We start from the raw sequence: 975,175 nt of genomic DNA, 5'->3' as shown, positions 1-975,175 counted from the left end.
TTCCCCAACCAGGGATTGAACCTGCACCCCCTGCATTGGAAGCACGGAGTCTTAACCACTGGACGGCCAGGGAAGTCCCAGACTGGACACTGTTTTTGAAGAAACCAGCCATAAAAGACAATTTGCCTCTGGCTTAGAGACTAGGAAACTATTAATTTTTTTTGAGAGGTTGTGCAAAACTACTGTATTTACAAAAATGGCACAAAAGTGAATTCAACAGTTGATGCACATGCACACTTCATTCACATCTTCAACAACAAAAGGTATTCTGACACTATAAAACTAAATAGGAATACTAGCTTCAACAGCAGCTGTTAAGCATTAGAGTCACATAAGTTACACCAGAATGGGCAAATATTGCCCAAGTAAAATTCTATTGTTAAAGCTGAAACAGATTTAAGGCCATTCAAGTTCAAGCACAGGATACAAATCTTTTGAAGCCCCATCTATTTGTGTTTGAAATATGTGACCTTTCTTCTAACTTGTGGTCTTAAACTTCTGTTTTACAAAATCCAAAAGGAAAATACAGAAGAAATCAGTACAACAGAGGTTATGTTAAATAAGAGTAACATACAAAGCTATAACTAAGATGAATTAAAGAAAGCCAAAACATTAAAATTGTAAAACTTGCTTGTTACTTGTTGGAACCAGCCCTACACTAGGAGTTAGGTAATATATACAATTATTTTCAAGTAGATTACTTTATGTTGCTCTAACATGTTCTTTTTATCAGTGCACTGTTAAACTAATCAAAACTCTACACATGTATATTCCCTTACACACACACTACCACTACCTGCAAAGCCATAATTCTCAAATGGCTTAGTGAGTGAAAGGAAATAAAAAGCGGAGAAGTAACATATTAAGGAGAAATAATGGGAATTAGAAGATTCATGCAGTTCAGCTCTTTTCATTAGCCAGCCAGCTTGCTAGCAACAAGAGATGGTTTCCTTTGAGGAAGGTCCTGTGGAGTGGGAACGTGGTCACCAGTGACCTCTGTCTGATCCGGGCTGCAGTAGGAAGTTGCTTGTTCTTCATTTTTCCTTTGGCCATGTTGTAATCCCCAGAATCAAAATATTTTTGCCCTTTCTGCAGTCTTTCCTTAAAATACCTGAACCTCCAGGCTTTTGTCCCAGATGAGAGTATCTTGCTTTTAATTTTGCTTCTTCAGTTTTCTCTGCACTAGTCACTTTGTCTTCCATTTCCTTCTGCTCCTCCTCAGAGGCTGGAAGTCCTCAGGGACTTCCATGGACATACTGCTCCCTCTTACCCAGCTTCTCCCCCAAACTATTAATTTTTTAAGGAATAAAAACACTATTGTAGTTATAATGATCTTATTCTTGAGAGATACGTAAATATTTAGAAGTGAAAGGTTATGTCTCCAATTTGCTTTTACACAGCTTAGCCAAAAACCCTAACCATATATATATGCATATACATATGCATATTTTAAAAAATTCCATATACATCAATATACATAGCAGAATCTTAACATTTGTTGAATTGGGTATATAGTTTGTTCATTATACTATCCTTTCTACTTTTTGATATATTCGAAATGCTTCTTCATAGAAAATTGGGGAGGGGGAAGAAATACTGTACAGACTCTGGGCCTCTCCTCTGGCATCCAGGTCTTTTAAAGGACCCTAGATGACTGATATACCTTCAGGAATGAGAATCACTGATCCAGTGCCCACACTGAGCCTGAAACTGAGGTCTGAAGAGTTGAAATGACTTTCTAAGGGACAGAACAAAGACTAGAATTCACATTCCTTGGCTTCCGGTCCTGTGTTCCTTTCTTATAGATCCCCAAAAGGAATTTCCTAAATAAGAAACCTTACCTTCCTGAACACCTGAAGCTCTTGTTTGTCAGCAGCTGAACTGCACAAGGTAAGGAAGGGTTTGGGCACCTAGAGGGTGCTCAGTTGCTGGAATTAAGTTATGGGGGAAAAAAACCATTAGAGGTACTAAGGGCAAGGAGAGTCCTAATTTTAAAAATTGTGTTGTATTGGAGAGCTACATTTTGTCTTTTTTTTTTTTTTTTAAATTTTATTTATTTATTTATGGCTGTGTTGGGTCTTCGTTTCTGTGCGAGGGTTTTTTCCAGTTGCGGCAAGCAGGGGCCACTCTTCATCGCGGTGCGCGGGCGTCTCACTATCGTGGCCTCTCTTGTTGAGGAGCACAGGCTCCAGACGCGCAGGCTCAGTAGTTGTGGCTCACGGGCCTAGTTGCTCCGCGGCATGTGGGATCTTCCCAGACCAGGGCTCGAACCCGTGTCCCCTGCATTAGCAGGCAGATTCTCAACCACTGCGCCACCAGGGAAGCCCCCATTTTGTCTTTTTAATAATTGTATTACTTGCAGTGAGGATGATCCATGAGAATAAATCTTTCACATGTTTGTAAAATTTAATATATAGGTAAAATCACAGATTAGAAAAAATCCTAAAGTCCTGATTATTGGGAAATGAGGTTTCGGCTGAAGTACCTGGTGTTGAAGGAGCCCAGGTTCCTTGCAGAGAGGTGAAGATTGGAAGATGGTAAAGTGGTTAGGTCCCAATGTCTAGAGGGAAAGGCATGAGTCTTTGCAGTCAGACAAAATCTGGGTTCAAATTCTGACTCTGCCGTTTACTAGTTTTGTGACATTAAGCAAGTTATGTCAGCGCTCCCAATCTCAGCTATTCGGTCCCTATTGCCACGCAGGTGCTTAGATACAGCAGTTAACAAGATGCACAGGGCCCTGCCCTCCTAGAAATCCACCATATAATTAAGGAATAGGGATATTCAGGTGGAGTTCTCAATTCTGGAGGGACTGAGAGTAGATGTTAACTATGTGGAGATGGAGATGGGCCAGAGGAGGCAAAAGAAGGCAACAAATTTAAGGAAATAACGCGGGAGCCCGATAGCCTGAAGCGGCTGAGGAACATAGGGAGTTCCTGTGGCTTTAATGTAGGCGGCTGCGATTATTTATGAAACATGTATGGAAAGCACCTAACTCTGACCCAGAAGTAGGAGTCAGGGTCTGGGTCGCGAACCCCGAGCGATAACAAAGTCCCTCTCCAAAAGGGGAGGGGACTCCACACTCCAGCACCACAAAAGAGACACCTGGAGTGTAAAGAACACAGCTTAGAGGCGGGTTCAGCCCTGAGATTTACACAGGGGGCGTGGCTTCGGAGCACTCCCGGAATCCTCTTCCGGAACAGGCCTGTGCCCCGGAAGCAGTTATTCGTTGCGGGAATTCGGACCTGTTACGGAGGCTGCTGTCGACATGTTCCTGTCCGCGGTCACCTGTAAGTGGGGCTGGAGGCGGCGGCAGGGCCTGCAGCGGGGGCGGGAGGCCGTGACAGGCGGGCCCCGGGAAGTTGCGGGGTGGGGTGCGCGCGTAGGCCGGGAAGCTGCCGCTGCGACTTCCCAGGCCTTCAGGACTACAGCGCCCGGCATGCCCCGCGCCGCGCTCACGGCGGGGCTAGTGGGTCTCGGGGGTCTGGGGCGCTCGTTTTGGATCAGTTGCGGTTCGTTCGGACTGTAGAGTCAGCCCGGCAGGAGTGGGGCGCTTTCCCCCGGCCTCTGTAGCGGTGTGTCAGCAGAATCTCCGGACGTGCTAACTGGGGAAAACCTCTAGTTCAGTCGTTTAGAACTCTAAAAATGAGGAGCAGTGATTGACTCTAGGTCATACAGCTGGGCTGGGAAAGAAGCCCTCTGGCTCCCAAGACAGTGTTCTTCCATGCACCAGGCTGACTTCCCGGTTAGAGTTAGTTTCACTTCTCCACCTGATGTGATGTTTGTTGGAGTTTGCACAGGTTAACTTACCAAACAAGAGGCTTGTTCTAGTGCAAATGTTTGCACCTTAGAAGAGGAGCAAGTGGAGCAGATCTTAGTTTAGGAAGATTTAAAAGGTAACCAGTCCAACTGAAAAGAGACTGCATAGCATTACATCCAGAACTGTGGTGGTCTGATTGGATTTTTAAAAAGCTTCTATAAAATCCTAACGGGATCCCTAATAGCTAGGGAGTAGTTACTTGAGTGACAATTTATGGCCTACTTCATGATTTAAATAATTTTGATTATCCTGACATTATATGAGCTTTGCATAAGCAAGATAATAAATCGTTATTTTTCTTTTCTCTTTCCTCCCTACAAAAAAGTTGCCAAGACCAAGTCAAAGTAAGTAAAAGTTTTTCTCTTTTTAAACTTCACTTGTTTATGTTAGATTCAGTAGTCCCACTGCTGCCAATGAATCCTTATGTTAAATTAAGCATTTGGCTTCAATTTTCTAAAAGTTGATTTGAGGATTAGTTACTTGATGAATTATTTTGGCCCTATGAACTGTTTCAAAAAATATTTTCCCTCCTTCCCAACTGACCTACTTAAGTGAACATTCAAATAATTTACTAAAAGTTGCTCTTGCTGTCTTGTTCCTAAACAAATCATCAGGGTCCCCGTGCTCTCTTTGGACTACCACTGCAATTCTGTTTCCTCAAATTGAGGACCAAGGGAAGTTTGTCTGGAGCCCACTACAGGAATCTAGCAGAGCAAGCTGTGATTTGATTAATCGATAGAGCCTGTTTTATTGAGTTTTGTAATCCTTTGCCTTCATGGTATAAGCATTTCAAAAATAGCAAAGGCTAAAGATTCCATGCTGTACCAGAGAGACTATAAATACCAAACTGGTATTTCAAAATAAATTTTGTAGACAATAACCGAAGTAAGATTTTCTGCGTTAAAAATAGAAAAATTCTAAAGCAGCCTTTGTTTACAACCCAAGACACATCACAAATCCTTAAAACTAGGTTTTTTGGATTAAAATTAATGAAAAACATGTATGTTAGTGTTTTACCCTCAATATTTTTTATTGATTATTATAGCTTTTCCCACAATCCAGTTATTTATTTCCCACTTTCAGGTTCTGTAGGAATCTCCCATGCCTTCAGTTTCTTTAGAGATGCTCCCTGCCTGTCATGTTCTTTGAATCCTTGTGCCATTTGTCATATATGTCTTGCCTTACAGACCTTGTGTACACAACTCACCTTCCATACTATTACTGTTAGTACTTCAAGGTGCAGATGTGGACTTACAGGGCTTTGCATTTCCTATAGTGCTTTCCACAGAGTAAGCACTTAATAGATATTTGTTGAATCTTTTTGAATGAATGACTAATTATTGTCTATCTTAATCAACAGATATTATATCACTCTTAGTATGAGGCACTGTGCTGTACATTGAAAGGGATGCAAAGATGTGTAATATATCTTAGATATATTGTATATTTGAATGCTTCAAATTCTTTTTTGGAATTAGATGAGAAATCAAATAGCATGATCTACATAGGGAGATAAGACATGTGCAAGAGTAACAAATAGTATGAGGTATTAAAAGGTCCAGTGAGGCAAAATATGAACTTTAATGCTTTGGATGACTAGAACTTAAACAAAATATGAAGGGGAACAAGGTTTTGCACATTGTCAGTGTAAAAGTTCCAATACCTTTATTCTGTCCTTTCCTGATTTTACTCTTATTACTCATCCCTGGAAGATAGGGCTCTTCTGAGACAGCCATCTTCCTGACTGGCCAACTAGGGTTACCAGTACTTGCGTATTTTCCCCACTTCTGACTTATGCTCTTTCTAAAAGGTGGGTGTCTGAGTCTGTTCCCACAGTGTGGTTTGATTGTTCTTGTTGCTTTGGTCAGGTCATTACCAAGGCACCCTGTGTAATGGAACAAACCTTGGGAATCAGAACCTTTTAAGCTGTGATATATGGAAAAATAGGCTGTCTTAGAACTGAACTTCAGGCTTAAGTGATGTCTCACAAGTAATACTGCTGTATAGGGTTCTCAAAATGTGCCATCCCCCCATGACTGATTTTGTTCTGTTTCCTCAGCTTGTAACAACTTGCTTTTAAATCTTAGAACAATTCTGGTGAAAATGTTGAGCCAAGCTGGAACAGGTTTTTCCTTCAACACTAAGAGAAGCCGACTACGGGAGAAACTGACTCTCTTGCATTATGATCCAGTAGGTAAGATTCAGAGAAGTTACTCCATAATAAATTCAAATGCTTTCAAGGCCTGATGCCCTTTTCAGATTGATGCTGAACATCTTTGGCAGTTTTGTGGCCCCTTTGTCACTATAGCATTCATTCCAAGTACATATTGAAAGTTTACCGTGGTGCTAGTTAGTATCCCAGGTGCTGGGATATGCGAAGACACAAGATAGACTCAGTACCTGTGGTTTTGGCACTTACAGTCTGGTTTTGGAAGGGAGAGAAAGGAAAATTGACAAATTATGCTAAGTGCTATGAGAGAAACAAGCAGGATGCTGAGATACAGGATGAAGTTGGGGGGAGGTGGATCCTACCTTTATCCTTTAGATAGGATGGTTCAGGGAAAGTCTATCCATATCCAGTAGGAGATAGTTAACCAAAGATTTGAAGGTGAGAAAGCAGCCATGTAAATAGAATAGGGGATATTGTTCTGGAAACAGAGAAGAGTCTTGAAAAAGGGAGGGAATGTTCTGCTGGGGTCATCTGCCCAACAGTGGCAAGTAATTAGGTCCAGATTCGAGTTAAAGGAGTATGGTGTCTATATATTAGAGTAGGAGGGTAGGAAATTTCATTTGCTGTTTTGTACCATCTGCTAAAATGACATAGTAAGTGATAAATTTAAATGGCCTCAGTGGATAGAAACATTTGTCTGAAAAAGACAAATGTTCCCAAGTCCAGATAAAAAGGGTCAGCACCCTGATTACTGTTGGTGGTAGCCTATCCTGTTTTTGGATTTCATGAGCCAATTTATGCAAAATTAACTAGCAAACAAAACTGCAGGCCATTCATCTCATTTTTGTGCCTTTGCTTCTAAACAGCCCCTTTATAACTGCCTCTTAATAATGGCTGTGCCAGAGCTTCTGGGTTGGTAATCACGTGGGGATTCTGGGAGACTGGCATGCTCAGAGAGGGCACAGAAGCTTCACTCCCCTTCCCCGTACCTTGCCCTGTGCGTCACTTCCATCTGGCTGTTCCTGAGTTACTGTCTCCAGGCGGATAGTGTCAGAGTTGAGTTGAATTGTGAGACACCTGGTTGGTGATCAGAGTTGAAACTGGTGCTAGAATCTTATTTATCCAAATTAATCCATGATATAATGAAAGATAGGCACTTAATGTCATAATCAACTTTTTCTTTAACTAAGAACAAGACCTGCTAGACTCACTTGTGGCCAAGATGGAGCAATGGGACCGAATTTACTTTCCCACTTGAAACTCAACAACAACAAAAGGACAATATAGGCAACAAAAACAGTGATCCTTGAGAGAAAGGAAACAAACTAGTGCTTGTGAATAACCAGACCAAATGGAAAATTCTGTCTTCTTTGTTTACCTACACAAGTCTTCAGGTCTTCAGATATGTGAATGCATAGTAACATAAGCACCCATACTCTCCGGGCAATCTGAACCCCATGTTATAGGTTAGGAATCTGGTACCAAGGATCTTAATCAAGGACACACAGCTAAAATATGTGACAAAATACAAATTTGAACTCAGGACTGTCTGACTCCAAGCCTAGGCCCTGAATCACTACGTATGGACCTGTTATCGAGAGATTTCATAGGAGGCGAAAACTCACTTACTGGTGCATGAACTGTGGTTGGGCATTAATGCGAATCTGGCTGACAGCTACGTTACTAGCTGCTTTCAGAGTTTGTACGGAAGGTCTCACAACCACTGTTCATTATGCTGCATTCGTCAATGTCTAAGAAAAACAAAAATAATACCACCTTAAAAAAAAAATGAGGGCTGTACCAATGTAAGGAGGCATTTAAAAAAGGCTCTGAGAAGCCCAGTTGTCAGCCTAAAATTGGTATAAATTCCATTCTTTAACAGAAATAAAATTTCCTGCTGTTTTTTTGGTGTTAAGATTTCTGGTCATTCTTTATTATAATAAAAAGGGGATTCTAGGTTTGTACCTGATAATTAGGAGTCTGAATTTCAAGATGATATCTCATATGGTGGAAAAATTGTTAGAATGATAAGGTATATGTTTTAGTCTGCGTTGATAGAACAAAGTACCACAGACTGGGTGACTCATAAACAACAGATCTTTCTTTCTCAGAGTTCTGGGACCTGGGACGTCCGAGATCAACGTGCCAGTATGGTCGCTTTCTGGTGAGGGCCCTCTTCCTAGTTCATAGGAAGGGGTTCTTCTTGCTGTGTTCTCACGTGGTGGAGGGGCAGGCAAGCTCTGGAATCTCTTTTATAAGAGAATGAATCGCATTCATGAAGGCTCCACCCTCATGACCAAAGCACCTCCCCAAGGCCCTACCTCCTAATACCATCATCTTTGGAGGTTAGGATTTCGATGTAAATTTGGGGGAGCGCAGACATTCAGACCATAGCAATGTGATATTGGATTGGTGTGGTGGTTTTCTCCCTCTGATTTCTTTGTATCAGCTGGTGAAAACCCAAAGTGATGAACTTTACAAGAAAGTAGCTGTTTTTCTAGCATTTTAGCTCCTTCAGAGTTTTTCAGGAACTTGTACAACATTAATAAATGTTGATTGAATAACCTTCTCTGATATTTTAAGTGTGAAAATGTATTGGAATTTTCACTGTTAGTATGGAGGTGTTAGGAACTTATTATTTGTCAGACTGATTTTAAGTTTTGAGATTGGGAAAGGATACAACCATAAACAGTTCTGACTGTAAGTTGAAAGTGGAAGAAAAGATTCATATATTAATTTCAAACAGATGATTAGAGCTTTTCTGATAAGGAATGGTTGGAGCCATGACAGCACAACTTTGTCTCTTCTGAAGAAGAGAATGTTCTGGGATAGCAGAGCGATTGGCTTTCTGCCCACTTACTGAATGCCGTGGAGGCTTGTGTGATGTTTGCCTTGCGGCCTGCCCCATTGCCCAGGGTACCAAATAGCTTGGCAGTTCTCCCAGCATATTTTACTGCAGTGAATAAATGGTTAGTTTAAGGGTAATGTTTTGCTTGTCTGCTTTATGAAGGAAATCAGGCAAGGAAACATGGAAAAATTCCCAATTATTTGAGTACTTTATGGTATACTCTATGGCTAGAACCAGCCTAAGTCCTTTCAAACTCCTTTTCCTCATATAAAGCTAGATGCAAATTTCCAAGGAGGAAGGATTAAAGGCTGAGGCATAAGCTTATTAAACTTTGTTAAATATATGAAGGTTTATTATAAAGAAAATGAAAACTTGTCAGTTTTAATTCCTTGGATGACTAAACAAGACAATATAGACTTTAATTGAAGCAGAATAGATTTAAATTAGATGTAGGGAAAGAACTTGACAGATTCATTCTTCTGTGAATTAAGCAGCAAATATTTTGACAGAAAATTAATTTATGTTTATGATTGTGGATAGCAGTGTGTCATTTCAACTCATCTAACACATACTGAGGGTTTGCTGTCTGGCAACCTGTGAGGGAGATGGAGTTATCCCTCTCATAGGGAAGAAAGCTGAAGGAAAAGTATTTTGAGAAATTTACCCAAGGACTCACAGTAGATAAATGGTGGAGCCAAGGTTTGAACCCAGTCTTTTTGACTCCAGGCCCCATATTTTTTCTATTACATGGAGCCAAATTAGTCTGTTTTCTTTTCTTTTTTTTTAATCAGGACCTTCCCCTGCGGTCAACACTGTCATTCTTACCTCCTATCACGATTTCTCTACACTATATGCCCTTTCCTGTTTTAGCTCATCCAGATGCTGCTGCTGCTTTAGAGGCTAAACTTAACCCTCTCTGTGAGGCGTTTCCCTCACCATTCCAGTCCCCTTTGATCTTTAGGTTCCTGTGGGGCTTACTGGACATCCATATAGGCACCTCATGATATACTGGTATTAAAGCAGGGACTTCTACGCTTTCATAAATTCCACTTTGCCTAGCACAGTTCTGTGAACTTAAATATCTATTCTTTGAATTAAGGGAAGGAATGCAGCAAGTAAATCAAAATTTTTATGAATAAAGCCTTGCTTTACTAATATTCATCAGTTACTTCTGTTCAAGGTCATTTTAATAATCTCCTGCCTGGTTATCCATGAGACAAATTCTTTTTTTTAATCCATTTTTTAGTTCCATGTAGAAAAACATGGGGGAAATATTTCTTGCAATGAATAACATTGTCTGATGGGAAGCTGTTTGGGTTCTTTACTACTGTCTTACAGTGCTTTGTAGTCTTCCTTGGACTTTGAAGGAGCATCAGTCCTACTTATGTTTAATATTAGATGATTTGAAGTATATTAAAAATATCCCTATATACAAAGTAATAAAATATGTATTTTAAATTTATAGATAAAATTCTGTTGACTGGTTAATGGTTATTAATTTCAGCTGCCCATCAGAATCATCTGAGGGTTTTGAAAAAATACAGACTTCCAGTCCCCCTCTAGTTCTACAGAACCAGAATTAGGGTAGAGGTGGAGGTAAGAAGTAGGAGTGTATTTAAATAAGCTCTCTAGCTAATTCTTAATCATAGACAGTTTGGGAATCTCATATACAGGGTATCCATATTGATAAGGAAGAATAACAAAAAAACAAAGCTAAAATCTCTTTATGTGGTAGGGACAAGTGAGTTGCTGTTGTGTCTTAGTCTTTTGAGTTCCTGGATCTTCCTGGATGCACTGTTTTTGGTTTTTTGGTAAAGAAGAATTCAGGTGGTTTGTGTGTGTGTGTGTGTGTGTGTGAGAGAGAGAGAGAGAGAGAGAGAGAGAGAGAGAGAGAGAGAGAGAGAGAGAGAGAGAGAGAGAGGGAGGGAGGGAGGGAGAGATGTGTGATGTTAATGGAGTGCTATAATAGGGCGTTACAGGAACTATGAAAACCTTATTGCCTAGCATCTAGTCTCTAATCTTTCATCCAGGCAGTTAGCATTTTTGTTTTGGGTGTTTCAGAGAACTGTACTCTGTTATGATGTTTAAAATAATAATATTTGGGTTATGATGTTAAATCTATTACCAAACTTGAAAATTTATATTTGGGTATATGAAACCATTTCTGGAAAGTACAAGGTTTAATGTGTATTTACTCTTTCAGCCAGGCTTCCTTTTCTTCTGTGGTCTGCTCAGTTTTTACTGCTTTTTTTCTGGAGTCTAGCTCTTGCTTTACTTCCTACAAGAGTGGACATTAGCTGGGTGAAGACATTGTTTTTCATTTTTTTGCTTGTAATTTTCTTTTTTTAAATTTGATTATTTCACATTGGTTGAAATGTGACCTTGTGGGGTACCAAGGATGCCACTGATTGGCTGGTGCACCTTCCCTTGTTTTCCTTACCATTTTCTCCAGTCTTCTCTGATCTCTGGGATTGAGGAACTGAGTTAGCAAGTCAGCTCCATCCTCATGACAAAGGAAAGTAAAAGAAGAGAGGGCTCATGGTCTGATACGTATTTTTATTAAAAAATGGTGACGATACTTTTTAGTTTTCTGCTACAATCCTTTTTTCTCCTCCGACAGTGAAAAAAAAAGTCCTCTTTGTGGAACAGAAAAAAATACGCTCCCTCTAAACAATGGATTGAAAATGAATTTGATTTATAAATGAGAAGACTGAGGGCGGGATACTGATTCAGAAATTCTGCAGCGTGTAATGAAAGAAGAGGAAATGGCATGGAATCACTGCCTCCTGTGATTTGAAGGCCATTGTGAAGGAAAACAATGCAGTGAAAGAAAGTTCTTCATATTAGGACATACATCATTGCATCACATTTATTTATCTTTCTGGATATTTTTATAGCCCTTAATAAAAATATTAAAATAGCCTGTACTATTGTCTCTTAGTGGTGTTTTCCCCCACTATTTGAAATTTTAAAAACTACATTCCTAAAAAATAACCATTGTTTCATATAAGAAAAGAAAATTTTCCATAGTGAGATTTGTGCAGGAGTTTCCAGTCTGCTCTTTCTTGTACTTCACAGAAAAGGCAGTCACAGTCCAGAGTGATCTTGAAAGAACACCCGTGCAGTAGCAGAGATGGCAGCGGTGAGCAGGAATGGTAAGAAGGGAGCCAGCTGTAACACAGAAGAAACCAAGAGAACTGCTATTTTTGCTTTGTGCTTATATAATTAGAAAAATGCCATTGGTCCATATTCTGAAACTCATGTCTCCAAAGTAGTATCTAGGATTTTCTAGGACAGCTTTGGACTGCTTTAACTCCTAGATTTTTTTTTTTTTAAATAAGAGGCGGTATAGTGTATTTCCATAAAGCTAATGGCTAGGGCTTCTGAGGCAGTGGTACCACACAGCTAATCAGCTTGGAAATCCCTATCAGATAAGGACTCCTGCCCTACCCAGATCTGTACACTTTGCCACTCAAGCTATTGTTTACTACAGATTTTCAAAATTGCCCATTTTCTCCTTTACTTGTCAAATTTCTGGTTGAAGGTAAGCATCAGCTCACATTTTGAGCTCTGCTGGTACATATCCTACTGCATTTATAGGGGAGAAGGATAGAGTGTTCACCATGACCACAAGCATTAAGAAACCAATGTTGTTCCAAAATAACAGGTGTTCCTCCCTGTGGTCCAATCTGTCTCCTGAGGAAATGTGAGCGCAGCTCTCTGGAAATGAAATTAGACAGTTGTTGAATCTTAGAGGCTTGTGGCATTATAGTCAATCAGCTATTTTTCTGGCATCTTTTGTTAAAGCTCTAATTCAAAGCAATACTAGGTGAGATCTTGGCTGTTTTTAGATGGAAACTACATTGTGGTCTTGGGTTACAAGAAAAATCCTTCACCTGATCCTACCTAAGCCCAGTGTAAAGGGTCTGTGACATGCATGAATCACCTTTTTTTCAAAAAACTTAGAATCTGGCTTAGCAAATGCCTATTCAGCACATGGGCTGAAAGCAGCCCACAGGTGGTATTTACAATTAAAAAAAATCAGTTGCTGATACTTAAATGTTGAAAGATTTCAATAAACATCCAAACTTCTGGCTTCCCTTGCAAAACCAGAAGCTTTGACAACACTAAAGGCAAAGCTGATTGTCAGCCGCCCCTCTAAGGAACTGCTTGAGTGGCCCAATTCATATGCCTCCTTCCCTTATCTAACATTCTCTGCTCTGACTCTAGACACCGTTGTATGCAACCTCTGCTGTATGGTGTACATTATAGTATCATGATGTGTTGGCAGTAGAGTTTGCTGGTTCCTGAATAGTAGTATTGTTTGTACAAGTCTTCGTTGTGGAATCCTTAATTCTGTCTAGTTGACTTTTGCATGAAAAGCAAAGAAATCATTATAAAGAAATGAATGAAGGCTTGAGGATGACTTAGTAAATGAATATAGTATTTGCAAAGAAAGGAGAAGATGACATAGTAAGTTGCTAGTTAAGAGTGGCCATCCCCAAGTACACTTTATTTCCAGGTATATTTATTTTGGAGTTAATAGCAATCAAAACAGATCAAGGGGCAGGTCTTTTTTGTATGGATAAGATGACTGTGTTCCTATAGCCTGGACACTGACTGCTGCGATGAAATTGGATCTCTTGAGCATTTCTTCCAAGGACAGATGAGGGTAGTAAGCCAGGTAGAAGGCCAACGCTCCCACAAAACTGTCACCAGCGCCCTGTAATTAAAAGCACAGTTGTAGAGATAAACATGTAGCCATCTGTTGCCCAAACTGTATTTTCAAAATATTTAAGTACACTTTTTATTTTAAAATAGTTTTAGATGTACAGAAAAGGTACAAGGATAATAAGAGAACTTCCATATACCCCACATCTAGTTCTGTAAACATCTTACATTATTATGGTACATTTGTCACCACTAACGAAATAATAGCATTAGCGTATTAACTGAACTACATACTTTATTTGGATTTCACTAGTTTTGCTTAATGTGTTTTTTCTGTTCCAAGATCTCATCCAGGATACCTGGATTACATTTAGTTGTCATATCTCCTTCGACTGCTGTAGGCTGTGACAGTTTCTTAGACATTTTGTTCTTGATGACCTTGATAGTTTTGAGGACTGGTTGAGTATTTTGTAGAATGTACCTCAGTTGGGATTTGTCTGTTTTTCTCATGATTAAACTGTGTTTACGGTTTTGGGGAGGAAGACCACAAAGGTGAAGTGTCATTCTCATCATGTTGTATCAAGGGTACATACTGTCAACATGACTTATCACTGATGATGTTAATCTTGAGCACTTGGCTAAGGTCGTCTTTGCCAGGTTTCACCATTGTAAAGTTACTTTCTCTTTTTATACTTGCTCTTTGGAAGCAAATCACAGTATAGTCCACACTTGAGGGGTGGGGAGTTATGCTCTACCTCCCTGAGGGTGGAGTATCTCCATAAATTATTTGGAATTCTTCTCTATGGGAGATTTGTTTCTTCTCCCTCATTTATTTATTCAGCTGCTCATTTATATCAGTGTGAACTCAGGGATATTTATTTTATTCCTTAGGCTATAATCCAGCACTACATTATTTATTTTGTTGCTCAGATTGTTCCAGCTTTGGCAGTTGGGAGTTCTTTCAGTTGGTACTTGTGTCCCTTTGATATACTTCCATCATTTTATTTTTTGAGCACTTTCTTAGTTTCTGACATTATAAGATGCTCCAGGCTCATCTTGTATATTCTCTGCCCTAGCCCTAGAATTAGCTGTTTCTCCATTAAAAATTCATGCAGAACGTGGTGAGAGCCATTCAGATGTTATTTTCAAACTAAATGTAGGGTCATATAAGGCTTAGTTCCATTTCCTCTGAATCTCCAAAGGCCCAAGTTGGTGAAGGCCATATAGGGACCCATGGAAATAGAAAATACCAAAGAAAGTCTGCTGACCTCTGCCTTCAGGTGGGCAGTACCTGGTCATGTGTTCATCCAACAAATGTATTTAAAATAAATATGATGATACAATTTCACTTGAAATATCATTCTGGTATTTAACAGCTTTCAGGGTCATTTTCCAGTTTTTCCCAGTTTGTTGCTTCCTTAGTCCCAAGAGCTTTCATAACAAATATTGAGGCTATACCTTGGTATACACGATTGTTTCAGTTGCAGTTTAAGTATTTACTAAGCTGTGTGCCTAGCACAGTGATGGGTACTTGAAAAAGAATAAAATCAGTTGTGGATTAAATGCTAAATAGTGTGGCAGAGTTTATAAATACTGTTGAATTTTAAGGAAGGGTTGAAGAAAGCCTGCCTAAGGGGAATCCTTATGAAATGAGACAGATTTATAGAGAGAAGGAAGGCCTCAAAGAACAAAGATATAGGAGGAGGAAGGAACAGAGTGAGCTCATGAGACAGTGAATGGCTTTAAGGAGAATGACATTTCCCCTTGTTTACACAGATAAGCAGTCAATATTCAACTTGCCAAGGAGTCATAGTAACTCAGGTGTGAATTCAACACTTTCCTTCCTCCCATAAATGTTTTCTGAGTACCTAAAATATGTCAAGCCCTATGCTAGGTGCCTTGCAATTGTTTATTAAGTGTTTCCTGAGGGAAACAATGGAGAAAGAAAGAGACAGACAGACATGCCCTCCCTCAGTTCACAACACAGCAATGTGACAAGAGAAAGGTCTGAAACCAGAGAAATTATGAGCTGGGTGGAGGGTGTATTATGAAAACATGGAAAATACTACAGTATATGAAGAGTTATGGCAAACTCTAAGATTTCAAGTCTTGATTCCTCCTTACATCATACACAAAATTAAATTCCAGGTAGGTTAAAGGCTTGAATGTAAAAAATAAAACAGGGGGCTTCCCTGGTGGCGCAGTGGTTGAGAATCTGCCTGCCAATGCAGGGGACACGGGTTCGAGCCCTGGTCTGGGAAGATCCCACATGCCGCAGAGCAACTGGGCCCGTGAGCCACACCTACTGAGCCTGCGCGTCTGGAGCTTGTGCTCCGCAACAAGAGAGGCCGCGACAGTGAGAGGCCCGCGCACCGCGATGAAGAGTGGCCCCCACTTGCCGCAACTAGAGAAAGCCCTCGCACAGAAACGAAGACCCAACACAGCCAAAAAAAAAAAAAAACCAACAAAACAAAACAGTAACATAGTATGAAAATTTAGATGAATATTTGAATAATTGCAAGCAGGGAAACCACGAGCCAGTCGGTAAACCCAAAAGTCGTAATGAAAAAAAGATTAGATTTTAATTTAAAAAAATTTAAAAATATATGTCCAAAGACACTGTAAATAAAGCCAAATGGACTTCCCTGGTGGTCCAGTGGTTAAGAATCCGTGCTTCTGCTGCAGTGGGTGCGTGTACAAGCCCTGGTTGGGGAACCAATATCCCGCATGCCGTGCTGTGCGGCAAAAAAAAAAAAAAAAAAAAAAGATCCAAGTTAAAAAGCACAAATGTGGTGAAAATTGTTAATACATATGACGTATTCCTAGTACTCAAAGAACACCTTCAAATTGCTGGAAAAAAGACAAATGCAGGATAAAAATGGACAAAGGATATAGGTCTGCAATTTCAGAAAAGGAAATGTAAATGGCCAGTAAACAAACATGAAAAGATACTACGTTATCAGCTGTTAAGTAAAATGCAAATTAAAATAATATTTTTTACCCATCAGATTGATAAAATAGTAAGATTGATAGCAGGAGCAGCAAGATGAAGATGGAGAGGACAATGATACTCTCATATATTGTTGGTAGGAATGTGTAAGAGTAATAACAGTATTTGTTAAAAAATGTGTGTGTCCTTTGATTTAGCAGTCCTGCTTCTGGAAATCTACAGAAGTGAAAACTCCTATAATATTGGGATATGTGCTCAAAGATGCTTATTGCTGCATTGTTTCCAAAGGCAAAACACTGGAAATAATGTGATTTTTCTATCAAATAGGACAATGGATGAATAATCTCGTACATTTGTATTATGGAAAAATATGCAGCTATTAATACGAAAAGGTTAGCAATACATGCACACACCTGGAGAAATGTCCATTAGTTAAGCCAAAAAATATTTCAGCATCATGATGGATAGGAGGTTGCGGGGGTTGGGGGGGGAACGGAAGAGAGAGGAAAGAAAACACCTGTGTCTATGAGTATGTGTGTATTTTTTTTAAGAATACAGAGGAAAATGAAGAAGGATTTGTATCAAATTTTTTTTTTAATTAGTTTATTTGGCTGCATCGGGTCTTAGTTGCAGCACGCAGTCTCCTCGTTGCGGCGCGTGGGCTTCTCTCTAGTTGTGGTGTGTGGGTTTTCTCTTCTCTAGCTGTGGCGCACGGGCTCCAGGGCCCGTGGGCTCTGTAGTTGTGGTGCGTGGGTTCCAGAGCGCGTGGGCCCCGTAGTTTGCGGCACGCAGGCTCTCTCGTTGAGGCGCGCGAGCTCAGTAGTTGTGTCACGCGGGCTTAGTCGCCCCGCGGCATGTGTGATCTTAGTTCCCTGACCAGGGATCGAACCCGCGTCCCCTGCATTGTAAGGCGGATTCTTTACCACTGGACCACCAGGGAAGTCCCGAGAAGTTTTTAACAAAGGAAATTTTACTAAAGAAGTTAAAAAAAAAATCAGGATCGGTCACGGTGTGAATTTGCAAATGGGCCAATTTCAGCCTCTGAATGATTTCCCTCTTTTTCTTAGTTAAGTGGACATCTACTACAAGTCGGGGTGAACTGAACTGAGAGAACTCTTGCCTGCATTTGGAGATACCCCATCTCATTGAGGCAATTTCCTTTGCAACTAAGGATTAGGCAGTGACACCCTCCTGAAAGTCCAGGGGACTGGGAGGAACATTTTCTGGCTGTGACAGTGGTTGCAGAAAAACTGAATTCTGGGATGTTAGTGGCGGCGTTGTGATGGTGTCCAGTGCCCCATGTCAGTAACACAGCTGGTCGATTTGTTTTCAACCAAGAACCTTGATTGAGGCAATCCCGTGTATTAAACTCCTCTGAGAGGCCAGAAATCTTGTCTAGTTCTTTCCTATCTGATGACTCCCCAGAGTTATACAGTCCTTAAAAGTAGTATATGCTCAATTAATGACTGCTGATGGGCCAACTCTCAGCTGCCCCAGTCTCCCCCTTCTCACCGGAAGTGAGATGGTGGGGGTAGGGGTGGTGGTCCACATGCTTCTTCACAAAGAGGGCAGCAGTCTGGCCTCATTCCCCAAACACAAGGAAGTAGGGAGACTCCTGGGGCCATCAGCTCAAAGATGTGAAGGCCAGTGAATACTATTTTAAAAGTCACATTACATCCAACAGTGGAAAAGCTCTTTGAAATTTAAGAGTGAAAAGGTAGAAAAGTACTACTTAACTTTCACCAAAGAGTGTAAGGGAAAGAAAAGGAGTGATATATTCATTTGCACTTCTCTTAGGCATTTAGAACATTGTACTGATGATTGTGTGTACAGGCCTACAGTCTGGGACAACCTGAAAACTCTCTGAGGGCAGAGACCATATCTCTGTCCCCTGTGTCTCTTCCACTGCCTCACCCAGTGCTTTGAGTTGGCCTGACTCATGGTCCTAGTTCCATCGTGTTTTTCTCTTCCAGTGATCTCTTCCAAGGGGGCCAGATGTCCCTTTCTGAACTACATGTGACTTTCTTTTGTGTCAGTGAAAATGGAGGTTAGGTTGCCACAGCCCAGAGTTACTTGATAGTCTCATTGTTGAATCTATTTATACCACAGGGCTTTCAAGTGCCAATAAATTACTCGGCTGTTGATTCACATCTTCAGTATAACTATTTTTATACACTGGTTATAATTTTTTTTTAATGGAAAGTGCTTTAAAAGTAGAAGCTGTATTGTATCACTGTGATTTTCCTGTAAGTAAAGTACTTTCCAATCAATCATTCTTGGAATAATGGAATAGTTCTCATTGATACAACATGATGGCTTTAACCTTTTACTGAAAATTATTTTTGTGCCAAAAGGGGTGATGGCATAATTCATCTTTCTTCAATAAAAATACCCACGTGGCTACTATTCATTGCCTTCTCACAATAATTGCCTCTTAAGGAAGAGCCGCTCTTAGAGAATGGATGTAGCATTCTGAAATTCCTGCTCTCCTGAGGGCCTGCACACTCCTGGGTCCTGAGGGGTTCTGACCTGTGGGACCCGGGAGGCAGATGCAGGAACAGTGAAGTGGAAGGAGCAAAACACACCCTATGGAATACCTGAGCCCTCTGGTGGGGGCCTGGGGGAGGGCAAGGCACTCTGCAGGGCTGGTGGCGTAGGGATGACACTCAGCAGCAGCTGGTGAGAGGACCCCAAGGGGAGACTCTGAGAGGTGGGTGCTCCTAAGGACAGCACCTAGAGCTGGGGTGTGGGGTTGCGGGGAGGCAGTGTGGCCCTGGGGAGGCTGGCTGCTCATTTCCCTTCTCCTCCCTTTCAGACCATCCTCTCTGTGCAGCTGCCCGCACTCCCTGTTCCCTCCCGCTGCCCCTTGCCTGCCTGAGCCCTTGACCGTGACCCCGGTCTGCTCTCTCACTGAACTTAGCAGCTCACGTCCCAGTCTCTCAGGGGTCTGCTCTCTGACGACAGAGGGGAGCACAGTGATAAACCTCTTGGAGCTGGCAGGCAATGCCTGCAAATGGCTGCAGGTGCCACCGCAGCAGAGCATGCCTACATGCTGAGCCAAGTCCAGGTGGTCCGCAAGGGCTCTTCTATCTGAGGTTCTGCTCAGAGTCCTCCTCTCTGCTGGGCACTGTGCAGGTCATCGCCTTTGTTTCCTAAGAACCCTGTGGAGGTGGGCGTAGCTGGGGCTGCAGTGTCTGGTCATACAAGGTGGCTCTGCACGAGGGTGCCCCGGTGATGGGGTGACTGTGGGTCTGCAGGCCGTGCTCAGCTCCCCAAGCTGCGCCTATTCAGAGAGGCGCCTTCTAATTTGCACAATGTGCCATGGAGGCTGGCAGCAAGCCTGGGGGATCCTTACTTTGAAACTGAGGAAACTAGGATTTAAGGAGGTTAAGTAACTTGCCCAAGGTAAGAATAAAGGTGGTAAATGTCAGTCAAGATTGTACCAAGGACATCTGTGTGGAAATCTAGCAACAGAGCAGGTGGAGAAGCTATTTTGGGAGAGAGATTGGGCTTCTGGCTACTGCTCAATTTTTCCTATTTCCCCATGGGAGGGGCTTATGTTTTCTATAGCGATGAAGAATTACAGGGATGAGAGTGAAGACCGTGAATCTTTAATGATGTCCCTCTGTATGGGATCCCGTTTCCCACTGCGTGCTTGGGGCAGGAGCAGAGAAGAGAATGGGAACCAGAGTTGCCCTGGGCAGGTGTGGAGGAAGAGGGAAGGTACAAAGGGAGTAAAGATTTCAGGAAAGAATAACCAGATGGGGCTTCCCTGGTGGCGCAGTGGATAAGAATCCACCTGTCAATGCAGGGGACACGGGTTCGATCCCTGGTCCGGGTAGATCCCACATGCCGCCGAGCAACTAAGCCCGTGTGCCACAACTACTGAGCCTGCCCTCTAGAGCCCGCGAGCCACAACTACTGAGCCCGTGAGCCACAGCTACTGAGCCCACGTGCCACAACTACTGAGCCCCCATGCCTAGAGCCCGTGCACCGCAAAACGAAGAGCAGCCCCTGCTCACAGCAACTAGAGAAAGCCCGCGTGCAGCAAAGACCCAACACAGCCAAAAATAAAAAAAAAAAAAAATAAATTTATAAAAAAAAAGAATAACCAGATGAATAACTGGAGAGTCTAACCCGGGTAAAGAAGGAAGAGAGGTCAGGAGGGGGTCAACAGGCCAGAAGAAAAGGGAGGGAACTAAGGAAAGTGAGAACACAAGTGTAGGAGAAGAGGTGAGAGAGCTGGTTGTGGTCAGAGTGGGATGTGAGGTTTATTCCCACAGAACTGAAGCAGTGCCAGGTATTAACCATTTCCTGGGAGTCGTCATGGGAATGGGAGGCTGGAGTGGAGGTGAAGAGTCCCTGGAGGTGAGGGCATCTAGGAACTATGAGTCTTGGTGATGGTTCATCCTCATGGTACTGAAGTCGTCCTATGATGGTAGCACTGGGGGGGAGGTGTGGAGAGAGAAATGGTGATGTAGATGCCAGGCTTAGATAAACAGAGAATGACCAGGAAAGGAGGTTGAGCCTTTATAACTGAATTGTATGAGCCACGAAGATGCAGGAATCTCTTCAGGGGGGTAGAGGAGGGATGGCTGGAAGCTGCAAGAATGTGCTTTGGGATCGGAAGCTGCTTTCACCTATAAGGGCTGTGTGGGGAGGTAAGGATGTAAAAGAGCTTACTTATGAGGAACAGGACAACCATAAGGTTTAGAGGGGAGAGAAGCACAGAGCAGTAAGGCACCCTCCTGGGTCCCTGTGTCTCTCTGACCCTCCTTCTTTGTCTCTGCCATGGTCTCTCTTCCTTCTCCCCCACCATCCATATTGGTATTTCCTCAGGTTCTGTCCTTCACCCACTGCCCTTCTCATTTCCCCTAATTTCCTGGGTGTGTCAAATACTGTGCTGTTATGGTTTTGACTGCTATGAATATGAGGCGTCCTAAGTCATTATCTTTAGCCCACACTCTCCTCTGTCTTGGGATTCGTGTATCTTAACTACCTGTGAGTCAGCTCGACCAGCTGCAGGTCTCTTGCAGGCAGTTCTAACTCAACATACCCGAATCGAACTCATAACTCTGGCTGAACATGGGCCTCTTCTTATCTTTTCGGTTTGTGGCAACTCTACCCTGAAAATCTGGGGGGTCTTCTGGATAATCACCAGTTGCCAAATTTAAATTCTAAATATTTTGCTAATCTGTCCTCTCATTTCATCCCTACCCCATTGCCCTACTTCATGCTCACATCACCTCTAAAGGACCACGTTAACTTCCTAACTAGTCTCTCTGTCTCCAGTCTGGCCCCTTCCACTCCAACCTCCATACTGCTGTAAATCAGGCCACCTTACTTCCATGCCCAAAGCCCTTTGATCATTTCTCATCTTTCTTAGGATAACATTTTAGCTCCTTAGCGTGGCACATGAGGCGCTCCCGTCCACCTACCCAGTTTCATCTCTTACTTTTTCCTACTCACGCGTGTAACCACAGGTCTTCATTCATTGAGATATCTCCCCTTGAACTCATCCTTAGACTAACTCCTACTCCTCTCCTAAGACTCAACTCAGTTATTAACTTAGTCATCATATATTTGCTGACTGGCACCATATTCAAAGCACTGTGTTTTCCCTGATCCCACGAGTCTGGATTAGGTACCGTCCTAGATGCCCCTGCTCTCCTCTGTGATCTTCATCACGTCCACGCCCTCAGACTAGTGCAAGGCCAGGCTCGCCGCTGAAATACATGCTGACTGAATCAAGGACCATCAGGAGGCTGGGTGTTGAGTGATTAGGTGAGAAGCACACAGTGTCCCAAGAATGCCCTGTAGGAGGGATGATAATGAGACAGACTTGTGAAAGTCCTAGTTTGCCAAATTCCAGTTGATAGAAAAATGGGTGAATTGTAAGGCATGATGGGTATTAATTGTGGCTGGGGGAAAAAAAAAACAACAAATGCCATGTGGTGAAAATCCCCAAGGTAAGAACTTGTCAGGCGCCTACAACAGAAACCCAGATGATCTTGCAAGAACGATGTCATCATGAGGCTTCATTTGTTAGGAATCCGTACCCACGCTGGATGATTCATCACCCAAACTGCCAAGGGACCCTAACAGTTAAAGTCCTTGCATTCCTCCCTGATTTGTTAACACATTCCATCTGACAAGTAGATACCACTTTCCTTTCTTTTCAAAACCTCTCCCTACACAAAGCTGTTCAAAGCCTACACTGTGGACCTGAATTCCTCAGCCAGGCTCGTGGTTTTAGAGGCCAGGGAAAAGGCAAATGGGATGAAATATGACTAAATCCCAAGTCAATGTGCTATTTCTTCTTCATAAAAAAAGAATATTGCAAGGGGCTCAGGAAAGGGACAGGATCAGTGTAAACCCACCAGGCTCCCTGCTACCTTCCACCCCCGTGCAGGCAGGGCCGCTGAGGTGGCGCTGAGGTGGCTTTACCCTCAGGCTAACTTGGTGGCAATTTCTGCTTTGCTCCTGCTTCCAAGTTCTAAGAATGGGGCTTCTGCCTCTTTCCTGTTTGCAGGAGGTTGAGGCATGAACATCTGGTGGGGCCTGGGAGAGGAAAAGTCATTCTTTGTCCTTAAAGGGCTAATCATGGACGGGCAGGAGACATGGATATTGGGGAAGAAACACTGAGGGAACACACACCTGGAATTGAATCCCACCTTCTTCCCTTTTAACTGTGTCATCTTTTGAGAATGGTAAACTACAGTGAAGCCCCTCTGTACACAGCTGGGAAAATGTTTTTCTCAAGTGGGAACATGTTTTCTCCCCTGGGACAATGCAGTAAGTGGTGTGGAGTTAAACGGGCCTGACTTTAAGCCCTGATTTCACCACTTAGGCAAGTGACTCAGCCTCTTGTGTGACCTCTCTTGTGACTATTTATCTGTAATATGGGAACCTACCTCATAGGAGGTAAATACTGAATTGGATAATGTATGTGAAAAGGCCCAGCACAGTGCCTGGAGCAGAGCAGGTGTTCAACAAAGGTGGGGGAGACTCGATGGTACCATCTTAGAGGCCCCTTAACTTGCTAACTTTTTTGGAAAATAAAAGCCCATGATCTAAGTCAGAGGGTTCTAAGGAACAAAGAGGGTCATGATCCTGCGGATCCCAGGGCCAAGGGGTTTATGCTGTGCCTGGCTTCATGTTCCCAGCTCCAAGTAGAAGAGGGCATTAGGAATGCTCTCAGTCTGGAAAGGCAGAGGAGGTAAAAGCATGTCCTGTAGCTCTTAATTACAAGGAAGCCAGGTTTCAGAGAGTTCTAGCAGTGGCCATCTGTATGTGCTGGGGTCTCTGAAACCCATTTCACTGTGAGGGCAGGGGAGGTACTTTCTGAGAACTTCAAAGAGTTTGTGAGCAGGATATTAAAGAAATGTGAAGTGAAGAGTATAAAGGTCAGTGCAAGACTGGGGAACCTGATAAATCTCACGCTTTCATTTGGGTGAAGGAACAGAGGGAGAACAGTGAGTGAGGGTTTGGGGAGAGGCCTAGAGCTGGGAAGGGCTGCAGGACAGCATGGGAAGGAAGTGACCTGCTGGCGGGGAAAGCTATGCACCTCTACCTGTGCTGCTGCTTTGGTGGAGGACCCTGCTTTCTATCACAGTCAGCCAACCACTGGGCAGAGGGCTCCTGCCAGGGAGAGGAGGTGGTGGCAGAGCCCGGAGGATGGCAGGCAGGCTGAACAGATGGGGCGGGGACAAGGTGACTTGAGAGGACACTCCTCTAGCCATGCTGGAACCTGAAGTCAGGGCTTCTCACGGTTAGTGATGGGCATGGGCCACCCTCTCCACCTTCTCCGTGTGACTGACCTCACCACTCACTCCAAATGTGAGCAGACCCTTCATTCCATCCAGGGCATGCATTCTCGGGGGTGAAAATTCATTCTTGTGTGTGGGGGACGACCACAGTATGTAAACAGACAGATACACACACACACACACACACACACAGAGAGAGAGAGAGAGAGAATATGAATGAATATCTGTGGTATTAAAATTTCATGGAAGAAGAGGACAATTAGGAAAAAAATCTCTTAAAAGGCTCCTTGAGGTGGGTGAGTGGGTGGTGATAAATGAAAGAAAGGTGTTTGAGAAACACCAAAGTAGGGCCTCTTGCCGCAAAGAGCTGCCAGTGGCCCAGTCAGGGTCTCCCGGTGCATTAAGAAGCCCTAACCAGCAGCCTCCAAATTACAAGGCTCGCTAGGCAGGTGTTGGTAGCTCCCTGCTTTCTTTCCACTGAGCCAGAAATTCCTACATCTCCCAGCCAGTTCCCTTCCTGTTTACTTCAATCTACAGTCTCCATGGCCACCAGTGAGCCGTAGGCAAGCCCCAAGTCCTGGAGCCAGGACTTTAACCAGGAGATTAGAGCTAGCGTGGCCTGGCCTATCTTGCCGAGGCAGGAAAGGGCAAAGGTTCTCTCCTGGGCAGACAAAACTTAGTCCGTCTGCTAGACATACCATGAGATACAATGCTGCTTATACAAGAGCCCCATTTCACAGCTTGAATCTGAATATTTCTATCTTCTCTTATCAGCGCATATTCACATCATAAGGATGAGATCATATCCTTTCCAACTTCAACCTTCCAGCCTTCCCTAACCAGATCAGTTTAGGGCAACACGATGGACAGTGAGAATCCAGTTTTCTTATCATTATTGTGTAAGTGCTGCTGATTTTTATTCTAAATAAATCTGTAGGGAACATAGACTACTCATTATGTCATAAATGTCCATGACTTTGGCTTCAACTATTAGCCACCTTAATTTATTACATTTAAATTTCAATTATTTGGCTGAGATAGTCTGCTTTTAAAATACTCTGACTAAAAGAAAGCAAATATTTTCTGCCTTAATATATTTCAAATGATCACTATTTCATATCGATCCGAAACCACATGTAGCAAAGTTTTGATGTGATTTTTATTTGTCTTTTAAACAGGCATAATGTTTTCCTTGGCTCTACAATTTATTAGCAATTTGACTTTTTAAAAAAACAGCTTGATTGAGATATAATTCATATGCCAAATAATCCGCCCATTTAAAGTATACAGTTCAGTGTTCTTTAGTATATTCACAGGGTTGAGCAACCATCACCACAGTCTAATTTTAGGAAATTTCATCCCCCCTAAAAGAAACCTCGGACCCATTAACAGTTACTCCTCATTCCTCCCCACCCCCCCCAGGCCTAGGAACCACTAATCTACTTTCTGTCTCTACAGATTTGTTAAATAGGCACACATTTTGAGCAAAATAATTTCCTATTCTAATTCCATAATTAACCAACAGCTTATTTTCCCATAATTAACCAATAATTTAATCATAATTAACCAATTAGATTCTTATTGAGTCTCTTGATTTTAGCTGCCACTTTGTGTGAAAAGTGAAGTTGATGTTGGCCTAGTGGGAACTGTTTTCTGTGTTACTAAAACTGCATTCCCAATAAGCACTAAGGCAACAGATTTAGCTTCCTTCCTGCCCAGATATGTTCACTCAACAGTCTGTAAAGCTTTAAAGTTAAGTTACAAATGCACCAGGAGCTTGGTGTTTTAAGAATTCCTATGGTGAAGTTGTTAGTAAAGCCTAACCTCTGAGGGAAAATCCACCCACATTCTTCTCAAGCACAGACACATTAACTGGTCTGGCTTAAAATCTCAGTTTCTATAGATTTGGTTTGCTCGAGGGATTTTGTTTTTGGGCCTCTCTGCAATGACTAGTATATGGCAATGAACACTCGCTTCCTTGCTGAAGGTCATGACTCCCTTGCACAGGGCTGAAATGGGTGGTTTCACTACAGACCCTTTCACTGCTAGTGTGTGACAAGTTCTGGGCATGAGAGTACAGTGCCCACATACACAGTCCATACTTACTCACCATCACTAAGCTTTCTATAGAAAATAGCATGTCTGAAAATGAATACATCTTCCTAGCCCCTTGTAGCCACCAGTCAGGCAATGGTTTTCCTCTCTTAGCACCAAATAAATTGGTGGGCTGAAATGGCAGAATCTTAGACACATCCACCAAGGTGATGAAATCGGTCATTATATAGACAAAAAGGTGGATCTGGCCAAAGGAATGATAAATACAGGCCTTTCTCCAACTCTCTGCCCTGACATAATGCTCAGACTACCAGAATCCTGTCTGCAGAATGACACGACTTTCACTTTTCACTTTTTTTAGTACTTTCTGGTTTACAGAGCATATTTGTAGATGTGACTCACTTTGAATCTCATTACAATTCTGTGAGGTAGGTAAGGGTGGGTCTTTCATTTTCCAGATGAGAAACCAAGTGTAAGAACTTGCTCAAGGTCAAATGACTAGGTGGCAGAACCGGGATGTCTCAGGAAGGCCAGTCTCTCTTAAAGCAGTCCCCCGGAGAGGCCATACATGTACTACAACTTTGCTCAAAAACTTTTGGAAACTTGTTCTTTGGAATGCCTTAAAAATCAGTAGCACATCTTTGAATATCCTCAATGAAGGCAATATTTCATCTTCTAAGTCAGTGGTTCTCAAACTAGATTGTGCCTCAGAATTGCCTGGAGGGCTTGTTAAATGCACATTGCTGGGCTCCACCCCCAAAGTTTCTGATCCATTAAATCTGGGGTGGGGCCCAGGATTTGTGTTTCTAAAGAGTTCCCAGGTGATCTTGATGTTACTGGTCCCTGGCCACACTTTGAGAACCACTATCCTAAGAAATTTATTTCTGGAAAGAGTGAATCATTTAAAACCATCTAGTGATTAAGGTGGGGGGATCAAGCTAGGAAATTCCACCAGTGGCCAAAACAATGGGTAACTATCAAGAACAACACTGGCTCTGGGGGAAATCTGAATAAAGAGCTCCAAAAAGGTTCTCAATAATGGCAGTTGATCAGACTAATCCCTTTGGATGCGTGCTCAAGAATGCTTCTCCTGAGTGTTTAGGAACACCTTGTGCAGTCGTACATGTCTGAGATGTTCATTATCAACCTTTTGTTTTCCAGCTTTAGAAAAACAAAAGAAACCATGTAGGTGACATCCATATTACAGAGAAACAATATTAAGGAAGGATTAATAGCTATTTACAGCAGCTGAACTAGTCAGACTGGTAGAGTGGGGTCCTTTCTATGCTGCAAACGTGATGGGTGTGGAAGATGAGGGGAAAATTTTGACTCTTCCTACCCTGACTTTTCTGTTGAGATTAGAATGGAAAAAGTGAAGAGATCTAATTTTGGATGCCAAAGATAAACATGTAACATTTTATGGGGAAAAAAATTCTAGCAGAAAAGAAAAATGAACTACATTAGCTACTTAAGCTGGGAGTCAATCCTTCATGTCACAGTAGGGAAAAAAGAGGTGGAGAACTGCCTAAATATTGGTTCTAATTTTATTTTCAATTCTACATTACATTAAACTCTCCGTGTACTCCTTTAATTTACAGCAACTGCTGACACAAATTGGTGTGCCTTCTCTTCTTTGACATCAGTATTTCTCTTGAATTATGCATTTCCATCTGGAATGAGGTTTATGGGGCCAAAGCCTTCTTTCATTTAGATGGATGAAAACAGAGAGGGATCAATGGGGAGTCGAGTGCAAAGTCAAAGTAAGGTTAGGAGATATATGTTCAAGGCAGCATATTACTGCCCCAAAAGATTGTAAGGGGTATTAAAAAATGACTCTGGTCTTCCAATTTTCAACATATTGATTAAAATTCAACTACTAAAGAACAAGAAAAACTCTACCAACCTTCATCCCAGAACTGCTAGATTTTTTATTTATTGGTACCCTACTAGTATTTAATAACAATTTGCAAGAGTACAGTGATCATAATAACTGCATCACCTTGATTTGATCTAAAATTGAATCAAAGGCAAAAGAAGTTGCCAGCCTGATGCCACGTTTCACCTATCCCAGCCTCACCACCTGAACGTACATGGTTGAGGTGTTCTACCTCAGAGCTTAGCACCATGAACTGGTCTGGTTCCAGTATTGGTGACAAACTCCTGGTCTAAGTCAGCCAGTGGTCCATACTGACAGGTCATTTGCTGGCTCCATCTGGGGCCCAACTCAGCGTCTCAGAGTCCATTCTCAGCTTCTGGTTTTTGATGGGTTCTGGGTTGGCCAGTCACACCAGTATTGAAATGGACATTCTGATGAAGCTGTTTTGAGCTAGTTTTATCCTGTAAGCAATCCTCAGCTATTTCTGAAAACCCTCCATTTTTAATCTTTACCCATCACCCACTCCATCCCAAGAGTGGGAATTGGGAGTAAAGTGAAAGTCTTTGCTCTATACATTGCTTGATAGTTTAGAAAAGAGAATTTTATGTTTTAGTGATAATAATTTCATGTGAAAAATGTTCCTGAGTCAATATGGCCTCATGAAAGCAGCTCAATCATGTTCTCTGGCTGAAAACGGCTATGCCCAGTAGCTATGTCATGATGTCACTTCCTCTCCAGCAGAGCCCTAGTTTGACAGTGGCCGGCCAGCCTGAAGAACCTGTGAGGGTCTATTGTCAACCTGGGGTTCGGCCCTGCTCTAGCAACCTGGGAGTGGGTGGGCCAGGAGCCCAGGAGCCCAGCGGGCTGCCTCGGTGCCTCTTCAGGGGCAGGGCCGGCATGCGCACAGCAGGCTAGCCACACAGAATGGCCTGTGGAGACTTAAGACTGGTTAAAAACCCCATTCTGCCCAAAATGTCTGTGGTGTATTAATTTATTCTATAATTTAAAGAATTCCATTATTAATGAAAGAGAAGTAGAATCCTGAGTATGAGCTAAAACTGGAATAAAAAAGGCCCATTCTTCAGGCACTATTAATGGAAGCTTTGTATATAAATAACTTTATATATTGGTGAATAAATGGCACTTAAAACTAAAATGTCTGTTAGTGATTCACTGGGTTCTAAAGACTGCCCTTGCCTTCTGTGGTCAGCGATCTTTTTTCTTTGTGACTCCACTATTCTAGACAGAAAACAGTTAATCCAATATGATTTAGTATCTCACAAAAGATTCCACTAAAACATTTTCTGCCAAATGTTCATCTTCTAACAGCTGCTTTTTTATTTCAGTGAGAGGTACTTGAAATAAAATCATTGTTCTCTGTGAAAACTGCATGCTAAATAATACAGAGCTACCAGATTATTAAACAGCAAAGGCATCTGATAATATTAGCACCAACCACAGGTCCCACTTCTGCTGATGCACAACATTTTGAGTAATCAGTCATTGCACAATATTATATTTATATCCTTTTTTGCTTGAGCTGTTAGGCCACAAAATCAGCAGGCAGTTGCTGTTATAAAAGGGTTCTCTAGGTTATTTATAATGTTTCTGCTTCCTTACAGTTGCTGCTTCACTCTTGGGTCTTGGGCCAGGTCTACACTGTGAAGACGAAGGAAGGAACTGAGCAATTGTTCCGCTAATCTAACTGCTGAAAGCTGGTGGGGATGATTCACAGCACACTGTGTGTGCCTTGGCTGGAATACCTAGTATTTTTGTCTACACAACCCAAATTCATCACATATTGGCTGATTCGTCACTTCATCAGGGGGAGAGTGTGTAGTTTCGTGAAGGCTCTGTCTCTATCAGGAGTAAGCTAGTGTCTTGGGCACAGGTGGTAGGGCGAGATATCTGAACTAGCGCTATGTTTGGAAAGAGTTTCCTTCAAATGTTATTTACTTTACATGAAGGATAAGTTTCTGCTCCAGATGTTTCTCTGTTGCATAGATCAGTGCTTCCCTCAAATGGTGGCAGGCAGCCCGGCATGCCTAATAGAAGGGCACATAGAAATCATCAGGGTATTTCATTTCATTTTCCTTTTTGTAAATTACATGGGCATCTTCCTGTTCCACCTGCAGAGAATCACTGATGATGTGAACTGTTTCTAATGGGCGTAGGTCTTAGCGCTTAGGTGAGTCAGGGCTCCAAAAAATGCTGAAAACCATGGAGGCTGGTAGAATGAGCTATTTGTTTTGACTATGAAATAAGCATCTAACTTAGGCCCCCCCCCCAATTTTTTAAAAAAGGAAATGGACTACCATTATGTCCTCTGAATTCTTTTTTTTTTGGTGGGGGGTGGGGTGGGGTGTCTTCTGACTTCTTAAGAATTCTTAAAGCCACTTCTCCACATCCCTGTTGCCACGTTCCTAGTCGAGGCTGCTATGATCTCTCAGATCAATGTAACATTTTTTTTTTTAACATCTTTATTGGAGTATAATTGCTTTACAATGGTGTGTTAGTTTCTGCTGTATAATAAAGTGAATTAGCTCTATGTATACATATATCCCCATATCCCCTGCCTCTTACGTCTCCCTCCCACCCTCCCTATCCCACCCCTCTAGGTGATCACACAGCACCGAGCTGATCTCCCGTGCTGTGTGGCTGCTTCCCACTAGCTATCTGTTTCAATGTAACAGTCTCTGGATGGTTCTTCCTGCCTCCAGTATTATGATCTCCAATTTATTCTTCACACAGCAGCCATGTTAATCTTTTATAAAGTATAGATCTGATCCAATCTATCCCTTGCTTAACCTCTTATCAGTGGCTCCCCACTGCCCGCAGGAGAAAGTGCAAACTCCCAGGAGTGGCAAACGAAGCCCTTCACGACCCATCCCTGTTCCAGCTGTACCTCATCCTTTCCCACTCTTCCTGTACTCTACGCTCTTTCCAATCAGAACTGATTGAAAAGGCACAGACATGACCTGCTGTCTTGCCTCTGGGCCTTTTCATGAGCTCCTGCCTCTGCCTGGGTTACTCTTCACTAAGGTGAAGACAGCCCTCCGCTCATCTCCTTCCCTGGCCCTCGAAGCAGGTTCGCTGGGCGCCTCGGGCCAGGCGGACCCCTCAGCTGCACGCCCGCGGCACCTCGGGAGCCTCCCTATCACGGCACTTCTCATCCTGTGTGGGCTACACACCCTCCTAGACGGAAGCGCTGTGTGGCCAGGGTCTGTCTTATCACAGCAGCATGTCCCCCCCCCCCCCCCGACGCAGAAAATTCAGGTCAAGCGCGAGGAGATGAGTGCACAGTGGGGTGCTCCTCACCCCTTCTGCCTTCATTTTCCACAGGAGTCTTTTCCATTTCTTAAAGAACTGATTTCAGTTCTAGAGGGCACTTTTGCTTCATCAGCCCTGGAACTACGAGAATAAAGTGCCAGGCAGCCCCAGGATCCTGACTATGAAGAAACCCTATTTAGGATTCTCTCTCTAGTAGTTTTTTAAAAAAAATACATTTATGCATTTATTTATTTTTGGCTGCATTGGGCCTTCGTTGCAGTGCACAGGCTTCTCATTGTGGTGGCTTCTCTTGCTGCAGAGCACAGGCTCTTAGGTGCATGGGCGTCAGTAGTGGCGGCACGCGGGCTCAGTAGTTGCGGCTCATGGGCTTAGTTGCTCCACGGCATGTGGGATCTTCCCAGACCAGGGCTCGAACCCGTGTCCCCTGCACTGGCAGGCGGATTCTTAACCATTGCGCCACCAGGGAAGTCTCTCTAGTAATTTTAAAAGATGTAAGATATGGAAAACAGAAGGTCTAAGATATACCTTATAGGGGTTCCAGAAGGAGAGAATGGAGAAAATAGAGGAGAGGCAGTAATAAAAGAGAGAATGGTTGAGGATTTTTCAGAATTGATGAAAAACACAAATACTGAGATTCAAGAGGAACAAAGAGTCATGAGCACTAAAGATAAGAATAAATTCAGATCTGAATTCACTGCAGTAAAACTGCAGAATGGCAAAGATCAAGAGAAATTCTTACAAAATATTACTATTCTTCTGTCCAAATGTGTCTCTAATTAGATTCCCACGTGCTAAACCTAAAAGTTGAAGTCTCAGTAAAGAGGATTTTCCTAACTGGGAACAGGACAGTCACAGGGAAGTCATCTAGCAAATGTAACCATGATCGTTCTTTTCCCAATTTTTGTTTGTTTTGACCAAGGATGGAAAAGGATATAAAACTTCCTGTTTTTAGAGAATCTTTCAGGGAAGATGTAGTTCACCTAACTTCTGGCCCCAAATCACACAGCTTCCCGGGTGTCCCATCGTATGGCACGCGCCTGTCGATTTTAAAGGAATGGAAGGAGGAGGAGGAAAGTGGGAGTGACTAGTTAGCCCCTTCAACTCTGTCCCCCTGTAGTACATTTACTCACCCACACATGCACACACGAACACATGGCATTCATGCCACTCATAGATCATTCACATGGAGCACACGTTATCCACACTGAAAATACACAAAGTACACACACCACTAACCTGACGCACACATACTCATACTTTCACGCAAAAGGCAGGCAGACGTTCAGCAAGCTATGACCCACACAGCTGTTTTCTCACTTCCTTGTCCACCTCTATCAGCAGCAATGGGCACTGAGGGCAACGGGCAAGGCTCTAACTCACGGGGCTCTACACTTTGGCTCCAAACGTTTTTTCACCTCCATATAATTCTAGGCCTACCCAAGAATCATCTTCATGCAATGGAAACCACTTAGGAGACCTACAGTACAGTCCTGGCAGCTCTGCTCCTGAGGACACTATTGCAGCATCCTAGGAAGACGGGCAAGGAGTAGACTACCAGCTCACTGCCATGTCATCACACTGATGTCCAGGACACTGAAGGAGTGGGAAGAAGAGGAGCTTAGGCATAGGAAGCTCAGAACTCTTAACTGTAGATGGGTAAGCAATCTCCCACAACCTCATACCATCCCTTCTTACTGGGAGAGGGACTGTTTCCTGTCCCTTCAATTAGGTGCCTTCGAGGCCCACAGAACACTCTAAATCTAGATTTTGCTCTCCTGACTTTTGCTAAGGTTTTTTTTTTTTTTGGCTGCGTTGGGTCTTCGTTGCTGCGTGTGGGCTTCCTCTAGTTGCAGCAAGCGGGGGCTACTCTTCATTGCAGTGTGTGGGCTTCTCATTGCAGTGCCTTCTCTTGCCATGGAGCATGGGCTCTAGGCACGTGGGCTTCAGTAGTTGCACCATGCGGGCTCAGTAGTTGTGGCTCGTGGGCTCTAGAGCGCAGGCTCAGTAGTTGTGGCACACGGACTTAGCTGCTCCGTGGCAAGTGGGATCTTCCCGGACCAGGGCTCGAACCCGAGTCCCCTGCATTGGCAGGCGGACTCTTAACTACTGCGCCACCAGGGAAGTCCCTTGCTAAGGTTTTAACCGTTGTTTTTTCCTCTCCATCCTCCCTCCACCCCCATACCCCCCTTCTCCCCTACCATTGCTCTTCTTTTAGTCTCTGGCCATTATGAGTTCTGAAGCAGGGCCAGGTCCCCTTGGGAGCCCCTAATATGCCCGGCACTAGGCAGATGTACATGCAAGTCCAGTTCTGGCCATGGGACGGTACTTTAGGAAAATGGAAAAAAAACAGTCTTGTATCTGGCCCTGCTTCAGTTCCTCAAAGTGAAGATGACATTTCTGGTAAGCAGTTACAATTAGATTTTTAGAGCCCTGGGTTTTCAAATGATCACAAGCAGGATTAAGAAAGATAATTTAAAATGTTTAATTCTGCCTGATTAGCTGGTAATTGAGGTGATCTGCTGATGTGGAAGTAATGTAATAGAGTTAATATGCCCCCCGGCATGACAGATGTCTTGTGCCTTGTCGATCAGTCTCTTTAGCAATTACCTTGTCCTCTGTCCTTTTTTTTTCTTTTTTAATAGTCAGTGAACTTCTTTTTGTCATCTTCATCCTTTCTGGCAGCCAGAGTCAGCAGACTTTGCACAGACATCATGCCCATTTATTGGTATCATTCCTAAGTTTTAGATGGCTATTTCAGGGCTTCCCTGGTGGTGCAGTGGTTAAGAATCCGCCTGCCAATGCAGGGGACACGGGTTTGAGCCCTGGTCCGGGAAGATCCCACATGCCGCGGAGCAACTAAGCCTGTGCACCACAACTACTGAGGCTGCGCTCTAGAGCCCACGAGCCACAACTACTGAGCCCGTGTGCCACAACTACTGAAGCCTGTGCGCCTACAGCCCGTGCTCTGCAACAAGAGAAGCCACCGCAATGAGAAGCCCACGCACCGCAACAAAGAGTACCCCCGCTCGCCACAACTAGAGAAAGCCCGCGCGCAGCAACGAAGACCCAACGCAGCCAAAAAAAAGAAAAAAGTTGGCTATTTCAGAGCCTCATTTGGATATGGATTTTCTTTATTCTATGATGCCAATTTCAGAGATGTCATTTACCCTCTGTAACTTTTCTTTTTTTTTTTTCCTGGCCTGGCCTTTCTATGACTCCAGGGAAAACAATCCTAGGATATGTTTTAAAATGGCAAACTGGGTAAAAGTGCCTATGTGACCCTTTGTAATCCAAAACTTCCTTCCCCAATCCTGCTCTGTCCCTAGGCAGTCACTGGCTTGCTTCTGTTCATTATAGACAAATTTGTGTTTCCTAGACTTTTATATAAATGGAATCATGATACACGTACTCTTTATTGTCTGGCTCCTGCTCGGTGTAGTTATTTTGAATTCATCTATTTTATTGCTGTATAAATAGTTAATTCCTTTTTATTGTTGAGTAGTGTTCCATTGTATGGACATAGCACAATTGCTTTATCCAATCACTTGGATGGACATTTAGGTTATTTTTTGTTTTACAAATTAACTATTTGTAAATACTACAAATAAAGATACTATGAACAGCTGTTAAAAAAATGGGAAACTGGGTAATTATTTTGTTTGCAAATCATTAAAAAAGAGCATTTGTATCTGAGATTGATTGTTTCCCTTGGCACATTCAGCGTGGCACTGAAGGACTATAAGGAATCCTGTAGATCTTCTAGTGCCCTGAGAACACTGGAGCTCAGTGAGGCTAAGTGACTGTAACACACATACTAGTTATTTTCCCAGAAGGAACTGGAACTCTTTCGTTATTTCAGGAGGACCTGTTGTTATATGCAAAGCACTGTATTAAGCATTGGGGTTGCCCAAAAAGAACTCTCTGAGCTGGACCTTGAGGATGGGTAGGAGTTTGCTAGGCAGGGAAAGAGTAGTGTTTTTTCCTTCCTTAAACTGGAGGACTAGTTTGGGAAGATTAAAGAAGAAGAATTACATTTTCCTTAGCCTCTCTAGTTAGCGGTTCAGACCCTTACTTAAAGAAGTTTAATGAAAAGATATTTTGGTTACAGACTCTGGGAGTGGTGCGCCTGTCCTCCTTGATCATTCAAAGACAAGAATGAATGAAGTGATCTGTGCCTGAACCTTTGACATCTGGCCTGGCACCATCCTGCCACATTGCCAGCCATGCAGTCCTGCTCCTTGCCCTGTACAGGAAGATGCTGGAGTTGAATGGCAGTGGGACCTGGGTTTCTCTCCAGTAATGTACAGAGCCAAGGTCATACCCACCTTGTGTGATGGTGAGTAGTGCAAGCTCCTGGTACGTGCTACCTGGTATGCCACCGCCACCCCACCCCCCCCGCCCCGCAGATATCCAGGTAAAGTGAACATTTAGGCACACAGGGACCTACTAATGAGTGCTAAGATGTACTGAGTGCTTACATGAGCCAGGCACTGTTCTTAGACTACACATGAGTTATTGCATTTAAGTGAGGCTGCACTGTACTGCACAAAGCAAGAGTGGAAGTGTCTGAAAATCTAGAGAAATGGAGCAACTTACAGAAGCCTATAGCATGACAAGTGGCAAGGAGTCGGTGCTGGAATGCCAAATAGAAGAGATTGGATGCTAGGCAGACTGCCACCAAATCAAGAGGGTGTGGTAAGGAGGACATGGATGTCAGGGTCAGGCAGACAGGCAGACAGACCTAGAATCAATTCCTTGCTCTGCTGACTTACCAGCTGGATGACTCTGGGCAGGTTGTTTACCTTTGGGGGTATAACTTCCTCCTCTCTAAAGTGGGCATTAGCCTGTCTTGCAGGGTTGTTCTGAGCGTGTGAGAAAATGCATAAAGAGTCCAGCACAATGCCTGGCCTAGAGTAGTGCCCTGCTTTTCATTATTAGCCAAAGGATCCTTATGTCCCCAAGAATCTGTAAGAATCAAGGAATTTCAGAGGTTGAAGACGACTCAGAGATCACCCACTCCAGACACATCATGTTTGGATGCACAACCTGAGCCCCAAACATAATGAGTCATTTGCCCAAAACTGTCTGCTAGTTATTAGTTAAATCAGGATTAGAACCCAGGACATCATCTGCCCTTAGCCACCAGGACCGATGATTACAGTTGAACCATACGAAAAACTCTTGAGATATTTCACTAGAAAGGTGATTTAGGCTGATCCTGTTAGTTTGCCTCAGCTTATTTTCTCACAGAACAGCTGATTTTTCAGCATTCACTTTAGGTCACTTCTGAAGCATGCTGATTGGCTTTCTTGCATGTGTTAGTCTACTTGGGCCACCATAACAAAATACCACAGACTAGGTGGCTTAAACAACAGAAGTGTATTCCTCACAGTTCTGGAGGCTAGAAGTCCATGATCGAGGTGCTGGCAAGATAAGTTTCATTCTGAGGCCTCTTCTCCTGGCTTGCAGGAGGCCACCGCCTTGCTGTGTGCTCCCGTGAACTTTCTGAATGCACATACAGAGAGACTGAGCTCTCTGCTGTCTCTTCTTATAAGGACACTAATCCTATTGGGACCAGGGCTTCACCCTTATAACCTCATTTCATCTTAATTACCTCCTTATAGGTCCTATCTCCAAATACAGTAACTTTGGGGGTTAGGGCTTCAACATATAACTTTTAGGGGGAGCACAATTCAGTCCAAGGGCTTGTGTTACGTATGTTCCTCCATCCCTCATGAGCCCTTCCATTCAGGTCTGTTTCAAATCAGAGGTATATGAGCGACGAAGTACATGAACTATTAAGTACTTCAACATGAGGCATCTCCTATGGCCTGGCCCCTTTTATAGCTCCTCCAGGTCATTCATTAGCCAAAGACCAAGAAATGTGGCAAAGCCAAAGTCTAGATCATTCATTCTGTTATCAGTTGAGAGAATGAGGGTTGAAGAGTTAAACCGAGATATATAAACAGACTCATTCAGAAAGAAGACTTGAACATGAGTGAAGTTTCTCTGCAGATCTGCCGTGCATTTGAGTGATGAACAGAAACAGTGCAGCTTTGACATTTATTCTGATATTTCCAAAGGAAACTGTATAAAATAACATGTTTTTGAGGGAAATTTTTTCTTTAGAAAGATTAAGAAAAAAACTGTCAAAAGTGTGTAGTGAAATATCCAGATTTACAGAGGCTGAAGTGCTGTGGATCTGAAAGGCATGTGGATCTATTTCTTTGGCATCAGGACTCTATTCCATTCAGAGGTCATCCTAAGTCAAAGGGCTACTCAGCCTCCACATATAGAGATTTGGGAAAGCTTGAGAGGTTCTTTATGAGATCAAGGGTGAACAGTGGGTAATTCAGCTCCTTTGTGAAAATAATGCCCAGTTGCCCTTTGAGAAAGGATATCACCTATCTTACTTGCTAGATATGGCTCCCAATAGTTTTTTGCTGTGTCCCCAAATCATCTTTACTCCAAATTTCAAAGTAATACGTGAAAAATGCAAACAATTCAGAAGAATATGGAGCAGAACGTAGAGGTCCTCCTTTATAACACTTTCCTATTCCCCCATCCTGTTCCCCTTCCCATGAGTAATGGGAAAGTCTGGTGGTTTTGTTTGTTTGTTTTGGATTTTAAATTATACTTTTACTTACAGATAGCTAGAGTTATTTTATTTTATTTTATTTTATTTTTTTATTTTTTATTTTTCTAAAATATTTTATTTATTTATTTATTTATGGCTGTGTTGGGTCTTCGTTTCTGTACAAGGACTTTCTCTAGTTGTGGCAAGCGGGGGCCACTCTTCATCGCGGTGCGCAGGCCTCTCACTATCGTGGCCTCTCTTGTTGCGGAGCACAGGCTCCAGACGCGCAGGCTCAGCAATTGTGGCTCACGGGCCCAGTCGCTCCGCGGCACGTGGGATCCTCCCAGACAAGGGCCGGAACCCGTGTCCCCTGCATTGGCAGGCAGACTCTCAACCACTGCGCCACCAGGGAAGCCCTCTTTTATTTTTTTAGAGTTATTTTTAAATCAATGGCACCATACTATTATCATTTGACCTTCTCCTACTGATGATTATGTAGACCTGTCTAACCGATTTTTTGGTTATTACAAACAAAGCTGAAATAAACATTCTTGTACAAATATTGATATAGGTGAACACTTCTGTAGGACAGATTCTTAGAAAGAGATATACTGGGTCAAAGGGAAAACATATTTTAAAAATTGGTATTGTCAAATTGCCTTCCAAAAACATTCTATGAATTTATACTCCCACCAGAATTATATGAGAGCATGTGTTTTTCCAATTTATTTGGACTTTGACATTATCAATCTTTATTTTTTGTTGACCTGATGGGCAGTGAAGGCAATCTCACTGTTATTTTGATTTGCATATTCCTGATTTCTTGTAGGGTTGAACAGTGTCTCATTTCTTTATCTTTCGTATTTCTTCTTCAGTGACTTGCCTACTTACTTTATTCTAAAGAAATGTTTCATTTATTTTTGGGGATGTAGAGCCTTCCCATAATGACACATATTAATCCTCTGCTGTTGCAAATATTCAAGTTTGCTGTTAACAGATATTCAAAAGTACAGATATTCAAAATTATGCATAGAAAAATCTAGGCGGATTTACACTAAAATGTTAATAGTGGTTACATCTAAGTGATAGGATCGTGAATATCTGACTTTTTTATACCTTTCTGTGTTGTCTGCTCTTTTCTCCTCTTGAACACTAAGCATGTATTAATTTCATGAGTAGAAAGTAAAAAAAATAATAGAGTGATTGGTGGGGTAAAGGTGATGAAGGCTCTCAAAGCAATTCTAAAAGAGCATTTCCCAAGGTACTTTGAGTATTGGCAGTATCAATATATACTTAATTCTCCTAAGGTCAAAATTTGAAGGAAACAACAGTCACTTCTTGGATAATAAATTGATATGGAGATACAGTTAGTCTTATTATTTTATAGTTACCTCTTTAGCACCCAAGATTCTATCATTCTTTACCCACTGTATTTTATGGCCCAACCCTTTCTGAAGTATTGGCAATCAACAGTGAGGGGCACTCAAACATTTTGGCTATAACAGAAGCTTCTGGAGAGAAATGTGCAAAGTCTCTATTCAAGGACAAAATGGCTACTGAGCTACAAAGTCCCCTCAGCAACTCCACCGATTATTAACAAATGCAAGGAATGTACATGTTGATCAGAAAGAAGGAGGTGGGAGAAGGAAAGAATGGTTTGCTGGGGAACCACAGGTTAAGGAGCGTCGCAGAGACTACCACTGGCAGTGCCGTGGGAGACCTGGTGAGTACTCAGTCCTCTCAGCAAGACTGTGGCTCAGCAGGAGACAGTGTCTGACTTTGCCGGAGTTGAGAAACATCTCTTGAGAGCACCTAAATTCAATCGTTCTACTTACATCTGACAAAATTAGTTTGGCTTTCCAGTGGCCAGGCGGCTGGGGATGGGAATAGGGCGTAGGCTGGGGGGAAGGTCACACCAAGATGGAAATAATGGCCCTTCAGATGTTGGATTTTCAAAGACTGAACTGTCATTCTGGATGGTACCTCAGAAGTGGATTAATGGGAGCCTATGCTTGTGAGCAGCCTGGATGGCAGAAGGCCAGACCCCAGGATGGGGGGACACACCAAGGAGGAGTTACCTTGGAAAACTGTGGGTAATCCACCAGTCCCAGCAATCACCCCGCCCTCATGAGTGCTTCCACGCCAACGGTAACAGAAATGATCACACTTCCTACTGGTGCGGTCTCTAGTTTGGAGCTGCGTCTCCAGCCCCGAGTTGTCCCTTGGGGGCATCCATGCAGCTGGGCTGATGCTGCCTCATGCCTCACCAATAACCGTGAAGACTACAGGACTCAAATGCAATGGATAGAAAGAAAGAGGAATAAAAAATAGGGACGATGAGTCCCCCCTGCCCCTCGCCTTTGGTTACTCTCGCTTACTTACATATCCTGAATTATGATGATTTATTACAAAGTGAGTGATTCTTGAGAAGACAGATTTAGCTTAGGGGCTGAATTCTTGAAATTAAGAGTGTCAATGTAGATTTTAGGACTTAACCATTTACATGAGGAAATTTATAAATCGGGAATTTTACAGAGCTTATAGGCCAAGGATAATTAAGGTTACAATATATCACGCTATCACAGTAATCCTAAAGTGTCACCATGCTTATATGTGTGTAACTCTGACTATGGAGCGAATTATTCAGTGCAGTCATGGACACAAGAAGGCAAAGCCCCTGACCTTCAGGTTGGAAGGACTTGAGTGAGGACATGAGCGCCAGAGATGGGAAAAGAGACAAATCTGTCATGTCTTCCAAACTGAGCCGAGGACATCTGCAGCTACTGCCACCATCTCACTTTAGTACAAGGGGAAAAACAGATGTAAAAATAGAGGCGATACATCCAACTATTAACACTGAGGCAAAACTGGATATAGCAGTCTGCAGAGGCACAGCGTAGAACAGGCGATGGCTCCTGCTAGGGCAGGCTGTCTCCAGTGGACAACGTGCCAACTAACTAAAGAGGTTTCCGCCATCCATGCCAGTATGATTGGCAAATAAAAACTGGCTATATTTAGGTTGCACAGCAGGATTTTTTTGTTAAGGTGTAACATCATAAGGGATGAGGAGGAGGAGAAAAGCGAGAAGGTTACAAACTGCCTGAGAGCAAGTAATACCCTGACAGGAAAGTGAAGGAGCCCATTTATTCAGAAGAAAATGCCTCCCTGGGAGTTCCTCACCTCCCCAGGTGAATTAGCTCCTCTTTACCAGACTTATGAAGAAGCTGAACAGTTGTGTGCAGGACAGGCAAGAATTTTAATAATGAGTGCTGGATGAGAGGAGAAAGACAGCATGAAAAAGCTGAGGGAGACTCTACAGCCAGAAAATAACTACCCTTGTTTCCTGTGTCACCTTGGTTCCACTGGGGGGATGTTAAGCGTCCAGTCAGTAGATTCAGTACAGCAATTAAGTGGAAGATTCTTTATCGAAGGAGTATCCACTCATTAGTGAAGTGCTTTTTGTTGTTTTTGTTTGTCCTTTGTCTTCTCAATTGAGATATCATACACATGCCCTAAAATTCACCCTTAAAAAAGTGCACAATTCAGTGGTTCCGAGTATATCTACAAGGTTGTACAACCATCACCACTATCTAATTCTAGGACATTTTCATCACCCCAAAGAGGAACCCTGGGTACATTAGCAGTCACTCCTCATTCTACCCTCTCTCCAGCCTCTGCTGTCTGTCAATTTACTTTCTGTTTCAATAGATTTACCTACGCTGGATATTTCATATAAGTGGAAGCATACAATATGTGGCCTTTTATGTCCGACTTCTTTCACCTAGTATAATGTTTTGGATGTTCATCCATGCCGTATCATGTATCAGTATTCCTTTTTATGGCTGAATAATGTTCTATCATATGTATATACCACAATTTGTTTATCCATTTATCTGTTGATGAAAATTTGGTTTGTTTCCAATTTGGGGCTATTATGAATAATGCTGTGTGAACATTTCCGTATAAGGTTTTGTGTAACATATGTTTTTTTATTTCTCTTGGCTATATACCTGGAAGTAGAAGTGCTGAGTCTGTTGTAACTCTAAATTTAACTTTTTGAAGCACTTCCAGAGCATTTTCCGAAGTGGCTACACCATCTTACATTCCTATCAGCAGTGTTTGAGGGTTCTGATTTCTCCACATCCTAGTCAACAGTTGCTATTATCTGTTTTTGATTATAGCCATCCTAGTGGTGTGAAATGGTATCTCATTGTGTTTTGCCTTTAAAAAAAAAATCCAAGCCATCTGTATTCATAGTTTAAAAAGACAAAGCTGAAAGTGTAAATGCCCCATCCTTCTCCACTCCTATTTCTATGAGGCAAATACTTTAAATTCTTTTACTGGTTTCTTCTGATTTTATCTTCTATTTCTGGTAGTATGCTTATACTGTTGTCTTTTAAAAAAATCTGTTTTAGATATTATTTCTTGAATTCCAACAATGGAAAATGAGCATTTAATTCTCTTATCTTCCCCTATGTGTACACAAATACACACTCACTTTATCTTTCCATTTTCACAGTATGATTATAATCTCTCTTTTTGGTTAAATCAATAATTGGCACTTACATTGTTATGACTATGCATTCATAGCCATGTGGTGTACAAAATTTATATTTACTTAATCATACCTTTTCCCCTTAGACTCCAGATGACCTAGAGGAAAAAATTTGCTGTTTTTTTTTTTTTCATTTCCTCAGTTTTCTACATATTAATTACTACTTCATCCTCAAATTCTACAAGAGCTAAAAATCTTTGTGCATATTCAAACACACGGGATATCTGGATATTCCACTATTTCTTTCTTTTTCCTTTTTTCTTTTTTGTTTCTGGGAGACGTTCCTTCCAGAGCCCGCCATGCTCCTGCTCTAATCTGAACTGACTGGGCACGGGTTTCCTGCATAGCTATTGTCCTGGAACTTTCCTTCATCGTCACTGACTTCTCTCTTAAGTTGCATCACCTGTTTCCTGGATCTCATATCTTCCTGTCTTAGTTTTATCCCAGTTTACAATAGCATATCTTCCAGTAGCTTCTTTATTCCTCTCTTCCTCCATTACCATCTTGTTTTTTGTTAAATATTTTCTAGTGTACCATTTTAATCGTCTTGTTTCTTTTAGGTGTTTTTTTTTCCTTTTTTGGTTCTTTTCTTAGTGATTGCACTGGTGATTCCAATTAACACCTTAATCTAGTTTAGATTAATACTAACTTAATTTCAGTAGCATACAAAGTTGTTCATGGATGCTTTCATGCTACCACGGTAGAGCTGAGTAGCTGTAACAGAGCATGTATGCATATGGCCTGTAAAGCCTAAAACTTTACCATCTGGCCCTTTACAGAAAAAACCTGCTGACCCTGATCCAGCGTCCTGATCTTCCCGATCCCATTTTCTCTCTCCTGCCTCCAAGCATTAAGCAATCTGTTCTCGCTGAACTCTCACTGTGTTTCACCTTTCCTGAAACCTAGAAATTAACTGCAAGTGCTAAGAAACCAAATGAAAGAGCACAAAACTGTATCAACAAAGTGTGAAAACCTCCTTGGTGCACATCGCTGTACATAAGATGCTCAAAGTTATAATCCGTCATGATCTGTGAAATCCAGTCCTTCAACATGAAATTATTGAGGATTATTACTACTGATTCAAATTTGAACATTTCCAAGGCTAGTTTCTCCATCCTTTAATCCTCTGCCCAAGCAGTGCATTTCCACATGAGTGTTCTATGGTGGGCATGGGTGGTTTTACTCTGATCAGTATCTATTTCCCATCCTCTTATAAGAGCTCTTTGATTTTTATTTGACACTGGGGATGGGGACATGATGTGAGGCACAGTGTGAGTAGGGTGCTGCCAGGGACCACCACCTGGAGGGCACCTGTCTGAGCTCAAAGCCCACCAAAAGGCAAGCAGAGCTGACAGGGAGAGGGTGAGCAAGTGAGTCTTGATGACACGGTTTAGCTTCTGCATTCTGCTGTACCTTCGAACCTTCCACTTATGTGCACCAAATAAATCCCTTGTTCTGTGTAAGCCGTTTGAGTTGTGTTCCTGGTGCTTATGAGCAAAAGGAGTAGTGACTGACACAGACTTTGAAGGCAGAGGCTGAGCCACTTCTGGGCAGTCACAGAGGTCCAATAGCTTCATGAGGACCCTTTGTTTTATATTTAGCAAAAGAAGAACAAACTCTTCTGCTTTAGTTCAGGACCTGGAATAGTTTTAGTCTAATGCAGGATTGACTTCAGAACTAATAAGGAATCTCTCAAATTCAGGTTACTGTCCTTGACAAAACAGAAAAACTAATGGTTTCAGAAATAAGTAAATATGATGAGAATAACATCGCCAAGTATAGTTTATCAAATTCCTGATAAAGCACATTTTAAAAGGCAATCAGGGGCTTCCCTGGTGGTGCAGTGGTTAAGAATCTGCCTGCCAATGCAGGGAACACGGGTTAGAGCCCTGGGCCGGGAAGATCCCACATGCCATGGAGCAACTAAACCTGTGTGCCACAACTACTGAAGCCCATGCGCCTAGAGCCCGTGCTTCGCAACAAGAGAAGCCACCGCAGCAAGAAGCCCGCGCACTGCAGCGAAGAGTAGCCCCCGCTCACCTCAACTAGGGTAAGCCTGCATGCAGCAACGGAGACCCAACGCAGCCAAAATAAATAAGTAATTAAGTAACTTAAAAAAAAAAGACACACACACACACACACACACACACACACACACACAAAGGCAATCAGGATGTAATTTCATGTAATAGAAGCATTCCTTGCACTTATCTATTTCAATGCATATTCTTAACTAAAACTTCATCAGATGCCCTTAGGCTTCTTTTTTTGATAAATGACCCACATTTTAAAGTCTTTTCTAAACAAAGAAATAAACATATTTTATAAATAATAATATGTCAGTTTCTTATAGGTAAAAACCCTAAAATTTTTATTCTTCCGCAACTCTAATTTCTTGTTCTTGACGTTTACTTACTTTTCTAGTCTAGGCCATAAGCAAATAACTTTTATTTCCCCAGCTTTAGAGGAAGCCTGAGCCTTTTCCTAACTTGTTTCCTTTCCGTCGCTGCTCTGTAGCCGTGCCTTGTCCACTTAACCTGCTTGTCCTTAACACAGCACCTCACACAAGTGTCTCAGTTTTGAACCTCCAGCTCTGTTACTTCCTTGCATTAGGATCTAGAGCAAGTTTCTAAATCTGTAAAATGAGGATAATAATAGTACCTGCCTCATATGGTTGTTGTAAAGATTCAATGAGAGGTATGTGAAAGAGACACAGTAAGCACGTAGTAATGCTATTATTACTACAATATAATAACCAGTGGTCCTTGTGATTTCATTCCACACAAGAGGCTTGTAAAACCCGGCGATGTGTTTACTGTTTAAAATCTAGGCCCCATGAGGGCAGAGACTTTGTCTTGTTCATCACTATACATATGCACCTAATATATGACTGTCATATAATAGGTATTTAATAAATACTTATTTAATGAATGAATGAATGAATGAATGAATATAGGTAATATGGGTATAATTTTACTGATATTCCAATTTTATGGATGAGAAAACTGACTCAGAGAGGTTAAGTGACTTGTATAAAGTCCTACAGTGGGTTAGAAAAGGTTAAGATACAGTTCTCCTGCCTGATTGTCCTCTTCCCCCATATTACCTCTAAGGGCCTCTACCGCGTGATCCGAAAATTCAGGTGCAGTATCTTAGTTACTAAATGATGATTTTCAAGGGCCAAAAAGGATTCTGAAATTGAAAAACCTACTGTAGTATCCACAGCTTTGACATTCTCTGTGGGAATGTGCTTTGGGACAGGTTCTGTCTGTGACAGCATCACACATCCTTCAGCACCTAAGGTGATGATCACAACCCGGCAGCCCCTTTCCATGAGCACCAACGCAGCCTTCCCAGCATCTGAGGGGCTACCGACCTCAAGGCTGGTCAGAATCTCAGCCTGAAATACATATAAAAAGAAAAGAAACTGTGGTGAGAATAAGTAACTGGGTCTGCTTCTAGATTAGATCTGGTTTTCTAGGCGATGTCTCCCTTCTTTTTCATAACAACCAATGCAGTGGGGAACTTTGGTAGGTACTGACTCAGGAAAATAAATAAAATAAAACAATAACAACAATGACAACAAAAAAGCTATAAAAGACATTCTTGAGACAACTGGGGAAATTTGAATGTGGCCTGAATATCAGATGACAGTATAGAATTACTGGTAATTTTCCTAGGTGTGATAATGGTATTGTGGTTCCTCTTAGGAGATGCAAGCTGAAGTATTTAGGGGTGAGGGATCATGCCTGCAACTTTCAAATAATTCAACCAAAACAAAAATAAATACACGCAGGGGAGAGGGGAAGCCAGTGCAGCAAAATGTTAACAACTGTTTGGGTGGAGAGGATATGAGTATTCACTGTATTGCCCATTCAGCTTTTCCTTATTTGTGATGATTTTCATAATAAAGAGTTAGGAGGAACAAAGAGAGTTTTACAAAAGAAATAAGGGAAGTGGGGAGGGAGGAAAAGAAGAAAGGAAGGGGCCACTGCCAATGATTTTTGGTATAAATCATACCCATACATTTCACACCTAAATTCTTTCAGGCTTCTCTTGGGCCATAATGCCTTTTGCATATTACTAGTTTGCAGACCACTCATTTCTTTTGTTTGTTTTGCTCGAGTAAATGGAAGCAGAGTAGGAGAGGCTCTGATATACAGCAGAAAAAGCAACGTGCTGATGTTCAGAGACCTCCACTACTCACTAACTCTGGAAACTTCCCCAAGTCACATAAAGTCTGTAAAATGTAGGGCTTGGACAGGATCAGTAGTTTCCTCCAGAATATAAAAAATCCTCTGGATGAAGTAGGGGTGAGGAGCTGCAGCCCTGCTTCCTCATCCAGGGAACCTTTATGGTTCTGGGATTAGCAGCTGAAAATTCACTGGACTAGATGAATTATATGATACTTTTTGACTTAGAAAGTTTATAACCAAATTTTGTCTTTTCTCTATTACAGTTTAATCATATACTATCTCTTCCTAAGAATGGGTATATCCCTTCCTTTGCTTGCCCTGAATGTGCCCAGACTAACCCTTCTTGGTGCCTGTAAATCATCCCACAGTGTCTGCTCATTCTTGGTGTCAGTCTTCCCAGGAGCATGTGTTTCATTAACTTGACCATGTAGCCCCCAGCCCCCCCTTACCACCTTTTCCATAGACCCTTTCTTTCAGTGTGTGTGGGTTATACTGTGAGGCCACTTTCTTTTTTCTTTTTATAAGTTTTGCATTGATCTTCATTACTGGGATATTTGTGTTGAGTTGGATAGTTTATATTCAGAAATATCGATTCCTTGTGGTTTTTGAAAACGTTTTAAACAGCTGTTCTTTAACGAAAAATCTTGAACATGAAAAATAATGCACAAACACCCATGTACCTACCACCCACCTTTAATACATTTTACTTTATTAAATTTTACTTTATTTGCTTCCAATATTTTTCTTTAAAGAAGTTAAATATCTTCCAGATATATTATTTAGCATTGTGCTTTTCACCTTAACATTTTAAAATTTGTGTTGATATATGTAGCTTTCTAAAAAAAACTGCACTGTATTCCATACTGCAGATATATGCTACAGTTTGAACAAAATCTGTTCTCTTTTTCATGGACACTTTGGTTTTTCCCATTTTCCCCTTTTACAGGCATGTACTCCTTTTTCCTCTGGCTATTTAAAAATATTTTTATCTTTATTCAACCCCTTGATGTTATGCAGTTCCACTAAAATGTATGTTAGTAGAAAGTTATATTTATTTATCTTATGTGGTACTTCTAACATGCTTCTGATCTTTTGAGGGCTCATGCCTTTTCTCAGTTCTAGAAACACCTTGCAGTGTTTCCTCTAACATAGCTTCTCTTCAGTTCCCTCCATTCTCTTCTTCCTTCACTCCAATTTGACACATGTTGAAGCCTCTCAAGCTGCTAACTTCCTCTTTAACAGTTAAAACTATTTTTCTTTCCGTGCTATTTTCTAGGTGAATTGAGTTTTCTACCTCCAGGTGAAATGATGAAGATTCACTTTCAGTTCACAAATTCTTCATTCCAGTCTGATGTTTATCTTTCTAATGAGTGCTTTAAAATTTTTTCAATGACTGTTTTTCATTTTCAGGACTTCTAATTGGTTGGTTTTCATATTCACAGACTGTTTCTTTGATTCTGTTTCTCTTTCACAATTTCTTCTCCTTTTTTAAAGAATGAGAATCTTAATCATACTTATTTTAAAGTCTTTTTGCATTGTTTTATTATTTGCATTTCATCTTGGGCACATTTCTCTTCAGATTGTTGATTCTGCTGGATCTCTAGCATCCGTACATTTCTTCACCTGCAGGCTAACTCTGCTCGCAGTGAGTTGGAGAGTCTGCACATTTCACTCCCATCAGGTTTATCCCTGCCTTTCTAGTGGCTTTACAGCTGCAGCCACTAGGTCCCCAAGGGTCTCTAAACCACAGCCAGGTGTTAGGTCGGCAACAGAGAGTTCCTGTTCTGGGGGTATTGGCACTAACTGCCAATCCAGTCGCTAAGTCATCAGTTGGCTTGGTTTTCTTCCTGATCAGAGGCAGTCTCTCTGTCCTCCTGTCTCTGCAGGTTGGGAGCTTTCTATATGTTGTAGCCTCAAGCAGCAGGCATAGCAGCTTTCTCCACTCTTTTTCCTTAGCAGGGAAGCCTTAGCCCAGCACCTCTGGTTTCTAGCCTGGGCACTGCTCCAGTCTCCCATGAGTGGCACACTTTCAGTGCCCATTACCCATTGGAGGCAAACTTCCACACACCTATGCCAGCTTCTGGGACTGGAGTACAGCACACCCAAGGCTGAATCTCTGTGATTTTGTTCCATTTCTGATCTGTGGAGTTATTTATCTTGTTTTTGAGCTTGTGAGTATATTTTCATTGTCTCTTTTTGTATTTATATATCAATGGTTTGTGTGTGGCACAGAGGGAATATCTTAAAGCATGAATTTACACTGTTATCATGATTAGAAGTCATCTATGAGAATGTTAAGCTTTAAAAATTTTTCTTTTTTCTATTAAGTTTTTTAAATTAATTTTTATTGGAGTATAGTTGATTCACAATGCTGTGTCAGTTTCTGCTGTACAGCAAAGTGAATCAGCCACACATATACATATATACACTATTTTTAGATTCTATTCCCATATAGGTCATCACAGAGTATTGAATAGAGTTCCCTTTGAGATCAATTTCCTTAACGACCAGAGTTCATTCATTTATTCGTTCATTCAATAAGCATTTACTAGGTGCCAACTATGTGCCGAGTACAATATAACAGATGATAATTTCCAAAGATAACTATCAATATATATCACATCATACATGCTCTTTTCACACTGTGACAATGACAATCTTCTATTGAGAGGTGGGGTACCAGGGTGGACTTTCCTATGTCAATCAATAGAATGGGCCAGAAGAGATGCTGTGTGACTTCCAAAGCTAAGTCATAAAAGCCACCATGTCTTCTGCCAGGCTTTTGCGCTCTCTCTCCCTCACCCTTTCTCAGGAGACTGGATCTTGTTGGAACCCAGCTTCCATATTGTGAGGAAGCCCAGGCCACAAGGAGAAGCCATGTGTAAGTGTTCTGGCCAACGGCCGCATCAACTAGCAAGCAAGTGAGTGAAAGAAGGTTCAGATGATTCCAGTCTTTGAGTCTTCCAGCTGGGACCCCAGATATCGTAGAGGAGAAACAAGCCATGCTGTGTCCTGTCTCAATTCCTGATGCACAGAAACCATGACAGACAATAAATAATTCCTGTTGTTGTAAGCTACTAGATTTGGGGGTAATTTATTATGCAGCAATAGATAGCCATTGGGATACAATAGTGAATAAGAGATGTCTGTTCTCTCCCAGGAGAAGACAGAGGTATTGAACAAGCAGTCCGAGCTGTGATGAGTGTTTGAAGAATCATTAGAGATGCTCTGTAAGTATCTAGCAGGGAAATCTAAGCCAGTTTGGCAGTTGAGGGTAATCTAATTTCTTATTGTGAAATGGTCACTCTCTCCCACAATTCCTTTTTCCTAGCACAATGCCTGGCCATGGCGGTTGCTCAAAAATATTGCATAACCTATTGTGGCTTCTTAAAATTAGTTTCCTTGTTGCAGTCTTCTTTCTTATTTCCTTTATGTTCTGAGAGATGAAGTTAATAAAAAGGCAGGTCAGGAAATCCTAGAAACCTTCATTCAGCCTTTGCACCAAATGAAAAACTAATAGCTCGTTAATTATAAACTTTCTTTCTCTGTATGTTGCATTGTATAATATGTCTTGCCTCCCAATGTTGGAGGAGAGTGCTGGTCTAATACTGTTTGGCCTATAAGAGGGAAAATATTGAAATTTTCTTCCTAAAATGCTTTAGAATGGCACGATATGAATATATTGATGGAGATTTTATGCAGATATATACATTATGACCCTCAGGTGGACTGAGACGGTGCTCCCCTAGCGGAGTGGCCACCAGGGCTTCCCACGGCATCAATGGAGGACCTGTCTGTCCACCAGTGCAATCACAGGGTCTTCACAACAGAATGCAAATGCTCCAGGGTTGTACATTAGTTAGCATTGCTTGATAAAATATAGGACTCTCAGTTAAACTTGACTTTCAGATAAACAACAAGTAATTTTATGGTATGTTTAGTATATTATTCCTTATTTACCTGAAATTCAAGTTTAACTGGGCATCCTGTATTTTTGTTTGCTATCTCTGGCAACTCTAATACTAACAGTAATTAGTCCATAGACTATGGTGATTAAAAAAGAAAACAGAAACTAATAGTATGAGGGCAGGGTGGGGACTAAAATTAGCTGAGGTTTGATAAATGCCCAATTATGGGTATGACTAAGGGAATCCTTTTTCTTCTAGGACTCACTAGTTTCCTTTTCTCTACATCCCAGTCATTCAAAAAAATCTGTTTTCATTATGCCCAAGAATTCACATGCAATCAAGTTGATGAGGTAAGGCCTGATTCTTTGCTTTATCTACGTACATGAAAGTCTTTTGGTTTCTCAAGGAATGAGCAAAACCTTCCATCCTTACCTCACTTTCATTGCAGCAGAACACATCTGAGAGAGTGTAGAACTGGGGGTCTAGGTCAGCAATGGCGGGTGCTGGGTTGAACAGTGTTTTTACTACAAAGGAGTGAAAAAGGGGTTCAGTGGTTATCATTTTTAACATGGTGCATTTATGGACATTGAGTAAGGGAAGTCCCCAAGTACAACCATTTTCCCCATTGGATTAAAAATCAACTTAGTTACAGATGTAGAAAAGTCTGGAATCTCAATCTCCGTGATAGCCTAGTAGCAATTCCTTCTTATGTCCATGTGCCCTACTTTTTACTTTACAACATTTCAGCTTCAAGGGCAAGCATCAATATTTACAACTAAGGTGATTACAAAGTTATGGCAAAGGACAACAGAACATTAAACAACAAGAACAATTAAAATTAAAAATTTGAATGTTGTGGCATGAAAGGACACATATAAATGTGAACATGCAGTCTGGTGAACATTTTTGTGGGTTACTGTGAGTGCTTAGATGCAAGGCTAGTTCATAAATCCATTTTCCAGGAAAGTAAAAAAGAGATGATAGAAAGGAAACAATGAAGAGCTTAAAAATTTCCTGGTAAGAATGGTAAGTAGGAAGTTCATGTACATATCCACGTTTTGAACACCTATGTATGTCTTCCAAATATGTTGCACTTACTCATGCAAACATACACATTCACACAAAAGCTTACAGTCTTGGCTTCTGTGGGCAATCTGGGAATGTAAAGGAAAGGTTGATAAAGGAGGAGAAATTCAATCAGAGGCTAAGAGCTAGCTCAGACTACAAGAGGAGGATGGATGGGGACAGCAGAAAGAGGAAAAATGAGAATGTCATGGCCATCACAGTGTTAGAAGAAGTACTTTTTTCAGAGAAGGAAAGTGAACCTCAGAGAGATGAGGTCAGTCTAAGGTCCTAACACTGGGAGACGGTTAAGCTGGGTCCCTACCCAGGGTCCTCCAGCTTGAAGTCCAGGGTTTGGTTGTTTCTAAAGTGGCTGCCTCTCTAGGCCAGGACTCTCTGTCCACAGCAACACAAGCCCCCCATGCCAATTCACAAAATTTAAAAACAGCCTTTGTTCTGGAACTTTGTAAAAATTTTTTTTAAGTATTTAGAAATTATATTCATAGGAAGCTCTCCCTCTGTCAAAACACTTATCCACCAGAGTACCCAACTAGATTGGTTGGTCTTCTTTCTTCTACCCAGGTCCACTGACTTATGTGTGTTTAGTAACCTTAATTTACTATAGACTCATAGAGTAAAACTCTCTAGCTGCAGTCCCCAGAGACTCTTCTAGAACAGTGGTTCACAAACTTGGCTGCATATCCGCCTCATGAGGACAGCTTATTAAAATGCCTGACTTCTGGGCTCCACCTCAAACCCACTGAATCAGAATCTCTGGGGGTAAGGTCAGTGAATGTGCACATTGACAAATTCTCCACGTGGCTCTCCCATGGCTAGTTTGGCGCTGATGTGTTCCACGTTCCTAGGGAGATGTGTATCAGCACGTGGCTGGTGGAAGCTGTCCACCACTTCTGCCTGGGGAGGAGCTAATCTACTGCTGCACCTTCTTTGGTCTTACTTAACATTTTGGTTCGGTCAGTGGATCTTGTCCAGTGGTTTATAGGCTAACACTATTCCCATGTTTTCATTATTTTAGAATCTAGAATGTCCACCCACAGAAATTCTATGGTATATTTTTGGCTGCTCATATTTTTGCACAGGGTTATTGTGAGGCTTAAATTAGAAAACGGATGTAAGAGCCCTGTGTTAACTGTGAAGTGTTGTACAAAAGTAAAGGATTATTACTGTTATTATATTGTCCTTTACCCATAGCCCAACACCCCCGCCTGTCCACCCATCTCTTCTGCCTTCTGATGGAGTTTTTAGCCTGGCAACAATCTCTCTCATTGGTTTTCCCGCTTCTGCAAGGTCTCAGAGATGTCAATTATGCATAAAAACCATCATTGCCCAGCATTCTAACACACCCATTTACTTTTTAGGTTTTCAAAATAAATATGTTGTTCCCTATTTTCCTCAAGCATTAAATTGAAACACCATTGCTCACCTAATCTGATCCTCAAAGCTGCACTCAGCAGCTCTGAGCACAGGTTAGAGCAAGCTATCAGTATGCAACAATAGGGTAGAGCCATTCTTCTTATAAAAGTTCCATTTTATCCTAAAAGATCCTTGATCCAGCAATTCCTTTTCTAACCCTGTCCTACAGACATACACAGGCCTGCAAAGATGAGGTACAGTGACGTTCATTCAGCTCTGCTTGTAACAGAAAAAAACCAAAAGAAACCTAAGTATCTATCAGAGTGGATAAAAAATTATGACACATACACCCAATGGAATGCCCTGCTGCTGTTCAAAAGAATGAAGCAGATATCTGTTTTGTCACAGAAAGACTTCTATAATTTATTTATAAGTGAAAAAGGCAGTTTTATAACAAAGTCTATGGTAGGATCCCCCTCTTTTTTGAACAAAACAAATAAAACATAACTATATGTGTATTTACATTTATACACTTACATAGAAGAGAAAAAAGTCTGAGAGGTTACTCACTAAATTAATAAGTGATTAGTTACAAAAGGCTGAGAATAAATCTGACCACAGATTAACTGCTATACATCATGCAAAGACATAATTCTTAAAATATATATAATATTTCACATCAAAAAACGTGTACATGGGCTTCCCTGGTGGCACAGTGGTTAAGAATCTGCCTGCCAATGCAGGGGACATGGGTTTGAGCCCTGGTCCGGAAAGATCCCACAAGCCGCGGAGCAACTAAGCCCGTGTGCCACAACTACTGAAGCTCGCGTGCTTAGAGCCCGTGCTCTGCAACAAGAGAAGCCACTGCAATGAGAAGCTTGGAGTAGCCCCTGTTCGCCGCAACTAGAGAAAGCCGGAGTGCAGCAACAAAGACCCAACGCAGCCAAAAATTAATAAATAAATAAATTAATTAAAAAAAAAAAAGAATTGCTAGTGTATAGATACACAACAGATTAAAAAAAAGAAAAAATGAGTACACTGTGGGTGAAATGATGTAATGTCTGGGTTTTGCTTCAAAATAATCCAAGGTTGCAATGGGGGATGGGAGTAATAAGTTGGGGTATAGATGAAACAAGATTGGCCAAGTGTTGATAATTGTTGAAGCTAAATGAGAGTATATATGAGTTTACCATACTTGAAATTTTTCACAATAAAAACAATTTTTTAAAAAAAATTTATTTTATTTATTTATTTTTGGCTGCGCTGGGTCTTAGTCGCTGCATGTGGGCTTTCTCTAGTTGCGGTGAGCGGGGGCTACTCTCCGTTGCGGTGCACAGGCTTCTCATTGCAGTGGCTTCTCTTGTTGAGGAGCACGGGCTCTAGGTGCGCGGGCTTTAGTAGTTGTGGCACGCAGGCTCAGTAGTTGTGGCTCACTGGCTCTAGAGCGCAGGCTCAGTAGTTGTGGTGCATGGGCTTAGTTGCTCCATAGCATGTGGGATCTTCCTGGACCAGGGCTCGAACCCGTATCCCCTGCATTGGCAGGAGGATTCTTAATCACTGCACCACCAGGGAAGTCCCAAAAACAAATTTTAAAGAAACAATGACATTGAATTTTAAGCAACAATTGCTGGATTGAGAAATTCTACAATTTAATTTGACTGTAAATACTGTATAAAAATAATCAAATCTTATTTGCCTGTATCTTACCAAGGGAAAGCATTCTTACCAAAAAAAACTGGATACACAGGCTTAGAGTCTAATAACTAAATTTAGGGGAAAAGTGAAAATACCATAAAGAAAGGAGTCTCTTTGGCTCATGCTACCATAAATAAGCATGAATACTTTACCACGATGAAAAAAAAGTGAAGAATTAGCAGATTAGTTCATCAAATAAGAATGCAAATTTGTAATAGTCAAGATGAAAAAAAAACTGATGTCATCCTGGAACCATGCAAAACTAGAGAACACAGGATGCACCATGGAGTAACTTGGAGTTGCAGAGGTGACTGACAGCACCCAACAGTAATTATTATCCATTACAACGTATGACGGACTAAACTCCCAGTTGTCTTAACAGCATGTCAGTGGCTGGCGCAATAATGTCAGTGAGGAACTGGTGAGGCCCAGGGAGGCAGTTGTACAGGCGCAAAGACAGGAAAATGAGGTGGAAGCTCTTAATGATGTCACCATGCAGGGCAGGGGGCTGGACAGCTAAGAAGGCCCTAATAACGAGCTCAGAGAAACAGGGAGAAAATCACCCTAAGTAAAGAAACCATAGGAAGGTTGGGCTACCCAAAACACTGGCTTGGCAGTCTCCCACTCTAGAGGTTCTTCTCTGTGACTTGAGCAGCAAAAACACCCAAAGCTTGGGCTATGTGCTGGTCCATGTTATTGTGAAAGTCAAGGTGGCCAGCCAAGAAATTTTGTTTGCCAAATGGAAAAGGACTAAAGTGGCATTAAAAGATATTTTGTATCCTACCTAGAGTTTAATCTTGGCGATCTTACAATCTCAATTATTTATAATTGTTCCTGTAATGTCGCATTTGCTTTGAAATGGATATAAAGACCAGAACCAACAGGCATAATTTCATCACAAGCAGCTGTACCACCAGCTCTGCCGTGGGCCTAAGTCACACCACTGTGACCTAGAGAGGAGGGGGCTGTAGAGGGCTCCCAAGTCATTTTTGGTGTTGCAGGTGCTGTTTAAAACCAATGCTTTCATTTTGGTAAAGAGAGCGATTTCTGAGACAGTATATTCAAAGATGAAGCCGGGGGGTCTTTTTCCTCTGTATTTTAACAACTGATATATAATCCAGTTATACAATGTGTTTAATTCAAACGTCACTGCTTGTAAGTATACAGATAAGTATACAGATGAGGGAGCTGTGATAATAAACCCATAGATGATGATGATGACAACAAGGATTTTACCATCTTTCTTGTAGATGGAATAATGCTGACTAGCACATATGCAGCCTTGTGGGGTAATGGACAGGACACTCAGCACTCAACAGATCTTTACGCTCTGTGATCAGCCCATTCTCACACTGTGACACTGAAGAACTGTGAGAGCTCTCAGTCCAATTCCCTTGTTTCACAGAAGAAAATGAGGCTCAGTGCAAGGAACTGACTTACTTGCATGAGGTCCCCCATTTGGTAAGTGATTGATTCTGAATTGATTCTGAATTCAAAGCCATACTTCATGACTCCCAAACCAGTGCTCCTTTCATTGTACCACTCTTCTCTCAGGTGAGAATGTAGACACATTAAATTCAAACACACACACACACACACACACACACACACGCACACGCACACGCACACCACTCATAGTATAAAATCTGAGCTGTGTCTGACTGGTAACTACCGAATGGGGACCAGCTGAGTTCTAGACAGAGGCTCCTGTGTGCTGGGGCGCTTGCGTGTGTGTTTTATGAGGCAGATAGGGGACACATTGCTGAGAACACTCTAGGGTCTTGTCTCTGTGACTTGAGCAGTAATAACACTCAAAGCTTAGGCTACATGTTGGACATTGTTACAATTCATGGATTTCACTTTTCTAGAGATACTCTTCATAAAGGCTCAGTTCCTTGATATCAACGGGATGTGGCAGTTTCTTTATTTAAAGTGTGCTCTAGGACACAGAACTTGGGTCTTGGAGTGTGGAATCCTGGTTTCTACAGTGACCTTGGTTGAGCTAATTACTTAACCTCCCCGAGTCTGTCTTCTCCCCTTCAATCTGGGAGAATAATGCCTGCCATATTTTTGTCATAAGGTTTTTCTGAGGACCAAATATATATGAAAGTGCTTTATAAACTGTAAAGTACATATAAGTGCAGGAATTACTACTTCCAATATTACTATGTAAGAAAGATCATGCAGAATCGCTACTTAGGCACGCTGGCTCTCAGTAAAAATGTGAAGTAGGCTAGGTGATCTTTGGCTCTCCATCACCTACCCCCACCCATTCCTGATGCCCCAGATCCTCCAGCTCCTCAACGAGAAGAACCGCCTGGCAGGTGATGGAGGAGGCATTGCTGGACGCTCCCCCCCCGCAAATGACAGCCTGAGTCAGGCTGCCTGTCCATCCGGGAACTCTGGCCTCACCTGCGAGAGGTCAGCTCCTCACCTGTGGCTCCTGTACCTTTCTCTCCGCCACAAGCTGGGTAGGTAACAGGCCATTAGACTAGGACAGAGGGAGCAGTCATCTCCGAGAAGCAAGGGACAGTAGGAAAAAAAGAAGTTACATGAGAATATACTTTGACCTGTACAAGGAAAGACAGGAGCATGAATGAAGTGGCACGGTGTACTCACACCACCTGATTACGACGAGCGCAGTCAGTGCAGAGAATGCTCACCATAAGCCTTAGACTTTATCTGTGACACCCTGAGAAAATGTAACCAAATGGGTTTTGGCTTAAAATTCTTTCTGACAGCTTCGAGTCCATTAAAAATACATTAAATGTCAGTGAGAATTTGCCACAGCATGTTGTTTTGCCAAGAGGAAATTTGTTAAATCAGGACATACATTTTAAAATTCTCCACAAAATCATTTCAGTAACTTATTTTCCATTTATTGCTATGTAGAACACTATACACTTTGAGAGAATCACTTATATAAACACACAGATACATACACACACTTACTGTTCTTTTTCTTCTTCTTTTTTTTGGTTTTGTGTCTTGATGAGAAAGTTTTATCTGGAAAAGTCAATGTGGTTCTCTCCCTATTTTCTTCTTAGTATAATTCACAGAACTATGGCCACAATATCAAGGAGAAGCCACTGTCTTAGAGTGGCTACTTTTTATTTTGATTTTTTTGACCAAAGGGTGCTGAGATCAGGATATTATCCTAATTTTAGTTTAAAGAGAGAAGTGAAAGAGAAAAGAAAACTGGTGTTTACTGAGAAGTACTACACCATACTTGGCATCATAGTTTACTTCGTTCTTAGACCAATTCTGTAGGGGAGTATTTCTGTATGCATTTAACAGACAAGGCTCAGAAAACTCAGATAATTCTGCTAAGACCACAAAGCTAACAAGGAACAGAAATGGGATTCTAACTCAGAAGACGCTTTCCCCACTAGTCAGTGGTAAAAAAGAAGCAAACAGAAAGAAACTATCTGGAGTTTTAAAAAGTTGGTTATGTGCTGGGGTTGAGAGAAGGGGAGTGGGTGGGAGAACAGATGAATCAAGATTAGCCACGAGTCGATGACTGTTGAAGCTGGGTGATAGGTTTCCTTATACAATTCTGCCTGCTTTTGTGTGTTTGAAAATTTCCAAAGTCAAAGATCAAACAAAACAAAAAGAGTCGCTTAAAGGACACTGACAACATAGAAAATATTACATATAAATAATCTTTTGTTGTTTATAGAAAAGACAAAAAAGTTTTACAAAAAGGAGAAAGAACAAATCTTCAGTTCCTTGAGATGTTTATCCAAATGTATCTGGGCAGTGATTATACATGACCTGCAGCTTAACCTCTGGTTGTCAGAATGGAACTCATTCTACTACTTAGAGTGTATCTTGGACAATGGGCTGCTTCAAAGATTCTAGTTACTACTTGAATTATTTCTCCTAACTAGATTGGAGATTTGTATTTCAGAATATCAGAAATGCTACTCATGTTATTTTTTCACTATATTTAAGGTTTTCTAACATTATCAAGAACTACAGGAAGACAGTGAATCTCACAGATGGGAGAAAGAATATTTTACTGCAGAAAAAGTATGGCTTTGCTTAACTTGAAAGGTTAACTTTCACTGAGACAGTGATAAAAGCTTTTACAGAAAGAAGGACAAATGTGTAGAATTACCTCCACTGCTGTGGGCTATTCTCAGGGCTTCCAAAGAAGCTGCTGGAGTTACTTCTAGCTGGCAGATCATTACTTTGGCTCTGCTAATGGTACTGGCTGCTTCCCTCAGGTCTTCAGTATTCAAAAGTAAATTTGCTCCAGCCACTATAACGATGATATTCTGGCCTATAAAGAATTTTTACATGTTTATACTAAAAATCAAGCAAAACCAAGCAACGACATCCTGCAATGTTACAATTACCCTTAGAAAGTCATTATATATAAAATGTTGTATTAATTCTAGCATTTCTAAGCCATTCAGGTTAAATTTCGTATTCCTAATGGATCTTCCTTTACATCTCTGTAGGAATCACATTATTCTGATCATCTTGAGCAAAATCTAAAAAAAAAAGATTTCCCTTATCAATATTCTTATATATTTACAAAGAATATTAGCTGATGAATTATATATAACATACTTAAAAATTTTCTCCTATGGGAAATGGCTGGTACAATATATGTGGTAAAGATTCTGAATCCTAAATGACAGAGGTCATAATGATGAGTATAAACAGGAATCAGCTTGCTTAATGCTAAAAACTAATGCTCTTTAGCATGCAGTCAGTTCATGTGTGTACCCCAGGGTATTCAGAAAAGTGATTTTGTAAATCAAAACACATTTTATGATATCAAACATGAAAAACTATACGAGATAACTTAAGGTAGGGAGAGAGTGATATTTGGCCTATACTGTACTAGATCAAACAGAAGCAGGACTAAGGAATCTTGTATGCTTATCACTTGGACCCACTCTCTACAATCCCACGTAAGTGAGGGAGGAGTGGTGGTGCATTTTCTCTGTCAGGTGAACTCTCAGGAACTGTGCTGTCCAATACGGTGGTCATGAGCACAAGCCACATGTGGCGACCGAGCACTTGAAATGTGGCTTGTCTAGACTGCGATGTGCTTCAATCGTACAATACATAGCAGATTTCAAAGACTGAGTTGTAAGAAAAGAAGGTAAAATATCTCATTAATTTTATTTATTTATTTATTTAAATTTATTAATTAAGTTATTTTTGGTTGCATTGGGTCTTCGTTGCTGCACACGGGCTTTCTCTAGTTGTGGTGAGTGGGGGCTACTCTTTGTTGCGGTGCGTGGGCTTCTCATTGCAGTGGCTTCTCTTGCTGTGGAGCACGGGCTCTAGGCACGCGGGCTTCAGCAGTTGTGGTGCGCAGGCTTCAGTAGTTGTGTCTCGCAGGCTCTAGAGCGCAGGCTCAGTAGTTGTAGTGCACAGGCTTAGTTGCTCTGTGGCATGTGGGATCTTCCTGGACCGGGGCTCGAACCCGTGTCCCCTACATTGGTGGGCGGATTCTTAACCACTGCACCACCAGGGAAGTCCCTCATTAATTTTAAAGAACATTTTGATTTCATGTTGAAAGGACAATATTTCGGATATATTGAGTTAAGTGAATATATTAAGTGAATATATTAAGATTAATTTTACCAGTTCCTTTTTACTTTTTAAAATGTGGCTAATGGAAAATGTAAAATTATGGACATGGCTTGCATTATATTCTATAGGACAGCCTGACCTAGAGGGATGAGTTGCATCAGTCTTTTCTGTGCTCTAGGCTGCTTGTGCTGATCTTGTATAGACGTGACCTAAAATTACCTCTGACCGCAGAACACATGCTGGCCTATCATCTTACCACAGATGTGTTTGTTGGCCAAGGAGGACTTAATAAAGTGGGGATGGTTCAGCATAAACCCTATCTCAGTACTGGAAAAATTCAAAGTACCCGCACACTGAAAGACAGCATACCTCCTTGCCTTTCTCCTTCAGTGACCTCATTCTCTCTGCTACAGTCAACTGCTGCTCTGTGTTGCTGACTCCTGAATAGACATTTCTGGCCTGGCCTTGGCTGATGAGTGACAAAGCCCAAGATGAAAGCTGTCTGGTGGACACTGCCATATGGCTAGCTCATTCATGCCTCAAATTAAACTCGTCAAAACCGCTACTCATCCCTTCATTTAAAGATGCTGATTGTTGTCTCTCTGGGTATTTGTGTTAGCTCTTCTACTACAATCTATACTCCCGAGGGCATTACCATACACTATAAACCAGACAAAGTCTACCATAACAGGCACCCCATACACAATATTAAATATCTTTGCACGGAAAATGCAGCATTTTGTTACACAGATAAGGAAGAAACAGAACTCGATATCCCTAGAACACAAAAAAGTTAAAGTTTAAGACAGGGAATGAGCTGCTGTTAGCAGCAATAATTACTTAAATGTAGCTTAAAATAATGGACACAGATGGTTGTTAGAATGAAATCTTTTGTCTACTGTCTTTAAGTGGAATATATTTTTTGGGGGGGTTGTTATTGCAACTTTGAGATCACTAAAGTAGAACTAAAAATACCATAACTTCATGATAAATGATTTTGTGAAACTGCATTATAAATAAAAGACATATTGTGACAAATCCTAATTTAAAACAGTGCACTCTAACTTCTCACAAAGCAGTAGGTTCTTCTGTCCTAGGTGCTCCATGAAATGCTCAGTCCTTCTGAATGTTAATTCTGATTTAAAAAAATCTTATGTAGCTGTTTTTATACTTAAAATAGTTGGCAGCAATTATGAAAAGTTTACTTGAGGGTAAAGGGAAGTTACTGGGTTTTTCCCCCCCATAAATTTATTTATTTATTTATTTTTGGCTGTGTTGGGTCTTTGTTGCTGCGCGTGGGCTTTCTCTAGTTGTGGTGAGCGGGGGCTACTCTTCGTTGAGGTGCACGGGCTTCTCATTGTGGTGGCTTCTCTTGTTGCGGAGCACGGACTCTAGGCATGCGGGCTCAGTAGCTGTGGCATGTGGGCTCAGTAGTTGTGGTGCACGGGCTTAGTTGCTCCGCGGCATGTGGGATCTTCCTGGACCAGGGAATGAACCTGTGTCCCCTGCATTGGCAGGCGGATTCTTTTTTTTTTTTATATTTTATTTATTTATTTATTTATTTATGGCTGTGTTGGGTCTTCGTTTCTGTGCGAGGGCTTTCTCTAGTTGCGGTGAGCGGGGGCCACTCTTCATCGCGGTGCGCGGGCCTCTCACTATCGCGGCCTCTCTTGTTGCGGAGCACAAGCTCCAGACGCGCAGGCTCAGCAATTGTGGCTCATGGGCCTAGTCGCTCCGCGGCATGTGGGATCTTCCCAGACCAGGGCTCGAACCCGTGTCCCCTGCACTGGCAGGCAGATTCTCAACCACTGCGCCACCACGGAAGCCCGGCAGGCGGATTCTTAACCACTGCGCCACCAGGGAAGTCCTGGAAGTTACTGTTTTTAAAAGACAAATGTTTCAACTATTGCAAGGCCTTGTGACAGGCATAGCTGTATATATAGACTTTTGAGATTTGGTTGCTGTTTAAAGAGCAGACAAAATTGAACACTAACAATAAGTTAGAAGTAATTGGTTGCTGCCATTTGCTCAGTAAATATTCTATAAATATGATTCATCAACTTTCTTTTGCACCCATATATTTACATTTATTTACTTAGTGTAACTGAAATGACAGATGAATACTTAACTACTTTTAGAGAGAAATATCAGTTCTGGGTTCACATGAAGGGTAATGGGATGCTACAGAATATAAGTATAATTTTGAGGCAACTATACCACTTCATATGTATTGGATGGACAATTTTGTATTTGAATGATCAACTAGGGAAGTGTAAGTAAAGGGCAACATATATATTTAGATTGGAAAGACCACACATTAGAACTTGGAGTGGTGGTTATGGTAAGAGATCCATAGGAATAGGGTAAAAATTGATGCTTCTGCTCTAGTTCTGGAAATGATACTCCAATATGTGAAACACATACCTTCATTACTGACAATTATAGAAGCAGTTCCTGTTGCAGCATCTTTAGTCTGATATGTAAATTCTAAAAGAAAAAGGAAATCGCAGTCATGTATGTACAGCCTGGCAAGGATAATCTATTTTAACAATTTCAATGCACCACTAATCCTTGGAAAAACTTTTTAACCTTTAACCATCTGGAATGATAAAAAAGAAATAAGTAATTAGTGCTAATTTATACCCATCACCTATACAATGAGGAAAATACAAGTCTTCACACTTAGTTGCGCCTTTTTTCTACATTAGTGGCAACCCAGCAAACCACCCCCGCTTCCGATGCCTTCAGATTATTCACAGTTGTACACATATGCATTTTTCTAGACCACCATATTTCTTTTCTTCAGTGAAAGAAATGACAGACTTGAGATGAAAGACTAAAGGTCAAACTCATAAAATGAAATTGTTTCACTTTCTTCATTTTCATAAGCTTCGCATCTCATCAAGAACTATGGTCTGGCGTGTAAATGGAAATGTTGATCAGGCAGCCTTTGGCAGCAGCAAAGAGCCTTGAACTGGAGCCAAAGACCTGCACTCTAGTCCTGGCTCTGGCTCCAGCTAACTGTGTGCTCTTGGACAAACTCAGAACCAATCTGGCCTTCAGTTTTCTCTTTTGTGAAATGATGGTATCAGCATCAGTGGTTTCTAAGATCATTTCCAGCTATGACATTCAATGACTTTTCTTAAGATATCTTTTGTGAATGCAGCACCTGTTTTCTCTTGTCACCTACTTTTGAAACATTTCTATGAGATGAACGCTTGTAACCTCCTATCGTTTTATTCCTGTCTGGAGAAACGTACATGAAAGAATTAACCAAAGGATATTTAAGCAAGACTAGACAAAGTTGTGCATAAAAATTCTCTGGCCACCAGGGGAGGATCTAATAATTCTATTGTATTTTCAACTTGTAACCAGATTCCAGAAGAAAGTTATAAAAACTAACTTTAAGAAAGATGAAATTTTACCTGTAGAAATATCATTCTGTTTCAAGTTTTCTATATAATCATTGCCAAAGGAATCTTTGCCAACCTGTACCAAAGAAATGATGAACGTTAGATTTTTTACATTTAGTAAAATGCTACAAATGTAGTTTTTAGAATACTTAGCATTTTAAAAGGGCATATCTGCATGGTACTTTGTAAACATTAACTAATTAATCTTCTTAATGTAAGATGCTATACTTGATTTCAGCCCAAAGAATTGTTATATATTAATGTTCCATTCGTATCCTGCCTAAAACGTGAAACATTTAGCGACTGTCACAAGTTCTGCAGCTTCACTCTCATTTTGATCTTTTCATATGGAAATTGCCATTGAGACAGAGCTGTCCACCATCAACAACCCTCAATATTTATGAAGAATCTCAGCTGTTCATACTTCAGTATAAATGAAGGCATCTTTGTTACGACCTGCCTGGTGTTTTAGAATCTTCTTATCTTCTCCACTGACCCTGACATGGGGCAAACAGGAGGGAATTTAAAAAGTCCTAGCTAACTTGGGTAAGTTGGTGTAGTGGAATTCTGTTGTTTTGCATCCTAGCATCCATTCTGGTAATGATACTTCGATTTTTCCTTTGGACTCTTTCATTCACAGACAACATGATTAGGGTTGCACATTTTTTACAATCAATGAATCTATATTGACACATCATTATCACACAAACTCCATACTTACATCTGGGTCTACTCTGGGATTGTACATTCTTTGGGTTTTGACAAACGTATAGACATGTATCCACCATTATAGTCTCATACAGAATAGTTTCACTGCCCTAAAAATCCTCCGTGCTCTGCCTATTCATCCCTCCCTCCTCTTAGCCCCTGGAAACTACTGATCTTTCCACTGTCTCCATAGTTTTGTCTTTTCCAGAATGCCATACAATTGGAATCATACACCGTGTAGCCTTTTCAGAATGGTTTCTTTCACTTAGTAATATGCATCTAAGGTTCCTCCATGTCTTTTCGTGGCCTGATTACTCATTTCTTTTTAGTGCTGAATGATATTCCATGGCATGGATGTACCAGTTTATTTCCCCATTCACCCACTGAAGGACATCTTGGTTGCTTCCAAGTTTTGGCAATTGTGAATTAAGCTGCTATAAACATCCATGTGCAGGTTTTTGTGTGGATCTCCTCCTATTTTTACTTTTAACCAGCTTGTCACCATTTAAATATCAGGAGACTCCACAAAAACAAACACGTTTCTGGGAAGTCCTGAAAATTTAGAGGTCCTGGTAAACACCAGGCCTACATTCTTACAAGACAACAGAGCTGAACCTATCTCATTAGTGAGCACATGCTCTCTAGTTCACCATAGCCCCCACCTGGCCTACTGCAATGTATGTTACCTGTTTGGCCCCACAGGCTTTTAGGCTTGCCACACCTGAACTATACTTCTATTTTTCTGTCCTGCAGATGAGCACTTTGTCAGTGGATAACGTCTCTATCTAGGTCTCAGCACTCCTGGTATATTCTGCTCCTCTTTGGACATATCAACAGAAAGAAACCTAGAGGTTTACTTGATCAAGAACCTCAATGAGTGATGATAACATTTCCTGGTAAGCTTTTAGACTGTCTAGGTTAAGGGTCAAAAAATGTTTTCTGTCAAGGGCCAGATAGGTAGTAATGATTTAGACATTGCAGGCCAGATGGTCTCTCCTGCACCTATTCAGCTCTGCTATTGTAGTGTGAAAACAGCCAAAGACAATCTGTAAACAAATGGGTATGGCTGTGTTCCAATAAAACTTTACTTACAAAAGTACATGGTGACCAAGATTTGCCCCATGGGACATAGGTTGCTGACCTCTGATTTAAATGCCACCTCTGATGCCTTCTTCCTCAAGGAACACTTTTCCCTGTGCTCCTTTTCTGGTGGAAATGCTGATTAGGCAATAATCTCAAATAATATATAAGTTGTTATTAGCAGAATTTCTATCTCTACAATGAAGTACAGAGGGTTGCTGTGGGGAGAGCCCCTGGTAGAAGGAGGTCATCGACTAAAGGTTTCCTTTATAGAAGGCTGGCCATTTTCTACCAGGTAAGAGCCAAGGCATCCTGTTTCTTAGGTCAAAGACTCATACCAGAAAACAAAATCTTTGTTATCTCATCTTTTTAAAAAAAAAAATTATTTACATTATTTAACTCTCTCCCATGGGTAATCAAAAGTGTTGTATAGTTGGGAAAGTATCATTATAAGAATGCTGTAGGAATTAAGAAAGGCCATCCCTAGGCATGTGGAGCCTGATACAAATTAGAGCAAAGGAACTTCTCTACCCTTCCCTATCAGTTTTTTTTTAATTAATTAATTAATTTATTTTTTGGGTGTGTTGGGTCTTCGTTTCTGTGCAAGGGCTTTCTCCAGTTGTGGCGAGTGGGGGCCACTCTTCATCGCGGTGCGCGGGCCACTCACTGTCGCGGCCTCTCTTGCTGTGGAGCACAGACTCCAGACGCGCAGGCTCAGTAGCTGTGGCTCACGGGCCTAGCTGCTCCGCGGCATGTGGGATATTCCCAGACCAGGGCTCGAACCCGTGTCCCCTGCATTGGCAGGCAGATTCTCAACCACTGCGCCACCAGGGAAGCCCCCCTATCAGTTTTATACAGGCAAAATCTGTTTAAGGTGAATACCAAGGGCAGGCTTGATAAATGGTGCTGATATTACAAATATTAGAAAGTGCCAGGATTCGGAAGAATTGTTGGAGGGGAGGAAGAAACCAAAACATGGAGTTTTGCCCTCAAGAAACTGATAATACTGGAGGGAAAATAAGACATGGAGACACAACTATAACACCAGGTGGAATATCATGTGCATCAGAGGCCTAATTAGGAAGGGATTTCATGCTCAGGGTGTGAAAGCTTTTGCAGGCTTGCTGCAGCTGTATTTTAGAGGCTTCAGTAGCTGCCTGTCTTCTTTCTGCCCAGAGAATTACCTGATTGGCTACATCCCTCAGTGATTGTTATGGTTCCAGATTTATTCTAATAGTGATTTCCTGGCAAATCTGTTGGCTGGCCTTCTAAGTTCTACATGAGAAGTGGAATAAAATCCTTTGTTTTTGCCTTCTTTGGTGTTCTCTTGTCAAAAATAAATGGAAAAATAGCAACACTGTTGAGGATTAGAAGAAGTCGACTCTAGCTCCATTAACTTCACATGGAGGTTGTAGTGATACATTACAAAGTAAAAGTAGTGAAAAAAGCCTAAGAATAGGAAGACAATATTTTCATTTGTGTCATGGAAGTCAGAAGCCCCTTCACATTAGCTGTGTGATCTGGGGCAAGCCACTTTAACCATCTATAGGCTTCAGTTTCCTTATCTGGAGAGACCCAGCCAGTTTGCTGCGCGGGTAAAATAAAATAATACGCATGAAAGGACATTGAAAACTTTAAAGGATTAAGTAATATGACTTGGTGTCATCATCATCATCATCATCATGGCTGTACTCCTGCTACTATGGCTGCTTCTCTTGGGGTAGGGGCAGGGCTACTGCTGCTTGGAGTCAATCTTATAAACTACTTTCCTGCCCATCTAGTTCTTCCAGACGCTTCTAATTCTTCCTGTTGCCGCCTATCTTCAACAGAAAAGCAACTGATCATGGAAGCAAGCAGGTGGGTGCATTATTTTAAAAATGAGACTGTATTACTATTATTATTTTAATAAAAACATAACAGCTCCATTAATGGTTTGGTGTAAATAATGCTGTTTAATATAACCATGTATCTTGGGAATTCCCTGGTGGTACAGTGGTTAGGACTCCACGCTTTCACTGCCGAGGGTGTGGGTTTGATCCCTGGTTGGGGAACTAAGATCCCACAAGCTGCCTGGTGTGGCCAAAGAAAAAAAAAAAAAAAAAAAAATATATATATGCATACACACACATATATATGTATATATATATACATAACCATGTATCTTATTCCTTTCATAAGAACAATATAGCCAACTGGGAGCATATCTATGCCCAGGGTTACAATATTTATTGTATTGAAACGGGGACAAAAAGCAATGGAGATCTGAGTCCTATTTAAAAAGTCCTTTATGAAGTGAGAGAGTAGCACTGACATATATACACTACCAAAAGTAAAACAGATAGCTAGTGGGAAGCTGCTGCATAGCACAGCGAGATCAGCTTGATGTTCTGTGACCACCTAGCGGGGTGGGATAGGGAGGGTGGGGCTCCCTGTGATCCTCGGACTGTGGCCTTGGCCCGTGACTCAGTTGAGTGCTGACTACACAACTCTTAACTACCTGAAGGGTTTCATTACACGTGTCACTGTACGCATCTCGACGGATTCTTGCTTAATAGCCCTCATCACAATGTCCTGACAAATATTTCCCCTTAGCTCGGTATCAGATGTTGTGCCTGTGCCAGTGCTCCTCCATCAGAGCTCGAGTCTGAGCTTGTTGCAGGGCAGTAGTAAGTTAAGGTTGCTAAGAAAATTTTCTACCTGTTTTTCTTTTGCTCCATCTGTTCATTTTTATCTTGAGTAATTTCATGATTTTGGTTTTCTACTTGGAATTTGTTATCTTTAAGAAACCTGCTATAAGGCAGTTTGGCTAATTTGCTAAATAAAAATATACTTCATAATTGAATGAAATATTATGATTAATGGATAACAATAACTCTTATTATAAAAGATATTTTTCTTTTTAAGAAGTCTAAGAATACGATGCAATTTGTTTAAGCTTAAATAAATCCATGTCTAAAGATCTAAGCAAAGTAACCTTGTATAGGTTTTAGCTGAAGCCATGTTTCCATGTCCTTTCTGTACAGACACCCAGGCTAAATTCCACTGTGGGGCTAAACAACAGACGACTAAATCAGTCACAGTAGATATAAAGAACTTTCAAAATTGTACAGGTGCTCAAATAACCATCATACACAGACCAGAATAAAACAAATAGCACCTCTGTTTAATCAGCCTCCTTACTCGAACATTTCCCAAAATGCAAAATAGAAATATTTGAATTGTGAAACTGAACTTGGGAAATGAATCATGAAACCATAGGAGTGGATATGAGAGAAATAGAAGGCATGCGGGCTCAGTAGTTGTGGCTCGCGGGCTTTATGGTGTGTGGGCTCAGCAGTTGTGGTGCACGGGCTTTGTTGCTCTGTGGCATGTGGGATCTTCCCGGACCAGGGACGGAACCTGTGTCCCCTGCATTGGCAGGTGGATTCTTAACCACTGCACCACCAGGGAAGTCCCCCAGATTCCTTTCTGATCCAAGATACAGCATTAGAAGAAAATAGCTTAGAGATGAGTAAATCATCAGTTATTAGACCAAGTTTCCAAGAGCTGTGTTGCTGGAGTGAAACCTGCTAAAAACAGGATGATTTATGTTGTTGTTTAGAAGCTGGACCACAGAAACCCACTGGAGTAGGCTAATTCCCCTCACTTCTTACACTCCAGTTATAAACTCATTAAATTCAGGGAATGCAGCATTAAGTTATTTGAGGGCTGCTACTTCCCAGAGGATTCAGTGAGGTAGAAACGAATGTGAAGGACATGGAAGATTACTCTCTCCTATTTAAATCTTTAAAAACAACGAACCTGGGCTTCCCTGGTGGCGCAGTGGTTAAGGATCTGCCTGCCAATGCAGGGGATATGGGTTCGATTCCTAGTCTGGGAATATCCCACATGCCGTGGAGCAACTAAGCCCGTGCACCACAACTGCTGAGCCTGTGCTCTAGAGCCCGCGAGCCTAGAGCCTGTGCACTGCAACAAGTGAAGCCACCGCAATGAGAAGCCTGTGCACCGCAACGAAGAGTAGCCCCCGCTCGCTGCAACTAGAGAAAGCCTGCGTGCAGTGACGAAGACCCAATACAGCCAAAAATAAATAAAAATAAAAATAAATAAATTAAAAAAAACACGAACCTCTCAAAGACTCATACAGATACTTAAACATGCATGTACATGTACTTGTTTATAGCAGCACTGTTCACAACAGCCAAAAGGTGGGAACCGCCCATCAGCACATAAATGGATAAACAAATTGTGGTATATACAATGGAATATTATTCAGCCACAAAAGGAATAAAGTACTAATACATGCTATAAGGTAGATGAACCTTGAAAACATTATGCTAAGTGAAAGAAGCCAGACACAAAATGTCACATATCATTTAATTCCATTTATAGGAAATATCCAGAATAGATAAATCCATAGAGACAGAAGGCAGATTGGTGGTTGCCAGGGGCTGAGGGGAGGGGGGGAATGGGGATAAACTGCTTAATGGGCAAGGAGTTTTTACTTTGGAATGATGGAAATGTTCTGGAACTAGATAGAAATGGTGCTTGTACAACATTGTGAATGTACTAAATGCCACTGAATTGTTCACTTTAAAATAGTTTAAAAAAATGAGCTCATGTCTTAAACCGGGTTCTCGCCTCTAGAACCCTCTCCACCATACTTTACACTTACCTTGCACACCATAGATGTCTTTGCTCCAAGCCTAGCAGCTTGGACACACTGGTTGGCACCTTTCCCTCCAAAGCCAATAAAAAACTTATGACCATGGATGGTTTCACCAGTTTTTGGCAGACGAGAAGTAAGGCTATCATAATTTTAAAAGAGAAGGAGAAAAAAAAAAAAAGAAGCACATTGGTAACTGCAGTCAATTTAAGCTCTTCAGAAGACAGAGGGAAGTTTATCTGATGGAGCTCTAGTCTTAGCAGCCAGAACTGCAGGCAGAAGCAGGAAAGATTACCTTTTCCTTGAAGATAACATTCAGTAGTTTGCATCACTGTCAAGAATGCATCTGCTTGACAAAACTCTTCTCTCCCCCACTGCCCCACAGCCATACTGCTGTAGCTCTACTTCAGATGACAGCTCTTAAGAGTCAGGGTTGTTCACGGGTGCCTCTGTTTTCCATCTTGGGGAACTCTTGGAGGGAAGTAACTTCATATTCCCCCTTCCCAATGCCCAGCACAGAACTTTATTCACAGTGGGACTTAATAAATGGGACCAAGTTATTGTGCATTTCTGTACAGGTTTATCTGGTCATTTACAAGAAGCAGGAAGTGTGCCAGGATTCTGGTAGTCCTGTTCAGGACCTAAGGAGAAGAGGGAAGTTGCAATTCCGGGCACTAAAGAATCTTATTTGTTTCCTTCCGGGTGGGGTGGGAGTGGGGTATTTAGATGGCAGGATTAGGTTTCAGTCCTAGTCTCCTCCCCCTTCCCTATTAAGATGTTATTTAATCCCGAATTCTAAGTCACCTTGGGGATTCATTTTTTCCCTGGGTATCTCCCGTGTATACCTGAGGGATACATTAATAAATTTGTTTGTTTTTCTCTTATTCATCTGTTTTTCATTACAGGGGTCTCAGCCAAGAACTTAGAAAGGTAGAGGGAAGATTATTTTTCCACCCCTACATCTCTTTTATATATATATAAATAAAAGCATTCTAAAGATCTAAGTTTAGTTTAAAATTTTTACTATGGAAAATTCCAAACATATAAAACTAGAGGAAATGCTATATTGACTTCCCCTATCCCCATGTACCCATCACCCAGATTCAACTATTGTCAACTCATAGCCAATCCTGTTTCAGTCTATACCTTCACTGACTTCTCCAAATGCTAAGGATTTTTACTGACATTACTGTCTAATGAAGATAATATTAAACGAGGCAAAAAGCATCAAAGACTTGCTCCAGGATATGATTTTCATAACACTGAAGGTGGAAGATGCGAGGAAACAAAATCTTTGAAGAACAGATAACTTTAAATGGAAAAGGAGTTCTGGGTATAGGGGCAAGTGGAGAAGATTGGCTCAAGTGGCATGAGGACTGGTTGAATGGCCACAAAGAGGGCCAAGGGCCAGATGGAGCCAATGGAGAGATGGCAGGTGCTCCAAAGGTTAATTAGCTTTAGACAGGAAAGAAAGGCCAAGAGAGAAGTTCACAATAACTCAACTGAGAACCTACTCTGTTTTAGCAGATTAGAAATTTACATTCATTTCCCACCTAGGCTGTGATCTAACTGAAAACAGCTTGTCTGCAATGGAATGACATACGACTGATGCCAAAAACACATGATCATGTCAATAAAAACGAAGTTTGACCTATGAACCTCCTTTATGTATTTCTAAAAGTCTCAATAAATTGGGCCAAAACTACTCCATTCCCTAGCAGTGCCCTGTCAAATATGGTTATTTGAGATTCAAAAGAGACTCATCAATAATTTGAAAACATCCCACTCTACTCCGCCCCTTTTCAATTCTATTTTTATCTTGGATTCTAAATGCATTTATAGTACTGATGAAAAAAATATACATCTACAAGGTTCACTTCTGAAAAAGGTACTCAATCAAGAGAAAAATGGTTTTAATGTAATGTTATTATCCTGTCATTTAATTTAGCAATGACAAGTGATGATGAGATTTTGATTTGCATCAGAAATCTTAAACATTTTAGGATTCTGTTATGAACAGGCAATGATGAGTAATCTGTGTGATTGAGTAACTATATGAATTCTTGGCTTATTGATGCTGCTGCAAACAACATTCATAGCAACCTTAAAAAGAAAAAATATCCAATGTGGCTAAAAACAGGCCAAAATAATTAGTAAGACTGTCACTAAAGAAACTTATGACTTCCACTATATTTATACTTAGATCTGGGTCATAACTCACTGGTTTGAATTGAGTGTATTTTTTATTATCAACTGTGGGAAACCATGAAAAATATATCACCAGATTATTACCGGGATGTACGTGTATGTGGGGGAGGAGTGAAATCAGGGGTGCTGCGCGTATGTGTTTGATGTGGGAGCAGATGGCTGGGATTTAAACTCATTTCTAAACAACTTATATTAACACAAGCACTGTACTAATTTAGCCATCACTGAAATTCCTCACTCCTTGGAACGCTACTTTTTTCTTTTCCTTCTACATCTTCGTCCTATTCTTATTTCCTTCCTCCCTGAGTTGTCGCCTTGCCCTGCGTGAGGATAGGGACCAATGTCTGTACCATCTTATCCCCGTTTGCTGACTGAATGAACCTTTGTAAGAGTCTCCTGTTATCTCTGAAGGGCAGAAGAATATGCTACTCCAAAATATGACTGGAGAAGGACGTGCTACTGCAAAATATGCTGCTTTGGTATATTGTTTATCTTGACTGTAGGCATGTGAAAAACAGCAAATGCAGGGAGAGGCTTTCTCCGAACTCCCCTTATCTGCCTACGGACAGATCCTCCCAAAGGAACTCAACTGCCATAAATCCCCTTCCTGGGAGTTTCATCAACCAGAGAGGATTGACTCTTGTCACAGGAGAGACTAGAAGTCAATACCACGCCTAGACAGACATTGTCACAGACTGTTACAACTCCCATCTATTCTTCTAAGGGGCCATTCATCTGTCCTAAAAATCATTCACTCTCCCCTAAGAGACCTACCACTCCCCTCCCCCTTCCCTATTAAGATATTATTTAATCGCGAATTCTAAGTCACCTTGGGGATTCATTTTTACCCTGGGTATCTCCCGTGTATACCTGAGGGATACATTAATAAATTTGTTTGTTTTTCTCTTATTCATCTGTTTTTCATTACAGGGGTCTCAGCCAAGAACTTAGAAAGGTAGAGGGAAGATTATTTTTTCACCCCTACATCTCTTTTCCATGTCTGCCCTGTATGGTATCCGTTCTTTCCTCTGAATTGAAGATGTGGAGGTGTTGACGAATGAGGGAGAAGAGGCTGGGATGACTGTTCAATTGTCTGGCAATAAAAATTCCATGTTTTACAAGACCTTGCCCACTGCATTCCCAATACTGGCAGCATTCCTTTCTATAAGCAAGAACTGTAACTAGAACTCATACTATCATTCCTTCATTCACACATTAATTCAACAACCGTTAAATCAGTGTTTTCCAATGAACCTCCTAAGGGCAAAGTAAGCTTGCTGACAATGAGATAAAACCTAACCATGATGCTAATAACACATGAGTGAAAAAAACATGTCACAGAATAAGGAGATTAGTATGACCTGATTCATGTTTCTTAAAAGGAAAAAGATACATGTTCTCATATGATATGTAAATGCACAGGAAATGAAATGTTAATGACAGATACCCATGAGAAGGATGGGAGTGGGGGGCAAAAGTGCACGGAAGTACAGTTAAGTCCCCTACTTACGAACGAGTTCCGTTCCGAGAACGCATTCGTAAGTCCAATTTGTTCGTAAGTCCAACAAAGTTAGCTTAGGTACCCAACTAACACAATCGGCTATATAGTACTGTACTGTAATAATAGGTTTACAATACTTTTCATACAAATAATACATAAAAAACAAGCAAACACAAAAAATAAAACATTTTAATCTTACAGTACAGTACCTTGAAAAGTATGGTAGTACAGTACAACAGCTGGCATACAGGGGCTGGCACTGAGTGAACAGGCAAGAAAAGTTAACTGACTGGAGGAGGGAGAGGAGGTAGGAGATGGTAGGATCGTCAGCAATAGGAGACGGAGGGTAAGCTGCAATTTCACTCATGCCTGACGTTGATGGAACGCACGTTTGCATCTTGGAAAGTTCACAACTTGAAGGTTCGTATGTAGGGGACCTACTATATTCAACAAGAATATCTTTGTGTTTTATGGGAAGCCACTTGTGACTACTTCAGATTCATCTGGCCTCGCCGCATCTTTTTCTAGCCGCCAGTTGCCTCCGTCTGGCTTCTTGCAGGTGCAGCCTAACAGAGCCTTGCCCAGGGCCATCCTCTCCCCACTCCAGGATTTCTGTTTCTGTTCTGGGCCGTTCTGCAGGACAGAGCAACCTGTTAAACACATCAAGTATCTTGGTATAAGCTCTTCTGCTTCCCGGCTTCACTTTCCCTGGCCCTCACTCTTGCTCCCTGGATTACAGTCCAGCACAGAGGATGTGCACTCAAGCCTTTGTCTTATTGCCCTGCTTTCTGTTGAAAGATAGTTTATTGCTGATTATTTTTTTAAAAGTGAATGAATTAAACAGTGGAAAGTGAATTGGAGAGCAACTAGAACATGAGTTACAAACGGGCAGAAGCATTTCTGAATTATAGATCCTAATTTACTTTGAATTAGGCTTTTCTATCTTTTTTTCTTTATTAAAATCATGAAATTAAGGTCAGGTTGAGGAAAGGACCTGCACAAAGCACCATCCGCTGTATGAAAGCATCACCATAATTCTTCCCAATTCAAACATGAGCTCTTAGTAGGGTGTCAAAGACAGACCAATTAAGTGCTCAAAGGAAAAAAAAAAAAAAAAAGGGAAGCAGTACTGGTAGAAATATACTGTTGCTACCATTTAAAATTTTTAAATAGTGTAAATTTCTGAATGAAGGAGAAAACCAGTCATAAGAAATATATTTGAATTTAAAACAAATTCGTAACTTTAAAATGTCATGATATTTTATTTATTAAAAAATTTTTTTTTAAAAAATGTTATGATATTTTAAAGTTGGACAGAAGGAAGCACCGATAAATGTTCAGGTGGCCCCCCAGTCTTCTGGGCCATGAGAGGTCATGCAGTTAGAGTTTGGTTGTATGAGGAAGGAGGCCTGAGCCACTTACAGATTGCATTACCTTTGACAGCTTTTCCCTCTTTGAACCAGCTTCTTCTCTTGCAAAACAGGTTTAATAATACTTGTCAACTCCTTAAATGCCTGGGTTTTGTACTCTGAGTTATTTCACTGACAGGTGTTACCAGAACAACTTATCAATTGCTTTTAACTTCTTGACAATGATGTGCCTGTTACAGATTCTCAGAGATTATTCATATCAAAGGAAGGAATGACCTGGTGAAACAGGGCTAAGAAGCGTTTTGACCAAAGAGGTTACACTGAGACTGGCTCCAGCCAAAAGTCAAGGAATATGCTGCTTTTTGGCTTTCGAATTCCATCCTTTCTTCTTCTGGCTGTAAGCTTCTGACACTGTACACCCCTGTAACAGGGGATTGTACCATTAGTTATCACCCAGTTAACATTCATTATGCTCATTTATTATTCCTACTGCCTGTATTTTTCAACCATATCTATTCTTCCCAGCATTTGTGTATGTCACATTTACAAGCATGGGGTAATTCCCAAACCAAGCTAGTGATACCTATTTCTACCTCTGTGAAAAGAACTTAGCCTTGCAGCTAAAACTTCATTTTGTGGTGCCTAACCCTAAATTTGCATACATACACGTATGATTTATTTAAGGAAATGAAACATGAATTATGCTTTAGATGGTTCTTAACTGATTTTGATTTCTAACTTATATCTTTTCCTAGCTAACAAGCCTGTGGCTAAAAAGTCATTTTGTCTGAAGATGCAGCTACTCTTGAATTTATAGAATAGATAAACAATACTCTAGTCAGAAGTGGCCAGCCTTTCAGAGTGTCATATACTTGACCCTTATTTATTTAAATTTTGCTTATGTGTGAGAAAGCGTGCTAGGCATTGGGAGAGCCAGTAAAGCCAAGCATGTTATGGTCTTCTCCCACGTTATGGTCTTACATGGCTTTTCATTCACACCTCTGTTCAAATGTTACCTCCTTGGAGAGGCCTTCCCAGACCACCTTACAGGTGAGATACCCCCTTCCTAATTGAATTTTTGTAAAGTATTCATTCATTCATTCTGACAAATAACACTAGGTTTTTGGATCAGATCCAGCCTTTTAATTACTCTTAATTGTGTTAGTTCTCCATGTCCCAATCCCCTGTGGGGTGACATGATGAGAGAAACCTTTAAATCATGAATTTTGGGAGTTGATGTAGGACAGCTGACACAGCTGCTGTTCCTCCTCCCCTCTAGGGTGGGATGGGGCAGAGAGAGAGAGGGAGGGAGGGAGGGGGGAGAAGAATATGATCTACTGACTTTTGCTCTGTAATGTAAACAAATCCTCTTAGGGGAAAGGAGGGGGAGGTCTTTAGGTTTACAATCCCTAGAATGTAAATAAATGTATCCAAGGAAAAAGTCTCTAAATCTTTCCAGAGGTCTCTGACTTGTACAGTTTGTCTGCCGTTCAAACATTCTTTAATCCAAGTGCCAACAGTCTTTCTCAGAAAGTCATGATCATGCACAAACGTGGAAACATTCATGGAGCATCGCATCCCAACCATTTTCTTCATAGCAATATCATTGCCCAACGTTACAACACTCACTTATTTCTTTCCTATTGCCCTAGCTTCTTTTGGATTAATTGTATTCCATTTCTTCTTCACTACTGATGTGTTATTAACTCCACCTCTTTTTTTCTATTTTTTAAAAGCGATTGATCTAGGGTTAACAATAAGCACTTTAGTTTAGTTTATTTCCAAATATTACTAAACCACTTTACTTATAAATGTAATCTACTTTACGGTAGTATTCTCCCATTACCCCTTCTTAACCTTTGTGTTATTATTGGCATACATTTTACTTCTACATAATATAAACCGTACAACACTGTGTTATTATTTTTATTTAAATTGTCAATTGCCTTTTAAGGAAATTAAGAAATGAAGAAAAGAACGCTTTGCATTTATTCATAGATTTACCATTTCTGGGACTTTTCATGCCTTTGAGTGGATCTGAGTTTCCATCTAGTACTATTTTGGTTTCACCTAAAGAACTTCCTTCAATATTTATTGTAGTGCAAGTTTCTAGTTATAAATTCTCTTGGCTATTGTTTTCCTGTCTTTATTTCCCCATCATATTTGAAGGATATAGAATTTTATGTTGACAGTTTATTTTTCCAGTACTTTAAAGATTTCATTTTTTTCTGGCTTGCATTGTTTCTAATAAAAGTCTGCAGTCAATCTTTGTTCCCCTTATGTAATGTGTATTTTTCTCTGGTTGCTTTTAAGAGTCTCTGTTTATAATTGGTTTGCAGGAATTTGATTACAGTGTGCTTTGCTATGGTTTACATTATGTTTATCCTACTTGGGGTTCACTGAAATTCTTAGATCTATGTGTTTATATTTTTCATAACATTTGAAAAAAATTCAGCCATTGTTTCTTCAAATAGTTTTTGTGCCTCGCCCACTCTTTTTTTCTTCTTAGATTCCATTTACACAAGATAGACTGCTTGTCTCACATCACAGAGGCTCTGTGCATTTTGCTCAGTCATTTTTTCCCTCTACGCTTCAATTTAGATAATCTCTATTCACTGTCTTCAAGTACAGTGATCCTTTCTTCTCTAATGTCTACTCTGCTGATAAGCCCATCAAATGAATTTTTCATTTCAAATACTGCACCTTTCATTTCTTAAATCTCTATTTGGTTCTTGTATACGTCTTCCACTTTTCTCCTCATTATGTTCAAGTTCTTCTTTAAATCACTGAGCATATTTACAAGGGCTCTTCTAAAATCCCTTTCTGTGAATTCCATCATCCCTGTCATTTCTGTGTTGGTTTTGACTTTTTTTTTCTTGGTTATGGATAACATTTTCTTGATTCTTTGCATGTCTAATGACTTTTGATTGAATGCGGAACATTGCAAATGTTACATCGGGTGTCTTAATTCTATTGTATTTTTCCAAAGGGTTGAACTTTTTCAGGCAGTTAATTTGTGGATCTGTTTGATCCTTTGAGGAATGTTTTTGAGAGTTGTTACAGTGAGTTTAGAGTACCTTTACTTTAGGGCACGTTTATCCCTTCTAACTAAATTGTGATCCTTCTTGGATCTCCACTGAATGCTCCAGCGGTTCAACAATGTCTCTGGCTGGACAGAACTCAACACCTCCCATTCCTGTACAATTTCTGGGACATGTTCACCTTAGAGCTCTCCAGTAGTTGCCCAGCTTTGTGGAGTTTCTATATATATCCATTTAGCATTTAGCAACAGAGTCAAGGGGACTCCTTTGCAGATTTCTGGACTTTCCCCTGATTAGCTCCTTCTCTTCCAGTATATGTTCCCATAAATCCTAGCCACCGTAGTCTTCCTAAGTTATGAACTCAGTTTTCTCAACTCACTGATGCTGCCATGCTTCCCTTGAGTTCCTCCTCTCTGTGCGATGGTCAGTAATGTGCCTCCAGGACTTACCTTGTTTGTCTCCTTTCTCTTCTGGATAACACTCCTGTTGTCCAATATCAGAAACAGTTGCTTCATATGTTTTGGCCCATTTTCTAGTTGTTTATGGTGGGAAGGTAAGTCTTATACTAGTTATTCTAATATGGTCAGAAGTAAATATTTTTGAATGAATGTTCTACACTTTAAAAGACACTTAGGTGGGATGACAGAATCCCACATACATAATAAATCATACAAGGACTTCCTTGGTGGCACAGTGCTTAAGACTCCGTGCCCCCAATGTAGGGGGCCTGGGTTCTATCCCTGGTCAGGGAACTAGATCCCACATGCATGCTGTAACTAAGAGTTCACATACCACAACTAAGGAGCTGGTGAGCCGCAACTAAGGTGCCCACCTGCCGCAACTAAGGAGCCTGCCTGCTGCAACTAAGACCCAGCACAACCAAATAAATAAATAAATAAAAAGCAAAAAAGCATATGGCTCCACATTAAAAAAAAAAATCATACAATGAGGTGAGAGCATGGCAAAAGTGCTATGTATGACTGTAGCCCAAGTAGAATGGTTATTAAACAAATGTGGTCAGAATAACAGGGACAAAACAGGCTCACATCCTTCTTCAGTCTTCCAACATGGGATAGAGAGGACTGAGTACAGAAGGTACCAGAGGCATACAGGTCAAAGTATTAAAAATATATCTAAAAACTAAAACACCGTCTAATGTCAACTAATCTTTTTGAATAATTATATATATATATACCTCCTTACTCCCAGCTGAGAAAAGTCCTGTAGAAAGAATAAAAGCTTGGATAGGGAGGTGCTGAATGAGCTAATTTTGGAACTACAAGGTGCAAGAGGAGAGGGCAGGAGAAATACATACATGTATGTGTATGGGGGATTAGTGAGTGGGGATTGGACAACTATAGGATGGCATAAAGGTATGTGGGACAATCAGGATGCAGAAAAAAAGGAGCAGAAAGAATTGTTGAGACATTTATCAAAGTTCCTGATGAAAAATGTTTTAATTCATTGAAGAAGACAAGCAAAGTATGAGTGTTAAATAACTATAAACCAATATTTTATTTTCTATTTTGCCAATTAATTATAGTAAATTTTAAATTTCAAAATGACTCCTGTCACCACATTGTAATTATCTCTAGGCTAGTTCTTCCTGCCATCTGCTGGTGTAGGTAAAAGAAATATAAATGGAATTAATTTTATTGTAAGCAAAATATGATTAGAAGGCTAAATCAGCACACAAAAATAATGTATTCTGGAATCAGTTATTAAAAATGTTAATTTACCTACTATGTTTGGTTTTTAGTGCGCATGCTTCTTTCACATTCCCATCACCATGAATAATCAAGAACTGATTATATTGTATTTGGGCTTCACAATACATTTGTAAGATGGGTCAGGATAGGCATTATCATCATTTCTGTCTTAGGAAGGAAGTGAGAACTCAAAAAAGTAATGGCTTATCAAAATGTACACAGCTGTTAGGTAGATGAGCCTAAATCTTAATTCTGGATTTAGGATTCCACTGCCATGGTCCTTAAATCATTCTATGCTACTTACAATCAACTTTCTCTCAATTTTTTTAAATGAAAACTTTAAAAATCTACTCTCTTAGCAATATTGTATTATTAACTATAGTCACACTGTTGTACATTACATCCCTGTGACCTATTTATTTTATAACTGGGAGTTTGTTCCTTTTGAGCCCCTACCCATTTCACTCACCCCCACCTCTGGCAACCACCCATCTGTTCTTTGTATCTATGAGCTTAGTTTTTAAATTAAATATATATATTTTTAAGATCCCACACATAAGTGATCTCAAACGGTATTTTTCTGACTTACTCCACTTAGCATAATGCCCTCCAGGTCTATCTATATTGTTGCAAATTTTTCTTTTTTTCTTATGGCTGAATAATATCCCATTGTGTATATACATACACCACATTCTCTTTATCCATTCATGCATCAGTGGACGCTTAGATTGTTAGTTCTATTTTTAACTTTTTGAGGAACCTCCATTCTATTTTTCATAGTGGCTGTACCAATTTACATTCCCACCAACAGTACACAATAGTTCTCTTTTCTCCAACACTTATTTCTTGTCTTTTTGATAACAGCCACTCTAAACAGGTGTGAGATGATAATACATTGTGGTTTTGATTTGCATTTCCCTGATGATTAGTGATGTTGAGCATCTCTTCATGTACCTCTTGGGCATCTATATGTCTTCTTAGGAAAAATGTCTATTCAGAACGTCTGCCCATTTTTTAATTGGATATTTTTTTTGCTCTTGAGTTGCAGGAGTTCTTTATATATTTTAGATTTTTTTCTCAATTTTGACTATAATATTGGACATTCAGTAGATATAACAGAAATATTTGTTTAACATTATTTTTATGAGCATAAAAAATAGCAAATTCTGTATTGAAAAAGACTTATAGTTCATTGCATCTCTCTACTTCTTTTGATTGTGACACTAAGTGATGTTACAGGGGAGAGTGGTGGCCTCCACTACACTGTCATAATAGTTAAGTATTCATTCTTAAAATCTTATTTGTATTTCAGGAGGAATTAAGTTGATGGATCAAAGAAGACATAATAATGGTATTTAGAAAGTAATGAAAACTAAATTATAACAACAACAACAACAACAACAAAAAGTACAAGTATACCTCAGAGATATTGCTGGTTCAGTTCCAGACAAGCACAATAAAGCAAATATCGCAATAAAGTGAGTCAAATGAATTTTTTGGTTTCCCAGTGCATATAAGTTATGTTTATACTATACTGTAGTCTATGAATGTGCAATAATAGCATTACATCAAAAAAAACAATGTACCTACCTTATTTAAAAAATACTTTATTGCTAAAAAATGCTAACCATCATCTGAGCCTTCAGCAAGTCATAATCATTTAGCTGGTGGAGTGTCTTGTCTCGATGTTGACGGCTGCTGAGTGATCAGGGTGAGGTGTCTGTGGCAATTTCTTAAAATAGGACAGTGAAGTTTGCCACATCAATTGACTCTTCCTTTCATGAACGATTTCTCTATGTAGTGTGCGATGCTGTTTGATAGCATTTTACCCACAGCAGAACTTCTTTCAAAATTTGAGTCAATCCTTTCAAACCCTGCTGCTGCTTTATCAACTAAGTTTATGTAATGCTCTAAATCCTTTGTTATCATTTCAACAATCTTCACAGCATCTTCACCAGGAGTAGATTCCATCTCAAGAAACCACTTTCTTTGCTCATCCCTAAGAAGCAGCTCCTCATCTGTTCAAGTTTTGTCATGAGATTGCAGCACTTCAGTCACATCTTCAGGCTCCATTTCTAGCTCTCTTGCTATTTCTACCACATCTGCAGGTACTTCCTCCACCGAAGTCGTGAACCCCTCAGAGTCATCCATGACGGTTGGAATCAACTTCTTCCAAGCTCCTGTTAATGTTAATATTTTGACCTCTTCGCATGAATCACAAATGTTCTTAATAGCATCTAGAATGGTGAATCCTTTCCAGAAGGTTTTCAATTAACTCTGCCCAAATCCATCAGAGGAATCACTCTGTGGAACGTTTAGCCTTATGGAATGTACTTCTAAAATAATAAGATGTGAAAGTTGAAATTACTCCTTGATTCATGGGCCACAGAATGGATGTTGTGTTAGCAGGCATGTAAACAACATTAATCTCATTGTACATCTCCACTAGAGCTCTTGGGTGACCAGGTACATTGTCAATGAACAGTAATATTTTGAAAGGATTTTTTTTTTTTTTTCTGAGCAGTAGGTCTCAACGATGAGCTTAAAATATTCAGTAAACCATGTTGTAAACAGAAGTGCTGTCATCCAGGTTTTGTTGTTCCATTTACAGAGCACAGGCAGAACAGATTTAGCCTAATTCTTAAGGGCCCTAGGATTTTCAGAATGGTAAATGAGCACTGGCTTCAACTTTAAGTTGCCAGCTGCATTAGCCCCTAACAAGAGAGTCAGCCCGTCCTTTGAAGCTTTGAAGCCAGGCATTGACTTCTCCTCTCGAGCTATGCAAGTCCTAGATAGTATCTTCTAATATGAGGCTGTTTTGTCTGCATTTGATAACCTTTTGTTTAGTGGAGTCACCTTCATTGATGATTTTAGCTAGACCTTCTGGATAACTTGCTGCAGCTTCTACATAAGCACTTGCTGCTTCACCTTGCACTCTAATGTTATGGAGATGGCTTCTTTCCTTAAACCTCATGAACCAACCTCTGCTAGCTTCAAACATTCCTTCTGCAGCTTCCTCACCTCTCTCAGCCTTCACAGAATTGAAAAGAGTTAGGGCCTTGCTCTGGATTAGGCTTTGGTTTAAGGGAATATCGTAACTGGTTTGATCTTCCATCCAGACCACTGAAACTTTCTCCATATCAGCAATAAGACTGTTTTCTTTCTTACCATTCATATGTTCACTGGAGTGAACTTTTAATTTCCTTCAAGAACTTTTCCTTTGCATTCACAGCTTGGGTAATTGACGCAAGAGGACCAGCTTTCCACCTGTCTCTGCTTTCGACATGCCTTCCTCACTAAGCTTAATCATTTCTAGCTTTTGATTTAAACTGAGAGATGTGTGACTCTTTCATTCACTTGAACGCTTGGAGGCCACTGTAGGGTTATTAATTGGCCTAATATCAATATTGTTGTGTCTCAGGAAATAGGGAGGCCCGAGGAGAGGGAGAGAGAAGGGAGGAATGGACAGTCAGTGGAGCAATCAGAACACACAAAACATTAAGTTTGAAGTCTTATATGCGTGCCATTCATGGTGCCCCAAAACAATTACAATAGTAACATCAAAGATCACTGATCACAGATCACCATAACAAATACAATAATAATGAAAAAGTTTGAAATATTGCAAGAATTACCAAAATGTGACACAGAGACATGAAGTGAGCAAATGCTGTTGAAAAAATGGCGCCGATAGACTTTCTCAATGCAGGGTTGACACAAACCTTCCATTTGTGAAAAACTATCTGTGAAGCGCAATAAAGTGAGGTACACCTGTACCAAAGAACTGCTTATAATTTTTATCAAGACAGCCTAAAGGACTTGGGAGTTGAGTTTCTTTAAGATTTTTGGCAGAGTACAGTTGACTCTTGAACAACTGGCTTGAACTGTGTGTATAGCCAGATTTTTTTCACTAAATACATACTACAGTGCTACAAGACCCATGGTGGGTTGAATCCACAGATGTGGAACCGTGGATATGAAGGGCAACTGTAAAGTTCTTCGTGAATTTTTGACTGTGTGGGGGTTGGCACCCCCCAACCCCTGCGTTATTCAAGGGTCAACTATACTTGTTTGAAAACAGGTAACTGAAAATTTAGATTTGTTATTTCTCACTTGGAAATGAAGACTTCTAATTTAGAAAAAAAAAAATATTATTGCTACCACAGTCTATGGATTGTAACATTTTAAATCAGTGGTAAAAGTCCAGATGTAAAATATAATATGTAAAAGGCACTTAAAAACTGTTGCACAAGTTAGTTTCTGCAATATTATAGAAGAACTGCATTAGAAAACATTTTTGACCAAAGAGGAAAAGCCAGTATCTAATACGTGATATATCTGGGAAACAAACTAAGAACAAAACAAAACACCTCCAAACAAAATAACCCAAACTCCAAACAAAACCCCCAAGTTTCGTTTAGAAAACAAGTCGACCATATACATACAAAGATAATTTATATCTGCCTTGTGCAGATATACAAGAAATGCACCAAGTCAAGCTAGTATTATAAAAATTGTGAAGAAAGTAAAGAAAGATAGATGGAGATTATTTAAAATGTTCATATGAAAATTTTAAGACCACAATCAGTTGTCATAAGAACTTTACACAATTCCAAGAAATCTTCCTTTATGATTTTTGTTGTATGTTCCTTAAAGATCGTATAACAAAAGGGTAACGCATCACTATGTGGATACTACTAACAAGTGATTAAACTTATATCCAATGAGGCAAATTTTGACTTAGTATAGCTATGGAAGAAACATATTGGAATCATCTCAGACCCGTTTCGGGATACCCAGTCCACTGTCAGCACACGTTTACTGCGTTACTATATTCCAGGCTTTGTTTTGAGGTTCTGAGGACCTCCAGACCCTGTCCTCACTGAGCTTACAGTCAAGTGTTAACACTGTAAGCTCACTGTCAAAATGGAGGAAGATCCAGCCACTTAACTAGGAGATAACTATCCTGAGCAGAACTCACGTAATTCGAGAACTGATAGCCACTGGACAGTGTCACGTGAGACAATGTGTCAGGAGTTAACACGTTGTATTATCACAGCTGACAGACTGTATAACCAGGTATGGTGCCACTTACGAATTGATGTGCTCATCTGTGCCAAGGATGCCTTCCCAGGGTCAGGAATAACCCTATCCCCATTCTCTCAAAGAGTAATTTCTCCAAATTACTGCAGTATTTTGCCACATTCACACTACTTCATAGCTCCTGCTTTTACTGATAAATGCTTGTTCCCCACCCTGGTGGCACATTAAAATCTATGGGAGGAATTTATTCCAAAAAATATTGATGCCTGGGCCCTATCCCTGGAAGTCTGGTTTAATTGATTCTAATTGGCAGCCAGTGTTGAGACCTTTTTCTTTCTCATTTCCACAACATTTTGTGCTAGCTGGAGTCAATTTTATGGCTCCACTTTCATTTTTACACTATTAGTTCCTTTGCTGCAGAAAGAACTCTCTTTCATGCTAGAATCCTCACAGTTTTTTTTTCCCTCTGAACACTCTCATTTAAAATCTTAAGGGGTGGCCAACAGAAAAATGGACAAAGGACACATGCACGGGCAATTCTCAAAAGAAGAAATACAAACCAACAAACATCTGAGAAAAAACTCAATCTCACTAGTAGTAAAACAGGAGATAATATTTATCACCTTTCAAACCGGCAGTGTGTTGGTTAGTTTTCTAGGAAATAGGCGTTTCTCACATTGCTAGTGGGAGTGTAGTTTAGAACACTTTTTTATGAAGGCAAATTGGCAATATATTACAAAAATTTTAAAAAATGTTATTTCCCTTGATCTAGAAATTCTACCTCTATGAATTTCCCGAAGGAAAAAGACACAAGTCCAAAAGGTAAGTGTTCAAAGAAGTTCATCATAGCAAATGGAATCAACTTACAGGTATAAATTTAGGACACTGAATTACTTATCTCCAAGTAATACAGTGGTGACAGCAATGCTGGCTGTGGCTGAGTGTGGTGGTAGGGGAGGAGGTGTGAGGTTACTGAGCTCCTCTTCTGCACAGTCATCCCCCCGCCCCCAACAAACATATACCTAGAACACGTATGCATGCACATGGGGATGCATAATTGCATAAGAGGACATAAAAGGGGGATTGCTAGCAGGAGCCAAAAATAAGAGACAAAGCAAAAAAATCTCACACAATAAACTGGAATAGGAAAAGGAGGGTAAGATGAAGAGTAGGTAGTTTAAAAAGAAATGCAAGATAGGGAAAGGAAGAGTGGTACAACTGCTATGGAAAATAATATGGTGGTTCCTCAAAAAATTAGACAGAATTACCATATGATCCAGCAATTCCACTTCTGGGTATATATGCAAAAGAACTGAAAACAAGGACTTGAACAGATATTTGTACACCCATGTTTTATAGCAGTATTATTTACAATAGAGCAAAGGTGGAAGCAACCCAGTGTCCATCGATGGGTGAATGGATAAACAAAATGTGGTACCGACACACAGTGGAATGTTATTCAGCCTTAAAAAGGAAGGAAATTCTGACACATGCTACAACATAGATAAACCTTGAAGTATTATGCTAAGTGAAATAGGTCAGTCACAAAAGGACAAATACTGTATGATTCCACTTACATGAGGTAGCTAGAGAAGTCAAATTCATAGAGAAAAAGTAGAATGGTGGTTGCCAGGGGCAAGGGGGAGGGGGGACAGGGAGTTATTGTTTAAATGGGTACAGAGTTTCAGTTTGGGAAGATGAAAAATTTTAAATTATGGTCCTTTTGAGTTCACGGTTCTCAACCCTGATGCATATTAAATTTAGAAAGTGATCCAAAAAAACCCCAAAGGGGACTCTGTCCAGCTGGAAGAAACTGACCAGGTGGGGCGGGGGTCCCTATTTTTATTTTTTATTTATTTTTTAAAATTAATTTTTATTGGAGTATAGTTGCTTTACAATGTTGTGTTAGCTTCTACTGCACAGCAAAATGAATCAGCCATACATATACATATATCCTCTCCCTTTTGGATTTCCCTCCCATTTAGGACACCACAGTGCATTAAGTAGAGTTCCCTGCACTATACAGTATGTTCCCTGCACGTGGTCCCTACTTTTAAATGTTCCCTGCTGCAGCCCTTTCCCTTCTTGGCAAAGACAAGCTGTAGGCAAGAGGAGATAAAAGATTTTGATTTTTCTGTATCTTAAAAAAAAAAAAAAAGTTCTGTAAATGGATGGTGATGATGGTTGTATAATACAGATGGTTGTATAATACTTGATACCACTGAACTGTACACTAAAAAATGGTTAAAATAATAAAATTTATGTTTAGTGTATTTTACCGTAGTAAAAAATATGAAAAAAAACCCTCTAAAGGACAATATTAAGTCCTCTGATACAGATAACTACATAATTTGCTTTTTCTCCCCCCACGGAAAATGCTCCCTAGTAGCACTTTTGAATACCTTCTTGTCTCTTGCAAATATATGTCAAACTTCTGAAAGGCTACTCTAACCTTCACAACAATGTGTTAATATTTGAGAGTCAAGAGATACAATTTTAATCCTGGCTCCAACCTTAACGGTATTTGCTGGGGGAAAATCACTTAATTCTTCCCAGCCTTGTTTCCAATAATTAAAATGAACAGTGTGGAACACAAAAATGAACTCAAGGTTCTTTCCTACTCTAAAAGTCTCTAGTTTCACAGTATTTCTTTAAGTTCCCCAAACACACCTTTGCTACATTATAAATATCTTTGTTACATGGGTGGTGGAGTTTGTGTAGTTTCTGTTTTTAGGAGTACTGGTATACTTAATATCTTCTTAGTTTCATTATCTCCAATAAATAGTTGTGAATTTCCTGAGCTAAATTTGTCATTAATTTCTCCATTACAATTATAAAAGCAAATCAATATTTTTTCTTAAATCTCAAAACCAATTTTGGACTTTTCCTCCCAAGAGGGGATTTGACTGCCTTTTAATTATTTGATAATACATATTTTGATTTTTAAGGAATATAATCTTTTTCCCCTGCTAAAAAGCATGAAGCATAGAATTCTTTTGTTCCACAAAATGAGATTCTTTCCAAGAACTCCAGTTTCCAGGTCTTATCAATTTGGGAAAGCTAACTGTCAGTAACAGGGTTTGCTCACAAAGGACCAGAGAGCAGATGCTTGACTCATGCCCATTTTTCTTTTTTTTTTTTTAAATTTTTATTTATTTATTTATTTATGGCCGTGTTGGGTCTTCGTTTCTGTGCGGGGGCTTTCTCTAGTTGCGGCAAGTGGGGGCCACTCTTCATCACGGTGCGCGAGCCTCTCACTATCGCGGCCTCTCCTGTTGCGGAGCACAGGCTCCAGACGCGCAGGCTCAGTAATTGTGGCTCACGGGCCTAGTTGCTCCGTGGCATGTGGGATCTTCCCAGACCAGGTCTCGAACCCGTGTCCCCTGCATTGGCAGGCAGATTCTCAACCACTGCGCCACCAGGGAAGCCCATGCCCATTTTTCTTAACAGATGTTTTCAACTCATTTACTCCCTAAGTATTTCTTTAACCTTTAACCTCTTCTTTATCCCCATTACTACTCTCCTAGTTCAGGTCTTCATCAACTCTTGTGAAGACCATTGCTTTACCTTTCAAAATGGGTCTTTTGGTCTTCAAGGAGAATGTCTTTGATGCCTTCAAAACATTGCCTTCTTTTACATCTGCCTTGGGCACTGAGAGAGCTATGTGAAATACAAATCTGACCATGTCATTCCTATACTTTGAACACTTCACTGGCTCCCAGGGTCTACAAAATAAAGCCCAAGCACCTTAGCATGGCTGATGAGGTCTTTCATGGCCACCTTCCATCTGATGATTAGCGTGCAGTGTGCAGACCCAGGGGTTGCTGTCCCTGGCACACCCTGGCATACCCACATCCATGACTTCACTCCCCGTGTTCATCCCAACTGGCCAGAATGATTCCTCTTCTTCTTCTTCTTCTTTTTTTTTTTTTCCTGGATTAGCACCTGCTTATTTTTCAAGACTTGGCTCAGGAGGCATCTTATCCAGGAACTTTCCCCTGTTCTCCCACAGAACCTGCAGGTACTTAGCACACCATACTACAATGATCTATCTTTGTGTCTGCCTTCTTTGGACTATAAGTTCCTCAAGAGCAATGACCATGTTATACTAATTGCAGTATCCCTAGCACTTAGCACACTCTCAGTATTTCAGTATTACATACAAGTAATCAAAATACTGGAGCAACGTTCATCACAAAGCCCACTTCACCTTGCTCTCCCTAGAATGCAGACACTAGGGCACGAAGAGCTGGCCAAGTAATGGATTGCAAAAGGGACTGCTTAGTAATACCAAACAATAGGTGCTCTTTCTTTGTCATATGTAATTTACCTTTTAACATATATTTTCTTTGAAGGCACCAAAATTAGCAAATTTCCCATGAATGATTTCATTTGAATTTAGGGAATTCAGCTGACAGAAACATGTTTAATGAAACATTAATTTAAAGACTGATTGGTAACGGATAAGCAACTTTGAAGACCAATTTAAGGAGCAGAAAGAATAATGAAGGATGATATTATATTCCTCTACTATTGGGAATGCATGATACTTCCTGGACCAACATTCCTCTGGCTTTTACTTTCCTGAAAAAGTGACTGCCAAAGTGATTTTTCTGTTCTAAATTTGACAAGTCAAGAAGCTTCTGGTGGAAGGCAGGTTAGAGGGTACCGTAATATGTCAGACACATGTAACCTTTTCTAGGTACAGTATAAAATTTTGGCCTTTTTTTTTTTTTTAAAGTAATCTAGGTCCAACATTTCATCCACTTTGGATCGAAAATCTTCTAAATTCACTTATGCCACCTTCCAATTAAAATCTTTTGAGAATTAAGCAATCATCTCCTGACTTGCCAAGGATTAAATTTAGATGCTTGGTTGAACATGAGTCTTACCTCTCCAGCCATCACTTTTAATTGGAGCATGTAAAAGGATAACATAGGGTTTTAGTTGACATCATAGTCTATTGCCATGGAAATGTAAACATGGGTTTGTATTAAGCTTGTCTCAAAGCAAGTTTTAGGGGTACAGAGAGATGTGAGACAGGAGATAAATTATGTAAAATGGATCCTCTCAATGTTGGAGTGCCCTTGGAGCGCAGACCTCAGTGATCTCATCCTGTCTCATGGCTTTAAATACCATCTATACACTGATGACTCTCAAATTCATATCTCCAGCTAGATCTCTCCTCTGAACTCCAAACACATATATCTAACTGTCTTCTTGACCCCTTCAGCTGGATGTCTAACAGGCATCTCAAATCTCACACGTCCAGCCTGAGCTCCTGACACTGCCCTCTCCCTACGCAACTTGCTCTGTCACAATCTTCTACATCTCAGCACACATCAATTTCCCCTTCCACTTGCAGAGGGCATAGAACTTGGGGTAATCCTTGACCTATCTCGTACTCCTCAGCAAATCCTGTCAGCTCTACCCTCAAAATATAATCAGAAGATGCCCACTTCTCCCCACTTGCACTGTTTTCAAGCTACCATCATTTCTTGCCTGGATTATTGTAATTGACTCTGACCTGGTCTCCCTGTTTCTGCCCTTGCGGGTCATATTAGGTCACTTGTCTGCTCAAACCCTCCACTGGCCTTTCATTTCATCCAGGGTAGGATCCAATGTCCTTTAACCATCAACTGCCCTCCCCTCTCCCTTATTTTCGTCTTCAGCTACACTGGACTCCTTGTAGTTCACTGATAATAAGAGGTCTGCTCCTGCCTCAGGGCCTTTGCATATGCTCTTCTTCTGGTTCTCTGTATGGCTTGCTTCCTTTCTTCCTATAGGTCTTTATTCAAATCACCTTCTCAGTGAGGCTTTCTGTGGCCAATGATCTAAAATTACTACTTTCATCCCCCTTTCATGCTTTATTCTCCTCCTCAGCATTTATCTAACAGAGTATGTATTTTACTTATTTCTAACTGATACTGTCTGTCTCTTCCACTAGAATGTAAGCTCCATGAGGCAAGGATTTTTTGCTGTGTTTTTCATTGCTGTATCCTCTGCACCTTGGGAAGTCCAGAGGCACATGGTATAAAATCAATAAATATTTGCTGAATGAATAATTTTAAAAATGGGTGACACATGTCATAAGAAATAAAGATTAGTGAAAGCATGATTAACCAAGGTCTATGAGCCTAACGTCTAAAAAGTTTCATCTGTTGTTGGGTTCTCATGGGAATCTGTCTTTGCAGGAACTTTGACTTAATTTTCCACAAGAACAGACTTGATTTCTCTTATCTTTGCAATGTGGAACTTCAGAGATGATTGTTGAAGGAGGAAGAGAATAATGATAAATACAGGTGGGTATTAAATAATGTTCATTGTTTGTCATGTTGGGTGAGCTAATGATTTTTAAAAATTATTAGTACATAGAGCTTACTATTCATAGTGGACTGAAATTAGAAATGAAAAAAGTTGCTCATTGATTGAATTAGCAGTGCCTGGCACACAGTAATGTAATATATAAAGTGAGTTGGACTTGGATGCCATCCAAGAGGGCTTAGTTACTGAAGTAGTTTTATTTCTAAAGTGATTTTACAGTATAGGCATGGGTGTCCAGGCTGGTTATGGTTAAACTTAGATAGGAAGTAAGGAACAGTAATGACGATACTATCTTTAGACCTGAACATTATAAACCCTTAGTTGTTATTCCTTGCCAGCTTACAAAGTAAACACTTAATGAATGCACAGATTATAAGCCCTTAAATGAACTGTACATGAAAAGGGCAATAAATATGAGCCAGAGTTAGAGGTACAATGACATAATGGAAAGATAAAGGTTGAGAAACCTGGGTTCCCACTAACTGGCTGTATGATTTGGGGTGAGTCATTTACCCTCTCTTAATTACCTCATCTGTAAAATGTGGAGGATGGACTGATAGGCTTCAATGATTCTCCAAGCTCTAAGTATTATAAGATTTTTTGACTTTAATCACTGTGGTATGCAGAATTATGCCCCACCCCCAGACCAACCCTGCCTCAAAGATGTCCACATCCTAATCCCTGGAACTTGTGAATACATAATGTTACACGACAAGGGGGGAATAAAGGCTGCTAATAAGCTACCTTAAAATAACAAGATTATCCTGAATTATCCATTTGGGCCCAATGAAATCACAAGAGTTCTTAAAATGTAGAAGAGGGAGGCAGAAGAATGAGTGTCAGAGTGATGACATTGCTGGCTTTGAACATGGAGGAAGAGGCCATGAGCTAGAATGTGAGCAGCCTCTAGAAGCTAGAAAAGGCAAGAAAAAGATTTCCCTTAGAGCCTCCAGAAAGGAACGCAGTCCTACAACTTGATTTTAGCCCAGTGAGACTTGTGTCAGACTTCTGACTTGCAGAATTATAAGTATTAAATTTGTATTGTTTAAGCCATTAAGTTTGTGGTAATTTGTTACAGAAGCAATAGAAAAATAATACAATCATGATATGTATCATAACCAGTGAAGTTGGACCCAATTTTATCACAGAAGCAGGCTTTTAAATAAAAATCCTATACTCAGGTATTCTGTAAATATCTTCAGAGGCAGAAGTAATCAGAAAAGAAATCATGAAAAGTTTGTTAGTAAAGTCGTGGGAGAGAATCTATAGGGGAATAAAAAGTTTTAATAGTGACTCATGTGAAGAACAGAAACCTGGATATCTTACAAAGGAAAGAAAATGGCAAGAGAAGAGAAATTAGAAAGGTTATCCAGGGACTTCCCTGGTGGCGCAGTGGTTAAGAATCCGCCTGCCAATGCAGGGGACGTGGGTTTGAGCCCTGGTCCAGGAAGATCCCACATGCCACGGAGCAACTAAGCCCGTGAGCCACAACTACTGAGCCTGCGCTCTAGAGCCCGCGAGCCACAACTAATGAAGCCCACATGCCTAGAGCCCGTGCTCCACAACAAGAGAAGCCACTGCAATGAGAAGCCCGCGCACCGCTACAAAGAGTAGCCCCCGCTCACCGCAACTAGAGAAAGCTTGCACAGCAACAAAGACCCAATGCAGCCAAAAATAAATAAATAAAATAAATTTATTAAAAAAAAAAAAAGGAAAGGTTATCCACAATGTAAGAGTTTCTTCTCTGGACCTCACTTTACTCATCTATAAACTGAAGAGATTTAGAGATTATAAATAATCTCTAAATTCCTCTAGCTCTGAAATAAGCTTTTAAATCCTGACAGATGCTAACATGGGCATTTGAGACCCTGCCCTCCCCAAAGTTTGAAGAGTATTCATCTTAGAAAGTACTATAATTAGCGTTAATGTGTGATGGTCAAGCTTCACAGAAAGCTCTTAGTTTAACAGGAAGGTGGCTCTGAATTCTAACCCTGGCATTCTTATTCAGGGAGGGTGCATGGGAAAATTATTTAGCTTTCTTTCTCTTCTGTACTTCATGTATAGAATTATGGTAAAATTTTAGCTAGATGGATTTTCTAAGGAATGAATTATTTTAGATATCTGAAGGTTTATTCCTTTATGTAACTAAACTTTAAGTATATTTGATGGAACTATTTCTAAAATAAAACACGTGCCCCATTTGTATATAAAATTTAACGATTACCATATTCCCTTTTCTTGAAAAGAGTCATTGCTAGTAACATCAATTACTATAGTGAGCTGTCAGACGGTGATGCTCTAGACAGCAGTCAGCAAACTATGGCCTGCAGGCTGATTTTGTAAGGCATAGTTTTTACATTCTATACCTGTTAAAAAAAATAAAATAAAAAAGAATATGTGACCTAGACCAAATGTGGCCCAGAAAGCCTAAAATAATTACTATCTGGCCCTTTGCAGAAAGGTTTGCTGACTCTAGCTCTAGAGAAAGATGTGTAGGCCTCTTCACCAAATGTCCAGAACTAGATTGGACTTTATGTTCTGTCACTAAAGGAAGCACATCTATCTTGGCACAATGTAGCTCAAATATCTGTGGGGAAAAAAAGGCTCTTGGTGGGTTTTTTTTTTTTTTTTTTTTTTTGGCCACGCTGCACACCTGTGGGATCTTAGTTCCCTGATCAAGGACTGAATCTGGGCCCGCGTCAGTGGAAGCGCAGAGTCCTAAACACTGGACCGCCAGGGAATTCCCCGGGCTCTTGGCATTTAAAACTCTTTTGTTGCTTGTTGATACACTGTCCTCACTCAAGTTTTTGGTGATTACTATAACTGCCCCTTGCAGTCTCTCCCCCTTTCTAATCTCCACCTTTCTAATCTCGGTCTGGAAATGTGATAACCTAGTTTATAAACATTTTAAGCAATATAAGATTAAGTTGGTTATGTGAAGACCCTAAAACTATTTTCTAAGTAAAACACAGGTGGTTTAGTGCAGGGATTTGGTGACTTATTCTGATTGTCCCAAGGCCTTTTTATTTAATATTTCCAGGTTCTAGGCTATCCTTCGGAAAAGCAAGGTTGCAGGACAGATAAAGTCTTACTGTAGTATAATCATTTTTTATTTTTATAATATAAAAATAGTATTATATCTAAAATGCCACTCACCAAAAAATTAAACTGAAGCAACCTAAATGGTAGGATTTCTTGGGATATGTTTTTTTTTCTTTATAATAAACAAACATTGCTTTTATAATCAAAAAAGCCATTTTCATTTAAAAAAAAAGATAAATTGGGAAGATCTCTTCATCCAATCTCACTCTCAACTATTTTCATCTAGCATATTTTGTTTATTTGATCACTTTTTTAAAAAATGGTTGTAAATATTGTGTTTACGGGTTTTTATTTTGACTCACACTTGGTTTGCCATAGGTAATCTATGGTTACTCTAATACTGAAAAATAAGCGGTAAAGATGAAATGCGGGAAAGCCGACAATCAATACGGTGAAAGATGACCGCCTAAAATTTTGACCTCTGCTCCACTCATTTTATACACGTTCACACGAATAATACCCAATCTGGATAATATTATAGCTCAAAACACATTAGTTCATTTAGTCTTCAAAACAACGCTGTGAGGCGGGCACATTCTCGGGGGTAAAATGACGTGGCCAAAGTCACTCGGCTAGCCAGAGGACAGTTCAGCAGCCTGGTCAAGAAAACAGGAGCAGGTCTTTGGAGGCGCTGCTAGTTACACCAGAGCTTTCCCTACACCCCGGCCTTTATGTTCCCTCATCTGACAGTTACGTTTACAAACTCAAACCCTGCCTCTTCTACCCTATCAAGGCACGCTGCGGGCTGGGGAAACCTGGAGCTCACACCACAAGTCAACACTCTCCATCCCCAAAGCCCCAGTGCCAAGGCAGTGAAAAGAGAGAGCGCAGTCCGCCCTTCGCTCCAGCCGCAGACTCTGCGTGAGGGCCCCGGACTAACCTGACCAGGTCGGTCATGCAGGAGCCCACCACCACCACCAACGCCGCCGCCACCTTCTCCTGCCACTGCCTCCCGGGTTCCCCAGAGGCGGCCATTGCGCAAAGTCGGCGCTCTCCCACCTGGAGGTTGCCCTTTAACCTTTGCCCGACCCCGTAACCAGAGACTCCGCTTCCACGCTCCCTAACGACGCGGGCCTTCCGGACGCCCACGCGGGTCGCCCACCTGGATGCCCGAAATAACCCCGCCCACCTACTGCCCCCAGTTCTCCCAGGAATTGTCTCCCTGCACAGCCTCTCGTTACAGAGCCCTCCTAATCGTTCCACGCTCCGCGCAGCTCGCCGCGCACGAAGCAGGCGCGGAGGAAAGAACTTTCAGGCACTGCGGGGACGCCCTTCCGAGCGCCCGGCCTGGCGCGGCCGGGGACGCGCACGCCGCCCGGCTCCTGGGCCGCAGAGGGGGCGGGGCGGGGCAGGACGTCCGGGGACGCGCACGCATCTGGCCCGCGGTGCGCGCGCAGGTTGGTGCGTCGGTCGGGGGCGCGCTCGGGTAACCTGTACCCCCACGTAGTCGCCGGTTACCGATCGGACTAAGTTCCAGGTACCTGGACTGGGGCTGGTGCGGGGAGGTTGGATCCCGAGTCGCACAGGTGGCGCTGAGGACCGTGGTTTAAATATGCCCAGGGCTCGCCTTCTCTTCCTATAGAGAAGGCCCCTGTTCCAAAGATGCCCTGCTCATCCCCATCACGCTGGTCCCCTCAAGAACGAGCCCCCAAGGCCAGAGGCTGCTCTCTCCACACTTAGCCCGCCCCCTGGTCCCTGAATAAGCTCAGACTCCCTCCTTCCCGCCTGATGAGGGAATCATACAGTTTGGGGGAAGGAAGAGCGTCCCCTTTTAGCTGTCCCCTTTTAAAGCGGGGTGGTCATTCTTTGGGTTCGAGCCGACTTGTTTTTCTTGAATGTTGCCCCTTGGAGAAATTGCTTCCCCAGTGTAACTTCCCTCGTGCGCTGTATGACGTCGACGTGACACAGCAGGACGCCACCCCTTTCCGTTCCATGACGTAAGCTGGGCACATGTTTCCGTGTTTGTCATCCCATCTTAATTGCAAGAAACTAGGCGATGCTTTAGACGTCTTTGTATTCCCCAGACTACCCATCAAAGGACCTCATGTGACCCTATCTTGAGGCAGCAGACCCCTGTAAAAATTGTATTTCTGCACTTTCCTTCTGTATGTTATACGTCAAAATCAGGAAATAGAAAATGCACAACTAGCATTCAAGGGAGGCTGGCCACCGTAAAATTTTGACTATCTGGGATCTATTATTGTGCTTTGATGTGTAAAAGCTACTACTGGGGGGTGATCTCTCATCCGTGTCCCTGGCTCAAAAGCCAAAGAACCATCATTTTTGGCTGTTTGGTGACCTCTGATTTTGGAGTCAGGTTTTTTTTTTTTTCCTCTTCCTTAGAGAAGTCACAACAGCTACGGTTGAAACATTTTGATGCTGCATGAAATCTTGCACTGTCAAAAGATAGTATTATGGCTGTTCTGGAAACAAAGACAAATTCATTCCTTCAGGTGTCATTCTAAGGTCATGACAGTTGCTGAATTGGATGGGGTGTTGTCACCTGAAGTATAGTTTGGTTTCTGGAGAAGGTTTGTTCCCTTTAGCATTTGCCTAGTGAATCACTCCGGCCAGCTTCAGCAGTAGGCCAACAGTAGTCTAATTTGTTTCTAGTTGTCAAGCAACCATTAGTTTAAATTCATGACTTTTTGTTCATTTTACTAGATGTATGCGTTAAAAGAAACATAAATTCACTTTGATGCTTTTCTCTTTGGTGATTGAAGTTATGTTTATTTGAGAAGAAGATGAGTATAGTGGACTTTGAGAGAGATCTGAATTTGAATTCCGATCCTTCTGCTTGCTAGGTTTGTGACTTTGAACAAGTTACTTAGTCTTGCCGAGCGTTAGTTTTCTTATCTGTGAAATGGGAACGATAATACTAATCAGAGAACAAGGTAGTTATTGGGAAGTAAATAAAATTACAGATAGAGATGGATAATATAGTGCTTGATACTCAGTAGATTTTCAGAATGTGTTGGTTCTGTTTCCCTTTTTCATAGAAATGAGAGGTAAAATAATAATAGGTATTGTGGGGAAATACATGGAAGAATAATTTTGTAATGTAGGTAAGGTCCTTTTGCTTTTTCCAAGATGAGTATTTCTGTTTTGCATATGATCTAGATAAGCATCCTTTCAAGAACTGTGACATCAGTGGGTAGAAATAAAAGTGGAAATGTTGCAGAACAGGAAAAAAATAGACTTCAAAGTGATAATATGGTCTAGTATACTATTCAAAGACAAATTATAAAAGTTATCTATATCATCTGTGAAATGGGAATTCTAATATATGCCTTACCGTCCAGAGTTGTGAAGGTCCACTGCACTAATGTATATGGAAGCTCTTTATAAGTGATAAAGTGTTATGAAAATATACATGATTTTAATGACTGAATACAGTGCATTAGATGTTTATTCTTATTTTGTGATGAAATATTGGAATGGTGGAGGAAGATCATCTGTTAAGTGGTCGGAAGAGGAGGTCGTTTTATATTTGCAGAAAGGATGATTTGAGTACTAAAGTATAAAGCTTTTTCTGCTTCAGAGGTACTTCTGGGTGTCATCACTATGTAGGGTCACAGTGTTATTATTTTTTGAAAGATCACTGCCCTTTATTACTACTCTGAAGTGATTAAAACAGGTACTAGTTTTCAACGTTTAGCAGGGGGCTGTAAATCCTCATATGGCATTATATATGAAAACTAGAACGAGAACATCATTTACTTGTAATTGTAACTTGCAGGAAATTAATTTGCTTTTGATGTGGGATTACCCTTTCAGATCGAGGAAGAAAATGATCATTTAAATTGACTTACTCACCTCTGAAAGTGGAGGCTTTCATTTAGAAATCTATTAAGAGGAATTCAGGTACTCCCTCCTCCAGCCCCGTGGGTTTCCAAGTAATTTAGAGATGATTTATTGGTTTTACTTTTGTATTTTCAAGTCTAAGAACTTCTTAGTGCCTTAAAGTCAAAAACTTTTAGATCCATGTTAGTTTGTGTTGCTTAATATCTGGAGAGGTGTGTGCTTTCATGATTTAATTGTTAAGTAGATTTTTGCCACATCTCAGATATGCTATCTTCTACCAAATTTTTTGAGGGCATAATGTCTTCTCTTCATACCTAAATATTTCTCTAGCTTTTGTCTCCTTATTCACATAGTTATTAAAAGATGTTTATTGGGTGCTTAGTGTGTGCCAGGTACTTTTGTTAAACACTAGGGATTCGAGATAGTTCTGCAGGGGACTTCCCTAGTGGCGCAGTGGTTAAGTATCCTCCTGCCAATGCAGGGGACATGGGTTCAAGCCCTGGTCCAGGAAGATCCCACATGCTGCGGAGCAACTAAGCCCGTGTGCCACAACTACTGAGCTTGCACTCTAGAGCCCGTGCTCCGCAATAAATGAAGCCACTGCAAAGAGAATCCCACGCACCACAACAAAGGGTAGCCCCCTTTCGCCGCAACTAGAGAAAGCCCGTACACAGCAACCAAGACCCAACGCAGCCTAAATAAATAAATAAATAAATTTATTAAAAAAAAAAAGTTTTGCAGGGGAGAGATCACTAAGCAGGTAATTATAATACACTGTGGAGGGGAAGTAATTAAGAGAGGTATAGCAGAAGTAAATAATTTCTAGTAAGTACCAATTGCAAGTAGGATATGCTTCTTCTAGAATTTTACATAGTTTTATCAATCAAGTTCTTACTCTTTGTGGGGACACAGAGGGAGGGATTCCTAACCTAGTGGTGTGTGTGTTTTGTGTGATGCGGAAGAGGATTGTCAGTGAAGACTTCTTGAGGCTTCAACTAAAGTAGGACCTGCCAGTTGTAAGATAGAGTGGGACAGCTTTTAAGTACAATGAGGCAACGTAGAAATTGGCTTGGAAAGGGGGAGGAAATTGGATTTCAGGGGTTGCTGCTGCTCCTGAAAAGTCTGCGTCCTGAGTAGGTGAGCAGTAGGGAGGTGGATTCTTCCAGAGGGTCATTGGAAGAGGCTGCTCTAAGACAGGAAATGAGGTATCATGCAAGAGATACTTTTGTGTGCTGTGCTAGTTTCCAGGAAGCGTGTTATATCTCGTTCCTTTGGATATTCTGATCATCATTCTTTCCTTCTCCTTTCAGTGGTGATTTGCAAGTCAAGCTAAAATGTCTCCGGAAGTGGCCTTGAACCGAATTTCTCCAATGCTCTCCCCTTTCATATCTAGCGTGGTCCGCAATGGGAAAGTGGGACTGGATGCTACAAACTGTTTGAGGATAACTGACTTGAAATCAGGGTATGTACCAGAACCAATCCAAGCTTTACCTAATAGCAAACCTTTCTCACCAGGCTTGTAAAAATTGAACACCACAGAAATTCATCAAGTCATGACCTTATCACGTGTTGACTGGTTTTGTCCAGTTCTTGACATTTTATGTTTCAAGTTGTTTTAGCTGTGCTGTGGGCCATCGCTTTATGATCAGAATGTTCTTTTTTTTTTTTTTAAAGGCATATCTGTTTGTTAACAGTGTGCCGTGTGGTTTTTAGCAAGTGCGTTTTTCATCATTGACTTGTTTTCTTGCTGTGTCTTCTGCAATTCAGTATGCACTGTAAGAGTTGGGATTTGAGATTGCAAATCTGACATTATCTGATAGAGTCTCTCCTAATAGGAAAGTTATAATAGCCAAAAATGAGTCATTTTTCACAACTGAGTTGAAACAGTAATATCTCAGGCCAGAAATGTTGCATTAAAATCCCAACTTTTTCCAAGGGGGGAAAGCGGGGGGTAGGGAGTGGGATGGATTGGGAGATTGGGATAGACATATATATACTAATATGTATAAAATAGATAGCTACTAAGAACCTGCTGTATAGCATGGGGAACTCCACTTCTCTGTACAGTAGAAACTAACACAACATTGTAAAACAACTATACCCCAATTAAAAAAAAAGCAAACCCAACTTTTTATTTTGAAATACATTTACTTAAAGAAAAGTTACAAAAATGCTACAGAAAATTAGCGTCCTTACATGCTGATAATTACTCTGTAAGCCTTATTTGAATTTTGCCAGTTTTCCCATTAATGTCCTTCTTTGGTCCAGGATCCAATCCAGGATACAGATTGCATTTAGTTGTCATGTCTTCCTAGTCTTCCCAACCTGTGACAGTTCCTGTCTTTCTTTGTCTTTCATGATTTTTAAGCTTTTAAAGGTAGCACTGGTTAGGTACTTTGTAAAATGTTGCTCAGTACAGGTTTGTCTACTGTCTTCCCTTTATTAGAGTGAGAAACATTATTTTTCCACCCAAGAATACTGCAGAAGAGATGTTGTACCATTTTCAGTGCATCAAATCAGGGAGTACATGATGTTTATAAGTCTAGTTATTGGTATATTAACTTTGACCACTTGGTTAAGATTGTGTGTACCAGGTTTCTCTACTGTAAAGTTAACTGACTTTCCCTTTGTAATTTGTAAGTGTCTTGTGGAGTGACATTTTGAGACTGTGCAGATGTTCTGTTTCTCATCATACTTTTGTCCATTAATTTCAACATCCATTAATTGTTCTTGCCTGCAATAATTGTTACTGTGGTTCTTGTATAGGGGTGATTTTTAATGTCCCTATTCCTCCCACATTTAGTAATTTGAATTCTGTAAAGAAGCACTATTCCTTCCCACCCCCCCAATTATTTATTTATTCTGTTATTTATTTATGTCAGTATGAATTTTTAGGTATTTATTTTATTCTTTTGGTTATAATCCAAATACTATATTCATTTATTTTTTTCGCTCAATTGTTCTAGCCTTTGTCATTGAGAGCCCTGTCAAGTTGGCTTTTGAGCATATCCCCATCATTTTTTGAGCATTTTCTTACTAGAAACGTTACATTCTTGATTCTCTTTTAGCTTTTGTTTTTTAAGCTCTTTTGTTTTTGCCTTCTGCAAATCTTGCTATTTTCAGACTAAGCTGAAGACCTGGATATAAGGTAGTAAGTTAGAGAAGACTAGGTTAGTTGGACATTTTATTGGAATGGTAGGCTGCTTTTTAAAAGATCTGGTATTACCTTCAATTTAATTAATCAGCAGGCCTGGGGTTTCCTTTTGGGGTGATGAAAATGTTCTAAAATTAGTTAGTGGTGATGGTTACACAATTCTGTAAATATACCAAAAATGACAGATTTATGCACCTATAAGGGTGTATTTTATAGTTTGTGAATTATATCTCATTAAAGTTGTCATTAAAAAAACACATCTGTGTACCAGGGATGTTTGCTGGCTTGTATGGCTAGGACACGCAAAAAGGTCTTTTTTCTTTAGTTTGTCACAAACATTCTTTTCAGAGGTATTGAAGACATGAGAGGGGACTGATGGCCAGAGGACTGGGGACTGGTTTATGTAAGATGATGTAAACATATAAACCTGAACTTCCTACTCTTTTATTGGTATTCTGAGAGAACAGTTGGATTCATCAACATAAGGTCACTTTACTTCTTTTTTGTAGACTCCCTTTTTGGTGCTTCCCAAATCCTGAATGTTTAGTTGAGTGTTTAAATGCAAATAGTGGATCTGATGATCAATTTGAAATGAATCCACTAAACCTGGCTCTGTCTGGACTAGCTCTGTGAAAAATATTTGAAACAGTGTTTAATGACGTGTAGTATTTATGGAATTTACTTTCTTTGGATTTAAAAAAAGAATAAAAATACCTCTACCTACATTAACGAAGCTGTTACACATAAAATGATGTGAAAAGCCTTATTAATCTAGAGCATTATTGATGCCTTTTATGTAGTACTTGGCTGAAAGATTCATTAAAGTTCTTTCGAAGCTCATTAACAATTCTTTTCTCAATCCTTCCATCAACCAAAGTGTGAATTCCTCAAGTTTCTATAGCAAAACAATGGCAGAGTTAGAGAAGAGAATTTTTTTCTTTTGGTGTGTCACTTTTGGCATTTCCCTTTCTTTTAGATCAGCAGCACTCAGTTATGAGAATTGGGATTAACATTTGGAATTTCTATTAACTCAAATGGTGCATACCCTGTAGGACACAGTGTACACGGAAGGTATAAAATGAGACTGATTTTTAGAGGTCATAAGCACCAGTCTTGTTACTATATATAGCTACTTGCCCGTGAAGAGATGAGGTACCAGAGTATCTATATTCTAGGTCTGACTCACAGAAGGAATAGATAGGCAAGAATCTATGCAAAGTAAGTTTTGTTTTTTTTTTAATCGCAGTTCATCTTTATTTCTCTTACGGCAACTAAATCTTTCTACCTTATCTAAGATTATGTGTGTTTCTAAACTCCGTTGCTAGGCTGTCAGTATTAAGGCCAGGATTCTTGTTTAATTAATTAATTTTTTAATACTCTTTAAAAAAATTTTTTTTAATTTGTTTTTGGCTGCGTTGGGTCTTCATTGCTGCACGCGGGCTTTCTCTAGTTGTGGCGATGGGGGGCTACTCTTCATTGTGGTGCGTGGGCTTCTCTTTGTGGTGGCTTCTCTTGTTGTGGAGCACAGGCTCTAGGAGCGCGGGCTTCAGTAGCTGTGGCACGCAGGCTCAGTAGTTGTGGCTCCCGGGCTCTAGAGCACAGGCTCAGTAGTTGTGGTGCACGGGCTTAGTTGCTCCGCAGCATGTGGGATCTTCCCGGACCAGGGAGCGAACCTGTGTCCCCTGCATTGGCAGGCGGATTCTTAACTACTGCGCCACCAGGGAAGCCCTGCCCATCTTTTAAGTGGATTGTTTATATATATTTTTATTGATCTTAAAATATTATTTACGTATTTTGGATACTAATCTTTCGGCAGTTACATATATTACAAATATCTGCATTTAGTCTGTGGCTTATGTTCTTAATTTGGTGCTACTGATGTCCAGAAGTTTTAATTTAATGAAGTCAGATTCATCAATATTTTCCTTTTTAGATTTGTGCCCGTGTGTGTGTGTATTTGTAAGAGAGAGAAAGGGACCACTTCAGGAAATTCTGTCCTACACAAAAGTAATATATCTTTCTCTAAGAATTTTAAAGTTTTCCTTTTTTGGTCTTTAAATAGGAATTTATTTTTTCTGTAAAATATATTGTGAGATAGGAGTATAGTTTTTTCCCCTAATGGATAATTGGTTGTCCCAGCATCATTTATTGAAAAGGTCATCCTTTGCCTGTGGCTCTGCAATGCTACCTCTCTTATTAAGTCAAGTTTACATCACTCATGGATCTGTTTCTAGGCTTTCTGTCCTGATCAGTCAGCCCCCTTGTCCTGTGCCAGTTCCCACTGTATTAACCATTACAACTTTATAGTATGTCATGATAGCTGGTAGAAAAATTTCTCCTCATCCATCTTATTCTAATACTTAAAACTTGTCTTGCTTAACCATATATCCTAAATACTTTTTGTTAACCTCATTTATTTTATTATATATTTTTTTGGCCACGCCACGTGGCATGTGGGATCTTAGTAACCCGACCAGGGATTGAACCCTGGGCCATGGCAGTGAAAGTGCTGAGTCCTAACCACTGGACCCCCAGGGAAGTCTCAATAACTTCATTTAAATAGTTGCATACTGTTCTATTATGACGTACTGTAATTCATTGAACAAAACCCCCTCTTTTTAACTCATGGAGGAAAGGAAATGAAGGGAAACTGACCTGGTGAGGGGCTAGTTGAGAATTGATGGTTAGAAAAGCTCTCTATGAGGAAATGACATTTAAAGGTGAATCATGAAAGATGAGGATAATTCAGCAAAGAGCTGGGGAATTTGCTGTAAAAAGGGAATACCATGTTCAAAGGCAGGAGAAAGCTTCCCATGTTCAAGGATCTGCAAGGCCACTGTGGTTGGACTATAGGGAGGGAGTGTGAGAGGGAAATGAGATTCTAAAGATAAGTCAGGGGCCAGATTATACAGAGCCCGGTGGGCCATATTTGGGAACTTGGATTTTATTCTGGGTGGAATGAGAAGCTATTGAAGGATTTTAAGCAGAGTGACATGATCTTATTTATATTAAAAAAAAATCACTGGTTGTTATATGGAAAATGGCTTGTGCAGGATAAGGTAGACTAGTTAGCTGTCCATTACAATAGACCAGGTGAGAGATGGTGGAGTGTTGGAATATGGTGGCGGCAATGGAGATGGAAAGAAGTGAATGTATTTATAAGCTGTTTAGAAGGTAAAATGATGGGTTTGTTAAATTTGGGTTTTGAGAGAGAATCAAGAATGACTTCTTTGTTAGCTTGAGTGAGTGGGTAGGTAGATGGTCATGCCATCTGCTGACATGGGAAGGTGAGAAGATTGATGGAGGAGCTGCTCTAATCTGGATTGATTGTTGTCTAGGTCTGCCAGGCAGCTCTCATTGTATCACTGTATCATTCCCTTTGCCTCTTTCCTGTGTTGAATCTCATATCTTACTTTCTTGTTTTGCCCTCTAGCTTTGTTGGAGCACGTACTCCAATAGCATCCTAAGAAAAGGAGAAGAGGAGGTTCATTTTTGAGTTCCTGCAAGTCTGAAAATATCTTTATTCTACTTTAAACTTGGTTGATAATTTGGGCAGGTGCAAAAGTGTAGGTTGCACATCATCTTCCTTTTGAATTTTGGAGGCCTTGATCTGTAAGCTTGGGGACCCCCAACACATATTGTTGTTTTATGGATGCAGTATTTTCTTTTCTGTAGGATATTAATTGTAGTTTTTTTTTTTTTCAGTTGAGGTGTAGTTGACTAACTGTTTAAAAAATGTTTAAATATTTCTTCTATACCTTGCATTATCTCTGTTTTGCTCTCTGTCTTTCATGTTGGTGGCTTTCCTTAAACTGATGATTCTTGGCTGTCCATGTCTATTAAAGGCTGAGGTTCTAAAATGTGCATTTGAAGCTCTTTGAGCATAGGTGGGCTTGTCAACTACTGAGCCTCACTGCATTGTGATCAAGCAGTGTGGTGTTGTGATTTATATTTATCTCATATATATTTGGTCTTCAGCCACAGTTCTAGGCTCATAGCTTCCCAAACCCTTGAAATTTCCTGAATGACAAGAGCGGTGAAGTAGTATTTGGTCTCTTGTCCTCAGTTCCTGAAAATGCTTGAGGGAAGGTGACTTTTGGATCCCACCCAAGGGTGGGAGCTGGTTGCCAGGAGAACAAACCGTGTGCTTGGAGGGTTGGAACTTTCAGTCCCACCCCTTGACCTTTGGGGAGGGAAGAGGGGCTGGAGGTTGAATCAATCACTAATGGCCAATGATTTAATCAATCATGCCTATGTAATGCAGCTGCCATAAAAACCCAGAAGTTCTGGCTGTTGATTCGATCCTTTAATGTCCCTTTATAGTGAGTCAGTAATCTAGTGAGTAAATGGGTTTTTCCTGAGTTCTGTGAGCTTTCCTTGCAAATTAATAGAACCTGAGGAGGGGGTGGTGGGAACCTCTGATTTATAGCCAGTGGGTCCCTGGCATCTGAAGTGGAGGTGGTCTTATGGGACTGAGCCCTTTAACTGTGGAATCTGATTTTATCTCTGGATAGATAGTGTCAGAATTGAGTTGAATTGTCAGACACCAGTAGGGTGAGAATTGCTGTTGGTATGGGGAAGCCTCCACACATACATTGGAATTGGGTCCAGGAACTGTTTTTCAGGCAGTAAAAAACCTGGCCTTTTTATTAGGTGATTGTCAGTTTCATTATCTGGAGGTCTTTTCTCTGGGGCTATAAAAAGTTAAAGTGCCTCTATGGATGTATATATTCCTATGTGTCAGCAAAATTTCAGTTATTAGACCAAAGAGTATGTAAATTTTAAGGCTTTTGATGTATTTAATATATTGGTTTATTGTATTTATATGTAAGGATATGTAAATATACACATACTTGTTTTCAGAAATGTATTATCAATTTATACTCCCACTAGTAGTACATGAGGATGCTAGTTCCTCTAGTTTTGATAATATCAGTATTATAAATTTTGTAATATTACTTGCTAATTCAATAGATGGAAATGGTATTTGCTCTTTTATTTTGCTTCATTTATTGGCATGTGTTTGCATGTGTGTGTGTGTGTGTGTGTGTGTGTGTGTGTGAAAATTACTAATTCATGACATTTGTCCATTTTTTTGGTGGGGTATTTGTCTTTTTCTTATTGATTTGTAAACTTTTTATATATTATGAAGATTAACCTTTTGTCACAGGTATTACAGATGGTTTTTCCCGAAGTTTTCAGTGTCATTCAATTAAATTAATTTATTCAATATGCAGAATATCTTAAATAGCATTCATTTTTGAGGCAGTAGTAAATGTACAGCATACAAAAAAATAAAAGATAAAAAAAATAAAAGATACAAAAGGGTATTAAGCAGAAGATAAGTCTCCTTTCTATTCCTTTCCCCAAATTTTCTTCTCTGGAGGAAACTACTGCTTACCAGCTTCTTTTACTTCTTTTTAGAGGTGTTCTTTGTAGATGTAAGCCCTCTTTTTTTTTTTTTTATTTCTCTATAAGCAATAGCTGTGGTAAATTATTACAGTAATGGCTCCTGATAAAGCCTGCCTATCTTTATTTATCTCTTCTCCTTTGAATATGATTTTGTCCTTCCTTTCATCAGCAGGTAGAGTCTACTTCCTCACCCCTTGAATCTGGGCTGGCTTTGTGACTTGCTTTTACCAGTAGAGTGTGGTGAAAATGATGTTGTGTGGCTTCTTAGTCTAGGCCCTAAGAGGCCTTGTGTTCTGTTTTACTCTCGTGGAAGAGCCCCACCACCATGTTCAGGAGTCTCCTGGTCTAGTTTCCTTTAGAAAGAATGGCTCAGGTATCCCAGCTGTCCCAGCTGTGCTCAGCTCCACAGCCAACCCATCAGCTGAGTGCCGCTGAGTGGGTGAGCCAGAGAGAGACCAGCAGAACTGACTGGCCAACCCACAGATTGATGAGAAATAAAAATTGTTTTCTTAAGCCACTAAGTTTTGGGATGGCTTGTTATGTAGTAATAGATAACTGATATAGTAACATATTAAACATTCATATTAACTTGATATTTTGAAGATTATTTCATATTAGTACTTATAGAGCTGCTGCCTCCTTTTTAATCTCTGCATAATATTCCAGTGTATGAATGTACTATAATTTAATCAGTTATTATTGATAGTTGTTCAGTTTGTATCTATCTTTTGCTATAACATGGGGTTGTAAAGAATCTCCTTTTGTATTTATCTTTGATATGCCAAAACTTTTACTTTGTAAGTTGTCGTCAAATCTATTTCCTTCATGGATTTTTTTTAACATTTTGCACAATTAATGCCTTTTCTACTTTGAGACCACCTATATTTTCTTCTGTAATAGTTTCATTTTTATTGAAAAGTAGTCAATTAATCTGGAATTTATTTTGGTGTATAATACACTGTAGAAATGGGATTTTATTACTTTTCTAAATAATTATCTAGTTACTCCAGCACTGTTTATAAAATAAATCCTTTACTCAGTCACTATTTTGAAATGCCATCTTATATGCTAAATTCTTATATTTATTTCTGACCTTCTATTTCTTTTCAATGGTCTGTATTTGCCTTGTACAATTATATAGCTTTTCAATTATTATAGCTTTATAATATGTTCGAGTACTTGTGGTCTCACCTGCTGGGAGTTTGACATTGCATAAAACTTCTTTATTTATTTAGAGAGAATGGACATCTTTACAACAAGGGTCAGCAAACTTTCTGTAAAGGGTCAGAAGTAAATATTTTAGGTATTAAAATATTTACCATCTTACTGTTTGTGTTGCAGCTACTTAGCTGAGCCTTACTGTTTGTGTTGCAACTACTTAGCTTTGCCATTGTAGCACAAAATCTATGATGATACAAAAATGAATAAATGTGTTCTAATAAAATTTTATTTAAAAAAATAGGTAAGTGGCCCTTGGATCATAGTCTTACAATATTGAGTATTCCTGCTTTATAATATTGAGTATACATCTTTAGGAATATGGTCAATTTCTCTTATTCACATCCATTTTTGTGTATGTGAATAAAGATTTGTGTTTTCTTCCTGCACATTTACTGTTAACCTCCTAGGTGTTTATTCTTTGGCTGCTACCATATGGAATTCTTAGTGGTTTATTGGCATATATGAAAGCCATTATAGAATTTAAAGTAGAATCAGGAGACATATTGGAAAATTTAATATTTCAGTAATCTCTTATCAGAATACTTAAGAATACTTAAGAATTTGGAGAAAAGAAACATAGCCAGGACCAGAAGAGCTCAAGCAAGGCTGGAGAGAGGGGCTGGGTAGGCACAAGCCAGAAGTCAAGGTGGATGGGGCTGGAGCCCAGTGAGCCATCTTTAGAGGTGTTGGATCACAGCATGATATAATGGTGAGCATGTAGGTTTTTCAGCCAATGAGGTCTGAGTTTGAATCCTGATTTTACTGCTTAGTAGCTTATGACCTTTGGCAAGTTACATACCCTTTCTGTGCTTTCTCTTAAATGGGGATGATATTAATAATTATCTTATTAAGTAGTTATGGGGGTGAGAGGCCTTGCGGAGCCCGAAAGTGCTGCTGTGGCTTCCAGTGGGGTTGACATGAACACTGCCGGCTCGGCAAATGAAGCTCCTGAAATGCTGGACGACGTGGGATATTGGCTTCAGGGTGTCTACCACTTCGCCACTGATAGGAATGATTTCTGGAAGAACTTGATCCTCAGCTTGGGACTTTTCGCTGCGGGAGTTTGGCTGGCCAGGAATTTGAGTGACATTAAACTAATGGCCCCTCAGCCTGGAGTGTAGCCAAAAAGACACATAGAATCCCTGTGCTGTACTTGAACCTTCCAGAAACAGAGCCTCCAGTCTGTGACCATCATAAGACTTGCCCAGAGGGGCACCTTTCCTTCCCTGCCTGATTTCCTTTCTTCGCTGAGTCCACTCAGAACACCAATCACTGGTGAGCAGTCAGGCTTCAGCTATAGTGTTGTTTTCTGTTCTGTAAAGTTCTGTACATAGTTCCTAAGTTTTTGCAGGGGATGATCTTTGCTCTTGTCCTGAGGAATAACCTAATGGTATTTTAACAAATACTTGAAATAAAGACTGCACATAAAGGCAAAATAAAAAGTAGTTATGGAGATGAAATGAAATAACTTATATAAAGCACTTAGAATAGCTTGGTCATAGTGCTCAATAAATAGTAGCTACTATTATATTATTATTATAACATTATGTATAATGTATATATAATATATTTTCATAGTTTATATGTATATTATATATATTTATTATTTCACTGTATTATCGTTGTTAGTTGGTAGAATCACATTGGCATTCCAGAATCAGGGACTCTATAAAGAATGAGTGTCTATGCAAGCGATATAAAGGAGCTGTCTAATAGGACCCAGGCGAGCAGAGCAAGGTAAGAGCTCACACATGGGGGCTTCCCTGGTGGTGCGGTGGTTAAGAATCCTCCTGCCAATGCAGGGGACACAGGTTCGAGCCCTGGTCCGGAAGATCCCACATGCTGTCGAGCAACTAAGCCTGTGTGCCACAACTACTGAGCCTGCACTCTACAGCCCGCAAGCCACAACTACTGAGCCTGTGTGCCACAACTACTGAAGCCCGCGCACCTAGAGCCCGTGCTCCGCAATAAGAGAAGCCACTGCAATAAGAAGCCCGTGCACCGCAACGAAGAGTAGCCCCTGCTCGCCACAACTAGGGAAAGCCCTTGCAGTAACGAAGACCCAACGCAGCCAAAAAGAAATAAAATTAAATCTTAAAAAAAAAAAAAAAAAGGAGCTCACATATGTATTACAAAGGTCAGAAATCATAGAGCAGAAAAGGACAGGAGAGTCAGAGACTTTTGTTTCCAGGGTAACTTTCTATCCTGTTCATTGATTTTTGGAGATCTGTGGAGACAAGAAAAAGTTAATGTGGCTAACTTAGACCCTGCAGGTGGATATAATTTGGAATATTTGATTAGGTTGAAGAATGAATGAGCATGGAGATATCAACTTTTTTTGTTTTTTTCCAGCAGATAGAACCTAACAGTTTTCAACAGCTATTAGAGATTGAACATTGTTTGTCTTGGGCAGAGACATGCAGCAGTTCTTAGCAGAGGGTTGAAGAAGCCTGCCTGGCAAGGCCTGGTAAGATGGTGTGCAGGCTAGATTAGGGAGCCCTGTTGAAAGGTGGAGAGCTAGTGAGGGCAGTGGTGGGTGGGGTTGTGGATATTTTGTACTTAGGATTTTTTGGGAAAAGTCAGCATGGTGGTGTTGGCCTTGACTCAGTGAACCCTGCAGGCACTGGCCTTGGGAACTTCTGCTAGGATTCCACAGTGTTCACACAGAGTCTGGGGTGGTGAATGCTAGGATAAATCTGAGTCCGGAGTTTTAAATGTTTGTCAGTCTTGGGCTTTTCATGCCCTGCAGTGACTTAATTTCAGGGTGACTTCACTTGGTATGGAAGTTGGGGAAGGGGAAGAGGTGAAGGGAAGTAGCTAGTCTAACGTGTAAAGGAAAGGGGTATAAGATTAATTTAGTCTGTTCCTAGCTCTACTTTGCATTGTTAAAGAGAACAAAAAAAATCATTCCTACTGTTATCTTTTGTCCTCTCTATTCTGTGCAATTTTAAGGTAGTACTTATTGACTAGTTTTTGTTTAATTAGAATGACAAATCTGCAAAATTCTTTAAGATTAAAGCGGGGCTCTTTTATACATGTTGATAGGTACATAAATCTGTTTCAGGGCTCCAAATTAACTGTCCTGTGCCATCAGTCATATGTTAAAGGACTCCTTATGCGCATGTAACACAGCCCCCTTTTTAGCTTCCACATTGCTTGAATAATCTTGCTTTTTGGTGCCATGGTCTTGAGAAATAATTTCGTAATTTTCCTTTCCAGGGCCACATTTCCTGAGTCATTTGGTTATCTTTCTAATGGCATGTTATGAAAGCTGTTTTTCCCATTGACCTTGCTTTTCTTGACTTTTTGAAAAACGTACCCTTTTTGTTTTCTGAAAAGGTTTTTATCTCAGCCTTTGCTCTTGCCAACTTATTGATAAGAGATCTGGAATCAAGTGGAAGTTTTGGGAAACATCTTGATGTTCTACTGTTAAGTAGGTGTAATGCCCTCAGAACAATTGCTTTTTTCATCTATAGACTCCTAAGACTTTTCCAGTTAAAAAGCATTATTTAAAAATTTTTGTGGTTCGGTAAATTATTAACATGGAGTTTCAATATCGGGCTTAGCACATACTTTGTTTTTAATGTGGTAAAATATACGTAACACAAATTTACCATTTTCACCATTTTTAAGTGTACAGTTCATTGTCATTAAGTACATTCACGCGTTGTGCAGCCATCACCACCATCCGTCTCCAGAACATTTTTAATCTTGCAAAACTGAAACTCCTTGCACATTAAACAATAACTCCCCATTCCTCCCTTCCCTCAGCCCTTGGCAATCACCATTTTATTTTTTGTCTATGAATCTTACTACCTTAAGTACCTCGTATAAGTGGAATTATGCAGAATTTGTCTTTTTGTAACTGGCTTATTTCACTTAGCATAATATCTTCAAGTTTTATCCACGTTGTAGCATGTGTCAAAATTGTCTTCATTTTTAAGGCTGAATAATATTCCATTGCATGTATAGGCCACATTTTGTTAATCCATTCATCCACTGGTGGACACTTAGTTTGCTTCCACCTTTTGGCTATTGTGAGTAATGCTGCTATAAACACGGGTGTGCAAACATCCTTCTGAGTCCATTTTCAGTTCTTTTAGGAACATACTCAGAAGTGGAATTGCTGGATCATATGGTAATTTTATGTTTAAGTTTTTGAGATATCACCATACTGTTTTCCACAGTGGCTGCCCCATTTTACATTGCCACCAGCAATGCACAAGGGTTCTAGTTTTTCCATATCCTCACCAACACATGTTGGTTTTAATTTTTTTTAAAAATAATAGTCATCCTCATGAATATGAAGTGGTATCTCATTATGGTTTTGATTTGCATCTCCCTAAAGTTGTTGAGCATCTTTTCATGTGCTTATTGGTCATTTGTGTATCTTCTTTGGAGACATGTCTATTCAAGTCCTTTGCCTATTTAAATTTTTTTGTTGATGTTTTCTAGTTGTAGGAGTTCTTTATATATTCTGGATATCAAATTCCTTATCAGATATATGATTTGCGAATACCTTCTCCCATTCCATGGGTTGCCTTTTCACTCGGTTGACAGTATCCTTTGATGCACAGAGTTTTTACTTTTGATGAAACCTAGCTTATCTATTTTTTCTTTTGTTGCCTGTCCTTTTGGTGTCATGTCCAAGAAATTAGTGCTGAATCCAATGTCATAAAGCTTTCCTCCTTTGTTTTCTTCTAAGAGCTTTATCATTTTGGCTCTTATGGTTAGGTCTTTATCCATTTTTAGTTTTTAATTAAAAATTTTGGGGTATGGTGTAAGATAAGGGTTCAACTTCATTTTTTTTTGCACATGGATATCCAGTTTTCCCAACACTATTTGTTGAAAAGACAATCTTTTTGCCATTACTTAGTATTGTTGTTGAAAATCATTTGATCATATATGTGAGGGCTTATTTCTGGGCTCTCTATTCTATTCAGTTGGTCTATATGTCTGTCTTTATGCTAGTACCACACTCTTTTGAATACCATAGCTTTATATTAAGTTTTGAAGTTGGGAAGTGTGAGACCTCCAACTTTGTTCTTCTTTTTCAGGATTGTGTTGGATATTAGGGAATCCCTTGAGCTTTCATTTGAATTTTAGGATGGCTTTTTCTATTTCTGCAAAAAATGTCATTGAGCTTTTGATAGAGATTGCATTGACTCTGTAGATCGCTTTGGGTAATATCAACATTTCAACAGCCTTCAGTGAACACAGAATATCTTTCCATTTGTCTGTGCCTTCTTTAATCTCTTTCAGCAATGTTCTGTAGTTTGAGTGTCCAAGTCTTTTGCCTCCTCGGTTAAGTTTATTCCTAAGTATTTTATTCTTTTTGATTCTGTTGTAAATGGGATTGTTTTTGTAATTTCCTTTCCAAACTGTTTATTGTTAGTATATGGAACTGCCACTGAATTTTGTGTGTTAATTATGTATCCTGCAACTTTGGTGAATTTGTTTATTAGTTCTAACAGTTTTTTTTTGGTGGAATCTTTAGCGTTTTCTGCATGTAAGATCATGTCATCTGTAAACAGAGGTAGTTTTACTTCTTCTTTTTTGATATGGATGCCTTTTATATCTCTTTCTTGCCTAATTTCTCTTGTTAGGACTTCCACTACTATTTTGAATAGAAGTGGTGAAAGCAGGCATCCTTGTCTTATTCCTGACCTTACAGAAAAGGCTATCAGTCTTTCACCATTGTTTATTTATTTTTTCCTTCAATTTATGCTTTGATTCAAGCCTTTGGCTGAGAAGGCAAACTAAATTAAGTACTGTGAGGAAAGCTAAAACAGTGCTGAAATTGTGAACTTATTCTTGAACTGTATATTCTTATGAAAATAGCTTCTGTAAAGGAGGCTGCCCCAAGATTTAAGCCAGAATAAGTAGCAGGGAGAGCATCCTCATAGTCTTAGAAGCAGCTGAGGTTCTGAAAACTCACAGAGGCTTTTTTACCTTTTCAGTCTGTGCAAGCACATAGATTTACGTTCACACTGTATTTTTAGCCTTATAGTGTAAATGTATCTGAGTACATACTGCTCCGTGTAGGACTGAGGGAATGCAGTCAGAAAGAACAGAGGGAACCAACGTGTAGACACTTTGGGCTGCATACTAGTGGCTTTTAGTGGAATTCTGCCTATAAAATAATCACGATGATGGTAGCAGTAATAGTAGCTGCTACACCACATCGTGTCCTAGGCACATTAGCTACACTGCCTTCTGCAACATCACTGCACAAGGTGTAGGTGTTGGCATCCTCTTGTTACAAGGAAGGAAGCAGTCCTGAGAGGTCAAGGTGAGGGTCCCAAGCTGCTACATGGCAGAACCAGGATTTGATACTAAGTCTCTGACTGCTCAGTCCTTTTGCTTTCCCCTAATTTGTTGTCTTTGTTTGACTTTAGTTCTGATACCATATCGTAAGCTCCTTTAAGTATGGACCTTGATTCATTGTGGTACCAAGAAAGTGCTGGTCAGATAATAAATGAAGGTACTGCATATATGTTCTTTGGTTGGTTAATTTGATCTCTGAGAAGCTGGTATCACTTCTCTAGCCTGCCCCTCTCTTAGCTCCGTCTTTCTGTGCTTGCTTCTCTTTAAAGGCTGGAGAAGGCTGTGCTGAAATTGAGTCAGGCCTTTGTGTCATTAGCACCCCTCTAGAGGGAGTGGAGAGCTGTTTATCAATACACCTGCTTCTACCCAGAGTAGAAACCTCTTAATTGAGCATTAACGACCCCCAAAATATTATTCCTTGTTATTGTTACTGTATTAGTGTGTAGACCAGGCTGACGTTGGTTAACTCAAGCAACTCTATATTGAGCAGTAAGGACAATAATGTAGTAAGAGCTGTTATCATGAATAATGCTATCATTATGAGTGCTTTGAAAGATACTATCACATTTGATCCTTATAATAATCCCTTAAGGCAGATGAGGTAACTGAGACTCAAGTAAGTTAAGTGACTTGTTCAGGGTTGTCTAGCTAGACCATTCCATCAAAAGCAGGTCTCCCCTGTTTTTCTCCATTACGGGATCCAGCTTCTTGCCAATTTCAAGCATATATTGCCTCAAAGAAGGCAGGGGTCTCATCTGGCATCACAGCTGTGTCCTCAGTGCCTAGAGTAGGACACGGCACAGTAGAAGAACAATAAGTATAAAGCTGGGAATCTGAGAGTAGATTTCGTGGTTCTAAGTTCAGGGCTATATCGCAGTTGTCTCCTGGGGTGAAAAAGGTCATTACAGGGCATCACGGATCAAAGAAGTGGTTCGTTGTTGCTACTGCTCCCTTCCCCTGGACATTAAAGGTCTAAACTCATTGATTTTAAAAAACTTTTTTTGAAGTACAGAATACATTCAGAAAAGTACACCTAATCATATGTTATATAACTCGGTGAATTTTCACAAACTGAACACGTCTGTGTAATGAGCAGCCCACGAAACACGTTACCAGCTCCTCACACATCCTCCTGGTGCTCTTCCTCCCCCGTCACACGTGCAAGGATAACTACTGTCCTGCCTGCTGAAAGCATAGGTTAGTTTTGCCTTTTCTTTTTTTTTTTTAAATTTTTAAAATTAATTAATTATTATTATTATTTTTTTTTGGCTGTGTTGGGTCTTCGTTTCTGTGCGAGGGCTTTCTCTAGTTGTGGCAAGCGGGGGCCACTCTTCATCGTGGTGCGTGGGCCTCTCACTGTCGCGGCCTCTCTTGTTGCGGAGCACAGGCTCCAGACATGCAGGCTCAGTAGTTGTGGCTCACGGGCCCAGTTGTTCCGCGGCATGTGGGATCTTCACAGACCAGGGCTCGAACCTGTGTCCCCTGCATTGGCAGGCAGATTCTTAACCACTGCGCCACCAGGGAAGCCCAGTTTCGCCTTTTTAAAAAAAAAAAACTTAATGTAAGTAGAATTTATATTCCACAAAATGCCGTTTGGTGTCTGGTTTCTTTTGTTCAACATTATGTTTGTGAGATTTTATATTGTCGTGGATGTATTGATTCTCCTGCTTGAGTAAGGAGTATTCCATTATTTGAACATAGCAGTTTTATCTCTTCAGCTGTTGGAGGGCATTTGGGTAGCTCCTAGTTTTTGTCTTTTATGAATAGTGCTGATGTGAACATTCTAGTACATATCTTTTGGTGAATGTATATATACATGTTTGAATCCTTTGGATTTTAAATTAAGAACTATTCATTAAGTAAACATTTAAAAATTATTTCAGTTTCATATTGTATCTAAGTAAGGGAGAAGGTTATGGAGGGAAAAAAGAAGCGATGGAGGGAGGCAGAGGGACAATATGGGGAGATAAAATTGGGACAGGAAAAGATTGTAGAGAAGAAAGGGTGAAGAAAGCCAGAGGCAAGCATGCAGCCGTTGAGAGGGACTCCTCAGTAAAGTGAGCTACTGAAATGGAATCCTGTCCCAATCCTGAGTGTGGACTTAAAGATACCATTACTTCTTTTTTTTTTTTTTTTAATTAATTTATTTTTTTGGCTGTGTTGTGTCTTCGTTTCTGTGCTAGGGCTTTCTCTAGTTGCAGCAAGCGGGGGCCACTCTTCATCACGGTGTGCGGGCCTCTCACTATCGCGGCCTCTCTTGTTGCGGAGCACAGGCTCCAGACGCGCAGGCTCAGTAGCTGTGGCACATGGGCTTAGTTGCTCCATGGCATGTGGGATCTTCCCAGACCAGGGCTCGAACCCGTGTCCCCTGCATTGGCAGGCAGATTCTCAACCACTGCGCCACCAGGGAAGCCCAAGATATCATTACTTCCTGAAATGCACGTGTCTCTTTAGCCTCATCAGCTCCTCTCAGAGGCTCTTTGGCCTCCAGTCCAGCCACTGCCCTCCATCTGCAGTGTCAGCACCACCAGCTGTTGTCTGACTAGTCTCTTCACAAGTGTTCTAGCTCCTCTCTCATCTGTTTTCTACCTTGCAGCCGTTTATATTATTTTCAGGAAATCTAAAAAATGTAAGTTAAAAATCAAAAGTAGATCTTGTGATCATTCAGAGCTATTGAATGGCTTCCCTTTGCTCTTAGAATAAAACCTCCAAATGCTCAATGATTTGCCATATGATTGGGCACCTCTTCCCTGTTCAGCCTTATATTGTGTTGCTTTCCCCGTGGTTTACTTCCGTAAAGCTTCACTGACCTTCTCTTTGTTACCAGAAGGCCCCAAGCCCTTTTCCAGTGGGGGCTTTTGCTCACCTTCTTCCTTTTCCTGGATCATTCTTTCTCCTCCTGTTATGAATTGTTTGATTTCTACGATGCTTCAGATTTAGCTTGAATGTAAATTTTTCAGAGTTTCAGAGGGCTCTCCTAGCCCCCATCTAAATTAGATTTCCTGGTTGTGTTCTCCTGTAACATCTTATTTTTTTTTTAACTTTTTATTTTATATTGGATTATAGTTGATCAGCAATGTTGTATTAGTTTCAGGTGTACAGCAAAGTGATTCAGTGATACATATACATGTATCTATTCTTTTTCAAATTCTTTTCCCATTTAGGTTGCTCCTGTAACATCTTATTTTAGCACTTATGCCATTTGAAATTATATTCACAACTGATTATTTATTTAATGCTGTGTCTTATGCCAGACTTTTAGCTCCATGAAGGCAGGCACCATGCCTGTTTTGTTCAGGACCTTACACCCTGTATGTGGCACAAAGTAGGCACTTAGTAAATACTTGTTGAAACTCTAAGAAACTGTGCTGTGAGTGGAATGATCTCAGTGACCCACCACTGGGAAGTACTGTCTGTATTGCCAAAGTGCCACTAGAGGAGTGTTGATCAGGACTGAATGGCAAGTAAGTTAAGTGTCAGTCTACAGTATAACAGGTATTGTATGACTGTATCTGTGTACAGAAGTCTTCTATACATGTGTACATATGTATATCTAAACGTATGGAGGAAGGTTTGGAAGGATATTTAAAAACCTCAATTCAGTGGTTAACTTGGGAGAGGGAAGGAGTATGAGCCGTGAAGGGATACTTGGTACTTTGATTTCCATATTATTATAATTTTTTTTATAGTGAAAGGTTTTTGCTTGTGTGATTCATTTAAAAAAAGGTAGATCTGGCTTAAAAAACAGTTTCTGCTGTAGGAGCCCAGAGGGATGAGACAGCATCAGGGGAAATTTTTATTAGTATTAGGAGAAAACACAGACATTGGGATAGAAGGTAGAAGAAACGGACTTGAGGAAGAATGAAATTCAAAAGAGAGCATCTTTGTCACTTTGTGCTCTTCCCGGTGTAGGTTTATCATCAGGACTCTTTGTGTGAGTATATACTTTATATTGTCGGAATGACAGAACTTTCAATAGCATTCCTGGGAAAGAATATAAAATTTATTTTACTGTGAATTGGATATTGGATACTGACCATGGCCACCAGTGGATTCAGAGCTCTAAATAGACAATATCTATCTATCTGTCTCTCTCTCTCTCTATCTATCTATCTATCTTATCTATCTATCATCTTTTTACCATAAAGAAATGGACAATAAATGTATTTAGCATTTGTGAATAGTATAAAGCTCTTTTTTTCATTGGCTCTTTTTTGCCCTCAGTAAATCTGTGAGGAATGTTTTTATAATCATCCCTTTAAAATTTTTTTTAAAACATGTGAGGACATAAGTCTCAGAGAGATTAAGCAACTCATTCAGGGTTACTTAGCTGATAAGTGGTGGAGAACAGGACTGGATCCCAGGTCTTCTCTACCAGATATTATTTATTTATTTTTCAAGAAAGCATTGGCCAGAAAAAGATAGGAATCACTTATTAATATAGTATACTGTGAAACAGGTGTTTTGGCCATCTACCTTTGTGAAACATCTTTAGATATGGTAGTAAGAAAACCCATTTACTGGATGGATTTCAGAAATTTCTTAGGCAGTTGAGACTAAAACTTAAACATCAGGAAGAGGTCAGTATTAGAAGTCATTCAGAAAAAGTAGCTGTCTAAAATAACAATATTTTCTAGGCAATAAGTTACTACAAATGAGCTGGCTCTCAGTATTGTAGATAATTTGACAAGAGTTTGTAGATGTCTACAAATTAAAGACTAAACAATTTCATAGTTGGAACTGGGGCACAAGTTAAACACATGTAGTTAGTTTATTGTCTGTCACTGATGCATTCTTTGACCTAAATTCTCAGGCTCCTTCGTATTTTTTTTTGCTTTTTTCCATTATTCAAGTTATTGAACAGTTGGAAGCTTAAGTGATGTTGCAAATTTTAGCTAAAAGTATGTAATTATTGGCATTCTGGAATAATTTCTTATAGCACAGCCCTGTGTATTTATTTAATTTTTCCTAAGAGTAGTATTGATTATATTTTTGGATAATAAAAATGTCTTTAGGAGTTGTTTGTTATTGGCAGGTTTTTATAAATACACTAGTCTCCCTTTATCCATGGGAGATATGTTCCAAGAACCCCCAGCGATGCTTGAAACCACAGATAGTACTGAGCTCCATATATACTTATGATAAAGTTTAATTTATAAATTAGGCACAGTAAGAGAGTAACAGCAACAATAATAAAATAGAACAATTATAACAATATGCGGTAAAAAAGTTATGTGACTGTGGTCTCTCTTTCAAAATATCTTGTACTGTAAGCACCCTTTTTCTTCTTAAGATGATGGGAGATGATCAAATGCCTACATGATTGGATGAAGTGAGGTAAATGGTACAGGAATTGTGACTTAGTGTTAGGCTACTAATGACCTGACGGTTGGTCAGGAGGAGGATCATCTGCTTCAGGTGATCCTGGATCATTGAGCCCTGATGATGTCAGCAGTTGTATGTCAGAAACAGACTATGACATGGTTGGGGATTCCTGATGGGACAGCCCAAGATCTCAGAAAGGGCATGAAACTTAAAACTTATGAGCTGTTTATTTCTGGAGTTTCCCATGTAATATTTTCAGACTTTGACCGTTGGTAACTGAAATCTTGGAAAGGAAAACTGCATTTAAGGGGGGGACTACTATATATTTATTATATCCATCTTTGTACATATTTGTGTAAGAAATAAAAGAATGTGTAATCAGAAGGGATTCTGGGGACCAAATAGTTCAAATGGAGAATTGAGAGTCCAGGTAGATTGGCAGAATTGCAGAGATACCAGGTCTTTAATCATGAGTTCAGGACGCAGCAGGCCATTACTTTAGGTGTGGAGGCCTAGGATTTAGAACTGAGCTATACTATCTTTAGACTTTCTAAAAAATTATGACTTGCTGCCACAGGTTATGCCAGCAGTCATATTATAAGATTGGGTGACACTTCCAAACTGGATCATCAAATTAGTTAATATCTTCTTAAAAGGAATGAATCCAAGAACGTGTTGGAGCTACATCTGGATGCAAATGAAGTAGTGTTACAAATTCTGAGCAGTCAGATAGATAATCCAATGATAAATTTTAAGCAGTGAGCTATATTGATATTACTGTCAACTTAGCAGGGATATCAAAAGAACACTTGGCAAGGAGTAAATAGTGTTTGTTACTGTAGTGGGAAAACCAAAGGGAATAGAGAGATTGGGGGACATCAAAGTAAAGCAGTTTATCTTTATGGTCAAGGACCTTCAGCATTTAAAGGATATTTAGATAAATGTTTCTCAAACTGTCTTTGGTGAAGGACTAGAGTTTTAAAAAACTTCCAGTCTGTCACCAACTGATACTTTTCTAAAATATAATAAGAAAGAATTACTAGAAGAATGAAATATTTATATTAGATTCTTCTTTATATTAGATTCATCAAAATTAAAACTACTCTTATAAATTGCTCTAAAAGTTTCTAAATTCTTACTCTCAGTATCTGTGCTTGTCTCGTCATGGATTAGTAATAGTTTATAGTCTAGTACTGGTCCATGGGCCCCACTTTGAGTGTCACTATTCAGAGGATTTCTACATTCTGACAGTCCCGGAGTTGGCCTTTTTGAGAATTCTATCTGAGGGGTGAGACAGTGTAGTACATTAGTGATAAGTAATTCCTAGCTACACATTGGATAATCTGAGATACTGGTTTCTTTTTCTTTTGAAACAAATACAGTAGAACAAATATGGTAGAAGGTTATAAGAATGAAGACTTCTCTCAAAACTTTCAGTTAGTTGGTTCAGTAAAAACTCAGACAGAGCATCATTACTTTGTTTATGTATTCTACATATAGACCAAAGAAGCATGACTTTTGAGTAAGGAGAGAATGTTTACAGTATAGTCTTTTCTGGGGAAACCTTCTTCCTTTATTCCTGCGCATTCTAAAGATCAAACATTTTAGGACTTCCCTGGCGGCCCAGTGGTTAGGACTCTGTGCTTCCACTGCAGGGGGCACGGGTTTGAGCCCTGGTGGGGGAACTAAGATCCCGTATGCTGTGCGGCACGGCACCCCACCCCCACCAAAAAAAAAAAAAAAAGATCATTTTTTGCTGTTTGCTTGTTAAAGCTATATATGGATTTATATTTTCTAAGTTGATAAACATCTTAACACTATGCCAGTGACTTGGGTGGCATTTCAGTTTTCCTGTCGAAACTGATGATTTTTATTGACTGGGCTGGGCACATTAAGTCAATTTTTATTATATTGTTTTTTGTTAAAATGTTAACGTTTGCCATTTCAGGTTGTTTAATGTAGTTCATGGTAGAATTCATTTCTTTATAAAAACTTAATAAAGAACTGGTGTTGGCTTTTTAAGTCGTGTTATAGTATAATATTGTCTTAATCTAGTCTAGAGTTAACAGAATTTCAGGATCGGAAGGCATTAAACCCTAACAACCACCATGTGATATATTAGCCCCTTCTAATGCTTCCCTGCGCAGCGCCTGTCCAGGCTGTGCCTGCGTATCTCCAGTCACAGGGAAACTCCATGAGTCCCAAGGCCACTTATTGGGCAGCTGTGCTGTTAGAAAGTGCTTTTGTGTCACTTCTACATCTTGACACAGTATGGAACAATCAATCCTTGATGCGACAGCACTTCACATAAATGAAGATAGCTGTCATGTTTTGTATTTTTCTCTTCTGCAGGCTGACACATAGCCTTTGCTTATACCATGTGATTTGTGTCCTTTTACCATTCTTGTTGGCTTCTCTGAATGTGATCCAGTTAGTCTCTCTACTTCTCAAAGTGTAATACCTAGAGCTGAATGACGTGTTTGAGGGATGGTTTTAACCAGTGTGGAGTACAGTACTGTTATCTTCATTTTTCTGGAAGTTATATTCTCTGAGGTTGTATTGGACAGAGCTTTGTGTTGCAAACCATTGGCAGGTTGTAACCCATTGGTGTGTTATAAAATCATTTTAGTGGGTCTCGATCCACATTAAAAAAATATGAAATAGGATAGAATTGAATAAAAAATATCAGTGCATTTCATGTAGTAGAGCTAAGTATTACAGAAAAATGTTGTTTCAATTTGTATATATAGACACATAGACACTTGTGTATACACACGTACCCGTATATGTACATATATATTCAGCGCGTGTGTGTGTAGTGAGTGGTGGTATAAAGTGGTGATATATAAGTTTCTTACTGTGTATCAGAAAGGTGTGAAAGCCTCTGGTCTAGACTAGAGGCTTCCCCTGCTTGCTTTTCTCTGATGGCTCCTTCTGTTCTCTTCCGGCTCTGCCACCACTTAGATCCTCCAGCTGATATTCTTCTCTTTGTTCCCCTGTGGGTCCTGCTGTGCAACATGAGGGGCATCCTGAGCTCCATTAGATTTGACTTGGGACCTGGGAAAATCATTTTACTGCTCTGATTCAATCTCTGCACGATGGGACCCCCTCTGATAATTTTTGTCTGTGGAATAAAGAAGGCATAGTAATGAGTTGAGGGGGTCAATTGAAGATTTTTGTTTGTTTGTTTGCTTTAAATTCTGAAAATTATTACCCAAGCAAAATTAAGGCTTTAATGAATACAGAGTTTGAGATAGACTTTCCTTCTCCATATTTCTGGTTTTGCAGTTTGTGCTTTTGAATACTCCTAACAGTAATTACGTACTCTGTGCCAGGCCCTGTTCTAAGCACTTTATATGTATCAAGTCAGTGGATCCTCATAACAGCTCCATGGAGTGTGACTGTCATCCCCATTTTACAGATGAGGAAACCAAGGAAGAGACCGATTATTTAACCTGCACGAGGCTTTAAAATTTATAGTGTATAACAATTGTATCTCAAATGGCAATCTAAGGAAAAAATCCTCTAAAACCACCTGCACCTAAAATCCATGGATGGCACATTTGTCCCATTATCTTGTAGTTCCAGATATGCTCATATAGCAGATGCTAAGTTTTTTCATAATCACTTAAAGAGAAGAATTTGAGAATTTAAAAAACTTTTCTTTTATCTTTGGAAAGCACCTCTCACCAACAGGAAAGGGAATCCTTTAATGACACTTCAGAATCTATTAACTCTCCCTCTTCCCTCCACTCTCCCATTCTCTCTCCCCTTCTCCATTTTTACCTCCACCTTGTTGTCTGTTTCTGCTGCGGTTCACTCTTGTACTTTTTCTTGTTGTTTTTTCTTCTCTCTGTCCTCCCCTGTCCCCTACCAGTTTTCCATTTATTCTTTTCTGTACCCTGCCTTTGCACTGTTCATGTTCGCTCAAATTTATTTATTTATTTAAATTTTTATTTTATACTGGAGTATAGTTGATTAACAATGTTGTGTTAGTTTCAGTTGTACAGCAAAGTGATTCAGTTATACATATACATGTATGTATTCTTTTTCAAATTCTTTTCCCATTTGGGTTATTACAGAATATTGAGCAGAGTTCCCTGTGCTATACAATAGGTCCTTGTTGGTTATCTATTTTAAATATAGCAGTGTTCAAATTTATTTTTCATAAGAAGAAATATACTGAGCACCTAGTAAGTGTGAGGCACTGTGGAGATACAAACAAATAAAACGAATATCATGAAAATCAGTAAGAGGAAGGTCAAAGCTCTGCTAGTTCATTCCCTTGAGAACGTGAGTCACTGGAGCATGCCAAGATAAATACTCTCCAGTCCTTTCCTGTAAGGAGCAGGAATTGAGATTGGGATTTAGCATATAGGTTATAAATGGTATAAAATATAAAGCAGAGTTCAGAGAATAGGGAATATATCCATTTAGGTCATGTTTGGGGTCAAGGAATGAAAATGGTGGCCTAAAACTGTTATAGGAATATTTTTATTGAACAAATTAAGTGTTTGATATAAAAATTGCTTTTTCTAAAATTATGTTGTACATCAATTGTAAAAAACAGTATGTAAGGGCTTCCCTGGTGGTGCAGTGGTTGAGAGTCTGCCTGCTAATGCAGGGGACACGGGTTCGAGCCCTGGTCTGGGAAGATCCCACGTGCCGCGGAGCAACTGGGCCCGTGAGCCACAATTACTGAGCCTGCGCGTCCAGAGCCTGTGCTCCGCAATGGGAGAGGCCGCGATAGTGAGAGGCCCGCACACCGCGATGAAGAGTGGCCCCCGCTTGCCACAACTAGAAAAAGCCCTCGCACAGAAACGAAGACCCAACACAGCCATAAATAAATTAAAAAACAAACAAACAAACAAAAAACAGTATGTAAGTTGGCCTTGTCCCTGGGGATTTCTATAATATTTTTTAATGTAAGAATCACCAGCATTCCCACAGTTGGAATAGGAATCCGTCCAGGACATTTATGTAATTTGTTTCAACTTTGATATGACCTTGGAGTACACTTGTCCTCTCCGGCTCCACTTGCTCACCTGTACTATATATGCAGTAGTTTTCAGGTGCCTCCTGTGTGCCACCAGGTAGGCTGTTGAGCACTAAGGGATCCAAGGTTTAATGTACTCTAGTTTATTATAGAGCGTTTGTTTTAGCAGAGCATCTGTCTCCTTGGTTTTGCCCTATTTAAGGACACTTGCAGGTACTTAGTTTTCCTTCCTCTCTCTTGATCAGATCCAACTAATTCTTAGAGCCCGGGTTCCAGTAAACCTTCCTTGACTACCTGCTGAAAGTGGTTTCTCTGCTCTCTCAACTCCTATTGTGCTTATTTTCTTTCACCACTAATTTGGCAATTAATCATGTTAATTGCTTTGTGACTGGTATCTATTGTTGTCTTGAATTGTTATTTAAATTGTGCCTTGTTTGACTTTCACAGGTTTGATTTTTGTCTTCTGATTACAGTTCAAGGTTCTTGAGAATAGAGACTCCTTTCTGTAACTCTTATAGCAGTGATCTTTTTTGATTATGTACCTCAAATAATTTGATTATGAACCCCTAATACATGCATATTTATTTAATTATAAAACATACTTGTATATCATAAAACATATATGACATATATTGAAAAGAATGATACACACACTATTACTGTATATAAAGTAGATAATCAACAAGGACCTACTGTATAGCACAGGGAACTCTACTCAGTATTCTGTAATAACCCATATGGGAAAGAATCTGAAAAAAGATATATGTATATGTATAACTGCATCACTTTGCTGTACACCTGAAACTAGCACAACATTGTTAATCAACTATACTCCAATATAAAATAAAAATTTAAAAAATGATATAAAATGAAATAAGCATTACTGTAAACATAATTTACATAATTTTAATATGGTATTTTCACTTGTCATACCTGAAAAAGTAATCTTTTTAAACTCAGGGCACTTGAACAACTATGTGGGAACTGAGAGTGCCAGGGTCAGTCTGTATATTACGTATTGGTAAGGATTAATTTCTCTCTCTCTGCCTATATATATATATATATATATATATACACACATGTACATATACATATATATGCATATATATATATACACACATACATATACATATATATGCATACACACACACACACACACACACACACTCTTTTCCCCTAAGTTTTTCTTCCTGCATCCTAGTGGGTTGTCTTACATACTCACTTGAAGACAGACCATGGACCATTGACCTGTTAGGTGTAACACTTTAAATTTTATTTATTTATGCGAGGGCTTTCTCTAGTTGCGGCAAGCGGGGGCCACTCTTCATCGCGGTGCGCGGGCCTCTCACTATGGCAGCCTCTCTTGTTGCGGAGCACAGGCTCCAGAAGCGCACGCTCAGTAGTTGTGGCTCACAGGCCCAGTTGCTCCGCGGCATGTGGGATCTTCCCAGACCAGGGCTCGAACCCGTGTCCCCTGCATTGGCAGGCAGACTCTCAACCACTGCGCCACCAGGGAAGCCCGGTGTAACACTTTATATAGTCATCTTAGTAATGTTCAACAAATACTTATAAATTGATTTCAAGTAAAGAAATGTGTATCCCCCATCACAAATTTTTGGAAATGTTTCCATAAGAGTTAAGAAAAATTCAATTAAAGAAGAGATGAAGATCATGAAAACAGCTGTTTCAAAATTATTTAGTATTATGGGAAAGGAAAATGTGAACTTGCATAAGCACTTTTTCATAAGTTTATCGACCATTTGGATCCCTTTTTATGAAGTGCTCCTTTGGGTCTGCTAACTTAGTTATCTTTTTCTTTTTTTTTTTTTTTTTTTTTTTTGAACAGAATTTTAGTTACTTTAATTTTTATAGCTACTTTATTTATTTATTTATTTTGGCTGTGTTGGGTCTTCGGTTCGCGCGAGGGCTTTCTCCGGTTACGGCAAGTGGGGGCCACTCTTCATCGCGGTGCGGGGACCGCTCTTCATCGCGGTGCGCGGGCCTCTCACTATCGCGGCCCCTCCCGTTGCGGGGCACAGGCTCCAGACGCGCAGGCTCAGCAGTTGTGGCTCACGGGCCCAGCCGCTCCGCGGCATGTGGGATCCTCCCAGACCAGGGCTCGAACCCGTGTCCCCTGCATTAGCAGGTAGATTCTCAACCACTGCGCCACCAGGGAAGCCCCATCTTTTTCTTATTAACACTCCAGGAGTTCTTTATATGGTCTGGATATGAGCCTTTAATCAATTTTATAGGTTGCAGATATCATCTGTCACTCTGTGGCTTGTCTTTCACTCCCTTAATGGTGTTTTTTGATGAACAGGAGATCTAATAGTAAGGTGATCCTATTTACCCATCTTTTCCCTTATAGTTAGTGCTTTTGGGGAATTTTTGTTCACCCCAAGTTCTTGAAGATATTCTTACATTATCTCTCTCCATCCCAAGTTATCTTCTAAAAATATTTTTCTTCACTGTTTACATTCAGAGCTTCAATCCACTTAGACTTGATTTTTGTGGAATATTACAAGGATAGGGATCGGGTTTCATACTTTTCACTGTAAGTATACCCAGTTGACCCAGCACCATTTATCGAAAACAATTTCCTTTCCTTACTTCTGTGTAAAGATGCCTTTGTCATAAATCAAGTGTCCAGATATGTGAGGATCTTTCTCTGGACTCTCTATTCTGTTCCACTGTTCTATTTGTCTGTCTTTGTACCAATGTCATTATTTTAATGATTTATAGTAATTTTTGATATCCAACAGAGCAAGTTCTCCTACTGAGTTTTTTTCCTTACTGTGGTAAAATATAACACAAAATTTACTATTTTATCCATTTTTAAGTTTACAGTTCAGTGGCATTAAGTATATTCAGATTGTTGTGCCGTCATTATCACCATCCATCTCTAGAACTTTTTCATCTTGCAAAACTGAAACTCTGTACCCAATAAACACTATTTCTCCTTTCCCCTCAGCCCCTGGCAACCATCATTCTATTTTCTGTCTTTTTGAATTTGACTACTCTAGGTACCTCATATAAATGGAATCATACAGTATTTGTCCTTTGGTGACTGGCTTATTTCACTTAGTGTAATATCTTCAAGGTTTATCCATGTTGTAGCATATGTCAAAATTTCCTTCCTTTTTATTGATTGATTGATTTTGGCTGCATCAGGTCTTAGTTGTGGCACATGGGATCTTTCGTTGCAGTGGGCAGGCTCTTTGTTGTGGCGCACAGGCTTCTCTCTAGTTGTGGTGCTCAGGATTCAGAGTGTGTGGGCTCAGTAGTTGTGGCACGCAGACTCTCTAGTTGTGGCATGTGGGATCTTAGTTCCCTGACCAGGGTTCGAAACCCTCTGCATTGGAAGGCAGATTCTTAACCACTGGACCACCAGGGAAGTCCCCAAATTTCCTTTCTTTTTAAGGCTATTGAATAACATTCCATTATATGTATATACTACATTTTGTTTATCCATTCATCAGTCGGTGGATACTTGGGTTGCTTCCACCTTTTGGTTATTGTAAATAATTCTCTCAAGTTTTCTTCTTCAAGAGAATCTGGTCTATTCTTGGTTCTTAACATTCCATTTAGAATCTGCCTTTCAGGTTTCAGATCAACCTAAGGGGAACTATCATCTTTTCATTATGTTTCTCTTAATCTTAACACGATATCTATGTCCATTTTTGTTTATTTTCTTCTTAATAATAGCTTTCTAAATAGTGTTCTTGTGCATCTTTTGTGACATTTGTTTCTATGTATTTGATTGTTTGATGTTATTTTCGATGGCATCTTTCTAAAAGTTTTTATTTTTTAACTGATTGTTGATGGTATATAGATGTACATATACAGTATACAGTTGATTTTTGTTGTATGTTCTTTGTCTAGCAACTTTACTAAACTCACATATTATTTCCAATGATGCAGATGAATATTTTAAAAGCTTTCTACATGCAGTCATATTATCGGCAAATAAGTATAGTTTTATTTCTTCCTTTCCAATATTTATACCCTTATTTCCCCATGCTACATACTGTGTACTAGCCAGGACCTCCAGTACAATGTTAAGTAAAAGTAGTAAGAAAGGATATCCTTGTCTCATTCTCTATCTCAAAGGGAAAAATTTAACATTTTGTTACTAAGTATGATGTTGCTGTAGGTTTTTGGTAGATGGCCTTTATCATAGTAAGGAAGTTTCTTTTTTAAAAAAATTTATTTATTTTATTTATTTTTATTTTTGTCTGCATTGGGTCTTCATTGCTGCACGCGGGCTTTCTTTAGTTGCGGTGAGCAGGAGCTACTCTTCATTGCGGTGCGTGAGGGCTTCTCATTGCAGTGGCTTCTCTTGCTGCAGAGCATGGGCTCTAGGCACACGGGCTTCAGTAATTGTGGCACACAGGCTCAGTAGTTGTGGCTCTTAGGCTCTAGAGCGCAGGCTCAATAGTTGTGGCGCACGGGCTTAGTTGCTTGACAGCATGTGGGATCTTCCCGGACCAGGGCTCGAACCTGTGTTCCCTGCATTGGCAGGTGTATTCTTAACCACTGTGCCACCAGGGAAGCCCCAGAAGTTTCTTTTTTTGGTCCTTGTTTTCAAAGACTTTTAAAAATCATAAATGGATATTTAATTTTATCAAATACTTACCCTGCACTTATTGAGATAATCCTCTTAATTTTCTTTTTTATTCTGTTAGCAGAGTGAATTAAATGCACATATTAGAAAAGAAGAAAGGTTGGACAGTAATGAGCTAAGCATCTATCTCAGAAAGTTAAAGGATTCCCCCCCTCCTAGTTAACTGCTAAAAATAGTATTTGAGCCCATCATTCCTACTGAAATCATATTGCAATTTAAACCACATTTTTGCTATAAGAACACCTACTAAGATTTAAAAATACTCCCTACTCTAAAGTAGAGTTGAAATCTCTCATTTATAAATGGAGATATAGCATGGAAACTGAGAATAACAGTTGATGCCACATGAACTGGCAAACACATATTTTTGAATATTTTAATTTTATAATTTTTAAAACATTCTGGGCTGACTCACTTATTCTGGTAATGGCATTTTGGATTCCTATGCTAAGAATTAAATCTATCACTTTCTAGTAGGGCTCAGAAATAGATTTTAGGCTTTAGAGATGTAGAGGATGTATTTGGTATATCAGGAACATCATATGTCATCAAGTAGTTAGTTCCATTCTCCTGGATAATGATCTAAAATAGTGGTCCTCAACCTTTTTGGCACCAGGGACCAGTTTCATGGAAGACTGTTTTGCCATGGACTGGGTTGGGGGGTGGTTCAGGTGGTAATGCAAGCCATGGGGAGCGGCAAATAAAGCTTCTCTCGCTCACCCACTGCTCACCTCCTGCTGTGAGGCCCGGTTCCTAACAGGCTGCATACCGGTACTGTCTGCAGCCCGGGGGTTGGGGACCCCTGATCTAAAACATCTACTTCAGTGTGATTTTGCTGCCTCCTTTTACCAATTTTAATTCATGAGTCTTCTTGTAGAAAGGCCTAAGACTTGACCTAGTGGGTTTTGATACAGTCAACTTAGATGGACCATAATTCCCTTCCAAGACTGAGGGTGAAAGATTCTGTGAATCAGAGGTTCAGATGCCTTCACAGATAAAATGCCCATTTTATAGATTATTTAGATAGCTGTTAAGATATCCTACTTCCGTCTTCTAGCTTCTTTACTGCTGACTTTCAGTCTAGAAACCGTGATAATTTTGAAACTGATTTAGTCTGAGTGGAATTATTGATGTTAGATTTAGTTCAGAGAAAATAAATTAATTCTGTAAAATGGAAATGTGCTGAATATCAACTGACAATAATTCACTCTAATTTATAACTTAATAATTATTTAAAGTGCAGTTATTGGTCTTTGAGTCTGTTTTTTCTTTATACTCACCTGTTATTTTAGGTTGCCAAAGCTGAAGACTTCCTTCTTAGCTGCTGTTAAATATTGTTGGTTAAGCACAAACGTCATTATCAAGAAAACAGGAAGCTATGTAGGAGAACATGCCAAATGGTGAATTAATAGTCAGGGTAAAGGAAACTGACGTAGACACAGGGAAGGAACCCTAGACTCATCTACTTTGTTCTTTTCAGGTGGCTTGAAGAATAGAAATGGTTTGTCATTATTTTTTCCAGAAAGTATGTCAAATAATAGGTTTAGCATTAAACTAGAAAGCATATATTTTGCATTGTCTTAAAAATGCTGATGTCTTAAATGTTGTAGAATATCTTCATATAACTTTGTTAATCAAGATTAATTCTTGGCTGTCACTCAAATCATATAAAGTGTTGTGAAATTGCCTACCTTTTCCTCTTTAGAGTGAAACTCTACTAATTAGAGTTCGATCTCAGTAATTAGGAACAAGTAATAATTTAAAGAGGATTCAAATCCAAATTTATGTTTCACTATTTATTTAAAGAGTTTGCTGAATAAATCAAGAGTGTCAACATTGTAGCGCCTATTTAATCAAGTTATAAGGTTATAAGGGCCTTGTTCCCTCTTTTGCATTATTGATTCACCTGTATACAGTTCATATTACTGAGAAATCATTTTCTTTTCATTAAAGCACATGTGGTTGAACACTTTTTGGCAACTTATTGTCAGCTTTTACTTTCCATTATTATAAGTACTTAATAAAAACACATTTGTTGAAAAGAGTTATAATTCACATTTTTCAGTAAGTCTGATGGTTTCCCCTTTAATTATTGAGAGATGATTTAGTTTGGTGGTTAAGAAAATGGGCCCTGGAGCTAGACATCCTGGGCTTGGATCCCAGCTCTGTCACTTACTAGCAAGTTGCATGTCTTCTGTTTGCCTCAGTTTCCTCATCTGTAAAATGGAGATAATAATAGCATCTATTTCTGAAGGTTGCCGTGGGCTTAAATAGTTTAATCTAATTAAAGAACTTAGAACAGTGCTCGCCACATAGTAAATGCCCAACAAATGTTAGCTGTTGTTGTTATTATTATTTATTGTGAAAATAGAGTAATTTTAGGTAATGACTTTAAGTTTAAATTCTGAGTTGCATGTACAACTCTTCAAAGGGAGGACCTTCCACAAATAGTCACACTTTTAGCTTTCTCAGAGGTGAGGATGAGAGCGCCTTCCCAATTCCAGTTAAATCATCAGTTTTTGTCAGGAAAAGAGCACTAGACCGGGAATCAAGTCTTATGCAAACCTTTCATTCAGCAAACCTTTATCTCCATACATAGTCGGTGGAGTAGCCACGTTCTGGACACCAGTGCTGCTAGGCTTGGGCTTCCCTGGGGGCACAGTGGATAAGAATCTGCCTGCCAGTGCAGGGGACACAGGTTTGCTCCCTGGTCCGGGAAGATCCCACATGCCGCGGGGCAACTAAGCCCATGCACCACAACTACTCAGCCTGCGCTCTAGAGCCCGTGAGCCACAACTACTGAAGCCCGCGCGCCTGGCGCCTGTGCTCCGCAACAAGAGAAGCCACTGCAATGAGAAGCCCATGCACCACAATGAAGATTATTAGCCCCCGCTCGCCGCAGCTAGCGAAAGCCCACGCGCAGCAATGAAGACCCGATGCAGCCAAAAATAAATAAATAAAAATTAAAAAAAAAAATTAAAAAAAAAAGAAAAGATGCTTAGGCCCAGGAGACTAAGATGTGGCCAGAAGTGGAAGTGGTTTCTAATCTGTTGTCATCTGTAAAATGACAGTTTTTGAGTTTAGCTGATGATTACAGTCATACAGTAAAATTTCATCAGTGCTGGGTGCTCAGCACTGTGCTAGATGCTTTACTAAGACATTTTTAAAACTGTAAAGCAGTTCTTGGCACCAAGAATCTTAGATCTGGTAGGAAAAACAAACCAAAATTAGAAAATAGATCAATAATAATATTGAGAGTCATGATTAGATGTAAAATAAGAGATCATAGGAATGAGAGTATAAGAAGGTTATTATGCTTAGCATTTCAACGTGCCAATGGTTAGCTGCAATTTCTGTAATAAAGAACCAGAGTAAACTGCCTGATTTGTTGTTAACCTGAATCCCCACTTGAGAATTCCCACTTGCATAATCTTTTTAAAAGGGAACTCAACCCACTTTGTTCTCCCACATGTTAAACTTTAAAATATTGAGTCCCCAGTATATTGAGGTAATTAGAATTTAGTGAAAGATACATTTTTAGAGCATAGTTCACCCAAAAATCCTTTTTATGTTATAATGCCAAGATATGTGTTTTGTTCTTGTCACTGCTGTATTCCCAGCACCCAGCACACTGCCTGACCTATAGTAAGCACTCAAGAAGTATAGTTGAGAGGGAATTCCCTGGCGGTCTAGTGGTTAGGACTCCATGCTTTCACTGCTGATGGCGTGGGTTCAGTCCCTGGTCGGGGAACTAAGATCCCACAAGCCTCTGCATGGTGTGGCCAAAAAAAAAAAAAAAATTAAACAAACAAAAAAATATAGTTGAGAGACAAATTTGAAATTACATTTAAATTGTCAGTAATTTCTAAGTCATTTAAAAATTATTTTACTATTAAAAGATACTCAGTTTGGAATATTGGTTTTTTAAACCTTAGATCTAATTGTGTGTTAGGACAAGTTGCCATTATACAAATATAATTTTAATGAAGTTGGTAACTTTTTATTTACTAGCATTTTCATACTTGTGTAAGGAAATGCCTTTCTAGGAGAATGAACTTTCCCACTGTATTAGTTCTCTGTAACTGCATTTGACTGCAGCTTCATGGGAGGCCTTACACAGTTCTGGTGTAAGGGTTCCCAAACCCTGCCACATAAGAAACTGTGAGAGATAATAAATGTTTGAAATGTGACATTTTGTGATATCACAATATAAAGACTTTCATACACTTTACCTGAAGGCTCTTTATAGGTAGATCATCCTGCCTTCTTTCCTTTTGTAAAGGAGTGAAGCACTTTAGAAGAAAAAGATAAATCAAGCCATCATAGCCAAGTTTCCTGAGGCAAATATAAAAAGAATGTATTTAGCTTTAAAATATTTATATAATTATAGAATAGTTCATGTTCATTATTAATCAAAACAATGCAGAAAGGTAGTTGAAGAACATTCTAAAAATCACCCCAAATCCTGCTACATTTTGGTGACGGTCCTTTTGAAATCTGTTATGTACATAGACAGACACACACATTGATCTGTCTTTTCCGTACGTGGAGCCATACTATCCATATGTGGTTTTCAGTATTTTTTAACCCATGCCCTTTTTTGATTAACAGAAAAACACTCTTTGAGTGTGATTTGAAATTTTATGGTATATTAAATAACATGACCGAAACCAGTTTTATTTTATTTTTTTATGTTTTTTAATAAATTTGTTTATTTTATTTATTTATTTTTGACTGCATTGGGTCTTCGTTGCTGCTTGTGGGCTTTCTCTACTTGCGGTGAGCGGGGGTTACTCTTTGCTGTGGTGCACGGGCTTCTCATTGCGGTGGCTTCTCTTGTCGCGGAGCACGGGCTCTAGCCTCTCGGGCTTCAGTAGTTGTGGCACACGGGCTCAGTAGTTGTGGCTCGCGGGCTCTAGAGCACAGGCTCAGTAGTTGTGACGCATGGGCTTTGTTGCTCCGCGGCGTGTGGGATCTTCCCGGACCAGGGCTCGAACCCGTGTCTCCTACATTGGCAGGTGGATTCTTAGCCACTGTGCCACCAGGGAAATCCATCCAAAACCAGTTTTAGACAGAGGTAATTTAAAAAGGGGAAACATTTTAGTTTAATCTTAAAAGAACCTTTAGGTAACATGACATTGGTTTGTTTCCCATAAAACTATTTATCCTAGGTAATATGGAAGACAGAGCATAACAAGGTATTTTAAATAATTTTCTCAGTATTTAATTGGAGGAGAAACTGCCTACTTTTTAGGAGAGAGAGACCAGCTTAGCCTTTCTTGCCTCTGTTCCCTTGAACAGTTCAGTTCTTGGCCCCAAATTTGTGTATACCTCTCAGCAAAACAGAAGCCCTACAGTTCACTGGAGATTAGTGACATAACCTGTGTATACTCCTGTTTGAGGAGTATTACCCCTGCCACCATCCCCACTTCAAGTAAGTGATCTTTCCAACAACAGACAGGACTCTTCTAAGGTGAGTTTTTCTTCTATCTTTTCTTCTTTTTCGTGCTGTGTTAGTGGCCTGTATAGATTGGCTGGCCCACCCATGGATCTGCCTCTGTGTCCATGTGAGATTTGGCTGTCATCTCACACTTCCAGCTCTTAACTTGCCTTCTCCCTAAACGTGTGCTTCTCTGCTAGTTGCCCCTGTTGAATAAATCTTCTTGTCTCCCTTGCCACTGCTGTTTCCCTCATCCAAGTACCTAGCATCATTCTTGGCCTGAAATGGACTCGTTTCTGGTCTCCTTGTTTCCGTTTTGCCTCTTTACAGTTCCCTTTTCCATACAGTATACTGGGTAATCTTTTAAGAGCTTAGAATCAGATAATATTACTCTTCCTAAAACCTTCCTTTGTGCTTAGAGTAAAACCTGAATCAACTGCCACCACTTGCAAGGCTCTGCGTGGCCTGTCCCTTGCTTAATCTCTTGTCCTAATCTTTTGCTGTTTTCTTTCTCAGTCACTCTGCTCTAGCCGCATTGCCCAGACTTAGCAAGATTCCTTCCCCCAGAAATATCAGACTTGTTCCTGCCTTCACGTCTTTGCACCAGCTGTTTCCTCTGGCTGGAACGCTCTTCCCCAGAGCTTTGCATGGTTGGCCCCTTCGCGTTTTTCAGGTTTCAGATTTCGCCTCCTCCAGGGGTCTTCCCCAGTCTTCCAATGTAATGTGGCTCCTGTTTTATTGCAGCTCGCTGTTTTATTTTCTTCATCACATTTAGCAATCTTAAACCATCTTTGTGTGTTTGTCTCTTTTTTAATCATTTCTCCGTCCCTCGCTAGAATTTAATTATCGTGAGACTGTAGCTCTTGTCTGTCTTGTCCACCCTGTATTCCTAACACATAGAGCAATGTTCAATAAATCTTGTCTAAGTGAAAAGAATTAGTGAGTGAATCACGCAGGTGGAGGAATGTATTTTTTTACACCCTGAGGTGGCTGGAACCAGCCCTTCAAGTAGGAAGGGAGGAAGGTGAAGAGGCAGAGCACAAAAACACTTTCCTAGTCGTGGTTAAGGCATAAAGTGAATAATATAAAGTGTGGCCCCACCGTGAATGTAAGAATTTAGAAACTTAATTCACATTGAAGAATGATGAGTTATTCAAACAAACCAGAATCAGATTAATCCTGAGGATTTCCTGTACTATTAATAACTTCACTCATTAAGCGATGTAGGTAATTTGATGATCTTCAAGACCCCAAAAGACACTTGATTGAATATTTTAAAAAAAATCATTTAAAAACATTGCTGGTTGAATATAATATATGAGAAAAAATTCTTAGTGTTGCTTATAGGGTCATTTCTGTCCGTTTGTATTTTATAATGCGAAAATTTATGTGTTTTCCATAAGTGTTTTCAAAGAACTACTATGTTGTGGGCTAGGAAAGATTATACTATAAGAGAAATATTTTAGTACCTTTAAGAAAATGTGCCCTGAAGAATTTTTTATATTGAAAAGTAAAGGAGACTGTGTTCTTAAAACCTGTAAAAAATTGAAGTAGATTACTCTGCAATGACTAGTGCAATTTTGTTTAGTTTATAAACTAATATTTTTATTGGCCACTAAAGATAAAGAGGAATAATCAACCTAGTGATTTATGTTAAATACATTAAAGTTTCTGTCTGCTTCTTTTCTCTTTCACATTCAAATAGTTTTGGGGAAAAGTAATAGTTAATCTGAGATCTGAGTTAGTTTTTTTTCGAGCCAGCACTTCTCAAATTTAGTTTCAAATGACTGTTGCCCTTCAAAGTGGCCATCTCGGAAAGTTGTACATTTGTTCTAACAATGCTTCCATTCCTTAAACTACTTTTGTAGGTTCTTTTTCAGAAATGTCTCATAGGCGGTTTTGGAATTATGAATGAAAATTAGCCTTCTTTACAAATTAAAAACGTTGCTTTTTTTTTGACTACATGAAGACATACAACTTCCTTAACTGACTTCATATTAATATTTTATTAATTTATGAAGCCAACACTGCTGTTATGCAGTTGAAGTTATGACGCAGAAGATTATGAGAGATATCTTACAAAGTAAATCTCTGTAAAGAACAAAGAGTATTGTATAATTTTGTGCAGTAATAGATTAAAAAAAAAAACAAGCTGTTGAGACCTGGGTGACTAACTCACCCCCCTTTTAGATTTGCATTTTATCTGAAACTGAGTGCAGTGCATTGTGCGCTGCTACAGATGTAAGTTATGGGGTGCCAAATCTAGAGGAAGCGCCTTATTTTCGGGAAAAGAGAGAAAACCATCTGGTACCAGAAAAAGGCCAAAAGTGGGCTCTTTTTAGTACTAACTGAGTGAAAACTAAGAGTCTATATTTAAAATATGACCATAAAACTACTCTTCTTTTACAGTTCTTGGCATCAAAGACTACAGACCTGTTTTGGATCATATACCTGTTTTCAAAGTCGAGATACACTTCTTTGAGAGAAGTAGTTGAAGCAGTGTTGGTATTTATTGTTAGAAGGCATATAGGTTTTATTGTGGGATAAATGAATTATTTGTTTGAGTGCGAGTCTTGTGTCTTGGCCTCCATGACCATTAAGGGCTTTTATTTTGTTCTATAAGCCAGTGTTTTAATCGTTTGTCTTTAAGGATCACTTTTTATTAACTTATTAAATATTGTAAATATGCGGGGTTTTAAGAAACTCTTTTCTTCTCTTTCTTTTTTTTTAAAGCTGCACGTCATTGACTCCTGGACCCAACTGTGACCGATTTAAATTGCACATACCATATGCTGGAGAGACATTAAAATGTAAGTAAATGATGACTCTTTTACTGAAAAATGTAGATTACAGTGCTAGCTATTGGATTTTGTGCTTTAGTTTGTATTTCTGGCTTTTAGGTGTTATCTCCTAAGATACTGATCAGAAGGATTTACCACTTCTTGAAAATTTGTCTTTCAGTCCTAGTTCTAGTCAAAGTAAGGCATGCAGCTCAATATCAAAAAAACAAACAGCCCAGTCCAAAAATGGGCAGAAGACCTAAATAGACATTTCTCCAAAGAAGATACACAGATTGCCAACAAACCCATGAAAGAATGCTCAACATCTTTAATCATTAGAGAAATGCAAATCAAGACTACATTGAGATATCATCTCACACCGCTCAGAATGGCCATCATCAAAAAACCTAGAAACAATAAATGCTGGAGAGGGTGTGGAGAAAAGGGAACCCTCTTGCACTGGTGGTGGGAATGGAAATTGATACAGCCACTATGGAGAACAGTATGGAGGTTCCTTAAAAAACTAAAAATAGAACTACCATACGACCCAGCAATCCCACTACTGGGCATCTACCCTGAGAAAACCATAATTCAAAAAGAGTCATGTACCACAATGTTCATTGCAGCTCTATTTACAATAGCTAGGACATGGAAGCAACCTAAGTGTCCATCGACAGATGAATGGATAAAGAAGATGTGGCACATATATACAATGGAATATTACTCAGCCATAAAAAGAAATGAAATTGAGTTATTTGTAGTGAGGTGGATGGACCTAGAGTCTGTCCTACAGAGTGAAGTAAGTCAGAAAGAGAAAAACAAATACCGTATGCTAACACATATATATGGAATCTTAAAAAAAAAAAAATGGTCATGAAGAACCTAGGGGCCAGACGGGAATAAAGACGCAGACCTACTAGAGAATGGACTTGAGGATATGGGGAGGGGGAAGGGTAAGCTGGGACAAAGTGAGAGAGTGGCATGGACGTATATACACTACCAAACGTAAAATAGATAGCTAGTGGGAAGCAGCCACATAGCACAGGGAGATCAGCTCGGTGCTTTGTGACCACCTAGAGGGGTGGGATAGGGAGGACGGGAGGGAGGGAGACGCAAGAGGGAAGAGATATGGGGATATATGTATATGTATAGCTGATTTACTTTGTTATAAAGCAGAAACTAACACACCATTGTAAAGCAATTATACTCCAAAAAAGATGTTAACAAAAAAAAACAAAAACAAAAATAAAGTAAGGCAGTCGGCAGGGAGTAAGTTGTGGTCAAGTGGGCATGCACACGTTTTACCTTTTTTAGCAAAGGTCAGAAATACAAATGGCTACAAGGTCAGACTGGTAACATGAATGAGGGAAGCAGGCTAGGTGTGGCAAATTGGGGAACTCCTACCCAGTTTCGAGGGGTTGCCCTTACTGATTTATTGAGAAAAGGCAGAAATCTGAATTTTTATTTGAATTCTCAGTTTTAGATGTAGGCCACTTCTTCAAAATTACAATGTGGGCCAGCATTATGCAGGCCAAACCAATGTGTGTGTGGGCTGGCTTGAGCTCTTGGAGCACTGGTTTGTGACCTCGATGAATAGTATGCAAGACCTACTGTAGGATTTAGTCCACCATCTACAGCATCTGCCTAGGTTGCATCAGCCCTTCTCTGCCATAATTACCAGTACTGAAGCTCTAGCCTAGTGTGGAGATGATGATAGCTTTGGTTGGTTAGTATCAATAATCTCATCAGGAATTTTCTTTCTTGAAACTGTACTAGTGAATGGGGTATGAAAGTCTCTCAATTCTTATACAGAGGAATAAAGAGCAAAGATGTTGAAGGTGGGACAGATGGGTAAGCGGTGCCTTTCAGACCACTCTAGGCTAGGAAAGGCCACATCTTAGTATTCGTAGAATCACTTTATATTAATTTACCAAATGCAACGTGAACCAAAAAATTTGTGACATGCTGACTTGCTAACCTTTCATTGTTAGATCATTCTCTGGAAACCATTAAAATACAAAAGAATTTCACCTGTCTGAGGTAGTAGGGACAGACTAGGTTGCTACTTTTATTGGGGAAAAATATTATTGACTAAATTTGAAGAAAATGATCAAAGTAAATCATTCACATTTACTAAAAATGCAAATAATTCAAACATTTTTTAATACATGAAAACAGTAGTCCTCTGTTCCATTTCTCCCCAGCCCTAGTCCTGTTTCTCAAGGGAACCACTTAAAATATTTTAAAAAAATTGTTTCAGTGTTTAGTTCTCCTGGGGATGATCGCCCCATATCTAAGTAATATGCTTATGCCTCTGTTTCTTGGCTTATCAATTTTAGATATTACTATCTTTTGATTTCCTGCTCTGATGCATAAGGTATCAGGCTATTTTCACTGCACCCTTTATCTCTCTCTTCTCCTCTGTAGTGTAGTTATACCACCACTATCGGTGCCTGTGTTGGTTACCCTGTAGCTTCAAATTTTTTCTTTTCTTTTCTTTTAAAGGATCATTTAAAGCATTGTATTATATAGTTAAATGAACAGCTCCTAAAAGTTCTTAGTAAGTGCCTGGCACACAGTTATCACTGTTATTACTTAAGCAAAATCTCTGTGCAGTAATGATGACCGCTTAGTATGCTTTTATTTAGTTTCCCGTTAACCATAGACAGTGTCTTTTGGCTCCCCACTTTATAAGATGAAGATATTAGCCCCTGCCCTTCCTTCCATTCCTCTTCCTCACCTCCCAGCTTCTGTCTTCTGTTATTTTCCTTTTGCATTGTCAAGGGTGATAACTTACTGTCTGTTCTAAATCTACAGTTGCCATCTGTGCCTTGTCTACAAATTGCTTGAATGATTAACTCTGCAGGCCTGCTCCTGCAGTTATCACTATGGGATTTACCTTTATTATTCTCTTGGATTTGACCTTGTAGTGTAGAATCTGTGTATTGAAAATTCTGTGTTTTTAGAATTATGTCTTGGTAAACAGGTTACCTTGTTATTTTGCTGGACCACAGTCTCAAACAACTTGCTCAGATTCCACTCCTCCCTCTATCCTTCCACCTTTCCTGTAGCTCCTCTGATAATTTTTTATTAACACAGTCATAATTAGGTATCTTAATTTTTTTTTTTTAAATAAATTTATTTATTTATTTATCTTTGGCTGCATTGGGTCTTCATTGCTGTGCTCGAGCTTTCTCTAGTTGTGGCGAGCAGGGGCTACTCTTTGTTGTGATGCATGGGCTTCTCATTGCAGTGGCTTCTCTTGTTGCTGAGCACAGGCTCTGGGCACATGGGCTTCAGTAGTTGTGGCACACGGGCTCAGTAGTTATGGCTTGTGGGCTTTAGAGCGCAGGCTCAGTAGTTGTGGCACACGGGCTTAGTTGCTTTACGGCACGTGGGATCTTCCCAGACCAGGGCTCGAACCAGTGTCCCCTGCATTGGCAGGCGGATTCTTAACCACTGCGCCACCAGGGAAGCCCAGGTATCTTAATTTTTAAGAGCTCTAAGAGCTCTGTTCCTCTTTTGCAACATCTTGTTCTTATTTTATGAATATAGTATCTTAAAAGTTTTCGAAGGATATAGTTTTTTTTTTTTAGTTTTTTTTCTGTTTTCTGAATTATTTTGATTTTCCCCAGGGATTATATTTTTATCATCTTTTATTTTTTTACCTCTGCTATTCTATAGCCTTTCCTCAAATAAAAGATGGGTTTTGGTTGTCCATTTATATATAAAACATGATAAAACTCTGATTGGGACTTCGGTATTGGCAGGACTTAATTGAGTATGTGGGTTAATGGTGGGCAGGCTGTTAATATGAGCACCCCTATGTGTCATATTTGGAGTTCAGCTGTTCTGGCTCTCCCCCAAATAGTTTATTCTGTTTTTTAAGAAAGTCTTCTAAATTTTTTTCCTGGGGATACACATCTGGCCACCATGCCATTTTTGGGAGATGGGTATATATAGATTATTGCCTGTGGAGCTTTTAGTCAGTCTCTCTGTTCTTAGCCCCTAGTCTCATTCTTGCCTCTCCTTACACCGGATGACTACAAGTTTTTATGGCTTTACCAGGACAGATGGCTTCCTCCTCATCAGTAGCCTCTTCCTCTCATTATTGCAGCCAAAGCTTTCTCTGCCCTATCTCTTCAAGTACTACTCTTCCATCTGCATTCTGCCTTCTAGGAATTTGTGGAAATGTTGCTACTGTTTTCCCTTCCTCTTCACTCTCCTGTTGTTTTTGATTTTTATCTTTCTGTTCCTCCACTATCATTTAATGAGAGAGGGTGGGTCTTAGAAGAGAGAGGAAATAAATGTTTATGGTCAGTCCACAGTCTTGAGCCAGAAATAATGTGACTTCACAAAGTTCTTTCTAGCTGTATGAGTTTATGTTAGGAAGCATTTACTAGTATCCTGTATCCTCTCACTACTGTAAGCTTTTATAACTTTGGTGATTAGGGTATTTGGACTGGTATTTACCATATCTTGTAGTTATGTCCTATTAAGTTATTGCTTGATATCATCATTATATGCTAGAGACTTAATTTAGCCTGTAGAATGCTCTATAATAATTGAGTAATAAATGAACTTTATATACTGAGATTCTTGCACATTAAGGTGAGTCAGACTCCTAGCCTTAAGCAGCCCATAGCCAAATAAAAGGAAAAGACAATTGATTATGGAAACTGTATTTACAAAAGTTTATTGAATTGGAAAAATAAGAATGTGACATTCTGTTACTTGTATCAGTCTTTTGCCAACAGAAATTCAATCTTTAGAAGTTATTTATTGTACAAGGAATTTGTAATTGGAACATCGCTCTTAACAATTCAGAAAACAGGAAGGACATACAGTACTTTGCAGATTTGGAGTCTGTTTCTATTTTGTCTTTATATATTTTACTCTGCCTTCTCAAAGCAGATTAATGACAATATTATGTAACGAAATTTTATATTTTGAGATATTTTATATACTAGGAAACAGTTCTTCTATAAATTTTGCAGTTAATGATAGTAAGAATGAAAGACAAAGGAGAGGGCACATTTCTACTCATGAATTCACGAATTTATTCCTACAGAATTACCCACGTGTAAAATGAAATAATTGAAGTAAAAAAGACCAGAAGATTACAGTACATTAGGAATGACGTTATTGTCTCCTCAGCTCTTTTCAATGTGAAGAGAAAACTGTTGGGCATTGAAAGCGTTGCCAATTTGTGTAAGATTCTCATGGAAAATATCAAAGGATATCTGAATTAAAGAGAAGTCCTTCTAACAAACACAACATCGTAAAGCAAACATGCTCCAATAAAAATTAATAAAAAAAAAAAGTCCTTGAATTTCATGATTGTAGAAGAGACAACTGGTACTTACTTAAAGAGGACTGGAAAAGTGAATCTTCAGTGATCAAATTGATTTAAATAAAACAAATGTTAAGATCTAGGATGGTGCCATTAAAATGCGTGAAAATATGCCCATTACAGCAAAATTCACAGAGGAAGGTCAGCGAGATTCTTACAAATGCATGTTTGTAAAAATAGTCACGCGCTATAGCACTTAACTCTTGAAGAAATTATTGTTTGTGTTTTTTTGTGTCCTATTTAAATAGGGCGGGTGTGAAGCTGTTTTGCTCATATTTTATTTCTAACCTGTACATTATTGCCTGGTATTTAGAGGGGAACTTGTGTTTGTGGAATGAATGGACCATGTTCATTCTTTGGATATGATAATGAAGAGGTTTGATGAGGAAGTGACAGAACTCTGAAATATTCTCAATTTTACAAGTTTTTCGAGTAACACTATTATGTAACTATAAAGAGAGATAATTGAAATATTTTAAATTATATCAAGCAAATCTGTGGCCGAAATCAAATGGTTTCCTAACACTGGTTTCAAATTTGAAATTATCTTTTGTTTAAAATTTCTATTTTTCATACTAACAATTTATTTTAATCAGGGACTGTTTGGTTATAAGAAACCCATTGGAACAAGCATAAACTAAAGAGTTTGTTTGTTTGTCTTTATAAGGAATTAAGTGAACTCCATGGTGCCCAAGGGCAGGAAGTATAGCCAGGCCTCATAGGGAATGGAAGGGTGGCAGAGACAATAATAATAGCTGGTCAGCATCTGTGTTCTTGTACGTCTTTGTCTTTCTCCCGAAACATATTTTCCTGTCACCATATTCACTTTATTCTTTTTCCCCCAGATTTCTGTTTCTCCTCATGTAGAGCAGAAATGGCTTCCTGAGCCCCCTAGGACATGGTGACTAAGTTCAAGGCCACGAGAAGACAGTCTGTGGTCTTCGAGTGAGAGGGTCTGTTTGGCATCTTGGGCGGGGTGTCCCCTTGGGATCCAGTCATATAGCCAAGAGCTCTGGTTCATGTATTGTCATGGTTACTAGAGGCCAGTTTAACACAAAGTGAGCATGGGCTGGGCAGGTACCCAGAGAGGTATCTATTACACTGTTTCAGGAGTTTTTTCTAAAGAGATTCCAAGTGAAACTAGAGGCATTTTGCCTTTGTCTTTAGCAGTAGAAGCAGTGCCATTGTTTATCATCTGAGAGGAATGATGAATATTTCAGAGCCATTTGTGACAGAGTCAAGAAGTCATGCCAAAAAATTATCTCCAAAGGTTTTGAAGTTGAAAGACTTTCCCAGAGGAAAAGCCTTTTTTTCAGAGGAAAAAGTGAAAAAAAAAAAAAAAGATTATGATTTGAATGATATGTTATGTCTCTGTGTCTTCAGAGGAGCAGTATAAAATCGAAGCATTTCCAAGGCTTCGATACTGTGTCACTAAATTTAAATTTGTATTTTTTGGAGAACGATTACAACAAAAGGAAACCAATCTCAGAACTGCTATTTAAATGGAATGTATCATTTAATTAAACAGTGGTCAAATATACACAGAGATTTTTATAGACAAATTGTAAATAGTGTTCCAGAACTTCTGCTTTACTGAATCTTGAAATTCGACTTCATTTTTATCCTATCTCAAGTGGTTTGACTGCCCTGTGTGTGTGTGTGTGTGTGTGTGTGTGTGTGTGTGTGTGTGTGTGTGTGCGTGCACGTATGCATTGACACAGTGCTTCTTGCATCTCAGGTCTATTATATATTACTTTGTCTTAGCCAATCAGCATAGTAAACTCAGAATGCTCTTTTTTTCTGCTCTTTGTCCTTTAAAGACTTCACTTATGTAGCAGTGTGTAGAGACACTCAAGGGCTTTGCCTGATGGCTGTCAAACATAAACTGAATGCCAAACTGGTAGCACCAGAAGGTCCCAGTGGTGTTTTGGAGAAGTTTGTTGCATCAGCTGAAAGAGATATTAAGGTTCTGTTGATTTAATCTTATCTGTAAGAATTTTGCACTTTGCTTGGTTTGTTCTTATACCTTATATCCTGAACTTTGGTCAGTAGGTCCAAAGGTTGGCTGCTGTGGCTGTAGCTGTTGGCAGTCTTGTTGGGATGACAGTGTTATTTTATGAAAAATTTCTTGTATTGTTTAAAATAAATAATCTATTTGGAAAATGTTAACCGAGTAATCTTTCTGCTTTAACCTTTTCTCCCTTCCCTTCAGTATTTTAGCGACCGAATCCCACAGCCTAGCATTCGAGGCTGTCAGTCTGCCCTTCCAGCCTCTCCTTGGGCCCCCTCGGTGGAGCTCAGCTGACGACAGTCCAAGTCAAAAGCCTATATACATTGTACTGGTTGAAGTAGATTTTTTTTGATAGTAGCTTTTATTAAGATATATTTTACATACCATAAAATTCGGTCTTTTTAAAAAAAATTTATTTATTTATTGTTGGCTGCGTTGGGTCTTCGTTGCTGTGCGCAGGCTTTCTCTAGTTGCGGCGAGCGGGGGCTACTCTTCGTTGCGGTGCGCGGGCTTCTCATTGCGGTGGCTTCTCTTGTTGCGGAGCGCGGGCTCTAGGTGCGCGGGCTTCAGTAGTTGTGGCTCGCAGGCTCAGCAAAGTAGCTTCTATGTAAAGAAAACAACCTAGAAACCAATAATCACATTCAAAGTTACTATTAAACCAATAATCACATTCAAAGTTGCTATTAAACATCTGTGCATTTTGATTATTTACAAAATATAGATGATTACCTCATTAAAGGTTCTCTCTGATCTTGCATCAGCCTCATTGTAACTTCACAAGCTCTTCGAAAAAGACCTTCTGTTCCCATAGGACCCATTCCGTTAACCATATTATGAGTCAGGCGAAATGGAACAGTTTCTGGGACCTCAAAGTTTTCTCCCTTAAAACAATGAATTTCATTAAAAAGTAAAAATTTTGGAATTTTAAAATCTTTATGCAAAAAATTTAGAGCTTTTAGCAAAGAGCAAACATACCCTCAAAATATTTGTATTTGCAACTTACGTTAGAGGCCTACATCCTGAACGAGCCATATGACTCTACCTTTGCTTTTGAGGAACTGAAACACAACTCCTTGGATAAGATCTAGAGGATGGATGGATTCATCTTTCACTGAATTACTAAAGTGAATAGCATTATAGAGCAATATTTATGCATTCAATATTTAGCCTTATATTAACTGCCTTAATGTCCTTCTTCAATAGTATAAAGTAGAAACAAAAATACTCTCATAATTTTCTTCTTTTCTTTAAGACTTTCACTTTAAAACAGGAGGGGAAAAGAAATAGCCAAGCGTTAGATGCTCACAATCCCTGAAACAGGAAATGTAGCATGTAATATAATGAAGTCCAGTTCATTTATTTTCTGCCATTCTCTAACACCTGCCTTTCCTAGGGCTTTTCCATCCCTAAATTCCTCTCTTGTATGAATCCCCTGTACCAGTGGTTTATCTTTGATTTGTTTTCAGTTGGGTCTGTGAGTCACCTTTCTTGGTTTCCTGTGACAGCAGACGGCAACCCATAGAGAATGAGGGTGAAGGAGAAAGTGGGTTTAATTATTAGTCTGCCTTTCAGGATCATAACATTGGAAAATTGGAGGGGGGGCCTTAAGGAGAGTCCAACAACCTTATTTTATTCCCAGACCTCAGTCTGGACCTACAGAATCTGAATTTCCTGTGATGTTTCCTAGGTATCTGCATTAAAACAAAAAACAAAAAAAATTCTTAGGTGCTGCTGCCAGGTTTGGAAACAATCACATTAAACTACTCTGTCTCTCTAAAAAAAAAAAAGCCTATATACAAGTGATTTGCTTGTTGTACTTCTCAAATATCCTGCCTTTCTTCCTCTTTCTACTTTTGTTCACACTGTTTAGTCTTCAATAGGATGGACCAAGGCAATAGTAAAATGGCTGGACTGTTCTGTGACATATTTGGTTCTTCATTGGCACTTGCCAACCTGCTGCTCTGATGGCTGTGCTCTCTGTGAGGCTCCTTGGCTGGGACTCCAGGATCACCTGCAAGGAGAGGAGGATTGAACCAATTTTACTAGGACTTGTAACAGTTGCACTAAGTAAAAAGTTGGACACAGAAGTCCAGGGATTTAGTTTGGCATCATGCCAAGAGGCATTATAATTTTTCTTGGTAGTATATTTCATTTTACTTTATTTTTATCTTTTTAAAAGATTCATTTACTTAAAGATTATTATTATCTAGCGTTCAAGGTATTTTTAGAGGCTAATTAGGGAGGCAGGTCACCTTTGATTTAGTGAATGTTCTAAAAAATGCTCATTGAAAGTCAAGTAATAAGTGCTAATTTTGTGGATTAGAGATTAACTCTCCCTTAGATTTTGAGGATTCCTTTGTCTGGTATTTCAGAATGTTTCTTCTTGGAATTCATGGAATGTTGGAAGAATTTTTAATAATAGCAACTAACATTATTAAAAATTTGTAAAGTCAGAAGTCAGCTTAGTTATAGGCTAACTATATATCTATAAAATCTGGCTTTGATGCTGATTATAGTTTATTAAAAAATGACTGATAAAATTGCTAAGACTAACTTATTGAACATATATTTTATAGAGAGTTAGGCTTATTTATATACATCTTCTCATTTAATCACACAGTGACTTTGAGATAGAAATTTATATCCCACTTTTTTATATTAACGTTATGGAGGTATAATTTACATAAAATAAAATGTACCCATTTTAATGAACAATTCCATACATTTTGGCAGCTATAAATAGCTATTTAACTACACCACAGTCAAGACGTGGAACATTTTCATCCTCCAAAGATATAGAACATTTTCTTTCCTCCACAAGTCAGTTCCTTCCACCACCATCCCCCAACCCTTGATCCTTATCTTCTCTCTGAAATTATAAACGGTTTTGCCTGTTTTAGAATTTCATATAAATGGAATCATATACTATGTAGTTTTGGGTGTATGGCTTCTTTCATTCAGCTTAATGGTTTTTTTTTTTGTTTTTTTTAAATTTAATTTTATTTTTTTTCAGCTTAATGTTTTTGAGATTCATCTATACTATTCCTTATATCAATGCTTTGTTCCTTTTATTGCCAATAGTAGAACATTGTATGGATATACCACAGTTAAAAAAAAATTCATTCATCTGTTGAAGGGCATCTGAGTTATTTCCAGGTTTTGGCTTATATGAATAAAGCTGCTGTTAAATTTTTGTACATGTCTTTTTGTGGAGATATGTTCTCATTTTCTTGGGTAAATACCTAGCAGTGGTACTGCTGTGTTGTAAGCTAAGTGTATGTTAATCATTAAACTGTTTTCCAAAGTGGTTGTACTATTTTACATTCCTACTAGCAATTTACGAGCTCTCTAGTTATTCCATATTCTTACCAACATTTGATATTGTTGGTCTTTTAAATTATATTTATTCTAGTGGATGTGTAGTGGTATCTCATTGTAGTTTTGATTTGCATTCTCATGTGCTTATTGGCTATTCATATATCTTTTGTTAAGTGTTCAAATGTTTTGATTGGATTTTTTTTTGTTGAGTTGTAAGTGTTCTTTATATAGTCTGGAAAGAAGTTGTTTGTCTGTTTGTCAATATTTTCTCATACGTCTATGGCTTCTCTTTTCATTTTCTTAATGGTGTCTTTCCAAGAGCACAACTTTTTAACTTTGATGAAGTCAAATTTAACATTTTTTCTTTGTTGTTTATGCTTTTGGCTTCTTGTTTAAGAAATCTTTGCCTACCTGAAGGTCTTAAAGATTTTCTCCTAGAAATTTTATATTTTTTACCTTTAACATTTTGGTCTATGATCCAATTTGAGTTAACTTTGACCATATGCATGTTAATTAACCATTTAAGTGTGGGCCCATTTCTGGACTTTACATTGTATTCCACTGATATGTCTATCCTTATGTGAGTATAACTCTGCCTTGATTATTATAGCTTTGTAGTAAATCTTTAAGTCAGGTACTATAAGTCCTACTACTTCTACTATTTCTATGTCCATAGAAATTTTAGAATTAGCTTGTTAATGTCTGCAAAAATCCTGCTGAGATTGCATTGAATCTGGAGGTCAATTTGCGGATAATTAAGATCTTAATAACATCGAGTCTTCCAATGGATGAAAATGATAACCTCTCCATTTATTTAGGTCTTCTTTAATTTCTTTAAGTATTTTGTAGTTTTTAGTGAGCAGGTCTTGTACAAATTTTGTTAAATCTACCTCTGAATATTTCATATTTTTTGATGCTAATTTATAGTATATCTATTTTCAACTTTCTTTTTCTAACTCTTTGTTGCTAATATATTGAAAATATAATCCCCCCATATTTCTTTTTCTTGCCTTAGGCCACTGACTAGAGTCTCCTACATGTTGTTGGATTCAAGTGATGAGAGCAGGCATTCTTGCCTTGTCCAGATTTTAAGGGAAAATGTACAGTCTTTCACCATTAAGTATAATATTGGCTGTATATTTTTCACAGACACCCTTTATCAGTTTGAGGAAGTTCCCTTCTATTCCTAGTTAATTGAGAGTTTTTTGTTTTGTGTTAAAATCAGGAATGGATGTTGTATTTTGGCAAATACTTTCTTCATCTATTGAGATGATCATGTGGTTTTTAAAAAATTTTATTAGTATGGTGGATTGACTTTTGAATGTTCAACTTACCTTGCATTTCTGATGTAAACTTCAGTTGGTCATGATGTATTAGCCTTTTTATATGTTGTTGGATTCAATTTGCTAAATAAAATAGTTTAGAATTTTGCATTTATGTTCATGGATGATATTGGTTTGTAGTTTTCTTTTATGCTTGTTACTGGTTTTAGCATCATGGCAGAACTGACTTCAGAACAGAATGAATTGTGAAATGAGAACCATTTTCCTCAGTTTTGGGGAATAGTTTGTGAAGAATTCCCAAACTTATTATTATTATTATTATTTCTTCCTTAAATGTTTGGTGGAATTCTCCAGTGAAACCACTTTAAAGTACAGATTAAATTTCCTTAATAGATATAGAACTTAGGTCATCTACTTCTTCTCAAGTGTCAGTAGCTTGTATCTTTAAAGGGATTTGTCCATTTCATCCAAGTTGCTGAATTTATTGGCATAATGTTTTTCATAATGTTCTCTTGTTTTTTTTTTTAATATGTAAAATCTGTAATGTTGTCACATCTGTTCTTCCTGATATTGGTAATTTGTTTCTTCTTTTTTCTTTTTACCAGTCTGGCTAATTTTTTAATTTTATCTTTTCAAAGAACCATCTTTTGACTTTGTCCATCTTCTCTGTTGTATTTCTGTTTTCTATCTTATTGATTTCCATTCTGATCTTTGATATTTCTTTCTTCTCTTACTTTGGGTTTTCTTGTTCTTCTTTTTCTTTTTTTTTTTTTATTATTTTTTTAGAAATTCACGATCTTTTATTTATTTATTTATGACTGTGTTGAGTCTTCGTTTCTATGCGAGGGCTTTCTCTAGTTGCGGCAAGTGGGGACCACTCTTCATCGCGGTGCGCGGGCCTCTCACCATCGCAGCCTCTCTTGTTGCGGAGCACAGGCTCCAGACGCGCAGGCTCAGCAATTGTGGCTCACGGGCCCAGTTGCTCCGTGGCATGTGGGATCTTCCCAGACCAGGGCTCGAACCCGTGTCCCCTGCATTGGCAGGCAGATTCTCAACCACTGCGCCACCAGGGAAGCCCTTGTTCTTCTTTTTCTAGTTTATTAAGTGGAAGCTGAGGTCATTGATTTGAGATCTTTCTTTTATGATATTGGTGTTTAATGCTATAAATTCCTATCTAAGTACTGCTTTAGCTCTGTCCCTCAAATCTGGATATGTTATATTTTCATTTTAGTTCATCATATTTCTTATTTCCCTTTTGATTTCTTTTTTGACCCATGGGTTATTTAGAAACGTCATTTAGTTTCCAGAATTTTCTAGATTTTTCAGATATCTTTCTTTTAGTGATTTTGAATTTAGGTCCATTATGGTCAAAGAACATACTTTATATGATCTACATCTTTTAAAATTTACTGTGACTTGTTTTATGGGTTCTGGTATGGACTGTCTTAGTAAATGTATAGCATCTTGTGAGGGTACAAAGTTGGTGTCAGTACATGCCTACGTTTCTGTTAATTAACTTTGTATCTTAGGATGATTCCCTTTTTTTGCACGATTATGGTACTGGCAATAGTGACTTCATATCAGAAAAGAGGGACTAATAGTTTTTCAGAATAGGTAAAGCAGAGACTTCTGGTCTGACCTAAGAATTAAAGGTATTTCGGAAACCAGGTTCTTAATGGAAGTGTATGGAGGGCCCAGATGTGCTTCTGTTTCTTTTGAACTAGTCCTTTTTCTTTATTATTTTGGCCCTTAAGGGCATTGAGCTGCTCTCACCTCCAGGATATTTCAACAGAAGTTAGCATAAGACCTTTTGGGACATTTGATGGGCATTCCAGATGGCACAGGCACTCCAGATCACTTCTGGTTGCACGGCAGGCTTTATGTGGCATTTTCTGATTGCTGATCTCCATTGATTTTCACTGGATCATTAGTCTGCTTTAGGGGAAATAATTGAGATTGCATATTTCCATTCTCCCAAAGGATATGAACCATGTCTAAATTTCCTAGTATGTGGCATCATTCATATTAACTTGTATATGTTGATTCTTAATAAATCAATCTCTATATTTATTTGTGTGGCAGATATGGCTCTTCTGTTTCTATCAAAATAAAAAATGAGACTTCTATTTGATATAAGCAGCCTACCTCTTCATAGAACAGTTCTTTTAATACTTTTCCCAGGCTGCTGTCAAACCTCCAATTTATTGAAATCCTTCTTCACATTTCCAGAGTTAGGCGAGAGATCTTTTGATTCTTCTGCTGGTTCTATATCAGCGTATAAAAAACAAAACCAGCAGTGGCTTTACCCTTCCCATTTCCCTTTTGATGCCATTCACATTAATACCATTAGTAACAACCCCACCAAAAAACAAATCAATCAATAAATAAGATTCTTGTTTTTCTTCTGCCTTTGGCTACAGGGCTTGGTTGTAAAAGGAAGAGAACAAAGTGTTTTAGTAGGATCATGTCTTTAGTGGTGGGGAATTAGAGCCATTAAAAAAATAAGCAAGTTAAAAATTGTGGCCAAATAGGAAGGTGGATGCGAAGGGATTTAGGAACTTCCAGGGAGGTCTCTAGACTTCAGATGAAGTCCACATACATCTAACTTGTGGGGGAGGTGAAGGGACAAAGGAAGAGAGAGAGTTAACTTGAGGAGAAAGAGAAAGAAATTTTTTAAAAAGTTTTCATGCAGTCTGAATAAAATTTATATTTCCCCCCTCCTTGGGCCTTAGAAATTAGACTCTTTTCCTATTATTGTCGCTCTATATGGGAAACCCTGTTTGATCGTGGTGCTGTAAACCTAAATTGAAGTGGTTGCATTCAGCGTATAGAAAAGTTCCAACTCCATCTCTAGTTAGTTCTTCCTTTGTACTTATGCCTAAACCTCTCCATCTGGAGAAGTGCCAATTTGCCACTAAATTTAAATAAATAAGAACATTTCTCATCAATAGGGGTGGCAAATTTAGCCCCTCTTCAGAGCACTGAGCAATTTATGACCATATGTTAAATACCATAAAACAGCTTTAAAGACTTGGTCCCTGGCCATTGCCAGATTGCACTGTAGGAGTAGGCAGCACTGTGAGGGGCTGGGAATGTTTCCTCCGGCCCTTGGAGGCCTCAGTAGCTCCCTGATGTCACAGCCAAAGAGGCCTGTTTTCAAACATTCCCTTTATAAAGGTGAAATACTAAAAGATTCCATTTTGGCATTTGGGTGCAAAGAAGGCAAGGCTTCTTTTTGATTTTTAAGGGTCAAAATTAGTATGGAAAGTGTTGTGTGGGAGAATGAGTAACTTGGCAGCAGTGAGTCCAGAAGGCAGGTCTAGGAATAGGTAATAGATATCCTACTCATTCTTTTTCTTGGAGCATGAACTGGACTTTTATAAGGCATAAGCAAACCAAATGTCACATGTTTCTGAATCGTTTTCATTTTGCCAACTTTTATGGAATTAATATTAATGTTAAAAACAATTTTTAAAATTTTGTCCTATAGGGCTGCCAGTTCTAAGGATTTCTTTTCTTCCAGGAGGATGACTCATTATTTGGTGAACTCCAAATATTAGTTTTTCTTCTTACCATCATCACAGCCTGTGAATCATTTATGGCATTCAGTGGGCTTGTGGCTGAGAAAATGAAGGTGTGTGCCAGCAAACATGTGATTTTTGGTCACGTAAGTGCTGTAGGACCTTAGATGGACTTCTAACATGTGAGGAAACCACTGGTTCAGGCAGGGGGCAGTGTTATTAAATAGGAATAGGCACCAAGAAGCTTTGTACAAGATGTTTCTGACTATTCTCTCTGAAGGATAACTCTTCCTACAAAGGAAAATGATGAAATTTGGCTGTCAAAAGTCCAGGATTCCTAGCCTTCTTAAATGTGTAAGTGCCAGCCCGAGGGCTGATTTCCTGTCAGTTCCTGTGTGGTCTGCACTACATCCTTCTTGCAACAGATCAGTATTTTAGGTCATCTATCATAACTGCTATCCTGTAAATTCTTGGAAATTTGATCTCAGTTTGCAGAAGGCAGCTGGCATACTTCTCTAGGAAGTGCAGCTGGAGAGCTCCTGTCTCCCTCTTCCTCAGGCCAGGAAGTACCCTATTGTTATTCATCGTTGCTTTCTTCCTTTGAAAGAACAAAAATCTTCAAAACTTTGGCAACTTCTAGAAGTGCTGGGTAGCAGTTTGAAATTACCCTTTCCATTCTGTTGGTCTAGGGCAAAAACTTGAGTGATCTTAGACATCATTTGTAAATCTTGTCTGTTTTTTTCCTAACACATGTATATGCATTAGTGGAAGTTTTCCCCCCATTGCAAATGAGTCATGCTTAAGTCTTCAGAGTCATGTGGGGTACTTCATTTTATTTCGGGCTTTGATTTTCAAGGATATTCTAATGACTTAGGCCATGTTGTTGCCCAGTTATTTCTTCTCTGTGTGTCTTCCTGTTAACAGTGAGAATTTTCAGTTCCTGCTACCAGCATCCATTAAGACTGTTCACCTTGGATATGACTTCAGTATTTGCATTGGATTTTCACTCTTTGGAAAGCAGAGATAATTTAAAGCACATGTCTTCACTACTTAATGTGAAGATAAATGTCATCTTAGTTCTAATTTGTCATGCCACAGTGGGTGAACTATGTTGTGGGACTTAGAAAAGAGCAATTTTCTTACTTTCTTATGACTCGGAGGTCACATTCTGACAACTTGATTTTATTCATGTAGAATAGGAGTTACCTTTAGCCCGGTTCGTCTGAGAGAAGAACCTGTTTATAAAGAGAATACAGACCCATGCATGAGTTATTTTAAGTGGCATCCTTAACAGTCTGTCCTGGAACACATCATTTCTACTTCTGACTCTTCTTTTCATATTTATGAAAACCCCATCTTCTGTGAGGTTCAACATCATTAGCGTAGCTCTCTGTTTCTTTTGTGTTCTGGTTCTTAAGATGAGAGGAAAGGAAAGAGAAATTGTGCTGCTTTACAGAAAAAGTGAACTTTCTGAAGGTGGATTTTATGTCAGATTTATGGACATCAGGCAGTATCATCATAGAAACAGACTGAATCCTGATAATGCACTAAGGAGAGCATGAAGGAAGAAATTTGGATTCCAAGACATGGGAGAATTTGTTATCCAGATTATTTATATCCAGTCAAATCTGTGGTTCCTGAAATAACATATTGCTAAACTCTAGGGGCGGAATCCCTGGGATCTCTAAGGTCTATATGCCCCACATAGTAGCTGATCAGGAAATGCTTATTTATTAAATGAGTGAGACCAGAGCACTAAAAGATTTTATCTTATGTGGAAAGTCTCAGTTGGAAGGATACTAATTTTCAGTGGGACTTTCAGTGGGACAAGGGCGTATCTAAAGATTTGAGAAAGAGTATCATGGTTTTTGCACTGAAGACAGGGAAAGAGAGCTCTGAAAGTTTATATAAATCTACCAGGTTGATATGCATGTTTAGAAAGAACCAGGGAAAAGACTCACAAAAGTAGTTTTGCCAACACTTGGCTACAATAGGACTAAATGACTTTACTTTGTAAAGAACAACTCTTGATTGATGAATCTCTTATTTTAAAATGATGAGTATAATACATTGGGAAGAAAAGAGTAGGTTGAATTTATCCTGAGAGTAACAGCGCTTTTGATTCTGTCTTCAGGATGGGTCCAATAAGCAGATCATGAAATGATTAGTTAGACATGAAATACGTTGCTTGACAGTATGCCTAAAGACTGTCATGACTGAAGAATGAATGCTACCTCATGTTGAAATCAGACAATTTAGTCATCCTAATGTAGAGCAAATTGCAAAATGTTTTCTTCTCCAGTTAATTTTTTTTTATTGTTCTTATCTTCCTGTTTCTTCTTTTCTGTTTTTCTAAGTGTAATTTCATTACTCTTGGGTAAGACAAGTTCCAGGCAATCACCCTTAAATATCAGATTGTTTACTTGCTTTCTCAGGGTTGGCCATCTCCTATAGAAAGGAAAGAATTCACGAATCTCAGAGCACTTTCTCCCATCCACTCATCCAGTCATTGCTCAGCACCTCCTCAGTCCAAATTCTGAAGCCCAGTATTTGAGGGCCTCCATTGTTTGGCACTATCATAACCTTGCCAGCACTCTCTCTTCTCTTTACCCCCTTCTTTACTCAAAACCAGACAACTTGGACCATCTGTCTCTAGCCTTCATTTTCAACTCTATCTGCCCTCTCCCTTCTGAACATCTGGTTCTTCCCAGTGTAGTCTGCTCATCATCCCCTGGGCACGTAATTTGCTTTCTACCCCCCAACTTTTGCTAATTCTCTTACCCTTGCCTACAATTACCTTCTCAAATTTCTTTGTTTATCTAAGCCTACTATGGACAGGACTAAGAGTAGACATTTTAAGAGAGAATTGATTAGACTGAGCATGATTTTATTTTTTTAATTTTTAAATTTTTATTTATTTATTTATTTATGGCTGTGTTGGGTCTTCGTTTCTGTGTGAGGGCTCTCTCCAGTTGCGGCGAGCGGGGGCCACTCTTCATCACGGTGCGCGGGCCTCTCACTATCGTGGCCTCTCTTGTTGCGGAGCACAGGCTCCGGATGCGCACGCTCAGTAGTTGTGGCTCACGGGCCTAGTTGCTCCGCGGCATGTGGGGTCTTCCCAGACCTGGGCTCCAACCCGTGTCCCCTGCATTGGCAGGCAGATTCTCAACCACTGCGCCACCAAGGAAGCCCTGAGCATGATTTTAAACTGAAACAAAGTAGTGAAGTAGGAGACTGTGGCAGACTGTCCAAAGATGGTCACGACAGTATCTCCTGTCCTGCATGGTCTTCTGTACTGAGTGTGACCTTGCCATTCCTCCTTCAAGAGTTGGAGTATAATTTTCCTCCCCTTGAATCTGTGTGGGCTTGTGATTATTTTGACCAATAGAGTATGATGCAAGTAATGCTGCTTGACCTCTGAGGCTGGGTCATCAAAGGCAATTCAGTGTTTGTCTTATTAGCAGGAACACTTGGGTTTGGAGCTTTGAGCCACCGCATGAGAAGTCTGACTGTTTTGAGTTTGCTATGCTGTCAAGTAGCCAAGCCACATGAAGAGTTCACATGTAGGCACTGCAGTTGGCAGTTCTTGCCTTGGGGTTATCCCAGCCCAGGCACCAAACATGTGAGTGGAACCATATTGGACCCTTCAAACTAGTCTGTCCATCAGCTGAATTCCACTGAGTGATCTCAGGCAATGCTGTGAAGAGCAAAAGAATCAGCCACCTACATTCTACCCGGATTTCTAACCCACAGAGTCTGTGACCGTAATAAAATGGTTGTTATTTTAAGCCTCTGAGTTTTGGGGTAGTTTGTTCAGTAGCGTTAGTAATTAGAATACAGACCCTGAAGAATAGCTGTGGAACAAGAGCCTGTAGGAGGATGGCAGAGGTGGAATCAAGAGCAGAGACCAGAGGTTAAGTCTCTAGAGGATTAGGAAAGAAACGGGTAAATTTTGAGGAGGAAGGGTGGGGAATTCACACTGATGATCTATTATATTAATTATGTATGTGTATGTATATATATGTATATATATATATATTTGAATATATGTTATTTATTTTCATATTTGGATGAGGTTGGAGTTGAAGTCTCCTTCCAAGAGGTGGAAGGTCTGGAGAGGGCTTGGCTGCGTGGTGGAGAGTATTCAAGACAGTGCAGATAACTGACCATCAGGTCCTTGCCTTTGACAAATACTCTTGTGAGGAAAGAGAGTGGCTTGGTGTTTAGTCATTACGGTGTGCCTTCCTTGAGTGAGCTTTGTACGTAGTGTATACTGTCAGTGTGAAGTACTGGGAACCCTTGGAAGAAGTACATGGGACTCTCTCCAGAGGAGTGCCTTGGACCACCACGACTCTGTGTGAGTTCTGAACCTCGACATGGCTCTTCAGGATTTCGAATAACCCAGAGATGCCTGTGGTTTTGGGGAATGGAAGGGATCCTACCTTTGGAGTGGGGCATTGATTTTAAGTAGCAGCTTTCTTGAGAGAAGAGGGGAACAAATCTACAGTTTTAGTTATGGAGCTTCAGAGGGCTTTTGTCCACATTGAAGACTCGGCGCGTGTTGTGATTGAGTGGTGGAATTGCTTCTATAAAATAATTGTTTTCTGTAGCCATCCAGCAGTCTGGCCACCAGACACATGCAAGTCAATTTGTTTCTGTGAAGGATTATGAGCTCCATGTCTAAGTGTACTCTTAAGAGTCTGGGAATCCTGTAGTTTTAGATAGTTTTCCATTCAGTAAAATATTTAATTTGTTGAAATCTTTTAACTAATGTTGTAAGAAGAGAGATGCTGTAGCCTCATTGAAATCCTATTACTGGATAAAAGAGCGCTACTTTCATGACAGGGTAACCATGATGTATCAACCCTTTACTTCACGTATTGTGGTCAAGATAGAATTTGCCCCTGTGTTATAAGGAATTCTACTATATTTCACTTGGTCTCTGTTACATGCTTTTAGATTATACCATTTCTTAATTTTTTTTTTTCCCCACTCTGTTGGAATGACCTTGGCACTTCTGAGATGTTGTGACTTGTTTTGCTTATTTCTCCACCCTTTCCCTGAAAATTGTGATACATGTAGATAACTTGCTCTTACAGACCCTGCTTGATTTGTTTCTTTCTGACTTGCGTAATTTTCCTGGCTGGAGCTTGACCATCTCTGTCCTTTGTTATCATCAACTTAAATTATCAAACAGAAACACTGTCATCGTGATACCATTGCTTTTAAAAAACTGTTCATTTTATGTTGCTTTCTTTTTCTTTTTTCCTTTCTTTTTTTTTTGAATGTTGGCTAGAGCTTTAACTGTTTTTACTTTGGTAGTGGTTTTACTTTTTAAAATTTTATCATTCCTTGTTTCTGTAAAGCATTTTCTTTTATCTACTTTTGAAGAATTTTAATCTATTCATCCTTATTTTTCAGCATCCTAAATTTTCATTCATTTCAGTAGATTTCCCCCCACTTTAGCTTCTGTGGGTTACGGGACTTGCTTTTGTTCATTGTTAGACTTGTTTGACTCTGTCGTGTGTGAACTCAAAGGATCTTTCATACTATTTTTTTTTAATCTTTCTTGGTCCAGCTGCTGGGCATTTCAGAGTTATTTGACAGTAGGAAGTATTATTCAGTTTTGTTTTTTTTTTTCATGAATTCCACAGGCTAGTGCTTGGTTTTCACCAAGTTTCTGAAAGTTTATGAGTGGGCTTTTGCACAATCTTCCAAGCCTTGTTTTGTGGGAGCTGAAGTAAAAGGCCCAGGCTGAGATTGCTCCTTGTGTGCTCATTTGATTCTGCTGCTGGTGTTCTGGTTTGTGCCAGTGGATGCAGTCAGCAAAAGACACATTGCTAAACAATGAACTCAGAATTGAAAGAAAGATTGGTGTGGTTTTTTTTGTTGTTTTTTTACCCCATCTAGCATTCTGTGGTTATTTCTCCTGATTTTGTGGCCAGTGTTGCTCATCTGTGTCAAGCTGTGGGCACAGCAGCTTTAAATTTTTGCTTTGTATAATTCAGCTAGGAATTAGAAAGACGTATTAGCAATCATATAGCATTCCATATTTTCCAAAGTATTTTTACTTAAATGATCTCACTGTAATTGCCCAACAACTTTCAAGAGGGCCAGTTGCCCTGTTTTACATACAAGGGAGGACTCACAGAGTCCAAGTGACTAGGTCACATAACTGGGAAGTCAGGGAGCCAATTCCAAGACTTCTGAGTACAAGCCCGATGCTTTTCCCACTGTAACATGCTGGGAAAGAATTATTGTCTTTATTACCGTACACTCACAATTGGCTTCTTAGTAGAAGCAGATAAGAGCAAATCAACGTGGTGAGAAAGTGATGCAGGGAATAAGAACAAGCAGTGGCATTGCTGAATAGGAAGTAAATACAACATCAAATGTTAATGCTTCAGTCATACGTCAGCTGGGAAAGGTGGTGGTCAGTTTGACTAGTACCTGACTGGGAAACGAACTGACAAACTTCCACTTTTGTGTGGATCTCTCTTGGACACTTGAAGAGTAACAACTCATGGTTGGTTATTTTTGTTTTGTTTCTGAGGGCGAAAATCACAAGCAGAAGTTGCTGAAAATAGGATGAGAAGTTAATCAGGTTTATGAGAGATAAAGGCTTAGTTTCAACTCTGAGATGTAGAGAATAGTCTGAAATGCTGATTTTACTGTGTGTGTCTTTAAGCCTGTGATCTTCAGTTATCTTATAGACCCTAAGTTAGCAACATAGCTTTATGATTCAGATCTATTATTATCTGGCCGAATACATCTTTCATTGTCTTAATTATATCTTTGTGATATAGTAAAATCTGTTGTTTAATTTGCAATCAGATCACAAATTAGACAACAGTTTCGAGCAACTTTCTAAAATCACTTGGATGGTTTTGATTTAATGTGGGAAAGATGAGGGAAGAAAACTTAAAGGTCAAGATAACTTAAAGGTCAAGATAATAAGGTGGACCAGATATGTAGAGCTAAACTTTTTGGGCACTTTTGAGTTGAAAAAATTGGCTTTTCATTTAAAAATGTACTTAACATTTATTTTGAAATGAAATTATCAAAAGATTTTGACCTTAGCATAAGCTTTAAATATCAAATACTCAGTTTTATTTTATGAAACAAAAGGAATCTGAAAGAAATTAGACATGATCAAAAGCAAATTTAATTAAAATAGAATATTCTACCTTCAACCTATTAGTCTTGCTACAATTCCTCTTAAGAGACATGGATTTGTTAGAATTTATGTCATCCTAATAATTAACTGAAGTGAAAGAATTTTATTTTTAGAGCTACAGACTCTTTGATGTCATCTAATCCACTACTGATTGTAGCAATTTCTTTAGTAGTGTCCTTGGTAAGTGGACATATAGCTACTATCATTAATAGGAATCTTATTATTCATGAGACAGCATTGCAGTGCTCTTCAAAAAATATTTTTGTCCCAGAGACAAAACAGCTTTATTTTGTCATCTGCATGACAGTTTTATGGTACTGAAAGGAGCACTCAGTGGAATTCCTGTTTGAATTAATTAGCCAAGCCAATATTCCTTTTATAGTGGTGATCTTTTTGAAAAAATGGAATTACTGGAATTATTAGAACTACCAAGTAATTATCGGGGTTGAGAAATTGTGGATAATGGTAGCAGACTACAATGAAGAAAAAACATGGTCCTAATATTTAAAGAAAAGGAAGGAGAGATATATTCTTAAAGTGACAGTTTAATTTTTATATTGATGTTGGGTAAGCTTCAAGAGCTGGTTATTAAACAAGTGGTTTGAGAGCATTTAAAACATGTTATATCTTTAGTAGCCAACATAGGTTTACTTAGAAGCAAGTTATGCCAACCTAACCTTATTTCTTTTTTGATGGTAGATCAGCTGACATAGCAAATCATTTCAGCAGAAAGCTTTTTTTGTTGCTGTTTTTTAAAAAATATTTATTTATTTATTTGGTTGTGCTGGGTCTTTGTTGCGGCAGGTGGGCTCCCTAGTTGCAGCTCACGGGTTCCTTAGTTGCGGCACATGGGCTCCTTAGTTGTGGCATGAGAACTCTTAGTTGCAGCATGCAATGTGGGATCTAGTTCCCTGACCAGGGGTCAAACCCGGGTCCCCTGCACTGGGAGCGTGGAGTCTTAACCACTGCGCCGCCAGGGAAGACCCTCAGCAGAAAGTTTGACCACTTTCCTGTGATGTCTTTCTGGATATGTATGCTGTTAAATCAAAAAATGGTTAAGTAGATTCGCAGTAAATTGTACAATCATTGGAAAGTCTCTGAATGAAGTACTCTAGGGTTGTATTTTTGACTATGTTTTGTTCAAGATTTTTGTGAGTGATATGGACATATTTGCTCAACTTGTGGAGAACACAAGTTTAAAGAGACTGATACAATGATGCAAGACAGACAAATCCCAGTAGGCTGGTATGTTGGTTCAAAAACAACAGGATGAAATTTAACTGTGTAAAGTCCCTTATTTAGATTTCAGAAATTAGCTGTGTAGGTAGAGGAAGTCAGTTACATGAAAAACAATCTGGGATATATAGTATGAACCAATAACATGATGTGACTACTGAAAAAGCTAACTCAATCTTTTGCTGTATTAACAGAAACATTGGGTCCCCAGCTAGGAATGAGGTTCTTCTGCTGTGTCTGTGACATAGTGGACTATACATGAGTATGGTATTGACAGTTGGGCAGCACAGTGTAGGAGAAACATTATCAAACTAGTGTGTGTATGACAGAAATCACGACACATAGGCAATGCTTGAAGAAACCAGGAGTGCTAGTTTTTAAAGATAAAAAGGACTGGAAGTGGAGGCTGAGAGAGGTTAAGTAAATTGTCCAAGATGGTATCATTAGTTAATGGCAGATCCCATTCTCTACTCTTAGTTCAGCGTTCTTTCTACTCATCACAGTCTGTTCTCCCAGAAAGTATTAAAACCAATACTACCAGGGACAGGTTATTAGGAAGAGGATTTGGGCTCTGCACAAGAGCTTTTAGTGATTGGTGTTGTCCTCTAATGTACTGAGTTCTTTGTTACTGGAAGAATTAAAATCGATTCCATATAACTTGTTTATTAGAGACATTGTGTATTTTAAGGGATAATTGTAAGCTGTCAGAAACTGAGCTGGTTATCATATGTGGAGGGCGATCAACCATATTCCTTTTTACATCTCTTGTCCTGGTTAATTATTAATAACGCCCTCTTTCCCACTCTAGGGTGTCCCAGTTTGGATGATAAATTGTATGATTGCCTTCATTATAAGGTCCCTTCCAACTCTGTGTCTGCTGAATGAAGATTATTTCAACATAAATTACATTGTTTGTCATCAGAGATCAACTCTGGTGTCAATATGTGGAGGCTTTGAGAAAGTCCGTTAACTTTTTTTTTGGAAAATTTCAAATGCAAAAGTAGGGAGAGTGGTATAATGAATTCCTAGGTACCTATCACCTAGCTTCACAATTATCAGTTCATGGTCCATCATGTTTGATGAGTCCTCCGTCAACTTTTTCCCGGATTATTTTGAAGTAAATCCAGAGTGTCATATCACATCATCTATAAATATTTCAGTATGTATTGCTACGAGATAATGACTCTTTTTTAAAACATAACTTTACTATCATTGTAACACTTCAAAAAGTTGATACTAATTCTAAAATCTTTCATTACCAGGTAGTATTCAAATTTCCCTGAGTCAATGTATACAGACACACACGCACACACGTAAACAAAATGTGCATGTGTGTTACACACACACATATGTAAACAAAATGTGTGTGTGTGTTTTACAGTTTGTTTGGATACTGAGAGTGTATATATTGCAATAGACTGATGTATTATTTACAGTCATCTCATCCCTGGTCCCTCCTTCTTTCTCCTGTTTTTCCTTTTCCTCTTCATGGTGTTTTTCTTTCCTGTTCTCTTTCCTCCTCTTCCTCCTCCTTCAGTCTTTTTTCCCTCTTCTTCTTTTTTTTTTTTTTCACTTTCACTTTATTTGTGAAGAAACTGGGGCATTTGTCCTATAGAGTTTTCCCCCATCTGAATTTTGATGATTTCAGCCATGTCATTTGCTCCTGTGTTTCCTGTATGAATCAGTTTTCAAAATAATGAGTAGTTTCCTTCACATCTTCCAAAGATAACGTGATTTTTTTTTTTTAGTGTATCATGATTAACTCATGGTTAATTGGTTATTGATGTGTTTTAGCCCATTACACTTATTATTGTTGTTGACGCTTGAAGTGACCCATCTTTGGCCAGTGAGAGCCTCTTCGTGGTGTTTCTGAGTCTTGTCAATATGACCCCAAAAGCCTTTGATGGCTTTCTTGCTTTCTGGCATGACCAGATATTCCAGGCTCATATTGTACTTTTTTCATTCCAGGCCTCACGCCAGCATTTTCACTCTTCCTCTCCCTCCAGGGAACAACTGCGGGAAGCAATTTCTTGTAAGAAATTGTTGCACTTTGCAAAGTTGCATGTCTATCTCTAGTGAGTTGCTGAGCCAGATTCTCTCAGGTCTCAAGTTACCCCTTGGTTTGTTTAAGTTGGTAGATCAGGCAGCTTTAATAGTTTGAACCATTCTCCTCTCTTTGAAGTAACTTGGTTGGTTTGTTCAGTCTTTATTCCTTCCTTTGCCTTTTGAGTACAGGCATGCTGTGTTCCTTTTCTGCTTGTGAAATAGAAGTGGAAGGACCAAAGCCTTGTCTCATGATGCTGAACTTTAGTGGCTCAGACCAAGTGCTGAGCAAAACTGTCAGAGGTGTGATTTTGGAAACTCCCACCTAGTCATGGTTAGATATTAAACATTTCATTTCTCCAGGAGGAATGTACATTTCTTCTCTGAACAGCCAAATTTTCTGCCTTAAGTTTGGATACTTAGAACAGCAGAGCCTGAGACAAGGATTTGGGTACATATAGTTTATTTGGAAGGTGATCCCTGGAAACACAGTGAGGGAGTGGGGAAGAGAGACAAGGGAGGCGGAAAAGCCAGAAAAGGGTGCATAAATGAGTGGGTTATTGTTGTGGGTAGATGGGGTTAAAGCCTACTTCCAGCCTCCCAACCATGTAGAACGCCTCCATATTGTCCCAAGGAAGGGCAAAGAAGTTCTTTAGATATCCATTCTCATCCTTTGGTCTTAGTGTCATTCACTTTCAGGCACTGTAGCTTTTTGTCTGTTTGGTTTTTTTTTTTTTTTTTTTTTTTTTTTGCCAAGCTCTCTTTTAGGCCAGAGAATGTCCTTAGGCAGACAGGTGAAATTACTTGAGCTGGTTTATAGTGTATGTGGGGGGTAGCAGGATGAGGAGGGGAGTTAGGGAAATGGGGAGTGGGGTTTGGGGTGGGGAAGTTGTTTTGCTCCCCAGAGACCATTTGGCCATATCTGGAGATACTTTTGGTTGTCACAACTGAGGGAGGAGGAGAGTGTTACTGGCTGGCATCTAGTGGGTAGAGGCCCGGGATATTGCTAAACATCCTACTCATAGAGTGGCCCCCTACAACAAAGAATTATCCAGCCCCAAATGTCAGTGGGACTGAGGTTGAGAAGCTTCCGTGTACAGGAATCCAGAGCTGCAGTGAGTGCTGAGGTGGGTGGACCAGGTGGATATGGGTGGGGCAACGGCGGCATCTGCTACACTTCTCTAGATATGCTTTGGGTTTCCTACAACTCTGCTTTTGCTGACGATGTTCCCTTCCTAACTTCATTTCTAAATCCTTTTCATTCTTTAATTTTTTGGTATATGTTCTGTATTGTTTCACTTTTTATGAAAGAATATATTAATGTATTTTGTAATTTTTTTTCTTTTAGAGTTGTTTTTGTTATCTAACACCCAGCTCAAGTGCCACTTCTTTGATGAAGCCATCTCTTATATTCCTTACTAATACCTCCATTTTCAGAATTTCCATGGCATGTTATTTTGTCCATTTAATGTGACACTAATCAGTTTTAACCTTATACTGTTTTTTTCTTTCAAATTGTTATTTTTAAAAATAACATCTATCCTATAAAAATTTTGAAAGAATTGTACGATGAACATCTGTAAAATCTTTATCTTATTTGTCAGTTGTTAACATTTTACCATATTTATTTCTCTCTTTACTCACACACGTGTGCATACGTATGCAGATATAGATTATATTTATATCTATATATCTAAATCTTTTTGCAGAGCCATTTTAAAGTAAGTTGCAAACATTTTGATACTTCACCTCTAGTACTTCAGTATATATCTCTCATTTAAAAGGACATTTTTCTTCTATAGAATCTCAATGCCATTATCACGCTCAAGAAATTTAACATTGATACAATAGTATTATCTAATATGTGGCTCATATTTATATTTCCAGTTGTCCATTAATGTCCTTTTAGCTCTTTTCCCCTGATCTGTGGTCCAGGGAAGGATCATCACTGTATTTACTGCTCATACCTCTTTTATTTTCTTTAATCTAGAATAGTTCTCTTACCATTTTTTTTTTTCCTTCACTCATGATATCTATGGTTCTGAAGACTCCAGGCCTGTTGTTCTGTAGAATGTCCCACAGTTTGGTTTGTCTGATTATCTCTTCATGATTGCATTTAGCTTAAACATGTTTGCCAAGCTTTCTAAACAGGTGGTGTTATATCCTTCTCAGTGCAGTCATCATAAGGTCCATGATGCCCGTTTGTTCCATTGTTGGTGTTGCTAAGTTTGACCACGTGGTTAAATTAAGGTAGCATCTGCCAGATTTCTCCATTATAAAGATACTTTTTTTTATATTGTAATTTATTAGTTATCTGTGGGCTGATATTTGAGACTATCCTGTTCCCCAACAAGTTTTTGTCCAATGGTTTTAGTATCCATTGGTTGATGCTATTCTGAATCAATAATTTATTAGTGTTTATAGTTATTTTCATAAATGTCTTACCTCTAAGATCATACCTCCTAGATTGCAACCTTAATTGGAGTAGAATCTCTTAATTCTTATTCTGTTACTGACATGACGTAGAGTATTGTATATGCTCAATATTTTTTGAGGTATTGAGTGAATGAACAAGTAAAGATTATCTCTAAAAATGAGAAAAAAAGCCTTCTTTTATCCTGCCAGTTCAACCTAAATCTTTACAGTTACATACTCTTTTTTCTTAAGCTTCTTCAAGTATAGAATAATCAGTTACCTTTTTTTGTGTGTGTGTGTATTGCGTCACATACAATACTATGATTTTTTCCATGGTATCCTCCAAATGGCAATGTCTCTTCTCTGTAAATGCAAAGTTACTTACTCTGTATATTTAAATCAACTTTTTTATCCATCTCACTATGATATTTAGTTCACAGAAAATGAAATGTAAATACATAGTAATGTAGAGGCTATATACCTAAATTAATTAATTAACATCAGTTTCACTATGTCATGACAGTCATTATTACTGATTTGTTTAAAAATTATATTTGATACCTAACTACTTTCTAAAACTACAAAAAACAATCATAGAAAGGTTGAGAAAGCTTACTTTCTTTTTATGGTTTCAGATGCATTTTAGTCATTAAAAAAAGTTGGTAACAAATTGTATTAATGAAACATTTTGTGAATATGCATCAGAAAATTATTAAGATTAAAGTTGTCTACAATAGAATATTTATTACTCAATAAAGTAATGCTAATTCATAGCATTTGACTTAAGATATTGTTATTTTATGTGCTGAAATAAGGATACAAAATTTCAAGGTTAAAGGTTCATTTAAATCATAGCATCTGAAGATGGGACATTATACCCCTTTCCTAATTAGCCTAAGTTTCTAAGAATCAGCAACATAGCAAATTCCCTTTGACATACCTAAGAATTATGTAGCTTAATTTCCTGACAACTGTCTCTTTTTATAAACCACTGAAACAACTGACATGTTTTATCTGGAGAAAAGAAGAATAGAAGAAGTCATTTGCAGATGATTTAGGTACTGCCATGTAGGATAATGCTTAGGGTAGGACTTCCATGAATAGGTAAAAGTGATCTGTAGGCATATATATTTTTTCTGTACAAGATAGTACTTTATGCATCGACTAATGACTGCCCAGCAACAGAATCTGCTGCCTATGAAATAGTGAGCACATTTTACCTGGAAGTGGTCATGGAAGTTTGCGTGACCTTCTTACTTTCCCTTCATTCCCTTTGTTCTCGTCTTTCCTTTTATTTGTTCCTCTAGCTCTGTGCTGCCTAGCGTGGTCACTGCTAGCAACAAGTGGCAATGGAGTATTTAAAATATGGGTAATCTGAATTTGAGATGTGCTGTAAATGTGACACAACAGATTCTGAAATCTTAGTACTAAAAATAATGTAAAATATCTCATTAATTACCTTTATATTCATTGTGCATTGAAATAATACTGTTTTGTATCTATTGGCTAAATAAATAATTAAGATTAATTAATTTTAGTTAATTGTTTTGTTTATGATTATTTATTAAATATTTATTTATTAATTAATTATCAGTTCCAGATAAGAAGGAATATTCTCCACCCTATCTCTCTCAGTGGTTACAATTAAAAACCCTAGAATACCTAAAGAATATAAACAGCAACTACCTGAGGACTCAGAAAAATAAATAATAGCAGACATACTAAGAAGAGAGATCAAAGCTCAAAGAACGGCCCATATAGAGGTTAAAGGTTAGTTTCCTGTCGCCCCTCCCCCCCATTTTTCCTTTCCCATCTCCTGGTTTAGACCCTAGAGTACCCTGGATCCTGGAACTACGCAATGGACATGGACAGAAGAAGCTGCAAGGAAAACCCTTTCTCTCGGGTCAGAAGATCAAAAGGGTGGGGTGGGGGGGCTTTAGTATGGAGCTTTTTAAACTCTCCTGGCCTTAACTCAGGTAAACTCCAGTGGTGAAACTGGACTCCTGCAGCAGCCTCTCTAGCTCTTTTGCTGCTTCACCTTTAGGTGGACACAGTCATGGGAAGCACACGAGAACTTGGGAAGGCTAAAACTCCTGCTTTCTAGCCGGAACACCAGGAAAAGTCACCCCTGGGAGTCAGAGAGTATAGAGGGAAATCACGGAGAGCTGGAGAAAAAGCTGGAGAAAAAGTGAAACTGATGTTAATTAATTAATTTAGGTATATAGCTGGAGAAAAGCATCCTTTAATTTGTGTATGGAATCTCAGGCTTATTTTCGAACTACACATGTATGGAACTGGACAGAATCAATATAGCAAAGGCTTTGAGAATTAAACTGTGGTGTAGACTCTTGCCCAGGTCCCTGACTGGTCTCTGGGTAACATACACTTGGGGAAAACCAGGATAGCATTAAAAGGCTTTGAAAACTCTACTGCCATTTGAACCAAGTCCATAGAACATAGCTTAGCACTTTCAGTCTGAACCTAACTTTATATCAACTTATTTGACAGCTTAAATGAGCAAACTCCTTGAAAGACATAAATTATCAAAACTCACTGCAGAAGAAATAGATACTCTGAATAATATTATATCTGTTAAAACAATTGAATTCATAGCTTTAAAAAAGCAATCTTTCAAAAATAAAACTCCAGGTCCAGATCATCTCAGGCGAATTCTACTAAACATTTAAGGAAGAAATAGCACCAGTTCACCACAGTCTCTTCCAGAAATTGAAGTGGACACAAAATTTACCAACTCATTTTATAAGGCCACATTCTCCGGGTATAAAAACCAGTCAAAGAAGTACAAGAAAAATAAAGTTTAGACCAGTATCCATCATTTGAAGAGAAGCAACTCTTCAAAAAATATCAGCAGATTGAATCTAGCAGAACAAAAAAATGTATCATGACCAGGTGGGCTTTATCCTAAGAATAAATAACACGTTCAACATTTGAAAATCAATCATGTTATTCTCATTATTTACAGACTAGTATACAAGATAAACTGTATGATCATATCAATAGATGCAGAAAAAACATTGGACAAAATTCAAAATCTGTTCATAACAAATACTTTTAGCAGACTAGGAATAGAAAGGAATTTCCTCAACCTGAACCTGAAAAGACATCTACACAAAACCTACAACTAACATCATACATGGTAAAAAAAACTAATGCTTTCCTCCTAAGATTGAGAACAAGGTAAGGATGTTCACTTTCACCACTCCTGTATAACTTTATACTAGAAATTGTAGACAGAGTAGTAAGGCAAGAAAAAGAAATAAAAGGCATGCAGATTGGAAAGGAAGAGATAACACTGCCTCTGTTTGCCTCTGTTTGTGTTCTAGCGGGAAGTGACACAGGAAACTGTTACAGAGTAGAAGAATCTCAACCCTTTGATATGACATGATTGTTTATGTAGAAAATCCCAAGGAATTTCTAGAAAACTCCTAGAACTAATAAGTGAGTTTTCTGTGGTTGTAGGATACAAGGTCAACACAGGAAAATCAATCATATTTTTTTATGCTAGCAAGAACAGTTGGAAACAAATTTTAAAAACAGTGCCATTATAATAGCTACTCTCTCTCAAAATAAAGTACAATAAATAAAATGGAAAGAAAAAAGAAATAGTTATAAATTTAATAAGATATGTTCAGGATCTATATGCAGATGAAAGGAATCAAAGACCTTGGGACTTCCCTGCTGGTGCTGTGGCTAAGACTCCACGCTTCCACTGCAGGGGGCACAGATTCCATCCCTGGTTGGGGAACTAAGATCCTGCATGCCACATGGCATGGCCGAAAAAAAAAAAACAAAGGAATCAAAGACCTCAGTAAATGGAAAGACGTATCATATTGATGGATTGGAAGACTCAATATAGTTGTCATTTTCCCTAAATTAATCTATAGTTTTAGTGTAATTCCCATCAAAATCCCAGCAGGATTTTGTAGATATTGATAAGATGATTTTAAAATTTATTTGGAAAGGCAAAGGAATTAGAATAGCAAAATAATTTTGGAAAGAGGAACAAAGTTGGAGGAATCAGACTACTAAATTTTAAGACTTGTCATCAGGGTGGTACAGTATTGACAAAAGAATAGACATGAATCAATAAAATAAAATACAAAGTACAATAATGGAACCACATAAATATGGTCAGTTTATTTTTCACAATTATGAAAAAAACACTTCAATGGAAAAAAGGGATAGTCTTCTTAACAAATGGTGCTAGGGTGATTGGGCACCTCTATGCCAAGGGAAAAAAAATAACCTCCATCTATATCTTAAACCATGTACAAAAAATAATGAATCACATTCTGAAATGTAAAATTTCAAACTATAAAACTCTGAGAATAAAACGTAAGTAGGAAGTCTTTGTAACTTGAGTTAGGCAATGAATTCTTAGATACAGCATCAAAAACACAATCTGTAAAAGAAAAAAGTTGATGAATTGGATTTCACCAAAATTAAAACCTTTGTTCTGCTGAAGATGCTGTTAAGAGAGTGAAAAGATAAGACACAGTGGGAGAAAATATTTGTAAATCACATATCTAACAGAGGACAAATTTCAAGAACATATAAAGAGCTCTCAAAAGTCAATAATAAGAAAACAAACAACTGAATAATAAGCAATGAGCAATAGATTTGAACAGTGTACCAAAGAAGATATACAGATAGCAAATAAGCATGTAAAAAGATGCTCAACTTCCTTAGTCATTAGGTAAATGTAAATTAAAACCATAATGAGATGCCATGAGACACCTGTTGGAAGGACTAAAAACAACAAGGACTATGAGAACAACAAACTGACCACATCAGTTGGTGAGAATGTGTATCAGTTGGAACTCTCATGCATTGTTTCTGTGACTATTAAATGAAACAGCCATTCTGGAAAAGAGTTCGGCAATTTGTTTTAAGGTTAAAGATACACTTTTTCATATGATCTAGCAGTTCCACTCCTAAGTATTTACTAGAAATGATAATCATTTTTCTAGAGATGGAAATTTTGTATTCATACAAAAACCTGTACATGGATGTTTGTAGCTGCATTATAAGACTGGAGATAACCCAAGTGTCCTTCATTGGGTAAATGGATAAACAAACTGTGGTACATCCATACGATGAAACACTAGTCAGCCAAGGAAAGGAACAGACTATTCATACATGCATTTAAATGTATCAATACATTTGGCTGGATTTTAAATACCTTCCTATATGATTCTAAATATGACATTCTGGAAAATGTGAAACTGAAGGGACAGAGAACAGATCAGAGGTTGCCAAGGATGAGGGATGGTGGGAAAGTTCAACGACAAAGGCATAGCATGAAGAGATTTTGGAGGGTATCCTAATTTTGGTAGCATTTATACAAATCTATGCATGTGAATCTACACATATGATAAAACTCATTTAACTCTACACAAAAAAGGTACATTTTACTGTATATAAAATTTTTAAAAATAGTTAAAAATTTAATTTCATCCTTTTCTTTTTACTCTTTTCAAGTTGCTACTAATAATTTTTAAATTATGTATATGGCTTGTATTATATTTCTGTTGTGCAGCGCAGCTTAGATACTGGAAATGCAAATAAGGAGTACATGTGGTCTCAGTCTAGAGACAGGAATCTGATAGAAGGAAGTCTCATAAGGAAAGGAGGGAAATTTAAATGATCTCAGTTTAATCTACCCCCACTTTCATCCTTTCCTCTACAGATAATTTTTGAGGGCCTGTTTCATGCAAATTATAACAACTCTCAGATATAATTCTTTATAGTCTCTTTTTCTTAATATAGGAAAAGAAATTTTACCTCTTAAGACAAAAAAATGTGCTGTACAATGGAATCATTGGCAGTATCTCTGAATTTGTGGGGAAAACAGAGTGTATGTTTGATGCATTTGATAAGTTTCTTCATCATATCCTTGTGATGAATGTTCAGGTTTGTAGGTTTTTTTTTTGCAAAATTTTAAGATTTATTAATTATTGATGCTGTGTAACTGAGCATTTTAATTTTTATATTTTTCTGCATTTAAAATGTTTCTACATATTTGAAATACTTCATGTTTTAAAAAGATATCAATCAATTAAAAAAATAGTAGGCATATAGATGGTAGATAGACAAAAATGATAGATAAATGGATAGTGATATGGGCATAGACTAGATCCTAGTACTTCATTCAGCCTTTTACTAGTCCTAAGCATGAGGGACTCCTATAAACTTCAAATAAATAATCCACATGTGTACAAATGTTGTAAGTTACAAAGTGCTTTCGAACCTATTATTTCATTAGAACTAGACAGCATCCCATAAGGTATGAAGAACAATGATTTTCATGTCTTACATTTTTTTCAGATGAGGGAAATGAGGTTCAATGAGTTTCAATGATTTATAGAAGGTTACACAGATAATATACTGTGAAACTATTACTCAAATCTAACCTATTCCCTTGCCAATCTACCCTATAGGAAGGAGTATGAGGGGGTAGGGGAAGTCTTTACTACCCTGTCTTGCTGTCACCCAATGGATTGGGGAAGAAAGGGTAGAAGAGAACTGGGTACACACACTGAACCTCAGAGGTGGGGGTCTGCTTCGTGCATGGGATACACTCGTGGTCCTGCAGGCCTCCAGTACGTGTCTTTTGGTAGAACCTGGGCAGACAGTCCCCACAGACGGCATTAGAGGTAGCTGTACAGTTAGCCTTCTGGATACGATTGATGACAGCACAGGTGATGCAAGTCTGACATCTATGGTGGCCCCAGCTGCTTTTGTATCTGAGGGGAGGGCAGGCTGTGCAGTATGCATCTCTACCTTCTACGTAACCACAATCCTGCTAGTACTGGAGGGTCTCCTGCAGAGGTGGGGAGGCGGCTGTGGCTCACCGCGGGGACAAAGAAAATGGCAGCGGCAGTTCTGGGGAGGACTCATTGGCGTGAGCCCTCCCGGAGGCTGCTGTCAGTCCCACCCAACAGCCTGTTGGCTCCAATGCTGCAGGTTTGTAGTATTTGGGGGTAAATATTATTGTTTGAATGATTGCACCCAAGAGGTACTGATAATTGAACTGTGGCTGCCAGAGAGGGAGTTTCCCAGAAGCATGGTTAGCCAGTCTGTGTATAACTTGAAAGTGAGGGTGCCAGCCCTAAATTGGAATAGAACCTAAGAACATTCTGATGGGTTGTAAATAGAGAGGTGAATCTAACAAGACTGAAATGTAATAGAGATAAATTTAAACTCCTGAAATGGCTTCCGAAATTCAGGTATCCAAGTTAAGAATGAGGGATATATGGCTTAGCATTAGTGTATATGTAAAATTTGGGGGCTTTTAGTTGATAGGACGCGTAATATGAGTTAACATTGATATGGCTGCCAAAAAAGCTACTTCAATTTGCAGTGGTATTTATTAATAGAAGTTTAGTATCTAAAATGAAGGCATGGATTTTTTTTTTTTTTACTTGATTCTGTGTTCTTTAGAGCACACCTGGAATCTTGTGTATGGTTATGGGTATTACCCTCTAAGAGGACTGTTGACAAACTGGTACACATGCAGAGAAGAGAGAGGAGACAGTGATAAAGGAAATGGAGACCAAGTTATAAGAGGAATAGTGAAAGAAACTGGGATATTTAACCTGGTCAAGAGGTGACTCATGGTGGGGTTGAAAGAGAGGTCTCAAGAACTGCCTGCAAATAATTGAAGGGCTCTGATATTAAAGTGAAACTACACTTGTTCCATAAATACCTAAGAACCAGTAGATGAAATTTTCAGAGAAAGATAGGTTGCATTTCAGTGTAAGGAAACACTATCAAGAGTTAGAACTAACTTTCGGAAATAAGTTAACCTCTCCAAAATCTTTTGTAGAACTGTTGCTTAAACCTGCCTTTCTGTTGAAAATCTCCTTCAGCCTAGCATTTCCACAAGACTCTTGTCTGACCCTTACATCCCATAATTGGGAGTTTCAGTAAATAATCATTTTATGTAGCCACTGATAGGAATAATTCTTCCATCATTGGCAAAATACCACTTATTTACCATTTGAATTGCTTCTTTGAAACTGTGTTTTCCTGGCAGTTATTTAAGCTTAAGATAGACAAAATAGCACTATACTATAAGAATAAGGAAAGGAGCTTGTGGACAAGCTGTGTTCCTTCTGTAACCGGGGAGCAGGACATGTGGCCCACTCTGTGGATCTGGTGATTGGGCCTTCCTGAGATGGTGCTGATATGCTCTGAAGAGTGTCAGCTGCCAAGGCACAGCATGTAAATAAAAACTTTCTAGCACCGATTGTGATTTCTATGAAGAATTGTAGATGTGTATTTTCAAAGAGAAGTTTTCCTGCCCCATTGGTCCTACAGTGGTAGTCTGTCAATTTTCAGGGAATCATGAAAAATAAGACTTGAAACTGCCATTTTGTTGTTAGGTGTTTGTTATACTTCTAGCCATTCTAGGTGTTTTGTTTCTTTACTTTTTCTTTCTTTCTTTGTTTCTTTCTTAACCTCACCTTATATCACCTCTGATCCTACTTTTATTTCTTTGTTCTCTTGCCTGCTCTTCCTTTTTATGAAAAGTTGGAGTAAGCAGTATCCAAGTGATCTATACTCTGTGTTTGTATCATCTTCTCCAGGGTGAAATAAAGGAAATGCGATGTTATTGCTCTTCTCCATGATTTGTGTTGGTCTTTTTCCACCATCTCTGCCTTGAGGTCAGGGACTATGTTTTCTACTTCCTAGATAACTCCCCAGGTATCTAATATGTGCATCTGTGCATGGTGGGTTTTTAATAAATGTTCTCGTCTGATTTACTGACCATTCTCCCTAGCAAGGAAACATTGCTGCATTTTATTCCCAAGAGGCTACAGAGTATTAAGGTAGAGTGTTTTAGGAGTTCTTTGAGGTTGAAAGTAAGATTTTGAGAAATTCTGAAATGTAAGAGTGTGAAATTCTGAAAGATATTTATTTCTTTGTTTTGAAAATTACTTGTATAATATTTTTACTATGTGTAATATGGTAATCTCTATTTTCTTTCTCTCTAAAAGGATCCTTTCAGTTGAGGGTGTAATAATTGGTATTGTTTCCTTTAAAAAATTTATTGCATATTTAAATAATTTTGGCAGCTTTAAAAACTTTTTTCAAATCAATGAAAATTAAAAAAAAAATTAACACTCCCCAGTACTCTCTTTTAAAAGGACCCATTTGGGGAACTTCTTGAAAAATAAAGGTCTTTGTAAGTATTCATCTTATAAAAACATTCTTTGCTTTTAAAAAGGACTCATTGCAGAGTTTCTTTAAATGGAGAACTCTCCAATTGCATTTTCAAGATGATTTTATTTATAAAAAATAATTTACTCATAACCGTTGAGTAAACACTTTCTAATTTATTTGTGTTTAATAAGTTTGGATTAAAATGGGATGAATTTTTGCATCAGATTAAAGAAAACAATGGCTTTATTGAGATATAATTCACATACCATGCAATTCACTCTTCGAAATGTACAATTTAGTGGTTTTTAATACATTCACGAAGTTGTGCAACCATCAACACGAATTCCAGAACATTTTCATCTCCACAAAAAGAAACTTTGTGCTTGTTAGCAGTAACTCCCCACTCCCCCCTTTCCAGGCCCCTGGCAACCATCAATCTACTTTCTGTCGCTATGGATTTACATATTCTGGACATTTCATAGAAGTGGAATTACACAACAGTCATACAATATGTGGCCTTTTGTGTCCGGCTGTTTTCACTTAGCATAAAGTTTTCAAGGTTTATCCACATTGTAGCATATATCAATACTTCTTTTTTTTTTTTTAATAGTTGAATAATATTCTATTATATGTATATACCACATTTTATTTATCCATTTATCAGTTGATGAACACTGAGTTGTTTCTTTTTGGCTATTGTGAATAATGCTGCTACAAACATTCACGTGCAAGTCTTTGTGTGGACATACGTTTCCATTTTTCTTGGGTATATACCTAGGAATGGAATTGGTGGGTCCTGAAGTAACTCTATGTTTAGCATTCTGAGGATTGCCAAACTGTTTTCCAAAGTGATGGCACTGTTTTATATTCTCACCAGCACTGTATGAGGGTTCCAGTTTCTCCACAGCCTCACTAACACTTGTCATTATTCGTCTTTTTTTTTTTTTTTTTAATGAGGATCTTGAATCAGATGCGTATGTTTGATTGATTGATTGATTGATTGATTGATTGATTTTGGCTGTGTTGGGTCTTCGTTTCTGTGCGAGGGCTTTCTCCAGTTGTGGCAAGCGGGGGCCACTCTTCATCACGATGCGCGGGCCTCTCTCGTTGCGGAGCACAGGCTCCAGACGCGCAGGCTCAGCAATTGTGGCTCACGGGCCCAGCCGCTCTGCGGCATGTGGGATCTTCCCAGGCCAGGGCTCGAACCCGTGTCCCCTGCATTAGCAGGCAGATTCTCAACCACTGCGCCACCAGGGAAGCCCTATTCGTCTTTTTGATTGTAGCCATCATAGTGGGTCTGAAGTGGTATCTTATTGTGGTTTTGATTTTCATTTCCTTAATGACAAATGATGTTGAGCATCTTTTCATACGTTTATTGACCATTTTTGTATCTTCTTTGGAGAAATGTCTATTCAAATCCTTTGCTCATTTTTAATTGGGTTGTTTGCCTTTTACTGTTGAAGTAAAAGGGTTCTTTATATTCTGGGTATGAGTCCTTTATCAGATATGTGATTTGCCAAATCCTAAATCCAAATTTTTTCCTATTCTGTGGGTTGTCTTTTCACTTTCTAGGTATTGTTCTTTTTTTTTTTTTTTTTTATAATTCCTTTTATTTATTTATTTATTTATTTACTTTTGGCTGTGTTGGGTCTTCGGTTCGTGCGAGGGCTTTCTCCAGTTGCGGCAAGCGGGGGCCACTCTTCATCGCGGTGCGGAGACCGCTCTTCATCACGGTGCGCAGGCCTCTCACTATCGCGGCCTCTCCTGTTGCGGAGCACAGGCTCCAGACGCACAGGCTCAGTAGTTGTGGCTCACGGGCCCAGCCGCTCCGTGGCATGTGGGATCTTCCCAGACCAGGGCTCGAACCCGTGTCCCCTGCATTAGCAGGCAGACTCTCAACCACTGCGCCACCAGGGAAGCCCGGTATTGTTCTTTGAAGGACAAAAGTTTTAAATTTTTATGAAGTCCAGTTTACCTACTTTTGTTGCTTGTGCTTTTGATTTATCATCTAAGAAAACATTGCCTAGTTATGAAGATTTACTCGTCTGTTTTCTTTGAAGATTTTTATAGTTTTTGCTCATACACTTAGGTCTTAGATCCATTTTGAGTTAATTTTTGTATACGGTATGAGTTGGGACTCAAGTTCATTCTTTTGCATGTGGCTATCCAGTTCTCCCAGCACCATTTGTTGAAAAGACTCTGTCTTAGTCTGTTCAGGCTGCTATAACAGATTACCATACACTGGATGGCTTAAACAACAGATGTTTATTTCTCACTGAGGTTCTGGAGGCTGGGAAGTCTGAGATGAAGGTGCTGGCAGAGTCAGTGGTGAGGGTCTTCTTCCTGGTTCATAAACAGTCTGTCTTTTTGTTATAACCTCGCATGGCAGAAGCGGGAGGGGCCTTCTCTTGGTTCTCTTTTATAAGGGCACTAATCCCATTCATGAGGGCTCTGCCCTTATGACTTAATCACCCACAAAGGCCCACCTACAAGTACTGTCATACTGGGGATTAGGTTTCAACATATGAATTTTAAAGGGACACAAACATTCAGTCTATAGCAGACTCTTTTATTTAAAAATTTTTTAAAAATTGTGTAAAATATATATAACAAACATCTCAGTAGTGTTAAGTACATTCACATTGTTGTGCAATCTCCATAACTCTTTTCATCTTACAAAACTGAAACTCTGTACCCTTTAAAGAACAACTTCCCATTCTCCCCTTCTCCCAGCTCCTGCTAACCACCATTCTCCTTTCTGCCTCTATGAATCTGACTACTCTGGGTACCTCATATAAGTGAACTTGTACAGTATTTGTGTTTTTTATGACTGGCTCATTTCACTTTCCATAACGTCCTCAAGGTTCATCCATATTATACCATGTGTCAAAATGTATTTGTGTGTGTGTGTGTGTGTGTGTGTGTGTGTGTATGTGTGTGTGTGGACCATTTTTAAAGTCTTTATTGAATTTGTTACAATATTGCTTCTGTTTTATGTTTTGGTTTTTTGGCCACAAGGCATGTGGGATCTTAGCTCCCTGACCAGGAATTGAACCCGTACCCCCTTCATTGGAAGGCGAAGTCTTAACCACTGGTCTGCCAGGGAAGTCCCAGAATGTCCTTTTTTAAAGCTGATTAATATTCCGTTGTATTTGTATGCTGCATTTTGTTTATCCCTTCATCTGTCAATGGACACTTGTGTTGTTTTCATTAGTCTATCGTGAATAATGCTGCTGTGAACCTGAGTATGAAAATATTTGTTTGAGACACTAACACTGATTTTACTTCTTTTGAATATATACCCAGAGTAGAATTGCTGGATCATATGGTAATTGTATTTTTAAATGTTTGAGGTACTGCCATATTGTTTCCCATAGCAGCTGCATCATTTTACATTTCCACCAGTGGTGCACAGGGGTTCCAGTTTCTCCACAACCTCGCCAACACTTGTTATATTCTCTCTCTCTTTTTTCTTTAATAGTCATCCTTATGGGTGTCAAATGATGAAAAACTCTTTTTGCCCCACTGAATTGTCTTGGCGCCCTTGGCAGAAATCAATTGACTATAAATATGAAAGTTTATTTCCAGAGTCTGAATTCTGTTCCATTGATCTGTATGTCTGTCCTTATGTCGTTACCACACTGTCTTGATCACTGTGGCTTTGTAATAAATTTTGAAATTGGGAAGTGTGAGTCTTTCAGCTTTGCTCTTTTTCAGGATTACTTTTTGGCCATGGTGGATCCCTTGCATTTCCATATGACTTTTAGGATTGGTTTGTCAATTTCTGCAAAAAAAATAAGCCAGCAGGATTGCATGAAATCTGTAGATTAATTTAGATAGTATTGCCATCTTAACAATATTAAGTCTCCTGATCCATGAACATGAGTTGTTCATCTCCCATATACGTAGGCTTTCTTTAAAGTCTTTCAACAATGTTTTGTAGTTTTTAAAGTGCAAGTCTTAACACTTCTTTCGTTAAGTTTATTCCTAAGTATTTCATTCTTTTTGATGTTGTTGTAAATGGAATTATATTCTTAACTTTATGTTTGGATTGTTTGTTAGTAGTGTATAGAAAAGCAGTTGATTTTATACATCTATCTTGTATCTTGCAACCTTGTGAAACTTGTTTATTAGTTCTCATAGTTTTGTGTGTGTGTCTGTGTGTGTGTGTGTGTGTGAATTCTTTAGGGTTTTCTATATGCAGGATCATGTCATCTGTGGATAGAGATAAGTTTAGTTTTTCTTTCCAATCTAGATGCCATTCATTTCTTTTTCTTGCCTAATTGCCCTGGCTAGAACCTCCAGTACAGTGTTGAATAGAATTGGCAAGAGTAGATATCCTTGGATCAGATTTCTAATGTTTAGTGGTTTGGAAATATGTATTACTGACAGTGCTCCTTTGAGAACTTGAAAATCCAGCTTTGTGTCCTCCTGTAGTAACAAAAGTAATAAAATTTCTTCTGTTGGAATTTAGCATGCTATTTATTTTTTGAACATCAAGGCACAATAGATTCTAGCTTGGCTTTTTCCAAAACTTTAATGCCTCTATTCTATTAACTTATGGGTATAGTTGAGTAAGAATGAGTAATCAGTACATTTATATTGTCTTTGCCTCTTAGTCTTGGCTTGGGGTAATGCTTTATAGTTAGAACACTTGAAGGAGGTTTATAATTTGTAATAGATATAGTTAAAACCAGGGATAATGATTGTGGTAGGGTGAAGGAGAGGTAGTGATTTTACTACTTTTGATAACTTAATTCCACACCCAACTTCTGAAGAGTATATTTTCTTGTTTAGATTTATTCCCTACAGAAAGTGGTAGAAGTAACTCTTCCATACTTTATTCTTTTTTTTTTTAAATAAATTTATTTATTTATTTTTGGCTGCGTTGGGTGTTCGTTGCTGCGCGCGGGTTTTCTCTATTTGTGGTGAACAGGGGCTACTCTTCATTGCGGTGCGCAGGCTTCTCATTGCGGTGGCTTCTCTTGTTATGGAGCACGGGCTGTAGGCTCACGGGCTTCAGTAGTTGTGACACGCAGGCTCAGTAGTTGTGGCTCGCAGGCTCTAGAATGCAGGCTCAGTAGTTATGGTGCACAGGCTTAGTTGCTCTGCGGCATGTGGGATCTTCCTGGACCAGGGCTTGAACCTGTGTCCCCTGCATTGGCAGGCAGATTCTTAACCACTGCACCACCAGGGAAGCCCTATTCTGTACTGTAGATTTTGTCAGTACTTAGATACCCAATTCAGAGAACAGAATTTCTTTCATATATTGAGCATTTCTTGAATATATTCTGTATCTATTGTACTTTGCCCTGTCGGAGAAGACATGAAATAAGTATAAGAGCATATTTATTCTCTGAATGCTTACAAGAGATTTAGGAAGATCAAGTATATGTACTTACTTTGTACTGCTGTGTATTTGTGCTGCAGTGTATATGTTCTGTCCCCCTCACTAAATGTAAGCTCCTTGGGATAACCATCTTTGTATTGACATGGTATGTATCATAGTGCCTCACATGTACCATGTGTTTATTATGAATTTTTAAAATTAATGGAGCTACGAAACCAATATAAGACTACAGTTAAATACTCACTGAATGGCATAACCAATCAGTATTGTTGAATTTCAGAAGTAACAATGATCAGTGTGTACTGGATTTATTAGGGAAGGCTTCATGCAAGAGAAGGTAATTAAGAGGGCTCATACAGGATGAGTAAGAACTGAGCAAGGGGAAAGAGCATTTCAACTAGGTGTCATAGTTTGGAGGTCAGCGAGTGGATCATGTTGATTGGAATAGAAAATTGGTATCGGCTTGTAGATAGAGAGAAGGGTGGATAAATAAGGAACATTGTGTTTTGGAGGCCTTAAATGCCAGTTTGAAAAGTTTGCTCTTACTCCATTTGACATTAGAGAACCATTGAAATTTTTTGAGCTAGGATGTTTTGGGGCAAAGCAGTACTTTAAGATTTACTTTATGATAGTATGTATTATGGGCTGGACGTATTGGGAGACCATTTAAGAGGGTATGGTAGTAATTCTTCTAGTCTGTTGAGTCCTTAAAAACAGAGTTTTTTGTTTGATCTTTCATGCCCAGCATAGTGCCTAGAGGAGAGTTCAAATTTTTGTTCTTTGGATGCATAACTGTATGGACTAAGTCATCTGGGCCTGGGTTGAGCTGTTAGCAGTAGGAAATATGCATATGAGAAACATTTTGGGGAAAAAATTGAGATGACTTGTTTTCTAAGAGTATAAAGGGTGTGGGTCAGTTCAAAGATGACATTAAAGTTTCAGCATAGGTGACTAAGGAGTAGCAGTGCCATCCCTAGAAATGGGGAAGTCATTTAGGGGAAGAGAGGAGTGAGAAAAGGGATAGTCATGAGCATGTTTTTAGACTTGTTGAGTTTGAAGTTGAAATACATAGTACACAGGGTTAGAAAGGCTCAAATGAAAACTGAATTCTGAATGTTTGAATTTAGATGTCACTATGAAGATATTATTGTTTGAGCAGTAAAAATGACTGGACTGATACAACACTATGTGTGTGCATGGGTACAGAGGTTGTGGGCATGTATACAAGTATACACACTCTTGTACACTAGAACCCAGTATGTGTGTTAGATTGTGTATATACTAATCTGCTTGTTGGTGTTAGTGGAATGATGAGGACTGATTCTTGGGGTGAGCAGAGGGAAAAAAAAGGAAGCTAAAGAAGGAGAAAGGAGAGGAACAGAGAGGTAGAAGATCTTATAGTACAAATTTGCCAAGGAGCTTTTGTAATTTATCTTATGCTTCAATATAATACTTTCAATAGTAATAACACTGTTACTAACAATAGTAGTACTCCTGTATGACTTGTTGAGTGCTTACCATATGCCAGACACCTAGCTAGACATGCTATCTCTTTTTACCCTCACAACAAATCTGTGATGTCAGTACTATTATATCTTCTTTTTACTGATGAGGAAACTGAACTCTAAAGAAGTTAAAACTTGCCCAAATGACTTGAACTAATAAATAATTAGGAGATCCTGTGGTTTTAAATCTGACTTTTTGGACTCCAAGCCAAATGTTCTTTCCATTATACCAAAGGTTTGTGTGTTTAATTTCTTCAAGACAAGGACTTTATCTATAGAAAATCAGTCCTTGATAAAGGCTTATTAATTAGCAGGCAGTGATTGGACAGTAATGTTTCCTATTAACAAAATCTGCATGTACTTTGGATGTTATTGCTTCTACTTTTCTACATGGGTATTTATATTTATAGTGTATTAGGAGGTAACACTTTCTGATTGCATGCTGTGGATGTTAATTTAAAAGAAGATATCAGTTCTTTCGTTTCTGAAAGTGCTTTTCAGTATTTTTGTTAAACTAATATAAACTTCTTTTAGAAGTTTTTCTGATGCACTCCTCAGATCATTCATACATTTGCAAGGAAATAAGAAGGGCTGACATTTTCTTTTATTTCAGGGGATATCATTTTCAATGCCCAGTACCCAGAGCTGCCTCCCGACTTTATCTTTGGAGAAGATGCTGAGTTCCTGCCAGACCCCTCGGCTCTGCATGTGAGTACTGCAGGCCTGTTTGGATGATCTCTGTTTGCTGAAAGGAGAATAAAGTTAGCTTTTGATAATTCTTTAACAGATACATTTGCTGAACATATGGATTTTTTCCACCCCTTTTTTCTCTGTCCTATGAAATAAGTGTAACTCGTTATGTGCCAAAATAATAAGAGATTTTTTTTCATTGCAGTTTTACTTTCAGACTATTTTGAATTAATGAAAACCTCTAGCATATTGGTTAAAATATATTTACTTCAGCTGAAGGAGACATGTTGAAAACATTTTCTTTGTTTTAACTTAATATTTCATGCCTGCAATCAATTTTCTAATGTTTACTAACACTTCATCACGGGGCTTGTTAGGGGAGTGTTTCTTGGCTCTTCAGGAGGCCTTTTTTTGTATAGAAGTGAAAGTGGCAAATTTGGACTTACATCTGCGTTTTCTCAGTATTATTATCAGAAGGGTAAAGACCAGATTAAGTGTTCTTTATTAAGCAAGACCAAAAACTTTGTAGTTGAAATAAAATGTTTCTGGATTTAAAGCAGAGAAAAGGGTGGTAGTACTTGTCAGAGCACATGTGGTTTGTATAAAAAATGTTTTTTTCATGGCTAGTGGAGAAAAGCATGTGCCATTTTGTTTAAAAGGTCTGACCAGACAAAATGTCTCTCTCTTTCCCTTCTCAAGTTTGAATTTGCTATGATGCCTATACCATAAGAGGTTCTATTATTGTTCAAAAACTATGTTCTTAGTTTTGTTTTTTGGAAATTTTTTTTTGTCTCATTGAAGTTTTGTAATTAAAAGTTTGAGGACTTGCTTTGAAATCTTGTCCCCCCTCCCTTTTTTAAAAGGGAAGTATTAAACAGGAAGTACTAACCCACACCTAAAGAATTATCTTAAATTTTGGAACACAGCTGTAAAAATACAGTTGGCAAGAGTAGGATGGGTTTGTTGCAAAATTTCTAATAATTACACATAAACTGTTACTTTAGTTGATTTTTTTAAAAATTGTAGTTTAAGTATGGTCCCTTTAGATGCTTTGTGTTACAAATTCACCCCATATTGAAGCTGAAGGCCTTACCTGGAGAAGATAAGGCAGAAGTACCCCTACAGATCTGTCCTGTATTAAATACGCCCAGTGGAAGGTAGCATATGCTAAATGCCAAAGATATATTACAGGCTAAGAGCTCCAGAAGTTTAAAGAAGCTTGTCAGAAAAGGCTTTGTTGCGGAGGTGAAACTTATAATAATACTTGAAGAATGGAACAAAAGTGGGGAGTGTGGCACAGAGTATTTCAAGGAAGGGGAATGACATAAACAAATGATATGTATAATATATTGTAGAAGAAGGTACTTGACAGGTTTGCTGAAGAGTACGTTAATATAAGGAAGGGCTAGAAAAGGTTAGAAAGATAACTTGGGATAAGATTGTGGAATGCATTGAATGCTAGGTTAAGAGCCACTGAAGGAAATGATACTTGGAGAATTATCTAACAGCAGTGTGGTCTGTATAATGGATTAAGAGAGATGGAGGACTGTTGTAAAAATCTGTGGGGGGGGAGGGGCTTTGAGCTAGCATGATGCAAGAGGGAACACTATGATGGAAAGGATAAGAAATATATGTTTACAATTTCTCTTTTTGGAATTGCCCTTAAAATACAAGGCACATCTTCAATATTAGCAGGACTGTGGGTATAGACGTTATCTTCCTATCTATCTGTCTCTCTCTCTATTTATTTTGGTGAGAGTATAGACTTTAAAAGCTAGAAAGGACCTTAAGTTTTATCTTATTCCACTTTTCTGTTTTAATATTCAGGAAATCGACCTAGATTTATTTTATTTTATTTTTTTAACATCTTTATTGGAGTATAATTGCTTTACAATGGTGTGTTAGTTTCTGCTGTATGACAAAGTGAATCAGCTATATGTATACATATAACCCCATATCTCCTCCCTCTTGCGTCTCCCTCCCACCCTCCCTATCCCACCCCCTAGGTGGTCACAAAGCACAGAGCTGATCTCCCTGTGCTATGCGGCTGCTTCCCACTAGCTATCTATTTTACATTTGGTAGTGTATATATGTCCATGCCACCCTCTCACTTCATCCCAGCTTACCCTTCCCCCTCCCCGTGTCCTCAAGTCCATTCTCTACGTCTGTGTCTTTATTCCTGTCCTGCCCCTAGGTTCTTCAGAACCATTTTTTTTTTTTTTTAGATTCCATATATATGTGTGTTACCATACGGTATTTGTTTTTCTGTTTCTGACTTACTTCACTCTCTAGGTCCATCCACCTCACTACAAATAACTCAATTTCGTTTCTTTTTATGGCTGAGCAATATTCTATTGTATATATGTGCCACATCTTCTTTATCCATTCATCTGGGAAATCGACCATATTGTTGTGTTGGAGTTGATATTATAACTTCACTCTTCTGATGTTTAGCTTTTTTTTCTTTTTTTTATAAGTGTAAACTTCTTATTATTTATTTACTTATTTAATGGTGCATATTTTATTTTATTTTTATTTATTTATTTATTTGGTTGCACCGGGTCTTAGTTGTGGCAGGTGGGCTCCCCAGTTGCGGCTCGTGGGCTTCTTAGTTGTGGCTCACTGACCCCTTAGTTGCAGCACACAGGCTCCCTAGCTGTGGCATACGAACTCTTAGTTGTGGCATGCATGTGGGATCTAGTTCCCTGACCAGGGATGGAACCTGGGCCCCCTGGAGTCTTAACCACTGCGCCGCCAGGGAAGTCCCCTGATGTTTAGTTTTGAGTGAAGTTATCATAAATGTTTTTGAGACATTAGCTGAAAAAGAACAGCCAAAAAAATAAAGCACTATATCTAAAAGAAAGATTACAAATCTAGGGGAACACCTCTCTTTAGCTATAGTTTATCTAAGGCCTCAGGCAGGTTACCCAGTGCTTCTTTATGGACCAGTCAGCTGGACAAGCCTAGATAAGCAACCAGGATACACCCTGCACTAGCTGGGTGAGGTCTACACAGCTCTGGAGGGTGCCCTGTATCTTTGCAAAGAACGGTTTGAAGTAGCTTAAAGGATACACATAAGGTTAATAAAAATATATGAGGTGCTCTAATCCATCTGATGAAGCCACTTTTTTCTAAACTCAGACTCTTCATTCAGGAAGGTGAATTTCATTATGGACTTTGAGATTCTCAGCTGAATGGAAAGTACTAGATAGATACCAGATCTAGAGATAGGTATCTCATAGATATCAGGGAATCATAAAATTATTGTTAGGATCTTAATGGTACAGTTGGTCCCACTTCTGGTTTTACACTTGTTTTGTTTTACACTTGTTTTGCTAGAATAATTTAGGAAGCCTGTTAAAAATACAAATTTTTGAACCTCACTGGACATACTGAATTAGATAGATGCTTTAGGGAGCCGCAGAGTCATTAAGTTCCTTGGGTGATTTGTATGTGTCAGTCTGTGAACTGCTATTGGGAACCACTAACTGAATCCATCTCTTACAGTAATATCTCCAATAGAAGGCCATTTGCCTTTGCTTGACATTATTTCCAGTGAGGTATCATTTTCCATTTTAGGAATAGCTCTGATTTTTTAAAAATAACTTCTTCATTGAGACATAATTTATATGCCATACAATTCACCTATTTAAAGTGTATAATTCAGTGGGTTTTTTTTTAACATCTTTATTGGAGTATAATTGCTTTACAATGGTGTGTTAGTTTCTGCTTTATAACAAAGTGAATCAGCTAGACATATACATATATCCCCATATCTCCTCCCTCTTGTGTCTCCCTCCCACCCTCCCTATCCCACCCCTCTAGGTGGACACAAAGCACCGAGCTGATCTCCCTGTGCTATGCGCTGCTTCCCACTAGCTATCTGTTTTACATTTGGTAGTGTATATATGTCCATGCCACCCTCTCACTTCGTCCCAGCTTGCCCTTCCCCCTCCCTGTGTCCTCAAGTCCATTCTCTACGTCTGCGTCTTTATTCCTGTCCTGCCCCTAGGTTCTTCAGAACCTTTTTTTTTTCTTTAGATTGCATATATATTTGTTAGCATATGGTATTTGTTTTTCTCTTTCTGACTTACTTCACTCTGTATGACAGACTCTAGGTCCATCCACCTCACTACAAATAACTCAGTTTCGTTTCTTTTTATGGCTGAGTAATATTCCATTGTTTATATGTGCCACATCTTCTTTATCCATTCATCTGTGGATGGACACTTAGGTTGCTTCCACGTCCTGACTATTGTAAATAGAGCTGCAATGGACATTATGGTACATGACTCTTTTTGAATTATGGTTTTCTCAGGGTATATGCCCAGTAGTGGGATTGCTGGGTCATATGGTAGTTCTATTTTTAGTTTTTTAAGGGACCTCCATACTGTTCTCCATAGTGGCTGTATCAATTTCCATTCCCACCAACAGTGCAAGAGGGTTCCCATTTCTCCACACCCTCTCCAGCATTTATTGTGTGTAGATTTTTTGATGATGGCCATTCTGACTGGTATGAGGTGGTACCTCATTGTAGTTTTGATTTTCATTTCTCTAATGATTAGTGATGTTGAGCATCCTTTCATGTGTTTGTTGGTAATCTGTATATCTTTGGAGAAATGTCTATTCAGGTCTTCTCATTTTTGGATTGGGTTGTTTTTTTGATATTGAGCTGCATGAGCTGCTTGTATATTTTGGAGATTAATCCTTTGTCAGTTTCTTCATTTGCAAGTATTTTCTCCCATTCTGAGGGTTGTCTTTTTGTCTTGTTTATGGTCTCCTTTGCTGTGCAAAAGCTTTTAAGTTTCATTAGGTCCCATTTGTTTATTTTTGTTTTTATTTCCATTTCTGTAGAAGATAGGTCAAAAAGGATCTTGCTGTGATTTATGTCATAGAGTGTTCTGCCTATGTTTTCCTCTAAGAGTTTTATAGTGTCTGGCCTTACATTTCGGTCTTTAATCGATTTTGAGTTTATTTTTGTGTATGGTGTTAGGGAGTGTTCTAGTTTCATTCTTTTACATGTAGCTGTCCAGTTTTCCCAGCACCACTTGTTGAAGAGGCTGTCTTTTCTCCATTGTATATTCTTGCCTCCTTTATCAAAGATAAGGTGACCATATGTGTATGGGTTTATCTCTGGGCTTTCTATCCTGTTCCATTGATCTATATTTCTGTTTTTGTGCCAGTACCATACTGTCTTGATTAATTTCAGTGGTTTTTAGTTGTGCAACTATCACCACAGTCAAATTTAGAACATTGTCATCACCTCTAAAAGAAATTCCAGACCCATTAGCAGTCACTTCCGTATCCTCCCCACCCCCACCTGTGTTCACTCTCAGCAATAACTAATGTAGATTTCTCTCTGTGGATTTGCCTATTCTGGATATTTCATATAAATGGAATCATATAATATATGATCCTTTGTGACTGACTTCTTTCACTTAGCATACTGTTTTCAGTGTAACATGTATCACTTCATCATTTTTTGTTGCCAAGTAATATTCTATTGTATACATGTACCACATTTTATTTGTACTTTTGTCAGTTGATGAACATTTGGGTTGTTTCCACATTTTGGCTATTATAAATACTGCTGTTGTGTGGACATATTTTTAGTCCTTTTGGATATATAGGAGTGGAATTACAGGGTCAAATGGTAACACTATGTTTAACTTTTTGAGGAATTCCCTGACTGTTTTCCAAAGTGTCTGTACCATTTTACATCCCCATTAGTGGTGTATAAGTGTTCCAGTTTCTTCACATTCTCACTAACACTTATTGTTATCTATCTTTATGATTAGACTCATCCTAGTGGGTATGAAGTGGTTATCTCATTGTGGTTTTTGGTTTGCGTTTCCCTGATGGCTAATGATGTTTTGCATCTTTTTCTTTGTTAATTGGCCATTTATTTATCTTCTTTGTAGAAATGTCTATTCAAATCCTTTGCCCATTTTTAAATTGGGTTATTTGTCTTTTTATTGTTGAGGTGTAAGTGTTCTTTATATATTCTGGGTACAAGTTCTTTATCAAGATATATGACTTACAAAATTTTCTCCCATTCTGTGGATTTTTTCACTTTCTAGATAGTATTGTTTGAAGGGCAAAAATTTTTAATTTTTAGGAAGTCCAAGTTGTCTTTTTTCTTTTGTTGTTTGTGCTTCTGGTTTCATATCTAAGAAACCATTGCCTAGTCCAAGTTTAATAATTTTTGCTCTTACTGTGAGGTAGGGGCCTTGCTTTATTGTTTTACAAGTGGAGATACAGATGCCCCAAGCACAGTTTATTGGAAAGACTATCTTTTCCTTATTGAATTGTTTTGGCTTTCTTGGCATTCTGAAACTCAGTTGACTATAAATGTGTGGGTTTGTTTCTGAATTCTCAATATGTATACCCGTACCACACTGTCTTGCTTTCTGTGACTTTGTAATAAGTTTTGAAATTGGGCAGTATGAGTTTTTGAATTTTGTTCTTCTTTTCCAAGATTGCTTTGACTAGTGGGTTGCTCTCATTTCCATATTAATTTTAGGATCAGCTTGTCAATTTCTGCAAGGAATCCAGCTGGGATTTTGGAAGAGATTGCATTTAATCTGTATATCCAGCTAGAGATTATTTCCATTTTAACAACATTAAGTCTTCTAATCCAGGAACATGAAATGCCTTAACATTTTTAAGTCTTTCGTTAATATCTTTTAATTTTGTAATTTTCAGAGTACAGGTTTTACACTTGTTTTGTTAAATTTATTCCTAAGAACTTTATTGTTTTTGTAAATAAACTTGTTTTTAATTTCATTTTCAGTTTCACATTGATACTATACAGAAACAATTGATTTTTGTATATTGATCTTGTATCCAGCAACCTTACAGCTCTAACTTTTAACATAAAGTTTTTCTTTCTATTGAGCAGAAATCTCTTTACAGAATTATGTTCTTCATCTTTTTCTACTTTTTTGATGTAAATCAGTTTGTTGTGGAAGCTGGGTGATTACATATTTTGATATTGAGATCTGGTCATAAAATACTGATATTGCTTTTCCTTTGATCTCTTAAACTCAACTTAAAGTGTTTCATAAGATAGAAATGGAAGCAGCATTGCAATTAGCTTACAGTATGTCTGGGAGCTTCTTTTAAGATCAACATTCATAAATTGTAGTAAATTTCTTAAAAATTTGCCTCATTGCTCTACATTATATATGCTAATAATTTATTCACCAAACCATGTAAGGTAATATTAATTGAAAGTTATGACCTAAGGCCTAAGCAATGGAGATAAAGCCTGAACTCTACACCATATGAACCAGCAATCCCATTCCTGGGCATATATGCAGACAAAACTATAATTTGAAAAGATACGTGCACCCCTATGTTCATAGCAGCAGTATTTACAATAACCAAGACATGGAAACAACCTGAATATCAGTCAACAGATGAATGGGTAAAGAAGATGTGGAACATATATATAGGAATATTACCCAGGCATTAAAAAGAATGAAATAATGCCATTTGCAGCAACATGGATGGACCTAGAGATTATCATACTAAGTAAAGTAAGTCAGAAAGAGAAAGACAAATACCATATGATATCACTTATGTGTGGAATCTAAACTATGACACAAATGAACATATCTATGAAACAGAAACAGACCCATAGACATAGAGAACAGACTTGTGGTTGCCAAGGAGGGTATGGGGGGAAGGGAAGAATTAGGAGTTTGGGATTAGCAGATGCAAACTATTATATATAGGATGGAAAAACAGCAACATCCTGCTGTATAACACAAGGAACTGTACTCAATATCCTGTGATAAATCATAATGAAAAATAATATTGAAAAGAATATATATATGTATAACTGAGTCACTTCACTATACAGCAGAAATTAACACAACTTGTAAATCACTGTACTTCAATTAAAAAAAAAAAGCCTGAACTATACTCTAGATGTGTTCTCTGGTTAGCAGGGTTAGCACACTACTTTATTTAATAGACAATATGAGAAAATCATGTGAATACAACATAGTACATGGCAGAGGGAGCAGTTAATTTGGTTTGGGGCTGGTGGTGGAAAGTTTTTAATACAACAATAACATAATCATCCAGTTAATCTGTGCTTAGAAGTATTTTTCAGGGACACTTAAGAAGAGTTGATTCTTGGTTGGAGAGGTTGTTTGTAGAGCTTTTTGCTGTTTGCACTTTTGCTTTGAGCCTCAAGTCTGAAGCATATGCTGATTAAAGAGCTGTCCCTGCCCTATAAGTGAATTTGTCAGTGACTTTGCTTTCACTCTGTTCTGTCTTATGTGTTTGCCATACTGTTTCATCTGTCATATTGTAACTAAGAGGCTGACTTATTGATGCCCTCCTTTATTAATGAAAAAGCATAAAAATCAACAAAAGACAAATTGGGGAAAATCCTATCTGTGGGTATTTATTGATTACACACTGTGTGTCCAACACTGTGTTATATGGAATTTGACCTCAAGGAGGCTAAATTTTAGGGAGACATAGATACGTGAAAACAAATGGCCATAGGTGTATATACTTCAGTGCTGGAATACTTGATACCAAGAAGTGCTGTGGGATAATTACATAGTGTTTTCACATATATTATATAATATGAGAGGAGAGGGTGATCACTAAATTAAGACAGAGGCTCCATTAAAATGAAAAAGGGGGCTTCCCTGGTGGCGCAGTGGTTGAGAATCTGCCTGCCAATGCAGGGGACACGGGTTCGAGCCCTGGTCTGGGAAGATCCCACATGCCACGGAGCGGCTGGGCCCCATGAGCCACAATTACTGAGCTTGCGCGTCTGGAGCCTGTGCTCCACAACAAGAGAGGCCGCGATAGTGAGAGGCCTGCACACCGCGATGAAGAGTGGCCCCCACTTGCCACAACTAGAGAAGGCCCTCACACAGAAACGAAGACCCAACACAGCCATAAATAAATAAATAAAAATTAAAAAAAAAATGAAAAAGGGAAAATTATCATGGGTTGGAACTGCAGGATTAAAATCATCAGAAAGAAGTTGGAACTTGTGCTGAACTGTAAGTGATGGGTCTGCTCTAGCGGTTATAATTGCTTCTCCTTCCATTCTATTCTGTGCTCACTCTTTTCCTGCCACACAGGCCTCCTTGCTATTCCTCCAAAAGTCTGAGGACCTCCTTAGAAACTTTTTATTTGCTATTTACCAGTTTCATTCCCTTCTGCCTGGAACCTTCTTCTCCCAGTTATCTGAATGGCTTGTTCTCCTCCTATCTTCAAATGTCATTATATAAGAGAGGCCTGCCCTGACATCCCTATGCAAAATAGTAGTAACGCTCTCCCCATTACTTTCTCATCATTATCCTGCTTTATTTTCTTCACTGCACTTCATCACCATTTGATAAATTTGGGGCTGCTTATTTATTAGGGTATCTGTTTCTGCTAAGGTGACCAACTGCCCTGTTTGTCCCAGAGTGAGGGATTTTCTGGGATTTAGTATGTTCACTGCTAAGACGGGACAGTCCCAGGTAAACTGGGATACATGATCACCTTTGTTTATTCACTGGATTGGAAGCTTCTTGAGAGAATGGAATTTGTTTTCTTCACTGCTGTTTCCTAGTGTCTAGAAGGGTACCTGGTGCATAGAGGTGCGCAGTGTGTATCTGTTAGATGAACAGTTTGCCTTTAAGGTTCTGTATCCTTAAGGGACTTATTGGTTTCCAAGACTAGAAAATGTCTTAAATGAAAATTTCAAACGAGAAGAAAGAGATTCAATTTTTGAGAAATTTGTAGGATAAAAATCAGTTAACAGAAACTCTGAAGCTGTGATTTTTCAGCCTCGCTTTTGCAACACCGTGTGGTGTGTTCAGCTGCCTTAGAGGGTATTGTGAAATTCTTTCCCCCCAAAGTAATAGTGATAATTCACTTTAATTTAAAATAAAATTGCATAAAGGAGGAAGGGTGGATCATATATTTAAATGAGAAGAACATGTTGCAATTATAGCATGGTTAGAAACCACTGATATCTGACTTCCTAGTTTGAAGAAGATGACGACGATTTTGTGTTTGCGACAAGCATCTTCAGGGTAGGGGACCTAACGCTACTGCAGGTACTACCCACTGGTTGTGTAATTATTTCACTGACTCTGTTCTGCTTGTGGAATATAAGTGTAGAAAGAGTAGTGTGCTCACACCTTGTTACTTCTCCTTCCCTGCTCTTCTCTGTGCTACCTAAAGAAAGACATCTTTTGAATGTGTCCATGGAAAATAGTGTACGTATCCTGTGTACATAAAAGATATTTGAAATATATGTGAAGAAAGCACTAAGCTGAGATAGACTGCATGGCCCACTGTTCACAAATGCCATCCAGATGTGTGGTGCTGCTGTTCCTCGACACTTCCATTGCCACGGCCATTAACATATTATAAAATAGAACGCTCTGCATTTTTCAAATATCTGTTTAATGCCTCAATTGAGGCCTATAAAAGACTCATCCTTCACCCTCAAGCTGGACATAATGCTCAAGACAAATAAGTGAACAGAACCCCAGCCTCGGGAGATACGAGCAGGAAATAGAGGTATGTGCACACGGTGCTGGGGGGACATGTAGGAGGAGCAGTTTATCAGATCCATGGATAGTAAGTGTCAAGGACTTAGAAACATATTATTTGGTTGTTTATAAATAATACACATTTTATGTAACTTATTGAAGAATAACATGCCTACAGAAGAGTGTACAAATCGTAACTACCTAGCATGGCGAATTTCCAGAAAGTAAAGACATTATGTAATCGGCACCCAAATCAAGAAACAGAACATATCCAGCTTCCAGAAGCCCCACTCATGCCCTCTCCCATCACTGTGACCACCTTGCCCAAGAGTAAACACTGTGCTGACTTTCTCACCATTATTAATTTGCCTCTTTTTGATCTTTCTGCAAATGGAATCAAACAGCATGTACTTGTGTGCCTGACTTCTTTCATTCAACATTTATTTGGGAGCTTTACCCGTGTAGCTGTTGTTGTTGCCTGCTCGTTGCTCATAGTGTTTCACTGTGTGAGTGTACCACGGTTCATTTATCCATTCTAGTGTTGATCAACATTTGGATTATTTACATTTTTTTTTTGCTGTTGTGAATAGTGCTATTATGAATATTCTGCATGTCTCATTGGACATATGTGTGCATTTCTGATGGGCGTATACTGAAGGGCGGACTCACTGGCTCACGTTGTGTAGAGGATTAAGGAGAGGACTGTTAATATATACACATGTGCATATACACATAATTTTGATGGTATGTGTTATCAATAAGTCTTTAAAAATACAGTTGTAGAAAAACAGAACATCTTGAAAGTACAAACAGGGTACACTTAAAATGAAACTTGACCATTTTGTCAGTCAGCGTTCAGTCAGGAGACAGAAACCATGTCAGTAATTTGAGGAGGGCAGAGGAAGAATGCCCCAAAAGGAACAAACTGGGAAGACCCTTTTCTCATGGCTCCCTGCAACCCCCCAAGGCTGAGACTCTGACCTCCTTGTTGGAGAGGGTGTGGCTACAGCCCCCTGGATGATGGAGACCCTCACTTGGGGGTTCTGGTAGGCCAAGGCTGGCAAGTAGAAATGGGCTAGGTGCCAGTTAAACGGGCTGGAGGGTGAGCACTGCTGGGTCTCCTGTGTGCCTCTAGCAGCTGCACCATAGGTGCAGCTCTGAAAAGTGCACTAGAGCCAGGGTAAGAAGCTCCCTTTCTGTCACACCTTGCACCGTCCCTCCATCACTTTCTATTGACAAGCTAAACGTTGCACCAGCTGACAGAGGAAACATGTTTACAGGGCTCAGTTCCAGTTTCATAAGCAGGACAAAGAAGAGTAGATTTGGGAGATGAGAGGCAATAAGGGAATAACCAGCACAACTATGTAACACCAAACTTACCTTCCAGTTTATTTTTTCTGCTGTGTCTAATTTGCTGTTAAACCCATCTAAAGAGCTCTTAATTTTAGGTAATATATTCTTCAATTCTACAATTCCATTTGGTTCTTTTTATAAGTTCTTTAGTGAATTTAGCTTTTCATCTATAGTTTTCTCCATTTTCTTGTACATACTAATTGTATTTATTTTCAAGTCCTTATGAACCAATTCCAATATCTGAAATATTCTTGGGTCTATTTGTTTTGCCTGCTTTTTTTCTTTATCAGTGATATGATTCTGTATTTGGTGTTTCTAGTTGTTTTGAGTGGATGTCAGACATTCCAGTTCAAAAACAATAGAGGCTCCAGGTGATGTTCTTTTCTTCTAGAGAGAAAGTTCATTGTCCCCTCTCATAGGCAGATACACGTTGACCGATCACCTTAATCCAGACAGGGACTCTGCTGGGTTGAGGCTGGTTTATGGCTTTGGTAAGGGTACGTCTACCTCTGCTTTACTACTGTTCCTGAAGTAGAGCTCTTCAGGGTTTTTAACCAAGAGTCTGGAGTGGCCACTGTCCTTAGACCCTTTTAAGTGCTTTGGCCAATAAAATATTTTAAAATAGATACCATGTTATTTATCAAATTATTTGAACACCTGCACAGCATGGATCTTTGCCCTGAGAGATCTCATATTCTAAATTTTGTCTTGTTAAGCCTGCTGGTAACTCTGCTCTGCTTTTCAGAAGTGGTTCCTTAATTTTTAGCTTCTTGCCCTTGGGCTGCCCCAGAATTTATCAGATGTCTTGAGGGGAACTGGCTGCATGTTTGAGGTCTCTCAAGACTCTGTTTTGATGATTTTTCTGAGTCCAGCAGCAACTTTGTGCTGTGCAAAGCCTGGTTTCTCAGCCTCCTTCCTGTGCCCAGAATTTGCAAATGTCCCAGGGATACCTCTCCCTGATGCTCTCTCCTTTCTGAATTCTCAGCCCCTCCAGTTCTCGTTGCTTCAGCAGACGTCGAATACCTTCAACTATCTGGCTTTCTGGTTGTTCTTACTGAGACTGCTGGTTTATACAAAGCCACTCCATCTGATCTGGAAGCATAAGTCAGTTGTCCTACATATAGTTTTGCCCTTTACTGACTTATATACACTATTGATACTATGTATAAAATAGATAACTAATGAGAACCTACTGTACAGCACAGGGAACTCTACTCAATGCTCTGTGGTGACCTAAATGAGAAGGAAATCCAAAAAAGAGGGGATATATGTATACCTATAGCTGATTCACTTTGCTGTACAGTATAAACTAACACAATATTGTAAAGCAACTATACTCCAATTAAAAAACAAAACAAAACAAACAAAGCAAAAGTACAAAACCTTAGTGGACCATAAATACCACTTCCTATGTTGGCAAGAATACAGAATTAAGAAAAATCATTATTAATAATAAAAATACTTAATGTTAATAAAATTTCAATAACATTAATAAAAATTATTAAAATGCCAAAGAACAGTGTACTTCTTCCTTTCTTACGAAAACCTAGATTTTTAAAAAATTTATTTATTTATTTATTTATTTATTTATTTATGGCTGTGTTGGGTCTTTGTTTCTGTGCGAGGGCTTTCTCTAGTTGTGGCAAGCGGGGGCCACTCCTCATCGCGGTGTGCGGGCCTCTCACTATCGCGGCCTCTCTTGTTGCGGAGCACAGGCTCCAGACGTGCAGGCTCAGCAATTGTGGCTCACGGGCCCAGCTGCTCTGCGGCATGTGGGATCTTCCCAGACCAGGGCTCGAACCCGTGTCCCCTGCATTGGCAGGCAGATTCTCAACCACTGCACCACCAGGGAAGCCCAAAAACCTAGATTTTAAGTTCCAATAGATTTTCCTAAGGTGGAAAGAAATAAGGGTAAACATTATTTAGAGATGGCATCTCTGGTTCTCTTGATCTGAATGCAGCTTGGATTCAAAGGATGCATCAATGTATGATCCAAGTGAATATGAGAAAATTATGAGAAATTTCGATGCAAACTTGGTTTATGTGCTGATGAGTTAAAAACTCTGTATTTCCACCATTATCTATTTTTACTTACCAGCCATGGAAACATTTTATGAGGTAGGAAATATGCTGATATTGTTATTCTTTGTAAAATGTACCTCCTTAGGGGAGACAGTGGAAGGCCCCTGGTCTAGGAATGATGATTTATGAGTTCATCTATTTTTTCAAAGGTGTTGCTACCATAACCAACTGTGGAATAAGATGAGTATTAATTTATACACATATGCATACACACATATCATTTTGAAGGCATGTGTTACAAACAAGGCTTTTAAAAGCACAGTTGTAGAAAAACAACATCTTGTAAGTACAAACAAGGTACATTTAAAATGTTCACTCTTGAAGTAAGTCAGAAAGAGAAAAACAAATACCGTATGCTAACACATATATATGGAATATTAAAAAAAAATGGTTCTAAAGAACCTAGGGGCAGGACAGGAATAAAGATGCAGACGTAGAGAATGGACTTGAGGAGATGGGGAGGGGGAAGGGTAAGCTGGGACGAAGTGAGAGAGTGGCATGGACTTATGTATACTACCAAATGTAAAATAGATAGCTAGTGGGAAGCAACCCCATAGCACAGGGAGGTCAGCTCGGTGCTTTGTGACCACCTAGAGGGGTGGGATAGGGGGGATGGGAGGGAGACGCAAGAGGGAGGAGATATGGGGATATATGTATATGTATATGTATAGCTGATTCACTTCGTTATAAAGCAGAAACTAACATACCACTGTCAAGCAATTATACTCCAATAAAGATGTTAAACAAAAATAAATACCAAAAAAAAATGTTCACTCTTATAAGACAAATGAAAAAAAGGCAAACCAAGTTATTTTTTGAAATCTAATGGCAAATATAACATTTAGCATATATTGCCAGTTCTGATTTACTCAAGTGAATTTGTAAAAATGCTTTTGGGAAAATGAGGTACTGAACTGCGTGCGTGTGAAGCATTTCAGTTCAAAAACTGCTTATTCAGAGGAGTTACTTGATGATCAGTTTTGAAGATTATTCATTGTCTTTGGTTGGTCATCTCTGTCATCCTCTCTTTATCACCTTTTTTCCTCTCCAGCACTCTTCTCAGAGTTGGATTTTTAAATTATAACAGGGTATTTTTATTATTAACAACATATAAAATACAGATAAGTACCAATAAAAACAAATCCTTAACCCCACAGTTTAGAGATGAGTATTATTAACATTTTAGTGGATTTACTCTCAGTATTTTTCTATGTCTTTGTCACATGCATACATGTCCTTTACAGTTTTCAATATATATTCTTTTACCTTACATATTATTGTAAGCATTTTTCCTTTGACATGATGAATTCGTCTGAAGAATCTTTTAAAATTGGCTTCTGTTCTTTTGCCCTGTCCCTGATGGTTAGTGCATCCCCAGGAACATAAAAAGTGTATCTCAAACCAGTCCTTTTTCTTTACTTTCAAGTTTGTTTTTCATCGAAAACAATGAACTTCACTTAAGTGAAATGGGAATAATTTGTGAATTGTTAATACCTAATAGTTGGTGATTATAATATTACTTAATATTACAATAACTTGCTTAAAAAAGTATATTAATTCATCATTGTAAGTCTAATTTCTGTGAACAGTGATTCTACCCACACTTCTCTTAAGAAAATAGAGGTGAAATTAAGGTTTTAGTGAAATAACATCCAAGTTGTTTTTGGCTAACATGTATACAGCATTGAGTAGAGATAAAGAACTCTACCTTTCAAGAGGACTTTGATTTAATTGGAGAAACAGAACTTAAACATAAATAGAGAAATATTGTAGCATATTGTTACAATATTGTGTATTGTCATAACACATTATCTATACCTCTGTAGCACTACTATTTTGTCCAGTTGTTGTTTGTTTACATTTTTTGTCTCCTCTGCCATTCCGAGAGCACCTTGCAGGCAGAGACCATATATATATATATATATATATATATTTTTTTTTTCTTAACATCTTTATTGGAGTATAATTGCTTGACAATGGTATGTTAGTTTCTGCTTTATAACAAAGTGAATCAGTTAAACATGTACATATATCCCCATATCTCCTCCCTTTTGCGTCTCCCTCCCACCCTCCCTATCCCACCCCTCTAGGTGGACACAGAGCACTGAGCTGATCTCCCTGTGCTATGCAGCTGCTTCCCACTAGCTTTCTGTTTTACAGCTGGTAGTGTATATATGTCCATGCCACTCTCTCACTTTGTCCCAGCTTACCCTTCCCCCTCCCCGTGTCCTCAAGTCCATTCTCTACGTCTGCGTCTTTATTCCTGTCCTGCCCCTAGGTTCTTCAGAACCTTTTTTTTTTCTTTAGATTCCATATATATGTGTTAGCATATGGTATTTGTTTTTCTCTTTCTGACTTACTTCACTCTGTATGACAGACTCTAGGTCCATCCACCTCACTACAAATAACTCAATTTCGTTTCTTCTTATGGCTGAGTAATATTCCATTGTATATATGTGCCACATCTTCTTTATCCGTTCATCTGTCGATGGAGACTTAGGTTGCTTCCACGTCCTGGCTATTGTAAATAGAGCTGCAATGAACATTGTGGTACATGACTCTTTTTGAGTTATGGTTTTCTCAGGGTATACGCCCAGTAGTGGGATTGCTGGGTCATATGGTAGTTCTATTTTTAGTTTTTTAAGGGACCTCCATACCGTTCTCCATAGTGGCTGTATCAATTTCCATTCCCACCACCAGTGCAAGAGGGTTCCCTTTTCTCCACACCCTCTCCAGCATTTGTTATGTGTAGATTTTTTGATGATGGCCATTCTGACTGGTGTGAGGTGATAACTCATTGTAGTTTTGATTTGCATTTCTCTAATGATTAGTGATGTTGAGCATCTTTTCATGTGTTTGTTGGCAATCTGTATATCTTTTTTGGAGAAATGTCTATTTAGGTCTTCTGCCCATTTTGGATTGGGTTGTTTGTTGTTTTGATATTTAGCTGCATGAGCTGCTTGTATATTTTGGAGATTAATCCTTTGTCAGCTGCTTCATTTGCAAATATTTTCTCCCATTCTGAGGGGTGTCTTTTCGTCTTGGTTATGGTTTCCTTTGCTGTGCAAAAGCTTTGAAGTTTCATTAGGTCCCATTTGTTTATTTTTGTTTTTATTTCCATTTCTCTAGGAGATGGGTCAAAAATGATTTTGCTGTGATTTATGTCATAGAGTGTTCTGCCTATGTTTTCCTCTAAGAGTTTTATAGTGTCTGGCCTTACATTTCGGTCTTTAATCCATTTTGAGTTTATTTTTGTGTGTGGTGTTAGGGAATGTTCTAATTTCATCCTTTCACATGTAGCTGTCCAGTTTTCCCAGCACCACTTGTTGAAGAGGCTGTCTTTTCTCCATTGTATATTCTTGCCTCCTTTATCAAAGATAAGGTGACCATATGTGTATGGGTTTATCTCTGGGCTTTCTATCCTGTTCCATTGATCTATATTTCTGTTTCTGTGCCAGTACCATACTGTCTTGATTACTGTAGCTTTGTAGTATAGTCTGAAGTCTGGGAGCCTGATTCCTCCAGCTTCGTTTTTCTTTCTCAAGACTGCTTTGGCTCTTTGGGGTCTTTTGTGTTTCCATATAAATTGTAAAATTTTTTGTTGTAGTAATGTGAAAAATGCCATTGGTAGTTTGATAGGGATTGCATTGAATCTGTAGATTGCTTTGGGTAGTATAGTCATTTTCACAATGTTGATTCTTCCAATCCAAGAACATGGTATATATCTCCATCAGTTTGTATCACCTTTAATTTCTTTCATCAGTGTCTTATAGTTTTCTGCATACAGGCCTTTTGTCTCCTTGGTAGGTTTATTCCTAGATATTTTATTCTTTTTGTTGCAATGGTAAGTGGGAGTGTTTCCTTAATTTCTCTTTCAGATTTTTCATCATTAGTGTATAGGAATGCAAGAGATTTCTGTGCATTAATTTTGTATCCTGCTACTTTACCAAATTCATTGATTAGCTCTAGTAGTTTTCTGGTAGCATCTTTAAGATTCTCTATGTATAGTATCATGCCATCTGCAAACAGTGACAGCTTTACTTCTTCTTTTCCGATTTGGATTCCTTTTATTTCTGTTTCTTCTCTAATTGCTGTGGCTAAAACTTCCAAAACTATGTTGAATAATGGTGGTGAGAGTGGACAACCTTGTCTTGTTCCTGATCTTAGAGGAAATGGTTTCAGTTTTTCACCATTGAGAACGATGTTGGTTGTGGGTTTGTCATATATGACCTTTATTATGTTGCGGAAAGTTCCCTCTTTGACTACTTTCTGGAGGGTTTTTATCATAAATGGGTGTTGAATTTTGTCAAAAGCTCTTTCTGCATCTATTGAGATAATCATATGGTTTTTCTCCTTCAATTTGTTAATACGGTTTATGACATTGATTGATTTGCATATATTGAAGAATCCTTGCATTCCTGGGATAAACCCCACTTAATCGTGGTGTATGATCCTTTTAATGTGCTATTGGATTCTGTTTGCTTGTATTTGGTTGAGGATTTTTGCATCTGTGTTCATCAGTGATATTGGCCTGTAGTTTTCTTTCTTTGTGACATCTTTGTCTGGTTTTGGTATCAGGGTGATGGTGGCCAGAGACCATATCTTAACTCATCTTTAATTTCCCTAATACTTACTTGTGGTATAGGCATTTAGTAAGTACACACTACTAAGGTTTGTTTTGTTTTGTTTTTAAATGAATGAATATGCTAAGTACCACATTAATGGTACAGGAGTTCTGATGAAGTGTTGATTATTGTGCCTTTATGGTCATCTGAGGCTTTATGAGGGAAGAAGGGTTTTAGCTGGGTCTTTAAGCAGCGGTAGGATTTAGAAAATGAACATAGGTAATGACACTGTAGTCAGGAAGACAAAGCTACAGTGAAGTATCACAAACCAAGTATGGCATGTTGAGAGCATTGAGCAAACCAGTTTTCTTTTGTTTTTTTTTTAATTGAAGTACAATTAATTTACAATGTTGTGTTAGTTTCAGATGTACATCAAAATGATTCAGTTGTGTGTGTGTGTGTATATGATATTCAATATAGTTCCCTATGCTATACAGTAGGTCCTTGTCATTTATCTGCTTTATATATAGTAGTGTGTGTATGTTAATCCCTAACTCCTAATTTATCTCCCTCACAGCGCTGTCCTTTTTGGTTACCATAAGTTTGTTTTCTGTCTGTGAGTCTATTTGTGTTTTGTAAATAAGTTCATTTCTATCACTTTGTTAGCTTCCACATATAAGTGATATCATATATTTTCCTTCTCTGCCTGATTTACGTAGTATGATAATTTCTAGGCCCATCCATGTTGCTGCAAATGGCATTATTTTGTTCTTTTTTATAGCTGAGTAGTATTCCATTGTATGTATATACCACATCTTCTTTACCCATTTATCTGTTGATGGACTCTTAGGTTGCTTCCATGTCTTGGCTATTGTAAATAGTGCTGCAGTGAATATTGGGGTGCATGTATCTTTTCAAATTAGAGTTTTCACTGGTTATATGCTCAGGAGTGGGATTGCAGGATCATATGGTAACTCTATTTTTAGTTTTTTAAGAAACATCCATACTGTTCTCTACTGTGGCTGTACCAATTTACATTCCCACCAACAGTGTAGGAGGGTTCCTTTTTCTCCATACCCTCTCCAGCATTTATTATCTGTAGACTTTTTAAATGATGGCCATTCTGACTGGTGTGAGGTGATACCACATTGTAGTTTTGATTTACATTTCTCTAATAATTGGTGATATTGAGCATCTTTTCATGTTCCTGTTGGCCATCTGTTTGTCTTCTTTGGAGAAATGTCTATTTAGGTCTTCTACCCATTTTTTGATTGGGTTGTTGTTTTTTTTTGATATTAAGCTCTATGAGCTGTTTGTATATTTTGGAGATTAATACCTTGTCAGTCACATCGTTTGCAAATATTTTCTCCCAGTCTGTAGGTTGCCTTTTTGTTTTTTTTATGCAAACCAGTTTTCTTGGAGTAGAGTTTGCATAGGTAAAGAATAGAAAATATTGTTATAGAAGTAGATGGAAGCAACATTGTTAGGGGTTTAGGATAGAAACGATTATTCATTACAGATTTAGGCTGTGATTTTAAGAAACTGCTGCAGTCTTAGGTTTTGTTTTATTTTGTTTTCCTTTTTAAAAAAATATGGTTTACCAAGACATGCTTTTGTGAGATATTCATGATCTGAAGATATTTTTTCCCCTGTGCTATTAAGAATTCCAGAAATTTTTGATGCCTTTATTTTTTAGCCACCTGTTGGTGAGTACACTTCTGGAAATAGTTATGAGCTTCATATGTGTACATTAGTTTTTCAGAGGAGTCAAATTTTATTTTACATTTTTAAAGAAAAATGTGTACTTGATTGTTGATTATGTTCCCTCAGAATGTCTAAATTGATTATTTCCCATTCTCTACTTGTTTCAAAGGCTAGTCTTACAGCTAGCTTACTTTGTGTGCTGTTGGTATGCAGGGCCTTATGAGTGAAGGGCTATTTATTTTTTAATAAACTTGTAATTTTTAGAACTTTCAGTTTTAGAACTTTTAGCTTTAGATTTACAGAATAATTGCAAAGATAGTACAGAGAGTTCCTGTGTACCCCACATTATTTTGCCTATCACTAACGTCTTACATTACTATGATACATTTGTACAATTAATGAACCAATATTGATTCATCATTATTAACTAAAGTCCACACTTTATTCAGATTTCCTTTGTTTTCTCCTAATGTCCTTTTTCTGTCTAGGATCCCATCCAAGATACCACATTACATTTAGTTCTTTTGTCTGTTTAGGTTCCTGTAGTTGTGACAGTTTCTAAGACTTTCCTTGTTTATGATGACCTTGACAGTTTTGTGGAGTACTGGCAAGGTATTTTATAGAATGTCTCTCAACTGGGATTTGTCTGATATTTTTCTCATGGTTAGACTGCGGTTATGGGCTTTCGGTAGGAGGACCTCAGAGGTAATGTGCCATTTTCATCACATCATATCGAGGGTGCATACTATCAATATGACTTATCACTGTTGATATTATCCGTAATTACTTGGCTTGAGAGAGTGTTTGTCAGTTCTTTACTGTAAAGTTACTCTTTTCTCCTCCTTTCCATACTGTCCTCCCTAGAAGGGAGTAACTGTGTGCAGGCCACACTTAAGGATTGGGAGGTATGATATACCTCTTTAACGGCAGAATATCTACATAATTTATTTGGAATTCTTCTGCATGGGAGATTTGTGTGTTCTCCCACATCACTTATTTATATCAGTATGGACTTATTTATTTTGTACTTTGGGTTACAATCCAATACTGCATTATTTATTTTGCTGCTGAAATTGTTCCAGCTTTGGCCACTGGAAGCTATTCAGTTGGCTCTTGTATCCTTTTGACATGCCCCCATTATTATAGGTTTGTTTGTTGGATCACTTTCTTACTTTAGAGCATGACAAGATGCTGAGGCCCATCTTATCTCTTTCCTGCTCTTGTCTTAGAATCAGCCATTTCCCCAAGAAGCCCTAGTTCTTTTAATTTTATTGGAGAAAGGTATAAGAAACCAAGAACTGAGTGCTAAGTGTGCTTGTTGCTACTGGGGTGTCATTCCTTTTGGGTCCTCTGAGCTAACAGAGCAAGGAAACACACATATCTATAAATGTTTGTATATATTAACCATTTGTATCTATATTAAGTGAAACATGATTTTATACTGATTTCTCCAACTCTATTCCACAACCACGTGGATCATTCTAGTCTCTGGAAAGGGTTATTTTAAGATATCGTTTGTGTGTCCTGATCTCTGCTCTATTGTAATACTATTTCCAGCTGCTTATTTGTTAGTTAATTCCTTCTACAAGCATGTATTGAATCTGTACTATATTTAAGCCTTTGTACTAGGTGTTAGGAATACAAAGATGAGTGATTGATGTAGTTACGCTTTCTTCAGTACATGTTTATCAAATACCTCTGTGTCAGCCCCTGTGCTCCATGCTCATAGTTCAATAGTAGAGAAAATGTGGCTGCAGATAATTATGATATAAGGTAAAAAAGAAAGGTAATAACAAAATTCAGATGGAGAAGTGCTTCAAGAAGGGAAATCACACAATGAATTGTATCAATTAGAACCTGGTAGCATTCAAGTGCCAGAAAATGTCACCGAACTGGCTTAAGTAAAAAGAGGATTTATTGGTCCACATAACAGAAAAGACCAGGGATAAAGCTAGCTTGGGGCATGACTGGTTTTAGGATCAAACAGTGGCATCAGGGCTTTGCTCTGCCTCCTGCTTTGCTGACATTGTTCTCACACCCTTCATAGCATCTCCTAATACCTCTAGGTCAACATCACAATACCAGAAGAAGAGCAAATCTGACATCATGACCAAAAGTCTTAGAATTGAGACTTGTTAGTCTTTTTTGTTTGTTTGTTTTTGTTAGTCTTGATTAACCTCACTTGGGTCATCATATCCATGAACATTGTTGCCTGGGGGATAGAAGGTGATGGTCAGCCTAGCTTTGTACATGTGCTCCATTCCTTTCACAGGTGTTGGTTTTATGATTATTAATTGAGCTATACATTTTTGTTTTGTGATGTTGTCTAAATATTTGTTATATTTTACAATAAAACATTTAAAAAATAATTGAATACATTCAGCATTCAAAAATTAATGTAATTGCTCATATTCAGGAAGTCCAGTTAATCCTAAGAAGGTAGTATAAAGAAAAGCACTTCTAGATACATCATGGCAAAATTACAGAAAACCAGACAGTAAGAAAAATCTAAAAATAGCCAGAGAAAACAAAAGAGTAACTGTTAGACTGTTAGTTGACTTCTTATGGCAACATGGAAGATAGACGACAGTTTAATGATATCTTTAATGTGATGAAAGAAAAACACAACCATTTAAAATTTGTATCTAGCAAAAATATTCTTCAAGAATTTAAGTGAAATAATGACATTTTTAGGTAACAAAAGCAGAGTTCATCATCAACAGACCTTTACTAATTCTTCGGGGAGAAGAAAAGATTTCAGTTGGAAGATTAGAGATGCAGAAAGGAATGAAGAACAACAAAATCAGTGAAGGGAGATAGCAGTAAAGAGGGGATAAAATTATAAATCAGCCAGAAGGTATTTCAACTACACCTATCTTATACATTTTGGTGGATGTTAGCACTTACATTCCCAATAAAATTTATGTAGGCACATATTAAAATTAAGTGACTTTTTCTTGGCGTTTACTTGGGAGTGGGGATGTGGGTGTCTATAGGGTGAGGAAAAAAATAGCATTAAAGCTTGGCTTTACACAGGGTCAACTTAATATTGACCATGTCTGCCATCCGTCCTTCTACTCTTCTGTTCTTGTATTGCTTTGTGTAATACTGTGATTCTTTCGTGGGGACCACTGGAAATATACTGAGCCTTCTATCTCCTGAAGATTCTAATTTAGGTATTTAGTCTAGGTTAGAGCCTGGGCAGCAGTGGTTTTATTATTATTTTTAAAAATAAATTTATTTATTTATTTTTGGCTGTGTTGGGTCTTCGTTGCTGTGCACGGGCTTTCTCTAGTTGCAGCAAGTGGGGTCTACTCTTTGTTGTGGTGTCAGGCTTCTCATTGCAGTGGTTTCTCTTGTTGCAGAGCACGGGCTCTAGGCGCGCAGGCTTCAGTAGTTGTGGCTCGCAGGCTCAGTAGTTGTGGCGCATGGGCTTAGTTGCTCTCTTCGTTGCAGTGTGCAGGCTTCTCATCGTGGTGGCTTCTCACGTTGTGGAGCACGGGCTCTAGGTGCACAGGCTTCAGTAGTTGTGGCTCGCGGGCTCTCAAGCGCAGGCTCAGTAGTTGTGGCACACGGGTTTAGTTGCTTCGGGACATGTGGGATCTTCCTGGACCAGGGCTCGAACCTGTGTCCCCTGCAGTGGCAGGTGGATTCTTAACCACTATGCCACCAGGGAAGCCCCACCAGTGGTTTTAGAAAGCCAATTCTAGTGTACAACCAGGGCTGAGACCTAAGGGTACTGAAAACAAATATGGTTGAGATAGACCTGAATTCTAGTTTTAGCTCTGTTGATTACTGTGTGGTTTATGCTGGCCAAGGTACTTAGCATCTATACATTTATTTATTTATTAATAAAACTGCTAATATTAGTACCTCTATCTCACAAGGCTGTTGTGAAGAATAAAGAAAGTAACATTTGAATGGAAAAACGGAAATAAAACTAGAGGTGTAGAAGCCAAAATGACCAAGGGCAATGTATAATCTTAGCTATAGAAGGTTTAGCAGATGTTTGTATTTTCTGAGAAGTCCTCTGGTTTCCCTTTATAACTCAAAGCAATTTATTCTGATCTTTGAGTTTGCATTTCAACTCATATAGAAGTGAGGTTTTGTACTTATTGAAAGTCTTTAGGGTTGGGATTATTTTGCTATACTTGGATTATCTACGGGGATGGGAACATTAAAAAGGAAAAGAATATTATAAAATTTGAAACTGATTCTAATGTATGCTTTCTCCAACATTTTTAAAAAGCAAAAAAAAAAAAAAACAACAAACCCTTAGCCATTTAAAACAGTTTTTCAAATAAATTATCTGTATCCGGCTGAGAATTTTATGCCAAACTGCGGCCCCCACACAAGCTTTGGAGAGCCAAGATAGTTAAACCTGCAAAGTAAAGTGCCAGCTCAAACCTTACAATGGTCTGATGTAATCACTTAACCAGAGAATGGTTTGTAGCCTTGAATTGACAATGACTCAGTAGACCCTGTATACATTTTTTAAATGTTTTTAAGTTGTCGGGATTATGAAAATACCATAGAAGCACAGTATTATTATAAGCAAAACATTCAGCATATTTAATGCAGTTTCTTGAATATGTTTCAAGAACATTTGTGAAGAAGCCAGATTGAAAAGTAAGAAGTCTGGATTATTATAGATTTTTAAAAGAAGGACAGCTAATTACTTACAGTATCTAAAATATAGTGTACCAGAAATGATCAGTCACATTTTTAAATCAAAGGAGTCCTTTAGAAGATTTGAAAAAATTAATTGGTAAGAATAGTAATTAATATAACAATTGTAGATAATTTGTATGTTTAAAGGTACATTTTAAAAGGATTTATTTCTTTTATTACTTTGGAGATGTTTGCAAGGTTAACATGAACTTTTTAGCACAGTCAGCTTCTATGGGAATTATTTTAAAAATGTAAAATTTGTCTCAATGAAACTCGATTTAATTTAAAAATTAGGTTATTATATTAAAAGTGTAAGTTAACCATTTGTTTTACTTTCAACCCCTACCTAGGTAATACTACTAAACCCAAATTCACTAAATCCACCCACATTAAATTTAAAAGCATTTTAGGGTCAGGAAAAGATGAAATAACTGTTTCCAACATTTGAGTTTGTGTGTTTGTCTTGATATATGAATAGAACTGACTAGAAATAATTTTGGTATTAGTTATAGACTTATGTTATAAATGTATCTTTTGTAACTCATAGTGAATAAATCATAGGCACCCTTAATTATATTTTTACCAAATCAGAAAATCCGTATTAGTAATTATCAAACTTTTAAGACTAAAAATAAACAGCTGAAATACTCTCCATGAACCTAATGACTTCCACTTCCTGAAGAGAGCCTAGGAGCCATTTCTCAGTTTTTTTGTTAGTACTTTTTTATACCTTTTTATTTATAACTATTAAAATTGTGATCTAAATTTTTGTGCTATTCTGCAACATGCCCTGTGAGAATTTTTTTCCTAAGAAAATAATGCAGTGTAAGACGTTAATAACATTTAAGATAAAGGATAAATGGAGATTTTGAAAACTGAGAAACTCTTTTAGCTAGATTGAAAAATTACGATTAGTTTAATGATATAGCTTTTTTAACTTTTAGCATAAATTTAACTAGCGATTTTTAGAAATCAAAGCAAAATCTTAGATATAATTTTTAGAAATAAAAGCAAAACAAAATTCTTTGTAACTATAGAATTGCCTCATTTTAAAAAAACTTTGTATTATGGAAAATTTCAAACATATATAAAAGTAGGAAGTATTATATAGTGAATCCTCATGTGTCTGTCACCCATAATAATTGTCAGCTAATAATCAATCTTGTTTTATCTGTACCTTCATCCACTTACTCCCTAGCATACTATTATTTTTTTTAACATCTTTATTGGAGTATAATTGCTTTACAATGGTGTGTTAGTTTCTGCTGTATAACAAAGTGAATCAGCTATACAGATACATTTATCCCCATTTCTCCTCCCTCTTGCGTCTCCCTCCCACCCTCCCTATCCCACCCCTCTAGGTGGACAAATCCTGTACATTTTGTCATTTCATCTGTGAATATTTTGGTATGTTACTAAAAAAGATAAGGAATCTTTTAAAAAGCATAACCAAAATACCATTATCTTGTCTAAAAAAATTAACAGTAATTCTGTAGCATTGTGAAATAACCAGTGTTTAAATTTCAAATTGTCTGAATCAAAATCTATGCATTATGATTAATTTTTATGTCTTTTAAATATCTTTTAACTTGTAAGTTTTCTCTGTCTTTTTTCCCCCATTTGCAATTTATGATTGAAGAAGCAGAGATATTTGTCTTATAAAATTACCACAGACTAGATTCTGTTGATTGTATTCCCACGGCACAGTTGAACATGTTCCTCTGCATTTCCTATGAATTGGTAGGTGGAAATATGTCCCAGATTTTGTGCACCTTCAACCACCTGGTATGTAGTCACAAACCAAAAATAACCCCCACCCTCCCAAAAAAAGAGGTTCTGAATTTTGTTGTAGGGACTACATGCTGTAATGTATACATGAGCTATAGAGGCATCTTTAGTTTTTATTTAGATAATTGTAAATAATGCATGACTGAAGATTAAAATTTACAGTGACACTGGTTATAGCAAAATGAGGCAAATGTTTGTATAGTAGATAGAAAAGAACTATCAAAAGCAACAGAAGGATTATTAAGGTAAAGTATCCTGGCCTCATTCATTTTAAGGATAGCCTATTCACTTAAAAACCTCTAATGATCCACTGTATATATGTACCACATCTTCTTTATCCATTCCTCTGTTGATGGACATTTAGGTTGCTTCCATGTCCTGGCTATTGTAAATAGAGCTGCAGTGAACATTGGAGTGCATGTGTCTTTTTGAATTATGGTTTTCTCTGGGTATATGCCCAGTAGTGCGATTGCTAGGTCATATGGTAGTTCTGTTTTTAGTTTTTTAAGGAACCTCCATACTCAGCCATAAAAAGGAACAAAATTGGGTCATTTGTAGAGACGTGGATGGACCTAGACTGTCATACAGAGTGAAGTAAGTCAGAAAGAGAAAAACAAATATCATATATTAACGCATATATGTGGAATCTAGAAAAATGGTATAGATCTTATTTGCAAAGCAGAAATAGAGATACAGATGTAGAGAACAAATGTATACATAGCAAGGGGGAAGGCAGGGGTGGGAGGAATTGGGAGATTGGGATTGATACATGTACACTATTGATACTATGTATAAAATAGATAACTAATGAGAATATACTGTATACCACAGGGAAACTCTACTTGATGCACTGTGATGACCTAAATGGGAAGGAAATCCAAAAAAGAAGGGATATATGTATGTGTATAGCTGATTCATTTTGCTGTACAGTAGAAAATAACACAACATTGTAAAGCAACTATACTCCAATAAAAATTAATTAAAAATATTCATTTTTTCTCTAAAAAAAACACCTCTAATGATATCACTGTTTTTAAATACATACTGGCAGTGTAATATGCTCTCATAAAAATGACCTTGATTCATCGGGAAAGGTGAATTATATTTAATATGGCTTATTTTTAAAGAATAACAACAACTAGAGAGTCAGCAGTATGGCACTTAAAGGATTGAAGAATTATGTATCATAGCTGTAAAATATGGTGTTATGATTAATCTGCAATTCTTGTTAATACTATATGTAAATATGTACATTTTAAAGATAGGAGTCATATATAAAAATTACAGAAATTCTGCTTTATCAATAATAACTGGGAAATAAGGTATACTGGTTAATCAAATATTCAGACTCATAAAAATTTACTGTGGAAGTTATATATAGATCACCAATTCTTTTAAAATAATTGATTTTTGATAAAATACCCTTTACACTAAAACTAGAACATAATTTGATCTTTTTTTGATGATTCAGAAGCTTTTAAGGGGCTGTTTATAGCATCAGAATTATTATTAAGCTTGATTGTCATGATGTTGTAGCTGCGTAGTAGAGTTGATTAATACAGATTTCCAAAGTTATATTAACTCCCAGAGAATTATCACTGGATTAGGAAAGCCCAAATGGGCTTTGTGACTGTGGTGTTCATAGAGAGCCAAGCAAAGAGACTTATAGGAACCAGTATGCATGGATATATGTGAGTGGCTGCAGACATAGATATATATTTACATATGTGCACATGTGCACATATTACTGTTAAATTTATAATGAATATTGTTAAACACATAACACATATATACCGACTTGTGACATGTGCAGCCATTACCAGTACTGAGGAAATTGCAAATTGAAGGAATTTGATCAAAATTTACCAAGAGGAAATTGGCTCTGAAGCATAATGATTTTGGCTGGAGAAGATAGTGATCCTGGCACAGTACACTCTCTATTTCCTTGTGAGGGCTCCAAGATGACAAGAATTAGCTACATAGAGGCAGATGCTTGGTAGTTTTCTGGAAGCACAATTATAAGGTTTATGAAAAACAGGAAGATCAACAGCTCATGCAGGTTTTTTGAACGGGGAACTGATTTAATGTGCTATTTTGTACCCCTTGGACCTTGTCTGTTGAGCCATGATAATTTGATTTTGTTTTTAATAATTTTTTAATTCTTATTTTAAGTGTGCTAGCTTTTGGAAAGATATGATTTCTTAAAACGCTTTTAAGATAATATTTTTCAGACTGTTCAAACTTTTAATGATTGATGACTATAATTAGTCATATTGCAATATTGTATTTTCAGAATTGCTGTCCCGTTTTCTTTTGTCTACTTCTGCTCTTAACCGCGGATTAGCTTGGCTCCCAAAAGCCGGTGTCTTTATTTACCCTGGAAAATTTTCGGATCCTTTAATATATTTAACTTAGTTTATGATGAATTGAATAGTAGCGATCATTCATTTGACAAATAATTTGAGTGCCCACGTTGAATAGCCTATGATGTCTAGTACATCCCTTGTGCAAAGATCAATAAGATACTGTCCCTGTTCTCAGATAGTTTATAGTCTAATAGAGGGAAGATAATATGAAAGAACTGTATCACCCAGACAGTCATTCTTCATGAACATTAGTGGGTGCATTGAATAGGAGAATTTTCTTTTTATCTTTAATTTTCAATGCCTGAGGAACTTGAGCCATTCGTTTTGCATTTTGCTTATGTGACGCCAATAAACACCTTATGTATCTACCATAAGTGAAGGAAGCAAGGAAGGAACTAAAAAATATCTTGGTAAATTCCCTAAAGTCTTAATTCAGGTGTTGCAAACTCAGATGCCTAAAGGAGCCAGCAGGTAATACAAATGAGTGAAAAAGATCAGTGTATATAGCACAGTGTATAGCAGGTCACAATCACCACAATTGGTGGTGATTGTGACCTGCTGAAGTGTGTATGTTTTGTCTAAAGATTTTCAAAAAAAAATTTTGTGTGGGTCAGAGAAAGCATGTCTGCAGGCTGAGGCTGCCAGTTTGCAACCCCTCTGTAATTCCTTAATATAAATGGAACCATCATAAAAGCATTTGAGAGGAAAGATGTGATTTAAAATTGAACACAAATAAATACTCCCAATTTAAGAATGATGACACCATTTGGTAAGCTATTTGGTGTTTTTTTTCTGGGGCATAGATGACATTGGATTAGGAATGATGGGATCCCAGGAGGAGCTGCCTGGAAGATATAGATCTAGGCAGATGAGGGGATCAAGTTTAGTAGATTCTACTACTGTAGGAGAAATAGGAATTCACAAGAATGATCTTGGCTCTCCATTGTTGAAGATTTTTTTCTTTCAGGGTATGGATAGCCCTGGATTTCAGGTGTTAATTATTGTTAGAAGCAGGTCACAGGTCTGGAGACACGTTCTGTTACTTCCTGGGAAATATGCAGGGCAACTTGAATGGAAAGTTCTAGTGGATGGAGTCTTTAGCCATCATTTAAACAGTGGATCTTATGTGAAAGCCTAATGAGTTTATGTGAAATTATTTGGGTCTTTGATCACAATAAGAAAATTTGTCGGAAAGATGATCAAACTTCCTGGGTTTCTACCTTGCTATCAGAATGTCTGAACGTGACTCCAAAAATCACGAAACAGATTCTCTGGGGCCAAGGAGTGGGTATCACTCCAGGCTTACTGAATCAGTGTCTCAGAGTGTAAGATCTGAGAATCTGTCTTTTTGAAAGATACTTTTACAGTTATTCTGATGATAGGATGGGAACTACAGCTGTAGGTAGACAAGGTTTCATATACTTGCTGGAAGATGTCAGGTTTCTTTGGTCAATGAAGATTGCATATTGACAGTCCTCTATTGAAGAATTTTTTAAAAAGTGGTGTTTATTGATAGAAAGAACCCCATTCTGTTCGATAAAAGTGTGTTGATGGTAATAGATATTGGTGGCTTAGGATGTAAGGGCGTTGTTAAGGTTCTTGAGGCATTTCATTAGAGGGGTTTGTATCTGTGATTATTTACCCTAACTGAGATCCGGGGAAGATTGTTTGGGTGGTACAATTTGAAGTAGATGCTTTTGTTTAGTTGACTGTGAGGAGCACCACAGTTTTGAAACAACTGATGAGAGGAATGGCTTTGGGGGCTAGAGAGGGATGGTAAGTTTAAGGAAGTGACAATTCATGAAACCGAGTAGTCACTGTGTATTGCTAAGTTGACAAATGGTTTGAGGCTGTCACTGTGGCTGCTTTGTGGGGGCCTATTTTCACTCTCTCTGGAGAGAGAATTTGTGCAAAAGATATAAAGGTTTACTGGTCAAAGCTACACACTTCAAGCTTGGCATGGAGCCAGCATTGATAAGACACCATAGTACAGTTTGTCCATGCTGATTGTTTCACTCAAGTGGAGGAAAGGTAAAAATATCTCCTGTTTACAGGACCATGAAGCCAGTAAAGACCTCCTCTCTAAGCTCAGTGCTAATGAAGGGCTGGGCTGCGGCTTGTTGTATGCCTTCCCAAGACACGTGCCAGTAATCAAAGTGTCCTTATCTGGACTGGAACGGTTGTTCACTTTTCTCCTTCGTATCCTTCAACAGGACTATTGGCTTTTTCAGAAGTCTCGCTTTATTACCCACTGAATCAATTACCTTACTGGTGTTTGAAAAGCTCTGGGATGGGGAACATCTCAGATACCTATTTCAGATCCATTTTAACTAAAAGTGTATTGAATGAGTTGTAATATTAATATATAGGACTGGACTCTTCCTTCCTTCCTCCCTCCCTCCCTCCCTTCCTTCCTTTTAATTTACTTTTTCCTTAAGAGAGATGATTTTAATCATTGTTGGGTTAGTGGAAATAGCTTGATCCTCTGTGTAGATTTTCCTGCAGATAATGTAAGAAGCTGGCTAACTTTTTTCTCTAGCAGAAAACATAAGGACCCACATCAAATCTATACTTTAGATTAAAGGGCTTTTAAATAGTTATGAGTTTATGCATGTCTCCCTCTATTCTGTGTCTTAGAGGAGGTAAAATAGTGATATGGTGTATCAGTACACTTTTATTTCTTCTTTCTTTCTTCTCCTTCTCCTCCTTACTCTTCTTCTTCTGACAGAAAACCTGATTCAAACTGGCTTAAACAATAGAGGGAGTTCATTGGCTTACAGAACTTAAAAGACCAGAGGTGGGCTTCAGATAAGGCTTGGTCCAGTGGCTACAATCATGTCATTTAAGGACCTAGTTTCTATTTCTTTTCTTCTCTGCTCTACCTTCCACTGTGTTGACTTTATTCTCAGTCTCCATATCCACCCAGCGGCTCAAGTCTCTTCCTTTGTGAATATAAAATTGTTACTCCAATTCAGACTTTGTATTCTCCTATCATGGGAGGAAGGAACACTTTTATTTCTCAGATGTCTTTCGTTTTTCTCATTGGGTTTGATTGGATATGTGCACGTAGCTGAATTTCCTAGGTGCATAGGAAATGTTGATGGGATTAGGCAGTCAGGACCTGTGGAGCTTGAAGTGGAGGTTCTTACTCAAAACCCATGCCTGAGAATGGGGAGGGGTGGTTTCCCAAAGGACATTTGGGATTGTGTTACCAGAAGGGAAATGGGTGTTGGAAATCAAACAATAGATGTCTACAAATGTGGGTTTAGACCAAGGACATTATATGGACCTAGGGTGAGGTAGAGTTTTTAGGGGGAAGGATAAAGACATTGAAAGCTCTTACTACCTTGTGTATTGCATTTAACGGATGTCTTTTCCTTTAGTTCCCCTTTAGTTCCTTTAGTTTACATGGCTTTTCCTTCCTTGCTCTTATAGCTGCCTGTGGCTGGGGCAACAAGAAGAGCTTGAGGCAGCCTCCTTTTCAGTTGGAGTTTCCCCTGATCATTCACACACAGACTGTGTTACTAGGACACTGGTTGCTCTAAGCCCACTGGCCAGGAAGGCCCAGGACTGGGATTTTGGCTAAGAGGAAGAGGGTCTGGCAAATACTGCAGGCCTAGAATTAAGTCCAGGGAGCTCAGCTAAGGTGAGGAGAAGCAGTTGTACAGTGTAAATCATTGCAGCCCAGGGGCCAGGTCTAGCTAGGGAAATCATCTAGGGCAGGGGTCAGAAACCAGGGGTCAGAGCTTGCAGGTGTTTGGTTAAAAAATAACAACTTGGTTGAAGCTGTTTGTTCTCTGTCTTGTACCATACTGCTCATTCCTATAGGTCTTTTTGTGATTATCTCTGTGATTAGTTGGAAAGAAATGAGAATCTACCCTGAGGTCTGGTCCTGACTGAGGCAGAAAAAAAGTTGTCTTGATAGGGGAGAATGGATAGGACTCCTGTGATGTTGTGACTCACCTATGGCTATAATACACTCAATGCCAACAGAGGATCACTTCAGTCATCTTTAGCCATGATTTAAATAATTTGCTCCAAGCTTAAAATCTCTGTGCAGATGGGATTCTTAATCTTCTAAGTTTAAAAGACTCCTGAAGACATTTTGTAATGAAAAGTGAAACCCTAACAAAGTGTTTGCTTTAACTAAATGATTGCGGTTAATTTCTTGTAAAGAAACACAGAAGCACACTTTAACTTAAAATAAGCTCACACTGTTGTTTCTTGTAGTACAGCCAGGAAAACCAGTAACAAGCTGTTTCCTTCAAAATCACATCCCTGGATGATATTCGAGCAACCTGGACAATTTAAATGCATCCCCAGGAAAAACAATTTGAATTAAGTTGGAAATCATATTTGCTAATTTCCTTTCTGCCATTGCAATGTTGCCTTTTATTCTCAGAGTCTGAGTAGCCTTGATTGAGAAGGTGTGTGGCATCAGTGTCTCAGGTAAATAGTAACTTTCATTTCAGAGCCACAGCCAATCTTAGGTCACAGAAGGATTTTTTTGTTTGTTTGTTTGTAATTGTTGGGGTCTTAGTAAACTGGATGCATGCACAACTTAGAGGAATTTAAATTTCTTTAAAACACTTTGTTGGCCAGACAGAAGGATTTCTAATGTTTAGGGTTCATTAATCAAGTTTTAGTCTACACTGGCATTTTATCCAAAATTGAACTTAATAATATTATTTATTCGTACTTTTTTTTGAGAAACAGTAGGTGTAAAACTTGAGCATTTTGGCCCCAAATAAATTTGATTTTGTATTTGAAAGATAGCACCTTAAAGTTGTGTGGACAAAGACAACATCTTAGGGAAGAAATAGAGTGGATTTAGTTTTTATTAAATTCAGCACTCAGTGACTTTAGTGTTTCCAGTCTTAGTTCTTTTATATACATTTTGGAAAAGATACCATTCCTATTCTCTAATTGGTTGTACTGTTAAGAGAAGAAAGGCTAGTAAAGGCTCTGGGAAGGGTACTCTTTCTTTTCAAGAATGTTTCACTTGAGGAGGTGGGTTTCAAGATAGAAAATAATCTGCTCTTTACTCTCTTCCTCTTAATAAACAAGGAAGGCTGGATCAAGAGATGTGGTTTGAGATTCCTTTCTTCCTCTGCTCCCTCCCACCTCCCTCCTTGCTTCCATCTCTCCACCCCCAATTCCAAAGAAAGAAACAGAACTTAGAAAATGTGCTGGGTGATCCTAGAGACCTATTTGAAGTGGTAGTTCAGCATGTCATGAGGCTGCATGCTGGTCACTTTCTTTTTAGAGGAGCTGACAGGTAATCTGTAGAGCAACTTCTGATGGACAAGAAGGGATATTACAATTTTTTGAGTTTTTTAAATGGAGCCAAAGCTATAATTTTTAGATACTTTTGTACATTTTAGGTTAAAAGCATGGTTGACTGTGGAAGAAAGCAAACAAGTATGTCAGTTCCAATGAGTCTGTCACCCTAGCACAAAATTGGGATGGTAGAGAAATTCTGGTGTGATGCACCAGTAGGTCATCTCTTGGTAGATATTTGAAGATTCCCCAGAACTCCTCTGTTAATTGGAAGTTTCGCTTACCTAGCAACTGTCGGTGAGGCTGCCTACTGAATGGCATTTCAAAAAATTCAGATTTAGAATTCTTTATTTTGCTTTTTCTTCCTTATGAGCCTGTTGGTTCTATCATGAAATCATGTGGGAAAGTGATTTTTCATAAACTAAGCTATTTGTGTATTTTGATTGATTGTAAGCCAGGGAATGGACTGCTGTATTTTTTTTTTTTTCTGCAAGAAAATAAAAAAGACTTTTAAGAAAAGCCTAGATCACAAAAAGGTTTAAAAAAAAAGAAAAAAAAAAAAAATCCCGGGAAGTTGGTTGTTGATTGAGAGGGAGGTCAGAACCTTGGAGAGCGCTAGAGAAAGCAGGGGCAGAACCACAGCAAAAGCTGCCATGACTGGCCCCAAACAGACTAGATGTTTTTGAGAAGATGGCATTTCCACTTTGCTTATTGTCAAGGTATGTATGATTTAAGGAGATGAATCCCTTTTACTCCAATCATGAGCTGTATACATAGACTAATTTGGTGACTTGGGACTATAGTCTTAAAAACTAGAGAAAATGCTTTTCTTCAGCACATCTTGAAGGTCCTCCAGGCCATTTTATAATTCTGGATTCCTCCTAGGAGGGCCTCCGGGGTCAAGATGAAGATGGTCACAAATAGGAAGGGTAAAAGAAGCATAAGATTTCAGAGAAGTATTCACTACTTATTAGACTACCCCATTTTTTCCAAAAAATAAATTTTATTTTTCAAATGACATCTTAGGTAAAACTTCAACAAAACCCAAACCCAAACCCAAACAAACCAAACCAAACCAAACCAAAACCAAAAGCAGAATGGCAGAGGTGTCCTGGTTAAAACAGGTTAAGAGGTCGGAGTGCCTTCTACTCACATTACTTCAGTAGCAGGCACTGAACACAGGCTGCGAATTGCCACATTTTACCAGAATACATTCAGTTTACTGGTCAGACATAGTTCTTAAGTAAGTGTGAGAATTTAACTTAACTGTACTTTTAGGAATGCTTTTACTAGCCCGTATTAATCCCAGAAGTGGCCTTATATTGGTTGTCTTCTTAGCTATTCATTTGGATGTCACAGATTTGCATCTCTTTCTAATTAACTTCTGTGCTTCCAAGAAGCTACTGAGTTTTCAAGACTGTAATTAACAACAACTTCAAAGGACATGGCAACGTTCTCACATCTCAGACTCAGTCAGCTCTGCTTATAAGAATGAAGAGAATTATTAGAATATTTGAAAATGAAGCCACTGAGGATTATAAAACTACCCTAATTAAAATTTTGCCTTACCAATATTTATTTCTGTGAGTACTCTACAAATTTTATTAGAGCAGAATACAACTCTGATGTTCTTTCCCCTTCCACATGCGCCAGTTTGTTTTTAATAGTTGACTCTTCTCAAATATAAAATGCCAAAACATTAACTACAAGTTAATTATAACTATAAGGGATATGATTGGGAGTGCTGTGTTGTCTTTTTTGTTAGCTACATGACTATAAATACATGAAGGGAAGTTATATGGAAAAGGAAATAGACTTGCTCTGTAGAGTCCCAAAGTTAGTTTCTCTTAATCCAACTTTCCTCTCACCCACTCCCAAATTTATGTTATGTTAACTCTACTTTAAGAAGTTAAGAAGTTGGTATATTTTAAGAAAGTATGAAAAAAATGTTTAAAGTAATTTCACTTAAATTATTTCAGATGCTATATTAGAGGAGTTATAAATACTCAACCCTGTTCTAATGTATAGTGTAGACATTCATTTCTCATAATACTTGGTCCTCTTAAAAACAGATCAAATAGAAAATTTATTTTTGTTATCTTTTGTATTCTCCGGATGAAGTGACATCTTAAAAATTCATGCTGTTAAGTTACAGTTCTGTTAGAAATGTAAGATGTCAACTGGTCATTTCCTGAGACTTTCCACTTGAGGAGTGTACTACAAAAGAGTTTTGGTTGAGAGAAGAATACATTCCTACAACTGTGACTGTTACATTATAGCATATTGCATTAGCTTTCTGGAAATGTTCTGTGAGGCTTGGAACTTAGGAAACACCAGGTTCAAGGTTACTTGAAGCGTATTTATTTAGAAAGATTTATTCTCCAGAAGGCTGTGGAACTAACTTTTAGCTGATCAGAAGAGATGATTGAAGTCTCATAAAATATGTAGATGGCAAGTGGAATTTCTTAAACTTTGAGATTGAGAAGCAGGTTGAAGTGAAATGTCTGAAGTATGCTATTTTATTTAAAATTTATCTTTTTTCCATTATGGTATATGCATGTGTTTTGCATGTGCACATATACACATATACATACATATCTGTAGACACATACTCAGAAAATTTGGAAAATATAGAAAATTAGGAAGAAGGGAAAAGAAAAACTCTTCTAAACAGCTCCCAACTATAGACATCAGTTGTTAACATTTTTTATAGTAATTTTTCTGTGGATAGATGGTTTTTGCTGTGGAGGGTTGGAGGGGTAGGGGTAGTCAAAAGTTGTGATCATAATGTATATATAGTTTTATATCTGTCTTCATTTAATATTTTAATGAAAGTATTTCCTATGCTGTTACATAGTATTTGTGAACATATTGGCTGCATATTATTCCTTTGAATGACTATAACAGTTTTTCAACTGTTTCTTATTATCAGGCTTTTTAGGTTATTTGCAATTTGCAGTTTTATGATATTATAAATGACTCAAAGTATATTTTTTGTCTATGAAGATTCTTTCCCCCTTATTTTTGTTGTTTTCTTAGATAGATTCCCAGAAATAGGATTTCTAAGGGTATTGAGATTTTGAGAATGAACGTTTTTAAGACTCTTGATAAATAGGATTTCTAGGGGTAATTGAGGTTTTGAGAATGAACATATTTAAGATTCCTTTTTTTTTTTTTTAGTTGGAGTAAGTTGCTTTGCAATGTTATGTTAGTTTCTGCTGTACAATGAAGTGAATCAGCTATATGTATACACCTATCCCCTCCCTCTTGGGCCTCCCCTGACCCCATCCCACCCATTTAGTTCATCACAGAGCACTGAGCTGAGCTCTCTGTGCTATACAGCAGGTTCCCATTAGTTATCAATTTTACACATGGTAGTGTGTATATATATATATGGGAAAAAAAATCTTCCTAAAAAAATCATATATATAAAATGCTTGTACCGGTCTGTGCTCTCATGTGTAAAGTGTCTGTTAAACTACATCCTCACCAGCATTAGTTATTTGTTTATAGAGAGAACTTAGCTAATTTAAGATGTAAATTTTGTTTCTAATAATTATTGCTTGATTTTCTTCTCTTGTGGGGAATGCTGGGTGAGGGGCAGGCCAAATTAGTAAGTCCCAGGGGAACAAGAAACAACCTGTGGGACTGAGGCCCTGTCTTGGAGTAAAAGTCAGGCTAATGAGTTCAAACTAAGACCTGATCCAAGGGAGCCAGTTGAACCATGGGAAGCAGGTCATGGAGCTTCAAAGAGGAGAGGAGGAAGCTCCGAGTGAGCACAGCCAGAGGTCAGATGTAGGAACACCCAAGAAGGGCCAAACGTTGGTACTTTACGAGGTCCCAGTGTGGCTCCTTCTGGGGGATAAGAGTAGTCTTCTTGGAGAGTGGCGGGGGCGGGATCTGATAGTATAGGTTGGGAGGGAGACTTACCTTTATTCTTTACACTCTTTTATGCTATTGGAAAAACATGCTATTACTTTTACCATGTATATATTACTATTTCAATGAAATATTAGTTTATGAAAAAGAAGAAATCAGGAAAGTCACATTTCTTCGCTTATTAATAAGGTTACATACTTTTCATATATTGTTTTTTAACTTTTTATTGAGATGTAATTGACATATAATATTGTATTAGTTTTAGGTGTACAACATTTTGATTTGATACGTATATGAATAACGAAATGAGTACCACAATAGATTTAACTTTCATCACCACACATAGTTACAGATTTCTTTTTCTTGTGATGAGAACTTTTAAGATTTACTATCTTAGCAACTTTCAATTTTACATGGTAAATTAACTGACTGTAAAAAAAATGTTCTTTCTAAATCCTTCTGCTGTCTTAACTCTTGGAGTAGTATAGGTAGAAGGCCTACTTAGTGCTATATAGTACAGTATTGTATGTTGTATACAATGCTAGAGAGTTGTGTGAAATTTTATAGTAAGAAGTTTCAGACAATTTTAAAGAAGTATTTCTAATTTATGCCTGTACTTTATCCTTTTATTAATTGAAAATTTTTATTATAAGCTTTATTTTTTAAAAGAAAAATTTCTTCCCTTAGAAGATTTTGTTCCCCTTCATTATTAGGCAGTGATGGTCCCAGGGCTCATTTGCTAATTTGCTTATTTCCCTTCTTCATCTCCCCAGCGCTGTGAACCTAGTACATTGTTTCCCAGCTTTTTTCATATATTGGTGTCATTGTGAATGAATTTGCTTCAGTATGGCTGAGAAGCCTTGTTTTGAATAAGTGAGATGTGATTTGCGGGTGAAGTGAGTTAGGCGTCTGAAAAAGTTATCCTTCGCTATGTTTCTCACATAAGGAAGCTCACATAAGGAGCTGAGGATTGGTTGTGCCTTTTCAAGCCTGCGGGGCCATTGATCTGGGAGGATAATGTGCGTGGTGGAATGTATTGATGACAGAGATGTGGGAAGGTTGAGGGTCACATGAACAGGAACATCCCTCAAGTCAGGCAGCCTGGACAGGGAACCAAAGTGAGGAATCAAGAATTATTGCTAGGTGGGAGACAGGTTGTGACTACAAAGAGGTAGATGCCAATTCTTCGGTTAGAAACGGATATTTTAAGTGACCTGAATGGGGGAAGGTTGTCAGGTTTACATTCTACACTCTCAGTTCTACACTTGAGTATCCTCAGAGTTATTCAGCCTCTCTAGTTAACCAGGCTTGGAAAAAGCACTGCTGTGATACCTTCCCTGAACTGCTTCATAGGTGTCTGGTGAGAATGAATAAAGTTTCATAATAGCAGTTACTTCTTTTGCTTTTGTCTCTTTTATCGTATTATATCACTTTCTCCTAATGCATTTTCATTACTCTTTTCTATGTTAGTATATTATGTGTCCTATGCCTATTCTTCTTGACCATCCACATTTCAGATTTCCTCTTTCATGTATTACCAAAAATAAGCAGAATAAGAACTTTGTGCATAGAGAGAGAAACTTATTTTTCTTTTTTTCATAAAGAGGCCTCTTAATTTATGCTCTCTCACTCTTTCCTTGAGGAAGCTTTGGGTATTTTTCTCTATCCCCTACTCAAGAGAGTGGAAAACCCCAATGTCCTGCATTGTTAGACTTGTTTTTAAAATATGCTTTAGTCTTAGGAAGTGACCAAAAAAATCTTGTATATCTTCAGGGTTCTCGCCTTTGAGGCCAAGTAGTTCAAAGCACAAATTACTTAATATGTAAAAGTGGTCAAGTAGCAGGAGTAGAGGAATTTTTATCACTGTGAGCATGTTTCTGCTTCCCTTGATGGGAATGTTTTTCAGCTAAATCATTTCCCAGTGAAGTCTTCATTGAATGGCCAAAGAGGTCAAGTGCATTTCCATGTATTGGGAGGTTGTATTTAATGGAAAGGGACTGCTTGGCATGTCTTTACTATGCATTTAACAATTAGATTGAATCACTTGAAATGAATTCAAATTGGTAAGAGGTGTTTGCCAGCTTATATGCTTTCATAATTAAAAAAAAATTTGTGGATGTAAGCTTGTAACTTGCCAAATAGCTAAAGAGAAATGATAGAATTAAGAGTTTAAATTGAGGCAACTAAAGCTTTTTCTTTTTGTACTGGAACAAGGACTTGAAAGGAATACTTGACCAGGAAATGGAAGATTGTGTATTTTTCCCATTTATCAGTGTTTAATGATGATCTCTGAAGGAAATGCATAGCCAGCTATATAATGATCACTTTAAGTTCTATACTGTGTTGTTATATCCTTCTGCGGTCTTGAGTAGCCCCAAAGGACCTCAGGCTCTTGAGGTCCAGAGGTTTGCCTGTGAGGACTTTGTACTCTTTCTGTCAAATCGCTTCATAGCAAGGGCCCTCTGTCCTTCAGTGTAGCATGCTGAAGCTCTTACTTTTTCCTCTGTTCATCAAGTCTTCATTTGGATATCCCTTAAGACCTATCTTTCCTGTAAGTTTAGTGGTGTCTCCATTGTCATTTAGTCCCTAAATCAACCCACGCAGTGGAGCAAAATAATTACCATCCTTTTAAAGGATGCATTTCTTTACCTTTTGTTTGTTTCTTTTGATAGAAGACTTTTCTGGTGAGATTGGTCATGATATTAATGAATGTGGTTTTTAAAAATTATATACATGAAATATGTCAACATTTGGAAGATCTGTATAACTCAGTGAGTCAGTATTTTCTAAATGATCAATGCATGATACAAAGTCATACACGAGTAAAAGCTTCATTTAAAGTGTAGGATAGACAAATGGAATTTAGGGTAAGAGTATGAAGTGTTTATTAATATAGTTTTATCCTACTGTATAACACAGGGAACTATATTCAATATCCTGTAATAAACCATAATGGAAAAGAAAAAAAAGTAGTTTTAGATTCCACATTGCAACTAACCTTTAAGAAACTGCCACTTGTTGAGTTTTGGTGTAGTATCAAAGAAGAAGATCCAGAATTATTTGAAAAGGCTATTAAAATACTCCTCTTTTTTCAAAGTACATATTTGAATGAGGTTGGATTTTCTTCATACACTTCAGCCAAAACAACATATTGCAACACTGAATGTAAAAGCACATATGAGAATCCAGCTCTTTAATTAAACCAGACATTAAAGAGATTTGCAAGAATATGAAACAATGCCATGCGTCTCATGAGTTTTGGGGAAAATACAGTTTTTTCATTAAAAAATGTTTTTATGTTAACATGTAATAAGATTGTTATTTTAAAATGAATTAATAAATATTAAAAAAATTTCTCAGTTTTCATTTTTAATATAGTAAATTTAACCCATATAATTCATATATATAGAAGCTCCTTGGGGTCCTCAATACTTGTTAAGAGTGTAAAAGGTTCCTGAGACCAAAATGTGTAAGAACCTCTGCTGTGGTGCTTAAGCAGGGACTTGGAGTCAAATTGCTTAAGTTTGAAACCTAGTTTTATTGTTTAATAGCTCTGTGACCTTGGATGAGATACCAAACTACTTTTGGCCTCAGTTTCCTCACCTATAAAATGGTATAATATAACATAGGTTGTCATAAGGATTAACTTGAATATACGAAAAGTTCTTAGAACTTCTATAGTACTCAGCAAGCTATATAATTACTACCTGTTGAACATTTGTAATGTATTGCTGTTTTCCTTTATAGGTGCTAAATTTCTAGATTTCTAGAGATTGGGTGTTTTCGGGTATTGACCTGGTCTGTTATCAGTAAAGTCCCTGATATCCTTAACTTCTCTACCCCTTTTTCTTCTAAGTCAGTGGTTCTCAACTTTTGCTGCATGTTGAATCACCTGGGGAGCTTTAGAAAACAAACAAACAAACCTCATTACCCAAGACGTACTCCAGATTAACTCAGTTAAACCGGAGTCTGGAGGTGGGAGTAGGGCCCAAGCATTAGTATTTCTAGGTGATTCCAGTTTGAAGATTGATGACCACCACTCTTAAAGCCTGAGTATTCAGACCCTCTACCCTGAGATTCTGTCTTTCCCCGCATGTTCTCAAGCAAATTGTAGCTGATTTCTCTCTCACCTCTTGTATCACTGTACTTGGAGGGGAGGTAGGTGTTCCTGCTCCTCAGTGCTGCTGCCAAGGAAAGGTCATTCCCTTTCGGACCCCACCCCCAGCCTTGAAACTCAGGCCCTCAGGCAGTGGGACCCACCACCCCCTCCTTGTTGTTATCTAGAGGCATTCTTTGAAGATTTTAGCACATGGCTCACTGTTATTTTCCCAGCACTATTGCTCTTGCCGTGATTCCAGGTGACTTAATATTCATACAAATGCTCCTCCCAACATGCAGGCCTCTCAGTCCCTGACTTCCTTTCCTCTAGTGGTCTCGTCCTTCCTTCACGTCCTCAGCCAGGCACATGCTCAGCCAGGCCTCATCAGTACCGCTATAGATCACCTCCATCGTCTCAGTTGCAAACATCCCATTCTCTGACCATGCCTCGTGTCTTTCCGATTTCCTCTTTTTAGCATCTCAACTCCAACAATTCTTCCAGCTCACCAGGACCTTGGGTTCTACCACCTTTTCACTAACTCTCACTTCCCTTATGAACTTACTTTGCTTTTTCCTGGCTTAACGTCAGTGGTCCATAATTATGATCATTCTTTTGCAAACCCTCTAAGATCTCTTGCCCCTCTTTCTTTCTTTTGTACTTACCTGGCAAAATCCCAACCTTTGTTAAATCCAGATTCCTCCCACTCCACATTGCACCCAGGCAAGGGAATTTATGCTGTTGGTCTCACTTAAAAATCATACCTCAAGCTCAGTGGGGCTTTTGGTGCTAATTGGAACGCCTCCTCCATTTCCCCAGTCCGTTTATTCCTCCCCCATTATCCCAGTTCATTTATTTATTTTTTTTCTTTCCAGTTTTTTTTTTTTTCCACACACACACACTGTATTTTATTTTTACAAGAGATAAATAGACTGACACCAAGCATTGTACATGGATGACCACAACAAAAGCAACAATGATTGCAATTACCAAACATGAAACACACTCATACTATGTCATAATATTGACATTCAGTCCAGTAATCCTCCACTGTAACAGCTCTTTACTTTGCAGTGAAAATTGATTTGTATATTCTTTGCCTCTGAGTCCTTGTGGGATTTTTTTTTTTTAATTCAGACAGAAAGTCACAAAAATTATACTCATCCTCATCAGTTCACTCAGACCCATGTAATTAATTTTTTTTTTCATCTTGATCTTTTGTTAGCACTTTTATGAGTTCATCAGTTTTTCATTAGAGTTCTGAAAATGCTTATTCATTCAGTTCAGCAGTACAGTCAGTTACCAGAAACCTGTACTTGTCAGAGTCTTTTCCATGAATTTCTTGAAGATGAAACCCTTTTATAGGAACATATTTGCAAAATCATCAGAGTACACCCAGAACTGTCTGTAAATGACAGAAGACTTAAAAATGACCATGGTTAAAGATTTGATGAAAGTTCATAATAATGCAGTTGACAAGAAAATTAGTTATTTCTGAGATATACATTTTAAAGTAGTAACTAGGATTATTACTTATAACCTTATACCAGAACATATAAGATTTTTAGAAGTTTCCTGTAATGTCTGAAACATTTATATTAACATATTTCCATACATATTTCCATACAAATACAAATATAAGATTTTTAGAAATTTCATGTAATGTCTGAAACATTTATATTAACATATTTCCATACATATTTCCATACAAATACAAATATAAGATTTTTAGAAATTTCATGTAATGTCTGAAACATTTATATTAACATATTTCCATACAAATAACCTAATGAAAGTTTAGTATTAGTTGTTTTGTTTGTTTTTTTATACTGCAGGTTCTTATTAGGCATCAGTTTTATACACATCAGTGTATACATGTCAATCCCAATCACCCAATTCAGCACACCACCATCCCCACCTCACCGCAGTTTTCCCCCCTTGGTGTCCATATGTCCATTCTCTACATCTGTGTCTCAACTTCTGCCCTGCAAACTGGCTCATCTGTACCATTTTTTAGGTTCCACATACATGCATTAATATACGATATTTGTTTTTCTCTTTCTGACTTACTTCACTCTGTATGACAGTCTCTAGATCCATCCACGTCTCAACAAATGACTCAATTTCGTTCCTTTTTATGGCTGAGTAATATTCCATTGTATATATGTACCACAACTTCTTTATCCATTCGTCTGTTGATGGGCATTTAGGTTGCTTCCATGACCTGGCTATTGTAAATAGTGCTGCAATGAACATTCGGGTGCATGTGTCCTTTTGAATTACGGTTTTCTCTGGGTATATGCCCAGTAGTGGGATTGCTGGGTCATATGGTAATTCTATTTTTAGTTTTTTAAGGAACCTCCATATTGTTCTCCATAGTGGCTGTATCAATTTACATTCCCACCAACAGTGCAAGAGGGTTCCCTTTTCTCCACACCCTCTCCAGCATTTGTTGTTTGTAGATTTTCTGATGATGCCCATTCTAACAGGAGTGAGGTGATACCTCATTGTAGTTTTGATTTGCATTTCTCTAATAATTAGTGATGTTGAGCATCTTTTCATGTGCTTCGTGGCCGTCTGTATGTCTTCTTTGGAGAAATGTCTATTTAGGTCTTCTGCCCATTTTTGGATTGGGGTGTTTGTTTCTTTGATATTGAGCTGAATGAGCTGTTTATATATTTTGGAGATTAATCCTTTGTCAGTTGATTCATTTGCAAATATTTTCTCCCATTCTGAGGGTTGTCTTTTTGTCTTGTTTATGGTTTCCTTTGCTGTGCAAAAGCTTTGAAGTTTCATTAGGTCCCACTTGTTTATTTTTGTTTTTATTTCCATTACTCTAGGAGGTGGATCAAAAAAGATCTTGCTGTGATTTATGTCAAAGAGTGTTCTTCCTATGTTTTCCTCTAAGAGTTTTATAGTGTCCAGTCTTATATTTAGGTCTCTAATCCATTTTGAGTTTATTTTTGTGTATGGTGTTAGGGAGTATTCTAATTTCATTCTTTTACATGTAGCTGTCCAGTTTTCCCAGCACCACTTATTGAAGAGACTGTCTTTTCTCCATTGTATATCTTTGCCTCCTTTGTCATAGATTAGTTGACCATAGGTGCGTGGGTTAATCTCTGGGCTTTCTATCTTGTTCCATTGATCTATGTTTCTGTTTTTGTGCCAGTACCATATTGTCTTGATTACTGTAGCTTTGTAGTATAGTCTGAAGTCAGGAAGTCTGATTCCTCCAGCTCCATTTTTTTGCCTCAAGACTGCTTTGGCTATTCGGGGTCTTTTGTGTCTCCATACAAATTTTAAGATGACTTGTTCTAGCTCCGTAAAAAATGCCATTGGTAATTTGATAGGGATTGCATTGAATCTGTAGATTGCTTTGGGTAGTATACTCATTTTCACAATGTTGATTCTTCCAATCCAAGAACATGGTATATCTCTCCATCTATTTGTATCATCTTTAATTTCTTTCATCAGTGTCTTATAGTTTTCTGCATACAGGTCTTTTGTCTCCCTAGGTAGGTTTATTCCTAGGTATTTTATTCTTTTTGTTGCAATGGTAAATGGGAGTGTTTCCATAATTTCTCTTTCAGATTTTTCATCATTAGTGTATAGGAATGCAAGAGATTTCTGTGCATTAATTTTGTAACCTGCAACTTTACCATATTCATTAATTAGCTCTAGCAGTTTTCTGGTGGCAGTTTTAGGATTCTCTATGTATAGTATCATGTCATCCGCAAACAGTGACAGTTTTACTTCTTCTTTTCCAATTTGTATTCCTTTTATTTCTTTTTCTTCTCTGATTGCCGTGGCTAGGACTTCCAGAACTATGTTGAATAATAGTGGTGAGAGTGGACATCCTTGTCTCGTTCCTGATCTTAGAGGAAATGCTTTCAGTTTTTCACCATTGAGAATGATGTTTGCTGTGGGTTTGTCATATATGGCCTTTATTATGTTGAGGTAGGTTCCCTCTATGCCCACTTTCTGGAGAGTTTTTATCAGAAATGGGTGTTGAATTTTGTCAAAAGCTTTTTCTGCATCTATTGAGATGATCATATGGTTTTTATTCTTCAATTTGTTAATATGGTGTATCACATTGATTGATTTGCGTATATTGAAGAATCCTTGCATCCCTGGGATAAATCCCACTTGATCGTGGTGTATGATCCTTTTAATGTGTTGTTGGATTCTGTTTGCTAGTATTTTGTTGAGGATTTTTGCATCTATATTCATCAGTGATATTGGTCTGTAATTTTCTTTTTTTGTAGTGTCTTTGTCTGGTTTTGGTATCAGGGTGATGGTGGCCTCATAGAATGAGTTTGGGAGTGTTCCTTCTTCTGCAATTTTTTGGAAGAGTTTGAGAAGGATGGGTGTTAGCTCTTCTCTAAATGTTTGATAGAATTCACCTGTGAAGCCATCTGGTCCTGGACTTTTGTTTCTTGGAAGATTTTTTTTATTTATTTATTTATTTATTTTTGGCTGTGTTGGGTCTTCGGTTCGTGCGAGGGCTTTCTCCAGTTGCGGCAAGCGGGGGCCACTCTTCATCGCGGTGCGGGGACCGCTCTTCATCGCGGTGCGCGGGCCTTTCTCTATCGCGGCCCCTCCCGTCGCGGGGCACAGGCTCCAGACGTGCAGGCTCAGCAATTGTGGCTCACGGGCCCAGCTGCTCCGCGGCATGTGGGATCTTCCCAGACCAGGGCTCGAACCCGTGTCCCCTGCATCAGCAGGCAGATTCTCAACCACTGCGCCACCAGGGAAGCCCCGTTGGAAGATTTTTAATCACAGTTTCAATTTCATTACTTGTGATTGGTCTGTTCATATTTTCTGTTTCTTCCTGATTCAGTCTTGGAAGGTTATACCTTTCTAAGAATTTGTCCATTTCTTCCAGGTTGTCCATTTTATTGGCATAAAGTTGCTTGTAGTAGTCTCTTAGGATGTTTTGTATTTCTGCGGTGTCTGTTGTAACTTCTCCTTTTTCGTTTCTGATTTTATTGATTTGAGTCCTCTCCCTCTTTTTCTTGATGAGTCTGGCTAATGGCTTATCAATTTTGTTTATCTTCTCAAAGAACCAACTTTTAGTTTTATTGATCTTTGCTATTGTTTTCTTTGTTTCTATTTCATTTATTTCTGCTCTGATCTTTATGATTTCTTTCCTTCTGCTAACTTTGGGTTTTGTTTGTTCTTCTTTCTCTAGTTTCTTTAGGTGTAAGGTTAGATTGTTTACTTGAGATTTTTCTCGTTTCTTTAGGTAGGCTTGTATAGCTATAAACTTCCCTCTTAGAACCGCTTTTGCTGCATCCCATAGGTTTTGGGTCGTCGTGTTTTCATTGTCATTTGTCTCTAGGTATTTTTTGATTTCCTGTTTGATTTCTTCAGTGATCTCTTGGTTATTTAGTAACGTATTGTTTAGCCTCCATGTGTTTGTCTTTTTTACGTTTTTTTCCCTGTAATTCATTTCTAATCTCATAGCGTTGTGGTCAGAAAAGATGCTTGATATGATTTCAATTTTCTTAAATTTACTGAGGCTTGATTTGTGACCCAAGATGTGATCTATCCTGGAGAATGTTCCGTGCGCACTTGAGAAGAACGTGTAATCTGCCGTTTTTGGATGGAATGTCCTATATATATCAATTAAATCTATCTGGTCTATTGTGTCATTTAAAGCTTCTGTTTCCTTATTTATTTTCATTTTGGATGATCTGTCCATTGGTGTAAGTGAGGTGTTAAAGTCCCCCACTATTATTGTGTTACTGTTGATTTCCTCTTTTATAGCTGTTAGCAGTTGCCTTATGTATTGAGGTGCTCCTATGTTGGGTGCATATATATTTATAATTGTTATATCTTCTTCTTGGATTGATCCCTGGATCATTATGTAGTGTCCTTCCTTGTCTCTTGTAACATTCTTTATTTTAAAGTCTATTTTATCTGATATGAGTATAGCTACTCCAGCTTTCTTTTGATTTCCATTTGCATGGAATATCTTTTTCCATCCCCTCACTTTCAGTCTGTATGTGTCCCTAGGTCTGAAGTGGGTCTCTTGTAGACAGCATATATATGGGTCTTGTTTTTGTATCCATTCAGCCAGTCTATGTCTTTTGGTTGGGGCATTTAATCCATTCACATTTAAGGTAATTATCGATATGTATGTTCCTATGACCATTTTCTTAATTGTTTTGGGTTTGTTTTTGTAGGTCCTTTTCTTCTCTTGTGTTTCCCACTTAGAGAAGTTCCTTTAGCATTTGTTGTAGAGCTGGTTTGGTGGTGCTGAATTCTCTTAGCTTTTGCTTGTCTGTAAAGCTTTTGATTTCTCCATCGAATCTGAATGAGATCCTTGCCGGGTAGAGTAATCTTGGTTGTAGGTTCTTCCCTTTCATCACTTTAAGTATATCATGCCACTCCCTTCTGGCTTGCAGAGTTTCTGCTGAGAAATCAGCTGTTAACCTTATGGGAGTTCCCTTGTATGTTATTTGTCGTTTTTCCCTTGCTGCTTTCAGTAATTTTTCTTTGTCTTTAATTTTTGCCACTTTGATTACTATGTGTCTCGGCGTGTTTCTCCTTGGGTTTATTCTGTATGGGACTCTCTGCGCTTCCTGGACTTGGGTGGCTATTTCCTTTCCCATGTTAGGGAAGTTTTCGACTATAATCTCTTCAAATATTTTCTCTGGTCCTTTCTCTCTCTCTTCTCCTTCTGGGACCCCTATAATGCGAATGTTGTTGCGTTTAATGTTGTCCCAGAGGTCTCTTAGGCTGTCTTCATTTCTTTTCATTCTTTTTTCTTTAGTCTGTTCTGCAGCAGTGAATTCCACCATTCTGTCTTCCAGGTCACTTATCCGTTCTTCTGCCTCAGTTATTCTGCTATTGATTCCTTCTAGTGTAGTTTTCATTTCAGTTATTGTATTGGTCATCTCTGTTTGTTTGTTCTTTAATTCTTCTAGGTCTTTGTTAATCATTTCTTGCATCTTCTCAATCTTTGCCTCCATTCTTATTCCGAGGTCCTGGATCATCTTCACTATCATTATTCTGAATTCTTTTTCTGGAAGGTTGCCTATCTCCACTTCATTTAGTTGTTTTTCTGGGGTTTTTTCTTGTTCCTTCATCTGGTACATAGCCCTCTGCCTTTTCATCTTCTCTGTCTTTCTGTAACTGTGGTTTTTGGACCACAGGCTGCAGGATTGTAGTTTTTCTTGCTTCTGTTGTCTGCCCTCTGGTGGTTGAGGCTATCTAAGAGGCTTGATGGGAGGCTCTGGTGGTGGGTAGAGCTGACTGTTGCTGTGGCGGTCAGAGCTCAGTAAAACCTTAATCCACTTGACTGTTGATGGGTGGGGCCGGGTTCCCTCCCTGTTGCTGTGGCGGTCAGAGCTCAGTAAAACCTTAATCCACTTGACTGTTGATGGGTGGGGCTGGGTTCCCTCCCTGTTGGTTGTTTTGCCTGAGGCAACCCAACACTGGAGCCTACCTGTGCTCTTTGGTGGGGTTAATGGCAGACTCTGGGAGGGCTCACGCCAAGGAGAACTTCCCAGGACCTCTGCTGCCAGTGTCCTTATCCCCACGGTGAAACAGAGCCACCACTTGCCTCGGCAGGAGACCCCCCAACACCAGCAGGTACGTCTGGTTCAGTCTCCCCCAGGGTCACTGCTCCTTCCCCTGGGTCCCGATGCACACATTACTTTGTGTGTGCCCTCCAAGAGTGGGGTCTCTGTTTCCCCCAGTCCTGTCACAGTCCTGCAATCAATTCCCACTAGACTTCAAAGTCTGATTCTCTAGGAATTCCTCCTCCCGTTGCCGGACCCCCAGGTTGGGAAGCCTGACGTGGGGCTCAGAACCTTCACTCCAGTGGGTGGACTTCTGTGGTATAAGTGTTCGCCAGTCTGTGAGTCACCCACCCAGCAGTTATGGGATTTGATTTTACTCTGATTGCGCCCCTCCTACCGTCTCACTGTGGCTTCTCCTATGTCCTTGGACATGGGGTATCCTCCTTGGTGAAGTCCAGGGTCTTCCTGTCAATGATTGTCCAGCAGCCAGTTGTGATTCTGGATCTCTCGCAAGAGGGAGTGAGTGCACGTCCTTCTACTCCGCCATCCCCAGTTCATTTATTGTTTATTGTTCTAAATGACTATTTCACACCTTCTTCTCAAACTTCCCATATCCCCTCCTTCCTCACTCTCAGCTGATCACCTTATTTCAAGGAGAAAACGTAAGCTCCCAGTAGAGAACCGCCACAAGCTCTTATCAGCACTTAGGACAGCCTGCCTGCCTCTGTACTCCTAAGCTGGCCTCTTCTCCTGTGCCTACGGATGGACTCCCTGTGCTCATTGCTAGGGCAACCCTCTTGGAGATGCCATCCCTACCTCCCTAATCGTCATCTTCTCTGGTGGAATCTTGCCCCACCTCCCTTTACATCAGCACGTTCCCCCCTCTATGAGGATATTGCATCAAGCTGTAAAGATCTGAGCACAACTTTTTCTTGGGCCCGCTTCTGCCTCTGGTTACCAGTTTGAATTGTCTGTATTAGCTGTCTGCAGTTTCTTTCTACTCATCCTATCTTTAAACCTCCACAGTCAAGCTTCTATTTCACCAAAGTAGCACTTGCTGAGCACACTATTGACCTGTGTCAATAGACCCAGCAGTCAATTGCCAAGCCTCATGTTACTCTCAACACCATTTGACCCAGCTGATCACTTCTCTTTTGAAGCCCTTCCTTCATCACTTTTCAGGGATGCATGCTTTATTTTTCTCGGTAGCATTTATTACCATCTGATATTGTTTATTATTTATTTTGGCCCACAAGAATGTAAGCTCCTTTAGCAAGGACTTGGCTTGTTCCTGTCACTGCCTAGAACAGTGGCTGATACAGAATAGGTACTTGATAAGTATTTGTTGAATGAATGAGAGCTTAACAGCTACTATATACTTAATACATCTTTCCCAGCTCCTTTCCTGGTCATAAGCTATCAGAGACATTCCCTTCCTCTTTTTCTTTGAACTTTGCATTTCCTAATTGTATTTTCCCTCATCTCTACTCCATTCCTATCTTTTTCAGGCTGAACCACCACCATTGTGCTTATATTTCTGTGGGGTGCTAATGTTTACAGAGCATTTGTTTATGTATGGTATTACAGATGCAGATGGTCTGTGGATCTGAGTTGAATGACATTAGCTTTTAATGCTGAATTTAGGTGCAGAGGGAAAAAAATTAAAATTATGAAAGACTATGAAGCAAATTCAGTCTTCCAGGGCTACAATTATGGTCTTCTAGGATGTTTAGGTTTCTTGTTTTGTTACTACCCTACTTTACACTTTATATTTCTGCCTACCCACGGTGGAATTCTCCTTGATTTTCTGCAAGAATTTTTAGAAGGCAGGAAAAATCACCAAGCTCAAAAGACCCTTCTAACTTCAGCTCTGAGTTTATCATAAATTAAGAGTAGTCTGTTTCCCTGTTAGACTGTTGGTGGGAATGTAAATTGGTTCAGCCACTATGGAAAACAGTATGGAGGTTCCTTAAAAATACTAAAAATAGAGTTGCCATATGATTCAGCAATCCCACACCTGGGCATATATCCAGAGAAAACTCTAATTTGAAAAGATAAATGCACCCCAGTGTTCATAGCAGCACTATTTACAATAGCCAAGACATGGAAGCAACCTAAGTGTCCGTTGGCAGATGAATGGCTAAAGAAGATGTGGTACATGTATACAATGGAATACTACTCAGCCATAAAGAAGAATGAAATAATGCCATTTGCAGCTACATGGATGGACTTAGAGATTATCATACTAAGTGAAGTAAATCAGAAAGAGAAAGACAAATACCATGTGATATCACTTACATGTGGAATCTAAAATATGATACAAAGAAACTTGTTTACAAAACAGAAACAGACTCACAAACATAGAAAACAAACTTATGGTTAACAAAGGGAGAAGGAGGTGGGGGAGGGATAAATTAGAAGTTTGGGGTTAGCAGATATATTTTATATATATATATATTATATATATCTAAAATAGATAAACAACAATCCTACTGTATAGCACAGGGAACTATATTCAACATCCTGTAATAAACCATATGGAAAAGAATATGAAAAAGATTATATATACATATATGTTTAGCTGAATTAGTTTGCTGTACAGCAGAAACTAACACAACATTGTAAATCAACTATACTTCAATAAAAAAAGAGTAGTCTGTTTCTCTTAGATTTTCATTATTCTTTTTCTCTATATTGATGTGCTAATATGATACTGGATTTGTGTGAAAATGCATTTGTTACTGGTCTTTTATTTTTGGCTTCTGCAGAACCTTGCCTCCTGGAATCCATCAGATCCTGAATGTCTCTTACTTGTGGTGAAGGAACTTGTGCAACAATATCACCAATTTCAATGCAGCCGCCTCCGTGAGAGTTCCCGCCTCATGTTTGAATACCAGACGTTACTGGAAGAGCCGCAGTATGGAGAGAACATGGAAATTTATGCCGGGAAAAAAAACAACTGGGTAAGGTTTTTTGAGAATGGGAGAAAAAAGGTCACTTTATCTGCAATAGAATAAAATAATCAATTCAGACATGCATTTATAATAAATCCTGGCCATTTCCTTAGATAAACATGATTTAGGTTGCCCGTGTACTTTCTCAGTCTCACATCCGCAGCCCCTGACTTCTGAATATCTGCGGCTGCGGATGTGAGACTCCAAATTTTACAAACTTCCCAGGCGGTATCTTTGAGAAACCAGATAAACATTAATGTCTTTTCAAAACTCTGAATTATGAGAAAGTCTATAGTATCCCAGTCAGATGAGAGGGGTCAGTAACTCTGGAGGTAGCCAGCTTATATGGATCCTTTCATAATTTCTTTACATTGTATGATCCTTTAAAAATGCAAGGCAGAGTGTATCACTCCTTTGCCCAGCACTTTCATATCCCTCTCTTCTTCTTTCATAGTAAGAGCCGCAGTCTTTCCAGAGGTGTAAAAAAGCTGTACATGATTCCTGTCACCACCATCCTCCATCCATCATTCCTTCTCTCTCTTCGTCTCCCACTTTCCTGTCTAAAAATCATCAGCTCCAGCCTCTGTAGCACCCTTGCTGTGCTGCAGACACACAAGATATGCTCCTGCCCTAGGGTCTTTGCATAGCTTTCCCGTTGTCTGGCATATTTCCCCTGGATATTCGCAAGGCTAATATCCTTCCTCCTTAACGTTTTTACTCATGTGTTATGTTCTCAGCAATGCCTATATTAATACCCCCATTTTTTTTAAACAACTTTTTTTGGGTATAATTTTGATACCATAAATTCACCTGTTTTAAGTGTAAAGTTTAATGGTTTTTAATGAATTTGCCAAGTTGAGCAACCACCATCAATCCAGTTTTCGAGTGGTTCCATCACCCCAGGAATATCCCTCATGCCCATTTATAGTTAATCCTATTCCCACCCCCAGCCTCAGGCAACCACTAAACTCGTTTCTGTCTGTATAGATTTTCTTTTCTGAACATTCATGCACAGGCATACTTGGGAAGTATTGCGGGTTTGGTTCCAGACCACTGCAAATAAGCAAATATCACAATAAAGTCAGTTACACGAATTTTTTGGTTTCCTAATGCATATGAAAGTTATGTTTACACTACACTGTAGTCTATTAAGTGTGCAATAGCACTATGTCTATAAAAAACAATGTACATACCTTAATTAAAAAGTACTTTATTGCTAAAAAATGCCAACTATCGTCTAACAACACAGAAGGTTTACAAACCTCCAATTTATAAAAAATGCAATATCTGAGAAGGGCAGTAAAACGAAGCACAATAAAATGAGGTATACCTGTGGTGGAATCATACAACGTGTGGTCTTTTGTGACTGGATTCTTTTACCTTACGTGTTATGTGTGAGGTTCATCCATGTTGTAGCGTGTGTCAGTACTTCATTTCTTTTTGTGGCTAAGTAATAGTCCATTTGGTGGGCATACCACATATCCATTCACCAATTGATGGGCATTTGGGTTGTTTCTGCTTTTTGACTGTTATGAATAATGCTGTACAAACATTCACGTGCAGGTCTTTCCAACATCTCTTTTTAAAATTGTAACTTGTACACCCTCCCCCGACCCTGACCCTGCTCCACATTTTTTTTTTTGCATCTCTTTTTAACAAACTATATAATTAACATATTGTATTAGTTATATGTTGCCACATAAAATAATCATACCAGAATTTAGTGGCTTAAAGCAATAGCATTTATTATCATAATTTTTGTTTGCCAGGAATCTGTGTAGACCCTCTGTTTGAGGATCTCTCACAGGCTGCACTCAAGGTACTGGCCAGGGCTGTAGTCACTCAAGGCTCAACTGGAGAGAGATCCATTCTAAGTTCATTCATGTATTTCTTGGTACCATTCAATTCCCTATGGGCTGTTGACCTGAGGGTCTCAGTATAGTGCTGCCTGTTGGCTGGAGGCTGCCCTCAGTTCCTTGCCTCTTCTTAGGGCCTCTCCACAGGGCAGTTCATAAAATGGCAGCTGGCTTCACCAGAGCGAGTAGGCAGGAGTGAGTTTGTGAGCAAGACAGAAGTCACAGTCTTCATAACCTAATCTCAGAAGTGACATCTCATCAATTTTGATGTATTCTGCTTGTTAAGTCCAGTATACACGCAGGGGAGGCATTACATAAGAGTGTGAATACCAGAGATCACTGGGAGCCTACCACACTTACGTATTATGTTTATTGTTTGTTTGTCTCTCCCCAGCGGAATGTAAAATTCCACCAAGGCCAAGATCTTTGTTCCATTCACTGGAAATATAGTAAACACCTAGAACAGTGCCTGCCATATTGTTTACATTCTGTAAACATTTGTTGAATGAATTAATTAATAAACTCTAGTTTATTTAAGCACAGAATAAGTTTAGGTTCCCTTCTCTGTGTTAATTCTTTCAGATTTCACTTAGTCTTTCTTTTCTTAGGTTAAATATGCCTTTCCCCTTTTGTTCTTCAGCTCTTTCTCAAAGGACATGTTTTCCAAGGTTTTATACATGATTAATGTCTTTGAATCAGTAGGACTAAAATTCATCCTTGTTACAAATCATCTTGTGTTCAGTTCAAGGTTTTTTTGTTATTTTGTAAATTTATTTTGCTTATTTTACTGTGGTAAAAGACAAAATGAAATTTACTGTCAACCATTTGTAAGTATACAGTTTAGTAGTGTTAAGTATGTTCACATTGTTGTGCAATAGATCTCTAGAGCTTTTCCATTTTGTAAAACTGAAACTCTACCAATTTAAATACTAATTCCTCTTCCCTCCAGCCCTTGGCAACTACCTTTCTACTTCCTGTTTCTATGATTTTTGACTCCTTTAGAGACCTCATATAAGTGGAATCAAACAGCATTTGTCTTTTTGTGATTGGCTTATTTCGCTTAGCATAATGTCTTTGAGGTTCATCCATGTCGTAGCATGTGACAGGATTTCTGTCCTTTTTAAGACTGCCTGGCATTCCATTGCATGCATATGCCACATTTTGTTTATCCATTCATCCGTCAGTGGACATTTGCATTGCTTTCACCTCTTGGCTATTGTGAATAATGCTGACTACACATGGGTATGTACAAAGATCTTGCTTTGAATTCTTTTGAATATATCCCCCAAAGTAGGATTGCTGGATCATATTGCTAATTCTATTTTTAATTTCTTTTGTGGAATCTCTGTACTGTTTTCCATAATGGCTGCCCCATTTTACATTTCTACCAGTAGTGCAGAGTTCAAGGTTTTACACTATTGTTTTGAAACTTTAATCTGTTCGTATGGATAGTAAGGAAAACTTTATGAAACTTAGTGTATCCTCTAATCCCAACATTTTTCTTATTAAAAAATCAACTTAGTTGTCCTCTCAAAAGAGGTGTTCGGTTCACTTGACATGACTTCTTGGTGAACCTGTCTGTGTTGTCTTTAGCGCCGATAGGTTCCTTTAAAGACATGATTGGAATCACCGTCAAACTAACTGATCTTTAGTTTTTAGGATTTTCCTTCCCTCCTAATTCCCCCTTTTAATATTAAGGCTGAATTTAAGTATATACAGTTTTATGGTACTATTTCTTTTTTTTTTTTTTAATTTTATTTATTTATTTATTTATTGGCTGTGTTGGGTCTTCGTTTCTGTGCGTGGACTTTCTCTAGTTGCGGCAAGTGGGGGCCACTCTTCATCGCGGTGCGCGGGCCTCTCACTATCGTGGCCTCTCTTGTTGCGGAGCACAGGCTCCAGACGCGCAGCCTCAGTAATTGTGGCTCACGGGCCTAGTTGCTCCGCGGTATGTGGGATCTTCCCAGACCAGGGCTGGAACCCGTGTCCCCTGCATTAGCAGGCAGATTCTCAACCAGTGCGCCACCAGGGAAGCCCTATGGTACCATTTCTGATCTAAGGATTTTTAAAATTATGTTCATTGGCTCAGCTAATACTTGAGATATAGTTCTTCTGAGTGTAGAAGTTTAAATTCATTTAAAATAGCTAGGTAGTTTGAATTTATAGTATATTTAAAACTTCTCATTTAATGTTATTGATTCTCCATTCTTTAAACCTACTACTGCTACATTTGCCCCAGTTTATTTTGATATACTATTGAGTAATTTGTAAGCATTAGGGCAATGGTTATGGACTTAGGGGAAGTAAAGAAACTGAGAATCCTGTAAGAAGGCAAGGTGGACAATTAGAGGTTAAGCTTGCAGCTGACCAGCCCTAGGGAGGGCCCAGTAGAAGTAGGAGCCGAGACTCTAGAAGTAAAAATATAGGCATACGAGTTAGTTCCTGGTCTAGAAACAGGGCATAAAGGTGAGTCTTGCAGGATGAAACACATTTGAGCATGGCATGCTGGTTCAGGAATATGTTAAAGGACAGCTTGCTAATGGAATACAAATCCAGACCAAGAATTTGGGTGACAAACACAGGACCCTAGCAGAAAGAAAGCAGTTTGGTTTTGAGCCGAGATTTTTTGAATCAGGGACTGTAATAGTTTCCTGTTGCTGCTATAACAAATTGCCACAAACTCGGTAGCTTAAAACAACACAAATTTATTATCTTACAGTTCTGGTGGTCAGAAGTCCGAAATGGGTCTCCCTGGACGAAAATCAAATTGTCGGCAAGGCTGCGTTCCTTCTGGAGGCTCTAGGGGGGACTGTTTCAGGGCACTGAAGAAACTGGCTGATGTGCTTCAGAGATATTATCTTTGAGAAATTAGGGAGAAGCAGAAAGGTCCTAGGGATTGTAGAAAGCAAAAACATTCTGGAGATTTTTGAAAGAAATTACACTCAGGTCTTTAGGTGGATGATTCGCAGACACTTAAATAAGAATGCAATAGTCAATTGGAACAGCAGTTGGGTAACTAAGAAACAGTCATGGCAGACTTACTTTATCCTTTTAAGGAAGGTGAATATTATTGACTTAGATTATCTAATTTTCAGTAAAGCATTCAGTTGTTCTTCCTTAGTATTCTACTGACCATGGGCTCCTTTCTTAGTTGTCTGAATCTATGGAAGAGCTCCACATAAAAGATTGGATATACCTTTTGTCAGCCATCAGGTGTTTATGGAATGTCACAGAGCTTCTCCTTTGACCCTGTTTCATTGTTTTAGTAGGTTATTGAAAGGCATGCTTTTCAGTTTTTCTGATAACACAGAGCTTGAAAAGATAATTATTATGAAGAACTACAGAATCAATATTTAAAATTATTTTGATAGTTATGTGCACTGGAATGCTGCACCATACCTCTAAGATATAATTTAGTAGAGCTAAGCCGGTATAGGACTGATATGGAAAGCCTGCTATGCTAGTTTGAGTAAAAAAAAGCAGTCCTGGCTTTTGCTCTTGAAAGTGTTAGAATCCAGTTAAGTCTCAACACATATTTGTAAAAAATGAAATAGCAATGCTGAACAGATGATCTCAGATGGAATGGACAGCCTGTACATGAATTCAGAAAAAGAGCGAATCACTGAGAAATGGAGTGACTAAGGAAAGTCTTCACTGATGAACCAGAACTGACCTAGGTCCTAAAGGAAGGTGGACATAGACAGCACTATAGGAAGAGGAGGTCAGGGGGTTATATGGTTGCAGAACAACTTAGAGGCATAGCATACGTGGGGGACAAGAATTATAAGCATACATATGACTGTTTTACTGATTAGTAAATCATATCTATTATGTCTTTTTGGAATATTGAAGCAAGGGGACATTTTAATATGAAATAAATTGATATAGGAAATAAAATATGAAAATTAATATATTCCCTAAATAAAATTATTATAAGAGTCACTATGTTCTTCCTGGGCTAAATGTGAATCCATGTATTTTGGTTCTCCTGATTCTACTAGGCCATCTGATAAATATTTTCTGTAATGAATCCAAGACTGTGCATAAGTATTGAATACCTTTGGATTACAACATCCTGTATTCATTTGAGAGGATGGTGACTTTTTGTTTTCGCCTTTGCATCACGGAGTTTTTCTTTTTGGAACATGTGTTTACATTCTTAACCTTCCATTTCTGCTCTAAAAGTAAGAGGCTGTTAAAAACCTGAGATGCCTCTTCCATTTTACCATCAGCTGGCAAAAGGAAAAATTTAAAAACCATGTAGTAGAAAGAGGGAGAGGGCTCTGATCTCCTGTCAGCCTTCTGACAAGCATATTAATTTGAAATACAGTGCTCCCTCCACACCACTGCAGACACTCTTCTTTTTCCTCCTCAACTTCCAGTTAGAGGATTTCAGCAAGTGCACATTTGAAAGTAAACATTAAACAAACAAACAAAAAACCAACACAAACTCTTTATTAATTCTTTACCATGGTCTTTTTATGAAGTCATCTCTCTTATTGCTTTGTCCATCTCCTTTAATAAGTACAGTTTTGAAGATTGTATTCTTAGTCTATGCTGGTTTTATAATTTTTAGTAAACACCAGTATTTTTTTTAGTTGGGAGAAAACAGATGATACACTGGGATGCAAGCTTACCTGTTCACAATGAACAATTCTAATGTTCCTGCATGATCAGAATCATTTTTAAAAGGTATATTAAAATATTTAATTTTGAAAGATATATTAAATAGTTATAGATTCATAAGAAGTTGCAAAATAGTACAGAGAGGTCTTGTATACCCTCATCTGGTTTCCCCCAGTGGTTATGTTTTACATAACCAAGAGATTGACATTGGTACAATGTATGTGTATGCCATTTTATCACATGAGTAATTTCCTGTAACTACCACTGCAATCAAGATACAGATTACCACAAAGATCTTCCTCCTGCTACCTCTTTGAGCAGTTATTAAGATTAGAATTTTAATTTCAATGAATGTCACAATGTAAGCTATAGGTGTTAAAATTGTATATACTGTTTTGCTACAACATATCAAAATAAAGGTACATTATAAGTTTTCTCAGTGGGTAAAACCTAAGGTCTCACTTTATATTGTATCTGTCAACTGCCTTGTCAGCATTTCCTGCATGTGTCTGTTATAGCTAAAGAACCAGAGTCTGTTAATGGTAACAGAGCGCAGTAAGCAAATTTGTGAATTTTTCTTTGGCTTTTGTTTTAATTCCCAGAACTCAAAGTTATTTTATCATCCCTAATATTTTGATTAAAGGCATTTGTCTTTCCTGCCGTGAAACGAAGGTTTTGAGATGTTCTAAAACCACATATTTTCACATCTTTTACATATTAAAGATCACCAGTGGGTGATCTGTGAGATAAAACATTTTCTTAGCAACCGATTTTTTCCTTTTTGGGTATTTTCTTAATAATGATATATGTTGGAGAATGTGAAACAATTACTGTTTTTTGTTGTACCTGACCACAAATCCCAGTAAGATTTTTAAAATTTATGGCTTATAAATTAAACTCTGGCAACATTTAAAAATATGAAAGGAGCCATTTCATGATAGCTCCTCATTTGAGTTAATGACTTGATGCTTCTGTCACCCCATCTTGCTGTGATATTACATTTGAAGGGAAAGTATATGAGCACTGTTAAAAGATAAACTGAGACATATTAAAATTTTTAAGAGTTTATTTGAGCAAACACTGATGCAAGGTGGTTAGGAGTGTTCTACTGATAAGAGTTACGGGCAAGGTTTTTACAGAGAGGAGTTGGATGCAAAACAAGGAAACTGATTGGCTAGAGCCAACGTGGTTGCATTTTTTGGGAAAGACTAGTTGGCTGTTTGGGATTGGCTGTTCTTCTTAACCTGGAGGCATTTACAGGAATTGATTCTGGCTTAAGTTGGCTACCAAGGCATTAGACCCTCCTCATTCTTCTGGCCTCGTTGTTTGATTACTTTTAGAGCAGTGTGCTTAGAGTGTAAGCTCCTCTAGGGCAGAGGCCATCTAGAAATGTGTTGGAGAGAGAAGTGATCTGGGAGGTGGGAGCTTTGGATTCTAATTCTGTCGTTAGTTGTATTTTTAAAATATTTATTTATTTATTTTGGCTGTGCTGGGTCTTAGTTGCGGCATGCATGCGGGATCTAGTTCCCCAACCAGGGGTCGAACCTGGGCCCCTTGCATTGGGAGTGCGGAGTCTTACCCACTGGACCACCAGGGAAGCCCCTGTCATTAGTTTTTGTGTGTGTCTGACTAAAGCTTTTCCCTGTGTCACTTTGCTGGAGATAACTACTCTGTCACCCCAACCTTGACACAAAGATTAAATTAGATCCCCTGTGTGCGAAGCAAACAAAATTAAGCAAACGGTGGAGTTGTGTAATACAAAGTATTATTGTTATTATTATTAGCCTTCTTTTGTATATATTTGAAGTAACTTATTATAGTAGTTGCTCAGTAAATTGTAGTTCAGTGATTGTTCCTGTCTTATCTCTGAAAATGCTGTTAATCATAAAGTACCATGTGTGGATGAGTAGAAGCTGATATCACCAAGGTGTAGATTAAGTATGGAAAACAAGGGGAAGGGGAGAGTTACTTTTTAAGAAGGAGAGCGTTGCTTATCTTTCCAGGAGTAGTTTTGGTGGGGTTCTGAGGTTGGGGGAACAGATTTCAAGGTATCAGCAAGGGAAGTGGTGAAGACAAAGTAAAGGCAGTAAGTTCAGATTGTATTTGGAGGAAGAAGGAAAAAACATATTAGCTGCAAGAGGCATGGGTCCCATGTTCATTCCCACTAACCAGGTGACATTTACCAACCTTCCTGTTAGGAGTGTTCCAGGTTCATAGCATTTGGTAGCTCAGGTAGCTCTTCAGGTATTTGTGACAGGGAGTAACTAACTTAACATAGGAATTAACGTTAGTAGAAAAATATCTTGAACTGTGCTGTCCAATGGAAAAATATCTTGAACTGTGCTGTCCAAAACAGGAACCCCTGACTGTACATAAGTGACTGTTGAGCACTTGAAATGTGGCTGGTCTGAATTGAGATGTATGCAAGTGTGAAATACACAGCAGAGTTCAAAGAATTGGCACAAAAAATGATCTTGTTAATAATTTTTTAATGTTGATAACATGTGGAAATGATAATATTCTGGATATATTGGGACATATTATTAAAATTAATTTCGCCTGTTTTTCTTTATCTTTTTATTTTTTTTAAAAGATTTATTTATTGTTTATTTATTTAATTTTTACTTCTGGCTACATCGGGTCTTAGTTGTGGCACGCGGGATCTTCATTCAGGCGTGCGGGATCTTCGTGGCGCGCGGGTTTTCTCTCCTCTAGTTGTGGCGCGCAGGCTCCAGGGTACGTGGGCTCTGTAGTTTGCAGCACACAGGCTCTCTAGTTGTGGCACGTGAGCTCAGTAGTTGTGGCGTGCGGGCTTAGTTGGGATCTTATTTCCCCGACCAGGGATCGAGCCCGGGCCACTGCTGCATTGGAAGGCAGATCCTTTACCACTGGACCACCAGGGAAGTCCCTCTTTATCTTTTTACATGTGGCTGTTAGAAAATGTTAAATAATCTCCAATGGCATATGTATATATGGCTCACATTTGTGTATTGCATTCCTTCTCTCTATCTCTCTGTCTCTTGGGCAGCACTGGCCTAGAATGGTGGGAGAGGAGGGCGAGAGTGCTCAGAGAGAGATCAGAATAGCTGGAGGGTCTGGAAATGGACGGCCTTTTCACCGCTGGCCACGAGGATGGAGTAGGTGTTCAGTGACGCCAGTCAGCCACAGGGAGCAGGGGATACAGGGGGCTTCTCATCATCCCCCTTTAATTTATGCTACTTGGGAGTTATGCTCTGATGGCATTTGACCTGTGGCAGGGATAAACTGTGGCTCTCCTTTGGAAAGAGTGTAGCATGGTAGTCAAATCTATAATAGTCACTTCTTGAAACTGTCCAGATTTGTTTGTTTGTTTTTGTTTTTAACCACATGGAACTATTATGAGTTGAGCATTATTTAAAATAAATGATCCCAGGACAGAGGCTCTCACAATTTTATTGTTTGCATAATGGAATTTGTTATATTGGATTTTGACCTGTATGTCAGTAGGAGTACTTAGGATCTTGGTCACAGTAGTTTATACCTCAGTTTTTTAGTTTATTCACTAAAAGTAGTGTGTGTGTGTACCTAAATTGCTTTATGTCACCAGACATTTAAAGTAAACATGATAGCTTTTCCAATCTTACTGACTTTTTTTTTTTTTAATTAGCCTCCATTTTTTTAAAAAAATTTATTTATTTATTTATGGCTGTGTTGGGTCTTCGTTTCTGTACAAGGGCTTTCTCTAGTTGTGGCAAGTGGGGGCCACTCTTCATTGCGGTGCGCGGGCCTCTCACCATCGCGGCCTCTCTTGTTGTGGAGCACAGGCTCCAGACGCGCAGGCTTAGTAGTTGTGGCTCACGGGCCCAGTTGCTCCGCGGCATGTGGGATCTTCCCAGACCAGGGCTCGAACCCGTGTCCCCTGCATTAGCAGGCAGACTCCCAACCACTGCGCCACCAGGGAAGCCCCTTACTGACTTTTAAAAGGACCTTTATTACTGTTTTTTTTTTTTTAATACAAGCATCAGTAGAAAATTCAACTTTCCTTTAGCAGCAGGGCCAGTCAAGTGGAAAAGACCTGGTTTTACGGAAACATTATGAAACACAGAGGGAATCCTTTGCCTGCACCTCGCACAGCAGCGTGTGAGGGAGGGCTGGAATGGTGCCGCTTACTTGCATTTGTGAAGCCACTTGTTTGTTCTGAGTCTTGGGTGCCCCATTTTCGATGGTATTTAGATGTTGGGAGCACCCCTCAGCATGAGGAGAACCTACGAGTACCTCCAAAGGACCGGCTCAGTCTACTTTTTATAAATTTTTTTTTTTTTAAACTTAGGGTTTATTTATTTATTTATGGCTGTGTTGGGTCTTCGTTTCTGCGCAAGGGCTTTCTCTAGTTGCGGCAAGTGGGGGCCACTCTTTATCGCAGTGCGCGGGCCTCTCACAGTTGTGGCCTCTCGTTGAGGAGCACAGACTCCAGACGCACAGGCTCAGTAATTGTGGCTCACGGGCCTAGTTGCTCCGCGGCATGTGGGATCTTCCCAGACCAGGGCTCCAACCCGTGTCCCCTGCATTGGCAGGCAGATTCTCAACCACTGCACCACCAGGGAAGCCCTGAGTCTACTCCACGTAGTAAAAGGAAAAAGATGAAGAATCTTGTATTTGATGTGTTCTGTAAGAAAGCCCCTCATACTTTTTTAGGACTTTTGGGAAATGTACATATAACTCAACCCTGCCTCCCCCGAAGAGTTTCCTAGTTTTTCAGTTATTTTCAGTGAATTTATGGTAACATTAACTTTTTCACTGTAAAAACTGTGGAAAGAGTGTTGATTAGATCAGGAGGCACCTAAGCCAAACAGAGTTCTTGCTTGAGAGTTTGGAGTTAGTTCTGAGAGTGAGATTGGTCTTGTTATGGGTAGCTGGTCTGTAACATGTAACTCTAGGACCTTTTTTTCTCATATTATCTAGTCAAAAGAATCAGAAAGTGGTAAATAGAGAGAAAGTAAGACGAAGCACAGAGAGAGCAGAGATAAGAGACAGAGAGAAAATTCTGGGGGCATTAGAGTCCTTTGAACTGAGACTGGGCTGCTTTTTTTTTTTTAACATCTTTATTGGAGTATAATTGCTTTACACTGGTGTGTTAGTTTCTGCTGTATAACAAAGTGAATCAGCTATATGTATACATACATCCCCACATCTCCTCCCTCTTGCATATCCCTCCCACCCTCCCTATCCCACCCCTCTAGGTGTGGGCTGCTTTTTTAATCTTAGATTCCCTGAGATACCGCATATCTTTTAAATAAATTCTCTTTTATTTGCTCAAGTTAGTTTGAATTAGAATTCTGTCACCTGAAACTAAGAGTCTTAACTTAGTTACCGCCACATCCTGTAAATATCTCTCTCCAAGCATCACACTGTAATATTTTGTTTGTCTAGTCAAGATAAACAGACTGTATTTTGTTGGTCTTAAGATCTCCATTACCCAGCCTGGGACTTGGCGTGGTAGGTGCTCAATAAATGTTTGTTGAATAAATGAATGAGTGCATGAATTATGAGCATCTCATCATACACACTTTTAATTTTACTTTTCAAATCCCTTAAAATTTCTTTGAGTGGGTAATATGTTCATAGTGTTCAAAAATCAAAATGTATTAAAAGATATATAGTAAAAAGTCTCCCTCCCATCATTGTCTTGTGTCCACCCAAATCAAACCACCTTCCTTTGCTTCTCCCACCCCAAATAAGCACTGGTGTAGCTTTTACCTATTGTAGTTTTTCAGAGTTTCTTTATGCACACATAAGCAAATGGTAACATATAGTACATACTTTTTGTGCAAATGGTAACATATATACTCTGTTTTGCACCTTACTTTTGACTTAATATAGCTCAGAGATTTTTTTTCCATATAAGCGTTCCTTTAAAAAAATAATTGTATATTATTACACTGAATAATTGAACCATAATTTATTTAATCTGAATTCTATTGTTGGGCATTAAAGTTGTTTTGAATCTTTCGCTGTTACAAATAAGACTGGAATAAATAATCTTGTACATGTCACTTTGCATGTGTTCCAGTATGTCTGTAAGATAAATAACTAGAAGTGGAATTGCTGGATCAAAGATTATGTGTGTTTATAATTTTATCACCAGAATGCCCTCATAATGTTTATACCAATTTATTAACCCAGCAGCAATATATGAGAGTGGTTGTTTCTCCACAGCAGTGCCAATCATAAATCAAACTTATTTGCAGGTTTCTGTCAGGTTCCACTTTGCATAATGGCCGGGTAGCTCCTATTAGACTAACCCATCCTCAGATATAAAGCCATGTGCCTCAAGGCACTGGAGAGTGATCAAAAGCAGCAGATACTAGATGGGGGTTGATACTTAGAAGGGAAAGCAGAGCTTATGGGACAAAATCCAAATGTTTAATATGCGTGAAAGAAAGCAGGAAAATATTTGATTAAATAATGCCCAGATATTTCCAAATACGGTGGAAGACATACATTTACAGATTCAAGAATCTCAACAAACCCCAACCAAGACAAATGCAAGGAAAAAACAAGGCACATCATAGTCAAAATACTGAAAACCAAACATAAAGAGAAAATTTTAAGTGACCACAGAAAATAACACTTTATATGTAGGTGAAAATTATTTGTGTCACCACTAACTGTTCATCAAAAACAGTGGAGGTGAGAAGACAGTACAGTGATATCTTTAAAGTGCTGATAGATTTCTGCCAATTTGTTTGGTGGAAAATGATGTTCAATTTAGTTTTAATTTGTATATTTTTTGATATGAATGAGGTTTAGAATATTTTCATATGTTTAAGAGTCATTTGTATTTCTTTTCTGTTTATCCTTTCCTGTTATTCTCTTGGGTTTTAAATCTCTTTTTCATTAAGAGCATTAGCTCTTTGTGATGGAGTTGAAAATATACTTTCCTCAGTTTGCCAGTTGTCTTTTAACATTGCTGATGGTGTTTTTTTCCATCCAGAAAATTTTTATGTTCAGGTAGTCAAGTTTATCTATCTTTTCCTTTGTGGCTTCTGAATTAGAAAGTCATTCTCCGCTGCAAGATTTTATAAAGACATTCGTCAATGTTTGCTTCTTTACAGTTTCAGTTTTTACACTGAAATTCTTAATCCACTTGGACTTTTTCCTTATATATGATGTGAAATATGGATCTAAGTTTTATTTATTCCTTTATGGCTCCAGTTGTCCCACACTATCAATCACGCACTAAATCTTTTTGGGCTTATTTCTGGACTTACTTCCTGTTCCATTAGTCTGTCTGTTGATTTAACACCAGTACTATGCTGCTGTAATTACTGTGTGTTTATATGATGCTTTGTTATCTGGCATAACTAGCCTCCTCTCATGGCTGGTATTGATTGTTTATTTTTCCACATGGTCTTTTGACTCAGCTTTTTAAAGTTCCCTCAAGTAATGAGCCCCAAAGCCTGAACAGGCCAGGTCTTCCTGAAAATGCTCTCAGAGCACTCTGCCCTTTCATGGATAGTATTTTTCACAGGTTGTAATTTATAGGAGTATTATTTTGGATTAATGTCTGACTCACTCACTAGACCATAAGCTCCAGGAGGGCAGGGATCTTGTCTCTTTTACTTACTATATTTGCAGTGCCTCGTATAGGGCCTGGCAGATTTTAGGCTCTGTACAGTAATGAATGGATGAATAAATTTTAAGTCTTAAGGTTGAGTTCTGACTCGTTTATTACTCTCTCAATGACTGCAGGCAGGGTTCTTGACTAAGCCTCAGTTTTCTCATTTCTAAAATAGGTATAAATGAGTTATATCTGCTGAACAGGGTTTGAGAATAATTAAATGATATATCTTAGAAAATATTTTTGTGAAGTGTGAGATGTTCTAATCAGACTAACTTTGGCTTTCCTTCTCACATGTGGTAGATAATTATGCATTTAACAAGGAACAACCTCCAGATTTAGGCTATTGGTTGTCAGAGTCTATTTAAAGAATCATCCTTACCAGGCTGTCACCAGCTAAAGTTATAGGCACTGTTGAGTATTTCTTAGCTTTTAGCTACCTAAGCAGTAAGAGCAGTCAATTTCAGATGACAGCTTGTTTGTTGACAGCGAACAGTCTCTAAAAAAAGAAATAAAATTTCCCTTTGCAGAGCAACCTGGGTTTGGAATCCATTCTGCACAAGATGTCTACCTGTCACTTCTGAAAGGAAAAGAGAACTATGACACAGCTGCTATTACCAGAAGAAAAGCTTAGACTTAATAAATTGCCAAAACTCCATGTTGTTAGTTTAAGTTACTTGCCAAGGTACTATAACTTGAAAAAAGGAAGGTTGCACATATTTATTGCTAATGCTGGGGAAATTGCCATTAAGGCAGTTGGCAGAACAGCTGACATTTTAACAGTCATAGGTCAGATAATCTTCTACGTCTATCCAAGAGAAGATTTGACCAAGGATTGACAAAAAGAAAATCAAATGATTATGTTGACTTGGCTGCATCTAAATGTCTCATTTTCGGCTTACAGGAAAGATTGCTATGGAAGCAATCTTTGACGTTGCAACAGAGTGGCAGTAAATTGCTTGAATAACTGTTGGAACTTCAAATATAAAAACACAGGAAGAGTCACTGTCTGAGGTAGAACTCCAGGGGGATTTTTCACTTGTGTTTTGCTCCTCATATAATGTTTATGGCTCAAATTTTACATTAAGACATGTTTTAAATCACCACTTACTCAGTTTCACAAAAAAAGGTTAGCTTATAGGTCACAAGGAAAATCAGTGGCAGAACTGAAGACTGAATTCTAGAACGTTAGTCTCCAACATTTCCAACGCTGTTAGAAACAAGTACTAAGTTTTGTTTATTCTCTCAAAGGCAAAATAAAGAATGTATAGTAGGTTTGAAAGTTGGAGATCATAAAGCACTTTTTATGGTTTCCAGTAGACCAAATTCTTTTCACACTCTTAAGTTTCTTTTATTTTGAATTCAGTTGTGTAAATCAGCCCATTGCTGATAAACACAAATTAATATTAGTCCTGAGATCAGCATTTCTTTTATTATAAATTTAGCTGTATAAATCAGTCTTTTGCCAATAAACATAAATTTATATTAGTTCTAGGATCAACATTTTGAGAAGGGATAAAGTAGGGATCGTCTGAGCATTTTTAAAAGAATGTTGGTCTAAAATAGCCAGTAGAATAAAAATACATTGTACAAACTAAAATAGGGCAAAAGAGCTACAGTGCAGTACATGAACTAAAATAACTAGCAGTTCAAATGAGTCCAAGTGCTAAATATGTAATTATCTTTCCGATTACCTTATATGTACAAGAGTTGTTTTAATTTTTTAAGTCTCACATTTCACTCCTTTTGTTGTTGTTTTCAAAAAAACACATTTTTTGTGTATTTTTCACATCTTTGCTCAATTGTTACCTTGTCAGACTCCTCTGTGAAGGAGCTAAATCCCTACTGTTTGAGACTCTTGAACCAAGGAGGGACATAATCTGATGAGTGTGTTGAAAAGATCTCTCCGCCTGTGGTGATGGGAATCGACTGCGAGTGAGCGAGGGCAGAAGCAGTTAGGGGTAGTTGCAGTCATCCAGGCTGGAGATAATAATGGCTCAGATCAGGTGGTTGTGGAGGTGGTGAGAAGTGGCTGGACTGAGGATATAAATTGACAGTGGAGTCAGTAGGATTTGCTGCCATTTGGAATGTGGAAGCAAGAGAAAGATAGGAATCAAGGATGATGCTGAAGTTTTTGGCCTGAGAGACAGAAAGAATGAAATTGCCATTCACTGAAATGAGGAATAAATATCAAAGGAAAAGCACAAAATCAGGATTTTTTGTTTTCATCGTGGTAGTTGGATAATGAAACTCTAATTAGGAAAAGGTCTGGGATGGAGATAAAATAGTTGGGAATCATCAGCATATAAATGGTATTTAAAGTCAAGAGCCTGGATGAGCTCACCTGGGGGAGTGTAGATAAAGAAAAGAGGTCTTGGGGTTAAGCGTTGGTACACTTCAGTGTTTAGAGGTTGGGGAGACCAGAGGGAGGGCCAGTGGAGAAGCAGAGAAGAGCCAAGAGAGACTGGGGTCCTGGAAGTCAAGTAAAGAATGTTCCAGGAAAAAAGTGATCAGCTATGTTGGAATGCTGCTGATAGAACAGTAATAAGATGAGGACTGAGAAATGACCATTGGATTTGGCAATGGTGTGGTCATTGGTGACCTTGAGCTGTTTTTGTAGAGAGGTGTGGAGGAAAGGCTGACTGGGAGAGGGTTCTGGAGAGGATAATAAAAGAGGAAATGTAGACTTCGAATATAGACTAATTCTTTACAGGAGATTATTTTGTAAAGTAGAACAGAGAAATGAGATGGGACCTGAAGAGGGATATGAAGTCAAGAAAGACCTTTTTAAATGATGTTTGCATGCTGATGGGAGTGAGTGGGTAAACAGGAAAAAATAGAGAATATAGGAGAAAGAATGGGGACAATTGTTGGGAACATGTATTCTTTTGTGAGTGTTCCTCCCTCTATAGTACTGTATGCAGCACTAAAGGAAGACTTTTCTCTTCTTCTTCCCAAACTCCTACTGAGCTAGATGCTCCTCTTATAAGTTCCCATATAACTCTGTTGCTCCTATACTTAACCCTTTCAAAGTATGACTTCTTGTACTTAGGGCCAAAGAATCACACTTCACAGGATATGTTAGTCCTCTAGGAGCTTAACATTACACTAAAACCACATCTTTCTAGCAATTTTGGACTATAACAGAAGGTAAGAATTTTATTAGGATCTTTCACAAACCTTTTCCTCCCATCCACAATGACAAGCTCTTTATAGATCCTTAAGTAGCTCTTAACTATTCTCTCAAGTGTTGAGTTGCAAGTAGCCTGCACGATTGGGGTTCCATACTGTGTCAAGAATGATTCTGAGGTTTCTGGTCTGAGAGACTGAAAGAATGGAATTACCATTTACTGAAATGAGGAATAAGTATCAAAGGAAGAGCACAGCTGCTCAGCTCTAAGGAGTATCGCTGTTTCTCACCATTGGCATTCCTGGTGACACAGTGACTTCTGGGACCTCAGCTTTGATTCTGTCCATTTGGTTCTCTCTTTTCTGCCTTTTCTGTCATGGGGTTAGGCTTGTGGTGATGAAGAAGTGATCTGTCCTTAGCCAGAGGTTGATGTAAGTTAAAAGATGTTGTAAGCAGTAAAACAGCACACAACTATGCAGATTGTAGTTACCATTTTTATCTTTTGAGCTTAAGGTTTATATTTCTGTTTGCATTTTCAAGGTTTTAGGTCAGAGTTTTAAAATTAGGGCCAGGACCTTGAAGCCAGTTGCTTGGGTGTTTGTAGAAAGGAGTGGTGGCTCTTGTGGAATCTTCTGTAAGAGGTGTGCATGCCTCCTTATGTGCGTTCATCCACCCATCCATAAAAAATATTTGTAAATGCCTGCTATGTTTAAAGATGTGCTAGGGAGTTTAGGGCGCTCATTTTTTTAAGGGGGGGTAGACAGTGGAGATTCAGGGAGCTGTCTAGTGGTCATAATATGAAAAAGGTGGAGACCCACTCTTTAGAGTAGCTCTAGATCATCCCCAGAGTTCTTTATTCAAACAGAATTTCATAATGAAACCCAAGATGTCAAAATCCCAAGCTGCACTGCAGGCTTGCTGCCAGAGAGGCTGGAAGACCCAGGACCCCACCAGCTCAGCACCCCTCTTTGTTGCCTTTGCAGAGGTTTCTTAGAAGCCCTAGGTGTCTGCATAGCCCAGTTGGAAAAACCCCTCCTCTAGACTATGCCAGAGTTTTTTTTAAAAATGTGATTCCTTAGCCTTTCCCATCATAAAAAAGAAAAAATATTATTATGATTTCCCATCATCATAAATTGAGAGGGAAACTTTTTTCTTTTGCATGAGTTTTCTCTTTTAGAAAAAAATAGAAGCTATTATTTAAGCTTAGTTAATGTTTTAAATCACCAAACCTCTGCACATCTTTCCTATAGAGACTAGTTCATGGAAAGAATTACTGAAAAATTTTAGTTGATGATAATGATATTAACAGATTGTCAAGTGATTAGAGTCTTATTTGGGGTACCCACTGATGTACTGCTTTATATGCGTGGGTCGAAGTTTGACCTTTGTTTTTACTTCCAGACATACTATAAAGGATGGTGATTTATGTCATTAGCTTATGGGTTATAAATATTAGTGAAGTGGTCTGAATGCTTTAGTAAAGTCAGATGAATCGAATGGGCAGGTCTGTGCCTATTGTTTGGATTAAAAAAAATCACACATTCATGTATTCTTTTCATCCTTTTAAAAAACAAAAAGGTAAAACTACTGCATTATAATTCTATTGTACATTTAAAATGCAGATTTAAAAAATTCTAATTGTGCTTTTTAGTAACTAATAATTTAATAGTGCTTTTTGATCCTCCCCTACTTTTTCAACCTTCTTTTCTTGCTTGATGTTAGGAAACCCAAATTGAAGATACCTGCAGTTCAAACAGGTTGAACTTGTGGCCTTGGCTGTAATTGTCACTTCACAATCTATTTTTTATTTTAATCTTATTATTAAACCTTTTTGTTCCCTGCAGACTGGTGAATTTTCAGCTCGTTTCCTTTTGAAGTTGCCGGTGGATTTCAGCAATATTCCCACATACCTGCTCAAGGTAAAAGTATATGATTATCAGTATGAGAATGTAAATGAGCTTTTTAAGTCATTATTTAACTCTGAGTATTTGCATGGTTTGCCAGCATTTTGTTCAGATGATGAATTCTATTAAAAAATATATTACATGAAGATCCACGGAGTTACTGTTACCTAAAAGCTAAAATAGTGGCCCTAAAAATCATTTCAAAATGGATTTTCCTTATCAGACAAAATTAGTAAAAGCAAATTAAACATTGGAAAAAAAACTGCCTTTGGTTAATAATCTTTTGGGGATGAAAGGCTCTCTTAGAAATTATCTTAATATGCATTCTGTCTTTAAGTAGGATTGCATATTAACTATGCTGTGCTAAAGGATGTTTCATTTTCTTTATTTATGTCGCAGTTGATCCCGGGCACCTTGAAAGTTGGACTGTCCTGGAGAGACCTAGAATTGAGTTAGGCTGGTGTATATGGCATTCTTTAAAATATAATGCAGGCAACTTGTGGCTTGGGAGCAGCTACTTTGGGAAGGGGTCTGCAAAATGCTTTGTAGAGGAAATCCAGATCCACACTAGGCTGTGGTTAGTGTGAAAAAAAACTAAATGGACCAGGGAACCAGCAAGTTCTGAACAGGAAGCCTTAAGACAAAGGCCTAAGTTTATCATAGATGTAGATTTGGGTCGTAATTTAAGGTATCTCCTCAGCCATCTTCAGCCCATGGTGATATAGCTTTGCTCTAATGTAAGAAAAATTTCTGCCTTCCAAATTTGTTCAGAGGGTTAATGGTATTTATAACAGTGTAGCGAGAAGACAAAATCCTTGTGCAAGTGTTCCTGCATATTATAGTAGTCATAAATAACAGTAGATCTTTTTTTTTCACACACACACACACTGTATTTTATTTTTACAAGAGATAAATAGACTGACACCAAGCATTGTACATGGATGACCACAACAAAAGCAACAATGATTGCAATTACCAAACATGAAACACACTCATACTATGTCATAATATTGACATTCAGTCCAGTAATCCTCCACTGTAACAGCTCCTTTACTTTGCAGTGAAAATTGATTTGTATATTCTTTGCCTCTGAGTCCTTGTGGGATTTTTTTTTTAAAATTCAGACAGAAAGTCACAAAAATTATACTCATCCTCATCAGTTCACTCAGTCCCATGTAATTAATTTTTTTTTATCTTGATCTTTTGTTAGCACTTTTATGAGTTCATCAGTTTTTCATTAGAGATCTGAAAATGCTTATTCATTCAGTTCAGCAGTACAGTCAGTTACCAGAAACCTGTACTTGTCCGAGTCTTTTCCATGAATTTCTTGAAGATGAAAGCCTTTTATAGGAACATACTTGCAAAAGCATCAGAGTACACCCAGAACTGTCTGTAAATGACAGAAGACTTAAAAATGACCACTGTTAAAGATTTGATGAAAGTTCATAATAATGCAGTTGACAAGAAAATTAGTTATTTCTGAGATATACATTTTAAAGTAATAACTAGGATTATTACTTATAACATTATCCCAAAACATATAAGATTTTTAGAAATTTCATGTAATGTCTGAAACATTTATATTAACATATTTCCATACATATTTCCATACAAATACAAATATAAGATTTTTAGAAATTTCATATAATGTCTGAAACATTTATATTAACATATTTCCATACATATTTCCATACAAATACAAATATAAGATTTTTAGAAATAACATTAGATCTTAATCTTGATAATGACTGGAAATACAGTATAGTCTGGTATATAAACTATAGACCATAGGAAAGATTAGGGAACACTTTTTTTTTTTAAACATTCTACCCAAGGGACTTATTAGTTTCTTTTCCCCTAAGTAAAACATGGGATTTTTGTGCCTCATTAAACTTTAATTTTTAGTTTCTAGTTGACTGTTTTCCCACTGTGTATCCAAGAGTTGTGACCTGTGATTACCAAGCATAATTAATTTGGTTTTAGCAGTTACTTTGCTCTATTAGAATAGCAAGCAGTCTCTTTGGAAACTCTTAAATCACAGACTCATTGACCTCTATATGTCCAGTTAAAACTCTATTTCTGCTCATTTAAAACAAAATTCAGTAGTATATGAGAGTATATTATTCATATAATCACTTTAATCCATATACAGTTATAGTTCCTATGTTTTGATCTGTTGGGCCTTATCAGTTTGAATGGTTGTCCTGTTTGTTTGAACTTAGTGTTGTCTCTGCTCATGTTCTTGAAGGTCAGAGGAAAAAACATACTTCTTGGATCATAATCTATATATTTTTTCCTCTTCAAAACCAAATTTCCATGTTTTCTATTCTAAGACTTCTAACTTTATATTGTTTTGCCCTAACTTTCCTTGCCAGTCAGATAGGAAAAAGGTGGAACCTATCTGGCAGAATTGGGAACCTCTTTGGCAGAACTGGAAAGCATTTTTCCCTTCCCAAAGTACAATGAAGTGATTTTTCTACTATAGATTAAATGCCTACCTTGCAGCACTAATGTCTTTCTGGATCTTTAGTTCCTGCAGAGAGGAAAATAAACAACAAGGATAAAAAAAGAGAAACTCTTGTATAATACAAAACAAGGGCAAAAAAATACCTACCTGCATACCAAAAGTAATCCAGAATACCTGTTGAGGGTTTTAAGATCTAAATTCCTAAAGTTGTTGTATCATAATCTTGGGACATTTGGCTATATGCTTAAAACTAAGTTTGCATTAGGAACTGTTCTACATGTTATTTGCATTTGGATGCTCCTAATCTAATTACCTGCCTGGTGTCTGATAGTCTAAGTCCAAAAGTAAATTCCTCAAATTCCTCGGGTTAGGATACTCTTCACAGCATCAATGTAGTTTTGCCTCACCATCTCAAAGAAATTAAAGGTAAAGTATAACTTTTAAATATTGACATATCATGGAGTTTGACTACATATCCTACCAATTTGCTACAGTGAAATTTTATCACCCTATGATGAAGCCATCATTCACTCATAAGTTTATATTTCCAAGTGTACATGTTTTATCCACTAATGAAATTTTTTGATGTTAGAATGAAAAAGCCATTAAATATTCAGTGATATGATTTTGCCTTATACTATACTCCAAGCATATATGGTTCTTTTTTTTTTTTTGGCTGCGTTGGGTCTTCATTGCTGCGTGTGGGCTTTCTCTAGTTGTGGTGAGTGGGGACTGCTCTTCATTGTGGTGCATGGGCTTCTCGTTTCGGTGGCTTCTCTTGTTGCGGAGCACGGGCTCTAGATGCGCTGGCTTCAATAGTTGTGGCACGTGGGCTCACTAGTTGTGGCTCACGGGCTCTAGAGCGCAGGCTCAGTAGTTGTGGCACACGGGCTTAGTTGCTCCACGGCATGTGGGATCTTCCCGGACCAGGGCTCGAACCTGTGTCCCCTGCATTGGCGGGCAGATTCTTAACCACTGTGCCACCACGGAAGTCCACGTATATGGTTGTTACATGGGATAGAATGAATTTATTCTGAAAATGAGTCCTGACTTTAGTGTCTGAGTTTTATTCTTAGCTGTGGTAAGTCAAAGGGTTAGATAAATCATTTACATAAAAACTCAGTCAGTAAAAAAAAAAAATACTTCTGTATTAATTAGGATTCTTTATTTCTGGGTGATAGGACTCCAGCACAAACTAGTATAAATTAAATGGGAAATGTGGTACAAATCCTCTGCTTCCATAGTCCACGTAGCAGGAAATAAATTACAGGTAGGCATAGACTGACTTTCCCATGTCTGTCCTACTTGGGCGCAGGTGTGCACCCCTGAACTTCTCAACTGAAGAGAATACGCTCCATCCATGCTGTTGCAAATGGCAAAATTTCATTCTTTTTTATGACTGAGTAATATTCCATTGTATACAATATACATCTTATTTATCCATTCATCTGTTGATGGACATTTAGGTTGCTTCCATATCTTGGCTATTATAAACAGTGCTGCTATGAACATGGGGGTGCATGTATCTTTTTGAATTAGTGTTTTTGTTTTCTTTGGGTAAATACCCAGGAGTGGAATTGCTGGATCATGTGGTAGTTCTATTTTTAGTTTTTTGAGGCACCTCCATACTGTTTTCCACAGTGGCTGCACCAATTTACATTCCCACCAACAGGGTACCAGGGTTCCCTTTTCTCTGCAGCTTTGCCAACATTTGTTGTTTGTGACCTTTTTGATGATAGCCATTCTGACAGGTGTGAGGTGATATCTCATTGTGGTTTTGATTTGCATTTCTCTGATGATTATTGATGTTGAACATGTTTTCATGTGCCTGTTGGCCATAGGTATGTTTTGTTTTGTTTTGTTTTTTGGAAAATGTTTATTTCAGTTCTTCTGCCCATTTTTAAATCAGGTTGTTTATTTATTATTTTATTTTTTAAAAAAATTTTTCATTGATGTATAGTTGATTTACAATATTGTATGTACAGCAAAGTGATTCAGTTATACATACATATATTCTTTTTCAGATTCTTTTCCATTGTAGGTTATTACAAGATACTGAATATAGTTTCCTGTACTATACAGTAGGTCCTCATTGTTTATTTTATGTATAGTAGTGTGTATCTGTTAATCCCGAACTCCTAGTTTATTCCCGCCCCCCCCCCCCAATTCCCCTTTGGTAACCATAAGTTTGTTTTCTATGTCTGTGAGTCTGTATCTCTTTTGTAAATATGTTCATTTTTATCATTTTTTTTTTAGATTCCACATATAAGTGATATCATATGATATTTGTCTTTGTCTGACTTACTTCACTTAGTATGATAATCTCTAGGTCCATCCATGTTGCTGCAGATGGCATTATTTCCTTCCTTTTTATGGCTGAGTGATTTCGAATTAGAGTTTTCATCTTTTCCAGATATATGTCCAGCAGTGGGATTGCTGAATCATATGGTAACTCTACTTTTAATTTTTTAAGGAACCTCCATGATGTTCTCCATAGTGGCCGCACCAATTTACATTCCCACCAACAGTGTAGGCAGGTTCCTTTTTCTCCACACCCTCTCCAGCGTTTATTATTTGTAGACTTTTTGATGATGGCCATTCTGACTGGTGTGAGGTGATACCTCATTGCAGTTTTGATTTATTTCTCTAATAGTTAGCAATATTGAGCATCTTTCCATGTGCCTATTGGCCATCTGTATGTCTTCTTTGGAGAAATGTCTATTTAGGTCTTCTGCCCACTTTTTGATTGGGTTGTTTGTTTTTTTGATATTGAGCTGTATGAGCTGTTTGTATGGGTTGTTTATTTTTTTGATATTGAGTTGTATGAGCTGTTTATATATTTTGGATAGTAACCCCTTATTGGTCATATCATTTGCAAATATTTTCTCCCATTTGGTAGGTTGCCTTTTCATTTTGTCGATGACTTCCTTTGCTGTGCAAAAGCTTTTAAGTTTAATTAGGTCCTGTTTGTTTATTTTTCCTTTTGTTTTCTCTGCCTTAGGAGACAGATCCAAAAAATATTGCTGTGATTTATGTAAAAGAGTGTTCTGCCTATGTTTTCTTCTAGGAGTTTTATGGTTTCAGAACTTACATTCAGGTCTTTAATCCATTTTGAGCTTATTTTTGTATATGGTGTGAGAAAATGTTCATATTTCATTCTTTTACATGTAGCTGTCCAGTTTTCCCAGCACCGCTTATTGAAGAGATGGTCTTTTCTCCATTGTATATTCTTGCCTCCTTTGTCATAGATTATTTGACCATAGGTGTGTGGGTTTATTTCTGGACTCTCTATTCTGTTCCATTGATCTATGCATCTGTTTTTGTGCCAGTACCATACTGTTTTGATTACTGTAGCTTTGTGGCATAGTCTGAAGTCAGGGCATGTGATACCTTCAGCTTTGTTCTTCTTTCTCAAAATTCTTTTGGCTATTAGAGGTCTTTTGTGTTTCCATATGAATTTTAGAATTATTTGTTCTACTTCAGTGAAAAAATGCCATTGATATTTTGATAGGGGTTGTATTGAATCTGTAGCTTGCCTTGTGTTGTGTGCTCATTTTAACAATATTAATTCTTCCAATCTGTGAACACGTTATATCTTTCCATCTGTTGTGTCATCTTCAATTTCTTTCATCAGTGTCTTATAGTTTTCTGAATACAGGTCTTTTACTTCCTTAGGTAAGTTTATACCTAGCTATTTTTTTTTTTTTGGATGTGATTGTAAATGGGATTGTTTCCTTAATTTCTCTTTCTAATAGTTCTTTGTTAATGTATAGAGATGCAACAGATTTCTGTATATGAATTTTGTTTCCTGCAACTTTACTGAATTTATTGATGAGCTCTAGTAGTTTTTTGGTGGCATCTTTAGGATTTTCTATGTATAGTATCGTGTCATCTGCAAACAGTGACAGTTTTACTTCTTCCTTTCCAACTTGGATTCCTTTTATTTCTTTTTCTTGTCTGATTGCTATGGCTAGGACTTCCAATACTATGTTGAATAAAAGTGGTGAGAGTGGGGTGCTATCATTCTCTCATATAGTAGGGGAAAATAGGTAATAGCATGACTGTTTAAAAAGTGTGTGTATGACAGTCACAAAATGTGACTTGTCATCAAAGATTGAGTTTTAGTAAATTTTCCATTTTAAAATTCCTCACTCTCCTCACCTTTCCTTAGGAACAGGGAAGAATTTTGCATTCTGTGCAGCCGGAAGAAGAGAATTAGGCTAATTAATCTCCCTGGATTTTTTTTTTTTGATGAATTCTTGCATTGTCCTTTATTATTTGGAATTGTTTGAAAGTCCATTTATTTTTACATATTTGCTAGGAAGGAAACTGATAACTTCCCCCAAATATTCTCTTTTTTAAAATATAGCAAGCTTGTTAGAGTGATATGTATTGATTATAGTTGTTTCTCAGCAAGCATAAGGTAGCAAACATTAAAAAGCCCTCTGATCCTGATAACTGAATATAAATTCAAAGACTGTTCATTACAGAATTTTTTCTCTAAACCACACATTAAAAGATGCTTCAGAATGTGATACCTTTTAGAGGCAAGAATATACAATGGAGAAAAGACAGTCTCTTTAATAAGTGGTGCTGGAAAAACTGGACAGCTACATGTAAAAGAATGAAATTAGAACACTCCCTAACACCATACACAAAAATAAGCTCAAAATGGATTAAAGACCTAAATGTAAGGCCAGACACTATAAAATTCTTAGGGGAAAACATAGGCAACACTCTATGACATAAATCACAGCAAGAACCTTTTTGACCCACCTCCTAGAGTAAGGGAAATAAAAACAAAAATAAACAAATGGGACCTAATGAAACTTAAAAGCTTTTGCACAGCAAAGGAAACCATAAACAAGACGAAAAGACAACCCTCAGCATGGGAGAAAATATTTGCAAATGAAGCAACTGACAAAGGATTAATCTCCAAAATTTACAAGCAACTCATACAGCTCAATATCAAAAAAACAAACAACCCAATCCAAAAATGGGCAGAAGACCTAAATAGACATTTCTCCAAAGAAGATATACAGATTGCCAACAAACACATGAAAGGATGCTCAACATCACTAATCATTAGATAAATACAAATCAAAACTGCAATGAGGTATCACCTCACACCAGTCAGAATGGCCATCATACAAACACTAAATGCTGGAGAGGGTGTGGGGAAAAGGGAACCCTCTTGCCCTGTTGGTGGGAATGTAAATTGATACAGCCACTATAGAGAACAGTATGGAGATTTCCTTAAAAAACTAAAAATAGAACTACCATACGACCCAGCAATCCCACTACTGGACATATACCCTGAGAAAACCATAATTCAAAAAGAGTCATGTACCACAATGTTCACTGCAGCACTATTTACAATAGCCAGTACATGGAAGCAACCTAAGTGTCCATTGACAGATGAATGGATAAAGAAGATGTGGCACATATATGCAATGCAATATTACTCAGCCATAAAAAGAAGCAAAACTGAGTTATTTGTAGTGAGGTGGATGGACCTAGAGTCTGTCATACAGAGTGAATTAAGTCAGAAAGTGAAACAAATACCATATGCTAACACATATATATGGAATCTAAAAAAAATGGTTCTGAAGAACCTAAGGGCAGGACAGGAATAAAGACGCAGACGAAGAGAATGGACTTGAGGACACGGGGAGTGGGAAGGGCAAGCTGGGATGAAGTGAGAGAGTGGCGTGGACATATATACACTACCAAATGTAAAATAGATAGCTAGTGGGAAGCAGCCGCATAGCACAGGGAGATCAGCTCGGTGCTTTGTGACCACCTAGAAGGGTGGGATAGGGAGGGTTGGAGGGAGACGCAAGAGGGAGGAGCTATGGGGATATATGTATATGTATAGCTGATTCACTTTGTTATAAAGCAGAAACTAACACACCATTGTAAAGCAATTATACTCCAATAAAGATGTTAAAAAGAAAAAAAAAGAATTTGATACCTTTTAGTTTAGGGAATTTTTTGGATCCAATAAAGTCACACTTAATAAGCAGCTTTTAGAAATAAAGACTGCTTTAACTCACTCTTGTGAAATCTGGTTTTAAACAAAACAGTTGTCTGGTGCTTGAAAGACCATAAAGAATTCACAGGAAACCCTCATGTTATCTGAAAGGAAATAGTTTCTGTCTAATCAAATAGGGGTAGGCATACCTTTATAAAAGTAGGAATATGTACCTGGAAGAACGTGCCGTAAAAGTAGAGTGCTTTTTATTCCAGTAATAAGTCTGCTTTATCATTGCTAAAATTGAGCCAAAATCTGCATTTGAGGCTTAATCACAAGATAGTAAAATTTTAGGCTTGTAGGCCGTGTGGTCTCCATCACAACTACTTAACTTTGCTGTCACAGCATGAAAGCAGCTACGGACAATATCTAAATCAATGATTGTGTCTGAATCCCAGTAAAACTTTATTTAAAAAAATAGACATTGGACTGGCTTTGGACTGCAGGCAATTGTTTGCTGGTCCCTTTTCTAAATTATGGGATGGAGGGTGGGGGAAATTCTTCACAAAGGCACCTGGGTCATCATAGAAAGATGAGAAAAAGGATTTGGTTCAGTGAGTTTAAGTGGATTTTAATACCATGGTCTCTTTGTTTTTATTTTACTAGCACCTTCAGCTTGGTTGAAGTCTCCCTCCCTCTTTTCTTCCCTCCTCTTCCTTTCCTTCCTTGTTTTCTTCCTTCCTTTATTCCATCTTCTCTCTTATTTTTAAATAATCTGTTAGCAGCATACAATTTACTAAATTTTCTTCCAAGTCTTAGTTTCCCTAACTGTTAAACTGTGATTAGGCTATATAGCACAACACATTGGGTTGTTGGGAATATCAATGAGATGATGAATATGATGGTACTTAATACATTTCTGAGCTTGGAGTAAATGCAGAATAGAAATGGTTTTGATTTTATTTAGTCATTAATTTATATTTCAAAGTATTGAATTTATTGTGGTCTAGGAAGAAAGTAAGCATTTCATTGAAATTAAGATAGAGTTATGTTTACTACTTCTTTTTTCTTCTGTCCTGTTTTTCCCCCATCTAGAATTCAAAACCCAAATTTTCACTTGCCCCAAATTTTCGGATATAATTTATGGTAATTCTGACAGTAGTATTTTTCCCTACTGAAAATGAAGAATAGTCACAGGCAGCTTCTGTGAACTTCCTCCTTTCAGTTTTCTTTTATTGTTTTCTTTTGCTTTTATTTTTTTATGGTGTACTTGTGTTTTTATCTTCTAAATTATAATTTTAGAATGGAGCTGTGTCTCAAATCACTATCAGTTGACCTGTTTTGCTACCCTGTCCCCAGATATCTTGATAGATCTTCACGTACCGTGTATTCTGTTACATACAGTGCTTTAGTAACATGGATTAGTTCGCACATGATTGATAAATAGTGGAAGTATGTCAGTAGAAGTCAGAAGTTGCCATGGTTTAGTTAATAGTTTGACCACTGAATAACAGCAGCTGAATGAAAGTACGCTAATGCAGATGAGCTAACAGGCTGCGGAGGGTTTCTGTATGGCATGCAATGTCCATTCACTCCGTTCCTTTCACGTGGCTCAGTTTTGCTGTACGCTCTGTATTTAAGTATTGATCGCACGGTTTCTCCCCATCTTTGTGGAAAAGAAACACAGGACAATAAGCCAGAGCTTTCCCTCTCTGGCATCACTACGTTTTGTCCAAAACCTGCTTCTCCGCTGTAACTTCTAATGATGATGTCCCTCTACTCTTTCCCATAACTCAGCAGTTTCAACCTTTCCTTGTAGCCCCTTTCATTAAGTTATCTTCAGCTTTTTTAAAGTCCTATATTTAGTATAATAATTCTTTGTTTATTACGAATATAGCATGTCATTTTAAGTACATTAGAGTTTTATTGGATTTACTTTGGTTTTTGTTAATGCTATGGTTACAAAGTTGTACAAGCGACTAACTGAAAAGTAAGGTCTAGCCTTGCTATATTTTTCTCATAAGCCTCTTATTCTTAATGTGTAGTTTACTAAAATGCAATTTTTTAAAGGAATGCATTTTCACATTACAGCAAAAACAATTGTATTCAAACAACCAGAGATTCCGTTCTTTTATAGGCTAGGCAGCTTTAGTCCTTTATACTTACATGTCATACGATTTTAAAACCTTCTCTATCCTCATACTTCTCTTCAGGAGGTATTCCAGATTGCCAGCATCTCTCTTAAACTGTGGTGTCCAGAAATGAGCACAAAATTTCAGATAGGATTGATCAGGTCAGTGTTCATTAGAACTTTGAACTTCACCATTTACTGAGTATTTATTGAGTTTGTAAAAAAACCCCAAACTTCCTTATTTTTCTAATCCTGTTTTATGCAGTTGGTTTTTTAAGGCAAAGTATAGACGAATCCCTTCATACTGTCTTTTTGAATTTGCCCTTTTTGTTCAGCCTGTTTATGGGGAAGGTATTGCCACCTATAATTCAGAAAGGGAAGTATGGATTGGAACCAAGTAGCACAGTGAGGGTAACAGGAATTACGGGCTGTGATCATTACAGGTTTACCATTTTTTATTCGGAGCTGTTTTCTCAATGGTGACATTTCCTCTCCCCACATCATAAGGTTACCACCTGGCACATGACAGGGCTAGTGTCAGTTTATCAGTGTCATCTGTTACCATTAATCCATTTTCATCAATCAGCTGACCTACAATTCAAATAAAAGTAAAATCTGGTTTGGGGCATAAGATGATTGCATAGTCAATAGTAATGCAAGTCATAATAATTTCAGTACCGTAAGAGAAGTACAAAGTTCTTTAATGGGTTGGTGAGAGATTACATCTAGTTAGAAAAGACCTTTATAAAGGAGGTGACATTTGAAATGGGCCTGAAAGACTCGTATTGATAGAGAGAAGCTAGGGAAAATATGAGCGTGGTTTTAGGTGACAATGAAAGAACATTTGGAGAACAGCAGAAAAGTCTAGTTTGCCTAAGTCACAGAACATGTATACAGACTAGTGGGAGATGAGAAAAGAAAGGCATTTTAAAGATATAATGATATAGACAGAGCCTTAAATATTCAACTAGGGAGTTTAGTGATTGTTTTGAGTGATTGCTTTGAGTAGTACTATGATTGGGATTGTATTTAGGAAGAGAAGTCTGCCAGGAGACATATATAAAATGATTGGGGAGAAGGAAGAGGGAAATGAGGCTGATAGTCAGGGTTCAAGGGATGTAAAACTGAATATTAAGGGTCTAGGTGACCACGTTTCAGACTTGCTGAAGTTTTCATACCTGTTAGCTGACGTGCTTACTCACCTAACTCAATGATCAACCTGGGAAAATGAGGGAGAGGAAAGTGTGCAGTCAGAATGTTCTAGTCAGTGCTACCCAGAGTGTATGTTTTGGTTCATGATGAGATAAGTTCAGAATTGATAGTCTCTAGAAACATTTAAAGCAATTTGACAGAATAATCATGTCTGTTGACTGTAATGATAAAAATATTGGGTTTGCATTTTGATGTTTAAAATTTTTTTCTTTTTATAAGAACTCATTTCTAATGTGTTTTATGAAGCCGTCAATATGTGAAGGATTAGGAGAAACAAAACAAAATGAACAGTAACAGGTCCTTCATTGTAGATATTTTGAGGAGCCCTGTTCTAGCTCACACCTTGCGTTCTAGGGCCCCTGGCTGCCATTGCCTCTCTTATCCTGAGACACAGCAGTCTTTTTAAGTATCCGTGGGGGTTTTCAGTTTTGTTCTTTTTGCTTAGCTAGGTTTTGTATTCACGGTTACACAATGTTCCACTCTCCTTTTTTTCTTAATAAACGCACCGCCAGGATTTGGAGTAGGAGAAGGAAACTGCAGCCCTTGATTAGGATGGCATCTAATATAGAACTGGAAGAGAGGGATTTTTTTCTTTATAAAATATTTTAAAACAATTTTAACCAGCACACTTATATTTTGATCTAGTTTCATGACAAAATAATGTCACAGTGATACCTGCCCTCTTTCTAGCATTTTTCTGAAGATCCCTTTCCTTCCTTGAATTCATTTACTGCAGCTTTGTTTTTACATGATGACCATATTGTTGGAATGGGTGACACCCACAAACAGGGTTGGTGTCATTATTTGTTCCAAGGGTGCTTATGCAAAGCTTTGACTCTCTTGAAGCAGGATAGACAATGGTTTAGGTTTTTCAAGCTTTGTGCTAACTCTACAGCGTAGTCTATACACCCTGAATGTCCATTCAGTGTGTGGGTACTTCATGAAAATAGTCTTTTACATAAAATCCTGGAATATTGATGGTGATGGTATTCTTAGTTTCTATTCCATAGACCAGCACTTCACAAAGTGTGGTCCTGGGACTCCTGGTATCGCCAAAACCATTTCAGAGGGTCCATAAAGTAAAAACTGTGTTCAAAATAAAATTAAGAATTCATTTACCTCATGATTGAGTAGTGGAATTTCCCAGAGGCTACATGGTGTGTTAGTTAGTATGTAATCATCACTCTGATGGCTAGTGGTGTGTCTGCTCATGTTTTCTTGCATTTTAAAAATTTCTTAGTGTTTACCAAAACATATTCAAGAAGAAATAGATAACTTGAATAGTCTTATGTCTATCATAGTTAAATAGTTAAATACCTTCCCATAAAGGAAACTGCAGGCACAGATGACTTCACTGGTAAGGTTTATCAATCATTTAAGGAAAAATAATACACAAATTCTACACATTCGTTTGGAAAATTGGAAAGGAGGGAATACTTTCTGACTGATTCTATGAGGACAGCATTACCTGATAACAAAAACCAGACAAAGATATTACAAGAAAAGTAAACTACAAATGAATCTCTCTCATGAATATAGATGTAAAATTCAAAATGAAATTTTGTATTGTACTGAAATTCAGTACAATAATATATAAAAAAGATGATATATCATGACAAAATGGAGTTTGTCCCAGGGATGCAAGGTAGGCTGCATATTTAAAAAATCAACACTATGATTAACCATATTAACAAACTAAAAAGAAAGACTGTATGATCATCTTAATAGCCACAGAAAGAACATTTGACAGAACCAAACATCCATTCCTGATAAAAACTCTCAGCAAACTAGGATCAGAAAGGGACTTCCTCACCTGATAACTTGCATCTATGAAAAGTCTATAGCTAATATTATACTTAATGGTGAAAGACCACTGTTTTCTCCCTAAGGTTATTAGCAAGGCAAGGATGTTTACTTTCACCAATACTGTTCAATACTGGAGTTTCTAGCCAGTGCATTAAGGCAAGAAAAAGGAATAAAAGGCACTCAGAGTAGAAAGGAAGAAGCAACTGTCTTTATGCACAGATGCTAAGATTATTATGTAGAAGAACCTAAGGAATCTACAAAAAAATTTCTATAAATAATAAGTGAATTTTGTCATGTTGCAAGATACAGGATCAGTATATAAAAATCAATCATATTTCTATATACTAACCAGAAATAATCCAATATTAAATTTAAAAAATATAATTTATAATATAAAAATATGAAATATTTAGGGATAAATATAACAAAAGATATGAAATATCTGTATGTTAAAAAGTATAAAACACTGCTGAGCAAAACTAAAGAAGACCTAAGCTAAAATATATACCATGTTCGTATATTGGAAGACTCAATATTGTGAGATGTCAGTTTTTCCCAAGTGAATATATAGATCTGTCTCAATCCTATCAGGTCAAAACCCAGTGGCTTTTTTGTAGAGATCATCAATCTGATTCTAAAATTTATTTTGAAATACCAAAGGCCTAGAATAGCCAAAACAATATCCTGAAAAGAACAAAATTGGAAGACTTAGACTCCCTGATTTAAATACTTATTATAAAGCTACAGTAATTAAGAAAGTATGGTGACAATTTTAAAAAGGCAGATAGATCAATATAGATCAGTGGAACAGAAGAGTATCCAGATATAGACCCATACATACAGAGACAACTGATTTTTGACAAATGTGGAAAGACAATTCAGAAGAGAAAGTATGATCTTTTCTACAAATGTTGCTAGAACAACTGGATATCTGTACCCCCCCACAAAAAAAGAAAAAAGAAACGTTAATCCATACCTTTAAATCCATAATTTAACTCAAATGGATTATGAACTGGAAGTTTGTACCCCTTAATCTCCCTCACCTATTTCTTCACCCTCCTCCCCTTTGGCAACCACCAGTTGTTCTCTGTGAGTATGTTTCTGTTTTATGTTTGTTTATTTGTTTTGATTTTTAGATTCCAAATATAGGTGAAATTGTACAATATTTGTCTTTCTCTGACTTATTTCACTTAGCATAGTACTCTCTAGGTCCATCCATGTTGTCCCAAATGGCAAGATTTCATTCATTTTTTTGTATGGCTGTGTAATATTCCATTGTGTATATCACATCTTCTTTATCCATTCATCTATGGAAGGACATTAGGTTGCTTCCATATCCTAGCTATTGTAAATGATGCTGCACCAAACATAGGGGTGCATATATCTTTTCAAAGTAGTGTTTTTGTTTTCTTTGGAAAAATACCCAGAAGTGGAATTGCTGGATGGTATGATAGTTCTATTTTTAACTTTTTGTGGAACCTCCATACTGTTTTCCATAGTGGCGGCACCAATTTACATTCCCGCCAACAGTGCATGAGGGTTCCATTTTCTACACATCCTCACCAGCACTTGTTTTTTGTTGTGTTTGTGTTTTTGATTATAGCCATTCTGACAGATGTGAGGTGATATCTCACTGTAGTTTTGATTTGCATTTCTCTGATGATTAGTGATGTCAAACATCTTTCCATGTGTTTGTTAGACATCTGTCTGTCTTCTTTGGAAAAATGTCTGTTCAGATCTTCTGCCATTTCTTAATCAGGTTGTTTATTTTTTGATGTTAATGGTACAACTTCTTTGTATATTTTGGATATTAACCTCTTATCAAGTATATCATTTGCAAATATCGTCACCTATTCAATAGGCTGATTTTTGTTTTGTTGATATTTTGTTTTGCTGTGCAGAACCTTTTTATTTTTATTTAAAAATTTTTTTGCCCATGCCACGTGGCATGTGGGATCTTAGTACCCCGACCAGGGATCAAACCTGTGCCCCCTGCAGTGGAAGCGTGGAGTCTTAACCACTGGATTGCCAGGGAGGTCCCTACATTGATGTAATCTCATTCGTTTATTTTTGATTTTGTTTCCCTTGCCTGAGGAGATATATCCAAAAAATATTGCTAAGCCTAATGTCAAAGAACGTACTCCCTTTGTTTCTTCTAGGAGTTTTATAGTTTCAGGGTTTACATTTAAGTCTTCAGTTAATTTTGAGTTTATTTTTTGCATAGGATGTGAGCAAGTAATCTAGTTTAATTCTTTTGCCTATGGCTGTCCAGTTTTCACAAGACCATTTAGTGAACAGGCTGTCTTTTCCCCATTGTATGTTCTTGCCTCTTTTGTCATAGATTAATTGACCATACAAGTAAGCATGGGTTTATTTCTGAGCTCTCTGTTCTGTTCCATTGATCTATGTGTCTCTTTTTGTGCCAGTACCATACTGTTTTGATTACTGCAGCTTTGTAGTGTAGTTTGAAATCAGGGTATGTAATACCTCCAGGTTTGTTCCTCTTTCTCAGGGTTGTTTTGGCTATTCAAGGTCTTTTTTGTTTCCCTACAAATTTTAGAACTATTTTTTCTAGTTCTGTGAAAAACACCATTGGTATTTTGATAGGGATTGCATTGACTCTGTAGATTACCTTGGGTAGTATGGTCATTTTAACAATAATAATTCTTCCAATCCATGATTATGGTATATCTTTCCATTTGTTTCTTTTGTCTTTAATTTCTTTCATCAGTGTCTTATAGTTTTACAAATACAGATATTTTTCTTTAAACCTCCTTGGTTAGATTTATTCCTAGAAATTTTATTCTTTTTGATGCAATTGTAAAGGGGATTGTTTCATTAATTTCTCCTTCTGATAGTTCTTTGTTAGTGTATAGAAATGCAACAGAGTTCTGTATGTGAATTTTGTATCCTGCAACTTTACTGAATTCATTTATTAGTTCTAATAGGCTCTGGTGGCATCTTTAGGATTTTCTATGTATAGTATCATGTTATCTACAAACAGTGGTAGTTTAACTTCTTCCTTTCTAGTTAGGATTCTTTTTACTTCTTTTTGTTGTCTGATTGCTGTGGCTAGAATTTCCAGCACTATGTTGAATGAAAGTGGCAAGAGGGGCATCCTTGTCTTGTTCCTGCTCTTATAGGAAATGCTTTCAGTTTTTCACTGTTGAGTATAATTATGGCTCTAGGTTTGTTATATATGGTCTTTACTATGTTGAGGCATGCCCTATATACCCACTTTGTTGACAGTTTTTATCATAAATGGATGTTGACTTGTTTTTTCTTGTTTTGAATTTTTGAATTTTATTTAATTTATTTTTTTATATAGCAGGTTCTTACTAGTCATCAATTTTATACACATCAGTGTATACATGTCAATCCCGATTGGCCAATTCATCACACCACCACCCCCCCCCCCCAACCGCTTTCCCCCCTGGTGTCCATACGTTTGTTCTCTACATCTGTGTCTCAATTTCTGCCCTGCAAACCAGTTCATCTGTACCATTTTTCTAGGTTCCACGTATATGCGTTAATATACGATATTTGTTTTTCTCTTTTTGACTTACTTCACTCTGTATGACAGTCTCTAGATCCATCCACGTCTCAACAAATGACCCAATTTCGTTCCTTTTGATGGCTGAGTAATATTCCATTGTATATATGTACCACATCTTCTTTATCCATTTGTCTGTCGATGGGCATTTAGGTTGCTTCCATGACCTGGCTATTGTAAATAGTGCTGCAATGAACACTGGAGTGCATGGTTCTTTTTGAATTATGGTTTTCTCTGGGTATATGCCCAGTAGTGGGATTGCTGGGTCATATGGTAATTCTATTTTTAGTTTTTTAAGGAACCTCCATACTGTTCTCCATAGTGGCTGTACCAATTTACATTTCCACCAACAGTGCAAGAGGGTGCCCTTTTCTCCATACCCTCTCCAGCATTTGTTGTTTGTAGATTTTCTGATGATGCCCATTCTAACCGGTGTGAGGTGATACCTCATTGTAGTTTTGATTTGCATTTCTCTAATAATTAGTGTTGTTGAGCAGCTTTTCATTTGCTTCTTGGCCATCTGTGTGTCTTTGGAGAAATGTCTATTTAGGTCTTCTGCCCATTTTTGGATTGGGCTGTTTGTTTTTTTAATATTGAGCTGCATGAGCTGTTTATATATTTTGGAGACTTATCCTTTGTCCATTGATTCGTTTGCAACTATTTTCTCCTATTCTGAGGGTTGTCTTTTTGTCTTGTTTATGGTTTCCTTTGCTGTGCAAAAGCTTTGAAGTGTCATTAGGTCCCATTTGTTTATTTTTGTTTTTATTTCCATTTCTCTAGGAGGTGGGTCAAAAAGGATCTTGCTGTGATTGATGTCAAAGAGTGTTCTCCCTATGTTTTCCTCTAAGAGTTTTATGGTGTGTGTCCTGTCTTACATTTAGGTCTCTAATCCATTTTGAGTTTATTTTTGTGTATGGTGTTAGGGAGTGTTCTAATTTCATTCTTTTGCATCCTAAGATGCAAATTTCATTCTTTTACATGTAGCTGTCCAGTTTTCCCAGCACCACTTATTGAAGAGACTGTCTTTTCTTCATTTTATATCCTTGCCTCCTTTGTCATACATTAGCTGACCAAAGGTGCATGGGTTTATCTCTGGGCTTTCTATCCTGTTCCATTGATCTATATTTCTTTTTTTGTGCCAGTACCATATTGTCTTGATTACCGTAGCTTTGTAGTATAGTCTGAAGTCAGGGAGTCTGATACCTCCAGCTCCGCTTTTTTCTCTCAAGACTGCTTTGGCTATTCAGGGTCTTTTGTGTCTCCATACAAATTTTAAGATTTTTTGTTCTAGTTCTGCAAAAAATGCCATTGGTAATTTGATAGGGATTGCATTGAATCTGTAGATTGCTTTGGGTAGTATAGTCATTTTCACAATATTGATTCTTCCAATTCAAGAACATGGTATATCTCTCCATCTGTTGGTATCATCTTTAATTTCTTTCATCAGTGTCTTATAGTTTTCTGCATTCAGGTCTTTTGTCTCCTTGGTAGGTTTATTCCTAGGTATTTTATTGTTTTTGTTGCAGTGGTAAATGGGAGTGTTTCCTTAATTTCTCTTTCAGATTTTTCATCATTAGTATATAGGAATGCAAGAGATTTCTGTGCATTAATTTTGTATCCTGCAACTTTACCAAATTCATTGATTAGCTCTAGTAGTTTTCTGGTTGCATCTTTAGGATTCTGTATGTATAGTATCATGTCATCTGCAAACAGTGACAGTTTTACTTCTTCTTTTCCGATTTGTATTCCTTTTATTTCTTTTTCTTCTCTGATTGCCATGGCTAGGACTTCCAAAACTATGTTGAATGATAGTGGTGAGAGTGGACATCCTTGTCTTGTTCCTGATGTTAGAGGAAATGCTTTCAGGTTTTCACCACTGAGAATGATGTTTGCTGTGGGTTTGTCATATATGGCCTTTATCATGTTGAGGCAGGTTCCCTCTATGCCCACTTTCTGGAGAGTTTTTATCAGAAATGGGTGTTGAATTTTGTCAAAAGCTTTTTCTGCATCCATTGAGATGATCATATGGTTTTTCTCCTTCAATTTGTTAATATGGTGTGTCACATTGATTGATTTCCATATATTGAGGAATCCGTGAATGCCTGGGATAAGTCCCATTTGATCATGGTGTATGATCCTTTTAATGTGTTGTTGGATTCTGTTTGCTAGTATTTTGTTGAGGATTTTTGCATCTATATTCATCAGTGATATTGGTCTGTAATTTTCTTTTTTTGTAGCATCTTTGTCTGGTTTTGGTATCAGGGTGATGCTGGCCTCATAGAATGAGTTTGGGAGTGTTCCTTCCTCTGCAATTTTTTGGAGGAGTTTGAGAAGGATAGGTGTTAGCTCTTCTCTAAATGTTTGATAGAATTCACCTGTGAAGCCATCTGGTCCTGGACTTTTGTTTCTTGGAAGATTTTTAATCACAGTTTCAATTTCGTTACCTGTGATTGGTCTGTTCATATTTTCTGTTTCTTCCTGGTTCAGTCTTGGAAGATTATACCTTTCTAAGAATTTGTCCATTTTTTCAAGGTTGTCCATGTTATTGCCATAGAGTTGCTTGTAGTAGTCTCTTAGGATGCTTTCTATTTCTGCCGTGTCTGTTGTAACTTCTTTTTCATTTTTAATTTTATTGATTTGAGTCCTCTCCCTCTTTTTCTTGATGAGTCTGGCTAATGGTTTATCAATTTTGTTTATCTTGTCAAAGAACTAGCTTTTAGTTTTATTGATCTTTGCTATTGTTTTCTTTGTTTCTATTTCATTTATTTCTGCTCTGATCTTTATGATTTCTTTCCTTCTGTTAACTTTGGTTTTGTTTGTTATTTCTCTAATTCCTTTAGGTGTAAGGTTAGATTGTTTATTTGAGATTTTGCTTGTTTCTTGAGGTAGGCTTGTATAGCTATAAACTTCCCGCTTAGAACTGCTTTTGCTGCATCCCATAGGTTTCGGATCATCGTATTTTCATTGTCATTTTTCTCTAGGCATTTTTTGATTTCCTCTTTGATTTCTTCAGTGATCTCTTGGTTATTTAGTAACGTATTGTTTAGCCTCCAAGTGTTTGTGTTTTTTACGTTTTTTTCCCTGTAGGTCATTTCTAATCTCATAGCGTTGTGGTCAGAAAAGGTGCTTGATATGATTTCAATTTTCTTAAATTTACTGAGGCTTGATTTGTGACCCAAGATGTGATCTATCCTGGAGAATGTTCTGTGTACACTTGAGAAGAAAGTGTAATCTGCTGTTTTTGGATGGAATGTCCTATAAATATCAATTAAATCTATCTGGTCTATTGTGTCATTTAAAGCTTCTATTTCCTTATTTATTTTCATTTTGGATGATCTGTCCATTGGTGTAAGTGAGGTGTTAAAGTACCCCACTATTATTATGTTACTGTCAATTTCCTCTTTTATATCCGTTAGCAGTTGCCTTATGTATTGAGGTGCTCCTATGTTGGGTGCATATATTTTTTTTTAATTGTTATATCTTCTTCTTGGATTGATCCCTTTATCATTATGTAGTGTCCTTCCTTGTCTCTTGTAACATTCTTTATTTTAAAGTCTATTTTATCTGATATGAGTATAGCTACTCCAGCTTTCTTTTGATTTCATTTGCATGGAATATCTTTTTCCATCCCCTCACTTTTAGTCTGTATGTGTCCCTAGGTCTGAAGTGGGTATCTTGTAGGCAGCATATATATGGGTCTTGTTTTTGTATCCATTCAGCAAGCCTGTGTCTTTTGGTTGGATCATTTAATCCATTCATGTTTAAGGTAATTATCGATATGTATGTTCCTATGACCTTTTTCTTGATTGTGTTGGGTTTGTTTTTGTAGGTCCTTTTCTTCTCCTGTGTTTCCTACTTAGAGAAGTTCCTTTAGCATTTGTTGTAGAGCTGGTTTGGTGGTGCTGAATCCTCTTAGCTTTTGCCTGTCTGTAAAGCTTTTGATTTCTCCATCGAATCTGAATGAGATCCCTGCTGGGTAGAGTAATCTTTGTTGTAGGTTTTTCCTTTTCATCACTTTAAACATGTCCTGCCACTCCCTTCTGGCTTGCAGAGTTTCTGCTGAAAAATCAGCTGTTAACCTTACGGAGATTCCCTTGTATGTTGTTTTTTGCTTTTCTCTTACCGCTTTTAATATTTTTCTTTGTATTTAATTTTTGATAGCTTGATTAGTATGTGTCTCGGTGTGTTTCTCTTTGGTTTTATCCTGTATGGTACTCTCTGTGCTTCCTGGACTTGATTGACTATTTCCTTTCTCATGTTAGGGAAGTTTTAGAGTATAATCTCTTCAAGTATTTTCTCAGACCCTTTCTTTTTCTCTTCTTCTTCTCTGACCCCTCCAATTCAGATGTTGGTGTGTTTAATGTTGTCCCAGAGGTCTCTGAGACTGTCCTCAATTCTTTTCATTGTTTTTTCTTTATTCTGCTCCCTGGCAGTTAGTTCCACCATTTTATCTTTCAGCTCACTTATCCATTCTTCTGCCTCAGTTATTCTGCTATTGATTCCTTCTAGAGTATTTTTAATTTCAGTAATTGTGTTGTTCATCACTGTTTGCTCTTTAGTTCTTCTAGATCCTTGTTAAATGTTTCTTGTATTCTCTCCATTCTATTTCCGAGATTTTGGATCATCTTTACTATCATTACTCTGAATTGTTTTTCAGGTAGGTTGCCTATTTCATCTTCATTTATTTGGTGTTGTAGGATTTTACCTTGCTCCTTTGTCTGTAACATATTTTTTTTCATTTCTTTCTTTTTTTTTTTTTTTTTTGATGGGTGGTGCGCTATTCCTGTCTTTCTGGTTGTTTGGCTGAGACGTCCAGCACTGGAGTTTGCAGGCAGTTGGATAGATCTAGGTCTTGGTGCTGAGATGAGGACCTCCATGAGGCCTCACTCCAATTGATATTCCATGGCATCCGAGGTTCTCTATTAGTCCAGTGGTTTGGACTTGGAGCTCCCACCACAGGAGCTCAGGCCCCACCTCCAGCCTGGGAACCAAGATCCCACAAGGTTTGTGGCATGGTAAAAAAAAAAAAAAAATTAAAAGAAAGAAAGAAAAAAAGCAGTACAATATCAAAGAATAAAAAACAAAATAAAATTAGAAAGATAAAAGACTTATTAGGAAAGATAAAAATATAAAAGAATCAACAACAGTGAATCAAGAAGGTAAAACAGAACCCCGATCTAAAAAGAGGAAAAAATAAAAAATAAAAAAATAAAAAATAAATCCTTGGCTCTGGGGGTGGAGTTTAGGCAGGGGTGGAACCTAGGCAGGGGCAGGGTTCAGGGTGGGGCGGGACCTAGGCGGGTGTGGTGGGGTGACGTTTGAGCATGCGGCGGGGCCTAGGCGGGGCAACGGTTCAAGTGTGAGTGGGGCTTCTGCTTAGGACCCGAGCAGAAGGGGAGGTGCAGCACATTGAAAGGAGGGCCTCCGGAGTGTGGGGGTTCCGGCGTTTGGAGGTAGGGCCCTGAGTGAGGGTGTGTGGGTGGGGTTTAGGCCCAGTGCATTGGAGGGGTCTCAGAGTTTAGAGGTGGGGCTCTGGGTGGGGGTGTAGGGGTAGGCCTTGGGTTCTTCAGGGCAGGAGGGAGACTCGGAGGGCAGAGGATTAGACCCGGGAGCCCAATAGGCTCCCCAGTGCCTAAGTGGACTAGGAAAGCACTGGCTGCATTCCCTTCCATTCCTTCGCTCCCCTCCCCCACTGTCTCCCCCAGGGTCTCCTGTGTCACCACTGGACCCCTAACCTTGGGTGGGTCCCGCTAGGTGTTGGAATTCCTCCCCTCCCCCAGCCACCCCTCAGGGGTGCCAGTCCCGGAGGTCTGGCCTTTACTTTTGCTCCCCTTTCCCTCCCTCCCACTCCCTCAGGACCCACGCAACTGGAGGAGGCCTAGGTGGGCAGAGGATCAGGCCCAGGATCTCAGCAGGGTCCTGGTGGCCCAAGTGGGCAGGGGAAACCTGGCTATGCTCCCTATTGATTCTCTGCCCTCTCAGTGGTTCCCCAATCTCCCCCTTCAGGTGTGGGATCCCTTCCCCTCCCCCAGCCGCCCCTCTGGGGCGCCAGTCTCATCCTGCCTCCACTTCTTCTCCCCCTTCACTTCTCTCACACCCCATGTCCTACCCGGTCACTGGGGGTTCCTCCCATCCCCTTAGGTGTCCTTGGTCCCCCACCGGTGCCTGGTAGGTGCCCTAGTTGTGAGGAGATGAGAATCCCGCATCCTTCTAATACGCCATCTTTACTCCACCCTGTATTCCATAGATTTTGAATCATTGTGTTTCCATTTTCATTTGTCTGCAGATATATTTTTATTGACTCTTTGATTTCTTCAGTGACCCAGTGGTTCTGTAGCAGCATATTGTAAGCCTCCATGTGTTTGTGTTTTTTGCAGTTTTTTTTTCTTGTAATCGATTTCTAGTCTCATACTGTTATGATCAGAAAAGATGCTTGATTTGATTTCATTCTTTTCAAATTTATTAAGGTTTGTTTTGTGGTCTAGCATGTTATCTATTCTGGGGAATATTCCATATGCACTTGAAAAGAATGTGTATTCTGCTGCTTTTGGATGGAATGAATATACATATAAGTCCATTTGATCTAATGTGTCACTTAAAGCCTGTGTTTCCTTATTGATTTTCTGTCGGATGATCTGTCATTGATGTAAGTGGGATTTAAAGTCCCCTGCTATTACTGTGTTATTGTCAATTTCTCCCTTTATTTTTGTATTAACTTTTTGTATTTAAGTGCTTCTATGTTGAGTGCATTTAGATTTACAATTGTTATATCTTCTTGTTGGATTGCTCCCTTGAGTGTTATGTAATGTCCTTTGTCTCTTGTAACAGTCTTTATTTTAAAGTCTATTTTGATGAAAGTATTGGTACCCCAACTTTTTTGTTTGTTTGTTTCCATTTGCATGGAAGACCTTTTTCCACTCCCTCACTTTCAATGTGTGTGTGCCTTTAGATCTTAAGTGGGTCTATTACATGCAGCTTATATAGAGGTCTTATTTTTTTTTTTTTTAACAATTTAGCCGTTTGGTGCATTTAGTTTGTTAACACTTAATGTAATTATTGATAGATGTGTACTTACTGTCATTTTGTTAATTGTTTTCTGGTTGTTTTTGTAGTTTTTTGATAGCACTGCCCAGTAGAAATATAATGCAAGTCACATATATGAGCTATGTATGTAATTTCTAGTTGCCACATAAAGAACTAAAAAGAAACAGTTGGAAATAGTTTTAATAATATATTTTATTTAATCCATCATTATTCAAAATATTATTTCAATATATAATCAAAATGAAAATTATTAATGAGACATATTATATATATTTTTTGTACTCAGCCTTTTAAGCCTGGTGTGTATATTACTCTTTACCACCTCTTAGTTCAAACTAGTCATATTCCAAATGCTCAATAGTCACATTTGGTTAATGGCTACTATATTGGACAGTACACCTCTACACAGTGGGAATGAAGAACACCAGTATGGAAAAAGAAGTACAGAGGAGAGAGAGAGAAACAGTACTGTCAGTAGTGAGGTTTTTGGTTTCATTCCTTGAGGTTTGAGGACCTGTCTTGTCTCTAACTCCTATGACCAGCTGTTCTTTGGAGTTTTTGAGCCTTTCCAATAGTTTTCCAATAAATAATCTTTTTTGCTTAAGTGAGTATCACTTGGGTTTCTGTCCTTTATGATCAGAAAAATCTTGACTTGTACATGAAGACATTATTGTCTTCATTTTTTTTAGATGAGGAAACTAAAGCTGAGAGAAGTTAACTGGGTTACGTGGGTTACCTTATCTGTATGTGGCAGGGCACAGGGTTTCAGTTCAGGTTTGTCTCACTTGAAAGCCCAGGCTCCTTCCACCACAAGAAGTTGTCATGGAAGCTAGCAGTAGAGCAGACCTGTTTCTTCACATAAAGGGGTGGAACTTTATTCTTACATATTCAAAGGTCAACAAGTTCTTTCTAGCCTCTTATAGTGGAATTATGAAAATACTTCTTTTTTTGACAGGAACTTTTTGGTGGGAACATATTTTACCTCCACCCCTCTCTAAAAAGTTACTTCAGCAAGTCACTTGGCCGTGAATGGAACCTGCTTCAGTCCTCCATATCTTGTGGTCACATATGTGCTGCCTTGTATACTGGTGGAGTCATCCAACCTTGTTTCGTTTGAAATCTATTACAGCCTCTCCAGGCAGCTTTATTAGCACCTCTAAACAATTACATCATTAAAGAGCAAGACTTATGAGCCCTGTTAAGGCTGCGTAAGATCTGTTTTCCACCCTGAATATAGTTAAGCAAGATCTCACAATAATTCTAGAATGATTCAGTCTTTTCTCGGTGCCATAACTGATGTTGCAAAAAACTGGAAATCAACATGAGGCTATTCTTTTTTGTTTTTCAGTCCAATACTCTGCTGTTCAGTTGATAGTTGATCCATTTTAGGAAATTGTCATAATCCCATGTGTTGATAATTAACATGCACAGAGCTGGGGTTTTATGCTAGAACACTCAGGCAATCCATAAACTGAGTAAAAAAATTTATATTTGATGGCACAGAGCTAGAAATTCAACTTAATTTATTTACCTTGTTAGCACACTATCAGATGTTTCATTATTAGACAATAACATAACAGTTCAAGGCAGTTTAACTTTAGTGGATAATGTGACATAAAGCTCCCCAAAATTAAAATCTACAAAGCAAGAGTGCTGTCGTATTTACAAGTGTGACGTCTGAACCTGCTACCACCATCACATCCCTTATTCAGAAATTCCATCCATGCCTCTTTTATGCCATGTATTAAAATTTTAAGAGAAAAAGATAATACGTTCACATTAAGTGTCTTCCCATTCATGATCCTGTCATATAGCTCTTGCTGCACACCCACAGTTTCTACAGTTGGCAGCCAGTTCTTAGTGCTGTGGGAACTCTGCTTATGAGATCCTGGCCATGATGAGAGTCACCCCCTTGGATCTGGTTCTTCTTTAATCTCCTCTCTATTTTCTAAGCCTAAGTAGTCTGGTTCTTTCCTTTCTTAGGTGTAGGATGTAAGAAAGGAAACTACATCTGCACACACACTCAGTTTGGAGGGGCTCCTGGGGTAGCTGGCAAAGCTCTGTTTCTTGACCTGGTTGGTTCTTTCCAGGGTGTTTGCCTTTTAGTAATTCACTAAGCTATAGATACTTTTTTGTGTCAGTTTCAGTATTTGTAGTTGTATTTTTCAATAAGAAGGTAAAATAATAAAAATAAAAACAATGTATTGAATGTAGACAGTTTTTTTTTTCATTTACATATCCATGTTGTATTTTATTGCTTTGGCACAAAGACTATTGCAAAGTGCACAAGGAAAGATCAGCTATGATGTAATTTTCACTTAAAATGAGTTTCTGCTTATAACATAGACAATTTTCTGGAGGGCATTAAAAAACAATTATCTGAGTCATATAAGAACATTTGATTAAGTTTTAGATTAACCAACATTGCCTTTTAAATAGCTAGTGAGAAATAAGAATGATACAATTTACACATATGTCAATGTCTACCGTAAGTAAATTGTATTTTTCTAGACTTGATATTTAGAGAATAATAATACTAACATTAGTATTTAATTATTGGGTGCCTGCTATGCCTTGAACTGTTCCAGATGATTTAAATATTTCATTTAAATAACATATCAGGTCTATGTGCTAAGTAGTACTATTAATGTCAGAGTCAAATATTTTCAGGAAGATTAAATCAGTTTCTCAAGGTCTCTAAAATGGTAAGCCAAAGAGGAACACTTTGGTCAGAGGTGAATGTAGACAGTTTTAAGGAATTATATTTTATCTCCATTTATCCTGCCTAGTCTTATCTTTTGCTAAGAAACTCAGGGCTGTGAAATCTATTATATTGTAAGGAAATCCCCTTCAGAGCCATCCTTGGGAAGGGGTCCATCCATTCAACAAATATTATTGAATTGTTACTGTGTTAGGCACTGTACTTGATGCTGAGGATATACATGGTGGAAAACATGATATATGTGATCTGTGTCCTCACTGTGCTTTCTAATCATATGAGTGATACCACAGGTTAAAAGGCTATTTATTCTTTAGTATACTCTTTGGGAATATTGTCATAAAGACTTATATTTATATCTGAAGTCATTCTTCTTGGTAGACATTTATCCCATAGGTAGCACAGCAGTTATTTACTATTGCATAATAAATTATTCCAAAACTTAGTGCCTTGAACCAGTGAACATTCATTATGTCATAGCTTCTCTGGGTTAGGAATTTGGGAGTCACTTAGCTGTGAGTTTCCAGCTCAGAGTCTTTCATGTGGTTGCTGTCAGGATGTTGGCAATGATGTAGTCATCTGAAGGTTTATCTGGGCCTGGAGCATCCGCTTCCAGGATGGCTCGCTCTCAGGGCTGTTGGCGGGAGGGCTTGATTCCTTATCATTCCTTATGGGCCTCTCTATAGGCTGCTTGAGTGTCCTCACAACATGGCACCTGACTTTCTCCAGGGTAAGCAATCTGAGAGAGTAAGGAAGAAGCTTTGGACCTAGTGTCTGAAGTCACACAGTGTCACTTCCCTTCATTCACTTCTTTAGTAGTGGCTTAAGTCCAGCCCATACTTAAGAAAAAGAGAATTAAGCTCTAATTCTTTTTAAATTTTATTTATTTATTTATTTATTTTTGGCTATGTTGGGTCTTCATTTCTGTGTGAGGGCTTTCTCTAGTTGTGGCAAGTGGAGGCCACTCTTCATCGCGGTGCACGGGCCTCTCACTATCGCGGCCTCTCTTGTTGCAGAGCACAGGCTCCAGACGCGCAGGCTCAGTAGTTGTGGCTCACGGGCCTAGTTGCTCCGCGGCATGTGGGATCTTCCCAGACCAGGGCTCGAACCCATGTCCCCTGCATTGGCAGGCAGAATCTTAACCACTGCACCACCAGGGAAGCCCAAGGCTGTAATTCTTGAAGGCAGGAGTTTCAAGGAATTTGTGAACATATTTTAAAACCACCACAGGAAGTAAGTAGGTAAATTGGGAGATAGAAAGACAGGTAAATACTAGGACCTGAAAGCTTATGAGCATTATGTTACCCCTGTATCCCTCTACTTACTTACATCAATCTTACATTCCAACCATACCAAACAATTAGCTTGAATGTTTGTCACTCTTCCTTGGTTTTGTGTCTTCTTCAGTCTGGAATCCTCTGTGTTACAGTTTCTACCTGTTGAAATCTTACCCATCAGATGTGTGGCCTTATACCACTGTTACTTCTAGGAGGAGTGAAAGTTTGAGGAAAGGCCTAAAGGTAGACAAGTTTGAATTCTGTTCAAGGAAAAACAAGATTGTTGAGTGTGGAATGCCAGACTAAAGGGTTTGAACTTCATTTAGTACGTGCTCAAAAGTCAGTGGCAAGGTACAGTCAAAGTGGTGCCTTAAGATTTCACTGCAGATGGCACACGGAGGCAAGGAGCATAGGTTAGAGGAGACAGCAACAGTCTAGAAGGGAAGTGATACACTGGCAGTGGTACATAGGAAGGAAAGGATGATGTTTGTGAGTTTAAGCCCCTTATGGCAGACTTAGTCTAATTCACCTTTGTATTTCCCTGCATTCTGGTGTACCATCCTGAACACAGTATATACTCAGGAAGAATTTGCTTTTAAAGAAATAAACACATATGTGTAGGTATATAGTATCTGTAGAATGATTTCATGGCAATGTAGATGAATATTCACTTGTATATTATGTAAGTGAACTCTCCCTTTTCTACTGATTTTTTAAAAAAGAAACATTATGATCCACATTATAGCAATTAAAATCTTAAATCTAAAGAAAACATGAAAAAGGAAATATAATTCTAGAACTCATTCTATTTTTATTTGGTATATATAGTTTACTTGGTGTGATGAGACTAGCCTAATAAAGGATAGAAACAGACTTCTGATTATGTAATAGCCTGCAATTATTTTTATGACTATTGCATTCCAGTCTTCTTATGCAATATTTACAATGTACATGTGTGGCAAGGGCACAAAATACAAGTTCTAACAATCTTAACCGTAAATCAGAATCAAGTCATGCAATGTAACATTTGTGAACTTACTTGGCTGAGGCAGACAACCTTTGTTAAGAATGCATAAAAGTCTAAGTTTACAACTCTGTGGTAGATTTGAGGTTTTAAGTTCTAAAATTTAATTACCCTTCCCACCCTATAATTAATTCTGCCAAGACATTTTGATATTGGTTTAATTGTGAAGATGGGGGAAAACTTGTATATTACATTTTGGAAAAAAAATGAAATGTTTTAAATATTGTATGCATGTGATGAGAATTTCAGCAGATTATGGCTACAAAAGATTATGATTCAGCCTGAAAACATAACCTATGGAAAATCATCAACTGTACAGAATGAGCTCTTCCAGATGACAGATCTTACTAGGAAAACCTGCCAATAAAAGAGAGAATGCTAGAAGAAAAAGAATCCTGTTGACTTTCAACATATGGCCTCGACACTGACATTCTTATAGCTTTTAGTTTATAGCAACCCAAAATAACTGGGTCGATAAAAACCAAAAAAATGAATGCATGAAAAAAAAAAAACAAACTCTGCTCTGATTTTTTTTCTTTTATTTCAGAGGACTTTTTTTTAATCTTTTATTTTATATTGGAGTATAGTTGATTAACAATGTTGCAGTACTTTCAGGTATACAGCAGAGTGAGTCACTTATACATATACATGTATCTATTCTTTTTCAAATTCTTTTCCCATTTAGGTTATTAAAGAGTATTGAGCAGAGTTCCCTGTGCTATACAGTAGGTCCTTGTTGGTTATCTGTTTTAAATGTAGCAGTGTGGGGACTTCCCTGGTGGTCCAGTGGTTAAGAATCTGCCTTCCAATGCAGTGGATGTGGGTTCGATCCCTGGTTGGAGAACTAAGATCCCACATGCCGCGGGACAACTGAGCCTGCGTGCTGCAACTAAGACCCGACGCAGCCAAATAAATAAATAAATTAATTAATTAATTTAAAAAATCAATAGGCCTAATGCTTTAAATAAATAAATAAATAAATAAATAAATATAGCGATGTGTACGTGTCAATCCCAAACTCCCAATCTATCCCTTCCTCCACCCTTCCCCCCTGGTGACCATAAGTTTTTTCTCTAAGTCAGAGGATGTTTTTAATGGAGTAAGTATGAACGTGTCTGTGTATGACAGTGATGAAGGGGTACATCTTCATGATATTTTCACCTTTCAGGATAATAGAGACTCCTAGCAAACTGAAAATAAAGACAAATATCCGTATAAATTTATGCATTCGTGAGAAAACTTGAATCATTGCCTACTATCCTCTTTATTGGTTCTCTCAGCTACATGCTCCCTGCATTGGTCCTTTTCTTCCCCTGTCTTCTTTCCAGGGATCTCGCTTTTTATCCCTTTCTTTAGTTCAACCTTTCGACACTGCTTAAAAAGAAAGGGGCCACTTGAGATGATCGGTTTACTTCCTTGGTACTCTACAGATTATACAATATGTCTAAAAGTTCTGTGATTGTTAGCTCATGTATTCGTTTTCACTTTCATTCAATATTGAGTACCTACTGTGTGCCAACCACTGTAGCAGAGAAACCCATAGTTTATAGGATAAATCCTGTCTGATGTATTGATATTTCCAGGTATCTGTGGAATATAATGGATCAAAGAGTTAGTTACAGAAAGTTAAAAGTATAGGTCAAGTCTACCTCTAATATTTCCTTCCCTGAAATGGAACAAACTCAGATAGTCATTCCCTCTAGAGAGCTCTTAGTTTCTCCTAAGTTCCATTAAGGTTGCCCACCAGCATGGGGATTGTGGTGCTAGTTTAGAGCAGGATTGGCCCAACAAGAAGATTAACTGCCAAGTAACTGCAAAGCAGTGGATAAATGCAAACACACAAAAGTGTCAATGTTCCAGCTCTGCTGATTACTAATTGTTTGCCTTGGTACATCCACAGTTAAAACCTACTTCAGAGAGTGGCTCTGAAGATTAAATGAGTTGATACCTATAACTGGTTAGTTCAGGGACCACCACAGAGCACTCTAGGCATGTTACTTATTATCATTCCTATTACTATGATTGTTACAAAAAAGAATTCTTAAAATAACAGGACAAATATTTACTAACTACTATGATTTACAAACAAATCCAAGCCTAGATGTTACAATAAATAAACTCAAAAGAGTTAGACCTACTTTAAGGCACAGTTTCAAATAGCTTCATTAAACCTAACCGTAATCAAAGTACTTTTTCACTCTGTTTTCTCTAGGAAAGTCTCTCTTTAAGAAAATCTTTTAATCTTTTTTAATTCGCATGAAGCTTTCTCGTGTCTTTTTCTGCTTGCTCCGGGGTGCTATGAAAACTTACCCCTTTGTTAGCTAACCTGAAAGTTTGTATTTATGGTAGCTCCTATTCTGATGCCCCACTCATGTCTCTTTTTTCCTATGGAGAGAAAATACTTTGTTATCTCTTACTTCCAATGCCCACACCTTGGCTGTCTTCAAAAATCCCCAGGTAATTATTAATTTTGCCCAGTAAAAAAAGAAGACTAAAACATTAGATCACATAGGAAGCATCATCCTGTTTTATCCCCAGTTCCAGGAAAAACTCACTTACTACTGTAGTCTCTGAAGTACCTTCCTTATTAATCTTAAATTGTCGACAGCTTGGCTTTGCACTGGCAAAGATATTTGCTTAAAGAGATTATGCATTCCTCTATTTTTATGGATATTAAGAAGCAGGTAGTGTTTCAAATGTAAAGTTCATTGGACTTTACTCTCAAGTAAAAGTTACACTCAGTATGGGTGCACTTTAGTTTTTGTAAATTATACCTTTAAAATTAAAAAAAAGGTGCTAAATCCAGGTAGGCCCTAGGCAAGAGCTCAAGCTTGTAGTCAGACAGCCTGTGTCGGAACTACAGCTACACGCCCACCACTTACTGTGGAACCTTGGTGGATTACTCAGACCCATTAAGCTTCAGTTTTCTTAATTATAAAGTAGTAATATCTGTCCGAAATGTCACCTATTAAGAGCACTCTCCCGTGACTTCCTGTGCCCCATCCCAATCACACCTTCTTCCTCACTTCAAAAGTAAGCACTGCCCTGACTTTTTAGGAAGAAGCCCTTGAGATTCCTTATGGTTTCATCACCCAAGTGTGTATCCCTCAACTATATTTGTGTCTTACCTGTTGTTTTAAATTTGATGTGTCTTTTAAGTCTTTTTTTGTCTACAGGTTCCTTCTTTATTCTTTACTTTATTTGTTGTTGTTGTCAAGAACCCAGGTCACTTACTTGTAGAGTTTCCCACAGTCTAGATTTTGCTGATTGCAGACTCATTGTGCTGTGAAGCATGTTCCTATGTATTTCCTGCAAATCGGCAGCTGAATCGAAAGGCTTAATCAGATCTGGGTTTAATTCCTTTGGCAAGACTATAGGTGGTAGTGTGTTCTTTTATCAAGAGGCACGTAAATGTCTGGTTGTCACTCTTTTTGTGAAGGTAGCAGCCATTGGTGCTTAATGCTTAGATCCATTAATTCATTGGGGGTTGCAAATGGTGATGCTGTAATTTTATCATTCTATGTATTAGGTGGAATAATTGAATAAGGAAATGCTTTCTCTCATCTACTATTTGGTTATCCAGTGATACAGTTCATATGGGAAAGGCAGGTTCAAAATCACTGAATTCCAACCCCCCCCCCCAATTTTGTTTCTATAATGCAACTCTGTTCGTTTAAATTTAATTCTTAGTCTCTTCCTATCAATTTACATAATGATTAAATTCCTGAGAAGTAGTTAAGATTTTCTCATGTTATGTTACAGTGGTTTGAGGGGGAAAACAGCTTGGGTTTAGTTCCTTTGGTAAAACTATAGGTGTTCTTGCCTTATTCTTTGAACAGTAAAGAAAATTTGTGGGAAGCAGACTATGTTGAAAACTTGTTGATGCAACACAGTGATTTACAGTGTTCAGTTGTGCTCACTCTCAACCTGATGCGTCTGTAAACTGGGCGGTGCTCTCTGGCTGTGTTGCACCCACGCTCTCTCTGTGGAGCTGGCGGCAGCGCTGGTCACCCTCCCTTTGTCTTCAGTGCATCTGAGGACCCTCCCCCCCCCAGTTGTACTTAGTGGTGATGGCCCTTTGCTGCTTCCTATCTGGCCATGATTTCACTTAGGAGTTTAACACTCCCCCATCCACCAAACCACAAATGAATTCAAAGAGCGTAATCCTGGAATTTTATTTCAGCTAGACGGTTGCGTATGTGGTGTTTCCATTGGAGCTGAAGCTGGTGAAGCTGATAGAGACCAGACCTTGAATGTTGTAGAGAGCAGACTGCATTTCGTCAGTTTTACTTTTCAGAAATGTTTGAAGTGGTATGTAAAGAATTAAGAATTATCTGTTACCACAGCTTTACTCTTGTGACAAGAGCCATGACAACCAAGCCATGTCAGCCAGGAGTCCTTCTCTGACCCTGAACTCAGTTCCTACCTAAGATTCAGGATTGCAAAAGCATTATCTAACGAAGAGTCAGTTATATGCTTAGGGAGATGCTTGAAGTGGGTGCCACTTGACCTTCAGATTTCTTCATTGCACTCATTTAGGAAAAGTTGATAGTCTGCTGCGCTTTGAAGTCTCCCTTTGTCTCTATTTATTCATGTGTAAGCTCAAGTTTAGAACTTTTTTTGGTTGTTCAGATTAACATCTCTTAGGGCCATATGGAGTTCTCTCTAATCTCTAGTCAAATATCAGATGCCACTGGTACCATTTATATTTCTTTTTTTTTTTTTTTTTTTTTTTTAATTTATTTTTTTGGCCATGTTGGGTCTTGGTTTCTGTGCGAGGGCTTTCTCTAGTTGTGGCAAGCGGGGGCCACTCTTCATCGCGGTGCGCGGACCTCTCACTATGGCTGCCTCTCTTGTTGCGGAGCACAGGCTCCAGACGCGCAGGCTCAGTAGTTGTGGCTCACGGGCCTAGTTGCTCCGCGGCATGTGGGATCTTCCCAGACCAGGGCTCGAACCCGTGTCCCCTGCATTGGCAGGCAGACTCTCAACCACTGCGCCACCAGGGAAGCCCCATTTATATTTCTTTATTCAGCAGATGCAGAGTGCCTTATTTCTGAGAGAAGAGTCTATGACCAACACTTAACGGGACAAAATCCAAATTTAGCCCTTTGTAGATTTGTGTGTGTGTCTATAAATAAAACAGGATTTTTACTTCCCTAACCCTTCCTAAGTGTCATTATACTACTGGTAAATCTCCAGTAGACCCATTTCCCTTTCTGTGGACTTTCACATTCTCTCTTCTTTTCTGCCCTCCATGGCTTCAGCAGGGGTGAGGAAAGATGAAAAGTGTGGAGTATTTATTGGAGGGAATGGTCACCCAAGCAGACAAGGACCAGTGGATGGCACTTGTTTACCATCCATAGGAAGCCCATTGATTTGGATAAATTTGGATTTTCAAGCTCTTGTTTAAGATGTAAAATTTCCTTGAGAATAGTGAACTTTATACTTTTAGTGTACATTTAACTAAATAAGTATTTGAGATTATGCTTCTGCCAAAAATTTTTGGGGAAGGGAGGTTTGGTATAGACCAGGAAAAGGAGGGCAGTTTTTTAAGAAGTTCCTCTAGGGCATGCCTAAGATAGTCACAGATTTTCCCAGTTCATGGACCCTCGGGACCACATCTGTATCGAACCTTGAAGATTTTCCATACTACTTAGTTAAGAAGTCAGCTGTTGCCTTTGCCTGCTTCCAGTTTTAATACAAAGTACACCCAATACAGCTAATACAAGTTCTGACAAGCAAGCTTTTTTCTTGATCACAATGGAAACTATTTGGATCTAGCAGAATATGCTGGGACACACAATTGTCTGGATTGGACCACACCTCTGTTAAAAGCTGAGAGGGCTGCTTTAAAAAAAAATTTTTTTTTAATGCGGATTAACTTGGCCTTCAGGCTCCTAACAAGTTAGTGAGGGAGCTGTACAGCCGTGGGGCCCCACCTCTGCAGTGAACAGGGGCTTCCGAGTTCATATTGGCATTCCCTTCTAGGCAAGGAAAATTTGTCCTTATTTAAGAAAGGATGAAAGTGCAGTCATCCCTCAGAATCTGTGGGAAATTGGTTCCAGGACCCCTGAGGTGCTCATATCCCTTATATAAAATAGCATAGTATTTGCATATAACCTATGCACCTCCTCTAGTATACTTTAAATCATCTCTAGAGTACTTATAATACCTAATTCAATGTAAATGTTATGCAAATTGTTGTAAATACAATGTAAACACTATGAAATTAGTTGCTGATGCTCAGCAAATTCAAGTTTTGCTTTTTGGAACTTTCTGGAATTGTTTTTCCTCAAATATTTTTGATCCGTGGTTGGTTGAATCTGTAGATGCAGAACCCTTGGATACAAGGACCAACTGTAAGGTTAAGTTTGAAAAAGCATTACACCTTCCTATTACCATTTCAAATTAGGGTTACCATAAAAACAAAGTGTGTGTGTGTGTGTGTGTGTGTGTGTGTGTGTGTGTGTGTGTATGCACATACAAGCCCAGGGTATCTTTTTTCAGGGTCGCCACCTGCTTTTGTCTACCATATAAGTCTTTGTGTTCTGCAGTTTTTGACAGATATGGAAAGTCATTTTAACTAATTGTTCAAATGTAGTATACAGTATTTTCTATTGTATACTTCAGAAGTTACTGCAGTAGGCAGCTAACTCAAATTGAGTGTTCTTTGGCGTGTGATTACTATAACTATAATACAATCATTTTCACTTCATTTGAATAAGACTCTCTACTTCCTCATTGTCTCATGGACTTTTCCTCATTTATTGTATACATTTTATATTTTATATTGTATAAATTATATATTATAGATTTTTAGACTTAATTAAAATCTCGAGGTAGAAAATTTCATCCGTTTTTATAAAATTTTACATTTAAAACGTTTATGGAAGTAACTCCTGTTTTAGTAATTTAACATACAGTTTAACTGAGGTTGTTTAAATCCTAGATGACCACTTAACATTTTTAATAAAGAATCTTATCATTTCATTTTTTTTCATACTGTATTTCTGTATTTCTGTACCATGAGCTCTTAAAAGACAGACTCAGTGCCTTATTCATCGTGTATCATCATTACCTAATTTAGGTGATCAGCAGTGTTTTCCAGCTCAACATATTCTTTCATTAATTGTAAATTGGCAGGGGGAGTAAATGACTTGGAAAATATATAAGAATTCTCTCAAATACTATCGTCTTTCACTTTCAGAAGCTGAGCAAACCTTTTAGCCTTTAGGTTTTGGAGACAAACACTAACATTGCCCAAAGCTTTGTCTACTAACTGACAATAGAATTAAATATAATTAATGGGAGTGGAGAGACTGGTTAGTTATAAAAGTACATAAATGTTTGTAACAACAAAGCACAACTTTCTATATTTAAATATCTTCTTACAGCAGATATAAGTAAACTTTTTGCTCTTTAAGGACTAAAGTCTTAAGAGAAGACTGCAGCTCTTTGTTCCTATATGTTTTATGAATTTAAAATATTTTTATAGAGTGTATAAGATGCTATTAAAATTGTAGTAACTTTTGGCTTTTATGCTGTAGTGTAATTATCCTTGATTACAGACTTCAGAAGAGGTAGTATACGGAAGAGCTGTTCATCTCACAAAAAATTTCACATAAGATTCCAAAACTTACATTCTAAGAACAAAAGCTCTTCATTTTGAGGTACCTTAAACCCAAATAAATGTTATTTCAGAGAAAAATGAAGGTTTTTTTTTTTTTTTTAAAGACAACTGTCTTTGGTTTTGAAGAACAAATATTCTTTAGCATGGATTGTTGTGAACACCCAGCATGTTCCCAATACCGAGTTTGATCATATCACTTCAATTCTTTTCCTAACCTCCCTCCCCCTTTCTCAATCCCACCCTAAAGAAAATGGCACCAGATCATGTTATCAGACTTCCTTTCTTTAGTTCACTAGAGTTTCAGTGTCTTGGGAAGGTAGGACAGTGTTAAGTGTAGTTTTCATGAAATCCATTATGTCAAGACAATTAAGTACTAGCAGAGAGGAAGCAAAGATGACCACTAGGTTTCTGGCTTGGGTAACTGGGTAGATAGTGGCGCCATTTATCTAGATGGGGAGGATAGAGATAAGAGAGAGTACGAGTTTGGGGTGGGGTGCAGAGGTTGAAGCATTGACTAAGAATTCCAGTTTGACGTGTTAATTTGGAGTTGCCTAGTAGACGTCTAGGCGGAGATGTCCAGTAGATAGGATCTGTAAGTCTGGAGTTTGGAAGAGAGGTTGAGGTGGAGATACAAACTTGGAAGTATTTAGCATGGAGGCATTGCTTAGACGCATTGGAATGCCTCTGGTCACCTGAAGAGAAAGTGTAGAGACAGAAGAGCCCAAGCCCTGAGGATTATCTAGAGGTCTTGTAGAGGAGAAGCAGCCAATAAAGGAGACTGACAAGGGTGGTTACTGAAACGGTAGAAAAATGAGGAGAGAGTGGCATTGCAGAAGCCAAGAGAGGAGATGTTCCAGAAGAAAGCTTGGTCACCTGTGTCTAATGCTGCCGAGCACTGACTGAGAGGAAGACAGTGTTAAAATATGTTGGCTAGATTGTTTGTTCTTCATTTATTCATTCATTCATTTGTTCACTTGTTATTCATTAAAGAAGTGATTCTCAACTCAGATCTTAAAGTTATTCATATTTGCAACTTGAACCAGTTTTTCATCTCTTATTTTTGTGTTAATCGAACATACAAATTAACATATACTCTCAAATAAAAATTGGGGACTATTGATCTCAACTTCTCTAGCAAATTACTTCCTAAGTAAGGGAAATTTACAGAGGGAAAAATGACAATGAAAACCATTTCTCAAAAAGCCATCAGGTGTGCCAAAGTAGTCTCAAAAAATTTCAGGGTGGTGGATAATTGGGAAAGGTGATAGGGAAGGCTATGTAAAAAGGTAGGGAATACATAGGCACTTCTTTGGATTTCATGTGTTTCTTTACCTGCATGATGGGTAGATTGGCATTAATTGTATCTGTCTGGACTATTTCATTAAAGGAAAAAAAGCTCTTGCACATATATCTAGAGAAGGTCTTCAGAATTTGATGACTCCAGTGACAGTGTTTCTTCATTTTCTGTTTGTTGTCATACAAATAAAGTAGGAATTTGAAAAAAAGGTAAATAAAGGCTCTTTGCTTCCTTTATTAGGAAATATAGCTTACTAAAGAAAAGTTTTGTAATTAATTATTGAATTGCAGTATTATTTTTTTTATGTATTATAAGTGCATTATTTCACTGTTGATAAAGTAGGACCATTGTATTTGTTTGTTATTTTAACAGGATAAAATCACAAAAAATTCAATACGTGTACATGAGAGAGACCCAGGAAAACTGAGTAACTCCCATTGTATATGTTTTTAGACAAAATTTTGAGCTCTAGGCCCTTGGTCAGGTATCCTTCCTTCATAATTCTTTTCATAGGAAATTCAGAGTTTAATTACATTATTTGGATTTACAGTGCTTATTAAGGAATATGATCCTCTGTAAATAAATGCACCACCTTTAATTTGAAGTAAAGGGGGGCGGATTTCATTTTATTGATTGAAACAGTGTCAAAGGCATTAGAAGATTAACTTTTTTTGTTCTCAAATGGACCATTTTTGAAGAAGGCAGAATTATCCCAATGTTTTATTGATAGCAGCATAAACAGTGAAAGTTATTTTATACTATTTTACAAATATGTTACCCAAAAATCAGTCATGAATCTTGGCTCATAGTTAACTTTCTACTATAGATATATTTCTACAGATTTAGTGTACATTTATTTTGCATAGTGAATTCTTAAAAAGGAACTACAGGAGCTCATTGTTTAAGGAACCCTTCAGCCAATCCTTTTATAAAATGAATAACTTTTTGTAAGTTCAAATTTTTAGATTAGATTTTTCAAAGTAGTTAACACTGGGTACCCTTTATCTTATTTGTCCTTAATTAATGGTGTGACTCTGGGGAAGTTAAGAAACCTCTCTGAGTTTCAGCCTTCTTATCTCTAGTTCCAGAATTAGACTAGATAATCTCTGAGGTTCAGCCTTAAAATTCTGTGATGCTCATTTTAAAAACAACTGTACCATACAGCATTTAAAAAATTGTTAAGAACCTCTGTATTCTTAAATGAAAGCAGTATTAGAACATTGAAAAAAGAAAGTGAGTATGATCTCAGTAACGTAGATTTGTCTGTTGGGCAGACTACTTGGAAGAGGCAGAAGAAGCCGTAAACTACCTGCCTCATCTAAGAGGAAAAAAAATCTCCAGAAATAATGGAAGAGATGGTACTGCTTTAGATGAGCTATCTATCAGCTGATGGCTTTTTTTTTTTTTACTGCAGTAAAATATATGTAAAAAAATTTACCATCTTAATTATTTTAAGTAGTATACAGTTCAGTGGTTTAAATGCATTCATATTATTGTGCAACTATCACCACTATCCATCATCATAACTCTTTTCAAATTATAAAACTGAAACTGTATGTCCACTGAACAATAACTTCCCATTCTCCCCTCCCTTCGGCTCCTGGAAATCACGATCACACTTTCTGTCTGCATGATTTTGACTGCTCCAAGTACCTTGTATAAGTGGAATCATAATATTTGTCTTTTTGTAACTAGCTTATTTTACTTAGCATAATGTCCTTAAAGGTCATCTATGTTGTAGCATATTGCAGAATTTCCTTCCTTTTTAAGGCTGAATAATATTGCTATATATATATCTATATATCTATATATAATATAGATATATACATACCCACATTTTGCTTATCCATTCATTTTTCAGTGGACACGGGTTGCTTCCACGTTTTAGCTATTGTGAATATTAAAATAGGTGTACAGATATCTCTTCAAGACCCTGCTTTCAGTTCTTTTGGGTATATACCCAGAAGTGAAATTGCTGGATCATTTGGTATTTCTATGTTTAATTTTTTGAGGAACCATCATACTGCTTTCCACAGCAGCTTTACCATTTTACATTCCTACCAGTGGTGCACAGAGTTTCAATTTCTCCACATCCTTGCCAACACTTGCTGTTTTCTGTTTTTTTGAGACTAGCTGTCCTAATGAGTGTGAGGTGGTATCTCATTGGTTTGATTTACATTTCCATAATAATGAGTGATGTTGAGCATCTTTTCATGTGCTTATTGGTCATTCATATATCTTCTTTGGAGAAATGTCTGTTTAAGTCCTTTGCCCATTTTCGAATTGGGTTGTTTTTTGTTGTTGAGTTTTAGGCGTTCTCTATATATTCGAAACACTAATCCCTTATCAGATGTATGCTTTGTAAACATTTTCTCCCATTCTGTGGGTTGCGTTGTTATTCAGTTGATACTATCTTTTGATGCACAAAGTTTTAAAATTTTCATGAAGTCAAATTTATGTTATTTCTTTTGTTACTTGTGCCTTTGGTATCATATCCAAGAAATCATTGCCAAATCTAGTGTGAAGCTTTTGTCCTGTGTTTTCTTCTAAGAGTTTTATTATTTTAGTTCTTACATTTAGGTTAATTTTTCATTTTGAGTTAATTTTTGTATATGGTGTTAGGTAAGGGTTCAACTTCATTCTTTTTCATGTGGATATTGTTTTTCCAGCACCTTCTGCGGTGATGGTTGTTGAATAACAGTGAACAAAAACAAGCGATCCTGTTATCAGAGACCAATTGTGCCCTTGGTTTTCAGTGCCCTGTAGACCACACTGTTCAGAGCATGGTTCAAATAGAAGAAAATTGCTTTTAAAACCACGTGAAATTACCTTGGTATTCTCATTTTAGTAGCCCTCCACAAGCATATTAGTTTTATTATTTCATTGAACTCCCTGTTTGATTAACTGGTGACTTGATTTAGTAAACATTTGTAAGGGTATGTCTTCCCTGGAGATATATTAAGCTTGGAGTATGTAAGGCATCTTTTCCTCTTCAAACAGTGTTAAGTTAGGAAAGTATTGTGGTAATATTATGAGTACAATTGTCTAAGAACATTAAGAACCTTAGTCTGGATCTTTATAACCATAAAAGGCAATGTGTCATGCTTTCCTGTTTTGCATGGATGAGAAGGGAGTAAAAAACACCAGAAGAATTTTTATTGCATAGAAATATTTCCTTCCTAGCAAGCAGTGTGTGAAGCAATAATGAGCCTAAAAAACAATCTTATATAGTAGGGGTAGAGGAAGGCAGACAAACACAGTGCAGCCACACAGACTTGAGGGCTGGTCATGAAGCTGCTGATTCCAGCCAGAGTCCCTTCTCCCTTCCTGCACAGCTCTTTACTTTAACGTGGGTCTTCTCACAGCCCTCCAAGACAGGCTGGACATGTTGTAGCTTCCTCTCTCTAGAAGAGGAACTTGTCAAAGTCTGTGGTACAGATAATTGGTGAAGACAAGCTAGAACCACACTTCCCTAATTGCCAGTCTATGGCTAAGACCAGGGAAGTATCCTGGTGTTAAGTTGTTTTCCATGAGGCAAATTACTCAGTGCAGAAAATGTCACTTTTAGTGCATCCAGTGGCAGCCTAACCACTGTAGACCATCACCACTAAATACCACCAGTCCACCGGAACTGCAGGTTGGAGAGGAGCTTAAAGTAGTCATCACACTTCAACACATCTTAAGAGTGCACATTTTCCACCAGCCTGATTTACAGTGGGCCCCTCTCACATTTTTAAGCCATGCTGCTCTCAGTTCTTTTACTACCATTTCCTTCATTTCATCCCTAAAAGAATTTAGGTTGCTGAGCAGAAATGACAATCTCTTTTTACACCAAATTAGAAGAGACCCACGGTTTCCTTAGTTTGCTTCAGACCCATTGCCTTTCAGTAGACCAAACCTGCTTCTTTCTCTTGGTGTGGAAATGAGACAGCTACCGAAAAGGCACAGGAATAAGTTCTATCAGATGCTCTTCTAAAGCTGTGTTTACACGCAGTTTATTTTTTAAACAATTCTGTACTATATATAAGAAGTGAGGTAATAATACCTTAATATATATTCTTATAGATTATTATATAATAATAATATGTTCTGTAACTTTTTAGTAATGAGTTAATCGTAACAAAGTGAAGACAACCTAAAGTTGTTTATTTTCTTTGGAGGTGAGGAAATAAATCCTTAGACTAAACAAACAGAGAGCTGCCTAACATTTCTTTGGTGTGACTGTGATGTGATTGTGGGACATTGTCGTGGGGGAGAAAAAATAAAAAAACAAGCCATTCACTCTGATACCAGTAATTTGAAAGTGAAGAACAATTGTTCTTCAGCATAATGCATTTTTCTGTTTTAGGTTAGAAGTGTTGCATTCCCGGGAAGACACTACAATGCATTCTCAGTGCAGTGCAAATATGTGGTGTTAGTTCTCTGATGTGGTTGAGAATTGGTATTGCATAGCTTTAAAAGACATATTTTAAAGATGAAAGTATGAGGACCAGAAATATGGGACGAGGGAATACTTTATACCATCTGAATTCTGTTAGCGGTTAAAAACAGCAAAGGCTCAGTTACCCCTGGGTTCCAGTCCCAGCTTTATCACTGACTCTGACCATGGGCGAGTTATTTAGCTTATTTATGCCTTTGTATCCTCTTCACTAAGATGAGTGTAATACCTCATTGTAAGGATGAAAGTAAATAATGCATGTCCACTTCATATAGTCTCTTGCATATAAATCCTCCGAAAATGATAGTAGTTGAGGTAGTTGTTATTTTTGTGGTACTTTAGTTCAAAGGCTTTCAGAGTATATTACTAAGAGACTCTAAGCTTGATTAATCCAGTCAACATTACAGTGACTAGAAATGTTCTTTCACCTGGAGACATACCCCTTCATTCTTTAGTCATTTCTCCTCTCCTTTATGTACCTTCCCTCCTGCTCTAAGTGAAAATTGATTCTTCCCTCTTTTGTGGAGGCCTCATTTTTTCCCCACTTATCCTGATTTGTTGAGAAAGTATTAAAATGTAATCATTTGTCCACCTGTACCATTCACCTCAAGTAATCATGCTGACTTTGTCCATCTAGGACTCATTCCCACCTTTTTAGGCAACCTCAGTACCTGGGTCATGTCTCTTTTCCATCCTCTGCCATCCTCCTTACCAACTTTGGTATGTGAGATGGTGGTGCATTCATCATTCTTCAGCCTGCTAGACTCTTTTTTTTTTTTTTTTAATTGGTACTGTGGTTTGTTAAACTAGCCAAGGTTTTTTTTTTTTTTTTTTTTTTTTTGGCTGTGTTGGGTCTTTGTTTCTGTGCGAGGGCTTTCTCTAGTTGCGGCAAGCGGGGGCCACTCTTCATCGCAGTGCGCGGGCCTCTCACTATCGCGGCCTCTCTTGTTGCGGAGCACAGGCTCCAGACGCGCAGGCTCAGTAGTTGTGGCTCACGGGCCTAGTTGCTCCGCGGCATGTGGGATCTTCCCAGACCAGGGCTGGAACCCGTGTCCCCTGCATTAGCAGGCAGATTCTCAACCACTGCGCCGCCAGGGAAGCCCCTGCTACACTCTTTACGCCTCCATCTCTGCTCCCCACCTCCCCTTTCTGCTGTACCTTGTACTCCATCATCGCTGCTACACTTCTAAGATCTCAGTTCTCTCCTCTGTTTGCAGAGTCCTGAGCTGCTGCCTCTTCCATCCAGGTCTGTGGAGGTGTGTCCTTGCCTTGATCCATTCACTCCTAGACGCTGCTGATACCCTGCCCACCCATGTCCCAGAGACCTGCTGCTTCAGTGTCAACTCTGTGGCCCTCCTAGCCACGCGCTTAGTCCACTGCATTAGTCGCTGTGTGTGTTCCCCCTTTTTGCAATCTGATGGTAAAACATTATAGAAGAAATTCCCAGAACCATGCTGATTTGGTCCACTACAAATTTGTGATTCTAACTTCATTTTAGGCCCTTATTGTGGCTCGACAGTAATTTCTTATCAATTCTGTAGCACATTCTCTTCAATGACTAAAAATATATATTCCATTCTCCCTGTGCTTCCAGTTCTAAACTAGCCCACCCTTCCTCTTGGGAGGTGATCTTGCCTCTCACTTTACTGAGATTATTGATGTTTCTTGCTACTGTGCTTGTACGCTCATTGTCCCTGGGAGATTGATGACAAAATGTGACCTGGCAGCATTGTATCTCTGAGGTCTGATTGAGCCTTTAAGTAAGCAGGTATCTAACTCTCGCCTTTGTCCCAGCTTTAGAAAGTGGCCATCTTTGAAATAGATGATGTTTCTTTTATTTATTTATTTATTTAGGGCTGTGTTGGGTCTTCGTTGTTGCGCGCGGGCTTTCTCTAGTTGCAGCGGGCAGGGGCTACACTTTGTTGCGCGGCTTTTTTTTTTGGTGCGCGGGCTTCTCACTGCAGTGGCTTCTCTTTGTTGTGGATCACGGGCTCTAGCTTCCCAGACCAGGGATCGAACCCATGTCCCCTGCATTGGCAGGCGGATTCTCAACCACTGCGCCACCTGGGAAGCCCCCGATGATGTTTCTTTACTTGTATGTGTGTGTTCAGTTTATTCATTGATCTGTATTTATTGAGTATAGTGTCCTGTGTTAGGTAGGTAGTAAGGAAAATTAGAAAGAGAGTAAAACACATAGCCCACCCTCCGTTTCTCTGAATTGATAATGAGGGAGACATACCCACCTAATTTAAGTAAAACTTCATTGTTATGCACTTGGTTCTAACCATGAATTTGGTTACTTAAGAAGTGTCCTGCCCTTTCTTGTGGTGCAGGGTAGAGCAAGATGCCACTTGATGGGGAGCATGGCTGTCTTTTCCTTCCGACTCCAGGGCTGCGGCAGCTGTTATTGTGCACATGAGCGGTGGAGACAGCAGCAACCAGACAGAATTTTTACAGTTGCGCTAAACACTTGGAGAGGGTCTAAAGTAGTAGGAACTACCAAATTGATTAGAATAATGGGTCTGAAACGGCCTCTCTATAGGGTGTGTGTTGGCTTTTTAAAATTTTTATTTATTTAATTTTTATTGGAGTATAGTTGCTTTACAATGTTGTGTTAGTTTCTGCCGTACAGAAAAGTGAATCAGTTATACGTATACATATATCCACTCTTTTTAGATTTCCTTCCCATTTAGGTCACCACGGATCACTGAGTAGAGTTCCCTGTGCTATACAGTAGGTTCTCATTAGTTATCTATTTTATACATAGTAGTGTATATATGTCAATCCCAATCTCCCAATTTGTCCCATCTCCCCTTCCCCCCTTGGTAACCATAAGTTTGTTCTCTACATCTGTGACTCTGTTTCTGCTTTGCAAATAAATTCATCTGTACCATTTTTCTAGATTCCACATATAAGCAATATTATATGATATTTTTCTCTTTCTGACCTACTTCACTCTGTATGACAATCTCTAGGTCCATCCACGTCTTTGCAAATGGCACTATTTCATTCCTTTTTATGGCTGAGTAATATTCCATTGTATATATGTAGCACATCTTCTTTATCCATTCCTCTGTCTATGGACAGTTAGGTTGCTTCCATGTCCTGGCTATTGTAAATAGTGCTGCAATGAACATCGGGGTGCATGCATCCTTTCAAATTGTGGTTTTCTCCGGGTATATGCCTAAGAGTGGGATTGCTGGTTCATATGGTAGCTCTATTTTTAGTTTTTTAAGGAACCTCCATACTGTTCTCCATAGTGGCTGTACCAATTTACATTCCCACCAACAGTGTAGGAGGCTTCCCTTTTCTCCACACCTATAGGGTGTTTTAAGAGGGAAATTAGAGCTGGGCTTGGAAAGGAGATGTGTCGTTTGATGAGGTGGTGTGCAGAGGACATCTCAGGGATGTGAGTGGCAATCTTGGCTGGAACAGCCTGAGAGCAGGCCTCGACTCTGTTGAGAGATGTGCACAGATAGGGCATTTCTCTAGAGGACAATGTATACATAAACCATTGTAGAAACTTATACATGGAATCTGACCATCATTTTGTGTGTGTGTGTGTGTGTGTGTGTGTGTGTGTGTGTGTGTGTGTGTGTGTTGAATTATATTTGAAAGTAGAACTTGGGTGGGCTCTCTAACCCAGGCAGTTCCTTTTCTCCTTTCTAGAGTTATAGGTCTTGAGGGAGCCAAGGGGTATGTGGAAGGAAAGATGTTTATTTTGCAAGTACTCTTGGGTGTCTTCATTTTGGGTGGTTTCCTGAAGAGATAGTATTGATGCCTTTTCATGTGCTGTTGACATTTTAGTCTGTTGCTGGGGAGAGTAATCCTAGAGATTTGATCCATTGGAGGAATCCAAGGAGCCTAAGTTGTGGACTCTGACAGCTGGTCTAGGACAGTAGTTTAGGGGCTATGGTCTACGGTCCATGAAAACGAGTCCTGAGAAGCCCTTCTTTCTTCTCACAGTCTGTTAGGAAACCATGGTAAAGAAAGAAACCCAAGGTAACCTTAAGTGTCCCCATTTTTGACACTTTCCCAGTCCTGTGTAATTTATTTTAAACGATAGAATGTGTATTCAGGCTCTCTGAGTGTCATTTTACTTAGTGTAGTGTTAGAAGCAAACCAAACTAATATCTTTTTTATTTTTGTTTAAAAAAATAAAAAGAAGATTGCTCTTACAGAATGAAGAGTAATAACTAGTAAGGACTAATAAAAGGAAGGCATTACCAATCCATTTTTACAAGAAATAACACTTTCAACCTCTCTATTTTGTGCATTTCCTAAGTTGAATACTGCTCTTAAATGTCATTTATAATCAGATATAACATAGGGAATGTTTTAAATATCACAGTTCAGTGGGGGATGAATAGAACATTACTTGTATTGTGTTAACATACGTTGTTTTAAGGTGCATATTAAGCTTTATTGGGCAAAGAGATAAATATATTTTGTCTCTGTTAATGTTTAACTCAAGTAACAGTAAATCTCTTAAGTCTACCAAAACATGAAGCCATTGCACAATACATTGTACATTATAACTGTATTCTTCAGAAGTGATTTATGCACCTGACTTTTATGGCACTGAATTTCAAAACCTCATAAAGAAATCATTTTAGAGAAATGTCATGCTGACCTGTGTTGAGGGAGAGGTAAGATTTGCCTATGTGATCAACTTCATACCAACTTCATTTTCAGAATTACAGATGTAGTTGAAAAGCTGCATATTACAGATATTCAATAAATATTTGTTAAATGACTGCATTACTTGAGTTGTGTATTAATGATCCGTCTAAAATTGGAGATTTTTAGCCCCAATAACTGAAAGTTTATTTCTTGTGTATCATGTTATCATTCCTTCCTGTTGGGCAACCCGAAGAGAATCTTAGTGCTTCTGGGACGTTGCCTCAGGATCATCACAAACTACTTGTATGTACTTTAAAAATTCATATCATAGCATCTTTAATATATGGCAGTTTTAATATTTTGGCATCTCCTACACATTGACTTATCAGGGAAAATTATGTCTTTATTTTACTTTAAATGAAGTACTGTTTTCAGAGATGATTTCCTTAAATCCATCTGCACTGAAAAAATGTAATTAATCTGACATTTTGTAAAGGTTTCATTGAATTATATTCTTGTCTTATGCTGTACAAGGATAAGTAAGTATACATTTTCAGCTAAGATTGGCTTTAGGATGTGTTAAGGAAAAAAGATAACAGTACGTATTTTATGATCAATATATTTTAATTAGTCAATTTTCAGATGAGCTTGTCCATCTGTAAATTGTAGATAGGATATGCCCTAGTGCAGAAAAAGGTATGATTAGAGCTTAGACAAATAGAAGAAAGAATTTTCAATATATCTGTGTAAAGCTCATATCCAAGATAGTCTGGTTTGTATATGATCCGGTGTACTAACACATTGACACAGTCCCCAGTACAGGGAAAAACTTGACTTGGGCTTTAAAACACAAATACCCTTTGAGTTCATAAAACAGTTTTTTCTCTTTCTAACTAAATTAAGTTAATTTAATTACTTATTAACCACAGTGAGTTAATTTAGACCCCAAAGTAAACATGCCTCCATCTTGGAGAAGCTTACATTTTCACTTTACAGATGAACAGGTTTATCAGTGAATACTTGTTTAATGCATGTGGATACCTGTTTCAGGGTTAACATTTTTTTTTTTTTAAGTTTAGCATGGCATATAGTTCCTTTTGTGATTGATTGAGGTATTTTTTTGCCTCAGGAAGGAAGGAAGGCAAATGTTGAAATATGCTTTCAAGGGCCTTATCTATTTTTCTAGTCCTATGATTTTATAATTTAAATACTGTAAAACTTCACTTAGAAATAGCAATACAAGAACTTATTTAAGGTTTACTTTCCCCCTCTTCAGATTAATAATTTCAAAAAAGTTCTTATGGTAAGCACAAAAGTGCTCCTGTAACTCTCCAATAAATGTATCTTCCTTGATTCCAACATGGTTTCTTAAATTGTCTCTAATGGCTTCATATATTTCAAAATATCTACATAGTCAACCTACCTTCCAAACTGGGAGAAAACAAATGTTTACCTTGACTTGGTTTTCCTCTGCTGTGCCACTATACTTTAGCAGCCTCTTGATATATTTTTGTTTAAAGAATGCAAAATTAATTTTAAAATCAGTTTAAGCAAATATTAATTAGCAGAGAAGCAACCCTGCTGTTTAAACAAAACAAAAAAAAATCTACTCATGTAATTCGTTATAGTATATCTGCCTGTTCATTTTTTTCCTTCTTTAATGTAGATAAACAAAAGGTGACTGTGTAGGCAGTTTGGACCCTTTCAGTGTGGAGACTCTTATCTTTCAGTTCTAGGAAATTATCTTATGTTTTTCCTCTGAAAGTTTACTCCATTTCATTTTCTTTGTTCTCTTTCTCTCGAACTCCAGTTTGTTGGAAATTAGACTTCTGGATTAGATTTCTTTCCTTTTGTTTTATTATGCCTCCCCTGGTTCTCTTTGCTTTTTTCATTCTCCTTTCTGGGAGATTTTTTTGTCTTTATCTTCAGTTTTTCCACTGAATTTTAAATTTTGCTATCGTATTTTTAGGATATTAATTCTCTGGGGTTTTTTAATTTCACTTTTTCTCTGAATCCCTTCTTTTTTATGTTGGAAGCTTTCCTTGAAAGCCTGGTGGTTCTTTTATATTTAAGAATGAGATACTTAAATGGAATAAAGAGTACATATACTTGAAAAAAAAAAAGAATGAGATACTAAAAGTCTAAATAGAAGCTGTGTGTGTATGTGTGTGTATGTGAGAGAGACAGAGAGGAAGAAGAGAGATTGATTGTGTATTTGTGGGTGTGTAGGGAGTGCTTGTTGATTGAGGGCTCAGCTATGGAAAAGATTCAGGCAGTGAGCTATCTTTTTCATTGGGAGATCCTCAAATGCCAGTATCAGTAGGTACTTCTGGGGGAATTTTTAACTTCTCCAGAGAGTAAATTTTTTGTCTCTTGCCTGGAGATGGAGGAGAGGTGTGAGAACGTAGAGGCCTGGCTGCTGACATTCTAGGAGTGAATTTCCACTTTTAGCTCTGTGATGTAAAGAGCTAGAACAACCTAAGTCCCATCCTTACCACAAGAAGAAAAGCTGGACAGACAGATTTTCGTGAAACCATCACAGAACTAAGGTCACAGAACAAATGACCATCCCAAAACCTGGAAAGAGACTGGGGCCTTCAGTAGATGCAGGACATAAGCATTCCCTTATCTGAGGTAGAAGTCACTGGATGCTTGTAGGATGATGAAACTAGAAATTTTGATGAATTGCTGGAAGCCAAGGCTGTTGAGAACCTGAAGTTTCTGGGGCCCGCAGTCATAGAACGGGCTCTCTTCCTTTTTTGCAATCTTATACACACCTTGAATCAATACCGCTCTTTTCAGCCCTGCCTCTGACCTCAGCTCCCACAGAACCTAGTACCCCTGTCCTGCCCTTTGGGACTTTCTCAGTGTGAAGAAACAAATGGGAATTTACTTCTCATCACCATGGCCTTCTGCAATTTAATCTGTCATCTTAACTGGAAGTCTTCTTCACAATATATTGTTGACTGAAAATAGCCTGTTACAAAAAAAGAGTGTACAGTATAAACCTCTTTTGTGGGTGATATTTTTCTTCTATTTGTATTTTCTCTATAATGTTACAAATAAAAAATGTTTAACAGAATTTTCAGAAAGCAGAAATATACCTGTAATTATTCACTACTACTTAGAAGATTCTCTTTGTTTTTTTTTTTCAGCTTGTTCTCATCTAGATGTTTAGGATAATAAATGACTAGTATTCTACTGAAACTTGCCATTTGGGTGCTTAAGGTGGTGACTAGCATAGTTCTTTATAGCTGGACCCCAGTGATTGCCTTAAAGCTCACTGTTAGGATCCCCTCCCTGACCCGAGGGCTTTAAGTTGAACTGCTCTGGAGCTGCAGGCATGGAAGATGGCCCATGGACTTCTGCAATTATTCTCTTCTCCCAGGTGAGGAAACTTTTATAGGACAGGGTGGCTATTTAATTCCCAGGAAATTCTGAGCTGCTCGATGCCAGTGGTGCTCAACCTTGGCTATACCTGGAGAGCTTTCACAACTCCCAGTGCTTAGGTCTCATCCCAGACCAATTAAATCAGAATCTCTGGGGAGGGGACCCAGGCATCTGTAGTTTTTAAAACTCTCCAGATGATTTCAGAGTCACTGCTCTAAAGGACAAATTAAATGTTTTCATTTCTAAGTAGCCCTCTGGATCTTCAGGGACAATCTGGAAAAACAATCTCTGGACTCACTGTATCTCAATACGCACCTGGCAGGATTCTGTAGCCACTTCATACCCTTTGACTAACAGGCTGTGCTCATTGTGTGTGTGTGCGTGTGTGTATCTGCCTTGATGTGACAAATCTTTAGCAGTAAGAGGAGAGGCAGTCTCTTCTGTTTTTTATTGTATCCCGAGTGTCTAGAACAGTCCCTGTTCTAATAGGTTATCAAAGATATTTGCAAAATTAATGATTTCAGCTTTTTAAATTTTTATCTAAAAGGGGGCAAAGACTGTTTAAATGGTCAAAACATCATTACACATTCTTGATTTTCAAGGGCTCTACCAGCCCGGAGTGTGTGGGATTCAATGAGGAAAGACCTCCTTTTCCTATAATGTGTGTGTTGAAAACCCATGGTTTGCACAGGGCTTTGATGGCTATGATCAAACACACACCTCTGACACTGTGCCGAGGAAGAACTACAGCTCAGAGAGCCAAACCTTTGGAGAAATAACAAACATCTCAATACAAAAGTAAAAATCACTGTGAACCAGATTCATTTTTCCATTTAACAACTATGTCTTGGCCATCTCTATCTTCTAGTCATTGTTCTAAATGCAGGAGGCCCTGAGGTGAGTTTAACAAATTTCCTGATATTGGTAAGTAATTTTAAAATACACCTTTAAGGCCTGATTTTCATTCTTTTCACAGTCAGATTTTGGGCCAGAGCCCAAATGATAGATTTGTGGGTATTATAATAGATGATGAAATTCATAATTACATTTGAAACTTACAGTAAACAACCTGATGAGAAAATAATTAATAGTTATTTTTATTGTCCTTATTTTACAGAAGACGAAAGACTTTTCATGCACTTTGAGTAACTTGCCCAGGTTCATAACAAGTAGTAGCTCAGTTGGGACTTTAATATAGGTCCTCTATCTTCAAATCTTAAGAGTAAGAGGCTTAATATTCTACTTGTTACATTATGGCAGATTGGATTGACTTTGTACTTGGTGCAATGAAATTAAATACGGTTAAAAAATTTAGTCACCATAAATAAGTTTCAATGCCATTGATATTTGTTTTGAAATTACCTAGTAGCTATCACTGTTAAGCTCTGTGGTGGTGTTTTGGCTTGTGTGCGTGCATGCATGTTTGTACGTGTGTGTGTGTGTGTGTGTGCATGCGTGCATGCATGTGTTTAATGAGTTAGCATTATTTTACAGAAAGATGTGGGCATTTGAAGGTGCCCTCAGATGAGTTGGCAGAGCCACTCATTACACTTAGGCAGTCGCCAGTGTTCAGATAATCTTGGAATAATTTTTACCTGTCTTCGTTAACAGGGATTATATTTATAACTTCTTAACTCCTAATACATGAGTAAAAGGTAGTAATCAAGAGGTGGCCAAATGACAGAGAGCTTGTATCTGGCACAAAGAACTTAGGTCACTGAGAAAAGTAAAATACCTCTTGTAGTTTCTGTTCTAGCTGTTGTTTTCATGTCCTCATTGTCTTTCCTGGAGGTATCACCTATCAGTCCTATTTTGACTTGAAATAGATAGAAATGCTTCTAGCTCAGGGTCACTCCAAGGCGGTTATACTTATTTAAGATCTCTATTCTTTAAGATAGATTTATCTTCTGGTTTACCTCTGGAAGATATTCATGTGTAAATTATACATGTAGCCAAACAAAGGGCCCGTGGCCAAGTAGAGTGATTTTGCTTCTGGAATTAGAGGACAAGGGTTAAAGCCCAGAGTTGCCATTTGCTGTGAGTGTAGCCTTGAGCAAGTTGCTTAGCTCTCTGAACCTGTTTTCTCACCATGAAAATTAGGATAGTACTATTTAGGTTTCTATTTTCCTGGGTTTTGGAAGAATCAAATGAGACGTGTCAAACACATTCTTAACTACCAAGTGCTATGTAAATAATAGATATCATTTTAAAAAATCTACCGTGGTGATAATGTTATTTTCCTCACTCCTTAGCCTTAATAATATATTTTCCCCTTGTAATACTAGCCTTATAAATTTAATTTTTCAATTTCACATTTCATATAAAGGTAGGAAAGTAGTCAATTTGTTTTCACATTAGCTCTGATCTCCATCAGAACCTCTTGTTTTCCAGCCCTAAAACAATTAAAATGCATCCTAATGTCAATTAGGACCTTGTTTTGATTAAAAACGGTGTGACAGAAAAATACTAGCTCCTTTGAGAGTTTTTTAACCAAATGGATACATGATACTTGGGTTTATTTGCTCAGAGTTGCAGTGTCTTCTGTTGAACTTGCATAGGAAAGTAGGGGTGCCCTTCCTGGGGGGGGGGGTCAGGGTGGGGCCAGGGAGAGTAGAATGTGTATTTGGATGACTGTAGGAATGGGAAGGAGTAGTGTTCCATCTCTACCTATGGTGTGAATGGAGCAGTTTCCTTTCTCAGAGTCAGGGAAATAAGTATAAAGATATAAACAGTAAATAAATACAAATCTCTGATGTTTAACATCATCCAAAATAACCTCCTTGTCTCTGAAAGGTAAATTGTTAGAACCAGGGAATATGGAGTTAAAGGGAAATATGGCTTAGTTTTCTCCTTATGCTAACTTGGGGAAATAATTTTGTCAATAAATTGTGTATAGTATGCTTATATGATAATTTCTCTAATTGTCTTACACATAAAATTTAGCAACCATTCTCTGGGTTTGCCATTTTCAGTCTATGCATTGCTAAAATCAGCTGTAAATTTCAGCCCATCAGTGTAGTTCAGTAGAACTGGTTATTATGAGGTCAGAGTAACTCTAATACCTATCTAGGTTACTGCAAGAATAATAAATTACAAACCATTATCCTTCATGTGTGAACATAGATACAGAAAGCTTTAACAAAATATTAGCAAACAGAATTTAGTATCATATTTAAAATGGTAATAATACATCACAACCAAATGGAGTTCCCCCTGGAATACAAGGTTGGTTTAACTTTCAAAAATCAATGTAATTAACTGTATTAATAAAATAAAGAAGAAAAATCACATGATCACCTCAGTAGAAACTGGAAAAACATTTGACAAAATTCAATACCCATTCATAATGAAAGAAAAGAAAAACTCTCAGCAAACTATGAGTAGAAGGGAACGTCTTCAATCTGATTAAGGGCATCTGTAGTAAACCTGTAACTAACATCATACTTAATGATGAAATGTTGAATGTGTACTCCCTAAGATCAGGAAAAAGGCAAGGATGTCTGCTCTCACTACTTGTATTCAGCATTGTACTGGATGTGCTAATCTGTGCAATAAGGCAAGAAAAATAAATAAAAGACATAATGATGGGAAAGGAAGAAGCAAAACTGTCTTTGCAGACGTTACAATTGTGTGTGTAGAAAATCCAATAAAATCTACAAAAAGGGTGCTAGAACAAAGGATGAATTTAGCAAGAGCACAGGATACCAGGTTAATATTAGAAATAATTTATTATATATACTAAGAGAAAAACTAGAAAATGTAGTTACAAATAATAACGTTTAAAGTAGCATCAAAAACATAAAATACTTAGGAATAAATTTAATTAAAGATGTGGAAGATATCTACACTGAAATCTACAGAATATTACTGAGGTAAAATATAGACCTAAAACAATGGAAAGATAAACTGTGGGTGGAGCCCAGGAATCTTCAGAATACCCTGGGATGCCTGGAAACAGGGGCCTGGGTAAAGAATAGGTTAGAATGGGTTCGTAAATCTCCCATAGTACTTTGTACCTAACCAGCCAATCTTAATCATTATATCCAATTTCCCTTTCCCTCCCTCTCTCCTTCCTTTCTTCCCTTTCACACACACACACACCCATAGTACCCTGATCACTTGTACTTATTTCTGCCACTCTCAATGGACTGTGAGCCCTTATAGGTTCAGGATCATAGGATCATATCTTCTTTGTCTTCATATTCTCAACATCTGGCTTAGTCTCTCTCTGGCACACGTGCACTGAGTGAGCGGTGCAAAATGCCTTTTGCTGGTATTATCTTCAGGCCATTCTCTATGGTTTCCACTGAAGTATAAAATGGCAGCTTTTGAGGAACTTACAGTTTAGTTAAGATGCGATTTGTCACTATTATATTTAGTCTTATTGAGTTTTAGTCATTAACAAGTCTTTGAGTTATTTTGACCCAGAGTTGAAGAGTATTCATTCTGTCCTTTAAGTTTGTATACCACTTTACCATCACAAAACTCTCGTGAAGAGTGTTTTATGTGCTCATGCCAACAATTCCATGTGGTAGACAGGACAGATACTATTTTTTGCCATTCTCAGGGGAGGAAATTGAGTCAGAAAGGTTAAGCAACTTGCACAGGGTTTCCTAGCTGGTAAGTAGTAATGCTGGGGCCTGAACCCATGTCTTTTTATTTTCTTTACTGCACCACACCACTCACCACCATCTGGGCTGAGACATTTGCCTCTCTTTTGCAGAAGACAGCATGTCATCCGCATAGCGTCAGCACTCTGCTACCTTTATTCTCTGCGTACCCATACCTTGCCTTTGGGGCCTAGAGCCAGCTACTGTGTTTACTTGTAATGAGAATAAATATAGAACATTAATTTCCTTGTGGTTTTTTGGTTCCTTTTCAGTTTTTAACTTATCCTTAATTTAGTTTTGTTGTTATTTAACCATTCCTTTGTTTGTTTACTTGTTCATTCTTTTATCCATCCAGCAAATGTTTATTGACCATCTACTAGGTATTTCAGGCACTGAATAAGCCCAGAGCTGAGCCCTCAAAATGCTCACAGTTAGTGGGGGAGCAGATAAGAAATCAATTATTATAATAATTAAGAGAGAAGTACAGATTATCTTGTGAAATATTTGAACCCAATATGAGAATCAAACACTAACACTGTTGTGAGAGATTGGTGGCATGAATATATGGGAAACCAGGGATCTGGAGGGGGCTAATTTATGAGATGATAACCAAATTCTTATCTGTCCTGAGCCAGGTTGAGGAACACATTGAAATAGCCAGGAGTATTTTCTAGCCTGTTCAGGGCAGGGCCAGGTTAGATTATCAGAACAATGAGCTGGCCCCTCCTCAAATTTAATTTAAAAGTTTTAAATTAGATTTGAGAAAGTTTTCCATAAAAAGATTAAAAACAACACAAGTATCTATCTATATGTGGAGAAAGAGATGACAAAATTTTGTTTAAATTCAGTGTTAACATCTGTAATGAGGATGACTTATGGTCAGTATAATAAATGCTTTATTAATTCAGAGACCTTTTTAGTCTTGTTCATGGCTGTGCCTGGCCCAGGGTAGGTACTCAATAAGTCTTTATTAAATTTCAATAAATTTAGAGGCATTTAAAAAAATCTAAATATAGGTAGAAAGAGAAGATTGTGTTAGTCACAGAATACAGAGTTTGAAGATACTCCTCTTGGTCTGACCTAAGTATTCAATTTTTTAAAATTATAAACTTCAGCGTCCTTACTAATAATGAATCTGATGAATATTTGGCTACATTATTACAAGTTAAATGTAGGTTAAGTCATATAATTATAGAATGTTAAGAGTAGAAGAGCTTTAGAAATCATCTAGTTCAGTCTTAAAATTAATGTAAATAAGTAGGTTTTCAGTCATTTATATGGCTCAGAAATTGAAATATATAAACAGGTGTACATTGAAAAAACTCACTCCCGTCCCATTTCCATGTGCTCCATTCCGCTTCCAGTTCCCTATAGGTAATCACTTTTATTACTTATTCTTGTATATTCTTCCAGGATTTCTTTATGCAAGTACATGTGTGTATATATATTCTTATTTATCCTCCTCCTTATACAGAAGGTGGCATACTACATACACTACTCTGCATTTGGATTTTTTTACTTAACAAATGTATCTTGGCAATCTTTTCAAGCTGTATAGCTCTCTCTTTTGTTTCTATTTTTTTTTTTTTGTTTCTATTTTCTTCACAAATGCCTAGTAGTCTATTATGTGGACGTATCATGGCTTCTTTAATCATCCTCTACCGACGCCTGGGTTGTTTCCAAACTTTGTCTATTATAAATAAAGCTGCAGGTGAGTAACCTTGTATATGCATTATTTCCTGTGTTTGCTGGTATATTTGTAGGCCAAATTCCCAGAAGTAGGATTGCCAGGTCAGAGGGTAATGCATTTGTAATTTTGATGTGGATTGGCAAATTTCATCCATAGCAGTCCTCTCATTTTATAGGTGAGGAAACTGAGGCTTTGGGAGTTAAATCACCCATTAGGAGTGATGGAGAGAGGACATTTCTCCAGGAGGCCTTTCTAGACCAAATTTGGGTCAGGTGCATGTCCTCCCTGTTTCCATAATACCCTTTGCCTCCCCTAACAAAGCCTTTATCACATGTACTGTAATTGTTGATTTACTTTCCTGTCTTCCTGACTACATGCTCATCGCTATAGGTCTGATACCTAGCACAACACAGGGCCTGATGCAGAGTGGGTGCTCGATAAATATTTGTTGAACGGATGAATGGAAACAAGTTAAGTCTTCTCATTCATAGTCCAGAGACCATTCTATTCCATTTCTCACTCTAACACTCAACTTAAAAAACATGTTAGCTACACAGATAAATGCAAGATATAGGGAGATGTATTTAGAATTGTTCATGTGAGAAAGATTTAGGGTATTCAGGAGTCATATGAAAAGAACTGGGAATCAGCTGTTAAAATTCTCGTGTAATATAATGGAAGTGCCATTTCCAGAACAAAGGAGGTGATAGTTCCCAAAGCTGCCTCTGGGGTTTTAAGTAGTAGTATAATTCTGGGTGCTGCATCCTAAGAGGCGTGTAGGTGAAGAAGAGGACCAACGGTGGAAGGTGATTAGGAGAGTGAGGATCTGGATTTCTACCAAGGATGTTAAAAGAACTAGGGCTATTTGTGTAGGAGAAGAGACAATTTAAGGAAGATGTTCTGCTTTTAGATATTTTGAAGGGCTTTACAGAGAGTAGAAGATTTTTCTCTGTAGTTTCAGAGGGGCTAACTGGAACTCTTAAGTCAGATTTACAGATTTTAACTCAATGTAATTGAATCCAGAAGTGAATGCACGGCCTCGTGAAATGTCATAAATGGTTTGGCTTTTTGGGTTCTCTTCACGAGGAAAACAAAGCAAGTCAAGACTTGTGCAGAGTAGGAACTAGCCCACCTAACACAAGTACTCCCCCCCCTCAAGAGAGACCTCTTTTCCAGGGAGAGACCACTAGAGAAGTTGATTTCTGTGGAGTCCATTCCAAGGGGTTGCAATGTCAGGAAGGAGTATCTGAGGAAACGCGAGAGACGTTGGAAATAGGGTCAGGTCCTGAGAGTGAGGAATTCAGCCCCCTCGTCAAGTGACCTGAGGTTCAGAACTAAGTTTTAGTTTCAGTAGGTAACCAGCATGAGAACCACTCTTGCTCTTAGCCACATATGCTAAAGGCTCCATAGAGCGAGTGCGGTCTGACGCCCGTGTGGATAGTTCAAGGGCCACATCCATATTGCACACTGGCTTGAACCTAGTAGTAGTCCTTACAGCTGGGTGAGCAGGGTAAGTGGGGCCTAACAGGAAGGAATTCAGGCAAAACAAAGGTTGAATGGCTGATATCTGTCAGAAGTGTTGTTCTAAAAATTGAACTGTACGCGAGTTGTGCAAAGCTTGGAAACCTATTGACGTATGTTTAGACACTCATTTAGACAAAGAGAGTTTGCAACAATTTGGGAGCATTATTGATCTGAAAAAAAATCAAGCTATGGTGGAAAAAATAAAGGAAAACTTTTTTTTCCTCAATGGGGGTGGGGGGTGGGGGAAGGTACAGAAAGAATACTAGGTAGTCTAGGCTTTGGGGTGAGCACGAGGGGTCAGGCCAACAATTTCCCAGTCCTTTCATGTCCAGTGTCACTGAACCATGCCCCAGCTATTTCCATGTATATATGGTTTACATAGTTACCATTTTTCAGTAGTTATAGAATATTCCATTACGTTAATATTTCAGAGTATTATCAGCCATTCTCCTCATATCATTAGATATTTAAATTCTCTCTCCTTCCTCCCTCCTTCCCCTCCCTCCTCCCTCCCTCCCTCCCTCCCTTCCTTCCTTCCTTCCTTCCTTCCTTCCTCTCTCCTCTTATTTCTAATAACACTGCCATGAACATCTTGTACTAATTCCTGCTATTTACTTTTGGATTATTTCCTTGGAATAATTCCCCCAAATACAATTATTAGGTCAAAGGATAAGCACAGTTTATTACACATTTCCAGGTTGTGTTCAGGAAAGATTACACCAGTTTATTCCCAACAATGTGAAAATTATCTCCGTGATTAATTAAAGCTCTGTTTTCTGTGGGATGCATCAGACCCAGAACCTTGCCTTGGAAACTAAACCCATCCATTGGCGAGGATGGTCACTCTCGGAAGGTAACTAGATAAAGGCAAGGCATTCAAGCTGGCAGAAGGAGAGACCGGTTACAGTAATTGATATTTTATTTCAGTTTCTAAGAGCATGAACAGGAGCAAGGTGGGATATAGTTGTAGGAGATCTGTGATGCCTGGCAGCCAAGCACCTAGGAACAGGAAAATAAAACTCAGATTCTTTTATTGGAATGCATAGAAAGTAAGTTTTTGGCCATATGTAATCAGGCTAGACCCATAAAACATAACCAGAAAATCTGGGACTAGCTGGGGAGATGTCTGGGGAGGTGGGAACAGGAGGCAAAGCTTTGTGTACTCCATCCCTGGCCTAATTGGATTTTTGTCATTTTAATTTATTTTGCTAAGTTAATAGTTATAGTTATGATACCTTAAAATGGTCTTTCATTGCCTTATTAAGCTGTACATCTTTCCAGGGTTCATGTTTCTTGGACTGCTTTTTCAATTAAAGTCTGGTTATTGACTCTTTTTTTTTATGTGCTATGGATGGTAACCTTATATCACGTTTTTCACATTTCAGTATTCTGCTCTCTCTGTCGTTTAGCTATCTAATATTATATTATATTGGTATGTTTGACAGTTGATATATTTGGGGGAATAGAAATTTTTTTTATAATTGAAAATATCTTGTCTGTGATAATATTTTACTTTTGGGGAGCAGTTTTTTTTTTTTTTTTTTTTAAAGGATTTTCTTATTTATTTATTTATTTATTTATTTATTTATTTTTGGCTGTGTTGGGTCTTCGGTTCGTGCGAGGGCTTTCTCCAGTTGTGGCAAGCGGGGGCCACTCTTCATCGCGGTGCGGGGACCGCTCTTCATCGCGGTGCGCGGGCCTTTCACTATCGCGGCCCCTCCCGTCGCGGGGCACAGGCTCCAGACGCGCAGGCTCAGCAATTGTGGCTCACGGGCCCAGCTGCTCCGCGGCATGTGGGATCTTCCCAGACCAGGGCTCGAACCCGTGTCCCCTGCATTAGCAGGCAGATTCTCAACCACTGCGCCACCAGGGAAGCCCCTGGGGAGCAGTTTTAAAGTTCTGTCTCTTCCATAGTTGGAGTAAATAATGCTGTTCTGGTATCTTCTACATATAATTTCACTCTTTAGCCTGCATGTATGGTATGAGCTTAAGGCTCTAAGTTAGTTCTTTGCATTTCTGCTCACTTCTTAGTTGCTCACTAGCACCTTTTCCTCTAATAGGATTGCTTCTGGCTGATCATGTACTAACCCTTTATATTTGTTTATGAATACTATTTTGAGTTTTTTCTACTTCTACTAATACCCTATCTTTCTTAAAAAGATAATAGTTTTTCTTTTGTAACAGTTTAAAATTTGATAGTTTGAAACCACTATCATAACTTCAGTGTTTTTCCTTTGGTATTTTTCCTACTTTTCAAACACATGTGTTTTAGTACTAATATCAAGTTCTGTAAAATCAGTATTTTATTTAATCTACATAATAATTTAGGGAATGTTGTCATCTTTACTATATTTAATTTTCCCAGCACGGAGCAAATTATATTTCTCCATTTATCCATCTTTATTTCTGCCGTCAGACTTCATGTCATCTTTGATTAAGATGTCTCTAATTTTCTGATTTAAATTAATACACACTTATTGAATTTTTTGGTCAGCATTATAAATGGGGTCTCTTCCAGGGCATTTTCTAGCTGTGGCCCATGATACATAGGCCTGTAGTAGTTTCAAATGGCTTTTTATCCTGCAACTTTGCTGTTAAAGTCGTTATTTTAAATAATGACTTAGTTTTTTTAAATGACTGGTTATTTCAAATTGACTTTATTGAGTTATATAATCATATAACTTTATAACTTGATGATACTGAATTATGTCATATATAAAACGTATTTTTTCTTACCTTTCTGTGTTTATACTTTTAAATCCTTTTCTTCTCTAATACCTAATGGCCCATTCAGTGAAGTTAACTACCTTTTTGCTTCCCTAAGAACTAGGAAGTAGGGGAATCAAATTACCCCGTGAAAGTTGCAGCCAGCACATAAATGGATAAAGATATTAACATGTGATATTCTCTCTGGGAGATGAAATGGATCCCAGGTGAACAATATTAGACCTGTTTGAATGTGATCATGTATCTAGAGGAAGAATGTATCAAACAAAAACTAAGGAAAGAACAGGAAAAAAAGATTGTTATAGAGTCAGTTTGGCAGTAACTGCTCCAGTGTTTTCCACTATAAAGGATGGGTGAGTTTTGAATAATCTGAAAGTAGCATTGGATGCAGGAGGATGTAACTCACAGACTAAGCACTCCTAGTGTCCCATTGGCCCCACTGACAAGGTTATTCCTAAGGTGAGATTGATGTATCAGGCTTTATTAAAATGCAGTTCCTCTATCTCACCTGGCTCATCTAGCAACCCACATGGGTCTTCCTCATAGGAAGAGAATGCACTGATACAGGGGCTTGAAGTATTCCATTCCCTGTGACTGTGATTTATCATTACAAAGCAATGGACTGACATAATGGGGAAAGAACGCACTAACCATATGAACTTAGAATTATTTTAGTACCTAATTTCCCATGGTAAACTAACAAGTTAGCATTCTGGCTGTATGTCACCTACCCCTGAGCAATGGCTCTGCAGTTGGTGTGCAAACAGAATCGAGTTTCTGAGCCCAGAAGGCTCACTAAGAATATAAATTTGCTCCTGAGGCCTCTTGGAGAGAGCCCGACAACCTGGTTGTGGTGTTTGCATTGGCAAAAGGCTGAGAATGGGTATTTTAGTTTTCTACAGGCACTTACTGCAATGATGCTATGATTCTTACTACTTTCCTCTCTTCACGTGACAAATTACATTATTTTCCTTGTGTCCAGTCATGCAGTCCAAGTATAAACTTTGCTTGTTCGTAATGGAAAGTTATTTTAATGTGGTCTTGTATTTTACTTATTAAGATTTTTATTTAGTTATCAGAGCCATACTCATAAAAAACCATTGTGAATATCTTGTCTGTTTATGGAGAATAAAACTATTTTTGTCTTCATCTCCTAATGTATATAAATGTTGAATCACTATGTTGTGAAACTAATGTAATGTATGTCAGTTAAAAAAAACTATATTTGCCTTGTGAAGTAGATTGAAAAGCATAACATTCTTATCTATTTTTTGGAAAATTTAGAAACAGTCTTACAAACTCATTGGCCGTAGGCATTTTTAAAATGGTAATTTCTAATAACTTTTTTTTGTTGTAAATTGTCCGTTCCAGTTTGCTATTTCTGGATATCTCCTTTTTGTTTTCTTGTTATTTTGAATTTTTATCCATTCCCATTTAATTACTAAATTTATTACCAGGTAACTAAAATTTTATATTGCCCTAATTTTAATTTTTTATTTATTTATTTATTTTTTAAAAGTTTTTTTTTTTGGACATGGACCATTTCCAAAGTCTTCATTGAATTTGCTGCTACAACATTGCTTCTGTTCCATGCCTTGGTGTGTTTTTTTGTTTTTTTGTGTTTTTTTTGGCCACAAGGCATGTGGGATCCCAGCTCCCTGACTCCCCGACCAGGGATCGAACCTGCACCACCTACACTGGAAGACAAAGTCTCAACCACTGGACCGCCAGGGAAGTCCCATGCCCTAATTTTTAAAAAAAAAGTATTTTCTAACTAGTAATCTTGATTTGATAATATGAATTTTCCTCTGGATTAATGTTATGTTTTGTTATGTTTTTTCTGCTTTTGATATCACTTCTTTTCTCTTTTCCTAAATTCTTTTAGATAGATTCTTAATTGTTTTTATTTCTTTCCTTAGTAATCTAGACAGTTGGAAAATCTTTTGTTTAAGAGGTCTGATCTTCCTTAATATGGCTGCCTGACTTGTAAAAGTCCTATTAGTTGAAATACTCTCTTTATGGATATATGTGTATAGCCATGAGTAGCTCATTTGAGAACTGTCTTCTAATCTTCACACTCAAGTGATTTTATTACATTTTATTTCAATAGTGATAGGAAGCACAAAGAAGACGACACTGGAAAGGAGGCTCTGACTGAAAGAGAGAAGTTATTGGCTGTTGAGGGTTTTTTGGGGGGTCAACAGAGAGAAAACAGCCAGGAAGTGAGCTGCCAAATGAAAAGGCAGGTGAAAGCTGCTGGTCCATGAGGTGTAACCCTGAATTCAAAGTCAAGGGGCTGCCTGTAGGCCAAGCCAAGCAAGTGGCTTTAATATCATCAGTTGTGGTGCCACTCATTTATTATGGTCAGGAGGGACCAAACAAGAAACTGATTCTGCACAGACAGGCCAGGGTTTGCCAACAAAGAGTTTACACACACTGAAGGCAACCGACAGGTATCGTTTCCAGGGACATGGGCCAGGCTCAGTGTGCATGGATATAGCAAGGAACAGGTGGGTCAGGTATTCCAAGGTGATCTGGGGTAACAGTGACAATGATGGTGGCCATAGTGCTGGCTACCCTTTACAGATGTTGTTATTGATATAATAGTTTTATAACTCTTCCCATTTTACAGTTGAGGAAACAGAGGCTCGTCCAGGTTTTAAATAACTTATCCAGCCAAGTTGACATAGCAAGTAAGCTGTGGAGCCATGATTCTCACTAGCCTGTCTAATCCCGAAGCCTGTGCTCTTTCTACTGTATCACATGGCCTGGCATCTAGCATGCACAGAAGCATTCACACATGATTCAGACGGCTGACACAACAGGATTACAGCTGCTGAACCTAGGATGGAGGTTATATGTTTTTCAAGTCTGGCTTTTCCATACTTAGTTTATGTCAGCAAGAGCGGGCAGGTTATGTGTTGGCAGGTAGAGTGAAGCAAGGCCTCCTAAATTCCTGCCACTGAGATTATAATTCTAATGCTCCTCTGCCTACTTCTCTCACCTGTGCCAGAAGTGATATTTGTGTAAGTTTATGGAGCAGAGTGAGGGCTGAGGTAGAGTCTGTCTTCCCAGGCTGTGAATCAAAGGGCTTCACCTCTGGTTGCCCCGGTCCCCAGTCTGCGAGAGGAACCTGCAGGGCTCGTGGGGTGCCCCACCTTGTAAGCTAACGCCTGTGCAGGCAGCCACCCAGGTTGGGGGAAAATATTTGTTCATATTTATTTTTATCTCACCTTCCTAGAATTTCTACTGTTTGTGCATGTTTTATGATGTTCATAATGTATTGGCACAGTGGTTCATGTATATAGCTTACAAGTAAATACATATAAGACATATTGATGTGGAGCCCAAACATTTTTTACTGACAGCTTATGATTTTAAATGTTTGGAGGTCAGTACTCTAGGGCAATAGACCCCAAACCTGGATGTGCAATTCAGTCCCTTGGTAACTTGAAAAAAAAAAAGTCCAGATTTCCTTGGCCCAAACACACTTACTGAATCATATTCGCCAGGGGTAGGGTCCAGGAATGTGTTTTTAAACGAGGACCAGAATTGGAACCACTGCTCTAGGGTATGGTCCCTAAAAACAATCTTACTGCTTTCAGTTGCTGGAAAAAAATCTTAGTGCCATTGGTAACGAATAGACTATTGGAAACCTGTAGTGCTTTGAAGACTGTATGAATCGGCTTACTTGTTTATTATTTGTTAACCCCTGTTGAAAGGTAAGCTCCAAGAGGTGGGCCATTATCTAGCCTATTCCCCTCTTGTTCCTAGAATAGTGCCTGGCACATAGAAATGTTCAGTAAATATTCGTTGAATGAATGAATAAATAATGAAACCCTTTCCCCACTGCGTTTCGGTAATATGTGTCCCTTCTTTCTTCAGATACCGAAGAAAGAATTGGTTTCAGCTGGGCTGCCGTCAATTTGAATGATTTGGTAAAGTCCTTGGTTATTCCACTGAGCTGATTGCCATTTTTTAATGGTCAAAAATTATGTTAATTCTCATATTTTATTGTATTTTTAATGCCACCAAAGAAAATAGTGGAGGTTGGAAGGTGACGTAGAGGTCCGCTTTTATTTCATTTCTCATTTCAGATCCCTGTGTCTTTAAGGAAAGGGCTAAGCTACAGCTTGGTCATTCTCCAGATCCAAGAGGAAATGGATTGTAGCAGTTGTGCCTTTGTAGAGCAGATGTTTTGGTTGGAAAAGCTGTCAACCATCTGACTCATAATAAATCCTCAATTCCAGTAAATTCCCAGTTTTCAGTTACAGTAGGTAGGATGCAAGAAAACAATGTCTTCCACTTTGGGATCTTTGAACTTGTTTCACGTATTAGCACCGCTCCCTGTGCGTTACTGTGTGTGAAAGGACGAAATACTAGGGGAGGTTAGAGCAATTCCAGGAATAGACTCAGTCAGTTGGTGTTTGTAAGGGAGACCACCGGAGTTGAACCAAAGCCACTGACTTGCCTGACATAGTACTAATGACGAGAAGTGTAACAGCATTGAGTTTTCTTACATGTTCCCCTATTAAAATCATTTCTAAATTATGTTAATTTGAATAATCTATAAACAAGCTTATAGTTTTCTGTTTTATGGTTTCCTTCCTTTTTTCTCCATAAAACTTTGAAAGTAATTATATGGTTCCTTACATGATAGCTTGAATTTTAGAAAATTTGTTTTATGGGGAAATCTGCTCAATATATATAAGCTTCTCAAAATTCTACCAAGACCTATATCCAGTGTTCCATATGGATAAACCAGGATTAGATAAATAATATTAAACATATCAGATTTTGTATTATGAGCTCGGTGGAGGGAATTCATTATTGACGTAGTAACGTGCCATCTCATTGTCCTCCCTCTGCTTTTATCGAGCAGTCAGTTTCTTTTTAACCATCACTGAAGTGAGAAGAATACCGTAATCTTCACAGAGATAATTGAAGAATTCAAGGTCCCATTGCTTCTTCGTAGAGCGACAGTCCCATTGCTCTAGTCAGAGGCCTGGCTTTGACTTCTGAGAGCTTCTTAGGTGACCTCTTCTACCAAATGAAACATTAAAATTTGGGAGTAAGCAGTTCATTTGTCCAGAACTCCTGACATTTCCTGGGTTGGTCTTTGGCTTTCTTATCCAGCATCAAATTATTCAGAAGTAATACTATTTTCTTTACACTCCTTCTGTATCATTTTCTCCTTTCCAGTTTTAGCTGATAAGGGGTCATTATATACTCAGAAAAACTCAGTTAACACAGTACATTTAGAGAGCATTTTTTGGCCTTTATATTCTAAGGCACGTTTGTATATCTTCAGAATTGCTGTTGCATCTCTTCAGTGATGGAAAAGGTCGATAAAACTGTGTCCCTGCATTCACCCACTGATAAAAACTGGTATGTGGGTGAGTCATACCTGGCAAGAGGTAAGAGGCAGACAATTCCGACTACAGCATAAAGGGGAGAAAGCAGAAGTGGTCAGTTCCATGAGAACATGTCTTATTCATCTTGTCTCTCCCGTAGTGAATAGCATGTGATGCCTTGCACGTAACAAGCCTACTGGATTGTAGTGGGAAAAGCATGTGCTATGAGTTAGAGAAGACTGAATTTATTTCCTGATGCTCCACTTACTAGTAGATGATTTGGGATATTTTGCTTAATCTCTTTGAGAAATTTTTACATCTGCAAAATAGAGATGACTGTATCTATCTTACAGGGTTGTTGGTGATGTAAGTTTAGGTGTGATGTGTGGCACCCAGGCAGAAATCAGCCTTATTAAGTGATTTTCTATAAGAAGCACAGCTAACCCAGGTTTGACTACTTTAGACATCAAATCTTGACTCCAGGATCAGGTGGAGGTCAGCCATCCCACATAGATAGCTATAACCAAACCTGGCAAGGTTCCTTAATTTGGGGAAAATGGCAATATTTGGGGAGATTACTTAACTTGTGTTATGATTTGAGAACTATACATATTTTATTACACAATTAAGCATAAATATGTACCATAAAACTTTGAAGCATGTGTATGTAATGGGTTTCTGATTTAAGATTCCAACTTCTCTCTTCCTTTTTGTTTGTTTTGTTGTTGTTGTTGTTGTTATATGGCTCTTTCCACTTTCTCTTCCTTTTTGTTCCTAAGAGAACAGTGTCTTTGTATGTCCTGGTCTGGATTTTATCATCTTTTAATTCTTTTCTTTTTTTATATTTGGAAGAATCTCAAATTTATAATAGAAATGGAAGAACAGTACAGAGCATTTGTTTTTTTTTAACCATTTGAGAGTAAGTTGCTATGTGATGCCCTTTTTACTTTCATGTACTTTAGCCATTTCTTATAAATATGTACAGTCTCCTACACAATCACAGTATAATCATAAAAATCAGGAAATTAACACTGATGCAATACAACCATCCAAATCTAAGACGTCATTCAAATTTCACCAATTATCCCAATGATTTCCTAATAGCAGAAGAATTCCATTTAGAATCATAGATTATATTCAGTTGACAAGTCTCTTCAATCTGTAATAGTGCCTCAGTTTTTCCTTGACATTCACAACCTTTTTGAAGATTATAGACCAGTTTTTTAAAATGTCTCTCAATTCGGGTTGTCTGATGTTCCATTATGATTGGATGCTGTGTATGCGTCTGTGGCAGGAATATCACAGAAGTGATGCTGTGCTCTTCTCACTGCCCTCTCTCACGTGGCACACCCTGTCCGTTTGACTCATTACCAATGTTGTGTTCACCTTCATGACTTGTTTAAAGTGGTGTCTGTGAGGCTCTCCCCTGCAAAGTTACTTTTTTTCTTTTGTAATTGGTAAGTATTTTGTGGGGAGGGCCTTTGAAACCATACAAATGTCTCGTTTTTCATGAAACTTTATTTATAGCAGTATGGACTCATGATTTCCCATTTGATTTAATGGATTATAGTCAGTTACCATCATTGTTTATTTTTATTTTTATTTTTTTAACATCTTTATTGGAGTATAATTGCTTTACAATGGTGTGTTAGGTTCTGCTTTATAACAAAGTGAATCAGCTATACATATACATATATCCCCATATCTCCTCCCTCTTGCATCTCCCTCCCTCCCATCCTCCCTATCCCACCCCTGTAGGTGGTCACAAAGCACCGAGCTGATCTCCCTGTGCTATGCGGCTGCTTCCCACTAGCTATCTATTTTACGTTTGGTAGTGTATATATGTCCATGCCACTCTCTCACTTCGTCCCAGCTTACCCTTCCCCCTCCCCATATCCTCAAGTCCATTCTCTAGTAGGTCTGCATCTTTATTCCCGTCTTGCCCCTAGATTCTTCTGACCATTTTTTTTTCTTTCTTTTTTTCTTTTTTAGATTCCATATATATGTGTTAGCATACGGTATTTGTTTTTCTCTTTCTGACTTACATCATTGTTTATTTTGATGCTCAATATTATTTCTATATCTATCCGTGTATATTAAGCAACTATGTTCATACAGATACCTCCAATACCAATTTAATATGCTAGATTTGTTCTGTTTTCCTCTTTGTACGTATTTGTAACTTTCTTCTTTGAAAGTGATAAATCCAGTTCCCATTCTCCATAATATAATTTGGATATATTAGCCAGCGATAAATCCCATTACTGTTCTCCGTAATATATTATGGATATATTACCCAGCGATAAATCCCATTCCCGTTCTCCGTAATATATTGTGTATATATTACCCAGCGATAAATCCTGTTCCCGTTCTCCATAATATATTGTGGATATATTACCCAGCGATAAATCCCATTCCCGTTCTCCGTAATATACTGTGGATATATCACCCAGGGATAAATCCCGTTCCCATTCTCTATAATATATTACGGATATATTCCATTGGTTACACAGCCCCCACCCCCACCCCCCCATGTGACCAGTCTCCCATTGTTGCTGCTGTCTCTCCCTCGTGTGGGCACCCTCCGCACTCTGCTTGGGCTCCGACACCCTACACCAAGTTGCCTTTCTATGGGGACATCCTTCTCGCTCTGCTCTGGACCACTGTAGACCTCCCACCCCCACCCCACATTCAGCCTTGCTCTCCAGTCCATCTTTCCCAAGCTGTTAGAATATTCTTTCTAAAGCAATCTGATCATTTTATTACCTTGTTTGTAATCCCTTTTTGCGTTGCCCTTAAAAAAACAAACTCCTGGCTGAAATGCATCAAGGTTGTTTAGGGTTGGTCCCTTAAACTTGTCCAGCTTCATCTGTCACCCCTCCTTACTAGTGTCGTCTGTTTCAGCCTTCCTGAACATTGCTCTGAATGTGCCATGTACCTCTGTACCCCCGTGTCTTTCTATGCACTGTTCTCTCTTTGTTTCACTCCCTTATACTTTTTACTCCTTTAGAGCACTGGGATTCCTTCCAACTAAAAACGTTATCTCCTTGAAAAGCCGTATGTGGCAGCCAGTTTTGCCCTTTCTTTAACTCCTCTCCTTCTTCCTGCCATAGATTCACACCTCTCTTATAATACACCTTTATTCTAACAGTTTTAACCAGGTGGTCAGTTATTGTTTTTTTTTATTGTTTATTTAGTTTTCCTACTTGTCTGTAAAGGCTTTGAGGGCATGTGTCCCTAGCACCTTCTAGGTAGTGCCTAACACAGAATAGGGTATTAATACATGTTGGTAGAATGAATGAATGCATGAATCCTGAGGTCAGTCCCAAAGGTATACTCAGTATAGAAGGAGAATGGAAATAATTGAAGACAGAAGAAAATAAAAGAAATCTGCAATATATTTTGTCCAGGATGCATAGGCTTAAGTAGGTCCAGCCATGGTTTATCTGGGGGAAAAGCCCTATTTTGCTGAGGCATTGGGAAGGTTTTCTGCCCGTGTAGTTTTTTAAATGTGATTTGCTTGTTTGTTTTTTAACGTAGTTTGTGAAACCTGTTTTGGATTGTTGTGCAGATTTTCATGTACACTTACCAACATTTGATTCAGTAAGTAACAGACCCAAGAGCTAAAGGGTTCAACCTAGTCTGCTATCTTAATTGTATTCTTTCATGCTTATTTGATACAAACTTTTTTCAGTAAGTTGAATCCACATTCTAATGTGAACAAGAAATGTTAAGCTGTTAATAGCTTCCCTGGAGAATTGCAACTGGCTAGGATGCTTCAGTACTTTCATCATCATTTATGTATCGTGAAATGTCACAATTTCTGTTCATAAGCACAAAACTGCAAATGTACGTCAATTGGTCTATCTTAAACCTGTTATTAGCTTAGAAATTAAAAAAATATTCTTCACTAACCCAAGCCAAGGATAAGGTCTAACTCAATTTATAGTTCTTCTAAATCTGGTCATCAGCACCTCTATAATTAGTAAAGTTCTAAATAACAAAGCCACCTACTCAATAGTTATGTATGCTAAGTCCAACATTTAGAGTTTTCCATTTTGGGAACTTTTTAGTATAATATGTTCTTCATATGCAAATTTCTACTCTTAATAATTTCCTCCTGTTTGGGGGGAATCTTACATTTCCTTTTTGATTCACACAGACCTCATTTAGTAAGCGGCATAGAGTTTTCAAAGCAGGTTTGGATACAGTAGATTGACGTAGTGAAAAAAAGCATTGATGCAGGAGTCAGCAGTCATGGGTTTTGGTTTCAGCCCTGTGACTGATCAACTCTGCACATTAGACAAATCACTTCCCTTATCTCGGTTTCTCCATCTGTAAATCTATGAAGTGTGGGTATTGGAATCAATGACTACAAACTTTATTTTTAATATAATAGAAACCTTTTTACAAATGAAATCTTTCTCCCAGTGCCCGGTATACAAAATGCCCTGTATATGTCTTAAGACGTATACTTTAAGGTACACATGATCCCAAGTTTTCCCCAGAACACAGGGTAACAACCCCTGGCCCAGATCTCGAAGGGGTCTTTTTTATTTTTAACGTTCTCTGATTTTATTTACCCTTCGCGCATGTCATTTCACCTTTGGCACATTTCCAACATCATTGACCCGAAGGGGATAGTGTTCACAATGCCAGCTCTCTTGACCTGGCCCCTTTCTCTGGCTCCTCTATAGCTTATGGATGTGGCTGGTTAGAAGAATATTTGAAGAGTACCTTACTGTACTTTTCAGTTTCTACCATGATTCTTTCCTCCATTTAACTCTGAGGTTTTGGAATTTACCACAGATACTTATTTTTAAATCCTAAACTTTGTCTCAGATACCTTCCACACTCTTCCACAGCCCCGTTCAACATCACAGTTCATCTGTGTTCTCCTCTTGTTTAATCACAGGATGGATATCTCAGTCCATTGCTTTTCAGTTCTCTCTTTATTTTTGGACCTATTTTCTCTCCCTTAAGTGTCAGTTCTCTAAGCCGGTGCTTCTCAAACTTTAATGTTCTACAGATCATCTAGGCATTTGTTAAGCATCACCCAGGTGAAGCTGGTGCTGTTGGTCTGATTAGCAAGGCTCCATCCACACAGGCTTCATTCAGCTGCCGGCTGTTCGCAAATGTTATGCCACATCTGCATTTGGGGTCTGGTACTGGTCCCCTGTCTCTACACGTTTTGAACTAGATAGTCTGGAGTAAGGAAGTGGTAGGACTGTCTTCACTGAAAAACATCCAAAGCTTGCTATTTAATATCATGCATGCTGGGAAAGTCAGAGCTTCCTTTCGCTGCTTTCTACCACCTCTAGAAGTTTTGCTTTTTTCCTCTTAGGATGCCCATTGCTCTCCTGCTTTATCTCCTCTCTTATAAAAGTATAATGCCAGGAAAGAGTCTGATGAATTCACTCTCAATACATAGAAGAAACTGATGAGTTTTCAGCCTTACCTTTTAAGGATTAATCACGTCCTATCTTATCGGATCTCTTATTGAAGAAGAAAAAAAGAACATTTCTCATCTTGATGTGTTTACATCTGCCTCTTTGAGTTGGGAGATGGATTCTTGCAATTCTTTTTTTCCTTACTGTTTCCATCAAAATGTCTTGCCCATGGTAGGTAAATCATAAATGAGTATTGACTTAGTGATAGCACATGGTGTGTTGTTTGGAAGTTGATTAGAAATGGCAAAAAGATTGCTCTTGCCTTTTTGTCTTGTAGGGTTTGCTCTCTCAGTCAAGTGTTTGAACTTGAATTTTCCTCTTATTCTAGGGGATGACCTGAACCCAAGGGATAATGGCTCATTCTGCCCCAAATTACACCTACTGATTTATATTGGAAAGTCAAATTAATAAGGTACATAGACCTCTGCTGTTTCTGCTAGGGAAGTCTGCTTGTGGAACCCATTTTTGGATCAGCAGTTTACTGGCAAGCATATGTGATCATTCTTTCACACACATATGCATAAATTTGTTCATCAAATACTTATTGGGTGCCTATTTTTGTAGTAGGCACCATTCTAGGCAGTGGGAGCACGACAATGAATGAAACACTGCTCTTAAGGAACTCAACCAGATACATGATAAGAGCACATATCTAAGTAACTTTAAAATGCAGATGAAACAATGAAATGTTACCATATGAAGGGTGTAGCTACATACCTGTAGGATTTCAGAGGAGAAACCATTACATCAGAGGGCGGGATCAGGAAGTCTTGTGAGAGGACATGGCATCTGAGTGGCACTTTAAAGAACAGATAGAATTGGGAGATTTGGGGTTGTGGGAATGCAGGGCTGGAAGAAGGCATTTAGGATTGAGTGGCAGGATGGAGTTCGGGCAGCTGCTGCAGTTAGGGTGTGTCAGCGGCAGAGTGGGAAAATGAGGTTGGAAGGATACCTTGGAGGGGCTGGAATGCCAGGCCACTGTAGGGCCAGGGTGCACTTTTGAATCTGAGAGAAATGCAGTGTTTACTTCTCAGAGCTCATTTTCTGCTCTGGAATCATTCCTCCAGCCAGTTCCAGAGGGATATGGTTCTAAGCCTCTAGTTCTGTTCAGAGCTCCTATCTGCCCTTTAGGTTCTGCAGATAACATCAATATGCAAATCAAAAGATCTCTGATGACTTCAAGGAGAGAGTGTCTAGTAGGCTCCATTCTCTGTTTTAACACCTGTGGCTTGTGATTGTCGCCAGTTAATGAGGGTGCGGTACCAGGTGGCTGAAACAGCATGGAAGTAACCAGTTGCCTAGTTGCCATGGGCACCAGACTGTTTGCGCCAAATGATTCGCTGGGTGGGTGGGTGCAAAGGTGTTATGCACTTCTAGGGTGCCGTTCCCTTCTGTCCTCACACTCAGAACCACACAGGAAGAATCTCTAAACCCCATAACTCAAAGCTACCTAGCCTGGAAAGGATAGGGTGGAGCTTTAATAGTAGAAAGAATAGCATGGTAATGGAAATGATGTCAGACCAAGAGTCGGGGAGGAAGGAGTAAGAGAAATGAAACTTAACATTTACCAAGCACATTCTTCATGCCTGGTTCTGTGCTTGGCTACTTTCATATACATTTGCCGAAGCCTTGCAAACCTGTTGCTTTCCATAATGCCCACATTTAGCATGTCATATGGAAAAAATATAAAAACATGCAGACTCTTAGCAAAATTTTTTTATTTCTGTAGCTAAAAGATCACCATTTCTGTGCAGTTGTTAAGTTGTATGATGAACTTGCAAAACGTTGTATGCGTTCAAATGGCTTGCTGCTGCGGCTTGTCCGCCTTTAGCGTTGGCACCTCCGATACCTTTTCATTCACTGGGTGAGGTTTAGGGTGGCTATAGAGCGGGGAGTGCAGGCTGTTCCATCCAAGGCCCGGGATGGGTTGCTGTGCTGTTTCAGGTCCACCAGGATGAGAAGCAGTAAGTGCAGGAAAATAGCCGAGCTGCAGCCAGAGCCTGCCGCTGCGGCAGATTGCTCTAGCAAAGCTTTCTTCTGGCACGTGCGGAGGCGTGCCGCTCACCTTTGTTCTAAAAGCCCTTTCTAGGCTCTGATTAGGGCCTGGCACTCCGTAGCATGTAACAAGTATTCAAATAACTCAGGAACGAAAGTCTCTTCTTAGCACTTAGTTCTGTAAGTTTCAATTTGCCATGGTTATCATCTATATTAGTCAGTTTAATAATTTACAAGAGAAAATGCTGGTTATAAGTGAAGGAAAACCACTTCAAACCAGCAGAAAGCACGTAGGGCAATTTATTGGCTTTCCAAAGCTGGGAGAAGGTTGAAAAGCCAAACAACAGTAGGAGCAGGACACAGCTGGACCAAGCACCACGGGAACTCAGGGTGTGAGTGCTACCCAGGGCTCTCTTCTCTCTCAGCTCTGCTTCTCTAGGGTGCAGGCTTTATTCTCTCACCCTACAGCCTGGCCTCGTCCATGAGTGGGAAATATGGCTACGGACAGTTTCTTTCGCCTGTGCAAAAGGACTGGACTCTTCCGGGACCCATCAGCTGTTCTCAGGGGGTTGGAAGTGACATTTCTGCCGAGAGCTGTAAGGATCGGGGCTTACGGGTGGGGACTGGAAGAGAGAGGGGCTTCCCAGGAGAAGAGAAGGTGTCAGGCAGGTAACATCACAGATGTCCACTGTATCAGCTACCATTTCAAATCTGTCTTTTTCTATCCCTTCCAAAGAGCTGTATGAACTACTTACATAAAAGCTTTATCTACCTTTTCCTTCAGTTATGGAACCATACTGGGGATGTGGTAAATGGTGTTGTATTTGTTCCATGTGCACTTAAAGAAAACTCACTATTGTTTTAACTTGTTTTGTTGGGCTCCTGGATGACAGTCTGGCACAAGGTTTTTATCTGTAGATGTGCATAAAGTCACAACTCAGATGCCTGAGGATGTGGTTTAGTTTGATTTGTAAAACAGTTACAAAAACTGATGCTTATATAAATAAGCTTAGCTTCTTATCAGACTCATTAAGAACACATTGTTAGGGTAATAGGGGAAACCCCACACTCCAGATTCTTTCTCTAGAAACACTGGTGAGTAGAGAAGGTGGTGGAAGCCAGGAAACATCCTGTGCTTCCAATGAGGACCCTGGCTGTACTGCGGTTTCCCCCCGCCACCACCACCACCTCCAACCCTCTGGAGAGAAGGCTCCCTTTTACACACCTTGTAGTCACTGCTGTGATTATTCAAAGAAAGTTGGTGGTTCTCAAGGCCATGTCTGTTAGGTATAATAACCGTTGGGACAGGAGTTGACCAACAAAATCTTGATCATCATTATTTTAAAAGAGCCAGGAATTTTTTTCCCCAAAGTTGTTTGCACAGCATGTGTTTCAATTTAGTTTTATAAACAGAAGCTATAACCAACATATTAAGGTTAAGTACAGCTTCACAAGCAGATTCCTGCATAAATGAGAGCAGTGAAGTGGTTTTTGTTTATGAAACTAATAAGCAAGATATAAAAAAAACAAAACAAAACCCTAACCACATACTGTATGGTGACATCTCATAGGAATGAACTCAAGATGTCACTTTTAGAAAACATGGGTAGGTGACAGCAGCTCTCTCCTGGTATCCTGGACTCCCCTTCTAAGAGCTGGCTGTTTCAAGAACATTGTAGTTATCTTTTCCCGACCCGACAATCAGCTCTTCTTATTTCCACTGAGTACAGTTAGTTAATCGTAGAGTGTGCCTAACCGTACAGAATTGAAGGAAGATTGATGTTATGGCTTAGAACTCCACAGCCCTCATCAGTGTTCTTGGGGAAGACATCCTCTTTCCTTCACTGAGTCTGTGTGAAGATGTCAAACAAATACATTTTATTTGGCATGGTGACCTTTATAGCTTTTAGTCTTCATACTCTTAAAATTTAAAATTTCTTGCTCCACAGTTTCTAAAAGTAAACATTAAAACACATAAAGCATATACTCCTCAATTAGTTTTGAATACCCATTGGTGCAGGCAGGATAGTCTATTTGGGATAAAAAGGGCATAAGAAATGGCTCCGTAAGTTGCTTATGGTCGTTTGGAGGACACAGGATTTAGACACCAAATGGAGGACAAGTACCTGTATAGTAAACCTCTGCTATCTTTTCTGCATGTGGGTTTCCAAGTTGTTTATATCTTTCTTTGAGCACTGACACTGAGTCTTTTCTTTGTGCCCAACAACATGCCAGTGGGTATAGCATCATGGCTAAGAGTCCAGGTTCTGAGTCAACATACATGGGTTCAAAATTCATTTTCACCATTTAATCACTTTCAAGCCTCAGTTTCTTCATCTGCAAATGTACAATAATAGTACCTACCTTTTAAGGCTGTTATGGCAATTGTATGAGATAATGCACAGAAAGCACTAAGCAAAGTGACTATTGAATAAACACTGAATATATGTCAGCTGTTGTTATTAGACATAATAGGAAGTAGGAGATCTCTACCCTGCCCTCAAGAAATTCAGTCTGTTTGGAATTTAAAATATACACTGCTTAAACAGTATGGGGAATTCATGAGGCAACATGTACAAACTACCAAGGGTAGACATAGATCACACTGCAGCTGAAAGGAATCTTAATGGAGCAAGTGAATTTACAATCAGAGTTAAAGAAATTAAAGTCACTGGGACTTCCCTGGCGGCCCAGTGGTTAAGACGTCGCCTTCCAATGCAGGGGGTGCGGGTTCGATCCCTGGTTGGGGAGCTAAGATCCCACATGCCTCACGGCCAAAAAACCAAAACATAAAACAAAAGCAATATTGTAAGAAATTCAATAAAGCCTTTAAAAAATGGACCACATTAAAAAAAAAAATCTTTAAAAAGAAAAAAGAAATTAAAGTCACCACATTAAGTCACCACATAAAGTCATTAAGAAAAGGAGAGAAAGAACATTTTAAATTGTGCTTTATTTTTTAATTGAGATATAGTTGATGTACAATATTATATTACCTTCAAGTGTACTACATAGTGACTTGACATCTACATACATTATGAAATGATCACCACAATATTATTGACCATATTCCTTATTTTGTATATTATATCCCTGTGGCTTATTTATTTTTTAACTGGAGGTTTGTACCTCTTAATCCCCTTCACCTATTCTGCCCTTCCCAACCCCCTCAAGAGAAAGAGCTTTTTGATAAGGGAAATGGCAAGGGCAAAAGTGTTAGTCAAGATCTAGTAAAATATATGGGGAGTGGCCCAGTTTGTCTGGACCAAGCAGAGGGAATCTTTTTACTCCCATTTCTATTTGGAGAAACCAAATCAGACGTAACTCTCTTAAAGGCTACCTTCACAAGATATATCAATGTATCAAAGTAATTTTTAGGCAAGAACTCAGTATGTGGTGAGATAAGCAGTAACTAGGCCTTCAGAACCCCAACCCCAGTGCTGCAACCCCTGCTGCATGGAAAGGAGGGGCCCAGGGCCAGGAGCCGCACCAGCAGGCAGAAGGGCCCGACACGACACGACGCCCATTGATTCCTTACTCTTGTATCCATTTTGCTTTCCGACTACACTGCCTTTACTTGCACTTGTATATTTCCCAGCACTTTGATGAAGAGGAAATGACCTGATTTCAAAAAAAATGACTAGTGTCTTTATTGGACAGAGACCCCTTAGCAGTGAGACCAAGGTCTTCTGTTAGGTACATCGTTTTCCTTGTTCCTCCATATTTCTTTTGCTTAGATTTAATTCCATTCCCTAGCATGTTCATTGTCATATCTTAATGCTAGTAGAATACAAATTCAAATTTTGACTGGGACTGCTTATGCTGACATATAACACAGTGAGTCAAGAGGACTTTTTATCCTAAATCTCCTCTCTCAAGTAATGAGAGGCCACTGCCGAGTCTCCATAAGCTGTCTGTGACCACTCTCTTGAAACTTCCATTCCCTCCTCACTCCTTGCCCCCTTCCCCTGCTTGCATTATTCTCCATAATATTTGTAACATGTTATCTATTTTCCTTACTTTGTTAAATGTTTGTTAAATGAACGGTAGCATCATGAGAGTCTTATTCTCTTACTTGAAAGAACTTGACTTTGAAAAATCTAAATTTATGTAATTTGATGACGAATCTGTAATATCAAAATACTGGGCCTCTAAAGTACAAACCTCACTTAGTATATTTTAAAATAAGGTTCTGTGTTTGGAATTTTTAATTTGCTTACATCTTTTCAAAAGCTCATAGCTTTTGTATAATGAGGTGCTTACTCAGACCTAGTTTTTTCGCCCTAGGAATCATGATTAATCCTGGGTCTTGTTTAATATCATTTTAAATGTAACTCAAAATGGTTCTTACTCTATTTTTGACAGACAGTATAATAGCTTCCTTATAGTCTTTATGTCCACAAACTGGTTTTGCTAGTAATGGTTATAGCTTTGTTGTAAGCCTTTTTGAATTGAGAAATACAGTGGCTATGTGACATGTGGTTTGTAATATATATTGTCCAGCTCATGTCTATCAGCAATTAGTTAATTGATAGTTTGTTCCTGTATTGACACTCAACATATAGGGGCTTGTTTAATGGCTGCTTTCCTCACTTGGAAAATTAGCATATCAAAAAGGTACAGCATAATGATAAATTGTACTTGTGTTTGCTTTCATTTCCAAGGCTAATTGTTGTCTTTTCTACACCCTTTTGATATTTGCAATGAGCGGCGATTGAGAATAGGTGTATAGATAAACCATTATGACCTAAGCAGAATGTGAACTTTTATTAGTCGGTATACCCTTCGCTTACCTATGGTTCAGCTTTGAGTTTTCTTTGATAAAATCTTAAGTAGTCATAGATTTAAGGAACTAAAGAGATAAATATTGAGAATCTTTCTAGCAAAAAGCATTTTCTGTTTAACTCCATTATTTCCTCATTCTTACAGTCATTCCTGCATTAATTCAGTTTTTTTCAACCAATTTGCTATATATTTACTATGTTCCAGACACTGGGGATACAAAAATGAACAGGAAAAACTCCCAGCCTGCAAGGAACTCACCATCTAGTGACTATTCACTGCAAGCCGTAGGAACCCCTTTGTGCTACAGCCAAGTGCCGAGCCAAATCCATAGTTAGTTTTCAGCAAAATATCATGGCCATTATTGCCTCACCCTATGTATATCAGTGCCTGACATGCTTTTATAAAGGTAGGAGTCAGTATTTTTATTTTTTTTATTTTTATTTTTTAGCTTCAGCAGATTCGGCATCTTTCCCCCATTTTAGCTTGTTGCAGTTTCAAATGGTGCAGATAGAAAGCCCTGAAAATGTATACTTACACATTTTTAAATGTCCCCTACTACACTATAACCACCCCCTGTTTTCCAAATGCTGCCATTAATGGTTACAATAATCATCTGTAATGTTAGCTTCTAAGAGCCATGGTACAAGAGCTTCTTTTATAATTTCCCAGATGGAAAGGAACACATGTACAAGCCTGTTAGAGTTGCAGAAACTGGAAACAGCTCTGTGTGGATTTGTATTTTTGGAACTCTTTGGGCTTATTTAAGCTCTCAAAGTCAAACTTACGTATCCATTAGGAATCAAATACCAACTCAGGGGAAATCTCACGTGCCACACCAAGGGGAATAAATCATATTAAAGTAGTTCGTAAAAGGAACTCCTGGAAACAACTATTTTCATATTCAGGGTAATATTTCGTGTACTTTTTGCAGGATGCCAGATAATAAATGTTGATTATATAAACCAGGGTCATTCCGGTTGTTTGGAGGACTGTCTCTGAGCATTTCTGTTCTTTGCTTAAGTAGTAGTGAAATGAGAAGTTAAAAAGCAGGAAAGGGAAATAATTATAAATTATCCATAGGCATATGGAATGAAGCTGTTAATTAAAAGGGTTTTTACTGGCCCCAGGTTTTGCAGTGTTTTTTTGTTTTTACAGAGTTTTGTGACTTGAGGTCAGAGCCTTGACCTTTAACAAGGAAACTTAGTCATTGGGGAAAGGTATCTGAAAGTCAATTCAATGTTAGTTCTTTTTTATTGCCTCTCTTAAGATGACCAGCCTAACTCGAAAGGGTGACTACTGCTACACTTAGATTATAAAATGAATTTGTCCCGGGACTTCCCTGTTGGCACAGTGGTTAAGAATCCGCCTGCCAATGCAGGGGACACCAGTTCAAGCCCTGATCCGGGAAGATCCCACATGCCGTGGAGCAACTAACCCCGTGAGCCACAACTACTGAGCCTGCACTCTAGAGCCCACAAGCCACAACTACTGAGCCTGCGCACCACAACTACGGAAGCCTGCGTGCTCTAGGGCCTGTGTTCTACAACGAGAGAAGCCACCGCAGTGAGAAAGAAGCCCACGCACCGCAACGAAGAGTAGCCCCCTCTCGCTCTAGCTAGAGAAAGCCCACGCGCAGCAACAAAGACCCAACACAGACAAAAATAAATAAGTAAAGTAAATAAATAATAAAATAAAATGAATTTGTCCCTCTGAATGTGAATTTTTTCAAGCTCAGCTTCAACCTTATTTTAGATATTTTATGAGTTTTAGAGTCATATAATTACATAGTTTCTATTTGTTGAGACTATAAGTATTTTTAAAATTTTCCATCCTTACTTTGCAGAAAGGAATATTCAAGGTTGGATTCTTTATCATCTATAAAAGAGCAAAAAGTGATAGATAAACTCAGACTCCCAATCTTGGCTTTCCTTTTAAAACCACTAGTTCTAGGGACCTTGGTGTACCTGGCGGGGGGGTGGGGGTTGCGGGAGGAGGACAGGAGCAAAGAGCCAGTACTTAGTTTCCAGACATCACTGGTGACAACAAGTTTTGTAAAGCAGGTTGCTGAAAATCACTAGGTGTGGAGAAAAACTGTTAGGAATTAACATTAAATTGTTTATTGATTTATCCATTCAGCAAACATTGAGTGGTTTCTGTGTTCCAGGCACTGTACTAAGATCCTCCTTGTACATACTTTCCTGTGTCATACCACCTAAAAATATATTCCAGATATACATGTGTATTGCAAATCTACATGTAAAAATAAAATTGTAACAATGTTAGGTGAAAAACTAGGAAAATGATTAAACAACCCCTGAGTTATTAACCAGATTTAACTCTATAGAAATCTAAATTTTCTTCTGATCTCAGAAGAGCCCCTAGATAAAGTCAGAAGTCAAAAAGAGAAAATATTTATAATACACACGATAGACAAGGGTTAGTAAATCTAATAAACAACAATAACAAAAAAGTCTAAGAACCTTTAAGCAAAATGGGTAAAGGATTTGTTGGGAAAATTTACAGGAGAAACGTAAATGACCAGTAAACAAGTGAAAAAAATTGCCCAGCTTCATTCATTGAGTCTAAATTGAGATACCATTTTCCAGCTATCAGATTGCCAAGATTAAATTAAAGAATGACAACAGCCAGTGTTATCCAGTGACTCAGGATGAACGGAAAGAGGCTCTCTCTCATACTGATGCAAATTCATGGGTCCAAATTTGAACTGCTGCAAAATTTTTTGAAAAACATTCTATTAAACTCTATTAAAATGTAAAATATTTATAACCTTTGACCCAACAGCTGAGTTTTAGTTATCTCCTAAGAAATATGAATCCCACTAGTAAAGGGTATATATACAAGGATATTTATTGTAGCACTATCAAGTAGCTAAGAACTACAGACAACCTGAATGTCTGTTGCTAGGGGAATGGTTAAATAAAAAATAAATCCATGCCGTGGAATATTATGTGGCTATTTAGAAAGCAGTTGGTAGAGTCCTGTGTACAATATGACTCCATTAGGGAAAACAAGACACAGGGTTAAAGAGTTATTTATATGCAAGTGTGTGTGTGTTTTTATGATCATAGAAAAAGCTGTTTAAGGCCACATACACGGTTACTATTGATTACCTTGAAAAGTGAGGGTGGAAATGCTTTTTCTTTTAAAAACTTCTGTATCATTTGACTAGTTACAACAAGCCTAAATTTTGTAATGTAAAGCGAAAAGACAATTGAGAAGTTATAAAAGAGAGAATGAAAAGGGAAGGGTAAGTGGCCAAAGAGACAGAAGACCAGGAGAGTATAGTTTCTTAGAAGCAAGAAAGAATTTCCCGAGGAGAGAGATTTCCATGTTAAATACTGTTTAGAGATGAAGTAAGCTAAGGACCGAGAGGCATTTGCTGTGTTTAGTGGCTGCCTGTGGGAAGAAGTAGGGTCAGAAGGCTACTCTAGTGGGCTAAGGGGAGGCTAAGAGGAGGGGAGGGAGTGAGGCAGGGAGTGTGGACCACTCTTTCAGCAGTCTGTGCAGGGGAGGAGAGAGAGAACCCAGGGAACTAGGCAGAGACCAGCATGATTCTTTTCTTTCTTTTTAAAATTTTTATATTTTAAGATGGGAGAGACTTCCGGTCCTTGTCCCTATGTATACTTGCCACATTTGTGCATCCTATAGGCACAATAGAAGGCAGAGCAAGGACACTGAAGATGCTAGAGGTGAGCAGGTGAGCATGATGTCCAGCTTCCTAGGATGCAGGAGAAACAGGGCTGAGGTTAGTTTTAGATCAAAGGAAGGACTTCATTCATATCTGAGATTCTCACAGCTCACGGGCAGTGATTCTTAAAGTCTGGGTTGGGACCCTCCTAGGATGGCTGCTGAGCCCTCCTGGGGACCTGTGAACTGATTCAGAAATGTGGGTCAGTTCTTACTGGTCCTTTGGGGTGAAAGATGCACAGTGCTATTAAGTTTTTTTAAAAAACCTACATTTGACTTGGAGCCACTATCAACCAGAAATAAATTATTAAGGGTTATTAAAATTTGCTATTCACAAATTGAAATCAATATGCTACGAGAATTTATTCTAATTTGGTATTTTCTTCCGGCAGTCTGGCAAATACTCAGTGCTTGGCAGTAATCGTAAAGCACATGCACATAGTTGTAAATCCCACAATTTTAATTCAGGACAATTCAGTGTATCATCCGTGTTGGTTTGGGTTGGTTATGACATTCGATTGTTGCTATTCTTGCTTTTTAATTATAAATTACAGTAAGTTTAGCTTTATCATTATCAGTCTAGTTTATTGTGGGTTGTTTGGTTAACCTCTCAATGTTTCTTGATACATATTTGGATCAACAATGTTTTTGTCATAATGTTCTTATAACTAGCCTTTTAAGATACGTATGTCTTGTGGTTCACATATGAATCATCCATAATCATTTTGCTAAAGCAGATATGTACATAACACCCTGCCATTTGCATGTACAGTGGAATACTTCATAGTGATATGCTTCTTGGTAATGTTTGCCATTTAAATAACATATTATCAAGGTAGATATAATAAAATTACTGGGTATTTTAAGATTTTGTTGTTGTCTAGTGATATAAATCATGTTTATAATGCTTCTTCATCCTAGGAAAAGTAAATTTTAAGCCATTTGTATGTATTGTGTAAATTATAAGCCATTATATATCTTGCTAGCAACATGTTTACTGTAATTTGTTAACTATGTTTTTGTCTAATTCTTTGTTGTCACCAGATTCACTTTTCCCCTCTTGGAATGTGGGAACAAGTGAAATTGGTGGCAGTCTTTTTCTCACTGTGGTAGGCTTTGGTCAGAAAGTTTGAAAGCTATCACTCTAAAAGAGTGACTAGGTAGGTGGCAAAGGATGTGTGGCGTCTTGAATCCAGGTAACTCACACCTCTGGTCTCATTGCTAGTGGGCTGTAAGCTGGTCACCAGAAAGGTGTCATGAGAGAAGGAACTGATGGCATTGTGTTTTTCACTAACTGTTTAAGGATGTGAATGAAGACCCGGGAGAAGACGTGGCCCTCCTTTCTGTCAGTTTTGAGGACACTGAAGCCACTCAGGTGTATCCTAAGCTGTACTTGTCACCCCGAATTGAACAGTAAGTGTCCGTGTCATTTATGTTATGTAGCCTGATGCTTCGCCTTGGTAATCCAACATGCTTGCTGCCTCTTTTGCCACTCTTAAACTCTTAAAATGACTTCTCTTTATTGACTTTCGTTTTCTTAAAAATGAATTATATTCAGAGTTTAGACTTCAGAGTAAATGCAGTTAGTATTTGCCGCTGTGATCTTTGGATGAGACTTAGTTGTGCACTTTGTGATGTGAATACTGTGCCTGGTAGACTGGATTCACAATTGTGACTCCTTCCAAATGCCCCTGTGTATGTATGGTTACCCGAAAGAGGACTGCTGAACAACATCCTACGCAATTTCTTGTGTATTTGTAATGCTTCCAGTTGTTTGCAAAAAGGTAACCAGTATCCTGACAGTATTAACTTATTTAGATTAGTGAAGGGAATAGAAAAAGCAGATAGCTTAAAACGATGACATGTTCGAATTATTTTTCTGTGTTGAAATAGTTCTATATAACTTTACACAACATTCAGGCTACATGGTACAAGTAGTTTATTTTATTTATTTTTTTTAACATCTTTATTGGAGTATAATTGCTTTAGAATTATGTTGTGTTAGTTTCTGCTGTATAACAAAGTGAATCAGCTATATGTATACATATATCCCCATATCCCCTCCCTCTTGCGTCTCCTTCCCACACTCCTTATCCCACCCCTCTAGGTGGTCACAAAGCACCGAGCTGATCTTCTTGTGCTATGTGGCTGCTTCCCACTAGCTATCTATTTTACGTTTGATAGTGTATATATGTCCATGCCACTCTCTCACTTCGTCCCAGCTTACCCTTCCCCCTCCCCGTGTCCTCAAGTCCATTCTCTACGTCTGCATCTTTATTCCTGTCCTGCTCCTAGGTTCTTCAGAACCTTTTATTTTTTTCTTTTAGATTCCATATATATGTATTAGCATACGGTATTTGTTTTTCTCTTTCTGACTTACTTCAATCTGTAGGACAGACTCTAGGTCCATCCACCTCACTACAAATAACTCAATTTCATTTCTTTTTATGGCTGAGTAATATTGCATTGTATATATGTGCCACATCTTCTTTATCCATTCATTTGTCGATGGACACTTAGGTTGCTTCCATGTCCTGGCTATTGTAAATAGAGCTGCAATGAACATTGTGGTACATGACTGTTTTTGAATTATTGTTTTCTCAGGGTATATGCCCAGTAGTGGGATTGCTGGGTCATATGGTAGCTCTATTTTTAGTTTTTTAAGGAACCTCCGTACTGTTCTCTGTAGTGGCTGTACCAATTTACATTCCCACCACCAGTGCAAGAGGGTTCCCGCTTCTCCACACCCTCTCCAGCATTTATTGTTTGTCGATTTTTTGATGCTGGCCATTCTGACTGGTGTGAGGTGATACCTCATTGTAGTTTTGATTTTCATTTCTCTAATGATTAGTGATGTTGAGCATCCTTTCATGTGTTTGTTGGCAATCTGTATATCTTCCTTGGAGAAATGTCTATTTAGGTCTTCTGCCCATTTTTGGACTGGGTTGTTTGTTTTTTTGATATTGAGCTGCATGAGTGCTTGTATATTTTGGAGATTAATCCTTTGTCAGTTGCTTCGTGTGCAAATATTTTCTCCCATTCTGAGGGTTGTCTTTTCGTCTTGTTTATGGCTTCTTTTGCTGTGCAAAAGCTTTTAAGTTTCATTAGGTCCCATTTGTTTATTTTTGTTTTTATTTCCATTTCTCTAGGAGGTGGGTCAAAAAGGGTCTTGCTGTGATTTATGTCATAGAGCGTTCTGCCTATGTTTTCCTCTAAGAGTTTTATAGTGTCTGGCCTTACATTTCGGTCTTTAATGCATTTTGAGTTTATTTTTGTGTATGGTGTTACGGACTGTTCTAATTTCATTCTTTTACATGTAGCTGTCCAGTTTTCCCAGCACCACTTATTGAAGAGGCTGTCTTTTCTCCATTGTATATTCTTGCCTCCTTTATCAAAGATAAGGTGACCATAGGTGCATGGGTTTAACTCTGGGCTTTCTATCCTGTTCCATTGATCTGTGTTTCTGTTTTTGTGCCAGTACCATACGGTCTTGAGCACTGTAGCTTTGTAGTATAGTCTGAAGTCAGGGAGCCTGATTGCTCCAGCTCCGTTTTTCTTTCTCAAGATTGCTTTGGCTATTTGGGGTCTTTTAGGTTTCCATACAAATCGTGCAATTTTTTGTTCTGGTTCTGTGAAAAATGCCACTGGCAGTTTGATAGAGATTGCATTGAATCGGTAGATTGCTTTGGGTAGTGTAGGCATTTTCACAGTGTTGATTCCTCCAATCCAAGAACATGGTATATCTCTCCATCTGTTTGTATCATGTTTCATTTCCTTCATCAGTGTCTTATAGTTTTCTGCATACAGGTCTTTTGTCTCCTTAGGTAAGTTTATTCCTAGGTATTTTATTCTTTTTGTTGCAGTGGTAAATGGGAGTGTTTCCTTAATTTCTCTTTCAGATTTTTCATCATTAGTGTTTAGGAATGCAGGAGATTTCTGTGCATTAATTTTGTATCCTGCTACTTTACCAAAAGCATTGATTAGCTCTAGTAGTTTTCTGGTAGCATCTTTAGGATTCTGTATGTATAGTATCATGTCATCTGCAAACAGTGACAGTTTTACTTCTTCTTTTCCGATTTGGATTCCTTTTATTTCTTTTTCTTCTCTGATTGCTGTGGCTAAAACTTCCAAAACTATGTTGAATAATAGTAGTGAGAGTGGGCAACCTTGTCTTTTTCCTGATCTTAGTGGAAATGATTTCAGTTTTTCACCATTGAGAACGACGTTGGCTGTGGGTTTGTCATATATAGCCTTAATTATGTTGAGGTAAGTTCCCTGTATGCCTACTTTCAGGAGGGTTTTTATCATAAATGCGTGTTGAATTTTGTCAAAAGCTTTTTCTGCATCTATTGAGATTATCTTATGGTTTTTGTCCTTCAATTTGTTAATATGGTGTATCACATTGATTGATTTGCGTATATTGAAGAATCCTTGCATTCCTGGGATAAACCCCACTTGATCATGGTGTATGATCCTTTTAATGTGCTGTTGGATTCCATTTGCTAGTATATTGTTGATGATTTTTGCATCTATGTTCATCAGTGATATTGGCCTGTAGTTTTCTTTTTTTGTCACATTTTGTCTGGTTTTGATATCAGGGTGATGGTGGTCTTGTAGAATGAGTTTGAGAGTGTTCCTCCGTCTGCTATATTTTGGAAGAGTTTGAGAAGGATAGGTGTTAGTTCTTCTCTAAATGTTTGATAGAATTCGCCTGTGAAGCCATCCGGTCCTGGGCTTTTGTTGGTTGGAAGATTTTTAATCACAGTGTCAATTTCAGTACTTGTGATTGGTCAGTTCATATTTTCTGTTTCTTCCTGGTTCAGTCTTGGAAGGTTGTGCTTTTCTAAGAATTTGTCCATTTCTTCCAGGTTGTCCATTTTATTGGCGTATAGTTCCTTGTAGTAATCTCTCATGATCCTTTGTATTTCTGCAGTGTCAGTTGTTACTTCTCCTTTTTCACTTCTCATTCTGTTGATTTGAGTCTTCTCCCATTTTTTCTTGTTGAGTCTGGCTAATGTTTTATCAATTTTGTTTATCTTCTCAAAGAACCAGTGTTCAGTTTTACTGATCTTTGCTATCGTTTCCTTCATTTCTTTTTCATTTATTTCTGATATGTTCTTTATGATTTCTTTCCTTCTGCTAACTTTGGGGTGTTTTTGTTCTTCTTTCTCTAATTGCTTTAGGCGTAAACTTAGGATGTTTATTTGAGATGTTTGTTGTTTCTTGAGGTAGGATTCTATTGCTATTCACTTCCCTCTTAGAACTGCTTTTGCTGCATCCCATAGGTTTTGGGTCGTCGTGTTTTCACTGTCATTTGTTTCTTGGTATTTTTTGATTTCCTCTTTGATTTCTTCAGTGATCTCTTGGTTATTTAATAGTGTATTGTTTAGCCTCCATGTGTTTCTATTTTTTACAGTTTTTTTCCTATAATTGATATCTAGTCTCATAGCGTTTTGTTTGGAAAAGATACTTGATATGATTTCAATTTTCTTATATTTACCAAGTCTTGATTTGTGGCCCAAGATATGATCTATCCTGGCGAATGTTCCATGAGCCCTTGACAAGAAAGTGTTATCTGCCGTTTGTGGATGGAATGTTCCATAAATATCAATTAAGTCCATCTTGTTTAATGTGTCATTTAATGCTTGTGTTTCCTTATTTATTTTCATTTTGGATGATCTGCCCATTGGTGAAAGTAGTGTGTTAAAGTCCCCTACTATTATCGTGTTACTGTCGATTTCCCCTGTTATGGCTGTTAACATTTGCCTTATGTATTGAGGTGCCCCTATGTTGGGTGCATAAATATTTACAATTGTTATATCTTCTTCTTGGATTGATCCCTTGATCATTATGTAGTGTTCTTCTTTGTCTCTTGAAATAGTCTTTATTTTAAAGTCTATTTTGTCTAATATGAGAATTGCTACCCCAGCTTTCTTTTGATTTCCATTTGCATGGAATGTCTTTTTCCATCCCCTCACTTTCATTCTCTATGTGTCCTTAGGTCTGAAGTGGGTCTCTTGTAGACAGCATATGTACGGGTCTTGTTTTTGTATCCATTCAGCCAGTCTGTGTCTTTTGGTTGGAGCATTTAATCCATTTACATTTAAGGTAATTATCGATATGTATGTTCCTATTACCATTTTCTTAATTGTTTTGAGTTTGTTATTGTAAGTCTTTTCCTTCTATTGTGTTTCCTGCCTAGAGAAGTTCCTTTAGCATTTGTTGTACAGCTGGTCTGGTGGTGCTGAATTCTCTTCGCTTTTGCTTGTCTGTAAAGGTTTTAATTTCTCTGTCAGCTCTGGATGAGATCCTTGCTGGGTAGAGGCATCTTGGTTGTAAGTTTTTCCCTTTCCTCACTTTCAGTATGTCCTGCCACTCCCTTCTGGCCTGCAGAGTTCCTGCTGAAAGTCAGCTGTTAACCTTATGGGGATTCCCTTGTATGTTCATTGTTGCATTTCTGTTGCTGCTTTTAATATTTTTTCTTTGTATTTAATTTTTGATAGTTTGATTAATATGTATCTTGGCGTGTTTCTCCTTGGATTTATCCTGTATGGGACTCTCTGTGCTTCTGCACTTGATTGACTATTTCCTTTCCCATATTAGGGAAGTCTTCAACTATAATCTCTTCAAATATTTTCTCAGTCCCTCTCTTTTTCTCTTCTTCTTCTCGGACCCCTATAATTCGACTCTTGGTGCATTTAATGTTGTCCCAGAGGTCTCTGAGACTGTCCTCAATTCTTTTCATTCTGTTTTCTTTATTCTGCTATGTGGTAGTTATTTCCACTATTTCATCTTCCAGGTCACTTAAACGTTCTTTTCCTCAGTTATTCTGCTATTGATTCCTTCTAGAGAATTTTTAATTTCATTTATTGTGTTGTTCATCATTGTTTGTTTGCTCTTTAGTTCTTCTAGGTCCTTGTTAAACGTTTCTTGTAGTTTCTCCATTTTATTTTCAAGATTCTGGATCATCTTTACTATCATTACTCTGAATTTTTTTTCAGGTAGACTGCCTATTTCTTCTTCATTTGTTTGGTCTGGTGGGTGTTTACTTTGCTTCTTCATCTGCTGCATGTTTCTCTGTCTTCTCACTTTGCTTCACTTACTGTGTTTAGGGTCTTCTTTTTGCAGGTGCGGGTTCATAGTTCCCGTTGTTTTTGTGTCTGCCCCCAGTGGGTGAGGTTGGTTCAGTGGGTTGTGTAGGCTTCCTGGTGGAGGGGACTGGTGCCTGTGTTCTGGTGGATGAGGCTGGATCTTGTCTTTCTGGTGGGCAGAACTGCGTCTGGTAGTGTGTTTGGGGGTGTCTGTGAACGTATTATGATTTTAGGCAGTCTCTCTGCTAATGGGTGGGGTTGTATTCCTGTCTTGCTAGTTGTTTGGCATGGGGTGACCAGCACTGTAGCTTGCTGGTCGTTGAGTGGAGCTGGTTCTTAGTGTTGAGACGGAGATCTCTGAGAGAGTTCTCGGTGATTGATATTACATGGGGCCGGGAGGTCTCTGGTGGTCCAATATCCTGAACTCGGCTCTCCCACCTCAGAGTCTCAGGCCTGACACCCGACCGGAGTGCCAAGACCCTGTCAGCCACATGGCTGAGAAGAAAAGGGAGAAAAGAAAGAGAGAAAGAAAAATAAATAAAATAAAATAAAATAATTAAAACAAAAAATAAAGAAATATTATTACAAAATTTTTTTAATTAAAAATTTTTTTAAGTAATAAAAAAAAAAAGAAGAGAGCAACCAAACCAGTAAACAAATCCACCAATGATAACAAGTGCTAAGAACTATACTGAGATAAACATAAAAATCAGAAACTAGTCAGTTGCACACAGCAAACCCCAAGTCTACAGTTGCTCCCAAAGTCCACCGCCTCAATTTTAGGGTGATTTGTTGTCTATTCAGGTATTTTACAGTTGCAGGGTACGTCGAGCTGCTTGTGGAGATTTAATCCCCTGCTTCTGAGGCTGCTGGGAGAAATTTCCCTTTCTCTTCTTTGTTCACACAGCTCCTGGGGTTCAACCTTGGATATGACCCCGCCTCTGCATGTAGGTCACCCTGTGGCATCTGTTCTTCGCCCAGATAGGAGGGGGTTAAAGGGACGGCTGAATAGGGGGCTCTGGCTCACTGAGGCTGGGGGGAGGGAGGGGTACAGAAGGCGGGGCGAGCCTGTGGTGGCAGAGGCCAGTGTGATGTTGCATCAGCCTGATGCACGCTGTGCGTTCTCCCGGGGAGATTGTCCTTGGATCACGGGACCCCGACATTGGCAGGCTGCACAGGGTCCCAGGAGGGGAGGTGTGGGTAGTGACCCGTGCTTGCACACAGGATTCTTGGTGGCTGCAGCAGCAGCCTTAGCGTTTTATGCTCGTCTCTGGTGTCCACACTGGTAGTCACGGCTCACGCCCGTCGCTGGAGCTCACTTAGGCAGTGCTCTGAATCCCCTCTCCTCACGCACCCCGAAACAATGGTCTCTTGCCTCTTAGGCAGTTCCAAACTTTTTCCCAGACTCCCTCCCACTAGCTGTGGCGCACCAGCCCCCTTCAGGCTGTGTTCACGCAGCCAACCCCAGTCCTCTCCCTGGGATCCGACCTCTGAAGCCCGAGCCTCAGCTCCCAGCCCCCACCCGTCCCAGCGGGTGAGCAGACAAGCCTCTTGAGCTGATGAATGCTGGTCGGCACCAATCCTCTGTGTGGGAGCCTCTCCACTTTGTCCTCTGCACCCCTGTTGCTGTGCTCTCCTCTGTGACTCCAAAGCTTCCCCCTCATCCACCCCTTGTCTCCACCAGTGAAGGGCCTTCCTAGTGTGTGGAAACTTTTCCTCCTTCACACCTCCCTCCCAGAGGGGCAGGTCCCGTCCCTATGCTTTTGTCTCTGATTTTTCTGTTTTCTTTTGCCCTACCCAGGTACGTGGGGAGTTTCTTGCCTTTGGGGAAGTCTGAGGTCTTCTTCCAGCGTTCAGTAGGTGTTCTGTAGGAGCTGTTCCACATGTAGATGTATTTCTGATATATTTGTGGGGAGGAAGGTGATCTCCATGTCTTACTCCTCTGCCATCTTGAAGGCCCTGTGGTACAAGTAGTTTAATATCACGTTTGTGTTTTAACTCAATAACTTTATTCTGCAGTAATGAATCTTATAAGGACTAACCTTGCAACGTGCTTATTGTTGGCTAAAATTCTTTACTAGCTTATTCTACTTCAAAGGAAGTTGAGGTTCATCGAAAATGGATTGTAAGCAGATTTGGTTGGGAACTTCTGACAGGACAGATTTTTCATCAGCAGAGAGAGTTTTTACAGACCAATTGAAATGTATTATTAAAATTCTCTGTAAGTCATTTAGTCAGGGTTGGCTGATTTCTGTCTGAGATGTGGTCACCATCCACATTCATGTACTAAGCTGTTTTCACCCCCTCTGTCCTTAGTTGCTTTAATTTATGAATCACGGACATACCGTCTTACACACTGATAAAAGACATGGCTGTTTATCCTCAAATATGGAAGATTATGAGCATTAATAACCCACAGGCATTCTCTGCTCTATTTATATACATACATGACAGCACCTAGAACAGGATCTTTCAGTAACAGGCGCTCAATGACTGTTTTCATTTATAACTGAAAATACTGACCCATAGCAGTAAGAGGCCAAAGGGTGTTGAAGGCAGTACAGTGAAGTGGTAACAGGCAAGGGTTCCAGGGTTAAGCATATCTGGTTTAAACCTGGGTTCTGTCACTTAGCAGCTGGCAAAATAGGTAACATCTTTGAACTTGTTTCCTCATCCGTAAAATAGAGGTAATAATACCTATTTCATAGTGTTGTTTTGAGCATTCTATTAAATACTGTTCATAAAGCATTAAGTGCAGTGCCTGGCACTATAGCAAGTAGTAGCTATTAATGTTATTATCACTGATATAGTTTACAGGAGAAGAGTGAGTGACTGAGTGAGTGGGTTAGTGGTTAGTAGGACAAGTTGGGGCAGAAAAGGAGAGGATGAGTAAACAAGTGAGTGAATACTAGTTCTGGAGTAGCTACTTAGTACATACATAATGAGTGAAATTAAGAAGGTATTTTGGTGATGACAAAAAAGAGTTATCAGTAAAACATCACACGATGTGGGTAATAAGAATGTATCAGTTAAGCTGCAGCCAAGAATTTGCCAGCTCAGAAAAGCAATGTTGCCAGCATCCACATTAATTTTCTTTGAAGTGACTGCACCTACTTTGCAAGTAAACTTGCTAATAAAATATTTCTCACTCTAAAAGTCAAAGATAGGAGGGGAAAAATTATTGGTGAAGGGAATATTTTAAAAGTGATTTTCTATTTCTAAAATCTAACTTTCTACATTTACCCCCCTCTTTTTATGTTAAGAACTGGCCACAGCTTACTTTTCCAGATCAGTTTCCGGTCATTTCCCCTTCTGTAGCCTGTCCTTCACTTGAAGTTTTCTTAATTCACATGTACTCTCTTGCCTCCATGCCTTTGCTAAAGCTGTTACCTCCATGTAAAATGCCCTTCTCTAATGCCCTCTTTGCATTGAAATATTGTACATTTTCTAAGGCCTTAATCAAATGCCATCTACCACCCATTTTCCCTGAGCACAGTTAGTCTAGCCTTCCCCTGAGCTCTTATAACACTGAATTTATATCACTCTTATACTCTGCCCACCACAGATTTAGCTAGTGGTGTGCGGTTGTTTTTTTTTTTTTTTTTTCATCTTTTAACTATGAAGCAACTCAAGGGCAAGGAACACGTCTTTTCATTCCTTTAATGCTTTTACGAATGCAGTACACAGTAAATAATAGCAAATAATAGTAAATAATTGTCAGTGTTCTAGGTCAGTAAGTAATTCTCACAAGAAAATGTGAAGATGCTGCACTGAGAAGTTGTACAATTTTCCTGGTTGATACAAGTTCACTTAGTAGAACTGCATTTGTAATACCAAAGAAAAACGAACAAAAGTTCTTATGCCCTTCAGTAGAAGTTGTAAAAATAAGGTTTTAGAGAAAGGTTAAAATGGAAAGTGGCCAAATTGTGGTATGATCTTCTGAGGGCTTACATAGTTGCTAAAGTTATTAATATCTTTGGTTAACTCTTGCAGAGTTCAGAGCATAGAAAAGAAGTAATGTCATTTCATTAAGGCCAAGGTCATAGGATAGATTATAGGAACTGAGTGAAGAGAGGTTGGTACTATCTTTGATACTGTGTTAAGCTCTCATTTGTTTTCTGCGTTTCATGCTATCCTGTCAACTTTTAACTATCGAGGCATTGATTATAGAGTCAGACTTGGAGAGTTCTTTCAGGAGTCATGGGAAAAGCATCCCATGTGGGCCCGCCCGAAGCTGATGCCAGAAGCTTGCCCTAGCCGAGGCTTGTACTCTTTTTGGCTTCTGCTGTGGCTCTTTCTAGGAAGTTCCAAGCCCCATGCAGTGTATTTGACAGGCAGAGGCTCAGGAGACCAATAGCCTGATCCACATTAGGTAAAAATTGTCAAGAAAAGACTCTCCATGGGCATGGAAGGATATCTTGAGCTTGGGAGAGACCCCATTTTAGTCTGGCTGATAAATCTCTGCCCCAGCTTGTCTGTGCAGTAGGCAAGGGTACTGTGCTCACGTTAACTAGTCTCAGAAATAGGAGAAGGCTACTTTGGGGTCTTGTCATCACATGTAAGGAAAGGGATCATTTACTGTACCCTAAAGATTTCTAGGGACATGGATACCAACTGCCCCCAAATTAGAGACTACCACAAAAGGGAACATCTGTCAGAGACATTGGGTAGAAAGCTCCCAAGTGTATTATAATTTATGAAGCTCTGCAATGCAGTCTCACTTCAGAAGTCTGTCCTGGAATTGTTGTCTGGTGTTTCTGGCAGCACTGGAAAGCATGACTGACTGGTCGCCTTTATAGTGTTTAGATGCGTGTTGTTTCCTGGTCTCCCGCTGTGTGCGTATATGGCTTGCAAAGTAAACGCTTCTGAGAACTTTGTGTTCTTCTCCAACAAGGGACATTTATGAAACGCACATATTTCAGGGTCCATACATTTGTTTTCCAAGGAACCAAAACCAGTCAGTTGAATTAGACACAAAGGACTGTTCATTAAATAAAAAATAGTTAGTGGTAAAGTATGGAAAATAAGCTAGTGGTAAGTTATGCAAATTAAATTTTGGTTGAATAATAGGAGTGGGGGGGGGAACTAGATTCCAAACCAGTTGCCTTTTTTTCCTGGCATAAAAGCTGGAATCGTAGGATAACGTCATCAGAGCTGGCACTAAACCTGCTCTACCTTCCCCTCCTCCCCAGACTGTTGGCAGTTCTGGTGGTGACACCAGAGGTTAAATGGGCAGCAGAGGCTGCACAGTTCTCTTCCCCAAAAGGTGTGGGCCCTTTCCTTGGCTTGAGCTGGTTTGTGGGAGTAGTTTGAAGAAAACCAACTCGTCACTCCCTGTGCTGTTCCCACTCTGTGCATAAAAAGAGGACTTCAGCCCCTGAGGCGGACCAGGTGGCATCTTTCACAAGTACAGAATTTGTTTTTAGAACTTTGTGTTGTTGAGTTACAGCCCCGCCTTGGAAATAAATACTCAAAGCTTACCAGCCCACAAACACTCACCATTAGTGAGGCCTGTGCACCTGCAAATATCCATGCATTCATTCTTTCAGGCAAAAAAATGCAGTGAAAAGTGACCAAGTGTAAGGCCCTTTGCTAGATGCTTCAAAATGAGATATGGCTTATGCCCTTAGTTTGCTTATAATCAGTAAGGGAGATAAGAACAAATATGACACGTTCCAACTTGTATGTAGAAAAAGCACGATTAGATTTGGCATTAGAAGCCCTCTGTTCCTCCACTTGCGAGCTGGCAGTCTTGCTCAAGATACTTAACCTTTTTGAGCCTCATTTCATCTTCTGTAAAGGGGGATAAATCTTAGGCTTCAGTTTCATCCACTCCAAGGTGGGATATATATGAAAGTGCCTAGTGTAGTGTTTGACTCATGGTTGATGTTCAGTTAGTGCTTCTTGAGTTGTATAAACACCTAAGAAAAGACATTAACTACTGAAAGACTTCAAGGGAAGAGGAGGAGATCACATTTCCAGTCAATTTGTGAGGAGGGGACTTTGGGAAACTTTGGAAGTGTGGCACTTCCAATGCAGTGTGGCTTTTCTAGAGATTAAATATGTAATACTGTAACAATAAAAATGTGTTTGTTTTGTGCTTTGAAATGTTCAAATTGCTTTAAGATTTACCATCACATCTGATCTTCATGATAATATTCCTAGCATGAGTTTTTTTTTTAATTGAAGTATAGTTGATTTACAATGTTGTGTTAATTTCTGCTGTACAGAAAAGTGACTCAGTTATACATATATATACATTCTTTTTTTATATTATTTTCCATTATGGTTTATCATAAGATATTGAATATAGTTCCCTGTGCTATACAGTAGGTCCTTGTTGTTTATCCATTCTGTATATAAAAGCTCACATCTGCTAACCCCCAACCTCCCACTCCATCCCTCCCCCAACCCCCTCCCCCTTGGCAACCACAAGTCTGTTCTCTATGTCCGTGAGTCTGTTTCTGTTTTGTAGATAGGTTTATTTGTGTCATATTCTAGATTCCACATATAAGTGATATCATATGGTATTTGTCTTTCTCCTTCTGACTTACTTCACTTAGTAGGATAATCTCTAGGTCCATCCATGTTGCTGCAAATGGCCTTATTTCATTCCTTTTTATTGCTGAGTAGTATTCCATTGTATATATGTATGACAATTTCTTTATCCATTTATCTGTCGATGAACATTTAGGTTGTTTCCATGTCTTGGCTGTTGTGAATAGTCTAGCATGAGTTTTATAATACATCTTTTTCCCTCTAAAACCTAGAATTCTTAGACCCTTCCTAGCATCCTTCACTGCTTTTACTTCCTTTTCCAACCCATTAAATTATGCTAAATTATGTTTCCCGTGATTCCACCCCTAGGCCTCTTTCATGGCCTCACCTCTTTGTGGATGATCCTCAAATCCCTATTTCTAATCCCAGCTTTTCTCCCTGTTTGCAGATCTGCTTTTCTAGCCACTTGATAGATACATCCTTTTGTGTGTTCGGTTGACACCTCAAATTCAAAGTGTCTGAAACCAAACTCATCATTCCTCCAGTAGATGAGTGTTTTCTGCTTCATGGCCTTCTTTCTGTTCACAGTACTCTCATGGTCTTCCGTGCCCAGGTGCTGCATCTCAAGGGCAATAGCCAGCCCACTGTTTTATACTAGAAACCCTGTCTCCACAATATCTCTATTTTTGTCATTCCTCCTGTCATTTCACTTCAGTCCTTCAATTGCCATGTCTCCTGATGGCCTTGTAACTTCTCCTCCTATTTCAGTTCATTTTGCACAAAACTCTCACTATCTTCTTGAAGTAAGTTCCGGTCATGTAGTGTCCTTTCCTTGCTCCACACCATTAGTGCCTCCCTGTTACCAACTGAATTAAGCACAGCTCTCTCATCATCCAAAGTATTCTGTTTTAATCCCAGCTTGCCTTTCCACCCTGATCTGGCTTCTATATATTTCCTGTTGTTCAGCCAAACTGGTTTTTTGTGTGTGATTTCCTGTGAACACCCTTTGTACTTTTTTCATTGTTGTATCTTTGCTTGGACTGCTTCTTATACTAGAACATTGAATTTATTTTCCTCTCCTATAGGGTCTGTCCTCTTTATGCTTCTCCATCGCCACCTTCTCCGTGGAACTTTTCTGCCCACCACCACCTGCCTCTGCAGCATGACTGCACTCTCCCCTCCTGTGTTTGTGCCTCTACTATCATACTGTTTCCCTGGACTATAAACTCTATACGGGCTTCTTTTTCCAGCAGTTGAGGGTTGGTGAGCCACAGCCTACCTCCTGCCAAGCTGGCCCTGCCCTTGGGTCCCACGTGAGCTCAGCCGCAGTCGCCACCTATTGGACTCCCTGGTGGGGCAGAAAGCTTTGGACCTGTTGGATCCCTGTGCCTGCAAAGGCAAGTGGTTTCCATTGTCGTTTCTTGTTGCTGTGCTTTGTGGCTAGCCAGCAGACTTGTTTCCCTGTGAACCCTGGCCTTGTTTCTGAGAGGTGGAGATTTATTTTGTAGGAGTGGTTTATCAGCTGAATCCTGGAAGTGGTACATATGCTTCTGATCTCATGTGACCTGTCATCTTCTCCTACTGTGGCCTTTCCAGCCTCTCTTTCCCTGCCTTTACCCCCACAGTGTGCCTGGCCACAGACATGGTCACTTGGAACATTTGGATAGCTTGTAATCCACAAAGACTGGGATAAGTGGAAATTTGACTAAAGGGCCTAGAGAAACGGGGTGGGGAGAACTGAATATTAAAGTAATACTTAGAATTATGGGTGAGATTTCATGAGATTATGGATATTAAATTCAGATAAATCAGATAAAATAAGTTTTTTAAAAGCAATGAGCAAATTCAGTATTTTGTGATTTTATTTAAATTTGATACTGAATGCAACATCTTAACGGGATGGGGAATTTTCATTTTAGATGCTCAAAAGACTTTTTAGAATAACTAGAGAAATTGTGCAACTAAACACAGGTAGATTTAAAAGAAAAGTAAATCTTGCCTTTTATTTTTAAAGCTGTATCAACTCTCTCAGATCTCTTGGGATGATTTTGTGTCAGGATTTAAGTAATAGAACATCATAGTAAACATGGTTTAATTTAGCCTTACTTATGTTTGCTTGAGTCACTGAGATAATCCTATAATAAATATTGTGCTCCTGGAGTGTTTTTTTTTTTTTCTCTTTGATAAATATATAGTCCTGAGTATGCTAAGACAACCAGCTGTCAGGAGAGATGTGTATTTGGTTTTAGTGGAGTGAGCTATCTTAGTCTCTAGGGACTTGAGATGTTCATTTTACTAGTCCGGGAGCAGGGCCAGAAGGGTTCTTCGTGACTTAGAATGGAATTCTGAAGAGTAAGTTCAGCAAGTTTTCATTAGTGAGTTTGGCCTTTTGTCTTGCCTGTGCCTCCCAAAAGATCAAGAGCTCAGCCTGCACTTGGAAACATTACAAAAAAGACCGGAATGGAATTTAGTTCAGGGAAAAAAATCGATCAGTCCCCAAATACCATATTTTTGGAAGCATTTTGGTGCAGAACTCCTGTCCCCCCAGCCGCCTAAGATAGTGACAGATTAATGTTTTTATCTAGCTTTCTTTTTAGGCAGACAATAGACATTTAGAAAGAAGATGTATATAAGTCTGTGATACCTTAAATCTCACTGGTACATGTTTCTTAAACTTGTTGGACCCTTAAGCTCTGTCTTAGATTTATTTTGTGTCTTTGGGCAGTTCTGTGTCTTGTTTCTTTCAAATGCTGTTCTCTCTACAGCATAATGATTAGCTTAAAGCTGTAAGATATAATGTGTCCTCATTTAAAAGCTGAGGCCTAGCACCTTTCTACTAAACATCTCAAGGATTTTGTGCAGAGTTTTTTCTGTAATGAAGACGAGAACCTTATGATTTTCAATTTAACAGTATATCTCAACAGCGAAGCTCTGAGTATGGATCATTACGTACAGTCAGTGTTCATTTATATTTATTCACAAGTAGGAAAATATTCCTCAGTGAAAGGTCTGAGATAAAGAGTGGGTAGTTCATGAAAACATTTAAGCTGTGTTATAGGTGGGAACAGAGAAATAAGAAAGGGGAAGAGAAAATAGTCTAGAATGTTCCAGAACTGATGGAAGGCACCAAATAGAAGAAGTACAAGGAAACTCAAACAGGCTAAATAAAAAGAAATTGACACCTAGATACATCATCTGAACAGCAAAGAGGAAAAGTATCTGAAATTGACACATTGTGTATAAAGGAATAGCAGATTGACACCAACCTCGTTGACAATCTTGGAGAGTCATGGACTTTACCCCAGAAAAATGTACAGACACAGAAAATTCAAATAAAGTTCTGAAAGTAACACACCTGCCCCTGAAGCCAATTCATAAACTTCATTTAAGGATCCTTGTTCTAGATTTCATTTCTTCATTGTTAATTGCCTTCTGTACTATCTCATGCTGAAACAATTATGGAAGCTTCAAATTTAATATGTAAAGTGCAAATTATCATCTGACTTTGCCCATCTCCCCTTCCTCAAAATCTACTCTTCTCCTATGTTCTTATTTTCATTAATGACTTAACTGTCCTTCTACTGACCACAGCCATGAAACCTAGGCATCCTATTTTTGACCTTCCTCCCGCCATTGTTTCCTGTATCTAAACAACTGCCACTTGATGTTGCCTCGATGGTGTCTCTCACATTTATCTCCTCACCCTTCCCCCCAGCCCTATTTCAAGCCTCTATGTTCCTAACTCTTTGCAGATTAATCTTTCAAAAGCATAACTCCATCCATGTCACTGCCTTGCTTAAACACTCTTAGTGTCTCTTTAGTGAACAGGCGAGAAAACTGCCTGCTACATTGTCCTGTGTGAGGAGCTCAGTTCCCACCATACTCCCAGCCTCTGTGTACCACATATCCCAGACACGTGAACCACGGGCGATGCAACCAGGGACAGGTACTTCTGGGGATTCTCCTTAATTTTTTTTATAAGTGTAGCTGTATTTGTTTAAAACTTTTTATCCAACATTTTTAGGTGTGTTGTAGCAAGAGGACTCCTTAGGTTATCTAGGTGGCCATATTGCCAAGATGTTCTTCTGCCTTGTGTCTTGATTGTTCTAGTTTCCACAGGGTCGACTATGATTGTAGATGTGCTCTGAATGATATTCCGCTGATATTCTGCTGTGCAGCTGTTGAAACTCTTTCCTGTTTTTCTTTACTTCTTGTGTTTTTTAGTAAACCTCTATCCTTTCAGATAACTTAGCTGAGCCATTGTCATCTCTCCATCAGACTATTGAAATACTGTTCTAAGTGGTCCCCTGCACCCACTCCTTCCCCTTTTCCATCTAGTTGCCACTCCGCAGGCGGAGTGGACTTCCGAGAACAAATCTGCTCTCATCATTCTCTTGCTTAAAAGCCAAGTTCATGCCCTTTCCTCATAAATGATCACTCACCAGCTTTATCCAACTTGTTGCTTTTCCCCATATCTCCCAGGCATATTCCTTTTTTTTTTTTAACTACCTAATCTAGTATATCCTCAAGTTCTAGCATTTTTTTCTTCGTACTATCTTGAAGTCTGAACTCCTCCAAGTCTATTTCTTCCTATCTTGTTGTTTCAGTTAACTTCCTTTTTAATCCTTTTTGTCAATAACTGGGTGGAAGTAGAAACTAGTGTGTAAATGATGAAATTATGAAAAAGATGGTCATCAGTGCTATGAGGCACTTATCCCCATTCCTTCCAAGTATGAAGAACGATCTTTAATGTCGAAACCTTTTACATGAGGGTGGAAGGAAGGCTTGACTACAAGGAGTCAGCACAGGAGAATTTTTTAGGATGATGGAATTGTTCTGTATCATGATTGTGGTGGTGGATATACAACTCTATGCATTTGTCAAAACTCATAGAACTGTGCATCACAAAGACTGAACTTTACTGTGAGTAGAAAATAAACTAAAAAAACATTTCACAGACCTATGCAGATAGAAGTAATACTTTTAGCCTTTCATGTTAATAAGTGAATTAAATGCCTTTTAAATGAACTTATATTTTTTTAATCACAACAGGTTGTATATATATTTGAACAATGGATACATATATACACTTGTAAATGCTGTATATTTGTGGATATATATGTATATATATGCATGTAGGTGTGTGTATACATATATGTATATACACATACATATTTTTATGTATGTGATATCTCTCTCTCATACACACACACACACACATACACACACACACACACACACACACACACACACACAGCATTTATTTGGTCCTCAGATGCTTGGTGTCCAATAAATTAGTAAACCTGTAAGTCTAAGGCCCTATAGTGTCATGAAGCCAACAGATTGGGAACGTTCGCTATAAGGGGTATATAATGAATGATCATTTTTCTAAGAATTCTGTTGATTGATATTTGCTTCAGTAAGAGCACATTTTAACTGGTTTCTTGCTCTCAAAATAGCTAACATAATCACTATGTTAGGAAGTACCTTTTAACCTTATTATTTTGGCTCACAGTGGAATGACTGATTCATGAAGACCCTGCCACTTGCACTCCTCTCTGCCCAACACAAACACCTAGGTTTCTTAATTTAGCTCACGGTGGGGACAGAGGTACTCCAGGAGCAAGGATCCAGGGTACTGAGCCCTGACACTTGGGAGCTTTCCTCTTGTGTTTGGGCCTTGACCTCCAAGAAGCTCATGTGGTTCATAGCACTTCTGTCCCAGTGCTTCTAGCTCTCAGACGTTCCACTGGTTCTCATGTTTCTCAATATGTTTCTATCTCCATGATCTGTGAATTGGTCTATTACATTAATGTATCTTTTATTTAGTTTACAGAGCAGAGTATGGATGTCGATAGGGGGATAAGTCAGTTGGGTTTTAAAAATAAAGTCATTCTATCTCGTCTTCTCCCTGAAAATGGGTATGGTTTGTTACATCCACAACATGACTTCAAAGGGTCATTATTTAGTACCAAGAAGTAATGGCATGGTTCTTGATTACAAGTGTTTGGCGTGAGTAGGTAATGACTAAGGTTCTCAGTGTATAAAATTTATATATAAAGTGGAACCCCTTATACTATTCTTGGAAGAAAGGTCTAACACCAATGTTTCAGATTTTACTTTGTGACCTGTTATTAAAGAGCAGGTGATTTGATCCTGGCATGTCTGATTTTGAATCTCATAATACAGGGCTAATAATTTTATTGGATTTTTTCTGGACTTGTTAAATTTCAGACACGCTGTCTTTCACTAGCAGCGCTAATGACTTTAATGAATGGAGAAGCCTTTAGTTTTAAACAAAACAAATGATGAGTTAACATAATATCGTAAATAGGACCATAACAGGGAATGGACATTTTGTCTGTGAACATTATCTTTTATAGAGGGCTTCAACAAAATAGAGGTCATTCTTTTTTTTTTTTTTTAACATTTTTACTGGAGTATAATTGCTTTACAGTGGTGAGTTAGTTTCTGCTTTATAACAAAGTGAATCAGCTATACATATACATATATCCCCATATCTCCTCCCTCTTGCGTCTCCTTCCCATCCTCCCTATCCCACCCCTCTAGGTGGTCACAAAGCACCGAGCTGATCTCCCTGTGCTATGTGGCTGCTTCCCACTAGCTTTCTGTTTTACATTGGGTAGTGTATATGTGTCCATACCACTCTCTCACTTCATCCCAGCTTACCCTTCCTCCTCCCCGTGTCCTCAACTGCATTTGCTACTTCTGTGTTTTTATTCCTGTCCTGCCCCTACGTTCTTCAGAACAATTTTTTTTTTTTTAGATTCCATATATGTGTGTTAACGTACAGTATTTGTTCTTCTCTTTCTGACTTACTTCAATCTGTAAGATAGACTCTAGGTCCATCCACCTCACTACAAGTAACTCAATTTCGTTTCTTTTTATGGCTGAGTAATATTCCATTGTATATATGTGCCACATCTTCTTTATCCATTCATCTGTGGATGGACACTTAGATTGATTCCATGTCCTGGCTATTGTAAATAGTGCTGCAGTAAACATTGTGGTACATGACTCTTTTTGAATTATGGTTTTCTCAGGGTATATGCCCAGTAGTGGGATTGCTGGGTCGTATGGTAGCTCTATTTTTAATTTTTTAAGGAAACTCCATACTGTTCTCTGTAGTGGCTGTGTCAATTTACATTCCCACCACCAGTGCAAGAGGGTTCCCGCTTCTCCACACCCTCTCCAGCATTTATTGTTTGTCGATTTTTTGATGCTGGCCATTCTGACTGGTGTGAGGTGATACCTCATTGTAGTTTTGATTTTCATTTCTCTAATGATTAGTGATGTTGAGCATCCTTTCATGTGTTTGTTGGCAATCTGTATATCTTCTTTGGAGAAATGTCTATTTAGGTCTTCTGCCCATTTTTGGACTGGGTTGTTTGTTTTTTTGATATTGAGCTGCTTGAGCTACTTGTATATTTTGGAGATTAATCCTTTGTCAGTTGCTTCATTTGCAAATATTTTCTCCCATTCTGAGGGTTGTCTTTTTGTCTTGTTTATGGCTTCTTTTGCTGTGCAAAAGCTTCTAAGTTTCATTAGGTCCCATTTGTTTCTTTTTGTTTTTATTTCCATTTCTCTAGGAGGTGGGTCAAAAAGGATCTTGCTGTGATTTATGTCATGGAGTGTTCTGCCTATGTTTTCCTCTAAGAGTTTGATGGTGTCTGGACTTACATTTAGGTCTTTAATGCCTTTGAGTTTATTTTTGTGTATGGTGTTAGGGAGTGTTCTAATTTCATTCTTTTACATGTAGCTGTCCAGTTTTCCCAGCACCACTTATTGAAGAGGCTGTCTTTTCTCCATTGTATGTTCTTGCCTCCTTTATCAAATATAAGGTGACCATATGTGCGTGGGTTTATCTCTGGGCTTTCTATCTTGTTCCATTGATCTATATTTCCATTTTTGTGCCAGTACTATACTGTCTTGATTACTGTAGCTTTGTAGTACCGTCTGAAGTCAGGGAGCCTGATTCCTCCCACTCTATTTTTCTTTCTCAAGATTGCTTTGGCTTCAGGGTCTTTTGTGTTTCCATACAAATCGTGAAAGTTTTTGTTCTAGTTCTGTGAAAAATGCCATTGGTAGTTTGATAGGGTTGCATTGAATCTGTAGATTGCTTTGGGTAGTATAGTCATTTTCACAATGTTGATTCTTCCAATCCAAGAATGTGCTATATCTCTCCATCTGTTTGTATCATGTGTCATTTCTTTCATCAGTGTCTTATAGTTTTCTGCATACAGGTCTTTTGTCTCCTTAGGTAAGTTTATTCCTAGGTATTTTATTCTTTTTGTAGCAGTGGTAAATGGGAGTGTTTCCTTAATTTCTCTTTCAGATTTTTCATCATTAGTATATAGGAATGCCAGAGATTTCTGTGCATTAATTATGTATCCTGCTACTTTATCAAATGCATTGATTAGCTCTAGTAGTTTTCTGGTAGCATCTTTAGGATTCTGTATGTATAGTATCATGTCATCTGCAAACAGTGACAGTTTTACTTCTTCTTTTCCGATTTAGATTCCTTTTATTTCTTTTTCTTCTCTGATTGCTGTGGCTAAAACTTCCAAAACTATGTTGAATAATAGTGGTGAGAGTGGGCAGCCTTGTCTTGTTCCTGATCTTAGTGGAAATGGTTTCAGTTTTTCACCATTGAGAACGTTGGCTGTGGGTTTGTCATATATGGCCTTCATTATGTTGAGGTAAGTTCCCTGTATGCCTACTTTCAGGAGGGTTTTTATCATAACTGGGTGTTGAATTTTGTCAAAAGCATTTTTTGCATCATTGAGATGATCACATGGATTTTCTCCTTCAATTTGTTAATATGGTGTGTCACATTAATTGAGTTGCATATATTGAAGAATCCTTGCATTCCTGGGATAAATCCAACTTGATCATGGTGTATGATCCTTTTAATGTTCTGTTGGATTCTGTTTGCTAGTATATTGTTGAGGATTTTTGCATCTGTGTTCATCAGTGATATTGGCCTGTAGTTTTCTTTCTTTGTGACATCTTTGTCTGGTTTTGGTATCAGGGTGATGGTGGCCTTGTAGAAGGAGTTTGGGAGTGTTTCTCCCTCTGCTGTATTTTGGAAGAGTTTGAGAAGGATAGGTGTTACCTCTTCTCTAAATGTTTGATAAAATTCGCCTGTGAAGCCATCTGGTCCTGGGCTTTTGTTTGTTGGAATATTTTTAATCACAGTTTCAATTTCAGTGCTTTTGATTGGCCTGTTTATATTTCCTATTTCTTCCTGGTTCAGTCTTAGAAGATTGTGCTTTTCTAAGAATTTGTCCATTTCTTTCAGGTTGTCCATTTTATTGGCATAGAGTTGCTTGTAGTAATCTCTCATGATCCTTTGTATTTCTGCAGTGTCAGTTGTTACTTCTCCTTTTTCATTTCTAATTCTATTGATTTGAGTCTTCTCCCTTTTTTTCTTAATGAGTCTGGCTAATGGTTTATCAATTTTGTTTATCTTCTCAAAGAACCAGCGTTCAGTTTTACTGATCTTTGCTATCGTTTCCTTCATTTCTTTTTCATTTATTTCTGATCTGTTCTTTTTGATTTCTTTCCTTCTGCTAACTTTAGGGTGTTTTAGTTCTTCTTTCTCTAATTGCTTTAGGCGTAAACTTAGGATGTTTATTTGAGATGTTTGTTGTCTCTTGAGGTAGGATTGTATTGCTATTCACTTCCCTCTTAGAACTGCTTTTGCTGCATCCCATAGGTTTTGGGTTGTCGTGTTTTCATTGTCATTTGTTTCTAGGTATTTTTTGATTTCTTCAGTGATCTCTTGGTTATTTAATAGTGTATTGTTTAGCCTCCATGTGTTTGTATTTTTTACAGTTCTTTTCCTGTAATTGATATCTAGTCTCATAGCATTTTGTTTGGAAAAGATAGTTGATATGATTTCAATTTTCTTAAATTTACCAAGGCTTAATTTGTGGCCCAAGATATGATCTATCCTGGTGAATGTTCCTTGAGCCCTTGACAAGAAAGTGTTATCTGCCGTTTGTGGATGGAATGTCCCATAAATATCAGTTAAGTCCATTTTGTTTAATGTGTCATTTAAAGCTTGTGTTTCCTTATTTATTTTCGTTTTGGATGATCTGCCCATTGGTGAAAGTAGTGTTTTAAAGTCCCCTACTATTATCGTGTTACTCTCGATTTCCCCTTTTATGGCTGTTAGCATTTGCCTTATGTATTGAGGTGCCTGTATGTTGGGTGCATAAATATTTACAATTGTTATATCTTCTTCTTGGATTGATCCCTTGATCATTATGTAGTGTTCTTCTTTGTCTCTTGAAATAGTCTTTATTTTAAAGTCTATTTTGTCTAATATGAGAATTGCTACCCCAGCTTTCTTTTGATTTCCATTTGCATGGAATGTCTTTTTCCATCCCCTCACTTTCATTCTGTATGTGTCCCTAGGTCTGAAGTGGGTCTCTTGTAGACAGCATATGTACGGGTCTTGTTTTTGTATCCATTCAGCCAGTCTGTGTCTTTTGGTTGGAGCATTTAATCCATTTACATTTAAGGTAATTATCGATATGTATGTTCCTATTACCATTTTCTTAATTGTTTTGAGTTTGTTATTGTAAGTCTTTTCCTTCTCTTGTGTTTTCTGCCTAGAGAAGTTCCTTTAGCATTTGTTGTACAGCTGGTCTGGTGGTGCTGAATTCTCTTCGCTTTTGCTTGTCTGTAAAGGTTTTAATTTCTCTGTCAGCTCTGGATGAGATCCTTGCTGGGTAGAGGCATCTTGGTTGTAAGTTTTTCCCTTTCCTCACTTTCAGTATGTCCTGCCACTCCCTTCTGGCCTGCAGAGTTCCTGCTGAAAGTCAGCTGTTAACCTTATGGGGATTCCCTTGTGTGTTAATTGTTGCATTTCTGTTGCTGCTTTTAATATTTTTTCTTTGTATTTAATTTTTGATAGTTTGATTAATATGTGTCTTGGCGTGTTTCTCCTTGGGTTTATCCTGTATGGGACTATCTGCATTTCCATAGTTGATTGACTATTTCCTTTCCCATATTAGGGCAGTTTTCAACTATAATCTCTTCAAATATTTTCTCAGTTCCTTTTTTGTTCTCTTCTCCTAGGACCTCTATAATTCGGATGTTGGTGCATTTAATGTTGTCCCAGAGGTCTCTTAGATTGTCCTCAATTCTTTTCATTGTTTTTTCTTTATTCTGCTCTGTGGTAGTTATTTCCACTATTTTATCTTCCAGGTCACTTATCCGTTCTTCTGTCTCAGTTATCCTGCTATTGGTTCCTTCTAGAGAATTTTAATTTCATTTATTGTGTTGTTCATCATTGTTTGCTCTTTAGTTCTTCTTGGTCCTTGTTAAACGTTTCTTGTACTTTCTCCATTCTATTTCCAAGATTTTGGATCATCTTTTTTTTTTTTAAACATCTCTTTGGATTATAATTGCTTTACAATGGTGTGTTATTTTCTGCTTTATAACAAAGTGAATCAGTTATACATATACATATGTCCCCATATCTCTTCCCTCTTGCATCTGCCTCCCTCCCACCCTCCCTATCCCACCCCTCTCAGTGGTCACAAAGCACCGAGCTGATCTCCCTGTGCTATGCGGCTGCTTCCCACTAGCTATCTATTTTACATTTGGTAGTATATATAAGTCCATGCCACTCTCTCACTTTGTCCCAGCTTCCCCTTCCCCCTCCCCATATCCTCAAGTCCATTATCTAGTAGGTCTGCATCTTTAGTCCAGTCTTGCCCCTAGGTTCTTCTGACCATTTTTTTTTCTGTTTTTTTTTTTTTTTTTAGATTCTATATATATTTGTTAGCATACGGTATTTGTTTTTCTCTTTCTGACTTACTTTACTCTGTATGACAGTCTCTAGGTCCATCCACCTCACTACAAATAACTCAGTTTCATTCCTTTTTATGGCCGAGTAATATTCCATTGTATATATGTGCCACATCTTCTTTATCCATTCATCTGTGGATGGACACTTAGGTTGCTTCCATGTCCTGGCTATTGTAAATAGTGCTGCAATGAACATTGTGGTACATGACTGTTTTTGAATTATTGTTTTCTCAGGGTATATGCCCAGTAGTGGGATTGCTGGGTCGTATGGTAGCTCTATTTTTAGTTTTTTAAGGAACCTCCATACTGTTCTCTGTAGTGGCTGTGTCAATTTACATTCCCACCACCAGTGCAAGAGGGTTCCCGCTTCTCCACACCCTCTCCAGCATTTATTGTTTGTCGATTTTTTGATGCTGGCCATTCTGACTGGTGTGAGGTGATACCTCATTGTAGTTTTGATTTTCATTTCTCTAATGATTAGTGATGCTGAGCATCCTTTCATGTGTTTGTTGGCAATCTGTATATCTTCCTTGGAGAAATGTCTATTTATGTCTTCTGCCCATTTTTGGATTGGGTTGTTTGTTTTTTTAATATTGAGCTGCATGAGCTGCTTGTATGTTTTGGAGATTAATCCTTTGTCACTTGCTTCATTTGCAAATATTTTCTCCCATTCTGAGGGTTGTCTTTTTGTCTTGTTTATGGCTTCTTTTGCTGTGCAAAAGCTTTTAAGTTTCATTAGGTCCCATTTGTTTATTTTTGTTTTTATTTCCATTTCTCTAGAAGGTGGGTCAAAAAGGATCTTGCTGTGATTTATGTCATGGAGTGTTCTGCCTATGTTTTCCTCTAAGAGTTTGATGGTGTCTGGCCTTACATTTAGGTCTTTAATGCATTTTGAGTTTATTTTTGTGTATGGTGTTAGGGAGTGTTCTAATTTCATTCTTTTACATGTAGCTGTCCAGTTTTCCCAGCATCACTTACTGAAGAGGCTGTCTTTTCTCCACTGTATGGATCATCTTTACTATCATTACTCTGAATTCTTTTTCTGGTAGAATGCCTGTTTCCTCTTCCTTTTTTCGGTCTGGTGGGTTTTTACCTTGCTCCTTCATCTGCTGCGTATTTCTCTGTCTTCTCATTTTGCTTAAGTTACTGTGTTTGGGGTCTCCTTTTCACAGGCTGTAGGTTCATAGTTTCCGTTGTTTTTGGTGTCTGCTCCCAGTGGGTAAGGTTGGTTCAGTGGGTTGTGTAGGCTTCCTGGTGGAGGGGACTGGTGCCTGTGTTCTGGTTGAAGAAGCTGGATCTTGTCTTTCTGGTGGGCAGGAACACGTCCGATGGTATGTTTTGGGGTGTCTGTGACCTTATTATGATTTTAGGCAGACTCTCTGCTAATCGGTGGGATTGTGTTCCTGTCTTGCTAGTTGTTTGGCATAGGGGGTCCAGCACTGTAGCTTGCTGGTCGTTGAGTGGAGCTGGTTCTTAGCTTTGAGATTGAGATCTCTGGGAGAGGTTTCCTCATTTGATATTACTTGGGGGTGGGAGGTCTCTGGTGGACCAATATCCTGAACTCGGCTCTCCCACCTCAGAGGCTCAAGCCTGACACCTGGCCAGAGCACCGAGACCCTGTCAGCCACACAGCTTTTGGGAAGTCTGAGGTCTTCTGCCAGCATTCAGTAGGTGTTCTGTAGGAGTTGTTCCACATGTAGATGTAGTTTTGATGTATTTGTGGGGAGGAAGGTGATCTCCATGCCTTTTTCCTCTGCCATCTTGAAGGCGCCTCCCCATTCCTAAAAAAGACTAAAATCTGTTACCTTGCTAAATTTCAGCTAAACCAAACCATTCATTTAAAGAAGCTGTACATCAGTGGAAAGTTTATTTTACCAACAATCCTTTTTTTTCCTACATGCAAAGAGCTTTCCCCTCCCACTTTTTAATCCTTCCTTTCCCTACTCCACCCCAATCTTTAAAAAGGATGATGTAAGATTGGGTTGTTTTGTGCCAACTTTTCATCCTGGAACACATTTTTATAGCCGTGTTTCTCTGAGAAAAGTTTATGACAAAATGGTGATAACACTTCCACGTTTCCCTTTCCTCCTCTCACCTAGTGCTTTTTTCCTAACTTCGATTTTGTCAGAGTTTGACATGACCAATATAATATGTGTGCTAAAGCCAAAGAAAATTATTTTGAAAGCTTTTGAGGATTTATTAATTATACTATCATATAGGATTCCTTGGAAAAAAAAACAAATTATAGAGTATATTATTATTTTTTAATCTTAGATTTTTCTGTTCATACAATAAGGAAACCCTTCAAAATATTTGTTGGTAGGTATCATTTGTTATGGTGATTGGCTTTTGTTATTTCTAATCTGTTAGTGACTGTTCATTTGCTTTTTGCACAGTCTTTCTTAAGGGTGCAGATAAACTTGGCCCTGTTTGTTCTCGCTCGGTGGAGAATTTAACATTAAGGGTCCAAACGGTAGAAACAGCTGAAATGGTCAACAGTAGGGAAATAACTTAAAATACTTTGGCATAGAATGAAGCAGTAAAGAACTAGGTAGATTTCTATGTACTCACATGGAAAGTTTTCTGTGTTGAAAAAAAAGAGCAAATATCAGAAAGATGAGCAGAATCGTACATTTTTATGTTAATAAAAAGCTAAACATGAAAATCATAGTGTATGTTCTCTACAAGTGAGTGTGTGTGTATGTGGGTGTGTATGTGTGTCCTGGATACTAATGATAGCTGATGCTTAATGAGTACTTATGTCACAAGTTTTTAGTATGCTATACCCATTAACTCATTCGGTCCTTACAACATCCCTATAAAGTTGGCTACTACTGTTGTCCCCATCTTCTAGATGATGAAACTGGAATTCACAGAGGGTCAGAACCTTGCTGAGTCACCTGCCTAGCAAGTGGTGGGACTGTGGTTTGAGACTAGGCAGTTTGACTCTAACAGGACTAAGGGTACAGATCAAAGGGAACTTTAGACTGTTGGTAATGCTTTAGTTTTCTTCAGGGTGAATCTAAGCATTTCAATTATGAAATTAAAATTAATTTTTAAAAAAGTGGAAAAGAATCATATTAGAAGAAATCTACCATATATTGATGATTTATGTACTTTTTGGTGGAGCCTGTGTTCTGCATATAATAAATGCTATTTTTGCTGGGCTCTGAACATTTGGTAATTGCCTGAAGTACTTTGCTTAATCGCTCTCATCTTCTAGAGTTTCTCAACCTTAGCAATGTTGACATTTGGAGCTGGATAATTCTTTTCTGTGAGGGGCTTCCCTGTTCAATGAAAGATGTTTAGCAGCATCCCTGACCTCTACACAGTCGATGTCAGTAGCTCCCACCAATCCCCCAGTCATGACATCAATAATGTCTGTAGTGTCCCCTGGGTGAGGGACGGCAGGAGATGCAAAATCACTCCCAGTTGAGAACCACCAGTCTACTATTATCATCCTTCAGGAACCTTCAAGAGTCTATTTGTACCTGTGCTAAGCCTTAGAAATATCTTTCATTCACAGTATTGAACTCTTTTCCTTTATTATATATTGATATGAAGGTTGTGATGCCTAGGTCATGCACAGTGGTTAGAAACTGAAATACACTCTTGGACCCTATAGTACTCTCCAGTTATTACCGTTTTTATGTCTTATTCACAACCTCTAGTATTTACATGCCATGGGTGCTGTATAGCCAGCTTGCTTTTAGAGTCTCTCCAGTTCACTGTCTGTCTACTTCCTATCCTCCCGTACTCTCAGGAAGAAAGACCACGGTCTCTACTTGGTACCGTATTTAAATTGTGTTTCTCTATTTGAAGCTTTTATCTTTTTCCTACTTTCCATTCCACAGACACATATTTCCTAGTCAGTCTTCAGTCTCCTCACAGACTTTGTTGAGCAGAAAAGTTTTGCATGTTTACATTTCTGGGCTGATTTTTATAGCCTTTTTGGAAGGGTCCCCTAACAGTTTAGTTCCAAGGACTAACATAGCTCGAAGACCAACAGGGCCCAAGGTCTGATTCTGCCTTTTGCCCCATTTCTCAATTCTTGGGAGATAAATGTAGTTGAGTCAAAACAGAATCTTCCCCTCTGTTCTCCATAGCTACTTTACCTCTCTTCTGGCCCACCTACCTCTCCCATCGGGATTAAGTCTCTAGTGAAATATAAAGGCAGGCACTGGTTAAGAGCACCGCTTCACGATAAGACAGATTTGGGTTTGCTGCCTGACTGCAACTCTCTGGTTATGTGAACTAGTGTAAATTATTTCTCTGTAACTCGGTTTCTTCATCTATAATCCTCATAGAATTTTTGTCAGGATTGAATGAGAGAATGTATATAAAGGGTTTAGCATAGTGCACACTAGATACATAGCAAATTCCTGTTTTATTATTACTGTCATCCCGGTCAGCAGCATCATGTGCCTCCTCCTCTTGAAATGTTTGGACACCCCAGTTTTTGAAAATTCCACTCCAAATACTATCCACCAGGACCATAGGTAATACCAGTCTCCTGCATTCATTTAGGGTAAGCTAGTGGGGGAAATATAAGAATAGACATGAGAATGTCATGATAACTGTGACAGCCATTACCATCAGTGGACCACCTTAGACTCTTGACAGGCTAGAGCTATTGAGTGACTCTGGATGCTGCTCGGCCTCTGAGATCTTAAGGCTGAACTGGGCTTTTGATTGGAACTAGGCTGGGAAGTCTTCAGCCCTCTAGTGAATTCATTCTGATCCTAGCTTGGGTCTTAATCTTAAGAACTCTTATATGGATCAGATTCCCAGAACTTCTAGGAATTTTAAGAAAAGCCAATACGGGCTTTTCAGTTCAGTGCAGACTTAAAGGTGTCCAGGATTCCCAAAGGGAGTCCTGGAACTAAGGAAGTCTTCTGATTTCAGCAGATTGTCTTGGCCCTGAAATTGGACTAGTTGCAGAATGAAGTAGGATCTGGAGGATCTGCCCATCATTTGAAGCCTTTCTGGAGATCTGAAAGGAGGATTTTGCCCTTAATCACTGTTCTTCTACATAATCACTATTGCTTGCTTACCAGACAACTAGAGATTTTCAGTTAGTTGCAGAGTGAAGAGAGGGCCTATATAGACCCTGACCTTGGGCTGAAGGGTTCTGAACTCAAAGATCACAATCGGCCCCAGGGCAGCTTTACTCTACCAAGCCTGGCATGGAGCCTCTATTCCCACCAGCTTTTTGGAGCCCTGTCCTTTCTTTTTTTTTTTTTTTTTTAAACATCTTTATTGAAGTATAATTGCCTTACAATAGTGTGTTAGCTTCTGCTTTATAACAAAGTGAATCAGTTATACATATACAATATGTTCCCATTTCTCTTCCCTCTTGCATCTCCCTCCCTCCCACCCTCCCCATCCCACCCCTCTAGGTGGTCACAAAGCACCGAGCTGATCTCCCTGTGCTGTGCGGCTGCTTCCCACTAGCTATCTATTTTACATTTGGTAGTGTATATATGTCCATGACACTCTCTTACCCTGTCACATCTCACCCCACCCCCTCCCCATATCCTCAAGTCCATTCTCTAGTAGGTCTGTGTCTTTATTCCCGTCTTGCCACTAGGTTCTTCATGGCCTTTTTTTTTTTTTTTCCCTTAGATTCCGTATATATGTGTTAGCATACTGTATTTGTTTTTCTCTTTCTGACTTACTTCACTCTGTATGACAGACTCTAACTCCATCCACCTCATTACAAATACCTCCATTTCATTTCTTTTTATGGCTGAGTAATATTCCATTGTATATATGTGCCACATCTTCTTTATCCATTCATCTGTCGATGGACATTTAGGTTGCTTCCATGTCCTGGCTATTGTAAATAGAGCTGCAATGAACATTTTGGTACATGACTCTTTTTGACCTATGGTTTTCTCAGGGTATATGCCCAGTAGTGGGATTGCTGGGTCGTATGGTAGTTCTATTTGTAGTTTTTTAAGGAACCTCCATACTGTTCTCCATAGTGGCTGTATCAATTTACATTCCCACCAACAGTGCAAGAGTGTTCCCTTTCCTCCACACCCTCTCCAGCATTTATTGTTTCTAGATTTTTTGATGATGGCCATTCTGACCGGTGTGAGATGATATCTCATTGTAGTTTTGATTTGCATTTCTCTAATGATTAATGATGTTGAGCATTCTTTCATGTGTCTGTAGGCCATCTGTATATCTTCTTTGGAGAAATGTCTATTGAGATCTTCTGCCCATTTTTGGATTGGGTTGTTCGTTTTTTTGTTATTGAGCTGCATGAGCTGCTTGTAAATCTTGGAGATTAATCCTTTGTCAGTTGCTTCATTTGCAAATATTTTCTCCCATTCTGAGGGTTGTCTTTTGGTCTTGTTTATGGTTTCCTTTGCTGTGCAAAAGCTTTTAAGTTTCATTAGGTCCCATTTGTTTATTTGTGTTCTTATTTCCATTTCTCTGGGAGCTGGGTCAAAAAGAATCTTGCTGTGATGTATGTCATAGAGTGTTCTGCCTATGTTTTCCTCTAAGAGTTTGATAGTGTCTGCCCTTACACTTAGGTCTTTAATCCATTTTGAGTTTATTTTTGAGCATGGTGTCAGGGAGTGTTCTAATTTCATACTTTTACATGTTCCTGTCCAATTTTCCCAGCACCACTTATTGAAGAGGCTGTCTTTTCTCCACTGTATATGCTTGCCTCCTTTATCAAAGATAAGTTGACCATATGTGTGTGGGTTTATCTCTGGGCTTTCTATCCTGTTCCATTGATCTATATTTCTGTTTTTGTGCCAGTACCAAACTGTCTTGATTACTGAAGCTTTGTAATATAGTCTGAAGTCAGGGAGCCTGATTCCCCCAGCTCCATTTTTCGTTCTCAAGATGGCTTTGGCTATTCGGGGTCTTTTGTGTTTCCATACAAATTGTGAAATTTTTTGTTCTAGTTCTGTGAAAAATGCCAGTGGTAGTTTGATAGGGATTGCATTGAATCTGTAGATTGCTTTGGGAAGTAGAGTCATTTTCACAATGTTGATTCTTCCAATCCAGGAACATGGTATATCTCTCCATCTATTTGTATCATCTTTAATTTCTTTCATCAGTGTCTTATAGTTTTCTGCATACAGGTCTTTTGTCTCCTTAGGTAGGTTTATTCCTAGATATTTTATTCTTTTTGTTGCAATGGTAAATGGGAGTGTTTTCTTAATTTCACTTTCAGATTTTTCGTCATTAGTGTATAGAAATGCAAGAGATTTCTGTGCATTAATTTTGTATCCTGCTACTTTACCAAATTCATTGATTAGCTCTAGGAGTTTTCTGGTAGCATCTTTAGGATTCTCTATGTATAGTATCATGTCATCTGCAAATAGTGACAGCTTTACTTCTTCTTTTCCGATTTGGATTCCTTTTATTTCTTTGTCTTCTCTGATTGCTGTGGCTAGGACTTCCAGAACTATGTTGAATAATAGTGGTGAGAGTGGGCAACCTTGTCTTGTTCCTGATCTTAGTGGAAATGGTTTCAGTTTTTCACCATTGAGGACAATGTTGGCTGTGGGTTTGTCATATATGGCCTTTATTATGTTGAGGAAAGTTCCCTCTATGCCTACTTTCTGCAGGGCTTTTATCATAAATGGGTGTTGAATTTTGTCGAAAGCTTTCTCTGCATCTATTGAGATGATCATATGGTTTTTCTCCTTCAATTTGTTAATATGGTGTATCACATTGATTGATTTGCGTATATTGAAGAATCCTTGCATTCCTGGGATAAACCCCACTTGATCATGGTGTATGATCCTTTTAATGTGCTGTTGGATTCTGTTTGCTAGTATTTTGTTGAGGATTTTTGCATCTATGTTCATCAGTGATATTGGCCTGTAGTTTTCTTTCTTTGTGACATCTTTGTCTGGTTTTGGTATCAGGGTGATGGTGGCCTCGCTGTCCTTTCTTAGAAATTAAAGTTGCTTACTTCTTCATTTTAACGAGTCATTTTTACCTTTCTTTTACATCATTTGCTTAAGTTCACATCTCTGTGATATATAACACCCCCATCAAACAGATTAAGAACTTCAAAAATATTATTTAGATTTGCCCCCTCCCTTTTTATCTTTTGTTTTTAAAGAAGAAAAGACAAGTGGTAAGAAATTGATCATTTTTCCCATCAGGAAATTCTTTCGGTAACAGGACACATTTTCTAATGTGGATGTTATACTCGTTTTGTTTTATGGTCCCGTCCTGTGCAGGGCAAGACATTTAGCATCCTTAGCACTGCCTGCTGCATGAATAACCCCTCAGATATTGAGACCACTTAATATGTCCCCATATATTTCCATATGCCCCCTAAGGGGGTGCTATCATCCCAGTTGAGAAGGAAAGTAAGAACCTTTTTCCTTTGAGTTCCAGATTATAAAATGAACACTTTGTTAGATTGCTTATTTGAGACTCTTATTCCTGTTCTTAGCAGAGATTTCCAGGAGTCCCAGAAGTACTTTACTCTCATTCTGTGGTTGTCTAGCCTGTTACTTTCAGATCAGGATCTCATCTCTTGGGACGTAGCATCCACAGAGACAATGTCACATAGCTCAGGCTGGCACATTCGAGATTGGCTTTCCCCTTCCCTGATACGGTGCCCTTCGAATCGGGCTGCACAGAGACGTCTGCTTTGGTGTCACAGTAAGGTCATCATGACTGGTTTTTAAGCTTACTAATTTTTCAAGTGTGGGAAGCCCCCCAGTTATAAGTTACATTTCAAATTGTACGCATATGTTGGTTATTTGGACTCTGGGGCATGTTTTGCCATAGAAGCCATTCAGTACATAGTTAGGTTACCAAGGAAACTGGCTGTACTCAAGCCATAGTGCCTGCCATGTATAGTGCCACACTTTGAGGGGTGGAACCCAATCCTTTTTCTTTCTCTTCCGTGGCTGTCACCTGTACAGCTTGCCGTGCTGGGCCATGGCAGGGAGCCAGCAGTGATCCAGTCACAGCAGATCGTGCCGGCTCAGTTCAGCCGACAGAAGTCCATACACCAAGAGGCCTCCAAAGCTCAGGCATAGCTTCTCTCTACAAAGTATAAATGCAGGGCAAACAGCAGTTGAGCTGTCACTCCGTTCTGGATTGTTATCTGGAATAGTAATAAGCGACTCTCCTTTATTGCTTGTGAAACCCCTCCACATCCCAGAGCCAGGGCAACTAGAGCCAGAAAGAACGCAGAGCGGATGGAGTACTTTCTTTTCTTCCTTATGTTATCAAGTGTCCTTGCAATAAATGACTGTCTCTGTAAGTTGTCCATGTGGACCCTGTGTCACCCAGAGAAAGCCAACCAGCTCAAACCAGACAGGGGGGCCTGTCCACAAAAGCTTATTACCCCATAGTCTAGGTTCTTGAGTATGAATCACATTTCCCTGTCATTTGTCACTTATTACAGTAAAGATAGGAATTGAACAACCTCTAGACCCGTTGTACTGTTCTAAAGACAGGAATGGTAAGAATATTATTGTTGTCATGTTTTTATTGCCTTTTTTGAAATTAAGCTGAATTTGGGCTTAAATGTTTATAGTGCCTATTTGTCACCTGCCCTGTCCCCTGGCATGGTGGGTTACAGTCGACCTGCCAAGCGCTGGGCACATAGTTCTCAGCCCTTCCGTGTTAATTCCTTAGCATCTTCACTTGGTGTCCTCTAGTCAGGGCGATGGGTACCATCCTACTGTCTTGTCATCACCCTTTGGGGCTTCCTTATTTTAGTCTTTTATTTCCTATCTTTGTATGCTGGCTTAGTAACAATATTTTCACTTTACATGTATATTGCACTTCCGACTTTAGAAGTGTATTCTCCATTGTTATCTTTGCAGGCTAGATAGGATGGGTATGGCCATCTCCATTTTCCAAAGTGAAAATCAATACTCAGATACCTTAAAGGACTTGCCCAACTCTCACACCCTCTCCCGGCAGGTCTGGAGCCAGAGCTCAGGGCTTCTGGGGCCCAGGCTTCTCGTGCTCTTCCCACTACGACGCTGTATGCCTGTGCTGTTGCTGTTTCCTGTAGCACTGCTTATTCCTTGCTGTTTTCCTTCTTTGGATCTTTACTTTGGCACTAACCATTCCTACTAGAAAACTAAGCTTCCTTCTCTAGCTGCTCTAGTCAGTGTTCTTGGCACTTTGGCCCTGGCAGCCTCTTACTTCAGCAAATTGGCACCCTAGGACAAGCTCCTGCCATAGCATATTTATTAGTGAATTGGTACCTTTGTGCATTTTATAAAGTGAATTAATGCCTTCAGGTATTCACCTTGATGGTTAATAATCGTATTTTGTTTTATATAGTCTTTTCATCAGAAACATATGTTATCTTCCATTATGTAGGGGAGGTTAACTAGTTAAATTACTTGTCTAAAATCTTAATAATAAGAGCAGAAGAGGGGAGAAGGGAACTCATTTCTTTGAGGAGCTCATGTGAACCAGACACCTAACTAGGAGCTTCAAGTATGGGATCTCATTTCGTCCTTGCAAAAGCCCTATGATGTTTTATATCTTACAGGTGAGGAAACTGTAGGTCAGACAAGCTAAGTAACTTACACTGCAAGGAAAAAGTAGAGGGAATATTAAAACCTAGACTTCTCTGTTCTGAGGCTCATGTTCTGTCTACTCTCCCACGTACCTTCGTCTTGGGCAAAGGGCGCCGTTTGCAGGGCTTATAGTAACAAACAAAAGAATGCCCTGGACACAGGGTGACACAGCAGGGAAGGAGGGAAGCTGGAGGACAGCTGTTTCTTTTTCCTGACAACCCCCAGAAAGGAGCGAACACATTCCTTTCTCTTTCCTCTAAAGATCATAGATCTATTGACAAATGCTCCGATGTATGAGCTTGTTGCTTAGTTGAACTAAGGTAAACTAACCAAGAGCAATGTGTCAGTGTTTTAGTAGCTGTTCAAGGCGGGCCCAATCAAAGACGTCACCCATGCTGAGCAGTTAGAAAGCTGCTTGGGAAGAGCGCTGTTTCTATCTCAGAAAGGCAGGGAGACCTGGGGAAAGAGGACCAGCCCGGAAGGCAAGAGTACCGTGCTGTAGCCGTGTGACCCTAGGTTAGTAAGTCATCTCACCTGGCTGGGTTCCAGTTCCCTTACCTGTAAAACATGGGAACTGAACTGGACGGCCCTCCCAGCAACTGCAATTTTATTATCATAAAAATATCTTTATGGTATTGGTAGGAAAAGAATCTTTAGAAAACAAGACCGTGAGAATGATGAAAAACCTCTTGCTACTCAAGTCTTTGCCAATTACAGTTTTTTGTAGTGTTAATAGCTCCCAAGGGTCTGACTTTTCTAAAGAAAATAGGGGGCCACAGGAGGCAGTGCTCCTATCAAACTTGTGGGTAAGATAGTTATTGATTAGTGAATGACCGGGGAATAGTGTTTAGGGTCTTTAAAGATACCTGTGATTTGGGGTTTTGCTTTGTAGGTTTTAAAGAAAACATATCTGAGGTTTTAAAATTTCTCTTGGGCACTGTGTTTGCAGCTCTTCTCACTGACTCCAGATGACTTGTGATGCCTTGTTTATGCGTACATGCTCCAGGCAGATAGGCTGCTCTTGAGGTGTGGAATAACTAAGAAAGGAGGATAATGGCATACTTTTTCGCTGGACAGTCAGATTTTTCTACAATAATTCTTAAATAGTGAGCTAAAACTAATAGCTAATTACTAATACTTATATAATAAATATGAAGAAAACTATAATTTAGAGCAAGATAGTTAAAAATACTTTCGTACAATTTGGTCTCTTCCTTAATAAACTAAACATTTTAACATTTGCTGTTTAAACTACCTCTGGCTTTCCCTAAGTAGGAAATTCAGTTCAAATCCTTTCTTGGAGAGGACAATTTCCAGAGCTTTCTTGGGTCGTCAGACCCCTTTTGGTGTCAGTGGTCTTCCTCACTTCTCACAAGCATGAATACTCACCAGAGGGTGGGCGGGTTTGCACGGTAAGACAACCAGATTACTGACTGCCGCTGCACCGTGAGAGATAACCTAATCCTTCCAGGCGCTGTTTTTATTTTAAAGGAATGATTTTTAAAGGAGTAATCCAAATGAATATATCATGGAATATGTAAGAGAAAACTTACTGGGTAGTTATGTTTTCCTGAGGCGTTTTGGCTACAGTAAATGGCCCACAGCATCACTCTTCTGCATGCTCAAAAAGCCACGCTTATGTTTAGCAACACGTCTCTTTTTAAAGGTTTAAAACTCTTGCTTTAAAAAAATTTAGAATGAAGATCCACGGACCCCTAAGGGGTTGGACCTCAGCCCTCTGCCCTGGCATCCTAGAATTGCAACAGGGCTTTGGAGCTTTCTTGCCACGTTTCAAATGCTTTCCCAGGTCAGGCTTTCAGGACATTGGGCAGCTTCTCAGCTCTGGCCAATGGCCTCAATACAGCTTTGATTTCTCTCTAGGCCAACCCTTCCCCAGGGAAGGGGTGCTTCAACTTCAGGAGATCTTCGCCCTTCCCCAAGTCTAGTGTGGGCCTTTTTTTTTTTTTTTTTTTTTTTGGTTTTGGCGAGGAGAAGGGACCTTGCAGGAGCTGAGTGGTAAGGAGAAGCTGTGAGGCTTCCCTGCTTTACTGTGAAGGTGTCTGGGGTGAGTGGTTGGCCGGGAAGGACTGGGGATGGGAAGAATTGGAGAGAACCAGCAATTGGAAAGAGCCCAGGACAAACGAAGCTGCCTACCCGTAATGAATTCATGCTCTAACACCAACAGAAGTATCAGTATTTTGGTTTGTAAAAATAGTGTGATACCAGAATACCGAAAACCAGCATGGTAATCACTAGTAAATTTCTCTTGCTGGGGTAAGGAAGGGAAGGCTTCACAGAAGAGGTGTGATTTGAGCTGAGTCTTGAGGGACAGTCACCAGCTACTAGGCATTGAGCCCTAATTACAGATCAGTTGATTTGGCTGGTGACTATACCAAGAGTTTCATGTAAAGTTACACAATGCTGTTGCTTGCCAGTAGTTCAGTCTGCAATTTAGTTGGGGGGGGAGGGGGGGAGGGGGTGTGTAGACAGTTCTCCTGTTGTTCTTCAAAGCCATCGTCTGCTTCATTCAGCCGTGTCTCTTCTACCTCTTCTCGTCTTTGTAATAAAAGCTTCCAGTAATCACTTGAGCAGTTTTGTGTGTTATTCTTAGTGGGTAACACTTTGGTACATTAACACCTCATAACATTTCACATAGAGTTGTTTTTTTCTCCCCCATGACTTTAGCATTTAAGAATGTAAAGACACATTAGGGTTTTGGATCCTGTTTCTCGGAGGCTCCTCTTTTCAGAGGCTTATTCACAAATGGCTTGTTGTTTTTTTTTTTTTTGCTCATACTTTTTCTTTAATGGGCATTAAATTGGCCCATTGTTTGTCACACCTGTTCTCTGAGCTGCTAGTTGGTGTATTTGAAAATGCGAAGCATGTAACAATCACTTTTTCTATCTAAAAGGCTTTTCTTCTGCTTTATTCTGTTCGTATACATGTGGATTTCTTTTTTTTTTTTTATAAATTTATTTATTTATTTATTTATTTATTTTTGGCTGTGTTGGGTCTTAGTTTCTGTGCGAGGGCTTTCTCCAGTTGCGGCGAGCGGGGGCCTCTCTTCATCGCGGTGCGCGGGCCTCTCACTGTCGCGGCCTCTCTTGTTGCGGAGCACAGGCTCCAGACGCGCAGGCTCAGTAGTTGTGGCTCACGGGCTTAGTTGCTCCGCGGCATGTGGGATCTTCCCAGACCAGGGCTTGAACCCGTGTCCTCTGCATTGGCAGGCAGATTCTTAACCACTGCGCCACCAGGGAAGCCCCATGTGGATTTCTTGATACTGCATTTTTGGAATGGCTTTTCAGTTCAGCTTCTTTTGGTCAAGACTTTGGAAATACTAGTGCAAATCTTAGCCACTTAAGTTGCTGTCTGATTGAAACTATGTTAAAAAGTAATTAATTCATTTCACTTGGTTTTGCTGTCTTTGAGATCTCTATGTCTTTGCTGAACGTGTTGAATCAGGATTTTGGTGTTTTATTAGATGGCTTTCTGGAACCCCAAAGCAGTGCTTCTCAAAAGTGTGATCAGGAGACCACTTGTTTATAGTATAGATTACTTGAATCCATCCCAGACCTACCAAATCAGAATTTTGAGGGCTCAGAAATCTGGATTTTTAAAAGCTTCATAGGTGGTAGTGTGCACATAAAGTTTGGGAAGTTCTTCCTTGAGCATTTATTTATTGGGGATTTATTACCTAATTTACTCCAGGACATGCATGAGTGAGTTTTGGTCTTTCGTTCTGTGGACTCTCTTTGATTTGAATTATGTGAAGCATATTCCTCAGAAAGAGTAGGGTCATACTTTCCCTGGTATTCAGTAGTGTTACAGAGAAAATTAAGCTCCAACAGTATTATCTAAACCCAAGTCACTGGACCCTCTTGGGCCTCTTGTTTGTGTGGTGCTTTAGAAATATACAAGGGCAGCAGACCTACAGGTGATGCTTGGAAATCACCTTCCTGGGTCACAGAGGGCTACATAGTACATTAGACATCAGAATATAGCTAGTCTAAGCTCTGGAGCCTTATAATAATAGTAATTAACATAATGATACTTTGTATTTCTCAAGTGTCTTTAAGCCCAAGGCCTTCAAGTGCCACATTAAACATGGTATGCAACGCCCTGGCAAGAGAGGTCAGTGTTAAGTTTCTCAGTTTATAGATTTAGAACCTGAAGCTGAATAAGAAGGTTAAGCTTCAACACTTTTCTGGGATAAATGACACATTCAACTTGGAGAAACGGGATTATTTCAAAGGAAACGTTTGTGATTTGTGGGGAGTTGGGAGAGTGGTAGTGGTAGGGTATTTTGGAATTCCAGAGTATATCCTGAGTGAAAACACCATTTTTGGTTACTTTAATTAATGCCTTTAGTAACTAGAGGTGTTTACCTGGAAAACACCATCATTTTATTAAAATTTCTGTGCATTTTATAAATCTCATATTCCCTCAGGCTCCTTCATCTGCCTTTCCTTTACTGGGCCTTCTTTATTTTTCAATCATTTATAGAGTCAGAGAGTATTAAAAATAAAAATAAAACCTTAAAGATCATATCATCAGGCCCCTTTGTTTTACAGGACAAGATACTTGGGACTAGAAAGATTAAGTAAAAGACTCACCCAAAATGGCCCACAAAGTTTGGGTATGAGAGATATGAACGTTTAAATTGTACTGTCTTAGCAAATTTCAATTCTGCACTACAGTGTTACCAGCTGTAGTCACCATGTTTTACATTAGACCCTCAGACCTTATTCTGTTACAGCTGAAAGTTTGTATCCTTTTACCAGCCTCTCCCTAATCCCCCTACCTCCAGACCCTGGCAACCACTTTTCTGCTCTGTTTCCAGAGTTGTCTTTTTTGGTTTTTTTTTTTTGTTTAATAGATCTTTTTTGGAGTATAATTGCTTCGCAATGTTGTGTTAGTTTCTGTTGCACAGCAAAGCGAATCAGCCATATGCATACACATGTCCCCATATCCCCTCTCTCTTGAGCCTCCCTCCCACCCTCCCTATCCCACCCCTCTAGTGTTTTATTATATATCTTTTCTCAAATGAGCTAGAACATATATTAAATGAATACAGTTTAATGTTGAGAATCAGTTCAGGTCCTTCAGAGACCCTGTGTAGTTATCACCATATTTTCTTCCCTTTTTCTTTCTTTAATATTCTTTTTTTAACTTCAACTTTTGAGCCTACGGTATTTCCTTGCTATTACTACCTTTTAAATTTTCTCCCATTTGCTCTTCCTGTATTCTTCCTATCATCTCCCTTCTCTCTCTTCTCCTTTTTGAACTAATACTATTGCATTATAAGTAATTAAATATCCCAGAAAAATAAGATTGAGTAAGTTTTTTTAAATTCTGAAGATCTTTAGGGTTTAGAAAAAGCAGACTTAAAGAAAAAATAAAAAGTACTTGGAGACTTCTGGAATATTTGAGGTTTTTTTTTTTTTAAGCACTTCAACAGCTGTGGAAATAAATCATTCTTTATTATCTCAATCTTCAGCCTCCATTAGCTCAGCTGCAAGTGTATACACATCTAGCACTGATCTTACGGGTGATTTCTGGTGACTTTTGCCTTACAAATAAAATGAAGAACAGTTCCTAAGATAACAGATTAAGAATTTGAAGAGAAGAAGATAGGAAATTTATTCACTTATTCATCAAATGATTGATAAGGATCATCTCCTTATAGATTACATTGTATTTTAATGCAAGCCGATGAGAATCCTGGTGATTTATGCAACAGAGTTCTTCATCTTCATACCAAGATAACTGAGCTAAACGTACACAGTAAAAGTACTTGGGAAAAAATGGAAAGGGCCATACAAAAGCCTTGAATTATGGACTTCTTATTTGAAACAGTTCAGCTCTGTAAATATTTATTGGGAATCTAAAAAATAGATATTAGTGTACTAAAGGCCAGGTGCTGGAGATACTGAGCTATAGGGAGAAAAGTAGGAACAGTGAGGGAACATAGTGTTTATTCTTCCCTCTGGGGAAGAAAAAGAGGGACAGAAATACTAACCACATAGTTCCCCATCCTGACCACCAGATGGGGCTGTCAACCATAGGCAGCTCAGTTGCTGTTCCATCAGGCTTCCAAATGGATAGCAAGGAGGTGGAAGAAGTGTGGAACTAGTTGTGGTATATGTGGATAATTCATAACATGAGATACCTGTATGTTAGGCACAGTATTTACCTGAATTCTCTAGATCAGTTTACTGTTTTTACCTCCTCTCTCTAAGAAGAAAATTAGAGTAATCTGATGTGATTTGTTTATGAAATAATGCTAGTTATTATTAACTCTTCCTTTTCTGATGTTTACAAATCTATTTTGGGTGCAAGTACAGATAGCTTTTTCTAAGTATATGTACCCACACTTAAGAGACAACATGAGAAAACTTATTTCCTACTTTTTCTGCCTGTAATCTTGCTTTCCTAGTTAGTTTTTACTCTTCCTTCAAGATTCAGATCAAATGTCACCTCCTCGCCAGAACCTTTCTTGGCACTATTCTACCAGACAGAGTTAAGAGCGCTCTCTTTCATACTCCTACATGACTGTTTATGCTCTATAATAGTTTTTATCTCATTGAATTAAATTTTTTTCAATTTATCTATCTTTGTCACTAATTGGAAGATTCTAGAGACCATATAGTATTTATATTTCTATACCCACTGCTGAGTACAAAACCAAATACAAAACCTGGTGAGTATCCATCACAGAATAAGTAAGTTTTAAATATTTGTGACTTATAGTTCTTCATAGACTATTTAAAGAATATTATGTTATTAGTAGTTACGGAGTCTTTCCCAGGATTATAAATAAGCTATCAGGAGTCATCTTACAAAATAACTGATTTTAGAAGACTTTTAGAAAGAAGCATTTATCTTAAAAGGGGAAGGGTTATAGGATTAGTTCCAAGGACCATGCCATATATATGGCTTAACTTTTCTTACTATAGTTTGCTCCCATGCAGCCAACTTATGGAATTTTAAGACTTATTTGGAATTTTCATTTTGTGACTTATTTGGAATGTGTTTTTTATGACTTTGATTGAAGAGAAATAAATATTTTCTTTAGATGAGTTTAAGTAGTCTAGGGACATCTTTGAGTAGTAGGCCAAAATTGATTCAATATTATGAATTTTTAAGTGGAACTTAATAAGAAAATGTGATTCACTCCATTCAATTCAATTGATAGAAATCTTTTTCATAGCCAACTTTTCTTTAAAGTGAATTATGTGTTTCTGTTTAGAAAACAAACACATTTGTCTATAATTTTTAGACTTGTGTGAGGATGAAAATAGTAAGCTCTTTAACTTAAAGAAAATTGTAAGACATTTTTTTTCTTATAAAAATAACATCCCAGTTATTTCCCTGTGTATGGAAAATTTCTGTTTCTCTAATCTTGACTGGAAAAGTTTCTCTTGGGCAATTAGGACTCTAAAGAAAAGTATTTCATCATCTTCAATGAACATTTATCAGGTGATTGCTATGGGAAGGTCATATTACAGCCCCTTGGAAAAATCCCACTTATCCAAAGGTGAGACTCCTGACAACCCCCTGGAGAAGAGCCTTGATCCCTGGACTAAGAGAAGGGGAGTTTGAGTACTGAAGAGCCTATTTTAAAGACACACTCTGGGCTTCCCTGGTGGCGCAGTGGTTGAGAATCTGCCTGCTAATGCAGGGGACACGGGTTCGGGCCCTGGTCTGGGAAGATCCCACATGCCACGGAGCAGCTGGGCCCGTGAGCCACAATTGCTGAGCCTGCGCGTCTGGAGCCTGTGCCCCGCGACGGGAGGGGCCGCGATAGAGAAAGGCCCGCGCACCGCGATGAAGAGCGGTCCCCGCACCGCGATGAAGAGTGGCCCCCGCTTGCCGCAACTGGAGAAAGCCCTCGCACGAACCGAAGACCCAACACAACCAAAAAATAAATAAATAAATAAATAAATAAATAAAATAATAAGAAAAATCCTTAAAAAAAAAAAAAAAAAAAGACACACTCTGATTTTGTTTTATACTGACCTGGCAAACTTGCTTAGCCTATTTTTACACCCATAGCATATATGAAGCAACATATAAGAAGGTAGGTCGGCTGCTCTGAGTATACTTTTGGTAGCAGGAGAAAATACAGCTTTAAAAAGCAGCAAAAAAACCCACCTCAAATAACAGTATATTAACTGACATCTCCAGTGTTGGCTGCATATCATCGATAGAGTTTAATAGAGTAAAATTCATTAATTCTGTTCAGCAAATTATTTAAGGACATGAGCTGGGGGATCAGGTAGGCCTGGGTTCTAATCTCAGATACACTACCTACTAATGATAAAATCATGAGTGATTTACCCAACCATTCAAGCTGAACTTTTCTTCTATGTCAGGAATATGATGAAAACAATTTAAAAACAAACCAGAAAGTTATCTATCACAAATATAACAAAAGTTAACATGATTTCTGTATAAACTGGTCAGAACACTTAAGATCTCTTTGTAAAAGGATAATAATGTCCTTCAGTTTACAAAAGAATAAGACAACTAACAAATAGGGAACCATGTTCACTGGCATCTAATAATTCAAAATAAAAACAGCACAATACTTGCAGCAGGTCTAAGTCAGCAGGACAGTAAAACTATACAAATAAAGTCAAAATGAAGAAGCTAACATAGGGAGAAAAGATAGAGATCCAAAGGAAAAACAACAGTGTCTGCTTATATAACGTTCTTTGTAACAGGAAAGTTAAAAAATGCTGATATACATGCTGTTCTCTTAATAAGGTAGCTCCCACTTTATGCCTCACTATGTGGTCCTAAAACTATCAGTAGCAAAGGTAGTTTTGGTAAGGGACTCCCTGTCCCCACTCTGGATCTCTGTGCTATTACTGTTTGACCCCACTAAGAGGGTTCATCTCTTAGGACTGGCAATATTCACACTTACATTTGCATTTTCCATTCCTTAGACCTTCCTGCTCTGCCTCCTTCGTTATTTGGAAGCCAAATTCTTAACCTTTCAACAGTATAAAAAGGCAGTGTAACACAGCTTGAGACTTCTACCTTACTTCTTGATCCTACTTGCCTAATGCAGCTTTTTCCTGCATTATTTTTATTTGTTATTGCATGACTGACACTTTGACTTTTTAGATAGAGATTGTGGGAGGTTTTTTAAATAGAAAAGAAGTTAAAGTTGGCAGAGTAGGAAATTTTTGTTTATTCTCATTAAGGCCTTTGTCCTTTCTCAGTTTCAAGGTATCACCTGTGGTTTAAGCTATCTGGCAGCCTCAGTTCTGCTTTAGTTCATGCCTGGAAATTTTTACTGGTATGGAAAGCATATTTTGGAGCTTTAGTATCATCAACTAGTATCATCAACAAAATTCTCTTTTTCGTTTGAGTGGGTGAGGGAGAAAACATTTGATCTGAAATTCCTATGTTCTGAGTGAATTGATTTATGTCAAAGCATTTCAGGAGTTTGTTTGTTTGTAGAAATGAAAAGTATAGTCCTCTATTCATTCAACCAGTTTTTTGAAGTGCCTGTCACATGCCAGGCACTCTGCTAACGCTGTTTGGGTGGGGGTAGGGAGTTGTGGAATAGAGATGAAGATGTCACAGCCTCAAGAGTAACAGCCTACTGGTGGAGAGGAGCACGGCAGTAACCAGCTGGTACACTGTAGCAGTCCTGTGCTGGAGGTGGGCATGCAGAGCCACAGGAGCCAAGCCGAGAGAGCCATGAGCTTGGTCTGCTGGAGGCCCCAGGCCTGCAGAAGGGGTGACTCCTGCCTAGGACACTGGAGGAAGGATAACATCTTTCCAGGAGGGGAAGGAGAGGAAGAGCCCTCCACACAGAAGGGACTTGGGAACTAGGCCCAGAGGTGAGAGTGTGCCTGGCATTTTGGGGCACTGTGAGGGGGCCAGTACAAGTGTCTCATCATGTGTCATCCTAGCTGTAGCTCAATCATGTGCCAGAATTTAGTTAGCTAATGCAGGTACCTAACTAAAAGGTAATGATCCAGTAGGGTTCCACATCCTCGAAAAAAACCCCAAATTATTGTTGTTTAGAATGTTCTTTTCGGCTGGGCCCTATGCACATAGCTTACCGATGTGTTCAGGCTGGAGCCGATGTCCCTTCAGGTCCCTCAGCCACCTAGCCTGCTGGGTTAGTGTCTCTCTTCACACATAATGTTCACAGCATTTCCCTCATTCACTCGGCCACGGTGCTGGGCTGCAGAAGCAACAGTTTAAAGGAGGCCACACACGTGCCCTACGCATAAGCACCACCCACACAGCCACACAAATATGCTTTTTTGTATTCCCTCCCATTATTCCTAATAAAAAATTGAGTTAAAAAAAAAAAATTGAGTTCCCAGGAGGTGCTTTCTAAATATTTGGTGGCTTTTTTTTTTTTTTTTGGGGGGGTGGCACAAGCACTAGCATCTAGCACATGCAAATATCACATACAGATTTATCCGGAGAACTGAACTAAGTGAACTGGAAAGGGACACAATAAATTGTTTTTAAAAAAAAAAAAAACAGGGCTTCCCTGGTGGCGCAGTGGTTGAGAGTCTGCCTGCCAATGCAGGGGACACGGGTTCGAGCCCTGGTCTGGGAAGATCCCACATGCCGCGGAGCAGCTGGGCCCGTGAGCCACAACTACTGAGCCTGCGCGTCTGGAGCCTGTGCTCCGCAGCGGGAGAGGCCGCGACGGTGAGAGGCCCGCGCACCGCGATGAAGAGTGGCCCCCGCTTGCCGCAACTAGAGAAGGCCCTAGCGCAGAAACAAAGACCCAACACAGCCAAAAATAAAAAAAATAATAAATAAATAAATAAAAATTAAAATAAAAAAAAACAGTGGTAGGTGGGACTTTATAATGAATAGCGAGTGTGGGCAAATGAGCAAAGGATGTGATTTGGTGGGTATTAGTGACAGTAGTGAATAGGAGAGTTTGGAAAATACAGAAACTTGTGGTCCAAGCGTTGTCAGAATCTGGTACATGAAAGATTTCTACTACTCATGTTTTTCTTTTCTTTTAATTCAATGCTATTTAGTCAAATTTCTGGAGACTACTACAAGGTTAAAACTATTAGGTGTGGTTTTCTGTGAATTTATTAGTGGTGGTTTGTAATCGTGGTGATCCCATTTTTCAATTGTGAAGAGTCAGCTTTCCAACAGATTCCCATTAGAGGAAAGGCTCATAACTGAGGAATTATTTGAACCTGCCAGACATCTTCAGGGAATTATGGGTAAGCAGTTTTCTTTTCAAGTGGCTTATAAAGCATTTGAAAAATGGCATTGTGGGGCAAAGAGCACATGTCCAACCATTGCCCTTTTTGGGAGAGGAGCACTAGTTGGCACGTTCTCGTCTTGAGTTGCCTGAACCCCAGGGCTACTTTGTGACCCCTAGGGCTCTTGGGGTGGCTCCAGAGCTTGGGGTTGGCGCTGGAGGAAGCCGACGATCCACCCAGGGCTTGAGCAGGTCTCAGTAGTGCAAATGACCCCAGAGTTTGTCACGGGCATGGGGACAAGAGTTGGGCTCGGAGTAGGTGGAAAGGGGAAATTAGATATAGATTAGATGAGGATATGCCAATTTATTTTCCCCGTTTTCAAAGAGTGTCTGTTTTGGTCCAACCTCTTAATGTCTCAGAGCTAGCTCTTTCTTCCTTTTATTCTGGAAATACTCAGAACCCAAACTCTCCTTCCACTTTTCAAACAAGGGTCAGCCAGAGCTCTGCGGCAGACCTGTCCCGGATATTATCCTGAAACCCCTTGAGCAATGCTGAGCCCTGCATTCATAATGTAAAAGGAAACACAAGTGGGTGTGTCCTTTCTGGCACTTGTCCCCCTCCAGTCTGTTCTTTTGTGGTCAAAAAGTCTTGCACAGCAGTTACTCAATGCCAGGCTGGCACAGCTGCAGCTAATTTAACCACTCATCTGTTGAGTTAGGTGCTATTTCCATTTTGCAGTTGGGGTAAACTGAGGGATGAGACAGTTAATTGTTTAATTTAAAGCCGGAGATAGACTCTGGTGGATCTAGGACCAAACATTTGGACATCCTTTTGTTGCTTTCAATTTCAGACATAATTCACTAGATTATACTGCTTGCTATGCCTTAATTAGTGTAAGTTTAAAGTTTAACTATTGTAACCATCTCTTCACATCAAATACTCATTCGTAAAATGAATACCAGTGGTTTCAGATGAAGCCTTTTGAATTTATGCTCAGGTGGCTAGGGGTTGGCAGTTGTTTAGACAGAAAATTTAGAAATTTGAAATGTTGTACTTTTATCGTTTACATGCTGCTTCCAGTAGGTGTTTAGCGCAAGCTGAAGAAGGTACCATCTTTGAACTCTGAGTGCAGGGCTCACACCTGGGCAGTAAAGATAAAGGGCACTTGAAACGTATACCACTTTCTGCAGAAGGACACTGTGAGAAGCTAGAACTTGCATAATGGTTAAAGTACAGACTCCGGAGTCAGACCAGGGTTTGAATCCCACCTTCAGTACTTACTAGCTGGGTAATACTGGACTAGTTTCTTATGAGTCAGTTTTGTCGCCTGTGAACTGGGCATAAGGACAGTTGTGGGGATTGGGTAAAACCTGTAAAGCACTGAGAGTAGCGTCTGGCATACACAACCACACCCCGGAAGCACCGTGCAGGAGAGCTCTTACCGGCGCGGCCTCCTGTGCCAGGCTCCTTACTAAGTGCTGTTATGCTCACTAACCCATTTCATTGTCCACATCAGCCACCCAGGTAAGCCTCTTCCTTCCACAGCTAGAACAGTGCTAGTTGAACATTTGCATTTTGAAGCATCTTGACTGAATGTGACACTGCATTGGTGACATTTTGATAGTTGTCACTGCATGGTTTAGTTCCAACATCTTTCAGCACATTCAGAAGCATCAACCTTTACATGTTGGGGCGTCTCCAGCAGCAATTATAGCCACAAATGAAGAAAAGCTATACATGTTCCCATAAAATATCGAGATTTGTGTCACAGGCCTCTGGTGACAAAGACTTGTTGAACTGCTAGATGTCAGCTTTTTTTTTTCCCCTTCAGATAAAATTAAACTGTGGAGTAACCATCCAATCCATAAGAATAAATTGGTTTTTCAATCACCATTCTATGGAAAATCAAAACTCGTACCAAATATCTTTACGTATAAACATTTTTTATTGTATATGGACCGAGAGAGTGGGGTGCCCCAAAGAAAAGATGTTGGAATTGTGTTTGGGGGCTGGCTTCTGGCATTTCCCCCCCGTGAGATCCTTGCTCTTCCCACACGCCTTTCCAGCCTGCAGCTCCTCTGCTTTCTCCATGACCTTCTTCTGAATGTGAAGCTCTGAGTGCTGGTACTTGTTCCAGCCAACTCAGTAGGTGGACTCTGGTAAGTTTTATAATTAGTTTTCTTAACAGCCCAAACTGGCTACTTTCAAAGTATTTCTGTTAAATGTGGCCTCTTGTGTTATATGGGGGTAAGTCAGTAGCTGGCTCTACTGGGAGGCTTTAGAGATGTAGAGAGCTATATGCCTATGGGGAAAAAAACGTTTTTTTCTGGACTTGAGGCAGGTCACAGAAAATGGATATCTGAAAAAAAATCCCGTATGACTTAGATGATCAGGGCACCACGGTTATCACAACTTAAACTCCTTATGTAAATAACATAGAGCTAGGAACAAAGGTCTAGGAAAGAAGCATAAGGCAGTCACCACTGCCTGGTACTTAATAAAATGCCAGATTTAGACATGAATGCCATAATGTAAGAGAATCATGAAAAAACTGTGCTTACCAGGCCTTAGAAAGAGAAAAGGGAAGTAAATAGAAAGAGCAAGAGAAGTTTTGACTACAGCCAGAAACAAAGATGAAAGGTGAGGCAAAGCCTGTCCCCATCTTGACACTGTGTACTCCTAAGAGTGAAACTTGTGTAAGATGGGTTGGGCTGATGGCACTGGGTCAGAGGGCACAGAATTGGACCCACGTGGCCCAAGACTCTTAAGGTGAGGTCATCTAGCATCATGAGAATGGGAATTAAGGCCACCTACCCTTGGGGGGGTGTTTCCCTGAGGGCGCTGCCCACTGAAAACTGCTAGAGTGTTCCCGTCTGGGTTCACCTCTAGGCCCACAGCTACTCACCTCTACTCAGCTGGGGAGGCAGAAACTAACAGGTGATCCTGGAGACTGGAGAAGAATTTTTCTATGGACCTTTCTTCTTAACAGACACTCCCAGACTCAGTGACTGCTTGCAAGGGGCACAAGGAAACACTCTTTCAACTTACTGTACTTAATACCTTGATACCAGGGACCATAGGGATGGAAAACAAATGCTATCCCTCTAAATGTGACATGTCTTGTCACTTTAATGCAAGCAGTAAAAATATAGTATTGGTGGAAACCTGTACAAATAGAGCAAAGCAGTTCTGCACGTACATTCGATTGGTATTTGCTCTTCCCCTCTATGTGGTTTTTGTCGTGTCCGACACGACTGAGTGGGAGCTCCCCCCACCCCCCAGCCCTAGCTGGAGTTAGTGGAGTGTGTCCTGGCCTGGAACAGGCCTCTTGCTAGGCTGTCTGAGCGGAGGGAGCACGAATATAAACCTCGGGCACATAAGGACACACACAGGCCACAGAGCCTGTGAAGGGCTCTGTCATGTTCCCAATGGACAGATGTTTATCCCACAGCATTCTTCTTGGGGTTTGTCCAGTGCATTAAAACAACAACAACAACAAAAAGAAACTGTTTAATTATTCCCTTTTGCTGCCTTTGCTTGTTTTGTTTTGCTCTTTTCTTTTCCCATACATTAAGAACTATTCGTGTGAGGAAATTCTGCCCAGCTGCTTTCTGGAACAGACCCTTCCCATAGCTTAAACCAGGAACCCTTTGTTCTTGGATCAGAGTGGAGCTCAGATTGCCTTGTCACATGTATCTTGGCGCTTCTTTCCTGAAGTTTATAAGCTTTTAAAAATCCATTTCCTTTTTACCCCAAAGACGATCAGCTTTCATAACTTTTCTTAAAGTGAATTCATCCAGAGCCCTTCATTGTTGCAGGTTTTCTTGTATGGTTCAGTCAGTATTTTAGTCAGCAATCATATATTAAGCAGGTACTAAGTCTGGTGACTACCATACCACTATACTAGGTATCAATAGAGAAATTCAGCCCTTTTCTCAATCATTGGTTGTTCATATTTTCATTTACTTACTCATTTCCTTCATTCAAGAAATACTTTTTTAGCTTCTAGTGTCTACCAGGTCTGCACTGGGTGCAGAAGAATCAGTAATGAGCAAAACCAGACATGGTCCTTGCCTTCAAGGAATTCCCAGTATAGTGGTGGAAAAAGACATGGAAAGAATCAATTGCAGTTCAGGGTGATACATGCTATAGTAGCAGGGTGTTCAAGATTCTTTGAGGAGTGGGAAGAATGTAATGGGCTCTGCCTCAGGCATCAAGAATAACTTCACAGAGTACCTAACATGGGAGAGTATTCTAGACAGAGACAACAGTATATCCAGAGACAAGGAGGTATGAAAGAGTACATTTGGAAAATGATAATTGGTTCAGTGGGGTCAGTATCTAGGGTGCAAAACCAGGAGTTACAGGAGATGAAGCTGGAAAAGTAAGATAGGCAGCCAGGTTGGTAAGGTCATTTTACATGCCAAGTTTAAAAATCTAGGGTATGTTGTATAGAAAATGCGGTGGTGGGGTTGGGGTGCTGGCAGTAAAGGCTCTTAAGCAGAGAAAATACATACTCAGTGTTACGGGCTGAATTGTGTTCCCCCAAAATTCATATGTTGAAGCCCTAAACACCACCACCCAGTATGTCAGAATGTGACTATATTTGGAAATAGGGTTTTTAAAGAGGTAATTAAGTTAAAATGAGGTCATTAGTGTGGGCCCTAATCCATATGGCTGGTGTCTTTATAAAAAGAGGAAAGTAGGGCACAGACACATACAGAGGGAAGACCATGTGAAGACACAGGGAGAAGACCCTCTACAAGTCAAGGAAAGAAGCCTCAGTAAAAAAACCAACCCTGCCAACACCTTAATCTTGGACCTCTAGTCTCTAGAACTGTGAGAAAATAAAGTTCTGTCATTTAAGACAATGACTAGTGAAACACTTTCAAAGAGAATATTTAAGTAGCTGAACAAAGGAAAACATTTTTGAGAATCCTTAAGGATTTCAGAAATATATTTATTTGTTAAGTACAGTTGGCCCTCCATATCCATGGGTTCTGCATCTGTGGATTCAACCAACCAGGGATTGGAATATTCAGGGAAAAAATTCCAGAAAGTTCCAAAAACCAAAACTTGAATCTGCTGTGCTCAGGCAACTGTTTACATTGTATTTAAGCTATTTACATAGCATTTACATTATATTAGGTATTATGAGTAATCTAGAGATGATTTAAAGTATTGGGGAGGATGTGCGTAGGTTATATGCAAATACTACACCATTTTATATAAGGGACTTGAGCATCCATGGATTTGGGTATCTGCTGGGGTCCTGGAACCAATCTCTGACGATTGCTGAGGGACAACTATAATCCGTGTATTTAATGACAGGTCATTTTTATCTACTTGTTAAAGCAGTGTAAGTCCCTTTAGTAGACAACACTTTGTTGGCTGAGATTTAGTTACTCTATGTATTCCAAAGTAGTTAATCTATGGTACCTATAAAATCGAGAAGATAATAATGTTCAGATGCTAATTGTTTTTCCCATGCTGTCTTATTTAATCTGCATTTCTACCCCATGAGGTGGATACCATTAATATCTTTCTTATTACTGATGAGGAAACAAAGTCTTAGAGAGGTTAGTAATTTTCCCAAGACCACACCACTAGTAAATGTCAGAACCAAATTCTTCTATTTATCTGGCTAAATGAGGGTTTTCAGTAATACTTGGAAAAACTTTCTTGGACCCCGTCCAAGTGCTTTTTGTTACGGAAGAACTCAAGGAACCCAGTGTAACGCACTTTCACATAAAAGGTGTTCCTGTGGGCTAGACTTGGAAAATAGTAAATGTCAGAACCAAATTCTTCTATTTATCTGGCTAAATGAGGGTTTTCAGTAATACTTGGAAAGACTTTCTTGGACCCCATCCAAGTGCTTTCTGTTACAGAAGAACTCAAGGAACCCAGTGTAACGCACTTTCACATAAAAGGTGTTCCTGTGGGCTAGACTTGGAAAATACTTTTAAAGAAGGTCCAGCACAGAGGTGAACCATTTTATTATAAAGGGCCAGAATTTCCTGTGTTGGATGGATAAAAAAATACATCTTCTCTATCTTTGGCTATTATAAAAGTTTTATCCTTTATACCAAATTTTAAAATTTTGCCAGAATCTGATTTTCTCGGAAGGTCGTCACTCATAGCCTTGCATACTATAATCAGAGTATGTTTGTGACTTTTATAAGCCATGGCCTGCTACCTCTGGAAGTCTGCCTGTGGCCTGGTGTGGTATCATGGGGGTTCGCCTGTCTGCTTTGTATGGGCAATAATCACTCCTAGTGGCTATGAATTTTCTCCTTTCGTTTATTCCAAATTCTCCCCCCATTTTGAGGTTTTGGAAGGTGGGGGTGTGCAAAAAATGAAATGGGTTGGTTTTATGACCCAAGGTCCTTTGAACCTTTTCTGTCCAATGCATTGTTGAAAGTTATCAGTGTGTTTATAATTCTCGGAGGACAGGAAGATTAGTTCTGAGCAAGGTTCTAATCTCTGAAACTTGTCTCTTAAATGGATTTGAAGGACCTGCCTGAAAGTTGAATGGCTTCAAGTCAGACTTGAAATGCAGATAAGAAGATATTAGTGTCTTCACATTTTTTTCCTTTGTGTCCTATCTGGGCACAGATCTGGTAACTTCCCCTGTGGTGCAAGATAGTTTAGTCTCACTTCTCCCCAAGTCAGTTAATTCAACCAAACTTTCAGAAAGACAGAGACACTATAAGTAAGGGTTCTGTCTTATTACTCAGTCAATTATTGGTTTGACACTAATACCCCCTTTTTCTTCCTTATGGTGTGGTAGGGCTTCTGAGCAAACTGATGAAAGATGTAGCTTACCTCCAGTATGTGGGCTTCTGATTATCTTCCTGCTCACATTGAAGACCCGATAACTGAATTTTATTATGGGTTTATTTAGACCTTTACTTCTTTTGAAACCCCAGTAAAGGACTATGGGTCAGTTTTTAAGAGCCGTTTTGAGCCCTGTATTGGAATTTTATTTCAAGCTGTGGTAACAAAGCTTGAAACATATTACTTTAATTATTGTTGTAGGTGTCTTTGGTTAAGGGGGAAAAATCACTTATATTTTAAAAACATTTTTATTTTACTCTAAGTATGTCCAATATTGATGAAATGGTTGCTTATTACCCATTCTGGACGATAATTTGACAATATCTGTTAAAAACTTTTAAAAGGTTCATATCAATTTTTCCAGGATTTCAGTATGTTGATACAATTCTAACCTGGGTCTAACCTAACCTAACCTGAGGCCTTTTTAGCTGACATCTTTATGTTCTTTGTGACCTCTTCAAAGACACAATCTAAATATCCAGTAATAAGGGGTTAACTAAGTATATTGTGACATATCAGGATAACAGAATCCTGTCAGCCATTTCAAAAATAATTAATGGCATGAAAATATACTTATAATACAGGGCATTCCAAAAGCCTTAAGTGCAGTTTTAAGTTTTAGTAACTTCAGAAGTATAAAATGCTTCAAATTTTCAAAAAACATTCTTTGAAAGCTTAATTATTTAAATTTATTTTCCACTTATTTCACTTTGTGAATTTTGAGAATTTTGAGTCATTTAAAGTTTTTTGTTTCAGGTAACATTTGTCAGAGAGACTAAAACAAAAAATGAAAATCAAAAATTTATCTGTTTGAAATTTTACAAGTAATGCGTATTTTATCATCTTAAGCACTAAAACTATAAAACAAAAGATAAGTAGAGGTGATAATTTATTAAAGTAGACTTTTTAAACAATATGTGCAGCTTGATTCCAATTATGTAAAAAATATATTCTTGCATGCATTGGAAAGTAAAAAAGAAGGCTATTTCCCTGATACCCCAGAGGGTATTTTCCTCTGTGCTTTTCTCTATTTTTGAAGTTTTCTACAATGAACATGAACTACTTTTTTAATTCAGAAAAATGTTATTTAAATACTTTAAGGAATAGAACTAATATTTTGACTTCTCTGAAACCCAAAGATCACAAGTAGTGTGTGTAAAAAACTAGGAATATTAACTCCATCCACCAATTGCCATTAAAGTAATTAACTTAGCTATTAACTCTGAAAATAAAGAACAATTATAAAGTATAAGAAAGATTCCTCCCTAAAATAGCTAAAAGCTATGTTACATATCTTTATGTTTGATTGAAAGTATCACATTTTTAAAAGTTATTTTTAGATGTTTGTGAACTACAACGGAATCATACAACTGTAAGAGGGAGATTAGAGGGCGTTTTGGTTATTATTGTTTTGTATTTTATGGTTCTAAGAGATTATACAAAGATAAATGGGTAGAAGCTATAAAGGAAAAGAATTTAACTTTGCAAGAAATTAATTTCTGTCTCACATTTTGAAACATTTTTAAAAGAAAAATCAAACAGTATATCCATAAAAGGATATACAAATTTTAAAAAGTTTTAAGTGAAGAAACGATATAAAAGGATATACAATGCAAAGTACATTTCCTCCATTCCCAGACCCCCTAGACTTCCAGTTCCTCTCCCCCAGGATAGCCAGTTACAAGTCTGTGTGTTCTTCATGGGTATAAAAGTGTTTATGAATGTACCTTTTCTGTCACTTGTATGATATTGAACTATACAAAGTATGCTGCAGCCTTTTTTTTCTTTTTTTTTTAACTTCAAAGTATATCATGGAGATTGTTCCATATTAAGCCAGGTGGGTCCATTGGATGGTTATAACATTCATTTCATCAGATCCTCGTTGATGGGCATATGAGTTTTTGTTTTCATTTTTTAGTCTTTTGCTACTATCACTAACAATGAATATCTTTATATATACCCTGTGGAGTACTGTTAAAACAGTCACATCTGTCAAATGATGAGAGATGGTGGTGATATTCTCATATCCCTATAGCACTTGATAGTTTTGAAGGCTTTTCCCCTATATCTCCTTATTTGCCTCATTTGTTTGCCTTCTGAAATGGTTAGTTCTCCACTGCTGGAAGTGGGCTACCATCAGGTGCATTTCCAAGGTTGCTACGGAGAGAGGATCATTCATTTAATGGTTGGGGGTGCCCTCTGGTTAGGGAGTCAAGAAATGAGGCAATCCATTCTTGTTTTCCTGTCCAATAGGTCTTCCCAAAATAAAGGCTTTTTTTTTTTTTTTTTTTTTTTAGCAGTTGGTGTTTTCTTACTAATACCAGCTGAAGACAGGGGAAAGAAAGAGGGCGATCTCGTTGTGCTCTAATTGTTTTTCATGTTTAGTGCCCTGTGCTCATTTTTAATTGGACTGCTGTGGGTGAGAATTTCATTTACCCTTTGCTTGAGGTACCGCTTAATTCAGTATTACTTAATAAATTATGTCATTGATACCAGGGCCAGCTCTTCCCGGGTATGTGTAACACCTGGAATGTTTAGTGACTTGTAAGAGACGTGTCAAAGAAGTTATAGATTTGGACCTTATTTTCTTCAGATTTTAAAATTGATGTCATTTCCTTCTGTTCAGCTAACTTAGAAACAATGGCTACTTGATTTCTTTTTTTTTTTTTTTTTTAAAGCTTTTTTTTTTTTTTAATTTTTATTTATTTATATTTATTTTTGGCTGTGTTGGGTCTTCATTTCTGTGCGAGGGCTTTCTCCAGTTGCGGCAAGCGGGGGCCACCCTTCATCGCGGTGCGCGGGCCTCTCACTGTTGTGGCCTCTCGTTGCGGAGCACAAGCTCCAGACGCGCAGGCTCAGTAATTGTGGCTCACGGGCCTAGTTGCTCTGCGGCATGTGGGATCTTCCCAGACCAGGGCTCGAACCCGTGTTCCCTGCATTGGCAGGCAGATTCTCAACCGCAGCGCCACCAGGGAAGCCCTACTTGATTTCTTTGTGTGTACATTTTAGAACAGAGGACTTTCTTAGCAGGGTATATGTTCTTCAGAGTTTAGTTCAGGGATATGATTAAAAGGGACCAAAAAAGTCAGAGGAACTTGGGAAATGTAACCGTGCTGAAGATTACCTACCTCTGTTGTGTTTTGTTTTCTTCTGAGGGGTGCATGTGTGTGTTTACATTATTCAACATACCATCCTTAATAGAAATGACCGGTCCTTTTCTTCTGGCATCTGATAGCATGATCAGATGAGTGCATTTGTTCAGGGCTTTGAAGAACAACATCTACAATAATATGCATGGGTTTGTCTCCCTATTTCTAATTGTTGGACATTCATTGTGTTAATTTTTCCTATCAAAAAGGCAAGAACAGGTTCTTGTAAGCCTTTGGAGAATCTCCGCTGAATGGTTACAGAGCAGGGAAGATGCACCTGTGTTTCATGCCCCCCCACATTTAGCCCCAGTATACCTACCCTGCGTGCATTTGCTTCCCTGTTCTGCTTCTGGCTCCTTTGGACAAGAAGAGCACTGAAAGGGGAGGGGGCCAGAAGTCCAAGGCTGAGGGACTCTGCCTTGACATGTCTTTTTTTCCCCCGGACATTCTGGAAATGTTCTTTCTATCAGCTTATAGTTCCCTGCACAGAAGACTTGTCTCAGCAAGATGTGGCTGATCTCAGAGTAGTGTGTGTGTGAGATAAGTAAGGACCAAAGTATTCCTGTATTCTCTTGTTGAATAGAAAAAGAAATCAAATTCAGAGTATCATCAACAGAGCATTCCAAATATGCTTTCTGGGACTTGGCAATTTAAAGCAACTTTTAAAATCTAAAACCTCATGTATTAGTCAGCTCAGGCTACCATAACAAAACACCATAGACTGGGTGACTTAAACAACAGAATTTTATTTCTCACAGTTCTGGAGGCTGGGAAGTCCAAGTGCAAGGTGCCAGTATGGTCAGTTTCTGGTGAGGGCTCTATTCCTGGCTTGCAGAGAGCTGCCTTCTCACTGTCTTCCTCACATGGCAGAGAGAGCAAGCTCTCCAGGTCTCCTTTTATAAGGGCACTAATCCCATTGGACCAGGGCCTTACCCTCATGACTTCATCTCACCTAATTACCTCCCAAAAGCCCCAGCTCGAAATACCATCACATTGAGAGTTAGAGCTTCAATATATGAATTTGAGGAGGGCACAAACATTCAGTCCTTGCCTGAGTTAGTCTTGTGGGGGGTGCCCTGGTACAGGTTACCATCTACTTTTGACAAGACCCTAATTGAGCAAAAACTGACTAATGATATATAAATAAGTGACTCTGTTTACTTTTCCCCCCTTTAGTGTGTACAGTTCACAGTGTAGTCCAAGCCTCTAGGCCTCATAAGACTTCAGGCAAGGACCAGGTAGGCTGCCAGATCCCTCAGATCCACACAGGCCCAGGGAGGGGTGAGGAGGGTTTTCTTTTTTAATTAGCTATCTGGGATGTCCTAGGGTTCAGAGCACCAGGAGGGTGTACTTGAAGTCATTAAAAGCGGCTACAGTGACCCAAGCCAGCTCCAGTGATCTGGCTCCCGGGTTTCGGAGTGCAGCAAGGGCGAGACTTTGGATCACACTGAGTGTGGCTTTAGTGTGTGCAGACTGCCTTCATGCCAGGATCACAGTGTCCCTGATTTTTCCTTGCTGTTTTTAGATTTTTAACTCAGTCAAGTCCAGTTGTTGGATTAATGTGATGTTGTCATTTCTTTTTGATTTATCAGTGCATCGCTTAATGATGTACTGCCAAGAAATCAATGACAGCTCTGTATTGCCAATGAAAGTTTCTGGCAGCTGAAAGCATTCTGTGGTACAGGTTGATACCTGACCTTTGGGTTTGCAAGCCTTGGATATAATCCAGGAGAAAACGAAACTGAAGATGAGATTGAGAAATCGGATTTACAAAGTTTAAGAGAATTAGGAGGATGAAGAGAAAATAAAGATTAACCGAAAACTCCTTTAGTATACAGGTATTTGAGTAAAAAACAAATTATTAAGGGGCAGGATTCCTTGCTTTAGAGTAGAATGGTACTTTCCAGCCACTTTATCTGTGAAGCATATTTCACTAAGGAGTTTTAATTTTCCCATTAATCTTCGTAATAAAATCAGAAATGTAGTTTTCAGTACGACTGTGCTGTAAACCCTTGGGATGGCCTATTCGCCCATTCATTCACTCATTAAACCAATATTTATTGGGTACTTACTATGTACCCGGCAGTGTTCCAGGCACTTGGGGGTACAGCAGTGAGTGGAACGGACAAAAATTCCTGCCCTCGTGAAGATTACGCTGTAGCTGGTAGAGACAGACAATAAAATAAACAAGAAATATGCAGAAAAATAAAGCAGGGAAAAGGGGTAGGGTGTGTGGGTGGGGGTAGGGGTGAGAGATGAAGTCGGTCGGGGGAAAAGCCTCCCTGGGAAAGCGACATTCGAGCAGAAGGAAGTACAGGGGCGAGCCGTGCGTAGATCTGGGGGCAGGAGCACTGTGGAGAGGAGAATCGGCAAGCACAGAGGCCTGAGATGGGAGGTTACTGACAGTGATCAAGGATCAGCAAGGATCCCAGCGTGGCTGGAGCACAGCGTGGCAGTGGGGAAGATGAATGATGTGATCTGTCGTTTTATCAAGATCACTCTGACTGCTGTCATGTGAATGGATGAAAGGGACAAGGGTAGAAGTCAGGAGACCAACTAAGAGGCTTCTGCAAGAATCCAGGAGAGAGGAGACGGTAGCTTTGAGTAGAATGATAGCAGCAGAAGCAATGATGAGTGGCAGGTTTCTGAATATACTGAGACAGTTGAGGATTTGCTGATAGACCGGATGTGGAGTGAGAGTGGAATTAGGGGTAATTCCAGGGTTTTTGTTTGGTTGGTTAGTTTTTATTGGTTTAACTTGAAGAATTGAATTGCCCTTTACTGAAATCAGAAACACTGTGGGTAAAGCAGGTTTTCAGGAGAAGATCAGGAGTTAGGTTTTGGATGCATTAAGCTTGAGATGTCTGTTAGATCTCTAAGTGGATGCGTCAGTTAGACAGTTGGGTATGTGAATCTGGAGCTCAGGGGAGAAGTCTGGCCTGGAGATACGTATTGAGAGTTGTTGATAGATAGGTGGTATTTAAAGTCTTGAAACTGGATGAGCTCATGTAACAAGCAAGGGTAAGATGGAGGAGAGAAGACCGAATCTGAGCCCTGGAGCTCCAGCATGAGCCAGCCCAGGGCAAAGGTGAAAGTCTAAGTCCATGTCAGCAAACTTTTCCTGGAAAGGGCCATAGAGTGAAGAGTTTATGCTTTGTGGGCCAACAATTCAACTCTGCCAATGTATCACAAAAGCAACGATAGACAATATGTAAAGTAAGGAACAAGGCTGTGTTCAATAAAACTTTGCAAAAACAGGCAGCAGCCTGGATTTGGCCCATGGACCATAATTTGTACCATAATTTGTACATCCCCGCACTTGTCTCTATGCCAGGAGTTTCCCTTCTTCTTTCTTTCTTAGACTCTGGGACTTTCTTTTATTCCAAGAGTCCCTTTCGATTAGATAGCCATAGTGTGTAATAGAGCCAAGAGAAGTCCTAAATTCAAGATTTTACTTTAAGTTCTGTGCCTTATTATTTTTTAATTCACTTATATGAAGAGAATTACATAAAAATTACTGATGATGCGATGATGGATAATCAATAGGGGTCAGTTACAGAGAAGGAGGCAAATTTGCAGCAGGAAAGGTTTAGGCTGTATATAAGTGAAAACTTTTTGATAGTAAAAGTTGTTAAATATTTTACCCAATACAGTTTATGGGATAACTGTCTTAAAAGGTGTTAGTTTTCTTTTGATTTTGTTTTTTAATGTTACTTCTACAATTTGGAGTAATTTGTGTACATTTCATAGCCTGAGGACAAAGGTGTAAATGCATGGCATTGAGTTTTCTTTTTGACCATTGATAGTAATTATCTGTTCAGTTAGTGATGTGTGTTTAAGGTTCCTTCATGTCTTTTTATGGCATGATAGATCATTTCTTTTTAGTGCTGAATAATATTCCACTTCTGGATTTACCACAGTTTATTTATCCATTCATCTACTGAATGACATCTGGGTTGCTTCCAAGTTTTGGACATTATAAATAAAGCTACTATAAACATCCATGTGCAGGTTTTCGTGTAGACATAAGTTTTCAACTCTTTTGGGTAAATACTAAGGAGCACAATGGCTGAATTATATGGTAATAGTATGTTTAGTTTTGTAAGAAACTGCCAAACTCTCTCCCAAAGTGGCTGTACCATTTTACATTCCTACCAGCAATGAATGAGAGTCCCTGTTGCTCCACATTCCTCACCAGCATTTGATGTTGTCAGTGTTCTAGATTTGGGGCATTCTAATAGGTGTGTAGTGGCATCTCTTTCCCTGATGACATGTGATGTGGAACATCTTTTCATATGCTTATTTTCCATCTGCATATCTTCTTTGCTGTGGTATCTGTTAAGGTCTTTGGCCCATTTTTTATTTTAGTTGTTTGTGTAATTATCCGTTCATGGGTCTTGGTTGGTTGATTGGTTGGCTGGCTGGTTGAGGAGGTGGAATTAAAAGTGTACTTCCAAAGAACTGTCACTGATGTGTAAAAGATCCTTATAACCATCTAAAGAAACTAGAACTATGAAGAGTCAGCGTCAGAAAGGATTTGGAGTGTTTGTACTGTAGTTCAGGGTTCTCAGCCTTTAAACAGAAGACCGAGTTGGGGTGGGGGGAATCTGCTGTGGAATTATTGCAAAGACTGCAAATTCACATGTACACCAACTGTTGTTTGCAGACTAAATAAATAATGTCTAACATCTGTATACCATTCCTTTACAAATGAATACAGACTCTGCTGTGATTAATAACTTGGAATTTTATTTTCAACTGTCACTGCATTGAAAGTCTCTTTTTATCATTATTTATTTTCTAATTGCACAGATTCCTGAAGTATAACTGCTGCCATTCGATTAGTCCGAGAGGGGTTTTGATGTGTTAAAATGTCCCTCATGCTTGAAAAGTTTGGGAAACGCGTATCTAGTCCAACCTCCCAACTTACTTTACAGGCCGGGACACTGAAATCCAGAGGAGTTACCTGACAGCCTTGGGGTGGTGGAGACTATAAGTAATAAAGTAGGGACTAGATCCTAGTTCTTTTGGATCCAAAAGTGAGGTTTTTTTTTTTAAGTATGTCATTTATGGTTCCCATTAATCCACAGCATCCGTTTGAATCAGGAAAATTCGCAAAAATATACTTCTTCCCTCAACGTAAGTGAAGGTCATATAATAATAAGGCATGAAGTAAGCAAGCCATAGCAACACAATGTGACACATGATGGTACCTGGGTTCACCTGAGAAAAGACGGAACATTTCTCCAGCCCAGTAGCCACCTTACCGTGGAGCCAGTCACCAGCGCAGACAACATCTAGACAAGCCCGGCAGGTGTTCACTCCGTTACCATTCTTACGCACATTCTGCAGACACACTGTCAAACCAGCCACACAGCATTGCACTTTACTTTTGGATAGAAGATGCTACACAAAAATAAAGTGCATTGATCTGTTTGTGAGAGCTGAGGGCAGACACCAACATCTGGTAACCAAATGGCGGTGGTGTACGAAATGCATCTCCTGTTTATGTTTGTGTGTATTTTTCTTTTTTATAGTTTTTTTTTTAAAGAAAGGATTTATTTCTCATGGGAAATCTTCATATCAGAGAGCCACAAGGTAGTTATTTGCTCACAAAGATACATACATAACTCTTTCCTTTGGGCTCTTATTCACACAAAACTTAACTCCTAGTCTATTGAGCAATAAAGTTTGCATTTGGGCACAGGAGATAAGTGTACACTTGCTCAGTTGTGTCGGCAACTCCTTTACTATTGTTAGCTTTCTTTTGTAAGTGAAATAAATCTCAGGCTTTCTGTGAACCTTAACCAAAGATCCAGGGCTGTGACTTGAGAAGATTGTTTGCACTGTCTTCTAGTCAATTCTCTCTCTCTCTCTCTCCAAGTAGTTTTACAACTCATGAAACAGTTTCTGTATACTGCCTTACATATAGGAGATATTTCATATTAAATGCATCATTGGATGACATGAACACACTACTTTGTGAAGTGGCTTTAATTAAGTCACTTATTTTCTTAAGACTTTATCTTGATCATTTTCTCTCTTGGTTCATAATAAGATGGAAAAGAGTTCTGCCTCCACCATTCTGAGATTTTGTGCTCCTCTCTCATGTTTACTGAGGCTGAAAAGAATAAATAAGGCTATTTAAATCATGGGTGACTGTAACCCATTTATGTTGAGAAACTGGGTCTTTGAATAGGTTAAAAAGAACATAAAGGCAGGTGTAGAAGGTGCTCGTCAGCTGAAAAGACCTACCCAGTTTGGGGTAGTATTAATGTATCAAAACCTCATTTCTTATCAGAACCAATTATATTAGAACAAACTCCAGAGATAAATTCATCTGCCTGCAGACAGAGCCATACACCTGAACCCCTGGTGGGTGTTTGTGTTTGGGTGTGTTTCTAGGTAGAATGATCTCATGTTCTGCCCTTACCGCAGAATTGTGCAACACTGACACACACCTGTGTTTTGATCTTTAAAATCTGTCATGGTTACATATCAAGCAATTTTAAAAACCTTCATGGATGATCCGGAATGCACACCTGCCAGAAACATCACTGGGCACAGTTTTGGAACTGGCTTGGACTCCTGTAATGTTAAACTTCAGTTATATTGAAAATAAATTAGGTCTCAAGTTCCAGTCTTCAGCCTGAGACTCTTGTCTGAATACATATTGGTCCACAGGTGATCCCCAGGGCAGGGGTCAGTGCGTGAAAGCTTTCCAGTTTACTATTAAAGAAGAGTGGGGACAAACTACCTAGAAAGTAAAGCAGATTACCTCGATCACCACCTTTCTTTTATTTTCATTATTTATCTTAAATACTTAAGGTATTTTTTTGCCCTTTTAAATACATCTTTTTCATAAAAGTTATTATTTGTTTGTTTATTTATTTATTTATTTATTTATTTATGGCTGCGTTGGGTCTTCGTTGCTGCACGCAGGCTTTCTCTAGTTGCGGCGAGCAGGGCTCCTCTTCATTGTGGTGCGTGGGCTAAAAGTTAGTTTTAAATGTGACAAACCACTTCCTAAAAGAATTGGTCTTATGTGGAATATCACTGATTTCTTTCTCTAAAAGCTGGTGAATACCCAAAGGTAGGATTTAGTGTGGGACATGGTAAAGAAGAGTGAAAGAGAGAGAGCTGAAAACAGGGCTTCCTTATTTAAAAGAGAATGACTCATGAATGCAAATTAATGCATTTCTGTTATGTCTGCAAATCCATGGTTAAGTCCTACCTTAGCCTACCACCATATTTTCAGGGCAAAATGTTGATGCAGTAAGTTTTTTAAAAATTATTTAATTTTAACTTTTTATGGGCCATTTCAAAAATATACAAAAGTAGAATAGTATAATGAACCTCAGGTAGCCATCACCATCCTTTCTTTATCTGTGGTCAGTCTTGTACCCCACTCACTTCCCAGTCCCAGCTGCCCCTCCCCCCCCCCCCCACACACTGGATTGTTTTTGAAACAAATCCAAAAATGCGTGGCAAGAATTTTCACCCTTATGGGGAAATTTTAGAGGACATTACTGTCAAAAGGGAGGTGAGAAGTATGGTCTAAAGGAGAAAACAGAGGAGAAGAGAGGCAAGTCAAATTCGACAATACTGAGGAAGGGCTGTAGCCTAGCTCATTATTCTGTACTATTTATTGTAACACTGTGGATCATAAGGAATTCAACATTTTTAATAATGGAGAAATAGGTTTTGATTGTACCCGTTACTGGCTCTGTGGTATGTGAACCTTGGTTGCTGACTTTTTTCTGTCGCATGCAGTCACCTCTCTCTCCTGAGCACCTTTGTAACTCAGCCCGGGTCTTGCCTAGGAAAGTGACAGTAGCAAGATATTGAGCTCCTAGAGACCTGTAGAGAAAAGCCAGTAGACTGAGCATCTTGAGGGCAGGAGCCATGTCTGTTTTGTGTCTTTTTTGTTGTGGCTTCCACAGTGACTGGCAAATATTTGTTAAATAAGTGTATTCTTCCATCTCTAAAGCTCTCACTTGAGTAAGTGGAGGAGGAATTGCAGAGGCCTTTTTGCCTACAGTTCTGCTCTACAGTGCTTTAAAGACAAAGCAGAGTCATAGGAACAGTTCAGGGGATTCTTTGTACTTTGAGTCTTTTAATGTAAAATTTTATCTATTCTGTCAATTTATCTGTATTTGAAATCTAAAGAAAAATCTTGATAATCGCCTCTGACTTTTACTAACAGAATTGAAACAAACACACACACATATATACACATAATATTGTTATTACTGTTCTTCTATAAGAGGACCATTGGGATTACTTTTTAAAGATGCTTCTTTACTACTTTTGTAATTTACAAGAGCATGCTTCCCCTTATCCCACCCTGAGTCCAGGCAGTAGATATGAAGGAATTCTCTGGGATTGAACCTGAGAGTTGCTGGGCATCAGAAATACAACGCAAATCCACCATTGATTGTTAATGTCTTTGGGTCCATAAATATCAGCAAATTTTATATGAGGCATGGTGGATTTTGAACTAATGTTTCTTAATTAACTGTGCTATAATGACACTGTTTATTTTCCCCAAATACACCTGTCCCTTACAAATTATTCCTGTTTTTGTTTTTAAGGGAATACTGGGTGGGGTACCCTTAGCACTCTCTGTAGTGAGTTTGGGTTAAACAGCTACCTGTTAAATACAGCATTACATATGACTCTCACAGCCATTCGCTTACACAGTCTCTGTTATCTATAGCCTGCAATGTGGATGGAGATGGTTGACGTGGAGGAACTCAGAAAAGTTGAGACTTGCATAAGATGATAAATTGCAAACATAGGCTAGATCCTAAGTGTCTTATTTGCAAGTTTGATGTTTTAAGCTCTAGACTAGGTAAACCCTGAGACATTGCCGCCATATGATCCGCAACACAATGCCAGCCTCATATATTTGCTCCTGATGCCTCTCATGCTCTCCTTTCTGGGCATATATCACTTCCTTCATCCTACCTACACATTCACCTATGTGACAATGGCATAACATCCCAACCATCTAACTCGCTTGCCACTTAAAAAACTCTGTTGATGACTTCCTTAAACTTTGTGGTGAATAAGCTTGAAACTGATTTATTATGTGGGTCAGGGGGACCCTACAGTTCAAGGGCTTGAAAACAAGTTGGTTACAGTCTTGAACTATGCTGAGAAATAGTTAGGGCTAGAATCCAGAATCCAATAATGGGCCTGAAATCACTGAAAATAATTCTTGGATATCAAAGGGTAGAATTTGGCCTGTGTCTTATAAACAACTGCCTGTATCTTGTAAACAGACTCAATCAGATAGTAACAGGTATTTGTCAGAACTGCATATACCAGAGACTGAAATGGAAAAGTGGAAAGAAGCCATCATGAAACTAGGTTTCCCCCAACAACAGGCCTTGGGGCCCTTTTAGAACTGCCGTCTAGGTATGTAGTGGGATGGTCTCTGCCGTCTAGGTGTGCAGTGGGATGCTTTCCTTCCTTGTGAGCTCCCTAAGGACAGGAAGGCAAATTCACACTTACTTGAACCCCTTAGTCTCTAGGCTACAGTTGAATACAGCAAACACATATTTAATATTTGGTTTTTTACCTGCTTAATTGTAAGTTAGTACTGAATACAGATAGACTAGAGTTTTGGACAAGGTTTGCTGAATTTATGAGTCCCTTCATTAAAAAAAAGATTTATTTCCTGCTGCCTATCAATATTCCAAGCATTGTAGATTTATAATTAAGTATAAACTATAGTGTTACTCCCAAGGGGCTTGCAATTTAGTTGGGCAGAGAAGACATATACAAGAAACAATAAAGAACACAACAGTATACACCCACTGTAATGGCTAAAAATAAAAACAGCGACCAAACCAAGTGTTGGCAAGGATATAGAGAAACTGGAACTTTCATGGGAATATAAAATAGTCTACTACTTTGAAAAGCATCTACTTTGAAAAGCAGTTTGGCAGTTTCTTACAAAGTTAAACATACACCTGCCAAATGACCCACTCATTCTACCCCCAGGTATTTAGCGAAGAAATAAAAGCATTGTCCACACAAATATTTGCAGATGAATTTTCATAGCAGCTTTATTTATAATAGCTAAAAGGTGGAAACAGCTCAAATGTCCATCAACAGGTGATTGGATAAATACATTGTGGCATACCTATACAGTGGAATATTACTCAGCAGTAAAAATGAATATACTATCAAAACATCCAACAATGGATAAATCTCAAAATAATCATTCTGAGTGGGGAAAAAAAACTAGACAAAGAAGAGTACATACTGTATTATTCCATTTATATAAAATTCTAGAGAATGCAAACAAGTCTAGAATGACAGAAAGCTGATCAGCAGTTGCCTGGGGGTAGGAGTGATGTAGTTGCAGGAGGGAGAGATTACAAAGTGCAAGAAACTCTGAGGGATGATGAATCTGTTCATTATCTTGATAGTGATGATAGTTTCTCGGGTGTAGTGTATACATATGTCAAAAGTCACTAACATTGTATGCTTTGAAAATGTGCAGTTTATTTTATGTCAGTTTTTCCTCAAAACTGTAGGAAAAAAAAATATTGATTGCTTAATATGATCATTTTCATTTAACTGATGACATCAATCAAAGAGATGTTTCCGACTGGAGCTCAGTGTCCTACTGATGTTGGCAGGAGATTATACGTGAAGCCGGGTAGAAAAGCTAAAGCAATCACAATTTGTGGGTCTTTGTCAACTGGACTGGGTTTCTAGCACCTTTTCTTAGCTTGTCTTTGCATTTGTTTCAAAGAAACTGTTCTTGAGCAGTAGTTCTGTACCTATGAAGAATAAATCAGGCACATTATAAAATTACATTTTGGTTAGATTTTAATTTGTTCGAGTTAGAGGCTGATAATTCTGCACTCCTGAGCCCTTCCTCCTCAGGTATTAGGCAAGACGCTAGATTTATGCACTGCACTGAGTGAACCCAAGTCAACCCTCAGGGAGGAGTCTGAAGGCCTGGTCTCTGGCTGTGTCTGTGCCACTTAATAAACACTTGACATTGGCAAGTCATGTCACACAGTCCCAGTTTCCTCATGTGTAAAATGAGAGTAATAATAATACCCGTCCTGCCTGCCTCCCAGAATTGATATGAGAGTCATATGACCATTCTTTAAAAACTGTAGAATGGCATAAAAATGCAAGGGGTTATTGCCACTTCTGTTGTTATCTTGCCTGGGGTTTCATTGCCTGCTTGTTCGTTGCTCAAGAAAACCCAAGGTAGGTAATCTTCGCAGCTTACAAGAAGGAAAAGAAGGCTATGTCATGAAACTTCTATGTAGAGACAGATGATGTCACTAAAACTTATGACATTATTGCCATGGACACCCCACCCTGCTCCTTCAAAAGCAGTTCTCTCTTCCCTTTTTTCTCTTCCCTTCTCTGCTTCCTCATTTTGCTTCATTCACTTAGTCAGCAGATATTCCCTGAGCACCTGCCAGGTGTCAGGTCCTGTAGGCAATAGAAATAAAGCAAGGAAGAAAACAGATGAGTCACTGCCTTTGAGAAGCTGCCCTTAAAGTGGGGGGAGGGGGGCGGGGGTAAAGTGGGGTGTGGTACAGTTTGATAAGCGTTATGAGGGGGAAAGGAGGAGGTGCTCTGGAGCACTTGGACCCCCTAATCCAGATGTGGGGAGTCGGGGGAAGGAGACATTTGAACTGAGACCTGAGGATAAGGAAGGGTTAGCCACGCAAAGCATGGGAGCGAGCGTTCCACTCGAAAGAAACAGCCTATGCAGAGGCAGAGAGGAGAGCTTAGTGTGACCAGAGGTTACAATGGAAGGCAGGTGGGCGAGAGACAGATGACGATGTTTCCTGGGGACAGATCGTGTCGGGGCTCGTGGTAGGAGCAGGGGAGACCATGGGTCCGTTTGTCAGCTCCCTGTCTCTGCAGTAGGTTTTCTGCTCACAGCTCCCAAAGTTCCTTGTGAAGTCCTGTTGGTGGTCCTCAAGATTAAGAAGGTTGCTAGGCAAGATTTTCTTGGATGGAACTAAGCTTATGGTGACCAAACTGACTTTGTTTACATTGTTTTTCTGCCAAGAAAACAGAAACCTCTCCAAATAAACAGTGACTGTCACTGATGCTGGTTAGTAAAACTGTACTTTTCAGTGTTTCCCTCACAACTTGTTGTATAGTTGCAACATAGGCATTTTAAATGGGAATCCTATTACCAGAGAGAAAATTGTGCTCTAGCAGGGAAAACCAGAAAGATTTGAGTACAGGGGAAGCCCTCTGAGGTTAAATGCAATGAGTTTTTTTTTAATAGTAGGATAATTAATTTCTGTTTCCCCTTTTCCCAAATGTCACATTGGTGTTTTTAAACACCTTGGGGAAGGTATGCTAACTTTTGCAAGTTGCAAGAATGCTGTTAAGAACACATCTGCAGTTTTTGCTTATTTGTACTTGTGTTGGTGTTCCCTTTATCTTTCTATTTTATAGCTTTAGATTTGTTTGGACAGGGTTTCTTCTATACTTTTCAGATTTCTTAGTCTCTTATAGATAGTAATATGATATAACCTTTACAGAATTTTCCCCAGGTGTCAGGATAGTTCATTGTTTATTTGTTTTTATATCCAGATTTCTGTCTGGGAAAAAAAATTCCTATGACATGAGAATTCCAAAGGGCAGGGGGCATGGACCCCATGGAGCAAACTCCTGGATTCATACTTCAGCAACCGAGGGAAGACAGTTTCCTTCCTTTTAAGTGGGGGGTGTCTTAGAAGGCCAGAGTCTCTAGGTACACTAGTGAATCATTATTGAACAAAAAAAATGTGTTGTCTGTTCACATTACATATGTGTGTGTGAACAACCTGTGTGTGTAAAAAGTGGCTCTCATCGGACATAAGGTCTCAGTCAGTGTATTTGACACAGGCCATTAGTCAACTTACCAGCAGAAATGAGTGTGCCAGTTTGAACATAACACATTTTTCACACAAAATAGTTAAAAATTCAAGTCTGTCTAATACAGAAGTAGCTTTGGGCAAGTCTAACACACACATAAAGTATTAATTTGAGCAAGCAAAGACAGAATCCCATCCCAGAGGCACTGGGGCTGTGACTAGTGCCAACAAGTTAGAAGGTATTGCACTGTGAGCCGCCATACTTTAGAAGTAAGCACCAGCTTTCACCATGGTGAGCATCGTGCCTCTCACAATAGTGCATAGTTAATCCAAAGTTAAAGACTTTTTTCAGAATTTTTTTAAAAATTTTTTTAAAGCTAAGCTTGGTGTTTGGAAGCAGGGACTCAGCAGACAGTGTCCACTCTACCATTCACTTGGCCTGCGTCTGTGCGCTTGTCACAGATCTTTTTTTAACCTCAGTTTCTTCATCTCTGAAGTGACACACCAGTTTACCAATGAAAATGTCAGCTCCAGGAGGACATGAGCCTTTATATTCTACTGAGGAACAACATTATGGGTAGAGGAAAAATACGTTCTTTTGAGTCACACTGACTCTTGGCTCAAAGCTTCAGCGCATGTGTGTCCTTGACCAATTTACTTAGCCTCTCTGAGCTTACTCCTCTATCTGTAAAGAAGCAGCTCATAATACTTAACTTACTAGGCTGAAAGAAGAAGTAAAAAGAAATAGTGTATGTGAAATCACAAAACAGAGGACTTTTATGCTTTGTGAGTGCTCAGAATGTGCTTTTCTCCTGTTTACAAGTACCACAAATATTCGCTATGGAAAATGGGCATGGCATATTAGCTTAGAGCGTTTCCTCTTTACAGTTATCTACATGTCCTACCCTTAAACCTAGATGGAAGATGAAGATGGTAAAAGAGATTAGCTAGATAACAGCTATTTTTGTTCGAAGGAATCGGGAAATTATGTCTACTACAGCTATGCTTTAGAGCCCTAGTAATCACACCTGAATCATCGGCATCATCTGGGGAACTTTCTGACACAAAATATACGTCCCAGCTTCTGTTTCTCCCCCGTAAGTAAGATTAAGTACCTGAACAACTCTCTGACTAAAAGCTCTGGAAATGAAATAAAATAAAATAAAAACTGAAAGAAAGTAACATAACCTCAAAAGCCAGAAATAATGTTTAAGCAGGAATCCAGCAGAGTAGGTTAGCACTCAAGTCAGCTTTCACCCAGAGACATCTACCTAACCATGATGCCCTTGGACTTGGGTTCTGATAACTTGTTGGATGTAGGGGACAGGAGCCAAATCCAAGGTTTTGCCCAAGGTGAGGAGTCTAATAAGAGGGACCCATATAAAATTGGGGCCCCAAAGTGCAATACCCTCCATGTAAAGATAAATGAGAAAGGAATCTGTAATACAGAAGGGGACAGCAAGGAAACATGCCTGCCATGACCTTGGTATTAGATAGAAGGGAGCAAAAGCTCTTTCCTGGGGATTCACAACTACAGGCAGCCTTCAAGCAAGTTTGCAGCCTGCATTTATACTGTCAGAGGGTCTGAAAACCTTTAACCAAAGACTTTCCTTTAACATAGTTTTGGGTTGTTGGTACCCAAGCTGCCTTCCTGCTTTACATTCAAAGCACCTGCCCCCTCCTTACCTTCCTTGCCTTTAGCTCCAGTTACTAAATACCAGGAGACTGGGTCTTCTTCCAATCTTCAGATATTAGAGCTTTTAGTTGGCTGCAGTATTCTTTGTTAATATCAGTCTTACCTCAGGCCTTTAGGTAAGCAGAGACCCCCTGTGATATCCATAATCTTGGGTATTGACCTGCACGATGCGAGTGGGAGGGGGAAAAAAGAGAGAAAAGAAGAGAGCTTTTTAACTATGCCCTAACTATATTAAAAGTCAATTCTGATCTTAATAACCCTCCCCAAATAAACAACCCTAAAGCAGGCTCTTTGTGGGCTTTAGGGATGGAGGGCAGGGGGTGTGTGGATTAAGAGTGTGGTCATTTTGGCAGCAGGACAGAGAGGGGAGCATTCTGACCAGAGCAAGACCCCCTAGGGCAGCCAAAGAAGGAGAAAGTGGGTGACTGGGCCTCAGGGCCCCCAGGGCCGCTCCCACTAAGCAGCCTGGGAAGGCAGGATCAGGAGTGCCCACTGTTTAGGTGCGATTATTAAAAGCTAGAATTTGGGGTTTGCTGGCTCGAATTTGTGTACCTGTTCCCATGGTTCTGTCCCAGCATACCTTTTAGTGCCTTCCTTGTCTTTGCAGTTCTTGGACTCGTTTTTATAATGCAGTGCTAATCCCTTTGCTGGGTCAGCATTGAGGACAGACAATTGATTTTGGAAGCATCGTGCCAGTTGGTGTAATCCCAGAAGCAAGGTGGCATTTGTTACATTGCATGCTGAATTGACTTCTTGGCCGACTCACAGCCTCTGCTCTTTCATTACCTGCTTGTAGCAAGTTGCATGTTTTACGTGCATATTCTTGGCTAGGTTGGCACAGGTTAGTGCCACCCAGCTCTTCCTGTTCCTAGCCTGTATATGCTGCTCAGGCGGCTGTGGGTTTTTCTAGCAGATTACAGTCTTTGTTTCTCAATGTAAAATTTTCATAAAAGACTTTGTTCCCTACCATACACCCAACTCCTAGAATTGTGCTTGGCAAACAGTGAGTGCTCAATAAATTCTCTGAATGAATTCTTATTTTGTATAGACTGCAGTTAAAGTCCAGAGGATAAAACTTAGAGTAGGTATTAGCTAAGGAGATGAGGAACTAGTGTCCTAAGGCAAGACTGGAGAAGAGCTCAGGAGTTGTTTCTCCCTTAATTTGGCAGTAAAGCAGGTGAGGAGTAGAGAACCAGCTAGTGTGCTGGGTCAAGGTCGGCAGACTGGGTTCTAGGAAGGTAGCAGCATGCAGCAACTGAAGTTTCAAGAGCCTATAACCCTTGAGTTTCTGGCCAAAATTTGGGAACCACAGTCAGGTATAGAACGAAATACCCTGGACAGTAAGACAAAGTAAGTGCTCCGTAATTGACAGTAAAGCAGGGCATGGGTAGAGCTGGGCAGTCCCCAACACCCTGTTATTTTGTAAAGTAAATGTTAGGAAACCCTTCTTCATTCTCTACGTGTTAATAAGAATGAACTGCTAATCACAGTTAGCACTGCTGTCTTCTCCACTAAATGTATGAAATGTGCCTTTTAAGGAAATAACACATTTTACTCTTGCTTACCTTCTTCACGGTTGATTTAGAACCTACTTTCTGAACAACCTTCCTATCTATTAGGCTATTGACAGCGCACAACACTAAAAGGAGAAGGCAGGACGAAAGGTTGAGCCTTTTGCACTAAATTCCTTTCCCTCATCAGTCATTGTTGAGTCTTCTGTGTCCATTTTTCATGGATCATCATTCACCATTTGCCTCTCACTAGGTCCAAGTGTCTCTCTGCTGAATATTTTTGTACATTATTACCGTCTACTAATGGAAGGCTGCAAAGGCTAATCATTTGTTAGAGAAGTGAATGAAATATAATGTTATCTATAGATATTAACCCTCTTCTTCACTCCCTGTTAATAAAAGCAGTGTATCATTTCGGATGGAAAAAAGGACCACGAACTATCCATCTGTAACCATCCTGTGCACACACTCAATTAGCCACAGGGGTCAAGTGCATATTAGTAGGCAGCTGGGAGTTTGCCGAAGCAATTAATTGGCCTCCTCATCTAGAAATAATAGTTTAAGTAACTTCCTCCTCTTGCTTACTTGACTGAAACAGCCAATCAAATTCAAACAATAGGTAGCATCATTGACCTTTCCAAAAATAGACTAGAACTACAAGGTTTGGCTTTTGTAATGAAAAACTCTAGGCCATTTACAAGTTTACCAAGTTTTTTGTTTTTTGTTTTTTTATGGGGTGGGGGTCGGTAAATTTCACTAATAACCAAAGAGTTATATCCTGTGTAGAAAACAAACTTATGGTTACCAAAGGGGAAAGGGGGTGAGGGTGGAGGGGAGAGGGATAAATTAGGAGTATGGGATTAACAGAGACACACCACTGTATATAAAATAGACAAACAACAAGGACCTTCTGTATAGCACAGGGGACTATATTCAATATCCTATAATAAACCATAATGGAAAAGAATATGAAAAAGAATGTATATATGTAACTGAATCACTTTGCTGTACACCTGAAACTAACACAATATTGTAAATCAACTACAGTTCAGGGTTTTTTTTAAGTAGGGAAAAAAATGTAGAAAAAAAAAGTTATGTCCTGTGTTTCAGTAAAAAAAAAAACCAGTATGCTATTCTATATTAAAATGTCTTTTTTGTTGTTGTTTTTAAGGATTTAACTATAAGGAAAGAAGGAATCCTAGTATTATACAATGAGGATAGCAGAAATAAACAAGATGCCAGATTTTAGAGATGAATCTGAATTTCATATTCTTTGGTCCTAATATCACATAATGATTGTTTTTACCCAAAAATACCATATGGCTAATGTGGACCCTCAATCTCCTCAACATTTGTTTGCTGCTTTACGCACACATTTTCATTTATATTTATTTTTTATATACGGGGCTTCGAGTAGGATGCCAAGAGAGATGATATTTTTGAGGAAGCCAGTGCCCACTCAAAGAGGCTGTGATGTTGGCCGAGGTGCCACATGGCGCTCTAAATCTCCATGTGCATAAGGAGCACCCTTTAGCTTGTGGCTTTAGTTGACACCAAGAAACAGACTGTTGTTAATTTTGCTTAAAAGCTCTTCTGTTGTGTTTAGGTGGGTTTTTAATATGAAGGGAAGGAAAGAAAAAAATCAAGAACAAGCGTGGCCAAACTCTTAAGATTTGGCTGTATCAGGAGTTTCATCTCCATTTTGTAGCCTCATCTAATCCTCCACAGCTTCTTGCCAGGGATTTCTTAAGTCTTGAGACTTACAAAGATGCTGGCAAGAAACTGCAGTGCATCAGCAGGAACAGGTTGCAAAATGAAGACAAAGCCTCTGGCAAGACACAAGGACTGGTAGAGGCCTGGCCACAAAGCGGAGCTGAAGCTCCGGATGGTGAAGGATCACCGTGGTCACAGTACAGATGCAAAGACGGGATGTTCCTCCCTCAGGGGAGTCATGTGGGGTGAGCCACGGGGATGGTTGGCCAGGGGAGCAATTGGGAACAGCAGGCCAGGGGTATCCTTTACCAGAGGAAGTTAAAAGCTTTAGAACTGAGAGTGCTCCGAGGTCTCAGAACGATCCCTGGATGCAGTTCACTCCTCCACTCTGATAAGGAGTGTGCGACCAGCTGGAAAAGCACTGCTGGGTCAGAGAAGGAAAATAAACCCTGGGGAAGATACCAGAAAGATTTGGTTAAATACTGCTTAATGGAGGGCAACTCGTGACCGGGGTGCTTACTGTGTTCCCAGTATCGGATTACTTTAGCTTTGCTCTGTTAGTTGTCCTCAACTTTGACCTTCCTCTCCCCCTCCCTGGCTCCTCCCCCACCCCACCTGTCCCCTGCTTCCTGTTGCCCCCCCTCCCTCCTTCCTTCCCTTCTCCTTTGGTGCCCTTTCCCTCCCTTTCTTTCTCCGTCCTTATCCCCTTTCCCTTCTCCTCCTCAGATTTAAGAAGTGACTTTTCTCTCAATAGCTTTATCAAGGACTGCTTATATTCTTACCGTGTTAAGAAGCTCCTCAGGACTTCCCTGGTGGCACAGTGGTTGGGAATCCGCCTGCCAGTGCGGGGAACACGGGTTCAAGCCCTGGTCCGGGAAGATCCCACATACCGCAGAGCAACTAAGCCCATGCGCCACAACTACTGAGCCTGCCCGCCTAGAGCCCGTGCTCCGCAGCAAGAGAAGCCACCGCAGTGAGAAGCCCGCACACTGCAATGAAGAGTAGCCTCCGCTCACTGCAACTAGAGAAAGCCCGCGCGCAGCTGTGAAGACCCAACGCAGCCAATAAATAAATTAATTAATTAATTAAAAAAAAAAAAGGTTCCTCAAAGGATAGAAAATTCTACTTTAATTCCAGCATCTAGTTGTTTCTGAAGCAGTAGGGTGAATTGGACTTGACAAAGCTGGACTTAGTATTATTGCTCTAGTTTATGTGTTGGGAACATGTTAGCTGGGGCTTTTGTTAATTTGATACATGCAGCTGGGGGAAGAGTAGGTCATGGCATTATTTAACTTGCCCATAACATTATCTTTAAATATCCAAAAGAAAAAATTGAACCTATGAGTACAAATAATCAGAACTCTCATCTTTGCTTTAGATGTGCTGAAAAAGAGAGAAAATAAAAGCAAAAAGGAAAAGAGACTTAAATATAATAAAAATTTTCAACAGGTAGTACAAAATAAAGCCTGTAAAACACAATACAAATATGTGCCTTTAGTGCTTCAAAAATAGGAAATTCCTCCCATTTTTTACTGCCATTGATTATGGCAAAGTGTTGGCATGTATTTTGTACCTTAACCTCACCTGTGTTCTTACACCCCCTCAGAATGAATACATTCTTATTGATGAATCATTGTGGGAAACCTCCTGTATTACCCCTCATGTATAGGGTAATAATGTGCCAAAATTAACACATACCAGAACTAGGAAAGTCAAAATGAAGTGTCAGAGTGAGCTAAGGTGACAGGTTGTACTTTGACCTTGGTAATGAATTCACTTAGTTTACTTCTTTTATGTCTCTGTGAATATGTTGTCCTAGGGCTGCCTTATATTTTAGGATCTGGGTTTCTCATTTCAAAGCATTTATCAATTAATTCCATAAGAAAAAGGCTTACTTGTAAAGGCTGCTGTGAAACAATTTTGATCCACTGTAGCCGTTAAAAACAAGTAGCAACATCAATATTTTTCATTTGCTTTAAGTCTTTTATATTCAGATCGATCCTCATCACTCCATAGCCTATTTTATTTTATTTATCTGCATACCTCAGTCAGTAATTTTAGGGAGAACTTCATGGATAAGTATCAACTAATTCCTGCCCATGATTTTCTACTTTTTTTGTGTGGGTATGAGTATCTATGGAACCTCAGGGTGGAAAGTTGGATTTGTCCTGCTGGTTAGTTAATATAGCACAGTATCATGACCACCAGTCTGTTCAAGGGCTGTTTATTTTCTTTTATTACTCTTAACCCTCATCTCCATTCAATTCCCATTCCCATTAATAATGTTTTTGATATGCCCTTAACATAGGTATAGTGTAGTTCTGTGGACTTCACGTAAGTGATGCTTTTCATTTACATAGGTGATATACTAAAGTTCTTGTTCTGTTTCTTACATTCACTAGGCTTTACGCTTTTAAGATCTTTCCTTTTATATGTAGGCTGTTGAACCTGATTGCCACGTGGGGTTCCATACCAGGCATCCACCACATTTTGCTTTTCATCCCCGTAGTGACAAACAGCTAAGTTGTCTCAGCGTGCTGCAGTGAACATTCTTACAGCAGGGCCAGATCGCCCTTCCGGAAGGGCTGTGCCGATTTACAATCTCATCAGCAATCCTGGAGGATGCTCGTGCTCCCACATCCTCGCCAACACTTTGTATTCTATGAACTTATAATTTTTGCCAATCCTTATGGCATCTTGCTTTAATTTTTATTTCTCTGATTACTAGGAGACTGATCATCACTTTGCTTTTACCCATTTAAGTTTCCCCTTCTGTGAATTGCCTATTCATATTTTTTGCCCATTTTTACATTATTTCATGTTGATTCCCTGGAGTTCCTTGCATATTTTAGTTATTAATCCCTTGTTTCAGTCTTTGCCATTATCTTCTCCCTGTATGTTACCTATCTGTTCATTTTGTCTGTTAACGTCCATCTTTGAACAGATATCATTATTTATCCTATTTAAATTTTTGTAGCTTTCTGGGAAAAATATAATTTTTTAAATAAATTTATTTATTTTATTTATTTATTTTTGGCTGTGTTGGGTCTTCATTGCTCACGCGGGCTTTCTCTAGTTGCGGCGTGCGGGGACTACTCTTCGTTGCGGTGTGCGGGCTTCTCTTTGTGGTGGCTTCTCTTGTTGCGGGACATAGGCTCCAGGCACGTGGGCTTCAGTAGTTGTGGTGCGAGGACTTCAGTAGTTGTGGCACGCGGGCTCAGTAGTTGTGGCTCGCGGGCTCTAGAGCTCAGGCTCAGTAGTTGTGGCGCACGGGCTTAGTTGCTCCTCGGCATGTGGGATCTTCCTGGACCAGGGATCGAACCCGTGTCCCCTGCATTGGCAGGCGGATTCTTAACCGCTGCACCACCAGGGAAGTCCAGAAGTATAATTTTGTATTTGCATTGAACTAGAGATTGGCAGTAGATGGTATGAAAATTATGATTGTTATTAGGCCATGACCTTAGAGAATTTAAGAAGCAGCCTGGTCTCTGAGACAGAAGCAGCGTGCAGAATGTTACCTAGGAACTTTTAGGGACGCATAAGCACAGAGGCCCTACAGTTACCTGCAATATGAACCAGTGCTTGAGTCACCTGTGGGGCTTGTACTGGCTCTTTGGAATATCTTTTTTCAGTCTCTATAGGAATAGGGTCATCGCGACAGTGCCACTTCCACGCTGGGTTGGTAAAAAGCCTCTTTTACTAGATTCTCTAGTCACTGTCTTCTTCAGCCAACCTGGATCACTGAGCCATTGAACTGAGGACAGCTGCCCAGGACAGTCGCTCGTGCATGCAGCCGACTTTCCGTGAGCTTTTGCTGTGATAAGACACTGATGTGTGGGGAATTATTTGTTACTGCAGCATTGCCTAACCTATCCTAACTAATAAAGTAGGTACTGTTATCATCCCCCACTTTACAGATGAAGAAGGCACGGAGAGATTAACTTGCCCAGGTTTCTGACTTTCTGACTCCAGAGTCCACCATTTTATCTTCAATGCAGTTTTTCCTGTGAAATTAATGAGATCTAAAATTTCAGCTGGCTTAGGTCCCAGCCCTTTTGTAGAGTATGGATTGAAGCTAAGTAACTTACTTTGCTTGTTTTAATTAAATAGACATTACCAATCTATGGCATTTATATGTACCTGACTTATAGCTATAGTGGATGAATATAAATTTATTCCTCCCAAAGGTCACTAGAGTAGTTTGGCTACTTCTAGAGGAGTATATAATTTTACCAATACTTCAACTTTCAAAATTATAAAAATTACATTGCTGACTTTCTTTTCAAATTGGGCAGTTTTTTCTGATTATTCCATGCAAAATGTATTAGGACTCAGGGAAGCTTTCATGTAGAACAGAGATGGAAGGAAAGATAAAATTTTGAAGGCTGGAAGGGTTTCCAGGTGAAAGGGTCTGAAATGAGCAAATGTATTTATTTTCCAATATTTGTTGAACACCCACTCTTCTGGGTGCTACATATTTGAGCAATATAGGCAAAAATCTATGTCCTCATGGTGCTTATATTCTAGCAAAAGGTAGGAAAGAATAAGGCAGGTATTCACAAAGCTTCCAGGTTATAAAGCTCAGAGGTAGATAGGGAACCTTGAATGCCAGCCTTAGGAATGTGTATGTAATTCAGCCAGAAGGAGAGAGGGCCAAGAGTCTCCCATCAGGATGACCTGATCAGAGCTATAGACCAAGATTCCATTAGACAGGTGGAACTCAGGAATATTAGAAAGATCAGGAATGGAGAGTAACCAGAACTGTTGACATCTTTTCTGAGTCTTCATTTTTATTCTGGGCTCTTGATGATGATGATGATGATGATACTGATCCATGAGATGGTGATGGGGGCCTGAGATCCCACCTGTGTTCCACTTGCACAGCTGCTCTTGTTGCCAAGCCAGTGCCCTTTGGCATGTTCCTCAATCCAGAGGAAGGGGCATCTTTTTGTCATTTATCTTTGGGGGAGGGGTATATCATTTTATAAAGATTCCTTATATGCCTACAGCAGCCCTGATTAAGTGGCAGTGCTAGGATTCGACTGCAGCCCTACCTAACTACAAACTCTGTGTGATTTTGCCACTATTTACCACTATTATGACAACTACCCCTATTACTACTGCTACTACGACTACTACGATTACTACTACTACTACAAGAGGGAGGAGAGGGAGAGGATAGCATCTGATATTTCTTGAGTGCTTGCCCTACGCCAAGCACAGCATTCAGTGATGTACACGCATTATTTCATTTGATCTTCACAGTCTCCCTGTGAGGTGAGTACTGATACTAGCTGTCTAAGTGGCAGAATGGGGATTGAAGCCAATCTTTCTGACTCCGAATCTGAGGGCTTACCCACTATAGTAGTAGCTCCCCTGAATACTTAAGGATGAAGTATCTGAGAAAACAGAATTGCTGCACTATTAGAAATCAAATTAAAAACAATAACAAATTTTTAAAGCAACAAACTTGACCAGGGGATAGCATTAGTTCAGTATTCTGTCAATAAACGTTTCACATGATCTGTATACACAACCATCTTGAATGCTGGCACTTGAGGGGAAAAAAATAAGGTTAAATTAGAGGACACTGTAAAAATAGATAAAGATTGTTGTGAAAACAATGATGGCGATTTTGGGATATTTCAAAGAGAGTTTAAATTTGGTGGTATAGGCCGACTGTTAATCAGGTCTAATTTCATTTCCTTTTCCATAATATGAGTATATGTCTAGTTCACTGCTAAGTCCTGGTAGCTTCTCCTGTGTGATTTAGGTCCCTGGTTTCTGCTGTTATTGTTTTCATTTGTGTTTTGTTTCTTTGCTTCATAAATGGAACAGAGAGAGAGAATACATTTTTCCTGAGCAATTCATAAAGAATTGTGAGTGAGAGGGTGAGGTGTTAAAGTGTGTGTGTGTGTGTGTGTGTACACACCTGTGAGAATGGGATTGCCCACCTGCACCAGATTTCACTGAGCTGTGATAGAAGATTCTTGTGCAGGTAGTTAGCTCTGGGTACCGCTCTCCAGAGTTCATGCTGGTCCAGAACAGCCCGGCTGCGATCAGAACAGATTCAGGGTGGGACAGAGAGAGCCCAGCCCAAGATGTTGTGTCTGTAGCAGGCCATTCATGTTTATGGAACATTTCTTAACTGGATATTGCTATTAAAAAAAAAAAAAGCTGAATTGTTGAGTTTGGTTTATAAGTACTGTAGGACAATGGTTTTTGAGAACTTTAATAGTTTTTTTTAAGTTAGCAGAAATACCCCCTTTTCCAACCCCAATATTTACAACTTAGAATCAGGACCCACCCTCGTGGGACTCTGCTTACTCAGTCTTTCTGATGTCCAAAAGGGGCCCCTGAGGCACTGCCTTCTAGACAAATTTTTCTTTTATTGTACCTTTCCCACAATTTCGGTTTCCTTTTCTTTTTTTCTTGCATACCTGCTTGAGTGTTCACCCTCTTCTCCTATTCTTCAGACCTTCATGTAAGTTCCTTACATAAAGGAACTTATGTTCCTACTAACCATTTTCTCCTCTACCTGTTTAGATAGGATTTGACAAACCTACCAGGTGAGCAAGGGCTCTGGAGTTGACAAATGGGGTGATGGGGTAAGCAACCTCTAAGAGAGTGTCAGATAAACTGATTGATGATAGGTTTCACCCTCTTTCTTCTTTGATCCTTGGTCCCCTTTCTCCGCTGGGAGGCCAGAAGCGCGGGCAGGTGCTTCTAGTCACAACTCTGCCTCTACCGGCTCTGTGTTCTCAGGCAAGTCTTTTAACATGTCTGAGTCTCAGTTTCCTGAAATGTACAATGAGGCTAAATTAGGTCTGAGGGTCCCTCATAAGTTATTTGCAGTAATAAGTTTGGATATTCACGGACAGCTGAGTTGGTCATAGTTGCTGTCACACCCCATTCCCACAGCTCAGAGATCTTTTACTGGCTAAATGTGGGCCCCCGGGCTGTGTATGTCCATAGCAGGAAGTTAACAGCTCTCTCTCCTGATTCTTCCTCAGAGTGGAGGTGGAGTTCGGGTGATGATTACTTTGTTTATCTCTGAGGCAGTGTTTTCTGTCATGGCTGCATTGGGTGGAGAAGGTTCCGATTACCTATTCTCTATCTGTTAGGATTGGCATCTCACAAATTGGGGGTGGAGACTTGGCCAATAATAGAAACTTTGGACTTTAGCCTGATCTTCAGATTCCCTGTAGAAGGTGTGGCCTGGGGGAAAAGGGTTACCTTGATAAGGAACAGAAAAAATATTTTTAAGTTTCTAGACACTGACTTATAAGCATTGCCAACTGAGAGGAGGGAAGGCCTGCCAGGTTAGTAGAAGATGATGCATGTGCTGTAATCGTGTTGTTATTGTTGTCACATTACTCATTCATTCATTCAACATACATTCACTGAACAGCCATGTGTCAGATACTTGTCCAGCCACTGAGGGTTCTTTATTCCTCAGGGCCAGTACTGAGGACTGTTTTTACTTAGACATTTGGCCTGCAGTTAGGGTTTCCTGCCATTAGGAGGTAGTGATTTTTTTGATCATGCTGCAAATCCAATCCTAGGGATTGAGATATAGGCATGGTTTACTTGAGATAAAGATTCTTGTATGATTTTCCTTTTTAGAAACAAAATTATTCCATAACATAGGTAACCTTAAACTCTAAAGCTACATGTCTATAATTTAAAGTAATTGGTATAGAGAGAAAGCAGAAGTCTAGGTATAATTATGTACCTTGTTCACATACCTTTAACTGTTCTAATTGTTAACCCTGTGCTTCCATTTCCATAGTGTCTAAAAGAGGAACTTTCCATTCTTTTCTTACGCCTCCTTCCTTAAATGTAGAAATCCCTGGGCTCACTGGCTGCATGGCTTTGAGTAACGTTCGTTCCATCTCTTCAACACGTTAGCCTCTTGAAAAAGAAAAGCCTGCAGGGGGAGCAGGGGTAGGGGAGAGCCTTTCTTCTGTGGCTCTCCTCCCCTGCTTTCCTGCCTTGTATTAATTTATAAGATATTTGGTACCTCTCACGCATCTGGGATGGAGCCAGGTCCTATAGCTACAAAGATAAATAAGAAAGATGTGTTTCCACCCTTGAGCTGCTCACAGTCTACGAGGAAGAACAACATAGGAAATAGTAAATTATGCTACAACCTAGAAAGTACTGGGTTTTTAAAAATTTTTTTTAATTGTTTTTAAATTTAAAATTTTTTAAATTTTGTATTGTTAAAATTGTTCTTTTTTGCCGTCGTTTTTAAATTTTTATTGAAATATAGCTGATTTACAATGTTGTATTGGTTTCAGGTGCACAGCAAAGTGATTCAGTTATATACATATATGTATATATCTGTTCTTTTTTAGATTCTTTTCCATTATAGGTTATTGCAAGATACTGAGTATAGTTCCCTGTGCTATACGGTAGGTCCTTGTTGGTTATCTATTTTATATATAGTAGTGTATATATTTTAATGCCAAACTCCTAATTTTAGAGCACTTTTAATGCACGTACAGAATTACCGTAACACTTGGCACTATGGTGCTATTCGAAATATTTAACAATCAGTATAGCTCTGGCAGTGATCAGTCAGAATTTATGGAACTCCATCATCAGAATGGAGCCAGCTGGTGCTGTTGCTCTGGTGTGTACAGGCTGAGTATCTGTGATGCCTGGCACACGCAAACTATGATTGTGGTGCACTGACTGATCAAATCCAGTCTTTATCCCATTTCCCTAGTAGAAAGTGCTGTGTTTGCATTATGAATGACGTATACTAGAATAGGAGAGCGTGCTGGTAACTTCCTGGAAGACTAAAGAGTAAGCGTTTCACCAAGGTTTGATAATGGTTAGGCTGGATATTAAAGAAGGCCTTGGAATGTGCCCAGTGGCAAAGGTGGTAGCAGGAGATAGTATTTCACCTTCACGTCTCAAGAAAAGAGAAAGATGTCAAAAGCATGTGCTCCAGTGACTTTTTTTTTCCAATGAAAAAGGAATTATTTTCTGTTTTTCTCCTTGAGAGAGACTTATAAAATTCAAGAGAAAGAAAAGGCAAGGGCAATCAAGCCTTCCTCCTCCTAATAGTGCCAGTAGAAACTCCTGGATTAGGTGTTCCTTGAAAGTGAAGTACAGTAGTCATTAAAGCTTATTCATTAAATACTTTTGGCCAGTCCCTTAGAAATGAATCTCCAAAAAGGTAAAAAAAAAAGTAGTTCCTTAGAGAAGATTCCTTGAAATGATTATATTTCTTTTAAACAAAACACTTAAAACATTTAAGCAGAATACTTAACAGAGATTTTGGAACGGAGATACAAAGTGATTTCATATCAGGGTTAAATCTTAATTCCTTATGCAAATGAAGACAGAGGTAAAGACAATTCAAATATTTTAAATCTGGTTTCAGAATGAGATCTATATATGATTTGGTTCTCCAGGTTTATCATGATACTTTTCTTGGCTCAGTAATAAAGTGAGTTTGCATTCTCTGAGCATATAGTAGCCAAAACCTTCAGAGGGTACCACAGAATTTCATTCTAATGTTGTCTGAATTTCCTATTAGTCACCACGAAAGAGAATAGTCAGGTTGGTTTTGGAAACTGACTAACTGTTGTCTTTACGTTGAGTTAGGTTGGGACTTAAAAATATATATATATTTTTTTTTGGTAAGTGAGGTGAGAAGTAAAGTCCTTTTCTCTTTTTTTTTTTAACTTATTTATTTATTAATTTATTTATTTATGGCTGTGTTGGGTCTTCGTTTCTGTGCGAGGGCTTTCTCTAGTTGCAGCAAGCGGGGGCCACCCTTCATCGCGGTGCGCGGGCCTCTCACCATCGCGGCCTCTCTTGTTGCGGAGCACAGGCTCCAGATGCGCAAGCTCAGTAGTTGTGGCACACAGGCTTAGTTGCTCCGCGGCATGTGGGATTTTCCCGGACCAGGGCTCGAACCAGTGTCCCCTGCATTGGCAGGCAGATTCTCAACCACTGCGCCACCAGGGAAACCCTAAAAATATTTTTTTAAGAAAGTTTTCAAACATCCGCAAAACCAGAGAACGTAGTATAGTGGACTCCAGATAGTCATCCTCCATTTTTAACATTTTGTCATACTTCATCTATCCTCTCTTCATCACTTTTTAAACCTGCATTCGTGTGTATGTATGCACATGTGTGTGTAGCTCTGTGCAATTTTATCTGATGTATAGTTTCATGTAACCATCTCCACAATCATGATCTAGAACTGTTACATCACTACAGAAGAACTCCTTTGTGCTATTTTACATTTGCATTATACATAGAGATTTATTTATCTATCTATACTTAGAGATTTATTTATCTATCTATTTTTGGAGCACAATTATAAAAGGTACTATGCTTTTAATTTTGGTTTCCATATGTTCATTACTAGTATATATAGTAATATTAATTTTTATATGGTAATCTTATATTCTACAACCTTGCTGATTCTGTGTATTAGTTCTATGAGCTTTTAGTAGATTCCTTGGGATTTTCTACATAGGCAATCATGTCATCTGCAAATAAGGACAGCTTTATCTTTTCTTTCTGATCCATATGCCTTTTATTTTATTTTCTCACCTTATTGCACTGGCTAGGACCTCCAGTACTATTGAATCAGGGTGGTGAGAGCAGACATTCATGCCTTGTTCCTGAGCCTAGGTGGGGAAGCTTTCAGTCTTTTACTGTTAAGTATGATGTTTGCTGTAGGATTTTAATAGAGGTTCTTGATCAAAATGAGGACACTCTCCTTTATTCCTAATTTGCTGAGAGTTTTTGTCATGAATGGCTGTTGGATTTTATCATATTTTTTCTGCGTCTATTGATATGCTTATATGATTTGGCAAATGCCATCTATCCTGTAACTGCTGCCTTCCCCAAGTACTCATTGCAGGTCTCATATTGCCAGTGGTAAAATATGTTCATCTAAAGAAGAGGAAGATTCTAGAGAAAGCAGTTTGGCATATGAATTCATGTTACTGTTAATTCTACATCTATGAATGTTAAAAAGAATTGGTCAAATACTTGTTGAAGGTCTGACCTTTGAGGTTCGTTCCTTTCTTAGCATTGTTGTAATATTTACTGAGGCAGGTATAGAGCAGAGAAGTTAAGATAATGCACTTTGGAATCAGATTTTGTTCTAATGTGGCCTTCATCATTTACTAGCTTGTGTGACCTTAGGCAGACTACTTAACTTGTCTAAGCCTCAGTTTCCTCATCTGTAAATGGGGCTAATAACTATCTCATGTTGTTGTGAGGATTAAATGAGATTATATATATATATAATGCTTAACAGGTAATAGACATTTAATAAGTGCTCGCTGTTGTTGTTATTTTGTTGTTACAACAAAACACAATATATTTTTTGTATACAAAAAATATACAAGTGTTTGTATATTTAACAGTAATTTATTAAACTCTCTTTAATATGCAACAGAGTTATATTAAGTGCAAATTCAGTCTTAGAAGAATGTACCATTTAATTTTCAAATATCCCATATATTTGAATAAAAGAATGAAAACTTTCTTCTCTTCCATCCATCCAAGACCAGTCAGTGTTTGGTCCTTACCCTCCCACTCCTTCCCTTTGCACCTGTCCTCTTTTTCTTCCTTTCTCCTTCCTCTTCATTTCCCTGTTTTTTTGGTAACAATCAAGCTGTCCTAGGTGAGCCAATTTCTACCCCTCCACTCTTGCCTACTCTCATGGGAATTTCCTCTTTCCCTTTTTCCTTCATTTTACTTTTTCAGTTTCTCATAGTTCCCATAATTGTATTTTAGGCTATCTTTCTCTTTAATCTCTTCCATTTCCTTGGAGAACCTCAAGACGGCCCAGCAACCTCAGGACAGCCACTCCTCATGGTTTGCTCTTCTATTTCTGAGCCAAAAACGACCATGATCATGACTAAGCTATCTGAGAGACACCTGAATCCAAATTAATAATAATAAAAAATTAGTGACATTAATGTCTAAAAGCCTGATGGTGCCCAGAATTCCTTAATAGAATCTCTACTAAATTTTCTACTTCTCTCCTCATTTTCTTTTAATTAAAACTTCCTTTCCTCAAATGACAGTATGAAGAAAAATTAAAAGCTCCAACTTAATTTTTGGTTAATTGCTACATTTCAAAAGAATTCACTTCTATTATTTTCTCAATGCAAATTTACGGTATTTCTGCCACTTTATGAATTTTAAAAAGCTTTAGTGGATTGGCCCGAGTCTAACCTCCTTTATAACATTCTTTCTAAAGGGAAATGCATTCCCCAAACTCCTCACAAACAAGCCAACTTTAGGAACCCACTCTGTTGGTAAATTGGGCCCTCCCTGTACTAAATGTTCCAACTTGTAGAGGATTGCAATTCTTTCAGGTGTTTTAGAGAACCAAACCAGCCTGCAAGTGTAGTACTTGGTTCATCGTCCTTGGAAAGAAACCCATCTAATTAGAGTTGCCATGACAATTCTGTTTTCATGCAGTGTAACAGACTTATTGACCTGAAGTCAAGGTTGATGGAGCGCAGGTACAAGTTGGTGACAGAAACCATCATCCATGATCTTAGAGTATTGGCTCCATTTCCCTCCTAGATGCCTTTCTAATTTATGCCCCTAACAAGCATGTATTAAGCACCTATTGTGTGGAAAGCTTATATATGCCCATGAAATATCTACCGTAAGAAGAAAGAAACAATGTAAAACCCTCTCATGGGCATAGAATAAAATCCAAATACCTTACCATCACCTTCATAATCCAGCCCCTGCCAGCACATTTGACCTTCTCCCACCCTCCCCTGTGCCCTGCACTTTGGCCTCATTCGTTGACCTCTTTCTGTGCTTCTAGCACTCCAGGTTCTTTACCTACCATTTGAGCTTTTGCACTTGCTCTTCCCTCTGCCAGAAAGACTCTCTTCCCCCAGATGTTCACTTGCTTGGCTCCACTTTACCATTTGGGTGTCAGTTTAAATTTATTTCCTCAGAAAGGCTTTCTTTGATTGCACTGAAGTTGCCTCCCACATAAACAGTCATGCTCTTAAACATTATGATATTTTATTTCCTTCTTTGTGCTTTCTGTTCCTCTCAATTATTTTATTATCATTTATTATTATATTGCTTGTCCCTTAGTAGAATGTAAACTCTGTAAGAGAAAGAACAATTGTCCTGTTCCTTGCCATGTCTATAAATATTTGTTGAATGAATGCACTGAGTGAGTGAATGAAGAATTTCATGATGCTCAAGAAAGGCTCCGTGGATTGCTGCTTATTTATTTTGGAAAAGGTGATGGATATGATTGGACAGACATAATGGCCAGAAGGCATTTTATGTGTGAGGAATGATCTATACTAATAAGTGCTGTGTGGAGGTCAAAAATCATTTGTTCAGTAAGAGCATTTTTGAGTATCCAGATGAACTGCAGTGAAGGGACCACTTGGAAGGTGAACGTGAAGGAAGCTGGATCAATGGATTTCAGAATGTTAAGGAAGTAGTTCAGGTTTGACCTGAGAGATACAGGGACTCACTCCATATTCAAGAAAATAAACAGTGGGCCTACAGTAGAAAAAGCAGAAAGCCTAACATGCTTAAGCATTTCTCTATTTGAAGAAACATGTCTAAAGTTGTAGAGTCTCAGGGGAGAGGAGAGAAAGAGGGGCCAGTGAGACTAGTGACCTAGAAAGTTTAAAAAGAACCTTTAACTATGCTTTCCTCCAGGATAAGTTGGTTTTTGAAGTTCATTGAAAGTGTGATTTTTTTCAAACATTTGACAGTGGATACCCACTAAATGAATTTATTTTTTAGTTTGGTTTGAATGTTGATTCTCTTTCCTATGAAAGAAACAATCAAGTACAGAAGCATTAGAACTCATTAGATAATAATAATAAATAACATTTTAAACTATGTCTGAGGCACAGGATTCTTTAATTCACTTTTCACAGTAACCCTGTGAGCTTCATTATTATCTCCATTTTACAGATGAGCAAAACTGAGGCTTAGGGAAGTTTTAAACAACTTGCCCTAAGGTCAGTATACTAAGTGGATATTGGATTTCAAATCCTTGAGCCCATCAATTCCAGAGCAAGAGCTCTTAACCTCCGCATTTTTCTGGCTCATTCACACTTTAAGCTAATTTTTTAAAAGTTTTTATTTCATATCATGTATGTATCTCCATGCTTTTACTTGGGATGCTGACTTTCCTACTAAAAATAAATTACTTCTTTTTAGCCCACAGGTACATATTGCTTGCCTACTATATTCAAGGTATTAAATAGCATATTAACATTAATTGAAAAATCACCTAGCCACTTATATATTGTATTACACTACAGAAAATTAAGTTCATTGAACTCATATTTCCTTTCCCTAAAATTCTCTTTGTGTGTCATATAACAGTAGATCTAATATAAACATAAGAATTGAAAGCATAATTTATATGGTTTGGGAATAGGGTTTTTTATGTTGATATTTAAAAAGAGAAAAAAGTTACTAGAATGAGGAACTGCCTTATATCTTTTACCTAGTTTCACCAATCATTTATATTTTGCCCCATTTGCCTTAGTATTCTGTGTATCTGTATTTATATATTATGATTATTTTTAACTCAGCCATTTGAGTGTAAGTTGGGGACATGGACGTTACCCTAAATGCTTCAAATTGTATTTCCTAAGAACATGGGCCTTCTCTTACATAGCCACAGTGCAGTTATCAAGTCAGGAAATGTATCACCGACACAGCGCTATTATCTAATCCACAGTCCATATTCTAATTTTGTCAATTGTTCCCATAATATCCCTGTCAGCTATTTTTTACTCTGGCCCAGGATCCAGTCCAGAATCACATGTTGCCTTTAGTTGCCGTGTCTCTTTGTTTTTGTTTCGTCTGGAATGGTTTCTCAGTCTGTCTTTATCTTTCTTGACCTTGACAGTTTTGAAGAGTACAGGCCAGTTATTTTGTTCCTCAATTTGGGTTCATTTGGTACTTCCTCATGATTAGATTCAGATTATGAAATTTGGCAGCAGTGCTGCAGACATGGTGTGTGTCCTGAGTGCATCATACCGAGATGCACCTGAAGTCAGTTTGTCCCAGGATTGGTGATGTCAGCTTTGATCGCTTGGTTAAGGCGGTGTCCACAAGGTTTCTTCACTGTAATGTTACTAATTTTCTCTCTGTGATTAATAAGAAATTCATGGAGACAAGTGTTGAGACTATGTAAGTATCCTCATCAGACTTTAACCCACTAGTTTTAACATCCACTGATGATTTTCTAGCTTCATCTTTCCTTCTACATTTATTAGTTGGCTTTCTACTGTAAAAAAGAGCTTTCCTCATTTATTTATTTATCCATTCATCTGTCAGTAAAGGACTTAATGATTCTGTTTTATTCCATAGAATATACGCCACTACTGTCATTATTTATCTTGTTGCATAAAGAAAGATAAATTCATCTCATTGTATTTGCTTTAAAAAACAGTTGTATTTTGAGTGCTGTGTAGATTTCTACGGCTGCTGTAACAAATTGCCACAACTTTAGCAGCTTAAAACAACATAAATTTATTATCTTACAGTTCTATAGGTCACAAGTCCAGTGCAGTTCTCACTGGGCTAAAATCAAGGTGTTAGCAGGCTGTACTCCTTTTTGGAGGCTCTAGTGGAGAATCTGTTCCCTTGCTCACTTGGAATGTTGGAAGAATCCAGTGCCTTGCAGTCATAGAAGTGACATCCATGTCCTTGCTGGAGGTCAGCTGAGGGCCTTTCCTAGCTTTTAGGGGCTGCCTGCATTCATTGGCTCATGGCTCTCTTCCTCCATCTTCAGAAACAGCAGATCCAGTCCCTCTCACACTTCAAATCTTTTCTGTCTCTTCTTCTGTTGTCACATCTCTCTTACCTACTCTTCTGTTGCCTCTTCCACCTTTAAGGACTCTATGAACAGATTGGGCCCACTCAGATAATCCAGGATAATTGTGTCAAGGTCCTTAACCTTTATTGCATTGCAAGGTCTCTTTTGCCATGTAAGGTAACATGTCCACAGGTTCTGGCGATAGAGCTTGGACATCTTTGGGGAGCCATTATTCTGCCCACCACAAATGCTTATCCTTGTTCAAGGCTTGTGCTAGGAGCTTACTTCTATTTAATCAGACAAAACGTCAGGCAGAGGATTACAAGCAAAGAAACTGTTCAGTGAGAGATTATTTCATGTTTAGTTAAAAGGAATAGGCTTGTAGTCGCAAGTGGGAGCTGAGAAAAGTACGTAGTAGTAACAGGGCCTCAACAACTGTGCTTGAAAGTTTGGACAAACCATTGAGGAGTCAAGCGAGCATGTAGGGCTTCATGTCCAAGTGTCCCTGTTGCAAAATAAAACTGTGGTGCTACTGTCTGCAGGGACTTCCCTGGACCCAGGCTGGTGAGCAGAATCATGTTGGACAGTAATGGCTCAGTATTCCTGTTTCCTGGATTTAGTACCTGCCCTCTTTACAGCATCTAGACCTTCTGCTTCTGAATAATATGCTTTTATCAACTAGTCACTATTTCTTAATTTTGTGCCAGAGAAGTTTGTACATTAAGATTGGATCTTTCAGGTGTTATAGGATTTCTCGTAAAGCTTCTTTAATAAGAGATACTCCCAGCTTTCTGAATCCAAATAGCTACCTATCTGTCTACACCACTGCATTAGACCAGAGTGGAATGATGGAACTGAAAGACATCTGAGAGTTAGTTGGCCCCATCCTCATTGTGCATATAAGGAAACTGGACAACAGAAAAGCTAAGTGATTGCTAAGGCCCCACCGCCAGATGGTCTGTGGTGGGAGGCCGGGGGTTGGGTGGTGGTGAAATGTGTGGCTTTAGGAATTAAATGTCCTGGCTCGATCCAGTGTCCATGATTTACCAGATGAGTTAATTGAGTCAGTTACTTAACCTGCCAAGCCTTACTGTTTATCTGTGAAATATATCAACCTTACAGGGCTTTCGTAAGGATTAAATAAACATAATAAATGAGAGTTCTCAGTACAATGCCTGGCTCCCAGAAAGTGTTCAATATGTGTTAGCTGTTATGACTGTTCTTCCAAATAATGGTGGGAATCAGATCAATAATATGGAGTCCCCACGTCCTCGGGAATTTTAGGTTCCCAACCCCAGAAGCAAACTGTACTACCCTGCTCACCACTCAGGTGCTCCATTCATCGGGTCCTTGCCCTTCGCTTTCCACCCTCGCCTGCCAAGTTCAGGACCTTCTGTTCTTTACATTCACTTCTGTTTATACCCTGGTCCCCTTCACCCACACACAGGTAATAAATGGCAACTGTAACTTTCCAGTGGCACCAAAGAACAGAGTATACAGGGTAAAATGTCATAGTTGTGTCCGACTGTAGCTCCCCCTTAGTCTGAAGGTTACTCTGAAGCATGACCTCCTCAGCCCCAAGTGGAAAGTGGAGTAAAAACCCCTCTGCACTTGGATTTCCCTCAGGTGATCTAGAACTATTGTCCTCTCACCATCACTGCCCACCCCCCCATACACACACACACCTACTTCCTCTACTTATTTCTTTTACCCTGTCACTGTGTCTGTCTCTACACACACACACACACTGAGGCCCAAGGAAGGTCTCTAAGACACCCAGGCAGACCCTGTTTTCTCTGATTCTCTCCCTTTTCTGCCTCTGTTTCTTTCCATTCCCATCTGGGGGCTGCGCTATAGCTATCTTCTTCCCTATGCTCGGGGCTTCTCTGGCCTGGGTGGTACCACCCTCTTCCTTAGGACAATCAATGAGCCTCAAGTCTTCACCTCAGTGAAAAGAGGGGAAATATGATTTACTGGGAAATGCAAAGTAGGTAGATTTCGTGTTTTCACAATGTCGTTCCTGCTAGCTCTTTTTGGGTTTTTGTAGTTACTGTTGTTGCTTTAGTTTAGTCACAGAAATGGTATGATATGTTGCATACCAGTCTGCAACTTGCTTTTTTCTCCTTTAACAATACATCACGGCCAGTTTTCTAACTCAGGACCTGTAAGTCAGTGTCATTCTTTCTCGTGGCTGCATCAGAAGATTTTACTCTAATGGATTCAACTCTGCGATTGACAGATACTTCAGTTGTTTGAAATTTGTTGTTTACGTTTGTGATTTGGTCCTACCCATACGAACCTGTCATTTATTCTCTAGAACTGGCGTTCAGTCCTCACCCTACTGAGGAGGCTCCAGTCTCTCAGAATATGCCCGATAGCACATGCTGAGTCTGGAGGACAGTTGGTGTGTTTGCTGCTCAGGCAACGAGCATGGCTGCAGCTTTGTAGTTTGAGGATATGATGTGAGTGAGTGTGAGGGCTCCTCTGGCTCTGAAGAGACCCTGATCCCATGTTAGTGCCCAGTAAAGTAAGGAAGTACTCAGAAGAGACAGTTGTCCTGAGTTTGCCATCACCTGTATTGAGAAGCAGTCTTGGTCCGACTGGGAAAGAGAGGTGCTGATGTGAGCCCAGCCCCCTCCTGAGGGGCTGTAAGCTCTGAGTTGGACCACTGAGCCCTGCATACTTTGATGCTCAGAATTTGCCAGGTGGCCCCGAAATTGTGGATCCCTCCTCTGCCTTTCTCCTCGAAGATTATCCACATGGACTTCTATGGGATTGTTATTTTTGGAGAGTACTCAGGACTCCTGAGAGTTATAGAGTGTCTTAAACTGAACCCTTACATCAAGGGGTCCATTCAGCATGTTCTTTTGTGTGAATGGGTGAAATTGATGCCACTGATGCCATATTGACACACTCACTACTGCAGGGTCAGGATTCAATAGCTATGGTTCAGTCATACTTTTCATTTATTTATTTTTTAAATATTTATTTATTTATTTATTTGGCTGTGTCTGGTCTTCGTTGCAGCATGCAGGATCTTCGTTGCGGCGTGTGGGATCTTTCCTTGAGGCACGCAGGCTCTTTAGTTGCAGCACGCAGTCTTAGTTGCCCCACGGCATGTGGGATCTTAGTTCCCCGACCAGGGATCGAACCCGTGTCCCTTGCATTGGAAGGCGGATTCTTAACCACTGGACCACCAGGGAAGTCCCAGTCATACTTTTTAAATAAGTCATGTTGACAGCTCCCTCTGTGCTATTAGTATTGCTCTGTTAGTAAATTTTGAGTGTTTTGGTTTTAAAAGCTTAAGAAAATAATAGTAGTCAAAATTTTGAAGCAACCAAGAAAGTGAGTTGCAAAGAAGTTATTAGGCCAATTTCAATTATATCTGACCAATTAAATTGGCATCATCCTTGTCTACATTTACCAGAATTCGTTTCCTTCCTGACTCAAACTTTCTCCTTCTGTTGCATCTTGTGTCACTGGGTTAAAGAAAGAAAACACACCTGCCTTCTGGGGTTGTCACATTACCCACAAACCCAGATTTCCCTGAGCTGCCTGGACCAATGTGCTCTCCTGGGCCTCCTGCTGCTTCTCACCAGGCCTGCCCTGCAGTCTTTGTCTGGGAGTATGTAGACCTGTGTTTACTGTTGTGGCTGTTTAGAATCATCTATTTTAGAGAACTGGATAAAAATAGCATTTAAACCGATGGAGGTATTTTTAAAGTAAGAGATACAGGTAAATAAATTATGATATTCAGAAGCAGTCTCCAGTTTTGCACAGATGGGTGTTAACAGAACTGAACTCCTACTTCCTTCATTAGTAAGTAAACAATTTATTTAGTAAAACAAAATGTTTTTTAAATGACAGGAATCTACTCAATACATGTTGTTTTTGTTAAAATTCTGACTATGCTGATAGCCTCTTCAGTCCCTCACCTCTTCAGATTCCCAGATGTCCTTTTTCATCATCTTTTTCCTCAATTCCTTCTCCCCAGTGTCTCCAGAAAATGGGTCCTGCCGCTTTCCGGGTGGGTTTTGGAGCATGCGGTGTGGAGGACTGGGGGTTCTGCGGAGGGGAGCAGCGCCCCCATCCAGCATCCGTGTGGTGTTTTGGTAGAATGATAACTTCTGTACTCACATTTGTGGTCCTTTCCTGGGGCGGTAGCTGGGGCAGGGACCAGGCACCTCAGCTGCAGCAGCAGAATGTGGGGCGGAGGCGGGGCTTCTGCGCAGGCGCTAGCGCACAGTCCCTGCTTCCCTTCACTGCCTTGCCTTGGTCCTACTCTCTGTCCTGTTGGGCAGCGTGGGGCTGTGGTGGGGAGGAGGGGCAGGAAGACGGGCAGCTGGAATGACATGGGTGACTTGGCTTTTAAAGGTGGAGCTGGGGCCAGACTGAATGTTGCTAAAGTTGGCAGACCAGCAATCTTGCCTGTTAGCCGAGAAGGTCGTTAACGCCCAAGGATCAAACACTCCTCCTTCTGTATGTTTGACGTGGTAATTCTTCTGCTGGTGCCGGGGCAGTTGAAAACCTGTCCTATTAGTTCACATCAGAACCAGCTACAGGATTTTTTTTTTTTAATCACACATTTTTCCATCGTAAGATTCTAATATGTTACCCTAGAACAGGGATGGGAGGAGAGAGATTTCTTCTCCTCTCCCTTCTCCTCTCCCCAGGAGAATCCCTGGAGGCTATCACATCACTTGGGTGTTCTGGGACAGCTGAAGGTGGCCGGTCACTGCCTAGTGGCTTGTCTGTGGCCCGCTCAGGTCTGCTTGTTTCTGCTAGAGATGATGTTCAAGAGCAGACTGACTTCCCACATTAACCAGAATCGCATGTGACTACGCCGTGTGAACCAAACCAAAACAACAACAAAAGTACTTCCCTTCATGCCCTGAACAGTTGGGTTTACCAAGTTAGTCACAAAAGATAAAATCACTACATCAAAAGTGCTCAACCTCTAACTGGTGTTTTCATTTATGATGACTATTGGCCAGCTGTTGTTAAACATTAACAATAACACATGTATCCTGAGGACAGGGAATAGTGACTTCCCAACGTTTGGGGGTTGTGGCACCTTATCGTTGTCTCTGAATGGTTTGGATGTTGGGCACATGTTTTTAATTTAAAAAAAAAAAAAAAAACACTTTAACTTTACACAAACCCTTTTGTGATAAGTACAGACATCATCAGAGCCAGACCCGAGAGTTGCTGTCGCCTGTAAGCTGAATATGTCTTTTCAACGTCTGCACGCAAATTCAGTCTGAACTTTCTCTGGCTTGCTAAAATTTGGGGTGCTTCGTGCTCCAGTCAGTGGTACTTGGAGTGATTGCACCTCCCGACCGCAGAAGTACGCCTGAATAATGCTTTAGGCCTCTGCTGACAACCCCGAGCTCTCACAAAACTTTGAAGGTTTGGCCCACATTCCATCAAGAAGCCAACATCCCCATCCTAAGTACAGGCCTAGCTTAAGGTTAACAGTAAGACCAACATTTTATTGCTTCATTTTCCTATTAAGCTCTGGGTCGCTGATTGAAGCAGAATTCCAATGTATTGACACACCACCACATTGTTAACACGATAGGGAGGATTTGATTATGGGAGAACAAATCCAAAAACGGTAAATTGGCAAAAAAAAAAAAAAAAAAAAGAAGAATCTGGGGCCTTGCTTCCCAAGGCAGCTTTTGTGGTTGCATTCCTTTATGTGATGTGGTTCCCTCCTTCTCCTGTGCCAAACGGTGCAACGTGGGAAAAATGATGAAGTTGCAAAAAAGGGCGGGCGCGGGGTAGGGGCACAGGAGGAAATAGGGAGTGAACTGTTCAGTGACAGGAGAAAGAAGACAGAGCTTAGGGATCAAAGACAAAAATACCTGTCTCTGCAAGCAGGAAGCAGAAAGAAACACAGGAGTCCTTTCCCCGTGCCCGGGTAAAGACCGAGCCACTGTCAGCTGGCACCTTTCAGGCCAACCCGGCCGAGCGCAGTGGACAGAGCAGCCGAGAGCTGCCTGCAGGTGAAAAGAACAGCTTGAGAAGGTCAAGGCTGAGCGCTGTGCATTACTAAGAACAGCGGGGTTAGCCTAGGAGGGCCCGGGGGAAGAGGGCTGGGGAACAAAGGCCGCCTCCCATCAGCAGCTTATGGGAACCAACACGTTTTAACAGCAGCCAACCTTGGAGGCAAGTCCCAGGGCAGCATTGGAACCTAAGTGAGGAAAAAGGTTTCCATGCAGGAACAGGATTTTATTTATTTACAATTTTCAGGCTGGGCAGCTTTTCTACTGTGTGGTTTGTGACTACCCAAAGTGACATTTTCTGAATTTTAAAATTATCTCTTTTTGCACTGTGAAAAGAGCATATATGATTCATCTTAATATTTCTGAGGATCAGTCGCCAACGAACAGCTAGTGTTTCGGGTGGGAGGAAGGCTTTTGTAGGCAGCTTTTTCACCTAGCATAGAAGTAAAAGCACCAGAACATGCCTCAAACGTCATTTGAGATCATATAAATAGCTCTCTCTTGCACAGTTCTAATCCAGTATCATTATGAGAACTCCCACAGTCCACGAGTTGCCTAATGTTCACCTCACCCTTGCCTGGAAAAGGCTAATGCTTGTGGTTTACCTGCTGATCGAATACAGTTTCTAAGAGGTTTGACCCAAGGGCCCACTTTTCATTTTGGCTATGGCTAATCTAATCTAGGTCTTTTGGCCTATATTTCTTCCTGGATATTTTTCCTACCTTCAGCATCTGTAGAACTTTCAAGTGATCCTTTAATCCTAGATCAAGAGTCAGAAAACTACAGCCCGCTGGCTGGATCTGTCCTGCAGCCTGTTTTGTATGGCCTGCGAGCTCAGAATGATTTTTACATTTTTTAAATGGTTAGAAAAACATTTAAAGAATAATATTTTGTGACTTGTAAAAATCGTGTGAAATTCACATTTCAGCTTTCATACATAGAATTTTCTGGGAACACGGCTGTGCACACTCGTTTACATATTGTGTATGGCTGCCTTCCTGTTACAGCATCAGAGGTTAGTAGTTCCGACAGAAACCTTAGGGCTGCAAAGCCAATACTTACTGTCTGGCCCGTTACTGAAAAAGTTTGCCAACCCCTGTCCTAGACCCTTAAAACCTTCTTTTTCACAGTGACTGTTTCAGAAAAGATAATATACACTTACTGACTTCTAATGTCCATTTTGGAAATTTAACTCTCATATCTTTCCTTACTTATTCTTTCAACTTTAATACCACAAATATTTATTGAGTGCCTGCAGTGAACTTGGCCTTATTCTTATTTCTGGTGTTTTAGCAGTAAACAGAACAAAGATCCTCGTTCTGGAGGAGTTGACATTCTAGTGAAGGGTGATGGGGGGAGATAATAAACAAATACGATATGTAGAATGTTTTATGGAGATATACGCCATTTATACGCCATTAAAAAAAGTAAGACAAGGAAGAGAGGTTACTGGAAAAGGTGGGTTATTTTAAATAGGTTGTTGAGGAAGCCTTACTGAGAAGGTGGCATTTGAGTAAGACCTGAAGCAGGGGAGGAAGCCCAGTGGATGGCTGGGAAGAGAGCTGCAGGCAGAGGGAACAGCAGAAGAATTGAGCCAGTGCACTGAGATGGAGCGGCCCCAGCTTATCCTTGGAGGCCAGAATCCAGAGGAGAAGTTATGTTAGACTGGACTGGGCCTAAGGAACCAGTCGGTTGGAGCTGCCGTGGGCTGAAACGGGATGAGAGCAGGAGCAGTGGGTTTTGCAGGCAGAGTTTGCTGGTGAGCAGGTTAAGTCTGAGGTGCATTTTAGACATCCACGTGGAGGCGTTCAGTAGGCAGTTGGCCACATGAGTCCTGAGTTCAGGAAAGCTCTGAGCGGCAATATAAATTTAGAAGGTGTCGGTATAAAAGAGGTATGTTAAGCAAGGAAACTGGCTGAGATTCAGGCTCAAACCCCAGACCTTTCCTTCTCTCCAGGACATCTCTCACTCTATGACTAAACAGAACTTCTTTTTTAACCTTGAATTTTCTTTCCCGCCCACTTCACCATTGGCATGCATCAGGATGTACCATCATAGCTTCTTATTCCCTCTCCAGGCAGATGCCCTTTTACCAGTAGATATCCCAGGCAGCCCAAAGTATGAAATAGGCTTTTCTCATATTGGGGCAAAAAGCTGCTCACCGTGGTCCAGGACCCACGGTCTGCTGTCTGCAGAGTTCCTAGCCTATGATTATTTGCCTTGCCTTGTTGAGTAGTCTTTCTGTCCTCCTCCCTTCCAGCCCCAGTCTTGTTTTACTGCTCTTAGCCTTGCCTTCTGGTTACCTGCATGTGACTGGACTTCATTTTGCCCATGTACACACTTAGCAGCAATCACCTTTTTTCTAGTTGTTTCCATGAATGTCTCATCTCCCGTACTAGGCCTTGAGCTCCTTAAGAGCATATCTCTGCTTTCTTCATCTCCTGTTTTTGTCCACAGTGCCTTTCAAATAGTCAGTGACCTAATACCTCGGGGATAGGAGGCACATTTGCTTTTACCACACACCTTCCCGTCCTCAGTCCCTGTTGTGCATCCTCAGGGTGAGGTACAGAGCAGGGTGTGAGGACCACCTGCACCTGCATCCGCTAGGGAAGCAGGTCCCACCTCAGACCCGCTGAACTTAATCAATCAGCTTCTCTGGGGTGGGGCCTGGGTATCTGAGCTTTTAATAGGCTCCCTAGATCATTCTTACGGAATCATGAAAATAGCGCACAGGAAAGATTCCAATCCCACTTTGACTGTTGCCAGCCTTAAACCTTGGACAAGGCATCTATTTCAAGCCTCAGTCTTCTCATCTCTATAGTGAGTATATTAATACTTGTTACCTACTGTGTAAGGCTGTTGTAGCAATCCAAATGAGGAGAACTTTGGAAACAAATTGTAAAGCGCTGTGTACCAGTAGCCTGGCTAACCGCATCTGGTATCTTTTCATTTCTTTGTGTGTGCAAGCCAGGCTCCAGCTACCTATAGATTAGCTCTTTGAGCACAGAGACCAGTGATGTGTGTGTGAAGTTGCCTCATGCTGTTCATAGGCCTGAGCTTTTAGTAAATGGCAGCAAACAGGAATCAGGTGGGTACACTTCTCTAGCCAGTCAGGCAGAGGGAGTTTTTTCTCTGCATCTTCTTTTGACCGTCATTAAAACCTGTGTGCAATGAGGAGGAGGGAGTTATAAAAATGCTTGTGGGTTTAGTCTAGGGTAACTATTGTTGCATTGATTTTTTTCCCCCAGCTTTATTGAAGTATAATCGACAAATTAAAATGTAAGATATTTACAATGTACAATGTAATGGTTTGATATATGCATGTATTGGGTTTTTTTTCAGTAAGTATGTTTCAAAAGTAATTCATAGGAAAAATAACCTCTACCTGTGTAGTAGCAGAGCAGTAAAGCCATTCATTGGAGCCTCAAAGTTGTAACAAACTCAGAATAAATTCACTCATTCCTAAAGGCTAGTATTTGAAAATAGTTTCTCTTCTTAAAGAAATTGTGGTGGAATCGTACTGCAGGTAACACGCCAGGGATCAAGATACAACAAGAGGAAAAAAGCTTTTCTTTCCCTTTGCCTGTTCATGTCTTGCGTGGCTGGGCATCATTATAAGTAGTTCATACCAAATCCTTTTTTTTTTTTTTAACATCTTTATTGGAATGTAATAGCTTTACAGTATTGTGTTAGCTTCTGCTGTATAACAAAGTGAATCAGCTATATGCATACGTATATCTCCATATCCCCTCCCTCTTGCGTCTCCCTCCCACCCTCCTTATCCCACCCCTCTAGGTGGTCGCAAAGCACCGAGCTGATCTCCCTATGCCATGCAGCTGCTTCCCACTAGCTAGCTATTTTACATTTGGTAGTGTATATAAGTCCATGCCACTCTCTCACTTCGTCCCAGCTTACCCTTCCCCCTCCATGTGTCCTCAAGTACATTCTCTACATCTGTGTCTTTATTCCTGTCCAGCCCCTGGGTTCATCAGAACCATTTTTTTTTTTTTAGATTCCATATATATGTGTTAGTGTATGGTATTTGTTTTTCCTTTCTGACTTACTTCACTCTGTATGACAGACTCTAGGTCCATCCACCTCACTACAAATAACTCAATTTCGTTTCTTTTTGTGGCTGAGAAATATTCCATTGTATATATGTGCCGCATCTTCTTTATCCATTCATCTGTCGATGGACACTTAGGTTGCTTCCACGTCCTGGCTATTGTAAATAGAGCTGCAGTGAACATTGTGGTACATGACTCATTTTGAATTTTGGTTTTCTCAGGGTATATGCCCAGTAGTGGGATTGCTGGGTCATATGGTAGTTCTATTTTTAGTTTTTTAAGGAACCTCCATACTGTTCTCCATAGTGGCTGTGTCAATTTCCATTCCCACCACCAGTGCAAGAGGGTTCCCTTTTCTCCACACCCTCTCCAGCATTTATTGTTTGTAGATTTTTTGATGATGACCCTTCTGACTGGTGTGAGGTGATACCTCATTGTAGTTTTGATTTGCATTTCTCTAATGATTAGTGATGTTGAGCATCTTTTCATGTGTTTGTTGACAATCTGTATATCTTCCTTGGAGAAATGTCTATTTAGGTCTTCTGCTCATTTTTGGATTGGGTTGTTTGTTTTTTTTGATATTGAGCTGCATGAACTGCTTGTATATTTTGGAGATTAATCCTTTGTCAGTTGCTTCGTTTGCAAATATTTTCTCCCATTCTGAGGGTTGTCTTTTCGTCTTGTTTATGGTTTCCTTTGCTGTGCAAAAGCTTTTAAGTTTCATTAGGTCCCATTTGTTTATTTTTGTTTTTATTTCCATTTCTCTAGGAGGTGGGTCAAAAAGGGTCTTGGTGTGATTTATGTCATAGAGTGTTCTGCCTATGTTTTCCTCTAAGAGTTTGATAGTGTCTGGCCTTACATTTAGGTCTTTAATCCATTTTGAGTTTATTTTTGTGTATGGTGTTAGGGAGTGTTTTGATTTCATTCTTTTACATGTAGCTGTCCAGTTTTCCCAGCACCACTTATTGTAGAGGCTGTCTTTTCTCCATTGTGTACCCTTGCCTCCTTTATCAAAGATAAGGTGACCATATGTGCGTGGGTTTATCTCTGGGCTTTCTATCCTGTTCCACTGATCTATATTTCTGTTTTTGTGCCAGTACCATACTGTCTTGATTACTGTAGCTTTGTAGTATAGTCTGAAGTCCAGGAGCCTGATTCATACCAAATCCTAATAGAACATCTGCTAAGTTCATTTGTTGTTTTTCAGGGCTTTAAAAGCTTTAAATGCTTTTCCATATGCTAACAAAATCCTGATGGTAGTCATCTGTTAAGATTGTCCCTCAAAGGCTTTTCTGAGATGTTAACAAACTTACACACATTTCTGAACAAAAACTTCGTTAATGTTCATGTCATTGGACAGACTCTGTTTGCAATTACAATATTCTCATCTTTTGTATTTCTTTAAGTGTAAAGTTTCCTTGCTTGCATTTCACCTCCTGTCTCCTGGAAAGTGTCCATCAAGTCCTCTGGCCCTCAGAGTTTCCAGGGGTTCATTTGCCTAGAATGAAAACGTCCCTAACCATTTCAGTTCAGGTACCTAAATAAGTTTAATTAATATTCCTGGAAACAGCCTCACGGGCTCAGTCAGCCCAGGCATCTGCCTGAAACACCCAAACCAGGAGGAGCCTGATGGATCTGACACATGTGGAACCAGATGTCACAAAAGTGATCATTGAAGACCTGAGAGTGGGGTAGATTTAGGTCAGAGAGATCTGGATTGAGATGCCCTTCTGCCATTTTACCACCTATGTGACTTCAGAGATGGTTATGTAGCTTCTCTAAGCTCTAGCCTTCTCATCTGTACAATGGGATAGCACCTCTCTCAGAGATTGATGTGAAGAAGAGAGGATATCATATAGGAAAAGCACTTGGTATAGTGCCTAATACGTAGTACTTCACAAATGGAGCTATTATTCACTACTCCATTCTGTGGAGAATTCATTTTACCAACTAAATCCCTCATATTGCATTTTAAACTCTCTTTATTTATACTGTGACTAAGCAAAGAATACCTGATTCAAATTATCCATATAGTATGCCTTCACATTTTTTAATTACTCTATTTCACAATTCCATAGGCTTCTAAGTAACTTAACTTAGCAATTTCAACTTCTTTAGACTTTGCTCCAAATAGGAACGTTTTCTGTGTGTTTAATCATACTTATCATTGTCTCAGAACATTTCCATTTTTATATGTCCCTCTAAAAATGGGAAACAAGAAATGGAATATAGTGCTCTAAGAAGACCTGATTTTATGCTGTGAAGTATGTTTAGTGGAAATATTAGATCAGGTGCATAAATGTAATAGAGCCAGGCCCACACTGATGCTTCAGTGAACCTCTCATCCAGTGTGACTCCCCAAATTTTCTCCTACTTGTAAACTTAACTTGTCATTCTGATCTTTTATTTTCTTCTCCTGTTATATTCATTGAGGTTTTTTCCATTTTGAATTACACCCTGATTTTGTTTAACTGAGTGGTGGAGAGACTCTTAAGATGGCTCCAAGTTGAATCTATAAAATGAGACAAGAGCTAACAGCAGCTCTAGAAAATGCTTTACTAGGAAAAAGAAAATCCAGTTAGGAAAAAACAAAAACAAAAAACAGACTCTTTCCATGGTGTAGTGTTTATGTACTTTTGGGTTTTCAGAACCTACATATGATTTTTTTTTTATCCTACCCAGTTAACTTCTTGTGACAGATGATATCTTAAGAAAAAGTGAGATGACAAGGTGATGAATTTCATGGATGAAGGCTTTTTGAGGATAATTTCAGCCACTTATACTACTGTTTCAGTATGTAGGTAGGGATTAGTAGGGGTAAGAGTTTTAGAAATTCCACACCATCCTTCTTATGAAAGAATTTCTAAAGAAGAAGGACACAGGCTTTGGAACCAGAAAGACTGGGATTCAAACCTATCTCTGCAACTTACTTGCTGGGTAATCTTGGACCTGATACTTAGACTCTTAGAACCTCAGTTTCCTCATCTGTAACTTGGGCTAATTAGGTCTATCTGGCAGAGTTCTTGGGAGGTAGAGATAACGAAATGCCTATTAGAGTGCCTGGCAAAAGTGGATACTCAATAAATAGCAGTGACTTTTGTTTTATTGTAATGGCTTTCCTGGCAAGCCACCAGGAAACATACTCTGTCATTATAGAGTGCCCCAGATTCTTGAGGTCCCTGGCATTTCTCTACCTTGAAAGGAATTAACAGTGGTGCCCTAGTCACATATTCAGAATGGAAAACTCAAGTCCTTAAACAGATTTAGGCATACAGTTCGTGTTTGTTGGATTGAATTGAAGGCTCACCTTTCTTTAGATTTCTCTTAGCTTGGGGCCTAATGGCCGCTGGTGTCCATCTATCATCCTTGAAGTTCCCCATTTCCATGCTTCACCCTCCAACACTCCCCTGAATCATACTATGGAGGAGGCAACCAGGGCAACTTCCTCTCCCTCAGAACCGGGTTCAAAGGCAGAAGGGGACACTAAGGCCGATTCAAACATCTCTGACCTAACCCTGGACATAGAACACTCACACAAGAGGCATTCTTGAATAACGTCTCTCTTGGAGCGCATGGTGCTATTTTAATATTAGTGTAACTCTAATTGTTACTTTAACCCTTGAGAGAGATGGGTCCTTTTGAGAGTAGTGTTTTCCCCGCTGCACTCATGGGAAAGTTGAGTAAGACCAAAGAGAGCAAACTTGGCAGCAGCAGGAACTACAGTTGAAAATCATTGGCCCTTCTCCTTTTCTCCAGTGCCAAATCATGTTTTCTTCATTTTATTTGGCCAGTAAGGTAAAGCCCAACATGGGGAGAAGGGAGTTATTATTCCATAATGAGTTAAAACTCTATTGTCCCAAGTCAAGCTTGCAGACAGGCTGACTGCCTGCATTTTTCCATGTCAAAATGCTCAAAAATATTTCCTTTATGCTGTTGACTGTAGCCAATCCAAGTCTTCAATATTAGAGACGCTCTGAACATTTGCTGACAGAGCAAGGTCCACAAGGGCTCAGTTAGCTGTATTTGCATGGAAACAATAGTATTAGTACATAGACAGTTCTTATATTTTACTTTTAGAGCCAAGGAGACAGACCTGGAAATGTTTTTCTGGCTAACTTTTGGTCTGTTCAACTCCACTGTTGGAAAGGTTTCTCGAGCTCTGGCCTTGTCCTTCTAATTTCTATCCACAGATTCTGTTTCAGTTCTAAGAATTATCAGGCAGTTTCATGTTTCATTACAGTCCATAAAGAGGTAGACGGTGCTTTCTCATCAAAGCAGCCCTTTTCATCCGTTTCTTCTCCCAAGTTCAGCCTGAGACCCTGCCACACCAATTTTGGTTCCCCACATTTTAGCCCTGCTTTCTCCCTGCACCGCTCCAGAGATCAGAAGAGTCTACAGCCAGTGGTCCCTTTCATCTCCCCCTCACCCCTTCCCCAGCCCCAACTCAGCCACTTAGTGAGTTAGTGAGGCCCTGCTTCTCGCCAGCCAGCCCTGCGTTCCTGGGAATGGCTGAGTGAGGCCGGGCATCCCTGCACAGGGTGAGTTTTCTGTTGTACATGCTCAGCCCAATATTTTTTGATTCATGAATATTAAAGGATTCGAGATCACAAGGCCTTACCTCCTCCATCTTGCACACTTTGAAAACATAATAGCTCTTTTATTTCAAGGCACTTGACTTTGTTTATTCAGCGCGATCAGGGCAGCATTCAGGCTATAGCAAGCCTGTTAAATATTTACCAATGAGGCGGATATTTATACATGAATCAGCAGCACTTATCAGCGTGTGATGCTGGAAGTCAGGTTCAGAACCCTCACAGGCAGAGAAACTGCTGAGTTAAATAAAGTGTGTAGCGAGCGTCCTTTAAAAAATCAACTCTCATTTAAAACTATCCTTGCTGGTTTCTGAAGTGCTTCACACATTGAGGCTTCCCCTGCACAGCTAAGTCATTCACAATTGGACATGACAGAGTGGTCGGTCCTTCACATCCAAGAGGCAGTGAATCCGGTTGTTTGATGGTTGGGGTGGGAGAATACGGAGATGTGAACAAAATCGGGAGGAATACTTGTCCTGCTGCCTTGTGGAAAGTTGTAAGGGGAGATGGGCTGTACAGCACAGTGCCTGCTTCGGTGGTGGTCTGAGTGCTTCTAGAAGCCCTTTAGCCTCACTGGAATCCTGACCCTGCTCACTTACCAGCCATACCCACTGTGTCTTTCCATCCCTGTAGCCCTTTTTTTTTTTCCTAAGATTTAATTTTTTATTTATTTTTGGCTGCATTGGGTCTTCATTGCTGTGTACAGGCTTTCTCTAGTTGCGGCGAGCTGGGGCTACTCTTCGTTGCGGTGCGCGGGCTTCTCATTGCGGTGGCTTCTCTTGTTGCAGAGCATGGGCTCTAGGCACACGAGCTTCAGTAGTTGTGGCACGCAGCCTCAGTAGTTGTGGCTTGTGGGCTCTAGAGCACAGGCTCAGTAGTTGTGGCGCACGGGCTTAGTTGCTCTGTGGCATGTGGGATCTTCCCAGACCAGGGATCAAACCCATGTCCCCTGCATTGGCAGGTGGATTCTTATCCACTGCGCCACTAGGAAGTCCCCTTGTAGCCCTTTCAAGATTAAAATCCCCCCTGCTCTCAGGGAGGCACATAATTCAGCAGTAACAGCAGCCTGGACTCTGGCAACAGGCTTCCCTGAGTTCAGATCCTGGCTTTACCATTTCCTAGTTGTGTGAACCCAGGGAAATTTCTTCTGCTCTCTGAGCCTCAATTTCTTCACTTGTAAAATCACAGTGATAATTCCCACCTCGTTGAATTGTGGAGAGGATTAAATTAGATAATGAGAAGGCACCTAGCAACAAGGGTTAGTTCTTGATAATCACAGAAGCAGAGTGCAGAGAGATGGGCCTGGCAGCAGAGCAGCCGGTCTTTGGATTTCTCCATACCTCTGCTTCTTTCTATTATTATAGGTAATTTTTTGTTTAATGGCTGTATTTCAGAGGCAGAGAGAGAGTTTCAAGTTGAGAGGATTACCCGCACGCTGTTTTCACTCCTTGTATTCAATTTAGTGAATGATTAAGAACTTATCCTGTAATACTATTTACAGGTCAAAGGCCATTACTATCAATTCCAGAGAACTGTCTGAATTTTTTTTTTTTATTTTATTATGTTAAGGATTGTTCCTCTAAGCAACCTATGAGAAGCCTGGATCTTGGTATTCTCTGTTATGCAGATATTCCAAGAACCACAGGCTGTAAATACTGGATTTATTTTTCTTGTACTATAGAATTTTCTTCTTAATTCGTTTTCCATCCTAATGGAACCATTAGACGCTTCCAGTGAGATGTGTGCCCTCTGTGTACTTTTGCATGAAAAGAGGGGACAGAAAGCCTTCTTCTCAGTCACAGAAAGTCATAGGAATTTTCCTAGCCTTCTTCAGAGTTGAGGCTAAATCTCATCCAATGTCTACTCTGAGAGTAGCAAATGGAAATGATGTTCTTGCTGATTCTGTGCAGTTGCAGGGTGTACGTGATATAGTAATGTCATACTTAGTCAAACGCTGTCTCAGAATTTTCTCAGTTGTCAGAGTTATTGTGCTTTTTAATTACCATCTGAGTAGGATAAGTCAACAGCAAATACTTCCACTCCATATTGAGTTGCTCACACCACCTGGAATTTTATTTGTTTCTTGGGATTTCTCATTCCTGTAAATAAATAAACAAAATATTCATTTTTACCAGAAAAATTAATTTCAGAAATCTGTAGTCAGTAGGGAGACAGGCTGGATCTGGAGTCCTTTGATGGTTACATATATTGTTCCTTGTACCACAAACTCTAGACTGAGTCAATCTGCTCTACACTATTTGAGAATGATTTTCTAGACTGTTACTGTTATGAAATGTTTTGCTTCCATTTACAACCTCGTTACTATGGGGACTTGGATAATGAATAATCACAACATTAAGAGATTTTAGGGGTCTTTTTATATCCCGTTGTCTTACAGAGAGGCTTTAAGAGGCTTACAGAAATATATATGTTAAAATAAAATACAAATAAGAAAAACAAATTAGGACCAAAGGAAAGTGAGAGTAGGAAAGAAGATGAAATCAAGATTAAGGATGATATACAAGATGCATCCTATAAGGTTCTGAACAATTTTTTTTAATAATCTTACTCTGGTTAATTAAACTGAAAAGAGAATTTCCAGGAAAGTTCTGGAAAATGTTTCTGGATCAACAGTGTCTTAGTGTTTGGACTGATGATTTTTGACTGTACTTTCTTGTTTAGATGAATTGAATATCAGTGTTTACTGGGATTAGTTGCACACGTCCTACCCATATTGACCCACAGACACGGGACCCCAGTGTTTCAGAAAATGTTTAATTAATTGCCACCATTTTAAAATTGAGAGATTAAATCATCTGGATTTCTGGCTTCACTTGAAAAATTAGGATCTGGTAAGACCAGGCTTGTATTCCTACTTGTCAGAGATAGCAGGGGCTGATCAGTGAGAGCCCTTCCCACTGTGCACAAAATCCCCAGTTCCTTCGAGAGTCCCCACTTGGTTCTCTCCACTCATTTACAAAACCTGCCTGGGCTGGGTAGACCCCAGGCTTTTGCATCCCCTGCCCTAGACCACCTGCCTCACACTAAGAATGAGGAAACTAAAGCCCAAGGAGGCTGCCCAAGGCAACAAAGCCGGTGAGCTGCAGAACTAGTCCCTTTGGTACACTATTACACCGTTGTGTCAGTTCCGTTTTGTTCAGTTTAATGAATGACTTACCTTTGCTCAGCCCAATTATGAACTGGGCATAATCAAGAGTATAAAAGTCTGTGTTTCAGTAACAGGTACAATCTATTAATGTTGGTAAGACATTTACCCATGCCAATCAAAATTTGCTAATTTGTACTGTTGTGTGATAGGATCAGGAGTTGTCGTTAATCATTAGTTGTTAGTCATGTGTAACATGAACATGTTGTTTTAACAAAATGGATAAAATATATATGGAAATGTAGTCGTGAAGTGAAGCCCCTGTAACCCTCATCATTATTTCAGGCAGTTGGTGGGCAGAGCTGGACACGAGAAGCCAGGTCTGTTTGGGGTGTCACTTAAAACTGCCTGAGCCCTAAGAGAAGTGTCCACTGTACTCTTGTCCTTTCAGTGCGCTTGGCGGCTCCTCAGCTCTTCATATCCCAGCTTTTCCAGGAGGAGGATGTCTCATTGATTATGTTCCTCAAGTGTGCCACCTGCTCACCAACAAGGTAAAAGCAAGTCCCCTGCCTCCCCCACCTTGTGAGGCTCCTTCCTCCAGTGTCGTCTCCCCAGCATCCTGGTGCACACACCGTCCTCTCCACCCCATCCTCTTAGTTGCAGCCTCCGTCTGACATCGACCTTTCCTACTTTGAATTACATCTCATCAGTTTCTCTCCTGATTTCTTTGCCCTCCTTCCTTTTCTGAGGATTCTGACCTCCTGTTCCAGTCTTATCTTCATCTTTTAAATGTGTATCTCCTCTTTCTTAAATTTCCTTTATGCCCTAAGTTTTTGCTAGATCTTACACCTTCTTACAGTTTAAAATTTTGGAACTATTTCATTTCCCAATTATCTGCTGCATGCGTGTGTGTGTGTGTGTGTGTGTGTTTGCCACTAGTTAATATCACAGTAATTCTGTAGAGCTGCTTTTATCTCTTCCTGCTTTTCTGTACTGCACTTCTTAATAGTTGGTTCTTGATTCTCCCTGTCATGTCTAGGAGCAGTTTGCCAGAGTCCTGCTTCTAGGGGCAGGATTTCCAGGTCAGCTTGTCTTATAGTCAGGCACATCAGATTATCTAAAGCCGCCTCTTAGCTGTGTTAATGAGCCCTTACATTGGCAAGTAGCTGCGTTTCCACTAATGGTTGTTGTCAGCTATTTCTACAAAGTATAGAATATGCTTGTTAATATCCAGCCAGTGTATTTAGCTAAAAATCAGAGATATTAATCGGCAAGCAATACTGACTTTCTTTCTTCTGCCACATGGACTCAGTTTGCTTAATTCCCAAAATCCTATTTTCTTTGCTCCTGTTGACTTGTTCACAACGGCTTGGAAAATAAATCTTTTGTTTGTCTCTTTCATTCAAAAGATAGCTCATCTCTATATAGAGAATATTTTAGAAATATAATAATATTTCAAAGGCTTCAGTATTACTTTTTAAATGTCAGAGAAACTAAAACCTGGCAACTCCGCAGTCTGTGGGCTCAGCACAGATTCCAGGGTATTTAACTCTCACGGAGTGGCTGCTTCTCTTTGGACCAAATTCCCGTGGCCACTGCCCTCCTGCAAAACTGATCAGAGGACAGAGTTCTTATTTACACTGGGGGACTTTGCACTGCCTTCAAATCTGTATCCCAGTATTATAGAGAAAAATGCAAATTTGGTCTTTCAAAACCAAGAAGAAAAGCCTTTTTAAAGCTCTCCAATTGAGATTAATTTCTAGTCATACATTTTCCTCAAAAAATTATAATACCATTTTCCCAGAAATACAAGAATCAGTCAGTTTTTCTTATCTGGTTCCCTTTCATTAATTTTGCTTGTCTTTTAAAATTGATGTTCTTCTACTTGCCACAAACGAGGACAGTATGGGCTGCTTTTAGAAACAATCTCTTCAAATGAATTTCCATAATTACATTGGAATCTATCTTTATAGCCAGTTTTGTTGTGGGTTTCTGTTAGAATGGTTTTCTGTTTTTAAAATCAAGTATACAGAACTGTTTTCATCCCCTTTTTAAACAAAGCCACTTAAGCAAACTTATCATCTGTTTTTCTTTTCCCAAAATAACATTTCTGATCCTGCATTAAGCCTGCAAAGCAAGCACTGTTTTTATAAATTGACATAAAACCCCTTTTATATAAATAGAATTGTTTTACTTTTAAAGGGTACAAATGGCTATCAGTACCAATTGTGTCAAGGTTATTTCAAGCACTTTATCTCAAGCTTTTGTTATCCATGGAAACTCAGTGTGACTACAGCCAATATAAACAATTTGGGGGGTCTTTTTCTCCCACTGTTTCTTTCAGCCATTATGAAGACATTTCATAAGGAATGTATTTTTGTGTTAGATGCTGATGGGTAAATGACTAACTTTCAGATGCCTAGCTTAATGAGTTCACAAATTTTTTTTATAGAAACTGTCATTTGGTGATAACAAGGAAATATAAAAAGGCAAAATAAAATCTCCTGTTGTAACACTCCTTATTCTGAATGTTATGAGCTTAAAAAGAAAGAATTGAGCATTACTGTGCCTTTTCAATAGGCGTTGTAGTTCAAGATAACCAAATAGACCCATTTGATGAGAGGAAGCTCTTCTTTATAGAGAATTCCAGCTGATAAATGCAGATGGAATGAGAGAATACAAAAATCACCATTTTTTCAGGCCCTAGTGAAGTAATCGATTCAGACAAGGATCTCCAACAGATAGTAAAACCATTAAGTAAAAGGTTCATGGGAACTAGATCTTCCCATGCTTTGAGGGGTGTACCCCTGGATTACTCACTATGGCAGAGGGGAAACATCCCCTTACAGTAGAGTGGTCTGGATGGCATCACCTTAACCAATGATCAAACTCAGTATTACCTACGAAGTTTTCTTGCCCAAAATATTTAACCTGAATCTAGTCACACCTTTAGCTCTAACTTCCAATTTTAGGAAATACAGAAGGTAGAGAAAAAAGGAAGGAAACAATCAGAGAATCGAGAATACAGAATAAGACAACTAGCCCAATCTCTTTGGAAAGTCAATATTATATACACACATCCACACCCCAGGAGGTACTATTATTCTATAGTAAAAGACTTTCTAAATTAAATGCCTGATCCTTGTTTACACCCTGCTTTTTTCAAATATGTTTTGGGGACAATTGGGAAGTTTTGAAAATGGACAGCGTACTAAGTGAATTCAGAGAATGATTACTAAATTTGGTGTGACAACAGTATTGTGGTTATGCAGGAAAATGTCTTGTTTTTCAGAGATGCATGCTGAAGTGTTTAGGGGCAAACTGTCATGATGTCTCTAATTTCCTTTGAAACATTTCAGCAAGATTGATTGACAGGTTGATAGGTAGGTAGATGGCTGGATAAAGCAACTAGACAAAATATTCACAGTTGTTGAATAGAGGTGTGGGCATATGGGTGTTCAATTTGCTATTCTTTCTACTTCTCTGAATCTTTGAAATTTTACATAATAAAATGTTTAATGATTTCCTACCCCACTTCTCAGCTTTGGGTTCCTATTCCAGGTGCAGTATGTGATTCAAGGATATCACAAAAGAAGAGAGTATATTGCTGCTTTTCTCAGTCACTTTGGCACGTAAGTTCTTTGTTTAAACCACGAATCAATGACGCTCTCATGTCCTGAATACCCTAATACAAGGGCTTGATTAAGAAAACAGCAGTTCTTCCGTATGATGCCTCTGAATGCCATTTTGATTCTTCTTGGTGTGTTGCTTACACTGAAGCTCCCAGGAAGACTTTTTTCTTTAGCATTCTTTAGCAAACAGTAGAATCAAATGTCTTCCCGGAGCAGCAGCATGACTAGCCCCAAACACTGCAGTAACAGTGGGCGTAAGGCCTGCTTCTTCTCGGGCTCTTTAGAGTCTGCACAGCACTTTCACCTCCGTCATCACAGAGCAGCCATGAGGTGAAGCAGGCAGGCATGGCTGGCACATTCTACTGAAGAAAGCCCCGAAACCTTGGCCAGTTCAGGCACCCGGCGGAAGTCACACACCTCGGGGAGAGAAAGCCAGGCTGGGATCCTGTTCCCAGAGCTCAGGTCTCCTGATAGGAGGACCACCACGCCCCACAGGGCCACAGAGATTCGGGGAGGAAGTCTGGCATTAGACATCATCGCGATGACTCACACTTGGGATTAGGAGTTGGAAGAAGGCCCCACAAGGGAGAAGGGAAGTGTGTAGCTGCAGTTCCAGGGTGGGCGTCTCCTCCCGCCCTCCCTGTGCTCTGGCCCTTTCCTTCACCTTGCCTGTGGTGGGCTGCTCTGCAGCTGTTTCCTTATGATGGTAGATCCCTTATCAACCTTCCCCTCAGGGCTTAGTTGGGAGGCGGGGGTGGGGAATGGACTTTCCTTACAGTCTCTTTAAAAGGTGGATCCTCTACCTACCTGAGGGGACTAAGCCCTGAGGGTTTTAGTGGTCTAGTTATCTCCCACCTTATTCCAGAGAAGGGGTGTGTGTGTGTGTGTGTGTGTGTGTGTGTGTATTAAAATTTTAAATAAGTAAATGAAGAAATTAGGGCAAAAGGAATAAGAAAGAGAAGATGAGGTCAAGAATAAGGTTGGGGGAACTTCCCTGGCGGCCCAGTGGTTAGGACTTGGCTTTCCAGTGCGAGGGGTGCGGGTTCGATCCCTGGTCGGGGAGCTAAGATCCCACATGCCTCGAGGCCAAAAAAACCAAAACATAAAACAGAAACAATTTTAAGAAAGACTTTAAAAATGGTCCACATCAAAAAAATCTTAAAAAAAAAAAAAAAAGAATAAGGTTGGGATATAATTTTACAAATGTGGCATAATTATAAGCAAAATTTCCGACTCCTCAAAACAATTTCAAGAAATTTTCTCATTATCCACAGTGAAATTTGTCATATCCCCAAAATAGAAGTATCAATATCTAAACAGTATGACTGCCTCTCACGTGAGTCTCTAATACTTAAGATTTTTTTCAGCTTTATTTATGAGCATTTTGAGAAAGTGCTTATGATACAAACAGTGGTTAATAAATGACACCGTTTGTCTTCTCATTTTTGAGTAAGATTATCTTTCTTATATATAATCGAAAATGCAGACGTTAACACAATGACCTCCAAAGCAGGTTGCACATACCTCAGGGGTGTGTGCCCCACCTCGCTCCATTGGTATTCATGAAAAGGGTGAAAATTGAATTTACACTTGTTTTTAAATCTCATTCGGTTTATGTACATTTTTGTGTTTTTTTAGACATATAATATAGTAGTACTTGTATACAATTACGAAATCATATACAAGTACTACCATATACTGTACTATATGCGTAATGAAAAGGATTCTGTGCTTGTTTTTGCTTACGGGATGCAGGATCTAAAAAGTTTAGATATCAGTGTTATAATGTTGAGTAAATTACGTATCCTTAAAAGAAATACAAACTGGTGAACAGAGTTGTTGACTTAAGTCAGCAGATCTTAGTGATGTATCAACAGTCTTTGAGCAAATCACTAAGCCTTCAGTACCTTAGTTCCTTTACATTCCCAATGAGTTCAACTGTTCCTTCCTACTTAAACCTGGAGGCCATCAGTATTAATGGTCTGATTGGCCTGACTCAGCCAGGATGAAGGCATCTCTAAGGACAACAAAGGCCTCTTTGTGTGGACAAGAGAGAACATTATCCTTGTCCTCGCTGTGTGGTTAGTAGTGGCACATTATGGTAACACCCCCCAAGCACTTAGCTCTTGAGGGAAATGGGGGAGGTGAGCCTACCAGAATTCTCTCCAGGCCCTTCCATGCTCAGAGGCTGTTCTCCATTGACGCATGAGGTGTGCATCTCCCATCTGAACCCAGTGTCCACCCAGCTAACATTGCTACTTTGTCTTGAGCCTGGTGGGGAAGATAGGGGGACACAAGAGAAAGGATTCCAAATACTTCGGAAGAAAGTAGTATATAATCCTGTAGTTAGTAATATTGTCACTGCTTGTTACTGTTCAGTGCCTAAGTGAAAGTGAGACTTCACTATCACTGTACAGACATAGGGTCATTGTTGCCCTGATTTCTTCATTTGTCCTTTTGCTCATCACTAGTAACTAACATTTGCATAACATTTTATGGTTTACCTTACTTGTTTTTCACAACTCCATGATGAAGTTTACACATATGATTATATTTGTTTTACAGATGAGGAAACTGAGGCTCCAAAGGTTAAGTGATTTGCCCGAGGTTGTAACAGATAGTAAAATGGCAAAGCTGTAACTTAAACCTAGCTGCTTTCATTCCAAATCCCACATCCTTCCTGTGGTAACACTCACTTGTCTTATATGCATCTCGGATTCAATAACCGTGACTTTATGAATATATTCTTTACTTGTTTCCATCTCCTTTATACCTTGTTTTTATGAGGGTTTTTTGTTTGTGTGTATGTTTTTATTACTTAGGGGTGTCGTGGAATATGATGCAGAAGGCTTTACAAAACTCACTCTGTTGCTGATGTGGAAAGATTTTTGTTTTCTTGTACACAGTGAGTATACTTTTGCTATTAGCATGGCAGCCTACATTTAAAAATGTACTAAACCACATGTAATAATGAATATGACAAACTTTAGTGTCCTGACTTGGTTCCTTTTACTTTAGCATAAGTATATTTACTGCGTGGTCTTCAAGAGAAAATATCTCTAGATCAGTGGTTCTCAACCAGGTATCATTTGCTGCTCAGGGGACATTTGGTAATGTCTGGAAACATTTTTGTTTGTCACGACGGGTAGGGGACCAGGGCTGGCGGTTGTTACTGGCATTAGTGGGTAGAGGTCAGAGATGCAGCTAAACATCCTACAATGCATAGGACAGGTCCCTAAAACAAAAAGTTATTGAGTCCACAATGTCAGTAGTGCTGAATTTAAGAAACCCTACCCTAGAGAGATTTCTGTTTTCAAAGTATCTTTCCAGATTCAGGCCTCAAAACTTTCAAGATTACTCAAAACATATTGCTTTAATCATTTGGTTATCATTCTTATTAAGTGAAAAAAATCTGTAACTTTGGTAATATATAATATATATCTTAAAGGTGGGACTATGTTTTAATGAATTCCTGACATGACTTCTCAGTGTTTTCCACGCAGTAGGCATATTTAAATTCCTGTTGTATTATATTAATCAGTCAGTAAACATTGCTCCAGCTTTTCCTTAATGGATCATTTAGAGTCTCTTTTGTATATTTCTTTGTTATATAAGAACCAGCGACCCATCGTGCAGGGTTTAAGTTGCAAGTCAGCTACGAGCTTTATTCTTTAGTAATTTGATATGCAACATGCCCAGACTTCAAGCCAAAGGCACAGAAGTTTCAGCTCTCCCGAGTCCAGTTACAGAAAAGCAGTGGGTTTGGGTTGACTTCACTCAGTATATGGAACTACCCTAGACTTTAATAAACTATTTCAGGATGCACAGCTTTGGCCCTGTTTAGCCAAGCTGTCAGTGTAAAGATAATGACTTGGGGGCATTTTTCTTCCCCAGCAGTTTTACTTTCTTGGTTATGATTCACTTAGGCTAAAATAGTGCTTAATTTGTCTTACCTGACATCACATCAACAGATAGTAGGGGAAGAAACCCAAAAATGTCCACAGTAGTAGAGGGAAGAAAGCTCTAATGAAAACCTTACCACGGTATAATCTACATAGAGATAATTGAGAGTTGGCCATACGTACTCCTAAGAAGTTGGTTATCCCTATCGTTTAAGGTATTTCCCAGTGATAACCACCTTGTCATGCAGTGCTTCATATGGAGCTCCTACTCGATAACTAGTCTTACATTGGGACCATCTTTTCAAATGCATCTGAAAAATGCAAGCATGTTGCTCTATATTAATTATGCGTACAGATAAGCAGAGAGTTGGAGAGGTGAAGATTTTCATCTTGGGTGTGCCTCCAACTAATTATATGACCTTGTTCAAATCACTAGGACAAGCCTCCCTCTGTTTTAGTTCCCTCTTACGTCACTGGGGATTTGGTTGGTAAGTCCTGTGGAGACATCAGCAGATGGAGCTTAACCTACAATACAGGGCCAGGTGGAAGAGGAGGTCCCACAGTCAAGGCCTCCTGGCACTCTCCTCTTTGCTCACCATCTTCTGTGGCTCTACTGAGCTGAGCTGCGTACTGCTGCTTCCAGCTCTCACGTTTAATTCTGACCTTATCACGGCTTTGGTTTTCTGTTCTGAGTGTTAATCACTTTCTGAGATCTCACTTCCTATTTGCTCTGTCCACTTTGCCCCACCATCTTGATCCCAGTGATTCTGTTTCTAGCCTGGTAACCTGACCCCAGATCCTGACTGTATGCTTGGTTTGTGTCTCATGACCCTGGACAGCTGCCTGGGGGATTAGTCTGGTGTGTTTCCTCTAGCCCAGCTCAGCAGTAGGGACCTGTACCCTGCCATGAATGGTGGTGGCTATGGTCTGAGGCCTCCCAGAGTAGCTGTGAGAGAAGGACGCAGAAGGAAGGACACACAGAAGGACAGTTACAAACAGTAAATTAGATGACTGCTTCAACCAATTTCTTCATCCCAAAGTGGCATGAAATCTCAACAGTTTGTCCCGAAACTTACTTTGGTCTCCTAGCCATGATTCCATTTTCAAAAAAGATGATGTCAGATCATATCAGATATAAGGGAAAAAAAGATATCCTTGGCACTGATCTTTCTCACCTGTGTTTTCCACATGCAACTCAAGGATGCCGGTTCTGGCGGGGCCTGGCAGGAGAGCTGTTCAGGGATAGAAGCGCATCCGCCTCTCAGCTCCTGCCAGCTCTCCTCTCAGTGTGTCCAGTGTTATGGCAGTTTTTGTTCCTCTGGAAGGTCTGTTCCCCAAAGAATGTTTTCCTCACAGTACCGTGTATCCACTATTTCTTACAGCCCCTTCTCTACCTTCCTCTGTCACATGCAAAATTAAGTCCTAAAGTCGTATTTTCACTTAGTTTTGATTACCTTCTTCAGAAACATAGAACCCCCAGACACTCATGAGAACAGGTACAGGGACCTCGAGATTTGTTGAATTTACTTCTTCCGAAGTGTTTCCTTAGGCTCTTACTCCTTTCCTCCCCAGGCCGTTTGCTCCCCGCTCTTAGCGTCAGGGCCCACGTTCTCGGCTCTTTGGCAGATAAGACCTTGTCTGTGAATCAAGGGACTTTGATGCTGTTTCCCGCTCCATCATTAACTCACAGCCTGTCTTTAAATAAATTATTTCCATCCCTTTGCGTCTTTCTTGTATCTAAAATGTAGGACTTGTAACATCAGAGTGAAGCTTGGTTAGGTAATGCATTTTATTCAGTCATACAGTTAAGCATCTGAAACTTACCTTCTTTTGCAAGCATTTGCTTGCTTGGTTACAACCCCCATGGGACCACTTATTCCCTTTTTTCTTGTCATGAAGATGGGGGTTGAATATGGGGTGGCAGAGACTTAATGATAGAACGTTGCCTTGAATTATTCTGAGATCTCAAGAACAAGAAAAAGGAAGAAGGAGGCGCCTAGAGATGGAGCCAGTCTTCTGTGGCTGGTTCACCGTGCTGTGCAGATTGAAGACCTGGCAGGACACCCGATAACGTCTCTGCTCTCCCGCACCCTCTGTTCTGCCCAGGCCCGGGAAGAGGTTTGTCGAGAGGGCAGGTGCTGGCAATAATTCTGAGTATTCTGGATGCTAGAGGAAAGATGCACTCCTCTCTTGAGGCTGATGGCTGTGACCTCAGACCTTGCCAGAGTGTTCGGAAGTAAGAATGCCCTAGGGGAGAAAGAACATTGTACGTATTCTGGGATCTCTCAGGAGACCCTGCAACTTCCTGGCGTTCTGGCAGTTCCAGGAGTGGGAGCTGTGGCCGTGGAGAATTTTCATCCATTTCTTCCTTCTTTCTTTCCTTCATCCATATCAACATATCGCGAGATTTGGAACCGCAGCAGGATCAGGGACTTGCTTTCATTCAGAAACTGTTTTCAGAAAGGTTTCCTGGCCATCATCTAAGAATTCTCTGTAGTGGTTATGTAGGTAATTCTGTATTTGCCAAGCTGTATTTACCTCTGGAGGTAGATGCTATCTTTAAGGCAGCAGCTTTTCAGAATACTGGATGACAAGAGAACCAGATAGCAAGGCACAGTAACACAGAACAAAAGCAACCACTGGGGAAAATTGGCTGTTTTTCATGGGCCCCTGTCAGCTGCACTATGAGGAATGCAGCTGCCTAAGGTCACAGGGTTGCTGCTTGGAAGGAGAGGGTATTGAGATCTTTTCCACTTACCTGTAACTCCTTGGTAGATGACCCTCTGAGTCATCCAGCCTGGACCATAGGCCTTATCTCCCTGGCAAAATACATATTAGACCAAATCTGACCATTTTAGATGTTCCATTTCATTTCTTCTCTTCTCGACCCCTAACCCAATCAATTTAATCCAATTCACCTGAGTTCTGAGTTGATTGAGAACCTGCTGTGTGCTCAATATTGTGCTAGGTCCCAGGGGATATAAGTAAATAACTCAGGCTTGACCTTAAGACACCTAGAGTCTCCCGCAAGGGTTGGTTGGCCACAGCCTATGGGCCAAACTCCACCCTGAGTCTATTTTTATATGGCCCTTGAGCTAAGAATGGTTTTTATGTTTTTAAAGAGTTGTTAGGGGAAAGAAAAGAAGAATATGCAACAAAAATGGTGAAGCCTAAAATATTTCCTCTTTGACTCTTTACAAAAGAAGTTTGCCAACCCCTGATCTAGTTAATGAGAAAAGAGATCAGATAAAGGTGTGGTACACTGATACGCATTTTTAAAAACAAATATTCTCTAAGCTCGCTTACTGTATGCAAGGCACAAAGTGATGAGTGACACAGAGAAAACTTCATATGTTATATATATAAGAGAGAATTAGAAAGAGAGACACCATCCCTAATGGAGTCTAATGAGAGAGACAGACAATAAAGAAGTCAACTAACAAATATATGTTACAGATGGTGACAAATACCATAATGGAACAAAACAGAGGGCTTTGAAAGAGGCTAAGAGGGGAGCTGTTGTTAGGATGGTCAGCGAAGCCTTCTCATAGGCGTTGACATTTCAGCTGAGACCTTAATGAGCAGCCATTCAGATTCAGTGAAGAGATTTCAGGGGAAAAAAAGTCCTCTTGTGCAAAGAGCTACAAAAGGTAGCAAAGGGCTTTGCATGAGCCAGTGTGACTGGAGCACAGTGAGCAAAGAGAGTCACACAAGAGAGGTTAGAAAGAGAGTCAGGGCCAGATAAGATAGTGCCTCACAGGCCATGTGTATCAGGATGGAGTGGTAATAAACACTTGAAAAACAATGGTTTAAGCAAGATAGAAGTGTATTTCTTTCTTGTGTATAAGGAAGCAGCCCAGGGCTGGAATGACATATCCAAAGGTCACATGGGACCCAGATTCCTTCAGGCTTTATACTCCATCATCCCTTGGGTGTGACTTTCTTGCTTATAGGCCAAAAAAGCTGTTGGAGCTCCAGCTGTCACAATCCAAGTAAGAGAATAGAAAAAGGATGGAAGGAGGGTACAAACCTTCTTATTTACTGAGACTTTGAAGAAGTCTCATGCACCACTTCCAATTACAAGTCATCGTTCTAGAACTTAGTTCATAAGGCCTCAGCATGTGTGCTAGGGCAGACTGGGAAATGTAGTTCTTTTTCTGGGGCAGCAAATGCCCAACTAAAAATCAGAGTGCTTTTAACTTGAGTGAGAAAGAGAGAATGGCTATTTAGTAAGAAACTACTAGTCTCTCTCAAATCAAGGAGAGGAGTTTAGATACAGGTCAAGTTTCCATCAGAAAAGAGACGGCACATCACACAGGTAGCTAGGGAGAATTCAGTGGAAGGACTGTGTCCAAAGGCTAAAGAAAACCAAAAGGGATGGTTAGCAGCAGCAGCGAGTCTTTACCTTCCCTAGGACTGCATGGGCAAGAGGAGAGTGTGGTTACCAGAAGCTGGAAAGAGCTATAGCTGTAGCTGTAGGAAAGGGTTTCCTGTCAGGAACTGGGGAAAGCCTTTGGTTGAGGAAGGTAGCTACTACTAACAAATGAAGGAAGGATTATTTCTCCTTTCAGTTCTATCGGTTTTGTTCTTAGGTACATGTACGTTTATAATTGTTATATCTTCCAACGTATTGACCCTTTTATCGTTATGGAATGTTCCTTTTTGTCTCTAGATATTTCTTGTCTTAAAGTCTATTTCATCTGATATTAATAACCCATCCCAGCTCTATTTTGTTTATTGTTTGCTTGGTATACCTTTTCCAGCCCACTGCTTTCAGCCTTTTTTTTTAATGCCTTTAAATCTAAAGTGTGTCTCTTGTAGACAGCATATGGTTGGGTTTTGCTTTTGTATACATTTAAACAAACTCTGCTGTTTTATTAGAGAGTTTAATCCATTGACATTTAATGTAATTATTGGTATAGTTGGATTGGGGCCTGCCATTTTGATATTGTTTGCTGTTTGTCTCATTCCTCTTTTGTTTCTCTTTTACTGCCTCGTTTTGTGTCAGACATATGTTTTTAGTGTACCATCTTAATTTCTTTGTTGATATTTTAGCTACCTTTTTTTTTTTTAATTTTCTTAGTAGTTTGTTCTAGAGATTGCAGTATCCGTCTTTAAATTAACACAATCTACTTCAGTTTAATAGTGACTTAATTCTGGTAAAATATAACAACTTTGCTCCTCCTTATCCCCCTTGTTTGTGCTATTATTGTCATATATGTTATATCTATATATGTCATCATGTAAATACAACAATACAGCTTTTTCTGTTAGTTACAAACAATCTTATATTTTCAAAAGAAATTAAAAGAAGAAAATAATTTGCATTGTATTTTGCTCTGTCCATTATTTCAGGTAGGTCTTAGTAGGACTTTGAATGCTCTGTTACTCCATTTCACAGTTGTTATAGTAGAGGCAGAAGGAGGTGGCAGGGTTTATTTGTTCTAGCAGATGATGAGTTTCTTACTCTGATTTTTTTTCTTTATTTTCAATAATTAAAGTTCACACAGATTCCCTAATATACTTCTTTTGGTATTTGTCCTTATCTGTCTCTCTTTCCACTCATTTGGTCATTCATTAGTTTTAAGCTTACATTAGTCCAGAAAACAGTAATTTTGCTTTACAGAGAGCTCAGTTTCTGGTAAGACTTTTTTTTTCTTTTTTTTTTTTTGAAAGCTAGAGGAAATTGACAACTGCAGACTAATTCTGCTAGTCATTTAAATAATTCTTTCCTCATAGGCCTGTAATCAAGGCCAATAAGCTAGAAATCAGGACAGCTTTTGAAATTTTAAGTAAAAATCAGAGCCTTCTGTTTATTGTTGCAAATGCCCCTTCCAAGCTCTGATTGTGTCAGGCTGTGTGATTGCTAGTATAACCAAGGAAATTATTTGCATTGATGTGTCACTGTCGTTTCACCACTCAAAGCAAAGCTGCGAAATTGACAGCCACTCAGCTCCTGAGCAAAGTGGTGTGAACTCATCTCTTTGCCACAGAAACAATGTCTTGTAGAATATTTAGCAGCAACAAACAAGATGGCTACTAGATAATTCAGTAAAACCAAAACTGTGTGGTTTCCCAAACCTGCTTGCTTTTTGGATACAGATCTCATTTTTATATAAATAAATAGATTTGGAGAGTAAATCAGAATAAACAAAGTGATTAAAATTAGGAACCACAATGATATGCATTAGAATTCATTTCAAGCCAGATTTATAAAAAGTATGATATTATTTTAGAATTTATATATTTACCTCAGATCAGGAATATGTAAAGCTTTGTGGTTTAATTTTATCATTTTAGTAGTAATAATAACTATCAAAGCAACAGGAACTAAAATTGATTATGAACAAAAAGTGAAACCAATCAGTTCTCTGTACTGTTCAAAATGATTTAAAAATATAGAAAAAGATAAAAGAAAATCTACTTTCTAATGCAAAATGCCTTTTTGCTTTGCTTAAGAGAACTATGGGTATTTTAGATACTTTAAACATTTGGGTTAATTTTTATCCTGGACTTCCTTGAAAGTGGTTAGCTCTGCTGGGCAAAGTGGTTTTCGTCTTTTGATTACACACACAAACACACCCTCTTCAAGGTTTACAGCTCAAATAGCTCCAATCCTTTAGCAACCACTGTCACTATTTTGATTCAAATTGAAACTTCTGTTTCATGTTTAGAGTCTACTTCCAGAAAGTCTTTTTTTGTAATTTCTGACCCTGGTTTGAGAATTCATTTCATTAATTTTCATTGGGAATATTCTCTTCATTCTAATACCTTGTGAGACCTTTTCAGTGACCTTAAAGGACTTCTTGTAAGGAAAGAGGTTGTAAATCAGATACACAATACCAAATACCCTCTTATATATGTTATATTATTCTTTTCAACTGTAATTGTTGGATTAAAGTGATTGCTAAAGTGAGTTTATCTGATTAAAGAAAGGTCATGAATACTCAGTGATTTTGACTTAAAAATGTATGCAGCGGCTTTGAAATTAACAAATTGTAACCCAAGAAGGCACCTCACTCAGTGAAAGAAAGGAAGCTGTTTACAAAGAGTAACTTTTATAATATCAATCTCATTCAGTATAACCTTTTCTTAGAATTAATTTTAAAGTATTATTGAAACATGGGCATTATTTTGGTTGTAAAACTTTTGCTGTTGTTGAAAATAATAGTTATAGTAACAGGAGTTAACAGATATTAAGTGTATGCCATGCTCTAGAAACTGTTCTCAGTACCTTGCGTATATATATTGTTATTCTTCCTCACAACATCCTTCTGAGGATAATTACTAGTAGTGCCCCATTTTACAAATGACAAAATTGTGGCACAGAAAGGGTAAATGTATTCACTGTGACACAGTTAGGATTTAAATCCAGGAACTGATTCCAGAGCCTATGTGCTAATAAACAATATTACTATAATGCTTCAGGTCATTGCTTGGCAGTATCCCCACGTATGTGATGAATGTCGAAAGCCTTTGGAGTTTCACAGAGAACTGTAAGTCCCAGGAACAAACGTAGAGGGTCAGTGACCAGCCATGCACTGGGAGATATGCATATACTGTCTCATCTCCCAGGAATGTAAGTGGACATCTCACCAAAGACATTACTGATCTGAAGGCAGTGAGGCATGAAGCTAGTGTCACTCCTCAGTGATGGTGACAGTTTGTCTAGCTGTGATCCCCTGTCCAGTGGCACAAATATATTGGCTCCAGTAGGGTTCCACTCTGTGGCCATAGAAAGAGAAAAGTAAGTGGCTTAATTAAGGAATTATCAGCTCCTGCAGCCACTATAGAAAACAGTATGGAGGTTCCTTAAAAAACTAAAAATAGAGTTACCATATGATCCAGCAATCCCATTCCTGGGCATATATCCAGATAAGACGAAAACTATTATTTCCAAAAGATACATGCACCCCAATGTTCATAACAGTGCTATTTACAATAGCCAAGACAGGGAAGCAACCTAGGTGGCCATTAGCAGATTCATGGATAAAGAAGATATGGTATACATATACAATGTAATATTACTCAGCCATAAAAAAGAATGAAATATTGCCATTTGCAGCAACATGGATGGACCCAGAGATTATCATACTAAGTAAAGTAAGTCAGACAGAGAAAGACAAATATTATATGATATCACTTACATGTGGAATCTAAAAAATAATATAAATGAACTTATTTACAAACAGAAACAGACTCACAGACATAGAAAACAAACTTATGGTTACCAAAGGGGAAAGGGGGGGGGGAGGGAGAAATTAGGAGTATGGGATTAACAGATACACAGCATTATATATAAAATAGATGAACAAGGATTTTTACTGTATAGCACAGGGAACTATATTCAATATCTTGTAATAACCTATAATGGAAAAGAATGTAAAAAAGAATATATATATATATATATATATATCTGAATCACTTTGCTATAAACCTGAAACTAACACAGTATTGTAAATCAACTATAGTTCAATTTTTTCTAAATGAAGATTGGGGATAAAAACAAAAAACAATAACGAAACAAACAGAAAAGAATTACCAGTTCCTGATTATCAAAAACTAGATTTAACCTGTTTAGACATAGTAATGTGGTCAGTTATAATGGTTCATTATACAAAGTCCATGCAAACCTACAGCCAAAGAGGTTTGCATAGATGTGGGGTAGCCCAGGTTCTAAGACAAGTGGGAGTGGTAGGAACTGTGGCAAGCTGCATGCTCCTTTACATGATTTTGATTTTTTTTTTATACAGAGTACAGTCCAAGCATTTCTGTGGGCTGGATCTATCCTGATAGCATATGAATCTTTTTTTAAAAATACTTTTTATTATAAAAATTTCAAACAAACACAAAAGTAGAGAGAAAAATATAATGAACCCCCATGTACCCATCACCCATATTGTAGTTTTGTCTACCTTATTTCTTTTTTTTTTAATTTTCTGGAATATTTTGAAGCAAATGTGAAATATTATTTCACTTGTAAGTAATTCAACTTGCATCTCTAACAGATAAGAATTTTTTTAAAAAGTTGTATCCAAAATAACATTACTACATCTAATTCTTTAGTATTATCTAATACCCAGTCTATGTTCAAATTTCCCTGTTTGTCTCAAACATGTTTTTTTTACAGTTGGTTTGTTCAAAGCAGGATCCAAATAAGTCAAGACCCATAAATCTTGAAAATCTTTCTTTAGAAAAGAAATGTGGTTGCAAATAATGGATATCACCACCCATTTTCCTTCCCCATAATTTAGTTAAGAAAGTAAGGGGTGAAGTCGCTGAAAACATCACTTCACCCATGGGCCTATAGAAGACAACCTCTTACATTAGTATACCACCTTACAGTTTTAAAGTGCTTTTAATTATCTCATTTATAATATGAGCTATCTGTCTCTATGCCAGTTTTGAATAGAATTCTTAGCAGTTAATTGAATGGTTAGAGGTCATCTTGCCCAGGGGTTTTTAACATTTTCTTGTGCCAAAGACCCCTTTGGTGAACCCTATGGATCCTTTCTTCAGTGTTTTGAAATGCATAAAATAAATTATATAATACTACAAGGAAGCCAATTATATTAAAATACTATTATCAAATCTTTAAAAAGTAATAACAGAGATATAAGAGCTTCCTTGTAAATACCTTAAATAACAATATCCATGGCAAATCTAATAACCACTGCAATTTTGAAATAGTGATGAGCATAAAGAATATTTGAAGATATGAGCAACAATCACAATGTGATATAAAAATATCTGTGATTTCTCTTGATAACAAAGTCAAAGTACTGCTAACACTGCTACAGTTGGTTGCCTGCATTCATAATTAGAGGAAATGCTAAATTTCAGTTAAAAGTAGTGAATATAAAGACATACATTTTTCCCATGCAAGTTCCCAGATGCCCTGAATTTTATCCAAGGACCCTTGTGGAGGGGGAGGAGGTGAAGGGGGGTGCATGGACCTCAGATTACTGAAAACTCTCTGTATTACAGGGATAGGATGTGGCTGAATGCCTGGACCGAGGCCATGCATGATGTTAGGGGAAGAATAGGACTAGAAACCAGGTTTCTTAAATCCAGTTTTTTTTCCTATGTTTGAATGGCTCAGTTCTAAGATATTAAGACAGGTGAGTACTTTTACAACAGTATGTGTTCAGTATTGTGCTGCTGACATCTTAACACTAGCTTGAAGAACTGAGTAATGTTCAGCATAAGGAAAAAGCCAGAAAATAACGCTCAGATTTAAGGTTTAATGACTTTTCCATTTGCATATTGTATGCTTCCTAATTGTACAAATTCAACTTTCGTAAGTCCGCGAAGCGTATTTTTTTCCATCTTTTTTGAGGTATAATTTCCATATAGTAAAATTCACCCGTTTTAAGTGAACCCTTAAATGAATGTTGGCAACCATGTATGGTCATAGAACTAGCACCACAATCAAGACATGGAACATTTTCATCACCCTAAAAAGTTTCTCTTGTGGCTTTGCAGTTAATCACCTCCCTTGACCTCCAGCCCCAGGGAGCCACTGATCATATTTTCCATTACTATAGTTTATTCTGTTACAGAATTTCACAAAAATGGAATCATAAAGAGTATAGTCTTTTATATTTTCTTTCTTTCACAAGTCTTTGTGTGGACATATGTTTTTATTTCTCTTCGATAAAAACCTAAGAGTGGGGTTGCTGGATCATATAGTAAATATATGTTTAACTCAGTAGCATACTGCCATACTGTTTTCCAGAAGGCTGTAAGTTGTTACATTCTCACTAACAGTGTATGGGACTTCAGTTCATTCACATTCTCTCCAACACTCGCTATTATCAGTCCTTTTAATTTCAGTTGTTATAGGGTGTGTAGTAGTGTCTCATTGTGGTTTTAATTTACAATTCCCTAATGGCTAGTTGAGCATCCTTTCTTGTGCTTATTTGCCAAGTAAGTTATTTTGTGAAGTGTCTGTTCAAATCTTTTTTCTGTTTTTAATTGGATTGTTGTCTTATTTTTGAGTTATGAATTCTTTATATATTTTGGATACAAGCCCCTTTTCAGTTGTATCTTCTGCAGATCTTTTCTCCCAATCTGTGGCTTGCCTTTTCATTTTCTTAACTATGTCTTTCAAAGAGCAAAAAAATTAAATTTTGATTAAGTCCATTTTATTACTTTTTGATCTTAAGGGCCATGCTTTTTGTGTCCTGCTTAAGAAATTCTTGCCTAATCTAGTTTAGCAAGAATTTCTGCCTTATCTATTCTAAAAAGATTATAGTTTTAGCTCTTAAATGTAAGTCTGTGATCCATTTCAAGTTAACTTTTGTGTATAGTGTGAGGTAAGGGGCATGCTTCTTTTTTTTCTTTTTCTTTTTTGTAAACTAATAACCATGTGTTCCAGCACCATTTGTTGAAAAGACTGTGCATTCCTCATTGAATTACCTTGGCACTTTTGCCAAAAATCAATTGACCAAATAAGTGTATATCTATTTCTGTAATCTCTAGTCTGTTCCACTGATCTATGTATCTATACTTTCATTTTATAGTAAGCCTTGAAATCAGGTAGGATAAGTCTTTAACCTTGTGTTTCTTTTTTCAAATTGTTTAGGCTGTTTAGATCTTTTACCTTTTCCTATACATTTTAGAATTAGCTTGTCAGTTTCTTCACAAAAAGAATGATTGGGATTGCACTGAATATATAGCTCAATTCGGGGAGAATTGCCGTCTTAGAAATACTGAATCTTCTGATTCATGAACATGGTATATGTTTTCGTTTATTTACATCTTCTTTAATTTCCATTAGCAGTGTTTTATAGTTTTCAGTATACAGGTCTTGTACATCTTTTGTTAAATTAATTCCTAAGTCTGTTTTAAGCTAATGTGAATGGAGTATTTTTTTAATTTTCATAGTCTAATTGTTCATTGTTAATATATAGGGGTACAATTGACTTTTGTATGTTGACCTTTAGTAGATTTCTTAGAATATTATGTACACTCTATATGTCATCTTCAAATAAAGACAGTTTTACTTCTTCTTTTCCAATGTGTATTCCCTTCCTTGTTTCCTCCTTCCCTCCCTCCTTCCCTCCCTCCCTTCCTTCCTTCCTTCCTTCCTTCCTTCCTTCCTTCCTTCCTTCCAGTGGCATCCAGACCTGACCTATGCCATAGCTATTCTCATTTGTTTGTTGATTTAGTCCTTTTTTCACCACATATTGAACATCTGCTTTGGTTCAGGCACTTTCAAGACTCTAGGGATACCGGATGAATACTGCCTGTTCTGGAATGGCTCAGTCTAGTGAGGAAGATAAACATATAAAAACAACAGTGAAACATTTAAAGTGCAATGCTAGGCGTACACCAGATGTTTCAGGAATGCAGAGAAGGGGCACCCAACCCAGTAGGACAGGAGGGCTGTAAGAACATTTCAGACAGAGAGGCTAGCATAAACAAAAGCACTGTGGGAAAACACAGTATACGTGAGGAACTGTAAGTGGCTTAGAATTCTTCTAATGTATCAATATGATAGAGCCTGAAGAATGTCTGATTGAGCTAGCGAGTCTGTAAGAGCCCAGAACTCAGAGAGCATCGTATACCAGTCTGACGGATATGGACTTTATCCTGAGGATAGCAAGAAGTTACTGAAGAATGCTCAGTAGAGAAGGGGCATATATTTGCTTTTTATAAAAAGAGATTATTCTGATACTATGTAGAAGATGATTTGAAATGTGAACCTGGAAACCTAAAAAGACAATTTAGGCAAAAGATGATTAGACCTGAACTAGAACAGTCATGATAGAGATGAAGGGAAAGAAAATATTTCAAAAATGGAAGTAAAACTGGCAAAACTTAGTAGTTGATCCCAGTCAAGGACTAAGAAGAAGTAGGATGATTCCCAGGTTTCTTCCATAGGCATCTAGACAGCCGATGATGCCATCATTTGAAGCAAGGATTATGTTAGGAGGAGCAGATTTGGAAATGTTGAGCCCAGTTTGGGGTATGTTGAATTTTATGAGCCACTGGATATCCAGGTGAAGAGTCAACGAGTGAACATTTACATGAAACAAATGCATGGTGGAGGCTCTCACCAGCTTCACCTGGAATCTGTCCCAAGCTAGAAACCCCTGGTCATCCCCAGTTTGGATGATTCAGAACTATGTGGCCTGACTGAACCCTTAACAAAAGGATTCAGTCATACTTCACACTGAATGGGGTTCTGGTTTGGAACTTGAAACCTTGTTGGTAACTTTTCCTCCCATAGAAGTGGTCCAAATTCTTGACATGGCCTGGCCTAGAATGTACTGAAAGAGGCTTTGGGGAGTGACTTCTGGACTGAGAATGACCCTTGGCTAGATTTAAACCCTTGTATTCAAATAGGTGAGGGTGAAGGGAATGTCAAAACACAATTAAAAGGACAAATACTGTGTGATTGCACTTATATGAGGTACCTAGAGTAGTCAATTTCACAGAGATGGAAAGCAGAATAGAGGTTACAAGGGAATGGGAAGACAGGGAGTGGGGAGTTGTTGTTTCATAGGTAGAGTTTCAGTTTGGGAAGATGAGAAAAGCCCTGGAGATAGATGGTGGTGATGTTTGCCCAACAATGTGAGTATACTTAATGCTACTGTACACTTAAAAATGGCTAAAATGGTAAGTTTATGTTCTGTATGTTTTACCACAATTTTAAAAATGAACAAATACAAAATTCATTAGTGGGCAGGCATCTTATTCACATTTCATCAGTCTCAGTCAACCTGGTATTTTTTCTTTATCTAATTCATTCTCAATCAGAGGTTACTAAGATGATAAGAAGTGACCTCTAATGATAGGTGGTGTTGATGAAGATGATAATGCCATTGTTTTGTATAAATAGTGTCACTTATTACTGAATGCTTATTATGTGCAAAATACTGTACTAAGTACTTTACATTCCTAATTCCGTATAATTATCTCAACAGCCCGATAAGATAGCTACTTATCCCCATTCTACAGTAGAGGAAACTAAAGCACCTAGAAATGAAGTAACTTGCCAGAAGTCGCACAGCTAGTAGTAGAAGGGAACAGCATTTGAACTAAGACCTTTCCAGAACTCTTGTTCTCAACAGTTCACTAAAGCTTCCCAGCCCACGTGCTAGGACATACTGCTGGGTTGTGGACAGGCTACAGATAGGCTACTGATGGTTTCAGTCCTTGGAGAAGCTGGACCCTATGGTCAGTGACCTCTGCCAGCCTCGTAAATTTTTCCCATAGTGCCATAAAATCATAGCACTTTCTGAGTACATGCTATGATTTGAAAGAGGCTGGGGAGCACAGTACATATACTATATAACACTATATACGTAATATAGTGTATATGTATTGCCACTTCTATAACACTTAAAAGACTCTAGGTATGTATATCATCAGGAGAGTCCCTACCCCAGTGTACATGGTGGGTACAAATCCTAAGTCTTAGTTCTTTTCTGTAAATGAGTTACTTCTCCCAGTGCTGCTTCTGATACTCCCAACTATGAATCTGTCTCTTTGTACTGTGAGTCTTTTGAACTCTCCCAAGTGTTGAAAAGGTGGATTAAGGATTCCCTGTCTCCAGGGAAACCATAGTACCTGCCAGTGATCAGCAAACTTTGCATACAGGTGAGTCTAGTGAAGATAATTACAAAACGAATCTATCCATGAGGCGAGGGAATTAGCAAACTGCATTCACATTTTAAATGCCAGGCACCCAGCAATCTCTGACCTAAACCATTGTCACCCCTCAGTTTGTTTCCCAATAAAGATACAGATTTAGTTCTGTGCATTTTTCCAGTTAGTCTGTCAGGTTAGACATAGGGTCTCATTTAGCTTTATAGGTCCTAACATTTGTAGAAATGGGGTTTGTCTTTTTATGTCCTCCCAGGTGGCAGCTGCATTTAACTAACTCCGTGAATGTTTAAGCATATTCTTTGTGACAGGCACCATACTGAATACTAAAGATATAGGGCTGAATGGGACATGTTCATTTTCTAAAGGAACTCACAGTCTGCTGTACTCAGATTCCCTGAGGCTTCTCCCAATGAACAGTCTTCTTTTAAAACCTCTTTGGCTATGCTAATATTTCTTATTTTTTCATTTGGCTGTAGCGTGGAAACCTCATATGTTTTGTAAACTGTCTCCTGTGTCAGACAAATTAAAAGAATTTGCAAAGTTAATCCTTCAGCTCGTGTTTGGTTGAGACCTCAGAAATGAATTGTGGTCTCAGCAAAGCATCTCTCAGTGGCATAACCTTTGTTTTATGTTGGAAGAATGGAGTGGGCCAAACCTTCAGTTCAAATCATTCCACCACAGTCAGTCAATGAGGAGGTAGAACCCATTTCGATGGGACGGTGCTTGAACATTGTGTTTACAAGAAGATGAAAGCATGCGCAGTTGGCCTCCAACCAAGAGGACAGCATACTTCAAAAGACCCATTCTTCTGGGAGGTGAACAGCCCAAGATTGCAGGCTTAGTGGACTCTGCAGAGAGTAGACAAAAAGAGACTCTACCCTCAAAGGTTCAAAGACAGTTTACTCCAACATGGTTCATTGTTTCCATTATGGCCTAGATTGTGGAGGCTGCAGAAAACCAACACAATCAGAAAGAATTGCTTCTTGATTTCAGCTTTTCAAATTTAATTCTTGTAACAACTAGAATGTCCTTTGAAACAACCTGGGTTTAACTTCGTTACCCTGAGAGCATTTGCGTTTTAAGCTACGTAAGACCCAGGGAGTTACTGACTAGCGGTTATAGTGCAGAAGTGGGAGGAAAGGCCTCAGCTGCTATTTCTAATCTCATCTTGTCTGGTAAAGTGAGTTAGGTCAGCCTCAGTTTCCCCATGTAAAGTGATAATATCATTAAATCAATTGGTGTTCTTAAACATAGTAATAAGGTAAGGGGCAGAAAATTGAAAAGCAGGGGTTGCTGCTCCAGTGGTCCCCACTCCATGACTCCTGGGTATTTCCAATGTGGGGAGACATGAAGGGGGTAAGACCTTGTCCAAAATTCTCTGGCGTATGCAGACTTGTACTAACACACACACACACGGACACACACAAATACACACCCCAGTGATAACACTCAGCAAACTTCATCCTCCTGGAACTAAGTAAGGCCGTGAGAAAAACAGAAGTAACTGTCACACACACACACACACACACACACACACACACACACACAATATAGGAACCGTCCCTAAGAATATCCCTTAAATTTTGCATTTTATTGTTTGCATAAGCAATATATTCACCTAGTTAAAAAAAATGCACACTATGAAAAGTCTCACCCTCACCCCTGCTCAATCCACCCTGTTCCTCTTCTTGGCACTTTTATTAGTTTTTCAATTCCGGCTTACAGAGTTTCTTTATATGAATAAAATAAATATAAATATATATTCTTGATTCTTTTCTTTCTTACATTAGAAGTAGCATATTTCACACTCTGTCTGCACCTGGAACAAGTACTTTTATCTTGTTACCACGGATGTGCAATCCCTAACATCCCCTCAATCTTGGTTGCTGAGTTAACACAAAGACTCAGAGCCCGCAGCTTTCCAGCTCTTAAAAATTTAGGTGGGATTTGTATTATGCTTTGTCATTCCCAAGTTGTTACTAGAAATGTGTCTTCAACATCCTGTATAAAACTTTTCAATATTTCAAAGTACTTTCCTATTTATCATCTCATGTAATTTGTATCTCCCCAAGCCCCGTGAAGTTTTAGGGCAGGTATTGTCCTTGTTTTAAGGTGAAGAAACCAAGGGCAAAGTCATGTGCATTGGGCACACACCTGGGTCTCAGGGCCATCCTCTGTACCTAATGCCACTTTACTTTTCTGTTTTCCAAAAACAAGGGAGAAATTGCCTTCCTCCTTTTGTTAATACTTCTCCATATTTACCATACAGTCTTTCGTAGTTTTTAAAAAATTTTTCCTTTGAGATAATTGTACATTTACATGTGAGTGTAACAGATAACCCAGAGGAATCCTGTGTGCCCTTTACCCAGTTTCCTGCAGTGGCAGTAACATCTTGAACAACTGTGGTACATTATCAACAATGAGGATATTGACAGTGACACAACCAAGACGCACAACGTCTCCATCACCCCAAGGATCCCTGGTGCCATTTTATAGGCACACCTCCCTCCTTCTCTCCTCACCCCCAGCCCTGACCCCTTCTTACAGACCTGCCCACACTCTGATCGATTTTAATGGAGGTCGTAGTAGTCAGGAAAGCCTAACTAACATACAACAAGCAACCCCCATCTCTGTGGCTAACAGTAAAGGTTTATTTTTTTGTGCTATCACTTCACCAACGGTCATTAGGGAGTGGGGGAGGGCTCTGCTTCAAGCAGGCATCCTGGGACCTGGCTGCTTCAGTTCAGTGGCTGCACCATTCCCTGGGGCCTCGGCATCCTCCACTGCATCTTCTGCCTCAGACCAGCACGTCCAGGGTTGTAGGGGCCAGGTCTAGAAGTGGTATTTATCCCTCCCGTCCACAGTCCATGGGTCAGAATTCAGTCATGTGACTCTACCTCGCTGCAGGAAGGCTGAGAAATTTGTTTGACTTTGCCCGGGAGGAAAAGTGTTTGAGGAGCACGTGTACAAGAATAGTCATGGTGGCATTGTTAGTCGTGGTAAAAACTAATGGGGGAGTAGATAAATAAATAGTGTTAAACTCACCCCATGGAACATTACACCGTTGTGGAAATGACAAAACCATATCTGCACACAGTAAAGATGAAATCTTAAGAAACCCAATGTTGACTGAAAGAAGCAAGTCACAGGAGACATACTATGTGATAGAATTTGTATATGAAAAGCTCAAAAACAAGCAGAACCAGATAAAATATTATTTAGGGATACAGAAATAGGCATTAAAACCATGTTTTTAAAAAACAAAAGAATGGCAAACAGATACTTGAGGATAGTGGTTATCTCTGGGGAGAGAGGCAGGGGGATTGAGTGGAAGAGGGGAGCACACAAGGTGCTTCGACCTGTGGGTAGTGTCTTTGTTCAGAGAGGGAGTGTGTATTCATTCACGTTCTATTTTTTCACTATGTTAAATGTGCATTGCAAGTATTCTTTGACATGTATCAAACATTGCATAGTAATTTTTAAAAAGAACTGGAACACTATCATTAGTAGTAATACAAATAAATCTTTATTAGTTCTAAGAATGTGACAAGGAGCAGACCCACCACTTGAAAAGGTGACTATCAGTTGGTATTCCTCATGCTGTGAAAGTGACTCACTTTGGGGCTGGGTGCCCCTGAGATCACAAACGTTGTTGGCCGCCGTGGTTTTGATCAGCCCCAGTGCCCTGGTCAGAATCCTGTCTGGTTCTCCTGTATGGATCAGTCGTCTTCATACTCTCAGTGTGTAGTGTGACTTGTTGTGTGCCGAAGGGATTATTCCTTGCAGAGAAATCCTGCAAAGCTATATTGTGATCCTTCGCAGTGAAAGGCAAGCACTGTGTATCTAAATTTCCTAAAAACTGTCCCTTTAAAAGTATCTCCTACCTACGAAGATGCAACTAAATTCCACATTTCAGCAAACAAAAGCTGAGGCTTGTAACAAACAGGAGTCATGGCTAGACAGTTATCACCACAGGCACAGGTCCAACTTCCAGGGCAACCAAATGACTTAATAAACACATCACATCTTCTTTATCGCTAAGTGAAAGACCTAAAAGAAGCAGCATGGTAACAGTCACCAGCCAGGATCCATCCCTTATCTGGCTGCTGGCAAACTAGCTTGTAAATAATCAATCCAGCCCTCTGGGTTACTGTTCTCTCCATCCCACCCCCTTCCCCCTTCTCCTCCTCTGAAGTTTCAGCCTCTGCCATCTCCACCCTCTGTAGGGGATTCTGTGCTCTCTGCACCCAGAATGAGTCAGCATATGGATACATACCCACGTTTTCAGGGGAGTGGACTGAGGTTATCAGAAAACGCAATTCCTCTAACCATAGATAAAAATCAAGGCATTCACGGCAGCCTGGAGGGTTAGTTCAGCAGCCGCAGCCCGCCCTCTGGAACAGACAGTACAACTCCTTTGGGAAATACCTTGCTGGGGAGTGACTTTTGGTCTCTTGGGTAAAATGTTCACTTCTCAGACAGCAAACCCTTTGTAAAAGGGAAACAGACTCCGTCAAAACTGGGTGGCGACGAGATAAAGGCAGGCCACTCCTGTTTGAATGTTTGTCATATTGGTGGGGATTTTGTTTAACAAGGTGCCTACCTTATCTGTCTTCTTTAAGATTTATAGCTTCAGAGCCCATAAAAGGGAGGCTCCAGATATGAACATGGGCTGTAGAAAGAGTAAAAACAAACCCAGACTGTTCAATAAAAATAATCTGAAGATATTTTGGATTTTGTTCTTGTCGTTTTTTTTTACACTGAAGATCACATCAGAGGCTCTAACAGTACTTGACTAATAGTACTTAGCAGTACTTGGCTAACATACATATTATGAAAATGCTGGAAGGAATATTGCCTTGGCATTGTTTATAGTACATGTGCTATTTTTCTCTACTCTGGCCTGGAAAACAGGGTTAAGGCCACTACTTTAATTCAATTAAAAATTATTTTTTGAAGCCCCATCTTGAGCCAGGCAGTATATCAGGTACACAAATAAGGTATGGTCCTTCCCTCAAGGAACTTAAAATTAGAAAATCATCAGTATAGCCCACTGCTCCAGAAAATTATATTAAAATTGTCTCTTAAGAAAGGACCAGATCTAAGAACAAGCCCGTTTCGTGCTGATGTCTGGTACCTGTGTTGCCACTTCGTGGGCTTTATGCTTTGGAGAGGGTTTTGGCCACTGCTGCTATTGGTCATGGATTTGATTGAACCTAAACTGGAAACCACCTTCATCTTCTCACTCCTGAACCACAAGTCCTGTTCACCCCGATGGCAAGATTCTTCCTTCCGTCTGTTGATATCTTCTCCTATTTCTATGGAAGAGAAAGTATCTGGGCCCTCAATCCACATCACACTAATAGTTGTCGTTTGAAGACCACTCACTGTGAGACAATCACTGTGTTAGATACTTTATGTGCATTGTCTCATAATCCTTACAACAATCCTGCCAGATAAAAATCACAATTGCCATTCTCCAAATGGAAAGGTAGAAAGCAGAGAGGTTTAGTAACGTGCCTAAGATCCCACAGGTGGTAAATGCAGAATGATTAAATCAGGTCCCAGATGTTTAAATTCAAACGCTGAGTCCTTTCAGCTCTGCCTTGCCTCATCTTACTCACACAATGATGTAATGCTATTATTTCTTGATTCTTATAATGATATGATCTTGCCCTGTTTCCCTGGGATGCAGGCGTCAGTTATGCAGAGGGTACGTGAATGCCAAGTTGACATATACAGATTATGTGCCAGAGCCTTGGAGACAAAAAGGATGTAGAGCATCTTATTTGGTTTTCCCGATTTAGAAGATGATAGCTGTCCATGAACACACAGCTAAAGCTCTGTGGAATGCTTTACTTGTCTGGCAGTGTCGGAGATAAAGGGAGGCAGCTGCTTCACATGTATGGAATTCTTCAGAAGAACGCAGACCCAGAGTCTTAGAGTTTTCACCTCTCATTCAAATAGAAGAGGTTTTTGTAAATGCAAGGTGGTTGGGTGTGTTTGATTTGGTTGGGCCTCAAGCTGGACCAGAGCCACCACCTGCCACTAGGGCTACTTCCTGCTGCATCAGGGACATTGTTCCTTCAAGGTCTCGCCCGCCCAGGGAGTGAACCAACATAACCTCCTCTCCTCACAACACGGGCCCTCACGGGCACCACTGTGCCTCCAGCTGCAGGGACGTGACTCAGCCAGTCTTCAAATAGTTCCTGGTGTTCTTGTTCAAAGAAAGAAATTCTGAGAGATCAACCTGTCAACGTATTGCGAAGGAAAGAAGGCTCTTAAATATCCATGCCACTCTTTTTTTCAGCTTTTTTGAGGTATAATTGACAAATAAAAATGGTATATATTTAAGGTGTACAGCTAGATGTTATGATATATTATATACTGTGATAATGGTCAACACCATCAAGCAAATTCACATATGCATCACCCCACATAGTCACCTGGTTTTTTTCCTGTTCTTATTTTTGTATGTGGTGACAACATTTAAGATCTACTCTCTTAGCAGATTTCAAGTATACAATGCAGTGTTGTTAACTGCAGTCACCATGCTGTACATTAGATCTCCAGAACTTAGCCATCTGGCATAATTGAAACTTGGTACCCTTGGGCCAACATCCCCCCATTTCTTCCTCCCCCACAACTCTGGCAACCACCATCCTACTCTCTGTTTCCAGGAGTTTGACTATAAGATTCCACACAGAAGTGAGATCATGCAATGTTTGTCTTTCTGTGTCTGACTTATTTCACACAGCACAGTGCCCTCCAGGTTTATCCATTTTGTCACAAATGGTAAGATTTCCTTCTTTTTTAAGGCGGATTAATACTCCATTGTCTATGTAAACCACATTATCTTGATCCATTCATCCATCGATGGACATGTAGGTTGTTTTCGTATCTTGGCTCTTGTGAATAATGCTGCAGTGAATATGGGAATGCAGATATCTCTTCAAGATACTGATTTCGTTTCCTTGGATGTATACCCAGAAGTGAGATTGCTGGATTATATGGTAGTTCTATTTTTAATTTATTGAGGAATCTCTATACTATTTTTCATAATTAGTGAACCAATTTACATTCCTATCAGTAGTTCCCTTTTCTCCATATCATTGGTAGCATTTGTTATCTTTTGTCTTTCTGCTAAGAGCCATTCTAACAGTGTGAGGTGATATCTCAATGTGGTTCTGATGATTAGTGATGTTGAGCACCTGTTGGCCCTTTGTGTGTCTACTTTTGAAAAATGTCTATTCAGGTCCTTTGCCTGATTTTTAATTGGGTTATTTGGTTTTTTGCTATTGAGTATGAGTTTTGTAAATATTTTGGATGTTAACCCCTTATCGGATATATGGTTTACAAATATTTTCTTCCATCGCATAGGTTGTCTTTTCACTCTGTTGATTGTTTCCTTTGCTGTGCAGTAACTTTTTAGTTTGATACAATCCCATTTGTCAATTTTTGCTTTTGTTACCTGTGCTTTCGGTATTATATCCAAAAAATCTTTACCCAGACCAATGTCAAGAAGCTTTTTCTCTATGTTTTCCTCTAGTAGTTTTATAGTTTGGGGTCTTATGTTCAAGTCTTCAATCTATTTTGAGTTGATTTTTTATATGGTGTGAGATAAGTGTCCAGTTTCATTCCTCTGCATGTGGATATCCAGTTTTCTGAACACTATTTATTGATGAGACAATCCTTTCTCCATTGTGTGTTCTTGGTAATCTTGTCAAAGATCAGTTGACTGTGAATGTGTAGATTTGTTTCTGGGCTCTCTATTCTGCTCCATTGGTCTATGTGTCTGTTTTTATGCCAGTACCATACTGTTTTGATTACTGTAGCTGTGTGATATATTTTGTGATCAAGAAGTATGATGCCTCTAGGTCTGTTCTTCTGGCTCAAGATTGCTTTGGCTATTTGGGGTCTTTTATGGTGTCATATGAATTTTAGGATTTTTTAAAATTTCTGTAAAGAATGCCATTGGGATTTTGATAGGAATTGCATTGAATCCATACATTGCTTTTGGCAGTATGGTAAATGTCCATGCTCTTTACAGTAAGGGTTCCATTAACGTATAGAAACTGAAACAATACCATAATACTGGGAAAGATTTTAGATACATACAGAAATCAGGTATCACCCCCACATTCATCCTTTATAGAGCCATTAGTTAAAAGGGAAAGGGCCAACCAGGAAGGTTAACTGTACAATGTAACATTGGAAGACTCTGCCTATCAGTTTGAGATTGGCAAGTTTAAAATGGATTTTGAAGTTTCATAGATGTGTGCTTAAGCTTGGTAATTACCCTCAGCTTATGAAATTTATGCTAATTAGTAACATTTAATAATTTCAAATGATTACTCAGTTAATTCTAGGCACATGGTAGATTCTAGAGGTGGTTTCTACTGTTAAGGGCATTAACTTTTGGTTGGCATGTTTGTAGAAAGTACAGATACAGTGGGTACAAATACCTTTTGAGAGGAGAGGAGAAGGGAGAGTTAATATTAGCTGGTAGAGAATTGGGAGAATTCTTTTGGGAAAGCATCCAAAAGGTTTTAAGATTCTACTTTGAAGGTGGGGTATGATAAACAGGAGATAAGAGATTCTTTCTAGTATTTATTCCACTTTAACTATTCACAAAAGCAGCAATGGCGGTCCATGACCAAACTATGTTCAGAGCTGTAATTCAAAAAGCCTAATAGAAATCCAACACATATCCATGATAAAGTCGTGTCATGGATAAATGAAATACTAAATTTTTTGCTTTGGTTTGAAATTGTGTCAGTTTGGTTTAGTAATGTGGCTATTTCATGGGGAAATGATAGTTAAGGCAAAATCTCTTAAAACCTGTAGCGTCCGGGAGGGAAATGGAGTGGAGGATGAACCCCATTAATAAAAGGGGTAACCTATTGCTTGGACAAAGGCTCAAAATAAGGGGAAGGCCGACATGGCCCAACTCCGGGATTCCAACCTCAGTGTAAGTCAGAACAGTCTAGTGAACGTGTGCCTTCATAGAAGTTCATATTTGCCCCAAAGGGCGGTGGGGTGGAACAGAGAGCTGAGAACTGGACAGAAGTTTATTCAGTTTGTCTCAGATTCGGAGGCTACCACACAAGGCAAACCAATAGTCACTGAGCCTCTCCCGTGTCAGAAAAACAAGCTGGTGCCAGACGGTGTCGGCCAGCACGTCGCTCAGTGTCTAGCAGGGCAGGCTGGGAGACCAAGAACGCCCACAGCAGGCTAGGGATTTCCAGAGTTCTGTGGAACTGGAGAAGGTTCTGAGGAAGCGGGAGAAGGCTTCCCTAAGACCCCATGTGAACTGGGAGCTGACAGGGCTGAAGTAGCAGGTGGAGTGAAGAGCGATAGGAGATGGGGAGGCTGGGGCCCAGCAGCACCCGTGCTCACTCAGACCTGGGAGAGTGCGGAGCCCTCCAACACAGGAGGTGGTCTTCACAGCCACTGCTCTCCGCCAGTCTTCCGGAGTCCACAGAACTCTTTTCACTCTGGCTGGTGGAGATAAAAGATAAGAGCTAAGACAGACACGTGGAGCTGAAACAGCATCCCAGGCTGGGAGACGGTCTTTACCAGATTCCCTGGATTGAACAGCTTCTGTTCCACCCAGCATTTAATGGCAGGACCCGACTCCGTGAACTGAGGCTCCAAATCTTGGAATGGAGGGTGATTGCTCCTCTTCTTGTACCCCCTTTGTCCGCTTGGGTCCCACAAGGTTCCAGCCCCGATCCTACATCAGGACCCCTCAAAGCCTTGAAAAAGCCCGACACCTGGACACCTACCTCCCTGCCTCTCTCCTCTCCCCACCCCCCTCTATTACTGAATCAGAATCCAGAATGGGTGGGGCAGGGGGCGGGCATTGCTGAACTTGCATATTTTAAAAACAGCTTCCTAGGTAGGCCTGATGCATAGCTAGTCTTGAGAACTACGCACATAGTAGAAGGAACACTCACTCACAGTCAGAAAACCTGGGTTGAGTTTCCAGCCTCCCCATACACTGGCCCTGAGACTGTCTCCTCACCTGTAAAATGGTATTGTTGTTTATCCCACCGACTTCGCAGGGTTTTGTGAAGATTAAATCACATGAAAGCCAACTGGAAACCCTCACATGCTCTGGAAATGCAGGTGCTACTTATCCTTGTTTGCCACTCCCCTGCCTCCACCCCAGTTTAGAGCCAATCCCCTCCCTCCTGGATTGTTTCTTGGCAGCTGGTTGGTTTGTCGCTCCTGCGCCCTGCCACCAAGTTAACCGTCTTGAAACACCACTTCCATTGTGTTTCTCCCCTGCTCGGAAGCGCCCGCCGGCCTCTCTCAGGACACAGGCTCCCCTTGCCCACCGGGCTTTCTCTCTCACTCAACTTTGACCTCTTTGCTATCTCTCCTTGACCTCCATATATTTCTTGCACCATTTCTTAAAACCTATCTCCAGTTTTCTAACCTGATCACCTCCATCTCAATCTGAATAACGTCATTGTGAGACTTTAACGTGTATTATATTGAATGGTTCTTTCATTGTCATGCGTGTTTGCTTCATTATTCCCGTTAACTTGCTTGCCAAGGTCCAGGATTGCTAGGCCTAATTGATCTTTTAAATTATGTTATTCTTATGTGCCGTGCCCCCCACAGTGTTAGGCACTTGGCAGGAGCCCAGGGACCCCCGCACTGAGCTGGGAGGGTGCAGTGCTCAGAGCACACTTGCAGTCTATAAAGCACTTTCCTCTACAGGTGTCTTTTCGTCATCTCAACCCTGAGAGGTAGATAGTTATTCTCCCCATTTTGCAAGTGAGCAAAGAGGCTTGGGGAGGTTGAGTAACATCAAACTTGCGAGAATGACAGGGAGACAACGGGACACTGTGTCCTGAGGGAAACCAGAGCGCAGCGGAACCCACAGTGGGGTGTAGACGTGAGCGACAGCTCCTGCAGGCAGTCCTCAGGCCACGGCGGGTGCCCGGGGCTGAGGCTGAACTAGTGAGGTCCGAGCGGAAAGGACCAGACCCAACAGGCTGCAGTAGGTACCCCTTCAGGGGGCAGCTGGTCCCCAGGGTGAGGAGCAGAGGCCGGGTGACTCCAGCTGGCCTCCTCCTTGGGACAAGTCAAGTGAGCGGGAGATGGGAAGGATTTAATGTGACTCAGCCTCTGCCCAGGTCGAAACCATGCAGTGGGCTTTGTAGGCCATTTCCTGGGGAATTTTCAGATGGACCAGTGATTTCATCTTTCTATTCTAAAGCACCCCTGTGCCCTGGGGGAGGCTGATGATGTGGCCATCCGATTATGGCCAAGTGGTCTGATCTCTTAAAGGAGAAGCTGAAACAGCAGTGGAAACTTCCTAGGTTTAGAGGTATCAGTAATTCCATTCCTGACCAAACACTGATGAGAAAGAAACCCTTCCAGTCTTCTGGCTTCAGCCAGAGTGTAGATTAACAGTGCTTTGATATTTCAGTATTGCTACCTAATTTATGAAGGTATAAGCTCCTTGCAGGTAACCTGCTCCTGCCTCAGGTTGCATTCATTGTACTTATTGACTAACTGGAACAGGCCTGGGGTGGGGCTGCTGAGAGCTGGCAACGCCAGGCCCAGAAAAGACCAGCAGGCAGGCCTGAGGGTTGGACAGCTACCCAGCAAACGGGTGGAGTACCAAAGCTTAGTTGTGTGGCTAGAGAATCCAGGGCACGGTGAGGGAATCGGCTACTGGGACAATAAAGATTAATGTCGAATACATATGCATTTATTAGTGTGGTTGGGTCTTTTGTCAAAAATGTCATAAATTCACAGTTCAGGATGTTAGCGTAAGTAAGATTACTGATATTTCTCCTTCAACAGCCAATAAGCACCCCTTACTAAAAGTTCAGAGTCTTTGATTAATCTTCAACTTGAAATATTAAAATTCTGGTTTTCATAAGCTGTTAGAAGTAGCTTTCAGAGGATTTCTTCCCCCACCTCCACCCCAAAGCCCTGCCCATATCAAAGGTTAGGAGTAAACCGTATTTTCCTTAAAACATTTGATGAAACCCTCCTCCCTTCCCCAAGTCTACCAAATTTTGATCTTAAAAAAAAAGGGGGGGGGGGCTAATATGACAGTAAGATTTGTACCTTCACAAGTAAATATTACAGTTTAGCTGGGTAGCTTGTGGAAGCTTGTCAGGTCGCAGTGACTCACTTGCATAGATGAAGTTATTTTTAGAGATGTAATTTGTACTGTTTAGAAAAGAATAAAGAGATGGTAAAAGGCTAGATCGCTCATTATAGTTTACAGAGCTCATGAACCCAGCATCCATGCGAAAGATGACTAAGCAACGGGTCGGTTGGTACTTTCTCTCAGAATTTTACAGACATGAGTCACCCACTTGAGATTGCAGACACAGCACCGAGGTACCTGTGACTCAGCTCCCATTTAGGATGAGCACTAGAATTCAATTCTGATACACTTTTGTAGTTAAGGACTGAGGAAATTACATAGCAAAGCAAAATATGCCTTTCTGCCCCGAAGCCGTCAGATGTTTTTAGCAAGGATTGATTTATCTTCATCTCTGGCCTTTGAAAGACTCTGCTTGTGGTTCGTGCTGGCTGATATGACCGTTCGGTCTGCTGCTGTCCATGGCAGTGCCACCTGACCCTAGGGTACCGCTGTCCTCAGTGGAAATCTCAGCTGCACCCTTTCTGCACTAAGCTGCCCAGCATTCATTCAGGCCCACTTCCTTTAACCAAATGTGTGTGTGTGTGTGTGTGTGTGTGTGTGTGTGTGTGTGTGTGTGAAAGTCTTCAGCCTAACATTAAAATTCTAGTTTTCTTAAGCTGGGAGAAATAGCTTTCAAAGGCTTGCTCCCTCCACACTGTACCCAGGTCGGGGAGTAGAAGAAACAAAAGGATATTTTCTTAAAGTATTTTTGTATGTTTTTTTAAAAGCCATATACACAAACATACATACCCACGTGTGTGAACACACATTGGTAAGAATGATCTGTGTACATAAGCAGACTTGTCGAAGTAAATGCATTATTCTCTCTGCGGGGCTGCTGCTTTGTTCTCAGGCGCAGGGCTTTGCTGGCCAAGTGACCCCGGAGGTACAGCCTCCCGCTAGGATTGCTCCCTGGTCATCGGCACACGCTCATTATGCAGTCCCTTTGGAGTTAAGCCCTCAGAACTTGACCCGTCCTTTCAAACACACAGAAAATGGTCCTTTGCAGTTTGTAGACATATCGATAGATTATTCATAACCAACAAAGAATTTTTTTCTTTTCTTTTCTTTTTTTTAGCATTTGACTTCTTTCTTTCTTTGTTTCTTTTTATTTATTTATTTATTTTTTGGCTGCGTCGGGTCTTAATTGCAGCAGGCGGGATCTTCGTGAAGGCGCCCGGGCTCAGTAGTTGTGGCGCACGGGCTTAGTTGCCCCGTGGCATGTGGGATCTTAGTTCCCCAACCAGGGATCGAACCTGCATTCATTCCCTGAATTGGAAGTCAAATTCTTTACCACTGGACCACCAGGGAAGTACCCAAAGAATTTTATATTTTTTACTTTTATCAAAGAAACATGAACATGGTTACAAAAGCAAATACTCCACAAAGAAATTCAGTGAAAATCAGAAGTACTCTGCCCCACGCAGCTCACAGACAATCACTTCTAACCACTTCTGTCACCCGGCAGTTACCTGTGAAACCATTGCATTCCTCACCTGCTGTGCCTCTGTAGCACTATTACTAAGAACGTCAGGGCATGCAGAGGTTAAAAACTTGGTCCTGTTGTCAAAGAGAAAAGCCTTGTGTCCGTTCAACTCAGACATTTGCGGACCTCCTACAGACGCAGCCCTCTGTTGGGAGCGGTGGCCACAGAAATGGGGAGGTGCACTAGGAGTTTGCCTTCTGGTGCGGGAGGCGGATATGCAGATACAGTAATACAACCCTGTGCAGAGAGCCATAACACAGACGTAAAATACAGGTGTATAAAACCCCTTCTGTGGGGTTTTACAGAAACGCCCTAGAGCTGGGTCTTCAAGTGCTAACAGAACTATGCTGTGGAGATAACCAGGAGAGGATGTCCCAGAGAGACTAGAGTGCTCGTGGACTGATGAGGTGCATTCAGAAGATTGGGAATAATTCATAAAGTTGCATGTTTAGGGTATGTGAGTTAAGGGAGTAATGGGAGATGAGGCGGGAAAGAAATGTGCCTGAGGATGAAGAGCCTTGCATGTAAGGAGTTCAGAGTATGTCCTGTTACTCATGGAGAGTCTTGGAAGGATGCTAAACAGAGCTGTGACATTATCTCACTTATGCCATAGGTCTGATGGCAGAGTGGAGGATGAATTCAAGTGGGGAGAAGCTGGGGGAAGGAAAACCACTTGGGATAACTAGTCTGGGCAAGATAATATAAGGCACTGAAACAGTGGAACTAGGGAGGGGGAGGAAAGGACAGATTCTAGAACTACTTCAGACGCGGTGGAACTACTTCACCAGCAGGCCTTTGTGAACACTCAGATTTAGGAAGTAAGGGAGAGTTGCAGATTGCTGTGTAATTCATGGCTGGGACAGCTGAGTAGAGAGTGGAAACTTAAGAAGGGGCCCAGGGGGAAAAGCAGGGGGCAGGGGGGAATGAATTCGGGGATTGGGATTGACATACATACACTAATATGTATAAAATAGATAACTAATAAGAACCTGCTGAATAAAAAAAAATAAAATTAAAAAAAAAAAAGGGAACCAGAGTTGAGGGGAAAGACAATGAGTTTGAATATATTGAGTCTGAGGTGTTTAGGTGGTAAATAGGTGGAGACAGGCAATAAATAGCCAAAAATGTGAGGCTGAAGCTTAGGGAGAGCCATCCTAGTTGATGCAGATCTGCAGTCCACGTAGCATGGGACTGGGGGAACGGCCACAGGACGAGCCTGTAACATGAGAGGACTGAAAACAACTCTGGGGACGGCGGCAGCTGGTGGCAGTCAGGAGACAGATGGAGACGAAGAAGCAGCAGCGAGGAAAGATGAGAACCAGGAGAGAGGGACACCAGGAAGGCAGGAGTGGCAAGTGAGGTGAGAGTGAAAAGCATTTGCTTTGGTAGTTAACATGCGCCATGTTAGAGTGGGAAAAGCAGTGAAAGAAACATCCATGCATTAGAGTTGGGGGAAGCCAGGTGTGAGTGGGTTATGGAATTAATTGACAATGAAGAAGGTGAGCCAGACCTCTTTATGGGGTTTAGAGGATTAAAGGAAGAGCTAATGGGAAATAGCTAGTAGGGGTGGTGGTCAAGAGGGGTCCTTATGGGAAGAAGAGATTCTTCAGCAGGATGAGAAGGGAACCAGTGGAGGAGAAGTTACAATTTAGAGGGAAAAGAGAGAGAGAGATCATTGAAAGACAAAATCCTAGAAGTGGCTTAAGGGTATGGAACCTGGAACACGGGTCAGGGAAAGAGCTTTGGACAAGAAGGAACCCCACCTCCTCTGAGACAGAAGGAAAGGATGCATATATGAGAGGTGGGGAGGGAGGAAGTGCCAGGAAATGAAGATAATTCGCCCTCGAGTGTCCATTTTCTCTAAGAAGTTTGGAAACCGGATTATCTCCTGAGTGAAAATGTCAAGGATAGGATTCGGCTTTTTAAAGAGACAGAAAGTTCTGGCATAGGCATCAGAGCTGGCACAGCACACTAAGAGTAGTTTACTTCATTTCTATACTACCAGCACCTAACAGTGCCTGGAGTATAGCCAGCACTCAAAAATGTCTCTGAATCAATGAATTTTTAAATTGTGGTCACAGAGTAGTATTTTAGAAGTTATTATTTTGCAGCTGAGCATGAATAGATGATACGGTTGGGGATGTGGCCCTGAGGAATTGGGTGCTGGATAGGTTGCCGTTGTAGATGCTGAAGTTACCCTGGATGGTTACAGAAACCAGAGTGGAGAGGAGGACTTGAGGCCAGTGCAGACGTTATCAAGAAGTTAGTGTGTAACCAGGAGACTGAGTAGATAACAGCAAAGAGGATCAACACAAGTGATCTAGCCAAATGGTAGAAGCTTCGAATGGGGATGCTTTTCTTGGGGGCAAGGCTGAGTGTTTAGGTGAGTCTGGGAAAACAGGTGGCTTCTACTCAAGGGAGTGGCCAAGGGAGAAAGCCAGGTTTCACGTGAGACAAGGAAGTGGCAGGAACATTCTGAGAAGAAACGAGAAGGCGTCTCTCGGAGTAGGAGCAGAGGTAACCACAATGCGGTACAGACTGGGTGTTTATCCTGAGAGGATCCAGAGTGACAGAGGACATCAGGAAGAGACAGGAAGACGGATTTTCTTTTCCGTTTTTTTTTTTTTTTTTTTTTTTACAAAAGATGAGCCTCGGGCTTCCCTGGTGGCGCAGTGGTTAAGAATCCGCCTGCCAATGCAGGGGACACGGGTTCGAGCCCTGGTCCGGGAAGATCCCACATGCCGCGGAGCAACTAAGCCCGTGAGCCACAACTACTGAAGCCTGTGCACCTAGAGCCCATGCTCCGCAACAAGAGAGGCCACCGCAATGAGAAGCCTGTTCACTGCAACAAGAGTGGCCCCCACTCGCCGCAACTAGAGAAATCCCGCACGCAGCAACAAAGACCCAATGCAACCAAAAATAAATAAATAAAATAAATAAATTTTTTTTAAAAAGATGAGCCTCACTGAAAGTGAGAGACTAATTAGCTAGGGAGAAGGTGGCTGAGAAAAGAGCTATCTGGGGGTCTGCACAGGGACAGTGAGTAAGAAGGCAGCCCCAGCAGCAGAGAAAGCCATGGTGAGAACTTGACACTGTCTTCAATTCTGCAAACCCTCAGAGAGCCACAGTTAACTGGTGGTCGGATTGTCCAGGACGCCACCTCCACTAGCACATGTATTCCAGGAGAGCTACTCCGGAGGCCTGGACTGTCCCAGCTCCAAAACCCAATCAGGATAGATCATATCTTGGGTCACAAATCAAGCCTCGGTAAATTTAAGAAAATTGAAATTGTATCAAGTATCTTTTCCGACCACAACACTGTGAAACGAGATATCAATTACAGGAAAAAAATCTGTAAAAAATACAAACACATGGAAGCTAAACATACACTACTAAATAACCAAGAGATCACTGAAGAAATCAAAGAGGAAATCAAAAAATACCTAGAAACAAATGACAATGAAAACACAACTACCCAAAACCTATGGGATGCAGCAAAACCTTCCCTTCTAAGAGGGAAGTTTATAGCAATACAATCCTACCTCAAGAAACAAGAAGCACCTCAAATAAACAACCTAACCTTACACCTAAAGCAATTAGAGAAAGAAGAACAAAAAACCCCCTGAGTTAGCAAAAGGAAAGAAATCATAAAGATCAGATCAGAAATAAATGAAAAAGAAATGAAGGAAACGATGGCAAAGATCAATAAAACTAAAAGCTGGTTCTTTGAGAAGATAAACAAAATTGATAAACCATTAGCCAGACTCATCAAGAAAAAAAGGGAGAAGACTCAAATCAATAGAATTAGAAATGAAAAAGGAGAAGTAACAACTGACACTGCAGAAATACAAAGGATCATGAGAGATTACTACAAGCAACTATATGCCAATAAAATGGACAATCTGGAAGAAATGGACAACTTCTTAGAAAAGCACAATCTTCCAAGACTGAACCAAGAAGAAATAGAAAGTATAAACAGACCAATCACAAGCACTGAAATTGAAACTGTGATTAAAAATCTTCCAACAAGCAAAAGCCCAGGACCAGATGGCTTCACAGGTGAATTCTATCAAACATTTAGAGAAGAGCTAACACCCATCCTTCTCAAACTCTTCCAGAATACAGCAGAGGGAGGAACACTCCCAAACTCATTCTATGAGGCCACCCTGATACCAAAACCAGACAAAGATGTCACAAAAAAAGAGAAATACAGGCCAATATCACTGATAAACATAGATGCAAGAATCCTCAACAAAATACTAGCAAACAGAATCCAACAGCACATTAAAAGGATCATGCACCATGGTCAAGTGGGATTTATCCCAGGAATGCAAGGATTCTTCAGTATACACAAATCAATCAATGTGATAAACCACATTAACATATTGAAGGAGAAAAACCATATGATCATTTCAATAGATGCAGAAAAAGCTTTCCACAGAATTCAACACCCATTTATGATAAAAACCCTCCTGAAAGTAGGCATAGAGGGAACTTACCTCAACATAATAAAGGCCATATATGACAAACCCACAGCCAACATCATTCTCAATGGTGAAAAACTGAAACCATTTCCACTAAGATCAGGAACAAGACAAGGTTGCCCACTCTCACCACTATTATTCAACATAGTTTTGGAAGTTTTAGCCACAGCAATCAGAGAAGAAAAAGAAATAAAAGGAATCCAAATTGGAAAAGAAGAATTAAAGCTGTCACTGTTTGCAGATGACATGATACTCTACATAGAGAATCCTAAAGATGCTACCAGAAAACTCCTAGAGCTAATCAATGAATTTGGTAAAGTAGCAGGACACAAAATTAATGCACAGAAATCTCTTGCATTCCTATACACTAATGATGAAAAATCTGAAAGAGAAATTAAGGAAACACTCCCATTTACCACTGCAACAAAAAGAATAAAATACCTAGGAATAAACCTACCTAAGGAGACAAAAGACCTGTACGCAGAAAACTATAAGACACTGATGAAAGAAATTAAAGATGATACACACAGATGGAGAGATATAGCATGTTTTTGGGTTGGAAGAATCAGCATTGTGAAAATGACTATACTAGTCAAAGCAATCTACAGATTCAGTGCAATCCCTATCAAACTACCAGTGGCATTTTTCAGAGAACTAGAACAAAAAATTGCACGATCTGTATGGAAACACAAAAGACCCCGAATAGCCAAAGCAATCTTGAGAAAGAAAAAAAAAACGGAGCTGGAGGAGTCAGGCTTCCAGACTTCAGAGTGCACTACGAAGCTACAGTAATCAAGACAGTATGGTACTGGCATACAAACAGAAATATCGATCAATGGAACAGGATAGAAAGCCCAGAGATAAACCCACGCACATATGGTCACCTTATCTTTGATAAAGGAGGCAAGAGTATACAGTGGAGAAAAGACAACCTCTTCAATAAGTGGTGCTGGGAAAACTGGACAGCTACATGTAAAAGAATGAAATCAAAACACTCCCTAACACCATACACAAAAATAAACTCAAAATGGATTAAAGACCTAAATGTAAGGCCAGACACTATCAAACTCTTAGAGGAAAACATAGGCAGAACACTCTATGACATAAATCACAGCAAGATCCTTTTTGACCCACCTCCTAGAGAAATGGAAATAAAAACAAAAATAAACAAATGGGACCTAATGAAACTTAAAAGCTTTTGCATAGCAAAGGAAACCATAAACAAGATGAAGAGACACCCCTCAGAATGGTAGAAAATATTTGCAAACGAAGCAACTGACAAAGGATTAATCTCCAAAATATATAAGCAGCTCATGCAGCTCAATATCAGAAAAACAAATAACCCAATCCAAAAATGAGCAGAAGACCTATATAGACATTTCTCCAAGGAAGATATACGGATTGTCAACAAACACATGAATGGATGCTCAACATCATTAATCATTAGAGAAATGCAAATCAAAACTACAATGAAGTATCACCTCACACTGGTCAGAATGGCCATCATCAAAAAATCTACAAACAATAAATGCTGGAGAGGGTGTGGAGAAAAGGGAACCGTCTTGCACTGTTGGTGGGAATGGAAATTGATACAGCCACTACAGAGAACAGTATGGAGATTCCTTAAAAAACTAAAAATAGAACTACCATATGACCCAGCAATCCCACTACTGGGCATATACCCTGAGAAAACCATAATTCAAAAGGAGTCATGTACCACAATGTCCATTGTAGCTCTATTTACAGGAGCCAGGACATGGAAGCAACCTAAGTGTCCATCCACAGATGAATGGATAAAGAAGATGTGGCACATATATACAATGGAATATTAGCCTTAAAAAGAAACGAAATTGAGTTACTTGTAGTGAGGTGAATGGACCTAGAGAATGTCATACAGAGTGAAGTAAGTCAGAAAGAGAAAAACAAATACTGTATTCTAACATATATGTTTGGAATCTAAAAAAAAAAAAAGGTTCTGAAGAACCTAGGGGCAGGACAGGAATAAAGACACAGACGTAGAGAATGGACTTGAGGACACGGGGAGGGGGAAGGATAAGCTGGGACGAAGTGAGAGAGTGGCATGGACATATATACACTACCAAATGTAAAATAGATAGCTAGTGGGAAGCAGCCGCATAGCACAGGGAGATCAGCTCGGTGCTTTGTGACCACCTAGAGGGGTGGGATAGGGTGGACGGGAGGGAGGGAGATGCAAGAGGGAAGAGATATGGAGATATATGTATATGTATAGCTGATTCACTTTGTTATAAAGCAGAAACTAACACACCATTGTAAAGCAATTATACTCCAATGAAGATGTTAGAAAAGGGGGGGGAAAAAAATCTGCATCAGGCACGTCTCGCGGCTCCCCTGGCCAGAGGCTCAAAGTGCAGGCTGCAGCTGATTACCTGACCGTGAAGAGGCACGGAGACACTGAGAGTAAACAGTTAGAAACTTTTACAGCAATTTGACATTGCTCTGGCATCCGAGCATGATTGTTTTTCTGGTCACTCAGTTTTATTTTATCAGTGTGTGACAGATTGGAAGTTAAAGTAAAACACAACAGAAGTAGCCCTTCACCTCGGAGCATTTGCGATTCCGCTCTGCAGTATGTCCACTTCCGCCTGAGGCCTTGACACAGGAACCCCCGCTCCTCCGACGGCGCCCAGCGGCCTGTCACCCTGCTCTGGTCCTGCAGTCCCAGGGGCCATCACGGCCTGTCCAACCACAGTGTTTCTTGGCCGTAGAGCTCAGCCCCTCGTGAGCAGAACATGGAAGAGGGTGAAACATCAGCTGGTGCCACTAACTGGCCTGCCCGAGGGGCCCGTCGCAACCACGTGGGGTCTGCACGCTGCTTTCCCTGCCACACGCAGGGGAATGTGGCGGCAAAGTAGGTGTCCCTGGACGGGAGGGTTAGTCAGCCAGAAACCTCAGGACAGTTCAGCAGTGATGCACATCAGCAAAGCAAGGCCATTGATCTCACTATCTACTTTTTATCATCCAGAGAAAAATGGCATATTATGAAACACAGAGGAAGAAACTAAAGTCTGCCTAGTAGCTAGGCAGCCTCTCTTCCTCTGAACCCCAGTGCGTTTAATGCACCCTCCCACTTCAGGACTTCTCATTCTATAGTGTGATTATCTTGTTTACTGACTTTCCCCAGTGATGAGCTCTTTAGGGCAGAGTACATTTTTGCTTCATCTCGAAATCCCCTGCCCTTTGCACAGGGTTAGTGCAGGTAGGGCAGCTCGGAGCCTTTGTAACTAAGTGTACAAACTCACATACTCTTTTCTTATTTGACTTAGAATAATGCATGTGGTGCTACTCTCATACCAAATGATAACTGATTTTGAAATAGTTAAAAACCCCATAAGTCATTCTGTGCTGTGCTAAAAGATGCTCTAACTCTCACCGGTCAAGAGTCCCATGGTCGGGAATGCTCCTGGCCACCATCTTTGAGTTTCAGACAAGCAGCTCTCTCTTCCCGGTTGTACAAGTCTTAAAACTTCCCTGCACTTTAAACCAAATACATAAACATGTACGTACATCTATTTAGATGGAGGGGGGTGTGTGCACATATAAAAAATGGCACCTCGTGGTAAAGCATTCCTCTAGACCTGGGGATCCCACACCTTTCCTCTGGATCCATATCGGTGCCTACTCAGGGCACCCCTTTGCAGATTCTAGTTTAATTTTTCCATGAGCTAGGGATAAGTGATGACTTAGCAAGTTGAACATTTAAAGAATCAAACCTATTTCTCCATTCAACCAATTAATAATATACCTAAAGTGAACCCTTTGGCTTATAGAAACAAAGGTAATTCCATCATAGAGAGTATCGGTAAAGGGTCAAGAATAAGGTGGGGCGGGTGAGAATGGCCGTTTTACAGTAAGAGCCGCAGGCAGGCTGAATGAGAAGGGATTAGCTGTTGAGTCCACATCAGGCTCTGCTAAGGTGTGACCAGGTTTAAGGTACTTTGTGTTAAAGGCCTTTGGATCTTCCCTCTCTTTTTTATTCCTAATCTGATTCTTTTCATCTGTCCTTCAGTGCTCTGTGTATATGAACTTCAGCTTCTGTGTTCATAACCTTAGTCTTAACTGGAGCCTGATGGGCTGTACCACACACACCATCTTAAGAAGGAAAAGCTATGTGGGCCTTCCCTGAGCTGCCCACACCAGCATGCAAGAATTGTGTTTTTATCCAGGAGACCTTGGTTAGTCCCTATAGGCTAGAACAAGGGGTAGAATTAAGGTAATTAAGCTGGCGCCAATGTGTAGGACAGGTAGAGAAGCAATTCCTCGACGCTGAGAAAGCTTATTGAATTAGTTCAGGTGTGAATTGATTAGTATTTGGAGCTGACCTAAAAGGGTTGGCATGGGAGGCCTAATGCAGTTGTTCTTAGGTTTAACCAAAAGCATATTCAGCTGTGTAAAGCGGACTGATATTTTTAAAAATATACATTCCCGGGGCTTCCCTGGTGGCACAGTGGTTGAGAGTCTGCCTGCCAATGCAGGGGACACGGGTTCGAGCCCTGGTCTGGGAAGATCCCACATGCCGCGGAGCGACTAGGCCCGTGAGCCACAATTGCTGAGTCTGCGCGTCTGGAGCCTGTGCTCCGCAACAAGAGAGGCCGCCATAGTTAAGAGGCCCGCGCACTGCGATGAAGAGTGGCCCCCACTTGCCGCAACTGGAGAAAGCCCTCGCGCAGAAGCGAGGACCCAACACAGCCATAAAAAAAAAAAAAAAAAAAAAAAAATTCCCGCTTCTCTTTGTCCACGATGGAAGTAGATGTACCTCCAGCCCCACCCGTCCCCTCCCAGTGGGACAGCACCTTGTGGACAGTCCTCTCCAGGATGTGCTGCCAACAGTGAGCCTTTCCAGAAATGGAAACAGCAGGATGAAGAGTCAGAGTTGACTCAAAGGCCCTGAGCGTGGTCGAATATTAGATCCAGTCTGTGAGGGTGAGCGAGGAGCAAGCTTATGGCTTTTATTTCAGACATGTGGCCTGATTCTTCCCCTGTCGATAGCAGGACATCCTGATGATGTCAGAACCATGGGTTTAAAATCTGAAGAAAGACTTCAATTCAAGGTCCAGCTCTGTCACATAACTGTAATTCTAAATGAGCTTCTTTCTGTCCCTGAGTTTCAGTGTTCTTACCTGTGAATGGGGGTAATATACCCCCTTAAACATCACAGATGAGATGATATATATGAAAACATTTAAGCCAAAAAGCTTGTATTATGACATTCACCAGGCCTGTGGGATTATCAGACTGCAAAGGTGAGCAGTCAGAGAAGGATGTGGAGATTTTGAAGGCATCAGAGGGTATTGAGAGACTGGGCTTTCTGGAACTTGCTAAAGGAGGAAGGCTGAGGGCCAAGCCTCCAGGGTTAATAGTCCCTCACCTGAGCTTTGTGAGGGGCTGTTACTCGGATGGAGAAAAGAAGACGGTAAACATTTTAGAAGGAAGGGAAGTACAGATCAATACGGTGTCATGGAAATCACGGGAGAAGAACAGAAGTGAGCAACGGTGTCAAATGCCATTAAAACCCCATAGATATGACCATAAAATGTTTTCCCAATCAAAAGGAAGAAAACAAGGAAACCAAAACATCAAAAATAAAAATTCTTAAAAGTCTGAGCTCATTGTACCCAGGGGAATAACTCGTAAGGTCTGGACGAACAACACATCCTAGCCCTCCTCTTGGTCTATCACGGCTGTGCGGGTCAGTCTCAGACCTCTGTGCACTTTCTGATTCATGGCCAGAGAACGTTGCTTGCCGGTAGCAACCCCTGGCTGAGATGGCAGATGATCCAAAATGCCCCTGAGTAGAAACTCCTTCCAGAATGTCAGAAACAAGCAGTAAATCTAATTTGTAGCACTTGTGGTAGAAAGAACACGGGCTTCAGACCCAGACGGCCCAGGGCTAAGCCTGGTCCCGTCTCTTCTTCATGGCTGCCGGAAAGCGCTTGGCCTTGCCACACACATGGCCTTACTCCCTAGTAAAAAGGGGCAAGAGAGAACCATGTGGCAGGAAGCACCCAGCACATTGCAGTATTCAGTAAATGTTGATTTCCTTCCTTTTTCTTAGCATTTAAAAAAAAAGAAAGAAAGAAAGAAAAAAAACCAAGGAATGGAACACAAAAATAAAAACCACCATGCCTAATTTTTCTGTAGCAAGAGATTTTTCAGAGTTGGGTTAAGGGAGAACACAAAGTCATACTGTAAAAGCAGCTTTGGTAGCTGCGGTTACTTTCCTCCTGCAGGGAGATTTGCCAAGTCACAAGGGGCATCAGACAGTGAGGCTCGCTGGATGCGGGGTCAAGACCCGGGGTTCTCTGTCAGCTGCCTAAGCAGCTCACCACTCTGTACCACAGGGCTCGTCAGTTACCAGATGGACAGATGATTTCCAAGGCCCCTTGCTGAACTGTGATTTAACAAGTATGTCCTCTGTTGTGATAAGACATGGAGATTTTTAAGTATCTCACCTGCCTAGCTCAGCTCTGCCCTGAAATCATATCTGTCAAAAACACAGCCAAAAGGAAGGGAATAGACCAAAGAGGTGTCACTTAGTCCGTGTGTTTCACTCACAGGGACCTCAGGCCTGACTCTTACACCTGCTAATAAGTTTGGTGCACTAGTTCCCTAGTTCCTAGCAGCTTAACTGTCCAGAGAAGGTCTGTGGTATATACGTATAGCCTAACCTATAGCCTGAGCCGGGAGATGGGGGTGGAGGGAACCAAGAAACTATAGACAGCAGACGCTAGACACTTAGACACACTTGCCTCATTCAGCCTGATGTCATGGCTGTATGGCCCACTCTGAGAGCTAATATTCATAATTGCGACTTTGAGTCATTTAAAAGGGGATATGGGGCTTCCCCGGTGGCGCAGTGGTTTAGAATCCTCCTGCCGATGCAGGGGACACGGGTTCGAGCCCTGGTCCAGGAAGATCCCACATGCCGCGGAGCAACTAAGCCCGCGCCTAGAGCCCGCGCTCTGCAACAAGAGAAGCCACCGCGATGAGAAGCCCGCTCGCTGCAACTAGAGAAAGCCCGTGCGCAGCAACAAAGACCCAACTCAGCCATAAATAAATAAATAAATAAATTTATTTTTTAAAAATGAAGGGGGATATGGAAGAAGTAAATGTGAAGGCTGCTTTAGAAAGATTTCAATCAAAAACAGTAAAAAGGAAAAAAAAAGTTTTGGAGCTTCCAGTTGTTGAGTGCAAATATGCTTCTCTTAGGAGAACGGTGATCCAATACCTTTGCTTGAAAATGATCTTATTCCTTTACATTTGGATGTACAAGTCAAGCAACTCAAGTCAAGGGTTTGCCTCAACACGCTCACCTTGTGTTTCACAATGTATTCTCTTTAATTCAAGTTAGGAGAATATGACAGTTTAAAAACATCATTTTAGACAGCAATCATACTTTCCTCTGAAGTGAAATTTCTAAGCAGAGTTGCTGTCAAGGAAGAACATGAATTAATTTCCATTCTCCTACTGAATCCCCCACCCCTTCTCACAGAAGAAATAATGACTAAGGAGATGGCCAGAAAACAACTAAACAAAAACTTGGATAATTCACGAACCAAATAGGAATCTTGAAATATACAAAGATTGATTACATTTCTGGTCTTTTTTATCCAAGCACAAAGGAAAACTGACCAAGTTTTCATCAGGCTTCCCCTCTGTTCAAATGTTTTCTGGTCTCTGGTCAACTTTTGCTGCAAAACCCATTTGACCTTACATTCTCCAGAGCTATGATTTTTTTATTTTAATTTGAAGGAAGAAGATTATAGAATTAAAAATGAAGAGTTCCTAAAGACTCCTGAATTTGCCCCACATAAAATGATGGGCAGAACTAACTTGGAAGCTTAATTGAAAGAACCTGGCTACCTTTAATCTATGGGTTGTATTTTCTAAACTGGAAGTCAGGTTAGAAAAAGAAATTATATAGACTCAGGTTTGTTTGTTTTAATTGCTTCTAAGAGAAAAGTGACTAATAATAAGTATCATTTATGAATATCTTCTATGTGCCAAGTATTCTACATATATTCATTATGTCATGTAAACCACCCAACAATCTTGCAAGGTAGGTATTATCCCATTTTAGAGATGAGAAAACCTAGACTCAGAGAGTTTAATAAATTGCCTGAGGTCACCCAGGTCATAACCGATAGAGTAGGAATCAAGCCCAGATCTGTCAAATTCCAAAGATTGTATTCTTTCCACTGTACCATCCTGTTCTTACATTCCTTTAGGCTCCAACCTTTATTTATTGAGCACTTTCTATGTGCCAGATGTTGTACCACCTGCTTTACTTTCAACCTGGAGGTTGGAGTTTTTCCAGTTTTATGGATGAGGAAAGAAGCTCAGTTAATCTACCAACGTGATACAACCTCTAAGTGGAACCTAGGTTGCCACCTCCAGAGCACATGTTCTTCACGTGACAATTCAGCCTCACCGAGATAAGCTCTTTCCTGTCCATCTCACCAGATGGAACTGAACCTAAAGCAACCAAAGAATGGAATGGCTTATCTTTGAACGTTTCCATAGCCACCTAATCTAGCGGGTCAGACATTTTCCTGTAATTTTGATACCCCAGCACAGTATAAACCTGGAGTGGAGGATGTTTGGCATGTGTAATACACAAATAAAAAATAAGTTCATGCAGGTTTCTGCATAGGGGAATGACATGGTGACCAGGATTTTAACCCTGTCTTATGAGGAAACACAAAATCACTCTTGAGGGGCCTGGTTTCCAAGCACTGCCACGTATTTGACCTAAACTATGTCCCACCCCAATCTTACACCCAATCCCAAATCTCAGGCCCTACGGTAAGGATTGTCCGCCTAGGAAGGTAGAGTTGTTTGAGAGAAAACGGAAGACTCCTGTAAACTGGTTACAGGCCATGCTCAGGCTTGCCACGCAGGGCCTCCCTTTGACTGTAAGGGACACACTAGTAAGTCTTAGGGGATGTTTTGTAAGGAGGAATCAGTTCCCAAACTGAGATGTGAATGACTGCACTCCCCTAATAATAAATAATAACATTTTTGATTTATGTGTTATACCTTCCAAAACATTCTCCATTCTAGAAGATTTCTACCATGTTGGGGGTATTTAAATTGCAGGAAAATTTCTGACCCACCAGAGTGGGTGGTATGGGATATCTCCCCTAGAAATGTTCAAGGGTAACAGTGCCCATGGAAGAGAATCCACACTCCTTTGCTTTGTGCTCACGACTTTGCAGTTTGGCATCTTTATCCAGAGCCTCTCTGCACCGGCATCCTGTCCTCTGGGCCGGTATTCCCTCTACCCTGATCACCCGCATTCCCTCACTCTCCTCTGCTCTGACTCCTCGACACTGTTCCCTCTGCCTGGAATTCCCTCACCTTTCTCTCTCCCTTCCCCGTCATAAGCCTCCCACTGTAACTGCCTGTCGGAATCCTGGTCGTCTTTCAAGGCCCTGCTTATCTAACAAGCCTTCTAGAAGCCCTGAGATGGATTATCTTTCCACCCCACACCCCAGGCGGTTACTATCTCTATTATAACCCTCACCATCGCTTCCCTGCCTGAGAACAGTGACGGTCAAGTGCATGCTGGCGTTGTCCTGTCAGGGGGAGGACCGGGCTTTGGTCAGTTTGGCCTCCCTAGAGCCGGCTCATAGTAGATGCTCCGCGAATGCTCATCAAATTAGATACTTGTTGCTGTTTTCTCTAGGATATAAAGCTCGTAACCAGACCCTTTCAAAAATAAAAATAACTAGATTCGTTTCAAAATTTTTTTTCTTCATAAAGCCAAGTTAGTCGTCCTTCACTTTGGAGTAGTCTCAGTATTTGCAAATTTGTGCCTGGTAGGATATTCTAATTTTTAAAGACTGGAATTTAAACTGACCAGTGTCGGTCCTGCTACTTTGAAAAATTTTGTCCTTTCCTTCTAATCATTTGCATTTGGTACATCATCCATGAATTTTTGAAATTAAAAGCTTATGACTCTTTAAAGACCTTGCCCAGCTTTTAAATACCAAGGATTTTGCATTTGAATAGATTTTAATTTATTTAAGGATTATTTTAATCAAATTCTTCCTTAATTTAGCCAGATTTCTGTTTTAATCCTCCCAGGCCAGGACTTTATTTATTGTGACTACATTCTTTTAAAGATAGAAGTTTAAACAGTATTAAATGCTGTTTATGGTGTTCTCTCTTGCTAGATTTTTTTCTGCATCTCATAGAAACATGTTTCCTTTTTCACATGTCTAGTGCAGTCAACATCTCCTCACTTTTATGATCTCTGCCAGTCAGTCCCTAGATACATAGCAACTACTTGATTGTGTCTAGCCCAGTGTTCACATGTGGAGGATATAAAATAACAAGAACACTTCATTGTTAGCAGTTCAGCCGAGGCTGGATTATGGGGATGTGGAGGATGGAGAACTCAGTGAGTGACAGAGCAGGCAAGAGAGGTGTCCTGGAAGAAGGTCACAGAAGCAAGAGCAGGTTGAAGGGACTGAACAAGAAGCCGGGACTGAGGAAATACCAGGATCCACAGGATCCAAATGGGATGCAACCGCAGGGGACACAGAAACCAGGTGGCATTGCAGGAAGCACAATGTGTAGCCCACCATCCATTTCCAGGAAGCATGGGTCCTCAGGTGTAGCATGGGGCCTGCAACATGGGATGTGCTCACAAAACGTGTGATGGATGAGGAAATGGACGAACCAGGGAAAGCAGACAGAGAAGCGCTGGCATAGGGAAGGTTTCTCATGCTGGGGACCCCTCTGTCCTGGCCTCAGCCACTGGTTTTCTCCTTTTCTCCTGGTGAGGACAGCCCCGAGTGGGCCTTGTTCAGGAGTATGAGTTGGACGCATGCAGAGTTCTGGGACAGAGGCATTTCCTACAAGTTGAGTCTTGATGAGAGGAAACCCAGATAAACCCAGAAAAGGGTGGAGGGCCCTCCAGGAAGGGAGAGCAGCTTGGCCACGAGCTTCCAAGGCCAGCATCAGCTCCCTTCATCTTTGCATCACCCGTTGCTCTCCGCATGTACCAAGGTGAGGGCAGTGGTGGAATAGAAAGTGTGATTGATAAAATAGGGCAGGTTGTGGCTTTTCTAAATTGAATATATACAATACCAAAAGAGCCAAATAAAAAAGGAAAATTGTTATGTCTACACGGTATTGAAGCTTTATCGACTTCTTTCCTCTCTACGGAGTATCCCCCAGACTCCCATTCTGATTCAGCTTTTAACCTTCTAGAACCAACTCAAAGTCCATCTTGTCTGCAGAGCTTCCACCTCAAGCAGGGTCCCCCTTCCTCTGCATGGACACCATGTTCACGCCTCAGCCGTTGTCCGATGTGCTTCACTGTGGGAGCTTCTCCCCCTTTCTCAGGCCTCCTGTTCCCGCCCATGCTCAGAGCATGGACGCCTTCATTCTCCCTGGCACCCTACCTTCCACTCAGTAAATTTGGGGGAAAAGGAGGGACCCAGCTGACCATCTGATTTTGCCAACCTGACAGTGTTCTCATGAGAGAATGTACATCTTCTTAGTGCCTGTATAAGCTGTAGTCCAGTTTTTATGCACCATTTTCTACTATGCTTTTTATTTTTCTTTACAACTTTGGTGTTTTTTTTCACATGAAGACCATTCAGCTTTCCTGACCCTCTTAGTTTTATAAATGCTCTCATTTTTAAAAATAGTATTTGATTTGAATATATATAAGGATCATATAAAACATACCTACGTACTTTAGAGACTAATGAAACACCACCAGGACTTCCCCAGTGACACAGTGGTTAAGAAGCCTCCCGCCAATGCAGGGGACACAGGTTTGATGCCTGGTCTGGGAAGATCCCACATGCCACGGAGCTACTAAGCCCGTGTGCCACAACTACTGAGCCTGTGCTCTAGAGCCCGTGTGCCACAACTAGTGAGCCCGTGAGCCACAACTACTGAAGCCCGAGTGCCTAGAGCCCGTGCTCCACAACAAGAGAAACCACCGCAATGAGAAGCCTGCGCACCACAACGAAGAGTAGGCCCCGCTCACCGCAATTGGAGAAAGCCCGCGCACAGCAACGAAGACCCAATGCAGCCAAAAATAAATACAATTAAATCTTTAAAAAAAAAAACACCACCAACTTCAGAAATGGAACATAACGCCAGTATCCTAGAAGCCCTAAGCGTGTCCTTCTCAGAAGTAACCACTACCCTGAATTTTATGTCAACTGTGCTCTTGATTTTCTTAATAGTTCTATCACCTAACATATGTCCATAAACAATATATCATGAATTTTTCCTGTTTTTGAACTTTATATAAATGGAATCATGTTGACTGTTTTCTGCTGCTATGAATATGTGTCTTTGCTTTTTGAAAACCTTTTTAAAATTATAAATATTTAAAGCCTACTTAAGTATATAAAAAGTACAAAAACAAATACTATGTATCCACCTTAGCCAAATCTCAATATTTTGCTATAAGTGCTTCTGGTTTTGTTTTTGTTTTGTTTTGTTTTGTTTTTAAAGAAAGAGCATGTTATCAATTTGGTTGCAGCCCCCTGAGTACCCCTCCCTGATGCATTCCTGTCCCTCTCTCCTTCCCCATTACCCCCAGAGGGAACTACTATCCTTAATTTGATGTTTACCATTCCTGTGCACGTTTTTATGCTTTTTACTACATAGACATTCATAAACAGTGTGTAATAATGTATGCATGTTTTTGGACTTTGTAAGGTCATACTTAACAATGTTCATCTATAACTTGCTTTTCTCACTGAACATTATGTTCTTGAGATTTATCTATGTTCATACATGTAGCCCTAGCTCATGCGTTTAAACTGCTATAAGGTATTCCATCGAGGAATGTACCACAGTCTCCAGTTGATGGACATTTTAAGATGTTTCCAATTTTTGTTATCACAAACATTGCTACAGCAAACCTTCTCCTAACTACCTTCTTATGCACATGCGGCAGTATTTTAGGAGTGGGAATGCTGAGTTATGAAGTATGTACATCTTCGCTTTTACTATACAAGAGGTTATAGAAATTTACATTTGCATCATCAGTGATGAGAAATCCCAGTGTTCCACTTCCTTGACAACACTTGAGGATTGTCGGGTTTTAAAATTTTTGCCAGTCTAATGGGTATGAAGTGGAATCTCCTTGAGGTTTTAATTTTACATGTCCCTTAAATGCTCCTTTCCTTTAGTTCAACAAGCCTTTAGCAATGTGTCATGCTGTGTGCTAAGTGCTAATTCATGGCCCCGATCCTTAGGAGTGCTCAGTCTTTGCAGTGATTCCTACCTGGCGAGGCATATCAGAGTCACTTAAGGTGCATTTTCAGGAACCAGAGGTCTGAGGTGGGGCCCAGGCATCTGCAACGTTAATTCCAGGGTGATGCCAATGCTCACTTCCAGTTGAGAACCTCTGAGCTCGTGGCGGGAGAAGCTGAGCTAATTCAGCCTGGGTTCGTTTGTGTGGGCAGGTGGGAGAACCTGGCTCTTCCTGGGCCAATGCTAGAAAATCTTGAGATTCTTCTTACAGTTTTATTTGATTGGCTCACTGGGTGTGGGAATGATTAATTTGTATCTGTTGATAGAAAGTACCTCAAAAGCAAATGCTAAACACAATGTAAGCAGAGGCCAGATTTCCTATAAGTTCACCTATCTGGGGCAGCTGTAAACTCGGAAGGAAACAAACAACAGCAAGAGAAGGAGGAGGAGGAGACAGTCTCTGAACTCAGAACAGTGCCTGAGGAAAGCGACCCAGAGCTCACACAGCATCACTTCATATCGTGCAGCCCCTGATCCACGCCGGGTCCTGGTCCTAGGGATGGATAGTCGGCCACGCCTGACTCTTCAGAAGCTGAGATACATGCGGGATGAAGTAGACAAAAGGCAAAGAGAAGAGGCAAGAGAGAGAGACCATATTGAGACCGAGCTGGCCTTGGTGAGAAGTGGCAAAGGAAAAAGAGCTGGCTAGGAAAAGGCAACAGAAATAAATAGAGAAAGTTCGTGGTCGGGGGCAAACAGCATGCACGTCCCAGTAGCCCTGGGGACCTCGGTGCCCCACCAAGGGCACATCGACTCTTCAACAGAGGATGGTTTGGGGGGTCTGGTGGGAAGTGTTTGTGAAAGAGCAAGCGAAGTCTTCTTAACACTTGAGACTCTGGTGTATAATGGTCTTTCCATGTGTTCTCTGTCATCAAGAAAAGGCTAAATTATTTTCAGTATGTTATATTTACTGAGACGTGAAAGTCTGTACAAAGTTTAGAAAGATACCCATCAAAAGAGTTAAAATTAAACACTGAAAATTTATGCTGTAGTTAGAAATTTCACATATATGGAGGAGTGTATAAAGTCGGATTAAAAAAAAAATACAAACTAAGGAAAAGAACGAGTAGGGGGAGAGAAGGAATGTTTATTTAGTACCTGCTCTTTTTTTGTTCAGTTCTTTCAACAATGCTATAAGAATTATTATCCTCATTTTGCAGATGAGAAAATCAAGATTCAAAGAGATGAAATGTTTTGCCTATGGTCTCACCGCTAATAAATGAATGAGGCTAGGATTTGAACCCATTTTTATCTGACTCCAAAGGCTGTAGGTACCTTTTTCCATCATACCGTGCTGTCACCTCCCATATTAGGATTTTTAGCGTTTACAGCAAAATTCAAGAAACTCCAGGCTTTAGTTTGGTAATACTAGTAAAACCCCAAAGGTAATCTGTTTACATGATCAAATCACAAAAAGATAGTGAAAAATTGAAACCAGTTTAATAACATGTGGTTAATATTTAGTCTCCTTGGTCACTTAAGTGTAAAGCAGTGATAGTAAAAGGAGACACCATTTGATTTTTAATGCCTTGAGTAGGGACACTTCTGAATTGGAAAACTTGACTTTTATACTTCTTGTAGGCAATGTATGGTATTTAACTTTCTAGTGGTTAGAATCTGTGTGTCTCAGAGGTTTAGCGTGTGGTTAGTAAGATCAGGAGTGGTCAGTAAATAAATGGCAGCTTCCCTAATTGGTTGTGTGCCCACTGTGGGGGCAGCCTGGGAATGAGACGTGTACAAACTGCTTTTAGGAAGAATTGACCTCAGTGGGAATCATCTTTGGAAGGGAAGTTTACAGCCATTCAACGTGGGGTTAAAACTGTCTCCTAATGCAGCTTCGAGGAACCAGAGGGGCCTGAGAGGACTGGAAATGGGAATGGGACCGTCACCACCACAGAGTGACTCCATGAGCATCTTCCCTGCTAAGCCAGGAACACAAGAGTATAGAGTTTGGAAGGTTTGGAGAAATGAAATAATGGCTGACTTGTGAATAATGACGAAAATATTTGATGATGTGACTCCCAGGGAAGCAATTACGGTTAACCCCTCGTTTGTTTGGCATTTTCAAGGATTGAACCGTCCCACATAACTGAATTTTCCAGACAACTAAAACTTTCCTATTTATGTGCCTTGAATGTTTTTAACCATGCTTGGTGGAAATGTTTTTGAAATAGATTATACAATTATCCTGCCTCCTTGAACAGAAGCTGCAAGAAATAACATTTCCTTTCGTTGCCTTTGACTGCAGGTCTGAGAAGACCTGATTAGATAGGTTTAAATGGTTAGGGCTTGTAATCGTCTCACATAACAAGAAATCCAGAGCTGGGCAGTACCAGAGAATGATGAATTCTCAGCCCAGTGATGTCAGGCTGACTTTCCGCTCATGGTCACGAGATGGGTGCACAGGTCCAAGCCCCAAGATCTCACATGATAAGATCTAGGTGAGAATGAAATGGGGGCATCTCCGTACATGTGTCTTTAATTAGAGAGGAAAATATTTCTCAGAAGACCCCTGGCCAACTTCTCCTCAGGTCCCATTGGCAGGACTGAGTCACATTTCTATACCTTGGTTTTATGGGAAGTCTGAGGGAGTGAATACCCAGCACTCTCTGACTATGGGGTGGGAGGAGGGCTCTGCCCGTAAAAAAGAAGGATGGAGAATGGCTGTTGGGTAGGCAACCAAGACTGTTGGCCATATTACCAAGATTGGGAGTAAACGTCACTATGTACAGTTATAGCTTGAGGGATGGTCGAGCTTTTTGCTCCTACACTGAATCACCCCAGACTGGGCTGCTTTTTGATTTCCTAAGTCTGCTTTTATTTAGTAGTCTCTCTCCTTGCTTTATGCCAGACTGCTAATTATCACTACTTGCTGTTAATGTCCCTTGCCCTAATCTTGCCATAATTAGATTTTTTTTTTTTCTGGAAAAACCATATGATCAAACTTGTTAGAACCATGCCTGAAATGTTGAGTGAGTATCTGGCAGCTGTCCTGTGGATCGGATACATAGTGTGGCATTTCTTTTGGCTGTTCAGTGTCACTTTTCCATTGTTGAGGTTTTGGGGAAAGTGAGCAGTTTTTAGAGAGTCTTATGAACTTAGAGAAAACTAATGAAGTCTTCTTCTGGTGCAAGGATGAGCACATAGGGCCAGTTACGCTTATTTACTAGAGAAGGTAAAACTGTCGGAACTTCAGCATGGTTTAGAGAGAGGCAGCAAAGTTTATCAGTGCATTCAGCCCCCTCTCAAAGCTGCACGGAGGGTGGTTGCTTGGACAGCACCACCAGCTCTGGGACTATGGCCAGGGGAACCTGTTACTGCAGCCACTGTCCAGTATGAGGCAAGCTGGTGCAGAACTTAATTATTCCTGCCTTCTGCCAGGGTGTCAGAGCCCTGTGAGTGACTCCTGTGAAATGCCCAGCTTGAGCAGAATTAGCAGTGTTTGGATGTGACTTGTTTCAACAAGTTCTTGAAGAAAGTAATGCTTCGGAAATGGTTATTGAAATTATACTGAACAAGTGGGGACCATGCCTTCTGTGACTCGAGAGCTGACCAAAATTCAGTCTCTGTATACAGAAAGAAGGAAATAGGAAGCAGTTGTGAACATTAATACTGACAGTGAGTAACTGAACCAAATGGAATGATTCTACTCTGGGAATCAAACCCGAGCTAGTAGACAGGTTGGGTTCTAAGGAAGCAAATGTTAAAATGTTCAGATTTGACACGGCTGAGATGATGAGCCCAAACTGCTTAGAACCTTGGGAGTTCCATAAAGCAAGTTAGCTGTTTGAAGGCCCACCAGTCATTATTTTACTATGCATCAGAAAATCATGACTTTAGCCTATAGGCAAAATGTGAAGTGTCAGAAACATTTGGGGATAAGGAAAACAAGTTTTAGTTTTTTTTAAATTCTGACTAATTTGCACCATTCAAATCATTCTTCTAAGAAAAATGCAAAGTATTTCTCATAAATAGTTTATTTATTCACTCCTTCTTATGCATAGAACATTTTTAAAGAAGCCATCCTTTTAGTGACTGCTGACTGATCCAGGCAGGATACACCCTAGTTAAGCTGAGCAAGATATTTATATTTTTCTAATTTTCTTTTCTCATATGTGAATTAGTATGTGGATTACCGATTGTACCTTTGAAGGACTCTGACCAGTCCTGCCCCCTTAATAATGTAGCCACTGTGTTTGAGTTTTAATATTGGCTTCAAAAAAGCTTCCAGCAACTCATTTTCTAGAAAACAAAATAACAGGAACAAAAAATATAATGCATTTCAAAGCTCCAAAAAGCTGGTAGCTTGAGAATCATGAAGCCTATGGTATTATCTGTATTACTGGGATACTGAGTGGTGACTATACTTACTTTGAATTTGTAAATTATTGCCATTGAATTTTATTATTTGAAATTATTGCTGTTTTGAAGGGAAGCTTGCATGTTAAATACTTTTCACCAATGCTATTGCTATTGCTTTGGGGGTTAATCTGAATCTCATTTTAATGTGTGGAAACTTATATATACTATAAACATAGTTGAAATCAAAGGAAAGAATATGTGAATAGGCATTTTTCTAAAATTAATCAGAGGAAATGAAATGAGTAATCAGAAAAGAGATAAACAATTTTAGAAAACGATATTTATTCAAAGTGACTGAACACGGGACTTCCCTGGTGGTCCAGTGGCTAAGACTCCACGCTTCCAATCCAAGGGGTGTGGGTTCGATCCCTGGTCGGGGAACTAAGATCCCACATGCTGCATGGCGCGGCCAAGAAAATGTAAAAAAGAAAAGAAAAAACAAAAAAAAACCCAAAAAGACTGAAGACATTACAGATGAAGCTCTGTAAGATGAAGGGATTCCAAAGGGTTTTCTGAATCCAATTACTTACCATTTGAATTAGTCTGTTTTTCATGTTCTGTATTATTCCTATATGTTACCAAATCTTTGCTTTGGCACAAATAGACATGTATTGAAACTGCATTGAGGCACTTGGAAAATGTGATTAAAGAGTGGACATTCAAAATCTTGCCACTTTTCTTTGGTCGTGGTGTGATTCATTTGTCAGAAACCCCCTTCAGCACTGAGTCAGAGTCAGATATACTTAGACGTCTAAGAGGCCTTACCAACTGGACAGTTTTTTAAGTTTGCTGCAAGCCTAACTTCCCTCAAGAAATCATTTTGGGTACTTAGTGGGCCTAATCCAAGTCAAATGTCACCCTAACTGACATGGTGATACATGTATAACTATCTAGTATGTATTTTTCTGTCATGTATTTGCCTCGTGGAGCCGAAAAGTTGAACCCGATACATCCTTCACAGTGGAGACTTTAGCTTACTAAATTGTAATTTTGACGTAGTGAGTATGTTGTGAGGAGGTTATACCAGTAGACCCAAGAGCAGGTGGCAATGTGACCAGTAGAAGGAGCTTAGGATTTAAATCATAGGACTAGATTTGAGTCCTGTGTCTGCGTAGCTATGGCATGAGCAAGTTAATAAACCTCTCGGAGTCTGTTCATCTGTTGAATGCAGCTGGTAAAAATAATGTCTGCTTCAAGGAGTTGTAAGTATCGAATCAGATAAAGTATATAAAGGTACTCTGCAAAGCTATAAAAGTCTATACACATTTTTCTTATTATTTTTTGTAAATTAATGTGCCTGTTCTGTGTCCTTCAAGTAGATAACATTCACAGAAATGCACATTATATGCCTTGAGGAATGTGCCATTGAAACAGACTGCATTTTTTTTTTTTTTTTTTTTTTACAGACTGCATTTTTAATGATGGTTTGCCTCAACTGAAAGCAGGAAGTCATTTTTTTAAATTTATTTATTTATTTATTTGGCTGTGCCAGGTCTTAGTTGCACCACGCAGGATCTTCATTGCTACGTGTAGGATCTTTAGTTGCAGCATGCAGGATCCCTGGTGGTCCAGTGGTTAAGACTCCACGCTCCCAATGCAGGGCGCCCGGGTTCGATCCCTGGTCAGGGAACTAGATCCCGCATGCATGCCACAACTAAAGATCCCGCATGCCGCAACTGAAGGAAGTCATTTTATTTTTTAAAATTGAGTTAAGGGATCCCAAAATGAACAAATAAAGCACATAATACTTGTTAACAGCAAATATTAGAATCAGTCTATACTACAACAGTAGACATATGTAGTCCCTGTTGCATTCCATTAAAGAACTCCTACTGGTTTAGGAGATATATATGGTAACACATATGGAAAAATGTAAAACTGCTGAGTATCAAAATTCACTGCTTGATTGGAAGTAAGTGATAACTTTATTTTTTTTCTGGTGGCCCAGTTGCCATATCCTATAAAAAAGAAAGATTATCACTTGCCCTCTTGATCCCCTTTCCAAATCCATTCTTTAAAGATGGTCTCCATCCCACCTCCTCCATCAGATTCTAGATGAGGAAGACAGTGCCTAACCTTTGAGGAGTTTCTGGTATAATGGAGACTTAAAGCAGATGTACAGCTAACTCCTCTATGGAATAGTGGACAAGGTAAGCACCACAACAGGTCAGGTGGCTGGGGGCGCCCAGCTTCTGTAACCATTTCCTAGTATTCCTTCAGCACCTGCACATCAGGCCTCATATTGGTTGAATTTTTATTTATGGGTGATTTGCCTCTCTACCTAGATTGTAAACTCCGTGAAGACAGGGAAGGCACCTTGTATTTCTTGGTCCCTCTCTCCATACCTTTTACCTAAGCCTCAACGAGTATTTGTGGTTCAAATAGTCTTGTACCCAACATTCAGGTTTAGCCAAAAAAGTGTATTAAAAGGCATTTAAGCCCTAACTTTCTTTTCCTTTCTTCTGTCTTTGCAGTTGACCTGCCCCTCTTTTTTCCTCGAGACCAGCCGACTCTCACATTCCAGTCCGTCTATCACTTTACCAACAGTGGACAGCTTTATTCCCAGGCCCAGAAAAATTATCCATACAGCCCCAGATGGGATGGAAATGAAATGGCCAAAAGAGCAAAGTAAGTGAATCAATTGTTATTTCTTGCAAATAGAAACATTTTGTTTATCTAGTCCAGGAGTTGGGCAAGCTACTGCCTGCAGGCTAAATCCTGCCCTGTGCCTGTTTTTGTAAATAAAGTTTTATTGCAACAGCCACACCCATTTTTAAACTTATTTTCTATGGCTGCTTTCATGCAACTATAGCAGAATGAGTAGTAGAAACAGACCACATATGGCCTGGAAAGCAAAAAATACTTGTTATTTGGCCCTTTATAGAAAAAGTTAGCCAACTCCTCATCTAGCCTCATCAGGTAGATTGCCGTTTTTTCTTTTTAAATGGGTTATATGATTTTTCTGAAATCTACCTTTCTATTTATTTTATTTCTTTTTTAAGATTTATTTATTTTTGGCTGAGTTGGGTCTTAGTTGCGGCACACAGGCTCTTCGTTGCGGTGCGGGGGCTTCTCTAGAGTTGTGGCGCTAGGGTTTTCTCTTCTCTAGTTGTGGCATGCAGGCTCCAGGGCATGTGGCCTCTGTAGCTGTGGCAAGCAGGTTCCAGAGCGCTTGGGCTCTGTAGTTTGCGGCACGCAGGCTCTCTAGTTGAGAAGCACGAGTTCAGTAGTTGTGGCACACGAGTTTAGCTGCCCCGCGGCATGTGGGATCTTAGCTCCCTGACCAGGGATCCAACCCGCGTCCCCTGCATTGTAAGGCGGATTCTTTACCAATGGACCACCGGGGAAGTCCCTCTACCTTTCTATTTAGATTAGAGAATAAGTACTAGATAGAAATCGGAGTTAAGGAATAACTGGTGTCGATGAAGAAAATATTGGCATCTACTTTCATTTTTTTTTAATGGAAAACTTCAGCTGACAGTAAACAAATAGAATTTTTGCCTAGTAGTCAACACATGGATCCAGTACCTAGTTTTTCATATGGACCTATAATGTCTTTGAAGGAACAGAGTGAATTATATATCCCATTGCATCTCTGCAGCCATTACCCAAAGTAGGGCCTATGTCTTCTTTGATTGAATAAATGGCTACACAGATAGCTTAGGACTGTTAAAATCCTTATGGAAGTAAGTTGGGAATTTGATAAAGGTTGAAGTTAGCTGGAGCTTGGAATTTAGAGATACAACTATTGCACATGAATCTCTCTGTAGAAAGCTTTCACCAGTCATATGGAATACGTAAATGTAAATGCAGAGAGTTTTTTATAGGTAAGACTTTAGTATCTGGAACACCAGTCTTCATGAACCATGGCCTTCCTAGATTGAAGCAACAGTGGATCAACACCATAGTTTCCAAAAGTAAATCATAAGAGTGGCAGGTGGTTATTACTTTATCACTCCGTACAGCCATATGCTCACACCTGTGATCCCAGCTGAAGGATGCTCAGATCCAAAGAATCACAGAAATGAAGAATATCAATTCAGCATCCTCTTTATTGCTCATCCAGTATTTACTGAGCATCTACCATGATCCAGGCAATGTGCCCCTCGCTGGGGATACAATGATAAATAAATTAGAAATTGTCCATGTCTTCATGGAATTTATAGCCCAACAGGAGAGATCAAAGCCTTTGTCATATCAAACGTGTGACGGTTTTAAAGTACCTACTAGTAAACCTGGCCTTCCAGACCTAGAATGCTCCTTGATTGGTAAGACTTCTTGCTCTTTCCTTCCCCTCCCTGGGTCCTATTTCCATCCCCAGGTACCCACTGGCATCTATATGTTCTGTAGTACAAGACCTTCACTCATAGCAGGGTTGGGGCTCTTTTAAATAATGACAGGGTAACTTTCTCTAGAAATCCAGACCTCCCCAGATTCACATGTGGAATCCAGAGCTGTTGTTTACCTGAACCTTTAGTGTGCCCTTCCTCCCTGTATTCCTCTTTGTCTGTGATGCCCAAGTCTGAAATTCTATTTAAGGAAAAAAAACAAACATATGCAAATGTAACTAATAACAATGAGTAAGACTGACTTATCTTGAAATAAAGTTGAAAAGGGGGATTATGATGTAAGTTTTACATTTGAGGGATTGCAGTTGTTTAATTCTCCGGGCTTTCCCTGTGTATACATAGGATCTGCCCTTAGAAGATGGGCTGTTATTTGTGGTATGTGCTGTGGAGTCTGAACCAGATGTGTTTTTGTGGTTTCCATGGCAAAGCTATCTCGGTGTGTGTGTGTGTGTGTGTGTGTGTGTGTGTGTGTGTGTGTGTGTCCGTGTGTCCATATACGCACACGCGCGCTTCTTAAGTAGACATTTTAGAATGTATGAATTGAGTCTTTAAGGAGTTGCAGACCACAAGCCTATGATTTCAGTATAGGAATATCGTAAGTGAAGCCTGTTTATCTTAACAGATTGGTTCAAAGTTGCAAGAGACATTTGCTTTACTTTACCAGCCTAAAGAAAACATCCGAAGTAATGTTAAAAAAGTCTGCTTTCGGGGCTTCCCTGGTGGCGCAGTGGTTGAGAATCTGCCTGCCAGTGCAGGGGACACGGGTTCGAGCCCCGGTCTGGGAGGATCCCACATGCCGCGGAGCAACTGGGCCCGTGAGCCACAATTACTGAGCCTGCGCGTCTGGAGCCTGTGCTCCGCAACAAGAGAGGCCGCGACAGTGAGAGGCCCGTGCACCGCGATGAAGAGTGGTCCCCACTCGCCGCAACTGGAGAAAGCCCTCGCACAGAAACGAAGACCCAACACAGTCATAAATAAATAAATAAAAGAACGTGAATTTCAAAAAAAAAAAAAAAAAAAAAAGTCTGCTTTCTCCTGTAGTGAAGATGGATCCATTTTAAATGTAATAAAAGAGAAAGCCAGCAGCTCATGCTAGGAAGAAGAAATAGTTTAAAAGCTCCTTCTTAAATTGACCTGAGTAACTTCCCTGAGCTGTGTCAGAAGGCCAGGTAATGGATAAGCACAACCAGAGAACTGTCCTGCAGTACAGACCAGAGTTTGGTGGAGAAGGTGGAGAGACAGGACAGAAAGAGAGAAAGGTCAGCTGCAGCATTCCTTACACCCCCTGCTGAAAATATTGTATGTACACAGTGCGTAAAAGGCTATAATTCACTTGGAGAGCTCTGCCCAGGACATAAACACTCTCACGGTTTATGAACAGCGCTAGAGCCCTTTGAGTGGAGTCAGCTGTTTATTCCCTCCTGCAGAGCAAAATTCTAAGCATGTGAATTCAGAAAGGACACTTTCTGGCCAGGGCTCTTCCTGTGACATGTACTTCTTGCTCGTGGCTGTTCAGCAAATTCTGTCCTCACAAGTGAATTACCCTCTGCTGGGTGAGCACAGGCTTCAGGGTCATGTGTGCCCCAGTTCCTATCACAAGTTCTAATCTGTAAGCTCTGTGGCCTCGGGCAGGGCTATTAACCTTCCCGAACTTCATCATGTAAAACAAGACTGTACTCCTCCCTGCTGATGGGCTTGATATGAAGGGTCAGTCAGTGGGTGGACATGTGAAAGACCCTTGGGTTTAGCTTCTGCTTTGTCCCACGATGCCTGTGCCCACTGCTTTCCTCCTGCTGTCTTTCTGCTCCTGCAGGTCTACCCTTCCTTCCACATTCTTCCTTATGGTTTTCCCATCCATGCTAACTTGCAGGCAGCTCTTTCCCCTCTTTCCAGTGTTGGTTGACTGTTGGTCATATACTGCTTTGAAATCTCTTTTGTATTATTCTTTGATTTTTTTTCACATCTTTGTATATATCTCATTTCCTTAATCGACCTGTGAGTCCTTTGAAGGCAAGGGTTTTGCATATATCTTTTAAAGATATCTTTATCTTTTAAAGATATATTGTCGTGTAATTTACATACATTTATAATTTACATACAATGAAGTGGACAGATTTAAGTGTATCTTTTTTTTAAGAAAATATTTATTTATTTTTGGCTGCACTGGGTCTTAGTTGCAGCATGCAGGATCTTTGTTTTTTAGTTGCAGCAGGTGGGCTCACAGTTGCGGTATGCAGACTCTTAGTTGCAGCATGCATGTGGGATTTAGTTCCCCAACCAGGAATCGAACTCGGGCCCCTGCATTGGGAATGCAGACTCTTACCCACTGGACCATCAGAGAGGTCTCTAAGTGTATCTTTTGATGGAGTTTTGACAAAGTTACCTTCTACCCCTTTCCAATTAGTCTCCTCACCCCCAAGACAACGCTGTCTGATTTCTATCACCATGTCTTAGCTTTTCCTCTTCTAGATACTTCTTATAAATGGAATAATACAGATTGTACTCTTTTGTGTCTTTTGTATTCAACATAATTATTTTAGAGTTATCTGTTATGGCATTCCTTTTTTATTTATTTATTTATTTATTTATTTTTTTGGCTGTGTTGGGTCTTCGGTTCGTGCGAGGGCTTTCTCCAGTTGCGGCAAGCGGGGGCCACTCTTCATCGCGGTGCGCGGGCCTTTCTCTATCGCAGCCCCTCCCGTTGCAGGGCACAGGCTCCAGACGCGCAGGCTCAGCAATTGTGGCTCACGGGCCCAGCTGCTCCGTGGCATGTGGGATCTTCCCAGACCAGGGCTCGAACCCGTGTCCCCTGCATTAGCAGGCAGATTCTCAACCACTGCGCCACCAGGGAAGCCCGGCATTCCTTTTTTTACTGCTGAGCAATATTTCATTATATGAATATACTATAATGTACTAATCCATTCATCTGCATATTATATTTAGGTTGTTTCCAATTTGGGGATTTTTATGAATAGAGCTGGTATGAACTTTCTTATATAAGCTTTTTAATAGACATATGTTTTCAATTCCGTGGGTAGATACCTGGGAGTATGTGTATGATTAACTATATAAGAAACTGACAACCTTTTTCGAAGTCGTACCAGTTTATACTCCCACCGGCAATATGCTGGGTTCCAGTTGTTCCGTATCCTCTCCAACACTTGGTATTATCAGTCTTTTTAATTTTAGCTATTCTATAGGGGGTGAAGTGATATCACATTGTGTTTTTAATTTTGATTTCCTGATGAGTAATGATGAGCATATTTTCATGTGCTTATTGGTATGTCTTCTTTTGTGAAGGGTCTGTTCAAATTTTGCCTCTTTTTAATCAGGTTGTTGGTCTATTTATTATTGAGTTTTAAAAGTTCTTTATATATTTGTCAGAAATATGTATTAGAGATATTTTCTCCTAATCTATGGCTTGCCTTTTCATTTTCTTAACAGTATCTTTTGATGAGCAGAAATTTTTTATTTTTAATGAAATCTATTTTATCAGTGTTTTAGGTTTTTTTTAAAATTAATTTATTTTATTTATTTATTTTTGGCTGCATTGGGTCTTTGTTGCTGCGTGTGGGCTTTCTGTAGTTGTGGTGAGTGGGGGCTACTCTTCATTGCGGTGCGTGGGCTTCTCATTGCGGTGGCTTCTCTTGTTGCAGAGCACGGGCTCTAGGCGCCCAGGCTTCAGGAGTTGTGGCTCGCTGGCTCTGGAGAGCAGGCTCAGTAGTTGTGGTGCACGGGCTTAGTTGCTCCGCTGCATGTGGGATCTTCCCAGACCAGGGCTTGAACCCGTGTCCCCTGCATTGGCAGGCAGATTCTTAACCACTGCGCCACCAGGGAAGCCCTATCAGTGTTTTATTTTTATGTTAATATTTTTGTATCCTCATAATTATTTACCTTCCACAGGGTCATGAAGAGATTCTCCTATGTCTTTCTCTAGAAGCTTTGGTTTTGGTTTGACATTTAAGTCTATGATCCATCTCAAATTAATTTGGGGGTATGGTATGAGGTAGAGGCTAAAGTTAATTTTTTTGTTTATATATCTACAGGTATTTAAGCAACATTTGTTGAAAAAACCTTTCTTTCCCCATTGAATTACCTTCATGCCTTTGTCAAAATAAATAGACCATACATGAGTGGGTCTATTTCTAGATATTCTATTTCATCTATCTGTTTTTCTGTTTATATACCAATACCAATGTTTCTTAAAATCAGGAAATGTAAATTCTCCAACTTTATTCTTTTTTTTTTTTTTTTTTAAATGAATGCCATTTTGGACCGGGCGAGTTTTTTTTTTTTTTTTTTTTTAGAAATTCACGTTCTTTTATTTATTTATTTATTTATTTATGACTGTGTTGAGTCTTCGTTTCTGTGCGAGGGCTTTCTCTAGTTGCAGCAGGTGGGGACCACTCTTCATCACGGTGCGCGGGCCTCTCACCATCGCGGCCTCTCTTGTTGCGGAGCACAGGCTCCAGACGCGCAGGCTCAGTAATTGTGGCTCACGGGCCCAGTTGCTCCATGGCATGTGGGATCTTCCCAGACGAGGGCTCGAACCCGTGTCCCCTGCATTGGCAGGCAGATTCTCAACCACTGCGCCACCAGGGAAGCCCCAACTTTATTCTTTTTAAAGATTGTTTTGGCTGTCCTGGGTCCTTTTTTTTTCTGTATACGTTTTAGAATCAGTTTGCCACTTCCAACCCCAACCTGCAAAAGAAAAGCCTGCTGAGATTTTGATTGGGATGGCATTGAATCTGTAGGTCAACAAGGGAAGAATTGACATTTTAACAGTACCGAATTCTTCCTATCAGTAAACATGGTTTTATTTAGATCTTCTATAATTTACCTCAGAAATGTCTTAAGATTTCAGTGTAGAAGTCTTGGATGTTTTTTCATGTTTTTGCTTTTATTGTGAATGATAGCTTTTCAGATTTTATTTTCCAGTTGTTGCTAGTATATAGAAATAGAAATGATTTTTCTATATTGACCTTGTGTACTGTGACATTGCTGAATTTACAATCCTACTAAGTTCTAGTAGCTTTTTTGTAGATTTCTTAGAATTTTTTACATAAATAGTCATATCATCTGTTAACTGCTTTACTTCTTTCTAGTGTTTAAATCTTTACATTTTTTAGTTTCTTTCTTTTTTTTTTTTTTTTTAACCTACTTGCACTGACTGGGACCTCTAGTCCAGTGTTGTACACAAGTGATGTGAGCAGACATCTGGCCTTATATTTCCACATTAAAATTGATGTTAGCAGTAGGTTTTACATAGATGTCTTTAGCAGATTGAAGAAATTCCCTTATATTCCTACTTTGCTAAGAGTTTTTATCATGAGTGAGTGTTGAATTCTGTAGAATGCTTTTTCTGCCTCTATTGACATGATCCTGTGGCTTTTCTTTTTCTATTAAAGTGGTGAATTACATTAATTAGGTTTTGACTGTTAGACCAACCTTGCATTCCAGGGATAAATAAACCCTTCTGAGTCATGATATTTTATCCTTTTTTATATTATTATATTTGATTTGCTAAAATTATGTTAAGAGTTTTACATCTGTGTTCATGGATGATAGTAGTCTGAAATTTCCTTTCTTGTGTTGTCCTTGTTAGACTTTGATAATAGCACTACACTGGCTTCATAAAATGAATTGGCAAGTTTTCCTTCCTTATCTGTTTTCTGAAAGAGTTTATGTAGGTTTGGCATTATTTTTTTCTAAAAGTTTGGTAGAGTTTATTTGTGGGGAAAAAAATTCAATGTCTATACTAAATATAGGGATATTCAGATTTTTTAAATTTTTTCTTGTGTTAGTTGTAGCAAGTTGTGGGGTTTTTTTAAGAAATGTATCCATCATATTTAAGTTGTTGAATGGATTGGCATAGAATTGTTTATAGTATTGTCTTATTTTCCTTTTAATATCTATGGGGGCTATAGTGATATAACTTCTTTTATTCCTTACAGTGAAAATGTGTACCTTTTTCCTCTCCCTTTTGTTTTAAAACAGTCTACCTACGGGTTTATCAATTTTTCTAATCTTCTCAAAGAAACAAGCTTTTACTCTGTTGATTTTATCCATGGTTTGTTTTCCATTTTATTAATCTATGCTTTTATCTTTATTATTTCCTCAACTTATTTTCAGTTTAATTTCTTCTTCTTTTTCAATTTTTTCAAAATAGAAGCTTAGATCATTGATTTTAATCCTTTCTTCTTTTTTAATATAAGCCTTTAAAGGTATAAATTTCTCTCTGAAGTTTGCTTTAGTTGTATCCCGCAAAATTTGATATGTTGTTTTTTCTTTTTTGTTTTTATACAGCAGGTTCTTATTAGCCATCCATTTTATACACATCAGTATATACATGTCAATCCCAATCTCCCAATTCATCCCACCGCCACCACCACCACCCCCTGCCGCTTTCCCCCCTTGGTGTCCATACGTTTGTTCTCTACATCTGTGTCTCTATTTCTGCCCTGCAAACCAGTTCATCTGTACCATTTTTCTAGGTTCCACATATATGTGTTAATATACGATATTTGTTTTTCTCTTTCTGACTTACTTCACTCTGTACGACAGTCTCTAGATCCATCCACGTCTCAGCAAATGACCCAATTTCGTTCCTTTTTATGGCTGAGTAATATTCCATTGTATATATGTACCACACCTTCTTTATCTATTCGTCCGTCGATGGGCATTTAGGTTGCTTCCATGACCTGGCTATTGTAAATAGTGCTGCAGTGAACATTGGGGTGCATGTGTCTTTTTGAATTATGGTTTTCTCTGGGTATACACCCAGTAGTGGGATTGCTGGATCATATGGTAATTCTATTTTTAGATTTTTAAGGAACCTCCTTGCTGTTCTCCAGATTAGCTGTATTAATTTACATTCCCACCAACAGTGCAAGAGGGTTCCCTTTTCTCCACACCCTCTCCAGCATTTGTTGTTTGTAGATTTTCTGATGATGCCCATTCTAACTGGTGTGAGGTGATACCTCATTGTAGTTTTGATTTGCATTTCTCTAATAATTAGTGATGTTGAGCAGCTTTTCTTGTGCTTCTTGGCCATCTGTATGTCTTTTCCGTTATCATTTTGTTAGAAAAAATTTTTAATTTCCTTTGTGATTTCTTTTTGAACCATGAGTTATTTATAATCGTTCTGCTTGAATTTCAAGTGTTTGGGGATTTTTCTGGATGTTTTATTGTTACTGATGTTTAATTTCTGTTTTGGTCAGAGATTATAATCTGTATGATTTTAATCCTTTGAAATTTGTTGAGACTTGTTTTATGGCCCAACATGTAGTCTATCTTGATAAATAGTTCATGTGAACTTGAAAAGAATGTGTGTCCTGCAGTTCTGAGGTATAGTGTTCTATATACATATTAAGTCAAATTACTTGTTAGTGTTATTCAAATCTTCTATATCCTTACTATTATTTTTTGTGTTTATTATTATAACAGTTACTGAAAGGAGGTGGTAAAATTTCCACCTATGCCTTTGGATTTGTCTATTTCTCCTTTTAGTTCTGTCATTTTTTGCTTTTTGCATTTTGAAGTTTTGTTATTTAAGTACATACATATTTGGAATTGTTATGTCTTCTTGATAAATTGGCCATTCTATCATTATGAAATGATTCTTGCTATTTCTGATAATACTACTTCACTTGAATTCTGCTTTTTCTGATATTAATATAGTTACACCAGCTTTCTTTTTCTTTTTTAATTTTTAATTTTTATTTTTTAACATCTTTATTGGCGTATAATTGCTTTGCAATGGTGTGTTAGTTTCTGCTTTACAACAAAGTGAATCAGCTATACATATACATATACCCCATATCTCCTCCCTCTTGCGTCTCCCACCCACCCTCCCTACCCCACCCCTCTAGGTGGTCACAAAGCACCGATCTGATCTCCCTGTGCTATGCGGCTGCTTCCCACTAGCTATCTATTTTGGTAGTATATATAAGTCCATGTCACTCTGTCACTTTGTCCCAGCTTACCCTTCCCCCTCCCCGTGTCCTCAAGTCCATTCTCGACATCTGCGTCTTTATTCCTGCTTTCTTGTGCCTATTTTTTGCTTGGTATATCTTTTTTCATCCTTTTGCTTTCATCCTATGTGTGTCTTTATATGTCAAGGAAACCTTTTGTAACTTGGTTTTTTAAATCTAGTCTGATAGTCTCTGCCTTTTAATTGGAGTATTTCATTCATTTACATTTCATATAATTAATGAGCTGGTTGGGTATAAGTCTGTCTTCTTACTATTTGTTGTTTAATTTCCCCTGTTCTTTATCCCTTTGTTCTTCCCTTCCAAATCTTCCATTTGATTTATTTGAGTATTTTTTAGTATACCATTCTCTCTTCTATTGGTCTTTTAGTTATAGCTCTCTGTATCATATTTTAGTTATTAACACACTAAAATATATTCTTAATTTATCTCAGTCTACCATGAATTAATATTACAACAGTTCAAGTATAATGTAGAAACCTAAAACAATGTAATTCTCTTGTGCTATTATATTCAGATGTTTCACTTCTTCATATATTATGAATCCCACAATACATTGTTATTACTTTGGCTTTTAATAGTCAGTTGACTTCTAAAGAATTTTAGAAAAGAAAGAAAAATTATGCTCCATTTTATTCTGGCTTTCTGCACATCCACACCCAGGCAGATAGATAAAGTTTCCCATTCTCTTTACCACTTGTCTGAGCCTCCCTCCTCAGAGGCCTGGCATTTGAGTAACATAAATACAGAGAGGAAATGCATGTGGCAGTTAAGAGCACTGACCCTAAAGTCAAGAGAGAGTTGGGTTTAAACCTGTCTCTGCTATCACTAGCTGTGTGACTTTAGGCAAATTCATAGTCTGTCTCCTTATCTATAAAATAGTGAAGCTAGTTTAGAATATCAAATGGGGTGTGTGATTTTCTATTCTTGATTCCACAAATTTTATATCTTAAAACAGCACAAATTATTATCTCACACTCTCTGTGGATCCAACACAACTTTCCTGGCTTCTCTGTTTAGGGTCCCAAAAGACTAAAATCAAAGTGTTGGCTGGGGCCGTTACCACATCTGAGGCCCAGGGCCTCTTCCAAGCTCATTCAGGTTGTTGGCAGAGTTCAGATCCTTGTGGTTGTAAGACTGAGGTCCCTGCTTCCTTGCTGGCTGTCAGGTAGAGGCCATTCCCTGCCACATGGACCCCTCCATCATCAAGCTTGCAGTAGTACATCAAACACTCATGTTTCCAATTTCTGACCTCTGTGTCACTGACATCTAGTCTCTGGTTTAAAGGGTTCATTTGATTAGGTCAGGCCTACCAGTTAATCTCCCTTCCTTGGAGTCATCCATCGGTTCCATGTAACATAACCCACTTACAGGAATGAAATTCATCATTTTCACAGTCCTGGGGATTATACAGGGAGTGCACGCCAGGGGGTGAGGAATCTTAGGAGCTATCTTAGAATTCTGCCTACTACACAGGGTAATGTAGGTGAATTGTCCAGCATAGGATCTGGCATGTCATAAGCATTCAGTAAATGTTAGAATTCAGCATCATCATACCTGGAGGAAAAACAGAGATTTTTAATTAAAAGATAGTGGAGTCAGCATTGCTAGCTACACATGCAACTGAGTAAACAGTCCCTCAAACCTCAGTGACTTGGCCAGAGAGTCTTAAGTTCTAGGCTGCTCCATCCATGGCTGCTGTCCCCTATGGTTGTGTCTTCTTGGTGCCAGTACAGCCAGTTTGAAAAGTGGAAAAACTCCATGCTTCAATTGTATAATCTACATAAAACCAACTATCACTTAAAAAAAAACTGAACCCGCTGTTTACCTACCTTGGTACCTTATACACAGCTTTAGCTCTGTCTAAATAAATGAATCAGATAATTTTTTATAATCCTTTCTAGTTTGATAAATCTATGAATAGGTGGAGTGAGTTTTCCCTGAGTTTCATTGTATAAAGCATTAGGTTGATCCTAGAGGCCTGAGTACGTTCTCAGAACAGCATTGAACCCTAAAACTACCTACTGCAATGGCTTGTCACACATTAAATCCATTATATAAATGGAATATTTCAAAAAATAGCTTCTCGGTCAACACATGGGGGCAATTCATCATGAACCTTCTAAAACATTTTGTTGTTTCCCCTCTTGACTCCATGTCAGAAAGAGATGTAATTTTCTTATTTAGAAACTTATCTAGATACTCCCAAAGCAATCCCTAATTTCCCATATGTGGCTCTTCACCATGCATACTTCTATTATTTGTCATTCTGTTGTCTTTGCAGAATAACTTTCTCTTTCAATCATTTTTTAAAATTGTACATTCTGGGCTATTTCAATTATTTTTCATCGTTAATACCTTAGTATTCCCAAAGACACTGTTTCCTTCAAACTTCTCATTAGCTGCTAAATGCTTCAATCCAGTCTTAAGCATTAGCCCTCTAAGTAAAACAGATAAAAATAGATCTTCTCTCCTCAAGAGAAGGGGGTCACCTGATGTGCTCCTCATCCCTATCCCTTACTGTGGCCTCCGGGGCCCCTCTGGGAGGCCATGGAGCACAGCGTGGAAATCCCAGTCGTAAGAGGGCACTTCACAGTACGGTTGCAGGAGCCCTGAGGCCTGAGAATTCTTTAGAGACCAGGGTAGGGCTGGTGGGGGGAGGGGTGATCTTGAAGCATAAGTGGTTATAATGTGAGCCTACTCACATCTTCTGGTTAAGATTTAATTGTGGCATCAGGCCTCTCTCTGCAGTCCCTGTGCTTGGTAAGCTGGCCAGAGGGAACCCTGACTGAACCAGCTTTGGGGCCCAGGTATCCAGTCATCGCTCTGTGTTAGGGAAAACCCTGACGGGGACTTTGCAGCCCTCTCCCTCTCCCAGGACCACTAACCGCCCCCCCCCCCATCCCTCCCCTTTATATCTGTATTTTTGGAACTCCCATCTGGCCCCCCGGGGGTAGGGGTTGACCAGGAAGGTAAGACTTGTGGCCACTGTGACTGCTCACCCTCACAGCCTTTCTGCGAGGCGAGCAGCTGCAGAACTGAGCCATTCTGGGCAGGAAGCGTCCTGGGAATGGAAGGGGGAGCCCCGAGCTAGGCAGAGCGACCAGGCTGGGGCTCCCAGAAAGCTCGGCCACAGGGGGCGCATTGCGGCTCAGACCTCAGTGGCAGAGCCTGCAAGCCCAGCTGCTGCTATGATTCATGGGTTTTCTTTTTTTTTTTTTTTTGCCTTGAGTTTCCTAGGAATAGTTCCCTTTAAAAACTCCCAACCTCATCTCAGCTGAACTCCCCTCAAGAGAGAAGAGGGAATTTTCCAGGCCCAGGCCAGCCTCGCTTGGGGGATGAGAGCACCCGTAGAAGACAGGAGAGGAACCAGTGATGGTGCCTCCCGAGGAACTGGGGAAGGCTAAGGGCGCCAAACCTTCCTCTCCCCCACGCGCCCTGGGTTCCCGTGTTCACAAGCTGACCCATCCCTCCTAGGGTTTAGAGAGAGAGAAGTTGTGAGGAGAAAAATAAAGCAAATAAATACCATGAAATTCTTGGATCTTTGAACTCTCACAGAGAATCATTTTGAAAAGTATCTTCAAGGGATTTGGTTTGTTTTTTCTTTCAGAAGAGAGAGCAACAGAGACGGGGAGGAATCCAGATCTGCCTGGCATCCAGGCATCCTCTCCAAATTGCGTAGGTCAGAGAGAACATGTTATTTGTTAGAACCTGACATCTGTTGCTGTGAAATGATAAGCTCCATTAAAAAGCCCGGCCATCAATTACTGCTGATACAGCCCTCATCCTGGAGTGGGCCGCTCACCACACTTGCAGCCTGTGCAGACCAGGCTGTACCAGGCGCGGAGCGTTCGCAGCCCCACGCAGCCTCCCCGCTCCTTCCACAGGACCTCTCAGGCCATCTCTCCCAGGCCCTCCATCTGGGTTCCTGGCTTCCTTTGATTCCACTCTTTGGCCGCTCTGAGGGCTGTTTTCAGGACTGAACCCCCTGTCCGTGCTGCTTTCTCAGTGGGAAACAGGGTGAGGCTTTACTCTCTGGTCGCAGTCATGCAAGCTGGAAGGAGCTGCACACAGAAGAATAACTGGGAGATGAACGCATCTTAGTCGGGGGAATTCGCTTAGTTATGCTGTTGTGAGAGCTCCTGATCAGCTCAGGCTTGGGTTCTGATTATCCCTCCCAGGATGGGAAAACGTTCATGATAGCCAAGTACACCTACTTCCTTGTTTGTGAGTTACAACCCTACATTTTCTTGGAAAAATAGACAGATGTCCTATAAAGTCAGAAAGGAAGGAATAGGGGAGTTGGTTTTGGATTTTTATAGTATACCAAAGTAGAACCACACGCTTATTCAGGGAATCAGAGTCGCCTTTGAACGGTTGGAAGGAAAAACGTACAGTAAGTAAAGAAAATGCAAAGAATAACAGCCTGGGAGTTAGGAGACATGGGTCTCATTTGGACACCATTATTAATTTCCTGTGTGACCTTGGAAAAGACACTTCACCTTTCGGGGCCTCAGTACCCTCATCTGAAAGTACTGGGCTGGTAGCTGATGATCACAAAGCTCTAACATATTTCTGGGATTTTAAGTGAAAATTGTGTTTAAGGTAGTTTAGCATACTTTTTAATTCGTGTTGACAAAATTCCATCTCTGTTGCCAGAGGTCAGACACAAATTGAAAACATTGCTAAATGGAATTAAGTACACTCAGTACGTGATGCCTTTTTGTACAACCCGTATCTAATATTTATAGAACACTTCAGCTGTGGGACGTGCACCCATATGCCCTGAACACACACACCCAGTAAAATACTTCTAGATGTAATACTTTTTCAGATGTCAAGTTAAAACAGCTTCTCGGGAATTAGGCTTGACTGTTCAGATGTGCGTGTTGGTTTCTGACAGGTGCCGCCGGGGCTGCTCAGGGCTTATGATGTGGAGTCCAGCCAAGGCAGGAGGGCCAAGCCGCATGGTTCTATCATTTCTCATTAAGGCATGCATTCTAGAAATAGGGGAAGCATCAAAGAACGACCATCCAATCTGTGCACATCATTAGTGACAAGCAGAGGCCTTGCTTCTGCAGAAATGGGATTCTGTCTTGTCTGTGGTCAGATCCTTCAGCACAGGGGCCCCCTGTGAAAATGAACTAGAGTCATGACTTGTTAAACTCACAGCTTTATAGAGGTGAGCAAAAACAGGGAGCAGATATTAGGGTAGTAACCACTATGCCAGTGACCTCCAAAATCCACAGCCAATAGCAGAGCTAGGTTGGGTGACCAAGCAGGGATGCATTTAGAAAGGTAAGTGTGACAGTAGGGACCAGTCTCAGGACGTGGAACATGGAAGGAACCTTTGGCATCATCTAGTGCCACCAAAATTGAGTATGGTCAGCATTAACCATTGTGGTGGAAATTAAATGGAGTGATTGGTATATTTGAAACCCTCAGCACAGTGATTGGCATAGACTTGACATTCACTTCATCATTTTCATTTCCTGGAAGAACTTGTTCAAGGCCATGCAGTACAAAGATTAGAACCCTTTTACCCAATCTCTGGTCCAGGGCCGGCCCAAGCCGCCTCTGACCTCTCCCCTTTACTCTGCCTGTTTCCTGCTCCCTTGCTCACAGGAGAGCACAGTGGAGTCAAGGGCTGGAGGGCAGCAGGCCTGCATCCACGTACCCACCACCTTCCCTTGGGGCGGCCGGGCATCGAACCTTCTTCCTGGTGGCTCACCCAGCAGGCTGAGGGACACTGTGGCCACGGGGAAAGCCCAAGGTATTCTTGAGCAGAAATAGCTCTCCTAAGAATATGGAGACCTGACACTGAGTACCTTTAAGGGAAAGTGAACATTCCTGTGGCTGAACTTATTACTATAATCAATGGGCAAAAGAAGAAAAGGGGTATGATAATGGAGCAGGCCAAAGGAAAGACACTGCTTCACAGCTGCCTCCAAACCAGCCGGAAGGCTGCACATCAAGAAGAGGACAAAAAATTCCAGTGACTCCTATCTTCCCAGACAGAACTTCTGGCACTTAGTCATGCCTAATGGAAAATGGAAGCCAAGAAAGCAGAAGTGAGGCTGGAGTGATCTAGGGTAGTCCTTATCCAGAGTCAATTCTGAGGAGAAAAAGTGCCCTGGATGGTCAGGGCTGAGTTGCCAGGTAGAAGTGCCATGGCCATGGGGAGAACAGGCTTTAAAGCAGCCGTGATTATAAGAATCAAGTGTAACAATGGCTTCTGCAGTGAAGTTATTGCTAGTAATTCATTCAGCAAACATTTAAGAGCTATATACACTATAGTTGACCCTCAAACAATGCGAGGGTTAATCCACATATAACATACAGTCGACCCTCTGTATCCAGAGTTTCTCCACATCCGCGGATTCAACCAGTCATGGACTGTGTAGCACTGTAGTATTTACAATTGAAAAATATCCGTGGTTAAGTGGACCCGCGCAGTTCAAACCCATGTAGTTCAAGGGTCAACTGTATATACAGAGTATGTGCAAAGCACTGGGGACCACAACACACACACACACACACACACACACACACACACACACACACAGGGTTGCTGCCCTCCAGGTGCTAAAACTCATCCACCTGTTGTGAACAGTCCCAACTACAAAGCCCGCTGATTGATTTTTGGAACCGTCCATCACTGGTTAAGATTCTGTTCCAATGACAGGGCACCCATGGCATTAACTACTCAGTACACGGAGTACAAGTCAGAATTGCAAAGTGGGAAGCTCTGTAGCTCTTCTAAAAATCAAATTTAGAAGACCAAAATTTTCCATTATTGATCATTTTGGGGATCGGATAATCTTTAAACTGTCATTATTTCAGTCTCCCAAAAAAGTGAAATTTATGGGAACGTATATGTAAAGGCAAGACTATGTTGTTTCTTTCTGAGAATAAGTGATAATGGATCAACCAGTCTCTCCTGATCATCTTATAGACAATAATAATAATAAATATGCATTGAGGGCTTTCACTGCACCAGCACAGCTGTAAATGCTTTATATATTTTAATTCCTGTGATTCTTGTAACAACCCTATGAGACAGGTACTGCCGTTACACCTATTTTACAGATGATGAAGCTGAGGCCCCACAAAGTGAAGTGACTTGTCCAAGGTCACAGTGTAACTTAGTGTAGGAACTGAGGATATACCTTGGGTTTCCCAACTTTTAGACTGGCATTCTGCTCTTATAATGCCCTGCCACTCTTCCTCAGACTGATTGCCTGAGTTATCCCAAAATTGCCAGGCGACTGAGCTCAGCTGTCTGTCTGGAACTGCAGAGTCTCTGGGTGCTCTGCCTCGGTCGACGCTCAGGTTTGGCGAGCCCCAGTGTGGATTTGTAGTGGCAGTCATTTTGATTAGGTCCTGCCCAGATCACCAGCATTTTTCCCATTCTTTTATTCATTCATTCAGCAAATATTTATTGAATTCAAAGTAGGTATCAGGCACCATGTTAAGTGATGCGTGGGACACAGTCTGCCTTCACTGGACCAGAGGTGAGATGAAAATTCTACATAAATAACTCATCAGGCAGCAGCATGTGCAACATGCAAGTGAAATGCAGTTGGAGTCCCGAGGAGAGGCGATGATGTCTGTTTCCTGAGATTGAGGTGGCTGACGCTGGAGGGTGGGTAAGAACTGATGTGCAGAGATGGAGGGAGGACACTCCTGCCAGAGGGAACAGAGGCTCAGAGGCCGGGAAGCATGGGGTTCCAGGTAGGCCAGTCTCCTTTGAAGAGGGCAGCAGTAGATGAGGCAGGAGAGAAGGAAAGAAAAGAGGCAGGTAACAGAGTTCTGCACGGTAGAAGGAATGATGCTCTGGGATCAGACCAGCCAGGATTCAAATCCTGGTTCTACCACTTTCTGGCAGTATTTTGTTACCTCTGTGGATGTTGCTTTTCTCATCTGTCCATGAGGATAACAGTCCTCTCTCACAGTGGACTGTGAATGTTAAGTGGGAAAATGATGGTAAAATGTCTGGGTTATTGTTGGTGTTCAATTAATGGTAACTTGTTTTAACTGCTGTGCTAAGACACTTGATCTTCTTTTCTGTAAGCAATAAGGTTTTTCTTAAATTAGCAGATTACATATTGATACAGTGACCTGCCTTGGCATAGATATATAAAGCAGAATAGAGCCTTCTTGCCTTGGAAATATTAAGGAAGGCAGTAAAAACTGAGACCTGTGGTCACACTTGTGCACCACTATAAAGGAATGCTTGTCTTGGGCCCTTTCACCTTTTCTTTGCCACCTCAATGCCCAAGAGACCCACTCTTTATTCTCCAGAGTTAGGGTTTCCAGTTTTAGCAATTAAAAATACAAGTTGCCCCGTTAAATTTGAATTGCATATAAACAACAAATAATTTTAGTATAAGTATATCCCATGCAAAATTTAGGGCATACTTATACCGAAATGTTATTTGAAGTTTATTTGAAATTTAAATTGATATGGGCATCCTTTGTGGAGGGACAGCTCAGGAATCGGTCAGAACAATCTGTCTGCCTTCCTGGAGAGGGGGACCCACCCGTCCTCTAGTCTTGTCCCTCAGGTGATAAAGGCTCTGCTCAGCAGACTTTGGCAGTGCCTTTAAATCACTTCCTGGGTAGAGACAGTAAATGCTGATGGGTCCCGCTGTGTGTGTTTGGGGCGGGAGCAGAGGTCAAGTGGGGCAGGATGTCTTGTACCAGCCTTCACATCTCCCCAGGCTTCTTTCTTCAGAACATTCTCACAGACAATTGGCAGAATGAAGACAGCCTTTGTGGTCTGATAACTTGTCTCATGGAATAAGTGCAAGCCCTCTTTCACAGAGCTTCTTCCAGGAACATTGCTAAAAGTGGCGACTTTAGCTGTCCCTGTGGCGTGAGTGACTTGAGGCGGCCAGAGCAGGCATGATGGTAACTGACCACACGCTCCCTGCTCTGGGGAGTCTGGGGACCGCAGTACTGGAGCTGGGAGGACAGTCCAGCTGCCTCACGATGCAAGTGAAACAAAGAAGACCCAGAGAAGGGAAGTGCTTTGCCCAAGGTCACACAGCTATCCAGAATTTGAGTCTGAACTTCAGCCTGGGTCTACTACCTTGAGTTCTTCTGTAATAATTCAGGGCGTCTGAGAATTCCCAATACACTTGTTTGGTTGACTTGTGAACATTTTCTCGGGACTACTTGACAACTGTCATCTCCAGATCTCCACTCGGCTGCATGTCCTTCAGAGCTGCCACTCTCAGCTTCATGCTTGCCGCCCCTAAGAGCAAGATCACTACTGGTGCGGAGTTCATGGCACTTTCTAGACCAGCTTGATCTTAGCCGTCCTCCCCAGCAGTGCCTCCTTGCTGATCCCTTTGCCCCACCCTGACCAAGTGTTCCGCGGTTGAGATGGAAAAATCCATCTCAAAGTAGAGGGCTTTTAACCTCACTTTCGGAGGAATAATTTCACCTCCACGTAACAGGAGGTGAAAATTAAAACAAAGCAGGGTGTAAGTTGGAGCAGTATAGCACCCTTGGGTTTAACAGTGCCTTTGACCTATTCCCCTCAGACTAGAATGATTAATCTGGATGCCAGAGAGTTCTTAGAGGAGCCCTTTACTCAGTGGTGTCGCTGGCGAGGTGGCATTAGCCCTAAGACCAGCTTTATATGCGCACTCGGAAAGCAAACCTGGCCGTGTGGGCAGAGCCAGCCCACGTGGAAGCCCGGAGCGGCCATCAGGGGGTCTTCCACTCTTTTTTATTTGCTTGTTCTTGCCACAGGCTGTCATGAGACCAAGAAAACTTGTTTTGAAAATGCTTGACAGCTGAAACAACCTGTTCTCGGCTCTGGACAAGAGGGTCTGTCCTTTCTGACTATTTCTGTACTGTTTGATGTTTGACTAGCTGCTGACTGGAAAAAATGAAGTTGCTGTTTTCTTCTCATATTGTTCACAGGCAAGTGCCAGTGGCTTGCCAGGCCCTTGTTTCCTGTTTTTTCCAGCCCTTCACCAGAGACATTTTAAGACAGTGCCTGAGTTTAACTGATGAATGAACATTAGCAACATATACTTATGAGGATATAACAGATGGTTACATCTCTGCAAGCCGAGCTCTATATGTGGGTTGTCTTTCCCAATCCCATTAGATTTCAACCTGTGATTTTCCACTTGTAGTTTGGTCCTCTCTGGAGAAGTTGAATGTGTGAGTCAAAATCTCCAGTTATCCCAGTGGCTACTTTGGCCTTCTGCACTGGTGGCTCTGAGGCCTGCAGCAGCATCTCTGTTCCTCCCCGGGGTCTTGGTCTTAGATGGTCTCAGGTGGGTCCTGTGACGGGGAAGGAGCCACTTCACTTCTTTTCTGCAAATAGAGGGGTTCGACAGGTAAGGAATTGACAAACAATAGCCCCAGGGCAAGTTTAGCTACCTGCTTGTTTTTATAAATAAAGTTTTATTGGAACACAGCCCCACCCATTCATTTACATATCGCACATGGCTGCTATCACTCCAAGGGCAGAGTTGAATTGCAGAGACAGGGTATATGCCCTGCAAAGCTGAAAATACTTGCTGTCTGGCCCTTTACAGGAAAACATTGCCGATCCCTGGATTAGATGACCTTTAGGGTTTTCAAATCCAACTTTCTATGACTTTTGAACTCGTGCAGTTCTTTTACAGCACAAGCTCCTGAAGCACCTAATAAGGGGCTGACTAGAAGGGGGCCTCTCTCTTCCCTGCAGTAGTTACAATGCAAAGCACGCCTTGAGGTTGCTGAAATCTACACAGGGAGGGGGCTTATTCTGCTGTGTTTTTATAGTTTATTTTGCTGTATGTCTGTATTCGTTCATTGGTCTGAGGGCTCTGGCGTCCGTGGTGTCCACCAATTTTGGTAAAAAGACACCCCAGCTGTATAAGTCTGACTGAATTCAGTGGCATGGTTCAAGGTGGGACACCCGTCTGTACCCACGTGGAGGAGAACACTGATTCATCTGCTTGATAACTGTGGTAGGAAAGGGAGCCAAATGCTGCCTTGAGAACCTGTGTGGCTGCCTGGACCCACCCCACCCGCTGTTTGTGTTTGCCCGTCTCTGAGTCTGAGCAGTGAGATGGGGCAGGATAGCTCAAAGTGGCAAGGTAGGTTGGTGGCCATGGTGAGAAAAACAGGAAGAAGCCTTGAAAAATGCAGAGACTAGGGAAGAACTAATCTTTTTAATCTTCTTCCCCTGGTGCCAGTCCAAACAAGGTTCTAACATAAAATTTGCATCCCAGTGGCATGCATCCCATACCCACGTTCCCAGGGCATAATAGGGGATCCAAAGCACAGAACTGCATGGTCCCCCGGTCAAGGCCTCCCTGGCCTATAAAGAACTTTTGTGCAGACTAGAAAAAGGTGCCCCTTTGGGTTGGTGCAGACTTGGCTAATAGCTTTGGGTAAGAAAAACCTCCCCCTTTTCTCTAGGCATCTAGCCCTGGGCGAGCACACAGCTGAGTAAGTGGGCAGGGACTGGATTTCAGCCCCCACTTGCTCGTTTGGCCAGACTCCTTGGTGCAGAGCAGATGCTGCCCTCCCCAGGGGAGCAGCCACTCCTGCCACCTGGCATCTTGGAAGTCGGGGGGGACTCCTCTCACAGGGCCTTGCTGACCAACAACAGGTTAACTCTGCTTGGCCTTGGTTTTTGAGACCACAGCAGCCTGGGCTGGTCCCCCGCACGCCCAGTAATACCCATCCCCTCAGCAGTGCCACAGTGCAGGGTGGCTCAGAGCCCCGGGGCTGGGAGCACAAAGACGTGGTCCTCCCCCAGCTGCACCAAGGGCCCTGATCTCGTTGAGGTGCTTATTTTGGAGAGCCCACGTCCTGGCTCTTCTTTGCCAACTTCTGACCTAAAACTGGCTCCGCTTAAGGAATGCACATAATTTTCCACAGAGTTAGATCTCAGAGGTAATATGCTAGCAGCACAAAGAAATGTGCTAAGAGGGCCAGAACAGACGAGCTCACAACGGTAGGGACTGACCTCACTCCCCAGGCGCTGGGTTACGCGTCGCCCAGTGTGCGCGGTGACGACATTCTGCCAGGACACCCTCCTCTGCAGGGTGTGTTGTCGGCATGGTTTTGAGAAGGCTGTTATGAACTCTCCGTGGGTGAGACAGCTTTGTGGTCAGATCTGGTTTCCACCTCTCAGCTCACATTGGAAATTGTACTGGGGCCGGCCGGCCATGTGGGCAAATTTTGAAAGATTCCTAACCTACCCTTTTCATTCTGCATCTATCAGCGGTTCCCAGCAGTTCAGAGGCCAGAGGATTGGGAAGAAAAAGAGGCTGGGAGCCCGGAGTAGCCGAGGATTCAGTATCTACTTCCTGTTCCCTTACTTGGATCTTAAAAGGCTCCTGGGAATAAGAAGGAATGTAGTTTGTCACTGTTCTGAGCCCCTTAACCGTGCAGAGCGCTGTGCTAAGGAGCAGTTAGAGTCGTGTGGACGAGAGCACTTCTCTCTGTGCCCTAGCAAGATGCGATCGGGAGGAGAGTGGGTGGAGTGTGGGCGTCAGTGTGGCTGCACCCCGTAGGGAAGGGTGGTGGGAGCCCGTGAAGTGGACATTGGGGAATATCCCTGTCCGCTAGTTTCGGACCAGAGCCCCAGGGCCTAAGAGAAAGAAATCTCCCAGTTAGCAAATGTTCCCAATTTAAAAATTTTACTGTTCCAAGTCACCAGACGCATGATGATGCCCCACACCTTTAGCTGCAGAGGTTATGGCCAGATATGGGGTGGGGAGCAGCGCTCAGAGGGCCCTTCTAGTGGAATGTGGGTGCACCAGAGCCATGCCTTTCCTGCTCCAAGCCTGTGGCCACAGAAGGCCCTCCGGGGCTGGCAGTGTGCTGTCTCAGGGCACTGGCTCATATCTGAGCCCCACTCTGCCTTTACCACGCACCTGACCTTGGGTAGGTTACCTACCCTCTCCAAGCCTGTTTCTTCATGTGTACAGTGGAAGTAGAGTAATGCTATCTATTTCACACATGACTGTTGCTTGCATTAAAATGAAGTTGTGTTTTTTTTTTAACATCTTTATTGGAGTATAATTGCTTTACAATGGTGTGTTAGTTTCTGCTTTATAACAAAGTGAATCAGCTATACGTATACATATATCCCCATATCTCCTCCCTCTTGCGTCTCCCTCCCACCCTCCCTATCCCACCCCTCTAGGTGGTCACAGAGCACCGAATTCATCTCCCTGTGCTATGCGGCCGCTTCCCACTAACTACCTGTTTTACATTTGGTAGTGTATATATGTCCATGCTGCTCTCTCATTTCGTCCCAGGTTACCCTTCCCCCTCCCTGTGTCCTCAAGTCCGTTCTCTACGTCTGTGTCTTTATTCCTGTCCTGCCCCTAGGTTCTTCAGAACCTTTTTTTTTTTTTTTAGATTCCATATATATGTGTTAGCATACAGTATTTGTTTTTCTCTTTCTGACTTACTTCACTCTGTATGACAGACTCTAGGTCCATCCACCTCACTACAAATAACTCAATTTCGTTTCTTTTTATGGCTGAATAATATTCCATTGTATAAATGTGCCACATCTTCCTCATCCATTCATCTGTGGATGGACACTTAGGTTGCTTCCATGTCCTGGCTATTGTAAATAGAGCTGCAATGAACATTGGGGTGCATGTATCTTTTTGAATTATGGTTTTCTCAGGGTATATGCCCAGTATTGGGATTGCTGGGTTGTATGGTAGTTCTATTTTTAGTTTTTTAAGGAACCTCCAGACTGTTCTCCATAGTGGCTGTATCAATTTACATTCCCACCAACAGTGCAGGAGGGTTCCCTTTTCAAAATGAGGTTATTTTTAAAAGCATATTATAAACTGTAAAATACCAAGGATCAAGTTAGTTCATTTACTTATCCAACAACTATTAAATGCCTACTAGGTGCGGGTACTTTCAGGCAGTGTCCCCGGTACTCCAGGCTCTCCTGTAAACAGGAGCTATTCTATAAATGTGTGTTAAATTAAAGTGAAACAGGAGTTCCTCAGCTAGGCGATGGGAGAGGAGGGTGGGAGGAAAGGAAGCTGCTCTGGTTTGAGTTCCTACCGTGTGCCTGGCGCTGTTGCCTGACAACCACTGCATGGGTCCTTTGGGCCCATCAGAGAGAAATACATGGAGACTCGGGGAGGGTAAGTGTGACTTCCCCAAGACACACAGCCACCAACTGACAGACCCATGTTTGAGTTCAGTTCCCTCTGATTCCAGATGTTCCCTTGCCACAGAATGACACTAGCAGATTTCCTCTCTAGCCCACTTTTCTCCTCCCAAGCCTCCCCCAGGTCAATAAGCCAGGCCAAATCCAAGCCAGAGATGAACACCCCTGATTCTAGGCCGGTAAGTGGGAACCATGTGAAATCAGAGCAAAATGAGGCTCTATCACCACAAGTCAAACCTCATGTTCACAAGGGCGCAGGTTTTAGGAGAACAACGGCCTCCGATGCATGCTCGGAATTCCTTCCATGGCAAGCCACTGTGAGAAAGATCTCACCCAAACAATGTACTCTTGGCCGAGGGAGGGCGGGTGTCTTTTCAGGCATAAAGCTACCAGCAAGGACCCAGAAGTCACTCAAGGGAGTTGTTGGTTTCCCCAGAAGGTCTAGCTTTTTGAAATCAACTTAGCAAAGGATTCTATTCGCCCCTCCGCCCCCGCCCCCCTGCCCCCCAGTGCTGAGTCCTCCCTTGTCTCTAACCCCTGGGAGAGGAGGAGGGGCAGGGAGCTCCTGTCCTTGTGTGGGTTTCCAGCTCAGCAATCAATGAGTCCTTTTCTCAAGTGTAGCACCAAGTATTTATTCTGATAAAGGATTAAAAAAAATTTTTTTTAAGAAAAAAGAAGAACTAAAGAGGTTGTTGTCTGGCTTGGTCTCCAAAAACCAGTCCTTAAACAATTGACAGTTATTGCCTAGACTTAAGATGATCGATTTAGGAAAGAAGGATCTTCATTCATTGTCATTCAGCCATTCAACAGAAATTTAGGGTATTTCTGGGTCACTGAGGTGCAGCCCCCAGAAATGAACGCAGGAAGCCTCCCGTGTCTACACAGAGTAGGAAACATCTAAAGAGCTGCATTTAAAGATGGGCAGACCCACGGCTCCAGAGCCAGTAACACCTGGGGAACTCCTGCCCAGGAAGTCAGCCTGGCCCTGGAGCTCAGAGCACACGGTGGAGGCCTCAGCTGCTCCCACCATTCAGTTCACAAGGCCTCACTGAACCTCGGCGAGACAGCCACAAAGCTCCGCCCAAGGGTGACCACAGAGGTAGACAACGTGTATACAAGGGACACCAACCAGCAACCCCAGGCAGTTTAGGTAGGATTGTTTTGTTCCAGAAGGCAAAAGGAGGCCCCATGGGTAGGGGTTCCCAGGGGACAAATTCCAGTTCAGGAGAAGGAAAAACATTGTAACTCTTACAGGTGCTGCAGGCTCTGCGGAGGGCCTGAGGCTTATGCAAGGCCTTGAGTGTGAGTAGGTTTTGGGTAGATAGGGAGGCCCCCAAAATGTTGCATGGTTCAGGAAAGTACCCTTTACCTGCAAAGCAAAGGGACTCCTACATAGCTGGCTCCCAGAATTGCCAAGGAGAATTAATTATTGTTCGTAAAACACTCTAAGATTCCCCGATGAAAGACCTTGTATAAATGCAAATTATTATTATTGTCATTAAAAGTGCTAGACGTCTGGCCTGCTGGATAATGGCCTGGCAGAGCTCTGAGCAGAAACGAAAGCCAACTCCAGGCAGAAAGTTTGTTCTGGTTGTTCCAGAGCAATAGCAGGAAGAAGGAGCTGGCGGAGGAGGGCTTGGCCCCCGACTGTGAAGTGAAGCCATCCAACCCCCACCCAGAGTGAGCAGGCAGCAGTCTGTCTGGGAGTCCAGGGCCTGTGTGTCCCCTGAGGGCCAGGCCTTACTCAGATTCATCCCTTGCCCCCTGCAGAAACCAGCCCTTGTCTAGCTCAGGAGCTCAGCATGGATGAGTGAATGTCTGGTTGTCTGCTGGTCTGAAGGATGGATGCTGGCCTCCATTCTTGGGGTCCTAAGTCAGATCCGGAGACAAAAGGGAGATAGAAACCTCTTGCCATGCCTTTGATGGTACTTATTAAGGAGGGAACCCCTTTAGCAAAGCACAGGGAGAGGTCATTTATTAAATTACTGCTTCCACTAAAGAAACTGTCTCTGGCTAAAGTGGTTAAATTGATCCCAAAGCAATAATATTAATAATGGATAATGGTACAGTCGGCTCTCCATGTCTCGTGAGTTCCACATCCAGAAAATATTTTTAAAATATTCGAAGAAAAAAATATATATTCAAAAAAAAAATTCCAAAAAGTTCCAAAAAGCAAAGTTTGAATTTGCCAAACACAGCAGCTATGTACGGAGCATTTACATTGTATTTACAACTATTTACATAGTATTTACACTGTATTAGGTATTTAAGTAATCTAGAGATGATTTAAAGTATACGGGAAATGTGCATAGGTCATATGCAAGTACAGTCGGATCTCTGTATCTGCATGTTCCATATCCGTGGATTCAACCAACGGAGGATCAAAAACCAGAGTTGGTTGAATCCAAGGCTGCAGAATCCAAAGATATGGAGGGCCAACTACTATGCCATTTCTTTTTAATATGAATTTATTTATTTATTTTTGGCTGCGTTGTGTCTTCGTTGCCATGCACAGGCTTTCTCTAGTTGCGGCGAGAGGGGGCTACTCTTCATTGTGGTGCAGGGGCTTCTCATTGCGGTGGCTTCTCTTTGTTGTGGAGCATGGGCTCTAGGCGCACGGGCTTCAGTAGTTGTGGCACGTGGGCTCAGTAGTTGTGGCTTGCGGGCTGTAGAGCACAGGCTCAGTAGTTGTGGCTCGCAGGCTCTAGAGCACAGATTCAGCACAGGCTTAGTTGCCCCGCGGCATGTGGGATCTTCCTGGATCAGGGCTCGAACCCGTGTCCCCTGCATTGGCAGGCAGATTCTTAGCCACTGCGCCACCAGGGATACCCTACTATGCCATTTTATATAAGGGACTTGAGCATCTTTGAATTTTGGTATCCGCGAGGGTCCTTCCTGGAACCAGTCTCCTGTGAATACCAGGGGATGACTGTATGTTAGACCTGGAAGTAAGCTCAGAAGCCATCCCCTCACTTTACAGATGAGGCATTTGGGGTACAGAGAGGCGAAGTGGCTCATCCAAGGTCACATAGCAAGTGAGAAGCAGAGCCAGGATCACAACTCAAGCTTGATTATGTCAGGGTAATAATACTTCCCATTTTATAGTACTTTACAGACATGGTACTTCTCAACAACCCTGGCGAGTTTTAAGATGACAGATGACTTTACTGTTAAAGGAACCTTCCGGGTACCCTTTGCTCTTCTGGGGCTCGTTATTTAGAGAACATTTATGGTGCCTCCCATGTGCACTTGTGTGAATTGCACGTGCCCTTCTTTTCCTTCTCCCAGACATTCAGACTAGGCCTTGTTCTTCTGTAGGGTGCATTAATACTTCCAGGAACCAGGTGGACAAGTGAGAGGGAGGTCAAGTTCATCCCTTTCATCCCTTGTTATCACAGTCATAATTCTACTGAAAAGTCACCCAATGCAGGTCCCTAAATGAGAGCTAAAGATACCAGTCACCACCTCTGAACACACAAACCTACAAGAGGGAGAGCCATTTAGGGGGGTTTGTAAGAACAAACGTAGGTATAATGGGAGTTGGCAGTAAGGAGCCCTCAACATTCATTACTGGGCCACTGGCAATTCCAGTTTTATGGAGTTTTTTTGTTTTTGTTTTTGTTTTTTAAAAACATAAGCACCTTTTTAAAATTAATTAATTTATTTTTATTTTTGGCTGCGTTGGGTCTTCGTTGCTGTGCACTGGCTTTCTCTAGCTGTGGCGAGCAGGGGCTACTCTTCTTTGTGGTGCACAGGCTTCTCACTGCGGTGGCTTCTCTTGTTGCAGAGCATGGGCTCTAGGCGAGCGGGCTTCCGTAGTTGTGGTTCACAGGCTCTAGAGCGCAAGCTCCATAGTTGTGGCACACGGGCTTAGTTGCTCTGCAGCATATGGGATCTTCCAGGACCAGGGCTCGAACCCATGTCTCCTGCATTGGCGGGTGGATTCTTAACCACTGCACCACCAGGGAAGTCCAATTTTACAGAGTTTTAATGAAGCAGAATGAGATATACCTAAAATGATGTTTGGGAGGGGGAGGATCACCAAATCAAAGAAATTTAGAAATCACCTCTCCCATGCCTTCGTTGTGTGGATGAGGAAACAGAGGAGTGATTCAGTGTCACACAGCAGATCTCGAGGGGGAGGCCTAGTCTCTGCACTCAGCTGCCAGCGCCTTTTCCACTGGAAATCATGGCGTTGTGGAAAGAATGTGCTCTTTGGAGTCCAGCAGCTCTGGAATCATAAATAGCATTGCCACCTATTAGCTGTGTGATCTTAGAAAAGTTACTTTGCATCTCTGAATTGTAGATTTCTCATTGGCAAAAATAAAGATATAGGTGTCCCCCACTTTTTGAAAGTTCGCTTTATGCCACTTTGCTTTTACAAAAGACCTACGTTAGTACCTGTTTTCAGTAACTAAAAGACATCCAAAGAGGATTTTCACTTTTATCAAAAAAGGCAAAAAGCCAAAATAGCATTCAGCGTGTGTTTTGTGGCGAGCCCTTGCAGAGGCAGCGTGCGCCCCGAGCAGCCAGAGTGGCGCCGCCAAGCTCCTTCCCCGGGAACCACACTCGGCATCTCAGCATCAGGCCAGCAGAGCTTTGAACTGTGTCTGTGAGCATCTTGCTTTGTCTCATTTTATTTTTGCATCCGTTAGCAAGATGTGTCCCAGGGTAATTGCTTCTTCGCTTTATGCCATTTCGAAAGGTTTCATAGGAATGCTCTACTTTCAGATGGTGGGGGGAACCTGTACTAATACCTGCGTGGTAGTAGGCCCATTAGGAGGAGTAAACGTAAAATAGTATAGATGAAAACAAATAGCGTGAAGTCTAGCATGTAGTAGGCACCTCCCTTCCTTTATACTCCTGGCTTCCAGACTTTTTTTTAACCACAATCCACAGGAAGACATTTATTTTACATCCACAAAAGTTTCACACAAAAAAAATTCTACTTGCCACATGTGATGTACTCTGATTTTGATTTCATTTTATTTTAATGCTGGTCAGGACCCACTAGGTTGATTTCACAACCCACTAATGGATTACACCTATCGTTTGAACAAGCCTGTTTCATACCATGTGTGGATATCATTTATCCACATTGTATGTGTGTCCTTCCTTTCGTTCCAGGCCTTTCCCCCCTCCCTCCCTCTCTGTAACTGGCACACGGCCACACAGCTAGCTGTCGCCAGCACGTGCCGGGCCCTGTGCTCGTGCAGGGTGGAATGAGCCCTGCGGGCCTGCAGGGCAAGTGAGCTCTGCTTCTGCACCCCTCCCCATCTTTGCCATGAACCTCAGCATGGTTGAGAGGACCCGTAGGGCCCTCCACCTGCAGAAGTTCTGCCTCCTGCCAGCCTGCTGTGGAACTTGCCCACACTCCCAGCCCAGGAGCCCACCTGAAGTTCCCATTAAGGCCATTGCGCCCCAGCAGGGAGGGTAGGCCTCGGATGTCCTCTCCCATCCAGTAGTTTCTTCTTTTGGAATTGCTGCTTTTTCATCTGTAAGCCCAGAGAGCCAGGCGTCTGGGAATATCATTTCAGCTGCTGGGCAGGGGGATTAGACTGAAGAGGGACCATGGCCGTCCTTGCTGCCCCTCCCCCAGATCTTCAAGGGGTATCTGTGAGCACCCAGCTAGGAGGGCGAACACCCAGAGTGTGGGTGTGACCAGGGGGTGCACTCAGAAGGCAGCAGGCAGGGGCCCGAGCCGCGCTGGGAGACAGAGCTTCGGCCTCTAGATGCTGAGAGTCTGTTGGGAGAAACCCAGTTTACAACCAGGCAAGCAATACTTAAAAGCCCCAGAGAGACTCTCTGCGGGGAAGAAGATTGTTTCATGCTCCAAAGAGTTGATCTCCTAAGCGTTCTGTAAGCCCTTTGGGGGTCCGGCACCGTCCTGTGCGGGCCGATGCCTGGCGGTGCTGAGCGGAAGCCTGGAGGCACTGTCCCCGCTGGGGCGTGACCAGGCCCCGCACTCCTCACGGTCAGCTCGCCTGGGACCCCGAGCACTTCCCCTTTGAAGGCCATCCTTTGGTTTTTCCCCTGTTGCTGACTAATGGGGGGAGGGTAATCTGTGATTTTGCCGGTGACTCACCGCCATCAGACAGGCGGTGGCTTCTCCCCAGCAGTCCAGCGCAGGTGAGTTGCGTGAGTAGGAGATCCCAGCGCCCTCCACGGGCATCTGCATGGCCACCAGCAGAGCCAGGGCTGAGCTCCCGCCCGTGCGGCCCTGGGCAGAGCCAGCAGAGAACATGAGACGCCCGTTGCCAAGGCACCTGCCATCCGAGGCACACCAGGCAGGCGCAGATGGTGAGACAAGGTGGACAAGGGGTGGTGGCTCTGCTCTGGGGTCCCAGGCCTCAGGCAGCACCATATTCCTTAGCCCCACCTACCCACTCTCTGCCCTAGCCTTAGCCCAGGCAGGTGCACTGCGTCATCTCAGCTGACACACCCCACCCCGGGGGAGAGGGGGGCCGGCCTTTCTCAGTGGCCACGCTGCTGCCCCCTCCTCCCAGCTTCTCATCAAGCAGGTTCACGACGGAAAGAGCATCAGCCTGAGAGTAAGGAGATAGGGAGGATGGGCTCAGATTCTGCCTACTAGCTCTGGGGCCTTAGGGCAGCCCCCTGGGACAGCCATGCATTCATTCATTCATTCCTGCTGTCAGGCCCTAAGGAAGGTGAGCACCATGGGGCACTAAGGGTGAACCACCACCAGATTCTGCCCTCAAGGGGCTTCCAGAGAAGAGCTAGGCCATATGAGAGGGACCATCAACTTCTCCAGACCTTAGTTTTCCCTTCCCTGTAATGATCAGACTATGTGGCCGCTAAGGTTTCTTTCTGTTATAAAATTTTATAATTCTAAAGTACCTCTTTAAATAAGCCAAGCTTTCACAGTCGTTTGAGAAATGTTTGTTGAATTGCTGCGCATCGGGCTCTAGACTTGGAGGTGGGCTGCAGAGATGTCTGAATATGAGCAGCGGGGCTTGCCGTGAAGGAGCTTCTAGTGGGACGTGGGGGGATGGCTGAGCTGTGACGGACGCTTGCAGACAGAGCTGGGGGCCCAGGGCAGGAAGGCAGCCCTGCGGCTGGGGGAGCCCACGAGGACTACCCTGCCCCTCCTTCTCTGGCCAGTTGGCCCACGTGGCCTCCTCCCCTCAGACACTGCAGCAGGGGGCGCCCGGGGAGCAGAGGCGACTACAGCCCCCCACCCCGACTCCTGAGCGGGGCCTGGCCCTGCAGTTGCAGAAGCTGGCTGCACGCTGCTCAAGCCCCAGAGGAACTGGCCCAGCTCCAGGAGGCCTCCTCGGAGAGTCTCAGAAGGAGAAGGAACCACTAGGTAATTGTGATCGTTTCAGTACGCATTGACAAATACCCTATGATTTAGAAGGAGCCAGATTTCATCCCAATACTTTGATGTCTAGAAATGGATCCCAGTTGATTGTTTGTTGAAGTCCTCCTAAAACAGCATTTTATTTAATTCAACACACGCTGAGACTACGGTCTCAGCCTTCTCACGGGCGAGGAGCCCGAGCTGTATAAGACAGAGCCTAGACACCAGTCTGAACATCTCAAACTCAAGGCTGACCATGGCTGGGCCTGAGGTTGGAGGCCACTGTGCCATGGAACCCAGCAGAGGGGAGATTGATTCCAGCCGAGGGCGAGGACCTCTGCCCGAAGCTGTGAGCGTGTGATTCTGTGTTCTCGGTATGATATCAAGCCTTTGCACCTCAAGCGTGTTAGTTTCCTTGTTTTGTGATCTTGGACCCCCTAAAAATGAACCAGGCCTGCTCAAGGGTTGGCACATTTAGGGAGACTGTGTACATGAACCAGTTACAACCACTTGTTTGTTCCTAAAGCCCATACCAGCAGCCAGGCTGACATCGCTCAGGGCACAGCTACAAAATAAGCTCCCATCGTGCCGGGCACTTGCTTACCAAGGCGCCCAGAGTTGGATGGGCCGTCTTCACGGTGGCCTTTGGAGGGTTTGGGGTGACAGGCATTGAGGCAGAACCGGGTCTCTCTATAGAGATTCTGTTATAAGGATGACCCCTTTGCCACGGGGACAGCAACCCCAAATGAGTCAGTATTTACAGTGGCCGTTCGGGACAATGAGGACAAGGCAAGACCACAAGGATGATTAGCGGGACTTGTCTTACACTATTTACAGGACTGCTTTGATTTTCAGACCACAGTCGGCTTGCGTATGACTGATTAAAAACATGTGCCAGTTGAAGTCACAGCTGCAGAAGAAAACTGGAAAAAGAAAGGAGCCTTAGATGTTTGGGAACTTGCCTCTATTTGCAAAAATGAATTCTGACTTGATTTGTGTGTCCTTGGTTTCCTGACGAGGAGCTCCGTGTCCCCGAACCTCTCCTCCTACCCTGCCCGGTCCACCGCCACCCTGGCCTGGCTCAGCAAGCGTCATAGGGCTCCTCTTACGATTGCCCAGAGAAAAGCATGTGGGAATTCCAGAAAGAGACTACTGAGTCCAGTTTGGGAAAAGAGCAATTGTTTAGGCTCCTGCCAAATAAAAGGCCCCAAGTATATGAGGCTAAAGGCGGCAAGATCACAGGGTCTCCTCCTTGAAGTCGCGCTCCCGCAGCAAGACGAGCTCCAGTGGCACTGGGGTCAGGGTGTATCTTAACTAAACTCGCTCAGCGTCTGTTTTCTCACCTGCAAAATGGGACCTTGACTCCTGCCCCACGGGACAGTGTTGTGAGTGCCACCTGTGCGATGTTTAATCTGCTTTATGGGCTTCCTTCCTCTTTCCCCGGAGTCTCCAACCTCTTAGGGCTTTTTATTCTCTGTTTTTGTTTTCATTTTCTTAAAGCCGTACTGATTCAATTGTTCAGATGTTGATTGCATGGATTTTTGTTCTTTTGAAAAGGTACATTGAATAAATCAAGACCTATAATTCCAGCAGGGAAAATCCCTTTTGATGAGCCTTGTTGAAGAAAGTTTCCTAACTGCCTTCATCTCAAGGCCTCTGAGGATCTTCCTGACAGCTCCCTGTCACCACTCTCTTTAGTGCCGCCAGAGCCCCTTCCCCAGAACACATAGATGATTGGATTTTCCAGGCATTGTTTCCCCTGACAACTTAGTTTGAGCTCCCTGACTCTGGACCTCCTCTCAGTTGGAGGGCAGACATGGCCGAGAGGAACAGGCCTTCCTTCCCTCTCACCAACTGCCTGTAGTTCCCTGAACGTCGGATCGGAGCTCTGCCATGTTTGTGAAAAAGCATCCCAGATAAGGCGACCAGCATCTCCCCTCACCACCATCACCTACGGTGCGTCGGGGCCTGGGCTTGGCTGGTGCCTTCATTGAACAGGTGAAGAGGCAGGACACAAAGAGGTTAAGTGGCTTGCTCAAGGTCACGTGGGTGTCTCAGAACCATAACTGGGTGGCGCTTAGAGATTGCCAAGTATCCGTCTTCCTGTTAGAGGTGAGGAAACTGAGGCCCAGCTCCCGATGACCCGGCGAGCCAGGGCCTGGACTAGAGCCCGTGTCTTCTGCCTCATGGCTCAGTGCTCTTTCCACTTGCCCCACTGCCTCCCCTTTATAATACTTGTTGACCTGGACAGAAAAAGGTCTGCTTGAGGACTGGGCCCACTTCAGTACCCCCGTCTGGGGTAGCCAGAGCCACGTGATTCTTAAACGTCCATCTAGTCCACAGCTGCAACCTCCCCTCGACCAAGCTTTTGACCAGAGCCACACACGGGAGCGCACGCAGTGGCTCAAGCAGAAGCCGGCCGGGCGCAGGCGCCTCCCGCTGGTACCACGAGCACGCCTCCAGCAGCTCCGGGCTGCATTTCAAGAGGTACACGGTGTCCCAACCACTTTGGCTGGGTGTCCGATGCTGAGACTGACCACCTCTGTGCCTGCAGCTGCCAGCTCAATACGATACGTGAAAAATGATCCAAGAAGGCCCAGGGGAAAGGATAAACCGGGAGCAAGGACCATAGGACCTCTCCATCCACACAGGGGCTTTCTCTTCTGCAGCCACACATGCCCTGGCTGTCCGCCTCTCCCCGCAGACCCAGCTGGGTCCCCACGGTAACAGTTGACACCTATTGATCAACTGGTTTGCCAGGTACCAGGCCAAGTGCTTACACGGAGCATCTCATTTAATCCTCATGAGGATCATCCTTTAAGGTAGGCGTCATGGCTCACCTCTTAGAGTTGAAGAAATTAGAGCTAAACCGGTGAGTCACTTGCCCAGGTGGTACAGCCAGTAAGGAGCAGGGCCAGGCCTTGAGCCCACACTGCCTGTCCTTCACAGCCTCCAGCCTGCAGGGCCTTGGAGATCATCAGGCACAGCTCCCTGCCTTGAAGATGAGGGATCTGGTGCCCAGAGAAGGGAAGAGGCTTACTCCTGGACCCAAGGCCCAGAAAAGTAGACCTGCTGAGCAGCCCAGCACCCTGATTCCTGGCCTCAGGGGTCTGTCTACTCCGCCCCTGCTGTGCCTGTGAGCTGAGGCCAGGAGCCAGTCCTGCTTCCAATTCATGGAAAACCTACCTGGCCTCAGCCTGGGGTCAGTGCTTTAAGTTTTATTCTGCTAGCCTGAGACTCTGGGATCGGATGGAGTTGTGATCTTATAAAACCCAGAGTGAAGGGACTTCCCTGCCGGTCCAGTGGTTAAGACTCCGTGCTCCCAGAGCAGGGGGCACAGGTTCAATCCCTGGTTGGGGAACTAGGATCCTGCATGCCCCACAGCGCAGCCAAAAAAATAAATAAAACCCAGGGCAAAGGGACTGAGATCAGTGAAGAGGGTCAGAGCCTTATGTTGTCCGAAGGCATATTTAGCTCTAATTTGGTCTAAAAATAATTTCTCTTCCAGTGGGAGTAGAATGAGGAGCTTGGCTGCCTCAAGGCCTCTCTCCCTGAGGGCCCTTTTGGCCAGTTAAGGGGGACGTGAGAAGACCTTCCCCCCACCCCCCTGTAACACGCTTACACTTTTAAAGCTTACCATACACTTTGTCTTCGGGTGAAAGCGTTTTTTAAAAGGTGACAGACAACTAGTGCCATTGGCAAGCGGTATACTCTGGGCAGCTCTCCATTTTCTCTGATAAAAACTGAAATAAATGAAAACAGCACTTCAAAAGAAAACCTATCGATGGATGGGAGCCAGTTGTCATTTTCCCCTTCCTCCTCCCCTGCCTGAGCCAACTTGGTGAGGACCCGCGTTGAGAAGGACTCACTGACAACAGCTGGCAGCATCATGCCTTTCAATAGCCCTTCTCCGCACTGCTTCCCCTTGGCGTCACACCCTTTGCCCTGGCAGGGAAAGCCCAGGACACCACAGGAAACTTCAGAACTTTCTGAAGAAGGAAAAAGCTTGCTCCCTCTTGCCAAGACCTTTCGGTCTAAGGAGCTTGCACTGGTGTGGCCCCTTCCCCAGAAGTTTCCAAGGAAAAACTGAGCTGATGAGATTTGCCCAGTGTGAGGCCGGGCCTGAGGAGGGAGAGCGGGGGAGAGACGCCCCTGCCCCGGTGCCCAGGGCCCGTTCCAGCAGCGCCAGCACCACTCCCTCATCGGGCACCTATCTTGGAGCCAACAGCCTGTGCCCCTGGTGTCCTCCCCTCTGACTTGGGACAGGGACGCCACCCCGCCCAGTGGTGCTGGGGTACGTCACGCTCCACGGTGTCCGTCAGGCAGTAAAGCAGATGCAGCGGAGACGGGCAGCAGCCTGTCAATATCTGACCCTCTGAAGAAGGGTCACCAGGCTCCCCTCCAGCAAACACAGATATCGCTGGGGAGATAGCAGCAGGTGAAGCACAGGGAAGGAACGAACAGCCCTCACGTCCGAGGGGCGGCAGCCAGTTGGCAAGGTTCCTTCCCACACGTCTTGTGTGTGAGCATCACATCAGGGTGGGCTTGTTGCCCCTCCTCACTGTGGGGAAACAAGGCTCAGGGCTTCTCTCGCCCGGCCAGCCTCACCCTCGGTCAGGGGCTCCTTCTGCCTCATCACAGTGCCCCTTCCCATAAGGACGATCGTGGGCAAGGGATTTGCAGTCCTAAGCCTCAGAGAAGGTGGCGGCTTGGCTGGATCAGGATGCAGGTGGAGGAAGGTGTTTATCCTTCTCACTAACTGTCGGCATAGGTTGAAGTTTGAGAATGGACGACAGTTTTATAGTTTTCTTCCTCAGAACCTAAACGTTGCATTTGCCTGCTTTGTGGGGTTGCTCTCTCTCACTTTCCTCGACAGCGTGCAAGGGACGTGCTTGAACTGCTCTTGCAAACCTGGTGGCCATCGGTAGTTACCTTAATTACAGCCGTGAAGTCCACACTGGGCCCTGTGTATGGGCAGGCCTGTGGGGTCACTGAGAAGGGGACATGCCCCCTGCTTTCCAGGTCTGGCAGTGCAGCCCGGCCAGCAAGCCGTGTGCACACGTGACACGTGCCCCAGCAGAAGCACAGAGAGCGTCTGCAAGCAGGGAGAGAACCTTCTGGTGGCCAGGGAAGCCTTGATGGGGGCAAGGGCATTTGACCTGAGCGTGACTAAAGCCCCGAGGTGGAAATGGCACGTGTGAGGAAGAGCAGGTGGCCAGACTGCAGGGAGCGGGCGTGCGGGCTGGCGTCCTGGACGGTGCGTGGGCTTCGGGGGCTTAAAACGCCCCCCGACTGCACGTGACATCACAGTGAGGAGCCTTACCTGCAGTTTTTCTGGGAGAGGATCCTTAGCTTCCTCAGCTTCTCAGAGGTGAGGGGAGGCACGATCCCCAAAACGTAACCGAGGAAAAGTGCAAATAGTAAAAATCATGGCATGCCAGGCTGCGAGTTTGGGCAGATGAAGGGTCTTGGTTGGGGTGGTGGCAGAGACCCACATTCAAAGAGAATTGATTTAGTTGCAACAGAAAAGCGAAGTAAGCCTTTTGTCTCGGGGAGAAACAGCAGTTTTGTGAAAGGTAACAAGGCAGGGAGCCCAGGTGTTGGGACACTGGGGAGGAAGAGGAAGAAACTTCAGGATGAATTCATCACAGGGGTTTAGGGAGAAGTGGAAACTGAGGGTTCTGTTATAGAAGTACCAGGGGGCCGAAGCACTTTCAAATGCGTAATATTGATGAAAAAGTGCATTTGGAACACACTGGCTTGAGTTATAGAGAGATGTCCAGGTCACAATGTCCTGCAGGTGGTTGGAAATGTGGGCCTGGAAGTTTGGGAGAGAAATAAGGGCTGGAGACCCAGATTGGTTGGTGGGGGGGTGGGGGGGAGGTTCTCTGCTGAGGGTGTTTCGAGCCTGAGAGGAAGCGAGGGGAGTGGCGAGCAGGACGGGAAGAGGCCAAGGAGAGATTTCGTGTGGGAGTGGGGAAGGCGGGAAGGAGAGGAGGAGGGACGGAGGGGGTCTAGACGTGTAATGTCCCAGGGGAAAGAGAGCTCCCAGACACAGGCGCCCACGCGTGAATGCGGCAGAGAGGCTGCAGAGACTGGGACTGAAAAAATTCAGCAAAGCACGGAAATTTGAAAGAGGGTTTCCGGTGACTTGGCATTAGGGGAGGGGATCAGGCAGGTGTCATCAGTGACTGCTCTTAGCGGCGATTTAGCGGCGATCCCGGGGCTGCTGAGTTGTGTGGGGCTCTTCGCCCGATGCTGAGCCACCCATTTGACACTGAACCGCCGACACTGAACCACCCGTTTGAGTTTCATGACTGCTGAGCAGTTCTCTGCTCTCTTCTCACGGATGGGTTTCACCTTGTTGCCTCTCGCCGCTTCAGCAGGTCTGCCCTCTGCCTTTAAGTTAGCTCCCCGACTCCTAATGTGGGGCTTCTGACCTCCTGGAGCGCCCAGCTTATTAGAACCATATCCTAAATAACATAGACGTGGGTACGGTACTGAGGCCTTTGTGGTACTGATGGTGACAGGTGTCTTGGTGGCCCTTCCTAGCTCAAGTCACAGGTCCAGGTGAGCCACTTCTGGATAAGTCCGGTGTGACTGCTCTGATCTCACGGGCATCAGGGGTGCGGGAGGGAGGACTGGGAGACACACAGGGTGCCCACCGCAACCTCTGCGGCTTCCTCTCCCTCTGCTTTCTACCTCACCCTTTCTCTTCCGGAAGAGTGTTTAGTTCCCAGCTCCTGACCAGCCATCCCACGCCCCCAGGCCTCTGCTCCTGCTGTGTCTTTTGCCTCGAACACCTGTAAAATGGCTACTTCACCGCCTCCTTCACTGGTTGCCCGAGGCTGGTGCCTCATGGCATTGCCATAAATGCCCTCACCACGTATTTCTTACGTGTCTGCTCCTTCTCTAAACTGAGGTCACCTGCATGGCAGGTGCCACATCTGGGTCATCTCACAACCCTTGGCACCTCAGGCAGTGCCTGGCACAGTCAGCGTGGCACGTGCCCCTCTCCTGCTGTTGGACAGAGAGCCTGCTTCTCCAGATTCGAACCTGGTTGCCGGAAAAGCCAAACGGTCTGCCCCAGACCCTGTCACTAGTCTGTGGCTGACCAGGGAACGTTCTCCTGATAGCCAGCCTGGCTTTCTTTCCAGTAGATCAAACTACAAATATGTCTGCCAACAAATGGAGACCGTGGATCACTTAGAAATCCCTCTTATCAGACCCTCTCTGTCTATATGAAGTCAAAGATCCACTTGAGTAAAAGTGCAACCTTGTTGATATTTCAGATCACGAAAACGACGGTGGTTGGCTTGATCACTCTCTGGCTTGTAGCTTGGACCCTTGGCTTTGACCTGGGGAAGGGCAGACGGAACCCGAGTACTGATGTCTAATAGGAATTGGCAGCCAGGAAGGTCCGAGTACAGGCCCTTTAAATATCCATGAGAGATAGCATGGTAGTGAACTGTATGGACCTCCCTTGGAAAAATCCAGAGGGCTTTGCATCAGCAGGGAAGGGAATCCAATCCAAGATGCATGAACAATAAATAACAACTGTTCCGAGTTAGGTTGAAAGCTCTGAGTTGCACTTTTTTTTTTTTCAAGATGTTTGTGCTAACCACAATTTTTTTTCTCCCCCTTTCCCACCAGGGCTTATTTCAAAACCTTTGTCCCTCAGTTCCAGGAGGCAGCGTTTGCCAATGGAAAGCTCTAGGAAACACCAGTCTTGAGAGGTGGCCAGCCAGGCTGCTCTGTCCACATGCGTGTCAGCACATATGGCCGCTTCCTGGAAGCCATTGGAATGTCTTCACGGCAGCATTTCGCTCACACAGCAGCTTTGCGCCCCGACTGGAACCCAAACTTGAGCTGGCTGGCGGGAACCTGGGTCCCAGAGCCCCTCACCTCTGGTTGCTCCCTCTTTGTTTCCTTCAGTATACTTCTTAGTTGGAAGAAATAAAGTCACAAATCAGGATGCTGTTATTTTTCCAGGGAACGTTAAGACATCATAAATGCACACACCCTGATTCCAAAGCCTTTGTCTCTGAGACCTCTTTTAAGTTTTCAGATAAAACACCCATTTGCTTTTTTCTTTCCCCCTGAAGCCAGCGCCTTGTGCGTGTGTGTTTCACACCCAACCTTTCCCATTTGGACAGTCCCTCATTGGAAAGGTGCTGCCTGAATGAGTCTGACCAACTGGCAAGGTTTCAGCCACCTACCCAGCTGGGCCCTAGGCCAGCGCTGGGGAACAATTGGGTGCCAGCGTCAAACGCCGCTCCCCCATCCATCTCCAGACCCCCGTGTGTGTGCCGTGTACAAAGCCCATCCTGACCCAGGAGGCAGTCATTAAAGGTTGCTGAATGCATCAAGGAATCCATCCCTCCTCCCGAGGCTGGTGGGAGAGTTGTCTGGGCTGACGAAGCACTGTGCGAATTATACCTGAAAGACACAGGTTGGGTCCCGTGGGTGATCCCTGGGCTCAGGCCTGCCAGCTCCGCAGCCATCCGGGAACGGAGCGGGGGAAGGTACCCTGAGCAAGCTCCATCTTCCCTAAATTTATGGATTATCAGAGCCAGGCGGGGTTTCAGAAGTCATCTTGTTTCCACCCCCAAGCCCTCTCCCCTGCTACTCCCTTCAGTGTCAGAGGCGAGAACTAAGGCCCACGAGCTAAAGAAACTCTGCCAGCAAATTAGGGCAAACCTGGGAGTCGGGAGCCATCACACGACTTCCCTCAACTTACACCCAGGCTGGCCACAGCCAACTTGCCCGCTTGACAAGGTCTAGTTTAGTTTAGCGGCGTTCCACCCTGAGGGCTTTCGACACAGGGAAGTGGGACCTCGGCTCGGAGGCGAGAGAAACCAGCAGGCTGAGTGGCCTGTGCTCTTACTTCGGCGCACCTGCCTCTCTCCCGCTGTAGGGCCCGCACAGGTGGCACCCAGCCTCTCACTCTTCCCTCAGCTCCTCTTGTGGTTGGTGGAGCTCAGTTTCACCACGTCAGCCTGAAAGGGAGGCAGCTCGGGGCCCTTTTGGGGGCCAGTGAGGGTACCCCTCCATCCTGTATTCTCCAGCACCCAGGAATGTTCTCAGGAGGTGGGAGAACAGGTAGAACAGACCTCCCAGCTTGGCTTCCAGCCGAAGCGCTGCCCAACTCTGGGATCTTTCACCACTTGAGTACTTTGCCTTGAAACCTTGGGAATTCCCATGACAGAGAACAGTCCAGTGTCCTGCATCGGCGCCGTAGCATTGCCGTCAGCCGGCAGTGTGACCCTGAGTAAGTCACTTCTCTGTGTAGTCAGAACCACCCGGAGAGCTTTTTAAAGAGCTGCTGCTCAGGGCCCCGCTGCAGGCCCGCTGAATCATACCTCATTAGCTGGGGCTTGGGCGTCCGGATTTTGATAAAAGTCCCCAGGTGATCCTGTTGAGCACGTGGTCGCAGCCATGCTGGAGTCTCTTCTGACCCTGGCCAGCTGCCTACCTCCTCTGCCCCAGGGCAGCTGTGTGCCAGTTTCCACTCTCCTGCACCGTGACATGGTCACTCAGGATGGAGGGGCATGGATTGGGCTCACTGCCCACAGAGCCTAGAGTAGACAGACTCAGGGTTTGCTTCAGGCCCAGTAAGGGTTTCCAGCTTCAGTTCTAGCCGGGGGTGGTTGGCAGCTGTGGGGCGAGGTGAGGTCACGTGGCCTGGACCCCTGGCATTTCAAATCGCCAGTCCGCAGTGACAGCAGCCAGTATTGGGCAGTGTGACCTGGGAGTGGCCCTCCTGCCCCGCCAGTCTCTTGGAGTCCAGATGGCTCAGGCTGGCCAGATTGTCGACGGTAGCCCGCACGTCTGGGAAGCAGGCCCAATCCAACCAGAAGTGCTGTCCTGCACTTTATCTCAGCACATCTCTGCAGCAGACCTATGAAGTAAGCAAGTGAGGAGGGTCGCCCCTGTTCCACAGATGAGGAAGCAAGATCAGAGAGGTTAAGTGAGTTACCCATGATCACCAGCCAGTCGGTGCCAGAGTCAGGACTTAGCCCGGGCTCCCAGCTCCAGATCCAGTACCGCTTCTCGCGTTCGTCCATGACTCTAGTAAACAAACTGAGACTTCTTTCTTCCCCAACGAAGGATGATGTACTATGTGTAGGTTTGTGAGCATGGAGATTATATGATTTTTAAAAAGACTTTCAGCCCCCTTAGCACAGGGGGAAGATTTGGGCTCATTTTCTTATGCGGAACCAAAGAACAGAAGGTGACAATAGCCACTTCATATTTCAAATGCCAGGGACTCAGAACCAGTGTTTGTTTGTGAGATTTTTATCTCTACCCACAACAGCAACGGAAGCAAGCGGCACTTGTAAATGGGCGACAGTCGCCTGTGTATTTTTTAAACACTACTTGCTAGTGCGGCCCATCACTGAGCATTGTACCTGCGCACAGAGTGCAGCCCAGGACTAATTAGTAAATGGCTATAAAATGCTTTGAAGATCAAAAGTGCCATATACGACAGCACATTATTATTACCTTGTAAATCCTGTCTCCAGCTTACTCGGCCCTTGTAATTTCAGTTGAATCTTTAGCTCAGCACAGACAAGGAAAAGGACTCAGATGTTATGAGTGTTTACTACTAATGGCTGCATCAGAGCATCTCCTGGAGTGCCGGGGAGGAGGCACAAGAGACCGGGGCAGCCAGTGTTCAGCCTTCTCCCAGCCTCTTGGTTTCCTGAGGACCCACGACAATAGGGAGACGGTGCTTTGTTAGAGAGAGAGAGAGAGAGAGCTCGTTTTCTCCTGGGGATGAACTGGAAAGAGGGTGGGCTTGAGGAGGAGAGAAACTTGTATTTGAATCCTGGTTCTGCCCACTTAGTGGCTGGTAAATATTTAATGAGCAGTTCTTCAGCAGTTTAAAAAAGAAGAGAAATAAAAAGAGGGGGCTGGTTTGTATTGTTTGCCGATTTCCATGGTGTAAATGCTCTCACCATGACCGATTCCATGCTCCCAACATGAGGTCACTGGACGCAGGCTTGGAAAGAGCAGGGAGAGTTGAGTGGTGGGAGCCTCTGTTGGGGTGAGCGGTCTCCAGTGTGGATCTTTACTTAATGTCACTGAGTTTTGTTTTCCTCATCTGTAAAATGGGAATAAATACCATCTGCCTCCCAGGGTTGTGAGAATTAAATAAGAAAAGTATATAAAGCACAAAGCACAGAGCTTGGCGCATAGAAACGTTTGCTAAACAGTGGCTGTTATTATTGCAGACCAGAAAAAGGATTTTCTGATGTTGACTTTGGCCTTTTCCTAAAAAGTCAGAATGCCCCTGTTAAAAAGTCCTGCCAATGAATATGCCCCCTTTGGAAGAGTGACCCTGTCTGTGTGACTAGGAAGACAAAATGATGTCATCTTGATTTTAACGAATGAGGGGTTAGATGTATCCGTGAGAGTTCCCTCCACCTCTGCCCCACGCTCGTCTTGCTTGAACTCTCGGCAGGTCCTCAGCCTCTCACAGTGACCTGCTTCTTTGTTCGGCCTCCCGCCTCCGCATAGGCAGGAAAATCTAGAGCCGCACAAGCCACTTTTGCTTCTGACTCAGTTTCAGTTCCTGACAGCTACAGACCCTTGTTTTGGAGTCACAGCCTAGCCAGAGAAATGACCACATTCAGTTTGCCTCTTGCTTGGGCCTATAAATAGAACAAGCCCAGAACTTGCCCCAGTTCATGGGGACTGGCCTGTGCCACAGTTCTTAACATGAATGTTAAGAACAGCATCTAATGGTAACGTGACATCGAGTTCTGTTAATGGCAACATGATTAATTCATTGGTGCTTTTTAAAATGAAAACAAGAGAAGAAACATCACCTTTACGTGTATGCATCTTTGGTGCTCACGGCACTGCTAGGAGAGTAAAAGTCAGGAGAGTAGACCAGACATGTAATAGACGCAGGGTACTGAGCAGTGGTAACAGTGATCACTGCCCTTAGTGAGCTATGAATGACATTCCATACTAGCTACTTTTCTAATCCTCCTAACAACTAAGTGAGGTAGGTGTTATTATCCCCATCTTATAGATAAAGAAACTAAGCCTCAAAGAAGTTAAATAACTTACCCACGCCCAGGGAACGGGTATATTTCCTTATTCATCCATCGTATCTACTTTCCCTCCCTTCCCCTCTATCTCTCCCTTTCCATCCCCTTCCTTATTACACAAAGGAAGTGAACTCAGGGCTCTCTGTTTCTTTCTACTTCCTTTTCCCAGCTTCTCCAAATGAGATATTTATTGAGCATCTACTGTATACAGAGCCCTGTATGAGACATTCATATACTTGTTTTTGCTATTTTCCCCAGGAGGAGAGGGGCTTGGGGTGGTTGGGGCTGGCCAAGGTCAGATGCTGGTTCCAAGGCCAGGCTTCACACAGCAGTTCTGTGTGTCTGTGTCCCCAACTAAGATACTTTGAAGCAGTCTTTGTAGATGTGGATAGGTCTAGCTATGTGGCTGTCTAAATATACATAAATACCAGTTGATTTTCAGATGGTCGAGCCAGGGCCAGCCCACAGTTTTAAAAAAAATCTGACTTCAAAGCTTGTGCCATATTCTCAGGTTAAAGTCCAACACACACTTGGTTGAAATAATGGCCTGACATCTGGGAAAAACAAGACGAAAATAGTTGTTCTGATCATTAAGGAAAATTACCAAAGGAAGGTATTACCAAAGACAGCAGGATCCACGACTGACTCCAGGTTAAATATGCAGTAACGCCAAAGGTTATTTCCTAACGTAACTCATGTTTTCCTTCTCCAGGGTTCCCACGTTGGCGCCTTCATTCTCTGATCCCCTTCACAGAGCCACACTTTACAAGCCTGCAAGGTCATGCTTGGGGTCATGATAACTTCTGACTAATGATGGCAGTAAAAGTAGCCCCACAAGCAACCCAGGAATGACCAGCGTGGCCCTCCCTGCTCTGGGCCAGCTGCCTTGGTACCATCTTGGAATGAGCCAAATGGCGTGGGACAGACACTTGCTCCTCCAAAGCAGAGCCCGCCGTCCCCTTCTTTGAAGCCCCCAGAGAGCAGAGTCCCTCCGCAGAAGTCTCCTCATTCCAGGTTCTCTTTGGAATCTGCCCTTTGAGCTGGTTTAGGAGCCACTCATAAAAATTCATCCCTTTCGACTCCATGATCACATTTCTGCCGCAAAATGGGACTTCCAGCTCCCGGAGACCTGTGGCTGTTTGGGCAGGTGCCGAAAGAGTAGAAGATAGGAGGGTACCAGGCGCCTCTAGAAATAAGGTGGTGGGTGGGTGTTAATAGCGACGGCTGCCCTCTTGAGCACCGTGAGTGATATTCCAGGCGCTGTTCCGGGTCCTTGGCATCCATTCCCTTCTTGGTCCTCTGACCCTTCAGAGAACTAGGACAGGCCACCGCTGCAGAGAGAGAGCCAAAGGGAGGCCTCAGGGCTCTGATGGCAGTTCCTGAGACGTACAAAGTCATTTGAGGAAGGCAATGTCGTCCACCTCCCCAGGGGAAATTTTGAAGGGATTTCGAGTCATTCGGGTGCGTGAGTAGGTTCGTGGAGGGGGTTTTACCTTGGGTTCATTTTACAGCCCAGCTGAATGAAGGCTGGTGTCATGCCTGGGGACACGAGATCTGGGGCAGGGGTCACTGACACGGCCAGATTGCCCTGAGGGGAGACGCATTCCACCTCGAAGCACATGCGCACCCACACACGCACACAGGGCGGCTTTAGATGCCCTGATGCTGCTTAGCCCGCCTCGGTGCCCACTCCCGGGACTCAGCGCGGGCACAGATTGGGGGAGGACGCCTCACCGCAACTCCGCACCACAGCTCGCAGCCTGCACGGGCCGGCGGGTTGCCCAGTCCAGCCCTCTCCCAGCTTTCCACCCTCACTGAGACCCAGGCTGCCCTCTGGGGCACCCCCTTGCCTCGCCTGCTGTCCCCCCCAGCCTCCCAGGACTGGTGGCCCGCACCCTCGCCCACTCCAGCTGCTGGCCGATCGGCAGCCGGCAGCCACCGGGGAGCAACCCCTTCCAGAGCTCTCTCCAGGCTGGAGCCGCGCGTGGATGAAACCGAGCCCTGGGCTGATTGGCTTGTTGTCAGCAGTTGAGGCCCCGCGGGCTCTGGAGCCAGCTGGCCTGGGTCAAGTCCCGCCTCCACCACTTACTGGAGGCGTGAAGTTGAGCAAGCCGCTTGACCTCAGTTTCCTACCCTGCAAGCAAATGGGGCAACTACCTGCGTCCTGGGCCTGGCAGAGGACTCAGTGAATCCGGATGTGTGAGGTGCTTAGACCAGCGCTGGCAGAGTAAGTGCTCAGGCAAGGCTGTCTTTGATGCTAGTGCCTTTTAGGTCTGATGCAGGCTGCTCCTTGCCTTCTTTGTACTGCTTCCTTTCCTTTCCTATCCCTACCCTTAAGCTTCACCTGACGAAAAAAAAAAAAAGAACCCTTTTCTGCCCCTGACTTCCAGTCCCATAGACGCTACTCCCTCCTGGAGCACCTGCGACACCCCTGCTGCCAGCTCTCCCTCCCCCACCAGCCCCACCAGCCCCACCAGGCCCGCGGCCCCTCCCCCTCCCGGGGTCCTCAGTGAGCCTGTGCTGGGTGGGCAGCTTGACCTGAGGTCCCCAACTCGTCACTTCCATCAAGCTCCTAAGACCCCCTTGTTTCAAAATGTTTGCTTATTAAACTGCATTTCTTAAGTAATCATTTATTTCCCCTTTGAAACCAAGGGCTTACATACTTGCTTACATCCCGGTGAGCGCCGGAGACTGGAAGTTACCTCACTGAGTGGGCATGTTTCCAGTCAAAACTAGCACCCTTTACTAGCTGGGGTTCCTTCTTGCTGGTAAACATGCAATAAACATTAGCCTTCCTTAAAATCTTGACTGTCGATGACGAACCCCTTTCCTGCCTTTTGGAACCCCTGTTAGAAAGCCTGGTCTGCCTGGGCCAGGCCCACAGGCTAACTGGAGAAACAGGAGGAGCTCCCAGTGTAACCATCACAGCTCCCTCTCCAGCACCCCGTCCCCCACTCGTTCTCATGTGAGCCACCCTGGCCTCGACAGGGCACCCAGAGAGTGAGAAGCAGGTTTCCAGGTCTGGAGAGGGTAGCATCATCCAGAAACCTTGAGGAGAGTCCCACACCCAAGGAAGGGTGGGCAGGCCTGCAGAGGCTGTAGGAAGAGGTACCAGGGCCATCCTGGAGCCCAAAGATGGGCTGAGTTCAAGGAGGACACAGGGGAGCCCAGGCTGACAGGTTAGGATAAACAAATGTAAATTAGAACAGAAATCGGTGCCCAGCCAGGCAGCCCTCCATCTGCTCCACACTTGTTTACTGAGCACTTTCTATGTGCCCAGAGGCGGGAGTTGCTTCCAGGGCAGAAGTAAGAATTGAATCCCATTGATGCGTTAGACAGACATCTGTCAGCATCCCCACTGATCCTGGCACTGAGGCTGTACTGATGATAAGACCAGCCCTGCCCACAAAAAGCCAGGGAGATAAGGCAAGTACCCCCTCCCCTGCTGCTGATAAGCTATGGAGGCAGTGATAAGCTGTGTGGTTAGAGCAGCAGATTCACACTCCTTACGTCCAGGCCGTGCAAATCAGGGAGGGCTTCCTGGAAGAGGGGCCAGCTAAGCACGGACTCAGCCTCTTGGCCGCACCAATATTTTATCCCTTTACCTCACCATGATGTTTCAACTTCCTGGTGAGTTCCGCAACTGGTCTAAGGAGCACATGATGCCTAGTTCGGATGCATTCAATTATTTCTTGAGCATCTACTTGGTGCCCAGCACTGTTCTAGACACTGGAGATAACAGCAGTGAATAGAGCATAACAATCCTTGCCCTCGTGGAGTTTCCAGCCCCATCAGGGGTGAGGGAGCATGAACAAGATAAGTAGGAAATTGTGCACATGGTAGAAGATAAGAGAGGAGAAGAAAAATAAAGGAGGGACAGTGGGAGTGTGCTTTTAACCAGGGTGGTCAGGGAAGGCCTCACTGAGGAGGTGACATTTGAGCCAAGACCTAAAGTAGGAAAGTGGAAGGGGCAGGGCACTGCCCTCCGCCTTCCTCTCCTGGAACCTGCCCCATTCCCAGGCCCCACTATGGGCTTGCCTCAGGTCCCCAAGGAACCCACCCAGAAAGTCAGTCCTGGAACCCAGAACATCCAGAGGTGGCAGGCAAAGAGCAGCGAAGCAAGAAGCCTGGGCTGAGTCCTGGCTGGCTGCTCTCTGAGCCTCAGGTCCCTCATCTATAAAATAATGAGCCCTTTTCACAGGCTGATTATGAAAATAAGGCTGACCGGGCCTGGGGAACCTTTGGGAACCACGAGATGTAGCAGCTATGTAAGCAGTTTGCCTCTGCCACCACTTAAGATAGAGGCCCTCCTGCTGCCCAGCCGGGGCCTGGTAGAGGTGCCTGAGGACGCGGTGAAGGTACCACCAACTGCAGAGGACATGTGTGCTGATGCCCATCTCGCCTGCACTCCCCTGCTGGCCCAGCGGAGGGTGGAGGGGAGAATGGGGGGCAGGTGCGCCGGCAGCGGGCCGCCTTTCCCCCCACTCAGCTCTAGAGAACCCGATGTGGGTGAACAGGGTCCCCTGGGGTGCTGAGGAGGGACCACAAGGAGTCCTGCCTGAAAGCTCTGCTTGTTGGGTCCTGGATCAGCCCGAGGTGGGTGTGACCTGGAAGGTGGGCACCTGGGCAGGTGTCACAGCCAGCAACAAGCTCCCAGCCCTCCACGTCATTCCCATCAACACTGTCAGTATCCTAGTCTTTTTCTCAATATGAAAGGAGCAGAGGACAGAAGCCACTCGTGACCCATCCTCCTAACATGACCGTGTTTGGTGGGGGGGTGTTAGACAGTGTGCAGCAAGTTCTTTGTACCTATTCCACGGAGGGAAATGATAGCCCAGCTCTGGCCTGAGGAATAAAGGCATTTCCTTCCAGTCTTTCTTTCTATTCTTTTTTAACGTGTTTAAAAACAATACAAAACAATTTTGTATCCTGCTTTTCTTTCTACTTAACATGATTTCATAAGGGTTTGCCATCTTGCTACAGTCAGCACAACCATCTTTGAAAGATCTACCTCATATTTCTCCATAGTTCCTACACCACGTCCTTTACTTGGGGCCATTTAAATTATTGCTTGATTTTCTCTATTATAAATATATTCCATAAATAATTACTTAAATCTACTGTAGGAAAGGCACTAGGGCAACACTAATCTGGGGCGATTCAATTAGCAAGCAGTAGGGGAATGGGTGTGGTGGTGGACCAGCTCATGCCTCAGAGACTCCAGAGCAGGGGGGATGGGGGAAGGTGCTGGAATATTCTGGTAGGGTGGCGGAGGAAGCACTGAGGTGGGTGCCTTGGGTGAGACCCCGCGGAGGGGGTCTGAGCTGAGGGGGGCGGTGAGGAGAACGGAGGCAGTCAGCCACCGAAACGCTTGGCTTCTGAAGGCCTTCCCACGAAGGCTGAGGTGTCCAGCTGCTGCAGGTGGACACAGAGAGCCCTGAAGGCTTGTGAACAGGGGAGGGACAGAATCAAAGTGACACTTAAGGCAGGTCCATCCGTGTGGTGACTGGAAGTCAGCCAGCAAGGGGCAGAGGAGCCCAGGGACAGCAGCTGCTGAAGGAATCTCACCTCGAGGTGAGGCCGGGGCGGGGGGCCCTGGAGCAGGGGGGGTCCTGGGAAGGGGCGAACAAGAAGAGATGGGGATGAGATGCCATGCGGGGACAGCGCCTGGGCTTTGAGACCAGCGGGCACAGAGCGCGAGCAAGGCAACCTGCTGGTGGCCAGGCCGCACTGCTGCAGGACCCGGCAGGGGCAGCGGGAGGCTGAGTCCTCTGCCTTCAGGGCCTGGGCGTGGAAGCAGCCGGGGGGAGCCCACCCGGAGGGCAGGCCCAGGCGGAGGCCCCAGGGAGTCTCTGAAACCTGGCCTGTACAGACCTGTGGGCATCAATGCGGGAGGAGCTCTGAGACCAAAGGGAAGGCCTCGGAGCCTCAGAGAATAGTGGGAATGCCCTCCTCTGCCAGCCTCTTGCCAGCCAGGGCCTATGGGAGGCCCAGGGGCTTGACCTGAACACAGCCCAGAACCCCCAGGCTGGAGGGAAGGCAGCAAACAGTCTGGAACCAAAGAGACAAAAGTCCTCACTGAGCCACTCACTGGCCACATGACCTTCACGTCTCTGAACCTCGGCTTCTGTGTCGATCCAGTGGGATGATAATAGCACCTACCTAACGGGCTGGTTGTGCTGATTGGGCAAGATAATGGACGTAACACACCTGGGGTGTAACAAGCAGACAGTGGATGGGAGCTGCTGCTACCATTACTGTTATGAAGGCGCCCTCAGCCCACCCCCAGCTCTACCCCAGCCACACCTGGCCAGCCTGGGAGGCTTTGGGGGCAGCGGCTGCGGAGGGGACGGGCGGCCTAAGCCCTCAGCACCCGCCTGGCACCATTCACAGGCCAGCACATCGCAGAGGTTTCCCCGAGCTTCCCCTGTGAAGGCCCCGGCCGGCAGCCTCAGTGCTGGGGCACTGCACACACTCTCCTAGGACACCTACTGTGTGCCAGGCTCTGCTGGGCACTGAGAGATCAGCTCCAAGAGACATCAGATCTGGCCTGCCCCCAAGGCCTCCCACAGAGAAGCAACTACATTCCAAGGAGATCGGGAAGAGGAAGAGTATATGGTGGAGGCGAAAAAGGGCTCTTGAGATAGATTCCAGCTAGGGGATCATAAAATGTAACTTGGGAGAGGTGGCACTTGTCTGTCCCATGGGCTCTAATGGATGGGAGCTGGGAAAGAACATCCCAGAAGGAGGGAGCTGCAGGGGAGTCGGCTGGGCCAGAGGTGGGATGGATGACAATTCCCATCTGTCTGCCCCGCCAGCCCCGGGGTGAGACCCTTCGCCACATCATCTCTCACCCTCACGATGACCCTAAGAGGTAAAAGTTTTTATCCCCATTTTACAGACAAGCAAGTGGAGTCCCCATAGCGTGACCACACGGCTCATGATAGGCATCGCTAGGAGGAGAACGCAGGTCTCCGGGCTCCCTGTCCCAGGCTGCAGGCCGTGGGGTCTGAGTGGAGGCGGAGGGGAGCCGAGCAGGGAGGCACGGGACCACACCCACACGAGCCAGGGTGTCATCCACTCTAGGAAAAGCCACGGTGTCCCCCCCAGCACGAGCCCTCTTTGAGGCATCTCCCTGGGACACAGGAGACCCAGGCAGTGGGGAAAGACCCAGAATCCAGCCCTTCCCACGCTGCCCGCACTGTCAACCCCCATCTCTGCCTCTACTCCTGCTACTCTGTGGGAAAGGCGGGAGGCAGGGGGCCTTACCCAGGCAATGGGCGACCTTTACTCAGGCACTTATCAATGCATCACCAATGTCCAGGCTTCTGAAGACCATCAAGACCATCTGGGCCAACACTAACACAGATGGGCAAACTGAGGCCCAGAGAGGGGCAGGGACCCAGCATGAGGCTAAAACCCAATCTGACTCCCAGTTCAGTGCTTTTTCACCTGCCTCTCTGACTCAGCTGAGGCAGGCACCAAGCAGGCTGGTCCCCAGCATCACGGGGCCGGTGCAGGAATAAGGTGGGAAGGAAGACCTCAGAGGCCCTGTGGAAGGCAGGCGGGTCCTGATCTGCAGGGGGCCTTCCAGCTCAGGCCCACCTCGTACAGGGACGGGGGAGGAGGTGAAAGTGCAGCCCCCGCCTCCCAGCTACTCAGCAAACCCTGGAGCTGGGCCTGGGGCTGCAGCAGCCCAGAAGGGGCACCTTTTTCCAATTTGCCCTCAGGCCCTGTAGAGACCGCCCACAGCCCGGATTAGAGTCACCTGGCCCGTTCTGGAAAGGCTCCCTGGCCGGCCGAGGTGGTTGCTGCAGCTCGCTGTTGGAGAGCCCTTGGCTTGAGGGAGGGCAGGATGGGGCAGTGGCGCGTGGAGCGCGGGCCCGGCCCTGGGCTGGTTGCCTCTTTTCTCCTGCCCCGTCTGGGAGCCACAACTCTGCGTCTGTTTCCAGGTACTGTTTGCTCGCATTGTGCCCATTCCTGTCAGGGCCACAGGCGCCTGCTTTGGGCTCCTGCCTCTTCCCACCCCGGCCCCTGGCCTCAGCCCCTGGCCCCCCCCCCCAGAGCCCCACTGGAGCTGCCCTTACCCCGCGTGGGGGGCTGCCACCCCTGTCCAGCTGCAGTAGGCCAGCGCTCGGTTCTCAGGGCCCCTGGCCCGGCTTTGAGCCCCTAGGGGCCTGGCAGCCTCCCCACCTGTGCTGAACGTCAATCCTGTCCGGGGGCCCCGAGGCTCATGAGACCTCCCACACGTGGGCCAGAGCTGACCTCCCTCTGCCTTGTGGGCTGCGTGATCTCAGCAAGACTGTCCCCTTGAGTCCGGGTGTGGGTGTCTATCCCCCCTCCTCACAGGATGCCCTGAGCTGTGGACCCCTACCCCTCGCCCACGCCGTCCCTCTCCATCGTGAGGCTCAGAGCTGCCCGACAGTGACCCAAGGCTGGGGAAGGGAGCTTTGTGTTTGGTGTCTCCTTTCTTCCAGCGGCTCAAAGCACTTTTACAAGCATTAATCTCCTTTATCCACCCGGCTGTTGTTTTGTTTGCTCTTTGTATTTTATTGTTAGCTGAGGTTTTGCGTTTAACCCTTGGGCACCCAGCAAGGCGTAATTGCTCAAGCCCAAGGCAGAGCAGTCACTGGACACCTCCTGGCCAGCATGACTAGAACCCGGGGGCCAGGTCCCACCCGGCTGCTGCCCAGCTCCTTCTCCCGTACCTGCCTTTGATCGGGTATCTGTCCGCAGCATCCGCCCAGGCAGCAGGGAAGGTGTCCCTGTGAGGCCACTGCCGGACGAGCTGTGAGGTGGTGGCCCCAGAGGCCACGAGTTGTGGGAAAGAGAATGCTAGAAGGGGAGGCGGGAAGCCTAGGTTCCGCCAACCGCTGCTGTATGACCTTGGGCCAGTCACTTCGCCTCTGAACCTGGTTTTATTGAGATATACGACAGGGGTGATGAGACCCTTGTGGCTGTCAAATCGGAGTCTGTGACAGTGATCTGTAAATGCTTCAGCTCTGGGCAAACATCCAGGACAGAGCACTCCACCGTCGGGACAGACGTCAGTTGAGATGACCCCGTGGGGATGTCAGCCCTAGTTCCCACTTGGATTCTAAGATGAAAGGAGCTTGTTCCCTTCTCCCCACATAGCCCTCAGCCTGCGCTCCTGGGCCCAAGTGGCCAGAGCAGAGGGCAGGGGAGGGAGGTGGGTCAGAAATCAGCCTCAGGTGCCCCCAGATAGATGTCCTGACCTGAAGGGGCTCCTTCCACTGCTCTGCGCCATGGGAAGCTTCTGTAGTTCGTGACTCTCAGACAAAGGTGCGCCGTCACGCTGCGTCCACATGAGGCGAGGGTGATGCCAGCCCCTCCAGCGCCCGTCGGTACAGGGCCCGCCCTGTTGGTCTGTGTGGTTTGCTGCCGTGGTGCTGGCCTGCCCAGAGGGAGGGATGCGTTCTCTGCAGACAAGGTCGCTGTCTGCTGACTGAGTCTCACCCCCATGGGTGCTGAGCCTGCACGGAGGGGTGCTTTATTCTAATTCACACAAAGGTGCCCAGTTTCTGGTGGAGGCCCTGCATGACTGGGCCCAATCCAGGGCAGGCCACGGTGGGCAGGAGGGGGTGGCCCGCCACCCTGCTCGACAGTGGGCTCACCTTGCCCTCCCCGTCCGTGGCCCTGGAACCACCCCAGAGCAGTGGAAAGCATTTCAGCATTTCCTCCTAAACAGACCAGTATAATAACAGTACACCTTCCCCAAGCCCTTGTTTGAAATTCCAAACTCCCCAAAGCTCTGAAAACCCAAAGTTTTTTTCATAACCTATATGGCAGCAAAACCTGGCCTGATCAAACATGAGGCTACCTATAATTTTCCCACTTTGGGTGACTATTCATGGGTGTTAATGAGGAAATACTAATGTGTTTCATCACGGGGTACTGCCCAGACCTCACTGGATTATGTGAGGTGTTGGACTATGCATTATATTACCTTCCTAAAAATGCAAAAACATATGAACTCTGAAACACAAGTGACCAAAGGTTCCAGATGATAAGAAATTACAGATCTGTAATAAGCAGCACTTAGTGTGGGCCTTGCCGTATCCCAGACACTGTGCTGAGCACTTCTCTCATGTAATCCCAACAACTCAACTTATTTCCATTTTATGGATGAAGAAACTGAAGCCCAGGAGGTTCTGTAACTTTGCCATTCACACAGTTAACTAAGGGGGGGGGGGGTGCCAGGATTTGAACCCAGGCAGTCGGGCTACCTGCTATTAACCCTATGCTGTAAAGATGAGGAGACTGAGGTCCAGAAGGCAGAGGGACTTGCTTGAGGTCATCCAGGGAGTCCGGAGTGGAGCTGGGCCTCGGTCCTAGAGACCCCCAGCCACGCCTGCTCCTGCTGATGGGGGGCCAGCCGGCGGTGGCAAGTCCCCCAGCAGTTGCCCAAGGGCTCACAGCCTGCTTGGGCTGAGTTTGTCCAGCCCATCCGGGAGAGTTTAAAATAGAACATGTTCCCATGGAAAGTTTGAAGATTTCACTGGATTGAAACCAGATGACCCTGTGCAAACAGACCCCACCAGCAGGCGCAGGGTCTGGGTGTGCGCTGAGCCCCACGCCGGTTCCCGGACCGCCCCAGGGAGAGAAACTGCCTGGGGGCTTCCGAGAAGCCAGTGACACAGGACACCGGACAGGACGGCCAGGCCTTGGCTGACGGGTAGGAGCAGGAGACCCTCTTTCCAGCCGGCAGAGAAGCATCCCCACACTTTCACTGGCTCCATCTGTTTTCCAGTTTCTAAAGATGGACAGAGAATCTGGAAGAGCATTTCCCCATTGCCACATGCTTCCAGTCGTTTCTCTACTCCACTGACTTGTTCTCCTGCAAATTCACTCCTTTATTTGCACACCAACAGTCACGCAGCAAACTTACAGAGCATCCCTGGTGAGGAGGCCTGGCTGAGTGTGAAACACTCAGGACACGGTCCCGCCTTTCAGAAAGCCCCGGGCACGCTAAACCGTCATCACAACAGGGCCGGGGGTTTAGGCTGCGGGCACAGGAGCAACCCCAGGCTGGTCAGGGAGGGCTTCTCAGAGGAGATGCGAGCAGGAGCCTGGAGGCAGGGAGAAGGGGTGTTCTGGGCCAGGAGACAGGCCTGGCCACTCCAGCACAGGTGCATAGAGAGGACAAAGGGTGAGAAAGGGGCCGGAGGTAGGCGTAGGCCCCATTAAGGGGCTTCCCAACCCCATTGAGTTGATCCTGAGGACGCTGGGGAGGCAGGAGAGGATTCCACATCTTCCTGGATCCAGGCTGGTCTAGGAAGACTCGTCTCCTGGCAGTGGCCACGTGGAAGTGACCAGAGCAGTTTCCACATCAGTCTCCTTTGGGGCAGGGCCTGCCCCTGTCACCTCTGTAACCCAGCTCCTGACACAGTTCTTTAGGGAGAGAGTACTGAGCCGAGGTGACCCAAGGGCCATGATTTCTAGGTCATAGAAATTAGACCTAGAGATCATCACAGGAGGATGGCCTAGAGATTGTCATATAGCACACAGGTCACATCATGGCCCTTGGGTCACCTCAGCTCAGTGATCTCTCCCTAAAGAACCATGCCAGGAGCTGGGCTACAGAGGTGACAGGGGCAGACCCTGCCCCAAAGGAGACAGACGTGGAAACTGCTCAGGTCACTTCCACGTGGCCACTGCCAGGAGACGAGAAATATTTATGGGTAATAATATGATGTCTAGCGTAGAGAATGGACTTCAGGACACGGGGAGGGGGAAGGTTAAGCTGGGACGAAGTGAGAGAGTGGCATGGACATATATACACTACCAAATGTAAAATAGATGGCTAGTGGGAAGCAGCCACATAGCACAGGGAGATCAGCTCTGTGCTTTGTGTCCACCTAGAGGGGTGGGATAGGGAGGGTGGGAGGGAGGGAGACGCAAGAGGGAGGAGATATGGGGATATATGTATATGTATAGCTGATTCACTTTGTTATAAAGCAGAAACTAACACACCATTGTAAAGCAATTATACTCCCATAAAGATGTTAAAAAAAATAATATGTCTAGGATTCTTTTCAAACATTTTTTTAAAGTGGGGTGGGAAGTGAAAGAGATTAGAAAATGTTGATGTGTTGAAGCTGAGTGGTGGGCTCACGGGGGTGGGGGGGTGTCATGATACTCCCTTTTCCTTCTTCTGAGTGTATTTGGGTTATTTCATGATTTTTGTTACAAGTATAGAGAAGATTGTGTGAGTTTCCAGAACGCTGACTCCACAGGGCGACTGGAGCTGGGCAGACGTGACCTCAGTCATCCCTCGTTGGAAGTGGGTAGGATGGGGGATCCTCTGGATTTAGGAGGCCCAGAGGGGCCTCGGGCCTCTGGCTCAGATGACGGCACCCCAAGTTGCCCAAGAGACCACCCCCCACTCTCTCTAATCCCCTCATCCAGCCAGTCACTGGCCCTTCTTACTCTACCTCCAAAGTTGAAACAGAGAGCAGTGCCCAGGGATGGGGGTCCGCCCGGGCGGGCGTCGTGCTCTTTGAGAGCAGAGGTCTAGGCCGATGGCTGCCAGAGAGATCAAGGGGCTGGTCATTGATGGCTGACCCTCACCATCCTGGCCACCTGCAGAGGTCATTGGGCCACAGCCGCCACTGCACACAAGGTTGCCTGAGGGCCTGGGGTGGCCACATTTCTGCTCCCTGTTTCACCCAAGCTTGGCCTTTAAGTGGGCCTCACCAGGCCCACTGTGGGGATGGCAACTACATCCTGGGGACCTTGCTGCTCCCGGGTTCCAGAGCCAGAGGCCTCGGCTGGGCAGCTGGATGGCAGAGCAGTACGGAAAAATGCTGCTCACCTCTCAGAGAGGCCCCAGTTAATTACCATGGCAGGAAGGAGAGCGAGGAGCCTTCCAAGGCCCAAAAGAGGCAAACCTGCCTCCCCCGGGGGCCCGGCTGCCAGCCCAAGTCTGGATAATTTGAAAAGCCTTCCTGCTGATTCCTTCAATCTCCACCCAGATGCTTAATGAAGACAACGGTTTTTCCGTGCTTCTCGAGCCGCCGCACTCAGCCTGCGCCAGCCCCACGGGGCTGTGCGGGCCGACAACTTGACTTTCCCAGGCTCCTCCCACCCGGAGCAGGGCCCAGGAGGCAGCTTCTCAGTCACGAATCAGCCTGTGAGGCTGGCTCTGAGCCTGGGCCTCCTGCCAGGAGCGTGAGCCAGAGGGAGCTGGGCTCAGACGCTGTCCCAGGCCTTCGCTCGGGGCTTGCTGCCCTTGGCCCTGCCCCTTCCCCACCTCCAAGTCCACCTCCCCAGGGTCCTGCCGGCTCTGGGGCCCCAAAGAGTGACTCCTGTTGATGGGGGAGCAGAGGATGGGCTGACGAGAGAAGGGGTGGCCAAGGGCAGAGGGCAGAGAGGAGCTGCCAGGGCTCCGGCTGTGGAATGAACCCCCCGAGTGCAGGAAAGATCTCCCCACCCCCATCAGGGCCTGCAGGCAGAGTGGGCAGGCAGGCAGCTGTGGACACCTAGCAGTGACTCGTGATGACCAGCCATGATTTGGGGGATAGAATCCGAGGGGTCCGGAGGCCCTGCAGCCAGCCCAGCCTGCAGCATGGACACGCCTGTTCCAAATGAGCTCTGGGAGCCCAGGCCAAGAGGCGCCCTGCCTTCTTTCCTCCCAGGCTCTCCCGGAGACCACCCACGTGGGCTCTATCAGCTCGCATTATTGTCCAGACCTCCAGCTCAGCCCACAAACCCAGCAATCTCGGAGCTGCTCAGGCTTTCCTCTTGGGGACTGCTTAGTCCCAACAGCTGACCCGGGAAGGCATCTGGGCCACAGGGACTGAGGCAGGAGGTTGACACAGAGCAGAGGAGGGTGGCCCAGCCCTGGAGAAGCTCCCTCCTGGACCGGCCATTGACCCCAAGGACACAACCTCCTGAGAGGAGCCCAGGCTGCACCAGGGTGGAGGCTATCACCCAGCATCTGCTCTGCCCTGCGGATGTCCTTGATCTCTCTTCCCAAAGGCACCCCCCTTCCCAGGCCCGGGGCTCTGCCCTGATGAAACTCTTTGCTGCTCCCATGTGCACCATGAAACTTGATTCATGCTGGTCCCCTCTTGAGAGTGCCCTTTGCCTCCTCTGTTCCCTTCACGGGGCCCTGGCTCCCCTGCACACTCAGTATATCTTTCTGGAACATGGGTCCTGCCTCGGGTCAGAGTTATTGGAGCGTTGGGATCAGGACCACAGTCCTACGGTCTGACAGTCCCAAATTCAAATCCCAGCTCTGCCACTTCCTACCTGGGTGACCTTGGGTGAGAGACCGAGGCTCAGTTGCCTCATCTATAAAATGGGAATAATGGCCACTTCACAGGTTGCTTTTTAACAGGGATTCAATGAGACAAGTGTGTGACATGCTAAGTGTGGGGCGAGGCACATAGTAACGCGGTGACCATGAACACTGCGGCGGTGGTGCCGGCGCTTGTCCCTGTCACGGTCCCTGCCAAGAGTGTAGGTTCCCTGAGGACCGGAACCATGTCTTTTTGTTTCTGTATTCTCTCCCCTCCCTGCGTTCCCCGTCACACCCTGCGGACTGAGTGGGACTGGCACGGGGTGGAGACCCAGTAAGAATCTGGATCGAGTAGAAGGAGATGGGGCCCCACTGGGAAGACAGAAGGGCCATCGTGCTCCCCAGCAGTGGACAGGTCTGAAATGAGATGACTCTGGGTTGCTCTGGCCACCCCCAGCCCAGCCTGAGGTCCAAGCTCCTTCTGAGGAGGCCCCACTCAGCCAGGACCCCTCTGGCCGTGGGTACGAGTGCCCTCGGAAGGGAGATGGTCTTGTCCTGGAAGACCTCTGCTTCGCTGAGGGAAGGTAGCATCTGGGCTCCTTTCTATGCAGCAAACAGTCCTGAACACTGTGTGCCAGGCCCATTGCTAACTGGGGCCTTGGGCAAACCTCTCTGAGCTCTGGGTCTGTCATCTGTCACTGAGCACTCTATAAATTACCTACTTCAAAGGGCTGTTAGAACATTAAATGAGATAATAAAGCACAGAGCCTGGGATAAGGTGGGTATTCAACAGCCGTAAGCGGTCCCTTCCCCGTCCCCCCCCCGTCCCCCCGCCCCGGTAGACCCCACCCTTTGTGTGGTTGGCAGGGGGCAGGGAGGGGGGTTGTGCCCTGGTCTGAGGAAGGTGAGGGGTCCCCGGGCTCAGGCTGCTACTGTCTTCCTGCCTTCTGTGCATGGCGGCTCAGGGCCCGGTGCTCTGTCAGCTGGGGCCCAGGAGGTACCAGCCCTTCCTTTCCAGCCTCAGGGGCCCCAGCTCCTGCCCTGAGCCTGATTCCTACAGTTAGAGAGCCCTGTCCAAGCCAGTAGGAACCCAGGTTCTCGGTGCTAGAAAACCCCCTTCGGCCATCCCAGGTCAGCCTGACCCTGGGCCAGGCCTGGGGACTCCTTCCTCTGCCCTCTCTGAATCTTCAAAGGACGAGTCAGTGCAGGCCCCATTTTCCAGGAGCAGCCGAGACTTTGAGATGTTAAGTCTCTTCTGGTTTATCTGGAGGAAGGAAGATGACGTCATGAGGTAAACCGCACAGCCTGAAACCACGAGGCTGGGTGCCCCAATGATGTTTGCTTTTCAGCAAAAGTCACTCATGTGCACAGAGGGACAGAGAGCCTGGGCCATTCTGGTTAGAGGGGAGCTGGGAAAACAGAGGGAGATTTTCAAACATGGAACCGCAAGAAAGGAGAGGGCTCCCAGACAGGACAGACGTCAGAGGCCAGGCAGGGCGGCTTCCTGGGGCGCTGCGGGGAGGGGCCCCCTGGGCGGCGTGGCTCTTTGGCACCTGAGGCGCTGAGGATCGTGCTCACCGTGGTGGGCGTAATGAGTAACAATAATCATAGTAATGTTGGCAATAAATGTCACGTACGTGGGTCCATTACCCTGTTACCTCCTCAACAGCACCCCATGAGGTCGGCGCGATCCCCACGCAGAGATGAGGGGGAAGAGGCTGGTGGGCCTCTGTTCTGTGCTTTCAACCTTGAAACGACACCGAGGCCCGTGTGGAGGCTTCCCGGGTTCCAGCCCCGTAGTCCCCACCTACTTACTGAGTGACCCTCCGCGAGCCTCAGTTTCTTCATTTGTTCCACGTCCTGCCTCGTAAGCTAAGAGATTTCCTATAACTAAACCCTACTCTCCAGTCTCATTCCATTCCTTCCTCAATGCTTTGAGCAGGTTTCTCTGGAGAAACTGGCTCTGAAGAGCAGGCCCGGCACTGGTCCTGATGGACTGGCGAGTGGAGATGGAGGGCGTGACCTCTGTGTAGGGGGGACCAGTGGACAGCTCGCCTGAGGACAGAAAGCTGTACGGGGAGACCAGGCCTGCACGCCCCCTCTCCAGGGCTGCATGAGCTGGGGGTGGGCAGTGCCTAAGGGAGTTTTCTGTAGCTCTGGGTGGGTCTGGGCCGGAGTGTAAGGGTAGGTGTGATGCCCACAGGGGTGGGTGAGATCCCTAATTCTACGGCCAAGACTGTCCAAGTGCACTGACCTGCCCCAGGCCCCAGTCCCTCTGCTCCGGGGAGGGCCCCCCGTGCCCGCTTAGACCTGCTCTGAGGGCTGCAGGGGCCGCTGTGTCAGGCAGGGGACGGGAGGCTCAGTGTGGGGAGTTGGCCAACGTTTCTTCACTGGGATCGCAGCTATTTGGGCTGAAGCTCACCCTTTTCAGTTCTTTTCCTTATAATGCAGATACCCCGTGAGAGGGACAGCACCCCGTCATCCTCCAAGGTCAGCGTGCAGAACGATACACCGACACCCAGCACAAGCTCTCGTTTTATAGAGGAGAAAACTGAGACCAGAGAGGGGACAGGATTTGTCCACAAGCACGTGATCAGCTGTCAGCAGCGCGGGAGCCAGGACCCAGCTCTCTCTCTCCCTCTTTCCCTCTCTTTCTGTGGGGCTTTCCCTCCCTGTAGCTGTCGTCATCCTACTACGAATTACCCATCGTATTCTTTCCAAGGTACCCCCAGCTGCGAGCAGACAGCAAGCTTGGGGTTGAGGAGCCCTGGCATGTAGATGTGGAGCTGAGGGAGGGTCCCGGGGGTCCAGGGGCTAAGGGAGGCTGCCAGAAAGAGATATAGCCTCCCTTGCCACTTTCCCAGGGCCAACTCAGCACCTTAAGTGTGAGGGTTAGTCATAAGCAACTGCTTGACCTCAAAAGTCGTAGTTCACTGGGTTGGTGTCACAGTGGTGCTTCCCTGACTCATGGCCCGGGATGACACGAAGGCCAGAGGAACCGCCGGAGATCCCACTGGCCCAGCCACATGCTCTGGGGTCTCTCCTGCCGGCAGCCCTCTTGCCTGGTGACTGGAGCTTTAAGGAAAGAGAGCCGTGGGCAGTGGAAGGTGGGCGGAGAGACAGGCAGCTGGGGTCTAGCCCTGCATCTGCCGGGGCTTAGTGGTGGGGGCCCAGGGAGTTCCCTTCCCCAGGATCAGTTTCCTTGTCTGTAAAATGAAAGGTCAGATTAGATGGTCTCTGGGTTTCTTCCCAGCTCTGAGAACCCAGCAGTTTTCAGGGAGTTCAGGGTGGTTTGGGCTTGAGGACTGTGGCCCCCAAGAGCTGCCAGAGCTTGGAGCCCTCCCACCCTGCTCCCATGCCCTCCAGGTCCCACTGGGGCCAGGCGGCCTGACCCTCAGAGCTCACCCCGTGCCCTGGCTCCATCCATGGGAAGAGCCGTGGTGTGTCTTGGCTAAAAGGCCTCCCAGATCCCTGAATCCCACTGTCTCCCAGATGGGCAGAGTGAGGCCAAGAGAGGGTAAGGAACTTATCCAAGGCCACAAGCAAGCCAGGGACCAGCTTCCCACAGTGTCAGCTGCCTTGTGTTTGCACCTGAAGGAACCCTCTCGTGGGAGAGCTGGAAGCAGCCAGGTGAGAAGGATTCTTCAGCAGCCCCACCTCCATCGCTCCCACCACCAGCATTTCCAGCATCGGCTCTGACCCTCCAGCACCAGCACCATCACTTGCCCTCCCCCTGCCCCTTCCCCTTCCTTCACCAGTACTTATGGGCTCTTTTCACTCACTCATTCTCAGAGGCAGGATAGTGCCAGTAGGAAGCAGGATGCAGAGCCAGGCAGCCTTGACCTGGGGTAAGCTTTTATTCTCACTGTGCTTTAGTCCCTTGGCTGTGAAATGGGAATGCTAAAAATATCTTCTCAGAGGGTTGTTGGGAGACTTAAATAAGTCGATACCATAAAGTGCTTAGAACAGAGCCTGGCACATTTACTCAGTAAAGACTACCATTCATTCATTCATTCATGCATGCATGCATTCACTCATTCTGTCCTGACTGTTTCCAAATAGGTTAGAGATGACTCACAATGGAAAACACAGATATAAGAGGCCTTCAAAGTCAGGTTAAAAGAATACAAGGCTGGGGCAGAGGAGGAGAGAGTTGTCCGGGAACCGTGGGCTGAGCTGCTGTCGCATCTGAGCACAGCTTCCAGGCAGTCTCGTCCAAAAGCTAGTGCTGTTGGTGTCAAGCTCTCCTTTTCTGATAAAAAGAAGTGTACCAGCTTTTCAGGAGAATAGATTTTTCTGGTTCATCGTTATAAATGACAATGTATTGGGCAGAGCCTCCCCCTGGCCTCCCCCATCCCATCTTTTTGAATCCACCCTTGAGAAACTCCGGGCTCCTTTTCATGCCATTCCGCTCCCGGCCTCTAGAAGCTGGGGAACTGGGAGCCCAGGACCGCTGCCCTAAAGCGAAGGCCTCAACCGCCCCAGGACAAGGTGCTCGGGGAGCGGAGCTGGCAGCTTCTGATGCCAGGGGGAGCTCTGGGAAAAGCCAAGTCAGTGAGACATGAAGGGCCTTCCCTCTGATGCAGAGCGAGCCCCCTCCCGTGGGCTGCTTCCCAGCAGCCGGAGCAGCAAGTGCCCCCGGCAGGGGGACTGGGAACGGTGGCCGAGAAATCCCAGAGCTGCCCACACACTTCCCCTTCTCTCAAATGCCAGGAGGTGAGGGGAAGGTGAGCAAGGCGCTCCATACTGAGTCACTGGAAAGACTGGGGGACCCACTGGGGAAGGGTCTCATTCCATCTCCTCCAGGATCCCTGAGAGGAAGTGCAGTCATAGGTGTGGCCTGAGACCATCTCCGCAGACTTAGCACCAGGGAAGAATGCAGACTGCGAAGGTTCCCTCTCCCCTGCCACCCCCCACGCTATGCATGTTGTACGCGCGCACACACACACACACTTCACGAGAGGGCGCTGGGGACACTGGGAACCTCTCTCCCGTCCTGTGAGGCTCTGCCTCATTTGCGAAAGATTCACGGAACCCTCAGCTCTCGAGGAGTCCACCTGAGCGGCCCCCCAACTCCCCTTCCTAAGCCAGGCCCCGGGGCTGGCTTCCCAGCAGCCCATGGGCTTCCATCCTCAGCTGCGGGCCTCTGTGCAGCAGGAGAAATCCCCCTGCTCGCATCCCTCCCTGCAGAGAGCCCGCAGGGGAGCCCATTGCAAAGGGCACGGGCTCCTGGGGCCCCAGGGAGCAGCTGACCCCCATCCCCCATCCCTGTTGCCCTGAGTCAGCGGGAGGAAGCAGGGGAGCTGGCCCAGCAGCTGGCCTCGCTGCTCTCCCTCTTGGTTGGGGAAATGCCTTTGGTGCCAGAACATAACCATCCAGGGCGAAATGATTCGCCCACATCGAGGTCTGCACTAGCATGGTTTGTCCGGAGGGGTTTTTGAGGGCCGACACTAGACATGAGTGTGAGGGAAGTCCCAGCCGGTCCTTGGTCCTCTCCTATAATTTACAGCTGGTATCAAGAGGCAGAAAGTAACAGAGGCGGGTGGGGGGACTGGGCTGGGACAGGGTTGCATTTCGGCTTGGGGCCAGCGAGGTGGCTGCGGGTAGAGTTGCCTCGTCTCCAGCCCCACTTGGTGCTTATCGCCTCTTACCTGGACTGTGGCCATAGCCTCCTCGTGGTCCTGGCCCAAGCCTCGCCCCTCTAACTGATGTTCCGCTGAGACTGCGCCCTGTGCGCTGATCAAGGGCCTAGTCTGTTCCTGGTTCCGACACCTTCAGTGGCTCCCACTGCCCATGGGGAACAGAAGAGTGTCAGGGCCTCGCAGTGGGCCTCAGGCACACCTCCAGCCCCTCCCCACTGCTCTAAGAGAACTCTCTGCCCCAACCAAAGGCCTTGGGCTCTTCCGGCTCCAGGCCTCTGCTTCTCCTGGCTGCTCCTCCTCTCCCTCCCCTCACGGCACAGCCCAAGCTCCACCTCCTCCAAGAGGCTTTGCCTGACTGTCCCATCTGAGGGGGAACATCCTAGGAACTCTTGGCATTCACCTCTTGGGGAAAGAACCCAGTTTTGGAGCCAGATAGACCTGGGTTAGAGTCTTGGCTCAGTTCTAATCCCATTCACTCGTTGCAAGTCACTTGGCTTTTCCGAGCTTCCATCTCCCACTCGGTGAATTGGAATAAGTCCCACCCTGCAGGGTACTTGGGGGTACGGAGACTGAGAAGCATCTGTTATTTTGGCCTTTCCAGGGTCCATTCCTCTTTCTTTGGGTGATATCAGGGATTTGTACTTGGCTATGTGGTCCAGGTAGGGCTAATCTTACTTCCTGGTTCCAGTGTGAGCACATGATCCAGGCCCAGCCCATAAGAATATTCCTTTGCCCTGGCCACAGAGATAGGTTCCCAGGGATGGACATGTGACTCACACCAGGCCAGTGGGAATCATACTTGGGACTTTAGCTGGAGTTACTGAGACTTCATTTCCATTGAAGTTACTAGGCTTATAGAAGGAAAGCTGGAGCCTTTAGCCATTGTTAAGGGTTGAATGGTGTCTCCCAAAAAGATACGTTCAAGTCCTAACTGCCTCCGAAGGTGATCCTATTTGGACATAGGCTCTTTGCAGATGTAAGCAAGTTGAGATAAAGCCATTCTGGATGAGGGTGGACCCTAATCCAATGACCTGTATCTTTATAAGAAGAGGCAGATTTAGACACGGAGACACACAGGGAAAAGGCCACATGGCAACAGAGGCAGAGATGGGAGTGATGCAGCTACAAGCCAAGGAACACAAGGATTGCCAGTAACCACCAGCAGCTGGGAGAGAGGCCTGGGACAATTTTCCGCTCAGCACCTCCAGAAGGGACAGACCTCGCCAACACTGTGATTTCAGACTTCTGACCTCCACAACTGGAAGAGAGTAACTAGCTGTGTGTTAAGCCACCCGCGTTTGTGACAGCAGCCACAGGAAACTAATACAGCCACCAAATGAGAGGCTGTGCCTGAGACTGAAGCCAACCCTGGAAACAGGGCCTCGGACACACACTCTTGGCACCATGGCAACACTCGGATCCGACAGGAGCTGAATCAAGAGGTTTAGGGGACTTTTCAGTTGCATGAGCCAATGTATTCCCTATTTTACTTTTGCTTAAGTTGCTTCAGCTGAGTTTCTATCTCTTTCAACTGAGAGAGGCCTGGCTGATACACAGTGAATATAAAACGCACAGCACAGTGCCGGCCGATAGGAAGCGCTGTGTGGTTACTATTACCGCTGCTGTTGTTGGTGTTTCTATTCCCGACTGGACTGGGCGCTCTCCAGAGCAAGAGCCACATGTCTTGTCTGTGTTGCTGGCTGAGTTCCCTGGAAGCAGGCTCTCAGACAGCGTGCAGGATGTTTCTTAGGGAGTGGACTTGGGATCAACCCCTGGGGTCAAGGGGACAAGGAAGCAGGACTGGGCAGAGGGGAGCCGAGGAGAGATGCCCAGTGACAGCCTCAGCCAGCCCCATGGGAGTTCTGGAACTAGAGCTGCTCTCCAGAGTCATTCCAAATGGGCCCTTTATACCCTCAAATCCATCCGTCATCTATCTGTGCTGCCCTGGGAAAGGCGAGATCTTGGGAGAGGCAGCTCCCTATAGCTGAGGCCATGCCTCAAGGGGCAGATGACTGGCTGGCCCTCCCAGGCACTGGGGTAACAAGTCCTCACCAAAGGGGATTGGGTGGGCTGGGCCATCATGATGCCCAGCACACTCGGGGCATAACTCAGAGCCTGACATCCAGTAATTAGTCATTGTTGAAAACATTCCTTCATTCATCCAAGCTCAAGGTTGATGGGGCAAAATCAGGTGTCCTGGTGGTCTGAGACGGAGTCCTTCAGGAGAGGGACCCTGGTGGTGGTTGGACCTGAAGGAAACACCACGACGGGACTGGCGAGGATGTGGTCAGGGTGGATGTGACCAGGATTGGTGGTTCGGCCTTGCCTGGCACAAAGTAGGTCAAGGGAATGCTGAAGGATCAGGGCGCTGAGGCAACGTTTCAAGTACTTCTCTTTAGCATTTTAGGCTCCTGGGGCTATACAATCTCTCTTCCTTTCTTGCGTTGATTTCTGTGTGTTAGGATGGAGTCTGGAGGCTGGCTAATTCTTTAAAGTTTCCTTTCTTGTGTCTCTCTTGCCTCCACAGGCAGCTCTTCCTATAGCTGGGGTGTCCCCCAATCCCAGCCCCAAAGAGTGGCCTCCTGCACAAGCTCCACAGGCCCAGGGCCTAGTGATCTGTGCTGGCTGGGCCAGGCCCTCCTCATCAGATGAGAAACCAAGACTCAGAGAGAGGAAGCTCGCTGTTCAAAGTAACAGTCAGTGGTTGAGACAGGAAGCAGGACCCACTTCTCCCTGCTCAGCCTTCCTGGTGCGCAGCGCAAACCGCAGCTCAAGCCACAGTCCTCTGTCCACGGAGCGTCCAGCCCTCTGCCTGCAGCTGCTTCGTGCACAGGGCTGCCTCCTCGGCACAGTGTTTGGGGACAGGCGCTGCCAGGCTGCACGTGCCACAGGGGTTAGCCCGGTGCCTTGGCTGAGGGTCACGCGGGTGTCACGCCTCCCAAAGCTTCTCCAGGACGCGGGGAGCAGCCAGAAGGCCCTCCGGGGCCACCTTGTCCTGCCCTGTCCCCTTCCCCTGTCACAGGTGAATGGAAAGTCTGGAGGTGAGACCTTCCTGAGGCCACACAGTGAGTCGTCCTGTTTTCCCTACAGTTACTCCCTTCCCTGAGTTTACTTAGAACCCTTAACTCTGTCTTATTTCCAAATGGTCTTAACAGAGAACACAAGAATTGTTTTTTTACACCGACTAGACCATACACCTCTTAAGGGCGGGTTGCCAGCAGGGAAGGATGCTGGGGATGGGAAAGGCGAACCACTTCGCCTGTGTGCCCCTGCCCCGCTTAAGTAACCTAGTCTGCTGTCTAAGAAGGTGGCCCCGTTAGGTGCAGGTCATTTTGCTCTGTGAGCACCTGGCTGGCTTGGACGTGCAGAGAAGGGTCTAGAAGGAGTCAGGCAGGAGGGGATGGGTAAGCTGAGTGGACTGCCTGACAGAGGGAGAAAACTGGAGAGGGCACACAGGGAGGGGAGGGTGGGGGGAGAGAGCAGGGCAGGGCCGGAGCCCATGAAAAGCTGAGGCCTGGGACTTCGGGTCCCTGCAGGGATAGGGCAGATGGAAGTCTCGTGACTGAAGGGCATTTGGAGAACCCGAGGGCGCTGTGTTCATTCGGAAGCTCTTTGCTTCTCTGTCCTCCCCGTCCACTGGCCGGCGAAGACCTCTACCTCTGGGTGTGGGAGAGCTGGCTTTTGATGGAGAGAGAGGAAGGGACAGATAGCCTGGGCTTTCACAGGGTGGCATGGAGAGAGAAACGCAGAGGCGGGGCCCAGAGGCTAAGGGACCCTGAACCTAAGCCCCCCATCTCACCCCCACTCTGGGTGATCTGCAAAAATCCTGGGGAGGGCCCTGGGTTCCTCGGAGCCTGGTGTGGGGTTTCACACTGATCCTGTGAGACCCCAGCCGACTCGGTTACAACTACATTTTCTGATTTGCTCTTTCCCACATCTCTCTGTGGGAGCTATCGTTATGCCCATTTTCCACCAGAGGCACCTGGGACCCAGAGAGGTTAAGTAACTCACACCTGACCCCACTCCTGGCTGATTGCTGAGCTCCCCCTAGCTCTCTAAATACTCATGCGCTGCACATGGAGGGGACTGAAGCACAGGCCCTGGCGCTGCATAGATGTGGTTCGAATTCTGCCCTGACACTGACCAGCTCTGTTACTTTAGGTAAGTCAAACTCTCTTCTGAGTTTCAGTTTCCTCATCTGTAAAGTGCGGGTTCTGATTCAGGCACGTGTTACATGCTGAATGAGTATTAATATCATCATCATTATTACTCAGCAACCAGAGCCCCGAATGGAAGCCCTCCCCCGGGAGAGGCTCGTCCTGCTGAGGGAGTCCATCCTTCCTGCCCTCCTTCCCTCTCCCTCCCTGGCTCTGTGATAAGGTGCTTTTAGGACAAGGCTCCAAGTTCACCCAGGCTTTTCCAGCATGCCCTGTCCCTTGAGGAGCAAGGGTCCTACCCAGGAAAGAGGCAGCCCTAGCGGTGACCCTGGGAAGGGCCTGTGACCACACAGGCTCCAGGAGGGGACTTTGGGACCAGGAGCGTGGCCAGAAATGGGGGGGATGGAGGCGTGTGGTAGAGGCTGGTTGTTGCTTGGTTCCCAGCTTAAATGCGGAACTGCAGAGACTACCCACCGAACCACAGGCCAAGGACCGGCACCCTTCCCTGCCTTGCCATGCTCTCCTGCCGCAGAGTTCCCAGAGTTCCTGGATCCTGTTCCTGGATCTTAGGCTTGACAGATTAGTGCCTGTCTGGACCGGAAAACCTGTTCTCGACATTTCCCCCGCCCACAACGCCCGCCTTTCTCTCCTCAGTCTGAGCTGCAGGAATCCAGGCCCTGGCTGGGGCTCCCTCTCTCGTCCCCTTTCTACCCCGGCATCTGCTCAGCCTCTGAGCAGCCACCAAACCTGCAGCGCTAGGCAGTCCTGGGCTCAGGGTGCTGCAAGATTCAGTGGTCCCTGTGGCACCGGTGCCCTGTCTCAACTTCAGGAGGTGTCATTACCCATTTTCCAGATGAGGCCCGAGTTTCCTCAAGTCCCTGCAACTTGCCCTTGGGCCACTGGGATTTGAGTCAGGGGACTGGATGATGCCAAAGGCTGTCTGGAAATGAGAAAGGGAAAGGGAGGATGGGGCGGGGGTGTGGGGAAGATAACCAGTTCTGCCTGTAAATAGAACGTGTCAATCACATTTCTTGGGGAATGTCTGCAAATGCCTTTTAGCATCACTTAAAGACATTTAATTACTTAATACAAATAATAATAATGATAGTGACTCTGCTGGGCTTCCTTTGTGCCAGGCTCATCCATTAACTCATTCAATTGAATTGGTCCTCAAGTTGAGATTAGAAAAGCCGCCCCTCCCTCAACAGCAGTTCTGGCCAACCGAATTCTGCTTGCCCTGACGCCTGGCCTCCCAGGCTGTCAACTCCCTTCTCTCACCTCCTTACCTGAGCCCAGGAGAGGACAGGACAGCACTCCCCCAGCTCTGAACGGCTGGTCATGTGTCGAGCTATTTCACCCTTATTAAGAAGAAAAAGAAGTCACCTCCCCCTTGGGGTCTTCTCAGCCAGCCAGGCCACCTGCCCCTCCCCACTGTGGCAATCTCCATCAACCTCCAGGTCATGACCCCACTGGCCTTGTCACTGACTCTGCCAGCTCCTTGGCTTCCACTTGGGGAGATTTCAACAGTCAGGTGCGCAGTCCATTCAGATCCTTGCCTCACAGTTTCTTGACGTTTCCGAGCCCCATGACTTATAGCTTTTCTTCAGCAAGCTACCCCCTGGCCAAAATCTGAGACTTGACCTCACTGGAAAGGGCTCCATTCTTTCAAATTCCCATTCAGAATGCACTTCAACTTGCTGTGCATCTATGTCTCCTGTATGCCTTCCAGGGACCCCCTCTACCTTCTTTTCTCCCACTTGCCCGCCTTCCTTTCCTCCCTAACTCCAGGAGCCCTCATTTCTGTTGCACATTCACCTGCATCCTGTTTCCACCCCGCCAAGACTTCCAACCAAGACAAGAAAAAAAGGGAATGCCAGGCTCTTCTCACTTATGAATATTGATACATAATTCTGAAATAAAATATTAACACATTGAATTAAGCATTATATTCTAAAAAGTACATCCTGACCAAATAGACTTTATTCAGAGAAAGAGATGTGGTTTAATACTGCTAAATTTTATACAATGACTCATGTTAATATATCAAAAGAGGAAAAACAACTTGGCCATTTAGATGGATGCCAAAAAATATATTTTATAAAATTCAACATCCATACCTGCTTTAAAAAAATAAACTCCTAGTAAAATTGAAATAGAAGGATCCTTCTTTAATGTGGTTTTAAAATATCTATGTCAAACCAATAGACAGCGCCATGCGTGATGCTGAAACATCAGGGATATTGCTATGAAAGTCAGGCATAAGAAGAGGGTGCCAGGATTTGCCACTGTTCTTTAACATTATTCTGGAACAGGCAATCAATGCTATTGGTTAGAGGCAATTGCCTAGAGGCAATGATAACCCAGTAGCAATAAGCCATCAAGAGCCCACTTCTTAGTTTTAAAAAAATATCATTCTCCACTAAAAGGAACCAGAGCTGATAGCCGATCCCAGGGCTAGAACAGGAAAAATACAAGATGAGTTTAAAACATCTTTTTGTGCCAGAAACTAAGGAAACAGTCAAAGAATAATGAGGACATGTCAAAATGACACAGGAATCTGCCTGAAGGCTAAATCTGGGACAATTTGAGCATCAAAATAAATAGTGATGGTAACAGATTACAACCTTTGGATTAAAATAAGAATCCGTGAGTCTATACTGATATAAGGGAATAAATGAATAAATAATGGAGAATGGAAAACTCTTCCTTACAGTAGAATGCCAACTATATGTATAGAACGAGTGATGGAAATAGATATTCACCATTTGGCAACCTTCCTGGTTGTTGAATAAGGCTGGAGTCATCAAAGGGTGCTAAGGCTGGTGGGCGGAGATTTGACGAGGAACAGGATATTGGTGTAGTCTTGGAGTATCTCCCCACCGCATACTTATCAAAGACAAAGGAAAAGATGGTGAGTTGTTGATGGAGAGACCTGGCAGGCGCCAACCTGACCTGGTGATCAAGGTTAACATCACTGTTGGTGGAACAGGTCAGTAACACATGCCCAGATGTGATGTCCTGACATGAGCACAGCAGCATTTCTGTGGTATTCTTGCCAAGAGTGCACATCCTGAGAGTGAACACAAGGAAACGCTGGAAAGATCCACGTTGGGGGACAGCCTCAGACTGAATGGCCTGTACTCTTTAAGACTGTCAAGGTCGTGAAAGACAGGGAAGGATGGACCTGTTCCAGATTGAAGGAAACTAATGAGGCATGACAACTAAATGCCACTCAGAATCCTGACTTGGATCCTGGACCAGAAAGGCAAACGAGGCATTGTTGGGACAGTTGGAGAAACTTGAATGGGGTCCATGGATTAAAGGATGGCTTGAAACTAATTTTGATTTCCTAATTTGGAGGGTTGAATGATAGTAATGAGGAGAGGGCGTTGTTTGGGGGAAGTACAAACTGGAGTATTTTGGGGTCATGGGGCAACATGTCTACAAGTTCTTATCAAGTGGTTCAGGGGGAAAAAGGCAGATCTGTATATATTTATGAAGAGAGAGGGAGAGAGAGACAGGGGCACAAATAGAGAGAGAGAGAGCAGAAATGCGGTAAAATGTTTATCAGAGACTCTGGATGAAGGGGATATAGAAGTTCTTTGCATTGTTCTTGGAATGTTTCTGTAGGTTTGAAGTTTTTTCAAAATAAATGATCAGTGAATAAACCTCACACCCAGTCATGGTGCAGACAGCTCCCACACGGCTCTGCTGACAGGTGCAAATGTGTGGTACCCGATGCTCAGGAACACTTTTGCTCCTGGTCAGCTGCCCCCTTCATTCCTGACACAGAATCTCTAAACTTTCGCCATTGGCTCAGCCTCCCATCTGTCTCTCTCTCCCTCCCCTTTTGTCAGATGACCTAACTCCGGTTTTGCAGAGAAATTATAGGACATCATGAAGGGTCTCTCTTAATTCCTCTAACATCTTTTCATCCATCCTTAGCGTTTATTCTTAACACACTGCAATATGGTTCATCTAACCTTGAGACAGAGAGTAAAACCCCCCTCACTACAGTGCCGTGGGTAATAGGTCAGGTCTGTGATTTATCACCCACGGGACGGACACCCTCCTAGAGGCCTTAGGCTCTGGTCTGGATAGATTGTTCTCTACGACTGTGACACAGCTATCATCTGAGATGTCTCTTCACCACTCACCTGTTTCCATTCCTGGTTTCCTAGCTCTTCCCCTTTTCACCTTGTTTTGGGGGAAAGTACCTCAAATAACAGCTTCCAGTGAAAGGATTCATAGGAGGTGAACTTTTTTTGAGATTTTGCATGTCTGAAGATTTTGCATATCTAGTTATTGTATATATTTTTCTATCCTCACACTTAGTTTTTAGTTTAACCATGTATTGGTTAAAGATTGTTTTCCTTCATAATTTTAAAAACATAGCTCCCTTGTCGTTTTGCTTTCTTGAGAAGTCTGGGTTCATTTGAATTCCTGATCCTCTGCGTGTGACCTGCTTTTTTTTCCACCCTGGAAGTTTTTAGGTTCTTTTATTTCTCTCCATTCTGAAATTTGACAACGATGGTCCTTGGTGTAGGTCTTTTCTCGACTATCGTGTTAGGCATTTGGTAGGTCCTTTCATATTGGTCACCCATTTTATCAGTGCTGGGAAATTTTTTTGTATTGTTATTCCTTTGATTATTTCTCCCCTTAAATTTGTCCATTATCTTTTTCTGAGATTATTTACAAGCAAATGTTGGAACTCTTGGATCCACTCTCTAATTCTCTTTATCTTTTACTTTTCCTCTTTCCTAATTTTTTGCCTTTTTACTCAGTTTTCTGGGAAAGTTTCTCGACTTTATCTTCTGACTTTTCTGTTAGGATTTTTTTAAGGTTTTCTATCAGGTTACTTTCAAAGAGCTCTTTTATTTTCCAGTGTCACCTTTTGAAATATCATCTTGTTCTTATTTCATGGATGCAGTAGCTTCTCTCATTTCTTTGAATAGTATAGGTCATTTCAAAAGGCTTCTTGTGCCCCTTATTGGTTAGTTGGAGGCAGGGGAGTCTCAAAATTGCTGTGCTTCAGGTTCCCAGCCAGAGCCTCTATCCTGAGGCCTCTCACTTTGACAGTTACCTGTACCCCTTATAATTCCATCCCTTCACAAAACCTGCCCATCGTATGCCCATTTCCTTAGCAGCTTGCTGCCACTTCTCAAGAAAACACCCAGGGATCGAGCCCTACAAACACAATCCCCAGAGCAGGCACCTCAGTCCTCCTCCTCTCCATCTATGTCAGGGCTCTATTGGAACTGAAGGTTTCATAGGAATTTCTGGTGACAAAACAATCAATGAAGGAACTACTTTGGGTGAGAGGGACCTCCCAGTTCCCTCCCTATGGTACCAATTAGCTCCCTCTCTCCTTGGGGAAATGGTCTCAAGGGATGGCAGTGTGCAGGAGCTGGCGCGAACCAGCTTAAGAGAGCCGACTGTCAGAGTTTCGAGAACTGGGCGAGCTGGTTGATGTCACATCAGTAGCTTGAAGTCAGCCATAGTATTTATACCACTGAAATTGGCAAACACTACATGTCAAGTTTTTTGGTTTTGTTTTCTTTTCTGAGAGCTTGGTATTAAACATTTACAGCATGTCCCTGAATATCAGTGTCCCGCATTCGGCGCTCTGGTTCCTAGGGAGTGGGGCTGAGGGGCAGGACAAATGCCTGCAGTTGTGCAGTACGGCAGCCCTGATGGGGATGCACGCTCTGAGGCTGGGTTTGCTGTGGAACACCTCTGTAGCTTGCTACATTAAAGCACTGATTTTACTTTATGTACTTAAAATCATGGCTTATTCTGCAAACTAGTGCAACTTGCCTTCAAACTACCAGCTCTGGGACACCATATCCACATAGCAGGGCACTGGGGAGCCAGCCACAAGCACCGGGGGCTCCTGATTGTCTCCAGGAAACAAATGGGCCTCCCCCAGAAAAGGCAGGCGGGGGCTCTCTAGTCCAATGAGTCCTCAATGGACTGACAGCCCAGAAACACCCACCTCGTCAGTCTTAGAGCCTCATGCTTCTTCACCTTCTTGAATGCCCTTGGAGAGAGAGCTTGGAAGGCTGGACTGGCGTTGGTTCACCGGAACTTGATATGATCCCACCCTCAAGGCGACAAGAGGAGTTTGGGCAGCTAAGCGTGAAAGGGAGCATCTGTGCCCAGCACCCCAAAGCAGTGGGCTGCCCTGGGTCTCCACTCTCCCTGTCCTGTCGTGCCCTCTGCTTTCATATCCGGCTACGGCTTTTCTTCCAGGCCCCCCAGCGCCAGCTTCTGCCGCCCAGCCAGACTGGGGATGGGCTTCCCCGAGGGAAGAATCAGGGGAACAGGTGAGGAGGCACCTCACCAGCCCCTCGTGGACCCTGGCTGACTGGTCCTAAGGAAGATGCTCAAGTGTACCCTGGGGGCTGAGGATACAAGAGCCAGGGTGGCAATAGATTCTAGGAATGCTGGGCCAGCTCTTCCCTTTTCCATCCTGCTCTGACTTAACTTCTCTCTGTGCCTTGGTTTTCCCAAATGTGAAATGGGGCTAATCACCCTCAAAACACCCCTGCAAGGTACTAATTACCATCTGTAAGAGACTGTGAGATCTTTGGATGGAATATAACAGTACTAATAATGGATAATAACACTCTGCCCTTCTCCAGGGCCTTTCATCCATGGATCTCAAAGCCTCTTACAAACCTTAATTAATTCTCACTACACCCCAGTGCAGGAGGCTGATGGTCATTAGCCTGATTTTACTGATGGGGAAACAGAGAGAATCCAAGAGGTTGGCTTGAGGCCACACAGTAAGTCGGCAGCGCCATGAGGGCTAGAACTCACAGCCCCCGGCCCCTGGGAAAGGCTCAGAAAATGTGGGCTCCAGCCCAGCCCTGCAACGAGGCTGATGGGACAGCGGCAGAGCCTCCCACCTGCCAGGGCCCTGGAGTGGCTGCCAGGGGAGTCTGGACCACTGAGTTCTGGGGACACTTGGGAACATAGGAGGAGGTCCATAGGCATGGGTTTTGGTAGCTTGGTCCAGCGATTTGGGAAGAGAAGTAACATTGACAGGGCGCCTGGTGTGTGCCAAGGCCCTGTACAAGGCACTTGTGTTATCTGATCACACCCCACCCGTGAGGTAGGCATATTGCTCCCATTTCACAAGTGAGAAGACGGGCTTGTTGAAGAAGCCACCATTTATGCTCGCCTACCATAGACCAAGCAACATGCTGGTGCCTTCACTGTCAACAATATGGGCCACAAGCCATCTGGGGAGCATGAGATGGGGAAACTGAGGTACACAGAGGAAAAGTGACTCGCTCAGTGGTGTGACCTCGGACGAGTCATGTTCTTCGACAACCTCTCCCTTCCCCCACCACCCTCAAGTCCTCAGAGTCCCCCAGCCCTGACTGCCTCCCAGCCCCAGCGCTCAGGCGAGGCTGAATGAGACCACGGCGGGAAGGACTTTGAAGTGCTCCGAGGCAGCACCCAGGTCCTCCCAGGGGAAGATGAAAAGCCTCCTGTCCAGGGCTCTTTGTCATCCCACAGGGAAGCTCTCAGAAGATGGAAACAGCATGGTCACCTGGGCTGACCTGGGATCACCTGGGGACGGTGGCCCATGGGCTTCCCACCAGGCCTCTAGGGCGGCCTCCCATGTCCTGCCTTGGGGACCCTCTGGGGAGGACCGGGCTTCCTGGGACAGAGGGCTGAGGGTGTCCCTTCCCACCGGAACAGGCCAGAGAGAGTTTGAGGCCAGGGCGTGTGACTGGCCAGCTAGGGCCCCTCTCTGGGGCCCAGTTCTCCAAGGGGGTTGACCTAGGAGACCTCTGGGGTCCCTCCCAGCTCTGACAGTCCCCGAGACCCTGACTCAGAGCCACACTCCCCAGAATCTTGTCTGTTTTTAATGATTGCCTCACAGGAGCCCAAAGAGTTTGTTAGAAAGCAGATTCATCCCAGTGACAGCGGTGGGAGCTCTGGGCCCGAGCAGGGTGTCTGGAGACCAGGCTCCGACCCCTGGCCCCCACAAACAAGCTGTGTGGTCTGGACAAGGGCCTTCCTCCTCCTTGCCTCAGTTTCCCTGTTGGTAACGTCTGTGGGGAACGCCTGAGGGGGCTTTGAAGGCTGGAGGAAAGAAATGGAGGAGATGGGGGCAGGGGTGGGGGGCCGTGCAGGGGACACGGTGCTCACAGGGTAGAACGGGTCGGGGGCAGGGCGCGGGGTGGGGAGAGGACCGTGGAGTGCTATTCGGCAGGGCTGGGGGGTGGAGGCGGGAATGCAGCTCCAGCAGTGGTTTTGCTCACTGCCTGCTTAATGTTGATAGAAATACTACCTAATATTTGTACAGCCTTTTACCCAAGTTAACAAAATGCTTTCTCTCCTGTGTTGTCTCTTTCAATTCCCCTCCCCACCCGTGGGAGAGGTATATGAGCACTCCCAATCTACAGATGAGGAAACTGAGGCTCAGAAAGATGAAGTAATCTCAAGGACACCTAAGTAGTAAGGGGCAGACCCAGGCCTCTCCCTGAGACACACTTCTCTAGAAAGTTCCATACCACAGAGTCCCTCCTGGAACCAGTGTTGGGCAGGTCTGACCTGGGTTGAGGGCCTGGATCACAGAGCCCACTCGCTGGGCCCTTTTCCTCTTCCAGAGGCCCCTTGGATTGGGGGTGGGGCGTTGGCCCCGAGGGAGAAATCTCGGATGGTGAGTCCAGGGTGCGGCCAGCAGTGGGCGGGAGGCGCTGGAGGCTGCCGCTGGCTGGGCAGGGCAGGGCAGGGCGGGCACGGGAACAGTGTGACCTGGACAGCGTGACCTGCGATAACTGAGTGCTGCACGCAATGGCTGCTGCGGAGGCAGTGAGGTCCCCCCCGTGCCTGGGGGCGGCCTCACTGCCGAGGCTGGGGCCTCCCTGCCTCCCACCTCCTGCCCTGCTGGTTCCCCTTTGGCCACAGCTCCGCAGCTTCTAGGAGGCGATGTTCTTTCTCCCACCAGGCAGATCTTCACCTGAGAGCCTGCTCAGACCTGCCTTCCTCACAAAGCTCGGTAGCAACTCCCTGGGGCAGAAAATGTCTCTTCTGAAAGCAAGACAAGAGTTTAATTAAGCCCTAAACGCGCACAGTTGAGCCTGAAATTAGGGTGGTGACAGGAGGGGTAGAAGGCAATCGAGGACGGGGTGGGGGTGGGGTGGGGTGCTGAGGGGGATGGCTTCAGCCCATCCCTGGCCCAGCTGAGCAAAACAAGCCTGCAAGCAAACATTTACAGAGCCCGCGGGCGCAGTTACAAAAACATTTCTAACCTAGAGAGGGGAGAATGCCATGTTCCCTCTCGTGTTTGGGGTAAGTCTGTAGAGGATTTGGAAAGTGGAAAGAGGGAACCAGGAAGTAAAGCGAGGCCACCTCCAAGACCAGATCCCGGGTCCCTGGGTGTGTGGGGTGGGAGCTAGGGGGGAGCTGGGCGTCCTGTTGTGACTGCAGCTGGGCAAGGAGGAACCCTCCTCACCCCCAAGGCCAGCTGGGCTCTGTGTGAGCCAGGCCGCCACACGCACAGGTGTGCCAGGGTTGGGGCTCCTGCCCAGCACCCAGCCTGGCTCACCCAGGTGGGCAAAGCTCATCCTGCTCCCCAAGGAGGCAGGCAGCAGCCAGCCAGGAGGTGCCCGACGGGCTGGGCTCCCGGCTGTAGGGACAAAGCAGCCGACACTGGCTTTGCAGATGGCTGCGGGTCTTGGGGGCAGTCAGGTGCTTTGTTGGGGGCCACTGGCCTCAGTCCCCCTCTCTCCTGTCCCCTGGTCTCCCCAGATTGTTGCTGAGACAGTCAAACCACAGCCTCCTCCTTTACCTGGCAATTAATCCTGCTGTGCCCTGCAACTTGGGTTGGGTGTTAGTCTGCCAGGGACTGAAGCAAGAAGAGATGGGCCGGCAGGCGTGTTATCACTTGTCTCGGGAGCAGAGAGGCGGTTGCCACAGGGCCCCTGCGTGCGTGTAGACGTGCATGCGTGGAGCAGTGAGGGAACAGGCTGTCCTCGGAGTGCGTGCCTGGCCCTCCTTCCGTGTGTGTGTGTGTGTGTGTGTGTGTGTGTGTGTGTGTGTGTGTGTCGGGGGGAACTGATTTCTGTCACTGAGGCAGGGGACCCAAGGGCAGACCCTGTTTGGTTGACGCAGAAGCTCCCGTGGGCCCCCATCTGACAGGCCATCTGATCACTTAGTAGAGATGCTTGTAGGCTCTTTGAATTTAAGGGACACTCTGCTGAAGACACCAAAGTGGGGGTGTTTGCTGGGGCCCGTGAGGAGCACCAGCCAGGGTTCGGCCACTAAGCTGTCCCCACTGGCTTTTCCTAACTCAGGCCTTAGACCCTGATGGCTTCCCCTTCCCAGGACAGATGGGAAATCCTGGCACAGCTTTCCAGTCCCCGAATCACAGGTGTCCTGGAGGCATGATGACCGCTGGGCAGAGGGTCAGGAGAGGCCCGAGGGTCATTCAGGGAAGCCTCCCTCGCCCATCTGTGCTTATCTCCCCTTGCCAGCATCCCTAACCCTTATCCTGTGGCTACTGCAACAAATTACCACAAACTTGCTGGCCTAAAATGACAGAAATTTATTCTCTCACAGTTCTGGAGCCCTGAAGTCCAAAATCAAGGTGTGGGCAGGGCCTCTTCCAGGCCCTGGCAGCTGTGGTGTTCTGTAGCCTTAGCGCATCTGTCTCTGCCCTGTCTTCACATCGGCTTCTCCTCTGTGTGTGTGATCTCCCTCTGCCTCACTCTTATAAGGACACTTGTCACTGGATTTAGGGTCCATCCAGATAATCTAGGATGACCTCCTCGTGTTGAAATCCTTAATTTCATCACATCTGCAAAGACCCTTTTTCCAAATAAGACCACATTCCTAGGTTCCGGGGATGTGGACCTGGACATATCTTTTGGGAGCCATCTGTTACCCCACCCAGTGGTCAGTCAGCCATGGGTTGGACCCCTCCAGTGATGGGAAACTCGTTACCTCATGGGTTGGCTCAGTTCGCGTCCAGACAGGTCTAATTATTTTAAAGTTCTTAACTTGGGTGGAGTTGAAATTCCACTCAACAGGAACCTCTACCCACTGGCCCTAGTTCTGTCCTTCAGAGCACATAAAATACACCTAAATAAATAAACTCTATTCCCAATACCTCCTGCCCCCGATTACAATGCAAAAACAAAATCAGTAAAAGATGAGCCAGCTTAATCCTGGTGTCAGAGACAGTGCATAGACCCTGAGGTCAGGAGACCTTGACTCACTGGTGGCTCTGTCCCTAGAACCTTGTGCCTCGGTTTCCTCACCATGATGCCAAAGGGCTGGCTGAATCACTATTTCCAAGGGACGCTTTTGGAAAATGCATCCTGGATATTCATAATTTGCACTGGCCTACAAAAGCCTGTGAGAAGTCCTGAGTAGAGAAACCCACTGAAGTCAGTCTTTTCCAAACTTATTTGAAAATAGAGTCGTTTTATCGACTACCATTTTCTTTTATCACCCCGCAGAACTTCTGTGCTGCTTTGGAAGGAGGACTGATCTCTGTGATGCCTGGGCATCCTTTCCAGCTTTCACAGTCTGTTGAGGTCAAACCAAACAGCTGAGTTCGAGTCTTTGGTTCCCATCCCCAGAGTTGTTGCCAGGCGTTTTGCTGGAAGTAACAAATGATCCATTACAAGATGAGAGTCAAGAATCTGGAAAATGAGAAGCCCTTCCCCCAAGCCGCAGACAGCCTGGGCAAGGCTGCGGGTGAAGGCCTCCTCCCAAGGGCCCCGGGCCTGCTGGGGGCCTTTGGGAGGAAGCCACGGAGGAAAGAGCATTTCCGCTGCTCTGCCCCACAGGACCTGCTCACCACATCCCTCGGATCCAAACTTCACCTCCACCTCAGACTCCACCTGCCCGGCCCTCCCTCGTTAGATAAAGCTACCTTGGAACTTGCCTCTCCCAAAGCTTTCTGCTGAAGGTCCCAACGAAATCCCTCCTACCTTTGCTGGGGGGAAAAATATCCCAGAGAAGTTGGATCTTCTGAAATGGGAGCAAGAAGAAACCTGGACCTCCCAAGGGAACGACAGGGCTGGTGGGGGAAGAGAAGGGCCTGAAGGTGTGTCCCAAGGGGAGAGGAGAGAGAGAGCCTGAGGGCGGGATGGGTGGAGGTGCACGGCTCCAACTCTGGGCCCAAGAGAAAGATGGGAACATTGACACGAAAGCTAAATAAGGAGACTGGCATAGACTGAGAAGGCCACCAGGTTTATTTCCCTGGCGCCAAGCGAGATTACGGCCAGGCTACTGTCCTCCCCCAGAAGGGGCAACCCAGCTCAGATCCACCTTGTAATGTAAGGAGCCGCTGTGGCCTGACGGTTTCGTCTGCGGATACGGGTTCACCATGCTCTCAGACACAGATCCAGGACTATTTATTGAGCACCCATATATCAGGCACTATGCTAGCTGCTTTCACATGTATTCTGTTTAATCCTTTCAGCCCCTAATATTTTGCAGGTGAGCACACCAAGGTGGAGGTTTAGTATCTTGCCAAAAGTTGAGAGGCAAAGTGAGGAATAGAACAAGCTCTGGCTCCCAATCCCACCCCCCAGCTTTTGATGGTATTTAGTGATGCAGCCTCCGGGTCCTGATGGTGTGGGCAGTTCTCCCGTAGGTCGGTCCTGAGTCCCTCCTACCCTTGCCTGAATTGGATCGGATGGAAGGACCATGTAAGTAGGTTCGTTCTGCTCCCAACCCAGCCTCAAGGGACATCAGCCATCCTCTGGTACACAGAGTAGCCTTGCAGTTACTGGGGTGGGGAATGTTTGCCTTCTGTTGATGAAAAGAAATAGATGTGATAATAAATAAATGCCCAACCCAGTGCAGCAATCGATGTCCCTAACAATAAGGCTCTATGTTTGCTCTTGGCTGTGGGTTATATTCATTGGCTATAGTCACCGCTCAGGAGCCCCTGGGTGTGTCATCTGGGTGGGGCCCCAGGCACACTTACCAGGGGAAGGAGCAAACCTTCCTGCCTTAAGCTACCAGAATTCACCCCAGGAAGTGAGGCTCCTGCAGACCTGCTTCGGAGCGCCCCAGACCAGAGTGAGGAGAAACGTACCAGGTTCATGGGGCAGTGGAAATGGTGCTCTGCACTTCGCATCAGGAAATGAGTCTGGTCCCAGCTCTGCCTCTGCTGCCCTGGATGATCTGAGGCAAGCCCATTTCCCTCTCTGAGCCTCGGTTTCCGCATGTGTAAAATGGGGTAGGGAGGTGGGGTTGTACCCTATGATCGCTCATGTTCCTTCTGGCTCTGACATTACAGGACCCTGTAGCCACGGCTCCTCCTAGAGTTGCTTTATGTATTAAGCACATGGGCCCCTAGCTGGTGGGTGGGCCCCCTCAGTGCTCCAAGAACCCAAGCTCTTCCTCTGTGAGGCGGCTGGATGTCCATTCCTGCCTCAGCTTCCCCAAATCCTTCCTTTCTTTTCCACTTTCTCTAGCTGTCATGTGTATCGAATTCCCTAGTTTGCAAGACGTTTTCAGAAACATTATCCCACTGGAGCCTCAACCCAACCCTGTGAGATAGGCAGAGAAAGGGATGCAGTGCTCTCAGCCAACCATGTGTCAGGCCCTTCCTGTGTTGTTTCACTGAATCTTCCCCATAGCTACAGAAATCCTTTGGGGAATAAGCAGAGTATAAATAAATAGACAGTGGACGGCTATTTAGATGAATGCATACATGCATAATCCTCACCATGGCCCTGAGGTCTTGGTGTTATTATCGTCACCACATCACAAGGGAGGAAAGTGAGGCTTGGAGGGGTTCAGTAACTGCCCAAGGTCCCCTGGCTCTCAGGCAGCAGAGCCAGGATTGGAACCCAGGCCCCTCTCATCTAAGCCCATGGCCCTTTCTGAGCATTGAGCTGTGCACAAATCAGCACTCTCTGCCCCACTTTGCAGATGAGTGAACGAGGTGTATAGAGATGAAATGATTTTGTTAGGGGTTTGCAGCTCTGAGTAGCAGAGCCAGAACTCAAACCTTGTCTTTCGCCTACACACCTAGGGCTGTTGAAACATCTCAGTTGCCTCAAAAGAAAAACCAGTGGTGTCCCTTCTTCCCTGCCTCCTTCCTTTCTTCCTTCCTTCTTTCCTCCCTCTTTCCCTCCCTCTCTCTCTCCCTCCCATTCTTCTTTCCAGGAACATCCCCTACCTCTCAAGTGCTTCCTTGTCCGAGGCAGGCAATCGCATGATGTGCTCATTGTGCAGATAACAGGGCCACCGCTCCTTGGGCTCTGTGTGTCTTTAGGGGTGCGGGTCCCCGCAGCAGCCCATGCGCTCAGTGACCCACAGTAGCTGATCCACAGGGGCGCCGGGGTGGGGTGTGCTGACACCCAGGGGGTGATCAGTAGGGGTTCTGGCAGCGCCTGCCCCCTCTGTGAGTGTCGTACTTGGGGTGTCTGTGAGTCTGTGCACATCTGCCCTCTCCACATGAGCACGCCCCAGATGGCTGGTGTGCTGGGGACTGCCCAGTGGGGGCAGGGGTGGGAGCATTGAACGTGGACGCTGCCCTCCCAGGCCCTCGCCCACTGCGGTTCCCCCCACCTCTCTCCTCTCAGTCTCCACGCTGGGCTCTTCCCCCTCCCTTCCATCCTGTACCAGGGTGATCAGCTTAAAGCTAGATTTTTATTCTCTGGCTGTAGCCCATGATTTGTGTCTCTTGAGTAAGGCAAATACAAACAAAACAACTTCCCACTGAGGGTAGCATTCAAACTTGTTTGGAAAACTCAGGTTTGAGGCCGTAGCTCACATTGTGTCTTCTTCTAAGAAATTGTCGGTGGAGGATCATACGTGCTTCAGATCATTCTCCCTCTCACATATATATCACAATTCAGATCTCTCTCCCGCTCATGCACACGTGCGTGTGCGTGGGCACGTGTGTAGGGGTGGCATTTTAGGGTAAATTTATTGACGTATAAAACATACATCCAGTCAAGTATACAAATTTGTGTGCACAACTCACTGAGTTTTCACAGCGTGAACACACCTGTAAGCTTGACCCAGCCAAGAAACAGAACTCAGCCCTCATGCCCTCCACTCTGCCTGACCTGCAATGACTTCTAACATCATAGATTCGTTTTGCCTTTTAAAAATTATATAATGGAACAACACAATCAGTATCGCTTTGTGTCTGGCATCTTCTGTTCATTGTATTTGCTAACTTTGTATATGTGTCTAGTATATATAGACACACATATACATATATGTGTGTGAAAAAATACATATGCTTCCCCCCTTTTCTTGCTTAAATATTCTAAATCAAAATGCAAACGTTATGTCATTTAATCCCCATGTTTTTCAGTATGCATCTAAAAAATATGACTATTATCTTACGTGAGTGAATGCCAGTATCTTACCTAACCAAAAAAAAAAAAAAAATTTCCTGGGCATCACCTACAATCCCATCCATACTAAAATTTCCCAAATTGTGTGTTTATAAAGGAAATTCATAGATACAGGTGCAGCTCTGACCCCATCAATGCACCTGTATCCTTTTCTCACTCCTCAAATTGGTGTGTATTAGCGTTGCCTTTGGAATGAAATCCAAACCCCTCCAATGTTAGCCACAGATTTCCAAGTCTGGCTCAGCGCTCACAGAATGGTCAGTGTCAGCTGATTCAGACTCCCCTCTGGTTTCTGAATCCCCTTTATAACACCTACCAGGTTCTGGCCTCTTTTTGAACATTTTCCCCAAACTTCCCATGAAATTGACATGATATTGCCTTCCTTAGGCTGAGGTCAACTCTGCCTCCCCCCCGGTACCAGTATCCCCCCTTTAGCCCTAGCCTTGTCCTTTGGGGCCATACCAAGTAGGCTTAGCTCTTTTTCCACAGGGAATGCCTTCAGGTATTTGAAATAGCTCAGGACCGTTCTCTCCTCACCCCCACCCACCCAGACTATAAAATTTAGACCATCCCCCTGGACCTAGTCAACCCCATCACTTGATTCTTGCCCCTACATACGCCGACTTCCCTGAACCTGGACTCTTCCTAATGCTGTCTGCTCTGCAACCTCCCCTGCCTTCACGTGTCAGCATCTCATCAGACTCCTGAGGCCAATGTCGCTGCCACCACCTTCGTGAGGCCTTTTCTCAGGTGTTCCACCTGATATGTTCTCACCCTCCGCGTTAGCCAGAGAACCCTGGTGGCTGCCTTGTGGCGTTTAGGGGTGCCTTGTGCTCTGACTTGTTTTAAAGTTGTTTGAGAATCTTTCTCATCCCTCACCAGATTCCAAATTCTTTGAGGCCAGCCACTTTCTTACTTGGCATCGTTTATTTTTGAAATGTCTAGCAAACGGTAAGTGCTAACGGTAGGTGCTGTTTATGGGCTCACTGGTGGACTCTTTTATTTGCAATTGACAGATACCCAACTCAAATTGGCTCCAATAGAAAAGGGAATCTCTTGCCATAGGATGGGAAATCCAGGAACACAACCACTTTAGGCAAGCTGGGGTCCAGGAGACCCAACAAAGTCATCAGAAACCTGTTGTTCTCCGTCGCTTGGCCCTGCTGCCCTCTGGGTTGGCTTTATGCCTCACAGTCTCTCCCCTGTGAAGAGCATGGCCTCCCAGTTGGAAAGAGAGTATGTCTTTCCCAAGGGTTTCAGCCAAAGCCTCAGGTCTGACTCTCAAAGGCCAGTCTTGGGTCATCAGCACACCCTGAAACAGTCAGTAACTGTGGCCAGGGAAGTGGGTGTTTGGTTTGGCCAGGACTGGATCATGTATCCTGAGTCTATCCCTAGAGCTCAAAGGTTAGGATCAATGGGGAAGTGGAGGTTCCCCCAAAGGAAAATCAGGGTCCTCCTACCAGAACGGGGAGTGGGTGCTAGGCCTGCCAAACGACAGAGATTCAACAGTGCTGGAAGGAGCCCTGGATCAAGCAACAAGGCCTCCTGCTCTTGGTCATTCTCTGAGCTCCTCTTGTATCCGCTACAGACCCAGCATGTGAAGGAGAAAAGCAAAGGCCTGGCACATGGGAGTCTGAAGACTTGGGTACACCCTGCTCTGCATGCAAGGTGGGTGTGACCTTGAGCCCATGGCTTACCTTTCCTGAACCTCAGTTTCTTAATCTGGAAAATAGGGCCAATAATGTGGGTCCTGGCTACTGCATAGGCTGTTGAGAGGATCAGATGACACCCTGGTGGGTGGAGTGTCTAAGTGTGTAGAGATGGTTTGTCATGATTCCATGCAGAGCTAGTGGGAAGATTCATTAGTGCCTTCTATACCACGAGTCTGGTGCCTGAATGCACGTGTTCAAATTCCAACTCTGTTTCTCTTTTGCTCTGGAATCTTGGGTGAATTTACCTCTCTTGACTTCAGTCTTCCTCATCTGTTGAATGGGGATGATTGTAACTACCTCATAGAGTTGTTGTGAATATTAACTGAGTTAATATATACGACAATTAAAACACTGTCTGGTACAGGGGGAGCCCTATTAAAGGTTTTTATAGGTGTCACCATTGTTGTTGCTTCATGCCTCCACTATTGTGTGTGTTCTCTTTATTTTTCTCAGCTAGATTGTGAACTGCCTGAGGGCAGGGTCCATCCAGGCTTCAGGCTTCTCCTCCCCCTTCCTCTACATGCTGGGCAAATCCTGGGGCCAGGCTGATGGGTCCCACGCTCTGACCAGATTAGAAGTGGAGGAAGCCTTCCTAGAGCCTCTGGCCTGGGGTGGGGCAGGAGGGGGGAAGCTCATGCTGGGGTCTGAATAGCCCCCTGGGTTTCTGGGTCCTCAGGATAGGAGGGTGGGAGAGATGTGTTTTCATGTGGGACTTGAAGATGCCTGGCAGGAGACTCATGCCTGATAGAGGAGTGGTGGGGAAAGAGTTTCCCCCTTTAGGGCTTCTGTGCATCCCTTGCCCTATGACAGGGCCTATGTTCAGTCCAGCCTCTTGGTGGCAGATAAGAAAGCAGGGGCCTGGAGATATCAAGGGACTTGGCCCAGGTCACAGAGCCGGCCATAGCAGGGCCATCCTTGGACCTCTGTTTCTCAACACAAAGCCCAATCTGAGCTGCCTCTCCTCATGCAGATCTTAGACCCAGAAGAGGAAGCGAGCAAAGCTGTCCTGTTCCTCCTTTCCAGACCCAACTAACATTCCTACCAGAGGTAACTTCTGTTCTGACTCATAAAGATATTTCTGAATAATAGCACTGGTCAACTTATCTCTGGAATGTATCCGGCTTAAACACACACACACACACACACACACACACACACACACGCATACACACACGCGCACACATGCAACTGGGGAAGTACCGTCTTCCTGCCTGAGTCTTTCTAGGGCAGTCACTACTCAGAGTCTCCTAGGGGCCATAAGTGGGGACCAGAAAGGCCTCATTTGCATATGCTTTCTGAGAAGTCTTGCACGGACTTCAATATAACGCTAAATGTTGTCTAAGGCAATCAAAAGGGCTTGTTGTTGTTTGCTTGTATTCTTTAAATTGAAGGTAACATATAGTAAATAGATGCCCTAATCCGAGGGTAGAACTTGATGAGTTTTTCACATATGTACAGATGTAACCACCACCCAGATGCAGAACATTCAGTTTTAATATTATTATTAGGTTGGCCTCTAGAGCGATAGTTTCTGGACTTCCTTGCCTTCACATCTCCTCCTTGGTGTGAATCCCATACATGAAATGGGAATCATGGTGGGTGAGGGCCCATGTCATGTCTCAGAATACTGAAGCCGGTGGGCCCCTCTTGGAATGTAACGGAGGTTGTGTTAGGCCACAGGGAGGAGTCAACATTGCTTATTCATCCAGCTCTTTCCTCCAGATGCTGATCTCTTCTGATCCGTGGTTCCCAGCCTTTCTTTCTGCCCCCACACCTGAACGATACAACACATTCCCTCTGGATTAGTGGCTGAATGTATCAGTGACGTTTAAAGGGAGGGGAGGTGCAAGCTTGAAAAGCTGTGTGCGTTATTCTCATGTTTACCCCGACTCGGGGTGAGATGTGAGACTTACTGATTGACTGTATTTCCCCCATCCTGAAATGTCACCCATGAGAAGATACCTCTGGGTTTAATAGCATCCTTGCTGGTTATTCCTCATTTGCTGAGTGTGCCTTTCCCACCCCCACCAGATCCACTGCTCACCCTTCCTTGCCCTTCGCTGTGCCTGGGAGGCTGACAGGGGATGGGAGAGATGGTCTGGGATCCTTTCCTCCATCCTCTTCAGTGTCTTTCTGGCATGGGTTGCTTCTCTTTATCCTGCTGGATGGCCTTCCTCCGTGGTCCCAGTGTGCAATAGGTTCTAATAACACTATTTTCTTCCCTTTTGAACCCTGGGCATGGTCACAGTTTCCAGCTGTTACTGGGCCTTGGGCGCGGCAAGATCCCTTGTTGCTCTCTTAGCCCTGCTCACACTTCTCTGTGGAGATGCTCCATTTTTAAAGCCTCTTCCTTTGAACCATCCGGGCTGAGGTCTGTTTCCTGATGGACTCCTGAGTGATCCAGAGATCTTGGGACAAACAGAAACGCTTCCGGATTAAATAGTCACTGATGATAACATGTACCTGGCTTTCAGAAATGTTCAAACATCATCAACATGTATGGTTTACAATAGAGAAATGATGGCAGATTCGCTCAGGCATGGTGGATAAAGGACCATTTATTATTAAGCCATGGACTTTGCTTCTGACCTGTCAGGCCTGGGAGCATGGATAACAGGCAGAGCCCTGGGTGTAAAGTCAGGTGAGATGGGTTTGAGTTCAGGCTCTGGCAACCATGGGTTGGGAAATCTTGAGGAGGCTGCCTTGCCACTCTGCTCCTCGGCCTCCACTTTGGCGATCCAGAGGCACCCTGACTGTTGTTACATCTCTGGCACAGATGTTATGTGAGGGAAAACGAGGCCATGTATGTGAAAGGGCTTCATGAACTGTCCAGCACTCAGATGTGCAGGCAACCATTTCGGGGCCAAACACTGGACAGGAGGGACAGAGGAAGAAACACCTAACTTCAGTGCAGGGAGGTCCCAAGACCCAGAGAGGCAATGAGAAGGTGGCACAAGCTACCTTTTTCTCCCCATCCCAGCTTACCGCCTCCTCTTCCCTCACATGACATGACCTTTCCGTACCCTGAGTGATAGTGCTGGGCAGAGAATTAAGGAGAACCTCTAAGTGGAGGAAAAGTCATGCACCAGAGGAAGTCCATGCTTTCTGGAGACCAGTAAGAGAGAAACAAAGACATTCCAGTAGGAGGCAGGTCACACATGTCCCAGGTAAGAGGAAGAGCCTGGAGTCATAGAGGCCCAGCTGTACTTCCAACTGGGTCACTAACCCTCTAACTAATTCTCCTGGTCAAGTTACTTAATCTCCCTTTCTTGATCTGCAACCAGGGAAGAATACCCACCTCAAACGTTTGTTCGGAGGCTTGCATGAGACAATCCCCGTAAAGTATTCAGCCTGACTACTGGTAAGTGCTCAGTAAAGATTGGCCCCTATTCTTCTTAGTATCCTATTCCAGGGAGTCAGAGGATCCCTTCTAACTGGGTGATCCTGGAATGATTCCCCCCAGAGGGGGGCAATGAACTGGGCTTGGAAGCTAAATTCTCGGTTTGGCATTCACAGTTAGTCCGAGGCACCAGCTGCACCAGCCGGTCGGTGCCCACAGCACCAGGGCGCAGCTCTGTGTCTGGCGCTCCAGAACTGAGGGGCGAAGGCCGGCTGCAGAACGCAGGCCTCCCGGCGGGCAGAGGGAGCCAACGCAAGTTCTGGAGCCGGGAAAGGCCGGGATCAAAGCGCTCCGAGGCAGGCCGGGGCGCACCAAAGGGAGGCTAGCGACTTGCATCAGCACAGCTTCCGTGATGCTCTGCAGACGTCTCGGGGCTGCTGGGCTTTACGGGAACCCACAAGAAAGGAAAGGGCTGGGGAGCAGGCAGGGCGGGGGCGGGTGAGGGCGCGAGGGTGCGCTCGCCTGCCCGCGCGCTCCCGGCGGCGCCTGCCCGGGCCTGGACGCGCCCGGGACGGCGGAGGCCACCGAGGAAGATCCCGCTCCCTTTCCCCCTCCTTCTTTTCCCCCGAATTACTGGAAGTACTGTGTGGGAGAGACCCAGAAGCATCCGGATTTTCAAGCGCGGGGTGGGGGAGGCCCGGGCAGCCGCTGCTGCTCAAAGGAAAACTAAAAGTGCGTCTGTTCGCGCCGCTTCGACACGCGGCTGCTCCCGGGAGGGCCCTGGACGCCCAGACCGCGACTCCCTTTGTAGCCCCCTGAGAGCTCGCCAAGGCGGCCGGGGGCCGTGTGGCGCGGGAGGGGACGGAGAGGCGAGGAAGAAAGTGTCACGGTTTCTTCTCCTGCGCTCCCCCCCCCCTCACCGTCCCCACCCCCAGTTTTCTGGGTTTTGCCGCTGCCGCTGGGGAAAGGGCTGAACGGTTTTGCGTCAAAGGACTGCATTTACACAGTCCTGCTGAGAGAAGAGCGTAAACACACCCAGGCAGGCAGGACGCAGGATTTAAAAGACAAAAACATAAAACGCCAAGCCCCCGCGCTGGGTGCGCGCATCCGTCTGCCCGACACTTCTCGCCCTGACCGGGGGAGTTGGGGACTCTGCCAGGCAGGCGGCGGCGGAGGTGCGAGGAGCCCGGCCAGCCTCGCCTCTTCGCGCGCGTCCTTGGGGATGGAGCTCAGGACAGAATGTGTTTTATAGTTGTAAACAATGACCCCGAGTATTGTTTGGGATTACCGTATCTTGGGGCCATTGGGGCGGCCAGATGCCGCCAGCCGTCCCGGAAACGCCAGTGCTTTATATAGAGCCCCGGGAAAGCTTTGAGTTCCCGGCTCTATTTTTCTTTCCTAGCAACACCCCCACTTTACAGATAAGGAAACTGAGGACCGAAACCGTGATGTGTTAACAATGCATAATGCTTCACAGCCTTCACACATCTTCCCGTTGGGTCCTCACAAGGACCCTGTGGGGATACAGATGGTACACGTAAAAGTTGGGTAAACCGAGACTAAGGCAGAGCCTGGACCAGAACCCAGTTTCCTTGACTCCTAGTACAGTGCTCCTCCGGATCATCTCTGCAGAAGGACTGAAGTTCCAGAGCTGACAAGGGCCTTTGAAGGTCATGTCTCAACCCCTTCGTTTGATAGGAAGAAACTGAAGCCCAGAGAGGTTAAGGGACTCGCCCAAAGTCTCACAGCTCGTAAACAGCACAGCCTGGCGTTCATACTCCAGGGCCTGTGCTCTTTACCCCGCACCCCGCCCAGCGAGGAGGGAGAACCTAGGAATCCGCACTACCTACTGCCTGAACTTCGCTCCAAAACAGCTGAAGACAACGTTGGGGCACACCCTCTCCCGGGCCTCCCTCTTCCCTATTTTTTTTTTTTTCTTCCAAATTCGTAACAGTCAAGGTTGCTTATAATGCCCGATTACTCCTATTAGATGCGTCCCAATTGCCCAGCGTAGAAGGCGGCCGGAATGTCTTGACTGTTTAATTTCGTCTTCAAGGCTACTCCTAACAAATTAATTTCAGGGCCGAAAAAACGCGGCGGGTGGGGGGAAGGGGCGGGAAGCAGTGGGCAGCCAGCCACGGAGGGGAAACTAGGCAGGCCGGCCCCGCCCGGCGGCGCCGCGCCCCGCCAAGGCCCGGCCTCAGGGAGGTGCGGATACCCAGCGCGCCCAGGGCGCCCGCTGCTTCAGGCGGCGCCGCGGAGGACGCCGACGACCATGCGCGGCCGCGCCCTCCCTGTGAGCGGCTCAGCGCGCCCAGCTCCCAGCCTCGCGGTGGCGCCGCACTGAACCGCCCGTCTCGCTCTTCGGGACTGTGATTATTTTCTAAAACCCGGCGCCGAGGCCCCTGCGGCCGCTCTCGGGGGCCCCGCCCCGCGCCCCTTCCCAGGGTGGTGGAAGGCGGGGAGGCCGCGGCGTGCTGGGGAGCCGGCGAGGGAATCCCTCTCCCTCCACGTCACCCGAAAGCGAGGGAACCCACACTCGCGTCCTCTAACGCAAATGACCATCTTTGGCAACGTGCGCCAGCGGAGCAGACCAAGGGCGCGGGGCCGGGGGTGGGCGGGGGGGGGAAGGGCCAGGAGCCTCGGCTCCCTCAAACCGCGCCAGCGGTCCGCTCCCACACCCGCCACCCCCTTCCTTCCTCGCGCTGGGTGCGCGGCTGGCGTCAGCGCGGCCGGGAGCCGGGGCAGGGAGGGTAGCGCTGCGCCCGCCTCCTCCCGCGCCTCTTCCTCCTCCTCCTCCTCCTCCTCCTCGGCCTTCTCCCTCCGCCTCCCCGCGCGCTCCTCCCTGCAAGGTGGAGTCTGGGGTTGACGTGAGGTACAGGGGCTGGAGAATAAAGAGTGTGGAGTTGAACTCGTGCCATTGTAGTGACTCATCTCGGGCAGAGCGCTGGGGCTCCGAGCAAACCAGCGAGCAAGCGAACGGCGTTCGGCGGGGACAGAGAGAGGGAGTGAGAGAGGCGCGGACGGGCAACGCGGGCCCGTCCGGGAGCGGGCGCCGGGGAAGGGGTGCAGGTCCGGGCGCCGCAGCTGTGGCACGGGGAGCGGGGCCACGTCCCTCTCCGCGCCGGCTCAACTGGAACCCCACCGGCCGCGGGCCAGGCGCAGGCTGCCTTCTTCTAGTCAAGTGTCCGAACCGCTCGAAACTCCGGCGGCGAGTCGGCCACAGGAAGTTTATTCTCAGCTCCTTTTCTAAAAGGAGGAAATAGAAGTTTCTCCAAGCGGGCAGCCTTTCTTTTCGCCTTTTTTTGCCCTGTCTGAAATCGGGGGTCCCCAGACGTGGCAGGCTTGACTCGCCGGGCTCCTATTCTGTTTTACTTTCCAATTTTTGATTGAGCCGGCGGTCCGGCCTGAGCTCCGGTTGCGCGCGGGGGCGGGAGGGCGCGCGCAGGGGAGGGACCGAGGGACGCGCGGACTTTTTAGTGGGAGGGACCGGGTGGACAGCCGGACCCGCAGCGCTCATAGAGCAGGAAAGAAGTGCAGCGCTCGGCGCTCGGGGGTCACTGTTCCCGGGGTGTCGCCGCCGAGGGGGAGAAGCCCGGGAGCGAAGACTAGAGCCCGAGGCGCGGCCCGCAGGGAGCCAGCGCTCAGCAGCCGGTGCGCGGCCTCGGCGAGGGCGGGGGAAGAAAAACACCCTGTTTCCTCTCGGGCCCCCACCGCGGATCATGTACCAAGATTATCCCGGGAACTTTGATACCTCATCCCGGGGCAGCAGCGGCTCTCCTGCGCACGCCGAGTCCTACTCCAGTGGCGGCGGCGGCCAGCAGGTAGGTGCGGGGCCCGGGTGCACCTGGCGGCGCGGGCGGATCCCCGCCATCCTCTCGCCGCCACTGCCTCTCTTGCTTTCTTTTCCATTTCTTGGTTTGGCGAGAAAATTCCTACGGGCCACCGTTGTAAGTTCTGGATTTTCGTCTTGTTCTGCCCACACCTCCTTTCATCCCCTCTACCCGCCGCCAACACTTTTTTTTTTTTTTAAGTGGAGCGTTGAGCGGGCTGGAACAGCCAGCAAACCCTATCCTTCACACTACATCTTATCCAGACCAGCTCCTGGAATTGCAGGTCCCCTTCCCAGGAGCCTGTACCTCATCTCCCAGGAATCCACCTCCATTCTCCTCTCTTTCCGTGGTGGAAAAAAAAAAAAATTCTTTGCACCCACGGGCCCCTCCCTACATCTCGGGACCTTATTCTTAAGAAAAACCCTCTCCTTCTCTCCCCCGGCCCCCATCGGTCTTAATTTCTGGAAAATGTTGGGGACTCGGAAACATGGTTGGGTTCCTTCAAGTAATCCGGAGTGGGCGCGGGTTGTCGCTCTGGGAATCAGGTGCGAAGGTCAGGAAGGAGGAGGTCAGCCTTGATTGGCTCGGCTGCGCCTAGGTGCCCGGCGCCCATGCATCTCCTGTTACGGTCGGAGAAGGAGTCTGCACTGCCACCAGAAGGGGCGCCTTGTGGGTCTGGGAGTACCTTGGGGCAAGGACGCCTGCAGAGAGAAGGGGCAGGGGGGGGGGGGAGGGTGGAGAGAGCTCGTTTGGGCTCCTGAGTGGTTCTGGAAGCCGAAAAACAACTTGTTTCTAAAGCAGGCGGACTGGTTTGCACTGGAGGGATTGTGCGTGCGATCTGTCTATAAATACCAGAATAAATAAATACCAGAAGGGTGCTGCTGGGTTGGTGGTGCTGGTGGGGTGCCTGTCCTCGGCAGCAGCCACCCCCCCACCCCGAGGCTTGTGAGGGAGCTGGCTTAACAAACAAGGCCACTAGAACCTGAAACCCGCCTCAGTCAGGATCTGCAGTCTGTAGCCAAATTGGCTGCAGCAAGAGTTGCTCTGGTAAGGCGGTGGCCTTGGCCTCTATACGCCAGCCAACCAGAAGGGGCTGGGGTGGGCTTCCAGGGAGGAGGGACCCTGATGGAGAATAAAATGGAAACACGGTTCTCTCTGGTAACTAAAGAGGGGTATCTTATTCCAGACTGACTCCCCATACCTGGTGAGTCCTCAGAACGGCTTTTCTGTGTCTTCCCTCGACCTGCCCTGGTGTCCCCATAAGCACCACTGTAGAGAGCCTGGTCTGTGCATTGAGGGTGCAGTCAGTGCACACCTAATGACGAATACCAAGGTGAAGAGTTTCAAATCTTGTTCCAAAGTGTTTGATTTTGTTTGCTTTCCAGCCCCATTGGTGGTTTGTATTGAATCCAGCTATCGTTAGGCAATGGGTTAGAGTCATTTATAACCCATTCCCTCATTCTCCGATTCAACAGCCCCCAAAAAGTCCCTCTCTGCCTCTCTGAACCAGGAAGGGTTCTTTTGATTTCTCATCTGCTCCTTTGGCTGCCGTTTCAGTGGCACTCATCATTGAAATGTTACAACCTCGCCGCCTGGCTTTTCTCAGACCCTGGGGCCTGGATGGGAAGTCAGACCGGACATCAGTGCCCCAACTGAATAATCTGTGTCACTAGGGCTTTGAGCCCAGGATGTGAGCGGAGGCAATTCCCTGTTTTGGAAGAAAATCAGACAGGAAACCAGTGCTAGGCAGAAGGAAGAGAACTCAGTCCAGCAGAGTGTAATGGGGCCTCATTACCGAAGCAAAAAGCAGCTGTTGGCTAATTCCTAGCATGCTGTAACACATGAGGATTTTGCAATTAGTAATAACTGGTGCACAGGGTTCTTGCATATACGCCTGCCCATTCGGCCCAGCAGCTTGAGTGAGGCGCCTTTCAAACCAGAGGGATTGGCAAGGTAACGTAGCTTTGGACAAGTTTCTCAGCCTATCCACTCCTGAGGGAGGGGGTGGGGGGAGGGGGGGAGGGAGGCAGGGTTTTTTTCTATCATCTCTGTGGCTTTGAGCAGAGCTGTTCTGTGGTCCTAAGGACTGACGCGAGAAGCTTTTGTTACTTCACAAGTCTGTGACCCCACTCTGGCTCAAGGTAACTTTATTGCATACCAGATAAAACCTGTAATCACTTTATTTCTCTTAGCTTCCTTTATGGGGAGACTTTCCTGGCAGTTAGTGATGGGCCTTCTTCCTTTTGTGGCATCTCAGCGGACCAATCAGTGTAAGAGCATTCTCTGGTTTCACCCTGGGCAAGTGAATATTATTTTTTTCTGCTCTCTTTGTTTGTGGGGTCTGATATTCCTGAGAAGTTTATTGCTGTTTACTCAACCTAGAGCTTTCCTCTCCTCTCTCGCTTCACAAAGCTTGATCTTAACACATGGCCATGAGTTTCAGTGACTTGGGGAAGGTGGTGGGGGGCAGATAACTCTGTTGAAACCTCTGTTCTTGTATATGGCAGGAACTTGAAGCATGAAAAATATTTCCTGTTCCAGTTATAGTTTTAATCTCAGAGGTTGGTCATTGGTGATTTGATTTGTCTCTAATAGTTGCACACACCTCCCCCTCCTGGCTTTTTCTTTTTATTGTTGTTGTTGTTGTTTTCTCTCTCTCTCTCCTAACTTTCCTAGGAAAACACCTCCCAGATATATGCCCTGCCTGGCTGCGCGACTCTTAAACGGTTTCAGGCCCTGAGCATTACGCAATTCAGCCAGTTACACAAACATAGGTCATTTCATAACTTGTTTTCATCAGCTGGGCCCCCTTTTAATGAAAAACAAAACAAAAACAAGACCCAGAACTTTTCCAAGGCTGCCATTTGTCTGTTCCTCAGATAACTTGTGAAAATAAATCAAGGGGGACAGTTCAAGGAATACCAGACTAGCTCTCTTCTTTGGCAACCATCCTTTTCCAAGACACACACATACACACACACACACACACACACACACACACACACACAAAATTCCCCAGAGTGAACTTTTGCCAACTGTACCCAGGCTGGGACATTCCTCACATCAAAGAACTTTTACCAGAAATGACTGTGATTCCCAGGTCAGCCCCAATCATACCTCTCTAGTGCCCCCTACGGGACATTCTTAGAAGAACTATCTGGGGAATGTATTTTTCCAGCCCCAGAGAGTGTTAACTTGGTGAGTTTTCGGAATTCTTAGGATTTTTTTCTTTTTAATCCAGGTCAAATAAATGCCATATATTTAACAGTGGTTAAATAGGAGCTGCTTGACTTCGAGATGCAGTTTCTCTTCTGATTTTGTTTTTTTTCTGAATAAAACGTGGTTGAAAAAGGAGTGCTTTTTTTCTTTCCCTATTTTGATATCTGTCAGCACAATGTCTTCAAATTCCCAAGGCTTGTTTTCTTGATATTGTTTGTATTAGGGCATTGGGAATTTTATTTGGGGAGGTGGTCTTCAGAATTGGTGGGAAGGTGGGAGGTGTATATTAACGGTCTGGTGCCTTTTTTTAAAATTTTTGCCTTGATCTCACAGATGTTGTAGATTAGGATCAAACGAAATGTTATCCCAGGAATTTGTCTGTTCCGCTGATTCTTGATGGTGGAAGTCAGTGTCACTGTTTCATCAAAGTGAATGGGGTGAAACAGCAGTCATGTATTGTCTGAGTGGCAGTTGAATTTTCCTATCCAAACTCCTGAGTGCATTTCCATTACTTTATTTCTGCCTGCCTCATTATGCAAGGTGAGTGTAAAGTTAGGAGCCTCTGTTTTTTTCTTTTCTGTCTTATTACAAACACACCCGAACTTAGGCATCCAAATCACTGTTGTCCCCTTCATTATTGTTCCTTGAGAAGACTAAATACTTATTTGAATGCTGTGGCTATTAGTCAGATTCCGAAAGGTTTTACAGCATCCCTCTTTGGGATTGCCTTCAGCAAATTCTTTTGAAAACCCTCCCTCCTAACATATCTTTGTCTTTTGAGGGTGAATTTGATATTTGGAAGTTATCAAAAGATCTGACATATAAAGAACCAAGTGTGATGTATGAGGTCTGGGTGATCTGTCTGGGTCCAAAGCAGGGTGTGACCCCAAATTCTGTTGGTCTCCATCTCAGGAGTCTTCCTGGGACAGCAGTCACCAAGACAAGGCACACCAAAAGCAGGCGCCTTTGCCACCTCTACCTTAGATGTCCCCACTCTGTTATACAGGAATAAAGGTACTGATTTGGAGAATTCAGGAGGCTAACTTTCTGGTCTATGTGTTGAAAGAAAGAAAAAGAATTAGTGTTTTACGGCTGTGTCTCATCTGTGTTGTATGTGGTGTCTTTTGATGGCCACAGCATTTCAAAATGATGGCAGCTGCCCTGATTGAGGCAAATATATCTGTTCCAAACCCCATTCGGTAACTCTGTCCCTCTTGGACTCACTGGGCTGGAGAGGGAAGGTGTAAGACTCCTCTTGCCCACTGCTGTCTCGCACCCTGTCACGTGGCAGTGACTTGGCCATGCTCACCTGCTGTGGTTGTAGAGAAGATGAGACGGCATCCCCTTCCCGTGGAGTGCACAGCTGTCCCAGGATTGGTGGAGGTACAAAAGGGATCCACAGAATGGTGGAGAGAATCCTCTCATGCTTTGGAGTGGAATTTCTGTCCAGAAGGGCCCTGGGAGGAAGGACACTGGGGAACTTGGTGGAAACTCTGTGTTGGTCACCTTATTTTCCTTGCTTTTTTCTTTTCTTCTTTGCTGTTCTTCACTCTGGCAGTTAGGTGAAGAAAGATAGAATGATTCTTTCAAGTGAACCTGACAGGAGGCAGATCACCTGAGATAGTGTTTGTATACTTTAAAATTTGGGGAAATCATGAGTTATTAGGACCATTTCCATGGTGAACTAAGTGGCTTTACTCAGAGAGGAATGAAAGGTCAAAGGTCAAAGTGATGTCCACTGCAGAATCTGTGAAAATTGGTTGAATTCCATATAGAAGGCTTTGGAGAACACCCCACGTTTGGTAAAAATACAGAGCATTTGAGTCAAACTGGACCTCAACAGGGTTATTCTGGGGCATTTGAGGCAGCATTTGCCCTGCCCTCTCCTCTTCCCCAAGCCAGTCTCCTGGGATGTTGGAATTTTCCTTTTCCTGTGCTGGGAAACTAAAAAAAGGGGTTCTTAAGAGAAAGAATCCAGTCTCTTCCCAGATATGCATAATCATTTCTGCCTGCCGAGGCAGGTCACAGGTATTCATGGGGTTCATGGCTCGAGTGCTTTGTGGCCCAGTCAAGAATCAATCTGATGGAGAAATGCCTGGCTGAGGGGATGGACCCAAAACACCAACTCTGACTTCCATCTCAAATGCCATTTCTGCCCAGCTCAGGAGTTTCTGGGATAAGCCCTGCCCCATCCACGTCTGCAAGAAATAGGAACCCAAACCCTACTTCCTAGACCTTTCTGCAAAAGGCCGTGGTTGTGACCCTTATTTCTGAATCCAAGGCCCTGCAGAGTTCAGAAAGGTCATTTTCCCAAATTAGCAACTGCTGGGCTACAGGGACCTCTCTGACCTGATGAAGTTGGGTGGCCCTAGGGGCCCTGTGTTCTGAGCTGTCTTTCTCATAGGCAGTGGGAGGACACACGTACTTACTGAGCGGCCCCACAGCTCCCTTAAATTCAGGATGCTTCAGGATAAGGCGGTTCTGCTGCCCAAAGACCTGCAGCAAGGCTTGTAAGGCTTGAACTTTGGCTTCAGGTTCTGGAGATTCAAGCTGTCTAGTGAGAGTCCATCCCTTGACTCCCTGGGTTAGAAGAATAGTTGTGATTTTTTGCTTTCTCACTTCCTCTCTTTATTCTTTTTCCACCAACCTGAGCATGAGAGATGAGAATGATCCTCTAGGACAGGGCTTGCCAAACTATGGCCCAAGTATTTTTGTAAATAGGGCTTAAGAGAGCACAGGCACGCCTATTTGTTTACATCTTGTCTGTGGCTGCACTCACGCTACTATGGCCGAGTTGAGTAGTTGCACCAGAGACCTTATGGCCCTCAGAGTCTAAAATATTTACTATCTGGCCTTTTACAGCGAAAGTTTGCCAAACTGCTCTAGGAGGTCGGTGGGGGTGGGGGGCAGTTTGTCCTTTTATAGGCATTCTTGCCCACCCAGAAGTCAACAGGATGACACAGTGAAAGAAAGCATTTGGAGGCTCTGCCAGGCTGGAATACCACACAGCCATCCAGCATCTTCAATTCTGTCCCTAGAGGAGGAGCTTCCAGGGGGGCTGGAGAGCCCCAGGGGAGTCAAGTGAGGGTCCTGGGTTACCTCCTGTAGCCCCCCACTCGCAGCACACACCTGGTGCTGCAGCAGGGATCAAACCACCCTAATGCCCACAGCTGGGAAACCCCATCTTGGTTTGTGTTCAGTGTTAACCCGTTCGTAGAGAACCATGATTCCTCCCCAGGATGACATTTGACTGATTCTTGGGTCTGTTGTCAGAGAAGAACACCGGCTAACTTCTGGGATCACAGACTCCTAGGCCCACCTCTTCTCTCCGACCCCAGTGTCGCTTTCTGAAAAATACCTTTGGAGTTGAGACAAGACACATCTGCCAGATCTCACTTAAACTTGTGTGTGTGTCTCAGAGAGCCTCCTCCGGCAGACAAAAGCCTTCTTTATCGGAGCCCCAGTCCCCTCAGGGGCTAGGACGGGTTTTCCTTGCAGTTTAGAGCCAGTGTGTTATCCAGATGGCTTTACCTCCCTCTGAAGCAAGTTGTACATGCATTTAGAGGCAGTCATTACCTACTGCCTTTTTTTTTATTGCTGTCTTGTTTTGTCTAGACCAAGCCACTGCTGCAAGGAATCTGGCTGATGGCTGGGCACGGCCTTCTGTAGACCTGCCATCACAGAGTGAGTGGGCTGGAGGGCCCCGAGAGGGGCTGAGAGTCAGCACTTAGTCCTAAGGGATCTTAGTCGCTCAGCTTTGCTTCAGGTTTTTGGCTTCCCTCTCCCAGCCTGAAATGGGAGCTCTTTTGTTTGTTTTTTTGGAATGAGGAATGAATTTCTTGGGTGCTTTCCTGAAAGGAAAGCTGACAGTTACCCCACACAAGTGGAAGGTCACATTAAACCATCCTGCTGGATGCCTCGGGAGTCTTTCAAACCCAGAACCGGACTTGGGGAGAGAAACAATAAAAACGTTGGGTGCTTCCCAGGAATGAGAAGCTGGCAATTCTCCCTGGAGCCACCCCTTTTGCACTGTAAATGCACAGACACTTACAATGATGATGCATGATGATGATGGTGATGGTGGTGATGGTGGTCGTGATGATGACGATGCCACCTGCCACTTATTTGGAGCAGCATTTCTCAACCCTGGCTGCACATTAGAACCTCCTCAGGCATTTTTAAAAGACACCTTATCAGAACCCCACCCCAAAGCAATGATTTTAGAACTGTAATGGTGGGGCTGGCTCCGGCATTGGTGTTTTTAAAAAGCTCCTCAGAATATTCTAATGTGCAGCCAGGGTTGAGAGCCGCCGGTGTGCTTTTATAGCCTGTGACTACAAGTAGCTACTTATTTAATCCTCATGATAGTGCAGTGAGTTTGGTGTTACTACTCCCCTTCCCAGACGGGGAAACTGGGTCCTCAGTGATTCACCAAGGCCTCAAACCCAGGCCTCCTGACTCAGACTACTCCCCATTCTCCTTCCCAATCCAGCAGCCCAAGAGAAACATAGCTGCCTGGGCTTTAGTGCTTCTGCACACACTCAGCCGCTCACGTGTTCTCACTGCCCTGCCTCCTCACAGCCAGCCCTGGTTGTCTGTTTTTCCTCCTTGAAGATCATTTCCCACTTGTATCCTTCTGTGTTCACTGCACCCTGCCCTCCTTCACACACACATACCCAGATACACCTGTTACTTTTCAGTCAGCTCCGGCCAAAAAGTCCGGTTGTCTTTGCCTTGGGAGGTGACTCAGAATCCATTCATTGCACTGGGCATCTCTCCTCACGGACTCCCAGAATCCATTGCGCTGGTAACTTCACAGAATCCCAGAATCCACTGCACTGGGCAGCTCTCCTTACGGACTCCCAGAATCCACTGCACTGGGCAGCTCTCCTCATGGACTCCCAGAATCCATTGCGCTGGTAACTTCACAGAATCCCAGAATTCATTGCACTGGGTCACTCTCTTCGCGGAATGCCCCTGCCCTGGGGCCCCAGGGCAGTCTGGGAGGTGAGGCAGCCACATTCCACCACCCAGACTGGGGTCAGGCAGCTGGCAGGGGAGTGAGCAAGGAAGGGTCCACAGCTCCCTCAGCTGCAGTGAAGTACTCTAAGCTTCACCTTATTTACACAAAGGAACCCGGCTGTCGTCACCAGGGGCGAAGACCGTGGTGGTGGCAGCTGCCGTTGCTGCTGGCGCTTCTAATCCTGGTTGGTCTGATTGGGCCAATATAGGGGAGATGCTATAGCATCCATGCTAACGGCAGTGGGATTTCATCTGGGGTCAACCAGACCTGTGTGGCGTCCTGGGTGAGGGAAGATCTGTAGGGACCCTTGGTGGGGATGGCCCTGATGCTCTGCCCGAGGGCAGTGGGGATGGATACCAGCACTTGGGGCTGGATTTCGAGGCAGGAAGAAACAATCTACAGAAGCTTGTGTTGCACTGTATTTGAGAGACCTAACCTCTTTGTCAGGCTGAACTGGGTTTGAATCCTGACCCCACTGCTTATTAGAACGTGGCCTTGGATAAGTTACTTAATCTCTCTAAGCCTAAATTTCTGCCTCTAAAATGGAGATAATGGTAGTTCTTACCTCAGAGGGAAAATTAATGGGATAATCTAGGTTAAACACTACCATGGTGCCTGTCATTTAATAAGTGCTCAGTAAGTGTTAGTTATTATTGTTGTCATCATTTCATCCACCAAGTTAGGGAAGAAAGGATGTGCAGAACCTTTCTGTGGCAACAGGAATCATCCGAGGCTGAGGGTTTCAGGAGGGGAGCTCTCCCAAAAATCTGGAAGTAGGGGATCTTTCCCTTCTCCCCCCTTCTCGCTTTCTAGTAGCTGCCCTGAAGGAAGGTCAAACCCAGCTGCTGAGGAGCATGGCCCATTTTAGCTTTTGTACTCTGTCATCATCTTATATTTTAAATAGAATGCTTCCTGCAGCGTGTTCCACAGAGCTCTGCAACGTGGTCTGGGCATAAATTAAGTGACAGGGAGAAGACTCAGAGCTAGCAGCAAAGTTTCGCACAGACATGCCTGTGAGCACAGATAGATATGTAGATAGATAAAGAGAGACACAGTGTGTCTGCCCCAAGCAAGATGGGGGTGAAGGTCAAGGAGGACAAGGACAGCAAGGGGAAGTCTGGCGCAGACGCTACCACTTTCAGTCTCATGGGTCAGAGGACATCTTTTCATGGACCTGGTCTCACCCTGATGGGGTCACAATCCCATCATGAACCTGTTTGGAAAGTAACAAAAGCAGACATAATAACCTTCCTGGTGATCTTCGTTGCTGCAAAGCAGTTGGTCGGCAAATCTCCTCAAGGGATCCTAAGCTGGTACCTTGGGGAATAATGGCAAGTGACCCAGAAGCTCAGGAGGCCCAGATGGAAGACCTGCTCTCCTGCAGACGGGGGACTAGCTGGCCTGGAGGGCTTGAGAGAGGGCCTGCTGAGTGTGAGCTGCTAGGGACCACATCTATCCTAGAAACCATTGGGGATATGCCCACATCCTCGCTGAGCCAGTTGGGGATGGAGTTTCCAGGACCTCAGTCAGGGAGCAGATCTGACATGGGGGTCCCAGGAATAGTTAAGATCCCCTTGATTCTTGGATGTGTAGGAAGTCCACCCAGTGTCTTGACCTTGGCTTCCCAGGCTCTGACTCCACTTTCTGCCAGTTTTGGCCTCCTGGCTCTGCTTGTCCTGTTCTGCAGTATTTATTGGCTCAATCCTACTTTTCTCCTCATTTCAGAAATTCCGGGTAGATATGCCTGGCTCAGGCAGCGCCTTCATCCCCACCATCAACGCCATCACGACCAGCCAGGACCTGCAGTGGATGGTGCAGCCCACGGTGATCACCTCCATGTCCAACCCGTACCCCCGTTCGCACCCCTATAGCCCCCTGCCGGGCCTGGCCTCTGTTCCCGGGCACATGGCCCTCCCGAGACCCGGCGTGATCAAGACCATTGGCACCACCGTGGGCCGCAGGAGGAGAGATGAGCAGGTACAGTTCCGGTCAGGAGTGGCATCGGTGGCTTTCCAGGCCTTATAACACAGGGTTTTTCTGAAGACTGGCAGGGAGCAGGGTCGATGTTCTGGGAGCACTGGGGAGGTGAAGGAGCTCAGGACCCTCATCAGTGCAGGCAGAGCTAGAGACCTGAGAGTCAGGCACTTCGCCTGTGTCCCTTAGAATCTCTGAGTCTTAGTTTCCTCGGCTGCAAAATGGAGATAGGGTCTTGCTGGCCAGGACTTGCTGCCACCCGAATGAGATCATGGTGGGAAAGCGCATAGTGAGTGGTGAGGCGTCAGCACGTGGGCAGGACTTAGGCCCTGCCTACAGCAGTATCATTCTCTGATCCTTGGTACAGGGGCCACAGGACAAGCAGCCAGTGAACCCTGGCTGGGAGGTTTCTGGGGAGTCCTTAACTGTCTCCCAGTATCTGGTAGACACCCAGCAGTCCTAAAGCCTCCCCCCCTGCCCCTTCTAGACCAGTACTGCCCACACTACTTCCATTCTCCCTCCATGTTTCAGGCCTCCAACTCAAGGCAGGAGCCCGTTTCAGGTGCCTGGGATGCACATTCCGGAAGTGGAGGGACTCTGGGGTCTTTGGAGTCTGCTCCGCTGCTTGAGCTCCCAGGGCTGGGGGTGGAGGTGGTCAGATATCATCAGCCTTTTTTTTTCCTCAAGGGGCTCAGCTTTGAGCAGGAGTCAGCCTGGCTGAGAGAGACGCCAGAAAAGGGTGGGGCCTGTGCTCTCTACGTAGCATCTACCCAGCACTCAAAAGGCCCATTGTCTGTATTAACAGATTACCAGGGCAGCGATGGCCCCCTGCTTCCCAAAAGAGAAATCAGAGTCATGCATAATTCCAGAAAGGAGGGAATGAGCCTTCCAAGAGCCCCATCTGTCCCCCTTCACAGATGACACAGCCAAGGCCTGGACACAGCTACCTGGGGCTACTTGGCAAGTGAGTGGGCAAGCGTGGCCTAGAACCAGGCCCCTGGACCCCTGTGCGGTGCTCTTTCTACAACACCATGCCACCACCAGTCCAGGGAAGGGAGATACTTTGGCAGTAGAATCCCTTTTTCAAATGAAATGTTAGCTTGAAGAATTAGTTCAGTTACAGCTTTGGAACCCCTCCCCATTTCAACCACTGTCCGCCTCCACTCCTTGTTCCAATACAAGGACCTTTCAAACGTGGTGCCCAGTGGATGACTGCAGATCCAGTGCCACTAGTCCCCAGGACACTTAGAATCACAAGGGTCACTGCGCTGAGGAACCGGACGCTTTCACAGGAGCCCCGTTCCTCTGAGGACAAAGCTGGGCCTTGTATCCATTACATGTTGGTTTGTTCTATTAGTGGCAGGGCCCTGTGCAGGGGCAACATGGAGAGGTGAGTGTAATAGACAGTAACAGACACAGCTCCCGGGTGCTGTCGGGCTTCTGCTGCTGGGGCAAGTGGCCAGTATCCCCCCTCACTGCTGCTTTCCATACCTGTAGTTATAAATATTGCAGTAGCAGTGATCCTAAGGTCCTCTATAAATGTGCTTCCTTCAGGGAGCCCAGGGTGCTAAGCTTTATAGTCACTGATGATTTGGATTCTCCCTGTACGTAAGGGACCCCTGAGTGAGAGCCAGGCTTGTGAGGGACTCTTGGGTTAGCAGGACAACAAAGCAAGATGTGCTGAGTACTCTTCATCCTTTTCTGGACCTAGCTCACACCAAATTTAGAAGTTTATATCTGGAAGAGTCTTTGGAGACCAGCTTTTCTATAATTTTCAATAATTATAGAAAATTCAATAATTTTCCCTCTGCACCTATTTTACAGATGAGGAAACTGAGGCCCAGAAAGAAGGGCCTTGTCCAGGCTCACACAGTGAGTTAGTAGCAGAGCCAGGACTAGAATCCACCTCTTTTGACCTTCAGCCCTGTGGTTTTCCCGCCACACCACCTAGGCGTGCCTAAGACAGTTTGGAGAATTTCCTTCCTTTTTTGAGAGGGAAGGAGAGAGCCGGAAGTGTTTTGTCCCGTGTCAATTAGGAGTTCAGATAATCATCTGGCAGCTTGGAGGAAGCCTAGGTGGTAGCATCCTAGAACCTTGGCTCTTTGGGTTCCTAGCCCTAGGGTCTTTTCTCAGAGGCTCACTTCCGCCTTCCCAGCCTCCCCCAGGGGGAGGAACCTGTTACCAGGGGCTGGCCTGGTGCCTCACTGCCCTGCTCCGGAACCTGCCCCAGAGGCTCCCTCTGAGGCCAGCAGTGGCGGGGAGGGGCGGGTGTGTGTGGCTTGTGGATGGGTACGTGGTGGTGCTGACACACTCAAGTTGTAACCGTGTTGTCACCACCCCTGAACACTTCCTAAGCCAAGAGCTCCCACAAGTTGCCCCACACCTCACCAGACAGGGGCGAAACTTCTAGGGCAATTGGGAGGCCAAAATTTGTCCAGAGGCAGCCAAGGGGGAACGGAGGCCAAAGTGGACCAGGACCAGCTCTCCATCGTTTCTGCCCCTCATCAGTGAAGGAGGAGGGGGGCTAGCTGGGCCTCAAGGGGAACCCTGGTAGCCTTTCAGTGCTGAGCCCTGAACCCACGACTGCAGCAGGGTTACCCTCTTGGGCTCAGGTTGAGACAGGGTTAGGAGTAGCAAGTATTCAGGGCCTTGGCCAAGTGGCCTTGTGACCTCAGCCGATCCCCACAGAGAACAGGGTGCCTGAATCTGTGGACTCCGGGTCTCCAGTTGATTTGCTGCCCAGTGAGTGCAGAAAAGGCATCAGAGAGGAGACCTCTGAATTGCATCTTCTTCTTTCTAGCACTTTCTAGTTTAGAGAGGACTCTCACACTGCATCTCATCTAATCATCGCAGAAACTTTGTGGAAGGCAGGGCAGGTCCTATTAACCCCATTTTACAACTGGGGCTCTGAGGCTCAGAAGGGTCAATAATCCGTCCAAGTCCACCCAGAAGTGCCACATCTGTGCTTGGCTGCCAGCTGCCTGACACCTCTCAGAAGAGAGACTGTGGAGCCATTGGCTTTCCTGGGGAGGCGGAGGAGGGGGCTTAAGGAGGGACGTGGAGCCAGGACTCCAGTGTGGACTCCAAGACCGGGTCTCTGGAAGGGGCCTGAAGACTAACAGAGATGTTACCGCTGGATGGGCTCAGGTCAGTGCACACCACCTGGAGGCTGCTGCAGGGGGTGAGGGCCACAGTGATGCTGTGCCCTGTGCAGGACATCACAGCCACGCACCTTCAAGGCTGCAGGGAGCGTCCTGGGGACTCTGGCCTGGGCCCAGCCCGGGCAGCGGCTCCTTCCCTCACAGGATGGCTGGTGGTCCAGGCAGCATCCATCAGTGGGGCGGCTTCTCTCTTAGCCCCTCCAAAAGTGGCTTTGGCCCTTTCCCCATGTGTCCCTTGAGGGTAGGACTCACGTCTTATTCCCCCAGAATCTTCTAAGCCCCAAGTACTGTACTTGGCATCTTGTAGGTGTGCCGTCAGTCTGATGACTGAAGGGGTGGTCTGTCCTTTTGAACTGCTTTCTGCCTTGGCCCCCAGCCATCTCCTCACATCACCTCTGTGAGGGGCTGGTGGCCCTTCTCTGGAAGGGGGGCTCTATGTAAACAGAGTGTCAGCCCTGATGGGAGAGCAGAGTTCTTGCCCTCTGGCCTGAGCCACGGGCCCCTAACCAGCCTCACTGTGAGGAGCTGCAGGGGGATTTTTGTTCATTTGGTTCGTTGACAAATCTCTAACCCCCCAAACTGTGCCTGGCGTGTAGAAGGGCTCGTTGGTTGAATGAGTGGATGTGGTGGGCAGCAGGGTTTAACCTGCCTAAGGGCCCCTCCTCCTTTTGCTGGTCCTGTCCAGCCCGGCACTGTGCCAGGCACACTGGTGAGTCCTCGGGGTTGAACTGTGAGCGGCCAGCACTCAAGGGCTGACAGAGGGACTTGGGAGTGGGTGGCCCTCCCTCTGGCAACAGAACGTGCCCCCCTGGGTGGTTCTTACTCTGGGCCCAGCTCCTTAATCAAATGGAGATAATGAGGCTTGCAGAGCAGGCAGAGTGATGGGGAGGCGTAATTAGGCAGAGCGGAGGAAGCTGCTTAAGTGGGTGGGGCAGGCCTGGCACGAGGGGACTCTGGGGGAAGCAGTCCCAGCTCATTCTCTCGGGCCTTGGCACTGAATCGGGGCTGACCTGACACGTGCTGCCATCATGCTTGGGCTGGTGAGTCCCTGACCCATGGCTGCCCTGTTCTCCCTTCAAACACGTGACATCACCTTCCGGTGGGGTTCAGCTCTAAGTGCCCTCCCAGGCGTCCAGACAGCAGTGAGCCGCATGTTCTGGGCCTCTGAGCCGTGCTCCTCTTGCCTTCGGCCCTCCCCTCTCCAGTTCCAGAAGGGCTTCTTCCCCTACTTAAAATGCAGTTAAAAGCCAAAAAGATGGTGAGCCATTTATCCGATCCTAACCATGATCCTTGACCTTGGCCTCTAGCTGTCCCCTGAAGAGGAGGAGAAGCGTCGAATCCGGAGGGAGAGGAACAAGCTGGCCGCGGCCAAGTGCCGGAACCGCCGCCGGGAGCTGACAGAGAAGCTGCAGGCGGTGAGGAGCTCTGCGTCGGGTGGGTGCGCTTCTGGGTGGGCCAGAGCAGGGACCCCAGGGCTCCCGGCCCCCCCCCCTCCTCCTTGCCCCTAGTGGCTGACACGTGAGTCAGTGCAGACAGAGACATTCCTTCCTTTCAGCACATGGGTCAGCACTGCCCTGATTAAAGGAGAGGGCTGGGGAGAGGGAGCTGGCCTTTAGCACCAGCCTGGGCCCAGAGAGCACTGGACAGGCTTCGTGGGCCTGGCACCCTTTCTCATTCAGCACCTGAGCGATCCCTGCACTGAGACCTGCTGGGGCTCCTGGGTGAGGGATGGCAGAGGGTGTTGGCATTGCCGGGCCCGGGAGCCAAGGCAAGCCCAGACCTGCCTCCTCTGGGGCTCCTCTTCCCAGGGTGCCTGCCACCAGCAGCAGTGGCCCGGCCTAGCTTCAGCCATCTAGTCTGGGCGGGCGAGCATTGTGGGGAGCTGCTCTCTGGGCTCCTTCACCTCTGCAGGGGTCGTGACACTCTCTAGGTCTCCTGGAGATGGGTCACGTGCAGCTGAGTTGTGCTATCCTGGGGTTTTCTCATATCCGTCGTGGCTGGGAGGGTTCCCTGCCTCTGCCCTGAGCCTGAAGCTGTCACCTTGGTACCTCATTCTGCCCTTGTGAGTCATTCTCCCCTGCTGCCTGATTGCCCACACCTGGGGGCCCATGGCCCTACCCCTCCCTCTCAAAAGCTTGACCTGACCAACGTCACATGACTCCCTCCAGAGCCCCGCCCTCCAGGATGGGCCGTATGCCATGTGGAGGAAACCCAGAGCCAGGACTAACTCTCCTGGGTGGAATGTGTGCAAAGTGAGGAGGTGAGGGGGACTCTGTTGGCGGTCCTTGCAGTGAGCAGCCAGGATGGTGCTTTGGAAATCATTGCCTTGCACATCCTGTTACTTTAGTTAATCCTCCCAGTTACCATTCACCTGCTGCCGCTTCCCTTTGTCCATCCTGGAGCCCTCGCTCGTGGGTCTTGAATGTGCACTGCGTGAATTCCGTGATGCCTGTAGTAGTGCCCTGTGGAGGTGTTAGAGTCAGGGAGGAGGAGTGGGAGTGCTCCGATGTCACTTGAGGCGGATCCGTTAGTGATCAGCACTCCCCGGGGAGACTCCCCGAGCAGAGCCCTCCCTACCACTAAGCTTTCAAGGAGCCATGCCCCCTGGGTGTACCCCAGGTGCTTCTGCCACCAGCCCCAGAAGAGCCTGCCCCCTGAGGCCCCGCAGCTTGCCCCCCACCTCCCTAGAAGCCTCACACCCTACTCCCCCGCGCCTCCCCACCTACGGCCCAGCCACCCAGGCCCTGAGCCACATCCTCCACAGGAAGCCTCTCATAAGCTCATGACGTTCATCAGACCCTTGAGACAGATGGAAACTTTTTTTCACTTCGGAATGTGCTGTACTCTGCTTAGCGAAGCTCTGGCCCATGTCATCTCGTTCTCAAACAGGAATCTGTGTTCAGGAAAAGTGGGGAAGAGGCTGGTGACACATGCCTTTCCGTATTCCATAACGACCCCCTGCATGTGCATCTGTTGCTTCTCTGGCTTTGTGTAAAGGAAGGGCTGAGGTCCATGCCAGCCTCACATGCCCGCTCAGGCTGACAGGGGTCTCATCTGTTAAAGCACAGGGGCTGAACTGAATGTTCTCCCGGGGTTCTGTGAGTCCTGAAACATATGCTTTCTACTTAGAGCAAAAAAGGGAAGAGGGACGGTGAAGATCCAAATGGGATGGATTGAGCACTTCCTATAAGCCAGGCACTGTCCTAGGCTTGTGTGTGCAGACAGAAACCTCCACTGTCACGCAGCTTAGAATTTAGTGTCGATGTGTCCACAGCGAGCTGGATGGGGTTGAGGAGGCACGAGGAGAGAGGGGTGGAGCTTCATGCTGTGCTCCCTTCCCCCGCCGGATCTCACTATTATTCACCCCTCAGGGGTACCGGGGGGGCGGTCCTAGCACGAAGGCAGAAGAGCGTAGTAGCATATGGACTCTGGAGTCAGCTACATTGGGGTCAAATCTGGGCTACCCTACCTGCTTGCTCTGTGGCATTGGGCAAATGATTAAACCTCTTGGAAACTCAGTTTCATCTGCAAAATGGGTTGCTGATAGCTGCTTCAAAAAACTGCTAGGTTGAATGAGATAATGCCTGTGAAGTGCTTAACACAGTGCCTGGCACAAAGTGAGTGCTCGATCATGACAGCTACAATTGTTAATTCACCCTTCCTCCACGCTGACCTTCCTCTTCTCTCAGTCTGGAGCTTTGGGAACAAAAGGAAATCTTAAATGTGCAGGTGGCTCAGAAGCAGTGGGGTGTGAGCTTGCTGCCTTCAAGCTCTGTCCTCTGAGCACGTGGCTGGTTTTCCCTTTCTCACCCAGATTTGACAACCCCCCAGCGCACCCCCTGCTCTCCCTCACATACCCCTCTTCCCCTGCAGGAGACGGAGGAGCTGGAGGAGGAGAAGTCAGGCCTGCAGAAGGAGATCGCCGAGCTGCAGAAGGAGAAGGAGAAGCTGGAGTTCATGCTGGTGGCCCACGGGCCTGTGTGCAAGATCAGCCCCGAGGAGCGCCGGTCGCCCCCGGCCTCCGGGCTGCAGGCCCTGCGCAGTGGGGGCAGTGGAGGGGTAGGCGCCGTGGTGGTGAAGCAGGAGCCCCTGGAAGAGGACAGCCCCTCGTCCTCATCGGCGGGGCTGGACAAGGCGCAGCGCTCCGTGATCAAGCCCATCAGCATCGCTGGGGGCTTCTACGGGGAGGAGCCCCTGCACACCCCCATAGTGGTGACCTCCACTCCTGCCATCACTCCAGGCACCTCGAACCTCGTCTTCACCTACCCCAGCGTCCTGGAGCAGGAGTCTCCAGCGTCGCCCTCTGAGTCCTGCTCCAAGGCTCACCGCAGAAGCAGTAGCAGTGGGGACCAGTCATCAGACTCCTTGAACTCCCCGACTCTGCTGGCTCTGTAACCCAGCTCCCAGGGGGGTCCTCGTCACTGCCTCCTTCCCAGGGACCAGCACCTTTCAGCACTCCAGGGCCATGAGGGTAAGAAGGGGACCCTGCCAGAGAGCTTCCTGGTTCTGGGGAGACCCAGGTGGGATTTGGCGGTGAGGCGTTGGAGGACTTGGATGATCTCTTAGAAGTCACGGGACCTCCTCCCTTGTTCATCTTGCAAAGCAAATCCTGTTTCTTGAAAAACGTTGGAGAACTTGGTTTGGTGGACCCGGGCATCTCTCTGGCTTCTGAAGAGCCTGAAGCTGGTGTGGACCGTTCCCGTCCCTTTGTCACGATATGTCTCTGGAGTGATGGTGTCTTTCTCTGCCCCACCAAGCATGCTCAGTGCCTTTTGGTTTCACCTTCCCACTATTTGCCCCTTCCTTCCCCCAGTGTCAATTTCACTTCCTCTTGGTTTTTATCAAATTTGCCATGACATTTCATCTGGGTGGTCTGAATATTAAAGCTCTTCATTTCTGGAGATGGGGCAGCAGGTGACTCTTCTGCTGGGGCTGACTTGTCCAGAAGGGGACAGTCAATGTGCAATACAGAACCTTTCCTCCCCTGACACTCCCGGTCCACCACCATCTCCAGAACCACCAGCAGGGCTCCCTGAGCTCTCAAGGAGATGCCGCCATCGCTGGGAGACTTGGAGGACCCTTCCTCCCCATCCTCGGAGACGGCTTTTGGAGGAGCGGCTTGGCCAAAAGACAGGGTGTGAGTGAGACAGCCGGGGCACAGATTGGGTTTGCCAAATGCCTAATTACCGGGCCAGGAATAGTGCCAACAAGCCACATGGGTGTCTTGAGTAGGACGTCTCCTGTAATTACTGCCTCGCCGTTCTGCCCCGGACCCTTCTCTCCAGACCAGGGAGGCATCTCTCCCTAGGAGCCACAAATCACTCCAAGTCCCTGCCGGCTCTGCCCTCCCCCACCCTGTCTCTCAGGGTGATGCCACCCACAGAGGTTTAATGAGCGTGGGCCTGGCCCCTCCCCAAGCCTCAAAAGCGCCTCTGCTGTGGACAGAAATGCAGGGGGAGGAAGGAGGGAGGCAGGCAGAGTCGGGTTCACCTCGCAGCAGCCCCAGCACCTGCTTCTCACCTCTCACCCAGGTGCCTGTTCAACCCCTCGTGGTCACCTGCTACCTAATGGATCTAGCGCTTTTTCTTTTACACTCCCCTGCCCCCTCACCCCAGTGTGCTCCTCAGATCCATCAGCCAGTTGTGAACAGCTGGCCCAGAGCTGTCACTGTGGCTTGCAGCGTACATGCCATTCTTGGGGGCTGCTGAAATCAGAGATGAGATGTGTTGCTTCCCGCTGCAAGCTAGCTGCTCCCTTCCCATGGGGTGGGGCGCAGGGAAGGAGTCCTCCAGCCTCGCCAAGAGCACAACTCAGCAGAGCTCAGCGTGGTCCCCACCTCCCACCCCTCAAAGCCTTTTTCTCCCCAGGGCTGATCTTCCAGAATAAGCTTCTGCTGGGCTAGTGCTCTGAGGGAGACCCCGCTATTGTGATTCAGCTCTAGAGATCATTGTATGATAATTTAAAACTATATAGATATTATTTAAACCAACCCAGTGGGGGTTAGAACTCAAAGTTGGACTCCGGGGAGAGAGAGAGAAAGAGAGCAATGACATGGTTCCCTGTTCCCTATTCCCTTCACGTACCCAGGCCTGGCACGCCGGCCGGTATTTAATGTCCATTATCCACTTGCCATGCACTAGACACACAGAATGGAACAGCCGAATGCCTAAAATACACAGACCGCTACGACTGGGAGTGACGTGTGGAGAGATAGGGCATGAAGAGAGAGGAGATCAAAAGAAAAAGTATTTTGTCCCCAAATGCTTTAAAAATGTTATTTCCCACATTCCTTGGCTGTGACGCCGCCTTCCCAGTTCCCCAGAGGTTCTGGGAGCGGCGCTCCTAATAAGATTGGGCCACTGGGTTTCTCTGGCTTCAGATTAATCAAGGACGCAGAAGTCAGCAAGGAGTAGCAGGAGATGGGCAAAGAGAACTGGGGTGTGCTCAGCTCTGAAAGGCTTAATCATCTCAAGTGATATTTGTGGCCAATTGGGAGCTATTTGCTTCTTTTTGCATATATATATATATATATTTCTTAAATGAAGCTGCTTTCTGGTGTTTTATTTCTAAAAGTCCCTTTGTGCCCCACTTTGCACAGCCCTGATCCCAAGGCAGGTCCCGGTATGAGACTTGGAGCCGGGCTGTACATGCCTGAGACAGTGTCTGGCTTTCGTTCTGATTTCAAGCTGCGTTGGCTTTGGGACCAGCAGAAAGCAGAACCCTAGCCGCCCCTCAGGATCTTGAGGCCTCCGAGCTGTGTTTCTATTCAGGACCCTCTAGCTTTGTTCTGGGAGGTAGTCTGGCTTCCCCAAAGCCAGAGGTTATTCGGAGAAGGCTGAATATTCACACCTAACGCACTAGTGTATCCTCAGTCACTTCCTCCTGGCTGTTCCCCAAGTTCACACCAGACCCAGGCCTGCCTCCTCCTCCTCCTCTTCCTTCCTTCCTTCCTTCCCCCTCCTCCTCCTCAGGGAGCAGCCGCAGGGGGGAGGCCTTTGTGCTTGGGCAGGGAACCCTGTGCTCCCCTTGTGTCCCCAGCCGTGAGGCAGCTGGTGTGGACTCCAGTTGGGCTGCAGGCAGCTCTGGGATGGCATAGGGCAGGCACCCCTTGACAGGCTGGTGTGAAACACACCGTCCCCTTGGCCACCTGGCTGGCCTCTCTGGGAATAGTCCTCTTCCTGGCTGGGTGGATGGGGGCAGCTGCTGACACAGGAAAGAGAGGAGATCCCAGGTGAAGTTTAGGCAGTTGCCAGAGCCAACTCAAAGCAGGGAGTTCACTGAGGAAGTTTTCAGAAAGAAATCATTGTTCTGCCCGTGAGACAGGCCAGGTGTCTTCACTGCGCCCAATCACACAAGCATCTCAACGCCAAGAACCATCAGAGGCTACGGGTTCCCTTTCTCAGGCTTTGGGGAAAGGAGTCTCCTCTCTGCTCCCACATGGCTCCATTTTAAGGATGAGCTCAACTTATAGGCATTGGGACTTTTCTCCCACTTCCTTGATGGACCACCAGTGCTTCTCGCAGTCTCTTCTTGTAACTTTCAGGTTGATTTCCTCCTCTGATGAGACATCCACGTGGCCTCTTTAAGAAGGAAAAGAATAACACCTACTATGTGCCAGGCGCTGTGTTAGGCACTTTTATATATATATACCTTCTTTAGGATGAGACTGAGCGATGAGGACTTCCCTTATTAAAAGCCCACAAGTAATGAATAAACAAAAACACTTGAAGGTGAGAAGGTCTTTCTCCAAAGATCCAAGGCAAGATTGCCTTCAGTCCGAGGTTTGTTCTCAAAGACCCACCCCCTACAATATCCTTCCACCTCTAAACTTGTTTTCCCTGTGATGTGCTCCTTTGCACTTTTCAGATGGTTGACCTGAGTTTTATAGAGTTTGTGGACCAATAGGATACGTGGTGTGTGTAACTTTCTTTTAAAAACTTAAGTAAAGGGGTCTTGCTATTTTCTGCTTGTTGAGTCTTCTTGGCATTCATCTTAAAAGCCAGCATCTCACTATTTATTGACAGGTCGTGTGTGTGTGTGTGTGTGTGTGTGTGTGTGCGTGTGTGTGTGTGTTCGTGTGTACATTTCTAGGTGTGCCCATGTCCTCCTGCACCTTTTAAAAAAGGAAACCCAGTCACCCCACTACCTATTTGACATCTTTTTGTGCTTCTAGTATTTTGGTCATACATCAAAAAGGGTTTTAATTTTTTTTTTTTTTTTTTTTTTTTTTTGGGTTTTAATTTTTTAATGCTGACATGTTCAGGAGGAGCTGGGTCAAATTTTGAGCGGGGCATGGGAAGGGGAGGGGGAGAAGAAATTGACATTTATTTTATTATTTATTTTAAATGTTTACATCTTTGTGTTGTACCAAGCCTGAATAGAAACAGATAGCATTAAAATGCTCCGTTCCTCTCTCCCTCTCTTTCTTCTTTATAATTTTTCTAAAAATTTAGGCTAATGATACTTTTTTTGTTTCTAGAATGATTTGTGATTTGTGCTGTATAAACTGTATAAAAAAAGGTCTGTTTTTAAAGATGGACTGTCATTCCTCTAGGGACAGTGGTCACCAAGAAGTCTATGTTGTAAGAGAACACAAGGAAAGATCCTGCCCTGTTCCTCAAAAATTATTTTCTCTGTATGATTAAAAGTTTATTCCATTTATTTTAGTTTGTGGTTACTTGATATTGAGGAAGAAAATCTTCGCCTTTGTATAAAGAATAGGTATCAGGGTGTCTTTTCTGCAGTGAGAGATGTATATATAGTATTTTGGATATAGTGGACAATCATAAGCTTTGTGCATCTGTATTTGAGGTATGTCAATGATGTGGAGTAAAGACTGCTATAAGATCCTGGAGGCAAAAAAAAGTTGTACAAGATTCCTACAGCTTGATGGGGAATTTAATTATCTTTCTGAGCACCTTGTTTTTCTTTCTTTTTTTAAGTATTGGTGAAATGGTCCCATTGGAAAGGCTTCTAAATAGGCCTCTCCAGGCAGGGCTGTGAGCTCAAAAATCTTTGTATACTTTTGAAAATTGAGGAGTAGCTCTGCTCTAAGGCATCTCTGGTGGTGTTTTGTTGTTGTTGTTCTGTTTTGTTATTTTACTGTAATACAAGCCTACAGTATTTGCACTAAAGAAAGCTTGTTAGAAAAAGCTTGCTGCTATGGAAGAGAGAACATATTACAACTTTTTTTCCTTTTTTTTTTTTGGTTAGCTTCTCCACTTTCAATTGAGTAGCATTTTGTAGAATAAAATGAATTAAGATTGAAGAGCCTCTGATGGTTGGTTTATTCTGTGTTTTCTTCCCATCTCTCCTGTCACGTCTCCTTTTTTCTTCTAGACTTTTCTACCTTTGGCCCCGTGGGCAGAGCTGGTCTCTCTGGTGGGAGTGGGGAAGCAAGGAATGGCTCCCCGGGAACCTCTTTCTGCAAAACTGGGAGGTGAGCTGCTGGGAGGGGCTTAGACCTTCCCCACCTCCTTTCTCTTGCTTCTTTCTCTTCTTGACCCTCTCCAAACCCTCCCAGTCCTGTTTCCCACTTCTCAGGGCCTGATTCTCAGCTGGCTGCCAAGTGCAAGCTACTAATGGTTCACAGTGCTGTCCCTTCCTGGGGGTACTTTGGATTGTATTTCAACAAGGTTGACTCTGGAAACTCAAGAATCTTCAAAAAACCAATTTAAGGTATCGCTCAGATGGTCCAGGTGGTCACGTGAGGTCACGCGCAGGAAAGGCCTCTGGAAACAACCAAGGTGTGCAAATAAGTGGGATGATCACATCTCTGGACTTCCTTTTTGAATAGACCCAGTTTGTTGGGTGTGGAACACTGAGAAGTGTCAACCAGATCCCATTGCCCTGTAGACCAGGAAACCCCGGGGTAAATGGGGGAGCATCTGTCCTGGGTGCTCTTTCCCTGCAGTATAAACGGTAGGGAGACACACCTGTAATCAATTAGCGCTCGCGATGGTTGGCAGCTGCTGAGAGTCAGGCCCTGAGATGACACCACTTGCTCCTAATCTGCATAAGACGAGCCCAGGGTGTAGGCCTCGTTTCCTGGAGGACCCAAGAGCACTGGTCTGTGAGTCACAGGGGCCCTGAATCCTAGGCCTGCCCCCACTACCCGTAACCTCTCTGAGCCTTAGTTTCCTCTCTGTAGAGGGGGAGGGGAACAATAATACTATGAGAGCACCCGCATGGGAAGGATTCCCGTATCTCCTTTCCCTTCCGAGAGGGCCTGGAATATAAGGGAACGGGGCACTCAGAATTCTCAGCACCGGGCCTCCAAGCCACCTCTTCTGCCTGAGTAGACAACAAGGAAAGGGTCTGGGGTGTCTCAGGGGTACCTGTATTTTCCTGAGCAACTGATGCGTCTCTTTGTGAGTGTCAAGGAGGCAGGTGCTGGGAATTTTCATGTCGGCTTCTGTCGGCTTTCGGGATTATGCTGTCCTGAGAGAAGCAGGCGTCTCTGCTCGCCTCTCGTGGCTAGGCGCTTCTGTCACATTTTTCATCTTCCAGTAACACTTCGAAATCGACTTTGTTTGTTAAAATTCCCACCTCTTCACTCACATGGCAATTAGAGAGGTTGATGGTTGCCAGGCGCTTATTAGATGGAGTCATAAGCAGTCCTGTTTCTTTGGGTGGCTGTCAATGCCTTCAAAGCATGCAGACAGCTTTTTAGTCTTTTACTGAGAAAAACAATAAGGGGCCACCTCCACTGGGCTCTAACAGGGTCTGTTGGGGAATTTGCAATTCCTGCTGAGTCTAGGCTGTCTTGAACCAAACTGGTTCAGTGACCTGAGTTGATGGGAAACTCTATTGATTACATTTCCAACAAAGTTGGAGTTCTAAAGATTAAGCGGGGTTCTCTCCCTCGGGAAAGACGACTTGGTGAGCGACTCCTGGGACTATCCCCTTTTGCTGGATCTAGAGTTTCCCAAGTGAACACAACTTTGTCACTGGGCTTTCTTTGTTCACTGGACCGCCGCTGAATAAGGGAAAAGGAATTTCTCCTGGAGCTGCTATTTTCCAAGGCCGTCAGCAGTGTTTGTCTCTTGGGTTACTGAATGAGACACGTATGTGAAGGCATAGGAGAAGGTATGAAGTGCTGAAAAAAAAAGGAGGAGACTTGGTTATAAAGTTGACTGATGCAACTCGATTATAGCACGGCCACTGGGCTCTGGGTTCCCGGGCCATGTTTGAAATGAAAGGGTGTGATTTCCCTTTGGGTCCTGTGTCTTTAAAAGATGGACGGGTACTGGTATGTGGGCAGCCCAGCCCCCCCCCCCCCCCCCCCCCCCCGCCGCTGGTTCAGGGCTCTGCCAGACCTGCGCACAGCAGGCCCCAGAGAGGAGGGCTAACGGCCTCCCGTCCCCACCAGCCTGGCACTTGATCCAGGATGCTGCTTCAGCACCTGCCCTTGCTCTCTCTGACGGAGTCTGTTCCCCCCGTGACAAGACAACAAAAGGACGGTTTCCTGAGAAGCTGTGAGCTGTTAGGACAAGTCCACCCGCCATTCTTTACAACCAGCCTTCACCTTTGCCGGGACCTGCCTGGAGTGGGGAGAAACTGTAGCCTGTGACTCTGCTCTTTGGGGCAGGATCGCCCTCCTTCCTCCCCACTGGGCCCTGATGGACAGACGGCCCAGCAAAGCGTCTGGGGCGCCATCCACAGTCTGCGAGATGTTGTCTCTGGGAGGTTCCCCTGGTTTAAAGGAAAAACATAAAACCTGCTTCAGGCTCCACCTCTGGAACTAGAAACTCCTTAATCAAACGAAACACCTTAACAAGTCCTTGTTAAGGACTCAGCCAACGGAGCAACAAACCAAAATACACACATTCAACTGGTTTGTAACGGTGCTCAGCTGAATGTCTCTGAGGACACTTTGGAGGACCCTAGTCCTGATCCAAAGGTGAAACGCAGTTTTTTAAATTGAGGTGAAACTCACATCACGTAAAAGTAACCATGTTAAAGTGAACAATTCAGTGGCATTTGGTACCTTTACAATGTTGTGCAACTACCACTTCTATCTAGTTCCGAAACATTTTCATCACTCCTAAAGGAAACCCTGACCCATTACGCAGTCACTCCCCATGCCCCCTGCCTCCAGCCCCTGGCAACCACCAATCTGCTTTCTGTCTCTATGGATAAATTTAGGTAGTATTTTTGAGAATCCCAATGACTATTTTCTGAACTAAAAAACAATCATGAAACATTAGCATGGAAAATAATAGCTATGAATAATGATGTAGTTTCCTCCTTATTTTAGTGCTTTGTAGATTTCATATCCTTTACATTCGTGGTCTTGTTCAGAAGCCCAAGAGACAAATGTTGCTGAACATGTTGGAAATTATCAGCTCCAGGAGAAATTCCTTTTCCCTTAACGCAGTGGTGGATCTGGTACACTGGCAAAGACAGTCACCACCTTGATCTGCTACATAAGACATGCCTTGGTTTCTCAAGTAAAGACGGAATAAATCTGAAAAGACAGACTTTGTTCACGGATGAAAACAGGCACCTTTTCCGTGTTGTAAACATAGGAGAACCACATTTAAATTAATTTAAAAAAATTAATGTGCAGATGGAGACTGTCACCATCATAGTCTTGAAGGTATGAGGGAGAAAATATTCATTCAAAAATATTTTTGTGTCCCTACTAAGTGCATGACACTCTAAAGCCACCACTGGGGACACAGTTGTATAAGACTCTATTTACCCAAGTGTTATATGAGGTGTCTCTTTGCCTCACAGTCAAATTTTTCATTTGAAATAACAGTTAATTACGAACTAGAAGCTTCCCTCAAGGAGGTTACAATCTGATGGGAGTGAAGGGACAAGGAAAACAGACATTCACAGTGGAAGATGTTAAGTGGCTCGGCCTGTGGCAGGTGAGGGTTTCAGAGAAGATTCTGCAGTGGAAGAGGCCCTGGGCTGGGAGGAGAAGTGGAGTCTGTACAGGACAGAGTGGAGAGCAGGCATTCCTGGCACAGGGAACAGTCTGAGCAAAGACCCAGTGCGGGAGGAAAGCGTGGGACAGCTTTGGGGACTAGGAAGTAGTCCCCAACATCTGGAGCATGGGCAGGTTTAAGGGGATACTGGAAATTGAAGCTGAGATCTCGAGAGCCTCAATGACAGGCTTGAATCTTCTCATCAGTCATTCATTCAGCCCAATGTAGTGCCTATTTGTGCCAGGCCCTGTCCTCCGTGCTGGGGAGATAGAGGTGTTAAGGAAGCACACACATGCATGCACACACACACACACACATACACGCACACACCTGCCATCATCTAATGGGAGTACGATCAAGTAATTACAAGATCACTGGGCATCTCAAAGAAGACACATAAGCTGTCATGGGTGCAGTTATCACTGGCACTTCCCCTAATTTGTGAGGCTTCCCAGAACTAGTGGCATTTAAGCTGAGACCCCAAATGTAAGCAGAAATGAGAATTTTGTTTTGAGGTATTGGGAGCTGTAGGCAGGGGGCGGCAGGTATGGACATGGCTTCCGTCACACACTAGGAATATTGAGGCAGCAGATGTGCAGGATGGGGAGATGGGAGCGGGGAGCAGGGAGGCCAGGGGCTCTGCCCACAGCTCGGGAGAGAGAGAGCATGTCTCCTGCCTGCCCTCCTTTTCCTGCTTTAACAGAGAAGGGTCCCTCCTGCTCCCCAAGCCTCATTCCTCCCACCTTCTTCTCAGGGACCTTCATCAAGCAGCTTACACCTCTTCTTATTCCGTCGTTGACCTCTGCCTCTCTAAGGGCTCTTCCCATTAAATGAGGTCAAGTCTTGCCCATCTTAAAAATGATGAGAGCCCTCCCTTGACCCCATCCCTATTTCAGCCTCGGAGGAGTTATCTTTACTCGCTGGGCCCACTTCCTCACCTCCCACTCTTTCCTCAACCCACTCAAGTCTGCTTCCACCTCCACTGCCCTGAGACTACTTCCTTGTGACCAAATCCTACAGATATATCTCAGCCCGCATCTTCCTTGACCACAGCACAGCAGCTGGCTCTGCTCACCGCTCCTTCCTTGCAATGCCATTTTCTTTGCCTTCCCTCTTCCTGCCTTTGACTCTCATCTCTCCCTCACCACCACCAACTCCTGTCTCACTTCCTAAATATGCTTCAGATCTGAATGTGCTATCCAACCCTACCATCACCATCCTCATACAAACCCCTGTCATCCCTCACCTGGGATGTCACCTCCAATCCCCATTCTGCAGCCATAGCGCCAACATTTTGTGTGTTCACAGTCTGCAGGTTCTGGGACCCAACCACTAAATTGATTATGTAAGTCTCCCACTCAAAGCCTGTCATAGAGATATATCCATTAGTATTACATTCAGCTGCCGGTGACAGAAAACCCAAATAAACAGAACCTTGGACACACAGAGCTTTAGTCTCTCCTATAAAAGTCTGGAGCCAGAGCTTGAAGGCTGGTCTGGTGGTTTCATGAAGTTGTCAGGGGCCAAAATCCTCTAGCTTTTCTTTCCTGTCCATTCCCAAGTTACGGCCCTAATTTCCATGATCCATGTTCTACCAAACTCTAGCCATCATATTTGCTTTCCAAGAAGCAGTATGGTGGAATGGGAGAGAGGCTTCCCCTCCCCCTCTTTTATTTCAACTCCTTCCCTCTTACAGAGAGTTTCCTGAAAAACCTTATGACACTTCTATTTATATGTAATTAGCTAGAAGTTACACCCATGGTCAGAGCTAGCTGCAAGGGAGTCTGAGAAATGTAATCTTAAATACAGCCTTAGTGATTTACAGCCTTAGTCGTAAAACTGGGGGTTGTGTTATTGAGGAAGAAGGGAAGAATGGGTACTGGAGTAACCAACGGGCAGTTTCTGCCATAGTCTGCCCTTTGGCCACCCCAAAATTTATATGCCCCCCTCCTCTCATACACTGAATTATTTCCTTTCCTCCCCCAGGGAGACAACTCCAAAGCCTCAGGCAGATCAAGGGCCCAGATCATCAGGCGATGTGCAGCCCTCTCCATGGGCTTCAGATGAAGCTCTGTATGGTCTGAACACATCTAAGCAAAAACACTCCACCCCATACTTACTTGCCAGGTGGAACAGGAATAGGATGACTGCAGTGAAGACTCCCATTCAGAAAAGGGAATCAAGGGAACACATCCGACACTGGTTCATGGCAACTATTAGATACTGATAGACTGGAGGAGGGAACCCCACTCCCCGGCAGTGGAGCTTTGTCCACTGTCTGTGTCTCTGGGCTTCTCCTTCTGGGAGGCCCTTCTTGGTGCATTATCCGCCATGGCTATGCCTGAAACAGGCATTGGTGAGCAGGGCCCCTGGGAGCTTCAGAGTGTTCACCGTCTACTTCCTGCTACTGCAGGTTCTGGGGCCCAGGGATTGTATAAGGAAGTAACTATTAAATGACAGGCCATAGTCAATACTTTTTTGTTGTTGTTTTTTCAATGCATTAAAAAAAAAAAAAAGCTTAGCAGGATTTCAATCTATCTGCTTCTTGTCTATTTCTTATATAAAACCCGCAGCTACAGATCTAATGCAGCCATCATTTTTACACTGCATGGGAACCCAGGGTGGCTTGAGAAGGTTAAATTCAAACCTTCCCTGTGCCTAACCACCCTGCAATTTACTTTGATGTGAAGACCTCTAGAGAGATATTTAAGGAAATCTCCTCCCAGGCTCCCCTCCCTCCCTCATCTAACACACCTTTGCTACCTGGGACTTCAACTGGAGGATGGACCACTAGGGTGCACACCTGATTTCCTTCCACACTTGCTTCCTCTCTTACCTCCTCCCCAACATCCTCCAGACTAGAGATCGAGGCTCTCTCCTCTGTTCTCCTCTTCATTTTTTTCCTTTTTTTTAGCTTGCACACTTATTTATTTATTTATTTATTTGGCCACACCACGTGGCATGCGGGATCTTCATTCCCCGACCAGGGATCGAACCTGTGCCCCCTGCAGTGGAAGCGCGGAGTCCTAACCACCAGGCCGCCAGGGAAGTCCCTGTTCTCTTCTTTAGATAAAGCCCTAAGATCAGTTCTGTCAGGTTAGCTTCTTGAAATCTTAAAGAGAAAGTTAAAGACATCCAGAACATCCTTTTTCTTGATAGCGACTGTCTTTCAAGACTATTGCCTGGCTGAAAAATCTTATTTTCAATGTCAGAAGCTAAATACTACTTATCTCCTTCTCTGAATTTTTTTTCTTTGATAATTCTGACACCATTTTCAAGGCAAGCAGACGAATGCACTGGTCAGGAAGGAGGTCACATGCACAGAAATGCAAAAGAGAAATGCAAGTAATCCTATTTTGAAAACTAGGATCCTGCTTACATCATTAAAAACTTCCTGTTTTGCTGAGGGTAAGTCCAAAATGTGTAAGCAGGTTCTTTGGGGTTTGATTCCTGCTTCCTCCCCAGCCTCATCTGGTCAAACTCCCAGCCTCACATTTTCTCAACAACCGCACTGGACTTTTCTCAGTTCCTTCAACACATTTTGCTCAGGACCTTCATAACAGCTTTAGTGTAGCCTGGAAATCTCTTTGCCTCTCTCTGACCATCTCCTGTTCATTTCTCAGGTCTCAATTTAAAGGTCACTCAATTTAAAGGTCACTGAAATTTAAAGATTTCCCTGCCATGGCATCCCTCAGATCATCTTGCACCTTTGGGACTATTTAATTATTTTAAATGGCATATTAAGTATCTCTGTTCCCCACTGGAACATCAGCTGCATGAGGGCAAGAATGATCTCTCTTCTGTCCGCCTGACACAACCTTAGGTCATCATAATCTCTAACCTAGATTAGAATGATGAGTTACTAAAATGCAAATCTTCTTGAAGTCCTTCCTCTTTTCACTCAGGTTAAAGTCAGTCTCCTTTGTGCAGCTTCCAAGGCCTTGTGTGATCTGGCCCCATCTCTTCCCACTTGACTCCCCATCCCCTTCCATGTTGATCTAGATTGAAACGTCTTTCAGGGTATTATAGGGGCTAAACCTTTGCCTACAAGTCTTCAGGTAAGTTATGCCCAATTTATGGTATAAACAACTTCATCCTTCAGCTCTTAGCCAAGAGCTGCTTTGATTGATGGATGGACTTGTCATCCATCCTGTTCTAGGTGCCAGGAACTGTGCTAAGTGCTGAGGAAACAAACAGCAAGAACAAGACAGACAGGGCCCCCAGTCTCCATGTTGTCTTCCCTGACCACCCTCAGCCCGAGGCTGGGTTCCATGTCTCTCCTCTGGGCTCCCCTGACTCTCTGAAAACCCCCTAGCGGTGCCTCATCATACGGCTGCAATGATTGTTTACCTGTCTGTCTCCCCTGCCAGCCCAGAAGCTATTTGTTGACTGAATCTAGGAAGCATCAAGGTCCTCAGCTTGGGGGTAGTTACAAGAAACAGGAAATGGCACGGAACGGATGAGGTGGGCCACAGACGCTGTGGGCAGGGGGTGCAGGGCAATGTAGACCGGGGGCAGGGACGGAAGCAAAGGAAACAGCAGAGGCCCCTGCTTCTCCTCCTTCCTCAGGGAGTTACAGAAAGTGTGGTCCGAGAAACGTGTTTGGAGCCAGACACAAAAGGTCTGGCTGTATGACTCCGTTTATTCTGTTACCAGAATAGGTACACCCAAAGAGGTAGAATGTGGGTTGGTGGTTGCCAGGGGCTGGGGAGAGAGAGGATGGGGAGTGATAGATCAACGGGTACAGGGTTTTCTTTTGAGGTGATGAAAATGTTTTAGAAACAGGTAGAGGTGGTGGTTGCACAACATTGTGAAATGTAATAAAGGCCGCTGAATTGTACACTTTAAAAATGGTTAATTTTATTATGTGAATTTCACCTAAAGAAGGGAGGAAGGAAGGAAGGACTCAGAGCTGGAGTAAGGGGAGAGTGTAGGGACCATTTCTTCCCCTCTGCCAGTCCCTGATGAAGTCACAGTGACTCCTGGGACTCTGGGGCTGGCTGGGTCTGCTTTGACAGGAGAGTCTTCCAGGACATCTGGTTCTTCTCCAGGTACAGGTAAGCTTGGAACACCTGGACACTGGCCCCTATGCACCGGGGCATGGGGCAAGAGCATCACAGTCTTCTCAGATGCAATGACTGGACGGCAGGCTTTCCTGGATGGGGCAGAAGAGGCGTGCTCCACACACACCTGCACCGAGAATTGGGTCTCGAAAGCCATAGTGAATAAGTGTGAATGTTTGTCAGGGCATGAGATTGGCGTGTCTAGCTGAGGGGCAATGTGGTCAAAGGGAAACCACCCAAAGTGGTACTGTCCTCAGGTCCTTCTTCTGCCAACAAATGGCTGTATAATCTTAAGCTAGTCACTTCTTGTTTCTCAATAAAAGTAAAAGCTACAGCCATTGCTGGTGGGAAAGAGAAATGGTACAGCCACTCTGGAAGACAGTTTGGCAGTTTCTTACAAAACTAAATATACTCTTTTTTTAAAAAAATTTTGTTTTATTGAAGTATAGTTGATTTACAATGTTGTGTTAGTTTCTGGTATACAGCAAAGTGACTCAGTTATACATATATATAATAGTTTTTGGACTTCCCTGGTGGCGCAGAGGTTAAGAATCCACCTGCCAATGCAGGGGACATGGGTTCGAGCCCTGATCCAGGAAGATCCCATGTGCCACAGAGCAACTAAGCCCGTGCGCCACGACTACTGAGCCTGCGCTCTAGAGCCTGCGAGCCACAACTACTGAGCCTGCGTGCTGCAACTACTGAAGCCCGCACACCTAGAGCCCATGCTCCGCAACAAGAGAAGCCACTGCAATAAGCCCGCGCACCACAATGGAGAGTAGCCTCTGCTCGCTGTAACTACAGAAAACCTGTGTGCAGCAATGAAGACCCAATGCAGCCAAAAAAAATTTAAAAAAAAAAATAGCTTGCATTTGCTAATACCAAACTCACACTCCTTCCCTCTCCCCTCCCCTTTCCCCCTTGGCAACCACCAGTCTGTTCTCTATGTCTGTGAGTCTGTTTCTGTTTCGTAGATAAGTTCATTTGTGTCATATTTTAGATTCCACATGTTAAGTGATATCATATGGTTTTTGTCTTTTTCTGACTTACTTCACTTAGTATGATAATCTAGAGGTCCATCCATGTTCCTGCAAATGGCATTATTTCATTCTTTTTATGGCTGAGTTATATATATGTATATATATATATATACATATATATACACACACACACACACACACACACATACATACCATATCTTCTTTATCCATTCATATGTCAATGGACATTTAGGTTATTTCCAATACATACGTATCTACCAATAATTACCTTAAATGTTGATAGACTAAATACTCCCATCAAAAGACATAGAGTGGCAGACTGGATAAAAAAAACAAGAGCCTAGGCTTCCCTGGTGGCACAGTGGTTGAGAATCTGCCTGCCAATGCAGGGGACACGGGTTTGAGCCCTGGTCTGGGAAGATCCCACATGCCACGGAGAAACTAGGCCCCTGAGCCACAACTACTGAGCCTGTGCTCCGCAACAAGAGAGGCCGCGATAGTGAGAGGCCCGCGCACCGCGATGAAGAGTGGCCCCCGCTTGCCACAACTAGAGAAAGCCCTCGCACAGAAACGAAGACCCAACACAGCCAAAAATAAATAAATAAATTAATTAATTAATTTTTTAAAAAAGTAACAAATCTTCAAGTACAATTGGTGTCTTTAAAAAAAAAAAGAGCCTACATTAAACATACTCTTTATGAACCCACAATGGTGCTCCTAGGTATTTATCCAAGCAAGTTGAAAAGTTATGTCCACACAAAACCCTGTACATGGATGTTTACAGCAGCTTTATTTATAATTGCCAAAACTTGGAAGCAACCAAAATGTCCTTCAGTAGGTGGATGAAGAAAGAAACTGTGGCACATGCAGACAATGGAATATTCTTCAGCGATAAAAAGAAATGAGCGATCAAGCCACAAAAAGACATGGAGGAAACTTGAAAGCATATTGCTAAGTGAAAGAAGCCAGTCTAAAAAGGCTACATACTGTGCGATTCCAACTATATGACATTCTGGAAAAGGCAAAACTATGAAGATAGTAAAAAGATCAGTGGTTGCCGAGCGTTCAGGGGGAGGGAGGGAGGGATGAATAGGCAGAGCACGGAGGACTTCTAGGGCAGTGAAAGTACTCTGTATATTATAATGGTGGGTAAACGGCATTATACATTTGTCCATAGAGCGTACAACACCGAGAAAGAACCCTAACGTAAACTGGGGACTCTGTGTGGTCATGATGTGTCAGTGTGGGTTCAGGGACTGACTGTAACCACGCTGGTGGGGGATGTTCATGGTGGGAAGGCTGTGTGTGTGTGTTGGCGGGGGGCAGAGGGTATATGGGAACTCTCTGTACTTTCAGTTTTGCTGTGAACCTAAAACTGCTCTAAAAAATTAAGTCCATTTTTAAAAAGGGACCTAAAAAAATACAGGCTATCGCTGTTGAGTGCTTACTCTGCACCAGCAGAGTAGTGAGCACTGCACACCCACTCTGCCTTTAGTCCTCACAACCATCCCCAGGTTACAGATGGGGACGCTCAGGCTCTGAAGGATGGGTGACTCGTCCAAGGGCACCCAGCTGGTCATCGAAGAGCCCCAAGCGACTCTGTAGCACCTATCCTTGGCTACCTTTCTGCCTCAGTTGACTGTCCAAATGGTAATGAAGATGACAACATCCCCGCCTGGGAGGTTGTGAGCATTAAATGAGCCCTGGGTGAAAAGGTACTTTGTAGGGGTTTTCACAGAAGTTATTATTTGATTAAGTTGCTGTGTAAAGGGTATGCGTAATAAGCTCTTGGAAAGAAGAGTTCAGTTAAAAGCAAGGGTGTGGCCTTTCTCAGACCTGTGGGAACAGGAGGTATATAGGTTGTGGAGGTGCCAGGGCTCTCACCTCCTCTCCACGTGCTCGGGGGTCTTGGTGGCGGCCGGGGCCATCCCAACCCACTCCCTGCACATCAAGCCCAGGACCCAGCCCTCAAGCAGCAGTGAGGTAGAGCGCAAAGGAACTGGGGCGTCCCCTCCCTATTTTTCACGCTCAGGATGGAGCACAGAGCTGACTGACCCCGAGGGATCTAGCACGGGGCTAGCAACCATTTAAAGCCATTCAAGCCTTTAAATCCCTGTTGGGTCACTCATTAGCTGAGTGAACTTGGACGAGTTACTCAACCTCCCTAATGAACTTCCATTTTCTCATCTGCAAAATGAGGATAACTCCATAGGGTTATTGGAAGGATTATGTGAGATAATGTACTTAAGGTGACTCAAACCTAGTAAGCCCTGCATGATAATTATGTCATGGTTGTGCAGCCATCCTTCCTTATTACGACACGACTGAGGTGGAACCCAGAGAGTGCAAGCAGCTCGCTCCAGGCTACACAGCCGGTTTGCGGCAGGCCTGGGCTTCCTCTGCAATCATTTCCACCCCTGCCTTGGTCAGGCCTTTTCTGAGAATCCCTCACAGATCAAACATATCGATAGCCTGCATTTCACACCCCGGTCAGTAGCCCCCTGCCCCCATTTGGCAATGGAATTAGAAAACCACAGGCTGTTACTTTTTCCCGGCTATGCCACTAGTTTGCAAACTGGGATGATTTCCTTGAGTTCCTCAGAGCTGAGCTCCGCCCCCTTCATCTGAGATGGGCCTCCCTGTGGGCTCCAACAGATCAGCACACCTCTCCTTCTCCAAGAACAATATTAGCATTCCAGAGCCCCTGGCCTGCTCACCCTGCAGCCAGAATCAGTATCCAGACACCCACATCCCCAACTCTCCTGAGTGGACCCAGACTCATCAGTATTTCTCTGACTTGGTGACACCTTATCCCCTTCTCAAAAGTGCTGCCTGACCTACAGGTCTTTTATACAATTAAAGTGAATTAAAAGTATGTAATTCTGTTTGGAACATTTCGCAACAGCCCTGCAGATAATGACAGACACCTCCGCGTTGTGAAGCAGAGCCGGGAGCTCTGGCTCCCGTCAAAGCTGGCTCTGATACCCCAAAGCCAGGCATTCGGTGGCCAGCAGTCTCTGCCCCGGACAGATCTCCCCGAGGGAGTCTCTGCTACTCTGAAACCCCTGCTTCCTCCCGTCCCCACCTCCCACCATTTCAGAGCCCTCGCACCCCATAACCACTGCCTCATAAGCCATCACTCCTCCCCCTTCCCTGTGCCACAGGGCCTGCTGACGGGGCCACCCCATGGCCCCAAGGAGCAGGTGAGAGCGGGTGACTGGTTGAGGGTAGGGATATGGCGCTGTGGAGACCCTGAAGGGGTCCTCGCCTGCCAGGCCGAGCTGGGAGATCCATGGAGGGTCCCCAGGAATGACCATTAGCACTTAAGCTGGCCTCCAGCTGTTCCAAGCACTTACCAGACAGTTACCTATTAAGCAGATACTATTATTACCCCTACTTTAGAGATGGGTAAATTGAGGCCCAGAGAGGCTAAGTAACTTGTCCAATGCCACACAGCTTGAAACTGGCAGAGCAGAGATGTGGGCCCATCATTTGGGCCCGGGTGCCATTGGAACACGGGAACTGGCTACCCCCTAAGCTAATCCCACCCACGCGATCACCTCTCCCCTCTGCCACTGACAGGTGCCTTCTGTGTTATCTGCAGTTACATCTTCGAGACACGGCTGGGTTCTCTCTGCAAGTCAGGACAAGCACACAGGGTGGCTGGCCACAGGTTGAAGGCCCTCTGCCTGCTTTCCCCGCCCACAGACCCAGCCTCACCCCAGCCTGGGAACCCTTCGAGGGTGCTCTGATCTGAATGTTTGTGTCCCCCCCAAAATTCAAATGTTGAAGCCTAACCCCCAAGGTGATGGTATTAGGAAGTGGGAACTTTGGGAGGTGATTAGGTCATGAGTGGAATGAGCACCCTTGTAAAACCGGCCCCAGAGACACCCCTTGCTTCCTTTCACCAGGTGAAGACACAGCAAGAAGTCAGCTGCCTGAGGCCCTGGGAGGGCCCTCACCTGACCTTGCTGGCACCCTGATCTTGGACTTCCGGCCTGCAGAACGGTGAGAAATAATTCCTGATGTTTATTTATTTATTTATTTTTATAGATTTGTTTGTTTATTTATTTATTTTTTGGCTGCGTTCGATTTTCATTGCTGCGAGCGGGCTTTCTCTACTTGGAGCGAGCAGGGGCTACTCTTCGTTGAGGTGCGCGGGTTTCTCATTGCGGTGGCTTCTGTTGTTGCGGAGCACGGGCTCTAGGCGTGCAGGTTTCAGTAATTGCAGCACGTGGGCTCAGCAGTTGTGGCTCGCGGGCTCTAGAGCGCAGGCTCAGTAGTTGTGGTGCACGGGCTTAGTTGCTCCGCGGCATATGGGATCTTCCGGGACCAGGGCCCGAACCCGTGTCCCCTGCATTGGCAGACGGATTCTTAACCACTGCGCCACCAGGGAAGTCCATTCCTGATGTTTATAAGCCACCCAGTCGGTGGTATTTTGTTATAGCAGCCCCAGTGGACTAAGAGAAATGGTTTTGTGCAGGCACCTCGCTGCCAGGATGACCTGGCCGGGTCTGTGGCCAGCTGCCTTGCACACCCCATGCAGACCTGGCAGTCAGCCCCAAGGCAGCAGGTCCCAGGTCAGGCCTAGAAGCTCCTGCAACCCTAGGAAAGGCTGCCTGAGACCTTGTCCTGGGCCTGCTACTTGCCTTGGGGCTCAGCTTGCAGATGGGGCCGTGGGAGGTGGGTGGGGACTGAGGGAAGGCACTGCCTCTGGCTCCGCCCTACCTGCCCCATTCCCCAGCTCTCCCTGTCTGCACCAGCTGCCCCAAGCCCCTGCCGACTGCTCTCATGCCCTTTCTCATCCAGTCACACCTTCTCTCGTCTCATCAAGACACACAGCCTCAGTTCACGTACATCTAATGAGGAAAGGCCTGCACCACCGCTCAGCACAGGGCCTGCCCACAGCCAAGCAGTCCAGTCCTGCCTCTGGCCTCTGCTCCATGGCTCCTCCACCGCCCGGTAAGGGCGGCCCCTTTAGGCCCGCTGCCATTGGCAACACTCTCCTGCCTCCTCTCTATCTGGGAAACTTTCTTATCCTTCAGAACCCAGCAGAAGTGTCACCTCAGGTAGTGTCACCCAGGCAGGGGGGAGCCTCCACCCCAGCTGCTACTTCTCAGACCATGAACCGAGAGGTCTTGAGGCTGTTGATTTGTTTGATGTCCCTAGACTGAGCTCCCCAAGGATGGGTACTCATCTCTTCTTTTTTCCTTTGGATTACTTTAAAAAAATTCACATTACACAAGTAATCTGTGAATATGTGCATACTGTAAAAAAGTTAGAACAATACACAAAAAGCATAAGCCCCGACTCCCTTCCCATGGTTAATAGTTGTGTGAGTTTCGTTCTCTCTATATAAATTGATTTAGTATCTTTTTCCATAAATGAGATTAACCTATAGGTGTTGTTCTATGGCTCGCTTTTTTCACTTGATCATAGATTATGCGTGTGGTAGGCAGAATAATGGCCCTTCTCCCAAAGATGCACATGTCCTAATCCCCCAAATCTGTGAATATGTGACCTTCCATGGCAAAAGGGACTTTGCAGCTGTGATTAAGTTAAGGATCTTGAGATGAGAAGGTTATCCTGGGTCATCTGGGTGGTCCCCATGTAATCATAGGGTCTTTATAAGAGGGAGGCAGGAGGGTCAGAGAAAGATCGATTTGAACATCTTACACTGTTGGCTTTAAAGATGAAGGAAGGGGCCACAGCCAAGAAATGAGGTGGCCTTTAGAAACTGGAAAAGACAAGGAAATGGATTCTTCCCTGGAGCCTCCAGAAGGAATACAGCCATGCAGACATCTTGATTTTAGTCTGGTGGGATTTCTGACCTACAGAACTATAAGAAAATAAATACGTGTTATCTTAAGCCAGTTCGTTTGGGGGTAATTTTCTACAGCAGCAGTAGGAAACTAATATGGTGGGTATACAGCTGAGATAAACAATAATATTTATGGCAGTAATTAGTATTTATTGAGTATATACTATATGCCAGATGCTGTTCTAGTGCTTTGGGTGGTATATTAGTGTGCTAGGGCTGCCATAACAAAATACCGCAGACATTTATTTTCCCAGGGTTCTGGAGGCTAGACGGCCAAGATCAGGGTGCCCACAGGGTTCATTTCTCCTTCGGCCTCTTTCCTTGGCCACCCTTTTGCTACCTCTTCACATGGTCTTTTCTCTGTGTGCCCATTTCTTTTGTCTTTTCCTCTTCTTACAAGGACACCAGTCATATTGGATTAGGGCCAATGGCCTCATTTGAACATCATCACCCCTTATAGTCCCTGTCTCCAAATAATTTCTGAGGTACCGGGAGGTTAGGGCTTCAACATGTGAATTTGGTGGGGGACACAATTCTACTCATAACATGTGGATTATCTCATTCAATTTCCACAGTAACCCAGTGAATTAGAAGCATTATTATCACAATTTTACAGATAAGAAAACAGGCACAGAGTGGTTAAGTTACTTCCCCAAATTTACACAGCAAATAAGTAGCAAGGCCAGGTCTGGGAATCACCTGTTCATATCCTTTGCCCATTTTTCTATGAGGGAATTATCTGCTGTTTTAGGTTTGCAGGTGCACGGGTACTCAGGAAGCATTGATTAATGAATGAATGAGTGGGAGTAGCTCTCAGGACTCCTAGAAGAACATGGGCCAGGCTGGGCTGAGCCTGAAGGCTGCTCATGCCCACACCTCCCCAGGCTGGCAGGAAATGCCTCCAGGGGAAAACCAAAAACCAAGCAGGAGGTGGGTGGCCAGGAGGGCTGGTGGGGGAGGGATGCTGCCACCCTCTGTTCACCAACTGAGCACACTCCTGGGAGACTTTCTGGACGAGGGGGATGGTCTGGTTTCTCTTAACCCTCAAGGAACTGCAGCAGACAATTTTGTAGTTTGAGGTGTTCCGCGGACAGTGTTGGGATGCTACTGTCAAATCACTCCGCCTGTAGCTCCAGATTCCGGATTTCAGTTACTCAGATGTCCTCAGAGAACTCCTCTTCAATATGGACAATCCAGGCCAGCTGCAGAGGAGGGATGGCCAGTGGCTTGGCCAGCTGTCTCTTGGACACAGGTGGCTGACCAACACCCATGGCCGAGGCCGGGCTTGCCTTGACCTGGCCGAACAACTCATTCTGGTCACTGTGGCAAAGGAGACAGCTGCCCATGAGGCCCAGGCAGGTCTTTGGCTGGCCGCCCAAATCAATGGGAATGCCCCGGTTACCTCTTGGGGACAGCAGATAAAGATGGCCTCAGAGCACTCGGCCCTCAGAGCGTGGAGCTCCAGCAGACCCTTCCCACATCAGACTCTCAGCTGGCTGTGGTCCACGGGCCACCACACAGCCCACCATCGCTGCTTCTTGACCTCTTCTCTCCACTCCATCCCAGTCTGTAACAGCAGGAGGTAGAGACACTCAGCAACAACTTTATCTTGATCCAGTATGGTACTCATAGAGGGGAATTCGAAGGCCAAATAGAAGCTAAGAGAGTTGCCATTTCATCATAGGCTCTTGGTGTGAAAAAGCGTAAATATCACGTAGCCCCACTCTTCCCACTCAGCATTACAGGAGTTGAATTTCCTATGTAACATCCCCAGGGCAGAACGATTACCCAGCCTTTGCTTGAACGCCTCCAGTGATGGGGAGCTTACCTCTTTACAAAGCAGCTGGTAAGATCCCCAGGCAGGTCCCACAGCTGGAGAGTTCATCCTTACATTGGTCCCTCCTTACACTGTAACCCATCTGCTTGCTGCTTCTTCCACCCGTCATCCCCACAGAAGATGGCCATTCCCCGTTCCTCATGGCTCGTCAGAGATTTGAAGGCAGCAAATGGGTCTCTTCCTCTAAGAGAAAAGTTATGGGGTTTAGCAGGAGGAAAGAGATCCAGCCCTGTCAATCCTCAGGGAAGGTCTGCCCTGAGTTTCAGGCCCACTACAGAATGGCTTTGCTTTACCGACCTTCTCTATGAACCCGCATGTGGGCCCAGGGCAACAGTGTGGTGGGTCTCTAGGCCCTTTGGACTGCAGACACATAGCCTTGCTGGCTGGGAAGGCCTCAGCCCACTGTCTGAGTCCCGGTGGAGTGTTTCTGGGTCCCTAGGGCTTGGAGATAGGGACGCAACACCCCACAGAGAGCACTGACCTTGGAATTTGACCGCTCGGCTCCCTGTTCTGGTTTCACCACCTCTGAAGCTTCAGTTTCTGAGCTTTAGTTTCCTCCTCTGTAAAAGGGGGAAATATCGTGTTGTTGTGAGGATCAAATGACATCACATATGGGAAAAAGCTTTGTCGACCAAAACATGCTCTGCAAATGAGTAACCAATTCTAGTGGTTAGCAAAGGGGGTGTGGGGCTTGGAGTTTCTTTGCTCTGGGCCTTCCTAGGGGGTGAGTGTTGAAGCAGAGTTGGTTTAAAGGGGGCTTTGGACTCCTACTCAAGCCCTGTGGCTGGTCCTTGGCACCCTGGGGGGCTCCCCACTGCGGGGCTCACAGCCCCCCATCCTGCATGACACCAACAGGGCCTCTGTGCCCGTGTCTCCAGGAGTGGGTTCTGGCCCAAGTGCCTCAGCCCCGCTTGGGAGACCTGGAGAGAGTGGGTAAGCCTCACGAGGTCAGGGTTTGGGATGGGGGCCAGGCGGGAGGTACAAGGTAGGGCCCCCTGTCTTTCGGTTGGTTCTCCTCTCTTCTCAGGAGACCCCAGGGCTGCCTGCCCAGAGCTGCACATGCATGGCCTTCAATTTAGACAGAGGTTGATTCTAATTCCCCAGTAGAACGGGTTTATTGAGAGAAGCAATGGAGGATTGGGAGTCGGGGCCCAGCCTGATGACAGTGGAGGAGTATGGAGTGAGGAGATCTCATCTAATCCAACTCATCATTGGACAGATGGGCCCCTGGAGGGGAGGGCTGACCCAGCCCAGTAATGGGGGGCTAGATTTGCTGTGTTGGGGACTCCTGTGTCCCAAGCCAGGGCTCTTTCCCGGCAGCTTCCTTGGGTCTCTGCAGACTCTGTGCTTCCAGCCTGCGGCCCTTGACTCCGGCCTGTCTTCTGGCAGGCCTGAGCCCCGTGACCGGACAGAGGTGGCTGCCGCCCTCGCCCTCCTGGTGTCACAGGAGCAAGAGGCCAGGAGCCTCCACAAATAGCAGCGTGTTGCCACCTGCCTAACCCCAATCCGGTTTATCCTGAGTTGGCAGACGCACCAGTGGGACGTACTTCCCAGGCGGGGCCAGGCTGGGCAGCCCCGTCCTTCCTCATGCCACAGGCCGCCAATGCGGGCGGGGGGAGTGCGGGGGGGGGAAGGGGAGACGGGTCTGGATTATCTGGGGGGTGTGAGATGAGGTGGGGGGCAGGCAGCTTGTTTCAGCGGAGGCGCAGCCCCACCCCAAGATGGTAGCAGCCATTCCAGGGGGCAGCAGCGCTGCCGGCAGGGCCGTTCGCCTGGCTGGTGTCAGAGACGGGGCAGGTGCCGGGCCGGGACGGTGGCCTCCCCGCTCTGCCTGCCCATCCGCTCTGCTTGGGCTCCCCAGCCGTAACGCAGAAACACGTCCCATCCCTTACCTGCCCGGGGGGACACTGAGCCGGAGTGAGGTAATGTCGGCGTGGCTCAGCCCTCCACTGAGAGACACAGCCTCTAAACACAAGTCTACATTTACTGCCTAGAGCTCCGCTTGGCTCCCTCTGGGGCCCCTGCTGCTTCCTGGCCGCCTGGAGACCCGGGAGCTGGGCCAGTGTGCACGCTGCCCAGGCCCGTCCTAGGCATGGGAGACGGAGCTCCCAGCACCCAGCACCCAGCTTTCTGGGCCCCCCGGCCCTTGGCCTGGATTAACTCCTCACAGCCCATTGTTCAGGGTTCAAGGAGCCGCCCGCTCCTGGCATTCTGGTTCCACCAGGAGTCTGGGCGGCCAGGCGTGGCCAGGGCCTAATGAGCAGGGTGTGCCCCGAGGAGTTGTTAGGAACAGGGTGACAGCTGTGCGCAGGTCCCCACCCTCGGCCGTCGGGCGGGCCGGCTTGCACAACAGTCACCTGTGCTGCAGATACCACGTGGCATCCTTGCCAAGCGTTTATTTTTAAAAAACAAATACTCAGCTTTGGTGGTAGGGGCGGAGAAGGTTTCTAAATATTTAAAAGACATCATGCCAGCACTTTTGAACCCCCAAATCTATTGTATTGGGAAAGATGATGCAAGTTTGTAAAATTGCTCCCAATTACAAACAGGGTAGAACGCCAAACCCATACCTAGGTTCTTGTCTCCCTCAGCTCGCCCCTTCCCCATGATTTTAAAAGGAAAAGATTTCTGCAATCACTGGGCGATTGTGGGCAGGTGGGCCTCACACTGCGGCCATCCTCCACACCTGGGTCAGGATGGGCTTCCTGCTCTCTGCTCTCTGCGGGCAAACATAACTGCCCGTTGTCCTTTCCTGGGTTGAAAAATGCTGGCAGGAGGGTGGATTCCTGGGCCTGCCTGGGTTTCATGATAGGGCTGTCACCTAAGATCTTCAGCAGCTCATGGAGTTCGGGACCAAATCAGTCCTCCAAGTAACAACCAAGTGGACTCAAGATGCTGTGTGTTTCTGTGTGTCTTCTCTGTTTTCCAGAAGCAGGTCTCCTGCCTGGTAGCAGGAGTTAGTCTGATGGACACAGGGGGCCTGTCGAGAACGATGCTGAAGTACGTGTGAGTGTGTAAGTGTGTGTACGTGTGTGTGCACGCCGGGAGTCTTGCATCCCGGGTCCTGCTGTCAGCTGGGAGGCTTCCAGCTTAGAAATGGGACTGTGGAATCAGAGGGCTCAATGGGAGAGCTGTGGGGAAGGCAAGCGCAGGTGGGCCTGAGAAGAACACTGCGATGGTAGCAACGTGTTCCAGAAGCTGGGTGGATGCTGCTGGGTCTAGCAACATAGGGAGAACCTGGGGACACCAGACTTCCAGTGGGGTGGGGCCCAGAATATAGGCTGTTCCTCTAGAATCTCTTTCCAGTATCGTAAGCACTGGGGCCACAGCGAGGGCATCTGCTGAAATTCAGCCAGTCGGCCATCTCCATCATCAAGCAGCTTCGCCGTGCACCGCGGCAGGCTCTGAGGATACCCAGAGATTAGCCATCTCTGGTCGGCCCAGCTTCAGGTCTCACTCTAGCCCGGATCTCTCTGCTGAGCCCCAGACCCTGTCGAGCTGCCCACCTGACACCACTCATCCAGTCCTCACAGGGCTGCAGGGTGAACACCATTGCCTCTGCTAGAAACACCGGGGGGATAAAAGAGAATGCAAACCTCGCCTCTGCCCACCCCCATCCCCCCAGTCCCTGTACTCCAGACACAACAGCTCCTTCAGGCTCTGGGACAAGCCAAGCTCGTTCTTCCATCCACCTCTGCAACACACTGTAACTGCTATCCGTCCCTCCATTTTTTCAATTTGTTTCAGAAAAATTAAGATCTCACCTTCCCTCTTCTGGGGAGCATTCTTCAGTCAAGCCCTTCAAATCTGTCTCAGTGGAGGGAGTTTCCATCACCAGCAAGCAAGGGAAGAGGGTCGTTGGAAAGACCTGGAGGTTGATTGTTAGAGCAGACGACTGCCATGGGTGGGGGGGGGGGAGGGTCAGAGTAGAACATCTAGAAGTATCTTCAGTCTTACAAATGAGACAGTTCTACACTGTGATGGAGTGAGGTAAGGGGGGCAGAGGCTGTGCCTAATTTAGCAGGAGACCTTGGGCAAGGTCTCCACTCCCCATTCTGAGCCTCCATGTTCCCATCGACAAAATGGGAATGATGAGTCCTGCCTCTCAGGGTGTTATGAGGACCAAACGATATATACCCCTTATGAAAGTCTTTAACACAGACCTGACCCATAGGAGATGCTCAATAAGTGCCAGCTCTTTTTCCCCTTCTCTCAAGGCAGCAGTCCACTGCAAAGGCCGGGAGAGTCTAGAGGTGCCCCCAAAGCATTTACATCCCCCAGGGCACTTCTGGGACGATGAGGAGGTAGAGGGACTAATCAGCAGGAACTGTGACAACCGGGCATTAAGAAATTGCCAGCACTGTGGCCATCCTGCTGGTCTCTTAATTAGCCCGAGTTAATGAACAGCATGATTCATGATTTGCTGCATCTCAATGATGCCCTTTCTGCTTGCCTTCCTCCCACCTTGGCCCGACTGTTGCCACCCCCATCCCACCGTCAGCATCACCCGCCAGCCACGCAACAGGCCTAGATGTCAGCCACATGTGGGAGGAGGGGGTCGACTCTCCTCGGCCCCCTGGGCCCCCAGCCCTGCCCCTGTCTGGTTCTTGGACCAGCTGAGCCCAAGGGAAGTCCCAGCAGGTGCTGAGGAGCTCTCTGTAGGAAGCCCTGTGTTAGCCTCCCGACAGGGGTGACAGATGACGGATTGGCCAGGGCCACATAGTGTGTTAGGGGTGGAGCTCAGGCTAGTGCGCTGAGGCCTCTGGTGCAGGGACTCAACACGCTCCCCTCATCTACCTCCTTCCTTTGGCCCTGCCGCACACAACTGAGGCAGGGCCTTGTCCATACAAACCTCTAGGGGGCTGGCTGGCCCAAGTTCTCAGAAAATGGGTTCATGGAAGAGGTCTCCTGAATCTTCCAGCTCCATCCCTCTCTGTCCTCTGGGGAGCCGAGGTGGGCAGAGACCTAGGAAGTTTAAAGGGTCCACCGTGTTCCTCAGCCCTACGGCGGTGCCCACTTACTTGTCCATGGCCACCCGTACCGTCCATGCCCACCGATTTACCTTGCCTCTTTTAGTTCAAGGACTACATAAATACTATGAAATTCACTTGTTTGTGTTTGACTCCTCATGAGTAAGGTTTGTTAGGTTGTACGTGGTAGCATCTTTTGTTTGTTTCTTTAAATTGTGGTAAAATACACATTACATAAAATTTACCATCTTAACCGTTTTAGGTGTACAGTTAGTAGTGTTAAGTATATTCACATTGTTGTGCAACCAATCTCCAGAATTTTTCATCTTGCAAAACTGAAACTCTAGACCCATTAAACCCAGCTCCGCATTTCTCCATCTCCCGAGCCTCTGGCAACTGGTTCTTTTTGTTTTTTATTGAGGTATACTCTGCATATAGTGAGATGCATAGATCTTAAGTGTAAAACCCGATGAGTTTTGACAGATGCATATACGTGTAACCGCGTCTCTAAACAAGATATAGCATCTTTCCATCACCTCACAAACTGGCCTTATTCTCCTTTCCTTTTTCTTTTTTTAAAAAAAGTTTTATTAACGATAATCATAATCACCATGTTGTACATTAGATCCCCAGAACTTTTCTGTCAATCCCCACCTCCTTCTCCGAGGCAACCAATGTTCTAATTCCTATCATTATAGGTTAGTTTTGCTTGTTCTAGAACTTCATATAAATGACCTCATACTATATGTACTCTCTTGTGCTGGCTTATTTCTTTTAACATAATATTGTTGAGATTCATCCATGTAGCATCTATCAATACAGGCACACCTCAGAGATCTCGCAGTTTCAGTTGCAGACCACTGCAACAAAGCGAATATTGCAATAAAGTGAGTCACATAAATTTTTTGGTTTCTCAGTGCATACAAAAGTTATGTTTATACTATACTGTACTTTATTAGGTGTGCAATAGCATTATGTCTAAAAAAATGTACATACCTTAATTAAAGAATACTTTATTGCTAAAAAATGCTACCTATCATCTGACAACACAGGGTTGCCATAAACCTTCAATTTGTAAAAAACACAATATTTTCAAAGCACAATAAAGTGAAGCACAGTAAAACAAGGCATGCCAGTAGCTTGTTCATTTCTATTGCTGAGTAGTATTCCAGTGTACAAAAATACCACAATGTGTTTATTTATCCACATAGGGATGGATGTTTGCTTGTTTCCAGTTCTTGTCGTTATGAGTAAAACTGCTGTGAACATTTTTGAACAAGTGTTTTGGTGACTGTATGTTTTCATTTCTCTCTGGTAAATGCTTGGGAATGGAACTGGTGAATCATAGGGCAGGTGTATGTTTAAGTTTATAAGAAACTGTCAAACAGTTTTCCAAAATGGTCAGACCATTTTACACCCCCGCTAACAATGTCTGAGTCCCAGCTGCTCCTCGTCCTCACCAACATTTGGTATTGCTGGTCTTTTTAAGTGTAGCTCTTCCAGTAGGTGTAAAATGTGGTTGCACAGAGGTTTTATTTGCGTCTCCTGATTAACTCAATGATGTTGAGCAATCTTTATTTGTTTATTGGCCAATCTTCTTTGGTGACATGTCTGGTCAAGTCTTTTGCTCTCTTTTATTTACTTACCTATTTCTTTATTTGGGGGGGGGTCCTTTTTATTATTGATCTGTTGATATTCTCTATATATTCTGGATACCAGAACTTTGTCAGATATATGTTTGGTGAATATTTCTTTGTAGACTGGCTTGTCAATTTCTGTAACAATGGCTTTTGATTTTTAAAAAATTTTGATGAGGTCCAATTTATAAATCTTTCTTTAAAAAAATGTTTTGTGCTTTTTGTGACCTGTTTAAGAAAACTGCCTTCTGCAAGATCATGAAAATTTTCTCCTCTGTTTTCTTTTAGAAGCTTTATAGTTTTAGCTTATCTGTTTAGGTCTATAATCCATCTCAAAATAATTTTTGAGTATGATGTGAGGTAAGGGTCAATGCTCATTTTTTAATATATGAATATCCAGTTGTTCTAGCACCGTGTAAAATTAAAGATTTTCCTTCCCCATTGAATTACCTTGGTGTCTTTGCTGATTTGCTAATAATCAGTTGACCACACGTGTGTGGATACATTGGGTTGGCCAAAAGTTCGTTCGGGTTTTTCCGTAAGATGTTACAAAAATCCGAACGAACATTTTGGCCAACTCAATACTTCTAGACTCTGTTCCCTTGAGCCCATTGTCTATTCTTATGTCAATACCCACTGCCTTGATTACTAGAGCTTTACAGCAAGTCCTAAACCAGGTAGTGAGAACCCTCCATGGGGTAGACAGTTTTGAAATACCAACAATTCCCTCCAGTATTTATTCTCTGCCCTTTTCCCCACTCAGGCAGTTCTGTGCTGATTGCCAAGGGGAAGTAAGCATAAGCACAATCCCAAGATGCAGGGCAGACACAAAAGGGAGACTTCCTGGCTTTGGTTTTGAAAGCCCAAGTCCTCAGAGGAATAGAGACATAACATCTGGGGAACACAGTGCAATAAAGAGCAGGGCGCCCCTCAGCTTCTAGTCAACAGCACTTCTAAGACAAGATAACCCACCCTAGGATGGATGGAAGGAGCTAGAGCAACCAGGCACCCCTGCGTCGGGGTTAGGATCTCAAGGAGGCAGGGAAACCCTCGCAGAACCTCCCCTGTCTCTGATGGTCCAGGGCAGCAGGATGAACCCTGGACCCTCACTGTGGCCCTGGGGAAGAGCTGCGTCCTGACTAGGCTGTGGATCAGAACAGCAGCCATCCCAACAGAGGGATGGGAATTTACCCCGGTGCTTTGGTTCCCTGTAAACCTCCCAGAAGATCTGTCCTGACCCTAAGAAAAGGGGGAAAGGATCATGAATTGACTGTGATGAATGTCCTGCTACACTGGTAGCAAGGGGTTTCAGCTGAGTTATAGGGAAGGAAAGAAAGTAATATCCTAAAACACCTGAGTTTATTGCTTAAGATTTATTCTGCTTTATATGGAACTTGTAACAAACTACATTTAAATGACCGAGGCTAATGATAATAAACAGTGAAGATGGGGGAGAGGAGCCCCCCTTTCTGCTGGGAGAAGGGCTGGTGGGGAGGAATCAGGGGGCTCCCTGACCAGGCCATTTGCCTGCCTTACTAACGTTTCAGTCCCTGCGTTTTGGATCTCAAAATGCCATCAAACAATTCATCCTCCTAACATGTTCTTCTGAGATCTAGTGCCTCTGTCCCGAAACACCTTAATAAAGTCCTTCCGCTTAATGCATAGTTCTTGTCTTTAGCAATTCAAAGGACATCGTGCTGGGTCCCAAGTGACACCTCAAGATCCCCATGGAGCGAAGCTTGGAGGTGAGCCCCGTTTCCTACACGGAGGGACTGTCTGGGGAGCTGAGGCTCAGAGTGAGGACACTGTCTTTTCCTGGTTGCAGAGGACGTTGAGGCAGGGCTGCCTCATGCTTCCCAGTCCTGGTGTTATTTTCCATGCCATCTGTGTCCTGACTACACCCATCTTAAGTATGGAGAAACTGATGCTTCAGCTCTATGTATTAAGTGCAGGACAATCTAGTTTGCATGTTGTTTTGCTTATAGTAGCATGTTCAGCTTGTACCTTAACTCCAAGCATGTAAAATAAACACTTGAAAACACATTGAATTAATATCTCCCTTTGCTGGGATCTCATTTCCACCAAATGTTCAGAAATGGGACACATGGAAAATGGAAAACAGACCAAAAATATTTGCTTGACTGGCACTGTGGATTAGGGTGTACAGGAGAGTATAAACCCACACACCCACTCCACATACGCACCCTGCAGGTTGAGCCCTGGATTAGGGCCCTTTCAAAGCAGCCAAGGCTAGGCTGCCAAGTTCAGGGTTGCCCTGGGCCTGGCTGTGCTGGGGTGAGGCCAGGGGTGCTTGGGTCAGAGAAATGCAGTGTCCTGGAGCTCACTGAGAGGCCCTGCACCCACTGCCCAGAAAGGGGTGTGGGCTGCCACCTCCTGCTGAGAAGGCCATCGGCACCCAGGGGTTGGCAGAAGGGAGAAAGGGGAAAAGGACTTCTAGCTCATTGCTGAGTAAAGGCTAGCTCCTGTCCAGGGTCCTGTGGCCCCTTCCCCCAGCAGGACTCCTGGCGCATGTCTAAGTGGCCCTGCTCTAGGGAGCATTGAACTCATTCACCCTCCCAGCAGTTGACGCTCATGGGCCTCTTACTCATCCCGAGGTCATCAGTCATGTTTCCAGGAGTATGAGTAATTCTGGGAGGGAGGGGGAAGGGGAGAGGACTCACACTTGTTGGGGGGGGGGGATGATGTTGAAGAGGCAATGTGGCCCAGAATGAGCCCTCATCTCTCTTATTCCAGAGCTGGAAATGCTACTCTTTTTGAGAAGTAATGCATCCTTAATCTGCTGCAAAGTGTGGTGTGTGTGTGTGTGTGTGTGTGTGTGTGTGTGTGTGTGTGTGTGTAGAATGCTGGCCGTTTAAGGAAACTGGAAACCAAAGCAACAAGGACTTCTACCTTCATTCCTAGGCAGCTGGGGAAGTGTGGTAGCCCAGAGGAGGGATGCCAATAGGGTACCTTTTAGACTTATTGATAAAATATGAACTCAATTTTTAATAGCACATTATCCCATTTGTCTCTCTGAGGGGAAGTGAAGCTCAGAGAGGTCATGTGAATTGCCCACCACTGGGAACTAGCAGAGCTGGCATTAGAACCCAGGTCCCTAGACTAGTCCAGCACCTACGTCTCTGGACTGTGAGGTCTGGTCTTTGCCAGCCTCTGGACTTGTTTTCTCTGCCAGACCAGCTCTCCACAGCTGGGCTCAGCCTGGACCCGACAGCCATCCCCACCCTTTCCTACATCACATTCTCACAGAGGTCCCAGCAGTGGTTGCTCCTGGTGAAGTTCAAGTCCAGATTATTTTTCCCTCTTCCTGCTCTGGGGCTTGGCTGCCTTCAGGGTAGAACATTTTCTGAGGTAGTAACAGGTGGAAAAGCCAGGAGACCACATGTAGGATGGAGGGTTGGTGAGCCAGTCAGCCCAGACTATAAGAGATGACCAAGCAAGGGTCCTTATGGCCCAAACAGCGGTCAGGCATTTTGGCTATGGATTGGCTGAGGAAGCTGACATCTTAACACTGTACTTGAGTTTCTTATGTTTCCTGGCACGCTCCTCCCCAGAGAATGGATGGGATATATCCTTAATTCCCTGGAAGAGGAAACCCTGCAGGAAATGCACCTGGAAAGAGAACTCCCACTTGGTGAGCACCTACTATGTTCCCGGACATTGTGCTATGTTTTACACGTGTTATCTTTTTGGATCTTCACAAAAACTCCCTGTGAGGCAGGCAGTATGATCCTCATTATACGGGTGAGAAACTGAGGGTTCAGAGCTTATGTAACTTGGGCTACATCACCCAACTAGTAAGTGCAAGGGGCAAAATTTGAATCCAGATCTGACAGCTCAGTGCCTAGTCCATGGAATCATCCTGCCTTAGAAAGTCTACAACAGCTCAGGAAATATATCCTAAACCACCTCGTCTCAGGGGCTAACCTCAGATCGAGATCAATGAAAAAGCCAGTTGTCACAGGATAATGACTTCTTGAGATCAGAGCCTCTTATCAGCTGAATTGTGTCCCCCCAGAGTCATCTGTTGAATTCCTAACATGAATGAATTTGGAGACAGGGTCTTTAAATAGGAAATTAAGTTAAAATGAGGTCATACGGGTGGGCTCTAATCCAATGTGACCGGTGTCCTTCTAAGAAGAGGAGATCGGGACACAGACACACACACAGGGAAGACCATGTGAAGACACAGGGAGAAAGCGGCTGTCTGCAAGCCAAGGCAAGAGGGTTCAAAAGAAACTAGCCTGAAGACCCCTTGATCTTGGACTTCCTGCCTCCAGAATTGTGAGAAAATAAATTTCTGTTTAAGCCACCCCATCTGTAGTACTTTGTTATGGCAGCTCTAACGAATTAATTCAGAGCCCCTTTTAAAAATCATCTCTGTGTTCCACACACAGTAGGCACAGAATCCACGTTTTCTGATGGGAAGAAGGGAGGAAATGCCTCTCCAGTAGGCAGAGAGGATTCAAATTTTGACTTTTGCAACCAGCCTCTGTCCTTCTGTTGAAACTTCCTGTTTCTGAGGAACAGAGAATTTTACAGATCCCAGAGGGCATCCAGTAAACCCAACAGGGATTACCAAATAATTCTGGTTTTGATGAGCTCAGTGAGTATGAATCAGAAGCAGACAGAGTAGTGTTTCCCTTGAAATATACCCACGATAACATTTTAGAGGGAGAAGCAAAAAATATGTTTGGGAATTTATCGCCAGCCAGGAAAGATGGACAGTGTTGGGACCCTAGGCCAGGTGGAAAAGGGCTTTCCTTCCTTCTGTGCAGAACAGGAGCCACATGGGCTTGCGCGAGGTCTGATGCTGCTATTGTTCACGCCGGGGCCTGTCCTCGTGGTTCTCACCCAAGTCTCCTATTTGAGAAAGGAAATTCTGGCGTGAGGGTCCCTCCTGGGAGCCCTCGTCCTCTTGGCGGGCTGTGGCCTACAGGATGACCTGGCTCCAACTCCCCCAGGAGGGAGTCCTGGTAGCTTCCCCGGAGATGTAGAGGTTTGGGACAGGGAGAGAGTATGGGGTCCACACAGCTAGGACCCCTCAGCCCCTGACTCGGGGAACCAGGGCTCCAGGTCCTATGATGGGACAAGATGGGGCATGGGTGAGAAGGTCGAGGCAGGGCGGGCCACACATCATGGTGAAGTCTGGCTGTTTTTAAGAGAATCCCATGAAACTGGCCATGGCTAAGGAGGAACTGTGAAAAATCGTGGAAAGTGAGTTCAAGCAGGAGGTCCTAGGGAGGCCTCGGGATGGTAGGGTTTGGAAGCAGTTAAGAGCTCAGACATCCTGGCTTCTGATTTTGGCTCTGCCACTTATTGGCTGTGGGATGTGCGCAAGCTTCAATGCCTACGGCACCTCAGCCTTTATATCCGTCCACTGGGGAAATCCGATCTACCTCCGAGGATCGCTGGAGGGTGGCGTGGGGCGATGTGTGATGAAACCTCCAGCGCAGGCCAGACCCCCGTAAGAGCTCCATACTGGGACCAGTCTCTCTCTGAGCGAGCTGGTCACCCATCTATCAGAGTCACTTGCCCACATTAGACGAAGGGTCTCCTCTCCCAAGAGGGGATCTGACCACGCTCTCCTGGGTTTCTACCTTCGGGGGGCCTCGCTGCCTGGAAAGAGCATCTCAGCTCCTTCAGGATCGGCTCTGCTTAGCTCTTCAACCTCATTTCTCGCCACCTTCCCCTGCACCCTCTCAGGATCTACTTACAGTTCCCCAAATCGCCCTCCACCCTGCATCCTCCGTGCCTTCTAGCACAACGCTCCTTCCTCTGCCTGAAACTCCCTTTCCCCTCCCTCCATCTGGCGTCTGCCTACTCCTCCCACAGCACGTATCACAGAGTCCCCTCCCCACCCTCTCCTTCCCTCCTGGGGGGCAGTCTTTCCTGCCACCCCCTCTGAATGGCACCGAGCCCCCTGGCCTCTGGCCCCATCTCCCTCTGCCCCCGGCACACCTACACTCTGCAGTGGAACTGTCTTTCCCTTCTAGGCCACGAGCGCCCAGTGCCTTGTCAGCTCTCTCTCCCTCCCCTGTACCTAGTCCAGTGTTTGAAACATGGTAACAGCTCAATAAACGTGTGCTGAAAGACTTGATGACTTGCTAAATGAATGGCTTCTCCTGGATATGGGGGCCAGTCTCATAAATGAGTCACCATGCCTTGCTCCCACCCACTGACCCAGGTGAAACACTCCTTGTGATGACATCACTAGTTGCCCTTAATTCTCAGAATCACCCATGCCTTCTTCTTTCTTCTCCTTTTGGTCCTGTTTGCTTTTCATCTCCCTCCTCCTCCTTCCTTTCCTTCCTCCCCTGGGGGCAGCACATCTAAATAAGGTGATGTTCCCCCTGCGGCCGGCCGGGTGCATCCATGATTTTCACCCAGTTACACTCTTGGATAATGGTGAGATAGAATCCTGAGATCCATCCCCAGGTGAGAAGGTGGGACAGATATGATTCCTGTGGTGCACCTAGCGTTGGACAGACACAGAGACCCTGCAGCAAATGTGGGACCCTGGTGTTCTTGAGTTAACTGAGTAGGAACCTGAAAGGCGTGGGTGGGGGAAGGAGGAAGGTGTTTGATGAGACCTGGGCCAAGGAGAATAGGCACGGTGTGTGGGAACCTGGCAGGTTTGGGACCCTGAAAGCCTCCACATTCAACACTGGTTCTGGTGTCGGTGGCGAGGGGACACCACCCTCACGCATACACTCATGGCTGGCTGCTTGTGGTCCCTTGGGGAGGGCAGTTGTCCTTCCCCAACCCAACTCAGATGTTTAGGCAGGAGCCCAGAGGTGACCGCTCCAGCCCTGACCCCCAGCCAACCCCAGGGTACACCCCTGCTCCTTTTCTCTCATTTTCCCTCCTTTTCCCCAAGACTCCCCTCAACTTCATTAAATGTCATGGAGGTGTTTCTGGCCTAAGTTATGAGGACTAGCCTTTCAGAGTGTGCCTCGAGATCACTGCCATTTTCCAGCTGTATACTTTTCCATGAGAATGAAAAAATAAATTAGTACCTGCTTCTGGAAAACTGATGTTTATAGGATCATGAAGGAGCATATGGGATATCTGTGACTCTTAAAACAGAATACCACAAATATCTGAATAGAAGGCAGCTTCTGAGGCTGGAGAAAAATAATATTATAATGAATAAGAGGACTGCTACTTCATGTATCTGGTGGAAAATGTATGGCATGAACTGACATCAAAAAGTTGGTTTGTAAATAAGTAAAAGTAAATTAACCCAAGAAGAGATAAATCAAAGGGTACTTCTTGGGAGGGTTTTACGGGGCAGAGGGACACCAGCTGGCCACACATCTCTAGCCCCACACTTCTCACACTTCTCCAATCATCTCCTTGTCTGTTTCCTCACTGGCTGGTGAGCCCTATATAAGGCTTTATAGGCCCAGTGTCTTTCTATAGCATCTCTCTCTCAATCCCTAGTACCAGGCACAGAACCCGGCACACTAGGTAGGGTGATCGTATCATTTATCATCCAAACTGGGACACTTCAAGAGTGAAAGGAGGCTATTACTCATTATGTCAGGACAACAGTTATAATCTGGGACTAATGCATGAATGAACAAATGAACGAACGAATGAATGATTCCTTAAAAGGCTGAGGCTGTTGGCACTAAGGCAGCCAAGATGTCACTGTCAAATAGAAACTTCATCTACATGTACCATGTGTACCATAACACGGTTTATGGTCTATCTGTGTTCTTCTCGTGCAGACGAGGACTCCTGCTGCAGAGAGAAAAGCTGGGCTGGGACTGCAAGGCCCTGCCGGTGCTGCTCAGAGACTCGTCCACCGTGGGCACTGCTTGCTTGGTGCCAGGCACTGAGCTAGGTGCTCTGTGTTCTTACTGCGTTTATTCCTCCCCCCACCCTTGCGAAATAGACGCTCTTACAACCTTTTCTGGGTGAGTCAACCGAGGCTTAGTGAAGTTAAACAACGTGCCCAACATCACACGGCTACCGATATCAGAGCCGCAACCCAGGCCCAGGTCTGTTGGATGCCGAACCACGGGGTTCTAATAGTCCTCATCCCGGCTTTTGTGCGGCCTGCTCTCTCCTGCTTGGTGCCCAGTAATATCAGGTTTATCTGCTGGAGAGGAGTCACGGGGGCTGGGGAACAGAATGGGAACAGAGAGTTGGCCTCCCTGGAGGCCAGTCCTGTGTGCAGTTGTGGGGTGGACAGGGCAGTGGCCAGGTCGGGACGGTGAGCAGGGGGTTCTCTGTGGGCAGCAAGCCCTTCACGTTCTCCGCAGGACAGGATGCCCGGACCCCAGTGTTGCGTCTGAGTCCACACGGCCGGGGAGGGTGGGTTAAGGAAGAGAAGGTGGGTCCCTTCTACATCCTACCTCCTGCCCTCCCCACCCCACCTTCACGCCTCCGGGGCTGTGGGGTTTCCTTGGACCCGGCCTGGCTATTATTCCAGAATGGCCATCTGAGGCCCAGCCACAAACCATCGGGAGAGCAGGCCCAGGGGTCTGAGGTCTCCAGCAAGGGTGGACCATGCCACATCCAAGAGCCCGGGGCGGGGGAGAGGCTGGCAGGGGCCTGTCCAGGCTGAAATGCAGGAGGGGAGGCAGTGCCAGGACCCGTCTTCCCTCATAGGCACCGCTCGGCACCCTGCTGGCTGGATGCGGGGAGTGGGAGGAGGCGGGCCAGGCTGGGTGGAGGCCAGGAAAGGGCTCAGCTAGGGCTCTGCTGCGCACTGGTCCCCACCTGCCGGCCTCTGCCTGCGACTCTCCTCAGACAGGCCTTGTCCCCTGGCAGCCAGTCGGGCCCCAGCCTGGGGACTTTGCCGGCCAAGTACAGCTAGCTGGCGCCCTCTAGTGTCTGCCTCTCTCAGTCCAGTTGCCCCTCTTGGGAACAAGGCACATCACACACAACTCCCCTGAGCCAGTCCCCGGGCCAGGCCCCCACAGACCTATCATGTATCTTCCAAACCAGGGCGCCTCTGAGAGTGAGAGGGGGCTCTGTGGACAGTGAGGCTAGGACAACAGACATAAAATGGGACTGTCCCAGGCAAGTCGGGGCGTCTGATCACCCCACCCAGGTCAGAAGCACACCCTCCCCGTTGTGGCCGCCAGAACCATCTCTGGGAGGCGTCCCATTAAGGAAATGAGAACCCCTTTAGCACAAGGCCTGGGAGAGTAGGTGATCGAGAAACGTGTGATCAATAAACAAGTACCAGCTACACGTGGTGGTGGTAATCACCTGTTTGCTCTAGCTCTGGGGGCCCTGTTCCAGCCGGGCGGCGGGGAAGCTGCATCTCAGTCTCCTTGTGAAGCAGGAAGGAGGACTCTGGTTCTGGAGCCTTGGGGCTGATAGAGCAGACCCAAACATCGGCCAGTGATTAACCGAGATGTCCCCCTCCGGCCATTTTGGGTCTTGCTGGGGCGTCTGGAAAGAAAAGCACCCCTCCAGCAAGAGAACACATTTTGACACGGCACCTCTTCCCGCTGGTTTTCAGGTGGGTCCTCAGTCTCCCCGCCTGTCCCTCTTTGCGCATGCGTTCGCGATGACCTCTACTCTGCTGCTCGCTCCGTGCCCTCCTTGACAAACACAGGCCAGTGGGTGGGCCGCCACCTGTCCCCGCCCCACCCCTCCCCCTCCATTTCCTCATCACTGCCTGTGGTTTCTGGGGAAGGCCTCAGGGAGCTGTGATAACTGCTGGCTCCCCGGAACTCCCTGATGTGGGCTGATGCAATGTGGCCGGCATCTGTGATCCCTGCACCAGGTGGAACCCAGCGCAGGGAAGCAGGATGGGAGCAAAGGATTTCCGCAGGTGGAGGGGAGGGGAGGGCCCGACAGGGCTCAGCTTGGAGAATTCCAGAGCGAGGGCTCTGGGGTGGCACTCTGTGTGTGTGTGTATGATTTGAAGAGACGTATAAGTGACTTTGGTGAAGTCAGGCGGATTTGGGGGCTGGGCAGACGCCATTCTGGAGAATTCCTTGGCATAGGGATGATGGGGCAGGTCTGGTGCCTCGTGTGGGAAAGGAAAGAAAGCTTTGTCAGTTTTTGTATTCCTCAAACCAGTTTGCCCACATCCTTGGCATCTGTGCCCCATGAAGGACCTGTTTGCAGCTGGGCATGTCTGGACCTGAGGGGCAGAGCGCCTACGTGAGGCCAGTGGTCTCTCCAGCCTCTCGCCCAGCGGTCCCAGCCACTGCTGGAGTGGAGGGAGCCTCTGGCTCTGCCCGCTGTCCTCCTGCTCCTCACTCACTCCTCCCCCCAGTCCTCCCCCTCCCCCACCCCATCCCCTCCTCACTCACTCCTCCCCCATTCCTCCCCCTCCCCCCACCCCTATCCCCTCCTCACTCACTCCTCCCCCATTCCTCCCCCTCCTCCCACCCTATCCCCTCCTCACTCACTCCTCCCCCTCCCCCCACCCATCCCCTCCTCACTCACTCCTCCCCCCCAGTCCTCCCCCTCCCCCCACCCCTATCCCCCAGCCAGCGGGCCCAGCTGGCAGCAGCGCAGGCTCAGTCGCAGCAGCTCTTCTCTCTGCCGCCTTTTCTGTCCTCCGTGCCCTGGCTCTAACATAAAGCTTCCTTCTGCAGCCCACCTGCAGGACTCTGCACGACCAGCAACACACAAGCATTGGGTCTGGAGCAAAAAACCCTGGGTTTTTGGGAGATTGGGATTGACATACATATACTAATATGTATAAAATGGATAACTAATAAGAACCTGCTGTATAAAAAAATAAATAAAATAAAATTCAAAAATTCAAAAAAACAAAAAACCCAAAAACCCTGGGTTTGAGATCAGGCTCTGCCGTTTACCAGCTATGTGGCCTCGGGCAAGCTAAACTCTTGGAACCTCAGTTATCTCATCTGTAAACTGGGGATAATAATACATGATGGTCCTTATCTCATGGGGCTGTCATGAGAATCAAATGCATCATGCACGTGCAAACACTTTGCAAAGGGCTCCACCAATGGGAGGGATTATTATCGCTGTTTTCATACCACACTCAACCCAAACAGAACACTCACCCAAGACTGGAAACATGTGCTGAGGGCTGCTGCTTTACTCATACGGTCACTGTCTGGTGAGCTCACTGTGTGCCAGGCACTGTTCTAGGGACGTGGGCTCTACAAACAAATATGAGCCCCCGCCAACCTAAAACTTACATTCTAGGGGGGGGAGCTCCCCCACACCCCAATCTGCTTAGCTCACACTCTGGCCTTTCTCCTGCATCTGCAGACCTAGCCAGAGAAGTCAGACAACATCGGTCAGGCTGCTAGGAATTCTCTTCCTAAGTACCTCACAGTCACCTGATGGCCTGGCAGAAACCCTTGGGTGGGAAAACAAGGTCATTCTGATACTTGCTGGAACACTCAGAGCATTGTAGCAAGAAGAGAGCACGGTCATTAAGTCTAATCGCCCATTTTACAGATGAGGAAATTGGGGTCCAGAAAAGTTTAACTGCCTTACCCTCGGTTATGCAGCTGGTCACACAGTTATTTATTTGGTCAACATTTATTGAACTCCTACTCTGTGCCTCCCACTGGACACCAGGGGCAAAGCTCTGTCTTAGTTTTGGCATATGAAAGCAGGTAGGCGAATTTCAGGTGGTGATGAGTGCTGGGCAGAAAACTAGGCCTCCAGATAGAGAGGGGGAGTGACTAGGGGTTATGGAGGTCAGGGGAGGCCTCCGTGAGGTGTCAGATTTGAGCTGAGGAATCAAGTAGAGGCCTTGAAGGACTCCAGCAATCCCCTCCCTACACTTAAAAGGCAAAGGAATGCCTCGCCATCCCTGCCCCCTGGGAAAAAGAAATGGCATCAGAAGAGAAAAATGGGGCTTGCCCCCTCCTGGGGGCAAGCAAGTCTCTCTGAGCCTAAAGCTGAGTAACTCCTGGCATGAGGAGCGAGGTGGCCCTTTCTGTTACCCAGAGCTCAGGGTACCTGGGGCTGCTTTTGTTTTTTTAATGGACTGTATTTTTTAGAGGAGTTTGAGGTTCACAGCAAAGCTGAGCAGGAAGTACAGAGTTCCCATTTACCCATGGTCCCCCATGTACCCCCGCCCCACACATGCACAGCCTCCCCACCATCCACGTTTGCCACCAGCGTGGTACATCTGTTACAATCCATGAACCTACACTGACAAGTCGTTATCACCCAGAGTCCACGGATTACCTTAGGCTTTACTCTCAGTGTTGTACACTCAACGGGTTTTGACACCTGTGTCCATCATAATATCACACAGAATAGTTTCACTGCCTTAAAAATGCCCTGTGCTCTACTTATTCTCTCCTCCCTCCCTCCGAACCCCTGGCAACTACTGATCTTTTTACTGTCTCCATCGTTTTGCCTTTTCCAGGATGTCATAGGGATGTCATAGTACAGTAGGGAGCCTTTTGAGATTGGCTTCTTTCACTTAGTAATTTGCATTTAGGTTTCCTCCATGTCTTTTCATGGCTTCATAGCTCATTTCTTCTTCTTTTTTTAAAATTTTATTTATTTATTTATTTTTGGCTGTGTTGGATCTTTGTTGCTGCGCGCGGGCTTTCTCTAATTTCGGTGAGGAGGGGGCTACACTTCGTTGTGGTGCGCGGGCTTCTCATTGAGGTGGCTTCTCTTGTTGCGGAGCACAGGCTCTAGGCGCGCGGGCTTCAGTAGTTGTGGCACGTGGGCTCAGTAGTTGTGACTCTTGGGCTCTAGAGCGCAGGCTCAGTAGTTGTGGCGCACGGGCGTAGTTGCTCCGCGGCATGTGGGATCCTCCCGGACCAGGGCTCGAACCCGTGTCCCCTGCATTGGGAGGCGGATTCTTAACCACTGTGCCACCAGGGAAGCCCCTCATTTCTTCTTAATGCTGAGTAAAGTTCTGTCTGGCTATAAGGGCTACTTTTGTGTCAGTTTTTGTTTTTCAGTTGGGCTTCTATCTAGCTTTTCCTGCAGCAGTCTCAGCCCGCAAGCCTCGCATTCCCCAGTGGTGGCGGTGGAGCAGGGATATTGCTGCCTGGTGCTTGCAGCAGGTCCGGCTGGAAAGGATGGGGCCTCTCCAGGCCCCAAGGCTGCACCACCCCCGGTCCCCAGCAGGTGGCCACACCGCCCAGCTCTGGCCGGCCTCTAGTTGGTAATGACTGAGAGGGACAGGGGCATCTTGGGAGACTGTGTGAGGGAACAAGGTAGAAGTGGTGGCTGTCCCCCATCGGCCACCTCTCTTTCTCTCTCCGTCCTCCCCGGCAACTCAGGCAGCCGAGCTACATTTCTTGGTTTGGGGGAGGGGGAGGACCTGGAGCATTTTGCCATTCGCGTTCTTCAGGGAAAGAAGTTCTGGTGCCTGGCCCTCACACGATACTGTCTTCTAGAAGACTAGAAACTTCCATTGTGTTCACAATGGGATCTGATCCCCCAAGTAGGTAGTTCTCTGGGCAAATGACCCCATTTGCATGGGGAGAGCCTCCCTGGGGTAAGGAGAAAGGGTGTTGGTATATTCTGCTCTTGGAGCTGGCAGCGTAAAGGGGGAAATATTTCTGGAGAAAGAGGCTGCTCCTTTTGTTAGCAAGACTGAACCACAACACCTGGGAATGGATACAGAAAATGTATGTATATACCATACAATGAAATATTATTCAGCCTTCTAAAGGAATGAAATTCTGATAAATGCTACAGTGCAAATGAACCTTGAAAACGTTTTGCGCAGTGAAGTAAGCCAGACACCAAGGGACAAATATTGTGTCATTTTACTTATATTATGTATCTGGAATAGCTAAATTCATAGAGACGGAGAGTAGGATGGTGGTTGCCAGGGGCTGGGTGGGGGGAAGGGGAGTTAGTGTTTAATGGGATCAGAGCTTCAGTTTGGGACGATGAAAAAGTTCCGGAGATGGATGGTGGCGATGGTTGCACAACTTTGTGAATGTACTTAATGCCACTGAACCGTACACTTAAAAATGATTAAAGTGGTAAATTTTATGTTAGATATATTTTACTACCATAAGAAACCTTAAAAAAAAAAAAAGACTGAACCAGGATCATAATGTCCACAGAGCCCATCATGTTCTTTCACCATTGTTCACACTACCCCCCACTATGACGATCCAACATGGAACCCTACGGCTCAAGAGTGGAGCTCTGACTACCTCAAACAAGCTTCGAACCTCAAGTGAAAGGACCTGAGTTGAGCCTAATTGCTGAGCCCCATCTTCCTCAGATACAAAACGGGGAAAGAACACTTGCCCTTTCCTATGTCACAGAACTGTCACAGGATCAGTGAGGTTATGGATGTGAAAGTACTTGTAAATTCTGAAGCACTCAGTACAGATAAGGAATCATAAACAATATCATCCTTATTGCTTCCCTAGGTCATTGGCTCCATTTGGGGACAACTCTAATTGCTGGAAAGTTCAGGCAGAATTGTGACGTAGCAAAGGTTGCTCTTGGTATCACCTCTCCTCTTACATATGTCTTAGGATGTGCCTCTCCATTTAGCAGTTTCATCTTCCACCCCAACCCCTTGATATCGTGAGCGATGCTCACCTCCTGCCTATATCTTTTCCCTTGGGAACTGTGTTAGGAAAACCCACTTCTCCTGTGTGTCTCCTTTGCTCTCGCACTTCTGTCACACGCACAGCCCTCCTGACACCAGATGTGTGGGGTTCGTCCCCACCTCCCAACACCAAGCAATTCTGTGACACCAGCTGGGTGTCCTACAATTTAATTTGGAATTTGATCCAATTCTGACACTGTCTACCTGGAGATAGCATCCAATGCCACACGTTAAGGGCTTAGTCCCACAAGAGTGCCCCCTGCACACTTCAGATGCCAATTGCAAGTCCAGGTTGTCACCTGTGCTGCCGACTGATTGGCTGTAAATCGGAGGTTTGACTAATTTGCTGCAGTGGCTCACAGACCTCAGGAACACTTTATTTACTGTTTACCGGTTTATTATAAAAGGATATAATTAGGGACAGCCAGACGGAAGAGATGCATAGGCAGGGTGTGTGGGGTTGGGGGGGGTGGTGGTGAAGAACTTCCTGCCCTCTCCGTGCACGTTGTTCTCCCCACGTGTCCACCAACCTGGAAGCTCTCTGAACCCCATACTTCTGGGATGTTTATGGAGACTTCATCACGTAATGAGCGATCATTAACTCCATTTTCCCTCTCCTCTCTCTGGAGAATACAAGGTGGGGCTGAAAATTCCAAATTTCTAATCGTGGCTTGGTCTTTCCAGTGACCAGCCCCCATCCAAGAACGCACCAAGGGCCACCTCATTACATCAAAAGACACTGCTATCACTCAGGAAATTCCAAGGGATTTAGGAATTCTGTGTCAAAAACTGGGTCAAAGACCAAATATTAGAACAAAAGGTGCTCCTAGTGCTCTTATCACTTAGGGAATTATAAGGGTTTTAAGACTCTGTGCCAGGAACTGGGAAATATTTTTTCTATTATCTCACAGGATTCAGGATGCCACCTCCTCCAGAAAGTCTTTCCAGATGCTTCCTCTCTCTCCCTCATCTGAGCCAGATGGGGTTTTGGGAGCTGTGTGATGCAATGAATGTATAAATGAAATTATAAAGACCTAGGTTGAATTCTGCTGCCATCATTTACTATGCACATGACCTTGGCAAACAACCTCTCTGAGCCTCAACATCTCTCTGTAAATTAGTGGCAATAAGTTACTTAACAGGACAGTAATGAAGATTAAATGGTATAAACAACAGTGCTAGAATATGAAGGATGCTCAAGAAATAACAGTTTCCTTCCTCTGAACTTTCATAGCCCTTTATCTGAGCTTTCAGCCTTGTGTTATAGGTATTTGTGTCATTCATTCATTCCTTCAACGAACGTTTAACTGAATATGAAGGCAAGAAGTGTTATGACTAAAACTAAAGATAAAGGAGGATGGTTAGGAAAGATTTCACTGATAAGGCATTATTTAGGGAGAAAATTGAAGGAGTGAGTCCTATAAATATCAGAGAAGGATTTTGGGGCAAGAGCAGAGTCCCTGAGGCAGGAACATGCTGGTGGGTTTGAGGAGCAGCAAGGAAGGAACAGCCAAGGTGGCCAGATCAGAATGAGCAAGAGAGGGAGGGAGGAAGAACAGAGAAGTAGCAGGGACCGCATCACATGGGGCCTTTGTAGACTGTGGCAAGGACTCTTTTTGTTCCCTGGTGAGATGGGAAGCCGTTGGAGCCTGTTGAGCAGAAGAGTGGAAGAACTGACATAGGCTTTCAAAGGAACCCTTTGTCTGCTGTGTTCTATGCCATTGACTGCATGGTAGCAAGGGTAGAAATAGGGAGATTGGTTAGCAGGCTATTGCAGTAATCCAAGCAAGAGATACTAGTGGCTTGGACCAGGAAGGCAAATGAAAGTAGAAAAATGGTCAGATTCTGAATATATATTGATTTGAAAGTAGAGCCAATACTACTTGCTGGACAGTAAGAGAAGGATCTAACGCCAAGGTGTTTGCCTGGGGAAATGTGAAGATGGTGTTTTCATCACCAAGATAAGGAACCTACAAGGAAAAGCAGGTTTGCGTGGGGCGAAGTGGGAATTACAAATTTGGTTTTGTATTTATCTGGTTATTACTATTTACCATGGTCTTCATTTGTTTCTCATAATCCAGATTTCCTTCTTATATTACTTTCCTTCAGCCTGAGAACTTTAGCATGTTCTGTAGTGAAGACCTGCTAATGGTGACATTTTTTAGTTTTTCTTTATCTGGAAATATCTTTATTTTACCTTCATTTTTGAAGAATAGTTTTGCCGAGTGCAGAATTCTGGGTCGAAAGTTTTTACTTTCAGTACTTTAGAGATGTTGGTCCACTGGTTTCTTCATTGTTTCTTTTCTCCCCGGGCCCCCCAACTTTTTTTCAGCTTTATTAAGGTATAACTGATAAAACTGTAAGATATCTAAAGTACACAACATAATGATTTGATATAGGATCCATGGAGAAAGGATTGCCCCCATCTAAGCTGATTAGCACATCCATCACCTCCCATATTTACCTTTTTTGGGGGGTGGGGTGAGAACATTTAAATTTTCCTCTTAGAAAATTCCAATTATACAGTACAGTGTTATCAACTTTAGTCACCATGTTACACATTAGATCCTCAGACCTTATTTATCTTATAGCTGAAAGTTTGTACCCTTTTACCAACCTCTGCCTATTTCTCTGACCTATAGACCCTGGCAACCACTCTTCTGCTCTCTGTTTCTATGATTTTGATTCCCTCCCCCCACCTTTCTTTAAGATTCCACGTATAAGTGATACCATCAAGTATTTGTCATTCTCTGTCTGACTTATTTCACTTAGCACAATGCCTTCCAGGTTCATCCATATTGTTGCAAATGACAGGATTTCCTTCTTTTTTAAGGCTGAGCAATATACTATTGTACACATATACCACATTTCCTTTATCCATTCATCTTTTGACAGACACTTAGGTTGTTTCTATACCTTGGCTATTGTAAATAATGCTGCAATGAACATGAGGGTACAGATACCTGAGATAATGGTTTTGTTTCCTTTGGATATATATACAGAAGTGGGATTGCTGGATCATGTGGTAGTTCTATTTTTAATTTCTTGAGGAACCTCCATACTGTCATGACTGTACCACTTTACATTCCCACCAACAGTGCACAGGGTTCCCTTTTCTCCACATCCTCATCGGCATTTTTCTCTCTCTTTTTTTTTTTTTTTTTTTTTTGATAATTTCCCTGATGATTAGTGTTGTTGAGCACCTTTTCATGTACCTGTTGACCATCTGTATACCTTCTTTGGAAACATGTCTATCCAGGTCATTTGCTCATTTTTAAATTGGGTTATATGTTTTTTTGCTATTGAGTTGTATAAAATTTTGTGTGTATATATTTTTTATTGGAGTATAGTTGCATTACAATGTTGTGTTAATTTCTGCTGTATAGCAAAGTGAATCAACTATACATATACATATATCCCCCTTTTTTGGATTTCCTTCCCATTCAGGTCACCACAGAGCACTGAGTAGAGTTCCCTGTGCTATACAGTAGGTTCTCATTAGTTATCTATTTTATACATAGTAGTGTATATATGTCAATTCCAGTCACCCAGTTCATCCCATGCCCCCACCCACCTTGATATCTATACAAATTTTGTGTATATTTTGGATGTTAACCCCTTATTGGATATTGGCCTCCATTATTTCTGGTGAGAAGTCAGGGTTATTTGAGTTGGTTTTTTTCCCCCCTATATGTAATGTATCCTTTTTCTCTGGCTACTTTCAAACTTTTCTCTTCATCTTTGGTTTTTAGCAGTTTAACTACTGCATGCCTTGAGGAAGTTTTCTTTGTATTTATCTTGCTTGGGGTATACTGGGCTTCTTGAATCTGTAAATGTATATTTTTCACCAAATTTGGGGGAAATTTGGGCTATTTCTTATTTTTTTTTCTGTCCAGTAGTCTCTCCCCTTTCCTTCTGGGATTCCAGTTCATATGTTAAACATTTTGATAGTGTTTCTTAAGCCTCTGAGGCTCTGTTCTTTTTTTTTCAATCTTTTTTCCTCTTTGTTCTTCAGATTGGATGCTTTCTACTGGTCTAATATCAAGGTCATTGACTCTTTCCTCTGTTATCCCCATTTTGTTGTTAAGCCTAGTCAGTAAATTTTTTATTTCAAATATTATCTTTTTCAGTTCTAGAAATTCCATTTAGTTTTTTAAAAATAGAGTTTATTTCTCTGCTGATGTTTTCTATCTTTTCATTTGTTACAAACATATGACCCCTTACCTCATGAAGCATAGTTATAATGGCTTACTTTAAAATTATGATCTGCTCATTCTAACATCTGGGTCTTCTCAGTTTCTGTTGATTGTCTTTTGAGTATAGGTCACATTTTCCACTTTTTTCATGTGTTGAGAAATTGTGGGATATGCTGGACATTGTGATTAATTTGTGCAGACTCTGGATTCTGTTCTACAACTCCCCAAAAATGCTGGACTGTTTGTTTGCTTTAGCAGGCAGTCAACTTGATTGTATCAAACTATAAACTGTCCCTTGGGCCACAGTTCAAAACTCAGTTCAGTTCTTTTATTCTTATCTGGGCCTCTTAAGCCTGCCTCATGTATTACATTTCAGGAATTGGCCAGAGACCTGGACAGAGTTTATACATAAAATGTGTGGTTCTTCTTCTCTGGGTCTCTCTTTTCCTGGATTCCTCCCCTCACTTTCTAAAGGCTCTGGCTGCCTTTAACTCTCTCCTTTGATTCTTCAGGCCAGAAGAACTGCAGGTTTTCTATCATTTTATCTGCCTGTTGTGACTCTACTGTGGCCTGCTTCAGGCAAAAAAACCCAAAACAGAACAGGAAACACACCCTGTGCATTTGCTTTTTCCAAGTATTGATTCTTCTCCAGAAACTGCTTGCTTCTGTTCACTCTCCAGGGCCTTCAGGTAACTGGTAGTTTTTAAGAGTTCATAGTTATTATCTACAGGAGTCTGTCTCATAGGAGCTTACTGAGCTATCCTGGAAACAGAACTGTCAGTAGTTTTGGTTTGGACACATTAAGTTGCAGATGTCCATTAGATATCCAAGTGGAAATATTCACTAGCCAGTTAGATATGCACCTAGAGTTCTGTAGAGAAATCATTCAACATTTGAAAGGATATAGATGGTGTATGAAGTTATGGGTGTGGGTAAAATCAACCAAGATGTGAATATACTTGTAGAAGAGGAACAGGCCCAGAACCAAACCCAGGTGTACTCCAGGGTTTAAAGATCAGCATGATGAGGAAGAAATTAGCAAAGCAGATCAGGAAAGAGTGGACAGCAAAGGAAGAGAAGAACCAAGAAAGGGTTATCCTGAAATCCAAGAAAAGAAAGGATTTCCAAAAAAGGCAGGGTAGTCAACTGTATCAAATGCTGCTGGTAGATTACAATGAAGATGAAAAACTGACTGCCGGATTTAGCGACAAGAAGGTCATTGGTAAACCTAAGAATAACTGTGTTGTCCAACTAGTGGAATCAGAGCTCACTGAAATGAAGTGAGGAATTGAAGTCCAGGAGAATGGAGAAATCTATCAGGGACTTTTACCATCAAAGAAGGAAGAAAAATGTGATTGAAGCTGGAGCGGGTTATGAAGTCAAGAAGTTTTGTTTTGATTTTTGACATCAGGAAAAATTATACCATGTTGGTTTGCTAAAGTAGGAAGTAATTGAGAGGGGATCATTGGTGTGTTGAGAGAGAGGGGACAGGACCCTGTGCACAGGTGGAGAGTTGGTCTTAGATAAAGTCATAAGCAGCTCATTCATAGCAACTGGAAGGAAGAAGAGAAGCTGTTGGGTATTGGATGTGATGGGGGTGGGAAAGACTATTATGAGAGGACCCAGAATAGGGGGAAGTCAAAAGAGGCAGCGGGCCAAAAAGAAATCCCCTTTATTTCTTAAACCAGTTTGTGTTGGATTTTGTGTTGCTTAGGACCAAAATCCTCCTAAATGATCAATATGGTTGTTATGAATCTTTCAAAAATGAATTTTCATAGACCAGAACATTATTATTTGTAAGAAATGGCTACAAAGTAATGAACTTTCGTATAATAGACAGACCAGAAGTTCTGAGTCCAAATGGGTATTTGCCATTCTTTCACTTACTTCTGGGAGCCAATTCCAAAGAATATTGTCACACCTTAAAATATCTTTTGACTCTATTCTGTTTTGAATTACTTTAAAAATCTGTGTTACATGTTTTGAATACCCTCAAGGATGACAAATCATGGTCTTTTGTTGGTGGATTAGGTGTTGGAAATATACATAAGCTAGTTGGAGTTGAGTCTGGCAAATATCTTTTATTTTATTTTATTTTATTTTATTTTATTTTATTTTTTTGGCCACACTGCATGGCATGCAGGATCTTAATTCCCCGACCAGGGATCGAACCCGCATCCCCTGCATTGGGAGTGCAGAGTCTTAACCACTGGACTGCCAAGGAAATCCCTGGCAAATACCTTTTTAGATCAAAACCTGTCACAGAAAGTCCAGTGCAACCTGGAGCCTTAGTATGGGAAAGAAAAGAGCCACTGTCCAGAGTTTGTTCTTTTGGAGTAAAAAGTTATCTTTTGGATCCCTCTTGGTTAGCCTGACCATTCAACCTCGTGAAATATTTTCAACAGACACCATACGCTGATGTCAAGGAAAATAGCCAATGTGAACTTCATTTCTGATGTGCAGGAGGTTAAATTTTCTCCTTTGAGACAAGATAATCCTCAGATGTGTGTGAGGCAAGAGAGCCACAGGAGGGTCTCCTCTTCTCACTTACCTTTCACAGAGGGTCTGTATCTTTCTTTCTTTTTCTCTTTCTCCCTCTCTCCCTCACCCCCTTTCTCATGCTCACAGCCCCTCCTCCCCTTCTTTATTGAATTGTAATTGACCTACAACACTATGTTAGTTCAAGGTGCACAAAATAGTGATTTGTTATTTCTATACATTACAAAATAATCACCACAGTAAGTCCAGTTACAATTTGTCACCATACAAAGATATTACAATATTGTTGACTATATTCCCTGAGCTGTTCATTGCATCCGTATGACTAATTTATTTTATAACTGGAAGTTTGTACCTTCTAATCACCCTCACCTATTTCACCTATCCACCCTTTCCCCCCTGCTCTGGCAACCATCTGTTTGTTTTCTGTATCTATGAGTCTGTTTTGTTTATTCATTTGTTTTGGTTATTAGATTCTACATATAAGCGAACTCACACAGTGTATTTCTTTCTATGTCTGATTTATTTGACTCTAGGTCCATCCATGGTGTCACAAATGGCAAAATTTTATTTTTTAGGGATGAGTAGTATTCCATTGTATATATATATACACCACATATATACATATATATACATCCATTCATCTATCAATTGACACTTAGGTTGCTTCCATATCTTGGCTATTGTAAATAATGTTGCTATGAACATTAGGGCGCACATATCTTTTCAAATTAGGGTCTTTGTTTTCTTTGGAAAAATACCCAGAAGTGGAATTGCTGGATCCTATGGTAGTTCTATTTTTAATTTTTTGAGGAACCTCCATACAGTTTTCCGTAGTGGCTGTACCAATTTACATTCCCACCAACAGTGCACAAGTGTTCCCTTCTCTCCACATCTTTGCCAAAACTTATTTTTTTGTTGTTGTTTTTGTTTTTGATAATAGCCATTCTGACAGATGTGAGGTGATATCTCATTGTGGTTTTGACTTGCATTTCCCTGGTGATTAGTGATGTTGCACATCTTTTTATGTGTCTGTTGGCCAACTGTATTTCTTTGAAGAAATGTCTAAATATTCAGGTTCTCTGCCCATTTTTTAATCTGGTTGTTTGGTTTTTTTGAGTTGTATGAGTTCTTTGTATATTTTGGATATTAACCCCTTATCAGATATATCATTTGCAAATATCTTCTCCCACTCAGTAGACTGCCTTTTTGTTTTGTTGATAATTTCCTTTGCTGTACAAAAGCTTTTAGTTTGGTGTGGTCCCATTTGTTTATTTTTGCTTTTGTTTGCCTTGCCTGAGGAGACAGATCCAAAAAAATATTGCTGTGACTGATGTCAAAGAGTGTACTCCCTGTGTTTTCTTCTAGGAATTGTATAGTTTCAGGTCGTATATTTAAGTCTTTAATCCATTTTGAGTTTATTTCTGTATATGGCGTGAGAAGGTAGTCCAGTATGATTCTTTTGCATGTAGCTGTCCAGTTTTCCCAGCATCATTTATTAAAGAGGCTATCTTTTCTCTCTTTCTAAAAAATGTATTTATTTATTTATTTGGCTGTGTCGGGTCTTAGTTGAGGCATGCGGGATCTTCTGTAGTTGTGGCGTGTGGGCTTCTCTCTAGTTTTGGCATACAGGCTCAGTAGTTGCAGCGCACAGGCTCTCTAGTTGTGGTGCGTGGGCTCCAGAGCACGTGGGCTCAGTAGTTGTGGCACGTGGGCTTAGTTGCCCCACAGCATGTGGGATCTTAGTTCCCCGACCAGGGATCAAACACACATCCCCTGCATTGGAAGGTGGATTCTTAACCACTGAACTACCAGGGAAGTCCATATCTTTTCTCCATTATATATTCTTGTCTCCTCTGTCTTAGATTAATTTGTTATATAAGTGTGGGTTTATTTCTGGGCTCTCTATTCTGTTCCATTGATCTATGTGTCTGTTTTTGTGCCAGTACCATACTGTTTTGATTACTGTAGCTTCATAGTATAGTTTGAAATCAGAGAGCATGATACCTCCAACTTTGTTCTTCTTTCTCAAGACTGTTATGGCTATTTAAGGTCTTTTGTGTTCCCATACAAATTTTAGAATTATTTGTTCTAGTTCTGTGAAAAATGCCATTAGATTTTTGATAGGGATTGCATTGAATGTGTATATTACCTTGGCTAGTATGGACATTTTAACAATATTAATTCTTCCAATCTGTGAGCACGGTATATCTTTTCATTTGTTTGCATCATCTTCAATTTTTTCCATCAATGTCTTAGAGCTTTTTTTGAGTACAGGTCTTTTACCTCCTTGGTTAGATTTATTCCTAAGTGTTTTATTCTTTTTGATGGAATTGTAAAATGGAAATGTTTTCTTAATTTCTCTTTTTGATAGTTCATTGTTAGTGTATAGAAACACAACAGATTTATGTATATTAATTTTGTATCCTGCAACTTTACTGAATTCATTTATTCTAATAGTTTTTGGTGGTGTCTTTAGGATTTTCTATATATAGCATCACGTCATTTGCAAACAGTGACAGTTTTACTTTTTCCTTTCCAATTTTGATTCTTTTTATATCTTTTTCTTGTCTGATGTGGCTGGACTATGGCTTGGACTTCCAATACTATGCTGAATAAAAGTAGTGAGAGTTGGCATACTTGTTTTGTTCTTAATCTTAGAGGAAATTGTTTCAGCTTTTCACCATTGAGTATAATGTTAGCTGTGGGTTTCTCATATATGGCCTTTATTATGTTGAGGTATGTTCCCTTTATGCCCACTTTTGGAGAGGTTTTTTTTTTTTATAATCATAAATGGATGTTGAATTTTGTCAAAAGCTTTTTCTGCATCTACTGAGATGATCATATGGTTTTTATTCTTCAATATGTTAATGTGGTGTGTCACGTTGATTGATTTGTGGATATTGAAACATCCTTGCATCCTAGAGATAAATCCCACTTAATCATGGTGTATGAGCCTTTTAGTGTATTGTTGAATCAGTTTGTTAATATTTTATTGAGGATTTTTGCATCTGTGTTCATCAGTGATTTGGCCTGTAGTTTTCTCTCTCTTTTTTTTTTTGGAGTGTGTCCAGTTTTGGTGTCAGGGTGATGCTGGCCTAGTGGAATGAGTTTGGAAGCATTCCTTCCTCTGCAATTTTTGGAAAGAATTTCAGAAGGATAGGTGTTAGCTCTTCTTTAAATGTTTGGTAGAATTCACCTGTGAAGCCATCTTGTCCTGGATTTTTGTTTGTTGGTTTCTTTTTAAAATTTTATTACTGATTCAATTTCATTACTGGTAACTGATCTGTTCACAGTTTCTATTTTTTCTATATTCAGTCTTGGGACATTGTACATTTCTAGGAATTTATCCATTTCTTCTAGGTTGTCCATTTTACTGGTGTATAATTGTTTGTAGTAATCTCTTATGATCCTTTGTATTTCTGTGATGTCAGTTGTAACTTCTCTTTCATTTCTGATTTTATTTATTTGGGCCCTCTCTCTTTTTCTTGATGAGGCTGGCAAAAGCTTTAGCAATTTAAAAAAATATTTTCCAAGAACCAGCTCTTAGTTTCATTGATTTTTTTTATTGTTTTTTAGTATCTATTTCATTTATTTCTGCTCTAAAATTTCTGCTTTTTTCCCTTCTACTAACTTTTGGTTTGTTTGTTCTTCTTTTTCTAGTCCCTTTAGGTGTAAGGTGAGATGGTTTATTTGAGATTTTTCTCGTTTCCTGAGGTAGGCCTGTATCACTATAAACTTCTGTCTTAGAATTGTTTTTCCTGCTTCCCATAGATTTTGGACCATTGTGCTTCCATTTTCACTTGTCTCCAGGTATTTATTTTTAATTTTCTTTTTGATATTTTCAGTGATGCATTGGTTGTTTAGTAGCATGTTGTTTGACCTACGTGTTTGTGTTTTTTGCAGTTTTATTCTTGTAGTTGATTTCTAATCTCATATCATTGTGGTCAGAAAAGATGCTTGATACTATTTCAGTCTTCTTAAATTTATTGAGGCTTGTGACTTCCCTGGTGGTGCAGTGGTTAAGAATCCTCCTGCCAATGCAGGGGACATGGGTTTGAGCCCTGGTCTGGGAAGATCCCACATACCGCGGAGCAACTAAGCCTGGGTGCCACAACTACTGAGCCTGTGCTCTAGAGCCCGTGAGCCACAACAACTGAGCCCGAGTGCCACAACTACTGAAGCCTGTGTGCCTGGAGCCCATGCTCTGCAACAAGAGAAGCCACCGCAAGGAGAAGCCCATGCACTGCAACAAAGAGTAGTCCCCCCTCACCACAACTAGAGAAAGCCTGTGTGCAGTAACAAAGACCCAATGCAGCCAAAAATAAATAAATAAATAGATTTATTTAAAAAAATTTTTTTTTTAATTTATTGAGATTTGTTTTGTGGCCTACCACGTGATCTATCCTGGAGAATATTCAGTGTGCACTTGAAAAGAATATGTATACTGCTGCTTTTGGATAGAATGTTTAGAGAGAGAGAGAGAGAGAGACCGTCTGATCTGTGTCATTTAAGGTCAGTGTTTCCTTATTGATTTTCTGCCTGAATGATTTGTCTATCGATGTCAGTGGGGTGTTAAAGTCCCCTAGTATTATTGTCTTACTGTTAGTTTCTACCTTTAGGTTTGTTAATATTTGCTTTATGTATTTAGGTGCTCGTATATTCGGTGCATATATATTTACAATTGTTATATCTTTTTGTTGGATTGATCACTTGATCATTATGTAATGTCCTTCTTTGTCTCTTGTTGCAGTCTTTATTTTAAGTTCCATCTCGTCTGATTGTATTGCTATCCCAGCTTTCTTTTTGTTTCCATTTGCATGGAATACCTTTTTCCATACTCTTACTTTCAGTCTGTGTGTACCTTTAGATCTGAAGTGAGTCTCTTATAGGCAGCATATATATATGGGTCTTGTTTTTTTTTTTTTATCCAATCAGCCACTCTATGTGTTTTGATTGGAACATTTAGTCCATTTACATTTAAAATAATTATTGATAGTTATGTACTTATTGCCATTTTGTTAATTGTTTTCTGGTTGTTTTTATAGTTCTTTTTTTTTCCTTTCTTCTTTTGCTCTCTTCCCTTGTGATTTGATGACTATCTTTAGTGTTATTTTTTTAATTTCTTTCTCTTTTTTGTGAGTATATCTATTATAGATTTTTGGTTTGTGGTTACCATGTGGTTTATAATAACTATAACTATATATACGTATAAAACATATAACATATATGATTAAGTTGATGATCTCTTAAATTTGTACACATTCTAACAAACCCTGCATTTTTATTCCCCCTGCCACATTTAATGTTTCTGACGTCATATTTTACATCTTTCTGTTTTGTGTATCCCTTAACTACTTATTGTGGATACAGATGATTTTACTACTTCTGTCTTTTAACCTTCCTACCAGCTTTATATGTGGTTGATCTACTACTTTTACTGTATATTTACCTTTACCTGTGATATGTTTTCCTTTCTTTATTTTCATATTTCTAGTTGTGGTCTCTTCTTTTCTGCTTAGAGAAGTTCCTTTAACAGTTCTTGTCAAAAAGCTGGTTTAGTGGTGCTGAACAATTTTAGCTTTTGCTTGTTTATAAAAGTATTTATCTCTCCTTCAAATCTGAATGATAGCCTTGCCTGGTAGAATATTCTTGGTCATAGGATTTTTTTCTTTTCATCACTTTAAATATATCATGCCACTTCCTTCTAATCTGCAAAGCTTCTGCCAAAAAGTCAGCTGGTAGTCTTGTGGGAGTTCCCTTGTATGTAACTAGTTGCTTTTCCCTTGCTGCTTTTAAGATTCTCTCTTTATCTTTAATTTTTGTCATTTTAATTACAAATGTATCTTGGTTTCAGTCTCCTTGGGTTGATCTTGTTTGGGACTCTGTGCTTCCTGGACCTGGATGTCTGTTTCCTTCCCCAGGTTAGGGAAGTTTTCAGCTATTATCTCTTCAAATATAGTCTCTGCCCCTTCCTCTCTCTCTTCTTCTTCTGGGACCCCTACAGTGCAAATGTTAGTATGCTTGATGTTGTCCCAGAGGTCTCTTAAACTATCTTCATTTTTTAAAATTCTTTTTTTTTTCCTGATGAGCTTGGGTGAGTTCCACTACTCTGTCTTCCAGTTTGCTGGTCTGTTCTTCTGTATCATCTAATCTGTTGATTCCTTCTAGTGTATTTTTATTTCAGTTATTGTATTCTTCAGTTCTGTTTGGTTCTTCTTTATATTTTCTAACTCTTTGTTAAACTTCCCACTGTGTTCATCCATTCTTCTCCCAAGTTCATTGAGCATCTTTATGATACTTACCTTGAATGCTTTATCAGCTAGATTACTTATCTCCACTTAGCTTAGTTCTTCTTCTGGGGTTTTATCTTGTTCCTTCATTTTGAACATATTCCTCTGTTACCTCATGTTGCCTAATTCTCTGTTTTTATTTCTATGTATTAGGTAGGTTGGTTACATTTCACAATCTTGGAGAAGTGGCCTTATGTAGGAGACATCCTATGGGACACAGCAGCACACTTACTTCCCTTTGGTCACCAGAGCTATATGCTCTAGGGATGCCCCGTATATGGGCTGCATGTGTCCTCCTATTGCGGCAGGTGGACTACCATGGGCACACTGGTAGATGGGGCTCACCACCAGCCCTGTTGGCTGCCAGGCCCTACTTTGTGCAGAGGCTGCCCGCTTGCTGGTGGGTAGGGCCGGATCTTGGTACAGCTGGCTACAGGGCCCAGGAGATCCTGGGGCTTGGGCTGGTCCACTGGTAGGTGGAGCCAGGTCACCACTAACCTGGCTGCTCTGCGTGTGGCGGGTCGGGGGGGAGGGAGTCTCAGAACTGGTGCTGACTGGCTGGTGGGTATAAGCCCCTGGTGCTAATAGGCTAGAGAGAGGACTCCAGAATAGCACTTGCCAGCACTGGTGTGTTTGTGGTAGAATGAGTTCCCCAAAATGGCTGCCACCAGCATCTTTGTCTTCAGGGCGTGTCCCATTTGCCTCTCTGGGAGGACCTCTAAGATCAGCAAGTGGGTTTCACCCAGGCTCCTTTCAAATTACTGCCTCTGTGCTGGGTCTCAGAGCAGGTGAGATTTTGTGTACCCTTTAACAGCAGAGTCTCTGTTTCCTACAGCCCTCTGGGTCTCCTGTATGCAAGCCCCCAGCCTTCAAAGCCAGATGTTCTGGGGGTGCATCTTCCCAGTGCAGGACCCCTACGGCTGGGGAGCCCAATGTGTGGCTCAGACCCCTCACTCTTTGGGGAGAACCTCTGCAACTGTGATTATCTCTCATTTGTGGGTCACCTACCCAGGAGTATGGGTCTTGACTACACCACATCTCACCCTTCCTACCTGTCTTGTTGTGGTTCCTTCATTATACCTTTAGTTGTGAAACATCTTTTCTGCTAGTCTTCAGTTCATTCTCATCGATTGTTTCTCTGTACATAGTTGTAATTCTGGTGTGCCAGTGGGAGAAGGTGAGCTCAGGGTCTTCCTATTCTGCCATCTTGGCCACACCCTCAAGTCTGCATCTTTAGCTAAGATAGAGTCACCTGCAGACATTTGGACTGCCAGTTTTCCTGAAAACTTTGAATTCTCCTAAAGAAACCACTCAGGCAGTATTTGGAAGTGTGGAATAAGAACTAGAACAGGGGGCAAAACCTACTGGCTCATTTTGGCTCTTTCATTTATTAGCCGTGCAACCTTGGATGAAAAACTCACTTGAGCCCCAATTTCTCCATCTGTAAATAGCAGTGATTCATATTTGACCCAACAAGATTAAAAGCGAAAAGGTTTATGAAAGCACCTAGCAATGTGTAATAAAGGAGTCATCTTGCTCGGGTTCAAATCCTGGCTCCAGGCAAGTTACTTAGCTACAATGTGCCTCAATTTCTATGTAAAACAGACATAATAATAGTATCCACCTCATAGATGTTTATATCAATCAGAGTTTAGTGCAGAAAACAGCAGAGAAACAGTATCTGCCTTCCTCCCATGTTCCAAAATTCAAGCAAGTCCTTCTAATTGGTGGAACCAGAGCATCAGCTGCAAGCTGCTTTCTAGCTTCTGCAGTAGGAAGGTACACAGGAGGTTGCTACGGGGGCTGAGGAAGCCAATCCACACGCACCTCCCAAGTTATCACCAGGATGAAGTGAAATGATGTATATGAGGGCTTAGTAAGTGCTCAACAAACATCAGCCATTGTTACTTTCAGCACATAGCTAATGCTTGAAATATATTTGTTTATTCATTCTTAATGGACCAGAATATAATCTATTCTGTTTATACAAATAGCATGTATTATGGACCCAGGTTTTCCCACAGCATACTGAAGGTCTGAGTCTCCCTATTTCAATCAATATCATTCAGGCTTTAGACAGAGGTGTCTAGTCTACTGTGGACCATTGCTGCCCTTCTTTGAGAAGACTACTAAGCGATTTGAGATAATATATGTAGAATGTTCTATCTCTGGAGGGATACTTAAGAAACTGATGACAGTGGTTTCAATGGTGTGCGCAGGGCTGGAGGTGGGGGTGGGAATTGGTTGGGTGGGGAAGAGGAGGGAGGGAGACTTGCATTTCACTTGCAGTGAGAAGGGTCTACATTCTGTCATTCCTTTGAATTTTGTAATATCTCCATATATTACCTATTCCAAAAACTGTAGAAAAATTAAGTCTTTGAAGCATTCACTGATTTATTATTGACATTCAACTTCAAAACAAACCCATCCTAGGTTCAAGCTACATGAGTCATAGCATCCTGGTTTTTAATGCCCTTTCAGGGCACTCATCACAAATCAGAGTGGGTAGAAATGGGTTGTTGACAGAAGAAGTTCCAATGTAAGGCAAAAGGCATTGTATAACTCTGCCCCAACTCCAGTTCTTGTGAAATGGTGTCTAAACAATCTGCTCCAGGCCTTAGGTGAGTGCCAAGAGGGTACTTCTGCTCCACAAATACTGATGGCCAGTTGTCTTCCAGAAGGGTCCTTGAGGAATAGCTGCTCCTGGTAGGCAGCTACTGTGAGGAGAATAGCTCAGCATAGGTTTGCCGTAGACCACACCATTGTTCCTTCCCCCCACCCCACCTTTGGTCAGTTCCTTCAGTCTGCAGATAATAGTAAATAAACCTATTCAACAGGTTAAGTAATTCAGGAAACTGGGAAGGGGGGATACGGATTATGCAGCTATTTCCTTGCCATAATTCAGGCACTTAGGCAATCTTGGGTGAGGGGCATCCAAGTGCTGAGACGGAAGGGTCAAGGGAACAGATCTGATTATTGGGCAGACTCCAGAGGCTCAGTGGGTGCAGAAGCTCTGGCTTAATCCTGAGGTGAGGTCAGGAGAGTGATCCATGACAGCACTGACATGGTGGCTGTCATTATGGAGAGGGATGTCTGCAAGTGGCAGGACACTCAGGGGAACAGTCTCAGCAGAGAAGATTGACAGCATCTTCCTGATGAAAGTCTGGGATCAGCCTGTGCATTCTGCCACTGGCTGCTTGACTGGTGTATGGCTGTTAGCATAACTGATGCCACTTTGGGCCTTATACAATTTCTCCTGTCCTTTTGCTGACCCTACTCAGGAAAAGTACTGTGCAGTGAATCACTTCTCTGTCATCAAGAGCTTTGTAGTTAATAGATATTGCTTAAAAATCATTTGGACCTGGTAACCTCTATGCTCTGTTAGCCCCCAAACAATGATGAAGACCTTTGCTGACATATTCCTGGCACCCACGAGACTAGTTACCCATCATAAATCTTAACTTAGGAATGCGTGTCCTGTTTCCAAGCACCTACCCCCCTACCCCGGGTTAACTATAGAATTGTCCCAATGGCCCCTTGGCGGCACAGAGTGTAGCTGCAGGTGCAGCTGGACTGTTGTCTGCCTGGTCCAGATGCCCCCTGTGAGTAAGTTACCCTGCAGTAAACTGACCCATGGATTGTATGGAGCTGCCGGCCTCAATTTTCGGTCTCAAGATGGCTTCTCAGTTTTGTGGGCACTTTTGTTCCGTCTGTCCTTGAACAACTGGGAACAGAGTCCATCAGAGGTTGGTCTAGGAGGTTGGCTCTTATTCACCAATTTCACATCATAATTCAGTGCACACATATGATACATACACTCATGCATTATTGAAACTACACTTTAAAGAAACAGTGTGTACTAATTAGTTGTGATGCACTCTGATTTTTTTTTTAATGCTAGTTACAACCAACCAACTTGATGTCATAACCCACCAATGGGTTTGAACCAGTAGTTTGGAAAACACCACCCTAACCACATAAGCTAATCAGCTCTGGTCTGTCTGATTCTCAAGGGTGGTGAGCCACAGAAAGATCCCAAGAAGTCTCTTGCACAACTGATTATCTTGGCGTATCTATCCATTCCCAGAGATTTGCATATACGAACTTCAGAGCGCACTTGTGTGAATGTACACTTTGTCCTCCTTGAACTGACCTCAGACAGACTCACTTTCCTGACATCAGAGCCACAGTGCTGAGTGCACCTCTTCATTCCTTGTTTCTCTGATATTTGAACCCAGCACTGCATCTTTCCCACTCAGTCCCCATGGGAGGTCCCCGAAGTTAAAATATTTGAATTACAGAATGTCGAGGATGAAAGAGACCTTAAGAATCATTTAATACAACCACCCTTTCGATGCACCTCAGTAGTCTCTAGTATCTGCTTGCATTCCTCCAGAGATAGTGAGCTCACTACTGACTGGGGCAGCCCCTTCCATCTTTGGACAATATTGGCTAAACCAAAATCTGTCTTCTTATGCTTCCATTTATTACTTTTTGTGTCAAAATTAGTCAATGTGTCTTCTTGGAACAGTGCCTGGCACATAGTAAGCACTAGATAGATATTTGTTACTAGTGACTAGCAGTGGTTGTATTAGTGCTATTAACAGTAGTAACTAATCTAACCCTTTTCTCACGTGACTGCCCTTCCTGTGTTCAAAAGAAGGCATCACATTGCCTGGGTCTTCTCTTTTCTCTGCTGAACACCTGCAGTTCCATCAATCCTTCTTGCTGTAGTGTGCTTTCCTGCCCCTTCGCATCCAGCTTACTGTCCTTCTGATGCGGGCGGGTCTCTGACAGGTTGATACTTCTAGGAAAACACCAGCCTTCAGAATTGGCCACCGGACTCCTCGTGTGGGGTACCAGGGCAGAGAACAGAGACTCTCACCTCCTGTGACCTGAGCACTTGGTAGCTAATAACGCTGCCCAGGATTTTTAACAGCCCACATCAGAGCAGAGGGAGGCCTGCACCCACAAATAATGGAGGAGTGGGAGGCGTGGCATCCCTCCCTCCAGAGCACGGTCCCTTGGGGGAAATGCACCAGCTGGCGTCCTGGAAAGAATGAGGCCTGCAGGAGTGCGGCGAGCCCACCCAGGAAGAACTAAACATCCTGTGTCTGCACCAGGGAGTCTCAGACCCAAATAGCTTCAGGGAGATGAATGAGTGGTGGGACTGTAATGCATTTGGGAGGCACACGCTCCCCCTAAGGGAGGATGCACTTACCCTGCTCCAGCCGGTTCTTACCACGCAGGAATGTGGGCCCTTATGTTTCAAGATCAGCCACATTTTCCAAAAAGCCAGGAATATGAAGTTTTAAATATAGAATCATCCTACTTTAAAAAGTCAACTAGTGCAATGTTTTCATTCAAAATATTGTATGAGGCAACAGTGTCCAGACTAGCCCAAAGCCCTGTGACCCTCAGTTCTCCTTTTGGACCTCTGTTCTCTACCTGCAGAGCAGGGGGCCTTGGAGGCGGGCGCTGGGGCTGGGTGGAGGCTGGAGACTTCCTCTTACTTCAGTGTCTCCAGACAGTTCTCAAGTCACACTGCAGCCAGAGCCAAACTTGGAAAAACGGCTCTGCTCTCTGAGCAGCCAGAGGGAGCTTGCTGGAGTCTCACACTAGTGTTTTCTGGGCAGGTGGAGAGAGCATTTGAGGCTGCGATGCGGTGGAAGAAGGTTTTGAATGGAATCCAACCCCGTCCCCCTTAAGGGGTGGGAACATTACCAGCTGGTCAACATTACCTGCTCTGTGGCGGAGGGAATCAGGCTTTCCTTGGCCTCTGGCTTCCCGAGTGACCTCAGCTGTCCTTCCAATGACTCTATTTGCTTAACTATTTGCAAAGTAGTGAACATAAAAATACTTTTGTGTGGTTCAAATGTAAAGCATGCAAGACAGTGTAAAAACGTAGTTGCTTATCCTAAAATTTTCCACTCATTATGGGATCCACAGAACCATAGATTTTTAGAGCAAAAAGGGGCCTGTCAACCAGCGAGCCAGCCAAATGTGGTAAACTGAGGCAGAGAGTAATTTGCCGAAAGTCTTGCTGCTGGTTCACTAGTTCCTTTATTTCACATCATCCTCCTGTGCTTTGGGAAAATGAACCCCAGCTGCCCCTCACCCCATCCTACCACTCACACACATCACAGCTGGCCTGATCAACTTACCTTTGCGATAGTATCACATTTTGTGCAAAGTAGAAAATTTGCATAAAATGTTAATAAATTTTAAGATACGATTTTATTTTAAAAGATTAATAAAAATATTAATGAAGCCTTCATTTATATGTAACACATGAAATAATGCAAGTCCCCAAAAGTTTTAAAAATGCTTTGCAAATTGCATAATTTGAAACCTGGCAGGCCAAGCGAATTATAAACTGTTTATGCTACTACCACATGGTGCTACAAATTTAGCTAGTAAACAGCAACTACTACCAGACACTGTCAGGATTGGTTTTAATTTGCATGAGCTTTAAAATGTGCAGGTTTTCAAAATGCATTTTTCACATGAAATGAAGTGCCTGGTACTCCACTGAACACATTTTATTGTTTTCCCAACTGGATGAAACCTGCTCTGGTCTGAGAGTTCTTGGTGTTGTGGGAGACATTGCTGGCTGCCTTCCCAATAGCCATTCCTGCTTTCTACCTTGTGAGTAGAATCCCAATTTTGCTTAGATATTGATCAACAGTATGCTCAAGGAAGGTGGTACCAGCCCTAAGAGATGAGTCATGCTTGCTCTAGGCTAGACATGGTAATCCCATATCCCTTGCCAGTGATTGACCCAGTTCTGCCCACTGAGACCCAAGGAAGAGTCAGCTAAAGACCTTTGGGAATGATTTCTCTTGGCAAAACACAGACATACACCAAAAGAGCCGTGTGTCCTTCCTGCCTTTGGACATTGTTATATAAACATGGGATGCTTGGAGATGTGGCAGCCATTTTGCAACCACGAGGGAACGCAAAGAGAATCATAGAGAATACCTATATGCTAGGCTGAAACATGTGTTTTATGGTAACAATAAAGGGACAAAGAAGAAAAGGGAATAGACACAGAAATGTAAGGCATATAGGGCCAAACCTCCCAGCAAGACAGGACCAAGTCAGGATTACATTGGGCTGCCTCTCTTAGCCCCTGAGCTATTTCTCCTGCACTAGAGTTGTGAAAGAAAAATATGTTCTTGGAGTGGGAGCAGAGGGCACTGAGAAGGTGTGGGGTTGCAGGGGACCCAGAGTGTCCTGTGCACCCTGAGGGGAGTGTGTGCATGTGCCATGTGCAAGTGTGCTCTGGAGAGGACACGAGAGGTTCCCTGTGCCCCACAGGTATGTATGGAGTTGTGGGATAATGTGGAAACTCTCCTTCCCTTGGAAATTAAGCCATTCATCAATTCACTCAGTCATTTTACTAATTTACAAAATGCTGACTTTGGGCCACACCCTGTGTTGCTTCCTTGGGGGTTGCAAAAAAGCAGAACACAGCCTTGCTGCCTTTTTGGAGTTTGCAGTCCTGGATAGGGAGAGAAATCATGCTCGCAAATTATTAAGAACCAAGATAGTACAAATCAAATAGCAGGTGAAGGGCCGAGGCAACCAAGGCTTGAGGGTTCAGAGAGGGAAATGGTCTCTGGGGACTGGGGAGTCAGGAAAGGCTTCGTGGTGGTAAGGGCAAGAAGAGGAAGGAGTCTGATATGGAGGTTTGGTAACTGGAAGACAGGGAGAACAGAGATTCTCAGTTTGGGATGTCAGAAGAAGGAGGCTTCATCTTCCTTCTTCCTTGCACCAATGGGAGAAGCTTAAATTCTAGGTCTTAATCTACATTCTAATTCTTTGCTTCATTCATGTCAATAAATTTTTATTGAGCAGCTACTATGTGCCAGCATGGTTGGCAGTTGGGGCTATAGAGAGGCAGATCCCTCCAGGAGCTCTGTATCTGTGTTGAGGCAGCCAAAGGCAGGGAATAAGTGCTGTTCCAGGGAGAGACACCGGGTGCCACCAGGCCTGGCCAGAGGAGGGACACCAAGGAGGGCGGGGGGAATGGCAAGGTAGTTTTCAGGAGCACAGATGGCAATTTATCTTGGGCGTCTAGGGAATCTGCTAGGCCGGGGTGGCTGCTGGCCTGCTGATGAACCCACCCCCCACTCAACTTTGCAGTACAGTCCAGTCCCTGTGACCAAGAGCTCACCCCGTCTCTTTGTGTGGATGGTACCCCTGGTCCATCTGATCATTTTGGTCTCTCATCCCAGAGGAAGGGGATTGAATAGGGAAAGGCTCTGCTTTGCCACCCTGAACAGATTCTCTTTGCCTTGAGTTATATGGACATCTGTACGTTGACACCTATTGTCCTGGGGTGAGGAAGGGTGTGACAGGACAGCGTTGGCCGTCCTCTGCACATATTCCTCTGTAGGCAGAGCTTGAAGGTGTGGGCAGTTGTGAGCTGCCTCCAGGGCCTGCTCCCTGATCACTGGGGACCAGCAATGCTGACATCTCTACTGGATGGAGGTGGATCCATCTGAGGTCACCTGGTAGGAGAGGACACCAGGGGCCTTGGGAAGGAAACTCCCCGAGCGTGGCATTCCATTTGCACAGTGCAAAGACCTGAGGCCACGTGGAGTGGCCAAGCTGATAAGGCAGGAACCACTGGGGCACAACTTCTTCTTTGGCCATTGTTAGGGGTCTTCTCTGCTCAGCCAGGCCTATTCCTGCCCAAGGTCACTGTGTTGGAGGGACAGAAGGAACTGGGAGGTGGCAAAAGTAGCCCAATGCCTGGGGATGAGGTGTGAGACAGGTGGTGAGGTAGTTTTGAGGTGAGAAGGTAACTGCTGGCCTTTGTTGGTTTTGGAGCATCTCCAGCCACAGGGAAGTGTTTGTCCTTCCCAGGACGGGTCATTACTGGTCCATCCTCATTTCCATTCAACAAATACCTTTTGTGTAGGACCCAAAGGGACACAAAAGCAGTTCCTGCCTTAGGGAAGTTTGCCACCTATAATAGACAGCCAATTTGGATGCTGAAAGAGAGATCCAAAATATTCTAGAGCTTCAAAGGAGGGTGAGATCACAGCTGGTAGGAGGTGACTGGAAACAAGCTCCAATAGTAAGCATTCCTGCCTCGCTGCCGGGAACCACATGCTGCATTGAGCACCTCATACTCCTGGCTTCATGTCATCCTCACTTCGCTGAAGTATGCATCAGCCCTTCCTTTTATAGATTGGGAAACAGGCTCAGAAGACATGAAGTGACTTGCCCAGGGGCAAATAGCTTCAAAATGGCTAAGCAGAGATTAAGGTCAGAAGTCTCTGGCTCCAAAGCACATAGTCATATGCATTTTGCCTGGCTGCCAGATGAGACAGATGGGGTTTGAGCTGAATCTGGAGGGTAGGAAGGAACTTGTTAGATGGAAACAGGAGGAAGGTATTTCAGGCTGAAGTTACAGCCTGAACAGAGATGTGGGGTCAATGTGGTGCCAGAAATGTGTGATTTGCTCAAAGGGAGTCTTTCAGGGTAAGGGTGGAAGGGAAGGCTTAGGTTCATTGTGGAAGGCTTGAGGGCCTGGGCCAGGGACTTGTGTCCTTTCCAGAAGGGAATCCCTAATGGAGGGAGGAGGCCCAATGATGAAGAGAAGGGAAGAAGCAAACCAAGACCGAGGAGGAAGGTGGGCAGCGGGACACGTGAGCTGGAGGTGAGGGGAAGCGGGGAGGGGTCGCCTCCCTCGTGTGGGCAGTGGAGTTTCTTGGAGAAGAGCTGCCCAGAGAAGCACTGTCTTGGGCTGAAGGTGCAGCAGGCAGATGTCAGGGAGGAACCCAGCAGTACCCACCACCCTGGGGAGGAGAGCGAGAGGCCGGGTGCGAGGCCAATGAGAAGAGGGAGGAGGGGGCTTGTGAATGGTCAAAGTGAGAAAGGACCCTCTGTTGGCTGGGTTGGGGGGATGAGGAAGGGAGCGGGTCTGGTGAGAAGCACAGTCAATTCTCAAATATTCTCCTCAGTCCCAGCCCTGGCTGTGACCTGCTGTGAGTCTGTAAGTCTGTGTATCTTGCTCAGGGCTGAAGTCACCCTTGGGGGAGCAGGTCCCCACGGGATGATATCTGCTTTCACAGGTCCCATGAGGCATATTGGACCTGTGGTGCTGGCTCTGCCCTGGGCCAGGCTCTGTGCCCTTGACCCAGATGCAAGTAGCCATGCCCATGCCTCCCCATCTCTGGGAATCCGCACCCCATCCCGTCAGACCTGCCGGCCAACCCTCTATCAGTCTGCTCATGGCTCACCTCCATGCCTTTGCCCAAGCTCTTCCGATGAGCGCACATCACTTCTTCCAGACCTGGCTCAAGGTTTGCCTACTCTAGGTAGCTTTCCCGCAGGATCCCACCCTTCGTTCTCTGCTTGGCGGCTCTGTGTACCCTTACGTGCTCTTTCCTTTTACTTATACAGTCTCTAGGCTTCATTTTTTGTGTATGTTCATCTTATCTCCCCAAAGAGATGATGAGATCTTTGAGGGTACGGATTACATCTTACATCTTTTCTGTCTCCCACATAATACCTAAAATTGGCTCATAGCAGGCCCAGCATTCACAGAACATCAAATGAATGGGAATTCCCTTCCACCCACACATGGGCCCTGTGGCTCTAGGAATGTGACCCCAAAACATACCCAGAGGATGTGGTGAGATGCAGGTGGGGCGCAGGGCCAGGCAGGAACTGAAGCATGCCTCCACCATGATGTTTCTCTGGAATGATGTTTAGCTGGAAGGGACCTCGGTGATGATCCAACCTTCTTCCTCCATTGACTGGTAAACAAAAATCTCAGGTGGGACATAGGTGCCCCCAGGGGCACAGAGCTGAGCCGAGACGCCAAGGTACGCCATGAAGACCAGCAACAGCCCCCTCTGCTAGAACCCAGTTTCCCAGGTCTCAGATCCGTGTCTTCTCAGCAGTATTCCCATGTTAGATACGCTCTTCTCTCCATGACACAAACCTTCTACTTCTCTGGCCAGTTTTTCTTTGTCTCCTTTGTAGGTTTTTCCATCTCTAGCTGCTCACTAAATACCAGCGTTCCTTAGGATGCAGTCATTAGATGTTTCTCTTTCCCCCCCACCCCCAATCCTCTCTCCCTAGGCAGACTCATCCCACCACACCTGGAATGGCCATCTGACTTCCGCATAACTCTGGCCCAGAATTCTCTTCAGAGTTTTCGATCCATTTATCTGCTGCCTCTTTGGCATCTCCCGAGTGTCCATACCTGAACTTATGACCTCCCTCAGCATTCGCCTCCCTGCCCAGTGGTCCCTACTCAGTGCGTGAACCACTGTCCATGCCACTGCACAGGGCAGAAATTGAGGCATTGTTTTTTCTCCCCTCTTATGCATAATCCATTGGTTTTACTTCCTGAACATCTCTCTACCCACTTCTCTCCATCCCCACCACCATCAGCCGGCTTCAAGCCTCCTCCACCTCCTGCTCAGAGGGTAACAGCCTCCTGTCTGTGCTCCCTCCTTGTCTCCCTATGGTCCCTACTCCACACAGCCATCAGTCCCCTTTTGAAAATATTAGGCAGGTCCTGTCACTTTCCCATTTGCGACCCTTTATTAGCTCGTTGTTTCTCTTAGGGTAAAGGCCCAGATGTGACCAAGGCCCACAAGGTAAAGACCCAGATGTGACCAAGGCCTACAAGGTAAAGACCCAGATACGACCAAGGCCTACAAGGCTTGAATAGCCCCTCCTACCTCCCCTGCCTCAGCCTCCCTTCCCTCTGCATGGTCGCCACCCTGGCTCTTCCCAGGATCCCGCTAATCACAGAGCCTTGAAATCAGCCTGGGAGAGGTCCCCTGGCCACATGTGTTCATATTATCATCTTATGTGCATTTGTAAAACTAATTCATATTTCCCTTTCTACCTGCCTAGCATATAAGCTCCGTGAGGTCAGGGGCCTCACGGGGCATGTAGAAGTAGCTCAAGAAGCATGTGTTGGCTCTTAGGCCTCTCTCAAGGATGATGTTCCTGAGTTCTGGTCACCGAGGTATGGGGCAGATAAAAACCCAGGTGACCCAGCGCTGCACGGGCTGGACATACGGCACACAAAGAAAGCACCTTTATTCTCTTATCAGCCCCTGCAAATGTTTCTTTGGATCCATTCTTCCCTGCAGGGAAACCCCAGGCAGCTCCCACTAATTTTCTGGTCGCTCTCATGTAATAAAATATCCAGCCCTGTGGGAGAGATATCAAAATGCCCAGCTTCCTCCCAGCCAGCCTGGGGAAGTTGTGGGGCGGGGGAAGTAGTCCCCTTCTGTCTCCATCTCCTTTCCCCTTTCTGGGAGAGCTCGGTGCTCTTGGGTGGAGGGCACGGGTGGGAAGGTGGGGGAGGGCAGGGAAGGGCCTGCTGGACTTTTTACAACTGTATCTCTCCTTGGTGCCCTGCCTTCAGGTACCAGATTCTCTGGTGGGGGAGTCTGTGGTCACTTTGGAGCCTCTCCTATCGCTGAGGTTATTTTCCCTGTGGTTTTCTGCCACAGGCCACACCTCCTCAGCCTGGTCACACAGGGTCCTTCTGGCTCCACCAGTCCTATAGGAAAAATATAGTATTTTATTGGTTGTTTTTTTGTTTGTTTGTTTTTTCTTATTCTTTTCACAAAAAAGAGCTCTCACAATATATACCTTTATCTTCTTAGTTTCTTTACTCAACGTTATACCCTGAAAAGCTTTGTTGGTTGGTGTGGGCCACCCCATTCTTTTTCATTACTGTATAGTATTCCATAGCATGGCCATACCACAACTTATTCAACCCCTTCCCTAGTGATGGACAGTTACAGACTTTCCAGTATTTCAAACAACAGATGCTTTGTTCAAAAGAGCTGGGAAGCTACAGGGGTCGATGCTGGCAAGTCCCAGTACTCAAGAGGGGCTCCGACAAGGCTCACATGGTAATGAGAAGGTGCACAAGTCAGGGTGGTAGGGGAGCTCTGCACCAGCAGTCGGGAGCCCTGGGCTTGAGCCCACTCCCCTTCTCTGGGCCTCTGTTTTCCCTCCTCTGAAATAAAAGGGTTGGGATGCTCCAGGTTCTCAGTCTGGGGGTTGCTCATCTTAATCACCTGGGAAACTCTAAACAACACGACTACCAACAACACAATGAAATAACACCAATAAGAACAGTGCCTGGGCCCCACTCCTAGAGATTCTGATTCTATTGGCCTAGGACAGGGCTCTTTCTCAGTCATTTTTTAAAGTGCTCCAGGCAACTCTAATATGCAGCAAGTTTTGAGAACCACTGTTCTAGACCAGGGCTTCTTAAATTCTACTGTGCACACAAAGTATCTGGGGACCTCCTTAAAATCTGCTTCCTGATTCAGTAGATCCTGGGTGAGCCTGAGGGCCCAGATTTCTAACAGGCTCCCAGATGCTGCCAGGGTTGCTGGTCCTGGACTGTAGTTTTTTGAGTGGAAAACTAGATCCTCTAAGCCCTCCTTCCATCCTAATGTCCTTTTCGACCATCCTATTTACACACTGACCTTCAGCCAACTATTGCCAGGCTAAGTGAGGCTGTTACGTAGAGTGTGCCTGAAAACTTGGATACAAAACACAGTGGTTCCCCAGGACCATGCATGGCAGCTGGGGAAGCCCAGGGGCTTGACTCCAGCCGTGGGTGTATCGAGCCCAGAAGACAGCAGGCAGAGGGTTGGCAGGGCTTGTGAGGTCCAGCTCCAGATCCAGTGCTTCCGTCTCAGCCATAATTTAGGCAACAGTTGGCCTAGGGGCCTCCAAGAGAAGGCAGCTGTTTCCAGTCAGGCCACCTGAGCCAAGCTGCAAGGGATTCAGAGCAGGGAGTGTCACCTAGAAGGAGGCCTGCCTCTAGGCAACTGCATTAGACACCTGGAAGGGGGTTCCCCTAACAAGACAGAGGACATAAGCTTGGTCTTTTCATCCCAGTGTCCCTTCTGTTTACAGTATTTCTGGGCATCTTTATCAATCCGAGGCCAATTAGAATTAGACCATCTAATTGTTTTATCTGCAAAGTCATGCATTTATTTTATATTTTATATCGTTTCCGTTTCAAAGTCCTTTCAAAGTATTCCACTAGGTGTTATAGTTTAGACAGTGGGGCTAGCTCCCATTCTCCATTTTGCTTGCAAACCAGGTCTCTGATTTCAGGTCTGAGAGAACTGCTGTTATATCAGCATTGAGACTGACTCCTGAATCTTGTTGGAAAGTAATTTCTAGTCTGTCTCTAAAAATCTCCCTTTTGATTCATCTTTTCTCTGCTTACTACACTGAATCAAGATGTAATCAATTTTCATGTTCTTTAATTTTTTAAATAGACTTTATTTTTCAGAGCAGTTTGAGGTTCACAGCAAAATTGAGAAGAAAGTACAGAGAGTTCCCATACATCCCCTGGACCCCACAAGCACAGCTTCCACCACCATCCACATCCCCCCCCCCACCCCAGAGTAGTATGTCCAGTACAGTCCATGAACCAACATTGACACAGCATGGTCATCCAGAGTCCACAGTTTACATTAGGATTCATCCTTGGTGTTGTACAATCTGGGGTTTAGACAAATGTGGAATAACATGTATCCACCATCATGATATCATACAGAATAGTTTCACTGCCCCAGAAATCCTCTGTGCTCTGCCTATTCATTCCTCTCTCCCCCGACACCCCTGGCAACCAGTGATATTTTCACTGTCTCCATAGTTTTGCCTTCCCCAGGATGTCACATTGTTAGAATCACACGGTATGTAGCCTTTTCATGTTGGCTTCTTTCACTTAGTGATATGCATTTAGGGTTCCTCCATGTCTTTTTGTGGCTTGATCATTCAGTTCTGTTTAGCACTGAATAATATTCCATGGTATGGATGTACCACAGTTTATTTCTCAGTCCACCTACTGAAGGACATCTTGTTTGCTTCTAAGTTTGGGCAATTGTGAATAAAGCTGCTATAAACATCCATGTGCTGTTTTTTGTGTAGATATAAATCTTTAATTCTTTTGAGTAAATATCAAGGAGTGTGATTGCTGGATTGTAGGGCAAGAGTATGTTTAGTTTTGTAGGAAACTGTACCATCTTGAACTCCCACCAGCAATGAATAAGAGTTCCTGTTGCTCCACATTCTCACCAGCTCTTGGTGTTGTCAGTGTTTGTATTTTGGCTAGAATAAATGTGTGGTGGATTTTAGTTTGCATTTCCCTAATAATATGATGTGAAGCATCTTTTCATATGCTCATTTTCCATTTGTATGTCTTCTGGTGAGGTATCCATTCAGGTCTTTTGTCCAATTTTTTAATTAGATTGTTCATATTCTTATGGTTGAGTTTTAAGAATTTCTTTATGTATTTAAGATGACAGTCCTACATCAGATATGTCTTTTGCAAATATTTTCTCCTGTCTGTGGCTTGTCTTCTCGTTCTCTTGATTCCAATCAATTTTGACAGGGGAGGTCTCAGAAATCACTTTTAGTAAATTCTGACCTGTTTTCTGGGCTCTCTCGATGCCTGCCGGTTTAGCATGCATGCTGGGATTCCTTAAGTCTTACCCTGGATTGGTCTATTTTGCTTTTTTCATTGCTAATTTAGCCTTTAATCTTCATACCAACATGCGAATTTGTTGGTAGAGATCTGGCAAGCCTGGCTTATAGGCTCCTGGGAGATTCCAAATTCTTCAGAAAGGAGGTGTCTGTCTTGTCAAGATTTGGAGAAATCTTGGGCAATAGTTCTTGGGTGTGCTGAGATCAGGGTTTAAACTCTATGGCAGATGGCATGTGTGAGTCTCAAACAGGATGTATTTTTAAAGGAAACTGATGTTTTGGAGTGTCAAGGGGCTTGTTAAGAAAAAGACAAGAAATCCAGGCAAGGGGAAGGAAGAGGTAGAGGGATTGGGGTCAGATCTGTGTGAGTGGCAGAGAGTGTATGATGAAGAGCAGGGGGGTGTTAGAAGTGGTGGGTTAGTGAGAGAGGTGGTTTTATCCCAGATGATTTTACATTTTGAGTCATCAAGTTCCTTGTTTAACCTTGACTAAAAAAATTTGAAGAATTGGAATTCTGCTTAGAAGCGTCAGGGTACCAATCAATAAACACTGCTCACTGGGCCTGACGAACTTTATTCTGGTCTTGTTCTAAGGTACCTCTCAAATGAGCAGTTCTACTTAAATCAAGTGTTTCCCCCTCGTACATTGTTGGTAGAAATGTAAATTGGTGCAGTCACTGTGGAAAACAGTATGGAGGTTTCTCAAAAAACTAAAAATAGAATTACCATATGACCCAGCAATTTCACTCCTGGATATATATCTGAAAAAAAAACAAAAAAAAAACCCCTAATTCAAAAAGATACATGCACTCCAGGGGCTTCCCTGGTGGTGCAGTGGTTAAGAATCCGCCTGCCAATGCAGGGGACACGGGTTCGAGCCTTGGTCCAGGAAGATCCCACATGCCATGGAGCAACTAAGCCCATGTGCCAAAACTACTGAGCCTGCGCTCTAGAGCCGTGAGCCACAACTACTGAGCCCATGTGCCACAACTACTGAAGCCCACGTGCCTAGAGCCCGTGCTCCGCAACAAGAGAAGCCACCGCAATGAGAAGCTTGCGCACCGCAACTAAGAGTAGCTCCCGCTCGCCACAACCAGAGAAAGCCCGCGCGCAGCAACGAAGACCCAACACAGCCAAAAATAAACAAATAAATAAATAAATTTATTTCTAAAAAAAAGATACATGCACTCCAATGTTCATAGCAGCATTATTTACAATTGCCAAGGTATGGAAGCGACTTAAGTGTTCACCAACAGATGAATGAATAAAGATGTGGTATGTATGTAATGGAATACTACTAAACCATTAAAAAGAATGAAATTTTGCCATTTGTAGCAACATGGGTGGACTTGGAGGGCATTATGCTATATGAAATAAGTCAGACAGAAAGACAAGTACTGTAGGATGTCACTTATATGTGGAATCTAAAAAATACAATAAACCAGTGAATATAACAAAAAAGAAGCAGACTCACAGATACAGAGAACAAACTAGTGGTTACCAGTGGGGAGAGGGAAGGAGGGAGGGTCAATATAGGGGTAGGGGAATAAGAAGTACAAAACTATTAGGTATAAAATAAGCTACAAGGATGAACTGTACAACATGGGGAAGATAGCCAATATCTTATAATAACTATAAATGGAATATAATCTTTAAAAATTGTGAATCACTGTATTGTATACCTGTAACTTATATAATATTGCACAGTGACTATACTTCAATTAGAGAAAAAAATTAAGTGTTCCTCAAAGTGTCCATTGAAGGCCCAAGTCATCCTTGGTGAAGTTCTGCTAGAGGGGACACAGGTTGGATTGAGAAGACTCCTGGCTACCGTCAGCTGAAAGTTACAGTCAACTGAAGTTGCTCTTACCATCTTTTGTCTCGGGCCCCTGACCTAATGGTCAGCTGCCTCTGAACACAGACCCAACTACCAGAGTCCCTGGCAGGTAGAGTATATCAGAGAGAGAGAATGCTCTCTCCGAATCAAAATCAAGGTCTCAGGACAAACAGCCAGGATGGGAGGACATTCTTTTCTGGCTTTATTGGTGACTTACAGCAAAGTTTGCTCTCAGAGGGTGCTGATCTGGAGAGAACTGCCAACTCCCTGTTCTGTGAGGCTGGTTCAAACAGCCAGCTTACGGGAATGATGCCTGTGTTCCACTGTGTGGTCCTCCTCCTCACGACAAAATAACACTCAAGGACACAGGACAGAACAAAGGGATGGGTGGAAGCAAATCACCAAGGACACAGCCCTAAAGGGGAACCCTAGCCAAATATAAACACCCAGTATTCGACAAGTGAATAAAACAGCCAAGGAACCTCAAGGAGAACGGAGTTGAGGTCCTGTGTAAACTGACTTGTTGATTTGGACGATGGTCCACGGGCAGTGAGGCTCAAGGGCACCACACCTGGACAAGAGCCACAGGCCACAGTGACAGGCAGGTCAGGCTGGATCTGAGTCATGGCACCAAGATTGCAGTCAAAAAAATCAAACAAAACCCAAGAGAAAATTAGTCAAGCCTGTTTCTTTATAAACTTGCAGCCACAGGGAACCATCTGCAGTCACTTTCGTTTCCGCAGGGGTTCAAAGGTGTCTGAAAGGAGAATAAGTTTCATAGGGGAAGAAAGAGGAAATACTGGCAGTCTCTGATTGGCAAGCATTTTCTTCGGGGGGATTTTGGAAACAGGGGAGACTCTGATAGACCTTCAGATCTATTTGCCAGTCCTTGATTGGTTCACTCTCCATTAGTTATAAGACTGGGAAATTTTCAGATTTTCCTGGGGTTTTTTTAGGAGGATTATTTTGAGAGATTTCTCAAGCATAGGAGGACACCTGGGCCAGACAGAGACCAAGCAGGGCTCCCTTCCTTTGTGTGGTTATGTAGTGTTCTTGGTCCCAAGAGTGCAATTCTTGGGACAAAGTTTCCTCCTGTGTGCAAAGCTGCAATGGGACTTTGCAGGGACTGTGCAGGCAGTTCCAATAGGCCCATGTTTGGATGGCTGACAAAATTAAGTAAGTGATGTAACACAGCTACAGAGAGGGCAGGAGCAGTTAATCTGCCATGAGGTAGCACTGGATTCTGTTCACCAGGGCCTCCGGAGGATGACTGGAGCCAGGCTGGGTATTTTCATCAATGTAGCAGTTGTTGAGCATCTGCTGACATCAGGTCCTGTGCTAAGTACTAAGGACACAGCAGAGAACCATTTGGCCCTTGCCCTACTGGAGTTTGCAATCAGAAAGACAGGATAGACCTTGAACAAGCAATTCCAAGTGTGTTGAATATTGGAGGAGAAGCAAGGCCAGGGAACCATGAGACAGGGCCTGACACTCGCTGGGCCAGAGAAAACATTTTAGGAAGAAATATTTATGCTGAGCCTGGAAGGAGAGTTAGTGAGGCCAAGAGGTGGGAAGGGGATTGGTGTGACCTGAGAGTTCCAGGCAGAGGGAACAGCATGTGTTAAGGCTCTGAGGTGGCAAAAAGGATGACACATTCAAGGAAGTGAAAGGATCCCAGCAAGCCTGGGGTCCGAGCAAAAGGGTAGAGGAAGGCTTAAGGCTAGAGGGAGGAGGAGGACATGCAGGGCCTTAGAAAGCATGCCAAGATGGTTAGACTTTGTCCAAAGGGCAGTGGGAAGCTGTCAACGGCTTTTATACGAGGGTGTGACATCAGATTTGCACTTTGAAAAGATCCTTTAGGCTGTTGTGTGAAAAAAAAAGAACAAGATTGGAACAAGCAAGAGAGGACGTGGAGCAGCTATTGCAGCCATTCAGGGGAGCAGAGATGGTGACATGGGCCCTGGGTGGGGCGGTGAAGACAGAGAATGATGAGCGGGCTCATGAGGTGATTGAGGGTCTAGAATTGATGAGACTCAGCAGTGAATGATCTGTTGGGGCTGAGGAGATGAAGCGTTCAAGAATCATTCTTGGGTCTGTCTACAACCACTGTTGCCATTTCCTGTAGGAGTGCAAATGAGTGCAGGAAGATCATATGTCCCGTTCTTAACTCCTTGAGTTTGAGGTCCTATGAAACATCAAAGTGGAGATGCTGAGTCAATGAATCAATGAGTTTATGGGGTTTGAAGGTTGAAAGAGAGGGCTGGCTGGAAATGGAAATGCAGGAGTCAGTGATGCATAGATTTTAAATGAAGCCGTTGGGGGAGGGGGTTTGAGGGGTGAGATCACCTTGGGAGACAGAGAGAGAGAGGAAGGTCCAGGCCAGAGTGCTGAGGAGCTCCAGAAGCAGAGGGGGAGCTGGCAAAGGCGGCTGAAAAGGAAGAGCTGGAGAGAAGAAAGCAGGAAACTGGAGACATGCAGGCCCAGGACAGCATTTTCTTTTTTTTTTTTTTTTTTCTGAGATATACATTTTAAAGTAATAACTAGAATTATGACTTATAACATTACACCAGAACATATAAGATTTTTAGAAATTTCATGTAATGTCTGAAACATTTATATTAACATATTTCCATACAAATAACCCAATGAAAGTTTAGTATTAGTTGTTTTGTTTGTTTGTTTGTTTTTATACTGCAGGTTCTTGTTAGTCATCAGTTTTATACACATCAGTGTATACATGTCAATCCCAATCGCCCAATTCAGCACACCACCATCCCCACCCCACCGCAGTTTTCCCCCCTTGGTGTCCATATGTCTGTTCTCTACATCTGTGTCTCAACTTCTGCCCTGCAAACTGGCTCATCTGTACCGTTTTTCTAGGTTCCACATACATGCGTTAATATACGATATTTGTTTTTCTCTTTCTGACTTACTTCACTCTGTATGACAGTCTCTAGATCTATCCACGTCTCAGCAAATGACTCAGTTTCGTTCCTTTTTATGGCTGAGTAATATTCCATTGTATATATGTACCACACCTTCTTTAACCATTCGTCTGTCGATGGGCATTTAGGTTGCTTCCATGACCTGGCTATTGTAAATAGTGCTGCAATGAACACTGGGGTGCATGTGTCTTTTTGAATTATGGTTTTCTCTGGGTATACACCCAGTAGTGGGATTGCTGGATCATATGGTAAATCTATTTTTAGTTTTTTAAGGAACCTCCATGCTGTTCTCCATAGTGGCTGTATCAATTTACATTCCCACCAACAGTGCAAGAGGGTTCCCTTTTCTCCACACCCTCTCCAGCATTTGTTGTTTGTAGATTTTCTGATGATGCCCATTCTAACTGGTGTGAGGTGATACCTCATTGTAGTTTTTTTTTAAGTTTTTTTTTTTTTTAATGTGGACCATTTTTAAAGTCTTTATTGAATTTTGTTACAATATTGCTTTATGTTTTTTGGTTTTTTGGCCGCGAGGCATGTGGGATCTTAGCTCCCCGACCAGGGATCAAACCCACACCCCCTGCATTGGAAGGCGAGGTCTTAACCACTGGACCGCCAGGGAAGTCCCCTCATTGTAGTTTTGATTTGCATTTCTCTAATAATTAGTGATGTTGACCAGCTTTTCATGTGCTTCTTGGCCATCTGTATGTCTTCTTTGGAGAAATGTCTATTTAGAAGATTGTCTTCTGCCCATTTTTGGATTGGGTTGTTTGTTTCTTTAATATTGAGCTGAATGAGCTGTTTATATATTTTGGAGATTAATCCTTTGTCCGTTGATTTGTTTGCAAATATTTTCTCCCATTCTGAGGGTTGTCTTTTCGTCTTGTTTATGGTTTCCTTTGCTGTGCAAAAGCTTTGAAGTTTCATTCGGTCCCATTTGTTTATTTTTGTTTTTATTTCCATTACTCTAGGAGGTGGATCAAAAAAGATCTTGCTGTGATTTATGTCAAAGAGTGTTCTTCCTATGTTTTCCACTAAGAGTTTTATAGTGTCCGGTCTTACATTTAGGTCTCGAATCCATTTTGAGTTTATTTTTGTGTATGGTGTTAGGGAGTGTTCTAATTTCATTCTTTTACACGTAGCTGTCCAGTTTTCCCAGCACCACTTATTGAAGAGACTGTCTTTTCTCCATTGTATAGCTTTGCCTCCTTTGTCATAGATTAGTTGACCATAGGTGCGTGGGTTTATCTCTGGGCTTTCTATCCTGTTCCACTGATCTATGTTTCTGTTTTTGTGCCAGTACCATATTGTCTTGATTACTGTAGCTTTGTAGTATAGTCTGAAGTCAGGGAGTCTGATTCCTCCAGCTCCGTTTTTTTTCCTCAAGACTGCTTTGGCTATTCGGGGTCTTTTGTGTCTTCATACAAATTTTAAGATGATTTGTTCTAGCTCCGTAAAAAATGCCATTGGTAATTTGATAGGGATTGCATTGAACCTGTAGATTGCTTTGGGTAGTATAGTCATTTTCACAATATTGATTCTTCCAATCCAAAAACATGGTATATCTCTCTACCTGTTGGTATCCTTTTTAATTTCTTTCATCAGTGTCTTATAGTTTTCTGCATACAGGTCTTTTGTCTCCCTAGGTAGGTTTAGTCCTAGATATTTTCTTTTTGTTGTAATGGTAAATGGGAGTGTTTCCATAATTTCTCTTTCAGATTTTTCATCATTGGTGTATAGGAATGCAAGAGATTTCTGTGCATTAATTTTGTATCCTGCAACTTTACCAAATTCATTGATTAGCTCTAGTAGTTTTCTGGTGGCATTTTTAGGATTCTCTATGTATAGTATCATGTCATCTGCAAACAGTGACAGTTTTACTTCTTCTTTTCCAATTTGTATTCCTTTTATTTCTTTTTCTTCGCTGATTGCCGTGGCTAGGACTTCTAAAACGATGTTGAATAATAGTGGTGAGAGTGGACATCCTTATCTCATTCCTGATCTTAGAGGAAATGCTTCCAGTTTTTCACCATTGAGAATGATGTTTGCTGTGGGTTTGTCATATATGGCCTTTATTATGTTGAGGAAAGTTCCCTCTATGCCCACTTTCTGGAGAGTTTTTATCATAAATGGATGTTGAATTTTGTCAAAAGCTTTTTCTACATCTATTGAGATGATCATATGGTTTTTATTCTTCAGTTTGTTAATATGGTGTATCACATTGACTGATTTGCGTATATTGAAGAATCCTTGCATCCCTGGGATAAATCCCACTTGATCGTGGTGTATGATCCTTTTAATGTGTTGTTGGATTCTGTTTGCCAGTACTTTGTTGAGGATTTTTGCATCTATATTCATCAGTGATATTGGTCTGTAATTTTCTTTTTTTGTAGTATCTTTGTCTGGTTTTGGTATCAGGGTGATGGTGGCCTCATAGAATGAGTTTGGGAGTGTTCCTTCCTCTGCAATTTTTGGAAGAATTTGAGAAGGATGGGTGTTAGCTCTTCTCTAAATGTTTGATAGAATTCACCTGTGAAGCCATCAGGTCCTGGACTTTTGTTTGTTGGAAGATTTTTAATCACAGTTTCAATTTCATTACTTGTGATTGCTCTGTTCATATTTTCTGTTTCTTCCTGGTTCAGTCTTGGAAGGTTATACCTTTCTAAGAATTTGTCCATTTCTTCCAGGTTGTCCATTTTATTGGCATAGAGTTGCTTGTAGTAGTCTCAGGATGTTTTGTATTTCTGCGGTGTCTGTTGTAACTTCCCCTTTTTCATTTCTAATTTTATTGATTTGAGTCCTCTCCCTCTTTTTCTTGATGAGTCTGGCTAATGGCTTATCAATTTTGTTTATCTTCTCAAAGAACCAACTTTTAGTTTTATTGATCTTTGCTATTGTTTTCTTTGTTTCTATTTCATTTATTTCCGCTCTGATCTTTATGATTTCTTTCCTTCTGCTAACCTTGGGTTTTGTTTGTTCTTCTTTCTCGAGTTCCTTTAGGTGTAAGGTTAGATTCTTTATTTGAGATTTTTCTTGTTTCTTAAGGTAGGCTTGTATAGCTATAAACTTCCCTCTTAGAACTGCTTTTCCTGCATCCCATAGGTTTTGGATTGTTGTGTTTTCATTGTCATTTGTCTCTAGGTATTTTTTGATTTCCTCTTTGATTTCTTCAGTGATCTCTTGGTTATTTAGTAATGTATTGTTTAGTCTCCATGTGTTTGTGTTTTTTACGTTTTTTTCCCTGTAATTGATTTCTAATCTCATAGCATTGTGGTCAGAAAAGATGCTTGATATGATTTCAATTTTCTTAAATTTACTGAGGCTTGATTTGTGACCCAAGATGTGATCTATCCTGGAGAATGTTCCATGCGCACTTGAGAAGAAAGTGTAATCTGCTGTTTTTGGATGGAATGTCCTATAAATATCAATTAAATCTATCTGGTCTATTGTGTCATTTAAAGCTTCTGTTTCCTTATTTATTTTCATTTTGGATGATCTGTCCATTGGTGTAAGTGAGGTGTTAAAGTCCCCCACTATTATTGTGTTACTGTCGATTTCCTCTTTTATAGCTGTTAGCAGTTGCCTTATGTATTGAGGTGCTCCTATGTTGGGTGCATATGTATTTATAATTGTTATATCTTCTTCCTGGATTGATCCCTTGATCATTATGTAGTGTCCTTCCTTGTCTCTTGTAACATTCTTTATTTTAAAGTCTATTTTATCTGATATGAGTATAGCTACTCCAGCTTTCTTTTGATTTCCATTTGCATGGAATATCTTTTTCCATCCCGTCACTTTCATTCTGTATGTGTCCCTAGGTCTGAAGTGGGTCTCTTGTAGACAGCATATATATGGGTCTTGTCTTTGTATACATTCAACAAGCCTGTGTCTTTTGGGAGCATTTAATCCATTCACGTTTAAGGTAATTATCGATATGTATGTTCCTATGACCATTTTCTTAATTGTTTTGGGTTTGTTTTTGTAGGTCCTTTTCTTCTCTTGTGTTTCCCACTTAGAGAAGTTCCTTTAGCATTTGTTGTAGAGCTGGTTTGGTGGTGCTGAATTCTCTTAGCTTTTGCTTGTCTGTAAAGCTTTTGATTTCTCCATTGAATCTGAATGAGATCCTTGCCGGGTAGAGTAATCTTGGTTGTAGGTTCTTCCCTTTCATCACTTTAAGTATATCATGCCACTCCCTTCTGGCTTGTAGAGTTTCTGCTGAGAAATCAGCTGTTAACCTTATGGGAGTTTCCTTGTATGTTATTTGTCATTTTTCCCTTGCTGCTTTCAATAATTTTTCTTTGTCTTTAATTTTTGCCAATTTGATTACTATGTGTCTTGGCATGTTTCTCCTTGGGTTTATCCTGTATGGGACTCGCTGTGCTTCCTGGACTTGGGTGGCTATTTCCTTTCCCATGTTAGGGAAGTTTTCAATTATAATCTCTTCAAATATTTTCTCTGGTCCTTTCTCTCTTCTCCTTCTGGGACCCCTATAATGCGAATGTTGTGGCATTTAATATTGTCCCAGAGGTCTCTTAGGCTGTCTTCATTTCTTTTCATTCTTTTTTCTTTAGTCTGTTCCGCAGCAGTGAATTCCACCATTCTGTCTTCCAGGTCACTTATCCGTTCTTCTGCCTCAGTTATTCTGCTATTGATTCCTTCTAGTGTAGTTTTCATTTCAGTTATTGTATTGTTCATCTCTGTTTGTTTGCTCTTTAATTCTTCTAGGTCTTTGTTAAACATTTCTTGCATCTTCTCGATCTTTGCCTCCATTCTTATTCCGAGGTCCTGGATCATCTTCACTATCATTATTCTGAATTCTTTTTCTGGAAGGTTGCCTATCTCCACTTCATTTAGTTGTTTTTCTGGGGTTTTATCTTGTTCCTTCATCTGGTATGTAGCCCTCTGCCTTTTCATCTTGTCTATCTTTCTGTGAATCCAGGACAGCATTTTCTGAGAAGAGGGGTAGCAGTCAGCTGTTAAATGCTGCTGAGATGTCAGGTAGGATGAGGTCTGAGGGCCTCACTGTCCACTGGATTTTTTTTTTTCCACTGGATTGAATAAATTGTTGATCTTAGAGTATGTCTGGTAGAGTGATGGGAGCAGAAGCCACGGTGGAGGGCAGGGGAGACGAGCGAGGGGAAAGGGTTTTAAAAGGTCACCCCCCTCGGGGATGGGTGAGGGGTTGTGGTGGCCAGCCTGCAGGGGCTGGTACAGGAATCCAGGTGAGAGATGCTACAGGTCAAGAGCTTGGAGCCTCACTCTGCTTAAGAAAACCTGGATCTCAATGTCTCCAGAGAGGAACAATTGGAAACTTGGCTCCAGGTGGCTCCCAGAGCAAAGAAGAAAGGGAGTGGGGAGTAGGAGGAGGCATCCCAGGTTTCCATGGAGACCACACTGAGCTTCTGGCCACTCTCTGGAGAGCCTGCGATTAAGGCCTACAGCACTGGGTGCTCCTGGTCACACGTGTTTGGCCCCTAAGAGGCCTACAGGGGTCAATCAAGGAACAAACGGAAATGAGCAAAAGTAAGGAAGTATTGTGTCTTGGGTTGAGGACTGGCCTTTGGGGCAGAAAAAACAGTATTCAAAATCTGGCCTCACCACCTGCTCTCCGTGTGATCTTGGGCAAGCTTCTAGACATTTCTGTGGTTTATTAGAGACTGTCTTCAGAAATGTTACAGTATGAAAATGTATGGGGATTAGAATGGAGAAAATTAAGAATTTGAAAATTCCTTTTCCTCAGGTTTTCTCTTCTGGGTTCTAACAGGTTATAACCCTGCAGTTATAAAGATGGTCCTTCCAGAATCAGGGAGAGAAGAAAGGACTACAGGCTGGCCTGCCTCAGCCAGCAGTGCCCTGAAGAGAGGCACACAGGCGCTCCCCGGGAAACAGAACCTGAGGTGACAAATCTCCGCAGGGCTGTGCCCGATCCAGGCCTGGCTGCGCTGATGAATGGAGCCCAGCGCAGGTCTGCCTGCCCAGCCCCGCCTGGCCCAGCAGGCCCATCTGCATCAGCGCCCTGGGACAGAAGGCCGGCCCCCTCCCACTCCCAGCCCACTTGCAGGCCCTCTCCCCAGGTGATGCCCATCACAGGTAAACAGGGAGCTGGCCAAGCAAGCACACTTGTGCATCGTCATCATTACTAAGGCTATTAACACCGTGTGCAGTGTGTGTGAGGGTGGCTGACCGCCCAGCCCCACAGCAAGCTGGTGACGCCAGGCCACAGCCGTCCTCTGCCCCACAGCCAAAGGCCCAGAGGCCCCAGTCTGGATCAGCAGTACAGATGGAGAGACGTCGACAACCGGTAAGTTGCCCCGATTTGGTGGTAGAGAGGTGCTCTTCCTTCTCTGGATCCGTGGTCCGGGAGAAGCCCTCCGAGCAGGTAGTCCTCTCTGAACACAGGCCAGGGAAGCATGTAGGGTCAGGCCATGAGGGGCTGCAGGAGCCAGGATCCTCCCGGCGTGGTCCTAAGCACGCGAGGTTCCCAGGAAAGACCAGGAGACTGTGGCTATTCCCTTTGGATTTGAAGAACAGATCATAACTCTCAAAGGATGCAAAAGAAACGGAATAAGGGAAAGCTTAGCCACATGGCACAGTTCCCTCGGGAGCACCGCCCTCAGTGGGCAGAGTACTCTCACACCGCTTCTCTCCCCAGGGCACTCCCCCAGCCCTGCCCCGGGGATCTCAGCTCTGGAAGATCCAGGGAAGAGCTTCTCCTGTGTTCCAGTGCCTACTGGCCATGCTGGCCGACCTGTCTCCATGGGAACCCTCTCTCCAGAATGGAGATGCGGGCCCTGGGCCTTATGTTGGTATCTGCTAGTGCAGGGTCTGTGCCGAGCCTCTCTGACTTGAACCTGACCACTCCTGGGCTGTGGTAGAGAGGACAAGCACTCCGGGTTCTACCCTGAGTAGCTGAGCAATTGGGCAAGTTACTAATTCTCTCTGGGTTTTCATTTCTTATCAGTAAAACTGGCCTAAAAATTCCATTGCTGCAAGTGGTCGGGGTGATTCAGCCCTACGTGATGAATGGGGAAAGAGCCCTGGACTTGAATCAGGGAATCAAAGACCTAGCTCAGGCCCTTAGTCACAGACTGGCCCTCCTGCTTTCTCTGCCTCGGTCTCCTCCTCTGTACAGTGGGGCGGGAGGGGACTGACTAGATGGCCGCTAAGTTTCGGGTGCCCTCTGACCAGTTCTGACCTAATCCCTGCTGCTTAGGTGGGATCCTCCCGAGGAGGGGAAAGGAGGTCACAGCCGGGCGTCCACCAGCTGGGATGGAGCAGAGCATCCCTGTTCGGTTCTCTGGTCCTCTTGAGATGGCTTCCACAGGTCAGTGGGTACCCGGAGCCCGGGCTGTGAGGTGGTCAGGCTGGGTGGCCCGCTCAGACTCAGCGCCCAGGAGGGAATGGTCGTACTGCCAGACTCTCCTGCCCAGCTGGGTGCACAAGCCAGAGGCTGCCCTCCACCAACGCACAGTCAGGCTCCTTCCCGGGCTTCCCTCTGGAAGGGTGTTTAAGACCATTTCACCAGGCTCATCTCTCAGTCACGCCTGGGAGGAACTCACAGCTGTGGAGGTAGAAGACTTGGGTCAGAAACTCCACTTTACAACTTACTGGTTGGGTGACCTTAGTCAAGGCTTTTAACCCTCATGAATGTAGCTGGTATTAAATGAGATAATTCATTTATGAGTTTGATTAGAAGATGCCTGGCACCTAGTAGGTGCTTGGCAAATGCTGTTCAAGTCTTCACCTGGGTGTAGGTGCACTAAGGTGTACAGATGGGGAAACGCATTGACGACACACCCCAAGCCCTGCTCGGTTGGGGGAGGGTGGGAAGGGGCTTGGGGGCTGTCTGGCTGATCATCTCAGGCTGCAGATTGCCCCATCTGCTCAGACTCTGTGTTGTGTAAATACCACCATCTTCCATGTGCTGGGAGGCATAAAGGTTGGGAAGCACTGGGGGGTCTGGGGGGCTCAGAGTCTGGAGATGGCGGATGAGAGAGGGACCAACAAGCAGAATAGCATGTGATTTGGAGGATGTCAGGGCTCATGCCGTGGGGGCCTCATGCTCCCCATCTGTAAATGGTGGCCAGTTGGTGACGGTGCCCTTCTCTGCACAAAGGTTTGTGCGGGAGGGAGGTACCCTATATGCTTGAAGTAGGCAGCTCGTCTCACCCCTTCCCCAACTGCTGTTGTCCAGTTCTTCACACGGCACGTGAGAGCATGGAATTCATGCCATCAGTCTCACAGACCAGGAAACCAAGATGCAAGGAAGAGGAAATGCCTGCAGGTGGTAACGGGCACCATGGCTGGTCTGGAACTGTAGCCCACACATCCTGGTACTCAATGACTGAGCCTCTCCAGGCGCCAGAATCTGGCCCTTTCCCCATCTACTCCCTGACCTCGGAGGGAAGCTCCAGCGTTTTACCCAGTGTGTTCCTGTGGGTTTCCTCGCTGCAGAGGCTGCCAGGTCAGTCTGACTTTGTCGGCATCCATGGCCTGTTCTGGCATCAAGCCACGTCCCATGGACCTTTGGCTCGTCCAGAACAGCAGAGATGAAGCCCTCTTCATCCCTCAGTGCTGGGCACTGGGCAGGCCTGGCTCCACTGGAATCCATCATTGAACTTGATTGATGCCCAACTCCCAGCCTAGGCCAATTAATTCAGAAGGTCCGAGGGTAAAGCCCAGGCACAGGTATTTTTCTTGAAAGCTCTCCAGGTGATTCCAATGTGCAAGCCAGGCTTGAGAACCAACGAGATGGGAGAATAACCGTGTGACCTTGGGGAAGACCATGGGCTGTGAGCTTCAATGTTGCTTCTCCATTATTTTTTCCCATCGTGCTTCATGGTATTAGAGCATTGTGCCTGTCTCTTTCTCCTCAGTGTTCTGTCCTAAAACATGATGCGTATCCCTTTCATCTTTTCTGTTCTGTCCTGTTGAGCTGATCTTTTTATAGTAGTCTTGGTCTCTTTCCTTTTTACTCTGACTTTCATTCATTTATTTATTCGCCCAACATTGAATGAATGCCTGTTACAACAGGCAATGTGCCAGCTGCAGGGGACATAGCAAAGAACAAGGAGGCCAGGTCTCATGGAGTGTATGTTCTACTGGGATTTGCCCTGTCCTATTTTTTTTATTACTAATGCTGTGATATTTGAAAATTGTATTTTTTCTAGACATGCATTGCTGGTCCCTTCTTTATTTTGTCTCTTACTTTTTCATTACTTAATTAAACTCTTCTTATCTTTAGTATATTGATTATAAGAAAATCCGCTGCCCCAGGGAAGCTAAATCTGCTCAGTTACTTGCACTGGACAGTGTTTTGCCCGTGTGTGTGTGTGTACATCCAGGCTTGTGTTTTGTATCCACAGGAACACTGGCATCTAGGTAACATTCAGGTTTGGAGATGCCTAATCCAAGCCTATTTTCCCTTCTGTGGCTGGGAAGGGCTTGGAGAACACAGGCTTGGTTAAACCAGTTGTCTCTGCCTTTGGAGAACATTTAACCAATGAATGAAGATTTGTTGCGGGCCTCATATGTGCAGGACACCGAGCTAGGTGCTCTGGTGGGGAGGGGTGCCAGGGGTGCCAAGACGACAGGAAGAGAAAGGCCCAACTTCTCCCTCAGGAGGCCCACCAGGATCATGCGACTAGTTCCATGCAGGAATGAGTGACACAAGGCCGTCATGGTGAGGGCCAGTAGGTGCTTCAGAAAAGCTGAAACTTGGGGCAGACAATTCTCAGGGCATGACTGGCATACGTGCAGATTATTCTGAAATTGACACCCCTGGTTCCACCCCTCCCACAGTTCTGGTGTGTACCGTTCCTCTTCTAGCCATGGGTCTTTTGTAAAATAGGCACCAGTGGGTACTTGTCCTAAATGACAGGCACACATTCTACCACACTGGCAGAGCTCACCCAGGAGCCAGGGATTAGGTTTTCCTTTGTTGAAAGAAGAGAACAATTTTATTTACTCCTGCTCACAACCATTAAAAAGAATCACAGGCATCACTTCTAGCTCCCAGTACACGGGAATTTGGTGTAGCTGCATCTTTCACCAGAGGGAAAAGCAAATCTGTTTTCTTTTTCTCAAAGTCTAAGGATTTCTTTATGGATCTGATCTACTACTCTCTGAGGTAGTGGTTTTCTTTTTTTTCACTGTGACCCATGTTTAGAAATACATATTGTATCACCACATGTAGTTGAAATGACAGTTTCTCAAAACATTACTTACCCTTACTATATGCAATGCCCTTGGTTATATTATATCCCATTCAATTTTTTAATGGGCTGATCATCCACCAAATTAAATTCATGGGATAATAATGGGTTGTTACCCCCAGTTTGAAGAATACTCTTCTAAGGCCAGTGCCCCTTTAATCCGCAGAGGCCCTGTGGCCCAGGCTCGGTCTAGCCCCGCCTTGTGGATTCTTGGACAACAGCACACTCAGCTTTTTTAGTCACTAAGATGCCTTCTGACCAAGGCATGGACTGCCATCCCTAAAAGATTTGAATTCATAGGCCTGTGCCTTTCCCAAAAGGAACATCTGCTGATTGTTGCTAAAGTCCGAAATGAAGCATCTTACCTTCTCTAGGACATGTCCTCGTAGGACATTTTAGTAGCAAAAATCAGAGAAGCTTATAAGCTTTTGGAGTTTGCCTCTGGCTTTTGACAAGTCCTTTGTCCCTTGTTTTCACAGCTGCTAATAGATCACATAGGTCATCAGTGCTAATTAAGCTAACACATGTAACGAGCACACCACAGAGGATGACAAGAATGCCCAAAAAATGTTATTCCCCCACTGCCTGACAGTTGATGAGAATTCCTTGATGCACTGACAAGACTCAAAGTTTTTTTTATCTAAGAGAGAATTCAGTCTATACTATACAAAAATGCTTCACACAGGTTAAATATGTGTTTAAGTCATTTCTCAATTTTTCTAAATGGAAAAGAGGTGAGAGGTTGGTATGTGTGCCAGTCCAGCTGGGCCATAATGGTCATGCAGAGAAGCAGTAAGAGACGGAAAGGAATACACAGACTGCACAGCCAGGCTATTTCTGCCCATTTCCCATCACGCTTCCCGACCCACCTCCAACTGGCTTATGGGGACCTATGAACACCCGTTCAGTCCAGTAGGTTCAGGGATGCTCCTCAAAGCTGCTGGTGGCCTGGAGCTGAGTGGACTCCTGACATCCTTGTAGCAGGACAGCAGCTTTGGGTCTCTCATTGAGCTTGTGGGCAGTTTGGTGAAGATAGCAAGTGTCAGATGCTCAGAAGCATGTATGTCCAAATGGCCCCTGCAGACACGCCTTGGGTTTACTTCTTCTTCCTTCTCTGCCTTGTGTGCCGCCCTCTGCCAGGCTCCAGGACCAGCTGATGGTCAGCTGGTCAAGTTGTATCAGTGCCTCCACGCTCTTGGTGTGACCTGAGACGTCCGTGCAGCCCTGAGGCTGAGCCTTTGGTACAGCTAAGCCAGTGGTCACCCACAAGCCACATTTTTCTGAGCAGCTGAAAAAGGAAAACAACATCTTAATATCTGGAAGCCAGAAACAAAGGGCCGCCCCCTTAGTCTTCACTTTATACTTAAGAGAACCCAACTATGATTTTAAACATTTGAGAAAAGTGTCAGCAGATCAAGACCTGAGGTTGGGTAATAGAAACCAGCTCCAGACCCCTAGCTAGATCTCAGAAGTCAGGCTCTCAGCCTTGCTGCCATAAGGGTCACCAAAATGCAAGGATGATTTAAATATATTTGTTCTGTTAACCAAAGGCCATTGTTCCTTGATACTTGTGGGAAAAAATGTCAACTTTACCCCCTCAAGCCTATTTTGTCACCCAGGCCTTAAACTCCAGTGCCATCTGCCCAGTTTAGACCCAGCCCAGCATTCTGACTTCGTTTGCCAAAGGAAACTTCTAGTTCTATCAGATGAGTTCCATGGCTCACCCCTCTGGCTAACATCTGTCAGTTCAACATGCAGACGATAAATGTGTGGCACGCACTTCAGCCCAACACTCCTGGCCACCCCTGGCTCTAGGGGCAGGGCTCGGAAAAAACCTGTCTGTGCCATGGAGACTAGGGAACCCAGCGGCACTCCTGAGACACTGTGGGAACACATTGCCCACCAGAGATCTCACATTCGGAGATGGCTGGTTTACAGTTGTTACAAAGTACTTTCACCCCTTTCATGGCTTTTAGTTCCATAGCTTACAGCGGAAAAGCTGGGGCTAACCTAAGGTATGCCCCCCAAGCTCTGATGGCTGTGGCCGACCTGGGATTCCAGCCCAGTGCCAGCAATTTCCAGTCCCCCGACACTAGCAATTTCTGGGCACTCTACATCCTGGAAGGCCATGCGAAGGGGGCTGTGTGGTCCTGGTCTTCTGGTGCCTTTGTCTAGAACATGCTACCCATCTTTGACCCATCTACCTTGAGAAATCGTCTACCTAAATGTTAATATTTATCATTTACAGCTGGCCACTGACCCCTTTCAAAGGTGAAGACAGTAAAATTTATGACAGGCGCCCTATCAGACAACAGAGGAGCATAAAAGCAGGAGGAAGAGTGATAGCCCATCGGTCTGCGGACGTCTGGAGGGTTCCAGCATGGGGCTGCGGCCACGCACTTTCCTCCTGGGGCTGCTGCTGCTTCTGGGGGGAGGTAAGTCTGCCTTTTGCTCAGAGGGCAACCGGTGGGTCAGCCCTGCTGGTGTCCCATGTTGCTTCGGCACAGAGCTTGGGAGAGGAATTTTCATGAGCACGAAATGCACAGGTGAGAACAAGCAGGCTGCAGCGCTGAGCTTAAGTGCCCACAGCTGTGGGGGGCAGGCAGTTCTTAGGACAGTTGAGAAGTGTGGGCGAGCTACAGCCCCGTGGTGGGGAAGCAAGCCATAGGTGTAGGAGTCGCGAAGACCCGGATTCTAATGCTCTGTGCTGTGTGGCCTTGGGCAAGTCCTACCTCCCTGGACCTTGATTCTTAACATGGAAAAATACCACTATGACCACTAATGGTAAGCACATTTTGATCATTACGTGGGCTTTGTTTGTTTTTGCTGAAAGGGCAGAGGAAGGCAGATTTGAGGATGATGAATTCTAAAGGATTGCACCGCGTTCTTTAGCACTACTGACTCTGACTGAAACGAGTGGACTCCCAGCCAGGGCTTTGGATTTCTTCTGAGCTAATGGTTAGAAGACAGTGCCTCTGTCCCTCTTCTCCCAGCCCCTGGCTCTTCCTTCCTCCCTTTGTTCAGAAAGGCGGGATCTTTTAAACCGAAGAAGGCCTTAAAGATGATTTTTTAACTGTCTCCAAATGAGAGGCCCGGGCCCAGAGTCAGAAAGCTCTTGCCCTGGAGCCCCCAGAGGGAGAGGAGGAGGTGGAGACAGAGGCCTGGGCCTGGCTGGGGTCCAAGCGCTACTTCGGCTACCTACCTAGGACATGTCAGTCGCCCTCTCTGAGTCGCTGGGTGGGATGCGAGGCCAGAGAGAATGAGAGTGCCTGCTCTGCTTCCTGCACTGGGTGACTGCATTTCCCTGATTACTCCTGAGGCTTAGGAATCCTTATGTTTATGGACCATTTGAATTCTTTCATGCAGTGACTGTTCTAGTGTGTTTCCCGTTTTTTTCAATGGGTTGTCCTTTCTCCCACTGATTTTTTTTTTTAGTTTTTCATATGGGCTGTGCACTTGCTATTTGTTGGTATAACCAACAAATATCTTCTGAGGCTTGTCTTTCATTCTCTTTATGGAGACTTTAAGTGAACAAACTTCTTAATCTGGGGGGAAGTAAAGGGAGACCAGCCAAATGAGAACAAACGGAGGCATGTATTCCAGGGTTGCTATGGTAAAAGCTGCTATCGTTTGCGTTTGGCAGAGACTCCGAGGCAGGCAGGGGAGTGGGAAAGCTTGGCTGTTGCCAGGGGGACGCTAGCTGCAGGCGGCTAACTAGAAGCCAGGCATCTTAAGTGATTCGTTTGGGAAACATACGTGGCTTTCTCTGGTTGGTCCTGCGTTGGAAGCAGGGACAAAAGTTGGGGAGCTGCTGACATGGGCCAAGTCCTGACTGTTCTAGGCTGATTCCTTGCCTGTCTACTGCAGATGTGTGGGTCACAGTTGTATTGTCATCTATGGTCTGGCCATTGTCTGTTTGTATACTGTCTGTCTGTTTCTAAAGTTTTTTTAATCTTTTCTGGTTTGTGCTCTTTGTGTCTTCTTTAAGAACTTCTCTCTGGCCTCAGGGTCATGAAGATATTATCCTGTATTTCCTTCTAAAAAGTTTATAAATTTGCTTTTCTCACTGGGTCTTTTTAAAGACATCTGGGATTGATTTTGGTGACTACTGTAAGAGGAGAACCCAGTTTTATATGTTTTTTCGTGAAGATACCTGGTTGTCTCAGCACCATTTATTGAAAAGTCAGTTGCTTCCTCACCATTCTGAAGAGGCGCCTCTGTTCATATATAAAGGACTCACATGTGCATGCGTCTGTTTTAAAACTCTGTTTTGCTTTGTTTATCCCATTGTCTACCCCTGTGCCAGTAGCACGTTATCTTAATTCTATAGTTTTGTAGTAAGCTTTATTATTTGTGAGAAACAAGTCTTTCTGTTTTTTCTTCTTCTTTAGAAGTGACTTGGCTTTGAACTTTCATATAAATTTTACTATTTGTCAATTTCTACCCCCCCCCCCCAAAAACAAACCTGTTGGGCTTTTGATAGAAATTGCTTTTAATTCTGTGAATCAAGTAGGGGAAAATAGGTATCTTTACAATATTGAGTCTTCCAAACCATGAGCTTATAATTAGACCTTTAACGCCTCTCAATGCTTTATAGTTTTCTCTGAGGTCTTGCATATGTTTTGTTAAATTTATTCGTAGGTATCTAATACTTTTGGTGTATGATAAATGGAATGTTAAATTGTCATTTTGAAAATGTTATTGGTATATAGAAATAAATTTTTAATTTTGTACCCAATTAAGCTCTTATAAATTTTAGTAAGTTATCCGTATATTCTTTTGAATTTTCTATATACACAATCCTGCCAGTGATGACGGTCTGGTTGCTCTCTTTTCAGCCTGTGTGCCTTTTCTTTCTTTTGCCTCGCTGTGCTGGCTGGTGCCTTCACTGCAACTGTTCAGAGCAGTGATGGTTGGACGCACTCTTGTCTTATTCCCAAATTCAAAAGGAAAGTGTTTTATGTTTCATCAGTAAGTGTGGTGTTTGCTAGAGGCTTTTCTGTAGCTACTCTTTATGAGACTAAGAAAGTTCTATTTTATTACTAATTTGCTAAGCAATTTTTTAAAAAAATCATGAGTGGGTGCTGAATAAATTTTTCTGCACTTATTGAGATGATTGTATGATTTACTCTAATCTGCTAATATGGTGAATTAAGTTAATTGACTTTTTACTATTTTGTTCATTTTTTTCAGTCATTGATTGTTAAATTCACCAAAGACTGCACATTGCATTTACTTGTGCTGCCTCTTTAAACCCTTTTAATCTAGAGTAGTTATTTAGCTTTTTTTTCCCCTTTCTTTCTTTTGTGTGTGTGTGTGTCCTTGAAAAATTGAGGCTGGCTTTTTTTGTGCCCACTGCAATTTGGATTGGTCCAAACTGTTTCTTTGTTGCTAGAATCAGATTAAACTCTTGAAATACAATGTAGATCATGTTGTGTCCTTGATGTGTAACATTCAGTGATACATGTGACATTAGCAAATATTTTCATTGGTGATGTTAAATTTGATAATTTGGTTAAGATGGTGTCTGCCAGATTTCTCCCTTGTAAAGGTACCTCCCCCCATGTGATTTATAAGTTGTCTGTAGGGAGATACTGTGATACGGAGTGACTGTTCTTATACCCAATGGTTTTTTAGAATCCATTGATGATTCTTGGCTGAATTATTACCATGGTGAGTGTAAGATGGTGATTTTTATTTTTATTTTTTTTAAAGAAATTCACGTTCTTTCATTTATTTATTTATTTATTTATTTATTTATTTATTTATTTACGACTGCGTTGAGTCTTCGTCTCTGTGCGAGGGCTTTCTCTAGTTGAGTCTTCGTTTCTGTGCGAGGGCTTTTCTCTAGTTGCGGCAAGTGGGGACCACTCTTCATCGCGGTGCGCGGGCCTCTCACCATTGCGGCCTCTCTTGTTGCGGAGCACAGGCTCCAGATGCGCAGGCTCAGTAATTGTGGCTCACGGGCCCAGTTGCTCCATGGCATGTGGGATCTTCCCAGGCCAGGACTCGAACCCGTGTCCCCTGCATTGGCGGGCAGATTCTCAACCACTGCGCCACCAGGGAAGCCCAAGATGGTGATTTTTAAATGGCTGTCATTCCTCCTACTATTGTTAGTTGGCATTCCTCCATAAAAAAAAATTCTCTTCTCTGCCCCACTCTTTTTAGGTTTTTATCTTTCTAATATAAAATGGACATATGGATTCTTTTATTAATCAGTATATTATAACCCAGTCCTGTCATTACTCATTTTAATGCTCAAGTTATTGGCCAGTGAGAGCCACTTCAAGCTGACTCCTGTTTCCCCATCAATTTTTAAGCACGTTTTAGCTTTATGGAACAAGTTATTCCAGGCTAATCTTCTGTTTTCCCTTCCTCACCATGCAATTAGCAATGTCTTTAAGGTGCCAATTGATAGGGGATTTTATTTAGAAACCAAGATCGAGATGCTAGGGGTGTTCATTGCTTCTGGAGTATCATTGTGTCTAAGCTCTCTCAGTGGACAGAGCCAAGAAATATTGTTTTCTTTTTAATGAGATGAATTTATACAGATGTCTCCTAATTTTAGCTAGAATTAGGCTTTTATCTCCTTCCTCTATTCCGGATTTGTATTGTCCTTATCCCACAGTGTAAGCTGAGGTTACAAAAATATTGATACATTTATTCATTTGCTGAGTCCTACAATACATCCAACACAATATTGGAATTACTGAAATAATAACACCACCACAAGCAAAGTTCGAAATCTTTGTGGTTCTTTTGTCCTTAGAATATGTCCCACACAGGGTATATAATCAAAATACTTTGATCAAAATCACTTGTATTAACTCTTTTTCTTTTATTCTCTCTGTGTGGTTATGTTATGTATTTGACATGTAGTTAAATTTGTCTCTGTTTCTATTCACTTATAAAGTTTCTCCCATTCTTGATTTTACTTTAGTTTTTGAATATATAAAGCATTAACATGGTTCAAAAGTCAAAATTGTGTGAAAAGATATACCTGGAGAAGTGTCATTCCCATCCCTATCCCATCCATCCCATTTCCACCTATCCCTGTAGGTAACCAATTTCATTATTGTCATATCATTTCTATGTTTCTTTTTGCAAATATATATTCTTATATTTTCTTCCTTCTTGCACAAAGGTAATGTACTATAAACGTCTTTTTCATCTTGATTTTTTTTTCACTTAATAATATATCCTGAAATTACATTATATCTGTTCAGAAATATTTTTTATTTTTTTCCAGCTGTAGGATATTCCATTATGTACCATATATATTCAACCAGTCTCCCAATATGCACATTAGATTGTTTCCAGTATCTTGCTACTTTAAGTAATGCTGTCATGAACAATCGTGTACATATGTCTTATTCATGTTTTTGGAGGGAGAGCTTAGGGTAAGTTCCTAGAACTGGGATTTCTGAGTCAAAGGATAAATACACATATAGTTTTGTTAGATATTACCAAATTTCCCCCCAACCATAGGGATTATACCATTTTACATTCCCATTGGCAATATATATGAAAATGCCTACTTCTCCACAGCTTGACAACAGAGTGTATTGTCAGGCCTTAGAATTTTTGCAAATGTCACAGATGAGAAGTAGTATTTTAGTTTTAAATTCTCTGATTGCAAAGGAAGTTGTCTTTTTTTTTTTTTTAAAGACCGTGTGGTCTCAGTTTCCAAAATACAATGAAAAAGGGTAAGTTCCAAAAGCATCAACACTTTTCAAGTCTCATGCTTGCATCATGTTTGATAATGTCCCATTTACCAAAGCAATTCATATGGCCAACCGCAGGTTTAAGGGGTAGAGAAATAGACTTCTCCTCTTGTTGGGAGGAACAGCAATGTTATACTGCAAAGTGACATACATTCAAGGATGGGAGAGATTTGTGGCCATTTTGCAATGTACTTCACCTACGTTCTTTGCTCTTGTTTTCCAGGATTTCATAGCTATTTTTGCATGTTTATTTTTCTTTATGAATTTTAGAAACAATTCGCCTAGCTTTAGAAAAAAAAGGTATTGGTATTTTTATTGGAATTGCCATAAATTTGCAAAATAGAGAGAAATAGGCCACTGTATCTTCTAACCAAGCCAGGCCATATATTGATGTATATGAAGGCTTTTACTTTTTGCTATGTTAATTTTATACTTTCTATCTTCCTAAATTATTTCATTGTTTGAATTAGTTTTATCATTGATTCTCTAGAGTTTTCATGGTTAGTCCCACATTATCAACGAATAAAGATATTTTTCCTTTTTCTGCCTTTACTTCTTTTCTTTTCTGATTGCATTGTCTAATACTCCAATACAATGTTAAATAGCAAGGGTGATAGTGGGGATTCTCACCTTGTTCCTGATCTTAGTAGGAAACAAATTTTCCCTGTTCAGTTAGATGATGGACTTTGGGAATCATACATACATACACATATATGTGTGTTTTTTGTGTTCACATTAAAGATGTATCCAAAAATTTGTGTTTTCTTGAGTGTTTTTATTTTTATCAGGAATGAACATTAAAGTTTGTTGAAGGTCTTTTCAGCATCTATGGAAATAAGTGTATTATTTTTTTCCTTTTAGATTTATTATTATGTTAAATGGTTTGCTAATGTTGAATCATCCATACATTCCTGGAATAAAATCAAGTTGGTCACAGTGTATTTTGTTTTTATATACTGCTGGATTTGGTTTACTAACATTTCCTTAGGATTTTTTTCCCTTATATGTTCATGAATGAGATTGAACTTGAGATATAACTTTCCTTTCTCTCACTACTGTTGGATTTTGATACCAGTGTTATACATTCTCATAAAATAAATTTGGGAGTGTTCCTATTTTTCTCTTTTCTAGAATAGTTTTTAATAATGGAATTATTTTTTTTCCTTTAATTGGTAGTAGAACTCACCAATAAGACCATTTAGGCCTGAAATATTATTTTTTAGTGGGCTTTTGACTACTGACTCATTTTTTTTAATGGTTATAGAATTATTCATATTTATTTCTTCTTAAGTAAGTTTTGGAAAGTTTTATTTTTCACATTTACTTACACACAATTCAGTGGGTCTGCAGTTTGGGATGACTTCAGGGATCTTGTCTCTGTTCCACATAGTGTTGTCTGGGATTGACTTGGAGAGTCTAAAATGCCATATCAGGGGACTTGGTGCTGGGGTGCCTTGGTGCTCCTCCACACAGCCTTTATCTCTACATGAAAAGCCTGGGATTCTTTACCTTGTGACTCAGGTCCAAAAAGAGCAAAATTAGAAGCCACAAGGTCTTTTAATGCCTAGACCCAAGAATAATTTCTGCTGCTTCTGTTGGTAAATGCAAATTTCAAGGCCAGCGTAGATTCAAGGGGAAGGAAATAGACTTCACTTCTTAAGGGGGGAAGAGTGGCAAAAGTCATATTGCAAAATGGCATGCAGGATGGAAGGAAATGCCATGGCCATCTTTGGAAAAACATACAGTCTATGTTGTATATGTGTTTCCTAGTTCATTCATTTTTGTGAGTTAATCTTGCTCAACATTTGTAGTGTATCTTGAATCTGTGGCTTAATAACTTTCATCAGTTTTGAAAATTTCCCAGCTAGTATCTCTCGCAATATTGCTTTTACTCCACTATATCTGTCTTTTCTTTCTGCTGTGCCAATTAAATGTTTGTTTGCTTTTCTCACTTTATGTGCCATGTCTCTTAGCCTGTCTTCCAATTTTACCATCTTGTTGTCTTTCTATACTACATTCTAAGTAATTTATTATAACACATATCCTAGTTTATTCATTCTTTCTGTTGTGTCTAATTTGCTGTTTAACCTGATCATAGAAGATTTGGAAAACTGGTTTTATTTTTCAAATTTAATTTACATTTAGTTCTTTACCAAATTTGCAATGTTACTTTTTAAAATAATTTTGTGTTCCTATAAATATCCTCAAGTTTGTCTTTTATTTATTTATTTATTTAAAAAAAAAATTTTTTTTTTTTTGGCTGCGTTGGGTCTTTGTTGCTATGCATGGGCTTTCTCTAGTTGCGGCGAGCAGGGGCTACTCTTCCGTTGCGGTGCACAGTCTTCTCAGTGCAGTGGCTTCTCTTGTTGTGCAGCATGGGCTCTAGGTGAGCGGGCTTCAGTAGTTGTGGCTCGTGGGCTCTAGAGTGCAGGCTCAGTAGTTGTGGCGCATGGACTTAGTTGCTCTGTGGCATGTGGAATCTTCCCAGACCAGGGCTCAACCCCATGTCCCCTGCATTGGCAGGCGGATTCTTAACCACTGCGCCACCAGGGAAGCCCTAGTTTGTCTTTTATTTTTTAAAACATCATATTTTTATTATTTTTGTCTGATAATTTCAGTCTCCAAAGTTTTTGATCTATTTCTGCTTTGTTTTTTTCTGCTAATACTTGCTCCTGCATACCTTGTTTGTCTATGTGCTTGGTTATTTTTAGTGTGTGATGCTTTGACTCCTTGAAAAGTTATTTGTGAGATTCTTTGAGGCCTAGGATAAAGGCCTAGGATGAAGATGGCCTGTCTTCAGAGACTATATGAACATCATCTGTCAGGCACTTGGGACATTACCATTAAGGATCACTTCAAACTAAATTTGTTTGAAGAATAGCCAAGCCCCATGCTAAGCACTGTACATATATAACAGCTTCCCTTTAAGAGGGATGTACTATTCTCCCCATTTTATAGATGAGAAAACTGAGACTCAGAAGTTGAATAACTTGCCCAAGTTCATTCAGCTAATAAGCACAGGAGCCTGAATTTAGTTCTGAGACTGAGTCCAGAGCCAGGGCCTTTCACCATCTCCCTGCATTACAGCAGAGCCCAAGGGAGGAAAGAACCAAACCAAACCAGGGCTTTTGTTTAAGCTTTAAAATGGGCTCACCAAAACCCATATTAAAACAGATTCCTGCTCTGAAAGTTTTGGTTTAGAAAACTGAAACATCATTGTCTCAAAACTACAATTGGCTAAAGCAAGTTGGCAAGGAAATCCCTGTGCCTAGTAAAATACCATTTTCACTAGAATTTCATTTTCCTGGCATGGGTCAGAAGTTCCCCAGGAGACTGTCATGCTTGTGAATGAAAACTCTTGCCTTGGTAACACACACATGCCAGGCCTGTCGCTGCAAAGCCGAAGGTGGGAACTGGGTGAACTCATTGTGTGAGGAAAGGAATGCCTCTTTCATTATTAGAACAAGTAAAGTTAGTCAACGTTTGTTTCACAAGGGCCTGGAGTCCTTCCTGGAGGATGCCAGCCCAGCCTTCTAGAAATACTCTTTCCAAATAAGAGTAGAAAGCAATCTTGGAGGACTTCTGGTGGCCCACGTCCTTCCAGTTATTGAAGGGGGGTCGGGGGGACTTGCTCAAGTCACCTATCTAGTTGGTGGCAGATGGTGGAACTCTGGTGTCAGACTCTCTCCTCTACATCAGATGCCTGAATCCCCATTCCCAGCCCCCACTTCAGCTCACACACATGCCTCCAAATTCCTGCCCTGAGTAGCGGGCACAGGTATGGGATTTTCTCTGGGGGCTCAGAAGTCCTACTTTCCTGGGATGTCATCTGCACCTTGTAGAGTTTGAGGGCTTTATTGTCAATCATCATTTTCATCAAGTTGCATTTTTGCTACTGTCAGTTAACTGTCTGAGCACCTTCTAAGAACTCAAGTAGGGCTGAGCCTGCCTGGGAGATAATAAACCAAATGTAAGGAACCCTCTGGGGAGAGAGAAGTGATCTGCATAAAAATCACTGGAGAAGAATTAAGTACCAAAATAGGTGTAAGTAGCTGTAATAAAAGCAACAGGATTCAGAGAACTGAGAGATGAATGTGGGCTGGAGAATTTTCACGTGGGAGGTGAAACTCGATTGAGCGCTGGAGGATGAGTGGGCTTAAGATAAAGGCAGAGGAACAGGGAGGGCATGCAAGTAGGGGAAACAACATACCCAAAGGCAAAGTCAGGGCTCAACGTGACGGGTTTGAGGAGCAGGGAGTGGGCCTGTTGGGCTGAAGGGCAGGGCTGGTGTGGGGGAGGTGACGAGTTAGGTAAAGTGAGGTTCTGAAATCCTTAGATAAGAACAGTAGAGATTATTACAGTGTCTTTTTGCTTAAAGAGACTTCTAAAGTGATTTAATCCAAATCTGTTATTTTTACATTTTAAAAACCTAAACCCTATATATAAAATAGATAAACAAGTTCCTACTATATAGCACAGGGAACTATATTCAACATTCTGTAATAAACCATAATGGGAAAGAATATGAAATGGAAAATATATATGTATAACTGAATCATTTTGCTGTACACCAGAAACTAACATAACATTGTAAATCAACTATACTTCAATTTAAAAAAAATTTTTTTTTAACCCAAAAAAACAAAAAACTAAGCCTTACAGAGGTTAAGCGACCAGTTCAAGGTCATGCAGCAAGTCTAGAATTTGGATTTGCTGTATTGGGAAGGGGAAACTATTAAAGGTTCTTCAGCAGAGGAGTGGCCTAATGGAAGTGGTATTTTGGGCAGGATGAGTCTGCTGGCTTCAGACATAAAAAGTCATGCATTGAAAGAGGCAACACACTGGTGAGTCAGAGGCTCACCTGGCTCTTAGAAAGAGGCCCAGCAGGGAGTTTGCTGGGCTCTGGGAAGGCCAAGTGCTTTCCTCCTGAGTTAGGCAGCCATTTCCTCTTGCACTCTTGCATCTCAGGGAGAAGCAGTGGTCCTCGAGCAATGCTCCCTTCTTCAGACCAGAACCTCCCAGTTGTCTCTGGGAGGAGACCTTCCCGATGGGGGAGACATGAGGCCCCCACACAGTTTCCTGGGATCCCCCTCCTGTTGGAGCTCACTAATCTTTGCTTCTGCCCCCATCTGGCTTTGGGGGTCCCTGGTCCCTTTAAATTCTGGCCCCTTGGGGCTGAGGCAAAGTTGGAGCAGAGTGATGGTGGAGGAGGGGTCAGGGCTCTGACCTGCCACTGCCCAGGACCACTTGTTCATCTTTACCATGGGACTCTCTTCTTTGGGTTGTTCCTTCCTGGCTGTGGCCCTGCCTCAAGTGTCCCCATGAGGAGATTAAGGAAAATACAATCTAAAAGGGAAGCAGTCCTTGTCTGAGGTCATATAATGAGCCAAGGGCCAAACGTCAAGCCAGCTTTGAATGTGCTCTCTCCTGTTAGGACTGCTCCTTAGAACCATCTTCCCTCTCCTGGGGCACAAGATGTTTGAGGGTGAGTGTTGGGTGGGCATCAGAGATGGAGACGGGAGGGTGCGTTGGTCTCTGTCCAGGATGGAATTTGTAATAAGTGTCTCCCCGGGGTCATCAGCACAGGACATGGGTATTTAAAGAATGGTGGTTTGGGACTTCCCAACCCAAATTATCTCTAATTTTTAAATAATCTCATCAGACTAAAGGTTGTGTCTACCCAAAAGTTGTAAGAGTGTTAATTCTAAATCGTTTTTTGGCATTCCTGCTGTTAAATCTATTTAGATTGACTGCTGGGTAAGGTAAGGGCAGCTGAAAATACCTTTCTTGTAGACACGGCAAAGGAACAAATTTCCGTATGTTGGCAACTCGGGCTATAGAACAACACATGCAAAAAACCTTTTTATAATTGCCTTTTAAAACATTTTTATTTTATATTGGACTATAGTCCATTTATGATGTTGTTAGTTTCAGGTGTACAGCAAAGTGATTCAGTTATACATATACATATCTTTATTCTTTTTCAGATTCTTTTCCCATTTAGGTTATTACAGAATATTGAGCAGAGTTCCCTGTGCTATACAGTAGATCCTTGTTGGTTATCTGTTTTATGTATAGTCGTGTGTATATATTAATCCCAACCTCCCCATTCCCCACCTTTCCCCTTTGGTAACCGTAAGTTTAACAGACTTTGGTCCCAAGGAAAGCAGGCCAGACTAGGTTAAGGAGAGCTGAGCTCCACACACAGCCTTCGATAACTTGCTGAGTGGTCTTTGGCAAGTTTGCTAACCTCTCTGGGTCTCAGTTTGCTGAGGTATTAAACGAGATGATCTCAAAGTTCAGCCCACCGCAGCCATTGTAGAATTCTAAGACAGAGGTCAGTCTAGCTACCCCAGAAAGGTTCTCTGGCCCTTGGGCTGCCCTCACCGACTGCGGCACGTGGGTGCCCAAGCACCCCGATAGCATCCTGTGCTCCTCAGAGCACTGTTGGTATAGGAGCAGCAACCTTGCCTGACCCGGGCGGTGCCTGCCCACAGGTCGAAAACAGCATCCCACAGGCCCTAAGTGTGAATGGGGATAAGATGCTGCACAGGGCGACCGGCAAAGCCCAGAAGACCTGCTTACAGCCCAGGACAGCACAGAAGACAAACCCTGGCTGACTTGGACCCTCCCCTTCCCAGCTTACCCAGGTAGCTCACCGGTTAGTGGATGGCAGTGCTGGTGCGAGGCCTGACCCTGCCCTTGCTGGTGTGGTTTGTGTGAGCTGGTGAAAGTTACCTAGCCTCTCTAGAGCCTGTCAATCCTGTCTCTACTTACCCTTTAGGGCTGCTGTGAGGACATTGCACTTTTTCAAAGAGCCCCCAGATTTAATGTACACTGAAGAGTGGCCTTAATTCCGCATGTGTTGGCCTTGACTGTCCTTCCCACTGCCCAGGGCATATGCCTCCCATTCATCCAGGGAGACAAGTCCTCCCTTGCAAGTGTGTGGCCTCTCCTATTCACACAGTGCTTTCCTGTTCTCACAAGAAGCCCGTGAAGAAGCCAGGGAAGCCAGTCTCATCCCCATTTTATAGATGGGGAAGTCAAGGTCCAGAGAGATTGATGCTTGATCAAGGTTACAACATGGCCATCTTTCTTCAAGGCAGGGATGGAGGTGGAAAATTGTGCTCTAGACACAGTATAAGTAAAAAATAATAACAAAAAAATAAAGGAAATCTACTAATTAAGAGAGCATGAGTTGTTTTAGTTTTGCTTTTGAAATCACACTCCCTACCCCTGGCCAGCTGTTGGGCTGACAAGCTTTGGGTTTCCTTGAAGAGTCAGGGCTGTTAACCTCAGAAGCACACAAACATCACTCAAAGGGCTTTGAAAATCTGCTGGGGTCTAGCACACCAAGGCCCCCCACCCCCAGGCCAATCCAATCTGAATCTCAGTGTTGGGGGCTGGACAGCAGGCAGTGGGTTGAGAAGCAGCGGTTCAGAGGGGCCTCCCGGAGGAGAACCATGTGTGACTTTGCCTTGCCAAGGCCTAATACTATGATGGCCCTTTGTCGGCTCCAGGACTCCAGTGGTCACAGCTCTGTCCAGCTTGGAAGACTGATCTCAGCCAAACCTGTTCCTCAGAGTGTGCACACACATTCTGTTTCCTGCCTACCAGGGTGGAAAAGTACTTGTCTTTTTCCCTTATTGACCATACTGAGGTGGTAGTTTTTCAGGGAGCTCTAAGCCCTTCATAGATCCATGAGCTTGAGGCTAAAACAACCTTCCAAATGGGAAAATTCCCTTGGGATTCCATGATTGGGGTCCAGTGGTCCAGTCAGGCCACAAGTGCTTTGACAATTTCTCCCACAATACCTCGGGGTGCTATGGGAAAGACAAGAATTTTTCTTCCATTTACTGGTGGGAAGCAGAATGGGAAGCAGAGTGGGAAGCCCTGGAGTGAGGGCCCAGGAGTCAGTGGGGATAGGACCCAGGGGTCCTAAGTCTCCATCCGGGTCCTCAGGTCTAGACACTTAGATTCCAGGTACAGCCTCTTTGCGACGCCCCAGGGCAGTTATCAGGGATGATTTAGATCATCAGGGTAAACACGAACTCTCTAGTTATATAAGGAAATCCCAGAATATTGAGACTGGAAGTATCTGAAAAATGGTCTGTGCTTAATCATCTCTCTTATACTGATTATAATAATCATAGCTACCAGTTACTGAACCTTCAGCACAAGTCAGATACCATGCTGATATCATGTTTACATGTGATTAATCCTTACAGCAACTCCACAAGGCAGGTGTTATCAACCTCACCTTATAGGTGAGGAAACGGAGGCATGGAGAGATTGACTAGACCAAGGGTGTCCAAGCTCCTAACACCTGCCTGGTGTATGTACCACATGCCCACCATGGTCCCCACCCGCTGCCTGGACCAAGTGCCCTGGGCGGCCCCATTCTTTTTTTTTTTTTTTTTTTAACATCTTTATTGGCGTATAATTGCTTTACAATGGTGTGTTAGTTTCTGCTTTATAACAAAGTGAATCAGCTATACATATACATATATCCCCATATCTCTTCCTTCTTGTATCTCCCTCCCTCCCACCCTCCCTATCCCACCCCTCTAGGTGGTCACAGAGCACTGAGCTGATCTCCCTGTGCTATGCGGCTGCAGTCTTATTCAGGTAGCTCTAGCTATTCTACCAAGGGACAACCTGTCTCCACTGGTCCAGTCCTGGTTTGGGGGCCACATGGAACAAGGCCATCCCCCTTGGTATCCAGACCTTTCAGACACTGAAGGAAGTTCTCATGCAGCCCCCTAAGCTTCTCTTTTCTGTTCTGCCCAAGTGTGCTTAAAAATGATATCTGACTCTCTGTGCTTCAATGTGTCGTACCTGTTCTATGATCTTTTCTCCTCCTTTCTTGTCTTCTTTGGATTAAACATTTCTATTGTTTCAGTTCCCCCACAGTATCCTGCCCAATATTAGCTTGCTGATTATACATTTTTGTTATTTTGGTATTTGATTATAACATGCATCCTTGTTATATTAAAGTCTAATATAAATGAGTACTTTAATCACTCCCCAGATAAAGAAAAACCTTACAACAGTGTAACTCCATTTAACTCCATTCACATCTGCCCACAGCAATACGTTACATATATTTTAAACTCCACACTATTATTTTTTATTTTTTGTATTGGAGTTGGCAAACATTTTTCCTGTAAAGGGCCAAACAGTAAATATTTGGTTTTGTGAATCATGTATGGTCTCTACCACATATTCTTCTTTGTTTTATAACCCTTTAAAAATGTAAATATCATTCTTATCAAGTGAGCCATACAAAAATAGGCTGTGGGCAGATTTAACCTATGAGCCATAGTTTGCTGGCTTCTGTTTTATACAGGCAATATTATTTTGGATTTGCCTACATGTTTACTTTCTGTACTTCATCTCTTCTTACATTACCATGCTTGCATGTGGGGTCATCTTCCTTGTAGCATTTTGAATATGTCATTCCACTGCCTTCTGGCCTCCACCGTTTCCGATAAGTTGACTGTTAATCGTAATGTTGGTCTCCTATGCATGAAAAGCTGTTTTTCTTCTGCTGTTTGGCTTTTTTTTTTTTTTTACCTTGGCTTTAAACTACACCTGGACACATCAATTATTACAGTTGATGTGTCTAGGTAAAATTGTGTTTTTCTTACCTAAAGTGGTTGTTTTGTTTGTTTGCTTTTGTTTTTATCCCTGCTTCTTTGATCTGTGACTCAATATTTTTCACCAAATGTGGGAAATTTTCAGCCATTATCTCTTCAAATCTTTTTTCTGGCTCTTTCTCTCTCTGCTTCTTCTGGGACTCATTACCTGTATGTTTTGTATGCTTGACGGTATCCACAGACCTCTGAGGCTCTATTTTTGTTTCTTCAATCTCTTTTCCTCTGTATTTTTCAGAAATGTACTTTCTATTGATCTATCTTTAAGTTTACAGATTCTTTTTTCTGCCATCTCAAGTCTGTTGCTGAGCCCATCTAGTAAATCTTTCAGTTATTTTATTTTTCATCTCTGGAATTTTCTTTTTATAGCTTCTATTTGTTGAGTCTTTAACCTTCACATTTTTCTTTAATTCTTTGAACATAGTTTCATTAATTCTTTGAACTTATATGTAATAGCTACTTTGAAGACCTTGCCTGGAAAACCCAACATCTGGGCCCACTCAGAACACGTTTTCATTGGCTTCTTTTTTTTCTGGAGTATGGGTCTCACTTTTCAATTTCATGGTACATCTAGTAACTTTTGGTTGAAAACTGGACATGTCTGATAAAATTTAACAATTTTGCATATTCCATTTCTGAGGGTTGTTGGTTCATTTTTCAGTAACCTGCCTGGAACTAAACTGTGGAATCTGTTTCCCTACAGTGGACAGCCACTGATGTCTTTGCTCAGTGTTTTATTTCTTTTTTTTTTTTTTAACCTGGCATCCTAGGAGTCACCCCTGAGTCTGCATGGTTTAGTGATCAGTGATTTGGACAGAGGTGGTGTCCAAAGACCTTGAATTTGTAAGGCTCTGTTTATCAGTCTGTGTGTAGGGTGGGGAATGAACACAAAGTTGCAGACAATTCTCAAGTTTTTCTTCACTTTAATTTTACGTGGGGCTCTTTCAGGTCTTCCCAGCACACACACGGACTCCCAGCCAACCAGGAATATGTGAGGTGTATCTCTGCCCTTCCCTTTTCCTCCTTCTCATTCCTGGATCGCCCCACTGAATATCCCATTGGTTTACTCCTCACCCCAACTGGGAAAAAAACATCAGGCTAACAAAGCTGCAGATATTATCCCTTTATTTCCACATTATTCCACCACTTTTCACTGTCTATTGTCTGTTGGGATTTTTTTCTCTCTCTTGGTTTCTGTTTATTTGGTATTATCTCCTGGTAATTTTTTTTTTTTTTATTGAAAGCCAGGCATTGTGTATGAAAAATTAGATAACTGTATGTTCCAGATGGTGCTGTCTTCTTCCATAAAGGCTTTACTTTGGGCAAGCATTTAGGTAGGGGCAGATCACCCTCATCTAATACTGGGAATCGAACTGACTCAAAGCTGGGCTTCAGTCTTTTTGGAGGCTGGTCTATTTCCACTTTATCCATCTTCCAAGGGTCTAGCTCTTTGAAGTCCCAAATAAAAGACTGGGACATTCACCAGGGCACCTCCTCCTTGATGGGCACTGGACTCCAATGTTTCCCCCCAGCTCCGTGGACAGTCTGAAGCTCTGCCCAGCATATTAGCCACTTAGCTGCTGATTTCTGTTGCCCATGATTTGGCAAGTGTTTCAAGGGTAAAAACAGCATCAAATGTTGGACTCACTCTCTCTACTGTCCTTTTCTCTGGCTCTTTACTCCTCAAGTTCTTGCTGCCTTTATGACTCTCAACAGATGGGCACACATGCGTGCACACACACACACACACACACACACACACACACAAAATGGGGAAATGCATGATTTAATGTCTGCAGAGGAAAAAAATTAGGCCCAGAAGATTCCATGATGTTTTCAGGGAAAGATGTAGGGATCTATCTCTTGTCTTCAAAAACAAGCTCTTCTGAGCCTCTTTAAAACCTTTTAGATTTAGAGTCAGCAGATAGGGTCTCTCAACCCAGCCCCAGCTCTCTAAAGAAAAATTTTAACTTTCATTGCTATAAATTATACTAATAACGACATCTGTCTCTCTGGATTATTTTTTTTCTTTTCTAAATGCCCTTGTTGTTTATCCATTCCATATATAATAGTTTGCATCTGCTAACCCCAACCTCCCACTCCATTCCTCCCCAACCCCGCCCCCTTGGCAACCACAGGTCGGTTCTCTATGTCCGTGAGTCTGTTTCTGTTTCGTAGATAGGTTCATTTGTGTCATATTCTAGATTCCACATGTAAGTGATATCATATGGTATTTGTCTTTCTCTCTCTGACTTACTTCACTTAGTATGATAATCTCTAGTTGTATCCATGTTGCTGCAAATGACATTATTTCATTCTTCTTTCTGTAGTTCTTTTAAGTGGTAGTTTAGGTTGTTTATTTGAGATTTTTCATGTTTTTTGAGGAAGGCCTGTTCTGCTATGAACTTCCCTCTAAGAACTGCTTTTGCTGTATCCCATAGATTTTGTAAGATTGTGTCTCTGGATTGATAATGAAACAACTTCTTTCATCAAAATTAACAGATTTCAATATACACTTTGTGCAGGCACTGGGCTAGATCTTCTGCTTATATTATTCAATTTTTAAAAATTTATAAATTATAGAGTACAAGTATATCCATGATCATAAACTTTTTTTTTTTTAAAGAAAACTGCTATTTTCAACAGAGACCAAAGGCTTTCTTTGAGGAACAATTTTTTTATTTCTCAGGCGTGAAGCCTGGAGGACCAGGAGATGTACTGAGTGGGACATTTCTCAAAGACCAGGGGAGAGTCGCTCTAGCACCTGTGTTCCCCAACTTGTGAAGGTGCTGGCAAAGGCCAATGAGGAGCTGTGGCAGCAGCAACCAGCCTGGTAATCTAGAGATGGATCCCAGGCTCCCAGCGGGGATGCCCAGGGCTAAGGGATATTGCTGATCACCAGAGATGTGATCTTCCCATTTCACCTTGATGACCTCTTTTCAATAGCGTCTAGATCAGGGGGGTGGGATGAATTGGGAGATTGGGAATGACACATATACACTATTGATACTATGTATAAAATAGATAACTAATGAGAACCTACTGTATAGCTCAGGGAACTCTACTCAGTGCTCTGTGGTGACCTAAATGGGAAGGAAATCCAAAAAAGAGGGGATATATGTATATGTATAGCTGATTCACTTTGCTGTACAGTAGAAACTAACACAACATTGTAAAGCAACTATACTCCAATAAAAATTAATTATAAACAAAAATAGTGTCTAGATCAGACATTGGTTCACAAACAATGGCCCATGGGCCAAATCCAGCCTTCTGCTGCTTTCTGTATGACCTGTGAGCCAAGAATGATTTTTACATTTTTAGATCGATTTTTTTTTTCACGTGGACATCTAGTTATTACAGCATCATTCGTTGAAAAGACTGTCTTTTCTCAATTGTGCTGCCTTTGCACTCTTGTCAAAGAGCAGTTGACTCTATTTATGTGGGTCTGTGTCTGGGCACTCGCTCTTGTTCCATGGGTCTGTTTGTCTGTTCTTCTGCCAGTATCATCCTGTAGCTTTATAGTAACTTTTGAATTTGGGCAGTGTCAGTCCTCCGACTTTGTTCTTCTCCTTTGATATTCTGTTAGCTATTCTGGGTCTTTTGCCTCTCCATATAAACTTTAATATCAGTTTGTTGATATCCAAAAAGGTTTTTACATTTTTAAATGGTTGAGAAAAATAAAAAGAAAGGTATTTAATGGTACATGAGAATTATATGAAATTCAAATGTCTCTATAATTTGTCTACATGTTATCTACGGTGGCTTTCACAGTACAACAGCAGAGCTGAGTATTTGTGACAGAGACTGTATAGTCTGCAAAATCTGAAATATTGACTATATTGAAGAAGTTTGCTGAGCCCTGGTCTAAATCTTAGGCTGTGACTTACACTCAGTTTGGTTCTGAGCATGGCCCATGGGGCCAGACTGCCCATTTTCAAATCCTTCCATCACCAAGTGTTCACTGTGTCACCTTTAAAATGTCACTTACCCTTTCTGGGCCTGTTTCTTAACTGTAAAGTGGGGATGATAGCATTTATCTCATAGAGTTGTTGTGAGGAGTAAATGAATTATTTCACGTAAGTGCTTAGAACAGTGCCTGGCACCTAGAAGCTGCATGTAAGTGTTGACTACCATATACATTTTTATCCTGGCTTAAAAACAATGTTACCAAAATGGTCTCAAATCTCTGCCCTGCGAATTCACCTACCCCACTACTCCCAGAGTGATGATCATCTTAAAACACACCCTAACAGTCATCTCTTCAAAGACTGGTCTGGCTTCCTGTTGCCTGTGGAACAACCTGGCATTCACAGCTCCACAGCCCAGCTGCCATCTGTCTGTGCAGCCTCATCTACCCTGCCCTGCCCTGCCCTCCCCTCCCCTCCAGTTATGAACCCTTTGCTCCAGCCCTTCCAAGCACTCCGTGTTTGTCCACACCTCAACACCTTCCCATCATGCGGTTCTTTCTGCACAGAAGCATTTCTTCCGGGAATTTCAAAAGGGTCACTGAGATCTGGGGGCAGGATACAACCAACATTCCTGTTACGAGCTCCGAAGTGGAAATCAGTGCCTGATCTCACCGTGGGCGTGAAATGGAAATATACTCTTGTTCCTCATGAAACTGCAGATAAATTCTTTTCAGGGTCAAAAAGTAAAGCTGCAAAAGAAGGGTGGGGTGGAAAAGAAATCAAGCCCTCTCCCCCAAGTCAGGTCTCCCTTCAGCCTTGTCTGATGCTGTCTGGGGGTTCTTGCATGACATGCCCTTACAAGGAGGGGGCGCTCTGGGCAGAGAACTGCGTGGGGAGAAGCCAGAGGAAGCAAGGGAGCCAGACCTCGGATTACATATCAGTATAAATGTTTCTTGAAGGTGTTGAAGTAAGCATCAAGATTATGTAACAGTGTGAAAAAAAGCTCATGCTACAACATTAAAGGGAGCTTGTAGGATACAACATTGCATCCACATTGATTACAACTGAATAAAAAGTGTGACTGACCAGGAACCTGATGGTGGACAGGCGGGTGTGAGCATATGAAACCACTCTTGGGCTCTAGGGGTAGTGGCACTGTGGGTGATTGTCTTGGTTCCTTTATTTAAAAATGAGTGCTGTTATTGTACACTACACTATTATTTCTGTAGCTAAAAGTTTGATTGTAGGTTTGATGGGAAAACTCATTAGCTTATAAAATGAGTCTCTCATTGTACATATATTATATTTTTAAAAAGTAAAATAAAATTAAAAGTTTTAAAAGACTGGCCCAAAGTAAGCTGGGACAAGGGCAATGTCTTAGCAGCTCTCCACCTGCCTTTTCGTCCTCTCTGCCTCACAGTGAGTAAGCCCACTGGAGACAGCCCCTGTCCAGCCACTGTGTATAGTTATGGCTAAGCTCCTAAGCTCACATCACCTTCAGACTGTTCCCGGATGTCCTCTGCCTTCCCTCATTTGTCCTGGATCCCCAAACAACAGCAGCTATTTGTCCAACATTACTCTCCCGGAGAGTTCTGCCCTTCGCTAAGGAACCAATAAAGGCATCTGTGGTAATGTGCCCATGAATGATATAGGGTTATTGCTGACCCCTCCCAGGTAGCACTTTTGCTTTTCATCCTGGGGATTCTGATTAATAGGCTGCATTAATGGAAGCACAGTGTCCCAAACAATGGAGGTGATAGTTGGAGGAATGGAACCTGGACTTTCCTAACACAAGGGACGTTGCTGAGCAGGGCACATAGGTCGGGCAGGGAGGAAGGGCACGAAAGCTGCAAATCTGGGTGGGAGTTAATTTCCAGCTAAATAACCTGAACTGTTTTTGCTTTCTTTTAGGAACTACCCAGGCCCATACCTCCCCTGGAGAGAACACACTGGAAGAGCAGCTATGGCCAGAGGTCAGGGCTTTGTCCTCACGGGAGGGGGAGTGAGTTCCCTTCTAGAGGGTGAATCTAAGTCTTGATGCAAGTTGGCAGGTTCCCTCCCTGAGGCCTTGAGGGAATGGGCTAGATGAGTGGCTTCTCCGGGGACAGCCGGGCTGCCTGACAGAGCATAACCGTATCTCCTGGAATTTGGAGCGCATCATCCCTGCAGAGTGAGCAGGTGGTTCCCAGAAGAGTCTGGAAAGATTATCGATGGGCTGGTTATCTCTGTGAACCTTGAAGCAGATGCTGGGAGTTATCTGAAGGCATCTGGGTGAGATCTTCCCAGAACATCTACAAGATAAGAGTTGAGAGTAAATGCTTTATCTCTTACCGAAATTGGTAATTCACGAGAAATTAACTTGCGTCTCCTTGTGGCAGAGAGATGTGGTCAAGCAACTCATTTACTGCACATTTTTACCCCATTGGAGTATTTCCCCTTCCACTCTCAATTCTGGGGAGAAAACGTATAACCTCCCTTCCCAAAGCCCTCCATGTGATTCACAGAAGCAGAGGCTGTTCTGGATTTTCACAGGCGTCTGAGGAGGCCAAGTGGTCCTGAGGACCCCAGCACCGGCCACCCAGTCCCTCCTGTGCTCTCAGCAGCCCCTCTGGGCTTAGGACACATGCCGTTCCAGTGGGAATGTGAGAGTCTCCCAGTTTCCACTTTATCCAGTTACCAGCAGCAAATAGCATAATGCCTCATATACCTACTTTCGTGTAAATAATCAAATTTCAAGAAGGAAAGCAGATAATACAAAAAACATAATAGGAGAGAATCGATTTTTAAATTTTTCAGTCTAGATATACTGGGTCTCTTCTTAATGATTTCTTTTTTATTGTAAAATATACATAACATTTACCATTTTTGAGTATACAGTTCAATGGCATTAAGTATATTCACGTTGTTGTGCACCTGTCACCACTATCCATCTCCAGAACTTTCTCACTGTTCCAAGAATTGTTCTTATTCTTTATCTTCCCTCCCTCTCCACCCCACTGTTCTGGGGTACCCTTAACTGCCATCTGCTAAAATCATTGTCAATAGGCACGTGTCCCCTTTTACTAGGTGAACTGGGTAAGGGGTTAGAAGAACATGACTATGGAAAGTTGTTGCTTCTGGATTTTGAGCCTAGTACAACAAGTACGTGGTCATTTCTACACCAAGTTTTCAGGACCTGTAATATTTCCATACTAGGCAGTTGATGTTTCTGATGTTCGGTTTCAGCGGCAGAGCCTGAAGAGTTTTCCATTCTCATGCAACTCAAAGAAGTCAGGATCTGATGTGCCTTCTAAGTCAGGTATGTGACGCTGAGCCGTGAGCCAGGAAGGCCAGCGTCTTCTCTCTGGTGTGGCCAGCAGAGGCTCCAACGCTACTCCTCTTGCACTTTTTGGCTCTTCAAGTCTTCCCTCTTCCCCATCCTTAGTCCTCCCTCTTTTGGCCCCCTCAGTCATTCCTATGGAGGGACACAGCCCAACACACCACGCAGAGATAAAACCGACATGACCCCACAGTGGTTTGCCTGGGTGAGGGCAACCTCTGGGCGCTCACCTCCAGGCGGGTAGACCGTGTCACAGGAGCTGTGGCTTGGAGCTTGGTCACTCACGTGCCTTCCCCAATCCTGTAATGTAGACACAGTGGCAGCTCTAGACATATTATTCCTGTAATGGGCTACATTTATCTAATACCTGGATGCTATGAATGTTGCTCTTGAGCTGGTCCTCTTCTCCAGCTTTATCCTATTATGTGGCTGCATTATAAACTGCGTTTAATGGATTTGTTTATGTTTGCATTGTACTGACTTACCAGGGTTTCCAGTTAAGCATGCTATTCTTACTATTCTGTCATGTAAGGAATGTGGGTAGAAAAAGAAATTGATGTACTTCTTAGGAAGTGGCTTCTTTAGGAGGCTTACCTTTAATGCCCCCATAACATGACCAAGGAATATATCAGTGGTTTCTAAAGAAACTTAATTCTAAGGATGCTGGGGGCCCAGGTGGGTCATGGTGTACCATTTGCATACAGCTTGCATCTGATGTTTATGTGTGTTCACAGGCTTTGAGTCCTTCAAGCTAACACGATCCCTTTTGAACCCAGATGGCTTTTGTTTTAATTTGTTGCTCTTTCACTCATTAATGGTAGCCCAGAAATGCAGAGCCAAGGGATAGAGGGAAGTAAGAGGCAGAAAGAGGGCCAGGTGAGAGGGAAATGAGGGCTGTGAGTGACCTTCCATGGGACACCTATTTGGAGATACTGAGTCCAGTTAGCAGTGTGGCCTCCAGAGAGGAGTGAGCCTCTTTGGAGCAGGTTTCCAGGGCTCCCAGCAACTGCCTGATCTTCAGCTTCCCACTCCCACGGCCAAGAGACGCAGCCTCAGCAGCTGTCCTTGGGGTGGGGGACATGGGTCTGCTTCTCCCATTTGGCGCCCTTGACCCGCGTTGTGGGGAACATAGATCTGACCTTCTTACATGCGTTCTTGTCTTTGCAGTCCACTCTCTGAGACCTTCTGATATTAAATTTGTGGCAGCCATTGGCAATGTGGAAACTGTGAGTTTGTCAAGGAGATGGAGGTGGGAGGTATAGGGTTTGGGACTGGTGACCTTCTGAATGAGCTCCTAGTAACCAGGCAGAACGCTTCATTTGGGGAGAGAAGAGCATTCTCTGAGTTGGAAAACATCCTAAAATCTAGGGTTCTGAGTTGATGTTGTTGTTGTCTTAAATGAAATGAATGCCTCCCTTTACATTAGGATGAAGGAACTTTTGGAGTTTCATTAAAAAATCAAACCTAATGATAAATTAAGTCAAAGGTCACACAGAATTTTAAAAGTAATCTCTTAAACTTTCTCTTTATGAGATAAAGAACAAAAATGTCCTTACCTGCATGGTAAATGTTTAAAAATACACTCTTCTTTGCTAATAGGTTGTAAGTGGTATTGTTCTATATGGTCAGGGAACAGAGAAAGAAAGCAATAAGAAGGGAAGGATGGAAAGAGAGGGGAGAGAGGAGGTGAGCAGAAAGAGAAGAGGGTTGGAAAGAAGAGCAGAATTGTCAGTGTGATTCCCCAGTCAGTCCTGGCTTCCCACAGTCCCACCTGCCCTGGTCTCAGCACTGCTGTCCCCCAAGTCCTAGCAGCCCCCAGCCGAACAGACAACTAATCAGGTGTTCTCAGCTCTGCCCTGGGGCCCGGCTGTACCTCCTGCACCAGAACCAGGACTCCCCTGCCTCTCCCCTCCTGTGCCTTCCTCCTGCCTCCACCTACCACGTGTCCTTCCCCGTGTCCTCCCGTGTCCCTGCTGCACTCTGTACCCCCTGCAGCCTCAGCCCCTGCCCCTGGGCCCAGCTGGCCTCCTCGCTGCAAGCCCCGTCCTGCTACCCCATGCACAGCGCCAGCCGTGTGTAAAGGATGGGACTTCACATTAGAAAACTGACCAGGGCCCAGTGAAATCTGCAGCCAGGGCTCCTGCCCTTGTTCTCTTCTACCTGTGATGGTGGTGTTAAAACTGCACATGTGACCGTGCGTGTGTGTGTGTGTGTGTGTGTGTGTGTGTGTGTGTGTGTATGAGGGTGAAGGTGGAGGTTTCCCAGTGGGAGGGATGTGAAGGGGGGGATTGGAATAATGAGAAAAGAGGTTTCATGTCACGCAGAGCACACTGACTCCGCCGAGCCTGTGTGTCCCTGCATGCTGATCGTTACATCGCGGAGCCAGGAATGTGTGACACCAGCTGGAGGACTCAAATTCTCCTTCCTTGGGCAGGGAAATTCATTGCAGGGAAATCTCCACCCCAAGTCAGGTTTCTAAAGTTAAACCAATCAACAGTTTCCACTCTCTGGTCCCAGCTCTGAGAGAGTTCTTTCGCTCATGAATTATTCAGCCCCACATCTCCTGCTGTCACTCAGCTCACCCTTTCTCCTCCTGGGAGCCCGAGGCCCAGGGCGCTGGGAGACGGTTTCAGCCCATGACGGTCTCCTAGCCCCGGAATCATTATCATCACACTGACGGGCACCTCCACCTTCAGGGCAAGTCCTGAATGCATAGTTCTTAGGAGGCTACCTTCCTCTGTCTGCCCTGAGAGTCAGCTGTCGTGAGCTTAGCCTGGTTCATAAAAGACATCATAAAAGGCCAGGGAAAAATAACGGAGGACAGTGAAATGAAAAAGACGGAAGTCTGTAAGGCTGACGCTTTTGCTTCGTGTTCCTGAGGCTTTCTGTCGCCAGGCCGATCGCTTACTTGTGTCCATTACTAGCACTTGTTTGTCTCATTGCTCTGGACTTCCTTGTCCTCACAGAACGTTAAAAATCAGATTCATCAAAATTATTTTCAAACTAATCACATTGTGATACATGTTCAGTATAAGAAAAAACTCAAACACATGTAGATAATATAAAATATTGAAGATCTCATTCACATCTCCTATTCTCTGGCCTCAACACATGCACACACATACACACACACTCCAACATATAGGGTGAGAGAGAGAGAGAGAGAGAGAGAGTGTGTGTGTGTGTGTGTGTGTGTGTGTGTGTGTAACCTAAATAGGGTTATACTGCAATATACTAGCTGTGACTTTTTTTTCCCTTGACTAAGAGTCACAGACATTTTCCACGTCAGAGAGGTTATAACCCACTATATCAAATTCCATGAAGCCAGGGCTTGTGTCTCACTTTGTGTGTCTCCAGTACAGGCGGCCAATGAAGAGTGTGGGGAGAAAAATGGCGGCAGCAGGCAAAATGGTGGCATGGGAGTTTGCTGGCTTTGTCCCAGCCTTCCCTCTGTGACCTCTCCCTGAGCTCTCCCCGACTCTCTCCACCTTGTTCCTCTTGTTCTCTCCTTTCCTTCCCCTCACCACCCCCATCCAGCTTTTCTGAGGGAAACCTCTGCTGTCCATCAGGTCCCGTTTGGTTGGGCACAGGCTCTCCCCGTTGCCTCGGCCCCAGAGGCCGGCCTCCCTCAGGACTTCTCCTGTCTGGCATGCTTACGCTCCCTGACTTGCATCTGCGTGTGATTTTCTGTTTAATGTGTTACCTTTCCCTGGACATTTTCCTTTCAAGCTCCCTCTTATTGAGAAGCAGAGAGGACTCCATCCCAGTTAGAGGAAGGTCATGGTCAGCCTGCCCTCCCAAGAGGGCTCCAGAGGTGTGGCCCAGTTCTACAGACTGAATGGCTGTCACTGGAGCTGTGTTGTTAAGGACAGGCAGGTCCTTTGAAGGGAAGACACAGCAGGCTGGGTGTTGGTAATGTGGGTACACCATCACCCGTCAGCACCACAGACACTGTCTTCTAGGAGTCCTGAGAGAGAACATTGGTGTCAGAACCTGTGAAAATAATACTACTGACGACAGCTAATATGTCCTGGGCACTTTCTATGTACTGGGCACAATTCCAAGCATCAAAAATTAGTATCGAGCAAGTGTATATTGAGTACTTATGATGTGTCAGGCACTGTTCTAGGTCCAAGGAATATAATCAAGGACAAAACAGACACAAATGCCTGCCCTCATGGCGCTTACATTCTAGGCAAGGGAGACAAACAATACACAAATACATCTTAGATTATGGAAGATCACAGTAAAACAATCTATTTTGTTTCTATGTGGGATGTTAACATTCTACAGAGATGCATTTAAGTCCAGGCTCTCCCACCCAGTTTTCTATTCTGAAGAAAACGTTTATACCTTTTATTACTCTGAGTTTGAACCAACGAGCTTTGGAGAAAACCTAACCTTCTTTCTTCCCTCCCTGAAAAACAAACATGGGTGGGTTTGGCCTTTTTCTGGATCCACAGGTTCCCTTTTGTTGGTGGGAGGGGGTGTCTGGCAGGCAGCTGGGGTCTCCCCAGGACAGGATCTGCAGCCATCCCCGGCTGAGCTGCTCACGCCTTGCATCTTTTCCAGCCTCCAGACTCAGGGGCGGATGACCTGGAGAAGCAAGAATGGTAATTGTCCTGGGGCCACAGAGCAACAGAGTTGAGAGGAACCTCAGAGCTGATCCGCTCTCATCTCCCTGCTTCATTGGCAGGGACACCCGAGGGCCAGGGAGGAGACACCTCCTCCAGGCTCGCTTAGGATCAGGCGGCAGAGGGGGGACCAGAATGCAGCCTCCTGCCTCTGTGGCCAACACTCCCCGCGCCCGGGAATCCCCCGAATAGGGGAATAAGGGAGGAAAAGTGGGAAAGGCCGAATGTGGGATTCTTGCTTCCTTCCTCCACTCTCCTTGCTCTGCTCTGGAGGAAGCTGGCAGGGTTGGACCAGGGTCAGGCTCGTTCAGCACGGGGTCTGCATCCTCTTCCAACTTTGGACCAGACTAACGGGGGCAGGGAGGAGGGTCCAGAGCTGCCCACCCCCTTTTGGTGACTCCATTGCCATCTGAGGTGTGTCTCTCTCTCCAGGAAGGATAAACCAGAGCCAGAGCAACGCTCAGCCAACGCTTGTTATGAAAGAGACCACAGCAGTTGGGGGCAAGGGTTGGTAGGCGACAAATGCAGTCTGAGGCTTATATGCTTGCTTCTACTTGCAGGACTGAAAGCAAGGAACCACAGGCATGCATGGGAGTGGTGACCGGTGAGTTCTGTGTTTTCATGGCCAGAATCCAGATTGTCCCTGCCCCTCCCGACACAGCAGCATTTTGGTTAGTGAAGAGGATGTACCCTATTGGCCACCTCAGGGCAGAGCCTGAGGAAAGGGGGAGGCATTCTGAGAGGACAGATAGGGAACCAGGGTATGAAAAGACACATTCCCTGAAAGGAGGGCATGAGAAACGTATCTGAGGGTCCCTGAGCAAAGAGACTCCAGGAGACATTGGGATAAGCTTCGGAGACATGGGAAAGGGGTCGGGGGGTGGCTGGACCAGAGTCCTGAGGCTGCTTCTCCCCCGGGACCCCAGGGCTGGACTTACAGCACTTCATTTGGGAACCTGTCCACCATTCACTGCCTCCATCCCCTAACCCCCCATCACACCAAGGAGAAGACCCAGCTCTAATTTTCAGTTTATTTCATTTTGTAGTAATTCCCTTACTTACAAAATAAATATCTCAGTTGGATTCAGGAAAATGAAATGAGAAGAATGAAAACCAACTGTAATCCTGCTATCTAGACATAATCATTGTTAACATTTTGGCCTTTTTATATATGAATGTGCTTAGGAATATGCTATCTGTAACCTGGCTTTTTTCACTTAATATCAGAGGTCCCTTACAAGTAGATTAAGTCATCCTACTGGAACCCCTGAGTCCCTTAACGCCGGCTGAATTAGCCTGGTGGATAGAGTCACCTATGCTTGGTGCTCACAAGTCGAGAGCAGGGACACCGCTTTTCACTCCATAATTAGTGAGGAGACTCGGGCGACAGTGCAGCCGCTCTGCTGAGCAGAGCGTGAGGACGAGTGCGGTAGCTGGTGTCCTGTCAGTCAGCCAGTGAATTTCACCGAGGGCCTGGAATTATGAGGCTCCCTGCAAGGCTAGGGATAAATAAGGTCCTGGTCCTGCCTTCAGCCCTCGCCATCCGGCAGGAGAGGCTGAGGCCTGGTGTGCAGCCCTCCAGGATCTGATTGACAGGTGAGAGGATACTGATGGCCCAAGTGGTAGGAGGGTCCGCATCTGCTGCCTGCACAGTGTCAGCTCCCTTCAAAGGCAGCCCCTCTAAAGCCGCCTCCTGGATTCCGTTCCCACAAAGCCCCAGGCACTCGCGGACGGGGGCAAAAAGCAAGGGGGACTGGGGTGGGGCGACACAACCTCCCTGCCGTGACACTCTCCCCACTCTGCCCTCGCCTCTCTGGGGAGCGTTACGCAGCCTAACTGCTCCTGACAGCACTATTTTTAGCGGTCGTCTGGCTGTCAGCTCTGGGACGAGTTTTCTGCGTGTTCCCCGGAGATCTCCCGCCCTGCTGTCACTCTCAGGAGGAGGGAGGGTGGCGGGAAGGCAGCCTGCCGGGGTTCCTGTCCCAGCACACTCTCCCTAACGAGTCTGTAGCGCAGGACAGTGAAGAGCTTTGGTGTCCGAGAGCTCAGGCTCAGATCCCAGCCACCTCAGGCAGCCCTGAGACCTCGGGGAGCTAGCCTGCCTTCCCCCAGCCTCAGGTTTCCTTCACACACACCTGAGTGCTTAGCACTTGGCCTGGCCTAGCACCTGACGAATGCTCATTTTTTTCAACTCCGTTTACTTCTAGGGGCCTGCTATGAGGTTGACCTCACAGCCCGAGGCAGGTCATGCTTCGGAACAGGGGCAATGACCCTGGTACCTCACCACAAAGGGGGTCAGTCTTTACAGGTGACCTCCGCATGCCGAGACCACAGCCTCAGACCAGCTCTCTCTTTAGTCCTTTCAGATGTCATCAGACACTTCAATCCATCTGTCCTGAGGCCCGTCTGCAGCCCTGGGAAGGGAGTGGTACCCCGTAACGGTGCTGAGTAAGCTCTTTTTCTGACTCTTTGCAGGGTTGTGCACTCCTGTCAGTCCTGGGTTTCTAGATGGGAGGATTTGGGGTGGGGGGCTGGAAGAGTCAGAGGCTTAAAACTAGAGATCTGTGTTAAAGCTGAAAGTTACCTCCTGCACTGATTTTAGTCTGCTTGATGGGCCTAACTTAAAAAATCAGGTCAATGTCTGCCCCCCAGAACCCAGGAGTGGTGTAGTGCAACTTCCCCCTCAGAGACTGGCATGTGGGCTGAGGCAAGGGGCAAGCTTCCGGCCCTCAACAAAGTTGTATTTAACTGATTTTTCTCTCGGCTTCCCTCCCTCTGTGCAGAGACTTGTGGATTCAGGCAAAAGAGCTGGTGAGGAACATGAAAGAGAACCAGGTAAGAATCCATCCGACTCTGTTGGGGGCCATCTGTGTTTGCTGAGAGGCAATCAGGCAGCTGACACCCCGGGGCCATCATGCCCTGAACTCGGCAACCAGTGTGGCCTGGGCCCTCCAAGACTGCCTTTCCCCTGGTGATTCTCTGGAGGCCAGTAAAATCCAGGGCCACTTCTCATGTTCCCAGTATGGTCCTGCCGAAAGTCAGCAGGTGGGCTAAATAACTTCTTGCTCAGCGAGGTGGTTTTGAGGGCTTGGGTTCCAGAGAGAGACCAGTTTGAGTGTGAATCCTGAATTTCCACCTATTAGCTGTGTGATGTTGGGTAAGGCGCTTAACCTCTCTTAGCCTCAGTTTTCCCACTTACGAAATGGGAGTAATAAAAGGGCCTGCAGCACAGGGCTTAGGGTGGATTCAATGAGGTGTTGGATGTGCCTGGCACAGAGGCAGTGCTCAGTGCAAGCCTGCAGCTGTCATGGTCACTGAAGTGGCCATTGCTGTCGTTATTAGTCACCATACCCATTTTAGTTCTTGGGTGGAGGCTTCTGTAACGTACATGCTGGGGCCCTGGTCCCCACTCTTCTAGCAGATCAGACACTCTTTACTCAGAAACTCACATATGGGCTTGTTAATTAGCCACCTCTAATCTTTTGTGCTCTCCTTATGAACAAGTATCAAATCAAGGCAAGCCTTGCTACCAAGCTGGCTCTAACCAGGGTCTCAGCCTGGACCACTGGAACCAAGGGAAACCACTGTTAAGGCCAGTCACGCATTCATTAAAGAGTTCAGGCGTTCAAGCCAGGTCATTCCAGGTTATACAAGGACAGGGACAATTACAGAAGTGACGCCGTAAAACGTTGGTTTCCTCCTCACAAGAGACTTCCTGAATTTCTGGAATGGTCATAACTTTCTGGAAAATGGCTAGGAGGTCTTGAATCCAATCCTGCAATTTTACAGATGAGGAAACTGAAGTCCCAAAAAGTCTTGTGACCCATCCGAGTTCACTCAGCAAGTTAAGAGCTAAAATCTGAAGTGCCTCATTCATATCCAATGCTCCTCAAGTACACCATGCTGCCTCTTAAAAAACAGAAGTTTATTTTTTGTTCCACATAACACATGTTCATTAGAGAAAGATCAGAAAACACAAACAGAAGAATATTAAAATCATCCTTAAACATGATGCCCAGAGAGAATTACTGTTCCCAACTTGGTGTACATTCCCTTCCACATTTTTTCCAAGCACATTTATCTGTATATATTTTATAAAATAGGGACGTTACTAGATGTAGAAACTTTTTATAATCTGCTTTTCTCGGTATCATATTTCCCATTGACAATAGTTATGTTTTCCAGCATCGTTTTAACAACTACATGGTGTTTTGTCTTATGAGCATTCCACAACTTACACAGCAGTCCTCTGTTTTAGACATTTATATTGTTTCCAATTTTTGACTCTTATGAACAAGGCTTGGATCGAATGGTAAGCCCTTAAAAAAAAAAAAAAAGGTTTTGATAAATTTTGCCAAACTGCCTTGTACAGCAGTTTATACCACTTTAAATTCCCACCATATACATCTCCTTTTGGGGAAAAAAAATCCATACATATGGTTTTATGGGGGTGGGTGTATGAAATGGAAAGACATGCAAAGAAAGCAGTTCTTTTGGCTTCAGGTTTCACCACCATCTCTTTTTGATGCTATTGTCCTTTCTTCCAGCAACTTGACTTTCAAAATGACTGGAAGCTCATCAGTGTGTTCTTCAGTAACACTAGCCAGTGTCACCTGTGTCCCTCCGCCCAACAGGTAAACCACAGGCTGGGAGGCAGAGGGATTGCAGATGCTGGGGTGGGTGCAGAAGGAACTAAACCTGCCTGATGTACATCTGGCAGGCTGGGCCTGATGGCATCTGTTTCAGAGTTAGGGCGGGCAGGCAGGCAGGCAGGCAGGTAGAGAGACAGACAGATATCTAAGGGCTCAAGGAAACATATTGAGGGAGAGGTATTTTTAACTTACCATCCTTACCATTCAGGAAAAGGAAACCATGGTATAGATAAGCTGAGTCAATGATCATTCTGCAACTGAGGAAAATCCGCTTCCTAGTTAAAAAATCATTTTGCCTCTTTTAACTCGGATTTCATTTGAATGCTGAACTTAGGCAATAAAGCAGTACTTTTGATAACACCTCTTGAACTCTAGTTCACCATGAACTCTAGTTTTAGTGGGAAGTTGTCCAGTTGTTTATTAGGTAGACTATATCTTCCAGGTTCTTTGGCATTGCCAGGAATGGGATATGAAACATGTGACTTTTAAAATATTTATGTGGGTGACTGACTATGACTTAAGTCTTTATTGACAAGTGTCCAGGTTAGGATCAATTGAAAGTGAGAGGGTGGCTTAGAGGCCTAGGCTATGGTGACATAAACGGCACACAGATGACTCTTCTGGAGCCTGAAGCCTGATTGCCACCAAGCTGGCCCTGCCACTTACAGCAGTTCAATTACCTGCCCACTGTCCTTTCAGCAGCCTTCCAGGGCCTCCACCAGACCATGGCACAGACAAGGGTGAAGTTTCTTGAGATGCTGTCCTCTTCTTTTCTGTGCCCCTCTCCCAAATACGTACTCTTGCCTTCCTCCAAATGCCCCAAGACTCCTGCTCCACCACCAAAACCCCCTCCCTTTAGTGATGTTAGGCCCTGGGAGAATGCTGACAGAAGCCCACCTTCCCTGATCAGCTCTTGTTAAACAATATTCCTGCAGATCTCCTGGGTTTGTGGCATATAGATCTTGAAGCTTATTCTACTTCACCTCTGTTTTCTCCCATACCAAGTGAAATTTCCATGCCCTGTTTATTCTCTGCACCACCCCCTGCACTTTGGCCATTACGCACACCAACATTTACTCATGAATTTACACATTCATGCATTGAAATGCTCAAACAAGCATTTAGGCATTGCTGCATTTCTCTGTATATCCACTCATCCATCCATCCATGCATCCATTCATCCATCCATAAGTTATCTGTTCATGCATAAATTCATTCTCTCTTCCTACATGCAGGCACACATTATAGTATTTATGATGAGTTTGTTCATGCTAGCATTTGTTTGATTTTTTAATATTTGAATATATTCATTGATACTTACACTCATTCATGATTTCTTCCATATATTTTATCTTGTGTTCAAACATTCCTATGTGAATTCTTGCATTCTTTCGTGTATTTATTCCTTCAATACATTACATGCATTCTTGAATACATACATGATGTATTCCTGTGTGCATGTGTCCATTTATGCATTATTTATTTTTACTAAATTTTAGTTACACAAGCAATGCACAGATGCTTTCTTCTTTTAAAAAATGAAACATTATACTTAAAGCTAAAATACCCTTTAGCCACCACCTCCAATCCTCTCTCTCTTTTTATTTCCAAACTTTTTGCATATCTGTAAATCCTAGTATTCCTTTATGTGTGTGTATATAAGAGAGAGATTTAACATAAATAGTGTTATATCGTATGTACTACTGAACAGTTTTTTTTCACTAATCAAGTGTTTTTGAGATCCAGTCATGTTGATACATATGGATTGAGTTTATTCCTGTTACTTGCTAAATAGTATCCCACTGTGTACATTTACTATATTTTATTTCACTATTTCTGTGTTGATGGCCATTTAGGTGTTTCTAGTTTTCCACTAATATAAGCAATCTTGTTCATTTACTTGAACATGGTGGTTTTCTAAATACAGTGATTATATTTCATTGTATTCAATTACAATGTAATTTATTATATTTCAGATTATAGATTGAAGTATATTAGTGGGTCAAAAATCAGTTTAAAAGATTACAACCAAAAATTATAAAAAAAGAAATAGACTAGAATCAACTACAAAATATTAGAGTTCATTGCATGTAGTAAGGTAAGTGTTGGTTCGTGATTATTTTTGCTTCATTTATATATAGATATGTGTGTACCGGGTTGTGATGTGAAACATATCTCACACTGTGGGTCATGATCAAAGCAGTTTGAAGAAAGTGCCTTGAGTAGATTCGTAAACATAGAATTGCTGGTCATCAGATACATACACTTTAAGTCTTAAAGGACTGCCTAATTGCCCTCCAAAGGAGCTAAACACCTTCATATTCTAATATCCTGGGACCAATCCCAACATATAAGGGGCTTTTCCACGCCACCAAGCAATTCTCAGACACCGGCTGGGTGTCCTACAATTCAGCTCAATTCTGACATGATCTACCTGGAGACAGCATCAGATCCCACAGGTTAGGAGCTCAGTCCCGCAAGACTGTCCCCACCCCCCATTTCAGATGCCAATTCCAAGTCCAAGTTGTCACCTGAGCTTCTGCCCAACTGGCTATAGATTGGAGGTTCCAACAAGCCCCTCCTTGAGTTCAATTAATTTTCTAGAGTGGCTCACAGAACCCAGGGAAACATTTTACTTACTAGGTTCTTGGCTTATTATAAAAGGATATAATTCAGGAACAGCCAGATGGAAGAATGCATAGTGCAAGGTATGGGGAAAGAGTGAGAAGCTTCCATGCTCTCTCCAGGTGGGCTACTCTCCCAGCACCTCCAGGTGGTCACCAACGGGCAAGCTCTCTGAACCCATCCTTTTGCGCTTTTATGGAGCTTCATTACATAGTAGTCAAGATTGACTAAATTGTTGTCCAACGGCAATTGATTCAACTTCCAGCCCCAGGTTGGGTGGCGGTCGTGGGCAGGGGGACTGAAAATTCCAACTCTCTGATCCCAGGGTTGGTTCTCCCGGCAACCAGCCCCCATCCTTAGGTGTAGTCCCAAAGTCACCTCATTAACATAGCAAAATACACTTTTATGCTCTCATCACTTAGGAAATTCCAATGGTTTATGAACTCTATGCCGTAAAAGGGGACAAAGACCAAATATATACCTCGTATTACAAATCACAATATCACATATTCTCACCAGTGTCTGAGCACACCCATTCCCTACAACCTTTCCAACACTTGTTGTTATCAAAGCTAATGATTTTTTGTCAGTATGTGAAATTCCCTCAGGATCTAGTCATGTTGATACATATGGATTAGGTTTATTCACACTTAGAACCTCACACTTTTAATTGGTTGTAAACATATGACAAATGTTCATGCTTCACTCCTGATTTCTAAATGACTACATACCAGTGACTTAATCTCTGTAAACTGAACTCACTGTAGCAATGTTTACTAGCATCCACTCAAATTCCCACTGTATTGCATTTTTCCCTCCGTCTTGATTTTCCTTTTGCACAAAGACCACCAAGGCTTTGGAGCCTAGAATAAATCCCACCTCCACTTCCATTTCCCCCAAAGGACATTGTGGCTCATGGTTCTGGCTCTCAGCCTCCTTGGCCTGGGTGGGCTGGTTCCTCCCTTCACTCCTGCACTCTTGCTTCTGCAGCCCAGACCCACCCCTCACCTCCTAGTCGTCCTGGTGGTGCTTCTGGCCACAACTAACCGGGATCCCCCATCTGAGAAGCTCTTACACAGCACTTTTACATCCCCAAAACACATCCCAGGCATGGCCTCTCCCTCAGGGGTTGTTCTGCAGAGTCCCAGGGGCCACAGGAGGTGCTCTGAGACTGTGGGCTCCAGGCTTCCACCTGACCTCACAGAGCAGCTCTGCCTTTAACTGTGGCATACATATGTCAGGTTTCCTGAAATAGTTCATATGAGAAAAAGGTATTTTATTGTTAAGAAGAAATGTTAAACTCCGGTCCTGCCCTACTTAGGACCTGGAATTTTCCTCCCCTAAGAGACCTTTGGGCTCCTTTCATGGGGAATAGACAAGGGCTTGTGTCCATACTTGTTCTTTAGGGATTTCTTAAGACCAAAGTCATAGGAGAGTAAGACCAGGAACCATTCATTAGGCAGTGACGGTGCTTCTTCAGGGCTGCTATGGTGGATGTAGCAATTCAAAGGCAGGTGCTTCAGAGGTAACTGGTAACCTGGCTCATAGCAGTGACACAGGGATGCTTTTAGGGTCTGGACTCTTGCTTACTGCTCTCCAGTTAAAGTCTAGTTCTATGGAGTAAGAACAAAATTGCAAGAAGAGAAAAAATAAAGGAAAACAAAAACAAAAACAAAGCCTGACACTGCAAAAATTTGTTACTGAATCAAGTTTGTTTGCCCCATGCATGACAGGCCAAATGCTGGGACACCGAGGTTTGCAGAAAGAAAGGATTTATTCACCAGGCAGCCAAGTGAGGTGATGCGAGAGCAAATCTCAAATCCACCTCGGGATATTTATGAGATAAAGAAACAGGGCAGTCCGAGGCGTGGGGAATGTGGGGGATAGGTGATTGGAGAGAAGAAAAAGGTGAGGTAATCGTTCTGAGCAGGTGCAACTAAGCTACATGTTTCTTCAAGGGACACATGCTTCTTCATGGGATGCATGTTCAGAAAATGGTAGTGTTAGCATGTTCTGAAGGTGGAGTTCTGGGCTCTCTGACCTCAGACGGTCACTGATGGGACACTCAACACACGCCCAGTTGGAGGTCTCAACCAGTCTTGTCCAGTTGGAGCTCGAGCCAGTGAACAGCTGACTCCAAGTTCCTGAAACACAACTTGGGCAAACATCTTATTGTTTAGGCTATGGAATGCTTGGAGGACATGCAAGTTTTTATAAAAACAATTAAAGGGAGCTTGATCAGTGAAGGCATGTTACAGTTCATTGTTTATTAAGCAAGGTGTAGTTTAAGGTATCTAATGGATGACAACACTTGGTTTCAAAAATATACCCATTTATTCATTGCAGATGCCTTTAGAAACAGGTGTCAACATCTTGGAGGACACGCTGGCAGTATGACTCAAGAAACCTAAAAGTGTTTGTGTCTTTTGACTGAATAATCATACTTCTTGGAATAAATCCCAGATAAATAACTTGGTAGAAAAAATTAAGTCTGGTTGCAGGCACATGTTTGATAACAGAGCATTCTTCTGATTCTGGGGGCAAAATATGGAAATGTGTAAGTTCTTTTGAAGAAATACGCTTTTTCCTGACTTCGAGTTACGGAGGAGTTTATCATGTGTGACCTTATAGGCAAGGGACATTTTATAGGAGCAGCATGTCTTCCACTAAGGAACAGGGACAGTTGGTGCCCCAAGTACAACCATTCAATACCTGGAAAGCCTAGGTGGGCCCTGATTCACTCTGTAGCAGTGAATCGGCACCTTGACTAAGAGGTTTCTAAATCAGGGTTTGCAGTCCGAGGAGACCCATACAGCGATTCCCCGAGGGAAGAGGGATGCCCTGAATGTGATACAGGCAGTGAGGACCTTTCTAGACAAAGTTCCTATGACTCTTAAGAAGGTAAAGTGTGATGCTTAATGTCATGCTTAGGGACAGAAAAAATGAGACAGAAGCTTTATTGCTGGCTATGGCAGCAGAGTGGGCTGGACTGGCTTCCAGAGGACAGCCTCGCACCAAAGCAGGGACACAGGAGCGGGAGGCTGCCCTCCACGCAGTCCCAGCCCGACTGATTGGCAGCTGTCTCCAGAGTCACCGCCTGTGTCCCCCCCAGGAAACAGAACAGCTGCTAGGCCTGCTTTGTCTTCCTGTCTGAGCCAAGTCGCCTCAGGGGACAGCAGGTTTGCAGGCAGCTTAGGAATCTGTCTTGTTGCAAAGTTTATTTTTGTTTTGTTTTGTTTTTACACTGAAAAGGTAAACCAGGGTCGTTTTTTGAAGTGCTCTCGTTTGTTTATTTTCATTACCTGCAAGGAATTGGGTGGGAAGAAGGTGTCTTTAAATACTCAGTGACAGGAGCCCTTTTCTTAGGGCAGATGTGGCAGGGAAAGGTCTGATAAGAGTGCCAGGCGGAAGTTTTGAGGTTCATCTGGGTCCTTAAATCCAAGTGTTCCCCCTTTGGACCTGATCTTCTTCAGATCAAAGTGATTCCATCAGTCTTTGGGAATAAATCTGGTCTCATATCCCTCATGTGAGCTTTAGAATTGCCTTGACCTTGGGTTTGCCCTTCCCTGACACGGAACTTCTCATTTGGGAGAGTTTACTTTTTTCCTGGTGGGTGATGTGTTGGGGAAGTCAGAGAATGGACAAAAAACCCCAGGAAGCTCTGGGAACTCTACACTTGTGTGTGGGAAACTGGGGTCTAGACGGGGCTTTCGTTACTATCATCTCTGTCGAGGGGGGATGGGGGGTTGGGGAGGGGAAGGGACAGGCCAGCGTGAGCCTGGGCATCTTTGCCCCGTGTCCCCCGTCCCCACCCACACTCTGAACATTTCTCCTTCCACAGCAAAGACACGTGGCGAGCAGCATGGACCAGCTGACGAGAATGCTGGACCACCTGTACCAGGAGGTGAGGTTGGCAACTCCCTCAGCCTGGTGGGACCACGCACCCGGGACTCCCTCACGGGCACCTGCAGCAGCCGGGAGAAGCTGCCCTTCCGTGGGTTGGTGGGATAGGTTCTGGTTTCTTTCGAATGGACTCCACCGGGATGGGGAAACGGACTCCCAGGAGGGAGACCAAGACCCCAGGGAAAGGGAAGGCTCTGGAGTGCTTTTGATGAAAACACGGGTCACAGATCGAGCTCTTCACTCTTGCAAAGGATATTACTAAGAGGGCCCCCTGGGGAGGAGGGAGGATACAGCCCTGTTCCTCCCTGGGGTCTCTGTGACCCGCTCTTTCCTGAGGCCCGGTTGACTGTGTCTGGGGCAGTGATGGCCTGGAGCCTGCAGGGACCTTGAGAACTCTCAAGGCTTCCCTAAGTGCCTAGGGTGAGCACTGCAGGTCCTGGAAATCCCAGGGGAGCTCTGGGTTCTCACCTCCCCCGTCTTTCCCTAGGGAGGAAGAGGGTCCACAGTCCCATTACCACTGGGTCTTGCTGCCCTGTGTTGGGGAGGTGCCCTGCCCACCATGAGGGGCGGTGAATGACGCATTTCTGGATGGCACAGCCGACAGGGCTGACAGCTTTGAACTGACCCCAACCAACCATGTCCCAAAGGGCCTGCCTGTTTAACCAAGGAGAGTCCCGTCGCGCTCAACCAGACCCCAAACTAGGCTCAAACCAGGGGTTCCAGAGAGGCCGCAGGGCAGCGACAGCGACTTTGCAGATGCTCATCTTGCCCCTCGTATCCCCCTAGGTCCCCAAAGCATTTGTGAACCTGGTGGATCTCTCCGAGGCTCTGAGGGGCTCGCCCTGGCATCAGGGGACTCCGCTCAGGTAAAAAGGGAAGTGAAAAGGGACCAGCATTTGTCAACTGGTGTCACGCACCAGGCACTGCGTGGGGCACTTCACCTGCATCAACTGATCCAAGGGGGGGGCGTCGGAGAGAGACCAAGCGACGTGTGTGAGATCACACAGCCAGCGGCAGCAGAGTCAGGCTGCGGAAGGGGCCCTCTGCCGCATTGTTTTGGGGACTGAGTTAAAGGACGAAATATGCAGCCTGGTTGACTAGTGACAGGTGCCCTACCCCCACCAGAGTGACTTGAGAGTTTAAAAAACAGCTTGGGCAAAACAGCTATAAGCCAAGAAATTTTTTTTTTTTTTCACAGAAACCAGCAATCATTAGTATTTTATTTTTTAAAACATAGTAAGCCATTATAGCTATTCAGACAAAAATACAGCAAAAAATATGGCAAAATGAACGAATACTGATACATGAAAATTAGGAAATAAAGTAAAAAACATTATCTTTAAAAATATGGAATGTACCCCAAATCAAGACTTGAAATTTGAAATCAGCACACTTGTTTATACACATCTCTTTGCTCTGTATGTAAGAGCAAAGAATTAGCAAGTATAGCATAAGGCTTACAGACCTTGTTGTATAAATAACAATTTGAAAACATTGTATTGAAGTCTTCTATACATTCCGAAGCTTTCACATAATATTTATGTTCCAAGCGATTCTTGATTGTATTTGAATCCATTGGGCTTTTTATAATGGTATAATAATCAGGCAACTTTAGTTTGACAGCATCCACGGGCTGCTGAAAAGACCAGGAAAAATTATGCTTCCTCAAAGCCTTCAGGACAACTTTTTGTAGATACTGCAGTTGATTCGTCCATCGCCCATTTTTCTTAGTATTTATATACGCTGGTGGTGGAGGGTTAACAATAGCTGTTTGTCGACTTGGCAGAGACATTCTCAACTGCTTCAAGTCCTTATATTCTAATGTTGTCTATAGGTACATGCCCTTTTTCTATGTAAGTACTAAAAGTTGTTTCATTATGTATGCCTCCATTTTGGATGATTTAAGTTATTCCAATCTTTTACAGTAATTTCTTTCTGCCTTTCTTAAACACAAATTGAGGTCTGAGCAGGAAAAGTCTATAAATTCCCCTTGTGGAAAGGACCTTCTCTGACCATCCCCTTCAGCTTGCACGAGATGAAGCGCTGCAGGGAAGCAGCTTTCCACCGTCCGTCGCCGCCAGCTCTCGCCCAAATGGCGGCCCAAGCCAAGAAATATTACTTCCAGAAATTGGAAAGACAATTTAGCCTAATTTTATTTTATTTTCACACAACTTGATTCCCATGTATTTCTGAGATTTTTCAGAGAATTTAAACTTTCTGAACCCAGATCCTGAGATTTCTGGCTTGGCATGTGGAAAAGAAGTTCACGTGGATAAAGTCAGGGCAGGGGCGTTGTAGGTGGTGGCAACGGAAAGGAGAGGACAGTGCAGAGAGGATAGGGGGGTTTGAAGAGGAAGAAAGGCGAAGGAAGGGCTCAGAGTAGGGGAAGCGAGAACAGGAGGTGGGTTTCTGGGGGAGGAACAGTGAGGGAAGCGGTGCATCAGGAGATGAAGTGGGAGGGAGCGTCTCCATAACGTACTCTTTTTTCTCCCCAACGTGTGCTTCCTTCCTTCCTTCCTTCCTTCTCCTGGGCCGTCTGAGACTTCCAGCTTCCCCTTCCCCTGCTCCCAAAGCAACTCCCAGTGCCCCCAGCCCCACCTTCCTCCAAGAGGGAGTCTAAACGGCCCCACACGGCACCCACGCTCACTTCCGGCTTGTTTTAACCTGCAGTCCCACGGCCGAGCCCTGCAGGTGTTCAGGGGAGACCTCGCGGCTGTCCAAGGTTGTGACCCAGTGGGCCTATCAGGTGAGCCCACTCTGGGACACTGCCTGTTGGCTCACAGGGGCAGGTGGTCATGAGAACAGGGATGGTGGGAACAATTAGGGTGCACGTTTGCTGATGTAGGACCCCCCCAGCTGAAGTCAGAACTGAGAGTCAGGAGCCAAAGACGGCAGCTACTCTTGGGTCACTTCCAGGTGCTGATTTGATTTTCCTGCATGTAAAGTGGGAACTGCCATACTCGGGGGGTGGGGGTGGTGGAGTGGATGGAAGTGGAGGGTGGTGGTGGTACCTACAGTAGAAGATGCTGAAGAATTTTGCAGATCATTCCGAGGTGCTTTTGGTCATTGTCACCCCTTCTGCCACTGCGTCTGTGGCTGGTAGGCTGCTTCGCCTGGACTAGGCTTGTGCCCCAGCCTGTAGCCCCGACTACGGTCTGGCTCCTGAAGATGTGCGTCTAGTTTACAGGAGAGACCCCAAGACAGTGTGGGTGGCTCAGTGGAAGCCTCCATCCCCACCACCAAACAGTGCAAAGCGCGGTTCCCGCTGACATGTGTTAACATGATGATTTTTATTTAAGAAGAAGTTTTGTATAAGAAGCTTTCTATATGAAGCTGTATGTCATTTCTCTTGCTTTGGAAGTGACATTTTTTGAGTGGTTAATAGCACATCCCTCTACAGAACTCAGCCCTTGAAGAGAGAGTGGGGACTGTAGCTACATACTGGGCTGGCGTATACTTCTTGAGCTCCCAGAGAATAGTTCTCAGGTCTTACCTGATGCTGGACTTCAGAGGAAAATGAAAACCTGATTAGTTCATCAAAGGGCCCTGAGGTGTGAGATGAGAGGGAGCTTCCAAATAGCATATGATTCAGAATAGCATGGGTGGGTGATTCTGACTGGGGGGCTGCTGGGAGCTCCCTGGTGTGAGGATGGGGCAGGCTGAGCCTCGCTGGTGCTCCTTTCTTCAGGAAACCTGGGAACAGCTCCTGGCCTCCAGCAAGTACAACGAGCAGGAGTCCTTCGCAGTGGTCTTCCAGCCTTTCTTCTACGAGAGAGCCCTGCCGCCACCCTCGGTGAGTGAGGGCCTGGCCCACACCCACCCTCTCCCTCTCCCTCCCCCTCCCCCTCCCCTGCCCTCTCCTCCGCAGATGCCCCAACCCAGTTGAGCTTCACCGAGCCCAGGATGTGTAGTCTCAGGCGGAAATGCTGCAGTGTTCTCTTATACTTTTTGGACAACTTCCCCGTGGGGTTGGATAGCCCCGTGAGGAAGGTTCCGAGAGGCAGAGCCGCCCAGAGGTAAAGAGCACGGACTCCAGCCAGACGGCTTCTGGCTTTGGAATGGGCCGGCTGTGTGACCTTGGGCAAGTTGTTTGAACTCTCTGTGCTTTGGTTCCTCATCTGTGAAATCAGGGCCGTTATTCACATTCCGTCTGCTAAGGTAGTTGTCAGGATGATTAAATACATGTGAGGAACTTAGAGCAGCGCCTGGTTCTTGGAAGCCCGCAGTTATCTGTCAGCTATGGTGACTATTCAGGATGGAATTTCCAGGCACCGCACTGCACTCCTCCCTCTGCAGGCTCCTCCACATCTACCCCTGCAAGGGAGGGTAGCTTGAGTTGTTTCCTCACCCAGGTCACTGGGCAAATGCCCCTCACCCCTGGGGGGCCGTGCAGACCACAAGCACTGTGGTGGGTGCACACGTGCTCAGCTCAGCAAGGTCTCTGACGCCTCTGGGGCTGCAGCACTGGACATCTGGGACAGCCCCTCCCTCCAGGCTCCTGGCTCCTGCTACTGGAGTCATTGTGTCCCTCCAGGACTTCAGTGATGTTTAAATAGTGGTTTAATAGGAGGAGGAATATTAGTTCCCGTCCCCCCCTCCTACTCAGACCATACCTGAATCACTTCCCTGTCACCTGCTCCTTCTGCTGTTTAGTTCAGTACGTACAACCCCACAACGATGCGGAGCAGCCAGACGTGTGGCGTGCCCCTACAGGCCCTCACCTCCGAGCCCTGACCCCAGACAGCAGTTCTATAAGTTCCCGCCATTATTGATGGGGAGGGACTGAGAGAGAGAATCTGGGTGCGTCAAGACCCCCATCTCTGCCGGGAGAGCTTCAGAGCGCGCGGCAGGGCTGTCCCATCCCCCGGGGCTCACGGGGCTTCTCATCCGGTTCTCTTTCAGGGGGAGCGACCACTCCAGGATCCCACCGTCCTCGCCTTGACTCTCTGGAACAGAATGGTGAGTGGCTGGGGGTCCCGGGGCGCTGCCCTGCCAGCCTGGGGTTTAGTCTATGGAAGGAGGAGCAGGGCCTCTGCCGTCGTGCCCTGTCTGCTCACCGCTCTGATGGAGGGGTTGAAGGACACCAGCAGGACCCCAGGATGATGATTCTGGGCCATCGGGGTCCCCTCCCACATCCAGTGACAGCCCATCTGGAACCACCTGGGAGTTTCACCTCCTCTTCCCGGAAGCTGGGCTGCAGCCCTGACAGTGAGCAGGGCTCCCTGGGCAGCCTCGGTCCTGCTTTTTCTGGACGCAGGAATGTTTCCTTGGCATCTGTCTGGGAGACTTCACTTGGAGTGGGGCACTAGGCAGCAGGCTCACGTAGCAACCTGGTCCAGCTCTCCCTCATTTTACACTTAAGTTTCCAATGCCCAGGGTGGTGCCTGGGGTGAGTGTGGAGTGATGAAGACCTGGGTTCAAAGCTCTCACAAGCTGTGTGAACTTAGGGTCTCAGCTCCCTTTCTGCGAAACCCCTGAGCCAACACATGGAGAGTGTATAGCTCCCTCCCGGCCCACAGTGAGTATTCACCATGGGTGGCCCTTCTTACTCTGACTGTGACGGGCTTTCCCCAGACTCTGAAGGTCCCCCAGGGCTGTCTGGGATTAGTCAGTGGATGGAATGTTCCGTCAAAACTTTGAACCTCTCCAGAGCACCGGACAGAGACCTGATCGTGCCATTTATTTTTTTCCCATCCAAACTATCCTAGAATTCCAGTGACACAAACTTGGTTTTCTTCTTCCTTGCATTAGAAAAATTTCTCTCCATCTCGCACCTGAGTCCTATGAGCAGCTGTAGTTGGGTGTGCGGTAGCCAGTAAGACAGCAGGGAGGGCAGGGGCCAGCCCAGGCAGCCCGGATTGATGGAGTCACGCTAGCCTTCGGAGAAGGCATTTGATTTCTTTGAACGAGGACCCTTGTTGGTGGGCCTGACCCCTGAGCGGTCAGGCCCCAGAAAACCACTTTGCTGCTGATCTCCTGTGAAGGGCCGAGGAAAGGAACCTGACCAGCCCTGCACAGGCCTCCCTCCCTCCACCCTCTCTCTGGGGGAGGAGGGCTGATTCTTCCAGCTCAGCCAAACCTCTCTCCTCCTCTGTTACCCTTCTCCCAAGCAACAAAAGAAAGCCTAGAGGGTGCCTGCTCTATGCTGGGTCCGAGGAAGATACAGGAGACACACCAAATGGCCTAGCGAATAGCGGGAAGGGCACAGCAGGAACAAGGTCATGCCCTGGACAGAGCACCCAAAAGGGATATGGGCAAGAGGCCAGGACAGCCCCACGAGGGTGGGATTGGAATTGGCTTTGTCGGCATGGGTTGGGGGGAAATATGTCAGAGGAGGTGGGGCTGGCATTCCCAGGCAAGAGGAGCCGTGTGAACAGAATAAAATGCACTAGCAAGGGGTGGTGGGAGAGGAACGGGATAAGGAGGCCCCACGAATGAGTGAAGTGCCCTGTGCAGTCAGACAGGCACACGGCATGCACAGCGTCCTGAAACCCACTCGAGGGTGAGGATGGGCAGGTGCCCAGAGGGGAACAGAAGGTCTCACACTCAAGGCCAAAGGACTGGGACCCAGTAGGTGTCCCAGGGGCTTTGGGAAGGAGGCGGCTTTCCTAGGTGGGCAGTTACCTGCCCAACCAACCAGCAGTCATTTCCCAGGGAGAGGCCTTGAGGTCCCTGTAGCCGAGCCAGCGAGGAGGGAAGCGTGTCCCCTGGCTTCCTCTTGGGCAAAGTGCCAGACCATCCCATGGCTCCCGAGTGAGCACAGCTGCCAGAACGCATGGACAGCTCCTGCAGGCCCAGGTTAATTTATGAGAAATTACGAAGGTAACAGGTTAGGGAAAAGGGCACTGGGTAAGGAGCCAGAAAACCTGGGTTCTGAGTCCAGCTGTGCTTTTGGTTGTTTCTTGAGATGAGTCATGTGCTCTTTCTGGGACCCATTTTCTCTGTTTGCCAGCCTCAGAGGACCTTGGAAAATATAGGAGCAGTTCACCCTTGGGTTCCCTCCTGTGTCCTCCCAGGGACATGGGGAGGCCGGGAGCCTCCCTGCCTCCACCTCTGTGTGCCTCTGTGGTGTTGTGTTTAACTGCGACTACAGAGGTAAAAGCCAGCTATGTCCGTCATGCCCACATTTGCAGACACACAAGAGCCCCGAGTGAGGGACACCCTCTTACATGGGGAGCAGAGAGGGGCCAGCAGAATCGCTGTGACCAGAGGGGCCCAGCTTCTACCGCTTCTCTCCTTGGCCTCGACCTAGGACACAGCGATGGTGGCGACCGTTCCGGGCCACACGGTGTCTGCTCCCCGGGCCAAGTCCCGAGGTGGGTGTAAGCTCTGAGGGCCAGTGAAGGAGAAAACCCCACACACCTGCACGCAGTCATCGTGAGCGGCCCTGCTTCGGAAACACACCTGGCTGCATGAGCCACCCAGACGGAAGCGGAGCTCCTGGCGCAAAGCGGAGGAGGATTTTGTGTTTGGGACATAATTCAGTCCCTGGGCCCTTCCTGCCTCCTCAATAACTTCTGATAATTCTTATGTAACAGTAGTGTTGATGACACCCACCTATGGGGACTCAATTGCCAGGTCCAGCAGTCACGGCGCCCCATCTTATGCCCAGCCCTGCACTAGCGCCAGAGCCGCAGGGCAAGGCGAGAAGGGCTGACAGTCAAGCGGGACTCTTGAGAGCGTGTCTAAGGTCATCCCCCCACCCCTGCCACACTCCAGTTCATCTCGGGGGCAGGGAAGCTGTGCAGAAGAGATGCAAGCAATTAAAGGGCTGAAAAGTGGAGCGAGAGCCCAAGACCAGAGTCCCCAGGGTGTGTGTGGGTGTGTGCAGTGCAGGGTGGTGGATGGAGGGACACGCAAAGGGTCATTTGATATTGCCGAGTCATTTCCCATCCTGAGCATGGAGGGTCAGAGCGTGTGTGAAGGGGATTAATGGCAGCAGGAAGGATGTAGGTGACAAAGAGACATTTAGGACAAGGTTCTTAGTGCAAATGGGTTTATTGGGAAAACCTATGAGTTTTCCTTTGGAGTCCTTAAAAAATTAGGTTCTGTTATATCCATTTGACTAAAATTATCACAACATGGCTTTCTCAACATTTCTTTCCAGATTCTATTATTGATTAAATTCTTGAAAGATTGGAGAAGAGAAGTCAGGCCACTTTGACATTGGGCCACCGACTCAGGCCCACTGAACACTCCCTTTCAGAGCGGCCCTGAAAGTTCTGGGTTGGAATCCCGTACTTAGGAGTGTCCACCATCAGAATAAAACTGAAAGGAAATGGGGAGTGCAGTTCCTCCTCCAGCCCCTGAGCAAAAGGTTGCCACTCCTTTTACAGAAGGTTAATTACACCCTCTTATCTGACACTGTCCGTTTGGGTGAAGGAAGGTTACCTGAGAAGGGTAAAGTTCTTTCCCTGCTTCTTGTTTGCTGGGCACGGATGCCGGGATAAGATATTGCTGAGGAATCTAAAAGGCTCGTGGAAGATGGCAGAGCCCGTGACTGAGCCAGATAGGGGGGGCTCCATCCTGTAGCCTCCTGCCTCTTTAGTCCCCCATCAAGGTCTGTGGGAGGGAAGCGGAGGGGAGAGGAGGGACCGGGTGCCCTAGGAGCCCAGCTCCTGTGGGCAGCAGGGCTGGCAGCAAACATGAGGTCCCCAAACAGTAGAAGACGGTGCGTGCAAGAGAAAAATCTGTGATCTCTCAAAGCCACTGTATTTTTCTGTTAAGTGTTTACAAATGTATAACTAACATTTAAAAATAACAGAAGAAACTTAAAATCCTTGCTCCGTTGAATTCTCCAACTGCCTTCATTTTTCGATCTTCCCTCCAAGGCTTTTACCTGAGCCAATCCTCTGCTGCTTTCTCTGGCGGGTACACCATACACTTTTTGTTTATCTTGTTAGATAGGCTTCAGTTATCATTTAAGTAGCTGCCTCTATCAGCCACTGGTACCACTATCACTGTTCCTGAATTGCTAGACACTCTAGTTGTTAACATGGCGCTGTGCTATGTCCCATGTCACTGTACCTCTGTGTCCCAAGTAAAGACATGGGGCTTGCCAGGTGACAGAGGGTTTCATTCATTCCCTGCTGGTTTACACGAGAGCCATTTATTTGCCCTTCCTTCCCATTCCTACTCTCCTCCCTGAGGGAAATTTAATCAGGGAGCTGGCCAGCAGCAGGGCAGCAAGGAGGGGGATGAGACATCAAGCTGAATAACTGGCTCCTGGGTGATCAGGTAGCCGGTGACCCTATGAGAGCGATTCGGTTGAATCTGGACATCCATGTCCTTGTGTCAGCTCAACCTCCTTGGTGTTCAGTTTCCCCTGTAACAGGAGGGGCGGGCTGGGAATCAGTGCTTCGTCTCCCGCAGTGGGCCTCAACTTGAGCGTGCGTCAGAATCCCTGGAGGGCTTGATAAAGCACAGGGAACTGGACCCCACCCCAGAGGTGGGGGCTGGGAATTTGCCATTTCTAACGTGTTCCCAGGTGATGCTGGCGCTGCCCGCCCAGGGTCACACTCTGAGAAGCACTGAGCTAATGAGCCTTTCTCAGTGGTACCCTAGGATGCTGCCACCTGTGTAAGACTTTTCTGTCCTAAACATCACCTTCTTTTCTAGATGGAGCCAGCAGGACAGAAAGATGAGCCATTCAGTGCAAAAGAGAGAAGGCCAGTGAAATGTCCCTCTCAGGTAGGCAAGGACTGGAGGGGGCGGGGTGGGGGGCGGCATCTCCTGCTGAGTTGGGGAGAAAGGTGGGGTCACAAAGCAGGGGGCTTTGCTGCGAAGTGGGTCTTACCTGGTTGAGACATTAGGCCATGAGAGTCTCGGGTCTGTTCTTCTGGGCCTGGGCACACCTAAGGTTTATACCTGTGGGTCAGGAGAGCGGTTTTAACAGAACTGAGGCCCCTTCCGTGCTTGTAGAGGGCATAGGAACAAAGCCACAGCTCACTTGGCCCCAAATGCTAAGATGGGTATCTTAAATATGTGCCTAATATATAGTAGGTATAGAATTAATGTTGCTGAATAAATTAATGAAAAAATAACTGAATATAAATGAATAGAATTCTTTTTTATCACTTAATGCTAGTCAAATTTTTGGCTTTCTTGATGAATTGGTAAGTTTTTGTTACTAGGCTGTAAGAACTGTATAATTCACCCTCTTTTCCTCTTTGCCTTGGCGCTCAGGAAACTTAAGATTAGGTTCTCTTTTCATGGAAATATACCTACTTTGCCTGTTGGCATGAACCTCGGGTAGAGAGCAAAAGATGCTGACTACTGCAAATAGGAAATTTCAAAATGTTAATGAGCTCCTTCAGGGAACTCATGGGCAGTAGAGAGAAGAAAAGCCAGAGAATGTTTCTCTCATCATTTAAAGGATGGTATGAATGTTTCAGATTGGCCAAAGGCATTGCTGGGTGATAAAAGTTGATGATTATAGGATACGGATTTCTGGATCATGGTTCCAACGCATCACCTTTCTCTGCAGGAGAATCCCTATCTGTTCACCTACAGGAACAGCAACTATCTGCCCAGGTTGCTAAAATCCCAGGCGAAGTCTGAGGTATGGAGAGCTTTTTCTGTGGTTGACAAACATGCAAATGAACCAGGGGCGGTAGCTTGCTGAGTCTTTTGAAGCTTCCAGGGCAGTTCTTGTGTTCTGGACCCCCATGGGTAGGTTGGAGAAGAGTGAAGGAGCACATGTGTGGTTGTCCCCTTGGTGCTTGAAGCAGGGCTGCCCTCCAGCTCCGTCTTCAAAACGGCCTCAGCAACCAGCATCCCAGGCTTCACGGGGTGTGTTGGGGGGCTCAGCACTACCTGTTCCCCGTCTATTTTGATGAGAGACAAGAATTTCAGGCCCTCCCCAAATCTCTGACAAGTCCTTTAAAACTCATCTGAGCCCTTAATCTGAAGAGAAAGTCCAGAAAGGGCAGAGAAATGGGGTGAAGTCTGAAAGCTGTCAGCATGGAGACCGGAAGGCCTCAGCTGTCGGCCACACCTTAGGCGCCACCTCACACTCACGTCCTGCTTATGACTTATCTCATGAGTCTTTTTCTGATACTTCCCGTCAAGATTAGATAGGGCACTCCACACTCCCCTGAGGATGCAAGAAACGCTTGAAGGTTGTCCTCCTTCTCAGAGGACTGGGGACCAATATGGGTTGAGACGAATTTGGTGGTGGTCCCAGCACCACCCCTGCCTCCCTATTGGATAAAAGAGGGTGCGATTTACTCCCAGTGGTGTAGGCAAAGCTGATGGGCTGGGCCTGCACCACAAAGCCCAAGAAATACAGCGTAAAAGACTTGATTTATCAGCTTGTCCCATGCTTTCTAACTAATATCACAGCAGTAAGGATACATCTGAGAGGCAACATGGTGCTGTGAGTTGAGAGAGCTGGCTCTGGGTTCAAATCCAGACTCTTGCACTTACTGGCTCTGTGTCAGGGGGACTTACCCTCTCTGTGCCTTAGTTTTCCAAATCTGGGAAATGGTGATGGTCATAGTCATACCTAATAGAGTTATTAAATTGTAATACGTTATTCAGTATAAGGCACATATAACAGTATCTGGCATGCCATGAGTTTTATAGAAGAGGGAGCAATGCATATCTTCAGGATACATTTACTGAATACCAGCTGTGTACCATTAGGATGCAAGCTCCATGAGGGCAGGGGCTCAGAGCAGGTACCTGGTCACCATTAGCCGAATAACTAAATGGGTGGGTGGGTGGGTGGGTGGATGGGGACCAGGCATAGGAGATAAAAACACAAATACATTGCTTGTCCCAAGGAACTCAGTCTAGTGGAGTCAACCAGCAGTGATAGCACAATGTAAAGAGTGCTGTAAGGTTTCCACGGGGTATTCTGGGAACACAGCAGGAGAACAAATGACAGACAGGAGAGAGCTGAGAAGGCTTCCCCAAGAGTGCCCATGACCTCAGCCTGAGGATGACAAAAGTCAAGCCAGGTGGGTGGGAGTGAGGGAAACAGAGGGAAAGGGAAAGAAAGAGAAGAGGTAGGTGTTCGGACAAAGATGTGGAGGGACAGAGAGTCAGGTGGATGATTTGGAATGTCGGGGGCTTCCTACGCCGTGCTGAGGAGGATGGACTTTATGCTGATGTTAGTACAGGGTAGAAATATGCTTATTCAACCAACAAGTGTTTATTGAGCATCTACTGTGCAGTGTTCTAGGCTCTGGACTTACAAGAAGCAAAATGGCTGAAAATTCCTGCTTTCACTGAGAATTTGGGCAAGGGAGTGATTTTTATATTGAGAGAGAAAGAGTCCTCTGAATGGATTCAGAAGGCTGGGGAGGAAGCCCACAGGCCGGCAGCAGTGATGATGGTGAACAGGGCCATGTTCCAGGAGGAAGGGACGAGGCCTGAACTTAGCCTGAGGCTGAGGGACTAGGGAAGGGGGGCCGGCTTGGGAGCATCTGGAAAGGGTGTTGTGGACACTCAGATGTGAGTGTTGAAAGAGAGGGAGAAATCCTACATGATGCTTAGGTTTCTGTACTAAGTGATATCTTCCAAAATAGAGGCCCACTTCTCACCCAGTTTCTTAGGTTGCAAGATCCATTTCTTCTTATTTCTCCGTGTGTCTCATTTTAGGTGAGAAATGGAATGGAAGTCAGGTGTCCTGACAAGGCTCCCTCTGACACGATTCCCACATCAGGTACACGGCTCGAGTCAAGTGATTTTTAAACTCATTTGAGGTCTAAAACCATCAAAGTAAGAGCAGCCTTAAGATGACAGGGGCTTTCCCCACAATCTGCGATACACCTGAGAAGTTTTCAAGGCCATACAGCTCTGTATGTATACTTGTAAGTTCATGCCTGTGTTTGATTATTCTTTAACTAAAATATGATAACATTATCAGAAAGCATTTATTGAGCATTAAGTGTGTGCCAGGCCATGCTCTGCAAAGGGCCCAGTGTCAGGTGAGTGAGCTGATGTCATTGTCCTCGCTGGGAAGCCTTGATGAGGTGAACTTATTCTCTGAAAAACAAAACTACCTTTAAGCAGGAAGCAAAAATAACCAGTCCGAGCTCCGGGTCAGAGCCATATGCAGAGTGCACTCAAACATTGGAAAGCATGCCATCTTACAAACGTGCCATTTTCACTGCTTCTCTGTGTTTCCAAGATGACTGGTGCTGGGCCATGAAAATGAGGCTCATGGAACATTCTAGGCAGAGACCTTCCCAAAGAGGGGCTGCCTAAGGGCTGAAACTTTTCCTCCAGGTGAGCCAAACTCTGAGTGATGGCTCTGTGCACATGATCATGGGAGGTCACGGGAGAGCCGTGTGGTGGCCCACGTGACTCACAACCTCAGCCCAGGAGCATTTCTGCAACAGTGCGATAGGTTCTCATGCTTGGTCCTAGAGGGTGACTCATTTGTTCATTGATTCGTTCACTTGTTCACTCATCTATTAGGTGATTGTTGAATGCCTCTTATGTGCCTTCCAGGATGGAAAGCGAAGCTTGGAGATGTCACAGTGTGCAAATCCTTGTAGTCACATTGTCCCCTTTTGCTGAGTATTAGTAGAACAAGTTTAAGTGTCAGCCCGCCCTTCATGCCTGTCTTAGCTCTACACGCTCAAATCTAGCCAAATGACAGGCAAGTAAGTTAAAAATCTTCTCACCAAAACTTCGGTGTGTAACTGGTTCTTGACTAAGTTGCAGAATAATGGAATAGGTGATAAAAGTCTTACACACGGGTCTTCCCCGGTGGCGCAGTGGTTAAGAATCCCCCTGCCAATGCAGGGGACACGGGTTTGAGCCCTGGTCCGGGAAGATCCCACATGCCACAGAGCAACTAAGCCCATGTGCCACAACTACTGAGCCTGTGTTCTAGAGCCCGTGAGCTACAACTACTGAGCCTGTGTGCCACAGCTACTGAAGCCCATGTGCCTAGAGCCTGTGCTCCGCAACAAGAGAAGGCACCGCAATGAGAAGCCCCTGCACCTCAACTAGAGAAGGCCCGCGCGTAGCAACAAAGACCCAACGCAGCCAAAAAGTAAATAAATAAAATAAAAGTCTTTAAAAAAAAAAAAGTCTTACACACACACACACTTAGTCTTTAGACTTTTTCCCCCGTACTTAGTGACAGCCCCTTCCTATTGGTTAGTTTACTAGCAGAACTTCAGTAGCAGAAACAAATTGTTAGCTTCATGTGTAGGCCCTCCAACAGCAAAAACTCAAAGATGTATGTATGTATAGAGAGAGGGAGGGGGGAATTTGAATGTTTTAATAGCCATACTCTTTACAGTGAAATGATATCCATCCTCTTTTAATCTTATCATTCTGAAAGGATGGTGTGTAAAGATTTTGCAATCTGTCTAGATTATGTTCCCATCACGACAGTGATAACCAAGCAATCCATTAGAGCATATCTGAACACCTGAAAGCCAAATAAAATGTGAATCTCTTCTTTATTCCTTGACCCTGCAGATTATCTTGTTTATTGGCACTTGAAGATGTAAGCACAAGAAATCTCGAGACCTTGAGATCTTAGATACTCTGGTGATAGAAGCTGTTTGGATAAGCAGATGGATAGATTTACGCCTCCTTGATCTAACCAAGTGGGCCTGGGACCAAAACATTAGCACCGGCCAACTGGGTGGCAGAACTCATGGGCTAATGTTAGGCCTGCACCTCTGAGTCCCCCTGAAAAGTGTCTTTAGAAAAATGGCAACAACTAACTGGACAAAACCAAAAAACACATTTCATTACTGCGCTTGATCTATGATTGGACATTTTAATCATACTTGTGGCTGTCAGGGTGGGAAAAAGACTTAGCACAGGGTCACGTTATTATTACCCTTGATAATCATCATACTGGTAAGGTCGTTCACTCTTCTGGAGATCATGTTGGCAATTTCTAGTTGAGATGAAGGCATCTGATACATACTTGTAAGAGCAGATCATCTTATCTTTACAACCCCAGTGACTCAGCACATGGTAGGAGCCTGATGAACGTTGTTGAACTCATCTTAATTATGGAGTATTTCTACTTCAGCAAATCAAAAATTCCCAGAGTTGAAAACGATCTTAAAAACCAACTGGATCAAAGTGCCTTCCGTTAAGACACCTTTTCACTAAGACTCTCTTATAAAATAACTGTTTTATCTCCAGAGTTGTTTTCAAAAACCTTCTTTGTAGTCCCCTTTTCTAGTGTCTCTCTCAAACCAACTCACAGATACACCTAGCTAATGAAAACTGATAATTTCAAAGTAAGATACTGCCTTCATCAACAGGTCCCGGCCCCTGGCTGCCCGGGTGCCTCACGCTCACCCCATTTGGAGCCCACAGGTGATGAACCTCTTCTACTGATCCACGGGGCTTGGGATGAGATATATAGAGCTGATGTAAGTAATTTTTATTACCAATCGCTATTTGGTAGCATGAATAAATGAATGCACACAGGCGTGCTTCCAATTTTTCCCTTCTGGTCAGTGCATACATGCAATTTACTGAGTGCTACCTCCTGTGGACTTTATAACTTCATAAGTACTTACATCATTTTATATTACTTCATGGCCCTGTCCCTAACATAGTTGGGATAACTAAGAAAAATATGCTGGGCCTGGTAGATGACTTAAGGTTCTCCCAGTGAGAAAAGGAGTAGCATTTTGTAAACAGAAGAGTGGCAATAAAGAGCCAGAGGGCACATGGCTCATTGGCTATCCATTGAAGCTGGCTATCTTGAAGTCAAGCTGCTAATTCCTTGCAGAGGGGAGAAGTCATAGTATTTGAAAATAGGAGTCCACAAAGCTAATTCTATGCCACCGTCACCAGTAGTATCAATTAGAGCAGTTCATTTATTTTAAGCTATTGATTCCTTTCTAAGTCCCTGATGTCATTTATTTTACCCATTTGGCTAAAATGAGCTATTCAAACGCTGATATGAAAAATGCCCAGGTTACAGGCATTGGGTGACCACTAGGTGTTTCACTTCATTGTGAATCAGCTGTCTACTGTCCAGTGTACGTCCTGAAACTGTTTCTATAGTCACCACCTGCTCATGAGTCTTGTGACCTAACCTAGCCTGTGACTAGGAAGTAGTGACGCCCCACAGGGAATAACAGCCTGCCTGTCCCCTCGGCGTGACCAGCCTACTGAACAAGTTCAAACGCACCCCCAAGACACTCAGATGAATGTATTTTCCTTCCCTGCAGTTTCCATCATTTAAAGTTTTGAGAGCTGTAGTCTCTGACACAGAGCCTCTTCCTTAGCCTTTAATTCAACTAAACACATTTCTTGAGCTCCTACTGTGTGTCAGGCACATATTTCTTCATATAAACTTATGCCAAAGCACTTCAAAGACAGAAACAAGGCCCAACCTGTGACAGCAGTTTACCACCATTGCAGAAGTCCTTATATAAGTCCCTAAAATCTGAGAGCAAAAGGGTTGGGCAGCCCTAGCTGACAGTCGAGAGAAAGTTGGTTTTTCAGATTATGGCCCCAGGTTTAAGTTGTTGGGTTACACAAGAGAAAACTCCCAAGTGTCGTCTTTCTCCTGCTGTTCCTTTTCATGTCCAATGGGCAGTTTCCCCATTCTATACTCTAGTCAACCATTTTCTGTCTATTCATGATCTCTTATCATAGTTTGGATGGCCTTCTGATAAGCGGCCCCTTCTGTAAAAATCTTGATGAGTGAATGATGTGTTTATCAACTGCTTTCAAGGTGGTGGACAGTTTGTACCAGAAAATGTTTAGCTAATCAGCCCGCACAAATTTAATCTTATCTCTAAAGAGTTCTTTCCCCAAGGAGAGCAATTGCTAAAGTGCTTTGCTGTGGTTTCAGGCTGTGTCTTTATCATAGATGATAATATTAACAAAGCTCAAATCAAGGTCTCCAGAATGTCAAACCAATGAAATGTGTGTTGGATTCTATTTGAATAAGATCCCAGATGAGTCAAACTCCTCCCATCTAGACTTGGTTCATTTGGTTTATTATCTCTTACAGGTCATGCCTTACAGAATGACCAACAGGAAACCACCCTTCCCAACATACCTACCAGTCTATCTACACGTATACACACACACGTAGATGTGGACATACACGAGTGCACGCATATGTGTGTGTTTCCTTTCTGCCTGCTACAAGTTTAGGAGACAGGAATGGCCAGTTTCAGCTTCCCCTTTAGCAAACTGCAATGTGCTTTCAAAGCAAATCTATCCATCTCTTCCACATTTTACCAGCCCCAAAGATTTCCCCTAACCTTTGCACACCAGTTAGTGTTCACGGAATTCACTGAATTACACATTATGGCAACAAGAATACGGTGATTGACTATCACCATTAGGAGCTAAAATAAACCCTCTAGAGTTGAGGGGAGGAGGTCTTATTTTCCATTTTGTTGCCTTTTTTACCCAGAGCCTGATTTCTTTGAGAAGAGTCATTTGAAAGTTCTCAGGCTTGGCCCCGTCGATGTGGGCTAATGTGTGCAGCTGGCTTTGTGATTTGATAATGTTCTTCTAACCACATAGCCTTGGGCCCACCCCAGACCTACTAAATCAGAAACTCTGAGGGTGGCAACCAACCATCTGTGTTTTAACAAGCTCTCCAGATGATTCTGATGCATGCTCGAATTTGAAGACCACTAATCTCTATATTTTGCATACACACATTCACAGCTATGCATGTGTTAGTCTGCATGCTGTCATAGGGAAGAGGCAGGGACTTTTACTTTTCCAATGAGAGGAAATCCTCCGTGGGAGCAGCAGTTCCACATCTGCAGACAGCATGGAAGTCAGGTAGACAAGATGTCTCCATGGAAGGAGACAAGACCTAGAGATCTCTTTGAACATTGTTCCCACTGACTGTTAACACAGCTTTCCACGCAGGTGTGATTATACACCATGATTTGGATGTTGATGAGTGAAGTAGGCTATATGTAGCCCGCTGGTGTCGAAAGCATCTTGTTCTCTGTGTTTTACTGCCCTCGTTATAGAGTGACTTGGTAAAGAAGGGCTGTTGAGAGAGCCTCCTGGCAGACAGATTTCAGTTTATCCATCTTAAGCAGTGGTCCACTGAAATGATGGGTTTCTTTCCCCACTGAAGTAGTGGGTCACCCCGTGGTACAAATGCTATATTAGACTTCTTCCAAGGCTGAAAGCTAATTGACAAGTTACTGCAACATCGTGCCGCTAGAGACCATGAAAGGCACATCTGAGGAAAGATGAAGCCGTGTCAAAGTCGGAGTGACTATGGGAGGAGGTGCCCCGGGGGAGTGGGAGGTGAACTTGTGATTTGAGGGGACAGAGCCACATATGGCATAAGGAATTTAAGTGTGATTCCCAAAATGCACTTGGATTCATGTCCGTATGTATATAAGGTAAAGGGGTAGATAGATATAGGACAGGCGTATATATGCAAGTAAATACATACATGTATATGTATGTGTGTATGTGTGTGTATATATGTGTAATATTCATGTTAAGCTCCTAACTCGTTAGCCAGGCATAAAAGGCCCTTGGCCCTAACATACATTTCCAATGTTATTTTTTTTTTGAAGTATAGTTGATTTACAATGTTGTGTTAATTTCTGCTATACAGCAAAGTGATTCAGTTATACATATATGTATTGATACATTCTTTTTTAATATTCTTTTCCATTATGGTTTATCATAAGTTATTGAATGGTCCTCTGTGCTATACAGTAGGACCTTGTTGATTATCCATTCCATGTATAATAGCTTACATCTGCTCACCCCAACCTCCCACTCCATCCCTCCCCCAACCCCTGCCCTCTTGGCAACCACAAGTCTGTTCTCTATGTCCATGAGGCTGTTTCTGTTTCGTAGATAGGTTCATTTGTGTCATATTCTAGATTCCACATATAAGTGATATCATATGGTATTTGTCTTTCTCTTTCTGACTTACTTCACTTAGTATGATAATCTCTGGTTGCATCCATGTTGCTGCAAATGGCATTATTTCATTCTTTTTTATGGCTGAGTAGTATTCCATTGTATATATGTACCACATCTTCTTTATCCTTTCATCTATCGATGGACATTTAGTTTGTTTCCATGTCTTGGCTATTGTGAATAGTGCTGCTATGAACATGGGGGTGCATGTATCTTTTCAAATTAGAGTTTTGTCTGGATATATGCCCAGGAGTGGGATTGCTGGATCATATGGTAATTGTATTTTTTGTTTTCTGAGGAACCTCCATACTGTTTTCCATAGTGGCTGCACCAACTTACATTCCCACCAAATGTATAGGAGGGTTCCCCTTTCTCCACATCCTCTCCAGCATTTGTTATTTGTAGACATTTTTTTTTAATTTTATTTATTTATTTATTTTTGGCTGCGTTGGGTCTTCGTTTCTGTGAGAGGGCTTTCTCTACTTGTGGCAAGCGGAGGCCACTCTTCATGGCAGTGCGTGGGCCTCTCACTATCGTGGCCTCTCTTGTTGTGGAGCACAGGCTCCAGACACGCAGGCTCAGTAGTTGTGGCTCACGGGCCTAGTTGCTCCGCGGCATGTGGGATCTTCCCAGACCAGGGCTCGAACCTGTGTCCCCTGCATTAGCAGGCAGATTCTCAACCACTGCACCACCAGGGAAGCCCTATTTGTAGACATTTTAATGGTGGCCGTTCTGACCAGTGTGAGGTGGTACCTCATTGTACCATTTGATTTTGCATTTCTCTAATAATTAGCTATATTGAGCATCTTTTCATGCGCCTGTTGGCCATTTGTATTTCTTCTTTGGAGAAATGTCTATTTAGGTCTTATGCCCATTTTGTCAACTGGGTTGTTTGTTTTTTTGTTGTTGAGTTGTATGAGCTGTTTGTATATTGTATATTTTGGAAATTAAGTCCTTGTTGGATATGTCATTCGCAAATATTTTCTCCCATTCTGTAGGTTGTTTTTTCCTTTTGTTTATGGTTCCAATGTTATTTCTTGTTAGTCTCCTTCCCATGCCCTTCACTTAAGTCAAACTGTACAACTTTCTGTTCTTTATGGACGTCACACGATTTACCACACTGCATCCTTATCTCATCATATCCTGAGTTCAAACATGACCTTCTCCATGTAGCCTGCTCTAAACTCCCCTCCCCACCCCCACACACACCTCTGAGGGTAAATCATCCCTCCAGCTCCTGAACCTCTTATCACTTTATACCTCTCATAGTATTCATCAGCCTATAAGTTATTATAACTATGGATGTTTCTCATTCCCTGCTTATCCTGCAAGCTTCCTGAGCACATTCTCCATTTCTGACCACTATTTTGTCCCCAGGGCCCCCAGCCACTGCTCGGTGGCCAATATGTTTGTCATACAAGTAAGTAGCTGCTTAGCCACATCATAGCACATGCCTAAGCTCAAGAGATAAAATAGTAGCAGGCTACGGAAAACAGTTTGGGGTTTCCTCAAAAAGCTAAACATAGGATTATCCTATGGCCCACCAAGTTCCACTCCTTGGTATATACCCAAAATAATTCAAAACAGGCATTCCAATAAAGACTTGTATATGAATGTTCATAGCAGCACTATATACAATACCCAAAAGATGGGACCAACCCAAATGTCCATCAACAGATGAAGGAATAGAAAAATGTGGTATATCCACACAATGGAATATTAGTCAGCCATAAGAAAGAATGAAGTACTGGCACCTGCTACAACATGGGTGAACCTTGAAAATATTAGGCAAAGTGGAGGAAGCCAGACACACAGGTCACATTTTATGATTCCATTTACATGAAATATCCAGAATAGGTAAATCCATAGAGAGAAAGCAGATAGTGGTTGTCATGGGCTGGTGGGAGTGAGGAGTGACTGCTTAGTGGGTACAGGTCTCTTCTGGGGGTGATGAAAATGTTTTGGAACTAGATAGAGGTCATGGTTGCGCAACATTGAGAATGTACGAAGTGCCACTGAATTGTTGACTTTAAAATGGTTAATTTTATGTTATGTGAATGTCACCTTGATAGTGGTTGTCATAGTGTTTTTTGTGTTTTTTTAAATTTTATTAATTTACTTATTTATTTTTGGCCGTGTTGGGTCTTCGTTTCTGTGCGAGGTCTTTCTCTAGTTGCGGCGAGCGGGGGCCACTCTTCATCACGGTGCGCGGGCCTCTCACCATCGCGGCCTCTCTTGTTGCGGAGCACAGGCTCCAGACGCGCAGGCTCAGTAGTTGTGGCTCACGGGCCTAGTTGCTCTGCGGCATGTGGGATCTTCCCAGACCAGGGCTCGAACCCGTGTCCCCTGCATTGGCAGGCAGATTCTCAACCACTGAGCCACCAGGGAAGCCCCTGTCATAGTGTTTTTAAAAAAGTGGTATAAAGGCATTTCCCTTTTCACTTCAGAAAAACTGAGCTGATTTTTTTCTAATAAGATGGTATAATATTTTATCCCAACTATCAACAGATCCTAGAATGGATGAAGTATGGGTTTCACCTCCACCACAATCCCCTCCTTCCTCCCAGATCATGTCACCAGGGGCTGTTTCATGCCCTGAGAGTAACTGCCCACCTGTGGCATCAGGTTCACCCAACACCAGCAGACACCTCTCCGAAAGTGGGGCCACCTTCCAGCTCGCGAGCCCTGTGTCCAGGCGCCCCAAGGAGGAGACCGGCAGTCAGGCTCCACGGCTGCTACTGCTGAGCTTTAGGACAAGGATGGGCTTTTAATATCTTTGTCCAAGCTGAATTGTTCTACTTTGTCTCAGTTTTCCTGGAAGATGCTCCTTTGTTTTCAGAGGAGACAAGAAGCCCACCTTCTGTTCATCTTTGCTCTCAGTTCACAGGCTGAAGCTGGCTGACATCAAGGTCATCGGAGCCCTGGGTGACTCGCTCACGGTGAGTTACTGACGGTGGAAGGAAGGGGCAGGAGAGGAGAAGATCTTGGTTAATAGGGGAATCTCACTCCTGGCCCTTAAGCGTTGCCATCTCTGGTCCCAACCTCAGTCCCTCCCCATCTCCATGCCCACCCTGGAATCCAGCATTCCCTGCCCATCGTGTTTTCCCACCTCCATTCTAACCTCATCCTTCTTCTCCTAACATGGGAATGAAGGAGAGAGCAGGAAGTGGGGGGACCTCAGAAGGAGCCCCTGAAATGAAAGTAACCCAGCCCAAACCACACAGCCTGTCAGTGGTGGGGTGTAGGGCCCCTTCGAAGACCCGGTGCTTTGTTTTGTCCATGTAGGAAAGCGAAGGGAAGGTCCCAAGGGCGATGGGATGATGGGACAGGAACAAGTGCTAATGGGGCAGGGGTGAGAAAACCAGGGTCAGGGGAAGAGACAGAGGTACTAACGATGACCCAGCCCGTGTCTGCAGGTGGCTCGTGGTGACCTCCCAGGCCCAGCAAAAAGCTATCCAGAAAAAGCAGAATCAGGTCCTTAGAGAGCCAGGGTAGGGGGTCTCTGAAGCTCTTGAACTTCAGGTCCACAGCGACTCATTACAGAGGAGTCCAGCTGCTGTTCTCTGGATCAGTAGAATCGAGGGCCTCCAGCTGAATTTTCCCCCAAATACCAGCTGACACCTTTCATGTCTGTGGCCTCTTCACATTGATATGATCTCACTCAATATCCTCAACAAAATCCTGGGCCATATGACTCTCCTCAAACTGAAACCAACAAAGAAGGTGAAACTGGTTGAAGCGAAGTGAGTACCGCGGCCAATAGGTTGTAACTGCTGGGTGAGGACAGGACTCCCAGGTCCTGACTCTGAGGCCAGAATTCTGTCCCTGCCCTGTAGCCGTCTCCTCCATGACCCCTCAGGTACTCTTCACCCCGAAGGCCCTATGGCTCCTACCCTTCTGGGAAGGACAGGCAGGCTGGTCCTCAGCGCTTCCTGCTGGGTGTGGCCTGATATGGCCTCCCGCCCCCACCCCCGGTCTCTTTGAAGATGCTCTCGGGATACGGAGTCATCAAGAATCAACACAGCTGGAAATGCCCTGGCCGTCCAGTGGTTAGGACTCAGCGCTTTCACCACTGTGGCCCAGATTCTATCCCTGGTCGGGGAACTAAGATCCCATGAGCTTCGGCGTGGCCAAAAAAAAAAAAAAAAAAAACAGAATCAGCCCAGCTGTTCAGGACTACCTGGGGAGGCAGCAAGGCTCCTCCCCCGGAGGCCAGCCTTCCCCCACAGGCTGCCTGGGAGGCTAACCCTTGCCCTTGGCATGACCTTTGGAACGGCTCTGCTGGGAAATAACATGCTTTAGGCAAGGGACATGCACCTGCAGAGTGTGTCAGGGTGTGGTTTTAAAAGACCCTGCTCTTTCTTTAGCTGAGGAGTAGGTACGTGGCGTTTCCTTTTAATTTTTCCATTTGTACATATTTGAGACCTATTCATATCAAAGGATTACAGGATACTTCCTTTTATGATGTAGTTCACGACTTTTAAAAAATGAGGGAAATGGGGCCCTGAAATGTGTCCTCTGGAAAACCGTACACTGCAGTATAATTTTCAGAGCGCTTCTGCCAGCCTAGGGTCCGGGCAGGGTTTCTCAGGGTGAGGCCGCCCTTGGAGGGCCCCAGAATTCCCAGCGGCAACTAGCACTCGTTTCTGACAAGGCAGGATGCAGGTCAAGACATGGTGCTATCAAGACTCTAGATTCTAAAGTGCCGGACATTCCGGCCCGGCCAGGACAAGAACACAGACCCTCTGGCGAGCAGGCAGGGAAATCACCCCCTTGTGGTTCCCTTTCAGGCAGGTAATGGGGCCGGGTCCAAGCCTGGGAACGTCCTGGATGTCTCAACTCAGTATCGAGGTCTGTCCTGGAGGTGAGTGCAGGCGTGGCAAGGCCCGTAGATGCCCCGTCGCAGGGCAGGGGAGGACCCCTGAGCATGTAGAAAACAAGTTCTCTAGCAGAAGGATGAGTCAGCCTAGTGCTTTTCCATGAGAAATTTCTAAGTTTAATTTAAGGAAGGTATTTATCAGCTTCCCCAAACCAGATATTCCCCCAAAACAAGCCAGGACCTGAGCAGGAGGAGTTTAGGGGAAAAACTACTCAGACGTTTGGGTTGGAAAAGTTGTGGCTTGCATTCCTCCCTCTGGGCAGCCACCTCAGAAGGAGGCAGCAGCCTTCAGAACCAGGGTTGTGTAGGAGCCCCAGCTGCCCGCTCTGTGTGACCTTGGGTAAGTTATTCAACCTCTCTGAGCTGGTCTCATCTTTGATGCAGAGACAATAATACTGCCTTAGCATTGTCGCGAGGCTTACAGAGAACTTAAATGCCCAGCACAGTGCCTGACACAAAGGTAGGTATAAATGGTAGCTGGGATCATTATTAAAGGGCCTTCATTTTACAGATGATGAAGCATGGCTCAGAGAGGGCAAGTAACCTGTCCAAGATCACACAGTCAGATGGTAAGAGAGCAAAAAGTAGAGTAGTGACTCCTGACCCCTAATCCAGCACATCCCCCATCATGTATATTTTGTGCAGGCTTGTTCCTGCTCTGCCTGTGATCAAACCCAGGCCGCCACAGGCTGCGGTGAGCAGCACTCCTGCTCCACCTCTGCTATGAAAGCCCAGCTCATGCCAAGCAGGAGAGGGCAGGTTCGGTGTTCCCTCAACCTGGAATCCAGCATCTCTGGCACCAGCTTGAACCTGAGCGTTGAATCCCTGGTATCCTCCCTGGCGATGCCACACAGAGTTAAACCCCAGACGTTTTGAGAACCTTTGAAATGTTCCCAGACGTACTTGGCAGAGAATGAGGGGATATGGAAAAGGAGGGAATCCAATCAACTCTGGAATGCTGCTTATTTTCATGCCTAGAAACCCATCCAACTTTGATTTCCTTGGAATTTTAGAAGCGGCTCAGAAGATGGGTTGCTCTCTAGAAGATACCCTTTAAAATCCGGGTTTTCCCCAAGCCAAACAGGACGAGAACCATGAAGGCAAACTTTTTTTTTTTTTTTTTAAATAATAATAATGCACAGCTGCACTGGCTAGTCGGCGCTGGGCTGGGCTCTGCATTCAAGGAAGGGCCACTTCCCCTTTGGAAGATGGGGCTGAAGGGGCCCACTTAATTCCCCTGCCTCAAGGTCAAAGCTCAAAGTTAAAAAACAAAAAGTCAGCCATGACGGTTTAAGCCAGTTTTTTGTTTGGACGGTCTGGTTTGTGGGGCAAGGAGAGAGAAGTTGCTGTATTCTGGTTTTACAGTTTTTATACAGAAATAATGAGGAAAGGGCACGCCCCAAGCCCCCAGGGTGTTTCTCAGAAGGAGCAAGGTCTGTCTTGGTGGTGTCTGAGGTGTTTCAGCGTCGCTGGCAGTTTTAACTTGCATTTTCTTTTTTGTCCCCACGACGACGCAGTGCCGGCGGCGATCAGAACCTCAGCAGCGTCACCACCTTGCCCAGTGAGTACGCGCTCCCGGGGGTCCGGGGCGGGCTCGCCGCAGCCCTGCGCGTTTCTGCAGCTCCCCCTGGCGGCGGCCGCGGGCTTGGCAGGGAACCGGGCGGCAGGAGACAGCCGCGTTCGGCAGGGGGCGCTGCTTCCCCGAGGCGGTCGCTCTGCTCTGTTGCTTGAGAGCGATTAAAGCCTTTTTTTTTTTTTTAAGAGAAATTGTATTTGTCCGAGGAAGGAAGAGAGTAAGAGGGAAAGAATGCTCACGCCAACTCTTAGTGCAAGTTATTATTAAGAAATGATTGAAGAAGGAAGTAAAGGAAACCCATGTTTGCTTTGCCTGTCATTCAGAGCAGAGCTCTTTTCTGGGAGGCGTTGATCTAGGCTTGGGCTGTATTAGGCACCACTGCGTACAAAGACGTTGTATTCCTGGTGTTGGTTTAGGAAACGCTGCTATTGCAGCAGTGATGATGAAGTTACCTTGTTCAGACTGTGCAAACATAGCCATATTTGGGGTGCAAACTTTTCTTTAAATTACTTCATCAACAACCTGTTCGGAATGATTTTTTTTAAGCCTGACTACATTCTTTGAATGGTCTTATTCATCTTTTTATTCTCCTTAGTGCATGCACAGTGCTTGTTCTTAAAGTACGCGTACAAAAAATGTTACAATTGAATTATTTTCCCTTAAAATCTTCTGGCTAACGATTTTGCCTGAGAGGAATTTAATCGGTCCCATTCTCATTTACTTTTCTCGTAATTATCCCTCTGTAATATATCTTTAGCAGCTAAGAAATTATTTGAGCTTTAAGTCACCAAGACTTTGATGATAAAGGTGGTTTGATCGCCACATGGGCAGAACTGGTTGGACTTCATGTGTGTTATCTGTTCTTGCTATTTGCAAATCCTGTTGATTTTAAGTAGGTACAGTTCTGTGGCACAAGTACTTCCCATCTTCCTTATGTCTAGGTCCACACACAAGAGCTATAAATAAGCTCCGCCATCTCTAGGAGATGATTTGGGTTGCTTTTGTGAATGTAATTGGGCTATGAGCTGGGCCAGCATACCCAACAACTTGCTGGGCTCTCTGATTCCCACGCTATTGTGGTTGATAACATGATTGGAAATCATCTGACTCAAGATCTTTCACTAAAATGATTTATAAAATATTAAGACAGCGTCACCTGGGTGGACGCCCCTGACACGCTTAGCCCAGCAGTGGAACATTGCCTGTTCAGACTTCCTTACTAGAGTTGTGAAGACAGATTGACTGTAGGGACTGGATAATCCATGGAGAAATAATCACGTGGCAATGTGTTGGCAAACATGAGAACGTAGGGTCAGAACAGAACCTCAGTTCAACTCCGTATTCAATGTAATCCAGCAAATACACCCGTGCTGGGTGCTTGGGAAACAGGAGAATGAGGTGAGGTCCCTGCCCTGATGACGTCACTGAAGTCTCTTTAGGGACATGTCTCCCTAAAGACAGACATGTGTACCAATAATTATAGCCATGTACAAAGTTTAGGGGAAAATAAATAAGAAGGCTGTTACCCTGACTTTTGAAACAGGGCTTTAAGAACTGGAATTCATCAGATAAGGAAAGGGGATTGAATGTTCCTGGCAGAGGTAACTGTATGCACCGGCAAGTTCTTGTCCTGTCCAATGAGTAGTGCCTTCTGTGACATTCCTGATAAGTACCTAGCTAGCCAATGCTGGATGCTTCGAGTAATGGGGAGTCTAGGACAATCCCTTCCGTTTTCAGATATCTCTAGTGATCTCGCAGCTCTTCCTTCTATTGAGTAGATCAGAGTAATTGCCATCCATTGGTACAATGTCCCCAGAGCCACAAGGAATGAGTTCAATCCATCTGTGTTGTGTAGGCCCTGTAGCAGTGCTTGGTTGGAGAGAGTGCTCTGCTGGATGGCATGATGCCTGAAAGTCCTGACTGATACCTAGCCAGTTCCTAGTAGATAGTAGGTCTGGGGAAAGTACCCTCTAACACAAGCTGAGAGATCAGGTTCTAGCCTAGGATTCTATTCTTAATAACTGTATGACTTTTAACAGTTCTCCTAACCTTTCTGAACTTTGAGTTATTCTTAATTCAGTCCATAAACATTTATTGAGCCCATGCGAGGCTCAGGGGTGTATACAGACCCTGCTCTCAGGAGTTCTCAGCCAAGCTGGGGGGACGCAGAGTGAAAAGTGTAGATCCAGCATGGTAAAGGCATTAGAATGTATGAGGTTGAAAAGATGAACAAAATCAGCAAGCAATTAGACTGACCAAGGTAGATGGTGAGAAGAGAGCCTAAAAATCAGAAATGAAAGAGGAGACGTAAGTATAGAAATAAAAAGGATTATGAGAGAATACTTTGAACAGTTGTACCCATACAATGGAATATTATTTGCCAGTAAAAAGGAATGAAGTACTGATACATGCTAAACATGGATGAACATTGATAACTTGCTAAGTGAGGGAAGCCAGTCACAAAGGACATGTTGTATCGTATGGTTCCATTTATATGAATGTCCAGAATAAGCAAACGTATAGAGATAGAAGGTAGGTTAGTGGTTGCCGCGGGGCTGGAAGAAATGGGCAGTGACTGCTAGTGGACACGGAGTTTCTTCTGGGGGCGATGAAAATGTTCTAAAGTTTATGGGGGTGATGGTGGCACAACTGTATGAATGTACTAAAAGCTATTGAATGGTACTTTAAATTGGTGAATTCTACGTTGTGTGAATTATATCTCAATAAAGGGGTTACATATTTAGAGAAAAGAGCAAAGTACCTGAGAGCAGCACCTGAACCAGACTGGCGTTTATTCAACGCTGATCCGCTGAGCACACACGCGGTTTGGCATCAGCCTGCTGGACATTTTATCTCGGGGGCCAAGCGAACACTAAGGGTGAGGGCTGTGGGGTGGGCGCTCTGTTTTGTCGCCAGCACCCCCTGGCACTTATCAAAGGAATCTGAAGATCGCCTCGGGGCAGGGACGACGAACATCTTTTCCTTATATTTCCAGACATCCTCCGGGAGTTCAACCCGTCCCTGAAGGGTTTCTCTGTTGGCACCGGAAGACAAAACAGTCCTGGGGCCTTCCTAAACCAGGCCGTGGCAGGAGCCCGAGCTGAGTGAGCAGTGGAGCCTTGGGGGTGAACCACATGGGCCCCCTGGGAACCCGGTCGGGGGCTTAGCCTAGACCAGGGTGTATGGCTAAAGGCTCGGGGTTTGGTCCTGGGGGAGGAGCTGAGGGTCAAAGGCTGGATTGGGCGGGCTCTCTTGGGGGTGTCCTCTGCTGTGGGACCCCGAAACCTGCTCGCCCACCCACCAGCCGCGCCCCCAGGAGCTAGTCACAGTTGATTCTGATGCCAGGTACATGCTTTGAGCAAATTACTTTGCCTCGTCTCTAAACCTTATGTTCACATAAGACAGCAGCCATAGGAGGACTCACTGAGCCCCAAGTCTCACCACTCTGTTAATGCTCTGTCTTTCGTGTCACCTTCTCCCTCTCTTCCTCAGGCTTGCTTTTCAGGCGGCTTTTTCAGGCTCCATGCTTTGCATCCTTCCTGGTTCATGGGAAGAGCACCAGTCCTGGCGCCGGTGGGAGTGGGGGGTGTCTGAGTCCGAGCCCTGGTTTCTCCCTTGGCCTCTCTAAGCCTTAGCCTCTAAGAGGTGGGGCTGAACCTCTCCCATGGGCCGGCTGGGAGGCTCAATGCCGTGTTTTTTGGTGTTTTTTTTAAAACATCTTTTATTTCTTTAATGTTGTATCTATCTATTTATTTATTGGCTGCGTTGGGTCTTTGTTGCTGCGCACGGGCTTTCTCTAGTTGCGGCAAGCGGGGGCTACTCTTCGTTGCAGTGTGCGGGCTTCTCATTGCTGTGGCTTCTCTTGTTGCAGAGCACGGGCTCTAGGCCCGCAGGCTTCAGTAGTTGTGGCACGTGGGCTTCAGTAGTTGTGGCTCGCGGGCTCTAGAGCGCAGGCTCAGTAGTGGTGGTGCACGGGCTTAGTTGCTCCGCAGCATGTAGGATCTTCCCGGACCAGGGCTCGAACCTGTGTCGCCTGCACTGGCAGGCGGATTCTTAACCACTGCGCCACCAGGGAGGCCCTCAGTGCCGTGTTGAAAGTGAAAGTTCTGGTGAGCTGTAAATAGCACAGACAGGATGGTGGTCCCAGCAACAGTGCAGCAGGGCTGCAGGACCCACCTGGGGAAAACTGTTCGTGAGCAACAGGACCACTGAGTCGTGGTCCAAGGGCACTGGATGCAGGGTTCCAGAGAGCGGGGTCGGCTTTCCTGGGTCCTACAGCTCCATTTCTCCCCACCATCCCAGAACCCTGAGTGCTTCTTTGGGTTTGCTGCCAGTCAGAGAACCAGTGAGTGCCACATCTAATGTAGGAAAAATAAATGGAAAGATCCTTTTTGTTTCTTAATCCTCTGTTTCTTCCAGAATAATCACGAACTTTACTATGTAGTTCCTAGGGATTCCTATGTTTAGGTTCCTAGGTCCCCTGACATCATTCTCCCAGCTCTCAACACCGTCTTGAATCTACGAGTCCCCGACTAGAGTAACTCTTATTTATTCAGGACAGGAAAAGTGACAGATTATCTGAAGCAGAGATCATACAAAACCTAATAGGTGTTATAACGAATTCGGTGGCTTCATTTTCCTTTTGGTGGGGAGGGGGTGAAAGGCTACCGGTTTACGGCTTAAAATTTTAGGCTTACGTTAATATTACCTTAATCTTGCTTTTCTCCAAGCATATTTCAGCTGGTGGTGTAAGAGGAGAGGCAGTTCTAAGCATGATTAGGTCAGGAAGGCACCCAAGAATGAAACCTTAGTTGAAAGCATAAATGTAATGAAAAATGGAGTGTAATTCATATGGCCCTGGATTTCTTCCCTGACTTCCCAAGGCCTTGGGGCTCTTTCGTGTGAGTCATTTATTTGTCCAAGCATGTCCTGTGTTGTAGGGAAGAGTTGGGGATTATTATTCCAGATTATTATTACTATTACCATTACAGATGAAGAAACTGTAGCCCAGAGAGATGAAGTGGCCTGAACAAATGCATTATCTCGACCACGTGGTCTGTCATCTTTGTGCCCCCAGGCTTTACCACAGGTCAAATAACGACCCTTTATGTGTATATAGCAGTGTGCAATTACATAGTACCCTCACGTTTGTTATCTCTTGTGTTCTGAACAGCAACTGTGAGATGGACAGAGCAGAGGGTCAGATGCCCATGTTTTCTTAATGATGATATTGAGGCTCACAGTGGCCAAGTAATCATCCAAAATTCTGGTCCATAGAAAGAACAGCAGCCCTGCTAACTTCAGAGCAATAGATGAGGAAACTGAGCCTCAAAGAGGTGAAGTGGTTTCCCCAAAGTCTCCACCCAGGTGATCTGATACCTAGCCTATTATGACTAAGAGCAGGCCAGTTGGGCTAATAATTAAGAGAGGAAGAGGGTGACAACTAATGTTTCTAAGTCCTGTGCCAGGGACTTTATTGATGGTGATGGTGATGATGGTGGTGGTGATGATGGTAGAAATAATTCAATGGATTGTTTCTAATATGGATGTTTACCATGTGCTCTTTTAAGTTCTTTATGGGCACCTTATTTAATTCACCCAACATCTCTGTGAAGAAGGTATGCTTGCCATCCCCATCTTCCAAAGGAAGAAACTGAGGGTTTGCAAGGTTAAGTACTTTGCCGAGGTCTCACAGCTGGTCAGGGGTGGAAGCAGGATTCAAACCCATATGCTGCCTGGCACCAAGAGTGGCTCTTACCCCATGAGGCTGCTTTGCTCATCTCTACTAAGACCCATTAAGGTAGGGGGGGTTATCTCCTATCTTTTGGATGAGAATTTAAGTCACATTCCCACAGTTAGCAAGAAGCAACTAAATGTCACACCCAGGTGTGTCTGACTCAACCATGTCACGTTGAAAGTGAGGGCACCCTTGCAGCTGAGGTCTTGCCACCTGCAGAAATAGCCATGTGTGACATGAAACACTCATATGCAGCCCTCTATTTGTCCTGAATGAGCCTGGCTTGGAAGAGAAAGAAAACTATGAAGTCAAATACACCAATCAGAAAACAGTCCCGCTAACAGTCACCCCCTCATATGTAGGGAGCTCTGCCCTTCCCAAGGCACACTCATGACTCCCACCCCCAGCAGAGACCGAGTGGGGAAGGAGCTGTGTGACAGGGCATGGCCTTCAGTCCAGTTTTCCTGCTACATATCTTATTCCCGATTTCTCTGCTAAGTCCCCTCCCGACCCCAGCTTCACAACCCCCGCTGGTCACATGACTTCTTCCTGTGTGTGCCTGCAGGAATTTATCTGCTCAGGCCAGGAGGCTGGTGGACCTGATGAAGAATTACACGGTAAGTCTAGGGGAGGTGGCACCTGGGAGCACTTGAGGTAGGATGCCCAGAGGAGGTAGTGGGTGGGAGGATGATGGAGACAGAGAGGGTCAGCTCTGGGGTGGGAGCGGGGTGGGGGTGGGGGTGGGGGGGACAAGGCCACATGGGAATCCAGAGAGGCCACCTTTAAAAAAACAACAAATAATTTAGCACCTGTGACCTCTGACCTCAGGACCCACAAACCAAAGAACAGAAATTATTAATGTCCCCACTAAATTCTCCTGTGTGTGAGGACTCATCCCTACAGCATTCAGCACTTTGTATTTTCCTGGACTTGACTCTGGGGCAAGGCTTTTACTTGTTTGTTTCCTATTCATTTCAGAATATAAATTTCCAGGAAGATTGGAAGATAATAACCCTGTTTATAGGAGGCAATGACCTCTGTGATGTCTGCGATGACCCGGTAGGTCTCCAGGCCCTCACCCAAGACTCCCCTGGGAAGGATTTCCACCCCAGGTCGCTGGAGCAGTGCAGCTGGGTTGGGACTTGGCTGGTAGTCGGGCATGGATCCAGCCTGGGCAATGTATCTGGGGCCACGCAGACACTGAAACACAGGCTCTGTTTGCGATGAACTCACACCGCCAGGGCAGGGAGATACAGACAACTCACCGTGCTGATGTGTTTCTAGAGCTGCACACAGAAGAGAGGTCTGGGGTCAGAGCTGCCATGGGATTTGGGGGGGTGGGGGAGGGAGGGGTGGCATCAGAGGTTTACAGAGAGCAGGAGACTTTCCAACTGGGCCAGAAACATGAGAAGCTTTGTCAGGAAGAAAGGAGACCAGCAGAGCAAAGTGGTGGGTCTAGCTGTGGCCTGGGAGCAACTGTCCCAAGGGGTGACCCTGCCCCCCAGACCCCTCAAGGCCTGTTTTCCTGGCATCAAAGTCACCAGGGTCTGGGGGTTTCAAGCTGCAATGCGAAGGGCCCACAGTGGGGCCTGGGGCCTGCTGGCTGCCAGGGTGGGGCGGGGCGGGAGGTGGGACCATGGGTCCCTCCCCCACCTCCCTTGAGGCTTTGATCCATTTGGTAGAGCAGGGCTCTTGGCTAAATTTCATTCAGAGACAGGGTTCCACTGCTTTTTTAAAAAGTTTGAAAACCACAAGTATCGAGATCAGGGGAAATCACCATTAAAATGTATTTATGCTTGGGAAGGCGGTTTGCAGGACCCTCTTCCCCTCTCATAATCTCCTTAAGTGATTTGATTGAGCTTTGGCTTCCCAGGCACTTGAGGTTCCATCAGAAGTGATCAGCCCCTAGGACCAAACAATGTTCAAGCTGTAGGAGATCCTAGAGGTCCCCTGCTCCAACACCCCAATTTAGAGGGGCCCAGAGGTGTGATGTGCTTTGGCGAAGGCCCTACATCTAGTTGACGTGAAGTGGATCCAGAGCTTTCCATAGCTCCATGCAGAAGAAAGAGTGTTTCCCTGAGGGTCACAGCCTTCACCTCAAGCCTGAGGACCGTGGGGTGAGGGTGGCGGCTAGGGCCCCAAAAGATAGCCTGTGTTTCAGTGTTGCCCATTCTGGCTGAAATACAGGGAGGAGGGGACCCAGGAGAGGAAGTGGTCCTGGTCTACCGAGAGATGGGGTGATGAATGGGGTCAGAGACCTTCCCTCTTCCTGCAGGTCCGCTATTCTCCGCAGAACTTCACGGACAACATCGGGAAGGCTCTGGATATCCTCCATGCCGAGGTACAGAGGCCAGGCCACACGGCCTCAGGGCAGCTCAGCCACAGGCCTCCTCCTTGGGCCTCAGTCTTAGCCTGGAGGCGGCTCTGGCTTCCTGTTGAGACCTCCCTGCCAGGTCCCCTTCTCCTGGACACCAGCACAGACCGTGCTGTCAGTCCTGGCCCCAGCAGCCTGAACACATATGCATCAACAGGGAGCAGAGGGGAGAGAGGGGGCAGGGGTGAAGGCTGTGGTTGGGGCCAGATGAAAGGCCACAGACCTGATAGCCAGCAGGAGACACCGGCCCCAGCCCCGGGTGAGAGGCTGAAGCAGCCTGGCCTCGATCCTCTTGGGGACGGACCTTGCCTTTGCTCAGGTGCCTCGGGCGTTTGTGAACCTGGTAAAGATCATGGAGATCATCAGCCTGAGGGAGCTGTACCAGGAGAAGACTGTCAGGTGCCCGAGGCTGATCCTCCGGTGAGTTGGAAGTTCTCCACCTATTCCTGAAAAAGCCGTGGGACCCTCAGCAGAGAGTGACTCTGGTTAGTTAGAAAAACCAAGGGCAGGAGTGTGAGGAGGGCTAAGACCCCACGGTCTAGCCTGGAGGAGACGCCCCAGGAGGGGCTTCCCGTACCCTTGGAGGTCATGCGTTTGCAACCCGACGTGCTTCTATTGCCAGACAGCTCAGGACACCCTTCAGTCCTCCAGGGAGGGAAGAGTAAAACATGGTGGAGGGAACGAGCCTCTGTGGGCCGGTCTCACTGGCCACCGCTAGGGCCTCCTTCTAAGTGTGCCCTGCCCCCTCCCAGAGGCCCAGCTCCAGGACAGAAGGAGCCTCTGGTCAGCGTGGGTGCTCCAGGCTGGGCATTCACAAAGGTAGGGCTATTGTCACTTTCTAAAAGAGAGGGTGGTCAAGTCAGAATCAGCGTGGTCTAGAGGACAGTCTTATCCCCCGCCACCAAGAGCAAGAGCCCTGGTCCCGAGAGGCCGCCTTCATCCCCCGCCTCCAGAGCCAAAGATGGCTGCCCTGCTAATGTTACACATGACCCTCAGGAATAAGATGTCCTTCTACCCCAAGCATGAACCGTCCCTTCCCGCAAGGTCTCCTCTGGACCATTAGCCCAGGTCACAGTGGCTGTGCCCCCCACCCCCTTCTCCCCTCCCCAGCTCTGTAGAGGCCTCCACCGCTGCCCCGAGCACATCACGTGATAATGACCCGTGTGCCTCTCCCCCACAAGCCCTGAACTCTGTGTCCGAGTCACTGCCAGCACGGTGCAGGGCCTCCGTGGCTGTTTGCTGAATGCCTGAATGAATAATTCACAAGGGTCAGATTTGCTCTAGGAAGTGAAGGGGTGTCTTGGCTGGAGTCTCTCTCCAGTGATAGGGAAGTGAAGGGGTATCTCTCTTCCCTGGAGATCCATGCCAAACTGCCCCTGGGGGCCTTGACTGCACAGGTGCCCTGCGGAAGGCCTGAGGCTGCTGTGAGCAGGATGGCTGCAGGGTGGCACGTGCCTGTTAGCACAGCCGGTGTCAGGCGTGCTATTTTCGGCTGCTGCCTCATCCCCTGCTCCCCTGCTCCCACTCTCCCCAGTCACTGGGCCACACGGGGGGCTCAGCTTGTTCATTCCATTTCAGAGCAGCTCACCCAAAAGTCTCTGGCTGCCCATCACTGCAAGGTCTTTAGACAATTAAAGCTAAAGGTTCAGAGTCCAACCTGGAATGGCCAAGTCACTGGCTGTGGGGTTAGGAAGACTCAGGGTCACCTTGTCCTGCCACCTCTCCAGTGCCCTGCACTCGCTGCCTCTCAGCTGTCCCGTCTCAGTGGCTGTGCTTTCCTTGGTGGCACTGAGTCTACACTGAGCCATCCTCACTATTATCACCTCCTCCCCCTGGACCAAAAGCCCAGATTTGCAAGTTGGCTAGTCAGGGCAGAAGTACGGACTGGACAGAAGCAGCTTAACTAGGGATTAAGAGCTCAGGTTCAGACCAGGCAGACTTAAGTTCAAGTCCTGGCTCCCACACTCAGCATCCATGTGACCTTGAGAAACTACTTAACCATGCTGAACCTCAGTTTTCTCATCTATAAAATGGGGTTAATGAAAATACATCTGCTAGAATTGCTAAGAGGATTAACCAAGTTAATACCCATAAAACTCTTGGCACAGTAAACAGTCAATATGCGTTAGCATTATTATTATTGGTGTCACTATTATTTAAAAGGAGGCATGCCTTATCTGTACCACACTGTTCTCAGACGTTCATAAGATAACGCAGCTCCGTAAAAGTCACTCCTGCAGATGTCAGAAGACGTAACTATTTCGTTTTCATGGGCAAATCCAGGTCTGGGAAATTTTCTTCACTTCCATCTGGTACAATTGACAGGTTAGCCAGCCAGGGCCCTGTTAGCACAGGCTTCTGGTACCTCCGAGTTAAATATATTCTGGATCTCAAGCCAACGCTTCTGCATCATGCAATCAGCCAGGGGTCCTGGTGGATGGGGCATCTCTTTGGTTTGGCCTGCAGGAATCTGTGTCCCTGTGTCTTGAAGTTTGACGATAACTCAACAGAACTTGCCTCCCTCATCGAAGTGAATAAGAAGTATCAGGTAAGCCGGGAAAGGCTTCCAAGACTGCACAGCAACCGCTGTGTGGTTTCATCACTCTGCTTAGAAAACGAACAGACACTTAGTTTATGTTGACCCCAGCTGTGTGTGATGTTACCACTGACCAGTTTGCAGATTTTAATACTCCCCCCTGCCCCCCACCGCAAGGCAGCAGGTTCAATGTATTTGAATCAAGTTATAGAGCCGAGTCACTGAACACATGTGATCAAATCTCAGTTCCCGGCCTTGCACAAAAACGAGTATTTCCAATTGTCCATGGAGAATGAGTACAAGGCTCTGACTCCTGGGGATGGGGTTGGGGGAACTCTTGCTGCCCGAGAGAGTCTGGAGGATTCAGTGCGAGAACATGCATTCCCTCTGCCCTCCCCTCCAGGGGGAACAGATGTTATTGGGGTGCACAGGGAGAAAGAAAGTCAGCAGATGCTCTCCCAACATCCTGTGGGTTGTTCCTTTTAGGCCTTTCTCCATCAAATCTTTGACCAGAGCAGCTGACTCCCTTGACTCTCTTGAGTTTTCCCCCAAATAATCATCCAGTCACTCGAGAGAACGATGGTAGTCTTCCAGCTCTTCTGGAGTGGGCTGCAGACAGCTTCCAGGGTGGATCCATCCTTCAAGTCCATGGACTCCTTGGAGCAGAGCCCTTCCCTGCAGCCTCTTTCAAGGCAGCCGTATCTGCCAGCGGTGTCAGGGCTCAGGGGAATGAACCTCTGTTTATCATCCTCTGAGGCCATCCCCCGGCCCTCTGGGTGACTCCCCAGCCGCACTTCCTTCTGCCGTGAGCAGGTGCCTCTGTCTCAGGCGAGGAAGTCCATGCCTCACCAGGAGAGGGAAGGCAGCCGAGGTTATGGCCATGAAAGCAAACCTTTTCCAGGTGGGGTTTGGGTGCAAGCAACAAGCGTGTATGCAATTCCGGTTAATTTATTATTTATTATTAATCCAGATGTATTATTTAAGCAGAATACCTGGAAGAGCTAAGGTCAGAGGCCAAGCCACCAGAAATTGCAGAGTCTTGGAATTCTAGGAGCCAAGCCATAAGAATAAAAATCAGGCCAAGGAACTAGTCCAGTGGAGACACCATGGACACCACTGTCACTGCTCTTCTAGGAACTGGATGCAGCTGCCACCCCCAGCAGAATGGATTCTGTGCTGTCCCTCCATCTTTCTATCACTAGCTTCCAAACCAAAGCCTGAAGCGGGAGCATCTACTGGGCGACCCGTGGGCATGTGTGAGGGGCATTGGGAAAGCCAGCATCTGGGTTTCTCACCTTCTGCAGTGCAAGTCAGGCTGGTCTTCATACAGTGGAGTTTGGTTTTTTGTTAATATAGGAAATGGGTCCAGATGCTGGGCAACTAAAGAGAAGGAGAACTAGTCACAAAAATGGCCTTCACTGACCTCTCTGGATTGGCCAGCTGTTCCCAGGTCTGAACTTGGTTACCACAGAGACCCTGATCTAGCATCCTGGACAGGCTCACAGCTCAGCCACGTGAGGCCATCATGCCCTCTCTCTGAATCCTCTGACTCTCTACTTCCTGCTAAAGCTATCATTCCGTCCTTCTCCTTGGAGATGATCATTGCTGTTAATACCCACCATTTGCTAGGCATTCTCCACACTATTTCCTTTATTTCTCAAGAGGTGCAAGGCTCCACTGTGAGCCATTATGGCTGATCCACGGAGGCACTGGCAACACTGAAAGGGACTTAGGGGTGGTCCAGGCCTCGGTGAACATCCTCCACTTACAGATGAGGAAACAGAGGTCCAGAGAGGGAAAGCATCTTGCTGAAAGTCACACAACTAGTTAGCGGTATTGCACCTTCTGGCTTCGTCAAGGCTCTACATGTAACTGGAAGAGACTCCCCCCAGGAGGTCAGAGGTGAGGTATCCCCAGCATGGGGACTCTTTTTCTGGCTGGAAAAAGAAGGTGTTCTTGATGTCATGATGTCTTCTGAAGTGACTGCTCTAATGTTCTGGGTGTGGAAGCCTGACTTCCCCCTCCAGCCAAGGTCCTGGTCCAAATGATGGAAACCCGGCAAGCAGTGAAATAGCAGAGTCTGGGAGAAGTGGGAGCCAGAACTGGGGTAACTGGTCCTTCTGGAACTGAGCCCAAGTGGAAGCTATGAAAGTAACAGCTCTGTTACCTCCTAGACAGATCTGAGAATCTCAAGTGTACACACACAGGAGCACACGTGCTCACACTCACTTAATGCATAAGTGATATAAATAGGCATTAAACGTCACTGTTGATTCACCTTTGATTTTCTGAACACATGTAGGACAGAAATAAATGTAAGGGTTATCCAAAAAAGTCATTTAATCAAATTTGTACTCACCCCACTTCCACCCTAGTCTTTTTTTTTTTTTTTTTTAATTTATTTATTTATTTATTTATTTATGGCTGAGTTGGGTCTTCGTTTCTGTGTGAGGGCTTTCTCTAGTTGTGGCAAGCGGGGGCCACTCTTCATCGCGGTGCACGGGCCTCTCACCATCGCGGCCTCTCTTGTTGCGGAGCACAGGCTCCAGACGCGCAGGCTCAGCAGGTGTGGCTCACGGGCCTAGCCGCTCCATGGCATGTGGGACCCTCCCAGACCAGGGCTCGAACCCGTGTCCCCTGCATCGGCAGGCAGATTCTCAACCACTGCGCCACCAGGGAAGCCCACCCTAGTCTTTAATCAGAAGCTTTAAAAGAGGATCAAACTGATGGACATGGGTTTTTCTTTTTTCCCAGCCTAGGTCAAATAGATGCAAAGGCAGTAGAGGTTAGGGGCAGGGGTTGAGATAAAGCCTGATCTAAAAAGTAACTAGCTGGCTCCTGATCAGTTGGGATTTTGCTGCAGATTGATTTTACTCAAAAGTCAGACTCTGTTTAATTCTGTAGTGGAGAAAGAGTTCGCACAAAGACCGGGCGGATGCAGAGAGTCTCCTGACCCCTGTCCCCCTTCCTCCTGCAGGAGGGGACTCACCAGCTGGTCGAGAGTGGGCGATATGACACGAGGGAAGATTTTACAGTGGTCGTGCAGCCGTTCTTTGAGAAAGTGGAAATGCCAAAGACCCCGGTAAAGCCTCGTGGATAACTGGGAGCCACAGGTGTGCCCAGCTGTTTCTGAGCATCATTTGTGTTATCCGATGTCCCTATAACACAGCCCCTCTATTCTGTCCTGTGACCAGGAGGGGTTGCCTGACAGCTCTTTCTTCGCTCCTGACTGTTTCCACTTCAGTAGGAAGGCTCATGCCCACGCAGCCTGGGCCCTGTGGAACAACATGGTAAGATGACCGAGGTAGGAAAAATTATTCTCCCTCTGATAGGAAAAAGATTCCAGGAAGCTTTCGGCGGACTTCAGAGGCCCATCACTCAGGCTGTGTGATTCCTTGCACGGCGATGACGATAAACCCCATTTCCTCCGTCCCTCCCTCCCTTCTCCAGCCCCACCCTGCATCCTGACTTTTCCATTCTTGCCACCTCTTTCTCACTCTGCATCCTCCTGCTTCTTGGTTTAGCTGGAACCTGTCGGCCAGAAGACAAGAAAGCATGAGTTTGAAGACAAGGTCAATATCACATGTCCAGACCAGGTACGGTGAAGAGCGCAGCCTTGCCAGGGGTCTACCTAAAGCCTCTTTCCCAGCCTTTCAAAGTCTCTCATGAAGGTTTCTCAGTTCCTTCCATCCCAGGTTCTCACCCCCACCCCCAGCTCTGTTCACCTACCCACCCATTCCAGACTCCAGTTAGCCATCCACAATGCCCCATCTGATTGGACTGTGAAGGGTGACAGCCAGTGGCCGGGAGACCCTAGAGCTCGCCTCTGTCTCCCCATGTCCCAGCGAGCCCTGGCATAAGTCTGCACACGGCTCTTTCCAGCTGGGCAGAGGGACATGGCAGCACCATCCAGATCTCATTTCGAAGGCCAGGGGTGGGGAGGACCTCCAGGGCAGGAAGGGACAGAGGATACCCCATCTCCATAGTGCCACTGTCCCCATGGTAGGATGGAAAGAGTGAGGGGCTGAGACCTAGAAGAATATCTTCTAGGATGGAGGTGGGGTTTGGGGGTGGAAGGTCCATTGGAAGCCAGAGCTAAGAAAGCAGACATTCACCAGAAAGGCAAAGCAGATCTCCACGTTCACTCACAAATGGTCAGAAAGATTCTTCGACCTTTACAGCTGCTCCCTCACCTCTGTCAGTTCCCCTAGATTCCCAGAGGGGTCCCAGGCCTGGGATGGGAACCCACTCAGCTGGGGCTTGCAGGGGGCAGGACCTCAAAGCGCCTGGCTTTTCTTGTCTGGGCGGGAGGCGCCCAGGCTGCTGCCGGGCGGGAGTGGCATGGGGTGGGAAGGGGGCCTGGGAGTAGGGGACATGGGCTTGTATTAGCAGAAAGTGAGGCTCTGCTGGGAAGGGGCAGTGTGGAGAAAGAGAGGTGACCCAGCCACCTCAGCCAGTTGGGTGGGAGGCAAAGAGCAGAGGTGCTCATTCCTGGGGGCCGTGCAGGGTTTGTTCCGGTTGTTCAAGAGGCTTGCAGAGAAGGCCGGGTACATCCTGGATGGGAGCCCAGCGGTCAGCCTGGTGGCAGGGGGCTTGGGAATGTGGAAAGTGTTTCTGCGCACCGGAGCAGAGCAAGAAGCAAGTCAACTTGCTGCGGTGGCTCACCACCCCCCTTCCCCTCACAGGCCTGGCCATTTCTGAGCACCTACAAGAACACTGTGCAGGTATCCGCTCGTTGCTTCCTTTCGGCTCAGCCGCCAATGCAGTGGGCGGCCCCCGAGCTGGGACCAGCCCTGCAAGGCGGGGTGGGAATGTGGGCAGGTGTTCCCGATGGGCAGTCGGGGGGGATTCACACTCTTCTGTGAAGTCCATCCACCTACACCTTCAGACAGCGGGGAGGGCAGAGTAGGAGCCATTGATAACAGCACAGTTAGGGGGCCAGCCAGTCAACTCTCAGCCTCTCCAGACATAAGTCAAGAGAACCATCCCCCTCATAAAGCTGCTGCAGAAGCAGGGCTGGCATGCGGTGGGCTGGGTCGTTTTGTTGATGCCCTGATTTTTGCACTGGATGGTGGGGGCCGTGGGGGGGCTCTGAACTAGGTTAGCAGATGGAGCCCAGCCAGATTCTCAGAATCACCCAGGGAGCCTTCTTCAGATGTCCTGCTAGGCCGTCCCCAGGGTAGGGCCCAGGGATCCGTGTTTGTTAAAGCTCTCTGGTGAGTCTGATGCCAAGCCGGCCTCTCTGGCCCCTGGCAACCCTGAGATTCTGGGGTTCATTCTACACCCCCAGGATCACGGGAGCCAGCTGCTGTGCAGTGACAGAGCCCCTTCTGCCTCGCCACCCACCTCAGGTAAGCCCCCTGCGGCACGGCAGGACCCAGGGCCCCTCCACAAGAACTCAGTTATGGCTGGGGCTTGCTTCCTGTCTGGCTGGTCGCCTGGGACGAGTCCCTGCTTTGTCCCTCTCTTCTGTAGCGAAGTCTGACCCAGCAGGACCCAAGGCGGCCAGGGCCCTCCCATTTCAGCCCGCTATGGGGAGCACGTGTGGAAGAGCCACAGGAGAGCCGCCCTCAGTGGCCCAGCCTGGGGTGTGACCTCGGCCGGGCCCAGAGGCGGCGTGTGTGGTGCCCAGGAAGGCCCCAGAGGGAGCCAGCTCTGCGGGTTGCCCGGCGGCCCCAGGCTCTGCAATCACTGCTGCTGCCTGCCGTAAGGCTGGAAAGTTCTCTGGAGTCTTCGGAAGAGACTTGGGGGCAGGGAAAGGCCCAACATGATTATTCCTCAGATTCTTGGTGGAAATCCGGAACCCAGCTCTAAATGGGCCGTGCGTCGGGCTCTGCACCGCATCTCGGATGGGCCAGCGCCCATTTGGTCATGCGCTCGGGTCACAGCTGGTGTCCCACGTGACTGCTGGCACCAAAGTGGTGGGATCCCACCGTGCCCTAGCATCCCCTTTCCTCCTCCCCCTCTCTCTCAGCACCTCTCCCTTCCCATAGGCCCAGGATCGTTTATTGTGCCTCTGATGGGGAAACTGTTTTCGTCTAAGCTCTGCCTCTGTGGCGTCATGGACGCTCAGTCCTGCACAGCCGAACACACACACGGGTCGTGTTTCTGGTCTTGCTTAAAGCAAGAAGCACTGGACTCTGACTGCAGCTTCCTTCGCACAGACTCAAGTGTGTCTGTTTGTCTTTCCAGTGCACACCCTGAGACCTGCGGACATCCAAGTTGTGGCCGCTCTGGGGGATTCTCTGACCGTAAGGACTCGTGGGCCCCACATGGCTGGGGATGGCTGTGTCAGCTCCAGGTCCCTGTCCTCCTGACCCCAGGGCCCGTGCTCCTGGCCTCTGCATTATCCCACCCCTCCTTCCTGACTCTGTCAGTCTGAGCGCAGGACAGTGGTTTGATTTTGCAGCCACTTTCTCCATCAGGTGTGCGAGGGGGACTCTTTTTTTCAGGAGCGAACTGAATTGTCTCAGGCAGTAGAGGTTTTGAACACCTAACGTCACCTTTTGAACCATTGCAAAAATATGTCATTTTGACTCAAAAAATCTCCTAAACCTAATGTGGGTGCTCTTTTCCCTTTGGATTATACTTTAGGAGCAGCTCCAACCTTCACATCCGTTTCCTCTTTGCATCTGCCCCAAAGCAGGAAAGGCTGCATAGCTGTGGCAAAAACTCTGCTCTTAAGTTCCAAGAAATAGGGCCATTGTACCATCCCCAAACAGCACTTTCTGGCAGCACTGTTAAGGCCATGAGATTGTCTTACAGAATGTCCCAGAGGGAAAGAGGAGAAATGTGAAGTGTATGAGAAATCTGTCCACGCAGCCCATTCAGTCTATGGGCTCTTTCTTCATGCGTGTAAAGAACTTGGGAGCAGAATGCTGCTAATAATATTATAAGTGTCTCATATTTGTAAAGCACTTTAGAGGCTTCAAAACTGTTTTTGCAGCTATGATCCAATTTGGTCATCAAAACAATCCTGTGAGATAAGCAGAGCATGGCCTCAGCTCCGTAAGGAGGCAGCTGAGATTCGAGGAAGGCACGCAGCCGGGGAAGCAGCAAGCCCGGGCGTTCTGGCTCCCAGGGCGGCGTTCTGCTCACGCTATGTTGCGTGCGCGGAGAGCACCTTGGGAAGCCCTGCACATACACAGCCTCCCTTTTCTCTGACTTGCTGATTTTCCTGTGGATTTTTATATGTTTTCAAAGGCTGGCAATGGGATTGGCTCCAAACCGAATGACCTTTCTGATGTCACTACTCAGTACCGGGGGCTGTCATATAGGTAATGTTAACCCATGACCCCCTCCCACCCCATGCTCACCCGCAGAGATCAGCTGGGGGTTTGTCTCCTGTAAATGCATAAATACCAAAGAGCAAGGACCAGGTCTGGAGGGGGCTTTCAGAAGGAAAACCTATATATTTCTGCCAAATGTAACAATTTGGTGAGTGGAGAGGATATTTTACTGTTAATAACCCTTTTCTTTTAACTGTGCAGAAAGAGCAAATCAGGGTACTTATCAGACTTCTGGGTCAACAAATCCAACATGAAATGCACCAGAAAAGCACCAGATCTCTGAGTCTTCACCTGCCCGTTTGCATGTAGATGTGCACATGTAGATTCTCCCATGTCTCTTGTTTACTGTCTGTATGTATGGATTCATGTTGTTTATTCATGTTCTGTAGCCATACCTCTGCCTTTATGTATATGCACACATCTGTACAGAAAACTCCAAAACGCAGCACCCACTTCAGGCAGAAACAACCGAGACAAAAATCACAACCAATAGACGTTGCTGAGCCCCTCCCATGTGCCTGTATGATGGAGGCGGGTGGGTGAGAGGAGTATATGGGAAGCACAGGTAAATGCTTATGCTCAGTTGGCAAGTGTTATTTAAAAATAAAAGATGCCTGAGTGCCACAGGACTATAGAAGAGGGAATACCCAACTCTGCCAGTTGGGATAGGAGGGCTTCCAGGAGAAGGTGGTAGCCAGTTACGCCTTGACAGATGAGCCATTTGGCAGGCGAGAAAGGGCATTCCAGGCAGGAAGTAGGAAAGCTTAAGGCGTGTCAGGAGAGTGGTTGGATGTGGGTATTCTAAAGTTTCTTTCCTTCCTAATAAAGTTCTTGTTTATGAACCCTTCACAGTCATTGGCAATTAGCTCAGGATTCAAAACCACTAGAACACGGCCTGCCACAAGAGGGCAGAGCGCTGATGAGAGGCAGGACGGCCCAGTGCTGGCCCCCTCCCTTTCCTTCCGAGAGGTTCAAATGAAAGGTTTCTTCTAAGAAAGCGAGAGGGAACGGCGTGGGGACGGCGAGGACTGTGACGGTTCTCTGGCCAGCCCTGAGGACAGTGCCAGAGAGAAAGTTTTTCCCGGGTGAGAGAAAGGCATCCTCACTCAGCCAGCAGCCACCCACAGAGAGGATCCAGGGTGTGGGTAGCGTGAAGACATCACCCCACCTGGAGCTGAGCTAAAGACCTCGCAGCTCCCGAGGTCCCACACACCCTCTGCCAGGTGGGGGGTCTCTCCCAGGCTGCCGAGGGACAGAGTGGAAGTTGCCTCCTGACCACTGGGCCCCAGGCTTTACTGAGGCTGCAGCAGAAAGAAAAGCCAGAGGGAGAGCAGGAAAGCAGAGCTTATTACAGTCGAAAAAGCATGAGGTTGTGGCAGCTTTACTTAGTCTGAGCTAAAGAAAGCAGTGGCCTCACATCCTAGTGTGGGAAAACAGAAAATAAAGCAGACAAGCCAGCCAGCAGATGACAGGCAAGCTACACCTGGTGTAGTCAGGGGAGTGAGGTGATCTCCCCAACTTCACAAACAGTTCAACTGCACGGATTCCTGGGATTCAGACAGAGACAATCTTCTGCTAAAGGTTTCTCTCTGCAGCTATGGAAAAATTCAGGCATTGCTCTGTTTCTTCCTATGAGTGAGGTCCAATAAGGCCTGATGTTTCAATCTTCTGGTTCCAATTCCAAGGCCTTGTGTGCTCAATGGCTGCTGTCCCTTTAAACCCTTTATTCTAAATGTTTCAAAGACCTGCCCCAAGACCCATGTATGTTAAAGATAGGAGCTCTTAAAAAAGAAAAAAAAAAAAGATAGGCGCTCTTGGTCAGAGTCTGAGAGACAGTTTGACACTTGATAAAATATGTAGACTAGGGTTTCCCATAGTGTGTTCCATAGAACACTAGCCCCAGCCTTTTATTTTGGGGAAAATATTTCCTACTATATCCTTCCTCGGGGGAATTCACATGCATGTTAGCATACTAAAGGCTCTGAGAAGCCGCCCTACATTGAAGAAATCTGTTTAAATTGTGTCTGTTGAATCCAGTGTTTCCCTTAATCCCAGAACTCTTTCTTTGTGCATAACTCTTTCTTTGTAAATACCTATTAACATCCCCTGGGAAACGTCCATGCAGTAGACTGATCTGAGAAAAAGCAATTTTCTGAAGCCATTAAAACTTCTGGATGGGAAATATGAGGCAATTAATTGATTATAGGTAAATTAAGAATGCAAATCGAGCCTCTTCCTCCAAGGAAACAAAGTGGAGAGAGTGGACCTCACGGAGTCAGAAGGGGGAGAAGAATTTTTGGTAGGTGGGCGGCTGTGAGCAGGACCTGCAAGAAGAGGTTTGGCTGTGAATATTTCCAAGGCCCCTTGACCTGTAAGAATCACACAGCAGTGAAAGGCCCCAGCTCTGGGTAGCTTAACAATGTGGTAGGCCCAGAGGTCTCTAGAGAATTGCCTTCCCAATTGAAATGTTTGCTTGATTGGACTCATTCAAAGGACCAAAATAATATTTATCAAAAAATGCATTTCTTTGTCTTATTAATTAGGAGGTCAGTCTCATGTTATTGAAACTCCGCCAATAGATGTTATCAAGCATCTTCTCTGCATCTCTCTGCACACTGCGGGTGACTAGGGAACAAAGCCCAGCCTTTGAGCTCTTGGTGTCATACAAATTACATAAATCTGAAGGGTCTCGTGTAAACCAGCTGTTTCATATGGGTCTGTTTTCTTTCATGTTTCACACAGTTCTGATCAGAACGAGGGCTTTCATTTTTTTGTTCCTCCATATTTATTTGTATAATTCTCTCTTTTCTCCTGGAAACGGGCTCAGAGAGATTTCTGTAGCCTATTGGTCTTGATCAGCTACCTCACTTGTTTTAGAACAAAGATAGTTTTAGACAAGAAATTACAATAGAATGTACTTGATGTGTGTGCGTTTACATATATCTCTGTGTTTATATGTTGACTGAAGGAGAAAAGGAGGCAGAGTTAGAACACAGTGATTGGAGGAGGTATATGGCTTTGTAATTTCCTGCCAAGTGAAAAGTGTTCTGATTAAGTGCTTTTAGTCCAAAGAAGGAAGGATCAGGAAGCAGCTAAAGTAGTAGCTTCATACAGAGTTGGAAAAGGATCAGAAGCTTAAAAAAAGATGCCCAACCAAAGGCCAAGTGAAGTTCAGACATTGGATGGAGGTAGGAGAGAGATTCCTGAGTGAGATAGAAAGGTAGGGCTTACCTGGCTTCTTTTTCTCTCCACCACTTGAGGTTCTTGAACCTTTGACTTAAGCCCCTGACCACCATAGTGTGAAATAGTTAACTTCATTCCAAGCCTTCCTTTGAATGAAGAACAGCCAAGACTTTGATTCATGGCCTGTCCTTTGGAAGGTTATACTGGTGGGCTGAATGCTAACACTGTGTTCTCAAAATCTCTTGGCCTGGGATAATATGCTGGGACTGAGGAGGGAAGAAAGAAGGAGGCACAGAAGAAAAATAACAGTAAATACAATACATCTGAACATTGGACTTTGTTCAAATAGAAATACTTTTCTCCTTGCCTCCCCCATGTATTCAATTTAAATGCATGACAGGCAATGAAACTTTGTGTCTCTTGAAGTTAGACTGAGGGCCATAAAACTAGATGAGATGAGATGAGATGAGATGAAATTAGATCCGGCATTGGAAGGCAGTGAGAGGTCATCCCCCGAACCTTCCAGTGGAATTTACCTGACCACTGGGCAAAGAGGAGCTTATCCATTTTCTAAAGGTTTCCAGCTCAAGCTGGTTTTTAGTTACCTTTATGGTTTTTAGTTTCCTTTAGAAAGTTGATTAACCCCTGTGTGCCTCAGCTTCCTACTCTGTAAAATGGAGATAGTTCATCTTCATCACAAGCTTGTTTGGAGATGTGAGATAACTAACGTAGAGCATCTGGTTCATGGCTGAGCTCATAGTATATACTCAGCTAAGTGCGCTCCCTCCTGATTTGCTGAAGAAAAGAAGCAGCCCTCTTTCAGCTTCAAATCCTGAATTTGGGGGAACCAGCTCCTCGGGGAATTCAAATATTCTCAGAATCCCTCAAACACAAAGAGATGTCTCTGGCACATTTGACAGGTACTGATGGCATGGGCATTCTTAAAAGCTGGGGGCACCTTTTTGTAAAGCCTGTGTATTGATTCAATCTCTCTCATTGGCTTTGCTCACTCTCTACAGTTCAGGAGGGGACAGCTACCTGGAGAAGGTGACCACCTTACCGAGTAAGTAACCACCGGTGGCTTGAGGTTGTCCTCTGGGTCCATCTGACCCCCAGGCTCCCTGAAAGTGCCTCTCAGCTAAGAAAGGAGGGAATAACATCTTCCTTATGGACTGTCATTGAAATGAGAGGAGAGGCCTGTGACAGGTGACTGAAGGGGGTGGAATAAACTCTGTGTTTGGATTCCGGAGACCTGGGTTCGAGCCCTGACCCTTCCGTGTGCTGGCCAGGTGACCTGGGCCAAGTTACCAAACATTGTGAGCCTCAGATCTCCTCAAGTGGCCCAGAGAGTGTGGAGATAGTCAAATGGGACAGTGAGTATTTGCTGCACTGTAAATTATAAAAAAAGAAAGAAAGAAAAGAAAAACTGAGAGGCTCTTGTTGTCTTGGCCCAGCCTGTCATCAAGTCATTTGAGGCCCCACCTCCTCTCAGGAGCACACTCTGCCTTCCATCCTAAGCCCTCTGTGTCCTGCGCACCCTTCCCCTTCCAGATATCCTTCGGAAGTTTAACGGAAATCTCACAGGCTATGCGGTGGGCACAGGCAACGCCAGTGACACAAATGCCTTCCTCAATCAGGCTGTTCCTGGAACAAAGGCTAAGTATGGCATTTGGGGAGGGGAGGGGGCCTGTCGGGTAGGGAGTGGGAGGCATGTAGTCCCCTTTAAGGTTGTAATTCTGACCTCTGAGTGCCAAGGGGACATTTATCCATTTGCAGCAATGATTTGAGAGGTTCTGGGCCACTCTCTTCTGTGGCTGTCCCGTGACCAAGGCCGCAGGGAGGCTGCAGGGCTGGATCTTGGACAGAGGCCGTGCTCCTAGAGCCTGAACTCCCGGCCTTGCTTTCCTGTGCAGCATGTTCTAATCATGCAACTAACTGACCCACCTTAGCCAATTTTTAAAACTTACCATGGCATCATGGTACTCTCTACAGCACCTCACAAGTGGCAATTCCCCCAAAAGATCAGGGAGTACCAACCAAATGGATGGGCAAGCCAGAATCTCCAGCCTTAGAGGCTGCTTAGAGGTGCAATAAGTCACGTCCTGTCCCTCCTCCTGCTGTGGAGCTACAGGAAGCGCAGCTGAGAAGCCAGAGGCAGCTGGGGCCAACTGCTCCGCCTCCCAGGCTGATCGTCCAAGGAGGCCCCTCACCCTGCCCCTAGAAGCCTCGGCCACCTGGGTCTCCTTGCTCCTGGCCCAGCCTGGGAAGACCCTTCTTAGTGATAGAAACAGCTGGGGACAGATGGACCCACCACCAGGTGCCAGGAGATCACCATTCTGTGGATCCATCTCACACTATAACAGGGACCTAAACTAGTGAGGAGCTGGGGATGCCTGAGGTCTAGTCTTCCATGAATTCTAAACCCAGGTATTTGTATGGTGTATATTTATTCCCCCACCTCTTTCTAAAAGAAACATGTAGCTAAGTTTACCAAAAATGACACAACTTATACATAAGAGAGAAAAATCACAGCCACTGGTGGGGGGAGGAGGGGAAGAAGCAACTGTGTCAGTATGAGCCTTTTTACGATTCTTGTGCCTAAGCGTCAAACTCTCAGCTTCCCGGCAGCCAGGGTAAAAAGAGGAAGCATGCCAAAACTTTCCTAGATCTGATTTCAGAATCTACACCAGTCCTCCAAAGGAGATGAACAGTTTCCTAGCATGGAATCCTTAAAGACCCTTGGCATGTGGAGTCCTAGAAAGGAGACTATGCGTAACAAATGTAATTGTCAGTACCCTTGACTATTGCTTTAGGACAAACACACGACTGGCTTTGCAAATGGTTATTTGTTGTAAGAACTCTCCAGAAGAGGCAACTAGCTTCTTGTCCTGAGACTCAGGGTCTCTGCCAGCTCATGGTGGGGGGGAGGGGTTAATGCCATAGAAACCTCCAGTTCAGGCCCTTTAGGATGAAAGGTCTGGGCACTGTTCCTCAACAGGACTGATTTCCTCTCCTCCTCAGGGAACTTTCAAGCCAAGTCCAGACTCTGATACAGAAGATGAAAGATGACCATGTGAGTCAGATTTATGGTTACTTTTACATTGCTTTTTTTTTTTTCTTTTTGTCTGCGTCGGGTCTTCGTTGCTGCGCGCCCGCTTTCTCTAGTTGCAGTGAGCGGGGGCTACTCTTCTTCGCGGTGCGTGGGAGTCTCATGGTGGTGGCTTCTCTTGTTGTGGAGCACGGGCTCTAGGCGCGTGGGCTTCAGTAGTTGTGGTTCGCAGGCTCTAGAGCGTAGGCTCAGTAGTTGTGGCGCAAAGGCTTCGTTGCTCCGCAGCATGTGGGATCTTCCCGGACCAGGGCTCGAACCTGTGTCCCCTGCATTGGCAGGCGGATTCTTAACCACTGTGTCACCAACGAAGCCCTATGGTTATTTTTAAACACTAATTTTCTGACCCACTGAAGTCCCCAAATGGAATTGTCTGCCATGAAACCAGTGAGCCCCCTGTCACTAGAGGCATTCAAGCACCAGTAGGGCAGCCCCTGTCGAAGGCCCTCTGGAGGAGATTATGTCAGCTAGGGGGAGGTTTGTTGCTGATCACAATGACCTTGAAAATCCCTCCTGATGCTAAGAATCTGTGGTCTATAAACAAACCTCTGAAGTTCTGTCAGCTCTGAGATTCTGATGCTGTTATTTCAAGAGGGCAAGGAAGTTTTAGAGGGTTGAATGGATTTCCTAGAGCTGTGGTGTTTTTGTTTGTTGGAAATCATCAGGCATTTTCCTCCCTCTGTATAGAGAGTAAATTTCCACGAGGACTGGAAGGTCATCACGGTGCTGATTGGAGGCAGTGACTTATGTGACTACTGCACGGATTCGGTAATGCGGGCGGGCCAGACCTACTCATCGCCCTTGATTTGACCTGTAAGCCTTGGAGATCCTATTTGAGAACAGTACCTAGGATCAACCCTAGGATTGTCCACTTACACCTGTGTGTGTGTGTGTGTGTGTGTGTGTGCGCGCGCACACGCAATTCACACACGTGCACACACATGCACACACACACTTCTTGCCCCCCGAACCCTCGCGTTTCTGGCTCCACCCCCATGTCCCAGCTGGCATGAGGCAGCAAGTGGCAGATATACAGTGCTTCTATTCCCGTTTCTTACAACTCCTGAGAATTCAGAAAGAGAAGAAGCAGTAAAGCCCAAGCCCGTGAAAGGGGTACTGGACACATTCTGCTCCTGAGCTAAAGCTCTGGCTGAAGGCTCCAGTCTTCTGTCTGGCCCATCTTCGGCAACAGCGAGTAGCCAACTGTTCATCTCAGATTCTGACATGACGAGCTGGTCACAGCTGGAGGCCAAGGGAGAACGAGGCCTTGGGTCTGGAGCTGGGTGGGGAGGCTGCCCTCTCCCCCTAACCAGCTCCTCTTCTCCATCCTGTCTCTTCCCAGAATCTGTATTCTGCAGCCAACTTTTATGACCATCTCCGAAATGCCCTGGACATCCTGCACAGAGAGGTGGGTGGCAGGCTCCCACAAGCTGGACACAGCTCAAGCGTGTTGGGGGGAAGAGGGTGAAATGCCCCCTCCCCTGAAGGAGACAGACAAGGACATGGGGGATCCTGCCCTTTCCAGAGTTTGGGGCTTCCCCCCAAGGAAGCCTCATTCTATTTGGAATCAGCCCCGAGGGTCTCAGGCTTGAAGAAGGGAAGGCAGTCCCCCCACCTCTACCTGGCACATTCCCTGGTGGAGGCAGCTGGGCGGCTCCCAGGCTGGGCACCGCTCTCTGAGTGGCAGGGGGTGTCTACAGTAGGCCCGTCTCTGGTCTCCCCACCCCCTGGCATGGACAAGCCTTTCCAGCTGCCCAGGAGGGGGCGCTCTGACTACCAGATGCCTCTATGGGTTGCCAAGACTCTGGGCCTGCTCAGCAGAGTTAGCCCGGGTCGGGCTGGAAGGAAACAGTCAAGGGCTAATGTCCTGGCAAATGGGGCACCTACCTCACCAAATTGAAAGCTAATGGATTTGGGGCTTCCCTGGTGGCGCAGTGGTTAAGAATCCACCTGCCAGTGCGGGAGACACGGGTTCAAGCCCTGGTCCAGGAAGATCCCACATGCCGTGGAGCAGCTAAGCCTGTGCGCCACAACTACTGAGCCCACGTGCCACAACTACTGAAGCCCGTGCACGTAGAGCCCGTGCTCCGCAACAAGAGAAGCCACCGCAATGAGAAGCCCGCGCACCGCAACGAAGAGTAGCCCCTGCTCGCCGCAACTAGAGAGCCCGCGTGCAGCAACGAGGACCCAACGCAGCCAAAAATAAATAAATAAATAGATAAATTTTAAGAAAAAATTTAAAAAAAATAATACCAAAAAAAAAAAAAAAGAAAGCTAACGGATTTGGGTTCACTCACTGATGGCTGAATGAGCTGAGCCCTCAGCATTTAGACTCGGGTCTGCCATGTTGTCCCACTCCAGGAGGCCCATTCACGCTGCTGCCAATGTGGGTGGCACAGCCTGCAGGGCCCTAGGTGGTCACTTTGGTGTCGACACCTCCCAGAACCCAACTCAGGGACCCCGGAGCCAGATCCCACTTCTTGGGGCCCTAAGGCAGCTTGTGAAAGAAGCCCCTCAGCCCCTCTCTCATCTGAAGCCTCTCCCGTAGGTACCCCGGGCGCTGGTCAACCTCGTGGACTTCATGAGCCCCCACGTCATGCGACACGTGTTCCTGGGGAACCCCGACAGGTGCCCGGTGCAGCAGGCCAGGTAGGCGGGTGCTTGCTGGTCTGGCTCACGCGGTGGGGACTCCTCGGGGTCTCTGTGACTTGGTCCGTCCATGTGTGCAAGTCTGTAAAGGGGTCTGTGCCAGGACCACCTCCTTCTGGGGAGTTGGAGCCAGGGCCCCCGCTTACCAGCCTCAGGGTGCCAGCGAGAACCTCTGGGATACGGGGAAGCCACGGGGAAGAGGTCAGGGCTGGGACAAACGCTAGTTCTCAGAGGCGGTGCAGCCGAGCCTGTGAGAAAGAGCAACATATAGGGATGTGTCCACAGGTGGTGGACGCGTAACGGAAAGCAAGGGAACGGTCCCCAAGATTCACTTACCTTTGTGGGGAAGGAGCGAATTGGGGAAGGACACAGGGAACTTCCAGTTGGGAGTGTTTTGTTTCTTAAGCTGCGTGAGAGGTGCAAGGTGTGTGTTTTATTATTCTTCCTACATTATATATCCATATACTCATTTAACAAATACTTTGTAAATTTTGCTGTGCACCAGGTACTATTCTGAGCGCTCTAGAGATATCTTTGTTAACATTAAGTGTATTTTATGGATGTGAAATAATCCATAACAAAACAAAAGGGGACACAGTGGGGCACTAGTATGAACTCAGGAGGTGTCTGAGGCATGAGCATCAGGGGCCCCGAAATACCAGCTCCAGTGCCAGAGCATGCACTTGTACTTTATTTCTAAACGCTGAACATTGGCTTTTCATTGTCTAAATTCACGTGTTCAGCGTAATTTGCTGCAGGCCCAGGGCCTGTGGTCCAACACTTGTACTCTGTTAACGTGAGGGGGTGCCCGTCCATGCACCCTCGGGACTTTGTGCATCCCCCGTCAGGCCTGAAACCTGCCCTGAGCAGAGCCTCCTAAGCCAGGGCTCCAGTGAGCGCCTCTCCCCGCCCCATGCAGCAGTCTCTGACCGAAGCTTCTGCTCTGGGTCCTCCTGCCTCCCCCTCTCTGTGCAGCATTTTGTGTAACTGCGTTCTGACCCTGCGGGAGAACTCCCAAGAGCTGGCCAGGTTGGAGGCCGTCACCCGAGCCTACCAGGTAAGACCAAGAAGGTCTCTCCTCCCCCTCGATGAGCACGCCAGTCCAGAGCCCCCCGGGGGAGGCACGCGGGGAAGGGAAAAGCTGTTCAGGCTTTGAGGGGTAACATCGCCCTCCAGGCCACTTCCTGGCTGACGTGTCTCAGGCACCCCAGTTGGAGTCATCCCCAAGGAACCCAGGTGGCAGAGTCCTCATGGCTGAGCTGTCCTCGGTGGCTCAGCCCTGACACTTGCCCTGAAGAGGGCGGCGGCCCTAGGTGCCCCATCGGACTCCCTTTCCCTCCACTGCACCCTGGAGGCCCAGCTGTCCCCCCAACCTCCCACCTCCCCAACAGGCAGGCCACGCACGAATGGGGAGGTTGCAGGTCCCGAGCCTGGGGGCCCTCTGGAGACTCTCCCTAGGTTTTTCTGTTCCTTGCGGGACTTCCTGCCCAGCCCTTGCGGTCCACTTGCGGTCCACTTAAAACCAAAACCAAAAGGTGGCACAACCCATATCCAATACTCTGGAAAGAGATTTACCATCAGGTGTGTCTGTGTTCTCAAGGGAAGAACTGAGTCAGCCCACCTGTTGAGGGAGACGGGGACAAAGACACTACCCACCCACCCCCACCCCTGCCCCAATGGGCACCTGGAGCCCCAGGGCCCGTGCAGAAGGCACCCATGCGTGTGTCCCCAGAACAGCATGCGTGAGCTGGTGGAGTCAGGTCGCTACGACACGCGGGAGGACTTCTCCGTGGTGCTGCAGCCCTTCTTCTACAACATCCGGCTCCCCATCCTGGCGGTAGGCTCCCTGCCCTCCCTGACAGGGCTGCCAAAGGGAGGAGAAAATTCAAGGCAGAAATGCCAAGTGCTGCCGTGAGAGTGAGAATAAATGGGGCAGACCCGGGCAGATCTCCAGCTGCTGGTCTGGTGGGTACAGCTTCCCCGAACATCAGCGCTGCATTCCCAGAGGCAGCCCCACGTGAGATGTTCTCATTACTACTCATCACAGCCTCCATTTTATTGAGCACCTACTATGTGCCAGGCACTGTGCGCACCATGCATCAAATCTTCACAACTGCCTTTTGAGGTGAGTTTTATCATCCCCACATAACAGAGGCTCAGAGACTTGAAGCATCTTCCCTAAAATCATACAGGAAATCAGGGACAGAGGTGAGATTTGAACACGTCCAATTCCAGACCATTCACTTTCTGCCCCACAGCCAACACTGCAGTTATAACAGAGGGTACCGTTTCCGCCCCTGGCTCTGCTCTCCACTTGACACTTCCACTCTGAGCAGGAGAGCTCTGTGAATGGACCAGGGTGGGCACTCAGTTCTCTCTACCTGGGCCTCCATCCCAAGGGCCTGGCCTACCTGGAGGGAAGCCAGAGGAAGCTTTGGGCACCTAGGCTTTGCCCAGGCCTGCCCCAAGGCTTGGCCTCTTCTCCCCACTAAGGTCTCTGGGACCAGCTGGCCAAGGGCTGGGAAGTAGCTTTTCCCAGCTGGCTGACCAAGACTTCCTCAGGGACTAGGATCTCATTCCCTCAACCGTGGCATGGGTTACATACACGTGCCTAAAAATACATATAGCACTTTTTTAATTTAAGGGGAATTGTGGGACCAGAAAGCAGATTAGGGGTTTGGGGTCACTCAAGGCTATTGATCTGTGGGACTGCTCTGATCTCCCTCTCGAGGTGAGCAGGGCCTTAGGAAGCCACAGGCTGGGAGCACCCTCGGGGGAGGAGGGCATTGAGAGGTCAACCCCAGGGGTCAGGCCCACCAGCTGTGGCCCACTATCCACCCTCTGCACCAACGGGATCTTAAGGACGTCTGTTTCTCTCCTTCAGGATGGGCGCCCGGATGTGTCCTTCTTCGCCCCAGACTGCCTCCATCCAAATCAGAAATTCCACTCCCAGCTCTCCAGAGCCCTTTGGGTCAATATGGTAAAATAAGTGGGATGTCCCTGGTTCTCTGGGATTCTAGTCTAGAGCAAAGCACCAGGCCCCCTAGAATGGAGCTTATTCCTGGCCTCCCTTTGCAAGCAAGATACAGAGGAGCAGTGGCCGGCGCATCTGTGGAAGTCTGTATAGAACTGAAAATACGGAGGGAGTCCTTACGATTCCAGGATCAACCGCCTCCCCTCTTGTGGGCTTTGAACTGCGGTGCGGGACTCTTTACATGAATGCAAGGCAGAACCCTCACGTTTATTTAATATTTTCTATGTGTCAGCAGCTGTTCTAGGCAGTTTAAGCCATGTTATCTCATTTAAGCTTCTCAACAGCCCTGCAAGAAAAGTCTTAGGAGTTTATGAAGAAGCTGAATCCTACAGAAGCTAAGAAACTTGCCCAATATCCCACAGCTGGCAACTGGCAGTGCCAGGAGTAGAAGCCAGACCCCCTGAAATCAAATTCTGAGCTTTCCCCACTGCAGGATGCCCTGCCAGGGAATGTTCACTTCAGTGGAAACAAATTAGTACACGCATGTCTCTCTTTTCTTCCTCAATCAGCTTGAACCACTAGGAAAGAAAACGGATACCCTGGACCTGACGGCAGATATACCCCTCCCCTGCCCTGATCAGGTAATGAGGGAGGGCCCGCTGTGCTGCTGTCCAGAAACCCAGAGCTCAGACCCCACCCATCCCCTTCACCCCGCACCACAGCTTCCCCTTTGCCCATCTTGCCCCCTGACTGGGAGCGGATGGACTTCGGAGGATGGAGGGAAGTGGAGGAGAACAGAGAGGGTAGAAGAGGGTACAGAAGCACCTGTGTCTTTGGGAGAGGCAGGTGGCAGAGGAGGCCTGGGCCCAGTAGAGGGAGAGGAGCAGGGTGACAGATGTGGATTCTTGAGAAGCGGCGTTAAGAAGCCGGAAGGTGGCAAGACCACTCATTTCAGCGGCGGCACGCGGGGCAGATGGGAAGGTCTGGCTGCAGGTTGGAGGCCTAGCAAGAAGCCAGCTGGGCTCAGAAGCTGTGGTTAGTGGTCGTCGAGCCTGGATGGGGAATGTCCGGCAGGGAAAGGGTCAGAGAGGAGAGCCCTGGAGCTGGGTGGGGGAGGGACAAGCAGGCCCGGCCTTGCCATGACTGGGGTGAGGCTGGCTGGGCTCCTTTTAAGGAGGAAGATCTAAGTGGTTGTTAAACCTGATTTCAGGCCCAGGGGTGGGGCAGGTTCACGTGCCCATTGCCTTCAGCTCCCTCTTCTAGCCGCTGTCTTATGGCTCTTTAACCAAATAAGGCTGAGGCCAGAGAGCCCTCAGAGGCAATAAAAGCAGGAGAGGCTGACCCAGTCTGGGAGGCTGGGTTTCCCACCTGGGTCGGGCTGCTTCGCCCTCTCGCACCCCCCCCAGCTGAGCAGGGAGAGGACCTGCAGCTCCCCCGTGTGTCTGCCAGGGCTCCAGAGACAGTGGGTAGTCCTGCCTGGTATACCCCTCCCTGTCTGCTGCCTTCCCCACCGCAGTCTCAGGCCCAGGCTCAGCCTTGTGTACCATCAGCTTCATCAAGAGGGTGGGAAGAAGGGATGCAGGAGTGAAGGCAGTGGTAGCAGAGGGCTCAGATGCTGGGTCCAGGGCTTGGAGCAAAGGAGATGGTCAAAAGATGTAATAATCAGTGCAATGTGGGCAAGGTCCTAGAGGGCCCTTCTGTGCCAGGTGTAAACCCTTTAATTGCTAGATCCATGTACAGTGAGTTCTGGGGGAGGGGCCAGGCAATCTGGGTAGTGGGGGCATTCGGAGAGCAGAGCAGTGGCTGTAAGCCATACGGGGGTAAGTATTTCAATATTTTAACAACCCATATGGCCGTACTGAACATCAGCCATGGAAAACCCTCTCCAATCTGCCAATTCCCCTTCCATTAAATAGTAAAAGTAATAACAACCCATTCCAGGGAGCCGTCATTTGCTCTCCTCCTCACAACTATCTGTTAAGTACCAGGTTGGAGCCTAGGCACTGGGGCAGGTAGAGCCCTGTCACCATAGGCTTCAAAGTCCCAGACCAGGCAAGGAGCCCCAAAAGGCTGCTGCTTCACCCAGAATCTCAAGCCACATTAGGCTCCGCTCCTCCTCCTGGACAGAACCTGACTGAGCCATTGGTGAGCAGAGGAGAGCAAATCCAGCCTCCTGGAACCGTAGAAGCCCAGCCTGGGAGAAGCGGTTGCCAGGCAACCCCAGAGCACATTCCAAAAGGATCCATCTGTTGGCCAGCCCAACTTCACCGCACCAGGCAACGTAGAATTCTGCATTCCTCAGGTCCCATCTGCTCCCTCCCATGTGCCTTGGAGCTATATAAGAGTCCACCAGCAACTCAGTGTGAGCTGACAGGGGCCAGGCAGCACATATTTTAATCCTAGCTGAGTCTAAACATAGAGGCAGCAGGGAGGACCCAGCAGGGAGGAGGGGGCAGGGACGGACGCAAGCATTGGGGAGCTCTCTCAGCTTCCTGCCTGCTCCTCCCCCAGCCCCAGTCAACTGCAAGTGCATTCTGCCCAGCCAGGTCGGGCACTTAACAGTATTCCGTGGATTTCTGTTAGATTTCAAGGTTGGACAGGATTTTATGGCCAACTTTTGATCAGTTGCTCTGTGGGCTGTGACTGTTGTCCCCTTCCTGCCTTCATGGCCTCTGCCCACTCCTTCCCTAACCCAGGGCAGCTGGCCGTGGCTCCTCCTCAAGCTTTGAAGAAATCAGCCAAAGATGAGCAGAGTCCTTTTTCAGCTCTTATTTTTCTTGCCCTCTCTAGAAGTGTTTGTCAGAGTTAGCCGCCTCCTCCGTGAATTTATTCCTCCTTGCATTTGCAGATGTAAAACCACCTTGATTGTTCTGTCTTTCTGCCCCCTCTCATCTCTTTTAATGACCCTCCTTCCTTTCTCCCAGCACTGAAAATGTGGACATTCTCCAACTTCCATGTCTCAGCCCTATTCTCTTTTCTCTTTCTTTAGGTCCCCTCACTCTGAGATCTGTCCATTTCCAGGGTTTCCCGTTAAATTTCTTTGCCTAGGATCCCCCAACCTGTGTCGTCATTTCTTACTTTTTTCCCCAAACTTGGGCTCTATTTCTAACCCTTAAGAGATCTTTCCCCCTTGGTTGCCCTCTATGGTGTAAGCTTACCCAGAAGGCAGATTAAATATATGATCAGGGTACCCACAAAATGGGGGAACCAGGGGGAAACACGGAGAGACAAACTGAAATAATTTCAAGTGATATTTCATCCAGTCTTTCATCTTGAGAAAAAGCTGAGGTTTGTTGGATTCCCTTATACTTACTTTATTGTTTAGCAGTGTTTCTATTTTGAATTACATATGGGGTCTATTATCTTTTGAATGCGTTGGACTTCTAAATCTCCCATTCCTGCCCTGACCTCCTCATCATCTCAAGCTCAACATATTCATTCAAAAAATAATGTTTGAGTAACAACGTCAAAATAGGACTGAAATAGTTGTCTTCCCAAACTCTCTGATCCTTAGGGCTTCCTATTTCTGTCCATATTGTCGTGGCTGTCGGAGCTCTGCAGGTGTGAAACGTCAGGCACGCTATCTGATAGGATTCCTCCTAGTGCTTTTCCCGCTGGCACCCTTTCTGTTCCCACTGCCACCACCCCAGTTCAGGTCCTCATCCCTTTGTGTGTTAAAGGTCACCTGATGCTTCCCATCATAAAGCAACAGAGAATTTTATAACCTTAGGATCTCAGTGCGGAGGGCCTTGGAGTCCTGTTGAGGCAATCTCTCATGTAATAATTGAATTATTCTACCGCATCCCTCCCAAGGCAACTAGAGGCTATGGCCTCTGCTTAAACTTCCACACTCTCAAGGCAGTGCTTTTCTAACAGCCAAGTGGCTACCTGTTAACAAGTTGTAAAATCAGCCTAGTAGGTCGTGTTTGGGATGGGATGATGGTATGGGATAGGATGGGAGGATGGGATGGGGTAGGAGGATGGGATAATAATATGGGAGGATGGGATGGGATGGGACAGAAATGTCAGAGGGTGTTCCATGTACTGCTATGTCCTCCTCTCTTCTACCACTACCACCCTCCCCTGGGTCTTCTCCTCAGTTTCCTCAACTATTTATCGCAGACAAGTGTTCCAAACCCTGTCTCATGTAGTAGGTATGTCTCCTTGGAACGTGGCCCCCCCTTAAGTTGGTGCCCGGCCCTGACAGTACACACCTGGTTTGGTTCGAGCAGCACAGAACAGAAGAAGACCAGCTCTCCTTCACGGAACTTTACACCTAGTAACACTGCCAAGATGAACATGACCTTTTCCCGAAGCCGCTGACTCACGTTGCTGACTCATGTCAGGTGGCTGTCCGGGCTGTGCCCACCGGCAGGCCACACCATCTTTGCGCAGCTCTAGCTAGGAGACCACTTCCTTGTGCTGGCCTTCAATAGGCTCAGCTTTCTACTTACTGGTGTTATCAACCTAGCCTAGGAGAGCCAGCAGGCTAAATGGACTCCCTCTTCCCTCTGCTCAGCTCCAGGCCTTTAACCCAGTCTGACTCATGCACACACAGTGCAGTCAACAGTGACTAAAACAGGCCCAGGGCACCCAGGCCGCCTGTCCGCCACTGTCCTGGACCTGTTCTCATTGTTCCTGTTCTGGCCTCACTCCCCACCGCATTCCAGTGTCTCCCTGACGCCTTAGTTCAGTCTCCCCTCTCTGGCCCCTCCCTCTACCATTGGATCATGTGATGAAATAGACTCTCCAGTTTGATTTTAAGCATGTCTGGAAGGGCAGGGGGCGTCTTTGCCCTCCGGTTCTTCCCGTGGTAGCCACTCTGAGACTAGCTCCAGCCCCCGGGCCCTGTGCCCAATTGGGGCTCCCGTGAAGCGGGGAGAGAACGATAACGAGTGACCCCGCTCCCAGTGAGTCTCGTCTTTGAGGACCACACATCCGCGGCTCTTGCAACCGTTCCTCAGCAATTACTGCACTTACTGGACACACTATCCTCTGATGCTTCGCTGCCTGATGCTTCTCATGTTCTCTGCCTGACTGGGTTGTAAGCCTCTGTATCCTCCCCTCATTCTGGCACCTAGAACAGAGCTCTGAACACATGGGGCTCTACAAAGGTGGGTCATTTATTTATAGGATGCTCCCAGAGTGCCCTCGTCTGCTGGTGAAGCTCAGGGGACACTGAATAGCTTTGGCCAGAGACGAGCCTCGTTAGCCGGGGCGACATGCCATCGTAAGCTCTGTCTCCTTGCAGTGTTGCAGATGGTCCAGGGCACACGTCCTGCCCTTGGCCCTGAGTGCTCCTCTGAATCGTGTTTCAGCTAGGAATGCCGAGACTCAGAGGTTAGGAGAGACGTGCACTGCCCAGGGAGCCAAGGTCTGTGCTGAGGGCTAGGGCTTTTATGTGCATAGATTTCATCCTCCAAGGTGACTGCTGAGACCTTCTCTTCCTCATCCCTCTGTCTGACCAGCAGGGGCTTTCTCGGACCTGATCCCGGTGATCAGGAGGAATTTCCCCGTGAGGAATGGAAGGAGGCCATTGCTGGTCAGCAGGCTTGACGGGTCGGGCCAGGCTCTGCGCTCACTGCCTGCTCTCCACCTGGAGCAGGTCCCTCCTCCACTCTACCCCTCAGTTGCGCCTCATCTGTAAAGCAGGGGCATTCAAGGGTTGCAAACTCAGATGCAGTGCCAGGCAGGAACACGATTGTGTGGGTGGGATCAGGTCTGGGACAAGAGGAGGTGGTAGGGCCAGAACTGAAGGGCACACACCTCTTCTGGAAGCATTCAGAGTCGTGGTCTTCTCTCCTCTCCCTTCTCTTCCTCCTCTTCCTTTCTAAGCACCTTTCAGGCCAAAATAGAGCAGATGGGCAGTCAGCTTTCAACCCCTGGTTCGGATCTCCAATGACCTCTTCTCCAACATTCCGGTTCTTCCTACTTACTCCCATGTTATTCCCAAATTTTCAGACCATGGCCCTTCTACCCCACTCAGCACGTCTTGTGAAGGTGTTGACAGCCCTGGGCTGTTTGGCCTGATCTCTGGCTTATGAACTTCTTATTGCTTCACTGTCATTTTCACATTTTCTCATTACCTGCTTTCCCCCATTTCTCCTTTGTCTACTTCCTTCTTCGACTAACTTATCACCCACAACTGAATAGACCTAGATTCTTGACTGGGCATGTGTGAAACTGATTGTGAAATAAATAGGCGAGCAGGGAATGAAGAGGCTGTTTCACGAGAAAAAAACACAACCAGAGTGTGTGAAGCCAACCCGAAGGGGTAAGATACGTCAGTCAAAGGAGGCAAAATAATAATAATAGCAACAGACATTAAAATACATTGATGATCATAACACTTTTTGGTGAAGAGAAAAGTGCTATGATGTGAATCTCTTGCCAGAAAAATGACAAAGGAAAGAAAATCGTTCTGAGGATTAGGGAGATGTTCAATTGTCAGGGTGAAAACAAAAGCGCAGAACCCTGAATAGAACATGTATGGAACCCTTTTTAGGCATTTTATTGTGCATCCCTTGTCAAAGCTGTTCTGTAAAACCCTCTAGGGAATGAATGAAATTATGTTTGTACGGTTCTTTCTATTTAAATGCAGACGATCATGTTAAATAAATCTACAGGACAGGATTGTTAGTACTTAATGTTTCCTAAGCAATCTTCCAGGCTGTCAGATAACCTCTCCCTGTGGTTTCTTTTCTCTCTTAGGATGAACCCTTCCTGAGAACTCCCCGGAATAGTAACTACACATACCCCACCAAGCCATCCATTGAGGTAACCACTGACGCACGTCTGCCTCTCTCAGGGACAAACCATTTCCACCTCCCGGCGACTCGGGGCGTGGTGTGGGTTTCAGAGAGTTAGCTTAAGCAGAAACGTACCCCTCTTACATACTGGAAATTGGAATGTGAAGAAAAGGCTCCTGAACCACAAAGTCCCAGGATTGTCCTAACATGTTCTCAAGTGTTTACCTGATGTCAGCAACCAACTAGAGGAAGCGCCTATGGATCAGTTTTCTTTGACCTTTGCACAAACATCATTTCTGATCAGGCAGCTCAGCCTTTCAAGAAGAGATGAGGGGGAGGCGGTGGGTATGATGCACTGTCAATTTCCTGTAGTTGAGTGGGAAGAACCTCATTTCCGGGGCCTGGGCCCAACAGGAAGCTGACACATAGGCAGGTGGGTCTCCAGGGCTTGTTCGGTTCAAGTCAATCATTCTAGCTCTGAGGATTCAGGGCCCATGGCTTTAGGGACAGCTACTGCAAAGATGGCCTGAAGGATCCTGAACCACACCAGGCCTTGCAGGACTGGCCTGGTCCAGACCACATGTGTCGGCCACCAGATCGAGGGATCAACCACCAGTGTCAGATGAGCACCTATGGTTTGTCCAGTCTTGTGCGAGGGGCCAGAGGGCGTTCAGAGAAGTGTCCGCGTGGTCCTGCCCTCAGGAGTTAGAGGTCATTCCAGACTGGGCACCTACTAGGTGTCAGACACTGATTTCAGGAAGATAGAGCAGTGGACCAGACAGATGGGTCGCACCCCTCATGGAGCTTACAATCTACCGGAGGAGGCATCCAGTAGACAGCTAAGCACAATCATTTCAGATAGTGAAGACAGCTATGAGGAAGGTGATGCAGGAAAGTGAGATGGGGCAGGGAGGGTGGCATGTTCTGATGGGCTGTGCAGACCACGTCAGGCCTCTCTGAGGAGGAGAGATTCGAGCTGGGCTGTGTATGATGAAAAGACGCCGGCTATCTGGAGAGCCAGAGCCAGAGTCCCCGGCAGGACCAGGGAGTGCAAAGGCTCAGAAGTGGGGCTGAGTTGGGTGTATTTGATGAGAGAAAGAAGTCAGTGTGGCTGTGGGCATGTGAATGAGGTAGAGGTTAGGTCATGAGACCAGAGGGGTGATTGAGGGACCGATCACACAGAATCTGAATCCCTAAGAAAGAAGGTTGGACTTCAGGTGGAGCGCTGTGGGAAACTGTCGGAGGTTCTAGGAGCAGGTGATGTAATCTATTTCACCTTTTTAAAGACTCCCTGACTAGCGTGGAAAATGGATTCGGGAGCAGCAGGAGTGATTTAGGAAAGACCTTTTATAAGCCAGCTGAAGCACTGAGACTAACTTACCTGAAATTATTGAAGAACTGTTAGATGCTAAGCGCTGGGACACAAGCCCTGTGGTAATGCCACTGTCCAGCCTCTCTGAATTCTCTCAGGTTCATGTTAGCCCAACAGAGGCTTGTCCCAGGCCAACCACTGACAAAATCCATTAGAACTGAAATGTCAGCTACATCTTGTCAGTTGGGCATTGATTGATTTATCTAACATGCGTATATTTATTGGATGCCTAAATGGCGCAGGCACTGTGCAAAGTGCTGGGTATACACTGGTGAACACAGCGGTTCTGATTCTGTCCTCTTGGATCTTAGTCTCATGTGTCTTTGCTTCTGTTGCTGGAAGAGTTAAAAACCCAGGCCTAGAAAGTGGTGGGATTTGTTTCTCTTTTTTAAATACCTTGCTACTTAAATTAGCCACAGACAGGCAGCACCAACATTACTTGAGAACTTGTTAGAAATGCAGAGTCTTAGGCAGCACCCCAGTCCTGCTGTCTCAGGATCTGCATTTAACAAGACCCACAGGGGATCCGGGTGCCCTGGCGTAGGGTGCCAAGTACAGTTCTTCCCTTGGGACAGACGAGAGCGCTCCAGTTCCAACCTGGGTCTGTTCATCTGCATGGGATGGGCTTGTCTCTGGCTCACCAGTTCTCTGAGATGTTTCTAAAGTGCTCACGGCTATAGAATTTTTTTAAATTGCATCTTCCCCGGATATTTGTCATCTGCACACAAACGTGTTCTTGATTTCAGTAGAACTCCCACACAGAAGAAGGACTCCATCCGGGTGATGAATTGAGCAGTTCCTTGGAATAAACTAAATTACATCAGATTAAGCAACTAATATTTAAAGGAAGTTTCATTTTTGCTCCCTTGTGAGAGGAGTGTTTTAACAAGGCATGTCTTCCTCATCATCTGACCAAATGAAAGAGACAAGCTTCCAAAGCCTTTGGCAACCACATGCCTAGAGAATCAGTCAACCGGACAGCACCTGTGTGTGGAGCCCTACTGTGCACTCAGCCCTACTGGGCTTGTCCCTCAGGCCCCGCTGGGCACGTGCAAGCGTCGGCACTAGGGAAGGGACTCTATCTCTCCCCCAACTTCTGCGCCCTCTGCTTCCCTCCCTATCCCCTCCTCCAGCGCCTGGCAAGTGTGCCTTATATTCCAGAGACAAGAGAATTGGACTGAAGGTATCCAGGTTATAGATGTTAATTTATATACATACAAGGAATTGGTTGGCTATTAAGTTAAATACGCCAAAAGAAATGATATGCACATATTCAGAAATGATATGCAGAAACCAGAAACTTTGCAATTGTAAAAATTTCACGTTACTGTCCTAAATATATTGTAATTATTGTTTTGGTCCTAGTACTATAATTAGTGTCCATTAGTTGCATGTTAAATGACACCACCAAAACCCACATGGAACCTCTTATTAGGCATCCAAGTCTGTGTTCCTTTGGGAGACCACCTGTTGCACACCTTCACTGTTTTCTCCCCTGCTTTGGATGACTGTGGACTCCATTTAAGGGTGCAGATAAGTTGAGGTGGGAAAGAGTGTGGGTGTGCATGAGTGTGTCCACACATCATGTGTTTTGTGCATGGCGGGTGGGGAGAGACCTATTTTCTCCTCTCTGATTCCCCTCTCACTCCATCCACAACTCACAGCTCTAGCCTCACACGATCCCCTACAGTAACATAACTCCAGCCTCCACCGAGAATTCCTTAGCTAGTTCTTCCTGGGCTGAAACTAACCTTGCTGCACAGTGAGTGTCGGGCGTTGTGTCTTTCCTCCTGTTGATTTAGAACTGGGGCAGTGACTTCCTGTGTGAGGAGTGGAATCCTTCCAACAGTGTCCCCACGTCAGGTGAGTATAAGCATCATCAAGGGCCTTCAGTCAAGGGCCTGGCTAAGTGTCAGGTTGTTGGGAGAACCACAAACACACCTTGGAGCCTTGAGCAGGTCTTGCTGATTCCCATGCAGTGCAGACCTTGATCCCGGGTAGCCCATGACAAGCTAGGCTGCAGCGCTGCTGGGCTCCCAGGCTCTCCACAGACCACACTTCTCCTCTCGGCTTAGTCCCAATGGCAGCCTTTCAGACCTCCCTGCCCAGTGAGGTAGGTATATTCAGGGATTGGGGTCCTCTCTACCTGTGCTCATGACCCACCCGCCCCCCCCCCTACCCAGCTGGAACTTTCCTGGACCACTCCAGTGTGAATTGGGCTCCTCTCAGGATGGATAAGAGCCATCAAGCCCCATTACCTTCAGTGCCTTACTTGCTCCGAATAGATGGAAAATACAAATTTTCTAAAGCCTTAGGCTGGAAATAAGTTTAATGGGAACCTGTGGGATAAGAACAGAATCTCAGACTCCTAGTCAAGTTAATAGTTTCAGAGGAAGACCTCCACTGACCATCCATCTTTCTTCCTGTCTCCCTAGTCCATGAGCTCCGACCAGCGGACATCAAAGCGGTGGCTGCCCTGGGTGACTCGCTGACTGTGAGTGCTGAGCCGGGCCCGGCCCTGTGCGGAATCAGCTCTTCCTCCACGTCAGCTCTGTGTGCAGCACTTAGCTGAGAACATACCTGTGTCCAGCAATGAAACATAGCCAGGCAGCCACAAAACACCACCAGGCAATCTAGAATGCCCTCCCCTCCACCCTTCCACAGCCCGGCTCAAATACCACCTCTTCACGGGGCCTCCCCTCCATCCCCTGATAGAAGCCGTCCATCCCCCTTCCCCACTGTTCCCAAGCATTTCATCTGCGTGCGTTAAGGCAGCGGTCCCCAACCTTTTTGGCACCAGGGACAGGTTTCATGGAAGACAGTTTTTCCACGGACGGGGGAGGGGGGCAGGGGATGGGTTCAGGTGGTAATGTGAGCGATGAGTAGCGGTGGGGAATCGCAGATGAAGCTTCACTCGCTTGCCCGCCGCTCACGTCCTGCTGTGCGGCCCAGCTCCTAACAGGCTTAGGACCAGTACTGGTCCGAGGCCCGGGGGTTGGGGATCCCTGTGTTAAGGTACTTATCCAAGTCTGCCTGCCTTTACCAGGGAACTCATCTCCTTCACCCAGACTCCTAGGGTGGTGGGTCTTACCCACACACTGCCCAGCACTCGCTCACCGCATTTAAAGATGTGTTCTTGGGGGCAGAGGGGGCCCAATACCTGCACATAGCACAGTGTCACTAAAGGAATTGTATTGGCCAACTATTTAGCTATTGTCTGTGTGTGAGACACTCTGCTAGCAATTCAGAGGGAAAATAAGTATGAGATGTAGTCTTAACCCTCTAGAAACTTGTCCAGCTGGGGAAATAAAAAAAAACTTACACAGAAGGAGGTATGTAATCATATAGGGGACAAACAGGACTTGTGAAATCAGGTATTCATTTCAGTGAAGAAAAACTTCTCCATACGTGTGTGAGTGTGTTTTAATTTTGCTATGAACATGGGGAAAGCTGTGGAAGGAAGGATACACACCAGGCTCTTAACCATTAATTGATCCTGGTAGTGTGTATATGAGGGTAGGAGGTGAGGAGGGGTTGTAGAACCTGTAGCAGGAGGCAAGATTATTAAAGTAGGGGTAAATTATTAAATAAATCATCTTTGTATCATTTCACTGGTTATAGTGAATGTATATTACTTTTGTAATTTTCAAAGAGGAATATTCTCTTTTTTTAAGATAGGGGCTTTAGAAAGCAACTATACTCCAATAAAAATTAATTTAAAAAATAGGGCCTTTAGAAAAAGCGTTATGGAGGAGGCAGAAATTGACAAAGGTGTTAGAGAATGAACTGGAGACTTCATGGCTGGAAAGGAGGAACTTTAGCATTCCCAGAAAGGATGGAGTGGCTGGTAGTAGGCCGGTCCAAGGCCCTCATGCTTCAGATCAACTTGTTTAGACCTGAAGGTTTGTGTGGACAGGAAAGGAGGGGGTGAACAAGGAAAGGAAAGTGGAAACCAGGTCATGGTGAGCTCAGAATGTTGGTGAAGGGGTTTGGCTCTGACCCTGTGAGTAAGAGAGACCCGCTGAAAGGTCAGAGTCAGGGGGAGGCGTGGAGCAACAGGTGTGCTTGGCAGAGCAGGTGAGATGGGAAGAGAGACTGGAGACCGTGGGGTCAGGTGTAGGCCAGAGCTGTCCATGAGGAGGAGATGAGAGTCTCACCTGGAAATATGGCAAAGGGAACACGAAGAAAGGGATGGAAGCCAGAGAGGTTGGGGAGGAAGAATCTTGCTTCTTCCACAACTTGATTACCGGTTGCGTGTGGAAGACTGGGAAGTCAGGACGACTCCGAGATTAAGTGGCCTGGGGAAAAGCTGGTACCATTTTCAGAAAAGGTAAATCCAGGTCCCAGCTGCTACACCAGGGCAAGAGGGCCCCTCCCCAGTGCCCCCAGCCTGCACCTGACCCAGCCCAGCTCTAGAGCCTTCTCTTTGCCTTTCAGACAGCGGTGGGAGCCCGACCGAGCAACTCCAGTGACCTCCCCACATCCTGGAGGGGACTCTCGTGGAGGTGAGGGTGTTCTCCACTCACCTCTGTTGATGACGCTCCCACAGAAGCGTGGGTGGCGTGTTTCCCGGTCACCCCTCCAGAGATGAGGCCGGGTACTCGAGGCCCGGTGCTGGGATGCAAGGCGATGCCCTGCTGCTTCTGTTATTCCTAAGGGGGATGGGAAGCCTGCCCCAGGGCAGACTCTCTGGTTCTGACTCAGAAATATGATGACCTGTGATTTTAACAAACGTGCTTTCTCTTCCCCAGCATTGGAGGGGATGGCGACTTGGGGACCCACACCACACTGCCCAGTAAGTAGCAACACGGAGAGGCACCATCACGGGGCCATAACAACCCCTCGCTGAGGCCAGGGCCCTCCCCCTGAGCGAGGGAAGAGAAGGTTGTCTGTAAGGAGAGAAGTCAGCCTGCCCTGGAAAGACCCAGAAGCGTCCTGCCCACACCTGTGCCCCAACACTGCACGTCCATCTCCCTCTCACCTGTGCTCTCTGCCCCTTCCCTCTTCAAAGACATTCTGAAGAAGTTCAACCCCAAAATCTTCGGCTTCTCCACCGGCACCCGGGAGGAGACGGCCGGGCTGAATGCAGCAGTGGAAGGGGCCAGAGCTCAGTGAGTAGACGTGGGTACCGGAGGGACAGAGGCGGGCAAGGCTGAGAGATCGGGGACACAGAGGCTTAGATCGTTTCCTGAATGGCGCAAGGTTATCAGAGCGAGTGACCAGAGGAGCCAGGATCAGACCAGGCTGAATCAGAGCCTTCGCTCTGCCCACTGCGCTGTTAGCACCCCTCAGGGCAGCGGGGAGAAGCCCTTGAGGGTGGCCGGACAGGAAGCATGCGGCCGGGGCGCAGGGTGCCCTCCTGCTGACTCCAGCTGACCTCCCAGCCCACAGCAGGCTGGGGTCGGATGTGCAGGTGACGACTCCCAGCACCTTGGGGACACAGAGCAGGACCTCACGGCTGGCCGCCCTTCCCTTCTCCCTTCTCTCGCCTCTGCACCTCCAGCCCTTGGCTCTGAAAAAGCCGTTATTTTGACACTAGGGAGTTCGATGGTAGGGCCCTCAAAACAACGTGGCAGTTGTTTGTTTTCACTTGGATTTCTGTGGTTGACAACAACCCAGATAATTAAAGTTGAAATGCCTGACAGAGTTCATTGATTTTCTGCACAGAGCGTGCTGGGTCTTTGCTTTGTAGAAGGGTTGCTGCACTCAGATCACCAGGGAAACAGAACCGGCTTGACTCACCCTGTTTACAGGGAAAGTTCCTTTCAGACGCGGTAAGGAGGGCCCCACGCTCGCTTTGAGCCTCTGAGCCACAGGAAGCGATGTCAGGTCCTCAACGTCATAAGCAGGAAGAATTATTTTCTTTTCTGCAAAAAACTGGGCTTCATGGGGCCGTAATATCAACCTCTAGTTGCTGGTATTACCATTATTATTATTATTATCATTACCTTTTTATTATTATTTTTTTAGAGCCCAGGCTTCATTAACCAGGAATTGATTCCTTAGTCTGTTGACATTCAAGGCCCTTTCCCCTTTCCTGCTTCACTTCTCTTAAACTGCCTTTTCTATTTCACTGCTGCTTGGTGTCTCCATCAGGCACCAAGAGCGCCTGGGGAAGAGTGGCAGGGGAAGTAGCCGAGATATGCAGCTTCTTGTTAGTATCTCTGCGGTCCTGTGTTAGGGGAAAGGAGAGCGAGCCATTAGTCAGCTTAAGTAAGCAAGTTTGGAGAACTGTTCTGTGAATTTCCCTTATCTGTACTGCCATTTAGCATGGTGTGGATAAGGATGAGTTCACCTAAAGAGAAAGATAAATACCACAGCAGAGCAACCAGGATAATGAGACCTGAGGTCAGACCATCTACGTCCATATCCCAGCTCCCAGACTTGCTGGCTGTGTGACCTTGGGCAAGTCACTTAGAATCTCTGAGCTTCCTCATCTATAAATGAGAATAATAATAGTACCTATTTCTCAGAGTTGTCACAAGGATTAAATGAGACCAATAACCCATGGAAAGCACTTAGTACAGTATATAATATGTATGCAAAAAAAGTTTGTCATTATTAGAGTATTTTGTTTCAAAGTTTTATTCAAGATCGAACTTCCTTTCCATCTATCAATAAGCAAGAATTCACTGAACACCTGAGAAGGACTGAGCCCCAAGGTGGTTACTAAAAGATGCAAAAGAATAAAAAAAGTGAACTGCCTGTCTATAAAGAGCTTGCTTTCTAGTTAAGAAGCCTAAACCAACAGGATATAATTTTTGGAAAAAAAAAGTGTTGTGTAAGGCAACGTTGCAGACTGAAATGATTTTGTTCTTTGGAGCACAACTAAGAGAAGAGAAAGGTATAAAATGTGAACCGGGCAGGCTAAATACAGACAGATGCAGACCCGGAAGGGACCCCAGAAGTCATCTAGTCTTGGCTCTTTGTTTAAAAGATGAAAAAATTCAAGGCTAGCAGGATCCAGTAACTTGGGTGAGCTCCACAGCACGTTGGTAGCAGAGCTGGTAGGGGACTCGTGGTCCTGTAACTCCCAGAGCACGGCTCTTCACATCAAGACTGAAAAAGGAAACAGAGGAGGTGTGGATAAACAAGCCCAGAGAGAAGGCCCATGGCGGGGGGTAGGGCTTGCGCTGAGCCTGAAGCATGGGAAGAACATGGCTGGGAACAGGGGAGAAGAGGGCATTCCTGACTTCCCCTAGTGCTCTTGAGGGCTTATCACCCATGGATTCCCCTATTCATATCTTGAACCTATTAAAAGGTTACAGGGATTTCTGTGGTCACCTTTAACCAGGACAGGCTTTCTTTATAGCTTTCTGACACACGCATCAATAGCAGTAGCATATGAGATACGGTCCTGAATGTATTAATGAGAAACATGGCAGGGATGGTACCATGTATGCTTGGCCACATGCCCAGCTCATTGTGGACATGCAAAGATTTAAAATGCCCATTCTGTACCAGTTACTGCTTTTATGACTTCTTCCATGGAAGCCTCCATTGGCTGTATCCCTTCTCATATACATATCTTTTTAAAAATAACAGTTTATTGAGGTGTAATTGACATGAGTACACTGTACATATTAAAAGTGTACAATTTGATCAGTTTGTTATATGCATATACCTGTGAAACCATTACCACAATCAAGATGATAAATATATCCATCACCTCCAAAAGTTTCCCTGTATTTCTTTGTAATCAATCTCTCCTTCCCACCCCTTCCTGTCTCTACCCTACTCCCCGGGCCCCAGGTAACCACTGACCTGCTTTCTTGTCACTATAGATTAGTTTCGGTTTTCTAGAACTTTACAGAAACAGAACCATAGACTATGTACTCTTTTCTTGTCTAACTTCTTCCACCCAGCAAAATTATTTTGAGATACATCCCCATTGTTATGTGTATCACTAGTTCATTCCCCTTTACTGCTGGGTAAGGTTCCATTGACATACCTGTCTCTTATCCAGAAGCATTCAATTCATCGTTCATGGCAGGTATCTAGGAGGTGAAGGAAGAACTAGTCCTGTCCGTATTTGTCTCCCCCATCCTGTTTTGTTGCAAGCGGGAGAAGTGAGGAGATGGGGAATGGTGTGGAAATCCAAAGGAACTACAGAGAAGAATAACAAAAGGATTAAAGGAACAGAGAGTGGGACTTAGAGGTAAAGGTTAAAGGAGTCGTGAAGCCTGGAAAGGAGAAAGCTGAGGGATCATTTGGGACGATGAATTTTTTCAAATATACAAAAGGTTATTTTTAAAACAGGTAGCCAAATAAGAACTGAACAGGCTCAGTTCAGTTTCATCCTGCAACGAAAAGAGCTGGATGAAATATAAGGGAATGTCCCTGATGGGAAGGTCGAGCAGATCCCCCCTGAAGTGGCTTCAGAGGACCAGGCCTGCAGAAGGGGTGGTGAGATGCAGATTAGCCCTTGGCAGGGTCAGGATCAATTATGGCCCCAAGGTCCATGGCAGATCTTTGATTTTTAAATAGGTTGAGATTTCTTGAGAATTGAAAGCCTTTCATTGCATTCTGAAGGAATGAACTTTATATAACATTTTTCTTCCTGAAACATCTCCTTGCCAGGCCCAAATCCTATAGCTTGAGCCCTCCCTCGTGAGCCAGCCCTAATGTCCCCTTCTCTTCCCCCACCCAGGGACATGCCAGCCCAGGCCCGGGACCTCATGGAGCGAATGAAGAACAGCCCTGTGAGTACAGGACCCTGGGCCACCCCTGGAAGGCGCTCTGTCTGTAGCTGGGGTGGGTGCAAGCCGCCCTAAAAGGGCCCCCTCTGTATCACTGCAGCTCAGGCTCTTGGCTGGCCTTTAAGAGGGGCCAAACGAGCCAAGAGTAGCAGGCCTTGCCACCAAGACGCCGCCCGTCTCTGCCACCCCCCTCCCCAGGCCCTCCCCCCACCCCCCAGGGCCGGCTGCAGGAGGAGAGAGGGGCAGAGAGTGGACGGAGGTGGCAGGCCTCGGCCTCTGGCAGCTTTCCACTTTACCCAGGAGCTGGCTTCCAGAGCCCTATTATGTAAACTTTGGCTTCTAAAAATAGGCTGCTCATTCCAACCCTTCCTCCTTCCCGCTAACCCGGCCCCTCTAAACCTCGCCACCAGCACTTTTTTGAACGCTCTGTGTTTATGCCTTGGAACTCGGCGCCTGGAAGGACTCCCATTATGGCGGCGCTGAGCGGAAAGCACGCTCCTCCGGGGGCCTCCCCGTCCCCCTCCCACCTCTCAGTCCACGCGGGGCTCCTCCTCCACCCCCCCTCCCTGGACCCAGGCCTGAAGAGAGGCCAGCTCTGGGCTTTTGCTTCTAGATGTGTCTTGTGCCCTCGGCTCCTTTGAAGGCCTTTCGATCCCGTTTTAGGGGTGGGTTAATACACACCACCTCCTCCTGGACTGCAACTTTCTTAAGAGGGTCTGAAAGGGGAAAAGGTCCTCTGTACTGAGCGAGCACACACGTGCACACGCATGCACACACGTGTGCACGCGTGCGCGCACACACACACACACACGCACAGTTCCCTGGCGGAGTCCTTGCCCCAGCACCAGGGTGAGGGCGGGAGAGCCTGCACTTGGCCTCTTCTCTCCACTGTGACACAAAGAGAGGAAAAGGCACTTGGGGGACCGTCTGGCACATGCACGTGCCCCCCACCAAGGCCTAAATGGGATCTTCTGTCCCCTCAGGAAATCAACCTACAGAAAGACTGGAAGCTGATCACCCTCTTCATTGGGAGCAACGATTTGTGCCATTACTGCGAGAATCCGGTAGGCCCCTGAGCAGCCCCCTGGGGGCCCTGAGAGGGGAGCTGCTGGCCAAGGTCACCATCCAAGCCCAGGGCCCGGACCTCCCTCACAGGAGGCACACGGGCCGGCTCTCCTAGGCACCTGAGTCTGCCCAGGAAGCCCCGGCTCACACGTGCCAGGAGAGGCCTGCCTTTCCCACTGCTGAGTGGCCGCTGCATTGGTTCCCTGATTCCAGAAGTGTCTGGATGTCCCCACTCTTCAGGCACTGCCAAGGCGGCCTCTCTTATGCACACAAATACTGTTCTCTGGTATCCAGTGGATAACTAGGGAGCCCCACCCTCACCTGCTTGGAGTCCCTGCCCACTTTTTTTGGCGTCTCTTGGTGGTGGGGAGGTTGCAGGGGGAGGATGAAACAATGTCATAAACAGGGTTGATTCAGCTGAACTAGTCCTGATCGATGGCTTACTGCCCCTTCAAGGACAACACGCGTTAACCAACCTCTGCCGGCCCGGGAACCCAACCCGCTCCTAACGTTGTTTCCAAGGGGAAATATGTCCAGACTTACGAACTGTGGGAAGTAATAACTTTTGGAATACATCTTGTTCTAAGTTGAGGATGTGCTATATTTTATTTGGCCAGAAGAAAAAAAAAAAAAGCAGCTTCCATAATTCAGAGGTTGTGGTAGAATATTTGACAGTCCCAGGCGGCGGGGAGAAGGCATTTATCATTCCTTTGGCTCAGACACAGTGACCAAATTCTGGATGAGAACCGGCCTCCCCCAACCCAGGAGCTTTCTCCCTCCCTGCCCAGACTCCAGAGGCAGAAGTGACCCAATCCCATGGGGTTTTAAATGCCATTGTGTCCTGCACTCATTGGGGTCCAGGGAGCCAGAAGTGACCCCAGAATACCTGTCCTCATGCAAACAATCAGGTTTATGCTCCTGAGAGCAGCTTTTTGTGGAAAGACCTGGGGCCTCCATCAGGATAAACTCCAGCTACGTTTTAGGAAGGGGCGAAATCAGCCTCCAGTTGGGAGATGGGCCAGAGGAGGAGACCCTTGAGCTGAGTTACAGGGATGGGAGTGAGGGGGAGGCAGTGCAAAGGGTCCCAGGCAGTGGGGCCAGCACGGACCAAAGCCCAGAGGAAAGAGACAGCATGGCCACCAGGGGCCCTGTCCTGGTTGGAGAAGGAGAGGCCGGGGAACGGATGGGACTGGAGTGGCAGTGGGGTCCAGCACTGACAGGCTCTGGGTTAGAGGAGCCGGGAGCAGGGTGGGATGGGGATTGTTCATGGTACCTAGTAGGGGTCAAGGGATGACTTCTTCCAAGAGACTGTGTCCACCAGCCGTAAGGGCTGGGCTTCCCAGCCCATGCAGTGCTCTCCTGTGCTGGGCCTCAGGCCACTCTCCTCCTCCTCCCAGGAGCTGAGGAGAGCCCCTTGCTTCTTCACAGGAGGCCCACTCAGCCAGGGAGTACATTCGGCACATCCAGCAGGCCCTGGACATCCTCTACGAGGAGGTAAGACAGCACAGGGGCGGCACGTTCCTGGGTTCTGTTTCCTGGCAGCAGCCAGGCTGTGTGCTCGTTCCTCAGGGTTCATTCCCCGCGTGCATCTAGATGAGTTGTGTTCAGTTAGATGCACACCAAGCAGAGCCCCACCGTGAGCAGGTCCCTGGCTGGGATCGGGGGGTGGGGGGGGGGGGAGGCAGCTACCTAGCTCCTCTGTGGGGAAGATTCTAACTGGATCCGACTGCGTCTGTTTGGTGGCAAAGAAAGAGCTTGCTTCTGGAGCCAGTCGGCCTGATTTGTAGCCAGGTACTGTGGCTTGCTAGCGATGTGGCTTTGGGCAAGTGCCTTGTGTCTCGGTTTCCCAATCTATAAAGCAGGGCCAATAAAGGAGATTCTGTGAGATAATATAAGGCACGTTCCCTCTCTGGGCCTCAGTTTATTTAAAGTTGGGGAGGAGGACTTAGATTGTAGATGATCCCCCAAGCTCTTTCCAGCAGTAACCAGTGCTCCCCACAAGTGCCTGGGTACTGAAGCCCACCCCTCTGCCCACAGCTTCCAAGGGCTTTCGTCAACGTGGTAGAGGTCATGGAGCTGGCTGGCCTGCACCAGGGCCGAGGTGGGAAATGTGTCATGCCACTGGCAGCCCAGTAAGTAGATGTATGTGGGTCCAGGGGGAGGGCACCTGGGGAGAGCAGGGCTTAGATGTCAGTGGGTGAGACTGATACAGGCGGAGCCAGACCTTCTTGTCTGGGGAGCAGACATCAGCACTTAGCCAGGGGCTTGGAAAACCATTCAGAAATGCTGCTACCTTATTGAATGCCTACTGTACGCAAGTCGCTTTATTTCCCTGGATCCCAGTTTGCTTTTCTGGAAAGTGAGGCAGACAGTCAAATGACCCGTGAGGGCCCCTGACATTGTCTGTGATGCCAAACTCCAACTTCAGCAAGTTGTTCCTGTTTGTCTGAGAGGCAGCACAAGGCGATGCGCTTGCAAGACAGCTCTATCCGGCCTCAAATCCTGGCTCTGCCATTTTAGGAGCTGTGGGACCTTGTACAAACCACGCAACCTCTCTGGGCCTCTGACTCCTCACTTGGGAGGTAGAGGTGAGGTCTAGCGGAAGTGCATATAAAGTACATGGTCGCTGTGGGGCAGGTGCTCAGGAAATAAATAGTAGCTTTTTTAACGTGCTTGATTGATTGATAGGACTGTCCATGAAAGCCAGGCTTGGAGCTAAGGTGCAATGTGCAAGAATTTATGTTGGGTCTGGGATTTATTAAAGCTCAGCTGTGACCCTGCAGGAAGTTGCCATCTTCTGAGTCCAGAGGTTCGCCCAGAGTTCCTGTGACTATTGTTAGGGGGGAGGAGATTCTACAGGGAGCTGAGGAGTCCTGTCCTATCTGGGGTCAAATGGATTCGCTGGGAAGGTGACCAGCTGGTCCCTATTCTCGCATGGAGTGGCCAGTGCTGCCCAAGAGGCCCCTCACTCTGGAGCCCTGCGGGAGAGTCCTAAGCAGCCGAAGGTAGAGAAGGGAGGCCTCAGGAACACGTGGAAGAAAGGCTGGGCCACCTTGGCTGTCTTCCCCAAACCCCAGACCTCCTGGAGAAACCCCAGGAGCTGCACGCTTGGGAAGGAGCAGTCGGGCGGCCAGGGGAACAGGCAGCCTGTCCGCAGGAGACCCGGGCATTGGTGCCAGCCCTTCCACCTTCTCTCCCAACAAGCACCTTCTGGACCTCCTGCCCCTGAGTTATGGTTCTGTGATCCGGGCCCAAGAGGAAGCAAGGCTGTGTTTTGGGGACACCTCTGTGGGGGGGGGGGCAGCCTCCTGGGGGCACCGAGCCTGAGGACTCCTTGTCTCACAGGAGCAACTGCACCTGCCTCCGAGGCTCCCAGGAGAACTCCCTGGAGATGCAAGAACTGAAGACAGTGAACTGGGACTTCCAGGTGACCCTGTCCCCCCCCCCATCTTCTCCCTACCCCCCTCCCATCTTTACTCCTGGAGTGAGGGCTCTACTGAGATCACAGCCCCTGAAATATGTGTCCAGGTGAATCAGACACCAAGGCAGGGGAGGGGAGTGAGAAGCTCAGAAGGGAAGCCGGGGACAACTCCCACCTCTCAGCTCCCAGAGGGGAGACAGGCTGTGTTCACTGCCCTTGGGCTCCTCCCTCCTTACCTTCTCACGTCCATCTCTGCTCTTGCCGTGCCCTCCCTTGACCTGCCCGTGCCCTGGGCCTTTCTGCAGTGTATCCATCTCATGCACAGGGCTTGTCTTCTTAACTCTTCTGAGAAGCTTCCCCCCACTAAGCACCCCCGGCAATTTCAGTCAGCACTTCACTGCCCCTAAAGCCCTATGTGGTTTTGATTTTTCCATCTCCCAGATGAATGATAAGCTTCTGGAGGATGAGCACAGCTAGTCTAGCCCTTTTACAGCCCACCTTTTGGCACTTAAGAGAGGCAAAGACCATGGATACTCATCCCCCAACGTCACAGGCATTTTGAGGAGCTGGTGTTGAAATGCTCCCCATTTGAACTGAGGCCCCGTGTTCTAATTCACCTCTTCATGAAGTGAGAGCAGGGGAGGCCTTGGGCCCAAGCAGACATCAGGGGGCAGAGCCGGGTGGCGCCCACACCTGGTGCAGACTAAATGGGTGCTGAGGCACTAGAGCAGATCCTCTGAGTCCCTTGCCCCTGACGTGACCTCCCCAAGGCCACAGGAACAGACCGTCTGCCCAGCCTTGCGGGCAGTTAAGCAGCCTCTCTCCCCATCCCCAGAGTGGCCTCTCCAGGCTCTCCTACCAGTACCTGCAGCGTGAGGACTTCGCCGTGGTTGTGCAGCCTTTCTTCCAAAACACTCTTGTCCCCCTGAACGACGTAAGTTGCGGGCGTGTCTGGGAGGTGCGTGTGCAGAGGCCGTATCTTAGGCGATGTATTTCCTTTTCTACATGGGCTTCTTTGGACCATCTCTCTCCAAGAGCGCTCCCAAAGGGTTGCTGTTTCTGCTTTTCCTCCTTTCCCCTGCACCCACCTTTTCTGAGTATAACTTGAACTTAGATGTACTTGGAAAGAAAAGGTGAAAATTAATAGTGACCAAGCTCCCCAGACATGGCCCTGCTCTTTGCTGGGCTGGGATAAAATGGAAAGCTTCCTAAAAATATTATTCTTCTTTTTCAACCATTAGAGCAGGGATGCTGAAGGAAAAGGGATGTGGACTATAGGTGGCTATAATTTTTAAAAAATAAAAATTCCAAAACCAGGGAATTTCTCCATCAACATCTGAGCCAACTGGCAGCAGAGTTGAAAGGATGAAAGTTGAAATGCCCAGGATGCCGTGGGATGGGGGGGGGGGGGTAGCAGTGCCCTTGTCCCAGGAAGATAATCCCCTTGCCTTTGGTCACAGAGAGGGGGCGCTGACCTCACCTTCTTCTCCGAGGACTGTTTCCACTTCTCAGAACGCGGGCATGCTGAGATGGCCATCGCTCTCTGGAATAACATGGTCAGTGCCTGAGGGTCGAGTGGGTTTGGGTCAAGGGGACAACCCGAGGCTGCTGACTCTTTCCCACAACGAAAAACCTACCGGCTGACGTGGCTCCCTTCTCCCCAAAGCTCCAAATGGCAGCTCACGTATTTGTCCTGACAGATTCTCTTCTTTCGGTAATGCCCCAGTGCTGTCGGGGGATAACTTTGTCATCAGATAGACTGGATGAAAATACCAGCATCAACCCCTTACTGGGTGACTTTGGGCCCATCAATGATCTCTCTCTGGCCATTTGTATCAATATCTACAAAAACAACAAAAACGACACAGGTCTTAGAAGATTGAGATAATGTGTGTACCGCACCCAGCACAATAATCCACACGGTCCCAACTATTATTTCTTTAAACATCAAAAAGAAAAGAGCCACTCAGCCTGTTTTCCCAGGCTGCCACCTATTCTAGCCCTAATGGGGAAAAAGGGGACCTTACGAAATGAACATACAGCCCAGAGGCCACAGGGACAACCCGGCCTTGTGCCTTGCTCTGCCCTTTACGGCTGGCCACTCATGACTGGACAGTCAGCTATGTTTGCACAGAGCTCGACCGGTAACCCTGAGCACTGTATCCTCTTGCACGGAGCAAGTGAATGCCTTTCCAACCCACTGGCTTCTTTTGATCTAGGCTCTGCGGGTAACCCGATCCCCACCCCAACCTGCCTGCTCCCTCGTTTCTCCCATGATGACTAAACAATCCACACGCCTGCTCCTTTCATTGCCGTTTCAGGCCTGCTGCGGCTCTGCAGGCACCACTGTGCAAATATTCCCACACCTGTCAGCTCCGCCAGTGTGGCCAGTATCTTACTCGGCTGACTCACAATATTGTCTTTCTCCTTAGCTACACCACCTCCTCCTCCTCTCAGAACAGCACGTAAGGAGGTTTTCTCCTTGGCCTACTTAATTGCAGACTCAGCCTTCCTCTGCTTTTGTTTTCCTGGTGTTTTCCTCCTGTTGACACCACATTCTGCCCCCTCCTGGAACTTTCGTCATCTCCTGTCAGTCCAGGACTCAGAATTGCAATCAGAATACCTCTGAGTTCCCTTCCAACCCTACCTCCATGGTAGTTTTTTAAATCAATGTTAAAACAATTCCTGAGAGCAGTTATGTTTCTTTTGAAGACTTTTTTGCTTTGAAGTCCAATTGTCTTTCAGTGGCTGAGTCACTCAATTTCATTCCTTTTAAAATCCCCTCCCCCCACCCCCCACAAAGACTGGATCTCTCTTCCTGGTCCATTTCTCCCCCTGTGACCTCGGGGGAATCCACAGATTCCAAGGAGGGGCAGGAATGCTAAGCCCTTAGCCTTTCCCTCCCAGCATCCCCATCAGGGTATGGTCTTCCTACCTCAGGGCATTCTGAGCCTGAGGACCAGGACCCTCCATAAGTCTCCTGGGGGTCGATGGCCGTATTGATGACTTGAACATTACAGGGCCCATTGGTCGCATTCTGCATGATTTAATGTAGTTCTGGCCTTTCTCTTCCAAAACAGCTCAGTAGGTCTTCCCATTCACCCAGGTGAGAGGCTTCTGTTTCATAAAAGCAAGTGGAAGGGATTTAGATCTGAAAACAAAAGGTAAACACTGTCATGGAGCCATATTATTAATACTACAAGACTGTCCACAGCTCCCCAACCACCTCTGTCCCAGCCATAACCCAAATTTAAAAAACAACAACAAAAACAAAGCAAAGCAAAACAAACCTAAAATCATCTATGAGTGTGTTATCCTGTGCTATATGATTTGTGGAAATAATTACAGGGTCCAGTGTTTTCCTCCAAAACCATCTCAGATATAAAGCCATAGCATCATGCCAACTTTTCAGGTCGTCTTCTTCCTGGAATTTTACCCCTGAAGTGACATAAAATAAATGACGAACCGATAGACCTGGAAAGGCTCTTAGAGGTCATCTAGCCAGAATGCTCTGTAACTAAAATACAGAGACATGGAACAATTTGCCCAAGATCACACAGCCAGCTAGTGGCAGAACAAGGATTAGAACACGGGTCTAATTGCCAAGCGTCCTGGCCACAGCACCACCCTGCCTCCCTGCTCCCAGCCTGATAAGCACATGTGTAACCAGTGAATTCATGTCTCATAATTAGAGTCCTATGACATAGTGTCTGCAGGCTTTGGCCGACACCCTGAGTACCCCACTGTGGCAACAAACACACTTGAAACTGTTGCATCTCCTGCCCCTCCTCTCTGAACAGTTTATGCATCCTTCTCCAGAGACTTCCGCAAAGCCAGAAATACCAACGGCACTAGGGAATTTTTTCTCTTCCTTTTTTTCTTTTCTTTTTTTCAAATATTTATTTACCTATCTATCTATCTATCTATCTGGCTGTGCCGGGCCTTAGTTGCAGCATGCGAACTCTTAGTTGCGGCATGTGGGATCTAGTTCCCTGACCAGGGATTGAACCCGGGCTCCCTGCATTGGGCGCTCAGAGTCTCAGCCACTGGACCACCAGGGAAGTCCACTCTTCCTTTTTCTTTTGTCTTCTAATGAACAGTCTTTTCTCCTCTTTTCTGATGCCTATTCCTCTACTGCTGCCTGCTCCCTCTTCTGTGGAAATCTTACTCTCAGCTAACATTAGCGTCTCCCTGGGCGCTGAGTAACAACGCTAGCCTCCTAATTGGCTTCCCTGTCTCCAGGCTTACAGCCATTAGAATAGCTCTGGCTGTGTATTACAGTTATCCGGGGACTCCTCTTAAAAACAATTAATACCTACAACCACTTTGGGAAACCTTGGTATGTCTACTAAAGCTGAACACATGTATTCCCTATGGCCCAAAAATTCTACTCCTACGTATATCTCCCCAACAGAAAGGTATACACAAGGTTCACCAAAAGATGGATACAACAAGAATTTTCATAGCAGCACTATTCATAACCCCCAAACAGGAAACTCCCCAAATGTCTACCCAAAGCAGAAGGGATAAACAAACAGCACATTCATAAAATAGAATACCTCACAGCAATGAGAATAGAACTTCAACAACATGCAACTATATATATAAATTTCAAAAACAAGCAAATAAATACATGGTCTTATTGGGGAGTGGATAGTGCTGGAAGAGGGTAGGAGGCAGCTTCTGAGTGTTGATTATATTCTGTTCCTTATCTGGATACTGACTATGTGGGTATGCTCATTTTGTCATAATTTATCAGCAGCTCACTTATGATTTGTACTTGTTTCTAGATGTATGTTAGCTTCAATAAAAAAAATTATTTAAAAGAAAAACCAGAAAAAAAAACCCCAAAAACAAAACAAAAACCCAGTGCCTGGGCCTCATCCCCAGAAATTCTGACTTTGTCTGAGGTAGCACCTGGGTTCAATACGTTTTAGACACTCCCCAGGTGATATTATTGCATAGGGCTTGCAAACCGCTGCCTTAGATCTCCTCACCCCAGGGCAACCGCATAGTCTGCATAAATGAAATCTGACCAAGTCATGACCCTGCTCTCAAACTTCCAAGGCTGGCCCCTCCCTGAGGAAGAAAGGCCAGGCCCCTTAGCGCAGCACACCAGGCCTTCAGGGACTTGGCCCCAATTAACCTCTCCAGCGGCTGCTCCCATCTCCCTGATTTGCATTTGGCAATCCAGCAAGGAATGAAGTTTCCTGCACCACCCATGCTGTCTCCTGCCTCTGTGTGTTTGCCCTTGCTCATCCCCTTATCTCAGGCTGCCCTTTCAGCCTCCTTCCCCCGGCTAACTCTGACCCACCTCAACACTCAACTCAGGTGCCAGCTTCTACAAGAAGCCTTCTCCGAGTCCCCAGAGCTGGCCCCATGGCACCCTACCCTGTCTCAGTCCTGTCATTTGCCACATCGTTGGTATCCACAGTGTCTGTCTTAGGAAAGGTAGGTTCTAGAAAAAACAATTCCCTTTCTTGTGGCCAGCCCCAGGCCTTTATGCCTCCAGTTCATCCGTCCATCCCCTCAACCACTATTTCCTGAGCACCACTATGCGGGGGAACTGCCCCAGGTGCTGGGAAAAGAGCGTCCCTGCTCTTGGCGAGCTGCCAGTCTAATGGGGAAAAGAGATAAAAAGTAAATAAATCAATGAGGTAATTTCTGACCACATTCATGGCTTACAAATAAATAAGGCAGGGTCATGTGACAGAGAGTAACAGTGGGGAGAGGGAGACCTCACCAGAGAGTGACGTGTGAACTGAGAACCGAATGTCGAGAGGCTGCCGGGCACGCAGAGGTCTGGGGCCACAGTGTTGCAGGAAGAGGAAACTGGACCTGTGCGGGCCAGAGTCAGGAAGGAGCTTGAAGTGTGTGAGGAGCGTAAAGGCCAGTGTGCCTGGAAGCAGGGGAGCAAGGTCAGAGGTGGGCAAGAGCAGGGGCCGGGTCCTTGGATGGCTTTCCACGGCGGAGCCATGTGTTCTGGTTTGCCCTCCGGCTACTGCATAGAGACAGACTAGAAGGAAGCAAGAGAGGAGTTGGAAAGACCATTAGGAAGCTGCTGGAAGTCCAGGTGAGACGTGAAGGTGGCCGGGACCAGGGGATGGCAGTGGGGGAGGAGGGAAGTGGTCAGATTTGGGATGTGTTTTGGACTGGCTGGTGGATGAGGTAGAAGAGGAATAGGGGTGATTCTTCAGTTTGGGGTCAAGGAAACTGGGTGGACAGTTGAGGTGTGTAGAGAGAAATAGCGTTGGGAGGGGAAAATCAAAAGTTCTTATTTTGGACATGGTCAGTGTAAGCTGCCTTCCAGAAATCCACCTACAGGTATCAGGTACGGTGTTAAATGTATGATTCTGGAGCTCAGAGAGAGTCAGAAATGGAGATTTAGGGGAAAAAATATGGGGGTTATTAGCATAGAAGTGGTATTCAAGACCATGGGATTTTCTGAGAGCTCCTAGAGAAAGAATAGGTGGAAAAGAGCAAAGGACCAACCACCAAGCCTGGGGCTTTCTTCCAACTTTTGACCCAACGACTGATGGGAAGGAGAGAAGGGGGAGGTGGGAGGGAAACAAGAGAAGTGTTGTGAAAGGGAGGCATCGACTTTGACAAATTCTGCCGAAAAGTCAAGCAAGATGAAGCCAAAATAAGTGACCACTGAATCTGGCAAGGTCCTTGGTGACCTTGACCAGAGCTGAGTCTAGTGGTAGACACTGAAGACCTACCGAATGGGTGTTAGAGAGAACGGGAGGTTGGGAAGTGCAACCAGGGGCTACAAACAACTCTTCTAGAGTTATGAGGAGTAATGGTGAAGGCAGCTGGAGGGGAGGTGGGATGGGGAGGGGATTTCAAGGCTGGGAAATAGAGTAGGCTGTGCACCGATGCTGAGGAACCAGTAGAAAGGGAGAAACTGATACAGTCATCAAACCCATATGATCATTACCTTCCTCCACACCAGTTAGTTCCTGGGTTCCTGGAATACCACTGGGACTCAGCCAACCTGATCTGTAGCATTTGTTCTGTCACTAGGTGGTTCTGTTACAGTAGGAAAAATGCTATCTTACCTCCATAAGCCTCCTCCCGCTCACACGTGTTTCATCTTCTCATCTGACTGCTCACAACACCGGACGTGGAGTGGTCTGGTCATGGTTTAATGCCCCACCCCTAGCCTGGGGCAGTTCAGGAGCCCGCCTAGCACCACACAGCTCATTATCAGCAGAGCCAGGACCCCAGTGGATGTGCCCGCCGTGCTCTGTCCAGTCACCGTGGTGACTCTCCCAAGACCAGAGCAGCCCTTCCTCCTCTCATTGTTACCAACAGACAGGTGTAAAAGGCTTTAAGACAACTAAAAGCAAGGTCACGGGCCAGGTGTGGTCATTAGCCGGCATAGTGGACTTTCCCTTCCCTTCTGGGCAGTACCTGGGGTTCAGGAGCCGATGAGGTCAGGAACAGGCAGGGAAGCAGATCATATGATGGGTGGACGCTAGACATTCAGGACAGAGTCTGGGTAAGTGAGTGCCAGGGATACACTCTCCTTGGTGCTGGCCACATGCTGCCAGGGGGCAGGCGACTGGCTCAAGATGCTGGGAGGGAGTCACGGCAGCTTCCAGCTCATTCTCAGAGGGTCCCAGGGTCAAAAGCATGAAGCAGAAGCTCCCTGAACCACAGCTGCTCCCCGGGAGGTTTCAAGTAAATCTCTTCAGCTATGCAGAAAGCACACGAAAGTAGTAGCTCAAGTGAGAAAATGCCAATTTCTTAAGGTTGACAAGCCAAGCATAGTCATGAATCATGGTAACCAGAATGTTTTCAAAATTTTCCTGAAATTGACTATCCCCAGACACTTCAAGAAGTTGGTAAATAATGATTATCACCATTTTATAAAGTTGAAAATGCACAGTGTCTGCAGTCACAACTACCCACAAGGAAAGCAGGAGGTAGAGGTCCTGGGCCCTGCCCTTCCACTCTCTCGCTGCAGCCTCTGGACCGGTCAGTCTCTCCTGGGCCTCAGTGTCCTCCTTAGTAAATCCAGGACACAGATTCAGGGTTGCCCCCTCCTCTGATGGACTCTGACCTGTCAGTCTGTGAGTCAGAAGTCAGGTCCAGCTCTGGCCCCAGGGCCGCTAGTGTCTGCCATGGGTCTTGCCCCTTTGCTGCTTTCAGCCTTGCAAAGGGAGGGAATCTGGTGTGAGATTCTCCTCCCTCCGACAGGGAGGTCTCTCCCAGCTTTGGAGGGAACCAAGGTTTCCTTTTCTCTTTTCAGCTGGAACCCGTGGGTCAAAAGACAACCTCCAACAACTTCACCTATAGCCGAACCAAACTCAAGTGCCCCTCCCCTGTGAGTAAGGTCCTGCCTGTCTGGAGTGGAACAGGTGCCTGGGTTGGGGGAGGGGGGAGGTCCTGGCCATCTGGAGGTACAAAAGTCCCCTGGGAGGCTTTACCATCGTGCACGTTCATTCACGACCACTATTCTCAAATCTCACCTCTCCTGGCTGCCCCGACACTTCTCAGGTCCTCAGGAAGCAGCAGCCAGGAGTGAGGGAAGGGACAAAGGAATGGGTTCACCGAAGCAGGACGAGGCCCGGGGAGGCAGATGAGCGAGCACTGGCCAGAACCTCATTACCCCCATGACCCTGGAGGGTCTGTGGCATCCTCTGTCTTAAACATGCGTCGAGGAGCCCTCCCATGCCAGGCACGCTCCTGGGAAGCTGGGGGTTGGGAGGAAAAGAGAAATAAGACGCCGTGTCTGTTCTGGGTGCCCGCATCATCTTCCTGGCTTTCCAGCACCACCAGTGTCCAGGCCCGCACCGCCCTCACCCGGACCAGGGACAAAGCCCCAACCTTGTCTCCCCAGCTCTCCTTTCTCCCTTCTCCGTCCATCCTGTAATCGCTGCCAGACCCAGAGTGGCCCACCTGGAAGGAATTCCAGTCTTGTCGAGGCTGTCGAAACCCTTCCCTGGTCCCCGCGCCCAAGGAGGAGAGTCCAGACAAGAGGGCCACTTTCCTCTATCACCTTAGGCACACACTCCGCTCCTGGAAAATGGAGCGGCTTCCCAGAGAAGCCCCACGACAGCCCCCGTCTGTGCATCTGCTTCTGCCATCTGCTCCTTCTGGAGGCTCATCCCCCATCTCCGCCTGTGGGAAATTTTCACATGCTGCAAGGCCCAGATGTTGCCCTCTCTGGGCTACTGTTCTCCTTATCTCACCCTACCACTCCCGCCCCAGACACACACATCAGCATTGGTCTCTCTTTTCTGTGTGCACCTCTCACAAGCACTGACCCAGGCTCCTTTGTGATGTGACTGTTTCTGAACATGTCTTATCTCCCACTGGACTGTGAGCGAGCGAGGTCACATCTGAACCCTCAGGCCCTCTCCCAGTTCTAGCACAGGGCTCCACACGGCCACCATGCCACCAGCATTCACCGGGGGGAAGGAAAGGATCCAGGAAGGCAGGCCCTTCACATTTGGGTTCTTAACCTACTGCAGAACCCGCTGTCCTTCCACACCAACCTTCCCCGCTCACGGGCACTCCTGGGATGGGAGGATGGGAATAGCTGTCCAGGGGCGGCCTAGAGGAAACAGAGGTGGGGACTCTGCAAGCTCCCCAGGACTCTCTTCCATGGGTCACCTATCAGTTCCCAATCTTTGAAAACTGAGTTGACAGGAAAGGAGGTTATAGCTGGGTGTTGACCACTTTGGATCCTCCTCCTTATTCAGGGGGTTGGGGCACAGTGTGGATGAAGGAGCTTTACAAACAGGGGTGAGCTGTGGAAACAAGGTTATTGCACCATCTCTGGGGTGGGGACTACGCAAGCCTCAGATGGGTGGTTTTCAGGCCGTGACCCCTGACCCTCTCCTCCTCCACAGGAGCACCCCTACATCCGCACCCTGAGGAACAGTCGGCTGCTCCAAGACCAGGCTAAAGCAGACTCCTCAGTGCCCTCCTGGGCCATGCCAGTGGCAGCAGGAGGCGGCCTTGCGCTTGGTGTCGGCACAGTGATGGCCTGGAGAGCCCTAAGAGGTCGCCAGAGGGAAAATCCTCCCATAAGTCTGAACACTATGAACTTCTAGGCCCTCCAGACCTGTGCGGGCTCTCATCCTGAATTCCCCAGCCACGTTCCTCACCAGCTCTCTACCTTGGCCACCCCTGGCCACTACGGAGGTCACTCGCTTCAACACCTGGTAATGTAGGAAGCCAAAAGGACAGTCACAACTTCTTGGGGCCTGGGACCTATGATCCCGGAATTGGCACATTTAAATAAAGGCCAAAGCCGTTCTATTCTTGGGTTTGCCTGCTTGAAGCTCTCGCCTTCCAACCTGTTGTGTGGCGCAGATGTGAGAGCTGGGACCTTTCCTGTCTTGTCTCAGCCAGAGCTGCCCAAGGGATGGCCAACCTGAGCCCAGACTGGCACCCAACAAGCATATCCTCAATCACCAAAACCACTATTTCAAATGTGGGAAAAACCTTGGTCACCAGGGTTTGGCTGGAATTTTGGAGCTTGCCTGCCATCACTCAGTACCATCCAACACATACCTGTTATGCATCTTTTCTGTACCCAGGACAAGGTAGAGCACTGTGGTACCTCCAAGGTTGTGCATATCACGGCCTGGCCAAGAGATGAACTCTTTCAAAAATACAAGATGCTCTGTGACAGGGTGTGATTCAGTCCTGGGGCAGTGGCAGGTAAATATGTCTGCTTTCAAGAATAGGAGTTCCTTGGGAAAGGTTTCCTGGAAGAGAGCAATTTTGGAATGTCATTTTAAAAAAGGATTGGGACATGAATACTTCACATATCCTCAACCTGATTTTCTCAAGGTGCTAAATTTAGGAAAGAATTCCTCTTTCTACATTACCAGGTTTATGAGAGAGCTAGAGAGAGTCTGATAACACAGGCTTCCTTCATTCAGCCCCTAGCAGGGGCAAGGCCCTGAGCTGGATGTCTTACACAGATAAGCTCTTTTATTCAGCACAAAAACCCAGGGAGGGGTTGATGAACATTTTTGAAGACAGAAATAGTGATTGCACAACACTGTGAATGTACTAAATGCCACTGAATTGTTCACTTTAAAATGGCTAATTGTATGTCATGGGAATTTCACCTCAATAAAAAACAAACAAAAATCCATTATCATCAGGATCTAAGTACCTCTCTGACCCCAAAGCCTGAGATGACAAAGAAAATGAGTTAGAATCCCAGATGTACCATTTGAATGTGTGGCTTTCACAGCAAATCCCATCACCAGCCTAAGTCCCAGTTTCTCAGACACCTCATCTATACAATTCGAATGAGAGTACCCATTTTGCCTGTCTCCCAGCACTGCTAAAAAACAAGAAGCTGTAGAAAAGTGCTTTGTAACTCTAAAATACTGCACCCACGAAAGTGGGTTGTCTTCTCCTCTATGAAGAGTTGAGCTAGGGTCTAGACTGCTGGGGGTGTGGAGGGGTCCAAAGATGGGTTTGGGAACTGGGGAGTAATGTATGGACGAAGACTGCCTGCCTTCCTCTCATGAAGGGTCATCATATTGTTTCTCTTTGGCAAAAATAGAGTCTGCAGAGGACCTACCCAGTCCCAGCTTTCTGCTGGTTTCAATTTCTGCTTCTGTACAAAGGGAACAGCATACCTGCCCCACTTCTTCCCGTGGACAAAAAACAATATCACATACCCTAAAGAACCACCAATCCCAGCTTGTGTTCCTGGCTTAACACAGTGTGACAACCAAGATAACTCATTAAGTCGAAGAGTTCGACTTTTTTTTTTTTTTTTTTAATCCCTTAAGTTTCCCTTCCAGTAGCTCCTACTTCAAAGAACCATGGAATTCATAACCACACGTCTCCCCTCACTTGGGTTGGGGGTTGCAATTTACACTACCTGAGTAATCCAGGTGCCCCCAGTCTGAAAAGTTAATGAAAGGTGTGGTTCCCAGGCTGGTAACCAAGGAACACTTTGCAGAAATAAAGAGAAATCCTCTTTGGAGGGACACAACCACAAACCAGGCCCCAAATTCCCACCAAATATACACTAAAAAGCCAAAATTTAAAAATACATGAGAGCACTTACTTGAACCTGGTGGTATTATATATACACTGGAACATGTCCTTTTCCTATAGGAAAATGTTCAATCTAGTTAGGAAGACAATCACGGCCACACCAGGAACAAAACCACCAAATCCTGAGAAAGCTACACTCCGCGGTACTCTCCATAGAGGCTTTCAAGTTCAAGAAAGATGAGTGTGGATTAAACTTGGTCAAAAGACTTCACAAAGGACATGGAACTTCAATTGAGCTCTGAAGAATGGAGAGGTGATTTGGTTAGAGGCTGAAAAGAATGGGGTCATGGAGACTGGGAAAACTCCATCTAAGTGGAGAGGTGAATGAGCATGGTGTGTATATAGGGACACCAAGAAAGATGTTGTCCAGAAAAAATGAGGATGGATGAGCCAGATACAGTCAGATTAGGGGGACACTATGGAAAGGACAAGGAATTAATAGTGATTATATTGTTACAATGGTTGTAATACCAGGCTGCATTTGATTTGGGACTAAAATGCTATTGGGAAAAGATTGGTACAAAGAAAAATAATATCAATAAGAGTTGACTTAGAGTGCTTACACTATGACAGGCAACATGGTGCAGGATAGTTAAACTTCCACATCCCTGTTATCATCCCCTTTTACAGAAGAGAAAACCAAGACTCAGAAGAGTTAATTGGCCCAGAGTTATACTTTCATTACATAATGGGACATTCATCAAAATGAATACTGGTTTCCAGGGTAGGGGAATAACCCAAAAATACAAAGCAGATGATTCTAGCAGTAAATTGGGCTGAACTGCAAATAAATGTGATATAAAAGAAAAATCTAGAAAAGAGGGATACACATTATCGTCACAAGGCTACTATGGCACCACGAGTTCCTGTGCCTCCAACTGGTCTGAAGAACTCAGCCATCTCTAGTTAGTAAGCTATGATTTTAAAAATTAACTATAGGGACTAAGATTTATTTTGCTAGAGTATATGTGGAGTTATAGCAGCTAGCAAATCTTTTAATTAGGAAAAAAAAAAAAAAGAAGAAACAATCCCAGTGAGAATTAGTAGACACAACAAATGACAGGATTAGACCCACATTTTACATAATAGTATTGAAGACAGACTATATGTAAGCAGATTTTGAAAGATTAAAGATAAAAGGAACTATTCTGTATGATGCTGTAGTGCTGGATACATGACACTATGCATCCTTCAAAACCAAAAATACTGTACAAGACAAAGAATGAACCCTAAAGGAAACCATGGACTTTAATAGTGCATCAATATTGGTTCATCAATTGTAACAAGGTACTCCACTAATGCAAGATGTTGATAATAGGAGAAACTGTACAGGGGTAGAGAGGGGGTATTTGGGAACTCTGTATTTTCTGTACAATTTTTCTGTAAACTTAAAACTGCTCTAAAAATAAAGTATATTAGTAAAAAAAGGAACTTAAAACATGAGACAAGACTAAGGTAATTTTTTAATGAAGGCAGATTTATAAAAGAACTAAGAACCAAATGGAAATTCTAAAAATAAATTATTAAAAATAATCTTCAGGGGCTTCCCTGGTGACGCAGTGGTTGGGAGTCTGCCTGCCAGTGCGGGGGGCGCGGGTTCGAGTCCTGGTCTGGGAGGGTCCCACGTGCCGCGGAGTGACTGGGCCCGTGAGCCACAATTGCTGAGCCTGCGTGTCTGGGGCCTGTGCTCCGCAACGGGAGGGGGCGCGATGGTGGGAGGCCAGCGCATCGCGATGAGGAGTGGCCACCACTTGCCGCAGCTGGAGAAGGCCCTCGCGCAGAGGCGGGGACCCAGCACAGCCATAAATAAATAAAATTTAAAAAAAATAAAATAAAAAAATAATCTTCAGTAGATTTGTTCAAATAACAGATCTGACACTCAATGAACCAACATGTCTTGGGTATTTACTGTGTATCAGGCACTGTTTTTAACAGTAAGTCTATATTACTCATTAATTCTCACAACAGCCCAATGAGATAGGTACTACTATTATCCCAATCTTACAGACAGAGAAACTAAAGCAGATTCGGTGTCTTTTCAGTCTTTTTGTAAGAATTAAATTAGATAAAAACAATAGTTTAAAAAATAGGTATTCAATAATTCCCATATCCCTTCCCATATCCCATATTAAATCCAATAGATTATTTAGGAGGGCTTTGTGAAACAACCTTAATAATGAAAATATATTTGGTACCTTACAGTTTGCAAAGCACTTTTATACGTTCTCATTTGATCCTCACCACAAACTTGGAAGCAAAGTGCAGTATTATTAAGAAAAAATATCCCAAACTTGGAAAGAAGGCAGGAGAGTGACCACGTGTCCTATTAATGTCACTGTTGAACAAAGCTCGTCTAAGAAATATTTAGTTATCTAGAATACACTTGTGTTTGACTTCGCTATTTACTATTTGATTAGAGCCCAGATATTATGAAGTTATGTTGACTAATGGATTTCTGACTGGTAGAAAAGATAAAATCAAGGTTATGATTTTATCACCCTGTAGAACATTAACTAGTTTTCTATTAGCAACATCATTTCAGTATTCCTTTGACCAGCTAACAACATAAATCTCCATTCCTCAAATTCTCCTTTGAATCAGACTTGACCATCTTAATAATTCCCTCATTAATCACTGAGTTAAAGTCTTGACATACGTTCATCCTATATTCGTATGAGAATCATATTTTAAACTTTTTAGAAAGAAATGATTTTTAAAAAATACCTAAGGGGAAAACTAATTTTTAAAAATTATACGAAAGTATATAAAACCACAGGATATATTATAAAAACCTAGTAAATTTGAACAAGTGGAAACCGGCAACCCAGTAATTCCATCCCTAGGTGATGGCTCTCAAAGAAACATTTGCAAATGTGTCTCTCTTGGGAGATGTGTACGAGAATATTTATGGCAGTGTTGTTTATAAAAACAATAAAGCCGGAAACAATGAGGTCAATGTCCATCAATAATGGACTGGGAAAACAGCTCATGGTGCATTAATATAACGGAGGAATTATGCATCAGTGAAAATAACTACAGCTGCATTTATCAGCTTGGGTGACTCTTACATATAACGTTGAGCGAAAAGAAGAAAGTATTACAACGAACACATGTAAGACGACTCCATTTAAACATGGAGACGACTCCATTTAAACATGGAGACTTTTTTCTAAAAATAGAAAAGGAAATCAGTGTAACCGTTATCAGAAACACCAGTAATGTTACGTGTGAGAGAAGGAGGGGTTGGTGATTGAGGAGGGATATACAGAAGGCTTCTCAGATATTGGAATGGCAATTTCTAAACGTGGGTGGTAGTTTCACAAGATCTTGCTTGATAACTATTCTTATAATTGAATGTATATATATTTCAGGCTTTTTCTGTATGTGTAGTTCATATTTTTTAAGTTACAAGAATGAAGGAGGAAGATGTTTTATAAAAGAACCAAGCTAAATTAAGCTGCTTATTCATTCAGTGACCAGTTGGAGGAAGTTCCTTACCCAAGGGCCACCTACAGAACTTTGGTGAGTGTTCAAAGTCACTAAAGTGAAGTAAACATAAGTCAAAGTTGATCCGAGCAAAGAAAAAGAGATCCCACATCCAGCTGGTGAGGAATCAGCCTCCTTGCAGCAGGCCAGTTTGGGCCCAGCTCCTGAGCAGCATGGTGATGTTGGGTGGCAGCCAGGGCTCACCAGGCTTCAGCAATAGGAGGCCACTCAGGTGTGTCCCCCCTGTATTCCATGCAAAGTCCAGAAGACTTGTCACTGTAAGCTTGTCCCACTGTTCTGGCAGCTGGCACTGTGATACACCAAGGGCCAAGGGAACATGTGCCTTCCCGGAGGCCCAGAGTCTACCCCTCCTGGGCCCTGGCTACCCCATCCATTAACAAGAGTGCTGCCATCAGGACACTATCACACAGTGCTGGGTGAGCAGGAAGTGAGGACGATGAAAGAAGGAGGGGAGGAAACAGAGGCTTCTCCTAAATACATTCACCCAGATGGCATTTCAGTCAGTTGAACTTCACTCTTTATGATCAAATAAAGTCTCAAGCACAAGCAGGCTCCGGGAGTAGGGGAGCTGGGGATCAGATGGGAGCAAAAAGGGATTCCAGTCCTGAATGATTAGGAGTGACCTTATTTCTTCAACTGTAATAAAGCAGGGATAATGTCTACCTTAAAAGGCTGTCAGCAGATTAAATGAGAAAAAAATGTATGAAAAGGGTCTGGCAGAGGAGGAGCTTGATAAAATGGCAGCTGTAATTATTCTCCTCTCCTGTGTGCAAACTGGGCTGAAAGCATGTCCATGAATCCTCTCCCCACCCTCGGCAGTGCGTTGTCCACTCTGGTTCTCCAAACATTTTCAACCTAAGCCTAGAATAAAGCGATTGGCCTTCCAGCTGAAGCTCAGGCTCCCCCCTGGTAACCTAAGAAGAGGCGTCTCCCTTGGATAGAACAATTAAGGCAGCAGCCCTGGGTCCCGCACGCAGAGGTGAACAGCATGGCCTCAGGTGCCTCTGACGGTTCCTTTCTGAGCATCAGTGAATTCAATTCGGAATTGTCTGAATTGCTGATATCCCAAAAGGACTATGAAAGAAGTCGACAGTACAGCCTTCCAAGTGTTATCATCTTGGTTCCTCTAACTTGGGGAATATCTCAGGGTCCAGGATACAAAGGAGGGCAGGCTCTCACCTCCCAGTCCCCAAATCACCTGGGAGGCAGCCGTTTCCTCTGCTCACTGGGCCAGGGGACGCTGTAATGTTACAAAGTCTGGTTTTAGTTGATTTCTAAACCTGTCTAGGTTTAGAAATAAAAAAGCTAGCCCTGCCTTAGACCATTTCGTGCTCTGCGCTCTCAAAAGCCAGAGTGAGACAGGACCTCCCTGCACCCCTGTCCCCTGTCTGTGGGGAGAGGAAGGAGGAGGCCAAGGGGCGTCAAGCCCCTAGAGAGGAAGTGCCGGAGCCTGGGGCAGAGCCGAGGATGCCCTACCCACAGGGAGGCCTACAGGGCAGCTTGGTTTTTTCCACTTGCTGGAAAAATAGCTCAGAGCGTATCTCCTGTGCCCTGCAGATCCATGATAACATCGTTATATATGGAGGCCCCATGTCAACCTTTCTTTTCCAGTTCTATTTCTGTAACTCATTTTACACAGGAGGGCACATGATCAGTATGTCTTTGGGTCTGAAATCCCCTGAGGAGACAAGGAAACAGTTTCCAGAATTGTCCCCAGGGCAGCCCTCTTTATAGAAGGCGGCACAGGTACCTGTGACACCAGCCTGGTGCTGGCATATCTCACAAGGCTGCTGTGAAAGTTCGGGGAGGGTCTGAGGGTTGAGGATGGAACACACCTGGCACAGAGTGAACACTCAATGAATTTAGCTCCTATTAGTGTTATTTATAGACGCACCTCAGGATTCAAATTTGATGTTTTTTGTTCCTCTGCCAAATGCTTATTTATGTATTCAGTACCCCTGCCCCCCTCCGCGAGTTGATGTTTATGTTGTTCCTATGATGGAAACATTTTTACCGAGTGATGTCTTCCTTCAGCCAGTTCGCCACGCAGCCTATGGAACTGAGGCTCCTTATCACGTGCTCTGTGTGGGCGAGGAGTAAACTTGGATGAGGAAGACTCGGGTCACCTCCAAGGGATTTACATTCTGCTGTAGGGATTGCCACACTATTTCGATTATGTACCTGCAAAAAATGTCAGCACGTGAACCACAATATAGCGATGTTTATTTACAAACTATATAGGTATATAACTATACTAATATATCAATCACAAAACTCACAAAAATAGACATTTGTAAAGAACAAGATAAAGGTGAAATAAAGGTTTTGCTCTTGCTAAAATAGTAATATTTGGGGGGGAGGACAGCGTTTTGATTGAATATGTTTCACTATTTTTAGACTCTTGATTTAGAGCTTTGTGATATGACTATTCAAAGGCCTTGTTTCAGGTTAATTTTCTTTCTGAACTTGCTTTCAAAGATAGTCATGGCTTGGGAATTCCCTGGTGGTCCAGTGGTTAGGACTTAGTGCTTTCACTGCCAGGGCCCGCGGTTCAATCCCTGGTCAGGGAACTAGGTTCCCACAAGCCACATGGCACGGACAAAAAAAAAAAAAAAATCATGGCTGAAAAAAGATTCCTCACAGGGCTTCCCTGGTGGCGCAGTGGTTGAGAATCTGCCTGCCAATGCAGGGGACACGGGTTCGAGCCCTGGTCTGGGAAGATCCCACATGCCGCGGAGCAACTAGGCCCGTGAGCCACAACTACTGAGCCTGCGCGTCTGGAGCCTGTGCTCCGCAACAAGAGAGGCCGCGATAGTGAGAGGCCCGCGCACCGCAATGAAGAGTGGCCCCCGCTTGCCGCAACTGGAGAAAGCCCTCACACAGAAACGAAGACCCAACACAGCCAAAAATAAATAAATAAATAAATAGAATAACTCATCTTTAAAAAAAAAAAAAGATTCCTCACAAAGATGGATAGTTCCAAACAGAAGATGTACCTGGTTGGTTGTGCTAAGTCATGATTCTCATTCAATTGTACAGATTTTTGTTGAATGTCACTCATGAAATAACCTTCTTCCTGATGTTAATCTTTTTTTTATGTTTTAGCAAACTAACTGGAAGGTATCCGATTTGTCACAAATGGGTTCACACTCCACTGATGAAGTCATTTTGAAATTTTAAAAGCAGGTTTAAAAAGTTTACCTCCCAGATATTTTTAATGTACACAGATATGAGAGTTTATGGAGGAAGCTCCTCATTGTCAGCAGCGGAATCACATAATAGTAGCAACATTTCCAAACGTGTTTTCAAAGCCAGCTCCCAACACCACCTTTGTTTTTTTTGTTTGCTTCGTTGTTGTCATTTTGTTGAATTTTATTTTTTTATTTTACTGAATTATAGTTGATTTAAAATGTTGTGTTAATTGCTGCTGTACAGCAGTGATTCCATTATACATATATATTCATTCTTTTTCATATTCTTTCCCATTATGATTTATCACAGGATATTGAATATAGTTCCCTGTGCTGTACAGTAGGACCTTGTTGTTTATCCATTATCTATATAATAGTTTGCATCTTCTAATCCCAAATTCCCAGTCCATCCCTCTCCCACTCCCCTACCTTTGTTTTTAAAGAGTATTTTCACACACCACACTCTACAACTTACTTTCAGAAAGCAATTACTTCCTCTCCTTTTCCATGAAGTGAAGTGGTTTTTTTTGCTTGTTTGTTTTTAATATTTGCTAGGTGACATATTACCAACAACCAGTTGTCATCAGAGAAAAGGTCAGCAAGTTTGAAACAGTTGTCTATTGATTTTAAAAATGTATAGTTCATCTTGAGGCTTGATGGTTTATACAAGCACATTGCCAAAATATTTTCACGGTGACTCCCCATCTCTTTACAAAATGTTACAAAGATTCTATTACACTTAAAATTCTGGCTCCAGTAACAATAACCACATTGATGATATCTTATCTCATTTTGTACGCTTTTGGCTTTGCTGCAATAGCTTGCCAATAAATGATACAGTGAAAGAATTTCATTGACAGTGCTGTGTTTGTACTCTTACCTGGGAATCTTTTTTATTCTAGTCAATGGAGTACCTCTATTAGTGAAGACGCTTCCAGGGTTTTTTTTTTTAAGAAGTAATTTTCTGTTGAGTATATGTCTTCACTGGTACATATTTCTTTTTTTAATGGTACACACAGAAAGAGAAAGAGCAACTGTATGTATATTTCATAACTGAAACAATTCAACAAACACCGTAAGCTAAGTTATATTGGGTTTTTTATCTATATTTTATCCAGATGCCCAAAGCTTCATAATCTGTTCTAACACTTGGCAATATTTTCTATGCATCTTCCAACAATGGACACAGACAAGCATGTACCTATTCTTTTTGCACTGTGTGGTTTCCCTTGTTTTATTTTAGTCATTATGGCATGTGGCTCTTTGCCTCTGCTAGTAAGAAAACTAAAAAAAAAAAAAAAGGAAAAAAATTACCTCTAAACATTTATCAGTCAGTTTAGTGAATTTTGTGAGGTGTTGAATTCAAAACCCTATGATTTCAAACATTGCTTTAAAAAAATATAGTGGTTTGCTGACATGTTACCAAATGCTTAGTTTTTAAATGTCTTGCGAATCCATGTGGTTTCATTTCATTAGCTTAAACCTGAATGTACAATAATGCACTTAGGGAGGGGTTTATTTGTACTAGGAAGAGGTGCTTATAAATTCATATTCCATACAGACTTCTTGACTTCTTGATAACATCAATGTCAATGTTTTTGGGGTTTTGGTTGTAGGGTTTGTTTGTTTGTTTGTTTGTTTTTTGGTCTCCTTGTCAGGTCTGCTTAGATCATCGTTGTTTTTCTTTCTCAATGTGGCTTTGAATGAGCCCTTACTCTCATGGCTGTCAGCTCTGCCATTCTTCTTGTTGCTTTAATTTGTCTGACAGCTTGTTGTCAGACAGATTTCAACTCTGGTTCTATTACTCTCTAACTCTATGACCTGGGAGGACAGTCATCACAGCATGTTGAAAGTAGACAATTGAGCAAAGGACCACTTTCAATCCCTCTGTGCTGGGTTCACACTGCCACACCCAGGAAACCACCATACATGTTACACTTGCATGAGAATGCCAGGGTCAATCCACAAAGAAAATATTAGGAAGGCCAGCTTCTTTATTTTTAGGTTAAAATGGCAAATAAGTAGAAAATGTAATATTTTCTTCCACATCCTAATGGGTCATCCTATATAATTCTCTTTGGGGACAAGTCCTCAACTGAAATCACAGTTATCACTACAACCCATCATTCTAACACTCTTGCAACCCAGTGTGCTTTCCTAAGACAGAGAGAATGGTCTGAAGATAAAGCTGGTCTCTGGACTCCTGCCTAATAGGACCTGAGTATGGAGTGATCCCTGAAGGGTGGGGTTGTGTTATCTGTCCTGGGTAGTGGGCGTGAACAATTAAGAACTACTGTGCTAGATGGAGAAACAGACAAGTAAACACATGTAGTGAATGCTGAGTAAAGTTGCATACAATACAAGGACCCTCATGAGACAGAATGAGGAGAAATTCAGGAAGATTTCAGACTAGAGATAATGGAACCTTTGAGTAAGTTATGAAAGAAGGGTAGGATTTCATTGGGAGGAAGAAAAAGCGTCTGAGTTATGGGATGAGTGGCAAAATATTTGGGGAACGTGGAAATATTCATAGCTGATCAGAAGAAACAGGTAGCGAAACTGGTTTCTGTTAAGGACCTAAGATGTGCCCTCCTCACATTAACACTGTGCAGTGTTTTCTTAAAAGAGAATGGGAGATTTGTTTTCTTCCCTGATGAGAAACAGTGTCTGCTAGTGTTATCCTCCTTAGTACTTGAGCCTGGGAAACTGTGGAGAAACTTGGAAGCCATGCTAAGGAGTTGAACTTTGTCCAGGATGCATTTGACAGTATGTTAGAGGCAGAAGGGAAGGATTTGTTTTAAGTAGAGGCATGGCATGATTAGATACCTTCCACAGCACTCTTGAGAACATGCTTAAATACAGTACAAGTTCCACTGATATCAGAATCACCTGGAGAGCTTGTTAAAAACATGCAGATTACTGGGCCCTGCCCCAAATCATGAGAATCAGAATTTCCAGGGATGCATACAGGCAGCAAGCTGTATTTCAAAACTCTCTAGCTAAATTTTTTTCTTGCATTAATCTATCATCCTACTGCCTCACCTCCACCTAGAACGGTTCAGGTGCACATTAAAAATTGAGAACAAAAACTAATAGAACAAATTTTTTAAAGAATTAAAAAAATTGAGAACAAATACATTACTGGTTTTAGGAGATAACTGTGTGGTTGGTTTCTGAGCTAGAATATGTCAGCAAGTTATTATGCTTCTATCTGATAGTTACCTAAGCTACTCTTAGGTTCAAACTTGAAATTCTATGTTCATTCCTTTTCAACTTTAAGTCTGTTGTTATTAAAGTGTCTAACTCTTCCCCCCTCTCAAACTTGTATCCCTCTCTTTTTCCTGGTTCCCAAGTTTTACATAAATCATGTAGCCAAGGCCAGGTGCTTTACCTTTAAACATTTTATCCTTACAACAACTTCATGAAGAAGGTATTAGGAGTCTCATTTTTAAAATGAGACTGGAAGCTGGACTCTATAAGAACAGATAACTCATCCACAGTTACAGGGTTAGCAAGTAACAGAACTAGAATCTGAAATCTGTCTGACTTCAAAACCTGTGCTGTTGAAATTTTAAACACTAACAACAAGTGTTGGTGAGGATGTGGAAGAACTGGAATTCCCCATACAGTGCTGATGGGCATGCAAAATCGTTCAACCACCTTGGAAAACAGTTTGACAGTTTCTCCTAAGGTTAAATGTACCCTTATCACATGACCCAGTAATATATTCCTATATTTGCCCCCAAAGAAAAGAAACATACATCTATACAAAAAGTTGTACAAAAATGTTGATAGCAGTTTTGTTCATAATAGTCCAACACTGGAAACTGTCAAACTGCCCAACAACAGGAGAATGGGATAAACAAATTGCCGTATATCCATACAATGGAATACTACTCAGCAATGAAAAAGAATGAACTACCAATCCTCACAACATGGATGGACCTCAAAAACATAAAGAAGCCAAATATGTAGGAGTACATACTCTGTGATTCCATTTATATGAAATTCTAGAAGAGGTTAAAACAGATCTATAATGACAGAAAGCAGATAAGTGGACTCCCTGCTGGGGCAGGGGCAGTGAGTGCAAAAGGGGATGAGGGAGGGAATTCTTGGTTATGGGACTGCTTTATATCTTGACTGTGGTAGGGTTACATTTGTCACAACTCATTAAACTGTGCACTGAAAATGGGTGATTATATCATATATGTTATAGCTCAATAAAGTAGATTTTTAAAAAAACAACTTGTGCTCTTCCCACTAAACCACACTGCCTCTTTCCCTGGCTCTACCCTAAATCACACACTCTGCCCACAGACCAGGTGAATGGTGTAATGTGCTGTGTCATCTACAATGGAGGCCTGGGAGGCTTCACAGCTGCCCCTGGTGACCAAGTGTGATTTTGGTGCAATATCATGCCAAGTTTATTCCTTTACTGATCCCTAAGTGTAGTTTAGCCTGAGCCCCCCATCCAGTGGGGGGGCAGCTTTTGTTTTCCTTGTTGTCTGTGCTAGGGAACCAAAAGGCAGGGACCCCTGGAAACTTCTCCACACTGAGCTAGAAAGGCACCACCATGGAGAGAAGTACTTCCATGCCCCTCCTCAGGCACCACCAAGAAACCTAGTGGGAGCCCAAGCCAGGAACAATGGCAAAGCTGTCACCTACCCTGGCCTCCTTCCAAGTGCTTCCCACACTGAGGAGGGGCTTCTGGAAGAAGAAGGAGGGCATCTCCTCCATTCCCTGGAACTCAACATTTTCAGCCATCTAGATGCAACTTCATGTAGCACCTTCTCCTTGACTCCTTCTCCAACTTCTCCCTGCCAAGACCACTACTCCCTTTCTAGCCTCTGAATTCATTTATTACCTTGCCTCCTCATGAACAGCTTAATTATACTGCGTATGATATTGTCCTGTATGCTAATTGCTTTGTGTGTCTTCCTTAATGTCTCTGATAAAAGTTTTTTACAGCTGTTCTCACAAGGCAGTGGTGCTGTATTGATGGACTGATTGACTGATTCCATCTTTACCACTGAACCAATGCCAAAAGTAAATCCCATGCTTTGCCCCCTCTAAAATACTGTAGCCATACCACAGAAATATAAAGGACCATAAGAGACTACTATGAACAATTACCTGCCAACAAATTAGACAATCTAGAAGAAAGAGATAAATTTCTAGAAATATAAAACTTACCAAGGCTGAATATGAAGAAATAGAAAATCTTAACAGACCAATTACTGGTGTAGAAGAGATTGAATCAGTAATCAAAAACCTTCCAATGAACAAAAGTCCAAGACTAGATGACTTCACTGGTGAATTCAACAAACATTAAAAAAAAAAAACTACTACCAATCCTTTTGAAACTCTTCTAAAAAACAGAAGAAGAGGGGATACTTCCAAACTCATGAGGCCAGCATCACCACGATACCAAAGACAGACAAGGACACTATAGGAAAAATTACAGGCCAACATCCCTGATTACCAGATGCAAAAATCCTCAACAAAATATTAGCAAGCTGAATCCAACAATAAACTGAAATGATCATACACCATGATCAAGTGGAATTTATTCCAGGGATGCAAACAACCACAAAAGCAATGTGACAAACCACATTAATAAAATGAAGGATAAAAATCATATGATCGGATTTCCCTGGTGGCACAGTGGTTAAGAATCCATCTGCCAATGCAGGGGACATGGGTTCGATCCCTGATCCAGAAGATCCCACATGCCGTGGAACAACTAAGCCCATGCGCCACAACTACTGAGCCTACACTCTAGAGTCCGTGAGCCACAACTACCGAGCCCACGCACCACAACTACTGAAAGCCCGCGGGCTCTAGGGCCTGCACGCTGCAACTACTGAGCCCACACGCTGCAACTACTGAAGCCCATGTGCTCTAGGGCCCGCATGCTACAACTACTGAGCCCGCATGCTGCAACTACTGAAGCCTGCGAGCCTAGAGCCTGTGCTCTGCAACCAGAGAAGCTACCGCAATGAGAAGCCCACACACCGCAACGAAGAGTAGCCCCTGCTCACAGCAACTAGAGAAAACCCGTGCACAGCAACGAAGGCCCAACGCAGCCCCCCAAAAAATAAATTAAATAAAAAACCCTCATACCTTAATATTTAAAAAAAATTTTTAAATAGATCATATGATGATCATTTCAATAGATGTGGAAAAAGTATTTGACAAAATTAATCATTTCATGATAAAAACTCTCAAACTGGGTAGAGATGGAACATACATCAAAATAGTAAATGCCACATATGACAAGCCCACAGCTAACATCAGACTCAATGGTGAAAAGCTGAAGGCTTTTCCTCTAAGATAAGAAACAAGACAAGGATGCCCACTCTCATCACTTTTATTCAACATAATATTGGAAGTCTTAGCCAGAACAATCAGGCAAGAAAAAAAGAAATAAAATCCTCCAAATTCAAAAGGAAGAAGTAAGATTGTCCTTTTTTTGCAAATGATATGATATTATATGTACAAAACCCTAAAGACTCCACCAAAAACCTGTTAGAATTCATAAACAAATTCAGTACAGTTGCAGGATACAAAATCAATATTAAAAAATCAGTTGCATTTCTATATGCCAGCAATGAACTATCAGGAAGAGAAATTAAGAAAAAAATTTTTATTTACAATAGCATCAAAGGATACTTTGGAAAGAATTTAACCAAAACAATTAACAAAATGGCACTAAGAATATACATATCGAGGGGGCTTCCCTGGTGGCGCAGTGGTTGAGAATCCGCCTGCCAATGCAGGGGACACGGGTTCGAGCCCTGGTCCGGGAAGATCCCACATGCCGCGGAGCAACTAAGCCCGTGCACCACAACTACTGAGCCTGTGCTCTAGAGCCCGCGAGCCACCACTACTGAGCCCGCATGCTGCAACTACTGAAGCCCGCGGACCTAGAGCCCGTGCTCTGCAACAAGAGAAGCCACTGCAGTGAGAAGCCTGCGCACCACAACAAAGAGTAGCCCCCGCTTGTCACTAGAGAAATACCCATGCTCAGCAACGAAGACCCAATGCAGCCAAAAATAAATAAATAAATAAATAAATTTTAAAAAAAGACCCAATGCAGTCATAGATAAGTAAATAAATATTTTTTTTAAAAAATAGATAACCAACAAGGACCTACTGTATAGCACAGGGAACTCTAATCAATATTCTGTAATAACCTATATGGGTAAAGAATCTGAAAAAGAAGGAATATATGAATATGTATAACTGAATCACTTTGTTGTATACCTGAAATTCACACATTGTAAATCAACTATACTCCAAGAAAATTTTAAAATAAATTTTAACAAACTGTAAGATGTCACTTCACATCTGTTAGGACGGCTGTTATCAAAAAGACAAATGATAACAGGAGCTGGCTAGAATATGGAGAAAAGGGAACACTTGTACACTGTTGGTGGAAATGTAAAGTACAGCCACTAAGGAAAAAAGTATGGAGGTTCTTTAAGAAATTAGAAATAGAACTACCCTATGATCCAACAATCCCACTTCTGGATATATACCCAAAGGAAATGAAACCATTATCTCGAAGAGGTATCTATACTCCTGTGTTCATTACAACATTACTCACAATAGCCAAGGTATGGAAACAACTTAAGTGCCCACTGATGGATGAATGGGTCAAGAAAATGTGGCTTATATACACACTGAATATTATTCAACCTTAAATAAGAAGAATATCCTGGGGCTTCCCTGGTGGCGCAGTGGTTGAGAGTCTGCCTGCCAATGCTAGGGGACATGGGTTCGAGCCCTGGTCTGGGAGGATCCCACATGCCGCGGAGCGACTGAGCCCGTGAGCCACAGCTACTGAGCCTGCGCGTCTGGAGCCTGTGCTCCGCAACAAGAGAGGCCGTGATAGTGAGAGGCCCGCGCACCGCGATGAAGAGTGGCCCCCGCTTGCCGCAACTAGAGGAAGCCCTCGCGCAGAAACGAAGACCCAACACAGCCATAAATAAATTAAAAAAAAAAAAAAATTAAAAAAAAAAAAAAGAAGAATATCCTGTCATTTGCAACAACATGGATGAAACGGGAGGGCATTATGCTAAGTAAAATAAGCCAGACAGAGAAAGACAAATACTGCATGGTATCACTTATATAGAGAACCTAGAAAAAAAAGTTTAAAAATTAAGGTCAAACTATAGCAACAGAGAGTAGAAAAGTGGTTGCCAGGTGCTGAGGGTGGGGGAAGTCGGGAGAAGCTGGAAAAAGGTTACAAACTTTCAGCTACAAAATGAAAAAGGGCTGATGATCTACTGATGGTGTAGGATGGTGACTATAGTTGATAAGACTGTATTGCATAATTGAAATTTGCTAAGCGAGTAGAACTTAAATGTTCTCACACTAAAAAAGCTGAATATGTGAGGTGATGGATGTGTTAATTAATTCCATGGGGGGAATCCTTTCAAAATGCGCATGTATATCAAATCATCACATTGCACACTTTAAATATTTTGTAATTTTTTTCTCAATTATACCTCAATAAATCTGAAAAAAATAAATTAAAAAAAATACTATAACCGTAAACCAACCAACCGCTCCCACAGACAGCTTCTCATTTAGTTTTCCACAGACCAAAGAGTTTACATGTGTTTTGTGCCTGCAAAATCTCAACGGGAATAGAAAGAATTGCAAAATAATCTCAACAGGTAGCTTAATATAAGATTTCCTTGTTTCTTTCCGGGAACAATCACCTGAATTTTATTGACATAAACTGCCCTTTGTCTACTGAGGATATATTTCTAAGTCCTTTTACCCAGTAACCACTTGAAAACAGCCTAGTGAATCAGAGACCTGCCCAGTTTCAACCCTGGCAATGAATGAGTCTGCTGGTGTAACTTACACATAATGGGTAGAGATGGATGGAAGAGCCAAGGCTCCTAGTTAGTGTTTTTTGCTGTGACCCCAGTTGGGGTCTGGAATGCACTGATATCTTCAATGTACTGTGGCTTTGACCCTGGCATATAGAGTCCTGAGCCTGGCCAGATTGGGCAGGGCAAGGGCAAGTTGGTATTGAAAAGAGACAAGGGGGACTTCCCTGACGGTCCAGTGGTTAAGACTCCACACTTCCACTCTAGGGGCACGGGTTCAATTCCTGGTCGGGGAACTAAGATCTTGCATGCTGCATGGCCCAAAAAAAAGAAAAGAGAGAGAGAGAGAGACAAGGCTAGAGAACGTGGATCCACAACAGGGCAAGGACAACAGTGAGTGGGTAAGTCGGAGACAGGCAAGGTATCCAGAGCTAAAGAGGTGAAGGACAGAGCAGGGAGTGAGGGAAATCCCTCACTTAAACAAGATGAGCTTGGGTGGTAGATACACAGGTGGAGAAACCCTGAAGGGCCAGTCTTATTTTGCTCCCCAGGGAGACTGTGTTCTTAGAGGTTCTGCCAAAAACCTGTCCTTTCTTAACAAAATGATGGGCTATCAAGAGGGGTTAGAATTGCCAGGTAACATACAGGACACTCAGTTAAATTTGAATTTCAGATAAGCAACAAATAATGCTTTAGTATAAGTGTGTCCTATGCAATATTTGGGACATACTTATATTGAAAAAATATTCATCACTTAGCTGAAATTCAAATTTAATGGGGCATCCTGCCATCCTAAACCTGTCAACCTTAGGAGGGGCAGATAATTAATTTCTCACCAAAGAAAATGTTTGAGAATCACACCTTGGCAGAAAGCTCCCACCCCAACAGTGAGATATGGGTGTAGACACAGTGAAAATAGAAGGAAGCAAAGGAGAGAGGATTTGAAGGGAGCAAGCAGGAGTATTAAGAGATTGGAGAGAGAACAGAAGAGGCAGGAAAAGAAAGAAAATAAAGTGAGATTAAAGATGTAAAACAGGGGCAGAAAAGTCCAAGTGATGCCAGCCTTACAGGGTATTGAGTCACTTGCAGAGGGAAGCAGTAAGCCCAGGCTTCAGCTCTGAGCAAAATAAGCTGACACTCTTCCAAATGGAAGAGGGAGCCAGCAAAAAGAGTGTGGTCAAGCAAGACAGCCTGAGATCAAGAAGAGAAGGGTAGCTTGCTGGCTGTGTATCCTGGACAAGCTATTTAACCTTGCTGAGCCTCATTTTCTCAGCTGTAAAATGGAGATAAAAAAACAGGGTTTTGGGGGCTTCCCTGGTGGTGCAGTGGTTGAGAATCCACCTGCCAATGCAGGGGACACGGGTTCGAGCCCTGGTCTGGGAAGATACCACATGCCGCGGAGCAACTGGGCCCGTGAGCCACAACTACTGAGCCTGCGCATCTGGAGTCTATGCTCCGCAACAAGAGAGGCCACAATAGGGAGAGCCCCGCGCACCGCGATGAAGAGTGGCCCCCGCTCGCCGCAACTAGAGAAAGCCCTCGCACAGAAACGAAGACCCAACACAGCCAAAAATAAATTAATTAAAAAAAAACAAAAACAAACAAACAATAAAAACAGGGTTTTATACCCTCTTTTTTTTTTAATACCCTAACTCTTGCACGTGTACCACTATAGATTTGTTTTACCTTTTCCAGAATTTTGTATAAATGTAATTATAGAGAATATGCTCTTTGATGTCTGGCTTCTTCAATTTTTTAAAATTCATCCATGTTGTTATTCTTTCATTGTTGAGTAGTATTCCTCTGTATGGATATACCACAATTTATTTATCCCATTTACCTGTTGTTGGATATTTTGGTAGTTTCCTGTTTGGGATTACTGTGAACAAAACTATCAAACACAAACCTTTGTGTATATGTATGTTTCATTTCTATTGGGTAAATATCTAGCAGTGAGACTGCTGGGTCATATGATAAGGGTCCATTTAACTCTAGAAGAAACTGCCAAGCTTCTTTCCAAAGTGGTGGTACCATTTTGCATGCCCATCAGCACTGTATAAGGGTTCCATTTTTTCCACATCCTCACCAACACGTGTTATTATTGATCATTTTAATTTCAAGAGCACAGGTTTTGAAGTCAAACAGACTTCAGATTCTAGTTCTGCCACTTGCTACCCCCATAACCTTGGATAAGTCATCTGGTCTTACTGAATCTAGTTTCCGCATTTTTAAAATAAGAATAATATTCATACAATGAAATTTGACGTGGCAAGTGAAAATGAAAACTATGTGTTCAATTGTCTAGCACATCTAATTACTTCCACATTGTATTTATTCAGTTAGTCTCAATTCTGAAGACTAGTTTGTCTGAGGTTCAAATTTAAGAGCCCTATCAAGATGTCTTTGTATAAAAATTACCTGAAATAAAGTGCAGCCTGATGCCACGGGCTCACCACAGTGATCAGGCAGAGCTACTAGGTCTGCCTTCACACCTGCCCCAAGGTAGACAGGGGAGCAGCTTACCCTCCAAATCAGGTGTAAACACACTCTCCTAGAGCTTCCTCTCCAGCAGTGGATAACAGAAAAATAATGGGACTTGGAGTCATTAGCCGATTTCTTAAACCTTCTGAGCCACAGACTTTTCATGTGTAAAATGGGGTTTATGATTCTTACGACATAGTATTACCGTCAAAGATCAACATTTGACAAACTGTAAGTGCTATGCAAATGATAGTTTTACTTCCACTAGAGAGAAAAAAAAAAGATTACATCCAGATAGGGACCTTCTTAAAACTAATCAAATGGCAAATACAAATCCTCCTTGTCAACTTTCCTAGCCACACTGGAGATGATGGGTTTCTGTGCCAATGGGCAATTGAGGAAGTTCACTACAGGAGGGGCCAGTATCCCAGTATTCCTATTTGGCACAGGAGAGAGGGAAACAGGCCACCAGAGGCCAGGCCAGGCAGACAAGATATTGACCCTTGGTGATTCCAGTTCAGTAGGGCTGAGGTGAGCTCCAGGAATCTCCAAGTAACCAATCTCCCAAGCCGATTCTAATACTCAGGTCTGGGAACTACGGCTAATAGTTCTAAAAATGTGGTCCTCTGACCAGTAGCATCAGCATCACAAGGGAACATAATAGAAATGCAAACTCTCAGTTTCCATCCCAGGTCTATCCCATCAGAAGTTCTGGGGGTGGGACCCAGCAATCTGTGTTTTAAAAAGCCCTCCAGGTAATTCTGATCAATATCCAAGTTTGAGAACCACTGTAGTAGTCAATGACCATTAAGGACTTCCCAACACAGAGGGGCTGAGGCCAGAGCAGGAGGAACAGCAAGGGAACAGATCCGTAAAAAAAAATCAGGGAGTGTTGCTGGTTCCAGCCCAGATGGAACTATGGAACTACATAGGACTATGCTTATGTCCTGGTAAGCAGAGAAAGGCTGGGGTCCCCCGGCTTTGTTGATCTTTTATTCTGAATTTCAGTATAGTTTGGCACATTGATTGAGACAGGCTGCCAACCCCCAGATACAAGACCCCAAACACGAGTTTAAAATGTGTTAGACTGTGATAACCAAGCTTTAAAAAGGCATTGAAAAAAAGACTGGAAGGAAACATGCCAAATTAGAGATGAAAGGGTGGGCTAATCTTCTGTTTTGTTCAGGTTTCTGAAGCTAACCACCCCTTCCCCCAGCACACTCATGAGGAGGGAGAAGGCCAGGGTCCCAATATGGAAGCAGAAAGCACTGCAGGTGTTGCCATTGGCCCAGGTGAGCGAGGGTTGGACTGAGTTTCCCAAACACTGTTCCAGGAGATGTTAACAAGTGTGTCAAGGCAAAAATAAAAGGGGGAGGGGTCAAAAAAGTTTGGAAAATTCTGCTTTTAATAGTTCTCACCTGGAAATTCACATTGCATATTTGCATATTAAAGATGCTGAGGACTCCTGTAATAAAGGAACCTGTATAGCTTCATTTAATCCAGTATTTCCCATCTTTATGGAGCACAGACCCTTCTGTCTTGACACGCTCAGAAGCATCCTATGGAGCAGTGTTCTGCAGACTGTCAGCTTGGGAAACACAGATCTACAAAAATTGTCAGAGACATCCTTTGCGCTCCACCTCCTGCTTCTCTCACTGCAGTCTACTGGCCTGCTTGCCTTCCGCCGTGGATTCAGACCAACCTAAACACTTAAACCTAGTTTTGTCTTGGACAGGAAGTCTAAAAACGGCCTCTGCTTTATGCAACCCTAGTTAGTGTCGGTCTCCATGCTTGGTATTCTTGGTCTCTTGCCTAGACACAATTTTTTTTTTTTTTTTTTTTTTTTTTTTGCCCAGGCTGTTTGTTGCCAGACATGAGTCCTTGACAATTCTTCTTCAGAATTCTGGGCCTGGGTTCTGAAAACCCAGACTCTGGGCCTGACGCGCCTCCTGCCCCGGCTCTTCCAGACCTGAGCCTGGCCTGCTGGGTGGCGCACCCCTGCCTGCTGCTCCCTACATCAGCTATCTCTGGGCGTGACCTTGGACCTGCTCGTTTCTAGTACCTGTGCCCCTCCCTCTAGAAGCATTCCTGCCCCTTCCCCTGGGTGTTCCACGTCCTGTTCTCATTCAGATGCCAACTCAGCTCCCAGAGCACTTTGGTTAATTTTCAGGTGTTTTTCTAAAGAGTCGCGTTTGGGGGTAATAAAATAAGGCATGACAGCTACTGGTAATAAATCTGCCAGGGCTTGGATGGAATGTCCCCTCTGAAGGTTCTCTGCTGGTTGGTGACACTGTGCATTCAAGGCAGGTGACCACCATAGCATGTGCATGTGACCAAAGAGCACCAGAACTGGGGGCAGACAATTTGCATTATGGACCTAGATCTGTGACCTTGAGCAAGTCCGTTAACCTCTCTGAGCCTCAGTTTTCCCATCTATAAAATGAGGTTAATAATACCTGTCCTGCCAAGCTTAAAAGGAGGCATCAGGAGGAGTAAGATGAAACAAAGTGTTATGGGCTAATTAGCAGGTGTACATTGCCATAACAACGTAAGGCATTATTATCAGTGTTTTACAATTTAGCGTCTTCTGCCCACATCACAGGCTCAGGATGGGAGCAGGGTGAAGAGGGTTGTTGCTTTTTTTTTTTTTTTTTTTTTAGATACAAATAAATGTCTTTCAAAGGTTGGCTCTACAAGCAGTCATGAAGTGACAGTGACATTGCTGACCACTTCCCCCTATCCACTCCACTGAATTAAAAGTTTCAACGAAGTGACCATTGAGCCTGATGCTTTGGCACAGAAACATGGCCATAAATGAATGGGGTTGGCCACTGGACTCAGGGAGATTTGAGTTCCATCTCTGGCTGGATAAGCACCACGTCCATGGGAGGATGAATCTGCCCCTCTCCACGGAGCAGGCCCTCCCTGCCAGGGTAAACCCATTGATGAGACTGGAATAGACTGTACGGCCCCTTCGAGGAGACACTGGAACGGTGGGTGATGACACTTGCTCTGGAATCAGATGACACTGATTTGTGTTCCAACCCTGCCACTTACTAGCTCTGAGACCTCAGACATAGAGTTTAGTTTCTTTTGCCCTTATACTTCTTTTAAATGGAGGTAACAGTGCCTACCACACAGGTTGACATGACAACACCGTGAAAACTACCAAAGCTCTATGTGAGGGCTTCCCTAGTAGCGCAGTGGTTGAGAATTCACCTGCCAATGCAAGGGACACGGGTTCGAGTCCTGGTCTGGGAGGATCCCACATGCCGCGGAGCAACTAAGCCCATGCTATACAACTACTGAGCCTGCGCTCTAGAGCCCGTGAGCCACAACTACTGAGTCCACACACCTAGAGCCTGTGCTCTGCAACAAGAGAAGCCACCGCAATGAGAAGCCCACGCACCACAACGAAGAGTAGCCCCTGCTCGCCACAACTAGAGAAAGCCTGTGTGCAGCAACGAAGACCCAATGCAGCCAAAAATAAATAAAAAATAAAAAATTTTTTAAAAAGCTCTATGAGTGGAAGCTAGAGGCAGTGGAGGTGGAGATGATGGAGTTGGTGCCGTGGTGCCAGTGATGGAGAGGCAGCAGCAGAAGTGGCAGAGGCAGTGGTGGAAGTAACAAGTTGGTGGAAACGGAAGTGATGGTGGTTGTGTGTAGCTGGATTGGATTCCAGAGGAGAATTGGGTCTGTCCAAAATCTCCGGGAGTAATGTCCATCCTAGAAAGAGAGCCTCAGAGATCCCAGAACAGACGAAGTGAGAGAGTGGCATGGACAAATATACACTGCCAAATGCAAAATAGATAGCTAGTGGGAAGCAGCCGCAAAGCACAGGGAGATCAGCTCGGTGCTTTGTGACCACCTAGAGGGGTGGGATAGGGAGGGTGTGAGGGAGACGCAAGAGGGAGGAGATATGGAGATATAAGTATATGTATAGCTGATTCACTTCATTATAAAGCAGAAACTAACACACCATTGTAAAGCAATTATACTCCAATAAAGATGTTTAAAAAAAAAAAAATCCCAGAACAGAGAAAAGACCCCTAACATACCCATGGGATCCTAGCAACCACCTCCCTGGAGTTTAGGAAGGCTTTGGTCACAAGGGGTGCTTGGTAAGGCTGCAGGACCCAAACCTCTCCACCGCAGGGATGTCCCAGGGGGCCAGCCGTGGGAAGAGGGTAAATGCTTGCATTCTCTTTCTGTCTGGTCCTGCGTCACTGGACCACAGAGTTCAGCAAGTTGCAGACAAGGCTGGGAACTAAGTTCTTTTTGAATGCCAAACTATAATCTTCTACTTTCTGGTGAAGGAGACTTCAGCCTTTCTAACCACTTCTCAGTGAGGCCCAAGTGGGCCTCAGTTCTGAGGTCAGGGGGATGCTAGATCAAATCAGTAGATGACTGGCCAGCTTTTAGGAAAGATGAAGATCTCTGCTCAAAGAGTGGCCCACAGACCAGCAGTATCGGCATCATTTGGGAGCTTGTTAGAAATGCAGAGGCTCAGGCCCTGCCCCAGACCTACTTAATCAACATCTAAACAAGATTCTTGGGAGAGTAATTTTGTGTGTGTGCGTGTGTGTCAGCAAGACTGTATTCCTTCTGGAGGCTCTAGGGGGAGAATCCACTTCTTTTCATTTTCCAGCTTGTAGAGGCTACCTGTATTCCTTCGCTGTAAGACCCCTTACTCCGTCTTCAAAGACAGTCATACAATATTCAAAAAAAAATTTAAGAAGCACTCACATAGTGAGCCATGTTTGGACTGAAGTCCTTCCTCAGTCTCTGGTGTCATTTTTCACAGTATTCAATCAAATATTCATTCCTGTTCATTCAATAGATATTTACTACGCATCTACCTTGTGCCAAGCATTGCACCAGACCCTGGGGACAGGGCAGTAAACAACACCAGTCTAGGTCCTGAAGAGCTTGTGGTGATGTCTTCCAAAGGAATGGAAACCAAGGCCATGGCCATAGCCAGTCCTCCAGGGCAGATGCTTCCCTGGCTGCATTCAGGGAGATGTCCAGAGCACTGGACATTCACTGTGACACATTCCCCTGTGGAAACCTCACCTTGCTGTTGACAGCAGAGCACAGTGAGCGTTTACGGCTGCAGGTGCTGGCATTCATACCTGGCATACAGTAGCGACATACTGTATGCACATAGAACTGGATCACTCAACTACGGCTGACTGCCTCTCCTCCCCCAGCCTTCTCTCTTCTCCCCTTTTCTTCATCCCCTCTGTCCCTTTCCTTCCTCCTCCTCCAGAATTGTCCCCCAAAAGGCCTCCTTTATTCTTTTTTACCATTTTCCCCTACATCTTCCAAAAATCTCCATGTGCATTTTACAAATCCGTGTAGCAAAAACAGCTGGGGATCCAATGGCTCTCAAGAGTTTGTTTTAAGCCAGGATGACATACACATATCACGTACCCCTGACGCACAGCACTTAGGAACATCTATAGCTTTGTAACATGACTCTTCCTTTTGAAGGCTCTTCAGTTCAAATGCATAGTTGGGGCAAGCCAATCACCCGCCCACAGGCGCCAGGACGCTGGGGTGCCTCAGCTGCCCACTCCAGGAAGATTAGATGCAGCTGTAAGGCTCTGATATGCCAGGCGGCCCTGCCACTGGATGATATTTTGAAGGGCCAAAGGACCTCCCCTTTTTGGCTAATAGCAGCAAACACAGCTCAAACCCAAGGGGGCACGGGGCACAGAGCAAACAGGGCTGTTTGAAGTGGTATAATCCAAATTCACACTCTGGCTATGAGGCAGGAATTTAGAAATTCATTCCTCCAGAGGGGAACGAAGTATTGGGCTGTTCCAAAGTGGCAGCATAGAGTAGATGGCCTAAGTGCCTGAGCCCACACCCCACCCTGGTTCTCACCAACATGCAACCCGAGCTAGACTCCTTCCACACCCACAAACAACACTGTGGGTGAGGCCCAGACCTCAGCCTTCCCTGCAATTTCGATGGATATTGTGTGACTCCATGCCCAGAGGACTGAACTTGATCTCTCGGATAGAATACCCAGCATAGATTCTCTCTTACGAAAAGGAAAGAAAAGGAAAGAAAATTGCCTCTGGCTTTCCAAGTGAAAGAAATAGATTCCCTCTCCCCAAGCCCCTGTTTACAGCAAAGCTGACGCAGATGGGCTAATGTGTGTTTATTCGAGGCAGTCACTCGGGTTTGCAAAATACAGAGGGCTCAAGTCCCCTGTACAGGATGTGGGCTGGGAGGGGGGAGCAGGAGCCTTCGTGATGAAGTAGGTGCTTGACCTCCTTCACCCTCACAACTGCACTATTTGTGAAGGAGGCACGAGGGATTCCATTTCAGAGATGAGAAAACTGAAACTCAGCAGGATGAAGAGAAATTCCCTCAAAATACCCAGATTCACAGAACAAAACCAGGATTCAGAGCCCGGTTGGCCCGATTCCAAGCTGCTTTCTTCTACAACCCTCTGCATTCGCTCCAGAAACCTCCTCCAGGGAGGGCAGGAGCGGGGCACACATGTGGAAGGTAGACTTGTAATTAAAGCTCGGAAAATCCATGGCCTCCTTGGAAACTATCTAACTGATCATTCACCCCACGTTGTTTCCCAGCAGTGGAATTGGGGCTCAGGCATCAACAGTCCCACCTCCCTCAGCCCCCGCCCCCCGGCCCCTTTCCTGGTCTGGAGCCAAACCTGGTAGGTGTACAGCCTCTCACCCACCAGCCGGTGTACTGCAGTCACCTTTCCAGGCACACATCTGTTGCAACAGACACTCAAGTGTCCACTTACCTTCTCTAAACCGTCCAGTCACCACCGAGTTCTTGGGTAGCTCCTGTTTCTAGGCCTGGAGTCCCTACCCCTTTGGCTGGTCCCTGCTATGAAGCCTTGCCCTTGGCTCACCCAGCTCTAAGCCCGATGGACTTTCAAGTGGCTACCTGTCTACTCTTGCTTCTCCCCAAGACCAAGAGACTCCCCTTTCCGTGCCCCACACTTGGACACTAGCAAACCCTTATCATTTGTCAAACCCAATTACTGATGTGGACACAGTAAGTTTTTGGTCACCTCCCTCAGAATCCAACTCCCCAAATGGGTGCCTACCTCTTCCCCACCCCCAATGCTAAGATCCTGGCATTCCTCCCAGCTCCGCCCAACTGAGCCACGACCTTCACAGGTGCAGACACAATGATGGTGATGTGACCGCGAGGACTGGTGCATTATTTAGCGTCAATGTGTAAAACACGTAGGCTAGAACTTTCACCGCCTGCTAGTAAACATGGAGTTTACAGGATTTAATTACAGCACTGGGACAATTGATTTTTACCAATAACTTTTCATAAGATGATTTATTGATTTTAACATGACACAGCCAACTCAGGCACACCAGTTCCTGACTGCATGTAATACTGATATCCCATTCATCTTCCCGTCCCTGGAATGACAAAGCACTGGCAGGTAGAGATGTGAAACGAATGCCTGAAAGCCCAATCAAGCCGACAGTACTCATGGCATAACATCCAAGTGCACTCCTTCCGAGGGAGGTGCTGTCACACATCACCATGGCAAGGAGCTGGAGGGAGATGGGTAATGAGAAGTATGGCAGGTGCCAGGCATATTGTGAATGTGGAGAATGCAATTTGCTCATTGACAGTGTTTGCTCATGCAAGGCACCTAGGAAGGGTATTACCAAGTAATAGGGCAGAAATCGATAACTCACTGACAACCAGGCAGCCTAGAATCTTTGGCCCGTACCCAAGAGCACAAGAGAAAGCTGTCCGAGAGACCAGCATCCACTCTGGCCCGACCTGCACGTTAGGCCCTGGTGTGCCTAACCGGACCTGCCTGTCCCAGCTGGCTGCCCACCCTCCTCCATGGCGGGGTCCCACCAGTTCCCTTACTTGTTGCCCCTGGCTGGCCGTGGTTCCTCCTTTGGGATGCGCCTTCTCCTCTCAGGAAGCAGCACGCGCTGGACAGACACCTTAATGCCTCTTCAAAGCCAACACCCCAAACACGCCAGGATATACCTGACCAGCCTGCCGAGACTCTCACTGCAGCCCAAGGAGCCGCCAGCTCTTGCTTCCAACACTTATAACTTTCACCTGGGTGCCTACTAGAGCAGTGTTTCTCAGAATCACCTGGAGAGCTTAAAATTCAGATTGCTGCTAATTTAGTCAGCCTGGAGGGAGTCTAAGAATTTGCCTTTCTAACAATTCCCAGGTGATACTGATGCTGCTGGTCCCAGGACCACCTTCGGCGAGCCAACCACGGTGTTAGTGAAAGCCTGAGAGTGCTTTGAATCAGTGTAAGGCACAGCTAATGCTTCACTATCTTGCAAAACTTGTCCTGAGCCCAAGATGGAACTAGACAGGAAAGCACGTCAACAGCCCTACTCTCTCATCCAGTATAAGACATGGTTCCCCCTGAGCGAGGCCTGGCTCTAATATTGTTCTTGAGTTCCTGTTTGGGGGCAATCAACAATTAAATGAGACCTTTATGGCACTTTAAGAACACACTGTGTGGGATGGGCCCCAAGATAGACTTTTACTGAAGTCCAGGCAGCTGCAGATTACAGGTCCTGGGCCTCCCATGAATTTACAAGGCTGGTGATTGACAGAGGCCAGACAGCCTGGTGGGGTGTCCCCGTCTGGAGAAGGCACACTCTGAAGCTCCTCTCTGGGCCTTCCCTGGAGTTGCTGCTTCGCTCTGAAGCAGGCCTCCAGGACTTCATTTATTTACAAAGCAAAAGGAATTTGGAGCTGGTGCACTGGAGGTAGGTCATTCTGCAGTCTGCTCTGGCCTCCCCATTCTAGGGAAGAGATCGCTGGGCTTGGAGTGAAGGAATGCAGGCTCCAGGCCTCCTCAGCACTAAATGGATATGTGACTTCAAGCATCGTCTCAACATCACTGAATAGCTTATTTCTTCTGTTAGGGGGAAAAAAAAAATCTGTCCTAATCACAAATGCATAATGATGTTCTAGGACATTATTTAATTTCATTAGTATTATTGTTATTTTTTTTAGGAGAGGATTATTTACCCCAAAGCAGCTTCTTCCTTGTTCTGGGACACTTTCCTGGCCCTTCCCTCCTGTATAACTTTTGCCAGTGTTTCATCAAACACTTGTTGAGCCCCTCCTCCTTGCCAAGCACTGCACCAAATACCAGAGCACAAAAATGAAGCAGACAAGATTCTCAGCCTTAAAAAGCTCTCAGCCTAGTGGGAGTGATAGCAAGTGTCAAATAATCCCATTCTAATGGGATGTGTTGATACCAGGGTGTGCAGAGGGCACTCTGAAGCAGAAGAGAGGCCTAATATTCCTACCTAATATTTAGTCTTCCATCTTCCTTAGTAACAGAACTCCCAGTTTTTAGTTTGATATGGGGCCACCCAAATAAAGATTATAGTTTCCATCCTCCCAGGTAGCTAGATGTGATTATGTGACTAAGTTCTGGCCAATGAGATATAATTGCAAATGGTATGGAGATAATTCTAAGAAATGCCCTTAGACAACAATTAGCATGTGCCCTTTCTTCTTACCCCTTCCTCCAACCTGTTGCCTGGAATGCAGATGTGATGGCTGGAGCTCCAGCTGCATCTTAAACCATGAGGATAGAGATGTCCTTGAAATGATAGAGCAGTGAACTAGAAAGGAGTCTGGGTCCCTAACAGCATTATGTACCAGACCTGGGTTGCCTATCTCCAGAATTCATTTGCATGAGAGAAAGTAAATAAACTTCTATCTCATTTTTAAGCCACTATTATTTTGGGTTTTCTGACACATGCAACTGAGCCTAATCCCAACTAATTCAAAGCCAGGTTGTGAGTGGCTTTACGACTTTGGACTTCATTATATAGGCAATAAGGAGCTATAGACAGTTTATAAGCTGTGGAGTAACTTGAGGTGGAAAGATAAAGGGAGAAGGAAAAAAAATGACCCAAGATGTAAAGAGACTGTGGAAATTTATTTCTGTTGATAGAAATGAGGAACCTCTGATTTGAAGGGAAGGTAGGTGAGCATGATTTTAGACTTGTGGTCTTTGAGGTGACTGCAGTGATTCAATGTTAAAGAATCCACAAGGTAACTGGGAGTGTAGAAGCGAATCATAAAAGAGAGGTAAGGACTGGATCCATAGGAATTACTTGTATAAAAGTAATAGCTGACATACTACAACATGGATGAATTTTGAGGACATTATGCTGAGATAAGCCAGTCACAAAAGGACAAATACTGTATGATTCCACTTCTATGTGGTACCTAGAGTAGTCAAATTCATAGAGACAGAAAGTAGCATGATGGTTGCCAGGGGTTGGGAAGGCGAGAATGGGGAGTCAATGTTTAATGGAGACAGAGCTTCAGTTTTACGAGGTGAAAGGATCTCTGGAGATGGATGGTGGTGAAGTTTGTACAGTATGAATATACTTAGAATATACTTAATACCACTGAACTGTACACTTAAAAATGGCTAGGATTGTAAAAACATATACATATGTGTGTGTGTGTGTGTGTGTATGAATAAATAAATAAAGGAGATATCTATTAACTTTTTTTTTTTTTAATAGGGAGCATTTTCTTTTTTTTTTTTTAATTTTTATTTATTTATTTTATTTATGGCTGTGTTGGGTCTTCGTTTCTGTGCGAGGGCCCTCTCCAGTTGTGGCAAGTGGGGGCCACTCCTCATCGCGGTGCGCGGGCCTCTCACCATCGCGGCCCCTCCCGTTGCGGAGCACAGGCTCCAGACGCGCAGGCTCAGTGATTGTGGCTCACGGGCCCAGCCGCTCCGCGGCATGTGGGATCCTCCCAGACCAGGGCTCGAACCCGTGTCCCCCGCATTGGCAGGCAGATTCTCAACCACTGCGCCACCAGGGAAGCCCCAAACTTTTAAAAGTAATAGCCCAACCTCAAGAGTAGATGAGGTTTCCTGGGAAAGAGGGAAAAGTGAGCCAGAAGGGCTCACCTTTGGGAAACAGAAGAAGGAAGCTGGTCTAAAGAAAGAGAGACAGTTGGTCTGAGAGGTGGAAGGAGAGGGAGGAAAGGCTTTACATCACAAAAGGCAAAGAGGGAGAGAATTTGTGACATGATTCAGAAACTTTTGGAAAGTAGCAATGCCAGAGAGAGAGAGAGAGAGAGAGAGAGATTGTTCAGCAAAGTCTAACCAAATTGTTTTGGTAACAAAAGAGTCTGTGATTTAGCATTGCATGCAAGACTGAAACTGCAGGTGGTGATCATCTAAATTGGATTTTTCAAAGCTGGTCAAAGGAAATGTCATGTACAGCAAGACTGGGCCTGCGTGAAGAGCAACCCAGGCACCCATTCCATTGTAATTATTTTTGTAATTATTTTCATGCATTGCTTGCATGAAGTGCAATGGCGAATCCATCCAATCAGAAGTCAGTTTCTGAGCTATGGTAGGAACCCAGGAATGCAGGGTAAAATGTGTCAGCAGCACACTGGGGGAAATGCCCGGGAAGAGGGAAAAAAATGGTCCCAGAGAGAAGAGAATTCTAGAAAAGAATCTTCACTGTCTTAAAACTGCTCCCTCCACTTTGAGTCGGTCTGGAGAGGTGACCTTTAACAGTTGATCCATCTGGGATCACTTTAAGAACTGAGGCCTGTGAAAAACACCTTGGCTTAATGTCTGGTAACAGAATTCCTCTTAGGGAGGAAACTGTCTTCCCACAGGATAGTACCTTTACCAGCCTTCAGATGGCAGGTGTGACTGGAGGCATAGGCTAGCAGGAGACAAGCTTATGAAGGAAAAGGTTAAATAGGGCTGCACCGGTGACGGGATGGGAGAACAGAGTTGGGGACCAGCGGGAGTACAGAGTCCCGAGAGGACTTCTGAAAGTAGAGGGTTCTCACAGTCCACTGTTTGCAGCTCTGTAATGAAAATGCACTCCTTCTGTCTCCTCAAACTTTATTGGAGTAGGGAGGTTTGTGTAAAAAGTAAGGAACAAAGGATGAATTCCCTGTTGGCACAAACACCAGGGTAGCAATAAAGGGAAAGGCCCAAGGCCAGAGCAGAGAACAAGAACTGGTTGGAGACAGGAAACTGGAACCAGAGGTGACCTTGAGAATGAGAGCAGGAAGCCCCCAGGCAATAAACGTCTTGGGTAGATTACCGTGAAGGTCTGGCTTGGTGAAGAGCCCTGCTGGGGCTTGCGGCTGTTGGAATAGCCAATCAATCTTTTTAGCAATATACCACTTGTATCCTTAATCCGGCTCCATCCTGTCTCCTTCAATCCAACATAACAAGTTGCAAAGAGGAGGGGGTGGTTCCTAATGTCACATGAAACTGAGAGATCAAAGAGAAGGAGAACTAAGGAAAGGTCATCAGATTTGATGACAGTGGAAAGGAACTTTTCAGCAGGAGTAAAGGTCAGGGACGCTACATGCAACGATGTGGATTGTGCACTGGACAAAGGCAGCCCATCTGTAAGGCATCCTCCCTTCCCGGTCATCACAGAGTGGATCTTCATGACAATTTTCCAGCCAAAGGGAGAAAAGTATCTTGTGGAATGGGTCCCTTTTCTTAATTGGCACAATGTGATGGGCCAGCAGCAGCCTTGGTGGAGACAGAAGGCAGACGGCATGAAGGTTATAAACAAATCGCTAGTGAAGAAATGAAAGCCATGCATTTGGAGCTCCTACATGGGTATATATACTATTTATCTATAGCTGCATATCAAATTACTCCAAAATTTAGCAGCTTAAAACAACAAACATTTATTATCTCACAGTTCTGTAAGTCAGGAATCCAGGAGCAGTTTAGCCGAGTGATTCTGGCTCAGGGTATCTCATAAACCAGCAGTAAAGCTGTCGGCTGGGGCTGCAGTGATTTCAACGCAACTGGGGCTGAAGGATCCACTTCGGAGCTTTCTCATGGGGAAGCTGGCAGACTTCCGTTCCTCCCAGTCGTTGGGCTGAGGGTCTCCGTTCCTCACCAAACCACGCGGGCGTTTCCACAGAGTTGCCCACAACATGGCAGTTTGCTTCCCCCAATGTGAATGATGCAAGAGAGAGAGATGATGGAGAGAAGGGATGGGGTGAAAGAGAGGGAGGGGAGGAGAGAGGACAGGAAGATGGGAGAAAGGGAGAGGAGAAGGAAGCATGGATACATTTCCAGGGGAAAACAAGATGGGAGAAGGGGAGGGGAGGAGGGGGGAGGAGGAGAGGAAAAGAAAACTGTGGATACATTTCCAATACAGAAACCATAGTCATTTTATAACCTAATCTCAGAAGTGACATCCCATCCTTTCTGCTCTATTCTGTTCTTAGAACAGGTCAGTAAGTCCAGCCCTCATTCAAAGGGAGAGGAGTACCCCAGAGTGTGAATACTGGGAGATGGGGATCACTGGAGCCATCTTAGGGGCTGCCTGTCAGGATATCAAGTTTCAACCACTCTTCCAGTGAGATCATTACTGGAGAGAGAAAGCAAAATCTTTCTCTCATCCTGGTGGGTGAGATCATTTAAAAGACAAACAGAATTTGGGAAAAGTTCTAAGCTCACTTTCAGCAGAAACCAGAGTGTGCTCCAGTTAGTGACACAGCGCCTGAGTTGAGCCTGATTGCAGAAATCATTGCCATTGGCTGCCCCTCAGCAGGGACCTGGTCATTTGCTTTACAGGGATTTAAGCTTTGGTGCCCAAGCAAGTTGTCTGCATCTACTTCATGTGGGTATGAAGAAAGTTCATGAATGCCAACAAAGGTTTCTAATCCGGAGGAACAGCCCAAGCAAAAATCTAAAGAGGCATTCAAGGAAAACAAAGCACCTCACAGGCCGGCTTTGACTCTGTTTTCTGAGTAGGCAGACCTGTTATGGAGAAGTATGGAGGGAAGGAAAGGCTCACCAGATCAGCCAGTAACAGGCAGCACCTGTTTCCTGCACCTCCAATATCCAGGGCTGGTCAGGCCCCCTAGAAGGCTGGGCTTGAGACTGCCAACTATACCCTAGAATAAAAGTCCTGTGTGGAGGGACTTCCCTGGTGGTGCAGTGGTTAAGAATCCACCTGCCAACTCAGGGGACATGGGTTCGATCCCTGGTCCAGGAAGATCCCACATGTCATGGAGCAGCTAAGCCCATGCGCCACAGCTACTGAGCCTGCACTCTAGAGCCCATGAGCCACAACTACTGAAGCCCGCGTGCCCTAGAGCCTGCACTGCAACTACTGAGCCCACACACCGCAACTACTGAAGCCCGCGCACTCTAGGGCCCACATGCTGCAACTACTGAGCCTTCATGCTGCAACTACTGAAGCCCACGCACCTAGAGCCTGTGCCCCGCAACAAGAGAAGCCACTGCAATGAGAAGCCCATGCACCGCGACAAAGAGTGGCCCCTGCTTGCCACAACTAAAGAAAGCCCATGCGCAGCAACGAAGACCCAACGCAGCCAAAAAAAAAAAGTCCTGTATGGAGAGTAGCCTCTTGTCTCATCCGGACTCACATTCCCCATGGGACTCTCTATGAAGACAGAGAGAAGCACAGGGATAAAAGAGAGGTATTCTCAACTTGGAACTTACTAAAACAGGAGGGAAGGGGGCAGGGCACAAACTTTAAAGGAATGACATAGCCCGAGGACATGACATAAACTGATTAGAACCAAATGGGTCCAAGATGGCGGACAAGTTGACTTCCACTAGACCTTGAGCCTCAGTATACGCTCCCTGTAACACATCAGCAAGCTAAATGACACGCCCACAGGCACCATGACAGTTCCAAGGCTGACCATAGGGATCAAAAAGTGGGTGGTGGCCCAATTCCTGGAAATCCCTGCCCCTTCCTGAATTAGCTGGAATACTCCTCCCATTCATTAGCCTATGAAATTACCCACCCCTATAAAAACTGACAACCCCATACCCTGGTGCCGCTCTCACCTTCTGAGATGGCCCGCACTCTGTCTGTGGAGTGTGTTTCTCTCTAAATAAATCCACTTCTTACCTATCACTTTGTCTCTCACTGAATTCTTTCTGCGATGAGACATCAAGAATCTGAGCTTCATTAAGTCCTGAGACCAGGTATGTGATCTCAGTTGGAAGACCGTGGGTTTTAGCCAGGTTCGAGTCCCGGCCACATGGATTCAAATCCCAATCTGAGTTTTGGCCAGGTTCGAGTCCCGGGCATGTGGGTTTGAGTCTCAGTCTGAGGTTCATGGTTTCAATACCATTAGACGACAGCCAACTCTTCTGGATTCTTTTAGAGGCGCCTGTAATTTCTGAACCACTCTGGAGTTGATTCAATTCATAAATATTAATTGAGGGCCTGTTATGATGATGGGTCAGCTCCAAGGCCATCGGCTGCCTCAGATGAAGTGGGCCAGGCACTAGGAGGTGGGCCAAGCTGGTGGGCATCGTGGCAGGAAGTTGTTGCGTCAAAGGTTACAGTTCAGGGTCAGTTCATCGGGCAAGGAGACGTGCAGTAACCATGAACCCAAACTTCAAAGTCAAGGGCAGAGACTGACAGGAGATCAAAGGCAAGACACACATAATACTGAATCTGCGTAAGAGAGCCAAGGCTAATGCTCAGCAGTTCCAAGTGAACAGGGAAAACATGCATAGCCCTGGCCAGAGAGTAGAGGCCAGGAGCCAGCATCCTTTCCTGAAAATAGGGCTCACTTCTGACATGTTCAGCACCCTATCCCCAGTATCTGGCACAGTGATAATTCAGGTGCTCAGGCCAGGCAGGAGAACACAGAGGTGTGGTCATCTCTGTAGATACCCATAAGTCAAGGTTTGGGGTCTAAGGTGGGCATCAGAAAACAATCAGGGAAAAGTGTCCAGACCCAGAGGCTAGGAAAGGTGGCTCAGGATCCAGAATAGGTGAGTGGGGTCACCTAACAGCCCAACCAAGGTATGAATGCTGATTCCAGGGAATTCTCAGGATTAATTGTAGAATAATTCCAGGATTAAATATTTTAAGCAGCCTTCTGCTTCTGCTGGACTGAGGACTGAAGCCATGTCTGTCTTTTATTGGGTATCGCCAGCCTGGCCCAGAGCCTGGCATGAAATACATGCTCAGTAAGTGTGTGGAGGGAGCAACTGCTCCCAGAGTAAAGTGGGGATCTGCAGAGGGTGGGGCCCAGGTCCAGGGCCCAGAGAGTCCTCACAGGTCAGTGCAGAGGTAGAAAGGTTTTTCTTCCAGGTTATAAGGACTCAGGTGAAGCCAACAGAGCCCAGATTTCAGACTGAGAGCAAGCAATAAGATGCCAACCTTCTATTTCATATTCCTCACCCTGTCAACCTCCCCTCCTGGGTCTCCTTCAGAATACAGCAGAGGACTCCAATGACAGCAGCCATTCACCTTTCCCAGGGCCCAGTCTCCAAATGATGGATCTGTGTAGGCGGAAGCCAAGCTAACAACTTCAACATGAGACTGTGAAATATTCCCTATATCCATAACTAAGTGGGTGGCCTTGAGCAAGTCATTTAACCTGTCTCTATTGTAGCCACAAACTCTTTCCTTATCCGTACTAAGAAGCTCTTTAATTTGATGTAGTCCCACTTGTTTATTTTTGCTTTTGTTGCCTTTGCTTTTGGTGTCAAATTCAAAAAATCACTGCCAAGACCAATGTCAAGGAGCTTCATCTCTCTGAGTTTTCTTCCAAGAGTTTTACAGTTTCAGTTATTACATTTAAGTCTTTCATCCATTTTGAGTTGACTTTTGTGTATGGTGTAAGATGGGGGTCCAATTTCATTCTTTTGCATGTGGCTGTCCATGTTTCCCCATTTATTTCAGAGACTATCCTTTCCCCATTGTATATTCTTGGCTCTTGTGTTGAAAATTAACTGACCATACATACACGGTTTTACTTCTAGGCTCTCTATACTCTTCCACTGGTCTATGTATCTGTTTTTATGCCAGTACCACACTGTTTCGATTACTATTGCTTTGTAATATAGCTTGAAATCAGGAAATGTGATGCTTCCAGCTTTGCTTTGCTTTGCTCAAAACTGCTTTGACTATTTGGGGTCTTTTGTGTTTCCATAGATTTTAGGATTATTTTTTCTATATATGTGAAAGGTGCATTGGAATTTCTATAGAGATTGCATTGAATGTGTAGATTGCTTTGGGTAGTATGGACATTTTAACACTATTAATTCTTTCAATCCATGAGCACAGAATATCTAAAGGAAACCATCACAAAATAAAAAGGCAACCTATGGAATGGGAGAAAATATTTGCAAACCACATATCTGATAAGGGATTAATATCCAAAATACATAAGGAACACATATAACTCAGCAAAAACCCAAATAACCCAATTAAAAATGGGCAAAGGATCTGATTAGACATTTTCCCAAAGAAGACATATAAATGGTCAACAGGTATATGAAAGAGTGCTCAACATCACTAATAATCAGGAAAATGGAAATCAAAAAACCACAATCACTTCACACCTATTAGGATGGCTGTTATCAAAAAGACAATAAATGCTGGCTAGGATGTGGAGGAAAGGAAACACGTGTACACTGTTGGTGGGAATGTGAACTGGTACAGCCACTATGGAAAACAGTATGAATGTTCCTCAAGAAATTAAAAATAGAACCACCATATGAACCAGCAATCCCACTTCTGAGTATATACCCCAGGAAAATGAAACTGTTACCTCCAAGGGATATCTGTACTTCCATGTTCATGCCAGCAATATTCACAATAGTCAAGGCATTGAAACAACATAAATGTCCACTGAGGCATGAACAGATCAAGAAAATGTGGTATAAAAATACAATGGAATATTATTCAGCCTTAAAAAAGAAGGAAATCCTATCACTTGCAACAACATGGATGAAACTAGAGGGAATTATGGTAAGTGAAATAAGCCAGACAGAGAAAGACAAATACTGCATGGTATCACTTATTTGTAGAATCTTAAAACAAAAAACAAAAAAAACCCACTTTTTAAAAAGGTCAAACTCATAGAAACAGAGAGTAGGAAAGTGGTTGCTAGGAGCTGGGAGTGGGAGAAATAGGTAGAAGTCAGTAAAATTCTACAAACTTCTAGTTACAAGATGAATACAGTCTGAGGATCTACTGTATAACATGGTGACTATAGTTGATAACACTATATTTGTATAATTGAAATTTGCTGAGAGTAGAACTTAAATGTTCTCAAACACACACCAAAAAAGGTGAATATGTGAGGTGATGGATGTGTTAATTAACTTGATGGGGGGAATCCTTTCACAATGCATAAGTGTTTCAAATCAGCTCGTAATTCATGTCTTACCATTTTATAAATTATACCTCAATAAATCTGAAAAACAAAACAAAACAAAAAACTATTTCCTCATCTGTGAAATTAAGGCATTTGACTAGAAGGAAGACTCTGCGGTTCCCTTTCTTTTCTGATATTCTGTGACTCAATTTTTCTGGCTTTGAAGAGGATATGGATTAGGATTGACCTACCATGAAAACATGGGGTGGCTCATCAGCTTCTAGTGAGAACTGGAGTGGGTCTAGAGGAGATGCATGTACATACCCTCTGGGTTCCGTTTCCACGGAGTTTGGTTCTGGAATGCCGTGTCTGTTAGGAAGGTGAAGCATATTTCCTGTAGGCAGTTTCTTATGCTTCCTAAGCTCTCTGGGGAAGAGGCAGCATGACAAAGCTGAAAGCTTGTAGCCTTAAAAGTGAAGAGACCTGGATGCTGGTTCCGAACCAGGCGTGTGAGTCAGCAATTCACTCATCCTCTTTGGGTCTCCGTTTGCTCATCTCTAACGGACAGAATGCCCACCCTGCCGGCGCACAAGAGGGTTGGGAAAGGCCTCCCCAAAACATTAAATGCTAAACAGATGTGTCATATTGTTAGCAGAATCCTGTCAAATGGCTGGTAGGACATTAGAGAATGTGTGGGGCAAATAGTCCATAGTTTGGAGGCACAAAGGACTCCTTAAAGATTTGTACGTTCTGGAAAATTAAGATGAAAGCTGGACTCTGTGCGTCTGTCTGGCAAGAGGCAATGTGGCATAGCTGTCGATCCAGTAAAACTGGAGGATCACGATTCCAACGTTGCCATTTACTAGCTGGGTGACTGCGTGCACACCACTTCACCTTTCTTCCTTTCTTTTTTTTTTTTTTAGTATTTATTTATTTATTTATTTATTTAGGCTCCGCCAGGTCTTAGTTGCAGCACGTGGGATCTTTAGTTGTGGCATGCGAACTCTTAGTTGCAGTGTGCGTGTGGGATCTAATTCCCTGACCAGGGAATCGAACCCGGGCCCCCTGCATTGGGAGCACAGAGTCTTAGCCACTAGACCACCAGGGAAGTCCCCACTTCACCTTTCTTGAGTCTCAGTTTTCTTATCTATAAAATGGATATAATCTTTGGCCCTGCCTATTTCCCAAAGTCATCACTGGGTCAAGTAAGATCATTGTTTCTAAAAAGGTGGTCCACGGGCTTCCCTGGTGGTGCAGTGGTTGAAAATCTGCCTGCCAATGCAGGGGACATGGGTTCGAGCCCTGGTCAGGGAAGATCCCACATGCCGCGGAGCAACTGGGCCCGTGAACCACAACTACTGAGCCTGCGCGTCTGGAGCCTGTGCTCCGCAACAAGAGAGGCCGCGCGATAGTGAGAGGCCCGCGCACTGCGATGAAGAGTGGTCCCTGCTTGCCGCAACTAGAGAAAGCCCTCGCACAGAAACGAAGACCCAACACAGCCAAAAATAAATAATAAATAAATTAAAATAAAAAAAAAATGTGGTCCACTATAAAGCCCATCACACACTGGGCATCAGTACTCCTGGGAGTGTCCGGCACTTAGCAGGGACTCCTAGTAATTAACCCGGCTGAGCCAGCGAGGCACATGCAGCCTATAGCACCAGCTCCAGCATCAGAGTAGGTGAAAGAGACAGACACTACATGAGACGATTTGCGGGCAGCTACAAGTCTTCATCTGTCTCCAAAACTTTCCCCTCCTCCCTAGCCTAGAACCCTTCCCATTAGAATCACTCCCATGGAGGACGTTCAGTTGAGAGAGAGCTCAGAGCCCAAGGGTATCCAGGCAAAGGGCAAGTAGGGACTAGAATCCAACCTCAATTCCACCTAGCAGGGCCTGTGCCTGCCCACAGGGAGGGGCGCTTTTCTCTAATTCTCATGGGCGGCCTGCCATATGGACCAGCACATCCCTCACCTGGAAGTTAGGAAACAAGTGATCAGGGTTTAAATGAACAAATGTTCCCTGAAATGTGAGGGTCACTCTTCCACTGCCTCCCATTAGTAAACAGAACTCTGGAGAAATAAAATGCCAACCAGTAAATTCCATGTGTGTGTGTGTGTGTGTGTATGTGTGTGTGTAAACCTTAATCCTCAAGGGTGTGGCAGGAGAGGGTAGTATGATGGGACCCACCCAGGAAGCCCAGTGTAGGCCCTGGGAGCTGCGAGACGTGGGCCAATGCTGGATGAGAGAACAGAGCAGCATGGTACCCATCTGGGTTCCAGGGGAAGAGTTAATGGAGGGTACTTTGACCAACACAAACTTGGCTGGCCTCAGAATCTCATGAAAGATCGGTCCTTCCAGCTTAGGCTGGAGGGGAATACCTACAGTGTGTGATATTACGTGAGGGGTCTCACTCCTCTGACCTCTTGGATGAGCCCTTAGCCTTCCACCAAAGTGCTTACTAGAGCACTTCTACCCCCTCTTCATTTTGGTAACATGGTCAGACCCTGAGCACTGCTAGGTGGCTTCAAGTCAACAAGAATAAGCAGTCAAGGCCACTCCGAGGTCACCTCATCCACATGGACTCTGGTGACTCCCGTGCCCCTCCCTTCTCTCCAGATGAGACACCTTATTGTCTGAGCCTTGAAAATCCTCCAGGGAGTTCTGGGAACTGGACTCTGCGCAAGACAGTAAACAGAGACCATGGATCGTGCCATCACGGGAAGGGAAGAGGCTTTCCTTCAGGGAGGGCAGCATAATAGCCCAGGACGTAGCTCCCTATAAACCTTGGCAGTGCAGCCTCGCAGCCAAGGGCATGCTCACCTCACAGCAAGAGGGCGGGTCTGGAGCCAGGTGTCTCCACCAGCTTTCTAGAAAAACAGAAGGGCCACGGAAAAGGGCTTTCCTTCTGGTGGAATGAAGGCTCTAACCTAACCCTTCCCCTTGGAGTCCATCCCCTCACTTTGGAGTCTGAGAAACTAATCTGTGGAGAGAAGGAAAAGGAAGAAGACATATCTAGGGCAAATTGCACATCCTCCCCTGAACCTCTGGTTTTGAGGAATGGGGAATAAAGGGCTACTTATTATCAAAGGCCTTGCTGGTGTGGATGAAGGCCTAGACATAAACCCTTCAAGGCATTTTCAAAGGTTCCTTCAGTTTTAATGCAAAACTAATCTGAAGGCCAAAAGAGTCACCTTTTTTCAAGAATGGATATAATGTTAATACAATAATGCAACTGATTCTTCTTGCCCTCATTTACAGCCCATTCACATTTCTCATACTGTTGTCCGTGGTTTTGATATGTTTGAACATCCACAGAGCATTAGGAAAAGCACTCAGCCATGCTCTCCCAGTCATCTCAGTGAGTGATGGATTCTCTGTCTTCTTCATCAGGGTTCCCCTTGGGGCTCTCATAACAGATCACTATGAAGCAGGCCACCCCTAACATCTGCGGGGCCCAGCACAAGAGTATAAATAGAGCCCCATTTATGTAGGTCTAATATTTAAAGGTTATAGATCAAGCTAACAAATAAATAAAATGCTATACCATCCTATCCTAATAAATACATATTCCCAATGACTTAGAAGGCCAGTTTCAAACTTAGAACTCTCACCCTCCTCAGAATTCTGCTGCACAGGGAGAGCCTGCCCCAACGCTTGGGCCTGGGCTCATGGACTTTTCTTCCCATCCGCCACCGCCTGCCCATATCCCAGCCCATATACCCAAGCTCCCACTATACACCCCACTAACAGCCTCCCGTTTGCCTCCCTTTGTACAAACTGGCCCTACTGGCTGTGACCTCTGCCTTTCGTAGGATGAACCTGGAAAAAAGGCCTGAAGAAGGCTGGAAACAGGCTTGGGATCATTCAGGCAGGGAAATCAAGGTACCACAGACAGTCTCTAGGTACCCAGAGAATATTCTAGAATTCTCTAGGTACCCAGAGAATGTTCTAGAGGAGGTACATGGGCTCCAGGTAGTCACATCTCCTTGGCCCTGCAGACTCCTTACCCGTAGAGAGAGGCATAGCTGAAGGAGGGTCATAGTGGGGGTCCTGTAAAGCCCAGGGTCCAGAGTAAGAGAGGGCATCTAAGGGCATTATTATTATGTAAAATCTGAATCCAGGAACTCAGTGCTCACCCAGATCATTCCCCATGACTTTGGGCAATCCACTTCAACTCTCTGGGCAAACTTCTTCATTTATAAAATGTGGGGTTTGAGCCAAGAATTTTTAAGTGCCTCTACAGACCTAAAATCCAATGCTTCCACTCCAAATTAAATTCCAATAACACACATGGAGTACCTACCATGGGCCAGGCACCATGATGAGTGCTTTTGCACGCACAGTCTTATTTAATCCATGATTCCCGCGCTGCACACTCACTTCCCAGCCAGACAAGTTTATGGAGCTGTGCTCAGGCTAGACATCCAGGGATGGACACTAAAGATGATACAATGCTAAGAGCATCCAGGAGCGAACATCCGGCATCCAAACAAACCCACAATCCACCTACAGCAGCAACCGTGAGGGGCTGGCAGACAGGTGGGCACTATGAAACAGACCCCGGGGGGAATGGGTGCCTGCTGCCTAGTCTATGGGTGGGGAGGGAGCTGTTTAGGGCTGCAGTACAGACACTATTTCATACTCACAAAAAGCAATAAAGCTCCTGGGTCATTCTCTTTGCTCTTAAAGGGACAGGTCTGGGCCAGGCAAAGAGAACAGTCATGGGAGAAGGGAAGCTAAAATCGAAGGAGGCATTAAGGTCAATTCCATGATTCTTGTGCTGAGACTTGAGGCGGGTCTGCGGGTGTTTGGGAACACGGCTTCCCATCCTTTTTCTGTTTCCCTAAGATTCTCTAGAGCTTCACAGACCCCAGTTGGTGAAAACCTCTCTCCTAAAGGCCCCTGGTTCTTGAGGTCAAGTTGACTCATGTACCTCTTTGCCTTGGTTAGCAGGTCACAACTTACTATCTGACCTTGAGCGAGTATCTTCATTCTCTAGGCCTCAGTGTTCTTAACTGTAAAATGAGCCTTCTGAGGACTACAAGAGATAACACCTGTTACGTGCCTGGCACAGGATAAGCAGTCAGCCATTGCCAGATATGAAGGATAAGCAGTCAGCCATTGCTAGATACGAGCATCATTGTGCTTTCCAGTGGGAGAGCAAGAAAAAGGGAGAAGCCAATTTGGAGCCAGATCAGCCCTGCTGTCCTCCCTAAAGAACAACGTGCCACTTCTTCCCTGAGGACATCGGTCTTTGACCTGTCACAGTCAGGCACAGGACAGCTTGTAGTCACACTGCAGAGTTGATCAGCCAACCACACCGCACCCCCGGGGCTTCATCAAATATTGATAGAGTGTATAATGTCTTCCGAACACAATACACCACTTCTCAAACATGAGCCTGACCTTCTCTGACCCCAGAGGAGGGTGAGGGCTTCCACATCCCTTAAGTGGCTGCACATCTAGTAAATCTTGCCCTTGTCAGGGGCAAACATCGCAGGGCGTGCCATCCTTTTCATGGCAGGATGAAAGCTCCCACTGCCTGCTTTTAGGTTTTTCCTTCTAAGCCAGCTCCTCAAGAAGGGAAAGGAGGGAGATGAAAACAAATGTTGGAAGCACATCTTCTGTGCCAAGCGTTGGACAGAGGGCTGTGCGTGCATGACCCGATTTAATCCCAACAGGAACCCAATAACATGGGTGGTACTGGCTAGAGTTTATGGATGAGGGCACTGAGACGCAAGGCAATTCATTAGGTAGCTCAAGCAAGATCACAACATTTGTCCAGGGTGGAGTTGATATGTAGACCTATGTCTAAAATCAGCGTGCTTCTGCTGACGGTACACAGGAAATGAGAACTGAGAAAGATGGAAAAACCCCACCACCCAGATAGATCTATTCCTGGGACCACTGCCTGAGCTCAGGCACATTTAGCTGTGCTGCCTTTCTCAAAGGCTAATCACAGAATGAAGCAAAGTCAAAACTGTAGTTCTACAACCTAGTGCTTACCAGTGGGGAGAAGGAAGTGGGGAGGCACCTCACAGGGGTGGAAGAGTAAGAGGTACAAACTATTAGGTATAAAATAAACTGCAGGGACTTCCCTGGCGGTCCAGTGGTTAACACTCCGTGTTTCCACTGCAGGGGGCACGGGTTCGATCCCTGGTTGGGGAACTGAGATCCCACATGCTGTGCGGTGCGGTCAAAAGTAAATAAATAAAATAAACTACAAGGATATATTGTACAACACGGGGAATATAGCCAATATCTTATGGTAACTATAACCTTTAAAAATTGTGAATCACTGGACTTCCCTGGTGACGCAGTGGTTAAGAATCCACCTGCCAATGCAGGGGACAGGGGTTCGAGCCCTGGTCCCAGAAGATCCCACATGCCGCGGAGCAACTAAGCCCATGCACCACAACTACTGAGCCCGCGTGCCGCAACTACTGAAGCCCGCGCTTAGAGCCGGTGCTCCGCAACAAGAGAAGCCACCGCAACGAGAAGCCCGCGCACCGCAACAAAGAGTAGCCCCCCTTCACCGCAACTAGAGAAAGCCCGTGCGCAGCAATGAAGACCCAAAGCAGCCAAAAATACATTTTTTAAAAAAATAAATTTTTTAAAAAAGGAAAAGTACGTTCCTTTAAAAACAAAATTGTGAATCACTATATTGCACACCTGTAACTTATGTAATATTGTGCAGCAACTATACTTCAATTAAAAAAATAAACAAACAATTCTAAGTTCTATGGGCCACTGCCAAGCAAATCCTGACCAGCTCACATCTCCTGACCCTCTGAACCAAACCTTGTTTTCAGATTCTTTGTAAATAAAATTGCATCTATTCCTTCAGAATCCCCAATAATCATAGATATTTATCGAGATGTCCCTGTGACTGGGCCCTGCACTGCATCGGGGCAGGATGGGACCAAGGTGTGGCACATCCAGTTCTTAGCGTAGCTTAAATCAGAATTTGCCCTCAAGTTATCTGTAATCTACTTATAAGTCACAAGGATCATCCTAATAATCAATGGTATTTATAAAATGCATGAGAATTCAGAAATTAACTCCATATTAGGGCACCACCGAAGGAAGACCATATGTCTCCTGGGATCTTCATGACAACCCGGTGAGGTCAGTAGGGACTATTCTGAGAAAACTTGGTCGCAAAGTGTTCAATGACTGTCCCAGAGTCACAGAGCTAGTTAATGCTGAGCCAGGACTGGAACCCGGGTCTGTCTTATAAAGGATATGAACCGCCATTGTAGAGTGAGCCATTTTATCGATTACAAAGAAACAAACAAAAACAAGCAAACAGGGACTTCCCCGGTGGAAGCAGTGGATAAGACTCCACGCTCCCAATGCAGGGGGCCCAGGTTCGATCCCTGGTCGGGGAACTAGATCCCACATGCACGCCGCAACTAAGAGTTTGCATGCCACAGCTAAGGAGCCAGCCTGCCACAGCTAAGACCCGACACAGCCAAATAAATAAATAAATAAACAAAACAAAACAAACAGACAAAATCTGGGGCAAAACACAGAGAAGTAAAGTGGAATGGCTTGCCTCAGGTCACACAGCTAGCCGGGATCTGAACCTAAGTAGCCTGGCCCAGAGTCTGGTACTTAACCATTATACCTTCTTCTGTAACAACTTAATTTCTACACCGAGTTCCCCATCCACTGGGGAAGCAGAAACCTAAGTTCTGTGATTTTGTGATTCTTCTTCCCTTTTCTCTGAAGTGTGTACAAGTTCCAGTGGCGGGGGTGGGGTGAGGGTGGGATCTGCAAAATGCCAAAGGGGCATCTCATGCAGAGGTGGTCTCGGCTTCCCTGACCCATCTGGGCCTCAGTAATCATGTCCCACGTGGGTGGCCCTCATTGTCCCCTGTTCCTGTCCTCCAGCGGGGTACCATGCTCAGGGCAGGGGACTCACTCCCCAACTGTGTGCCACGCTGGCCCTAGGAAGTTCTGTGAGGCCAGCCAAGGCCTGATAGGCCACGGTTTACCATGCGGCCGACCCCTCTGTGGTCTGGCTACCTCCCCAGGGCTCCACTGCAGGAAGCCAACAGCCTCTCAGCCCCTCTCTTGCCCCCCAGTTTCAGTTCTCTTGTGTTTCCCCCAAACTTTCTGTCTATGCCCATAGTCCCCTCTGGTCTCCTAAATATAAATTTATGGGGTCCCAAAGATGGGAAGATGCCTTTGTTTCTTCCTCTGCCCTATCACATCCCTCCCCTGAGGTGACAGGTTTAGAAAGGCCTGGCTGCTTGTGGCGGAGAGGTCGGTTACGGCAGGGAAGCGAAATACTTGGAGAGAAAGAAAACAAGAAACTTCGATTAGGACAATAATAGACAACTATCTACATACATATTGAGGGGGATTTGAGAGCGGAGTTAGTAAGGCTTCACAGAATACCTGCATTTGAGGGAGATCGTACAGCAAGTAAACACTGATCAACCAAGAGGAGAGAAAAGGCAAGTATTTCTACCCAGCCAGCCCAGGGATAATTACACCACCCTTCACAGCGCCAGAGAAACTGAGGGGAGAAGATTGCGAGTTGTTTCCTTCATGCTTGAATTAGAGTAAAGGTGAGACAATAAACTCCATTCATTCTTGAGCACCTGTTATGTGCCTGGTACTGGCACCTGGTACTGGGGATTCAGCTGAGAACAAAACTGACACAGAAGATGTGCAGCAGGTCCAGGGCCAATGAGAGGCCATGAAGTCCAGCATTCCAGGTGGATGCCACGGCCACGCGTCCTTAAGAGCCACGGGCTCCCAGGGTGAGGGGTGGACACAAGGTCACGGACGACAGCTCTTGGCAGAGGGCTTGATCACGGTGATCACCCAGCAAAGGCAGCTGCTGTACCGACTGTCACTGGGAGTCTAGGGGCCACATCACTGGACTCCCGTGGGCATCTCCACTGCAGGCAAAGGAAGCCGGGCAGAGGAAGCCAGGAAATCTACATCACGTTCCGTGGCCCCAGGGACCTGTGTCTCCCAGTGCTGGAAACACAGCCCCAGACATGAGCTTTGGCACAAGCCCTCCAGGCCCCCAAGCCTAGAGAGAAACCTGCTTCCCAGCACGACTCCCTCATTCCTTCTGGGTGGACTGCCTTTATTTGGCCGAGCCCCGTGGGCAGGGATTTAATTAACTCTTCACATGCCTTTGCAAAACTCAGCATGGGAGAACAATTCCTCCTCTCTCCACGGAAAATGCTGATGCCAAGGGAATGTTTTTATTTGGTTATTATCCTGTCTCCTCTGGATGAGATCCTATAGTGCCAGTCAAGCAGGGCAGGGATCTGTCTGAGCACCTCAGGGACTGGACTGAAAAACTCTTGGGGGAGTGGGAAGAGTCTGTTTAGTTGGGTTTGAGGTTGGCAAGAATGTTGCATGCCTACTACCTGCAAAGCATGGCGTGAGATATACAAAGGTAGAAAAGAAGTAACTCTTCGTTTTCAGGATAGTCCCTGATACAAGAGAGTAAATAAATTGTGGTGAAAGACAGGAACAAGTAATCTGAAAGGAGGGTGACCCCCAAGACCATCAAAGGCTCAAAACCCTGAGTTTCGACGCAGAGGTCTGACGGGAAAGGGAAGAGCCAGGGCAGCTATTTGATCCTCCCCCAGCCCCACCCGAAGTGACTGGATAAGGTCAGACTGTGAGAGAGGATCCCCGCTTATCTGTGACACACCCGCCGAGCTGGCCAATGTAACCCGGTCGCCTTATCAGGAGCCCTGTCTCAAACGGCCAGTGAGGGTCAGCATAGCAAGGAGGGCGGCAAGGTGGTTCCAGGTCCCCATGCGGAAAATGAAGAAGTTCAGGCTCCCGCCGCAAGTTCCACGAGGCTGTAGAACAGCCTTCTAGAAGGTCCCCTTGGCACCAGGTACTCCCTATATCAACCCATGGCAGGTGGGACTTCCATTCCGAACTCTCTGAAAGCCAGTCTGAATCATACCTCTGTCGTCTGTTCCCTGCCCTAAACCTCCAGGGGCTGCTTTCTGCTGCCAAGCTCCTACGTCAGCTCCTCAGCCAGCATCCTCAGAGAGGACTGGAAGCCAGTCCTTACGATAAACTCCATCATTTATGGCCTGCAGTATCTCTTCTTGGAGCCCAACCCTGAAGACCCACTGAACAAGGAAGCCGCCGAGGTCCTGCAGAACAACCGGAGGCTGTTTGAGCAGAACGTGCTGCGCTCCATGCGGGGTGGCTATATCGGCTCCACCTACTTCGAGCGCTGCCTGAAATAGGGTCGGTGCATACCCACCCCTGCCAGGGCCACCAGCCCCGGCGTCCCCTGCAAATATTTATTGGGGGCCACAGGTGGGGAGGGCATGGGGCAGCCGGTGGGGGAATCCCATGCCCTGACCTGCCACCCCTCCCTGCCACCCACTCCTAGTTTTTTTTTTTTTTTTTTTTTTTCAATATTTCAGCTTACTTTTTTTTTTTTTTTTTTTAACTTTGGGTTTATTTTATTTATTTATTTATTTATTTATGGCTGTGTTGGGTCTTCGTTTCTGTGCTAGGGCTTTCTCTAGTTGCGGCAAGTGGGGGCCACTCTTCATCGCGGTGCGCGGGCCTCTCACTCTCGCGGCCTCTCTTGTTGCGGAGCACAGGCTCCAGACGCGCAGGCTCAGTAATTGCGGCTCACGGGCCTAGTTGCTCCGTGGCATGTGGGATCTTCCCAGACCAGGGCTCGAACCCGTGTCCTCTGCATTGGCAGGCAGACTCTCAACCACTGCGCCACCAGGGAAGCCCAGTTTTTTTTTTTTTTAAACCACCATGTGATTGAGGTCGGCGCTGCCTCCCCGGACCTGCTCAGTGACGGGAAATGAATTGGCTTGTCTAGCCCCACGCTGGGTGCTATCCAGCCCCCCTAATCTGGGCTCTGGGGTGGGAGGCCAAGGGTGGCTGGGCACCCGGCACCCCACCCCTGCACCACTGGAGGTCCCGCCAGGCTATTAAAGGGGAATGTTACTGCAAAAAAAAAAAAAAAAAAAAAAACCCAACCCCCGTCATCGGACGGCAGGTACCCTTCCAGCGTCACCCCGGTACTCATGCTGGTCGCCCACCTAGAACACTCTCCCCTGGCTTCATCTGTTGAAATCCTGTCCCCTCTCTCTCAGGGCGGCCTCAAATGCCCTTTCCCTCACCGAGGCTTCCCTGTTCCCCCATCCCCCCGTTCCTGCCCGCCAACACCCCCACTCCAGAAACGACCTTGCATTTCACACCTGACAGGTGTCACTTGTCACACTTCACCCAGGACGGGCCTCTCTCACTCCATTAACTTGGCAGCTCCCTGAAATCAGTCCCCGTCCTGTCCCCTCTGTCCCCCTTCACTAGAGTCCCACACAGTAAAGGAGCTCTTTGTGCTTCTATCCCCTCCGTGTTGCCCACAGGCCCCGCTCCCCTGCACGAGTCATACCTGCTCCCTCTCATGAGGTGATGGTCAGGGCCACTAGAAGCCTGCTGGGGAGATCCTTTGTTGTTCAGCTTCGGCATTCATTCACATAGAATTAAATTGCTGTGAAGTCCTAATGGACCTCTCCCATCTCTCCTTTCCTTGAAACACTTGCTCCATCATTTTTTTAAAAATTTTTATTGGAATATAGTTGATTTACAATGTTGTGTTAGTTTCAGGTGAACAGCAAAGTGAATCAGTTATACATACACATATATCCACTCTCTTTTAGATTCTTTTCCCATATAGGTCATTGCAGAGTATTGAGTAGATTTCCCTGTGCTATACAGTAGGTCCTTATTAGTTATCTATTTTATATACAGTAGTGTGGGTATGTCAATCTCAATCTCCCAATTTATCCCTGCCTCCCCCCACCCCAGTAACCATAAGTTTGTTTTCTACATCTGTGACTCTATTTCTGTTTTGTAAATAAGTTCATCTGTATCTTTTTTTTTTTTGATTCCACATATAAGCGATATCATATGGTATTTGTTTTTCTCTGACTTACTTCACTTAGTATGATAATCTCTAGGTCCATCCATGTTGCTGCAAATGGCAATATTTCATTCTTTTTATGGCTAACATTCCATTGTATATATGTACCAAAAGAGAATTGCCTAGAGAGCCTCCGTGCACATTCCTTCGACACTGACTTTTTACTCAGAACTTTCCACAGGAAAGAGGCCCACTCCTGAACTGAGGAAGCTTCGCCTTGCCTGGCTTTTCTTGCGAGGCACTGCCTCCGGTTCTCGTCCTACCTCTCTGATTATTCTGACTTCTCTTTCTCTAGCCCCTCAGTCCCATTGGTCCCCAGCCCTCTTCCCTCCTTGATGGTCCCTCCCTCAGACGATGGGCCCACTGCTATAGCTCCTACTACCTCTTCAAAGTTGTTGACCTGAAAACTCCAATCCTCAGGTTCCTATCTCCCAACAGCCCTATGGGTATTGGTGCTTGTACAATACACGCAGTTAGGGTCTGCAAATTTAAATCCCCAAGTGCAAACTTTGTCCTCCTCCTGGACTTCCCTGTTTCTGCCAACACCACCATCCAGTGCAAGTGGGGCCTTCAAAACCCCACACTGGCCCCAAAATGCTCAGAGTCACTCTCAGAAATGGGCACTCTCAGAATTCATTCCTGAACTGCCCTTTCCCCCACCCATGCCTGTTTCCCCCGGCCTTGCTGCTGCCGCCCACCCCTCTTTTTCAGGCTGCCCCTCCAGCATCAGACACAGATGGACCTTCCCTGGCTGGGAAGCTTCTTGCTATTTCCCAGGCTCAGACTTGGGTTCCCTCCTTTACCAAGATGGAGAAACAGACACCCCGCCTCCAGCCAGGTCCTGCGTCCACACACTGTTCTCTGCTCATGGCAGCCCCCAGGTACCCAGCTCGTGTACCTTTCAGACAGATGCCATCAGTTGTCCAGGCTAGAACGCCCAGAATCGGCTTTAACTCCTCCTTGTCCTTCAGTGCCCAGATGCACTCACTCTTCTGGTATAATGACTCTGGAATCTCTCTCTTTAGTTCCTTTACCCTTGTTTGTCATCACCCTCAAACATACCGATTACTCGCTCCCTCCACGGGCTCCCCTGAGCTGTGGTCCCACTTCCATTCTAGTGCTGAACACTTGGCCGTGAGTCTGTCTCCTACCACACTGTGAGCCTGGAGGTGGGGCTCATCAATCTTGTACCCCTAGTGTTGAGCAAAGGCTTCTTTATAGCATAGGCGCTCAATAAATGAAGAACTGAATGAGTGCCTGCCTGCAATGTGCAAAATCTGATGTGAAGTGCTAGGTGGACCCTGAGCTTGCCCCTTGGGAACGGTTGGATATGGACATACAAGATGGATAACGGCAGCAGGACACCAAGGGAGAGGTCCAGACTGAGTGCTGCAAGACTTCTAAGAAAGAAGAGGTGACCAGAGGCTGGGGCTTCAAAGGCATCCAGTAAAACAGGCAGACTTAGATAAGTAGAAAGAGTGTGAGGTTAATGCAGGGAAGAGAAGGGGAACAGAGAGGAGGGTTCAAGAGGCAAGATGGCACTTGGCTTATAAGAGACAGTAAGTAGACCTGTTTGGGGAGGCCAGGCTGGAAAAATGGGCTGGAGTCCAATTGCAGGGTCAGAAAAATACCAGGCTAATGGCAATAATTTAGCTAACTTTTATTGAGCACCTACTAGATACCACACTAATCTATGTTTCATTTGTGAATTACCTTGCTTATTCCTTACAAACTTCTGAGGTAATTACTGTGATTACAGCCATTTTATAGATGAGGAAACTAAGGCACAGGATGGTTATATTACTTGTCCAGGGCCACTCAGTGATCAAGTGGTAGAGCAGCGCTCAAACCCAGAAAGTTTGATGCCAGGTCTCACACTCCTATCCACTATCCTCAGCAGCCTCTCAGGCTAAGGCTTGGTCTTTATCCTGAAGGAAGCAAGGGGATATTAAAAGTGGGGGGGGGGGGGGGTTGGGCAGGGAGAGGAGAGGGAGAAGAGTGTCATGAAACCACCGGGGCTTGGGGAATATTCATCTATGCGCACTCTTTAGGGTGGATCGGAAAAGGAAAACCTGAAGTCTGCAGGGTTAATTCAGAGGAAAGGGACAAAACAGTGCTCTGGGTCTGAATTCCATATCACTACTTATTAGGCACCTTGGTCCTTTCTTGGGGACTCAGTTTTCCCGTCTGTAAATTGACAGGAAGGACTGGGGTCCCTTCCGGCTCTGAGGTTCTATGGTTTTATGAGGATTTTGTGATATGAGGAGATGGCCGCCTGAATTCATCCATGGCGTAGAATCAGCCAGGCCTCAGCTCCAGCCCCACACTCTTTGTGGAGCCTTCCTGATACAGCCTCTGACTCGCGTGCCCTTGTTGTCAGCACCACACATTGGTCACTTGACGTGAACAGCCTCAAACCTTTAGGGGACTCTGAGGGTTGTCCTCAACTGAACCCACAGCTCCTGGAGGCCAGCACACTCTCATACTTCCCTGGGCTTTTCTCTCAGCATCTGACTCTGTGCACAAACACCACAGATCTGAAAGATATCCTGAATTTTGAATAACCCCCAGCTGTGCAGGCCCGAGGTTACCTTGCCTGTGTCTTTTTTTGTTTGTTTGTTTTTTTAATTAATTAATTTATTTGTTTATTTATGGCTGTGTTGGATCTTCGTTCCTGTGCGAGGGCTTTCTCTAGTTGTGGCAAGCGGGGGCCACTCTTCATCGCGGTGCGCGGGCCTCTCACTATCGCGGCCTCTCTTGTTGCGGAGCACAAGCTCCAAACACGCAGGCTCAGTAGTTGTGGCTCACGGGCCCATTTGCTCCGCGGCATGTGGGATCTTCCCAGACCAGGGCTCGAACCCGTGTCTCCTGCATTGGCAGGCAGATTCTCAACCACTGCGCCACCAGGGAAGCCCTTGCCTGTGTTTTTAGGGTGCCATTTACGTCGTGCATCAGGTAACCGGGACATATTCCTATGACAGAGTTCCAACCTGTGCTGGCGTTGTACCCTTGTCATAGGCCCCTTCCTTGCATTCAAGGCACAGCCATGCTACTTCTTGGCTGAGTGATCCTTATTCTTTTTTTTTTTTTTAAACCCTATTTTCTTTTTAATTAATTAATTAATTAATTTATGGCTGTGTTGGGTCTTCGTTTCTGTGCAAGGGCTTTCTCTAATTGTGGCAAGCGGGGGCCACTCTTCATCACGGTGCGCGGGCCTTTCACTATCACGTCCTCTCTTGTTGCGGAGCACAGGCTCCAGACGCGCAGGCTCAGTAATTGTGGCTCACGGGCCCACATGCTCCGCGGCATGTGGTATCTTCCCAGACCAGGGCTCGAACCCGTGTCCCCTGCATTGGCAGGCAGATTCTCAACCACTGCACCACCAGGGAAGCCCGATCCTCATTCTTTTTAGTGTCCCTTATCTGTAAAATCAGACTAGTAATACCTACTTCCTAATGTGATTGTGAGGATTAAATAAGACAGTATGTGTTGATGCATGTTGATGCATTTTATGAAATGCTATCTAAATATAAAGTAATGTACAATAAATCCTACAAGGCGCTGAACTAGGTTTAAGTTCTGACTCCAAAGTGAACTAGCTATTTAATCTGGACTAGCCATTTAATTTCTAGTCTCTTCCATCCTCATATGCACGATCTCCCTTTAAAATCCCTGTGGTCATCTTGACCTGCCTATTCTCACCCCTCCCCACTCCCAGGCTCTGGCAATCAATTTCCTTCTCCACCTTCAAGGCCTGGATTAAAACCCTAATGCCCACTCAAGTCAGAATTGATTCTCTCTTTTTCTGGGCCATCAGTTTAGATAATTTACACTCTCCTGCAACTGGCTTCATCCTGATTATATATCCATCTTCCTCTCTAGACCAAGGGTCAGCAAACTTTTCCTGTAAAGGTCGAGATGATAAATATTTTGGACTTTGTAGGTTATATGGTTGCAACAACCTGATTCCACTACTGTAGCATGAAAGCAGTCATAGACACTGTGTAACTGAATGGACTTGGCTGTGTTCTAATTAAGCTTTCTTCACAAAAACAAGCACTAGACCAGAACTGACCCAAGGGCCATACTTTGCTCACCCTGCTCTAGACTGTCAGTTCCCTAAAGTACTGACAAGCTTTTATTCTTCTCTGTGGCTTCACGTGTAGCCTCAAGGCCAAGCACAGAGTTTAGCCCCCAGAGGTCTCAAATAATTTATAAATTAATAAATAGCAGTAATAATAATAGTGTCCTTTTACTGAAGCCTTATCAGGTGCAAAATACTTGGAACTCTGTAACAAAGGTATTTATTATTTCATTTTACAGATGAGGAAAATGAGAGATTAAGGACTTTGCCTGCAGAGCTGGTAAGTAGCAGAGTCACACCCAGGTCTGTGCAAATCAAACCCACCAAACCCACGTGTGTTTGCAAATGTTAATTGGAATGCATTTGAGTGGTGTGGTCGAACTAGGTGTCCTCTAGTTTTCCTGGCAAAGTCAGCAGAAGATTCTTTACGGCCCAGCCTGGCTTCCCACGCAATCACGGGCTGTGGGGAGGCACCACCGGACATGCTCATCTGTCTCCTCCTCGCTTGCCCAGCGCCGGTCCCCACACCTGCTCGGGCACACAGCTCAGCAGCGGGCACCGTGAGACTTCTGTGAGTGTGAACAAAGCCTGCCTTGGGGGGCTGGGCCCCTCTGTGCACCAAGAACCTGCCCCATCCCATCCCCCACGTTCTCTCTCAGGAGCCCAGGGTGTGAGAACCATCGCGGTGACCTCCTGACTGCTGGAGTGGGACCGCCATCCCAGGCTCTTCAAGAGACAAAGGGAATTTATGGGAGGAGGGAGAGCAGGAGGTGGGGTTGAGGGCCAGATCTGAGTTTCATTATCTAACTTTCTGTTCCCTAGGCCTGTCTCAAATCACTTAGAATCCCAGGCCTTAAAAGGAGAGAGGGAAAGAGAGAGAGAGAAAGAGAGAGAAAGAGAGAGAGAGAGAGAGAGAGAGAGAGAGAGAGAGAGAGAGGAAGCGGGCCATTTATAAGTAAATGGTCCTCCCAGACATTCCAGGAGTGGGGAACAACGTGAAGAGCCCAGGCTGAAAGCAGGTAGTAGAAGACGATGCTTGGAAGTACACAACAGAATTTAATCTCTACACTTCTAGGAGCCACTAAAGCATTGGCTCAAGAAACTGAGATTGTGGAAAAGTCCCTGAAGCAGTGGTCAGGGAGAGTGGAGGAAACCAGTTAGGAAGCTGCTGTCGTAGGTGAACTGTTCAGAGGCCCTGAGGTAGGGTGACGACGCAGTGGGAATGGGGACTGAGCTCCCCTTGTTCTTTGCTAGCACTACCCGTGCTCCCCACCTGTTCCTTCTACTTCCTCTCATCTTTCATTCGTCAACAAATATCAGTTGAGCCCTACTATGTGCAGACACTGTGATAAACACGGATACACCTGTTCCATTCTCTCTCTTCCCCATCTTTTCCCTTTCCTTTCCTTCCTTCTTCATGCCTCGCAGTCTCTCTTTCCTTTCACCAGCTCCTTGCTTCCCCGACATCCTCCTTTATGCTACTTTCCCAACTGGAATTCAGGGGCAGAGGCCCAACCCCCATCTCCTCCCCAGGGGCAGGGGGCTGGGTGGAACCACTGGATGGAGACCGTGCACAGGGGGCCCTCAGAGCTCAAAGTGAGCAGCAATGTGGTCTGGAGACCAAACAAATGCATCCAACCCCCCCACCCATCCGGTTTAAACATAACACACCACACACCCTTACCCCATCATAAACCAGAAAAAAGACAGATATATACCAACCCCTCCAAGGTATGCATCAGTGACCTCACTATCAGTTTAGTGGGGTCACTAAACTCAGCTGGTATATTAGTTAGGGTCCAACCAAAAAACAGAAAGCACTGAACACTCACAACGAGGGGGATTTAATGCACAGAATTAGTTACATGAGTGACAGAGGAGCTGGTAAATCTATCAGGGGATGATGAGGCAGCCCTGAACGGCTGGAAGCAACTATCACTCCCAAGGACTAGAGGGACGAGGGGAGAGAGAGGCAGCGTTACCTGAGCCCAGGGGCGAGGGTCACCTGCCAAAAGCTGGAATAGTAGCAGACCTATCTGGCAGGTACCAGAGACCCAAAAGGAGTCACTGCCAAAAATGCCCTAGCTTCCCACCAACACCTCCGACTGGTCAAACCCATCCAGAAGCCACTGACACGGAGCCTCCAGTGGTCAACCTCCCTGTGATTCAGAGCAGAGCAAGAGATCCGGAAGCAAATGGGCTCAACTGGTTTGGCTTTGCATCTTCTCTTACCATGTACCTGTGCCAGGCCTCCAGAAGCCCACCTTGCTTTGCCTTTGATCCACAGGTTTTAGTCCCGGGAATCAAAGAGAAGCCACTTTCATCCTGGTGGCCAGGTGTCACTCTGGGCTCCATTTCCCTACCCCCTTGGATCTTGCCTTCTGGATGTTCAAACTCGCTTGTTTCCATGACATCTTGCTTCCTTCCTTCCTCCTCCCTCCCTTCCTTCCTTCCTTCCTTCTTTCCTTCCTTCCTTCCTCCTCCCTTCCTCCTTCCCTCCCTTCCTTCCTTCCTTCCTTCCTTCCTCCTCCCTCCCTTCCTTCTTTTCTTCCTTCCTTCCAGTATCCCTCATTCACACATTTGATCATGTGTGGATCACCCTCTATGCATCAGGCACTGTGCTGGGCACTGGCCACATTTTGGAGGATGAGAAATACTCCCTGCCCTCCAGGAGTTCACAGTCTAGTGACAATTCCATATATAACCCTCAGAAGTAAAGGCAGGGGTGGTCACTTCTGCCTGGGGAGTGGTCAGGGAAGGCTCACAGAGGCACCAATGTTTAAGTTGAATCTTGAAGAACATTTCACAGCTAAGTAAGAAGAAGTAGGGCTTTAACAGCATATTCAAAGATCTGGAGGCAAGAAAGAGTTATAATCCAGTGGGGCAGAGGGTGTGAAGGTGGGACAGACAATGGGTAACATCTAATAGACGGGCAGGGCTCATTGCTGGAGGGCCATGTGGGAATATTTCTCCTGGGAGCTATCAAAGGGTTTTAAACAAGAGAGGAAGCTTATCAGAACTGAACTGCAGAAAGATCAATCTGGCTACAGCATGGAGGCGGACTGGGGTGAGACCTGACGCTGGAAGACCAGGGAGGAAACTGGTGTCTGTGCAGGAGTCCAGGCAAGCCAGGCAAGGTGAAACCAGCATCTCTGGGAGAAATCCACAAGGACCTGGTCATAGTCAAGGTTTGATTATTTGAAAAGAAGGAAAAGAAAAGAGAAGGAAAGAAAAAAGAAAACCTGCTGGGAGAAAGTCAAGCTTTTTTCCAGTAAACCAGTTGTCAGGGGCTTGGGTTGCTAAGCTACAGGGAAAATGGAACAGCCCGCTCTAAAAGGAGCTTTTGGGGGAGGTGGGTGTAATCAGTCAGGGTGCTCCCTCCTCCAGGCCCAGAGGAGGGGAGGGTGGGTTCTCCAGGAAGGACCCACAGGGTGCAAATGGCAGCAGCACAGCAGCGAGAGGAGGCTGCAGGGCCTTGGCTGTGTCTGAGATGCGAGCTGGGTGTGCATCTCATCAGCTACTCACCGCGGCTGCTGTGCACAATGCTCCCAGGCCAGTGAGCACAGGGGGGTTCCTCTACGTGGGGTCACAAGCTCCCATCAGTCTTTTAACGTGTTTTCAGGCCATGGAGGTGTGGGTTTTTCTGCATCTCTACCCTTCCAGGTTTGCCCTGTGTAACCAAAGAGGCTTTTTTTTTTAAATCAATTTCATCATCCAATGACTTAACTACTATCACCTGTAGCTTCTTAAACAAAATTCAGAGAACGGGGGTGGAGAGAGTTGTACCGCAGCAAGAAGGTCATCAGTGGAGGCTCAGTTTACTTTCCAGCGTCTTAAATTGACGGATTTGCCCCTGGATCTCAAACTTGAAGCAACAAGGCCTGGGGTCTTGTAGGGGGCTCATCATCAGGTCTGGTCACACTGTTTGTGGCCAGGAGCTCCAGGTGCACATTCCTGGGACTCTGTTGCCCTATCCAGGCCCAGCACACACCAGCTTTGCGTTTATAATAGTTGCTCGGAGACAAAGTATAATACTCTTCAAGGTCAATCATGTCCCACCTCCCTCCTTCTCTGACATGCAGATCAGAAAACATCCCCCTGGACCACATCCCCCTGGACCAAGTGCTCCTGGAGGTAACTGTTTAGGGAGCTGAAGCCAGTGTAAGCTGCCTCCCAGGATCAGACCCCGAGAAGTGAGCACAGTGATGGGGTGCCTGGAAATAGAGAAACCAGAGGAGCAAAAGATAGGAAACTGGGAGTCTGTCGACATGCGGCGGTGGGGATTGGTGACAGATGATGGAATCAAGACCTGATTGAAGAGAGAAAGCCTGGCAGAAGAGGTGAACTGCATCACAAGGGCTGCAGCTGAAAACCAGCAAGAAGGAAATCAAGGCTGGAGACAGAGAGAGAAGCTTCTGGAAGAGACGACCAGGACAGGGAGGACCTAGAAGAAGAAACTGATCATTGTCAACATTACCTGTTGAGCTCCCACCTGTTGAGCAAAGACTGTGCAGGGCCCAGTGGTGGCACGAGGCCAGCTCTTCCGCAATCCTTGCAAATCTACACTACCCAGGCCCCAGGGGTTTATCTGTGCCTCTCTTTCCCACTTACTACCTAGGGGGCCTTGGGCAACTTACTTAACTTCACAGTGCGTTGGTTTCCTCATCTGTAAAATGGGAATCAAATCACCTCTACCTAACAGAGTTGTTGTAAGGATCACATATGTTAATATATGCGAGGTGCCTAGAACAGTGTGTGGCACAAAGTGATTACTCAATAAATGTAAACTATTATAATACGCATCATTATTGTCATCATCTGCATTTAAGTGTGAAATGAGTAGCTTCTAAAACACGGAAGAGGGGGGAACTCTCACCCCCGTTCTGTAACTAGGGGGAAAGAAGGCTGAGAAGGTCAAACACTTTCCGAGGCCACACAACAAATGAGTGCTGGAGCCAAGATTCAAACTCAGATATGGCACTTCTACTCTCCAAACCTCAACTTCCCCATGTAAAATGAGTAACGCCACCTTGCAGGGGTGTTGTGAGGAAAGTAAAGGCTATCACGCTGAAAAGGACAACACACAGCATTTTCTGTGTCTTGTCACCAACAATCAAAAAACATGAGATGGGGCTTCCCTGGTGGCACAATGGTTGAGAGTCTGCCTGCCAATGCAGGGGACACGGGTTCGAGCCCTGGTCTGGCAAGATCCCACATGCCGCGGAGCAACTAGGCCCGTGAGCCACAACTACTGAGCCTGCGCGTCTGGAGCCTGTGCTCCGCAACAAGAGAGGCCGCGATAGTGAGAGGCCCGCGCACCGCGATGAAGAGGGGCCCCTGCTCGCCGCAACTAGAGAAAGCCCTCGCACAGAAACAAAGACCCAACACGGCCATAAATAAATTAATTAATTAATTTAAAAAAAAAACAAAATAAAAACATGAGATGGTTCTATATCTTCTTCCCACCACACGTGGATCTCTTACTGTTGTTTCCTGGCTCCCCATCCTCACCTCCTGCCCTAGGAAATCCTTTTGACCTCGATTTCTGAAGTACCTTTCTGCCCTTTGCTCACTCTTTGTGCTTATAGTTTCTTTCCCTGGAAGTTTCCATCTACTTCCAAGGCTCCAGTCCCTGTTTGCAGTTAGTGCCTGTACCTGGGCCTTTAGCTGGAGAATTAAAATACTGTTTCATTCCAAGGACCAACCCCAAGCAAAGCATGGGATTGGGTAGAGCTGGTCTTGGACTTCACTGCTTCTGTATGCCGCCCCTCTTTCCAGCCCCTGGCACCTGAGGTCCTTCGGTTTTCTCTTCCTCTAACCAAAACTGATCTCTGGACAGAATTGGAAATTCCTTCCCACTCAGGTGAAAGTAACAGATAATCACTAATACCTCCAAAGAGCATTTCTATTTTAATGAGAGTGAGAACCTTCTGCCCAAGCACTGAAATCTCCCTACAGAGAATTTCACTTTGGTGCATCTCCAAAGTATAGGGCCTTCCCTATACCATGCAAGCTGTTGGAACACACCTATGCATCAGCCAGGCCCATTCGATGTCTCTGGACTGTTTCCTTGCTTTGGGAGCAGTATGTCACGCCTATGACAGCTCTTATCTTTGTATCTTAAAGAGCTCTGGGAATGTTAATTAATGCAAGGCAGAGTCTAAAAATGCAGACCTGCAGGCGGCAACTTCCAGCTACAACTGCAGTTCCTTTTATGCTTATAAGTCTCCATTAAGAAAGAAATTCAAGGTTTCTAAAGCCCATGTCAGCCCTTGTTCTAGCAAAGAGGTAATATATGCCTCCAGTGTTTTGAACGTATTTTAGTTCCGTTCCTAGCTGATTTCTAAAAAGTATTTCATTATTATTATTCCATTTGTATCAGGTACCGACATCAGTATACAGGTTCAAGTTTTAGCTCCGAATCCCAACTTTATGACCTTGGGCAAGTCTTTTGAGCCTTCTATCTCAATTTTCTCATCTATAAAATGAGATAATAGTACCTAACTCTGGAGATTGTTGTGAGCCTTAAATGAGATAATATCTGCAAAGTACCCACCCCAGTGCCTGGTACTTAGAGGCACTCGGTGAAAGTCAGTTCCTTTCTCTCTTCTTCCCCCACATTCCCACTCCTTTGCTACACAACACTGTAGAGAAATAAACAGAAAGATACATTCAAGGTTCATCCAGCACCATGTGTTCTAAAAGGACATACATTTGATTATTAAAAACTTCAGGCACACATTGCTTTTGTTTAGAGACTTTTAAGGGAGGGATTAATTAGGAGTTTGGGATTAAAATATATACACTACTATATATAAAATAGATAACCAACAAGGACCTACTGTACAGCACAGGTATACAGCATACAAGATTTACTCAATATCTTGTAATAATCTATAATAGAAGAGACTCTAAAAAAGAATAGATATGTGTATATAGGTACAACTGAATCACTTTGCTGTACACCTGAAACTAAAACATTGTAAATCAACTATATTTCGATAAAAATTTTTTAAGACTTTTCAAATATTCTCTTTCACCTTTTCTACCCTATCCTAGGAAAGAGAAGAGTAAAAGATGAACTGAAGAGAAAGTTGTGGAGAGCTGTGTATGCTGATCATTGGGCTAGACACACCAAAATAAACAGATTGCTTTGAACAAAGAGATTATTTACAGTCTACAAAGTAGAATTATGAACCTGGCCCAAGCTGCAATGTATAAGAAAGAAGCCAGCCAAGTGTTCCCTCCTTTGGAAGCACCGTGACAATTAAACTGTCATCTGGTGTGGCTGGCATTCATCTCAAGATCACAATAACAGAAATCTTGTCCAGTTCATCATGGCCTCTTTAACCTACTCTGGGTGCCCCAACTGTGCTAGATCCAGGTAGGTGGGGCAGGTCGATAACTGCAAATTGCTAACACCTATCTAATTTGGGATCAGAGCCAGGAGATCAGGAGCAGTGGTAAAACTCCAAGAACTAATGTGAAGTTATACTCAGGAGGCAAAGCAGGATGTTAAGAGACCAGGCCAGAAAATAGAATCATACACTGTGGATGGGTCCACGATGAGGTGCTGGATAATGGAGCAGTTGGCATCAGCTGATCCAAAAGTGCCAGGCTGGGCCAGGCATATAGCAGGAGCCAAGTGCCAACCCTGGAAAATGAAAGGAGTAGATGGAAGAGGAGTGGGGACCAGGAAATAGCCAAAGCTGAAAACAAGTAGAAGAACAGGTTAAGGTCAGAACTCTGCAATCCCACTGCTAAATCCAAGTGTGAGTGACAGCAAGAACAGAGGCTAAGACACAGGCTGAGGGCTGGTGCATTTCCACCAGACCAGGACCGGAACGCTGTGATGGCAGGGATCCCCCAGCCTCGTTCACTGCCTTGTGCTCAGAACCTGGAGCAGAGTTTGGCAAACCCACAATAAGAACGGCATAAATACTGGCCATTGTCAAAATCAGCAGAAGCCAATGAGTGAGCAAGGTGAGGGAAACCGGGGGTTCGACCAAACGGAGGACACAACACCTGAAAGTGGGCTTTTCTCAGTGAGTGTCTCTCCCTGCCTCAAAGTGCTGGTAGCCAACACCTTCAATGGTACACACCTCAGACCTTCCCCTCACCTTCCTAAGTTCTGCCTTAATTTCCTGTGGTTACCGTAAGGAATTATGACAAATTTGGTGGCTTAAAACAGCAGAAATTTATTATCTCACAGTTCTGGAGACCAGAAGTCCAAAATCAGTATCAGTGGGCCAAAATCAGAGTGTCAGCAGGACCATACTCCCTCCAGAGGCTCTAGGGGAAAATCTGCTCCTTGCCTCTTCCAGCTTCTGGTGGCTGTTGACATTCCTTGGTTTATGGCTGCATTGCTCCAATCTTTGCCTCTGGTTTCACATGGCCTTCTCCTGTGTGTGTGTGCGTGTGTGTGTGTGTGTGTGTGTGTGTGTGTGTGTGTGTGAGAGAGAGAGAGAGAGAGAGAAATAGAGAGAGAGAGAAATCTCCCCGTTTCTCTCTTATAGGGACACTTGCAGTGCCATTAGGGTCCACTTAGATAATCCAGGATAATCTCTCCGTCTCAAGATCCTTCATTAAATCACATCTGAAAAGAGTCTTTTTTTCTTATAAGGTAACACTTGCAGGTTCTAGGGATTAGGACCTGAGGTCTTTGGGGAGCCATGATTCTGCCTACACAGGGTTTGGGTTTAAGGCATCAGTGGTTGGGACAGGATTCCAGTTTGCCTTTCCCTGGAATGACGTGGCAGGGCCAGGAGGGGAGGAGAGCTGTCACCAGGACAGAGGCAAGACAAAGCAGGGCAGAGCAGGGATGTGGGAGAGGCTGGTTGCAGACTACATGGCAACAGGCAGGGTGACATCAGTGAGGCCGTGGGGCAGAGTGGAGCTCAGCACCAGCATCTGGGCAGGGACATGTTAACGGCCTCCAGGAAAAGGCGTGAGTCACTTGAACACCTGGCCAGGGGAAGGAAGAGACCAAGAGTCCAAGGTCTAGCTGATTGCACTGCTTGGGTTCAGAGCCTTAGTGAGCCTCAGACCTCAGAGCCTGTGCCCGACCTCCCTAAAGTGGGCCCAGCTGGGCCACAGTGAACAGGAACCAATCCCTGTCCTTGGTGAGTTCACATCCTAGTAGGAGAGGCAGGCATAGCTCCCTCTTCACAGGGCTGTCTTCCTCTGTGTCTCTTATAAGGACACTTGTCCTTGGATTGAGGACCCACCTGTATAATCCTGATGATCTCACCTCTAAATCCTTAACTTGATTACATTTGTAGTGACTCTTTTTCCAAATAAAGTCACATCCACAGGTTCCAGGATGTGGGCATGTCTTTTGGAAGCCACCATTCAACCCACTCCACCTCCCCTGTCAAAATTTACCTGTCCTGTGCTTAACTCCTTCAGCTCCCAATGCTGATGTTAAATATTTTGAGCAAAACTGTTAATGATTTAATGTGTTACCTCTCTGTTTTATCAGAGAACTCCTAGAGACTTAATGTCTTTGTCAAGAGACAAAGGCTCTCTAGGAATTTCAGGCTCTCTGAAAAAAGATAGCTTTGGGGAAAGGCTCTTTTATCAGCAGCCCTCCTATCAGATCACAATTTGCTGTGGATTTGCTCCAGTGACCCAACCACTGGAAATCATGGGAGAGTTTGAAAATGCTGATTTCACCATTTCATCTCCTGGGTTTTTAAATAACTTTCGCTTCTTTTTATTCCTAATCCTTCCCTTTCAAACCAATTAATAGTAACCCTGCGCTGTGCTACGTAATTTACAAGTACCTTGTTTCATCCTTGGAACATTTCTATGAGATGGGAACTATCTCATACTATGTGTATTTATAAGTGCCACCGTTGAAACAGGAGGGAAGGGGCAGGGCACAACCTTTAAAAGAATGACATAGCCATAGGACATGACAAAAACTGGTTAGAACCAACTAGGTCCAAGATGGTGGAAGATCTGACCTCCAGTGGACCTTGAGCCTCACTATAAGCTCACTGTAATAACATAAGCATAAGCTAAGTGACACACCCACCAGTGCCATGACAGTTCCCAGGCTGACCATCAAAGAGCAGAAAGTGGGTGGTGGCCCAATTCCTGGAAATCTCCACCCCTTCCCCAAAATAGTTGGAATAATCCTCTCACTCATTAGCCCTATGAAATTACCCAGCCCATAAAAACTAACCACTCCATATTTTGGGGCTTCTCACCTTCTGAGATGGCCCACACTCTGTGGAGTGTGCTTCTCTCTAAATAAATCCACTTCTTACATATCACTGTCTCTTGCTGAACTCTTTCTGCAGTGAGACATCAAGAACCTAGCTTCAGTAAGTCCTGAGACCGGTGAGTGATTCTAATTAAAAAACTGTGAATTCAAGCCCCAATCTGGGTTTTGGCCAGGTTCGAGTCCCAGCGCATGGGTTCAAGTCCCAATCTGAGTTGCACAGCTTCACCACGACTGAGAGACCCCCTTCTTTTCAGGAGTATGGAGTCTCAAACTGGCAATATTGAGAGACACAAACGTGCAAAAGGACCAGACAGATTCCTTCTGCATGTTTTCCTGTGAGCATAGGGGGAGGAAAGAATGAGGAAGAAAATACAATTGAGAAAAATGAACAAGTCTAATTTCTGGTAAGGTGGGATGCCTTTAACACCCATAAAGGTATTCGGTAATACTACTGTCCCATCCCCAGCAGGAAGAGCCTTTGCCCCAGTGATGGTCTGTCAGACTAAGCTACCTTACCTCTCAGCAAGAGGAAAGCTAACATTTATTTCAGCATGTAGATTTTTAGACCATTTCCCTCGCATTATTTTACTTAATCCTAAAAATAATCCTCTGAGGAAGGTGTTACTACCCTCACTTTACAGATAGGGCACCGGAGCTCAGAAGGCCTTTGTGGTTTGCGCAAGGTCACTCAGCTGGGCAAGGAAAAGCCATGACTTGAGCTTACATGTTCTAACTCCAGTTTTGGAGTTCTGTTTTATATTGCAGCTCCGAGTTGAAGATAAATCCTGGTGATGCTCTGTTGCCTGTTTAGATTTGAAAAAGGATCCATGTGTCTCAGGAAGGTGGAATCCGGAAACCTGCAAAGTCACAGCTGGTGTCCCCAACCCCATGTGTCTCCTTATCTCTCAAGCAGACTTTGCCTACCTCTGCCTAGAAAACTTCTTGAACTTGAAGACTCACCTCAAATGTCTCTTTGAAAGTTCCTAGATCCACCACCATCTGGCTCCAGGTAGAATAACTATTCTCAGACCCATAGAGATACGTGCATTACTAATAGAGCACTTTGAATATGCCTGCCTCCCCCACTAGGATGTGATCTCACCAAGGACAGGGATGGGGTCCTGTTCACTGCGGCCCAGCTGGGCCCAGTTTAGGGAGGTCAGGCACAGGCTCTCGGGTCTGAGGCTCCCAGTACAGCCCACCAAGGCTCTGAACCCAAGCAGTGCAATCAGCCAGGCCTTGGTCTCTTCCTTCCCCTGGCCAGGTGTTCAAGTGACTCATGCCTTTTCCTGGAGGCCGTTAACATGTCCCTGCCCAGACGCTGGTGCTGAGCTCCACTTTGCCCCACGGCCTCACTGATGTCACCCTGCCTGTTGCTGTGTGGTCTGTACCTGTCTCTCCCACATCCCTGCTCCGCCCTGCTTTGTCTTGCCTCTGTCCTGGTGACAGCTCTCCTCCCCTCCTGGCCCTGCCACATCACTCCAGGGAAAGGCAAACTGGAATCCTGTCCCAACCACTGATGCCTTAAACCCTGTGTAGGAAGAATCATGGCTCCCCAAAGACCTCAGGTCCTAATTCCTAGAACCTATGAGTGTTACCTTATAAGAAAAAAGGGTCTTTTCAGATGTGATTTAATGAAGGATCTTGAGATGGAGAGATTATCCTGCATTATCTAAGTGGACCCTAATGGCACTGCAAGTGTCCCTATAAGAGAGAAACAGAGGGAGATTTCTCTATTTCTCCCTCTCTCTCTCTCTCTCTCTCACACACACACACACACACACACACATAGGAGAAGGCCACGTGAAACCACAGGCAAAGATTGCAGTAATGCGGCCATGAACCAAGCGTTGTCAACAGTCACCAGAAGGTGGAAGAAGGAAGGAACGGATTCTCCCTTAGAGCCTCTGGAGGGAGTGTGGCCCTGCTGACACCTTGGTTTCAGCCCATTGATACTGATTTTGGACTTCTGGCCTCCAGAACTGTGAGAGAATAAATTTCTGCTGTTTTAAGCTGCCAAGTTTACGGTAATTTGTTATGGCAACCACAGGAAACTAACGTGGGCCCCAAAGGGTTTAACTTTGCTTTCCTATGCTCTTTCAACCCCCATAGTTTATCAGCTGTCTTGGCTGCCTCACTCCTCCAGTGTCTTGTGGCCCCTTTCTCTAAGAACATAGAACGATAACCACCATTTATTGAGCGCTACTACATGCAAGGCAGTAAGCCAGGGCCTTCACATGAGCTGTGTCCCTAATCCATGCAGTAACCCTACGAGATGGGTATTGGGGCCAAAAGAAGTTAGGTTACTCACCCAGGATCACTCAGCTAGAAAATGTTGGAGCTGGGATCTAAACCCAGCTGTGTCTGACTTCAAATCTTGTGGCCATAGCCCTGGTGCCTCACTGCCCGAGTAGGGACCTTGTCTAGTTGACTGTCAGTTCTTCAGAAGCCTACCGGGATCTCATACAAATAACAGGAGCTTATTATGTGCCAGGCATTGTGCTCAGCACTTTCCATACATCATTTTATTTTTCTCATTGAAGCAACTCCATGAGGTAGGAGCTCTTAGGAACCCTTTCCACAGACAAGAAAGCTACCACTAGTGGTAGAGCCAGCACTGAGCCCTGGGTCTCCTAGGGGTCCTGGACCAGGGTCATTTCCTCTGATTCTCTCTGCTTCTCATTTGCACTAGCACACTAGGCTGTAATTTGACTTGGATGCAGTTCAGACTTCTCAAAGGCTTCTGTGTTGTGCACAGTCTGGAGGACTTCCATCAAGTGTATGTGTGGAGCTTGCTTATTAGTTTCCAGAGAGTTCAAAATACCCACTGTGCCACAAAATATTCCACTGCCCAGACATTCACTAACACCCTGCCCACATTTTCAAAAGTCTCTCTACCTAGTCCTATCTGCACCCTTCTCCCCCTTCTCATTAGAAAACTTGAGAAAGTAACAGGGCAAAATTAATACACTAAAAAAATCTGCAAAATATAAATTGTTACAACATTGGTCATTATAACAATGATCATATAGAAAAAATAGGAAAGAAGAAAAATGTGAAGGATTTCACTAGAATTTGTATCCCAAGAGAAGTCTTTAAAAAAAAAAAAAGTATCTTAACAGAGGGAAGCAGAGGGAAGAAAGCCAGGGAAGAGATAGGATGAGACAGCAAAATTCTTTATATTTATAAACCCTGAATATCTAAATTGATTTATTTACAATCCGTGGTAATTTGTACGCTCTCATATGAAATGTTGAACAACTTAATTGAACCAGCAAGCCACACAACATGGCCAACAGACAACAAACTGGCTTGTTTGGAAGTGAATTAGGATTTCCTTGATCATTTTGGCTCTTTGCGGGGTTTGGGAAAAAAAGAAGAGTTGAACGAAAGGCAGAAAAAAACTGTCCAGGTTTGTCAACAGAAGTAGAATAACGACAAGAGAACAGGACCAGAGCTGAAAACCTAATTTCATTCTTAGCTCTGTCACTCATTTGCTGTGCGACCTTAGACAAAGCACTTGCCTTCTCTGGGCTTCAGCTTTGCACATCTGCAGATGATTTCTATGGTGCCTTCAAATTCTGTAACAATATTTTTAACTAATATAGAATCACAACGATGCTTTTTGTTTTGTTTTGCTTTTCTTCTCAGAGTTGCATAATCAAGTAAAAGAATGAGATGTTGTTGCTGCCAAACACACACATTTATCCAGAGGGCAAAACCACACAGATGTTTGATTAAAAATCTTCAGACAAAAGCTGTGCCTCACATCCAAATCCCAAGCTCAGTGGAACTGCCCTCGAGATGCCAGCCGGAGCAGCCTTGCTAGAGAGGAGGTCCATGGAGGCCTCTGAATCTCTTTCATTGCAACACTCCCAGAAAGCCAGCCCTGTCATTAGCCTGCAAAGTAAACACCATCCTCGGCAAAAGCCCCGTCAGAGTCACCTAGAGTCAAACTCTCTCTTTTAAAAAAACAGCTTTCACCATTCATTACTCCACCAGTCCCTGCTTTAAAACATGAAAACAAACATGGGGCTCCCCTAGGAAATCACCCTTGCTTTTCATCCAAAATCACTGAAGGCTGTGGATAGGACTCGGAATTATGTTTCACTGGCTGGTCCAGATCACACTTTGTCTGGGAAGAGAAATCGACAGAGGGGACAGAGAGGCAGGGTTCTGGGGCTGGGGGTAAGAAAAGGGCCTCTCTGCTGTGATGCCACAGAGCTATGGGTGGTATTAACACACTCAGAACATTTTACCCAGAGTCCAGAATTTAGACTTATTAATAAGCATTTCTTTATACTGAGTTTTTACCACATCATTTTGTTCTTGTTAATTAAGATTCTGCTCCATTACATTAAAGCTGCATCTTGTGTTATGTCTTGAATCCCCACCTAGGTAGCAAATTGTTCAAGGGCAAAGGAAGTTCCAGTTGTTTGGTTTCTAAGCCCAACAAGGAGCCCAGTACAGAACTGAGCCAAGACAGACAGACTCCCTTCGCCAGGAAGTCAACAGCAGCTCTTTAATGTGCCCAAAAGCCTTTCTCCCACCAGTTCATCCCCATCCATTTCTGTGACCCACAAAGTACTACTTCCTCCCCCAGGTCTGAGAAGACTAAGGAGGGCATTGAGGAGAGTGTTATTAGGTCCCTACACAGCCCAGACTAGTCTATACCACATCTGGGACTTTCTGAATAATGATTAAAAATAATAATAACTGCTAACATTTACTGAGAACTTACTATGTGCAGGCACTGCTAAGTGCTTTATTTGGCAACACAATTCATAACAACCTTATGAGATAGCTACCTTATCATCCCCATTTTGCAGATGAAAAAACTGAGACCCAAGGTACACACCTGGGATATAGATCAGGGCTGGCTAACTTGAATCCTGTGTTTTAACATCTCAGATATACTGCTTCCTGAACAAGTTTTTATATGCCTTAAGAGAAGAGATTCTATCTTTTTCTTTTCTGGACTGTCACAGAGCCTAGAGGAATTCTGAGCAATAAATAGTAAACTCTTGGCATCTGCCTGTTAACTGACTGATTGATGGAAGACCCTTGCCCAGGGTGGTCAAATGCCAGACACAAGAGTGAAAAAAGGATAGAGAGGGATCCTGCAGAGAGTTTGGAGAGCTGCTTAAAGCAAGGCCAACTTAGGGTAAGGTAGTGTAGCCACAGAGACCCCTTCTAGGCAATACTCAGAAACTTCCAGAAAGCCCGGAGAAAAAAGATGGTCTTCTCTCCTCTGAGAAAGACTCTCCAAGGAATAATGAGGCATCCAGATACAGCAAGGGAACAGGGGTGGCTATTCGACCAAACCTAATTCACTGTCCCCATCACTGGTGGTCACTAAGGAGCCAGCGTTGCTCTTTGCGAGAAACTGCTCATCTGTTGTCCTGGCTGACATCCAGTTTAGAGAAAGGTACAGTGCTCAACTGTTCCTACACTCTGGGTGGTCTGCAGAATTTTTCTTCCTTTTCCTACACTAAAGATGTGAAGGGGGAATTCCCTGGCAGTCCAGTTGTTAGGACTCCACACTTCCCTGGTCGGGGAACTAAAGTCCTGCCAGCTGTGCGGCGTGGTCAAAAAAAAAAAAAAAAAAAAGAAAGATGGGAAGGATTGCAGCCCCATTTTCCTAATGGTTTATATTTCAATATTTTACTTGAAAATCAATTATTTGGAACTGAGAACACATTTCCCATAGGGAAACATATTATTTAAAGAGGTTAGGATCTCAGGTAGGTCCTAAAGGTCTTATTTTATCCATTGTTAATAGTACTGAGCTCAGTGGTACATATCAGCTACAAATAATCATGTTTGTATAGGAAAATGCAATCTCAATTCTATATCAGCATTTCAGGACAGGATGCCCCCTAGCCCTTGGAGTAAGGATTCCTGAGAATGAGAGGATTGGCAACTGTGTGGTGCCTGATAGCTTTCTAACTGGATTTGGAGGGGAGATCCGGATTTGAGGGCACGAAATCAGGTTAGCCTTACTAAGGAGGTCACATTTGCTGAAACAAAGAGTTCATCAACACCCTTGATGTCTGTTAACTTAGGATGGCACACGTGAGGGTGTAAGTCATACTCCTGACACCCTTCGGGGCATTTTAAAGTTCAAAGGGATTTCCACCATACTCAGCCCGTTAAATCCGAGAGGCAAAAAGACCATCTAGTTTCAGCTCCTATCCTCCACCTATTACTCCGAGTTGAGGGACAAAGAGTTGAAGAAGGAATGCCTCCAAGAAGCTCCTTATTTTTAAAAAATAATAATCATGATAATAGCTACTACTTTTTTTAGTACCACTTTATGCCAAAGACCTTATAATTTATTGTGTTTTAATTTATTAAATCCTCACAACTCTATGTATAGATTTATCATTAACCTCACTTAGAATATGAGGAGACTGAGGTTTAGCTTGCCTAAGTAATTTGCCTTAGATCACATGGCTAGTACATGGAAGAATCAGGATTCAAATCTCAGTCTGTATCAAACCCCAAATTCCAGACTATTAACTGCTTTGCTATACTTGTTTTTCCCAATTAAAAAATTTCCAGAAAAGACACCACAAAGTAAAACTTGCTTCAAGTATGTTAAAAAATATATGTATTTTTATTTAAATGATAATCCTAAAAATAGATATAAGCATATTCTGGATCGTCAGGCAGTCCAATTATAACTGAGTCCTGTTGCAATTTAATGGCTCACTATGTTTTGTTTGTGATTGATTTCTAGCCAAGAGAGGCCAAGTATGATAATGACACACCAAGTGAATGAGGGTTTTACAAGTGATTGAACAGAGACAAACCATAGGAGGCTCGCTTCCTCACGCAGTCTCAGCACACAGCAGTATAGGTATGCCAGACACACAAGGATTTGCTCCTTAGGTACCATCCTCACACTGGAAGCAGATACTTTACACAGATTCCACCTTTCTCTATCCAACATTGCACACTGTTGACTCATCGTTTCGAAAACTAGCTACTTGGCTGCTAAACTGCTTTAGTCCCCAGTGCGAATTGTTAAGGACTAAAGATTTTCACCAAGTCTCCTCATAGCTATTCTTCTTTCCTGATGATGCAATGAGTAGTTATAAACATCCACTAGAATCTTCTCATTTGCCTTCTTAGAAGAAACTCAGATAGCTAGTGGGAAGCAGCTGCATCACACGGTGAGATCAGCTGGGTGCTTTGTGACCACCTAGAGGGGTGGGATAGGGAGGGTGGGAGGGAGACACAAGAGGGCGGAGATATGGGGATATATGTATACATATAGCTGATTCACTTTGTTATAAAGCAGAAACTAACACACCATTGTAATGCAATTATACTCCAATAAAGATGTTAAAAAAAAAAAAAGAAACTCGAAGAAACAAGACAGAAACCTACTGGTTCAATCATGTATGGGTAGCCCATCAAACGTGTTTGTGAAAAAGGAAGAATCACAAAGTTTAACATTTGGAAAAGTGGGAGAGAAGAAAGCAGTGAAAAAGCAGTACAAATAGGAAGCACAAAATGAGATTACAGAAATAAATCCAAATGTATCAGTAATTGCAATAAATGTAAACGGATTAAACTGACCTATTAAAAATAGAGAAAATATTAGATTGAAAAATATTATAAATCCAAATATATTTTTATAAAAGACTTGTTAAACTGTAAGGATTCAGAAGGACAGAAAAAAGTATGAAAAAATATAAAGCTGTCAAATACTCACCAAAATAAATAAATAAATAAAAGCTAATGTGGCTCTTATATCATACAAATGAGTTTAAGACAAAAAGTATTATTAGGGATAAAGTGAGTCACTACATTTTGATAAAAGTGTTAAGTCATCAGGTAGATGTAACAAGTCTAAATGTGTATGTACTTAAAATTTACCTAGAAGGAGTCATTTGAAATGGTCTTAAAGGATAAATAGGAGTTTACCAGAAAGACAGGGGGAGAGGGCCAGGGAGAAGAACATGCCAGACAGAGGAAACACAATGCACCAAATCCAGAGGTGAGAAAACACAGCATGTACAGAGGTCTAAAGCACTGCATAATTACATTGATGAAGCCTTTGTTTCTTTGACACTTTCATGTACCAGAAAGAACTAGACCAAGTTCCTCTTCAGCATAAAACCGAAGCCACTAGAAAAAGAATACTTACTTACATGGGGGATGGAAGGAGTAAACAGAACTAATGGTTTCATTTTCCCTGGCAAGTCCTGCACTGCAGATTTGCAAAGTCCCAGAGTAATTCACTCCGGTGACGTCATTTTAGCCTTCGACGATGGCACATCCTAAACAACCATGTGGATAACACCCTTCGGCTGTGACTGAAAGGTCTAAACAAGATCAGCAGCATGGCTCAGCCTCAGAGTGCTAGCAGGCTGCCTTAGTTCCTCACTTTCAAAATTACAATCTGACCTGTTACACATAATGAGAAGAGAGCAAGAATGGAGAAAGAAAAACAAGTGTGGAAACGATTTCATATTAATGTCATGACCTAATGCATCCATTTGATCTCAGTTGGCAAAGGAAGCAGAAGATCCAGTTTGACAAAATACCCAGAATAGTTGCACAACGGGGTTCTGAGTTGGGAACGTCCTTTATATATTGTCAGTTTCTTTATATATTGTCAGCCAATCATGAGCAAAACACCTTAAAGAGTAGCCAAAAAGTTTCAGGAAATGATGTACACTTCAGAAGGAACTGCTTTTTAAAATTTCATATAATTCAGAGAATTTGTGTCCTTTGAATTTGGACCCCATTTTTGGCTGATATTTTTAACTAAGGAATTATCTAATATGTGGTGAGAATTAACACTTATATACCCATTTTTAATTTTGGTGATGAAAACTGGAAAATCAGGAGAGGCAAGAGGGATGTGGGGAGGGATTGTTTCCTTTTCTGGTTTCTCCAAAAATGTCCTTTTCTGCAAGTTAAGCCTGGCTTTTGCTTTAATCATAGCAGAAAGCATTCTCCACATCAGAGAAAGTGAAGAACAGGCCTTGAACCCTGTGCCCTATTTTCTCTCCAGCTATCCAGGTTTGTCCTCTGCCCTATAAGGAGCTATTTTCCCCTCTTCCCTTGTTGGTTTCTCCTTTCTTTGTTCATTCCTCAGTTTCTTTCTTGCCCAACACAGTATGGCAGAATTTATGCAACCTAGTACTTTATGTAGAAGCTACTTTATTCTAATAATTCAGCAAGTATTTACCAAGTGTCTGCTGTCTGCCAGCACTGTTCTGGGTGCTGGGAATACTGCAGTGAACAAAGCAGAAGAAATCCTTTTTTTTTTTTTTTTTTTAAATTAATTAACTTTTTTGGCTGTGTTGGGTCTTCGTTTCTGTGCGAAGGCTTTCTCTAGTTGTGGCAAGCGGGGGCCGCTCTTCATCGCGGTGCGCGGGCCTCTCACTATCGCAGCCTCTCATGTTGTGGAGCACAGGCTCCAGACGCGCAGGCTCAGTAGTTGTGGCTCACGGGCCTAGTTGCTCCGCGCCATGTGGGATCTTCCCAGACCAGGGCTCGAACCCGCGTCCCCTGCATTGGCAGGCAGATTCTCAACCACTGCGCCACCAGGGAAGCCCCAGAAGAAATCCTTTCTGTCACCGAGTTCCCTTTGAGGCCTGCCAGAGAAGGTGGCTCAGAGGAAGTGTTATCTGAGCTGACATCAGAATCATGAAAAAGACTGAGCCCAGGGGAGAACACTTGGAAGAGTGCTCCAACCAGAGGGACCAGCCCAAAGCAAAGCCTTTGAGAGGAGCATGAGCTCTGTGCATCCCAGGAAAAGAAAGGAATTCAGTGAACTATTCCTGGGATCCAGTCACCCACCCATGAAGGCCACTTGTAGCTGCTAGGTCACTGGGCTGGAGCCATGCCAAGAGAGAAAGACGTGCCCCCTGCCGAAGGTGAGAAGTTCAGATTCTGAAGGGCCTCTAATTCCATTCCAAGCTATGGAGTGGAGGGTGGGGATCTTGTGCTTCCAGAAATCAGTGTGGCAGCTGTTGGCAATGGCAGAGTAGAAAGACTAGAGAGAGAAGGGAGGCCAGTGCAACAGTCCAGGCTCCAGAGGTGGTGGCAGAGAGCAAGAGAAAGATGAGGTCTCTCTAAGAAAGGGAGAATGGGGCACAGTGTCTTCTAGAGAAAAATCATCAGTTTGGATGAGGAAGAATGGGGGATTAGGAATATGAAATAAGAGAAATTAGCTTAGGACATTTTGCCCACAGAGTTCCAGAGTCTGAGCAAACGCAGGCGAGAGAATCCTTGAGAGGTCTAAAGAGAGAGAACTAACGATGTGATGAATCAGAGAGGGAACACCAGGTTCCCAGCAGACCTGGAGCTAACAGACAGACACATGGACAGGTACACACACTTACAGTCACACACTCATGCAGCAATCGCAGCTGCCTTTTCATTGTGTGCCAGGTTGAGGGAAATGAGCTCAAAGTATCTTTTTTTATACAGAAGGCAGGAGGACCAGTCTGTTTGTATAGACTGCATCCTCAACACCTTTCAACCTTTATTCCCTCTCAGTAAACATAAAAATCACATACCCCCTCTTAAAGTTATTTGAAACTTCAAAATAAAAATAGTAACTAAAACCAAAGCAAGGTAATTTCAGAATGTTTCTTCAAGTTACATATGCCCCCCTGCCCAGATTTTGGTCTGTACCCTTCTGACCTAAGGGCTCTCCATGAGGATCCCTGCTGAGTTGTCTGAGCCTGAAAGGGTGGCCACATCTGCAATACCAGCCTCAGGGTGCGTTCATTAACCCAAAAGGGAAAAGGAAAAGGCAACAACTTAGTGGACTGCCAAAGCTTGTCTTTAAAAATATGTAGATGGGTTTAGTCAAATGAAGGAGATGGATCCTGGGGTGAAGACAAAGCTTACCTTGCTTCAGAGAGCAAAGCTAGGCCCAGAAACTAAAATTTTCAGAAAAAAAAAAGTTTCGGATTAAAAAAAAAGATCTCACTAAAGATGCTAAAGATCAGAACTTTCTGACAGTGGAAGAACCACAGGTGAGCTGGGTTGCAAAGCAGGAGCCTGCCCTGGGTCTAAGGTCCCTTCTAACACTTTCATTCTGTGATTTGGTTTATATCTAAACACCATGAGCGTGGCACTGAGGAGGCTGCTTACAAAGATTTTTGTTTTCTCTCTCTTCAGGAAGAGCCAATTAAAAAGAAATATCAACATCATTAGCCATTAGAGAAATACAAAGCAAAATCACAATGAGGTACCACTTCCCACTCACTAGGATGGCTATAACAAAAAAGATAGACACTAATGAGTGTTGACAAGGATGTGGAGAAATCAGAACCTTCATATATTGCTGGTGGGAATTTAAGATGGTATAGCCTCTTTGGAAAGCAGTCTGGCAATTCCTCAAAATGTTAAACATAGAGTTACCATATGACTCAGCAATTTCACTCCTAGGTATATACCCAAGAGAAATGAAAACATACGTCCACACAAAAACTTGTACACGAATGTTCATAGCAGCATTATTCATAATAACCAACAACTCAAATGTTCATTGGAAACAATTCAAATGTCCATCAACTGATGAATGGCTAAATAAAATGTAGTGGGACTTCCCTTGCAGTTCAGCGGTTAAGACTCCACGCTTCCACTGCAGGGGGTGCGGGTTCCATCCCTGGTCAGGGAACTAAGATCCTGCATGCCTCGTGGTGCAGCCAAAAAAACCAAAATGTGATATATACATACAATGGGATGTTATTCAGCAGCAAAAGGGAATGAAGTCCTAAGACATGTTACAACACGGGTGAACCTTGAAAACCCTGTAAGTGAAAGAAGCCAGTCACAAAAGACCACATATTGTGGGATGCCAACTATATGAAATGTCCAGAATAGGCACATCTATAGAGACAGAAAGTAGATTTGTGGTTACCTAGGGCTGGGGAGGTGATGGAAGGGAAAAGGATGGAAGAGGAGTCTGGGGGGAAATAGGAAGTGACTGCTAATGGCTACACAGTTTCTTTTAGGGATAAGGAAAATGTTCTAAAGTTGATTGTGGTGATGGCTGAGCAACTCTGCAAATAAACAAAAAAAAATTGACATCTAACACAACATTGTAAATTAACTATACTTCAATTAAAAAATCACGTGCCATTAAAGAAAGAAATTGATAAATTTTTAAAAATTGACATATACCCTTAAAATGGATAAAAATGTATGGTATGTGAATTATATCTCAGTAAGACTGCTAAAAAACCCAGAATTCTAGCACCAAGTTCAGAATGCAAATTGACTTATATATCCCAGACCAGTTTAGATTTGTGCTGTCAATACATAGGGGGCAGTGGGAGAGAAGGAAAGAAAGAAGGGGGAGCAGGGAGGAAGAAAAGAAAAAGAAAAAGAAAAAAGAACTATGCTCACAGCAAAATGGGAAGTAGATTTTTGGCATAAATGTTATTTGTAATTTGCTAATTAAAGCAGGATCTCTATCACATAAATATGTGCTTCTGAATTCTGACACCAGAGGTGTTTTATAGCATGATTTCTCCTGAATTTCCCCGATACCCAGAGAGCAGAGCCCCCTGACCTGCACCTGGTATTTAACAGACACACAGACACACGCACGCACGCACACACACACGCACACACACACACTAACTTGATTAAAGGCCAGGCCTCTGGCCCCAGAGATCCAGCACTTCATGCTGGTTCAAATGTGACCCATTACCCTAAATATTTCTCCTTGAGATAACACCATCCTGAACTCACGGGAGCAGTTCTGTACCTCTTTTGCCCTATGTCTTCAAAACAAAAAGTTTGTGGGTTGTGTTGCTGCCCATATTAGAAATAAAAACTACTCTGGAAAGATCTGAGTGACAGAAGCTCTTAGATAAGAAAAGACAAATGAATTAAGTTGTCAAATCTTTCTTTTCAAAGAGTATGAATGCAATAGGTTCTTGCATAACAAAGTATCATTAGCCAGGAGTGCTGAGAATCCCTTTTCTTTCTTCTCTTTGTGTTCCATCTCATAACCCTGGAGGTACTTGAGAATTAGATGTATTTGCAATAACTGCACAGGTGACTGAGGATATTTCACAATAGCAAACCATTCATATTACTTTTAAAATGTAAATATGTGGATGTAGCATGCATGAAACATAATACTGGTTCTCTATATTGACTAGATAGATATTAAAAATGAGAATTGCAATAATTTAATTTTATAAATATATTTAATAAGATTTAATCAAATAGAGTTAAATTTAAAGTTCAGCTATATTTAAATAATCTTTATTTAAAATGTTGGTGTATTCATGTATTTGTTTTTATTTTGCCTTTAATTTTAATAGATAATACAAATATTTTAAAGCAATAACTTTTTGAAAATATTCAAAGTAATTATAATTTAAAATGTACATTCACTTAACTTACATTTTGATAAAAATATACTCAAATTTTAAACATTTTGAATATAATTACACTTTATTTTTACTTTGTTATTACTGTCAATTGAATACATTACACGAAAATCTTTAAGAACATAATCAGTGATTTTGCTGAAATGAAGAAAATGTTGTGGAATAAATGAATGATTTATGAATTATTTAAGTCTTTTGTCACTCATACAAAATGTCATTAGCTCATCCAAACATGTGCAACAATTAAATTCAGCCAGCTTGGATATTTTGCTACCTTTCATCATATTGAGACTACAGCTTTATCAGTGTTTTGGGATTTTGTCATTGATTTGTCAAGACAGAAGGATAGGACAATCTTATTTAACAGTTTTTAGCCTTTTTTTTTTTTTTTTTACAGCTTTTAAATATGTGAACATAGGGTACGTGGGTCTCCACTGGTGCCCTTGCCCAGTCTACTTCCTTTCCTTGACCCTACCAGGCACTAGCCTTTACAGTTACTTAGAATTTTTCAGGACTTTGGGTGGGTAGTCTCTCTATAAATCCAAATTACTAGGCTTTATTAAACTTTTTACATGCCAAAGCAGACAAACAACATACATTTTTAAACACCCACATTTGAAAATTCTTCTAGGTATAATCCCTTGTAATGTACAGCCAGCAAAGCAACCATGACATTCCCTCATTTTCCTGACTAAATTTAGAAGCAAATATTTTCAGAATATGAAATTAAATTACAAAGGTCATAGGACAACGAATAATATGCCATGTGTGGTTAATTACACTTAGTTCTTTAAAAAAAGAAAGTCATCTTAGCCTCTATATAAAAACTGTGTGTATGGTTATTTCACTTTGAAATGTCAAAGGGTTACTTGGTTTCAAAAAGAAAATGGAAAAGCACAAAGCTATTTATGTAATACTGAAAGAAAATCTTTCTTAAGAGAATGTAATGTTTAATTCTTTATGGCTTCCCTTTGTCCTGTGGCTAGCTTACAAATATGCAGTGCACAATACTTTGTGCCATTGAAATTAAGGGTTCATGTATTTTTAGTCTTTTCAGAGAAAAGAACCAAATAATTAAGATACAGAAAAGATATGATGGTTTCCCAACAGTTACTAAATCTGATGAACCATTATAATCATAAGGTACATAGAATTACATTTAATCTTTTTTCCATGAGGAGATAACCTGTACTTTTAACTTCAAATAAGAGGCTGTTTTTTTCTACCCTTAATACTTCAGACTTCAAAAGTAAAACATTTCTGAGATACTTGAATCAAAGGCAATTGTCTGCCTAATTTTTATTTCTGCCATAATTAAAGCAGGGAACTTAATTGTCAGTGAACTCATTCTAATACTCCAATAAGACAAAATAAGCAAGCCATGCTGTTAATAGCAATGATGGAAGTGATAGCTCTGGGCAGTCTAGCAAATGCTTACCTGTGACTTGGGGTGTTCACCTAAAAAAAGACACACTGAGGTCAAGCTTACTTTTGGTTTTTTGGGTAATTTTGCCCTGCCATGCCCTGGGAGATCAGAGAAAGATTTTTCCTCTCAATTTTTTTTCTTCCCTCTGTTGCCCTAGGACTTACACTCTTGTTTATTCTGATTGGTTTAACAAGTATCAGTGGACACTTACTGTCAGACACTGTGCTTGATGTTAGGAATTCAAAGATGAAGAATACAGTCTTTGGGGTCAAGAAGCCCAGTCTAGAGAATTCAGACAATGGGAATACCGTGTGATATATGCTCTCTGCTAGAGGCATGCATGAGGTTCCTGTTCCAGCCCAGCCCACAGATTTTGAGTCCAGAGGAGGGATTCAGTTTCTTCATCTGGATAACTTCTCTATCGTACATTCAAACTGTAAAATGTACATGATTCTAGTTTTTTTTGTTGCTGTTGGAGTATAGTTGACTTACAATGTTGTGTTAGTTTCAGTTATACAGCAAAGTGAATCAGTTATACATATACATATATCCAGTCTTTTTTAGATTTTCTTTCCCGTATAGCCCATGACAGAGTATTGAGTAGAGTTCCCTGTGCTATACAGTAGGTCCTTATTAGTTATCTATTTTATATATAGTAGTGTGTATATGTCAATCCCAATCTCTCAAATTATCCCTCCTCCACTGCCCCTTTACTACCCACCCCCTGCCCGGTAACCATAAATTTGTTTTCTACATCTGGCTGATGACTCTAGGTTTCATATTATTTCAGATGAAGTGTTTAACAGCTATACTGATGCAGCTATAGACTTCCTCCAATGCTGAGGCCAGGATCAGTCTGTCTCTTCCAGGCTTCTCGAAACGTTTTCCTTATGTTATTAACCTACCTAAAGTCCCACAGTTACATTTTATCCATGGGGGCTGGGGGGTTGGTATGGATGTGTTTTGAAAGTGCAGTACCCCTTCAATTCACCCTCATTTGGTGGAGAATGGTTTTGTCATCTTACTCAAGTTACTTTCCACAGATTCAAATTCTAAAAGAATTTACTTGTCTTTGATCCTTTTGAAACGGATACAAGTCTGAGACATACTCCCCTCTTGTTTTGGAAAAGAGAGGCCTTAAAATGGTTGTATCTTGTGATTTATTGCCAGTGTACAAGGCTGATCCCAGGCACAGGCTCTTGGTTTGTATCATCCAAGCTCATAGGGTTTGCTGATTCAGGAATCATTCTGTTCTTTATAGCTTTTCTGCTGGCCACTTCTAAATAAGGAGAACCATCTTCCAGCTTGAGTTGTAAAACTCATGTTTTGTTTTGTTTTTTTGAAGAGGTTTCAAGAAGACCCAAGGTAAAATGAGATGGATTGTAGATCAGTGAATTTCAAGTGGGAGGGATAAGAGCTTTTTCAAACTACACAGTGCCCCTCTGCCCATCCCTATCCATCGCAGCATTTGAGAATCACTGCTGTAAGGGAGTCTTAATAGGAGATTAGAACCTGGAGACCAAGCTCCATGTACATTTCTGTCACCAGCTCCCCAGCTGTTCTGTGATCCTGGTTCTTCACCTAGTCAATACACTAATCTGTTCATCTGTATATTTTGAATTTAAATAAATAAAAATTTAAAGTGATTTAAATCCCAAAGAATGAAATATATAATGAAAAAGCTATCATAGACAAAAATATATTTAGACTGCCTACTATACTTACCCCCAAAACACCAAAGTTGGTTGAACTGGGTTCTTTCAGTAAGTCTTGTTTCCCCCTCAACGAAACAGACACTCAATTGTAGCTAATGGATCCAGTTTCAAAATGATGCCCGTTCATTCCCTGGGATGCAATTTAGGTGTATTATCCAAACTTCAAGGGCAGATCCCTTTATCTAGATGAATGATAGAGCACTGACAGGACCCAGCAGAGTCAGGCAGTTACAGACCCACCGGGGGTAAGTATGTAGCTTGGAGACCTGTATGAGATGTCTCAGAGAGCCCTTGGATTTGGTACTTCCCACCGGTTACCTGAGCTCATCTCATTCCTGGCTAAAGGCATTTTCTCCTTAGCTTTCTCTAGAAGTCTCACCTTGCCCTGCCTCCCCCTCTGCTTTAGTTCTAAAAACCCTTGTTCTCCCAAGTGTCCTAGGAGGCAATAGCTCTTGTCTGGCCCCTCTGGTCCCTGCTCCCCTCTTGGACCTACCTATCTCTGTGGTTAGCAAAACCTAATGTATTTATTACCTGGCCATTAACAGAAAAAATCTGTCAACCCGTGGACTAAAGTATCCATGGCTCCTCTGTTGGGGATGTGTCAGCAGAATCACTCCTGGCCTCTCATCTTCCCCTCACTCAACATCCCCTCAGGAAGTCTTGTGAATTATATGACTGTTGAACTTGGGAGAAGGAACTGAGCTTAGATCAGCCCTTCTCTTCTCAGAGTTAGCCTGTCTGGTCCACTCTCTGCCATGCAGTATGGGGCCAACTCTGCTCTAGAACTTTATCTCAGGGGTAGACTCACACTAACCCAAGCTCGCAGAGACTGCTATATAGCCAGAATACTAATTTATTCCATTTTAATGATAAATGCAACCAGCTAGCCAATGGGCCCTCACATCAGCAGATCAAGGCATTTGCTCCCTGTAGACAGGGAAAAAAGTGATTTAAATTCTGTATTTAGAGGATCAAATCTGCCTAAGGAGAAGTAGGGAGATGATTTATCAAAGGATATATTTGCCAGAGAGACCTAAGAGCTCAAGTCCTTGGGCCAAGGCCCCTTCTCCCATGAACACTATTTGGGAAGCTGCTATCAACTTCTGGCTTCTTAGCTTGGGTTTTCTATGCTATAGGCTAACAGCAGCTCTGCCCACCGCCGCTGTTCATCCAGGTTTTCTCTAAACAATTACCTTTACACTTGTTAAATTAACAGTCACATTCTGGTGCTTGCCATCCTGAGATTACCCCCAAGTCACCTTGGCTGAATTTATAGGTGTTTCCAGTTACACACTGGTTATCTATCAGTTTACTCTTTCAGTTGATTTACCATATTTGTGTGTGTGTGTGTGTGTGTGTGTGTGTGTGTGTGTGTGTGTGTGTACCTTACCCATTTAACTCCCAGAAGGAAACCTCATTTCCTACTTCCAGTTTTCTTTGGAAGCCATTACCCCATTTACTGCTAACAAAGGCATTTTTGAGCTCTTTGGAAAGAAAACTTTCAGTATAACTGTTTTTATTATACTTTAAAACTTAACTACCTGAATTCAAGCACGTAAGCAGTTTTTGCTGATCTCATATTGTAATAATTTATGAGACTGAGCTAATGATGACAAATACCTTGTAAAGACTCTCAGTGTAACTCATCTGGTCTTTAACCACTGTTAGTCTTACGCAATAAACTCAACACATCTTTAAGATCTCTGATTTGTTTCCAAAGGAGGTGGATAAAAGTATTTGACTCTTAAGCAAAGAAATAGCTAGCTGGATGCCTTGGACAACCAGAAACAGTCTCAGCTCAGAACCAGTCTTTCCCCACTGTCTTCCTTTTTCTCCTCCCCAAACATCTCTCCTGTGTGAGGCACAGTTTCGGGCACTGTAGCTATAACCGTGAAAATATGACATAATAGATGATTCTTGACCTAACAGGGCTTATGTTCTAGTTGAGGGAGACAGACTATAAACAAACAAACAAACAAGAAAAATATCAGTAGCTAGTGAGTGCTACAGAAAACAAAAATGTATAACGTAATAGATGGAGGTCATCAGTTTAAGCTAAGACCTGAACAAAAAGTAGGAGCCAATTATAGGAAAATGAGGGTAAAGAACATTACAGTAGAGAAGGCCTGGGACTGGCCCAAAAGGAGGAGTAGGCTTGGTGAGCGAGGGAAGAGAAAGAAAGCTAGAGGGTGGCTGGCAGGGAAGAGAGCAGGAATAAGAGTAAGTCTTCCATCCACAGCACGGGATGTGGAATGTGTGCAGGGGCAAATACCCGATAATTTCCTCATTTAGAGGGACTGTGGAAACTGTAACATGTTTTTTTTGCCTGCCTCATGTTTTTGTTCTATTTCAAAAATATGTAATAAGGAAAGGTGGGTGTGTAATATGGGTTGGTTCAGTCTCCATAGCATTGTCTCTGGCCAAACTCATCTGTAAGTCTTTTCCAGATTTACCAGGTGATACCATGCTCCAAATCAATCAAATGACGTATGAGAAAAGCAAAAGGGCAAGGCTGTTAAAAATTCATCACCATGCCCCTCAAGATCTCAGAGGTCACAGGTGTTTAAAAGCCAAGGAAGGAAGACTAAGGCCCAAGTGAATAACTTTTTATGAATTGTTCTATTAAATTTGATAAACTTACCCCTTTGGAGGGATGGAGGTGTCAGGATTCTGGGTCTCAAAATGTGTCTTCCAGCTCAGTGATACTAAGGAAAGGATAAATCAGGCCTCAAAACATACATTGGCCCTGAAGTTTGCACGTTCATAAAGTCATTGTTCTCAGTTTGTTCGGGAGAGAGCTGGCTCTGGGGAATTGATTCACATTAATCAGAGTTATAGTAGACTAATTAATAAAGTACAATGCCATTTATTCATTACCTATGAGAGTTACAACTACTGACTGAAATTCATGTTTTTGGTCAGCACACACTCTGGCTGGTAGGAAAACATATTTAAGAAATCAGATTAAAGTCAGACAGTTAAATGTTAAATATGGAAGTTGAACAAATCAAGTTGGATGTTTGGAAAGGCTATATTCATTAAGCAGTCTTTCTTTTCATTGCAAGGACATACAGTCCCGGGTGGGCAAATGATCTACTATTCAGCTGGACAGGGAAGGCCAGTGCTGGAGAAACATTGGCAAATTTTTACTCCTAGTCTCTCCTTTTTTCTAGAACTGGGTCACTGATTCCCAGAGGGTGGTCTGAAGGTCACCTACAGTAAATGTTCCTCGGGTATTTATTAAAAATGCATTTTTTCAGGCCCCGTCCCACACTTCTGAATCAAGATCTATGGTGTTGGGCTGGGAATATTGATTTAAATTATTTTTCTGGGGAACTGTAAGCACACCAAAGTTTGTTTTTCTTTTTTTGTTTGTTTTTTTTTTAAACAAATTATTTTTTTTTAATTTTTATTTATTTGTTCATTTATTTTTGGCTGTGTCGGGTCTTCGTTTCTGTGTGAGGGCTTTCTCTAGTTGCGGCAAGCGGGGCCACTCTTCATCACGATGCGCGGGCCTCTCACTGTCGCAGCCTCTCTTGTTGCGGAGCACAGGCTCCAGACGCACAGGCTCAGTAGTTGTGGCTCACGGGCCTAGTTGCTCCACGGCATGTGGGATCTTCCCAGACCAGGGCTCGAACCCGCGTCCCCTGCATTGGCAGGCAGATTCTCAACCACTGCGCCACCAGGGAAGCCCCCTGTTGTTTTTTTTAATTTATTTTATTAAAAAATTTTTTTTGGGTGCGTTGGGTCTTCGTTGCTGCGTGTGGACTTTCTCCAGTTGCGGCAAGAGGGTTTCTCATTGCAGTGGCTTCTCTAGTTGCAGAGCACAGGCTCTAGGCGTGAGGGCTTCAGTAGTTGTGGCACACAGGGTCAGTAGTTGCAGGTCACGGGCTCTAGAGTGCAGGCTCAGTAGTTGTGGTGCCCGGGCTTAGTTGCTCTGCGGCATGTGGGATCTTCCCGGACCAGGGCTTGAACCCATGTCCCCCGCATTGGCAGGCGGATTCTTTACTTATTATTTTTTTATATTTTATTTATTTATTTATTTTTGGCTGAGTTGGGTCTTTGTTGCTATGTGTGGGCTTTCTCTAGTTGTGGTGAGCGGGGGCTACTCTTCGTTGGGGTGCGCGGGCTTCTCATTGCAGTGGCTTCTCTTGTTGTGGAGCATGGGCTCTAGGCGCACGGGCTTCAGTAGTTGTGGCTCGCGGGCTCTAGAGTGCAGGCTCAGTAGTTGTGGCTCATGGGCTTAGTTGCTCCACAGCATGTGGGATCTTCCCGGACCAGGGCTGGAACCTGTGTGCCCTGCACTGGCAGGCAGATTCTTAACCACTGCGCCACCAGGGTAGTCCCTCAATATCTTGTAATAACCTATAACCTGAATTTAGAAGGGAAAACTCAACAACACTGCCGAATGATAGCCCAGTTTCACAGGGTCGCTTCCTTGACTTTATAACGAGCAGTATTTTCATTCATCATTATTATGGTGACTCATTTTCTCATCTAATAAATGATGGCTCTTTCATTTCCTTCATAAATGTTGATGAATTTGTTTCAATATTATCATCAGTACTTATTCTTGTAAAAATCTGTTCAGCAATTCTAAAGGAAGCATATCTTGCTGGAACATATGATACTCCAAACTCCGGAACTCCACACTCCAGAGGCCCTCCTTTGCACATGCTCGGCAGGCGGATTCTTAAGCACTGCGCCACCAGGGAAGTCCCCACACCAAAGTTTTGAAAGCCGCTGCTAAGCTATATAACCTTAGGCAAGTTAGTCACTTAACTTCTCCAAGCCTTAGTTTGTTTGTCTGTAAAACAGGGATAATAATAGGTCTTATCTTCCTGGGCTACTACAGGGATCAACTGAGTCAAGACATGTAAAGCCCTTAGAAAAGTGTCTGGCACCTAGTAAGCCCTCAATACCTGTTTCCTGTCATTATTACTACCACCATTATTGTCATCATCTTCATTGTCATTATTTGGCCCACCGCATTCTTGTTTGCTCACAGATTTGATTTTTTTAATTAAGCAAAGCCAGGTTTATTGGTTACTGTAGGAAGGGAGACCATACCCTTGACAGAGTCTTAGTAGCATCTCCCAGATTGTTTTTCATTGATGACATTTCGGGGTTTCTGCTTCTTAAGGCTGGAAAAGATGGTTTCCTAAGCCATTTCTAAATCATGCAACAGGATGGATTTATTTTTAGGAAAGTTTCTAATGGCATCCACAGTGTTTGAATCAAAGCTTACTTTTGATCTCAGAGTTTGGCACATCCTTGCCCCTGCCTTAAAAGTCAGGTTGCATCTTACTTTGGGGCTAAAAGTTCTGTCTACTGACAACAGCAACATATCAAGTTGTTTAAAGTCATTTCTTTAAAAGTTGTCACTTGTTATGAATTACCCTTATATTTACACCTTCCTTTAAAAAATGAACACAATGGGGACTTCCTTGGTGGTCCAGTGGTTAAGACTCCGTGCTTCCACTGCAGGGGGCGTGGGTTCGATCCCTGGTCAGGGAACTAAGATTCCCGCATCCGTGTGGCCGGGGGAAAAAAAAAAAAAAGAAGAACACAATGTAGAAATAGAGTTCTCTCAACTAGTGTTGGTTGAGTGATGGTGATTCTAATTAAATCGGGTGAAATCTTGGAGGTACCATGCTAGTATGTTTGGCGCTAGAGTACCACATACCATGTTTGGTAACTTGTCAGTTTGCAAGTAGAACTTAGAGCAGCACCATTCCTATTAACCCTTTCTTCTCTGAATACTTCAGAGTATTCAGAGTGGGTTATAACTGTTAATTAAGCCTCAAAACATCTCTGTGACACGGATAATTACACTAGTCATTCCTACGTTTTAGACGGGCACATTACAGGAGGAAGAGGTTAAGTGAAGCTAATTCTTCCAGTTAGGCTGATTCAGCAGCAAAACCACTCAGGGAATGTTTAAGCGTTGCAATCTAAATAGTTCTGCAACTGGTTTCCTTAAGTACAACATTTAAAACTGAGTTGTAATAGTACTGGAAGTCCTAGTCACATCAATCAGACAAGAAAAAGAAATAAAACATATCCAAATTGGAAGGGAAGAGGTAAAATTGTCATTCTTTGCAGACGACATGACATTCTAAATAGAAAACCCTAAAGGCTCCACATAAAAACTGTCTGAACTAATAAATGAATTCAGCAAGGTAGCAGGATACAAGATTAATATATAGAAAAGTGTTGCATTTCTTTACACTAACAATGAAATATCAGAAAGAGAAAGTTCAAAAACAATACCATTTAAAATCACCGCAAAAAACAAACAAGCAAACAAAAAACCTAGGAATAAACCTAACCAAGGAGGTGAAAGACATATGATGAAAACTATAAAACATTGATAAAGGAAACTGAAGATGATTCAAAGAAATGGAAAGATATCCCGTGCTCATGGATTAGAAGAATTAATATTGTTAAAATGGCCACACTGCCCAAAACAATCAACAGATTTAATGCGATCCCTATCAAATTATCCATAATATTTTTCACAGAACTAGAACAAACAATCCTAAAATTTATATGGAACCACAAAAGACCCAGAATTGCCAAAGCAAAACTGAGGAAAAAGAACAAAGCTGGAGGCATAACCCTCCAGGCTTCAGACAATACTACAAAGCTACAGTAAGTAAGATGTTACGGAAAAAGCCAAAAGAACTTTTTGGCCAACCCAATATATACAATGGAATATTACTCAGCCACATAAAAATAATGAAATATTGCCATTTGCAGCAACATGGATGGACCTAGAGAATATCATACTATTTGAAGTAAGTCAGACAGAGATAAACAAATATTACATGATATCACTTTTATGTGGAATCTAAAAAATAATATAAATGAACCTATATACAAAACAGAAATATTATATGATATCACTTTTATGTAAAATCTAAAAAAACAATACAAATGAATTTATATACAAAACAGAAACAGACTCAAAGACGTAGAAAACAAACTTATTGTTACCAAAGGTGGGGGGCGGATAAACTCAGAGTATGTAATTAACAAACTACTATACATAAAATAGATAAGCAACGAGGATTTACTGTATAACACAGGGAACAATATTCAATATCTTATAATAACCTATAACGTGAAATAATCTGAAAAATATATGTATATAACTGAATTACTTTACTGTACACCTGAAACTAACACAATATTATAAATCAACTATACTTCAATTAAAAAAGATAAAATAGGGCTTCCCTGCTGGCGCAGTGGTTGAGAATCTGCCTGCCAATGCAGGGGACACGGGTTCGAGCCCTGGTCTGGGAAGATCCCACGTGCTGCGGAGCAACTAGGCCCGTGAGCCACAACTACTGAGCCTGCGCGTCTGGAGCCTGTGCTCCACAACAAGAGAGGCCGCGATAGTGAGAGGCCCGCACACCGCGATGAAGAGTGGCCCCCGCTCGCCGCAACTGGAGAGAGCCCTTGCACAGAAACGAAGACCCAACACAGCCAAAAATAAATAAATTAATTAATTAATTAATTAATTAAAGGAATTCCTTTAAAAAAAAAAAAAGATAAAATAGAGTTGTTGGGAAATGAATACATTTTGCAAAAGCAAAAATTGAGTCTAACCTGGTGAAGAAAAAAGGAAGGTATACCCTGGGTTTAGCCAGGGCTTAACTACTCTGACTTCCTTTATGTCCAGTCTCCCAGTGCTGGACCTCTCCCCTTCTAATCAATATGGATTCTTGTCCCTCCCTCTCATTTCCACTCACCAGTAAACTGTGACTCTACACTACCCACTGATCTGCAGTGGAGGAAACAGCCTGAGTTACCGATGGCAGGCATGGCTCAAACAGCTTGCTGAGAGTGAGCCATGCCTACCAGACCCACAGCACTCCACTTGGCTCTCCCCCATTTCACTCACGTGCTGGTTTCTGCTAAACATAGCCCAGTTCCCAGGTCACCAGCTGGCAAAGCTCTGAACTATTTTTAGCTAGGTCCAGGGCTCAGGGCACTAAATCTGGATAGGAAGCTGAGATACCATTCCAGCTTTTAAAAATAATAACTTCTATTTTTCTCTCGTTACGATTTATCATGACTTCATTTTAGACTTTCTGGAAAATATAGCTGAGGAAAAGGTGAGAACATTTAAAACACATAGCACAAAAAAGAAAATTAAAATTTTCTTTAATTTTAGGGTAATACTCTTCATTGAGGTGCTATATCTCTATCTATCTATATATATAGTAAAGCATACTAATCTTAAATACACATTTTGATACACTGTGTAAGTATATACTTGTTTAACCCAAACCTAGATCATCATAATGGATATTCCAACACCCCAGAAAGTTCTCACTTGTCCTTTCCAGTCAATATCCTTATGCCCCAGAGGTATATCCTATCCTTACTTTTACCACTTTTGATTCGTTTTATCTGTTTTTGATTTTAATATAAATGGAATCATATGGTATATACTTTGGCAGCACCGCATGCAGGATCCTAGTTCCCTGACCAGGGATCGAACCCATGCCTCCTCAGTGGAAGCTCGGAGCCCTAACCACTGGACTACCAGGGAGTTCCCTAGTATATACTTTTTACGTTTTCCTTTTTTCACTCGTTATGTCTGTGAGATTCATGCATGTTGTCACATGTAGCAGTAGATTGTTGTTTCGTCTGTTTTTGCTGTACAAAATTCCACCATGTGAATACACTACAATTTATTTATCACTTCTCCTGTTGAAGGATATTTAGTTTGTTTCCAAATTTTGGTTATTAAAAATAAAACTGTCATGAACATTTTGTTCGTGTCTTTTAGTGATCACACGCACCCATTTCTGTTGGGTATATACCTAGGAGTGGAATTGCTAAGTCATAGGGTAGCCTTAGATCTGGCTTTTATAAATGTGCCAGTTTTCCAAACCAATTCTACCAAATTTACATTCCCAAGAGCAATGTGTGAGAGTTCCAAAACATACCTTCACTTGATAATTTCAAAACTTTTAAATTTTAACTATCCTAAAGAGTATGAGTTGGGGACTTCCCTGGTGGAGCAGTGGTTAAGAATCTGCCTGCCAATGTAGGGGACACGGGTTCGAGCCCTGGTCCAGGAAGATCCCACATGCCGCAGAACAACTAAGCCTGTGCGTGTGCCACAACTACCGAGCCTGCACTCTGGAGCCCACAAGCCACAACTACTGAGCCCGCGTGCCACAACTACTAAAGCCTGCAGGCCTAGAGCCCATGCTGCACAACAAGAGAAGCCACCACAATAAAAAGCCTGCTCCCAGCAATGAAGAGTAGCCCCCACTCACCGCAACTAGAGAAAGCCCGCGCACAGCAACAAAGACCCAACGCAGCCAAAAGTAAATAAATAAATAAATAAAATAAATAAAGAGGATGAGTTGGTATCTCACTGTGGTTTTCACTTGCATTTCCCTGGTGACTAATGATGTTGAGTACTTTTTCAGACACTTACTGGACATTTGGACAATCTTTTCTATGAAATGCTTCTTCAAATCTTTTGCCCATTTTAAAAATTGGGTTGCCTTTCTTCTTATTGGTTTATAGGATTCGAGTTATTTGTTGGACCCTCAGATTCCTCATCTATAAGAAGAATAAGGACCATGACATTAAAGTTCTTCCAAGCTCCAACAGTCTACTATTTTACTCAATGGATGCTTTTGGTAGAGACAAAATAGATGAGTTCAAATAAACAAAACACATCAGAACACAAAATATATACTTAAAGGAAAACACAGAATGAAGAAAATACATGTGCTCAATATACATAAATAGGATCTTCCCATCCAAAATATATTGATAAAAATTGATATAAATATATAGATCCAAAAATGTATGGTCAATATCCAACTGTATTCTGTAAGTAATTAAGGAAAATGAACCAGAAGTTTGCACATCTGATTATAAATGTAGTAAATCACTATCTGGAAAAATGGAGAGGCTTGTGAAAAATGCAAATTAAGGGCTTCCTCGGTGGCACAGTGGTTAAGAATCCGCCTGCCAATGCAGGGGACCCGGGTTCGAGCCCCGGTCCGGGAAGATCCCACAGGCCACAGAGCAACTAAGCCTGGGCGCCACACTACTGAGCCCGCATGCTGCAACTACCAAAGCCCGCACGCCTAGAGCCCGTGCTTTGCAACGAGAGAAGGCACCGCAATGAGAAGCCCACACACCACAAGGAAGAGTAGCCCCCGCTTGCCACAACTAGAGAAAGCCCGCACGCAGCAACGAAGACCCAACGCAACCAAAAATAAATAAATAAATTAAAAGAGAAAAAATTAAGTAAAAGAGGGAATAATGTCTTTAAAAGGAGATTTACTTATGTCTTTGTTCAACAAGCATTTGAAAGACTAGATCTCTAGTCTCTTCCTTCAAGGAACTCAAACTCAGGGAGATAGATGTAATAATTATAGGCAATGTTTCTGGAGGGCTTCCTATGTAGGAGGTACTATTTAAGTGCTTCAGATGTATTAACTCTTTTTTTTTAATAAATTTATTTATTTTATTTATTTTTATTTTTGGCTGCATTGGGTCTTCATTGTTGCGCGCGGGCTTTCTCTAGTTGCGGCGAGCGGGGGCTACTCTTGGTTGCCGTGCAAGGGCTTCTCATTGCGGTGGCTTCTCTTGTTGCGGAGCCCGGGCTCTAAGAGTGCGGGCTTCAGTAGTTGTGGCCCATGGGCTTAGTTGCTCCGCGGCATGTGGGATCTTCCCGGACCAGGGCTCAAACCTGTGTCCCCTGCGTTAGCAGGCAGGTTCTTAACCACTGTGCCACCAGGGAAGCCCAGATGTATTAACTCTTAATACTCACGACAACCCTGTGAGGTGGATATTATTATTGTCCCTGAAGCACAACGATGAAATAGCTTGCTCAAGGTCATGGCATTCCAGTTTAGGGAAGTATCATCGTTTATTTAATTAATCCCTAATCATTAGGCCCAACTGATAAGTAACAGGGCTGGGATTAGGATGGAGGTTGGGTGGCTCCAGAGACTGAGCTCTGAACCCCTGCACCAAATACCTTGCTCTTTTTATACACAAATAATGGGAGAAAAGTATCAGTAGGTACAAACTACCATGGGAGCACAAGGAATAAAACAGTAGACTTGTCAGGGGTGAAGGATGGAGGGTGGGGCCAAAGATGGGGGTAAATCAGGGAGCAGAGTTTACAGAAAAGTAGGCAGAGGCAATGTGGACTATGCAAGACCTGCTCAGGTGTTTAGATTTTACACTGAAGATGATGTGGCCTGAAGGATACAAGAGTATAGGCTGGAGGATGGGAGGACCAGTTGGGAGGTTTCTAAAACTGTCCCAATGAAAGGAAAGGAACATCTGAACATAGGCAGAACCAGTGAAGAGGAAGAAGAAGAACCAAATGACCAGAGTGTGTACTCCACCAACACAGAAAAATGTGTGTATGGAATAAGCAGGCTGGGGGAGAGGGAAAGCGGGCCAAAGAGCACAAAATGACATATAGAGTACTGATAACTTCTGAAAATGTGTAGGCACACACACTGAACTCCCAGGGTGCAAACAGAGGGAGAGAATGAACCCAGACTGACGGCTCGGCATGTTCTGAACTAGGTCCTCTATGAGTGTTACCTCATTTAGTGCTCCCAGCTCTGCCAGGCAGTATGATTCCTATTCTACTGGCAGGGATACTGAGAGCCCCCGAGTTTAGGTGAGCTGTCTGAGGGGCGTGGCTTGTCTGTGATGGAGACACGGTGTGTGCCCTGGATTGTATGACCCCAAGTTCCTGCTCTTGCGACCCTACCATGGAATCTTCCTCATTCTAGTAGAAAACTTCATGAGCCATGACGTTTGGATCAGGACAATTGAGGGAGAAATTCAAACTAGGAAAACTAGTGTGTGGAATACTAGCTTGGAATCATCACCCTCCTTCATCCCCCTGTAAATCCTGTACCACCAACTTCTGTTAACCCCGTCTCCAAGACAGTTCTAGATGTTTCCACATTTCCATTCCCAATGTCATCACTGTAGGACAGCCTGGGTCAGCCCAATCCTGCCCAGGCTCATTTACTTGAATGGCATTGTATCCTGCTCTTTCTCTGATCAAACCTTTTGAGAAGGAACTCTTCAAGACTTCCTAATGAAGTTGCTTCCTAAATGGTCTTCCTGTTCCCACTCTTGTTTTCCCCACCTTCTGAGGGATTAGGTCATGCCTCTGTTCTCAGCCCTCCATGGGCTCCCATCACACTAAATATAATCCAGTGTCCCCGGCATGGCTCACTCTCTTGGGACCTTCTCTGCTTCTGACTCCTTCTCTCAACCTCTCTGCCAAGGCTATTCTTCATCTATGTCAAGCATGTTTCCACCTCAGGGCCTTTACACGGTATTTCTCTCTGCTAGAAATAATCACCCCTCACCAACCTACTCTGAGATATTACATGGCCCTCACTCTCATTTTATTCAGATGGCTACTCATTTATCATGTTCTCAGAGATCCTCCCTGACCACCCCCTCTAAAAAAGCATTTTTCTTTATCCCCAACTTCTTACCCTGCTTTATGTTTCTTTATGACCCCTAGTATTACACAGGCACGCATGCACATTCCACCTCCTAGGAAACCAACTATTCTGCTTTGCCCAGGGGGTTCCTGGGCCAAGGCACTTTCAGTGTTAAAACCGCAGAAAGTTGGGACTTCCCTGGCGGTCCAGTGGTTAAGAATCCACCTTCCAATGCAGGGGATGCGGGTTAGATCCCTGGTCAGGGAACTAAGATCCCACATGCCACGGGGCTACTGAGCCCACACGTCACAACTAGAGAGAAACCTGCGCGCTGCAACGAAAGATCCTGTGTGCCGCAACCAAGACCTGACACAGCCAAAAATAAGTAAACAAATAAATTTAAAAAAATAAATAAAATGTTAACCCCCCCCCACCAAAAAACAGAAAGTTCCAGGCAAACTGGGTTGGACTGACCACCCTACAGTTCCTCTACCAGAATACAAACTTGATGAGCAAAAACTTTATTTTGTTCTCTGCTGTATCCCCAGCACATAACACAGTGCCTGGCACAGAGTAGGTGTTCAATAGATAATCACTGAATGAGAATACATGAACAGTTTCCTGTTTCAAACAGCATCAGGTTTAAACTCTCCTGCCCAGCATTCCAGTTCCTCCTTGACTGCTCATCTTAATCACCCCACCCTATTTCCTACCACTCCCTGTGTACACCCTCTGCCCCAGGCATTCCAGGCTCCTTATACTTTTGCAAACTTCACCAGAAACAATCCCTTCACCCGAAGAGCCCTCCCCTGGATCTCCTACCTGAGCGTCTCTTTGTTATGTTTTGCTTTATCTTTTGAGATCTATGCCAGTGAAAAATGGAGGAGGGATGCATGGGTCCCTATCAGAATTCCCCAGGGCATTGTTTCAAAATACCTACTCCTCTACTCCCAGTGCTGAGAATTAGATAGGACTTCCTAAGGGGAGGAGGGGAAATCAAACATTGGTATTTTCCAAAAGTTCCCTAGATGATTCTGACAACACACACACAGACACTTTATGTGAAAGGCACTGATGTAAACCCCACAATGCTTCACAACCCAGCTCAAGCCCCCTCAGCTGCACCACTTGTATTATGGCCTTACCTGACCTCACTGTCCTCTCCCTCAGGAATTCTAAAAAGCTCAGGATCTGAACCATACTCCTGAGCACTACTCCTGCAGGCCTGGCATAAAATATGGACAAATCAGGGTTGCATAAGTGGGACTGTTGGCCTGACCCAGGAGCTCTCTCAGGTGTGTGGGGCAGGCATTCCCCACCCTCCCCCTGGCTGTAGGTGTGAATGAACCCTCCTTCCCTCTCATTCCAGAAGTACCTGCCCTACTGAGAAATCACCCAGCTTCTGCCCACTCCCATCCTGCTTTGAGCAAGCTATCCCTGCCATCAAAGCAGATTACAGCCACTGCCAGGGCCCACCCTTCTCCTCACTTCCCACTTCTTCTCACAACAGTGTCCCAGAGCTGGTCCACCGAACCAGCCCCAATCTCTAAGTCGCGCTGCCTGCCTTTTCCAGCCAGGGCTCAGAAATCAGACCAACCTGGTGACTCACGGCAAGCCGAAGGCTTTTGAGTCTTCATTCCCACATCTATGAAAGGGAAGATACTGACCTCACAGGATTTTTAGAGGGATTAAATGTGATAGTCAGTAAAAATTCCCAGCACATGGTACACTTAGGAACCTCCTGCCAGAAGCCTTATTTCTGACAAAGGAGCAATGCCTGTCACCTGGACATTGGGACACTGGCTCTCCCAGCCAGGTTGGGTTCTGTCTTAACAGAAACATCACTACTAGAAGTAATCCAAGGTCACTAGAGTTTGGGATTACTCAGTCTCATTCTCTGGGTGGTTTGTGCCAACCTGGAGAGGAGTCTGAGGGGCTTCTTTTTGGCAACTAGAAAGTCATTCTTTGAGCTGGTGGCACTGTTAAACCACATATGAGCAAAACAGAAAACTGCTGTGCTGATCGTTGACCAGACTGCCCTGGTAGACCAGAGGATGAAAAATAGGATAAGGATGGGGTGGGGGTAAAGGGTTCTAGAGATTCCTGTGCAGGAAAGAGAGGCAGATGAAAAGAGTAGGTTCTTGCACAGCATGACGACTTTCAAGTCAAAATCAGAGGGGAGGGGAGGGATCTGGGCTAAGAATCATTAGGTCTAGATTCAAGTCCTAGCTTTGCTATTAAGTCAGTGCAATGTACCCTTCCTAGACCTCAACTTCCTCAACCACAAAGGGAGTGAGATCAAAAGTAATTGCATCTTTTCTCTTAAAAGTTTCCAGCACACACATGTTCACTCCCTTTTTTTCCTCCTGCCCTTACATTCCCTATCCTTTGGTTTGGAGCCAACTCCTTCCTGGCAACCAAAACTCCAGACACCATGAACTGTCCTCAGCCACCCCACCCCTGACCCCCTTATGAGATCAGAGGTGTCAGAGCCTACCTCACTCTCCATGGTGCCCGTCCAGGCTTTGTCTACCATTTGGGGTCCAGGTCTGCCTGCAAATTAGAACTAGAACTGCTTCATGCCTATTGCTTCAGGTAGTGGAAAACACTGATAGATGTTTTCTGCCATGCCAAATTGGAATCCTCAATGGCTTTTCCCATAAACTCTGTTATACGTAATTGGTGTTTAGAGTCCATATTACCATGGATACTCTTCTACAGTTACATTAAGGATTAAATTGATTTTGCAGACGGATCTAGGATTTAACCACCACTTGTACCACAGTCTCTGTGGGAAAATATATTCTGTGTTCCAAACAATTGACCTTTTGGAGTTGATCCAGTTCCTAAGTTGGGGACAGCCTGTACAATATTATGTTACATTCTGGGTTTCATTTGTGTGTCCTAGGATCAAAGACTTGTTAGAGCTGGAAGAAACTTTGGAGATCATTAATGCAACTAATTTTGTAGGTAATGAAGCCAAGGTTCAGAAAGACAGAGAGATTTGTTTAAGGGTATTCAGCTACTTTGGTCTCCCACCTTCAAGCCAATGCTTTTCCCACTATCCAAATCATTTTGTGGTCATTTTCCCAAATAGCCATTAAACCACTTGAAAGTTGGGAAGATCATGTTTTCTTCAGTACAGAATCAAACATACTAAATATTTCATAAATAGTGAAACAATTCATTATTCACTTTGCTTTGGAGGTCTGTTCACTATAAGATGTCCTCAGATAACAAGTAACATTAGGGTATTTCAATTAAGAATGTATTTATAGTAGACTAGATTTGCTTTGAATCAAGATTTGAATAACTGAAAAATATTCTATTTAACCAGTGTTTCCTATATAAAAGGGTCTATTAGGGTTGATATCACTCCAATAAATATTTTTCACAGCTCACAGACACATCTGGTTTTAGTTTTAGGAGATACATGCCATTAATTTTAATGTGGTCTTAGGGGAGAGCCACTCATTTTATAACTACATTAAAAAACTTAATAACCCTTTGTTTATTTACCAAAGCCAACTGAAACAGAGACTTATTAAACCATTCAGAAGCAAACCTTCTCCAATTGAAAACATGACAAACATAATTTGGATATACTATATGAGGAGAGCCACTGTCATTAGAAACAAAACATTTAAACTGTTTTATTTGAAACAAACTTTCCCATTTGATGTACTTTTCTTCACCAACAAACACATTGAGTTATTTCTTGAATATCTTTGAATGAGCAAGATAGGAGAGCACTGAAAGAGAAACAATCTCATGTAGGTAGATGACATGGTTTTATTGTAACAAACTAGGGAGTGACCTAAATAGACAGCCCTGTAATCTAATTACAAGGAAAAAAAAAAAAAAAAAGAAGAGCCACAGATCAACTCTTCAAAAATTAGTCATCCTTTGTGATAGCTGCCCATCCAACTTTAATTGTCTTATAGTTAAGTTATACAGTTAACTCCTTCAATTACTAGGCATATATTTTATTTTATTTTTTTTATGGTATAAGAAAATGTATTTTCACAAGATATTAATTATGTACCAATAAAGCATTTAAACTAAATACAACACTTCAAAACATTCTGCACAAAGAAGTTACAGATCACATTTATTTAATAACAAAATGTCTAGTTCTTTAAGAAAATATTTTTTAAGAACTTACTGCAATAAAATTTTCCAACCAAAGAAAAAAATATTAAACAAATTATGGTACAAGACCTCATAAAACTTACTAATGTAACAAATCAGGCGGAATTTTGTGCTAGAAACAGAATGGGGGATATCTAAATAAAACAAAAAATGGGTATTCATAAATTTCTGGTTAACTGAGGCTTAATGTTGTTAAAGACCGGGAGTCTTTAAGCATCAGACTTTGTTTATAAAAATAAAAAATTCCCCAAACATTAGCAACATACTACCTCAGCACAAGTTTTTTTTCCCTTTACAATTCAGAATGCTGCTGTTCATTTGTCAAGTATATGAACAATATCTAGTTATTTCATTAAACTTAACCAGTATTACCCTTCGGATACTGATTCTGTTGCATTATTTTTTTTCCCAATGAACCTAGAACCTATGCACACTTAGATAAAAATTGGTCTTAGAAATACTTTATTCATGAATAATTCTACACATATTCATTGAAAGCCTACATTTCCAGGCCTAGAAAGAGCAAGACAGACACCAGGCCTGCCTACAGAGAGCTTACCATCTAGAATACAGCAAGTCAAGCACTGGTTTTCAATCACTACGAGCCTTCATTTCACCTTTCAAGATGTGCACAGATATTGATGTCCTCTCTAAGGGCAAACAAAATCTTCCCTTATGCATATCATTCTTTAGATTCTCTACGGGGAATTTTGAAATCTGTATGTTGACAAGGCCTCTGCTTTGCTTTCTCTGATTGCCTTCTGCTCCTTATAACAATGTCAAGTATTTTATTTTCCTTTCAGTTCTTCCCAACATAGCCTCTGCAGTTTTGTCTATCCGGTTTGGCCTTTTCTGTGACACTCTGTTACAGCTTTCTGCTCCCCTTCATTTTTGTTTCTTTCCTTCTTACTAGAAGCCTGGTCATCTGGGCTTCCCCATCTTCCTTTCCTAGCTTCTTATTCATTCTAGTAACTAATCTTAACACTTCCTTAAATGTTGGGTCTTCAGTAAGTAGAATTAGTGAGCATTTCAGTTAGCATTTCCTTGAGCTCTGTTGTGAACATCACATCTTCTTTACAACAATACTTTCTCCCTGAACGTTATTTAGAAATATTATCCTAATGTTCTAGGATATTAGGATTCCTGTTTTAAAGGTTTTTTAAAAAGAGATCAATAAAGGAATGCATAATTCAGCAACTGATGCTTCTACTTTAGTCTCAATTAAACTCTTTGGCGTGGGATACCAATGTTACACATAAGGGGCTAGATCAAAAATTCAATTTTTGGCTCTTTGAATTTTAAATTAAAATTTATAAGAACTCAAGAAGTTTGAAACTTTAAAACAAGCTAAATGATAAAAAGGTAGTTATTCATTGATGTGATCCTTTATCATAAATGATATATAATGAAGAATTCAACTATTTTTGTGTCTGCAAGTCAGATGCTATCAAGCAAACTGCCACATATGGATTGATAATCTTTTTTACATTTTTAACTCAAAGACAAAATAGGAAGATTCAGTAAATTTTAATTTTCCAAATGTTCTCAGAAAGAATGATCAGAAGCATCCTCCAGTTATAAGACACAGGTGGATAACCCATTTACCCCCAATGAACTACCTGTGTGTGCTGTGAGGTAGTAATGTGATCTTCCCTGGTGATAACACCCTCAACAGAGAAGCGTCCCCTCTTCACATGAAGAGTGTGAATAACAACAAGGGACAGAGAGTCACCTTTCATTACTTCACCAACTATTGGTGTCTTCATAGGATTTCAAATGCCTGGCTCCAATTTTACAACAATAACAATACCAATATTTATTCTGGAAGGGGATTTTATGTTCCAAGCAGCAGATACTAACAACTTCCGACACAATCTCTAGGAATTATTCCCAGTTCTGAACCGTGCTTTAGAAAACCATTTCCAGCAGTCTGTGCAAGATTTATTCCTATTCCATCATTGGTAATAATTGCACCTGTTGCTGCAGGAACTATAAATTCTTCTGCTGCAAACTTTAAGACTGCTGTAAAAGGTGTACTTTCAGGAACACTGAGTACTTTGTACGGCAGCTGCGGGTCCGACGTCAGAGTGATCTTAAAGGAAACCTTCGACATGGTGCAGCCGGTCTGGACAGAAACCCCACACTAACCTAGGCATTTATTTTGTGATCATTTTATCTTGAAGCATATACTAGAGAGTTTCCTTAAGAGACAATGTTCCACTGAGAGAGAGAGAGAGAGAGAGAGAGAGTTGGGGGTGTCAGAAGTGGGGGAAGGGGGAGGGTTTTGGCCAAGGGCAGGGGAAGAGGCATTTGGTTATACCTGGCTTTATAATTTGGGGGGCTAAAATGACTGAGGACATGCCTTATGGCTTAGCTGATCACTCTGGTGCTTGATTATTCTCTCATATGTGTATTGAAATGAAACCAAAAGTAAATCCTAAGCAAAATTCTTGGCCCTGCCTAGGTGTATACCAGGCCTGGCTCTGTACTGACAGGGGTGGCCTCCTACTGATGCATGTGTCCTTGTCTGGTTTCTCAGTATCCTTGAATTAAGCTGACTACAAAAGTCTATGACATTTGATATACAGAATGGCTGCCCTCAAGGTACATCTAGTAAAATTTAGAACTTACTGCCATTTAAGACTATTAAAGACTTGATTAAGAGGAATCATATTCATGAAAGGACAGCCTGATGAATGTTGATTCATTCATTTATAAGCTATCCTGGATTAGTCAAGGCAGCAAAGAGCTATATATCACTATCACAACCTTCACACTTGGCTACCTAAACCTATTCACTTTCACACCATATTGGCTATTGGCCAATATCAAGAGGCATATAAAACATCCCTATGAAAGTCTGTGCTAAAAGGAATCATGAGGCTGCTGTTCACTGTGTTCCAAAGTGCCTTCTTTGAGGACACTCCATAGGGACATCTTTCTGGTCTCACCACAGTGATAGTTGGGTTCCTCTGAGCACTAGTCTGGCCCAGGTATTTCCTGTCAGTAAGTACAAATAAAATCATGATTTTATTAAGACCCTAAATCATGATTCCCCACGTCCTTTACAATCAGGAAGTCCAGTTTCCCTCCACAGACATTTCTGGAATTACCCAAGGATATTAACATGCATGTTATGCCTCCCTAAGCCCAGTGGTATGCTGGTAAATGTTTAACAACCAGCTTCCTGGTGGAAAAAGCTGATAGATTTGTAACATGTGCTAATTTCCTTGGTATAAATACTCCTCTCACTATGGCCAATATAATATCACTGAAGGTAGAGTTGGAAAGAGATGCATAGCAGCATTTCATTATATAGCATTTCCACCAAACAGATACATGTTAACAACCTTTAGACTATACATAATAAAATGTAGCAACATAAATAGACTGTGATGAGTCTTGAGCAATAATTACCTCTGTTTTTGTTATATTTATTTGTAAGTCTATATAATTTACTTTTTAAATAATGACTCTGTTTAACAACTGGCTTGCAAAATTCCCTGAAAGTTTAACGACTGGCTCTCATGATCCAGTGTAAGCTGGCTCCCACACACCACTATCTAAAGCCACACTGGGTTGGGAGGCTAGCTAATAGTTTGCCCTTTAGTCTGTTGGATTAACAATCCTGGTCTCATCAGAAGCAGGACCTTAGCCTGATCCTTTTCCTAAGTCTTGCCACATGTCCAGAAGGAGAGGGAGGCAGTTTCCTACATGCAATCAGAACCACTCCCTGCCAGTCCTCTGCTCTGAAGTCTGCTGGTCTCCAGGCTCAGGTGCTCTACAGAGCTGCTGCCCACCACACATTGGTGGTGTTCCACCCAATGTCTCCTACACCACTGGCAGCCTTCTCGTGTCTCTGCTTCCAAGCTGCTGACTTCCCTAACTGACAACCCCCATTCTGCCCATGGACCACTGCTCACACTCAGGCCAAGAACTTCCTGAGAGTCAGTATCTGCCAAGTGAGGCTTCTCTCTCTTTGGTACCCGCCTACCATTGAACCTCATCGTGGCTCTGACTGCCTCTATCGCTGCTGCTGCCTGCAGCACTGTCTCCTCTGCCCTCTGGATCTCCACCTCTTCCCTCTTCCTCTGCCCTCAACCTCTTATCCACATTTTAAGGTCCAAATAAACTTTGAAAACGGAGATTCACATAAATGTGACATGAAAAATCACATAACAAAGTAGGATGAAATGGAAGTGAAGAATGATCCCAATTTTACAAAATGGGTATACATCTATCTATCTATTCCCTGCTTTTAGAAAGTTCGCTGTATGCAACTTTGCTTTTATGAAAGACCTACGTGAGTATCTTTTTCCGCTAACCAAAAGAAATCCAAAGAGGATTTTCATTTTTACAAAAAAAGGCGAAAAGTAAAAATAGTGTTTAGCGTTAGTTCTGCAGCAAGCTATTACAGAGGAAATACACACATCAAGCACCGCCAAGTTCCTTCTCTAGGAACTATACTCAGCATCTCAGCATCAGACTGCCATAACTTTGAACTGTGTCTGTGAGCATCTGTGCTTTATCTCAATTTATTTTGTGCACCTGTTAGCAAGATGTGTCCTAGGGTAATTGCTTCTTTGCTTTATGACATTTCGCCTTATGAAAAGTTTCATAAGAATGCTCTACTTTCAGATAGGGGAACTACACCATATATATGTCTATATAAATAAGTATATTTATAATATAATTATATTATATATGATATAAAATATATAAATATGTATTCAGAAATAAAACAGAAAAGTGGTTATCTATGGCTGGTGAAATTATAGGTGATTTTTATATTTCTTCTTTGTTTTCCAATTTCCTTCAATAAATACATTTTATTCTGGGGGGGGAAAAAAGGCTGCTTTAATGGCAACTCTGACTTGAACTGATATGAGGCAAAATGCAGTCTTTATTTACCTTACATGACATGGATATTCATATGATTTTCTTTAAAAAAAAAATTAATGCTTCAGTTTATAGTGAGCTGCCCCAGAAGCTGCTGGGGTGTTAAGTAATACATAGTATATACACTAAACTTCAAAATCTGAAGACGTCTGATTCTGAATTCTTATATAATATTTTTGGAGGGGGATCCCACAGGAAAGTTGGTTGGGCACCTAGTGATAGAGCTCTTTCATTTTTATAATAGTCCCTTCTTACCCAGGATTCTAAGGCACTAGAAAACCTGGTGGGGTGGGGGTGAAGGGGCATCTCCATCTGCAGGCAGTACCAGACAGTACTCAGAACCACCCTCTGAGCTCTTCTGACTCCCAGAACTCTGCTGAGACCGGCCTCTCTCTGCCCTCCTCCACTTGGAGTGATTTTCTCTAAGACGCTCACTTTCTCTCCGTGCAATCCAGTTTCCTTTGGGTGTCCCTTGTCCCTTAAATATATCTGCATATATATAAACCCTAATTGAGGACAGGGTTCAAAGTTCTTTCTCACGGGGTTCACAGGCCCCATGAAAATTGGAGGATAAGAAGACACCTATTTAAGTGTTCTAAACATTCTGTTACTCTTTTAGAGGCTCATGGAAGAGATTTGGGAAAGTGGCATCCAACTCCACAAGCTGGTCTATTCACGTCCCAGTTCCAGCTCAGCCAGAACACTTACTCCACTTGCTATTGATTGGTTGCAATTTTCCTTGGTTGGTAGAAAGCTTAGAATCATATTTGTGACTTATCCCTAGCAAACCACAGGACCTTACACCATGCATTTTACATACAATACTGCTGCTTTTATCTTATCTTTCCCACTCTTGGTTTTCTGTTGTGCTCTTTTTCTCTGTACATATTTTTAATTTATCCTACTGCATGTATTTACATAAGTTACTTTAAATCCCTTCTTCTGGAATAAAACAGGGTATAAATAAATGGTCATTAACAAAAGAATTTGATGAGGATCCGTTTCTTCACCTCTAAAGGCCCTAAGATGAACTGGTGGCAATAAGAGTCTATGAAAACTACTCCAGACAGGATCACCATTATAGCTTGTCACCTGTTCTGTGTTCACCACCAATCCACAAGCTAAATCTTGAAATGGAGAGAAAGCTAGAAAAAAAGGGATCAGGAAATCCTATCTCTGTAAGTCAACTGAACCATCATAAAGCACTTAATTGGATAATGCTTTTTCCCCCAAAAAGCTATGATTTCTGTTCTCGACATTTATGTTTTAACACATGCATATTTAAGCATCTCAGTTCACATACACTGAGAGGGAGTATATCACAATTGTTGAGTGCAGACTCTGGCACTAGATGCCTGGGTTTGAATCCCAGATCTGCCATTTACTTGGGGCTAGGTATTTAACCATTCTGTGCTTCAATAAATTTCACCTACAAAGTAGAGATAATAATAGTACCTAGGGCTTCCCTGGTGGCGCAGTGGTTAAGAATCCGCCTGCCAATGCAGGGGACACGGGTTCGTGTCCCGGTCCGGGAAGATCCCACATGCCGCGGAGCGGCTAGGCCCATGAGCCACAACTACTGAGCCTGCGCGTCTGGAGCCTGTGCTCCGCAACAAGAGAGGCCGCGACAGTGAGAGGCCCGCGCACCGCGATGAAGAGTGGCCCCCGCTGGCCGCAACTGGAGAAAGCCCTCGCACAGAAACGAAGACCCAACACAGCCAAAAATAAATAAATAAATAAATATTTATTTAAAAAAAAATTAATAGTACCTACCTCACAGGGCTGGTGTAAGGATTAAATAAAATAACATATGTACTATAACATTTAAAACAGTGCCAGAGCACATACAGGGATCTCAAAAATGCTAGCTATCATTAGTGATATGTGAGTGGGAGAAGCACTACCTTGAGCTTGAGACAGCATCTTGTTTGTGAGTTTCTGGACAAACACCTGAGGAATGAGTGAAGACTTTTGGTCTGACCACTTCTGAGAACAGGCCAAAAACTCTGGCTTACCTAGATCCTTTGCGTGGCTACTCTTCCCCCTGCTTTTCTAGAGACAGAATTCTGTGGTGGAAAGAAGAGGTGGGCAACCAACCTTCCTGAGCCTCCGCGTTTCTTTGTCCCTCTCTTCTACATACCAGATTCGGTGGGAGCTGCAGGCACAAAGATAAATTGGGTTTACCGTGTAGGAGCTCACGGTCGAGTGCAGGAGATAAATGCAAAAGCAATTACAAGGTAGGATGATTAAGCAATATATAATGAATGTATTTTTCTTGTTGTTGTTCAAAATGCACTGTGGAAAAGCAGTATCCACAGAACGGAAGATGTAAGATATATGAAAGCACTCTATAGAAGGCAGACAACGGTACCCACGTAAAATATTATTGCTGACCCTCCCAGGGCCCACTTTAACTTATTTCATCCAGGGACACTTGGGCAACCAACCTTGTGGAACCGTAGGGTATAAAACCCCTTACATGCAACGTCAAACTGTTCCAGCAGAGTAACGCCTTCTTGCTTTCCAAACGTGTAAACCCAGTTTCAAACATGGGTAATGCAGTCCGCATTTCCCGCTTACCGGGAACGAGGAATTGCTTGCAAAACCAGGGACTAAAACCAAGAAAAGAAAAGCAAGGCGGGAAGAGCACAACCACGTCTGCTGAGCGCCCCGGGCCCGGGCAGCTGGGAAGCGGCAAGGTCATCGCTGCCTACGCGTGCTCTGCGTAATGGGCGCTTCCCCAGCGCAGCAAACCCTGGGAGCCTCAGGGGCGCCGCCTGCGCAGCCGCGAAGATTCGGCGCAGTAGAAGTGGCGAGAGAGGGCGACGCACCTGCGCGAAGGCGGTGGCGCGGCGGCGGCGGCGGCGGCGGCGGGAGAACCTAGTCCAGTGCGATTGCGCGGAGGCCGCGGGCGAGGTGGGGCCGCGAAGGAGTGCGCCTGCGTGGAGGGCTGCGTGGCGCGGTGGCGGGGAAGGGCGGTGGGAAGTGAGTGGCGGTGCGGGAGGGGCCATCGGCGGCGCTGGTGAGCTTTGCGGAGTTGGGCGGTGCCGAGGAGGAGGAGGAGGAGGAGGAGGAGGTGGTGGTGGGGGCTGGGTCTGACGCGGCCCGGTTCTTGGGGGCTCCACTTGTTTATTTATTTATTTCTCGTGGGTACCTCCAAGTGTTTGCGCGTTCCACTGCTCGGTGGGAAGGGGGTGGGGGGAGGGCCCGGGGGAAGGGGGAGTTGGAACCGGGGTCGAAACGCCGCCTGATTTGTAGGTGAGGGAACGCCGAGCGGTCGCCGCAGCGTCCGCCGTCGAGAAGCCCTTGTTCCCGCTGCTGGGAAGGATCGTCTGGTGCCGACAAGATGGCGGACGGGGAGCTGAACGTGGATAGTCTCATCACCCGACTGCTGGAGGGTGAGTCGGGGCCGGCCAGCCGCGGGGAGGGGGCGCCACCCTCAGCCCTCCTTGTCCCTCCGCCGCCGCAGCCCGAGGGGACCCCCCTTCCCGCCCCGAGGCTGCCGCCGAGAAGGGGGCGAAGAAGCTGGTGGGCCAGGGGGAGCGGCCTCCGGGAACACGGCCGAGGGGAGGCTGGGCGTCAGGGGCTGTCCGCGCGGGCAAGTAGTGCCTCCGCGGACCTTCGGGGACCCGCACGGCGGCATGCCGGCGGGGGTGCCGGGTGACCCTTCGCGAGGCGGGTGCTGGGATGCGTGCTCCGGGGCATTGTACGCCCGTGGGACGTGTATTTCTTCTCTGTTCTCTTTGTGCCTTGCCCTTGGATGCCTCTGTTTCTTGTTACCAGAGTGAATTAAAAAAAATTTTTCTCCTTGAGACGACTGTTTGATCTGTTCGGCATTTTTACATGATGCTACAGGACAAACTCTATTCAAGGAGAAGATAACGTGAGCGGGAGTTGAGTCCCGCCCATGTATTATTTAGTTTTAAAGCATAGTAAGCCAAAAGTCTTTGACCGAGCTGAAGATGCACGCAAGAAATATGTAGACACGTTTGCTGAAGTGGTTGGTTTTCGGGTTTGAGATTTTTAGCAGATTTGAGCAGGATTTAATTTCTGCACAAACTTAGAAAAGGTCGATTGTAAAGCCTCTCTTGTGTTTAAAAGATATTTACAAGTCTTCGCAGCTTTTGGAGTTTCTGGGCCCTTCTGTTTTTAATTGGATAGTTTTATGTTAGGGTCGGGGATTGAGGGAAAGGGAAGAGATGGAGAGGCCAGGATATTATTCAAAGTCAGTCTCTGTCTTCTGCCAGTGAATCCCTTTACCCTAAAATTTGCGTCATCACTAGCTGCTTTGTGAGTGTGTAGGAAAGAAATTACGCCATTAAAAAAAAAATTATTGTTCTCTCTGTCAGAAACCGTGGAAGGATTACATATCCATTGTTACTGGCTTTCAAATTTCCTGAAGATAATTGTTTGCCACAGTGAAACAGTATGTACTTACATTTGGAAAATCATCACAGAAGATTGTGTGATTGGGGGGCGGAAGGGAGGGCGCTAGTTCCTTTTTTCAGCCAAAGTGTCGGTATTTTATCAGTTCTCTGTGTACCCGTTGTGTAACAAACTACAGTATACTTGCTCCAGATGTGAAAGCCTTCCAGCAGTCTAAGACTGAGTCTCTTAAGACTGAATAAGAAGCAAAGTTTTACCAGGAACTCTTGTTTGCTTTTTCCTTTACTATGAAGTTATTCTTGGGAGGCCCCCTGGTGCCTGCAGTCAGTGTTCACTGTTTAAGACTTTGTGGACTCTTAACAGATGTGAACATCTTACTGGGTCTGTGAGACATTTGCTTTGAAAAAGTGTATGTATTTTTTGTAATTACGCATTGTTGTAAGACAGAAGTGTAGCTATTTAAAAATTTTAATATCTTGTTAACTTTGGGGGAAGTTTATGCTCACCATGAACTTGGCTTGTAAATTTAAATATTTAAAAATCTGATGCTTGTATCTGAATTTCTTTATTTTTATCTTACATAAACTTACATATTTATATATTATATAGGCATAAAACACAGCAGACTTAGGTGTTTTTAAATCTTTGATATGGGATCTTTTAAGTCAGATGCACCTTTATAACATTATAGGTAATTAAGAATCTTCACTAGTGGATTGTTCAAGGTTGTTAGAGAAAAGATATGGTGAGGAAAATAGGCTAAGTGATTCTGTTTGTTTCTGTGAATTCAAATTACATACGTGTTCGGTTCTGGTTTTGGATGATCATTTTCCAGACTTTTTCCCCTTTTAAATTAGCAAGCATTTATTGACCTGCTTTGTGCCAGTCACCAGGAATCCAAAAATAAGACACAATCTCTTCACTCAGGGAACTCCAAATCTAAACAAGTGACTTTCAGGCTTTTTCAGCCCGCTCTCTGACAGTAAAGAGTATCATTACTTGCTTCTTAATCCCGGGAAGTATGTTTAGTTTTGACCGTGCCTCCCTGGGATTCTTAAATTCTCCTCTTCTCCTTCCCTTTTCCAAAATCTAGACCTGTCCAAAGACATCCAAACAGACTTGGATTTTCTAATAAGTAATTGTTTTTAATCTTCAAATAAGAATTCTTTTGTCTGTCTTGATTTTCAGTGATGTTACATGCTAATTAAATTTAACTCAAATTCAAGTAAAGCTGCTTAGCAGAATAGCTATAGTTAGGTTTTTTGCTTGTTTGTTTTTAGTATTAAATGAAAGTATTGTACAAGGGAGGGGAAATCAGCAGGACTTGATCTCATTTTAAAATGTTGACTGTAGTTCCATAACATATTCTTGATTTTTTTATTACATCAGATTGCCAGTCAGCTATAACCCTTTTAGTAACTTTTATTACCAATCAGCTATAACACTTTTAGTAATTTTATGAGTTTCTTTGTGTTTAGGTGGCCAAATGATGTTCATTTCCAAAGTGCCTTTTACATTTAAATTTTTTGTTATTATTTAATGCAAAACAGTATACTAATTTATTGTTTGGATAGTGCATGTTCCTTCAGTATATTTTCTTGAGTTAAGTTTTACTTCCCACAAAGCCAAAGATGCCTACCATTCTATCCCCTTTAGTGATCCTGCTACCACATTCTTGTAGTTTATCATAGTGCTTTTGACTGGTTGTTGAAATTGAAGCTAGTTCCTATGGGTATCCTGGAAAATCCAGTAAAAGCTTTTTACTTTGATCAGCAGTTCCAGAAGGAGTTAGGATGGCAGTGGGAGTATAGAGAAATCACCTGGGGAGCTTTATTCAGACTATAAATGTTGAATTAATTTGGAGGACTTGGAAAAAGGTTGAGTAGAATCTGCTTGTTTGGGAAGAGGGTTGTGTGGAAAACTGCTACCCGATGGTTGAGATTGTGCCAGCTCCGTTCCCAACCACAGACTGTTCACAACAGTTTTATTGAGATACAATTCACATACCATACAATTTCACCTATTGGAAGTGTATAATTGAGTGGTTTTTAGTTGTGCAACCATCAGTCACCACAATCAACTTTAGAAAGTTTTCACCACCACCACCCTCAAACACAACCCTGTTTTCAGTAGCCAACAAATCCCTTTTCCCTTCACCACTCCTCCCAGCACTAGGCTACCCCTGAGCTACTTTCTGTCTATAGATTTTGCCTGTTCTGGACATTTCATCTGAATGAAATCATACATTATGTGGTCTCTTGTGATTGGCTTTTTTTAACGTTTTGAAAGTTCATCTATGTTGTAGCATGTGTCAGTATTTCATTCCTTTTATGGCTGAATAATATTTCATTGTATGAATATACCATGTTTTATTTGTCCATTTATCACTTGATGGACATTTGAGTTGTTTCCCCTTTTTGGCTGTTGTGAATAATACTGCTATGAATGTTCATGTACAAGTGTTTGTGTGGGCATATGTTTTCATTTCCCTTGGGTATATAGCTGGGAGTGAAATTGCTAGGTCAAATGGTAAGTCTGTTTAACTTTTTGAGGAACTGCCAGACTGCTTAAAGCCTCTTTTCCGATTAAATTGTTTAATTATGACCCAGCAGTCTAAAGATTAGGCAGTTTGAAGGAAGTGCTAGTTGATCTTGGCAACCTCAACTTCTGCAGGGATAGTGTTGTTGTGTAGACCCAAGGCCAGGTCTGTTAGAAAGAGCAGGTTGAGGAATCGTGGAGATGGCCTGAGGGATACTTTCTCTCTTCTCTTGCTTCTTTTTAGATGAGAAGCTAGAGAAGGCATAAAGATGGTACATTGTTAAGAGATAAAGGGATTAGGTTGGTTGGTTGCTTGCTTGGTTTTCCTGTCAGTTGGTGAGGGAAATTTTGACAGTTTGAAGAAGTAGTCCAGAGTATTTTTATTTTATTCAAAAATACAGAGCTGGAGCTTTTCTGGTAAATGTCTAAACCAAGATTAGGATTTATTGGGATTTAGAAATCTATTTACATTTGAGTCTAGAGACAGGATTATATTAAGGTTTAGGATTCATGAGGAAGACAGTACATTTTATCAAGTAGGGTTTTTTCATCTGATGTCTTATTATCTACATTTATCATTTAACAGTATCCATTCCAATAGTATACGTTCTCAAACAACTCTAACAGGTAAAATAACGTCAGTGTTAAGAATGTCAAGATATTTAGAAATAATTAAAATCTCAGTTTCAGAAACAACCTTGATGCTGGAAACCTTGGGCTATAGGGATGCAAGAAGAAATGGTTTGTAAATGTCAGTAGGCTTAGCAGTGGTGTGGTGGTGGAGGATAGGGATTCCCAGTTCAATCTTCTGGGATTTAATTTTGAGTGAATACAAATTTATACCCTCAGGCAGCAATCACTGCTCCTCTAGCAGCTGTAAGTAGCCATTTCAAGGCTTATTCTTTCTGGGAAAATAGAGGATCAGTGAAGATAGGAAGCAGAAAGAGATTAAGGTTACAACTCTTCTTTCTTTTTGTAAACCCTCCACCTTCCCCCAAGATTGAATATGATTACCTTTGAAGTCTTGGTTATTGGTAGGTGAAATGCAGGGTTTTTTTTTACACCTCATTCTCTGAAATACACTGTACCTCAGAGATTTTCCATCTTTTAGATAAAATGAAAATGCTTTAATGGAAATTAAGCCTTTATTCCACAATTAGAAGTAAGGGACTAAAAATGGAGAAACTCATTCTGAAGTTAAGTAAGTACAAATAACTAGTAGCCAGTCTTTTCCTAGTTTAATGGAGGAATTCAGTTCCTGGTCTGGGTGGGTACTTGTCATGCAGTAGAAAAAGTAGTAAAAGGACAGGGACAATTGTCCTTTAATCTGCCTACCCACTATTCACATGTATAGCAAAGTGATTTATGAGGACATACATAACCTTCCTAATAGTCACTGACCTCAGGGCTCTCCCTTCCCAAATTTACCCGCATCTGTGCAAAGACGAATAGAGGTATTTACGTAATCTGGTGGGAATGTTGCCTTTGGGTCTTGATGTACGCTGGCAGTGTGTAATTTGGAGGTTTTGACACAGTTTATTTCCCTATAAAGGAATTTAATCCTTAAAATGTTCATCAGACTATGCCTGAGTTCCCATCTAGTCAATTACCAAACTATTGATCAAAACATTTTCTTGCTTTGAGTGCTTGTCTAACACCATTTTAACTTTTGCCTTAATCCTACCTACTATTTTCAAGATTCAGAGAAATCAAAAGTTACTTTTCATATTAAAAGAAATTTAAGGACATCTATTATATAGCTTTCTCTAATATTTAGCAGTTATTATGGCTCTTTTTTATTTTAAATAGTAAACTGAGAGGGAAACTTTATAGGTACTTGAAGGTTCATCTGTGTTGTTTGAATACGTATCAAATAATTGAGCCAAAGTAGTGAAAGAAAATGACCAGGCTTCTGGAGTGAAAGTGAGAGAAAAGTCTAAGTTATATAATGACAGAAAGGAACATATTTTATGAACATCAGACCTTAACTGCAATAGTTATGTGAATCCTGAAGGATAACAGATATATAAGCAATTAAGTGTTTATTCTAGGTACTTCAGTAAGTATTGATATAGTGGGGGACCATGTTTATACTCGCTAAAGGTACAGGTTCTGCATGTATTATAATTTCAGCTCTTCCTCAGTTTCTTCTGCATTTTGAGGATGATAATAGACCTGCTTCATAATGTATCTGTAACAATTAAACTGGTAGAACGCTTAGAACATAATAAAAGCTCAGAAAATGTTAGCTACTGTTATTGTTTAGTATAAACCTGAGTATAAAGTAATAGAGGGCTTCTTATGCCGCTGAGCCCTGGACCCTCCTCAAAGGAATTTTTGAGAAGGCTATTTCTTGTGGGGATCTAACAGATGTGCCCTCCACGTTGTTTGTTGCATACAACCACTCATACATAGTATGTATGTATGTATGTATAAAATATTTCTTTCCTAGTCCCATTATTCAGAATTTATAATCTGGTTTGACATATTAATGTTGGTGCTGAGGGGGAGAGATATATTTTTAGGCAGAATTAAATGGTGAAAGGTGATTTAAGGAGATTTGGTATATGCTTTCTTTTGGCTAGGGACTAGAGAGCAGTGGATTTCAAACTTTGAATCTTGGGACTACTTTATACTCATAAAAATAATTGAGGACAATAACTTTGATTTGTATGAGTTATTTATTAGTACTGTGTCAGAAATTAAAACTAAGAATTTAAAAATATTCTTTAATTCATGTAAAATAACGATAACCTATTCATTTTACAAAATCAGAGTTTGTTTTCTACAACAAAAATAATAGTGATAAGCACATGTCTTTAATGTCTGGTTTTGTAGAAGACAGCAGAATTCTCATATCTGCTTTGCTTCAGTTTGTTTTGATACCTTGTTTTGGTTGAAGTATATGAAGAAAATCTGTATTCTTACAGATACGAAGTTGTAAAAGGAAGGATTATTTCAATAGCCTTTTTAGATAATGGTGGATATTCTTTAATATTATACCAGAAATCGACAAGTGGTAATTTCTTAAAGGTTAGTTGTAATGTAGAATCTGAAATATTGTTCTCTTACATTAAAATCCATTGATCTATCTTGCATTTTAAATGGATCTTACAAATGACTTTGTAACATGCACTGGTCATTTTGAAAATACTGGTTAAACTGATTTATGCAGATGTTCAAATGTTGACACATTTTATACAACATCAAAAAATTCACATTTGTTAATATTACAGCAAGGTATCAGAAGAGTCCTTAAGTATGAAGAAGCTGTCAAATTCATGGTGTTGGATGCAAGGTTTCCAAAATTTTAATTTTCACTAGCAACAAATACTGTCAGTTGTCTTCTTTGAAATGACAGGCTCACTTTGTTCATTTTCAAGAGTATCTGTTAAATATCTTAAGTGTGAATAACCATAGTTTGTCACTTGTGCTTTCCAGTAAAAGAGATGTTCTGTGAAAAAAAGTAGCTAGATCAGCTTGGAACTAAAACAGTCATATGAGTGCTTTTCTTGAAGACAACCATTGTACTTTGATATGCAACAGAAATGCTTCATGGATACTTTCCATTTCATCATGCAGAATATTAAAAAGATGTATACTTGATGGTGGCGATGTAAGAAAATTGATTGTTTTTACTGATTAATCAAGGGCATTTTTAATTGAAACTGGACCTTTTTTGTTTCGCTGTGTGTGGCAATTTAGTGCCACTGATTTGGTTTCTGCTGAGGTGTCGGTGTTTTAGGTGTTTTAATCACCATTGCTTTTGCACCATGCAGATGTCAACACAGTGAAAAAGGGGATCACACTCCTGAGAACCACAGGACTAGGGCGCTCCCTTCTTCTGTTCCTGAAATGTCTAGTCCTCCCCTATATCTGTTAATTTTCTTCTTTACTCTTTTTTCATTATCTATTTGTTTACTAGTGTACCTGGAATGATTTTTTAACTTATGGCGATACACAGACCCCTCTGAGAAATCATGAAAGCCCTGCTGGCCTTCTCAGAAAAATATACATGTTTATGTGCATACACAGTATTACAGTTCGGGTTTTTATACAGAGCTCCTGAAGGCCATCTGTATGCTCAAATCACATTAAGCAGGCAAACTTAAGATAAATTGAAATTATGGCAGTTGCTTAATTCTTTCATTTAAAACCAAAATTCCCCATTCTAGCCAACTGTAAAAATTTTACTTTTTTTCCTTTTTTGTGGCTTAAAATAGACTCAGACTAAACATGGAGAAACTGCCGTTTCATCTTAGAAGAAAAATTTAGGAAATCTGGATTTATGTTAACTTTGCTGTTGATTAGTATGTAACCTTGAGTGAATCTTTTTGGTAAGGTAGAAGTTAAAATATTAAAGGTTAATGAAGATTACTAAGATTTCATGTGGCAGTTGTAATAGTGGAATTAGGTGTTTTTTTTTTCCCCTTGGCATTCTTTCTGTTTTAGAGAAGGCAGTTATTAGTAAGAACTTGCTGGAGAAAATAGCAGATGGTTATTGAAAGATAAAGTATAGTGTACACACAACACAGACATGTATATCACACACCATTTGTAATTTAAAAAACAAACCTGCATTGAAAAGGTTTTTACATGAATATGAAATTTGAAAAATAATGATCGAGTATAATTTTTTGTAATCATGAGAAGAAGGGACTTCTTTTGGGGGAAGATAACATTTTGCTTAATTGAGGTTCAAAGTTAGTGTTCTGTATCATTAAAATCAACTGGAAGTGTTCATCTGTTAATACTGATCTATAATGAGATTTTATGTATCTCATCTTGGAAGGTGTCTTAACACAGATAGGTAGGTACTACTGAAACTCAATCCAAAAGCATGTGATTTTAGTTAAGTGATTTTAGTCATCACTTGGAAGGTATTTATAGAATTTTATTAGTCCTCTCTTAATATTTGCCTTTTATCATGTGATAACATTGCATATTAGTCAATTGCAGTGAGAGGTTAGGTGGACGCTCCTCACCTGCACAATTAAATGGATTTTGATTTATTTTGCACTAACACTGAGGTCTAAAGAATGCTGTTAGAACCGTGGTTTGAGCTTAGAAAATAGTGTCCAGTGCAAATCTGTGAGGGAATGAAGATCTCCCAGTCTTCCCAGACTTGTTTTAACATTTGACAGCCCTGGAACTGTATAAAGCAACCTGACATTTGCTTGTGATTACAAGCAACATTAGTTGTCAAAGTGACTTAGCATAGTGTATGTTTCACACAAAAGTATTTTTTCACATTTTAATTTTAGGTTGAATTATTAAGAAACATTATCAGGTTTGCAGCAAGATCTAATTTATAAAACCTCAATGCTCTATAGTAGTGATTGAGGGTGATTCTCACTCAGAAAAATTTCAATATTGGCTCTCAGCTCAAAAAAATCACAATAAAACTTTATCACTATTAAACCACTGAACTGCTGTGTGGTAGGGCAAGTCAGGATAGTCAGCTTTTGTTTCTGACAAACATTTGTGTAACTGACAATGGTTAAGTTCATGAAAACTAATGAAGTACACCACTGATACCACTACTTCAGTAGTATGATAGATTAAACTATTTTTCCACTGAGTGATTGCACCATAAGCTTTAAACACCTTCAGTTTTCACAAGCTTTATTAAATTGTCCAACTAAGTCTTTTCCTGCTCCATGAGTATTTTTACCTCCATCAGTGTTTTGGGTTTGTTTCTTTAGCTTCTTTGAAAGTATTCTTTTTATTTATTTTATTTATTTATTTATTTTTGGCTGCGTTGGGTCTTTGTTGCTGTGCACGGGCTTTCTCTAGTTGCGGCGAGCGGGGGCTACTCTTTGCTGTGGTGCACGGGCTTCAGTAGTTGTGGCACGCGGGCTCTAGAGCGCAGGCTTAGTAGCTGTGGCGCACAGGCTTAGTTGCTCCGCGGCATGTGAGGTCTTCCCAGACCAGGGCTCAAACCCATGTCCCCTGCATTGGCAGGCGGATTCTTAACCACTGTGCCACCAGGGAAGTCCCTTCGGAAGTATTCTTGCCTGTGGTTGTCCCACACAGACTATTCATAGAGGCTAACTTTTCAGTCACTTCAAATTCAGTATTGGCTCCTCAAGTAAGCAAAAACTAAGTATTGGCAATATCTGTGAACTCATCAAGAACCAAGGAAACCACTCAAAATCATTTTTGTTTTTTTAACTGATTATCAATGTTGCTTCCAGTGTCCTCAACCCTTCAAGAACTGTTTTTATGGAAAGACTAATAAATATATAGTCTTAAACAAGTTTATAGTCTCAGGGCATACTTCTTTGGCTTTTCCAAACAAATGTGATTTAATTAACTCAACATTAGTAAATGGCTTTCCTCGCTTTCTAATACATGAACCAGTTGGAAGCTTACTTTCATTGCAGCCTTATTTTTATTTTTCTGAAGAAGTTCTGCTGTGATGAGATTTCATTTACAATTAAAAAAAATTTTTTTTGATTGTTACTTTCCTATGAGATGGGAGTGTTGTGATGAAGTTCTTAGTTTCCTAATGTGAACATACATTTTATTCTTTTAGCACAGCTATAATGTCATAAATACAATGCCTAGTCATCTAATTCAGTAACAAAATAATCCACACTCCACTGGGCCTTAGACCTTCATATTTCAATTTTCTTCCTTTGACATGATGAGTATGCACTGGTAATAAAAGTAAAATAAAATGTTGCAGCACAGCAGTAAGTAGACACGGAAGACACTGTTGAGTTATAACTGCATCTCTGCAATTTCTAGTACCCTGGGAAGCAGTGCAAAGCCATGAGGGTGCCCCATGTCGTCTCTATGGCAACTACTCAACTCCACCATTATATTGTGAAAGTACCCATAGGTAATAACATAAATGAATGAGAGTGGTTGTGTTCCAGTAAAACTTTACTTATGGACGCTGACATTTGTATTTCATACAATTTTTATGTGTCACAGAGTATTGTTCTTCCCCCGCCTCCCCCTCCAACTATTTTTAAAAGTATGAAAATTACTCTTAACTCACAGGTCACACAAAAACAGGGATTGGACCAAATTTGACCCTCAGGCCTTAGTGTTTTCCCCCTTTTCTGGTGTAAACATGATTGTGCAGAAAGATTATTTTATCAGGAGCCAGGAGACCTTGATGCTTCCACCTAAGTTGAATGGCTCATTCGCTGAGATAACATATGGGGTTAAGGCCAGTAGTGTCTAGTCCTTGGCAAGGTATTCCTCAAAATTCTTCATATAATCGTCTGACTTTCTAGTGTGTGCCCAATGATCATATTTTGTGTACTTCTCTGTTTTCACTTGAGCAGCCACTCCATTGTTGAAGAGCAAACAACACGGGAAATTTTTGAGGGTTTTGATCTTTAAGAAAAGGAAAGCACCAGTGTGTTCAACAGTCACTCCTGGAGGCATAGGGGAATAGACTCCAAATAAGAAGTGGCAGTCTTACTGGACTAAAGAGGAGAGGTGGAAGTCTGGGGCAACTAAAGCAGTTGAAACTTAAGTCCAAAAGAGGAGAGAATCACATAGACTCTAACCTCAAAATCTGCAGTCAGGTCCCCCTAAAGTCATTGATTTCTAAGATACACACGTGCAAGGGAAGATTCTAAGTAAACCAGAAGAAAACAGTGTCTGGGAAGCTAAAGATATGAACAGAGATTCCAGCATCCCCCACAGTACCAACATGGCACAAGGTGAAGTTCAGTCTTTATGAAGTAAGAGAGGCCATATTATACCCTGAGTTTTCTCTTGAGACACCCATCATGGCCACTCTCCAAGATTGAGGGCAAAATGAAATAGACCAGCCCTCAAGAAAATGTGGGTGAGGGGCTTCCCTGGTGGCACAGTGGTTAAGAATCTGCCTGCCAATGCAGGGGACACGGGTTCGAGCCCTGGTCCGGGAACATCCCATGTGCCGTGGAGCAACTAAGACCGTGTGCCACAACTACTGAAGCCCATGTGCCTAGAGCCCGTGCTCCGCAACAAGAGAAGCCACCGCAATGAGGAGCCCGCGCACCGCAACAAAGAGTAGCCCCCGCTCACCGCAACTAGAGAAAGCCTGAGTGCAGCAGCGAAGACCCAACACAGCCCAAAAAAAAGAAAAAGAAAAAAAAAGAAAATGTGGGTGAGTCCTTGGTACTCTGTCTGCTGCTAAAGGAAGCAGCCCTGCATGGAGGAAGATGTCATATAGAACTAGTACAGTTTTTCATCCATAATCAAATATTTCATTCAGTGAAATACTACAGGAATGCTAACAGGATTAATGGACCAAAAATTCAAGAGGAGAAAAAGGTATAAATCCACAGAATTCACACATTAGAGTTATCACACAGACTTGAAGATAACTGATTTAATACGCTCAAGGTAAAGAGGAAAAGAAAAATTTTATCAGACCTGGAAACTGTACAACTAAAAAAATATATTAACTAAAATTAAGAATTTGGTAGTGCATTTACTAGCAAATTAGAAACAGCAAAATAGAGTAGTAGTAAACTAGGGGAAAAAAAGAGTTGAGTAGAAATTATGCAGTGCTGAGAGAGAAAAAATAGAGGGGAAGTACAGAAAGAAAGCAACAGAAGACAATGGAAGGGTTTAACATGTGTAATGGGATTCCCAGAAGGGCAAGAGATGTGGAATAGAGGCTATATTAACCAAGAATTTTCCAAAATTGAGAAAGATACCAAAATAAGATTAAAGAAGCTCTGTGACTTCCAAGTGGGAAAAATGTAAATAAAGTCATATTGAGACCCATCATGGACTTAACTCCTAAAATCAAAGAAAAAAATTTTTAAAAGCTCCCAAAGGAAATAAGTCATTACCCTCAGGACAATAATAAGAGTGATGGTTGATATATCACCTGAAACTACAGAAGCCAGAAATCAATAGAATGACCTCTTAAAGTGCTAAAAGAAAAAAAAAAGAATGCTAACCTAGAATTCTAAATCTAGTGAGCGTATGCTTCAAAAGTGAAGGCAAAATAAAGATAGACTAAAACTAAGAAAATTTATTGGTAATAGATGGCACTAAAAAATGCTAAAGAAAATTCATGTTGAAAGAAAATGATCGCAGATAAAAGCACAGAACTGCAGAAAGAAATGAAAGATAGCAATAAAGATAAATGTGTATAAATATAAATTAAGACTGTTTAACATAATGATTGTGACTTGTGGGGTTTTAAATATATGGGAGCAGTATATGACAACTGTAGAGCAAAAGTCTGGAGAGTGGTAAATCAGTCAAAAGTGCATATGTTATCTCTAGAGTAAGCGCCAAAAGAAAAAGAATATATAACTAAAGAGCTAATAGAGGAGAAAATGGAATAATAAAAGATAAGCAATTACTCCAAAGAAATGTAAGAAAAGAGAAAGGAATAAAAAACAGGTGAGACAAAGCAAACGACAGGATGGTTTACTTCAACTCAACTTTCCCAATGATTATGGTAAATGTGAGAGGAGCAAACACTCCAGACAAAGCTCAGAAGACATAACCATGTACTGTTTACAAGGGACATATTTTAAATTTAAGGGCACAGATGGGTAAGTAAAAGAATGAGGGGCTTCCCTGGTGGCGCAGTGGTTGAGAATCTGCCTGCCAATGCAGGGGACACAGGTTCGTGCCCTGGTCTGGGAAAATCCCACATGCCGCGGAGCAACTGGGCCCGTTGGCCACAACTACTGAGCCTGCGTGTCTGGACACGCAACAAGAGAGGCCGCGATAGTGAGAGGCCCGCGCACCGCGATGAAGGGTGGCCCCCGCTTGCCACAACTAGAGAAAGCCCTCGCACAGAAACGAAGACCCAACACAGCCAAAAATAAATAAATAAATTAATAAATTTAAAAAAAAAAAAGAATGAGGAAAATACATTATGCACATACTAACCGAAAGAAACCTGAGTTGGCTATATATTTATGCCAGAAAAAGACTAAGGTAAGAAGAATCGCTAGAGGGAAAGAAGAGCATTGCACAATTAAAAGGAATAAATTCAACAGGATGATATAACAATCTTAAATTTTTTAAGTATTTAATAATATAGGTCAAAAACACAAAAAGGAAAAGCTGATAGAACCAAAAGTTTGAAATAGACAAAACTACAACCATAGTAGATTAACACACCTTTCTCAGTAACTAATAAACAAGAAAAATATCAGCAAGGATCTAGAAGATTTAAACAACACAGTAAAATTGACCTAATTGATACACATGGAACGCTTTACCCAGCAACTGTAGGATATTACATACTTTTCAAGTATGTATGGACACTTACTAAAATATACTGTACCATAGAGCAAATCTCTGAATTTGAAAGAAAAGAGAGATCTCAGATATGTTCTCTGAATTCATTGGTGATAAGCTAGAAATCAATAGCAGATAACTGGAAAATCCTCAGGTATTTAGAAATTAAGTAATGTAAATACTTTCACATATTTTACTGGCTAAAGAAGAAATAACAGTGAAAATTATAAAATACATTGACCTAAATAATAGTGAAAATATGTGTTAAAACTTTTACCGTTGCAGCTAAAAGGAATGCTTAGAGGGATACATATAGTTTTAAATGTATATATTAGAAAAAAAGGCTGAACATTAAACTATTTCAAGACAACAGAAGAATAAATTATAACCAAAAAAGGTAGAAGGAAAGATATAATAAAAGTAAGAGCAGAAATCAAATAAAAAGGAGATGTATGATTTTTTTTAAATGAAATCCTTGAAAAGATTAGTAAATTGATAACCCCCTAGAAAGACTGATAATGTAAAAAATTTTTTTAATTTACCAGTATCAAGAAAGACAGGAGATACCACTATTAAAGGAGACTAAAAAGATTGAACATATAATGCAATAATGTAATCCTGGATTGAATTCCGTACTGGGGAAGAATATGCTGTAAAAGACATGATGGAGACAGTTACTAAAATTGTAGTACATTCTTTTTTTTTTATTTTTTTACTTTTTTATATATTTATTTATTTTTGGCTGCGTTGGGTCTTTGTTGCAGTGCGCAGGCTTCTCATTGCCTGGCTTCATTGCGGTGGCTTCTCTTGCTGCGGAGCACTGGCTCTAGGTGCATGGGCTTCAGTAGTTGCGGCTATCAGGCTCTAGAGCGCAGGCTCAGTAGTTGTGGTGCAGGGGCTTAGTTGCTCCGCAGCATGTGGGATCTTTCCAGACCAGGGCTCGAACCCGTGTCCCCTCCATTGGCAGGCAGATTTGCGCCACCAGGGAAGTCCCTTTAGTACATTCTTCAGATTAAAGATTTGTATCAATATTAAATTCCCTGAATCTGATAACTTGTATTGTGGCTGTATAAGAGATGCTATTAGGGAATAATACTGATGTATTAAGGGGTAAAAGAGCATGATGTATGCAGTCTATTCTCAAATGGTTCAGAGAAAAGTTTTAAATATATGTATTTTAAGCATAATAAGATTCTAAATAACAATGCTAATAAATTTGATAACTTAGATGAAAAACTAACCTTGGCAAACTGACACAAGGAATAGAAAACCCGAATAGTCTTGTATCTGTTAAAGAAAATGAATTTGTACTTAGAATACTTTTCAAAAAGAAAATTCCAGACCCAGATGGTTTCACTGGTGGCCTAAACATTTAAAGAAGAAATTTTACCAGTTGTATAAAGTCTCATACAGAAAATAAAAAAAGAGGTAACACTTCCCAACTTGATTTCTTAAGCTAGCACAATCTTAATACCAAAATCTGACAAATAACAAGGAAAGGAAATTACTGGCCATTATCTCTCAGGAATATAGCCACAAAAATCCTGAGCAAAATATTAGCAAATTGAATCTTGCAGTATAAAAGAAAGATAATGTCATAATTTGGTGGGGCTTATTCTAGGAATCCAAGTTTAGCACAATCAGTATAAGTCATATTAACAGAATAAAGGGGATGAAATTATGATTATCTCAATAAATGAGATAGTGTATTTGACAGAGTTTAAAGACTCTTCATGATAAAAGTTCTTAGCAAACTAGTCAAGTATGTACAAAATTATAGCTATCATACTTAATGGTGAAATAATTGAATGTTTTTCCCTCCAAGTTCAGGAACCAGACAGGGAAGACCATTAGCACCACTTCTATTCAACATTGTCCTGGAGGTCCTAGTCAATTCAGTGAGGAAGAAAAATAAAAGATGTAAAGATTGGAAAAGAAGTAGAACTGGCTTTTCACAGCTGACATGATTGTATATATTTGGAAACTACAAAGGAATGTATAAACTGTTAGAATAGGAAGTAAAGTCGGTTTTCAAAAATCCATTATTTCTATATGCTGATATTAAACAATTGGAAAATGAAATAAGAAAACACATTTACAGTAGCAGTGCCCCTCACCTCCCATCAATTTAATGAAAAATTTGCAGGACTGCCACACTAAAAACTGTAAAACAGTGCTGAGGCAAACAAATGGCAACCTAAATAAAAGGAGAAATATTATGTTGTGGAATGGAAGACTCGGTATTGTTGAGATATCAATTCTCCCTAGACTTACATACTCATTCCCAGTTAAAACAAGTTGGGGGTGAAAGGGACAAGTCAGTTTTAAAATATATTTGAAAATGCAAAAGGACTAGATTAGCCCAGGAAATCTTAACAAAATGAGAATGATTATATTACCTGATACCAAGACTTTATTAAAAACTATAGTAATTAAGATAGCATAGTACTGGGACTTCCCTGGTGGTCAGTGGCTAAGACTCCGCACTCCCGAAGCAGGGGGCCTGGGTTCGATCCCTGGTCAGGAAACTAGATCCCACATGCCACAACTAAAAAAAAAAAAAAAAAAAAATAGCATAGTACTGATGTAAAAATAAACAGGTTAACGGACTATGTAGAGTGTTTAGAAACAGACCCATTCATGTATGGTCACCTAATTTTTCTACCAAGTTAGCCCTGCAATTCAGTGGAGAAAGGATGATCTTTACAATAAATGGTGCTAAATCAGTTGGATATCTTTATGGATAAAAGTGAGCTCATACAACTTAACATCACAAAAAAAAAAACCCAATTAAAAAATGAGCAGAGGACCTGAATAGACATTTTTCCAAAGACGATATACAGATGGCCAACGGGCACGTGAAAAGATGCTCAACAGGCAGCCTTGATTTATTCCTTTTTATCAGTTGACTGATAAACTGAGACCCAACACAGCCAAATAAATGAATTAATTTTAAAAAATTTCATACCAAGATTAAGAATTGTTCCTATTGCAGAGCATTGAATCTAAGCTAGTATTCTAGATACTTAGTGGAAGATACAAAGTTAGATGTCTTTTTTTCATCTTAAAAAAATTCACATGTTTATGGGAAGTAGGTAATTGATGTTTGAGAACTAGTACTAATGTAGAAGTTATGCTAAGTTCCTATAATAAAGGCAGTTCTGCTGATAATTGTTTTGAATTTCAGGGATGATCTTATTAACTGTCATATTTGCTTAAAACGCATTTCAACATTGGCTCTGTTTCCTCCTTGTTACTTATATATTACTATACTTAAGGAATATATACATGAATAGGCTTTGGGGCGGGGGAGGACGACTTTTTTTTTTAAGCCCCTCTCAGCCTGACAAAGGAATCAGCAATTTTTAGCAAGAAATTCATGGACTTAATTGTGAATGGGAAGTGATAGGAGTATATAGAAGTATAGTCTCTGTTTCCTTTTTTAAATGAGATAGAATGGGAGCTAGCAGTATATTTAAAGAGAAAGAGCCAGTGGAGAAGGTAATGATGAGAGGAAATGATTGTTGAGTTCAGTAGGGCAAATAAGGAACTACCCATGGACCGTTCCTCCCCACTCCATCCCAGAAGTTACTGAGAACCATATTAATTAATGAGTTTTAGTCACTTGGGCTGTGAGGCTTTAAGTTGGCCACTGGAGAACAAAGAAGACTGCATTTCCATGGCAGCTGCTTTGAGGAGCGTCAGAAACCAGCAACAGTGGAGATAGAGAAAAGCCAGAGGTCATAGAATAACCTTACTGTCAGCCATAGGACACAACAGGATATCTGGTAGTTTGCTGCCTACGTGACTCTTCTGATCTTCAAAATATGGGCATGACTCCTTTTTAAGAATTATTATTTTATGGATAAATTTTAGAAAACTGACCATTTTATTTATTGTTTACCAGTACGAGGATGTCGTCCAGGAAAGATTGTGCAGATGACTGAAGCAGAAGTTCGGGGCTTATGTATCAAGTCTCGGGAGATCTTTCTCAGCCAGCCTATTCTTTTGGAATTGGAAGCGCCACTAAAAATTTGTGGTATGTAAATGGGTAAAGTCGGAAACAATCTGTTTTGAATCCTATATTTACATTGAAGATGATTGAGAAAACACCTAAAAATTTTTGTTAAAAAAAGGATTGTTAGGTTTTATTACATTAAATTATAGAAATTGAGACTTTTATAAAATGACAAGTTAGAGACAAGAAGAACATGTTTGCTATATATACAACAGATTAAGAGATTGCTGTTCACACTATATAAAGCGTTCTTAGAAACAAGAAAAAGGTAATACAATAAAATTTAAGGGGTGGGGGCAGATTGTAGAAGAAATTCAAATGGCCAGTAAATGTAAGATTTCAGCCTCACCAGTAATCAGTGAAATGCAATTTAAAAACAAATCTGGAACTCTGATCAGATTGAAAAAAAAAATGTCAAAAATTGGTATCCATTGTTGTCAAGGATCTGGAGAAAGGGCATTCCAGTACACTGGTTAGAAAAAACAGGTGTAGAATTTCGGAGGTCAGTACGGCAATATCCATGGTTTTCTAACTTAGATGTGGTCATTTTAATTTATTTTGAAGATTATATAACTTTATACAATTTGTATTTGATCTTTCAAGTCTTACAGTGGCTTTTGGCCAAAAACTAAAACTTTAACCTTAGTTAAAGTTAACCTTAGTTGAGTGATTGCATTTTTTTTTTAACATCTTTATTGGCGTATAATTGCTTTACAATGGTGTGTTAGTTTCTGCTTTATAACAAAGTGAATCAGCTATACATATACATATATCCCCATATCTCCTCCCTCTTGCATCTGCCTCCCACCCTCCCTATCCCACCCCTCTAGGTGGTCACAAAGCACCGAGCTGATCTCTCTGTGCTGTGCAGCTGCTTCCCACTAGCTATCTGTTTTACATTTGGTAGTAGATGTAAGTCAATGCCACTCTCTCACTTCGTCCCAGTTTGATTGCATTGTTAAAGCTAGAAAAACTGTTGGCACAGAAAGCATTTTTCTGTAGTTCACATAACATGGGAAGTGGTATAAATGATGTATTACACTGACTTTTGGTTTGATAGTGCAGTTTTTCCTCTAGTAGCTGTTAGTATTTGTCACTTAGCTTTTATGAACTTAACCATCAGCTTTTGTTCAATCAAGGATTATTTGCTATGTACAGACCTTTTCATTCCCCTGCATGTTTTTTAGTGATGCACATTCACACCATGTAACCTGCAGATGCATAGTGTGCTCTTAAAATACTTTTTTTCCTCTTACGTGGCTTATTAAGTCATGTACTTGGTGTTCCTTTATATAGTGCGTAGCAATTAAGAGATATTAACTGAGTTAATGTTGAATAAATTAATTAGCTTAGAGTATCACCTGTAAGAGGTGGTAGTTGAAATTTTGTGGAAATGAAGCAAATTATAAGTCATCTTAAAATTAAAGAGTCATATTCTCAACAAGATACTCTAAAATGCTTTAATATAGAAATAATTTGAAGGTAGTAGAAGTTATTTATACTAAATATCTCTAAGTTTTTGCTGTTTGCTCACTACTAGGTATAAAAAAGTGGACCTAAGTTAAACTACCAGATAGTGTAACTGTATTAGCATAACAAATTACCCCAAAACTTCTTGGCTTAACGACATTAATTTATCATCTCATAGTTTCTGTGGGTTAAGAATTCAGGCACAGCTTAGCTGGGTCCTCTGGGTCTGAGTCTCTCACAGCCCATTAAGGTGTCATCTGGGCCTGCAGTCGTCTCAGGGCTCAATTGTGAAAGGATTCAGTTCCTCATGGGCCAGTGGACTGAGGACCTCAGTTCCTAATGAGTTGTTGACCAAAGACCTCCTTTAGTTCTTTACCAGATGTGCTTCTCCATTAGGTGGCTTCATCATCCAGCATGAGAGAAGGCAAGAGAGAGTGCAAGCAAGATGGGAAGTTACAATTTTTTGTAACTTAATCTCAGAAGTGAAAGCCCATCTCACTTTTGCTGTATCCTCTTTGTTAGAAGTAAGTCACTAGCTACAGCCCACATTCAAGAGAAGAGGATTACATAAGGGTATAAACATTCATAGAAGCTGTGTACCACAGTAACCATAAATTTTCTAAAACTGTTTTTTTCTATTTTTAGGAGATATTCATGGACAGTATACAGATTTACTGCGATTATTTGAATATGGAGGTTTCCCCCCGGAAGCCAACTATCTTTTCTTAGGAGATTATGTGGACAGAGGAAAGCAGTCTTTGGAAACCATTTGTTTGCTGTTGGCCTATAAAATTAAATATCCCGAGAACTTCTTTCTCTTAAGAGGAAACCATGAGTGTGCTAGCATCAATCGCATTTATGGATTCTATGATGAATGTAAGTAAAAATAAAAGCTTATTTCTTATTAAAGGGAAAATTCCCTAATAATTTTCCATTTCAAAAGAGTTCCTTCAATTCAGAGTTTTTAAAAATATGGTCTATCAAACAGAAGCCCAAGAAGAAAGCCTTACATAGAAGAGGAACCTAAAACTGGGAAACATGTTATTAATTAAATTGGTTCCTGGGGATCTCCTTGGTCATGTTGTTTCAGGTTAATTGCAACTTACTCAGCTGAAAGGCCCTCTTATAATTAGTTTATATAGTAAAAATATCCAAGTGGAACAGAGGTCACTATAGACTGTAGCCTGTGGTTTTTCTAGTCTCCATTAAGGTTTTAGCTCTCAACTTTCTTGTGATATGACAGAAACTCTTATTGACCCTGTGTCACAAAAAATATTGAGAGGTTCTATGAAATTATTTAAAAGGTGAAGTTTATTAGAATTTTAATCTATGCCTATGAAACTAGAGAGATAAGGATACTGAATACTCTGGATGTCCTTATTTTGTTGTACTCTTTTTCATCAGTAAGAAATCACTGATTCACTGTTGTGTGGTAGTGTTTCCAAGTGTTATTACTGAATTACCCTACTACATTTGACTTCGGTCTTTTGCTTTTGTTAAGAGTATGGGAGTGAATGAACATGTTTGGTTAATTAAATTTAGAACCAATTAACAATGATTTTCAAATTGAAATTTTTTTTTAATGCTGAATTCTCCATTAGAATCTCTTTTTGCTTTTTTCCATCCTTAATTATGGTAGAGTCCTATTACAACCCCTACCTCCTTGATTCTTGTAATCGTTTATTTGACAAATGTTTGAGGGTGTACTATATGCCAGTACTTTTCTAAATACTGGGAATGCAGCAGTGCTCAAGAGAGATGATCTCTATTCTTATGGAGTTTACATTCTAGTGGGAGTGATTTTGTATTTGATTTTACATATTGCATTTTTATTTCTAACGTGTACTGTTATGGTTTCAGTTGTTTAAATCAGACCAGTAGACAGGAAGTGGATTGTAGTACATCAGGCTGCAACCACTTTTCTAAAGCTACTTCAGAAATAGAGGTATATTATTAAAGGATAAAACATGGACTTGAATATCCTCAAGGATAGAAATGACATCAAATGAAATGTATGTTGAGAGCAGCTTGTAAACACTTTGAGTTATACTTGTTCATTGAGGGGCAGATTATGGCATAAAAGCGTAGGAAATTAGTGCTTTGTGTCTTTTTATCCCTCCCTTGGGTTAGTTGTTGCAACTTACTGCCAAATTCAGAAAAATCAAGTAACTCCAAAAAGGTGAACGTGCACTTGAGATTGTGCTTGTTGTAGCTCTTTATGCTAGACTCCAGGAAAATTATAGCCTTTGTGTCTTTACTTACACTTACTATGGTGCCAGGTAAAAATTTACTCAAAAGTGAATGCCAGTTAAGCACCTGGTAATTCTCCTTTCTTGGCAGTAAGTTTATGCCGTGTTACCAGTGCATTAGAGTTAAAACAGTCTCCAGAGGCACCCTTTTCACTTCGGCTTACCTAACTTGGCTAGGTATTTAACATCTTGAATGGAAAAAGTAAACTAATAGTCTATTAGATTGTTTCAAAGTTGCTATGTTATAGTGACCTTAAAAGGCAAAAGTGTTTGATTTGTTTCATAAATCACCTGGCACTATATTTGTAGTCTCTGTAATTTTACTGAAGGTGCTGAATGTTTATTATATTTATTACCTTTTTAAAAGTATACAAGTCACACTCATTATAGAAAAAACAAGTGCTAAATAAACATAAAGAAAATTGGAATCATTCATAAGTCTGTTGCTGTTAGATAACTAATAAGAACAGTTTTAGATTTATTCTATTGCTTGTCCTTTTTATAGGCAAACGAAGGTTTAATATTAAATTGTGGAAGACCTTCACTGATTGTTTCAACTGTCTGCCTATAGCTGCCATTGTGGATGAGAAGATCTTCTGTTGTCATGGAGGTAGACTAGTAAATTCGCCTTATGGGTTTTTCTTCTTTTTCTTCCATTATTTAGAAAAGGCCTATAATAATTGAAATGCTGTGGAAAAACAAAGCAGTGCTTATTTGAAAACTCAAGTGATTAAAACTGTTTTAAATATGGCTAAAATGTCTTTTAATAACTAGAAATTTGCGGTTATTTACATAATGAAAATGCAAATTTAGTACTTGTCTTTAAAGAATTTCACATATGAGGATAAACCAGAGTTTTGCTTGAAAAAAATGTCTTTCCTTTGCCTCAGTTTTGACAGAAGGATACCTCTACTATCAGTAAAAATGAGAGGATCATGACTATTTTCCCATCTATATTAAATACTTTTCATCAGAGTCCAAATATAATATTAAATATATTTATGTTATATAAATATATATTTATATTATATAAATATAACGTATATATAATATTAAACTCAATGTTTACATGTTGTCACATGCCAAGAGTTCTAGGCTTTATGTAATATGTCTGCTTTAGTCCTAAAAATAATTTTTTAGTAGAATGACAAATTATTCTGTATGACGTGTTAAATAAACTTGAATATATGAAAGTTCATTTGAAAAACTAACATGTTTCTAGCACTTGGCTGGATGCCGTGCAAATATATAGATAGTGTATGATCTGGTTATCTTGAGGCATTTAAAACCTATTGATAAAACATTTTCAAAACAGATAATTGAGTAATGAAAGGAATTCAATTATGTGTATTTGTTGAGACAGTAATTATAATGAAAAGTCAGGAAAGGTAGAGAATTGTTGGGCAAACATTTATGGAGGCATGGGTTTTGGAGGCGAAAAGGACTTGAGACAGTCTTTCTAGTTCAAGGAATGTGTGAGGACTGGCCCAACTAGAATGTCAAATATATATGGGGAATGATGGGATCAGATTATGGAGGTTTGAACACTGAGCAAAGGAGTTTTTTGAATGGTTTAATAGCCATATTAGGTTTTTGTACAGGGAGATAGTTTAATGAAAATACTATAAGAAAATTAGTTTTTCATCTGTGTGCAGGAAGAATTAAGGTAGAAAAATGCTAAAAGATAGATTCACTTATCTAGGCTTGAGCTAATTGTTTATTCTCTGATAGGACATAATTTACTATGTTAATTGAAACATTTTACAGTAGATACTAAACATTTAAGAAATTGTAGCTCTTGCACATTAGTATAGTTAAGAATAGACATGTAGCCGTATGAATATTGAATATGGAATGTGAGGTGATACTTGAATTGTCTTCCAAAGAGAAATACTAGGCTACTTAAAAGATTTCAAAGTATTTTCATGTGCTTTTCCTTGTTTATCTTTCTGATCAACAATTATGCTTTTATGTAAGATATTGAGCATGTTGGAGTGGGATGTAGGAAGGTCTTAATGGGACATGTTGAGCACTTTAAGTAAACATGTTTAAGTGGTAAGAAGTGGCAAAACTTCTTAGTAGGAAGGATTGGAATTGAGTGCGTTCCTATGAAGAGCAGGGAGTGATTGGAAAGAAAGAAGAGTGGTAGGATTTTTTTTTCCTTGAAAAATCTTTTGAAATGAAAAGGAGTTTTATTCCCCTGGTAGGGAAAAATGGAGAAGACCTAATGGTAATGTTCTGTTGTATCAAAGTGGGATTCTATTTAATAACCCAATATATTAAAGATAACATTGAAAGGAACACTTGAAGTATCTTTAATTTCACGTAGTAAATCTCTTTGATTAAATGCTTTTTATTTGAGAGAAAAGTTTTTCAACGTCAGTACTATGAGTCATCTTTTCATTTATAGGACTGTCACCAGACCTGCAATCCATGGAGCAGATTCGGAGAATTATGAGACCCACTGATGTCCCTGATACAGGTTAAGTATATAGAGAAGTTTAATCAATATTTAATGTAAAATGTTGGCATATTTGAACTTAATTATATTTAATGGAAGTAGGATTGTATTGTGTAATAAATAATAGAGCTTTTTTTGTAGTCAATAAACTAACTACAGATTACTTGGAATAATACAAAATATTTCACTTTCCACTAATACTCCAAAGTACAGAAGTTTTAAGTTTTATATATAACCATAATGTGGTTCTGTCAAACTTACTTTTTCACAAAAGTTCTGCTATTGAGTCCCCTTACCTTCCAGTCTTTCTAAATTCCTTTATTCATATCAACATTGGTTATGTTCTTCAAACAGTTGTTAAAAATAAGTCGAAAGTTTTTTAATTAAAATAGTCTTTCTTAGCCAAGGTTACAGTTACCTTCTTTTAAATTATCTAGTAGTTTTCTGTTATTTTCTGTATCATCTATATTTCAGATTTTTAGAGGTCTTAAGGCTCTTGAGACAGAAGGCTCTAGAGATGTGTGGTTAATGTTATGAAAATTGTGAACATTTATGTGAAAAAAAAATCTGAAAATTGACTATGCAGACATTGAGAATAACTTTCAGATTTTCAGTAAAGCAAATAAAACAGAAGCAAATAAGTTCCAACTGAGGATAAATTGCTGTGTTGATTAACAAATGAGCCTAATGTAATTTTATAAATAAATGTTAGGTATAGTTGCCACTTACCCTGACTTTTCTATTGGCTTTTAAATGATAATTATTCATATTTGAGTACTGGTATATGTACCAATTACGGTGTTCATATCATAAAATACCATGAAGACCTATGAATTGAATGCAGTTAGTGTGTTGTTTCCTCAGTTCAACTTTTGCTTAAAACATCAGTACCTTTCTGTGTGACATTTCTGACAACCAATGTGTGCAGTTTTTCCGTACCACAGCCAATTCTCCAATACCATGTGGGTATCCGGCAATTCATTCCAATTCTGACACTAACCCCTGAAGTTAGCCCAGACCCCACAGGTTAAGGGCTCCATTCCACAATTCTGCTCCCACTTCAGACGCCAGCCTCAAGTGGGGTCTCCAGGAGAACCACACTTCTACCTGACAGACTACAAATTCAGAGGTTCCCACAACCACTTCCTCAGATGCTTTACTTAGACATGTACCAGTTTATTATAAAGGATACAATTCAGGAACAGCCACATGGAAGAGATACACAGGGCAAAGGTATGGGGAGAGCCCCGTGTTGGTAGGTGAACAGCTCCCACACCCTTTGGCATCAGCGTGTTCACCAACCTGGAAGCTACCCAAATCTAGTTGTTCAAGGGGTTTTTTTTTAATTATTTATTTATTATTTTTATTTTTGGCTGTGTTGGGTCTTCGTTTCTGTGCGAGGGCTTTCTCCAGTTGTGGCGAGTGGGGGCCACTCTTCATCGCGGTGCGCGGGCCTGTCACTATCGCAGCCTCTCTTGTTGCGGAGCAGAGGCTCCAGACGCTCAGGCTCAGTAGTTGTGGCTCATGGGCCCAGTTGCTCCGCGGCATGCAGGATCTTCCCAGACCAGGGCTCGAACCCGTGTCCCCTGCATTGGCAGGCAGATTCTCAACCACTGCACCACCAGGGAAGCCCTTGTTCAAGGGTTTTTATAGAACTTCGTTTCTAGCCCTCCACTCTCACCCCTCCCCAGAGGTGGCGGGTACGGAGTGGGAGGGCTGGAAGTTCCAACTCTCTAACCATGTGTTTGGTCTTTGTGCTGACTGGGTCCCATGGTGAAGTTTCTGGGTCCCCCCCAACCCACCTAGGTCCCCTCATTAGCATAAACTCAGATGTGATGGAAAGGAGGCTCCTTATGAACAACAAAAGACACTTCTATCAGGAAATTTCAAGGGTTTTAGCTTTGTGCCAGGAATGGGAACAAAGACCAAAAGTATTTTTATTATATCACACTGTCATACTGTTAAAAGCATTAACAAAAGCAAAATTGCCCTTTCGCTCAGTTTCTACCAGGCTTTAAAAAAAAAAAAAAAAAAAAAAACCTTACATTATTGGATTAATTGTCCCATTGTTATTTGTGTAGTCAGACCCACCACGTATCTATTGTATTCATTAGTTCTCAACAAACTTTAATATCTAAAATGAGGATTGCCTAGAGTGCCATAGGGTCTAGAAATCCTATTATACATTAGGAACATCATATATATGTGGGGGGGAAAGGTCTTTTAGCTTACTGATAAGAGAATTATTTATTGGTAATTTTGTAAAGGAGAATTGATTATTCATCAAATAGGGTTGGGCTGGATGGTACTTAGCTTCATTTCCCACTCGTAAGAGCCAAAGACTATAGAAAAGTAAGCATTAAAAAATATTTGTGAACCAGTGCCTGAGTAAACCATGGCCAAACCTCTAAATTGGATTGTTAATAACAGGCATCTGGTTGCTTGTTTTCAAGTGTGATTGTACTGTTTTGCTCGGTGTACTAAAGCATACTGAAAGTGTAATGATATCACTCAGAATGCTACTCATGACTATACAGCAACCATTATAAACAGTTGTATAGATCCTCTATTATCAGTAAGCCACCAACATATTGCATATTGCAGTAAGTTGTCTCATAACTTACTTGAGTAACACGATGTTTTTGTATTGATTATAAAAAGAAAACATGCATTTTTCTAGATTTTGATTGTAATTATAGAATATATTTGACCAAACCTAATAGAAACTAGTATTTAAATAATAGGGTATTTATTTAAAATAAGGTACAAGGTACGATATAAATATCAAGTCATTCCATCTTCAGCATTTCTGTTGTTGGTATAGTTCAGACATAAATCAGTTTTAAGGATGGCACGTTAGGTTTCTCTTTTTATCATATTTTAATGGGAAGTTTCCGAGATGCTAAAAACAGTCATTTTGAGCTTTCATATTCTCTGTAATCTTTAGAAATTTAATTTATAAATTATGTCTTTTGAGACAGTAGCCTAATGATTATATTGCTTATTCATTAGGGAGTGGATTATAAATATTGAACCTTGACTCTGAGATTCTTGTCTCAATCCATTAAGATTAAGGAACGCCACGTTGTTGCTACGATTATTTGATTTTGTATGCATCTAGGCTGTTGCATTTTCCAGATAATTCCAAAAGCAACTACATTCTAGTTTTATTGTCACATTAAAATTATAGAATAATACCTTGACCTCCTCACTGCTTCTTCTGTGGAAACAGACTGGAAACTATGAGCATTATAGAGCAGTGTGTGTGTGTATTTAAAGAATCAGCTTCTGATTCTTTAGAAACCAGAAAGAGCTTTTAAACTGAGACCATCCCAATGGATTTTGTATGCTGGTGGATTTCTTAAAACATCATGACAGGAGTTTAGGAAATAATGATAGAAATTAAACATGCATTGCCACGATTTCTACAGGGTGTTTTAGGTACTTCCCCTATCAAGACAAGCTGTACTGTGACTCAAAATGAAGATCTCCTTTCGTGATAAGCTATATTATGAGGTATATGGATTATCAAAAAAAACTTTAAAGCTGACTCATTCTAAAACAGTCTTCCCTTAGTACCATAGTTCTTAGAAAACTAAATGTCACCATCTCAACATCCACCCTTTCTTAATCTCACTACAACTTGACTTTACCCTCTCTCTTACCCTCAACCATCAAGATACTGCTTTCATTACAGTCTGATAATCTAATTGTAAATAGCATAGGTTTTTGTCCTAATCCACTTGTTCATTGTACTTGAAACTTAACCATTTCCTACTTCTAGATAATTCTTACCCTTTCAGGAGATCCTACTATTCTAATCTCTTTCTTTTGTTTTGGCTATTCCTTCCCAATACTTTTTGCTCATTCCTTCTCTGCCTGCTTATTAAATGTTTGATTCCTGAGTTCATTTACTGGTCTTCTTACTTTACATTCCCAAGATGGTCTCAGTCCCTGTCTAAGATTTACACTACTGTTAGTAAGATGAAGATACTTAAATAAATATTTTTAGCTCTGACCTCTTTTTTTAAGCCCAAAACATTCTAAAGTCAAGGATCTGATCTGATTTTGTTCCTCCATATACTTTATTTAAATCTTCCAGGCCTTTGTAGAAAATGTTTTCTTCCCTCAAATTGATCTATAGATCAAATGTAGTTCCAATGAAATCTCGATTAGGTCCACAGAATTTGACAGACTGATTCAGAGGTTTATATGTGGAAGAACAAAGGATTAAAAGTAACCAAGACAATCCTGAAGAAAAATACTAAGTGGGTAGGCCTACCAAATAGAAAGATTTATTTAAAAGCTCTAGTGTGTAATTGGCTCAGTGTTAAATAAAGTAGATTAATGGAATAGACTACAGCACCAGAAACAGGATAGTTAGCTCTGTAAGGAAAGGATGAACTATTCAGGAAATGCTACTGGGTCAATTGGTTATCCATACGGAGAAACTATAGACAAAAGACGAACAACCTTTTCTAATATCATATGCTTTACAGTGAGCCATGCACACGTCTTATCTGTGGAATGGGTTGGCGAGTACTGCCTTATAAGTCAGGCACAATTGTATTTGCATGGTTCCTTTAACAAAAAATGGCTAAGTTTGATAGGCTGGGATACTAGGGGGCAAGTGATTATTACTATTTATTAAAGGGTAAGAGGACAGGAGAAGAAATGTGATGTAGATATACTTTATTTTATAAATTTTGTTTTTTTCATTGCTGTGTTTTTATTCTTTAAAGGGTTGCTCTGTGATTTGCTGTGGTCTGACCCAGATAAAGATGTGCAAGGTTGGGGAGAAAATGATCGTGGTGTTTCCTTTACTTTTGGAGCTGATGTAGTCAGTAAATTTCTGAATCGTCATGATTTAGACTTGATTTGTCGAGCTCATCAGGTATGAAATACAAAACTTTTGGATGTTTTGATGTTTATTAACTTCACCCAGGTGTACTCCTTTTATTTTTGAGGAAATTGAGATCCAAGAAAGCTAATTATACAAGGAAAGCAGTAGAAGAGGTAAAGCCTATACCTTGATCTCACAATTAACAGTCTAATGATTAGTTAACCCTTTCTCACCCCCTCTAAGGGGAAAGGCTTCAAAGGAATATATTTTTGTAGTGTACTGCAATACTAACAAATTTTTCAGTTCTTGTCTGAAGCTTTCTAGAAATATTTGACCCCATTTTAATATGATAGTTACATATTATGGATAAAAATCAAATGAACTGTGTGGATTTTGATAAGAACAAAACTCACTGTAAAAAGACAATTGGGGAAATTCAGTTATAGGCTGGGTATTAGATATCAAGGAGTCGTTGTTAATTGTTTTAGCTCTGTGATGATACATATTGCTATGTAAGAAGGATGTCCATATTTTTCGAAATGCCTGCTCAAATACATAGGGTAAGATGATGTATTTAGGGTTTGTTTTAAAATACATCAGCAAGACGCAGACATAGAGAATGGACTTGAGGACACGGGGAGAGGGAAGGATAAGCTGGGAAGCAGTGAGAGAGTGGCATGGACATATATACACTACCAAATGTAAAATAGCTAGTGGGAAGCAGCCACATAGCACAGGGAGATCAGCTCCGTTCTTTGTGTCCACCTAGAGGGGTGGGATAAGGAGGGTGGGAGGAGATATGGGGATATATGTATATGTATAGCTGATTCACTTTGTTATAAAGCAGAAGTTAACAGCATTGTAAAGCAATTATACTCCAATAAAGATGTTAAAAAAAATAAAATACATCAGAGAAAAGCGGGGGTGGATAAATGAAATAAATGTAGCAAGGTCTTGGTAATTATTGAATCAGGTTGGTGAGTAATTGGGAGTTTATTGAACGCTCTCTAGTTTTGTGTATATTTGAATTTTCTTTTTTTTTTTTTTTTTTTTTTTTTTTTTTAGCAATAATATAAAAACTAGAAATCTCATGTGACATGGGTGATTACATAAATTGGTATCACCACCTTAGAAAACTGTTTAGTATTGCCTACCAAAACCAATCATAAGCATAATCTACACCACTACAAAGCAATTCCACTCTTAGTAATATAGTCTGCAGATGAACAAGATTATTCCAAAAGACGTACACAAGAATATTCAGCATAGCATTATTTATAATGGTTCCAAACTAGGGGAAAAAATCAACTATCAATCAAAAGTAGATTTAATGATTACCTCATAGCATATTGATATAATCATGTAACTTAATCAATAAAGAATGAAAAATAACAAACTACAGCTATAGGCAACAACACAGATGAATTTACAAACAATATTATATAAAATAAGTTAAATACAACATGATATACTCTGTATAATTCCTAACACATGCAACTTTTTAAATAGGCAAAACCAAATTATAATGATAGACGTCAGAATAACATCTGTCTTTGATGGGATTAATGACTGGGAGGGAACACAAATGAGGGTCTTGGGATTCAGATTACGTTTTCTATATTGACATTTAGGGATTTGATGAATTTGTTCACTTAAAATGCACTTATGATGTGTGTTTATTATACTTCCATTTTAAAAGTAAAGAGGGTTTTTGTAGAATTTTAGTTGTATAATATATAGTTTTTCAATAAACTCTGGTGAAATTTAACCATATTTAAACTTTAGTTCAAGTGCTTGAAATACTGTAAAATCCCATTCAAAATGTTTATCATGCCCGTACAAATAAAGCAATGTTTTTATATGCAATCAACTATTTGTTAAAATGTTATTAAAGTAGGTTTTTCAGATATTCTGTTTATGGTGGCAGTAAATAAATGCTTCAGTATCTAACTCAAATGTAATTCAAATAGTATCTATAAAGATATATAAAACTATTATCTTTGTTGGTATTTCTTTTAGCTTGTGCTTTAGTATAGCACCATTAAAAATGCAATTATGTCAGTTACACAAGTGTAATAATAAACAAAAATTAACCACATGAAATTCATCTCAGCTTGAGCAGCAAAATGATCAAAACATAATTATCTTTATATTTGGAAAAAGAATATTAAAAGCAAAATTTTATGAACATTGTCACATCCAAAAAGGATGTGATATTTTAAAAAGTTACACCTACATTAAGGCAAACCTCTCATTTTACTTAAATTTTTTGCTAGAATTATTTGAATTGTGTGACAACTCAATAAAAAATGAAAATAATACCTTCAGAAGCATTTAAAATGTAAAATTTCTAATTAAAAAAATGAAAAAGTTATCTCCAAGTTATATTAAATTATTGACAATTGGATTCACCAAAACAATATGGAGATACATTAAAACATGATAAATATTAATGGTGATTTATTTAATAATTATACCTTAGGTATTTTTTTCCCTAAAATTCACCTCAAATCTAAATCCCCAGTAACTGTCTTTACCACATCCTTCCTGGTAGTTTCCTACTGCTGCTGAAACAGATTACCACATGTCACCTGAAAGCAACACAGATGTGTTATCTGAAAGTCAAAAGTCTGAAATAAGTCTGGCTGAGCTGAAGCCAAGGCATAGGTAGTCAAGGAAACAGTCTGTTTTGTTTTGTTTTTTTTTTTACCTTTTTTAGCTTCTAGAGGTCACTTGAATTCCTTGGCTCATGGCCACTTTCTCTATATCTTCAGAGCCAGCAATTGTTGGTTGACTCTTTTTCACAATGCATTATTCTGATGCTCCACTTTTTTTTTTTTGTCTCTATTTCATTTTTTTTTTTTTTTCCACACACACACACTGTATTTTATTTTTACAAGAGATAAATAGACTGACACCAAGCATTGTACATGGATGACCACAACAAAAGCAACAATGATTGCAATTACCAAACATGAAACACACTTATACTATGTCATAATATTGACATTCAGTCCAGTAATCCTCCACTGTAACAGCTCCTTTACTTTGCAGTGAAAATTGATTTGTATATTCTTTTCCTCTGAGTCCTTGTGGGATTTTTTTTTTTTAATTCAGACAGAAAGTCACAAAAATTATACTCATCCTCATCAGTTCACTCAGTCCCATGTAATTAATTTCTTTTTTTTTTCATCTTGATCTTTTGTTAGCACTTTTATGAGTTCATCAGTTTTTCATTAGAGTTCTGAAAATGCTTATTCATTCAGTTCAGCAGTACAGTCAGTTACCAGAAACCTGTACTTGTCAGAGTCTTTTCCATGAATTTCTTGAAGATGAAACCTTTTTATAGGAACATATTTGCAAAATCATCAGAGTACACCCAGAACTGTCTGTAAATGACAAAAGACTTAAAAATGACCATGGTTAAAAAAAATACATGTACAATTTAGGCGTATTTGGGGGGTTTTTGTCCTTCACCGATTATATACTCTTTAAGGAGGGAATTGTGACTTGTTGGCCTTTGAATATCCATTGCCTTGTGAATTTACTGACATATTGTAACATGTAGTTAGTGTATGTTGAATAAAATAACAAAAGCTTATTTTAACAATATATCAAGTCCTCATGCTCTCTAGAACATAACTAATTTAAAATACATTGAAAAGCATTTTTTAAAATCTTTTTTTGCTACTTTTTTAAGTATTTGAAATTTGTAAATATAATATTTAAAGATTCCTTGTTATTTCTTTAAGGCAAAATTTGTTAATTATATGCTATTCTACAATACTCCCCTTTTTTCTGTGGTTTTGCTCCCCATAACTCTTTTTTTTTTTTTTTTAATTTTATTTATTTATTTATTTATTTATTTTTATTTTTGGCTGTGCTGGGTCTTCGGTTCGTGCGAGGGCTTTCTCTAGTTGCGGCAAGTGGGGGCCACTCTTCATCGCGGTGCGCGGGCCTTTCACTATCGCGGCCCCTCCCGTTGCGGGGCACAGGCTCCAGATGCGCAGGCTCAGCAGCTGTGGCTCACGGGCCCAGCTGCTCCGTGGCACGTGGGATCTTCCCAGACCAGGGCTCGAACCCGTGTCTCCTGCATTAGCAGGCAGATTCTCAACCACTGCGCCACCAGGGAAGCCCTCCCCATAACTCTTGACTACTTCTACCTTCTTTATGTGATCCTATGTGATAACAAAGATGACAGGCTTCTCATTTTCTGCACGTGTTGTATATCAAATGCCTTTTTTTCTATTAAAATTTCCTAGTTCAATTAAGTGAAGTTATGTCCCCAAATCCTTTGCTTTTGGCATAGTTGTTTTTTAATCAGTGAACATTGTATTTATAGTTTAGGTAATTAAAATAAGTCTTCCACAAGATAACAGGGCAGAGTTGCTGAGTTTCCTAATAAAATATCCACTGATGATCAGTTTTTTCAGCTATAGGTCTCTGTTCATTTGTCTTTTCAGAAACAGTGATGATTTTTAAAAGTCAGGTTACTGAGCTACCTTAGTTTGCATGATCTTTTTCTAGACACCTCTAAAATCCTGTTCTGCTTATTTTCAAACTTATTGTCTCTAAAACTAAGAGATTTATGATGGGAAACAACACAAACTACAGATATTTCCTTTTTTTAAAACCCTGTTCTTTTAGTAAATATGTGAATAAATAAACAAATGAACAAGCAAACCAAGAACTAAAAGGACATACTGAGTGCCAAGCAGTATGCTGAGCTGGAGTAGATAAGGTGGACAAAGTCTTAACAGAAAAGGTTAATATCTAAATTTTACCGTGAGGTAGTAACAACCGGCACATGTACCTGATACTAAAGTAGGAATTATATAAAAATGTAAATAATTGTGGAAGTGCTTTCTCCAAGTATTGTAGGATAATTTTGCTTAATCAAAGAATACCTAGAAGACTTGAGAAAGTATTCTTGCCTACTACAAATAAATAGAAAATATTTACATGTCATTGCATACCTCTCAAATCTGTAGACTGGGAAACATAAATTGTTTAGTTCACTCAGGAATTGACAACAGATTCTAGAAATCATGTTAAATCATTAAGGAAAAGAGTTACACACATAGAAGTGTAATCTATAGGCAGCTAATTTTTAGTAGCGTGATCTGTGTAAAGTAAGCTCAACTTAGTAAAGTTTTCAGTGTGTGGCTATGTAATACTAATAGGAAATTAGAAAGTGGAACAAAAATCAAGCTTCCAAAACAAAACAGGGTTTTGGTTTTTTTTCAGGTCTTTGTCACATTAATCTTAATATTGATGGTTGAGAATTTCAAAGAACACATAAATAAGTGTGTTTTTTCTTTTGACTTTTCCTTTGCCAGGTGGTGGAAGATGGATATGAATTCTTTGCTAAGCGACAATTGGTAACCCTATTTTCAGCCCCAAATTACTGTGGCGAGTTTGATAATGCTGGTGGAATGATGAGTGTGGATGAAACTTTGATGTGTTCATTTCAGGTATGATGTAATATATAAACTTTTAACAACTAGAAATCTCTCTTTTTTTTTTAATTGAAGTATAGTTGATTTACAATGTTGTGTTTCTGGTGTAAAGCAAAGTGATTAAGTTATACATATATATGTATTCTTTTTCGTATTCTTTTCCATTGTGATTTACTACAGGATACTGAATATAGTTCCCTGTGTTATACAGTAGAACCCTGTTGTTTATCTAATTTATATATAGTAGATTGAATCTGCTAATGCCAAACTCCTAATTTATCCCTCCCCCACCCCTTTTCCCCTTTGGTAACTAAAAGGTTTTAACAACTAGAAATCTAATTAAAACTATTGTCAGAAGAATTTTCTTTCAGATCGTGTTCTTTCCTTGAGTTAGTATAGAAAATCAGTTTTGTTCAGAAGTAAAATCACTCATAGACTCCTTTAGAGATTTCTATTTTCATTCACAAACGCTCCAGTCTTTTTGGTATATATCCCATAATTAGAGTTTTAGGAAACCTGAGTCGTGTCAGTCATTCTTGATGCAGATGTTTAAATTGTTAAATTCCTGTATGAATCCTTAGATAGTGGCTTACCTACTAAAAGAATGTAAATTCAGTGAATAATTTAGATTTTGTTTTCTTCTGCAAGATGAATAGGTAGGACAGGCATTGAGTGGAGAGAGTTATATTATGAACTCCGATTAAAATAATGTAGAATATTTACCTAAGAAAAACTTTCCAAATAATCTTGAAGTATCAATTTGTGAATATAGAGACATTTACATTTTAAAAAGAGACCAGCTTTAGCTTTAGTGTGCTCCTTAAAATCATTCTTGTTCATGGACTTGTCACTTTAATACTTAGCTTTTTGCAAAGGTTATTTTATGTCCTTAACATCACACACTATGTTTCTCTTTTTAAATGTAGAAGGGGTTTGTTTCTATCAGTTAGTAGACTTGAATGCTAAATGTTTGATTTCGCATTTACAGTTTAAACATAGTAACCAGGCCTTATCCTTCAACAGTTGCCATAATGGAGTTGTATTAATATATTTCCCCCCCACCACTGGGGCACTATGACACTCTGAATAAAAATGCTTATGAGTCTTTTCTACACGTTTTTTATGTAAATACTGAAATTCTCTACCTAAAATGTAGGTTAAAGCTCTGTTTACACCCACAAGAATAAACATAATTTTTAAATGTCAGATAGTAACAAGTGTTGGTGAGGATGTGGAGAAGTTGGAACCTTATGCATTGATAGTGGGAATGGAAAATGGTGTGGCTGCTTTGCAGAACAGTTTGGCAGTTCCTCCAAAAGTTAAACATAGAGTTTCTATATGACCCAGCAATTCCACTCCTAGGTATATACCTGAAAGAATTGAAAACAGGTACTCAAATACATGTATATGCATATTCATAGGAGCAGTATTTATAATAGCCAAAGGTAGAAATAACCCAAATGGCCATCAGCTAAAGAGTGAATAAACAAAATGTGGAATATCCATAAAATGGTGTATTGTTTGGCAATTAAAAGTAATGAAGTACTGGGAATTTCCTGGTGGGTCCAGTGGTTAGGACTCTGCACTCTCACTGCCAAGGGGCTTGGTTTGATCCCTGGTTGGGGAACTAAAATCCCATAAGCCGTGTGGCATGGCCAAAAAAAAAAAAAGTAATGAAGGACTAATATATGCTACAACATCAAAATCATTATCTTAGTGAAAGAAGCCAGTCACAAAAGACCACACGTTGTATGGTTTCATTTATTTAAAATAGCCAGAAAAGACAAAGAGAAGGTAAAGTAGTGATCGCTTGGAGTTGAAGGGAGTTTTAGGGGAGTGGAGAATGGAAATGGGGAGGGAGTGATTGCTTATGGGAACAAGGTTTCTTTATGGGGTGACAAAAATATTCTAATGTTAGATTATAGCAGCGGTTGTATAGCTGTAAATATATTAAAAATTGTTGACTTGTTACATTTTAATGGGTGAACATTGTGATATCTAATTTATATAGCTTTTTTAAAATAAAAGATCTGTGTACACATAATAAATTAAGATCTGAATAGTTTGTGACTAATTACCCTCTAAATAGTAGAAGAATGATGAGAACCTAGGTGTTTTGACTCTTAAACTAGTATTCTTTCTTCGTCATAGAGATACACTAGTTTGAAAATTTTTTTATTGATACTTAAATCTAAGGATTGGGTAGTTGATGGGATTTGTGTACTTGAGCTTTTGTACAGCAGAAAATAACAACATTGTAAAGCAACTATACGCCAACAAAAAAATAAATAAATAAAATTTTAAAATTATCAATGGAATGACCAGTAATAGCAATATTCAGACATTTACTGTACTCCTTAAACGTGAGAAATGTTTGTGGAACTTTGCTGTTTTCTTCTACAGTTTTGTAATTGATGTCATTTATTGAAAAGCCCACTATTGTAACAGTAATTTCCTTAAACTTATTGTACTTGAAAAAATAACATTGTTATTAAATTATTTACTTTAAGATATTGAAACCATCTGAAAAGAAAGCTAAGTACCAATATGGTGGACTGAATTCAGGACGTCCCGTCACTCCACCTCGAACAGCTAATCCACCGAAGAAGAGGTGAAGAAAGGAACTCTGTAAAGAAACCATCAGATTTGTTAAGGACATACTTCATAATATATAAGTGTGCACTGTAAAACCATCCAGCCATTTGACACCCTTTATGATGTCACACCTTTAACTTAAGGAGACGGGTAAAGGATCTTAAATTTTTTTCTAATAGAAAGATGTGCTACACTGTATTGTAATAAGTATACTGTTATAATATTCAACAAAGTTAAATCCAAATTCAGAATTACCCATTAAATTTACATCTTCACGTATCACAGTTTTTAAAGTTGAAAAGCATCCCAGTTAAACTAGATGTGATAGTTAAACCAGATGAAAGCATGATGATCCATCTGTGTAATGTGGTTTTAGTGTTGCTTGGTTGGTTAATTATTTTGGGCTTGTTTTTGTTTTGTTTTGTTTGTTTTTGCTAAAATAATGGCAAATTCTTTAAATTTTTTCCCAGACATTTTAAAAAGTGAAATGTGGGAAGAGCTTTAAAGACATTCATCGACTATTAATTTTCCATTGCTTATTTACTTATGTACCTGTTTGATCTTACTAAGAAAACTTATGCCTCATTACAGTAAAAAGGAATTTTAGAGATATTTTTTAAAAATGTGCAAACTGTCCAATCGAGTGATTTAATCAGTTTGGGCAAAGATTACAGCTGATAGTGAATATTTTGCTTTATACAGAAATTGCCACTGATTTGGATTTGTGCACTCTAATTTTAACTTATTGATGCTCTATTGTGCAGTAGCATTTTCATTTAACTTTAAGATAAGGCTCATTTAGTATACCCAACTAGTTGGTAATGTGATTATGTGGTACCTTGGCTTTAGGTTTTAATTCGCACGAAACACCTTTTTGGCATGCTTAACTTTCTGGTAACACCCTCACCTGCATTGGTTTTGTTTTTTGGTTTTTGTTGTTGTTGTTGTTGTTGTTGTTTGTTTTTAGATCCACAGAACATGAGAATCCTTTTTTGACAAGCCTTGGAAAGCTGACATTATCTCTTTTTTCCTCCCTCTGTACGAAGGATGTATTTAAATGAATGCTGGTCAGTGGGACATTTGTCAACTATGGGTATTGGGTGCTTGACTGTCTAATATTGCCATGTGAATGTTGTATACGATCGTAAGGCTTATGTCACTAAAGATTTTTATTCTGATTTTTCATGATCAAAGTTCATATGATATTGTATAGACATGCTTTGTAGTGAACTATAGTAGCAATAATTTCTGTACATGATCAAGGGTTTATTGCAGCATTTCTTTTCCTGTTCTCTCTCTTTTTTTTTTAAGGGTAGTATTTACAAATGACGAGTAGAAAAGTCAACATAAAGATTTTAGAAGGAGAACTTACAGGACACAGATTTGTGATGCTTTGGATGCAGCACTTTTGGATGTGATTCTAAAAGCTTTTATTGAGCGTTGTCAAATTTGTAAGCTTCATAGGGATGGACATCATATTTATAAATGCCCTTCTATAAGTGCTATCATAGATGTGAAATTCTTGACCTTAATATCGTCTTTGAAAATGTTAAATTGAGAATTCTGTTAACTTACGTTTTAAGAATTGGCGTATTACTGCAAGAGATTTGATTTTCAGCACAGTGCAACGTTCTTTCAAATGCATATGTCTTTTTTTCTAATTCCATTTTGTTTTAAAGCACATTTTAAATGTAGTTTTCTCATTTAGTAAAAGTTGTCTAATTGATATGAAGCCTGACTGGTTATTTTATTCCTTTTTTTTTTTTTTTTTTTCCCTTTACAATGAGACATTTAAACACACATTTTATTCAAATAGATTTTAATGTCTTTGACGCATACTGAATTGGTTCTTTTTTAAAACTGTCCATGTACTGCATATGATGTATTAGGTTAGGTCACACAGGCTTTTTATCTAATGTGATTTAGGTATCTTCCTAAGTGAAGAGTAAGTTGAACAATTTTTTATAGAATTTTAGATGTACTCTTACCAGCATAGTGTGAAGCGGGTCTAGAAATAAGCCTTTGGCAGGAGACAGGGCAGTCTTTTATTAATCTTAGTAATAGTCAAAACACATTAATTTGGATCCTACATATTGGGTTTTTGTAGTAATTTAGCCAGGTCAGTACTGAATATGAAAAAAATAGTCACTAATTAAGCAAATTAATATTGGTCACTGAATTTGAAGAATAGAAATTTATCATGTTTTAAAATTATTCAAGCAGTCTTAAAATACTTTAACAGCTTCTATTCATATAATGTGTTCATTACAAATATTATTTGCTTGGTAACTCTGCTACTTGAAATAAATAAAACATTCTTAGGAGAAAAATATCCTATAATTCTAGTGTCACTAATTTCTGTTGTTCTTCCCTGTTGCTAATTTATATCATTTTTCCTCTCTGATTTTTAATAATTTTCTATATTCAAATTTATCTTTATTCTAAACGTCATGACATTCAGAGTCATTAAACACACTAGATAACTGATAATGTGATGGATCACATGGATTATTATGGTCCATTTCTGTTCTTGAATGGAAAGAATCAACTACAAATTGCATTTGAAGCTTTAACGTTCATTATTTTAATTTTGCCCGGGGACCAATTTTAATCATGATCAGCAAGACAGGTTTGTTCAAAATGTTGAGTCAAAATACCTGCAAGCAGAATTTTAAAGTTTAAAATGTGGCTAGTTGGAAGTATAAGAGGTTATAATAGGCCTTTAAAAAAAAAATTTGTCTAAGGGAAAACCAGGAGCATCTTGAGATGTGTCCCTTAAGAGTATATAAAAGTGTATTATATTGAGCCAAGGAACTTAAATATATCTCCAGATATAAGTTCAGGTACATTCCTGTGTCTGCTTGGCAACTGTAACTTCTGAACCAAAAGAACAAATTTTTTTCTTTCACATCTTTACACTAAAAATGTGTTTAGAGAAGGAAAATAGGCTTACTTTACTCTTGCTGCCCTGACTCAATCCACCTCTTCTCTTCCTTGTAAATCCATCCCTGAATAAAAGCTGTGCCTGAGAAAACACTTAATAGCCTGACTATACCAGTGC

General features: G+C 42.8%; 8 protein-coding genes, 2 long non-coding RNA genes and 1 pseudogene across 23 annotated transcripts; 7 read left to right on the top strand and 4 right to left on the bottom strand.

Moving 5' to 3' along the window:
• Window positions 1–287: 287 nt before the first annotated feature.
• Window positions 288–1,255, bottom strand: LOC102997650 (cAMP-regulated phosphoprotein 19-like; annotated as a pseudogene).
• A 1,926-nt stretch (window positions 1,256–3,181) lies between these two features.
• Window positions 3,182–11,762, top strand: MRPL33 (mitochondrial ribosomal protein L33). Its single transcript, XM_028168793.2, has 4 exons — window positions 3,182–3,287; window positions 4,143–4,161; window positions 5,905–6,011; window positions 11,456–11,762. Exons 1-4 carry the CDS (start codon window positions 3,266–3,268, stop codon window positions 11,503–11,505), a joined length of 198 nt encoding a protein of 65 aa, XP_028024594.1. The 5' UTR covers window positions 3,182–3,265; the 3' UTR covers window positions 11,506–11,762.
• Window positions 11,763–13,341: 1,579 nt separating this feature from the next.
• Window positions 13,342–95,598, bottom strand: RBKS (ribokinase). 4 transcript variants are annotated; one of them, XM_007191355.3, is made up of 9 exons: window positions 95,413–95,598; window positions 70,244–70,376; window positions 63,796–63,859; window positions 62,795–62,857; window positions 58,935–59,099; window positions 51,116–51,207; window positions 45,791–45,979; window positions 24,277–24,351; window positions 13,342–13,558 (listed from the first exon to the last, which is right to left on the bottom strand). In XM_007191355.3, exons 1-9 carry the CDS (start codon window positions 95,505–95,507, stop codon window positions 13,385–13,387), a joined length of 1,050 nt encoding a protein of 349 aa, XP_007191417.1. In that variant the 5' UTR covers window positions 95,508–95,598; the 3' UTR covers window positions 13,342–13,384. The 4 variants fall into 4 exon arrangements, with proteins under 4 accessions (XP_007191417.1, XP_007191418.1, XP_057414618.1 ...); XM_007191358.3 differs by lacking the exon at window positions 13,342–13,558 and adding an exon at window positions 22,195–22,270; XM_007191356.3 differs by lacking the exon at window positions 24,277–24,351 and having other exon boundaries at window positions 95,413–95,596.
• On the top strand, window positions 63,869–91,421 carry LOC102998198 (uncharacterized). Its single transcript, XR_451863.2, has 7 exons — window positions 63,869–64,329; window positions 65,245–65,387; window positions 67,353–67,428; window positions 81,376–81,541; window positions 82,010–82,171; window positions 85,879–85,928; window positions 91,301–91,421. It is a non-coding gene; the product is annotated as an uncharacterized LOC102998198 (long non-coding RNA).
• Window positions 95,285–552,094, top strand: BABAM2 (BRISC and BRCA1 A complex member 2). Of its 8 annotated transcripts, none has more exons than XM_057558629.1 (13): window positions 95,285–95,420; window positions 99,647–99,798; window positions 137,569–137,645; window positions 182,630–182,724; window positions 235,311–235,505; window positions 254,553–254,627; window positions 338,344–338,453; window positions 446,029–446,128; window positions 449,139–449,209; window positions 452,032–452,114; window positions 501,049–501,170; window positions 506,050–506,203; window positions 550,181–552,094. In XM_057558629.1, the coding sequence occupies exons 2-13, from the start codon at window positions 99,671–99,673 to the stop codon at window positions 550,273–550,275; spliced, it is 1,305 nt and encodes a 434-aa protein (XP_057414612.1). In that variant the 5' UTR covers window positions 95,285–95,420; window positions 99,647–99,670; the 3' UTR covers window positions 550,276–552,094. The 8 variants fall into 8 exon arrangements, with proteins under 8 accessions (XP_057414612.1, XP_057414611.1, XP_057414610.1 ...); XM_057558628.1 differs by lacking the exon at window positions 95,285–95,420 and adding an exon at window positions 95,597–95,929; XM_057558627.1 differs by lacking the exon at window positions 95,285–95,420 and adding an exon at window positions 95,855–96,009.
• On the top strand, window positions 108,981–109,244 carry LOC114239032 (mitochondrial import receptor subunit TOM6 homolog). The gene has a single exon (XM_057558655.1). It carries the CDS (start codon window positions 108,981–108,983, stop codon window positions 109,242–109,244), a length of 264 nt encoding a protein of 87 aa, XP_057414638.1.
• A 44,569-nt stretch (window positions 552,095–596,663) lies between the features above and the next one.
• Window positions 596,664–619,113, top strand: FOSL2 (FOS like 2, AP-1 transcription factor subunit). Of its 2 annotated transcripts, none has more exons than XM_057558806.1 (4): window positions 596,664–597,765; window positions 607,742–607,993; window positions 612,459–612,585; window positions 615,025–619,113. In XM_057558806.1, exons 1-4 carry the CDS (start codon window positions 597,664–597,666, stop codon window positions 615,456–615,458), a joined length of 915 nt encoding a protein of 304 aa, XP_057414789.1. In that variant the 5' UTR covers window positions 596,664–597,663; the 3' UTR covers window positions 615,459–619,113. The 2 variants fall into 2 exon arrangements, with proteins under 2 accessions (XP_057414789.1, XP_007191423.1); XM_007191361.3 differs by having other exon boundaries at window positions 596,775–597,765; window positions 612,459–612,566.
• Window positions 619,114–636,011: 16,898 nt separating this feature from the next.
• LOC130709329 (uncharacterized) lies at window positions 636,012–638,397 on the bottom strand. Its single transcript, XR_009009846.1, has 3 exons — window positions 638,293–638,397; window positions 637,803–637,994; window positions 636,012–637,541 (listed from the first exon to the last, which is right to left on the bottom strand). It is a non-coding gene; the product is annotated as an uncharacterized LOC130709329 (long non-coding RNA).
• A 66,421-nt stretch (window positions 638,398–704,818) lies between these two features.
• PLB1 (phospholipase B1) lies at window positions 704,819–829,987 on the top strand. The gene is made up of 58 exons (XM_007191426.2): window positions 704,819–704,873; window positions 725,641–725,702; window positions 726,961–727,027; window positions 728,216–728,274; window positions 731,621–731,661; window positions 732,243–732,286; window positions 734,040–734,130; window positions 734,466–734,517; window positions 736,230–736,316; window positions 742,801–742,863; window positions 743,649–743,728; window positions 745,533–745,608; window positions 746,551–746,655; window positions 747,765–747,821; window positions 752,481–752,552; window positions 753,349–753,423; window positions 755,469–755,532; window positions 764,613–764,671; window positions 766,523–766,596; window positions 768,129–768,172; window positions 771,183–771,291; window positions 774,490–774,541; window positions 774,903–774,983; window positions 776,200–776,265; window positions 776,618–776,718; window positions 778,765–778,846; window positions 781,812–781,916; window positions 782,029–782,124; window positions 782,359–782,430; window positions 783,520–783,558; window positions 784,125–784,185; window positions 785,027–785,085; window positions 786,038–786,111; window positions 790,326–790,369; window positions 790,858–790,966; window positions 792,328–792,379; window positions 793,100–793,180; window positions 793,755–793,820; window positions 794,961–795,061; window positions 796,037–796,118; window positions 796,794–796,898; window positions 797,946–798,041; window positions 798,605–798,676; window positions 804,747–804,812; window positions 807,959–808,019; window positions 808,592–808,650; window positions 810,594–810,661; window positions 810,908–810,951; window positions 811,168–811,267; window positions 814,807–814,858; window positions 815,839–815,919; window positions 817,349–817,414; window positions 817,958–818,052; window positions 819,266–819,347; window positions 820,177–820,275; window positions 820,802–820,897; window positions 827,599–827,673; window positions 829,205–829,987. Exons 1-58 carry the CDS (start codon window positions 704,819–704,821, stop codon window positions 829,406–829,408), a joined length of 4,380 nt encoding a protein of 1,459 aa, XP_007191488.2. The 3' UTR covers window positions 829,409–829,987.
• A 98,840-nt stretch (window positions 829,988–928,827) lies between these two features.
• On the bottom strand, window positions 928,828–929,126 carry LOC102999961 (ubiquitin-fold modifier 1-like). Its single transcript, XM_057557783.1, has one exon. It carries the CDS (start codon window positions 929,083–929,085, stop codon window positions 928,828–928,830), a length of 258 nt encoding a protein of 85 aa, XP_057413766.1. The 5' UTR covers window positions 929,086–929,126.
• A 5,571-nt stretch (window positions 929,127–934,697) lies between these two features.
• Window positions 934,698–973,840, top strand: PPP1CB (protein phosphatase 1 catalytic subunit beta). 3 transcript variants are annotated; one of them, XM_057557782.1, is made up of 9 exons: window positions 934,698–934,787; window positions 935,130–935,269; window positions 952,927–953,058; window positions 955,153–955,383; window positions 957,262–957,366; window positions 959,167–959,238; window positions 963,960–964,111; window positions 969,400–969,534; window positions 972,030–973,840. In XM_057557782.1, the coding sequence occupies exons 2-9, from the start codon at window positions 935,218–935,220 to the stop codon at window positions 972,132–972,134; spliced, it is 984 nt and encodes a 327-aa protein (XP_057413765.1). In that variant the 5' UTR covers window positions 934,698–934,787; window positions 935,130–935,217; the 3' UTR covers window positions 972,135–973,840. The 3 variants fall into 3 exon arrangements, with proteins under 3 accessions (XP_057413765.1, XP_057413764.1, XP_007191425.1); XM_057557781.1 differs by having other exon boundaries at window positions 934,783–934,893; XM_007191363.2 differs by lacking the exon at window positions 934,698–934,787 and adding an exon at window positions 934,896–935,017.
• The last annotated feature ends 1,335 nt before the right edge of the window (window positions 973,841–975,175 follow it).

Source organism: Balaenoptera acutorostrata, chromosome 12 (genome assembly GCF_949987535.1).
Source record: "Balaenoptera acutorostrata chromosome 12, mBalAcu1.1, whole genome shotgun sequence".
NCBI classification, from domain to species: domain Eukaryota; kingdom Metazoa; phylum Chordata; class Mammalia; order Artiodactyla; family Balaenopteridae; genus Balaenoptera; species Balaenoptera acutorostrata.
This window is presented reverse-complemented; position numbering and strand designations above follow the sequence as displayed.

Coding starts and splice junctions, on each gene's coding strand:
- PPP1CB (XM_057557782.1), top strand. CDS start 935,218: ATGGCGGACGGGGAGCTGAACGTGGATAGTCTCATCACCCGACTGCTG. Junction 953,059..955,152: donor AGCGCCACTAAAAATTTGTG/GTATGTAAATGG, acceptor TTCTATTTTTAG/GAGATATTCATGGACAGTAT. Junction 957,367..959,166: donor GATCTTCTGTTGTCATGGAG/GTAGACTAGTAA, acceptor TTTCATTTATAG/GACTGTCACCAGACCTGCAA.
- FOSL2 (XM_007191361.3), top strand. CDS start 597,664: ATGTACCAAGATTATCCCGGGAACTTTGATACCTCATCCCGGGGCAGC. Junction 607,994..612,458: donor GCAGGAGGAGAGATGAGCAG/GTACAGTTCCGG, acceptor CTTGGCCTCTAG/CTGTCCCCTGAAGAGGAGGA. Junction 612,567..615,024: donor TGACAGAGAAGCTGCAGGCG/GTGAGGAGCTCT, acceptor CTTCCCCTGCAG/GAGACGGAGGAGCTGGAGGA.
- BABAM2 (XM_057558629.1), top strand. CDS start 99,671: ATGTCTCCGGAAGTGGCCTTGAACCGAATTTCTCCAATGCTCTCCCCT. Junction 338,454..446,028: donor TTGTCACCCCGAATTGAACA/GTAAGTGTCCGT, acceptor TTGTCCTTTCAG/TGCGCTTGGCGGCTCCTCAG. Junction 449,210..452,031: donor TTTCTCAGTCACTTTGGCAC/GTAAGTTCTTTG, acceptor TTTATTACTTAG/GGGTGTCGTGGAATATGATG.
- RBKS (XM_007191355.3), bottom strand. CDS start 95,507: ATGGCCGCCTCTGGGGAACCCGGGAGGCAGTGGCAGGAGAAGGTGGCG. Junction 59,100..62,794: donor TATAATTGTCAGTAATGAAG/GTATGTGTTTCA, acceptor AATTCTTTATAG/GCCAGAATATCATCGTTATA. Junction 24,352..45,790: donor TCAAAGCTGTGGATACTACA/GTAGGTTTTTCA, acceptor CCCACACACAAG/AATGAATTTTCACCCCCGAG.
- PLB1 (XM_007191426.2), top strand. CDS start 704,819: ATGGGGCTGCGGCCACGCACTTTCCTCCTGGGGCTGCTGCTGCTTCTG. Junction 731,662..732,242: donor GACCTGGAGAAGCAAGAATG/GTAATTGTCCTG, acceptor TTCTACTTGCAG/GACTGAAAGCAAGGAACCAC. Junction 746,656..747,764: donor GAGCCCTGCCGCCACCCTCG/GTGAGTGAGGGC, acceptor GTTCTCTTTCAG/GGGGAGCGACCACTCCAGGA.
- MRPL33 (XM_028168793.2), top strand. CDS start 3,266: ATGTTCCTGTCCGCGGTCACCT. Junction 6,012..11,455: donor CTTGCATTATGATCCAGTAG/GTAAGATTCAGA, acceptor CTCCTCCGACAG/TGAAAAAAAAAGTCCTCTTT.
- LOC114239032 (XM_057558655.1), top strand. CDS start 108,981: ATGGGGGTGAGAGGCCTTGCGGAGCCCGAAAGTGCTGCTGTGGCTTCC.
- LOC102999961 (XM_057557783.1), bottom strand. CDS start 929,085: ATGTCGAAGGTTTCCTTTAAGATCACTCTGACGTCGGACCCGCAGCTG.